Here is a 1,153,433-nt window from a genome sequence, read left to right on the forward strand (position 1 = left end):
TTTTAGATTGCTTTAGGGAAAAAAAAGTTGACGGGTGATTATCAAACGACTGTAACTTACAACAAAATTTATTAAATGGTCAAAAATACTGAGTGCGCATATAAGCAAAACTAAAAAAAATATGGCTCTTCTTTGGCACCCCGAAAAAAAATCATAATACAAAAAAAATTGGAATCAGTACAAAGTATGGCCTCCACGCTGGTTTATTACGGCCCTACATCTATCGTGCATCGACAAAATGAGATTGTCAATGTCTTGTTGAGGTACATTTGCCCATTCAGCGATTAAAAGCTCTCTCAATTGAAACGTTGTGTGAATGTTCCCCATATGCGGAGTAATTCTTCGTTGAAGCATGTCCCACACATGCTCGATGGGATTCAGGTCCGGTGATTGTGCTGGCCAATGCAATACATCAACTCCTTCGTTGGTGAGCCAGTCAGTCACTAGACGCGCGACATGTGGACGAGCATTATCGTGCATTAGGTGGAAGTTTTCACCAGCAGCACCAGCAAACGGACGGACGATAGGTAGAAGAATGGTGTCGAGGTACTGTCGAGCTGTGAGGGAGCGATTTGGAAAAACGAGATCGGTTCTGCCGCCGATCATGATTCCGCCCCATAGCATTACTGTACCACCTCTGTATGTGTGGACTTCCTGGACGTGTCTCAAACGTTCATTATTTCCAGGTCGTCTCCACAGTCTTACTCGACGAGAATCTGGATGAAATCCAAATATGGATTCGTCTGTAAACAAAACGGTGGCCCAATCATTTGCATCCCAGTTTTGATGTTCTTGACACCACTCTAATCTTCTACCGCGATTGCCTCTCGACAAAGGTGGACATCTAAGTGGCCTTCTGTTGTGGAGATCTGCTTCATGCAGTCGATTTCTGACAGTATCACGACCAATGGTTACCTGGTGCATCTGCTGCAACACGTTAACCAACTCAGGTGCTGTGATTGTCGGTTGTCTTCTTGCGGTTAAGTCCAAAAATCGGTCTTGAACTACAGTTGTAGCGCGTCCTCGCCCTGGATGTTGTTCGGCTGGACTGTCAGTTTCACGGAAACGCCGCCACAATCGACTGATAACACTTTGGGAGACCCCCAAACGAAGAGCTACATCATTTTGTTGCATGCCACCTTGAAGAAGCCCTACAGCTCTATTCATCTCAGGCAATGGTAAGTGATGGCGTTCCATGTTAAAGCACAATATTTCCAGTTCAATTCCAGTTTAATTGCTGAGCAAGAACTGCATAGAATGTACAAACTCGATACTTTCAGATTATTCATTTTAGCCGAAAACCTACAGTTTGTAAAAAATTTGATAAAAGATCAGTTACCGTTTTTGCGGGCTTTGTTCAACCCATAGAAATGTACAGGGTGGTCGAGTGTACCAATTTAATCGAAATTAAACGACCTCATGCATTTATTTTTATGATATTTAGTATGTTATAAAAATATCCCTAGACTTTTCCGATGTATATATATATATATATATATATATATATATATATATATATATATATATATATATATATATATATATATATATAAATATATATATATATTGCTGCAAGTTGCTGCAACAAATATGCTTGCCGTTCCAATCTTACTCTACTCGTTTGGAGTAGGAGGGGAGGAACTGTATCAACTCGACGTAAAGACCCTAACAATGATGCATCTCTATAGGAGTTTGCATCCCAAATCGTCCGTTCCACGGTTGTACTTCCCCCGACAACAGAGAGGCCGTGGACTTTTGAGTTTGGAGTGTCTACATGACAGAATGGTGCTGGATACAGCCTGTAAAGTCGTCAGGAGTTCGGATCCCCTTCTCTGCATGGTCCATGACCATGAGAGAGCAGAAATTGGAGCATTTCTCTTTAGAGCAGCTGCCCGAGCAGCTGATGAACTCGGTATAGTTTTCGACCCTGAACGAAGTGACCACAACTCTGTCACCGAGTTGGAACCTGTTCAGCAAAAAGCTCAGATAAAAGCCGCAGAGATCACCTTACTTCTGGGGAAACACAAGGATAAGCCACTGCATGGGGTCTTCTTCACTAACATTGGAGACTTTGGCTTATCAAAGCGCCTGACCTTCGCTTTTCTCAGGTCGAGTGGGCTGAAGTCGGAAACTGAGGGGTTCATCATGGCTTGCCAGGATGGTGTCTTCAACACCTTAGTCTACCGCAGTCGCGTGATGGGTATAGAGGTTCCTGCAGGGCCTGCCGCGAGGCGCCCGAGACCCTAATGCACTTGCTATCAGCATGTCCAGCATATGCGGTCTCGGCCTATATCCATCGACATAACGCGGCCCTAAGAGTGCTATATTACCATCTACGGCACTCTTACGGTATTGACGAAACACTGGTGTTGCCCTACGCTCCGGGGGATATTGAATCCGTTGTGGGGGACGAGAAGTGTCGAATTTATTGGGACTATTGGTTCCCCACCCTCAAGCTCATACAAGCTAATAAGCCTGATGTGGTTCTTCTCGACCACCAAAGCAAAACGATATTTGTCGTGGAGTTTTCAGCTCCTGACGAGACGAATATCGTCAGAAAAGAGGAGGAAATACGGATAAAATATAGAAATTTTCTCTTTGAACTCCGCAGACTCTATCCAGATCACTCTGTCAAGATGGTTGTTCTGATTGTTGGAGTCCTTGGTGGAATGATGTCCTCTCTACTCTCGAATCTTAAAATCATACCGGCTTGCCGCACTAAGGCAGAAATCTTAGCCGCACAGATGCAGAAGGCTGTCATTCTTGGCTCACTGCGTTTGCTCGGGGCACATGATTCTCGGGCCCAATGATCACTTACCCTACGGTGTGGGGAGTGGTCATTGGTTGATAATGCTGGCGCGCCCTCCCGAATGTATCGGGGCTTCAGGGGATAGGGCCTGACCAGCGCACACTACGGTAAAAAAATCCTTCAAGATCACAAAATGATATACATTGAAATACATACATATACGCACAAACACACATTTACATATACAGTGTCACACATAAAGTCCGCATCAAATGGGATTTTTTTTTGTTCATCTCTTTAGGCAACTTTTGTTATCTCCATTAGGTTGTGCTTTAAAAATGATGCCAAATGACATGTATATGACCGATCAAGTGATTTTTCTTCCCTGTCAAATTTGACATTTTTTCCAAAAAATGTTCAGAAAAGCAGTTACTGCTCGAAATTTCGAAAATCGGTTAAGAGAAAAGATGATTGTTTTTTCATTTTTTACCCATATACCAATTTTAAGCTCTCTAGTACAAATTTAGTTTTTTTACAGTTTTTCGAAAATTTGACATTTGCCGATTTCTCAAATTTAGCCAAACCTCAACGAAGTTAGTGCTTTATGCCTAATTTATCTTTCCAACGCATTTTTATTACCAATTGCAATTCTAAATACAACTTATTTCGCAAACATTTAAAACACCAGAAAAAATTATGCCAAAAATGATGCAAAGTTGATACAGTTTTTAAAAACAGATAAATATTTTCACTTTATTTCTACTTTTTGCGAAATAGCTTGATCCATAAGCATAATTAAAAAACAATATCAATGAAAAGTCAATAATTTATTCTTTACTATACTTTTCAAACAGTTAAACTTTGATTTACTAATTACGAAAAATTACAACGCAATTAAACTAAGGGAAGGAATTATACGAAAGTAATTTCACATTTACTAAATATCTTTTATGAGGTATGAATGAACAAAATTATTTCAGAAATCAATTTAGATTTTGTTGCCTAGAAAACTAAACCGTAAAAAATTCTAACAAACATCTGTTAAAATAAAGTTATAATTTAAATTAAGAACACTAAATCAAATCGAAACATATGCCTAAACCATGTAAATACCAATAGAAATACAAAATAAAAAGTCACATTTCGGTGTGCCTTCCACCACGTTCAATGCAATCAATTGTCCTTTTTAAAACATCTTTAACTGCATTCTTTATACTACAAGGTTTCGTGCTTACAACACATTCTCGAATAACTGCCTCTAAATGGTTTATATCTCGAAAAGGTCTTTGCTTATACACCTTTTGTTTTAAGTAACCCCAAAAGAAGAAATCTAGTGGGGTTATATCAGGAGATCTAGGCGGCCAAAAGTGTTCCATATTGCGACTGATTACTTTGCCCCTAAATATTTCCAAAAGACGCTCTTTAACCACCCTTGTAATATGAATAGGTGCACCATCACACCGATACCACACAACATTTCTTACTTGAAGGGGCATATTATCCAAAACTTCAGATAGTTCGGTATTCACAAAGTGTAGGTTGTCCGCAGAATTTAAATTATGTCTAAAAAAGTATGGTCCTATAATTTGATCGTTTAATATGCCACACCATACATTCGTCTTAAACGAATATTTATCTCGACATTCGATTACGAAATGTGGGTTTTCTTTTGTCCACCACCTGCAGTTTTGCGAGCTCACAACGCCATTTGAAGAGAAGGTCGCTTCATCTGTCCATAAAATTTGATAAGGAAAATGATAATTTTCTTCTTTTTCCCCTTGAAATCAAAAAGAAAAATACAAGCGCATATCGAAGTCCCTTTCTTTTAATGTATTGATAAATTTCAGTTTATAAGGCGTAAATTTATTTTTGTGTAAAATACGTCGTACACTCTCTCGGTTAACATCTGTTCTATCTGCAATATCTTGAATACTTGTTTTTTTATGTTCTACGACATCCAAACATATTTCAAATTCCACTTCTTCAGTATGTCTAGAAGGCTGATGTGCTTTTCTAAAATTACTCTCAACCGAGCCAGTAGATTTAAACTTAGTTATTATCCTACTAACTGTTGACTGATGAATATTTCTTGCAGGATGTCTGGCATTGAAAATATCAGCTACTTGTCGGTGACCGGTATTCTCGCCGCATATTAAAACGATTTCAATTTTCTCTTGAAGATTCAGCATTTTTAACAACACACTAGACAACGAATAAACTATTTTAAATCTAAAATTGATAAACACTATTTTGAGTTATTCAACAAATGTCATATGACAATAAAATATTTTGCTTATTCAGTTCAGTTCAATTGTTTCCACAGTACCCTTAGTTTAATTTCGTTGTAATTTTTCGTAATTAGTAAATCAAAGTTTAACTGTTTGAAAAGTGCAGTAAAGAATAAATTATTGACTTTTCATTGATATTGTTTTTTAATTATGCTTATGTATCAAGCTATTTCGCAAAAAGTAGAAATAAAGTGCAATATTTATCTGTTTTTAAAAACTGTATCAACTTTGCATCATATTTGGCATAATTTTTTCTAGTTTTTTAAATTTTTGCGAAATAAGTTGTATTTGGAATTGCAATTGGTAATAAAAATGCGTTGAAAAGATAAGTTAGGCATAAATCACTAACTTTGTTGAGGTTTGGCTAAATTTGAGAAATTGGCAAATGTCAAATTTTCGAAAAACTGTAAAAAAACTAAATTTGTACTAGAGAGCTAAAAATTGGTATATGGGTAAAAAATTAAAAAAAATCATCTTTTCTCTTTACCGATTTTCGAAATTTCGAGCAGTAACTGCTTTTCTGAACATTTTTTGGAAAAAATGTTAAATTTGACAGGGAAGAAAAGTCACTTGATCGGTCATATGCATGTCATTTGGCATCATTTTCAAAGCACAACCTAATGGAGATATCAAAAGTTGCTTGAAGAGATGAACAAAAAAAATCCCATTCGATGCGGACTTTATGTGCGACACTGTATATGACATACAAACATACAGATAGAATATTTCACAAAACATATTTCATTATCAACTCTTATATTATCAGTCCTCATATTGACTCAAATATTCTGCTGTACTGTAAAAGCAACCGTTAATCAAGAACTCTTTCAGTTTGACTTTGAAAATATTAATTTTTTTTCATTTCTTATATATACAGGAAGATTATTGAAAAATTTTGCACCTGCGAAAGATGGGACACTTTTCAAAAAACGATGTAGAGTGTTTTTGAAGCCTTATCAAATTACCACGTCTCGTTGGGTACGAATGAATTTCAGAGTTTCGATGGTGATCGTGCGAATATTTCTTGAATACTAGTATGCACTTGTAAATATATATACATGGTACACACATAATTCCATTTTCAACAAAAGTTTTTTTGCAAGACTCTCGGCACTCTAATTTGAATATTAGTGTATAACCCTTTTCTGGGACACAAAAATTCTATGAAGCTTGGAGGAGCAACCCCACACAGCGATATTATATGAGATGTGACAGTATAGAAAGGCAAAATAAACATTTAGGAGCTGTTTTCTGTTGAATACCGAACTCAATTGTCTAATAACGTAGTACCCTGAATTGACTTTTTTATTCACTTGAGCTATACTCAACTCCCATGACATGTTGCTATCTATGACCGTACCAAGAAATTTGGTTTTGCCTGATGAAACAATGATCTCTTTTCCTACCCCGACCGCAAGAGTGGTCTAATTTTTTAAATCGTTCTATAGTAAAATTGCATCACCACTGTTTTGCTTGAATTCACAACTAATGCATTTTTTCTGCACCAGGTTGTGAATTCAAACGAAAATACGTTGAACTAGTGCATCATAAGCACAATATTATAAAAGTGTTGTTTCCTTTCATTTGTATTGAATATTCCTATATATGGTGGAAGACCAAGGACCTTGGTCCAAAGTAGAATAATTCCCATTATTATTTTTATAATTACCAAAATGTATTGCATACCCTAACGAGCATAAGCATTCAGCCAATCTTTAGATAGCTTAGTAAGAAAATTAATATATCATAGTAGTAACTAATGTCTTGGCTTTCATTTTTTCGATTTCACAACATTTCATTGACAGACACTACTATGATAGACAAGTACTTTCACTGATCTAATACAGAATCAATCACATATTCTCAATATATTACATTAAATGAAGAGAAAAAATTTGTGGAACAGAGTAAAAAGTTATCCTGAAAATATATATAAAAAAATTCAAAGTGGTTCTGCTAGCTTAACATACCCGTCTTTTACAGTATGGATTCTACAGTTGCGACTCTTGTGTTTATTTTTCAGTAAATTACAACTCCAAACATCAACTTGTATTTAGCTGGCGAAATGTATGTGAAATAAAATCCCGAATTTTCATGTGCCATAGAAACCTATACTTAGTTCTTCGTATTGTGACTTTTTTATATTAGTTCATTACTAATCATAAAATTTGGAAATGCCCAATAATTTCTTTCGATAGATCTATTTCCTTTGAGCCATTGAGTACAATGTATGGGTTTAACATTAAAAACATCCAAAATACAACTAGTAGATTGAATAAACAGATACATGTAGTTAGATATTGGACATTTAGAATACATACCTTTGAATTATATCAACAGGATGAAACAAGTTTTATTTTGAAGTCATTTATGAAATTTACTAATTTCAAAACAAATTATAGAGATGAACATCTGTCCACTTTGAAAATGGAATATCAAATATAATTATAATAAGTTTTGTATTTTTCTGAAGAAATGGAGAAAGTCGTTAACTTTTCTGCTTATATGAAGGGCAATAATCTCAAGTTAAAGAAAATATGAAACTCTGTCTTACGTGCCGGTAAAATTCCATTGACGAGGTTCGCAAAACACATAGAAAAAAACTTCTTATCTTCCAAAAAATAGTAATTCCAGCCACTGAAACTATTGTATTTCTACTAACCACCAAAAAATAGACTGGGAATCCACCTGTTTAATACTGAAAACAAATTTTGTGAGAATAACTACAATTACTGTAAAGGGATTACTGAACGTAGTTCTTATGATATGTGGATTACTGAATATTTAACTAAACCCGGCAACTCGCCGACCTGACAAGCACAACTCAAAAACACCAACAAAAACAAAACCAACAAAAAACGCCAACAACCAGTGACGTCACAATATGGAATGGCCTTTGAAGAGGAAACATTGACTTCAACAACTAAAAAAAGATAAAAAGATTCACGTTTTGGCATTCACGTCACTAATGCAGATACGTCACCTGTGGCATATTTCCATGATTTGACAAATAGTGCCGTGACGCAGTGTCCAAGATGTGTGTGCTAGAGAGTAAGTAGTTTGTGGTCCAACTTCAAAAATTTTACATTGGGACCTTATGGAGGTTTGAATTCAATATGAAACTACACAAGTACATAATGAATGTTAGCTCTTGAACATCTTGAGCTAGATACCTTCATGATTTCTAAATGTATCAATGTCAGAACATCATTGAAATTCCCTTTTATAATTTTTTTATATTGAAATGAAACTAGTGATGTTCAAGAAATTTTCTATTGTCGTAGATCGTCAACAGATGTCAACAAATTCCGCTCCCACTCCACTACTAACCTAAAACCTAATCAACGTTCATCTATTCAATTCAGTTACCTGAGATAATTATTAAAATTATTAAGAATTAATATAAATACATAGTAATCTTAAGTAAGCTTCATATTCCAAACTAAACTCAGACAAGCTTCTATTCCAGTAGTAATAATCACTTTGTAATCTGAACTAACAATGGCAAATATAAAATTATCTGCAATCAATGATTATTTTCGTGACGATTTGAAATTCATACAGAGAGGTGAACAGAGTCTTTCGTCTAGACATTTAGAAATGTGCAATTTTGATGCATCAAGGGAAAAATGAAAGCAAGCTTGAGGGACAAGAGCTATGATATCGAGGTGAGTTTTTATTCATTGCCAATAATTTATTCCAATCAAGCCAATTTAATAGAATGTAAATTCCTTTTATTTATTGAGTGGGTCCGGAAGCATATTTATGGCTATGACTATTTCTTCCTTTTCGTGAATGAATCAAGAGTCTCTGAATGATATACATGACATGTATGTCAACAGAGACTATTTGTAAAATTTATTATTATATTTTTTTCATAGAAGTATTGTAATTCTTATCTTCTACACATATTGTACATCAAATGATTCATTTCAATGAAAGTATTTTCGAAAAAAAAATTTGGCATTTTTTTCCATATATTGATTAGCAAACTAACAGAATTTCATTTTCAGGAAGCTATGACTTGGAAAGGGTGAAACAAATTCAATGGGTATGCTAGAATGAAATTATTATTTTTTTTCATTATGAAATTAATGGGATTCAATCTTTTGAAAAACTAACAGGAACAAAGGTCGTGCGAACAGGACTATGGCTACATACTTGTGGATTTTTGGGGGCCTCTCCAGATGAACTGCTTTTTTCAGATGGAATAATTGAAGTCAAGTGTCCATATACCTTGAGGAACTCCCCCTTGGCAGATAATTTGAAGAAAAGTGAAATTGTATTCAGTGAAAATGGTGAATATATTGTCAATAAAGATCATAATTATTATCATTAAATTCGGGGGCAGCTACACATTACTGGAAGAGACTATTGTTACCTAGTTTTATGGACCACTGCTAATGTTGCCATTAAGAAAATTGAGAAGGATAAGAGTTGGGAAAAAATATTCATATACTGAAAGAGTTTTATTTGAATGAATATCTCACTTATATAAGCTCATGTTGTATTGTATTTATTATTTTTTAATATATGCAAATGAATTTTGACATTTTGTTTACTGCTATTGGAAAATGTGATGTTTCTTTATACTAAAAGTAAATCATTCTTCACAGTCATATTTATCACAGTCGTAATAATTATAATCCGCCGCTCCATAATCCGACAACTACTATAAACCGCCGTTTTTTCGCAAGTTGATCCAATCTATAGACTCTCTGTAATCTGCCGTTATTGAACGAGTTTGGTTCGGTAATCCGCCGCCCCAATCACCTCCCTCTCTTTTTTTTCTGGAATGTTCTATACATCGCCGTTTAGTCTTAACAACTATGTACTCGTTAGTCCGCCACTAGGAACAAAAACGAACGGTCGCGCGTCTTTCTTTCTTGTTGTTAATTAGCAAAAAAATGGCTTCTTCACCACAATCGCGATCTACTAAACGAAAGCACGAAACTTTAATGGAAAAGATGGAAATCTTAAAGAAAGTGGATAGTGGTGTGCATTTTACAGACATAGCAAATCAGTTTCATATTGGGCGGTCAACAGTTTACGATATTCGGAAGAACAGAAATAAGATCGAAAACTATGTCACTAACGCCGAGTCTGGAATAGGAAAACGTCAAACGATGAGAACTGGTGAATATCCACAGTTGGAAGAAACACCGATAACTGCTGAAGTGTTGCGACAGAAAGCACTCCAGTTCTATGAGAAAATTTATAAGAAAAATTATTTCAGAGCTAGTGAAGGATGGCTTACAAAATTTAAAGCAAGATTTGGAATCAGGTTGCTGTCCATAACTGGAGAGAAATTGTCCAGCAATGAGGCTGCTGTATCACCATTTCTTGAAGTTTTTATGAATAAAAATTGAAGAGCTCAATTTGACGGCGGATCAAGTTTACAATGCCGATGAAACTGGCTTATTTTGGCGACTTTTACCACATAAAACGTATGTTCACAGAAGTGAAACGTCTGCTCCAGGCAGAAAAGTATCCAAGGAGCGGATAACCGTTATGCCTTGTTCAAATGCAAGTGGCAGTCATAAGTTGAAACTCTTAGTTATTGGAAAATCTAAAAACCCTAGGCCATTCAAGAACATAAATCCCCCGGTTGTTTATATGAGTCAAAATAAAGCCTGGGTAATCAAAGATTTGTTTTACGACTGGTTTCATCATGTTTTCGTGCCTGAGGTGAAAACATTTTTAAAGTCGCTAAATCTACCACAGAAAGCTCTTCTTGTGCTTGATAATGCTCCTGGACACGGCCCAAATGACGAATTATCATCTAGTGACGGCTGTATAAAAACACTTTTCCTTCCTGCTAATTGTACGCCTCTGCTCCAACCAATGGATCAAAATGTGATACAAATGATGAAAAACAATTACAAAAAGAAGATTTTACTTAACGCCATAAGTCGAGAGGCAAACATTTCTGAAACTCTGAAAATGTTGAATATCAAAATGCAGTTTTTACAGTTTCTGATGCCTGGGACGAAGTTGGAGAAAGAGCAATCAAATCATCATGGAAAAAATTGTGGCCTAGAATTTGTGAAGATGATGACACTTGGGAAGAAGAGGATCTAATTCCATTACAGGAATTGATACAGTTTGCAACAAATCCTAATGCAGGTTTAACACGTGAAGATGTTGAAAATTGGTTTGAAGAAAACCCAGAAATATATGAGACACATTTAACCGAAGATGAGCTTGTAAATGAATCATTTGACTCATCCTTTGATAGCTCATCAGACGAAATGTCGGTACATGTAGATTGCACTGTCAAATCAGAGGACGTTGGAAAGTGTTGACACTTGCATTAAATGGGCTCAGGAAAATGGAATGACATACGATATGGTTAGAAATTTATGTAAAATGCGTGATCAAGTAATTACGAAGATTTATTATGGCAAAAAACAGGCCAAAATAGACCAGTATTTTTCAAAACCTGAGTAATCAGTTACGTGTCAGTTCATTTTCTAATTTCAATTCATTTTTATAAACCTACATACTAATACAAAATATATCTGCATATGAGTAAATATCTACATATGTTTTTTATTTTTTTGTTCCTAGACACTATAATCCGCCGTTTCCAGTAATCCGCCGATGGTCCGGATTTTATGGTGGCGGATTAGCGAGAGAGTACTGTACCTTATTGGTGAATACCAAAAGGCCATCGACTAAATCTTCCAGCCAACACAGTCATATTATCACAGAAAAACATCAAATAGGACAATTTGTAAATATCAATATACCTACAGCACATTTGCTATTCATTTACTTGATGCAGTTACTGCTTGTTTTGTATTCTGAGATGAATGAGAAAACATATAATTAATTGATTTGCTGATTTTTATATCAAAATTTCACTCTTTCCAAATCACAGCTTCCTGAAAATAAAATTCTGTAAGTTTGCTAATCAATATAATTAATAAACTAAAACTTAAAAAAAAAAATCAATATATGGAAAAAATTGCCCAAAATTTATTTTTCGAAAATACTTTCATTGAAATGTATCATTTGATGTACAATATGTGTAGAAGATGAGAATTACAATACTTCTATGAAAAAAATATAATAATAAATTTTACAAATAGTCTCTGTTGACATACATGTAATTAATTGATTTGCTGATTTTTATATAAAAGTTCATATCAGATATATTGTGAAATAATCGTAAATTAATTCATATGCAGGAAGTATGTAACAAGTTGATATAATGGCAGTGAAATTTATTTCAACGCCAAAACATAGACAGTTTGTATTGTCTTTATTATCGACTCAGAGAAAAAAAGTTGAAAAATAGTTATATGAAAAACACAAATTAAATCACCTTTCATTTCAATACATGTAACAAATATGAATTATTCAAACTAAGTATATTGTGTAGGACTAGAGAAAGAAAACTCTGAAAAAAGTAGAATCTGCACAAATCAAAAAACAACTTTCTGATAATAAAAAATAAATCTTTAAAAGAAAGTCATTCTATTGAAAACTAAAAACTCTGTAAAAGTAAAAACTTAACATTCAATGGTTTCTTAAAAAAGGTAAAATGAAAATTCATTCATTTTCCTCTACAATATTTTTAATTAAAGGGTTTTGTAAGTTAACAAGAGAACATATAACTTGAAATATTGCAGAAGAGAATTTCTTCATTGAACCAGGAATTAAATTCAAAATTCTAAAATTTTTGCATTTGTCCGCTCTACGTGAATTCTGGGTCTTGCTGTCTCTAATGTCCTCATGGATTCACTTCCAGAGAACTGATTGCTCATTAGAAATGGAGAAACATTAATGGTCACTCCAGGCTTCAAAACATCCTGGTTCTAAATGATTATTCAATTTACACATCAAAAATATTTGCTTGTCTGACGTTGAACCAGGAAGCATGTTACTTACAAATGCTATAACGCCATTTGGGGTAACTCCCATCAATACTTTATAAGTATTTGCATGCTTATAATTGCAGTAAGTTCGTTTTTTCATGTTCACATCTTTTGGATTTGTAATTTTTACCTCTGTACAGTCAATAATAAGCCTGCAGCTGGTAAATGATGAGAAAGAATTAGGGAGACTGGTTATAATTTTACATCTCAATGAGAGTTTCGTCATGAACTCACTGTAAAGTGTTTTATGTATAAGGAGAACCCAAGTAAAAAAAATATTTGTGATAGTTGGGCTGCAACTAAATCGAGTTGCAAGATCTGAGTGGGGAAAATTCATCCTCAACTTCATGAAAGTTATTAGTATTTTTATATATTGCTTATTTTTCATTCCTTGGAATTGCAAACATATTGTAAATGCTTGTATACCTATGATTACATCCAGGAGCAAAACAATGCACCATTTTCAGATTTTCGAAATAACATTTTTCCAGCTCAACTTTGTCGGTATTAATACGTGAATTTTAAATATCCCGCTAACTTTGTTGCCCCACCAGTAATATACCACTGTTCAATCTAAGACATGCGTTCCATGAATTTTGCAATGCATTTTTATATTGACAAATTCATAGAAAATTATCCATATTTTTCAATTATTTTGTATCAAACAGGTAAAGGAAATTACATTTCATCTTTTTTAATCAGTTCTAAGGAATAAGATTGAATACCTGAAAAAAAGGCGAGAAAGTCGAAGAATTTTTAGTCCCATAAGATTTACATGGGAAATTAAATGACAGGTTTCCGTGATGGACCTGAGTTAGAATTTCGCGCTCAAAAAAACCTAACCTAACTAATATGGTCTACATGTTATCGACAAAATATGCGAAGACCATGGTCATACTTTCCTACTTCTTCCCCCTATTTTTGTGAATTCAGTAGATGATGATTCCAAACTAGGAAATCAACGAACGGTTATTGATGGGGTGAACGACATTGGTGAATAGATGAAATATGTCCAGCATGTCATAGAAAAAGAGGATGAATATTACATTTCAACTTCCGTTGACCCCATTATTATAACCCCAAATTAACATTCAAGCTCTGAAAATTCAGATAATGAATCTTGCGTTTTTATCAAATTCTCATGTAAGTACAATCTGTTTTTTTGTATTACTCTTCACTACTAATAAGAAAATCATTGTAGATTTATGAAAAATTTACAATTCCTCACATGACACAAAGAAACTGCCGACGTTCAGTAACTATTTAGTTTTTATGCCATTCAAATTGACTTCGTATATACTATACTTGGCAGTAATCCTTGACAAGCAAATAATAATAATAAATGATATTTATTATTATTATTTTATTCTAGTAAATGAAATTGTGCTCAGATAAATTGATAAAATTTAAAAGCCTTTTCATAGTGTTACTAAACATATATGTGTGACACCTAGCAAAGCCATACCACTATACTTATTATCAAATGTTTAAGAACTATGTTAGACACAATTACGCCAAATGATTTGGCAAGACGACTGAAATATTCTTTCTAAACGGAATTTGGTAAAAAATATTCGAAAACACTCAAAAAGTGCATCTTTTTTTCTGTTGCAAGCCTAGATTAAGAAAAAAATTATTTAGATGAGCCTCTATCCTTGTCAAACACAATTAGTTATACCGACAAATGTTTAAACTTGAATACTAAAAATGATGATAATTCAATAGCGACTAGTTCCGAAACAGTTTTTTTCATCAAAATCGACAGTTGACGGACAAGATACCTAACCTTTCCAGAAGGCTCTGGCTTATGAATCCAATGTACCTTCCTCACTGTCGTAGGGGGCTTTAGGAATACTGACGGTCAATGAAACTTGAGAAACATAGGCTTATTCAATACATTTTTTAGTGAACTCTTCAATATTTTTTTTTCGGATTCAAAAGCTTCACATACAAAAGTAGGGTGCTAATGCCGAGTCCTATCCTCCCCTCACCCTATTGATCTTGAATGACGTCACATGTCCTTGAGATATGTGCACATAATGTGACTTTGAACGTTAAGTTCGACCTTGACACTCGACCCTTCGATGACCTTGAGATTGCGCTCTTACGAAGTTTTGTAGTAGGTATTCCTGCAGTGAATATGGAAAAAATTTCAAAAGGAGTGACAACCTGCGTCATCATCAGCGGGGTTCCTTTACTTTCTTGAGAATCTATCTGATTTTTCTGTTGGAAATATAATTTTTTGAGAGGCACATAATGCATTAAATCAGCTGTATTTGGCGCCAATTTCTGTGATAGTTTAGTGAAAGTATTAGATCAGTAAAATGAAAGGAAAAGGGGAATATTTCCGCTTCAATGAACAACATTCAGCTATAAAAGCTGTGACACTCATCAAGTAGTTATTAGTTCCAATTTGTTTTGTGCTTTGTTCAAGATGTTTCGTTTGTTTCCTGTTATTGCCGCTTCCTGCTGTCGTATGGTACCCCTACCTACGGAAATATGGGCCCTAATATTTCGGTGGGTAGCTTTTTGTTTCCTATGTTGTGTATAATATTCGTGTATCATTTTTATTTATTCAACTAACATAACTTGTCTTTCTAGGATGTTGGACCCATGTTCATTAGTTGCTTCTATCAGAGCCAATCCGCAATGGTGGGATATTTGCTTCGGAGATTCTATTCTGAGACAGAAAATTCGAGAAGGATTAGAACTGGAGAGAAAATACAATCTGGAGGTTGTCATAGACCCACGGACTACTGTCCAAACTTCTCGATTGGGTAATACCGAAAGGATGTTTTCCCGTAATATGAGAAAAACAGTAGTCCAAAAGAGGTCAAGAATACAGATTGAACCAATTCCAACAAAAAAGAGGAGAATGTTAGTACAACTGACTCCAAGTAATCAGGAGATGAAGACGAAGAGAGCTAGAAAGTGTGTGAAATATCGATTATGAATGATTGATTGTAAAATATCAAACATTTTTTGTGATTCTGTGATTTGAAATAAAATTCATACCTTTTATTTTTTCTTGTCATTTCAATTAATGAGTTATTAGTCTTCTGATAAATGAAATGAAAAAATTGTTATTTTTCAATTTGTTATCAATAATTCACTTGGGTTAAATATTGAAAAGATTCATTAATCATTGAGAATATATTTTTTGATATGACTAGAAATCCGTTTTTTTATAATTAGAAGCTACATGAAAATTATTTTCAAAAACATTCATCTGTTATTGTTCAAGAAGTTGTTATAATAAACAAATGCGTTGTCTAAAGGTAGTCAAAATTTAACTTTGGAAACATAATCTTTAATGCAAATTATGGTTTGAAAAAATCAATTCTTGAGAAGAAATATATTGCTTGAAAACGGATTTGTTAATTAACAATGATTTCTTCTACCACTTGTGATAAATATTAAGGAATCACTTGTTTCACATCAAACTTCATTTTGCTCTTGATTGCTCTTGATTGTTGATGAATGTTTATATTTGAATTTTTATTGTTAATTTAATAAAGAATTTGTTATAAACAATAACATATTTCCTATATATCTGTTTCCATCTTTCTACACAGTATAACAAAAATAACAATGTATTATTTCCTCGAAAAAAAATTATTTATATTTCATATCGAATTTCAAAAATTCAGTTCTCCTTTACTCCATCAATCTCACCTGGTTTCTTGTTGTTCATATTTGCATTTGTATTTTCTTTGAGAATTTGTAGAGTATCTAACAAATGAATTTTATCTGATTTTTTACAGAAAATACAGAAAGCTGTGGAGTGATACCAAATGTATTTGTTTGTTTTCTGTTATTGCCGCTTCCTGCTGTCGAATGGTACCCCTATCTACGGAAATATGGGCCCTGATATTTCGATGAGTATCTTTTTGTTTCCTATGTTGTGTGTAATATTCATCTATCATTTTAATTTATTTATCTAACATGACTTGTCTTTCTAGGATGTTGGACCCGTGTTCATTAGTTGCTTCTATAAGAGCCAATCCGCAATGGTGGGATATTTGCTTCGGAGATTCTATTCTGAGACAGAAAATTCGAGAAGGATTAGAACTGGAGAGAAAACACAATCTGGAGGTTACCATAGACCCACGGACTACTGTCCAAACTTCTCGATTGGGTGATACCGAAAGGATGTTTTCCAGTAATATGAGAAAAACAGTAGTACAAAAGAGGTCACGGATACAGATTGAACCAATTCCAGCAAAAAAGAGGAAAATGTTAGTACAACTGACTCCAAGTGATCAGGAGATGAAGACGAAGAGAGCTAGAAAGTGTGTGAAATATCGATTATGAATGATTGATTGTAAAATATCAAACATTTTTTGTGATTCTGTGATTTGAAATAAAATTCATACCTTTTATTTTTTCTTGTCATTTCAATAAATGAGTTATTAGTCTTCTGATGAAAGAAATGAAAAAATTGTTATTTTTCGATTTGTTATCAATAATTCACTTAGGTTAAAAATTGAAAAAATTCATTATTCATTGAAAATATATTTCTTGATATGACTATCGATCATTTTTTTTATAATTAGAAGCTACATGAAAATGATTTTTAAAAACTTTCATCTGTTATTGTTCAAGAAGTGTTTATAAACAAATGCATTGTCTAAACGAAGTCAAAATTTTTCTTTGGAAACATTATCTTTGCTGCAAATTATGATTTGGAAAAATCAATTCTTGAGAAAAAATATATTGCTTGAAAACGGGTTTGTTAATCAACAATGATATTTTTCTACCACTTGTGATGAACATTAAGGAATCATTTATTTCAGATCAAACTTCATTTTGCCCTTTGATTGTTGATCTTTGAATTTTCATTGTTTATTTAATAAAGAATTTGTTTTAAACAATTATATATTTCCTATATATCTGTTTTCATTTCTCTACACAATGTAAAAAAAATAACAATGTATTATTTTTTCGGAAAAAACTTATTTATATTTCATATCGAATTTCAAAAATTCAGTTCTTCTTTATTCCATCAAATTCACCTGGTTCCTTGTTGTTCATATTTGCATTTCTATTTTCTTTGAGAATTTGTAGAGTATCAAACAGATGAATTTTATCTTATTTTTCACAGTGAATACAAAACTCTGTGGAGTTATACCAAATTTATCAACAATTCTGTGGAATTTGATCCCATATTAGAAGCTAAAGATCATCAGTCATTGGCCCCCACTGGACCGAGTTCTAAGTAACCTTTCCAGAATGCTCTGGCTTATCAATCCAATGTACATTCTTTCCTTTTGATTGTAACTAACGTTACTGCAGTTTCTTCCTATATGAACATTCTCAAACTAATACAATAATAATACATATAATAACAATTCAATAATAATTCAATAACTAATACATTACTCTTTTCATTATGATCTAATACCACATAGTAACGGCTACATCCATCAATTTATTCAATGTACATTCCTCACTGTCGTAGGGGGCTCTGAGAATACTGTTGGTCAATGAGACTTGAGGAACGTAAGCTTATTCATTAAATTTTGTAATGAACTCTTCAATTTTATTTTGGATTGTAAATCTTCATATACAAAAGGGGGGTGCTAATGCCGGCCCTTATCCTCCCACCACCCGTTTGACCTTGAATGACGTCACATGGATTTGAGATATGTGCACATAATGTGACTTTGAACGTGAAGTTCAACCTTGACACTCGACTCTTCAATGTCCTTGAGATTGCGCTGTTACGAAATTTTGCAGTAGGTATTCGTGCAGTGAATATGGAAAAAATTTCAATAGGAGTGACAACCTGCGTCATCATCAGCGGGATTCCTTTACTTGCTTGAGTATCGATATGATTTTTTTGTTGGAAATATAATTCTTTGAGAGGCACATAATTCATTAAATCAGCTGAATTTGGCGCCAATTTCTGTAAGAGTTGAGTGAAAGTATTAGGTCAGTAAAATGAAAGGAGAAGGGGAAACTTTCCGCTTCAATGAACAACATTCAGCTATAAAAGCTGTGGGACTCATCAATCAGTTATTAGTTCCAATTTGTTTTGTGCTTTAATCAAGATGTTTCGGTTGTTTCCTGTTATTGCCGCTTCCTGCTGTCGTATGGTACCCCTACCTACGGAAATATGGGCCCTAATATTTCGGTGAGTAGCTTTTTGTTTGCTATGTTGTGTATAATATTCATGTATCATTTTTATTTATTTAACTAACATAACTTGTCTTTCTAGGATGTTGGACCCATGTTCATTAGTTGCTTCTATCAGAGCCAATCCGCAATGGTGGGATATTTGCTTCGGAGATTCTATTCTGAGACAGAAAATTCGAGAAGGATTAGAACTGGAGAGAAAACACAATCTGGAGGTTGCCATAGACCCACGGACTACTGTCCAAACTTCTCGATTGGGTGATACCGAAAGGATGTTTTCCAGTAATATGAGAAAAACAGTAGTACAAAAGAGGTCACGGATACAGATTGAACCAATTCCAGCAAAAAAGAGGAAAATGTTAGTACAACTGACTCCAAGTGATCAGGAGATGAAGACGAAGAGAGCTAGAAAGTGTGTGAAATATCGATTATAAATGATTGATTGTACAATTTCAAACATTTTTTGTGATTCTGTGATTTGAAATAAAATTCATACTTTTAATTTTCTCTTGTCATTTCAATAAATGAATTATTAATCTTCTGATGAATGAAATAAAATAATTGCTATTTTCCAATTTGTTATCAATAATTCACTTAGGTTAAAAATTGAAAAAATTCATTGATCATTGAAAATATATTTCTTAATATGACTATCGATCCTTTCTTTATAATTAGAAGCTACATGAAAATGATTTTTAAAAACTTTCATCTGTTAATGTTCAAGAAGTTGTTATAAATAAATGCGTTGTCTAAAGGAAGTCAAAATTTTCCTTTGGAATCATAATCTTTTATGCAAATTATGATTTGAAATAATCAATTCTTGAGAAAAAATATATTGCTTGAAAACGGGTTTGTTAATCAACAATGATATTTTTCTACCACTTGTGATGAACATTAAGGAATCATTTATTTCAGATCAAACTTCATTTTGCCCTTTGATTGTTGATATTTGAATTTTCATTGTTTATTTAATAAAGAATTTGTTATGAACAATTACATATTCCTTATATTTTTGTTTTCATCTTCTTACACAATGTAACAAAAATAACAATGTATTACTTTTTTCGGAAAAAAATTATTTATATTTCATATCGAATTCCAAAAATTCAGTTCTCCTTTACTCCATCAATCTCACCTGGTTTCTTGTTGTTCAAATTTGCATTTCTATTCGCTTTGAGAATTAGTAGAGTATCAAACAAATGAATTTCATCTTATTTTTCACAGTGAATACAGAAAGCTGTGGAGTTATACCAAATTTATCAGACAATTCTATGGAATTCGATCCCATATCAGGAACTAAATGATTATTAGTCATTGGGCCCCACTGGACCTAGTTCTGAGTAGGTACATGACAGGAAAATCGTGAAAAAATAATTGCTTTGGCAGCTAACACGTAAATTACCAAAAATACCGAAATATACCTATATGTTGCGGCACCCTTATCGTATCTCATGGTAGATCCTCACTATGTCTGGAAGAGCTCTGAAGAGACTTTTTCCAAGTCAACAGAATTGGCTCTGAAGCATCTCTCTGTGATGGCCACTTCTGCGTCATCTGAAAGATTAAATTTACCAAAGCGGGAAATATGGTAAAGAAAACAGGAGATAATCAAATTTATTGTTTTCAAAATCCTTACCTAAAAATTTATGGTAATAAATATTCTAGCCAAATGTAAAATGAGGCTGAAAATAATTGTGAGAATAATTGTGAAAATAATTAATTTTAATTTTTCTATTGCTTAAACTCAAACATTAACGAAAGATTTGTTTTATATGTTACTTTTTGAGACCATAAAATGGTCATCATTTCATTTTTTGTTCATTCTAATGAAATATTTGGAGGTAGGTACTTAAAATTTGTAGCAATAATATTTTGCTTCCTTAGTCTTTTCCCTGAAAGTTTGAAGGAATTTTTTTTTCATTATTAGTTTTGAAATCAAAATATTGTCATTTCAGTTATTTTTTTAATTATCATTTCATTTGATTTTTAATCTCATGAATTCTCAACATGAATCTCTTAGTTGTATTATTGGTATATAAATAGCATGTAGTTTGTTGAATAATAGTAAAAATCGACTTTTTCACAGAAATCGATTATTTCTTTTTTCTGAAATCGATTTCTGACAAATCCATCAATATTGAAAAAAGAAAAATCGATTTTCAAATGATAGATTCTTGTTTTTTATCTCAATGAATTACACTTGGTGTTTTAACAGGTTCAGTTTTGTTTTATCAAAAACTCTCGACGCGAAAAATGAGTTTGACCCAACTTTGTACAGATGTTGATAGATGGCGCAAGAATCGAAATCTGTCGAGTGTATTTTATTGAGGTTTTTAATTTATGGACCATAAATCAACGGTAGTTCTTGTTATTTTGAAACCTGATGAACATATTACCCAGTAAATAAATGTCATATTATAATAATGAATTCTTATCTAAAACAAAGATATTTCACAGTAAATGAATTTTATATGGTGATTATAAATTTTAACCCCAAACTAATATTTAAATCGACAGATTTCAGAGTTGAAAGATGAAATGTAAAATATTATTTTTCCACAGAATAATTATTGAAAGCCTAACAAATTTTATGAAATTTAGCCCAAAATTGTAACAAAAGGGATTACTTTTTAGCGAATTTTAAATATAAAAGCAATTCTTCATTCAAAGGTAATTTTATAGTAGTTTCATTACGTTTTCATTCAAAATACTACATTTTTGTTTCGAATATTGCTAATCCTTGAGTTTCATTGAGGTGAGAAGAACCAAAAATACATCTAAGAACAAAATAGATTGATGTATTCGTAGGTTGGTGTGACGTCGAAGACCAGTCAAGGCTTACCAGTACTCCGTGTGAAACAAAATCCTAGATATGAACACTTTTCATTTTTCCGGTAACGGTTACCATTACTGGATTTTCCTGTCATTTCATTCGATGACATTGCAGAATAATGTCTATGCTGGCGTCAGCGATGTTCTCTTGGAATTTATTGTACTAGAAATGAACTATTTTTTGCATCAGATTCAGATGTAAGGTAGTAGATCACAGGATAGGTAACAATTGTTACCTATGCTGTGACTAGATTACATTTTTTAGGTTGTACTTTAGAGTAATAATAAGTTATATAGTTGCCCTGCCTATACGGTGCCTATACCAATACAATACATGTTTTTTGAAGCGGGTATCGGACTATCCTTTTCTATACAACTTATTGGCGAGGGAGTTGATGGCGGGTAATGAGAGGTTATGGAGAATTTGTTTACATTTGAAGTAAGTTGGACCATAAAACAGTGGCGGTTGGTTTAGTTGATTGGGATATTATATATTTATAAAATGAATCATTTCAGGTGAAAATGTATTCTGTTTAAATTGTTCTTACAGGAAATCTGATTTATTATTAATGATTATGGAAATGAGGCCAGTTTTTTTACCACTTACTAGATTTTAATTTATGTATGGCTTTATGATAAAGCGCGTGGTTTACTGGGTTGAAATTAAATTATTTCAAATGAACTCATTCATAACAATGATAAATATTAATTTCAAAAGTAATGAACTTTGCTTCATAAAATCAGATGAAGAAATTGGTGATTTATTCTCAGATTTGATGAACAAGCGGTACGGTTTGATATTATTATGTGATTTCATTTAAAATTGGTATCCAAGGGGCTTTGTGGACAGACTAAAAAGGTTTCTGCTCAATGTTCAGTTTGTATACTAAATAGTTATTCTTGTGCAACCGGTGTTTTCTCACTTACTTACTTAACTTACTCAACTTACGTTACACAAAGAAAATGATTTCCATTTTGGTGTTCTTTCTTGGCACGAGGCTCTCGAGTTGCATATAGACAATATTCAATAAGAAATGATGGTTGTCATTTTTCTAACCTTAATATAAACCTAGTTTCAAAAACTTCGTTCGTTACTTTTGAAATTAACATTTATCATTGTTATGAATTAGTTCAATTGAAATAATTTAATTTTAACCCAGTAAACCACGCGCTTTATTATAAAGCCATACATAAATAAAAATCTAGTTGCTGGTACGAAAACTGGCCCCCTTCCCGTAATTAATAATAAATCAGATTTCCTGTAGGAACTATTTGAACAGAATTCATTTTCACCTGAAATGATTTATTTTATAAATATATAATATCCCTCCGATTATCAACTAAACCAACCGCCACTGTGGTCCAACTTACTTCCCGTAAACAAAGTTATGTTGCCGTCAATTCAAGGATGGAAAAGGCCTCTCTATTGTCTTTTGTTACTCTGAGGATTGTACCGACGTCAGTAAGCCAATGATGTCATATTAAAATAGACCTCAAGCGGCGGGTAATTCAAATTACCTAATTTTGAATGTGAAACTTACTCTCAAAATGTATTTGGAACGTTCGTTAAAAATAAAAAAAACAAATAGATCCCTAGATTTCCTTGTCACTGTTATGAGTTTTCTCGCCCTAATAATCTACCATATTCTGATTATCACTATTTTCATCTTCATTCGAGATATAATTAGTCTTACTTATATAGTAATAATATCTGCAGCTTGGGACTCTTGAGGCCAACTTTTAAAATGTTTGTAAAATATCTGCGATAAATATATTTGCTTATTAGGAAAAGTCGCCTGAATGCTAAAGTTTACAAAACATCAACTTCCCCATCTCTCTTTGAAATAAAAGGAGCATTTCTGTTTCTGATCCAAACATTCAAATTTCCAAAAACATTGAAAACATCAAAAATCAAATAATATGTTTGTAGCAAGTCATTTACAATCGAAATGAGTCATAAATATCGGACAATACAAACATTTTGAATATTAGACAACACAAATATTTTAAAAATTATCTAAAATATCCTTCAGTCAGAAAAATATACAAAATATCGACAGTAAGCTTGACCAACCTACAAATGAAAAAAGAAGAAGAAATAGCAAATGACTAATGTCAAAATTAGGTTGTCGAAATATGTTATAAATATTCATTGACTGAGTAAAAACAGAATTTCAGAAGATAGTTGTCACTGTTTTTTAAAACTTGGATCTAAGTACTAAGAACTTTAAACTCAAGGGTAAGACGATTATACAAAGTATAGTCCAGGTTATTTTTTGAGATTTTGTTATGAATAGATGTCGGCAATGTTATCTGTATTTAGGGTGACTGATGATTATTATATCCCTTTTTTGAATCTTAAAAATATCAGCAGCTCCCACAGAATTTCCCCAAAGAACTACACTATAACTAATCGGAGAGTGAAAAGGGGAAAAATAGGTTGTTTTTAGAGTATGGTACTAGTTACTGATTAGTGTGACAGTTCTAAGTCAGGTTACTGCCTAAGTAATTCTCAATAATTTTAACTCTTTCAAGTCATTATTCACAGTACGCGCAGAAAAATGCAAATTTTGGGTTTTATTCGTATTTAATTTGAGATTATTCATTGTGAACCAACTTTCCGCCATATCATTCACTTCATTAGAGTTCATTCTTGTGACTCCTTGCGGTGACGTCAGGAAACAAAACCAATTTATAAGGCTGCGTGAAGTTAGATATCATTTAAATATAATGAATAGCAATAGCTCCAGTAATGATTCTTGGAACATCCCATGTTTTACAAGTTCATATTGAGATACTAGCCTACATGTATTTATTTTCACATTTAATTAACCTACAACTTATGTATCCAACATTTTACAACTTATGTATCCAACATTTTACAGAATGAATATTCAGGAGAATAGAATTAGTAGCAGTTCTGATACGAGGGAGCAAACACTAGATCTCGATGGTCGTTCATTATTCAAATGTGTTCGATGTAAACGTTTATTCATGAGTATTACACCATATAATGTATGTTCCTCATGTCATAAACGTGAGGATCGGGCGACACATGGAGAATGAATACGTTATGAAAAAGAAATGATGGACACGTTGAGACAGAGGCGTATTAGAGATGAATAGGTTAGATTGTATTATATATGTAAACATTTATTTTATTTACAGATGAGTTACGAAAAAGAAAATTGGGAGGAGAATTTTTCAACTTATATCCCTGATTTAGATCGGGATATAGTTAGAACCCCCCTGCAAAAAAAATAAAAAACAAAAAAATTCCAGCTAGCTGAGAGGGAACGACATAAAAATATAGCTGAACAAAAGACAGAAACAGAAGAGAAGGAGCAGAAGAATTAAAACGAAATACGATCAATTTTATATGTTTGAAAAAATATGTAATTAAATTTACGTCTCTCATGCATTATTTCTTTTTTCAGTAAAATGTCTTTTGAATATACCCTCACAGATTTCAATTATTTATATGGGGATGAATTATTGAAGGCATGTGAGGACATGGAGATAACGTTGACAGAAATTTACAATTCAACTAGTGAATCCATAACAAATATTCTCTTCTGAAACATTTGTAACTCTCCAAAAGAAACCAGTATGAAAGCCATGAAGAAAAACACAAACGTCAGCTTTGTAATCATTGTAAAAAGAAAACCATATTTGAATTATTATTATAAAAAAAATGTTGATGAATTACATGGTTCTCCAATTGATGAAAAATGTAGGTGAATCACGTATTTTATTTTCCTACTTTATTCATTTAAATTAAAACCTCAAAAACAGTTCATTTCATAGTTCATTATTAGTAAAGTGAACCAAACTTAACTATTATGTAAACAAATTACGACTCCAAAGGTCAATTCAATTTCCATTAAACTGCCAAATGCGTCACAAAGAATATAATGTGATCGAGGCGTGGCTCGGCTGGTCTCCATCGGACCACTTTTTTAATAAAAACACCCCCTATACACCCTAAAGGGGTTACCTATTAAATTAAGGCCCTTTTGGCACTTCTTCAACCCATTCTGGTCATTGACAATCGAAACCAACATGGTTGCTCAAGAAGTTACGTCATTTCATTCCATTGTCTTCTCTCTCAGCCCTTGGGGTATATTAAGGTCCTTTTAACATTTTTCTTCGTCGAAGACGTCGACGACAACACCCTTCTGGGCATTGACGATATCCTCTACAACAGAGGTTCTCAAACTTATTTTGTCTACCGCCCACTTCGACAATTAGTTATTTTCTAGCGCCCCCCCAATTTTTTTTACTTCACAACATCTCAAGAATCACAATCGCATTCATTATTTTGAAAATTTTTTGCCAAAAAAATTATCCTATCAAATTTGTCTATTTCTAGTCATGTGTGTCGAAATAACCAATGAAACCATCATTACACTGAAAATTTTTTGCCAAAAAAATTATCCTATCAAATTTGTCTATTTCTAGTCATGTGTGTCGAAATAACCAATGAAACCATCATTACACTGATAACTACCCATGGATAGTTTTCACGGGTAGTTATCACTTATGTCATGACATTGCTAAGCAACCAACACAATAAAGTTGTTTGACATTTCAGTAATTCAATTTATTTCGAAAATGTCACTTCCTCGCTTTGGTGTTCAAAATGATGCGGCAATTGACAAAATCATTGAAGAAAATACACCAAAAAATACTGTCAATAGTAAAAAATACACTTGGAAAATATTTATGGAGTTTTGTGACGCCAGAAAATATGAGTTGGATGGAAATCGTACTCTCGAAGAGCTTGCATTAATACTCAAGGATTGGGCGATTAATATGAGAAAAAAGGATAGCACAGAGTTTAAGGAGGCTACTGTTAAAACCGTATGGAATATAACAAGCAAATTATTACAAGAAAAGTATTACAAGGAGTATAATATCATGCTAGACCCCTTTAAAAGTGTTGCATTCAAACAAGCGCGGAATGCACGCGACGCAGCACGAAGAAATTTACAAACAGATCCCACTAAACGCAAAACAAGCTCAGTACCATTAACTTCAAATGAAATGAGTAAAATTATAAACTTTTGGGATGAAAATACCCCTATAGGACTCCTACGCAAATTTTATCACATAGCAGCGGTGGAATTGGCTTGGAGAGGTGGTGAAGGTGCTGCTTGCTTAGTTGATTATTTTCATATCGAAAAGGACAACAATGGATCTCCAACTAATAGGATAGAATATAATCCAATTTTCAGTAAAACCTGCCAAGGGGGTTCAAAGAACTGCGCCTCTAGCAAATGGTTAGTTCAAAATAGTGATAACAATGCTTGTCCTGTCAGATTATTCATTAAATTATTATCAAAACGAGGCACAAATATCAAGACAAATAGACTATTTTTAAGGCCAAATCGTCACTGGAAGACAGGAAGCGATAACTGGTATGACAATATGCCTCTGGGTAGAAATATAATCAACGGATGGACGAAATCTTCTGCTGAAGCAATTGGCTTGGATACGAAACAGAGGAAAATAACCAATCACTCTAATAGAGCAACTGCAGTCATTCAACTAGCTAAGAGTGGAGTTCAAGAACAGCAATTGTTGAAAATTACTGGGCACAATAATGGAAATTCCATAAAACCTTATTTGAGTATTGATCAGGAACATCATAACCAAATAATCAATAGTATGCGTGGAAACACCTATGCAGTAACCGAGGCAAATACAGCAAGATCAACGGAATATCATTATACGAATTGTTCTTTTAATAACTATGTGTTCAATAAATAATTTTGTTCGAATTGCAAAAAATTTTCTCACCGAATATCCCTCGAACATTGATAAATAACTCATAATTTTATCACAACTTCCTCAAGCACGTTATTTTAGGTAACGTGCTTTCGAAAACTGTGATAAAATTATTTCGTTAGTTATCAATGTCCTTGGGATATTATAGCTGATAATTAAATTATCTGTGTCATGTGAAAATGAGACTTTCTGATGAGGGTAATGTAAAACACCATTTTGTAATATTAGGAAAACTTTCATTAATGTTATTAAAACAAACATTACAATTTGAATTTTGAAATTAATCTAATGTGAAGGATGAATTTGATGATTTTTAAAAGTTTGTTAATATCAGGCTCGAATTTACTCAAAAACAGTCGTAAGTCATCGCGTTCGGTAATCTGCAACCGATTTCGCTTTTTAGTACAATTTGTAGCCAAAATTCTTGGTATCCATTTTTGAATTTTATCTTTATTTCCTCGTTCGTTATCAGTTCTATGAGTTCTTCTTCTAGCTGGGGTGATCCTGCTGTGTTGACATTTGAAAAAGGATCCAAGACCCAGTCCGGTATTTCTAATTTTAAAATGTCCTGGAATCGTTCTGCGAAATCACTGTGGAGGTTCTCCAAATGTTGGCAGTAAACAAGCAAGTTGTCGTTGTTGAAGATACTGCTGACAAATTAGGGAAATTGCGAAACTCCGTCTGCCGATATTGTTCTTGTATAAGAGCAATTTGGCTACGAAAGCAGTAATGACATTTTTTGTTTTAATCAAATTCAAGTCGTCACCTTGAAGTTGGAGATTGACATCATTAAATAATTTATACAGGTCTGTCAAGTACGTAATATCATTCTTTGAAGTGATGAGGTTGTCGTGCAATTCTTTGTCTTTGTTTTCCAAGAACTCTATTACAGAGTCAAATGATTGTAAAATCGAGTCGGACACTTACCTCTTGATAACCAATGCACTTCTGTGTGAAATAGCAATCGGTTGAAATCTTCATCAATAGCAACACAAAGCTGATTGAATAATCTGTCATTTAAAGAGCTGTTTCGGATTTTATTGACTGCTTTGATGATATATTACAGCGATTGAGAGGGGTGCTCACTTAAATTTTTCGCAACCAAATGTTGCCTATGAATGACGATATATAGCGAGCACATGTGGAATTTTATTTTTAAAGTATGCTATGAATAAACTGACCATACGTCCCGTTTTAAACGGGACTGTCCCTTTATTCGACCACACGTCCCGTTGTACAATGATTCGGGACGCAAAATAGTCCCGTTTTCTGACACCGCGCGAAAATTTTAAATATTGGAATACGTCAGACACGATTGCCGAGCGGTGCGAGATCGCGTCGTCGACCAATCCGCAATTCCCGCCCGCGCGCGCTATCGGTTACCTAGTAACGGGTGTAGGTGGGGGAATTTCTTCACTCAGCCACGCACATGCAGTCTTCTCATTATTGTTTTGTTTTGAGTAATTTTCTTGAAGTATTATAGTGTTAAACTGGTGACTTATTTGAAGATTTCCGTTGTTTTGTGAGATTATTATTATACAGTAATATGCCGAAACGCAAGTGTTCATTTAATGTAAACCTACAAGCAAAGTAATACTCCTTCGGATGTCAGATGCGAAAAGTGTCGCACTGAGTTTAGTGTTTCCCATAGTGGTGCTGGTGACATTGAACAGCATTTGAAGTCCGAAAAACATAAATATGCAGATCGTGCCGTAGCGTCTAGTTCTTCAATGTTGAATTTTTTTAAGGATTCAAACGAGCCATCTTCAAAAGATTTGGATGTTGCCGCGGCTGAAGGTGTCTGGGCATATCACACTGTACAAGAAAATCACAGTTTCCGCTCTAACGATTGTGCGTCGAAATTAATTCAATCCTGTTTTAATCAGAAATTTACATGCGCGCGTACAAAGACAGAAGCCATTGTCGTAAATGTATTGGCGCGTACAGCGATCGAGGAATTAAAAGACGATCTCAATAGGTCCAACTGCATTACAATTTTAAACGACGCTTCAAACCACGGTAACAAGAAAATATTTCCTTTCGTAGTGCGTTTTTTTCAACCTTACGAAGGTGTACAAGTGAAAATTTTAGACCTCCAAGACCAACCAGGTGAAACGTCAGATATCATTGTCAATTATTTACAGAAAGTATTGACAGATAATAATTTGACGGAAAAAGTCGTCGCATTTTGTGGCGATAATGCGAATGTAAATTTTGGGGGTGTAGCTAGGCGAGGAACTAACAATGTGTTGGCAAAATTGCGGTCATCTTTAAAAAAACCGTTGATGGGTATTGGGTGTGGAGCCCATATAATTCACAATGCTATAAAATCTGCTGTAGACGGTCTACCTTTAGATTACGAAAGCATTATTGTGAAATTATATTCATTTTTTTATATTTATACAGTTCGAATTGAAGCTCTAAAGGAATTTTGTGCTGAAGCTGAAATAGAACATCATCAAATGCTTGGCTACAGTAAAATTCGTTGGCTTGCGCTGATGCCTGCTTTGGAGAGAATTTTGAAAATGTATCAGCCGTTAAAGGAATATTTTTTGAGCATTGACAAATGTCCCAAATTATTAAAAGACTTTTTTGAAGATCCTACATCTGAATTATAGCTTTATTTTTTACACGCTCAGTCAGCAAGTTTTCATCAAGCTGTTTTGAAGATTGAAGGTCAAACTTTATCGGCAATTGATGTTGCAAAAGAAATAAATAAACTCGAAGAAAATTTGATACAGAAACAAACCAATCAGTTTCTTCCATTTACTGTTCGTACATTAATAGTAAAACTAAAAGATAATGGCTCTAATATTGATGAAGATTTTGTGAAAAGAACAGCTACAGAATTTTACAAAACGAGCAGTGAATATCTGGAAGAATGGACTTGCATCCTTACTAAAGAAATGGAGATTTTTTTTTGGGCTGATTTAAGAACAGTACCTGCATGGGTAGATGTACAAAAAGCATTGGATATATTAATTGAAAAGGGATACATTGACAGCAATGAAGATACAGAAGTATTTGACGAATTTACATTAATATTAAACTACGTAACTTCACAGAAAATTTCCGAATGGAATCATTTAAAAGTTCACACTGAAACTCGTTTGCGCCAACAATCTTAAGCATGAAAATTTTAGTCTTTTAATTGAATACATTTTATGTTTACCCGGTACAAATGCTTCAGTAGAAAGAATCTTTTCTTTAATGAATAAATTGTGGACGTCTGAAAAAAACAGCTTACAGGTTTCAGTTTTGAAGGCGATGTTGATAACTAAGGTCAATATAAACAAAACGTGTCAAGAATTTTATGCTCATTTAAAATCAACACCTACTTTATTAAAGCAAATTTGTTCCTCCGAAAAATATAAATATAACTAAAAATATGTTGCATTTAATTTAGTAATTACTGCCACAGAAAAGTTGCTTTATTGAAGCTGGTAATAACTTCTTTCTTTTTCTTATAATAAAAATAATTTTAATGAATGTGCACACAAAATAAAGAACATTAAAAAAGTTGTGTTTATTTTCATTGTTAATATTATTATATATATATTATATGGGTTAGACGCCTTTGTTCATTTTCCCGTTTGGTCATATTACCTAATAGATATATAATATCATATATATTATAGTGCCTATGATCCATCCATACAGATAATATATGGACGTCCCGTTTTGAGCTTCAAAAAAATGGTCAGTTTTGCTATGAAGCCTTTGTGACGTCCTGTCATAGACGGAGCGCCATCCGTAGCAGCTGATATAATATTTTCCAGTGGAATTTCTTTCTCATCACAAAATTTTTCCGGTGTATTATATATGGTTTCTCCTTTTGTATCCGTCTCTAAATTTCTGGAAAATAGTAGTTCTTGATATATTTTCTCATTTTTAATAAACCTCACGTATGACAACAATGTTTCATTAGTTGGTAAAGTGAACTCATCTAACTGCATTGAGAAGTCTTCAGATGATTGCACAATGACTCTTCAATGTTTTCAGCCATCTCATCAATTCATCTTTGCACGGAACTATTGCTCAAATGAATTTTTCGGATATCTGCCGCTGGTTTATGGAGCACAGCAGTTATTACTTCTTTTATTGCCGGTAAAACTGGGTACAATTTAAAACACCAAATGCGAATGTATATTCGGAATTGCTGAAAATTGCACAGTATTTTTTTTTCATTCCGGCACATAATGTCAACGTGGAGAGAATATTGTAATTTATTACACAACAATGGACAAAAGAAAGAAATTTACTAAGCATAGAACCAATCTCCAAAAATACAGTTGCATTGATTTTTACTAATTCCTTTTAAAAAGAGAAGATTTTCTAAAAGCTTTCGGAAAGAGTGATAAATACAAAAAAATTGAAAAGTAAGAGGCAAGAGGCTGAGGAAAAAGTTTTAATAGCTAGATAGTCAAATGATGTACTAATGAGTGCAATAATTTATTTATTTATTCAACGGCAAAGCCAATTTACAAAAACATATTCAACAAAATGTGAGAAGCTAAAAAGTATTTTATCTGATGTCCACATTACAATTTTACAAAACATTTAGCGAAGTGAAATACAAAATATAAATAAATCCTTATGTTTAGTGACTACATTACTAAAAGATGAAACAATTCTGGTATTCACAAGAAAAAGATGTAACAAATTTGGTACTTACAATGAAAATGATAAGGTAAAGAAAATCTTCGAAAACACTATAGCCTTTTCAATTAATTTTTAAAGGCCTGAAGTGATACATTAAACAGATCCAAATTATTATCATATTGATTTCCCAGCTTCAAAATAAGAGGCATCAGACTGTTCAAAGCATGATTTGTATGGAAAAAATGTATATGAAAAATGTCAGGATTTCTCGTATTTTTTTGTTTAATATGAAAAGTTATTAGTTGAAGTAGTTCTGGGCAGTTTATCTCACTATTTATTAATTTGAAGAGGAAACTCAAGTTCATAAAAATTCTCCGATCTTCCAAAGATTTTATATTTAACTTGGTTAAGAGTTGACTGTACTCATATTCATTTCGTTGAATATCAAAGTGAAAGGCACAATTCCTTAAGAATTTCTTTTGAACATTCTCAATCAAATCGATATTTACATTATAGTATGGGTCCCATATGACCGAACAATATTCAAGAATGGATCTTATGAAAGCACAATATAAAATCTTTTTTGTTTCAATTGAAAAATCAGTAGAAATTCTCAACACAAAAACCAGAATTTTGAGACTTCTTGCCACAATTTCTGATAGGTACTTGAAGATTAAAATTGATTTCGCTATCAAATTTAACTCCCAGATCGCGAATAAATGTTTCTCTTTTAAGAGCTATATTATTCAGTGTATATTTATTCATTTACTTATCGGTCAAGTACACTAAAAATTGTAATAAAATCCCAAATGGTACATCAAGAAAGTTTCAATTGTAGAAACCACTCAAGCATTAGGGTTCAGTTATGAACCCTAACAAGCAAGATCCTTAAGATAAACTATTGAGATTGCCTAAAAATAAATAAACCTATTTATTTTTATTAGTTCAGTACACCACAAAACTAATAATAAAATACCAAATGGAAACAAGAAAAAATAGTAAAAAAACAAGAATAAGCATAAAGACAATCAACACTAATGATTAATTAAATTATAAAATAAAACGTAACTATGTCAAGTACATTACAGAATTGTAACAAAGTCCCAAATGTTACATCAATGTGCAAACAAATCCTAGAGTCAAGTTATTACTTCATAATAAATAAAGGTATGCATTTTCATTTGTCCAGTAGTACTTTATATAATTGTAATAAAATCCAAATGGCAAGCCATGGAATTTTAAATTAAAAAATGACATGTAAAAACAATAAAATAAGTTATGAACATTGAAAGAAATAATAAACGACTATTCAGAAGTTTAATGAACAATCGCTGGATGAAGTCGTCTGATTGCCATTTTTTTGAATTGTAAATGTGACAAATGAAAAAGATCAAGTTCTGAAAAGTATGTATCGAAATTTTCCTGAAGCCTATAACTTATTGCCATTGAGCCATAGTTAGTCTTGTAGAATCGTAACCCAAATGAAAAAATGTGATTACTTCTTAAAGTTCTTGAGGTCATCTAAAAAAGCTGAACAATTGTAGTGGAAGTTTATTATTTTATGATGGAATAGAACCATTGCAAGTTTACGTCTGTCCTCAAGTGATAATAAGTCTAATACAGACTGCCTCATTTGCGAGTTAAATCCAAAGTAGGGTAGGCCAAGTTTCCAAATTATATATTTAATGAAGTGATTTTGCATTTTTTCAAGTCTCTATGACAAGCATAAAGAGGACACGAAATAACACTATTATATTCCAAAATACTCGAACCAGTGAAGAGTATAATGACTTTATAGCATCATATTCTGTAATATGGCGGGTATTTCTTTTGATGAATTCGAGCATTCTGAATGCTTTATTACAGATATTATTGACATGATCAATAAAGCTTAGATCTTTATCGAAAGTAATTCCCAAATCGCATAAGTTTGAAGAGTTACATCATTAATGAAGTAGTTTCCAATGACAGGCTGTGCCTTATTCTATAAAATCTCAACAAATTACATTTCTTAACGTTAACTTTTAAACAATTAGTATAACAGTAGGCACAAAAGCTATCCAGGTCATTCTGAATACATTCAATATAATTGGTTTTGAAAAACTAAAGGTCGTCTGCATACAAATAGACATCACAGTGTTTAAACACTGATTTAACATCATTAATAAAGAGTAGAAATAATATAGGGCCAATGTGCGAACCTTGTGGAACCCCTGAAGTAACATGAATTGTTTCTGACACACTGTCAGCTATCCTCACATTCTGCAATCTACCGGAAAAGTAGGATTCAATGAATTTCAAGTATCTGCCCATTACTCCAAGATTATTAAGTTTTAAAATGAATAGTTTATGACGAAGGTTTTAGCAAGGTCCATGTAGATAACATCAACTTGGAACCCTTGCTCATGCTTATTTGTGATTAAGTTTTGGTAGACAGCCAAATTGGCGGCAGAAGACCTTCCTTAGTAGAATCTATGTTGTTCGTCTATTATGAAGTGTTTAATAGTTATTTATGTATCAAGAGAATTAGGAGGGCCTTAATTACCGATGGCAAAGTTTGCGTCCCGAGGGCCTCTGGCCCGAGGGACAGCAATTGCCTGAGGTTATTAAGGCTCATTAATTCCCGTGGTACATAGATAATTTTATTTCTGACCGATTTCAATCAAATTTTGTTCATTTTTGAAACGGAAAAATGTACCAATTCATTACCTTCCCGGTATATTTGAATCAGGTACCGTTGATTATAGTAGAGTTTTCTTGTTGCTAGGTTGTTGCTATGTTACTTGTTTATAAACAGAACTTTGTTATCAAGCTGTGTTTGCGGTGAAAACGTGTTTTCTACCCCAAATATAATGGAGGATATTTTGAAAAAAGCTGAACAAGCAAGAGAATCATTAATTGCATCGAAAAGTGAAGCCGTATACCAAAAAGAATACAAGATATATCTGGACTGGCTGACACGGAAAAATGTTATGCCAAAAGATGTCACTGAAACTGTATTTCTGGCATATTTTCAAGAACTGGTAAGGAATTTTCTATGTTTTTCGGTAGATTTGGTAGTAATTGTGTTTATTCGTTTCAGTCAGAAACGTATAGTCCGAATTCTTTATGGACTAAATGGTCAATGCTAAAATCGATGGTGACTATACATGAGAAACGAGATATCACCAAGTTCAATGAACTACAGGCTTTTTTGAAACGGAAGAGTAAGAGTTATAAGCCGAAAAAGTCTGCTGTTTTATCTCCTAAAGATGTTATCAGATTCCTGAAGGACGCTCCTAATGATATTCATTTATTGCAAAGGTAATTTTTTTCTTATTTTCCTTTTTGTGTGTATCTATTTCCTTTTTTTTGTTATAGGTTGTTTTGATTATGGGTTATTTTGGAGGATGCAGAAGTCAGGAACTTTTGAATATGAAGATATCGGATATAGAGGACCGGGATTCCGTTATGGTAGTGAACGTACCGGAAAGTAAAACTGGTGTATCGAAGAAATTTACAGTTGTGGATGAAAAAGAGTTCTCCGCTTTGCCTTTATTAAGACTTTATATGTCTTTGCGTCATAAAGGTATTGAACGATTTTTTTTGAGCTTCCGACAAAATAAATGTACATCTCAGCCAATTGGAAAAAACATGTTTGGGAAAATCCCCAGCAAAATCGCAATGTATTTAGGATTGCCAAACTCATCTTCCTATACGGGACATTGCCTTCGTCGCACTTCTGCTACTGCTCTAGCCAATGCAGGAGCAACTATGACTAACTTAAAAAGACACGGAGGTTGGAAAAGTTCCACGGTGGCGGAGGGGTATTTGGAGGATAGCATCGAATTGAGAAATAAAACGGCGCGTATGTTGTCTACTTTGTCATCAGAAGAGGCAGGTACCTCGACTGTAGTGAACAGAAGCTCCAGCCATACAAAAGAAGAAATTGTTTCTAGTGGCGGAAGTAATTTTCAGGGAACATTTCAAAATTGTACATTTATTATTTGTAATGACGTGAATAAATAAAATATGGTTCAGTTTTCATTTCTATTTATTTTTACTTGTGAAAGGTAGAGGGAATTATAAAATCTATAATGTCCCAAGGGAGTTATGACCCTCTTTATTGATAGCGTAACTATGACGATATAAGCTTATAATATCCCGGTCAGAAATAAAATTATTAAATATTTCATCCGTAATTCAAGATTCAAATACTTTGGAAATACAAGAAATTTTTGAAATACCCCTGTAATTCAGAATATCATTTCTGTTTCTACTTTTGAATACTGGAGAAAAGAAAGATTTTTTCCAAACACCTGAAAAATCCCTGTTTCAAATGATCTTTGAAAAAGTATTTCATTTAAGGGGATGTGATAAACTGTGACAGCAATTCCTGAACAATATTGACGGAATTCCGTCAGGCGTCCTTTGAGACATCTAGGTTTTTCAATTTATTTTCAATTACCACTTCACTGAAGGTGAGGAAAAATAACGTGTTAATATCGTAATTGGTATGGTCCGGTACATAATTTTAAACAGGTAAGTGAATCGAAAAGAAAGATTTGAAATGTACCGCAAAAGCATCGGCAATAGTTTTAGGGGTGTCAAAGTTCAACCCATTATATGTCATGCCAGTAGGTAACCTTTTATCTTTCCTCAATGAATTGAAAAATGACCAAGAATATTTGATGTTAGTAGGGATCATATTTTCTGTATTAGATAGATATAGCAAGTAATATTTATTTACACACATCGGAAAAGTCTAGGGATATTTTTATAACATACTAAATATCATAAAAATAAATGCATGAGGTCGTTTAATTTCGATTAAATTGGTACACTCGACCACCCTGTAGATTTCTATGGGTTGAACAAAGCCTGCAAAAACGGTAACTAATCTTTTATCAAGTTTTTTACAAACTGTAGGTTTTCCGCTAAAATGAATAATCTGAAAGTGTCGAGTTTGTAGTCTATGCAGTTCTTGCTCAGCAATTAAACTGGAAATATTGTGCTTTAACATGGAACGCCATCACTTACCATTGGCTGAGATAAATAGAGCTGTAGGGCTTCTTCAAGGTGGCATGCGACAAAATGATGTAGCTCTTCGTTTGGGGGTCTCCCAAAGTGTTATCAGTCGATTGTGGCGGCGTTTCCGTGAAACTGGCAGTCCAGCCGAACAACATCCAGGGCGAGGACGCGCTACAACTGCAGTTCAAGACCGATTTTTGGTCTTAACCGCAAGAAGACAACCGACAATCACAGCACCTGAGTTGGTTAACGTTTTGCAGCAGACGCACCAGGTAACCATTGGTCGTGATACTGTCAGAAATCGACTGCATGAAGCAGATCTCCACAACAGAAGGCCACTTAGATGTCCACCTTTGTCGAGAGACAATCGCGGTAGAAGATTAGAGTGGTGTTAAGAACATCAAAACTGGGATGCAAATGATTGGGCCACACTTTTGTTTACAGACGAATCCAGATTTGGATTTCATCCAGATTCTCGTCGAGTAAGACTGTGGAGACGAACTGGAAATAATGAACGTTTGAGACACGTCCAGGAAGTCCACACATACAGAGGTGGTACAGTAATGCTTTGGGGCGGAATCATGATCGGCGGCAGAACCGATCTCGTTTTTCCAAATCGCTCCCTCACAGCTCGACAGTACCTCGACACCATTCTTCTACCTATCGTCCGTCCGTTTGCTGGTGCTGTTGGTGAAAACTTCCACCTAATGCACGATAATGCTAGTCCACATGTCGCGCGTCTAGTGACTGACTGGCTCACCAACGAAGGAGTTGATTTATTGCCATTGCCAGCACAATCACCGGACCTGAATCCCATCGAGCATGTGTGGGACATGCTTCAACGAAGAATTACTCCGCATATGGGGAACATTCGCACAACGTTTCAATTGAGAGAGCTTTTAATCGCTGAATGGGCAAATGTACCTCAACAAGACATTGACAATCTCGTTTTGTCGATGCACGATAGATGTAGGGCCGTAATAAACCAGCGTGGAGGCCATACTTTGTACTGATTCCATTTTTTTTTGTATTATGATTTTTTTTAGGGGTGCCAAAGAGCCATATTTTTTTTAGTTTTGCTTATATGCGCACTCAGTATTTTTGACCATTTAATAAATTTTGTTGTAAGTTACATTCGTTTAATAATCACCCGTCAACTTTTTTTTCCCTAAAGCGATCTAAAAAAAATTATTGCCATTTTTAAAAATATCCCTAGACTTCTCCGATGTGTGTATATGACACTTGGTTTCCTTGCGCATCTTGAAGTATTCTTTGAAATCACAGTCTAATTTAGTTTCTTTGAATTCCTTGAATAAGGAGTTATTTTTTTTTTTTTCATGAGTTGAATCAGAAAGGATCTGTACCATTTGGGATATTTTGAACTAGTTATATATCACTGTGGCACAAATCGAGTAAAACAAAATTATATGAAAGGATAAAACTGCTAACTCAATTTCCGAATGAAGCTTAGAAGACCAATTAATGTCGGTTAAGTAGCTATTCTGCCCTTCGTAATCACCTTTTTGAAATAAAAACACTTTTTCTCTATAGCTGAACGTAGGCTGTAACATATTCTCAAACTCTAATTTAAGCTGAAGTGGAGGGTGATATGCATCTGCTTGAAAATTATTGAGCAGTATAGTATCATTCCAACATTCAAAGAATACTGGACTTCGAATTTTAGCGAACGTAATGATTTGACACTTATCTAAGTTTACCTCTAACAAATTATTTCTGCACCACATGGAAAAGGCTTCAAGATCTTTTGGACCTAATTCAGCATCTTCCTGGTAAGTAATACTTGCTCAATAAAGTTTGAGATCATCAGCAAACATAGAAATTCTGAATATTTGAAAATAAACTCTATGTCAGGATTTCAATTTTAACATATGTCACAAAAAGGATTTGAAGCTTTATAACTTCTATTTATCATATGCAGCGCTTTCGATTCCTGCTTGGCTGTTTGAGTAGAGCCTTGAAGATGACAGCACAGCCAGCCATCGAAAGCACTCGCATATAATAAATAGAAGTTATAAAGCTTCAAATCCTTTTTGTGAAATATGTGACATATGACAATATATATATCATATACAGTACGATGCAAATGTATGGAATAAATTCGATATTTACAAAATGAGCGTCTTTCGGAAGAAATCCAAAAACAGGTCAACTTTAATTTTTGACGGCCCATCTCATGATATTCATATGAAAGACGTTTCGTCACCGGTGTTGGCGTGATGACGTAATCGACAATTTTTTTGAATGCAAACAGGGGTCATGTGGCACCTCATTCAAAAGGTCTACTAATCATCTATTCAACGGTATAACCATGCCAATATTCATTTATACAAGATGAACCAAAACATGTTATTTATTGAAGTACAATAAAATTATAATAAATGTTCAAATTGATGACCTTCAGCTATGATGCAATGTGAAAGCCGGGCACTGAATTCATTTCTAACGTTTCCGAGAACTTCGGGGGTTATTTGTGCAATCTCCGCTCTGATGCGTTCCTTCAACTCTTCTAAATCATTTGGTCGATTTTGGTAACCTTTACTCTTCAAGTATCCCCATAAAAAAAAGTCTAACGGGGTCAAATCCGGAGACCTTGGTGGCCATTCGATCGGCCCTCTTCTTCCTATCCACTTTCCTCGGAAAACAGTATCCAGGTAGGTTCGTACATCAACGGCGTAGTGTGGGGGCGCCCCATCCTGCTGGAACCACAAATCATTTCTATTTGGAAATAGCTGATTCAGTTGTGGCATCAGATAATCTTGAAGAAAGTGTAGATACCGAGCACCAGTTACGCTTTCCTCAAAAAAGTATGGTCCTATTATCTGGTTGTTCAAAATTCCGGCCCAAACATTCACTTTTTGTGGATATTGTGTGCTATGCTCCTCCATCCAATGTGGATTTTCTCTTGCCCAGTATCGATAAGTCTGACGGTTTACGTGACCGTTGAGCATGAAAGTAGCTTCATCTGAAAATATTATATTTTGTATGAAACTCCGATCTCTGTGCGAGCGCTCCATCATGATTTCGCAAAATTCGACTCTTCTGTCAAAGTCATCTTCTAACAGTTCTTGGACCAGCTGAACTTTATACGGATGCCACTTTTCTTTTTTCAACACTCTAACAACAGTCGATTGGTGTAAATTATTATCCAGTGCGACTTGCCTCGTGCTGGTATGGGTGTTTTCTTGGAACGCAAGTACCACATCAAGTTTTTGGACTTCTGAAATTGATTTTCTACCACTTTTAGGGAGATCTTTAACATGGCCCGTTTCTCGAAACTTTTTCTCAATTTTACTTATTGTTGATTGAGAAACGGGTTCTCGGTTGGGGTATTTCGCATTGAATAAATCACGAACTTCTGCCTGAGTCCTTACTTTATCTCCACAGCCAATCATAAATAAAATTTCGATTCTTTGGGTTTCTGTTACTTTCATTGCCAGATTATAAGTGATTTAAATATTTTTCTAGAAATAATGTCAACCGCTTCAATGATACTTCACTTCAATGACATTGACTAATCTCAAGTAGAGTGTAGGACTTTTATCACCATTTCTTTTTTCTAATCAACAAAAACAATAGAAGACAGTACGATACTTTATTCTCAGTGGCGGTGCATAGCATTATTTGGTTCAACGAATTACTATTATTTGTAATTCCAGTCTTCTGAATACATAATTTCGGTTGACCCTGTATTAATACATATTGAAACCATTATACCGTTGAATAGACGACTAGTAGACCTTTTGAATGGGGTGCCACATGACCCCTGTTTGCATTTAAAAAAATTGTCGATTACGTCATCACGCCAACACTGGTGACGAAACGTCTTTCATATGAATATCATGAGATGGGCCGTCAAAAATTAAAGTTGACCTGTTTTTGGATTTCTTCCGAAAGACGCTCCTTTTGTGAATATCGAATTTATTCCATACATTTGCATCGTACTGTATACATATATCTCACTAGAACATTTTTTATTTAAGTTTGTGTCTCAAAGTTACTTCTCTGCATGATATGCACCTCTTGTGAAGAGTTTATTTCGATATTATTTGCTTTCTTCAGTTATTTAGAAAATGTACAAATTTTTTGTATAAAGATGGAGAAGTAGAAGGCCAAAATCTTTCCCAGAAATTAATCTCTCTCAAAAATATATCACTTTTAATTCAATCTGTTTAATGTTACCTTCATAATGTGTGTAATTTAAGTATCATTATTTAGTTATATTTGCTTGTTTATAATGTATTTACTATTGAATAATTGTAAATGATAATCAGTTAAACAGAGGAGTATTAATACTGGACTTTAAATTTGCTAAAAGGGTAAAAAGTTTTCTTGAAGAAAATGTGTTTTATAAAAGTGAAGAGTTTATACACTTCTTTAATGGAACATGACTAAGTAACAGTAATGTATTATAACTAAGTTCTCCTACTATTTTACATAGGTTATTTTTGTATATATATATATATATATATATATATATATATATATATATATATATATATATATATATATATATATATATATATATATATATATATAACTTTATTTTACATTTTAAATAGCTTAAAATTTGTTTCTGCAAGTACAAAATTTTCCTTTTACTATTTTTTTGACGACTGTATACAATTTTTTTAATTGTCACACAAGAGAATAAACTCTACTGTACTCTACTCTACCGAGGATTGAAAAATAAAGATATTATTATTAATTTTATATTTTGAGATAATAAATTTATTTCATCAACTTCACGATTTTTGATACCAAAAAAGAAATTATCAAAAGATAACTTTGCACAAAGAAATATTTTTTCTGATTTTAAGTTTTCAAAGACTTCAACTTGAATTAATGCCGAAATGGGTTTTTCTCAGTATACGTTCTGTAAAAAATGAAGCATTATGAATGTGTTCTTTCATGAGATTTCAAATGAGTACTCTGAACAAATGACTTCGAGCACTGAAATGATTTTTTTCCAGTATCCAGTATATCGGAAGATCGTGGGTTCGATTCCCGCCTCGACCAGATATTTTTCTTGATAGAATTTATCTGGTTGAAGCTGGAATGATTCTGCAACCGTGTTAGGAATCACACGTTAAAAGGTAAGACCTCGTTAGTCCTTAGCTCGCACAAGTTTCTCAACTTCTGAGAGTTGTCGTACCTATGGGGGCGACAGCTGATTAACGGAAAAACAGATTTTAAACAGATTTTTAAATATATTAGTTCTTTCATGTGTTTTCAAACTACTTTGAGTAAATGACTTCAAGCAGATTTTACACTGAAATGGCTTTTCACCAGTATGGGATCTTTAGTGCATTTTCAAATTAGCACTGTGATGAAATGACTTTGAGCAGTATGAGTTCTTTCATGTGTTTTCAAACTACTACTTTGATTAAATGACTTCAAGCAGATTTCACACTGAAATGGCTTTTCACCAGTATGGGTTCTTTCGTGCATTTTCAAATTACCACTTTGAAAAAATGACTTCGAGCAGACTTTACACTGAAATGATTTTTTTCCAGTATGAATTCTTTCATGTGTTTTCAAAGTACTACTTTGAGTGAATGAATTCAAGCAGATTTTACACTGAAATCGCTTTTCACCAGTATGGGTTCTTTCGTGCATTCTCAAACTAGTACTGTGAAGAAATGACTTTGAGCAGACTTTACAGTGAAATGATTTTTTTCCAGTATGCGTTCTTTCATGTGTTTTCAAACTACTACTTTGATTGAATGACTTCAAGCAGATTTTACACTGAAATGGTTTTTCACCAGTATGGATTCGTTCGTGCATTTTCAAATTAGCACTGTGAAGAAATGACTTCAAGCAGACTTTACACTGAAATGGTTTTTTTCCAGTATGAGTTCTTTCATGTGTTTTCAAAGTACTACTTTGAGTGAATGAATTCAAGCAGATTTTACACTGAAATCGCTTTTCACCAGTATGGGTTCTTTCGTGCATTTTCAAATTAGCATTGTGAAGAAATGACTTTGAGCAGACTTTACAGTGAAATGATTTTTTTCCAGTATGAGTTCTTTCATGTGTTTTCAAACTACTACTTTGGTTGAATGACTTCAAGCAGATTTTACACTGAAATGGCTTCTCACCAGTATGGATTCTTTCGTGCATGTTCAAATTAGCACTGTGAAGAAATGACTTCAAGCAGACTTTACATTGAAATGATTTTTTTCCAGTATGAGTTCTTTCATGTGTTTTCAAACTACTATTTTGAATAAATGACTTCAAGCAGATTTTGCACTGATATGGTTTCACAATAGGATCGTTTGCAATGCCAAACTCCTTTTGACATAACGCTGATGACTTCTTATCATTGAAGCTCTCTTCTTTCTTCTTGGTGACTGTTTCATCCTCTATTTTAACAACAATATACCCCAAATCTGTGAAAAAATTAAAGTTTATATACAATTATCTGTTTCAAAATAATATTCATATTTCACTTATTCACTGTCAATTTTACCCCCAAAAAAGGGAAACCTTTTGGGGCTCTACTATCTAAATAGTTTATAACCACTAATAAGTTTGTGAAACAAAGTTATTGATTGTTCTGTAATGTGTCTGGAACCGTCCATAAATTTATATAAATCAAGTTTTTTTAACTGTTCATGAAATGAGGAAATGTATATTTATATACACAAACTATTTACTGGTCATTAAGATTCCAACATATAATTAAACCAACTATTTTAATCCAAACAATCAAACAAATTAATATTATATTAAAGTATATTTATTCATAATATTTTTTTCTTTCTTGAGGTTTCATGAATGAAAAATTCAAAATTTGATTAGAAATTTAAAAATAAATTGTAAAAAAATTCAAGGGAAAATGAATTATTTCTACTGAGGAGATTTTTTTGTAACTTATTATTGACTATTTTGATTGATAGGCAGAATTGGATCAGTGTGAAAGCAGCCACGAGTTCTAGCCATGGATTTGTCGAAGCGCCGCGCGAGACCCCAAATTGGGAATAAAATTCGTGGCCAGCAATGACTTTACTCAATGACCTCAAAGAAAAATCCATAATCCCTTCAAATAATTCGTAAATGGGGTCTTTTTCATTCGAATATATTCATTTGAGCATTCAGAAAAAACCCATATGTTGAAATATTTCATCGGGGAGAAAATCAACCCCCAACCCATATATTATAATTCTTGAAGAAAAACCCATAATTTCTTCAAATATTTCACGGATGGGGATTTGTTTCTTTGAATGAATTTAATTTGGCATATAGAATGAGTTCCACAAGTTGAAATATTTTGCCGAGCAGAAAAACAACTCCCAAGCACTCTTATTTATGCTTTGAAAATAAAATAACTTCAGATAATAAATTGAATAAATCTCTTGAATATATAACTGAGCATATAAATAATAATATATATTAGAAGTTTTAACAAAAGTAACTTTTAGCTTCTTCGTTGAAATTAAAGACTGTAATGTATGGTGAAAATATAAAAGAAAAATTTGAAATGACAAGGCTTATATAACTTCTGTAAACAATAGAAAATGAAAAGCATCTTAGGACCAAAATAAATTTAAAGTTTGTATCGTTCTAGAAGTATAATAGTTTTAGATTCACTTAAACTTGAAATTGATTATGTGGCAGTAAGAAAAATATTGCACAGCAAACATTTATGATTTACAAAACTGTCACAGGAGTTGTGAAAATATCTTTGACATGTTTTGCAATTGGTGTTCAGAGTTCGTACAATGGTGAATCCACATATTACACAAAAATCTTTTTGATTTAGATTTTCTGAAACTATGTATTCTCATTAGGTCATTCCTGACTGAAAAAATACAACACGTACACTTCGCAGTTATATCCATTTTTTTGTCTGATATAAAGTATACTTTCAGTTTTCAATGTACACATTTCAAGTTGTAAACATTTGTTCGTAATCTTTACATAATTTTGTAAAAAAAATTTGAATTTTTCTCTATAAAGGTCGGCCTCATTCGAAATTTGATTATATCTGGGATCAATACAGGCTGATTCACGGTGGATGGCACATTAGACGTTTCTGGTGAACCAGACAACGGATCACTTTGAAAATTTAATGGAGGGCATATTCGGACATTCTCTAGCCAACTAAAATATTTTCGACAATGCGGTGTTGCAGCTTCTATTAGAAAGCAGTAGCAACTTTGATTTTTCAAATGGAACACTCTGTATATAATATTTTTTTTGGAATCTCCAACAATTGCCCGACAACTTTTCTTGATATTTCCCTATACCTATCTGTTACCGTTTTCGAAATAAAAATTAATTTCAATTTTTTTCTTCAAAAATCATGACTTCTAAAAATGCCGATATCTTTTAGTTAAGAAGTACTATGATATCGAAATTTGGTTTGGAGTTAGGTGATACTTGGACACTTCCCACACGTCAGCCTAATCTCCGTTACTTCAATACAGGGTGGTAAAAAAATACAATTTTTTCGTTTGCTTGAAAAAGTTGCTGAAATTTGATTATTTTAAATGGAACACCCTGTATATTATTGAAAATTCGGAAAGCTACTGAAATTTGCTTTCTTTCTATGTATATCATACCTATACCTAACTAGTCAAGTTTCGGACTTATGAACATTTATTTGTGAAAATGTCCCTTCAGAATGGTATTTCCATTCGGTATTTGGTAAGCAGGCCATGATTACTATTTGACAGTAGCGTTGTGACATTCTCCTAATAATATCGACATTTTCGTCACTTCAGAAGTTGCAAATACCTTCAAAACGATGGAACAAAACTATTCAAACGAAGTTCTTATGAATTTGTTTATTATTTTTGGACAGTGTGACAAAATTATCAGCAGAACATGTAGAAAGTTCAATGAAATGTATCCGAATCTACCGCCAATGAACCTCAAGAAATTTATACGAATTCAGAAAATTTTCAATATTTGATTTGAAAGGGTTATATTTTTAGGAGTGATTAATTTTTTTTTTTTTTTTGGGAAAGAAAGTTTTTGGCTTTCTACTACTCCATCTGATACAAAAAAATGGATGAGAGAATCTTCCAAAGAAAGGAAGGATTAATCAATTTGAAAATAAGTAACTCTATACATGGATGTGTAGATCATGCAAAGAAGTAACTTTCAGACACAAACTGAAAGAAAGTCCTCCTGAAATTTCAATATGTTTGGATAAACTTTAAAAAAGCACCAAGAAACTTGAAATTTGAAATATTGATATGAATAATTATAAAAAAGTAAAACAATCATGTGGAATATTTCAAAATATGTTCGAATCGCTGGCCGTTCACTTCCAAGCACTTTAAAATGCGGGTGTTGACTGCTTTCGTGGTGGCAGATCTGATTTCATTGGGATCCAAATCTTCAAATGTTTGGGCAATCCTTTCTAACAATTCATCTCTCGAACGCACGGGTATTTTGTAAACTTTTTCTTTAAACATTCCCCACAAATAAAAATCTAATGCATTAAGATCGGGTGATCTCGCTGGCCAATTCCATGGTCCCAAGCGCCTCATCCACCGATCGTCAAATAGTCTATCCAGTTCTGCGCTCACTTCTCTTGTGCAATGTGCAGGAGCTCCGTCTAGTTGGTACCAACAGTTTCGATAATCTTCGAGTGGCAGATTATCCACGAAACTGTCTACAGTATTCTCCAAAATATTCAGGTAGCTTCTGGATGTTAATGACTCCTCGTATATCACGTACCTCAATTTGTTGTCCATCAACATGCAGAAGACATTAAAACTAAATTTTTCTTGAAATCCGGCTTCTTTTGTGACGTAAGGATTTTCACTGGACCAATAATGACGATTTTTTCTATAGAAAATCCCTTCTCTCGAAAATTTCGATTCATCAGTCCAAATAATTTTATTTAAAAAAAGTGGATCTTCTTGAATGCGTGTCAACAACATTTCACAAAATTCTACTCTCTGTTGAGGATCTTGAGGCTTCATTGCTTGAATTTTGGTGAATTTATAATCATGCATTTTATGTCTTCGCAAGATTCTTTGAACCGATGAATATTTTATACCCAAATCTTCTTTAGCACTTCTTATCGATGACTCGGGAAATGCGTGAAAATATGCTAAGACATTAATCTGGTTGTCTTCGAAAGTTACGGGTCGAGGCAAGTTTCTTGGTGCTTTTAAAGTTGATCCAAATGCATTGAAATTGTTCTGAATTCGTATAAATTTCTTGAGGTTCATTGGCGGTAGATTCGGATACATTTCATTGAACTTTCTACATGTTCTGCTGATAATTTTGTCACACTGTCCAAAAATAATAAACAAATTCATAAGAACTTCGTTTGAATAGTTTTGTTCCATCGTTTTGAAGGTATTTGCAACTTCTGAAGTGACGAAAATGTCGATATTATTAGGAGAATGTCACAACGCTACTGTCAAATAGTAATCATGGCCTGCTTACCAAATACCGAATGGAAATACCATTCTGAAGGGACATTTTCACAAATAAATGTTCATAAGTCCGAAACTTGACTAGTTAGGTATAGGTATGATATACATAGAAAGAAAGCAAATTTCAGCAGCTTTCCGAATTTTCAATAATATACAGGGTGTTCCATTTAAAATAATCAAATTTCAGCAACTTTTTCAAGCAAACGAAAAAACTGTATTTTTTTACCACTCTGTATTGAAGTAACGGAGATTAGGCTGACGTGTGGGAAGTGTCCAAGTATCACCTAACTCCAATTTCGATATCATAGTACTTCTTAACTAAAAGATATCGGCATTTTTAGAAGTCATGATTTTCGAAGAAAAAAATTGAAATTAATTTTTATTTCGAAAACGGTAACAGATAGGTATAGGGAAATATCAAGAAAAGTTGTCGGGCAATTGTTGGAGATTCCAAAAATAATATTATATACAGAGTGTTCCATTTGAAAAATCAAAGTTGCTACTGCTTTCTAATAGAAGCGGCAACACCGCATTGTCGAAAATATTTTAGTTGGCTAGAGAATGTCCGAATATGCCCTCCATTAAATTTTCAAAGTGATCCGTTGTCTGGTTCACCAGAAACGTCTAATGTGCCATCCACCGTGAATCAGCCTGTATATATATATATATATATATATATATATATATATATATATATATATATATATATATATATATATATATATATATATATATATATATATATATAAATAACGAATATTTTGATGGGGATATTGAATTTTATTTTCAAAGCTAACATGGGAGGCACATATCGACAGTTTATGTGTAAAGGTTGGCAGTGCAAACTATGCAATTCGGAATCTGCGAGACACTGTCTCTACAGAAGTTATAAAACTCATGTATCATGGAGTGGTACAATCAAGACTACAGTATGGATTGATCTTCTGGGGTAACTCTGCATATACTGACCGCATTTTTAAGGTTCAGAAAAGAGTCATTCGCTGTATGGACAAGTCTCGTCCACTGGACTCTTGTAAACCACTGTTAAAAAAATTCAACATCCTACCATTGCCGTGCTTATACATATTACAGCTAGTGTTATTTATCTATGAAAATAAACACCTATATCCAAAAAACTCTGATATACATAATTACGCTGCTCGGGGTGAACATACTTTATACCACCCCTACTCTCGCTTGAGTGTGAGTCAAAATTCCCCAAAATACTTCGGTATTAAATGTTTCAATAAAATAACAACTTTTATAGGGATCAATAAAAGTAGAACTGTAATGAGGAATGAACTATATGAGTTCTTGTTGGATAACTGCTTCTACAGTATTGATGAATTTCTTGCTTTTAGTGCTTAGATAAATGACTTATAGTCCGTTCATAATTTGTTGATAGCTCACTGCAAGTTTGACCCTCATTAGAGAACTGAAATACAGAGAGGACAGCTAATATGATATAATAACAAAAACCAAACTAAAACTGGCAGTTTAACATGTTTTCGACTAACCCACCTTGTATCTGAAGAAATACAATACAGCTATAAAACTTTTAATCCGATTATGTAGGTATTTTGAGTGGAAATGAGTGACCAGTGTCGTAGAGTATATGATTAAAACATTAGTTACTTTAAATAAATAAATATAATATTCTTAAACTGTAGGTACTGTAAACTGTATTTTTATTTTAAAAAAATTTCTTTATTTTATTCAAAAATAATAAGTTACTTGCAATTTGTAAAAGATACATTTATTTAATTAATACCTATTTTTAAATGATATAAACTACGATTACTTACAAAACTATTCAAATTCAAAATAAACAGGATCATCTTCGGAATCCGAGTCGTCTTGCAGGTTAATAATTAGCGGTTGTGTCTCTACAGTCGCATCAATTATATTGTCAAGATCCCACATTTTTTGTTCTTCTTCTATTGCATGTCTTACTGCATCTCGCCAATTTTGTTCTGTAATATGTTGTAAAGACTCATATAACAATTCACGTACAGCTTGTATTTTATATGACGTATTTTTTCTAGCCACATAGCTTTTCATTTGTGCCCAAATAAGTTCAATTGGATTTAATTCGCAGTGGTAGGGTGGAAGTCTAAGGACTGTGATGTTTCGTCTTTCCGCCATTTTGTCAACTATGTATTTCTTGAACTTAGATTTGTGTTGCCGGGCAATTTTTAAAAGTTCTGCTTTAACCATTCCATCTTCGTAAGGCAGGGACTTATTCCGCAGCCAGTCAATGATATCCTGTTTCTTCCACGCAGTCGTTGGAAGTCTTTCAACTACTCGTGAATGATAAGGTGCATTATCTAATACTATAATTGAGTTTGGTGGTATATGTTCAATCATCTGCTCAAAATACTCTTCGAAAACATCAGCTGTCATCTCCTCGTGATAGTCTTTTGTGCTTTTGGATTCAAATTCCAACAAACCATGCTTAGCAAATCCTTTTTCACTGCCAATGTGAGAAACTATTAATCTACTGCCTTTACCAGAGGGTGGGGAAATACCAGTAGACCAACCTTCCATAAAGGCTTGCCTGGAGCTTGATATATTTTTATCTGTCCAAATTTTTGTGAGAGTATGACCTGCGTTTACCCACGTTTCGTCCTGATAGTAAATTGGCCTTCCTTCAGCCCGAAATTTTCGTATAGATCTTAGATACTTTCTTCTCCAACATATTATCTCTTCTCGGTCAATCAAAAGTGATTTTCGGTCTGATTTCTCCCACCGGAAATTTAATTCTTTTAAAACTTGCCACAATTTGTTTCGTCCGACATGAGGCAAATCCGGGTCGTCTCTAACTTCTTGTAAAATTTTGTTTAAGTTGGGTATTTCTTTTTTGTAAAAAAATTCGTGAATTTTCCTTCGAATACCATTTTTGGCAAATTCATCAATTTCAATAGGTTTTCTCCCCCTCGTTTGTATTTGGGTTAGCTATACCTTTTTTTTTTCTTTCTGATAGGAACCTATATATTGTTGACTCCCCTACGCCCGTCATGTTGGCACAACTCTTGATTATGTTCTGAACAGTGTTTGTGGGATTCTGAGAAACCAGAGCATTGTGAACGTTCAAAACAATAGTCTTCTCTCTTGGTGAATAGACAGACTTACTGACTGTACGCAACAGTACCGGTGTAAAACTTGATGATGTTGATGATGATGACGAAGCCATCGCAAGCAATCAAACAGAACAAGCAGGAACGAAAGGTACGTATATGTTTGTAGGAATATGAAAAAAAGTTACTCACGCACTGCACAAAATTCGCAAAATAAATATTAGAGACGTAAATTACTGCCGTAGACGCCGAAACACCAACGAGCCGTAAATTAAATGCGATTAAAAAATGTACTAAACCAAAAGTTATTTTCGTTCGTAACAACTTCACCCTTTCAAGGCAAGTTTCGAATATAAACTGAAGCTTTATATTTAATGAATAAACACCTCAGGAACCTCCGCCTATGATTTTACGAGTTTTACAACCGTTTTATGACTTGGGCCCTCATTTTGTGCTATCGACAAATTATGAACGGACTATAGTTTATTTTATACACGTAGTCTTCTCTTTTAAGTTTGTTCAAGATCAAACATTTTTGTTTTGCTTTTAGCGTTTTACTTTTGACTAGTCCAATAAGTTTTCTCACGTATTTAGTCTTGTAATTATGTATGTGTGAAAATTTTAGTGATGAATAAAACTATTTCTTCTTTCTTTCTTTCTTCAAAGAACATAAGGGTGCGTGGGGGTTGTTTTTCTGCCCGGCAAATTATTCTGAGATACAGGTCTCATTCAGCACCTCTCATAGTATGTAATTATGCAAAAAAAATCCCATCCACGAATATTTTGATGGGATCAATTTATTTCATTTTTAAAGCATATAAGGGTGTGTAGGGGTTGTTTTTCTGCCCGGCAATATATTCTGAGATATAGATCTCATTCAGCACCTTTCATAGTAATGTAATCATGGAAAAAAACCCATCCATGAATATTCTGATGGAGTTATTGAATTTTATTTTCAAAGTATATAAGGGTGTGAGGGGGTAGGTTTTCTGCCTGGAGATACAGGTCGATCCTCTCATCAATATAATGAATCAATATTCATTTCTTGAAGAACATTCTGTAGTAAATTTTCAATAATTATTGAACAAAGTCGTAGTTGTTCTCCAATTTTCAACACATTTTGGGTATCGCTGACCCCCGTATGCATAAGCTCTCGCTACAAACCCATGGCTAGAAATCCGTGGCTACCTTCACACTCGTGTAATACTGAGGAGATTTTTCGTAATTGATTATTATGTCACTATTTTGATTGATAGGTAGAACTGGTTCTCAAACACTATAACTAGAGCACCCTCTCTCTCTGCGTGCGTTTCGCTAAACAAGTTAACATCATCAGGAGACGATTAAAACTAAATCTTTCAACTAAGTTAGAAACTTTTATATACAATTGGATGTACTATATACATCAAATCCAGAACTGTACGGACGGATGAACAGTTGAACTCTCCTCACAGGAATGCAGATCAGAGGAAGATACCTTTGTAAATATCCTACTATTTTTCGATACTAAAAGTATTAACAACAAAGAGAATACGAATGTGTGAAATGTTGACAGTGGCATACGCTGATTGTACTCTTGAGTCAGAAAAATGTTTACAAATGGTACAAGCTTTTCACAGAAGGGTGAGATGTGATTGTGAAGATTTTGTCAGTTGAGACGTAATGAACATATCAACTGCTATCAAATCAAAATCAAAAAGCATAATGAATGAAAAAGAATGGGTGTGGGTATCATAACAACAAAAAATTAGCAATAAAATTGAAACCACCTGATCATATTGAATGATATTGGAAAATCCTGAATGCCAAACAACCTTCATCAAACTATAGTACCTGTGGTGAAGCAAAATGTGGGTTTTGAATCACGAGTCATATCTTACCCTGTATTTCAAGGAACTTATTTTGAGGGCCTTCACTCATTTCTTCTATACATTTTTCTGATTTGGGTTCATGGTAAACATCAATGACACCTTCTTTTTTAATCTGATCTATATCATATTTTTCTTCGAGGTTATGGGTAACCATTTCAATACCAAACATATCATATTCTCCAGATTCACGGAACATTTCAGTTTCACTTGTTTCACATTTCATGAAAATTGTTTCAAAAACCACTTCATCCTCAACAGATTCAAGCTCTCTCTTAACCTGTATTTCAAGGAATTTATTTTGAGGGCCTTCACTTATTTTTTCTATACATTTTTCTGATATGGGTTCATGGTAAACATCAAGTAAACTTTCACTTTTAATTTGATCTATATAACATTTTTCTTCGAGGTTATGGGTACCAATTTCACCACCAAACATATCATATTTTCCAGATTCACAGACCATTTCAGTTTCACATTTCATGATATTTGTTTCAAAAACCACTTCATCCTCAACAAATTCAAGCTCTCTCTTAATAATACAATCATCAGTAGCCATTATCTTTAAATACATACGATATGTTTTCAACAAACAACCTTTTTCTTGTTTTCTAGCTCTCATTTGCAGTGTTGCCAACTGGATGAACTATAAACTGTGCGTTCCACTAAGCGTTAACAACGCCTAAAATACTCATTCAGGCGTTCCACATGGCGACCGCGATCTTTGTGGTCGCGGCGAAAACGTCATTAATGACGTCATTACTTATGCTCACGCCTAGCTCACGACGACTCATCTTAAAAGGTGGGTCGATGTGAGCGTTTTGAGAAACTGAGCACAATTTTTAAAACTAATAGCAGCAAACATGGCGACAACAACAATATCGTTCTATTGTGCCGAACGAGATACTGTTGTGGATCTCAAACTTTCTCCTGCAGATGCTGAACGTGCGTTAAATAAAAAAAGGGTTTAATTTTATACTTGTGAATTATGGTATATAATACTAAAATGGTTGATTTAAAAAAAATTAAGCTATAAGAATCTGTTATGGCCATTTTCCAAAGAGCTATCATCAATTGATGACGGGAAGGAATTGTAGGACATCCGGGAACACGTCAGACTGAATCTTCTTGTATCAGCTCATATAAATAATTTAATGTACATCTTGAAAGTCTAGAGAGATCAATAAAGAATTCCATGAGTAAAATTTTCAAAATCTATAGTGTATTAAGTGATAAAAAATAATTTACCTGAAATGACTTTTAAATTTTTCATCTGAAAAACGAGTAATTACATTATCGTAATCAATAATACTTGGTCTAAGTTTTCGTTTTTCACGATTATATTTTTGTAAAATTGTATTCCATTCTTCATCTGAGCTGGACGAACTAGTACTTTGTGGAGCATTATTTCGACGCACCAACAAATTTCCAACTGCCGCCGTGAAAGGCATTTTTATTATATACGAACATAAATTAGTTAAATACTCCTCTAAAATTAAAGTATATACATAATTTTTGTTCAATAAATCATGTTAACCAACAATTAATAGAACTTATTGATACCACTTACAAATTACCACTCATCAACTTTTTGTTTTGTTTTTTTAAACGCGCCATGTGTATTATTTTAATGAACGCTCAAAACGCTTCAAAATCTATTCCACTTGAGTTAATGATTGTGACGCCCAGAACCAAGTGGAACGGCAAAAACCGTGGTCGTGAGCGTGGTCGTTGTGAGTGCTTAGTGGAACGCACTGAAAGTCGCTACACATGAACCAAATTTCTACTACATTGCTTCATATTCTGCTATGCTTGTATAGTTTGACTAGCTTCTCTCAAACTCACGATAGTAAGTAGTGTCATCCAGTCTATGAAATTGTAGCTATGTTTTTAATTTGTTTACAATTTTTCAGTAAGTCCTGAAATGAACATTTCCGAAAGCTTGACGTAATACCAAATACTCCCTGGCATATATAGAAAGAACTTCGAAACCATTATGTGTTTTCTGTTTGTGAGGGTGTAGTCAATTTCGAGGATGCCAGGGAGTATTTGGTATTACGTCAAGCTTTCGGAAATGTTCATTCCAGGACTTACTGAAAAATTGTAAACAAATTAAAAACAAAGCTACAATTTCATATATACATCCTCGGGAGGATGTATACTGGGTCACATGTGTCCTAAGTGCGTGGGCTTACACTCACCCTCCCTACTCTACAGATACAGAAAGAAAAAAAAACTTACCGAAAAGTGAAAACCTGAAAACTCCTTGAAATTGAAAGAAGACAATTTAAAAACACATTAAAAATATTATCAAAAAGCACAGCTGTAATAAAATACTTCCTGTTTTTACATGAATACTAAAAATGGTGATAATTCAATAGCGACTAGTTCTGAATCAGTTGTTTCATTAAAATTGACGGTTGACGGACAAGATATATGACAGGAACATCGTGAAAAAATAATTTCTTTGGCAGCTAACACGTAAATTACCACTTCGGCGTCATCTGAAAGATTATTTACCAAAGCGGGAAAAATGGTCAGGGAAACACAAAACCGTACTTTAGTAAAGAAATCATCAAATTTATTGTTTTTAAAATCCTTATCTAAAAATTTATGGTGATAAATATTCTAGTGAAATGTAAAATGGGGCTGAACATTTGTGAAAATAATTATTTTAAATTTTTCTATTGTTTAAACACAAACATTAACGGAAGAGTTGTTTTATATTATGTTAGTTTTTGAGACCATAATATGCTCATTATTTCATTTTATGTTCATTCTAATGAAATGTTTGAAGGTACTTAAAATTTGTAGCAATAATATTTGGTTTTCTTAGTCTTTACTCTGAAACTTTGAAGGAACATTTTTTTTTTATTTTTAGTTTTGAAATCAGAAAGTTGTCATTTTGGTTATTTTTTATACTTATTTATCTCTTATTTAATCTCTTAGTTGTATTATTGGTATATAAATAGCATGTAGTTTGTTAAATAATAGTAAAAATCGAATTTTTCACAGAAATTGATCATTTCTTTCTTCTGAAATCGATTTGTGACAAATCGATCAATATTAAAAAAAGAAAAATCGATTTTTAAATGATAGATTCTTTTTTTTTTAACTCAATGAATAATACTTGGCGTTTTAACCGATTTAGTTTTGTTTTATCAAAAACTTTCGACGTGACAAATGAGTTTGACCCAACTTTGAACACATGTTGATAGATGGGGAAAGAATCGAAATCTGTCATGTGTATTTTATTGATATTCAATTTATGGATCATAAATCAACAGTAGCTCTTGTTATTCTGAAAACTGATGAACATATTACCCAGTAAGAAGAATTTCACAGTAAATGAATTTTATATCGTAATTATAAACTTTAACCTCAAACTAATATTTAAATCGACAAATTTCATAGTTGAAAGATGAAATGTAAATTATTATTTTTCCACAGAATAATTATTGAAACTTTGACAAATTTTAAGAAATTCAGCCCAAAATTGTAACAAAAGGGATTACTTTTTAGCGAATTTTAAATATAAAAACAATTCTTCATTCAATGGTAATTTTATAGTAGTTTCATTACGTTTTCATTCGAAATACTACATTTTTTTTGAAGGTGATTGACAATGTTTCGTGATGAATTTCACTAGTTCGGACTTCCATTGTCTACTATATACAATGATTTGAAATCCCTGAAACAAGTAAAAAAGAATAATTAAAAAAGAGAATAGTTGAAAATAACAATTATATTAAGCAACAATAAACCTGAAATGAAATGATAGTGAAATAACCTACAAGTAAAAATATAATAATTGAATAAATAAAAATTAAAGGAATGCAAAAAAGAAAATAATAAAAAATAAAGTGTCGTAAAGAGTGTTGGTATCTACAATCGTCTTCGGGTCACCCGAAGACGATTGTAGATACCAACAATCGAAACGTCGTGAACTAACGTGACTTGGAATCTCAAGTCTACTGTCAAAATCGATTCTTCTTGTTAATATGCTATTTTCAGTGTTTTTCTTCTTCAATATTTATGTGAAGTCAAGGGAGTTTATTGAGTTACTCATTGATATACTCAAATATGTTTGTAGCAAGCTCAGAGTAATATGCTTCAAAGCATAGGCACAGTATACTGTTGCATAGGTAACAATGTGACTGCTTATCCTAATTTGAGGATTGACGCGTAAGTAAACCGTAATTATATCAGAATAATAATAAGACATAGAGTTGCCATGTCTATACCAATACAATACTTCTTTGCATGATCTACACATCTATGTATAGAGTTACTTATTTTCAAATTGATTACTTCCTTCCTTTCTTTGAAGACTCCCTCATCATTTTTTTTGTATCAAGATGGAGTAGTAGAAAGCCACAAACTTTCTTTCCCAACAATACATGTGTTTCGAAACGGGTATCGTACTATCCTTTTCTATACAACTTATTGGTGTGGGGGGATGGCGGGTAATGAAGAGTTATGGAGAGTTTGTTTACATTTGAAGTAAGTCGGACCATAAAACAGTGGCAGTTGGTTCAGTTGATTATCGGAGGGATATTATATATTTATAAAATTATTTCAGGTGAAAATGTATTCTGTTCAAATAGTTCTTACAGGAAATCTGATTTATTATTAATGATTATGGAAATGAGGCCAGTTTTTCTACCACGTACTAGATGTTTATTCATGTATGGCTTTATAATAGAGCGCGTGGTTTACTGGCTTAAAATTAAATTATTTCAAATGAACCAATTCATAACAATGGTAAATATTAATTTTGAAAGTAATGAATTTTGCTTCATATAATCAGATGAAGAAATTTGTGATTTATTCTCAGATTTGATGAACAAGCGGTACGGTTTGTGAGGTTCGATATGAAGAATTTTCGATTATAAATCATGAATATTTATAATTCTGATTGAGGTTTTATATTATTATGTGATTTCTCTCAACATTAGTATCTAGGGATCTTTGTGGACCGACATCATGTTTTTTTTCAATAATTCCTGCTGACGAATTCTATAATTACGAAAAATCATTAATGTAAATGAAAAAACTGTATTCAAAAATGAAAAATATGTTTTTCATATGTGTGCCATGGGCATATTCATTGTTTGTTTGAAGGTGGTTGACAATGTTTCGTGGTGTATTTCATCAGTTCGGACTGCCATTGTCTAATTTAATATAAATTGATTTGAAATCTCTGAAAATAATTAAAAAGATTAACATAAAATAACAATTTTAATAAACAAAAACAATGAAATAACAGAGAAATGACATACAAGCAACAACCAAAAAAAAAATTAAATATTAATAAAAGTTGAAAATTAAAAAATATTATTAACAAAAAATGAAAAATAAGTTACGTCACGACGTTTCGATTGTTAGTATCCACAATCGTCTTCGGGTGATAACTGGACTTATTTCTCCGAGATCCGACTATTTATAGGTTTATAGTTGGTCGTTTTTCGCTTCTGTAATCAACAGATAAAAAAGCTTTCTGCTCAATGTTCAGTTTGTATTCTGAATAGTTATTCTTGTGAAACCGGTCTTAAATCTGTTATTGCTCACTTAACAACGAACTTACGTCACACCAAGCAAATGATTTCCGTTTTGATTTTTCTTTCTTTGCACGAGGCTTTCGCGTTGCATACAGACAATATTCAACAAGAAATGACGGTTGTGATTTTTTTAACCATTTTTTGTTGGGATATGTCAAATAATGGAATAATATAAACCTAGTTTCAAAAACTTTATTTATAAGAATAAGATCAAAAAGTGATCATTAAAAACATCAAAAATATCCCCTTTCATAATGTCGGTCCACAAAGACCCCTAGATACCAATTTTGAATGAAATCATGATTTCTAATCCAAAATATCGGACCTCACAAACAGTACCGCTTGTTTATCAAATCTGAGAATACATCACAAATTTCTTCATCTGATTTTATGAAGCAAAGTTCATTACTTTTGAAATTAGTATTTATCATTTTTATGAATAAGTTCATTTGAAATAATTTAAATTTAACCCAGTAAACCAAGCATTTTATTATAAAGCCATACATAAATAAACATCTAGTAGGTGGTAGAAAAACTGGCCCTACTTACATAATCAAAAATAATAAATCAGATTACCTGTAGGAACTACTTGAACAGAATACATTTTCACCCGAAATGATTTATTTTATAAATATATACTATCTTTCCGATTACCAACTAAACCAACCGCCACTGTTTTATGGTCCAACTTACTTTCACGTAAGCAAACAAAGTTATGCTGCCTTCAATGTAAGGATGTAAAAGGCCTCTCTATTGTCTTTTATTCTCTGAGGTAGCAAGTCATTTACAATTACAATCGAAATGAGTCGTAAATATCGGACAATACAATTATTTTAAAAATTATCCAAAATATCCTCAGTCAGAAAAATATACAAAATATCAACCAAATGAAAAAAGAAGACGAAATAGCCAATGAACTATAGTAAAACCAATAATGATTGAGAGTAAAGCGCGTTGTCATATCTAAATTTTACGTTACCAGTTTATAGCAGAATCAAAATATAGTAAGCAGTAGAGTTGTAGGTTGTGGCAAATTATAGATAATACACAATACTAGTACGATTAAAAGGTATTATTTATGACTTCTTCGATTGACGACTTGTTTATTTTGTGGAAATTCATGTTCACTGAGGATACACTACAAAAACACACTTTTGTCTATTTTCCACTATATTTCTTTATTGTTGACCGGTTTCGGCTATTATACCATTTTCAAAACTAACTGATTACATTTAAATCCGAGTAATTTATACCTATATTATTCTAGCATAAATGATTTGATATACCTGATATTATTTATGACAAAAATCAGTAATGAGCTTGTAATGAGTAATACTTATACATTTCCTGATTACTGATCAGTTAAAATTCATTATTTTCTGTATAGTGTTAGATATTTATTACAACTAGTGGCAACGCTGTACGCAACGATATTTTTGTCTTTGTCACTTTACCGTAACTTCCATCTCATCGTTGCAGTCCTCACTAATGTACTTGCAGCCATGAGCGTATCATTGGTTTGTGAATTATACAGCGTGAATTGTACGTTTTACAGTTAAGTTAGTCAGCAATCGACGTGTTGTGATAAAAATTGGTGAAAATAATAGTGCTAATAAGTGTTTAAGCGTTACATAATTATATTTCTACACCGTTCTCAAACTACTCAAAAAATGGGAGACATGGTCGGGCCTTTCACGTCGAAAAAGGTAAAACGGTCGGAGTCTCGGTCAGTAAGAGAAAAACAAATTGTACTACGAGTATTTCACTGTCTTGAAAGAGATCATCAGCCACCAAAAGATGACTTTGTGCATATGTGCTGTAATTCTACGTGTGTACCTCCGAATAAGCAACTGGGCATTTCTACATCATTAAGTTCCACAATTACAAAACATAAATTAGTTGATATGTGCTCTGATTATACTGGTGTACCAAAATCATCGATTTACAAAATACTAAGAGAAGCAGAAATTCATGGGGACCTGATCTCAATAACTTCATATCGAGGAAAGGAATTGAGTTGTTTATTTCCTCTTCAATAGTGAATTGGATATTGAGATCATATGAATTAAATACATTCAAAATTTCTTCTTTTTCATCTGTAGGTATGGTCAGAATCAAATAATCTATATATATATATATATATATATATATATATATATATTATATATATATATATATATATATATATATATATATATAGTTTTGTTCTTTTAAGCTTTCGATAAATGTGTTTTTATTTTCCTTAAAGAATATTCTTATGAATTTTTTGTTTTCACCTGGAAATTCATTCACTAGGAAACTAACTTCTTGTGCAGTATGATCAGATGTTGAAGTCTGCAAAATATGTATGGTATAGTCATCTTTCAGATTAGTAAAAATATTATCAATACATTTTTTTTCAAGTTGTAATTCGGGTATACTCATCGATGGTGACAATTAATAAATACCAATTTATACTCAACATTAACTTGTTCAAGCAGTTCCTCAAGTTTGCTTTCAGATTTTGGAGATCTATAAACACTAACAATAATAAGTTTTATATTATCTAGGAAGCACTCCACTCACACTGGAACACATATTTTTTGGAGACACTGATTATATTTTTTTGTCTGTTCCTACGAAGGTTCGTAGACGTACAGGCTCAAGTCGAAACTCTTCTGTATTTAGGAAGTGAGGAGCACGATTAAGGTTGAGTTCTTCCGAGCCCACCATTACTGCAGACATTGGAGAGGCATATTTTTGCTGCTGTTACAATCGATCACGAATTTCAGCAATCATTCTGTCTACTGAAGTGAACATTGTTCGCCCCAGTTCATTCTCATACGACAACCCAGCATCTACATCAAATATGCTTTCTCTTTGTTCGTCTTAGGAGTTTGAAAGAAATTCCAAGTTGTTCGCATAAAATTTTAGAATAGACAACACAACAAAAAAATATTTTTTGAATGTTTCCTACACTAAATTAGTCAATTTCTACTAATTTTGGGGTGATAAAGAAAATAACAATGAAAAATTTTTATTAGCTCTGGTTTTTGAGATACACAGTACTTAATCTTAAAGAGTAGTTATACTATACGTGAAAAGTGAAAGTACATAAAACAATATTGTTATGTTTCTTTTAGAATATTTTAAGTACAAAATTAATAAAAAAAAACATTATTCTTAGTGTTTTGACAAATAAAAGAAGTTTGTACCACCAAATTTCAATTAAGTCCATCCGATTCATTGTAAGATCGCTGTCGTTTAGCTTGTCTTTTATAAAACACTTCTGGAGCATCCCTACACACAGACCAGCAGTAGTCTGCAAGCATTGCTTCATTCCAACGGCCCTGATATGTCTGTTCCATTAAGGCAATGTTTTGATGGAATCTTTCTCCATGTTCGTCACTCACAGCTCCACAGTTTTGTGGGAAGAAATTAAGATGAGAGTGAAGAAAATGAATTTTTAAGGACATGTTGCATCCAAGATGGTGGTAAGCTTGAAGAAGCTCTTTAACCAATGCTGTGAAGTTATCATCTCTTTTGTTACCTAAAAACCCATGTACAACCCCCTTAAAGGCTTCCCAGGCTCTTTTTTCATTTCCTGTTAAAATCATGTCAAAAGCAGGATCATTTACGATTTCACGGATTTGAGGCCCAATAAAGATGCCTTCCTTGACTTTAGCATCACTCAACCTGGGAAACTTTGCTCTCAAGTACTTAAAAGCTTGTCCTTCCTGGTCCATGGCCTTCACAATGTTTTTCATTAGTCCCAACTTAATATGTAATGGGGGAAGGAGAACATCCTTAGGATCTACAAGAGGCTCGTAAACTACATTTTTCTCATTAAGGTTTAGGTCTCGTGTAGGCCAGTTCATTTTTTTATAGTGAGATTTTCTATCCCGACTGTCCCACAGACACAAAAAACAACAGTACTTGGTGAACCCTAATTGCATTCCTAGGAGTATAGCAATGACTTTCAGATCACCACAGATGTGCCACTTGTGTTGTTCATATTTGATTGATTGGAGAAGTGTTTTCATATTTATATACGTTTCCTTCATGTGAACTGCATGACCTATAGGAATAGAGGGTAGCTGATTTCCATTATGCAGAAGTACAGCTTTTAAGCTTAGTTTTGAAGAGTCTATAAACAGTCTCCATTCAGATGGAGTGTGATCCAAATTCAAGCAGTCCATCAAACCATTAACATCAGAACAAACTACGAGGTTTTCTTTTTTCTCAAAAAAAGGAAGCAAATCTTTTTGACGCTGTCTGTACTGAGATATTTTCACATCATGTTTTAGCCTTTTCCTTAGACAAGCGAAGATCTCTTATAAGGTCACTCAACTCTGCTTGACTAATTCTGTGCGGATCACCAGACCTATCGCTTACCTCAAAATCAGGGTCATAGGATGTAGAAGGATGGGTTGCTCCTTCTAAACAGTCTTCATCACCTTCCTCTAAAATTTCATAGTTTTGGGGTGGAGAAGGGACTGGCAAATTGTCTGAGTGTGGTACAGGCCGAAGAGCAGATGGGAGATTAGGGTATTTAACCGTTCCTCTTTTCTTCATAGATAAACCTTGTTTAATGGGAGGAGTTAAGCAGAAATAACAGTCGTCTGTATGATTGGTAGGCTCACGCCAAACCATAGGTACTGCAAAAGCCATTGCCCGGTTTTTATTTTTCAGCCACTCTCGCAATATGACGGAACAAGAATTACAACATATATGAGGAGCCCATGATTTATCTTGGTCCCCAACTTTCACACCAAAATAATGTTCATAGGCTGTCTTAACGATAGGTGTCATTTTACGTTTCTGAGCCTTAAATGTTATTTCACCACATATATAGCAAAAGCTATCGACAGAATTCACACACTTTCGAGGCATTTCAGATCAGCACTTAAATTAATTTAAAAATCAACTTCACACGATAATTTCAATAGCAACCACGTGCGTACAATTGACAAACTCACATAGGTTATGTTTACTACTTAAGAACAGCTGATGAGAGGGGTGTTATGTAAACAAACATGTGTACCAACTGTTGGTGATGAAATATTTCATTTGTTGAAAACTCAATATACATATATATAATATAATGATACTATATCTTGAAAACAAGAGCTAATATATAATTTTTATGGTCACTTTCGGTTTTAACACGTGGAAATACATTAAAATCATCTAATTTCAACCCCGAAACAAAAACTTTGTTGTGTTGTGATATTGGAGAGCTACCCTTTCACTTGGCAGGTACATAACATTTCGCGCGCGATTTTGATTTTTTCCAAGTATTTTTTTACATTTTCCAAATCAATAAATTGGCGCTTCCCGCTGCCCCGTTCCGTATGCCGCCTGGGGTCGTGGCCCGCACCGCCCCCCTCTACGCCTCTGGTTTCTCGATTCGAAAAAGCATTATGAATGAGTTTTTTCATGAGCTTTCAAACGATTGCTTCGAATAAATGACTTCATGCAGACTTTACACAGAAATGGCTTTTCACCAGTATAATTTTTTTTTTTCCGTAGATGAACAAGTTAGTTTCTTGTCAACGTTTCGGACTTCAATAAATCCATCATTAGGGTGCAAACATTAGTTTATGCATGTTAAAAAAAAACCTTAAAAATATATATCAATCAATCAAAATATGCTTTATTATCAAAGAATAACATCTTGTTGACAAAGCCTGTATAAATAAAATAAATTAAATTAAATGAATAACATTTAGATAATCATTTACTTAGTATACATAGTATAGGTAGTCACTACTTTATAAAATTGAATTGTTAAAAAGCAATCAGTCACTCATTTAAAATTTAAAATATAATAAACAATAGTAGGTATATGATATCAAAATGTAAAGTTTTGGTATATTTATTATTAGTCTATTATATCCGCATAATATTCTTCCAAACTATAATAGGTTCTAATGGAAAGAACTCTTTTTACAGCTTTTCTGAAGCCAGTGTTGGACTCTTTATTTTTGATATAATTTGGAAGGTGGTTATACATCTTGCAGCCGTTATATATAATGGAGTCCTTAACTAGAGTGGAATATTGTAAAGGTAGTTTGATTGTTCGCCTCAGTTCATTCTCATACAATAACCCAGCATCTACATCTCCATCACCAGAAATATGTTTTCTCTTGATTTGTCTCAGCGGTTCAAAAGAAATTCCAAGTTGTTCGCATAAGATTTTAGCTACCCTTTCGCTTGGCATGTACAAAAAAAAAACTTCAAGCAGATTTTACACTGAAATGGCTATTCACCAGTATGGGTTCTTTCATGCGCTTTCAAATTACTTTTTTCAACAAATGATTTTAGACATATTTTACATTGGAATGATTTCTTCCCTGTATGAGTTTTGTCATGAGATTTCAAATAAGCACTCCGAAAAAATCATTTCGAGCAGATTTTACATTGAAATGGCTTTTTATCAGTATGGGTTCTTTCATGAGTTTTCAAATTAGCACTCTGAAAAAATTACTTTGAGCAGATTTTACACCGAAAGCTTTTCACCAATATGTGTCCATTCATGATTTTTCAAATATCTATTTTGAGTAAATGACTTTTGGCAGATTTTACATTGAAATGGTTTTTCCTCACTATGAATTTTTTCATGTGATCTCCAACAACTATTTCGAGCGAACGACTTCAAGCAGATTTTGCACTGATATGGTTTTATTCCAGTATGTATCCTTTCATGAATTTTCAAATACGTATTAAGAGTAAATGACTTTTGGCAGATTTTACATTGAAATGATTTTTCTTCACTATGACTTTTTTCATGTAATTTCAAACAACTACTCCGAGTGAATGACTTCAAGCAGATTTTGCATTGAAATGGTTTTTCACCAGTATGGGTTCTTTCGTGGGCTTTCAAATTACTTTTTTCAACAAATGATTTTAGACATATTTTACATTGGAATAATTTCTTTCCTGTATGAGTTTTTTCATGAGATTTCAAATAATCACTCCGCAAAAATGACTTTGAGCAGATTTTACATTGAAATGGCTTTTCACCAGTATGGGTTCTTTCATGAGATTTCAATTTAACATTCTGAAAAAATGACTTCGAGCAGAATTTACATTGAAACGGCTTTTCACCAGTATGGATTCTTTCATGTCTTTTCAAATTAGTACTCTGAAAAAATGACTTCGAGCAGATTTTACACCGAAATGGCTTTTCACCAGTATGTGTCCTTTCATGCTTTTTCAAACCAGCACCTCGAGTGAATGACTTCAAGCAGATTTTGCACTGAAATGGTTTTATTCCAGTATGTATCCTTTCATGAATTTTCAAATACCTATTTTGAGTAAACGACTTTTGGCAGATTTTACATTGAAATGGTTTTTCACCAGTATGAATTCTTTCATGGCCTTTTAATTTACTTTTTCTACCGAATGACTTTAGACATATTTCACATTGAAATGTTTTCTCCCCTGCATGAGTATGTTCATTGGGCCTCTCTGTTGTATGTACCATCTCAAGTTTCACAATATGGTCATTTGCAGTGCCAAACTCCTTTTGACCTAACGCTGATGACCTCTTTTCATTGAAGCTCTCTTCTTTCTTCTCAATGGCTGTTTCATCCTCTGTTTTGATAAAAACGTTCCCAGAATCTGTGAAAAAATTACTGATGAACAAACAAAAATTACATGTTTGAAAAAAAAAAATCATTTTTCACTGTTTTACTGCAGATTTGACCCTTTTGAGGTTCTACTATCCAAATAATTTATAACAACTAAAAAGTTCGCGAAACATAGATATCTATATCTATATAAAGAGGCCAGTATAATTCATAGGTCACTTGTTAAAGATACAAAAAGTTAATTTTATTTCGATAGAATAAATAACTACAAACAAAAACAAAGCTACATGGCAAGTTACATAATCGTAAATCAATGCTTAATATATGTAATTTTACAATTTGAAGTACCTACATTTCAAATACCAGAGTAGTACCTAAATGTGTAATGAATTAAATTACCTGAGCTTATGTCCCAGTTTCCACTTTTGAAAATATATTTATTAAAGGGGAGTTATTCAATTCTGATTGATCATTCAGTAAATTATCCGAATTCTTGATTTCTAAACATTCTAGAAGATTGAGTTTCAAACTCTTCTCTTGTAAATGTAACACATCATATAATTGAACTCATGTCCTTGTTCCGTGGTGGAATTGGTCTTCTTACGTCCAAAATTTATTTCCTAGTACTCCACCAATTCAATCAATTGGACTGGTTGAGGGTCTCTAGACAAAAACAAGTGAATCTACTGATAAAACAAGAAATTTCAGATTTACTTACTCTTTGTCTAAGGGCTAATAACGGGGAACCCTTTGAGTTCCTTGCTGGCTGAAATTTCCATGGATAACATAGAGTATGAAATCTATAATGATCAGTTAATTAACAGTTTCTTGTACTGGTACAAGGCAATTGGGTAAGTTCGTTGAATATGTCAATTTCATCCACCAGTCAATAAAATTCACCACTGAGGAGGTAAATAATTCAATAAATTACCTTGACTTAACCGTAAACATGAATTTGTGATTTTCCACAAACCATCTTACACAGACATTATCATACATAATTCCTCCATACACCCTTACCAGCATAAAGTTGCTGCATTCAATAGTATGCTTCATAGATTATTGAATATTCCACTGTCTGATAGGGATTTCCAGAAAGAGCTGAATTTGATCAAACAAATGGTGGTCAACAACGGTTATAAGGTAGATACTGTAGACTCCATTCTTTCCAAAAAACAGAAAAGCAAGCCACGGACCAGGTTTACCCAAATTCAATATGGGATAACGTCAGGTGTAGAACATTGTCATATTTGAGTGAACCAACCAATAATAGTGTCCGTTTTTTGAAGAAGGAAAGCGCAAACGTAGCTTACAGAACGAATAATAGTGTAAGTAAATTTATTAAAAACAATAAAGAAAAAACTTCAGTGTCGGATATATCAGGAGTATATAAGCTGACTTGTGGCTCTTGCCCAAAACTATATATTGGACAAACAAGGAGAACATTTTCCAAAAGAATTAAAGAGCATAGAAGTAGTTTGTAAATAGAAAGACCAATTCCACATTTACAAACCCCCTAAAGCAGAAGGACATGAATTCAATCGTGAATACGACGTGTTACATTTAGAAGAGAAGAGTTAGAATGCTAAGATTCAAGAATTCGGGTAATTTACTGAATGATCAATTAGAATTGAATAACTCCATCCACTATAACAGCACAAAATAACCCCTTAGATCACCTAAAAAATATCAATATACCCGAGGAATTCATATTAGATCATACAAATGTTGAGGAAATTAGAGAAACTTTAAAATATATCAAAAATAAAAAAACACACGGGATTGACGAAGTATCCATTAAACTTTTTGAAAATCTTTCCGATCATGTTCTTCATATTCTGGCGGATTCAATTAATGTGTTTTTCACAACATTTCCGGGCGTCCTGAAAACTGCTTTAGTTATTCCTATTCACAAAGGGGGTGCAGCGAACGAGCCGTCAAACCTTCGACCAATTTCTCTTATACCATCTCTATCGAAACTTATAGAGAAACTTGTCAAGAAAAGAATGATATTCTTCTTTACAAAACATAATATAATAAACAATGCCCAATTTGGCTTTCAATTATCTAAGAATACTAGCGATGCTATCTTTGACTTCTTGGAAGAGCTATATTTAGGCCTAAATCAAGGCGAGGCGGCCGCTGCAGTATTCTGTGATTTTTCTAAGGCCTTTGACTGTGTAGGTCACAGAATATTGCTGAAGAAATTATTTCTTTATTGTTTCAGAGGGCCAACCCTCGAATGGTTCAGCTCTTTTCTCTCTGACAGAAATCAAATTGTCAAGGTAGGAAATAAAACATCCAGTCTCTCCAAAATATGCCGTGGAGTTCCTCAAGGATCTGTTCTAGGTCCTATCTTATATTTCTCCTATATGTGAATGATCTTCCTAACATCAATATTGATGGTAAAATTACACTATTTGCAGATGACACCACTTTATTGTGGCGTGGAAAGGATTTGGTTTCCTTGAAGAGTACCATTAAAGCTGATTTAGAAAAAATAAGTATTGGTGTGACTCAAACTCACTATGTTTTAACTTCAGCAAAACTAACATTCTATCATTTAAATTTGTGCATGGAAATTTCTGCCTTCAAACTCATATGATAGAAAATAAACAATCTGCTAAATTCTTGGGAATTTGGATTGTTAACCTTCTGAAATTTGAAGATCATATAAAATATCTGATCAAAAAACTTTCATCTAGCTGTTATGCCATTAGAGTTATCACTAAAGAACTGGGAGCAACTGCTGGTAAAACTGCGTACTACGCTTTAATCGAATCTCTCTTGAGATATGGTATCGCCTTTTGGGGTTTTGTAGCAAACAGTTACTACAATCTGTTTTCGTTTTGCAAAAAAAGAGCAGTGAAATTCATCTACAAAGCCAATATTAGGGACCATTGCAAACCCTTATTTATCAATAATAAATTACTGACTGTACACTGCATTTTTATCTTGGAAACAGTAAGTCTCATATTTAAAAGAAGAGAATGCTATAGATCAGAAAATACCTACTTTACCCGTCAAATTCACGACATACCTCTGCCTATTCCAATAACAACGTTAACAAAACATTCTGTTTTTTTTGAGAGTCGGAAGATTTTCAGCCATTTACCTACCGAAATGAAAAGTATAGTGAACTACAAGGTATTCCGTAACCGTGTAAAAGAACTTTTGCTCTTAAAAGCGTATTACAGCTTGGTCGAATATTTTGAAGACAGGCTTTGAGACCAGCTTCTGATTTAGGTTTTATTTTTTGAACTTTTTACAGTTCTGGAAATTTTACATAACTTCCACTATTATATTTTAATTTTGTCTGCACCTGTTATTTTTTAACTTGTATTTCATATATATATATATATATATATATATATATATATATATATATATATATATATATATATATATATATATACAGGCTGATTCACGGTGGATGGCACATTAGACGTTTCTGGTGAACCAGACAACGGATCACTTTGAAAATTTAATGGAGGGCATATTCGGACATTCTCTAGCCAACTAAAATATTTTCGACAATGCGGTGTTGCCGCTTCTATTAGAAAGCAGTAGCAACTTTGATTTTTCAAATGGAACACTCTGTATATAATATTATTTTTGGAATCTCCAACAATTGCCCGACAACTTTTCTTGATATTTCCCTATACCTATCTGTTACCGTTTTCGAAATAAAAATTAATTTCAATTTTTTTCTTCGAAAATCATGACTTCTAAAAATGCCGATATCTTTTAGTTAAGAAGTACTATGATATCGAAATTTGGTTTGGAGTTAGGTGATATTTGGACACTTCCCACACGTCAGTCTAATCTCCGTTACTTCAATACAGGGTGGTAAAAAAATACAGTTTTTTCGTTTGCTTGAAAAAGTTGCTGAAATTTGATTATTTTAAATGGAACACCCTGTATATTATTGAAAATTCGGAAAGCTGCTGAAATTTGCTTTCTTTCTATGTATATCATACCTATACCTAACTAGTCAAGTTTCGGACTTATGAACATTTATTTGTGAAAATGTCCCTTCAGAATGGTATTTCCATTCGGTATTTGGTAAGCAGGCCATGATTACTATTTGACAGTAGCGTTGTGACATTCTCCTAATAATATCGACATTTTCGTCACTTCAGAAGTTGCAAATACCTTCAAAACGATGGAACAAAACTATTCAAACGAAGTTCTTATGAATTTGTTTATTATTTTTGGACAGTGTGAGAAAATTATCAGCAGAACATGTACAAAGTTCAATGAAATGTATCCGAATCTACCGCCAATGAACCTCAAGAAATTTATACGAATTCAGAACAATTTCAATGCATTTGGATCAACTTTAAAAGCACCAAGAAACTTGCCTCGACCCGTAACTTTCGAAGACAACCAGATTAATGTCTTAGCATATTTTCACGCATTTCCCGAGTGATCGATAAGAAGTGCTGAAGAAGATTTGGGTATAAAATATTCATCGGTTCAAAGAATCTTGCGAAGACATAAAATGCATGATTATAAATTCACCAAAATTCAAGCAATGAAGCCTCAAGATCCTCAACAGAGAGTAGAATTTTGTGAAATGTTGTTGACACGCATTCAAGAAGATCCACTTTTTTTAAATAAATTTATTTGGACTGATGAATCGAAATTTTCGAGAGAAGGGATTTTCAATAGAAAAAATCGTCATTATTGGTCAAGTGAAAATCCTCACGTCACAAAAGAAGCAGGATTTCAAGAAAAATTTAGTTTTAATGTCTTCTGCATGTTGATGGACAACAAATTGAGGTACGTGATATACGAGGAGTCATTAACATCCAGAAGCTACCTGAATATTTTGCAGAATACTGTAGACAGTTTCGTGGATAATCTGCTACTCGAAGATTATCGAAACTGTTGGTACCAACTAGATGGAGCTCCTGCACATTGCACAAGAGAAGTGAGCGCAGAACTGGATAGACTATTTGACGATCGGTGGATGAGGCGCTTGGGACCATGGAATTGGCCAGCGAGATCACCCGATCTTAATCCATTAGATTTTTATTTGTGGGGAATGTTTAAAGAAAAAGTTTACAAAATACCCGTGCGTTCGAGAGATGAATTGTTAGAAAGGATTGCCCAAACATTTGAAGATTTGGATCCCAATGAAATCAGATCTGCCACCACGAAAGCAGTCAACACCCGCATTTTAAAGTGCTTGGAAGTGAACGGCCAGCGATTCGAACATATTTTGAAATATTCCACATGATTGTTTTACTTTTTTATAATTATTCATATCAATATTTCCAATTTAGAATTTCTTGGTGCTTTTTTAAAGTTTATCCAAACATATTGAAATTGTTCTGAATTCGTATAAATTTCTTGAGGTTCATTGGCGGTAGATTCGGATACATTTCATTGAACTTTCTACATGTTCTGCTGATAATTTTGTCACACTGTCCAAAAATAATAAACAAATTCATAAGAACTTCGTTTGAATAGTTTTGTTCCATCGTTTTGAAGGTATTTGCAACTTCTGAAGTGACGAAAATGTCGATATTATTAGGAGAATGTCACAACGCTACTGTCAAATAGTAATCATGGCCTGCTTACCAAATACCGAATGGAAATACCATTCTGAAGGGACATTTTCACAAATAAATGTTCATAAGTCCGAAACTTGACTAGTTAGGTATAGGTATGATATACATAGAAAGAAAGCAAATTTCAGCAGCTTTCCGAATTTTCAATAATATACAGGGTGTTCCATTTAAAATAATCAAATTTCAGCAACTTTTTCAAGAAAACGAAAAAACTGTATTTTTTTACCACCCTGTATTGAAGTAACGGAGATTAGGCTGACGTGTGGGAAGTGTCCAAGTATCACCTAACTCCAAACCAAATTTCGATATCATAGTACTTCTTAACTAAAAGATATCGGCATTTTTAGAAGTCATGATTTTCGAAGAAAAAAATTGAAATTAATTTTTATTTCGAAAACGGTAACAGATAGGTCTAGGGAAATATCAAGAAAAGTTGTCGAGCAATTGGTGGAGATTCCAAAAATAATATTATATACAGAGTGTTCCATTTGAAAAATCAAAGTTGCTACTGCTTTCTAATAGAAGCGGCAACACCGCATTGTCGAAAATATTTTAGTTGGCTAGAGAATGTCCGAATATGCCCTCCATTAAATTTTCAAAGTGATCCGTTGTCTGGTTCACCAGAAACGTCTAATGTGCATCCACCGTGAATCAGCCTGTATATATATATATATATATATATATATATATATATATATATATATATATATATATATATATATGTGTATGTTATTTTGTGTAATAGTATTGTTTTCATATGCTTTGTCAATAAGATTTTTTTCTTAGACAATAAAGTACAGTGATTGATTGATTGACTGATTGACTCTGTGTTAATAAATATTTTTTCAAATGTGGAAACTGGACGCAAGCTCAGGTAATTTAATTCATTACACACTTAAGTAAAAGTCAAGTATTTGAAATGTAGGTACTTCAAATTGTAAAATCAGGTATATTAGGCATTGACTATTTAGAATATAGTTAGTAAAGACACGCCCTGGCGAAACACGTGTTGCGTTTTTATGAAACCGTCTAGTGAAAATCTCACAATAAAACGTTTCTTCAATACGTTATTTATGGATTTTCATCTGTATCGGCCAATTCCATTCAAATGAAAATAAAAGATGGTAATAACATACTGGATAATCCAACAATAATCGCAAATAAATTTAATGATTTTTTTATAAAAACGCCTACAAGCATCATAAACGACATATTTAATCCAGTTATTCCTGGTCAATATCCTAAAAACAATTTTCATTCGAATATAATGTTTATTGCTCGTGTGGATGAAAAAGATGATGTTCTTCAAATAATAAAAAATAAGATAAATAATACACGATCCAGTGATTTTGATGGAACCTCTAGAACCGTCGCTGAAAAGATAGGGACTTCACTAACTTACCCCATTGGCTCATATTATAATAGAATAGAATATTTATTTAATTATGTTATATACAAAAGTAAATTTATAGCAAGTCAGATCAAAAATACATAAAGATATATTAAAAATATATTAAAATACCTAGAAGATCATAGTAGTGACAAATGAAGATTGCCACGTAGAGTGTATTTATGATCATTCTGATCTAAAAAATTAAAATAGTGATGATATTCATCAGAGCACTTCTGAGAAAACAGAGTTGAGCAAATGGGATCTGAAAGGAGTGTTCAAAGTACACTTTTTCGGCAACAGAAATTGGGGCAAATCATTAATGTAAATGATAAACAGTAACGGTCCAAGGACCGAACCCTGTGGGACACCATGTATGTTAGTTTTCAACTCTGACCTCTCATTGCTGACTTCAACAACTTGATAGCGATTTTTTAGGTAAGATTCAAAAAGCTTTAGAGCAACTCCTCTCAGTCCATAATAACTCAGCTTCTCAAGAAGGATATCATGAGAGACACAGTCGAAAGCTTTCGACTATACTCATCATTAGCAGAAGGAAAATTTCCATCTAGACTGAAAACGTCTATAATTACTCCAATATTAGAGAAAATAAGACATGAAAATATCGAAAACTACAGACAACTATCAGTACCTTCTGTAATATCAAATATAATTGAATATGCTATGTTTGAACAGCTTTCTAAATAAGTACCGAATAATTGATGGAAATCAACATGGTTTTAGATCGAAACAATCCACAATGAGGAGATTATTGGAGCCATTGAGACAATACGAGGTGTGTTGGAACTTACTTTGAGGGCCTTCACTTATTTTTTCTATACATTTTTCTGATTTGGGTTCATGGTAAACATCAATGACATGTTCGCTTTTAATCTGATCCATATCAACTTTTTCTTCGAAGTTATAGGTAACCATTTCACTACCAAACATATCATATTTTCCAGATTCACTGACCATTTCAATTTCACTTAATTCACATTTCATAATTTTTGTTTCAAAAACATCTTCATCCCCAACAGATTCAAGCTCTCTCTTAATTAATATTCCACAATCATTAATAGCCATTATCTTTGAATAAAGCGGAACTGTTTTCAACGACGAATTCTTTATTTTTAATCTACTATCTACTTTGTCAACATGTCAACACTCTTTTTTAAGAGAAATAAAGTAACTCTACTTCTTCTTTTCTTGTTTTCTTGTGGTCCAGCGCAGCCAAAAATACTGTCTGGGATAAAAAGCACCTTTGGATAGATGACCATAAAGATGTTGTTTTCTGCATGTTTTGTTATTCATATACATAAGGGTTGCCAAACGTCCCGGATTTCAAAGGACAGTCCCTTAATTTATACTTTTGTCCCTCGTCCTGGTAAACTTTGATAAGTCCTGTATTTTGTTGAAGAGACAAATTTATTCGATAAAACTAATTTTAAACACAAAATATTAGGCGAATCGTCCGTCTGCCCACGCAACACCGCATCAGCGAGCAATGTGGATATTCTCAAGTGTCTTGAAAGATTGTTGCTTTTAAATGAAGAAAGCACAGTAGAAGATTGTGAAACTAATAACATCGAAATAGTTTTCCATTTTCTTAGTAATGTGTCACCTGTTTTTGAGGCTGCAAGCAGCTGAGATATATGAAATAATGGTTAAGTTAGTCAAGAAATTGGAAAATAGAATAGAAGACAATTTTTACGGATCTTTTGTTGGAAAGGCAATAAAGAAATTAAATGAAGGCAAAAGAAAGAAAAAGTTCAAGCGGTGAATTCAAGTTGTTTTTGGAGTGCTTGTAAAGTAAGGTTCTTTTTAGGAATAAAACAGACAATATCAATCACCTTAATGCTTTTCAACATTCAATCAGTCAGAAATTAATATAATGAATTGCTCATATTCCTAGATAGTATAAATTTTCCGGAGATAATACTGTTAACTGAACACTGGCTTCAGCCAGATGAACTCAACTATATAAAAAACTATACACCAGTGTCCACCTACAACAGAAAAATATCAGCTCATGGTGGGACACAGATACTTATTAGGAACTGTTCGTCTGTAAGACCACACTTTGAAAACTTTAACAAATTTGACAATCTGTAATAAGTGGATATATTATATTTTTCGTTGAATTTTAGATACCAAAACACATGTGTTTTCGTATGAAAGGGAAACCTTATCATCTTTCAGAAATAACCTTAAGGCCAACAGAGCCAAGCCATTTGAAGGAAAAGTCGTTAAAATTAACTCCTTGATGCTAAGAAATTCGATATTTTGAAACATGCAACCTCATAATTCATTTCATTATCTTTCGTTAAGGGTCGAAAATATGTCATCTATTCTGTATACCCAATTTAGAATAAAAGTCCAAAAAGCAATTAAACGTATAATAAATATTAAAATTTATGTTCCGAGGGGTGAGAGTGTCACCCTTAATTTTAACGACGTGATAAAATTAATGTAGTCTACATACCACTATTCAAAACAGCAAAAATATCAAACTGACCCTTGCAGTGACATCTATATATCAGTAGCAGACTCACGACATTAGAAATGTCTGGAAGTAGACGGTAATTCTTGCGGACTTATCCGTTGGACATGTAGGGGACGTTAAGAGTACCAGTTTCGGAAATAATTTCAGACTTTCTGATTGGTGGGAATTTTTATGAGATTATTTGAATAACATCCCCTAATAGAGTTAAGGTGGAAATTTTTGGGAGAGAATTAAGTCAGTCGTGCGCGGACCCCAGGGTCGTTTAGGGGCTCTTGCCCGGGGCAGTTCGCCCCTTTGGGGAGGTTGCTGGGAAAGCTATTGAAGGGACTGAGATGCTAGGTGTTTTAAGATACTGGGTCGCGAGGGAATTTCAGTAGTGCGATGAATATTCGCGGTTTATTTGACTAGCTGACTTGAGGTAAAATGTCAGGAGCGTACGAAGTCAGAAATAGGCCGGTTGTATTTCCTCCAGAGTTTTGGGAAATACTCGCATAGAGTGAAATACGGTTTCGAGAAGTGATCTCGATATTTGGGAGTTATTCGCGTTTTATTTGGCTAGCTGACTTGAGGTAAAAAGTCAGGAGCGTACGAACTCAGAAGTAGGTAGGTTGGACTTCCTACGAAGTTCTGAGTGACTTCTGGAGGTACTGAAATACGAGGTAGTTCAGGTTATCGTTTTGCGAGGTGTTTTGGAATTGATAAATAATGGAGGTTCAGTTGATTTGAGGTAAAACCAGTGGTGCGCGGAGATTTGGTGAATCCAGTCGAATTTCCTACAGTAGCTGGAAATTCTATAGGAAATTTTGAGTGAATTGAAATAGTGAGGAAAGTTTTTACAAAAATAAAATCAATGAATCTGATAATAAATCCAAAACTAGCTGAAATATTATAAATGATCTTAGAGGCAAAAACTACACTAGCAAATCACCGAACGAATTGAATAAGTATTATTGCACTTCTGCCAGTAAAATAGCACAGAGTATAACAAAAAATACTGACTCGATGAAATACTTTGGCAACTGTACCATTTCTCAGTCAATCTTATTTTATGATACGGATGTGAGTGAGTTAAAAGAAGTCATGTCATTAATTACAAATAAAAAAAGCATGAAATTGATGAAATTTCGGAAAGAGTTCTTGAAAGTCTGCAAGAAGACGCGCAACATACCCTGGCCACCCTGATAAATGATTTATTTCAGAGAGATATATTCCCTGACTTCCTAAAAACTGCCATTGTAATTCCCGTACATAAAGGTGGTGCCTTAGACGAGCCAGCAAATTTCAGGCCGATTTCTCTTATACCCGCCCTTGCAAAAATAATTGAAAAAAATCGTGAAAATCAAAGTAAGTTTGTTTGTTTGTTTGAACAGTGTTAGACATGTTTTCCATGCTATTGTTTTTATCCCTCAAAAATGTAGTATTTCCAATACAAACATAATGAAACTACAATCAATATACCTTTCAATGAAGATTGGCTTTTATATTTGAAATTCACCAACAAGTAACCCCTTTTGTTGCCATTTGGGTTTGATTTTTCTGTGAAAATATTATATTTTATATTTTATGTTGATAATTCGAAAACATTTACATGAATATAGACACGCCTTGTCAACAAAATGTTATTCTTCAATATTAAAGCATATTTTGATTGATTGATATCTCTCAACTCTGAAATCTGACCATTTAAATATTAGTTTGAGGTTAAAATTCATAATTACGAAATAAAATTTATTTACTGGGTGATATATTCATTAGTTTTTCAAACAACAAGAGCTACCGTTGATTAAACGAAAACGTATACTGTTTTGTCTTCTTTTTTCAATTCTAGAACCGTACGTTCCACTAATCACTCACAACGATCAAAATGCTTCTTTAGTCGTTCCATATAACGACCGCGGTCGTTGTGATCGCGGCAAAAACATCAATCATGACGTCATTATCTTCGCTCACGTCAAGCTCACCACGACCTATCTGAAAAAGTAGGTCAAAGTGGTCGTTGAGAATATTTTGGGGAAATTTTTGAAGTAGGACATTCAAAGCCTAAAGATAGCGATAAGAAAAATCACCTTATTTGATTCAGAAATATAAATTCCAGTGGAAGCTATTGTTTCTAAAGCCGATGCTACTCATGCGGAAACAGGTGTGCAATTAGACATACCATTTTCAAAATCTACAGTGTAATACGTGACAGAAATTCATATACCTGAAATAACTTTCGAATTCTTCATCTGAATAACGATTTATTACATTCTCATAATCAATAATACTTGGTCTTAGTTTTTGGTATTCATGATTATAACATTGTAAAGTTGCATCCCACTCTTCATTTGAACCTCAGAGTAATAAAAATAATTATATGAGTACTCTAAGTAATCTGAACTGGTTTCTGCAACCATATTACGGCGCATCCACAAATTTCCAATTACCGTAAAAGAGCTCTGTTACGCCAGCAACGCAAAGTACGGAAATCACATTTAGAAAATGCCAAAATTAGGTACTTTTAGGTGCTTTTTAGGTACCGAAGTCAAAAATTAGGAGCTCTGTAACTTACACCGCAACTCAATACTCAAAGTTACGTTGCTAGCATTGTGAAAATAATAACAAAATAATGAATGTTAAAGGAAGACTATTAGGTGCTAATCAAGTGCTAAACGGTAAGGATCGTAAAATTTTCTAATTAATAAACAAAAGCTTCCAATTTCGCTAAATAACAGATCTAAGAATTAGGTCTCTCGGAAACGAGGCCGAATGCTCTATCAGGTATAAACTAAGCATGGTAATAAAGTGCTAATTAGGTGCTTGCAAGAAATTAAGATGAAAACGACGGCGAATAAGCGAAAAAAAAATTCGAGATACCTGATTTGAGAAAAAAATTAATAATATGTAATAAAGTCTTGAGATACCCGTAAACTAATAGATAGACAATCGAAATAAAGTGCTAATTAAGTGCTCACTAGATATTCATAGTAAAACTAGATTCTTTAATGCCTATAAGTCTCATGGACCTGTAAAACACCATGACTGATGTACTGTATTTTTATAGTACCTACGTTATTTAATAAAAGGGCAAGAAATTAAAGTGCTAATTAGGTGCTCACAAACATAGTTTTCAAAAATATATTTAAAAAAAATAGAGTCGTATACAGTGCCAGTTTCAAACCGGCAGATAACGGGCATAACTTAAAGTATATGAGGACAAATAATCATAACTAAGCATTATATATCATGAACCAGAATATATAATACTGAAGTGCTTGTGTTTTGTCCTAACAAAAATAGTTTTGTATCAATTTCATGTTTGCGAATAAATCGTACTAAGGCTTATCAAAAAAACATCCACAAAACTGAACTAATAACTGAAAATTAACACATCAATATTATAATCGTGCAAAAATTCGTCATGGGTCATTTCTATTACGAACAACATGAAATGACTATCACAAGTAAATCGTTAATAACATATTTTCTTGAACATATGATAAATCGACACAATGCTATCCTACATCCAACGAAAACCAGAGTGCATTATTTGGTCAAAGTGGTCAACGTTATCTGATATCTTTTACGATCTCCCATTATCAAAAGATACGTTCATATATATGTTGTAACTCACTTGAGAAAAATAACTTTTTAAAAATTAATATTTATTGAACAGGGGAAACAGATCTGTATCCCCAGAGTTGAGTAGTAACAGTATGACAACTAGAATACAACTAACTTTATTACGCCACGCAGGACGTTTTTTTATATGAAAAAATATCATATGAAGTAAGCGTCTAGGTGAACAAAGAACAGTAAACGGCGCCTGGGATCCTTCTGGAACTGCGTAGGTGCCGGATGTTGATTCAGCTATGCTCTTGAATTGGTCACCTTGGAGATGAATGGTAGAGGTCAGCCATGGGCATAAAACATATATGTTTTGTCGATTCCTAAGAATTACAGACCGATAACATGCTTGAATTCGTGTTATAAGTTGTTTACAAGCATCTTATACACACGAATACTCACCGCAGTTGACAGAGTGTTCGAACGGATATATGAGCAGAGAGGGTCGAAGAGAGGAGTCGCTGGATGTAAAGAGAACCTGCTCATCGATAGATGTGTAACGCAGGACTCGATACAATATAAGCGTAACCTCTCTATGGCCTGGATCGATTACCGTAAGGCATTTGATACAATTTCGCATGAGCTCATCTTGCATTTGCTCAGATGCCTTGCGGTACCCGACAACATAGTGAGATGCATTGAACAACTGATACCACTTTGGCGAACTCGCTTCACCATAACATCTGGTCAAGCAAGAGTCCAAACAGGGTGGGTCACTTTCAGAAGGGGTGTATTTCAGGGTGATTCCCTCAGTCCCCTTCTATTCTGCATCTCACTATTGCCATTATCCGTTGCGCTCAGAAACACTCGAGGGTATAACTGTGGCACCCCCGGAAACCGGAGGCACAAGGTCACCCATCTGTTTTATATGGATGATCTTAAACTTAATGCCTCTGGAGAGAAGGATCTCCATCAGTCCTTGAGGGTGGTGGAAGAGTACACGCATGCTATCGGTATGAAATTCGGGATAGACAAATGTGCAATGGTTCATCTCAAAAGAGGACGATGCGGGGACTACGGAGAGGATGTGCAGCTCGTAGATGGAAGCATCCTACACCATCTGGATGCCGGAGAGACGTATACTTACCTCGGGGTGGAACAACGCCACTCACAAGAAGTAACCGCAGTGAAAAACTCTCTCCGCGGCAAGTATCAGCACAAACTTCGACAGATCTGGTCATCGGAGCTGTCGGGGAAGAACAAAGTTGCTGCAACAAATATGCTTGCCGTTCCAATCTTACTCTACTCGTTTGGAGTAGTGAAGTGGACTCGGGAGGAGCTGTATCAACTCGACGTAAGGACCCGAAAAATGATGCATCTCTATAGGAGTTTGCATCCCAAATCGTCCGTTCCAAGGTTGTACTTCCCCCGACAACAGGGAGGTCGTGAACTTTTGAGTTTGGAGTGTCTACATGACAGAATGGTACTGGATACAGCCTGTAAAGTCGTCAGGAGTTCGGATCCCCTTCTCTGCATGGTCCGTGACCATGAGAGAGCAGGAATTGGAGCATTTCTCCTTAGGGCAGCTGCTCGAGCAGCTGATGAACTCGGTATAGTTTTCGACTCTGAACGAGGTGACTACAACTCTGTCACCGAGTTGGAACCCGTTCAGCAAAAAGCTCAGATAAAAGCCGCAGAGATCACCTTACTTCTGCGGAGACACAGGGATAAGCCAATGCATGGGGTCTTCTCCAATAATATTGAAGACCTTGGCTTATCAAAGCGCCTGACGTTCGCTTTTCTCAGGTCGAGTGGGCTGAAGTCGGAAACAGAGGGGTTCATCATGGCTTGCCAGGATGGTGTCTTCAACACCTTAGTCTACCGCAGTCGCGTGATGGGTATAGAGGTTCCTGACACAAGGTGCAGGGCCTGCCGCGAGGCGCCCGAGACCCTAATGCACTTGCTATCAGCATGTCCAGCATATGCGGTCTCGGCCTATATCCATCGACATAACGCGGCCCTAAGAGTGCTATATTACCATCTACGGCACTCTTACGGTATTGACGAAACACCGGTGTTGCCCTACGCTCCGGGGGATATTGAATCCGTTGTGGGGAACGAGAAGTGCCGAATTTATTGGAACTATTCGTTCCCCACCCTCAGGCTCATACAAGCTAATAAGCCTGATGTAGTCCTTCTCGACCACCAGACCAAAACGATATTTGTCGTGGAGTTTTCAGCTCCTGGCTAGACGAATATCGTCAGAAAAGAGGGGGAAAAACGGATAAAATATCGAGATTTTCTCTTCGAACTCCGCAGACTCTGTCCAGATCACTCTGTCAAGATGGTCGTTCTGATTATTGGAGTCCTTGGTGGAATGATGTCTTCTCTACTCTCGAATCTCAAAATCATACCGGCTTGCCGCACTAAGGCAGAAATCTTAGCCGCACACATGCAGAAGGCTGTCATTCTTGGCTCACTGCGTTTGCCCAGGGCACATGATTCTCGGACCCAATGATCACTTACCTCACGGTGTGGGGAGTGGTCATTGGTTGATTATGCTGGCGCGCCCTCCCGAATGTATCGTAAAATGTGGAGTCTCTGGTAATGTTTTTTGTTGGCACAGTGCATTTCAGAGTGTGTCTGCAGTTTCGGGTGTTATAATGGGAAGAGGATGCAGCAAAATTCAACATATACTCATTTATTAAACATATAGATTCCATTATAAATAATGCAGTTACCGTTAGAATATTATGTTTTTTGAAGAAGGTTCTACAGGATTCTCTTGGTGTAAGGTTTCCTATATACCGTATTGCCTTTTTCTGTAAAATTAATAGACTTTTGAATAAAGTTGGACTGCATGCTCCCCAAAACGGTATTCCGTAGCGTAAGTGAGAATCTGTGAGTGCATAGTACGCCATCTTTGCAGTGCTGAACCCCAATTCTTTATAAATCACATCACATCGCATGACAGCCAGAGGATATTTTTCTAGTGAGTTGTTTAACAAGATCCACAAATTTTAAATTCTGGTCAATGAAGACGCCTAGAAATTTAGTGTTATTTTTAGATTCCAGTTATCTGTCTTCAAAAAAAAGTTCTTCGATTTAGCATATAAATGATAATAAATTTGTTTGAGTTAAGTTAAAATGTTCGAGTCACACCATTCTTTAACTTTTTTCAAGTCGGCAGAGATTATTTTGTGAAACTCACAAGTGTTTTTATTGTTCCAAAGTATGGGAGTGTCATCTGTAAATAAGGTGAACTTCCCAGAAATATTGAGCTTGGTGAGATCATATATACCGGGTGTCCCACATTTTATGTGACAGGCAATATCTGGTTTGTTGAAGGAGATACACAAAAATTTTCATACAAAAGTTTTAGGAGTTCATGAGAGCTATATTTTGATATAATTTTTAAATATACAGGGTGTTTGGTGTAGGTGCTACAGACCAAAATTCCATTTTTTAAAATAGAACGCCCTCTATATCATCACATATTCAGATGCTACGTTAAATTCTGATATCATTTCATGTTTGGTTTTTGAAATTCGGTTACGGCGTTGTTGAGTTGTTGCTTAAAATGTAAAGTCTTGAGAACGACTATTATTTTTAAAAATATCTCATACAATTATTCTCTCTGCATCAGATCACATGAAAATTAGTCAAAATTTTGGGTGTTCGAAGTAATGGTTTCAATTTTGAGTTGTGGAATTCAGTCAGGAATCATTTTGAATATGAAACAATTGCGAAATTGAAAGAGGTGTATTCGAAAACAAATCTTTAATTAATAACAATGTAAATAATATAATTTGATAAATCATTTCATAAGAATGGTAGTTACCTAGAAATAAGTCATAAAAATTGTTCAAAGTGATGCCCATTGGATATTATACAGGCTTCGAAACGTCGAATCACTTCTCTCGTACAAGTCGCTCTTATAATATCGGGCGTAATATCACTGCACGCTAGTCGAATTTTCATTTTCAGATCATCCACATTCAAAGGGGGAGTAGTGAAAACAATATCTTTAAAATAACCCCATAGGAAAAAATCAAGCGGTGATAAATCTGGGGAACGAGCCGGCCACCGAATTGGACCCTTATTACCAATCCATCTATTTGGGTACGTTCTATCCAGATATTCAGTAACAACCTGTGAATTGTGGGGAGGAGCACCATCTTGTTGCCACCAAATTCCTTGTCGTTCTGCTATGGGAATATCTTCCATCAACTGGATCAAATCATTTTCTAGAAAATGTAAATATCGCAATCCATTGAGATTTTCATTGAAAAAGTAAGGTCCTATGATGCGGCCATTGAACAATCCACACCATACATTAATACCCCAAGTAGTTTGAAAATTACTTTCGCGGACCCAGTGGGGATTTTCTTGAGACCAATAGTGACTGTTATGTCGATTCACAACTCGATTATTGTGGAATCGCGATTCATCGCTCCACAAAATTTGACAGAATATGTTAGGACTTTCATGTAATATTACCTGAATACAAGCAATGAATTCAAGTCGTCGTTCAAAGTCCGTGGGTTTCAAACCTTGTACCAACTGAATTTTGAATGGGTGGTATTTATTTTCTTTCAGAATTCTCTGTACATTAGATTTACTCACTTCTTCTGCAAGAGTACGGATAGAAACATGTGGATGAATAATAATATAAGCCAACACATTGATCTCTAAATATTCAGTTCTAACAGATCTCGTATGATGACGATGCTTTATAATAGAAGGAAATGACCCAGTTCGCAATTTTTCTACAACTCTCGAAAAAGTCATTCGTGACGGAATGGGTCTGTCTGGAAAACGTTCTTGGTATAGACGTTGTGCTTGACGGCAGTTTTTCTGACATTCCCCAAAAATTAATAACATATCAATGCAATCACTTGGACTAAACGCGAAAGGCATACTGGAGTTTTCGCACAAAGAACACAGTTACTGTTTTGCAAAGAATCACTGAATTGAACTGACAAGTAAATACAATTCAACAACATTTGTTACTATGGCATCAACAAGCATAAGCTACTTGATGAAATTGTGCAATATAAAGAAATTCACCCTCAAGTTAGTCACATTCTCAAGAATTTCAATATTATATTCAACTGATATCGATATCCTATCGTAGAGGTGAGAATAATGGTTTGTATTCAGTAGTAGTCTAGTTCAATTTAATAAAAGATATAGACTGGATTCGTGTACGAGTAAATACGTTTTTTTGAAACTTTATATTTAAGGAAAAGTGCAATAACTCAACAACACCGTAACCGAATTTCAAAAACCAAACATGAAATGATATCAGAATTAAACGTAGCATCTGAATATGTAATGATATACAGGTCGTTCTATTTTAAAAAATGGAAATTTGGTCTGTAGCACCTACACCAAACACCCTGTATATTTAAAAATTATATCAAAATATAGCTCTCATGAACTCCTAAAACTTTTGTATGAAACATTTTTGTGTATCTCCTTCAACAAATCAGATATTGCCTGTCACATAAAATGTGGGACACCCGGTATATATTGAACCAACAAATAATGGGGCTAAGCAGCAAATGAAAGAGTACTCTTTAAAGTTTGTCCAAGCTTTCGGAAATTTAATAAATTGTTTCCATCATCAGGAATGCTATAATTTGAGGGTGTAAGTAATATTAATATATAATTATGAATGGTTAGACTTACAACTTTTTGAGGATGTTTCATACGATGGTTATGTAAAATATTGGACACAACATGATGGATGAACATTGATACAATACATTTATAAAACTGGTTAAAGGATGTCTAATATTGGATAAAATATTTGTGAAAAACGTTACAGTTTAAAATTATTTTGAAGGAAGAATAATGTCACATGTCGAAATTTCACAAAACATTAATTTGGAAGGATTGACAGATAGTTGACATGACATATGTCAGTGGTTCTAGTGATAAAAGCTGTTACCAACTTTGACTTGTAAAGAATTATTTTTGGAAATTTCTACCTGTGCAGCTTTTTTTAAAGTGAATGTAGGATAATAACATTCGGATTAAAGTATAAAGTACATTATTCTATTAATGCTAGATTGGGTGAATTCATTGAAACATTGTTATATGGATTTTTTATCTAACGTCAAAAGATAGGAATATATCTCACTAAGATGATTAATATATATATATATATATATATATATATATATATATATATATATATATATATATATATATATACACAGAACCTTGCGAAACTCCAGAATTAATTTCCCTTTTTTTTGAAAGTTGAGATGTTTTGACCATTTGCGCCCGTCCCATCAAGTAGGAATCGAATCATTTGTGAGTTACTCCTCTGCACCCATAACGTTGGAGCTTCCTCAGCAGTATTTTGTGATCAACGCAGTCGAATGCCTTTGACAGGTCACAAAATACTGCGGTAGTATTTTCACCGACATTTATCTCAGAATAAACTTTATTCAGAAATGAGATAATAGCATCGTGCATATTTTTATTATTCTGGAAGCTGAATTGATTTTCACTGATAATGTTATGCTTATTTATGAATCCAAGTAGTCGTTTTTTGACTAGTTTCTCAATGATTTTTGCGATGGTTGGTATGAGAGATATAGGGCGGAGATTGGAGGGATCATCAGAATCTCCACCCTTATGCAGAGGAATGACCACAGAGGCTTTTAGAAAAAAGGGAAATATGCCTGTTTGAAAGGATAAATTTATCAGTAAAACCAGTACATTTAGGGTACTAGGAGGAAGGTTTTGTATTATTTTGATCGAAATGTTATCGTAGCCTGCAGTATTTTTGTTTTTAATATCAATCATGATTTCAATTAATGCATTGATGTTGGTGTCATACAGAGATAGGTTCTCATCCACGCCCAAATTTTCTAGATGTACTAATGGATCATAAGGGCTAGTAATATTTTTACTCATGTTTTCTGCAATAGAGCAGTAAAAGTCATTTATAGTATCAGGGCTAAGAGTAATGTTACATTTTCATTTTTTTTTGAGTTTCTTAAGTCATTTTTAATTGACCAGGACTCTTTCATCTTATTGTAAGACTCACCGAGTCTATTATTGTAAAATATTTCTTTTGCTCGCTTTATTGTCAATCTATAAATTATACGGTAATTATTAAAGTAGTTTAAATAATAAAGATTGCTTATGAATTTCCGAATATAATGCATCGACCGCATATTAATAGAATTTACTTTCAAACCTTTTGTCAACCATGTTTTTTTTGTTTAATTTTGATTTTTTGTATAGGGAATGGTACCTCAAATACATCCATTGAAATGTTGTGAAATAAAAGGGAAAGCATCATTATGTGATAGAATAATTTCCCAGTCAGCCTGGGCTAACCAGAAAGGAACTGAGCAGTGCTGCCGCAACGTCAATTCAAAAAGTATCGAAATTTACAAGAAAATAGTACCCAAAATGTACCGCGCAAGACTAGATATGGCACATGCGCATAAGTCATTTCAGACCAAATGCCAGTATTGCCAAACGAAATGTTCCTTAAGAGAAAGATCATAATTAGAACATTTGATAAAAATGTTTCTTTTTCCTTCTGCAAATTGCTCTTTCACGATTGCAAATGTGTTTTGTTTTAATTAGGTTTCTGTCACAATAGAATGAACAATACTAAAGACGTTTTCAAGTAGCTACATTCGAGAATTCCTGTGGATATTATGATTTTCAAATCGGAAGAAATATATTTGATAATTTTCCTCTTCCGAATATTTGAAATTTCTGACACGGTTCCACAAAGTTCTGTTTCTGTGTGATAGTGAAAATGAAAGGCAAAAAAATATTCTGGAACTGAAAATCTTTTATTTGTACCTTCATCACAAAAATAAATAAAAACAATCATAAAATCTTTCAAATGAACAACGCGGAAGATTATGCTCTGATAAAAACATGCATAACTTCAGTTCACTTTCTTGCACAGATGTACCCAGCTTTGTTGAAGGAAGGTTTTCCATTACAACTTAAATATTTTGGGATCTTTTCAAAAAACTCATCTTGGCTATATGCTTTCTAGTCTTGCTGTGACGAACAATGTGACTCTTACTTCCCTCTAAAATGAGATTGCATGATTTGCAGTATGGTTTACTTTATTTGTCAACCACTCTGAGAACTCCTTGAAAGTAGTAATATATTAATCTTCTAAATACACGTTTTTTATTTTTACTCACATCATCCCATTTAAAATTAAACTTATACGTTTTTTATACTTCTTTTTATGTAATGTATCATCACCTCTATCCCCAGAATTATTTTCCAGATCTTTGATTTTCAAACTCAAGAATTGGAATATTTCCATTTTCTTCTTTTGAATTTGGAGTGTTTCGAGCCAATGCTATCAGGTACCTAATAATAAACAAAGGGATACATATTTCAAGTTAATTTCTAGTCAATTTTATTTTTACCTGTCCATATTCCTATTTATTTTGACAAAACAATAAAACCAATTTCTCAAAGGTGAGGTGTGCGGTTAAAAGTTAAAACTGCTGTTCTGCTGACTGACTGACAGATGACAGAACCACAGTTCACAGACACAACACAGAAAACAGGATTAAATAATGCAGAGTTATGATGATAGCTCGAAATTTTGACACAAGTACGGTATTTGCTGATCTGGAACTTGAAACACGGAATTGCATTGTTGCCACACATATTGTTGTTATTTTTTATTGTACTCGATGGGAGTCAACGTGAAAATGTAAAAAAATTGGGATTATAGTAAATAGTACCGAATAGTCTACATATTGATCAGGGTAGTACCTTCGTATCAAAATCATGGAATAGTATCGAATGCGGTACAATAGTACCTTAACGGCAGCACTGGCACTGAGCAGCAAACTGCCTCATGGTCAGATAAAACTGAAGAGCTTATAATTAAAATTCATTAACAATAGAATAAAAACACATACATAGTTGCACATTCGTGACTCTAGTTACCCAAGTGATCGGAATATTCAGTACAGATATCAATACGAGTTCGGTTTCATTTCGGTATCTTATTTATGTTGATTAATATTCAGAATATATCAGAATATTTCAACAGAGACTGTGGTCATTCTTATTATTGACCCACACTTGTTCTTGGTAAATCAGTTTAATACCGAATACATAAAATCGTAGTTTACCCGTTCTATGGACGATGTTTTCGGATTACTCACATATGCAAACAGTCATGACATGGAAAATTCTGCGAATCCTAAGTTTGGTGAACTGATAATAATGCATAATTGAAAATGCATTCGCTAAAATATAATCGTTCGATCCAGAAGAGAGATGTAACAAACTCTCCTATTCGGTCGCGTCAATCATGTTTCTACATGATTTTCTGTAGTATTCTTGCACAATATTCCGTTAGAATATTTAAGAACGAAAATTGCTCTGATTTTATTTGAAACACTTGAAAAACCGGAGTTAAGTTTTAGGTTACCGGAAACTGAAACTACTTCCGCTTTTACATGTCGCACTAACTTGATGTGCATCTGACGAAGATTTGCACAAGACTGACTTTTTATATTCGCGGACTGGAGTTTTTATATGATCTGGAAACAGGTGAAAATTTGTTACATCTGCCTGCCGGCGAGAACAAAACGACATTTGTTACACGCGGCTTCTTTGAATATCTTAATATCCATTACTTCAACTGACGGAATTGATCTATGTGTTACGTTAGCAAAAGTGCACTTATTCAATTGAATAAGTATTCACTGAGATATTACAGTTTAAAATGAACTCATAAACCTGGAGAAAACTTTTGAAACAACCTAAAGGACGATAACCTGGTTCGTTGGCGTGGGTGATTTGTTTCGATCACTCGCTCAAGTTTCGACTTCTGAGACTTGTCGTTCGTAGGGGAGCAACGAGTGGTTAACGAAAAAACAGTTTTTAACAGATATGCAAATATGTATTATTCGTATACTAAAACCATTATGTCCTTTCTGGTCAATAGCTTCGCTTCCTCATTAATTCCATGGATTCTCCATTTTTTTAAACGGATACAGTGAGTTTTGCAATGATACGTCTCATTTTCACTTCACCGTAGTTTGACTTTTAATGTTGACAGTAATAAAATTAAATTTTTGTAGGACTATTGAAAAGCGCTTGCATTGAGCTCAACTCGACAAACTTTATTCTAACGAGTAATGGCAACATTTCTCTCTCGTTAAATAATTACTATTAAATACTATATTGGTAATTTTTTTAGCCACTCAAACTCTCTCAAGGTTTTTGTCTTTTCAATGAGCCTTTTCCATTGGCCAGATTCAATTATCAGGATATTTGATCATCCGGACTGACGTTGGTTCTAATTAATGAGGATAAATGGGGTTGTCTACTGTATTCCCTACTCTCCACGCTAGAAGAAATATTTGACAGACTTGGGTTGAAGTTCTCAAACTTGAGGCGTTTTCTGGCGCTCCTGTATTGAAAAAGTTTCCGTCTGTGGTTCAAATACATTCATTCCGGCGTTAAAACGTATTTATGATGAATCAAATCTAGCGTAAGGTTGGTTTTCAAACGGAATTTGACGTTACCTTACGTCAAATGTCAGGATCTGCTTTATTTTGATTGTTATAATTTATAAAGTACTGAAAACTTTTCATCAAATTCGTTCTGAGGATGTACAAAATAAAACTGGGAAATAAATGTATGCACAAATCCGTTTATGATTGAGGTTACAGAATATTGAGTTTTTTTATGATCGAGTTTGACATATGACACAAACTGAAACATTTCATCTTATTATTAATGACGTCACTACGAATCGTTTTTGATTACACGCTCGAAAACGATTAAACGCTAGAAAACACGTTTGATTTTTATTCAAACTTAATAAATGTTGTTTTTTAAATATTTATATTGATAGCATATACATTACTGAATTAAGACATGACATTTTTATTTGCATACCACAAAAAACTCATATTACATAAAACTAATTGTAATAATGGTGCTACAAATTAAGATAATAGAACATGAGTGTTTATTGAAAAAACTTTAAACAGTATTTTGATAAAATAACAAACTTAGTTTATATCAAACATACTTCCATTAAAAATAATTCAGAAAAAACATTTTCTTCCGAGTATTTATGAAAACCGTTCCTGACGAAACATAAATTCGATATATTGTGAGCTATAAACTGAACCAAACGGACCCTTAAGTGATTTGATTGAAATAAAAGAAGTATATTGTCAGAAGAGATTAATTTCTGAGATTGGTGCTGAAGAGGCAATAAGACAAGTGTTTTATTCCGAAATATCGCATGTCCGCTATTGAGGATGACAGCGTTCCAGGTAAGGGAAATTTTACTTTTTTCAAATATGCGATGCAATTAACTTTATTTCAACTTTCCGTAGAAACATTGGCCGTTTATAATAAAAAAATTCAAACTCTAAATGTGTATTCAATAATATAAACATGTTCAAAGATAAATTGTCAAAAGTCTAATAAATATTTTTCCAAAAGTACTTGAAATTTCAGAACAAATTTTATGTTTTTAAACTGGACTGGCAGCTCATTATAAATCATTATGCCATTATGCAAAATGCAACATTTCCCAATTTCCGTGTTTGGTCTGTTTCATAAACTACACCATACTATTTGATCCATACAAACTTTATTTTTCTTAAATATCAAGACCTGTTTCGCTATCACAGTAACTTTTTCATAGTGAAAAACATACATGCACTGTAGTAATGTGTAATTTATGAAACTACTATGGATCTTCATTAAGTAACGGCCGAATCAATCAGAAAAAAAGTTTTTCATGGGCTTTCATGTAATTCCTGAATTATTCTCGTGTGATAATTATGAATGAAATTATTTTCAGTATTTGCTGCTGCTGTATTTTTTAGTTATAATGGTGAACTGAATGAAAAATCAAATCGCCAATTCTAAAGTGAATCTAAATTCAGTCACCCTGGGCTAGAGAAGTTGGGTTTGACAAGGAAGATGTTCAGCGTCTCATGACTTTCGATTCCGATGATGATTATGAGGATGTTGTAATTGAAAAATATATACAATTAAACGAATTTAAATTAAACATTTTATTTTTCATTACTTATTATGGAAAAAAAAGGTGAAGATCAATAAATCAAATCATCAACAGTAAAATAAAAATTGAAAATTCAAAATAGCGGACATGTTGGCAATGCAGTAACTTGTCAACTTCTGAAGTCTTTCTCTTCTCAATATGAATATCTTTTAATGTTCAGTACCTTCCTAATGTGTATAATTTAAGTATAATTATTTAGTTATGTTTGATTTTGTAAGTGTTAATAATGTATTTAATAACCAAATAATTGTAAATCGTACTCAGTTGAGCAGAGCAGTATTAATACTAGACTTTGGCGAGGATAAAAAATAAAGACATTATTATTATATTTTGAGATGATTAATTTATTGCATCAACTTCACGATTTTTGATACCAGAAAACAAATTATCAATACGTAACTTTGCACTTTTAATGTTTTTTCTGGTTTTTATGAGTTTTTGAAGACTTCATGTCAATTTTACACTGAAATGGTTTTTATCAGTTTGTTCTGCATGTGAAAGCGTTATGAATGAGTTTTTTCATGAGCTTTCAAACTCTTGTTTTGAGTAAATGACTTTAAGCAGATTTTACACTGAAATGGTTTCTCACCAGTATGTGTCCTTTAATGTTTTTTCAAACTACTACTTCCAGTAAATGATTTGAAGCAGATTATGCACTGAAATGGTTTCATTCCAGTATATCTTTTTTCATGAATTTTCAAATAATCATTGTGAGTAAATGACTTTTCGCAGATTTTACATCGAAATGATTTTTTTCCACTATGAGTGCTTTAATGTGTTTTCAAACTACTACTTTGAGTGAATGACTTCAAGCAGATTCTACACTGGAATGGTTTTATTCCAGTATGAATTATTTCATGGATTTTCAAACAACTACTGCGACTAAATGACTTGGGGCCAATTGAACATTGAAATAATTTTTCGACAGAATGTATTTTTTCATGGGACTTCAATGAACTACACAAAACAAATGACTTTGGGCACATTTTACATTGAAATTTTATCCCAGTATGAGTTCTTTCATGGGCCTTCAAATCACTATTATTAATAAACGGTTTCAAGAAAATTTTGCATTGAAATGGTTTTTCACCAGTATGTGTTCTTTCATGAATTTTCAAATAATTTCGGTTAACAAATGACATCGGACAAATTGTACACTGAAGAGATTTATCACCAGTAAGCGTTCTTTCATGCGATTTCAAATTACCACTCTGAAAAAATGACTTCGAGCAGAATGTACACTAAAATGATTTTTTTCCAATATGAATTCTTTCATGTCTTTTCAAACTACTATTTTGAATAAATGACATTAGGCAAATTTTACATAGAAATGGTTTTTCCTCATCATGAGTTTTTTCATGGATTCTCCAATAACTACTTGTAGTAAATGATTTTGAGCAGATTTTGCACTGAAATGGTTTTTCATCAGTATGAATTATTTCGTCCTTATTTAAATGACTACTTCGACTGAATGACTTTATCCCAGTATGAGTTCTTTCATGTCCCTTCAAATTACTGTTACTAATAAACGATTTCAGGCAGATTCTGTACTGGAATAGTTTTATTCTAGTATGTGTTCTTTCATGAATTTTCAAAGAACTTCTGTAAATAAATGACTTGGGGCAAATTGTACACTCAAATGATTTTTCGACAGATTATGGTTTTCGTGGATCTTCAAACTGGGCATCTCCATTGTATGTACCATCTCAAGTTTCCCGATTTGATCGTTTGCAGTGCCAAACTCCTTTTGACATAACGCTGATGAGTTCTTTTCATTGAAACTATCTTCTTTTTCTCGATGACTGTTTCATTCTCTGTTTTGATGAAAACGTTACCAGAATCTGTAAAAAAATACTTTCGAACAAAAAACCAAACAAAATTATTCGTTACAAAAATTCATTTTTTCTTTTTTACTGTTGATTTAACAACGCAAAGTGTAACCCTTTTGGGGCTATTATAAAACTTAGGTCACTTGTTAAAGATAAAAAAAGTCAATTTTATTTCAATAAAATAAATTACTCTACAAACAAAAAAAACTACATGGCAAGTTATATAAGCTAAATGGTAAATAAATTTAATGACTTGAAAAAAAACGCCTAAAAACATCATATTAATCCATTTATTCCCGTTCAATATCCTAAAAAAAAAACAACGGTTCACACCGTTCTAAAGAGACCATGTCGGTTACTGATGATGGGGTAAACACCCCGAAACCGGTCTATCGGTTGGTCAGATCGACCAAACGAAATTAATTTCTGATTTTCATAATGGAGAATAACTTGCGACAAATCTTCCAAGTCGAAGACGTCGCACAGGTGCCTGATGGTTTTACTTCAACTCTCTGCCCGGCATTAGCTGGGTTAGTTGATGTTTTTTCCGTTGGATATCTGCCACACATACAAAGTCGTAGGTCTGCATGAGAGGAAAGGGGAAAACTTTTTACTTTTGAAAATTTCCATGCAAGAATCACGTGGCTTCATGTTAAACATCAATTTGTGTGACAAATTTCCTTTCTATTTCGGTAGAATTTCCCCATAACATGATATGAAATGATGGTGTTGCATGTACGAATGCATAATAAAGGTATGTTTATAGTAGTTTCATTACGTTTTCATTCAAAATACTACATTTTTGTTTTAAATATTGCTAATCGTTGAGTTTCATTAAGGTGAGAAGAACTAAAAATACATCTAAGAACAAAATAGATTGATGTATTCGTAGGTTGGTGTGGCGTTGAGGACCAGTCACGGCTTACCAGTACTCCGTGTGAAACGAAATCCTAGATATAACACTTTCCATCTTTTCGGTAACGGTTACCATTTTTGGATTTTCCTGTCATTTCATTCGATGACACTGCAGGATAATGCCTATGCTGGCGTCAGCGATGTTTTCTTGGAATTTATTGCACTAGAAAAGAACTATTTTTTGCACCAGATTCAAATGTAAGGTACTAGATCACAACAGCATAGGTAACAATTGTTACCTATGCTGTTACTAGATTGCATTTTTTAGGTTGTACCTCAAAGTAATAATAAGACATATAGTTGCCATGCCTATACGGTGCCTATACCAATACAATACATGTATTTTGAAGCGGGTATCGGACTATCCTTTTCTGTACAACTTATTGACGAGGGGGGTGGTGGCGGATAATGAGAGGTTATGGAGAATTTGTTTACATTTGAAGAAAGTTGGAACATAAAACAGTGGCGGTTGGTTTAGTTGATAATCGGAGGAATATTATATATTTCTTCCTGTAGGAACTATTTGAACAGAATACATTTTCACCTGAAATGATTTTATAAATATATAATATTTCTCCGATTATCAACTAAACCAACCGCCACTGTTTTATGGTCCAACTTTCTTCAAATGTAAACAAATTCTCCATAACCTCTCATAATCCGCCACCACTCCCCTCGTCAATAAGTTGTACAGAAAAGGATAGTCCAATACCCGCTTCAAAATACATGTATTGTATTGGTATAGGCACCATATAGGCATGGCAACTATATGCCTTATTATTACTCTGAGGTACAACCTGAAAAATGTAATCTAGTCACAGCATAGGTAACAATTGTTACCTATGCTGTTGTGATCTAGTACCTTACCTTACATTTGAATCTGGTGCAAAAAATAGTTCATTTCTAGTACAATAAATTCCAAGAAAACATCGCTGACGCCAGCATAGGCATTATCCTGCAGTGTCATCGAATGAAATGACAGGAAAATCTAGTAATGGTAACCGTTACCGAAAGAATGAAAAGTGTCATATCTAGGATTTCGTTTCACACAGAGTACTAGTAAGCCGTGACTGGTCCTCAACGCCACACCAACCTACGAATACATCAATCTATTTTGTTCTTAGATGTATTTTTAGTTCTTCTCACCTTAATGAAACCCAACGATTAGCAATATTTAAAACAAAAATGTAGTATTTTGAATGAAAACGTAATGAAACTACTATAAATATACCTTTGAATGAAGATTTGTTTTTATATTTGAAATTTGCTAAAAAGTCATCCCTTTTGTTACAATTTTGGGCTAATTTCATAAAATTTGTTAGAGTTTCAATAATTATTCTGTGGAAAAAATAATATTTTACATTTCATCTTTCAACTCTGAAATCTGTCGATTTAAATATTAGTTTGGGGTTAAAATTTATAATCACCATATAAAATTCATTTACTGTGAAATATCTTTGTTTTAGATAAGAATTCATAATTATGATATGACATTTATTTACTGGGTAATATGTTCATCAGTTTTCAAAATAACAAGAACTACCATTGATTTATGGTCCATAAATTAAAAATCTCAATAAAATACACTCGACAGATTTCGATTCTTGCGCCATCTATCAACATTTGTACAAAGTTGGGTCAAACTCATTTTTCGCGCTGACAGTTTTTGATAAAACAAAACTGAATCTGTTAAAACACCAGGTATTATTCATTTAGATAAAAAAAACAATCTATCATTTAAGAACGATTTTTCTTTTTTCAGTATTGATCGATTTGTCAGAAATCTTTTTCAGAAGAAAGAAATAATCGATTTCTGTGAAAATGTCGATTTTTACTATTATTCAACAAACTACATGCTATTTATATGCCAATAATACAAGTAAGAGATTCATGTTGAGAATTCATGAGATAAAAAATCATATGAAATGATAATTATAAAAAATAACTAAAATGACAATATTTTGATTTCAAAACTAAAAATCAAAAAAAATGTTCCTTCAAACTTTCAGGATAAAGACTAAGGAAACCAAATATTATTGCTACAAATTTTAAGTACCTCCAAATATTTCATTAGAATGAACATAAAATGAAATGATGAGCATCTCATGGTTTCAAAAAGTAACATATAAAACAAATATTTCGTTAATGTTTTAGTTTAGGCAGTAGAAAAATTAAAATTAATTATTTTCACAAATGTTCAGCCTCATTTTCATTTGACTAGAATATTTATTAACATAAATTTTTAGATGAGGATTTTAAAAACAATAAATTTGATTATCTCCTTACTAAAGTACGGTTTCGTGTTTTCCTGACTATATTTTCCGCTCTGGTAAATATACTCTTTCAGATGACGCAGAAGTGTCCATCACAGAGAGATGCTTCAGAGCCAATTCTGTTGACTTGGAAAAAGTCCCTTCAGAGGATCTACCATGAGATACGATAAGGGTGCTGCAATATATAGGTATAATTCGCTATTTTTGGTAATTTACGTGTAAGCTGCTAAAGCAATTATTTTTTCACGATGTTCCTGTCATACACATACTCAGAACTAGGTCCAGTGGGGCCCAATGACTAATAATCATTTAGTTCCTGATATGGGATCAAATTCTATAGAATTGTCTGATAAATTTGGTATTACTCCACAGCTTGAAAAATAAGATAAAATTCATTTGTTTGATACTCTACAAATTCTCAAAGCGAATAGAAATGCAAATATGAACATCAAGAAACCAGATGAGATTGATGGAGTAAAGGAGAACTGAATTTTGGGAATTCGATATGAAATATAGATAATATTTTTTCGAAGAAATAATACATTGTTATTTTTGTACATTGTGTAGGAAGATGAAAACAGAAATATAGGGAATATGTAATTGTTTATAACAAATTCTTTATTAATTAAATAATGAAAATTCAAATATCAACAATCAAAGGGCAAAATGAAGTTTGATCTGAAAAAAATGATTCCTTAATATTTATCACAAGTGGTAGAAAAAATCATTGTTAATTAACAAATCCGATTTCAAGCAATATATTTTTTCTCAAGAATTGAATATTTCATTGCATCAAAGATCATGTTTCCAAAGGAAAATTTTAACTTCCTTCAGACAACGCATATGTTTATAATAACTTCTTGAACAATAACAGATGAAAGTTTTTAAAAGTCATTTTCATGTAGCATCTAATTATAGAAAAGGATCGATAGTCATATTAAGAAATATATTTTCAATGATTGATGAATTTTTTCAACTTTTAACCTGAGTGAATTATTGATAACAAATTGGAAAATAGCAATGTTTTTATTTCATTCATCAGAAGACTTAACATAACTCACTTATTAAAATGACAAGAAAAAATTAAAAGTATGAATTTTATTTCAAATCACAGAATCACAAAAATTGTTTGATATTTTACAATCAATCATTTATAATCGATATTTCACACACTTTCTAGCTCTCTTCGTCTTCATCTCCTGATCACTTGGAGTCAGTTGTACAAACATTTTCCTCTTTTTTGCTGGAATTGGTTCAATCTGTATTCGTGACCTCTTATGGACTACTGTTTTTCTCATATTAGGGGAAAACATCCTTTCGGTATTACCTAATCGAGAAGTTTGGACAGTAGTCCGTGGATCTATGGCAACCTCCAGATTGTGTTTTCTCTCCAGTTCTAATCCTTCTCGAATTTTCTGTCTCAGAATAGAATCTCCGAAGCAAATATCACACCATTGCGGATTAGCTCTGATAGAAGCAACTAATGAACATGGGTCCAACATCCTAGAAAGACATGTTATGTTAGTGAAATAAATAAAAATTATACAGAATATTATACACACCATAGGAAACAAAAAGCTACTCACCGAAATATTAGAGCCCATATTTCTGTAGGTAGGGGTACCATACGACAGCAGGAAGCGGCAATAACAGGAAACAACCGAAACATCTTGATCAAAGCACAAAACAAATTGGAACAATAACTGATTGATGAGTCCCACAGCTTTTATAGCTGAATGTTGTTCATTGAAGCGGAAAGTTTCCCCTTCTCCTTTCATTTTATTGACCTAATACTTTCACTCAACTATTACAGAAATTGGCGACAAATTCAGCTGATATAATGAATTATGTGCCTCTCAAAGAATTATATTTCCAACAGAAAAATCATATCGATACTCAAGCAAGTAAAAGAATCCCGCTGATGATGACGCAGGTTGTCACTCCTATTGAAATTTTTTCCATATTCACTGCACGAATACCTACTGCAAAATTTCGTAACAGCGCAATTTCAAGGACATTGAAGAGTCGAGTGTCAAGGTTGAACTTCACGTTCAAAGTCAAATTATGTGCACATATCTCAAATCCATGTGACGTCATTCAAGGTCAAACGGGTGGTGGGAGGATAAGGGCCGGCATTAGCACCCCACTTTTGTATATGAAGCTTTTCAATCCGAAAAAAAAATTGAAGAGTTCATTACAAAATTTAATGAATGAGCTTACGTTCCTCAAGTCTCATTGACCACCAGTATTCTCAGAGCCCCCTATGACAGTGAGGAATGTACATTGAATACATTGATGGATGTAGCCGTTACTACGTGGTAGGAGATCATAATGAAAAGAGAAATGTATTAGTTATTGAATTATTATTGAATTGTTATTATATGTATTATTATTGTATCAGTTTGAGAATGTTCATATAGGACGAAACTGCAGTAACGTTAGTTACAATCAAAAGGAAAGAATGTACATTGGATTGATAAGCCAGAGCCTTTTGGAAAGGTCAGAACTAAGTCCAGTGGGGGACAAATGACTAATGATCTTTAGTGTCTGATATGGGATCAAATTCCATAGAATTTTTTAATAAATTTGGTATTACTCAACAGCGTTCTGTATTTACTGTGAAAAATAAGATAAAATTCATTTGTTTGATACTCTACAAATTCTCAAAGAAAATACAAATGCGAATATGAACAACAAGAAACCAGGTGAGATTGATGGAGTAAAGGAGAACTGAATTTTTGAAATTCGATATAAAATATAAATAATTTATTTTCGAAGAAATAATACATTGTTATTTTTGTTACACTGTGTAGAAAGATGGCAACAGGTATATAGGAAATATGTTATTGTTTATAACAAATTCTTCATTAAATTAACAATGAAAATTCAAATACAAACATTCATCAACAATCAAAGAGCAAAATGAAGTTTGATCTGAAAAAAGTGATTCCTTAATATTTATCACAAGTGGTAGAAAAGAATCATTGTTAATTAACAAATCCGTTTTCAAACAATATATTCTTTCTCAAGAATTGATTTTGTTTATTATAACAACTTCTTGAACAATAACAGATGAATGTATTTGAAAATAATTTTCATGTAGATTCTAATTATAAAAAAACGGATTTCTAGTCATATCACAAAATATATTTTCAATGAATCATGAATCTTTTCAATTTTCAACCTAATAAATGAATTATTGATAACAAATTGGAAAAATAACAATTTTTTCATTTCATTCATCAGAAGACTAATAACTCACTTATTGGAATGACAAAAAAAAATTAAAAGTATGAATTTTATTTCAAATCACAGAATCACAAAAACTGTTTGATATTTTACAATCAATCATTTATAATCGATACTTCACACACTTTCTAGCTTTCTTCGTCTTCATCTCCTGATCACTTGGAGTCAGTTGTACAAACATTTTCCTCTTTTTTGCTGGAATTGGTTCAATCTGTATTCGTGATCTCTTTTGGACTACTGTTTTTCTCATATTACTGGAAAACATCCTTTCGGTATTACCCAATCGAGAAGTTTGGACAGTAGTCCGTGGGTCTATGGCAACCTTCAGATTGTGTTTTCTCTCCAGTTCTAATCCTTCTCGAATTTTCTGTCTCAGAATAGAATCTCCGAAGCAAATATCCCTCCATTGCGGATTGGCTCTGATAGAAGCAACTAATGAACATGGGTCCAACATCCTAGAAAGACAAGTTATGTTAGTTAAATAAATAAAAATGATAGATGAATATTATACACAACATAGGAATCAAAAAGATACTCACCGAAATATTAGGGCCCATATTTCCTTAGGTAGGGGTACCATACGACAGCAGGAAGCGGCAATAACAGGAAACAAACGAAACATCTTGAACAAAGCACAAAACAAATTGGAACAATAACTGATTGATGAGTCCCACAGCTTTTATAGCTGAATGTTGTTCATTGAAGCGGAAATTTTCCCCTTCTCCTTTCATTTTACTGACCTAATACTTTCACTCAACTATCACAAAACTTGGCGCCAAATTCAGTTAATTTAATGCATTATGTGCTTCCCAAAGAATCATATTTCCAACAGAAAAATTAGATCGATACTCAAGCAAGTAAAGGAATCCCGCTGATGATGACGCAGGTTGTCACTTCTTTTGAATTTTTTCCATATTCACTGCACGAATACCAACTGCAAAATTTCGTAACAGCGCAATCTCAAGGACATCGAAGAGTCGAGTGTCAAGGTTGAACTTCACGTTCAAAGTCACATTATGTGACTGCCGTGTTGGTCGGTGGTTCAAGCCCTAGTCTGAACGATCGATCTTCACTTGCTATCGTCCAACCCGTGTTAGGAATCACTCGTCAAAAGGTAAGACTTCGTTAATCCTTAGCTCGCACAAGTTTCGACTTCTGAGGGTTGTCGTTCGTAGGGGTGCAACAGCTGGTTAACGGAAAAACAGATTTTAAACAGATATCTCAAATCCATGTGACGTCATTCAATGGTGGGAGGATAAGGGCCGGCATTAGCACCATACTTTTGTATATGAAGATTTACAATCCGAAAAAAAAATTTGGAGAGTTCATTACAGAATTTAATGAATAAGCTGTTTCATTGACCGCCAATATTCCTCGAGCCCTCTACGCCAGTGAGGAATGTACATTGGATTGGTAAGCCAAAGCCTTCTGGAAAGGTTACTCAGAACTAGGTCCAGTGGGGGGCCAATAACTGATGATCTTTAGTTTCTAATATGGGATAATATAGAATCAAATCTGTAGAATCGGATCGCACTCAAATAGCGTTCCGCGATCTACACGATGCGTTAAATATGGATGACCCCAGATTCCGAAAAAGGGACAAACATCCCAGGCCGACTAAACAGAATAACAGACCGCCCCCGTTAGTTGCCGTTACACGACTCAGGTAAGTATAAAACTAACCAGATACACTCTTTTCCAGGTAGGTTCAGCGAAGAACACTTCGACCGCGATCGCGACTCTAAAAATTTTTCTTGGGTGCACTGAGAAACGCTCGATGCATAACACAAAGCCGCCGGTTAGTTTTTGGGGGCCTCCATGTTCAAATTCAGTTAGGAATAGTCAGATAAAACAACGATTAGATAAGAAAGTAAAAGCACCTAAAGAATGACTTTCGACCAAAAGAGGTCAGATGTCAATCTTACTGAAGTACCGCCCATCAGCAAGTTGAGGATCGCTCGGAAAGCGGGGGTGGATGGAGTGGGGTAGTAGGTTCTCCTCGCTAAATAGCTGGGGGGGAAGCTTCTACTTCAGGGCACTCAACCCGGAGGCATGGGGGGGCATGGGGGGGGGTAATATGGGATCAAATTCCATAGAATTGTTTAATAAATTTGGTATTACTCCACATATTTCTGTATTTATTGTGAAAAATAAGATGAAATTCATCTGTTTGATGCTCTACAAATTCTCAAAGCAAATAGAAATGCAAATATGAACAACAAGAAACAAGGTGAAATTGATGTAGTAATGGAGAACTAGATTTTTGAATTTTTGTAATTCGATATGAAATATAAATAAGTTTTTCCGAAAAAATAATACATTGTTATTTTTTTACATTGTGTAAAGAAATGAAAACAGATATATAGGAAATATGTAATTGTTTAAAACAAATTCTTTATTGAATAAACAATGAAAATTCAAATATCAACAATCAAAGTGGAAAATGAATTTTGATCTGAAAAAAATGATGACATGTTGACAAAGTCGTAACATGGTCATCTTCTGACGTCATTCTCTTCTTAATGTGAATATCCTTCAATATTCAGTACCTTCATAATGTGTGTGATTCAAGTATAATATAGTAAGAATAATTATTCACTACTCCCCCTTTGAATGTGGATGATCTGAAAATGAAAATTCGACTAGCGTGCAGTGATATTACGCCTGATATTATAAGAGCGACTTGTACGAGAGAAGTGATTCGACGTTTCGAAGCCTATATAATATCTAATGGGCATCACTTTGAACAATTTTTATGACTTATTTCTAGGTACCTCTACCATTCTTATGAAATGATTTATCAAGTTATATTATTTACATTGTTACATTAATTAAAGATTTGTTTTCGAATACACCTCTTTCAATTTCGCAATTGTTTCATATTCAAAATGATTCCTGACTGAATTCCACAACTCAAAATTGAAACCATTACTTCGAACACCCAAAATTTTGACTAATTTTCATGTGATCTGATGCAGAGAGAATAATTGTATGAGATATTTTAAAAAATAATAGTCGTCCTCAAGACTTTACATTTTAAGCAATAACTCAACAACGCCGTAACCGAATTTCAAAAACCAAACATGAAATGATATCAGAATTTAACGTAGCATCTGAATATGTAATGATATACAGGGCGTTCTATTTTAAAAAATGGAATTTTGGTCTGTAGCACCTACACCAAACACCCTGTATATTTAAAAATTATATCAAAATATAGCTCTCATGAACTCCTGAAACTTTTGTATGAAACATTTTTGTGTATCTCCTTCAACAAACCAGATATTGCATGTCACATAAAATGTGGGACACCCGGTATATATATATATATATATATATATATATATATATATATATATATATATATATATATATATACATCAGAAAAGTCTAGGGATATTTTTATAACATACTAAATATCATAAAAATTAATGCATGAGGTCGTTTAATTTCGATTAAATTGGTACACTCGAATACCCTGTAGATTTCTATGGGTTGAACAAAGCCTGCAAAAACGGTAACTAATCTTTTATCAAGTTTTTTACAATCTGTAGGTTTTCGGCTAAAATGAATAATCTGAAAGTGTCGAGTTTGTACATTCTATGCAGTTCTTGCTCACCAATTAAACTGGAAATATTGTGTTTTAACATGGAACGCCATCACTTACCATTGGCTGAATAGAGCTGTAGGGCTTCTTCAAGATGGCTTGCGACAAAATGATGTAGCTCTTCGTTTGGGGGTCTCCCAAAGTTCAAGACCGATTTTTGGTCTTAACCACAAGAAGACAACCGACAATCACAGCACCTGAGTTGGTTAACGTGTTGCAGCAGACGCACCAAGTAACCATTGGTCGTGATACTGCCAGAAATCGACTGCATGAAGCAGATCTCCACAACAGAAAGCCACTTAGATGTCCACCTTTGTCGAGAGGCAATCGCGGTAGAAGATTAGAGTGGTTTCAAGAACATCAAAACTGGGATGCAAATGATTGGGCCACAGTTTTGTTTACAGATGATTCCAGATTTGGATTTCATCCAGATTCTCGTCGAGTAAGACTGTGGAGACGACCTGGAAATAATGAACGTTTGAGACACGTCCAGGAAGTCCACACATACAGAGGTGGTACAGTAATGCTATGGGGCGGAATCATGATCGGCGGCAGAACCGATCTCGTTTTTCCAAATCGCTCCCTCACAGCTCGACAGTACCTCGACACCATTCTTCTACCTATCTTCCGTCCGTTTGCTGGTGCTGTTGGTGAAAACTTCCACCTAATGCACGCGCGTCTGTGTCTGTGTTTGTAATGTATTTACTAATCAAATAATTGAAAATGGTACTCAGTAAAGCAGTGCCGTATTATTATTGGACTTTGGCGAGGATTAAAAAAATAAAGACATTATTATTATTATTATTATTATATTTTGAGATAATTTATTCCATCAACTTCACGATTTGCGATACCGGAAAACGAATTATCAAGAGGTAACTTTGCACTCTTGAATGTTTTTTCTGGTTTTTGAAGACCTCATGTTGATTTTACACTGAAATGGCTTTTATCAGTATGTTCTGCATGTAAAAGCATTATGAATGAGTTTTTTCATGAGCTTTCAATCTCTTGTTTTGAGTAAATGACTTTAAGCAGATTTTACACTGAAATGGCTTTTCACCAGTATGTGTCCTTTTATGTATTTTCAAACTACTACTTTCAGTGAATGACTTCAAGCAGATTATGCACTGAAATGGTTTCATTCCATTATTTCTTTTTTCATGAATTTTCAAATAATTATTGTGAGTAAATGATTTTTGGCAGATTTTACATTGAAATGATTTTTTTCCACTATGAGTACTTTCATGTGTTTTCAAACTACTATTTTGAGTGAATGACTTCAAGCAGATTTTGCACTGAAATGGTTTTATTCCAGTATGTATTATTTCATGAATTTTCAAACAACTACTGCGACTAAATGACTTGAGGCAAATTGAACATTAAAATAATTTTTCAACAGAATGTATTCTTTCATGAGTTCTTTCATGTGCCTTCGAATTACTTTTACTTATAAAAGATTTCAAGCAGATTTTGCATTGAAATGGTTTTTCACCAGTATGCGTTCTTTCATGAATTTTCAAATAATTACTGTTAGCAAATGACTTTAGACAAATTGTACATTGAAGTGATTTATCACCAGTATGCGTTTTTTCATGCGATTTCAAATTGTCACTCTGAAAAAATGACTTCGAGCAGAATTTACACTGAAATAGTTTTTCACCAGTATGAATTATTTTGTGCTCTTTCAAATGACTTCTTCGACTGAATGACTTTTGACATATTTTACATTGAAATGACTTTATCCCAGTATGAGTTATTTCATGTCCCTACAAATTACTGTTACTAATGAACGATTTCAAGCAAATTCTGCACTGAAATGGTTTTATTCCAGTATGTGTTCTTTCATGAATTTTCAAAGAACTACTGTGAATAAATGATTTGGGGCAAACTGTACACTCAAATGATTTTTCGACAGATTGTGGTTTTCGTGGATCTTCAAACTGGGCATCTCCATTGTATGTACCATCTCAAGTTTCCCGATTTGATCGTTTGCAGTGCCAAACTCCTTTTGACATAACGCTGATGACCTCTTTTCATTGAAATTATCTTCTTTTTCTGGATGACTGTTTCATTCTCTGTTTTGATGAAAACGTTACCAGAATCTGTAAAAAAATACTTTCGAACAAAAAACCAAACAAAATTATTCGTTACAAAAATTCATTTTTTCTTTTTTACTGTTGATTTAACAACGCAAAGGGTAACCCTTTTGGGGCTATTATAAAACTTAGGTCACTTGTTAAAGATAAAAAAAGTCAATTTTATTTCAATAAAATAAATTACTCTACAAACAAAAAAAACTACATGGCAAGTTATAAATGCGCTAAATGGTAAATAAATTTAATGACTTTAAAAAAAAACGCCTAAAAACATCATATTAATCCATTTATTCCCGTTCAATATCCTAAAAAAAATCAACGGTTCACACCGTTCTAAAGAGACCATGTCGGTTACTGATGATGGGGTAAACACCCCGAAACCGGTCTATCGGTTGGTCAGATCGACCAAACGAAATTAATTTCTGATTTTCATAGTGGAAAATAACTTGCGACAAATCTTCCAAGTCGAAGACGTCGCACAGGTGCCTGATAGTTTTACTTCAAATCTCTGCCCGGCATTAGCTGGGTTAGTTGATGTTTTTTCCGTTGGATATCTGCCACACATACAAAGTCGTAGGTCTGCATGAGAGGAAAGGGGAAAACTTGAGCATGTCATACAATATATATACATTGTATGTATATGTAACTTACAACAAAATTTATCAAATGGTCAAAAATACTGAGTGCGCATATAAGCTAAACTAAAAAAAAATATGGCTCTTCTTTGGCACCCCGAAAAAAAATCATAATACAAAAAAAATTGGAATCAGTACAAAGTATGGTCTCCACGCTGGTTCATTACGGCCCTACATCTATCGTGCATCGACAAAATGACATTGTTAATGTCTTGTTGAGGTACATTTGCCCATTCAGCGATTAAAAGCTCTCTCAATTGAAACGTTATGTGAATGTTCCCCATATGCGGAGTAATTCTTCGTTGAAGCATGTCCCACACATGCTCGATGGGATTCAGGTCCGGTGATTGTGCTGGCCATGGCAATACATCAACTCCTTCGTTGGTGAGCCAGTCAGTCACTAGACGCGCGACATGTGGACGAGCATTATCGTGCATTAGGTGGAAGTTTTCACCAGCAGCATCAGCAAACGGACGGACGATAGGTAGAAGAATGGTGTCGAGGTACTGTCGAGCTGTGAGGGAGCGATTTGGAAATACGAGATCGGTTCTGCCGCCGATCATGATTCCGCCTCATAGCATTACTGTACCACCTCTGTATGTGTGGAATTCCTGGACGTGTCTCAAACGTTCATTATTTCCAGGTCGTCTCCACAGTCTTACTCGACGAGAATCTGGATTCGTCTGTAAACAAAACTGTGTGTGGCCCAATCATTTGCATCCCAGTTTTAATGTTCTTGACTCCACTCTAATCTTCTACCGCGATTGCCTCTCGACAAAGGTGGACATCTAAGTGGCTTTCTGTTGTGGAGATCTGCTTCATGCAGTCGATTTCTGGCAGTATCACGACCAATGGTTACCTGGTGCGTCTGCTGCAACACGTAAACCAACTCAGGTGCTGTGATTGTCGGTTGTCTTCTTGCGGTTAAGACCAAAAATCGGTCTTGAACTGCAGTTGTAACGCGTCCTCGCCCTGGATGTTGTTCGGCTGGACTGCCAGTTTCACGGAAACGCTGCCACAATCGACTGATAACACTTTGGGAGACCCCCAAACGAAGAGCTACATCATTTTGTCGCATGCCATCTTGAAGAAGCCCTACAGCTCTATTCATCTCAGCCAATGGTAAGTGATGGCGTTCCATGTTAAAACCCAATATTTCCAGTTTAATTGCTGAGCAAGAACTGCATAGAATGTACAAACTCGACACTTTCAGATTATTCATTTTAGCCGAAAACCTACAGATTGTAAAAAAACTTGATAAAAGATTAGTTACCGTTTTTGCAGGCTTTGTTCAACCCATAGAAATCTACAGGGTGGTCGAGTGTACCAATTTAATCGAAATAAAACGACCTCATGCATTTATTTTTATGATATTTAGTATGTTATAAAAATATCCCTAGATTTTTCTGATGTATATATATACATATATATATACATATATATATATATATATATATATATATATATATATATATATATATATATATATATATATATATATATATATATATATATATATATATGTCGCGTCTTCGAATACTTCAAAAATAATAAAAACATCAATTTGTGTGACAAATATCCTTTCTATTTCAGTAGAATTTCCCCATAACATGATATGAAATGATGGTGTTGCATGAACGAATGCATAATAAAGGTATGTTTATAGTAGTTTCATTACGTTTTCATTCAAAATACTACATTTTTGTTTTAAATATTGCTAATCGTTGAGTTTCATTAAGGTGAGAAGAACTAAAAATACATCTAAGAACAAAATAGATTGATGTATTCGTAGGTTGGTGTGGCGTTGAGGACCAGTCACGGCTTACCAGTACTCCGTGTGAAACGAAATCCTAGATATAACACTTTTCATCTTTTCGGTAACGGTTACCATTTCTGGATTTTCCTGTCATTTCATTCGATGACACTGCTGGATAATGCCTATGCTGACGTCAGCGATATTTTCTTGGAATTTATTGTACTAGAAAAGAACTATTTTTTGCACCAGATTCAAATGTAAGGTAAGGTACTAGATCACAACAGCATAGGTAACAATTGTTACCTATGCTGTGACTAGATTACATTTTTTAGGTTGTACCTCAGAGTAATAATAAGGCATATAGTTGCCATGCCTATATGGTGCCTATACCAATACAATACATGTATTTTGAAGCGGGTATTGGACTATCCTTTTCTGTACAACTTATTGACGAGGGGAGTGGTGGCGGATTATGAGAGGTTATGGAGAATTTGTTTACATTTGAAGAAAGTTGGACCATAAAACAGTGGCGGTTGGTTTAGTTGATAATCGGAGGAATATTATATATTTCTTCTTGTAGGAACTATTTGAACAGAATACATTTTAACCTGAAATGATTTTATAAATATATATTATTCCTCCGATTATCAATTAAACCAACCGCCACTGTTTTATGGTCCAACTAACTTCAAATGTAAACAAATTCTCCATAACCTCTCATTATCCGCCACCACCCCCCTCGCCAATGAGTTGTACAAAAAAGGATAGTCCGATACCCGCTTCAAAATACATGTACTGTATTGGTATAGGCACCGTGTAGGCATGGCAACTATATGTCTTATTATTACTCTGAGGTACAACCTAAAAAATGTAATCTAGTCACAGCATGGGTAACAATTGTTTCCTATGCTGTTGTGATCTATAGTACCTTACATCTGAATCTGGTGCAAAAAATAGTTCATTTCTAGTACAATAAATTCCAATAAAACATCGCTGACGCCAGCATAGGCCTTATCCTGCAGTGTCATCGAATGAAATGACAGGAAAATCCAGTAATGGTAACCGTTACCGAAAGGATGAAAAGTGTTATGTCTAGGATTTCGTTTCACACAGAGTACTGGTAAGCCGTGACTGGTCCTCAACGCCACACCAACCTACGAATATATCAATCTATTTTGTTCTAAGATGTATTTTTAGTTCTTCTCACCTTAATGAATCTCAACGGTTAGCAATATTTAAAACAAAAATGTAGTATTTTGAATGAAAACGTAATGAAACTACTATAAATATACCTTTGAATGAAGATTTGTTTTTATATTTAAAATTCGCTAAAAAGTAATCCCCTTTGTTACAATTTTGGGCTAAATTTCATAAAATTTGTTAGAGTTTCAACAATTATTCTGTGGAAAAATAATATTTTACATTTTATCTTTCAACTCTGAAATCTGTCGATTTAAATATTAGTTTGGGGTTAAAATTTATAATTATGATATAAAATTCATTTACTGTGGAATATCTTTGTTTTAGGTTAGAATTCATAATTATGATATGACATTTATTTACCGGGTAATATGTTCATCAGTTTTCAAAATAACAAGAACTACTATTGATTTATGGTCCATAAATTAAAAATCTCAATAAAATACACTCGACAGATTTCGATTTTTGCGCCATCTATCAACATCTGTACAAAGTTGGGTCAAACCCATTTTTCGCGCCGACAGTTTTTGATAAAACAAAACTGAATCTGTTAAAACACCAGGTATTATTCATTTAGATAAAAAAAACAATCTATCATTCAAAAATCGATTTTTCTTTTTTCAGTATTGATCGATTTGTCAGAAATCTTTTTCAGAAGAGAGAAATAATCGATTTCTGTGAAAATGTCGATTATTACTATTATTCAACAAACTACATGCTATTTATATGCCAATAATACAACTAAGAGATTCATGTTGAGAATTCATGAGATTAAAAATCATATGAAATGATAATTATAAAAAATAACTAAAATGACAATATTTTGATTTCAAAACTAAAAATAAAAAAAAATGTTCCTTCAAACTTTCAGGATAAAGACTAAGGAAACCAAATATTATTGCTACAAATTTTAAGTACCTCCAAATATTTCATTAGAATGAACATAAAATGAAATGATGAGCATCTCATGGTTTCAAAAAGTAACATATAAAACAAATATTTCGTTAATGTTTTAGTTTAGGCAGTAGAAAAATTAAAATTAATTATTTTCACAAATGTTCAGCCTCATTTTCATTTGACTAGAATATTTATTAACATAAATTTTTAGGTGAGGATTTTAAAAACAATAAATTTGATTATCTCCTTACTAAAGTACGGTTTCGTGTTTTCCTGACTATATTTCCCGCTTTGGTAAATATAATCTTTCAGATGACGCAGAAGTGGCCATCACAGAGAGATGCTTCAGAGCCAATTCTGTTGACTTGGAAAAAGTCCCTTCAGAGCTCTTCCAGACATAGTGAGGATCTACCATGAGATACGATAAGGGTGCTGCAATATACAGGTATAATTCGGTATTTTTGGTAATTTACGTGTTAGCTGCTAAAGCAATTATTTTTTCACGATGTTCCTGTCATACACCTACTCAGAACTAGGTCCAGTGGGGTCCAATGACTAATAATCATTAGTTCCTGATATGGGATCAAATTCTATAGAATTGTCTGATAAATTTGGTATTACTCCACAGCTTGAAAAATAATATAAAATTCATTTGTTTGATACTCTACAAATTCTCAAAGCGAATAGAAATGCAAATATGAACATCAAGAAACCAGGTGAGATTGATGGAGTAAAGGAGAACTGAATTTTGGGAATTCGATATGAAATATAAATAATATTTTTTCGAAGAAATAATACATTGTTATTTTTGTACATTGTGTAGGAAGATGAAAACAGAAATATAGGGAATATGTAATTGTTTATAACAAATTCTTTATTAATTAAATAATGAAAATTCAAATATCAACAATCAAAGGGCAAAATGAAGTTTGATCTGAAAAAAATGATTCCTTAATATTTATCACAAGTGGTAGAAAAAATCATTGTTAATTAACAAATCCGATTTCAAACAATATATTTTTTCTCAAAAATTGCATATTTCATTGCATCAAAGATCATGTTTCCAAAAAAAAAATTTGACTTCCTTCAGACAACGCATATGTTTATAATAACTTCTTGAACAATAACAGATGAAAGTTTTTAAAAGTCATTTTCATGTAGCATCTAATTATTGAAAAGGATCGATAGTCATATTAAGAAATATATTTTCAATGATTGATGAATTTTTTCAATTTTTAACCTGAGTGAATTATTGATAACAAATTGGAAAATAGCAATGTTTTTATTTCATTCATCAGAAGACTTAACATAACTCACTTATTGAAATGACAAGAAAAAATTAAAAGTATGAATTTTATTTCAAATCACAGAATCACTAAAATTGTTTGATATTTTACAATCAATCATTCATAATCGATATTTCACACACTTTCTAGCTCTCTTCGTCTTCATCTCCTGATCACTTGGAGTCAGTTGTACAAACATTTTCCTCTTTTTTGCTGGAATTGGTTCAATCTGTATTCGTGACCTCTTATGGACTACTGTTTTTCTCATATTACTGGAAAACATCCTTTCGGTATCACCCAATCGAGAAGTTTGGACAGTAGTCCGTGGGTCTATGGCAACCTCCAGATTGTGTTTTCTCTCCAGTTCTAATCCTTCTCGAATTTTCTGTCTCAGAATAGAATCTCCGAAGCAAATATCACACCATTGCGGATTAGCTCTGATAGAAGCAACTAATGAACATGGGTCCAACATCCTAGAAAGACAAGTTATATTAGTTGAATAAATAAAAATTATACAGAATATCATACACAACATAGGAAACAAAAAGCTACTCACCGAAATATTAGGGCCCATATTTCTGTAGGTAGGGGTACCATACGACAGCAGGAAGCGGCAATAACAGGAAACAATCGAAACATCTTGATCAAAGCACAAAACAAATTGGAACTAATAACTGCTTGATGAGTCCCACAGCTTTTATAGCTGAATGTTGTTCATTGAAGCGGAAAGTTTCCCCTTCTCCTTTCATTTTACTGACCTAATACTTTCACTCAACTATTACAGAAATTGGCGCCAAATTCAGCTGATTTAATGAATTATGTGCCTCTCAAAGAATTATATTTCCAACAAAAAAATCATATCGATACTCAAGCAAGTCAAGGAATCCCGCTGATGATGACGCAGGTTGTCACTCCTATTGAAATTTTTTCCATATTCACTGCACGAATACCTACTGCAAAATTTCGTAACAGCGCAATCTCAAAGACATTGAAGAGTCGAGTGTCAAGGTCGAACTTCACGTTCAAAGTCACATTATGTGCACATATCTCAAATCCATGTGACGTCATTCAAGGTCAAACGGGTGGTGGGAGGATAAGGGCCGGCATTAGCACACCACTTTTGTATATGGAGCTTTTCAATCCGAAAAAAAAATTGAAGAGTTCATTACAAAATTTAATGAATGAGCTTACGTTCCTCAAGTCTCATTGACCACCAGTATTCTCAGAGCCCCCTACGACAGTGAGGAATGTACATTGAATAAATTGATGGATGTAGCCGTTACTACGTGGTAGGAGATCATAATGAAAAGAGAAATGTATTAGTTATTAAATTATTATTGAATTGTTATTATATGTATTATTATTGTATCAGTTTGAGAATGTTCATATAGGACGAAACTGCAGTAACGTTAGTTACAATCAAAAGGAAAGAATGTACATTGGATTGATAAGCCAGAGCCTTCTGGAAAGGTTACTCAGAACTAAGTCCAGTGGGGGGCCAATGACTAATGATCTTTAGTGTCTGATATGGGATCAAATTCCATAGAATTTTTTAATAAATTTGGTATTACTCCACAGCTTTCTGTATTCACTGTAAATAAAATAAGATAAAATTCATTTGTTTGATACTCTACAAATTCTCAAAGCGAATAGAAATGCAAATATGAACAACAAGAAACCAGGTGAGATTGATGGAGTAAAGGAGAACTGAATTTTTAAAATTCGATATAAAATATAAATAATTTATTTTCGAAGAAATAATACATTGTTATTTTTGTTACACTGTGTAGAAAGATGGCAACAGGTATATAGGAAATATGTTATTATTCATAACAAATTTTTCATTAAATTAACAATGAGAATTCAAATATAAACATTCATCAACAATCAAAGAGCAAAATGAAGTTTGATCTGAAAAAAGTGATTCCTTAATATTTATCACAAGTGGTAGAAAAAAAATCATTGTTAATTAACAAATCCATTTTCAAACAATATATTCTTTCTCAAGAATTGATTTGTTTCATCAAAGATTATGTTTCCAAAGTTAAATTTTGACTTCCTTTAGACAACGCATTTGTTTGTTATAACAACTTCTTGAACAATAACAGATGAATGTATTTGAAAATAATTTTCATGTAGATTCTAATTATAAAAAAACGGATTTCTAGTCATATCACAAAATATATTTTCAATGAATCATGAATCTTTTCAATTTTCAACCTTATAAATGAATTATTGATAACAAATTGGAAAAATAACAAGTTTTTCATTTCATTCATCAGAAGACTAATAACTCACTTATTGAAATGACAAGAAAAAATTGAAAGTATGAATTTTATTTCAAATCACAGAATCACAAAAACTGTTTAATATTTTACAATCAATCATTTATAATCGATACTTCACACACTTTCTAGCTTTCTTCGTCTTCATTTCCTGATCACTTATTGGAGTCAGTTGTACAAACATTTTCCTCTTTTTTGCTGGAATTGGTTCAATCTGTATTCGTGATCTCTTTTGGACTACTGTTTTTCTCATATTACTGGAAAACATCCTTTCGGTATTACCCAATCGAGAAGTTTGGACAGTAGTCCGTGGGTCTAAGGCAACCTTCAGATTGTGTTTTCTCTCCAGTTCTAATCCTTCTCGAATTTTCTGTCTCAGAATAGAATCTCCGAAGCAAATATCCCTCCATTGCGGATTGGCTCTGATAGAAGCAACTAATGAACATGGGTCCAACATCCTAGAAAGACAAGTTATGTTAGTTAAATAAATAAAAATGATAGATGAATATTATACACAACAAAGGAAACAAAAAGATACTCACCGAAATATTAGGGCCCATATTTCCGTAGGTAGGGGTACCATACGATAGCAGGAAGCAGCAATAACAGGAAACAAACGAAACATCTTGAACAAAGCACAAAACAAATTGGAACTAATAACTGATTGATGAGTGTCACAGCTTTTATAGCTGAATGTTGTTCATTGAAGCGGAAAATTTCCCCTTCTCCTTTCATTTTACTGACCTAATACTTTCATTCAACTTTCACAAAACTTGGCGCCAAATTCAGTTAATTTAATGCATTATGCGCTTCCCAAAGAATCATATTTCCAATAGAAAAATTAGATCGATACTCAAGCAAGTAAAGGAATCCCGCTGATGATGACGCAGGTTGTCACTCCTTTTGAATTTTTTCCATATTCACTGCACGAATACCAACTGCAAAATTTCGTAACAGCGCAATCTCAAGGACATCGAAGAGTCGAGTGTCAAGGTTGAACTTCACGTTCAAAGTCACATTATGTGACTGCCGTGTTGGTCGGTGGTTCAAGCCCTAGTCTGAACGATCAATCTTCACTTGCTATCGTCCAACCCGTGTTAGGAATCACACGTTAAAAGGTAAGACCTCGTTAATCCTTAGCTCGCACAAGTTTCGACTTCTGAGGGTTGTCGTTCGTAGGGGTGCAACAGCTGGTTAACGGAAACACAGATTTTAAACAGATATCTCAAATCCATGTGACGTCATTCAATGGTGGGAGGATAAGGGCCGGCATTAGCACCATACTTTTGTATATGAAGATTTACAATCCGAAAAAAAAATTTGGAGAGTTCATTACAGAATTTAATGAATAAGCTGTTTCATTGACCGCCAATATTCGTCAAGCCCCCTACGCCAGTGAGGAATGTACATTGGATTGGTAAGCCAGAGCCTTCTGGAAAGGTTACTCAGAACTAGGTCCAGTGGGGGGCCAATAACTGATGATCTTCAGTTTCTAATATGGGATAATATAGAATCAAATCTGTAGAATCGGATCGCACTCAAATAGCGTTCCGCGATCTACACGATGCGTTAAATATGGATGACCCCAGATTCCGAGAAAGGGACAAATATCCCAGGCCGACTAAACAGAATAACAGACCGCCCCCGTTAGTCGCCGTCAGGCGACTCAGGTAAGTATAAAACTAATCAGATACACTCTTTTCCAGGTAGGTTCAGCCAAGACCACTTCGACCACGATCGCGACTCTAAAAATTTTTCTTGGATGCACTGAGAAACGCTCAATGCATAACACAAAGCCGCCGGTTAGTTTTTGGGGGCCTCCATGCTTAAATTCAGTTAGGAATAATCAGATAAAACAACGATTAGATAAGAAAGTAAAAGCACCTAAAGGCTGACTTTCGACCAAAAAAGGTCAGATGTCAATCTTGCTGAAGTGCCGCCCATCAGCAAGTTGAGGACCGCTCGGAGAGCGGGGGTGGATGGAGTGGGGTAGTAGGTTCTCCTCGCTGAACAGTTAGGGGGGGGGGAACTTCTCTCAACCCGGGAGGGGGCATGGGTTGGGGTAATATGGGATCAAATTCCATAGAATTGTTTAATAAATTTGGTATTACTCCACAGATTTCTGTATTTATTGTGAAAAATAAGATGAAATTCATCTGTTTGATACTCTACAAATTCTCAAAGCAAATAGAAATGCAAATATGAACAACAAGGAACAAGGTGAAATTGATGTAGTAATGGAGAACTGGATTTTTGAATTTTTGATATGATATGAAATATGAATAAGTTTTTTTCGAAAAAATAATACATTGTTATTTTTTTACATTGTGTAAAGAAATGAAACCAGATATATAGGAAATATGTAATTGTTTAAAACAAATTATTTATTAAATAAACAATGAAAATTCAAATATCAACAATCAAAGGGCAAAATGAATTTTGATCTGAAAAAAATGATGGTCATCTTCTGACGTCATTCTCTTCTTAATGTGAATATCCTTTAATATTCAGTACCTTCATAATGTGTGTGATTCAAGTATAATATAGTAAGAATAATTATTCAGTTTGTTTGCCTTAGAAAGTGTTTGTAATGTATTTACTAATCAAATAATTGAAAATGGTACTCAGTAAAGCAGTGCCGTATTAATATTGGACTTTGGCGAGGATTAAAAAAATAAAGACATTATTATTATTATATTTTGAGATAATTTATTCCATCATCTTCACGATTTTCGATACCGGAAAACGAATTATCAAGAGGTAACTTTGCACTCTTGAATGTTTTTTCTGGTTTTTAAAGACCTCTTGTTGATTTTACACTGAAATGGTTTTTATCAGTATGTTCTGCATGTAAAAGCATTATGAATGAGTTTTTTCATGAGCTTTTAAACTATTGCCTCGAATAAATGACCTCATGCAGATTTTACACTGAAATGGCTTTTCACCAGTATGTGTCCTTTTATGTATTTTCAAACTACTACTGTCAGTGAATGACTTCAAGCAGATTATGCACTGAAATGGTTTCATTCCAGTATATCTTTTTTCATGAATTTTCAAAGAATTATTGTGAGTAAATGACTTTTGGCAGATTTTACATTGAAATGATTTTTTTCCAGTATGAGTACTTTCATGTGTTTTCAAACTACTATTTTGAGTGAATGACTTCAAGCAGATTTTGCACTGAAATGGTTTTATTCCAGTATGTATTATTTCATGACTTTTCGAACAACTACTGCGACTAAATGACTTGGGGCAAATTGAACATTGAAATAATTTTTCAACAGAATGTATTCTTTCATGAGTTCTTTCATGTGCCTTCGAATCACTTCTACTTATGAACGGTTTCAAGCAGATTTTGCATTGAAATGGTTTTTCACCAGTATGCGTTTTTTCATGCGATTTCAAATCGTCACTCTGAAAAAATGACTTCGAACAGAATTTACACTGAAATGGTTTTTCACCAGTATGAATTATTTCGTGCTCTTTTAAATGACTTCTTCGACTGAATGACTTTTGACATATTTTACATTGAAATGACTTTATCCCAGTATGAATTCTTTCATGTCCCTTCAAATTACTGTTACTAATAAACCATTTCAGGCAGATTTTGTACTGGAATAGTTTTATTCTAGTATGTGTTCTTTCATGAATTTTCAAAGAACTTCTGTAAATAAATGACTTGGGGCAATTTGTACACTCAAATGATTATTCGAGAGATTGTGGTTTTTCGTGGATCTTCAAACTGGGCATCTCTGTTGTATGTACCATCTCAAGTTTCCCGATTTGATCGTTTGCAGTGCCAAACTCCTTTTGACATAACGCTGATGACTTCTTTTCATTGAAACTATCTTCTTTTTTCTCGATGACTGTTTCATTCTCTGTTTTGATGAAAACGTTACCAGAATCAGTAAAAAAAAATACTTTCGAACAAAAAACCAAACAAAATTATTCGTTAAAAAAATTCATTTTTTCTTTTTTACTGTTGATTTAACAACGCAAAGGGTAACCCTTTTGGGGCTATTTTCAAACTTAGGTCACTTGTTAAAGATACAAAAAATTAATTTTATTTCAATAAAATAAATAACTCTATAAACAAAAAAAAAACTACATGGCAAGTTATGAATGCGCTAAATGGTAAAGAAATTTAATGACTTAAAAAAAACGCCTAAAAACATCATATTAATCCATTTATTCCCGTTCAATATCCTAAAAAAAATCAACGGTTCACACCGTTCTAAAGAGACCATGTCGGTTACTGATGATGGGGTAAACACCCCGAAACCGGTCTATCGGTTGGTCAGATCGACCAAACGAAATTAATTTCTGATTTTCATAGTGGAAAATAACTTGCGACAAATCTTCCAAGTCGAAGACGTCGAACAGGTGCCTGATGGTTTTACTTCAACTCTCTGCCCGGCATTAGCTGGGTTAGTTGATGTTTTTTCCGTTGGATATCTGCCACACATACAAAGTCGTAGGTCTGCATGAGAGGAAAGGGGCAAACTTGAGCATGTCATACAATATATATATATATATATATATATATATATATATATATATATATATATATATACATTATATGTGTATGTAACTTACAACAAAATTTATTAAATGGTCAAAAATACTGAGTGCGCATATAAGCAAAAAAAAAAAATATGGCTCTTCTTTGGCACCCCGAAAAAAAATCATAATACAAAAAAAATTGGAATCAGTACAAAGTATGGTCTCCACGCTGGTTCATTACGGCCCTACATCTATCGTGCATCGACAAAATGAGATTGTCAATGTCTTGTTGAGGTACATTTGCCCATTCAGCGATTAAAAGCTCTCTCAATTGAAACGTTATGTGAATGTTCCCCATATGCGGAGTAATTCTTCGTTGAAGCATGTCCCACACATGCTCGATGGGATTCAGGTCCGGTGATTGTGCTGGCCATGGCAATACATCAACTCCTTCGTTGGTGAGCCAGTCAGTCACTAGACGCGCGACATGTGGACGAGCATTATCGTGCATTAGGTGGAAGTTTTCACCAACAGCACCAGCAAACGGATGGACGATAGGTAGAAGAATGGTGTCGAGGTACTGTCGAGCTGTGAGGGAGCGATTTGGAAATACGAGATCGGTTCTGCCGCCGATCATGATTCCGCCTCATAGCATTACTGTACCACCTCTGTATGTGTGGAATTCCTGGACGTGTCTCAAACGTTCATTATTTCCAGGTCGTCTCCACAGTCTTACTCGACGAGAATCTGGATTCGTCTGTAAACAAAACTGTGTGTGGCCCAATCATTTGCATCCCAGTTTTAATGTTCTTGACTCCACTCTAATATTCTACCGCGATTGCCTCTCGACAAAGGTGGACATCTAAGTGGCTTTCTGTTGTGGAGATCTGCTTCATGCAGTCGATTTCTGGCAGTATCACGACCAATGGTTACCTGGTGCGTCTGCTGCAACACGTAAACCAACTCAGGTGCTGTGATTGTCGGTTGTCTTCTTGCGGTTAAGACCAAAAATCGGTCTTGAACTGCAATTGTAACGCGTCCTCGCCCTGGATGTTGTTCGGCTGGACTGCCAGTTTCACGGAAATGCTGCCACAATCGACTGATAACACTTTGGGAGACCCCCAAACGAAGAGCTACATCATTTTGTCGCATGCCATCTTGAAGAAGCCCTACAGCTCTATTCATCTCAGCCAATGGTAAGTGATGGCGTTCCATGTTAAAACCCAATATTTCCAGTTTAATTGCTGAGCAAGAACTGCATAGAATGTACAAACTCGACACTTTCAGATTATTCATTTTAGCCGAAAACCTACAGATTGTAAAAAACTTGATAAAAGATTAGTTACCGTTTTTGCAGGCTTTGTTCAACCCATAGAAATCTACAGGGTGGTCGAGTGTACCAATTTAATCGAAATAAAACGACCTCATTCATGCATTTATTTTTATGATATTTAGTATGTTATAAAAATATCCCTAGACTTTTCTGATGTATATATATACATATATATACATATATATATATATATATATATATATATATATATATATATATATATATATATATATATATATATATATATATATATATATATGTATATGTCGCGTCTTCGAATACTTCAAAAATAATAAAAACATCAATTTGTGTGACAAATATCCTTTCTATTTCGGTAGAATTTTCCCATAACATGATATGAAATGATGGTGTTGCATGAACGAATGCATAATAAAGGTATGTTTATAGTAGTTTCATTACGTTTTCATTCAAAATACTACATTTTTGTTTTAAATATTGCTAATCGTTGAGTTTCATTAAGGTGAGAAGAACTAAAAATACATCTGAGAACAAAATAGATTGATGTATTCGTAGGTTGGTGTGGCGTTGAGGACCAGTCACGGCTTACCAGTACTCCGTGTGAAACGAAATCCTAGATATAACACTTTTCATCTTTTCGGTAACGGTTACCATTACTGGATTTTCCTGTCATTTCATTCGATGACACTGCAGGATAATGCCTATGCTGGTGTCAGCGATGTTTTCTTGGAATTTATTGTACTAGAAAAGAACTATTTTGTGCACCAGATTCAGATGTAAGGTACTAGATCACAACAGCATAGGAAACAATTGTTACCTATGCTGTGACTAGATTACATTTTTTAGGTTGTACCTCAGAGTAATAATAAGGCATATAGTTGCCATGCCTATATGGTGCCTATACCAATACAATACATGTATTTTGAAGCGGGTATCGGACTATCCTTTTCTGTACAACTCATTGACGAGGGGGGTGGTGGCGGATAATGAGAGGTTATGGAGAATTTGTTTACATTTGAAGTAAGTTGGACCATAAAACAGTGGCGGTTGGTGTAGTTGATAATCGGAGGAATATTATATATATCCTGTAGGAACTATTTGAACAGAATACATTTTCACCTGAAATGATTTTATAAATATATAATATTCCTCCGATTATCAACTAAATCAACCGCCACTGTTTCATGGTCCAACTTACTTCAAATGTAAACAAATTCTCCATAACCTCTCATTATCCGCCACCATCCCCCTCGCCAATAAGTTGTACAGAAAAGGATAGTCCGATACCCGCTTCAAAATACATGTACTGTATTGGTATAGGCACCGTGTAGGCATGGCAACTATATGTCTTATTATTACTCTGAGGTACAACCTAAAAAATGTAATCTAGTCACAGCATAGATAATTGTTTCCTATGCTGTTGTGATCTAGTACCTTACATTTGAATCTAGTGCAAAAAATTGTTCTTTTCTAGTACAATAAATTCCAAGAAAACATTGCTGACGCCAGCATAGGCATTATCCTGCAGTGTCATCGAATGAAATGACAGGAAAATCCAGTAATGGTAATCGTTACCGAAAGGATGAAAAATGTTATATCTAGGATTTCGTTTCACACGGAGTACTGGTAAGCCGTGACTGGTCCTCAACGCCACACCAATCTACGAATACATCAATCTATTTTGTTCTTAGATGTATTTTTAGTTCTTCTCACCTAAATGAAACTCAACGATTAGCAATATTTAAAACAAAAATGTAGTATTTTGAATGAAAACGTAATGAAACTACTATAAGTATACCTTTGAATGAAGATTTGTTTTTATATTTAAAATTCGCTAAAAAGTAATCCCTTTTGTTACAATTTTGGGCTAAATTTCACAAAATTTGTTAGAGTTTCAATAATTATTCTGTGGAAAAATAATATTTTACATTTTATCTTTCAACTCTGAAATCTGTCGATTTGAATATTAGTTTGGGGTTAAAATTTATAATTACGATATAAAATTCATTTACTGTGGAATATCTTTGTTTTAGGTTAGAATTCATAATTATGATATGACATTTATTTACTGGGTAATATGTTCATCAGTTTTCAAAATAACAAGAACTACCATTGATTTATGGTCCATAAATTAAAAATCTCAATAAAATAAACTCGACAGATTTCGATTCTTGCGCCATCTATCAACATCTGTACAATTGGGTCAAACTCATTTTTCGCGCCGACAGTTTTTGATAAAACAAAACTGAATCTGTTAAAACACCAGGTATTATTCATTTAGATAAAAAAACAATATATCATTTAAGAACGATTTTTCTTTTTTCAGTATTGATCGATTTGTCAGAAATCTTTTTCAGGAGAAAGAAATAATCGATTTCTGTGAAAATGTCGATTTTTACTTTTATTCAACAAACTACATGCTATTTATATGCCAATAATACAACTAAGAGATTCATGTTGAGAATTCATGAGACTAAAAATCATATGAAATGATAATTATGAAAAATAACTAAAATGACAATATTTTGATTTCAAAACTACAAATCAAAAAAAAAATGTTCCTTTAAACTTTGAGAATAAAGACTAAGGAAACCAAATATTATTGCTACAAATTTTAAGTACCTCCAAATATTTCATTAGAATGAACATAAAATGAAATGATGAGCATCTCATGGTTTCAAAAAGTAACATATAAAACAAATCTTTCGTTAATGTTTTAGTTTAGGCAGTAAAAAAATTAAAATTAATTATTTTCACAAATGTTCAGCCTCATTTTACATTTGACTAGAATATTTATTAACATAAATTTTTAGGTGAGGATTTTAAAAACAATAAATTTGATTATCTCCTTACTAAAGTACGGTTTCGTGTTTTCCTGACTATATTTCCCGCTTTGGTAAATATAATCTTTCAGATGACGCAGAAGTGACCATCACAGAGAGTGAAGCATCTCTCAATTCTGTTGACATGGAAAAAGTCCCTTCAGAGGATCTACCATGAGATTGATGGAGTAAAGGAGAACTGAATTTTTGGAATTCGATATGAAATATAAATAATATTTTTTCGAAGAAATAATACATTGTTATTTTTGTACATTGTGTAGGAAGATGAAAACAGAAATATAGGGAATATGTAATTGTTTATAACATATTCTTTATTAATTAAATAATGAAAATTCAAATATCAACAATCAAAGGACAAAATGAAGTTTGATCTGAAAAAAATGATTCCTCAATATTTATCACAAGTAGTAGAAAAAATCATTGTTAATTAACAAATCCGATTTCAAGCAATATATTTTTTCTCAAGAATTGAATATTTCATTGCATCAAAGATCATGTTTCCAAAGGAAAATTTTAACTTCCTTCAGACAACGCATATGTTTATAATAACTTCTTGAACAAAAACAGATGAAAGTTTTTAAAAGTCATTTTCATGTAGCATCTAATTATAGAAAAGGATCGATAGTCATATCAAGAAATATATTTTCAATGATTGATGAATTTTTTCAACTTTTAACCTGAGTGAATTATTGATAACAAATTGGAAAATAGCAATGTTTTTATTTCATTCATCAGAAGACTTAACATAACTCACTTATTGAAATGACAAGAAAAAATTAAAAGTATGAATTTTATTTCAAATTACAGAATCACTAAAATTGTTTGATATTTTACAATCAATCATTCATAATCGATATTTCACACACTTTCTAGCTCTCTTCGTCTTCATCTCCTGATCACTTGGAGTCAGTTGTACAAACATTTTCCTCTTTTTTGCTGGAATTGGTTCAATCTGTATTCGTAACCTCTTTTGTACTACTGTTTTTCTCATATTACTGGAAAACATCCTTTCGGTATTACCTAATCGAGAAGTTTGGACAGTAGTCCGTGGATCTATGGCAACCTCCAGATTGTGTTTTCTCTCCAGTTCTAATCCTTCTCGAATTTTCTGTCTCAGAATAGAATCTCCGAAGCAAATATCACACCATTGCGGATTAGCTCTGATAGAAGCAACTAATGAACATGGGTCCAACATCCTAGAAAGACAAGTTATGTTAGTTAAATAAATAAAAATTATACAGAATATTATACACAACATAGGAAACAAAAAGCTACTCACCGAAATATTAGGGCCCATATTTCTGTAGGTAGGGGTACCATACGACAGCAGGAAGCAGCAATAACAGGAAAGAAACGAAACATCTTGATCAAAGCACAAAACAAATTGGAACTAATAACTGATTGATGAGTCCCACAGCTTTTATAGCTGAATGTTGTTCATTGAAGCGGAAAGTTTCCCCTTCTCCTTTCATGTTACTCACCTAATACTTTCACTCAACTATTACAGAAATTGGCGACAAATTCAGCTGATTTAATGAATTATGTGCCTCTCAAAGAATTATATTTTCAACAGAAAAATCATATCGATACTCAAGCAAGTAAAGGAATCCCGCTGATGATGACGCAGGTTGTCACTCCTATTGAAATTTTTTCCATATTCACTGCACGAATACCTACTGCAAAATTTCGTAACAGCGCAATCTCAAGGACATTGAAGAGTCGAGTGTCAAGGTTGAACTTCACGTTCAAAGTCAAATTATGTGCACATATCTCAAATCCATGTGACGTCATTCAAGGTCAAACGGGTGGTGGGAGGATAAGGGCCGGCATTAGCACACCACTTTTGTATATGGAGCTTTTCAATCCGAAAAAAAAATTGAAGAGTTCATTACAAAATTTAATGAATGAGCTTACGTTCCTCAAGTCTCATTGACCACCAGTATTCTCAGAGCCGCCTACGACAGTGAGGAATGTACATTGAATAAATTGATGGATGTAGCCGTTACTACGTGGTAGGAGATCATAATGAAAAGAGAAATGTATTAGTTATTGAATCATTATTGAATTGTTATTATATGTATTATTATTGTATCAGTTTGAGAATGTTCATATAGGACGAAACTGCAGTAACGTTAGTTACAATCAAAAGGAAAGAATGTACATTGGATTGATAAGCCAGAGCCTTTTGGAAAGGTTACTCAGAACTAAGTCCAGTGGGGGGCCAATGACTAATGATCTTTAGTGTCTGATATGGGATCAAATTCCATAGAATTTTTTAATAAATTTGGTATAACTCAACAGCGTTCTGTATTTACTGTGAAAAATAAGATAAAATTCATTTGTTTGATACTCTACAAATTCTCAAAGAAAATACAAATGCAAATATGAACAACAAGAAACCAGGTGAGATTGATGGAGTAAAGGAGAACTGAATTTTTGAAATTCGATCTTAAATATAAATAATTTATTTTCGAAGAAATAATACATTGTTATTTTTGTTACACTGTGTAGAAAGATGGCAACAGGTATATAGGAAATATGTTATTATTCATAACAAATTTTTCATTAAATTAACAATGAGAATTCAAATATAAACATTCATCAACAATCAAAGAGCAAAATGAAGTTTGATCTGAAAAAAGTGATTCCTTAATATTTATCACAAGTGGTAGAAAAAAAATCATTGTTGATTAATAAATACGTTTTCCAAAGTGAAACATTTCATCTTATTATTAATGACGTCACTACGAATCGTTTTTGAATACACGCTCGAAAACGATTAAATGCTAGAAAACACGTTTGATTTTTATTCAAACTTAATAAATGTTGTTTTTTAAATATGTATATTGATAGCATATACATTACTGAATTAAGACATGACATTTTTATTTGCATATCACAAAAAACACATATTGCATAAAACTAATTGTAATAATGGTGTCTACAAATTAAGATAATAGAACATGAGTGTTTATTGAAAAAAATTTAAACAGTATTTTGATAAAATAACAAACTTAGTTTATATCAAACATACTTCCATTAAAAATAATTCAGAAAAAAACATTTTCTTCCGAGTATTTATGAAAACCGTTCCTGATGAAACATAAATTCGATATATTGTGAGCTATAAACTGAACCAAACGGACCCTTAAGTGATTTGATTGAAATAAAAGAAGTACATTGTCAGAAGAGATTAATTTCTGAGATTGGTGCTGAAGAGGCGATAAGACAAGTGTCTTATTCCGAAATATCGCATGTCCGCTATTGAGGATGACAGTGTTCCAGGTAAGTGAAATTTTACTTTTTTCAAATATGCGATGCAATTAACTTTATTTCAACTTTCCGTAGAAACATTGGCCGTTTATAATAAAAAAATTCAAACTCTAAATGTGTATTCAATAATATAAACATGTTCAAAGATGAATTGTCAAAAGTCTAATAAATATTTTTCCAAAAGTACTTGAAATTTCAGAACAAATTTTATGTTTTTAAACTGGACTGGCAGCTCATTATAAATCATTATGCAAAATGCAACATTTCCCAATTTCCGTGTTTGGTCTGTTTCATAAACTACACCATACTATTTGATCCATACAAACTTTATTTTTCTTAAATATCAAGACCTGTTTCGCCATCACAGTAACTTTTTCATAGTGAAAAACATACATGCACTGTAGTAATGTGTAATTTATGAAACTACTATGGATCTTCATTAAGTAACGGCCAAATCAATCAGAAAAAAGTTTTTCATGAGCTTTCATGTAATTCCTGAATTATTCTCGTGTGATAATTATGAATGAAATTATTTTCAGTATTTGCTGCTGCTGTATTTTTTAGTTATAATGGTGAACTGAATGAAAAATCAAATAGCCAATTCTAAAGTGAATCTAAATTCAGTCACCCTGGGATAGAGAAGTTGGGTTTGACAAGGAAGATGTTCAGCCTCTCATAATGAATTTCGATTCCGATGATGATTATGAGGATGTTGTAATTGAAAAATATATACAATTAAACGAATTTAAATTAAACATTTAATTTTTCATTACTTATTATGGAAAAAAAAGGTGAAGATCAATAAATCAAATCATCAACAGTACAAAAAAATTTGAAAGTTCAAAATAGCGGACATGTTGGCAATGCAGTAACTTGTCAACTTCTGAAGTCTTTCTCTTCTCAATATGAATATCTTTTAATGTTCAGTACCTTCCTAATGTGTATAATTTAAGTATAATTATTTAGTTATGTTTGATTTTGTAAGTGTTAATAATGTATTTAATAACCAAATAATTGTAAATCGTACTCAGTTGAGCAGAGCAGTATTAATACTAGACTTTGGCGAGGATAAAAAAATAAAGACATTATTATTATTATATTTTGAGATGATTAATTTATTGCATCAACTTCACGATTTTTGATACCAGAAAACAAAATTATCAATAGGTAACTTTGCACTTTTAATTTTTTTTCTGGTTTTTATGAGTTTTTGAAGACTTCATGTCAATTTTACACTGAAATGGTTTTTATCAGTTTGTTCTGCATGTGAAGGCATTATAAATGAGTTTTTTCATGAGCTTTCAAACTCTTGTTTTGAGTAAATGACTTTAAGCAGATTTTACACTGAAATGGCTTCTCACCAGTATGTGTCCTTTAATGTTTTTTCAAACTACTATTTTCAGTAAATGATTTGAAGCAGATTATGCACTGAAATGGTTTTCAAATAATTATTGTGAGTAAATGACTTTTCGCAGATTTTACATCGAAATGATTTTTTTCCACTATGTACAAATGTACAAATTGTACACTGAAGAGATTTATCACCAGTAAGCGTTCTTTCATGCGATTTCAAATTACCACTCTGAAAAAATGACTTCGAGCAGAATGTACACTAAAATGATTTTTTTCCAGTATGAATTCTTTCATGTCTTTTCAAACTACTATTTTGAATAAATGACATTAGGCAAATTTTACATCGAAATGGTTTTTCCTCGTTGTGAGTTTTTTCATGGATTCTCCAATAACTACTTGTAGTAAATGACTTTGAGCAGATTTTGCACTGAAATGGTTTTTCACCAGTATGAATTATTTCGTGTTCTTTTAAATGACTTCTTCGACTGAATGACTTTTGACATATTTTACATTGAAATGACTTTATTCCAGTATGAATTCTTTCATGTCCCTTCAAATTACTGTTACTAATAAACGATTTCAAGCAAATTCTGCACTGAAATGGTTTTATTCCAGTATGTGTTCTTTCATGAATTTTCAAAGAACGACTGTGAATAAATGATTTGTGGCAAATTGTACACTCAAATAATTTTTCGACAGATTGTGGTTTTTCGTGGATCTTGAAACTGGGCATCTCTGTTGTATGTACCATCTCAAGTTTCCCGATTTGATCGTTTGCAGTGCTAAACTCCTTTTGACATTACGCTGATGACTTGTTTTCATTGAAACTATCTTCTTTTTTCTCGATGACTGTTTCATTCTCTGTTTTGATGAAAACGTTACCAGAATCAGTAAAAAAAATACTTTCGAACAAAAAACCAAACAAAATTATTCGTTAAAAAAATTCATTTTTTCTTTTTTACTGTTGATTTAACAACGCAAAGGGTAACCCTTTTGGGGCTATTTTCAAACTTAGGTCACTTGTTAAAGATACAAAAAGTCAATTTTATTTCAATAAAGTAAAAAACTCTACAAACAAAAAAAAAACTACATGGCAAGTTATAAATGCGCTAAATGGTAAAGAAATTTAATGACCTAAAAAAAACGCCTAAAAACATCATATTAATCCATTTATTCCCGTTCAATATCCTAAAAAAAATCAACGGTTCACACCGTTCTAAAGAGACCATGTCGGTTACTGATGATGGGGTAAACATCCCGAAACCGGTCTATCAGTTGGTCAGATCGACCAAACGAAATTAATTTCTGATTTTCATAGTGGAAAATAACTTGCGACAACTCTTCCAAGTCGAAGACGTCGCACATTTGCCCATTCAGCGATTAAAAGCTCTCTCAATTGAAACGTTATGTGAATGTTCCCCATATGCGGAGTAATTCTTCGTTGAAGCATGTCCCACACATGCTCGATGGGATTCAGGTCCGGTGATTGTGCTGGCCATGGCAATACATCAACTCCTTCGTTGGTGAGCCAGTCAGTCACTAGACGCGCGACATGTGGACGAGCATTATCGTGTATTAGGTGGAAGTTTTCACCAACAGCACCAGCAAACGGACGGACGATAGGTAGAAGAATGGTGTCGAGGTACTGTCGAGGTGTGAGGGAGCGATTTGGAAAAACGAGATCGGTTCTGCCACCGATCATGATTCCGCCCCATAGCATTACTGTACCACCTCTGTATGTGTGGACTTCCTGGACGTGTCTCAAACGTTCATTATTTCCAGGTCGTCTCCACAGTCTTACTCGACGAGAATCTGGATGAAATCCAAATCTGGATTCGTCTGTAAACAAAACTGTGGCCCAATCATTTGCATCCCAGTTTTGATGTTCTTGACACCACTCTAATCTTCTACCGCGATTGCCTCTCGACAAAGGTGGACATCTAAGTGGCTTTCTGTTATGGAGATCTGCTTCATGCAGTCGATTTCTGGCAGTATCACGACCAATGGTTACCTGGTGCGTCTGCTGCAACACGTTAACCAACTCAGGTGCTGTGATTGTCGGTTGTCTTCTTGCGGTTAAGACCAAAAATCGGTCTTGAACTGCAGTTGTAGCGCGTCCTCGCCCTGGATGTTGTTCGGCTGGACTGCCAGTTTCACGGAAACGCTGCCACAATCGACTGATAACACTTTGGGAGACCCCCAAACGAAGAGCTACATAATTTTGTCGCATGCCATCTTGAAGAAGCCCTACAGCTCTATTCATCTCAGCCAATGGTAAGTGATGGCGTTCCATGTTAAAACCCAATATTTCCAGTTTAATTGCTGAGCAAGAACTGCATAGAATGTACAAAATCGACACTTTCAGATTATTCATTTTAGCCGAAAACCTACAGATTGTAAAAAACTTGATAAAAGATTAGTTACCGTTTTTGCAGGCTTTGTTCAACCCATAGAAATCTACAGGGTGGTCGAGTGTACCAATTTAATCGAAATAAATCGACCTCATATGCATTTATTTTTATGATATTTAGTATGTTATAAAAATATCCGTAGACTTTTCTGATGTATATATATATATATATATATATATATATATATATATATATATATATATATATATATATATGTTCTTTACCACAACAATAATCACCCCACATAGAGGCATACAACATTTTGAAGAGATCGTTATTAGAAAATATAACCAGCACTTATCACGATAGACCCGCAAGTTCGATAACGAATCCACGGTCAGCCGGATAACGACCTTTCTCGTTCGAGGTTCAACTCGCACTCCCGGTACCTCACTTCATACCCTTCGGCATTCTCAGGTGAAAATTATCAAACATCCCAAACTGTCTACCTTATACTTTTCTTATTAAACTATCTATCCTGTGACCGTGGCTACGTTTAGTGACCAGATATATATATATATATATTTTTTGAGGTTAGGATTTTCATGCATTAGTATTTGACAGATCACGCGGGATTTCAGGCATGCTGCAAAGAGAAAGATGCTCAGTATGCTTTGACATTTCATCATGAATAGACTTACTAACGAGCAACGCTTGCAAATCATTGAATTTTATTACCAAAATCAGTGTTCAGTTCGAAATGTGTTTCGCGCTTTACGCCCGATTTATGGTCTACATAATCGACCAAGTGAGCAAACAATTAAAGCGATTGTGACCAAGTTTCGCACTCAGTTTACTTTATTGGACATTAAACCAACCACACGAATGCGTACAGTGCGTACAGAAGAGAATATTGCGTCTGTTTCTGAGAGTGTTGCTGAAGACCGTGAAATGTCGATTCGTCGCCGTTCGCAGCAATTGGGTTTGTGTTATTCGACCACATGGAAGATTTTACGCAAAGATCTTGGTGTAAAACCGTATAAAATACAGCTCCTGCAAGAACTGAAGCCGAATGATCTGCCACAACGTCGAATTTTCAGTGAATGGGCCCTAGAAAAGTTGGCAGAAAATCCGCTTTTTTATCGACAAATTTTGTTCAGCGATGAGGCTCATTTCTGGTTGAATGGCTACGTAAATAAGCAAAATTGCCGCATTTGGAGTGAAGAGCAACCAGAAGCCGTTCAAGAACTGCCCATGCATCCCGAAAAATGCACTGTTTGGTGTGGTTTGTACGCTGGTGGAATCATTGGACCGTATTTTTTCAAAGATGCTGTTGGACGCAACGTTACGGTGAATGGCGATCGCTATCGTTCGATGCTAACAAACTTTTTGTTGCCAAAAATGGAAGAACTGAACTTGGTTGACATGTGGTTTCAACAAGATGGCGCTACATGCCACACAGCTCGCGATTCTATGGCCATTTTGAGGGAAAACTTCGGAGAACAATTCATCTCAAGAAATGGACCGGTAAGTTGGCCAACAAGATCATGCGATTTGACGCCTTTAGACTATTTTTTGTGGGGCTACGTCAAGTCTAAAGTCTACAGAAATAAGCCAGCAACTATTCCAGCTTTGGAAGACAACATTTCCGAAGAAATTCGGGCTATTCCGGCCGAAATGCTCGAAAAAGTTGCCCAAAATTGGACTTTCCGAATGGACCACCTAAGACGCATCCGCGGTCAACATTTAAATAAAATTATCTTCAAAAATTAAATGTCATGGACCAATCTGACGTTTCAAATAAAGAACCGATAAGATTTTGCAAATTTTATGCGTTTTTTTTAAAAAAGTTCTCAAGCTCTTAAAAAATCACCCGTTATATATATGTAAATGCAGCAAGCTGTAAAAATCTTTTTACTTTTGAAAATTTCCATGCAAGAATCACGTGGCTTCATGTTAAACATCAATTTGTGAGACAAATTTCCTTTCTATTTCGGTAGAATTTCCCCATAACATGATATGAAATGATGGTGTTGCATGTGCGAATGCATAATAAAAGTATGTTTATAGTAGTTTCATTACGTTTTCATTCAAAATACTACATTTTTGTTTTAAATATTGCTAATCGTTAAGTTTCATTAAGGTGAGAAGAACTAAAAATACATCTAAGAACAAAATAGATTGATGTATTCGTAGGTTGGTGTGGCGTTGAGGACCAATCACGGCTTACCAGTACTCCGTGTGAAACGAAATCCTAGATATAACACTTTTCATCTTTTCGGTAACGGTTACCATTTCTGGATTTTCCTGTCATTTCATTCGATGACACTGCAGGATAATGTCTATGCTGGCGTCAGCGATGTTTTCTTGGAATTTATTGTACTAGAAAAGAACTATTTTTTGCACCAGATTCAAATGTAAGGTACTAGATCATATTATATTTTTCTTCCTGTAGGAACTATTTGAACAGAATACATTTTCACCTGAAATGATTTTATAAATATATAATAGTCCTCCGATTATCAACTAAACCAACCGCCACTGTTTTATGGTCCAACTTACTTCAAATGTAAACAAATTCTCCATAACCTCTCATTATCCGCCACCACCCCCCTCGCCAATATGTTGTACAGAAAAGGATAGTCCGATACCCGCTTCAAAATACATGTACTGTATTGGTATAGGCACCGTGTAGGCATGGCAACTATATGTCTTATTATTACTCTGAGGTACAACCTAAAAAATGTAATCTAGTCACAGCATAGGTAACAATTGTTTCCTATACTGTTGTGATCTAGTACCTTACATCCCCACACAGCACTAGATATTCATGGAATATTCCCTGTATATCATAAAACGAACGTATATATTCCAAATATTCATAGAATATTCTTGGAATATATACATGTCTTTAGAATATTCAGAGAATATGCTTGAATGAATATGGCAGGATTATTCCCGAAAGAATGTGCATATAATGTCTATAAATGGATTATTCTCCCTTGAATATTCTTAGAATATATCCCCACGGTATATTTTGGAATATTCTATACAATGGAATTTTGAATTATCTTGTAATAACGTATTCAAATAATTCAATATTATTAAAAACAAAAATATTTGAAGATCTTAATCGAATGCATAACCTAATGTATATAACCCTGATAGTGTTAACCAGTTTTTGAACTCAACGCAAAGATTCTGGATGAATTGCTCCAACAGCAACTGTTGGAAACGACAAAAAAATTTGAATGGGCCAATAAATGAACCAATTGCATCAATAAATTGGTTAATTCTCATCCTTTCTGTCTTTTTGTATTTGAAATTATTTAATTACAAAGCGAAAAATCCTGGAAACACAGAAATGGGGAAGTGAATAATTGGAGTAAACGTTTCTCATTGGTCAATTGAAGTGTAGCGCGCGACAGTCGAATAAGCTCTGTGAAAGCGGCTGTCCCTTAATGCATGGTACATTTGCGTTTGCGTTAAATTCGACATTTGCAGAGAAAACCAACTTGTCTCTGACATTTGATTCAACATGGCGGTTGACGTGGCAGGTTCGCGTGTGTAATGCATGATGTGTTGGTGTTATTATCAAAGTATAATTCTGTCACGTTCAGTGTACCATTTATAATTTGGGGTTGTCCAATTTGCAGTTCAGCGAATAGTTTGATTTTGGATCTTCAAACAGGAGAGTTGCATCTATTCAGTCTTCAAGAAAAGTAAGTAAAATGCAATAGTATCGATAGTAAAGTCATGGTGATTAACCTACTATACCTCATTTTAGGTTCGAGGAGTGTTGGTGTGTGGGATTTGTTGGTTTGACTAAGTACATGTTTGAACTAGAGTGATTTCAGCTGTGTATCTTCAATAGAATAAAGTAAGTGAATGACACATTCTTTTGTATCATTTGTTTTCATAATTTTTATCACTCGTTTTCAAGATAGTATCAATTTGCCCAAAAGGAAACAGAGTGGTACCTGGTACAGGCAGGTGCGCCAAGAAACTGAAAATGTAATGATTACTTTTCAACAAGACAATGCAAGTTGCTCTCCAAGTCATAAAATGTTGTAAATGCTCATGAGTAACCTATGCGAAAAATATCTATTTGATTTTTATTCCAGTTTTATTGTGCCACTTTCAAATAGTGATAATGAACGTTAATGTACATTTTGTTCCAGGTATTACTATTGAAACACTGGCTGATGCATTGTTGGACAAATATAAGGAAAACTATTCTGGTGAGCAAAGTTTGAATAACTTTAAGTAAGTGAAATTCATTGAAGAACCCATCATACCACTCATTTTAAATACTTCATTTGTGGGTTTATTTTTCGAAGTGAGAAACCTAACCTGTAATACACTTTTTCTTTTTCAATGAAATGATATATTTATTATTTTTTAATTAGTGCTGATGAATTCACAGACTTGTTATTTTAGTATATTTTTTAGTATACATTTGTTTGAGAGTAGGAACATCCTAATTTGAATACATTTCTAATATTTGTAATATGACAGTATTCAGGAATATTTTATTCAGTGAATAAATATTTTGAATTAGATTTTTTATTTTTAATATTGATTGAAACGTCAAATATTTCAGTGTATATTGTTTTTAAAATATATTTGTTTATGAATATTATGTGTTTTATTACTTGTGTGAATCTTGTATCAAAATGCAATATATACATGCCTAATAGCGGTTACTCGTCACATTCTTGGAATATTCCAAATATTCCTAGAATATTCATAAAATGTATATAAAGAATATTCTGTGGTGTTTCTCTATTGTATATTCCTACAATAAACTAAGAATATCCTGAATATTTTATGAATATTCCTCGGGTTCTATTCCTGGAATATTCATAATAGAATATACCTTAGATATTCTAAGAATATTATAAGATATTCCAAGAATATTCCCAAGGAATATTCTTGAAATATATCAAAGGTTCGCCAGGAGCACTTCCAGGGAATATTCTCCAGAAGATATATATATCCATGGCATATTCATAGCATAATACAATATCCTGAAATGTATATTCATGAAATATACCTGGAATATCTATTGCTATGTGGGTCTGAATCTGGTGCAAAAAATAGTTCATTTCTGGTACAATAAATTCCAAGAAAACATCGCTGACGCCAGCATAGGCATTATCCTGCAGTGTCATCGAATGAAATGACAGGAAAATCCAGTAATGGTAACCGTTACCGAAAGGATGAAAAATGTTATATCTAGGATTTCGTTTCACACAGAGTACTGGTAAGCCGTGACTGGTCCTCAACGCCACACCAACCTACGAATACATCAATCTATTTTGTTCTTAGATGTATTTTTAGTTCTTCTCACCTAAATAAAACTCAACGATTAGCAATATTTAAAACAAAAATGTAGTATTTTGAATGAAAACGTAATGAAACTACTATAAATATACCTTTGAATGAAGATTTGTTTTTATATTTAAAATTCGCTAAAAAGTAATCCCTTTTGTTACAATTTTGGGCTCAATTTCATAAAATTTGTTAGAGTTTCAATAATTATTCTGTGGAAAAATAATATTTTACATTTTATCTTTCAACTCTGAAATCTGTCGATTTAAATATTAGTTTGGGGTTAATATTTATAATTACGATATAAAATTCATTTACTGTGGAATATCTTTGTTTTAGGTTAGAATTCATAATTATGATATGACATTTATTTACTGCGTAATATGTTCATCAGTTTTCAAAATAACAAAAACTACCATTGATTTATGGTCCATAAATTAAAAATCTCAATAAAATAAACTCGACAGATTTCGATTCTTGCGCCATCTATCAACATCTGTACAATTGGGTCAAACTCATTTTTCGCGCCGACAGTTTTTGATAAAACAAAACTGAATCTGTTAAAACACCAGGTATTATTCATTTAGATAAAAAAACAATATATCATTTAAGAACGATTTTTCTTTTTTCAGTATTGATCGATTTGTCAGAAATCTTTTTCAAAAGAAAGAAATAATCGATTTCTGAGAAAATGTCGATTTTTACTATTATTCAACAAACTACATGCTATTTATATGCCAATAATACAACTAAGAGATTCAGGTTGAGAATTCATGAGATTAAAAATCATATGAAATGATAATTATAAAAAATAACTAAAATGACAATATCTTGATTTCAAAACTACAAATCAAAAAGAATGTTCCTTCAAACTTTCAGGATAAAGACTAAGGAAACCAAATATTATTGCTACAAATTTTAAGTACCTCCAAATATTTCATTAGAATGAACATAAAATGAAATGATGAGCATCTCATGGTTTCAAAAAGTAACATATAAAACAAATCTTTTGTTAATGTTTTAGTTTAGGCAGTAAAAAAATTAAAATTAATTATTTTCACAAATGTTCAGCCTCATTTTACATTTGACTAGAATATTTATTAACATAAATTTTTAGGTGAGGATTTTAAAAACAATAAATTTGATTATCTCCTTACTAAAGTACGGTTTCGTGTTTTCCTGACTATATTTTCCGCTTTGGTAAATATAATCTTTCAGATGACGCAGAAGTGTCCATCACAGAGAGATGCTTCAGAGCCAATTCTGTTGACATGGAAAAAGTCCCTTCAGAGGATCTACCATGAGATACGATGAGGGTGCTGTAATGTATAGGTATAATTCGCTATTTTTGGTAATTTACGTGTAAGCTGCTAAAGCAATTATTTTTTCACGATGTTCCTGTCATACACATACTCAGAACTAGGTCCAGTGGGGCCCAATGACTAATAATCATTTAGTTCCTGATATGGGATCAAATTCTATAGAATTGTCTGATAAATTTGGTATTACTCCACAGCTTGAAAAATAAGATAAAATTCATTTGTTTGATACTCTACAAATTCTCAAAGCGAATAGAAATGCAAATATGAACATCAAGAAACCAGATGAGATTGATGGAGTAAAGGAGAACTGAATTTTGGGAATTCAATATGAAATTTAAATAATATTTTTTCGAAGAAATAATACATTGTTATTTTTGTACATTGTGTAGGAAGATGAAAACAGAAATATAGGGAATATGTAACTGTTTATAACAAATTCTTTATTAATTAAATAATGAAAATTCAAAAATCAAAGGGCAAAATGAAGTTTGATCTGAAAAAAATGATTCCTTAATATTTATCACAAGTGGTAGAAAAACTCATTGTTAATTAACAAATCCGATTTCAAGCAATATATTTTTTCTCAAGAATTGAATATTTGATTGCATCAAAGATCATGTTTCCAAAGGAAAATTTTGACTTCCTTCAGACAACGCATATGTTTATAATAACTTCTTGAACAATAACAGATGAAAGTTTTTAAAAGACATTTTCATGTAACATCTAATTATAGAAAAGGATCGATAGTCATATTAAGAAATATATTTTCAAATATTGATGATTTTTTTCAATTTTTAACCTGAGTGAATTATTGATAACAAATTGGAAAATAGCAATGTTTTTATTTCATTCATCAGAAGACTTAACATAACTCACTTATTGAAATGACAAGAAAAAATTAAAAGTATGAATTTTATTTCAAATCTCAGAATCACAAAAATTGTTTGATATTTTACAATCAATCATTTATAATCGATATTTCACACACTTTCTAGCTCTCTTCGTCTTCATCTCCTGATCACTTGGAGTCAGTTGTACAAACATTTCCTCTTTTTTGCTGGAATTGGTTCAATCTGTATTCGTGACCTCTTATGGACTACTGTTTTTCTCATATTACGGGAAAACATCCTTTCGGTATTACCTAATCGAGAAGTTTGGACAGTAGTCCGTGGGTCTATGGCAACCTCCAGATTGTGTTTTCTCTCCAGTTCTAATCCTTCTCGAATTTTCTGTTTCAGAATAGAATCTCCGAAGCAAATATCACACCATTGCCGATTAGCTCTGATAGAAGCAACTAATGAACATGGGTCCAACATCCTAGAAAGACAAGTTATGTTAGTTGAATAAATAAAAATTATACAGAATATTATACACAACATAGAAAACAAAAAGATACTCACCGAAATATTAGGGCCCATATTTCCGTCGGTAGGGGTACCATACGACAGCAGGAAGCGGCAATAACAGGAAACAACCGAAACATCTTGATCAAAGCACAAAACAAATTGGAACTAATAACTGATTGATGAGTCCAACAGCTTTTATAGCTGAATGTTGTTCATTGAAGCGGAAAGTTTCCCCTTCTCCTTTCATTTTAGTGACCTAATACTTTCACTCAACTATTACAGAAATTGGCGCCAAATTCAGCTGATTTAATGAATTATGTGCCTCTCAAAGAATTATATTTCCAACAAAAAAATCATATCGATACTCAAGCAAGTACAGGAATCCCGCTGATGATGACGCAGGTTGTCACTCCCATTGAAATTTTTTCCATATTCACTGCACGAATACCTAATGCAAAATTTCGTAACAGCGCAATCTCAAGGACATTGAAGAGTCGAGTGTCAAGGTTGAACTTCACGTTCAAAGTCACATTATGTGACTGCCGTGTTGGTCGGTGGTTCAAGCCCTAGTCTGAACGATCAATCTTCACATGCTTTCGTCCAACCCGTGTTAAAAGGTAAAACCTCGTTAATCCTTAGCTCGCACAAGTTTCGACTTCTGAGGGTTGTCGTTCGTAGGGGTGCAACAGCTGGTTAACGGAAAAACAGATTTTAAACAGATATCTCAAATCCATGTGACGCCATTCAATGGTGGGAGGATAAGGGCCGGCATTAGCACCATACTTTTGTATATGAAGATTTACAATCCGAAAAAAAAATTGGAGAGTTCATTACAGAATTTAATGAATGAATTTAATGAATAAGCTGTTTCATTGACCGCCAATATTCCTCGAGCCCCCTACGCCAATGAGGTCCAGTGGGGGGCCAATAACTGATGATCTTTAGTTTCTAATATGGGATAATATAGAATCAAATCTGTAGAATCGGATCGCACTCAAATAGCGTTCCGCGATCTACACGATGCGTTAAATATGGATGACCCCAGATTCTGAGAAAGGAACAAACATCCCAGGCCGACTAAACAGAATAACAGACCGCCCCCGTTAGTCGCCGTTAGGCGACTCAGGTGAGTATAAAACTAACCAAATACACTCTTTTCCAGGTAGGTTCAGCGAAGAACACTTCGACCGCGATCGCGACTCTAAAAATTTTTCTTGGATGCACTGAGAAACGCTGGATGCATAACACAAAGCCGCCGGTTAGTTTTTGGGGGCCTCCATGCTTAAATTCAGTTAGGAATAGTCAGATAAAACAACGATTAGATAATAAAGTAAAAGCACCTAAAGGCTGACTTTCGACCAAAAGAGTTCAGATGTCAATCTTGCTGAAGTGCCGCCCATCAGCAAGTTGAGGACCGCTCGGAGAGCGGGGGTGGATGGAGTGGGGTACTAGGTTCTCCTCGCTGAATAGCTGGGGGGGGGGGAACTTCTACTTCAGGACACTCAACCCGGGACGGGGCATGGGGGGGGTAATATGGGATCAAATTCCATAGAATTGTTTAATAAATTTGGTATTACTTCACAGATTTCTGTATTTATTGTGAAAAATAAGATGAAATTCATCCGTTTGATACTCTACAAATTCTCAAAGCAAATAGAAATGCAAATATGAACAACAAGGAACCAGGTGAGATTGATGGAGTGAAGGAAAACTGGATTTTTGAATTTTTGTAATTCGATAACTTTGCGCTCTTGAATGTTTTTTCTGGTTTTTGAAGACTTCATGTTGATTTTACACTGAAATGGTTTTTATCAGTATGTTCTGCATGTAAAAGCATTATGAATGAGTTTTTTCATGAACTTTCAAACTCTTGTTTTGAGTAAATGACTTTAAGCAGATTTTACACTGAAATGGCTTTTCACCAGTATGTGTCCTTTTATGTATTTTCAAACTACTACTTTCAGTGAATGACTTCAAGCAGATTATGCACTGAAATGGTTTCATTCCATTATGTCTTTTTTCATGAATTTTCAAATAATTATTGTGAGTAAATGACTTCTGGCAGATTTTACATTGAAATGATTTTTTTCCACTATGAGTACTTTCATGTGTTTTCAAACTACTATTTTGAGTGAATGACTTCAAGCAGATTTTGCACTGAAATGGTTTTATTCCAGTATGTATTATTTCATGAATTTTCAAACAACTACTGCGACTAAATAACTTGGGGCAAACTGAACATTGAAATAATTTTTCAACAGAATGTATTCTTTCATGAGTTCTTTCATGTGCCTTCGAATCACTTTTACTTATAAAAGGTTTCAAGCAGATTTTGCATTGAAATGGTTTTTCACCAGTATGTGTTCTTTCATGAATTTTCAAATAATTACTATTAGCAAATGACTTTAGACAAATTGTACATTGAAGTGATTTATCACCAGTATGCGTTTTTTCATGTGATTTCAAATTGTCACTCTGAAAAAATGACTTTGAGCAGAATTTACACTGAAATGATTTTTTTCCAGTATGAATTCTTTCATGTCTTTTCAAACTATTATTTTGAATAAATGACTTTAGGCAGATTTTACATCGAAACGGTTTTTCCTCATTATGAGATTTTTCATGAATTCTCCAATAACTACTTGTAGTGAATGACTTTAAGCAGATTTTGCACTGAAATGGTTTTTCACCAGTATGAATTATTTCGTGCTCTTTTAAATGACTTCTTCGACTGAATGACTTTTGACATATTTTACATTGAAATGACTTTATCCCAGTATGAATTCTTTCATGTCCCTTCAAATTACTGTTACTAATAAACGATTTCAAGCAAATTCTGCACTGAAATGGTTTTATTCCAGTATGTGTTCTTTCATGAATTTTCAAAGAACGACTGTGAATAAATGATTTGTGGCAAATTGTACACTCAAATAATTTTTCGACAGATTGTGGTTTTTCGTGGATCTTGAAACTGGGCCTCTCTGTTGTATCTACTATCTCAAGTTTCCCGATTTGATAGTTTGCAGTGCCAAACTCCTTTTGACATAACGCTGATGACATCTTTTCATTGAAGTTATCTTCTTTCTTCTCGATGACTGTTTCATCCTCTGTTTTGATAAAAACGTTCCCAGAATCTGTAAAAAAATTACTTTTGAACAAAAAACCAACAAAACTATTTGTTTCTCTTTTTTTACTGTTAATTTAACACCGAAAAGGGTAACCCTTTTGGGGTTCTACTATGGTAAAGAAAAAAGTATTATTCAAATGACAATGAAGATGATAATAACATGCTGGATAATCCATCGATAATGGCAAAGAAATTTAATGACTTTTTTTAATAAAAACGCCTGAAAACATCATATTAGTACAGTTATTCCCGTTTAATATCCTAAAAAAACAACGGTTCACACCGTTCTGAAGAGACAATGTCCGGTACTGATGATGGGGCAATCACCCCGAAACCGGTCTATCGGTTGGTCTAGTCGATCAAACGAAATTAATTTCTGCTTTTCATAGTAGGAAAAAAGTTGTGACAAATCTTCCAAGTGAAAGACGTCGCACAGGTGCCTGATGATTTTACTTTAACTTTCTGCACGGCATTAGCTGGGTTAGTTGTTGTTTTTTCCGTTGGTTATATGCAATGATAGTGTTGAATGTACTAATGCATAATAAACTTGGATAAGAACAGTCTCATGAAGTTCATACCTCAATTGCAAAGTAGGATTTGGAGAATTTTTTTGACAAACTTTCAATACGATCAGACCATGAGAGTGACTTATCAATATTTACACCCAGAAACTTAGTGGAGTTATGTGTCTGAAGGACTTCACTATCGATCAGATTCTTCTTATTGAAATATATAATTTTTGTTTTCTGTGCATTCAGCATCTGGATTTTTGGAATGACAATATTTTGTTATTTCACTAATACAGAGTTCAACTGATAGAATCATCCTCCATAGATGATTCAGCTATACCAAATGTTGTGTCATCAGCAAAACAGAAAACCCACTCACCCTGGACAGTGGTTTCATGAAAGAAAAATTCTTCAATATTTGATAAGAAATAACAATTTGGAACATCTTGCAACAATAACAAATTACTGGTTCAATAAATGTAGGGTCCAGCCAAACCCATCTAAGTCTCAGTTCATCATATTTATTCATCGGAATTCCGCAGCTTCTCCAACAATCAACATTTTCCAACATATCTTACATGCAAAATCGACAGTTAATTACCTAGGTGTTACGCTTGATTCCAGACTGAATTTCAACAGCCACGTCAATAACAAAAAAAAAGTGATTGCAAGAGCCGCACATTTCAAAGTTTGACAAACCGGGAGCAGGTGCAAACATATCAACAGCAAGCCGAGTGTTACAATCTTTTCACAGAAGTAATGAAAATATCAGCTGGTAGAGAAATTAAAAAGCATAAAAATTATGGGAATGTTCATTCCGGTGAGAATATCATAGTAACAAAGAGTCAGCAATAAAATCAAAACCACCTGATCATATTGAATGGAATTAGAATTTCTTTAAGGACAAAACACAAGTACTGAATGCAAAAAACTTTCATCAGACTACAGAACCTGTGGTGAAGGAATTATGAGTCATATCTTACCCTGGATATCAAGGAACTTATTTTGTGGGCCTTCACTTATTTCTTCTATACATTTTTCTGATTTGGGTTCATGGTAAACATCAATGACATTTTCAATTTTAATCTGATCTATATTACATTTTTCTTCGAGGTTATGGATAACCATTTCACTACCAAACATATCATAATTTCCAGTTTCAGGGACCATTTCAGTTTCACATTTCATGAAAATTGTTTCAAAAACCACTTCATTCCCAACAGATTCAAGCTCTCTCTTAATAATTATTCCACAATCATCGGTAGTCATTATCTTTGAATACAGAGAATATGTTTTCAATGAGGAATTCTTTATTTTTATTCAATTTTCTTAACTCTTGAAGATAAACAATGTCATCCACTTCTTCTTCTTTTTTTATTTATTTTTGGTCCAGCTGTCTAGTATAGCCAAAATTGCTATCTTGGATAAGAAGCACTTCAAATAAGTTTTTTCTACATGTTTTGTTATTCATATATGTTATATATTCCAAGCTACGATACAACATATATATATTTCGTGTGTATTGTTGAAAAAGACTCAATAATAAAAAACTATCTTGAATAATAATTCAGTGTCAATGTCAAAATCAAATGGAAGGAAAAAAAATTATAGATTCAGGACAGACTGTTATAGGTTTTGTTCCATATCATTCATTTCCTGCTCGATCAAAATACATCGACAAGGAGTTGTGTTTTGTTGGCATTCAGATTAAACAATTTCCTCCAAAAGTTATTCGTTATCTATATTCAATGTTTTTAGATTTAATATAGAGAGCGAATAACTTTTGGCGAAAATGCTGAATTTGGAATATGATTGATTACTTGAATGAAATGAATAAAAACACTTTTGGCTAAATACCACTGAAAAATGTTTATTTATACGACCAGTTTCGGGTTTGATTCCTTTATCGAGTTATCAAAAAAAAACTTGAAAATGGGATCGAACCCGAAACCGGCTTTATAAATAAAAATTTTCCAGTGGTATTTAGAGAAATGTGCTTTTATTCATTTCATTTAAGTGATCATGAATTACTAGAAAGAAAACAAGTCATCAATCACACATAATATGGTTGATGCCAACAAAGTACATCTAGTACGGACGCGCAGAATGGTCACATATTCCTACTTTGGAAGTTTTTGCAGGTAATACCGGTAACGAAAAAATTTGAAGTACCGTTCATAATGAGAAGTAAACTACAAATCCCTATCGAATCTGTTGTCAATAAAATTAATTTAATTGGAATTTCGAAACAAATCAAAAGCAAACGGGCACGTTTATAAAATCAACTGATGACAGATACGTCGATAGACCGTTCCTAAATTCATCGGTTACTCCATCGATTTGATGGAAAGCATAGGTGTATATTTACAAATAAAAATAAAATGTTTTTTTTTCAGTTTTTTGTTTATAAATTCAAATTTGAAGTTATGACTTCATTTCGACTTCATTCTAGAAATTTTGACTTGAAACTAAAAATATTTTATTTTCGAAATTTCGGGTTTAAAGTCAAAATTTTGTGATTCAAAACGTAATTGAAAGTCGAAATTTCGTAAATAAAGTTGAAATTTCGAAATTAGATTCGTAATTTCGAGTTTAAGGTCAAAATTTCGGCTTTTGAAGTCAGAGTTTCCAAGAAACAAATTATTAAATTATACCCCCCTTCATGCGCTTCCGTAAACTTAGAAATAGCAAATAACTTTTGGCAGGAATAGGGAATAAAATCACATTAACGATTCGAATGGACTATTGAATGAATTCATCAGCACAGAGGAAGAAACGGATCAATCGTTGAATTATAGAACGCGTCTAATTATTCAATCTGGGTGCCAATAAAACACAGCTGATGTGAGAAGGATTATTTGTACAGTCGACCTACCAACATTACTCAACATAGCGTTAAGCAGCAACATGAAGGATATCTTTCATCAAATCATCTGAGAAAGGATGAGTAAAAGAAATATTTTTGTCCTAGGCTATTGAAGCGTTGATTCTTCTGTCAAATCAACACCAAAAGTTGCTATATAAACCCAACGCAATTACGGTTCAAATTCAGTTTGAAAAGTTTTCAACTGAACTTTGAGACTGATGAATTAAAAACGATATTACATAGATTGGATCTAAAATTTGAAATTTTCGTATATCATTGTATATATTTTAAGTTTTCTCTATTATTTTTTTCTTCTTGATATTCGGCAGTAATGATGACCGTCACCGAAAAGATGAAAAGTGTTCATATCTAGGTTTCGTTCCACATAGAGTACTGGTAAGACTTCATTGGTCCTCTGCGCTATACTAACCTACGAACGCATCAATCTATTTTGTTCATAGATGTATTTGTGGCTCTTTTAACCATTTGTGAGGCACTGTTCGGAACCTTTGGAACTTTCTAACCATAATGAAACTTCCTCAACAATTAGCAATATTCAAAACAATATTCAATAAAAAAGCGAATGTGCTTCAGATCACAGGACTGATGTAAAACTTCTTCAGCTCCAGCTATAAGTATGTAAATATACAGGGTGTAACATAAGTACGTTAAAATATTCAAGTGATGTATTCCTGAGACAATTTTAAGAAAAAAAGTCTTTATGAACTTGTATCCGAAAATGCTTCGTTTCGGAGATACGGGGTGTTGAAATGGAATTTTTTTGTTCGCTTTTTGAAAATAACTCTTGCAAAAAGTAAGTCATTTGCACGAAATTTGGTACCCGGTGTTTTTTTGACGTGGGAAATTATAATTTCGTATTAATTTTCATGTAACATCTAGAGGGCGCCGCGTACGCTGTCATCATTTATTTCAAATTGCCCTAACTTTTTTGACAGTAAACTTTTGCTACTTTTCATGAAAAAACCTAATTCCCACACCGTTTCCAAGTAAAAAAGGTACACCTCCTCAACAACGCTGGAGGTGATCGTTTTTGAGATATTTACAATTTTCTATATCGATGCATATTACTTCATAGGCAAATTTGAATTCAATAATTTTTGTCACTCTCCGCTTGCAAATTAAGTTAATTAAATCGAGTAGGCTATGGAAGTTTTTTTATAAAAATAAAAGTTCGCTGTCACATTTTTAACCATTAAATGACAAATTCACGGTTCGGAGTTTATAAATTGATTTTTTGGTACCATGCCCGACTTTACGAATGCTGAAATGGCTGATATGGTTTTTGCATACGACTTGGCTGACGGAAATTCAAGCGAGGTCAGATGCAACTATCAGGAAAGGTATCCCCAACGGGTGACTCCTTGTGCAGCGACATTTGCGAATCTTCTCCGGCGACTTACCGAATCTGGAAGCTTTGAAACAAATTCTGCAATAGGACGGCTACGGACTACAAGAACTGTAAAACTGGAGGCGGTGGTTCTCGAAGAACATAGTGAATATCCAGAGACAAGTACAAGAAAAATTAGTCAAAATTCAAATGTGAGTCACATGACAGTTTAGAGAATTTTGAAAGAACAGCAATTATATCCTTATCATATTCAGCGTGTCCAGGCACTTACGCTACGTGATTTCCAACCACGTATCGAATTTGCTGAATGGCTTCAAAGAAAAGTCAAACAACATCCGCAAATTTTATCGAAAATCCTCTTCGTAGATGAGGCAAATTTTTCAAGAAATGATATCATGAACTTCCATAACAATCACATCTGGGCGGAAGATAACCCATATGCGATAACGCAAACTCATTTCCAAGACAGATTACCTTTTAATGTATGAGTAGGAATAACTGGGGATTATTCAATTGGGTCCTATTTTCTCCCCTTACGTTTGAATGGAGATGCATTTTTTGGAACACGAGCTTCCCCAACTTATGGAAGATGTTCCCATTGGCCTCCGAAATCACTCTTGGTTTATGCACCATGGAGTTCCTGGTCATTTTAGTGTGACATTTAACAAGACATTTTTTAGACGTAGCATATCCCCAACTTTGAATAGGAAGAGGGCATTGGCCCACGAGGTCACCGGACCTCAATCCTGTCAATGTTTTCTTTTGGGGACACCTGAAAATCACTAGTTTATGCTAGCCCCATTGAAAACTAGAAAATGTTGAGAAATCGCATCATAGCTTGTTGCGAAACGATAAAAAACGTTCCAGGCATTTTTCAACGGGTGCGGAATTCATTGATGAGGAGAGCAGAAGCTTGTATTACTGTTGGGGGTCGTCACTTGTTGTTGTAATAATTGTTTCGTTCACTTTTTACACTTTTTACTCGAAAGGGGGGTGTTGACACAGTCGATAAAATGTGCAGTACGTATTCCGTGTCTAGAAGAACGAAGAGATGGCCTTTGGTTTTATTTTTTCAACTTCTAAATATATATATCTGGCATAAATAGCCAGATCTTGTATAACGCGTCCCACAGCTATTTCTCAAGAAATACAAAAATCAGCCAGAAAAAGAGCCTGAAAAAGAACCACCTACAAAGGTAAGGGGAAGGTGCTTTTGCTGTGGCAGACAAAAATATAGAGTCACTACTATTTCGTGCCAAAGATGTAACAAACCAGTTTGCAAACAACATGCAATCATTTCAACTACTTATCCAGAGTGCCAGAACCAACCAGATGCCGACGAATAGTAAAATGGAAATAAATTCTATTTGGGGAATGACTACATGTTAGGAATTTCTTATACATAACAATTAGTATAGTTGACCAGTTTCAGTTTTTACATTAAACTTTATTTCTGTTTTATTTTATTTTGTAACCTATGCTAGGAATTTCTTATACCTAATAATTAGTTTAAGTTTTTACAACTTTTATTTTTGTTAACACATGTATTAATATTGAAATAAGTATTTAATATGTGTTTTTTCAACATTAAAGTTTTATTTTTCAGTATTTTGTGTTTTTTAGAAATGCACGTTACCCATATGTTTTTAAACAACAGATAATAAATTAGTTTTCAGTAATATTTTTTATTGGTGTATAAAATACACCACGCGTGTACTTGTTTAGGGCGCGTGTAGTTAAAGTTTAACGAAAGATAATGAAATGAATTATGGGGTTGAATGTTACAAAATATCGAATTTCTTAGCATCAAGCAGTTAATTTTAACGACTTTTCCTTTAAATGGCTTGGTTCTGTTGGCCTTAAGGTTATTTCTGAAAGATGATAAGGTTCCCTTTTCACACGAAAACACATGTGTTTTGGTATCTAAAATTCAACGAAAAATATAATAAATCCAACTTATTACAATATCTGGAGCATTTACCTTGTTTGCGGATGACATCAGGGTACTTTGGCGTACAAAAACAGCCTGGTACTTTGACTCAATCTGTCCACTAAGATTTAGAAAAAAATAAAAAAATATCAAATACGCTATCGCTAAATGTTTCCAAAATATTCAAGTGGGACTTAGAGAACAAGTAATACTAGGTGAACACATGATTGAAAATAAGCCTGTAACTAAATTTATTGGAATATTCATTGACAGTAATTTAAAATTTAATACGCAAATTACTGCTTTTAAAATAAATTGTCTTCTGGTTGCTTTGCCATAAATGTCCTATCTCGTGAACTCGGATTGCTAACAGCAATAAATACATACTATTCACTTATGGAGAGTTATCTCCGGTATGGAATTCCTTTCTGGAGCTCAGGCAGCCAGATTTTGATGCGAAGTATATTCGTTATCTAGAAAAGAGCTTTGAGAATAATATTCAAATTGAAGATGCCTGACTCGTGTAGGCCACTTTTCTGCAGATAGATTATTAACAATAATCTATCTATCTGATCGATAGATAATTTATACTGCAACGAATCTGAAGCCGGCCCTGACCGATATCTCAGCCAGCAAACACATGACTCATCGCGAACCATCGCGGATGGTATAGATGAGTGCCGAAACCCCTAGAGAGATCTGGAGCGATCGTTGCCGATATAAAAAGGCCGCTTCTCGTCCAGAGCGGGAGTATGAATTTAGAAAGCGAATCGAGCGGTAAACAGAGACTTCGAACAGTGAAGATAAATTAAGCGTTAGATGCGTTGTTCGACGTTGGTCGAACAGACGTATGATCGAGAGCAGCGAGAGCTGTCATTGGATATATTAGTGTTGTGAAATGTGATGTGAAAACAAACAGCTGATAACAGTTGATAAAATAATCTTGTGATAGAGACACATAAAAATAATGCCTGCAATTTTTTGATTGAGTTAAACGGAATATTCGTCGAACAACATCAGTTCCGATATATTTTATTTCGGTACAAAAATCAAAAGTGATAAGAACAAACAGCAGGAATTTCTCGGATTCTTATCTGTTGGAACAACAGGTTTTGTTTCGGGCCAGCTAGAATTTATTTATTAATTTTGGCGAGGAAGAGGAACCTTCGCCAAATTATCGACAGTCGAATCGTATGAAAACTGATCTGATGATAAAAGATGGAGGATAGAAAACGTAAAAACCACTCTGGGACAGGAGTTCTTCGATGAACAAGAGGTCAAAGACCAAACTGAGTAGAACACCGGAGTCTTAAAAAAACGGAAAATGCTAGAATTGGCATTGCAAGAGACGAGGGCAGCGATGGAAGAGTCCGTCAAAGAAATCATGAATAAATCGGGAGAAAAGCTAGACCAGCTCAGGGATGAGCTTAACCGTACAATGCATATGGAGGGCCATAGAACAGAAGAGGAGAGCGATGATACGGAAGGGATAGAGATACTAGAAAAAGTTAGGAAAAAACGCAGCATAAAAAAGAGGGACATAAATAAGGGTTCGCACTACATGGCACATATGATTGGCCACATGGCCACTAGATTCTTAGGTGGCAAGATGCAATTCAATAAAGAAGAAGAGACTGTGCTAAGTGGTAGCTTGCAATCAATAATAAAGATGAGCGGGCGAAGATTTGGAGAAGAGGGTAAAGGCATTTGAGAGTGAGAGATAGGTAATGAAAGCATTAACCATTAGACTACAGGGCATGATAGGATGGCTAAATGGAATGGAAGAGAAAATGCTAAATATGAAAAAAACAGTTGAGGAAATTAATGGGCAATCAAATAAGGAAAAGGAAAACTATACACAGAGGCAGAAAAATAGGACAAACATAGAGATATCTAATCATCCTGCAATGTGGGGAGTCTACGAGATTGTCACGGAAGGGTCAGTTATGATGACGACCGAGATGGAAACGGATATGGACACGGATGCGGGATTCCAAAGAGTGGAGAACATAGGTGTCATTTGCTGCCGTCGTAGTTCGCAAGCCGGTCGAGAAAGATCGACTACCGAACTAGTCAGGTTTACTTCCTGGCGGTAAAATTTGATTCAGGCGAATTATAAAATAGCTACAGCTGTGTTACGTAAAAGGTGACCGTTATGAACATTCAAACAATCACCTTGATCAATTATAGGAAGTCTAAAGGCAAGAAAGAGTGTTATATGAGGAATTTCAATAAATAGGAATTCGAAAGGCGGAAAAAGGTTATGAGAGGAGGGGATAAAAAGAGAAAAAGGAGTTGAGTTGGTTCGTGGAGACGAGGAAGAAACAAGAGGTCTTTCCTAATTCTGTTAACAATTTAGAGAAATTGTTGCATTCCAAAGTATTTTGGGTTTCGTAAGGGAAAGACTCGAGAGTCCCGAGTACGAGTACAAGGAGTTTGCTGGTACGGGATTCCGACAAGAGGTCGGATTTGGTGTTTTGCCCTAGCCTCTCGAAACGGCCCTTCAGACCACCAGCCGCCATTGTTAGATATTGCATTTAAGTTGGACATCACGGAGCTGCATGATAAGTAGCAGTAGCATTATTCATTTGATTTATTCTGGTGAGTCCGTTTCTTTTTGCTATGGCCTAACTGGCGCAATACATGTCACAACCTGGGAAATACCATCGTGAGCTTGCATGCACGCTGCATCCTGTTGCATTCCGCTGTATCCTGCTGCATTCCGCGGCATATAAACACACTTGATCAATTATTATAGCTTTATGAATGCCTAAAGCTTGCCGCAGCTGTGCTTGACACCGATTCAGTTTGTTTAACAATACATTGCGTAATCATTAGCATCCTTAACGCTTTACGAGTACTAGAGACTTGCCTTAACATGATTTGCTGCCTCTATTTCATAAGAAGTGCTGCATCAAACTGTTATTTTGCCCTTATCTGTCAGTGTAACTTTGATTTGTATCAAATTTGTGATTACTGAGTTTTGTAAATGATTCAGTGTTAGATTAGAATTATTATTGATAGATTTATTGAACTTGCTTCCTGTTAAGTAACGTGCTCGAATCAGGTGTGATCACACAGGCACGGAAGCATTTCTGTTATATATATATATATATGTATATATACATTAATCTGCTTTGAGAAATACCCCTCAAAACCACTTTGGGTTGATACAAACACTGCATATTCTCTCTTGATATTTGTCATTGTATGTTATTTGAAACCTGTTAAAGATTCAATAAAGTTTTTGTAAAATATCAAGAACGGCACCCTTTGGTGGATTTATTCTCCATACTCACCCCCAAATTGCTGAGCTAGCCGAGTGGTCATTTGAGTAAACTTTTCAGTGACCGAAAAAAATATTTTTGTTACCAATACGGTTTTGGAATATACCGAAGGGGGGTTTAACTTTCATTCCAAAACCAAATTTCTCTTCCACCCCCGTTGAACAACGTAACAAATGGACACGGATGCGGATATGGACACGGATGCGGGATTCCAAAGAGTGGAGAACACAAGGACAAAAAGAAAAAATAGGAACAGAAGAAAAAAACATATCCAAAGGAGATTGTTAGAGAGAAGGAAAAATGCCAAGAGCAGGATGGAAAACACCACCTCCACTTGAGGAGGAGATTGTGGTGATAAAATCAAATCACGAGGACCAGACACTAGCGATAAGAATAGTGAGTGAACGACTTCGAAGCGAGGGATGTGCCAGCTATGTAGAAGCTGTCGTTGTACTGAACGGTACTTGAATGCTTTAACATCACAGTACTCTTTAGTTTGTAGATTGTAGCGCCCAAACACCTCCATATTCACTTTCACAATGTTATGAATGACCAACACTTCTTCTAGTAGTTTCAACACTTTCTGCTTCAATTCATTGAAGAATGTGTTGTAATCCATATGGTTATTTTGACTATCCACCCTATAGTTCACAATTCTACACTTGAACGCTGTGCCTACAATTTTAACACCTTCCCCATAATGCACACATGCATGTACATTCATCTGATCAGTTAAAATTGTCAAATTGCAGCACTGGCATGTCTGCATTACCGGAGGTGCTGGGGGGTTTAACCTCATCCTCTTCGAAGTTGATGCTTCTCCATCATTCTCAGTTGATGGTCCTCCATAATTCATCAACGTACATGAATCGCGCTGATGACGACGAAGGTTGTCACTGCGTGTGAAATTTTTCCCACATTCGTTGCACATTTACATTTTGTTTGAAATTATATGAACCACAAGATTAGGAGGGGAATGCGAACTGAGTGAAACATTCACATCGCACTCCCGTTAAAAGTATTTATCCCCACCCCTACATGTTCAAGGTTATATGACATGCATATATAACAAGGCCGTAAAATGGTCTCTAAGGTTGAGCCTCAAGTTCACATATTAGGAATAGCTTGAATTCTCAAGTTCAAATTTCATGTTTAAGGTTATATAGCATACACATAGCTCAAGGTTGATTTAAAGTTGAAGCAAAAGTTCAGAGTCATGTATTGAAGATATAATGAATGAGGTGAAGATCATATGATGTGACATATTTCAAGGTTTAAATCTCAAGGTCGAATCGCATGGTCACATTGAACGTGCATAATGTAAGATCATGAGGTATCTTTCAAGACCAAACTTCAAGGTCACATATTGAGGAACATACTCAAATCTCAAGGTCGACACCCATGATCAAGGTCATATCGTCTGACACGTAACTGAAGGTCATATGACGTCATTCAAGGACAAGGTCAAATGGTGGGGGCAGGTCCTCAAGCGGCCTTAGACAACTACTTTCTATATATAAACAGTACACTTCACCCAAACCAGCATGGTTTCCGCACTGGACATTCCACCGAGAGTGCAATTCATTGCCTTTATGTAAAAATTGTTAATGTCATCGAGCTAGGACACAATACAACTGGAATATTCTGTGACCTCAGTCGAGCTTTTGACTTCGTAATAAATAAACAACTTCTTGATAAACTTGATCAAATTGGAATTAGAGGGAAATCCCACGATTGGTTCAGTTCTTTTCTCGAAGGAAGAACCAAAGAGTAAAAATTAGCCACACTAGTGCAAATAAAAAACTCACATATTTCTCATCTCCACAAGAAAATATTCGTTATGCAACGAATAATTCGTTGCATAACAAATGCACCGAAGCTGCAGTCATGTCGAAATCTCTTCAAGAAACTCGGTATTCTTTCTTTTTACGGTCTCTATATTTTGGAAGTCGCAACATATATTCATAAAAAGAAAAACACGTTTCTCACAAGTACTGACTTTCATAGTTACAACACCAGGAGAAGAAACGAGCTCCGCCTACCAAAGTCACGTCTAAACCTCTGTCACAATCTACCTGATATAATGGGATTGAGACTAAATAACGTCCTCCCCAATGAATTGAAGTTGATAAATCAGGCACAAATTTTCAGAAAAAAAACTAAAGATTTCCTACTTCATATTACACCGTACGATCTGAATGAGTATTTTGTATATTGTCGCACTAACTGGTAGTCACGTCTTCAAATATACTGTGCTGTCCGCTAGAGTTAACATATTTTATTCACTTATATACATATATTTATTTTATGCTAGTATTTAGTTTAGTCATGTCTTCAAATATACTGTGCTGTCCGCTAGCATTTATTTATTTTATTCACTTATATATATATATATATATGTATATATGTATATATGTATATATATATATATATATATATATATATATATATATATATATATATATATATATATATATATATACCTATATTAATATACTTTACTACAATTTTGTATACCTTGACTTGCCCTATAGCTTCTTTTATGTTCATATTAAGGACCATTGAATGTATTATTATTATTACTATTATTATTATCAATCCTAAGCTTATTCAATACATTTTTAATGAACTCTTCAATATTTTTATTTGGATTCAAAAGCTTCACATACAAAAGTAGGGTGTTAATGCCGAGTCCTATGCTCCCCTCACCTTATTGATCTTGAATGACGTCACATGGCCTTGAGATATGTGCACATAATGTGACTTTGAACCTGACGTTCGACCTTGACACTCGACTCTTCGATGACCTTGAGATTGCGCTGTTACGAAATTTCGTAGTAAGTATTCCTGCAGTGAATATGGAAAAAAATCGATAGGAGTGACAACCTGCGTCATCATGAGCGGGATTCCTTTACTTGCTTGAGTATCGTGCTTGAGTGAAAGTATTAGGTCAGTAAAATGAAAGGAGAAAGGGAAAATTTCCGCTTCAATGAACAACATTCAGCTATAAAAGCTGTGGGACTCATCAATCAGTTATTAGTTCCAATTTGTTTTGTGCTTTGATCAAGATGTTTTGTTTGTTTCCTGTTATTGCTGCTTCCTGCTGTCGTATGGTACCCCTACCTACGGAAATATGGGCCCTAATATTTCGGTGAGTATCTTTTTGTTTCCTATGCTGTGTATAATATTCGTATATCATTTTTATTTATTTAACTAACATAACTTGTCTTTCTAGGATGTTGGACCCATGTTCATTAGTTGCTTCTATCAGAGCCAATCCGCAATGGAGGGATATTTGCTTCGGAGATCCTATTCTGAGACAGAAAATTCGAGAAGGATTAGAACTGGAGAGAAAACACAATCTGAAGGTTGCCATAGACCCACGGACTACTGTCCAAACTTCTCGATTGGGTAATACCGAAAGGATGTTTTCCAGTAATATGAGAAAAACAGTAGTCCAAATAAGATCACAAATACAGATTGAACCAATTCCAGCAAAAAAGAGGAAAATGTTTGTACAACTGACTCCAAGTGATCAGGAGATGAAGACGAAGAAAGCTAGAAAGTGTGTGAAATATCGATTATAAATGATTGTTTGTAAAATATCAAACAGTTTTTGTGATTCTGTGATTTGAAATAAAATTCATACTTTTAATTTTTTCTTGTCATTTCAATAAGTGAGTTATTAGTCTTCTGATGAATGAAATGAAAAAAATGTTATTTTTAATTTGTTATCAATAAATCATTTATTAGGTTGAAAATTGAAAAGATCCATGATACATTGAAAATATATTTTGTGATATGACTAGAAATCCGTTTTTTTTATAATTAGAATCTACATGAAAATTATTTTCAAATACATTCATCTGTTATTGTTCAAGAAGTTGTTATAATAAACAAATGCGTTGTCTAAAGAAAGTCAAAATTTAACTTTGGAAACATAATCTTTGATGAAAAAATCAATTCTTGAGAAAGAATATATTGTTTGAAAACGAATTTGTTAATTAACAATGATTTTTTTCTACCACTTGTGATAAATATTAAGGAATCACTTTTTTCAGATCAAACTTCATTTTGCTCTTTGATTGTTGATGAATGTTTATATTTGAATTTTCATTGTTAATTTAATGAAGAATTTGTTATAAACATTAACATATTTCCTATATACCTGTTGCCATCTTTCTACACAGTGTAACAAAAATAACAATCTATTATTTCTTCGAAAATAAATTATTTATATTTTATATCGAATTTCAAAAATTCAGTTCTTCTTTACTCCATCAATCTCACCTGGTTTCTTGTTGTTCATATTTGCATTTGTATTTTCTTTGAGAATTTGTAGAGTATCAAACAAATGAATTTTATCTTATTTTTCACAGTAAATACAGAAAGCTGTGGAGTAATACCAAATTTATTAAAGAATTCTATGGAATTTGATCCCATATCAGACACTAAAGATCATTAGTCATTGCCCCCCCCACTGGACCTAGTTCTGAGTAACCTTTCCAAAAGGCTCTGGCTTATCAATCCAATGTACATTCTTTCCTTTTGATTGTAACTAACGTTACTGCAGTTTCGTCCTATATGAACATTCTCAAACTGATACAATAATAATACATATAATAACAATTCAATAATAATTTAATAACTAATACATTTCTCTTTTCATTATGATCTCCTACCACGTAGTAACGGCTACATCCATCAATTTATTCAATGTACATTCCTCACTGTCGTAGGGGGCTCTGAGAATACTGGTGGTCAATGAGACTTGAGGAACGTAAGCTTATTCATTAAATTTTGTAATGAACTTGTGTATGAGAATTTATAATACTTTCTCATTCTCAGAAGAAGACAAAGATAAATTCGATATTCTAATAGAAAAGTTTGACTATCATTTTCATCCGAAAAAAAACGTGACATTCCAAAGACATATATTCTTCACTTGTAAGCAAAAAGAAGGCCAATCTATTGAAGAATATACTACTGAACTGAAGAATTTATCACTCTCTTGTGAATTTTTGACATTAAGAGACAGTCTAGTTAAAGACATTCTAATATGCGGTTTGTGTTGTGAAAAAATGCGCTCAAAACTACTAGAAGATGATGCTAAAACCCTTTAAGAAGCTGTACAAGTCTGCATAAACATAGAAAATACCCGTAAACATAACCGACAAATTACAAATGGTTTGGACAACGGACAGTTCAATGCAATAGATCTCATTGCAAGCAAAAATATCAAGAAACATAACGCTGGCATTAGTCATCAACATAGGACCACCAAAGTGAATCAAGGAGTTCAGAAAAACCAATTTCACAGAAGTCAAGGTAGCAGTCAGAGACGGGGACCATTCAAATGCCTGAAGTGTGATCGAACACACAGTTATGGAAAATGTCCTGCGTTTGGTAAAATTTGTAACAATTGTGGAAATGAAAACCATTTCTCATATATGTGTAAAAATGTTTTATTACAGAAAACCATTATCTAACAGAAAAGTTCATGCTCTTGACAATTATGATTCTGATAATCTTGATCAGGATTATGCTTATTCTTCAGAAAATCCTTTATTTGTAGGTAGTGTTGAAAAGGCAATAAACATTATTTCAGAAGATTCGTGGATGGTAAACTTAGAAATTAATGGAGCGAAAATAAAATTTAAATTGGATACTGGCTCAATGGCAAATATAATTCCTATAGAAATATTGAAAGGTATGAATTTCAATTTCAAAAATATTTTTAAAACAAATGAAAAGCTTTCCTCTTATACACGGGACCATTTACCAGTGATAGGAAAAACCTGTATTACATGTATTCATAATAATGAACAGAAAAATATTGAATTTTATGTAGTAGACATGAATAGCTGTCCAATTCTTGGACTGCAAACTTGCATTGATTTGAATTTAATAAAAAAAATTGATTCAGTTACTTATAATGAAAACAATCCTTTAAAATATAGGGAGCTAAATGATATCTTAGAGAAAAATAAATCTTGCTTCGAAGGCATAGGTTGCTTAAAAAATTTTCATACTATAAATTTGAAAGAAAATGCTCAACCTGTTATTCACGCAGCGAGGAAAATCCCATTTGCAATATTAGACAAATTCAAACAAACTTTAGATGAGCTAGAATCTCAAAAAATAATCGAAAAATGTACTCACAGTACTGATTGGGTAATGCCTGTAGTAATAGTCAGAAAACCGAATGGGGATTTACGTTTATGTTTAGATCCAACCGATTTAAATAAAGTAATAAAGAGACACACCTATAAAATTCCAACTTTAGAAGAGTTGATTGTAAACTTCAGTGGAGATCAATATTTTAGCACACTTGATCTAACTCAAGGTGTTTTGCAAATTCAACTTGACAAAAAAAGTTCCAAAATTTGTACTTTTGCAACGCCTTTTGGACGATATTCATTCTTAAGATTACCTTATGGTCTAATAGATAGTAGTGATGTTTTTCAACAAAGAATGGCAGAAATATTTCAAAATGTAGATGGTGTTGAAATTTACATAGATGATCTCGTAGTAAGAGGTAAAACAATTGAGGAACATAATAAACGTCTAGAACACGTTTTTGACTTAGTAAAAAAACAACCTTAAATTCAATAAAACCAAATTTAAATTTTTAGTTACAGAAGTAAAATACATGGGACATATCATCTCCAAAGATGGTCTAAGACCAGATGATTCAAAAATAAGTGCAATAACAAACATGCCCGAACCTCAAAATTTAGGTGATGTTGTCAGAAAAAACTTCAACTCTCAGACAACTTTTAAAGAAGAACACTTTATTCTTATGGGATAGCAATCACAGCAAAGCTTTTAATGATCTTAAAGACATAGTTAGTAAAAGTCCATGCTTAAAATTTTTTGACTTGAAAAAACACTCAACAATCTCAGTAGATGCCTCCAAAAATGGAATGGCAGCAGTCTTATTACAGGATAACATGCCTTGTGCTCATGCATCCAAAGCCTTCACGGAAACACAAATCAGGTACAGTCAAATTGAAAAAGAACTCTTAGCTTGTTTGTTTGGAGCACAGAGATATTATCAATATGTTTTTGGGAAACACTTTACTATAGAAACCGATCACCGTCCACTAATTCATATTATAAAAAAACCGTTAAATTCTTGTCCTCCTAGATTACAAAGAATATTATTACAACTAAAAAAATATGATTTCTCATTGGTATATAAACCTGGAAAACAACTAATATTAGCCGATACTCTTTCACGAGCATTTGAAAAAGATTCTGTTTTTGATGAAAACCTTGATGTTGAAATCGAAGCCCAAGTATGTTTGATTTCATTTAATTTAAATGTAACTGAGAATAAACGAAAAGAACTTGTAAGAAAAACAAATGAAGACAATGAGTTAGTGACTCTGAAATCATATTTGAAAGACGGCTGGCCTAACATTTAACTGAAACACAAAAATTCTATCATAAATTCAAACATGATATATCTGAAGTAAATGGTTTGGTGTATAAAGGACACAAATTCATAGTTCCAAATGCATGTAGGCAAGAAATATTGAAAAAATTACATTATAGCCATATGGGCATCAATAAAACTATAGCCAAAGCAAATTTATCATTCTACTGGCCAGGAATGAACAAACATATACAAGACATGGTGTTATCATGCCACATTTGTCAAACAAATGCAAACTCTCAAAGATCAGAACCACTCGTATCTCATGAAATAGTAGAATTGCCATTTCACAAAGTAGGTTGTGACATATTTCACTTACTGAATGAATCATGTATACTCCTGATTGACTACTATTCAAAATATGTCGAAATTGCAAATTTAAATAAAAATCTTTCTAGTAATAATGTAATTTCAAAATTGAAAACAATTTTTGCTCGATTTGGAATCCCAAAAATTGTTGTTTCTGATTCAGGACCAGAATTCTCTTCTCATGAATTTAAATCATTCTCCGAGAAGTGGGAATTTCAGCATGTTAGAGTTTCACCTAGATACCCACAGTCAAATGGTCATGTTGAGCGAGCCATACAAACTGTAAAAAACATGTTGAAAAAATGTTATTATGATGATAAAGATCCATATTTAGCTCTTTTAGAATTAAGGAATACACCTATAGACAAAGAAACGACACCAGCTAATCTATTGATGAACAGAAATTTAAGAGGAACACTTCCTCAAGCTAATATTCACTTCAAAACAAAAAACTATAATAAAAAATATAATGCTTATTTAAGAGGAACAAAAGTATATCAAAAAATGTATCATGATAGAAAAGGTGTCAGAGCCTTAGATGATTTAATAGTGAATCAGAAAGTTAGAGTTCAGATCAAACCAAAAGGTCCTTGGGAAAATGGTAAAATTCTAGACAAAATAGGTATTAGACAGTATAAAATTCAGTTAGAAAATGGTGCAACATATATTAGGAATAGAAAATTTATTAAAAAATTGTTCCAAAATGTAAATTTGACTAAGCCATTTCAGAGTGATCATCAACAAACTGAAAATGACTATAGGTTAATAAGAGTAGGTGAGGATGGCAACACTATTAACAACTTATGTAATAATCAACAAGAAACATCACAAGATGTTGAAGTTTCAAACAATGACTCTTGTAACAATAGTTCACTTTCAAGTTTTCTTAACGATAACTCTAGTCAAGGAGTGTCGAATGAACTTAAAAAAGATAATTATAATGTAAACCCAGATACTATAGAGCATAATCTAGTGCCAACAATTAGCGGAAACAATTCAATACAAAATAAGCAAATCTCACGAATTGTAACTCGATCTGGCAGAATTTCGAGACCGCCCAGTAAATACGAAATTTATGATACATCTAGAAATGAATAATAATCAATGGCTAGAATAAAATGTACAATACACATTGTATATTACCTTTAAAACATATCGTAACTAGGCAATAGACAATGCTCAATAGTATTATTATTTTCAAAAAAAAAAAAGGATGAAAGTATGTATTTACACACACAACTTGAGCAACTTTTTATAAATGTAATGTGTATAAATGTAATATGTTACTGAAACTGATTACATGTAAATAATATTGAGACTTTGCAACTGCATTGAATTTTAGAGATATAAAATGTACATATCATTTTCTTATTGAATAGTCGAAACATTCTGTTATGAAAGATTTCACATAAGTATATCAATCATATCTCAACAAGGGGGATGTGATGTGTTTTGTGACACAAGTTATCTATATCAATATTGTTAGATTGGCTACAGTGACTGTCGGAACCTACCTGTCATATTGTAAGTCTACAGAGATGAATGAAGGCAGTTGCTCATGGACATGCGACTAGATAGTATCATGAGTTTCATTCAAAATATAACAGAACTCTTAAATTTTTTTTTTCGGATTGAAAAGCTTCATATACAAAAGTGGGGTGCTGATGCCGGCCCTTATCCTCCCACCACCCGTTTGACCTTGAATGACGTCACATGGATTTGAGATATGTGCACATAATGTGACTTTGAACGTGAAGTTTAACCTTGACACTCAACTCTTCATTGTCCTTGAGATTGCGCTGTTACGAAATTTTGCAGTAGGTATTCGTGCAGTGAATATGGAAAAAATTTCAATAGGAGTGACAACCTGCGTCTTCATCAGCGGGATTCCTTTACTTGCTTGAGTATCGATATGATTTTTTTGTTGGAAATATAATTCTTTGAGAGGCACATAATTCATTAAATCAGCTGAATTTGGCGCCAATTTCTGTAATAGTTGAGTGAAAGTATTAGGTCAGTAAAATGAAAGGAGAAAGGGAAAATTTCCGCTTCAATGAACAACATTCAGCTATAAAAGCTGTGGGACTCATCAATCAGTTATTAGTTCCAATTTGTTTTGTGCTTTGATCAAGATGTTTTGTTTGTTTCCTGTTATTGCTGCTTCCTGCTGTCGTATGGTACCCCTACCTACGGAAATATGGGCCCTAATATTTCGGTGAGTAGCTTTTTGTTTCCTATGCTGTGTATAATATTCATCTATCATTTTTACTTATTTAACTAACATAACTTGTCTTTCTAGGATGTTGGACCCATGTTCATTAGTTGCTTCTATCAGAGCCAATCCGCAATGGAGGGATATTTGCTTCGTAGATTCTATTCTGAGACAGAAAATTCGAGAAGGATTAGAACTGGAGAGAAAACACAATCTGGAGGTTGCCATAGACCCACGGACTACTGTCCAAACTTCTCGACTGGGTAATACCGAAAGGATGTTTTCCAGTAATGTGAGAAAAACAGTAGTCCAAAAGAGGTCACGAATACAGATTGAACCAATTCCACCAAAAAAGAGGAAAATGTTAGTACAACTGACTCCAAGTGATCAGGAGATGAAGACGAAGAGAGCTAGAAAGTGTGTGAAATATCGATTATAAATGATTGATTGTAAAATATCAAACAGTTTTTGTTATTCTGTGATTTGAAATAAAATTCATACTTTTAATTTTTTCTTGTCATTTCAATAAGTGAGTTATTAGTCTTCTGATGAATGAAATGAAAAAATTGCTATTTTCCAATTTGTCATCAATTGAAAATTGAAAAGATTCATCAATCATTGAAAATATATTTCTTAATATGACTATCGACCCTTTTTTTATAATTAGAAGCTACATGAAAATGATTTTTAAAAACATTCATCTGTTATTGTTCAAGAAGTTGTTATAAACAAATGCGTTGCCTAAAGGAAGTCAAAATTTTCCTTTGGAAACATAATCTTTGATGCAAATTATGATTTGAAATATTCAATTCTTGAGAAAAAATATATTTTTCGAAGACGGATTTGTTAATTAATAATGATTTTTTTCTACCTCTATCCAAAATTGATATATTGATCAAACTTCATTTTGCTCTTTGATTGTTGATGAATGTTTATATTTGAATTTTCATTGTTAATTTAATAAAGAATTTGTTATAAATAATAACATATTTCCAATATATCTGTTTCAATTTTTCTATACAGTGTAACAAAAATAACGATGTATTATTTCTTCGAAAAAAAATTATTTATATTCCATATCGAATTTCAAAAATTCAGTTCTTCTTTACTCCATCAATCTCACCTGGTTTCTTGTTGTTCATATTTGTAATTTGTAAAGTATCACACAAATAAATTTTATCTTATTTTTCAAGCTGTGGAATAATACCAAATTTATCAGACAATTCTATAGAATTTGATCCCACATCAGGAACTAATGATTATTAGTCGTTGGCCCCACTGGACCTAGTTCTGAGTAGGTGTATGACAGGAACATCGTGAAAAAATAATTGCTTTAGCAGCTAACACGTAAATTACCAAAAATACCGAATTATACCTATATATTGCGGCACCCTTATCGTATCTCATGGTAGATCCTCACTATGTCTGGAAGAGCTCTGAAGGGACTTTTTCCAAGTCAACAGAATTGGCTCTGAAGCATCTCTCTGTGATGGACACTTCTGCGTCATCTGAAAGATTATATTTACCAAAGCGGGAAATATAGTCAGGAAAACACGAAACCGTACTTTAGTAAGGAGATAATCAAATTTATTGTTTTTAAAATCCTCACCTAAAAATTTATGGTAATAAATATTCTAGTCAAATATAAAATGAGGCTGAACATTTGTGAAAATAATTAATTTTGATTTTTTTATTGCTCAAACTAAAACATTAACGAAAGATTTGTTTTATATGTTACTTTTTGAGACCATAAGATGCTCATCATTTCATTTTATGTTCATTCTAATGAAATATTTGGAGGTACTTAAAATTATTAGTAATAATATTTGGTTTCCTTAGTCTTCATCCTGAATGTTTGAAGGAACATTTTTTTTTGATTTTTAGTTTTGAAATAAAAATATTGTCATTTTAGTTTTTTTATAATTATTATTTCATTTGATTTTTAATCTCATGAATTCTCAACATGAATCTCTTAGTTGTATTATTGGCATATAAATAGCATGTAGTTTGTTGAATGATAGTAAAAATCGACATTTTCACAGAAATCGATTATTTCTTTCTTCTGAAAAAGATTTCTGACAAATCGATCAATACTGAAAAAAGAAAAATCGTTCTTAAATGATAGATTGTTTTTTTCATCTGAATGAATAATACCTGGTGTTTTAACAGATTCAGTTTTGTTTTATCAAAAACTGTCGGCGCGAAAAATGAGTTTGACCCAACTTTGTAGAGATGTTGATAGATGGCGAAAGAATCGAAATCTGTCGAGTGTATTTTGAGATTTTTACTTTATGGACCATAAATCAATGGTAGTTCTTGTTATTTTGAAAACTGATGAACATATTACTCAGTAAATAAATGTCATATCATAATTATGAATTCTAACCTGAAACAAAGATATTTCACAGTGAATGAACTTTATATCGTAATTATAAATTTTTACCCCAAACTAATATTTAAATCGACAGATTTCAGAGTTGAAAGATGAAATGTAAAATATTATTTTTCCACAAAATAATTGTTGAAACTCTAACAAATTTTATGGAATTGAGCCCAAAATTGTAACAAAAAGGATTACTTTTTAGCGATTTTAAATATAAAAACAATTCTTCATTCAAGGGTAATTTTATAGTAATTTCATTACGTTTTCATTCAAAATACTACATTTTTGTTTTAAATATTGCTAATCGTTGAGTAAATTTCATTAAGGTGAGAAGAACCAAAAATACATCTAAGAACAAAATAGATTGATGTATTCGTAAGTTCGTAACGGTTATCATTTCATTTTATCGATGACACTGCAGCGTCAGCGATGTTCTCTTGGAATTCATTGTACTAGAAATGAACTATTTTCAGATTCAGATGTAAGGTACTAGATCACAACAGCATAGGTAACAAATGTTACCTATGCTGTGACGATTACATTTTTTAGGTTGTACCTCAGAGTAATAATAAAACATATAGTTGCCATGCCTATACGGTGCCTATTTATTTCTTTTTTCATCCCTCTACTCTTTTCTCTATAATTAAATTTTATTATATGTTGAAAAATTATTAAATAATTTAATTAGTTTTAGAGTAAAATTCCTTAAAATTGTTATGAAGTTCAGGGGGGAAGCACTCTATATTGTATAAACATACATTTCACGTTTGGTACAGTTCTGATTAGGCATTCAAAGAATATATGTTCTAAAGTTTCTTCTTGTCCACATTCACAATATGGATAATCTTTCATTTAATTCGGTATGAATGGTTTTTTATTAAACAGTGCCCAGCTTTCATCCTAATTATATTGAATTAGTCGAGATGGCGACCGGTTCGGACTTGCCATCATTCGCTCCCTCAGAGTAATAATAAGATATAGAATTGCCATGCCTGTATGTAGCCTATATCAATACAATACATGTGTTTTGAAACGTTGTGTTTTCTACACAACTTATTGGCGAGGGGGGTGGCGGGTATTGAGAGGTTATGGAGAGTTTGTTTCCATTTGAAGTAAGTGGGACCACAAAACAGTGGCTGTTGGTTTAGTTGATAATCAGAGGGATATTATATATTTATAAAATAAATCAAGTCAAGCCAGTTTTTATACCACCTACTAGATTATTATTTATTATAAAGCCATACATTAATAAAAATCTAGTAGGCGGTGGAAAAATTGGTCCCGTTTCCATAATCATCAATAATAAATCAGATTTCCTGTAGGAATTATTTGAACAGAATACATTTTCACCTGAAATGATTTATTTTATAAATATATACTATCCCTCCGGTTACAACTAAACCGACCGCCACTGTTTTATGGTCCAACTCCAACTTACTTTCCGTAAACAAAGTTATGCTGCCTTCAATGTAAGGATGAAAAATGCCTCTTTATTGTCTTTTGTTAGTCTTAGTTCGCTCCCAAAGAAAATGATAGTAACGTATGTAAACATTACTGTAAAAAAGTTGTCCAACAAAGTTAAGTGTAACAAATGTGGTGAACACTTCCACCCCGCGTGCCTTAAGCAGTCTAGTGAACAAAAGAAGCTGGATGCAAACATGAATATGACCAACACACAGAGGACATATACCTCACAGAGGAAACCTACCTTAGAAAACAAGTTATAAAGAAACATAGCAGACAAGGATACAATAATTGCAGATAAGGAGCAAGTAATATCACTTTTGGAGGAGAAAATTATCATAATTGAAGAAAAATTGGCATTAATAATATAATAATAATAATATTTATTTGGTAAATAGGATACATTCTTAATACTTATACAATAGCAAAATTATAACTAACAAAAATTGATTAATATTCCAAAAGTCATGACTTATCATCTTATTAGTAATACTTTCAGTTACATTTGTTATAAATATGATGCAGTAGATCAGTTTTGAACCTTTTTAATGTTGAAGCATATTTAATTGAATGAGGCAATTTGTTGTATGTATCAAAACCTTTGACATATACGGAGTTCATACTGATTTTGGTATTAGTTCTATGTATATCTATGTCAAGATTGTCTAGTGTAATATTTGTGAATATCATAATTGAAACAAATAAATTTTTCAAGATATGTTCCAGTTAAATCATTAACAATTGTATGCACAAATATCATTGTCTGGTATAAAAGTCTCTGGGATACCAAAAGCCAATTTAGGGTTGTTAACATTGTAGTTAGGGAAGTATATCGGTTTCTTCTCAATATAATTCTCATTCCTCTATTTTGTAGTTGTGCCTGTTTGTTCAAATTGAAAGAGTATAAAATTGAAGGGCAATAATCAAAGTGTGGTTGTGTTTTAACTGATATCTTTGTGTTTAAAGACATGCTTTGAAATTCTAGACTAAAATTATAGTTTTTTCAAAATTTTCTTATGAATGTATTGAAAATTTTCTTCAAATGTGAGATTGCAGTCCAGTTAAAACCCTAAGTCTTTGAGAGTAGTTTCAAAACTACAATTGGTGACTCAAAGAAGTGAATAGTTCTTATGTATTTGATAAAACCATGGTCAAGTTACTTCAAAACCTTTCACATGAACAGTTAGTTAACCTACTTGAATATTTTAATGTCAATCCTAGTGGAACTGTTCCTGACATGAAATAATGCTGGAGGCTGAAATTCTCAAGGAGTATCCTGGAATGATAAATTCCCAAAACTTTGATTTCACAGAACTTCTTTGCAAAATCAGTAATTGGGAAAAATTTAAGGAATCTCAAGCAGAAGATAGTGTTATTGAAAAAGTGAACAAGCTAGAGATTTTTTTTAATAGACTGATTGAAAATCTCGAAAATAATAGAATGGAACGCATAGAAAAACGTATTCAACAAATGAGGTGTATTCTACACCTATACCTAATCCAGCAGATACTAAGCCTTCTACTTCCACAGAAAAATATCGTTGTTCTATCAGTCAAACTAGTCCAGACTACAACATGGAGCCAGAAACTGAATTCAATCATGCAAAATCTGTCACTTTACCATCCTTCTGGAAGACTGAACCGAACTGACTATGGTCAATTTATCGAAATCGAGATAAAAATTAGTTCGAACCAGGGTAAAAATGCGCCCAAACAAGTAAGACAAATTAGTGAATATGGTAGAGCTGAATTTGTACAATGTATAAACAGAATAGATTGGACAAGCTACTATTTAACTAACGATCCAAACATCCTCTCTGAATTTATATACCGGGTGTCCCACATTTTATGTGACAGGCAATATCTGGTTTGTTGAAGGAGATACACAAAAATGTTTCATACAAAAGTTTTAGGAGTTCATGAGAGCTATAATTTTTAAATATACAGGGTGTTTGGTGTAGGTGCTACAGACCAAAATTCCATTTTTTAAAATAGAACGCCCTGTATATCATTACATATTCAGATGCTACGTTAAATTCTGATATCATTTCATGTTTGGTTTTTGAAATTCGGTTACGGCGTTGTTGAGTTATTGCACTTTTCCTTAAATATAAAGTTTCAAAAAAACTTATTTACTCGTACACGAATCCAGTCTATATCTTTTATTAAATTGAACTAGACTACTACTGAATACAAACCATTATTCTCACCTCTACGATACGATATCGATATCAGTTGAATATAATATTGAAATTCTTGAGAATGTGACTAACTTGAGGGTGAATTGCTTTATATTGCACAATTTCATCAAGTAGCTTATGCTTGTTGATGCCATAGTAACAAATGTTGTTGAATTGTATCTACTTGTCAGTTCGATTCAGTGATTCTTTGCAAAACAGTAACTGTGTTCTTTGTGCGAAAACTCCAGTATGCCTTTCGCGTTTAGTCCAAGTGATTGCATTGATATGTTATTAATTTTTGGGGAATGTCAGAAAAACTGCCGTCAAGCACAACGTCTATACCAAGAACGTTTTCCAGACTGACCCATCCCGTCACCACCCATTCAAAATTCAGTTGGTACAAGGTTTGAAACCCACGGACTTTGAACGACGACTTGAATTCATTGCTTGTATTCAGGTAATATTACATGAAAGTCCTAACATATTCAGTCAAATTTTGTGAAGCGATGAATCGCGATTCCACAATAATGGAGTTGTGAATCGACATAACAGTCACTATTGGTCTCAAGAAAATCCCCACTGGGTCCGCGAAAGTAATTTTCAAACTACTTGGGGTATTAATGTATGGTGTGGATTGTTCAATGGCCGCATCATAGGACCTTACTTTTTCAATAAAAATCTCAATGGATTGCGATATTTACATTTTCTAGAAAATTATTTGATCCAGTTGATGGAAAATATTCCCATAGCAGAACGACAAGGAATTTGGTGGCAACAAGATGGTGCTCCTCCTCACAATTCACAGGTTGTTACTGAATATCTGGATAGAACATACCCAAATAGATGGATTGGTAATAAGGGTCCAATTCGGTGGCCGGCTCGTTCCCCAGATTTATCACCGCTTGATTTTTTCCTATGGGGTTATTTAAAAGATATTGTTTTCACTACTCCCCCTTTGAATGTGGATGATCTGAAAATGAAAATTCGACTAGCGTGCAGTGATATTACACCTGATAGTATAAGAGCGACTTGTACGAGAGAAGTGATTCGACGTTTCGAAGCCTGTATAATATCTAATGGGCATCACTTTGAACAATTTTTATGACTTATTTCTAGGTACCTACCATTCTTATGAAATGATTTATCAAGTTATATTATTTACATTGTTATTAATTAAAGATTTGTTTTCGAATACACCTCTTTCAATTTCGCAATTGTTTCATATTCAAAATGATTCCTGACTGAATTCCACAACTCAAAATTGAAACCATTACTTCGAACACCCAAAATTTTGACTAATTTTCATGTGATCTGATGCAGAGAGAATAATTGTATGAGATATTTTTAAAAATAATAGTCGTTCTCAAGACTTTACATTTTAAGCAATAACTCAACAACGCCGTAACCGAATTTCAAAAACCAAACATGAAATGATATCAGAATTTAACGTAGCATCTGAATATGTAATGATATACAGGGCGTTCTATTTTAAAAAATGGAATTTTGGTCTGTAGCACCTACACCAAACACCCTGTATATTTAAAAATTATATCAAAATATAGCTCTCATGAACTCCTAAAACTTTTGTATGAAATATTTTTGTGTATCTCCTTCAACAAACCAGATATTGCCTGTCACATAAAATGTGGGACACCCGGTATAGTTAGTGGGCATACTTGAGGACTGACTATAAATCAATTCATCTAAAGCAACAATTCGTTCAGGCCAGTCTCAACTCCCTTCCTACACTGTCGTATATAGACCAAAGCCCTTCGTGGTATTAGCCAGAGGAGTAGTTTTCTGATATCGTTATATTATGACCAAAATTACACAAAACTTTTGTAAATTGTAGCCTATATGTTATTCTGATTTATAAAATGTAGTACCTTCATATAATTTGTGTAAGTATAAGTATAATTATTTGGTTGTGTTTGCTTTTGTAAGTGTTAATAATGTATTTACTATTGAATAATTGTAAATGGTACTTAGTTAAGCACAGCGGTTTAATACTGGATTTTGCCGAGGTTTAAAAAATAAGTTTATTCACGTTTTTGGATACCAGGAAACAAATTATCAATTGGTACATTGCACAATGAAATGTTTTTCCTGATTTCCATGAGTTTTCGAAGACTTCAAGTAGTTTTCACACTGAAATTGCTTTTTTCAGTATGTTCTGCATATAAAAGCATTATGAATGAGTTTTTTCATGCGCTTTCAAATTCTTTCTTTGAATAAATGACTTCAAGCAGTATTTACACTGAAATGGCTTTTCACCAGTATGGGTTATTTCTTGCGATTTAAATTTAGCACTCTGAAAAAATGACTAAGCAGATTTTTACTGAAATGATTTTTTTCCAGAATGAGTTCTTTCATGTGTTTTCAAATTACTATTTTGAATAAATGACTTCAAGCAGATTTTACACTGAAATTGTTTTTCCCAGTATGACTTTTTTTATGGATTTTCAAATTTCTACTTATGTAAAAGACTTTGAGCAGAATTTACACTGTAATGCTTTTTTCCAGGATGGCTTTTTTCATGTGTTTTCAAACTACCATTTCGAATAAATGAATTCAGGCAGATCTTAATTGAAATGGCTTTTCACCAGTATGGGTTCTTTCTTGCGATTTAAATTTAGCACTCTGAAAAAATGACTAAGCAGATTTTACACTGAAATGATTTTTTCCAGAATGAGTTCTTTCATGTGTTTTCAAATTACTATCTTGTATAAATAACTTCAAGCAGATTTTACACTGAAATGGTTTTTCCCAGTATGACTTTTTTCATGGATTTTCAAATTTCTACTTATGTAAAAGACTGAGCAGATTTTACACTGTAATGCTTTTTTCCAGGATAACTTTTTTCATGTGTTTTCAAACTACCATTTCGAATAAATGAATTCAGGCAGATCTTAATTGAAATGGCTTTTCACCAGTATGGGTTCTTTCTTGCGATTTAAATTTAGCACTCTGAAAAATGACTAAGCAGATTTTACACTGAAATGATTTTTTCCAGAATGAGTTCTTTCATGTGTTTTCAAATTACTATTTTAAATAAATGACTTCAGATTTTACACTGAAATTGTTTTTCCCAGTATGACTTTTTTCATGGATTTTCAAATTTCTACTTATGTAAAAGACTTTGAGCAGATTTTACACTGGAATGCTTTTTTTCATTATGAGTTTTTTCATGTGTTTTCAAACTACCATTTCGAATAAACGAATTCAGGCAGATCTTAATTGAAATGGCTTTTCACCAGTATGGGTTCTTTCTTGCGATTTCAAATTAGCACTCTGAAAAAATGACTGAGCAGATTTTACACTGAAATTATTTTTTTCCAGAATGAGTTCTTTCATGTGTTTTCAAATTACAATTTTGAATAAATGACTTCAAGCAGATTTTACACTGAAATGGTTTTTCCCAGTATGACTTTTTTTATGGATTTTCAAATTTCTACTTATGTAAAAGACTTTAAGCAGATTTTACACTGGAATTCTTTTTTCCAGTACGAGTTCTTTCATGTGTTTTCAAACTACCATTTCGAATAAATGAATTCAGGCAGATCTCAATTGAAACGGCTTTTCACCAGTATGGGTTCTTTCTTGCGATTTCAAATTAGCATTCTGAAAAAATGACTGTGATTAGATTTTACACTGAAATGATTTTTTCTAGAATGAGTTTTTCATGTGTTTTCAAATTATTATTTTGAATAAATGACTTCAAGCAGATTTTACACTAAAATGGTTTTTCCCAGTATGACTTTTTTCATGAATTTTCAAATTTCTACTTATGAAAAAGAGTTTAAGCAGATTTTACACTGGAATGCTTTTTTCCAGTATAAGTTTTTTCATGTGTTTTCAAACTAGCATTTCGAATAAATGAATTCAGGCAGATTTTAATTGAAATGGCTTTTCACCAGTATGGGTTCCAACATGCGATTAGCACTCTGAAAAAATGACTTCGAGCAGATTTTACATGGAAATGAATTTTTTCCAGTATGACAGTGTTGGCAAAAACCAAGGTTTTCGAAAAAAAACAGGTTTATTTGGTTAAAACTAGGTTTATTTGATACAAAGTGTTATAAGTCTAAATTAATAAATTATTTCATAAAATAATAATAATAAACAATGAAAAAATGATTAAGGCAACTTTTGTTTTTATTTACACACACAAAAAATTATTTTAACAAAAAAACATCTTCAAAAATAATAATATTCAAAATAACAAAGTTCGTAAATACAAAAATAGAATTTATCTTCATATGCGGCAGATGTATTATTTAAAACAACACCAGTTTGGAGGCTTATGCTGTACCCGATCTGTTTCGTAGTTTCAACTACATTAGTCCAAAGGAAGAAAAAATTCTTTCAAAGCAAACCAAAGACGCTTGGGCTGTGTGAAGTTGCTCAATAACATTAATGATGTTGGTATCAATTTCTTTTGTGACTTTTTCACCACTCAATGGGTGTCACTTTTGAAGCGACTGTTTCCAAAAAAATGTTTTTAAAAAGGTTCACTTTTTGCCTCAAACTTTATAATTATTGGCAAAAATGTCAATTACAGGATACTTTTCTTTTGCAAAGTACAGTGCTTTTGATGTCTCTTCCTGTGTTAAATCTAAGTAACGAGATTTTTCCCTTGGATCAAGCATATATGATGAAAAAATGTGTTTCTGTCATTGCCGTTTTATACCGACTTTTGAATTTATTTATACACTTTTCATTTCCAAAATTTCTGAAATTATTTTCAAGCTCCTTCCATACACGTACAGAATCACTGATTGTACATGTATTACTTTGTAATGTATCAAGTGCTACGGAAATGGGTTTTAGTAGTAAAAGTAAATCTTTTGCACTTTTTTTAATTCCTACATTCCCTTCTTTAGCCTGTATATCTTTGTCTATCGTCTGCCTATTTCCTTCACAAATTTTAATCAATGTTGGACAAGCTTTAATACAAGATTCCAGAATTCCATCGAACCTCAATGGGTGCAACAAATTTTAAAATTATAGATTTGCAGTAACATGCATTTGCAAAATGATTATTCCAAAAGAATTTACCGATACTAAGTACATGTTTAATAATATTGGAGGATTGGCAATCGTTAGCCAGAAGGTTTAAAATATGCGCAGAGGAGCCGTATGTAATAATATCAAGATATAACTGCTTCTCTGGCAAGAGACGCGTTTTCTTTACGTTAGCGGCATTATCTGTAAATACTGCTCGAACTTTTCATTTCAATTCGCTGTCACACTTCTCAATGCTATCATATGTAATTGACTCAAGATAATCTAAAGTATGAGCATAGCCTGACGTATCAAAAGTTTCCCATAAATAAACTTCACCAGACTTTGTGGTAACTGTAACGCACACTATGAGATCGTTATGGACATTCGACCAACCATCAAAACCTAAGCAAACAACTTCATTTTGTATAAACTCGCGAAATATTAGCATTTCTTCATCATAAATATGGTCAAGCAAGTGTCCGCTTATATCTCTTCAACTAGGTGGCTTGTAACCAGGTCGAAGTTCTTCTATGGGACGAATAAACTGTGGATGATCAACAACTCTAAATGGAGAATTTGTAGCAAATATATAACGTGCTATTTGCCTGTCTAGAGCCTCCTTTTGGTTTGTACTTGTTTTGATAAGAAAGGATTCTACAGAACTTCCAGTTTTACGCCTTTTTCGATTTTGAGCTACGAGTCGACATGATTGGGGGTTAGAAGAAGTACTTGGTCTGGATACCATTGCGTCTTTGTCTTCATCTCAGAGAAAGGAGAAGCCCCATCAGAAGTCATAGTTTCTTGGATATCTGAAGACTAAAATTAACTTTTTTTTACGAAACATACAAGTTCTTAATATGGCTAAAAAAAGAAAAAAATAAGCCATGAAAAAATGTCTCCTAGTTCCCCTTATACTTTTATAAAAATTTCTGCAATAGATTCGCAAATACACAATACACAAAAAGGGGGAGGGACAATAGAAAAAAATCAATATTCAACTATGAATTTATGTGGTATTAAAAAACAAAATCTGGGTTTTATTTCTTTTTGTCATGCTTCTGCTATCTTATTTCAAAAATGCAGGAATATCAAAATGTCTCATTGAAATTACGTCACAAGTCAAATTTTGAATAACTTTGACTTTTGTCAAAATTTGTACCAAGTGAAGAAATAGGCCAATATAAAAGCGAGATCATACAAATATTCGTGTACAAAAATGTAAAAAATTCATGTTAATTTAAGTGGAAGAGCAATTGAATGATGACTTGTCATCATGTAAATTAAACTTCGCCTTTTATCTTCATGTAATAAATGAACTGCACCTGATTGATTTGCTTTAAATGTATCAGAAGATAATAAAGACGATATTATTATTATTATTATCAATAATATTTAAATTCAGTGCAATTCAAGCATTCTCTTCTTACCTTCAATGTCATCATCATCATTCTTTCTAAGCAATTTTTATTTCTTGATACCTGACCCTCTACAGTTATTCTACATTTTTTACACTTAGCTCTTTCACCTTTTCTGCCGCTCATTTTAATACTACAATGAAATTCCATACTGAATCACGTCTTCGTCCACTTAAATCTAACATCTTCTCTTTTTTTCCAATTTAATAATCACTACACAAGCATTTCATTTGTAAAATAATTAGTAAGTGCCATAAAACTTACACTGGAATCACAGATCCGCCTAATCGCCGCTCACAGCGAACGATGCGACGGGGGAACCACCTTCTTGAATAATAAAATAATATAGACACCCAAAAGTGACCTCCATCAGGACCGGTCTTGGATTTTTTAAATTTTTGTTAAGATAACAAAATGAAGATAAATAATTCCAAAGTGAAATTCCAGTTGTTTTAATTATTAGAATAATTTGAAATATATTAATTTAAATATCAAATTTTTATTTGTAGTTTATCGAGCTGTAGTTTTCATTATTAGAATATCAACATAGAAAAGAAAACAATAAACAACCAGGTTTTTTTCTTTGAAAAACCCAGTAGGTTCAAACCATGGTTTCAAGCATGTTGGTTTAATCCTGCCAACCCTGAGTATGAGTTCTTTCATGTATTTTCAAACTACAATTATGAATGAAAGACTTCAAGCAGATTTTACACTGAAATGACTATTCACCAGTATGGATTCTTTCATGAGATTTCAAATGAGCACTCTGAAAAAATGACTTGGAGCAGATTCTACACTGAAATGATTTTTTTCCAGTATGAGTTCTTTCATGTATTTTCAAACTACAATTATGAATGAAAGACTTCAAGCAGATTTTACACTGAAACGGCTTTTCACCAGTATGGATTCTTTCATGAGATTTCAAATGAGCACTCTGAAAAAATGACTTCGAGCAGATTTTACACTGAAATGATTTTTTTCCAGTATGAGTTCTTTCATGTATTTTCAAACTACAATTATGAATGAAAGACTTCAAGCAGATTTTACACTGAAATGGCTTTTCACCAGTATGGATTCTTTCATGAGATTTCAAATGAGCACTCTGAAAAAATGACTTCGAGCAGATTTTACACTGAAAAGGTTTTTTTTCAGTATGAGTTTCTTCATGTCTTTTCAAACTACTACTTAGAGTGAATGACTTCAAGCAGATTTTACACTGAAATGATTTAATTCCGTTATGAGTTCTTTCATGTGTTTTCAAATGACTATTTTGAACAAATGATTTAAGGCAGATTTTACACTGAAATGGCTTTTCACCGGTATGGGTTCTTTCATGTGATTTCAAAGTACTATTTTGAATAAATGACTTCAAGCAGATTTTACACTGAAATGGCTTTTCACCAGTATGGGTTCTTTCATGCAATTTCAAATTAGTACTCTGAGAAAACAACTTCGAGCAGATTTTACACTGAAATGATTTAATTCCAGTATGAGTTCCTTCGTGTGATTTTAAATTACTACTTTGAATAAATGACTTGAGACAGATCTTGCACTGAAATGGTTTTTCACCAGTATGAATTTTTTCGTGGGCTTTCAAATTACTTCTTCCAAATGACTTAAGGCATATTTTACATTGGAATGATTTCTCCCCTGTATGAGATTTTTCATGTATTTTCAAATGACTTTTCAAAATGAATGATTTTGAGCATATTTTGCACTGGAATGGTTTCACAATATGATCGTTTGCAGTGCCAAACTCCTTTTGACATAACGCTGATGACTTCTTTTCATTGAAGCTCTCTTCTTTCTTCTCGATGACTGTTTCATTCTCTATTTTAACAAAAACGTTTCCAGAATCTGTAAAAAAATTACAAATTTATAAAAAATTATTTGTTTGAAAATAATATTCATATTTCACTCATTTACTGTCGATTTTACCCCCCAAGAGTAAACCTCTTGGGGTTCTACTTTTGGAATAGTTTGTGAAACAAAGTTATTGAATGTTCTGTAATGTGTCTGGAACTGACCATAACCATAAATAAAGATTCCAATATATAATTAAACAAACTATTTCAATCCAAACCAATTAAACAGAGTAATAATAAATCAACGTATATTTATTCGTATTCAAGGGGAAATTAATTATTACTACTGGGAAGAAATGTAATTTATGATGGTTCTGGCATTGAATCTGGTCATTATTACGCCTTGGCCAAAGACGAAACAAACTGGTTTAAGTTTGACGATAGTCAAGTCACCAAGTGTTCAGGCGATGTATTGAATTTATTGAAGCCTCTGGAGACACGCACATTTTGTATTATGAAAGAGAGAGAGGACATTGGCAGATCAAGATCTTGAGATGAAATAGTGCTGCAGGTTTTCCTGCAGCTGAAAAAGCGCCAGTTAATTTTTGTCGTTGTTTTATATAAGTGCAGGGCGTATATCTCGACATCACCAAGTGAACGACATATTGAAACGAGCTATGTTGTCAGCGGATGTTCCTGCAATTCTGGAACCCTTAGGTACCAATCGAGATGATGGTAAACGACCAGATGGCATGTCTCTCATACCATGGAAATACGGTAAACCTGTGGTATGGGACTTTACTTGCGTTGACACGGTCGCGGCTTCCCATCTAGTCGAAAGTTCCAAGTCTGCTGGAACTGCAGCATTGTCTGGCGAGAAATTAAAAAGGAAAAAATACCAAAATCTTGGAAACAACTATCTGTTTCATCCAGTAGCGGTTGAAACTTTTGGTGTTTATGGCCCGGAGTCTCTATTATTCGTTCATGAACTCTGAAGGCAACGAAAGATCACCGTTCTACCTCTTTTTTGATAGAAAGAATTAGTATTGCTATTCAACGTGGCAATGCTGCTTCAGTACTTGGAACTATTCCTCCTTCACATAATTTTGATGAAATCATGCATTGCCCTAATTTCAGTACGAACTGAAACCTCTTCGAAACAAGCCGAGATATGTGGATATTTATCAGTCTCCTATCAAGGTTAATTCACAAGTGATTGATCCAACTTCTTCTTTTTCAGTGCGGTCAGTGGACTCAGGTCATTCTTGGCCCCAAAAAATGAGTTGCATTCCTCGTAGAACTGGTACCATTTCAGTGGAAGCGCTTCTTGAAGCGAGAGCCGAATCGATCCCTCTACGAAACCCTTTTTCACTTGGGAGGATCGATCGCAGCTTGAGAAATGGTTCTTATGGAGATTCTGTGAAACGTGTTCTTCCTTACGAATCAGTAGAGAGTTGTCCTGAAAATCTAGAGAAGAAAATTGGATTGGATAATTTAGGAAACACTTGCTACATGAATAGCATTTTACAAGTATTATTCATGACGAAGAATTTCAAGACCGAAGTTTTAATGATGAACGAGAACGGGAATGTTTCCTGCTTATTCATCAAACTCAAACAACTGTTCATGCAGCTGCAGTTTCGTAAGAAGGTATCATCTTTCCCTCCAACCGATTTCCTGGAGTCTTTGAAGTCCACTAGATACTCGTTAGGACAACAAGAGGATTGTTCCAAATTCTTGGGGTTCTTGTTGAATACTCTTCGTGAGCAAAACAATAGCAAAATCAATACTCCCAGCCGCTCTGGACTGAATGATTCCGTACAACACATCTCGTCTTGTGTTTGTGAATTTTTTGCTGGAAAAATCCTCACTTGTTTACTTTGTGGTAAATGTTCAAGAAGTACTGAAAACTTATGTGAATTTCTGGAACTTCATCTAGCTTTTCCTAATACGAATAATTACCAGTCCGTGCAAAGCTTATTGTTTAATCATCTGAAAATGGAATTTTTAACAGGTGATGATCGACTGTATTGTCAAACATGCGCCAAACTAACTGACTGTTATGAGGAAACAAGTATAGCTGAGGCACCAATCAATCTAATAATAACACTGATGATTTTCAAACAAGACTCAACCTCTAACGGAAGCAAGAAACTCTTTGGAAGGTTCGAAATAGATGAACATTTCAACCTAGCAGACCACTGTTATAATATTCATGCAGTCATTGTTCACTGTGGTTCCGGCGTTGAATTTGGTCATTATTACGCCTTGGTCAAAGACGAAACGGACTGGTTTAAGTTTGACGATAGTCGTGTCACGAAGTGTTCTGGCGATGCATTGAATTTATTGGAGCCTCTAGAGACACCCTACATTTTGTTTTATGAGAGAGAGGACATTGTTAGATCAAGATCTTCAGATGATGTGGTGCTGCAGGTTTTTCCGGGTTTTCCTGCAGCTGAAAAAGCAAATGCGCCACTGGAATCAATGAAGTCGCCCCGGAGCGCCAATTAATTTTTATTGTTGTGTTTATTTTATTTCTATCGTTGTTTTAAAGAAATTAATTTCATGATTTGTATTATGGAAGTGTTATCCAATCAATAAAAAATAAAAGCCTGAATCTTTCAACTAAGTTAGAATCTTTTATATACAACTGGATGTACCATATACATCAATTTCAGAACTGGGCTCACCGAAACAGAACAATAGTTGTACCCTTCTCACAGGAATGCAGATTAGAGGAAGATACCTTCATGAATATTCTACTATTTTTCAATACAAAAAGTATAAATAACAAAAGGAATACGAGGTCTGTTAAAAAAATAGAATGAATGTTCAAATTTCGCAGGCTACGTACATTCGATTAGTGATTGTTTCAAGTTGGTACACTTGCCTCGAGACAGTTTAAACTGTTTAGCATGTTTAGTTTGTTGGTGAGACGCTTAAATATTGTACAGAAACTTTGCGAGGTTTGTTGAACCAAATAATATTTTCAAAAGCTGTTTTTCTATATTAGTTGGGAAAGGGATCAAATTTTTTATTGTACACGAACAAATTAGTTTCTTGCCAACGTTTCGGACTTCAATAAATCCATCGTCAGGGCGCAAACATTAGTTCATCAATGCTAAAAAAATGTTAAAAATATATATAACAGACAACAGACACTTAAAAAAATGTGTCTGTGTAGTTAGTCCTTATTTTCGTTTGTTTTCATAACTATGTTGTCCGTTATATATACTTTAAAAGTTTTTAAACATGGATAAACTAGTGTTTGAGCCCTGATGATGGATTTAATTGAGTCCGAAACGTTGGCAAAAACTAAGGCTAAATTGTACTTTATGGGATACCCACGGATTTTCGCGATTTTTTCTGGGGTGATACTCTATGATAGTAGGAATTCAGAACACTTTTTATTTTTAATCGGACTCAATTAGTTTTCGAGATATAACCTGTCAAAGTTTGTATGACTCACATTTTATTTATTTATTTAATTATTCATTCATTAACGGGTAACACCCAATTAAGCTTAAGAGATTTCACAACAAATTATATGTATACAACAAATAATTAAGTACATCTTAATTACTTGCTAAAAGTAAAACTGATTTATTGATAAAAAAAAATAACAGTGAGAAAATAAATTTACTGAATTGAAATATAAATTAAATAAATGTGTGATTAAGATAAGGAGAATTCAATCATTGAGGATGTTTATGTATACCGGGTGTCCCACATTTTATGTGACAGGCAATATCTGGTTTGTTGAAAGAGATACACAAAAATGTTTCATACAAAAGTTTCAGGAGTTCATGAGAGCTATATTTTGATATAATTTTTAAATATACAGGGTGTTTGGTGTAGGTGCTACAGACCAAAATTCCATTTTTTAAAATAGAACGCCCTGTAGATCATTACATATTCAGATCCTATGTTAAATTCTGATATCATTTCATGTTTGGTTTTTGAAATTCGGTTACGGCGTTGTTGAGTTATTGCACTTTTCCTTAAATATAAAGTTTCAAAAAAACTTATTTACTCGTACACGAATCCAGTCTATATCTTTTATTAAATTGAACTAGACTACTACTGAATACAAACCATTATTCTCACCTCTACGATACGATATCGATATCAGTTGAATATAATATTGAAATTCTTGAGAATGTGACTAACTTGAGGGTAATTGCTTTATATTGCACAATTTCATCAAGTAGACTATGCTTGCTGATGCCATAGTAACAAATGTTGTTGAATTGTATCTACTTGTCAGTTCGATTCAGTGATTCTTTGCAAAACAGTAACTGTGTTCTTTGTGCGAAAACTCCAGTATGCCTTTCGCGTTTAGTCCAAGTGATTGCATTGATATGTTATTAATTTTTGGGGAATGTCAGAAAAACTGCCGTCAAGCACAACGTATATACCAAGAACGTTTTCCAGACAGACCCATTCCGTCACAAATGACTTTTTCGAGAGTTGTAGAAAAATTGCGAACTGGGTCATTTCCTTCTACTATAAAGCATCTTCATCATACGAGATCTGTTAGAACTGAAGATTTAGAGATCAATGTGTTGGCTTATATTATTATTCATCCACATGTTTCTATCCGTACTCTTGCAGAAGAAGTCGGTGTGAGTAAATCTAATGTACAGAGAATTCTGAAAGAAAATAAATACCACCCATTCAAAATTCAGTTGGTACAAGGTTTGAAACCCACGGACTTTGAACGACGACTTGAATTCATTGCTTGTATTCAGGTAATATTACATGAAAGTCCTAACATATTCAGTCAAATTTTGTGGAGCGATGAATCGCGATTCCACAATAATGGAGTTGTGAATCGACATAACAGTCACTATTGGTCTCAAGAAAATCCCCACTGGGTCCGCGAAAGTAATTTTCAAACTACTTGGGGTGTTAATGTATGGTGTGGATTGTTCAATGGCCGCATCATAGGACCTTACTTTTTCAATGAAAATCTCAATGGATTGCAATATTTACATTTTCTAGAAAATGATTTGATCCAGTTGATGGAAGATATTCCCATAGCAGAACGACAAGGAATTTGGTGGCAACAAGATGATGCTCCTCCTCACAATTCACAGGTTGTTACTGAATATCTGGATAGAACGTACCCAAATAGATGGATTGGTAATAAATAAGGGTAATCTCGTTCCCCAGATTTATCACCGCTTGATTTTTTCCTATGGGGTTATTTAAAAGATATTGTTTTCACTACTCCCCCTTTGAATGTGGATGATCTGAAAATGAAAATTCGACTAGCGTGCAGTGATATTACGCCTGATATTATAAGAGCGACTTGTACGAGAGAAGTGATTCGACGTTTCGAAGCCTGTATAATATCTAATGGGCATCACTTTGAACAATTTTTATGACTTATTTCTAGGTACCTACCATTCTCATGAAATGATTTATCAAGTTATATTATTTACATTGTTATTAATTAAAGATTTGTTTTCGAATACACCTCTTTCAATTTCGCAATTGTTTCATATTCAAAATGATTCCTGACTGAATCCACAACTCAAAATTGAAACCATTACTTCGAACACCCAAAATGTTGACTAATTTTCATGTGATCTGATGCAGAGAGAATAATTGTATGAGATATTTTTAAAAATAATAGTCGTTCTCAAGACTTTACATTTTAAGCAATAACTCAACAACGCCGTAACCGAATTTCAAAAACCAAACATGAAATGATATCAGAATTTAACGTAGCATCTGAATATGTAATGATATACAGGGCGTCCTATTTTAAAAAATGGAATTTTGGTCTGTAGCACCTACACCAAACACCCTGTATATTTAAAAATTATATCAAAATATAGCTCTCATGAACTCCTAAAACTTTTGTATGAAACATTTTTGTGTATCTCCTTCAACAAACCAGCTATTGCCTGTCACATAAAATGTGGGACACCCGGTATATTTACTACCATTAATAATTTATTTCTGAGCGAGCGTAATGCAAACTTAAATTTTGTTTCGTTCAATGAAAAGAAGTCCAGATCGACTTTATTACCACCAATAGCAACTCTAGACAGGGGAGAATGTTTACCGTTGTTACAACAATGAAAATCTATTGCAAATGTTTCTGTATTCCTTGTACTTCTAGAAGGTACATGTAAGCCAATTTGTGCTAGCAATGCAGGGCAGTTAATAAGATAATTTAATAATTGCAATAAGAGTTTTAAGTCAGTTTCCTTATCTACGACTACTTAACTTCATTATATCTGCAACCCTACGAATATCATCTAATGAATGGTCCTTCAAGGGCATTTTCAACTTGAACGCCAGAAATTTAAGAAATTTGTTTTGTACCCGTTCAATGTTGAGTGCAGGACTTTCATAGGTGGGTGACCATATGGAACTGCAATAATCTAACTGATCTCACCAGGGTGAAATACAGCATTTTTATATACAGTACTCTCTCGCTAATCCGCCACCATAAAATCCGGACCATCGGCGGATTACTGGAAACGGCGGATTATAGTGTCTAGGAACAAAAAAATAAAAAACATATGTAGATATTTACTCATATGCAGATATATTTTGTATTAGTATGTAGGTTTACAAAAATGAATTGAAATTAGAAAATAAACTGACACGTAATTGATTACTCAGGTTTTGAAAAATACTGGTCTATTTTGGCCTGTTTTTTGCCATAATAAATCTTCGTAATTCCTTGATCACGCATTTTACGTAAATTTCTAACCATATCGTATGTCATTCCATTTTCCTGAGCCCATTTAATGCAAGTGTCAACACTTTCCAAAGCGTCCTCTGATTTGACAGTGCAATCTACATGTACCGACATTTCGTCTGATGAGCTATCAAAGGATGAGTCAAATGATTCATTTACAAGCTCATCTTCGGTTAAATGTGTCTCATATATTTCTGGGTTTTCTTCAAACCAATTTTCAACATCTTCACGTGTTAAACCTGCATTAGGATTTGTTGCAAACTGTATCAATTCCTGTAATGGAATTAGATCCTCTTCTTCCCAAGTGTCATCATCTTCACAAATTCTAGGCCACAATTTTTTCCATGATGATTTGATTGCTCTTTCTCCAACTTCGTCCCAGGCATCAGAAACTGTAAAAACTGCATTTTGATATTCAACATTTTCAGAGTTTCATTAATGTTTACCTCTCGACTTATGGCGTTAAGTAAAATCTTCTTTTTGTAATTGTTTTTCATCATTTGTATCACATTTTGATCCATTGGTTGGAGCAGAGGCGTACAATTAGCAGGAAGGAAAAGTGTTTTTATACAGCCGTCACTAGATGATAATTCGTCATTTGGGCCGTGTCCGGGAGCATTATCAGGCACAAGAAAAGCTTTCTGTGGTAGATTTAGCGACTTTAAAAATTTTTTCACCTCAAGCACGAAAACATGATGAAACCAGTCGTAAAACAAATCTTTGGTTACCCAGGCTTTATTTTGACTCATATAAACAACCGGGAGATTTATGTTCTTGAATGGCCTAAGGTTTTTAGATTTTCCAATAACTAAGAGTTTCAACTTATGACTGCCACTTGCATTTGAACAAGGCATAACGGTTATCCGCTCCTTGGATACTTTTCTGTCTGGAGCAGACGTTTCACTTCTGTGAACATACGTTTTATGTGGTAAAAGTCGCCAAAATAAGCCAGTTTCATCGGCATTGTAAACTTGATCCGCCGTCAAATTAAGCTCTTCAATTTTTTTCATAAAAACTTTAAGAAATGGTGATACAGCAGCCTCATTGCTGGACAATTTCTCTCCAGTTATGGACAGCAACCTGATTCCAAATCTTGCTTTAAATTTTGTAAGCCATCCTTCACTAGGTCTGAAATCATTTTTCTTATAAATTTTCTCATAGAACTGGAGTGTTTTCTGTCGCAACACTTCAGCAGTTATCGGTGTGTGACGTTGACGCTCTTGTAAAAACCACGAAAAAAGTGTTTCTTCCAACTGTGGATATTCACCAGTTCTCATCGTTTGACGTTTTCCTATTCCAGACTCGGCGTTAGTGACATAGTTTTCGATCTTATTTCTGTTCTTCCGAATATCGTAAACTGTTGACCGCCCAATATGAAACTGATTTGCTATGTCTGTAAAAGGCACACCACTATCCACTTTCTTTAAGATTTCCATCTTTTCCATTAAAGTTAAAGTTTCGTGCTTTCGTTTAGTAGATCGCGATTGTGGTGAAGAAGCCATTTTTTTGCTAATTAACAACAAGAAAGACGCGCGACCGTTCGTTTTTGTTCCTAGTGGCGGACTAACGAGTACATAGTTGTTTAAGACTAAACGGCGATGTATAGAACATTACAGAAAAAAAAGAGAGGGAGGTGATTGCGGCGGCGGATTACCGAACCAAACTCGTTCAATAACGGCGGATTACAGAGAGTCTATAGATTGGATCAACTTGCGAAAAAACGGCGGATTATAGTAGTTGTCGGATTATGGAGCGGCGGATTAGCGAGAGAGTACTGTATTCAATATTAGAGAAGTCCTTGGAAGTACGACAAATGAAGCCTAGCATTTTTGTTGCTTTGTTTATAATATAATTATAATGTAGGTGAAAGTACAGTTTTTTTATCCATCACTACTCCTAAATCAGTTACAAATTCGACATGTGTTAAAAGTTCTCCTGATATGTAGTAATCATAGTTTACAGGTGTAAGTACTCGATAGTACGTCATACATTTACATTTATTCACGTTGAGATTCATATCATTTAGTGAACACTAAATCTGTTTAAATCCGTCTGTAATACTAAGCAATCATCTGGTGTTTGAATTGTCTTAAACATGTTTCAATCAAAAAATAAGATGTCGGTATATTTTAAGTTCACTCTGATATCATTAATAAAAATGTTGAAAAGAAACGGCCCTAGATGGTTTCCTTGTGGTACACCTGATAAAACATTAATTACGTGAGATATGTATTCCTTGACTTTTACCTATTGAGATCTGTTACTAATATAGCTTATCAGCCATTCCAATAGTTTTCCACAAAATCGAATTGCTTTCAATTTCTCACATAAAATTGAATGGTTCACCGTGTCAAATGCTATGGAAAAGTCAGTATAAATGACTTTTTTTAGAGGCAATAAACGATTGCAATTCACATATTTTTTATTTAACAGAACTTTTTCCATATCATCGCACCTTTTTCTATCCCTTTTCAATCACTTATTGCCGAGTTTCTTGAAATTAGAATAAAATTCCATAATTTTTCAGGTGCACACATCGACATAACCTTATAGGTTAGGTGCATTTAAAAAAGCAGTTAAAACATTGCTTCTTTCTAAGGCCTACTATAGTATTGGCGAATTTCTCTTGGACCATCTCGACTGAATGGGTTCATGCACCTTTGGCATGACAGATTCAATTTTTATAACTAAAATTGTTTTAATTTTTGTAATTCTGACTTTTATTGTATAAATTTTTATTGTATTATTTTTATCTACTGATCTACAATTTTATCGTTTGATGTGATTTTTATGTGCTTAATACTGACCTATCCTATACGTTTGTCAACGTCTTCAAGGATGAATGAATAATATTATTATTATATTATTATTATTTATAGTTTTTTCAAATTATGAAGTAAAGTTAGACTGAGTTAGGTTAGGTCGGGTTAGGTTAGGTTGAGTTAGCATGTGACAAATTAAGGAATTTCAATCTAATTTCAAGATACTTGGCAATAAGTGAATGAAAAGGGATAGAAAAAAGTGCGATGATATGGAAAAAGATGTGTTGAATTGAAAATATGTGAATGGCAATCATTTATTGCTTAATAATAAAAAGTAAAATATGACATCATACAAACTTTGACAGGCTATATCTTGAAAACTAATTGAGTCCGAAAAAAAATGAAGTGTTCTGAATTCCTACCTTCAAGTAAGTAGTGTCATCACAGAAAAAATCGCAAAAATCCGTTAGTATCCCATAAAGTAAAATTTTCCCAAAACTAAATTGTTCACCTACGAAAAAATGTTTGATCCCTTTCCCAACTAATATAAACAGTATTTGGATTGTACTTGTATGTCTACAAGTGGTACAAGCTTTCCACAGGAGGCCGAAAAGATATGATTCTGAAGATTTTGTCAATTGAGACGGAATGAAAAGTATCAACTGTTAAAGGAAACAAAAACACAAAAATTAGGAGAATATTCATTCCAGTATGGATATCACAGCAACAAAAACTCAGCAATAAAACTGAAACCAACTGAACATATTGAATGATATTGGGAAATTACTGAATATAAAAAAACCTTTAGACTATAGTACGTGTGGTGAAGCAAAATATGGGTTTTGAATTCTGAGTGATATCTTCAACCTGAATATCAAGGAACTTACTTTGAGGACCTTCACTTATTTCTTCTAAACATTTTTCTGATTTGGGTTCATGGTAAACATCAATGACACATTCGCTTTTAATCTGATCCATATCAGCTTTTTCTTCAAAGTTATGGGTAATCATATCATATTTTCCAGATTCACTGACCATTTCCGTTTCACTTATTTCACATTTCATAATATTTCTTTCAAAAACCTCTTCATCCCCAACAGATTCAAGCTCTCTCTTTAAAAATATTCCACAATCCTTAATAGCCATTATCTTTGAATATAGCGGAACTGTTTTAAACGACGAATTCTTTATTTTTTATTCAACTTTGTCAACACTTTTTTGAAGAAAAGTAATTAATTCTACTTCTTCTTATTTTCTTGTGGTCCAACACAGCCAAAAATACTGTCTTTGTTAAAAAGTACCCTTGGATGGATGAACATAAAGATATTGTTTCCTGCATGTTTTGTTATTCATATACATATTTCATATGAATAATAAATCAGTGTCAATGTCAAACTCAAATGGAAGGAAAGAAAAAAAAACTTCGAGATTCAGTACAGACTGCCATAAGTACTTATGTTTTACTCCAAATCTGTCATTTTCTGCTCGATCATATACATTGAGCACAAGGTGTGTTTTGTTGGCACTCAGATTACAGATGAAGTAATTTTCGTCAAAAGTTATTCGTTATCTATGCTCGTTGTATTCAGATCGAACAGAGAGAGAGCAAATAACTTTTGGCATGAATGATATATTTGGAATATGATTGATGCCAACAAAACACATCTAGTACGGACACGCAGAATGGTCACATACTTTCTTTTATTGCTTTTTGAAAATTCCAACTTTGAAAGTTTCTGCAGATAGTATCGGTAACGAAAAAATTTGAAGTACCGTTCAAAACAAGGAATGAAATACAAATTGCTATCGCATCCGATGTCAATACATTTTTTTTTCTGAATTTTGAAGCAAGTCAAAAGCAAACGGGCAGATAAAATTATCTGTTGATAGATGATACATCGGTAGGCCGTTGAAAATTTTCAAACAAAATTTGAAGCAAAATTGCGTTGGGTTTAAATAGCAACTACTGACTTGACAGAAGAATCAACGTTTCAATGAACTGGGACAAAAATATTCCTATTACCAATCCTTCCTCAGATGATTTGATAAGGAACGAATCTACGAAATACACTCTTAATATAATTCATGTTGCTGCGTGACGCTATGATGAGTAATTTCAGCAGGTTGACTGTGTAAATAATCTTTTCCACATCAGTTTTGTTTTGTTGACACCCAGATTGAATTATTAAAATAGTTCTATAACTCACCGATGAATCCACCGATTGGTCCGTTGATTCCTCCCTGCTGATGGATTCATCCAATGGTCCAATTTTGGAACGTTTACGTCTTTTTATTAGACAGAACCATCGATCATAATTTTTATGTTGAATTCAAAAACTCGCATGTTCCCGTCAAAAGTCATACCATTATTCATTTGTTTTTTGGAAACTCTGACTTCAAAAGTCGAAACTTTGCCTTAACATTATACTTTCAAGATTTAAATCGTAATTTAAACTTCATTCTCGAAACTTCGACTTTGGTCTCGAAATTTTGACTTTATCCTTTAAATTTTAACTTTAAACTCGAAATTTTGACAATAATTATTACAACTTCAATCTCAAAATATGTGCCCATTCTGCGCGTCTGTTACAGATGTATTTTGTTGGCATCAATCATATTCCAAACCTATCATTTCCACCAAAAGTTATTCCCTCTCTCTATTAGATATAAATGCATCGAGCATAGATATAACGAATAACTTTTGGAGGAAATTACTTAATCTGAGTCCCAACAAAACAAACAAGGAGATTGCGGTTGCTGTATTTCTTGATATTGAAGGAGCATTTGACAATGCACTACCTAAATCTATAGGATTGTATCTGGCTAGGAAGGGTATAGAATCGTCCATAACTGGCTGGATCTATGGCATGCTAGTAAACAGAACTGCAACTACGACTCTTCAAGGCGAGGCTATCAGGTTCAGGGTCACCAGAGGCTGCCCTCAAGTTGGGGTAATATTCCCCCTTTTGTGGTGGCTCTTGATGGATAGTCTGCTTGATGCCCTCGATAGAAGAAACCTTGCCTTGTTATCCTGGCAAGGTCCACGTCGGGAAGTGTAGCTTGTAATATTCTCCAAAGCGCGTTGGACGTTGTTCACAGTTGGTGCCTGAGGGAGCAGATGTCTGTCAACCCCAGGAAACTGTGTTAATCCATTTCACCAAGAGAAGGAAATTGGACGATCTAACGCCACTTTCCCTCAATCGTGTGGTCATTCCATTTGGAACGAAGGTGAAATATCTTGGTATTGTCCTTGATAAAAGACTCACCTAGAATGCTCACTTAAAAAAAGTTTTATACAAAGCCAAACTGTCTCTATGGAGATGTCGAAGAATTTGTGGTAAAACTTGGGGTTTAGGTCCCAAACAAATCCATTGGATTTAGGTGATGATTGTCAGACCAATGATCACTTATAGTGCAATTGCTTGGTAGCCGAAGGCTTCACAGAAAACGGCCCAAGCGAAGCTCTCTAGCTAACAGAGACAGGCTTGTCTCGCTATCAGTGGTGCCATCAGTACCACACCGTCAGCGACTATGGAAATCCTTCTAGATCTACTTCCTCTCCACATTTTTCTGGAAAGAGATGCTAGATGGACTGCATATAGACTTGTGCACATTGGCAATTGCACAAATCAATTCAATGCAGAGTGCAACAGACTGTTGGTTGACATTGGAAGTCACATCATTCTGGAAATGACCTCTGACTTCATTCCTCCAACTGTCAACTACGAACTGCCTTATAAAGTACTATTCCCGAGTAGAGAGGACTGGATCCTTCGGGAGAAGGAAATATTAAGGGCAGATAGTTGTTGGTTCACAGATAGATCAAAAACACCTTCCGGTTCTGGTGCAGGTGTTTTCAGTCGCAGACCCAGGACAGAGTTATCTACCTGCCTAGGAACTCATGCGACTGTATTTCATGCGGAAATTTACGCTATTGAAATTGTGTGCGGAGAGATTGGATAAATCCAACCTCACTCACAAGTCAATAAAAATATTCTCGGACAGTCAAGCGGCTTTAGAAGCTCTTGGCTCCTATCGAGCAACGTCAAACTGCCAAAAAAGACTTTCCTCGATAGAAAGACTTAACAGATTGTCTTGATTCCTGGCCATACTGGCCTAGAAGGCAATGAAGCTGCGGACTCTCTTGCAAAGGAGGATGCTGCAAGCGGCTTCATTTGACCAGAATCTGTCGTTGGCATCGCTTTGGGCTTTGCCAAACAAACACTGAACACCTGGATGGCAAGAAGATTTATGGACTTCTGGCAGAATCTTCCAGGATTGGCTCACTCCAAGGCGTTTATTTGCCCTTCGAAGCTTGATTCCAAACAGTTGTTGGATTACAGTACGGATTGTCTACGATATCTAACAGGCCTTCTTACATGTCACTGTCATTTGAATCATCACATGCAGAGACTTGAACTGTCGGAAGACAGTGTGTGTCACCTCTGTCTGGAAAATGATGAAACTGCAGAGCATATCGTCGCCTGAGTGTAAAAACTGGGTAACTCATTTTGCACTGTTCTGAGTTATTGGCAAAAACACAATTCTGTTGGTTTTATAAATGATCTGGAAGCAACTGATTTCGAAGAAATGACTCAATTTTTTTGTAGGTTTTATTATTGCTTATAGAGTACACGAACAGGGACAAATAAATAATAAAAACAAAAACAATCTCATTTTTTTACGAAAAAACAAAAGTTACCCACTTGTTGCACTGGAAATTATATTTTGAACCTTAATGAAATTATGCCAATATATCAGAGATAACCAAAATATGTCTAGCATAAAGTTGATATTAAATCCGTTGGGCAGATGAATTTGGTTAAATCTCCAAAAAATAAACTGTAATCTTAATCTTCCTCTTCTGTTCTCATATGTGGCAGGTTGTAGTAAAAATCAAAATAGTCACGGCTTAATGCTGGTGGATTCATAGAAAACAACGACATTAAGTCATTGTATTTGACCTCAGTTATAGGATGACCTCAAGGATAGCAAGGCATCAAACTGGTCGTTTGCCGGCGTAAAACCTTTTTGTTACAATCCACTTGTATGAAACTATCCACTTCAAAAGTCTCATTACACTCATATTGATACACATTTTCTTTTTTACATCGGAACCAGTACAGTTTTTGAAATTGAACAGGCTTATTGTTAATATCTTTTTTTCTCATGGTTAACTGAGTATCAGCAAATGTCTTCCAATCAAAGAAATCTGTTCCTTGAATATCATGCACATTATAGGGCTCATCGCCCTTTTTTCTTGCACTTCTTGCGATAGTTTTCCAATCACCTGGCCAGAGAGCCTTCCCAACTCTCTTAAACTCGGTGCCAATGGCGGAGTGCATAGAGTCGCACTCCATCTCGCTGTGACCAGGCGTTAAAAATTGAAGATGAATGGATTTCAAGTTGGCAGTTGTTTGAACTGTATGCATACACATTGCAACAACATATTTATTGAGATTTTGACCCCAACAACGATCACTGAAACACCTGACTTCTTCTATGGAACTTGGAAGAGATTGAAAATACCGAAATAGATGGGTCGCTAGTTCACAACTCCCTCTACCTCCTTGACCTTCATGCCACATAAAACAGTCACCTTGTTTTGTAACCACATTATAAATCGTGAAATTATAGGTGGCTAATCGACGTTTATAAAATAACGCATTATTTGTGGGGTCAGAAGGACAAAGCAAAACTTGTTGCAAATCAAAATTGCAACTGATGATCTTGTTGTTACCAACAGCAGCGTCTTTGTCCAGTTGTTTTGCTTCTCGAGAATTATCCTTCAGTTTTTGGTATGCATGATAATTTTTCTTCGTGTCTGCTGTTGGATCAGCTTCGCTATTGAAGGCTCCACAAATCCGGCATTGGTCTTTTTTTGGTCTGTGAAAACCCAGATTGAAGTGTCTTTGAAACAATTTCGGTAGGTGGATAACTTTGCCGTTGACTTTCCATTTTCTTGACACCATTGAACGTACATCCTGTATATGGTGGCTAACGACGAGTCCAAGTATTTTCGTTCAATATCTGATCTGCAGTAATGGGATGGAACGCATGGAAAACTTTTAATGTGCAACATTATGTCTTGGGCTTTAGCAGGATTTAAGGTGCCACTCTTGCCCTTTCCACGTCCATCAGATCCTGCAATATTTTCGTTTGACCGCTTCTTTATAGCTATGTCAACAATGCCTTTCCGAATTCCTAGTGTGTTGAGGAACATAACTTTACAGACTTTTTTTCTGCTTCCATCAATCGGAAGAAAATAATTGATTGAGAAATTCCTCCTGAACTGGTGCTCGGTTGTTTTAGTTTTTTTCACATTATTCTTCTGGAGAAAAATCACTGACACTGTCATCACCAGCAACCGTTCGAAAAACTTCTACAGAGTTATTATTACCTCTTTCTGAACTTGACCCTCCTCTGTCCTTTTTTTGATGTATCACATCATGACTCGGTCCGGGAAGTGGAAGCTAATCGTTCCTCAGTTCATGTTGAAGACGAGCTGAGCCATGTTTCAGAGTGTGATCTCTCTTCTGTTTGTTTTCGACAGACACTTCTGGAAATTCTCTGTGAGTCGATTCTGATTCGGAAAAATTGTCTAGTTCCGACCTAAATTCATTGTGGTACAACCTAGTGCTCATAGACTCCGGCCCTATGATGTTTTCACCCAGACCTAAAAAAAAGTTAAAACGGTTAAGAATTCACATCAAATACACGAAAGTTGCAAAATTACTCAAATCTGAAATAACATGTAAAAAGTAGGTATCTCAACATAATTCCATAACCTAACTTCATGAAAACATTATGAAAACTGTTACTGTTTCAAATTTTAATACTTGCTTACCCTTTGCTTGGTTCATGGTCACCATACTCAGAATTTTGGACGCTCTGGATGTCATTATTACTCTAAGGAACGCGTTACCGGTCTAACCTACGAATGTCAATACCTGAACTGAAGAACTGCTATCTTGAGTTATCTACTTTTTGCTACTACTATAAACGATCTTCTGAGCGTTCTGAAAAAAATAAATGTCTTCAGTTCAGTTACCCATTTATGACATGACAACGAGCACGTATTTTATTTTATCTATTTTTTACTTTGACAAGCCGAATTTATTACAATAAATTCGGCTTGTTCTCGACTATATGCAATCGTGGAGAACTAGAAATTGCAAAATTTGAAGTTACCTAATACATACATTCAGGCGACGATATACTTTGTGCCTGCTCCGCTAGGGATCGAATCAGGTTCTTTGACTTCGGCAGATCCGTACTCTCACCATCTGACCTGAAAGACCATTCACCATAGAAACTAATCGGCTTCGTTAGGAAGCTGGGTTTATTTGGCCGAGTGTAAATGGGTGTGAGCCACAATAAACCCTTATGGGTTCCGGTGGAGGGTCGAATAGACCCACTCACTTTAGACCTATCTACCTACCCTTGATAAAACCATACTGATACCTACTCATCAAATCCCACATAACGATCAACAAAGTTCTTGTCTTCATTATAGTCACAGATTAAGTACTCAATCTGTGTTATAGTTTTAATAATTTTAGAGAATGAGCACACACTTGTTATAGGTCTATAATTTTCTAAGTTTTTGTTATCACTACCCTTAAATATTGGTATTACTTTTCCAGTCTTCAGTATCTCAGGAAATACCCCCGTTTGAAAATATCGTTTATCAAATCAACAAATATGGAAATGACATTTTTTTCGATTAATATTATGTCTTTAACGGATATGTTGTCGTGCCCTGCTGCAGAGTTTTTATTGAGTGCAACTATGACAGATACCTCTTTAGCATTGGTTTCCTTTAGGAATAATGAGTTGCCACGAGATAGTTCCTCAAAATCTACACTTTCTATATCTATATTGGAAATAATTGATTGACCTATGCTAGTAAAATACCTGTTGAACATATGTGCCACCTCTTGAGGATCAGTGATAGTTATATCATCTGTAACTAATTTAATTGACTGGTTTTTTATTATCATTGTTTTTCTGCATTTTTACCTACTTTTTGCCATTCTGCTTTGAAATAAATTGATTTTTGTTTCCATATCTCATTAGTAACTTTATTTTTGAACACTTTAAAGCCAATCCACAATTTATTTAAATTTTCAGAATTTGGATTTGACCAAAGATCCTGATACAGTGAGCCATGTGATAAAAAGTCATCTTACTTATAGAGTGAATTACGGGTAATTCCAGTAAGTTCAGGAAGGTGTTCCACAATGATCTACTCCTCGACCTTTTTTTAATTAACATATATTCAATTGATTTACCTACTTCGAATGTGTAAAAAATTTAGTCATTTGCTGATGTAATTGTCATTTTCCAGAAAGCAAAGAACTGGTCAAATTTGAAACTTGAGAGAACTAAATCCTCAACTTATAGTAAATTTTAGACGTTGCCAAATCAAAAAAACTTGAAAACTGTCAGTCTTTCTTTTCTTTTCAGAACTAATCATTTCTTTTGGTAAGCCCTGCATATATTCAATATGCCTAAAGCATTGCGGAAACGGTCTCAACAAATAGTAGCATCTTTAATAGACTATTTTGGAAGAGAACGTGAGAATGGAGGACCTTTACTTCCACTAACTGCTGTTTAGAGATGTAAGTTGAGAACTAAACAAAAATTATACAGGAAATATATAAATGTTGAGTTAGATTAAATAATTGTCGATTGTTAATTTCAGAGGGTTGCAGATGCTTTGAAGTTGAGTATTATTACTGTAAACCGTATTGCGACCTAATCTAATAGAGGTAAAGTATTCAGCAATCCATCGAAGGAACGAAAACGAGTGAAACCAGTGCTGCCATTCCAAATGTGGTCTATGATATGTACAAAACCATTAAGTATTTTGTATTGATTTATTCAATGTGCAATATTTGACGACAACAATAATTTCAGGAAAACATATCAAATTGAAAACTTTTCAAATGTTGTAAGACATCTTCATGGAAAATTCTGAAGAAAATTGGTTTTACATACAAAAAAGATGATTCACATCGTGGTTTCATGAAGCTGCCTAGTATTGTATTATAGCAGTGCTTTTTGGTAATATTTTTAATATGTTTTTAAAGTGTTTTCTTTCAATTTGTAAGTGTTTTCAGGTTTTCACTTTTCGGTAAGTATTATGGATAAGTTGGACGAAATTAAAAAATCTGACGATGTAGTCGATTGGTTGCTGACAAATAATTTTAAGTCTTTATCTTACGATAATAAATTTTACATTATTAAAACTCTGGGAAGGCCTCAACCAAATTTGATTAAAATTAAAGCGTCAGATAATTATCTGACTCTTCAAAACTAAGCTTAAAAGCTGTACTTCTGCATAATGGAAATCAGCTACCCTCTATTCCTATAGGTCATGCAGTTCACATGAAGGAAACGTATATAAATATGAAAACACTTCTCCAATCAATCAAATATGAACAACACAAGTGGCACATCTGTGGTGATCTGAAAGTCATTGCTATACTCCTAGGAATGCAATTCACCAAGTACTGTTGTTTTTTGTGTCTGTGGGACAGTCGGGATAGAAAATCTCACTATAAAAAAATGAACTGGCCTACACGAGACCTAAACCCTAATGAGAAAAATGTAGTTTACGAGCCTCTTGTAGATCCTAAGGATGTTCTCCTTCCCCCATTACATATTAAGTTGGGACTAATGAAAAACTTTGTGAAGGCCATGGACCAGGAAGGACAAGCTTTTAAGTACTTGAGAGCAAAGTTTCCCAGGTTGAGTGATGCTAAAGTCAAGGAAGGCATCTTTATTGGGCCTCAAATCCGTGAAATCGTAAATGATCCTGCTTTTGGCATGATTTTAACAGGAAATGAAAAAAGAGCCTGGGAAGCCTTTAAGGGGGTTGTACATGGGTTTTTAGGTAACAAAAGAGATGATAACTTCACAGCATTGGTTAAAGAGCTTCTTCAAGCTTACCACCAACTTGGATGCAACATGTCCTTAAAAATTATTTTCTTCACTCTCATCTTAATTTCTTCCCACAAAACTGTGGAGCTGTGAGTGACGAACATGGAGAAAGATTCCATCAAGACATTGCCTTAATGGAACAGAGATATCAGGGCCGTTGGAATGAAGCAATTCTTGCAGACTACTGCTGGTCTGTGTGTAGGGATGCTCCAGAAGTGTTTTATAAAAGACAAACTAAACGACAGCGATCTTACAATGAATCGGATGGACTTAGTTGAAATTTGGTGGTACAAACTTCTTTTATTTGTCAAAACACTAAGAATAATGTTTTTTTTTATTAATTTTGTACTTAAAATATTCTAAAAGAAACATAACAATATTGTTTTATGTACTTTCACTTTTCACGTATAGTATAACTACTCTTTAAGATTAAGTACTGTGTATCTCAAAAACCAGAGCTAATAAAAATTTTTCATTGTTATTTTCGTTTTTATCACCCCAAAATTAGTAGAAATTGACTAATTTACTGTAGGAAACATTCAAAAAATATTTTTTTGTTGTGTTGTGTAATCGACAAAATCGAGGATTTAATATTAGTTGGTACGATAAATGCGATTGGTTAACCGGCTCCATTAAACGAGAAAATTTTCTTTGTTGGCCCTGTGTTTTATTTTCCGTACAAACCGAATACCAAACGTGGTCTGAAATAGGATTCTCCGATTTGAAAAAATTACCTCGTTTTACAGAAAGACATTTTAAATCTAAGGAGCATATATTTTTGTCTTGTAAATTCAAATTGTTTAGCAAACAAAAATATATCACCTGTACATCACAAATTTCAATAGTTTTTAGATATGTCAAAGATGGTAATGTGGTAGAACGTTTTATGGGTTTTCATGATGTTTCATCTGAGCGCACAGTTGACGATTTGTTTAATTTTTAATTCGTACGTGTGATACCTATAATTTCAGGCAAAAGTTAATTGCGCAAACCTATGATGGGGCTGCGGTCATAGCCGGCGGTTTAAATGGCTCACAAACTAAAATAAAGTCCATAGCTCCTCATGCGCCTTTTACGCATTCTCATGCCCTAAATTTAGTATTAAGCAAAGCGTGCAACAACATGAAAGATGGCCGCGTATTTTTTTCAAGTTTGTCTGAATTTTCAGCATTCTTTTCAAAATCCACCAAAAGAAGCCATGTTTTAAATGAAATATGTGGTAGCCGAATGCCAACTTTTGCTGCTACGCACCACGAATAAACAAGAAAAGAAGAGGTAGACGACATTCTTCTTCTTCTTATGGCTCTGCCTTTTCGGCAATATTTCTCTTCAACAAAGTGTTGACAAAATTTTATAAAAATAAAATTTTTTGTCGATTACAACAAATTGTATTTGTTGAAAGATAATGGCTTGTAGAAGAATAATTAAGAGAGAGCTTGAACCTGATGAGGATGAAGTGATTTTTGAAACAAATATCATGAAATGTGAAACAAATGAAACTGAAATGGTCGGTGAATCTGGACAATATATGTTTGGTATTGAAATGGTTACTCATAACCTCGAAGAAAAATATGATATAGATCAGATTAAAAATGAAAGTGTCATTGATGAACCCAAATCAGAAAAATGTATAGAAGAAATAAGTGAAGGCCCTCACAATAAGTTCTTTGATATACAGGGTGAAGATATGACTTGTGATTCAAAACCCACACTTTGCTTCACCACAGGTACTATAGTCTGAATTTTATTATAAATTTTTGTTGCTATGATACCCACACGGGAATGAACATTCCCGTAATTTTTATGCTTTTTGATTTCTCTACCAGTTGATATTTTCATTACATCTCAACTGACAATATCTTCAGAATCACATCTCACCCTGCAACTACAATTCAAACCCATATAAAAAAAAGGAAAAAGATATAATGAAATTACCTTACTTACTTAAAAAATCTCTCCTCATTAGCAACCGTTATAGGTAATAATATGCGAATTGCTATCCATACATATGGATACAGTTCTTGTAAGTTGCGATCTTTGATAAAATTTAAAACAAAAACAGGGGTAGCCACATTCTGATCAAGCAAAAAAGGCATGAACCGTCTGATTACTGCATCTCTTTGTTTTAAAATAATTGGAATAACTGTTGGAGACATGGCTGTCTGACAATGAAGTTCAATTTTTTGATCTAGATGGAAGATGGATGGATGGAAGGAAGAGCTGGAGGTGTTTTGGTATATATTTGTGAACATATTGATTTCACTGTGATAGAAAAAGTTGATGGTTTCGATCAATATAACGTAATGGCAGTTTTGTTAAAATCTTTAAATCTGCAAATATATGGTATGTATAGACCACCTAAATATCAGTTTAGGGAATTTATCGATATATTTCAGAATATATCATGTAACAAAAAGAATAAAACTATTGTACTGGGAGATATGAATGTCTATTGAGCCTGTATACTATAAACCAAAGATACTAACAAACTTTTTAGGAAAAAAATGTCTGATGATTGGCGACATCAATATGGACTATGAAGATGATGATTTCTTCTATACCAAAAAGGTCAAACATTTATTTAATATGTATGGAGTAGATCAAATTGTAAATACAAAGACACGTTGTACGCAGCATAGCTCTACTCTTATAGATTATGTTGTAACAAATATTGATTATAATCGAACAATTGTTCATGATAATCCAAAACTAACTGACCACTCTATCATATCTGTAAATTTCTGTAATGCAAATATCACGTTAGGGAAAACATTCCAACAAATTAGAAAACTGAACGTAGATACCTATCATAACATAAACATTGAGCTATTGTCCTGTAACTGGAATTTGAATTCAGTTAACGTTGATGTGATATTGGAGAATATAACAAAAAACTGTGTAGATATTGTTGATCAGGTAGCACCAGAACATACTGTTAAAATAAAATCAAATCAAGTCCCATACTATGATAGTGAATTGAAAATCAAAGCAAAGGAAAGAGATTTAGCTTGAAAGAAATTCAAACAAAGTACAAACTTAAGTAAACATATAAATTGGGAAAATTATAAGCGAGTGAGAAATGACTATGTGAATATGTTAAAAGTAAAGAAAGAGCTTTATTATGAACAGAAAATTGATGAAAATAAACATAATGCGAAAGAAATGTGGAAATATTTAAAATCACTTGTAAATCCAATTGAAAGTTATAACTTTGAAAAGATAGTATTCAATGTCCGTGATCAAATAAAAGTTTGTAGCACAGAAATTGATATTGCAAATGCATTCAATGAGTATTTTGTCAATAGTATAGGTGAAATTGTAAACAATATAAATGCTGAGTCAGACTGGAGTTGAAACAGTTTTGACATAGTAAATTGTAAATTAAATTCTTTTAAACAGATAGACTTGCCGCAGTTGAAAAATATAATATTTTCAATAAATAAAATTAATAGATCTGAGATAATGAACAGTCTATTTCTAAAAGAGACATTCAACGCCTTGGGGCATGTTATACTGAACTTTATTAATATATCTCTTCAAACAGGACAATTTCCCCAACACTTCAAAATAAGCACAGTAATACCAGTACCAAAAATAAATAATACTTATGAAGCATATTATTTTCGTCCTATCAATACTCTTCCAACCCTTGAAAAAGTATTGGAATTAGCAGTATATGAGGAACTCAACAAATACTTTGATTAAAACAGGTTACTTTTAGGTTGTCAGTTAGGCTTCAGAAAAAAACATTCGTGTGAGGCTGCATTAGAGTTCACAATAACAAATTGGAAAGACAAAATTGATAAAGATAATTATGTTGTTTGTACATTCTTGGATTTAAAGAGGGCATTCGAAACAATAGACAGAGATATATTAATCCAAAAGCTCAAATATTATGGTATTGGTGATGTAGTTTTGAAGTGGATGAAATGTTACCTCAGTTCGTGGAGTCAAATAACAAAAATTAATAGGTGCTACTCACAAGAGTTAGTGAATGATTTTGGAGTTCCGCAAGGTAGTGTATTGGGACCTTTACTATTTCTGATTTATATAAACGATATCAATTACGTAGATGGTGATCATGTGATTAACTTATTTGCAGGTGATACATTAATATATACCTACGATAAAACCTTGCAAGTCGCTATTGAAAATATGAATAATTCATTGAAAAATATTGAGTTGTACCTTCGAATAAATAAACTGAAACTTAATATCACTAAAACTAAGGCGATGATCATCACAACAAAATATAAACAAAATAAAATTGGGAGAAACACAGTCAAAATTGAAATTAACTAAACTGATGTAGAAATAGTGAGTAAAATTAAGTATCTAGGGTTCATTGTAGATAATACAATTTCACTGAATGATCATGCTGACTATATAATAAGCAAAATATCAAATAAACTGTATTTTTTTTCTAGAGTGGCATCTGCATTATCAATGTATGCCAAAATAACATGCTATAATTGCATAATAAAACCTCATTACGATTTTTGCGGGACTCTCTTATATCTCTTGAATCAAAACAAATTAAATCAATTACAAAAATTACAAAATAGTGGAATGCAAATAATATTACTCTGCAATAGAATGACATGTATAAATAATATGCTCTGTAGTTTAAGGTGGCTTAATGTCTCTCAACGATTGTATTATCAAACTAAGATATTTATAAAACTCCAGTAATATTCATTACTACACCAAAGGTTCCAAACAGTATGATATTTATATTTAAAATAATAAATAAATTGCAACCAACATACTTAGTAAACCTTTTAATTTTCACATCCCAAGGACAAATTCACGTAGCAGTATGAACTCGTTATTTTTCAAAAGTCTGGACAGTTTCAGTAAACTACCAAATAACATAAAAAGATCTTCTTCTCTCCGTCTATTCTTATAAATACATCTATAATCAAATACGACACTGTGTTAGTCAACTAAACTCAGGAATGAAATTTCAAAGTATGAGTACTACAATAAATATACAACATCTACTTAAAATATCACAGTTGTTAGTCAATATAAAACACAAACAAAATACAAATATAGAATACAAAAAAAAAGTTTATACAGTCAAAATTTATATTATATAAAGACTAGTTCATTCACCTAATAGATGACTCTTCAACTTTCTTTTGAATAATGCAAGAGTGCTACATTCTTTAATATTTCTGTTCAAACTATTGAAAGCTAACATTCCTGCATGGTAAATGGGTTTCTCAGTACACTTTTTATTTTTAACTCCTACATATATGTTATTACGCGTTCTTGTATTATATTAACGGTTTCTATTTCTATATTATCAATATGGATATTTATATGTCTGCTTTCAAGTTCATGATATCCCGTTTTATAAATGAATAACATGAATTTTGATTTGTTACCATTTAATTTCAATACATATAACTACACCACCGACTTATTTTTTGTAGTTCACTATTCATTGTATCTATCAAATGTTCCACATCATGTGCACAGTAATATACAAGTGTGTCATCAGCAAAGAGATGAATTTCACACTTGTCTACCTCATTAACAATATCATTTATATATATTGGGAATAAGAGTGGTCCTAGTGTACTGCCCTGAGGTACTCCGTTGTTATTGACAATTTCACAGGACGTTACATTATTAAGTTTTGTTACTTGTCTTCTACTATTTAGGTAATCTTCAAACCATTTATAGACTGTACCGGATATTCCATAATTTCTCAATTTAAGCAGGAGTCTTTTCCTATTTACTGTCTCAAAGGCTCTTTTCAAATCTAAGTAAACTGCTCCTACATTCATATTTTGATCTTTCCACATTTTCCAGTCAAATAAAACACTTTGGACCCCTGTTTCGCAATCATGCTCAGTCCTAAAACCTGATTGATTTTCAGTTAGAATATTATTACTATTTAAAAAATTTAACTCTTGTATTAGACAACTTTCTCAATAAGTTTTTATGTTGCCAACAAAGTATTTATTGGTCTCATATCACTGGCTTTACTTGTATTCTTTACTTTTGGAACTGGAATTATTGTTGATACTTTCAGCATAGATGGAAATGTACCGGTGTGTAGGGAATAGTTGACAAGGTTTAATAATCACAACACAACAAAGTTTTTGTTTCGGGGTTGAAATTAGATGATTTTAATGTATTTCCACGTGTTAAAACCGAAAGTGACCATAAAAATTATATATTAGCTCTTGTTTTCAAGATATAGTATCATTATATTATATATATATGTATATTGAGTTTTCAACAAATGAAATATTTCATCACCAACAGTTGGTACACATGTTTATTTACATAACACCTCTCTCATCAGCTGTTCTTAAGTAGTAAACATAACCTATGTGAGTTTGTCAATTGTACGCACGTGGTTGCTATTGAAATTATCGTGTGAAGTTGATTTTTAAATTAATTTAATTGCTGATCTGAAATGCCTCGAAAGTGTGTGAATTCTGTCGATAGCTTTTGCTATATATGTGGTGAAATAACATTTAAGGCTCAGAAACGTAAAATGACACCTATCGTTAAGACAGCCTATGAACATTATTTTGGTGTGAAAGTTGGGGACCAAGATAAATCATGGGCTCCTCATATATGTTGTAATTCTTGTTCCGTCATATTGCGAGAGTGGCTGAAAAATAAAAACCGGGCAATGGCTTTTGCAGTACCTATGGTTTGGCGTGAGCCTACCAATCATACAGACGACTTATTTCTGCTTAACTCCTCCCATTAAGCAAGGTTTATCTATGAAGAAAAGAGGAACGGTTAAATACCCTAATCTCCCATCTGCTCTTCGGCTTGTACCACACTCAGACAATTTGCCAGTCCCTTGTCCACCCCAAAACTATGAAATTTTAGAGGAAGGTGATGAAGACTGTTTAGAAGGAGCAACCCATCTTTCTACATCCTATGACCCTGATTTTAAGGTGAGCGATAGGTCTAGTGATCCGCACAGAATTAGTCAAGCAGAGTTGAGTGACCTTATAAGAGATCTTCGCTTGTCTAAGGAAAAGGCTGAGCTGTTAGGGTCAAGACTACAACAGTGGAATCTTCTAAAACATGATGTGAAAATATCTCAGTACAGACAGCGTCAAAAAGATTTGCTTCCTTTTTTTGAGAAAAAAGAAAACCTCGTAGTTTGTTCTGATGTTAATGGTTTGATGGACTGCTTGAATTTGGATCACACTCCATCTGAATGGATACTGTTTATAGACTCTTCAAAAATAAGCTTAAAAGCTGTACTTCTGCATAATGGAAATCAGCTACCCTCTATTCCTATAGGTCATGCAGTTCACATGAAGGAAACGTATATAAATATGAAAACACTTCTCCAATCAATCAAATATGAACAACACAAGTGGCACATCTGTGGTGATCTGAAAGTCATTGCTATACTCCTAGGAATGCAATTAGGGTTCACCAAGTACTGTTGTTTTTTGTGTCTGTGGGACAGTCGGGATAGAAAATCTCACTATAAAAAAATGAACTGGCCTACACGAGACCTAAACCCTAATGAGAAAAATGTAGTTTACGAGCCTCTTGTAGATCCTAAGGATGTTCTCCTTCCCCCATTACATATTAAGTTGGGACTAATGAAAAACTTTGTGAAGGCCATGGACCAGGAAGGACAAGCTTTTAAGTACTTGAGAGCAAAGTTTCCCAGGTTGAGTGATGCTAAAGTCAAGGAAGGCATCTTTATTGGGCCTCAAATCCGTGAAATCGTAAATGATCCTGCTTTTGACATGATTTTAACAGGAAATGAAAAAAGAGCCTGGGAAGCCTTTAAGGGGGTTGTACATGGGTTTTTAGGTAACAAAAGAGATGATAACTTCACAGCATTGGTTAAAGAGCTTCTTCAAGCTTACCACCAACTTGGATGCAACATGTCCTTAAAAATTCATTTTCTTCACTCTCATCTTAATTTCTTCCCACAAAACTGTGGAGCTGTGAGTGACGAACATGGAGAAAGATTCTATCAAGACATTGCCTTAATGGAACAGAGATATCAGGGCCGTTGGAATGAAGCAATGCTTGCAGACTACTGCTGGTTTGTGTGTAGGGATGCTCCAGAAGTGTTTTATAAAAGACAAGCTAAACGACAGCGATCTTACAATGAATCGGATGGACTTAATTGAAATTTGGTGGTACATACTTCTTTTATTTGTCAAAACACTAAGAATAATGTTTTTTTTATTAATTTTTTACTTAAAATATTCTAAAAGAAACATAACAATATTGTTTTATGTACTTTCACTTTTCACGTATAGTATAACTACTCTTTAAGATTAAGTACTGTGTATCTCAAAAACCAGAGCTAATAAAAATTTTTCATTGTTATTTTCGTTTTTATCACCCCAAAATTAGTAGAAATTGACTAATTTAGTGTAGGAAACATTCAAAAAATATTTTTTTGTTGTGTTGTGAATGGGCCTTTTATATTATGATATACTTTTTTCAGGAATTCCAATGTTAGACCATCATCGCTACCTTTATTTTTCATTGTCAATAATATATCATGTAGCTCCTCAAAACTAATCAATTTGAAATCACTCAAATGTTCTTTTGCAGTGTTTTGTATCCTTATTTCTCCTTGTGTCTCAATATGTATTTCTTCTACTAATTTATTGATACTTTCTACAAAATATGTATTGAGTTCATCAGGAATCATATTAATATCTACTTCCTCCTCATTGTCAATCTCTAACTTGCTGAATTTTGTTCTTTCTTTTGGTGACAGCAAAGGTTTCAGTGTTTTCCACATTTTTTTGGGGTCACCACTACAATTATCTATTTTGTCCTTGTAAAATATTGATTTTTGTTCTCTAATAACTTTCACCACATTATTTATTGCCTGTTTGTAGTTTTCTTTGTCTTCAATCTGTTTTGATTTCTTATATAGTTTGTATTCATTATTCAAGAGGGACTTGGTAACATTCATAATGAAAAACTGAATTAAAGCTAATTTATATTTAAAATATAAAAATAACTAAGACTTTGTTTTGAATGAATATATAAGTAAATATGTAAACGTGTATCCTATATAGAATATGTGCGATATAGTTTTTCTTTTTTGTGATTTTCTGGTATTTGGTTATAATAGACTAATTTATTTTAATTTTTATGTATTATATTTAGATAAAGTATATTAATTATGTTTATACTAGACTTGCCTATCTGGACTGTCTGATTAGACAGTCCATCAGGAAGAAATTCCAAAAATCTACGGCTTTCAAACTCGAAAAGCAACGACACTGAAAACCTCAGCCGTGAATTCTAAACCATTAAGCAAGATTTATTCAAACAAAAATTTAGGGACGCGTCACAAAATTGTGAATCCATTAACACAATGGATACGCAAACAAAGGTAATAAATGCATGTAAAGAAAGTTCTAGTTATAAGATAAAATTAAAACATCGCAAAGGGAATGATTGAATGACCTATGATCTGTTGAACTTAATAAAAGAACGTGATAGTATATATAAAAAAATAAATGGAACAAATCCAAATTCTGAAAATATAAATAAATTGAGGTTGGACTTTAAAGTAGTCAAAAATAAAGTTACCAATGAGATATGGAAACAAAAATCAATTTATTTCAAAGCAGAATTGCAAAAAGCAGGTAACAATGTAAAAAAAAACAATGGAGAGTAATAAACTTGATAATAGATATGAAGAAGGAAAAAAACGAGTCAATTAAATTAGTTACAGATGATATAACTATCACTGACCCTCAAGAAGTGGCAAATATGTTCAACAATTATTTTACTAGCATAGGTCAATCAATTATTTCCAATATAGATATTAATATAGAAAGTGTAGATTTTGAGGAACTATTGTGTGGCAACTCAGTATTCCTAAACGAAACCAATGCTAAAAAGAGGTATATAAAGTCATAGTTGCACTCAATAAAAACTCTGCAGCAGGGCACGACAACATATCCATTAAAGAGAAAATATTAATTGAAAAAAATATCATTTCCATACTCGTTAATTTGATGAACGATATTTTCAATGCGGGGATATTTCCTGAGATACTGAAGACTGGAAAAGTAATACCAGTACTTGAGGGTGGTGATAACAAAAACTTAGAAAATTATAGACCTATAACAATTGTGTGCTCACTCTCTAAAATTATTGAAACTATAATAAAGACAACAATAATAAGATTTCATTCATAATATGACATCGGAATTGGATAAAAAAAGAATGGTTATTGCAGTGTTCATTGATTCAAGAAAGGCATTTGACGTTGTCCATACTGTTCTTCTGAACAAACTATGTTGCATGGGTAAATATTCAAATTGGCTTGCAAGTTATGTATATAAAACCCTCCTTTATGCTTATTCATCAAATGCTGACTAAGTTATAATAAACTTATAAAAGCTAGCCATCTTGAAAGAAGAGTCAGTTCTGTTAGTACGATTGTCAGAGTAACTTCTGTATAATAAAGTCTGTAAATCTAAATAAAGTCTTTTTAAAAAGTGGTTCCCGTGGCCCGAAACCATAATTGGCGCAGTCGGTAGGATAGTGGAAGAAAATCGATCCTGAATTTTCTTCAGTACCAACTGTTTGTCCACTACAAAAAACCAGCTTCGTCCACCAACCACCCACAAAAAGGACCGGATCGTCAGACTCAGCTACTACAGTCCTCCAGGAAAGAATACTGACACACCATCGAGGTAAGTCGAGTTTTCCTACCTGATTCCAAAATTTCCTTAAATCTTTATCGTAAATATTTGTGGAAGTTTCGGAAAAGTGATTATTATAATCAAAAAACGAAAACAGACATCATTTTCTCTTATAGCAATTGAAATTGGTGACAGGACTATAGAAGTCACGTAGATTAAGAAAGACAATTTAAATACCGATTTAAATTGAAGCAATTAAGTGAAAAACACCGAATCAAAATTTCATACATTCAAATCATTTTTCTCTTTCCTCGCTCATAGCAAACAATAAATGCATAGTGTTCACTAAATAGTAAAACAAAGAAGCTAAAGAATAACTTGCTGCTACTTATATCATATGCTTAATAGACAGAAAATAATCTATTTATATCATACGCTGATATAAAGAGAGTATCAATTTCACACACACACAACGACGCTTCAGAAATATTCTTGTGATAAACTTCGCAATATTATTACCGTGATTCTTTTCTGAATAAATGAAGAAAGCAAACTCTTATCTTGAATAGATTCGCTGAGTAATCTTTTCCGATAAGATCGCGACAATAATACATGACCGAACCTGAAATTGAAGATTTAGTACAGTCGCTTGTCTCTCTATCCGTTTCAAATATGTCCACCGAAATTAATTATACTTTATTTCAAATTTATTCTGACACCATACCTTTGTATGATGGATCTCCAGACACCCTCGAAATTTTTATAAATGCAATTGACAAATTTCATAATAAATATTATAGCGCTGACGATACACTAAATCAGTGTATCTTGAGTATTATTATTGGTAAACTCAGAGATAGAGCACAATTATTGATTGGTGCAAGAACGGAATTAAACACATGGATTTTAATAAGAAATGAATTAAGAAATACATTTGGTGATAGACAAAATTTAGATAACCTTGAACAACAACTTTTTACACTTGTCCCTAATAGAAACGAACACCCCCTTGATTTTGCGAAAAGAATACAAGTACTGAGAAGTAAATTAATCTTTAAAATTAATTCTATTGCCGCTATAGACCCACAGACTAAAGCGATATATATTCGTCAATATCAATCACAGTCTTTGAAGGTATTTATGAGAAATTTAACTATTAGATTACAAGATAAAGTAATTGTTCAAAAACCAGATAGCCTTGAAGAAGCAATGAATTTAGTTTTGGAAGATGAAAATTTTAGACAAACACAAAATATGGTTTTTCAGAACCGCTCAAGCACTAACGTTCAAAAACAACACCCACCAAAACAAATAAAACCAAATTATAGTAATTTCCCTGTACAAAATTATTCACACTTACAAAATTTTCAACAAACTAACTTTAGAAATCCTACACCTTCTACTAGTCAAATGCCAAATAGACCTTTTAATAATTATCAACAATTTAACCAAAAACCACAATTTCCAAGCCAACCCATAAATATCCAACCTAAACAAGTTCAACATAAATTTTTAACGAATAAACAAGTGTTTGGACCACCCCAAAATGTGTTTAAACCAACAAATAAACCTGATACTAGAATCATTCAACCAATGTCGACTACTTCTAGAAATCCTACGGTTAGTAGATCAAATATGCCTTACCACCCAGCAAATAACCGATCTTTTAGGCAACCCCCAAGACAAACCTTTATAAGTGAAGAACTTTACAACCATAATGATGACAATGAATACGACATGACACTAGGTTACCCCATTAACCAATACCCTGTCGAAGACCAATACCCAATTGAAGACCAACACCCTCCAGATCAATATCAATTAATTGATGAATTAAATGAATATTACTTTACTCCCCAAGAAACGACTGAAATAACTGACTCAAACACTGAATACGAAGACGAAAATTTTTACAAACCGCCTCCGATAAACAAGACGGTATAATAGAACTTTATTCAGGCTCTATAAATGGATTACCTTATATACAAATCCAAAATCCCCCTATTAAACTACTAATTGATACCGGATGTCATACTTCCATGTTAAGACCATCTATTGTAGAAAAATATTATCCAGACAGAATATTTAGAGAACCCTCTCAGTTAAAAACTTCATTAGGTGAAAAAGAAATTCAATATAAAGCTATTATCCCAGCTTTTGAAGAATTTCAAAGCAACTATGAAACGGAATATATTTTATTCCAATTTCATGAATTTTTTGATGGAATTTTAGGTTTAAAAGAACTTAAAAATCTTGACTTAAATATCGATTTTAGCAATCAAATCTTAAGAAATGAAAATGTACAAATCCCTTTCTACTATAGACAGCCTCACGAAACTTCTTTTACTATCGAAATACCACCATATGAAACTTTAATAAAGAAATACCCTGTCGATATCAGTGAAGGAGAAATAATAATTCCAGAGGGATTTATTGATAAACTATACGTACCTGAAACAATAACTTATGCCAAAAATTATCGCGCAACTTTCGAAATTTTTAATAAAACTAATAAAACTATCTCTATAACAATGAATGAACCGTTCCCATCCAACCAAATAAATAAAGAACAATTTGAATTTTATAATATTGAACAAGCCTTACCTGAAAATTATAATAATAATTCCATAACTGATATAACAAGTAAAATTAGGACCGACCATATGAACACGGAAGAAAAAAACGCAATTTTAACAGTTTGCAAAGAATTTTTAGACATATTTCATGATGAGAATACTAAACTTTCTTTCACAAACAAAATAAAACATGAAATTAAAACGACAGACGAAATACCAGTACACACTAAATCCTATCGGTTTCCTCATTGCCATAAAGAAGAAGTAAATAAACAAATAGAAAAAATGTTGAATGACGGAATAATACGACCATCATCATCATCTTGGAGTAGCCCTATTTGGATTGTACCGAAGAAAGCGGACGCCTCAGGAAAGAAAAAATGGAGAATTGTCGTTGATTATAGGAAATTGAACGAAAAAACGATTGATGACCGATACCCCATTCCTAATATCGAGGACATACTGGATAAACTAGGGAAATGTAACTACTTCACTACCCTAGATTTAACTTCAGGATTTCACCAAATAGAGATGGAAGAAAATTCTATTGACAAAACAGCCTTCAACGTAGAACACGGCCATTACGAATATGTCAGAATGCCGTTTGGATTAAAGAACGCTCCAGCGACGTTTCAACGCGTTATGGATTACGTTTTGAAAGACCTAAGAAACAAAATATGTCTCGTCTATATGGACGATATAATAATTTTTTCGACCTCCCTTCAGGAACACATCTCCAATCTAAAACAAGTCTTTAAAGTATTAAGAGAAGCTAAATTGAAAGTACAATTAGACAAATCGGAATTCTTAAAACAAAATGTAGAATTTTTAGGACATATTGTAACACCCCACGGTATAAAACCCAATCCGAATAAAATAAAAGCAATCCAAAATTTTCCCATACCAACTACTGCTAGAGATATTAAATCATTCCTCGGTTTGCTAGGATATTATAGAAAATTTATTAAAGATTTCGCGCAATTAACAAAACCGCTAACTCAATGTCTAAAAAAAGGAGAGAAAATCCTTCATTCTGCCGAATTCCTAGAAACCTTCGAAAAATGTAAACAAGTTTTAACTAATGAACCTCTTCTTCAACATCCCGATTTTAGTAAACCTTTTATCTTGACAACCGATGCTTCTAACGTAGCAATTGGAGCTGTGTTATCACAAGGCCCTCTAGGTAAAGATAAACCCATCGCGTATGCCTCAAGAACTTTAAATCCCGCAGAACAAAATTATTCAACTATAGAAAAGGAATTATTGGCAATTGTCAATTTTACCAAATACTTTAGACCTTACCTTTTTGGTAGAAAATTTACGATTGTTACCAATCATAAACCACTCCAATGGTTATTCAATTTAAAAGACCCCTCTTCAAAATTAGTAAGATGGCGCCTAAGATTAGAAGAGTATGAATATAACATCATACATAGAAAAGGAAAAAAGAATTCTGTTGCTGATGCCCTATCCAGAATTGAACTACATCCATTAGAAAATTATTCTTTACTAGGAAATTTCGATACGGAAGAAGACCGTTTAGAAGATTTCGCAGAATATTGCGTAGATGAAAACGATAACCCTGAGATTGATGAAATTGCCAAAATAGTGCAAGAAATAGATGAACTCGCCAATGAAGAAGTCGAAAAACATCAATCAAGAGAAGAACCCCAACCCGAAAATTACCACACAGGACATTTTCAACCAGCTAAAGAAAAACAAAAACTCCCAGAGGAAAAGAAGATTAAAATACTTTCAGACATAATAGTCGTACCAGCCCAACAAGAAGAACCGAAAATAAAACACTCAAATGAAACACAACATTCTTCGCAAGAAGACCCAATTTTAGAAATCCCAATATCAGAGCAACCATTAAATAAATTTAAAAATCAAATATTCTTAGTTCAAAGTAACGACATAATTTCACCAAAAGTAAGTATAACTAAACCCTTTGATAAGACACGTTTAAAAATCGTAATATCTACTAGAAACATTGAAAACGATATAGTAAAAATCTTTTTAGAATATTTGAAACCTAATACTGTTTATGGTATAATATTTCAAGAGGAATTAAAGAATGTAATAATTCCGATAATCCAAAAACATTTTAGAAACTCAGCCTTTAAACTTGTTCAAAGTAATATACTTTTGAAAGACATTTTGAAGAAAAATGAACAACAAGAAAAAATTAAATACCATCATGAAACAAAAACTACACATAGAGGCATAAATGAGACAAAATTGTCTCTATCAAAAGTATACTATTGGCCTAATATGATTCAAGACATAACAAACTACGTAAATACATGCGTAACATGTCAAAAATCAAAATACGAAAGGCACCCTAATGTCATAAAATTTAACCCAACACCAATTGGAGAATACCCGTTCGAACATATTTATGTTGATGTTCTATCACTTGATAGACTAAAATTCCTAACAATTATTGACAGCTTTTCGCGCTTTGCACAAGCATACCCCATACAACTAAATGCGACAGACATCTTAGATGGTTTATTAAAATTCATATCCCATTACGGTATTCCAAATAAAATAACTTGCGATTCTGGCACAGAATTTAAAAATAACTTGATTGAAGATTTTTGCAAACTTCATAAAATTATGTTGCATTACATCACCCCAAAAAACCCGAACAGTAATAGTCCGGTAGAACGTTTTCATTCTACTCTAATTGAGGAAATACGAACTTTAAAATTAGAATTTCCTAATCGACCAATAACAAAACAAATGTTGTATGCGATTCTAGGATATAATAATACTGTCCATTCCGCAACTAAATTCACACCCTTCCAAATTATTAAAGGTAATGTAGAACACCAGAGCCCTTATGATGTAACGTTAGAAAAGATAACCTCAAACTATATAGAAAAACATTCAAGAAATATGAAAATATTAAAAGAAATAGTAGAACAAAACAATGAAAAAGCCAAGAACCTATCTAAAGTAAATTCCAACAGAAACGATCCCCCAGAAATTGAAATTGATAAAAATACTTTTCTTAAAGAAACTCCTCGAAATAAATTATCACCCTTATATAAGGAAATTCAACCAAAAAAAGATAGTAACTTCAAAATTGAAACTTCTAAATCAAAATACCATAAAAGTAAGTTAAAGCCACAAAGAAAAATCATTAAGAAACAAATTGTTTCAGATGACAACGTTATACCTTCTACTTCTCGGAATCCTTGCGACGACAGGACAAGACATAATAATGACGAGGATAAATAACCCTATCCTTCCCTTTTCCCTTGGAAAAGCAAGATCCACTACACAAAAACATACGTTTATAAAATACATTGACTTAAAACAATTTGATTCTCCCCTAAACATCTTAAATAATAATACAAAAACAATCGCAGAATTTATCTTGATCAAAGACCCTTTATACCCACAACTACACCACATGTATAATCATCTGAATTATTTGCTAGACACAATCAAAGTGAAATTAATCAATATTAAACCTCAAGAAAATAATCGATCGAAAAGGGCACTTATTAATATAGTAGGCAGAACAAGTAAATGGCTCTTTGGTACTTTAGATGATGAAGATGCAGAAAAATATAATAAAGCAATTTTCACTTTGGAAAAGAATCAGAACATGCTTCACCATGATTTAGAAAATTACCTAACTATCACAAGAAAATTTATGAATGAAACTACGAATAGCTTACAGCAGATTGTTAAAAACCAACAATTAATTGACGAACAAATAAAAAGTATTGTCTTAAATCTGAATAAGTTCACGCTATTCTTAAGACTTCAAAATTCTCTTGATACAATGATAATAGATTGTCAAATTATATTATCAATACTTAATAACATTGAAGATTCAATTCTATTTGCAGAATTAAACATTATTCATAGCACGATATTACCATTATCTGATATCGAAGAATTATTAAAAATAATGTCAAACCTTTACAAAGGCAGTTTACCAAACTTTAAAAACATTCAGTCGTATAATAAATTACTAAAAATTGAAATTAATTATAAAAATGGAATTATTATATTTGCAATTCATTTTCCGATACTTCTTGAAAATGTTTATGATTACTTCCATTTGTTCCCAATTCCAATACTCAACCAAGCTATCGTTCCTTTAAAACCCTATATAATTCTTAACTCGACTTACCATCATTATGAAGATGAACCCTGTACGAGAATTGAAAATACCTGCATATACCATGTTGACAACCAAATTTCAAAAGAAGATTGTTTACCGAAATTACTAATTGGTAAAACCGATCATCAATGCCAGACGATTCAAATTCAATTAGACCAGGACATAATAGAACCTGTCAACGATGCCTACATGATTATTATCCCCATTGATAAGATCATGATTGAGAAAAATTGTAAGGAGCATGGATACGAAAATATCAGACAACCACAGTTGATCCATATCCCACATAAATGTAACCTCACTGTTAGAGGCGAAGTTTATTCCAACGACGCCACTTCCGTTCAAGGAAACCCTCTACAGTTACCCGAAATAGATACTATCCAGCTACATCCTGAGAATAACCCTATGAAAGTTCCTGAAAGAGTAAACCTCGACGAACTAACCCGACTTCAGGACCTTGCTGAAAAAACCCAATTACATCGACTAGAAGCCTTAGAAGAAGACAGCACTTCTTATACTTTAATGTATATTTGTATATTCATATTTATAATACTTCTTACATATTTTATTTTATATTCCAAATATAAGAACAAATTTAAATGTTTTAAAAGGAAAAATAAACAAGAAAATATTCATTTAGAAAATGTTGATGAAAATAATGTTAATGTATTATTTTCATCTTAGGGATGGAGGAGTTATGTATATAAAACCCTCCTTTATGCTTATTCATCAAATGCTGACTAAGTTATAATAAACTTATAAAAGCTAGCCATCTTGAAAGAAGAGTCAGTTCTGTTAGTACGATTGTCAGAGTAACTTCTGTATAATAAAGTCTGTAAATCTAAATAAAGTCTTTTTAAAAAGTGGTTCCCGTGGCCCGAAACCATAATTTGCACATAATAAACTTAAGGTGAACTCTGCAAAAACCGTTTACATGCTATTTAAACAAAAAATAGAATTTGTGGAAATATTGAATTAAGAATAAATAACTTACCCTTAATGAATGTTGCAAAAACCAAGTATTTGGGACTCATAATAGATGATAAGTTAAACTGGTCAGGACACATAGAACATATTAATGATGAAATTGTACCAATATTAGGGGCTCTATATAGGTGTTCCAGTTACTTGAGTTTCAGTAATAGATATTTGGTTTACAATGCATATATATTGGCGAATCTTAGGTATCTGTTAATCATATGGGGTAATTGTGGCATTACTAATTTCAAAAAAATTCAAATGCTACAAAATAAATCAATAAAGATTTTATTTCAAATTCCATTATGAACCCACACAAATGATTTATTCTCACAGACTAAACTACACTCAATTAAATATCTACTTGAACTTGAGTAATGCAAGAACATATATAAAATAAAAAACAAAAGAATCAAAAGCAACAACGATCTACTAGTCAACAACCAGTTTTATGATTATTATACAAGGGGTGGAAATGACGTACACCTGAGCATGGTAAGAACGAACAAAGGATTATACAATCCTTTTAAACAGGCTATAAAAGTCTTCAATGAATTACCTGTCCATATACGTGAGTTGCCGGGCTATAGTTCACTCATCAATAGTTTAAAAGAACATCTGAGCCTCGAGGCACATGTCTGATACTGTGATACTATGAGCTTAGTAGTGGTTTACTAGTTTTCATGTTTCACTTGTCATGTTGAATGTTTGTGAATCCCGAGACCAGCATTTTTGCTGATTAGGGAGAATAACAACATATTTTATATTTATAATGTCTTAACTATGTTGAACTGTACGCTGTTGTTATAATTTTAATAAAAAAGAATACGTGCACCGATGTAATGAATGAGAATGAGCTGAGTGTGTTCTGCTTCATCAAAAATAACATGAACTCTCTTTAATTTAAACGTAAAAAAGAGATAGATGATGTTTTTCTGGACGGTCGGGGATTCCCGGTAAAATTAAATGCATACAGTGCAGTGTTCCGATTTGAACACTGTGTGCTGGATATGAAGTGGCGCCGCAGGCGCCCCTTCATATCCAGCGCCCTGGGCGGTCGCCTGACCGCGTCATACCCTAACGCCGGTGCTGTGTACCATTCGTAAACATTTTTCTGACTCAAGAGTACAATCAGCGTATGCCACTGTCAACATTTCACACATTCGTATTCTCTTTGTTATTTATACTTTGTGTATTGAAAAATAGTAGAATATTTACAAAGGTATCTTTCTCTGATCTGTATTCCTGTGAGAGGGATACATCTGTTGATCCGTCTCGGTGAGCCCAGTTCTGAATTTGATGTATTCGGTACATCCAGTTGTATATAAACTTAGTTGAAATATTCAGTTTTAAACGTCTCCTGATGATACTAACTTGTTTAGCGAAACGCACGCAGAGAGAGTGCTCTAGTTATAGTGTGTGAAAAAGGCTTTCATTAGTTTAATTTTATGCCAGACATTCCAGTTCTACCTATCAATCAAAATAGTGACAATAATCAATTACAATAAATTTCCTCAGTATTAATAATTCATTTTTCCTTGAATTTTTTTACAATTTATTCTCAAATTTCTAATTTGAATTTTTCATTCATAAAACCTCTAGAAAGAAAAAATATTATGAATGAATACACTTTAATTTATTACTGATCTGTTTGATTGATATGAATCAATATATATATATATATATATATATATATATATATATATATATATATATATATATACAGGCTGATTCACGGTGGATGGCACATTAGACGTTTCTGGTGAACCAGACAACGGATCACTTTGAAAATTTAATGGAGGGCATATTCGGACATTCTCTAGCCAACTAAAATATTTTCGACAATGCGGTGTTGCCGCTTCTAGTAGAAAGCAGTAGCAACTTTGATTTTTCAAATGGAACACTCTGTATATAATATTATTTTTGGAATCTCCAACAATTGCCCGACAACTTTTCTTGATATTTCCCTATACCTATCTGTTACCGTTTTCGAAATAAAAATTAATTTCAATTTTTTTCTTCGAAAATCATGACTTCTAAAAATGCCGATATCTTTTAGTTATGAAGTACTATGATATCGAAATTTGGTTTGGAGTTAGGTGATACTTGGACACTTCCCACACGTCAGCCTAATCTCCGTTACTTCAATACAGGGTGGTAAAAAAATACAGTTTTTTCGTTTGCTTGAAAAAGTTGCTGAAATTTGATTATTTTAAATGGAACACCCTGTATATTATTGAAAATTCGGAAAGCTGCTGAAATCTGCTTTCTTTCTATGTATATCATACCTATACCTAACTAGTCAAGTTTCGGACTTATGAACATTTATTTGTGAAAATGTCCCTTCAGAATGGTATTTCCATTCGGTATTTGGTAAGCAGGCCATGATTACTATTTGACAGTAGCGTTGTGACATTCTCCTAATAATATCGACATTTTCGTCACTTCAGAAGTTGCAAATACCTTCAAAACGATGGAACAAAACTATTCAAACGAAGTTCTTATGAATTTGTTTATTATTTTTGGACAGTGTGACAAAATTATCAGCAGAACATCTAGAAAGTTCAATGAAATGTATCCGAATCTACCGCCAATGAACCTCAATAAATTTATACGAATTCAGAACAATTTCAATGCATTTGGATCAACTTTAAAAGCACCAAGAAACTTGCCTCGACCCGTAACTTTCGAAGACAACCAGATTAATGTCTTAGCATATTTTCACGCATTTCCCGAGTCATCGATAAGAAGTGCTGAAGAAGATTTGGGTATAAAATATTCATCGGTTCAAAGAATCTTGCGAAGACATAAAATGCATGATTATAAATTCACCAAAATTCAAGCAATGAAGCCTCAGGATCCTCAACAGAGAGTAGAATTTTGTGAAATGTTGTTGACACGCATTCAAGAAGATCCACTTTTTTTAAATAAAATTATTTGGACTGATGAATCGAAATTTTCGAGAGAAGGGATTTTCAATAGAAAAAATCGTCATTATTGGTCCAGTGAAAATCCTCACGTCACAAAAGAAGCCGGATTTCAAGAAAAATTTAGTTTTAATGTCTTCTGCATGTTGATGGACAACAAATTGAGGTACGTGATATACGAGGAGTCATTAACATCCAGAAGCTACCTGAATATTTTGGAGAATACTGTAGACAGTTTCGTGGATAATCTGCCACTCGAAGATTATCGAAACTGTTGGTATCAACTAGACGGAGCTCCTGCACATTGCACAAAAGAAGTGAGCGCAGAACTGGATAGACTATTTGACGATCGGTGGATGAGGCGCTTGGGACCATGGAATTGGCCAGCGAGATCACCCGATCTTAATCCATTAGATTTTTATTTGTGGGGAATGTTTAAAGAAAAAGTTTACAAAATACCCGTGCGTTCGAGAGATGAATTGTTAGAAAGGATTGCCCAAACATTTGAAGATTTGGATCCCAATGAAATCAGATCTGCCACCACGAAAGCAGTCAACACCCGCATTTTAAAGTGCTTGGAAGTGAACGGCCAGCGATTCGAACATATTTTGAAATATTCCACATGATTGTTTTACTTTTTTATAATTATTCATATCAATATTTCCAATTTCAAGTTTCTTGGTGCTTTTTTAAAGTTTATCCAAACATATTGAAATTGTTCTGAATTCGTATAAATTTCTTGAGGTTCATTGGCGGTAGATTCGGATACATTTCATTGAACTTTCTACATGTTCTGCTGATAATTTTGTCACACTGTCCAAAAATAATAAACAAATTCATAAGAACTTCGTTTGAATAGTTTTGTTCCATCGTTTTGAAGGTATTTGCAACTTCTGAAGTGACGAAAATGTCGATATTATTAGGAGAATGTCACAACGCTACTGTCAAACAGTAATCATGGCCTGCTTACCAAATACCGAATGGAAATACCATTCTGAAGGGACATTTTCACAAATAAATGTTCATAAGTCCGAAACTTGACTAGTTAGGTATAGGTATGATATACATAGAAAGAAAGCAAATTTCAGCAGCTTTCCGAATTTTCAATAATATACAGGGTGTTCCATTTAAAATAATCAAATTTCAGCAACTTTTTCAAGCAAACGAAAAAACTGTATTTTGTGGGAAGTGGGAAGTGTGGGAAGTGTCCAAGTATCACCTAACTCCAAACCAAATTTCGATATCATAGTACTTCTTAACTAAAAGATATCGGCATTTTTAGAAGTCATGATTTTCGAAGAAAAAAAATGAAATTAATTTTTATTTCGAAAACGGTAACAGATAGGTATAGGTAAATATCAAGAAAAGTTGTCGGGCAATTGTTGGAGATTCCAAAAATAATATTATATACAGAGTGTTCCATTTGAAAAATCAAAGTTGCTACTGCTTTCTACTAGAAGCGGCAACACCGCATTGTCGAAAATATTTTAGTTGGCTAGAGAATGTCCGAATATGCCCTCCATTAAATTTTCAAAGTGATCCGTTGTCTGGTTCACCAGAAACGTCTAATGTGCCATCCACCGTGAATCAGCCTGTATATATGTGTGTGTGTGTGGGCGGGGGAACCACTGTCTCTCTCTTATGGGTGTTTGACAGGCTCCCGGTGCAGACCACACGGCACTCATCCAGTAAAGTTATCGGTCAACCACCCAATCCCGCACCTGCGGGCAACAGGCGTTGGCCGGTTTCAAGCTAGATGAGTGGGAGAGGTGTTTCGCAAGACCCCTCGGCGGTTACTCATCCAACGCTGGAAAGGTAGCTTTCCTAACATGAGTGCCCCTTGGGGTAACGTAAGGGCATCGTCCATAGATATTCTAATAAGTCTGGTAACTCCTTTGATGTTGGTAAAATATGCCGCTTTTTTTGCGAGCGGTCGTAAATCATGCGGCTACCAGCAGAAATACGTTATACGAGGGTCAGTCAGCAGCGCGAACAATATGTTTACTCGAAAGTGTGTCTACGAGGGTCAGGCGTCAAGTGTTGATCATATTCATTATATATTATGTATTTATGTTTTTGTATGATCTTTCATTGAGATGATTATATAATATGAGATTCTAATAACAATAAATTGAGGAATATTTCGTTGTAATAACTGGCATGAATTATCTGATTTCTTAAATTATGGGCAGGTAAAAAGGTTGAGATACTTATAAAGGGACTCCACAATAAAGAGAAAATGAAGATGAATAATCTTTATTTACATATTACCTAATCAAATGGTGATTTGTTGTTTTCTTGAGTATACCCTAATAGTATAATTATAATCTATTCAGTATTTTGGCATATATATTTAGACACATTTCAAATATTTAGCTGGGGGTTGGTTGGAGTTAGGTCGAATAACTGAAACTACTATTATTTCGTTGCCGACGTTTCGACTTTTATAAAGTCATCTTCAGGGCACTACAAAGTTACAGTAAATCAGATATAAATACACACAAGGTAAAAAAATATTGAAATTTGCGACAAGAATCACTTCTGCGAATGAGAGGTCAATATTGAGTACATTAATTTGGTACAATTCAATTGACCTCCTCTGTCCTCTACATTACATTTTTACTGTCAATTGAATTGTACCAAATTTACTCAATCTTGACCTCTCATCCGCAGAAGTGATTCTAGTCGCAAATTTTAATAATTTTTCACCTGTATGTGTGTATTTATATCTGATTCACTGCAACTTTGTAGTGCCCTGAGGATGACTTTATAAAAGTCGAAACGACGACGTCTCTTGACACATTATAAAATAAATTTGATTTGATTGACATTTCGTCAATGCATAAAATACAATTCTTAGTTTTACCTGACATCAAAGGTACTCCTAATTCCAAAATTTTAAAAATGAATTCATTGAATCCTGGGGTAATTTTCCAATGTTCAGTCAGCTTTCTCAAAGTAGAGGGAGATGGCAATCTCATAACTTTAGATAATTTCTTGTATGCTTCTGGTCCTAATAAAAATAAGCTCAAAGCAAAATGCTTGACTTCTTTAGAGTACCTGGCTCCTTTGGGATTTTTGTCGAGTAATGTCAGTTGATTTTTCATCAACATAGTGGCCTCCTGTGGGTACTGCTCGTCCAAAAATTGTTCAACATCTTCTCGTGTTACCGTTTTGCGCCTTTTCGAAGATTTGAGCTCGCTTTGCAGGTCCTTAATTCTTCTCCTGAGTCCTTGCTTTCTGGGACTGCTATCAGATAATTTGGAAGAAGTTTGACACGATACATCTATAAAGAAATTAGCACATATTAGAAGTGATTCGAGGAATAAATAGAAAGAATTTTAGGTTAGATTCAAGTACCAATTAGTGTATTTTTACTGAGGAATTAGGTCTTTTTGTGGAGAGAATGAAGTTTGAGGAACAATTTTTTGGTTTTCTTCTTCTCCAAATCAAAAAAATAGATGGACTCTTTATTCCCTTTTGTTAATGATTCAAACGTCTTTGAATGATATACATGAACCTATCAACAGAGAGTGTTTGTAATTTTTTTTTTGATTTTACTTCTTTCATGGAAGTTGTTATTTCTATTTTTTTGATTTGGAGAAGAAGAAAGCCAAAAAATTGTATTTTTACCTTCCACGAATTCTTGAGATAACCCACTTTGGACTGATTTATTGGATTGTAGTACATAATCAGTTTCTTTGTTGGGAATTAATTCTAAAAAACATTTGTAATATGAATGAGTGATTATGTTCATCATCATAGAGCTTTGGCATTTACCTTGTTCAACTTCATGACATGTATCTGTTTGTGTACACGCATCTAATTTTGAAGGAGCTAATACGCTGGAGGGACCTGGATTGTCATTGTTTTGATCATTACCTGAAAATAACTCATTCAAAAAAATAGTCCATGCTTGTGAAGTGGAAAATTTCTTACCGTCCAATTTTGTTGGAAACTTTAAGGGCACAGCAGTGGTAAGTAAATGTTTTCCAGAGGAAGTGAAGGATTCATCGTCAAAATGTTTTCTACAAACTCGTATTCTAATGTAGGCTTGCTCAGGTGTTAAGTTAGCATATTTGTGGTCTCCAACAAAACCAAATGCTTTTTTCCACTGCTGACACCTGCGAAATATAGTTTGAACATTAGTTATAAATAGTATCTAAATCACATTACTACCGAAACATTTTTGACCTATAACTGACATTATGTATTTGATGAATTTATTACCTTGTGGCATCTTTGGGGAATCGAAAAAATGAAATATTTTCACGTAAACTATCATAAGAATCCACACTGCAAAAGGTACGGTGAGAAGTCATCACAACAATAAAAAATGTTCAAATAACTACAAGAATAAAAGTTCCAATAAAATGTTTATTTTACGCACTAAGTATAACTGGCCGGAACGATGCGAACTGTTCAATCGGAGACACTCTGTTAAACTGGCGCCCCCGTCAGACGGGCACTGACGACCGACCGGCCAGGCAAGGGACGCGCGAGGACGGAGGGTGATGATATGGGTCGCTGCTGAGAGTGAGCGGACTTATTAGAATATCTATGGACGATGGTAAGGGTATGCGGTGCAGACCACACGTCGTACACCCAAAAGTTGTTGGCGAACCGCCCTATCCCGCACCTATACGGGTAATGGGCGCGACGTCTTCGACGTAAGATGTGTGGTAGAGGATGCTCGAAAGAGTCCTCGACGGTTACTCATCAAACGTTGGAAAGGGAACTTTCCTAACATGAGTTCTAGGGGGAGGTGAGTGCCCGCTCGCGGCTGGAGGCTAGCGAGCCTCATCTCCAACTGGCGTTAGCCTCTTAGGGGCAGCGCCTCCACTAGCGGGTAAAGCGATACAGGGTTGCGATAATCCATTCATGGGTGCATTGCAGCCCCATTACTGAGGCACTGGACAGCTCATGCTGTTCCGTGATCCTCGCCTGCTTCTCTACGCTTCCAAGCGTTCGAGGTGTCGGGGCTCGCGGTCCTTCCAACGGGCACTAGTATCCGAGTCTAGTCTTGGAGGGCACCAAGGCAGACGTTCGAGGTGTCGGACCCCGGATGGACGGAGCTACTAGTATCCGAGCTTAGGATCCCGACCGGCCACTTCCGGGACAATATTCCTAACTGATTTGATATGGTTGGCGGGGGCAGATGTGCGACGCGAGCACTCTCTGGCGAAAGACGAGCTTAGTTAACTTGTACGAACGTTCGGTCGAACGCTGCCGATGGTCCTGTCTCTTGGTTAGCCACACTAAGTAGATGTAAGGAGGCAACTCCGGGTTCGGTGAAGTGGGAGGAAGCCCCGCGAAATCCTGTTGGTGGGGGCGGTACCCGCAAGGATTTCCCGAAAACCCACCCCACCACGCCCGATGGCATCCAACGCCAGGGTGCGTCTGGGGGGCCTAACCAGCTCCCCAGGCCCCCCGGTGCGGTCGTAACTATGACTCTCTTAATGCGTAAAGAATTCGTCCTTCAGTTGAAAGTAGCAGTTTCGTACACAGCATCCTAGTAATTCCATGATTACTTGTATCGGTGAGTTTGTTCTATCTTTCAGGTCCCCAAGATAGAACAAACTTACCATAAAAGCACTTGAGCGACCTATAAATAGTCAGATCTCAGAGGAATAAGTCCAGTTATCACCCGAAGATGATTGTGGATACTAACAATCGAAACGTCGTGGCATAACTTGGTTTGAAATCTTTTTATTTTTCATTTATGTTAATAATAATTTTTTATTTTTGTTTTTCAGCTTTAATTAATATTTCATTTTCTATTTGTTTGGTTGTTGCTTGTATATTAATTCTTTGTAATTTCAGTTTTTTGTTTAATAAAAATTTCTTAATTATTTTTTCAGGGTTTTCAAATCAATTTATATTATATTAGACAATGGAAGTCCGAACTGATGAAATACACCACGAAACATTGTCAACCAATTCCACACAAAAGTTTGTGTATAAATATACATATCCTCATTTCATGGAACGTTAAAATTTTTTGGTTTATATAAATTTATGGCCAGTTCAGATACATTACAGAACATTCAATAACTTTGTTTCATGAACTTTTTGGTGGTTATAAACTATTTGGATAGTAGAATCTCGAAAGGTTACTCCTTTTTGGGGGGTTGAATCAACAGTCACTAAGTGAAAAATTAATATTTTTTTCAAGCAAACAATTTTGTATAAAATATCTATTTCATTAGTAATTTTTTCACAGATTCGAGGAACGTTTTTGTTGAAACAGAGAATGAAACAGTCATCGAGAAGAAAGAAGAGAGTTTCAATGCAAAGAAGTCATCAGCGTTATGTCAAAAGGAGTTTGGCATTGCAAAAGATCATATTGTGAAACCGTATCAGTGCAAAATCTGCTCGAAATCATTCATTTGGACATGTTATTTAAAAAGACATGAAAAAACTCATACAGGGGAGAAATCATTCCAATGTAAAATATGTCTGAAGTCATTTATTGAAAAAAGTAATTTGAAAACTCACGAAAGAATTCATACTGGTAAAAAGCCATTTCAGTGTAAAATCTGCCTAAAGTTATTTACTCAAAGTAGCAATTTGAAAACACATGAAAGAACTCATACTGAAAAAAAATCATTTCAGTGTTATGTCTGCTCGAAGTCATTTTTTCATAGTGCTACTTTGAAAATGCATGAAAAAATCCATACTGGTGAAAAGCCATTTCAGTGTAGAATCTGCTTAAAGTCATTCACTCAAAATAATAATTTGCAAAGACATGAAAGAATTCATACTGGGAAAAAACCATTCCAGTGTAAAATCTGCTCAATGTCTTTTACGAGTATTAATTTGAAAAGACATGAAAGAAGTCATACTGGAAAAAAATCATTTCAGTGTAAAATCTGCTCGAAGTCATTTCTTCATAGTGCTGATTTGAAAATACATGAAAGAATCCATACTGGTGAAAAGCCATTTCAGTGTAGAATCTGCTTGAAGTCATTCACTCAGAATGGTAATTTGAAAATACATGAAAAAATTCATACGGGGAAAAAATCATTTCAGTGTAAAATCTGCTCAAAGTCATTTTTTCAGGGTACTAATTTGAAAATACATGAAAGAATCCATACTGGTGAAAAGCCATTTCAGTGTAAAATGTGCTTGAAGTCTTTTAATCATAGTAGTCATTTGAAAACACATGAAATAACTCATACTGGAAAAAAATAATTTCCATGTAAAATCTGCTCAGTCATTTTTTCACAGTGCTAATTTGAAATCACATTAAAGAACCCATACTGGTGAAAAGCCATTTCAGTGTAAAAGCTGCTTGAAGTCATTTAATCAAAGTGGTAATTTGAAAACTCATGAAAAAACACATTCATAATGCTTTTTTATGCAGAATGTTTACTGAGAAAAAACCATTTCATGAAGTCTTCAAAAGCACATGAAAATCAGAAAAAATATTTCATTGTGCAAAGTTACCTTTTGATAACTTGTTTTTTGGTATCGAAAATGGGGAAGTTGATGAAATGAATGTATTATCTCAAAATATAAAATTAACAATAATGTCTTCATTTTTTAATCCTTGGCAAAGTCCAGTATTAATGCCGCTCTGTTTAACTGAGTTCCATTTAAAGTAAATACATTATGAACACAGAAGCAAATATAACTAAATAATTATACTTGAATTACACACATCAACAGATTGAATTGAAAGTGCTATATTTTTGGAAAAGGTTTTTGCCTACTTCTTCACCTTTATATAAAAAAATCTGATTTTCCGTTAATCAGCTGTCGCCCCCAAACGAACGACAACTCTCAGAAGTTGAGAAACTTGTGCGAGCTTAAGGACTAATGAGGTCTTACCTTTCAACGTGTGATTCCTAACATATGTGGGAAACTTCCAAATAAAGGAAGAAAGCAAATAATTTCGAAATAAACTCTTCAGAAAGATGTGCTGATCATGCAAAGAAGTAACTTTCAGACACAAAATTGGAAGAAAAAATCCCTCTCAAAACAGCTACTCTCATATAAACATTGAATTACACAAAAGAAAAAACTTATGAACCAACAAATTTTATATCAACATTGAATTATACATAAACCACTTTTTCCCATTGAGTTTGTACTTCAAATATTCGTTATGGAATCGAATCAGACATCAAAAGATTGCTATACAAATCAAACATTCAAAGTTTTTGCTGTTTGCAGACGATCTCAAAATCTTTAGCCGTGTCATCAGCAAACAACAATGTGAGAACGTTCAAAGGGACCTCACCCAATTGTCAAATGGTGCTCCGAAAACTACATGGAGCTGAATGTAAATAAATGCAATGCTATGTCATTTTATCGATCAATTGAACATATTGAATTTGATTATAACATTAATGGCAAACCCCTCACAAAAGCAAACATTGTTCGGGACCTAGGTGTTCTTTTTGACACCAAGGTTGATTTCCATCTTCACTATGAACAGGTTGTGAATAGTGCGACAAAAATGCTGGGCTTTGTGTGTGCAGGACCACAAGAGAATTCACTAATGTCAACTCCATCAGAACTCTTTATTACTCTTTGGTCAGATCAATATTGGAGTACTGTTCATGTGTGTGGTCGCCAACATATGAAATACACAAATTTTTAAGATTTCTAGCTTATAAATTGAATATACCTTTAACTGAAAACACACTTAGTGAAGTTCGTGCTATAACAGAAATAGTAAAACTGAGTACTCGTAGAGTTTGTGCAGACATCAGATTTCTACATAAGATTTTGAATAACAATATTGACTGTCCATACCTCTTGGTTTACATGTTCCAGCCAGAGTAACTCGAAACACTCAGACGTTTGCAATTGATTTCCATAGATGCAATTATGGAAAACACTTACCATTATCTAGGATTGTAATGAATGCGAATGATATTCAAGTAGATTTGTTCAATATCTCTGAAAGTAGCTTGAAACGAAGTTTGCCATCACTTCTAAAAAACAATACATAGATGTGCACATGTATATATATAAATGTATCTCACTGCAATCATTCATTGCCTTTGGGTTTAATCTTAGTTTTTATTTCTCTTAGGTTTAATTTTAATATGGATCTTAATCATAAGTATTTATGTACACCTTTATAAAAACATATTTCTATATTGGGTGTTGCCCGTTAATTGAATAAATAAATAAATATTTTACTCACATGGAACACTGTCACCCCGTAATAGTGGACATCGATGTTTCGGAATGAGCCTTATTATTGAGTTTTCAGCACCAATAGCAAAAGTTAATATCTCCCTAAGCATATACCCTTTTTAATTTGATTAAAAACTGCTTCTAATCACAATATATCAAATTTGTGTTTCTTCAGGAACAATTTTCATAAATACTTGGAAGAAAATGTTTTTCCTAAATTATTTTTTTGTGAAAGTTTTGTTTAATAAAAACTAAGTTTGTTCTTTTATTAAAATACTGTTCAAAGTTTTTTCAATAAACACTCATTACCTGTAATCGTAATGGTATGTTACACCATTATTACAATAACTTTTATGCAGTAGGTATGTGTTTTTTGTGATATGCAAATAAAAATTTAATGTCTTGATTTCAATAATTTGTATGCGATAGATATAAGTATTTAAAAAACAACTTTCACTTTAAATAAACATCAAGTTTGAGAACTTCAACCTAAGTTATCCGGATCAATCAATTGGAACTGGCGTTGGTTCGGATAATTGACTTTGGCAAATAGGAAAGGCGTATTTGGAAGACACAAACCCCCGAAAAGGTTTGAGTGACTAAAAAAAATTACTTATTGAAATCAAACTTGGACGAGACTTACTACAAATACTTACAGAAAGCAAGAACTTGGGTTTGTGGCTAGATGCTGATCTGAAATTTCACAAACATATAATAAATTCATTTTGTCATAGCTCGTACAGTATCTTACGTCAACTCTATCAAAGTTTGACGATATAATCTATTGGTGATAAAATTATCGAAGTGCTTCGACGCTCAATTCTTTAATTTTCGGACGCTGATTTTTGAAACGTGCAGACCAGTGTCGCCTGCTACTGACTCAATTTTTGGTACATTTCGTCGATTTTCCCACAATAGGACTCTGCTGTGATGGTTTGGCCCGGTTGTAGTGAATCACACAAGCGTCTGACACCATACAGTAACCATGGTCTTTTTTTAGTGGGTTTTCGCTTTTGGGAAGTGCCTGGGTGGCTTATCGTTGTCCAACCACTGTCCTGAACGTCTCATGTTGTCATGGAGGCACATCACACGTGACGATAAGGATAGTTTTTGTTGCGCAAAGGAAAGGAAAACAGACCTCGAAACGTGACACTTCAAGCTTTTTGACCTTTCCAATACGTTTTAAACCAAGGGTGGTCAACACCGCGGTCCACACTATGGCCCATGAAAGAATTTTAAATGGCCCGCGCAAGTAAGTGTTTAAATATGCACCAAATTAAAAAATTCCGTCAATTGCCTGCCCCAGTTCGAACTTGTTGAACTGCAAAATCACGAAACGTTAAAAAACCTTTTTGCCAACAAATTGTCTTCGAAAGCACAAAATTCTTCAGAAGATTTTGCAGATTTCTGGAAATTGGTACCATAATCAGAATTTTCAGCAATAACTGACCTGGCGTTACAGTTTTTAAGTAGTTTTGGATCAACATATGTGTGTTAAAAAGTATTTTCAGGCTATAATTATGTTAAAAATAAATACCGCACATCCTCCACTGAGCAACATGTTTGTGACTTGTTACTATCAACATCGGATTTGTCGCCTAACATTAGTAAATTATTAAAAGACAAACAATGGCAGAAATCACAATGATTGCAAAAACGACTTACCCTAGATTTAGATTTGAGAAGATACATACTCAAGTTTAATTTTCTTTCGTTATTTAGCTGCTAAATTTTAGCATAAGATACTCTTTGTTTGTTCATAATATTACCTAATAAACAAAAATTTAATTTTATTTTTTAATATTGGGTTTTTATTGCACATGTTAGCCCGACTGTTAAAAAGGTTGAATAGCCTTGTTTGAAACCATCAAAAACAGCATATGGGAGCTGACGCCCAGTTCTTAAGACATCCCACGCACCGTTTGTGATGGATCAGTCTCCAGCAGGGTCTCCAAATCCTCGTCCTGGATAACTGTATCAACCATTTCGGGGCTCATCTTCGAGGCTATTTCTCCTACGAAATTTCGTAAACCAACATCGAGCACTGCATTCACTAACACTATCATTGCCAAATGCCTGCTTTGGTTCAATTTAAATTCCTAGAGAAAAAATGGCTTGAAGAAGTTTGACATCATGTAGTAATAAGCTGAAAAGAGTCAAAAAATGCAAATTTGGAAAAAATAAACAGCATTTTTGTGTTCAAAATTGGTTTTATTCATCAACGTAATCTCCATCAAGGGTCACGCAATCATTCCAGCACCGCTCTAACATTTGAATACCACTTTTGAAGAACGATCCTTTTTTTTTTCCACAAAATAGACCTCAGTCTCAGCAATGAGCTCTTCATTCGAGAGAAATTTCTTACCGGTGAGCATTTTTTGAGGTCTCGTAACAGCCAGTAGTCCCTGGGAGCCAAATCTGGCGAATACGATGGATGTGGGAGCAATTCAAAGTTCAATTCATGTAGTTTTGCCATTGTTTTGATTGACTCGGGACACGATGCATTTTCTTAATGAAAAATCATTTTTTTCTTTGTCATATGCGGTCGTTTCTTTGCAATTTCGGCTTTCAAATGCTCTAATAACGTAATATAATATTCACTGTTGTTGGTATTTCCCTTCTCAAGATAGTCAATGAATATTGCACCAGGCACATTCCAAAACACCAGCCGATTGTTGTGCTTTCGGGCACTTTGGAAGAGATACATCAGTTGCTCTCCACTCAGATGACGATTGTTTTGATTCCGGAGTGAAGTGTTATGTTTCATTCATTGTCACATATCGACGCAAAAATTTCAGTTTGTAATGCTTAAACATGGCCAAACACTGCTCAGAATTATCAAGACGTTCTTGTTTTTGGTCGATTGTGAACTCGCGCGGCACCCACTTTGAACAGAGATTTCTCATACTCAAATGCTCATGCAATATTAAGCCGATATGTTATTTTGGTAGCTTTACATTTCAGATAACTCTAGCAACTTTACTCTTCGATTATTCAAAACGATATTGTGGATTTTTTGTTTTCTGGCGTTACTGCCTCATTTGGACTTCCACTGCCTTCAGCATCATCGGTATCTCTACGACCACGTTTGAAGTCGGCAAACCAACATTTAATTGTTGTTTCTGATGGAGCCGAGTCCTTATAACACTTTTCAAGCGTTTGCTTCGCTTGAAGGGTATTTTTTACCATCAAGAAGCAGTGTAAAATTAAGAGTCTAATGGAGTAGCAGCGCCATATTGAACATCGCGAAAACACTTTGTGAAGAAATGAGATGTTACATAAAAAAATATGTATAGGGGAAGTTATCGATAATGTAACGAAGAATGTTGAAAAGTAAGGAAAAATGATTGAACCTTGCTTAGAATTACCGAATGATATAAAATATATATATATATATATATATATATATATATATATATATATATATATATATATATATATATATATATATATATATATATATATATATATATATATATATATATATATATATATATATATATATGAAATTATAACGAAAACAATACGCCTGATTTCTCGTAAACAATCACGTGATGTTTTATTTTTTGTAAATGATTACCGAATATGCCTTTTATAACTATATTTTTATATCATTCGCTAATTCTTGTCTCGGTTCAGTGATTTTATCATACTTTTCAACTCGGAAATCACACAACACACGAACAAATTTCCATTCAGAACTCCAATCAGTCATTACTCTAACTCTTCTGCCTCTATGAAATCACGCAAATTAAAGGAATAAAAATTAATGTATAGAAGACGCCAAAGTTACAAGCTATATGTGATGAATAGCATCCTTGATTAGTGAAAATATTTGTAGATTCGATACTTAATCATTGAAAAATAATGAAAACAATGTTTTAACGAAATTATAAAAAATCTTGTATGTAACACGATAGGATTTCATCTTTCGTAACTTGCGCTACTCGCGCTAATTATACAAAATTAAACTTTTCGTAATTCTTTACATAAATAGCTATTCTAGAAGTATGGCCAAGAATAAAATGCATCAAATATACTAATTTTACAAACCTATTCCGATAAAAAATAGAAATTAAATATTTTTTCACAAAGCTACATTCTTTGGAATCACAAACTACACTGCAAACAAGAGAAATCTAAAGTTAGACTGAAAATTTGCACATCATTTTCGTATTTTCAATTTTTAACGCACACCGCCACTGCGATCTCTGGCCCCGCCATTGAGAAACGAATGAAAACATAATAATCGGTTGTATTTGAACCCCTGTCTTTGACTTCACCAGCGCAGCGTTCCCAAGTGATGAACAGGCAAATGTGGGCATTCAATAAGAAATGCTATACTTTATTCTCGTCGCACTTATTTCGAGTGCTTACTTCCGCTACCCGCCAGCAGTGACGTGCGTCTTTGATTAATTTGGCTAAAGAGAGTAAAGAAAGAACAGAGATGAAAATATTGTTGACAAATAATATGTTAGTTACGTGCTCCCACGGCCTCTCAACAATTTAGTTCATCACAAATATATTAGGTATCATAATGTAAACATATATCAATAAACAATATTATTTTTCTTAGTGTAGTTCTTAGTGTACACATTTAATCACTACCTGTGCTATTTTTCTCAGTGTATCAATTAGTATCTCTGTAAGTGCTGTGACGTATTTCCTCTGAATATTTGTACAACCAACATCAAAGGTACTGACAACATATTCACCTTTCGGTATTGGTGTACTTTTTGGTTTAATCGGTGACCATTGAAACAGTTGACAGGTGACACTTCGGCATTTTGTTGTCACGCCGAGGTTTTCAGTGTCACTTTTTTTTTCGGTTTTGAAGGTCGTGGATTTTTGGAATTTCTTTCTTATTATTTGTAGTTCCAATTTATCTTGTAGAAAGTTTACCAAGGATGCGAAATTAATACTGAAATCTGTTAAAATTAGTAGCAACATGTGATAGTTTTCTTTTAATTCTTGAGAGCCTACTTGACCGTAAATGTGTACTCGCATCTCCCTCTCTTTCTCTTGCCTTTACAGTAATATCAGAAACTTTACTCTCTCTCTCCCTTTTTATCTTCACTAACTTTTAAGGTTGGTTCTGGTTATACGAAATTCAGGTTCTAGGACGTTAGGATCATGCGCAGATGATATAGAGCGTTCTGGTTTATTGAGGATAAGTTCGGATTGATGAATCCTCTGTTCTGGTTTCGACTGCGAAACGATTCTAAACTGTCTTGAACCGTCCCGAATTGTTCTTGCTCTCGAGACTGAACTGTTGGGAGCTCTTCCCGTTGCTCATGCGCATTCAGGTGGAAATTTGTTTCGGCTATTTTCTAGTATGTTTTCTTCATTTATTTGATTTGAATAATTGATGATTGAGGTTAGATAACATTTGGACTACAAGGATACGCTACACACATAACAAAATGGACATGATCAACAGCATTTTCTCGTCTTCATCTCTTCATATATGCGATAGGTGGCACAGTGGTCTCCTCAAAATGCGTTCTGGTTTAACCAAATGTCCGAGACTATTTCGGACTGTTTGAGATTTTTTACTTGTACGCATCATGTCTTGCGCAGTTTCTGATATTAGAACCAGAACAAACCTATATATCTCTCTCTCAACTTGTACAACATTTACTGACACCGAAATGTTCCAGTACACATTTTGTAGATCTAACATCCGAAACTGTTTGGAAACTGCGCAAGACATGATGCGTACAAGCAAAAAATCTCAAACAGGCCGAAATAGTCTTGGACACTGGGGTAACCCAGAACGCATTTTGGGGAGACCACTGTGCCACCTATCGTATATATAAAAATTATATTTTTAGGAGTGATTGATTTTTGGGAAAGGACGTTTTTGACTTTCTACTACTCCATATTGATACAAAAGAAAAAGTAGGAATCTTCCAAATAAAGGAAGAAAGCAATCAATTTTAAAAGTAGTAACTGTATACACGGATGTGTAGATCATGCAAAGAAGTAACTTTTAGACACAAACTGGAAAAAAAGCCTTCCTGAAACAGCTACTTTAATGTAAACATTGAAAAATTCTTTCGAAACAAATACTTTTATATGAACGCGGAATTATACATAAAACACCTTTCTCTACTGAGTTTGTATTCCAAACATTCGTTATGTAGCGTATTCTTGTAGTCAGTTCAAAGGCTATCTAACCTCAATCATCAATTATTTAAATCCTTAGACAAGAGAAGGGAGTCTCTTGTGTAAGTTTGAATCAAATAAATGAAAAAAACATCTTAGAAAATAGCTCAAACAAATTTCCACATGAATGCGCATGAGCAACGGGAACAATTCTCAACAGTTCAGCCTCGGGAGCAAGAACGATTCGGGACGGCTCAAAAGAGTTTAGGATTAGGATCATTTCGCAGTCGAAACCAGAACTGAGGATTCATGGTAAATTTTCGTTATGGATTCGTAATCTACGCATCAAAATACGTACAGCCAAAAATTTTTTCAAAATCGCCGGGTGTCCACATAACGAAAATTCACCAAAATCTCTAAGAAAGTTTTGCATACCATCGTCAAACAGTGCGGTTATTAACACTATCGTAGGGAAAAATTGACCAAAAGTCGGTTAACAACATCCTATAAAAGCTGAAAAGGTAAATTTTCGTTATGTGGACACCCGGCGATTTTGAAAAAATTTTTGACTGTACTTACGTATTTTGATGCGTAGATTACGAATCCGAAAGAAAAAAGCGGCGCTCTCCCTTATTTAAAAAGTTACTGCCCTTCAAAGTTCAGAAAAGGGCAACTTTTCAGCCTTCTTTTTCACTAAATAAACTATTTAAAAACACAAGCATTTATTCACTAGGTCACCTTTACACCTTATTCCTCCTTCTTTAACAATTTTCACTTCAATAATCAACATGTTTCTTATAAAAAACTCAATTTAAAAACGAATGCTTCTCCTGGTGACATTATTCTATTTTTAGGTTAGTTACTAGTGACATTTCAGAAAAAAGCGGTTGGTATTTGCCGTCGCCTACTATTTCAAATTTGTAATACACCACCAAAAACCAATTTACGATCTGAAGAATGAAGGTAAAAAACATTTGAATTACTTCAGGAATATGGACTGCATCAGTCATACCAAAACGTAAAATACAGTGATATGTAACCAAAAAGCAGCTCCGTACATTTTTCAACATTTTTATTGGAAAAATGTTGATTGTTGAAGTAAAAATTGTTAAAGAAGGAGAAATAAGGTGTAAAGGTGACCTAGTGAATAAATGCTTGTGTTTTTAAATAGTTTATTTAGTGAAAAAGAAGGCTGAAAAGTTACCCTTTTCTGAACTTTGAAGGGCCGTAACTTTTTAAATAAGGGAGAACGCCGCTTTTTTCTTTCGGATTCGTAATCTACGCATCAAAATACGTAAGTACAGTCAAACATTTTTTCAAAATCGCCGGGTGTCCACATAACGAAAATTTACCCTCTCGTTAAATAATATATGATTCATTATATCTTTTTGAGTCAATATCCTTTAGTCTTCATTAATTCCATTGATTCTCAATTTTTTTTAAAACGGATACAGAGTTTTGCAATAACACGTCTCATTTTCACTTCACTGTAGCGTTCGCCTTCAGCTTGACTCGACAAACTTTACTCTAACGAATAATTTCTCTCTCTTCAAATAATATACCCACTATTAATTACTATATTAGTCATTATTTTAGTCACTCAAACCTTTTTGTGGTTTTTGCCTTTTCCAAAATTTTTCCTTCATAATGTGTTTAATTCAAATATACCTATTTAGTTATATTTGCTTTTGTTTATAATGTACAGTAGAATCTCACTAATCCGGCACTGCAATAGACGGATACGTCCAATAATCCGGCACCCTCTACCAGCACCTTCGTCACTCTTCTACGCCTATGCGCTCCGTCGCCACGTCGTCGTCTAGCAGTCTAACCACAGCTTACTTATTATAGTAAGCTGTGGTCTAACCTCAAAACTTATCACATTCACGTGCGTATGTATTTGTCAGTTGTTTTGAAGTGAGAATAAGGTGTAGTTGAAAAACCTATGTGAAGTTGGCTGCCAGACCCAGCTGCTAAATTTTCCGAACTCTACCGAACGACCAGTGGCGTGTATCCGTATTATCAGCGAAATGAATATTGTCGTATAGAAATATATAAAAACTCATAATTGATATTTGTTGCAGTAAATCGACTTGTACAGTAATTGAAATATGCATTATGCATGAAATTGTGGAATAACTTTTTTGATAACTTTTGCAAACAACTGCTCGAACGAAATATATTAGAAAATGTTTAAAATGACCCAATCTAACCCTCCAGGTGAAAATTATTCCTTGTGAAATTATTCTACTGGGTCTTACACTGCGAAAAAGGAATTTTCTAAAAAATTTTTTTTGATAACTTTTGCAAAAAACTGCTCGGACGAAATATAGTAGAAAGTGTTTATAGTGACCCAATCTAACCCTCCACGTGAAAATTATTCCTTGTGAAATTATTCTATTGGGTCTTACACTGCGAAAAAGAAATTTTCAAAAAAATTTTTTTTGATAACTTTTGCAAAAGACTGCTCGGACGAAATATAGTAGAAAGTGTTTATAGTGACCCAATCTAACCCTCCACGTGAAAATTATTCCTTGTGAAATTATTCTACTGGGTCTTACACTGCGAAAAAGGAATTTTCAAAAAAATTTTTTTGATAACTTTTGCAAAAGACTGCTCGGACGAAATATAGTAGAAAGTGTTTATAGTGACCCAATCTAACCCTCCACGTGAAAATTATTCCTTGTGAAATTATTCTACTGGGTCTTACACTGCGAAAAAGGAATTTTCTAAAAAAAATTTTTTGATAACTTTTGCAAAAAACTGCTCGGACGAAATATAGTAGAAAGTGTTTATAGTGACCCAATCTAACCCTCCACGTGAAAATTATTCCTTGTGAAATTATTCTACTGGGTCTTACACTGCGAAAAAGAAATTTTCAAAAAAAATTTTTTTGATAACTTTTGCAAAAGACTGCTCGGACGAAATATAGTAGAAAGTGTTTATAGTGACCCAATCTAACCCTCCACGTGAAAATTATTCCTTGTGAAATTATTCTACTGGGTCTTACACTGCGAAAAAGAAATTTTCAAAAAAATTTTTTTTGATAACTTTTGCAAAAAACTGCTCGGACGAAATATAGTAGAAAGTGTTTATAGTGACCCAATCTAACCCTCCACGTGAAAATTATTCCTTGTGAAATTATTCTACTGGGTCTTACACTGCGAAAAAGAAATTTTTTAAAAAAATTTTTTTGATAACTTTTGCAAAAGACTGCTCGGACGAAATATAGTAGAAAGTGTTTATAGTGACCCAATCTAACCCTCCACGTGAAAATTATTCCTTGTGAAATTATTCTACTGGGTCTTACACTGCGAAAAAGAAATTTTCAAAAAAAAATTTTTTGATAACTTTTGCAAAAAACTGCTCGGACGAAATATAGTAGAAAGTGTTTATAGTGACCCAATCTAACCCTCCACGTGAAAATTATTCCTTGTGAAATTATTCTACTGGGTCTTACACTGCGAAAAAGAAATTTTTTAAAAAAATTTTTTTGATAACTTTTGCAAAAAACTGCTCGGACGAAATATAGTAGAAAGTGTTTATAGTGACCCAATCTAACCCTTCACGTGAAAATTATTCCTTGTGAAATTATTCTACTGGGTCTTACACTGCGAAAAAGAAATTTTCTAAAAAAATTTTTTTCATAACTTTTGCAAAAGACTGCTCGGACGAAATATAGTAGAAAGTGTTTATAGTGACCCAATCTAACCCTCCACGTGAAAATTATTCCTTGTGAAATTATTCTACTGGGTCTTACACTGCGAAAAAGAAATTTTCCAAAAAAATTTTTTTCATAACTTTTGCAAAAGACTGCTCGGACGAAATATAGTAGAAAGTGTTTATAGTGACCCAATCTAACCCTACACGTGAAAATTATTCCTTGTGAAATTATTCTACTGGGTCTTACACTGCGAAAAAGGAATTATCTAAAACAATTTTTTTGATAACTTTTGCAAAAAACTGCTCGGACGAAATATAGTAGAAAGTGTTTATAGTGACCCAATCTAACCCTCCACGTGAAAATTATTCCTTGTGAAATTATTCTACTGGGTCTTACACTGCGAAAAAGAAATTTTCAAAAAAATTTTTTTTGATAACTTCTGCAAAAGACTGCTCGGACGAAATATAGTAGAAAGTGTTTATAGTGACCCAATCTAACCCTCCACGTGAAAATTATTCCTTGTGAAATTATTCTACTGGGTCTTACACTGCGAAAAAGAAATTTTCAAAAAAAATTTTTTTCATAACTTTTGCAAAAGACTGCTCGGACGAAATATAGTAGAAAGTGTTTATAGTGACCCAATCTAACCCTCCACGTGAAAATTATTCCTTGTGAAATTATTCTACTGGGTCTTACACTGCGAAAAAGAAATTTTCTAAAAAAATTTTTTTCATAACTTTTGCAAAAGACTGCTCGGACGAAATATAGTAGAAAGTGTTTATAGTGACCCAATCTAACCCTCCACGTGAAAATTATTCCTTGTGAAAGTAGAATAATTTCACAAGGAATAATTTTCACCTGGAGGGTTAGATTGGGTCACTTTAAACATTTTCTAATATATTTCGTTCGAGCAGTTGTTTGCAAAAGTTATCAAAAAAGTTATTCCACAATTTCATGCATAATGCATATTTCAATTACTGTACAAGTCGATTTACTGCAACAAATATCAATTATGAGTTTTTATATATTTCTATACGACAATATTCATTTCGCTGATAATACGGATACACGCCACTGGTCGTTCGGTAGAGTTCGGAAAATTTAGCAGCTGGGTCTGGCAGCCAACTTCACATAGGTAGTTGAAAATATCAAGCAAACCGAAACATAAGATCTAATATGTTTTTCTCTATAATCCAGTAATCCGAACTTTCCAATAATCCGGCACCCTCAGGTTTTCAATAGTGCCTGATTAGTGAGATTCTACTGTACTTACTATTGAATAATTGTAAACCGTACTCAGTTTTCGAAGACTTCAAGTAGATTTAACACCGAAATGGTTTTTTCTCAGTATATGTTCTGCATGAAAAAGCATTATGAATGTGTTTTTTCATGAGTTTTCAAATTACTACTGTGACTAAATGACTTCAAGCAGATTTTACACTGAAATGATTTAATTCCAGTATGAGTTCTTTCATGTGTTTTCAAACTACCACTTTGAATGACTTCAAGCAGGTTTTACATTGAAATGGCTTTTCACCAGTATGGATTCTTTCATGTATTTTCAAATCAGTACTATGAAGAAATGACTTCGAGCAGATTTTACACTGAAACGATTTTTTCCAGTATGATTTTTTTCATGTCTTTTCAAATTACTACTCGTAAAAGACTTTAAGCAGATTTTACACTGGAATGGTTTTTTCCCAGTATGAGTTATTTCATGTGTTTTCAAATTATCACTAAGAGTGAATGACTTGAAGCAGATTCTACACTGAAATGGCTTTTCACCAGTATGGATTATTTCATGCATTTTCAAATCAGCACTATGAAAAAATGACTTCGAGCAGACTTTACACTGAAATGATTTTTTTCCAGTATGAATTCTTTTATGTTTTTTCAAATTACTATTTTGAATAAATGACTTCAGACAGATTTTACACTGAAATGGTTTTGTCTCAGTATGTGTTCTTTCGTGGAGTTTCAAACTACTACTATGACTAAAAGACTTCAAGCAGATTTTACACTGAAAGGGCTTTTTACCAATATGAATTCTTTCGTGGGCTTTCAAATTACTTCTTTCAACAAATGACTTTAGACATATTTTACATTGGAATGATTTCTCCCCTGTATGGGTATTTTCATGTCTTTTTAAATGACATTTCCAAATGAATGATTTTGAGCAGATTTTGCACTGATACGGTTTCACAATATGATATTTTGCAATGCCAAACTCTTTTTGACATAACGCTGACGACTCCTTTTCATTGAAGCTCTCTTCTTTCTTCTCGATGCTCTCTTCTTTCTTATCGATGACTGTTCCATTCTCTGTTTCAACAAAAACGTTCCCCGAATCTGTGAAAAAGTTACTAATGAAATAGATATTTTATACAAAATTGTTTGCTTGAAAAAAATATGAATTTTTCACTTAGTGACTGTTGATTCAACCCCCCAAAAAGGAGTAACCTTTCGGGATTCTACTAAAAAGGTTATGAAACAAAGTTATTGAATGTTCTGTAATGTATCTGAACTGACCATAAATTTATATAAACTAAAAAATTTAAACTTTCCATGAAATGAGGATATGTATATTTATACACAAACTATTTACTGGTCATAAAGATTCCAATATATAATTAAACAAACTATTTTAATCCAAACCAATCAAACAGATTAATAATGAGTTAAAGTATATTTATTCATAATATTTTTTCTTTCTTGAGATTTCATGAATGAAAAATTCAAAATTTAATTAGAAATTTAAAAATAAATAGTAAAAAATTCAAGGGAAATTAATAATAACTACTGAGGATATTTTTTGTAATTGATTATCATGTCACTATTTAGATTGATAGGTAGAATTGCAATGTCATAAAATTAATGGAATGAAAGCCTTTTTCACATACTATAACACTTTTCGCTAAACAAATTAGCATCATCAGGAGATAATTGCGGTATATCTGGATTAAAAGGATGGTTTATTTTTTCTGAATATAATTTATCACGTTTTTTAATTAATTCTAGAAATTCCCTTGTAATCCAATCCATACCTTCTTTATATTTTATTTCATATTGAGTTGTTGATTCTTTTTTACAAACCTGTATGGCTGTCGATAGTTTTTCAAAGCCTCTCACCAAAAAACTAAACATGCTAAACAGCTGAAACTGTGATTTATATTGGTACACGAGTGTACCTCCATTGGTATATAACAGGTTCTAATTTAGTTGAAGATTCAGTTTCAATTATCTCCTGATGATGCTAATTTGTTTAGCGAAAAGCACGAGAAGAAAGCGTGCTTTAGTTATAGTATGTGAAAAAGGCTTTCATTCGATTAATTTTATGACATTGCAATTCTACCTATCAATCTAAATAGTGACATGATAATCAATTACAAAAAATATCCTCAGTAGTTATTATTAATTTCCCTTGAATTTTTTACTATTTATTTTTAAATTTCTAATTAAATTTTGAATTTTTCATTCATGAAATCTCAAGAAAGAAAAAATATTATGAATAAATATACTTTAACTCATTATTAATCTGTTTGATTGGTTTGGATTAAAATAGTTTGTTTAATTATATATTGGAATCTTTATGACCAGTAAATAGTTTGTGTATAAATATTCATATCCTCATTTCATGGAAAGTTTAAATTTTTTAGTTTATATAAATTTATGGCCAGTTCAGATACATTACAGAACATTCAATAACTTTGTTTCATAAACTTTTTAGTGGTTATAAACTATTTGTATAGTAGAATCCCGAAAGGTTACTCCTTTTTGGGGGGTTGAATCAACAGTCACTAAGTGAAAAATTCATATTTTTTTCAAGCAAACAATTTTGTATAAAATATCTATTTCATTAGTAACTTTTTTACAGATTCGGGGAACGTTTTTGTTGAAACAGAGAATGGAACAGTCATCGATAAGAAAGAAGAGAGTATCGAGAAGAAAGAAGAGAGCTTCAATGAAAAGAAGTCGTCAGCGTTATGTCAAAAGGAGTTTGGCATTGCAAAAGATCATATTGTGAAACCGTATCAGTGCAAAATCTGTTCGAAATCATTCATTTGGAAATGTCATTTAAAAAGACATGAAAAAACTCATACAGGGGAGAAATCATTCCAATGTAAAATATGTCTAAAGTCATTTGTTGAAAGAGGTAATTTGAAAGCCCACGAAAGAATTCATACTGGTAAAAAGCCATTTCAGTGTAAAATCTGCTTGAAGTCTTTTAGTCATAGTAGTAGTTTGAAATCTCACGAAAGAACACATACTGAGAAAAAACCATTTCAGTGTAAAATCTGTCTGAAGTCATTTATTCAAACTAGTAATTTGAAAAAACATGAAAGAATTCATACTGGAAAAAATCATTTCAGTGTAAAGTCTGCTCGAAGTCATTTTTTATAGTGCTAATTTAAAAATGCATGAAAGAATCCATACTGGTGAAAAGTCATTTCAGTGTAAAATCTGCTTGAAGTCATTCACTCGTAGTGATCATTTGCAGATACATGAAAGAATTCATACTGGGAATAAACCATTCCAGTGTAAAATCTGCTTAAAGTCTTTTACGAGTAGTAATTTGAAAAGACATGAAAGAAGTCATACTGGAAAAAATCATTTCAGTGTGAAGTCTGCTCGAAGTCATTCCTTCATAGTGCTAATTTGAAAATGCATGAAAGAATCCATATTGGTGAAAAGCTATTTCAGTGTAAAATCTGCTTGAAGTCTTTTATTCATAGGAGTAGTTTGAAATCACATGAAAGAACTCATACTGGAAAAAAATCATTTCAGTGTAAAATCTGCTTGAAGTCATTCACTTGTAGTGATGATTTGAAAACACATGAAATAACTCATACTGGGAAAAAACCATTCCAGTGTAAAATCTGCTTAAAGTCTTTTACGAGTAGTAATTTGAAAAGACATGAAAAAATTCATACTGGAAAAAAGTCATTTCAGTGTAAAATCTGCTCGAAGTCATTTCTTAATAGTACTGATTTGAAAATACATGAAAGAATCCATACTGGTGAAAAGCCATTTCAATGTAAAACCTGCTTGAAGTCATTCAATCAAAGTGGTAGTTTGAAAAGACATGAAAGAACTCATACTAGAATTAAATCATTTCAGTGTAAATTCTGCTTGAAGTCATTTAGTCACAGTAGTAATTTGAAAACTCATGAAAAAACACATTCATAATGCTTTTTCATGCAGAACATATACTGAGAAAAAACCATTTCAATGTTAAATCTACTTGAAGTCTTCGAAAACTGAGTACAGTTTACAATTATTCAATAGTAAGTACAGCAGAATCTCACTAATCAGGCACTATTGAAAACCTGAGGGTGCCAGATTATTGGAATGTTCGGATTACTGAATTATAGAGAAAAACATATTAGATCTTGTGTTTCGGTTTACTTGATATTTTCAACTACACCTTATTCTCACTTCAAAACAACTGGTAAATACGTACGCACGTGAACGTGTTAAGTTTTGAGGTTAGACTGCTAGACGACGACGTGGCGACGGAGCGCGTAGAAGAGTGACGAAGGTGCTGGTAGAGGGTGCCGGATTATTGGACGTATCTGTCTATTGAAGTGCCGGATTAGTGAGATTCTACTGTACATTATAAACAAAAGCAAATATAACTAAATAGGTATATTTGAATTACACACATTAATTCATATAACAGTTGGGTTGAAATGTTCGTAGGCTAACATAGAAAAAAAAATGATAAAATTTGATTTCATTATTCAATATAGTTGCCTTCGAGGGCGACATTAAGATTGAAGTCTGAGAACAAGAACGAGTTGCTGTGGCCCAGATCTGAAGAATACGATGGATGCTGAAGCAATTCGAAACCTAATTCATGCAATTTTGCCACAACTTTCATTGATTCGTGACATGGTGCATTGTCTTGATGAAACAGCACTCTCTTTTTCTTCAAACGGAGCCGATTTTCCACTATTTCGTCATTCAAACTCTCCAATAAGCTATAATAGATAATAGTCGCTGCTGATAGTTTTTTCTCTATTTAAGATAGCAATGAATATAATATCATGCGCATCCCTAAATACTGATGCCATAATCATTTCAGCCAACTGTTACGTCTTTGCACGCTTTGGAGTCGGTTCACCACGTGCAATCCACTGAGATAAAGATCGTTTTTCGGGGTTTTCAGGTGTAACAGCTTCGAACACTGCTCAGAATAATCATCTCATTGTTGTTTTTGGTCGATTGTCAGCTCGCGCGGCACCTACTTTGAACAGAGCTTTCACATACCCGAATATTCATGCACGATATGTCCCAACACGTTTCTTTGATTTCTTCTGAGCTGCCTCACCTATTTCAATCAACTTCACTTTTTGAGTTCATCAAAAATAATTATTTTATGGACTTTTCTGATGTTTTCGTCGGTAACAGCTTCTCCGGGTCGTCCACTGTGTGCATCGTCCTCGGTGCTCATTTCACCTCGTTTAAACTTACCGTTGGTTTTTCTGGTGTAAAGTCCGAATAATGTTTATCAAGCGGAGCCTTGGCTTCAACAGTATTTTTTTTCGCCACATAGCAATGCTCTATTAACCCACGAAAATCCATGTCATCCATTTTCTTCAAACTAACAAAAATTACTTCACTCAACATGTTTTATCCCACAAAGTAAAAGTCCGGCAGCTGCAAAATTTGTACACGTCTTTTGAAGGTTAGGGTTAACTAAAAATCAGTGCTAATTTAAAATTCAATGTAAGATAGTGCAATGAAATTATTAAATTGACCAAAATAATGTTAAGAATATTAAGAGTTATTAGCAACTATATGATCTAATTTTTTTTTCTATCATTGTTTTGATAGTTAATAACTATATAAGTTTATTTTTATAATTATTTTCTTTCACTCACTGTATAATTTTTGGGACGGGTGGAAGATAGCAATAGCCTTTGGCCAATCCTTCATCTTTTATATATGTATGGAATCACTACTAGTATCGCCATCTGTGTGTTAGCTGTTAACCTACGAAGTTTTCAGCCCTTCTAGTAATTCCTGATTTCAATATTTTTTCGAAAACTGTTGGAGTAACAAGTCTAAACAACGAGTACGTTGATGTTACACATCTACTCGTCACAAAAAAATTCATAGTGAGGGAAAGATTTTCATAAATACTTGGAAAAAACGTTTTTCCTATTCCTATTTTTTCTGGAAGTTTCTTCAATATAAATAAAACAAGTTCGTTCTTTTATTAAAATACTCTTCGAAGTTTTTCCAATAAACACCCGTTTCCTGTTATCATAATTAGTAGACACCACTATTAATTACAATCAGTTTTATGCAATATGTGTTTTTTATGGTATGCAAATAAAAATTTCATGTCTTAATTTTAATAATTTGTATGCTCTTAATATAAATATTTAAAAAACAAATTTAAGTTTGAATAAACATCAACCTAAATCAAATATTTCATCTTACGCGGTGAAATACGGAATACAGTAGACAACCCCAGTTATCCAAATCAATTGGAACCGACGTTAGTCCGGATAATTCAAATATTCGAATAATTTTGGCCAATAGAAAAGGCAAAAACCCCGAAAAGGTTTGAGTGACTAAAAAAAATGACCAATATAGTAATTATTAGTAGGTATATTATTTAGCGAGAGAGAAATGTCGCCATTATTCGTTAAGGTGGCTACACACACACCTGCAAGCTTGTCCAGCATGCTTGTTCAATCATTTCGTACAAGCACGAGTGAATGTCTGTAGGGAAATGTGGTGCAAGTTTTGTACAAGCAGCTTGAGGATTGATTTGATTTTAATTATGGATTCTTGAATTAGGCGCGCTTGCGCAAGCAAAACGGTACGTGTGTACCCAAGACTTTCAAGTTTGCACAAGTTGGCGTAGGCGTCCATTGTGTTGTGTTGTAATTATCGTGACTGGTTGTATGTAGGTAGTAGTTGAGTTTTCGTCATGAGTAGTGATCATTCATGTCTTTGGCACGTTAAATCAAAAGATTATCATAACAAAGCAAAGAGAGATGCAGCATACAATATTTTAGTAGAAAAATATAAGTTAATTGATGCTAATGCTGATAAAAATACAGTTGTTAAAAAGATAAACTCCTTCCGCACTAATTATAGAAGAGAAAAGGAAAAAGTTGAAGATGCGGATCACTCTGGAATGGGTACAGATGAACGTTATGAGCCCACACCTTGGTACTACCACCTGTTTCACTTTATACGAAATCAAGAAACACCTAGAAAATCAGTACCTAACTTGAATGAGACAGAGGTGACTTTTTTTTATAAATATAAGTAGTATAAATATAATATAAGTCTATATCTTATAGTAGATTTTATGTATTTGCTAAATATTATTTTCAGGAAGAAATTGAAGCCCAATCAGATGAAAATTCTCAAGAAAATTTAGATCTACCGATTCAGGATGATGAGTCAACTACACATGATACTGATAGTCAAACAAATGAGGCCACACAATCTACCCCAAGAAAAAGCACCATATCCCGACCACCTAAACGCAAAAATGACAAATGTGATACTGTGTTAGAAGCAATTGAATCTCATTTTAAAAAATCTAAGATAAAAGGAGATAGATAATATGATATTTTTGGGAAAAACTTCGCTCTGAAAATGATAGACGTGACAAATAATCGTCAGAGATTGTTAGCAGAAAAAATAATTAACGACACATTATTCATGGCAGAAATGGGTCAGTTCACTCCGTCCCATGGTATTCGTTGTGAAACTAACAATACATTTATAGATTGTTCTCCAACTCAAAATTTCAATACTAATTACTCCAATTTCCCTTCAACCTTCCCTCAATCTCATGTACATTATGAAACGCTTTCTCCAGTAACCACCAATGACAATTCCAATCAGTCTATCACGTCCTATATTTCAAATTTTAGTGATGTCTAATGTTATTTTGTAACAGTTTATTATATACAACATGTACCTACTTTTTGTATGTCTCTTCGTTGAAATATTAATAAATAACTGAGTTAAAATAATTCTATTACTCACCTTCAAATACCTGCTTCTTAGCACCTTGTAAATGACATGGCATGTTTCAGGAACTATATAACTTAATGCTTGCGGTGAAATAATAGTTGAATACTTCAGGTCTTCATAACTCCTTCCAGTCGCAATAAATCGCAATGTTGCTGTCAATCTTTCATGTGGTGTTATGGCTTCTCTCATAGTCGTATCCTGCTTTTTAATCAAAGGTGATACTAGAGACAACAGGTTTAAATATGTTTCTTCATCAATTCTAAGATAATTGTGCCAGTCACGCGGATATATTTTCAGCTCACTTAGTAAGTTAATGTGAGAATAGGTTTTCCTTTTCATCAACCATTCTTTGCACCACACCCCACGCTTCTTTATTCGTGATTTTCTTTTCTTCACAACACTACTTCTATTTTGATCAAGCATGCTTATATGTGTGGTGCCAAAGGCAAATTGTGCATACTTGTACAAAATGATTGAACAAGCATGCTGGACAAGCTTGCAGTTGTGTGTGTAGCCACCTTTAGAGTAAAGTTTGTCGAGTCAAGCTGAAGGCGAACGCCACAGTGAAGTGAGAATGAGACGTGTTATTGCAAAACTCATTGTATCCGTTTTAAAAAAAAATGAGAATCAATGGAATTAATGAACACTAAAGGATATTGACTCAAAAGGATATAATGATTTTTGCATTGACACGCATCGAAAAATATATATTCACATAATATTAGGTTGTTTCAAAATTTCATGTCTTAATTTAAGTAATTTGTATGCTCTCAATATAAGTATTTAAAAAACAACTTTTAGTTTGAATAAACATCAACCTAAGTCAAATATTTCATCTTACGCGGTGAATACCGAGTACAGTAGACAACCCCAGTTATCCAAATCAATTGGAACCGACGTTAGTCCGGTTAATCAAATATTAGAATAATTAAATTTGGCCAATAGAAAATGCATATTAAAAAAAACGTCGAAAAAGTTTGAGTGACTAAAAAATTATTAATATAGTATTTTTTAATCATATATTATTTCACGAGAGAGAAATGGCGCCATCACTTGTTAGAATAATAGAATAGAATGTTATTGTTTCATTCAAATACATAGATATAATAAATAATAATAAGGTCTTTATTCCCATAATGATACAATAAATAAATGTGAACATATGACATAGTTTAATTTACTTATATAGATATAATTTCTGTGTACAGTAATACAAGGCACCACGATGTGTGTAATTACACAATCTGAACAAACAAGTATTACAAAACAATAATACAAATTACTGCAGAGCAAGCTCGTGTATGTAAATATGTCTCTAGTGCAACGTTTATGAGTGTTATGTGTCGCGCAATACAGGACTACTTATGTAGGTATACTCAGACATAATTATTTGCGACAGAATTTAAGAAAAAAGATGAGGGGTAGAGATGTGTCACTAGATAGTAGTTGATTATAAAGTATGTGAGTTTGAATATGTGAATACAACTTTTTATTGTATTGGGATATAACACTTGCAACAACTGATTGGAATTCACAACGATCCACGGAGTTATTTTTGATTTGAAGGAATTGAGAAACTTAATATCCCTAATTGATTCATCTACAATATTGTACAATTTTTAACCGAGATAATTAAAACAGTATCTCGTCAACTTATAGTTAAAAGATGGAACTTGTATATTTCTATTAGACAGAGCTCTAGTTGTAACACCATCGTAAGATAATGCATCAGGCTAAAGTTTAAAGAGTCAAGCTGAAGGAGAACGCTTTTCAATAGTCCTACAAAAATACAATTTCGTTACTGTAGACATTAAAAGTCAAACTCCAGCAAAGTGAAAATGAGGCGTGGCATTGCAAAACTTACTGTATCCGTTTTTGAAAAAAAATTGAGAACCTACGGAGCTAATGAAGTTGCGAGGATATTGATCAGAAAGGATAAAATGATTTTTGCGTTGACACGCTTTTAAAAATAATTATTTATATATTATATTAGCTTGTTTCAAAAGTTTTGTCCGTTTTTATGAGTTTACTTCAAACTGTAATATTTCAGTGAATACTTATTCAATTTAATCAACGTGAGGGTTATTTGAATCAGTGCCCTTTTGCCAAATAATTCCGTCAGCATAAAAATGTCTGTTCGGGATTCGATGACGTCGAAGAAGGCCGTTTTTGCCTGGTCCTGAGTGGCGAAAATTATACTGGTGGGAAAATTATCGAAGTGCTTGAAAAGATGGTTGGCGAGAGGTCTGGGTGAGGCAGAACTTCGACGCTCACTTCGATTATTTTTTGGTGATTTTTGTGCCGGCTGCTGCTGATGCAATTTTTGGTGCATTTCGTCCATTTCCCCACAAAGACTGTGATGGTTTGGCCCGGTTGCAGAAAGTTATACTGAATCACACCAGCCGCTGACAAACATACAGTAACCATAGTTCTTTTGGTGAGTTTTTCTAAACGTCTCCTGTTGTCCAAAAAAGGGCTCTTTTTGTTGCGCAAAACCAAAGAACAGACCTCGAAACGTGACACTTTTCAAGCTTTTTAATAAATTTTAAACCATAAAAAACCGTATGGTGGCTGACACCCAGTTCTTCCGCCATCCCACGTACCGTTTGTGATGGGTCAATCTTCACCAGGATCCTCAAATCCTCGTTCTGGATTACTGTAGGTCAACCACTTCGGGTATTATCTTCGAGGATAAAAATCTCTAACTAACAAACTTTTGCAAACCATCGTCAAACAGTGCGTTCATTCTCACTATCACTGCCAAATCGTAGGGAAAAATTTACTAAAAGTCGGTTAACGACACCGTCTAAGCTGAAAAAAGTCAAAAAATTTGGAAAAAGAATAAACAGCATCAGTTTAGAGTACAAAATTCTCCATCGATCAGTATATACCACGACACAGTATTATTAATATTTATTGAGATATGGAGGTACAAAACCACATGACATTAAAAAGGATATAACTTTTGAAACAACCCAATATATATAAGTATACTGTGCCAATAGGTTTGTTCTAGTTCTACGAAATTCAGATTCTAGGACATCCTGTTCATGCGCAGTTGATATAGAGCGTTCTGGTTTTTCGAGGATTGATGAATCCTCTGTTCTGGTTTAGACTGCGAAATGATCCTAAACTGTTTTGAACCGTCCCGAATCGTTCTTGCTCTCGAGGCTGAACTGTTGAGAACTGTTCCCTTTGCTCATGCGCATTCATGTGGAAATTTGTTTGATCTATTTTCTAAGATGTTTTTTTCATTTATTTGATTCAAACTTACACAAGAGACTGACTCCCTTCTCTTGTCTAAGGATTTAAATAATTGATGATTGAGGTTAGGTAGCATTTGAACTGACTACAAGAATACGCTACATAACGAATGTTTGGAATACAAACTCAGTAGAGAAAGGTGTTTTATGTATAATTTCGTGTTCATATAAAAGTATTTGTTTCGAAAGAATTTTTCAATGTTTACATTAAAGTAGCTGTTTCAGGAAGGCTTTTTTTTTCCAGTTTGTGTCTGAAAGTTACTTCTTTGCATGATCTACACATCCGTGTATACAGTTACTACTTTTAAAATTGATTGCTTCCTTCCTTTATTTGGAAGATTCCTACTTTTTCTTTTGTATCAATATGGAGTAGTAGAAAGTCAAAAACGTCCTTTCTCAAAAATCAATCACTCCTAATAATATAACTTTTACATATACGATAGGTGGCACAGTGGTCTCCTCAAAATGAGTTCTGGTTTACACCAGTGTCCGAGACTATTTCGGACTGTTTGAGATCTTTTGCTTGTACGCATCATGTCTTGCGCAGTTTCCAAACAGTTTCTTATGTTAGATCTACAAAACGTGTACTGTTTGAACATTTCGGTGTCAGTAAATGTTGTACAAGTTGAGAGAAAGATATAAGTTTGTTCTGGTTCTAATATCCGAAACTGTTTGGAAACTGCGTACAAGTAAAAAATCTCAAACACTCCGAAATAGTCTCGGAAACTTGGTTAAACCAGAACGTATTTTGAGGAGACCACTGTGCCACCTATCGCATATATGAAGAGATGAAGACGAGAAAATACTGTTAATCATGTCCATTTTATTATGTCTGAAGCGTATTCTTGTAGTCCAAATGTTACACAACACAACAAAAAAATATTTTTTGAATGTTTCCTACACTAAATTAGTCAATTTCTACTAATTTTGGGGTGATAAAAACGAAAATAACAATGAAAAATTTTTATTAGCTCTGGTTTTTGAGATACACAGTACTTAATCTTAAAGAGTAGTTATACTATACGTGAAAAGTGAAAGTACATAAAACAATATTGTTATGTTTCTTTTAGAATATTTTAAGTACAAAATTAATAAAAAAAAACATTCTTAGTGTTTTGACAAATAAAAGAAGTTTGTACCACCAAATTTCAATTAAGTCCATCCGATTCATTGTAAGATCGCTGTCGTTTAGCTTTTTTTTTATAAAACACTTCTGGAGCATCCCTACACACAGACCAGCAGTAGTCTGCAAGCATTGCTCCATTCCAACGGCCCTGATATCTCTGTTCCATTAAGGCAATGTCTTGATGGAATCTTTCTCCATGTTCGTCACTCACAGCTCCACAGTTTTGTGGGAAGAAATTAAGATGAGAGTGAAGAAAATGAATTGTTGCATCCAAGTTGGTGGTAAGCTTGAAGAAGCTCTTTAACCAATGCTGTGAAGTTATCATCTCTTTTGTTACCTAAAAACCCATGTACAACCCCCTTAAAGGCTTCCCAGGCTCTTTTTTCATTTCCTGTTAAAATCATGTCAAAAGCAGGATCATTTACGATTTCACGGATTTAAGGCCCAATAAAGATGCCTTCCTTGACTTCAGCATCACTCAACCTGGGAAACTTTGCTCTCAAGTACTTAAAAGCTTGTCCTTCCTGGTCCATGGCCTTCACAAAGTTTTTCATTAGTCCCAACTTAATATGTAATGGGGGAAGGAGAACATCCGTAGGATCTACAAGAGGCTCGTAAACTACATTTTTCTCATTAGGGTTTAGGTCTCGTGTAGGCCAGTTAATTTTTTTATAGTGAGATTTTCTATCCCGACTGTCCCACAGACACAAAAAACAACAGTACTTGGTGAACCCTAATTGCATTCCTAGGAGTATAGCAATGACTTTCAGATCACCACAGATGTGCCACTTGTGTTGTTCATATTTGATTGATTGGAGAAGTGTTTTCATATTTATATACGTTTCCTTCATGTGAACTGCATGACCTATAGGAATAGAGGGTAGCTGATTTCCATTATGCAGAAGTACAGCTTTTAAGCTTAGTTTTGAAGAGTCTATAAACAGTCTCCATTCAGATGGAGTGTGATCCAAATTCAAGCAGTCCATCAAACCATTAACATCAGAACAAACTACGAGGTTTTCTTTTTTCTCAAAAAAAGGAAGCAAATCTTTTTGACGCTGTCTGTACTGAGATATTTTCACATCATGTTTTAGAAGATTCCACTGTTGTAGTCTTGACCTCAATATACATATATATAATATAATGATACTATATCTTGAAAACAAGAGCTAATATATAATTTTTATGGTCACTTTCGGTTTTAATACGTGGAAATACATTAAAATCATCTAATTTCAACCCCGAAACAAAAACTTTGTTGTGTTGTGTTATCTAACCTCAATCATCAATTATTTAAATCAGATAAATGAAAAAACATATAGCCCAAACAAACTTCCGCCTAAATGCGCATGAGCAACGGGAATAGTTCCCAACAGTTCAGTCTTAGAGCAAGAACGATTCGGGACGGTTCAAGGCAGCTTAGGATCGTTTCGCAGTCGAAACCAGAACAGAAACAGAACAATCAGAAATTATTCTCAATAAACCAGAACGCTCTATATAAACTGCGCATGATCCTAACGTCCTAGAACCTGAATTTCGTAGAACCAGAACCAACCTTAAAAGTTAGTGAAGATAGAAAGAGAGAGAGAGTGAAGTTTCTATTATTACTGTAAAGGCGAGAGAGAGATGCGAGTACACATTTACGGTCGAGTAGGCTCTGAAGAATCAGAAGAAAACTATCACACGTTGCCACTAATTTTAACAGATTTCAGTATTAATTTCGCGTCCTTGGTGAACTTTCTACAAGATAAATTAGAACTACAAATAATAAGGAAGAAATTCCAAAAATCCACGACCTTCAAACCCGAAAAAAATAAAAACCTCGGCATGACAACAAAATGCCAAAGTGTCACCTGTCAACTGTTTCAATGGTCACCGATTAAACCAAAGAGTACACCAATACCAAGGGGTGAATACTTTGTCGGTACCTTTGATGTTGGTTGTACAAAAATTCAGAGGAAATACGTCACAGAACTGACAGAGTTACTAATTGACACACTGAGAAAAATAGCACAGGTCGTGATTAAAATATGTACACTAAGAACTACACTAAGAAAAATAATATTGTTGATTGATATACGTTGTCATTATGATACTTAATATATTTGTGATGAACTAAATTGTTAAGAGGCCGTGGGAGCATGTAACTAACATATTATTTGTCAACGATATTTTCATCTCTGTTCTTTCTTTGCTCTCTCTAGCCAAATTAATTAAAGACGCACGTCCCTGCTGGCGGGTATTGGAAGTAAGCACTTGAAAAAGTGCGACGAGAATAAAGTTCAGCATTTCTTATTGAATGCCCACATTTGCCTGTTCATCACTTTGGAACGCTGCGCTGGTGAAGTCAAAGACAAGGGTTCATATACAACCGATTATTATGTTTTCATTCGTTTCTCAATGGCGGGGCCAGAGATCGAAAATACGAAAATGATGTGCAGTCTTATTTTAGGTTTCTCTTGTTTGCAGTTGAGTTTATGATTCCAAAGAATGTAGCTTTGTGAAAAAAGATTAAATTTCTATTTTTTTATCGGAATAGGTTTGTAAAATTAGTATATTTGATGCATTTTATTCTTAGCCATACTTCTAGAATAGCTATTTATGTAAAGAATTACGAAAAGTTTAATTTTGTGTAACTAGCACGAGTAGCGCAAGTTACAAAAGATGAAATCCTATCTTGTTACATACAATTTTTTTTCTAATTTCATTAAAACATTGTTTTCATTATTTTTCAATGATAAAGTATCGAATCTACAAATATTTTCACTAATCAAGGATGCTATTCATCACATATAGCTTGTACCTTTGGAGTCTTCTATACATTAATTTTTCTCCCTTAATTTGCGTGATTTCATAAAGGCAGAAGAGATAGAGTAATGACTGATTGGAGTTCTGAATGGAAATTTGTTCGTGTGTTGTGTGATTTCCGAGTTGAAAAGTATGATAAAATCACTGAACTGAGACAAGAATTAGCGAATGATATAAAAATATAGTTATAAAAGGCACATTCGGTAATCATTTACAAAAAATAAAACATCCCGTGATTGTTTACGAGAAGTCAGGCTATTGTTTTCGTTATAATTTCATATATATATTTTTTATATCATTCGGTAATTCTAAGCAAGGTTCAATCATTTTTCCTGACTTTCCAACATTCTTCGTTACATTTTCGATAACTTTCCCTATACATATTTTTTTATGTAACATCTCATTTCTTCAACAAAGTGTTTTCGCAATGTTCAATATGGCGCTGCCACTCCATTGGGCTCTTAATTTTACACTGCTTCTTGATGGTAAAAAATACCCTTCAAGCGAAGCAAATGCTTGAAAAGTGTTATAAGGACTCGGTTCCATCAGAAACAACAATTAAACGTTGGTTTGCCGACTTCAAACGTGGTCGTAGAGACACCGATGATGCAGAACGCAGTGGACGTTCAAATGAGGCAGTAACACCAGAAAACAAAAAATCCACAATATCGTTTTGAATAATCGAGGAGTAAAGTTACGTGAGTTAGTTGAAATGTAAAGCTATCAAAAGAACGTGTTGGCTTCATATTGCATGAGCATTTGAGTATGAGAAATCTCTGTTCAAAGTGTGTGCCGCGCGAGCTCACAATCGACCAAAAACAAGAACGTCTTGATAATTCTGAGCAGTGTTTAGCCATGTTTAAGCATTACAAACTGAAATTTTTTGCGTCGATATGTGACAATGGATGAAACATAACACTTCACTCCGGAATCAAAACAATCGTCATCTGAGTGGAGAGCAACTGATGTATCTCTTCCAAAGTGCCCGAAAGCACAACAATCGGCTGGTGTTTTGGAATGTGCGTGGTGTAATATTCATTGACTATCTTAATATTCATTGACTATCTTGAGAATGGAAATACCAATAACAGTGAATATTATATTGCGTTATTAGAGGAGTCGAAGGCCGAAATTGCAAAGAAACGACCGCAAATGACAAAGAAAAAAAATGTTTTTTCATTAAGACAATGCATCGTGTCACGAGTCAATCAAAACAATGGCAAAACTACATGAATTGAACTTTGAATTGCTCCCACATCCATCGTATTCGGCAGATTTGGCTCCCAGGGACTACGGGCTGTTACGAGACCTCAAAAAATGCTCACCGGTAAGAAATTTCGCTCGAATGAAGAGCTCATTGGTGAAACTGAGGGGTCTATTTTGTGAAAAAAAAGGATCGTTCTTCAAAAGTGGTATTCAAATGTTAGAGCGGTGCTGGAATGATTGCGTGACTCTCGATGGAGATTACGTTGATGAATAAAACCAATTTTGAACACAAAAATGCTGTTCATTTTTTCCAAATTTGCATTTTTTGACTCTTTTCAGCCTATTACTACATGATATCAAACTTCTTTCAGCCATTTTTTCTCTAGGAATTTAAATTGAACCAAAGCAGGCATTTGGCAATGATAGTGTTAGTGAATGCAGTGTTCGATGTTGGTTTGCGAAATTTCGTTGGAGAAATATTAGCCTCGAAGATGAGCCCCGAAATGGTCGATACAGTTATCCAGGACGAGGATTTGGAGACTCTGCTGGAGACTGATCCATCACAAACGGTGCGTGGGATCTCTTAAGAACTGGGCGTCAGCTCCCATATGCTGTTTTTGATGGTTTAAAACAAGGCTATTCAACCTTTTCAACAGTCGGGCTAATATGCGCAATAAAAACCCAATATTAAAAAATGAAATTAAATTTTTGTTTATTAGGTAATATTATGAACAAAGAGTATCTTATGCTAACATTTAGCAGCTAAATAACGAAAGAAAATTAAACTTGAGTATGTATCTTCTCAAATCTAAATCTAGGGTAAGTCGTTATAATCAATGTGATATCTGCCATTGTTTGCCTTTTAATAATTTACATATGTTAGGCGACAAATCCGATGTTGATAGTAACAAGTCACAAACATGTTGCTCAGTTGAGGATGTGCGGTATTTATTTTTAACATAATTATGGTCTGAAAATACTTTTTAACATATATATGTTGATCCAAAACTACTTAAAAACTGTAACGCCAGGTCAGTTATTGCTGAAAATTCTGATTATGGTACCAATTTCCAGAAATCTGCAAAATCTTCTGAAGAATTTTGTGCTTTCGAAGACAATTTGTTGGCAAAAAGGTTTTTTAACGTTTCGTGATTTTGCAGTTCAACAAGTTCGAACTGGGGCAGGCAATTGACGGAATTTTTTAATTTGGTGCATATTTCAACACTTACTTGCGCGGGCCATTTAAAATTCTTTCATGGGCCATAGTGTGGACCGCGGTGTTGACCACCCTTGGTTTAAAACGTATTGGAAAGGTCAAAAAGCTTGAAGTGTCACGTTTCGAGGTCTGTTTTCCTTTCCTTTGCGCAACAAAAACTATCCTTATCGTCACGTGTGATGTTCCTCCATGACAACAGGAGACGTTCAGGACAGTGGTTGGACAACGATAAGCCACCCAGGCACTTCCCAAAAGCGAAAATCCACCAAAAAAAAGACCATGGTTACTGTATGGTGGTCGGCGACTTGTGAGATTCACTAGAACCGGGCCAAAACATCACAGCAGAGTCCTATCGTGGGAAAATCGACGAAATGTACCAAAAATTGAGTCAGTAGCAGGCGGCACAGGTCTGCACGTTTCAAAAATCAGTGTCCGAAAATTAAAGAATTGAGCGTCGAAGCACTTCGATAATTTTATCACCAGTAGATTATATCGTCAAACTTTGATAGAGTTGACGTAAGATACTGTACGAGCTATGACAAAATGAATTTATTATATGTTTGTGAAATTTCAGATCAGCATCTAGCCACAAACCCAAGTTCTTGCTTTCTGTAATTATTTGTAGTAAGTCTTGTTCAAGTTTGATTTCAATAAGTCATTTTTGTAGTCACTCAAACCTTTTTGGGGGTTTTTGTCTTTCAAATACGCCTTTTCTATTGGCCAAATTCAATTATCCGAACCAACGTCAGTTCCAATTGATCCGGATAACTGGGGTTCTCTATTGTATTCCATACTCTCCACGCAAGTTGAAATATTTAACTTAGGTTGAAGTTCCCAAACTTGATGTTTATTCAAACTAGAAGCTGTTTTTTAAATACTTTTATTAAATGCATACAAATTACTAAAATTAAGACATGAATTTTTTTTGCATACCACAAGAAACATACTGCATAAAACTGATGGTAATGATGGTGTCTACAAATTACGATTACAGGTAATGAGTATTTATTGAAAAAACTTTGAACAGTATTTTAATAAAAGAACGAACTTAGTTTCACAAAACTTTCACAAAAAAATAATTTAGGAAAAACATCTTCTTCCAAGTATTTATGAAAATTGTTCCTGAAGAAACACAAATTTGATATATTGTAAGTGATTAGAAAAATTTCTTAATTGAATTAAAACGGGTATATGTTTAGGGAGAGATAAATTTTTGAGAATGGTGCTGAAAAGGCAATAAGGTAAGTGTCTTATTCCGAAACATCGATGTACACTATTGAGGGGCGACAGTGTTCCATGTGAGTAAAATATCATCTATTTTATAAACTATTTGTATAGCAATCTTTTGATGTCTGATTCGATTCCATGACGAATGTTTTTTTTTGTGTAATTCAATGTTTATATGAGAGTAGTTGTTTTGAGAGGGCTTTTTTCTTCCAGTTTTGTGTCTGAAAGTTACTTATTTGCATGATCAGCACATCTTTCTGAAGAGTTCATTTCGAAATTATTTGTTTTCTTCCTTTATTTGGAAGATTCCCACATGTGTTAGAAATCACACGTTAAAAGGTAAGACCTCATTAGTCCTTAAGCTCGCACAAGTTTCTCAACTTCTAAGAGTTGTCGTTCGTATGGGGGCGACAGCTGATTAACGGAAAAACAGATTTTTTATATAAAGGTGAAGAAGTAGGCAAAAACCTTTCCCAAAAATATAGCACTTTCAATTCAATCTGTTGATGTGTGTAATTCAAGTATAATTATTCAGTTATATTTGCTTCTGTGTTCATAATGTACTTACTATTGAATAATTTTAATTGGTACTCAGTTGAACAGAGCGGTATTAATACTGGACTTTGCCAAGGATTAAAAAATTAAGACATTATTGTTAATTTTATATTTTGAGATAATACTTTCATTTCATCAACTTCTCCATTTTCGATACCAAAAAACAAATTATCAAAAGGTAACTTTGCACAATGAAATATTTTTTCTGATTTTCATGTGTTTTTGAAGTCTTTAAATAGATTTAACACTGAAATGGTGTTTTCTCAGTATACATTCTGCATAAAAAAGCATTATGAAGGTGTTTTTTCATGAGTTTTCAAATTACCACTTTGATTAAATGACTTCAAGCAGCTTTTACACTGAAATGGCTTTTCACCAGAATGGATTCTTTCATGTATTTTCAAATTAGCATTACGAAAAAATGACTTTGAGCAGACTTTACACTGAAATGATTTTTTTCCAGTATGAGTTCTTTCAAGTGTTTTCAAATTATCACTACGAGTGAATGACTTCAAGCAGATTTTACACTGAAATGACTTTTCACCAGAATGGATTCTTTCATGTATTTTCAAATTAGCCTTACGAAAAAATGACTTTGAGCAGACTGGATTTTTTTCCAGTATGAGTTCTTTCATGTGATTTCGAATTACTATTTTGAATAAATAACTTCAGGCAGATTTTGCACTGAAATGGTTTTTCACCAATATGAATTCTTTCGTGGGCTTTCAAATTACCTCTTTCAACAAATGACTTTAGACATATTTTACATTGGAATGATTTCTCCCCTGTATGAGTTTTTTCATGTATTTTTAAATGACATTTCCAAATGAATGATTTCGAACAGATTTTGCACTGATACGGTTTCACAATATGATCTTTTGCAATGCCAAACTCCTTTTGACATAACGCTGACGACTTCTTTTCATTGAAGCTCTCTTCTTTCTTCTCGATACTCTCTTCTTTCTTATCGATGACTGTTCCATTCTCTGTTTCAACAAAAACGTTCCCCGAATCTGTGAAAAAATTACTAATGAAATAGATATTTTATACAAAATTGTTTGCTTGAAAAAAATATTAATTTTTCACTTAGTGACTGTTGATTCAACCCCCAAAAAGGAGTAACCTTTCGGGATTCTACAATACAAATAGTTTATAACCACTAAAAAGTTTATGAAACAAAGTTATTGAATGTTCTGTAATGTATCTGAACTGGCCATAAATTTATATAAACTAAAAAATTTAAACTTTCCATGAAATGAGGATATGTATATTTATACACAAACTATTTACTGGTCATAAAGATTCCAATATATAATTAAACAAACTATTTTAATCCAAACCAATCAAACAGATTAATAATGAATCAAAGTATATTTATTCATAATATTTTTTCTTTCTTGAGGTTTCATGAATGAAAAATTCAAAATTTAATTAGAAATTTAAAAATAAATAGTAAAAAATTCAAGGGAAATTAATAATAACTACTGAGGATATTTTTTGTAATTGATTATCATGTCACTATTTAGATTGATAGGTAGAATTGCAATGTCATAAAATTAATCGAATGAAAGCCTTTTTCACATACTATAACTAAAGCACGCTTTCTTCGCGTGCTTTTCGCTAAACAAATTAGCATCATCAGGAGATAATTGAAACTGAATCTTCAACTAACTTAGAACCTTTTATATACAATTATTAAAGGTACCATATACATCAAATCCAGAACCGGACTCACCGAGACGGATAAACAGTTGTACCCTCCTCACAGGAATGCAGATCAGAGGAAGATACCTTTGTGAATATTTTACCATTTTTCAATATACAAAGTATGTATGACAATGAAAATACGAGGTCAGTTAAAAAATGAGGTGAATGTTCAAATTTCGCAGGGTACATACCTTCGATCAGCGATTTAGCTGATTTAGTTTCAGCTGTTTAGCTTGTTTAGTTTGTTGGTGAGAGGCTTTGAAAAACTATCGACAGCCATACATGTTTGTAAAAAAGAATCAACAACTCAATATGAAATAAAATATAAAGAAGGTAAGGATTGGATTACAAGGGAATTTCTAGAATTAATAAAAAAACTGATAAATTATATTCAGAAAAAATAAAACATCTTTTTAATCCGGATATACTCAGGAATTTCCGAATACAGAAAAATATTGTAGAGAAAAAACGCAAAAAACTGAAACAGGAATATTTTGAAAAGAAATGGAGCAATACAGGCAATAACCAAAGTAATCAAATAACTAATTTGGAAATTGAAGGACAAATTCTTGATAATCCCAAAAATATAGCTGAAAAAATGAACAAATATTTCGTTGATATTGGTAAATCAATAATGAATAGTGTAAACCTACAAACAGCGCCATCTTCTGAGTTTGAGGAAATCATAAGTGATTGTTCAATGTACCTATACAATACAAACTCCCAAGAAGTTCAGGAAGAATTATATAAGTTGAATAAAAATGCAGCACCTGGTTATGATAACATAAATACTAATGATCTTCCTATTTTAGTCAAATTAATAAATCAATCTTTTAAACAAGGTATATTTCCAGATATTCTAAAAGTCAGCAAGGTAACACCTATACACAAGTCAGGACCAAATAACATTGATAACTATAGACCTATTACAGTAGTTCCGACTCTGTCGAAAGTAATAGAAGTTATTTTAAAGAAATGTATTATCAATTACATGAAAAAATGTGTTGCCTTTGACAATTACCAATATGGATTCCAAGAAAATAGTAGCGCCCTGAGTGCAACTATAGACTTCATTAACCACATTGCTTCTTTACTGGATGATAAATACTACACTATTGCTGTATTTGTTGATTTACGAAAAGCATTTCATTTTGTTGATTTCTCTATATTACTTGAAAAAATTGAAGAAATGGGAATAAGAGGAAATGCTCTCTCTACTAAAAACATACCTTCTAGATCGCAAACAATTCACAATGGTTAATGGCATTTCAAGCCAAACTGAAACTACCAAAGCAGGTGTGCCCCAAGGCTCAATCTTTGGACCCCTCCTCTATACATTACATGTTCTGTCAAGTAGATACTTTAAATTCGCAGATGATACTGTTCTTGTATATAAAGGTAAAGACTTGAAACAACTCGAAACACTAGTAAAAACCGACCTTGAAAGGTATCACAAATGGCTTGCAAAAAATAAACTTCAGATCAATGTAAAGAAGACTACTTTTATAATCTCTCAGAAAAACATGAAACAACAGGACATCACAGTGGAGATAGGAGGCAAAGAAATAACGAGAGTCCATAATACCAAATATCTGGGACTAATAGTTGATGAAAACCTATGCTGGAATAACCATATCACTCATGTAGAAAAGAAGTAATTCAAATGGTTAGTGCCCTAAATCGTTGTAGAACCTACTTATGCCCATCTTCACTCCATCAAATGTACAGTGCATATTTCTTATCAATTTTTAGCTATTTAATTCCTATATGGGGTATATGTGGAAAGACATTATTCAAAAAAAGTAAAAATACTTCAAAACAAAGTCGTGAAAATGTTATTCAGGCTTGACTACAGAACCTCAGCTGATACTTTATACAGTATAACCAAGATACTGCCTATTCAGGATGTTTTAGAAATCGAGCAAGGTAAATTTGCATACAAGGTTATACATGAACAAGTCAAATGTAATACAAATTTCACTTTCGTTAATCTGCTCCACGAATATAATACTCGTACCCATTATAATGTCTTTTTACAACCTGTACGTACTAATATTGACTTAAATAATCCCATTACACTATGCATGAAAACTTATAATTCTCTTCCCAAGGAAATAACAGATAGCCCTAATTTAAATATATTTAAGAATAAAATAAGAGTTTTTTTACTAACATACTCAACAAAGGAACGGCTTACATCTATTTAATTCTCTGTATTAATTACTATCAAGTTTTTTATTTTATTCACATTTGTATTATGTATTCTCAAGTGAATCTTGATAATATTTTTTTGGATAGTGCTGCTATCTCAATTACTATTTAAAATGTTTATTGTAACCATGATTGCATTATTTGAATAAAGTTCTTTAAAAAAAAAGTTACAAGTGTTTTGCATGTTCGGCAATTTTCTGCTATGGAAAAAATTGATCAAAGAATCTTCATCAAATTTTCTGTAAAAAAATTTAGTGCTCAAAAACACTTGAAATTTTGACAGTGGCATATACTGAGATTGTACTCTGAGTCGGAAAAATGTTTTCAAGTAGTATAAGCTTTTCTTAGAAAGCCGAAAAGATGTGATCCAAAAGATTTTGTCAATTGAGATGGAATGAAGAATATCAACTGGTAGAAGAATCAAAAAGCATAAAAAAATTATGGGAATGTTCATTCCAGTGTGGATATCCTAGCAACAAAAACTTATTAATAAAATTGAAACCAATAAATTGATGGATGTAGCCTTTACTACGTGGCAGGAAATCATAATGAAGAAAAGAGAATTGAAATTTTCAATGTTTTTTACCACTTTTTTTGTAACTAACATTACTGCAGTTTATTCCTATACGGACATTTTCAAACTTATACAACTATAATGTATAAGTATATTATGTATATTATGGAAATAGTAGTTTGAGTAGATTCAAAGGGTGCCCTAAATGTAATAGAAATGAAAGATTTCTAATTTATACATATCTGTTAATTTCTTCAAAAAAAATTTACAGAATATTTGACATATTTTTCTTATATATCCGTTAATACTGGATGATCGTTGATGAATTTTTCACTGGAAAATAGAAAATAATTCATTGATAACAATTAAAACATCAAATCAATTTGCAGTGCCGTTAGGAAGGGTGGAAAAAATAAAAATCAAATTTTTTGACATATTTTTTCTTATATCTCCGTTAATAGTGGATGATCGTTGATGAATTTTACACTGAAATATAGCACATTATTCATAAATATCATGTACAAGATCAAATCAATTTGCAGTGCCGTCGAGGAGGGTGGAAAATAATATGTCATCTCTGTTAATAATCATATCTCTGTTAATAATCGATGTGCGTTCACAAAACTTTCACTAAAATGTCGAGAAATACTATATAAAGATATTCCAAGATTCAAATGAAAGTGCCGCAGAGAAATGTATGAGGAAAATAATATGTTTTTCAATTGTTTTTTGGAATATCTTGTTAATAATCGATATGCGTTCATGAAATTTTCACTAAAATGTCGGGAAATAGTCTATAAAGGTATTCCTGAACTCAAATGAATTTGAAATTCCGTAGGAAAATGTATGAGGAAAATAATATGTCATTTTCCAATTACACTTGTTTACAGCCAATTTACGACTTTAATGCCAAAGGCAGTTTTTTGTTAATTTTTGCCATCTTTGTGAATAAAATAAGTTGACTCCTGTAAACGCAGTATCACATATTTGAACTCGACGTACGCAACAGTACAAAAATGTCCAAAGTACAAAAACTTGGCTGAGTTATTCCTGCAGATAGTTTTTGCTATATATGTGGTCAGTTTAGTCCTAAATCGCAGAAACGGCCAATAAATCAAACGACCAAAGTAGCTTATCATAAGTATTTTAGATGTGTTGTTGGTGATCAAGATTGGGATTGGGCTCCTCACGTATGTTGCCAAACCTGTGCAGAAAATCTAAATAATTGGTTAAATGGCAAACGCTCTTCTATGCCTTTTGCAGTTCCAACGATTTGGCGAGAAACAACAAATCATTACAACGACTGCTTCTTTTGCATGACAAACGTGTCTGGTTTTTCAAGAAAGAGCAAACACAAAATTGTATATCCGGATATTCCTTCTGCAAGAAGGCCGGTTCTTCATGTAGAAGGTTTACCAGTTCCAACACCTCCGGCAAATTGGGAGGAAGATTTGGAAATGTATGACGACCAGGCAGGTTCCTATGATGTGCCAGAAAAAGACGGTCCTTATTTTCCAGAGAGTGAAGGAAGAACACCCCATTTAATTGAACAACCTGAATTAAATGACCTAGTTCGGGACCTCCACTTGTCCAAAGAGAATGCCGAACTATTAGGGTCTAGATTACAACAATGGAATTTACTAGCCCCTAAAACCAAAGTTACAATATTTAGGAACCGTAACCGTGAGAGTAGATGTTTACAGCTGATTCTCGGCCTCCCCCACTATGACGTATTAATTGCTTATTTTTGTTGGTTTAGTGAAATCAAGGTGATGTAATCGTGAAGTGTCTGGTGCATGGACCATTCAGACGTAATTGCATTTGGTTGTTGTATAATCTGGCCAAAAGATTATAAATAACACAACTAGCGTTCAACGTTGGTAGTTTATTGTATAACATATAACATTAGATATTGTTATCATGAGCACATGTTTGTAGTCATGCCCTGTCAACATAACCCGCGTTAACCATGATTGTCCCGTGTTGCCAACTTGTAGTAACTCATATGTATTACAAGTTGCCTAACAGTGACAACTGTTTTAACACATTATATTACATCCTCCCCCATTACAAATTAAGCCGACAAGGCGACTTGATTCGACGACCAGACCTAGATGTCTTATGCGTTTCTAATACAGGTTTAGGATTTATTTTATTCTGAATTGAGCTATCAAAGCTAGGGGTGATATCTACAAACTCAGGTTTTTGAGAAATGTAGGGCTGGTCGTTTGTATTACAATCTGTTTTACTGGACAAAGGATCTTCTACATGTCCTGATGAAGTGGATTCCTTTGTCGGTACAAATGTATTTAATGACTTTCTCAAATCAACTCGATTTCGTCTTACACAATTTCCAAATTGATCAGTAACAATGTATGATCTCGGAGAGTCGCTAATCTCAACAATCTGACTAGGTTCCCACTTTTTCTGGACATGATTATAAACTGTTACATCACTACCTCTATATAAAGGTCTTAAATCTCTAGAATTTTTATTGTACTGGTCTGTATATGTTTGACGTTTAATTAAAAACTTTTCCTTTATGTTTTCACACAGTCTAGGCTTTAATAACTCTGCGCAAATAGGTATTTTGGTTTTACAAATTTTACTCATCAGAAGTTGAGATGGGGAATAACCTACGAATTTAAGGGGCGAGTTGCGATACTGTAATAATGCAACCTCAATGTCACCACCAGACTCTAATGATTTTTTAACAATATTCTTTCCTATCCCTACCCCTTTTTCGGCAAGGCCATTGGAACGTGGGTAGTATGGGCTTCTGGTAAGTATTTTGAAATTCCATTCCTTCGCAAACTCTCTGAATTCAAAACTGTTAAACGGTATATTATCACAACTCACAAAATCGGGCGAACCAAAAACGGAGTATATATTTTTTAGAGATTTAATTACTGATTTGATTGACTTATCTTTAATGTCACGTAGTTCCAACCAGTTTGAAAATGAATCAAATACTACTAAATAACTCCTACCAGCATATGTAAAAATGTCGATCCCAAGCCTTTCCCAAGGGCGTTCAGGCATTGGGTACTGCATCAAAGTTTCTTTTTGTTGTTTGTTTGAGTTGGCTTCACACACCTTACACTTTTTTGTATGGTGCTCTATGTCATCATTCATGCCTGGCCAATAAAATATTTGACGGGCTCTGGATTTCGCTTTTTCTATGCCAACATGGCCTTCATGTAACCGTTTTAGCATATCAAACCGAAGGTTATGGGGTACTACAATTTTGTCAGACAAAAGTAATAGTCCATCAACAAAACTTAAACTATCTTTTATTTTGAAATACTGTCTGGCGAAGTCAGGTACATCATGTTTATTCTCAGGCCATCCACTAGAACAGAAGTCAGACACAATTTTCAACTGTAAATCATTTTCCACCTCTTTTCTAAATTGACTTTTTCGCTCGTCAGCCATGGGAATGTTTTTTATTACCGAATGTACGGCAAAATTAAATTCTCGGTCTGACTTTAGACCTGCTTCACACAAAAATGCCCTGGATAATGTGTCAGCAATAAACAGATATTTTCCTGGCTTGTAGGTCACTAACAAATCATAATTAAGTAACCTCAGCCTCATTCTTTGCAAGCGTGGTGAAATACATGCCAGGTCTTTTTTAAATATACTCTCAAGCGGTTTATGATCTGTGTTAACTTTAACCTTCAACCCATAAATAAAAAAATGAAATTTTTGTATCGCGAACACTATTGCCAGCATTTCTTTTTCGATCTGCGCATACTTTTGTTCAGTTTTACTAAGGCTCCGCGAGGCAAACGCAACAGGATGTCCATCCTGTATGAGGCAAGCACCTAAGCCATCTTTCGAGGCATCTGTTTCAATTTCTATACCTTTTTCAGAGTTAAAAAAGCTCAGAATGGGGGCAGACACAAGTAAATGTTTAAGTTCAGCGAGAGATTGCTGATGGCAATTATTCCACTCCCACTGAACATCTTGCTTAGTTAGATTTCTTAAGGGAGCTGTTACTTTAGACATATTTGGGACAAATCTACTCAAGTATTTAGCCATGCCAAGAATTCTTAGTAAATCACTTTTATTACTTGGACTGGGTAAATCCAGAATTGCTTTAACATAGGTTTTATTTGGCTCAACTCCATTCTTTGAATATATTTGTCCCATAAACTTAACTGACTTAGACTTGAATTGAATTTTGGAACTGTTAAATTTAATGTTATATTTTAAGGCGCGCTCTAGTACAAGTTGTAAGTTATAATCATGTTCTTGTTCATTTTTACCTGTAATAATTAAGTCATCAAAGTACACTCCGACATTTTCCAAATCACCAAATATTTCAAAGTTCTTTTTTTGGAAGACTTCTGGGGCTGAACTGATGCCAAAGGGCAATCTTAGAAACTTATACCGACCAAATGGTGTACTAAAAGCAGTATACGCTGAGCTTTGGTCATCAATTTTTATTTGGAAATAACCATCTTTCATATCAAGAACTGTGAAATATTCTTTATCACATAATTTAACAGCAATCTCCTCTGCTGTAGGAATTAAATAATGTTCTCGTTGTATAGCTTTGTTTAAATGTTTAGGATCTAAACATAACCGTAAGTCACCGTTGGGTTTCTCAACTATGACTAACGGATTCAGCCACTCAGTAGGTTCATCAAGTTTTTTAATCACACCCTGAGTTTCTAACTGCTCTAGTTTTAACTTAAGCTTATCATGCAAAGATCTTGGCACTCTCCTGGGTGGCTGAATATGTGGTATAGCATCACTTTTCAAACAGATTTTATGTTCCTTGGGAAATGAACCCAGGCCATCAAAGGCTCGCTTGTACACTTTAGTAACATCATCTAAACAATTGAATACCACATTTGAGTTTGAACTAATACTTGCTAATCGTTTAATTAACCTTAACGATATACAACCTGGTAGCCCTAGTAAGGGTAGTTGTCCTTCAGCATCAACAATAATAAAATGTACAAGAGCTTTATTTCCATTTGCCACACATGACAAACTAACCTCACCAAGGGGCTTAAGTTTAAAACTATTACTTCCATATGAAACTAAAGTGACATTTGTTGGTTTCATCTGTTTATCAAGTTTACACTTTCTCATTACATGCAAAGGTAAAACACTAACCTCAGCACCTGTGTCTAGTTTAAAATTTACCTGTCCTCTGTTCTCTACTGCTACATTTTGACTCCAGACTCTTTCTTCTTCACGATTTTGCTCTATCTTCTTAGTTACAGTGCTAATTAAGCTCACTGAATCAATAAAAAACTCTCCACTGTCACTGGCCGAATCTGAATTGTTTTCATTCTTGCTTCTTTTAATCTCACACACTTTTTGTTTTACCACACTATGTCTCTGATTTTCATTCTTCACCTTGAAATTCTTATGACAAACTGCTGCAAAATGGTTTTAACCCTGGCATTTTGCACAAGTTTTGCCTAATGCTGGACACTTGTTACTTCTCAAATGTTTATATCCACAGTACTTACAAGAAATTTTTTCTCTCTCAAGTTCATCACGTTTGTATCTAACTGTATCTACTTGCAATTCACTTTGCAGTACTCTAGCTTGTGATTTACTTACTTCTGTAGCTCGACAAAACTCTATGGCTTTATTCAGGGTTAATCTGCTTTCTCGAAGCAGTCTCTCCTGCGTGGTCTTATCCCAAATACCCATAACTACTCGATCTCTGATCATGTCATCTTGATCTTTATATTCAGTGGTTTTAATTGCTTTTCTGAGTTCGGTTAAAAAACTATCGAAGGGCTGATTTTCTTTCTGCGTAATACTGTTAAATTTGTAGCGCTCAAAAATAACATTAGCAGTCGGGGAACAGTATTCTTCAAATTTCTTCTTTATACCCTCTAGGGTCTCTTTTTCTTGAGTTGTATAGTTGAAACTATTGTGCAGTTCAAGGCCGTCATCCCCTACAAGATTTAGGAAGACAGCAATTTTGGTTTCTTCAGGCTTCGATACCAAGTTTGAGGCCGTTAACAACAGATCAAATTTTTGCGAAAATTTTCTCCAATTCTCTGCAATGCAGCCATCTAGCACAAGCGGCTCTGGTGGACGAAACAAGTTTTCCATTTTATTCAACTGATTCTAATCTAGCGGGCTCACATTACCAAAAGCACTACCTGACACCATGTATAATCTGGCCAAAAGATTATAAATAACACAACTAGCGTTCAACGTTGGTAGTTTATTGTATAACATATAACATTAGATATTGTGATCATGAGCACATGTTTGTAGTCATGCCCTGTCAACATAACCCGCGTTAACCATGATTGTCCCGTGTTGCCAACTTGTAGTAACTCATATGTATTACAAGTTGCCTAACAGTGACAACTGTTTTAACACATTATATTACAGTTGTTGGGGCATATTTCAAAGATCATCCAAGTAATGAATGTTCCATCGGTGTGAGTCCACCAAGCGGTGTGACGTCACAGCAGGCAAGGTACAGGGTTTATCATGTGCATGTCTGTATACAAACATACGTCTGCATACTTCAAAGATCCTCCATGTAATGAATGTTCCATCGGTGTGAGCCCACCAAGTTAGTGGTGTGACAGTTGCAACCGTTCAGCAGTAGGAGAGCGAGATGTGCACTCCACGGCGTATGGCTGAGTAATGCGTATTCATCGGTATGTCCTCACCTCTGTCTCGATGCGGTGAAGGCTGTGACGTAATGCATCGCTTTACCCTCACGGTCGATGGTGACACGCAGGCGGCGAGGAATGTGTTAACGTCTACCCTCTTCGAGAGCGCAACGATCACGGCTTGTTCGTATCGACACATCTGCTAACGCATCCAGTGTTGAGACATTGCGTTGGCGCATGTATCTGGGAGGTGGGGAGAATGTATTTAAGAAGCGGACAAGTGTTGCTTATGTCAGTTCTGCAGCAGTTAGCAATTGGTAGAGTGTTATTCAGTTCGTAATAGAAGGAAGACGGTGAGTGTATTTTTCTGTTGGAAATTGTTTATATTTTCATACATATTTTCATCATGTCCGTTTCAAAAGTAGACTTGAATAAAATCAATAATTTGATTGTACAGGAGGTTGAAATATTAGAGCAAAAGGCCTTATCATCATTGCCAATTGATGAAGTGTACATAATTAAAAATATGTCAACTCATTCTACAAGGTTTGGTAAATCAATTTTATTAACTTTGGAAGATGTGAGCAATGATAAATTATTTAAAACATGGCCACCAAAACGAATTTCGTTGCAATTCAGTGATGATGATATAGCTTGTATCAACTCATCGGGTGGTAAATATACGATGGTGTATTTAGGTCAGAGCCCACAAAGTTTTGCTGGCATGAAAACGCGATCTCTTGTCAAATTCAATATGATTGAATAATAATAGTAATTATTTATAATGAATTTCTTTTTGTTTTATCAATATTCATATATTAGATTATTTAGATATTAATTATATGGAAATATAAACATTACTAACATAGTTGAATACACTCACTTTATAACTACAAATAAAATGGGAATGTGAGTATTATATCATGGAAACAAATTGGAGGTTATTTATTGTTTTTTATTCGATTTCAGTTCCACCATTCAAAGATGTGGATACAGTATGCGAGTCAAGATTGGATTGATGTTGTAGATCTCAAATCATCGGTTCAACATTTGTCGTCTGAATTGAAGGTGTTGGGTGTTGGAGCCGAACATGCAATCAATTACGATATGAGTATATGCTATGATGAAGAACAAGTCGAATTGTGTCTTTGTGATGCTGAAAACTATTGGAATGGTGCAAAAGTTTGTGAAAAATTTTTGGATAATGAATTGGAATTGTGTCAACTTTGTGAGGTTATTATTGAACTGAACCTGAGAAGATTCCTGTATAGACTCCAACCATACTTACCAGAATGGATTATTCATCACTTTGAAGGGATGAGGAAGAAGTTATTTTAGATAATCTGTATGTTCCTGTAAATCATAAATAATGTCAAATAAAAAACATTGTATTATTTTCATGAAATGAATAGTATCAATAATTTGAAGAGTGTCAATATCTGCTATGAACTGAACCATCCAATGCATTGTATGTTAAAACTGTATCATGCAAAATTAATGCATATACTTTGGTGTTGTCTGGAAACTTGATCTTCCTGGTCTCAAACTCAATCTTTATATCAATAGTTGATGATTTTGTTGCATTCGGTTGATGAGAACAATCGATGATGAATAGTGGATTCTCTCTAAATTGTCCAATGTCCATCAGAGGTTCACTCACGTTGGAAACTCTCAAAAGCATAATAAGCAGGAGCATCAAGTTTTTTATCGAAATTCAAATTCCAACCATATGGATAAACTTCAGAATTCAAGTATACTCGAATACTATTGATATTGGTAGTTATGAATTTTGTAACATCCTGTGTTCTATCTTCAGATGTGGTAGTACTTTGGAATGCTATGATGAAAAAACGAGGAGTTTCCAGAGCGTTAGTTGTTTAGATGGCCTATATGTCTGAAGAAGTCCCACGTAATGATGGGAGTTCATAGAGATCCCACATACGATAAGCCAACTTAATTTTGACATTCACGCCGCTTTTGTTAATTCTCCGCAAAAGTTTGAGCTTGTGTTTATCATCTGGTACAATGTGCCTTATTTTCCATTCGATTTTATTAATTTCCAAATCAGCATCTACCTCACCTATATATGAGTTTTTGAATGATCGAGCGATAATCAAAATCAACTCCTGTTTAGCATTCAAGATACTTTTGTTGTAATCTTCAGCAAAACCCATCAAATATTTCAGTGGTAGTTTTCCACTAAATACATGACTGTTTGTATCCAAGATATCTTGTTTCAATTGTGAAAGTCCCCAGCCAGATGTTAATAAAGTGTTAGCATGTGATTGTCCAAATGATATCATGGTTTTCATTGTAGATGTTATCCCGGGTTTTCTAACAACAGCCACTTGTTCACCACCCATTTCGTATCGAATTTCATCAAAGAGGATTGCGATTGCATTATTCGAGAGGTAACATGTTTTCGTTACGTCTTTGGGGGTGAACTTACCTTCTATGTAAATGAAGCTCTCAGCAATATCTAGTGTAACATCTTGATTATTGATAGCAATTCCAATTTCATCGGAATTCCTGAATAGCGGTGATCCATATGGCTTATATGTGTGCTCATGTAAACTTAAAAGAGAATGATCAAGCACTGGTTCATCGAATATATTCAACTTTTCACTGTTTGTTTCGAGCACCATTGTTATTTCCTCACTTTCAATCCAATCGATTTCAAAAATTTCAGATCGTTAGCAGACAGAGCATTATGTGTTAACTGTTTAGCATACACTTGTGGAATGATCTTTTTTTTATGTGCACTTTTCTTTTTAATTGTGCACTTGGTTCTGATTTGGGATTGTTCAATACGATTTTGTTTGTTATAAAGGAAACCCATAACAATAGTTATTCGATTTTCTTCAATTCCAAAATAATGAAAATCTCTTCTTCACTTCCAAAATCGATGAGGTTATTTTTTTGATCCAAAATACGCACTGTAATGTTGTGAATCAATTGACGACCTTCTGGACTGACAGGCATATATATAATATTGTGTGTTTCTTTTGTAAGATTGTATCCAGGTTCAACATCAATATCGAATGAGAAAAGAATGTGGGATTCTTCACCATTCATACAAGAACCAGATATTATATTGCAATCTAAGCGGATAAGTCTCACAGTTGTAATATTTATTGGTAATGAGGATTCATGTATCTGATTCGGTGGAAATATGCCATGAGCAAACCCCATCATGTTTGCATGTTTGGATGTGTCAGATCAATTTCATATTTGGATCGCATTTCAAATTTGAATGTATTATTATTGGCGTGTAGATAGAAAATGTCATCTGCAGCGATATCATTTGGTTTTTTACCATGAAACAATCTGAACATGATATGTTTCTGTATGACGGCATTGATCTCTTCTATTTCGTAAGCACCACATGGAATTTCAATTGTGTAATTTTGGTATATCGATGGATTATCATTACCGATTCTGAAACTTATTAAATTATTTGCTTCAATTACATTATTGATTGTATTGCATCCATAGAATCCCAACAGTCCTAATCCATAACGACTGTTCTTATCCAATTCAATGGGTGGAAAAAAATCTGCACTCAAGACACTTGTCCCGACAGCTTGTAGCTCGAACTTTCGTGACATGACTGATGAACCTTTTGAAACACATTTCAATTTATTGTTGTGCACAGCAACAGCACATCTGAGACAATTTACACTTTTTCGAAGGTGTTGTATTGAAATGAATATCATTTTTATTGATACCGATATTCATATCCTCTATATTACAAATGCAACACACAGATTTTCGAGATATTGGACCATCATTCACATCCGAATCTGAATTTTCATTGGCATGGTGTTCGTAACAATACCTATATTTCATTATGTCGATGTCATCTTGTAGATGTTTGGGTAACTTTTCCCAAACATATGCAATCTCATGAGCAACACATGGAAGTATCACTTCCTTGGGCATATTTGCAAGCATCACTTTATCCATTATTTTCAAGGTACCATATTTTGAAAACATCCTAAGTGAAAACCCCATTCCCTTGATAACCTCTCGATCCAGTTTTGGTGTTGTATCCATTTTTATTTGGAAAATTATTCAGAGAGAAACTGTAAGCACAAGTGACCACAGACAACTGTATTAAATTTCTGCCGACGATCATAGTTATATTTGATTTTTACATTCGAACATTTTCGAAAGAATCTAGTCAATTCCAATGGTGGTGGTAGATCTCGAAAACTATCGAAATATGTAACTTCTTTCCCACATTTTTTATATGCTACCCAATGTGTTCCTGGTCCACTTATTCCATCTAAATTTACAATAGCTGTCTCGTTTTTTCTTGGACCTGAAGAGGGTAATGTGTCATAATATGTGAGATCGAAGTCGGTGAGAGGCCTCTGAGGTAGGGGAACAACTAGTTTTTTGTTTTGTTTGTGGGTTTGTATGGTTTTATATATAGTTCTAAACCTTTACGGTACGGTTTAAGGTATATTCCACTACCGCGTTTTCCCAATGCTACAGCCTCTAAGGTTTTATTGTGGCGATTGGCTTCCATTAAAGCCGCTCTGCTGTCTTTTGCTGAATTCACAGCCTTGGTAATGCCAGCAGCGGCTCCAGCCAAACTCCCTAGTGCGGATAGTCCAGCAAAAATTGGTATCAATGGTAAAAGTCCACCGATCTTGGGAATAGGAATTATGCGGGGTGTGCGGATTTCCTTCTTTCCACTGGCAGCTTTGAGGTAATTACGTGCCGCCTGCAATGCTACAGTGATAGCTTTTCTGTTATTATTCGTCACAAATTCATTTCCGCCAGCTTTCTTCAATACATTTCACACTTTATGAACTATCCCAGCACCAAATGCAACTTTTCTTATTTTATTTTTCTTCGTTTGTGTCTTCTTACTTTTTTTCTTATTGGTGCTGCTACAACCCATGCCCATATGTCTTTTTGTTTTCATAATATTGGTGACAAGTAATGCAGCTGCTCTTTCCCCAATACTCGCGTCTTTCGATTTAACCCTATCCCAAGCGCTGTATTCAAGTTCTTTGTCGGATGAATGCTTTGAATATTGAATATCGTGTTTTTTGCATTCAATATCTAATTTATTGATTCCAGGATCGTTGCGAGCTAAACGTTGTTTCAATTTTGTACCCGGTCCACAGTATTGTGGACCGTTCGAATTACACATACCTCCGGGTATGTGTAATTCGAACGGAAGTTTGTTTATCAAATCATTAACAAAACCACAACCTATTTTAATTTCACGATCACTTTCAATACGTCCGTATCGTTTGATGGTACACATTGAAATGATTAAGCTAATAACATTTATATATAGTATCCAACCACGGCACGATGCGCATTGTAAAACAGAAAGAAAAGTTTGTTGTAGATAATCTAGATGAGAAATTTGGGTATGGATTGAATGGACAAGGAGTATTCAGACATGGTCCACTACTTCCATCATCAGTTCGAGGACTCATTATAGGACCTTCAAATTGTGGAAAGACGAATGCAATGATATCGCTATTAACACATCCACAAGGACTGAGATTTAGAAATGTGTATCTCTATTCGAAATCACTCAATCAACCTAAATATCAGTACTTGCGAAATGTGTTGGAACCTATAAAAGGATTAGGCTTTTATACATTCAGCAATAATGCAGAAATAGTGGAACCCTCCGATGCTAAGCCTAATTCTGTTTTCATTTTCGATGATGTGATATGTGAAAAGCAGGATATTATTACATCATATTTCTGTATGGGACGTCATAAGGATGTTGATTGTTTTTATCTCGCACAGACATATTCACGGGTGCCTAAACAGTTAGTGCGTGACAATACAAATTTCATCATAATGTTCAAACAAGATGAGACGAATTTACATCACATTTATTCAGATCATGCATCACCCGATGTAACATTCAAACAATTCCAATTGATGTGTGTTAAATGCTGGGAGGACCAATATGGATTTCTAGTCATTGATAAGGATAGAAAAATAGATGAAGGTAGATATCGCAAAGGATTCGATAGTTTTATATATTGTAGAGGTCACTTCATCAGCGAATTAAGCTATAATTTAAAAAGACAATATGAATACAAAAAATGATTCTGAAAATAAAAACAATGAAATGAATTTGAAACGTCAACTAGTTGAGACAACAGAAGCTGTCAGACAAATATTCAATTCTATCAAGAATGATAATATTGAAAATCGTATGACACTCGAAAAATTGTATGAGCCCATAACGAAACCATTGAATGTTTTATCATCAAAAGCTACTTCGAAATCATCAGTGTTATCGTCAAACAATGGAAATGTTCAATCTACTTCAATTATTCCCATGAGTACTCCAATAGGGAAAAACAATCTTTTGGTAATGTATCATCTGTGAATAGTGACACGAGCACACTTCAAGAAGATATGAGAACAACTCTATTCGAAACACCATCATCGTCCCATATCGATTCCACGGATCCTGACTCTTCACATAATATGAATGAAAGTCGTGAAGATGTTTTGGTGAAACATTTGAATAATGTAAAATCTAGAAATTCAGCATATGATGGAACATTTGGTGTACGTATGGATCCTATTACACAAAATCTAAAAATGGGATGTCTAGAGGTACGATTCAAAGATGGAAACATTTCATTTCGGAATGCTAATAAAGTGAAAAAATATGTCCAGACTTGTATGATATGATCTTTTTGAAGAATCCACAAGATATTGATAATGAAGAAATTCGTCAAGTATATTCCAAAATATTGAAAATAACGAATGCTCCATATAAACAATATAATTTGAAGAATGGTTATAAAAACACAAATTATAAAAAATTTCGTGAAGTTATCAGACCTCTAGACTCGCCACAATATCCCATAAGAAGTAGAATTGGTGGAGCACTCCAACGAATGAAAATGGAGAAAACACATAATTCTAAACCTGTGAATTATGTGTACTGGAATTCACCGAAAGAGTTAGTTTCTCGCCTACGACTATTGGTAGCTTCAAAGTCAGCTGGTCATACAGGACATGACAATGAAATAATTTCAATAATTGAAGAATTACGTGAAGAAGGTATAATATATTAACATATTCACATGTAATGATCACTGTCACATCATCATTCAATGCAGTAACATTATCACCTTTTCTCTTTAATCATATTGAAATAGAATGACTAATGAAATAAGTGATGTCAAACGACAAGTTGTTAATGAATTACATAAACCTGCAAGACGTAATTTTCGTAGAAGAATAACCACCACCAAAGGTTTTGCAGATCTATGGCAAATAGATTTAGCTGAACTGCAACCTTATGGAAAAAGTAATAAAGGATACCGATATATACTTGTAGTGATAGATTGTTACTCCAAATATCTGTGGACTGTAGCAGTTAAAGATAAAACAGGTAGTACAGTAACTAATGCAATGAAACATGTAATGAAAGAAGCCAAATACTCCCCCAAACACATACAAAGCGATCAAGGGAAAGAATTTTTCAATAAAAGCTTCTCATCTCTCATGCGAGAATATAATATTAATCATTATTCAACATTTAGCACAAAGAAGGCAGCTATAGCAGAAAGAGTGATTCGTTCAATAAAGGGGTGGCTCTACAAGGAATTTTCGATGAGAGGTCACCACAAATGGCTTGATATTCTTCCAACTATAACTAGTAGATATAACAATAAAGTTCATCGTACAATAGGTATGGCACCCATTAATGTTGATCCATCAACAAGATTGATATTCAAAGGTATCAATGGAGTTGGAGGAAAACAAAGTAAACCCAAATTCCGATTGAATGATATTGTACGAATAAGCAAATACAAAAATATTTTTGAAAAGTCTTACACTGCGAACTTTACCACGGAACTTTACACTGCGAACTTTACCACAGAACTCTTCAATAAAACCTTCCCCACAACCTATAACATTGAAGATATGAATGAACAACCTATTAGAGGATGTTTTTACGAAGAAGAGTTATTGCGAACCGAAAATGTATATGTAAAGTGGTTAGGACTTCCTAGTGAACAGAATTCTTGGATTGATGAATCAAATATGCTTTAAATGTATCTAATAATGTATTTATGAATAAAGTAATGTTAAAGTTCATTATTGTTTTCATTTTAATTATATGTAAGTGAATTGAAAAAATATTGCAGCGGTAAACATTGCCCAACCATTCGCAATGTTCTGTGTATACCAAACCAAATTAATTGTATACTCCATTCCCGCTTAAATTTTTTTCAACTCACAATATTGAGAACACAATACCATTCCCAAAACTAATCGCTGTCACTTTGAAATGCTTTCTCCAACTCTTTTCGCCAATTATCTCTCACTGATAATGCCGTCTCATAAAGTCGACTCGACTCCTCAAGCTCTGCCTGTGCTTGCATTCTCGAACGTTGATTGAATTTGTCATCTTTCATGATTTTTGAACGTAGTTCATCTGCTTCTTTGCTCATGTTAGCCAATTCAATTTTCGCTAATGCAATCTTAGCATCTAATGCTTGATGAGTGTCCTTATTGACACTAATAGCTTGCTCACTCTTTTCATGTTCAGCAATAGCCATTTGTGCCTTTACAAGACGGCATTTCGCTTTTTCATATCTCCAAACCGAAGTATTGGAGTGAAAGAAGATAGCGATTCAGTCATCAAATCACCCTTCATTTCTTTGGGTTCACATTTTGTCTTCCTCTTCGATCTGTCACTTTTCGTTGTGGGCTTTTTCTCCCGCAAACCACTTTTCGATTGTTTTTTTTTCTTTCAACTCAGTGACAATCGATGAAGATGCATTATTAACCTTCCTTTTGATAGTTCTGGATTTCTTATCAACACCAAGAGGGGGGGGTAGATGAAGGGTGTTTGGATGATGATGATTGTGAAATGATTGGAGTTTCAACGATAATTTGTTGAATTGGTTCCGGCACATCTGCGAAGTTAACGAAGTCGCTAATATCAAAATCACTTATCGAGTCTTGAGACTGTAAATGTAATACTGGAATATTTTCAAAATCAGTGTGATCGATATCAACAAGTGGTGAACCATCTTCAGCAATCAATAGTGGCATGGAGCTCATGATAATGATTATTTAGGTTTGGAGGAATGATATGTGATAGCAATAGAATGTGGATAGGAAAGGTGATGATGTTACTGATACTTCACCTTTTATAGAAGAAAATAAACTAGCGCATGCGCTCTTTCGTCAACTAGCCCACTCTTTCATCGACTAGAGATGCCATATCCTTCTCTCCCACTTAAAACGAGTCAAGTGATAGGTGGGAGTCGTACCACTTCCGTTTCCTATTCAATCGTATAAGTCGACTTGCGATCCTGAAGTTCTTTCATTCACTCTCTACAACTGTGAGCAAACAACAACAAAAATAAATGCTGCATTAAATAGAATATCTGCTGTTGATGAAAACAATTGGATAGACGAATCAGATGATGAGGATGTTAATGTTCCGCTAGAGGAAGTGATTGTTGGAGTCGATGAAGATGAGATAGACGAAGTTGAGAACGAGGCCAACCAAAGCGACGAAGATGATGACGTGATGGAGTTTGAGAGGGTCATGGATGAAGAAGGAGATGATGAAGGGATAGAAGCTGACACAACTGAAGGCGATGGTGCTTTGAGGATCGGTATGCGAATGCTCAATGTCAGTGAGACACTGGAAGATCCCTTGGATTTGTATTGTGCAATGGATGCATACGTATTGATCAGCACAATAGATGGAGAGAACAAAAGACTATGTTGGTGCTGCTTTCGGTTTTATTCGCATAGAAACAATAATGGAGGGTGGTATGCCCATGTCAACACCCACAACACTGTCTCAATTATGGAAATGGGACAGAATTGGTGTGAAGCTTGCGAGAGGCCACTAACAAACTTCACCTGAGTATCTACATGTATTATATGTAATAATGTCCAACCTGTGGCACAATAACCGTGGACCTACTGGTAAAAAAAAACAACAGCCCTTTTCAGGGCTACACTATTCACACAAACGGTAGTAGTAGAATTCACAGATTATGTGATAAATGACTACTTTGACTAAAAAGTCGAAGTTAGTATTTTGTTTATCATTGAATATCTGTGCATATGATGAGTACTACTTTGACTGAAAAGTCGAAGTTGGTAATTTGTCAATCATTGAATATCTATACATATGATTACTACTTTAACTGAAAAGTCGAAGTTGGTAATTTCTCAATCATTGAATATAATGATGAGTACTACAGAGTTGGATGATGATACTTTCACATAAGTTTTGACTATAGTGTTAACCTATTTCTGGTTGAAAGTATAATGATAGCTCTGAAAATAGTTGTTTATTGTCTTTAATTATAGCCCTTAAAAGGGCTGTTTTTCCTATTAATCCTTACAATGGTATGGACTAACGCTCCTCATCATCAGAATCAATCATGATGGTGTCATCATCTGAATCATCTGTATCTGATGATATACTGATGATGTAGTCCTTATATTCATCAGATTCATCTGAATCAGATGATATACTAATTATGTCGTCCGCATGATCATCTAGCTCGTTATCCTGTAGATCGTCTAACTCATCTACTTCCTCTTGCATACGTTCCGGGAAATCATCAAGAGGATCGTAGATGCGTTGCAGCATTTCTGCGAAGGTTGTACTGAAATGATCAAACGTAGAATCTATTTCATGTACCTGGATGGGTCCTGTACTCATCATAGAAGACTCTGGTACACTCATCGGTTCGGTGATGGAATCAGCAATCGACATTGTGGAAGAATGACGTAGAACTGGGATTGATACTATATTTATATTGATAAAATGGAGGGGGTTGAAGTGTAAATATAGAACAATTCAATGTTTGAAATTCGAAAGCACCAAAAATAACGATCTTCATGAAAACTCTGAGTGATCATTAAGAGAAACTCTTAATGATTATTATGAAAAACTAAAAAGGGAGAGGGAGGAAGACACTGCCCCAGCCTCGCAGTGCCTCGTGTACACCAACCAAAAAGTTTGTACTCCGTGGAAGGAAAGGAAAGGGTGGGAGAAACAGGGAAACGATTACATATCGTCGTCGGAATTTAGGACATCATCGTCATCAATTAGGATGGGAGATGGTGGAGGACTATCCTCGATAAGGATTGGGGATGGTAGATGTCTGATATCGCCAGCGTCATCGTCATCATCGGTGGTGTCTCCAGGCGGTGGGTCATCCCATTCGGGATCCCACCATCCGTTGGGATCCGGATAATCCCCGTCCGATAGGTCAGCTTCATCACTCCCAGTGACATGCTGAACCTGCATCCCGTAGTCGTTATTCATGAATTCGAAGGGAATGCCATGAGGTGCCGTTGTGGAGTGCGCGAATCTTTCCTGTATAGATGCATAGTAAGGCATCTGAGGCTCCGGGACACTATAGGGCTCAGTAGTTGAATCAGGTTCCATGTTGGAGGTGGCTGATAAACTGAATATTCCAACAGATAATTCCTGCTTTTATACTTTTGAAAGGGAGTGGGGAGGAGTGGGGATGAAAGAACTTGGAATTGAAATTGAAAAAAAGAAAAATAATGAAAAGACGAAGTGAAGAAAAATGCTCCAACCATCGCATTGTTCAATGTGTACCAAACCAAAACAATGTACACCCTTTATTTCACTTCTTTTTTCATTTGTTTTTTTTTGTTTTTATTTATTCCTAAAATTATAATTACAAACCTAAAACTACCATGCTACCTAATTATCCTAAAACTATCCTAGTTGACCTAAAAACTATTTCCCTTTACTTAAAAATGTCTTAATAAATATGTTAAGTTCATTATTGAGCTCTATCGAAGAGGTCTCTGCCTTCCGCCTTTCCTTCAGAGATGCAGTCCTTCGATCTAGCTCGGCCATCTCCATTAACAACTCGCGCCGTCGGCTAGCAATTTCATTCTCCTCCCGGGAAATGCTAGCCAACGCGGCCTCACTATTTCGTGAAGCGAGTGCAACATCCCTACACCTCTGTAGGAAAGTTTCCATCTCCTGGGGGTTAACCTCTCCGATAGGCTCCGGCACTGGTGGCACGATCTCCCCGGCAGGCTTCGACACTGGTGGCACGACCTCCATGGCAGGCTTTGGCACCGGTGTAAATTCCATGGGTGTCAACATCGCTAATGGTGCGAATTGAGTGAGGATTTCACCTGGAGATGGCATCCTCGGCACCGGCTTATATACCCTCCGTCTTTCCACTGTCAATGCGAGCGGTGCGGGACGTCTCGGAGGATTCCTGTTGGCGGTCGGCCAACTACCTGCATAAGGGTTAGTCCTATTGCATTTACTCCTATACCTTTGAATGGGACCAACCTTTGCTGCAGGTTGCCGCTTGGCTTTGTTAACAACCCTCTCTTCCTGGAATGAGACAGGGCTGCGTGGCCGCTGCACACCACCCGAAGTTGAAGCCTTCACCTCTTGGACCATCGCCACCTCGTCTCCCTCGAACATGTCAGGGCTGCCTGGTCGCTCCACCTTAACATCCACAGGTATGATCGATGCCACAGCGTTGTATAGACATGTAAAAAAAATAGTTTTTTGAAATTTACATTTTTTTTCAAATTAAATTTTTTTTCAAGAAGGACACTGAAAATGGCACAATATAAGAAGAAGAATCGATTTCGACGCTGGACAAAAACTAATGACAGTAATGGCATATGACTTGATGTTTTCCTCAGAGTAATAATAAGACATAGACTTACCATGTCTATACCAATACAATACATGTATTTTGAAACGGGTATCGTACTATCCTTTTCTGTACAACTTATGTGCCCAGGGGGGTGACTGGTAATGAGAGGTTATGGAGAGTTTGTTTACATTTGAAGTGAGTTGGACCATAAAACAGTGACGGTTGGTTCAGTTGATTATCGGAGGGATATTATATATTTATAAAATAAATCATTTCAGAAGAAAATGTATTCTGTTTAAATAGGAAATCTGATTCATTATTAATGATTATGTAAATGAGGCCAGTTTTTCTACCACCTACTGGATGTTTATTCATGTATGGCTTTTTAATAAAGTGTGTGGTTTACTGGATTGAAATTAAATCATTTCAAATGAACTGATTCATAATGATAAATGTTAATTTTGAAAGTAATGAACTCTGCTTCGTATAATCAGATGAAGAAATTTGTGATTTATTCTCAGAGTTGAGATTTGTTCATTCAGAAGTAGGTAATTTGAATTACCCGCCCTTTAAGGTCAATTTTTATATGACGTCATTGGCTTACTGATGTCGAAAAATGTAGTAATCTACCACCTTTCATCTGAATTTGGTATATAAAAGAGTTCAATTCTAGTACAATAAATTTTCAGCCAGAAACATTGCTGACGCCAGCAAAAGGATTATCCTGCGGTGCCATCGAATGAAATGGCAGGAAAATGCAGTAATGGTAACTGTTACCGAAAAGATGAAATGTATTCATATGTAGGGTTTCGTCCGAGAATACCTACCACAGAGAAGCGACATCAACGTCGGATCCTTTGATGTTCTGTGTCCCAACTTCGAACCGAAGATTTTGAGTGATAGACAACCTGGTTCACTGAGAAAAATGACCTCTCAGCGATATACACTAATAAAAATATATACTCTTATGTTCTAGTATAGTACGTGGGCTCACTGTGAAATATAAAATTATAGTGTGAAGGGCATCTTACTCCATTCAATTTTTATATTGCTAATTTAACAACTTTCGCAGTAATAATAGAGAATATTCAACCATGTGGCCAATTTATTATTATTTATGATGAATTGGCTTTTAAGTAATAAAATCAATTACTCTATTTTGTGAATCCAATTCATTAGATAGAAAATTAAAATAAAATTATGATAATAGAATAATGCTAATATTATATCATAATTTTATATCCTCTGAAATAAATAAGTCCACTAAGAATGAAATGAATAGAAGTGACTCTTGTTATTTTATGTAATCTTTACTTAAACTTTCATTAACATCAATAGAATCAGGGTTCTAATTAAGTAAGGTTCCAAATGAAAATATTATGAAACAAGATATTTTACCAAAACCTCTTAATTTAAAAATGTGACAGAATCTTAAGTTTCCTTTTTACAGTTTTACCTTTGGTATTATTGATATCTCTATTAGTATATTTGATACTATAAAAAATTATCATTCTTATGAATAGCCTAATTATGTATATTTTTGGAAAATTTTCACAAGGATGAAGAAAATCCACATCCTTCATTAGGTTGAATAATATATTCGAAACTGCTCCCCCAGTAGAAATTTCTGTAAATCGATTGTTAAATTAACATTCCAACTGATACTATAAAATTAATGAATTCATATGGTGGTGAGCGTAAATTTCCAAACATGTTTTTTTCCGTAGTATAAGCTTTAAAATAGCTTAACAGACGATTTACATCCAAAATCCTGCACTTCGTGCTGAAAGAGTGACACACATAACATGTATGAACTGGAAGAGCTTTTTTTTTTTAAATGTATCCACAAACGTAACTGAATAAATTCTGAGTACATACATCTTCATTTTTATAATCATAATCCGGAAGGGCAAGGGCTGGAGAAAAGTGATTCTCATCTGATATAAATATATCATTTACGTTTGTTGTATACTGATTAATAAATCATCTAAATCATTCTTACAATTCATACGATTGAAATGAAAATAATTTTGGCAAAACAACTTCCGGAATGCCCTTTTAAATTGTATTGGGGTCGGATTAACTTTATTTCCGCATTGTTGTCTTACAGCACCAAAAAAATTTTCAAGACAATCTGAATTGAGTCGTCTCGTTTTTAAATATTTATAATTCAATTTGGAAAGCTTATCCCATATTTTAATTACACTATTCATGGAAATAATCCAGCATTTTCTAAATTTGACTCGATTTGTGACATTTTTGTCCTCTGAATTGAAAATTTCAAGATTTTTCAAGAAATCTAATTGGAATTTGGAAGCTTCAAAAACGTTTTTGTATTTATAGGGATGTCGTAAAGAACACGAATTCAACAAATCAAAAAGGTTATTGAATGTCTCTATTCCCGCATTTTTTTTTGTATCAAGATGGAGGATGTCATGTGTTTTTGTAGCTACACATCTCAATAAATATTTATTTTATTATGTCGAGGAATATACTATTCGATAGAGAATTTTGTACTCTGTACGTCGATGCTGTTTATTTTTTCCAAATTTAATTTTTTTTGCCTCTTTTCAGCTTATATGCCAATTTTTCTCTACGAATTCAAATTGAACCAAAGTGTTGCCAGAATAGCTCGAAAATACTACAGGTAGCTTGCAAAGATAGTGTCAACGAATGCAGTGATAGACGAGGATTTGAAAGGACCCTGCTAGAGACTGACCAATCACAAACGGTGCGTGGGATGGTGGAAGATTTGGGTACCATCTCCCATGCGGTTTTTGATGGTTTAATACGTACTGAAACGGTCCAGAAGCTTGAAAAATGTCACGTTTCGCAGTCTGTTCATCTTTGATTTTGCGCAAAAAAATTGATCCTTTTTTGGATCTGATCGTCACGTGTGGTGGTCCTCTATGACAACAGGAGACGTTCAGGACAGTGGTTGGACACCAATGAGCCCCCAGGCACTTCCCAAAGGCGAGAACCTACCAAAATAACCATGGTTTCTGTATGGTGGTCAGCGGCTGGTGTGATTCAGTATAACTTTCTGCACCCGGGCCAAACCATCACAGCAGATTCCTATTGTGTCGTTCTGCCTCTCCCACCATACTCCCCAGACCTCTCGCCAACAATCTTTTCAAGCACTTCGATAATTTTGTCACCAGTAGAATCTTTGCCAATCAGGACCAGGCAAAAACGGCCTTCGTCGACTTCATCGAATCCCGAGCAAACAATTTTAATGCTGAGGGAATTATTCGACTTGTGTTAAGTTGGCAAAGGTGTAAATGACCCTCATATCGATTAAATTAAATAAGTATTTACCGAGATAGTACAGTTCAAACTCAACTCATAAAAACGGACAAAATTTTTTAAACAACATAACAATATGTATTTTTGGTTAATACATATTTGGTTTGGTTATTATCCTTGCTTCTTCATTAACTCCATGGATTCTCTTTTTTTTTTAATCGGATACAGCGAATTGCATTTTTGTAGGTAGGTCTATTGAAAAGCGTTTGCCTCCAGCTTGACTAGACACACTTTGTTTTATCAAGTTTTATCTCGTTAAATAATATACCAACTTTTAATTACTATATTGATCATTTTTTTAGTGACTCTATTGGCTAATTTCCACCAGAATATCCAATGTATCAGCAACAAAACGCTAAGTTTGAATAATATCTTTGAAAATGACAAGTATTGTGATTTTTTGCTTATATCTGAACACTGGCAGTCGCAAGAATCGATTGACAGCTTCAAATTAAGTAGATTCACCCTTTGTAATGCGTTTTCCAGAAAAGAGAAGACTCGTGGTGGAGTTGCAATCTATAAACTTGATGATTTTCAAGGAGTTGTAGAGAGTTATGATTTAGATGATTGCTGTAAAGAAGGTATCTTGGAAATTTGTGCCACAAAAATAGTTGCACATAAAATAATTTGACAGTGATTTTTGGAGGCGACTTCAACATTAACTTCATTTCTCACACAACGTATTGTATATTACTCGAAGACTTATTATCGTGTTTTGATGTTAATGTCACACTAAAAATCCCGACAAGAGTTAAAGACAACTCAGAAACTTGTATTGATAATTTCCTAATCAAGACTATATAAATTCCTATAGTGTAGCAGTAGTGAATATGCATCTCTCAGACCAGTACTCGCAATTCCTTGACCTGTTCTTTGATGAGCTGCCAGTAAAAGTGGCATTTAAACCATTTTATTATAAGCGCAACTTTTCATATGAGAATATCAATATTTTCAAAAATTATTTACGAAATGAAAACTGGAATGATATCTATATTCATTCGTGTCCCAACTTAGCCTACCAAGCTTTTGCAGATGTCATGTTACACTATTTCGAGATCTCATTCCCGAATAAGAAGGTATACCAAAGGGGTGATAAAAAGAAACAAGCAACCAAGTATATTGTGACACCTCCTCTAGTTAATCTTAAAAACAGTGTATCTCTTTACAATAGTCTAGCCCAACATGATCCTCGTTTCAGGGAATTGAGTAGTTTTTCAAATCGAGAATATCAGCAGGGGCTACAAGCATCATCCAAGTCATACTACGACAATTTGATTTCGACCTCTGATAACAAGTCGAAAACAACCTGGAATATTATTAATAACTTGCAAAAGAAATCTACAACAAATAATAGTAAAATAGTAATAACGGAAAATGAAAAATCTTTGAATGAGACACAGTTATCCAATAAATTTAACATACATTTCACAAAACCACTGATAAACAACAGCGAATATGATTGGCAATTCATACATCAAAATATCGACAATAATCCAAATAGTTTCTTCATGCACCCGATTACAGAAAATGATGTAATAAGTATAATTAATGGTCTAAAAAACTCCAACTCTTGTGGTATTGACAATATATCTAACAAATTACTTAAACAATGTCAAAATAAATTATCCCATCCATTAACTTATCTTATAAACCTATCTACAGAAAAAGGCGTCTTTCCAACAAATTTAAAAATAGCAAGAGTAACACCTATCTTTAAAAAAGGGGATAACAATGACCTTAACAACTATAGACCTATAAGTGTGCTAGCCAGCATATCAAATTTCAATTTACCAGTTTCTTCACGTCAAACAAGTTATTATCATCCTCGCAACACGGTTTTACAGATAAAAAAAGTACCGAAACAGCCTTATGTGAATTCCAAAACAAAATAATTCAATCTCTTGATAATAAAAAACTTGTTATGGGCCTCTTCATAGACTTTTCTAAAGCATTTGATTGTGTTAGTCATGAGATTCTATTATCAAAATTGTCAAGGTATGGACTGAGGGGAACGCCGTATACCTTGCTAGAATCCTATGTATCTGACAGACAGCAAATTGTTAAAATAAACAACAATAACAGTAATCCCTTAGGCATTACGCAAGGTGTCCCTCAAGGATCAATATTAGGCCCCCTTCTATTCATAGTATTTGCCAATGACCTCATATCACACTTGAATGAACCCAATAAAATTATTACAACATGTTATGCAGACGACACAAACATTTTGATCATAGAAGAAGATTTAGTATCATTAAAATTATTGGCTGAGACTACCTATGCTAAGGTGATAACATGGTCAGACAAAAACCACTTAATAATTAATAAATCAAAGACTAATGCCCTGATGTTTTGTTCAAATAGTCGGGAACACTACCAGCTTTTGTTGTTTGAAAATACCAATAACGTCGTGTCTTCTTCTGAATCTATCATAATGCTAGGCATTACCGTTGATTCAAAGCTCTCATGGATTTCTCATATTGATACTGTCTGCGGCAAACTTAGAAAAGGATGTTATGCACTTAAGTTTATGTCGAGTCATTGCAGTGAAAGTATCCTTCTATCTTTATACTTTGCCCACTTCCATTCTCATATGAGATACGGAATTTTAAACTGGGGAGCAAGTTCCTCTGTACAAAGGGTGTTTTTATTACAAAAATACGCAATCAGAATAATTGCAAAAGTGAGTAGAAGAGAGTCATGCAGAGAGATTTTCAAAAAATTTAATATTTTGACTGTTATGAGCACATACATTCTCGAAGCGTGTTGTTTCATTTTCAAAAATAAGGCCACTTATAATGCCATCAGAACACACCATGAACATGATACCAGAAGAAAAAACCTTATTTTACCCCATCGGCATATCACCGACGGTATCAAAAAATTTTTGAATATATTGGATGCAAATGCTATAATTCTTTGGCAGATCACATAAAGAATGCAGCTTCTTCAACAATTTTCAAAAATCAATTGAAGAAACACTTACTCCGCAAAAACTGCTACACCATAGAAGAATTTTTTAATTAGGAAACTTTAATTTTAAATGGAATCTGTAGGCAATATGCGTTTGGGGGCCTGGTTTTCGTGAGGCTGCTACGGATAGTGTTACCGGATCTGAAACAGGTTCTGATGTTGTACTTGGAACCAAATCTTCTTATCCTCTCCGATAATCCTCTGATGTAGGGAAATGCAAGCACTGGTTGTGACGGCTTCTCTTCCTTGCAAGGCTCCTTCTGTCTTTTAGCCAAAGACTTTTCTACCATCGCTTTGGAGTATCCATTCCGCTGAAGATCATTTTTGATGATGTCTAGTTCCTTCTCTAGGACTGCGATTCCAAGAATTGCATTTACTGGATACCCTGTGAGTGCGGAAAATCCTATATTGGTGAAACTAAGAGGCCATTGAATGTTCGCATTGCCGAGCACAAGAAGCACACACAGCGAGGGGAAACCAGCAAATCAGGAATAGCAGACCATGTTTGGACCCATCAACACAACATCGAGTGGTCCCAAGCTGAGATCTTGCACAGAGAGGAACATCAGTTTAGGAAAAAATTCAAGGAAGCCGCATACATGTTGTCCAACAATGTATTCAGCCAGGCCAGCGTAGAAATACGAAACATATGGAAACCCATCATCAAACGAAATATGGCCAACTCCCGCCAAAACGGTCATCTTTCACGGAATCAGTGAAGCGGAAAATGGAAAGCAGAGAAAGTGAAAGTATTTCAACGACCTATAAAATAGTCGTCTCTCGGAGGAATCAGTCCAGTCATCACCCGAAGACGATTGTAGATACCAACAATCGAAACGTCGTGAACTAACGTGACTTGGAATCTCTACACTTTTTTATTATTTTCTTTTTTCATTCCTTTAATTTTATTTATTCAATTATTATATTTTTACTTGTAGGTTATTTCACTATCATTTCATTTCAGGTTTATTGTTGCTTAATATAATTGTTATTTTCAGCTATTCATTTTTAATTATTCTTTTTTACTTGTTTCAGGGATTTCAAATCATTTTATATAGTAGAAAATGGAAGTCCGAACTAGTGAAATTCATCATGAAACATTGTCAATCACCTTCAAACAAATGTGTATTTATATTTATGTGAATATCTATAACAATTTTTTTAAATCTGTATTGTATTATGTTGTTATACTACTTTTTGACATTTTTCACAATTTTCCTGTATTTTTTCACAAGTTAATTGCTGGAAAGAAAATAAATAAATAAATAAAAATAAATAAATATCTAGATATTTGATTATCCGGACTAATGGTGGTGCCAATTGATCTGAATAACTGGGTTTCTCTACTGTATAACGTTCTCTCCACGTAAGATGAAATATTTGAGACTTGGGTTGAAGTTCTCAAACTTGATGGTCATTCAAACTAAAAGTTGTTTTTGAAATACTTATATTGAGAGGATACAAACTACTGAAATTAAGACATGAAATTTTCATTTGCACGCTACAAAAACACATATCACTGATTGTGATAATGAAACATAATTGCATAAAATATATTTCGGAAAAAACGTTCCTGTGGAAACATAGATTTGATATATTGTAAGTTATAAACTGTAATTGACCCTAAAGTGATGACAAAAATTTCTTATTATATAATTAAAAGGGGTATATGTTTAGGAGATTATAATTTTTGAGATTGGTGCTGTCCGCCAGGAAAAAGTGTTTTTGTATAATTCAATATTCATATGAGATTAGTTGTTTCTAAATTTTTTTGTGTAATTCAATGTTTATGAGAGTAGTTGTTTTGACAGGACTTTTTTCTTCCAGTTTGTGTCTGAAAGTTACTTCTTTGCAGGATCTACACATCTTTGTAAAGACTTTATTTTGAAATTGTTTTTCTTCTTTGTTTGAAAGTTTCCCACATTTTTTGTATAAAGATGAAGAAGTAGAAAGACAAAACCTTCCTTTCCCAATTTCTTGATATATACGAGTTATTATTAATAATAATAATAATCGTCTTTATTCATCGACATAATATAAAAAAAAAATTAAATACAAAAATTTAGAACAATAATTAAGGGTCAATGAAAAGGTGAAGTATCAGCCTAGGCTGCTTTTCAACTTAACCTAGCGAAAAAAAGAAAACAAAAATATATAGGTGAATCATAGAAAAATAAAAAAAGTAAAATACTTATTTCCAGAACAATTTATACTCCTGTGAGTATAAAATATAAAAGTACAAATCGAATAAAAATTAAATTTTTAAATAATAATTTAAATATATTAAAAAAAAGTAATAATTTAATTCTAAATATAAATATGTGCCTAAATTCTTGTAAAATATGTTCACCTTAGTGAACACTAAATAACATTCATTTATAACCCTAGCGTAAACAATAATCATATACAGGTCCGTCTTAAAAGCAACTCTATAGTGACTGTAGTAAGATTTTCAATTTTTGGGAAAGAAAGTTTTTGGCTTTCTACTACTCCATTTGATACAAAAAAAAAGGAATGAGAGAATCTTCCAAAGAAAGGAAGGAAGTAACCAATTTGAGAATAAATAACTCTATACATGAATGTGTAGATGATACAAAGAAGTAACTTTCAGGCACAAACTGAAAGAAAGTCGTCCTGAAACAGCTACTTTCATATAAACATTGAATTACACGAAAGAAAAAAATTCTTTCGAAACAAATACTTCTATATGAACACTGAATTATACAGAAGATACTTTTCTCTACTCAGTTTGCATTTCAAACATTTGTTGTAGAATAAGAATCAGATATCATTCACATGAGTTCTACTTTGAATGAATGGTAATAAATTGTACTCACATGGAACAACACTTGCCTAAGGCTCTTCAGTACCAAATTGGATAACATTATAGAAAATACACACACGCTTCATTCATGAATTACGATTTTTTAATGTCACGGAATAAGCTTGATCTGCTTATGTCATCGATGACATCGTAATGACATTCATTCACCTATTTAATTTAATCCCAGCCAAGAGGAATCTTATTTGAATTGAAAAGGTTATACATTTATAGTCCGTTCATAATTTGTCGATAGCACAAAATGAGGGCCCAAGTCATAAAACGGTCGTAAAACTCGTAAAATCATAGGCGGAGGTTCCTGAGGTGTTTGATTCATTAAATATAAAGCTTCAGTTTATATTCGAAACTTGCCTTGAAATGGTGAAGTTGTTACGAAAATAATTTTTGGTTTAGTACATTTTTTAATCGCATTTAATTTACGGCTCGTTGGTGTTTCGGCGTCTACGGCAGTAATTAACGTCTCTAATATTTATTTTGCGAATTTTGTGCAGTGCGTGAGTAACTTTTTTTCATATTCCTACAAACATATACGTACCTTTCGTTCCTGCTTGTTTTGTTTGATTGCTTGCGATGGCTTCGTCATCATCATCAACATTATCAAGTTTTACACCGGTACTGTTGCGTACAGTCAGTAAGTCTGTCTATTCACCAAGAGAGAAGACTATTGTTTTGAACGTTCACGATGCTCTGGTTTCTCAGAATCCCACAAACACTGTTCAGAACATAATCAAGAGTTTTGCCAACATGACGGGCGTAGGGGAGTCAACAATATATAGGTTCCTATCAGAAAGAAAAAAAAAGGTATAGCTAACCCAAATACAAACGAATACTTAAAGAGGGGAAAAAACCTATTGAAATTGATGAATTTGCCAAAAATGGTATTCGAAGGAAAATTCACGAATTTTTTTTACAAAAAAGAAATACCCAACTTAAACAAAATTTTACAAGAAGTTAGAGACGACCCGGATTTGCCTCATGTCGGACGAACCAAATTGTGGCAAGTTTTAAAAGAATTAAATTTCCGGTGGGAGAAATCAGACCGAAAATCACTTTTGATTGACCGGGAAGAGATAATATGTTGGAGAAGAAAGTATCTAAGATCTATACGAAAATTTCGGGCTGAAGGAAGGCCAATTTACTATCAGGACGAAACGTGGGTAAACGCAGGTCATACTCTCACAAAAATTTGGACAGATAAAAATATATCAAGCTCCAGGCAAGCCTTTATGGAAGGTTGGTCTACTGGTATTTCCCCACCCTCTGGTAAAGGCAGTAGATTAATAGTTTCTCACATTGGCAGTGAAAAAGGATTTGCTAAGCATGGCTTGTTGGAATTTGAATCCAAAAGCACAAAAGACTATCACGAGGAGATGACAGCTGATGTTTTCGAAGAGTATTTTGAGCAGATGATTGAACATATACCACCAAACTCAATTATAGTATTAGATAATGCACCTTTTCACGACTAGTTGAAAGACTTCCAACGACTGCGTGGAAGAAACAGGATATCATTGACTGGCTGCGGAATAAGTCCCTGCCTTACGAAGATGGAATGGTTGAAGCAGAACTTTTAAAAATTGCCCGGCAACACAAATCTAAGTTCAAGAAATACGTAGTTGACAAAATGGCGGAAAGACGAAACATCACAGTCCTTAGACTTCCACCCTACCACTGCGAATTAAATCCAATTGAACTCATTTGGGCACAAATGAAAAGCTATGTGGCTAGAAAAAATACGTCATATAAAATACAAGCTGTACGTGAATTGTTATATGAGTCTTTACAACATATTACAGAACAAAATTGGCGAGATGCAGTAAGACATGCAATAGAAGAAGAACAAAAAATGTGGGATCTTGACAATATAATTGATGCGACTGTAGAGACACAACACACAACCGTTAATTATTAACCTGCAAGACGACTCGGATTCCGAAGATGATCCTGTTTATTTTGAATTTGAATAGTTTTGTAAGTAATCGTAGTTTATATCATTTAAAAATAGGTATTAATTAAATAAATGTATCTTTTACAAATTGCAAGTAACTTATTATTTTTGAATAAAATAAAGAAATTTTTTTAAAATAAAAATACAGTTTACAGTACATACAGTTTAAGAATATTAATATATTTATTTATTTAAAGTAACTAATGTTTTAATCATATACTCTACGACACTGGTCACTCATTTCCACTCAAAATACCTACATAATCGGATTAAAAGTTTTATAGCTGTATTGTATTTCTTCAGATACAAGGTGGGTTAGTCGAAAACATCTTAAACTGCCAGTTTTAGTTTGGTTTTTGTTATTATATCATATTAGTTGTCCTCTCGAAACAAAGTCCTCGGAAACAAAGTCCTCGAATATCGAGGACTTTGTTTCCTTTTTAAATAATAGATGTCCATCAATAAAATTCACGTATGAAGTAGAAAATAAGGGACAACTACCATTTCTTGACATTTTGGTAATGAGGAGCAAAAATGGAGGGTTAGAATACGATATATTTGTAAAAGAAACAAGCACGTACAGGTATATTCCTGACAGTTCACATCACTGTGGACAGCACAAACGTGCTGGGTTGATAGGTTCACAAAAGAAAAACGTACAATACAGGAAATAGCAGCCACTAACGGTTTCCCGAGGGGTATTGTAGATGACATAATTAGGAAAAAGAAGTTTAGGTTAAGACTGAATGAAATCTCGACTTTCAAAAAGGACAAAAACCAAGATAAATACATCTCAGTTCCATACCACCAATATACGAAGAATTTTGGAAAGATTTTCAAGGAACTAGGTATGAAGGTGGTTTTTAAAACAAGTCATCCACTTCAGAGCCTTTTGGGAAGTCCAAAAGACAAAGTCGAGAATTCGGAAAAGTCTGGAATTTACGAAATTGAATGTAAGGACTGTGATACAAAATATTATGGACAGACAAAAAGATCTATTAAAGTGAGATATAAGGAACACATAGCACACCCTAAATATGGAAGACCTGAAAAATCAGCAGTCGCCCATCATATTTTGCAACAAAACCATTCCATAGACTTCAGTTCTTTAAGATTAGTTAGACAAGTTAACAACAACAGGCAACTAGATGCCTATGAGAGTGTAGAAATAAGTAAACATAATAATATTATGAATAACGATAACGGACCAATACCAAATAGCATACTATATAGCTTGTTGAAATAATATTGTTGGGTTTAGTGATTACTACAAAAAGACACATTGTAAATATATTTAGATAGGCAATATTGTGAAACTAATTTTATATAGGTGAAAATTGTTCTATATATAGCTGTAACATTTAAACATACATAAGGACATATTGTAAAATAATAGAAAGGCCGATTGTAAAATTAATTTAGGGTGGTACACTTGTATGGGTGGTATTACTGATTACCTACCTGTATGATGTACCTGATTACTATAAGTAGCTTTAGTTTTGAGTAGTCGTTAGTTTAATCTTCCTCTTGAAGATGATCACTTGGTGATCGAAACACGTGTCGAGGTGTAAAAATAACAATTTGGTGTTGGGAAAAAACTCCAGTAATATTCATAATTTGCTTTCTTCCTTTATTTGGAAGATTCCTAATTTTTTTTTGTATAAAGATGTAGAAGTAGAAAGCCAAAACCTGTTGTTCTCAAAAATGAATCTCTCTGAAAAATATAGCACTTTTAATTCAATCTGTTTAATGTTTTGTACCTTCATAATGTGTGTAATTCAAGTATAATTATTTAGTTATATTTGCTTGTTCATAATGTACTTACTATTATGAATATAAATGGTACTCAATTAAACAGAGCAGTATTAACACTTTGCTGAGGATTGAAAAAAAAGACATTATTATTAATCTTATATTTTGAGATAATAAATTTATTTTATCAACTTCACGATTTTCTATACCAAAATACAAATTAACAAAAGATAACTTAGCAGAATGAAATAATTTTTCTGATTTACATGAGTTTTCGAAGACTTCAAACTGATTTCACACTGAAATGGTTTTTTTCTCAGTATACGTTCTGTATAAAAAAGCATTATGAATGTATTTTTTCATGAGTTTTCAAATTACCACTTTGATTAAATGACTTCAAGCAGCTTTTACACTGAAATCGCTTTTCACCAGTATGGGTTCTTTCATGCGATTTCAAATTAGCACTCTGAAAAAATGACTTCGAGCAGACAGATTTAAAAATAAATTGTAAAAAAATTCAAGGGGAAATGAATTATTGATACAGAGGAGAGTTTTTGTAATTGATTATTGACTATTTTAATTTTTAAGTAGAATTGGAATGCCTTGCATAAAATTAATCTAATGAAAGCCTTTTTTACACACTATAAATGAAGCACTCTCTCTCTCTCTCTCTCTCTCTCGACGTGAGTTTCGCTAAACAAGTTAGCATCATCAGATGATTAAAACTAAATCTTTCAACTAAGTTACAACTTTTTATATACAACTGGATATATATCAAATTCAGAACTGGGTTTACCGAGACGAATCAACAGTTGTACACTCCTCACATATAAATGCAGATCAGAGGAAAATATATTTGTATAAATAATCCAACATTTTTTATTATGCAAAGTATGAATAACAAAGAAAATGCGAGGTCTGTTCAAAAAATTAGGTGAATGTTCACATTTCGCAGGCTACATACATTCAATTTCTAATATTTTTTATGCTGGTACACTTGTGTACCAACATAAAAAATCAAAAAATTTGCATTAAATTTTGTATGGAAAATGGAAAACACTTGAAATGTTGATTGTGACATACGGTGATTATACTCAGAGTCAGAAAAATGTTAACAAGAGGTACAAATTTTTCACAGAAAGACGAAAAGATGTGATTCTGAAGATTTGGTCAATTGAGAAGGGATGAAAAGTATCAATTGGTAGAGGAATCAAAAACACAAAAATTACAGGAATGTTCATTTCATATGATATAGAATGGGACTGGAAAATTGATTATAAGATAAAAATAAACTTTGTCTAATTTCTGGTAAGTTTTCGATTTGTTACAATCAGTTTCAGTTTGTTAAATCATTCTCAAGTAAATACAGTTTACTAAATTCTACTACTTCCACTCAGTACCAATATTCAATATGAATTTCTACAAAATCAATAGGTCATCAATTCAACATGATTGGAAAATTACTGAATGCAAAAAAACTTTCATCAAACTACTTTACCTGTGGTTGGTTTTGAATCATGAGTCATATCTTCACCCTGTATATCAAGAAACTCATTTTGAGGGTCTTCACTTATTTCTTCTATACATTTTTCTGATTTGGGTTCAAGGTAAATATCAGTTACACTTCCACCAAACATATTTTGTCCAGATTCACCGACTATTTCAGTTTCACTTGTTTCACATTTCATGATATTTGTTTCAAAAACCATTTCATCCCCATCATATTCAAGCTCTCTCTTAATTATTCTTTCACTATCATCAGTAGCCATTACCTTTAAACAGAGAGGTTTTGTTTTCAACGACGAATTCTTTATTTTTATTTTTTATTCAATTTTGTCAACACGATTTTGAAGATATAACACACGGACCATATACCCTAGACGGCACAGACCATATATCCTAGACGGTTCACGGCAATGCTAATGCTAGACAACAGATACGGAAAAAAGCGCCATCTGAAGATTTGTATCAGTACCATTGTGACGGACGCGGAATATTCAAATGTTGTATATAGTTGTAATATTCATTTTATTCAAATGTTTTTTGGAAATTTCAGCGTATTGTTTAGAGTCTCCAACTACACTTCATATTGAGTGTTGTGTGGACTTTAAACAATACGCTGAAATTTCCAAAAACAATTTCCAAAAACAATATAGCAACAAAAAACTATTGAATCAAACTTTGTTTCACCATTGGATAATGAAACAATGAAGTCACAAGATATTTTGGAGAGTATATTTCTAATACCTACAGTCATAATTTTAAAAAATGGGCTTACTGTTTCAGAAAAGAAGCTAGCATTAACACAAATATGCATTTGGAGTCGATGCATAAAGAAAACAGAAAAACACAAAATGGTAACAAAATGTGTTACTTGTTAGTGAATTTCACATATAAAAGCCATTCTTCATTGAAAGGTAATTTGATAGTAGTTTCATTACGTTTTTATTGAAAATACTTCATTTTTGTGAGATAAAGATAATGGCATGAAAAAATGGCCAACACTAATCTCGACCCTTGAAGATTTTTGAAAATTGTTGTCTTCATTCAATTTCAAATATACATTTATGAACAGAATAGATTGATGTGTTCGTGGGTTGGTGTGACGTTCACAAGTCTTACCAGTACCCCGTGTGGAACGACACCCTAAATATGAACACATTTCATCTTTTCGGTGACGGTTACCATTACTGCATTTTCCTGCCATTTCATTCAATGACACCGCAGGATAATCCTTTTGCTGGCGCAGTGATGTTTCTGGCTGGAAATCAATTGTACTAGAAATGAATTCTTCTTCATACCAGATTCAGATGTGAGGTAGTAGATTACTACATTTTTCGACATCAGTAAGCCAATGACGTCATATAAAAATTGACATTAAAGGGCGGGTAATTCAATTCCATACTTTTAAATAAAAAAATCTCAAAGTAACAGAATACAATACAGTGGCCTTTTCTATCCTTACATTGAAAGCATAATTTTGTTTGTTTACGGGAAGTAAACAGTGGCGGTTGGTTTAGTTGATAATCGAAGGGATATATATTTATAAAATAAATCATTTCATCTGAAAATGTATTATGTTCAAATAGTCCCTACAGAAAATCTGATTTATTATTAATGATTATGGAAATGAGGCCAGTTTTTCTACCACCTACTAGATTTTTATTTTTGTATGGCTTTATAATAAAGGGCGTGGTTTACTGGGTTATAATTAAATTATTTCATATGAACTAATTCATAACAATGATATTGTTAATGATATGTTAATTTCAAAAGTAATGAACTTTGCTTCATAAAATCAGATGAAGAAATGTGTGATTTATTCTTAGATTTTATAAACAGACGGTACGGTTTATAAGGTCCGATATGAAGAATTTTCGATTAGAAATCATGATTTCATTTAAAATTCATATCTAGGGGTCTTTGTGGACCGATATTATGTTTTTTATGTTTTTAATGATAATTTTTTTGATCTTCTTCTTATAAATGAAGTTTTTGAAACTAGGTTTATATTATTTTATTATTCGACATATCCCAACCAAAAAAGATTGAAAAATGACAACCGTCATTTCTTATTGAATATTGTCTGTATGCGACGCGAGAGCCTCGTGCAGAGAAAATGAAACCAGAACGGAACTCATATTCTTTGTGTGACGTAAGTTAGTTGTTAAGTGAGCAATAACAGATTTAACACCAGTTGCACAAGAATAACTATTTAGTGTACAAACTGAACATTGAGCAGAAAGCATTTGTCCTGTTGTTCACAGAATGAATATGACTTATGACACTCATATGAAAAACATATTTCTTATTTTTGAATACGGTTTTTTTCATTTACATTAATGATTTTCCGTAATTATAGAATTCGTCAGCATGAATTATTGAAAAAAAACATAATGTCGGTCCACAAAGACCATCAGATACCAATTTTGAATGAAATCACATAATAATATCAAACCTCAATCGTAATTACAAAAGTTCATGATTTCTAATCGATAATTCTTTATATCGGACCTCACAAACCGTACCGCTTGTTCATCAAATCTGAGAATAAATACCAAATTTCTTCATCTGAATATATGAAGCAAAGTTCATTACTTTCAAAATTAACATTTAACATAGTTATGAATTAGTTCATTTGAAATAATTTAATTTCAGCCCAGAAAACCACACGCTCTATTAAAAAAATCTGTTTTCCCATTAATCAGCTGCCGCCCCCATACGAACGATAACTCTCAGAAGTTGAGAAACTTGTGCGAGCTAAGGACTAAAGAGGTCTTACCTTTCAACGTGTGATTCCTAACACGGTTGCAGAATCATTCCAGCTTCAACCAGATAAATTCTCTCGAGAGAAATATCTGGTCGAGGCGGGAATCGAACTCACGACCTTCCGATCGTGAGTCGGACGCACTACCACCGCGGCCAATTCCACAATTTAAAAGCCATACATGAATAAACATCTAGTAGGTGGTAGAAAAACTGGCCCTATTTACATAATCAAAAATAATAAATTAGATTTCCTGTAGGAACTATTTAAACATAATACATTTTCAGATGGAATGATTTATTTGATAAATATATAATATCCCTCCGATTTTCAACTAAACCAACCGCCACTGTTTTATGGTCCAACTTACTTCAAATGTAAACAAACTCTCGATAACCTCTCATTACCCGCCACCCACTGCGCACATGAGTTGTACAGAAAAGGATAGTACGATACTCGTTTCAAATTACTTGTATTGCTATAGACATGGCAACTCTATGTCTTATTATTACTCTGAGTCATATGCCATTACTGTCATTAGTTCTTGTCCAGCGTCGAAATCGATACTTCTTATATTGTGCCATTTTCAGTGTCCTTGAAATATATGTAAGGACCGATAAATCCACCAATTGATCCGTTGGTTCCCCTCTGCTGATGGATTCAACCAATGGTACAATCGAAACGTTAACGTGTTTTTATTAGACAGAACTATCTATCATAATTTTTATGATGAATTTGAAATCTTCACTATTCCCGCCAAAAATCAATCGCCATTTCTAGAGATAGGGAAACGGAAGGAGCATATATTCCTATTGTTTGTTTCTTGGAAACTCTGACTTTAAAAGTCGAAATTTTTACTTTATACTTGAAATCTCGATTTTGATTTCAAAATTCAAACTTATTATCGAAATTTTGACTTAATTCTCAAAATTTCGACTATATATTCGAATTTCGACTTTGGCCGCGAAATTTTGACTATAATCTTGAATTAAAACTTAAATCTCAGATTTTCGAGTTTTGAAATTTCGACTTCAATCTCCCAATTTCGACTTCAAACTCAAAATTCAGAAATTGAAATATGTTTAGTTTCAAGTCAAAATTTATAAAATTCAGAAATTCAAAATTCAGAAATTGAAATTTGTTTAGTTTCAAGTCGAAATTTATAAAATTCAGAAATTGAAATATGTTTAGTTTCAAGTCGAAATTTATAAAATTATGTCAACATAAAATTGTAATTTAGAATTTGAATGTATTAACACATAATTGAAACATAAATATTTCATTCCAATTTCTAAAGATGGATCTATGCTTTCCATCAAATCGATGGAGTAATCGAAGAATTTACTAACGGTCTGCCGATGTATCTGATGAAAAGCTAATTTTATAAACGCGCCTGTTTGCTTTTTACTTGCTTCGAAATTCAGAAAAAATCTTTATTGACATCGGATGCGATAGCAATTTGTATTTCATTCCTTGTTATAAACGGTACTTCAAATTTTTTCGTTACCGATACTAATTGCAGAAACTTTCAAAGTCAGAAATTCCAAGAAGCAATAAATGAAAATATGTGGCAATTCTGCGTGTCCATATTAGATATGTTTTGTTGACATCAATCATATTCCGAATATATAATTTATGCCAAGTTATTCGCTCTCTCTATTAGATCTGAATACAACGAGCGTAGATAACGAATAACTTTTGACGGAAATTACTTAATCTCTAATCTGAGTGCCAACAAAATACATCTTTGGCGTATATATTGTGTGTGTGTATATTGCAGTCTATACTGAATTTCGAACTTTTTTCCTTTTTTCCTTCCATTTGAGTTTGATATTGACACTGATGTATTGTTCATATGAAATATGTATATGAATCTCAGAGAAATGAATATTTATTATCACTCTGAGTATATGGATAAGAAAACATGCAGAAAGCAACATATTTATGCTCATCCATACAAAGGTGCGTTTTATCCGTAACAGTATTTTTGGCTGTACTGGACCACGAGTAAACAAGAAAAGAAGAAGTAGAATTACATTACTTCTGTCACGGATTAATCTGCGTCTGTTCAAAAAAGGTTTGACAAAGTTGAAAGTTGAATAAAAATAACGAATTCGTCGTTGAAAACAATTCCGTTTTATATAAAGAAAATACTTTTGAGGATTGTGGAATATTTATTAAGAAAGAGCTTGAATCTGTTGGGGATGAAGAGGTTTTTGAAAGAAATATCATGAAATGTGAAACAGGTGAAACTGAAATGGTCAGTGAATCTGAAAAATATATGTTTGGCATTGAAATGGTTACTCATAACTTCAAAGAAAAAGATTATATGGTTAAGATTAAAAGCGAACGTGTCACTGATGTTTACCATGAACCCATATCAGAAAAAAGTATAGAAAAAATAAGAGAAGGCTCTCAAAATAAGTTCCTTGAAATACAGGTTAAGAGAGAGCTTGAATCTGTTGAGGATGAAGTGGTTTTTGAAACAGACATGAAATGTGAAACTGAAATGGTCAGTGAATCTGGAAAATATGATATAATTGGTATTGAAATGGTTACGCATAACCTCGAAGAAAAATATGATATAGATCAGATTAAAAGTGAAGATGTCATTGATGTTTACCATGAACCCAAATCAGAAAAATGTATTGAAGAAATAAGTGAAGTCCCTCAAAATAAATTCCTTAAAATACAGGGTAAGATATGACTTGTGATTCAAAACCCACACTTTGCTTCACCGCAGGTACTATAGTCTGAAGAAGGTTGTTTTGCATTCAGGATTTTCCAATCTCATTCAATATTATCAGGTGGTTTCAATTTTATTTTAAATTTTTGGTGCTGTGATACCCACACCGGAATGAATATTGCTGTAATTTTTATGGTTTTTGATTTCTCTACCAGTTGATATTTTCATTACATCTCAACTGACAAAATCTTCAGAATCACATCTCATCCTGCAACTGCAAACCAAACCCATATAAAAAAAGGAAAAAGATATAATGAAATTACCTTACTTACTTACTTAGAAAATCTCTTCTCCTCATTAGCAACCTTTATAGGTATAGTTAATAATATGCGAATTGCTATCCATACATATGGATACAGTTCTTGTAATTTTGGATCTTTAATAAAATTTGAAACAAAAACAGGGGTAGCCACATTCTGATCAGGCAAAAAAGGCATGAACCGTCTGATTACTGCATCTCTTTGTTTTAAAATAATTGGAATAACTGTTTTAAGTGTGTGCACTGATGTAATGAATCAGAATGAGCTGAGTGTGTTCTGCCAAAAATAACATGAACTCTCTCTAATTTAAACGTTAAAAAGAGATAGATAATTTTTTTCTGGATGGTCGGGAATTCCCGGTAAAATTAAATGCATGCAGTGCGGTGCTCGATTTGAACACTGAGATTTATTCTAGTTTTTCCAACATAACGATTTTTTCACTAAATTAAGGGAATTTACGAGTAAGTAGGCCTTGCTCAATGACCGATAGGAAATAAAGCGACGCCGCTTCATTTCCTCTCGCCCCTCTCTTGTATTGGCGGTCGCCTGACCGCGCCATACCGCGCCATTTTGTCAGTCGCTACTGTATGAGGGTATGGGTATAGGGTATTTGTAAACATTTCTCTGGTTCAAGAGTACAATCAGCATATGCCACTGTCAACATTTCACACATTCGTATTCTCTTTGTGATTTATACTTTGTGTATCAAAAAATAGTAGAATATTCACAAAGGTATCTTCCTCTGATCTGCGTTCCTGTGAGAGGGGTACACCTGTTGATCCGTTTCGGTGAGCCCAGTTCTGAATTTGATGTATTCGGTACTTCTAGTTGTATATAAAATGCTCTAACTTAGTTGAAAGATTTAGTTTTAATCGTCTCCTGATGCTAACTTGTTTAGCGAAACACACACAGAGAGATTGCTCTAGTTATAGTGTGTGAAAAAGGCTTTTCATCAGATTAATTTTATGCCAGACATTTCAATTACACCTTTCAATCAAAATAGTGACATAATCAATTACAAAAAATCTCCTCAGTATGAATAATTCATTTTCCCTTGAATTTTTTTACAATTTATTCTCAAATGTCAAATCTGAATTTTTCATTCATAAAACCTCTAGAAAGAGAAAATATTATGAATAAATACACTTTCATTTATTACTAATCTTTTTGATTGGTATGAATCAAAATAGTTTGTTTAATTACAGTAGCCAACAAATAAAAATAATGTGATTAATATTATAATGGCTATACATGAGAGTTTGAAGAATCCTGATTGCGACTTCAACATCAAAAATATTCCATCGCGTTAAGATTTTTATTTTATACAAAAATTTTCACATACAGGGAAATACGAGATCAAAATAAGGAAAAAACCATATATTCAGGCTTTATTTACAATACACATGAAAAAACATTCAGATGAAGTCTCTTGTGCATAACCTTTTTTAAAATGTTGACTTTTGTTTATATATTTCATCGTTTTCAGTCATTAAGGAAGCAACAATAATCTCCCATCATTGCTGCATCCCATTGTCAGTATGTCTTAGTGGAACCTTTCCCCTCGTTCGTCACTGACAGCACCCAAATTTTCTGGTAAAAAATTCGAATGGGAGTGCAAGAAATGAATTTTGAGAGACATGCGACATCCCATTCTGAAATATACAGACTTGGTGTGAAGTTAACAAACTATATCTCAATGCATCCAAATGTAAAGTAGTGTCTCATAGTAGGAAAATGTTAGTCATCGAGTAGATACCATTTCACTGTCACGAAGTAACTCAAAGATCTTGGTGTATATTTTGTTCAAAATTTGTCTTTTTCCAACCATATTAGATCGACAGTAAGTTAATCATTGAGAGTTTATGGCTTTATAGTTCGCAATTGCAGATCTTTTTCCAACATATCTGCTCTATTTACTCTTTATGTAGCCTACGTAAGGTCAAAATTAGAATATGGCTCTGTTTAAAGGTCTCCATTCTACAATTGCTATAATACATTTTGAAAAAGTTCATCGTCTTTTCCTAAAGTTTGTTTACTTCAAATCTTATGGTATCTATCCTGATAGAGGTATTTCATATGAATCTCTTACCATGACATTCAATATTCAATATTGAAAGTCTTGAATTATGCAGAAAACGTGCTGGAACAATTTTTCTGTGTGCCTCATTTTAGAACTAGAAGTACAAAAACTTTTTACAGCCGACTGGCCAGAACCAATTTGTATCTCAAGTCGCCTATCTTTAGCATTTGTAATAATTTCAATTTTATTTCAAATTTGTGTTATATAAATTTTGATTCCCTAGAATATATTCTTGACACTGTATCTCAGTATTTCATTTCATTTACTTTTTTAAAATACTTAACCCTGTTAATGGTTTTTAACTGTTGGGTGATAAAGGCTATTATTATTATTATAGTAGTTTTCAAGTAGTTCTTCTACAAGTGTTTTGCAATTTTCTACTTTCTTGTTCCCCGAAAACTCTGAAACAATTCTTTTGAAAGAACTCAACGCAGCTAATTCAACATTACTTAATGTTTGATCAAACTGTTGATCACGTAGTTTTCTGATTTGTGGTCCAACAAATATACCTTCCTTGAGCTTTTGCATCACTTACTTTTGGAAAAACGTGTTTAAGATATTTAAACGCATCACCTTCTTTGTCTAATGCTTTTACAAAATTTTTCATTAATTCCAGTTTAATGTGTAATGGAGGTAACAAAACGTTTTTGGGATTAACAAGAGGTATATTCTTCAGGGTCAAGCAAACACACCTGGAAGATATTTATTTCTCGGTGGTAATTCTTTTACTTGATAATGGCTCTGTGTTGCTCTACTGTTCCAAAGGCAAAGAAAACAGCAAAACTTCGTAAATCTGCTCTGAAGACCTAAATAGTCCTATGACTTTAAGGTCACCACATATTTGCCACTTATACGTATTATAACTTATTGCATTTAGAATAAGTGACATACTTTCGTGTGTTTCCTTCATGGCAACTGTATGTGCAAGAGAAATAGTAGAGGGTCTTTTGTTATCATTGTGGAGAAGTACAGCTTTTAAACTTGTTTTAGACGAATCTATAAATAACGGCCATTCGTCCGAGTGATGTGCAAATCCTAATTTTTCCATCACACCATTTGGATTTCCACAAACACGCATTTTATCCTGCATAGTAAAAAACGAGGGTAGCTCATGGTTATGATCCCTAAATATTGTAACTTTGTTTTTAGGGTCTAAATTCCATTGTTGTAATCTAGACCCTAATAGTTCAGCATTCTCTTTGGACAAGTGGAGGTCCCGAACTAGGTCATTTAATTCAGGTTGTTCAATTAAATGGGGTGTTCTTCCTTCACTCTCTGGAAAATAAGGACCGTCTTTTTCTGGCACATCATGGGAACCTGCCTGGCCGTCATACATTTCCAAATCTTCCTCCCAATTTGCCGGAGGTGTTGGAACTTGTAAACCTTCTACATGAAGAACCGGCCTTCTTGCAGAAGGAATATCCGGATATACAATTTTGTGTTTGCTCTTTCTTGAAAAATCAGACACGTTTGTCATGCAAAAGAAGCAGTCGTTGTAATGATTTGTTGTTTCCTGCCAAATCATTGGAACTGCAAAAGACATAGAAGAGCGTTTGCCATTTAACCAATTATTTAGATTCGCTGCACAGGTTTGGCATCATATGTGAGGAGCCCAATCCTGATCTTGATCACCAACAACACATCCATAATACTTAAGATAAGCTACTTTGGTTTTTTGATTAATTGGCCGTTTATGAGATTTAGGAGTAAACTGACCATATATATAGCAAAAACTATCTGCAGGATTAACGCAGCCAAGTTTTTGTACTTTGGACAAAAACTTGGCTGCGTTAATCCTGCAGAAAATTGGCTGTAAACAAGTGTAATTGGAAAATGACATATTATTTTCCTCATACATTTTCCTACGGAACTTCAAATTCATTTGAGTTCAGAAATATCTTTGTAGACTATTTCCCGACATTTTAGTGAAAATTTCGTGAACGCATATCGATCATTAACGAGATATTCCAAAAAACAATTGAGAAACATATTATTTTCCTCATACATTTTCCTGCGGCACTTAAAATTCATTTGAATCTTGGAATATCTTTATATAGTATTTCTCGACATTTTAGTGAAAGTTTTGTGAACGCACATCGATTATTAACAGAGATATGATTATTAACAGAGATGACATATTATTTTCCACCCTCCTCGACGGCACTGCAAATTGATTTGATCTTGTACATGATATTTATGAATAATGTGCTATATTTCAGTGTAAAATTCATCAACGATCATCCACTATTAACGGAGATATAAGAAAAAATATGTCAAAAAATTAAATTTTAATTTTTTCCACCCTTCCTAATGGCACTGCAAATTGATTTGATTTTTTAATTGTTATCAATGAATTATTTTCTATTTTCCAGTGAAAAATTCATCAACGATCATCCACTATTAACGGATATATAAGAAAAATATGTCAAATATTCTGCAAAATTTTTTCAAGAAATTAACATATATTGATAAATTAGAAATCTTTCATTTCTATTACATTTAGGGCAGGCACCCTTTAAATATATTATTTTCATAATATACTTATACATTATAGTTGTATAAGTTTGAAAATGTCCTTATAGGAAGAAACTGCAGTAACAAAAAAAGTGGTAAAAAACATTGGAAATTTCAATTCTCTTTTCTTCATTATGATTTCCTGCCACATAGTAAAGGCTACATCCATCAATTTATTGGTTTCAATTTTATTAATAAGTTTTTGTTGCTAGGATATCCACACTGGAATGAACATTCCCATAATTTTTTATGCTTTTTGATTCTTCTACCAGTTGATATTCTTCATTCCATCTCAATTGACAACATCTTTTGGATCACATCTTTTCGGCTTTCTGTGAAAAGCTTATACTACTTGAAAACATTTTTCCGACTCAGAGTACAATCACAGTATGCCACTGTCAAAATTTCAAGTGTTTTTGAGCAGTAATTTTTTTTACATAAAATTTGATGCAGATTCTTTGATCAATTTTTTCCATAGCAGAAAATTGGCGAACATGCAAAACACTTGTAACTTTTTTTTTTTAAGAAATTTATTCAGATAATGCAATCATGGTAACAATAAACATTTTATATAGTGATTGAGATAGCAGCATTATCCAAAAAAAGTTATCCAAAACAGCATCAACATGCTGGTCTCGGAAAACTAGATAAAACAATGTAATAATACTTTATGTAGTACAACAAAATAATATTATCAAGATTCACTTGAGAATACATAATACAAATGTGAATAAAATAAAAAACTTGATAGTAATTAATACAGATAATTAAATAGATTTAAGCCGCTCCTTTGTTGAGTATGTTAGTATAAAAACTCTTATTTTATTCTTAAAGATATTTAAATTATGGCTATCTGTTATTTCCTTGGGAAGAGAATTATAAGTTTTCATGCATAGTGTAATGGGATTATTTAAGCCAATATTAGTGCGTACAGGTTGTAAAAAGACATTATAATGGGTACGAGTATTATATTCGTGGAGCTGATTAACGAAAGTGAAGTTTGTATTACATTTGACTTGTTCATGTATAACCTTGTATGCAAATTTACCTTGCTAGATTTCTAGAACATCCTGAATAGGCTGATACTTTATACAAGTATTTTTACTTTTTTTAATAATGTCTGTCCACATGTACCCCATATAGGAATTAAATAGCTAAAAAATTAATAAGAAATGTGCACTGTATATTTGATGGAGTGAAGATGGGCTTAAGTAGGTTCTACAACGATTTAGGGCACTAACCATTTGAATTACTTCTTTTCTACATGAGTGATATGGTTATTCCAGCATAGGTTTTCATCAACTAGTAGTCCCAGATATTTGGTATTATGGACTCTCCTTATTTCTTTGCCTCCTATCTCCACTGTGATGTCCTGTTGTTTCATGTTTTTCTGAGAGATTATAAAAGTAGTCTTCTTTACATTGATCTGAAGTTTATTTTTTGCAAGCCATTTGTGATACCTCTCAAGGTCGGTATTTACCAGTGTTTCGAGTTGTTTCAAGTCTTTACCTTCATATACAAGAACAGTATTATCTGCGAATTTAAAGTATCTACCTATAAGGTTAGCAGTTTTCAATAACAGAACATGTAATGTATAGAGTAGGGGTCCAAGGACTGAGCCTTGGGGCACACCTGCTTTGGTAGTTTCAATTTGGCTTGAAATGCCATCAACCATTGTGAATTGTTTGCGATGTAGAAGGTATGTTTTTAGTAAATAGAGAGCATTTCCTCTTATTCCCATTTCTTCAATTTTTTCAAGTAATATAGAGAAATCAACAACATCAAATGCTTTTCGTAGATCAACAAATACAGCAATAGTGTAGTATTTATCATCTAGTGAAGAAGCAATGTGGTTATTGAAGTCTATAGTTGCACTCAGGATGCTACTATTTTCTTGGAATCCATATTGGTAATTGTCATGTAATTGATAATACATTTCTTTAAAATAACTTCTATTACTTTTGACAGAGTCGGAACTACTGAAATAGGTCTATAGTTATCAATAATGTTATTTGGTCCTGACTTGTGTATAGGTGTTACCTTGCTGACTTTGAGAATATCTGGGAATATAACTTGTTTAAAAGATTCATTTATTAATTTGACTAAAATAGGTATAATATAATCCCCGAGTGTTGAAAGATCATTAGTATTTATGTTATCATAACCAGGTGCTGCATTTCTATTCAACTTATATAATTCTTCCTGAACTTCTTGGGAGTTTGTATTGTATAGGTACATTGAACAATCACTTATGATTTCCTCAAACTCAGAAGATGGCGCTGTTTGTAGGTTTACACTATTCTATTGATTTACCAATATCAACGAAATATTTGTTCATTTTTTCAGCTATATTTTTGGGATTATCAAGAATTTGTCCCTCAATTTCTAAATTAGTTATTTGATTACTTTGGTTATTGCCTGTATTGCTCCATTTCTTTTCAAAGTATTCCAGTTTCAGTTTTTTGCGTTTTTTCCCTACAATATTTTTCTGTATTCGGAAATCCGTGAGTATATCCGCATTAAAAGGATGTTTTATTTTTTCTGAATATAATTTATCACGTTTTTTTATTAATTCTAGAAGTTCCCTTGTAATCCAATCCTTACCTTCTTTTTATTTTATTTCATATTGAGTTGTTGATTCTTTTTTACAAACATGTATGGCTGTCGATAGCTTTTCAAAGCCTCTCACCAACAAACTAAACATGCTAAACAGCTGAAACTGTGTTTTATATTGGTACACGAGAGTACCAATATAAAAAAATCGCTGATCGAAGGTATGTAATGTAGCCTGCGAAATTTGAACATTCACCTCATTTTTTTAACTGACCTCGTATTTTCATTGTTATACATACTTTGTATATTGAAAAATGGTAAAATATTCACAAAGGTATCTTCCTCTGATCTGCATTACTGTGAGGAGCACACCAAGAAAGTGTGCTTTAGTTATAGTATGTGAAAAAGGCTTTCATTGGATTAATTTTATGCCATTTTATGACATTCCACTTCTACCTATCAATCGCAATAGTGACATGATAATTAATTACAAAATATCTCCTCAGTAGTGATAATTCATTTCCCCTTAAATTTTTTACAATTTATTTTTAAATTTCGAATTATATTTTGAATTTTTCATTCATGAAACCTCAAGAAAGAAAAAAGTAATATGAATAAATATACTTTGATTTATTATTAATCTGTTTGATTGGTTTGGATTAAAATAGTTTGTTTAATTATATACTGTAATATTTATGACCAGTAAATAGTTTGTGTATATAAATATACATTTCCTCATTTCATGGAAAGTTTAAATTTTTTAGTTTATATAAATTTATGGCCAGTTCAGATACATTACAGAACATTCAATAACTTTGTTTCATAAACTTTTTAGTGGTTATAAACTATTTGGATAGGAGAATCCCGAAATGTTACTCTTTTTTGGGGGGTTGAATCAACAGTCACTGAGTGAACAATTAATATTTTTTTTAAGCAAACAATTTTGTATAAATTATCTATTTCATTATTAATTTTTTCACAGATTCGGGGAACGTTTTTGTTGAAACAGAGAATGGAACAGTCATCGATAAGAAACAGGAGAGCATCGAGAAGAAAGAAGAGAGCTTCAACGAAAAGAAGTCGTCAGCGTTATGTCAAAAGGAGTTTGGCATTGCAAAAGATCATATTGTGAAACCGTATCAGTGCAAAATCTGCTCAAAATCATTCATTTGGAAATGTCATTTAAAAAGACATGAAAAAACTCATACAGGGGAGAAACCATTCCAATGTAAAAAATGTCTAAAGTCATTTGTTGAAAGAAATAATTTGAAAGTCCACGAAAGAATTCATACTGGTAAAAAGCCATTCCATACTGAAAAAAAATCATTTCAGTGTAAAATCTGCTCGAATTCATTTTTTCGGAGTGCTCATTTGAAATCTCATGAAAGAACCCATACTGGTGAAAAGCCATTTCAGTGTAAAATATGCTTGAAGTCATTCAATCAAAATGGTTATTTGAAAATACATGAAAAAATTCATACGGGGAAAAAGAGTGAAAAGTCATTTCAGTGTAAAATCTGCTTGAAGTCTTTTATTAATAGTAGTAATTTGAAAATGCATGAAAGAACCCATACTGGTGAAAAGCCATTTCAGTGTAAAAGCTGCTTGAAGTCATTTAATCAAAGTGGTAATTTGAAAATGCATGTAAGAACCCATTCTGGTGAAAAGCCATTTCAGTGTAAAATGTGCTTGAAGTCTTTTATTCGTAGTGGTCATTTGAAATCACATAAAATCACTCATACTAGAGAAAAATCATTTCAGTGTAAAATCTGCTCAAAGTCATTCTTTCAGAGTACTAATTTGAAAATACATGAAAGAATCCATTCTGGTGAAAAGTCATTTCAGTGTAAAATCTGCTTGAAGTCTTTTATTAATAGTAGTAATTTGAAAACGCATGAAAGAATCCATACTGGTGAAAAGCCATTTCAGTGTAAAAGCTGCTTGAAGACATTTAATCAAAGTTGTAATTTGAAAACTCATGAAAAAACACATTCATAATGCCTTTTTATGCAGAACGTATACTGGGAAAAAATCATTTCAATGTTAAATCTACTTGAAATCTTCAAAAACACATGAAAATCAGAAAAAATATTTCATTGTGCAAAGATAATTTGTTTTTTGGTATCTGTGACATCCTGTATATAGTTTATTAGTGTAGCACTCTGTACATAGTACTTTTTTATATATCATCTAGGAATCGAGGAGCAGTATGTCTAGGTGAGCGACAGAATAAAGATGGGAAAATAAGGAGATGTTTTATTTAAGTTGAATACATCACAAGTAGCGACGGGTGATATTCTGAGTTATAAAAAGTGCAAATTCATTTTTTTTACGGTCAGCAGCGAACCCCGAGTCGATAAAATGACGGAATCTGTACAGTAGACGGGACATATTCAGGAATTCAATCCTGCTACGTCGGATTGGTCGATTTATAAACGTCGTTTGAACAATTATTTCACGGCAAATAGTATCAACAAAAGTGAACGGAAACGTGCCATTCTTTTAAGTTTATTGAATGAAGAGGCGTATCAACTACTATTCAATATGTTCATTCCAGAAGAACCTGAAACAAAATCTTACGAAGATATTGTGAAATCCATGGACAATTATTTTAAACCGGTAGTGTCTGTTTTTGCGTGTCGCGAAAAATTTTTTGAAGCACGAAAATCAGCCAATGAATCTCCAAAAGAGTGGGGTGCAAGACTGCGATCATTAGTGGCAAATTGCAAATTTTCTGGAACTGACGAAATTTGTAAGGCTTTAGTAAATCGTTTTATCATCGGCTATGACTCTGGTCGAGTGAAGGATAGGCTTTATGAAGAAAAAGAAACAGTGACTTTTGCTGAAATCATAGAAATTGCGTCTTCCAAAAGTACGGTTGTACAAAATTACAACAGCACTGTCAAGATGGTACCAGAAATCTACTACACGAAGAATAAGTCCAGATTTTCTGAGCACAAGAAACCTCTTCCATTCAGAGTGGCATCGTCAAGAAAAAACAGCTGTGAAGACAACTGTCCAGCAGGTACGAGCGGCGGCTATTCGCCGTAAATACAACTCTCTTTTTTCTCCTGGACTGGGTAATTTCAATAAGGGACTCATGTCAATAAAATTAAAATCAGATTCAGTTACTCCAAAATTTTTCAGAGCTTGTCCCTTACCTTTTGCCATTAAAGGAGGGGTGGAAAAGGAACTCCAGCGGTTAAATGATCTTGGAGTAATCCAACAGGTTCATTATTCTGAGTGGGCATCTCCTATTGTTCCAGTTTTAAAAAAAGATGGTACCATTAGGATATGCGGAGATTTTAAGGTTACTGTCAATCCTTTCATCGAAATCGACCCATTTCCTCTTCCAAAAATAGAAGACCTCTTTGTCAAACTACAGGGTGGAATACATTTTACGAAGCTCGATCTATCAAATGCGTATCAGCAAATTTGTTTAGATGAACCATCAAAAAAATTAGTAGTGATATCTACCCATAAGGGTTTATTCCAATACAGGCTGATTCACGGTGGATGGCGCATTAGACGTTTCTGGTGAACCAGACAACGGATCACTTTGAAAATTTAATGGAGGGCATATTCGGACATTCTCTAGCCAACTAAAATATTTTCGACAATGCGGTGTTGCCGCTTCTATTAGAAAGCAGTAGCAACTTTGATTTTTCAAATGGAACACTCTGTATATAATATTATTTTTGGAATCTCCAACAATTGCCCGACAACTTTTCTTGATATTTCCTTATACCTATCTGTTACCGTTTTCGAAATAAAAATTAATTTCAATTTTTTTCTTCGAAAATCATGACTTCTAAAAATGCCGATATCTTTTAGTTAAGAAGTACTATGATATCGAAATTTGGTTTGTAGTTAGGTGATACTTGGACACTTCCCACACGTCAGCCTAATCTCCGTTACTTCAATACAGGGTGGTAAAAAAATACAGTTTTTTCGTTTGCTTGAAAAAGTTGCTGAAATTTGATTATTTTAAATGGAACACCCTGTATATTATTGAAAATTCGGAAAGCTGCTGAAATTTGCTTTCTTTCTATGTATATCATACCTATACCTAACTAGTCAAGTTTCGGATTTATGAACATTTATTTGTGAAAATGTTCCTTCAGAATGGTATTTCCATTCGGTATTTGGTAAGCAGGCCATGATTATTATTTGACAGTAGCGTTGTGACATTTTCCTAATAATATCGACATTTTCGTCACTTCAGAAGTTGCAAATACCTTCAAAACGATGGAACAAAACTATTCAAACGAAGTTCTTATGAATTTGTTTATTATTTTTGGACAGTGTGACAAAATTATCAGCAGAACATGCAGAAAGTTCAATGAAATGTATCCGAATCTACCGCCAATGAACCTCAAGAAATTTATACGAATTCAGAACAATTTCAATATGTTTGGATAAACTTTAAAAAAGCACCAAGAAACTTGAAATTGGAAATATTGATATGAATAATTATAAAAAAGTAAAACAATCATGTGGAATATTTCAAAATATGTTCGAATCGCTGGCCGTTCATTTCCAAGCACTTTAAAATGCGGGTGTTGACTGCTTTCGTGGTGGCAGATCTGATTTCATTGGGATCCAAATCTTCAAATGTTTGGGCAATCCTTTCTAACAATTCATCTCTCGAAGGCACGGGTATTTTGTAAACTTTTTCTTTAAACATTCCCCACAAATAAAAATCTAATGGACTAAGATCGGGTGATCTCGCTGGCCAATTCCATGGTCCCAAGCGCCTCATCCACCGATCGTCAAATAGTCTATCCAGTTCTGCGCTCACTTCTCTTGTGCAATGTGCAGGAGCTCCGTCTAGTTGGTACCAACAGTTTCGATAATCTTCGAGTGGCAGATTATCCACGAAACTGTCTACAGTATTCTCCAAAATATTCAGGTAGCTTTTGGATGTTAATGACTCCTCGTATATCACGTACCTCAATTTGTTGTCCATCAACATGCAGAAGACATTAAAACTAAATTTTTCTTGAAATCCGGCTTCTTTTGTGACGTGAGGATTTTCACTGGACCAATAATGACGATTTTTTCTATTGAAAATCCCTTCTCTCGAAAATTTCGATTCATCAGTTCAAATAATTTTATTAAAAAAAGTGGATCTTCTTGAATGCGTGTCAACAACATTTCACAAAATTCTACTCTCTGTTGAGGATCTTGAGGCTTCATTGCTTGAATTTTGGTGAATTTATAATCATGCATTTTATGTCTTCGCAAGATTCTTTGAACCGATGAATATTTTATACCCAAATCTTCTTCAGCACTTCTTATCGATGACTCGGGAAATGCGTGAAAATATGCTAAGACATTAATCTGGTTGTCTTCGAAAGTTACGGGTCGAGGCAAGTTTCTTGGTGCTTTTAAAGTTGATCCAAATGCATTGAAATTGTTCTGAATTCGTATAAATTTATTGAGGTTCATTGGCGGTAGATTCGGATACATTTCATTGAACTTTCTACATGTTCTGCTGATAATTTTGTCACACTGTCCAAAAATAATAAACAAATTCATAAGAACTTCGTTTGAATAGTTTTGTTCCATCGTTTTGAAGGTATTTGCAACTTCTGATGTGACGAAAATGTCGATATTATTAGGAGAATGTCACAACGCTACTGTCAAATAGTAATCATGGCCTGCTTACCAAATACCGAATGGAAATACCATTCTGAAGGGACATTTTCACAAATAAATGTTCATAAGTCCGAAACTTGACTAGTTAGGTATAGGTATGATATACATAGAAAGAAAGCAAATTTCAGCAGCTTTCCGAATTTTCAATAATATACAGGGTGTTCCATTTAAAATAATCAAATTTCAGCAACTTTTTCAAGCAAACGAAAAAACTGTATTTTTTTACCACCCTGTATTGAAGTAACGGAGATTAGGCTGACGTGTGGGAAGTGTCCAAGTATCACCTAACTCCAAACCAAATTTCGATATCATAGTACTTCTTAACTAAAAGATATCGGCATTTTTAGAAGTCATGATTTTCGAAGAAAAAAATTGAAATTAATTTTTATTTCGAAAACGGTAACAGATAGGTATATTGTTGGAGATTCCAAAAACAATATTATATACAGAGTGTTACATTTGAAAAATCAAAGTTGCTACTGCTTTCTAATAGAAGCGGCAACACCGCATTGTCGAAAATATTTTAGTTGGCTAGAGAATGTCCGAATATGCCCTTCATTAAATTTTCAAAGTGATCCGTTGTCTGGTTCACCAGAAACGTCTAATGTGCCATCCACCGTGAATCAGCCTGTATAATAGGGCACCGTTTGGTATTGCAAGTATATCGGGAAAATTCCAAAGAATATTGGAATCACTTTTACAAGATTTAGATGGTGTTGTTGTCTTTCTGGATGACCTCTTGATCACAGGTAAAAATCGCAATGAACATATTAGAAGGTTGGAAGCTGTGTTAGCTAGATTGGAAAATGCGGAATTGAAATTGTCGTTTAAAAAGTGCGAATTTTTCAGAAGTAAAATATCGTATTTGGGCTACGACATAGATAAAGTTGGTCTGCATACTTCTGAATCGAAAATTCTAGCCATAAAACACGCTCCAGCTCCTCATAATATTACCTATTTGAAATCTTTTTTGGGATTAATCAACTATTATGAGAAATTTGTTCCAAACCTTGCCTCTGTTTTGCATCCGCTGTATAACCTGCTCAAGTCGAATTCAAGATGGGAATGGTCTGATGAATGCGAATTCGCATTTGAAAAGGTTAAAGAGTTGTTGATGTCAGCACAAGTATTGGTGCATTATGATGAGAATTTACCATTACGTTTAATAACGGATGCTTCAGATAAAGTCCTGGGTGCTGTGATCACACATATAATGCCTGACGGTTGTGAGAAGCCTATTGCTTTTGCCTCGAGAACCTTTTCAGAGGCTGAAAAAAATTATTGTCAAATGGAAAAAGAAGGTTTAGCAGTTATTTTTTGTAGTCTTTGCAAATTCAATTATTATTTATACATGAGAGAGTTTACGCTAGTCATTGATAATAAACCTCTGATGTATATTCTTCATCCAAAAAAAATATTTCACAGTTTTCTGCAAACCGACTTCGCAGATGGGCTTTAATTTTGTCTAACTACCAGTACAATATTTAGTATGTGAAATCAAAAGACAATCACGCTGATTTTTTGTCTAGGGAACCTTTACCTTTGGGTGAAAATAGTTTAGATGAGGTAGATTCAAATTTTATCAGCTATTTTTCTGACAATGGAGATTTTCCTATTGATTTTCTTCAGATTAAAGATGCAACACAAAGAGATGAAACATTAGTAAAAATCATGAAGTATTTGAAATCAGGTTGGCTCAATGATTCATACAAATTAAAATACAAGAAATAATTCAAATCATTTTATAGAATGAGGAATGAATTATCAATCGAATCGGATTGCTTACTATGGAATAATAGAATCATAATTCCAACTTCTTTGCAAAAAAATATTTTAAAGAGTTTACATGCTAGTCATATGGGTGTGGTGAAGATAAAAAGTCTTGCACGATCATTTTTCTGGTGGCCAGGGCTCGACAAAAAAATTGAAGAAATTTGTAATACTTGCGAAAGTTGTCTGATGTATAAAAAATCACCAGATAAATCTAGTTTGACTTGTTGGCCATGGCCGGAACAACCTTGGTATAGGTTGCATTTAGATTTTATGGGTCCATTCAAAAATAAGTATTTTTTAATAGTTATGGATGCTCATAGTAAGTGGTTGGAAGTTTTTCCTATGTTTTCTATTACCTCAAGTTTGACAATAGAGATTCTAAGGGGTTGTTTCGGGCGTTTTGAATTACCAAATCAGATCGTTACAGATAACGGTACATCTTTCTGTTCTCAAGAATTTGAGAAGTTTTTAGTTCAGAATAATGTAGGTCATATTACGACACCCCCTTACCATCCTTCCTCTAATGGTGCGGAGGAGAATTGCGTGAAAACAATCAAAACGGCTCTTTTGAGTGCTCTGGGTAAAAATAACCAAACAAATATCAATTTAGTTCTCAATAACTTTTTATTCGACAATCGCAACACTCCTCACTGTACTACAAAAAGTAGTCCTGCCAAATTAATGTTTGGAAGGAATTTGAGAACTCGTTTTGACTCACTATTGCCAAATTCAAATATGGTTGTAAAAAATCGCGTCCTAAAAGCACAAAATAAACAAAAATTGTATTTTAGAGGTAAGACAATAATGAAGTGCGTTCTTCTTTTCGATTCAGTGGCCTCAGCTCCTCAGCAACTAAGACCTTAGACAAGGAAAGATATCTCTTTTACCTAATCTAAGACTAAGACTATCAGGCCAATGAAGTGCGTTCCTGGAGAATCGGTGACAGTGAATTGGGTTAAGGCTAGAATTGTCAGAAAAATTGGAAGGTCGACATATATAGTTGAAGTACCAGAATTTAATAATATTAAATGGAAGCGACACATTAATCAAATAAAAGAACTTCATATCAAAGATGCTATATTGTCTAATGGAAATTTTCAGAGTTCAACCGATAACAATACAGTGCACGATGTTGAAGTGTTCCAAATACTGCAGACTTTTCCACTTCTCGTGACACGAACTGTTTGAATGAAAATTTAATCTCGCGACCAAAGCGTACGGTTAAGCCACCTGAACGTTTAACTTATACTTGAATATATAATTGCCTTATATTATAATATATGTATACATATGTGTATACAAATGCTAATATTTAAGGAGGTAATTCTTAGACCCATTTTAAGAAAAAAACTTCCTATGGACGTATGTCCTAAACGCCTTAACTTTTGAGATACAGGGTGGCAAAGTTTTCAAAAATAATCAGTTTTTTAATAATAACTGAGATAATTTTGTAGACATCTTTGGCATATTTGGTACATATGTTCCATGCCTCAAGGCGCATTTTCTGATGTACGATTTTCTTAATTTTCTCTGTCAGTGGCGTACGTACGAGTTTTGAAATGTATATTTTTGGCGAAAAAAATACTACGCCACTGCTTTATCTTGAATTAAAAATTATTTTTAAAATCTCCATACATTTTTGAGCACATTTGATTTGCTGGGTTTTCTTTGTCCGACGCATGGTTTTCGCTCAAAAAATTAAAAATCGCTTTACTTAAAGATAAATTTCTTAAAAATCTGATGCAGTATCGTGCATAGACTGAAAGCAAACTAAGAGATCAGATTTGGTGCAAAATAATTGAGGATCTAAAAGGTATTTGTTTGTTGTCAGATGCACTGTTCTCAATTAAAATTACGTCATAACGCAGCACCGCTTAATAATTTTTGAAAACATAAATTTAGTTATCCTGGAATAAATGACGTGTAGCAGAATTCATTTACTGCACCTCTTGGAAATATGAGGTTTGTCGATATGTAATTTCTTTTAAAAATTGAAAGCAGAAAAAACAGCGTACCCACCATAGCAATAAAAAACGAATTATCTGTGTGTACAAACGTCAGTAGCTAATATTGATGTTGGTTTAAAGTAAGGTGTTGGTGTTAAAAACTGTCACAGCGCGTTTTGATTGATTTTGAAATGTTATTGAAGTTATTTTGGTAGTCCGCTGTTTTTCTGAATATCAGTAAATATGGTAAATTATACGAATGCGGAAATAGCGCAAATGCATTACGTATATGGCCTTCCCGATGGTAATGCAACAGAAGCCAGGCGCATTTATCAGGAAAGATATCCTAATCGTGCCTTACCCGATAGCCGAACCTTTTCAAATATTCATCGTCGACTTGGGGAAACTGGTAGTTTCAAGAAAGGGACTCCGGAAGGTAGACCTCGTGTAGTAAGAACTCCTGAAATTGAGGAAGCGGTGCTACAAGAAAGGAACATTCTGAGACGAGTACGAGGAAGATCGCTAGAACTCTAGATATTTGTCATCAAATTGTTTGGCGTATTTTGGTTGATTTTTTGTTATACCCATACCATATTTCAAGGGTGCAGACATTACTCCCCAGAGATTTTCCACAGCGTATGAACTTCAGTCAGTGGTATCTACAAAGTATTGCACTAAATCCGCAGTTTGAGACACAAATTTTGTTCACAGACGAAGCAAATTTTTCTCGTAACGCCATTCAAAATTTCCATAACAATCATGTGTGGGCTGAAGAAAATCCCCATGCAATAACCGAAACCCATTTCCAACACCAATTTTCTGTAATGTATGGGCAAAAATTATAGGTGATCATCTAATAGGCCCATTTTTTCTACCAGGACGTCTTGATGGTCGTTCTTATTTACACTTTCTCGAAAAAGACTTACCTGGGTTATTGGAATAAGATGTGCCACTTGCGTTAAGGAATCGAATATGGTACATGCACGATGGCGCCCCTGCTCATTTCAGTGTAATTGTCCGAAAATTTAATGCCCTAATCGTTGGATAAATCGCGGAGGACCTCAGCAATGGCCAGCAAGATCCCCCGATCTCAACAGTTAAGATTTTTTTTATGGGGTCACCTTAAAACTCTTGTTTATAAACCTCCCGTTAATACTTTAGAAGATTTAAGAGAGCGAATAGTTGCCTCGTGTGAAACTATACGAAATACGCCGGGAATATTTGAACGGGTACGTAATTCCATACGTAGAAGGACGGAAGCATGCATACTAAGTGCAGGTGGCCACTTCCAACAATTTTTATAATCAGTTTTGGTATTATTACTAATTAACAAATTTGTGCTATTCGTTTAGACTTACTGTAACAAAATAAAATAAAACTCGTTTTTGTGAAAAATTTATTTTTTTGTGGATTATGTTTTCAAATATTATTAGGGAATTGGTAATGCGTTATGAATCAATTTTCAGAAATACCAAACAGGAGAGTTGCATATATTCAATCTTTAAGAAAAGTAAGTAAAATGCAATAGTATCGATAGTAAAGTCATGGTGATTAACCTACTATACCTCATTTTATGCTCAAGGAGAGTTGGTGTGTGGGATTTGTTAGTTTAACTAAGTACATGTTTGAACTAGAGTGATTTCAGTTGTGTATCTTCTATAGAGAAAAGTAAGTGAATGACACCTTCTTTTGTATCATTTGTTTTCATAATTTTCATCACTCGTTTTCAAGATAGTATCAATTTGCCCAAAAGGAAACAGAGTGGTACCTGGTACAGGCAGGTGCGCCAAGGAACTGAAAACGTAATGAGTAGGTACTTTTATTGTGCCACTTTCAAATAGTGATAATGAAAGTTAATGTACATTTTGTTCCAGGTATTACTATTGAAACACTGGCTGATGTATTGCTGGACGAATATAAGGAATTAATGAATCGAAGAGGTTTTGTATTAAAGTGTATAATATTTTAAAATTCTTGCAAAGCGCTTTCGACTTTCGTCATCATCAGTGGTCACCTGAAAGTAAGTGATCTAGTTGAAAAGGGAATTTAGTGAAATTGAGGTTGTAACATTTTTTTTTTTAAGGTTAAGAAATTTGGAAAAATTGTTAGAGATTACTTACTTGTCAGGCAACAGGAAGTATCAAGATAAGTGAATTGTACATTGTAATATTTGAATTATATAAAACAAAATAGGCTCATAGCCAAGAAAATACATTTTTGGATTGAGGCCATGTGGTTCAGTCAAAGTATCTTTTGAAGGACAACTTGAGACAGAATGTGTCAAGTGTCATGTTAAAATAATGGTACCAACTTGAGGAGTGATCCATTATGGATTTGATTGAATATGTAGAGGAAAAATATTAAGTAAATTATATTAATAAACTGTGATTAATTAATAATTCATAATCCTCTTATGAAAGAGAAGGAAATCTCTGTTTAAGTTCACTTGAGTATTCAAACAATGATCATTGTTGGAAAGTTCTTTAGAAATCTCCAACTCTTCAAACAAGTCAAGCCTAAGGAAATTTTTATTATCTATTTTATGTAATATTTTGGAATTTCTATTGGGACTAAAGTTGTGATTGTGAAATTTAATGTGGTGGCCAAAAGCAGATTTATCAGGTTTTTTTATATGTTCATTAATACGAGTGAAAAGAGGTCTACAGGTTCTACCAATGTAAGATGCCAAACAATCAGAACAGTTAAGCTTGTAGACTCCACTTCTGTTTAATTTGTTAATTTTGTCTTTAGAATTTACTAAAAAGTTACTTAAGTTGTTTTGAGATTTAAAGGAAATTTTTGTACCAGGTATGGTATTTTCCATAAATTTGGTAATAACAGTACACATATTTTGATCAAAATAAGATAAGGAAAAATATCTCACAGAAGGTGAATTAACTAAGGTGGTGGAGTTAAAGGCCAATCTTCTATCTGATCTGAGTTTAAATTTACTGATTAATTTGTGAATAATGGATGGTTGATAACCATTGTTGACAGCAATCTGTTTTAACATAACAATTGAAGGAAGCCATTTTATGTTGCATGGGATGAAATGAATTGAAAGGAATGACATGATCAGTCTGGGTTGGTTTTCTGTAAATGGAAAAATCTAGTTTGTTGTTAGTTTTTGTTATAGTAAGATCTAAAAAGTTTAATTTATTGTCTTGTTCTATTTCAAGTGTAAATTTGATTTTTGGATGTAAGTTATTTAAGGAGTCAAGGATATCATGTGCTACATTAGAGTTGCCATCTATGAAATCCAAGCAGTCATCAACATATCTGTGCCAACTGAGAATCTTATCAATTTTATTAATTATCACAACACAACAAAGTTTTTGTTTCGGGGTTGAAATTAGATGATTTTAATGTATTTCCACGTGTTAAAACCGAAAGTGACCATAAAAATTATATATTAGCTCTTGTTTTCAAGATATAGTATCATTATATTATATATATGTATATTGAGTTTTCAACAAATGAAATATTTCATCACCAACAGTTGGTACACATGTTTGTTTACATAACACCCCTCTCATCAGCTGTTCTTAAGTAGTAAACATAACCTATGTGAGTTTGTCAATTGTACGCACGTGGTTGCTATTGAAATTATCGTGTGAAGTTGATTTTTAAATTAATTTAAGTGCTGATCTGAAATGCCTCGAAAGTGTGTGAATTCTGTCGATAGCTTTTGCTATATATGTGGTGAAATAACATTTAAGGCTCAGAAACGTAAAATGACACCTATCGTCAAGACAGCCTATGAACATTATTTTGGTGTGAAAGTTGGGGACCAAGATAAATCATGGGCTCCTCATATATGTTGTAATTCTTGTTCCGTCATATTGCGAGAGTGGCTGAAAAATAAAAACCGGGCAATGGCTTTTGCAGTACCTATGGTTTGGCGTGAGCCTACCAATCATACAGACGACTGTTATTTCTGCTTAACTCCTCCCATTAAGTAAGGTTTATCTATGAAGAAAAGAGGAACGGTTAAATACCCTAATCTCCCATCTGCTCTTCGGCCTGTACCACACTCAGACAATTTGCCAGTCCCTTCTCCACCCCAAAACTATGAAATTTTAGAGGAAGGTGATGAAGACTGTTTAGAAGGAGCAACCCATCCTTCTACATCCTATGACCCTGATTTTGAGGTAAGCGATAGGTCTAGTGATCCGCACAGAATTAGTCAAGCAGGGTTGAGTGACCTTATAAGAGATCTTCGCTTGTCTAAGGAAAAGGCTGAGCTGTTAGGGTCAAGACTACAACAGTGGAATCTTCTAAAACATGATGTGAAAATATCTCAGTACAGACAGCGCCAAAAAGATTTGCTTCCTTTTTTTGAGAAAAAAGAAAACCTCGTAGTTTGTTCTGATGTTAATGGTTTGATGGACTGCTTGAATTTGGATCACACTCCATCTGAATGGAGACTGTTTATAGACTCTTCAAAACTAAGCTTAAAAGCTGTACTTCTGCATAATGGAAATCAGCTACCCTCTATTCCTATAGGTGATGCAGTTCACATGAAGGAAACGTATATAAATATGAAAACATTTCTCCAATCAATCAAATATGAACAACACAAGTGGCACATCTGTGGTGATCTGAAAGTCATTGCTATACTCCTAGGAATGCAATTAGGGTTCACCAAGTACTGTTGTTTTTTGTGTCTGTGGGACAGTCGGGATAGAAAATCTCACTATAAAAAAATGAACTGGCCTACACGAGACCTAAACCCTAATGAGAAAAATGTAGTTTACGAGCCTCTTGTAGATCCTAAGGATGTTCTCCTTCCCCCATTACATATTAAGTTGGGACTAATGAAAAACTTTGTGAAGGCCATGGACCAGGAAGGACAAGCTTTTAAGTACTTGAGAGCAAAGTTTCCCAGGTTGAGTGATGCTAAAGTCAAGGAAGGCATCTTTATTGGGCCTCAAATCCGTGAAATCGTAAATGATCCTGCTTTTGACATGATTTTAACAGGAAATGAAAAAAGAGCCTGGGAAGCCTTTAAGGGGGTTGTACATGGGTTTTTAGGTAACAAAAGAGATGATAATTTCACAGCATTGGTTGAAGAGCTTCTTCAAGCTTACCACCAACTTGGATGCAACATGTCCTTAAAAATTCATTTTCTTCACTCTCATCTTAATTTCTTCCCACAAAACTGTGGAGCTGTGAGTGACGAACATGGAGAAAGATTCCATCAAGACATTGCCTTAATGGAACAGAGATATCAGGGCCGTTGGAATGAAGCAATGCTTGCAGACTACTGCTGGTCTGTGTGTAGGGATGCTCCAGAAGTGTTTTATAAAAGACAAGCTAAACGACAGCGATCTTACAATGAATCGGATGGACTTAATTGAAATTTGGTGGTACAAACTTCTTTTATTTGTCAAAACACTAAGAATAATGTTTTTTTTTAATAATTTTGTACTTAAAATATTCTAAAAGAAACATAACAATATTGTTTTATGTACTTTCACTTTTCACGTATAGTATAACTACTCTTTAAGATTAAGTACTGTGTATCTCAAAAACCAGAGCTAATAAAAATTTTTCATTGTTATTTTCGTTTTTATCACCCCAAAATTAGTAGAAATTGACTAATTTAGTGTAGGAAACATTCAAAAAATATGTTTTTGTTGTGTTGTGTTATGAATGAATTTTCTAAATTTTACATGAAAATGTCAGCCAGGAAAGGTGAAAGAGGGTTACCCATTGCTAGGCCTTCAGGTTGACTGTAAAATTCATTGTTAAAGACAAAAAAATCTTGGGAAATGCAAAATTTAAGTAAAGTTAATATATCTGTTTTGGTGGAGTCAGAAGTTAAGTGTTGAGAAAGCAAGTTAGAAACTAAAGGTAGGGTTTCAGATTTTGGAACATAAGTGAACAAGTTGCTAACATCAAAGGATATCATGAGGGTGTTGGAATTAGGTTGAAAGTTTTTGATTTTATTAATTAAATCTAAAGTGTTACTGAATTGGCAAGATAGAGACAGGAGTATTGTAAAAGCTTACCACTGGTCTGATTGGAGAACCATCTTTGTGTATCTTCGGGAGACCGTATAATCTTGGAATTTGTGGATTGCTAGGGATTAAATTGTGAGTTTTATTGAATTCAAAGAAAAGGTTTTCACAAGTTTTATATAACTTCGAGTTTTTGAAATAAATTTGTTGAGAGGATTTAAATTTAAAGAAATGAAATTGTTGGAGCTTAAAAAGTCTTCAACTTTGTTAACATAGTCAATTTTATCAAGAATTACAAGGCAATAGCCTTTGTCTGCTTTTGTTAAAATGAGATTATAATTGGAATTTTTTTTAAGTAATTTATGTAAGGAAATATTCAAATTCCTATGACTACACTTATTCAAGTATAAAGGAGTTTCTTTGAGAGAAAGTTGATATTTTGTAATAGTAAACTGACAGAAATTTCTAATTTTATTATTTTTGGAAAGATTGTCAATCAAGACATCTAATTCGATGGAAAAGGAAGTGAGATCTTTCTCAGACCGGTCTGAATTCGAGGAGAATTTAACACCTGAAGATAGAAGAGCTATCTCGTCATCATTGAAAGAAGCACTAGAAAGATTTTTGATACGTTCGTGAAATTTAAATTCGGAAAACTTTTCAACTGAAGGTTGAGAGTTCAGTTGGTTCCTAGTAAGAATAAGGGAGTTGAGTTTCTTGCTTACTTTTTTAAATTTTAAATTACTTTGATAAGCCACTTGGTCTGCAATATCATTGAATGAATTTTGTAACAAAGGAAAATTATTAGAGATAAGATTGTCATAACAAATTTTCAAGTCCACATTAGTACGGTCTAGTTTGGCATAGTGTTTGCAAACAGCACTTCTGATGATTTTTCTCTCAGTGGAGTGTTTCAAGTGAGATGGTATATTGGTTGGCATTGTGGTTCTGGAAAACTTCGTCCCAACTTTAGTCCCAATAGAAATTCCAAAATATTACATAAAATAGATAATAAAAATTTCCTTAGACTTGACTTGTTTGAAGAGTTGGAGATTTCTAAAGAACTTTCCAACAATGATCATTGTTTGAATACTCAAGTAAACTTAAACAGAGATTTCCTTCCCCTTCATAAGAGGATTATGTATTATTAATTAATCACAGTTTATTAATATAATTTATTCAATATTTTTCCTCTACATATTCAATCAAACCCATAATGGATCACTCCTCAAGTTGGTACCATTATTTTAACATGACACTTGACACATTCTGTCTCAAGTTGTCCTTCTTCATAAGATACTTTGACTGAACCACATGGCCTCAATCCAAAAATGTATTTTCTTGGCTATGAGCCTATTTTGTTTTATATAATTCAAATATTACAATGTACAATTCACTTATCTTGATACTTCCTGTTGCCTGACAAGTAAGTAATCTCTAACAATTTTTCCAAATTTCTTAACCTTAAAAAAAAAAATGTTACAACCTCAATTTCACTAAATTCCCTTTTCAACTAGATCACTTACTTTCAGGTGAGCACTGATGACGACGAAAGTCGAAAGCGCTACGTCAAAAACTTTACAGTAAAAGGACATGGTGTGATACGTGCATCTCTTATAAGTTGCGCCCACCCCTCAGGGGTATAAACGGGTACATATCTTGCCTTCTTCTCTATTTTCGAGTGAATGGAGTCACACTCCATTTCAGTGTGCCCTGTTTCGAAAAACCGATGATCAATTACTTTCAATGATGGATGTTCCGCCAGAAGTTGGATGCACATGGCTGCAAATATTGAATTTTTTTGCTGGCCTCCACAGAATGGCTCATAATATAATCATAAACACAGGATGAAATTTCGTTAGCCCCTCTTTTTCCCTTTGTTTCGTTCCACAAGTAGCACATAACATTTAGGTTTCCTAAATTATAGATTGTGAAATTATACACCGCTAATTTCCTTAAATAAAATATTTGTCCAGCGCATCCTTTGGGAGTTGTTAACACTGCCTGCAAATCAAAATTTAAAGCCAAGACCTTGGGATTCTCTTTTGCTATTAACTTGTCCACATCGCAGGCTTGTCTAGCTTCATTTTTTCTATTGAGATGTTTTTGATACGTTTCGTCTTCTACCCTTTTCTCTTCTTCAGACATACTTTTGTATGCCAAACATTTCTTACATTGGTCTTTTTTGGCTTAAAGAAGCCTAAGTTGTATTCGGAAAATATCTGGCGATATTTCTCAAATGTAACAATTTTCACATTTTCAGTGCTGCACAACTCTTTGTACATCCTGTACATAATTGGTTTCGTATAAATGTTTCAACATTCTGTGGTAATTTGTTTGATGGTTGATGTTTCCCGCGTTTATCTGGTTCTAAAGCTCCATTGGAAGAGTGCTTGTTTGCGGCACTTCGCATAAAGGCGTCTGTCACATTTAATGTGGCCATAAAAAATGCTCTACATGTAAGTTTATTTCCATCAACCGTAAGACTATACACACAGGTGTAGTTTTTCCTGGAATTTTCGATACCTCTTGTCGTCCGTTTCTTTGTTTTTTTTTTCAATGTGATTATACAGAAATTGACGTTGATCGTCAATGCAGCTCAAATTGCGAAAATCATTATAAACCCTTATTCGGTTTGGCTCGGTAACTGAAGCTGCACATTTATGTTTTGGTTTATTGAGACAAGATACCCCATGAGCTCTCATTTTCTATATCTGACGAACCTGAAGGTTCATAGAGATCCGAAGAAGATCTAGAAACATACGAGTAATCTTCTTCCACTGTTCCTGGTAAAGCTGGAGGCAGATCATCAGGTTGGACAACCAGGCGAGATGTTGACGGGTACTGATTTAATTCACTGCATTGTTGCTGTGTATCTGGATGATCGATGGTGTTTGTTGAGGACAGTTCGTTACGCATAGTATCATCTGAAAACAGAAAAAGAAAATACTAAGAAACATAACCTAAAAGCTTGTTACAAAAAGTGAAGATTTTCGACTATATTACCTATTATTTTCTTTTCATTTAACAATTAATATTTTCTTACCTTGAGCTTGTAATTTTTGGCAATTTCTTATTATTCTTGCTATTCGGGAACTCATATTTTACCTAGATCACTATAATCACGAATATCTTAAAGCACAATTGTTTACACTGCCAAAATCTGAGCCTCACCTATGTTGATCAACTTCACTATGAGGTCATCCAAAATTATTTTGCGGACTTTTCTGATGTATTCGTCGATAACACTCTCATTAGGGCGTTCACTGCGTGCATCATCCTCGGTGCTCATTTCACCTCGTTCAAACTTAGCAAACCACTTTTCAACGGTTGGTTTTTCTGGTTTAAAGTCCGAATAATGATTATCAAGCAAAGCCTTGGCTTCAACAGTATTTTTTTTTCGCCACAAAGCAATGCTTTGCTAACCCACGAAAATCCATGTCATCCATTTTCTTCAAACTAACAAAAATTGCTTCGCTCGACATGTTCTATCCCACAAAGTGAAAGTCCGACAGCTATGAAATATGTGCACGTGTCTGTTGAGGGTTGGGGTTAACTAAAAAGCATATAGATTCAATTCTAGTATCGCCATCTGGGTGTAGCCTACGAAATTTTCAGCCCATCTAGTAATTCCTAATTCCAATATTTTTTTCGAAAACTGTTGCTGTGTGTACATGTACGTTGATGTTACACATCTACTTGTCACAAAAAATTTCATAGTATTTAATAGCGAGGATGACTACTGTCAGTAAATATAACAAAAACTTTGTCTCAATAGATTTGTTTTAACATGATGTGAACAATTATTCCCAGTGTTTTACAAAAACTAATAACAAAACCTTTGAACGTCCGAATCGGAAACGGAGTTACTAAATTCTTATTAGCATATGGCCTGATGTTTTGAGGCAGTGATTATTCATTATACAAAAGTTTCATTGTGGGATTTATCTAAAAACTTTATGTAAGCAGTCCATTTCACATTTGCAAATTCTTGCACTGCCTTCATCTCAAACTTATAAGTATAAAAACAGTGTTACCAAAAATTGGGAAAATTGACATAACCAAACTTTTCACCAGACTATTGATTGGTAAAAACTCGTATGTACCTATCAAGAAATTGGTAAAGAAAGGTTTTTGTCTTTCTACTTCTTCATCTTTTTACAAAAAAAATATGGGAAACTCACAAACAAAGAAAGAAATTAATTCCAAAATAAACTCTACATAGATGTGTAGATCATGTGAAGAAGTAACTTTCAGACACAAACTGGAAGAAGAAGCCCTCGAAACAACTACTACCATGTAAACAATAAATTACACAAAGGAAAAAATATATCAAATTTATTTATCGTCAGAAAAGATTTTCATAAATAGGTACATACTTGGAAAAAAATGTGTTTTCTAAATGATTTTTTTGTTCAATATAAATAAACAGGAAATGAGAAATACCCATTTCCTGTTATTGTAATTAGTAGACACCATTATTACAATAAATTTTATGCAGTACGTGTTTTTTGTGGTATGCAAATGAAAATTTCATGTCCTAATTTTAGTCATTTGTATGCTATTAATATAAGTATTTAAGAAACAACTTTTAGTTTGAATAAACATCAACCTAAGTCAAATATTTCATCTTACGCGGAGAGTACGGAATACAGTAGACAACCCTAGTTATCCAAATCAATTGGAACCGACTTTAGTCCGGATAATCAAATATCCGGATAATTAAATTATGCCAATAGAAAAGGCATATTTAAAAGACAAAAACCCCGAAAAAGTTTGAGTGACTGGAAAAATGACTAATATTTGATAGTATATTATTTAACGAGAGAGAAATGTCGCCATTACTTGTCGAAACAAATTTTTTCGAGTCAAGCTGAAAGCGAACCCTATTCAATAGTCCGACAAAAATATATATATTTTTTTTGGGGGGAAAGAAAGTTTTTGGCTTGATACAAAAAAAATGTGGGATCTTCCACATTTTTTTGTATCAAGTTAGAGTAGTAGAAAGCCAAAAACTTTCTTTCCCAAAAATCATTCCTAAAAATATAACCCCTTCAATTCACGATTTAATTACTGTAAACATTAAAAGTCAAACTTCAGCAAAGTGATGTAATAAGTTGGATTAATTATATTTTTCGTTGAATTTTAGATACCAAAACACATGTGTTTTCGTATGAAAAGGGAACCTTATCATCTTTCAGAAATAACCTTAAAGCCAACAGAGCCAAGCCATTTAAAGGAAAAGTCGTTAAAAATTAACTGCTTGATGCTAAGAAATTCGATATTTTGAAACACTCAACCTCATAATTCATTTCATTATCTTTCGTTAAGGGTCGAAAATATGTCATTCAGTCTGTATACCCCATTTAGAATAAAAGTCAGAAAACACTCAAAAGTATAATAAATATCGCAATTTATCTTATGAGCTCAAAATTTAACGACTTGATGAAATGAAGCCACCTAAGTTTAATCCACAGAATACTGATTGTAAACAATAGAAAAGTAACACACACTTTCTCGCCAAAATGTAAATATTAGGGAAACATCCGACAGGGGGTGCTGATGAGTGTAATTATATTCTCAGGTACCTAGATGGTAGCACTGAAAGACTAATTATCTGGGTAAATATATTTCTGTCGTTACTCATTTTATTTTCAGTACATGTTAATCACAAGTTATAAACTTATTTAATACCGATTGTTTTGTGCAAGTTGTATTTAAAAAATGGATGAGAACTATGTTCCCCCAACAAAGCGTAGAAGGTGTTGCGTCGCAGGCTGTACTAATAGGGATAGTAAAAGACATCGTTTTCACAAAAATCAACCGGATGTTTTCAATACTTGGATCGAGCGAATTAAACCTTATAATTACGAAAATCTTTCTCTAGACAAAATCTACAACTCCTATCATGTTTGTCATGAACATTTTCCCCCGGAGTGTATGGTGCCAGGAACCAAAAGAGGACTTAAATTTGGTGCTGTTCCATCCCTCAGAATACCAGGTAATAAGTTGGATTAATGTACCTTCACTTCATTTTATTCCTCTGCATTTACAAAAAATACAGTGTATATATAATAGCTGTAAAACTATTCTTACATAATATATGATTAATGATATATTATTTAATTATATTATTATTTCATATATTATATTATTTAATAAACTTTTTTTATTTTTACTTCACATTTGATAATATTATTATTATTATTATCACTTACCTACAATCTTGTTGAAGGTTTCCAAGGAAAACCAGATCACCAGGAATTGAGTGCAAGCGAGCCAGTAGGAATTGACCCAGGTAAAAATATAATATACCTCATTTTGTACCATATTGTGTATATCTATAATATTTTCAATATCTATATTCTCTCATTGGTTGCACCGTTTATATATTCAACCAGAAGAATGAAGATGTTTATTCAGAATTTAATACAGTTAATGTATTTTTTTTGTATTAGACATTATTTAATATTTCAATGGAATTTCTTCAGATTATTCCTCAACAAATGAAGAACTTATATACTCAGGACCATCAACTTCAAGTTTTCAGGAGTTACAAGATGAAATTACTAGACCATCTTCCCCTTTATGCAAACCTGTTGCTCTTCCAAGAGGTGAGAAAAATGAGAAAAGAAAAAATTGAAACTATAGATTATATAAAATCTTAAACAAATCTATTTTAAGTAGTAATTTGGAATAACAAACTAGTAACTATTATCTACACAATATTATAAGATAGTTAATATAGACCAATATATATACTTTCAATGGATAGTCATTATTGGAAAATTGGTTTCACATTGAACTCCTTATAATTATTATCAAAATATCACAGAGGTTATACTTGACATGTATAATTTTTACTATTAAAGTTTTGAATAATTTATTACCTGAATACTTTCATAAGTTTATTATCTTTAAATATCATATTTATCAAACAAGAGGAAGTACAATCTTACTAAGCCAATGAAATCATTATTATATAAGGGCTTGAAAGGATACAATGGATTACCTAATCACATAAAAGATGTGCAAACAAAGAATTTAAAACTAGTCTTGTAATTTACATTAGGTTTACGGACGTATTTATATATTGATGATGTCTTCATTTGTATTATTTTTTAAATTGTATGTGTATTAGGATTATTCCCATTCAATAAATATTCATTCAATCATTTTTTTATATTATTTACAAGTGCAAACATTCATTAGAAGCTCGTGAGATCAATATAATGAGCGAGATACTGACAGCTATAAAGGCTGCACCATTTGAAAATTTTCTTCAATTATAAATGTAATCGAAATTTTATTTCAGGTGGTTTTTGCTTAACAAATTTGAAAATTAACCTCACTTAATTGCTATTTGAAATCTGTTATATTTAGAAATTTTCAAAAATGTTAGTAAAAGCTGTTTTTTTAAATACAAACAATTCATAAGTAAAATTTCAATTACATCTATTATGAGAGGGAACTTTCATATGATGTTGACTTTATGTGCATACATTTAAAATTTTACTATTCAAATTGGAGCGAACTTTTGAAAAGCCCGCCCTGAAATACTCGGGATTACAGTTTTCTTTATGTAGTTCGGGTAACATCCGCTACGGACCTGTGGAGTATTTTGTATCTACACTTGTTTCTGTAGTCTGTGGTTTAATCTACATATGTTTTATTCAAGACAGTGAAAAATATCAAAATTGACCCTTGCAGTGACATCTATATATCAGTAGTAGACTCACGACATTAGAAATGTTGGGAAGTAGACGTGAATTCTTGCGGACTTATTCGCCAGACTATGAGGTGGCGATAAGAGTTACAGTCTTAGAAATAATTATAGACTCTCCGATTGGTTAGAATTTTCTGAGATGACATTAATTACATCCCCTAATAGAGTTAAGGTGGTGAGGTTTTTTTGAAAAGATTTAAGTCATTCGTGCGCGGATCCCAGGGTCGTTTAGGGGCTCTTGCCCGGGGCAGTTCGCCCCTTTGGGGAGGTTGCTGGGAAAGCTATTAAAGGGACTGAGGTGCTAGGGATTTTAAGATACTGGGTCGCGAGGGGATTTCAGTAGTGCGATGAATATTCGCGGTTTATTTGACTAGCTGACTTGAGGTAAAATGTCAGGAGCGTACGAAGTCAGAAATAGGCCGGTTGAATTTCCTCCAGAGTTTTGGGAAATACTCGAATAGAGTGAAATACGGTTTCGAGAAATGATCTCGATATTTGGGAGTTATTCGCGTTTCATATGGCTAGCTGACTTGAGGTAAAAAGTCAGGAGCGTACGAACTCAGAAGTAGGTAGGTTGGACTTCCTACGAAGTTCTGAGTGACTTCTGGAGGTACTGAAATACGAGGTAGTTCAGGTCACCGTTTTGCGAGGTGTTTTGGAATTGATAAATAATCGAGGTTTAGTTGATTTGAGGTAAAGTCAGTGGTGCGCGGAGATTTGGTGAATCCAGTTGAATTTACTACAGTAGCTGGAAATTCTAGAGGAAATTTTGAGTGAATTGAAATATTGAGATATTTCAAGTCACTGTTTAGAGAAGTGACACTAATTGGGTTTTGGAAGTATTCGCGGGTTTATTCAATTTAGAGATTTAGAGATTTTTCGAGTTCCTGGTAAGAGTTTTTGGGGAAATAGTGGCTTTTGTTGGAATTTTCAGGGGAGTCCGTCTACGATAATTTTGGTGAGCGTATTTTAAACAATTCTGATATATAGTGTAGATGTTATTGCATGCGTATGTGGATTATATTTCCGACTTGGCACCTAGAGTATTAATGAACATTTACCATAATAATATAGCTACGAATCGGGTTCCCTTTTCATTTTATTAGGTTATTATAGGTCATAGTAATTTCCTACGTTATACAGGGTGGAGCGATTAATTGGGTCTCTTGATAGCTTCTCAGAGTTGTATTTTAGTTGGTTTTATAGCATAGCTAGTAGAATTCAGGCAAGGCATATCTATGCCCTGAGTGAAGTTACCTCAATTTTCAAAGGAATACTCCTGTCATTTTGTTTTAGTAGTTTACCCATAGTTTGCTCATGGTTATAATTATATATTTATTTTTCTTTTATATAGTGTAAATAACGTTCAGTATTAATTTTTATTCATTTAATTTTTTTTATTGTTAATCCGATTATTCTGCCAACTTTACTCATCAATAAAGTTGGTTTGTGAAAACTTTGTTAATATTATTTCATTCCCTCAAACCCCTAAAAGACCACGCATTTAAGCCGTGGCCGAATCCAGTCTCTGAGGATATAATTGGTGGCATAACCAAGTCATTTCTCCACGAAGTTTAGAAGGTAGGAAAGATTTAGCTGTTGACCAAGTTGCCTACTAATTCTTAATCCGTGTGATCAGGACCAATTTCAAACTCTTTCTAATCTGGTGGCAGCAACTATCACGCTACCAAACTATAGTCCGTTCATAATTTGTCGATAGCACAAAATGAGGGCCCAAGTCATAAAACGGTCGTAAAACTCGTAAAATCATAGGCGGAGGTTCCGGAGGTGTTTATTCATTAAATATAAAGCTTCAGTTTATATTCGAAACTTGCCTTGAAAGGGTGAAATTGTTACGAACGAAAATAATTTTTGGTTTTACATTTTTTAATCGCATTCAATTTACGGCTCGTTGGTGTTTCGGCGTCTACGGCAGTAATTAACGTCTCTAATATTTATTTTGCGAATTTTGTGCAGTGCGTGAGTAACTTTTTTTCATATTCCTATAAACATATACGTACCCTTCGTTCCTGCTTGTTTTGTTTGATTGCTTGCGATGGCTTCGTCATCATCATCAACATCATCAAGTTTTACACCGGTACTGTTGCGTACAGTCAGTAAGTCTGTCTATTCACCAAGAGAGAAGACTATTGTTTTGAACGTTCACGATGCTCTGGTTTCTCAGAATCCCACAAACACTGTTCAGAACATAATCAAGAGTTGTGCCAACATGACGGGCGTAGGGGAGTCAACAATATATAGGTTCCTATCAGAAAGAAAAAAAAAAGATATAGCTAACCCAAATACAAACGAATACTTAAAGAGGGGGAGAAAACCTATTGAAATTGATGAATTTGCCAAAAATGGTATTCGAAGGAAAATTCACGAATTTTTTTACAAAAAAGAAATACCCAACTTGAACAAAATTTTACAAGAAGTTAGAGACGACCCGGATTTGCCTCATGTCGGACGAACCAAAATGTGGCAAGTTTTAAAAGAATTAAATTTCCGGTGGGAGAAATCAGACCGAAAATCACTTTTGATTGACCGGGAAGAGATAATATGTTGGAGAAGAAAGTATCTAAGATCTATACGAAAATTTCGGGCTGAAGGAAGGCCAATTTACTATCAGGACGAAACGTGGGTAAACGCAGGTCATACTCTCACAAAAATTTGGACAGATAAAAATATATCAAGCTCCAGGCAAGCCTTTATGGAAGGTTGGTCTACTGGTATTTCCCCACCCTCTGGTAAAGGCAGTAGATTAATAGTTTCTCACATTGGCAGTGAAAAAGGATTTGCTAAGCATGGTTTGTTGGAATTTGAATCCAAAAGCACAAAAGACTATCACGAGGAGATGACAGCTGATGTTTTCCAAGAGTATTTTGAGCAGATGATTGAACATATACCACCAAACTCAATTATAGTATTAGATAATGCACCATCATTCACGACTAGTTGAAAGACTTCCAACGACTGCGTGGAAGAAACAGGATAACATTGACTGGCTGCGGAATAAGTCCCTGCCTTACGAAGATGGAATGGTTAAAGCAGAACTTTTAAAAATTGCCCGGCAACACATCTAAGTTCAAGAAATACGTAGTTGACAAAATGGCGGAAAGACGAAACATCACAGTCCTTAGACTTCCACCCTACCACTGCGAATTAAATCCAATTGAACTCATTTGGGCACAAATGAAAAGCTATGTGGCTAGAAAAAATACGTCATATAAAATACAAGCTGTACGTGAATTGTTATATGAGTCTTTACAACATATTACAGAACAAAATTGGCGAGATGCAGTAAGACATGCAATAGAAGAAGAACAAAAAATGTGGGATCTTGACAATATAATTGATGCGACTGTAGAGACACAACCGCTAATTATTAACCTGCAAGACGACTCGGATTCCGAAGATGATCCTGTTTATTTTGAATTTGAATAATTTTGTAAGTAACCGTAGTTTATATCATTTAAAAATAGGTATTAATTAAATAAATGTATCTTTTACAAATTGCAAGTAACTTATTATTTTTGAATAAAATAAAGAAATTTTTTTTAAATAAAAATACAGTTTACAGTACCTACAGTTTAAGTATATTAATATATTTATTTATTTAAAGTAACTAATGTTTTAATCATATACTCTACGACACTGGTCACTCATTTCCACTCAAAATACCTGCATAATCGGATTAAAAGTTTTATAGCTGTATTGTATTTCTTCAGATACAAGGTGGGTTAGTCGAAAACATCTTAAACTGCCAGTTTTAGTTTGGTTTTTGTTATTATATCATATTAGCTGTCCTCTCTGTATTTCAGTTCTCTAATGAGGGTCAAACTTGCAGTGAGCTATCAACAAATTATGAACGGACTATAAATTAAGAAAATAAATACCTTTGGCTGAATGATCCCATATACAGGGGTGTGAATTTTTCTGGTGCGAGCCTGAAATGATTATTATATATTCATTAGTAGTAATTATATAGGGATCGCCAATTCAGACCCGACGGTCATTTATTACAGTGAAAATAAGGCGTGGCATTGCAAAACTCGCTTTATCTGTTCTTTAAAAAAATTAAGAAACCATGGAATTGATGAAGAAGCAAAGAAATCAACCAGAAAGGTTATACTAATTTTTGCATTGACACGCCTCGAAAAATACATATTTTCATATTATTGCGTTGTTTCAAAAGTTTTGTCCATTTTTGTGAATTTAGTTTGAATTGTAATATCTCCGTAAATACTTATTCAATTACTGGCTTTATCACTGCCTACCTAAAATAAGATGCAGGCACGGGGGTCGCCACAATACAAGTATTATTTAGCTTTCAGGTCTCAGGCAAATTATAATAAACTGAATAACTCGTGGTTAACAATAAAACCACGAACTTTAACTTCGTTTCAACAATATTGGTATTCACACTGTAAGAAATAAATTCTGAATTTTTGTTCTTATATAAATGAAATATTTACTTTTCACACATTCTCATTATACATGTTATATTTACTACATTGCAGAAATGAAAAAATATTTTTCTCAATTTTGTTTATTTTATCATAATAATTAAAATTTTCACAATCACAAAAAATCTTGGAATTCTTGGAAATAAGTAGGGCGTTGAGAGTTTTCTTCTTCAAAATCTTCGATTATGACAGGAGATACTTATCGAGTTGGAGGTGGTAAAATTTCTTTTGATTATGATGATGAAGCCTTCAACTTTTTTGGTGGTGGAGGTGCTGGAATAGCGCCCACGTCATCATCATCTTGTATATTGAAATTGAACCGTTTCACTGCTGTTTCCAGAAACTCCAATTCCTGTTCATTTTCAGCCATTGCCCGGGTTACTTTCACTGGTAAATTACCAAATTTCTTAGTCAAAGTAACCATCTTTGTACTGTATTTCAAATATACTAAAATACAGTCCTCAGATTTTTTTACGATCTGCTTCACACCATATCTATAACAATATGAAAAATAGTTCAAACACATGTAATAATATTGGTTGACAATGACTTACCTGAATAATTGTTTAAGCACTACCATTGCCATATTGACGGGCAACATTTTTGTATTCGTAATATTGATAATTAAAGTTGTCGGAATAGTTGATATTTTTGTTATTGTATCGATTCACTCGTAAATAGAATTATTTTCCAAAGACATAGATCCGTCAATTTATACTGTGAAACTGTGCTGAAAAAAATGAATAACATCGTACGTATGTTGTTTATGCAATGATAAACGAGTACATTATCATGTATCAAGTACGTGATATAATTTTTTCTATTAAGAAATATCAATATTCTTTGTATCGTCCAGTATGATAGGAGGATTAATTTTAGATGAGAGAATCGAATCTCGGCCTGATAAGGTGAACGTATATGAACACATGTTAACCAGTGTGAAGGTGGCCATGCGTTTTCATCCATGTGTTTGGTGAATGAGAGGCGAGCGCGCTATTCCGTCATAGGTCGTTTCACCGCAATTACTCACATGGCTAGCCATGGAAATTTTTACATTGATAGACTCATTGCTGGAAACGAACTGATGTGATTGGAAATGATTCAAATGATGATGAAAGTCCTTTTTTTTATTAAATGAACCGCATTTTATTGAAATTGTACAAACAAGTGATAATAATAGAAGCAGAAAAAAAATTCCAGATAGAAATTCGTTGCTAGGAATATTTTTTCTGTCAATTAATTGAATACACCCCCGACTACCCTTGATTCAATTTTCATTAGAAAAAATCATAACTCCTTGCAGAAACACATTGCTGGGAATTTTTTTTCATGAAACCATCGAATTTGGCATGCTTATTAACCCCAGAAGGGTCGCTGATTTTATCTCACGGAAATACACCCCTTTCTACCCTCAATTCAATTTTCATTAGAAAAAATCATAACTCCATGCAGAAACACATTGCTGGGAATATTTTTTTATGAAACCATCAAATTTGGCATGCTTATTAACCCCAGAAGGGTCGCTGATTTGGTCTCGCGAAAGAACACTCCCAACTACCCTTAATTCACTTTTCATTAAAAAAAATCACAAGTCCTTGCAAAAACACATTGCTGATAGTATTTTTTCATGAAACCATCGAATTTAGCAAGCTTGTTAACCCCAGAAGGGTCGCTGATTTTGTCTCACGAAAATACACCCCCTTCTACCCCACATTGAGGAAAATTCACCATTAAAATATCGTAGTGCGAAAAACAAAAACTCAATTGGATGGTTTAACTACGACTTCATGATTATTATCCTTGAGGTTAACAAAATTCAGATGATTGAGTAAACCTATTTGTGTATATATGTATATTGTACGTGTTCATATTTAGTGCTGAATGTATTACTCCTTCTACATAGTTCTTTTTGTAATTGTGGAATTGGTGTTCTTAAATTTCTGGAGGTTGTATGCCTAGGGAAACACCTCCCTAGACAATGAGTTCCAAAGCCTCGCTGTTCGTTGGATGAACGAGTCTTTGAAGAGAGATGTTCTGCAGGTCTCCAAGGTGACCACAAAGGGGTGTGAAGACTGAATTTGATGGGTCAATCTCGAAGAGACTGCTGAAGGAGGAACGGTTGTTGATATTTCACGAGAGCATCGCCCATGAAAATATCTATAAAACAGAGACAAATCGGCAACATAAAAAAATATTCCCAGCAATGTGTTTCTGCAAGGAGTTATGATTTTTTCTAATGAAAATTGAATTGAGGGTAGAAGGGGGTGAATTTTCGCGAGACAAAATCAGCGACCCTTCTGGGGTTAATAAGCATGCCAAGTTGGATGGTTTCATGAAAAAATATTCCCAGCAATGTGTTTCTGCAAGGAGTTATGATTTTTTCTAATGAAAATTGAATTGAGGGTAGAAGGGGTGTATTTTCGTGAGACAAAATCAGCGACCCTTCTGGGGTTAATAAGCATGTCAAATTCGATGGTTTCATGAAAAAAAAATCCCAGCAATAAGTTTCTGCAAGGAGTTATGATTTTTTCTAATGAAAATTGAATTGAGGGTAGAAGGGGGTGTATTTTCGTGAGACAAAATCAGCGACCCTTCTGGGGTTAATAAGCATGCCAAATTCGATGGTTTCATGAAAAAAAAATCCCAGCAATGAGTTTCTGCAAGGAGTTATGATTTTTTCTAATGAAAATTGAATTGAGGGTAGAAGGGGGTGTATTTTCGTGAGACAAAATCAGCGACCCTTCTGGGGTTAATGAGCATACCAAATTCGATGGTTTCATGGAAAAATATTTCCAGCAATGTGTTTTTGCAAGGACTTATGCTTTTTTTTTAATGAAAATTGAATTAAGGGTAGTCGGGGGTGTTCTTTCGCGACACTAAATCAGCGACCCTTCTGGGGTTAACAAGCTTGCGAAATTCGATGGTTTCATGAAAAAATACTGCCAGCAATGTGTTTTTGGAAGGACTTATGATTTTTTTTAATGAAAAGTGAATTAAGGGTAGTTGGGGGTGTTCTTTCGCGAGACTAAATCAGCGACCCTTCTGGGGTTGATAAGCATGCCAAATTTGATGGTTTCATGAAAAAATATTCCCAGCAATGTGTTTCTGCAAGGAGTTATGATTTTTTCTAATGAAAATTGAATTGAGGGTAGAAGGGGGTGTATTTTCGTGAGACAAAATCAGCGACCCTTCTGGGGTTGATAAGCATGCCAAATTCGATGGTTTCATGAAAAAAAATTCCCAGCAATGTGTTTCTGCAAGGAGTTATGATTTTTTCTAATGAAAATTGAATCAAGGGTAGTCGGGGGTGTATTCAATTAATTGACAGAAAAAATATTCCTAGCAACGAATTTCCTTTTGGAATTATTTTTCTGCTTCTACTATTATCAGTTGTTTGTACAATTTCAATAAAATGCGGTTCATTTCATAAAAAAAAGATTTTCATCATCATTAGAATCATTTTCAATCACATCAGTTCGTTTCCAGCAATGAGTCTATCAATGTAAAAATTTCCATGGCTAGCCATGTGAATAATTGCGGTGAAACGACCTATGGCGGAATAGCGCGCTCGCCTCTCTTTCACCAAACACATGGATGAAAACACTTGGCCACCTTCACACTGGTCACATGTTAAAGGTTATCTGTAGAATGAAAAGAAAACGTTGATGGCATACATGTTTATTGAGAAAGAAATTTCAAACATAGTTGTCCGCAATTAACAGAATTATATGATTGATATACAGTATGATTATAATTAATGAGACAAGATCCATCTGAATTGAAGTATATTAAAGCTTCCAGAGGTGGTCTCAGATTACCATAACTATCAAAATAAATTATATGAGAACCACAGATATATAAAGGATGTATGTTAACGGAGTAAACGTAAAATAACTCACAGGAAAACTGACTGTGTTTTGCTACAGAGTACAAAATTTTTTATTGATCACTACATACCAAGACAGAGTACATTAAATATTTATTGATATATAGAGTAGTAGTACTCACGTTTATTCACTTATTTTTGTTAGTAGTTTACAATTTCTTGGTGTATTTGTTAAGACGCTGCTATAGGGATATATAGAAGTTCAAGAACTTCTTATATTGTTATAATATGCCATTTTCAGTGATCTTCTTCTTCTTCGTTATATATTTGAGGACCGATGAGTGGAAACGCCATACAGCAGAGGCATAAAAAAAAAAGAAAATAGTACTAGAATTGACTCGAACTTTCAATAGTTGTTCTAACTAACAGGAATAATGCTGGCTCGCGTACATTGCACATGCTTCAATAAGTCAACAAGAAACTCATTTCAAACCTCGTTCTGCTCATTCAGTGAGGCCAACATAATAAGATCACATCCCACGCTTACACCACTTGAGTGATCTAGAAGCCCACCTATGATCCCATATTCAAAAAATTTCGAGTTTGAACTCATTATTTCAAAATTGAAATATTTTCACCTTGTTGGATTGATGATCTATACATTTTGTGCAAATTCATCTAGTATATAAAAAATAGCTTTTGTCTGATTTCTACTACTAACGAATAAAAATCGTAGTAGAAATCAGACAAAAGCTATTTTCTTCATCCTATATGAAATTCTTTAGTTTCAAGTGGACATTTTTTGAATGAAGTCGAAATAAATTCCTAATTTCGAATTCATAAACAAATTACTGAAAAATAAACAGTTTATTTTACTTTCTAAATATGCACCTATGCTTTTCATCAGATCGATAGAGTAACCGACAAATTCATAAACGTTGTATCTATCAACAGTTGATTGTGAAAGTGTGCCCGTTTGCTTCTGACTTGCTTCTAAATTCAGAGAAAATTACTTTTATTGACACCAGATGCGATAGCAATTTGTATTTCACTCCTCAATATGAACGATACTTCAAAATGTTCAGTTACCGATACTATCTGCGGAAACTTTCAAAGTCTGAATTTCCAAGGAACAATAAATGAAGATATGTGACCATTCTGCACGTCCGTACTAGATGGCTTTTGTTGGCATCAATCATATTCCAAACCTATCATTTCCGTCAAAAGTTATTCGCTCTCTCTCTGTTAGATCTGAATACATCGAGCATAGATAACAAATAACTTTTCAAGGAAATTACTTGATTTGAGTCCCAACAAAACACAACTTCTCCTCGATGTATTTTGATCGGGCAGGAAATGACAGATTTTGAGTACACCTATGCTGTACTTGTACTGAATCTAAAACTTTTTTTTCTTCCATTCGACTTAGACATTGACACTTCAAGATTTTGAAATGAAACGCTCTACTTGAGTTCTCAGCACAGACTAACTATATTACTTTGTACATCATTATTACATGATAGCGGATGATAATATTCATAGTCAACCATAGATGGCGCTATAACATATATTTTGAGCTTTTCCACATAACACTGATTTATTATGAAATACGTATATGAAATATGTATATGAATAATAAACCAAGTAAAAAAACATCTTTAAATTATCCATCCAGGGGTGATTCTTATACGAGACAACAATTTTAGCTGTTCTCCCACAAATGAACAAGAAAAGAAGAAGTAGAATGACTTTCTCTCTCTCTCTCTATCTTTGTTTATGGCTTTTGTTTGCTTCCTTCGAGGTGCATTTTATTTCTGTTCAAAAAGTGTTGACAAAATTTAGTAAACTCAAACAATTCATCGTTGTAAATAAACCCTTTTTATTCAAAGATAATGACTACTAATGATTGTGGAGGAATTATTAAGAGAGAGTTTGAATCTGTAGGGAATGAATTGTTTTTTGAAACAAATATGAAATGTGAAACAAGTGAAACTGAAATGGTCCTTGAATCTGGAGGGTATATGTTTGGTATTGAAATGGTTACTCATAACCTCGAAGAAAAATATGATATAGATCAGATTGAAAGTGAAGGTGTCAGTGATGTTTACCATGAACCCAAATCAGAAAAATGTATAGAAGAAATGAGTGAAGGCCCCCATAATAAGTTGCTTGATATACAGGGTGAAGATATGACTCATGATTTAAAACACACCACAGGTACTGTAGTTTGATGAAAGTTTTTTGCATTCAATAATTTTCCAATCATGTTCCATTGTTGAACTATTGATTTTATTAGTGTGAAGTTATCCATAAAGTTTCATCCACAAGGAGACAATCTATGGTGGGAAAGAACTACATTATTGCGCAATGTTGCCAAGTCTCTAAGAGTTCTACTTGCATAAGAATTTCAAGAAATCTTGCTATATAATTTCAAAATATGAGTTCATCAATTCTTACTAGTGCATAAGAAAAGTCCGTAAAAATTGAAATAATTGATGATACTATGATTGGTGGATCCTACCTATATATGCACAAGTGTTTCAAGCTGTTTTTCCTCGACATCTTATGCGAAATAATAATCAGTTTATACATAGTTGGCAAAACAAAAATATTTTTAAAAATACGAATTTGTAGAGAACAATTTTTTAAGATCGTGCTTGTTCATGAGACCTGGCTTAAGATATAATTCATTACTTATGATGCACTGTTTGGGACCTTTGGTTTAATAATGAATATTACTGGAGTTTTTTCCCAACACCAAATCGTTATTTTTAACACCTCGACACGTGTTTCGATCACCAAGTGATCATCTTCAAGAGGAAGATTAATACACGAAACACTTGCCGAGGTGTTAAAAATAACGATTTGGTGGTGAGAAAAAACTCCAGTAATATTATAATTCATTATTAATACTTGTACGAGGTTAAAAAGTAAATTTGTGGAAAACAATTTTTGATGGGCTCGTGAACAAGTACTCCAAGATTACTGAGAAGAAATTATTTTTTATAATTCACAATCCAATATTTTTAATTATTATCCTGTTACATTTCAATTTAGCACTAGATCAAAACTGCTCCTATGTGACCTTTCAGAACACTACCTTGCCTTTTTAGAACTTTATTCTGAGGATGTTAATAATGTAATTCAGTTACAAGTTGATTTTATTCATTTAACATCATCGTAATGGGAATCTTCCGTTCCATAGAAAACCATACCTGAAATGTACAAGAATATATGTATGCTCCCTGACTAACTGCTTTGACCAGTACTTACGCATTCTCCTATTGCCAATCGACGTTAGAGGTCCGAAATTCCTCGCTAGGTTGAAATAGTTGTTATCGCTTGTTTCTCAGTCTACTTCACCTATCATTTTTCAGTCGTTGTCTGCCTTATTCTCTATACCTTCCCAAGAATAGTTTTGCATAGATTGTTATTCATCACTTCCAGAAGGATTACTATGTATTAGAGCCATATCACCTGAAAAACAATATTAGTTAGCTCTGGGTTTCTGAATACTGTTTGATATTTTCGGTAAATATTCTGCATAATATGAATGGTCAAATATTCGTACTGAATGGGAAATATTTGGCGACTTACCTTATATGTTTTTATTCCATGGCACGAATAAGGATCGGTAAATAGTTGAAAATAGGTTGGAGTCGATATTTTTGTAAACATTCAATAACAAGGTTAAGAGACAGCTGTTGGTTGACATCTGCCGAACTTTCGTAGTGTCGTTCCGACGACCTACACCGAACTAGTTCTACAGTTGTTCACGGGTGAGGGATTGATCAGTTACTCAAATTGTCAAGGGTTGTTTTAGGGTTGCATTGCTTTGAGAAGGAGTTTTGATGAGTCATGGACTTGTTGATGATGTCTCGAGTGGCTGTGGAGGAATTGATAGATTTACGATGTTGTGCACAGCGCTCCCTTGGTGCTTGTAGTGTAGATTGGACACACTGGGGCAACAACTGGTTAGCTGTCAGATGTGGCAGTCTCTGGGATATCGAGGTGACCTTCGTTGAGCTTGGTTGAAAGTTCAAGTGTACCATCAGACTGATTTGTAGGATATATATGGTTGTATTTGTTCCATCCTTCACGGGGATTATTTCTACAAGTCAGGATTGTATATTGGAAGACTGATTGGTCATTTTGGTGTGGATATTTGCAGTCTGAAACTTAAACTCTTTTGAGGATTTGTGGTGGTTACCGAACTCTTTGTGCCAGGTGGAAGGATTTCCGAAATCAGATACATAAGAAACAGAAGGCCCTTAGTCACTCATCAAGTCCCAGTAGGACTTCCGTGCAGAGCACCGCACACGAAGAAACGTATAGAAAACCCCTTAGCCAGGGGTTTTATTTTATTTTTTTGGGATCCTATTTGGAGATCCATTACTGGTTTATTTTGTTGTGCCCTACAGGGTGATCTATCTTGGTGGTGCTACAGGGTGATCCATCTCCGCCGTACTACAGGATGATCCACCTCCGTCGAACTAGGGAGTAGCCTAACACCATACACGGGGTGGCCCAAAAGGAGCATGCAAGTTATAATTGGTTTATTTAAATATTTGTGATATATTGATCTTTTGTTTATTGTTACCTGTTTGATATAGTGATTGTCTTTCTGGCTGAATTCACTGCTAGTTGGCAACGTGTTTGGTTACATTTGTAAAACACAAATTGAGGTGTTGTCTTCCTTTTACAATTGCTTGTTGACACCGATGCGCCTACGCCTGAGCTCACGCGACGCAAACGAGATTGTCTTACCTTCCATACTAGTATTTACGATTTCGCCCACACCTTCTCAATATTCGTGGTAGTTTTACTTGACATATTGTAGTTTCTTTTAAGCGTCGTTACTACCATAATTCATGGCTGATTGAATTTGCGGTTATATACACCGCTCTCAATGACCTCTTGTATTGACATTTGAATATCGCATAGTAGTTGAATATCGCATTAATAATAATAATAATAATAATAATTTTTATTGGTCTCAAGAAACATAAAGTTTGTAGACAGGTCAGTAGAAAAATACATTTAAAAATTTATATAAGGTCATACTTTAAAATTGGTTAATGATAAAAAAATAGAAGGTATAATGCAATCGAAAAGCTAAATAATACATAAAAACAATGGCATTATACATTATAAATATATAAAGTATGTATATAGATAATGATGAATTGTGCTATCAGTATAAATAAAACTACAGGTTTCTGTGGGTCATGAAGATATTTCTGTTTTTCTTGATGAATGTTTCGAATTCAAGTATACTATAGAAACAGTTATTTGATAGTATCTGTTTTAATTGATTTTTAAATTGCGTCGAGGGTCTATTCCTAAACTCTGTGGGAAGAAGGTTGAAGAGCCGTATGTCGTCTCTTTGCGTTCGTTGCAGACGACATAATGGCACCAACAAATTGTGTTTGTGTCTGGTATCATGAGGATGAATTGACGAGTGTGTTGCATGTTCATTTATCTTATCAAAGTTATTATACTTTGATAAATGAGCAGTGAGTAGATGGTCATGATTTTTAATGAAGGAAATAGTTCTCTACAACTGGTATCCCATGGTACATTTAAAATAGATCTTATTGCCGCTTTCTGCAATGTGAAAATTCTCGTAATATGTGTAGATACTGCATTACCGTAACACTGTATTCCATACCTCAAGTGACTATGAAACAATGCATAATACGCAGATACTGTTGCTTCCATGTTTGTGACATGTCGTATTTTTCTTAGTGCAAATATCACTTGCGACAGCTTGTTACATAAACAGTTTATATGAGCTGTCCACCTCAGTTGTGGGTCTAAAACTATACCTAGAAATTTTATGTGCTCATTTTCAACCAAACTATTTGTACCATTTTACACTAAAGATTTCACAGCGGGTTTTGGTCTCATTCAAAAAAAGATCATTGGCTGTGAACCAAATCTTAGCATGTGCCATAATATCTTGATAAATAGGTAAATGATCAGTCCCCTTTTCAAGTTGTATACAGAAAGTTGTGTCGTCGGCAAACATATTTGTTAGTAAATTATTGCAGGATATGGAATCTGGCATATCATTTATGTATATCAGAAATAAGAGTGGTCCCAGTACAGAACCCTGGGGCACCCCTCTCGTTACAGACATATACGAACCCATGACATTGTCAACAACTACTGCTTGGCTACGATGAGATAAGTATGACTTGAAGAAATTAAGACAGGTACCACGTATCCCGTATCTGTTTAGTTTTAATAATAAAATCTGGTGGTCTACACAGTCAAATGCAGCTGATATGTCAGTGAAGATTCCCAAACAGTGTTTTTTCTCCTCAAAACAGTTCTCAATGTATTCAGTCAAAGATTTCAGGGCATCAGTTGTAGACAAACCTTTTCTGAATCCATACTGATAAGGACTTAATATATTATTTAAATTAAGGAAGCTAATTAATGAATTGTAAACTACTCTTTCTAGTATTTTTGAGAAAACAGGAAGAATAACAATTTGTCTAAAATTACTTGGCAATGAAGGATCTCCTTTTTTATGTAATGGGCACACCTTGCCTTTTTTCATACCTTCGGGAAAAACACCTTCCGTCAAGCACGCGTTAATAACATCGGCTAGTGGTTCAGTTAGAAAAGGAGTACATATTTTAACGATAAACATATTAAAACCATCCAAATCTTCGCTTTTTTTATTTTTTAAATTAACAATAATAGACTTGATATCTGATGGGGTGACTGGTTTGAAAAATAATGAATTTTGTAATGGGGGTAATTTTATCAAAGTCTCAGGTTGAATATTTATTTTTTCTAATTTTTGGACAATGCTTTCGGCATTAGTAACGAAAAAGGTATTTAAATCATCTTCACTTAAGTTAACAGGTTTTACATGTTTTTCTGTTTCTGCCAATTTCTTTATTGACAATACTCCAGACTGTCTTCTGTTTGTTGTCAGATTCCATGATACGTTTATTGTTCAGTGTACGTTTGGTACTGTCCAACAGTTTAATAATAATAATAATAATAATAATGACGTTTATTCGTGATAAAATAAAATCCATACAATAATATAAGAGTTGTGTATAAAAATGAATAAACATAATAATATCCACAGAAGTATCAAACATACTTGTTTGTGGAATTACAAAAGAGACCGTCACGAAAGATAAAATATAAAACTAAGTGTAAAATAAATATACATCAATTAAAATTATACCTGATTAATTCATATTATAATAGTATAGATAAACTTGAGTATACATACATGCATTTCAATCTCTGCAGAAATCTTATATCTAATGAATAATGGATATACACATATATACATACATATACACGCATACATACGCACACACATATACATACATATATAAATAAGCTATTGATAATCATAATAACAATATATTTGGACAGTGGTTCAACCTTCGATTAGTTTATGAATATCCGTTCTTGCATTTTCCTTTACAAATGATACTAATTGTTTTTTGAAGCGTTTCATAGAAGTTTCATATGTAATTTCTTTTGGTAAATAATTTAATAGTTTGGGAGCTAGATAACGATAGCTTCTCTGTCCTATAGATTTGGAAACCAGTGGTATACAATGGTGATGCCTTTTTCTCGTTGCGTATGGGTGGTTTGGAGTGTCATGTTCAGCTTTGTTCTTGTATAGCTGGCATCCTATCTGAACGATGAATAATTGTCTCAAATCTAAAATTTGTGTCTCTTTATACAGCAAATTACTTTCATACTTTGCAGGTTTATTGAGTAGTATTCGAAGAAATCGTCTTTGAGAGACTTCAAGAGGATGTAGGTGAGTTTTTGATACTCCTCCCCAACCAATGATGCCATAATTCAAGTGTGATTCTACTAAACTGTGGTATAGAATTTTTCTGTATTTGTAATTCACGAACTTTCCGACTTGTTTCAGTCTATATGAAATACAACGTAGTTTTTTTGTTAAGTACTGTATATGGTGGTCCCATCTAAGATGATTATCTATATATATACCCAGATATTTGATTTTTTTCGCAGGTTTAATTACAAGATTTTGTTGAATATTCAGAGTGTATTCTGGCAAGGATGTTGAGAGACTGCTGAATGGTGAGTATACTGTTTTGTCAAAATTAATTGAAAGTAATCTACTGTCAAACCAGTCTTTGAGATTTCTTAGGTCTTTTTCAATGTTCAGTTTCAGATTGTACCAGTCTTCATCTTTATAGTATATTACCGTGTCGTCCGCAAAACTTATAATTTTCCCGATTGTTTTTTGTATGAATAAGTCATTCAAATAGATCACGAATAGCACCGGTCCCAGTACTGTCCCTTGAGGTACACCGCATGTTATTTCCATTTCTGCACTGATTTGGCTTCCAATTTTCACTCTTTGCTTTCTATTTGTTAAGTAGCTTTTAAGTAATTTGTGTGCAGTACCTCTTACGCCCATATTTTCTAAGGTATCTAGAAGTATGGAGTGGTCGACCGTATCGAATGCCTTTTTCAGATCTATGAAAACACCTATTGAAGGGGTACTTGAGTCTAGAGATTCATAGATGGTTTTTGTTAGGGAATGAATTGCATCAGTAGTAGATTTATTATCTCTAAAGCCAAACTGAGATGTTGACAGTAGATTATATTTGGTTAGAAATGTACATAATCTGGCTTTTAGAATTTTTTCGAAAATTTTGCTGATCGATGATAAAAGGGACATTATCTGTTTCGCCGCATTTGAAAATTGGAGTTACTATTGAGTTCTTCAGAACTGAGGGAAATGTCCCAGATTCAAATGATCTATTTATGATGTCCATTAAAGGTTTGCTAATGAAGTCAATGATGATTTTGAGAATTTCGGCTTTGATTCCATCGTGTCCAGGAGATTTATTATTCTTCAATTCATTTATAGTATTCCTTATCTCATTCATACTTGTAGGTGTGAGAAAAATTGAATTATTCGTTATATTTTTCTTATTTTTGTGAATAGGATTTTTTTTAATGTTTTTCGCTAGGTTTCTTCCTACATTCACGAAAAAACTGTTGAACATGTCAGCGATTATTTTTTGATCGGTGACGATTTCTCCTTTCTCGTTTTTGATGTTATTTATTTGTTTTTTTGTTTCGATTTTCAGAATTTCATTAACCGTTTTCCATAGTTTTTTGCTTGTATTCTGTTCATTTTCCATTAGCTTTCCATAATACTTTTCTTTTGCATCTCGTATTTTTTTCTCAGTTATTTTTTTGGTTGTGAGATAATCATTTTTCATGTTCACATTGGTTGGGTCTTGTTTCCAAAGGCGATACAATAGGTTTTTTTCGTTGATATGTGTTATCAAGGACTTCGTAATCCAGTTTTTTCGTCTGCGCTCACTATTTTTCATTTTTATGTGTCTTGTTGATTTACGAATACAGGTATTTATTATATTTATGAATTTTTCTGTTACAGTTTCAAGATTATGCATCGGGTATAATTCATCCTCCCAATTTATGTGGCTTATGGATTCAAGCAGTTCTTTTTTGTCTAATCTTTGAAAGTATTTTTTTGAATTGTTATTTATTTCATTTTTTGTTTTATTATTTAGTACGATTTGTAGTAGTGTTATGTAATGATCTGTGATTGTGGTGGAGATAGTTATAGGCAATAGATTGTTGAAGTTTTGCTGTTTCGTTTTAATAAATATATGATCTAGACATGATTCCGATCCATTCCTTGCTCTGGTAGTGGTTTTTATGGTTGAGTGAAACCCATATTCACTCATAATGTCGAGATATGTTTTCGAGTCTTCAGTTTCCTTCAATAGATCAATGTTTATATCACCAACGAATAAACTGTAATGTGGGTTCTTATTCTCTTTGTTTAGCAATTCGTTAAGTTGATATAGGAAGTCATCAATTTTACTCGCTGGAGATCTATAGAACGCGTAGATGCAGATGGTCTTTTCGTCTACCGTCATATTGATTTTCAGTAATACACTTTCGTTTAGTTCGATATGATTATAGGAATGATATAGGTTTGCTTTTACAAACACAACGACACCGTCATTTTGGTTGTAGTTGCTGTCATTGTATAGAGTAACATAATCGGTTATATTAAGGGTGGAAGTATCAGGCACGTGCCAAGTTTCTGTTAAGACTATGCAGTCGAAAGACGCTTTAAGCTCTTCAAGATTGATTTTAAGTTCATCTATATTTTTTGAAATACTGCAAATATTAGTATTGAGGACTTTTATATCGCTGAATTTATTATTTATCGCTAAGACTTCTTTCGCTTCATTGCAATTATTCAGGGGTATGTTCTTATTTTTTCTACTATAAAATCTTTTATATAAGGATCCTTACTGATAAGATTTACAAATATTACTATATTAATACAAAGGAATAGAATGTTTTATACTATAAATTCTGAAAGAGTTCACAATAACGAAGAATGGTGAGATTATATAAATATATCTAAGGTATGTAAAGATTGCTATTTCTGGAATACCTATAGAATCGTAAGAATATGTATGTGGTTAATTTACAGCTTGCCGTTGCTTATTTATTTATTTGCCGATCGTAGTCTGTTCTTTCCGTTGGAAGGTTGTTCTCCTGTTTTCTTCTTAATTATACTAGAGTTCGTAGCGATAACTGATTTTTCGGTAGTCTTATTTTTTTGATGGGATTCCGTTCCTTGCGTAGCTGTGCCTTGGCTGAGTGTATCGTTGAAAAATTCTGGTAGACTGGATTCTATTTCTAAAGTATATTCTTTATTCCTTATGTTTGGTGTGGGAGGTGCGCTATTATGTTTTTCGTATAGGGGATATTCTTTAGCGTTTTCAAGTTGTTCCACAGTGTATGCTTTATTATTGATGTACAGTTTGTTTCCTTTTATATACGTTATATTATCCTTGTTTAGTCTTACGTAATATTCTATTTTCTGCCCTTTGTTCAAATGTCAAGTCCTGTAGGATTGATATATTTGTTCCCTTCAGCTTCTTGCAATTTCTTAGTATCTCTTGTTTTTTCATATAAGATATCAGCTCCACTTTCAATGGGTTTCTTTTCATATTTCTCAATGGATAAATGTTATTTATATCATCTTCAGTGATATTGATACCAAGAGAATTTTTTAATTTTGTGCAAACATTGACCGTAGTATTCTCTGTTGTTTGGTCCAAACCAAGTATCAAGATATTATTTTTTTTTGATGTCCTTTCGAGTAGCTCAACCTTCTTCTTCAAGTCTTGATTTTCCCTTTCCAATTTATTCACTTTGTTATTCAATTCCTCTAATGTCAGTAATACTCTGGCTTCGCTTGCTTCTATTGCACTTTTTATTTCTTTTCTATTTCTAATGACTTCTTGACGAAGTTCTTCCATTTCAATAGCTTGGCAATTAGATTTTAACGTGTATGGACACTCTTAGCCAAATGCTTATCTTCAACTCATAAGGGCATTTGTTGATAGTTTTTATTCTGGGAGTCTCTTATTACTTCGGTAGTCTTTTTTAATTCGTTTTCACTATTTATTTACAGTTTGCTAATATACTTCTTTTTTAGTTTTTCAGAACGTCATATACTTTATGCTTCACCGCTTTTTATAATTTTCAATGCAGTTGTTTACATACCATGACTGACTTTCTGATGGAGCTCTTTAGTTCGACCACTTCACTATATTAGGCTACACATACATAATTTTGTAATAATAAGTTTGTAATAATTCTTTTAATAGTCATTATATATTTTCGAGTTTTCAGAAGTTGGATGTTGTTTCTGCCAAGAGTGTAGGAACATTAATCTGTTTTTTGCATCATGAATTGAAATGAAAGCTGAATATTTTTTATCTGCAGTTAAGCTTTCAAAAACTTTTTCCCATTTTTCATTTATAAGGTAGTGTAACATTTGTTGAATATTATTTTCAGAATAATTTTTTGTTCTGTTGATACTACTGGGAACTGCCTTGTGTATATCTTCAGTAAGTTGTAGCAGTTGACCCCTATGATCTGAGACTCCTAATTCAACTACTGTTGTTATTGCATCGTCAAAATTTATAAAAAAATTATCTAAACATCTATTCATTCTAGTATTTTCAAATACTGCTTGACAGAACCCGTGACTGAGGAATACATTTTTTACATTTGTTGTTTTAGAAGCGTTGTCGGTTAATCCATGTAAGTTAGGCTTACTGAATAAATCATATTGGGGATCTTTATCTTTTATTTCCAATATTAATTGGTAAGTTATTGACATTGTAAGTTACTTAGGGTATCTGGAGGATTAAATTTACCTGGCGCCCATTAAGATCTATTTGAAATTTGCTAAGTTGGTTAACCTACTCCCGTCTCCACTGTTTAGCTTAGCCTCGGATACCTATCTGTCTTATTTATTACCGACAGATGATTTAGTCTCCTATGGGACGACAATCCATCAAAAATCGTTTTCCACAAGTTTTCGTTTCAACCTCGTATAAATATTGATAATGAATTATAAGTAACTCAAGTCAGGTTCCATAAACAAGCACTTCAAGATAACAGAAAAAATGATTTTTTATAATTCATGATCCACTATTCTTCATTATTTTCTACCAAAACTCGTTTTCCACTAATGTTCGTTTTAACCTCGTACAAGTATTGATAATGAATTATAACTTAAGCCAGGTCTCATGAACAAGCACTCTAACTTTCCTGTGGGAAAAATTATTTTCATGAATTCACGATTGGAAAAATTCGTATTTTTAAACATATTTTTGTTTTGCCAACTATGTATATACCGATTATTATTTCGCATTAGATGTCGAGAAAAAACAGCTTGAAACACTTGTGAATATAGGATCCACCAATCATAACATCATCAGTTATTTCCATTTTTACGGACTTTTCTTATGCACTAGTAAGAATTGATGAACTCATTTTGAAACTAACTAACTTGTATAGCAAAATTCACACTGCGAGAATGCTTTAGTTATAGTGTGTGAAAAAGGTTTTCATTAGATTAATTTAATGCCAGACATTCCAATTCTACCTATCAATCAAAATAGTCAATAATAAGTTACAAAAAGTCTCCTCAGTAGAAATAATTCATTTCCCCTTGAATTTTTTTACAATTTATTTTTCATTTTCCAATCAAATTTTGAATATTTCATTCATGAAACCTCAAGAAAGAAACAATATTATGAATAAATATAATAATCAAACAAATTATTGATTTGTTTGATTGGTTTGGATTAAAATAGTTTGTTTAATTATACATGGTGTAACTGAATAAGTGTAAAACACTTAAGGAGGTGATTCCTCATCGAAAAAAAGATAGGATCTTTCATATAAAGAAATTTCATTGGAGCATCCCTTGTTAAGGTACAGCCCCTTAAAGGGGGTACATAAAATTTGTATATCAACTTTTTTCACAAGCACTAAAAAAGTTACAATATTGAAATTAACTTGACGTTTTGTACCACCAAAAAGACGCTTAGCCAGAAATTTATTTGGTTTACCCCATGTTTGTAAGGGGTGGAAAACGCAACCCCTAAAGTTTATTTCCAATGCAAGTTTTTGTCTTATTATTTGTTTACTGTTTAAAATTTTATTTCCGATAGCCTGTTTCATTCTGAACAAAAAATGTCTCTTGGGTTTTTTGCCCAAAATAAACAACTACAGAGATACATCGTCATAAATGCAAAAATACGAAACTAATCTATCTAGTAGGTCACTATTAGTGAGAGTGACAATTAAATTGGGATGACACAGTCAGTTTGTGAATTTTCGACATTGAATTAATACTAATTGTGTGTTGTTGTTCTGTTCTTAATTTGTTACTTTAATAATTCACTTGTTATTAAAATAGTATACACAAATGAAGAAAATGACTGATGTAATTTGGTTTATGGTCTGTCGCAGGGGAATGGGTTAGAAGCTTCTAGAAGAATTGCTGAAATGTATCCTCAGTGGCAGCATCCTTCACATAGAATATTTGCTCGACTTCATCAACGATTACGAGAATATGGTTCATTCGACAAAAGAACGCAGGATTGTGATCGCCATCGAGAAGTACGAACACCACAGCTTGAGGAAGCAGTACTTAATTTGATTGAAGAACAACCTACTACCAGTACTAGAAAGATTGCTTTCCAGCTATATGTTGATCATATGACGGTATTTCGAATTTTAAAGGAACAACTCTTATATCCTTACCATCTGCAACGAGTAAAGGCACTGTGTCCGCGAAACTTTCCGAAACGTCTTGAATATTGCAAGACGAATGTAGTTTTTCTCGGGACAAGATTATTAATTTTCATAATTACCACATATGGGCTGATGAAAAGCTCACGCTATTGTTGAAACTAACCATCAAGAACAGTTTTCTCTTAACGTGTGGCTCGATTAAATGGTGAGGCATACATTCAATTTTTAAGTGAAGTGCATCCATTAATGCTGGAGAAAGTTCCTTTGGGCATCAGAAGGGATATGATGGGGCACCCGCCCATTTTAGTCAAGTAGCATGCCAGCATTTAACTGAAACATATGCAAATCAGTGGATGAGTCGAGGAGGATCACAGAACTGGCCCGCTCGATCCCCGGATCTCAATCCTCTCGATTTCTCTATTTAGGGTCATTTACAGCATTTGGTTTATCGTACTCCTGTGAGCGATGTAGAGGACTTGAGAAACCGCATCATCGATGCGTTCAGGGTAATCAGAGAGACTCCAGGAATACATATTTGAGCGAATATGTGGCTCAATGCATCGCCGTCTAGACGCATGCGTAATGTCTGAAGGTAGACATATTGAACATTTACTATGATTTCTACATGTTGTGTGTTTTGTTATTAATAAATTAGTTCTGTTTATTACCCTTTAATCGTTTTATGCAGGTACTAACTACAAAATAACAATAAATCCAGTTCGCATTTATGACGATGTATGTCTGTAGTTGTTCGTAAAATAATTTTTTGCTGCGAACTGGTTTATTTTGGACAAAAAATCCAAGAGATATTTTTTGTTTAGAATGAAACAGCTATCGGAAATAAATTTTTAAATGGTAAACAAATAATAAGACAAAAATTTACATTGGAAATAAATTTTAGGGGTTGCGTTTTCCAACACTTACAAACATGAGGTAAACCAAATAAATTACTGGCTAAGTGTCTTTTTGGTAGTACAAAACGTCAGGTTAATTTCAATATTGTAACTTTTTCAGTGCTTGTGAAAAAATTGATATACAAATTTTATGTACCACCTTTAAGGGGCTGTATCTTAACAAGGGATGCTCCAATGAAGTTTCTTTATATGAAAGATCCTATCTTTTTTTCAATGAGGAATCGCCTCCTTAAATGTTTTACACTTATTCAGTTACACCATGTATATTGGAATCTTTATGAACACTAAATAGTTCGTGTATATAAATATACATTTCTTCATTTCATGAAAAGTTACACATTACAGAAAAATCAATAACTTTTTTCCACAAACTTTTTAGTGGTTATAAACTATTTGGATTAGTAGAGCCCCAAAAGGTTCCGTTTTGGAGGGTAAAATTGACAGTTGATAAATGAAAAATTAATATCATTTTCAAACAAATAATTTTTTATAAATTTGTAATTTTTACAGATTCAGGGTATGTTTTTGTTAAAATAGAGGATGAACCAGTCATCGAGAAGAAAGAAGAGAGCTTCAACGATAAAAAGTCATCAGCTTTATGTCAAAAAGATTTTGGCATTGCAAACGATCATATTGTGAAACCGTATCAGTGCAAAATCTGCTCGAAGTCATTTTTCCTCAATGCTAATTTGAAAAAGCATGAAAGAACGCATACTGGTGAAAAGCCATCTCAGTGTAAAATATGCTTGCAGTTATTCACTCATAGTAGTACTTTGAAAACTCATGAAAGAACTCATACTGGAAAAACATCATTTCAGTGTAAAATCTGCTCCAAGTCATTTTTTCACAGTGGTCATTTGAAATCTCATGAAAGAACCCATACTGGTGATAAGCCATTTCAGTGTAAAATCTGAAGTCATTCACTCATGGTAGTACTCATACTGGAAAAACATCATTTCAGTGTAAAATCTGCTCCGAGTCATTTTTTCAGAGTGCTCATTTGAAATCTCATGAAAGAACCCATACTGGTGACAAGCCATTTCAGTGTAAAATCTGTTTGAAGTCATTCACTCATAGTAGTACTTTGAAAACACATGAAAGAACTCATACTGGAAAAATATTTCAGTGTAAAATCTGCTCCAAGTCATTTTTTCACAGTGGTCATTTGAAATTGCATGAAAGAACCCATATCGGTGAAAAGCCATTTCAGTGTAAATTCTGCTTGAAGTCATTCACTTACAGTGGTAGTTTGAAAACACATGAAATAACTCATACTGGTAAAAAATCATTTCAGTGTAAAATCTGCTCCAAGTCATTTTTTCAGAGTGCTCATTTGAAATCTCATGAAAGAATCCATACTGGTGAAAAGCCATTTCAGTGTAAAATCTGTTTGAAGTCATTCACTCACAGTAGTACTTTGAAAACACATGAAAGAACTCATACTGGAAAAAGATCATTTCAGTGTAAAATCTGCTCAAAGTCATTTTTTCAGAGTGGTCATTTGAAATCTCATGAAAGAACCCATACTGGTGACAAGCCATTTCAGTGTAAAATCTGCTTGAAGTCATTCACTCATGGTAGTACTCATACTGGAAAAACATCATTTCAGTGTAAAATCTGCTCCGAGTCATTTTTTCAGAGTGCTCATTTGAAATCTCATGAAAGAACCCATACTGGTGACAAGCCATTTCAGTGTAAAATCTGTTTGAAGTCATTCACTCACAGTAGTACTTTGAAAACACATGAAAGAACTCATACTGGAAAAAGATCATTTCAGTGTAAAATCTGCTCAAAGTCATTTTTTCAGAGTGCTCATTTGAAATCTCATGAAAGAACCCATACTGGTGACAAGCCATTTCAGTGTAAAATCTGCTTGAAGTCATTCACTCATGGTAGTACTCATACTGGAAAAACATCATTTCAGTGTAAAATCTGCTCCGAGTCATTTTTTCAGAGTGCTCATTTGAAATCTCATGAAAGAACCCATACTGGTGACAAGCCATTTCAGTGTAAAATCTGTTTGAAGTCATTCACTCATAGTAGTACTTTGAAAACACATGAAAGAACTCATACTGGAAAAATATCATTTTAGTGTAAAATCTGCTCCAAGTCATTTTTTCACAGTGGTCATTTGAAATTGCATGAAAGAACCCATACCGGTGAAAAGCCATTTCAGTGTAAATTCTGCTTGAAGTCATTCACTTACAGTGGTAGTTTGAAAACACATGAAATAACTCATACTGGTAAAAAATCATTTCAGTGTAAAATCTGCTCCAAGTCATTTTTTCAGAGTGCTCATTTGAAATCTCATGAAAGAATCCATACTGGTGAAAAGCCATTTCAGTGTAAAATCTGTTTGAAGTCATTCACTCATAGTAGTACTTTGAAAACACATGAAAGAACTCATACTGGAAAAAGATCATTTCAGTGTAAAATCTGCTCAAAGTCATTTTTTCAGAGTGGTCATTTGAAATCTCATGAAAGAACCCATACTGGTGACAAGCCATTTCAGTGTAAAATCTGCTTGAAGTCATTCACTCATGGTAGTACTCATACTGGAAAAACATCATTTCAGTGTAAAATCTGCTCAAAGTCATTTTTTCAGAGTGGTCATTTGAAATCTCATGAAAGAACCCATACTGGTGACAATCCATTTCAGTGTAAAATCTGCTTGAAGTCATTTATTCAAAATAATAATTTGAAAATGCACGAAAGAACCCATACTGGTGAAAAGCCATTTCAGTGTAAAATCTGCTTGAAGTCATTCAATCAAAGTAGTAGTTTGAAAACACATGAAAGAACTCATACTGCTCAAAGTCATTTTATCACAGTGCTAATTTGAAAATGCACGAAACATCCCATACTGGTGAAAAGCCATTTCAGAGTAAAATCTGCTTGGAGTCATTTATTCCTAGGAGTATGAAAAATCATGAAAAACACATTCATAATGCTTTTTTATGCAGAATGTATACTGAATCTACTTGAAGTCTTTGAAAAATCATGAAAATCAGATAATTCGATAATTTGTTTTTTTTTTGGAATAGAAAATGGTGAAGTTGATGAAATAAATTTATTATATCAAAATATGAAATTAATATTAATCCTCGGCAAAGTCCAGTATTATTACTGCTCTGTATACTAGTTTAGTAATCCAATATTTTTTCTGTTACCCAACCAACCTATTTTCAGTTCAATACTGCTCTGTTCAACTGAGTACCATTTACATTCGTTCCATAGTAAGTTCATTAAAAACATAAAAGCAAAAAAATCAGTTTTCCCATTAACCAGCTGTCGCACCCCTACGAACGACAACCCTCAGAAGTCGAAACTTAGCGAGCTAAGGATTAACGAGGTCTGATTCTTAATACGGGGTGGACGATAGCAAATGAAAATCGATAGTTCAGACTAGGGCTTGAACCACCGAATACATACGTATTTGTTTGAATAAGTTCTTATATGAAGGAAACTGCAGTAACGTTAGTTACAAATACAAGTGGTTAGGTTTGGTCAAAAGTGAGTGAGTCTAATCGTCCTTCCACCGCAACCCGCAAGAGTTCATTGTGGCTCAAAAAAAACTCCCAAAATTGTAGCACTTTCAATTCAATCTGTTAAATGTTTTCTGCCTTCATAATGTGTATAATTCAAGTATAATCATTTAGTTGTACTTTCGTGTTTATAATATAAAAAAAAACAGAAAGTTTTATGTCTCATTTTTCAATTAAATGAATGTTTAATAAAAAAAGGTTGAAGAACAGTTTCTTGTGGGACACCGTACTGAACTTTACTTGGACTGCCCGTAATTCACTCTACAATTTCATTATTTTTTTAAAAACCTATTTATTTGTCCTTAATCCAAACTGATATGATGAAAAAAAAAATAATATAAAATTAGCGCCGAAATATTCGTAGGCTAACATAGAAAAAACCATTTTTTTTTAATAAAATTTGATGTTATTATTCAATATAGTTGCCTTCGAGGACGACATTAAAATTGATAAAAAAAGAAAATAGTCGTTGTTGATAGTTTTTTCTCTTTTTAAGATAGTCTATGAATATTATACTATGCCATCCCAAAATACTTATGCCATAACCTCTCCAGCCGACTGTTGCGTCTTTGCACGCTTTGGAGTCAAATTCAATTCAAATTTATTAACAAATGTACAATGTCAAATGATTGTCTATAAATATTAAAAAAATTGTTAGTACATGCATAATATTTTAACACAGTCTGCTAAGTTGTAAACACTTGTGTTTAACTGGGTTAGTTGAAAAATAAAGATTATGTTAACTGTTGATAGATATTAGATAATAGATATCCATTATACCGGGTGTCAACGAATCTATTAGACAAGTCATAACTTCTAGACTATTAGGAGAATTGAAACGTGATTTGGTATAGTTGAATGGTATGTGGAGAGGAGAGTTTTCACATATTTTTCACTTTCCGGTCACTTCCGGTTTCAGCGGAAATGGCTCCGGTTCTGAATTTTTAAATGGAACACCGTGTATATTGTAACATTTTTGGATTTCTGAGACAATTCTGGATCAGAAACTGACATTTCCGGAAGTTTTTCAGCCTACTTGATTTTTTCAGAGTCACTTTTAAAATTGCATCTAGGTGGCCATGATCGGACGTAAACTAATCTATGGACCTCAGGTGATATCAGAAAATTGCAATAGCGGAGTTTTAGTGACTAGTGTGTTGAATATGAATGAGACAAGTTTACAAAATAACATTTTCGTGTCTAACTATTATTTTTCAAATGGCGACCATTTTTTGACAAGCACTTTCCGAAAAAAGGATTTTTTGACGAATCTAACGTTACAAATTTATTTGCGATTGGATCAACAAATTTAACTAATAATTTCAGCGATGCACTTAGATTTTTTGCAATATCCTAAGTTCTTGAAAATTCCACTATAGTAAATTTTCAAAGTGCATCCCTCCTTGTTCAAGACACATTTCAGCTCGTTCAATTGTTTCTCTCAACACGTTTTGTAACATTTGAGGCGATATACTTCTAAATGCCTGTTGAATCCTTTCTTCTAAGATTTCGAGAGTGGTTGGGGCTGTTGCATGGTAGACCCTTTCTTTTACATATCCCCAAATGAAGAAATCTAACACAGTCAGATCCGGTGAGCGGGCAGGCCACCGTACTGGACCGTTGGTTGCAATAACTCTATTATTAAAATGCTCTATTAAAAAATCAAGTACGTCTCTGCTATTATGGGGTGGTGCTCCATCTTGCTGGAAGTAAATTTGCCATAAAACTTCTAAAGGCATATCATTAAGATGATCCTCGATTTCATTTTGAAGAAAACCCAAGTATCTAACCCCTGTTAACTGACCTTGAAACAATATTGGACCAATTATTCTGTTTCCAACGATAACAGCCCAGACATTGACGCCAAACCTTTCTTGAAAATTGCCCTCTCTCATTGCATGTTGATTTTGTTGGGCCCAGTACCGACAATTCTGCTTATTAAACATGCCATTATTTGTAAACCGTGATTCGTCGGAAAATAGAATGAAGTTGATAAAATTTGGGTTAACTCTATGATTTTGAAGCAACCAATCACAAAATACTACTCTTCTATTGCCGTCGTCAGCATACAAATGTTGATGTAACTGATATTTAAATGCTCGATATCCGTGCTTTTTCAGTATTTTTCTTGCTGATTCGTGACTTATCTGCATTTCTCTACTAATTTCTCTTAAAGAAACCGTTTTGTCAACTTCTACCATAGCAAGAACGTTAATCTCAGTCTCCTCATTTATGACAAACCTCTGTTCTGCGTCTAGATTTCCCTCTTGCCTAAAACGACTCTCAACATAGGGAAAATACTGATGAGATGGGTGTTGCCGATTGGGATATCTCTGAGCATACAACTCAGCAGCTTTCCTTGAATTTCTATGGCATTCTCCAAACAATAACAACATATCCACTTTTTCACTTTGAGTATACATTATTTCGACGAAAAATTAAACTAAAATTAACGAAAATCAAGAGAAACTTCTACTTTCTGCTCATAAAGCTTATGTCACTGTCATAACCTAGGTGAGCGTTTTGTTCTCCAAAGTGGACTTGATGGAAATAACCGCAAAATATTATGCATCATTCCTATCCATGGCACCCTTGACAAAAGTAAATGAATTTGTATCGAGTATTTTCCTCAGTAATATTTAATTTATGTTCTTATTTGTAATCCAATCGCAAATAAATTAGTATCGTTAGATTTGTCAAAAAATCCTTTTTTCGGAAAGTGCTTGTCAAAAAATGGTCGCCATTTGAAAAATAATAGTTAGACACGAAAATGTTATTTTGTAAACTTGTCTCATTCATATTCAACACACTAGTCACTAAAACTCCGCTATTGCAATTTTCTGATATCACCTGAGGTCCATAGATTAGTTTACGTCCGATCATGGCCACCTAGATGCAATTTTAAAAGTGACTCTGAAAAAATCAAGTAGGCTGAAAAACTTCCGGAAATGTCAGTTTCTGATCCAGAATTGTCTCAGAAATCCAAAAATGTTACAATATACACGGTGTTCCATTTAAAAATTCAGAACCGGAGCCATTTCCGCTGAAACCGGAAGTGACCGGAAAGTGAAAAATATGTGAAAACTCTCCTCTCCACATACCATTTATCTCTACCAAATCTCGTTTTGATACACCTAATAGTCTAGAAGTTATGACTTGTCTAATAGATTCGTTGACACCCGGTATATAATTGAGTTCTTGATTTGACTACTTATTTGGATAGCAACCTTTGATCGGCAAGCTTGTCTAGTATTGCGATGAAGGGGAGAAGTAAAGGTACCTTTGTTCTTGTGTATAAGGCATGCGATTCAAGAATGAACAATGAAGTCACAGTTGAAATTCCATACATTAAAAACAGTGGCTTACAAGGATCATTCCACTTTGCTCCACAGAGATACCGTACCTCAAGTTTTTGTAATATAAAAACTGATTGAAACAGCTGTTTACTGCATACACCCCATAATGATATGCCATACCTTAGGTGAGAGTCTTATGAGGGCATAATAAACATTTTTTGCTGCGTAAAATCCTAGTTCTTTTGATTGTGTGTGTGTCGCTAGACAGTGGAGGTGTTAATTTTCGAGCTCCTCTATGTCTATTTTGCACAATTAAAGTTGATGTATAATTTTGATTTCGTACCTACGTACCTATTCAATTTCGGTGATTAATTTGGGTGAAGTTAAATCTTAGCTCATCCCTTTTTTATGCTGGAAATGGCCGATAAACTATGCAAAGTCTGCAATAAATCGGTGAATAGAAAAAACCCCGGTTTACAGTGTGGAAATTTTTGTACTCTGTGTTATCTTGGCCAGTGTATCAGTATTATTGGCAATCAGCTCGATAGCCTACGAACGGAAGGTGTTTCATGGATATGCTTGGATTGCCGAAGTCGTCTCCGAACAACCGTCGGGGACGACTGTTATTCGGGGACAGAAGTTGACGATTCTCCATGTACCATTTCATGCGATTTTTCATCATTGTTTCTAACACCTTTCCTGCAATATTACCTAGATCTTTCCCTGGTTTAGTTATAGGATATACCAGCTGCGTTTTCCACGCCATCGGCACTGTTGTTTGGTTCAGTAAAAGCTGATTGAAAAAATTTAGAAGACCCCGGACACCCCGTTCAGGTAAATGAGCAAGCATATGATCGAATCAACCCCTGGGGCCGTGTCTCGTTTATTCTGAATTGCCAGTGACAATTCCTCCATAGTAAACAGTGGACTGAGCGCTGAACTGTAATTCCCTTTTGGGAATTGGAAGTCGAAGGTTGGTTGCGTGAGAGAATGAAGGAAATCTTCGGCTATATTAGAATTCAGAAAAGGACCTCGACGTATGTTATTCCTAGATCTCGAGAATGCCCTAACAGAAGACCGTACTTTGGAAATTGGAGCGGAATGGGATAATCGTGAACAGAAATCTTGGAATCCGTTTTTTTTTTCGTAAGGTCAATGGAGTTAGTGTCCTAATGCCCTTGACCTCGACAACAAGATTTATATTTCGAAAATGCAGCCTTGCATTTGGAAATTGCGTCAGAGCATTCCTGATTCCACCATGGTTGTTGAGGTTTCCGGATCGTATACTTGAGTTCCTTAGGAATAGCAGCATCCGCTGCCGCTAAAATGTAACTTTCCAACTCTGCATATGGAATATGTTGATATGGAGTACTCCTCTCCAAAAACAAAGTATATTTATTCCAATCAACTTTACAAATATTATACTGTGTTCGTTGTGTTTCAGTTGAAACGGATTTCTGTCTGAAACGAGCAAACAACTGGAAAATGATCACTCATGCCTGCATCAGGTATGAGGTCCCACTGTAGCTGAAACGAAATTAAAGGCGAACAAATGGTAATGTCCTGTGTACTCACATTTTGTCCTGATGACACAAACAGCGTTTCCTCTCCCGTCATTTAATACTGTCCATCCATTTGAATCAATGAGGTTATATACAATGACTCCGTAGCGATTGTTGGAAGTTGAACCCCAGGCTAGGTGTTGACAATTGAGGTCTCTTAGTAAAAGAAATGGTTTACAAGATGATTGCATCATCTGGAGTAATATATTCGGCATAAAAGGGGTGTCAAAGGCCAAGTAAATTGTGAATAAACTAATTTTTTAGCTCTAATTCTATTCTCAAACCTTGCATTTTACGAGGGAACTGAATATAAGACCAATCCAGAACATTATATGTCAGTTGTGACCGAACAAATAAAGCTACCCCGCCTTTACCACCATCTCTATCCTGTCTCATGCAATCATAACCAGCAATGGAAACGCAATGTTAACCAGGTTTCATTTGGAGCTATAATACCAATATAGTAGTCTCTGATATGGGACACTAAAGTATCTCGATTACTAAAGTAACTCCTCATGTTCCAGTGTAGAATATTAATGTCCCTTGAATCGAGTACTTTATAAACTTGTATTGAGAGATCAATAGGGTAGCCATTATTGAGAGGCATACGATTGGATATATCAGTTATGTCAAATGAAACTAAATCTGATGAAAGAAAACTTGCCGAAAAAAATGAAATCCTGGCTGGCTATCCCAGAAACATAAAGATGTTGTTTTCTACATGTTTTGTTATTCATATACATATTTCATGTGTATTGTTAAATAATTATCTTGAAAAATTAATGAGTGTCAATGTCCAACTCAAATGGAAGAAAAAATTCGAAATTCAGTACAGACTGCTATAAGCAATAAAAAAAATAATAATAATAGGTTTTTATTTCCAGAATGATACAATAAATAAGTGCGAACATTTACTGAAACGGAAAAGTGTTTTATTCCAAATCTGCCATTTTCTGCTCGATCAAAATACATAGAGCACAAGTTGTGTTTTGTTGGCACTCAGATTACAGATTAAGGGCCGGTTTATCAATACGTAGTTAAATGCTCCTGTTAGCTACCTCGAAGCTAAGCTTAGCTGATAGTCAATGTTGCAGTTACTACTCAAATCGTTTATCTTACCCTGACTAAGGGCCGGTTTATCAATCGCCAGCTAACCTCATTTGACTAATGGTTTTGTCTTAGCTCCTAGTCAAACTGTTTTTCGTTATCATGTTACCATCAACTGGTAGCTGAAGTCTCAGTGACCGTAACAGTCGCTAAAAAGTGATAGTTTTTTATTTAAGCTGACAGTTATGTCACAGAATATCAGTTCCGATATTCTGTGGTTATGTGGTCGCGCATGCGAAATTAGGTTATTTATGTTTTTTGTGATAATTTGAGAAATACTTTTTGCAAGTAAAGGGTTAATTACTATAATTGTTTGATTAAAGAAGTTTTCCATTTGTTCAATGACGAAGATGAGGATATATTGGAGTTCAAAGAAGACCTTACATTGTTAATGAACGTAATGATGCTTTCAAAGAAATAGATGAGGTAGAGACTTACAGGTCCTGATGTAGAGGAATTAAAATTAAATTCAACTCTTTTCCAGGCCTCTTCTTTCTTCTTCCATGTGATGACATCAGTTTTTTTTTGTTCTCAATGATAAATTTATAGGAATTGGCAATTTTTATTAGGAGTGATCTGTCTGTTTCGGTAAAATTGGATGTTCTTTTATTGCTCATTTTCGTTTTTCACATGCCCTCTCAACTCATATAGGTTATTATGTATAACTCATGAACTTTTTGTTAGTAGTTGTCATTTTTGAAAATCAATCCTCCAATAAAAACAAGCCCCTGAAATAGTCACTTATGCCAACCTTAGTTAACTAACAGATATTAAACATTAGCATCAGTCAGGGTATGATAAACGATTTGAATAGTAACTGCAACATTGGCTATCAGCTAAGCTTAGCTTCGAGGTAGCTAACAGGAGCATTTAACTACATATTGATAAACCGGCCCTAATGCTAATGTTTAATATCTGTTAGTTAACTAAGGTTGGCATGAGTGACAATTTCAGGGCCTTGTTTCTATTGGAGGATTTATTTTCAAAAATGACAACTGCTAACAAAAAGTTCATGAGATACATTATAACCTTAGTTAGTGAAGAGAGAGAGAGAGAAAGTAAAGTTTTTATTATTACTGTAAAGGCAAGAGAGAGATGCGAGTACACATTTACGGTCGAGTAGGCTCTGAAGAATTAGAAGAAAACTATCACACGTTACCACTAATTTTAACAGATTTCAGTATTAATTTCGCGTCCTTGGTAAACTTTCTACAAGATAAATTAGAACTACAAATAATAAGGAAAGAATTCCAAAAATCCACGACCTTTCAACCCGATAAAAAAGTGACACTGAAAACCTCGGCGTGACAACAAAATGCCCAGGTGTCAACTGTTTCAATGGTCACCGATTAAACCAAAGAGTACACCAATACCAAGGGGTGAATACTTTGTCGGTACCTTTGATGTTGGTTGTACAAATATTCAGAGGAAATACGTCACAGCACTGACAGAGATACTAATTGATACACTGAGAAAAATAGCACAGGTAGTGATTAAAATGTGTACACTAAGAACTACACTAAGGAAAATAATATTGTTTATTGATATACGTTTACATTATGATACTTAGTTATTTTTGGAATCAGCTCAGCTAGAGTAATCCGAAAATTGAGACAAAATGGGGGTGTTCCATTTAAAAAAAATGACGGTGACGTCATTACTCGAACGTAATTCACCCTGTATATTAGATTATCATTTTAAAATACGGTAAATTAACATCAAAAATCGACGTGTTTCAGGATTATTTCTTAAAATGACCTGTTTAGCTAAAAATGAATTTGTTCCATACTTTACGGACACAGTGTATATACATATTTCGATCTTGGTATTGTGAAACAAGAACTCAATCATCTTTTGAACATTAGTCCAGTCTAATTTGTCTAGGCCGCATCCTATTTTTGGCATAGATAACCTGTCATCTTTATTTTTCTCGCAACAATCCTTCAATCGTCGCAAGGCATTACACAAGGTGCTATAAGAAGGTTTCGCCCAGAACTGATCTTTGGTTACCAGATAATATAAGTTTCGCTCGGGGAGTCGTAATTCGGCTACTTCTCCAACTTCTTTTCCTTGCTGGATCAATATGTCGACAGATTCGTAGATTTCCTTGAACTGTCGTGCAATTCCAGCTCCCATCGCGAAATCTTTTGACACGCAGTGCGCTAAGGCCCACTCTTCTGGTGCTGAGAACAAACTTCCTTGTATCATTGTAAGATTCTTCATAGTCGGCAACTGATGTAGTTTCTTATACTCCTCGTATTCCTCAAAATCGAGGTCAATGTTATGATCACATTTATCGTACATTCGACTCAATGCATCGGCGTTTCCGTGCAGTCTACCTTTTCGGTGAATAATTGTGAAATCATATTCGCCTAGGGTGAGGGCCCATCTGGCCAATCTAGAGCCAGGGTCCTTCAAAGTTAATAGCCATTTGAGCGGCCGGTGATCTGATATGATGGTAAATTTGATTCCATATAACTAACATCGAAATGTTTGGATTCCAAAAATCACCCCTAATAATTTCTTTTCCGTCGTTGAATAATTGAGTTGCGCTTTCTTGGAATTGCGACTGGCGTAAGCTATGGGTCTTTCATACCCATCTTTCATTTGATTTAAAACCTCTCCGACTGATGCATCCCTAAGTCGCTCGAAAACCTTTCTGGGTCTGGAAATGTGATCTTCGCGTTGAAAATGATTATATCGTCCAAATAGACCATGCAGAGTTCTCCTGTAAGTCCTGCCAACGTAATATTCATGAATCTTTGGAAGGTTGAGGGCGCGTTCACTACTCCGAACGGCATTTTCAGGTACTCGTAGTGTCCCAGGAATGTACTGAATCCGGTGAGGGGTAAATCTTTCTCTTCCATATCAATTTGATGATATGCCTCCGCTACGTCGATCACTGAAAACGTGGCTTCTCCTCCTGACGTGTACCCTTGAATAAGATCCGACATATTAGGTATAGGGTGGTACTCTTTCTTAGTAACGCTATTAAGCTCTCTATAATCGATACACATTCGAACTTTTTCTTCTTCATTTGGTAACCTTTTTGTCACCAAGAATACTGGTGCCAACCATGGACTAAAGGATGGTCGAATCACACCAGCCTTCAACAGTCGATCAATTTCTGTTTGTAATACTTCCCGCTGACGGTATGGTATTTTGTGAGGAGCCTTGCAAATAGGTTGAGATCCGGGTTCGAGGGTTATTTCATGCTTGACTTTCGTAGTGCTAGTGAGTGCATCACTTTCTCCCAAGAAAAGGTCTTGATATTCCTTCAGTAGTTTCAGCAAATTATTTCTGGATGTCGTGTCCAGGTGGTCCAGCTCAAAACCTTTTTCACTCCAATCGTTTCCTTCCAGGTTTATTTCTCCCATTGTTGACTCCATTGTATTTGTTTTCTCCTGAACCATCTCACAAGCCACTGCTTTCGCTATTTTAAGTTTCTTATTCAGAGTGACTTCCTTCAGAGATGTATTCACCACTCTGATCCATAACCATTCCGCGTTATCAACTATTGCATTAGCGCTGGGGACTCCATTTATTCCGAGGTCAACTGCTTCACTGATAATGAGCTGACCTTCCACTCGTTTCACGGAAATGTCTGATACCATGGTCTCGGATCGGTACTACTACTTTATCTTCTATCACGATGTCGTCTCCCATCTTGACTTCGAAGTACTGCCCTCTGACCTTGAGGTTCCCTGGTGGGGTGTGTCCTCGAACTGGCTTAGCTCATCTTCTGATTTTTCCGGTTCCATTTTTTTTTCAATTTTTGCTTCTTCAATCTTTTCTCTACTTTTGTAGCAATTGGTTCCTTCTCTCGTCCAATTTTTCTCTCGTGTGCTGTTGCTTTCCTTTTGGAGCACTTTCCTTCCACGACACTTCGGCTATATCGTCTTCGTCGTTCGAGGTAGCATTCAAATTCTCCGTTTTGTCCATATTTTTGCTACTAAGTGGCATATGTTCAGTTTCCTTTTCTTCCAGAACATCTAATCCCCGTTCCTTTTCGACCTTTCCTCTCTTGGAAGATCTATCCCCTTTTTGCTGGCTTTCTCTTGTGCGTGAATTGTTTCTATGTAGCTAATCTCAAGCCCCAGTTGAAAAGTGGAAGAAAAAATGTTACAAGGTTTGTCTCGGGGACCAACGCTCAAAATCCCTGCATGTTCACGGCTACGCTCGAAGTGGAGATGGTCGTAGGTATACTACAGGTGAGCGTTTAGGTGATTAAGATAAGGAGTCACCTTACCTGTACAAAAATGTGGACGCCACCTAGTTTCCTTCCACAGGAGGTTCTATTTTAGTTTTTTTCTAAAGAACTAGGAAATCAGAAAAGGAAAAGCCAATTCCCAAAATTATAACCCTGTATATTTAAATAAAATTTCAAGGGACAACCAGTACAGTTAAGGGCAAAAAAAAGTTTCAATTGTTCATGTTATGCCACATCTCAACGTTTATACAAATGAGTCACATGTATCTTCAGTTGAATTACAACAAATAAAATAGTCTACATAGGGCAACTAAAAATAAATTTAAAGGTTGTTTATTCCTCTCGGTACCTAATGCATTAACATATGAAACTGAACGTTCAAACTATCTATATACAATAGGAAAAAATACTTCATTTTTGTTCATTTTATTTTTCCAATTATTAATCCGATTATTCCGCCAACTTTACTCATCAATAAATTTGGTTTGTGAAAACTCTGCTAATATTATTCCATTCCCTCAAACCCATAAAAGACCACGCATTTAAGCCGTGGCCGAATCCAGTCTCTGAGGATATAATTGGTGGCATAACCAAGCCATTTCTCTACGAAGATCAGAAGGTAGGAAAAATTCAGCTGTTGACCAAGTTGCCTACTAATTAATTCTCAATCCTTGTGATCAGGACGGATTTCAAACTTTTTCTGATATGGAGGCAGCAACTCTCACGCTACCAAACTAAATTAAAAAATAAATACCTTTGGCTGAACGACCCCATATACAGGGGGGTGTATTTCTCTGGGGCGAGTAAACTGAGATGATTATTATATATATATTCATTAGTAGTACTTATATAGGGATCGCCAATTCAGACCCGACGGTCATTTATTACATACGGAACGCACTTCCCAATATCGATTCGTCGTAGTTGGTCACCATGGTTTAAATACCAATCGCACTAAATGCTAATTAGGTGAGGAATGTATTGGGGCGAGCAGGGCAGGACTTGGCAGTGACAGCATTTTGTTCACGAACCTTTTTGACACGTCACATCTATCCTCTTCGTAAAATTTCTCTACTTCTATAATCCACTTTTTCCATTCTCCTTCTTCTGTTTCCAGCTGCATCTCGTCTTTAGGACGGTTTGTTCTCTTTTTTATTATTCGCCTTGGTTTTTCTCGTAGGGCGTTTTGTCTTTCTGTCGCCGTGTCTTGTCATAGATGTTGGGCCTCGATTCTGTCCATAGTAAATTCGGGTTACCTCGTTGACTCCTCCTTTGTGGAAATGATATTCATGTCATTGTTCCTCTCTAGTGAGAAAGTTCATGAAATGAAAATGAAATTTTCCAAGTATAAATTCATGTGTCTCCCGTAATCAATACGTGCCAAGCTTCCTTGTAGAAAATCTCTTCCTAAAATCATGTGAGCACTTCCTAAACTTTTATAGTCGCACACTATAGCTGTCCAGTGTTCACTCCAACTTTCGTCCTTTGTCCTAATCGCTAATTTTACAGAACCCCAAGTTCGAAGATAATGCCCGGTCACACACTGGTCATTTCATAATGGTCCGTTCCTCTTTTATTTATCTTATGGCCAACCACACATTCACGCCGTACCAATGTTACAGCAGTTCCAGTGTCCACGAGACATTTACACCATTTTCCGTTTACCCTAAATTGCACGAAGTGTGGTACGTATCCACTTGTTTCCGACATTATGTCTGGTATAACCATAACCTGCCTCCCAAATTTCCGTATTTCATCGCCTTGTCTATAAAAGTTCCGTGTGTAAGCATGTGTCTGGTTCTGCCATTTTTTCCGAGTTTAGCCTCTGTCCTGACAGATGGACGTCGGCCCTATTCGTTTAAATTTCTCCTGTTCTGGTCCTCCGGTGGCGAACTATCGCGTGACTTAGGTGGTTGTCTGTTTTTCGGTGTTGCTCCTGTTGATGGTTTTCATTCTCTTATTTCCAGGTCTATAATCTTGAAAATTCCTTCTATTTATATGCCCCTGTCTTCTATTCTCATATAAGGTATATGAGTCACTGCGATTACCTCCCGTTCTTTAGCAATCTCGAGCCCAATGACCTTGATAACATATACAGGGTGTAACATAAATACGTTGAAATATTCAAGTGACGTATTCCTGAGACAATTTTAAGAAAAAAAGTCCATATGAACTTGTGTCCGAAAATGCTTCGTTTCGGAGATACGGGGTGTTGATATTATTTTTTTTTTTTCGCTTTTTGAAAATAACTCTTGCAAAAAATAAGTTATTTGCACGAAATTCTGTACCAGGGGTTTATTGACGTGGGGAATCACAATTTCGTATTAATTTTCATGTAACATCTAGAGGGCACTACGTACGCTGTCATTATTCATTTCAAATTTTCCTAACTTTTTTGACAGTACACTTTTGGTACTTTTCATGAAAAAACCTAATTTCCACACCTTTTCCAAGTAAAAAAGGCACACCTCCTCAACAACGCTGGAGGTGATCGTTTTCGAGATATTTACAATTTTATATATCGATGCATATTACTTAGCTCCTAGTAAGTGAAGTTGTTGAGAACATTACAAAAACTAAGTATATGGTGGATCTCGTCAAAAATCGAACAAAAAAATTCAATTTCAACACCTTGTATCTCCAAAACGAAGCATTTTCGGACACAAGTTCATATAGACTTTTTTTTCTTAAAATTGTCTCAGGAATACGTCACTTGAGTATTTTAACGTACTTATGTTACACCCTGTATAGCACAAATTTCCATTATTTTGCTTCAATTTCCCTGTTAAGAAACATTCTCTAGCGAAGTGGCCTATTTTTACACAGTTATAGCAGTGATGTCCTCTTTGTTCCGGTGCCGCGCGTCGAAAGTTCATATTACGTCTTCCTGGTTCATCGACCTGATTCTCCACTGTAGAAATCTTCGTGTTGGCCATTTTTCCTTGTAACATCAGCAGTGGTTTTCTGTAGCTTCACCAACTCTTCCGCTTTATCGAGGTTCAAATCCACCTCTCTCAGTAGTAACACTCCAGTTTCATTCATGAGGACTTTTCTAAGACCTATCTTGAACCGATTCAGAACTATTTCCCCATTTTTCTTCTCAAGTCCTGCCTGTTCTTCAGCCGTGTCCTCTTTCAAAAACTTGGCCCCTAAAAATCTCAACCGCGTGCAAAATGATGAAACGTCTTCATCATACTTTGAAAACATCTACTCAAATTATATTGCGATTCGCCTGGTAAACATCGTGGTGTAAATTTTGTTAATATTCTTTGTTTCACTTCAAAAAAATTCAAACTGTCTAAACCCGGTTCTGATCTGAAAAAATCGTACGCTTCGCCTACCAATTTGAATTTCAACAATTGTATTGTTTGATCCTCGCTCCACATATCTAGTTTTGCTATATATGTGGAGGATTTTTTCCTGTAAAATCATCCAACGTTGTTGCTATCATTTCCAGAGAATACATGGGCGGTGCCCAAGTCGTAGTCGGGGCGACCATCGTCGGCGCTCCTGAGTCTGATGTTGTTGACGTATTGGTAGTGTTAGTAAATTGGGAAGAAGTTACCATTTTTGAATGACCCGTGTGAAACAAATACAATAACAAAATAAAATTCCTACCTTTTTATGGCTTCTCTTCCCTGAAATGCAAACTGAAGTGACTCAGAATCTCAATTTCTCAAATATTACTGAAACCTTCTATTACAGGCAGCAACAGCTAAAACTATGGAATCACTTCAACTCGCCCACTTGAAATAAAATTAAATACTCAAAACCAGCAAAAATTCCTCCAATTAACTGATACGCTAGTGAAAAATGCCTACGTATTTTCCAAACTATTTGTTCGACTAATCTCACCTAATATGAATTTACTAACGACTCTTTACACCTATTAACTTCCTAGAAAATTTTTTTGCTTTTCTGTGAATTCCTTCTCTATGTAAAAATAGGAATAGATATAAATTTTAATTTTATCCCCAACCGCTGTCAACACTGTAGTAAATCCGAAACGGGTTTACTATTATTATTATATATACGTATCCCACTGAAACATCTACGGGTTTATAGCTGAGTCACCAGTAAAATAATACGCCATTAACTGACTATCAACCCTTTCGCTATTGTCGTGTTTGTTTCATTCAAATAAAATTTGGCAGCTGCTGTCACCAGATGCGAATTTCTCCATATCAAATTTTGGATGTTAGGTAAGTCCGAAAGAGGCTTGAATTCCGCCTCCTGCACTAGGAGGAGGACTTTAGTTGCAGAGAGAAAAGATCTTAAAAATTCCTTCAAAGAGGAAGGATAGATTTTGAAATAAAAGCCTGCTTAAAACCTTCAGAAGATTCTATATTCAATAATAAAGAAAAAAAAATTATAAAGCAAAATAGACAAAAAACAAAAAAATAATATTAACTAAATCTCAAAAATTACACTCAATATTTGTGCCTTCGCCGGGAATTACTACAATATACGAGAGTGACGAAATACTCTAACTTGGCCGATGATTTCTGACCGCTAAATATCTATAAGGCAACTATTAGATCCACTCTGTATAAATTTATTATAGCTAACTCCTTAACAAAATCATGAAATGGTTAGTACACATGTATATTTAACTCACCGCTGCCTTCTTCCTGCTTCGCTGCTATTTGAACTTTTGCACTACTGCTCGATTTTCGCTTCAGAATAAAAAAATCTACCCACATTCGCGCTAACCGCCTGGTTTCAAGAATGAAAAAAAATAAAGATTCTACCCAGGAAAACTATCTCCAAAACCAAAAAAAATACCACCATTGGTCAAGAGAACCCTTCAAACTCCCAAAATTTCGATCCTCCTCGAAAAAGTACTTCCCAAAAAAAAATCCCACCGCTCTAAGACCGCTGCCTCAAGCGAAAAGCTCCCAGAAGTATCTGCCTTTTCTCCTTTCAAAATCCAGGAAGACAATCACAGGTGCCTCGCCCCTCGCGTTTCTCAAACCGTTATCTTTTCATCGTTGCCCACGTACGACGTAGGTCATCAAAAACATCTTTCGATGAGTTGACAAAACTTTCAATTCTGGGATATTGATATGCCCATATTAACATTTCGAGCTACACGTGGTAATTATATCCGACTGGACATCTTTTCACGCCGATGAATAGTGTTTATATTAACACTCTCGGTCCCTCGGCCATAATTTAACGTTTTATGAGTGACAGTTACAGCATTAAAAAAAATCTTGATTGAAGAAATCTGTCTCTTCCCGAATTAAGAATTTATATTATCATACATTGCTTTCGCTAGGTATTACAAAGGAAAACCAGGTATTTACCTATTCCACTTCAAATATAAAAAATAAAAAAAATTATTAAATTGTCCAATAACAAAAAACTGTAGTCATAGAATATTTTTAGAATTAGTTACTGTTTAAAAAAAAACTTATATTTTAAATTAAAATTGTACATTTCATATTAAACTGTTCTACATTTTATTATATTCAGTTGTGTCTTTCCCAAATTTATTTACAGGAGCACCTGCTAGTAAGATCATTTTGGCTAAGTAATCGTTGTATTTGTGCCTGAATCCATCTGAGGTGTTGAGAAAAATCTCTATACATTGAGTTATAGGGATTTCAACTCAACGTAAGAGTTTAGCCGAATCTAAATTATCATTTCATTAAATAAAAAGCAGTTATGAAAACAATAATAATAATTGAAAAGAAACAGAAATGAAATTCTATTTATTCAAAAAATAATAATAATAATTACAATAACTTTATTAACAAAAATCACTTCATCTTACATCTTATATATATGTAAACGAAGTGAGTGACACTTCATTTAGTTTGAATTAGCCGCGTTATAACTTTGATGTATAGTTTATCTGTGAACTCTTTGGAATCTATGGTTCTGTGGGTCACATGTCTCCATGTAATGAATATGTAGGTTAGTTATGTTAAAGAAGATATTGCAATTTAAACAATTATTAGGAACTGGTGAAGCAATAGCTTTAAATGTTGTTTCTCTTTTCAGGTTAGTTTGAATTTAATTAATGTTGAAGAATGTTTTGTTGAAAATGTAAAAACTGGTTTGTGTAATAAAATCCTCCTCTCTTTTCAGAGCAACTCAATTTTGGTTGTACTTTTACTGTTCCACAGAATATCTAAGGATAATTATAAAACACATTATATGTATATAATTTTTTATTTATTTTATCTTTATTATCTATATACAGATTTTAATGGTATTAATATTTTTGTCACTGAGTGGAAATTTAAATTATTATATTTTATATACAAAGATTACTACTACTACTGAACCATTTCTCATTGGCAAAGCATAAAATGTGCAACTATCAGTTGTTTTAAGATGTTTTCTTCCAGTTTGTGTTACTTCTTTGCATGATTTGCACATCATTGTGAAGAGTTTATTTCGATATTATTTGCTTTCTTCAGTTATTTGGAAAATTCCCAGATTTTTTGTATAAAGATGGAGAAATAGAATGCCAAAATCTTTCCCAAAACTTATTCTCTCTCAAAAATATATCACTTTCAATTCAATCTGTTTAATGTTCTATACCTTCATAATGTGTATGATTATTTAGTTATATTTGCTTGTTTATAATGTACTTACTATGGAATAATTGTAATTGATAAATAATCAGTTGAACAGAGGAGTACTAATACTAGACTTTGCCGAGGATAAAAAAATAGAGATATTATTAATTTTAAAGTTTAGATAATAAATTTATTTCATTAACTTCACGATTTTCGATACCAAAAAAAGAAATTATCAAAAGGTAACTTTGCACAAAGAAATATTTTTTCTGATTTTCTGAGTTTTCAAAGACTTCAAGTTGATAATGCCGAAATGGGTTTTTCTCAGTATACGTTCTGCATAAAAAAAATTATGAATGTGTTTTTTCATGAGTTTTCAAATTGCTACTTTGATTAAATGACTTCAAGCAGATTTTACACTGAAATGGCTTTTCACCAGTATGGGTTCTTTCATGAGATTTCAAATTACCACTCTGAAAAAATGATTTAGAGCAGATTTTACACTGAAATGATTTTTTTCCAGTATGAGTTCTTTCATGCGTTTTAAAACTACCAATTTGAGTGAATGATTTCAAGCAGATTTTACACTGAAATGGCTTTTCACCAGTATGAATTCTTTCGTGCATTTTCAAATTAGCACTGTGAAGAAATGACTTTGAGCAAACTTTACACTGAAATGATTTTTTTCCAGTATGCGTTTTTTCATGTGTTTTCAAACTACTGCTTTGATTGAATGACTTCAAGCAGATTTTACACTGAAACGGCTTTTCACCAGTATGGGTTCTTTCGTGCATTTTCAAATTAGCAGTTTGAAGAAATGATTTCGAGCAGACTTTACACTGAAATGGTTTTTTTCCAGTATGTGTTCTTTCATGTGTTTTCAAAGTACTACTTTGAGTGAATGAATTCAAGCAGATTTTACACTGAAATCGCTTTTCACCAGTATGGGTACTTTCATGACATTTCAAATTAGTACTCTGAAAAAATGACTTCCAGCAGATTTTACATTGGAATGACTTTTTTCCAGTATGAGTTCTTTCATGTCTTTTCAAATTACTATTTTGTGTGAATGACTTCAAGCAGATTTTACACTGATATGGTTTTACAATATGATCTTTTGCAGTGTCAAACTCCTTTTGACATAACGCTGATGACTTCTTATCATTCAAGCTCTCTTCTTTCTTCTCGATGACTGTTTCATCCTCTATTTTAACAACAATATACCCCGAATCTGTGAAAAAATTACAAAATTATACAAAATTATTTGTTTGAAAATAATACTCATTTTTCACTTATTTACTGTCGATTTTACCCCCAAAAAGGAGAAACCTTTTGGGGCTCTACTATCCAAATAGTTTATAACCACTAATAAGTTTGTGAAACAAAGTTATTGATTGTTCTGTAAAGTGTCTGGAACCGACCATAAATTTATATAAATCATTTGTTTTAACTTTTCATGAAATGAGGAAATGTATATTTATATACACAAACTATTTACTGGTCATAAAGATTCCAACATATAATTAAACAAACTATTTCAATCCAAACAATCAAACAAATTAATAATATATCAAAGTATATTTATTCAGAATATTTTTTCTTTCTTGAGGTTTCATGAATGAAAAATTTAAAATTTGATTAGAAATTTAGAAATGAATTGTAAAAAAATTCAAGGGGAAATGAATTATTTCTACTGAGGAGATTTTTGTAACTTATTATTGACTATTTTGATTGATAGGTAGAATGGGCCCATTTACCATTTTTTTTTTAATTTCATTATTTGAAAGTTTATACTTCAAATAGTACATCTGCAAAAAAATCTGAATTTTCACTCTTTATCTTCCCCTTCAAATTAATAGTTGAATGTGCCGTTCACCGAAACGGGGCGTGGTCAAACTTGACGTCACATCAGCCGATTCGGCGGCAAGGGAGTGCTGGCGGATAAGCGAAATACATACGTGTACTGAAGCCGTAGAGAGCAAGTTGTGTGTTGTTTACTGCAGTGTACCAACTTTGCGAATATGTAACACGTGGTATTTTCAAACCAGTCAGCAAATGAAATAAAATCCGACGATGGCAGCGATTCATAATATCCAACTCAATTGCTCTTGCTCAGTTGTTAATTGACACATAAACCGGAAAATTTTGTGGGATACTTGGAAGATGATTTACTTTAATAATATATAATTTTCAATAAAAAACTAAATTAGCCTGAATGAGCGCATTGAATCGGTGTGAAAGCAGCCACGAGTTCTAGCTATGGATTTGTCGAAGCGCCGCGCGAGACCCGACCAACAGAAGCTCCCAAATGGAAATCAGATTTTTTGTAATTGATTATTGTCACTATTTTGACTGAAAGGTAGAACTAGAATGTCTGGCATCAAATTAATCAAATGAAAGCCTTTTTCAAACACTATAACTAGAGCACCCTCTCTCTCTGTGTGCGTTTCGCTAAACAAGGTAACATCATCAGGAGACAATTAAAACTAAATCTTTCAACTGAGTTAGAACCTTTTATATACATTTGGATGTACCATATACATCAAATCCATAACTGGACTCACCGAGACCGATCAACAGTTGTACCCTCCTCACAGGAATGCAGATCAGTGGAAGTTACCTTTGTGAATAGTCTACTATGGTGGCATATGCTGATTGTACTCTTGAATCAGAAAAATGTTTACAAATGGTACAAGCTTTTCTCAGAAGGGTGAGATGTGATTCTGAAGATTTTGTCAGTTGAGACGTAATGAAAATATCAACTGGTAGACAAATCGAAAAGCATAAAAATTACGGGAATGTTCATTCCGGTGTGGGTATCATAACAACAAAAATTTAGCAATAAAATTGAAACCACCTGATCATATTTAATGAGATTGGAAAATCCTGAATGCAAAACAACCTTCATCAGACTATAGTACCTGTGGTGAAGCAAAGTGTGGGTTTTGAATCATGAGTCATATCTTACCCTGTATTTCAAGGAACTTATTTTGAGGGCCTTCACTTGTTTCTTCTATACATTTTTCTAATTTAGGTTCATGGTAAACATCACTGACTCCTTCACTTTTAATCTGATCTATATCATATTTTTCTTCGAGGTTATGGGTAACCATTTCAATACCAAACATATCATATTTTCCAGATTCAGGGACCATTTCAGTTTCACTTGTTTCACATTTTATGAAAATTGTTTCAAAAACCACTTCATCCTCAACAGATTCAAGCTCTCTCTTACCCTGTATTTCAAGGAACTTATTTTGAGGGTTTTCACTTATTTTTTCTATACATTTTTCTGATATGGGTTCATGGTAAACATCAATAACACTTTCACTTTTAATTTGATCTATATAACATTTTTCTTCGAGGTTATGGGTACCAAGGTCACTACGAAACATATCATAATTTCCAGATTCACAGACCATTTCAGTTTCACATTTCATGATATTTTTAATAATACAATCTTCGGTAGGCATTATTTTTAAATACATACCAGTACATACTATATGCACAGCTAAGCTGTGCTATATGTTTTCAATGAACAACAGAACAACAAATTCCTTTTTTTCTTCTTCTTCTTTCAATTTTGGTCCCAGCTTCCAGGTTTGGCGCTATTATGACCAGTACTCTTTTTATTACAGTGTTGACTGTAACAAAAACTTTGTCCGGGAAGTACTAAGTCTTGTTTTACACAATATTGTACTCCATGTTTTTTCCTTGTATATGTATTATCTCTATTTTTCCATCTCCTTTTCTTTGTTTTCTTCTGTGTGCTAGACCGTTATTTATAGTAGGTTTAGACTCTTCTCGCTTCAGGGCAGCAGTGAAGCATTCATACAAACCGAAATGCTGCCTCGGAAAGAAAGCACCCAGGATGGTGCTATATATATATATATATATATGGATATATATATATATATATATATATATATATATATATATATATATATATATATATATTATATTCTGAATAACGTGTGCAATTTTTCAGTGATTCTGTTTTTGTAGGAAATATGTCTGCAACATAATAATAGTTTCACATTCTAGAAAGTTGGAGGTTTGCATGAATTATCAGTTTGAAAATGCCCTGTCTGGTGAAAAACTCGTAGGTGAGAGTAACTCGTTTCGCTCAGCAAATCATGGACTTCTTCAACTTTTACATCAGATGTTGAAAAACTGTCTCTTCTGTTGCCTGATTCTATAATACCACGAAGTGGGCGACGTCTACACTTCATAATTTGAATGTCAAATTCTAGAACATTGAATATTTTCATAAATAACCATATTCACAAACATTCAAATATTCGTTGATTCTTCTATTTCACGATTCTTTTACAGAAATGAATAAAAAGCAGCTCTTCATAATGATTAGTCATTTGAAAACGCATTGCTCAGTGAACCACTGTGATAAATTATAAGTATATCAGAATATGTATACTTGCATAACTTTCCCCAAGGTACTCTGCTAGCAAAGAAATGGAAAAATACCTATACTCAAAATCGATGAATCAGCAATTTATATGTGTTTATATAATGAACATTTCAACAAAGATGTGTTACTAGGAGTACAAAAAATAATGTGCATGAATGTATGTGTGTTTATATATCTATCATATTCTAGATACCAGAGGGAAAAGGTTGGAAAGATGAAATAAATTAATTATCCCATATCAAGTTATTCCCAACAAAAACTTTGCGTAAAAATGATCTAACTCACACGAATATCACATGATCGACCTTGAAAACTAGGTCTCCTTCGATTATGGGTTCAGTAATATCTCCTGAATAACACGTTATCTCAGCTAACAATACTTTGACAACAGGTATTCTGGGCAAATATTTGTTATAATAACAAACATGATATTCCATAGTAATGTCAATATAAAATGTCACTCTGACAATTTCTTTCTTTTCCTAGGGTTTTGCACCGCCATCTTGCAACAATCTAGTAGGTGGTAGAAAAACTGGCCTCATTTCCATAATCATTAATAATATATCAGATTTCCTGTAGGAACTATTTGAACAGAATACATTTTCACCTGAAATGATTTATATTATAAATATATTATATCCCCTCCGATTATCAACTAAACCAACCACCAGTGTTTTATGGTCCAACTTATTTCAAATGTAAACAAACTTTCCATAACCTATCATTACCCGCCACCCCCCACTCGCCCATAAGTTGTACAGAAAAGGATAGTACGTTACCCGTTTCAAAATATATCTATTGTATTGGTATAGGCATGGCAACTCTATGTCTTATTATTACTCTGAGGGAACCATAAACTCTGATAATTTTGAGATGGTTACTGTCAACCTATAAATTTCGTCGAGTGATTAGTGAACTTGAACATAACAGAATCAAGCTAGTTTCGTTGAAATTGTCAAAATGTTGGCCTAACAATCTGCCGAGATTACATCGTAATAATTCCACAACTGCAATCAAATTATATATCTGATAAGTTTTGAATAATTTGAATATACTGCTAAAAAATATAAGTTACATAGACTTGACCCTCAACATGAAAGTGCCACCAGATGAGTGTCTCTTCTGTAAGGCATTCTATGCCATATGGCAAAGGGGTCAATTTAATGACGGACGTACGGTTCTGCAAAACAAATGACGTCAGAAAGAGATATGCATAGAAAGTAGCTCTACAATATTTTGAAGACTGTTGTGAGATATCAGAACGGGATAATAGTAGTGAAAAATGTTGTTTCGATTTCCCAATTTCCTTAATAATGATGAATTTCACATTAGTATTCGTCTACTGTTGATGGTTTAATAGTGTTTCAAGATATGTGATGTGAGACGATTTCTCAAATTCACCCATGAATCTATAGATTGATACTATTGATTTATGTAGTGATTGATCCATTCGAAAAGATAGGGTGTTTTTGTTGTTTGAAGCAATCCATCATTCTGTTGAATTCAAGAACTCGGCTGTGTTGTCCGTTCACTAAATTTGATTCGCATTCTAGTTATAAGCACAGATCCCATAATATCCTAGTGCTCTAACCGATGAGAATGATGGTTAGTCCTGATCATCCGCGGGGTCATTGAATATAATACGACATTTCACATGTACAGCGCATCGTCAGTCCGTAGATTCGTCGATTCGTCAGCGTTAGGATTAGAGCGCGTTTCAAATAGTTAATAGACCACTCTTGTAAGCGCTGAAACACTGTGAAAGATTCATGAACAGTGGCGGCTCATAAATCAATGTGAGCATTTTCTCGTCCCCTCGAAGTAACACATTACTCAACAATATAATTAATCATAGTACAATATATAAACAAATTTGCACGATTGGTCGAATAACAGTATACTTTTATAATATTAAAAAATTGATAAATTTTTAAATGATATGATCATCTATGTGATTTCTAAAGACATATGTTCCGACTACTTCTCACTTCCTCTCGTACAACTAAATATTGACGTATAAACTTCATTAGTTCACATAGCTTAACTAGAATGTCAGACAGCTGTCAAGTTGACAAGTTGACTGATTTTCGTTGTGCTAATTTCGAAGTGTAGCATCTATCTTTCGAGATGGAACAAGTCATAGAAACGATTTTCAATTTTACGAAAGTTCGTAAAAAGCCAAAAGAAGCAGGTCTGGCTATGATATCAACTATTATACAATAATATGATATGAAATAAGTAGTACCAAACTAGTGAGAGCATATAGATTCTTTGCGTTTTGAATTTGAGAAACAAAAAACCTCTAATTCATCGTCTTATCGACTCCGACTCTGACATCAGCGATCTGGACAGCGACGATATTATGTCGGGCGAAGAAAGCCAAGCGGCAAAGGACCAAAAAAAGAGGGAAAACGAGCCAGAAACGGCTCAACAAATCAAACAGTTAAAGCCCGTTTTTTTTCAGACTAAATGGACCAATAAGCCAAAATCAAATAAAACTACACCCGCCTTATCACAAAAGCCAGGCGTGGCACTGGAAGATTAAATTCAAAAGCCCACTCAGAAAACTGAGTCGGCAAATATAGAGAAAACAGAAGTCCCGTCACCTGACTCAATGGAAGTAGGCGACGAAGAACTAGTAAGAGACGCCTCGAAAAATGACCGGGCAGAAAAACGCAAAAAAGCGGATAAGCCTCCACCCATAACCATCTGCGCAAAAGAAAAGTGGAAAGTTTTTAACACGATTTCTGCTGCGCAAAACATCTCCATATTGCGGGTGGTGAACACAACAGATGGAATCAAAGTCCACTTCAAAATTACAGATGATTATAGGAGAATTACTCGGATCCTCGATCAAGAGAAAATACCCTACCACACCTATACAATGAAAAGCGAAAAACCACTCAGAGTAGTTTTTAGCGGAGTCCCGGAATCCATAGAGTGTGACGACATCAAGACTGAACTCCAGGGCAAAGGATTTGAGATCCTTTCCGTAGCCCGTCTGAGTAAAGCTAACAAGGTACCGATACCGTTCGTGCTTGTTTTAGTTCCAAGGAGCCAAAACAAAATATATGAGATTACCGAAATTCAGAACAGAAAACAAAACTGATTGCTTTGAAATTTTCATTTAACTTGTCACTTTGTCTTGGTGTCCACCTTTTGTCGCTCAATTATTCCTCATTATTGACAAAATGACATTCAGAATTGACGAAAAATTGTTACTTCAGAAAGAAAAAGGGTGGATTTTATACCAATACTGAATATATCAACTATTTACGGATTCGCTTTTCAAGTACGATCTAGTATTTTTTTGTTCATCTTCTAGTACCTTTTCAAAGGGTTGAGGCTACGGCAACAATGATTATGATAGGGAGTAGGAAGGACATTGGTAAAGACCTGTAACCCACAAACCACCTACTATAAGTAGTTTGTGCTGTAACCTGTATCAGTTTAAGAGCCGGTTTATCAATCGCCAGCTAACCTCATTTGACTAATGGTTTTGTCTTAGCTCCTAGTCAAACTGTTTTTCGTTATCATGTTACCATCAACTGGTAGCTGAAGTCTCATTGACCGTAACAGTCGCTAGAAAGTGATAGTTTTTTTATTTAAGCTGACAGTTATGTCACAGAATATCAGTTCCGATATTCTGTGGTTATGTGGTCGCGCATGCGAAATTAGGTTATTTATGTTTTTTGTGATAATTTGAGAAATACTTTTTGCAAGTAAAGGGTTAATTACTATAATTGTTTGATTAAAGAAGTTTTCCATTTGTTGAATGACGAAGATGAGGATATATTGGAGTTCAAAGAAGACCTTACATTGTTAATGAACGTAATGATGCTTTCAAAGAATTAGATGAGGTAGAGACTTACAGGCCCTGATGTAGAGGAATTAAAATCAAATTCAACCCTTTTCCAGGCCTCTTCTTTCTTCTTCCATGTGATGGCATCAGTTTTTTTTTTTGCGCTCAATGATAAATTTATAGGAATTGTCAATTTTTATTAGGAGTGATCTGTCTGTTTCGGTAAAATTGGATGTTCTTTTATTGCTCATTTTCGTTTTTCATATGCCCTCTCAACTCATATAGGTTATTATGTATAACTCATGAACTTTTTGTTAGCAGTTGTCATTTTTGAAAATCAATCCTCCAATAAAAACAAGCCCCTGAAATAGTCACTTATGCCAACCTTAGTTAACTAACAGTTATTAAACATTAGCATCAGTCAGGGTAAGATAAACGATTTGAGTTGTAACTGCAACATTGACTATCAGCTAAGCTTAGCTTCGAGGTAACTAACAGGAGCATTTAACTACGTATTGATAAACCGGCCCTTAGGGCCGGTTACATTGACTATTAGCTTAGCTGATAGTCAATGTTGCAGTTACTACTCAAATCGTTTATCTTACCCTGACTGATGCTAATGTTTAATAACTGTTAGTTAACTAAGGTTGGCATGAGTGACAATTTCAGGGCCTTGTTTCTATTGGAGAATTGATTTTCAAAAATGACAACTGCTAACAAAACGTTCATGAGATACATTTGATCGAGCAGAAAGTGACAGATTTGGAGTATCTATCACCAACATAACCTCTAAGATTAAGGTTATGTCGATGGTTTAAAACAAAAAATCCTCCTTGTTCAAGAATAATGGCTGCCGATGACTGTGGAGGGATAATAATTAAGAGAGAACTTGAATCTGTTGGAGATGAAGTGATTTTTGAAACAAATATCATGAAATGTGAAACAGGTGAAAATGAAATGGTCGGTGAAACTGGAAAATATGATATGTTCGGTAGAGAAATTGTTACCCATAACCTCGAAGAAAAACATATAGATCAGATTAAATTTGAAAGTGTCATTGATGTTGACTATGAACCCAAATCAGAAAAATGTATAGAAGAAATAAGTGAAGGTCATCACAATAAGTTCCTTGATATACAGGGTGAAGATATGATTCATGATTCAAAACCCACCACAGGTACTGTAGTTTGATGAAGGTTTTTTGCATTCAGTAATGGTAAATATTCGTTTTGAGGGCATCCGGTGATTTTGAAAAAAATTTTGAGTGTATTTACGTATTTTGATGCGTAAATTACGAATCCAATAGAAAAAAGCGGCTCTCTCTCTTATTTACAAAGTTACGGCCCTTCAAAGTTCAGAAAAGGGCAATTTTTCAGCCTTCTTTTTCACAAGATAAACTATTTAAAAACACCTTTACACCTTATTCCTCCTTCCTTGATTCACTTCAACTGCGAAAAGCACACCAAGAAAGTGTGCTTTAGTTATAGTATGTGAAAAAGGCTTTCATTAAATCAATTTTATGCCAGACATTCCAATTCTACCTATCAGTCTAAATAGTGACTTGATAATAAATTACAAAAAATCTCCTCAGTAGTGATTATTCATTTCCTCTTGAATTTTTTACAATTAATTTCTAAATTTCTAATCAAATCTTGAATTTCATTCAAGAAACATCAAAAAAGAAAAAATATGAATTAATATACTTTGATTAATCTGTTTGATTGGTTTAGATTAAAATAGTTTGTTTAATTATATTTCGGAATCTTTATGACCAGTAAATAGTTTTTGTATAAATATACATTTCCTAATTTCATGGAAAGTTTTTTAGTTTATATAAATTTATGGTCAGTTTCAGACACATTACACAACAATCAATAACTTTGTTTCAGAAATTTTCAGTGGTTATAAATTATTTTGATAGTAGCAAACCAAAAGGTTACTCCATTTTGGGGGGTTAAATCGACAGTAAATAAATGAAATATGATTAATTTCAAACAAATAATTTTTTGTAAATTTGTAAATTTTTCACAGATTCTGGGAACATTTTTGTTAAAATAGAGGATGAAACAATCATCGAGAAGAAAGAAGAGAGCTTCAATGAAAAGAAGTCATCAGTGTTAGGTCAAAAGGAGTTTGACACTGCTAACGATCCTATTGTGAAACCGTATCAGTGCAAAATCTGCTCGAAATCATTCATTTCGAAAAGTCATTTGAAAATACATAAAAAAACTCATACAGGGGAGAAATCATTCCAATGTAAAATATGTCTAAAGTCATTTGTTGGAAGAGGTAATTTGAAAGCCCACGAAAAAATTCATACTGGTGAAAAACCATTTCAGTGCAAAATCTGCCTGAAGTCATTTAATCAAAATAGTAATTTGAAAACACATGCAGAAACTCATACTGGAAAAAAATCATTTCAGTGTAAAATCTGCTCGAAGTCATTTTTTCAGAGTGTTAATTTGAAATCTCATGAAAGAACCCATACTGCTGAAAAGTCATTTCAGTGTAAAATCTGTTTGAAGTCTTTTATTCATAGTACTAATTTGAAAAACCATGAAAGAACTCATACTGGGATTAAATCATTTCAGTGTAAAATCTGCTCAAAGTCATTTTTTCAGAGTGTTAATTTGCAATCTCATGAAAGAACCCATACTGGTGAAAAGCCATTTCAGTGTAAAATCTGCTTGAAGTCTTTTACTCATATTAGTAATTTGAAAACACATGAAATAACTCATACTGGAAAAAAATCATTTCCATGTAAAATCTGCTCAAAGTCATTTTTTCACAGTGCTAATTTGAAATCGCATGTAAGAACCCATACTGGTGAAAAGCCATTTCAGTGTACGATCTGCCTGAAGTCATTTATTCGAAATAGTAATTTGAAAACACATGAAAAAACTCATACTGGGGAAAAACCATTCCAGTGTAGAATCTGCTTAAAGTCTTTTACACAGAGTAGTAATTTGAAAATCCATGAAAAAATTCATACTGGGAAAAAACCATTTTAGTGTAAAATCTGTCTGAAGTCATTTATTTGAAATAGTCATTTGAAAACACATGAAAAAACTCATTCTGGAAAATGTCATTTCAGTGTAAAACCTGCGCGCAGTCATTGTGCTAATTTGAAATCGCATGAAAGAACCCAATTAGTTTTGAAACAACTACTTTTATTAACATTTAATTATAGAAAAAAAACTTTTCCCTTTTCAGTTTGTACTCCAAACAATCGTTATGAAATCGAATCAGGTATAGTTCAAACAATATACCTACTATATAAAAGAGTATTTGGGAAAACAATTTATTGTGAGATTTTCACCAAACAGCTTTACAAAAACGCAACACGGTATCTAAAAAACAACTTTTAGTTTTAATAAATAATGAAGAAAAGATAATTGAAACTTTCTATGTTTTTTATTTGTAACAAATGAAAGTGGTAAAAAACTTGAGAATTTCAACCTTAGTCTGTCAAATATTTCATTTTACTTGGAGAATACAGAATACAGTAGAGAACCCCCGGATCAGTTGGAATCACTGTTAGTCCGGAAAATTAAATATCTGTATAATTGAATTTGGCCAATAGAAATGGCTCATTCAAAAGGCAAAACCCCCGAAAAGATTTGACTAATATAGTATTTAATAATATATTGTTCTACGAGAAAGAAATGTGGTCATTTCTTGTGAGAATGAAGTTTGTCAAGTCTTACAAAAAATGCAATTTTAATTATTTATTTATCACATTGCCTATTTTTACAAAATGATTAACAAAACCACTCATATGTACCATAACTATCAGCTAGATGTAACGATAAAAATGAAAAGAGACAAAAAATGACGATCTTTTCAGTTTTTTGAAGGATTTCAAAGATAAGATGAAAATTTATTGATCTTCATAATACAGTAAAACAAACATAGTATGTTTCGACACGTCAAAAAAATGTACACACCAGCTACAAATGTACCAACCATTTCATTAAATTGTTAAATTTTCCAAACTGCGCCAAAGACATAATTTATTTTGTAAAATACTTGACTTTACTTACATACTTTAGAATGGTTGGTTATCGTTTTTGAGAAGTAAAACTAACTCAATAAAAAGTTGTTTGTGAATGAAAATACGTCTTTACATTCCACTAAATTAAATAAGACTAGTTTCAGTCCTTGTTAAAGTTGAATTCAGTCCTTTGACCTGGCTGTTTATCAACCCGAAAAATAATTTTTTTCCGTCTACCAATTGACTTTTCTTAATTATAACTGAAGATGAAAAATCGAAACTAATCTTATTTGATAAAAACATTTAGTAGAAAGTAAAGGCGTATTTTCATTCATCAACAACCTGTTATTATCACTTTAGGTTATGATACTTCATTATAGACCAATCCAGCAACCTGTCAAAACGAATGCAATATGGCGGTGTAGGGCAAACATTGTATTTTATGATATGCCACCATAGTAGTTATTGTTTTTTTTTGTAATTTCCTGTGCGTATTTCGATTATGTTTTTAAATTTTAATTAATAATTAGTCCTTTAACTAATGGGAAATGCCCATTACGTGCATTGTGGTTGGCTGTGTTTCATCAGTTTGGACTTCCATTGCCTAATGTAATATAAATTGATTTAAAATCCCTGAAAAAAGTAAATATAAAAAAGGTTAACCGAAAATAACAATTTTATTAAAACAAAAAACTGAAATTACAGTAAAATAACATACAAGCTACAACCAGAAAATAAAATTGAAATAATAATAAAAGCTGAAAAATATTATTAACAAAAATGAAGAATAAAAATTATGATTCCAAACCGAGTTACGTCACGACGTTTCGATTGTTATTATCCACAATCTTCGGGTGATAACTTCAAACAAACGTGGTTGGCTGTGGATCTCGTAACAACAGGGATAAAGTCAGGTTTTACTCTGTTTCTACAGTTTCGAAACACAAGTTTTTGACTAATAAAAATGAGTTATCCAGAAAGCGAAGAACCCTATGGTTAGCTGCAATCAAGCGAGATGATCTCATAGATTCTAAGATCAAGTATCAGAAAGTCTGCAGCAGATATTTTATAACAAGTGAGTCTATGGATACTTCAGGTCTCCACTGAAAGCTATTTTGCGTTTAGTGAAAACTACTTGATAATATACATATTATTTTCAGGCAAACCTGCTTCTATAGAAGATGAAACCAACCCTTCGCAGAACATTCATCACAATATGTTTGAAAAACTTCTAAAGATGTTGATAGAAAAGCGAGGTTGGATAAAAGAAAATTAACTCAAGTAAGTGGTGTTGTTTCAGGTGAAATACTTATGTATTAACATGCTTTTGAAATGTTTTTTGTTGACAGAATGAACCCCAGTCTTATATGGATATTGACTGAAAATGATGAACCTAGAGATGGACATGAAACAGGCATTTTAACACGAACTGATTTAACGAAGGAAGACCTGTCTCTAAAATTTGAACAACTGACTGAAAAGACTATATCATAAATTGTATGTTGAGTGTTGGAATAATAAAACTCTTATATATTCTTAGTAAATGTATTAATTAAAAGTCGATATTCATGGTACACAGCACATTTATTAAATAAAAACATAGACAATAAACGTATCACAAGAAAACTCAAAATAGAGCTTTTTCATACATAACAAGTTGAACAATTCAAAATATTTTCAATTGACTCTGCCGTTATTTGATGAAAACCATAGTAATTGTAAACTCACAATCCATTTCATGTACTGGTACATTGCCGCTTTCTTGGTATTTGCATAATCAGCAGCAAATAATATGGCGACAACGTGACTACAAATTTCACTCTTCCGGCCATAAAAGTACAGTGAGCTGTGCATATGCTTCCATCTTTTGCTATGATGCACCAAACATCTAAAGGTTTCACATTTGCTTTCTGTGAATGCTTGACCTAAAAATAAGTTATCAAGAGATTGGTATCAATTGTAAGAATAACTATGGGACATTCAAATGAATATTGAATCATTCTCTTGATCAACAAAGAAGACAATGAATAATAATTCACAGGCATAGCTGATCGTGGATACACACAGTTTAACGTAAGTATATTGTTTTTTAGATGAATTGCCTATACTATCAGAAAGTTAGCATACTGCCAGCTTAGAAAAACTCACCTATCCAACTAAAGTGTATAAATTGTTTTCAATCTTTGTTCCCACCTTCACAACAAAGTCAGATTCGAAATATTTATACGATTCCAAACTTTTATATGCCTTCATCTGCACATGTGAATAAAAGCTGTGGGTAAAAACCAAATACGAAGCAATATCCATATATGTAACTGGAGGAAAACCATCAATTGAATAATCCAGATCAGAAACATTCAATGAGAACGGTTCTGAACCATTGACCAATCTCAACTTCATTATATATCTGTAACACAATGATAAAAATGTAAACAGATGATGGTGTATTTTTTCGAACATACCGAGCAACGTCTCTGTTGATAGTGATTTCAAGTGTTCACTTTCCATTTTAATCGAATTTAAACACCACAAAAACTCCAAAAAATGTGTAAAAACACTCCACAATAGCGAACGACACCAAAATCAATGATGCTCTTATGACAATAATCAGATTGTTTGCCCTACGCCGCCATATTGCTCTATAGAGCAATATGGCGGCGTTTGGATTGCTCTATAGAGCAATCCAAATCACGTGACCCAATATGGCGGCGTAGGGCAAACAGCAGTGTTGCCAATGAGGGGATAATTGTCCGATTTGCGGATAATTTCGAGTACTTGGGGATCCTGAAATTTTGCGGATAATTTTCGGACATTTTCGCAGTCGCGGAACTAATCCTGAACGCATTCAGAGCAACTTCACATGCGCGCATGCGCTCTTTAAAATTTGTCTAGCGCGCCGAGGAGCACCGTGAAAATTACTAAATGTTCTGTGTTTTGACTGTTTTGTGATCTAACCTAACTCATCTCACTCCAACTAGTCCAACTGTCAACTGTCGATCTGTAAAATAAATACCGGAAAGGCGGGAAAATATGTTGTCTGCTTTCAAATAAATTGAAGTAAGTTAATTTATTGTGAATTTTGGATTAATCTTAATAAAATCGAACTCCTAGTTCAGTGTTTCTCAAACTTTTTGAATTCACGGCTCCCTTATGTTTTTTGAAGGTTATCGTGGCGCCCCGAACGTAAAGACTACACTAGAATAATTAATAAAAGTAGGTGGGTGGCTGTCTGAACGGATTGCATTTTGCAATTACCGATATTATCATATTATCAGAGGATTTTTATTAATAGGTGCCGACGTATTACCTTTTTCTCAGTTATCTTTGTTGTAAAACGTTGTACCTTGAGACTCACCCGTGGCCCACGGCGCCCCAGTAAAGATTCCACGGCGCCCCAGGGCGCCGCGGCGCACACTTTGGGAAACACTGTCCTAGTTCCTTATAGATTGAATTGTTTCAAAGGAGCTCGTTATAGGTGAATATCAGTGAAACTGTGTTTGATTGAAGTCAAAATATAATGGATAGGTGGCTGCATAAGGTAGATTTTACTTTGCAAATTAATTTTAAAAATATCCAGCCTTTTTGTTTTTGCATATTTCAGTCTGATTCGAAGAAATATAATGATCTAGACCAAATACAAACAATCACTTCTCAAGAAGATCCTGATGGTGATGGTAATAGACAAGAGATGAATGTAAGAAGGTAAAGGCTATAAAAAGTTTTAAACGTATTAAACTGAAATGTTTTAGACTAAGAACAAGAACACATCATCTGCATCATCATCTTACGACTCCGATTCAGAACAAAGTTCAACCCAACGACCGACACGAAAGGTGTTGAAGCGAACCCGAAAGGATACATTTACATCTTCGAAATTGAGAAAATATAAGTTTTGTACCAACTGGCTGGAATTACCCGAAATGAAAACTTGGCTGTCTAAATCTAAATCAAGTGCAGATCCAAATGGACATGAAATGGCTTTTTGCAAAGTGTGTAAATGTGACATTTTGGCACATAAGAGTATTTTGAAAAAACATGCATTCAGTGAAAAACATAAAACGAACTTGAAACAAGTGAGTAACAACACAAAGCTCACTGACATTTTCAAAAATAATTCCTTGGAAACAAATATTAGAAATGCAGAAATAAAGCTGTGTGGGCTTTTAACTACAAACAATTTGCCTTTTCTTTTAATGGACATATTGTCTCCTCTACTTACCAATATATTTCCAGATTCACAAATTGCTAGACATTTGTCCATTAAAAGAACAAAGGCAACAGTTGTAGTTTACGAATGTGGTAATATTTTTTTAAATAACTTATACAAGAAGCTACAGGAACCTGGCTGTTTTTTTTCACTAATATTAGATGAAACAACTGATATATCTGCTATAAAGCAGTGTGCATATTCTGTTATATATTTTGATGAAGAAAAATATAGAATAGTAAATAGATTTTTTGATATCACTGAAATGGAAGGAAGTACGGCAGATGATATATTCACTTCTTTAATACTAACACTTCAATCAAAAAATATTCCATTTTCAAATTTAGTGGGTTTTGCATCTGATACTCCTAATGTAATGGTAGGACAATACCACTCAGTTTTCTCATTGATGAAAGATGAGAATCCTAATATTGTGTGTGTGAAATGTTCCTGTCATATGGTGCATCTGGCTGCTTCAAAAGCTTGCTTGAAATTACCGCGATCTGTAGAAGATCTTCTTCGCAACTTAGGCAGTCATTTCAATAGGAGTTCAGCAAGGCACCAAAAATTCAAAGAATTTCAAATATTTTTTCGAACAGAAATTCATAAGATTCTTTCTCCAGCGGTGACACGTTGGTTATCGTTGAAGGCATGCGTCGATCGTGTTCTCGAACAGTATGAACCTTTGAAAGCCTATCTAAGAGAAACAGTCTTTGAAGACCCTTCTATCACTACTGAAAACATGTTGACTACGATGGACAATGAATTTACCAAGCTTTACTTAGAATTCATGTCCTACAGTTTGGATCTGTTAACTAGTTTTAATTTATTATTCCAATCTGAGAAGCCCCTTCTTCACAAAGTGAAACCAGAAACAGAAAAATTATTGAAAACTTTGTGTAGTAATTATATGGAAATATCTTCCTTCAAAAAACAAAATATTTTCACTATGAATCATAGAAATTCAAGAAATTTTGTACCTTTAAATAATATTTATTTAGGAATTCAAGCAAGTCAAAGTTTAGAAACCATGAAACAGAACCCTGATGTGAAGGAGAAAGATTTAGAAAAATGTTTGACAACTATATTAGAATTTTACATTGAACTGGTTTCTAACATAAAGGAGCGCTTTCGTTTTGATGATCTAATTTATGATATTCTTACAGCCCAATCGTTCAGTACCAAATCTTTAAAGCATGTGTTAGATAGATTTCCTTTTTTAACCCATTTATGCCCAACGGGTCGAAAACGACCCAGTCCTTAAATTAGGTTATCAGTTATACACGTGCATGTTTAAGGTATTGCCTACTTTTGCATTCAGTAGACAAAATAATAAACATCTTAAGTATAATATTGCAGAACGTGCTGAGGGTTAGGTTTTTTGGTATTCGTCATAAGTTTAGTCGACAAAATAGTGCAGTGTGACATGGATAACAAATGGTACTGGTAAGTTGCTTATTTGAGTATCGATTTTATTGTTTTTCAAATTATTTATTATACTCGTTTCACATTGTACGAAGTAATATTTGTTTTGTGGTTAGGTTAGCTCGTTTGAAAAATAAATGCATAAAAAATTGCTTGGGTCGTTATTGACCCGTTGGGCAGATATGTGATATACATTTTCCTATTTTAGGAAGAAACCACTGACGACGGCTGAGTTGTTAGATGAAATAGAACAACTTTCCGAAGGTGATCCTGTTCCAGATACAATCTATATAACTCCTCCAGATGATAATGGATTTGACAGTAATGAAGACTCAGGGGATGAAGACTGTAATGACCCTAACAGACTAAATTCAATGCAGCTTCAAGCGCAAGCGGAAACCAATATAGAAGAAGAAAATGGTAACAGTGATGAAGACAGTAACGTAAGAGAACCTGAAGGAAGGCAGAAAAAGTCACGAAAAAATCGACAATGGGTCAAAGGGGACTTGAATGGAAATAAAACAAAACAAACAAATATCGAACTTTTACCTGTGTTGACATTAGGCGATACATCTGAGCCTCTGGAATTTATAGAGCTTTTCTTGAATCCGGAAATATTGGAATTTCTTGTAAAAAATAGCGTCCTATATGCAGGCAGCAAAAATTGTATATTGGAAATCGGCAACGACGAGATGCTTGTTTTTATTGCAATCCTTTATGTAAGTGGTTACGTTCCCGTTCCCAGACGTCGCATGTTTTGGGAAGGACGAGATGACACCAGAAATGTTTTGGTTTATAATTCTATTAGAAGAAATCGATTTGAAGAAATATTTAGATTTTTACACGCAGCCGATAATAACAACTTAGCACAGAATGACAAAATGGCTAAGTTACGTCCTTTGATTGAAAAAATGAACCAAAATTTTATCAAATATGCTCCTGTAAGTTCTTGTATGTCTATCGACGAATCCATGATCCCGTATTTTGGCCGGAACGGGTGTAAACAATTCATTAGAGGAAAGCCAATCCGTTTCGGTTACAAAGCATGGGTTTTGGCAACTCCATCAGGATATTGTGTCAATTTCGATGTATACCAAGGACGAAATTCTCAACAGACTGGCGAAAAATTTGGACTAGGTGAATCTGTGGTAACAAATTTTGCCAAATTATTGCAGAGTCATTTTCCTGATTTGGAATTTTCATTATTTTTTGATAATTTCTTCACAAGTGCCACTCTTATCAGCAAATTGGGAGAAATGGGTTTTGCCGCAACGGGTACAGTGCGAGAAAACCGTACCGATAAATGCCCCCTTCAAAATTCTTCACTAATGAAAAAAAGGGCTAGGGGTGTATTTGACACCCCGTTGGAAAGACAACAATGTTGTCACAATGCTGTCGAATGAATATGGCGCAGCACCGATCCGTCAAGCTGTTAGATATTCAGCAAAAGAGAAACAGAAAGTTGAAATACCTCAGCCAAACGTGATACATTGTTACAACAGGTTTATGGGTGGTGTGGACCAAATGGACAACAATGTTGCAAACTATCGCATAGGATTTCGAGGCAAGAAGTGGTATATTCCCATTTTATTCTGGATGTTTGATGTGTCCATAAATAATGCATGGATACTGGCTCGGAAATTTGGAAAAAAAATTGATAATCTGGAATTCCGAAGATCTATTGTATTATCTATACTGCAAAAGTATGGAAAACCTCCCTTATCAACCGGCCCAAAGCCTATTCTTGTTAGTCCAGCAGCTCGGAGGCATGGGCAACATCTTATTTTGAGTGGACAGACAAGACGAAGATGTGCTCATTGTAAAAACAAAACCACTAAAGCTTGTGACCGGTGTGAAGTTGCGCTACATGATAAATGTTTTTTAGATTTTCATAGAAAATAAAAGTGTTTGGATGATATTTTATTTGTTTGTTTTCATCTGAAAGTTTTCAATTTTATAGACATGCAAAACACAAAGTTCTGCTTGTTTTTATGTGTGCATTGCATATAGGATACTTATTTGCCCAAGTGGGTCAAAAACGACCCATATCAAAACACTAAATTTCCTCACTGAAATTCGTTTTTCGATAGTTACTTCTTCAATTGAATGCCATTTAACCATAATATGTGAGATTTGTAAAGATTAGAAGAAATAAATAGTTCTGGGCATAAATGGGTTAAATGAATATGTAGATATTCAAACTCTTGATAATGAATGGAGACAGCATGCTCTTTTAGATTATCAAGCATTAAATTTGTCTGTTAGTAGTGCTGATCAGTATTGGAAAACAATTTTCAATTTAAAAAAAGTTATGTCCATGTTACTCATACTGCCATTTTCCAATGCATCGGTTGAAAGAATTTTTAGTGATTTATTCAATATTAAAACTGACAAGAGAAATCTTTTGAATACGTCTAATTTGAAGGCTATTCTTGCATCAAAGGAAGGCATCGAAACTAGCGGAGGCTGTGTTAATTTTGTACCTGATAAGGATATGCTTAATGCCAAAATATGGCAGAAAAAATGAAAACATTTTTTGTGATTATATTAACTGCAATACCTATTTTATATTTCTCTTATTTTTATGTTACATTTTGTCCGTAAAGTTTATAATATTAACTATTACATATTTCAAGTTGAAGATTGACAAAAAAGTTTTTGTTTTGTCCTGTTGTAAGTAAATTTGTTACTATCTGCGTTAAAATGTATCTATTTTGAGTTTAAGACTGGCTGAATTTTTGTTTTTATTTCTTAGTTAAGAATTATGTTTTTGTTTGCTAAAACCAAAGTGATATTAAAAGATTTATTTCAAGTTGAAACTTATAAAGAAGTTTTTATTTACGTATTTCGTACACTTTTATTTACATGAATATACGGTTCTTTCGATTGCATCGAAGTGTACTAAGTGTAGCACTTTCCTACACGTGGTGTAAATTACACTCGATTGTGGTATTCGTATGCTGATTGGATTCAACGATTATGCACTAGAAAGGATGGTCCATTTTTCTATGATGGCACTAGAAAAGCATTGAACGGAAAGTCAAATTATTCACCAAATACAGGCACGACAAAAAATTTCACCAACAGGAAGAAAAACCGCTGTCAAAAATTATAGACAGGCCTGGTGACAGGTTACAGTGGTGACGTCAAATGATCGCTAAATTTGTCCAATATACCATGAGCCATCCTTTGTTGTATCTGCACTAATCTGCAGTTGATTCAAAATCTGGTGTGAATTACACTACACCTCACCACAGAACACCTCAGGTTACCACACTACACCTTGAAGCAATCAAAAGAACCTATAGATAGGCACAATTTTCGAAATTGGCGAGTTTTATTTGGGAAAAGTTGAAGGGGATATTTGCGGATAATGTCATTCTACTAGGGGGAGAATTGCGGATAATTTCATGATACTAGTGGGATAATTTTTATATTTGACATTGGTAACACTGGCAAACAGCCTAATTATTGTCATAAGAGCATCATTGGTAACTGTAAGAACAGAGTAAAACCCGACTTAATCCCTGTTGTTACGAGATCCACAGTCAACCACAATGCACGTTATGGGTATTTCCCTTTAGTTAAAGCACTAATTATTATTTAAAATTCAAAAACACAACCGAACTACGCACAGGAAATCAGAAAAAGAAAAAATAACTGCTATGGTCGCATATGATAATACAATGTTTACCCTACGCCGCCATATTGCATTCGTTTTGACAGGTTGCTGGATTGGTCTATAAGGATACGCTACATAACAAAATGGGCATGATCAATAGTATTTTCTCGTCTTCATATCATCATATATACGACAGATTGCACAGTGGTCTCCTCAAAAGCGTTCTGATTTAAACAAGTGTCAGAGACTATTTCGGACTGTTTGAAATTTTTTGCTTGTGTGCAACAGTTTTGGATGTTAGAACCAGAATAAATCTATTATCACAGCATATGTAACTATGCTGTGTCAATATGAGATATTTTCTTTTTTATTTGTGGTCCTGCATAGCCAAAATGGATGGGTAATCTTAAAGTTGTGTCCTATAAGTTTTGTTATTAATATACATATTGCATGTGTATTGTTAAAAATGATTTAGTAAATAAAAAAAATATTTTGAATAATAAATCAGTGCCTGAAGTATCAATGTCAAAGTCAAATGGAAGAAAAAAATACTAGATTCAGGACAGACTACCATAGGTGTGTTTTATTCCAGATCTGTCATTTCCTGCTCCATCAAAATATATCGAGGAGAAGTTGTGTTTTATTGGCACTCAAATTGAGTAATTTTCTTCAGAAGTTATTCGTTATCTATGCTCCATCAAACAATGTCGGCGCCCTGACAAGTCTATAGATCTAAAAGACGAACTGTGTACTTTTCCTATTACTGCGTATATGAAGAATAGTACTGCGTTTCATCAATACGTTTCCTATGTATAGATGAAAGAGAGTGATGACCACTAGGTACCACCTACTACTAGGTACGGGTAGGTACAATTTTAGGAACGGGTGTATTAAGGTACACCACGATAAATATCGAAGAAACCCGATGGTTAGGTATGAAGGTAGGTAATTCGGTACGGGAATATGGTATCATGAGTGAGCTTCTGGTTCACTCAAGTGGTGTAATCATGGAATGCGACCTCATTATGTTTACCTCACTGAATGAGTGGAACAGACAACTGAAAATGACGAGAAGAAATTATTATCATTTTTTATTGACTCAGGAGCAACAGATCATCTCATTAACGATGACAGATTCTTTTCCTTTGCGAAGGTACTAGAGAAACCAATTTCGATTGCAGTCGCGAAATCAGGACAATCATTATCAGCAACAAAAATTGGTCAAATCGAAGTGAAACAAGGAAATTTAGATATAACAATAAAGAATGTGCTTTTTATTCCTGATTTGAGAGTAAATTTGTTATCTGTGAGGCGACTGGAAATGATGGGATTCAAAATTGTTTTTGAACGTGGAGAAGCAAAATTATACACTGAAGCTGGTTTAATTGCCAAAGGTAGTAGAAGTGATCATCTTTATGAAATAACTTTCCGTTTGAAACAAAGTTATATAGCTCATATGACGTATAACTATAAAGAAGACTTGTGGCATCGCCGAATGGGTCACGTAAGTCAGTCCAATCTAAATAATCTTGTAAGATTCAAAATGGTGGAAGGAATTGTAAATTTCAAAAGTAAGAGGTCGGAACTCTGTGAAGAATGTATGAGAGGAAAACAAACAAGACTGCCATTTAAGGACATCAATCAACCAAGAAGTTAGAAGGCCATTGGAGATCATTCATAGTGATATTTGTGGACCTATCACTCCTTCAACCTGGAATGGATATAACTATTTCATTACGTTTATTGATGATTATACTCATTTCACAATTGTTTATTTGCTGAAAAGTAAAAATGAAGTTTTGAAGTATTTTAAAATGTATGAAGCACTAATAATAACCAAATTTTCATTGAAAATTGCAAGTCTCAGAGTAGATAACGGTGGTGAATATAGATAAACAGCTCTCAAAGTATTTTGTGAAGAAAAAGGAGTGAAATTGATCTACACGATGAGATATATACCTCAACAAAATGGTGTTGCCGAAAGAATGAATAGAACACTTCTTGAAAAGGCAAGAACAATGATATTTAATGCCAAAATGAAGAAAGAAATGTGGGGAGAAGCAGTTTTTGCAGCAACATATTCAACAAACAGAAGTTACACACGATGCCTAATAAAAAAAAACTCCAGCAGAAATGTGGACAGGATTTAAACCAGATTTGTCTAAAATAAGGGTATTTGGTTCCAAGGCCTTTGTTCAAATACCTAAAGAAAAAAGAACAAAATTAGATGAAAGAAGTGACATATGTAGAATGATTGGTTATGCCGAAAATGGTTATCGCCTGTGGAATGAATATGAAAGGAAGATTATTCTATCAAGAGATGTGATTTTTGACGAGAGGCGTCCTCAAATCGAAAACCAAAATGTTGAACATCAAATAATAATGCATATTGATGAAATGAATAAAGCAAAAGAAATTTTAAATTGTACAAAACCTGAAAAAACCATAGAAATACTTAATGAAATTCCAGTAGAATCAGAGATAATAAATTCAGAAAAGGAAACGAGAAATCTTGAAAGTAGATTGTCAAATATTCAAAATGAAACGTCAATCATTGAAATGCCATCAATAGAAACTATGTCTGAAGTGAATCAGAAAAGAATTACAAAAAGGCCAGTCTGGTTAGATGACTTTGAAATCTACATGGCACTAAATACAGATTCTATAACAGAAAATGTACCAAAAAACTATAAAGATATTGATAATTTACCACAAGATGATGCAAACAAATGGAGAAATGCAGTGAGAGAAGAATTAGACTTCTTAATGGAAAATAATACCTGGACTTCAGTGGACTGTTCTGATGAAGTGAAACCTATAACAAGCAAATGGGTGTTCAAGCAGAAGAAAAATGTAAATGGACACGTAGAGAGGTACAAAGCTAGACTGGTAGCAAGAGGTTTTCAGCAGAAAGAGAACATTGGATACAAAGAAACGTATGCTCCTGTTGCAAGATTAACAACAATTAGGTTATTTATGTCAGTAGCAGTTCAATACAGATACCCATTGTTCCAGATGGATGTTAAAACTGCCCTTTTGAATGGATTTCTAAAGAAAATGTATATATGGAGGTTCCAGATGGAATGGATTGCGAGAATGGAAGAGTATGTAAGCTGAATAGGCCATTATATGGCTTGAAACAATCACCAAGATGTTGGAATGAACGTTCAATCAATACTTACTGAAAATCGGTTTTGACAGATCTGTCAGTGATTACTGTTTATATTCCAAATTCAGTGATGATGAAATAATATATTTGATTATTTTTGTCGATGACTTTCTTCTTACTGGAAATAGCCAACAAGGAATAGAGAGAGTGAAAAGGAAACTAAAGAAAGAATTTCATATGACTGACCTTGGTAAAGTAGAATGATATATGAGAATGCATATCCAACAAAATTTGAAGAAAAATGAGCTGGTCATCAGTCAGAAACAAAATATCGAAAGTCTTTTTAGAAAATATGAAATGGAAAACTGTAAATCAGTAAGTACTCCAATAGAAAAAGATTTGAAAATAGAGAAAATTTCCGATATTAGTCTGAAAACTGACAAACCGTACAGGGAACTCATTGGTAGTCTTATGTTAACTGCACGTTCAGATATTTGCTTTGCAGTAAGATTGTGCAGGAGAGGAACACTGGAAACACCTCGAGAGAGTTTTGAGATATCTACGCGGAACTTCTGAACTGAAACTTTGTTACAGGCGACGAGAAAAGGCTCCAGTAATTATTGGTTTTGCTGATTCTGATTGGGCAAATGACATCGATAGGAAATCAACTTCTGGTTATTTATTTAAATCATTTGGAAATCTGATTTCTTGGACAACAAAAAAACAACTGTGTGTTTCACTTTCAACTACTGAAGCTGAGTACGTTGCTGCTTGTAATGCTGCTTGTGAAGGAATTTGGTTAAAAAATCTGATAACTGACATGAGAATAGACTTTTGTAGTTCCATACAAATATTTGAGGACAATCAAGGATGTATTCAGCTTTCCAAGAATCCCGATACAAAACGGTCCAAACATATTGATATCAAATATCATTTCATCAGAGAAAAAGTAATAAGCAAAGAAATAGAGCTGAGATATGTGGAATCGAACAGGCAAGAAGCATTTATATTGACGGAAGGACTGACAAGAGATATGTTTTTAGAGCTCCGAAGTCTATTAGGATTGAATGATGGACTTCTTATTCAGGTGGGGTGTTGAGTTATGAATATGAGAACATCATTCAGTGTAGTTGATTTATAATTTTATTTTATCTACTTGTATATAGTTGCTATTGTATAAAAAAAAAGAAAAATGGTTTGTGTCAATGAAAGTCAAAAGAAACATTTCATTTTCTTTAACTGAGGAAAGTTATTAATTCCAAAACTCATCAATCAAACTTCAAATTATGGTCCAATACAAAACCTAAGAATCTATAATTATCAGATTTCATGAGTGTATCATTTTTTAGTTGTATTTTGTCGATGTCCCAATTAAATGATAACACTTTAGTTTTCTTAGAGATGAAGACCATTTGATTGGCATCACACCACCTTTTTATTTCAGTTAGATCTAAAGAGATCAATTGGCTGAGAGTATTCTTATCTTTAGTGTGCCATTATATAGTTGCATCATCTGCAAATAAAGTGGACCTATCACTAATATTCAAGTTAGTGAGATCATTTACATATAACAAAAATAATATGGGTTCCAAGACAGAGCCGTGTGGAACTCCGCTGGACAATTTTTTTTTTCTTAGATACTGCACCCGAAACTTTCACATATGCCTCTGATGCCATATTACTCAAGCTTCTGCAGCAGTATTCCATGATTCACACAATCAAAAGCTTTGGATAAGTCACAGAACACCGCCGCGGTCGCTTCTTGATTATTAAGATTAGTGTACACGTTTTCTGAAAATTTATAGATAGCGTCATTTGTACTTTTGTTGGTTTAGAAACCGTATTGGTTACCATTTAGTATTTTATGTTTAATGATAAATGACATGAGTCACTTCTTTTCTAATTTTTCTATGATTTTTGCAATATTGGATAGGAGGGATACTGGTCTGTAATTTGATGGATCCTCCCTATCCCTTCCTTTGTATAGTTGGATGGTTATAATCAAATCGTTCAAACAATGATATAAATCCTGCAATGACATTTGTCCCTACAATAAGATTCTCAAAATTGCTTTGGAAGTTTACTTCCAAGGAGGAAATAAAATAAACAAATTCATTTTTGGGCATCCTTAAGTTACCAAATGTGTCAAGAGTTCCGTTTTAAAATGCTCTGAAATAACAGTACAGAGATTCATTCACAACACAACAAAGTTTTTGTTTCGGGGTTGAAATTAGATGATTTTAATGTATTTCCACGTGTTAAAACCGAAAGTGACCATAAAAATTATATATTAGCTCTTGTTTTCAAGATATAGTATCATTATATTATATATATGTATATTGAGTTTTCAACAAATGAAATATTTCATTACCAACAGTTGGTACACATGTTTGTTTACATAACACCCCTCTCATCAGCTGTTCTTAAGTAGTAAACATAACCTATGTGAGTTTGTCAATTGTACGCACGTGGTTGCTATTGAAATTATCGTGTGAAGTTGATTTTTAAATTAATTTAAGTGCTGATCTGAAATGCCTCGAAAGTGTGTGAATTCTGTCGATAGCTTTTGCTATATATGTGGTGAAATAACATTTAAGGCTCAGAAACGTAAAATGACACCTATCGTTAAGACAGCCTATGAACATTATTTTGGTGTGAAAGTTGGGGACCAAGATAAATCATGGGCTCCTCATATATGTTGTAATTCTTGTTCCGTCATATTGCGAGAGTGGCTGAAAAATAAAAACCGGGCAATGGCTTTTGCAGTACCTATGGTTTGGCGTGAGCCTACCAATCATACAGACGACTGTTTTTTCTGCTTAACTCTTCCCATTAAGCAAGGTTTATCTATGAAAAAAAGAGGAACGGTTAAATACCCTAATCTCCCATCTGCTCTTCGGCCTGTACCACACTCAGACAATTTGCCAGTCCCTTCTCCACCCCAAAACTATGAAATTTCAGAGGAAGGTGATGAAGACTGTTTAGAAGGAGCAACCCATCCTTCTACATCCTATGACCCTGATTTTGAGGTAAGCGATAGGTCTAGTGATCCGCACAGAATTAGTCAAGCAGAGTTGAGTGACCTTATAAGAGATCTTCGCTTGTCTAAGGAAAAGGCTGAGCTGTTAGGGTCAAGACTACAACAGTGGAATCTTCTAAAACATGATGTGAAAATATCTCAGTACAGACAGCGTCAAAAAAATTTGCTTCCTTAATTGAAATTTGGTGGTACAAACTTCTTTTATTTGTCAAAACACTAAGAATAATGTTTTTTTTTATTAATTTTGTACTTAAAATATTCTAAAAGAAACATAACAATATTGTTTTATGTACTTTCACTTTTCACGTATAGTATAACTACTCTTTAAGATTAAGTACTGTGTATCTCAAAAACCAGAGCTAATAAAATTTTTTTATTGTTATTTTCGTTTTTATCACCCCAAAATTAGTAGAAATTGACTAATTTAGTGTAGGAAACATTCAAAAAATATTTTTTTGTTGTGTTGTGAATTCACAACTCACAAGAGCAAAGCCAAAAGTAGAATGAGAAAGTCTGTCACTTCCCAAAATGGCGGACTCATCAACGCGACGGATATGCGCGAACTTCTCCCGCCATGCGAAGTTGCGAAGAAGTGACATTGCTGATTGTTACCTATGCTGTGACATTATTTCTCATCAAGGGTTGACAAAATTTAATAAAAATAAAGAATTCCTTATTTCCCCCCGTATTGAGCTGGCCCCAATTGCGCCTGAACAGGAAGCATCGGCCAATAAAGAAGAGAGAGAGAGAGAGAATTCCTTATTGAAAACATATTCTCTGTATTCAAAGTTAATGGCTACCGATGATTGTGGAATAATTATTAAGAGAGAGCTCGAATCTGTTGGGAGTGAAGTGGTTTCTGAAACAATTTTCGTGAAATGTGAATCTGGAAATTATGATATGTTTAGTAGTGAAATGGTTACCCATAACCTCGAAGAAAAATGTGATATAGATCAGATTAAAAGTGAAAATGTCATTGATGTTTATCATGAACCCAAATCAGAAAAATGTATAGAAGAAATAAGTGAAGACCCTCAAAATGAGTTCTTTGATATGCAGGGTAAGATATGACTCATGATTTAAAACCCCCACTTTGCTTTACCACAGGTACTGTAACGTGAACCGTTACTTTCTCACATGCTCCGCTTTTACAGCCCCTTAACGATTTTCCTGTAGTGCTTGTGTATGGGCCTTAAAAAAAAATTCCAATCCCATTCAATATGATCAGGTGGTTTTAATTTCATTGCTGAGTTTTTGTTGCTATGAATAACTTTTTCTTGACCTTCTGTGAAAAGATTGTAACACTCGGAGTACTACCACCGTATGCCACTGTCAATATTTCACACATTTGATGCAAATTCTTTGATAACTTTTTTTTGATATCAGAAAATCGCGAGACACCCAAAACACTTGTTACTTTTATGCTTCTCATCAACAAACTAAACATGCTAAATAACTGAAACTGTGAACACATGTTCGAAACGAATGTAATAACTTGAAAAAAACTGCTACTCCAATATACGTAGCCTAGAAAATTTGAACATTCACCTTATTTCTTTAACAGACCTCATATTTTCTTTGATATTGTATATTGAAAAATAGAAGGATATTCTGATCTGCATTCCTCATCCTTCTCGATGAGTGCACTTCTGAATTTGATATATATGGTGCATCCAGTTGTATATAAAAGGTTCTAACTTAGTTGAAAGATTTAGGCTCTAGTTGTGTGTGAAAAAGCCTCTCTTTTTTTTTAATTAATCAAATTAATTATTAATATTTATTAATTGATAATTAAAAAGATTAATTTTATGCCAGACATTCCAGTTCTACCGATCAATCAAAATTGTGACATGATAATTAATTACAAGAAATCTCAAGAAAGAAATATGTTGGAATTGGCCGATACTTGATGAAAATCCATAACTGTTGTATTTGAAAAACACTTTATTGTGAGATTTTCACTAAATACATACAGCGGCTTCTTTGGGTGTAAAGACACGCCCATTTTTGTTAAAACTGTTTAGTGAAAATCTCATACTAAAGTGTTTTTTCAATACGTTTCTCGAGAATGATGAAATATTATGAATGAATATACTTTGATTTATTATTAATCTGTTTGTTTGGTTTGTATTAAAATAGTTTGTTTGATTATATATTGGACTCTTTATGGCCAGTAAATAACCCATTTCATGAAAGGTTTGAAATTTTTGGTTTGTATAAATTCGTTTTTAGCAAAGCGATTTTCTATGTCTGGTAGTCTCTTGATTATATGTTTCACTTTTGTAGTTTCATACAGCAGTTCTCCAAGTTCGGTTTAGTAGCTCCCACGTTCGTTAAGAATTCATTGAAGTGATTACAAATTTTTTTCTTTTTCCTGAATATTATTTATTGTTAGTTATGATGGTAGTGGAGTTGTTGATTTATTTATTGTTTCATTGATTACCTTCCAATTTCCCTTGATATATTATTGGCATTGCATATTCTATTATTATTATGTTCTAATTTAGCCTAATTTAGTTTTTTTCTGTACTGAACCTTTAGACATTTATAACGTTCTTTAATGCAATCATTTTGTGTATGTTTGACTATTTTTGACACTTCACATAACATTTGACGAAGATTCTTTATTTCTGAGTTGAACCATGGCTTTTTGTTGTTCTTAATTATTTTCTTTTTCAATGTGAAAGCAATATACATGCTTGATCTCCAACTCAAAAACAAGTCAAGAAGAGATCTCGCAGAGGAACAAAAATCTGGTGTTTTTTGGTGTTTTTTGAAACGTGGCTGATGACGGTGGAAGAAAACCTACTGGGATATAAAGCAGTATATTTGCAAGTCGGGAAAAACGAGGAGGGGGAGCTGCCATATTCGTGAAAGAGTCAATAGAATTCAATGTGATCAACATTATCAATCGAAGAAATTGGTCATATATCCTACTTTATCTGAAAAACTGTAATAGGTATATTGGGATCATTTATAACCCACCATCAAGTGACGAAAACATTTTTTTTGAATTTTTAGATAAGAAGTGATCATTATAGGTGACATCAATATAAATATAGTTGACAATTCAAGAACAATAACCACCTACAAGGATATCCGTGTGACAAAGAAATTACAATTGGTCAATGAAACTTTTCCCACAAGAATCACTGACTATTCTAAAATACTTATAGACCATGTATTAATTAGTTCTAAAGTCACTGCTTCTACAGAACTAGCAATATATTAGCCTGGGGAAACTCAGCTCAGTCACATTTAATGTGATAAAACCACAATTGAGACGCAAAAAGTGGACACTTACCTTTTCAATGCCCTACCCATCCATTTTCGCAACTTATCGTTTAAAATATTTAAGTACAAATTGAAAAACATACTGACTGAGCATTGTCTTTATAGTATTGACGATTTTACTAAAATAGCAACTGATAAATGTATTTTCTTGTAACTTGAAATTGTTATATTTAATTGTAGTTTCTATTATTGTATGTAGTTTGTATTTTATTAACTGACTGGTCCATAAAATGTAAATTTTCTTAGCGACTCAAAATAAATATTATTATTATTATTAATAATAAGCAACAGTATTAGTGATCACAAACTACAAATTGTAAAAATGAGCATTGAGATCTGCAAACAAGCTGAAAAGTTCTATATAAAAAAAATATCTAAAGAGATTAAATCAAGACCGTGTAGAGATTGACAAAAATTACCTTGATACCCTTCACTTAGATGTAACTATGGAAAAATAGCTAATTGTTTTGAAAAAAACACTTCCTATGAAAGATGTGAAAACAAAATCAGGATAGACTCCAAACCCTGGTTTGTCTCGAAAGTATTACAAGCTATGAAATATCAAGAGTACTTGTTTCAAGGTGGTTGACAATGTTTCGTGGTGCATTTCATCAGTTCGGACTTCCATTGTCTAATATGAAATTAAAAACTGAAATTACAATGAAATGACATACAAGCAACAACCAAAAAAAAATTTCTGCGCTAACCTATCCCCTTTTCCCTCCCTCCGATTCATTGGTGTTTAGCGGGAGCTGACCCTTTGGCGGGAGTTGGTCGTGTTCCGCTTGATTAGAGGTTTTCATATATTACGTATCTCTGCACTAGCTTGGCTAAATGTGTTGTTGGATAACATATATGCGGCTTCTTTGAGTTTTCTCCTAAACCAGTGTTCCTTCATGTCGATGATTTCAGCCTGAGCCCACTTGATGAGTCCAAACATGCGATTGTGTGAACCATAATCTTTTGCCGGACAAACTTTCAAGATATGGTGTAAGAGGAATACCCCTATCCTTACTAAACTCATACTTATATAAGAGAAGGCAAGTAGTCAAAGTTGGAAAAAGTCTAAGTACTGAAAGAAATATTGAGGATGGGGTACCACAGGGATCCATTCTAGGACCCTTCTTGTATTTAGCTTTTGCCAATGACTTATCAGTGTACCTAAATAAGAACTCGGCCATTCACTGTACATGTTATGCTGATGATACTAATATATTAATTATTGAAAACGATATGGACTCCGTGAAAAACACAGCTCTAGAGACCTACAAAAAAGTTATTATGTGGTCAAAGAAAAACAATTTAATGTTGAATGAAGCCAAAACTAACTTGTTAAATTTCAAGATGAATACTGGGCAACAATATGGGTTGAATCTGTTTGATGATACTGCTTTAAAATTGAACCTAACCAAGTCAACAAAAATGTTGGGTGTTATTTTTGATGACAAACTTCAATGGAGGACACATATTGACCACTTATGTAATAAACTTAGAAAAGCCTGTTATTCTCTTAGGTTTCTATCCCACCATTGTGGTCAAAGTATTTTATTAACTGTCTATTACGCAAACTTCAATTCGCATCTTAGATATGGCATCCTTAACTGGGGCACATCCTCTACCGTGTCTCGTGTGTTTTTTATACAAAAGTAAGCTATTAGGATCATTGCTAAGTTGGGCTATAGAGATTCTTGTAGAGAAACTTTTCAGCATTTGAAAATATTAACGCTAGCAGGAGTATACATAATGGAAGCTTGCACATATATCTATCGAAATAGAAACACTTTAGCTGCTAACAGAGCCTATCATAATCACTCTACTCGGAATGCCCACTTATTATTATCTAGTCAACATCGCACTGCTCTTTTCCAAAGAAGTTTTGAGTTTCAAGGCTGCAAACTTTTTAATAAACTCCCCGACAATATCAGAAATTCTGAAAATGTACACATTTTTAAATCAAGACTGAAGCAACTTCTTCTGTCAAAGAACTGCTACAGTATTGATGATTTTTATTTGTAATCCAATACTATATGTGTGTATAGAAAACAATTATCTATTATTATATTTATGTGGTATACATCGTGTATGTTGTATATATGCGTGTATATATGTGTATACATATGTGTGTGTATGTGTACATATGTGTATGTGTATATGTGTGTGTATATATGTGTGTATGTGTGTGTATATGTGTATATATATATATATATATATATATATATATATATATATATATATATATATATATATATATATATATATATATATATATATATATCGATTCAATTCGTGAAGTTGCAGTCAATAGCTGGGCTGTTACAAAGAAAACTCTTTGTTATATGTCAAGCTTTCGGTATATTTCACACCTTCGTCAGGACAACTACAATAATAAGATTATATATCTTGTAAAAAATATATAAATATGGAGAACTTACTAACGTGAGAATAAAATATAAAATGGTTCAAAAACAGATAGAAAAACATTAATGAATGACAGTTGATAAAAATTTTGGCTGACAATGTCAAGTGGGAAAATTCTGAATGATACTCGAATTACTAGATTTTTTATTTTCTTTATCATATTTCAGTAGGTACGTGTAAATTTTGCTAAGACTATCAATATCAGTTCGTTTATTCATTGAATGTTCTTCGTTATTAATATGTATCATTTCCAAAAATATTCTTTTCGTTGTATTGGTTTCTCTATCTAAAATATTTGGATTTTCAAAATTCATTTTATGATCCTCCGAATTAACATGTTCTGTTAATGCACAAGAATTAACATTTCGTCTACAGTCGCTCTTATGGGAAGTGATGCGACTACTTAGAGGTCTAGATGTTTGTCCTATATATGTTTCAGAACAATCCATACAAGAAATTTTGTATACTAAATTGGATTTTTGTTTATTTGAAATTGGAGCTTTTACTTTACTGTATAATTTAGATATAGAAGTGACATTTGTTTTAGATATTTTGAGGTTATTATTTCGGAATACATTAATTAATTTTGGTGTCAATTCTTGAATATATGGGAGTGATTTATATATGAATGAAGGTATAACGTTGTTATGTTCAACTTCTTCATTATTATTTTGAAAGTTTGTTCTTTCACAAAATAAAATTCTGTTTACTAAAGATTTAGTAAAAGAAGAAATTTTGAATGTATTTAATTCATATGATCTCAATATCCAATTCACTATTGAAGAGGAAATAAACAACTCAATTCCTTTCCTCGATATGAAGTTATTGAGATCAGAACAAAATATTATCATCACTGAATGGTACAGAAAACCAACATCAAGTAATAGATTTATTAATTACCATTCCTATCATCCAAATAAAATGAAAATCAATTTAATAAAATCATTAAAAAACAGAATCATCAAAATTACCCATCCCGATTTACGAAACCAAAGTTTGTCTAATTTCAGTAAAATTCTGATCCAAAATTCTTATCCTAAATCTTTAGTAAACAGAATTTTAATTTTATTTTGTGAAAGAACAAACTTTCAAAATAATAATGAAGAAGTTGAACATAACAACGTTATACCTTCATTCATATATAAATCACTCCCATATATTCAAGAATTGACACCAAAATTAATTAATGTATTCCGAAATAATAACCTCAAAATATCTAAAACAAATGTCACTTCTATATCTAAATTATACAGTAAAGTAAAAGCTCCAATTTCAAATAAACAAAAATCCAATTTAGTATACAAAATTTCTTGTATGGATTGTTCTGAAACATATATAGGACAAACATCTAGACCTCTAAGTAGTCGCATCACTTCCCATAAGAGCGACTGTAGACGAAATGTTAATTCTTGTGCATTAACAGAACATGTTAATTCGGAGGATCATAAAATGAATTTTGAAAATCCAAATATTTTAGATAGAGAAACCAATACAACGAAAAGAATATTTTTGGAAATGATACATATTAATAACGAAGAACATTCAATGAATAAACGAACTGATATTGATAGTCTTAGCAAAATTTACACGTACCTACTGAAATATGATAAAGAAAATAAAAAATCTAGTAATTCGAGTATCATTCAGAATTTTCCCACTTGACATTGTCAGCCAAAATTTTTATCAACTGTCATTCATTAATGTTTTTCTATCTGTTTTTGAACCATTTTATATTTTATTCTCACGTTAGTAAGTTCTCCATATTTATATATTTTTTACAAGATATATAATCTTATTATTGTAGTTGTCCTGACGAAGGTGTGAAATATACCGAAAGCTTGACATATAACAAAGAGTTTTCTTTGTAACAGCCCAGCTATTGACTGCAACCTCACGAATTGAATCGATTTATAGTTAATCCAGTCACTAATTATTCTGTTATATATATATATATATATATGTGTGTGTGTATGTGTGTATATGTGTATATATATATGTGTGTGTATGTGTGTGTATGTGTGTGTATGTGTGTGTATGTGTGTGTATGTGTGTGTATGTGTGTATATATATGTGTATATATATATATATATATATATATATATATATATATATATATATATATATATATGTGTATATATAGATATAATTTATTTTATTTTTTACACATTTTTTAATTTATAACTTTGTGACATTATCTATTTCGTATAGTTTTATTTCTTTTCAATATTGTACATTGACGTTTTCCTCTTTTTCATTTGTACTTCTGCTCGTGTGGTTATACAAATCAATCTGAGTAAATAAAGAGATTATTATTATTATTATTATTGTTATTCCGGATTTGCTGGTTTCTCCTCGCTGTGTGTGTTTCTTGTGCTCAGCAATGCGAACTTTCAATGGCCTCTTAGTTTCACTGATGTACGATTCTCTGCACTCGCCGGGTATCCGGTAAATACAAATCTTGGAATCGCAGTCCGCATTTGGTGGCTTGGTTTTCGTGAGGCTGCTATGGATAGTGTTACCGGATCTGAAGCAGGTTCTGATGTTGTACTTGGACCCAATCCTTTTTATCCTTTCCGACAATTCTCTGATCGCCCATCAGGAACAAATGTAGAGGACTGTATGCAGGAGTTAGGTGATGTACTGCAACGAGTGTATTTGGAAACATCTACTGCGGTGTTAGTTGGTGATATCCATATTAATTTGTTAAACTGTGACTCTCGCGACACTCAACGATTCACTGCCCTAGTTTCTTGTTTCGCTATGAATCAAATTGTAGAAAATTCTTCTCGGAAAACAACAACTTCTGAACCTCTGATTGATGTCATTTGTATTAGTAAGGAAGTAATGGTGAGAAATTCTAATACACTTGATATCAATGGTATAACTGATCATCTGATAGTATTTTGCGAGATTGATTTCGAAGGCGAAGATACTTATTTATACTTCATTTTTTATAGAAATTTCAAAAATTTCAATCATAAACTTTTTTCTCAAGATGTTGCGAACTTACCATGGGGTGATATTGTGACTATGCAAGATATTAATTCGAAAGTAAATTTTCTCAACAAATGCTTTTTGACAAACATGCTCCAATTAGCTCTGTAAACAGAAAACATAAAGAATCCCCGTATATAACTTTTAATATCAAATTGATGATGAAAACCTGTGATAAAGCTCATGCCAGTGTGATAAATCAGTCAAGCAGGTGTGTCATTAGTTTTGTGCTCCTGATTTATTTGGCTTTTTCTATAGTTAAAGTTGGTCATTTTTTCTTATTTCTTTTTCCATCCATTGAGTAATCTTAGTTAGTGTGTGGAATAGTAAAAATCAATTGAAATTTCAATCTGCAAAGTGTCATAAATTGCAGTTGTTTGGTGTAATAAACTAATTCAAGGAGACTGACCACTTTTTGTTGGGTATAACAAAAAGCACCTTCAAAGCAAAAAAAGAGGTAAATTCCTCACATAGAAATTCTACCAGGGCCGCACTAAGGATAAATTGCCATTAGGATGTCTGATATGTGTATAAAATGCAATCAAGATCTCGGAGATAAATATGATGTATGTGACAGTTGTCACTGTGCGCAACATCCGTCAGAACAATGCACAGGGTTAGGCTCATCGGAACTTCGAGCTGTAGTCTTGACGAAAAGAACATTGACGTACTTCTGTCAGGAATGCCGAGTTTCCTTCAGGAATGTGCCGGCACTAAAGAGAAATGAAAAGTTTCAAAACAGAAGTTACCTCTTTAAGTGAGTGAGATGAATATCCTCAAAACAGAAGTTAAATCACTAATGGCTTTGAAAACAGAAATAAACGATCTTAGAAATGAAGTGAAGCAGATAAAGGTAAATGAAGTTAGTGAAACTACTCCAACTGAAAGTATCATTATGGAACTACTAGAACGCCAAAGAAGAGAAGCTAATATCATGGTAGCTAATGTTAGAGAGGCGCAGGCAATAACACCTTTGCAAAGAAAAGAAGAAGATGCAAATGTAGTTAAGGAAATACTAAAGAAAGTCAGTATCAATGTTAATCTTGACAATATTACAATATTTAGAGTTGGAAAAGTTATACCCAATAAAATAGATTAATAAAAGTAGTTATGATGAACAAAAATGAAGCAATTACCATATTAAGAAATATAAAAAATAATAGAAACAATATTTCACAGGGCATTAGAATATTTAGCGATCAGACCAAAAAACAAAAAGATTATTACCTTAACGTTAAAAAACAATTACAAGAATTAATATCAAATGGTGATAATTCAAAAACAATCAAATACATAAATAATGTACCCACAATAGCAAATAAAGTTTCTAATGAAAAAAACTAAACGAATATCCTAATATACCGCTTAAAACAGACATTATATATGGTAATATTGAAAGTTTGACTGCACACAGACACCAAATAATTAATTCCATCCTACCATACCATCTTTCTCAATCAAAATCAAAATTTATATTAGCTGGAGATTTTAATATTAACTTTGAAAGTAATGAAGTTCAATCGACACGCATCAAAAATCTATTGAATATGTATGGAATAAATCAAAGTATTGAAGAATGTACTAGAATTACTTATACTAGTGCAAGCTTAATTGATTATGTCATCAGTAACTTTGAACTTCAAACAGTAGTTCACAATATACCCAAAATAACTGATCGTTCCTTAGTCTCCGTTAACCTATTAAATAGAATATCAAACTCACCAAAAACCCTTAAGAGTTATCGTAATTTGGGAAACGAAAACATGAATAAAATTTGTTTGGAATTGATTGACAATAATTATTTACTAAACTGTGTTGACATTCAAAGATTTTATGAGGATTTTATTAATAAGACTGTAAATACTGTCAACACAATTGCTCCAGTCAAGAGGTATTTTTCTCACCAAAATAGTCTTCCATGGTTTGACAAGGACCTAAAAGACATAATTAAGCAAAGAGATGAAGCATATCAAATTTTTAAACACAACAGGTGTGAAGTCAACTGGGAAAGATATAAAAGTCTAAGAAACTATGTAGTTAATTTTCTGAAAACTAAAAAGCAAGAATATTATTATAATAAAATTGATTCAAGCTCTAAGAACCAACAACTTATGTGGAAAACCATTAAATCTCTAATTAATACTAAGTCTAATACAGTTGACACAAACAATATTGAATTTGAAGGAGAAGGACAAGTAAAAATCCTTAGAGATGAAGCTGAAATAGCAGAAACTTTCAACAAATATTTTGAATCCAGCTTAGAAGAAATTGTTAAATCAATTAAGACTACTACTTCATGGAAAGGTGAAATTACGGCGGTCTCTAGTTTCGAAAGTTTTAATCAACTTGAATTGAAAGATCTTACAGGAATTGTTAATAGATTGGAAAATAAATCTGGAACTGAAATCTTAGATATCAAGTTTATTAAAGCTACGTTTGGAGTCATTGGTCATGTTTTGTTACATTATATAAATATCTCTCTACAATATGGGCAATTTCCTGAGCACCTGAAAACTAGCATAATAGTACCTGTTCCCAAAGTCAAAAATACTAATAAAGCGGGAGAATTCCGTCCAGTAAACACCTTACCAGGAATGGAGAAACTACTAGAAATGGCTGTATACGATCAGCTCCTAAGTTATGTTGAGGCCAATAATATTCTCATAAGTAATCAATCCGGTTTTAGGAAAAATCATTCTTGTGAAACGGCTTTACAACTTACGATTAGTAAATGAACTCAATCTATTGACAACGGAGATTATGTTGTAACAGTATTCTTAGACTTAAGAAGAGCTTTTGAGACAATTGACCGTAATATATTAATGAAAAAATTGGAAGCTATAGGTCTTAAAGGAACAGTGCTAGGATGGTTTAAGGACTACTTAAGCGATCGAAGACAAATCACTAAAGTGGGTAATGTTCTCTCATCTCCTATTAACGCAAAATTTGGGGTACCTCAAGGAACGGTCTTGGGCCCTTTACTATTTCTTTTATATATATATATATATATATATATATATATATATATATATATATATATATATATATATATATATATATATATATATATATATATATATATATATATATATATATATATATATATATATATATATATATATATATAAATATGATGAGCTGTTTTCTCGGGTTTCGCTCCGTGTCCTGTGTATTTTCTCCCCATAAGGATTATTTTCACAACGTTTCGGCAAAGTCTCATTTGCCATCTTCTGGTGATGTCTGGTTTTTTCAACTAGACAGACATCACCAGAAGATGGCAAATGAGACTTTGCCGAAACGTTGTGAAAATAATCCTTATGGGGAGAAAATACACAGGACACGGAGCGAAACCCGAGAAAACAGCTCATCATACTTTATCCGTGAGAATCTTCGAGTTAACATATATATATATATATATATATATATATATATATATATATATATATATATATATATATATATATATATATATATATATATATATATATATATATATATATATATATATATATATATTAATGACATCAGTTTATGTCAGAATTGTGACTTTATGAATTTATTTGCTGATGATACAATGTTAACAACATATAAAGATTTAGAGATAGCTTTGACAAAAATGAATATCTGCTTGGAGGAGATTCATAAGTACTTGAACGTCAACAAATTAAAACTAAACGTATTTAAAACAAAAGCCATGATTTTGACCACAGTATATAAATATAAATATATAAACATAAATTACTATTCTTTGGAAATTAATAAAGAAAAAATAGAATTTGTGACCGAAATTAAATACCTGGGATTCATGTTAGACAGCTGTTTATCTTATAATGCACACTTCAAATACATAACTAAAAAAATATCAAAGAAACTTTACTTTTTTACTCGAATCTCTTATCATTTGTCAGTTTCTTCCAAGGTCACTATATATAACACAATCATTCAGCCTCATTTCGAATATTGTAGTACATTACTATATGGGTGTGATCAAAACAAAATTTCGACTTTACAAAAACTACAAAATCGTGGAATGAGAGTCATATTAAAATGTAATCATTATACAAGCATAAAGTTTATGCCCGACGCATTACAATGGTTATCAATAAAAGAAAGGTTCTATAGATCAGCAATGATATTTATTTTTAAGACTATTAATAATATGTTACCATCTTATTTTGATGAATTCATTATTTATCGTGATAGTACTCACAACTACGAGACAAGATATAGTTATCTTTTTCACTTGCCAAGATGCAGATTAACCAGCTCAATGAAAATATTGTTTTATAAAGGTTTAAACCATTTTAATAAGCTGCCAAGAGACATAAAACAAAGCGAAAGTATTTATATATTTAAATCTAAACTAAACAACTATATTAAAACAAACACAATTTTGTAGGAAAAGACTCAATGATGCAGAACATCAGTAGTCTTAAACCTTAACATTTATTATCATGTATCAGTATGTTTTAAATTGTTAGTATAGTCTTATTTAAGTTAGTTAACTTTGAATTTTATTTCCTTTTCTATTTTATTTCTCAACATTGTTAGGTTACAGTCATATGTATGACTCTAGTTATTAGTTATTATTATTGTTGGTTAAGGACATATTATTATTGTTTACTGATTTATTATTATTACTGTATATTATTATTATTATTATTGTATGTATATTAGGATTTCCTAAATAAACGTAATCATTCATTCATTCAAATATCTTGAAGAAAAGACAGCAGCCGCTAGACAGTACTATGTAACTTCACGCAAGTACATCAGTGACGCAGTAAAACGTGAAAAAACAGCATATATACAATTTGTTTTGAACAAAAATAAAAACAATTCAAAAATGACATGGAGAAATCTTGCAGATTGGGGTGTTACTACAAAATCATCCTCGCAAACCAATTGCCTGCCAATTGAACTACTTAGACCCGAAGAAATCAATGACTATTTTTTAAACGTGGCTAGACATTCAAAAGTAAATGATGACACTCTTTCGTTCTACAATAATAATAAATTGAACGCTCCTATGAACTTTTCCCTCACCGATATATGTGCTGATGATATTTTGACTGCTATCAAAGAAAAAAAATCTAATGCTTTAGGTATTGACAATATAAATATCAAGATGATTTCTTTAGTGTTACCACACTGTATTGATGAAGTTGAACATATTTTTAACGAGTCCTTCAGACAGGGTATTTTTCCAGATGTTTGGAAGGTTGCTAACATAATTCCAATTCCGAAAAAGAATGCACCTGTCACGTTCAGTGACCTACGCCCTATCAGCATTCTGCCCTCTTCTCTAAAATATTCGAGAAAAATGTTTCCCGTCAAATAAGAGCTTTTCTTGAAGGAAATCGAATATTGCCATACGAGTAGTCGGGTTTCGCAAAAAACACAGACTGCCCTCTTGAAAGTAATCGACGATCTTGCGAGATTCAGAGTCAATCAAAAGTCACCATTTTAGTACTGCTTGGTCAAAGTAAAGCTTTCGATTTAGTAAATTTCGATTTACTCATCAGCAAGCTCAAGTTCATAGGATTCAATGACAATTCTCTTAAATGGATGACCAGCTATCTCACAGGCCGATCACAGAGGGTCAAACTGGATGATTACTCATAGTCATCCCTAAAAGAAACAATCTCAGGTGTACCGCAGGGAAGTATTTTAGGACCCTTGATGTTTTCAGTGTTTTTTTGATTACCCCACTTTCTTATCACATTGTCAAGTACATTTATACGCAGATGATATACAGTTATATTTGTCATCTCATAACACCGATACAGAAAGTTGTATGGCCAATATAAACACAGATTTGCACAAAACATTCCTATAATCGGAGAATCATGGAGTGAAAATCAATCCAAATAAAACTTTGGCCTTATGCATAGGGTCTCAAAGACAAATAGTAGAAACTCAGTGTAACTTTAGGCTCACTCTTGATAACGCAGACATTGACTGGGTAGACAGTGCTAAAAATCTTGGCAGAACCATAGATAGCTCTTTGTCTTTCGATGAGCATGTGACAAACATTTTCAAAGTATCATTATTCAAACTCAAATCGCTATATAAATTCAAGTATCAGTTATCAGAAGAAATTAAACTCAGGTTAGTTAAAACTCTTAATAATAATAATAATAATTGTAATTTATTGAACAGAATTACAATTTTCTTCAACTAGCTATTGACTGAAGTCCTTCCGCCCGTGTAACAAAATTGCTTTGAAATAACATGGCTTATTTCACAAATTAAAAAAAAATATTATATGGATATAAAAATGAACAAACAAAACAATTTCATTGATAAATTTGTGTTCATTTTTCTAACAGTGTTTCTGTTGGGTGTCGATGTCTTACTCTTGCATGGGGGTTTCTTGTCACAGCATAGTTTCTAATGATTTCTACATCGTCATCTTTTCTAGCAAGTAAGTGACGGTAGTTTTTTCTCGATAGGGATAATACCAACGAGTTGGTTGGTTGGTAAAAACTGTTGAAGTTTTATTAAAACGCGATATGTCAGAAAATAATTCAATAACTTTCAAAAATTTGTTAGAAAGGGAAACATGGGAAGACGTGTTCACGTCAATTAATACCGATGATAAATTTAAAAGCTTCTATATCACATTTCAATATTGTTACAACATTGCTTTTCCTTTAAAAAAAACCTATGTTAACAAAAATAAGAAACCATGGTACTCTTCTGAATTAAAGGAACTCCATAACATGTTATGTGAAATGTCAAAAATTGTAAAAAGTTCATTTAATGATTTGGTCAAAAGTAGGTATAACATGTTAAAGCATTACTACAAAGAAAAAGTGAAAATAAATGTACAAGGCCGGAGCCTGATAAATTGAAATTAGGTCCTTTCAATGAACATAGCTTTTTCCTTTGTCAACCACTCCTCAGGAGATTGAAGAATATATAACTAAAACAACAAGTAAACATGCTTCTGGGATAGATGATATATGTGGAAAAGCTGTAAGGTTTGTCAAGGAAACGATAGGTTTGCCTTTAGCTCACATAATCAATGAATCTTTTTTGTCAGGACAGTACCCATTGATTCTAAAGGTCTCTAAATCTACACCAATTTTCAAAAACAAAGGATCTAGAGAGATAGTAGATAATTACCGAAATGTCTGCTTACAGAGCCAACTAGCCAAAATTTTTGATATGGCATATAATGAACGTCTCAATAAATTTTTGAATCAACATAACTTATTATTTGATTGTCAGAATGGATTTAGAAGGAACAAATCAACGAATACCGCCATATCTGATCTCAATACTACCGTCTATAGCTGCCTTAATAATAAACAAAATCTCATTGCTCTTTATTTTGACCTAAGTAGAGCGTTTGATACAGTTGATCACCAACTACTCTTGGAAAAATTACACCGAATTGGCATACGAGGAGTTACAAGTGATTGGATTGCTTCATATCTCCATGACAGACAACAAATAGTGGTGATAAACGGTAAAAAATCTAAAGAAAATATTGTGATCATTGGTGTCCCTCAGGGGTCTATATTGGGGCCAGTTGTCTTCACAATTTTTATAAATGATATGGTTTATTCATGCTCTGAGCCAAAAAAATCATTATGTATGCTGATGATACTAATATTCTGATTTCTGAGAATAAATTACAGGATACTGTAATCAAGGCAAATATTTGTGCTAATGATTTTCATGAGTGGTGTGTGTTTAACGGATTGCTAGTGAATTTGTCCAAGACATTTTTTATGGTGTTTACAGCAAAAAATATAAATTATGATTTCAGTCCTCCAATAAGAGTTAATCATCAAACAATAGAACAGGTGAATTACATCAAATTTCTAGGTATCAAAGTAGATCAAAAAATGACATGGGATCCTCATATTAATGATCTAACAAATAAATTAAACACAAGTTGCTTCATCATCAGGCAATTGAAAGGTACAATATCTCTGGAAACCCTTAAACTGGCTTATTTTGGAATAGTGCAATCGACAATAAGTTATGGAATAATGTTTTGGGGTAACTCTGTACATATGAATAGAGTTTTTGTTATGCAAAAAAGAATTATCAGATGTACGGCAGGAGTGCACTCCAAAACATCATGTAGAAAACGGTTCAATCAACTAGGAATTCTCACAGTCCCCTCACTTTATGTGCTGCAGATCATATTATACGTTAAAAAAGATGAAAATTATTTGAGGAAAAAAAAAGATATACATAATTACTGTACAAGAAACAGTGAAAGATTATACCAGCCATACTCACGATTAGGAGTTGGTCAAGACTCCCATATATATCAAGGTATTAAATGTTATAACAAACTCATGGCTATTCATCCTGAGTTAAGTTTAATGAGTAGGAAACAACTAAAATATTGGTTGAATGAATTTTTAAAAAACAAGGTGTTCTACTCTCTTCAAGAATTTTTAAATTGTTGATGTTCATTGTATATTTTAATTTTTACTTACCAAAAATGTATACGTATAATCTTGTAAATTTTAATTACTTTTAAGCTCTCTTTGTGACTAGTCCAATAAGTTTCATGTATTTACACTTTTTTTATGTTGTACATGTGAACTTTAGTGATGAATAAACTTCTATTCTATTCTATTGGTACAGCAGAGGGTTTGGAGGGTTGTGTTTGGGGTTATTGGGATGCCTTAATCTTGTTATTTTTCTTATAGCCGTTGTTTCAGATACTTTAATTGTTTTCAAGGCCCTTTGTTTGCTATTGAGAAACAGTGGGTGCGAGTATTCAATAAGTGGACGACAGATTAGTTTATACATTCGGCTTGCTGTTGATATGTTTGCACCTGCTCCCGGATTTGTCAAACTTGTGAAATGTGCGGCTCTTGCAATCACTTTCTTTTTTTTTTTGTTATTGACATGGCTGTTGAAATTCAGTATGGAATCAAGCGTAACACCTAGATAATTAACTGTCGATTTTGCATGTAAGATATGTTCGAAAACGTTGATTGTTGGAGATGTTGATTAGATGGGTTTGGCTGGAGCCTCTATTTATTGAACCAGTTATTTGTTATTGTTGCAAGATGTTCAAAATTGTTATTTCTTATCAAATATTGAAGAATTTTTCTTTCATGAAACCACTGTCCGGGGCGAGAGGGTTTTCTGTTTTGCTGATGACAACATTTGGTATAGCTGAATCATCTATGGAGGATGATTCTATCAGTTGAAGTCTGTATTAGTGAAATGACAAAATATTATCATTCCAATAAACTGATGCTGAATGTACAGAAAACAAAAATTATATATTTCAATAAGAAGAATCTGATCGACAGTGAAGTCCTTCAGACACAACTCCACTAAATTTCTGGGTTTAACGATTGATAAGTCACTCTCACGGTCTGAGCGTATTGAATGTTTGTCAAAAAAATTCTCCAAATCCTACTTTGCAATTGAGGTATGAACTTCATGAGACTGTTCTTATCCAAGTTTATTATGCATTAGTACATTCAACACCATCATTTCATATACCCAACGGAAAAAACAACAACTAACCCAGCTAATGCCACGCAGAGAGTTAAAGTAAAACCATGAGGCACCTGTGCGACGTCTTCGATTTGGGAGATTTGTCACAAGTTATTTCCTACTATGAAAAACATAAATTAATTTCGTTTGATCGACTCGACCAACCGATAGACCGGTTTCGGGGTGATTGCCCCATCATCAGTACCGGACATTGTCTCTTCAGAACGGTATGAGCCGTTGTTTTTTTTAGGATACTGAACGGGAATAACTGGACTAATATGATGTTTTTAGGCGTTTTTTTAAAAACAAGTCATTACATTTCTTTGCCATTATCGATGGATTATCCAGTATGTCATTATCATCTTCATTGTCATTTGAATAATACTTTTTTCATTACCATAGTAGAACCCCAAATGGGTTACCCTTTTCGGTGTTGAATCAACAGTAAAAAAGAAAAATGAATTTTTTTTAACAAATAATTTTTGTTCAAAAGTAATTTTTTTACAGATTCTGGGAACGTTTTTATCAAAACAGAGGATGAAACAGTCATCGAGAAGAAAGAAGATAGCTTCAATGAAAAGGAGTTTGGCACTGCAAACTATCAAATCGGGAAACTTGAGATAGTAGATACAACAGAGAGGCCCAGTTTGAAGATCCACGAAAAACCACAATCTGTCGAAAAATCATTTGAGTGTACAATTTGCCCCAAGTCATTTATTCACAGTAGTTCTTTGAAAATTCATGAAAGAACACATACTGGAATAAAACTATTTCAGTGCAGAATTTGCTTGAAATCGTTTATTAATAACAGTCATTTGAAGGGACATGAAAGAACCCATACTGGTGAAAAGCCATTTCAGTGTAAAATTTGCTTGAAGTCATTCACTCAAAGTAGTAATTTGAAAACACATGAAAGAACCCATACTGGTGAAAAGCCATTTCAGTGTAAAATCTGCTTGAAGTCATTTACTCATAGTGTTAGTTTGAAAACACATGAAACAACCCATACCGGTGAAAAGTCATTTCAGTGTAAAATCTGCTTGAAGTATTTTATTCATAATAGTAGTTTGAAAACACATGAAAGAAACCATACTGGAAAAAAATCATTTCAATGCAAAGTCTGCTCAAAGTCATTTTATCACAGTGCTAATTTGAAAATGCACGAAAGAACCCATACTGGTGAAAAGCCATTTCAGTGCAAAATCTGCTTGAAGTCATTCACTCGAAGTAGTAGTTTGAAAAAACATGAAAGAACTCATACTGGAAAAAAATCATTTCAGTGTAAAGTCTGCTTGAAGTCATTTATTCACAGTGCTAATTTGAAAATGCATGAAAGAACCCATACTGGTGAAAAGCCATTTCAGTGTAAAATCTGCTTGAAGTCATTCAATCAAAGTAGTAGTTTGAAAACACATGAAGGAATTCATACTGGAAAAAAATCATTCCAGTGTAAAGTCTGCTCAAAGTCATTTATTCACAGTGCTAATTTGAAAATGCACGAAAGAACCCATACTGGTGAAAAGCCATTTCAATGTAAAATTTGCTTGAAGTCATTCACTCAAAGTAGTACTTTGAAAACACATGAACGAACTCATACTGAAAAAAAATCATTTCACTGTAAAATCTGCTCGAAGTCATTTCTTCATAGTGGTAATTTGAAATCTCATGAAAGAATCCATACTGGTGAAAAGCCATTTCAGTGTAAAATCTGCTTGAAGTCATTTAATCGAACTAGTAATTTGAAAACTCATGAAAAAACACATTCATAATGCTTTTTTATGGAGAAAGTATACTGAGAAAAAACCATTTCTAATTAAAGTTTTCAAAAACTGAGTACTATTTACAATTATTCAATAGTAAGTACATTATAAACACAAAAGTAAATATAACTAAATAATTATATTTGAATTACACATATTATGAAGGTACAAAACATTAAACAGATTGAATTAAAAGTGTTAAATTTTTCAGAGAGATTCATTTTTGGGAACGACAGGTTTTGGCTTTCTATTTCTCCATCTTTATACAAAAAATTTGGGAATCTTCCAAATAAAGGAAGAAAGCAAATAATTTCGAAATAAACTCTTCACAAAGAGGTGAATCGTGCAGAGAACTAACTTTAAGACACAAACTAGAAGAAAAAGTCTTCTCAAAACAACTGAGCTGTACATTTGTCAATAAGAAATTTGTTCTTTCAATAATAAAGTATACATTGTTTGAATTACTTATTGTTTCAAGTGCGACCGATTCTTTGCTTGCTAGAAAACGACAATATCGTCAGCAAATGAGTTAATTTTTCCCCACATTCGAAGTTAGATGTAGCCGTTACTACGTAGTAGTAGATCATGAAAAATGAGAAATAAAACTTTATTTTTTTTACCACTTGTATTTGTAGCTAACGTTACAGCAGTTTAATCCTATTAAACATTTTCAAATGAATACATAGTTTCTCCTCAGGTCCAAAAAAGTTGTAGCGTACAAGCCGATTGCACGAAGGTCAGTCTTTTTGAAACCTAACTACACCGATACCTTTTTGAGATTGTTTCCCTTCTACATTCTACTCCGGAACGAGGGAAGAGGCTAATACTTTTGGCTACAGGCCTTTCAACTATCCTGAAATGGTGCGGGACTTACTCAGTTAATGAGCCATCAAAAACAAAAAGAAGATTCAGATTAGGCTTATATTACAAAAACAAATGACAAGAATAAACAGGTATGTTCAAAGACCCAAACAACTAACGGTGTAAAAATATAACATGAAAGTAAAACAAAAATGTTCGAAAGATAAAATCAAAATTTTACAAGAAATCGCGCATATAATAGCTGATTCTCAAAACAAACATTATCTCATTATCAACCTGTTAAATGTTATATTTTCTCTCATAAGGTAGAATGCCAATTTACACAAAACTTCAATTACATTACATTACAGAAAAGGTATATGGTGTTATTTATTAGCCTTCTTATATTGTTCCCAAGACACAACAACAATAAGACAAATATTACAAAATTAAAATGACATTTTCTCTCTCTAAACCAACATGGGGGTTAGTAAAAAATCCAGATTGACTCACGATACTATAGTGGGTTCTGGTCTCCCTCTCTGGTATGGGATCCGTGTGGAGTGCCACTCACTGACCGCAATTTACCCTAATTACACTATATCAAGTTTCCTCTGAGAACGTTAGGCTAAATAAATACCACCGAATCGCCCGATGATCGGATTGCGACGAGCCCCTTATTCCAATTAACTTCTTGGTTCAATCCGCAGAAGTGTCTCGATCGTAACTCTCTTTCGAAACTCTCTTTCGTCACTGTTTCCTAATTTTTACTGCTCAGTTAGTATTCCTAAATCCGCAGAACTGTCCCAAACACTCCTCCCTTGTACCGTCCCTTGATGGGTCTGATCTCTTTAATATTCCCGAATTTTTGCACAACCCTTCCTACTCAAGACCTATATCTTTTTTTCATCAAACTCAAATTTTAAATAAATGTTCGGGCACGCCTATTCAAATATGGTCGGACTTCGGGCCAACGAAGTTAATTTACAAAAGTATCATAACTCCTCAACCGAATACCTTTGTTTAGTACAGGGGTCTCCAAACTTTGAAGCCTTCGGGCCATAATGATTTTTTCAGTTTGTTCCAAGGGCCAATTTCTGCCCTTAACTATATTTCTAGACTAGGATCGTCGCAAAGTGCGTGACCTAAGCAAACTTACGCTTTTTTTGCATTTCAATTATTGTGTATTGTGACACTTAACCACATCTAGTGGCGAGTAGTGGTACTATGTACTTTTTTTCAGCTTCCCGCTAGGTAGCATTAGGCGTAATTGAGTATTTGGAATTACCGCGTTGGTTCGAGAAAGTTCTGGTTCTAGCTAGTGTATTCCGATCACCTCGAGATGGCAGTAATAATTGCATATAAAAAGGCTAGCGGCGCAACTGCGAGTTAGTCTGCGTAGGAAAGACGAAGGAAGCGAAACTGTCTATTGTGAAATAAAGTAACACCCATCAATAAAAGTATTTTGATTTGACTTATTGTTTTTATGTGTGATTTGTTAGTATGGAAAAGAAGCGAAAAATCGACAGTGAATGCAGAACCTTCCAAGAAAAATGGAACTTTCAGTATTTTGTGATTGAGTCCAGTAATAAGGCGCTATGTTTAATTTGTAATGAAACCATAGCTGTTCTCAAAGACTATAACATTAAACGACACCATGAATCGAAACATCTTCAAAGTTACTTCAAGTATACAGGAAGTTTTCGGAAGGAAAAATTTGAATCTTTGAAAAGTGGACTCAAATCGCAGCAATCTTTGTTTACCAAAGCGAATACTGAACAAGAGTCTGCAACTCGCGCCAGCTTTCGTGTGGCTCTTGAAATCGGAAAACGTGGCAAACCATTCACCGATGGAGAAATGATAAAAAAATGCTTGATTGCAGTAGCCGAAGAAATATGCCCCGAAAAGGTAAATTTATTTAAAAGTGTCAGTTTGTCAGCAAACACCGTGGCTCGGAGGGTGCAAAACATCGCAGAAAATATATCATCTCAACTGTCTGACAAAAATGGACATCATGAGTGGTTTTCTCTATCATTGGATGAGTGAACGGATGTGTCAGATACTGCTCAGGTGTTGATTTTTATTCGCGGAGTAGATAAAAGCTATGAAGTGTATGAAGAACTTCTTGATATTGATAGTATTCACGACACGACAACTGGGGCAGATATTTTTAAGGGAGTTGAAAATGCCATTAATGAAAAGAACCTTCGATGGAGAAATTTGAAATCTATAATACTGATGGAGGCAAAAATATGTGGTAAAATTAAAGGAGTGGTTGCACTTGTGTCAAAGGCTTTAGAAAATGATGGTGGTTCAAAACCATTAGTCTCACATTGTATCATTCATCAACAGTCCTTGTGCGGAAAATGTTTGGATATGTCTGAAGTTCTAAAACCAGTCATATCAGTTGTTAACTTCATCAGATCCACTGGGCTGAATCACTGACAATTCCGCGAGTTTATTCAACAGATTGGAGAAAATGATTTACCATATCATACTTCCGTATGCTGGCTTAGTTGCGGAAAAGTCCTTAAGCGCTTTTTTGAACTTCGAGCAGAGATCACCATTTTTTTAAATGAGAAGCAGCGCCTTCTTGCCGATTTAGAAAATAGTGAATGGATGTGGAAGTTAGCCTTCTATGTCGATTTGACAAATCATATGAACGAACTGAATTTGAGATTGCAAGGAGAAAATCAGCTTCTCCCTGATTTATACACCAATATCAAATCCTTCATGCAGAAAATAATACTATTTCAATCGCAATTACGTAAAAAATGTTTCACACATTTTGAAACATGTGAAATATTCAGCCACACTACAGAGACTGAATTTTCCGTCAATTTTGCAATCAAAACTTTGAGTGCTTTGAAGATGAATTTTGATACTCGTTTTTCAGATTTTGATGTCATTGCGAATGAAATTAAGCATTTACAAAATCATTTTGATTCTGACATTGAAACCCTGGCTCCGGAAGTCCAAATGGAAATTATTGATTTACGGTGCAGTGATATGCTTAAGAACAAATATCAAAATTCATCTTTGTTGGAATTTTATAAGAGTCTTCCACTGGAACAATTTGATAATTTGCATAAATTTGCTCGTGGGTTGTTTTCTGTTTTTGGTAATACTTACTTGTGTGAGAAAACGTTTTCCAAGATGAAGTACACAAAGAATGTTTACAGATCTCAATTAACCGATGAGCATCTTAAATCTCTTTTGATAATTGGTACAAGTAAAATTGATCCACAACTACAAAGTATTGTAGGTGGAAAATCACAATTACATAAATCTCATTAGTGTTTTTGTTTTACTGTGATTCATTTCAATTATTTGTTAGTTATTAATATGCTTAAACTTAGATACTTGAGTTAAGTCTTCTTTGTCATAATTTCTGTCGTTAAGTTTCACCTTGCTAGTAAATAAAACCGAGTAATTATCATTCTGTTTTCTTCTTCAACTTATCACAGCAATAGTAACAACAATTAGGTAATCATTGGTGTCTCAGGCCAGATTGATGACAGTAAATCATTGGCTGTCGCGGGCCGGATTGATAACACTGGCGGGCCGTAGTTTGGAGACCCCTGATCTAAAGTGTAAAACATGTTTTAGACAAGTAAGTTGATGGATATAGCCGTTACTAAGTGATAGAAGATCATGATATATTTTAGACAATTTCTATTGTGATAGTCATTTTTATAATAAAACTATGTATTTTGATATTTTTGTTTTTTCAGTGAAACCGCTCCTGAACTTTCACTAAACGTTCTTCCTGGTCCATCCTGTAGTGATAATGTTCACATATCCATAAACAGTTCCAATCAACTTTGTTGTTATCATTTCCAGCACTTTTTGAGATGATGAGAGCTGCAGGTGGATGCAATGCTCGTGAGTCAATTCAAGTTGGACAAATATCCCTTCTTCATATTGGAGATCTGAAAGAAAAAAAGCAAAAATTTATATGCTATATTGAAATAGAAGAAAATATCTCCGAAATTGAATAGGACTTCTCAGGTATTGATGAAGCTTTTTTCTGTGGATATGTTGCAAAAAAATTAAAGGCAACACCAAATGTGGAGAATGTGTGGATTCGATATTGGGGAAGGGAAATGAAATATTCAATTCCCTCATAAGAAACAAGAGCAGGAGATTTTTAATATTTAAAATGTGTTAAAACAACGACAAAAATAAAATAAATACAACAATAAAAATTAATTGGCGCTCCGGGGCGACTTCATTGATTCCAGTGGCGCATTTGCTTTTTCAGCTGCAGGAAAACCCGGAAAAACCTGCAGCACCACATCATCTGAAGATCTTGATCTAACAATGTCCTCTCTCTCATAAAACAAAATGTAGGGTGTCTCCAGAGGCTCCAATAATAATGCATCGCCAGAACACTTCGTGACACGACTATCGTCAAACTTAAACCAGTCCGTTTCTTCTTTGACCAAGGCGTAATAATGACCACATTCAACGCCAGAACCACAGTGAACAATGACTGCATGAATATTATAACAGTGGTCTGCTAGGTTGAAATGTTCATCTATTTCGAAACTTCCAAAGAGTTTCTTGCTTCCGTTAGAGGTTGAGTCTTGTTTGAAAATCATCAGTGTTATTATTAGATTGACTGGTGCCTCAGCTATACTTGTTTCCTCATAACAGTCAGTTAGTTTGGCGCATGTTTGACAATACAGTCGATCATCACCTGTTAAAAATTCCATTTTCAGATGATTTAACAATAAGCTTTGCACGGACTGGTAATTAGTCGTATTAGGAAAAGCTAGATGAAGTTCCAGAAATTCACATAAGTTTTCAGTACTTCTTGAACATTTACCACAAAGTAAACAAGTGAGGATTTTTCCAGCAAAAGATTTACAAACACAAGACGAGATGGGTTGTACGGAATCATTCAGTCCAGAGCGGCTGGGAGTATTGATTTTGCTATTGTTTTGCTCACGAAGAGTATTCAACAAGAACCCCAAGAATTCGGAACAATCCTCTTGTTGTCCTAACGAGTATCTAGTGGACTTCAAAGACTCCAGGAAATCGGTTGGAGGGAAAGATGATACCTTCTTACGAAACTGCAGCTGCATGAACAGTTGTTTGAGTTTAATGAATAAGCAGGAAACATTCCCGTTCTCGTTCATCATTAAAACTTCGTTCTTGAAATTCTTCGTCATGAACAACACTTGTAAAATGCTATTCATGTAACAAGTGTTTCCTAAATTATCCAATCCAATTTTCTTCTCTAGATTTTCAGGACAACTCTCTACTGATTCGTAAGGAAGAACACGTTTCACAGAATCTCCATAAGAACCATTTCTCAAGCTGCGATCGATCCTTCCAAGTGAAAAAGGGTTTCGTATAGGGATCGATTCGGCTCTTGCTTCAAGAAGCGCTTCCACTGAAATGGTACCAATTCTACGAGGAATGCAACTCATTTTTTGGGGCCAAGAATGACCTGAGTCCACTGACCGCACTGAAAAAGAAGAAGTTGGATCAATCACTTGTGAATTAACCTTGATAGGAGACTGATAAATATCCACATATTTTGGCTTGTTTCGAAGAGGTTTCAGTTCCGTACTGAAATTAGGGCAATGCATGATCTCATCAAAATTATGTGAAGGAGGAATAGTTCCAAGTGCTGAAGCAGCATTGCCACGTTGAATAGCAATACTAATTCTTTCTATCAAAAAAGAGGTAGAACGGTGATCTTTCGTTGCTTGGCCTATTCTCCTTCCGAGTTCATGAACGAATAACAGAGACTCCGGGCCATAAACACCAAAAGTTTCAACCGCTACTGGATGAAACAGATAGTTGTTTCCAAGATTTTGGTATTTTTTCCTTTTCAATTTCTCGCCAGACAATGCTGCAGTTCCAGCAGACTTGGAACTTTCGGCTAGATGGGAAGCCGCGACCGTGTCAACGCAAGTAAAGTCCCATACCACAGGTTTACCGTATTTCCATGGTATGAGAGACATGCCATCTGGTCGTTTACCATCATCTCGACTGGTACCTAAGGGTTCCAGAATTTAAATCACAAAAAATTGATAGCTTTCTTTACGATGTTGAAGCCACAATATCAGGTGTTTTTGAGAGGGAACTTGAAAGGAATTGCCTTTCAGTAAATTGTCAAATTTTTCTCCCAAAAATATTGTAGGTTGTGAACATCACAAGGAAAAATTGTCTAGAGAGGCACTGAGGACATATTTGATCTCTAGATTGAATATCTGCTGTGCTAAAAAGCATAATGTAAGAGCCCTCGAAAATTTTTTTTTAAAAATTCAATTTTTCTGTGAGTAAAATTTCGAAAAATCTGAAAATATCTGTTGAGATGTGATACTCACATCAGCTGTGTTTTTTTTTTTAATTTAACTGAATATTTTCAAAAAAACTACCTGTATCATAATTGATGGTCATATCGTTTGAAAAAAAAAGAACTCTTTTACACACTCAATATAAAAGGTTGTAGTAAGCAATTAAAGCATGTCAGAAGACATTTCGTATTTGTATTCTAAAAGAAAATAAACTATTTTCATCACATCTCTTTCCAAGGTCAAGTTCTAACAATAAACGACAAAGCTTTGGAATTCACCGACTCAGAAGGTGTTCCTTTAGGCTTGCAGTCTGTAGAAATTCAACCATGGTGTTCTCTAAATATTACAGTATTTTATTTTTCGAGGGAACCTGAATATAAAAGAAATCCCATTACAAGGAAACTGGAAATTAATTTATCACTGGTAAGGACATTAAATACCATTTCACCTCAGATTGATAAGAAATTAACTTAACTTTTGAACGGTTTGACGTAGAAACATGAAAAAAACGTTACCGATACTATTTTTTGGAAAAAAAAAACACATTGTGATTGCTCCATAGATGGCTGGGGGAGGCACTTCAACTTTTTTCAAAATTTTAATTGGCATGGGGGTCAAGTGTCAAATTAGTCTATCAGTGATGGCCTGCACATGAAATCATAGCAAAAAATATGATTCAATGAAATCAAATTAAAATAATAATGGAAGATATTTGAATTAAACTTTGTCCAATTTATGCTGGAATTGTAAATTTCAATAACCATAATTACAGAAATCTTATAAACTTCAATATACTTTTACAGACAATAAATAGTTCACATTCTTTCTGAACCAAAGAAGTTATTCAATACATCTGATGTTCAATGGAAGGTAATTGACCGTCTTACATCCATTGTAAATTAATAAATTTTGCCTTGTAATTTCTCTCAAGTTATTTGCAGAACCCAAAGGCTTGCATGAGGAGTTCAAGGTGGGACTGTAATGCTATTTCTCTTGAATCATTTTGTGTATGTAACGAGATATGTATGTATAAGAAAATCAATGTCCTGATTCATGAGCAGAACTGCTGGTGTGATATACATACATCCATAGTCACTATGAGTAGATGTATTTTGGTTGAATATCTATTAGAAAACAGCTGTGTTTCTACTCATTACATTGTTCTTCGTATATAAACCGCTTATTCCAAATTTTATGCGTAAAAAATTAGGTAAAAGTTGGTGCTATCAAAAGGATCTCTTAACAGGTAATCTAAAAGTTCTAAAAAGAATTCACTGGGAATATTTCTTTGTAATCTAGTGAATTATTCAGATTTTTAATATTAGGAAGGTCCTCATTAAATTGTTTTATAATTTTTTTTATCTCACTGGTATGTTCATCACCTTATTATTCAAATCATTTTCAATTAATATTCCGTAGTTATTAAAATATTTGTTGTTTCATAATTCATAACAGTCTATGAGAGATAATTGCTTTTGATTTCTGGTCTTTTTTTGAAACGTTAAAATATTCCCAATGATTTTTTTCTGTATTTCCAAAAATTGAGAGACTTCTGAATGACTTTTTGAAAAGAATGATGTTTAATGCACAAACCAAGGACTCGACACAACTTCCCCATCACCCATCATGGAATTCCTTGTGAAGCACCAACTTCCATCACAAATAACTTTTTTTGTGACATTCAGAGTAAAATAGGTTTTAATTTGTTGCATACTTCTTGTGACACACTGCATTTATATATAACACAGTTACACATTCATTATCTCATGTTTTATTGCTGAAATTTTCTTCCTATCATATTTGATTTTTTTGTGAAGTTTGCAAATACATTTTGGGAAAATGAGGAAGTTATTATTATTTCTCACCTTCATAATGATTTGACCTGTATTATATCTATGTAAATTGTGGGAAAATTAAAGATTATAGACATATTCAGCTGATTTTTCAAATTATTAGGTAATTTTTGTTTGTATATTGGTAATAAAATTGATTTTCAGTATCAATAAATGGAAAATAAAAAATTTTTACTGTTTATTGCACGCTGTTGATTTACTTTCCTTGATGCAATAAGAATATGATGGAAATAAAATAAAAAAATGTAAGGAACCTTCATCAGATTCTTGAAGGAAATATTGTAATTCTATGAGTTGTGATATAAATCAAATATTGCTATCACACAAATAAGCAATTTCATGTTTACAAAGATCATGATTAGCTTATGTCCAAAATGAAACGAAATTTTTCTGGAAACATAGAGCTTGAGACCTCTGAGGCTGGATAAAAAAGTTTTTTCATTCCAATACCATACCAAAAACATATATTCAAGTATATAATTTTTATACCTACCACCTGTTTTGCGGAATTCGTTCCGATAAACAACCACTCTGTCAAGTACATAATAACATCTGCCATCATTTCTTGGGTTGAAATTACAAGGAATTTCTTCAAAACTTTGCTTGGGTTGAATCTTCAACGAATAATTCACCAGAACTTAGACATTTATCTTTCGATTTAATACTGACAATTCGTCAATAACACTTAAAACACAAAAAATTCATTAACTCACTTCTTAACTCATCATAAAAGCACAGTATGAAAAATGAAAATATAAATTCAAATACACCCTGTGTGGTCTATGATTACAGTTTACTGTAATGACTGCTTGCGCCATCTGAAACGGCGTTGATCTCTGCTAATCAAGTTAGCCATAAATCCCTCATTTTACCCCAAACTTTTGCAGGTATGAGTAGATACACCAGGGTTTTTAGACATTTTAATATCAGCCAAGCAGAATTAGAGAATAGAGACACTAGGGAATTATTGGAAACGCTATAAGGTAAATGCCTTATTATGGTCGTTCCGAAAATGGGAGGTACGCATGAGCACTAGAAAAAATTTAATAAGGGAACCATAATAAAATACTGCTTTTCCCTATTTACGACTAGATACGGTAGGTATTTAAGGTTTCCTTATTTCCCTTATTCGCCAAACCTAACCTCACAAAAAACGGTTGTCAACCTCAACTTTTTTTTAAATCTTCAAGTTTAAATTGTAAAATACTAGTTGTTGCCCGCGTAGAATTTGGTAGTTGTAGTACTAATTAGTACTATGACTATGTTGCTGTATCGCTGCTGTTCCAATGTTTTGACAGAATCAGAATCAACGAACTTAGGCGTGCGCAGCGTTATAGAACAGTGCTTTCAAAAAATTGTTCTACAGCGCCATCTAGTGGCGAGTTATACAAAAATTGATAGCCTAAAAACATTTTCTATGAAAAATTACTCATACATGTCAAGTTTCATCATGATTGGTTGAGCGATGTAGAAGTTTATCACTTATCAACCAACCTACAAACATCCATTTTTATATAATAGATGAGTGGGTCAATACGAAACATTGGTCAAGAATACAGCACGAAAAAAAAACAGATTAAGGTTTACTTATAATGATGATTTGGCTCTATCAAGAGAATGTATAGGACAAAATCTCCTATCAAATCCCGAAGAATCACCAGCCTCCGTGACAACCTCATCATTTTTAATTCTTCGAAAATGTCCCCTTTGGAATCTAAAGTTTTTTAGTACTTCCTCATCACTCAGGTCCTCCAACTCGAAAGGAGGACCTTGGCCTTCCTCATCTCTGTCAATTAAAATATTATCCATTATAACAAATTCAATATCTTCATCGGCCCCACCGCCTAAAATTGCGTCTTCCAAAATATTTTCCATTCTGTTCTAAACCGATATCAAAATTACAATAAAATATCACTGAAATTTGAACAGCAAAAGACACAACACAAGCACAGTATTTCTGTATACAAAATACTGTGACACAAGTAGAATTTTTTTTTAGGTTAGATATAAAAATGTCGCTGTCCTAAGAACTGTCAATTTAAGGAATGACTTTCAATAACTCAATTTCTATCCTGACATTCAAGGTTTTGCTTTATTCAAATAAGGCTTAACTTTATCAAGGCATTACCTTAAAGGCCGGTGTTCAATAATTCCCTACTTATTTTAACCATAACAACGATAATATGGAATAGGAAGAGAATGTGAAGTTTCTTCATTATAAGAATTTGAGTCTGAAAATGAAGAGGGATATCCGCCAGGAAAAAGAAAGAGGATTTATAAGCAAAAGTTTCTGGAAGAATGATAAGGAAAGTTAAAATTGATTCAATCCAAGAACGAAAAAACTTTCTGCAGTGTTTGTAAAAAACACATTAGTGGTAGTTTAGTCCATCTAAGGAGACATAAAAACAATATGCAGCATTCATTTAGGCAAAGGGCAGCTCATTCAACTCCATTGATTACAAGTTTATTAGCAAAAGGGGTATCACTAATCAGTGATGATGTAGAGGGCAGAATTGAAAATGGTCATGGATTTTTTTTCTTGTTTCATGTATATACTAATTTTTCTTTTTAGTTTCTATACAAGAAGTATATTATAGATCCATTCGTTTTGGTCATATGTGAATTTTTTTTGTTACCTTTTTAACCTTATTACGATTTTTTTTAGTTGCTGTACAAGTGATATAGGCAACATATCGCTACCTCAGAGCAACAGTGGGGCATCTACAAAACATGCTAGTTTCGGTAATCAGCAATTGAAGTTTTTCACTTCAGATAATCACAAATTGCTTCTTAAGTATACCCTAATTAAAAATGAAAAAAATACTAATATGCTGTGTGATAGTTCTTGAAACAGTGTTTTGCCATATTTTTTGATTTTAGCATTAATTATAGTTATAAAAAAATAAATAATAAGGTTTGACAGGGATGTCTCACTGTAACACTGGAAAATCTAACTTTTTTAAGATCATGTCTCAACGAATAAAATACATTATTAGCCTATTTAGGACTAACTTTGTACTGGTAATAAGGTAAGGGTGAAATAAAATAATGTAGTCAATGGTACAAAAATGATATTATTTTTATTTCTTTTTACAACTTTTATTTTCTCAAATTGAATATAAAATAGTATTATAATTATGCCTTGTTCTCTGTCTTTTTCAATGTTTATGTTTCTTCATCACTGTCGGCAGCTGGTAAGACCTTCTTTGAGCTTTTTAAATTAAAAAAGAATTGGTGATGTGCTTTAGGAATTAGATTTGCTGAGCACAATGAAATTAGATCTTTTCTTTTATTTTCTGTGATAGAAGGTGATTCTGTGTAAGCTTTCTTCAAAACTATCTCCGTTGCGCTTTTCCTTGATTTTCTTCTTATGTCAATTTCTTTGAAACATTCATCCTTATAAGATGTCTTATAAAAAATAGAATATTCATTTTGCTTCCTTAGTTCGACTATCTTTACATCGTTCCATGTGCATTTCTCATCATCTGTGTTTAGAGAAAAATTTTTACCAAAATCTTCAGACAACTTCTTCCAATCATAAAAGTCCGATGTCTCCATTTCTTTCACATTATAGGGCTCCCCCGTCTTTTTGGAGGTCTTAACAAGCATGGATATTTCACTAGGAATGAAAATGGGCCCACTTTTCAATATTCTTTGCTTTTCTCTTTCAATACAAGAATGAATATTGTCTGCTTCATTTTCTGTGTGGCCGGCTATTAGGTATTTATGTGTAATAGTTTCTATTTGCATGGTTTGAATACAAAATAAGTACATAGCAAAAACATACCTATTCTTATTTTGTGACACAGTATTATCACTGTAAAATATCAAATTCTTCTTGTCTTTACAGTGGTCTTTTATGAATTCATAAACACAGCTTGCAATTTCCACACCGCCTCGGTTTGCAATGCCTTCATGCCACAAATAGCAATAACCTTTTCTTTTTGAAGTTTCTTTTTTTGAAATATCGGCTACAGTAAAATTATACGCATTCAATTTTGATTTGTAGTAGAATAGTGATGCTTTACCCTGTGGCAACTGGAAGACAGCTTGTAAATCATACACTGCTATAAGATCTTCATTAGTACATTTTTCTTTGTCCTTTTCTTTTTCCAATCTTGAAAGTGAAACTTCTTCTCTGTGCTTTTTGTGTTGATCTTCTTTTTCCATCTTTTCTTCATCACTCAAGAGTTTGTATTCCTCGCATTTTACACATAAATCTTTCTTTGGCTTGAAAAAGCTTATATTAAATTTAGTATTAAAAATCGATTCATACAAGTGTTTTTTTACATAGTTCAAGCCTTTAGCTTTGTTCTCTTCTTCGTACAGTCTGTACATCATTGATAAGTTTAGACCACCCTCTAAGTATTCCTTTTTAGTTCTTGACCTACAATAGTGAGACTCAATGCGAGGGAAACTATTTATATGCTGAAATACTGATTCTAATAATGCGTCTTCAGTTTTTTTTTGTTTTCCATGTTTTCCCCTGGAGTCTTCTCCAGTGAAACCATTAATGTCACTCTTTTTCAAAACAGTAGATATGAAGTTGTTAGAAATAGCAAATGTAGATTTGAACATTGCTTTACATACACGCTCTCTTCTACTATCAACCTCAAGGTAAAACAATGTGTTACATTTACGAGCAGTTGGTGATCGCCCATCATCATTGTTGGAAGAAGAAATGAGTTTTGATATGTAATCTCTTTTCCGCGTTATGTCACACAGATTGTAAAATTTTTCAAATATTTCCTTTCTACATGTATTCGTAAATTTCACATTACAGCTTAAAGTACATTTATCAGTACGACATGGCAAACCTAAAACCTTTTGCTCATGATGTTTACCAAGTCTTGACACGTACGCTGCACCGGAATTAACTTTTTTTTTTTTTAAATTACGTGCCCAGTCCGCCTCATTCCTTACACGCTTTCGAGTTAGCTGCTTAACAGGGCCAATTGTATTTTCAATTGGGTTCTCATCTGTTCGCACATCAGGTAAATCCTGTTGAGGAACATCACCTCTAACACTACTGTCAGATTCTGAGTCCGGGACATATTCTGGATCGTTATCACTGTCATAAAAAAGATCTTCAATTGAATCAATGTTATCAGGGTTATCATCATTTAAATAATCCAATTCACTGTTTACTTTCATGGGTTGTAATAGTTCCAAGTCTAAACTTCTCAAACTGTAATCATGGTCGATGTTACTGGTACTTGGTATTTGTTCAGTGGTTGTCGATTGCTCAGCAGAGTTATTATTTTGAATAAATTCATCCAGGAACATATCATCCGGTTGATTGCATGCTAGAGTACTGCATGTTGGCTCACCAGACATATCAGGCACTGCTTTACTTTGCTCTAGAGGTCTCGTAGTAGTAGAATCACCAACATCCAGTAGTCCTGGTCTGATTTCACCATCTGAAAAATTGAATGGTATTGTAAATACAGTGATGGAAAAAAGTATTTGCACATCATGTTTTTATGAATAAATGAGTTCGAGGAAACAAAAAACTTCGCTTTCCTTTGCAAAAATGAAAAGTACATTTATTAAAAATGAGAAAAACCTTTCGTAAATAAATGGCACGACTTCATAATGAAACAAAAAAATTTAAACAATAAAAGCACTATGAAAAAAGTATTTGCACACTTGGTCTACTTTGACTCACAATTTCTGTTTACTTTTGCATTAATCCTCCTGTGTCCATAGGTTTGTTTACTAATTTATCTCTAATCGTTTATTACCAGTATTCTCTAATCTTTCAATCAGTTTCCTTCAGTCATTAGACAATTATCATGCCAAAGAGAAGTGAACTGTGTGCCGCGACTCACGAAAAAATTATTTTACTGAAGAGCCAATGTACTTTTCATTTTTGCAAAAGAAAGCGAAGTTTTTGTTTCCTTGAACCAGTTATTCATAAAAACGTGTTGTGAAAATACTTTTTTCCATCGCTGTAGCTTGGATTAATTAACATCAGTAAGGATACATTCTTAAATCTTAGGTTATGTAACACCTACTTTACAAGTAAAACTTGCACTTACCTTTCATAAGTTTGATTCTTGTTTCATCTTTATCGGCCAATTTTCTACAGTTCTTCATTATTTTCAACGTTCTAGATGAAATCATGGCAACAAAACAAAATTAATGATTGTGCTAATCAATGAAAAACATACGGTACGTTAGAGAAAGAAACACAAGAGTAGACGTAAACAGAATAAACAAAATAAAAAGCACAGAGGAATACGAGGGCAACACTGAGACAACTCAGATATCCCACTGTTTAACTGAAATATAATTAAAAATCAATGGAGTGTTACACCAGGATATCTTTTCTATTCGGTTTAATATTAGAGTTATTGGAAAACCCACTGTTGCATTGAAATCTACATCTGCAATATACTTGAACACCATCATAATCTTAAAACACAAAAAATGGAAGATGTCCCACTGTTGCTCTGAGGTAGCGATATGTTCAAATAAGTTTTTTTGTTATCATTGTTATTCGTATTTATATCTGTATGTATTTCAGCAAATATTTTTATTTCAATAAATGTATATATTTATTTTTCATTTATATAGGTCTACAGTAACAATGTGAAGTTTTGTCCCTTTGTTATTATAAATAAATAATTAATTTAAAATTCCAGCCATTTATTTAGTACTTTTTGTGTTCGGTGTTAGTGCTTTTTAGTCCGTTTTGGTACATATTGATATTTATTCTATTTAGTACATTTTCTCCGGATTTATTACTGTGTTATTACTTTTTGTTTCATGATTTGCATTTTCATTCTGGCAGGTCTGCCGTATCTCCGTAGCACAGCATTTGCTCTATGGCCGTAGGTAGATTTCTCAAATAAAATTTGATCACGTTTGTTGACAGAATTCGTCGTTTAAAACAAATCTTCCTTGCTTGTTCAAAGATAATGGCTACCAATGATTGTGGAGGAATAATTAAGAGAGAGTTTGAATCTGTTGAGGATGAAGTGATTTTTGAAACAAGTATCATGAAATGTGAAACAGGTGAAACTGAAATGGTCGGTGACTCTGGAAAATATGATATGTTTGGTATTGAAATGGTCACCCATAACCTCGAAGAAAAATATATAGATCAGATTAAATGTGAAAGTGTCATTGATGTTGACTATGAACCCAAATCAGAAAAATGTATAGAAGAAATAAGTGAAGTCCCTCACAATAAGTTCCGTGATATACAGGATGAAGATATGACTCATGATTCAAAACCCACCACAGGTACTCTAGTTTGATGAAGGTTTTTTGTATTTAGTAATTTTTCAATCATCATGTTCGCTTGATGACCTATTTATTTTGAATAAATTCATATTAAATATAAGTACTGAGAATATAGAAGTAGTAGAATATAGTAAACTGAGTTTACCTGAGAATGTTTTAACAAACTGAAACTGGTTGTAATAAATTAAAAATGGGGATATGATTGATGCCAACGAAACACATCTGGTACGGATGAGCAGAATGGTCACAGATTTTCAATTATTGTTCGTAATGAGAAGTGAAATACAAAGTACTGTCGCATCTGGTGTCAATAACAGTAATTTTCTCTGAATTTTGAAGTAAAATTTTTAAATCAACTGTAGAAAGAAACATCAGTAGACCGTTCATAAATTCGGCAGTTATTCCATCGATTTGATGAAAACCATCAAATTTTCACTTATCAGTTATTTCACGTATAGTCCGTGGACATATTTAAAGACTGGCTATAAATCAAATCATCTAAAGGACCAATTCGTTCAGGCCAGTCTCAACTCCCTACACTGTAGGTTAATGGACCATCAGTTATTTGTTTATGAATTCAAAATTGTGACTTAATTTCGACTTCATTCTAGAAATTTTGACTTGAAACTAAACATTTTTTATAGAGAATAAAGGAAATAGCTTTTGTCTGATTTCTACTACGATTTTTATTTGTAGTAGTAGAAATCAGACAAAAGTTATCTTCTTTATCCTATATTCAATTTTCCAATCCCATTCAATATGACCAGGTGGTTTCAATTTTACTGCTAAGTTTTTGTTGCTATGATATATACCAGTTGATATTTTTCATTCCGTCTCAGAGTACAATCACTGTATGTCACTGTCAAAATTTCAAGTTTTTTATGCCCCGTTCCCACGGGGCGTGGCACGCTGGCGTGACTCACGCATTTGTGGAAGACGACCCGTCTGAACGATGTGTAGTGAGATTGCCTCAGTAGCCTCCGGAAGCGTGGAGAGTCCACGACCGCTCACGCTCCATATCAAACGTGTTTGATTTTGAAGCTTGAACACGACAGTTGCCAACCAGATTTTGACGAGTCGAAACGTCTTTATTTAGTGGGTTGATTAGTAGAGGGGTTTTTTTTTTAGTTGTGAGCGATTTATTTATAAGTGGGTAAAATGTCTGAGCCTAGAGTAGTAAAGTTACAGGACAACGAAACAATTAAGTTCATTGAATTGTATGCTAGTGAGAGAGTGCTGTATGATTCGACTTGCAAAGACTACAAGGACAGGGATTTAAGATTGGCCGCAGCGAAGAGAATTAGCGAAGCAATGGGGATTAACGGATTTGGACCGAAAGAGGTTATTACTAAATTTAAGAATCTTAGAAGTTCATACTGTCAAGAGCTGAAGAAAATAGCTGACACTGAAAGATCTGGAAGTGGAACTGACGATGTATACGTACCGAAGGTCATTTGGTTCGAGAACATGAATTCCTTCATCCGACCGTTTGTTCAACAACGGTCAACAAAATCGAATTTGGTAAGTAAAATTCAATAATTACTCAATTTTACGTCAACGTAATTTTTGTGCACTTCATTTAGCACGTCGTTGATATATTTATCTACGCTAACTTTAATCACCTAGCCAAAATATTATGAAATATACTATTAAGTATACCAATTTAATTAACATTTTAATTAATTGAACATATTTAGTAAGATTAAAATTCGTATAGACAAAAGTTTTCAAAAGTAATTTTATAAAATATTAGGAGTGGCATATTTGAACTGCAGTAATACTCCAGAATATATTTGAGTTTTAATGTAAATAATATTTTGGAATAGGTGTTATGTTAACAAATCCTTTACTTTTCAATAAACATGTATTTTCAGACTGTACACCTTTCTTATTTTATGCATAGAGTATGTGGTTATTCAGTTGTTGTAGCATTGACTAGTCTATATTGCCAGGGCACAGCTCCCTCGTTGTTGAAGTAATCACGGTACTTGTCTCGAATCTGTTGTGCTTGTTGTCGTGGATTTCTGCTGTTATTTCGCGGAAGGTCCTGCAAGCTGGCAGTTGGGGTTTCACGCCAGGAGCCACGGATGATGCGATGGTTTTCATCTTCGTAGTCTATCAAACCACTGGAAACGTACGTGGGGTTTGTTTTCCGTAACCAATTGTGTAATGAACAACAGGCGAGGACTACATCATCTACCGACTCAATTTTCAATGATATTGGTTTTTCAAAAATTCTGAATTTACTAACAAGAATACCGAAAGTGTTTTCTATCACTCTTCGTGCCCTTGACAGTCGGTAGTTGTAGATTCTCTCCCCTTGGGTCATATTACGCTGATTATAGGGTTTCATCAAATATGTTTTTAAAGGAAATGCATCATCTCCTACAATGACAAAGTCTCTTGGCATATTTAAGCAATTCGTCTCCAAAGCTGCGTGTAATGAGCTATTTTGAAAAATGCCACCATCAGAACCTCTTCCTTTAGCACCCACGTCAAGATATAGAAAATTGTAATTGGCGTCTGCTACCGCCAGTAGTACAATGCTGAAACTGTTCTTGTAGTTGTAAAAATCCGATCCACTGTGTGAAGGGGCTCGGATAATCACATGCTTTCCATCGAGACTTCCTGCACAACCAGGGAAATTCCAGCGCTCTCTGAAGTTATATTCAACGTTCTTCCACTCATCTTCAGTAGATGGTACCTGAAAAATATATAAAATGAATAAAATACAAAATATGTTGTAATTTTCTATTTCAGATGATGCCAGCGAATCCAACTAGTCCACACTCCGTTGGTGATGATCGGCAGGAACACTCTATCGACAACTGCAGCGAAAATACACCAAATACAGCAAGCCATTCCAAGAGTACTGTCACTCCAGACGCTATAAATACTACAGTGCAAAGTGAAAAAATGGAGGAGGCTCCAGCGACACCATATGGTAAACGGAAAACCCCATCTGAACCATCGTCATCACAGAGGAAGAAAATAGCTCAAGATCCCCAAATTAATTTCATGTGTAGTGCCATACAAAAATTGGATGACATTTCAACTCGTGCCGCTCAAATTCCAAAAGAAGACTGCTATGACTATTTTGGAAAATATGTGGCATCTATGCTGCGGAACATAGGACCACCAACTGCAATGAGACTGCAACACCAAATAACTCGTCTCGTAACACAAACAATGTGCCCACCACCAAATACCTGGAGCCGACCACCCTCATCCAATCAACTATCGAATGACAACACATCCCTTGGTGGCGCAAGTGACTATTCTAATGATTTCACATAAGAACTTTTGTAATTAATAATAAGAACATGGTTGATGTTGAGTTGCTAACTAAATATTAACTTGAGTATGTACTACATGGATCAATAAGTCCCGAGACTAACCCAGAGATGGCGCTCTTAGTAAACCAGTAACCACGTCTTTCTAGAGTACTAACCTTTGCTTGAAACGTGTCGAAATTTTAAGTCGATCGGACCAGAAACAGCTGAGTTATCGAGGTTAGAGTAAAGTCATTTTGTAGTTTGTTTAAAAAATGGAAAAAACCGAGTTTCGTGTTCTGATAAAACATTGTTTTTTAATGGGTAAAAACACCGTGCAAGCGAAAGAATGGATTGAAAAATGTTACCCGGACTCTTGTCCATCAAAAGCAACGATTTGTCGGTGGTTTGCCGAGTTTAAACGTGGTCGTACCGACACAAATGACGCAGAACGCTCGGGTAGACCTGTGGAAGCTGTTACACCGGAAAATGTAAGTGAAGTGACAAAAATTGTAATGAAAGATCGTAAAGTGAAGCTCCGTGAGATTGCTGAGATGACACAGATATCATATGGAAGTGTATTTACTATCCTTCATGAAAAATTGAGCATGAAAAAGGTTTTTTCTAAGTGGGTGCCGCGATTGCTTTCGATGGAACAAAAACAGCAACGAGTCGATGATTCAGAAAGCTGTTTATCGCTATTTACTCGCAACAAAAAAGATTTCTTGCATCGTTACGTGACCATGGACGAAACATGGATACATCACTACACTCCAGAGTCAAAGCGGCAGTCATCTGAGTGGCGCACAGCTGGCGAAAGCCGTCCGAAACGTCCGAAAACGCAGCAGTCAGCTGGCAAAGTGATGGCGTTAGTTTTTTGGGATGCGCATGGCGTGATTTTCATTGACTACCTCGAAAAAGGTAAATCGATCAACAGTGATTATTATATTGACTTACTGGTACGTTTGAAGGAGGAAATCGCAAAAAAACGACCGCACATGCAGAGAAAAAAAATCCTTTTTCACCAAGACAATGCACCTTGCCACAGGTCGATGAAAACAATGGCAAAATTAAACGAATTGGGCTTTGATCTGCTTCCCCACCCCCCATACTCACCAGATTTAGCCCCCAGTGACTACTGGCTCTTTGCTGATCTTAAAAAAATGCTCCAGGGAAAAAGATTTGGCTCAAATGAGGAGGTCATCGCTGAAACTGAAACTTATTTTGAAGCGAAAGATACATTTTTTTATAAACATTGTATTGAAAAATAGGAAAAGCGTTGGAACCATTGTATCACCCTAAAAGGAGATTATGTTGATGAATAAAAAAAAATTTTGTAAAAAAAATGTTGTTTTCATTGTTAGTCTCGGGACTTATTGATCCATGTGTTAGTTTACTTAAATATTGAAAGTTTATTAGCTCATAAACCTCAACTCTTAGCTGAGATATCCTACTACAATCCATCATTTATATTGCTCAGTGAATCAAGAACTACAGTGGAAATGAATAATCATGAACTAGATATAAAAAATTACTCCTTAATCAGATGCGACTCAGATTCTAGACATACAGGGGGTGTTACTATCTTTGTAAGAAAAGAAATTCAATATACAGTATATAAAACATTTGTCCATAATCGTAATTACTGGTGTAAATTTATCACAACCACATATGCTGGTACAAAATGGGTAATTGGTTGTTTGTATCATTCTCCAAACGAAAGTCGTGCAACTTTTTTGGAGCATTTGGAAAATATATGTGAAGAAATATTCTGTAACAACTGTCGTACAATCTTGGTTGGAGACTTTAATTTGAATTTCTTTTCAGGTGACTTTTATACAAACAAAATCAAGGATATATTTAATACATACGGCATAACTCAAGAGGTAAAAACGTTCACCAGAGTGACGAATACAAGTAAAACACTAATTGATTATGTACTAACGAATTTCGAAAATAGTCAAGTGAATGTACTAGACGAACCAAAAATTACTGATCATGCTGTAATATCAATCAAATGTTTCTATTCTGAAAAAATTAATTTTAGCAACAAATGTATGAAAACTGTAAGACGATTAACTGATAAAAATCTCGATGATATCAATTTAAACTTGATTAACTGCACTTTTCTGCTAAATAGTACCAATATAGATGATATTTTCATTAATATAAAAGAACACTTCAACCAAGTTGTAAATGAGATAGCTCCCTTAAAAACAATAACTCATTATGAAAATGAATTACCCTGGTACGACAACGAAGTCAGAAAACTAAGTAGAGATAGAGACATGGCATATAAGTGTTTTAAACTGAATTCAAGTGATGTGAATTGGGAAAAGTTTAAGCTTAAACGAAATGCTGTTGTAAATATCATTAAAAAAAAAGAAAGATCACTTTTACTTCAACCAAATTGATAGAAATGTACATAATCCACGTTTAATGTGGAAAACGTTGAAAAACTTAATAAATCCGAAAAAAAACCACAATTACTATTTTAATGGTGTATACTTTGAACGGAATGGACGAAATATATTGATAAAAGACAGTAATGACATAGCAGATTGTTTTAATAAATACTTTCTAAGTAGTATCAACGATATTATCCAAAGTATTGAAGAGTGTGAGTTAGTTTGCTATATTGAAAATTATGAAGATAGCTTTAGTGCCTTCGAACTAATAGACCTAAAACAGCTGAAAATAGTAATATCGGAAATTGATGCTAATAAAGGTTCACCTATTGATGAAATGTAGGTACTACATGGATCAATAAGTCCCGAGACTAACCCAGAGATGGCGCTCTTAGTAAACCAGTAACCACGTCTTTCTAGAGTACTAACCTTTGCTTGAAACGTGTCGAAATTTTAAGTCGATCGGACCAGAAACAGCTGAGTTATCGAGGTTAGAGTAAAGTCGTTTTGTAGTTTGTTTAAAAAATTGAAAAAACCGAGTTTCGTGTTCTGATAAAACATTGTTTTTTAATGGGTAAAAACACCGTGCAAGCGAAAGAATGGATTGAAAAATGTTACCCGGACTCTTGTCCATCAAAAGCAACGATTTGTCGGTGGTTTGCCGAGTTTAAACGTGGTCGTACCGACACAAATGACGCAGAACGCTCGGGTAGACCTGTGGAAGCTGTTACACCGGAAAATGTAAGTGAAGTGACAAAAATTGTAATGAAAGATCGTAAAGTGAAGCTCCGTGAGATTGCTGAGATGACACAGATATCATATGGAAGTGTATTTACTATCCTTCATGAAAAATTGAGCATGAAAAAGGTTTTTTCTAAGTGGGTGCCGCGATTGCTTTCGATGGAACAAAAACAGCAACGAGTCGATGATTCAGAAAGCTGTTTATCGCTATTTACTCGCAACAAAAAAGATTTCTTGCATCGTTACGTGACCATGGACGAAACATGGATACATCACTACACTCCAGAGTCAAAGCGGCAGTCATCTGAGTGGCGCACAGCTGGCGAAAGCCGTCCGAAACGTCCGAAAACGCAGCAGTCAGCTGGCAAAGTGATGGCGTCAGTTTTTTGGGATGCGCATGGCGTGATTTTCATTGACTACCTCGAAAAAGGTAAATCGATCAACAGTGATTATTATATTGACTTACTGGTACGTTTGAAGGAGGAAATCGCAAAAAAACGACCGCACATGCAGAGAAAAAAAATCCTTTTTCACCAAGACAATGCACCTTGCCACAGGTCGATGAAAACAATGGCAAAATTAAACGAATTGGGCTTTGATCTGCTTCCCCACCCCCCATACTCACCAGATTTAGCCCCCAGTGACTACTGGCTCTTTGCTGATCTTAAAAAAATGCTCCAGGGAAAAAGATTTGGCTCAAATGAGGAGGTCATCGCTGAAACTGAAACTTATTTTGAAGCGAAAGATACATTTTTTTATAAACATTGTATTGAAAAATAGGAAAAGCGTTGGAACCATTGTATCACCCTAAAAGGAGATTATGTTGATGAATAAAAAAAAATTTTGTAAAAAAAATGTTGTTTTCATTGTTAGTCTCGGGACTTATTGATCCATGTGTTAGTTTACTTAAATATTGAAAGTTTATTAGCTCATAAACCTCAACTCTTAGCTGAGATATCCTACTACAATCCATCATTTATATTGCTCAGTGAATCAAGAACTACAGTGGAAATGAATAATCATGAACTAGATATAAAAAATTACTCCTTAATCAGATGCGACTCAGATTCTAGACATACAGGGGGTGTTACTATCTTTGTAAGAAAAGAAATTCAATATACAGTATATAAAACATTTGTCCATGTAATTACTGGTGTAAATTTATTACAACCACATATGCTGGTACAAAATGGGTAATTGGTTGTTTGTATCATTCTCCAAACGAAAGTCATGCAACTTTTTTGGAGCATTTGGAAAATATATGTGAAGAAATATTCTGTAACAACTGTCGTACAATCTTGGTTGGAGACTTTAATTTGAATTTCTTTTCAGGTGACTTTTATACAAACAAAATCAAGGATATATTTAATACATACGGCATAACTCAAGAGGTAAAAACGTTCACCAGAGTGACGAATACAAGTAAAACACTAATTGATTATGTACTAACGAATTTCGAAAATAGTCAAGTGAATGTACTAGACGAACCAAAAATTACTGATCATGCTGTAATATCAATCAAATGTTTCTATTCTGAAAAAATTAATTTTAGCAACAAATGTATGAAAACTGTAAGACGATTAACTGATAAAAACTCGATGATATCAATTTAAACTTGATTAACTGCACTTTTCTGCTAAATAGTACCAATATAGATGATATTTTCATTAATATAAAAGAACACTTCAACCAAGTTGTAAATGAGATAGCTCCCTTAAAAACAATAACTCATTATGAAAATGAATTACCCTGGTACGACAACGAAGTCAGAAAACTAAGTAGAGATAGAGACATGGCATATAAGTGTTTTAAACTGAATTCAAGTGATGTGAATTGGGAAAAGTTTAAGCTTAAACGAAATGCTGTTGTAAATATCATTAAAAAAAAAGAAAGATCACTTTTACTTCAACCAAATTGATAGAAATGTACATAATCCACGTTTAATGTGGAAAACGTTGAAAAACTTAATAAATCCGAAAAAAAACCACAATTACTATTTTAATGGTGTATACTTTGAACGGAATGGACGAAATATATTGATAAAAGACAGTAATGACATAGCAGATTGTTTTAATAAATACTTTCTAAGTAGTATCAACGATATTATCCAAAGTATTGAAGAGTGTGAGTTAGTTTGCTATATTGAAAATTATGAAGATAGCTTTAGTGCCTTCGAACTAATAGACCTAAAACAGCTGAAAATAGTAATATCGGAAATTGATGCTAATAAAGGTTCACCTATTGATGAAATGTAGGTACTACATGGATCAATAAGTCCCGAGACTAACCCAGAGATGGCGCTCTTAGTAAACCAGTAACCACGTCTTTCTAGAGTACTAACCTTTGCTTGAAACGTGTCGAAATTTTAAGTCGATCGGACCAGAAACAGCTGAGTTATCGAGGTTAGAGTAAAGTCGTTTTGTAGTTTGTTTAAAAAATTGAAAAAACCGAGTTTCGTGTTCTGATAAAACATTGTTTTTTAATGGGTAAAAACACCGTGCAAGCGAAAGAATGGATTGAAAAATGTTACCCGGACTCTTGTCCATCAAAAGCAACGATTTGTCGGTGGTTTGCCGAGTTTAAACGTGGTCGTACCGACACAAATGACGCAGAACGCTCGGGTAGACCTGTGGAAGCTGTTACACCGGAAAATGTGAGTGAAGTGACAAAAATTGTAATGAAAGATCGTAAAGTGAAGCTTCGTGAGATTGCTGAGATGACACAGATATCATATGGAAGTGTATTTACTATCCTTCATGAAAAATTGAGCATGAAAAAGGTTTTTTCTAAGTGGGTGCCGCGATTGCTTTCGATGGAACAAAAACAGCAACGAGTCGATGATTCAGAAAGCTGTTTATCGCTATTTACTCGCAACAAAAAAGATTTCTTGCGTCGTTACGTGACCATGGACGAAACATGGATACATCACTACACTCCAGAGTCAAAGCGGCAGTCATCTGAGTGGCGCACAGCTGGCGAAAGCCGTCCGAAACGTCCGAAAACGCAGCAGTCAGCTGGCAAAGTGATGGCGTCAGTTTTTTGGGATGCGCATGGCGTGATTTTCATTGACTACCTCGAAAAAGGTAAATCGATCAACAGTGATTATTATATTGACTTACTGGTACGTTTGAAGGAGGAAATCGCAAAAAAACGACCGCACATGCAGAGAAAAAAAATCCTTTTTCACCAAGACAATGCACCTTGCCACAGGTCGATGAAAACAATGGCAAAATTAAACGAATTGGGCTTTGATCTGCTTCCCCACCCCCCATACTCACCAGATTTAGCCCCCAGTGACTACTGGCTCTTTGCTGATCTTAAAAAAATGCTCCAGGGAAAAAGATTTGGCTCAAATGAGGAGGTCATCGCTGAAACTGAAACTTATTTTGAAGCGAAAGATACATTTTTTTATAAACATGGTATTGAAAAATTGGAAAAGCGTTGGAACCATTGTATCACCCTAAAAGGAGATTATGTTGATGAATAAAAAAAAATTTTGTAAAAAAAATGTTGTTTTCATTGTTAGTCTCGGGACTTATTGATCCATGTGTTATAGTAAAATTATAAAAAACAGTTTTCAGGTAATTGGTCATGTATGGTGTTATTTTATAAATACATCATTAGAAAAAGTTATGGTTCCTACAGAATTGAAGATTAGTACTGTTACTCCAACTGAAAAAGTGACTAATACAAATAAATGTAGTGAATTCCGCCCTATCAACACTTTACCTTGTGCTGAAAAACTGTTAGAGCTAGTAGTTTATAAACAACTGTTGCAATATTGTAATGAAAAGAGTATACTTTTTATGAATCAATCTGGTTTTAGATCCAATCATTCATGTGAGTCAGCCATTCAGTTAACTGTTAATGAATGGAAAAGTAGTATGAGTAAAAATATGTTCACTGTGGTTGTGTTTTTGGATTTGAGGCGAGCATTTGAAACCATTAACCATAATATACTCCTAAAAAAAACTGAAACTCTACGGCATAAGGGGAAAAGTATTTGAATGGATTAACAACTATTTAACAGGTAGACAACAACAAACAAAAGTTGGTAATTCATTGTCAGCTCCATTGGAAGTGCAACATGGAGTTCCACAAGGAAGCATTTTGGGTCCGCTATTGTTTCTTCTATACATAAATGACATAAAGCATTACAATGAATGTGACTATATACACTTGTTCGCAGATGACACGTTAATATCAGTAACTGATAGAGATTTGAATAATGCCGTACAAAAGATGAATAATTCTTTAAATAGAATAACAGAATACCTCAAAATGAATAAATTGAAACTGAATGTAGACAAAACAAAGGGGATGATAATTGCCACACCATTTAAATACAGACAATTTGATATAAATGAAATTCACATCAAAATAGAAAATAATACAATTGAATTAGTTCAAGAGTTTAAATATTTAGGGTTTATGCTTGACAACCACTTAACGTTGAATGGTCATTTCAATTATATTCAGAAAAAAATACTCAAAAAACTATATTTTTTTTCGAGGGTATCTCAGCATTTGAGTATGAGCTCAAGAATTACCGTATATAATACAATTATCAAACCTCACTTCGAATATTGCCCGACCTTATTGTATGGTTTTGACCTCAATAAAATGAGATCACTACAAAAACTTCAAAATCGTGCAATGAGAATCACTTTGAGATGTAACAGATATACACCAATATCATTGATGTTGGGAACATTACAATGGCTGTCAATAGAAAATAGACTTATTTATTTAACTATGAGTTATATCTTCAAAATGTTATATAATCTTCTTCCATCATATTTTCACAAATATATAACTATAAATACGCAAGTTCACCAGCATGATACGAGAAGTAAACATAACCTACATGTGACTAGGCAAACAAAAGCTTACAATATTAAAACTTTGGTGTTCAAGGGACTCATTGCTTACAACAGTTTGCCAGATGATATAAAGAAATCAGAAACTCTGCAACAGTTTAAAATAAAAATGATAAACCATATACAGCAAAAGTAAAATCGTTGTATTGTATATCTATCAGGATTAATAATTTTTAGTATCAATACGAGTATTAATATATGTATCTTCTTACGGGATATGAGTGTATAGTGGGTAGTGGGATAGCATAACTTATTGGTTTCATATGTATGTTTGTATATGATTATTGTGGTATTTGGCTGTACGTGAATGGTATCAATATATGTATTTTCTTTCGGGCTATAAGTGTATATTGGGATAGCATTCTTATTGGTTCATATGTAGGATTGAATATGATTATTATGGTATTTGGCTATACTTGAATGGTTTTCTTTTAGCAAAACAATGGAAAATATAACTCGAAATGTAAATACCTAGTGTGTACGTTTAAATTTAAAACAAAACAAATATATTAATACTATCGAAGGAGCTGCTAATTACTATATATAAGATTATACTTTGTGAATGTAGATTAGGATTACCTATTTCAAATAAAGATTATATTATAGTTACTCGTTCCAGGAGATAATCAAACTGTTCTTCAGACATTCGTAACAAGTTTTTAAAATCTTCATGGTGATTACTCCTTAGCTCGTGGTCAACCAAATTTTGAACCTCCGAACTTCTTTTCAGTATCCACTTCCTCACCCAATAACGCCTTTTCTTCCGTTTTCTTATCTGTCCATGTAACTTTAATCTCTCACCTAAAATAGCACTGAAGGTTGAACACAAAACCGCACAACTTTCAACTAGGAGCTCGTTCATCGCGGTCGGCTTCGCAAGGAAAACTGAATCGTGAATGTGACTTGTGTGTGAACTGCCCACGACACTCAGCTGGTTCGCTGCCTATCCCTACTCCAGTCGTGAGCCAAGACAGTGAGTACGAAAGAGTGGCACGATTTCGTATTTTTGCCCCGTGGGAACGCAGCTTTAGAGCACTTAATTCCATTTTTCAAACAAAATTATTTAATTTTTTTTCCTTAGTAGAAAATTGCCGCACATGCAAAATTCTTGTAACTTTTATGCTCTAACATAGTTGAAAGATTCAGTTTCAATCATCTCCTGATGAAAAAGGCTTTCATTAGATTAATTTTAGCCAGACATTCCAACTCTACCTATCAATCTAAATAGTGACATGATAATTAATTACAGAAAATCTCCTCAGTAGTTATTATTCATTTCCCCTTGAATTTTTTAAAATTTATTTTTGAATTTTTAATCAAATTTTGAATTTTTCATTCAAGAAACCTCAAGAAATAAAAAAAATGAATAAATATACTTTGATTTGTTATTAAAATGTTTGATTGGTTTAGATTAAAATAGTTTGTTTAATTATATATTGGAATCTATGACCAGTAAATAGTTTGTGTATAAATATACATTTCCTCATTTCCTGGAAAGTTTTTTAGTTTATATAAATTTATGGTCGGTTTCAGACATAATACGGAATAATCAATAACTTTGTTTCACAAACTTTTTAGTGGTTATAAACTATTTTGATAGTAGAAAACCAAAGGATTACTCCATTTTGGGGGGTGAAATCGACAATAAATAAATGAAATATGACTATTTTCAAACAAATAATTTTATGTATATTTATGATTTTTTCACAGATTCTGGAAATATTTTTGTTGAAATAAAGGATGAAACAGTCATTGAGAAGAAATAAGAAAGCTTCAATGAAAAGAAGTCGTCAGCATTATGTCAAAAGTAGTTTGGCACTGCAAACAATCATATTGTGAAACCGTATCAGTGCAAAATCTGCTCGAAATCATTCATTCGGAAAAGTCATTTGAAAACACATGAAAAAACTCATACAAGGGGAAAATCATTCCAATGTAAAATATGTCTCAAGTCATTTATCGGAAGAAGTAATTTGAAAGCCCACGAAAGAATTCATACTGGCGAAAAACCATTTCAGTATCAAATCTGCCTGAGGTCATTTATTCAAAATAGTCATTTGAAAACACATGAAAAAACTCATACTGTAAAAAAATCATTTCAGTGTAAAATCTGCTCGAAGTTATTTTTTCAGAGTACTAATTTGAAATTGCATGAAAGAACCCTTACTGGTGAAAAGCCATTTCAGTGTAAAATTTGCTTAAAATCTTTTATTCAGAATAGTAGTTTGAAAAGACATGAAAGAAATCATACTGGAAAAAAATCATTTCAGTGTATAATCTGCTCGAAGTCATTTTTTCAGAGGACTGAATTCAAATTGCATGAAAGAATCCATACTGGTGAAAAGCCATTTCAATGTAGAATCTGCTTGAAGTCATTCACTCAAAGTATTATTTTGAAAACACATGAGATAATTCATACTGGAAGAAAATCATTTCAGTGTAAAATCTGCTCGAAGTCATTTTTTCAGAGTGTTAATTTGAAAACTCATGAAAGAACCCATACTGGTGAAAAGTCATTTCAGTGTAAAATCTGCTTGAAGTCTTTTATTCATAATAGTAGTTTGAAAACACATGAAATAACTCATACTGGAAAAAAATCATTTCAGTGTAAAATCTGCTCCAAGTCATTTTTTCAGAGTGCTCATTTGAAATCGCATGAAAGAACCCATATTGGTGAAAAGCCATTTCAGTGTAAAATCTGCTTGAAGTCTTTTATTCAGAGTAGTCATTTGAAAATACATGAAATAACTCATACTGGAAAAAAATCATTTCCATGTAAAATCTGCTCAAAATCATTTTTTCACAGTGCTAATTTGAAATCGCATGTAAGAACCCATACTGGTGAAAAGCCATTTCAGTGTAAGATCGGCCTGAAGTCATTTATTCAAAATGGTAATTTGAAAACACATGAAAAAATTCATACTGGGAAAAAACCATTCCAATGTAAAATCTGCTTAAAGTCTTTTACACAGAGTAGTAATTTGAAAATCCATGAAAAAATTCACACTGGGAAAAATCATTTCAGTGTAAAATCTGCTCGAAGTCATATCTTCATAGTACTGATTTGAAAATACATGAAAGAATCCATACTGGTGAAAAGCCATTTCAATGTAGAATCTGCTTGAAGTCATTCACTCAAAGTATTATTTTGAAAACACATGAGATAATTCATACTGGAAAAAAATCATTTCATTGTAAAATCTGCTCGAAGACATTTTTTCAGAGTGTTAATTTGAAAACTCATGAAAGAACCCATACTGGTGAAAAGTCATTTCAGTGTAAAATCTGCTTGAAGTCTTTTATTCATAATAGTAGTTTGAAAACACATGAAATAACTCATACTGGAAAAAAATCATTTCAGTGTAAAATCTGCTCCAAGTCATTTTTTCAGAGTGCTCATTTGAAATCGCATGAAAGAACCCATATTGGTATAAAGCCATTTCAGTGTAAAATCTGCTTGAAGTCTTTTATTCAGAGTAGTAATTTGAAAGCACATGAAATAACTCATACTGGAAAAAAATCATTTCCATGTAAAATCTGCTCAAAGTCATTTTTTCACAGTGCTAATTTGAAATCACATGTAAGAACCCATACTGGTGAAAAGCCATTTCAGTGTAAGATCTGCCTGAAGTCATTTACTCGAAATTGTAATTTGAAAACACATGAAAAAATTCATACTGGGAAAAAACCATTTTAATGTGAAATCTGCCTGAAGTCATTTATTCGAATTAGTCATTTGAAAACACATGAAAAAACTCATTCTGGAAAAATTAATTTCAATGTAAAATCTGCTCGCAGTCATTTTTTCAGAGTGATAATTTGAAATCGCCTACTGGTGAAAAGCCATTTCAGGGTAAAATCTGATTGAAGTCATTTATTCAAAGCAAGAATTTGAAATCTCATGAAAAAACTCATTCATAATGATTTTACATACGGAAAGTACCGAAAAAAAAAACATTATTCACCCTACTTTGATGGTGCATTGATAAAGAAAATTCGAACTAAAACAAAATTTTGCTGTAAATACAAAAGAAACTTCCACATTCAGGCTTTTCACGAATTCAAACGTCTTCGAGCAGAAATCAAAAGAGCCGTTAGAATAGCTAATAAAAAATTAATTCAAAAAACTGACAGCGAGATTATTCATAACCCCAATAAGATTTGGTCATTCATTAACTAGTCAAAATATACAAATGGAATCGGATATAAAATGTTACATGAAGGCAAGCTACTCGATTTGCAGATTTCTTCGGCAGTTCTTATATAGTTTCAACATCAAGTGACCATGCGAACAACAGTAGTAATAATCCCAGCTTAGTAATCAAAAACTTTAGTATTGAAGATGTTTATCATACCCTAAAAAATTAAAGCCTAAATTTACTGTGGGACCTGATCATATTCATTCATCATTCAAGATTGTGCCTCAGCTCTGGTTGAATCACTAACAACTCTAATTAATATATGCCTGAAAACATCAACTGTACCATCAATATGGAAAATGTCAAAAGTCTGCCCAATTTTCAAAAAAGGAGATAAAAAATTACAGACCAATTTCTATCATATGCAACTTTTGTAAAGCGTTTGAGATGTTTCTTGAGAAGACAATCTGTTGTCATGTCAGCAACATTATTAGCCCCCATCAACATGGTTTCATGAAAGGACGTTCAACCACCACCAATCTTGTAACAATCACTCAATGTGTTGCAGAGGGTATTGATTGTCAGTCTCAGACGATGTCATCTACACTGATTTTTCCAAAGCGTTCGACATACTTGGTAATAGTATACTGCTCAGCAAGGTTTCCACTTTTGGGTTATCCAATGAATTAGTAACCCTCTTGAAATCATATTTTTACAACCGTAGGCAGTACATGCAACTCAATGACCTCAAGTTTATCGAATATATAACCACATCTGGTGTACCACAAGGATCAAATCTAGGACCCCTACTGTTCAATATGTTCATTAATGATATCGGAGCTGAGATTGATGTCAATTTCCTTTTATACGCAGATGATTTGAAACTCTCACAATATAACATGTTCTAATGATTGCGAACGTCTCGCCCTGAATTTAAATTGGGTTGCTACATGGTGTCGAAAGAATAATCTATCTCTCAACATATCCTAATGTTTACAATAAATTCTGTTTTAAAATAAATTCCTTGATCTGTTTGAGTTATCATTTCCAACAAAACAACTTCATAACAATAAAAGAAAAAATAAAAACCATTGGTTCACCCCAAAAATTAAAGAACTCTCAGAACTGGTTAGGGAAACAGCAGAAACGGCAAAAAGACTTGATAATGATAGTTATACATTAAGATATAAATGTTTAAAGAAATATTATGAAAATCAAGTTAATATAGCAAAAAGAACCTTTAATGACGATAGAATACTGAACTCCAACAACATGAATCGGGAATGCTGGAATATAATGAAAGAAAACACAAATAAGGAAAACAAGGATAAAATAACTGAAATGATAAACACTGAGGGTGCAGTCTTTAGAAATGATAAGGATATAACTAACTTCTTTAACACATATTTCATAGAACAAAACAAAAACAAAGGTTCAGAAAATTTAAATCATACCCTAAAAATTAAATCCCGGCTCCACTCATTTTATTTATACCCTACCGATCCTGAAGAAATACATAAGACTATATTAAAAGTTTGCACCAAAAAACACCGGGTATAGATAATGTACCAGGAAATGTCATGAAGGCTGTTGGTGACATTTTATCACATCCACTAAGTATTTTAATAAATAGAAGCTTTTATGAAGGTAAATACCCTGAACAATTGAAGTTCTCAAGAGTTGTTCCACTTTACAAGTAAAAGGGGTGTAGAAAGGAGGCCAAAAATTATAGGGCAGTGGCGGTTCAGTGTCATATTGGCAAAATATATGAGTACTCTTATAACGTAAGACTCTGCAATTATCTCGGAAGGTTTAATATTTTAGATAGTTCACAGCATGGGTTTAGAGCGAAAAAATCTACCACGACAGCATTAGAAGAAGCTATATCTCACATCCATGACGCGTTGAACAAAAAAGAAAACATAATGGGACTGTTCTTTGATATGAGTCGGGCGTTCGATACCGTTGATCACAATTTTTTGAAAGCTAAACTGTTTCATATTGGTGTTAGAGGCCCGTGTTTGGAATGGATACATTCATATCTGTCAAATAGAAATCAACGGTATCCGATCCGAGCCGATTGAAACTAGAATAGGCACTCCTCAAGGATCATGTTTGTCACCAACCTTATTCAATATATTTATAACTGATCTACCCATGGAGGTAAATAAAACAAGCTATCCAATTATTTATGCAGATGACACTAATTTAATCATCACTGGACACTCAAGGAGGGAAATACAGGACAAAGCTGACGAATCTATCAAAAACATAACCCAATGGTGTGGTAATAATAACATATCTCTGAATATAGAAAAGTCAATAGCTGTTTACTTTAATACAAAAAACGCCACTGTGAACCAGAGCATACTACTTAAAACTGAAGAAACATCATTAGAAAACTCGACCTGTACAACATTTTTAGGGGTCCACTTGGATCAAAAACTCACATGGAACGATCATGTTGAACATACATCCTCAAAACTGAGCTCATATTGCTTCATTATTAGAAACTTGCGTAACACAGTGTCAATGGAAGTATTGAAACTACTATATTTTGGCCTTATTCAGTCATGCCTGTGATATGGTCTGATTTTCTGGGGAAAAGCCCATAATAGTGGTCAATTATTTATCACCAAAAAAAAAATTATAAGGTGCATGCTGAATTTATCTAGCAAAACATCTTGTAAAAACCACTTTGTTGAGCTGGGTATTATGTCATTACCAAGCTTGTACATTTACTCAATAATTGTTCACATCATAAATAAACATAACTCTCTCAAAACAAGAAAGGATGTTCACAATCATAATACGCGGCAGAAGGACACCATCAATTTATGTTTCTCTAGATTATCAATCGGACAGGAGAATCCCAATTATATAGGAATCAAATGCTACAATAAAATATGTGAAATTAAGAAATTTAGAGAACTCAGCCCAAGTTTATTTAAAAATTATCTAAAAAAGTGTTTAGTACAGAAATGCTATTATTCAGTTCAGGAGTTTTTGAATGAAAATTTTGACTCGGACCACATGAAACAGTAGTCTTTTGATTAAAATTTTTAATAAATAATTCTAATTAGTATTGATAAACTTATATTTCATTTATTCATTTTTAAAGTGTGTACATGTGCCTATTTATTTATATTAATTTATTTTATTTTATGACCAAAAAGTGAAATTGTAATATTATTATAACCTACTTATTAGTGACGATTCCCATAATGTATGGTACTTGTATTGTAACATTCAGTGGAAAATAAATTGTCTTGTCTTGTCTTGTCTATAAGGAAACTTCGGATCCCTGTTACATTAAAGGAAATAAGCTGGTTATAGGTATTTCCCAATTTTCTGTTGCTGATCTATTGGAATTGGAGAATAAGCAAACAAAAGATGCAATTAAATCAAACAGCGTTCCACCTACTCCTACTCAAGATGTTACCAGGTCCCCTTCTCACTATATCAGCCACACCTAAGTCAACCGGCACAATCAAGAAAACCTTAAAAGAAGCTAACCGACCAGCAACGAAGACTAGAACCCGCTCAACTCAGCACTGAATTATTTAACTTTATAAATTCAATTTCCTCTTCTTTTTAAAATCTATTTTACTCTACCGTGTTTAAATTATGTCCCGTAGCTCGAAATTTAGTCACCTCAACGTTAGATCTCTATTCACTGGGTTTGATGAATTGAAGGATTTTATTACAAGCAATGATATATATATATATATATATATATATATATATATATATATATATATATATATACACATATATATATATATATATATATATATATATATATATATATATATATATATATATATATATGTCATTGGTATCTCAGAAACTTGGCTCAGTCCTAATATTTCTTCACAAGTTGTTAATATTGACAATTATATTATCGCTAGAGCTGACAGAGACGGAAGAGGAGGAGGAGTGTACTTCTACATTAAAAATTCAATACAATTTCGAGTAATTTTTTCTGAGATTAACCAATATCTCGAATATATCTGGATATCGGTGAGTAAATTTGGCAAAAAATACACATTCGGAGTTGTATACCGACCACCGAAAGCTAATGTATCACTTTCCATCGCCGTACTCGAATATATAATAATAATAATAATAAATCGACTTTATTCATCAAAAATAAATTAGATGAACAGGCGGATTATCAGCATAAACTGTTTTTCAAATCAACCTTACAAAAATATACAATAAAAACTATAATAATAACAAGTATAGAATAGAAGATAAATCAACCAATACGACAATAAACACAATAATAAAAGCTTGATTAAAATGAATAATAATAAGGGTTTTGCAAAAATCGACATACAGAGCACCAATTACCAGGATTTAAGCAGAAGTTTCAAGCGTTTTTTAAATGTCATTATCGTGTAACGTCTGAAGTCACTGATCAACTTATTATACAGCTTAGCGGAAATATAGGAGAAACTTCGAGTAAAAAGTGCCGAGTTGTGTTTGGGAATGACCAAGACAGATCCATTTCGAGTATAATAGTTGTTAGTCTGGGAAAAACTAACAAGTCTATTATATAATCAGGTTTATTTGTGTATCTATGTGTATTTGTGAGGATGTGTAGAGTGCGTAGTTTTTCAAGTCTTAACCATCCGGAGTCATCAAACCTACTACTGATGTATGCTGTAAAATTTTTTAATGAACTGCGATTCCTTGAACTTGGCAGGAGATATGAATATTAACCTCTTAGGAATGAATAACTATAGAATATAATTCTTTCTAAACTTTCTTCAAAGTTATAATCTGTCTCAACAGATAGAAGTTCCTACAAGAATAACAGCTAATATTCATACCCTTATTGATATCTTGGTAACATCAGAAAAGGATGATTACAGTCAGTTGAAGTTTTAGATATTGGTATCTCCAATCATCTTGCAATTACTTGTGAAATTATATCACTAAAAACAACATCAAAATACAAAACAGTTTACTACCGAGATTTCCGAAATTTCAAACAAGATGATTTTTTTCAATGATGTCCACCTCTTTGATTGGGATAAAATATATCACTTCGAAACTGTAGATGCAATGGTAGAGTTTTTCACCACAAACACAACAATTCTTTTCAATGCCCATGCCCCAGTTAGGTCTATAAGAACAACAAAACCGCCCGCTCCATGACTTACCTTTAACATCAAGGAAATGATTAAACTAAGAGATAAAGCTCTTGGAAAGTTCAAAGTAACCAAATCTCATAGAGACTGGACAAGCTATAAGGAACTCCATAATTATACCACCGGAGCAATCCGATGTGAAAAAAAAGTCTATTTAGAATTTTTTTCTAGAAACCGAAATTCCAGTTTGATCTGGCGTACTCTGAGAAAACTTGAAATTTTGAAAAATAAACACAGCCCTAACTTATATAACTAACTAACTTATATATATACTCAGACCTATAACGGACCTACTTTGAAGTTTCGCAGAGTTTCGCAGAAAAGTAACTGCTGGATCTGACAACATTTCTCTAATTATGCTAAAGTATATTGAAAATTATCTTATCAACCACATCACACATATATTCAATTCCTCTATAGAAACAAATCATTTTCCTTCTGCATGGATTCAAATTGATTCTTTTGTATACAATAATAATTTTTCAATCTGGATTTCGTACATTCTATAGCACCACCACCGCTCTTGTAAACATCACCCAAGATTTATTCAAAGCAACTGATAATAATGAAGTAACTGCCATGGTACTCTTGGACTACAGTTAAGCATTCGATACATTAGACCACAATATTCTGTGTAGGAAAATGTCATTTCTCGATTAGTGAAGGGACTGTAAATCTATTGAAAAGTTACCTCAGAAATCGGACTCGGTCAGTATGTCTGGATGGAAAGTGTTCTAGTGCTTTACCTGTTGATTATGGAGTACCTCAGGGCTCTATCCTTGGCCCAATTCTATTCTCTCTCTATATATACAGGGTGTTCATTTCAAAACTTCCCACCACGGATTTATCGAAAACTACTGATTGAAAGAAAAAACGCCGAGACACGTCAGAAGATACATCAAAGGGGACAACTTTTTAACCAATAACTATTTCACCCCCTTTCACCCTCTGCACCCCAGGATCATTTCCTTGAAAATTTTAAATGACAAGAGGTATCGAGTGATAGCTTGTTTGAAAAGTCTTCCGAAGTCCTTCATTATGACGTTTATTTTTTTCAAATCGGTCGATTCGTTTTCCAGAAAATTAGAAAAATATTATTGATCCTAATTTGGGAATTTTCGAAACAATACATACAAAAATATTACATTTTATTTCAATAATTGTTCAAAATGTTGCCCGTTGGTGGCCAAACAATGATATAGGCGATGTTCAAATTCCTGACGGACATTTTCAAATACATGTTGTTGGATATCATGGCAGCTGTCGATAATGCTTTGACGAAGTTCATTCAAATTTGCAGGTTGGGGAGTGAACACAATGGACTTCAAATGGCCCCATAGAAAAAAGTCTAATGGCGTCAAATCCGGGGACCTAGCAGGCCATTCTATAGGCCCTCTTCGCCCTATTCATTTATCGGGCAACTCGTTGTCTAGCCATTGTCGAACCGGAAGAACATAGTGAGGAGGAGCACCGTCTTGCTGGAAATATATCTGAGCCTCATCAAGTGTAGGGTTTCCATCCTCTTCGATTTGGTTTTCAATGGTTTCAGTGATAAGCGGATTGATAGTAGTTTCCAACATATCCAAATAAATGTCTCCATTTAAATTTCTATCAATGAACAATGGCCCAAGCACTTTGTTTCCTAAAATGCCTGCCCATACATTAATTTTTTGAGGGTACTGGGTGTGCCCTTCCACAAAATCATGCGGATTTTCATTGCTCCAATACCTACAGTTATGCTTATTAACAAATCCATTTAGATAAAATGTGCATTCATCAGTGAAGCAGACATTCTTCACACGAATGGTATTATCATTAATCGCTGCAGTCATTATTTCACAAAACTCCACTCGCCTATCAAAATCATCTTCGGTTAACTCTTGCAATATTTTCATTTTGAATGGATGAAATTTATGGAGTTTAGTTTGGCAAACCTTAAATGTAATTGAAATGAAAAGTGATATTTTCGTGTGTTTTTGTTTTCTATCGGAACAAATAAAAATTAATGCAGATTTTTCTAATTTTCTGGAAAACGAATCGACCGATTTGAAAAAAATAAACGTCAAAATGAAGGACTTCGGAAGACTTTTCAAACAAGCTATCACTCGATACCCCTTGTCATTTAAAATTTTCAAGGAAATGATCCTGGGGTGCAGAGGGTGAAAGGGGGTGAAGTAGTTATTGGTTAAAAAGTTGTCCCCTTTGATGTATCTTCTGACGTGTCTCGGCGTTTTTTCTTTCAATCAGTAGTTTTCGATAAATCCGTGGTGGGAAGTTTTCAAATGAACACCCTGTATATCTGACTTCCATAAAATAATTGATCATTGCACAGTTCATCATTATGCAGATGACACTCACGTATATTATCGAATTCCTCCAAGTAACTGGCAGGTGGCAATGGAAAAAATTAACAGCGATCTACAAAAGTTACTGGATCTATCTATAGCCCATAACCTGAAATTGAATTCTGAAAAATCTCAGCTGATACTTTTTGGCCTGAAACACAAAAGACGGGAAATTGAAGGAAGAATTGAAATCCAACTTGGACAAGACTTACTACAAATAATTACAGAAAGCAAGGACTTGGGTTTGTGGGTAGATGCTGATCTGAAATTTCACAAACATATAATAAATTCACTTTGTCGTAGCTGGTGCAGTATCTTACGTCAACTCTATCAAAGTAGAGATATTATGACTTCCAAATTGAAGTTGAAACTTTGCGAAACCCTCATATTGTCTATATTAGCATATTGCGATATAATCTACGGGCCTGCTTTGATACAAACTGATGTAAATCGCTTACAAAAAATACAAAACAATTTCATTCGTCTTTCTTATGGTGTGAGAAAATTCGACCATATATCCCCCAAGTTCGAGGAGTCAGGTTGGTTACCGATTGCTAAAACCTGGCAGCTCCACCTACTCGTCAATACACATAAATTTCTCATTTACAAAAAGTAAAATTATATTTATGAAAGATATAAAACTTTCAAATCACAGAATAATTCGAGGACACGAAACCGTCACACTTTTATTATTCCAAAACATTCGACAGCCTGCTTTTCTCGTAGTTTTATTTACAGCTCTATCAAACAATATAATGTTCTGCCCAGTGAATTTAGACACAACTCCATATATAATTTCAAGAAAAAGTTGAAAACGTATCTGAAGTTTTCTGGCTAGATATGCCTTGCTCATATGGTTTTCCCTTTGTCTCACCTTTGTGTATGTTTTGCCATATTTTACCTTATTGAAGCTAAATAGATTTTTAATATTTATTTTGGACTTTATAACCTTTGTTTTTTCTTAGTCTCACAAAGATTCATGAACTACTCACTTATCAATGTATACTAGGTAATTATTTTTATACTTCTATATAATACATGCTGTATTGCTGTTGTAAAACAGCCTCAGCTGAACTTAGCCCTTTCATTGATTTTTGTATTTACTTCTTCTTTATAAACAATGTATGTCAATGAATAAAGCCCATTTATTATTATTATAAACAAACAACATCAGAACAAAGTTCTGGAGCGTCCTGACACACTCACTGATCTAGGTGTTACTTTTGATTCATCCCTCTCTTTCAATAAACATGTTGACACTATTCTAACAACAGCTTATCGCATGTATAAATTCTTAGTTAGAAATAAAAAAGACTTTGAAAAAGCTTCAACATTGAAATTACTTTATTTCACTTTTGTTCGATCTAGCCTGGAATATGCATCTGTCGTGTGGAGTCCCTACTATCAGGTTCATATAAGTAAACTAGAAGCCCTACAGAGGCGCTTCCTAAAATATATGTCTTTTAAATTCGAAGGCACGTATCCTACTGTAGGAATGCCCTATTATGAATTATTTGTAACTCACAATTTTTGTAGTCTCGAGGTAAGGCGTAAATATTATCCATTTCTCTTTTTATTCAAGGTCATAAACAATATCATCACCTGCTGTTATATATGTTGAATTTTTGGGTTCCTAGACGGTCATCTAGGAATAGTGTCACATTTTATCTCAACACTCCGCGTACAAATATAATGAAAAAATCTTCAATTTATACAATGTGCGATACCTCTAATTCTTTTAGTCATGACCTAGATGTATTCAACTGCCAGATTATACAAATCAAAAGACATTTCTTAGCTAACTGACAGTTTTGTTTTTGATTTTTTTTATATAGATTCACAAACTATATTGTGTAAGTACATATTTGTAAATGCTACTGTTACTCCCTATTCTGTAATTGGGTTCATCCTGTAGAATAGTGTATGAAATAAATAAATAAATTTCAGTGTAAAAGCTATTCGAAGTCTTGGAAAACTCATGGAAATCAGAAAAAACATTTAATTGTGCATAAACATTGAATTGCACGAAAGAAAAATTAGTTTTGAAACAACTACTTTTATTAACAATGAACTATAGAAAAAAACACATTTTCCTATTCAGTTTGTACTCCAAACATTCGTTATGAAATCGAATTAGATATAGTTCAAGCAATGTACTATATAAAAGAGTATTTGAAAAACAATTTATTGTGAGATTTTCACTAAACAGTTTAACAAAAACGCAACACGTGTTTCGCCATACAATAGCTTCTTCAGGCGTGTAAAGTGTTTCTTGAATACGTTATGGATGTTTTCACTTACATGGAACACTGTCATCCTCAATGGTGGAAAAATTGTTTTGGAATAAGACACCTGCCTTATTGCCTCTTCAGCACCAATTTCAAAGATTATTCTCTCCAAAATATACCCCTTTTAATCTTTTTCAGAAATTATTCTCATCACTTCAGTTTACTGCTTATAACTTATCAAATTTATATTTCTTCAGGAACGGTTTTCATAAATACTTGTAAGAAAATGTTTTTTCTAAATAATTTGTTGTGGGAATATGTTTAATATAAATTAGGTTTATTCTTTTATAAAAATACTGTTTAAAGTTCTTTCAATAAACACTCGTTTCTTGTTATCGTAATATGTAGACACCATTATTACAATCAGTTTTATGCAATGTGTTTTTTGTGGTATGCAAATAAAGAATACTACTAATATAAGTATTTAAAAAATAACTTTTGGTTTGAATAACTGTCATCCTCAACGGTGGAAAAAATTGTTTCGGAATAAGACACTTGCCTTATTGCCTCTAAATATTGACGCTACACTTTTCATGTTCGAAAGGTAGACGTAGACAATTGAAAAATTTTGAGCCTGCTAGAGAAGGCGTCTTTTCGTATAATTTTGTACGATATTGTTGTAGTTTGATTAAATTCCTGTTCCTAGTTGCGTAATTATGACATAGGGAGGTAGTTTCTAATTCAACTTCGCGTTTCTTCACAAAGAGCATAGAGTTATAAATATAGAGAGAAGGCAATGTTAATATCTTTTTTGCTTGAAAACAGGTCGACATGAATCAGTATGACGTAGATTGTAAAGCATTATTCGTTTCTGAGCAACGAAGATTCCGTTGATATGTGTGTGTGTCGAATGGAGTAGACGTGTTTTGGATTTGCTGCTGCTAATTATTGTAAATGTTAGACAACGTGCAAACTCACTAAAATTATAAGTGGAGGAGTGTGTACTCTGAATTTGAACAATTTTTATTTTTGAAGTTTCTTTGAAAACATTTATCGGCATGAATACAAATGGTGATCTACAGTCAATGGTGAAAACATTGGTCACCAAATTGTGCACTTCAGAAGATTTTCTCTCTCATTTAGTCAAAGCAATAACAGAAACGATAAGTAAGACATTTGATGCAGAATTGGAGATGTTGAAAGAAGAGAATGCTAAACCGAAAGGGCAGTTGAAAGGTCAAGCTGGAATTATTTCGACACTCTTCAATCAGCAAGAAAATTGTGAACAAGTAATGAGAAGTAAGAATATTATACTCTATATGGGTTAGCTGAAAATATGATTGAGGATAGTTTGGAAGTTTTCAATCTGAAAATGAACCTAACTATAAATAGTTCCGACGTTGAGAAATGTTATCGTCTAGGTAAATATGATCCTCAGAAATCTCGTCCATTATCTATTCGTTTTACCACAAATTATTATAAAAATGAATAATAATAAGAAAAATCTGAAGAATACTGGTATCACGGATAGAGAAGACTTAACGCCTGCTCAAAATATATTAGGTACTACATGTAGCCATGCAGAAACTTGGCATCCGTGGCAAAGTGTGTACGAACTTTGGGCAGATTTTTCTCAAATATGACCACAGTAGTTAACATCCCGCTAAACATCCAGTTCTCTGAAGTCCATCGAGTTCTCGCAACCCTTAGGTGTAAGGATGACGTAGGTACGTGAAGAGTTGTCAAAAAGGCTTAAATGTACCCATGAGAACAATGGAATGACGTAAGTTCTTGTGCACCCTTGTTAGTTCTTGTAGAGGATATCGTCAATGACCAGGAGGGTGTTATCTCGACGTCTTCGACGAATAAAAATGTCAAAAGGACTTTAATATATGGAGAGACGTAACTAAGAATGACGTAACTTCTTGAGCAACCCTGTTGGTTTTTATCGTCAATGACCAGAATGGGTTGAAGAAGAACTGCCAAAAGGGCCTTAATTTAATAGGTACCCATTTGAGGTGTATAGGGAGTGTTTTTGTTGAGAAAGTGGTCCGATGGAGACCAGCCGAGCCACGCCTCGCCCACATGATATTTTTTGTGACGCATTTGGCAGTTTACTGGAAATTCAATTGACCTTTGTGGTCGTAATTTGTTTACATAATAGTTGATTTTGGTCCATTTTACTAATAATGAACTATGAAATGAACTGTTTTTGAGATTTTAATTTGAATGAATGAATTAAAAAAAAATGAGTAATTCATCTATATTTTTTTACTTATAATTCAAATATAGTTTTCTTTTTATAATGATTACAAAACTGACGTTTTTATTTTTTCATGGCTTTCATGCTGGTTTCTTTTGGAGGGTTACAAATATTACAGAATAAAATATTTGTTATGAATTCACTAGTTGTTAAATTGTAAATTTCTGTTAACGTTATCTCCATGTCCTCACAAGCCCCCAATAATTTATCCCCATATAAATCATTGAAATCCGTAAAGGTATATTCAAAAGACATTTTGCTGAAAAAAAATGAATGAGAGACGTAAATTTAATTATTTATTTTTTCCAAAAATATAAAATTGATCGTATTTAATTTTAATCCTTCTGCTCCTTCTCCTCTGATTCTGTCTTTTGTTCAGCTATTTTTTTGTGTCGTTCCCTCTCAGCTAGCTTCAATTTTTTTAATGTTTTTATTTTTTTTCACAGGAGGGGTTTTAACTATATCCCAATCAAGGATATCAGTTGAAAAATTGTCGTCCCAATTTTCTTCTTCGTAACTCATCTGTAAATAAAATAAATGTTTACATATATAATAGTATCTAACCTATTCATCTCTAATACGCCTCTGTCTCAACGTGTCCATCATTTCTTTTTCAAAACGTATTCGTTCTCTAAGTGTCTCTCGATCCTCATGTTTATGACATGAGGAACATACATTATATGGTGTAATACTCATGAATGAACGTTTACATCGAACACATTTAAATCATGAACGACCATTGAGATCTAGTGTTTGCTCCCTCATAACAGAACTGCTACTAATTCTATTCTCCTGAATATTCATTCTGTAAAATCCATCATCAATCATCTTTGTGTTGGAAACATAAGTTGTAGGTTAATTAAATGTAAAAATGAATACATGTGTCCTAGTATCTCAATATGAACTTGTAAAACATGGGATGTCCCAAGGATCAGTACTGGAGCTATTGCTATCCATTATATATAAATAATATTTCTAACTTCACGCAACCTCATAAATCAGTTTTGTTTCCTGACGTCACCGCGTTTATCCTCTCAAGGAGTCACAAGAATGAACTCTCTAATGAAAAGTTATTGAAGAAGCTCCCGGAAAACTGCGTCGAGAGCCTACTGAACATCATCAACAACTCTCTGGCTCTAAGATACTTCCCCAGAAGGTGGAAACATGCGGTCGTCGTCATGCTCCCAAAACAGGGGCAGAACCGGCTTTTCCCGCAGAATTATCGCCCGATTAGTCTGCTCTCGTCGGCGGCTAAGCTGGCTGAAAGAGTCGTACTTCAAAGGCTCAACGAAGAAGTTTAGGACCGAAATGTTCTGCCTGATGAGCAATTCGGCTTCAGGAGAGAACATTCCACTGAGTTGCAGGCTCTGAGACTGGTCGAAAATACCATCGCGGAGCTAAATAGGAACAAAAAAGTTCATCTAGTCCTACTAGATATTTCGAAGGCCTTCGACCGCGTTTGGCATGAAGGCCTTCTTCACAAATTAATCGCGTTCGACCTGCCTCGGGGCCTGATCCGGTGGATTGGGTCTTTCCTGAAAGACAGAACATTTCAGGTTAGAGTAGAGGGCTCTCTGTCTGACAACAGAGAGATCCTCGCTGGAGTGCCACAGGGGGCCGTGCTCTCTCCCACGCTCTATTCCCTTTATACCAGCGACCTTCCGAGGTCCGAGCATGTGAAGGTATCTCTCTACGCCGATGACACGGCTCTCCTCTCATCTTCCATGGGTCGGGAGCTCGCGATCGTCTATATGCAACGTGCATTGGGCGACCTCGAGCGCTAGTACCTCGAGTGGAAGATCCGAGTGAATCCGGAAAAAACTCAGGCAATAACCATGGTAAGAACGATAGCTTCTCCGGCCATGAAAGTAAGAATCTCTGGAAGAGAGATTGATTGGCAAACGCGGGTCAAGTACCTAGGTCTTCTTATAGACCGTAGGCTCACCTGGAACCCGCACCTGTTAAGCGTGAAGGCAAAGATCCAGGGTCGGGTGGCAAGCCTGTACCCTTTGATAAATAGAAAATCTAAGTTAAGCCTAAAAAATAAAATCACGATCTATAACATGATGTTCAAGTCTGTCATCATGTATGCTTCAGGCGTTTGGGGACAAGCGGCTCCGACTAACATCTCCATCTTGGAGACTTTACAAAACAAAATTCTACGGATGATTGTGAATGCTCCGTGGTTCGTGCGGAATGAAGCCATCCGCAGAGATTTGAAGCTGCCTTCCATTCAGCAGTCCATCCAATCGAGGAACCGGCGAGTTTTAGATTACGCTGAAACTCACGAAAATCCTTTAGTCAGGGAAGCTATAGATTACGCTGTAGACGACCCCTCCCGATATAGAAGGCCCCGAAACTCTGTCGAATGAGGCCCCTATGTCCTCCGTTAACAGATGAATAATATCTTCATCCATCTCACCACAGCCAGGTAGGGATATACAGCGAAGGGCGGTATGGATGTCTGAGGACTTTCATGCCACCATTAAACACCAGTCATGACCCGTTTGTCTTTCTGACAAACACCAGTTAAAAGGGGAAGGGAGCCAGGCTTCAACCTGAATGAACTCAAGATGGATTACGTCTCTAATGAAGTGCATGATATGGCAGAAAGTTGGTTCACAATGAATAATCTTTAATTAAATACGAATAAAACCCAAAATTTGCATTTTTCTGCGCGTACTGTGAATGATGACTTGAAAGAGGTAAAATTATTAAGAATTACTTTGGCAGTAACCTGACTTGGAACTGTCACACTAACCAGTAACTATACAGAACCGCATCCACTAGGTCACTTTTAGTAGTAGCATAGATTCCCCCCATCCACATATGGGCTAGACAAAGAATGGAAGAGAGGTCAACTGAGAAGACCAACGCTAACACGACTATGCTCGAAAGATGGCAGGAATGGTGGCAAGGAGAAGCAGACACAGGACTGTGGACGCGCAGATTTATCCCGGATATAGCTCCCTGGTTTTCGAGGAAGCATGGTGATACCACGTACCACCTGACACAGCTACTAACAGGGCACGGGTGCTTCCAGACTTACCGCAAACGTTTCCATGTAAGCAATAGCGACTCATGCATATACTGCGAGGAAGGTGACACCGTCTATCATACATTCTTCACCTGTATGAGATGGCATCAAAAAAGACAAGAAGTGGAAACGGTCACAGGTCAACTAACTCCAGACAGCATAATAAACAAGATGCTGGAGGATGCAGAAATTTGGACTAAGATAAGCTCCCTGGCCAAATACATAATTGACACGAAGGAGAGAGACATCAGGGTGAGAGAAAATAGACAGCGATGAGGAAAAAAAACTAAGAACAATAAGCATCCTCTTTCTGAAGTAATGCCCCAAAGCAGTTCCAGAAAGAGCCAATTGAATGCTGAAGAGGGGTTTTAGTGGGTAGGCTGTGACAGAGTCATGGAGTCCCACACTTCGAGCAGGAGCGTTCCCCTCAGGAAAAAAAACTAACCAGTAACTAGTACCATACTCTAAAAACAACCTATTTTTCTCCTTTTCACTCTCCGATTAGCTATGGTGTAGTTCTCTGAGGAAATTCTGTGGGAGCTGCTGATATTTTTAAAATTCAAAAAAGGGATATACGAAACATCAGTCACTCTAAACACAGATAACATTGCCGATATGTATTCATAACAAAATCTCAAAAAATAAGCCTGGACTATACTTTGTATAATCGTCTTACCCTTGAGTTTAAAGTCTTAGTAGATCCAAGTTTAAAAAAACAGTGAAAACTGTCTTCTGAAATACTGTTTTAACTAATTCAATGAATATTTATAACATATTTCGACATCAGTTTTCAAAATAACAAGAACTACCGTTGATTTATGGTCCTTAAATTAAAAATCTCAATAAAATACACTCGACAGATTTCGATTTTTGCGCCATCTATCAACTTCTGTACAAAGTTGGGTCAAACTCATTTTTCGCGTCGAGAGCTTTTGATAAAACAAAACTGAATCTGTTAAAACACCAGGTAGTATTTATTGAGATAAAAAAAAGAATCTATCATTTAAAAATCGATTTTTCTTTTTTCAATATTGATCGATTTGTCAGAAATCAATTTCAGAAGAAAGAAATAATCGATTTCTGTGAAAAAGTCGATTTTTACTATTATTCAACAAACTAATATACCAATCATACAACTAAGAGACTCATGTTGAGAATTCATGAGATTAAAAATCAAATGAAATGATAATTGTAACTAAAATGACAATATTTTGATTTCAAAACTTAAAATCGAAAAAAAATGTTCCTTCAAACTATTAGGGTAAAGACTAAGGAAACCAAATTTTAAGTACCTCCAAATATTTCATTAGAATGAACATAAAATGAAATGATGACCATCTAATGATCTCGAAAAGTAACATATAAAACAAATCTTTTGTTAATGTTTGAGTTTAAGCAATAGAAAAATTAAAATTAATTATTTTCACAAATTTTCAGCCTCATTTTACATTTGACTAGAATATTTATTGCCATAAAATTTTTAGGTAAGGATTTTAAAAACAATTAATTTGATTATCTCCTTACTAAAGTACGGTTTCGTGTTTTCCTGACCATATTTCCTGCTTTGGTGAATATGAACTTTCAGATGACGCAGAAGTGACCATCACAGAGAGATGCTTCAGAGCCAATTCTGTTGACTTGGAAAAAGTCCCTTCTGAGCTCTTCCAGACATAGTGAGGATCTACCATGAGATACGATAAGGGTGCCGCAATATATATTTATATTTCGGCATTTTTGATAATTTACGTGTTAGCTGCCAAAGCAATTATTTTTTCACGATGTTCCTGAACATCATATACCTACTCAGAACTAGGTCCAGTGGGGCCCAATGACTAATAATAATTAGTTCCTGATATGGGATCAATTTCCATAGAATTGTCTGATAAATTTGGTAATACTCCACACCTTTCTGTATTTACTGTGGAAAATAGGGTAAAATTCATTTGTTTGATACTCTACAAATTCTCAAAGCGAATAGAAATGCAAATATGAATATCAAAAAAACCAGGTGAGATTGATGGAGTAAAGGAGAACTGAATTTATGGAATTCGATATGAAATATAAATATTTTTTCCCGAAGAAATAATACATTGTTATTTTTGTTACACTGTGTAGAAAGATGGAAACAGATATATAGGGAATATGTAATTGTTTACAACAAATTCTTTATTGAATAAACAATGAAAATTCAAATATCAACAATCAAAGGGCAAAATGAAGTTTGACCTGAAAAAAATGATTCCTTAATATTTATCACAAGTGGTAGGAAGAAATCATTGTTAATTAACAAATCCGTTTTCAAGCAATATATTTTTTCTCAAGAATTGATTATTTCAAATCATAATTTGCATCAGATTATGTTTCCAAAGGAAAATTTTGACTTTCTTTAGACAACACATTTGTTTATAACAACTTCTTGAACAATAATAGATGAAAGCTTTTGAAAATAATTTTCATGTAGCTTCTAATTATAAACAAAGGATCGATAGTCATATCAAGAAATATATTTTCAATGATTAATGAATCTTTTCAATTTTTAACCTAAGTGAATTATTGATAACAAATTAGAAAATAGCAATTTTTTTATTTCATTCATCAGAAGACTAATAACTCATTTATTGAAATGACAAGAAAAAATTGAAAGTATGAATTTTATTTCAAATCACAGAATCACAAAAAATGTTTGAAATTGTACAATCAATCATTTATAATCGATATTTCACACACTTTCTAGCCGTCTTCGTCTTCATCTCCTGATCACTTGGAGTCAGTTGTACTAACATTTTCCTCTTTTTTGCGGGAATTGGTTAAATCTGCATTCGTGACCTCTTTTGAACTACTGTTTTTCTCATATTACTGGAAAACATCCTCTCAGTATAACCTAATCGAGAAGTATGGACAGTAGTCTGTGGGTCTATGACAACCTCCAGATTGTGCTTCCTCTCCAGTTCTAATCCTTCTTGAATTTTCTGTCTCAGAATAGAGTCTTTGAAGGAATCACACGTGTTAGGAATCACACGTTAAAAGGGAAGACCTCGTTAGTCCTTAGCTCGCACAAGTTTCTCAACTTCTGAGAGTTGACGTTCGTATGGGGGCGACAGCTGATTAACGGAAAAACAGATTTTAAACAGAAATATCCCTCCATTGCGGATTGGCTCTTATAGAAGCAACTAATGAACATGAGTCCAACATCCTAGAAAGACAAGTTATGATAGATAAGAAAATAAAAATGATAGATGAATATTACACACAACATAGGAAACAAAAAGATACTCACCGAAATTTCAGGGCCCATATTTCCGTAGGTAGGGGTACCATACGACAGCAGAAAGCGGCAATAACAGAAAACAAATGAATAAATTTGGTATTACTCCATAGCTTTCTGTATTTACTGTAAAAAATAAGATGAAATTCATTTGTTTGATACTCTACAAATTTTCAAAGAAAATACAAATGAAAATATGAACAACAAGAAACCAGGTGAGATTGATGGAGTAAAGGAGAACTGAAAATTTGAAATTCGATATGAAATATAAATAATTTTTTTTTCGAGGAAATAATACATTGTTATTTTTGTTACACTGTGTAGAAAGATGGAAACAGATATATAGGAAATATGTTATTATTTATAACAAATTCTTTATTGAATTAACAATGAGAATTCAAATATAAACATTTATCAACAATCAAAGAGCAAAATGGAGTTTGATCTGAAAAAAGTGATTCTTTAATATATATCACAAGTGGTAGAAAAAAATCATTGTTAATAAATCCGTTTTCAAGCAATATATTTTTTCTCAAAAATTGATTTTATCAAATCATAATTTGCATCAAATATTATGTTTCCAAAGGAAAATTTTGACTTCCTTTAAACAACGCATTTGTTCATAACAACTTCTTGAATAATAACAGATGATAGTTTTTAAAAATCATTTTCATGTAGCTTCTAATTATAAAAAAGGATCGATTTGTAACCTTAGTGAATTATTGATAACAAATCGAAAAATAACAATGTTTTCATTTCATTCATCAGAAGACTAATAACTCATTTATTGAAATGACAAGAAAAAATTAAAGGTATGAATTTTATTTCAAATCACAGAATCACAAAAAATGTTTGAAATTTTACAATCAATCATTGATAATCGATATTTCACACACTTTCTAGCTCTCTTCGTCTTCATCTCCTGATCACTTGGAGTCGGTTGTACTAACATTTTCTTCTTTTTTGCTGGAATTGGTTCAATCTGTATTCGTGACCTCTTTTGGACTACTGTTTTTCTCATATTACTGGAAAACATCCTCTCAGTATAACCTAATCGAGAAGTATGGACAGTAGTCTGTGGGTCTATGACAACCTCCAGATTGTGCTTCCTCTCCAGTTCTAATCCTTCTTGAATTTTCTGTCTCAGAATAGAGTCTTTGAAGGAATCACACGTGTTAGGAATCACACGTTAAAAGGGAAGACCTCGTTAGTCCTTAGCTCGCACAAGTTTCTCAACTTCTGAGAGTTGACGTTCGTATGGGGGCGACAGCTGATTAACGGAAAAACAGATTTTAAACAGAAATATCCCTCCATTGCGGATTGGCTCTTATAGAAGCAACTAATGAACATGAGTCCAACATCCTAGAAAGACAAGTTATGATAGATAAGAAAATAAAAATGATAGATGAATATTACACACAACATAGGAAACAAAAAGATACTCACCGAAATTTCAGGGCCCATATTTCCGTAGGTAGGGGTACCATACGACAGCAGAAAGCGGCAATAACAGAAAACAAATGAATAAATTTGGTATTACTCCATAGCTTTCTGTATTTACTGTAAAAAATAAGATGAAATTCATTTGTTTGATACTCTACAAATTTTCAAAGAAAATACAAATGAAAATATGAACAACAAGAAACCAGGTGAGATTGATGGAGTAAAGGAGAACTGAAAATTTGAAATTCGATATGAAATATAAATAATTTTTTTTTTCGAGGAAATAATACATTGTTATTTTTGTTACACTGTGTAGAAAGATGGAAACAGATATATAGGAAATATGTTATTATTTATAACAAATTCTTTATTGAATTAACAATGAGAATTCAAATATAAACATTTATCAACAATCAAAGAGCAAAATGGAGTTTGATCTGAAAAAAGTGATTCTTTAATATATATCACAAGTGGTAGAAAAAAATCATTGTTAATAAATCCGTTTTCAAGCAATATATTTTTTCTCAAAAATTGATTTTATCAAATCATAATTTGCATCAAATATTATGTTTCCAAAGGAAAATTTTGACTTCCTTTAAACAACGCATTTGTTTATAACAACTTCTTGAATAATAACAGATGATAGTTTTTAAAAATCATTTTCATGTAGCTTCTAATTATAAAAAAGGATCGATTTGTAACCTTAGTGAATTATTGATAACAAATCGAAAAATAACAATGTTTTCATTTCATTCATCAGAAGACTAATAACTCATTTATTGAAATGACAAGAAAAAATTAAAGGTATGAATTTTATTTCAAATCACAGAATCACAAAAAATGTTTGAAACTTTACGATCATTTATAATCGATATTTCACACACTTTCTAGCTCTCTTCGTCTTCATCTCCTGATCACTTGGAGTCGGTTGTACTAACATTTTCTTCTTTTTTGCTGGAATTGGTTCAATCTGTATTCGTGACCTCTTTTGGACTACTGTTTTTCTCATATTACTGGAAAACATCCTCTCAGTATAACCTAATCGAGAAGTATGGACAGTAGTCTGTGGGTCTATGACAACCTCCAGATTGTGCTTTCTCTCCAGTTCTAATCCTTCTTGAATTTTCTGTCTCAGAATAGAGTCTTCGAAGCAAATATCCCTCCATTGCGGATTGGCTCTTATAGAAGCAACTAATGAACATGGGTCCAACATCCTAGAAAGACAAGTTATGATAGATAAATAAATAAAAATGATAGATGAATATTACACACAACATAGGAAACAAATAGATACTCACCGAAATTTTAGGGCCCATATTTCCGTAGGTAGGGGTACCATACGACAGCAGGAAGCGGCAATAACAGAAAACAAATGAATGAATTTGGTATTACTCCATAGCTTTCTGTATTTACTGTAAAAAATAAGATAAAATTCATTTGTTTGATACTCTACAAATTTGCAAAGAAAATACAAATGAAAATATGAACAACAAGAAACCAGGTGAGATTGATGGAGTAAAGGAGAACTGAAAATTTGAAATTCGATATGAAATATAAATAATTTTTTTTTCGAGGAAATAATACATTGTTATTTTTGTTACACTGTGTAGAAAGATGGAAACAGATATATAGGAAATATGTTATTATTTATAACAAATTCTTCATTAAATTAACAATGAGAATTCAAATATAAACATTCATCAACAATCAAAGAGCAAAATGGAGTTTGATCTGAAAAAAGTGATTCTTTAATATATATCACAAGTGGTAGAAAAAAATCATTGTTAATTAACAAATCCGTTCTCAAGCAATATATTTTTTCTCAAGAATGGATTTATTCAAATCATAATTTGCATGAAAGATTATGTTCCCAAAGTTAAATTTTGACTTCCTTTAGACAACGCATTTGTTTATAATAACAACTTATTGAACAATAACAGATGAATGTTTTATAAAATAATATACATGTAGCTTCTAATTATAAAAAAACGGATTTCTAGTCATATCAAAAAATATATTTTCAATGAATAATGAATATTTTCAATTTTTAACCTAAGTGAATTATTGATAACAAATTGGAAAAAAAACAATTTTTTCATTTCATTTATCAGAAGACTAATAATCGCTTATTGAAATGACAAGAAAAAAATAAAATGTATGAATTTTATTTTTAATCACAGAATCACAAAAAATGTTTGAAATTTTACAATCAATCATTTATAATCGATATTTCACACACTTTCTAGCTCTCTTCGCCTTCATCTCCTGATCACTTGGAGTCAGTTGTACTAACATTTTTCTCTTTATTGCTGGAATTGGTTCAATCTGTATTCGTGACCTCTTTTGGACTACTGTTTTTCTCATATTACGGGAAAACATCCTTTCGGTATTACCCAATCGAGAAGTTTGGACAGTAGTCCGTGGGTCTATGACAACCTTCAGATTGTGTTTTCTCTCCAGTTTTAATCCTTCTCGAATTTTCTGTCTCAAAATAGAATCTCCGAAGCAAATATCCATCCATTGCGAATTGGCTCTGATAGAAGCAACTAATGAACATGGGTCCAACATCCTATGAAGACAAGTTATGTTAGTTAAATAAATAAAAATGATACACGAATATTATACACAACATAGAAAACAAAAAGATACTCACCGAAATATCAGGGCCCATATTTCCGTAGGTAGGGGTACTATACGACAGCAGGAAGCGGCAATAACAGGAAACAAACGAAACATCTTGAACAAAGCACAAAACAAATTGGAACTTATAACTGCTTGATGAGTGTCACAGCTTTTATAGCTGAATGTTGTTCAATGAAGCGGAAAATTTCCCCTTCTCCTTTCATTTTACTGACTTAATACTTTCACTCAACTATCACAGAAATTGGCGCCAAATTCAGCTGATTTAATGAATTATGTGCCTCTCAAAGAATTATATTTCCAACAGAAAAATCAGATCGATGCTCAAGCAAGTAAAGGAATCCCGCTGATGATGACGCAGGTCGTCACTCCTTTAGAAATTTTCTAAATATTCACTGCACGAAAACCTACTGCAAAATTTCGTAACAGCGCAATCTCAAGGATATCGAAGAGTCGAGTGTCAAGGTCGAACTACACGTTCAAAGTCACATTATGTGTCATTCAGGGTCAAACGGGTGGTGGGAGGATAAGGGCCGGTATTAGCACCCTACTTTTGTAGGGAGAAGCTTTTCAATCCGAAAATCCGAAAAAAAATTGAAGAGTTCATTACAAAATTTAATGAATAAGCCCATCGAGCCCTCTAGGACAGTGAGGAATGTACATTGGAGTGATGAGCCAGAGCCTTCTGGAAAGGTTACTCAGAACTAGGTCCAGTGGGGATCAAATTTCATAGAATTGTTTAATACATTAGGTATTACTCCACAAATTTCTGTATTCACTGTGAAAAATAAGATAAAATTCATCTGTTTGATACTCTACAAATTCTCAAGGCGAATGGAAATGCAAATATGAACTCTTGTTGATATAATTAAAATTAACTTTCAAGTCCTGAATAATCCCCTTTATTTTGTAATAATTGTTAGTAACTGATAATAAAACTTGGCATCCGCCTTTTCAACTATATTACACCTTACTCCATACTAATACTTTTTTGACATGAAACAGAAATCCATGGAAGAGTATATAGAAGCATAGAACAATGGTCTAAAGAAAACCAATTAATGGATTACATATTCCAACACTACCCCTCAATCCATTAGTTCAAATAATTTTCAATACAAAATTTATGTTTAGGACCATGCAGCCTTTTTGTAAAAATATCAGCTATCATCTTATCAGTGGGAACATAATCCAGAACAACGATACCTTTATCAACAATTTCTCTTATGTAATGGTACTTAGTATCTATGTGTTTAGTTCTACTGTGATGAAAACTGCTTCTTTGCCAGCTTCAGAGATGGCTATGTACTCAGCCTCTGTGCTTGATAATGCTACACAAGACTGTTTTTTAGCCTACCAGGATATTGCTGCATTACTCATTTTATAAATATACCCTGTATATGACTTTCTATCATTCACATCATTTGGAAAATCAGCATCTATGTAACCAATAATACTTTTATCAGATTTAGTAAATGTCAGTTTTTTATCAATAGTGCTTTTCAAGTACCTCAAAATTCTTTTTGCGTGTTTCCAGAGTTCATGGCTTTTTAGCTATGAACTCTGGAAAAAATTAAATTGGCTCAGATTGCTTACAGAATATGAAATATCTGGTCTTGTATGAACTACTAAATACATTAATGAACCAATCAAATTTTGATAAGGTAAGTTTGGTAATTCAGCACTATTAGGCTTCAATTTAAAACCTGGTTCGATGGGTGTCAAAACAGTTTTTGCTTCTTGTAATGTGAATTTTTCTAAAAGTTCTAAAATATAATCTTTCTGATGTATTCTCAAAATGTGTTTTTCTTCATTATACTCAATATTCAGGACCAAAAATACTTTACTGGACCTTGATCCTTTAGCTTAAAATGTTCAAACTCTGTCTTCATCAAGACAGAGTTTGAACAAACCAAAAAATCATCTACATATATTGTGACAATTATTATTGAACATTTTGAATTTTTAAAGAAAATACATGGCTCATGGCAAGACTGTTTGAAATTCATTTTAATCATTATATCTTTCACTTTATTGTTCCAAATTCTTGAAGATTGTTTTAAGCCATATATTGCCTTTTTTAATAAACATACCTACCTTATTTTCATTTTTAATTATAAAACCATCTGGTTGATTCATATAAACATCCCGATCAATTTCTCCATTTAGAAATGCTGTCTCAATATCTAAATGGTCAATGGACAAATTCAATTCAATGCTTAAAGCTAATAATAATCTTATTGAGGAGTTCCTCACTACAGGAGAAAATGTTTCATAATAATCAATACCATATTGCTGGGTAAAACCCTTTGCAACTAAGCGACCTTTGTATTTCACTTCACTATCAGAGGCCTTTTTTACACAAAACACCCATTTATTTTGCACTATCTTCTGTTGTTCTGCTGGTCGGTCTGTTCTGCTGGTCGGTCAACTAAGACCCACGAATTGTTTTCCATTAGCGACTGATATTCTTTTCTCATGGCATCCATACATTGCTCACGATCCTCTCTTGCTAAAGCTTCACTTACAGTGTGCGGATCTCGTCTTTCAAAATCAAACTTTTGATTTTGTTTTCCATTGAAAACATTATATGTAACATAGTTTTCGAATGTTTTCTTTTTGATATTCTCCCAGATCTTGTTATTATCTCCGCTTCATGTTCATTTTCATCTGAATATTCTTCTATTTTTTTTTCATGTTCAGGTTCTTCTAAAGACTGTTATTTCTTTCGTTTTTGAATCCAATGTAACAGTAACTTCTGATTCAGATGTTGAATCTCTTTCGACTTGACATTTATTTATTTCTCGAAAAGGTTGATTTCTACTTTCATTGAATTTAACTGTACGGCCTTTAGTTACCTTATCTGTTTTTGGATCTAAAATCCTATAACCCTTACTGGTTTCACTATATCCAACTCCATTCTGTTCTGGGTAGTAAAGTACTGTATATTGGAATTTTATAACTTGGTTTATCAATAAGTTTTTTACATACTGTTGCCTGTATATTCTCCGCCATTATCAGATCTAAAAATCTTAAGGTTTCTTCCTTTATCAAAATCATTCATACTCTGAACTTCCAATTTTGGTAATTAACAATGTTTAACCTCGCAAAGGTAAATTTTACTCCTTCAGAATCCATGATTTTCTTTTTATTGCGTTTTTTACACTTGTGTCAAAGCACGCCTTCAATTATTCTAGAACTTGCCTTGCTTTACCCTTTAATTTTATATCCTGTGTTCTGGGCCCATAACCTGTTGTTGATATAATTAAAATAAAATTTAAAGTTCTTAATAATCCCCTTTATTTTGTAATAATTGTTAGTAACTTATAATAAAACTTGGCATCCGCTATTTCAACTACACCATACTTCGTCACAGACCATATACCCTAGACGGTTCACGGCAATGCTAGACAACAGAGACGGAAAAAAGCGCCATCTGGAGATTTGTATCAGTTCCATTGTGACGGACGCGGGATATTCAAATGTTGTATATAGTGGGAATATTTATTTTATTAAAATGTTTTTTGGGAATTTCAGCGTATTGTTTAGAGTCTCAAACTACACTTTATATTGAGTGTTGTGTGGACTTTTAAACAACACGCTGAAATTTCCAAAAACAATGTAAAAATTATAGTTGGGACAAAGTCTTAATCACTGCTTTATGTTGTAGGGTAATAAGGTTTGAAAAAAAAAACAGCTAAATCATTATAGATTTTTTATTCAGAACATTTCAACATTAAACATTTTGTGTGATTATATGTTCAGGTTGCTCAGAATTAATTCTTTTTCTTTATTTTGTTTAAACGAAGTTTATTGGCTTGTAATTTATTTACATTTGTACCTGTATATAGTTTCGATTTTCCCTGTATAATTTGATTTACACGCTTGCACCAATTACGTGCGATAGTTGTTATGGTGAATTTTATAACAAATTGAATTATATTATTTTTATGTTCCTCTTTATTGCAAGATAAGAATTCAAAGCTAACCTTGCCTCTTATTGTATTTTCAATTATTCGAATTAAATGTTTGGAGTATGGTTGTTTATCTAAACAATAGTTTATCACTTGGACAATATCATAAAAAGAAGTGAGAAATGATAATGTTGGGATACACCATATTCCCTAAACGAAATTAACAAATTTTGGTGTGAATGATAATTCATTGAGAACATACAATTCGATATATGTCTGTATGTTTATATTCATTACCTTCAATACTGTGAGAAGATTCGTTCAATTCTGGAATCTCAATGACTAACTCATTGAATTGAGTACTTTCTTGAGCAGAACTATTTGAAAACTTAGATGTTGATGGAGTATCATATACATCATTTGAGTCTGTTGAACCTATAAAAAAGTCTGTTTCATTTAAGTTTCACGAATTAAAATTTTTACTTACCAGGAAGATTTAGATTAGAAACAGTTTTCCCAAATAACTTGTGAGACCAAGCAGAAATATATTTTGCCTCAAAATGACTATCACACAGCCTTCTAGAACCGTAAATTTCTTTTGGGTCCATTTCCATCAGTTCCAAATTATTAATTACCAGTATCCATTTCTTGAACCTATTTATATCTTTATCTGGATTAGGGAACGCATGTCTTATACTAGATATACTTTTGCAATAAGGAACGAAACATTTGTTATGGTAAACCATTGTAAAACAATCTAAATAACGAAATAAATAATCACTAGGGTACACAGTCAGACAACAACACGAGTGACATGAGTCACATGACCATCTTTTATTTATATTATGTACATGTTCTTCATCTTCTTATTTTTGACCACGAGAATAATATGTGGGTCCGTGACATAAAACCAAAGAACAAATTTACAGTGCCATCTTAATATTTGTATCGGTACTAAAAAAGGATTCAAGGTGAAGTAACCTACGTGAACCGTCTAGGGTATATGGTCTGTGTACTTCATATTTTTTTGATATAAAACAGAAATCCATGGAACAGTATATAGAAGCATAGAACAATAGTCTAAAGAAAACCAATTAATGGATCACATATTCCAACAAATTCTGCTTGAAATCTTTCACCCGAAAAGATAATTTGAAAGTTCACGGAAGATGTCATTCTGGAGAGAAACCTTCTCAGTGTGGAACATGTTTGAAATTCTTCAGTCGCCGCCAAACTTTGAAAGTTCATGAACGGACTCATATTGGAGAGCAACCATTTCAATGTAGGATCTGTTCAAGTTCTTTTACTACATCTAGTGCTTTAAAAAGTCACGAAAGGAGTCAAACTGAGAGATGTCATTTTTTGGCGTTTTGAGTTTCATGTACTTTGATATTGTTTAACATTCAATTGATTATATTCACATAAACATCATTCCGTTTTTTCAATACTGTTCCTAACACCCCATTACTGAATATTTATTCAGATGTGAAAGCTGGTGATTAGCTGATACTCAAACTCAGCTAATTATGATTGCTGAATATGACCATGTATCCCCAGCAATGCAAGAATCAGGATGGTTAAATGTTGAGAAACTTAGAACTCTACACCTTCTTACCAACACACATAAAGTTTTGATAACTCGACAATCTGATTACTTACTGAAGAAGCTTTACTTCAAGGAACAGTTCAGTTCTAGTCATCCCCAAACACAAATCTTCCATCTTCACCCGCTGCTTCTCGTATAATGCACCCAAATATTATAATCAACTACCCTGAAGAAGACAGTAAGAGTTCCACAAGAAAGAGAAGCCGCCACAACCAATACTTGTACTTCCCTACATCAGAAGATTATCGGAAAGGATAAGAAGGATTGGGTCCAAGTATAACAACAGGATCTGCTTCAGATCTGGGAACACTATCGGTTGCAGTCTCACAAAAATCAGGCCACCAAATGCGGACTGCAATTCCAAGAATTGCATTGTCGGATACCCTGCGAATGCGGCAAATCATACATCGGTGAAACTAAGAGGCCATTGAAAGTTTGCATTGCTGAGCACAAGAAACACACACAACGAGGAGAAACCAGGAATTCCGGAATAGCAGAGCATTCATATGTTATCCAACAACGCATTCAGTCAAGCTCAGCGTAGATATACGTAACATATGGAAACCGCTAATCAAGCGAAAAACGACCAACTCCCGCCAAATGGTCATCTCCCCCTAAAACCAATGAAGCAGAGAGAGAGAAGTGGGGATAAGTGAAAGCACTCGAATGGTCTATAAATAGTCGGATTTCGAAGTCCAGTTATCACCCGAAGACGATTGTGGATACTAACAATGGAAACGTCGTGACGTTACTTGGTTTGGAATCTTTAAATTTTTTATTTTTCATTTTTTGTTGATAATATTTTTTAATTTTGACCTTTTTTTTAATATTTCAATTTTTTTGGTTCTTGGCTTGTATGTTATTTCTTTGTAATTTCAGTTTTTTTGTTTAATAAAATTGTTATTTTCGCTTAATCTTTTGATTTTTTTTCAGATATTACAAATCAATTTATATTATATTAGACAACGGAAGTCCGAACTGATGAAATTGTAGATACTTCTTCAAATACTACTCAGAGAAGAGTGTTGCAGATTTCTATAAAGTGTTTAGTTTGGCACACACGATATATCACACTTGTAGAACGCCGCCCCTGTTTAGTTAAGTGAGAGTTCATTTCATTTATTTATTTATTTACAGTCGCATCGACCTCTAGGGTCATTAGCGACTTGTCGATATATTACATGGAAAAAAAAATTTAGAGAGTATGCAACAAATTGGTATTTCTGAGGAAAGCTAATAGATTATATTAATATCACATTCATCTCCTAATATGTCCTTTATTGAGAGTTGTTTCGCGTAGTGTATGTGGTCACCAAAGGAATATTTCGCAGAGGTGACGGGAGGAAGGGAAAGAGACGAATAGTTTTGTTCTGGTTCTAACATCCCAAAACGTTTGGAAACTGCGCAAGACATGGTGCGTACAAACAAAAAATCTCAAACAGTCCGAAATAGTCCGAAACAGTTTAGGATCATTTCGCGAAATGATTTTAAACTGTTTTGAACCGTCCCGAATCGTTTTTGCTCTCGAGGCTGAACTGTTGAGAACTGTTCCCGTTGCTTATGCGCATTCATGTGGAAATTTGTTTGGGCTATTTGCTAGGATGTTTTTTTATTTATTTGATTTGAATAATTGATGATTGAGGGTAGATAACATTTGAGCTGACTATAGGGATACGCTACATAACAAAATGGACATGATTAGATAATAGTATTTTCTCGTCTTCATCTCTTCATATATACGATAGATGGCACAGTGGTCTCCTCAAAAGTGTTCTGGTTTGAACAAGTGTCCGAGACTATTTCGGACTGTTTAATATTTTGTGTTTGTACGCACCATGTCTTGCGCAGTTTCCAAAAGTTTTGGGATGTTAGAACCAGAACAAACCTAATAAGGACAATCAGGACAGCGACAAACTTGAGAGTGGTCGATGCTCGACGACCCTATTATTTAAATGAAACAATTTATCTTTTGTTGAAGAGTGTAGTAGTGTTACACACTATATAAGTTTTTATATGATTTTGGCTTCAGATAATAAAAAAGGGAGTTCAGAATTGTTACTCAATCGAATAAAAAAAATCTATATCAGAACGAAAAAAACACACAAACTAGTGTGCTGCAACTGATTATACAATAAAATAATACGAAATATGATGTTCTTACCATAGCATTTCATTATTCAGTATATTCCAATAAATCATTGAGTTCTGATTTCATACTTAGATGCTCTAGATTGAACCGTATTCGGTAATATTGAAAAAAGCAACTTAGTCCCTGTTTCTTTTAATGTCTATGGAACGCCGTTTTACTTTTTATTGTCACAAATATTCATTCCTCAATTTATTCAACTAACAATGTATTTGTTTGAATTTAATTGATTCATGCATTTGTTCGACACATTAAAAACGATTGTTCCCAAAATTTGTTCTATTTTAAATGACACTTGATTTGAAATGTTACATGAATTAATTTGTTTGACGAAAAGTTGCGAACAGTTATAATATAGATTCATTGTTTGAAATTTTTGGAAGTAAATGTTTGTCATATATACTTTTTTTGTAACTATCGAATGATTCACTACAATTTCTGTGAAACATGAATAAAATGGTTTGTTGATAATTATAGTTACATGAATTAAAACGATTGTTGATAATTTTAATTCGTCGCTAGCGTCGAACGGATTCTTGCAGAAGCTGAATTTTTAAATCTGGCAACATGATAGTTTAGTGATAGTAACACAATATTCCGTCTGACCGCAGCGCCGAATAAAAATTATCAACAATCAATTTAATACATGTATCACCTAAAAGCAACAATCAAAACAATTCATTTTTACAAAATACCAATAGAAAGTAAAACGGCGTGTCACGCCGTTTTACTTTTTTTAATATTCCTTTGAAATGATCTGAATTATTTTGTTTGTTGAATTTCAGTGATACATGAATTAAATTGTTTGTTGATAATTTTTATTCGGCGCTGCAGTCGAACAGATTATTACCGTACTATGACCAATGACATACCTACATATTATATGTAGTTATGTAGTTCAGCAAAAATACGCCCGACGTCAGCGCCGAATAAAAATTATCAACAAACAATTTAATTCATGTATCACTGAAGTGCAACAAACAAATTAATTCAATTCTTTCCAAAGGAATAATAATAAAAAGTAAAACGGCGTGGCACGTCGTTTTGCTTTTTATTAATATTCATTTGAAATGAGCTGAATTATTTTGTTTGTCGAATTTCAGTGATACATGAATTATATTGATTATTGATAATTTTTATTCGGCGCTGTCGTCGGGCGTATTTTTATGGAACTACTCAACTGTATAATGTATGGCGTTGGTCATAGTACGGTAATAATCCCTTAGACCGCAGCGACGAATAAAAATTATCAACAATCAATTTAATTCATGTATCAACTAAATGCAACAGTCAAAACAATTCATTTTCACAAAATACCAATAGAAAGTAAAACGGTGTGCCACACCGTTTTACTTTTTATTAATATTCCTTTGAAATGATCTGAATTATTTTGTTTGTTGAATTTCAGTGATACATGAATTAAATTGATTGTTAATAATTTTTATTCGGCGCCACGGTTGAACGGCGTGTTGTCGTACTATAAATGAACTAGCATGTTGCCATATGTAACAATTGAAGTTCTTTATAAATCCGCTCGATACCAGCGCCGAATTAAAATTATCAACAATCGTTTTAAATGTATCTTTCAAATACAACAAACTTTTAAAATCATCAAAAAATTAAATTTTTTGTCAGAAATTAGATTTTTAAAAAGACTGATGAAATAAAATGATACTTGCTTGAGAATGTTTTGCACAAAAGTTGTAACCAAATTTTAAATTGAATGCATTAAAGTGAATGTTGCAAATATTGAACACTTTCAATAAAATTGAAATATAACAACCTTTATTATTCATAGAGAAATATGTAGTATGGAAAGTTAATTTGCTATATTTTCAGACAAACGAAAGTCTATTTTTATTACCAACAATGTTTCATGGAAAAACTTTGACAGTCATTCAAATATATTCATTGAAATTTTATTCCCAAACTTACTTTTAGAAAGTGAATTTAAAGTTTCATTGTAATTCAACAGTCATATAAATAACTAACATTTTATTGAAAGGTCAAACTTATATGCAGAATTGAAACGTTTGTTGAATTTACTCGAATAATACATTCCATTGATTATTGAATTAAAATGTTGGTTTATTGCTGAGTTGAACTATATGTATATAGATTATTTCTCAGCATAATATATAATAAATTGGCGTTCCATTTTCCAATACTCTGAAACAATATTTTTCTTCGGAATCAATAAAAGATTCAAGTTATTTCATTACTCTTTCTTATTCAAATAACAATTTTATTCATGTAACATTTTAAATCAAGTGTCATTTAAAATAGAACAAATTTTGTGAACAATCGTTTTTAATGTGTCGAACAAATGCATGAGTCAATTAAATTCAAACAAATAAATTGTTAGTTGAATAAATTGAGGAATGAATATTTGTGACAATAAAAAGTAAAACGGCGTTCCATAAATGTCACACACTGATTTTTTTCAAACACAAAAAATAATCGACATTAAGGAATACTTGTCTATGAATTCGGTTTTTCAACACATCCTATACTGTATCCTAGAATCACTTTTCACTCAATAGTCTAAGATTCATTCAAAAAAAATTAGGAGACGAAATTATGTGGAGATGACGTTCAGATAAAAATGATTGATTGGGAGTTGGACAATATGAAACTTCAAAAAATATTTCCCTTCTTCAAGACTTCGTTCATAAACTTTCGAATGACTACCTTGAGTGAAATAATGGAAGATTTTGTTTTACGTAAAATCTCCACATCTTCACTCCACTGTTGAGATTCACCTAATTTCATGAACGTGATGAAAATGAACAGTTGATAGGTTGTTACGGACATAAATTTCGATCATTGATATTTCAATGATATTTTGAGGTATTTCAGCCGTGACGAAAATCCACTCGAATCAGAAAGTATATATATCATTTTCATTTCTTGTGAATTATCGAATATTGAAAGAATCAGTAAGAATTGGTTTCACTACAAATTATATACTTATTATTCAATAATAAAAAAGCATAGTAATTTTTGAATGAACGTTATTTATTAGAATACAAAATACACAAATTTCAAAAAGAAAGGAAATGATGCCCTTCAGTATGCCTCTGTACGTGAGCTTTCAACCTATCACTCCGACTGAAAACTTCCAAACATATACAGCACTGGAAAGGTTTCTCTCCAGTATGACACCTTTCATGAACTTTCAAATTTTTCTTCTGAATGAAAGATTTTAAACATATTGGACACTGAAATGGCTTCTCTCCAGTATGACTCCTTTCATGATTTTTCATAGTAGTAGCTTGAGTGAAAGTTTTGAAACAAATTCGACACTGAAACGGTTGTTCTCCAGTATGAGTCCGTTCATGAACTTTCAAACTATCGCTGCGACTGAAGAATTTCAAACATGTTCCACACTGAAAAGGTTTTTCTCCAGAATGACATCTCTCGTGAACTTTCAAATTGTATTTTCGGATGAAAGATTTTGAACAGAATGTACATTCAAACAGTTTTTCTCCGGTATGAATTCTCTCATGCACTTTCAAAGCACCTTTATGAGCGAATGATTTCGAACATGTTTTACACTTTGGTCTTCCTCCATCATAGTTGTCCATTGTCAGGTATATGAATGCACCAGATTATTTGCAGAAACCAAATTTCAAAGAATATGTCACTTCACAATGAGCAACTGATGAACGATACCAACTATCAATTAGAACTGACGTGATTTCGATCTGTCCCCAATTTATATGATATTGAATTGAGTAGGTACTTTTCCAAAATCAATTACAATGACGTAATGACACATTATCTTGATAGGTACTTTCTAAAATATATCAAAAATACAGGTAGTGAATGAATTGCACTATCGATGACCATTCATCATTTCCAAAAGATGTTACTATTTAGAAAACACATTTTTCTCTTATATTTTTCATTTACTCAATGAAAATACTTTTTATATACAAATAAACTTTCACAGCTTTTATTTTCCAGAGATAGATGAGAATCAATATAGAAAAATAATTTGACATACAAATTTCATACTAGGAAAACAATAAGATATGACTTCCACCCTTGAAGTCAACGCGCATACTATTGTTGATGTTTGCATCAGTAGGAGACTAAATGCTTGTTACTTCAAGTTCCACTTCATCTAGATCTTTTAGTTTGGATTTTGCTGTCTGTAATCCTGACTCCTATCTTGAAAGACTATGATCTTCCATTAGAACTATTCATTTCCCATTCTCACACTCATACTAACGGATGAGTCTGTTGTAGTTGTACGTACAACTACAACACCATGTATAAAGTGATGGTACAATAGTAGTAAAAATATTAGTAATATATTATTAAAAGGATTCGCTAAAATATTCTTCCAAACTATAATAGGGTCTATCCACAAGAAGGTTCTTCACCGCCTTTTTGAAATGAACGTTGCTTAAATTTGCCGATCTCATTTCTAATGGTAAATGATTGAACAATTTACCACCATTGTAGTATATGGAATCCTTGATTAAATTCGAAGTTGGGATGGGTATAATTGCTATTGCGTGTAGCATAAGGAGTAGAAGCAAAGTTGAGCTTCGATTTATGTTTATAAATAAGGCAAACTGTCTCTAAGATAAAAAGTGCAATGACTGTTAACATTTTATTGGCAGTGAACAAATTTCTGCACGATTCTCTGGGTTTAACTTTACAGAGACATCTTAGTGCCCTCTTCTGTAATATTAATACAGAAGAGAGAAGGGATGAGTTGCATGCTCCCCAAAAAGGTATTCCATTACGTAGTCGAGATTCAACAAGTGCATGGTAAACGGTCTTTGCGACATGGAAACCCAACTCATTTGAAACCACTCTAACTGCATAACATCCTGAGGAGATCTTACTCTTCAGTTGTTTAATATGCTCATCAAATTTCAGCCTATTATCAATGAATACACCGAGAAATTTTGTGTTTAATTTATTTTGTAATACGTCAGCGTCTATTGAAATGTCATCAAGCGAACATTTGAATGATATTATATTTGTTTTGGATGCATTTAGAGAGAGTAAATTTGCATCGCACCAGCTCTTCACCTTCTTCAAGTCGGATGATATTATTTTAATTAGCTCCATTGAGTTTTTTTCTTTCCACAATATTGTAGTATCATCCGCGAATAGAGTGAAACTACCAGATATGTTAATCATAGATATGTCATTCATATATAACAGAAACAGAATAGGGCCTAACACAGAACCCTGTGTTACACCAGATTCAATGGCCCTGTTCTCCGAGAGTTCCGTTGTCCTCACCATTTGACTCCGACCTGAAAGGTACGATTCGAACCAAGTGTTCGTTACACCTCTACATCCATATTTATGAAGTTTTTTTAATAAACTTTTATGATTAACGCAATCAAACGCCTTTGAAATATCGCAAAAAATTGCGGCGGCTACTTCACCAGCATTCAATTCAGAGTAAATTTCATATAAAAAAGAGAAGATAGCATCATTTGTATCTTTTTCCTCTTGAAACCCAAACCACATTTTTAGAATTTTTTTTTTATATTTACATTTATATATTTTTGGAACTTTTTTATATTTACATTTATACTTTTTTAGTACTTTTTTTATATCAACATTGTATTGATTTGATTTGATTTGATTTGAGAGAGTTAGTAACAGACCCTACTCAGAGGAAGCTAATGACTATTTATCGTAGTCAATGCCAAATACATAAAAACGACAGCAACATTTTTGTTATAATTTCAGAGGCATAACGCTTATTTTATTAATAGAGAAACAGTTTTGGGATGAAATTAAACATTTTCAAAAATCAATGTGAAAGTCGAAGGAGATTTTAATTGAGCTGAATTTTCCATTTAGCTCTTCATCAAAAGCGATAAAACCAGTAAAAATATATTCGATCACTTATTCAAAACTCAACCATTCTTTGAAGTGAGAAATTCAACATACTCAACTGATGTAAAATATTATCAAAAATTACAGCTAATACAAGTGGTGAAACGGCACAGCAATAGTGTGCCAGCAGGTCTTGAATTCGAATCTGCCTGTGACTTCATATTTTTTCTTGAACGTTACTGATGCCAAAAAAAAAACAAATGGAATAGAATGAGTTGAATCAGTAATTTCACATTCAAATACAAGACCATTTTGTTATCTCTTTAATTTCACAATCATTCGTATCAACTGTAATCAATCATTTAGTCTGGGCTTTAAGTTTAGATTCGTATTGAATGGACATACTTTTAATAAAATTAAGTGATAAGGTGGTAAGTTAGGCTTACTGAATAAATCATATTGGGGATCTTCATCTTTTATTTCCAATATTAATTGGTAAGTTATTGATATTGTGAGTTACTTAGGGTATCTGGAGGATTAAATTTACCTGGCGCCCATTAAGATATATTTGAAATTTGCTAAGTTGTTTAACCCACTCCCGTCTCCACTGTTTAGCTTAGCCGCGGATACCCATCTTATTTGTTACCGACAGATGATTTAGTCTCCTCTTGTGGTTTGTGAGGTGACATTCAAAATTGAATAAATAATGGCAAAAATTGTTTATGGCATTTTTATGCTGGTGGTTGTTTTTGTAACTTTCATAACTAAAGCTAAGAGTAGAATTTGTTTATAACAAATATTTAAGTTAATAAACGATGGAATTGTTAATGAATTATGTTCTGTTATTTTATAGAGAACTGTTAAGTATGATTTTAGAAAAGAAAAAAATGTCCTAACTAATAATTCAAACAGTAGATATATAAAAAAACGATTATAAACAATTAAATATTATTATTGAAATTTTCATTTTATATCATAATAATTGACAGTTCTCTATCAAGTTGTACAATTTTTTTTTAAATTTTGAAGTACCTAGTCTATTTGTTTATAAAAAAATTATAAACAAATGGAGATAAAAATCATTTGTTTCGGTTTATAAATGTCTTTCATTGATATAAAAACGATAAAATAATGATGAATGAAGATAACATTTTTTCACAACATATTGTGTTTTTCTTCTTTTCTTTATTTTAAAAAATTATTATAAACGAAGTATTAAAATTTTCAGAACTTTCATCATGCAATATTACTTTGTATTTAGGAAGGGCTCCACGAAGCGAAAAAATTTTACGGTAATTATTCAAATATTTATTTCACTTTGAATGATAAAGAAAGTTTCAGAAAATTTTGTTAATTAACAATTGTCTAGATTATTGAAAAATTAACTTTGATGAAAAATTCCAACGGGAATCACTTCTCTGTGGTGTTTAGATCATATCATAAATTTTTTAAATTTTTCTATTTACTTTAAGTACCTCAAAAAAATATTTTCAAGTTACGTACTCGCTTAGAGGCCATGCGCGCAACCTAAAAGTGGCGCGCGGACGGCTATTTTCAGCGTTAAATTAAAATTATAAATAATGGAGATACCCTTTTGAGAGTCGAAACTTTTTTAGATAATTTCTTCCTCTTCAAAGACCTCTTTTTCAAAATTCAAAAGAATTTATAGTTCACGAGCTATAACCAACAAAACCGAACACTGCTTTCTAGGGTTTTTAATTGTTTATAACTTTCAGAATTTTTTATGAACTAATTTAATTTTTCTTCACATAATGATCTAGACAATATTCCGGATCGAATGAGCCTAACCACTTAATTTTACAAAAAGTATGTCCATTTAACACGAATCTAAACTTGAAGCCCAGACTAATTCATACTGACGTAAGTATTTCTGAATTCGTGAACTCATATACTAACAAAGTCACCGACAAAGAGAGGACAGCGCAATGTTGCGACATCTCCAGGTCTCACTTTGCACGCAGCAATTAAATCGAAGGCACCTTTGGAATACACGAATGAAAATATACCGGAGGAACAGCGACTTCATGCGTCCAACCATTGAACTGAAATATATGCTGTGAACGGGTTTTCATACCAAATGAGGTCCAATTTTTTTTTGCGAAATGACAATATCTTGTGGTGAGACACTCATTAGAATTATTTGATTCACGAAACAAAGTGAGGTCCGTATATTGGTCCTCACTTTGTCGCGGACCTCACTTCAACCGTAATTTTTCAATGGAAGTGGCTCACTTCCTACTCTGGGAGACTATATATATATATATATATATATATATATATGGAACATTTCCAAGCATCGGATGACACCGAATTTATATTCCATTATGAATTATAGGTAAAATAACAAGAAACTTATAATGGTAGGACCGGTATTTTGATATTCTTGTGGAATATTTGAAATGAGGAGTTTGGTTCTAGAAATGTGTGAATTTAATTGAAGAAATATTCTTTTCTCTGATCATCTGATACAAATTTTCTCATTCACCATTTAGTGCAATAATTTTGAAAATGGTGAAGGAGTGACAGATTGATGTCAATGTTTATCGCACACATTCCATTACGTACCATGTAGGAAAGATTTTATATAGTACATTCCAAATGAAATGAGTCGCTCTGAGGGAGTTATTTGATATTAGGACTGTGAAAATACATCATTTCAAGTGTTTTGAACTTCTTCAAGAATTTTCATCGTCGAAGTCTGTGAGTCCCAGCTGAATCCTGTAGATGATTTATGTGATAAAAATACCAGGTACTACTGTAGGCTACTAACACTTGATATTTTTCAGAATTTTAGGAAGGAAATAGAACCTCGTTCATTGCATCGCATGCTATTTAATAGTGTTCAGTTTGAATAATTGATTGAGCAAATTCCTCTAGTTGAAAATTTTCAGTCTCAATATCAAATAACCCCACCAGTGTGGCTCATTCAGTTGGAATGCCCTGTATGTCATCTTCTCTACATACTACATGATGAAATGCGTGCGATAATTTACATCTGTCTCGCACACTTTCACCGTTTCGAAAATTAATTCAGTGGTGTGTGACGATATATATATATTGATTTCTATCTATTTCTAAGTTATATCTTATTGTTTTCCTAGTAATCTGAAATATGTATGTCAAATTATTTTTCACTTGTTCCTTCGTTGAAAATCCCTTACAAAGAATGAATTCTCACATACTCTATCATTTTTCGGAATGGTCAGCAATAGTGCAATTCATTCAATACCTGCATTTTTGATAATTTTTAGAAACTACCTATTAAGGTAATGAGATGATATGTCATTACGTTGAGGTAATTTATTTTGGAAAAGTACCTACTCAATTCAATTTCATATAAATTCTGAGCCAGATCGGAAGGACGTCAGTTCTAATTGAGAGTTGTTATCGAACAGTTATATTAAATCAGTTGCTCATTGTGAAGTGACATATTCTTTGAAATTTGGTTTCTGCAAATAAGCTGGTGCATTCATTTACCTGACAATGGCCAACCACGATGAAGGACGACCAAAGTGCGGAATTTGTTTAAAATCTTTTGCTAATACGCAAACTTTGAAAGTGCACGAGATAATCCATACCGGAGAAAAACTGTTTCACTGTACATTATGTCCAAAATCTTTCACACAAGCTAAGACTCTGAAACGTCACGAAAGGAGTCATTCTGGAGAACAGCTATTCCAGTGTAAATTCTGCTTGAAAACTTTCACCCGAAAAGACAATCTGAAAGTTCACGAGAGATGTCATTCTGGAGAAAAACCTTTTCAGTGTGGTTGAAATTCTTCAGTCGCAGCGATAATTTGAAAGTTCATGAACGGACACATACTGGAGAACAACCGTTTCAGTGTCGAATTTGTTTCAAATCTTTCACTCAAGCTATTACTTTGAAAAATCATGAAAGGAGTCATACTGGAGAGAAGCCATTTCAGTGTCCACTATGTTCAAAATCTTTCACCCGAAAGCGGAATCTGATATTACATGAAAGATGTCATACTGGAGAGAAACCTTTTCAGTGCCGTATATGTTTGAAATTTTTCACTCGAAGTGACAGTCTGAAAGTTCATGAACGAAATCATAATGACGGGTGTTATTTTTTAGTTTTATGAATTTCATGTGATTTGATATTTTTTGACATTCAATAAATTATATTCATTCAATTTTCATTTCGTTTTCTTTCGATGAATACCAGAATATTGTTCAAATAATATTTCTGAAATAAAGTATGAGTTTTGTACTGGAACCAATTTTTTTTTAATTTAGAAACGAATAAATTCAAGACTTCGTTTCATTTACTGGATGACTAAATAGAATTAAATCATGGCTTGATACATACATACATATACTAGATAATATCATTGATTATATGTTCCTTTTTTATGTTAATGATAATTAGTTCATTCTTGAACACAGGAACATTTTTTTACCGTTTTTTGGGTGAAATCTAGGTTCTCAAAATTCAGGTAATTCAAATTGTAATAATATACATAAATCATTGAATATTATTGTAAATCATGCCCGAAAGAAAATAACGCCGGCCGCCACTGAAAGCCCAAAACCAATCGTGACGTAGCTAAGAGCGCGCGAATGTACGAATGTCCTAGAAAGTATTAGAAAATCTAGAACCAACCGAGAGATTAATGAATGCGTGTTAAAATTTTTGGATTAACAATGAGAGAAGAAACCAGTGAACTATATGTTATCAAAGATGAATATATTATAATCTGATAACTGAAGAGAAAATATCAGTGAGCAGAAGGGAAAAAGCAACTAAATCCATACCAAGTTATTGACAATCGTTGCCACGAACCCAAGAAGTGAAGTGGGTAACAGAAACTGCTCAGCAGTTTGTTAGCAGGCCTGTATTTCATCCCTACTTTAGTCCAATAACTGTTTGGTATCAACCTTCGAAGTGTGAATAAACGCAATGGAGTGAGCCAATCCTTGAAGATTCTACCAGAATTCCACAAATCTTCTTACCATCCAGGTGTTCGATGTTTGCTTGACAAAGCCTAAGGCTATGCCAATGACAGGTTCTGGTCTGATTAAGCTGCTTACAACACCCTCCTTTGTAGGGGAGTCAGCAGCCTCATTGCTTACCAGACCAGTATGACCAGAAATCCTATCCAGAGACAATGTTTGGAGTCTTTCTACTGATGAGAGTCGTTTTTGGCTATTTGCTACCAATTCAGACATTCATGTAGGAACCAAGAGCCTCCAACGCCTCTTGACTGTCCTAGAATATTTTTATTGATTTGTATGAGGTTGTATTCTTCCAATCTCTCCGCACACAATTCAATAGCGTAAATTTTCACTTGAAATGAAGTCGCTTAGGTGCCTAGGCAGGTTGATATCTCTGTCCTGGGTCTGCGATAAAATTACCTGCAACAGAACCTGAAGGTGTTTTTGATCCATCTGTTAATCAACAACAATCTGCTCTTGGCATTTCTCCCTTTCGAAGAATTCAGTCCTCTCAACACGGGAACAGTACTTCATGAAGCAGTTCATAGTTGACAGTTGGAGGTATCAAGTCAGAGGCCATTCCCAGAGTGCTGTGTCTTCCAGTGTTAACTGTTGCACTCTGCATTGAATTTATTTGTGCAATTGGCAATATGCACAAGACTAGGTATATTCAGTCTATCTAGTTGAGAGGAGGTAGCTCTACAAGGATTTCCACGGCCTCTGACAATGTGCTACTTGGTAGGTATGATAGATTACTCATTATGAAAGTACAAAACGTCGACTGCTAAATTGAAAGGCCTTTTATGTAAGATTCCACTGTAATATTATTCCTATATGAAATTTTCACCACAACGTTCATCATGAAGAAGGATTAACAATCAATTCAGAGGTTGATTTTTAAGTAGAAATGTGTATCCGAGTTTTTCACGGACTCATTCTATTTGGAATGCACTGTCTGGGTCCTTTGCTACATACAGTGTGACCCATTTAAAATGGAACCACCCCTGTAGAATGTGCATTTTTCAATCAATCTCAATTTTTTTTTATTGAAATATTAAGCCTAAAAAACTGTATCTTGACACTAACTTTCACAATTTTAGTTTCATTTCCAAGGCACTCTATGGTTTTTTTGTTTGTCAAAAACGGCAAAAGTTTATTAGGCAATTTTTGTTTTCAAATTTGACTACACCACTGGATTCGTAGTCGTTATAAATCAAAACTGTCAAATTTTCATTAAAAAATATTTGTTAACAACGAAGTTACAACAACTTCAATTTTGGAAACAAAGTATTTGTTTGTAATTTTTATTCAGATTATAGACATATTTGAGATCTGACAACACTGTCATCACCAAGTAGAACACCAGTGAATTTGTACAGTGAAAATCCGAAGTCAACAGCTCAATGCGTTCTACAGTTATAACTCCTGAAAATATGGTAATGTGAGAGATTTGTGGTGCAAGCGTTTTGTAATAAAAATCTGACTACGCCACTGGATTTGTGGATAATATTCCCTTAAAATCATTCATTTGAGTGTAGGTTACGAGAAATGTATTCTAGAATAACAGAAAATTAAAAATTCATTTTCAAGTTATGCAGTACTTAGTACATTCTTCCGCATAGCTGCTAAAATCAAATTGATTTAAAGCATGGAAATCATTTATTCAATAATAAAACAGAGAGCAGGACAAAAATTGTTCCCTGTAAATTCTTCATAACTCAGCTAAAACAATCTTTTAGAGGAGATATCAATAATTTGAGGAAGCTGAACTCATTATGCAAAGGTTTTATAATAAATCAACAGTAGGCTGTGATTTTGACAGTTAATCATAAATAAAATAAAAGTTGTTAGTTACGTGCATTTAATAATGGCTTTGCAATTATCATTAGAAGAAAGAATTGAAATTGTGAGAATTTCTGGGGACAATTATTATCATAGTGAAAGAGAAGCAGCTAGGATATTTAATCACAGACATCCAAATCGACTTCCCATTGACAGAAGCACCGTCAGTAAAATTAACAAAACATTTAAAGAAACCGGTGCAGTCAGCAAACATATTTTAAAAAATAATCACCGAAGAAGAAATTTAAACGAAGGTGCTGTTTTAGATTATTTTAGAAACCACCCAAACAGAAGTTTACGAGTCGCCAGTTTGGATTTAAACTTACCGAGAGAGACTATTCGACGATGTCTTAAACAAGACAAAATGAGAGCATTTAAACCTAAATTTCTTCACTCTTTAAATGCAGGTGATGAAGTGAAACGTATGGAATTTTGTTTGTGGGCACAAGGCGAGTACCTGAATACAAGAAATTTTTTAAACTGCATAATGTTTAGTGATGAAGCTTCTTTCAGCACCAATGGGGTAGTTTCATCGCAAAATGCTCGGTATTGGGCTACGGAAAATCCGCACTGGATCATAAATTGTAAAAGTCAATATTCCGAAGAAGTTAACGTTTGGTGTGGTATAGTACAAAATAGAATAATAGGTCCATATTTTTTTGATGGAAACATAAACGGGCAAAATTTTTTGGAATTTCTAAATAACCAATTATCGGACGAAATAGATGAAATGCCTCTTGCGGAACAAGTAAATTTATATTTTCAGCTCGACGGCTGTTCCGTGCACAATTCGAGGATTGTTAAAGAGTGGCTAAATAACCAGTTTCCAAATCATTGGATAGGACGAGGTAGTGACTTAATTGAATGGCCACCTAGATCGCCTGATCTAACAATATTAGACTTTTTTCTGTGGGGTATTCTGACACAAAAAGTATACAGAACAAGACCAACGAATCGAGCTGAACTCATGCAAAGGATACGACAAGCTTGTGCCGAAATTACAGTTCAACAAATAAGAAATAGTGTAAACAATATTCGGAAGAGATACGATAAATGTATTGAACTTAATGGAGGTTTGGTAGAAGCCACAAAAATTTGAATGTTTAGTTTTAAATCAATGTTTATTTTAGTATTAGTTTTTTCTTAATGGCAATTAATTGTTGAATAAATACTTTGAAACTTGTTTGTATACATTTTGTTTTCATCAGCTATAGAAGAAGGTAGAGTAAGTTCAGAATCTCATAAAATGTGATTTTCCAGGTGCGCTGTTACAAAAGTACTATTATTTATTATTGGGAAACTTCCAAAAAGCTTACAAGTATGACCATTAATACTTCAAGATTCTATCAAGATTTGGTAAAAGCGCAATTGGGAGATCCCATGACATGAGATTCTGAACTTGGTCTACTACTGCGTAACTTGAAAATGAACTTTTAATTTTCTGTTATTCAATTATTCAATTTTTATTTTTATTTTCACTTCTCGTAACCTACACTCAAATGAATGATTTTAAGGGAATATTATCCACAAATCCAGTGGCGTAGTCAGATTTTTATTACAAAACGCTTGCACCACAAATCTCTCACATTACCATATTTTCAGGAGTTATAACTGTAGAACAGGGGTGTCCAACTTGCAATGCCTCAAGGGCCAAAACTAAAACCTTTGATGTTGTCGCGGGCCATATAATAATTTTGTAACAAGTAATAACAAAATAAAGTGAGGTATAAAAATAATTAAAACAAAAAAGAGTATTATTTCTTTTATTGCTCAACAAATACATTTTTTGATAAACGGAAAATTTATTGATAACACTTTTTAATAATGAAGACAAACATTGCAAAAGCAACGAAAAAGATGTATCAATTAGTGTGAGGACTGTGGTCGATCGGCTTCATCCACCAATGAGGAAATGTCCACCTCCAGTTCAGTTGTAGACAGTCTCATAAGATGAAGTAAGGAAAAATCGGTTAGGTTGCTTCTGTTTTTGTTTTTATTTCATGGAGGAAAAGGCACTTTCACATGTATATGTGCTTCCGAACATTGACGTCATTTTCAGTCCAAAATCTCGCAGGTTTGGGAATTTCTCCTTTGGCAGTAATTTGAAAAATTCAGGTCCCTTTTCTTGTTTGGTGATTAGGTACATGTCTGCTTGAAGATCACATAACTCAAGCTGTAAGTTGGGTGGTTGATCATCAATGGTTGCTCCAAGAGGGTTATTATAAAGTAGTACACTGCTTTTAAGACTTTCAATTTCTTCAAATCTTGTATTGAATTCATCAATAACTTGTTCAATTTGTGAAATGCAGGATGAAAACTCAATATTTTCCTCACCGTTGAATTCTTCTGCTATTTGCAGACAGCTAGGGAAGTGTGTCAGGTTGTTCTTTTCCAAAGCACGTTTAAACACGTTCAGCTTATTCCGGAATCCGTTTATCATTCCGATCAAATCTGAAACCGTCTGGTTTCTTCCTTGGAGACTCAAGTTTAACTTGTTAAGATGATTAGTCAGATCTGTTATAAATGCTAACTGTCTTAAGAATTCTGGATCCTTAAACTTCTCTTCCAGTTCAGTTGTGTCAGATGAAACGTATTTGTTGAGGAATGCAGGGATTTCCTTTCTTATGGCAAAAAATCGTTCCATGCACTTTCCTGCACTCAGCCACCTTACATGGTTGTACATTAGCAAGTCTCCATACTCAGCCTCTGTTTCCACTAAAAACTGCTTAAGTTGCCTGTGTAAAAGAGATCGATTTCCACCTCTAATCATATTTATAATCTTAATCACGGTTTGGAAAACTTGATCTTCCTTGACTGATTTTCCACATAAAGCTCCCTGATGTATAATACAATGAATTGTTGGGCAAGTGACACCATTCTCTCGAAGCAGACCCACTAATCCAATTTTTTTACCTGTCATTGATGGGGCCCCATCTGTTGCTATGGCTGAACATTTATCAAAGCCTCCAATTCTGTCAACTGTTTTCTTCACAGCCTCATAGATGTCTTTTCCTTTTGTTGTTCCATAAAGAGGACAAATATCAAATAACTCCTCTTTACTGGTAAAATCATCAAAAGTAGTGCGCACAAATATTAACAGCTGACTAATATCGGTTTGATCAGTGCTTTCATCCAAACAAAGTGAGAAATATGAACTTTTCTTAACCAGGCTAAGCATAGATTTTTCTACTTGCTCACCCATAGCAACAATCCTTCTTTGTATGGTTTGATGTGAAAGTGGCACTGATTCAAATTTCTCCGCCATTTTAGAATCACCGAAAGCTTTGGCCATTTCAACAGCACATTTTTTTATCAAATTGCCATCAGTGAAAGGTTTTTTTGCCTTTGCCAGCTCAAGCGACACGGCATAAGATGCATGCAAAGAATGCGTTTGAGAGTGTAATATTTTACTGAACATACCAGTTTGCTGTTTAAGCTTTTTCTTCAAATCTGCAACTAGGGCACGCCGACTTTCATTTGTGTACGTAGCATACTTATTTTCATGCACTGTTGTGTAATGTCTTCTCACATTATATTCTTTAGGCACTGAAACTACATTCATGCACACTAAGCACTGCAACTTTCCATTATTGTTAGCAATCAAGTAATCACTCTCCCAACTTTCTTTGTAAATTCTGTTCTCACTATCAATTTTCCGTTTTATTGGTTTTACACTCATTATTGTATAAGAGGAATCTAAACAAAGAATTAATCAAGCACTGTTCACTAGCAACGTAATAGATTAGCCGACTAGAATACGTGTCAGTCGCACGATGGTGCCTGGCGACGGATGGTAAGCAGTGGGAGGTGGGAGGTGTAGCCTGCGTGAACTGTGATGCGCAGTAATCAGTGCAGTTCTCATAGTGGTGGAGGACGATTGTGTTCGTTACACGTCCGCAAAGCGGCACGCGGTACAGTACTTGTGATGTAAAAACACTGCTAAACCATGAAATATAAATTAAAAAATCTTTTTTCACAGTGGCAGCATTTAAAGAAAATATATGCTTTTCGAAAATCTTACGTGGGCCACAACAAATAGCCTCGCGGGCCGGATGCGGCCCGCGGGCCGCCAGTTGGACAACCCTGCTGTAGAACGCATTGAGCTGTTGACTTCGGATTTTCACTGTACAAATTCACTGGTGTTCTACTTGGTGATGACAGTGTTGTCAGATCTCAAATATGTCTATAATCTGAATAAAAATTACAAACAAATACTTTGTTTCCAAAATTGAAGTTGTTGTAACTTCGTTGTTAACAAATATTTTTTAATGAAAATTTGACAGTTTTGATTTATAACGACTACGAATCCAGTGGTGTAGTCAAATTTGAAAACAAAAATTGCCTAATAAACTTTTGCCGTTTTTGACAAACAAAAAAAACCATAGAGTGCCTTGGAAATGAAACTAAAATTGTGAAAGTTAGTGTCAAGATACAGTTTTTCAGGCTTAATATTTCAATAAAAAAAAAATTGAGATTGATTGAAAAATGCACATTCTACAGGGGTGGTTCCATTTTAAATGGGTCACACTGTATAACATAATAAAATACATACCACGCGTCAAAGCAATTTCCATTCGTGTCATTAGCACTCCCCCTAGGTCGCCATTTATTTAATTCAATCATAGAACGATTGATTCTCATCTGTCTCTGAAAAATTTAAAAACATTTTTCATTGAGTAAATGAAAAATATAAGAGAAAAATGTTTTTCTAAATAGTAATATCTTCCGGAAATGATGAATGGTCATCAATAGTGCAATTCATTCAATACCTGGAATTTCGATATTTTTCAGAAAGTACCTATTGAGGTAATGAGATGAGGAGTCACGATTACAGAGAGCAAAATCCAGGCTAAAAGATCTAGGTGAGGTGGAACTTGAAGTAACAAGCATTTAGTCTGCTACTGATGCAAACATCAACAATAGTAGGTATGTGCGTTGACTTCAAGGGTGGAAGTCATATATCATTGTTTTCCTAGTATTCTGAAATTTGTATGTCAAATTATTTTTCTATATTGATTCTCATCTATCTCTGGAAAATAAAAGCTGTGAAAGTTTATTTGTATATAAAAAGTATTTTCATTGAGTAAATGAAAAAATAAGAGAAAAATGTGTTTTCTAAATAGTAACATCTTTCGGAAATGATGAATGGTCATCAATAGTGCAATTCATTCACTACCTGCACTTTTGATATATTTTATAGAGTACCTATTAAGGTAATGAGATGATGTGTCATTACGTCATTGTAATTGATTTTGGAAAAGTACCTACTCAATTCAATATCATATAAATTGGGGCCAGACCGAAATCACGTTAGTGCTAATTGATAGTTGTTATCGTACTGTTATATTTCATCAGTTGCGAATTGTGAAGAGACATAATTATGATGCACTGTTTGGAACCTTTGGTGTAGCAATGAATAGACAAGACAAGACAATTTATTTTCCACCGAATGTTATAATACAAGTACCATATATTATGGGAATCGTCACTAATAAGTAGGTTATAATAATATTACAATTTAAATTTTTTGTCATAAAATAAAATAAATTAATATAAATAAATAGGTACATGTACACACTTCAAAATTTAATAAATGAAATATAAGTTTATCAATACTAATTAGAATTATTTATTGAAAATTTGAATCAAAAGATTACTGTTTCATGTGGTCCGAGTCAAAATTTTTATTCAAAAACTCCTGAACTGAATAATAGCATTTCTATACTAAAAACTTTTTCAGATAATTTTTAAATAAACTTGTGCTGAGTTCTCTAAATTTCTTAATTTCACATATTTTATTGTAGCATTTGATTCCTATATAATTGGGATTCTCCTGTCCGATTGATAATCTAGAGAAACATAAATTGATGGTGTCCTTCTGCCGCGTATTATGATTGTGAACATCCTTTCTTGTTTTGAGAGAGTTATGTTTATTTATGATGTGAACAATTATTGAGTAAATGTACAAGCTTGGTAATGACAATACCCAGCTCAACAAAGTGGTTTTTACAAGATGTTTTGCTAGATAAATTCAGCATACACATTATAATTTTTTTTGAGTGATGAATAATTGACCACTATTATGGGCTTTTCCCCAGAAAATCGGACCATATGACAGGCATGACTAAATAAGGCCAAAATATAGTAGTTTCAGTACTTCCATTGACACTGTGTTACGCAAGTTTCTAATAATGAAGCAATATGAGCTCAGTTTTGAGGATGTATGTTCAACATGATCGTTCCATGTGAGTTTTTGATCCAAGTGGACCCTAAAAATTTTGTACAGGTCGAGTTTTCTAATGATGTTTCTTCAGTTTTAAGTAGTATGCTCTGGTTCACAGTGGCATTTTTTGTATTAAAGTAAACAACTATTGACTTGTCTATATTCAGAGATATGTTATTATTACCACACCATTGGGTTATGTTTCTGATAGATTCGTCAGCTTTGTCCTGTATTTCCCCCCTTGAGTGTCCAGTGATGAATAAATTAGTGTCATCTGCATAAATAATTGGATAGCTTGTTTTATTTACCTCCATGGGAAGATCAGTTATAAATATATTGAATAAGGTTGGTGACAAACATGATCCTTGAGGAGTGCCTATTCTAGTTTCAATCGGCTCGGATCGGACACCGTTGATTTCTACTTGTTGATATCTATTTGACAGATATGAATGTATCCATTCCAAACACGGGCCTCTAACACCAATATGATACAGTTTAGCTTTCAAAAAATTGTGATCAACGGTATCGAACGCCCGGCTCATATCAAAGAACAGTCCCATTATGTTTTCTTTTTTGTTCAACGCGTCATGGATGTGAGATATAGCTTCTTCTAATGCTGTCGTGGTAGATTTTTTCGCTCTCAACCCATGCTGTGAACTATCTAAAATATTAAACCTTTCGAGATAATTGCAGTCTTACGTTATAAGAGTATTCATATATTTTGCCAATGTGACACTGAACCGCCACTGCCCTATAATTTTTGGCCTCCTTTCTACACCCTTTTTGCTTGTAGAGTGGAACAACTCTTGAGAACTTCAATTGTTCAGGGTATTTACCTTCATAAAAGCTTCTATTTATTAAAATACTTAGTGGATGTGATAAAATGTCACCAACAGCCTTCATGACATTTCCTGGTACTTCATCTATACCCGGTGTTTTTTTGGTGTTTATATAAAACAATTTTCAGCTATATTAAAATCAATTTCACAATATTGCCTATCCAAATTTATTTTTTCAATGTGTCCTTATGTAGTAATGAGTAAACCCAAAAACATTATTTTATTTTATTTCAACAAGCTATATAGTATGCTCTTTGGTATAGGTCCGTCATCGTTATTCATAATATTATTGTGTTTACTTATTTCTACACTATTTCTAAATTCATGAATTTTGTATTCTAATAAATTATGTTAATTGTAAAATTACTGTGCTTTTTCCATTATTGAGTATAAAATTTGTAGTGAAACCAATTCTTACTGATCGATAATTTGTCTGACTGCAGGTAATCAGAGTGAGATACAGAACTTCTTTCAAAATTCGATAATTCACAAGAAATGAAAATGATACATTTTCTGATTCTAGTGATTTTCCGTCACGGCTGAAATACCTCAAAATATCATTGAAATATCAATAATCTAAATATATGTCGTCACAAGGTTGTTCATCTAAAGTTTCGAAACAATCAGCTATCATGAACAACCTATCAGCTATTCATTTCCATCACGTTCATGAAATTAGGTGAATCTCAACAATGGAGTGAAAATTTGGAGACTTTACGTAAAACTAAATCTTCCATTATTTCACTCAAGGTAGTCATTTGAAAGTTTATGAACGGAGTCTCGGAGAAGGGAAATATTTTTTCATCATAGTTTCGCATTTATATTTTTCAATGACTCTTAGACTTTCGAGTGGAAAGTGATTCTAGGATACAGTATAGAATTTGTTGTGAAACGAATTCATAGATAAGTATTCTCAACCGTCGATTATGTTTTCGTTTGAAAAAAGCAGTGTGACATTGAAAGAAACTGGGCCTAAGTTATATTTTTCAATATGAATTGTTTGAATATATTGAGAAATTCAATGCTATGCTAGGAACATCATATTTCAGAATATTTAAATGTATAATAAGTTTGTTCAAATTTACCTCTTCTAAATATAACACGACATGTTAGTGATTGAACTCGTGCCTTCTGATTGTTTTCCTAGTATTCTGATATTTGTATGTCAAATTATTTTTCTATATTAATTCTAATCTGTCTCTGGAAAATAAAAGCTGTGAAAGTTTATATGTATATAAAAAGTATTTCCATTGAGTAAATGAAAAATATAAAAGAAAAATATGTTTTCTAAATAGTAACATCTTTCGGAAATGATGAATGGTCATCAATAGTGCAATTCATTCACTACCTGTACTTTTGATATATTTCATAAAGTACCTACCAAGGTAATGAGATGATACGTCATTACGTCATTGTAATTGATTTTGGAAAAGTACCTACTCAATTCAATTTCATATAAATTGGGGGCCAGATCGAAATCACGTCAGTTCTAATTGATAGTAGTTATCGTACTGTTATATTTCATCAGTTGCGCATTGTGAAGTGACATATTCTTTCACAGAGAAACCTTTTCAGTGCTGTATATGTTTGGAAGTTTTCAGTCGGAGTGATAGGTTGAAAGCTCACGTACACGGAAAAAAATTTGTTGAATGAAATAAAATTCACTTCATTCAAAGAAATAAAAGTGTCATATATGCAAGACAAAATATTTTGTTGATGCAAGTAAAAAGAATTCTTGACTCCTAACTATTTCTTCAAGCATATGTTCATTGTATCAAACAAATATTTCATTGAAACAATCGCATCCATTAGTTATTTCAATTCAAAGAAGAATTGAAGTCAAGTAATATTTTGTCTAATTGATAGCGAGAATGATTTAGAGTAATTCGAATATTCTATTGAACAAACAAAATTTAAAGATGGGTGAAATAGTGGATCTGATAGAAATAATCAAATGTATTTTCTATTTGAATAAAAGTTATGTTGAAGAAACATAATATATCTGCAGGATGATGAAGAACTTTGCTTGTTTTGATAATGGGAAAATTTCCACTAAAGTAATGATTTTGTTGAACAAATAATGAATAGTAGTTGAATGAACAATGTTTATACCTCATTGTGAGTATCTTTCTGATAGAGTAAAGCATTTCGAAAGTTCAAAATAAGTATGAATAATGATGTACCAAATGAAATAAAGTTACAAATCAAAATCCTTCCCTCTTATTTGAATTTGGTTATTGGATTCAATCAATTATATCAGATTATCAGTAATCAGATTATATCAGATTATATCAGATTATCAGTAATCAGATTATACTAATCTGAGTATCAGCATCTCGTTGGTAGTAATTTTCAGTTCTACTGAAAATTACTTTTCTCTTCTCCAAAACTTCAATATGTTTTTTAAGTTTGTAGATAAAAAGCATTACGTATAGTTTTAGTATATTGAGAAAATTACTTTTCAGCAGAATCAGAAATACAGAGTCAGTGATTGAATTTACATGAATCTCCAATCAAAATAGATCAAGTTATTGAATAATTGTGAGAATATATTATAGTTTGTTCAACAACCCGATTTCTCAATACATCAAATACACTTTGTATCATTTTCTCAACTGGATTATTGATCTAAGTACTTACATATCACGATTTTTTAATCAGCTGCTAATGGGAGTCTTGCGGATAATATTTCATATTCAATACTGATTATGTAAATGCCATGGAAAATTGTTCAACGTGAGACTGAGCAAAATATAAATAAAAATCGAGAAATTGTAGTACCAAATTTATTCAAACAATTAATAAATTATAATAGACTTCTACAAATATTTAAATGAAAATATAAATTTTTCACAAATGGTTAATCCTAATATAAAACATTATCATATTTTATTATTTATTATTATTATTGTTGATATCTACTAAAAAACAATTAGGGTTGATTTCGAAACCTTTCACTGAAGTAATGATCTAAAATGAAAGAGAACAGAGATTAGTGATAGTCTACATTTTCGCAATAATACTATTGGATCAATTTCTATTAACTAGCTTAGATATTATCCCATAGAAATATAAAAATATAATAATTTTTTTTGTACACATCCAATTTAACAAAAGGAGATGCCCTTATTCTTCGATAATAGGAAAAAAACAATGACTTACTTCATCACAGAAAAATTTGATTAGAAATATGACTGTGATGACAAAATTTACCTAGGTCTCCAATCGTAACTTTCAGGGCTTCAAATCTATTAAATTTAAGAATTCTAGCATTCAATTACTTAGGTATAGACCTGAATAATAATAAGTATCTACAGCAAATCGCAAAAATATATAGTTATTTGAGAAAACTGAATATGTTTTTAATTGTAATGGTATACATATTTATTATTAAAGTTATGAATGAAAGACATACCTCTGTTATATTATGACTCTTAATTTATTCCATCAATTGCTTCCTTGATTGAATATTTTTCTTTTGCCAATTGGGGGAGTCATTTCTTTCATTTCTTCATCAGTGAGCCTTTTAGCTATGTCTAAGGTTACATCATTTTCTGTCTGAGAAGTATGTGTTTTAAGTATATTAATAGGAGATAAATAATATAAGTATTTTTTTACCTTTAAAAATGCCAATTAGGTCATTTAATCCCAAGTTATTAAGAAATTCCTCCATGTCTAAAAATAAAAGAGATTATATTGCAATTATATCCAATACATGCTATTCATAATTATTTCAAAATATGGAATGAAAGAAAGTATATTATCAACATACCTGTGAAAATACTGAAAAACGTCAATCCACGTATAATCAAAAAGAAACTGTAAACCTCTTCGTCATTTCCTTGAAAAACACATTGTTAATTCTTATTCCATTCGTGATTAGTTTACGGTTCTTGCGAAAATGCAAATGGTGCCGACCGGCACTCTATTCCTTAGAAGTATTTCAACTATATCATTTCTTTAAAGGAAACAATTCAATTTTTCAAACCAACAAATAATAAAAATATTGAAATGAAATGTATTGTTGAAGTGAAAATAAATATTCAGTTGATTCAATTATATATTAGTGTCAAAACAGCACCCCATAGTGTTAAACTGAATTGGAAAGTTTTCATTCAACAGACGTACTTTTGATTTGATGAAATTATATTGTTTGACTCAACGGAATTATTTTGAGAACTCAATGAATGTTATTCTTGAAATGATCCACAATTCATTTGACTAAGTAAAAGACCTCTTGAATTGAAATATTAGAGAAATTAAAATGAGAATTTCATTTTGTCTCCGCAAAATTATCATCTAATTGATACAATACACACGTCGTTTGGAATGAATGATATTTAATCAAAGTGATGAAATAAATTAGACTAAATAAATTTCTTTGAAGTAACAAATCTTTTTTTTCCGTGATACAGAGGCATACTGAAGGACATCATTTCCTTGCTTTTTGAGATTTGGGTATTTTGTATTCTAATAAATTACGTTCATTCGAAAATTACTATGCTTCTTTATTATTGAATAATAAGTATGAAATTTGTAGTGAAACCAATTCTTACTGATCGACAATTTGTTTGACTGCAGGTAATCAGTGTGAGATACGGGGCATAGGTTGTTTCTTTCAATATTCGATAATTCACAAGAAATGGAAATTATATACTTTCTGATTCGAGTGGATTTTCGTCACGGCTGAAATACCTCAAAAAATCATTGAAATATCAATGATCGAAATTTATGTCCGTAACAACCTATCAACTAGTCATTTCCATCACGTTCATGAAATTAGGTGAATCTCCCAATCAATCATTTTTAACTGAAGGTCATCAGTAGTTGTCTAAGGCCGCTTGAGGACCTCCCCCCACCATTTGACCTTGTCCTTGAATGACGTCATATGACCTTCAGTTACGTGTCAGATATGACCTTGATCATAGGTGTCGACCTTGAGATTTGAGTCTGTTCCTCGATATGTGACCTTGAAGTTTGGTCTTGAAAGATACCTCATGATCTTGCATTATGCACGTTCAATATGACCATGCGATTCGACCTTGAGATTTTTCCTTGCTCAATACGTGACCTCGATGTTAAACCTTGTCACATCATATGATCTTCATTTTATCCATTATATCTGCAATACATGACTCTGAACTTGTGCTTTACCTTCAAGATCAACCTTGAGCTATGTGTATGCTATATAACTTCGAACATGAAATTTGAACTTGAGAATTCAAGCTATTCCTAATATGTGACCTTGAGGTTCAACCTTGGAGAGCATCTTACAACCTTGATATATATGCATGTCATATAACCTTGAACATGTAGTGGTGGGGGGGAATACTTTTAACGGGAGTGCGATGTGAATGTTTCACTCAGTTCGCATTCTCCTCCTAATCTTGTGGTTCATATAATTTCATACAAAATGTATATGTGCAACGAATGTGGGAAAAATTTCACACGCAGTGACAACCTGCGTCGTCATCAGCGCGATTCATGTACGTTGATGAGTTATGGAGGACCATCAACTGAGAATGATGGAGAAGCATCAACTCTGAAGAGGATGAGGTTAAACCCCCCAGCACCTCCGGTAATGCAGACATGCCAGTGCTGCAATTTGACAATTTCAAGTGATCAGATGAATGTACATCGTAGAACTTTGCACCATAGAACGAATGCATGTGTGCATTATGGGGAAGGTGTTAAAATTGTAGGCACAGCGTTCAAGTGTAGAATTGTGAGCTATAGGGTGGATAGTCAAAATCACCATATGGATTACAACACATTCTTCAATGAATTGAAGCAGAAAGTGTTGAAACTACTGGAAGAAGTGTTGGTCATTCATAAAATTGTGAAAGTGAATATGGAGGTGTTTGGGCGCTACAATCTACAAACTAAAGAGTACTGTGATGTTAAAGCATTCAATAGTTCCAATCAAGTTATTGATCAATCGAATGATTTGAATGTGGTATATAACAATTTTGCTGATAGTTTGACTGCCCAAGCGATGGAATTTCAACATCGAGATTCAGGTATGTGATCTATTCTAAACATCATCAATTGAGTGTGTCGAAAAATAATCTCTGTTTTCAGGTTGGACAATTGAGAAAATTTTGTATTTGGAGGTGAATGTTAATAAGTTTAGCCCCCTTGGTGGATCTTCTTACATCAAACTTCCCAAATTCATCGAGTCCAAGAAAAGTGTGGTGAATGTTGTGAATCAGGACCATTACTGCTTTGCATGGGCTGTGACTTCAGCTTTATATCCTGCCAGTGCGAGAGTGTGTGAACTTTCGTCATACCCGCACTTTTCAACCGTATTGAATGTAGCAGGTATGGAATTTCCAGTTAAGTTGAAAGATATCCCTAAATTTGAGGTTATGAATAATTGCTCTATCAATGTTTATGGGTTGGAGAACACTTTCAAAAATGGCAAAATCGAATATGAAGTTGTAGGCCCATTACATTATTCAAAATCTAGGCTTAACAGTCACGTGAATCTATTGAATATCACAGACGAATCTGGTAATAGTCATTATTGTTGGATAAAGGATTTATCGAGACTAGTATCATCCCAAATATCTGCACACCACCACAAAAAATATTTTTGTGATGGTTGTTTATTGTACTTTAGCGATGAGCGGGCTTTATTGCGACACCAGTTAAATGATTGTAATCACATATCAACAACAACACCGAACACTAATTTAAGAATTGACAAATTTGGTAAATGTGTACCTGAAAATATTTTGAAATTTGAAAATTTCGAAAAACAATTGAAAGTTCCATTCGTTGTGTATGCTGATTTTGAATCTATTTTGAAACCAGTGCACACAAATGAACCAAATCCTGCACACTCTTTCACAAATAAAACTTATCTTCATGAACCATATGCTTTCTCATATATCATAAAGTGTTCTTTCGATGATTCAATCTCCAAATTTGTATTATACAGAGGTGCTGATGCAGCTAAAGTATTTGTTTCAAACTTGGAGGCTGACGTAACCAATATTTATCACAAATATTTGAAAAATGTGGTTCCGATGAGTCCTTTGACTGCTGAGGAAGAGCATGACTTCAATATTGCCACCACATGTGGGATATGTGGAAATAAATTTGAAGAGGGTGATATTAAAGTACGTGATCATTGCCATCTAACGGGGAAAAAAAGAAATGGAGCTACTCATTCCATTTGTAATCTCAATTTCAAATTGCCCGAATTCATTCCAATCATTTTCCATAATCTCAGCGGGTATGACTGCCACTTATTCATAAAGGAGTTATGTACCGATAAAAATAAAGTTGATGTCATCGCTCAAACTAAAGAGAAATATGTTTCTTTCACGAAACATCTATTCATGGAAAATACATTGTATCGAAATGGTCAAATAAAAAAAAATATTTGAAATTGAGATTTGTGGACAGCTTCAAATTTTTGGCTGCATCTCTACAAGAGTTGGGTGATAATTTGGATGAAAAACATTTTGTTGAAACTAAAAAATATTTTCCAGAAAATGATAAATTTCAGCTAATGAGGCAGAAAGGTGTTTTTCCTTATAACTCTATCGATTGTTTGGATAAATTGAATTATTCAAGTATACCATCGAAGTTGGACTTTTATGATAAACTGAATGAGAAGCATATTTCTGATGAGGATTATGATAGAGTGAAACAGGTATGGGGCATGTTCAATTGTCGGGATTTAGGTGAATATTCTGACATTTACTTGAAATCTGATGTTCTGTTGTTGTGTGATATTTTTGAAAATTTCAGAAATATGAGTTTGGGTACATACAAATTGGATCCTGCTCATTATTTCACATCTCCAGGTCTATCTTGGGATGCTATGTTGAAGTTTACAGGGGTCGAGTTAGAATTACTAACTGATATCGATATTGCTGGTTTATCGGCGCTAGGTAGTTTAGCCGGTGCTACAGCTGGCGTTTATTGTAGCAAACCTTAACTCTACCCATATGAATGGCGACAAAGTCTTCCGAAAATATAGATAATGTTTTGAAATTGGGACGAGCTATAAGAGCGTTGGCACCCATACCTCTTCTTATAGATTCCCAATGTGTAACAATGCGAATGTCTCTTCTATTATTAACATTCTCCATTGTTTTACCATATATGGAATTCACGTTTAGTTTGAAATAGTTCTTCTCAAACTTATTCTTGGCATTATTTCTTAGGGTTGTATTCAAATCAATATATTTCTTCAACCATGGTGATTGATTGAATCTGAGAATTCTATGAGTTCTCATCACCATCAAACCATTACGAACCGCCTGTTTCAAATTTCTATAGTGAACAATATATTTTTTTTTATCATTCAAATTCGGTATGAGTTTGGGTATTTTAGACTTTGAACCAGGTGGTATAATGCTCTCCACCAAAAATGGCAAATCTGAATGTAAATCGTGCAATTCTATAGGATAGTGCACATCTACTTCAAGAATGTATCCTTGACAGCCATCATCTGGGATGCTATTGATATCTAGCTGACTTATTTCATCGGCGGTCAACCAAGTGAATCCGTCAACAGGTAGTGATTGACACATACTATGGCCATATAGATTGGTTGCATCCAAATACATTATGAAGGATGAAGGTTCGTTGGGATTATAATTCGGAAGAAATTGATTATTTGCAATATGCTTCCTTTCCGAACATTGGCTAACACCGCCGCGTATACCATTTTGGAAAAAATGCACCATATCGATATCAGTTAGTAATTCTAACTCGACCCCTGTAAACTTCAACATAGCATCCCAAGATAGACCTGGAGATGTGAAATAATGAGCAGGATCCAATTTGTATGTACCCAAACTCATATTTCTGAAATTTTCAAAAATATCACACAACAACAGAACATCAGATTTCAAGTAAATGTCAGAATATTCACCTAAATCCCGACAATTGAACATGCCCCATACCTGTTTCACTCTATCATAATCCTCATCAGAAATATGCTTCTCATTCAGTTTATCATAAAAGTCCAACTTCGATGGTATACTTGAATAATTCAATTTATCCAAACAATCGATAAAGTTATAAGGAAAAACACCTTTCTGCCTCATTAGCTGAAATTTATCATTTTCTGGAAAATATTTTTTAGTTTCAACAAAATGTTTTTCATCCAAATTATCACCCAACTCTTGTAGAGATGCAGCCAAAAATGTTGATACTCACCCCCATTATTATTTCGATGGGAATAAAACCTAAAACAGCACCAACATAACATGTAGATGGTATCATCAATGGTTCGTATACGAACATGAGAGTCCGTTACACAATATAAATCTAAATTATTTTCCACCGTATCACTGACATTCAACCAACGACTTCCTATAATGATGTTCCCATTGTCAGTCGCCGGGTCATCGTCGATACCCTCATCTACCATGGCTACACCGTCTTCTTCTACATCGATACCCTCATCTACCATGGCTACACCGTCTTCTTCTACGTCGATGTCATCTACGATGTCGATTATGTAATCCCCTCCTTCGACGATATCATCCTCTTCTTCAATAACGTCGATGGAAAGTTCATCCTCTTCATCAATAATGTCGTTGGGGGGAAGTTCATCATCTTCATCAGAAAACCGATTATTTTCGTCTTCGAGAGACAATCTCATCAAAACTTCATTGATTTTTTTAGCGTTCATTTTTTTTTATTTTTCGATAAGTTTCGTCAAAGGTACTACTAGCACTAGTGAATAGTAATTGGAGTTTAGAGTTGCGAGTCGATTTTTATATGTTTTTTTTCTTGTAGAGGTGGTAACCCCACCACTACACCACCCCTCCTCTTTTCACTCTATGTGTTTATAATAGGAAGAGAAGTTCATGAGAGTACATTTGAATTCATCAGTTGAATATTTCGACATCCAATAGTGAATACTAATATGCCTTTTCCAAAAGAGTGGGATTCAAAACCGAAAGTACGCGGTCATCCAATCAAAGTCAATCAAGTTATAATGTGTAGTAATTGTCAAGGTTATTGGCTTGAAGCATATATTAATCCATGTACCGGTCTGTGTCGTAGATGTGTATTGAAAAATCCAACCCAAGTTCCGAGTCCAATTAAAGTTTCGAAGGCGACAAATAATTCAACTCTAGAAGTATGCCCCCACCATCAGTGCTGCAAATGTTCCATAGGAATCGTGTGTGACAATATGGGAATTTATAGAAATATTTGTGTGAACTGTGCAGCAAATTGTGAGTTACTACTTCAACGTTGTCTACGTTGTGATAACTATAAAGTAGATTGTTGGAACAATTTATGTACCGTATGCAGAAGTGGATTGATATTATGTGAAAATGTTGGTGATTTCTATCCCGATGAGAACATTCACTTCCGGGATTGTTGGTGTTTGAACAGTGAAGATCAGGTGAAAAGACGAGAAATATATGGTAACGCTATTCGGACATATATTCCATTGGTTACAGTGCCACCCATCACAGCTAATGTCAATATTCAATACATGTGAAATTATATGTTGAATAAATAAATTGCTTTAATATTCAATAATAAAAATTCAATTTCATCATATTGTCTTTATTTTTCCATTTACTACAATAATATTTCAATTAAACTAATGAACTTTCATCGATCCAAGAGTTATGATCTCCAGAGAATCCCAACCACTTCACAAATAGGCGACGTCCTTTTCTTTTCAAAACTCGCTCAACCAAATATGTATTGGGATCTCTCGCTTTATTCAATTCCATTTTATAAAAGCAACCTTTTATCGGATCTCCATTCACATCTTCTAGCTCATAAGTTATAGGCTCTGTACTATTAATTTTCACAACTTTAAAAAGTTCAGTAGTGAAATTTGCGGTATAACCTTTGGCGAATGCATTTTTAAACTTACTGATTCGCACCATATCTCCAATTTTGAATTCTTTTTTTTCACGTTTTCCATGCTGCTTCTTTGATCTTGCATAAACTGTCATTTTTGTGGATGGTTTTACGTCTACGGGCTTCATACCAATGGTACGATGAACTTTGTTGTTATATTGACTGGTAATTTTAGGAAGAATATTCAACCAACTGTAATGGCCTTGAAGTGAAAATTGCCTATAAAGCCAACTTTTCAACGTCCTGATGACTCTTTCCGCAATTGCAGCCTTTTTTGTGCTGAATGTTGAGTAATGATTAATACGGTGCTCTCTCATTAGCGATGAAAATTTTGAATTATAAAACTCGGTACCGTGATCAGATTGTAAGTTCCTTGGGACATGCTTCGCATCTTTCAACACACTCGCCATAGCTGCAGTAACTGAATCAGCTGTTTTATTTCTCAGTGGTCTTGACCATACATACTTTGAATAACAGTTGATAACTATGAGGATGTACCTATAACCATTATTTTCTTTAGCATATGGTTGCATTTCCATCAGATCCATCTGCCACAAGTCATAAAATCCCTTTATTAGTGTCTTTCGACGGGGAAAATTTCGACGCGCCGGCTTATGTATTTCCTTCACAACCTGCCATTTTGCATCACTCATATTACTGCTATATGACTTCTTCGAAGTGATGAAGTCGAGAATTCAGTTCGCTACTGTTCACGTGCAGGTTTAACAACTGACTGTTCAACTTCAATAACTCGCTCAGTAAAAGTATCAACCAACTCGGTTACAACACCAATTCGCTTTTCCATATTAGTCAATCGATCAGCTAATGCTGAAGTGATGAGTGCATTTTTGTCAATGATGATTCGCAGTTCGGTATTTTTTGAATCAATGTTTTTTTTGACGTATCGTAGCGCTGGCGCAATGAATTCTTCGAAATAGTTCAGGGTTGATTCCTTGGTTTCTTTAATATGATTATCAACGTATCTTTTAGTTACAGAGTCTTCACCGTCTACAGGTTCACCAATATTCTGCAATCGCTTATTCTGAATGTCATAATCACCATGTGGTGTAAGAATGAATCCAACACCCGATCTTCCAACAAGTGGTTTACCAACACCACCCCTTCTACGACCAAATTTATCAATTGTGGTATGCATAGTTAGACCATCTGTGAGTAACTGAGTCAGCTTCATACATTGTGTTCATTATATTACGCTCAATAGACTAATCCTTCTTCACGTAATTCCTCAATTATGGCCAATATTTCATTATCGTGCCCGGTATGTCCAGCCATTCGTGAACTCCAAAGCAATTGAAGGCGATCAACCAATTCTTCGAGTTTATTCCAATAAACATAATCTATATGCTTATTTCTGATATATTTTTTTTGAGTGGGTATTTTGATTATACCGGTACCTTCTCTACTGGGATTCTGCAGTGGGTTTCCATTAGATAATAGTGGTACGATTATTTCTCGATATTTCTTCCAATTATTTGATAGTAGACCCTGTTTTCTTTCATTGTATTTATATGCTGCCTTCGTTAATTTGAGTATATCACCATAAGTGGTCATATCGGAAGAGGGGATATTTCCCGATGGTACTTTCATGAATATCAATTTATATAGTTTTGGGGTACCCTGATAAGTGGCAATAGTTTTACCATTTTTCTTGAACACAATTTTCTCATCGATGAACTCCACATCAGCTACACCCATTTGTAAATTTCCCGTTTCAGTGTTCATGTGTACTCCAAAGACGGTATCGTATGAGGGATTTCCTGATATTAACTTTTGTATGTGCTTTTGTACCTCATCACCATTATCAAGCACATTAGATGATTCTAAATCTGAAGTTGTCGATGAAGAAGCTTGAAGATCCTTCGAAAAAGCCTCTTCAAATTTCGTTTTTAGCTCACTTTTAATTATATTTTTGGCGGTGAGTGGTGTAGCACTCTTTGTTGTCTGCATCACCTGATTTATTTGAGATGCTCCTCCAGTATTGGCAGATATTGCTTTCAAAGGTGTTATTATTGGCTCATAGATTCTTTCGAGTGCTGATTGATCACCTAAGCGACTATTCTTGATATCATTGAATTTCTTCCGAACGGCATCTGTTGCTTCAATTAACTTTCTTTTCAAACACATTTCATCATCATTTTTTCCCTCCATAATGTATTCACTTCAAGAATGTGTACAATGAAGCGTCGTCCACACTATCTAGCACTCGAATGATTCAATTGTTTCAAGAACGTCAAGGATATATGAAAGCATCAAATCCTTTTCGAAAACGTCCATCTTGCACTTCTCGATCCTTATCAATTACTAAAAATCCATATTTATCCACCCAACATCTCGCACACATATCTTTAAATTGCTTGTATGTCACATCTGGTGACACGTGGTCAGAAAAAATATGATTGAGATTCATATCATCTTGTTTGAACAGCACAATAAAATTTGCATTATCTCGAATCAATTGTTTCGGGACTCGTGAATATGTTTGGGCTAGATAGAAGCAATCCACATTTTTATGACGACCCATACTGAAATATGATCGTATAACATCCTGTTTCTCACACATCACATCATCGAAAATGAATATTGAATCGGTTCTGGCATCTGAAGGCTCTACTATTTCAGCTGCATTATTGGTGAAAGTGTAAAATCCCAACCCTTCAATTGGAGCTAATACTTCACGTAAATACTCATATTTGGGTTGATAAAGGGACTTTGAATAAAGATAAACATTTGCAAATCGTAATCCTAGAGGGTGAGTCAGTAGAGAAATCATAACATTTGTCTTGCCGCAATTGGAAGGTCCGATAATCAGACCGCGAATGGATAGTGGAAGTAAGGATCCATGACGCTGTTTCACACCGCCTTCCGATCCACCACCCACTTTTTCATCGAAATTATCGATGGAAAATTGGAGCTTCTGCTTCAGTATGCGCATTGTATGACAGTTGGAGACTATATAAGCAGGTCTCCATATCGATTCCTTCATTTAAATGGGGGTTATGAGCCGATGTAGATCTCCTGAGTGGCATTCAAATAAAGCTGGTAGGGGATTGGTCAATTCCCTCATCAATAATCTACCTTTCGAATTACACTTACCTGGCTATCAGTATTGCGGCCCTGGCACCAAATTGCAGAAAAGATTGGCGAGAGGTGATCCGGGTGTCAATCAACTGGATTCTGAATGTCGAAAACACGATATTGCATATTCACAAAATCCTAACAATCTTTCAGCTAGACACAGAGCAGATCAGGAGCTTGCAGAAAGTGCTTGGAATCGATTCAAGGCAAAAGACGCATCTATTGGAGAGAAAGGAGCCGCTTGGCTGATTACGAATATAATGAAGGGGAAACGGCGATTTGGTATGGGTTGCGAGTCACCATCCAAACAGTCACGGATACAGAAAAAAAAAGGTCCTACCAAGAAAAAAAAATCAAAAAAACTATTGAAAGACTCTAAGGTGATAGCTTTTGGTTCTGGAATCGTTAAGAAAGTGCGTGATGTTCTACACAAAGCGGGCGGAAGTGAATTTGTTGTCAAAAATTCTAAAAGAGCAGCTGAAATTGCACTGAAAGCAGCACGCAAATATACGCGGGCTGCGGGTGGGAAAAAGAAAATTCGCACACCGCGAATCATACCAATTCCTAAAATTGGTGGAATACTACCACTCATTCCAATTTTTGCTGGTTTATCGGCGCTAGGTAGTTTAGCCGGTGCTACAGCTGGCATAACAAAAGCAGTACAAGCAGCGAAAGCGAGTAGGGAGCAATTGAGTGAGGCAAATCGACATAATAAAAACATGGAGGCAATCGCTCTAGGTAAACGAGGAAGCGGTATCTACTTGAAGCCTTACCGTAAAGGATTAGGGGTCTATTTGAAACCTCAAATTTCAAAAAACTCATAGATTTGCTACCTCAAAGAGCTCTCTCCAACATCGACCTCAACTATCATGCTGAGAAAATGATGATTCCATATTTTCGGGGGGTATATATGCGTGACGATTTGCCAAAATCGGGACCACTCCGATATGAATCTGCCATAGTAAATTTGGATAGTCGACATGGTCAAGGGACACATTGGGTAGCATACAGAAAATGTGACACTTCAGTGAAATATTTTGATAGTTTCGGTGATTTACCCCCTCCAAAAGAATTGATTCACTATTTTTATAGGGGTTCAAATCCTATCAATATTATCACATATAACTATGAGCGTAAACAACAATTCAACACAGTATGGTGTGGTCATTTGTGTTTGGAATTTCTACAGAGCAAGACATGGAGATAACACCAGCACAGGATAGGGAAAGTATCAAGAGGATGAGTCATTCATTGATCGCATATTCCAGAGTACGCACTTTACGAAAAATGAGTAAAGAACAACTCGCTGATATGCCGAAAGAGGTGTTGATTGGGTGTGCATCGCATGAAATTGCATCTGTATGGGATAAGTTACCACAAAATCTACAAAATGATATTGATGTCTTGAAGTATCAGTACTGCGAAGACCATCAGAATAATTCCAGCGGTAGCAGCAATAATTCTGATGTGAATGATGGACCACCTACAAGAAAAATTTTCTGTTGTTATTGTAAAGTGAATGATGTGAATGTAGTCACACATAATGGGATGGATCATCTGGACAGACCACCTAAAAAACGACGATTACTCCACAATTTCTGCTGTCAGCAATAAAAAGACATGAGTCAATGAAAATTCATCAGTCATGTCACGCACGTTTTCATTGTCGGGGCACTCTAGCGAGTTGAGCGTCAACTTCTACCCACCCATCGAATTGGATAGTGGCGCTAATTATGGTCTGGGCTTACACGGTTTCTATTCCTACAACTCCATATTCAATGTGGATGTGAAAAATAATGTTATCGCCTATTCTAAAGAAGCTAACTCACCTCCTATCATTATAAAAATTCCACCTGGAGCATATGAAATTGATGAAATCAATAAGGTGATTCAAAAATTCATCAAATCCAAAGAAATGCAATTGGAGAATGGAGCTGAGGAGAATATCGATGGAGTATTTCTCCTACACGCAAACAACAACACTCTGAAATGTGAAATGAGGTCGAAATATTACATCCATCTCAAACATGAAAACACTATTGCCGAACTTTTAGGGTTCGAAGCCGATGTGTTTGGCATCGATGAAACTCATGAATCAACATTGCCCGTAAATATCAATAAGGTGAGAATTATTCGTGTGGATTGTAATGTCACAGCTGGAGCATATTCAAATGGTGATGAAATCCATAGCATCTTTGAATTTGATATTGATGTAGAGCCCGGTTACAAACTCACCAAGGAACCGCAAAATATTATTTATATGCCAATACAGCCTGGCGGTCGTAAGTACCTCGACAATATCACTTTACGCATATTGGATGATAATGGTAATCTAATCAATTTCAATGGTGAAAAAATAATAGTTAAATTGGAATTGATTAGGCTATAACGATCATCATTTCTCATATGTTGATTCACAACATCGACGACCGTCATAAGTGTATCACAAAAATGAGTGGAGCAAGCATCGACAAGTTTGGTCGCAGAAGTAAGGCAGTTTCAAATAATGTTTTGCGAGGAAAACCTGGAGTTGGTTTTAAATTGACTTCCGATGGAAACTTTGATATGGAAAATAAACGATTGAAAAATATAGCCGAGCCTAAAGAGAGTACGGATTGTGTTAATCGGGAATATGTTGGTTTTTACATCTCGAAGATCAGAGGAGAATTAGATTCTGATATTGATGAAATCAATTTGAGATTAGATGGAGTAGAAAAATATTCCGCATCAGTCAGGGAAGATCTCATTACGCTTGGGCTGAAATTAGTGGAAATTGTAAAAAAATGTGAATATATGGAAAAGGATATCAAATCGATGCAATCTGATATAATAAAACAACCCTCGATAAGCATTCAAACAATTGAGCAAAAAAGATGGTGAGCGATGATAATCTGTGAAAAAATTAGTATAAAGCAGGAGTTGACTAAATTTTAACTCATTATTTATCATTTCCTAACGCTGAGCAGATGTCAATAATTGATAAAGCTATAGATTTCACCATAATTGTTTCTAAAAAATGGGGTTGTGCTTCAATATCCAGCGATTGCAGCAGCGGCAGCAGTTGAATCAGCGTAATGCATTTGGTGGAGACTATAATCATGTACATTTAAAGAAGAAAAAATCTAAAAGTCGATTCATTCCACGTATGCCCGCCGAACGATCAAGATATAGGCTGAGCGCTAGTAGTTTAAACTTCCTCAAATCTATTGGCTTGAAGGTGCGATATAAAAAATAGTAATAACATGGCGACCATTACCACAAGCGATAAACTGGAGGTGTTCGAAGAGCCCCTGTTCGACCATTCCCTCATTAGCCTTCATGAGCATACATATAAGCCGTATGGTTCACCATATTACAAAAATTCAGATGAAATAAGAATTCCAATCAATTTTCAAGATCTTATACTCGATATTGCAGATAGTTACATATATATCGAGGGGAAGTTCACACCATCTGATGCCACGAAGCAGTGCTACCTATCTAATAACGCCCTCGCCTTCCTCTTCGACGAAATTCGCTATGAAATGGGTGGAGAGCAAGTGGCCGTTGTTCGAAAACCCGGCATAACTACCACAATGGAAACGATGATATCATTTGGACAAACACATGCAAATTCGCTACTACCGATAGGATGGGGTCTTGATGTGAATAAACAAGATATATTGGATTCTGTCAGCAATGTATTCAGCGGTAAATTACCCTTGAAGTATCTCATGGGTTTTGCTGAAGATTACAATAAGGGGATACTGAATGTAAAACAGGAGCTCATTTTGATTATAGCACGATCATTCAAAAATTCATTTATTGGGGAAGTCGATGCAGATTTGGAAATCAATAAAATAGAATGGAGAATCAGACACATTGTGCCGGAAGATCGACAGAAACTGAAGTTATTGAATCGCATCAATAAAAATGGTAATAATGCTAACGTGAAGGTGGCTTATCGTATGTGGGACCTTTATGAATTACCCACACTTCGTGACACATCCTCAGATATATGGGCCGTGAAGACGACCAACAGTCTTGAAAGACCTCGATACATCATCATCGGCTTTCAAAACACCGACCATTCCGAAAATATATCAAAAGATGTAACGAAATTCATACATGTGAATATTAATAATATTCGACTATCTCTGAACTCTGAAGTATACCCATATGAGCGTTGGAATCTGGATTTCGACAAGAAGTTAGACTCATCAGCCTATTATGCATATGAAAACTTCCAACGCAGCTACTATGATAAAGCTATGAGTGAACCGATGATGGATATTGGCAGCTTTCGCAACAACCCACTATTCATCATCGACTGCTCCCATCAACCTGAAGCTATGAAGTCATCCACTGTCGACATCAAAATTGAATTCGAAACACGCAAGGTGAAGTTTCCAGCGAACACCAAAGTATATGCACTAATTCTCCACGATGCTGTTTTATCTTATAATGCTCTTAATGGTTCTGTTCAGACTGGATTGTAATAAGATTGACATGTAATTCACCATGAAATATTCGATATTATAACACTCAATAATTATTTCCTGCCTTTTATTCATCAAACAATTATATATAGATGGATATAAATTGAAACATAATTTGATTATCACATATACAACACATTTAAAATATTCTAAACACCATCATGTAAGGATTCTTCCAGTTGTGGGTTGGGACTCCGTGGTTCCAATTGATATTTCTCTATGATATTCTGCGGTAGGTAGGTGCATATATCATAAAGGAATTGTTTTAAGTCTGCTTCAATTATCAGCTCACAGAACTCGTCCAAATTTCTGCTTCCATACGAATATTTATGACACAATGCCACACCGAGTTCATACTTCTCACTAAGCTCCAGAAGTTTTCGCACCTCCTCAGCATCATAACATACACTCAAATCATAATTTGATGAATGTAGAGCGTCAAAACTTAGATCAGCCAATTCCCAAGCCATTTTTCTTATGGCAGAATCCAAATCCACTGCTTCTGGCCACTCTTGCGCTGAATATTGCATCCACATATTTATAGGATGGAGAGCTCTGAAAATACAACAATTGCATTCATTAGTTTGGTAATTATATTGTGAAAAAATTAAAATACTCACGTGAAATTCGACTATGTCTATGAAATGAGCAAGTTGATACATATTTTATATTATTCTACCATATTTTCACTATTTACAAAAAAAAGATTGTAGTTATACTCTCAAAACTTTCAATCCAAAACATTGAATTTCATCAATGATCGGGTTTTAGCACCAGGATAGTCCTGTGAACTTTGACCCATATAAGTAAGTGTGAATTTGGCTTTGAATGAATTCACTTCACGAATGAAGTCTTCTGTGAATTGCTCTGTGACACGTTTTGGAAGCCATGCTTTAAAAGGAGTATTACTTTCCTCATCCAATAGAACTACTTGAATGGATTTACCATATCGTGTGGAATACATTGACATTTTTTCTATTTTATATTCTCTATCAATAACCAGGGCGGTTATAGGTTTTTGCTCTAAAGCTTCACTTTGTTGAATTATAGCAAAATTGATTTTTTCAATGTCAAATTTCAAATTATCCATATTCATAAATATAGTGAAATTACGGTTCAAAAATATAAACTATGTTCACCTTTGTGATGATGATGTTCACTTTTTGGATTGGTAAATACTAGCTGCTGTCGTCAACACAACTCAACAAATACTCACTAACTATTCAATTACGTTAGGTAGTCTGAACTGAGTGAGAATATATGATACACTAAGCTTATATAGAAAATCATCCTCGAAAAGAGGGAGGGGTTCAAGGTTATGCATCGATGACAGTTATATCTCAAGGTCAAAGCACAAGTCCAGGGCCATGCCTCGAGGACCTATGATGTGACATCATACAAGGTCAAACATCGAGGTCACGTATTGAGCAAGAATAAATCTCAAGGTCGAACCGCATGGTCATATTGAACGTGCATAATGCAAGATCATGAGGTATCTTTCAAGACCAAACTTCAAGGTCACATATTGAGGAACAGACTCAAATCTCAAGGTCGACACCCATGATCAAGGTCATATCATCTGACACGTAACTGAAGGTCATATGACGTCATTCAAGGACAAGGTCAAATGGTGGGGGGAGGTCCTCAAGCGGCCTTAGACAACTACTGTCATCTCCACATAATTCCGTCTTCTAATTTGTTTTGAATGAATCTTAGACTATTGAGTGAAAAGTCATTCTAGGATACAGTATAGGATGTGTTGTAAAACCGAATTCATAGACACGTATTCCTAAATGACGATTTTTTTGCATTTGAAAAGAATCAGTGTGTGACATTAAAAGAAATAGGGACTAAGTTGTCTTTTTCAATATTACCAAATACGGTTCAATCTAGAAGATCGAAGTATGAAATCAGATCTCAATGATTTATTGGAATATACTGAATAATTCAATGCTATGGTAGGAACATCATATTTCGTATTATTTCATTGTATAATCAGTTGCAGCAAACTAGTTTGTGTGTTTTTTTTTTTCGTTCTGATATACATTTTTCTTTTATTCGATTGAGTAACAATTTTCAACTTCTTTTTTTATTATCGGAAGCTGAAATCAAATAAAAAATTATTCTTCCTCGCTTCTTCACTCTTCAAACAAGGCTTCGATTCAAAAAAATCTGGGCCCACAATATTCGATAATCACTGACCGTTGTCCTGTATCACAAGGTTGAAAATTTATACAGCAGCCGTCTAACTCTACTACACGTAGAGGAACGGATAATCAGCCAACACAAAATTAACTGCCAACAATCAGTTGGTGGTTATAACACCTAGATATGCAAACATCCACTTGTCGGAACTTTTTTATTTAAAATTGTCGTCGAGCATCAACCACTCTCCAGTTCGTCGCTCTCACGACTGACTTTATTGTAGAGATGGGCCCAGGCCCAGAAGAACCGAACTGGTTTTTCGGAACAGGTATCAGTCAACTGTTCAGTGAACCTGTTCTTTTCATTGAACATTGAACTGAATTTGTTCAGACGGTGAGTGGCTATTCCAAAGACGCTTGCGCAAGTTGGTGCTGGAACTGGATGACGAGACCGCTCTGTGACCTGTGCTCTCGACTGCATTGAGCACTGACAAGTCATAATTATTTTCCATGAAACTTTGAACATTAAAAACGAATTAATTAAATACCTACATATTGCAAAATTGTAGGTCCCTGTCTCTGTGAAATCTCCTCAATGTGTTTTTCTAGTGAGTAGAATTTTCACCGTGGGGTGTTTTTTAAGCATATGACGCTTTAAATTTGTCACGGAAGATTTGAAGGAAATAACCTGCTTGCAAATTTCACATGTTGCTAGTTGCAGTTGTTTCTGTATGATTGAAAAAAAATCCAAATAGGACTTAATCTTTCAATTATTTTACACTAAAATTCAGCCTGTTACTGAAATAAAACTCTAGAACAAGACGAATGGAGGGAACGTACGGAAATTCGGAACCGAACGCTAAAAAGTGACCATGACGCAAGATGAGACGTCATTTAAGAATAGGTGAACATGAACAGTTAAAAAGAACAGGTTTTCGATAAGAACTGGAACAGTTCGAACAAGTTCTTCAAATTTAACTGTTCAGTGCCATCTCTACTTTATTGTCTCTTTCCCTTCCTCCCGTCACCTCTGCGAAATATTCCTTTGGTGATCACATACACTGCGCGAAACAACTCTCACTTAACTAGACAGGGGCGGCGTTCTACAAGTGTGATATATCGTGTGTGCCAAACTAAACACTTCCTAGAAATCTGCAACAAACAATCTTCTTTGAGTAGTATTTGAAGAAGTATTTACAATTTCATCAGTTCGGACTTCCATTGTCTAATATAATATAAATTGATTTGAAATAATATCTGAAAAAAAATTTAAAGATTAAGCGAAAATAACAATTTTATTGAACAAAAAAAAAGAAATTACAAAGAAATAACATACAAGCCAACATCCAAAAAAATTGAAATGTTAATAAAAGCTGAAAATAAAAAATTAAAAGATTCCAAACCATTTTACGTCACGACGTTTCGATTGTTAGTATACACACATGGCTTCAGGCTTTGCAAAGCAAACATTGAACACCTGGATGACAAGGAGATTTATGCACTTCTGGTACAATCCAGGATTGGCTCACTCCAATGCGTTTATTCACACTTCGAAGGTTGATACCAAACAGTTATTGGACTACAGTAGGGATAATAATAATAAATATACTTTATTGTCTGAAGATACAATAATCTTATCGACAAAGTGTAGACATTCATAAAACTTGATATATCATAGTTCACATGATATTATTGTCAATAAAATATAGAACTATCAATTAATTTAATTTACGATGAACTACGATGTCTAACAGGCCTTCTTACAGGTCACTGTAATTTGAATCATCATATGCAGAGATTCGGAGTGTCGGAAGACAGTATGTGTCGCTCTCTGTTTGGAAAATGATGAAACAGCACAGCACATACTTTGTGTACCGAATTGATTATGTCAAAAGAAGATAATAACTTAGTCTACCACTTTTTCTTAAAGATGGTCATTTGGTGATTGAAACACTTGTCGAGGTGTTAAAAATAACGGTTTGGTGATGTGATAAAATTGTAGTCATTGCAAGGATTGAGTATGGAAAAATCAACATTTTTCTGAGGAAATTTTCAGGTTAGGTGGAGAGTGGTATTTGTAAAGATTATTATCTCAGGTATCTAAGAGACACTTCATTGAGGGATTTTCACTGAACATCTTTGGTGAAAATATATGGATAAAGTGTTCCTTGAATACCTAGATATCGACTGAATCGCTGTTGGGAAGAAGCGTTTCATCGCTGAACAATTTTGTTCATATTACCACTCTCCATTTCTCATCATTTTATTGGTTTGAAGACAATAATCTCGTGAAAACAATGTTAGGAAGCCAACAAACTTGTTCGAACCAAAGAGATATTTCATTTTTAGTTTATTATATTCAATTTGTTATCATTCTATTTTTTCTCAGGTAACTTTGAGAAAAAGTGGCTCTACCATGGGCTACTCGACTGAAAAATTACTCTAGGCATGTGTTCTCTCGAGGAAAAGCTGCCACTTCACTTCTTGGGTTCGTGGCAAAGTCTAGTAATAACTTGGTACGGAATCATTTGCTTCCCCTTCGATTCACTAATATTTCATCTTCGCTTTTCAGATTATAACTCACCCATCGACCTGTCGTTGATATCATGCACTTCAATGGTTTCTTCTCTCAATTCTGAGCATGTTCTTGTCATTCCTGTTGGTTCCAGATTTGCTGATACTTTCCAGAACAACAGCGTTTCGAACTTCTCATTATCAAATACACACAAGCAAACAAATTACACAAAAAATGGAAAAGTAACACAATGAATGACCACCAATGAATCACCAGTTTTGAGTAGCTCTAATAGAGCTACCCAATTAATGTTGAAAATTTGAACGTGTGTAAATGAATAATCAATAACTTAAGGAAGAGAGAAAGCATGCAATCTCATTTGAATAAACCTGTGATAAATGAAATAATAATAATAATACGTCTTTATTCACCATAAAAATACAAATGGAATAGACAAAAATAAAACAGAATAGAGAAACAAAAACAATAACAAAAACAAAGAAAAAAACTTCCCGTATGTGGTGAATAGGCGGAGTATCAGCCAAGGCTGTTTTTCAACTCAACCTGGGAGAAACTATAGATGAATAATATGAACACATGTCGAGTTAACAATATCAAAAAATTTTAGTTATTGCTTTACTTTAGAAAATTCATTTTAGAAATGCCAAGGTCGGGAACGGACAAGAGGCTAATGAGATAAATAAGTCTTCAGTCTTTTTTGAAAGTTTGCGATGGTGTATGATCGAAATTCGCAGGGTAGTTGATTAAAATATTTGGGTGCATTATACGAGAAGCAGCGGGTGAAGATGGAAGATTTGTGTTTGGGGATGACTAGAACTGAATTGTTTCTTGTAGTAAAGCTGTTAATCGTAGAGAATGTTTTAAGCTTCTTCAGTAAGTGATCAAGTTGTCGAGTTATCAAAACTTTATATTTGTTGGTAAGAAGATGTCTAAGTTTCTCAACATTTAACCATCCTGATTCTTGCATTGCTGGGGATATATGGTCATATTCAGCAATCATAATCGGCTGAGTTTGAGTATCAGCTAATCAGCAGCTTTCACGTCTGAATAAATATTCAGTAATGGGGTGTTAGGAACAGTATTGAAAAAACGGAATGATGTTTATATGAATATAATCAATTGAATGTTGAACAATATCAAAGTACATGAAACTCAGAACGCTAAAAAATGACATTCTTCAGTATGACTCCTTTCGTGACTTTTTGAAGCACTAGGTGTAGTAAAAGATCTTGAACAGCACCTTTATGAGCGAATGATTTCGAACATGTTTTACACTTTGGTCGTTCTCCAGTATAAATTCCATTATGAATGTCCATTGTCAGGTCTATAAATGCACCAGCTCATTTGCAGAAACCAAATTTGAAAGAATATGTTACTTCACAATGCGCAACTGATAGAATATAACAGTACGATAAGAACAATAAATTTGAACTGACGTGATTTCGATCTGGCCCCCAATTCATATGAAATTGAATTGAATAGGAACTTCTCCAAAATCAATTACCATGACGTAACGTTGAAGGTAATTTCTGAAATATATCAAAAGTGCAGTTAGTGAATGAATTCCTTCATTTATTACCATTCAACTATCCATTAGGGGAGACCGGGGCAGGATGAAGTTTGGGGCAGCATGGGAAGTAAGCTTGTGTGCGTGAATAGTAATCGTGTTCGGAGCGGCGACAGCGCCATTTGCACGAACTTCACACTCCGCTAGTGTGTCCAAGCAGAGCGAACAGGTTAGAACTCGTTTTTGCGTTGCAGAGAGAAACAAGTGATATTGCAAGTGTTTTTACGCGATATTTGATTCGAAAACTGATGTACAGACATATAAGTACCTGTGTTAATGTATTATTTCAATCCCGAGCTTATTATAGCAGTCCAAAGCATCAAATTGAAACCAGATTTTTTCGCCGGTAAAGTTTGAGGTTAGAATTGCGTCATCTTTTTTACCTACGTGTGGATCGGGACATAATGGGATACTATAATCAAGACTGATAATCAAGTGACTGAAAAAGGTAAAAAACAAATAAAGAAACCTGGAAAAAAGACTGCAAAGAAGATTAAAAAGACAACTGACAAGGAAAACCTGCAGAAAAAGCAACAAACCAAAAGGTGCAAAAAAGAAACTGAATCGGAAGATAGTTCATCCCAAGAAGAGGATGATGACTGTGCTTGCATCTATTGTGGGTACTTATACTCATATTCAACCGAAGGTTGGGTCATCTGCGGCGTGGGCCACGGTTGGGCGCATGATTCATGTGTCGGAGTAGATGAGGAAGATGAAGAGGCACACATTTGTGAACGCTGTCTATCCGATTAAAAAGCGTACTCGTTTTGCCCCACAGCGTTTCCCATCTTACCCCAGTTATGGGGCAAAACGGGAAATTTGCCGAGTTTATTTTTTCATTATTTGCCAAAAAAAGTTCTGTGATTTTGCATGCTACAACGTTTAATTATAAGAGAGAAATGTATAATGGTTACCTCTTTTGTTAAATAATGTTATTGAAGAGTTTAATTTTCCTTGTATAACGAGTTTTGTCTTAGCTATCTCATCTTGCCCCAGTCTCCCCTATTGCCATTGATGTTGGCAGAATATATTTTTGAAAAACCATTATTTTGCTGATCTTTGGTGACCGAAATATATTTTTTTTAATTACAGGCTGATACCACCTCCATTTTCAATAATATCAAAAAATGACAGGAACACTTTCTGCATTATTTCATATGCTTCATAATCTGGGTGAACTCATTTTTCAATGCAACGTTTGAATTCCATCTTCAATATATTTTTTTAAATACGGACCTGTATATTGTTTATACATTTTCGTAGTCATTATAATAACAAATTCGTTGACATATCACAACATATGTATTTCTCGACGTTTCTTCCTGAAACCACATCATCAATATTCTATCATTTAACTTTTTTTATTCAATGAGAAATCAAATATCAAACTATTGTTGTAACACATAGTTAACAGTATCGTTAATACATCACATTGAAAAAAAGACAGTCGCGAAAGAAAATGTAACGAAATAATAAATGATAGAAAATGAACACCATAACGGAATGTTTCACGTTACATTTTTTATGTTGCCTTCTCACGCGATATCGCATCAAATGTTCAAATTGTCTTCCATCATTTCTTGAACAAATACTTGCTCTAGAAATAGTGTGCTTGTGGCAGTTCTCAGTTCAGTATTCACTGAAATCCAACTAAATTTCTGTCAGGGTCGTCTTGAAAAAGAGAGACCAATAAACAACACAACAAAGTTTTTGTTTCGGGATTGAAATTAGATGATTTTAATGTATTTCCACGTGTTAAAACCGAAAGTGACCATAAAAATTATATATTAGCTCTTGTTTTCAAGATATAGTATCATTATATTATATATATATATATATATATATATATATATATATATATATATATATATATATATATATATATATATATATATATATATATATATATATATATATATGTATATTGAGTTTTCAACAAATGAAATATTTCATCACCAACAGTTGGTACACATGTTTGTTTACATAACACCCCTCTCATCAGCTGTTCTTAAGTAGTAAACATAACCTATGTGAGTTTGTCAATTGTACGCACGTGGTTGCTATTGAAATTATCGTGTGAAGTTGATTTTTAAATTAATATAAGTGCTGATCTGAAATGCCTCGAAAGTGTGTGAATTCTGTCGATAGCTTTTGCTATATATGTGGTGAAATAACATTTAAGGCTCAGAAACGTAAAATGACACCTATCGTTAAGACAGCCTATGAACATTATTTTGGTGTGAAAGTTGGGGACCAAGATAAATCATGGGCTCCTCATATATGTTGTAATTCTTGTTCCGTCATATTGCGAGAGTGGCTGAAAAATAAAAACCGGGCAATGGCTTTTGCAGTACCTATGGTTTGGCGTGAGCCTACCAGTCATACAGACGACTGTTATTTCTGCTTAACTCCTCCCATTAAGCAAGGTTTATCTATGAAGAAAAGAGGAACGGTTAAATACCCTAATCTCCCATCTGCTCTTCGGCCTCTACTCAGACAATTTGCCAGTCCCTTCTCCACCCCAAAACTATGAAATTTTAGAGGAAGGTGATGAAGACTGTTTAGAAGGAGCAACCCATCCTTCTACATCCTATGACCCTGATTTTGAGGTAAGCGATAGGTCTAGTGATCCGCACAGAATTAGTCAAGCAGAGTTGAGTGACCTTATAAGAGATCTTCGCTTGTCTAAGGAAAAGGCTGAGCTGTTAGGGTCAAGACTACAACAGTGGAATCTTCTAAAACATGATGTGAAAATATCTCAGTACAGACAGCGTCAAAAAGATTTGCTTCCTTTTTTTGAGAAAAAAAAAAACCTCGTAGTTTGTTCTGATGTTAATGGTTTGATGGACTGCTTGAATTTGGATCACACTCCATCTGAATGGAGACTGTTTATAGACTCTTCAAAACTAAGCTTAAAAGCTGTACTTCTGCATAATGGAAATCAGCTACCCTCTATTCCTATAGGTCATGCAGTTCACATGAAGGAAACGTATATAAATATGAAAACACTTCTCCAATAAATCAAATATGAACAACACAAGTGGCACATCTGTGGTGATCTGAAAGTCATTGTTATACTCCTAGGAATGCAATTAGGGTTCACCAAGTACTGTTGTTTTTTGTGTCTGTGGGACAGTCGGTATAGAAAATCTCACTATAAAAAAATGAACTGGCCTACACGAGACCTAAACCCTAATGAGAAAAATGTAGTTTACGAGCCTCTTGTAGATCCTAAGGATGTTCTCCTTCCCCCATTACATATTAAGTTGGGACTAATGAAAAACTTTGTGAAGGCCATGGACCAGGAAGGACAAGCTTTTAAGTACTTGAGAGCAAAGTTTCCCAGGTTGAGTGATGCTAAAGTCAAGGAAGGCATCTTTATTGGGCCTCAAATCCGTGAAATCGTAAATGATCCTGCTTTTGACATGATTTTAACAGGAAATGAAAAAAGAGCCTGGGAAGCCTTTAAGGGGGTTGTACATGGGTTTTTAGGTAACAAAAGAGGTGATAACTTCACAGCATTGGTTAAAGAGCTTCTTCAAGCTTACCACCAACTTGGATTCAACATGTCCTTAAAAATTCATTTTCATCACTCTCATCTTAATTTCTTCCCACAAAACTGTGGAGCTGTGAGTGACGAACATGGGGAAAGATTCCATCAAGACATTGCCTTAATGGAACAGAGATATCAGGGCCGTTGGAATGAAGCAATGCTTGCAGACTACTGCTGGTCTGTGTGTAGGGATGCTCCAGAAGTGTTTTATAAAAGACAAGCTAAACGACAGCGATCTTACAATGAATCGGATGGACTTAATTGAAATTTGGTGGTACAAACTTCTTTTATTTGTCAAAACACTAAGAATAATGTTTTTTTTATTAATTTTGTACTTAAAATATTCTAAAAGAAACATAACAATATTGTTTTATGTACTTTCACTTTTCACGTATAGTATAACTACTCTTTAAGATTAAGTACTGTGTATCTCAAAAACCAGAGCTAATAAAAATTTTTCATTGTTATTTTCGTTTTTATAACCCTGAAATTAGTAGAAATTGACTAATTTAGTGTAGGAAACATTCAAAAAATATTTTTTTGTTGTGTTGTGAATCTTTGTATGAATACCAAGCCATTCATAATTTCCAAATGTCTTTTGAAAATTTGTAGCTACCCAAAAATTTCTGTTCAGAAAATGGGGATATAAAAAAATTAACTGATAAAAATACTGTATAAAAAAAGTCGTAGATGATTTTCACGAGAAACATGATTAGCGATAATTTCTTTTTTTAAAGTAAGCCATGAAATACATGAATGTGAATGCTTTTGCATATTCACAAAATTAAATCACTGCCGTTTTTCGAAAAATTATTATGGTCCGATTTTATTTAACAAACTACCATAAGATATAAAAAACTTAAACACAGCCTCGTTTACAAATTATATGTAGAATATCTGCCTGGAAAACGCTTTTTATAGTATTGACGAATTCTTATCATTCGACTTCAACACCAACTAATATTTGGAATTTACAATCTACGTAGACAGTGATATTTATATTGAAATTGTTCACATCTCATTTCCTTATTTGTTTATTTTTTATTTATTCATTTAGTGTTTTTATGGTATATGATATTTGACAAAACCTATTCGGTATGTTTGAGGAATGCTACCAAATCTCTGGCAATGTATCAGGAATTGTATCCTGAACGACGACAACCTAATCATAGATATTTTCAACGAATCGAAAATAATTTACGGAATTGTGGATCTATTGAAAAACCCTCTAAAAGAAAATGTACGATTACTGAATGTGGTGGCGATAATGAAATCAGCGTTTTAGGTGAGCTCAAAGAAGATTTACAATGATGATAAAGTGACATTAATTTAATTTAGGATTTTTGATAAAAAAAAATTAAAAACAAAGAAGTGTCTCTGAGGGAGATTGCTCATAATTCAGCCATATCCACTACCTCTGTACGAAAAATTTTGAAGAAAAATAAATTCAAGCCTCATCGAGTCGGGAAAGTTCTTCATTTGCGTTTAACGGACTTCAACAGGAGAAAAGTTTTTGTAGATGGCTCATTAGAAAATTTCGCCAAGATAATGAAATTTGTAAAAAAGTTTTGTGGTGTGATGAAAGTACATTTACCAATAACGGATGGTTCAACAGGAATATACATTATCATTGGCGACAAGAAAATGAATATTTACATAGAGTTACCAATTTTCAAGAGAGATATGGTGTTAACTTATGGCTTGGTGTTCTTGATAATGAAATTATTGGGCCCCACTTTTTTGAAACATCTCTGACAGGAGAATTATACTTGGATTTCTTATCAGGGTATCTAAATGAGTTATTAGAAGATTTGCCACATAGCCTCATAAGAAAATATGAGTATTTTCAACACGACGGGGCTCCACCCCATCGTAGGAGAATCTGCAGAGATTTTGTCAATACAACTATGTCAGGAAGGTGGAGGGAAATAATGGTCCTATTGAATGGCCACCACGTTCACCTAAACTGTCTCTTCTAGATTTCTCGTTGTGGGGCTTCATAAAAGATCAAGTACTCAGAACAAATTTTGCAAATATTGAAGAATTGAAAGATTTGTAACAGTTCGCCTTATGAGAAGACGCTCTGTATTTTATTTTTAATTTGTCTAAATAGGGAAAATGGAAAATTGAAGTTCATGGGGAATCGTGAGATGTTGGAAGATTTACTGAACGGATGTATATATGATTTGTACGTGCTAAAGGCATATTTGTTAACCACAAAATACAGTGGGTTTATTTATAGTTACTTTGTAAGGGCCAGACGAAAAAACTCATTATTATTGATTGCTGGAGACACTTTGTTTATGAAACACAGTTGGGTTTTTTTAAAAGTCAGCGATAAGGTGGGAACGGTATGCTAAAAACAAAATAAAGATGGCCGAAATACTTAACGAATCACGAAGCGACCGAGAGACCCAAGTGATAGAATTGAATTTTTTGATTGGATGTATGGGCCGTAACTTGCCATTTGATTTTAAGAAGGAAATATCCGCTGTTTTAGGGAAAAATGGGTAGCGGGAAATGGAACGCGGGAGAAGGTTTTGATTTCGGGAAGTCGAGAGGTGTCCGTCGGTGGTTTTGGGTCGTCGAAATGTCGGGTCGAGAAAAACTAATTAGAGGAGAATTTTTTTGGGGAGATAAAGTGGGAAAACTAATAAATTATTCGAAAGAAAGGGGCAAACGAGAGTTCAATCGCGAGTTATTCGAATAGTGTGGTATTCGAGGTACTTTTGGGAGTTTGGGAAAAAACCCGGTTTTCTTTTCTTTTCCTTTTTGATTGCCAGTTCAACTGAGTGAAATTTGGTTTTGGTGTCTTATGATAATTTCAGTAAAACATAAAAGGATTAGCCGCTATCTACAGTTAAACGGAGGAAGAGAGGTATTGGTAAGAAAGTTTTAGGTTTTTTTTTTCGTCTGGTGGCTAACCATATACTTTTATTGAAATACTATCTAAGATAGTTCTCTAGTAAGTGTCATTCTTCATTTCTAAATTTCAAATGGTGACAGCGGCTGCTCTAATGTTAAGTTTGGCTATAGTTTTCCCAATCAAAACTGATAAACATAAAGATCGAGGTATTTTTTTTTGGTTTCCTCTATACAAGCCTAGCATTTCTACAATGGCGGCTTTGTTTGGGAAATAAATATTCCTATCAGAAAGTATCTTCCGCTTTAAATTTAGAGTTCAAATCCATCATCGGGATTACAGATTCCATAAGGAGTGCCTGCATTGCTATCACGACACAGATGTTAGAGAACTGCCACAAGCACACTATTTCTAGAGCAAGTATTTGTTTGAAAAATGATGGAAGACAATGTTTTTTTTGTCATTTTTTGATACTATTGAAAATGGAGGAGGTAGAGCAAAAAAATAAAATCTGTCATTTTCACTTTTTTGCAAATATCTCCGTTAATGGTTTTATATATCTGAAAATACCAGTGTGTTGCATTCCTAAATAGGCAACTTGCGTTCCATTTAACCGTCCTTGTAGGATCTACCGTTTCTGAGATAGCAATAGTGGTATCAGCTAAAAAATACGGCTTGTATACTTCTTACTTAACAAATAAAAATATTCCTTGTATGCGTATGAATTCATACTGATTCATATTATTGCCTCAATGAAATTATTTTTTAGTTAAAATGAATGGAAATAGATATACAAATAACACATGTTAGAAACGCATGTAGTTGTTTCCGGAACTAATTTTTATTTCAATTATTCGATCATCAGAGAAAATCGAAAAGTGAGTTTCTATTAACCAATACCCAAACATATCAATCAAGAATCATCTTGAGGAAAATTTAATAGACTGGCAGAGATTTCAATTTTTGAATAATCTGTTGCTATTTATCAGTTATTTTGTATTTTCATGGTACTGTTTTCAAAAGTACGTCAAGAAAATATATAATATGAATATGTGTGATAAACATTGACATCAATCTGTCACTCCTTCGCCATTTTGAAAATTATTGTACTAAATGGTGAAGGAGCAAATGTGTATCAGATGATCAGAGAAAAGAATATTTCTTATCGTTTTGAGGAAGATAACAACACAAAAAAAATCAATCTTCTCATGGTTCTAGTCCCATGAAGAGTACCAGTATCTGCTAAAAACCATAGGCGCCTCCCACATATTACTATAGTAATATTTCCAAGCAAAATGCCCAATTTATTATTCAAACTTGTATATCGACGTTTGTTGAAATAGGTTTGAATTATTACTAGTTTTTTGGTGCAAAATCGATATTTTTCAAGCGTTTCCATGCACTGAAACTTTTACCAACGGATTAAATTTTTCAGTGAAACATAATGTTCATTTGTTCCATACTCCAATCTTCACTGTTGGGATTTCAAATCATTTTATATAATTTCAGACAATGGAATTACGAACTGATTAAATTCACCATGAAATATTATTCTAGAATCCAGCTGCAGAATCACTACGTCCATAGCGTAGTTCACCAAACTCAGATTTTTGCATACATTCATTTGTGAATAGGAGAATATATTTACGACAGGATTCCAATCAAAATGTGGCCGCAAATATGTTTAATTGAAAAAAAACAAGTGTGTTTCGAACCACACGAATGAAGTAAAACTTCTTCAGCTCCATCTATATGTATGTATCAAAAAAAAATCTACAAATGTTTATTCAACTATAATATATAATTTACAAATAATAATTACAAATAATAATTACAAATTAATAAAAATACAAAATTAATAATAATATATAAATATTTCTTATCCCCTTTCATATATTGGGACCTTTCACCTAAGCGCAAATGCGCTTGTGTTGTGATAGGTATCCCTTTTTTTTTAAAGAAGATTTTTATTCTGTCAGACATTTTATATACATTTGATATTTCTGGAGAATGGAGCTTTCAAGTATATGTGTTCAATATAATTTTTCAATAATAAGTTGATTGTAGCGTAGAAATGATTTTATAGCAATTTTGTATTTCTTTATGTCTATAATATTCCTGGACTCGGGTGGTAGTAAATTGAAAAGTTTTGGGCCAAAGAAATATACAGATTTCTGTGAATGACTTTTTTTGAATAAAGGTAGATGGATAGACCTTTTTATAACAGATCTGGTCTCTTTTTCAATAGTTGAACTTTGGTAATTTACTTTGTTATGAAATATCCATATTAAACAAGAGTAAGAGTAGAGACTTCTGTTGAATAAGTTGATTTCTTCATACAGCTTTTTTGTGGAAAATAAACGGTCCTTCTTACAAATAATTTTCAGTAATGTGTTTTGCATTATTTGTAAACCTCCTAAATTTTTTTCAAAAGTTCCTCCCCATGCTGTAATGCAATACTTAAGAACAGACTCTGCCAGTGCATAATATAAGGTAAGCATGTTCTTACGTGTTAGGATATCTCTCAGGGAGTAAAATTTGTGAATGAGTTGCCTTAGTCTCTTGATTATATACTGCGTATGCTCATCCCATCGTAAATGCTGATCAATTATGACTCCTAAATATTTAAGTTTAATCGATTTTTCGATCGTAGGACATTGGCAGATATTTTGAGCGCAATTTATTTTATGTATCTTCAAAAACTTTTCATTTGGTTGGTCGCTTTTTGTTAAAGTGATTGTCATAAATTTTGTTTTTCCAACGTTTAGGCTAAGAAGATTATAATCGAGCCATGCTTTCATCTTTTTCATTTGATTTTCCGCTTTTCTGTAGACTCCTTGCCATGAGTCCCCTGAGAAGATAATGACCGTATCGTCAGCGTAGGATATAATATGTCCCTGAAAGTTTTTAATTTTACTAATACTATTTATGTATACCAAGAATAGAATAGGTCCTAATATAGTACCCTGTGGTACACCGGCGGTAATTGTTGAGAAATCACTAAGTTCTTTATTTATCTTTACTCTTTGTGTTCTCTCTGATAGATAGTCTCGAAGTAAATCAAGTGTCAAACCCCGAACTCCATACCTATACAGGCTGATTCACGGTGGATGGCACATTAGACGTTTCTGGTGAACCAGACAACGGATCACTTTGAAAATTTAATGGAGGGCATATTCGGACATTCTCTAGCCAACTAAAATATTTTCGACAATGCGGTGTTGCCGCTTCTATTAGAAAACAGTAGCAACTTTGATTTTTCAAATGGAACACTCTGTATATAATATTGTTTTTGGAATCTCCAACAATTGCCCGACAACTTTTCTTGATATTTCCCTATACCTATCTGTTACCGTTTTCGAAATAAAAATTTGCTGCTGAAATTTGCTTTCTTTCTATGTATATCATACCTATACCTAACTAGTCAAGTTTCGGACTAATGAACATTTATTTGTGAAAATGTCCCTTCAGAATGGTATTTCCATTCGGTATTTGGTAAGCAGGCCATGATTACTATTTGACAGTAGCGTTGTGACATTCTCCTAATAATATCGACATTTTCGTCACTTCAGAAGTTGCAAATACCTTCAAAACGATGGAACAAAACTATTCAAACGAAGTTCTCATGAATTTGTTTATTATTTTTGGACAGTGTGACAAAATTATCAGAAGAACATGTAGAAAGTTCAATGAAATGTATCCGAATCTACCGCCAATGAACCTCAAGAAATTTATACGAATTCAGAACAATTTCAATGCATTTGGATCAACTTTAAAAGCACCAAGAAACTTGCCTCGACCCGTAACTAACGAAGACAACCAGATTAATGTCTTAGCATATTTTCACGCATTTCCCGAGTCATCGATAAGAAGATGCTGAAGAAGATTTGGGTATAAAATATTCATCGGTTCAAAGAATCTTGCGAAGACATAAAATGCATGATTATAAATTCACCAAAATTCAAGCAATGAAGCCTCAAGATCCTCAACAGAGAGTAGAATTTTGTGAAGTGTTGTTGACACGCATTCAAGAAGATCCACTTTTTTTAAATAAAATTATTTGGACTGATGAATCGAAATTTTCGAGAGAAGGGATTTTCAATAGAAAAAATCGTCATTATTGGTCCAGTGAAAATCCTCACGTCACAAAAGAAGCCGGATTTCAAGAAAAATTTAGTTTTAATGTCTTCTGCATGTTGATGGACAACAAATTGAGGTACGTGATATACGAGGAGTCATTAACATCCAGAAGCTACTTGAATATTTTGGAGAATACTGTAGACAGTTTCGTGGATAATCTGCCACTCGAAGATTATCGAAACTGTTGGTACCAACTAGACGGAGCTCCTGCACATTGCACAAGAGAAGTGAGCGCAGAACTGGATAGACTATTTAACGATCGGTGGATGAGGCGCTTGGGACCATGGAATTGGCTAGCGAGATCACCCGATCTTAATCCATTAGATTTTTATTTGTGGGGAATGTTTAAAGAAAAAGTTTACAAAATACCCGTGCGTTCGAGAGATGAATTGTTAGAAAGGATTGCCCAAACATTTGAAGATTTGGATCCCAATGAAATCAGATCTGCCACCACGAAAGCAGTCAACACCCGCATTTTAAAGTGCTTGGAAGTGAACGGCCAGCGATTCGAACATATTTTGAAATATTCCACATGATTGTTTTACTTTTTTATAATTATTCATATCAATATTTCCAATTTCAACTTTCTTGGTGCTTTTTTAAAGTTTATCCAAACATATTGAAATAGTTCTGAATTCGTATAAATTTCTTGAGGTTCATTGGCGGTAGATTCGGATACATTTCATTGAACTTTCTACATGTTCTGCTGATAATTTTGTCACACTGTCCAAAAATAATAAACAAATTCATAAGAACTTCGTTTGAATAGTTTTGTTCCATCGTTTTGAAGGTTTTTGCAACTTCTGAAGTGACGAAAATGTCGATATTATTAGGAGAATGTCACAACGCTACTGTCAAATAGTAATCATGGCCTGCTTACCAAATACCGAATGGAAATACCATTCTGAAGGGACATTTTCACAAATAAATGTTCATAAGTCCGAAACTTGACTAGTTAGGTATAGGTATGATATACATAGAAAGAAAGCAAATTTCAGCAGCTTTCCGAATTTTCAATAATATACAGGGTGTTCCATTTAAAATAATCAAATTTCAGCAACTTTTTCAAGCAAACGAAAAAACTGTATTTTTTTACCACCCTGTATTGAAGTAACGGAGATTAGGCTGACGTGTGGGAAGTGTCCAAGTATCACCTAACTCCAAACCAAATTTCGATATCATAGTACTTCTTAACTAAAAGATATCGGCATTTTTAGAAGTCATGATTTTCGAAGAAAAAAATTGAAATTAATTTTTATTTCGAAAACGGTAACAGATAGGTATAGGGAAAGATCAAGAAAAGTTGTCGGGCAATTGTTGGAGATTCCAAAAATAATATTATATACAGAGTGTTCCATTTGAAAAATCAAAGTTGCTACTGCTTTCTAATAGAAGCGGCAACACCGCATTGTCGAAAATATTTTAGTTGGCTAGAGAATGTCCGAATATGCCCTCCATTAAATTTTCAAAGTGATCCGTTGTCTGGTTCACCAGAAACGTCTAATGTGCCATCCACCGTGAATCAGCCTGTATAGCTTATGCAAGAGAATTTCGTGGGAAACGGTGTCAAAGGCTTTGGCAAGGTCAAGAAAAATGGCTATGCATCTGTCCGATCTGTCCAGTGCCTCCACGCCGTTCCTCACGAAGTCTAGAACAGCATTTTCCGTATTTGATTTTTTTATGAATCCGTATTGACTATCGGTTAATACATCATTTGCATCGAAAAAGTTGATAAGCCTTCTTTTAATACTGTGCTCAAAGATTTTTGTGAAAGTATTTATTACAGAGATTGGCCTATAATTGCCCGGTAATCCTCGATCTCCTGCCTTATATACGGGTGTGATAATAGCCTGTTTCCGTTGCTTAGGGATTTTTCCTTTTGCATAACATAGGTTTATTAAATATTCCATTGGTTTAATAATATGCAAATGTATGGACTTTACAGTTTGTTTGTTTATTTTATCCGGTCCAGGAGAGCAATTATTTTTTAATTTAGATATAATATCTATCAGTTCGTTGCATGTTACTGGATTTTAAAAAAGTGTTTTGTTCAAAAAAGTATCCTCCACGAGATCTTCAGATGCAATGTCAGGCTTTTCAATATTTTCCGACATTTTAGCGCCAATGGTTGAGAAAAAATTATTCAAGACGTTTGATTTTTCATGGTTTTCAGACACCACTTCTCCATTTTGCAACTTTATTGGCAAATCTAGGATTTTTGTTTTTGATTTAGTACTATTTGATATTTCATTAATTATTTTCCAAGTCTGTTTAGAATTTCCTTTCACTGTGGCAAGTTTTTGTTGGTAATATTGGTATGTACTTACAATGGCTATATCGGGGAAACCAAATAAAGTATAAGAAATCTGAAAACAAATTTCATAATAATTGAGTGAATATGAAAAAAAAAATTGGAACTAACGGAGAATTATCTTAAAAATCGGTTTTTCATTGTGAAACATAACTGAAAAATTTCAGATAAATTTCCATATAGGTCAGGTGTACCACAAGGATCGAATCTAGGTCAACTTCTGTTCATAATTTCTATCGATGATTTATCGTCAGCTCTGAAATATACAGGCTGATTCACGGTGGATGGCACATTAGACGTTTCTGGTGAACCAGAAAACGGATCACTTTGAAAATTTAATGGAGGGCATATTCGGACATTCTCTAGCCAACTAAAATATTTTCGACAATGCGGTGTTGCCGCTTCTATTAGAAAGCAGTAGCAACTTTGATTTTTCAAATAAAACACTCTGTATATAATATTATTTTTGGAATCTCCAACAATTGCCCGACAACTTTTCTTGATATTTCCCTATACCTATCTGCTACCGTTTTCGAAATAAAAATTAATTTCAGTTTTTTTCTTCGAAAATCATGACTTCTAAAAATGCCGATATCTTTTAGTTAAGAAGTACTATGATATCGAAATTTGGTTTGGAGTTAGGTGATACTTGGACACTTCCCACACGTCAGCCTAATCTCCGTTACTTCAATACAGGGTGGTAAAAAAATACAGTTTTTTCGTTTGCTTGAAAAAGTTGCTGAAATTTGATTATTTTAAATGGAACACCCTGTATATTATTGAAAATTCGGAAATCTGCTGAAATTTGCTTTCTTTCTATGTATATCATACCAATACTTAACTAGTCAAGTTTCGGACTTATGAACATTTATTTGTGAAAATGTCCCTTCAGAATGGTATTTCCATTCGGTATTTGGTAAGCAGGCCATGATTACTATTTGACAGTAGCGTTATGACATTCTCCTAATAATATCGACATTTTCGTCACTTCAGAAGTTGCAAATACCTTCAAAACGATGGAACAAAACTATTCAAACGAAGTTCTTATGAATTTGTTTATTATTTTTGGACAGTGTGACAAAATTATCAGCAGAACATGTAGAAAGTTCAATGAAATGTATCCGAATCTACCGCCAATGAACCTCAAGAAATTTATACGAATTCAGAACCATTTCAATATGTTTGGATAAACTTTAAAAAAGCACCAAGAAACTTGAAATTGGAAATATTGATATGAATAATTATAAAAAAGTAAAACAATCATGTGGAATATTTCAAAATATGTTCGAATCGCTGGCCGTTCACTTCCAAGCACTTTAAAATGCAGGTGTTGACTGCTTTCGTGGTGGCAGATCTGATTTCATTGGGATTCAAATCTTCAAATGTTTGGGCAATCCTTTCTAACAATTCATTTCTCGAACGCACGGGTATTTTGTAAACTTTTTCTTTAAACATTCCCCACAAATAAAAATCTAATGGATTGAGATCGGGTGATCTCGCTGGCCAATTCCATGGTCCCAAGCGCCTCATCCACCGATCGTCAAATAGTCTATCCAGTTCTGCGCTCACTTCTCTTGTGCAATGTGCAGGAGCTCCGTCTAGTTGGTACCAACAGTTTCGATAATCTTCGAGTGGCAGATTATCCACGAAACTGTCTACAGTATTCTCCAAAATATTCAGGTAGCTTCTGGATGTTAATGACTCCTCGTATATCACGTACCTCAATTTGTTGTCCATTAACATGCAGAAGACATTAAAAATAAATTTTTCTTGAAATCCGGCTTCTTTTGTGACGTGAGGATTTTCACTGGACCAATAATGACGATTTTTTCTATTGAAAATCCCTTCTCTCGAAAATTTCGATTCATCAGTCCAAATAATTTTATTTAAAAAAAAGTGGATCTTCTTGAATGCGTGTCAACAACATTTCACAAAATTCTACTCTCTGTTGAGGATCTTGAGGCTTCATTACTTGAATTTTGGTGAATTTATAATCATGCATTTTATGTCTTCGCAAGATTCTTTGAACCGATGAATATTTTATACCCAAATCTTCTTCAGCACTTCTTATCGATGACTCGGGAAATGCGTGAAAATATACTAAGACATTAATCTGGTTGTCTTCGAAAGTTACGGGTCGAGGCAAGTTTCTTGGTGCTTTTAAAGTTGATCCATTGAAATTGTTCTGAATTCGTATAAATTTCTTGAGGTTCATTGGCGGTAGATTCGGACACATTTCATTGAACTTTCTACATGTTCTGCTGATAATTTTGTCACACTGTCCAAAAATAATAAACAAATTCATAAGAACTTCGTTTGAATAGTTTTGTTCCATCGTTTTGAAGGTATTTGCAACTTCTGAAGTGACGAAAATGTCGATATTATTAGGAGAATTTCACAACGCTACTGTCAAATAGTAATCATGGCCTGCTTACCAAATACCGAATGGAAATACTATTCTGAAGGGACATTTTCACAAATAAATGTTCATAAGTCCGAAACTTGACTAGTTAGGTATAGGTATGATATATATAGAAAGAAAGCAAATTTCAGCAGCTTTCTGAATTTTCAATAATATACAGGGTGTTCCATTTAAAATAATCAAATTTCAGCAACTTTTTCAAGCAAACGAAAAAACTGTATTTTTTTACCACCCTGTATTGAAGTAACGGAGATTAGGCTGACGTGTGGGAAGTGTCCAAGTATCACCTAACTCCAAACCAAATTTCGATATCATAGTACTTCTTAACTAAAAGATATCGGCATTTTTAGAAGTCATGATTTTCGAAGAAAAAAATTGAAATTAATTTTTATTTCGAAAACGGTAACAGATAGGTATAGGGAAAGATCAAGAAAAGTTGTCGGGCAATTGTTGGAGATTCCAAAAATAATATTATATACAGAGTGTTCCATTTGAAAAATCAAAGTTGCTACTGCTTTGTAATAGAAGCGGCAACACCGCATTGTCGAAAATATTTTAGTTGGCTAGAGAATGTCCGAATATGCCCTCCATTAAATTTTCAAAGTGATCCGTTGTCTGGTTCACCAGAAACGTCTAATGTGCCATCCACCGTGAATCAGCCTGTATAGAGTGTCTTCTTTTTGCTGATGATTTTAAACTCTTCAGTCCAAACAGTCCGAGACTGCACATATCAGCAGAAGAATATTAATAACATTTCAAATTGGAGTTTGAAGAATAAATGTAAGAGTTTTATTGTATTGTCGCAACTCAGTACTCGCTTTGCTCATTACGAAAGGATTTATCGCTGTTTCAACCAACCCTCTTTCATCCAAATAATGAAAGAATTCATTTAAAACTGAATGAAATATTTATTATGATGAAAACAAAAAAATTAGGCTAAGGGTTGTTAATAAAATAGTTAAGAAAGATACAAAAATTCACCAAAAAAACTGCTACCCAGCAGGAACGATGAAAAGGAGATGTGTTGCATACTTAAAATGCTCTGGAACCGTTTCTGAAGAGTGATCAATGAATACTGAAATAATTTATTCTGCAATTCTGGAACCCTTAGGTACCAGTCGAGATGATGGTAAACGACCAGATGGCATGTCTCTCATACCATGGAAATACGGTAAACCTGTGGTTTGGGACTTTACTTGCGTTGACACGGTCGCGGCTTCCCATCTAGCCGAAAGTTCCAAGTCTGCTGGAACTGCAGCATTGTCTGGCGAGAAATTGAAAAGGAAAAAATACCAAAATCTTGGAAACAACTATCTGTTCCATCCAGTAGCGGTTGAAACTTTTGGTGTTTATGGCCTGGAGTCTCTGTTATTCGTTCATGAACTCGGAAGGAGAATAGGCCAAGCAACGAAAGATCACCGTTCTACCTCTTTTTTGTTAGAAAGAATTAGTATTGCTATTCAACGTGGCAATGCTGCTTCAGTACTTGGAACTATTCCTCCTTCACATAATTTTGATGAGATCATGCATTGCCTTAATTTCAGTACGGAACTGAAACCTCTTCGAAACAAGCCAAAATATGTGGATATTTATCAGTCTCCTATCAAGGTTAATTCACAAGTGATTGATCCAGTGGATTCAGGTCATCCTTGGCCCCAAAAAATGAGTTGCATTCCTCGTAGAATTGGTACCATTTCAGTGGAAGCTCTTCTTGAAGCAAGAGCCGAATCGATCCCTCTACGAAACCCCTTTTCACTTGGAAGGATCGATCGCAGCTTGAGAAATGGTTCTTATGGAGATTATGTGAAACGTGTTCTTCCTTACGAATCAGTAGAGTTGTCCTGAAAATCTAGAGAAGAAAATTGGATTGGATAATTTAGGAAACACTTGTTACATGAATAGCATTTTACAAGTGTTGTTCATGATGAAGATTTTCAAGAACGAAGTTTTAATGATGAACGAGAACGGGAATGTTTCCTGCTTATTCATCAAACTCAAACAACTGTTCATGCAGCTGCAGTTTCGTAAGAAGGTATCATCTTTCCCTCCAACCGATTTCCTGGAGTCTTTGAAGTCCACTAAATTCTCGTTAGGACAACAAGAGGATTGTTCCGAATTCTTGGGGTTCTTGTTGAATACTCTTCGTGAGCAAAACAATAGCAAAATCAATACTCCCAGCCGCTCTGGACTGAATGATTCCGTACAACCCATCTCGTCTTGTGTTTGTAAATCTTTTGCTGGAAAAATCCTCACTTGTTTACTTTATGGTAAATGTTCAAGAAGTACTGAAAACTTATGTGAATTTCTGGAACTTCATCTAGCTTTTCCTAATACGACTAATTACCAGTCCGTGCAAAGCTTATTGTTAAATCATCTGAAAATGGAATTTTTAACAGGTGATGATCAACTGTATTTTCAAACATGCGCCAAACTAACTGACTGTTATAAGGAAACAATTATAGCTGAGGCACCAGTCAATCTAATAATAACACTGATGATATTCAAACAAGACTCAACCTCTAACGGAAGCAAGAAACTCTTTGGAAGGTTCGAAATAGATGAACATTTCAACCTAGCAGACCACTGTTATAATATTCATGCAGTCATTGTTTACTGTGGTTCTGGCGTTGAATGTGGTCATTATTACGCCTTGGTCAAAGAAGAAACGGACTGGTTTAAGTTTGACGATAGTCGTGTCACGAAGTGTTCTGGCGATGCATTGAATTTATTGGAGCCTCTGGAGACACCCTACATTTTGTTTTATGAAAGAGAGGACATTGTTAGATCAAGATCTTCAGATGATGTGGTGCTGCAGGTTTTTCCGGATTTTCCTGCAGCTGAAAAAGCAAATGCGCCACTGGAATCAATGAAGTCGCCCCGGAGCGCCAATTAATTTTTATTGTTGTATTTATTTTATTTTCAATGTCATAAATTTATCAATTCTTTCTGTTGATCTTGACTTCCATCAATATTTATAAAGATTGAAAAGGTCTCGTGAGTCTTCTCGAGTTACCCCATGTACGACCTTCTGTCCGTTCGAGTATAAGGACATGAATTTCTGGAACGTCATTTCATCCTCTGGTGGTCTGAGGGCGCGAACTTGATTGTGAGTTCCAGCATAAGGAGCCAATCTATTAAAATGGACGGCCCTAGGCTTTCCTCGAGGTGGCCTATGAATTCGGTAGACGAGATCATTAATCTTTTTCATGATTTTGTACGGACCCTCCCACGAGTTCCGCAACTTCGGTGATGAACCAAGGCGTCGCTTAGGATTGTACAGCCAAACTAGGTCACCGATTTCGAATCCTCCAGCATTCACCTTGATGTCATAGGCCTTCTTTATTCTATCGCTGGCACTCCGGATGTTCAGACGGACTCGTTCATGGATGTCGTCCATTCTCTGCCGAAGCTTGCTGACATAGTCTTCTCCCTCAGTGTTTTGTTCTGGCGGCGTCCCAAATTTCAGGTCGCAAGGAAGCCGCAGCTCTCGGCTCATTATAATACTGGCAGGGGTTTGGCCGGTTGACTCGTGCACTGCCGAACGATAAGCCAGCAGGAACAGGTGGAGGTATTGGCCCCAGTCTCTTTGATGGACACCACCTTGGACAAGTGGCAGCTGTGGATGTAAGACTGTGGTTCTGGTCTTTCGAATGTCCAACAGTATACATATTTCTTGGAACAGATTGGACTCAAAATTTCTGCCCTGGTCCGAATGCAGCTCCAATGGGACACCGAATCGACATATTCATTCCTTTACCAGGACGTCAGCGACGGCAAAGGCTTTCTGGTTGGGCAAGGCATAGGCCTCTGCCCACTTGGTGAAGTAGTCCATGGCTACTAGGATGTATTTGTTCGCATGGTCGGACTCTGGGAACGGGCCGGTGATATCGATGGCGATCCCTTCGAAAGGACTACCCACGTTATACTGGCGCATTGGAGCTTTCGGTCGTATCCTAAGTCCTGGAAGCGCATGCAGCACACTTTCTGCACCAGTCCTTGACGTCGGTTTGATAATTAACCCAGGAAAAACAGTTGTCTTACTTTCTGGAGGGTCTTCGTTACTCTCAGATGTCCTCCAGTGACTCCATCATGGATTTCTTTGAGCACCTCTCGTCGTCTGCTCCTGGGTACCACTGTCTGGCGCCTTTCTTCTCTACCGTCTTCAGACTCCAACACCCGCTTCAGAACCCCATTTTCCAAGGTAAGGGAGTTCCATGGTGCCCAGTAGGACTTAACCGCTGGCGATTAACCTGCTACCTCCTGCCACGATAGTCTTCGATTACTTTTCTTCCATCCGATGACTAAACCAAGATCTCGGTCTTTCTCTTGGTTTTCCTTGATCTTATCATCCTCCCAGTTGTCATCCACAGGTCTAGTTCTACAAATAGCTGCTTCCTTCTCTTCTGCTCGTCGGCAATGTGAGCAGTCATCGGGGCATGGTCCCCGTGACAGGGCATCTGCCTTTTTATGGCTAATCCCAGCTCGATGTTCTATTTCAAAGTCAAGTTATTGTAGTCTCTCAATCCAGCGCGCTACTTGGCCCTCGGGATTTTTGAACTGCAGAAGCCATTTGAGAGCCGCACGGTCCGTTCTCAACAGAAATCTTCTTTCATACACGTATTTATAAAAATATTCTGCACCTTTGACAACGGCCAACAGCTCTCTCCTGGTGACACAATAATTGCGCTCTGGTTTACTGAGCGTTTTGCTGAAGTTGCCAATAACTTTCTCCTGTCCATCCTGAATCTGAGAAACGACTGCTCCAACTCCCACGTTGCTGGCGTCCGTATCTAAAATGAAATTTCCGTCAGGTAGGGGGTAGCTCAAAACAGGAGCGTTGATCAAAGCTCTTTTCAACTTCTTGAATGAGTCTTGACATTCCTCAGACCACTGGAACTGGATCTGTCCTTCTGTGAGTCGGGTCAATGGTTTGGCGATGTTGACAAACCCCAGCACATATCGGCGGTAGTAGGTGCATGAACCAAGGAAGCTCCGAAGCTGATGTATGTCTTTTGGAATGGGCCAATCCTTAACTGCTTTGATCGTTTGTTCGTCCACTGCCACTCCTTCCCCAGAGACAACGTGGCCAAGGTAACGGACTTCTTTCTGGAACAGATGGCATTTCTTGGGACGAAGTTTAAATCCAGAACTCCTCAGACGCATGAATACCTTCTCCAGATTTTTTAAGTGATCGTCGAACGATTTTCCAACCACGATTATATCGTCCAGATACACTAGACACGTCTTCCATGAGAGCCCCTTGAGAACCCTCTCCATCAATCTCTCGAAGGTCGCTGGAGCATTACAAAGCCCGAATGGCATAACCGTGAATTGCCACAATCCTGAGCCTATGGTGAAAGCAGTCTTTTCTCGATCTTCTGGGACCAATTCAACTTGCCAATATCCACTCTTCAAATCCAAAGTCGAGAAAATTGTGGAGCCGGCTAGCGTGTCTAGGGTGTCGTCGATTCTTGGAAGAGGGTAGCTGTCTTTCTTCGTCACGTGATTTAGTTGGCGATATTCCACGCAGAACCTTGTCGAGCCGTCCTTCTTCTTCACTAATACGACTGGGGAAGACCAGGGGCTGTCAGAAGGTTCGATGACTCCTTCTTTTTCCATATCGCTGACTATCTTGTCTGCCTCTTCTTTCTTCGCAAGGGGGAGTCTTCTAGCTGATTGGCGGATTGGTCGGGCATTTTCAGTGTCGATTCTATGCTGAACCACTTTCGTTGTGCCGCCTTTTCTTTCTCCAATATCGAAGATCTCTTGGTACTTCTTGACTAACTCCCTCAGTTTTGTTCGGTGAGTTGGTGGTATGTCCTTGGAGAAAATGTCAATCAACTTCTTGAACTCTTTAGGCAAGTTGTTGGCTTGACTAACAGAACTGCGTACACTCCGTATCACAGAGGAAATGGACGAACCCGGCATGATTCCTTTCTTCAAGGTCACGGGAAAGTAGTTGACATTCATGACCCTGACTGGCACAACTTTATCAAACGCAACAGGGTCTTCCCCAGTGTGATTCCTCGTCCAATTTTCTCATCGTGTATCTTGGGCTCGAACATTACCATCTTGCCGCCGCTCGCACTTCCGTCCAAATGAGCCTCCAGGATGGTTTCAGCCCTTAGGTACGCACACGTCTTCAGCTAACAGGAACCTGATCATTTCTCCGTTTCTTCCATAAAGCACCAGCTCTTCTCCGCCGACACGTTGGACGACGTCTTGAAAATTCAGCTCGAACCGTCTGGAATTCATTATATCCCTTCCAATGATCGCATGCTGCCCAACACAAATTCAATTGGTAGTTCTCCAAGTACAGTGGCTGGCTCCCCTGTTGCGGTGCGTAGCTTCCAGCTTGACGGTTCAATTCTTGCCGGTGTTTTGGCAAAGGTTGGCCCAAATATGGTTTTCGTCGCACCTGTATCTAGCAGCATGGTGCAAAGCTCGTTGTTGATGAGGCCGTCTACGAAAACACCTTTGTCTTGCCATTGGAGAACGGTAACATATGCGTTTTTTACGGGAGCTTGCTGGGTACAGGCCTACGATTGCCCCTTCTCATCTCATCTCATCTCATCTCATCTCATCAAACACTTAATTTAAAAACGAATGCTTCTCCTGATGACATTATTCTATTTTTAGGTTAGTTACTAGTGACATTTCAGAAAAAAGCGGTTGGTATTTGCCGTCGCCTACTATTTCAAATTCGTAATACACCACCAAAAACCAATTTACGATCTAAAGAATGAAGGTAAAAAACATTTGAATTACTTCAGGAATATGGACTGCATCAGTCGTACCAACCATATCATTAACCTTAAAAACGTAAAATACAGTGATATGTAACCAAAAAGCAGCTCCGTACATTTTTTAACATTTCTGTAAGAAAAATGTTGATTATTGAAGTGAAAAGTGTTAAAGAAGGAGGAATAAGGTGTAAAGGTGACCTAGTGAATAAATGCTTGTGTTTTTAAATAGTTTATTTAGTGAAAAAGAAGGCTGAAAAGTTGCCCTTTTCTGAACTTTGAAGGGCCGTAACTTTTTAAATAAGGGAGAGCGCCGCTTTTTTCTTTCGGATTCGTAATCTACGCATCAAAATACGTAAGTACAGCCAAAAATTTTTTCAAAATCGCCGGGTGTCCAGATAACGAAAATTTACCCTAATTTTTCTTGTACTTGTCTCTGGATATTTACTATGTTCTTCGGAAATCACCTCCTCCAGTTCTACAGTTCTTGTAGTCCGTGGCCATCCTACTGCAGAATTTGTTTCGAAGCTTCCAGATTCGGTAAGTCGCCGGAAAAGATTCGCAAATGTCGCTACACAAGGAGTCACGCGTTGGGGATACCTTTCCTGATAGTTGCATCTGGCCTCGCTTGAATTTCCGTCAGCCAAGTCGTATGCAAAAACCATATCAGCATTCGTAAAGTCGGGCATGCTACCAAAAAATCACTGTATAAACTCCAAACCGTGAATTTGTATTAATGGTTAAAAATGTGACAGCAAACTTCAATTTTCATAAAAAAACTTCCATAGCCTACTCGATTTAATTAACTGAATTTGCAAGCGGAGAGTGACAAAAATTATTGAATTCAAATTTGCCTATAAAGTAATATGCATCGATATAGAAAATTGTAAATATCTCGAAAACGATCACCTCCAGCGTTGTTGAGGAAGTGTACCTTTTTTACTTGGAAAAGGTGTGAGAATTAGGTTTTTTCATGAAAAGTACCAAAACTTTACTGTCAAAGAAGTTAGGGCAATTTGAAATAAATAATGACAGCGTACGCAGCGCCCTCTAGATGTTACATGAAAATTAATACGAAATTATGATTTCCCACGTCAAAAAACCCCGGGTACCAAATTCCGTGCAAATAACTTACTTTTTGCAAGAGTTATTTTCAAAAAGCGAACAAAAAAATTCAATTTCAACACCCCGTATCTCCGAAACGAAGCATTTTCGGACACAAGTTCATATATACTTTTTTTCTTAAAATTGTCTTAGGAATACGTCGCTTGAATATTTTAACTTACTTATGTTACACCCTGTATATTTACATACATATAGATGGAGCTAAAGAAGTTTTATATCAGTCCTGTGGTCTGAAGCACATTCGCTTTTTTATTGAAAATACTACATTTTTGTTTTGAATATTGCTAATTGTTGAGCAAGTTTCATTATGGTTAGAAACTTCCAAAGGTTCCGAACAGTGCATCACAAATGGTTAAAAGAGCCACAAATACATCTATGAACAAAATAGATTGATGCGTTCGTAGGTTAGTATAACGCAGAGGACCAATCAAGTCTTACCAGTACTCCATGTGGAACGAAACCCTAGATATGAACACTTTTCATCTTTTCGTTGACGGTCATCATTACTGCCGAATATCAAGATTAAAAAAAATAATAGAGAAAACTTAAAATATATTCAATGATATACGAAAATTTCAAATTTTAGATCCAATCTATGTAATATCGTTTTTAATTCATCAGTCTCAAAGTTCAGTTGAAAACTTTTCAAACTAAATTTGAAACGTAATTGCGTTGGGTTTATATAGCAACTTTTGGTGTTGATTTGACAGAAGAATCAACGCTTCAATAGCCTGAGACAAAAATATTTCTTTTACTCGTCCTTTCTCAGATGATTTGATGATAGATATCTTTTATGTTGCTGCTTATCGCTATGTTGAGTAATGTTTGCAGGTCGACTGTATAAATAATCCTTCTCACATCAGCTGTGCTTTATTGGCACTCAGATTGAATAATTAGACGCGTTCTATAATTCAACAATTGATCCGTTGCTTCCTCTGTGCTGATGGATTCATTCAATGGTCCATTTGAAACGTTGATGTGATTTTATTCCTATTCCCGCCAAAAAGTTTTTTGCTATTTCTAGGTGTACGGAAGCGCATGAGAGGGCATATAATTTAATCATTTGTTTCTTTGGTGGTTTGGAACCTTTGGTGTAGTAATGAATATTACTGGAGTTTTTTCCCAACACCAAATCGTTATTTTTAACACCTCGACACGTGTTTCAATCACCAAGTGATCATTTTCAAAGAGGAAGATTAAAACTAAGAACTAGCGCGAGCTAATCCTATTTATGCAATAAAGGTATCCCATTCAGGTAAACCATCCAGGCGTACCAACCATACAGGTATACCAATTAATTTTACAATTTTGCATTATCTATTATTTTACAATATATGTTTATATAAAACAATTTTCACCTATATAAAAATTAATTTCACAATATTGCCTATCCAAATTTATTTCTGCAATGGATAGGCATTATTGGATAGGCAATATTGTGAAATTAATTTTTATATAGCTGAAAATTGTTTTATATAAACATATATTGTAAAATAATAGATACGGCAAAATTGTAAAATCAATTTAGGTTGGTATACCTGTGTGGTTGGTACGCCTGGATGGTTTACCTGAATGGGTTACCTTTATAGCATAAATAGAATTAGCTCGCACTAGTTCTTAGTTTTAATCTTCCTCTTTGAAGATGATCACGTGGTGATCGAAACACGTGTCGAGGTGTTAAAAATAACGATTTGGTGTTGGGAAAAAACTCCAGTAATATTCATTGGTTTCTTGGAAACTCTGACTTCAAAAGTCGAAATTTTGACCTTAAACTCGAAATTACGAATCTAATCTCGAAATATCAACTTTATTTTCGAAATTTCGTAGCTAAAGCCTTTCAACTTTCAATTACGGTTCGAATCACAAAATTTCGACTTTAAACTCGAAATTTCGAAAATGAAATATTTTTAGTTTCAAGTCAAAATTTCTAGAATGAAATCGAAATGAAGTCATAACTTCAAATTTGAATTTTTAAACAAAGAACTGGAAAAAAAATTATTTTTATTTATAAATATACACCTATGCTTTCCATCATGAATTTAATAACGGTCTATCGACGTATCTGTCATCAGTTGATTTTATAAACGTGCCCGTTTGCTTTTGATTTGCTTCGAAATTCCAAGAAAAATAATTTTATTGACAACAGATTCGATAGGGATTTGTAGTTTACTTCTCATTATGAACGGTACTTCCGGTACCGGTATTACCTGCAGAAGCTTCCAAAGTAGAAATATGTAACCATTTTGCGCGTCCGTACTAGATGTGCTTTGTTGGCATCAACCATATTATGTGTGATTGATGACTTGTTTATTTTCTGGTAATTCATGATCACTTAAATGAAATGAATAAAAGCACTTTTGTCTGAATACCACTGGAAAATTTTTATTTATGAGGCCGGTTTCGGGTTTGATCCCATTATCAAGTTTTTTTTTTTCAACACTCGATAATGGGATCAAACCCGAAACTGGTCGTATAAATAAAAATTTTTGAAAAGTGTTTTTATTCATTTCATTCAAGTAATCAATCATATTCCATATAGATAACGAATAACTTTTGGAGGAAATTACTTAATCTGAATGCCAACAAAACACAACTCCTTGTCGATGTTTTTTGATCGAGCAGGAAATGACTGATATGGAACAAAACCTATAACAGTCTGTACTGAATCTAATATTTTTTTTTCATTTTTTTTCCTTCCATTTGATTTTGACATTGACACTGAATTAGTATTCAAGATAGTTTTTTATTACTGAATCATTTTCAACAATACACACGAAAAATATATATATATATATATATATATATATGAATAACAAAACATGTAGAAAAAACATATTTAAGATTATCCATCCAGGGATGCTTTTATCCGAGATAGCAATTTTGGCTGTGCTGGACAGCTGGTCCAAAAATGAATAAAAAAAGAAGAAGAAGTGGATGACATTGTTTATCTTCAAGAGTTGACAAAATTGAATAAAAATAAAGAGTTTTTCGTTGCAGCATCGGCCAATAAAGAAGAGAGTTTTTCGTTGTTATTCTCTGTATTCAAAGATAATGACTACCGATGACTGTGGAATAATTATTAAGAGAGAGCTTGAATCTGTTGGGAATGAAGTGGTTTTTGAAACAATTTTCATTAAATGTGAAACTGAAATGGTCCCTGAATCTGGAAATTATGATATGTTTGATAGTGAAATGGTTATCCATAACCTCGAAGAAAAATGTAATATAGATCAGATTAAAAGTGAAAATGTCATTGATGTTTACCATGAACCCAAATCAGGAAAATGTATAGAAGAAATAAGTGAAGGCCCTCAAAATAAGTTCCTTGAAATCCAGGGTAGGATATGACTCATAATTCAAAACCGACATTTTCCTTCACCACAGGTTCTGTAGTCTGATGAAGTTTTTTTGCATTCAGTACTTGTGTTTTGTCCTTAAAGAAATCCTAATTTCATTCAATATGATCAGGCGGTTTTAATTTTATTGCTGAGTATTTGTTGCTATGATATCCTCACGGGAATGAACATTCCCATAATTTTTATGCTTTTTGATTTCTCTACCAGCTGATATTTTCATTACTTCTGTGAAAAGATTGTAACACTCGGAGTACAATCACCGTATGCCACTGTCAACATTTCACACATTTGATGCAAAATCTTTGATATTTTTTTTTTCGATAGCAGAAAATTGCCAAACACCCAAAACACTTGTATTACTTATATACCAACATGAAAAAAATTGCTAATCGAATATATGTAGCCCGGGAAATTTGAACATTCACCTTGGTTTTTTAACAGACCTCATATTTTCTTTGTTATTGTATATTGGAAAATAGTAGAATATTCTGATCTGCATTCCTGTGAGGAGGGTACAACTGTTGATCCTTCTCAGTGAGTGCAGTTCTGAATTTGATGTATATGGTACATCCAGTTGTATATAAAAGGCTCAAACTTAGTTGAAAGATTTCGTTTTAATCATCTGATGATTCTACCTTGTTTAGCGAAACACATGTGGAGAGAGTGCTTTAGTTATAGTGTGTAAAAAAGGCTTCCATCAAATTAATTTTATGCCAGACATTCCAATTCTACCTATCAATCAAAATAGTGACATTATAATTAATTACAAAAAATCTCCCCAGTAGTGATAAATCATTTCGCCTTAAAATTTTTACAATTTATTTTCAATAATAATATAATAATTGTAATTTATTGAACAAAATTACAATTTTGCTCAACTGTCTGTCGACCTAAGTCCTTCCGCCCGTGTACAAAATTGTTTTGAAATAACAGCTTATTTTACAATATAAAAAATAAATATTTAATGGATATAAAAATGAACAAACAAAACAATTTCATTAATAAAGTTGTGTTAATTTTTCTAACAGTGTTTCTGTTGTGTGTCGATGTCGTACTCTTGCATGGGGGTTTCTTGTCACAGCATACTTTCTAATGATTTCTACATTGTCGTCTTTTCTAGCAAACTTCTGAGTAAGTGATAGGGATAATACCAGTTAGTTGGTATTGGGATGCCTTAATCTTGTTATTTTCCTTATAGTCGTTGTTTCAGATACTTTAATTGTTTTCAAGGCCCTTTGTTTGATATTGAGAAACAGTTGGGGCGAATATTCAATAAGTGGACGACATATTAATTTATATATTCGGCTTGCTGTTGATATGTTTGCACCTGCTCCCGGGATTGTCAAACTTGTGAAATGTGCGGCTCTTGCAATCACTTTCTTTTTTTTTGTTATTGACGTGGCTGGAATCAGTCTGGAATCAAGCGTAACACCCAGGTAATTAACTGTCGATTTTGCATGTAAGATATGTTGGAAAACGTTGACTGTTGGAGAAGCTGCAGAATTCCGATGAATAAATATGATGAACTGAGACTTAGATGGGTTTGGCTGGAGCCTACTTTTATTGAACCAGTAATTTGTTATTGTTGCAAGATGTTCCAAATTGTTATTTCTCATCAAATATGGAAAACATTTTCTTTCATGAAACCACTGTCCAGGGTGAGTGGGTTTTCTGTTTTGCTGATGACACAACATTTGGTATAGCTGAATCATCTATGGAGGATGATTCTATCAGTTGAACTCTGTATTAGTGAAATGACAAAATATTGTCATTCCAATAAACTAATGCTGAATGTACAGAAAACAAAAATTATATATTTCAATAAGAAGAATCTGATCGATAGTGAAGTCCTTCAGACACATAACTCCACTAAGTTTCTGGGTATAACGATTGATAAGTCACTCTCATGGTCTGATCGTATTGAAAGTTTGTCAAAAAAATTCTCCAAATCCTACTTTGCAATTTAGGTATGAACTTCATGAGACTATTCTTATCAAAGTTTATTATGCATTAGTACATTCAACACTATCATTGCATATAACCAACGGAAAAAACAACAACTAACCCACCTAATGCCGCGTAGAAAGTTAAAGTTAAACCATCAGTCACCTGTGCGACGTCTTCGACTTGGAAGATTTATCACAAGTTATTTCCTACTATGAAAAGCAGAAATTAATTTCGCTTGATCGACTCGACCAACCGATAGACCAGTTTCCGGGTGATTGTCCCATCATCAGTACCGGACATTGTCTCTTCAGAACGGTGTGAACTGTTGTTTTTTTAGGATATTGAACGGGAATAACTGGATTAATATGATGTTTTTAGTCGTTTTTATTTAAAAAGTCATTAAATTTCTTTGCCATTATCAATAGATTATCCAGTATGTCATTATCATCTTCATTGTCGTTTGAATAATACTTTTTTTTTACCATAGTAGAACCCCAAAAGGGTTACCCTTTTCGGTGTTAAATCAACAGTAAAAAAAGAAACAAATAATTTTGTTTGGTTTTTTGTTCAAAAGTAATTTTTTTACAGATTCTGGGAACGTTTTTATCAAAACAGAGGATGAAACAGTCATCGAGAAGAAAGAAGATAGCATCAATGAAAATATGTCATCAGCGTTATGTCAAAAGGAGTTTGGCACTGCAAACTATCAAATCGGGAAACTTGAGATAGTAGATACAACAGAGAGGCCCAGTTTCAAGATCCACGAAAAACCACAATCTGTCGAAAAATTATTTGAGTGTACAATTTGCCACAAATCATTTATTCACAGTCGTTCTTTGAAAATTCATGAAAGAACACATACTGGAATAAAACCATTTCAGTGCAGAATTTGCTTGAAATCGTTTATTAGTAGCAGTAATTTGAAGGGACATGAAAGAATTCATACTGGGATAAAGTCATTTCAATGTAAAATATGTCAAAAATCATTCAGTCGAAAAAGTCATTCAAAAGAGCACGAAATAATTCATACTGGTGAAAAACCATTTCAGTGCAAAATCTGCTCAAAGTCATTCACTACAAGTAGTTATTGGAGAATTCATGAAAAATCTCATAATGAGGAGAAACCATTTCGATGTAAAATCTGCCTTAAGTCATTTATTCAAAATAATAGTTTGAAGAGACATGAAAGAATTCATACTGGAAAAAAATCATTTCAGTGTAAATTCTGCTCGAAGTCATTTTTTCAGAGTGCCAATTTGAAAACGCATGAAAGAACGCATACTGGTGATAAATCACTTCAGTGTACAATTTGTCTAAAGTCATTTGTTAACAGTAATTATTTGAAAATTCATGAAAGAACACATACTGGTGAAAAACCATTTCAATGCAAAATCTGCTTGAAACCGTTCATAAGTAAAAGTGATTCGAAGGCACATGAAAGAACTCATGAAAGAATACATTCTGTCGAAAAATTATTTCAATGTTCAATTTGCCCCAAGTCATTTAGTCGCAGTAGTTGTTTGAAAATTCATGAAATAATACATACTGGAATAAAACCATTTCAGTGCAAAATCTGCTTGAAGTCATTCACTCAAAATAGTAGTTTGAAAACACATGAAAGTACTCATAGTGGCAAAAAATCATTTCAATGTAAAATCTGCCAAAAGTCATTTACTCACAACAATTATTTGAAAATTCATGAAAAAAGACATAATGGAATGAAACCATTTCAGTGCATAATCTGCTTGAAGTCATTCACTGAAAGTAGTAGTTTGAAAATACATAAAAGGACACATACTGGTGAAAAGCCATTTCAGTGTAAAATCTGCTTAAAATCATTTACTCAAAACAAGAGTTTGAAAGCTCATGAAAAAACTCATTCATAATGCTTTTACATGCAGAACATACTGATAAAAACCATTTCAGTGTAAAATCAACATGAAGTCTTCAAAAACCAGAAAAAACATTCAAGAGTGCAAAGTTACCTCTTGATAATTCGTTTTCCGGTATCGAAAATCGTGAAGTTGATGGAATAAATTATCTCAAAATATAAAAATAATAATGTGTTAATTTTTTTATTCCTCGCCAAAGTCCAATATTAATACGGCACTGCTTTACTGAGTACCATTTTCTATTATTTGATTAGTAAATACATTACAAACACTTTCTAGGGCAAACATAACTGAATAATTATTCTTACTATATTATACTTGAATCACACACATTATGAAGGTACTGAATATTAAAGGATATTCACATTAAGAAGAGAATGACGTCAAACGATGACCATGTTACGACTTTGTCAACATGTGCGCTATTTTTGAACTTTCAAATTTGTTTGTACTGTTGATTTTTGTATTGCTATCAACCCCATTTATTTATTTATTTACGGACTTGCCATTATACAATGAACATATAAATAGTGTGATTGGAAAAGTAAACAATTCAATAATAATATAGAACAGTGGTCGCCAACCTCTTTAATGTGTTGAGCTACTTTGTTAATTTTGGAATAAACAGCGAGCTACCCACACGGAAGCCACGTAACGCAACATAAATGAAATAATCCACAGTTAATTTATCATTATATGTATTTATTTTACTATTTAACTAGTAATACATAATACATAGGTACTAATAATAAACTAATAACAAAATAACTAATATTACTAGTACGTACTTGTTCATAGCTACATTCCTCCCTATCAAACGAAGGTGTTTGAAAAATAAACACAAACTTTTATCCAGCCACAACGGCATGTCACGTAAGATTTAAAAATAATTAATAATAACAACAAAAAAGTAACGCACTATCATGAACATAAACATTGAAAAATAAAAAAGCACGTTCAATGAGAAGGCTGACACTCAGACTCATCGATAATTTTTTTAATGTCTTCGTCAAAGTTCTGCATAACACAAGTTGCAAACTGTTGGATATCAATTTCCATAAAGGGTGAAACAACAAACTGCGCTACTAAATTGAAATCCTTGAAACGATTTTTGAAGTTATTCTTCAGGGTAGAAATTATTTCTACATGATATTTGTTGCCTTAGGGTTCTAATGGATTTTGAGATATTTTTTCTGAAAGAATAGGAAAATGCTTGGCATCGCTGTTAATTAGGTTTTGTTCCCAAAACTCCAGCTTTTTGATAAATGCTTTTATATCAGAAATCATTTCCGCTAGTTCTTTGTCTCTCCCCTAAAGCTGCAAATTAAGTTCGTTTAATTTCGCTGTAATGTCCACGAGAAAACCAAAATCTCTAAGCCAGATTGAATTTTCTAGTTCCGGAGTCGGTTCATCGCTTTGTTTGAAAAATTGAACTATGCCAGATAGGACATCATTAAAACGTTTCAGCACCCGTCCTCTACTTAACCATCGGACTTCAGAGTGAAGAAGTAGATCCCCGTATTGACAGTCAACTTCATCGGCCAAGGTTCTGAATAATCTTCTTTGTAACGCTTGAGCTCTAATCTTGTTCACAATTTTTACCACCAGTTTCATAACGTTGTTTAGTTTCAGGAAATTTCCACATAATGCTTGCTGATGGATAACGCAGTGGTAACAGAGAAATTGCGGAAAAGTTTCATCTTTACGACATAACGCCACCAGACCCAGCTGGAGCGCCATCGGTTGTCAAGCCTACTATTTTCGATATTGGAATTTTCTCGGAAGAAATAATATTTTTTAAATGAGAAAACAACTCATGTCCAGTAGTGTGTCCTTTCAGTGGAATGAACTTCAAAAGATCTTCTTTAATAGTAAAATCACTAAAAACCATCCTGACGAACACGGCCATCTGGGCAGTGTCAATGACATCTGTTGATTCATCCAGTTGAAGTGAAAAATAAACACAGTTATCTAAGTCAGTTCTTAACTGTAAAAAAAATATCATTGCTCATTACTTCTACACGTCTGTATTAGCAGAAAGTTGCATAGATTTTATAGCTGAAACTAAAGTTGTTGTTCTAAAGTTGGCAAATAACGAATCAGCAGCTTCTAAAAATGCCTGTTTTATCATTTCCCCGTCTTCATAAGGTTTCTTTTTTTGTGCAATTATCTGGGACACACGGTACGATGCTTCAGTTGCAGCCTTATTTTTGTCGACTGTTCTTAAAAATATTGATTGTTGTCAAATTAACTGCTTTTTTAACTGTTTCAGTTTCTCTTTTCTGGCGGCAGAATGTAATGGGAATGATTTTTCTAAATTAGAATGTACAGTTTTATGATGTCTCTCAATATTTTCTTTTTTAGCAATGGAGACCGAAGTATTACATAACAAACACACATTTTTATCTTTAACTACTGTAAAAAAGTATTGTTCTTCCCATTCCGAATGAAAGTGGTATGTCTTTACCTTCTTACAACTGCTTGCCATAATATTATTTTTGTTGTTCTCTACTAACCCAACCGCTGGACGTTGGTTACACGTTCAGTTTTAAACTAAGCGCAATGTCGCTGCGCCGTGCGTATTTATCCCGTTCAAAGCAATCCAGATCGTTCTCGAACACTAACGCGCTGGTCCGGCTGGTCGGTTCTAGCCGATTCTAGCTTGATGGCGTCAGCGGCAGATCGCTCACCGCAACGTTGCCGCTGTTTATGTTTAATATTATGACAATTAGAGTTTTTTTGTGGAATTTTCGGAAGCTTCTCTGATTTTTGCAGTTTGTATTTTTTTAAATTAAAATCGTGAGAGCTACCAGAATTGCCTCCGCGAGCTACCGGTAGCTCGCGATCGACAGGTTGGCGACCACTGATATAAGGTTCGTTCCAACCTTGAGTCACAAACAGATTTCCAATTGTTTGTAAATCGTTGTCAACGCGCATATCTGGTAAATATTGGTTTCTGATTAATTTGAAATTTCTTATTGGAACAGCTGATAGTTCAACTGAAGTTTGCCATGGAATTTCAACATAACCTTTAAAAATAATTTGGGAAAGAAAGTTTTTGTCTTTCTACTACTCCATCTTGATACAAAAAAATGGGATGAGGGAATCTTCCAAAGAAAGGAAGGAAGTAATCAATTTGAAAATAAGTAACTCTATACATGGATGTGTAGATCATGCAAAGAAGTAACTTTCAGATACAAACTGAAAGAATGTCCTCCTGAAACAGCTACTTTCATATAAACATTGAATTACACGAAAGAAAAAAAATTCTTTCGAAACAAATACTTCTATATGAACACTGAATTATACAGAAGATATTTTTCTCTACTCAGTTTGTATTTCAAACATTCCACAACGAATGTAACTCCTAAAAATATAACCCCTTCAATTCTTTAAAAATAAATCTAATCAAGTGTATTTCTGGAGAATGAAAGAAGGTTGCAGATTTTATATCTCTATTCTATTTACTAATCAACATGGAACTGGGAGGTCACCGCAATAATTAATTTGTGTAATTAAAGATGTTCATATTTTAGGTTCACTTAAAGAATTCCTAATTTTTCCTGCGCCAGCAAATACATAATTTATTTTATAACATTTTTTGCAGGTTATGTTGTTTGTAAGTTGCATGAACATAAAACAGAAACAGTAATACGGAATACGCATGCGTCATATTGATGGTTAGAAGATAATCCTCAAACCATTCTGATAGATTTCGAACAGGTTTGAATCTTGGATGGAACAGAAAACTGATAGTTTACTAATGGTTGGAAACTCACGTTGGAACGCAATCACATTACTGCGCAGAATCCTGACTGTCAGAAACTGTTTCTGACGCTGGTTGGAACGAACCTATAGAATATCAAAAAAAACAAATATCAATTAATTATTAATGAAAAAAATCAGCAGTTTCTTCATAGTAGGTCAATACGTTCAACCTGATTTTTAAAAGAGAACAATGATGAGTCAACCAAATCAATATATGTGCTATTCTTATTTGCTAACCTAAGCATTCTAGTGATGGTTTCATTTAAGCCATAGCTAGTAGAATGGTAAGGAACTTTAAACAACTCCGACACTCTGGTTCTTCTTGAATTTACATTGAAGTTAATCATTTGTGTTACAAATGGACAGTTCATATCACCATTTATAACTTTATGAAGAAGTCTTAGATCAATTTCAGCTCGGTGGTGCTCCAAAGTAGATAAATTCAGAAGAAGCAGAATGTCTGAGTACTCATAGTCGGACCTCAGATATCCGAGCTCAATGCACATGACCTCAGAAATTTGTTTTGTACTTTCCCAATCATAGATATATCTGTCTGCTATAGAGGACTCCATATCACGCAATTATTTTCCAAGACCACGAATGCCAAGGAACAGTACAATATTTTAAAGGTATTTATAGAAAATTCATCTGTGGATCGTTGAACAAATCTCAATAATTTGAGTGATTTAGATATAATGTGATCAATATGACATTTAAAGGTTACTTTGCTATCAAACAACACTCCCAAGTCCCGAACGCTGTTAGTCAACATTAGATTGATGTTTTTGATTTTATATGGATATACAATAGGTTTTACAGCTCTTGAAAATGTTATTTGATAAAATTTATTTATATTTAAATGAAGCATGTTTTCATCACACCAACGAGATAGGTTATTTAAATCTATCTGTAACCGTTCTGCATCATGAAAGTTATCTACAACCCTGTAAAGTTTGAGATCATCTGCAAACATTGAATAATAACTGTGGCGTATGACATCCGACACATCCTTTAAAAAAAAAAATGAAGAGTATTGGGCCTATATGCGATCCTTGAGGGACGCCAGACGTTACAGGAATTTGTGATGATATGGAACCAGCATATTTAACATACAAACTAGTACAGGGAACGAGACTGATGGAATGGGTGTCATGGGAAGATGAGATAATAAACGCAATAAGCCCAAGAGGCTGCAGTATTTTCTGGAGACATGGACTAAATGGACAAGTCAGGCAGCTCCCAAAAAAATTTCTCTATCACCAGATTTGTGCCGATGAGGATTTTGTTCTCTCAACAATAAAGTATACATTTATTATGAAAAGAGAAATGAAAATTTCTTTGTATTTTACCACTTTTATTTGTAACTAACGTTACGGCAGTTTCGTCCTATAGGGACTTATTATTATTATATTGTATGAGAATGTCCGTATAGGACGAAACTGCAGTAACGTTAGTTACAAATAAAAGTGGTAAAAAACATAGAAATTTTCATTTCTCTTTTTATTATGATCTCCTACCACGTAGTAACGGCTACATCCATCAATTTATTATACATTTATTGATTGAATTACTAATTGTTTCAAGTTTGACCGGTTATTTGTTTTCTGGAAAATGACAATATCACCAGCAAATGACTTAATCTCTTCCACATTCGTAGTAGGTAAATCAATTAAATAAATGTTAATTAGAAAAGGTCGTGGAGCAGATCCTTGTGGGACACCGTACTGAACTTCACTTGGATTACCCGTTATATACTCTATAAGTCAGAGGACTTTTTATCTTATTGTGTACCATGCTATTGATGAATTATGGCTCACTGTATCAGGAGCTTTGGTCAAATCGAGAAATATACACTGATGTAGTCAAATAGCATATGATTTTTATTATATTTGTCTTTATTCCAAACTGATATGACGAAAAAAAAATTGTATTCCTAATTTCAATATTTTTTTAAAAACTTTTGCTTTATTAGATATAGGTCTATATAAATTGTTCAATTAGGCTATTTGCGGACGATGCTACCATTATTTACTGTGGATCTGACTTTGATTCTATAAAAGATGAAATAATTCATGATTTGGTTGCAAATTCTTAAAATAATATTGACTTTGGACCCTTAAGTTGGCTTGAGTTTTGATACAGTTGGCTGAGCTGAGCCAACTGTGTCAAAACTTTTTTCAACGGCTTCTAAGCAAGACGACGACGAACTTCCAGCTTCCTACACTATCTCCTTGCTAACTGCTCAAACAGGTAAACCTAACACTATTGGAGAGGATTCAATTTTACCGGCAATAAAAGAAATAATAACTACTATGTTCCATAAACCAGCGAACGATATTATCCGAAAAATTCCTATGATCAATAGTTCCGTGCAAAGACGAATTGATGAGAAGGCTGAAAACATGAAGAGTCTGAAGACTTCTAAATTCTCAATTCAGTTAAATGAGTCCACTTTACCAACCAATGAAACATTGTCATACGTGAGGTTTATTAAAAATGAGAAAATATATCAAGAACTACTATTTGCCAGAAATTTAGAGATGGATACGAACGGAGAAACCATATATAATACACTGGAAAAAGTTTGTGATGAGAAAGAAAAACAACTGAAGAATATTATATCAGCTGCTACGGATTGCGCGCCGACTATGACAAGACGTCAGAACGGCTTCATAGCGTACTTAAAAAATAAAATTCCAGATGTGCTCGCTGTACATTGCGTCATTCATAGGCAACATTTGGTTGCGAAAAATTTGAGTGAGCGCCTCTCTCAATCACTGCAATATATCATCAAAGCAGTCAATAAAATCCGAAACAGCTCTTTAAATGACAAATTTTTTTTCTGGATTCTTATGGAATTTCTCTTTTTAGTTTTTATTGAATTTGATATTTTTTTTGGTTTTAATGAATTATTTTATTCTTTCATTAGTGATAGGTATTGTTCAATTTTTAATGAAAAAAAAATAAATAAAAAATTTCGACAGATTATTTAATCAACTTTGTGTTGGGTTGAAGATTTCAACCGACTACTATTTCACACAGAAGTGCGTTGGTTATCAAGAACTAACTGTCTTACTCGATTCTACAATCTATTTGACTCTGTGATGAGTTCTTGGAAAACAAAGGCAAATAATTGCCCGACAACCTCATCACTAAAGAAAGATATTGCGTACTTGACATACCTGTATAAATTATTTAATGATGTCAATCTCCAACTTCAAGGTGACGACTTGAATTTGATTAAAACAAAAAATGTCATTGCTGCTTTTGTAACCAAATTGCTCTTATACAAGAATAATATCGGCAGACGGAGTTTCGCAATTTCCCTAATTTGTCAGCAGTATCCTTCAACAACGACAACTTGCTTGTTTACTGCCAACATTTGGAGAACCTCCACAATGATTTCGCAGAACTATTCCAGGACATTTTAAAATTGGAAATACCGGATTGGGTGTTGGATCCTTTTTCAAATGTCAACTCAGCAGGATCACCCCAGCTGGAAGAAGAACTCATAGAACTGATAAGGAACGAGGAAATAAAAATAAAATTCAAAAATGGATACCAAGAATTTTGTCTAAAAAAGCCAATCCCGCGTATGTACCCTGGATTGTGGTCCATCCATTGAAGTGACAGTTTGACATTGACAATGTGCGTCACTCTCAGAATAATAATAAAACATAGAGTTGCCATGCCTTTACGTTGCCTATACCAATAAATACATGTGTTTTGAAACGGGTATCGTACTATCCTTTTATCTACAACTAATGGTCGAGGGGGGGTTGCGGGTAATGAGAGGTTATGGAGAATCTGTTTACATTTGAAATAAGTTGGACCATAAGACAGTGTCGCGTCTTCGAATACTTAAAAAATAATAAAAATGAAAACAAGAGTGGACTGTATGAATTGTGGCATAAAGCGAACTCACCGAATTCCTAGCACAAATCCCTGCTTCTGAAAGGGCCCTTTCTTGGAGTGTTCTTTCTTCAGCTTCACTGGATTGTACAACAAACCGGGAAGTTAAAATGAGTTACCAAACAGTCGAAGATGACACAGAGTCTAGAGCACACACGGTGAAATAAGTAATTAGCAAAAATAATAGCGATTCACGTAGCGTACTTAGCATGAGATCGTAGGTAGGTCTCTATTCATCTGGTTTAGATAGATAAGCATCCTTCAATTGAGTTTTGAGCATGCGCCCTTAGAAGTCGCTCCATGCCAACAATAATAATAGTAATAAAAACAGAAAATTACAAATAAAGACGCAACAGACAGTGACGGTTGATTTAGTTGATAATCGGAGGGGTATTATATATTTATACAATAAATCACTTCTGTTCAAATAATTCCTACAGGAAATTTGATTTATTATTTATTAATGATTATGGAAATGAAGCCAGTTTTTCTACCACCTACTGGATTTTTATTTCTGTATGGCTTTATAATAAAGCGCGTGGTTTACTGGGTTAAAATTAAATTATTCCAAATGAACTAATTCATAACAATGATAAATGTTAATTTCGAAAGTAATGGACTTTGCTTTATAAAATCAGATGAAGAAATTTGTGATTCATTCTCAGATTTGGTAAACAAGAGGTACGGTTTGTAAGGTCCGATATAAAGAATTTTCGATTAGAAATCATGAATATTTATGATTACGATTGAGGTTTGATATTATTACGTGATTTCATTCAAAATTGGTATCTAGGTGTCTTTGTGAACCGACACTGTTTTTTTTGCTTTATAAAATCAGATGAAGAAATTTGTGATTTATTCTCAGATAAACGTAAACAAGAGGTACGGTTTGTAAGGTCCGATATAAAGAATTTTCGATTAGAAATCATGAATATTAATAATTACGATTGAGGTTTGATATTATTACGTGATTTCATTCAAAATTGGTATCTAGGTGTCTTTGTGGACCGACATTGTTTTTTTGTGCTGACGAAAAATTGTTAATGTAAATGAAAAAAACTGTATTCAAAAATGAAAAATATGTTTTTCATATGTGTGCCACAGGTCATATCCATTCTGTGATCAAGAGATTAAAAAGCTTTCTGCTCAATATTCAGTTTGTATACTAAATAGTTATTCTTGTGCAACCGGCGTTATATCTGTTATTGCTCACTTAACAACTATAACTTTCGTCACAGAAAGAATATGATCTCCGTTTTGGTTTTTCTTCATTTGCACGAGGCTCTCGAGTTGCATACAGACAATATTCAATAAGAAATGACGGCTATCACTTTTTTAAACTTTTTTTGGTTGGAATATGTCAAATAATGAAATAATGAAAACCTAGTTTCAAAAACTTCATTTATAAGAATAAGATCAAAAAAAAGATCATTAAAAACATCAAAAATATCTCCTTTCATAATGTCGGTCCACAAAGAACCCTAGATACCAATTCTGAATGAAATCACAAAATAATATCAAACCTCAATCGTAATTATAAATATACATGATTTCTAATCGAAAATTCTTTATATCGGACCTCACAAACCGTACCGCTTGTTTATCAAATCTGAGAATAAATCACAAATTTCTTCATCAGATTTTATGAAGCAAAGTTCATTACTTTTGAAATTAACATTTATCATTGTTATGAATTGGTTCATATGAAATAATTTAATTTTAAGTCAGTCAACCACGCGCTTTATTATAAAGCCATACATAAATAAAAATATAGTAGGTGGTAGAAAAACTGGCCTCATTTCCAATATCATTAATAATAAATCAGATTTCCTGTAGAAACTATTTGAACAGAATACATTTTCACCTGAAATGATTTATTTTATGAATATATAGTATCCCTCCGATTATCAACTGAACCAGCCGCCACTGTTTTATGGTCCAACTTACTTCCCGTAAACAAACAAAGTTATGTTGCCTTCATAGAGGCCACTCTATTGTCTTTTGTTACTCTGAGGCGTCACTTGAGTTGTACTCAGTACCTCTGTGAATGAAATTCTGAAATTTATTGGATCTCTTTATTATTCTCTTCATCAAGAATACCGTGGATCAAGAGTTTTTTGACACAATGTTTCACACGTGAAAAGGGTCCAAGTGATCACACCTTTGAGATTCTGTGCATCATCGATGAAACACATCCTTTTAATATTGCCTTCCATTAAGCGTTCACAACGATTACCCTTACGATCGCAGTAATTCCCGTTCCATTTGCTTGCGAGCGATACTGTCGTAAACTCAAGTGAAATGGATTATGGAACGTTTTGGGCGATCATGTAAACATTACAAATGGTGATGTTGAAAAAATAAAGTAGAAGTTTTAAAGAGGTTAGGTAAGTTTTAAAAATTAGTTTCAATAATTGCAAGCTGACTTCAGATACATAATTACATTTTTTATATACCTATAATTTCAGTGGAGTTATCAAACAAATTAAGTTTGAATGTAATCAAAATTCCTTTTACGGCAATTTGATATTTGTGGATGTGCCATAATAGTGCTGCAGAAACTAGTTCAAATGAAGAGTGGAATGCAATAGTATAATCATGAATACCGAAAACTTACTCCACGTATTATTGATTATGAAAATGTAATAAATCGTTTTTCAGGTGAAGAATTCACAAGTCATTTCAGGTACGTCCACGTAGGCCCACCCCTTCAGATGGGTCGTGGTGAGCTTGTCGTGAGCGAAGATAATGACGTCATGAGTGACGTTTTCGCCGCGATCGCAACGATCGCGGTCGTTATGTTCAACGCCAAAAGGAGCATTTTGATCGTTGTAAGCGATTAGTGAAACGCACGTTAAATAGCATCTTCTTCTACACTTGAAAAAAGAAGACAAAACAGTATACCTTTTCGTTTAATCGACCTTAGGTCTTGTTGTTTTAAAAACTAATGAATATATTACCCAGTAAATGAATTTAATTTCGTCATTATAAATTCTCAAATAAACATATTTCACAGTAGATATCTTAATTATGAATTTTAACCTCAAACTAATATTCAAATGGACAGATTTCAGAGTTGAAAAATAAAATGTAAAATTTATATGTTTTTACAGAAAAATTAAATCAAAATGGTTACAAAAGGGTTTACTTGTTAGTGAATTTCAATCACTGAAAGGCAATTTGATAGTTTCATTACGTTTTTATTGAATCCTAAATCCACATTGTCAGTGTTCGCAAGTCTCAAAACTCTATCTATATAGACTCATTCTGGTCATAGTATGATAAAAGTTCCGGAAATTAATGCTCCCATTGATTATTTTGTGAATTTCAATCTTCTATCAGCCACATAATTCAAGTTGAGAATGTTCAATATAGTTTTATAGTTATATCCACCAATATGATATCCCAGTTTGTTTTGGACACTTCCAAGCATGAATATCCACATTATATGAGGGACACCAAATTGTGGAGTTCCAATCCACCGTCCAGGAAGCCGGTCATCTAAACACTCTCTTACCGGAGTAAGATAGTGAGGAGGTGCTCCATCTTGCTGGAAATGAAGCCCATCATCATTATGATTTTGGTCATTTTCAATTACTTCTGTTATGAGAGAATCAATTGTATCTTCAAGCATGTTCAGGTAGACCTCACCAGTTAAATTCCCAGGAATAAAAAGTGGCCCTACGAACTACCTAATATGGCACACCAGACATTGCTTTTTTGAGGGTACTGGGTATGGACCTCTCGGAATAAGTGTGGGTTACTGTCATCCCAGTAACGGCAATTATGCCTATTCACAGCTCCATTAAAAAAAATGTACTCTCATCGGAAAAGCACTTGTTGAATGATAGGTGCGGATCATCAATTAGTAGCTGGCTCAGTTGTTCACAAAATTGCAGCCTTCTATCAGGATCATCTTCATTGAGTTCCTATACTAATTTAATTTTGTACGGATGAAATTTATAGACTTTTAATATCCATATTATGGACGATACCTGAGGCTGCAACAAGCTGACGGATACTTTGAGTATGATCCAATTCAACATGTGTCCCAAAACAGCGACTTCCACTGCTTCATTTCTGATCGGTTTCCGTGGCTGGTGTTTCATATCACAGACAGATCCGGTATCGACAAACTTTTGGACTAACTTGGCAACGTACGAATCATTCACATTTTACCCGGGATGACTGTTATTAAAGAGGCGAGCAGTAAGTCTAGCACAACTATTATGTTGATAATAAAGTTTAACAATTTCAACTCGTTCAGGAATGGAATAAACTATTTTTACAGTAAAGTTGAAATAATTTCAAAAGCAACCGAACTGAATCAATGAACGTTTGCCTAAATTATTTTTGTACACTTATCTGCTGTTGTTATTCGAACCAAAAAACGCACGAGAGAAATTGAGGAATGTAGTAGTGATAAAAATGCCGTTTTTCCGCGTTTTCAATAACACCAAAAATATCGAGTAAATGTTCTTGATTTTTTTATAACTATCCAAGTAAATACAACAAATTAGGTATCATTGGAAAGAGAATTTTGTGCCCTTTCAAATGATACTTCACTCTACCCCACCTTCCATTTAAAATATTAGGGTTGTTACTTACCCTCGCTAGGGGGTTGAAGGCACAGGTAGAAAAATACATCTAAAATATGTCCCCCTCAAAAGCAAAATTGACCTGTCCGAGCATTTTTGCGTTAAGTTACAAAAAAAAGAGAAAAGCAAGGTGCATACTTTTCGTTGGACCACTCGATATGACTGAAACTTAACAGTTTTAGTGCTCTAGAAGTAACATTTGCAATGTGGAGGTTGAATGACATTTTTGGGTCAAGAGTGATTCTTAAGTCTTTGATTGTATTTGTTGTTTCCAGTTCTGTTCGCTTGATTTTATATAGATTTTTGTTTAGGAAAAAATAATTTACGATATTTCTTTATATTGAGTTGCAATAAATTTATATCACACCAGCTTACAAATAAATCATGGTAATAATTCAGTATCATATGAACCATGAATAACTTTGAACACCCTCAGATCATCAGCAAACAGAAGAAATTCACTATAGAGAATAACATCATTCAAGTTTCTCACACAAGTTTCGACTTCTAAGGGTTGTCGTTCGTAGGGGTGCGATAGTTGGTTAACGGAAAAAACATATTTTTTTTAAATAGTCATAAGTCATTTACAAATAGGTTGAGATCCCTGTGGAACACCAGATGGAACTGCGAATGAGGGAGATATTGACTTACCATATTTTTCATATTGGTCAGTCAATTTCAAAAATTTACTTGTCATTCCCATACACAAAACTGGGGACAAAAACATCGTTACCAATTTCTCTTCTTCTTTTCACTAAGTAGAAATGAATTGAGACGGGAAAATATTGAAATTAAACTCTGTAGCTGTAACAAAATACCTAGGATTATATCTAGGCACACACCTTAAATGGGACTATCATATAATATATGTGACTAGAGAACTCCAAACCATTTGATATAAATTTAAATATATAAGAAATGAAAATAATCTACTTCTCTCTCGTAGAAAGTCATATCCGCTCTGTATTATAACTTGGGGTGGTGTACTCAAATCTCATCTCAATCTACTAGAAGTAATACAGAGACGGGTCTATAGTTCTTCGGTTTTGTCTTTTCTCCTTTTTAAAGAGAGGTGAAAGTGTGAAGACAAATTCCAGTAGAGAATATTCTATTGATCAGATGTGCCAAAGGAGTTGAAATTTATTCTGAAATTTTTTTGAGCGTTTCGAATCGTATCCGGGAGTTTTTCCATTTTTTAGTGAATCAATTATTGTCTGCATTTCCTGTTCCGTAGTGGGTGTCAGAAAAAACGAATTTGAGACTGGTTCTCTTTCAGGTGTGGGTTCAAGTGAGGGTGTTATATTTTCTGCTAGAGTTTTCCCCACATTTATGAAACAGTTGTTGAAGATTTCAGTCATCTCCTATTCATCTTCGACTATATTTTTATTTTTTGATTAAATTTTTGATATCTCTTGTTTTGGATGGGGGTTGTGTAGTGTTTTCAGTGTTCCATAATGTTTTCGTGTTATTTTTTTTTTATATTTCTGACAGTAGTTTTTTTTCTATTTTCTATTAGCCTGTTCAGTTGATTTTTGTATGTTACATATTCTTTTTTGTACTGTTCGGGATTTTTAATATATTTTTATATAATTTTTCTTTATTATTTATGGATTTTACTAAGCCCTCTGTTATCCAAATTTTCCCTTTGATCAATTTTCTCTTGATTTTTGTTTTTTTTTAGTGTGTTTTTTAATTGTTCGAGTTAATTTTTCTGTGAAAGCTTTCATTTTTTCTTCAATTCTTATTTCATTATATACATGAAGTAACCAAATGAATAAATAGTATTATAACATTCAATAACAAAGAATTTGCCATGCAATTTTCAATAATAGACAATTTATTATATGATGCAATAATTGGAACAGATTAACTTGACAGAAATAATGTAATAATTGACTATGACAAAGGAATATTACAGATAGGGGAAGAAATTATTGAATTTATAGACAATGATGAAAATAAATTGGAAATAAACATTAATATTATAAATCAAGTAAATAACAAACTAACAGAGGAAAAACCAAATTAGATATTGAATATGGGCAAATAATGAAAGATGAAGTATTAACAGTATTGAATGAACATCCAAATTTAATTAATAATGAAAATAGAAATGAAAATGTTAGAACAGAATATAATTGAAAGATGCAATTCAAAATACATTAATCCTATTGTTGTAGTAAAGAAGAATAATTGTGAATTGAGATTATGTTTGGATACTAAAAATATTGATAAATACACTACACTTCAATACGAGGCACTTGAAGGCAGCATAACTTTGTTTGTTTACGGGAAGTAAGTTGGACCATAAAACATAGTTTTTGGTTAATTCCACTTCACAAAGACAGTAGGGATTATACAGCATTTTCAATTGATGGAGTCTTGTATAGATTCAGGATAGTTCCATATGGTTTACAGAGTTCTTGTTCAGCCTTGATTAGGACAATACATACAATCCTAGATAAATACAATGATTTTATTCTTCATTATATTGACATCTTAATATATTCCACAGACTGGGAAAGTCACCTGAAACATATTACTTCATTAATAAATGAATTGGATAATGTAGGATTGAAAATTGATATTGACAAATTTATATTTTATCAAACAGAAGTGACTTTCTTAGGTTATAAATTAGATATCGAAGGCATAAGTATGGATAAAGAAAGGATAAGCGCCATTATGGAATATAAAAGACCAACAAATTTAAAAACATTAAGGGGATTTTTGGGAATAATAAATTATTTAAATAAATTAATGCCTTATATTAGTGAAAAAACATTTGAGTTCAGTCGAATTATTGAAGAAAAGCAAAAAATGGGGACAAGAACAAGAAAATGCTTTCAACGCCATCAAATTATTAAACTTGCTGGAGTATTATTGCAAGTACAGCAAGGAAAAGAGGTAGGTACCCATATGAATTAGAACTGAATTAGAATTTGCAACCATAATCGTTTGCTTTACCAAATTAAGATTTTACTTATTGGAATCAAAATTAATTATTGAGACAGATTGCATGTCATTATTAAATGTGATGAATAATAAATTGTTGAATAATAAAATACATCGAGGTGCATTACTTTTGCAAGAATATGATTTGAAATCGTACATATAAAAAGGAAAGATAATATAGTTGCAAATTCATTAACAGGATCAGATGGCAAAGTAAAAAAAAAAGAACATTACAAATTGGGGTGAACATATTAATAGACCAACAAAGAATTTATTTCAATTAACAAAGTAGGAGATCAAAATAAATTAGAAGCAAAAGATATGAAACGTAGGAAAGTCAATGGAATTTGGATATAGACAATTAAGGATCAGGAACTATATGTAATTAGTAAAGAATTAGATTATGACATATTAAAGTATTTACATGAACATATTGGTCATCCTGAAGTGAGAAAAGTATAGTATAGACATCTTCACAAATTTTATAAAATTATATCCTTGTAAGAGAACTAATGTACAAGTAATAACTGATCATCTTCAACAATATTTCAATGAAGTAGGTAAACCAGAGAAGTGTATTTTGGATAACACTACATACTTTCAAAATGATAAATTTAAAAATTTTTGCCATAAAAATAAAATAAAATTAATAGTCACCAGTATAAAACATCCAGAATCAAATACATTTGAGAGATATATACACGAGGTGATTAAATTTCTCCAAATATTGTCAATGTGTGGAGATATTCACAACATCTCAGAAAAATTCAGATAAAGAAGTTCAGCGAGGTCACCCTGTACATGTATTGAAATCCACAGACTTGACAGGAAACAAATACGAAAGAGTGGGAAATTCAAATTTCAAAATTTGTGTACCAAATTTTATTAATTTTAATAAAACAGATAACCGACATAGGTTATAAATTAATGTCAGATGAAAGCAAAATGATATCTGTTGAATAAAATTGGAAGAGACAGAATAAACTCATTGTAGATATTTAGAAATGTTGAAAAGTCTGAATTTTATTGTTGTAAACTATTTCCTTAGTTACGGACATTAAGTGATGCTTATGAAGAATTTTTACATTTAGACATGAGTAGGGGGTGGATGGAGGAGATTTTAACTTCTGCACACAGTAACCTTTTGGGAAGATTTTATCTCAGGGCACTCAACCCCTGGGGGTATGGGGCGGAAGTGCCTGGGCGGCTTATAGGTGTCCAACCACTGTCCTGAACATCTCCTGTTGTCATAGAGGATCATCACACGTGACGATCAGATACAAAAAAGATACTTTTTGTTGCGCAAAACCAAAGAAGAAGACAAGGACAGACCTCGAAACGTGACACTTTTCAAGCTTTTTAATACATTTCGAACCATCAAAAACCAGATGGGTGCTGGCACCCAGTTCATCCGCCATCCCACGTCTCTAGCAGGGTCCTCAAATCCTCGTCATGTATTACTGTAGGTCGACCACTTCGGGTCGACCTGAAATTTTGCAAACCATCGTATTAGGAGAGTTGAGAGTTGTTCGTATTATGGGGGCGACAGCTGATTAACGGAAAAACAGATTTTAAACAGAACACATTGTCGAACAGTACGTTCATTAACACTATCATTGCCAAATCGTACCTTTTTTTGGAGTAAATGTCCTTTACGCTCGCTTAATTTGGGCAGTAAGCTGGTGAATGCGTGATGGGAGCGTTACGAAAAGCGTGATCGGGCGAGGCAAACGGAAGTATAGATGAAGATATAAGTTAGTAAAGATAGAAAGAGTTCAAAGTTCCGTATATTACTGTAAAGGCAAGAGAGAGAGAGAGAGAGATGCGAGTACACATTTCCGGTCAGGTAGGCTCTGAAGAATTTTGAGAAAACTATCTTATATTGTCACTAATTTTAGCAAGAGGTTTCAATGTTAATTTCGCGTCCGAAAATGAACAACTATTGGTAAACTTTCTGCAAGATAAATTAGAACTATAAATGAATTATAACCGAAATGAGCCTACCACAAGGCATGGAACAACAATTGATGCAGTTTTCTCTAGATATCTTTCTAATTTTCATTCGAAAACATATGTATCTTATTTCTCATACCATGACCCACAGTAATTACTGATGTATCCGATAATGAAAATAATAAATAAAATGAAAAATGTATTCAAAAAGTTTAATTTATCAATGAAAACTCATAATGAATTCAAATATTTGTATAAACCTAAGGGGGCGTCGATAAATTACGTGAGGTGTTTTTTTTTCAATTTTCTGTCCCTCCCTCCCCCCTGGTGAGATGTCGTGAGATTTTACTCAACCCCCTACCCCATCCCCCATCTCACGTGAGATTTTTCAAAATTTGGGTTTCTTACGTAAACACGTTGGATGGTTATTGTAAAAAGAAAAAAAAATGCTTCGTGCTTTTATTTACGACTAGTTAAGACTATAGTCCGTTCATAATTTGTTGATAGCTCACTGCAAGTTTGACCCTCATTAGAGAACTGAAATACAGAGAGGACAGCTACTTAATATGATATAATAACAAAAACCAAACTAAAACTGGCAGTTTAAGATGTTTTCGACTAACCCACCTTGTATCTGAAGAAATACAATACAGCTTTAAAACTTTTAATCCGATTATGTAGGTATTTTGAGTGGAAATGAGTGACCAGTGCCGTAGAGTATATGATTAAAACATTAGTTACTTTAAATAAATAAATATATTAATATTCTTAAACTGTAGGTACTGTAAACTGTATTTTTATTTTAAAAAAATTTCTTTATTTTAATCAAAAATAATAAGTTACTTGCAATTTGTAAAAGATACATTTATTCAATTAATACCTATTTTTAAATGATATAAACTACGATTACTTACAAAACTATTCAAATTCAAAATAAACAGGATCATCTTCGGAATCCGAGTCGTCTTGCAGGTTAATAATTAGCGGTTGTGTCTCTACAGTCGCATCAATTATATTGTCAAGATCCCACATTTTTTGTTTTTCTTCTATTGCATGTCTTACTGCATCTCGCCAATTTTGTTCTGTAATATGTTGTAAAGACTCATATAACAATTCACGTACAGCTTGTATTTTATATGACGTATTTTTTCTAGCCACATAGCTTTTCATTTGTGCCCAAATGAGTTCAATTGGATTTAATTCGCAGTGGTAGGGTGGAAGTCTAAGGACTGTGATGTTTCGTCTTTCCGCCATTTTGTCAACTACGTATTTCTTGAACTTAGATTTGTGTTGCCGGGCAATTTTTAAAAGTTCTGCTTTAACCATTCCATCTTCGTAAGGCAGGGACTTATTCCGCAGCCAGTCAATGATATCCTGTTTCTTCCACGCAGTCGTTGGAAGTCTTTCAACTAGTCGTGAATGATAAGGTGCATTATCTAATAGTATAATTGAGTTTGGTGGTATATGTTCAATCATCTGCTCAAAATACTCTTCGAAAACATCAGCTGTCATCTCCTCGTGATAGTCTTTTGTGCTTTTGGATTCAAATTCCAACAAACCATGCTTAGCAAATCCTTTTTCACTGCCAATGTGAGAAACTATTAATCTACTGCCTTTACCAGAGGGTGGGGAAATACCAGTAGACCAACCTTCCATAAAGGCTTGCCTGGAGCTTGATATATTTTTATCTGTCCAAATTTTTGTGAGAGTATGACCTGCGTTTACCCACGTTTCGTCCTGATAGTAAATTGGCCTTCCTTCAGCCCGAAATTTTCGTATAGATCTTAGATACTTTCTTCTCCAACATATTTATCTCTTCCCGGTCAATCAAAAGTGATTTTCGGTCTGATTTCTCCCACCGGAAATTTAATTCTTTTAAAACTTGCCACAATTTGGTTCGTCCGACATGAGGCAAATCCGGGTCGTCTCTAACTTCTTGTAAAATTTTGTTTAAGTTTGGTATTTTTTTTTGTACAAAAATTCGTGAATTTTCCTTCGAATACCATTTTTGTCAAATTCATCAATTTCAATAGGTTTTCTCCCCCTCTTTAAGTATTCGTTTGTATTTGGGTTAGCTATACCTTTTTTTTTTCTTTCTGATAGGAACCTATATATTGTTAACTCCCCTACGCCCGTCATGTTGGCACAACTCTTGATTATGTTCTGAACAGTGTTTGTGGGATTCTGAGAAACCAGAGCATCGTGAACGTTCAAAACAATAGTCTTCTCTCTTGGTGAATAGACAGACTTACTGACTGTACGCAACAGTACCGGTGTAAAACTTGATGATGTTGATGCATGATGATGACGAAGCCATCGCAAGCAATCAAACAAAACAAGCAGGAACGAAAGGTACGTATATGTTTGTAGGAATATGAAAAAAAGTTACTCACGCACTGCACAAAATTCGCAAAATAAATATTAGAGACGTTAATTACTGCCGTAGACGCCGAAACACCAACGAGCCTTAAATTAAATGCGATTAAAAAATGTACTAAACCAAAAATTATTTTCGTTCGTAACAACTTCACCCTTTCAAGGCAAGTTTTGAATATAAACTGAAGCTTTATATCTAATGAATAAACACCTCAGGAACCTCCGCCTATGATTTTACGAGTTTTACGACCGTTTTATGACTTGGGCCCTCATTTTGTGCTATCGACAAATTATGAACGGACTATAGTAATCAATATTGCTGAGAGTTTAATTATAAGTGTAATAAAAATTTAACAATAGAATATTTAAATCGTAGCTACTGTGATTAAAAAAAGAATATCTACTCTAATTCAGTCCATGGAGAATCATACGCGGTCTCAAGAGATATATTGGAACCAACATGTCTATATGATTTTCAGTAACAATCTTGATAACTCATTTTAAATTAGTAAGAGCATGCACTGAATCGAGTAAAACATTTACAAGAATAAACAAGGCAGGTTGGAACCTGTCCGTGTGTCGCTGCCACTCAGCTTGTACGCTCTCGTTCATTGAGTCGCGCGTTCGGCTGACAGTGGCGCGAAAACAAAGGACTGGTTACACTGTACCGTAAATTCAGATTAAATTGAGCTATTTGGTATAAAACAAATACGGTGGTTTGACAGTCAGTAGATGTATAACGTCGAAGTATGAATGAAATTACTTTCTTTCGAACGAATTAGTGAATGATCTTAATCGTATTACGATTACGCTTAAGATTAAATCTTGAGCATGTACAATCTAAATGGCCCAAAATAGTATAATTTTTTTTTTGTTTCAATAAAAAAAAAATGCGTGATATTCGCCAACGTAAGATTAGATGAGATTTGACTCGACCCCCTCCCTCCCTTAAACACCTCACGTACTTTATGGACGCCCCCTAATATAAGTACATGTAAATACATATGTATATTATACATAGATAAATATTTACATCCATATAAATGGAGTGTTTTACTTCAGTCGTGTGGTTTAAAGCACACTTGCTTTTTCAGTGAAAATGTTACATTTTTGTTTTAAATATTGCTAATTGTCGAGTAAATTTCATTATGGTTAGAAGAGCCAAAAATACATCTATGAACAAAATAGATTGGTGTGTTCGTAGGTTGGTGTGTCGTTGAGGATCAGTCAAGTCTTAACAGTACTCCGTGTGAAACGAAACCCTACATATAAAAGCTTCATCAGCTTCATTTATTTAATATTTGTAGCTTGGAACTCTTGAGTAGGGCCAGCTTTTGAAATATTAGGAAGACATCTACGAAGAATGTATTTGCTCATAAGTAGAAGATGCCTGAATACAAAATTTCACATAATACCTACTTCCCTATCTCTTTCCAAAATAAAAAAAATCAACTCTGATTTTGATCCAAACATTCAAATTTCCAAAAACAATGAAAAGAAAACATCAAAAATCAAGTAATATGTCATTAATTCAAATCTACCGTCCCCCTCCCCATACCCTCTCACGGATCAAGTGCCCTGAGTTTGAATCTTTCACACACGGTTACTATGTGCAGAACATCCCATCTCGTCCATCCACCCCCACACCTCCGGAGCAGTCCTCAACTTACTGATGGGCAGACACTTCAGCAAGATTGACATCTGACCTACGGCGGTCAAAAGCCAGCCTTTAGGTGCTTATACTTTCTTATCTGATATTTTATTAATCGTGAATTTACTTGAATGTTATTTAATGCATGGGGCCCCCAAAAACTAACAGGAACGAGTGTCTTTAGAACGAGAACAAGTGTTCCCAGTGAATCTGAAAATAAGTGAATTTGAAATCTGGTAAGAAGTTTTTATACTTACCGAAGCCGCCTGATAGCTACTCTCGGGGGTGGTCTCTGATTCTGCTTGGTTGGTCCTTTGTGTTTGTCTATCTTTCGGAATCATGGTTCTTCTGTGTTGAGTGATTCGTGTAGATCGCGCAGCGCTGGACTGTTGTGTAATCGAACTCTTTCGAACACGTTTTCTGCGTGTTCTCTCATATACGCGTCTACGTAGTGAATGTCCAGGTTCCGGTATATGTATCTATATGGTATGTATCTCGGAGCGTTTACGGTGGCTCGCACGCAACCGTTCATGAACGTCTGGATACTGCTTCTGTATGTCGCTGCGCACTGGCCCCAGACAGTGCAGGCATACATTATGATGATTGGGAGTAGTACGGTCTTTATCAGAAGCAGTTTTACGTGGAGTTACATGCTGCTTTTGAGACCTATAATTGAATATAAGTTTTGTCTGGCGGTTCTCGCCAGCCCTATTCTCTGCCGTACGTGTATCCTGACCGTTAGTCTTCTGTCGGGAGTGACTCCCAGGTATTTCGCTTCGTTGGTCCACGGAATCTCCTGTCTATTGAAGGTAACGTTTCCTTCCGGGTGAACATTATTGCCTGACTTTTGTTAGGTTTTATGCTGATCTTCCAAAGGTTGTCCCACTCCTCTAATCTGTCCGCCTGCTGTTGCAAGTATCTGGTAACTTGGGCATGGCTAGTTGATGTCGCCAATGGAGTTGTGTTCCACAAGAACTGCACCTTGTGGGACCCCTGCTGCCAGTAAGCGCATGGTGATGAAATCTTGTCGTACTCTGCAGCGGCATCGCCGGTCAGCTAGAAAAGATTTGATTAGTTTTACCATTTGTTTCGAGTAGCCAAAATTGCTCATTTTGGCTAGTAGCCCGTCGTGCCAAACTCTGTCGAACGCCTTGTAGACGTCTAGGAATATCGCTCCCGTGTGGTATCTTTTACCCAGGTTGAAACTTTCTGTCGCATATTCTACTACCCTCAGGACTTGCAGCTCTGTCGAGTGTTCGGATCTGAAACCGAACTGTCAATCTGGTAAGATTTCCAGTTCGCCGGTTTGGTATTCTAGTCTTTTCAAGATGACTCGTTCTGCTACTTTGCTTGTGTAAGGGGTTAGGCTTATTGGCCTATGGTTATCCGGAAATATGTGGTTCTTCTTTGGCTTCGGAATGTGAATGATCATTGCCTCCTTGAACGAGAAATGCTGTAGCCTGAGTACAGTGTTGATGATATTCGTGATTGCTGCTATACCCTTCCGTGGTAGGGTTTTCAGTATCCGGCATGGTATCTGGTCCGGGCCTGGGGCTTTCCGAGTGACGAGGCACCTCACGATGTCTTTCACTTCCTCGGGTGATGTTGGTGTCAGGGGTTGCGCCTTATCCCTTCGTTGCCGTCGTATCCTTCATACTGTCTATTTGACCAGATTTTCAAATTCTTCTACTTCGTCCGTGATCGAGACATCATTTCGAAGTTGTTAGCAAATGCTTCCGCTTTCTTTTGGTCCGTGTAGACGATTCCTTGCTCGCCGTGTATCGGTGTCCCTTCCCAAGAACTTTCTGCATTCTCCATGTTGGTCTTTAGAGTTGAGTTCTTCCAGACGGGTTGTCCATTGTTGGTCTCGAATTGCACGTAGCTTTTGCCGCAAGATTCTGTCGGCTCTGTGCATACTGCTTTTGTCCGTTGGAACGCGTGTCCGTTTGTATCTTTTCTTCAGGCGTCTTCTGATTCTGATGAGTTCCATTACTTTTGGTGTAATGTGGTCCTGTTAATGGAAGCGCACGGCTGGGACTTCCTGCGCGCTTCTCTCCATAGTTTGGATGATCGCCTGTTATAACTGCTATGTGGCGTTCTCCAGATCAGATCGTGTTTTAATGCGTGGTATGTCTCCTATCGCGTCGTGAACGGTGAGCTGAAATCTACTCCAGTCGATGATTTTTTTTGTCAGATTATCTGTATCCTCTTCGACTCTTCCTATTGTGAGTAGGACGGGGTTGTGGTCTGACGATCCTTCATCTAGTACTTTCATCTCCGATGTAGGGATATTCTGCACTATGGCGATGTCTAGTTTGTCTGGGACTTGGTCTTATCGCGGGTAGTGCCTTGGGGCTTCGGGAGTGACTACCGCGATTTTCTCGAATTCTTCTAGCTGCCTGGCTCTTTAGTTTCCGTTTCTGCAGATCCAGTTGCGTGACTTCGCATTGAAGTCGCTTATGATTTCTGTTGGGTGATGATCTAAGAGTCTACCGTCAAAATCGATTCATCTTCTTATGCTAATTTCAGTATTCTTACTATTCTTCTTCTTCGACATATATTTGAGGACCGATGAGTGGAAACGCCATAGAGCAGTGGCAAAAAAGGAAGAAAATAGTACTATAATTGCCTCGAACTTTCAATAGTAGTTCTAACGTAACAGAAGACATTGAAAAGTACAAGTAATAGTACAATTGTACTAGCAGGAATACTGGTGGCTGGCGTACATTGCACATGCTTCAATAAAGCAACAAGAAACTCAGTTCAAACCTCGCTGCGCTAATTTAGCGAATCCAACATAATAAGATCACATCCCACGGTTACACCATCTGAGTGAACCAGAAGCCATATTTCCTAAGTTTCGAGTTTGAACTCAAAATTTGAAAACTGAATTTTTTACCTTGTTCGATTGCTGACCTATTCATTTTGTGGAAATTCATATTGTATACAGAAAATAGCTTTTCCACTACTAACAAATGCAAATCGTAGTAGAAACCAGACAGGAGCTTCTTTCTTCATCCTATATGAAATTTTTTATTTTTTTTGTCGAAATCTTTAGAATGAAGTCGAAATAAGTTCGTAATTTCGAATTCATAAACAAATGACTGAAAAATAAACAGTTTATTTTACTTTCTAAATATACACCTATGCATTTCATCGAATCGATAGAGTACCTAACCGAAAAATTTACGAACGGTCTACCGATGTATCAATCAACACTCGAGACTTTTAAAACGTGCCCATTTTGCTTTTGACTTACTTAGAAATTCAGAGAAAATTACTTTTATTGACTCTATATTCGATAGCAATTTGTATATCACTTCTCATTTGGAACGGTACTTCAAATTTTTTCGTTACCGATACTATCTACAGAAACTTTCAAAGTCTGAAATTGCAAAAAACAATAAATGAAAATATGTGACCATTCTGCGCTATTTAATCTGAGTGCCAACAAAACACAACTTTTGTTCGATGTATTTTGATCTAGAACTTTTTTTCTTCCATTCGAGTATGACACTGATTTATTATTCAAGATAATTTTTTCATTTACTGAATCATTTTTAACAATACACATGCAATATGTATGTTATGTGGTTCTATAACATGTATATTAATAACAAAACATGTAAGAAACGATATCTTTAAGATTTGGGAAAGAAAGTTTTTGGATTTCTACTACTCCATCTTGATACTGAATAATGTGGGAATCTTCCAAAGAAAGGAAGGAAGTAATCAATGTTAAAAGAAGTAACGGGTGCTTCTCATCCTAATCAGCAATTTTGGCTGTGCTGGATCACAAATAAACAAGAAAAGAAGAAGTAGAATGTAAATTCATCTCTTCAAAAAAGTTTTGACAGAAATAAAGAATTCTTCCTTGACACAAAGTAATGTTCTCTGTTCTCTGGTCGTTGTTCAAAGAAAATGGCTTCTGATGATTGTGGAGGAATTATTAAGAGAGAGCTTGAATGTGTTGGGGATGTAGTGGTAATTGAAACAAATGTCATGAAATGTGAAACAGAATTGGTCAGTGAATCTGGAAAATATGATATGTTTGGTACTGAAATGGTTACCCATAACTTCGAAGAAAAATATGATATAGATCAGATCAAAAGTGAAAGTGTTGATGTTTATCATGAACCCAAATCAGAAAAATGTATAGAAGAAATGAATGAAGGCCCTCAAAATAAGTTTCTTGGTATACAGGGTGAAGAAATGACCCATGATTCAAAACCCACATTTTGCTTCACCACAGGTACTGTAGTTTGGTGAAGGTTTTTTGCATTCAGTAATTTTTCAATCATGTTCGATTGATGACCTATTTTTTTGTAGCAGTACATATTGAATATAGGTATCGATAATGTAGAAGTAGTAGAATATAATAATCTGAGTTTACTTTAAAATGGTTCAACGAAATTAGACAATAGTTATTTCTTTCATCCTATATTACTATATCATTCATTCAATTTGATCAGGTGATTTCAATTTCATTGAAAAGTTTGTGCTGCTATGATTTCCACACTGAAATGAACATTCCCATAATTTTTGTGTTTTTGATTCCTCTACCAGTTGATACTTTTCATTCCATCTCAATTGACAAAATCTTCAGAATCACATATTTTCGGCTTTCTGCGAAAAGCTTGTACCACTTGTAAACATTTTTCCGACTCAGAGTACAATCACCGTATGCCACTGTCAACATTTCAAGTGTTTTTGAACACTTAATTCCATTTTTCACACAAAATTTGATGCAGATTCTTTTATCAATTTTTTTTCCATAGCAGCAAATTTGCCGAACATGCAAAACACTTTTATATCTCTCACCAACAAACTAAACATGCCAAACAGCTGAAACTTTTTTATGTTGGTAGATGAGTGTACCAACATACACTGAAATTGATGTTTATGGTACATCCAGTTGTATACAGTGCATTTTTTAATGTCGCCCGTCCTTTTATTTTTTGAATGGGTCAACTCAAAAAATTGAAATTCGGGATAATGAAATTAATGCGTGAATACTGTATTTTGAAGTGAAATTGACAGATGAAACTTTAAAGATGGCAACTGGGCTCCATCTGGTAAAAAAATTAAATAGAAAGGGGGTCTTGTGGCACATCATTTTGAAGCTCCTGACAAATACTTCACAACCCTAGAATATGAAGTCAATATCTGCACCTACTACAAAATGGTGGCACATTTAATAATTTCCTTAAGACAAACACATTAATATCGATATTTCTAGAAATATTCCAATAAGGTTTGTTGAGTTATTTTTGGTTTATAAAAACGACAAAAAATGTCAGTATGACAATGAACATCTGAGGTCCTACAGAATGACCAGCTCGCTCGCCAGATTTGACACCATTGGACTTTTTTATGGGGCTATTTGAAGCAAAAGGTGTAGGAAACTGAACCTGCTTCAATATTGGATATACGGCAGAGAATAATAAATATTTGTAGAGATATTGTAGGTAGGTCGGTAGCCAAGCGGTTCGGCCTGGGTGCTTTGTTCACTCACTCGAATTGACTGCCGTGTTAGTCGGTGGTTCAAGCCCTAGTCTGAACGATCGATCTTCACTTGCTATCGTCCAACCCGTGTTAGGAATCACACATTAAAAGGTAAGACCTCGTTAATCCTTAGCTCGCACAAGTTTCGACTTCTGACGGTTGTCGTTCGTAGGGGTGCAACAGCTGGTTAACGTAAAAACAGATTTTGAATAGATTTTTAAACAGATTGACGTTACTGTGTTCGAAAATGTTCGGCGTGAAATATCGGATAGGCTGTTCATATGTCAAGAAGTTCAAGGCAACCATTTCGAGCATCTGCTGAACTGACCTCAAGCTTATTACCTCATATTATGTAGTTAAATGTCAATGTGTTCTGCCATTTTGTAGTAGTTAAAGATATTGACATAATTCAAAAAATAAAAGAGGGGTCGCATTAAAGAAAATCACTGTAAAACCATAACATAGTTAAAATATTCAGTTTAGTCATCTGATGATGCTAACTTGTTTAGCGAAACGCACGCCGAGGGAGACAGAGAGAGAAGTGCTTTATTTATAGTGTGTATAAAAGGCTTTCATTAGATAATTTTAAGCAAGGCATTCCAATTCTACCTATCAATCAAAATAGTCAATAATAAGTTGAAAAAAATATCAGTAGTAATAATTCATTTCAACTCGAATTTTTTTACAATTTATTTTTGAATTTGTAATCAAATTTTCAATTTTTCATTCATGAAACCTCAAGAAAGGAAAAAAAATATGAATGAATAAACTTTGATTTATCATTAATTTGTTTGGTTGGTTCGAATTAAAATAGTTTGTTCAATTATATAATGGAATCTTCATGACCAGTAAATAGTTTGTGAATAAATATACATTTCCTCATTTCATGAAAGGTTTGAATTTTTTGGTTTATATAAATTTATGGACCGTTCCAGATACATTTCAGAACATTCAATAACTTTGTTTCACAAACTTATTAGTGGTTATAAACTATTTGAATAGTGGATTCCAAAAGGTTACTTCTTTTTGGGGGCTAAAATCAACAGTAAATAAGTGAAAAATTAATATTATTTTCAAACAAATAATTTTGTATAAAATACTTATTTCATTTTTAATTTTTTTCACAGTTTCTGGGAACGTTTTTGTTGAAACAGTGGATGAAACAGTCATCGAGAAGAAAGAGAGCTTCAACGAAAAAAAGTCATCAGCGTTATGTCAAAAGGAGTTTGGCACTGCGAAAGATCATATTGTGAAACCGTATCAGTGCAAAATCTGCTCAAAATCATTCATTTCGAAAAGTCATTTGACATTACATGAAAAAACTCATACAGGGGAGAAATCATTCCAATGTAAAATATGTCCAAAGTCATTTGTTGGAAAAGGTAATTTGAAAACCCATGAAAGAATTCATACTGGTGAAAAACCATTTCAGTGCAAAATCTGCCTGAAGTCATTTATTCAAAATATTAGTTTGAAAACACATGAAAGAACCCATACTGCTGAAAAACCATTTCAGTGTAAAATATGCTTGAAGTCTTTTATTCATAGTAGTAGTTTGAAACCCCATGAAAAAACACATACTGGGGAAAAACCATTTCAGTGTAAAATCTGCCTGAAGTCGTTTATTCTAAAAAGTAGTTTGAAAACACATGAAAAAAGTCATACAGAAGAAAAAACATTCCAGTGTAAAATCTGCTTGAAGTCTTTTATTCATAGTAGTAGGTTGAAATCCCACGAAAGAACACATACTGGAGAAAAACCATTTCAGTGTAAAATCTGCTCCAAGTCATTTATTCAAAATAATAATCTAAAAAGACATGAAAGAATTCATACTGGAAAAAAACCATTCCAGTGTAAAATCTGCTCCAAATCATTTTTTGAGAGTGCTAATTTGAAAATACATGAAAAAACCCATACTGGGGAAAAGCCATTTCAGTGTAAAATCTGCCTAAAGTTATTTTCTCAAAGTAGCAATTTGAAAACACATGAAAGAACTCATACTGAAAAGAAATCATTTCAGTGTACAGTCTGCTCGAAGTCATTTTTTCAGAGTGCTAATTTGAAATCGCATGAAAGAACCCATACTGGTGAAAATCCATTTCAGTGTAAAAGCTGTTTCAAGTCATTTAATCAAAGTGGTAATTTGAAAGCTCATGAAAAAACACATTCATAATGCTTTTTTATGCAGAAAGTATACTGGGAAAAAATCACTTCAATGTTAAATCTACTTGAAATCTTCGAAAACTCATGAAAATCAGAAAAAATATTTCATTGTGCAAAGTTACCTTTTGATAATTTGTTTTTTGGTATCGAAAATGGAGAAAGTTGATGAAATGAATTTATTATCTCAAAATATAAAATTAACATAACGTCTTCATTTTTAATTCCTTGACCAAGTCCAGTATTAATACCGCTCTGTTCAACTGAGTACCATTTAAAATTATTCAATAGTAAGTACATTATGAACACAGAAGCAAATATAACTAAATAATTATACTTGAATTACACACATTATGAAGGTACAAAACATTAAACAGATTGAATTGAAAGTGATATATTTTTGAGAGAATAATTTTTGGGAAGGAAAGGTTTTTGCCTTTCTACTTTTTCACCTCTATATTAAAAATGTGAGAATCTTCCAAATAAAGGAAAAAAGCAAATAATTTCGAAATAAATTCATCACAAAGATGTATTGATCATGCAAAGAAGTAACTTTCAGACACAAAACTGGAAGATAAAAGCTCTCTCAAAACAACTACTCTCATGTAAACATTGTATTACACAAAAGAAAAAAACTTTTGAAACAACTAATTCTATATGAACATTGAATTAGACATAAAACACTTTTTCCCATTGACTTTGTACTTCAAATATTCATTATGGAATCGAATCAGAGATTGCCATACAAATAGTGTATAAAATAGGTGATATTTTACTCACATGGAACACTGTCACCCCTCAATAGTGGACATTGATGTTTCTGAATGAGACTATTGCCTTTTCAGCACCATTCTCAAAAATTAATCTTTCCCTAAACATATACCCGTTTTAATTCAATTAAGAAATTTTTCTAATCACTTACAATATATCAAATTTGTGTTTCTTCGGGAACAGTTTTCATAAACACTTGAAAGAAAATGTTTTTCCTAAATTATTTTTTGTGAAAGTTTGTTTAATATAAACTAAGTTCGTTCTTTTATTAAAATACTGTTCAAAGTTTTTTCAATAAACACTCATTACCTGTAATAGTAATTTGTAGACACCATCATTACCATCAGTTTTATGCAGTATGTGTTTCTTGTGGTATGCAAAAAAAAATTCATGTCTTAATTTTAGTAATTTGTATGCTGTTAATAAAAGTATTTAAAAAACAGCTTTTAGTTTGAATGAACATCAAGTTTGGGAACTTCAACCTAAGTCAAATATTTCAACTTGCGTGGAGAGTATGGAATACAATAGAGAACCCCAGTTATCCGGATCAATTGGAACTGACGTTGGTTCGGATAATTGAATTTGGCCAATAGAAAAGGCGTATTTGAAAGACAAAAACCCCCGAAAAGGTTTGAGTGACTAAAAAAATGACTTATTGAAATCAAACTTGGGCAAGACTCACTACAAATAATTACAGAAAGCAAGGACTTGGTTTGTGGGTAGATGCTGATCTGAAATTTCACAAACATATAATAAATTCACTTTGTCGTAGCTCGTACAGTATCTTACGTCAACTGTATCAAAGTAGAGATATAATGACTCATATTGTCTAGATTAGCATATTGCGATATAATCTACTGGTGAGAAAATTATCGAAGTGCTTCGACGCTCAATTCGTTTAATTTTCGGACGCTGATTTTTGAAACGTGCAGACCTGTGCCGGCTGCTGCTGACGCAATTTTTGGTACTTTTCGACAATTTTCCCACAAAATGACTCTGCTGTGATGGTTTGGCCGGGTTCCAGTTAATCACATAAGCCACTGTCCACCATACAGTAACCATGGTCTTTTTTTTTGGTGGGTTTTCGCCTTTGGAAAGTGTCTGGGTGGCTCATCGGTGTTCAACCACTGTCCTGAACGTCTCCTGTTGTCACGGAGGATCATTACAAGTGATGATGCGTAAACGCAAAGGAAAACAGACCAAGAAACGTGATACTTCAAGCTTTTAAACCTTTCTAATGGGAGCTAACGCCCAGTTCTTCCGCCATCCCACGCACCGTTTGTGATGGATCAGTCTCCAGCAGGGTCTCCAAATCCTCGTCCTGGATAACTGTATTGACCACTTTGGGGCTCATCTTCGAGGCTAATATTTCTCGAACGAAATTTCGCAAACCAACATCGAACAGTACATTCATTAACACTATCATTGCCAAATGCCCGCTTTGGTTCATTTTAAATTCCTAGAGAAAAAATGGCTTAAAGAAGGTTGACATCATGTAGTAATGAGCTGAAAACAGTAAAAAAATTGAAATTTGGAAAAAATAAACAGCATTTTTGTGTTCAAAATTGGCTTTATTCATCAACGTACTCTCCATCAAGAGTCACACAATCATTCCAGCACCGTTCTAACATTTCAATACCACTTTTGAAGAACGATCCTTTTTTTTCTCCTCAAAATAGGCCTCAGTTTCAGCAATGACCTCTCAATTCGAGCGAAATTTCTTTCCGGTGAGCATTTTTTTGAGGTCTCCTAACAGCCAGTAGTCCCTGGGAGCCAAATCTGGCGACTACGATGGATGTGCGAGCAATTCAAAGTTCAATTCATGTAGTTTTGCCATTGTTTTGATTGACTTGTGACACGATGCATTGTCTTAATGAAACAACATTTTTTTCTTAGTCAAATGCGGTTGTTTCTTTGCTATTTCGGCCTTCAAATGCTCTAATAACGCAATATAATATTCATTGTTGTTGGTATTTTCCTTCTCAAGATAGTCCCGATGAATATTACACCACGCACATTCCAAAACACCGAGCCCATTACCTTTCCAGCCGATCGTTGTGCTTTCGGGCGCTTTGGAAGAGATGCATCAGTTGCTCTCCACTCAGATGACGATCGTTTTGATTCCGGAGTGAAGTGTCATGTTTCATCCATTGTCACATATCGACGCAAAAATTTCTGTTTGCAATGTTTAAACATGGCCAAACACTGCTCAGAATCATCAATACGGTCTTGTTTTTGGTCGGCTGTGAGCACGCGCGGCACCCACTTTGAACAGAGCGTTCTCATACTCAAATGCTCATGCAATATAAAGCCAACACGTTATTTTGATAGCTTTACATTTCAGATAACTCTGGCGACTTTACTCTTCGATTATTCAAAACGATATTGTGGATTTTTTGTTTTCTGGTGTTACTGCCTCATTTGGACTTCCACTGCCTTCTCCATTATCGGTGTCTCTACGACCACGTTTGAAGTCGGCAAAACAACGTTTAATTGTTGTTTCTGATGGAGCCGGGTCCTTATAACACTTTTCAAGCGTTTGCTTCGCTTGAAGGGTAAAATTAAGATACGAAATTGTTTTTGATCCATTGTTTTGAAAAAAACAATAGTAGTGTCACTCTTAGTCCAATAACGCACAACGATATTTTAAAAAGAATTTGTGAGCTGACTAAAACTTGCTCGTACTACAATTTATATTATTGTTAGAGCAGGAGATGTCATTGATCAATTCGTAAAACGAAAAAGAAATAATCATAAGCTCAAGAAGGTTGATAATGCCGACAAAGACGTTATACGCCGAATTGTATATAAATTTTACTAATAAAACAAGGTTTCAACTTCAGGAATGGTTCGTAATGAGTTATGGGATTATCCCGATTATGAATATAAATCTTTGAACACGCTGAGTAATCTTTTGCTATATGGTGGCTCCAAGTACAGAAAAATAAATGAAAGAATGTTTATAATGAAGTCATCTCGTAACGTAGCATGGCGGCAACATTATTTACGAAAAATTAGGAAATTCCGCCAATCAAAACAAGAGATAGTGTATCTTAAGGAAAGTTAGTTCGACACACATGATATTGTTGAATATGAATGGGTGGATGACGGTAATATATACTCTCTAAATGGACCTTGTTCTCGAGGAAACGGGTTTTCATTCTACACGCAGACAGTAAATAAAACAATCATCTGCTGACTACCACGAAGATATGACCGCCAGTCTTTTTAAAAAGTAGTTTAATGAACAACTGCTGCCAAATCTTTCCCCAAATTCTCTTACTGTTATAGACAATGCGGCTTATTATTTCCGTCTACATAACAAAAGTTCCTAATATTAGCACAAAGAAAGAAAACGTTCTCAAATTCATAAAAATATATAAGTTCTGAAAAAAGCTACGAAAAAAATGTTATTGGAAACTTAAAAAAACTTCAATTAAGAATATGTTATCGACAAAATATGTGAAGACCATGGTCCAACTTTCCCAACGATTATGGACATACAGGATTGCTTAGTTACATTAATCGCCACGTTAAACAAGCGCCGAGCAGATGTGACGTAACACTGGTGACACTTTTAGTAGCTGCCCTAAGACTGTGTGTTATTTTAACATTTTTTGAGGATTATTTTCGGACAGTATTACATTGTTTTTGTTCATTTTGATTACATTTTTATTTAACTATACTAATTAGGTTTCTCAAACATTGAGTTTGTTATTGTGAAAATCGTATTTTTTTGTGCTTCTGGACATTTTTTTAGACTGGTGTAACGAGTAGACGCCATATAAGACTCTGTTATTTTTTTCCGTTTTGAGGTTTGTTTTTTGCCATTGTGGAACTTGTTATTTGAACATTTTTAAATCAAATTAAGGTAAAAATTGGAAATATTCACATTTTTGTAAATAATAGCAATAATTGTCCAACCAATAAATAACCTTGTAACGTTTAGTTAAAATGCCTGGTCGTATTTGTGCAGTATCAACTTGCAAAAGCAATCAGTTGACTATAAAGAAAAGTGGTGTTACTGATGTAATATTTCACTCTTATCAATTTCGTCGCTGCAAAAGACACGATAAATTCACTTTCAAAAATGGATTTTCTCAAATTAGAAGCCGTGGTCCAAATGAAATTGAAATTAACGCAGACACGATTTTAGAGCAGACAATAGGATCAAATTGCAGTAGAGCATTTTCATCTAGTAGTTCTGATATTTATACTTTCCATCATCTTCAAATACAAATATTCCAGAAATAACAGAGGACTATTTAGAATATATTGCTGGATAGTTTGTTAAAAAGCATAAAAATGATCTGCCTGGTTTGGGCGATTATCAAAAGCAGAAGATCATAATTATAATATACTTTCTTGGGTCCAGCAACTTTCATTGGGAGGTCTTATTAAACCCACAGATAATTGGTTAGAAAAAATTAAAAGGTGGAACAAGCTTTTCGAAAAACATCATTTGAATGGATTTAGAAAAGAGCCAGGAGTTGTAAAAAGTCTTTCAAGAAAAAATTGCAAAAAGGAAAGATTTTCCTTTAAATATTATTTTTGAATTTTGCAAACTGAGAACAATTATCAGAAATATAATAACTAGAGAGCCGACTAAAATAGGTCACTTAAAAGAAAAAATTTAAACAATTCTGATAATAGAAAAAAAATCGAAAATTAAATAAAGTAATACATTAAGTCCTTTGAATTTACTTTTCTACATTCATGCAAAAAAAAATTATATAAAATATATTTAGTGGATAAAGTAGTTCCTTTTTGCTCTAATTATTATAATATAATAAATTGTAGATTTATCAATTTCATCATTTATGGAACAAAGTTTAAGTTAAATTATTCTATCTAAATTTCTCATTTTCTTGATAAAAAATAAAAACCGCATCATGTATTTTCTGTCAGATGAATAAAAAAAGTTGTTACACCTATAAACAATTTATTACTTATATATTTTTGATTATCCAGCGTTTATTATCATCCACAAAAAAAAAACTTAGTATTAATCCATTTATATTAGGTATTTAATCCTATATAAAAATAATATTCTAAAAAGGGATTTACATGAAATTTGTTTATTTTAATTTGAAAGTGCAGTACCGAACCAATCCAGAGTCACCTTACGTCACGATATCACGTGACGTGTCTAAGAAAATCGCAAAAGTAAGCAATCCTGTATGTCCATAATCGTTGATACTTTTCTACATCTTCCCCCCTATTTTTGTGTATTCAGTAGATGGTGATTCCGGACTAGGAAACCAACGAACGGTTATTGATGGGGTAAACGACAGTGGTGAATAGATGAAATATATCCAGCATGTCATAGTAAAAGAGGATGAATATTACATTTCAACTTCCGTTGACCCCATTATTATAACCCCAAATTAACATTCAAGCTCTGAAAATTCAGATAATGAATCTTGAGTTTTTATTAAATTCTCATGTTAGTACAATCTGTTTTTTTGTATTATTCTCCACTACTAATAAGAAAATCCGTGTAGGTTTATGAAAAATTTACAATTCCTCCCATGACATACAAAGAAACTGCCTACGTTCAGTAACTATTTAGTTTTTATGCCATTCAAATTGACTTCGTATATACTATACTTGGCAGTTATCATTGACAAGCAAATAATAATAGTAAAAGACATTTATTATTATTATTTTCTTCAAGTTATTGAAATCGTGCTCAAAGAAATTGATAAAATTTAAAAACCTTTTCATAGTGTTACTAAACAAATAAGTGTGACAGCTAGCAAAGCCATACCACTATACTTATTATCAAATGTTTAAGAACTGTGTTTGACACAATTACGCCAAATGATTTGGCAACACGATTGAAATATTCCTTCTAAACGGAATTTGGTAAAAAATATTCGAAAAAATTCAAAAAGTGCATCTTTTTTTCTGTTGCAACATTTTTGGAGCCTAGATTAAGAAAAAAATCATTTAGATGAGCCTCTATCCTTGTCAAACACAATTAGTTATACCGACAAATGCTTAAACTTGAATACTAAAAATGATGATAATTCAATAGCGACTAGTCAGTTGTTTCATCAAAATCGACGGTTGACGGACAAGATACCTAACCTTTCCAGAAAGCTCTGGCTTATGAGTCCAATGTACCTTCCTCACTGTCGTAGGGGGCTCTAGGAATACTGGCGGTCAATGAGACTTGAGAAACATAAGCTTATTCGATACATTTTTTAGTGAAATCTTTAAAAAAAAAATTCCGATTCAAAAGCTTCACATACAAAAGTGGGGTGATAATGCCGACCCTTATCCTCCCACCACCCGTTTGACCTTGAATGGCGTCACATGGATTTGAGATATGTGCACATAATGTGACTTTGAACGTGAAGTTCGACCTTGACACTCGACTCTTTGATGTCCTTGAGATTGCGCTGTTACGAAATTTTGCAGTAGGTATTGGTGCAGTGAATATGGAAAAAAATTCAATAGGAGTGACGACGTCATCATCAGCGGGATTCCTTTACTTGCTTGAGTATCGATCTGATTTTTCTGTTGGAAATATAATTCTTTGAGAGGCACATGATTCATTAAATCAGCTGAATTTGGCGCCAATTTCTGTGATAGTTGAGTGAAAGTATTAGGTCAGTAAAATGAAAGGAGAAGGGGAAAATTTCCGCTTCAATGAACAACATTCAGCTATAAAAGCTGTGACACTCATCAAGCAGTTATTAGTTCCAATTTGTTTTGTGCTTTGTTCAAGATGTTTCGTTTGTTTCCTGTTATTGCCGCTTCCTGCTGTCGTATGGTACCCCTACCTACGGAAATATGGGCTCTAATATTTCGGTGAGTATCTTTTTGTTTCCTATGTTGTGTATAATATTCGTGTATCATTTTTATTTATTTAACTAACATAACTTGTCTTTCTAGGATGTTGGACCCATGTTCATTAGTTGCTTCTATCAGAGCCAATTCGCAATGGAGGGATATTTGCTTCGGAGATTCTGTTCTGAGGCAGAAAATTCGAGAAGGATTAGAACTGGAGAGAAAACACAATCTGGAGGTTGTCATAGACCCACGGACTACTGTCCAAACTTCTCGATTGGGTAATACCGAAAGGATGTTTTCCCGTAATATGAGAAAAACAGTAGTCCAAAAGAGGTCACGAATACAGATTGAACCATTTCCAGCAAAAAAGAGGAAAATGTTAATACAACTGACTCCAAGTGATCAGGAAATGAAGACGAAGAGAGCTAGAAAGTGTGTGAAATATCGATTATAAATGATTGTTTGTAAAATTTCAAACATTTTTTGTGATTCTATGATTTGAAATACAATTCATACCTTTTATTTTTTCTTTGTCATTTCAATAAATGAGTTATTAGTCTTCTGATAAAATTGCTATTTTTCAATTTGTTATCAATAATTCACTTAGGTGAAAAATTGAAAAGATTCATCAATCATTGAAAATATATTTCTTTATATGACTACCGATCCTTTTTTATAATTAGAAGCTACATGAAAATGATTTTTTTAAACTTTCAAAATTTCAAAATTTTCCTTTGGAAACATATTCTTTGATGCAAATTATGATTTGAAAAAATCAATTCTGTTTAAAAAAAAATCTGTTTAAAATCTGTTTTTCCGTTAACCAGCTGTCGCACCCCTACGAACGACAACCCTCAGAAGTCGAAACTTGTGCGAGCTAAGGATTAACGAGGTCTTACCTTTTAACGTATGATTCCTAACACGGGTTGGACGGTAGCAAGTGAAAATCGATCGTTCAGACTAGGGCTTGAACCACCGACCAACACGGCAATCAGTTCGAGTGAGTGAACAAAGCACCCCACGCCGAACCGCTTGGCTACCGACTGACCATAGAGAGAAAAATATATTGCTTGAAAACGGGTTTGTTAATTAACAATGATTTTTTTTTACCACTTGTGATTAATTATTAAGGAATCATTTTTTTCAGATCAAAATTCATTTTCCCCTTTGATTGTTGATATTTGAATTTTCATTGTTTATTTAATGAAGAATTTGTTTTAAACAATAACATATTTCCTATATATCTCTACACAATGTAAAAAAATAACAATGTATTATTTTTTCGGAAAAAACTTATTTATATTTCATATCGAATTACAAAAATTCAGTTCTCCTTTACTCCATCAATTTCACCTGGTTGCTTGTTGTTCATATTTGCATTTCTATTTGCTTTGAGAATTTGTAGAGTATCAAGCAGATGAATTTTATCTTATTTTTCGCAATGAATACAGAAATCTGTGGAGTAATACCAAATTTATTAAACAATTCTATGGAATTTGATCCCATATTAGAAGCTAAAGATCATCAGTCATTGGCCCCCCACTGGACCTAGTTCTGAGTAACCTTTCCAGAAGGCTCTGGCTCATCAATCCACTGTACATTCCTCACTGGCGTAGGGGGCTCTAGGAATATTGGCAGTCAATAAACCATGAGCTTGTTCATTAAATTTTGTAATGAACTCTTCAATTTTTTTTTCTAATCTTCGGATTGAAAAGCTTCATATTCAAAAGTAGGGTGCTAATGCCGGACCTTATCCTCCCACCACCCGTTTAACCTTGAATGACGTCACGTGGATTTTAGATATGTGCACATAATGTTGACAAATGCGTTGTCTAAAGGAAATCAAAATTCAACTATGGAAACATAATATTTGATGCAAATTATGATTTGAAACAATCAATTCTTGGGAAAAAAAATTGTTGCTTGAAAACGGATTTGTTAATTAACAATTTTTTTCTACCACTTGTGATAAATATTAGGGAACCATTTATTTCACAACGAACTTCATTTTGCTCATTGATTGTTGATGAAAGTTTATATTTGAATTATCATTGTTTATTTAATGAAGAATTTGTCATAAACAATTACATATTTCCTATATATCTGTTTCCATCCCCCTACACAATGTAACAAAAATAACAATGTACTACTTCTTCGGAAAAAATTATTTATGTTTCGTATCGAATTTCAAAAATTCAGTTCTCTTTTACTCCATCAATCACGCCTGGTTCCTTGTTGTTCATATTTGCATTTCTATTCGCTTTGAGAATTTGTAGAGTATCAAACAAATGAATTTTATCATATTTTTCACAGTAAATACAGAAAGCTGTGGAGTAATACCAAATTTATTAAACAATTCTATGGAATTTGATCCCATATCAGAAACTAAAGATCATTAGTCATTGGCCCCCACTGGACCGAGTTCTGAGTAACCTTTCCAGAAGGCTGTGGCTTATCAATCCAATGTACATTCTTTCCTTTTGATTGTAACTAACGTTACTGCAGTTTCGTCCTATATGAACATTCTCAAACTTAATCAATAATAATAGATATAATAACAATTCAATAATAATTCAATAACTAATACATTACTCTTTTCATTATGATCTCATACTACGTAGTAACGGCTATATCCATCAATTTATTCAATGTACATTCCTCACTGTTGTACGGGGAGAATACTGGTGGTCAATGAGACTTGAGAAATGTAAGCTTATTCATAATAAAGTCTTCCATTTTTTTTCGGATTTTCGGATTGAAAAGCTTCATATACAAAAATGGGGTGATATTGCCGGCCCTTATCCTCCCACCACCCGTTTGACCTCGAATGACGTCACATGGATTTGAGATATGTGCACATAATGTGACTTTGAACGTGAAGTTCGACCTTGACACTCGACTCTTTGATGTCCTTGAGATTGCGCTGTTACGAAATTTTGCAGTAGGTATTGGTGCAGTGAATATGGAAAAAAATTCAATAGGAGTGACGACGTCATCATCAGCGGGATTCCTTTACTTGATTGAGTATCGATCTGATTTTTCTGTTGGAAATATAATTCTTTGACAGGCACATGATTCATTAAATCAGCTGAATTTGGCGCCAATTTCTGTGATAGTTGAGTGAAAGTATTAGGTCAGTAAAATGAAAGGAGAAGGGGAAAATTTCCGCTTCAATGAACAACATTCAGCTATAAAAGCTGTGACACTCATCAAGCAGTTATTAGTTCCAATTTGTTTTGTGCTTTGTTCAAGATGTTTCGTTTGTTTCCTGTTATTGCCGCTTCCTGCTGTCGTATGGTACCCCTACATACGGAAATATGGGCTCTAATATTTCGGTGAGTATCTTTTTGTTTCCTATGTTGTGTATAATATTCGTGTATCATTTTTATTTATTTAACTAACATAACTTGTCTTTCTAGGATGTTGGACCCATGTTCATTAGTTGCTTCTATAAGAGCCAATTCGCAATGGAGGGATATTTGCTTCGGAGATTCTATTCTGAGGCAGAAAATTCGAGAAGGATTAGAACTGGAGAGAAAACACAATCTGGAGGTTGTCATAGACCCACGGGCTACTGTCCAAACTTCTCGATTGGGTAATACCGAAAGGATGTTTTCCCGTAATATGAGAAAAACAGTAGTCCAAAAGAGGTCACGAATACAGATTGAACCAATTCCAGCAAAAAAGAGGAAAATGTTAGTACAACTGACTCCAAGTGATCAGGAGATGAAGACGAAGAGAGCTAGAAAGTGTGTGAAATATCGATTATAAATGATTGATTGTAAAATATCAAACATTTTTTGTGATTCTGTGATTTGAAATAAAATTCATACCTTTAATTTTTTCCTGTCATTTCAATAAATGAGTTATTAGTCTTCTGATGAATGAAATGAAAAAATTGTTATTTTCCAATTTGTTATCAATAATTCACTTAGTATAAAAATTGAAAAGATTCATTAATCATTGAAAATATATTTCTTAATATGACTATCGATCCTTTTTTTTTTATAATTAGAAGCTACATAAAAATGATTTTAAAAAACTTTCATGTGTTATTGTTCAAGCAGTTGTTATAAACAAATGCGCTGTCTAAAGGAAGTCAAAATTTTCCTTTGGAAACATAATTTTTGATGCAAATTATGATTTGAAATAATCAATTCTTGAGAAAAGTTATATTGCTTGAAAACGGATTTGTTAATTAACAATGATTTTTTTCTACCACTTGTGATAAATATTAAGGAATCATTTTTTTCAGATCAAACTTCATTTTGCCCTTTGAGTGTTGATATTTGAATTTTTATTGTTTATTTAATAAAGAATTCGTTATAAACAAATACATATTCCCTATATATGTTTTCATATTCCTACACAATGTAATGAATTTTATCTTAATTTTCACAGTGAATACAGAAAGCTGTGGAGTAATGCCAAATTTATCAGACAATTCTATGGAATTTGATCCCATATCAGGAACTGAAGATTATTAGTCATTGGGTCCCACTGGACCTAGTTCTGAGTAGGTATATGACAGGAACATCGTGAAAAAATAATTGCTTTGGCAGCTAACAGGTAAATTACCAAAAATACCGAAATATACATATATATTGCGGCACCCTTATCGTATCTCATGGTAGATCCTCACTATGTCTGGAAGAGCTCAGAAGGGACTTTTTCCAAGTCAACAGAATTGGCTCTGAAGCATCTCTCTGTGATGGTCACTTCTGCGTCATCTGAAATTTCATATTTACCAAAGCAGGAAATATGGTCAGGAAAACACGAAACCGTACTTTAGTAAGGATATAATCAAATTGTTTTTAAAATCCTTACCTAAAAATTTATGGTAATAAATATTCTAGTCAAATGTAAAATGAGGCTGAACATTTGTGAAAATAATAATTTTAATTTTTCTATTGCTTAAACTCAAACATTAATGAAAGATTTGTTTTATATGTTACTTTTTGAGACCATACGATGCTCATCATTTCATTTTATGTTCATTCTAATAAAATATTTGGAGGTACTTGAAATTTGTAGCAATAATATTTGGTTTCCTTAGTCTTTACCCTGAAAGTTTGAAGGAATATTTTTTTTTATTTTCAGTTTTGAAATCAAAATATTGTCATTTTAGTTATTTTTTATAATTATCATTTCATTTGATTTTTAATCTCATGAATTCTCAACATGAATCTCTTAGTTGTATTATTGGTATATAAATAACATGTAGTTTTTTTAATAATAGTAAAAATCGAATTTTTCACAGAAATCGATTATTTCTTCCTTCTGAAATCGATTTCTGACAAATCGATCAATATTGAAAAAAAAAATCGATTTTCAAATGATAGATTCTTTTTTTTTTATCTCAATGAATACTACCTGGTGTTTTAACCGATTCAGTTTTGTTTTATCAAAAACTCTCGACGCGAAAAATGAGTTTGACCCAACTTTGTACAGATGTTGATAGATGGCACAAGAATCGAAAACTGTCGAGTGTATTTTATTGAGTTTTTCAATTTATGGACCATAAATCAACGGTAGTTCTTGTTATTTTGAAAACTGATGAACATATTACCCAATAAATTAATTTTATATCATAATTATGAATTCTAACCTAAAACAAATATATTTCACAGTAAATGAATTTCATATCGTAATTATAAATTTTAACCCCAAACTAATATTTAAATCGACAGATTTCAGAGTTGAAAGATGAATAGTAAAATATTATTTTTCCACAGAATAATTATTGAAACTCAACAAATTTTATGAAATTTAGCCCAAAATTGTAACAAAAGGGATTACTTTTTAGCGAATTTTAAATATATAAACAATTCTTCATTCAAAGGTAATTTTATAGTAGTTTCATTACGTTTTCATTCAAAATACTACATTTTTGTTTTAAATATTGCTAATCGTTGAGTGAGTTTCATAAGGTGAGAAAAACCAAAAATACATCTAAGAACAAAATAGATTGATGTATTCGTAGGTTGGTGTGGCGTTGAGAACCAGTCACGGCTTACCAGTACTCCTTGTGAAACGAAATCCTAGATATGAACATTTTTCATTCGATGACACTGCAGGATAATGCCTATGCTGGCGTCAGCGATGTTCTCTTGGAATTTATTGTACTAGAAATGAACTATTTTTTGCACCAGATTCAGATGTAAGGTACTAGATCACAGCATAGGTAACAATTGTTACCTATGCTGTGACTAGATTACATCTTTTAGGTTGCACCTCAGAGTAATAATAAGACTTATAGTTGCCATGCCTATACGGTGCCTATACCAATACAATACATGTATTTTGAAGCGGGTATCGGACTATCCTTTTCTGTACAACTTATTGGCGAGGGGGGTGGTGGCGGGTACTGAGAGGTTATGGAGAATTTGTTTACATTTGAAGTAAGTTGGACCATAAAACAGTGGCGGTTGGTTTAGTTGAAAATCGGAGGGATATTATATATTTATAAAATAAATAATTTCATGTGAAAATGTATTATGTTTGAATAGTTCCTACAGAAAATCTGATTTATTATTAATGATTATGTAAATGAGGCCAGTTTTTCTACCACCTACCTACTGGATGTTTATTCATGTATGGCTTTTTAATAGAGCGTGTGGTTTACTGGGTTAAAATTGAATTATTTCATATGAACTAATTCACAACAATGATAAATGTTAATTTCAAAAGTAATGAACTTTGCTTCATGAAATCTGAAAATCTACTGAAAAGAAATCATTTCAGTGTACAGTCTGCTCGAAGTCATTTTTTCAGAGTGCTAATTTGAAATCGCATGAAAGAACCCATACTGGTGAAAATCCATTTCAGTGTAAAAGCTGCTTCAAGTCATTTAATCAAAGTGGTAATTTGAAAGCTCATGAAAAAACACATTCATAATGCTTTTTTATGCAGAAAGTATACTGGGAAAAAATCACTTCAATGTTAAATCCTCTTGAAATCTTCGAAAACTCATGAAAATCAAAAAAAAATATTTCATTGTGCAAAGTTACCTTTTGATAATTTGTTTTTTTGGTATCGAAAATGGAGAAAGTTGATGAAATAAATTTATTATCTCAAAATATGAAATTAACAATAATGTCTTCATTTTTTAATCCTTGACCAAGTCCAGTATTAATACCGCTCTGTTTAACTGAGTACCATTTAAAATTATTCAATAGTAAGTACATTATGAACACAGAAGCAAATATAACTAAATAATTATACTTGAATTACACATAATATGAAGGTACAAAACATTAAACAGATTGAATTGAAAGTGATATATTTTTGAGAGAATAATTTTTGGGAAGGAAAGGTTTTTGCCTTTCTACTTTTTCACCTTTATATAAAAAATGTGAGAATCTTCCAAATAAAGGAAAAAAGCAAATAATTTCGAAATAAATTTATCACAAAGATGTATTGATCATGCAAAGAAGTAACTTTCAGACACAAAACTGGAAGATAAAAGCTCTCCCAAAACAACTACTCTCATGTAAACATTGGATTACACAAAAGAAAAAAACTTTTGAAACCACTAATTCTATATGAACATTGAATTAGACATAAAACACTTTTTCCCATTGACTTTGTACTTCAAATATTCATTATGGAATCGAATCAGAGATTGCCGTACAAATAGTGTATAAAATAGGTGATATTTTACTCACATGGAACACTGTCACCCCTCAATAGTGGACATTGATGTTTCGGAATAAGACACTTGACTTTTCAGCATCATTCTCGAAAATTAATATCTCCCTAAACATATACCCGTTTTAATTTAATTAAGAAATATTTCTAATCACTTACAATATATCAAATTTGTGTTTCTTCGGGAACAGTTTTCATAAATACTTGAAAGAAAATGTTTTTCCTAAATTATTTTTTGTGAAAGTTTGTTTAATATAAACTAAGTTCGTTCTTTTATTAAAATACTGTTCAAAGTTTTTTCAATAAACACTCATTACCTGTAATCGTAATTTGTAGACACCATCATTACCATCAGTTTTATGCAGTATGTGTTTCTTGTGGTATGCAAAAAAAAAATTCATGTCTTAATTTTAGTAATTTGTATGCTGTTAATAAAAGTATTTGAAAAACAGCTTTAAGTTTGAATAAACATCAAGTTTGGGAACTTCAACTTAAGTCAAATATTTCATCATACGTGGAGAGTATGGAATACAGTAGAGAACCCCAGTTATCCGGATCAATTGGAACTGACGTTGGTTCGGATAATGGAATTTTGCCAATAGAAAAGGCGTATTTGAAAGACAAACCCCCGAAAAGGTTTGAGTGACTAAAAAAATGACTTATTGAAATCAAACTTGGACAAGACTTACTACAAATAATTACAGAAAGCAAGGACTTGGGTTTGTGGGTAGATGCTGATCTGAAATTTCACAAACATATAATAAATTCACTTTGTCGTAGCTGGTGCAGTATCTTACGTCAACTCCATCAAAGTAGAGATATTATGACTTCCTGATTGAAGTTGAAACTTTACCAAATCCTCATATTGCCTAGATTAGCATATTGCCATATAATCTACTGGTGAGAAAATTATCGAAGTGCTTCGACGCTCAATTAGTTTAATTTTCGGACGCTGATTTTTGAAACGTGCAGACCTGTGCCGGCTGCTACTGACGCAATTTTTGGTACTTTTCGTCAATTTTCCCACAAAATGACGTGGGAAACGTGATACTTCAAGCTTTTAAACCTTTCCAATACGTTTTAAACCATCAAAAACCGCATGGGAGCTAACGCTCAGTTCTTCCGCCATCCCACGCACCGTTTGTGATGGATCAGTCTCCAAATCCTCGTCCTGGATAACTGTATTGACCACTTTGGGGCTCATCTTCGAGGCTGATATTTCTCGAACGAAATTTCGGAAACCAACATCGAACAGTACATTCATTAACACTATCATTGCCAAATGCCTGCTTTGGTTCAATTTAAATTCGTAGAGAAAAAATGGCTTAAAGAAGGTTGACATCATGTAGTAATAAGCTGAAAACGGTAAAAAAATTGAAATTTGGAAAAAATAAACAGCATTTTTGTGTTCAAAATTGGCTTTATTCATCAACGTACTCTCCATCAAGAGCCACACAATCATTCCAGCACCGTTCTAACATTTCAATACCACTTTTGAAGAACGATCCTTTTTTTTTTCTCCTCAAAATAGGCCTCAGTTTCAGCAATGACCTCTCAATTCGAGCGAAATTTATTTCCGGTGAGCATTTTTTTGAGGTCTCCTAACAGCCAGTAGTCCCTGGGAGCCAAATCTGGCGACTACGATGGATGTGCGAGCAATTCAAAGTTCAATTCATGTAGTTTTGCCATTGTTTTGATTAACTTGTGACACGATGCATTGTCTTAATGAAACAACATTTTTTTCTTAGTCAAATGCGGTTGTTTCTTTGCTATTTCGGCCTTCAAATGCTCTAATAACGCAATATATTATTCACTGTTATTGGTATTTCCCTTCTCAAGATAGTCAATGAATATTACACCACGCACATTCCAAAACCCCAGTCGATTGTTGTGCCTTCGGGCACTTTGGAAGAGATGCATCAGTTGCTCTCCACTCAGATGACGATCATTTTGATTCCGGAGTGAAGTGTCATGTTTCATCCATTGTCACATATCGACGCAAAAATTTCTGTTTGTAATGTTTAAACATGGCCAAACACTGCTCAGAATCATCAAGACGGTCTTGTTTTTGGTCGGCTGTGAGCACGCGCGGCACCCACTTTGAACAGAGCGTTCTCATACTCAAATGCTCATGCAATATAAAGCCAACACGTTATTTTGATAGTTTTACATTTCAGATAACTCTGGCGACTTTACTCTTCGATTATTCAAAACGGTATTGTGGATTTTTTGTTTTCTGGTGTTACTGCCTCATTTGGACTTCCACTGCCTTCTGCATTATCGGTGTCTCTACGACCACGTTTGAAGTCGGCAAAACAACGTTTAATTGTTGTTTCTGATGGAGCCGAGTCCTTATAACACTTTTCAAGCGTTTGCTTCGCTTGAAGGGTAAAATTAAGATACGAAATTGTTTTTGATCCATTGTTTTGAAAAAAACAATAGTAGTGTCACTCTTAGTCCAATAGCGCACAACGATATTTTAAAAAGAATTTGTGAGCTGACTAAAACTTGCTCGTACTACAATTTATATTATTGTTAGAGCAGGAGATGTCAATGATCAATTCGTAAAACGAAAAAGAAATAATCATAAGCTCAAGAAGGTTGATAATGCCGACAAAGACGTTATACGCCGAATTGTATATAAATTTTACTAATAAAACAAGGTTTCAACTTCAGGAATGGTTCGTAATGAGTTATGGAATTATCCAGATTATGAACATATAAATCTTTGAACACGCTGCGTAATATTTTGCTATATGGTGGCTCCAAGTACAGAAAAATAAATGAAAGAATGTTTATGATGAAGTCATCTCGTAATGTAGCATGGCGGCAACATTATTTACGAAAAATTAGGAAATTCCGCCAATCAAAACAAGAGATAGTGTATCTTAAGGAAAGTTAGTTCGACACACATGATGTTGTTGAATATGAATGGGTGGATGACGGTAATATGTACTCTCTAAATGGACCTTGTTCTCGCGGTAAACGGGTTTTCATTCTACACGCAGACAGTAAATAAAACAATCATCTGCTGACTACCATGAAGATATGACCGCCAGTCTTTTTAAAAAGTAGTTTAATGAACAACTGCTGCCAAATCTTTCCCCAAATTCTCTTACTGTTATAGACAATGCGGCTTATTATTTCCGTCTACATAACAAAAGTTCCTAATATTAGCACAAAGAAAGAAAACGTTCTCAAATTCATAAAAATATATAAGTTCTGAAAAAGGCTACGAAAAAAATGTTATTGGAAACTTAAAAAAAACTTCAATTAAGAATATGTTATCGACAAAATATGCGAAGACCATGGTCCAACTTTCCCAACGATTATGGACATACAGGATTGCTTAGTTACATATATCGCCACGTTAAACAAGTGCCGAACAAATGTGACGTAACACTGGTGACAATTTTAGTAGCTGCCATAAGACTGTGTGTTATTTTAACATTTTTTGAGGATTATTTTCGGACAGTATTACATTGTTTTTGTTCATTTTGATTGCATTTTTATTTAACTATACCAATTAGGTTTCTCAAACATTGAGTTTGTTATTGTGAAAGTCGTGTTTTTTTGTGCTTTTGGACATTTTTTAGACTGGTGTAACGAGTAGACGCCATATAAGACTCTGTTATTTTTTTCCGTTTTGAGGTTTGTTTTTTGCCATTGTGGAACTTGTTATTTGAACATTTTTAAATCAAATTAAGGTAAAAATTGGAAATATTCACATTTTTGTAAATAATAGCAATAATTGTCCAACCAATAAATAACCTTGTAACGTTTAGTTAAAATGCCTGGTCGTATTTGTGCAGTATCAACTTGCAAAAGCAATCAGTTGACTATAAAGAAAAGTGGTGTTACTGATGTAATATTTCACTCTTATCATATTCGTCGCTGCAAAAGAGACGATAAATTCACTTTCAAAAATGGATTTTCTCAAATTAGAAGCCGTGGTCCAAATGAAATTGAAATTAACGCAGACACGATTTTAGAGCAGACAATAGGATCAAATTGCAGTAGCTCATTTTCATCTAGTAGTTCAGATATTTATACTTTCCATCATCTTCAAATACAAATATTCCAAATACAAATATTAGAATATATTGCTGGATACTTTGCTAAAAAGCATAAAAATGATCTACCTGGTTTGGGCGATTACACTTATAAATCAAAAGCAGAAGATCATAATTATAATATACTTTCTTGGGTCCAGCAACTTTCATTAGGAGTTCTTATTAAACCCACAGATAATTGGTTAGAAAAAATTAAAAGGTGGAACAAGCTTTTCGAAAAACATCATTTGAATGGATTTAGAAAAGAGCCAGGAGTTGTAAAAAGTCTTTCAAGAAAAAATTGCAAAAAGGAAAGATTTTCCTTTAAATATTATTTTTGAATTTTGCAAACTGAGAACAATTATCAGAAATATAATAACTAGAGAGCCGACTAAAATAGGTCACTTAAAAGAAAAAATTTAAACAATTCTGATAATAGAAAAAAAATCGAAAATTAAATAAAGTAATACATAAGTCCTTTGAATTTACTTTTCTACATTCATGCAAAAAAAAATTATATAAAATATATTTAGTGGATAAAGTAGTTCCTTTTTGCTCTAATTATTATAATATAATAAATTGTAGATTTATCAATTTCATCATTTATGGAACAAAGTTTAAGTTAAATTATTCTATCTAAATTTCTCATTTTCTTGATAAAAAATAAAAACCGCATCATGTATTTTCTGTCAGATAAATAAAAAAAGTTGTTACACCTATAAACAATTTATTACTTATATATTTTTGATTATCAAGCGTTTATTATCATCCACAAAAAGAAACTTAGTATTAATCCATTTATATTAGGTATTTAATCCTATATAAAAATAATATTCTAATAAGGGATTTACATGAAATTTGTTTATTTTAATTTGAAAGTGCAGTACCGAACCAATCCAGAGTCACCTTACGTCACGAGATCACGTGACGTGTCTAACAAAATCGCAAAAGTAAGCAATCCTGTATGTCCATAATCGTTGATACTTTCCTACATCTTCCCCCCTATTTTTGTGTATTCAGTAGATGGTGATTCCGGACTAGGAAACCAACGAACGGTTATTGATGGGGTAAACGACAGTGGTGAATAGATGAAATATATCCAGCATGTCATAGTAAAAGAGGTTGAATAATACATTTCAACTTCCGTTGACCCCATTATTATAACCCCAAATTAACATTCAAGTTCTGAAAATTCAGATAATGAATCTTGAGTTTTTATTAAATTCTCATATAAGTACAATCTGTTTTTTTGTATTACTCTCCACTACTAATAAGAAAATCCTTGTAGATTTATGAAAAATTTACAATTCCTCCCATGACATACAAAGAAACTGCCGACGTTCAGTAACTATTTAGTTTTTATGCCATTCAAATTGACTTCGTATATACTATACTTGGCAGTTATCATTGACAAGCAAATAATAGTAAATGACATTTATTATTATTATTTTCTTCAAGTTATTGAAATTGTGCTCAAAGAAATTGATAAAATTTAAAAGCCTTTTCATAGTGTTGCTAAACAAATAAGTGTGACAGCTAGCAAAGCCATACCACTATACTTATTATCAAATGTTTAAGAACTGTGTTAGACACAATTACGCCAAATGACTTGGCAACACGATTGAGATATTCCTTCTAAACGGAATTTGGTAAAAAATATTCGAAAAAATTCAAAAAGTGCATCTTTTTTTCTGTTGCAACATTTTTGGAGCTTAGATTAAGAAAAAAATCATTTAGATGAGCCTCTATCCTTGTCAAACACAATTAGTTATACCGACAAATGCTTAACTTGAATACTAAAAATGATGATAATTCAATAGCGACTAGTTCTGAATCAGTTTTTTTCATCAAAATCGACGGTTGACGGACAAGATACCTAACCTTTCCAGAAGGCTCTGGCTTATGAATCCAACGTACCTTCCTCACTGTCGTAGGGGGCTCTAGGAATACTGGCGGTCAACGAGACTTGAGAAACATAAGCTTATTCAATACATTTTTTAGTGAACTCTTCAATATTTTTTTTCGGATTCAAAAGCATCACATACAAAAGTGGGGTGATAATGCCGGCCCTTATCCTCCCACCACCCGTTTGACCTTGAATGGCGTCACATGGATTTGAGCTATGTGCACATAATGTGACTTTGAACGTGAAGTTCGACCTTGACACTCGACTCTTTGATGTCCTTGAGATTGCGCTGTTACGAAATTTTGCAGTAGGTATTCGTGCAGTGAATATGGAAAAAATTTCAATAGGAGTGACGACCTGCGTCATCATCAGCGAGATTCCTTTACTTGCTTGAGTATCGATCTGATTTTTCTGTTGGAAATATAATTCTTTGAGAGGCACATGATTCATTAAATCAGCTGAATTTGGCGCCAATTTCTGTGATAGTTGAGTGAAAGTATTAGGTCAGTAAAATGAAAGGAGAAGGGGAAAATTTCCGCTTCAATGAACAACATTCAGCTATAAAAGCTGTGACACTCATCAAGCAGTTATTAGTTCCAATTTGTTTTGTGCTTTGTTCAAGATGTTTCGTTTGTTTCCTGTTATTGCCGCTTCCTGCTGTCGTATGGTACCCCTACCTACGGAAATATGGGCTCTAATATTTCGGTGAGTATCTTTTTGTTTCCTATGTTGTGTATAATATTCGTGTATCATTTTTATTTATTTAACTAACATAACTTGTCTTTCTAGGATGTTGGACCCATGTTCATTAGTTGCTTCTATCAGAGCCAATTCGCAATGGAGGGATATTTGCTTCGGAGATTCTGTTCTGAGGCAGAAAATTCGAGAAGGATTAGAACTGGAGAGAAAACACAATCTGGAGGTTGTCATAGACCCACGGACTACTGTCCAAACTTCTCGATTGGGTAATACCGAAAGGATGTTTTCCCGTAATATGAGAAAAACAGTAGTCCAAAAGAGGTCACGAATACAGATTGAACCAATTCCAGCAAAAAAGAGGAAAATGTTAATACAACTGACTCCAAGTGATCAGGAAATGAAGACGAAGAGAGCTAGAAAGTGTGTGAAATATCGATTATAAATGATTGTTTGTAAAATTTCAAACATTTTTTGTGATTCTATGATTTGAAATACAATTCATACCTTTTATTTTTTCTTTGTCATTTCAATAAATGAGTTATTAGTCTTCTGATAAAATTGCTATTTTTCAATTTGTTATCAATAATTCACTTAGGTGAAAAATTGAAAAGATTCATCAATCATTGAAAATATATTTCTTTATATGACTACCGATCCTTTTTTATAATTAGAAGCTACATGAAAATGATTTTTTTAAACTTTCAAAATTTCAAAATTTTCCTTTGGAAACATATTCTTTGATGCAAATTATGATTTGAAAAAATCAATTCTGTTTAAAAAAAAATCTGTTTAAAATCTGTTTTTCCGTTAACCAGCTGTCGCACCCCTACGAACGACAACCCTCAGAAGTCGAAACTTGTGCGAGCTAAGGATTAACGAGGTCTTACCTTTTAACGTATGATTCCTAACACGGGTTGGACGGTAGCAAGTGAAAATCGATCGTTCAGACTAGGGCTTGAACCACCGACCAACACGGCAATCAGTTCGAGTGAGTGAACAAAGCACCCCACGCCGAACCGCTTGGCTACCGACTGACCATAGAGAGAAAAATATATTGCTTGAAAACGGGTTTGTTAATTAACAATGATTTTTTTTTACCACTTGTGATTAATTATTAAGGAATCATTTTTTTCAGATCAAAATTCATTTTCCCCTTTGATTGTTGATATTTGAATTTTCATTGTTTATTTAATGAAGAATTTGTTTTAAACAATAACATATTTCCTATATATCTCTACACAATGTAAAAAAATAACAATGTATTATTTTTTCGGAAAAAACTTATTTATATTTCATATCGAATTACAAAAATTCAGTTCTCCTTTACTCCATCAATTTCACCTGGTTGCTTGTTGTTCATATTTGCATTTCTATTTGCTTTGAGAATTTGTAGAGTATCAAGCAGATGAATTTTATCTTATTTTTCGCAATGAATACAGAAATCTGTGGAGTAATACCAAATTTATTAAACAATTCTATGGAATTTGATCCCATATTAGAAGCTAAAGATCATCAGTCATTGGCCCCCCACTGGACCTAGTTCTGAGTAACCTTTCCAGAAGGCTCTGGCTCATCAATCCACTGTACATTCCTCACTGGCGTAGGGGGCTCTAGGAATATTGGCAGTCAATAAACCATGAGCTTGTTCATTAAATTTTGTAATGAACTCTTCAATTTTTTTTTCTAATCTTCGGATTGAAAAGCTTCATATTCAAAAGTAGGGTGCTAATGCCGGCCCTTATCCTCCCACCACCCGTTTAACCTTGAATGACGTCACGTGGATTTTAGATATGTGCAAATAATGTTGACAAATGCGTTGTCTAAAGGAAATCAAAATTCAACTTTGGAAACATAATATTTGATGCAAATTATGATTTGAAACAATCAATTCTTGGGAAAAAAATTGTTGCTTGAAAACGGATTTGTTAATTAACAATTTTTTTCTACCACTTGTGATAAATATTAGGGAACCATTTTTATTTCACAACGAACTTCATTTTGCTCATTGATTGTTGATGAAAGTTTATATTTGAATTATCATTGTTTATTTAATGAAGAATTTGTCATAAACAATTACATATTTCCTATATATCTGTTTCCATCCCCCTACACAATGTAACAAAAATAACAATGTACTACTTCTTCGGAAAAATTATTTATATTTCGTATCGAATTTCAAATATTCAGTTCTCCTTTACTCCATCAATCACGCCTGGTTCCTTGTTGTTCATATTTGCATTTCTATTCGCTTTGAGAATTTGTAGAGTATCAAACAAATGAATTTTATCATATTTTTCACAGTAAATACAGAAAGCTGTGGAGTAATACCAAATTTATTAAACAATTCTATGGAATTTGATCCCATATCAGAAACTAAAGATCTTTAGTCATTGGCCCCCACTGGACCGAGTTCTGAGTAACCTTTCCAGAAGGCTGTGGCTTATCAATCCAATGTACATTCTTTCCTTTTGATTGTAACTAACGTTACTGCAGTTTCGTCCTATATGAACATTCTCAAACTTAATCAATAATAATAGATATAATAACAATTCAATAATAATTCAATAACTAATACATTACTCTTTTCATTATGATCTCATACCACGTAGTAACGGCTACATCCATCAATTTATTCAATGTACATTCCTCACTGTCGTACGGGGCTCTGAGAATACTGGTGGTCAATGAGACTTGAGGAACGTAAGCTTATTCATTAAATTTTGTAATAAAGTCTTCAATTTTTTTTTCGGATTTTCGGATTGAAAAGCTTCATATACAAAAATGGGGTGATATTGCCGGCCCTTATCCTCCCACCACCCGTTTGACCTCGAATGACGTCACATGGATTTGAGATATGTGCACATAATGTGACTTTGAACGTGAAGTTCGACCTTGACACTCGACTCTTTGATGTCCTTGAGATTGCGCTGTTACGAAATTTTGCAGTAGGTATTCGTGCAGTGAATATGGAAAAAAATTCAATAGGAGTGACGACCTGCGTCATCATCAGCGGGATTCCTGATTTTTCTGTTGGAAATATAATTCTTTGAGAGGCACATGATTCATTAAATCAGCTGAATTTGGCGCCAATTTCTGTGATAGTTGAGTGAAAGTATTAGGTCAGTAAAATGAAAGGAGAAGGGGAAAATTTCCGCTTCGATGAACAACATTCAGCTATAAAAGCTGTGACACTCATCAAGCAGTTATTAGTTCCAATTTGTTTTGTGCTTTGTTCAAGATGTTTCGTTTGTTTCCTGTTATTGCCGCTTCCTGCTGTCGTATGGTACCCCTACCTACGGAAATATGGGCTCTAATATTTCGGTGAGTATCTTTTTGTTTCCTATGTTGTGTATAATATTCGTGTATCATTTTTATTTATTCAACTAACATAACTTGTCTTTCTAGGATGTTGGACCCATGTTCATTAGTTGCTTCTATCAGAGCCAATTCGCAATGGAGGGATATTTGCTTCGGAGATTCTATTCTGAGGCAGAAAATTCGAGAAGGATTAGAACTGGAGAGAAAACACAATCTGGAGGTTGTCATAGACCCACGGACTACTGTCCAAACTTCTCAATTGGGTAATACCGAAAGGATGTTTTCCCGTAATATGAGAAAAACAGTAGTCCAAAAGAGGTAACGAATACAGATTGAACCAATTCCAGCAAAAAAGAGGAAAATGTTAATACAACTGACTCTAAGTGATCAGGAGATGAAGACGAAGAGAGCTAGAAAGTGTGTGAAATATCGATTATAAATGATTGATTGTAAAATATCAAACATTTTTTGTGATTCTGTGATTTGAAATAAAATTCATACCTACCTTTAATTTTTTTCCTGTCATTTCAATAAATGAGTTATTAGTCTTCTGATGAATGAAATGAAAAAATTGTTATTTTCCAATTTGTTATCAATAATTCACTTAGTATAGAAATTGAAAAGATTCATTAATCATTGAAAATATATTTCTTAATATGACTATCGATCCTTTTTTTATAATTAGAAGCTACATGAAAATGATTTTAAAAAACTTTCATCTGTTATTGTTCAAGCAGTTGTTATAAACAAATGCGCTGTCTAAAGGAAGTCAAAATTTTCCTTTGGAAACATAATCTTTGATGCAAATTATGATTCGAAATAATCAATTCTTGAGAAAAGTTATATTGCTTGAAAACGGATTTGTTAATTAACATTGATTTTTTCTACCACTTGTGATAAATATTAAGGAATCATTTTTTTCAGATCAAACTTCATTTTGCCCTTTGAGTGTTGATATTTGAATTTTTATTGTTTATTTAATAAAGAATTCGTTGTAAACAAATACATATTCCCTATATATGTTTTCATCTTCCTACACAATGTAACAAAAATAACAATGTATTATTTCTTCGGAAAAAAATTATTTAAATTTCATATCGAATTCCAAAAATTCAGTTCTCCTTTACTCTATCAATCTCACCTGGTTTCTTGATGTTCATATTTGCATTTCTATTCGCTTTGAGAATTTGTAGAGTATCAAACATATGAATTTTATCTTAATTTTCACAGTGAATACAGAAAGCTGTGGAGTAATGCCAAATTTATCAGACAATTCTATGGAATTTGATCTCATATCAGGAACTAAAGATTATATTAGTCATTGGGCCCCCCTGGACCTAGTTCTGAGTAGGTATATGACAGGAACATCGTGAAAAAATAATTGCTTTGGCAGCTAACACGTAAATTATCAAAAATACCGAAATATACATATATATTGCGGCACCCTTATCGTATCTCATGGTAGATCCTCACTATGTCTGGAAGAGCTCAGAAAGGACTTTTTCCAAGTCAACAGAATTGGCTCTGAAGCATCTCTCTGTGATGGTCACTTCTGCGTCATCTGAAAGTTCATATTCACCAAAGCAGGAAATATGGTCAGGAAAACACGAAACCGTACTTTAGTAAGGAGATAATCAAATTAATTGTTTTTAAAATCCTTACCTAAAAATTTATGGTAATAAATATTCTAGTCAAATGTAAAATGAGGCTGAACATTTGTGAAAATGATAATTTTAATTTTTCTATTGCTTAAACTCAAACGTTGATGAAAGATTTGTTTTATATGTTACTTTTTGAGACCATAAGATGCTCATTATTTCATTTTATGTTCATTCTAATGAAATATTTGGAGGTACTTGAAATTTGTAGCAATAATATTTGGTTTCCTTAGTCTTTACCCTGAAAGTTTGAAGAAATATTTTTTTTTCAGTTTTGAAATCAAAATATTGTCATTTTAGTTATTTTTTATAATTATCATTTCATTTGATTTTTAATCTCATGAATTCGCAACATGAATCTCTTAGTTGTATTATTGGTATATAAATAATATGTAGTTTTTTGAATAATAGTAAAAATCGAATTTTTCACAGAAATCGATTATTTCTTCCTTCTGAAATCGATTTCTGACAAATCGATCAATATTGAAAAAAGAAAAATCGATTTTTAAATGATAGATTCTTTTTTTTTATCTCAACGAATACTACCTGGTGTTTTAACCGATTCAGTTTTGTTTTATCAAAAACTCTCGACGCGAAAAATTAGTTTGACCCAACTTTGTATAGATGTTGATAGATGGCGCAAGAATCGAAAACTGTCGAGTGTATTTTATTGAGTTTTTCAATTTATGGACCATAAATCAATGGTAGTTCTTGTTATTTTGAAAACTGATGAACATATTACCCAATAAATAAATTTCATATCATAATTATGAATTTTAACCTAAAACAAATATACGAATAGTAAAATATTATTTTTCCACAGAATAATTATTGAAACTCTAACAAATTTTATGAAATTTAGCTCATTCTAGTATATTGATCACAGAAAATATGTATGCAAACGCAGTCATACCGAGTTACAGTTTCAATTTGGCAATATATTTACAGCATGTAGATATTATTGATGCCAAAATCACAAAACAAGATCCTGATTGTTACAAGAACTTTTTATATTTCTCTGAACAATATCGTAATTACTACATTTTCTTATATACTGATGCATCAAAAACTAACACTAAGGTTAGTATAGGCATTTATATTCCACAACTAGACTATACATTTTCAGCACGACTACATGATCACTTAAACATCTGTGACGCGGAGATGATTGCCTTGTATAAAGGTATGAAGATCTGCATGGAAAAGGGCCAGCGACATAACTTTCTTTTCACTGATTCTGCAAGTGCACTGGAACGATTGAAAAACGCGAATTTTCAGACGAATATAGACTTTATTACATTGAGCATTAAACACATTATCACTACTACAACTCCACATTATACTTTCAAATTCACATGAATTCCAGGACATTCGCATATTGATGGTAATGAGCAGGCGGATAAGTTGGCACGATCCTCAGTGTTGCATTGAATATTCCAGTAGATAAATATAATTACTTACCATTCCTGAAAAACAACATCAATCAACACTTTTATACTAAATGGCAACAAGAGATACAGAATAAAGGTAAGACATATTGTAGAATCCACCCTACCTTCCCCAAACGGCCTTGGTATCTGACAATTCCAGCTGTGGACAGAAGACATGTTTCTAGCCTCATCCGTATGAAAACCGGCCACTGTTGGACTAAGACTCATTTATTTCGTATTTGCGTCTCTTCAAGTCCACATTGCGAGTGTGGACAACTAGACACATTGGAACATACGTTCCTAGAATGCCCAATTAACAGTATCCCTAGATATGACATTTACCAACAACTTGTCAAAAAAGGCATTCTAGCTCCTTTGAATTGTCAACAGTACTTGGCTTTTTACACTTCGGTATTATCAAAACTCTCGTCTATTTTATGACATATAATCATATCAAACTATAAGTCAACAGGGGAGGGAGGGATGGTTCCCTTTCCTTCACCTCCTTTTTATTTCTCTCCCTTTTCCCATCCTTCCAACCCAATGTACGTACTATCTGTCTTTTTATCCCCCAGTTCCTAGCACACAAGACAACGTTCGACACTCCAGTAGATGCTACGTGTACCGCTATATCCAGACATTCCAAAGCAGTCCAGCCGAGTTAGTCGAAAACATGAAGTAGCACACCATTCCGGACACAGGCTTGCAACCTGCAAGACAACCTTTGTCCCCTGACGAAGCTTTTGCTATGTAACAGCCAGTTACGTAACAGGAGGAGCATTGGTCATATGCGCCTGAAGTTAGGAAGCAACGACCATTCAAAATAGAGAGAGAGAGAGAGAGCTTGGTTGAGAGTTCAAGGGTACCATCTAACTGATTTGTAAGATATATATGATTGTATTTGTGCCATCCTTCACGGGGATTATTTCTATAAGTCAGGATTGTATAGTGGAAGACTGATTGGTCATTTTGGTGTGGAGATTTGCAGTCTGAAACTTAAATTCTTTTGAGGATTTGTGGTGGTTACCGAACTCATTGTGCCAGGTGGAAGGATTTCCGAAATCAGGTATGTCTGAATCACTATCGCATCCCTCATGTGGTCTTAGCTGTGATATCATCTCTTCAATTCTACAACATTCGTTTCTCGTCCCTAGATTCATAAGAAACAGAAGGCTCTTAGTCCCGGTTGGCCAAAAGGAGCACGCAAGTTATAATTGGTTTATTTGAATATTTATGTAATACTGAGTTATTTGAATAATTGTTTGCCCTTTTGTTTATTGTTACCTGTTGATATAGTGATTGCCTTTCTGGCTGAATTCACCGCTAGTTGGCAACGTGTTTGGTTTCATTTGTAAAACGCAAATTGAGGTTTGTTTGAAGGTGATTGACAATGTTTCGTGATGAATTTCACTAGTTCGGACTTCCATTGTCTACTATATAAAATGATTTGAAATCCCTGAAACAAGTAAAAAAGAATAATTAAAAAAGAATAGTTGAAAAAAACAATTATATTAAGCAACAATAAACCTGAAATGAAATGATAGTGAAATAACCTACAAGTAAAAATATAATAATTGAATAAATAAAAATTAAAGGAATGCAAAAAGAAAATGATAAAAAAATAAAAAGTGTCGAGATTCCAAGTCACGTTAGTTCACGACGTTTCGATTGTTGGTATCTACAATCGTCTTCGGTTGATGACTGGAGCGCTTCCTCCGAGAGATGACTATTTTATAGGTCGTTGAGATACTTTCACTTTCTCTACTTTCCATTTTCCGCTTCACTGATTCCGTGAGAGATGATCGATTTGGCGGGAGTTTGTCATTTTCCGTTTGATGATGGGTTTCCATATGTTTCGTATATCTACGCTGGCCTGGCTGAATACGTTGTTGGACAACATGTATGCGGCTTCCTTAAATTTTCTCCTGAACCAAGGTTCCTCTCTGTGCAAGATCTCAGCTTGGGACCACTCGATGTTGTGTTGATGGGTCCAAACATGGTCTGCTATTCCTGATTTGCTGGTTTCTCCCCGCTGTGTGTGCTTCTTGTGCTCGGCAATGCGAACATTCAATGGCCTCTTAGTTTCACCAATATAGGATTTTCCGCACTCACAGGGTATCCGGTAAATGCAATTCTTGGAATCGCAGTCCGCGTTTGGGGGCCTGGTTTTTGTGAGGCTGCTACGGAAAGTGTTACCGGATCTGAAACAGGTTCTAATGTTGTACTTGGAACCAATTCTTCTTATCCTCTCCGATAATCCTCTGATGTAGGGAAGTGCAAGCACTGGTTGTGATGGCTTCTCTTCCTTGCGAGGCTCCTGCTGTCTTTTAGCCAAAGTCTTTTCTACCATCGCTTTGGAGTATCCATTCCGCTGAAGATCATTTTTGATGATGTCTAGTTCCTTCTCGAGACCTTCCTTTGTATTACAGAGCCCAAAAGCACGGTCTAATAGAGTCTTGATGATTCCTCTTTTTGTCGATTGGTGGTGGTTGGATTCGTGGTTCAGATACTGTCACGTATGAGTGGGTTTTCGGTATACAGATGTTTCCCACTTAGTGTCGGTCCTCTTCACCAAAACGTCTAAGAATGGCAATTCATTGTGGATTTCCTTCTCCATTGTGAAAGTGATGGAAGGTCTCACGCTGTTGATGTGTTTCAGAAAGGCGTCTAGTTCAGTATTCCCATGGTTTCATATTATGAAGGTGTCGTCAACATATCTCAACCAGACTCGAGGTTTCTTGTGGGCTTCTTCAATGGCCAGAGTTTCAAACCACTCCATATATATGTTGGCTATGACTGGTGAAAGTGGCGATCCCATTGGCAGTCCCTCATCTTGTGTAAAGAATTCGTCCTTCAGTTGGAAATAACAGTTTCGTACACAGCATCCTAGTAATTCCATAATTACTTCTATAGGTAGATTCGTTCTCTCTTTCAGGTTCCTGTCTTCGGATAGCTTTCTCTGTATTATTTGGAGTGCTTCTTCGACCGGAACGTTGGTGTAAAGGCTCTCGTGAACTAACGTGACTTGGAATCTCGACACTTTTTATTTTTTTATCATTTTCTTTTTGCATTCCTTTAATTTTTATTTATTCAATTATTATATTTTTACTTGTAGGTTATTTCACTATCATTTCATTTCAGGTTTATTGTTGCTTAATATAATTGTTTTTTTCAACTATTCTTTTTTAATTATTCTTTTTTACTTGTTTCAGGGATTTCAAATCATTTTATATAGTAGACAATGGAAGTCCGAACTAGTGAAATTCATCACGAAACATTGTCAATCACCTTCAAACAAACGTTGAATACCCGGTACGGACCCGGAACCAGCGACTTATTCCGAGGATATGAGAAGACTATGGTCAAGCTTACAAAGGAAGAAACTCACCTCAGTTTTCTGTGCAGAGCCAGAGACAATAACATCATCCCCAAAGGTTTTCTACTGAAATCGCCAATCCCAGGAGAGAGAGCTAAACGCATATTGGAACGCGCCAGCCGAGCACTGATAAGGTCTCAAATCAATTATCACCGTTGGAAGAGGTCAACTTTGCTGCAGGATGCCACAGAACGATTCGAAGAAATAAGAAGAGAGACATTGGAAGATGATCATGGACCAATCTTTGCCAAGATTGAAAGGACGTGCTTGAAGATCCGCCAAGACATGGAGAATACCCACAACAGAAAGTGGGGGAAGTTAGTGAGGAAACAATGCCCAAATACAGACCGAAAACAGGACAACTATGAAGCCACCAACGTCATCAACATGAGTTCCCGCCCGCTCACGGGAATAGAGGAATCCTTGTTGAGGAAAGGCCTGAATTTTGCCATTACGCCAACATCTGTGCCCACTTTGGAGATAATTACTGCAGTGGAATCCACCAGTTCCCTCATTGACCAGACAAAGGCAGAAGAGTTCAGATGGAAAATTAGAGAACAGTTGGATCGAGAACCAGTTCCAACATCAAACATCAGCAAGGTAGAACGTAGAGCTCTGAACGGCCTACGTAGAGACAGCACCATTAAGATCCTACCTGCAGATAAAGGAAACGCTACTGTGGTAATGGATACCGTGCTTTACGAACAGAAGATCGAAGAGGTTCTGCAGAAGGGACGATACACAAAGATCATACGGGACCCTACTGCATCAATCGAAAGGAAGTTGTACCAGATTTTGAAAAAACACCAAGTCTATTTTTCGGACAAGGAAAGATCATGGCTAACACCGCACCACAGTAAGCCCCCTCACTTGTATGGTCTACCCAAAATCCACAAGAAGGACGTTCCGCTTAGACCGATCATCAGCTCCAGAGATTCGGCTACTCAAAACTTGTCTAGATTTTTACTTCCCTTTATACAACCATTACAAGGAAAAACATCGTCTTTTGTGAAGAATTCAAGACATTTTGTCGAACTACTAGGGTCAATTGAAGTCTCACAGGAAGATCAACTAATTAGTTTCGACGTGGAAAGCCTTTACACCAACGTTCCGGTCGAAGAAGCACTCCAAATCATACAGAGAAAGCTATCCGAAGACAGGAACCTGAAAGAGAGAACGAATCTACCTATAGAAGTAATTATGGAATTACTAGGATGCTGTGTACGAAACTGTTATTTCCAACTGAAGGACGAATTCTTTACACAAGATGAGGGACTGCCAATGATATCGCCACTTTCACCAGTCATAGCCAACATATATATGGAGTGGTTTGAAACTCTGGCCATTGAAGAAGCCCACAAGAAACCTCGAGTCTGGTTGAGATATGTTGACGACATAATGGAAAATGGAAAGTAGAGAAAGTGAAAGTATCTCAACGACCTATAAAATAGTCATCTCTCGGAGGAAGCAGTCCAGTCATCACCCGAAGACGATTGTAGATACCAACAATCGAAACGTCGTGAACTAACGTGACTTGGAATCTCGACACTTTTTATTTTTTTATCATTTTCTTTTTGCATTCCTTTTATTTTTATTTATTCAATTATTATATTTTTACTTGTAGGTTATTTCACTATCATTTCATTTCAGGTTTATTGTTGCTTAATATAATTGTTTTTTTCAACTATTCTTTTTTAATTATTCTTTTTTACTTGTTTCAGGGATTTCAAATCATTTTATATAGTAGACAATGGAAGTCCGAACTAGTGAAATGCAAATTGAGGTGTTGTCTTCCTTTTACAATTGCTTGTTGACACCGATGCGCCTACGCCTGAGCTCACGCGACGCAGAGATTGTCTTACCTTCCAATACTAGTATTGACGATTTCACCTACTCAATTTTCGTGGTATTTTTACTTGACGTATTGTAGTTTTCTTTTAAGCGTCATTACTACCATAATTTATGGCTGTTTTATGGCTGTCAGTTTCATATTTTTATTTATCATAATGAGTACTTCCGAACATAAAGGATATCGAAAAAAGTGCTGCGTTCCTTCTTGTGAGTGAGACAATTTATTGTAACTCACGAGTTTGTGACAGACATTTCGCTGTTGAAGATAAAATTACTAGCAGAAGAGGTTTAAAACGACATGCTGTACCTGTTTTATTTCTTCTTGGTAAGTAAGCATAATCCTTACTCCTTTCGATATCTTGCAATTCTAGTTTATATATCTTATTCATCATATTCTCATTATTAAACAACAATTAGATTAACCACTTATCGAGTGCACCATAAGTATTGCTTCATGAATTTGCAGAAAAATAGAGATAGTATCATGTGGTTGAATAATAGTGTTCTACATGTTTTCAGAAACTATCGAAGAACCAAGAGGTATGGCAAGAATGAGTAGGTCTTCTGTGGCAGGTAAGAATTATTGTAAAACTGTAGTTCCAAAATATATGTAGTTTATAGAAAAAAATCCATACAAATGCTGCAATTTCATTTTATAGGCCAAGAACAATATGAGGACATGTGTCAGCCCTCCACTTCCATACCTGAGCAAGAAATTTGTTTTGGTACACCTTCCAGAAATGAAGTTATCAGTGTTACCCAAGGTATGAATAGAAAAATCTTGGAATGTTCATCATACATACCAATTTGTTAATTTTACACAATATATGAAAGAAAGAAAGAGAAATTATATATTCATGTAATTTTTCAGGTCATGGAAGCTGTGATGATAGCTATATAAACCAGCCATCAACTTCCACTTTTGAGCAAGAGCAAGAAAGTCATTTCCGGACACCAACAAGGAATACAATAAGCGTTACACAAGGAAAATAATACTGGAGCAACTATCCTTCAACCTAGTCAACTGTCCGGATCATTCTGACAGTGATTCAAAACTGTGTCATCTGATTGTTAGATGCTGTTTGTATTTTTGGTGTAGAAAAGTCAATTTGGTTACTAGGGGAAAAGATAAAAAATTCATTAGGTTTTTGAACACCCAGACAAACAGCGATTTCATTGATCCAATTATATTGTCCGCTCATGAAAAATTTTTGAAGAAAAAGAATCGTTTATTGAAAAAACATCAGTTTAAGTTGAGGTTTACGTATTTCCAATAAATTTTGAACTGAGTTCATATAGTTTCATTACCACATTTACACAAATTTAACTGAAAATAAATATGGTTGATCATAATTCTGTTCACATATTTATTGTTGCTTCACTTGTTGATATTTTTGATTGGTCAAGGTTTCTCCCAGATGATTTCTGTGGAATCAAAACCTGACCGGTAGTGAAGCAACAATAACAATAAATGATGAGATTGGAACCTGTGGTGTAACAGTTGAAACTTTTCCTAGAGAGCATCTTCAGGAGAAGAAAATTGATACTGTATCAATTTTCTTCTTCTGAAGATGCTAACCTTGTTAGCGAAACGCGCGTCAAGTGCAAAAATATCAGTTTGGTGTTAGGGTAATTAATCTCTAGGAAAAGTTTCAACAAAAAAGTAAAATGCGAACAGCCACTATTTGAATTTCGCGCTATATCTCTTAGGTTCGGCTGCCAAACACTGGAGGCGCTGAGAAAAGTGGTTCTGTCGTCAACATTGCCGTTACCGTTCTATGTGTGGCTGTTTTGTGGCCACTCAAGACATCATCAACAAGTCCATGACCCATCAACAAGTCCATGACCCATCAACACTCCTTTTCCCAGCAATGCAACCCTAAAACATTTTGGGTAACCGATCAATCCTTCGCCCGTGAACGACTATAGAACTAGTTCGGTGTAGGTCGTTGGAACAACGCAACTAAAGTTCAGCAGATGTCAACCAATTAAGCATTCCAAACCACGTGACCAAAATGGCGCCTGTAGGGCGCACATCTGCTTTATCCATAAGAGCTAATGGTTGTTTCAGTTGTGTTTTTGCTAGTTCATGTGTATGTTCGTGAATTATTTATATTTTGAGGTGTTGTCGAGTTATTTTTGATTGTCCATACATTCATTTAATAATGCAGAGTGATTATATGAAGAAGCTATTATTGGAAACACGAGATGTTGGAGAGAGGTAGGTTTGATGAGCTGTTTCATTGTTTTCAATTATTTACTTGGTTTTATTCACAACTTGTATTAGTTAACAATATTTGAACATGGCATTTTTTTATAGGTATAAGATGAAGTTGAAACTAATTCAAGATGTGGATCCTTTCACACTCACAAGTGATGATTTGGATTATTCTCTGAATGGCATTCCAGCAGTAACGAACATGGATATTGTCACATATTCGTTTTTAAATTAAGTTTTTTATAAGAAAAATGTTGATTATTGAAGTAAAAAGTGTTAAAGAAGGAGGAATAAGGTGTAAAGGTGACCTAGTGGATAAATGCTTGTTTTTAAATAGTTTATTCAGTGAAAAAGAAGGCTGAAAAGTTCCCCTTTTCTGAACTTTGAAGGGCCGTAACTTTTTAAATAAGGGAGAGCGCCGCTTTTTTCTTTCAGATTCGTAATCTACGCATCAAAATACATAAGTACAGTCAAAAATTTTTTCAAAATCGCCGGGTGTCCACATGACGAAAATTTACCGCCTCTAAGCAAAATGGACTTTGGACAAATTGCAGTACCTTCAACAATGCAACAAAAGACAGCAGTGCCACAGATGACTGAATCCGATATTGTCAATTAACTTACAAGGATTGAGACTATCGGCAAAAGTGCAAGTTTAATGAGGATTGTTGAGCCATTTGCCAATAAAATTTCTGGGACTGTAAATGTGAAGCTTGCATTTTCATTGGATATATACCAACAAAATTACGAATTCAAAAAATATATTGAATTGATGCAGCTATCAAAATCTATTAATTTATGTTTAAAACAAGAACAGTGCAACGAAATTGAGAAAATCGCTAGGAAACAACATGCTACTAATAATTGGTATTTACTTAGGGCTGGAAGAATAACAGCTTCAAAATCTAAATCCGTTTGTAGAACAAATAAAGAGTCACCTTCTCTCTCACTAGTTAAAAGCATATGTTATCCAATTAAAATATTGTTTAGTTCTGAAGCTACTACTTGGGGGTTTAACCATGAAAAAATTGCTGTCAAAAAATATAAGGAATGTATGGAAGAAAATCATAGATCCTTTATTATAAATGATGTAGGGTTGATGGTAAATCCAAAGTGGCCTCAACTGGGTGCATCGCCAGATAGAATAGTATTTTGTGAATGTTGTCTGGGCGGTTGCTTGGAAATTAAATGTCCTTATCTGCTCTCTGTAAATAATATACAAGATATACGTGAATATTTGAAGTGTAAAAATTCTTGTTTAACTTTGGAAAATGTTAAAGTGACTTTGAACCGAAGCCATTCTTATTATTATCAAGTACAGATGCAAATGTTTGTGTCTGGTCTATTGTATTGTGACTTTGTCATTTGGCCTCCAAATATTTTCTTCCAAGAACGTATTCTCCGGGATTTGGATTTTTGGAACAAAAATAGTGAAATTGCTCTTCAATTTCATTCAGAAGTGATTATGCCAGAACTTTTAGGAAGATACTTCACAAAGAATGAGGGAACTGTCAGACTAGCCCACTGGTGCATATGTAAGGGAGTTGATGATGGTACACCAATGATTAGGTGCGAAAATGATCTGTGTGAAACTCAGTGGTTCCATTTTGAATGTATTGGTTTGGTAGTTTTACCGAACAACGTTTGGTATTGTAGTAATAGTGAAGAAATGGAAAATAAACAATAAAAAACTTTTCAATAACATTACAATATTTGATTTTTATTTATTTTCATTCCATGCCCACAGTTGAAAGATTCATTAAAAGTTCATTGTATTATAGAGAGGACAAGTGGTTGTTTGATGAGATACTAAACCACCTCTGTACTAAAAAACATTGTGCTCATCTAGAGGGGTAGCCACAAATAGTTGAAGAGGGTTCAATTTATTTTTTTACCTTTTCTAGGCATTTAGAAATTTATTTTATTATTTATTTCAATTTACACATTTTTTTACATTTTATACTTACATAATTTATTCAATTTTATTGAGTGTTGTACATTAGGGTAACTTAAACATATAAAGTATTACTATACTACTTGTCATTTACAAATAGGGTTTTTGTTCTTAATTTTAACTACATAACAAAGAGTTCACAAAATTTACTATCTACATTAGAAGATAAACTAGAAAGAAAATAAAATTATTTAAATAAAATATGAGACTTGGTATCTTATTTGAAGTAATAGTAACCCTCTCTTACTGTCAGACTAATGCAATTACAAACTATAAAAATCAATTGTTAATTGTAACACTATTGAAACTAATAAATGATTGCAATTAAGCAATTGTAATTGTAGGTTTGTATAAATGATTACAATTAATTAATTTTTAATTGTGAGGAAGATTAACAATTGATTAGTTCTAATCATTTATACAAGCCCACAACTACAGTTAACTTATTTAATTGTCAGTTACCATTAAAAATGAAAATTTAATTGTTCAAACAATTCAATTGTGCCCAACACTGCCCTCAGAAGTATGGCTTCGCATTTTTTCAAAGTGGAATAATTGGTGGAGATAAATTAAGTAATGCACTACAGACTGTCACAATTTCATCCAAGATATTAGTGCCATCCTCCCTTTTTTTCACCATGCTTATCTGCCTCTGTAAAATATGATGGAATATTTTTACAGTTTACTGAACGGGTAGGCCAAATTATTAATGATTTTAGTCTTTGATACAGAATATGTATAATACTGTAAAAGTATGTTGATGCTGTTGTTGGATCAATTCCAAAACGGTAAGCTAAATCGTGAAACTGTGGGTTCAGTCGCAACTTTACAAGAGTAAGTAACAATCGATTGAAAGGGCTGAGAAACGTTGTTGATGTAGTGGGAATAAATGGTTTCACTTCCACAAATATGATTTGGTTGACAATATCATACTCAAATCCTGTGTAATAGGTCCATTTTACAGTATCACTAATACAATCCATTAGTCCAAGAGGAGAATGTTCAATCTTGCACTTCAAATTTTCAAGTTTTTCAGAGGCAAACTGCAACTGTTCGAATTTTATATCAAGTGCTTCCATTGTTAAATCTGTTTGCCAGGCTAAACCATCGCAACCATCGGTGGGGCCCTCATCATTTGGCTCCTTCTCCATAACAGGATTTGCAGAGTCGTGTTTGTGTATCTGGAAAAAGTTTGGCTTTTAAAATTTGATATCACAACATTTTTACCATCATTATTGTTTTTAATTAATATCTTACCAGTTTCTGTCTTTTATCGACTCTCTGTTTTCTGTCCATGTCATGTTTCCTTTTGGTAAAGGCTTGAGAGATATGGCCCATGTTTTGGGAGGGAACCCAATCGGGGTTATTCTTATCATCTAAAGCACTTGGTTTTCCTGAAAAATAAAACATACTAATCTTTCTTGCATGAATAATACATTGCTCGATGTAATTCATATTTGCTATATATCATTTTGCCACCTAATACAGTGAGGCTACTCCATTTAAAAGGACCAGAGTAAAAAATACCTCGTATGAAATGTCTCCTACAAACTCTCTGACTTCTTAGAATGGACTCCGTTAGATCTTGCCTTCTTATGGCAGCTAACCACATTTCTCGTCGCTTTCTTGACAACTCATTTATATGAGAATGGTGCGGAGAATTCGTGATATTGGGGACACTGTGAAAACTCACTCCTTCTCGCATTCCACGACTTCCACAACCCACTACAATACAAGTTATAGGCATTATATTGAAAATACCTTGTAAACACTATTATAATTGTTACTGCTGCGAAAAATCACTACACTCCACAAATTCTGGCACTGATTAAAAGAATAAATTAAATATATATCATAAATGTTTAAACGTAAACAATCCGTGTATACCCTACAAGCGCCATTTTGGATTTATTTGACACATCGTTGGAATGCCTAATAGTCTTAGTACCAGAGGCCATTACATGATGAAAGAGAAGAAGAATATTTTTGCACCAGTTTAAGGTTATGTCGATGTTATATCTTTAAAAACGTTTTGACAAAATTGAAAAAAAAATAAAAATAAAGAATTCGTCGTTGAAAACAAAACCTCTATGTTTAAAGGTAATGGCTACTGATGATTGTGAAAGAATAATTAAGAGAGAGCTTGAATATGTTGGGGATGAAGTGGTTTTTGAAACAAATATCATGAAATGTGAAACTGAAATAGTCGGTGAATCTGGACAAAATATGTTTGGTGAAAGTGTGATTGGCATTTACCTTGAACTCAAATCAGAAAAATGTATAGAAGAAATAAGTGAAGACCCTCAAAATGAGTTTCTTGATATACAGGGTGAAGATATGACTCATGATTCAAAACCCACCACAGGTAAAGTAGTTTGATGAAGGTTTTTTTGCATTCAGTAATTTTCCAATCATGTTGAATTGATGACCTATTGATTTTGTAGAAATTCATATTGAATATTGGTACTGAGTAGAAGTAGTAGAATATAGTAAACTGTATTTACTTGAGAATGATTTAACAAACTGAAACTGATTGTAACAAATTAAAAACTTACCAGACATCAGACAAAAGTTTTTTTTATCTTATAATCAATTTTCCAGTCCCATTCTATATCATATGAAATGAACATTCCTGTAATTTTTGTGTTTTTGATTCCTCTACCAATTGATACTTTTCATCCCTTCTCAATTGACCAAATGTTCAGAATCACATCTTTTCGTCTTTCTGTGAAAAATTTGTACCTCTTGTTAACATTTTTCTGACTCAGAGTATAATCACCGTATGTCACAATCAGCATTTCAAGTGTTTTCCATTTTTCACACAAAATTTTATGCAAATTTTTTGATTTTATATGTTGATACACAAGTGTACCAGCATAAAAAATATTACTAATCGAATGTAGGTAGCCTGCGAACATTCACCTTATTTTTTGAACAGACCTCGTATTCTCTTTGTTATTCATACTTTGCATAATAAAAAATGTTGGATTATTTATACAAATATATCTTCCTCTGATCTGCATTTATGTGAGGAGTGTACAACTGTTGATCCATCTCGGTAAACCCAGTTTTTGATGTATATGGTACATCCAGTTGTATATAAAAGGTTCTAACTTAGTTGAAAGATTTAGTTTGATTCATCTGATGATGCTAACTTGTTTAGCGAAACTCACGTCGAGAGAGAGACAGAGTGCTTTATTTATAGTGTGTAAAAAAGGCTTTCATTAGATGCAAGGCATTCCAATTCTACTTAAAAATTCAAATAGTCAATAATCAATTACAAAAACTCTCCTCAGTATCAATAATTCATTTCCCCTTGAATTTTTTTACAATATATTTTTAAATTTCTAATCAAATTTTGAATTTTCTATTCATGAAACCTCTCGAAAAAAATATTATGAATAAATAGACTTTGATTTATTATTGATCTGTTTGATTGAAAAGTTAAAATTTTTTTGTTACCCCTTTTTGAGGGGTAAAATCAACAGTAAATAAGTGAAAAATGAATATTATTTTCAAACAAATGATTTTGTATAAAATACCTAATTCATTTGTAATTTTTTCACAGATTCTGGAAACTTTTTTGTTAAAATGGAGGATGAAACGGCCATCGAGAAGAAAGAAGAGAGCTTCAATAAAAAGAATTCATCGGCATTATGTCAAAAGGAGTTTGGCATTGCAAAAGATCATATTGTGAAACCGTATCAGTGCAAAATCTGCTCAAAATCATTCATTTGGAAATGTCATTTAAAAAGACATGAAAAAACTCATACAGGGGAGAAACCATTCCAATGTAAAATATGTCTAAAGTTATTTGTTGGAAGAAGTAATTTGAAAGCCCACAAAAGAACACATACCGAAAAAAAACCATTTCAGTGTAAAATCTGCCTGAAGTCATTCATTCGAAATAGTCATTTGAAAAGACATGAAATGAGTCATACTGAAAAGAAATCATTTCAGTGTAAAATCTGCTCGAAGTCATTTTTGCAGGGTGGTAATTTGAAATCTCATGAAAGAACCCATACTGGTGAAAGGCCATTTCAGTGTAAAATCTGCTTGAAGTCATTTAGTCAAGGTAGTAGTTTGAAAACACATGAAAGAACTCATGTGTTTTCAAAACCATTTTTTCCGAGTGCTGATTTGGAATCTCATGAAAGGACCCATACTGGTGAAAAGCCATTTCACTGTAAAATCTGCTTGAAGACTTTCATTAAAAATAGTTATTTGAAAATACATGAAATAACTCATACTGGAAAGAAATCATTTCAGTGTAAAATCTGCTCCAAGTCATTTTTTCAGAATGCTCATTTGAAAACACACGAAAGAACCCATACTGGTGAAAAGCCATTTCAGTGTAAAATCTGCTTGAAGTCATTCACTCAAAGTAGTAGTTTGAAAACACATGAAAGTACTCATACTGGAAAAAGATCATTTCAGTGTAAAATTTGCTCGAAGTCATTTTTTCAGAATGCTCATTTGAAATATCATGATAAAACTCATACAGGGGAGAAATCGTTCCAATGTAAAATATGTCTAAAATCATTTGTTAGTAAAAGTATTTTGAAAGCCCATGAAAGAATTCATACTGGGGAAAAACCATTTCAGTGTGAAATCTGCTTGAAGTCTTTTATTTATGATACTAATTTGAAAAAACATGAAAGAACTCATACTGAAATTAAATCATTTCAGAATACTAATTTGAAATTTCATGAAAGAATCCATACCGATGAAAAGCCATTTCAGTGTAAAATCTGCTTGAAATCATTCACTAAAAATAGTAGTTTGAAAAGACATGAAAGAACTCATACTGGTGAAAAGTCATTTCAATGTAAAATCTGCTTGAAGTATTTTATTGATAATAGTAATTTGAAAAGACATGAAAGAACTCATACTGGTGAAAAGCCATTTCAGTGTAAAATCTGCTCGAAATCATTTTTTCAGAGTGTTAACTTGAAATCTCATGAAAGAACCCATACTGGTGAAAAGCCATTTCAGTGTAAAATCTGCTTGAAGTCATTTAATCAAAGTAGTAATTTGAAAAAACATGAAAGAACTCATATTGGAAAAAAATCATTTCAGTGTACAGTCTGCTCGAATTCATTTTTTCAGAGTGCTAATTTGAAATCGCATGAAAGAACCCATACTGGTGAAAAGCGATTTCAGTGTAAAAGCTGCTTGAAGTCATTTAATCAAAGTGGTAATTTGAAAACTCATGAAAAAACACATTCATAATGCTTTTTTATGCAGAACGTATACTGAGAAAAAACCATTTCAGTGTGAAATCAGTTTGAAGTCTTCGGAAACTCATGCAAATCGGAAAAATTATTTCATTCTGCTAAGTTATCTTTTGTTAATTTGTTTTTTGGTATAGAAAATCGTGAATTTGATGAAATGAATTTATTATCTCAAAATATAAGATTAATAATAATGTCTTTATTTTTCATTCCTCAGCAAAGTCCAGCATTAATACTGCTCTGTTCAATTGAGTACCGTTTATATTTACAATAGTAAGTACATTATAAACAAGCAAATATAACTAAATAATTATACTTGAATTACACACATTATGAAGGTACAAAACATTAAACAGATTGAATTAAAAGTGCTATATTTTTCAGAGAGATTAATTTTTGAGAACAACAGGTTTTGGCTTTCTAGTTCTACATCTTTATACAAAAAAAAATTAGGAATCTTCCAAATAAAGGGAGAAAGCAAATAAATCGCAATAAACTCTCCACAAAGATGTGCAGATCATGCAAAGAAGTAACTTTAAGACACAAAGTGGAAGAAAAAGTATTCTCGAAACAGTTGATAGCTATACATTTTATGCTTTGTCAGTAAGAAATTTGTTCTTTCAACAATAATGTATACATTGTTTGAATTACTAGTTGTTTCAAGTTTGACTGGTACTTTGTCTGCCAGAAAATGACAGTATCATCAGCAAATAAGTTAATTCTTCCTACATTCGAAGTTAGTAAATCAACTAAACAAATAAATTAATGGATATAGCCGTCACTACATGGTAGGAGATCATCATGAAAAGTGAGAAATAAAAATCTATTTTTTTTTAACCACTTGTATTTGTATCTAACGTTACTGAAGTTTCGTCCTATAAGAATATTTTCATACGAATACGTAGTTGATTGGGTCTATCCGACCCTCCACCGCAACTCGCAAGAGTTTATTGTGGTTAAAAAAAAGAATCTTTTCAAGTATTCATGCATGATATGTCCAACACGATCCTTTTATATCTTCTGAGCCTCGGCTATTTCTATCAACTCCACTTTGAGTTTATCCAAAATAATTTTTTGGACTTTTCTGATGTTTTTGTGGATAATAGTCTCTTTGGGGCGTCCACTCTGATAATCCATGTCATCCATTTTCTTCAAACTAACAAAAATTGCTTCACTCAACATGTTCTATCCCACAAAGTAGAATTCCGACACCTACAAAATTTGTAGGTGTCGGACTTCTACTTTTCAAGGTTAGGGTTAACTAAAAATCGAATGGATTCACTAATAGTATCGCCATCTGTATGTTAGCCTACGAAGTTTTCAGCCCATCTAGTACTTCCAATATTTTGTCGAAAATTTCTGCTATGTTAGAGTAACAAGTCTAAATAACGTGAACGTTGATGTTACACATCTCCTCGTCACAAAAAAAAATCATAACATTTAATAGCGAGGTGAATACTCTCAGTAAATATAACAAACTTTTTTTTCGAGAGATGTGAACAATTATTCCCAGTATTTTACAAAAACTAATAACAAAACCTTTGAACGTGTGAATCTGAAACGATGTTATTGAATTCTTATTAGCATATGGTCTGATGTTTTGGGGCAGTACTGATTCATTATACAAAAGTTGAATAATGGGGTTTATCTAAGAACTATGTAAACAGTTGATTTCCCATTTGCAAATTCTTACATTGCCTTCACCTCATATTTGTAAGTGTAAAAACAGTGTTAGCAGAAATTGGGAAAATTTTCATTTTCATTAATAGCCAGGCTATTAATTGGTAATAACTCGTATATATCAAGAAATTGGGAAAGAAAGGTTTTGCCTTTCTACTTCTTCATCTTTATACAAAAAATGTGGGAAACTTTCAAACAAAAAAGAAAAACAATTTCAAAATAAAGTCTTTACAAAGATGTGTAGATCCTGCAAAGAAGTAACTTTCAGACACGAACTGGAAGAAAAAGCCCTGTCAAAACAACAACTCTCATAAACACAAAAAAAATTTAGAAACGACTAATCTCATATGAACATTGAATTATACAAAAACACTTTTTCCTGCGGACATATCTCAAAAATTATAATCTCCTAAACATATACCCCTTTTAATTATATAATAAGAAATTTTTGTCATCACTTTAGGGTCAATTACAGTTTATAACTTACAATATATCAAATCTATGTTTCTACAGGAACGTTTTTTCCGAAATATATTTTATGCAATTATGTTTCATTATCACAATCAGTGATATGTGTTTTTGTAGTATGCAAATGAAAATTTCATGCCTTAATTTCAGTAGTTTGTATGCTCTCAATATAAGTATTCAAAAAACAACTTTTAGTTTGAATGACCATCAAGTTTGAGAACTTCAACCCAAGTCTCAAATATTTCATCTCACGTGGAGAGAACATTATACAGTAGAGAAACCCAGTTATTCAGATGAATTGGAACCACCATTAGTCCGGATAATCAAATATCTAGATATTGGAAATTAGCCAATAGAAAAGGCTTATTTGAAAGACAAAAACCTTGGAAAGGTTTGAGTCACTAAAAAAATTACCAATATAGTAATTAAAAGTTGGTATATTATTTAACGAGATAAAACTTGATAAAACAAAGTGTGTCTAGTCAAGCTGGAGGAAAACGCTTTTCAATAGACCTACCTACAAAAATGCAATTCGCAAGGATATTGACCAGAAAGGATATAATGATTTTTTCATTGACACGCCTCGAAAAACACATTATTACGTTGTTTCAAGAATTTCGTCCGTTTTTATGAGTTTAGTTTGAACTGTACTATCTCGGTAAATACATATTTAATTTAATCGAAATGTGGGTCATTTGCACCTTTGCCAACTTAACACAAGTCGAATAATTCCGTCAGAATTAAAATTGTTTGCTCGGGATTCGATGAAGTCGACGAAGGCCGCTTTTGCCTGGTCCTGATTGGCAAAGATTCTACTGGTGACAAAATTATCGAAGTGCTTGAAAAGATTGTTGGCGAAAGGTCTGGGGAGTATGGTGGGAGAGGCAGAACGACGCAATAGGAATCTGCTGTGATGGTGGTGGCCCGGTTGCAGAAAGTTATACTGAATCACACAAGTCGCTGACCACCATACAGTAACCATGATCTTTTTTTGATGGGTTTTCGCCTTTATGAAGTGCCTAGGGGCTCATCGGTGTCCAACCACTGAACTGAACGTCTCCTGTTGTCATAGAGGACCACCACACGTGACGATCAGATCCAAGAAAGGATCAATTTTTTTACGTAAAACCAAAGACGAACAGACTGCGAACCGTGACATTTTTCAAGCTTCTGGACCGTCTCAATACGTATTAAACCATCAAAAACCGCATGGGAGATGGTACCCAAATCTTCCACCATCCCACGCTCCGTTTGTGATTGGTCAGTCTCTAGCAGGGTCCTCTCAAATCCTCGTCTATCACTGCATTCGTTGACACTATCTTTGCAAACTACCTGTAGTATTTTCGAGCTATTCTGGCAACACTTTGGTTCAATTTGAATTCGTAGAGAAAAATTGGCATATAAGCTGAAAAGAGGCAAAAAAAATTAAATTTGGAAAAAATGAACAGCATCGACGTACAGAGTACAGAATTCTCTATCGAATAGTATATTCCACGACATAATAAAATAAATATTTATTGAGATGTGTAGCTACAAAAACACATGACATCCTCCATCTTGATACAAAAAAAATGTGTGAATAGAGACATTCAATAACCTTTTTGATTTGTTGAATTCGTGTTCTTTACGACATCCCTGTAAATACAAAAACGTTTTTGAAGCTTCCAAATTCCAATTAGAGTTTTTGAAAAATCTTGAAATTTTCAATTCAGAGGACAAAAATGTCACAAATCGAGTCAAATTTAGAAAATACTGGATTTTTCCATGAATAGTGTAATTAAAATATGAGATAAGCTTTCCAAATTCAATTATAAATATTTAAAAACGAGACGACTCAATTCAGATTGTCTTGAAAATTTTTTTGGTGCTGTAAGCCAACAATAAGGAAATAAAGTTAATCCGACCCCCATACAATTTCAAAGGGCATTCCGGAAGTTGTTTTGCCAAAATTATTTTCATTTCAATCATATGAATTGTAAGAATGATTTAGATGATTTATTAATCAGCATACAATCCACAAACGTAAATGATATATTTATATCAGATGAGAATCACTTTTCTCCAGCCCTTGCCCTTCCGGATTATGATTATAAAAATGAAGATGTATGTACTCAGAATTTATTCAGTTACGTTTGTGGATACATTGAAAAAAAGCTCTTCCAGTTCATACATGTTATGTGTGTCACTCTTTCAGCACGAAGTGCAGGACTTTGGATGTAAATCGTCTGTTAAGCTATTTTAAGCTTATATTACGGAAAAAAAAAGTTTGGAAATTTGCGCTCACCACCAAATGAATTCATTAATTTTATATATCAGTTGGAATGTTTATTTAACAATCGATTTACAGAAATTTCTACTGGGGGAGCAGTTTCGAATATATTATTCAACCTAATGAAGGATGTGGATTTTCTTCATCCTTGTGAAAATTTTCCAAAAATATACATAATTAAGCTATTCATAGGAATGAAAATTTTTTATAGTATCAAATACACTAATAGAAATATCAATAATACCAAAGGTAAAACTGTAAAAAGGAAACTTAAGATTCTGTCACATTTTTAAATTAAGAGGTTTTGGTAAAATATCTTGTTTCATAATTTTTTCATTTGGAACCTTACTTAATTAGAACCCTGATTGTATTGATGTTAATGAAAGTTTAAGTTAAGATTACATAAAATAACAAAAGTCACTTCTATTCATTTCATCCGTAGTGGACTTATTTATTTCAGAGGATATGAAATGATTATATAATATAAGCATTATTCTATTATCGTAACTTTATTTTAATTTTCTATCTAATGAATTGGATTTACAAAAAAGAGTAATTTAATTTATTACTTAAAAGTCAATTCATCATAAATAATAAATTGGCCACATGGTTGAATATTCTCTATTATTACTGCAAAAATTGTTCAATTAACAATATAAAAATTGAATGGAGTAAGATGCCCTTCACAGTATAATTTTATATTTCACAGTGAGCCCACGTACTATACTAGAACGTAAGAGTATGTATTTTTATTAGTGTATATCGCTGAGAGGTCTTTTTTCTCAGTGAACCAGGTTGTCTATCACTCAAAATGTTCGGTTCGAAGTTGGGACACAGAACATCAAAGGATCTGACGTTAATGTCGCTTCTCTGTGGTAGGTATTCTCGGACGAAACCCTAAATATGAATACATTTCATCTTTTCGATAACAGTAACCATTACTGCATTTTCCTGCCATTTCATTCGATGGAACCGCAGGATAATCCTTTTGCTGGCGTCAGCAATGTTTCTGGCTGAAAATTTATTGTACTAGAATTGAACTCTTTTATATACCAAATTTTTCGACATCAGTAAGCCAATGACGTCATATAAAAATTGACTTTAAAGGGCGGGTAATTCAAATTACCTACTTTTGAATGAACAAATCTCAGACTAACAAAATACAATACAGTGGCATTTTCCATCCTTACATTGAAGGCAGCATAACTTTGTTTGTTTACGGGAAGTAGGTTACGGGATGATACTGCATGATAATGCCTATGCTGGCGTCAGCGATGTTCTCTTGGAATTTATTGTACTAGAAATGAACTATTTTTTGCACCAGATTCAGATGTAAGGTACTAGATCACAACAGCATAGGTAACAATTGTTACCTATGCTGTGACTAGATTACATTTTTTAGGTTGTACCTCAGAATAATAATAAGACTTATAGTTGCCATGCCTATACGGTGCCTATACCAATACAATACATGTATTTTGAAGCGGGTATCGGACTTATAGGCGAGGGGGGTGGTGACGGGTACTGAGAGGTTATGGAGAATTTGTTTACATTTGAAGTAAGTTGGGCCATAAAACAGTGGCGGTTGGTTTAGTTGAAAATCGGAGAGATATTATATATTTATAAAATAAATAATTTCATGTGAAAATGTATTATGTTTAAATAGTTCCTACAGAAAATCTGATTTATTATTAATGATTATGTAAATGAGGCCAGTTTTTCTACCACCTACCTACTGGATGTTTATTCATGTATGGCTTTTTAATAGAGCGTGTGGTTTACTGGGTTAAAATTAAATTATTTCATATGAACTAATTCATAACAATGATTAATGTTAATTTCAAAAGTAATGAACTTTGCTTCATAAAATCAGATGAAAAAGTTTGTGATTTATTCTCAGATTTTATAAACAAGCGGTACGGTTTGTGAGGTCCGATATGAAGAATTTTCGATTAGAAATCATTATTTCATTTAAAATTGGTATCTAGGGGTCTTTGTGGACCGACATTATGAAAGGGGATATTTTTGTTGTTTTCAATTATCATTTTTTTGATCTTATTCTTATAAATGAAGTTTTTGAAACTAGGTTTATATTATTTCATTATTCGACATATCCCAACCAAAAAAAGGTTCAAAAATGACAACCGTCATTTCTTATTGAATATTGTCTGTATGCAACGCGAAAGCCTCGTTTAAAGAAAATAAAACCAAAACGGAAATCATATTCTTTGTGTGACGTAAGTTAGTTGTTAAGTGAGCAATAACAGATTTAACACCGGTTGCACAAGAATAGTTATTTAGTATACAAACTGAACATTGAGCAGAAAGCTTTTGATCTGTTGATCACAGAATTAATATGACTCATGGCACACATTGAAAAACATATTTTTCATTTTTGAATACGTTTTTTCTCATTTACATTAATGATTTTCCGTAAATATAGAATTCGTCAGCGTGAATTATTGAATAAAAAAAAACATAATGTCGGTCCACAAAGACCCCTAGGTACCAATTTTGAATGAAATCACATAATTATATCAAACCTCAATCGTAATTACAAATGTTCATGATTTCTAATCGAAAATTTTTTCATCAACTCTGAGAATAAATCACAAATTTCTTCATCTGATTATATGGAGCAGAGTTCATTACTTCCAAAATTAACATTTATCATTATGAATTAGTTCATTTGAAATAATTTAATTTCAACCCAGTAAACCACACGCTCTATTAAAAAGCCATACATGAATAAACACCCAGTAGGTGATAGAAAAACTGGCCTCATTTACATATTCATTAATAAAATAAATCAGATTTCCTGTAAGAACTATGTCTTATTATTACTCTGAGGAAAACATCAAGTCATATGTCATTAGTTCTTGCGCAGCGTCGAAATCGATTCTTCTTCTTATATTGTGCCATTTTCAGTGTCCTTCTTGAAATATATGTAAGGACCGATGTGGGGAAACGCCATAGAGCAGTGATAAAAAATAAAAATAGTGCTAGAATTGCTTCAAATTTTCAACAGTAGTTCTAACACCTCACGATATACATGTATTATTTCAGAAAAGATTTGAAATTACCTTGGGTTTATATAGTAACTGTTGGTGTTGAATCAACAGAAAAATCAACGTTTCAATAGCCTATGACAAAATTATTTATATTACCCATTCTTCTCAGGTGCTTTAGTAAGAGACGATTAAAAAAATAAATTCCTTATATCATTCATGTTGCTTCATAACGCTATGTTAAGTAAATTTGGCAGGTCGACTGTATAAATAATCCTATTCACATCAGTTGTGTTTTGTTGACACCCAGATTGAGTTAGAATAGTTCTATATATCACCGATAAATCCACCAATTGATCCGTTGGCTCTTTTCTGCTGATGGATTCATCTAATCGAAACGTTACGTGTTTTTTCAGACAGAACTATCTATCATAATTTTTATGATGAATTTGAAAACTTGCCTACTCCCGCCAAAAGTTAATCGCCATTTCTAGAGATACGGAAACGAAAGAATCATATATTCCAGTCGGTAGCCAAGCGGTTCGGTGTGGGTGCTTTGTTCACTCACTCGAATTGACTGCCGTGTTGGTCGGTGGTTCAAGCCCTAGCCTGAACGATCGATCTTCACTTGCTACCGACAACCCGTGTTAGGAATCACACGTTAAAAGGTAAGACCTCGTTAATCCTTGGCTCGCACAAGTTTCGACTTCTGAGGGTTGTCGTTCGTAGGGGTGCGACAGCTGGTTAACGGAAAAAACAGATTTTATCGATTGTTTCTTGGAAACTCTAACTTTAAAAGTAAAAATTTTGACTTTATTCTCGAAATTTCGACTTTGGCCGGTAAATTTTGACTATAATCTTGGATTTAAACTTCAATCTCGAAATTTCGAGTGTTGAAATTTCGACTTCAATCTCACAATTTCGACTTCAAACTTAAAACTCAGAAATTGAAATATTTTTAGTTTCAAGTATAAATTTATAAAATGAAGTCAGCATAAAATTGTAATTTAGGATTGAATTTATTATAGTCTATTTCAAAAGAGTGTAGAGTAATAAATCATGAAGTGTCATAAAATTTGCCTGAATTTCGTTGTCGTCCATGGGCGTAGGCAAATCTTAGGATTATTAAACTTAATAATTAAAGTAAATTAAAAATTACAGACATAGATAATAATAAAAGGCCATTTTTGGGAAGTAATTTGGTCTAAAACTAAGTACCTACATGTATTTAGGTAAGTAAAATTTCTTAAAAAAAGATTAAGATTAATTTTAGTGGTTCTTGTAAACTTATTTAATATGCAATTTGGGTTCATATACTTGAGCATGATTTCTCAAAAAAGGGTTAACACTTAGTTCCGAGGTGCCATGTCATTATAATAATCCCTTTTTGACCCTGCCCACCAATCATGCAATACCTATTAAACCCAGGTAATTAAGAAAAAGGGTTTAAATATATTGTAATGGTGTCTTAAACATTCGAGTTATAATAGTAATTGTTACTACACCAATTAAACGTACAGTGATATTGTGATATAGAAATAGTGAAAAAGTTATAAAATGGGGACATTTACTCCAAAGAAAAGAAGTGTAAAAAATTCTCCGCTATCTGTTTGCGAAAAAGTTATAATTTTAAATGTATATGATTGCATAAAACACGATCACCCTAGTTTGTCTGTGCAAGAAAGTGTTGAGCGATGTGCCCGAATGACTGGAATTGGACAGTCCACGATTTTTAAATTATTGCGAGAAAGAAAGATATCAGGCCAGGTAAGTCCATGCAAGAGAAAATCAGGAAGACCAATAAAAATCTTAGATGAAGACACCAAATGTGACATTCGAAGAAAAGTTCATTCGTTTTATTTTAAAAAGGAAATACCCACTCTTGAAAAAATATTTATCGAGATAAGCCAAGATACCGATATTCCTTTGATATCCAGAAAACTTTTATGGAAAACTTTAAAAAGTATGAATTTTGCCTGGGAAAAGCACAATCGAAAGGCACTATTACTGGAAAGTGATGAAATTGTTTGCTGGAGACGAAAATATTTGACAACTATAAAGCAGTACCGCAGAGAGCAAAAGAAAATTTTTTATCTTGATGAGACGTGGATAAACGAAGGTTATATAGTCAAAAAAATGTGGCAAGATAAAAATATAACAAGTTCTCGCCAAGCTTTCATAGAAGGCCTTTCGACGGGTATTAAAGTGCCTTCGGGAAAAGGGAAGAGGCTTATAATTGCTCACATTGGAAGCGAAGACGGATTTTTAAAAGAAGGTTTGTTAAGCTTTGAGTCGTGCCGGACGGGAGATTATCATGAGGACATGAATTCGGATGTCTTCGAAGACTACTTCGGGGAAATGTTAAAATTTCTTTCAGCTGATTCGGTCGTGGTTATGGATAATGCAAGCTACCATTCAAGGCGCTTAGAGAAGGTACCAACTTCAGCTTGGAGAAAGCAAGAAATTATTAACTGGCTGTCAAAAAAAGGTATTCAGTTTGAGACGAATTCAGTAAAGAAGGAACTACTAGCCATAGTAAAACAACATAAATCTCGCTTCATGAAATATGCCGTAGAAGATGTAGCAGAAAAGTATAAAGTAACTGTGCTGCGCCTACCGCCATATCATTGCGAATTAAATCCTATAGAACTTATATGGGCACAAGTTAAAGGATATGTTGCAAGGCATAATACCACATTTAAAATGAAAGATGTCAAGGTATTGTTTGATCAAGCCATTATGGAAATCACATCAGAAAACTGGCAAAAAGCAATCCAGCATGTTTTAAAAGAGGAAGATAAAATGTGGGAACTGGACAACTTGGTCGATCAGGTGGTTGACCCTATAATTATAACACCAGGGGATGATGACAGTTCTTCGGATGAAGACTATACTGATGTAGAATAATTTAATTGAATTGTAAATATACTGTAGCGGGATAAGCAATCTGGACAGAGATCAGTGTATCAGTGACAGTGACACTTTTGCTTAGGTTAGGGTTTAGAATTAAGGGTAGTCTGAATAATTATTTTCTCGGAAGGTTCTCAAAAATTGTACCTAGTAATCTCTAGAACATTCAATTAGGGTATAAATAGAGTGTTGTTAAACGTTAAGGGAAGTTCACAGTTTTAGTATTGTTCAAGTGTCAAATTGTAATAACGTATCCAGTAAAGTTCTTGTCGTTTTTGTGAATAAATTGATTTAAAGTCCCCACAAGTGTTTCAATACGTAAAGTTCGTTCGTGTGTGTTTGTGAGTATTTCCCGATTTCGGTTCGTATATATTTTATTGTTACATTTTATATTTTTTTAATAACACTGTTCTGCTGTATTAAAATTTTATTTCCTTTAATATAATTTTTATGAATGCATATTCTTTTGGCAATTATCCCACTAGCGCGCCTCTGGCTCAGTATTTATCCGTCGATAACAATGGACAAATCCCTTAAAACAGGGTGATACCTACCTGCTCTTTATGAAACGACATAATTTTGCAATGCGGACTAGGGAAGTGACAGAATTTATTGACGGATCACCCTGTAGCGCTTTTGAATACTTAATGAGATTTTATTACTCTACACTCTTTTGAAATAGACTATAACAAATAATTGAAAAATTAATATGAATCAATTCTAGAAATGAACTGATTTCTCATCTACCATATTCTAGAACAAATGTATTACTCAAGTCACCAGTTGTTGCAATGAGCAAACTTTACAGTCAACTCTGTGAAAATCTCGACATTTATTATGAATATATTGTTCAAATTAACAACCACGTTAAGAAACTTTTACCCTCTAGTCAAAATACATGATCCCAAATTGAAAGTTATTCTACCATGTTATTCTATTATATTCTACCACTGTATTACTGCTGAATTATGTTTTTTTTTGTAATACACCTGAACTATGTTTTTACTTGTTAGCTCCACTGAACTGTATTTATATATACAGTTCAGTGGTTAGCTCTATATCTGACTTAAGGTTTTTTTTCAATGACTCTCCTAACTTGCTGCACACAAGTGTTGCACCTAATTTTTTGCTAAATGTTTACTTTATTTTTTGTTTACTCAGGTGTTTCTAGTTGATAAATTAGTATTGTATTCATGTATATGTGTATGTATGTGTATTGTGTGTATATAGGCAGATATAAACTGTAACATGCTTGTTATTGGGATTTATTCCTGTTTAAACATTTTTTTTTAGAACTGAATACAACGAGCATAGATAACGAATAACTTTTGACGAAAATTACTTAATCTCTAATATGAGTGCCAACAAAACACATCCTGTGCTCGATGTATATTGATCGAGCAGAAAATGACAGATTCGAAGTAAAACACACTTATAGCAGTCTATACTGAATCTCTAACTTTTTTCTTTTTTCCTTCCATTTGAGTTTGATATTGACACTGATTATATGAAATTTGTTTATGAATCTCGTGGTAATGAATATTTTATATTTACTTATTTATATATATTTATTATATATTTATTACTCTGAGTATATGCATAACAAAACATGCAGAAAACAACATATTTATGTTCATCCATCCAAAGGTGCGTTTTATCCGAAACAGTATTTTTGGCTGTGCTGGACCACAAGTAAACAAGAAAAGAAGAAGTAGAATTACATTACTTCTGTTCAAAAAAGGGTTGACAAAGTTGAATAAAAATAAGGAATTCGTCGTTGAAAACAATACCGCTTTATTCAAAGATAATGGCTTGAATCTGTTGGGGATGAAGAGGTTTTTGAAAGAAATATCATGAAATGTGAAACAGGTGAAACTGAAATGGTCAGTGAATCTGGAAAATATGAGATGTTTGGTATTGAAATGGTTACTCATAACTTCGAAGAAAAAGATGATATGGTTAAGATTAAAAGCGAACGTGTCATTGATGTTTACCATGAACCCATATCAGAAAAATGTATAGAAAAAATAAAAGAAGGCCCTCAAAATGAGTTCCTTGAAATACAGGTTAAGAGAGAGCTTGAATCTGCTGAGGATGAAGTGGTTTTTGAAACAGACATGAAATGTGAAACTGAAATGGTCAGTGAATCTGGAAAATATAATATGATTGGTATTGAAATAGTTACCCATAACCTCGAAGAAAAATATATAGATCAGATTAAAAGTGAAGGGGTCATTGATGTTTACCATGAACCCAAATCAGAAAAATGTATTGAAGAAATAAGTGAAGGCCCTCAAAATAAGTTCCTTGAAATACAGGGTAAGATATGACTCATGATTCAAAACCCACACTTTGCTTCACCACAGGTACTATAGTCTGAAGGTTGTTTTGCATTCAGGATTTTCTAATCTCATTCAATATGATCAGGTGGTTTCAATTTTATTTTAAATATTTGTTGCTGTGATACCCACACCAAAATGAACATTCCCGTAATTTTTATGCTTTTTGATTTCTCTACCAGTTGATATTTTCATTACATCTCAACTGACAAAATCTTCAGAATCACATCTCACCCTGCAACTGCAATTCAAACCCATATAAAAAAAGGAAAAAGATATAATGAAATTACTTACTTACTTAGAAAATCTTCTCTCCTCATTAGCAATCGTTACAGGTATAGTTAATAATATGCGAATTGCTATCCATAAATTTGGATACAGTTCTTGTAATTTGGGATCTTTGATAAAATTTAAAACAAAAACGGGTAGCCACATTCTGATCAGGCAAAAAAGGCATGAACCGTCTGATTACTGCATCTCTTTGTTTTAAAATAATTGGAATAACTGTTTAAAGTGCATGCACCGATGTAATGAATGAGAATGAGCTGAGTGTGTTCCCCCAAAAATAACATGAACTCCCTCTAATTTAAACATTAAAAAGAGATAGATAATGTTTTTCTGGATGGTCGGGGATTCCCGGTATAATTGAATGCATGCAGTGCAGTAATCCGATTTGAACACTGTGTTCCATTCTACTTTTGCCAACATAACGATAAAAGGGCGCCTGAGGCGCCCCTTCATATCCAGCGCCCTAGGAGGTTGCCTGACCACGCCATTCTCTAACGCCGCTACTGTGTACCATTTGTAAAAATTTTTCTGACTTAAGAGTACAATCAGCATATGCCATTGTCAACATTTCTCACATTCGTATTCTCTTTGTGATTTATACTTAGTGTATTGAAAAATAGTAGAATATTCACAAATGTATCTTCCTCTGATCTGCGTTCCTGTGAGAGGGGTACACCTGTTGATCCGTTTCGGTGAGCCCAGTTCTGAATTTGATGTATTCGGTACTTCCAGTTGTATATAAAAAGCTCTAACTTAGTTGAAAGATTTAGTTTTAATCGTCTCCTGATGATGCTAACTTGTTTAGCGAAACGCACACAGTGAGAGTGCTCTTATAGTGTGTGAAAAAGGCTTTCATTAGAATCATTTTATGCCAGACATTCCAGTTCTACCTATCAATCAAAATAGTGACATAATAATCAATTACAAAAAATCTCCTCAGTATGAATAATTCATTTTCCCTTGAATTTTTTTACAATTTATTCTCAAATTTCTAATCTGAATTTTTCATTCATGAAACCTCTAGAAACAAAAAATATTATGAATAAATACACTTTAATTTATTACTAATCCGTATGGTATAAATCAAAATTGTTTGTTTAATTACACTAGTCAACAAATAAAAAAATTAATTGCGATTAATATTATAATGGCTATACATGAGAGTTTGAAGCATCCTGACTGCGACTCCAACATCAAAAATTTTCCATCATGTTAATATTTTGAGTTGTAGTTATTTTTATTTTATACAAAAATTTTCACGCACAGGGAAATATGGGATCAAAACAAGGAAAAAACCATATATTTTGAGGATAACAGACTTTATTTACAATACACATGAAAAAACGTTCAGATGAAGTCTCTTGTGCATAACCTTTTTTAAAATGTTGACTTTTGTTTATATATTTCATCGTTTTCAGTCATTAAGGAAGCAACAATAATCTCCCATCATTGCTGCATCCCATTGTCAGTATGTCTTAGTGGAACCTTTCCCCTTGTTCGTCACTGACAACACCCAAATTTTCTGGTAAAAAATTCGAATGGGAATGCAAGAAATGAATTTTGAGAGACATGCGACATTCCATTCTGAAATATACAGACTTGGTGTGAAGTTAACAAACTATATCTCAATGCATCCAAATGTAAAGTAGTGTCTTATAGTAGGAAAATGTTAGTCATCGAGCAGATACCATTTCACTGTCATGAGGTAACTCAAAGATCTTGGTGCATATTTTGTTCAAAATTTGTCTTTTTCCAACCATATTAGATCGAAAGTAAGTGAAGCATTGAGAGTTTATGGCTTTATAGTTCGCAATGGTAGATCTTTTTCAAACTTATCTGCTCTATTTACTCTTTATGTAGCCTACGTAAGGTCAAAATTAGAATATGGCTCTGTTTTAAGGTCTCCATTCTACAATTGCTATAATACATTATTTAAAAATGTTCATCGTCGTTTCCTAAAGTTTGTTTACTTCAAATCTTATGGTATCTATCCTGATAGAGGTATTCCATATGAATCTTTTTCCATGACATTCAATCAAATCAAATCAAATGAAAATCAATTTATTCATCACTGTAAACTCCAATACAATTGCAAGAAAAAAGAAAAACAATGTATAGAGTCTGTTGGACTTGTCAGAAAATAGGATTAGATTAAAATTATGAACATAATATATGTGTATACACACTTTAAATAATTAAACATAGGCCCAGTACATACATCTATACAAATATTATACATACTAAACATATAAATTCTACATATTTAAGAATTCTTCTGTGGAGTAAAATGCCATATCTAACAAATAGTCTGATAATAAAGATTTTATTTTCTTGAACTTTCTTATATGACCAAAAATGTCTAAAGTCTTGAATTATGCAGAAAACGTGCTGGAACAATTTTTCTGTGTGTCTCATTTTAGAACTAGAAGTACAAAAACTTTTTACAGCCAACTGGCTAGAACCAATTTGTATCTCAAGTCACCTATCTTTAGCATTTGCAATAATTTCAATTTTATTTCAAATTTGTGTGATATAAATTTTGATTTCCTAGAATATATTCTTGACACTGTATCTCAGTATTTCATTTCATTTACTTTTTTAAAATACTCAACCCTGTAAATGGTTTTTAACTGTTGGTGATAAAGGCTATTATTATTATTATAGTGGTTTTCAAGTAGTTCTTCTACAAGTGTTTCGCAATTTTCTACTTTCTTGTCCCCCGAAAAACTCGGGAAAATAAAGAACGTCTTTTTCTGGCACATCATAGGAACCTGCCTGGTCGTCATACATTTCCAAATCTTCCTCCCAATTTGCCAGGGGTGTTGGAACTGGTAAACCTCCTACATGAAGAACCGGCCTTCTTGCAGAAGGAATATCCGGATATACAATTTTGTGTTTGCTCTTTCTTGAAAAACCAGACACGTTTGTCATGCAAAAGAAACAGTCGTTGTAATGATTCGTTGTTTCTCGCCAAATCATTGGAACTGCAAAAGGCATAGAAGAGCGTTTGCCATTTTACCAATTATTTAGATTTTCTGCACAGGTTTGGCAACATAAGTGAGGAGTCCAATCCCGATCTTGATCACCAACAACACATCCAAAATACTTATGATAAGCTACTTTGGTCGTTTGATTAATTGGCCGTTCCTGCGATTTAGGAGTAAACTGACCACATATATAGCAAAAACTATCTGCAGGATTAACGCAGCCAAGTTTTTGTACTTTGGACATTTTTGTTCTGTTGCGTACGTCGAGTTCAAATATGTGATACTGCGTTTACAGGAGTCAACTTATTTTATTCACAAAGATGACAAAAATTAACAAAGAACTGACTTTGGCATTAAAGTCGTAAATCGGCTGTAAACAAGTGTAATTGGAAAATGACATATTATTTTCCTCATACATTTTCCTACAGAACTTCAAATTCATTTGAGTTCAGGAATATCTTTATAGACTATTTCCCGACATTTTAGTGAAAATTTCGTGAACGCTTATCGATTATTACCGAGATATTCCAAAAAACAATTGAAAAACATATTATTTTCCTCATACATTTCCCTGCGACACTTAAAATTCATTTGAGTCTTGGAATATCTTTATATAGTATTTCTCGACATTTTAGTGACAGTTTTGTGAACGGACATCGATTATTAACAGAGATATACCCAAAAATTATTGGAAAATGACGTATTATTTTCCACCCTCCTCGACGGCACTGCAAATTGATTTGATCTTGTACATGATATTTATGAATAATGTGCTATATTTCAGTGTAAAATTCATCAACGATCATCCACTATTAACGGATATATAAGAAAAATATGTCAAATATTCTGCAAAATTTTTTCAAGAAATTAACAGATATTGATAAATTAGAAATCTTTCATTTCTATTACATTTAGGGCACCCTTTAAATCTACTCAAACTATTATTTCCATAATATACTTATACATTATAGTTGTATAAGTTTGAAAATGTCCTTATAGGAAGAAACCGCAGTAATGTTAGTTACAAAAAAAGTGGTAAAAAACATAGAAAATTTCATTTCTCTTTTCTTAGTAAAGGCTAAATCCATCAATTTATTGGTTTCAATTTTATTACTAAGTTTTTGTTGCTAGGATATCCACACTGGAATGAACATTCCCATAATTTTTTTATGCTTTTTGATTCTTCTACCAGTTGATATTCTTCTTTCCATCTCAATTGACAAAATCTTTTGGATCACATCTTCTCGGCTTTCTGTGAAAAGCTTGTACCACTTGAAAACATTTTTCCGACTCAGAGTACAATCACAGTATGCCACTGTCAAGATTTCAAGTGTTTTTGAGCAGTAAATTTTTTTACAGAAAATCTGATGTAGATTCTTTGATCAATTTTTTCCATAGCAGAAAATTGCCGAACATGCAAAACACTTGTAACTTTTTTTTTAAAGAACTTTATTCAGATAATGCAATCATGGTTACAATAAACATTTTAAATAGTAATTGAGATAGCAGCACCATCCAAAAAAAAGTTATCCAAAACTAGCTAAAAACAATGTAATAATACTTTATTCAGTACAACAAAATAATATTATCAAGATTCACTTGATAATACACAATACAAATGTGAATAAAATAAAAAACTTGATAGTAATTAATACAGAGAATTAAATAGATTTAAGCCGTTCCTTTGTTGAGTATCCTATTATAAAAACTCTTTATTTTATTCTTAAAGATATTTAAATTATGGCTATCTGTTATTTCCTTGGGAAGAGAATTATAAGTTTTCATGCATATTGTAATGCGATTATTTAAGCCAATATTAGTACGTACAGGTTGTAAAAAGACATTATAATGGGTACGAGTATTATATTCGTGGAGCAGATTAACGAAAGTGAAATTTGTATTACATTTGACTTGTTCATGTATAACCTTGTATGCAAATTTACCTTGCTCGATTTCTAGAACATCCTGAATAGGCAGTATCTTGGTTATACTGTATAAAGTATCAGCTGAGGTTCTGTAGTCAAGCCTGAATAACATTTTCACGACTTTGTTTTGAAGTATTTTTACTTTTTTGAATAATGTCTGTCCACATGTACCCCATATAGGAATCAAATAGCTAAAAAATTAATAAGAAATGTGCACTGTATATTTGATGGAGTGAAGATGGGCATAGTTCTACAACGATTTAGGGCACTAACCATTTGAATTACTTCTTTTCTACATGAGTGATATGGTTATTCCAGCATAGGTTTTCATCAACTATTAGTCCCATATATTTGGTATTATGGACTCTCCTTATTTCTTTGCCTCCTATCTCCACTGTGATGTCCTGTTGTTTCATGTTTTTCTGAGAGATTATAAAAGTAGTCTTCTTTACATTGATCTGAAGTTTATTTTTTGCAAGCCATCTGTGATACCTTAAGGTCGGTATTTACCAGTGTTTCGAGTTGTTTCAAGTCTTTACCTTTATATACAAGAACAGTATCATCTGCGAATTTAAAGTATCTACCTATAATGTTAGCAGTTTTCAATGACAGAACATGTAATGTATAGAGTAGGGGTCCAAGGACTGAGCCTTGGGGCACACCTGCTTTGGTAGTTTCAGTTTGGCTTGAAATGTCATCAACCATTGTGAATTGTTTGCGATCTAGAAGGTATGTTTTTAGTAAAGAGAGAGCATTTCCTCCTATTCCCATTTCTTCAATTTTTTCAAGTAATATAGAGAAATCAACAAAATGAAATGCTTTTCGTAAATCAACAAATACAAGCAATAGTGTAGTATTTATCATTCAGTGAAGAAGCAATGTGGTTAATGAAGTCTATAGTTGCACTCAGGGTGCTACTATTTTCTTGGAATCCATATTGGTAATTGTTCATGTAATTGATAATACATTTCTTTAAAATAACTTCTATTACTTTTGACAGAGTCGGAACTACTGTAATAGGTCTATAGTTATCAATGTTATTTGGTCCTGACTTGTGTATAGGTGTTACCTTGCTGACTTTGAGAATATCTTATATATTTATTCAGAACGATAAAAATAAAATAAAAACAACAATAAAAATTAATTGGCGCTCCGGGGCGACTTCATTGATTCCAGTGGCGCATTTGCTTTTTCAGCTGCAGGAAAACCCGGAAAAACCTACAGCACCACATCATCTGAAGATCTTGATCCAACAATGTCCTCTCTCTTATAAAACAAAATGTAGGGTGTCTCCAGAGGCTCCAATAAATTCAATGCATCGCCAGAACACTTCGTGACACGACTATCGTCAAACTTAAACCAGTCCGTTTCTTCTTTGACCAAGGCGTAATAATGACGAAATTCAACGCCAGAACCACAGTAAACAATGACTGCATGAATATTATAATAGTGGTCTGCTAGGTTGAAATGTTCATTTATTTCGAACCTTCCAAAGAGTTGTTTGCTTCCGTTAGAGGTTCAGTCTTGTTTGAAAATCAACAGTGTTATTATTAGATTGACTGGAGCCTCAGCTATACTTGTTTAAAAGATTCATTTATTAATTTAACTAAAATAGGTATAATATAATCCCCGAGTGTTAAAAGATCATAGTATTTATGTTATCATAACCAGGTGCTGCATTTTTATTCAACTTATATAATTCTTCCTGAACTTCTTGGGAGTTTGTATTGTATAGGTACATTGAACAATCACTTATGATTTCCTCAAACTCAGAAGATGGCGCTGTTTGTAGGTTTACACTATTCATTATTGATTTACCAATATCAACGAAATATTTGTTAATTTTTTCAGCTATATTTTTGGGATTATCAAGAATTTGTCCCCCAATTTCCAAATTAGTTATTTCAGTACTTTGGTTATTGCCTGTATTGCTCCAATTCTTTTTAAAGTATTCCTGTTTCAGTTTTTTCATTTTTTCTCTACAATATTTTTCTGTATTCGGAAATCCGTGAGTATATCCGGATTAAAAGGATGTTTTATTTTTTCTGAATATAATTTATCACGTTTTTTTATTAATTCTAGAAATTCCCTTGTAATCCAATCCTTACCTTCTTTTTATTTTATTTCATATTGAGTTGTTAATTCTTTTATACAAACCTGTATGGCTGTCGATAGTTTTTCAAAGCCTCTCACCAACAAACTAAACATGCTAAACAGCTGAAACTGTGTTTTATATTGGTACACAAGTGTACCAATATAAAAAAATCGCTGATCGAAGGTATGTAGCCTGCGAAATTTGAACATTCACCTCATTTTTTAACTGACCTCGTATTTTTATTGTTATACATACTTTGTATATTGAAAAATGGTAAAATATTCACAAAGGTATCTTCCTCTGATCTGCATTACTGTGAGGAGGATACAACTGTTTATCCGTCTCGGTGAGTCCAGTTCTGGATTTGATGTATATGGTACCTTCAATTGTATATAAAAGGTTCTAAGTTAGTTGAAGATTCAGTTTCAATTATCTCCTGATGATGCTAACTTGTTTAGCAAAAAGCACGTGAAGAAAGCGTGCTTTAGTTATAGCATGTGAAAAAGGCTTTCATTAGATTAATTTTATGACATTGCAATTCTACCTATCAATCGAAATAGTGACATGATAATTACAAAAAATCTCCTCAGTAGTTATTATTCATTTCCCTTGAATTTTTTACTATTTATTTTTAAATTTCTAATTAAATTTTGAATTTGTCATTCATGAAACCTCAAGAAAGAAAAAATATTATGAATAAATATACTTTGACTCATTATTAATCTGTTTGATTGGTTTGGATTAAAATAGTTTGTTCAATTATATATTGGAATCTTTATGACCAGTAATTAGTTTGTGTATAAATATACATTTCCTCATTTCATGAAAAGTTTGAATTTTTTGGTTTATATAAATTTATGGCCAATTCAGATACATTACAGAACATTCAATAACTTTGTTTCATAAACTTTTTAGTGGTTATAAACTATTTGTATAGTAGAATCCCAAAAGGTTACGCCTTTTTGGGGGGTTGAATCAACAGTCACTAAGTGAAAAATTAATATTTTTTTCAAGCAAACAATTTTGTATAAAATATCTATTTCATTAGTAATTTTTTCGCAGATTCGGGGAACGTTTTTGTTGAAACAGAGAATGGAACAGTCATCGATAAGAAAGAAGAGAGCATCGAGAAGAAAGAAGAGAGCTTCAATGAAAAGAAGTCGTCAGCGTTATGTCAAAAGGAGTTTGGCATTGCAAAAGATCATATTGTGAAACCGTATCAGTGCAAAATCTGCTCGAAATCATTCATTTGGAAATGTCATTTAAAAAGACATGAAACAACTCATACAGGGGAGAAATCATTCCAATGTAAAATATGTCTTAAATCATTTGTTGAAAGAAGTTATTTGAAAGCCCACGAAAGAATTCATACTGGTAAAAAGCCCTTTCAGTGTAAAATCTGCTTGAAGTCATTCACTCGTAGTGATAATTTGAAAACACATGAAAGAACTCATACTGGAAAAAAATCATTTCAGTGTAAAGTCTGCTCAAAGTCATTTTTTCGTAGTACTAATTTGAAAATGCATGAAAGAATCCATACTGGTGAAAAGCCATTTCAGTGTAGAATCTGCTTGAAGTCATTCATTCGTAGTGATAATTTGCAGAGACATGAAATAATTCATACTGGGAAAAAACCATTCCAGTGTAAAATCTGCTTGAAGTCATTCACTCAAAATAGTAATTTGAAAATACATGAAAAAATTCATACGGGGAAAAAATCATTTCAGTGTAAAATCTGCTCAAAGTCATTCTTTCGGAGTACTAATTTGAAAATACATGAAAGAATCCATACTGGTGAAAAGCCATTTCAGTGTAAAATGTGCTTGAAGTCTTTTATTCATAGTAGTCATTTGAAAACACATAAAATCACTCGTACTAGAAAAAAATCATTTCAGTGTAAAACCTGCTCAAAGTCATTCTTTCAGAGTACTAATTTGAAAATACATGAAAGAATCCATTCTGGTGAAAAGTCATTTCAGTGTAAAATCTGCTTGAAGTCTTTTATTCATGGTAGTAATTTGAAAACGCATGAAAGAACCCATACTTGTGAAAAGCCATTTCAGTGTAAAAGCTGCTTGAAGTCATTTAATCAAAGTGGTAATTTGAAAACTCATGAAAAAACACATTCATAATGCTTTTTTATGCAGAATGTATACTGAGAAAACACCATTTCAGTGTTAAATCTACTTGAAGTCTTCAAAAACACATGAAAATCAGAAAAAATATTTCATTGTGCAAAGTTACCTTTTGATAATTTGTTTTTTGCTATCGAAAATGGAGAAGTTGATGAAATGAAAGTATTATCTCAAAATATAAAATTAACAATAATGTCTTAATTTTTTAATCCTTGGCAAAGTCCAGTATTAATGCTGCTCTGTTTAACTGAGTACCATTTAAAATTATTCAATAGTAAGTACATTATGAACACAGAAGCAAATATAACTGAATAATTATACTTGAATTACACACATCAACAGATTGAATTGAAAGTGCTATATTTTTGGGAAAGGTTTTTGCCTACTTCTTCACCTTTATATAAAAAATCTGTTTTTCCGTTAATCAGCTGTCGCCCCCCAAACGAACGACAACTCTCAGAAGTTGGGAAACTTGTGCGAGCTAAGGACTAATGAGGTCTTACCTTTTAACGTGTGATTTCTAACACATGTGGGAATCTTCCAAATAAAGGAAGAAAGCAAATAATTTCGAAATAAACTCTTTAGAAAGATGTGCTGATCATGCAAAGAAGTAACTTTCAGACACAAAACTGGAAGAAAAAAGCCCTCTCAAAACAACTACTCTCATATAAACATTGAATTACACAAAAGAAAAAACTTATGAACCAACAAATTTTATATGAACATTGAATTATACATAAACCACTTTTTCCCATTGAGTTTGCACTTCAAACATTCGTCATGGAATCGAAGAATCAGACATCAAAAGATTGCTATACAAATAGTGTATAAAATAGGTGATATTTTACTCACATGGAACACTGTCGCCTCTCAATAGTGGACATCGATGTTTCGGAATAAGACACTTGCCTTATTGCCTTTTCAGCACCATTCTCAAAAATTAATCTCTCCCTAAACATATACCCGTTTTAATTTAATTAAGAAATTTTTCTAATCACTTACAATATATCAAATTTGTGTTTCTTCAGGAACAATTTTCATAAATACTTGGAAGAAGATGTTTTTCCTAAATTATTTTTTTGTGAAAGTTTTGTTTAATATAAACTAAGTTCGTTCTTTTATTAAAATATTGTTCAAAGTTTTTTCAATAAACACTCATTACCTGTAATCGTAGTTTGTAGACACCATCATTACCATCAGTTTTATGCAGTATGTGTTTCTTGTGGTATGCAAAAAAAAATTCATGTCTTAATTTTAGTAATTTGTATGCTGTTAATAAAAGTATTTAAAAAACAGCTTTTAGTTTGAATGAACATCAAGTTTGGGAACTTCAACCTAAGTCAAATATTTCAACTTACGTGGAGAGTATGGAATACAATAGAGAACCCCAGTTATCCGGATCAATTGGAACTGACGTTGGTTCGGATAATTGAATTTGGCCAATAGAAAAGGCGTATTTGAAAGACAAAAACCCCCAAAAAGGTTTGAGTGACTAAAAAAATGACTTATTGAAATCAAACTTGAACAAGACTTACTACAAATACTTACAGACCTATACGGTAAACCAGGATCTCAGGACCACTGAAAAATCCCGTGACCCGAAGAGGACGGATGTAGCTCTCTACAATCGACTCTTAAGAGGAGCTCTGCGGGAAACAGAGGTCCTGACTTCTGGCAACAATGAACTGGAAAGGTACACAGTATCTATCCACAACAAAATAGACATTGCCTATAAGGAATCCTGTCCGATGAGGATGGTTCAAATGCATGGCACAAACCAACACATGGTGGTGCCCTGAATTGGAACACATCAGGAAGACAGCGAGAACGACCTTTAACAAGGCAAAACGTACAAGACTCGAAGAGGACTGGGGTATATATCAAGCCAACCTCAGAGTTCAAAAAAGTCTGCAGACGAAAGCAAAGAGAAGCCTAGAGAGCCTATTATGAGGCAGTCGAAGACTTCCCACTAGCTTCTAGGCTACAGAAGGCACTTTCAAATGACAACCATAAGAGTATCGGCATCCTGACGAGGGAAAATGGCGACAAAGCCGCCAACCTCCAGGAGAGTGCTGAGATTCTTATGGAAACTCACTTCCCAAGTTCTGTCTTTCCTGGAACGACGAACTGGATGGATGTACCAACAACACCCTCACAATACGACTGGCAATATGCTAGTGCAGTAATTGATGAGGACAAAATAAGATGGGCTATATCAGGCTATTCCCCATTCAAGTCACCAGGACCTAACGGTATAAGACCAGCCCTACTTCAGTGGGGACTGTTCACTCTTATGCCGCACCTGGTTGGAATATTCAGAGCCTCTCTAGCTCTGAGGTATATTCCCAGTAAGTGGAGAGAAGTAAGAGTAGTATTTATACTCAAACCAGGTAGGATGGACTACACCCTACCAAAAGCATTCCGACCAATTAGTCTCACATCGTTTTTTTTAAAAACCATGGAGAGGCTATGTGAGCGGTATATAAGAGATGAAGTACTTGTTAACAACCCACTTCATCCAAATCAGCATGCATATACTCCGGGAAGGTCTACTGATTCTGCCCTTCACCATGTGGTTGGCAGAATCGAGAGATCATTGGACAACAAAGAATCCACCCTGGGTATATTCATAGATATCGAGGGAGCGTTTGATAAAACAACCTTTCCAACAATTGCCCAGCAACTACACTCCAGAAATGTACCCCTGGTAGTAGGAGAATGGATACTCCAGATGCTCTCTAGTAGAGCAATAAGTATTAATGTAGAAGACATCACATCACAGGACTGGTCTTGAGGGGATGTCCACAGGGAGGGGTCTTATCACCCCTTCTCTGGAACATAGTAGTAGTAGTATATATTTGGTGCTAATACAAAGTTTACACAGGTCATAACAGATATTGCTTATCTATAAATACAAAATATAAAATATTCAGATAACTTGAATGGTTAAATGGACAATTACTATAGATATACATACATTTGTGCAAATAAAACAAACTAACTATGAAATAGAAATATAAAACAAGTTAAAATATATATGATTAAGTGGTATTACATGTCTCGAAAACCATCACTAAAATATTCATCTAAGGAATAAAAAGCTTTTTTAATTAAAAATTTTTTGAATCTGTATTTGAACTCTTTCAAAGGTAGATTGTTGATATTTTGGGGAAGCGAAAGTTTTACAAGCAACGGCCATCCAAAAATTATATCAAATACAGCGACTGACTTGTTTAAACATCACAGGAGCCATGAGAACAACCCCAACCGCGGCAATGGAATTAATCACGGGTCTGACCCCTTTTGATCTGTACGTTAAGGAGGTTGCGTTAATGGCCATGGTACGATTACGCACGGTTGATGTAAACCTCGAAGTAGGAATGGGTCAATTGAGGCTGGGCCTATGACGGGAAGCGCTTACTGCACAAGCTCTGCTGCAGGCAACAAGCGATGCAATTGAGCCCAGGTTTGTATTTAATAAACCCTACAAAATACAAATTAAGCAGAACACAGAGTCAGATGCTACAAATGCAATACGGATTTATACAGACGGCTCAAAAACCAAAGAAGGCTCAGAATGGGGAGTGTACTCCAGATCACTAAGCCTAAGGATTAAGTGGGGAATGGGAAGAAATACCAGCGTAGTTCAAAGAGAACTGGCTGGTATCTCAATCGCCACAAAAAAAAACCAAGAAAGGAATTTCTGGCAAAACATAACAATCTGCACTGATAGCAGACAAGTACTATTAGCCTTGAACAGACAGCGTGAGGTAGTACTAGCCTAGAACTAGAGTGCCACCAAGATTTAGCCAAAGCCTCGGTAGATAATAACATTATCCTGAGGTGGGTTAAAGGGCACGACAGGAGTGAAGGTAATCGCATTGCCGACTCTTTAGCCAAGGAAGCGGCTGGACTAAGAATTTTAGGACCAAGTGGCACCCACGGCCTGATGACTTCGACAATTGCGGAACTAGCCAAATGTTACGCCCATGCTCAATCCTCAAAGAGATGGGATGGAATCAAAGAATGCCAGGATCACCTTGGGCGACCCTGGGAAGCCGGCGCCGAAGAAATATCTGGCGATGACCAGGAAAAATCTACGCCTTACAGTAGGATTTCTGACTTGGCCACTGTCAACTAAGGAAACACCTCCATAATATGGGGCTAGTGGACACACCTCTAGGCAGGATGTGTGAACAGGAAGATGAGACTGTCAGGCATGTCCTGTACGAGTGCCCGGAGTTATCGTAATAAGAGAGTGTGTGTTCGGCGAGTCTTGGCCTACACCTGCCGATATAAAGGAGATGTCTCCCAGTGACCTGTCCACCTTCCTGGAAAGGACAAGATGGACGATGATCTAGGGGGACAACTCCTCGGGAGGATGTACAATGGGTCATATGTGGCCCAAGTGCGTGGGCTTACACTCACCCTCCCTACTCTACAGAGACAGAGAGGGAATAGTATTCAAGGTTTTTCTGTAGAATCAATCAGACCTAATAGATTCAGATGAGTTTTGAGTGCACCACTCCAAGATATAATACTATCGCAACTCAGTTCTCGCTTGGCTATTCACGAGAGGATTTTATTCGCTGTTTCATCCATTCATTCATTCATCCAAAATAATGAAAGAACTCATTTAAAACTTAATTAAATATTTATTCTAAAATAAACGGAAAAAATACTTTAAATAAACTCACACTCAAATGTTAATAAGAAAAATACATTAAAACATCAAAAACTTACATTATACTGCCACCCAGCAGGATCGAAGAGAAGGAGATATGCTGCATTGCTGATGATCAATCGATACTCAAATGAATACTGTCTGTTAATGACCTTGACCTCCCTCAATATTTATAAAGAATTATACGCTGACATTGCGACTTTGATCCGGTCACTGTACTGAGGTAAAATGCACAGCATGCAATCTGTGCCAAGTTTGCGTATTTGGAGATTGTTTTATATTCTATATCCTGTGATCGGATCAATTTCGATGTCTATGAACTTGAAATATTAAAAGATGGAATTCTGAATACTGAGTGTTCTTGTGTTGAAATATTGAAGTGAGGTTGGAATATCTTTCAATTCATGTATTTACTTAAATGAATCTGAATTATTTCATGATTATTTTCTATATTTGACAATACCGTAGCGGATATGACTTTCTACGAGGGCAAAGTAGATTACTTTCATTTCTTCGATGGGTAAGCAAGTGTTTAGATATTTAAATTTATATCGGATGACTTGGAGTATTCTAGTCACATATCTTATATGATAATCCCATTTGAGGTGTGTGTGTGTGTCTAGATCTGTTTAAAATCTGTTTTTCCGTTAACCAGCTGTCGCACCCCTACGAACGACAACCCTCAGAAGTCGAAACTTAAGCGAGCTAGGGATTAACGAGGTCTTACCTTTTAACGTGTGATTCCTAACACGGGTTGGACGGTAGCAAGTGAAGATCGATCGTTCAGACTAGGGCTTGAACCACCGACCAACACGGCAGTCAATTCAAGTGAGTGAACAAAGCACCCACGCCGAACCGCTTGGCTACCGACTGACTATTCCTAGGTATTTTGTTACAGCTACAGAGTTTATTTTCAATATTTTTCCATGTACCTATATTTATTTCTAGTTGATGAAAAGAAGGGAAATTGGTAACGATGTTTCCTGTCCTCGCTTTTGTGTGTAGGAATGACAACTAAATTTTTGAAAGAAATTGGCCGTATTGACTTGACCGACCAATATGTAAAATATTCACAGTTCCGTCTGGTGTACCACAGGGATCTCATTTAAGACTATTACTTTTCAACCTATTTGTAAATGTCTTGAATGATGTTATTCTCTATAGTGAATTTCTTCTGTTTGCTGATGATCTGAAAATGTTCAAAGTTTCTTCTTGTCTCATATGATACTGATTAATTACAATATGATTCATCTAACTTTGTACGCTATTGCAATTGAATATAAACAAATGTAAATTATTTTTTCCGAAACAAAGATCCATGAAAAATCAAGCAATCAGAACTGGAAACAACAAATACAATCAAAGACTTAAGAATCACTCTTAACCCAAAAATGTTATTCTAACTCCATGTTGCAAATGTTAATATTAGAGCACCAAAAATGTTAAGTTTCAGTCATATATTGTTCAATTGTTAGATCAAAAATCGAATACAACTCCACAATTTGGCCCCTCATATACTTGATATGCTTGGAAGGGTTCAAATCAAGGTTTTGCATACAAACTGGGATATCATATTGGTGAATATAACTATAAAACTATATTGGACATTTTCAACTTGAATACTGTGGCTGATTAGAATCAGAATATTAGAATACACAAAATAATCAATGGTAGCATTAATTTTCCGGAACTTTTATCATACTATGGGTAGAATTTTTAGACTTGCTGATACTTACAATGAGGATTAGGAAGTTTTTAATTCCTCTTTGGAATCATTCAAAAATACTCTGAAAAGATCGTAATTTATTGGCTTATTGTTGCTTTTTTATATTTTATCCTTACATCTAGTTGGTTTTGTTAGGTGAGAGGGTCTATTTGACCCTCCACCGCAATTATTTTGTGAAAATAGGTCATGTGGTAAATAAATAAAAAAAATTTGTAGGACTTCTGAAAAGCACTCGCTCCCGACTTGATAAACTTCATTCTCACAAGTGATGACTACATTTCTTACTTGTTGAATAATATATTATTGAATACTACATTAGTCAAATTTTTTCAATCACTCAAACCTTTTCGGGGTTTTGCCTTTTGCATAAGCCATTTTATTGGCCAAATTCAATAATACGGACTAACATTAATTCTAATTGATCCGGATAACTGGGGTTCTCTACTGTATTCCGTACTCTCCACGTAAGATTGACAGACTTAGGTTGAAGTTCTCAAACTTGATGTTAATTCAAACCAAAAAATATTTTTTAAATACTTATATTAGGAACATAAAAATTACTAAAATTAAGACATAAAATTTTTATTTGCATACCACAAAAAAACACATTGCATAAAACTGATTGTAATAATGGTGTCTACAAATTATGATAACAGGAAATGAGTGTTTATTATAAGAACTTTAACAGTATTTTTATAAAAGAACAAACCTATTTTAAATTAAATATACCTTCCCACAAAAAATGATTTAGAAAAAACATGTTCTTACAAGTATTTATGAAAACCGTTCCTGAAAAAATATAAATTGAAAATTATTGTAAGTTAGAAGCAGTAACCTAAAGCGATGAGAATAATTAGATTAAAAGGGGTATATTGAGGAGAGAATAATCTTTGAAATTGGTGTTGTCCAGATTGGTGCTGAAGAGGCAATAAGGAAAGTGTCTTATTCCGAAACTTTTTTTCCACCACTGAGGATGACAGTGTTCCATGTAAGTGAAAACATCCATAACGTATTCAAGGAACACTTACACGCCTGAAGAAGCTATTGTATAGCGAAACACGTGTTGCGTTTTTGTAAAAATGTTTACTGAAAATCTCACAATAAATTGTTTCTTAAATACTCTTTCATATAGTATATTGTTTGAACTATACCTAATTCGATTTCATAACGAATGTTTGGAGTACAAACTGAATAGGAAAAAGTGTTTTTTTCTATAGTTCAATATTCATAGAAGTAGTTGTTTCAAAATTCTTTTTTCTTTCGCGTAATTCAATGTTTATATGAAAGTAGTTGTTTTGAGAGGGCTTTATTTTTCCAGTTTGTGTCTGAAAGTTACTTTTTTGCACGATCTACACATCTTTAAAAGAGTTTATTTTGAAATTGATTGTTTTCTTTCTTTTTTGAAAGTTTCCTACATGTTTTTGTATAAAGATGAAGAAGTAGAAAGGCAAAAACCTTTCTTTTCCAATTTCTTGATGTACACGATATTTTACAAATGAATAGCATTGTACATAATGTGATAAAGTCATCTTACTTATAGAGTGAATTACGGGTAATCAAAGTTCAGAATGGCTACCACAAGGAACTGTTCTACGAACTTTTTTATTTGACATATATTTAAATGACTTACCAACTTCGAATGTGGGAAAAATTAACTCATATGCTGATGATATTGTCATTTTCTAGCAAGCAAAGAACCGGTCAATACTTGAAACAATTAGCAATTCAATAAATGTATACTTTATTGCCGAAAGAACAAATTTCTTAATGACAAAGCATGAAATGTACAATTATCAGTTTTTTCGAGAGAGTTTTTACTTCCAGTTTGGGTAGAGTTTATTTTGAAATTCAGTGCTTTCTTCCTTTTTTTGGAAAATTCACACATTTTTGTATAAAGATGGAGAAGTAGGAAGTCAAATTCTTCTTTTCCAAGAAAGTAATCTGTCCTAAAAGTATACCCTTTTCAATTTAAACAAGACTCCTATGGCTGGGATTGATACAAATAAGTGAATGAATGCCCTTACATACTGTCATTGGAGTAGATTCAACTAATTCGTGACATAGAGTCGTAATGTTATGAGTGAAATGAATACTTCATCTCGCAGTGTTATCCAGATTAGTGCTGAAGAAGCAATAAGGCAGGTGTCTTATTTTGAAACATCGGATGTATGCCATTGAGGATGACAATGTCCATGTAAGTGAAATTTTAACTCTTTCATATACGACACTGTGTAGCGATCCTGTGAATGATATCCGAGTCAATTCCATAACGAATGTTTGGAATGAAAGCTGAATAGAGAAAAGTGTTTTTTGTATAATTCAATGTTTATATGAAAGTAGTTGTTTTGGCAGGTCTTTCTTTTCCAGTGTGTGTCTGAAAATTACTTATTTGCATGACATACACCTTTTCGTAAATAGTTTATTTTGAAATTCATTGCTTTCTTCCTTTCTTTGGAAAATTCCCATTTTTTTTTTATTAAAGATGGAGACGTAGAAATCCCAAAAATTATTCTCTCCTAAAAATATAATGCTTTTGATTAAATCTGTATAATGTTTAGTGCCTTCATGATGTGTGTAATTCAAGTATAATTATTTAGCTATGTTGGATTTTGTATGTGTTAATAATGTATTTACTATTGAATAATTGTAAATGGTACTCAGTTAAGTAGAGCTGTATTAATACTGGACTTTGCCGAGTATTAAAAAATGAAGACATTATTATCATAATTTGAGATGATAAATTTACTCATGGTTTTCGAAATCAGAAAACAAATTATCAAGAGATAACTTTGCACAATGAAATGTTTTTCTGATTTCCATGAGTTTTCGAAGACTTCAAGTAGCTTTCACAATGAAATGGTTTTTTTTTCAGTATGTTCTGCATGTAAAAGCATTATGAATGAGTTTTTTCTGATTTTCTGAGTTTTTCTGATTTCCATGAGTTTTCGAAGACTTCAAGTCGCTTTTACAATGAAATGGTTTTTTTTCAGTATGTTCTGCATGTAAAAGCATTATGAATGAGTTTTTTCATGAACTATCAAGATTCTTGCTTTGAATAAATGACTTCAAGCAGACTTTACACTAAAATAGCTTTTCACCAGTATGAGTTCTTTCATGTCTTTTCAAACTACTACTTTGAATGAATACGTTTATTTAGGAAATCCTAATATACATACAATAATATTAATATACAATAATAATAATAAATCAGTAAACAATAATAATATGTCCTTAACCAACAATAATAATAACTAATAACTAGAGTCATACATATGACTGTAACCTAACAATGTTGAGAAATAAAATAGAAAAGGAAATAAAATTCAAAGTTAACTAACTTAGATAAGACTATACTAACAATTTAAAACATACTGATACATGATAATAAATGTTAAGGTTTAAGACTACTAATGTTCTGCATCATTGAGTCTTTTCCTACAAAATTGTGTTTGTTTTTGTAATAAGTTGGATTTATTATATTTTTAGTTGAATTTCAGATACCAAAACACATGTGTTTTCGTATGAAAAGGGAACCTTATCATCTTTCAGAAATAACCTTAAGGCCAACAGAACCAAGCCATTTAAAGAAAAAAAGTCGTTAAAATTAACTGCTTGATACTAAGAAATTCGATATTTTGTAACATTCAACCCCATAATTCATTTCATTATCTTTCGTTAAGGGTCGAAAATATGTCATCCAGTCTGTATACCCCATTTAGAATAAAAGTCAGAAAACACTCAAACGTATAATAAATATCGCAATTTATCTTATGAGCTCTAAATTTAACGACAAGATAAAATGAAGCCACCCAAGTGGCTAATCTACATATGTTTTATTCGAGACAGCAAAGAAAATATCCAAAAATGACCCTTGCAGTGACATCTATATATCAGTAGTAGACTCACGACATTAGAAATGTCGGGAACTAGACGTGAATTCTTGAGGACTTATTCGCCGGACCATGAGGTGGCGAAAAGAGTACCAGTCTTAGAAACAATTTCAAACTTTCTGATTGGTTAGAATTTTCTGGGATAACATTACTTACATCCCCTAACATAGTAAAGGTGGTGAGGTTTTTTTGGAAAGATTTAAGTCAGTGGTGCGCGGAGATTTGGTGAATCCAGTTGAATTTCCTACGGTAGCTGGAAATTTTGAGTGAATTGAAATATTGAGATATTTCAAGTCACTGTTTAGAGAAGTGACACTAATTGGGTTTTGGTAGTATTCGCGGGTTTATTCAATTTAGTGATTTAGAGATTTTTCCGAGTTTCTGTTAAGAGTTTTTGGGGAAATAGTGGCTTTCGTTGGAGTTTTCAGGGGAGTCCGTCTACGATAATTTTGGTGAGCGTATTTTAAACAATTCTGATATATAGTGTAGATGTTATTGCATGCTTATGTGGACTATATTTTCGACTTGGCACCTAGAGTATTACTGAACATTTACCATAATAATATAGCTACGAATCGGGTTCCCTTTTCATTCTATTAGATTATTATAGGTCATAGTAATTTCCTACGTTATACAGAGAGGAGCGATTAAGTGGGTCTCTTGATAACTTCTCAGAGTTGTATTTTATTTGATTTTATAGCATAGCTAGTAGAATTCAGGCAAGGCATATCTATGCCCTGAGTGAACTTACCTCAATTTTCAAAGGAATACTCCTGTCAGTTTGTTTTAGTAGTTTACCCATAGTTTGTTCATGGTTATAATTATTTATTTCTTTTTCTTTTATATAGTGTAAATAACGTTCAGTATTAGTTCTGTTCATTTAATTTTTTTTCTATTGTTAATCCGATTATTCTGCCAACTTTACTCATTAATAAAGTTGGTTTGTGAAAACTTTGCTAATATTATTTCATTTCCTCAAACCCCTAAAAGACCACGCATTTAAGCCGTGGCCGAATCCAGTCTCCGAGGATATAATTGGTGGCATAACCAAGCCATTTCTCCACGAAGATTAGAAGGTAGGAAAAAGTCAACTGTTGACCAAGTTGCCTACTAATTCTCAATCCGTGTGATCAGGACGGATTTCAAACTTTTTCTGATCTGGTGGCAGCAACTTTCACGCTACCAAACTAAATTAAGAAAATAAATACCTTTGGCTGAACGATCCCATATACAGGGGGGTGAATTTTTCTGGTGCGAGTAAACTGAGATGATTATTATATATTCATTAGTAGTACTTATATAGGGATCGCCAATTCAGACCAGACGGTCATTTATTACAGTGGTGGCAGCGGTGGGATATTATTTCATTTGAAGGGGATTATTTTATTTGAGGGAGTGAAAGAAAAAGATCGGTAGGATTAACTTTATCAGAAAGATATATTATTTTATTTGAAGGGTAGATTTTATTTGAGAGGGTGAAAGAAGGAGGTCCAGAAAGAAAAAATAATAATATTTTGCGTTAATTTTTTTTTTGGTTGATAAGATACAGTAGAAGTCAGTTAGGTTATCAACATAGAAAAGGGAACCCTACAAATAACCCGACTTGTGCCTATACATATATATTTTACTCGAAGTTTGGCAAGGAGTCCAAAAAAATATATAGTTTCTAGTTCGATACTCATTCCGATTATCGAAATGAATAATAAAGAAGGTGTATCAGGGGTTACACCCACGCCAACACCTGTTAGAGTGGCAACCCACTATTCGCTAGGTATGATCGCGGCAACTTTAGATGATTTTTCAGGAAAAGAGGTTGTAAGGTATTTTGAGAAATTACAGTTGCGTGCAAGACTGGATAATTGGTCGGAGGACGAAACCCTTCAGTTATTTAAATTCAAGCTTGTTGGTGACGCCTATAATTATTTTAAATCGGATGCGCAGTTGGACACGTTAAATTTTACTGATCTTAAGAATAAATTCATAAAAAAATTTACCCCATTCCAATTACCAGGCGAAAATCAGTGGAATTTAAGTAAATGTTTTCAACGACATGACGAAGATGTGTCGTCATTTTGTACTAGGTTAAGAATTTTAGGGTCTGCCTTACTAAAGGAAGATTTAGCAGGAGCTGACGCTGGCGAGGAAGCTGGGATAAAAAGGAAAAATCGAGAACTTATCCTGAATCAATTCAAGGTGGGGCTGCGAAAGGACCTTATGAAAGAAACTGGCGTTTTATTGTTGAGTGAGAAAAATTTGGATTTGGAGAAGGCTGAGGAGTTAGTTAAGTTACAGGAAACAACCCTTATGATGGTCCAAGGAAGATGTGCGAACTTGAAAATTTCGGCAGTAGATAAGCAGGGCGAATGCCAGGCTTGTGGTGGAAAGTCTGAACATTGGTCTAGGGAATTGAGGGTCGATACCACGGATAACAATAGAGATGAATATAGAGGCTCCAGAGATTATAGGAACAAAAATAATCCACTTCTAGGAAAGAATTGTTATTCATGCGGAAAACCAGGTCATTTCTCCAGAGACTGTCGCAGAGTTCAACCCGAATACAGTAATGGATGTTATGTGTGCCAACAAGCAGATCATTGGGCAAGGGATTGTCCAAGAAACAATCAGAGTAGGGGTCGATCAGATTTTCGTAGGTCTCATAGGGGAGCTAGGGTTGCAGAATTTCAACCACGTACATGGAAGCCGGTCAGAAACGTAGTTGGATACAATAGAGATGGAAAACCAAATGCGGAAGCTGAGAACAGCAGAGAGGCAAAGCAGAATACGGGAGCCATACCTAGACAAGCATCACAGTCGACTTCTTTTTCAGGGCCACGACAGGAAGATGGGGACAATGTCAATTTAAACTTCTGAGGCTGAATTCCCCCTGCCAGGATGGAGGCCATCGACAAACAAGAAGGCAGAATCAAATATATAATACAGGGAAATTGGGAAATTCGGGTGTACAAAATCATAATAAAAGGGAAAGTAAACGGGTTATGGTAATACCGGAGGTAAATTCAGGAGATATACCGGATATACCCCATATTATAAGAGTGAGTGTGAATGGAGTATTGAGTTATTGTTTAGTAGATACAGGAGCAGCGGTAACGCTTATTCAAAAAAAGCGAGTGCTGGAGAATGAAGTAGATGTGAGAGGAGCGGATAAATATCAGTTGACCAGTGTCACAGGACATCCTTTGCGGACGTGGGGTACTACGAGTATGACAATAGGACCTGAGGATGGAGATGTTAACACAAGATGTACCGCAATCGTTTGTGAGGATGAAACCTTGGGAACGGTTCAAGCCTTATTGGGAAGGGATTTCCTATATGCCAATCGAGCACGTATCTCCTACGAGCAAGTACCATCAGTCGCCATGTGGGGAAAGGTCATCCCATTTCTGCACAAAAAGGACATGGACGGAAATATTGGATGTCAATTACCATCAAGGATAGGACAAATCACCAGGAGAAGAAACGACAAAAATCTAATAGGCAGTGCACAAAACAAAAGTAATGGAAGAAGCATAGACGCAACGCACAGGGAAACCGCATCTTTTCAGCACCGGGGATCAGAGAATAACTGGGCTGGTTGGCTTCAAAAAGTGAAAATCTTCTTCGATAGTTACAGAAGACAAGTCCAGCGGACAGATCGATGGGAGACAAATAGACATCAACAAATATCAGAAAATTTTGAAAGAAGAGGAAATAACAAGCAAGGCGATGCAGAGGAGACTGAAGCGATAACCGAGGTACCTTTGGCGGTACAAGTTATCACAACAGAAGAGGCAGCAGCCGAGACAAGGAAGAATACGACGGACACAGAAGATGACGAAAATAAAACTGAAGGCATCATCAGAATCAACGATGCTGGCAGAATTTTTCCTCAGGAATTAGAAAATGAAATCGTCAGAGTACCAGAGTTATCCAAACTTAGAGAAAGTGTCGGTACTTCCAAGACAGATTCAGGAGCGCGTCCATCGCACGCGAAACAGAGTAAGTCTGATATCAGTCCAGACGAAAATCAGACATCAGATGAGCCAGTATCAGAATCGGACCTGGTAGCAATGGAGGATCTGGTAATTTCCCCAAGGACAGAGGCGTATATACGAGGAAGCCTGAAAGTACCTGTAGAAGGTGATATCCTAGTTTGTGAGCCCTTCGAAATAGGAAATCCTCAAGCACACGTAGCCCGTACTGTTGTAAGGAATGAAAAAGAAATCCCAGTGAAAATCATAAACTTATCGTGGAAAGAGGTTATTCTGAAGAGAGGACAGAAACTTAGTAGAGCTATTGTGGGAGAGGAATCACCTCAAATTAACACCTCTAATAGCAATGTTTGTAAATTGGATTTTTCAAACGATGATTGGATGAGAAATGGATTTGACCTACATCATTTGGATGAAATGAACAAAGAAGAGCTATTTAAGTTAATTCGAAAATACAAGCATCTGTTTCGGGATGAAGATGAAGAGTTGACTAGTACGACAAAGGTAAAGCATAGCTTGACTTTGGTACCAGGCGCACAGCCCATTTGTAAAGCTCCATACCGCATACCTTATCGTCAACGAGAAGTACTCGAAGGGGAAATAAAAAGATTATTGGACTTGAAAGTTATAAGACCATCATGTAGTCCGTGGTCTGCACCCGTAGTACTGGTAACAAAACGCCTGCCTAATGGAGAAGAGAAAGTGAGAATGTGCATCGACTACCGAGGACTCAATAACGTAACCAAGAAGGAATACTATCCCCTTCCTAACATATCGGATTTGATTCAAGGACACAAAGCAGGTACAAACATGCTCTTCTCGGTTATTGATGTAGCCGAAGCCTATCATCAGATAGATATGGACGAGCAGGCGATACCGTTGACAGGATTCAGTACGTTTCAAGGTCACTACGAGTATATGAAAATGCCATTCGGTCTTGTGAATGCGCCTTCGACCTTCCAGAGGTTTATGAACATGACACTCACAGGGTTGACTCCAGAGACATGTATGGTCTATTTGGATGATATCATCATTTTCAATACTGAGGGTGGAAAAGACCACATTGAAAAAATTGAAAGGGTTTTCGAAAGATTGAGCGAGGCTAATGTGAAGCTGAAACCAAAGAAATGTAATTTCATGTCAGAGAAAGTGAAATATTTGGGCCATGTCCTTTCCCAGGAGGGTATATTACCCGACCCGGAGACCATAGAGACAATTGCCAACTTTCCACTACCAAAGAATATCAGGGGAGTGAGGTCCTTTTTGGGAATAGTAAATTGGTATCGCCGATTCATACCCAATATTACGGAGATATCTGCACCATTGGTCAATTTGACGAAAAAGAACGTCAAATTTGAAATTACAGAAGAAGTGCTAGAAGCCATAAGGAAACTGAAGAATGTGTTGAAGTCAGATTCGATTTTGATTTTTCCTGACTTCGAGCAACCGTTTATTTTGGCGACCGATGCGTCAGGACTAGGTGTGGGAGCAGTGTTGAGCCAACTACGAGATGGGTATGAAAGACCCATTGCCTATGCGAGCCGTAAGTTGAAGAAGGCAGAATTGAACTACACTACGACAGAAAAGGAGTTACTTGGAGTTATGTATGGAATACAAACTTTCCGTTGTTATGTATACGGGAAGAAATTCTCGGTAATCACCGACCACCGACCGTTGAAATGGTTGCTGACTCTGAAAGACCCGAGTTCGAGGTTGACTAGATGGGCACTAACCTTGGCGGAGTACGATTTTGAAATTATCCATCGACCCGGAAAACTTCACGGAAATGCCGATGCTCTTAGTCGAATGTATAATGAAGAAGAAAACTTCATAGACGTGAAGTACGTGGAATTCGAAGAGTATAGGAAGAAACATAAGATACCACGGTTCCAAAACCTGACGTATCGGAAAGAAGATTTGTTCACTTCACCAGAAAATTGGGCGTTAGCTCACTGCGTGTCGAAGGATCTAGCTATGGGAGCGGGACTCGCCAAGCTTTTCAAGGAGAGATATGGAGGCGTGGAGTCCCTGAAAGGACAAGGAAAAGGTGTAGGGGAAGTAGCGACGTTAGCGCTTCCGGAAAGGAACATTTATTACCTGGTCACGGAGAGTGCCTACTATGAGAAACCCACTTACCATACATTATGGGAGTGTCTTAAAGAACTCCGAGAATGTTGCGAAAGAAACCAGGATCAATTTCTGGCCATACCTAAGCTGGGATGTGGTTTGGACGGACTGGAATGGGAAAAAGTGGTGGAAATGATTGAATTCATTTGGTACGGATCTGACATGGAAATCAGAGTGTACGACGACAGGGGCACTATAGACAAACCTATCTGGATTGTAGAAGAAAATATAGTTATAGAACCAGTTTGGGATCGAGAAACTGTGGAGAGGGCACAAAGTCGTGATAAATTTTGCCAATCCGTGATAGCCCAACTGAAAGATGCAGAGGAAGGAAAACAAGAATTCTATACAGATAAAGACGGAATACTGTATAGAATTGAAGAAGATGGAGAAGAAAAGCTAGTAGTCCCCAAGGAAATGATGAAGAAGGTACTTGAAGATTTTCATAATATGCCTATGGCCGGACATCAGGGGCAACAAAAAACGTTGTGGAGTATCAAGAGGAGATTTTATTGGCCTAATATGCGGGCGGTAATATCAAATTACGTGGCAGCTTGCGAATCTTGTAATAAGCGAAAAACTTCACCACATCATAGAAAGGCACCTCTTCAAAAGTTCACGACGGCTTATGAACCCTGGGAACTGACGTCTATGGACATAGTGGGACCCTTAGTGACATCTTGGGATGGAAATCGCTACCTATTAACGTTCCAAGATTATTTTACGAAGTACGTGGAAGCTATTCCCCTTCCAGACCAAAAGACGGACACAATCGCACGAGCCTTCGTGGAACACATCGTGTACCGACATGGAGCGCCTAGGATGCTCTTAACTGACAAAGGAGCAAACTTTACGTCTGGCCTATTTAAGGCTGTATGTCAAATGTTGGATATCAAGAAGATCCAAACTTCGAGCTACGCACCGACATCGAATGGTCAAATTGAACGGATGCACCGAGTGTTGAAAGATATGCTATCACATTATATAGCAGATAATCAACGCGACTGGGACACATGGATTCCGGTGGTACTGATGGCTTACCGCGGGAACGTTCATATTTCCACCGGATACACCCCGTTCTTCCTTCTGCATGGACGTGAGCAAGTGTTGCCTGTGGAAGACTTCATTCGACCGCAGCGAATCAGATACGACTGTGCAGAAAACTACGCTTCGGAGCTAGCTGCCAGACTGAAAGAAGTGTACTCGCGAGTATTGAAAACATCGGAAAAGGCCAAAGAAGAAAGAGCAAAGCATTACAACAAAAAAACGAGGGAGAGGATGTATGAGCTCGGAGATCAAGTGTATCTCTTGCGAATGCACGTTAAGCCCGGTATATCAAAGAAACTTGTGAAGCCCTGGATAGGGCCATACAAGGTTGTAGAGATAATAGGTCCAGTGACCTATCGAGTGAAGAAGGTTGGTGGAACAGACGAACAGGTAGTACACGTGAATAGGCTGAAGTCATACTCAACCTATACTGTCGAAGGGGATGATTCCGAGGAAAGTAATAATAGCGACTATGAAGAGGAGAGGATGAATAGCTCTGGGAAGACGTCTAAGAATGGACGTAAAGAAGAGGAAAACGAGAAAAAAATCACAATTCTCCCCCAGTGGATAGAATTCGAAGGTCACTCGGAAGAAGCAGCGACTGAGGAGGAAGATGTTGATGTAGAGGAAGGTATAGAGGAACCCCAACCCTTAAGGAGATCCGCTCGGATTCGGAGAGAACCAGATCGACTGAACCTGTAAGAGAATGTAACTGAGTGAATGAGAACTGGATGATGGAGAGTGAAATTAATGAGTGAGATGAATGTATGATACGAGTAGATGAACGATTAGGGGTGGGCAGGAAAGAAACTATAATGATGAGAATGCATTTGAGCAAATCAGAGGAGTGCCGTTACTTGAAGAGCCCGGGTAAACTCTCTTCAAGCTAAGTTATTGATGTGTTCGTCGAACTAGTGTCTATCTTTGACCCGGATTGACATTAGATGACGTATCAAGTGAATTTTGTTTTCACTTCCTTTTAGTTTATTGTAGTCTCAACTTTTCTTAATGAATGTGATGATTTTTATTTTACCATATTATAAACGATCGATGGTTAATCTAAATTGGAGCGTCTATACACCCTTCGTCAATCCCTGGCAATGAGATGGAAAAAGGCAGCACGATCTCGATTTTCCTAATGATTGCTATCTTGCTGGTCAGGCATTATTTTGTATCGGTAATCAGGATGATCGCGTACGGTTGCAGGGATGAGAGAGTGAACATTTCGACTGTATCTCTCAGAGACGTTAGTGTCCAGAACGAGAATCCGCGTACTTGAGCGACTTCAGATTGATGCATCACCGTGAGATGCATAGTCAGACTTATTTGGTGGAAAAAGGACTGTCGAGTTATGTAGACAGTTACGGAACGTTGAAACTATACCTGTTGGGATCCTGTTAGTTATTGAACAAATAACCTTGAATTGTTCAATCAGCGCCACATTAATAATATTGGGATCAGTGGATAGTACCTGCACCTGCGAAGGAACAACCTACCATGAAAATGGACGAACCTGGAAGAATATGGCTTTCTTAGTCGACGTGAGGATCCTAGCGAGAGACTAATTGGCGGTTATTATACATTTCGAGTTGCGAAGTACCTACTCTATAGGCGATACCCTGACCTGGTGTGTAATTCAACTGGAGCGTTCCAGAGAAGCCCAACCAGATGAACCGACGACGTCATTGCCAATCATCGCAGAACCCCAGCAGACTGCCCATCATACCACTGGCGGTTACCCTGTTTTGCCCCAGACACACTGGACTGTGAACAAAGACATTAACGAAGCAGCTTGAGTGACTGAACCAAAAGACTTTTCAATCAGTGCGGTACAAAGTTGTAGGACGAACTTAGGATCTGTGTAGATTGAATTCAATCTGAGTTCAATCTATTCGAATCGTATCTAGAATAATGTGCCGTTGACCAATAAAGAGTAGCATATCATATGGAAGTTATTGAGATGGAAATTCACCAAGGCGTAAAAGACTACAGTGAATCGTGAGTGAATATGGCCTCTGTTGTGATGTGATAACGCGAACTGTAGTATACAAGGAGATACGTTCACTCCTATTTCAATGACTTTTTTTTGTAAAATTTGGAATATTTCGTTAGGGAACCCCTAATCATAGCATGCGAGACAACCCCACTGAAAGTCGCGTAACTTGAGGTGATACCTATTCTGTTTTCATATTCGAATTCGACATGAGGTGGCGTTGTTGCATTTGTCAGTAAGCATGAAGCGAGAAAAGTTATGGCAATTAAGCCAAAACTTTTTCAAAAGGGGGAGTATTGTAATAAGTTGGATTTATTATATTTTTAGTTGAATTTCAGATACCAAAACACATGTGTTTTCGTATGAAAAGGGAACCTTATCATCTTTCAGAAATAACCTTAAGGCCAACAGAACCAAGCCATTTAAAGAAAAAAAGTCGTTAAAATTAACTGCTTGATACTAAGAAATTCGATATTTTGTAACATTCAACCCCATAATTCATTTCATTATCTTTCGTTAAGGGTCGAAAATATGTCATCCAGTCTGTATACCCCATTTAGAATAAAAGTCAGAAAACACTCAAACGTATAATAAATATCGCAATTTATCTTATGAGCTCTAAATTTAACGACAAGATAAAATGAAGCCACCCAAGTGGCTAATCTACATATGTTTTATTCGAGACAGCAAAGAAAATATCCAAAAATGACCCTTGCAGTGACATCTATATATCAGTAGTAGACTCACGACATTAGAAATGTCGGGAACTAGACGTGAATTCTTGAGGACTTATTCGCCGGACCATGAGGTGGCGAAAAGAGTACCAGTCTTAGAAACAATTTCAAACTTTCTGATTGGTTAGAATTTTCTGGGATAACATTACTTACATCCCCTAACATAGTAAAGGTGGTGAGGTTTTTTTGGAAAGATTTAAGTCAGTGGTGCGCGGAGATTTGGTGAATCCAGTTGAATTTCCTACGGTAGCTGGAAATTTTGAGTGAATTGAAATATTGAGATATTTCAAGTCACTGTTTAGAGAAGTGACACTAATTGGGTTTTGGTAGTATTCGCGGGTTTATTCAATTTAGTGATTTAGAGATTTTTCCGAGTTTCTGTTAAGAGTTTTTGGGGAAATAGTGGCTTTCGTTGGAGTTTTCAGGGGAGTCCGTCTACGATAATTTTGGTGAGCGTATTTTAAACAATTCTGATATATAGTGTAGATGTTATTGCATGCTTATGTGGACTATATTTTCGACTTGGCACCTAGAGTATTACTGAACATTTACCATAATAATATAGCTACGAATCGGGTTCCCTTTTCATTCTATTAGATTATTATAGGTCATAGTAATTTCCTACGTTATACAGAGAGGAGCGATTAAGTGGGTCTCTTGATAACTTCTCAGAGTTGTATTTTATTTGATTTTATAGCATAGCTAGTAGAATTCAGGCAAGGCATATCTATGCCCTGAGTGAACTTACCTCAATTTTCAAAGGAATACTCCTGTCAGTTTGTTTTAGTAGTTTACCCATAGTTTGTTCATGGTTATAATTATTTATTTCTTTTTCTTTTATATAGTGTAAATAACGTTCAGTATTAGTTCTGTTCATTTAATTTTTTTTCTATTGTTAATCCGATTATTCTGCCAACTTTACTCATTAATAAAGTTGGTTTGTGAAAACTTTGCTAATATTATTTCATTTCCTCAAACCCCTAAAAGACCACGCATTTAAGCCGTGGCCGAATCCAGTCTCCGAGGATATAATTGGTGGCATAACCAAGCCATTTCTCCACGAAGATTAGAAGGTAGGAAAAAGTCAACTGTTGACCAAGTTGCCTACTAATTCTCAATCCGTGTGATCAGGACGGATTTCAAACTTTTTCTGATCTGGTGGCAGCAACTTTCACGCTACCAAACTAAATTAAGAAAATAAATACCTTTGGCTGAACGATCCCATATACAGGGGGGTGAATTTTTCTGGTGCGAGTAAACTGAGATGATTATTATATATTCATTAGTAGTACTTATATAGGGATCGCCAATTCAGACCAGACGGTCATTTATTACATTTTAATATAGTTGTTTAGTTTAGATTCAAATATATAAATACTTTCGCTTTGTTTTATGTCTCTTGGCAGCTTATTAAAATGGTTTAAACCTTTATAAAACAATATTTTCATTGAGCTGGTTAATCTGCATCTTGGCAAGTGAAAAAGATAACTATGTCTTGTCTCGTAGTTGTGAGTACTATCACGATAAATAATGAATTCATCAAAATAAGATGGTAACATATTATTAATAGTCTTAAAAATAAATATCATTGCTGATCTATAGAACCTTTCTTTTATTGATAACCATTGTAATGCGTCGAGCATAAACTTTATGCTTGTATAATGATTACATTTTAATATGACTCTCATTCCACGATTTTGTAGTTTTTGTAAAGTCGAAATTTTGTTTTGATCACATCCATATAGTAATGTACTACAATATTCGAAATGAGGCTGAATGATTGTGTTATATATATAGTGACCTTGGAAGAAACTGACAAATGATAAGAGATTCGAGTAAAAAAGTAAAGTTTCTTTGATATTTTTTAGTTATGTATTTTAAGTGTGCATTATAAGATAAAAGTTATCTAACATGAATCCCAGGTATTTAATTTCGGTTACAAATTCTATTTTTTCTTTATTAATTTCCAAAGAATAGTAGTTTATGTTTATATATTTATATTTATATGCTGTGGTCAGAATCATGGCTTTTGTTTTAGATACGTTTAGTTTTAATTTGTTGACGTTCAAGTATTTATGAATCTCCTCCAAGCAGATATTCATTTTTGTCAAAGCTATCTCTAAATCTTTATGAGATGTTGTTAACATTGTATCATCAGCAAATAAATTCATAAAGTCAAAATTTTGACATAAACTGATGTCATTAATATAAATAAGAAATAGTAAAGGGCCCAAGACACTTCCTTGAGGTACCCCAAATTTTGCGTTAATAGGAGATGAGAGAACATTACCCACTTTAGTGATTTGTCTTCGATCGCTTAAGTAGTCCTTAAACCATCCTAGCACTGTTCCTTCAAGACCTATAGCTTCCAATTTTTTCATTAATATATTACGGTCAATTGTCTCAAAAGCTCTTCTTAAGTCTAAGAATACTGTTACAACATAATCTCCGTTGTCAATAGATTGAGTCCATTTACTAATCGTAAGTTGTAAAGCCGTTTCACAAGAATGATTTTTCCTAAAACCGGATTGATTACTTATGAGAATATTATTGGCCTCAACATAACTTAGGAGCTGATCGTATACAGCCATTTCTAGTAGTTTCTCCATTCCTGGTAAGGTGTTTACTGGACGGAATTCTCCCGCTTTATTGGTATTTTTGACTTTGGGAACAGGTACTATTATACTAGTTTTCAGGTGCTCAGGAAATTGCCCATATTGTAGAGAGATATTTATAAAATGTAACAAAACATGACCAATGACTCCAAACGTAGCTTTAATAAACTTGATATCTAAGATTTCAGTTCCAGATTTATTTTCCAATCTATTAACAATTCCTGTAAGATCTTTCAATTCGAGTTGATTAAAACTTTCGAAACTAGAGACCGCCGTAATTTCACCTTTCCATGAAGTAGTAGTCTTAATTGATTTAACAATTTCTTCTAAGCTTGATTAAAAATATTTGTTGAAAGTTTCTGCTATTTCAGCTTCATCTCTAAGGATTTTTACTTGTCCTTCTCCTTCAAATTCAATATTGTTTGTGTCAACTGTATTAGACTTAGTATTAATTAGAGATTTAATGGTTTTCCACATAAGTTGTTGGTTCTTAGAGCTTGAATCAATTTTATTATAATAATATTCTTGCTTTTTAGTTTTCAGTAAATTAACTACATAGTTTCTTAGACTTTTATATCTTTCCCAGTTGACTTCACACCTGTTATGTTTAAAAATTTGGTATGCTTCATGCTTTGAGTGAATGACTTCAAGCAGATTTTACACTGGAATGGTTTTTTAATAATAATAATAATCTGAAATAGGAAACCTAATATATCTATGAATGTAATAATAACACTAGCACAATGAAATATAAAAATATGTAAAAAAAATTAAATTTAAACAATTTGAAATTTAAACTAGTATGTAGCCAGACAATTAACATTACATATAAAAAAAATCTGTTTAAAATCTGTTTTTCCGTTAACCAGCTGTCGCACCCCTACGAACGACAACCCTCAGAAGTCGAAACTTGTGCGATTTCAGTATCATATTTAAGTAACATTTAAATAGATAATGAAATATAGGTACATATATACATTAAATTATTATTAAAACAGTGATATTTGGTTTCATTACAGATACAAATACCCTATTGAACAATGGAAAACAATAATAATAAATGATAACCAATAATGTCCCAAATAATTCCACATAACTATACAATTTGTATTCTATTATTGTTTTTAAATTCTTCAAGTGCTCTTTTAAAATCTTTTAATATGGATATTTTTATTTATTTCTTCCGGTAATTCATTGAACTCGTGGAAGTCCTTAAAAAATAACGAATTCATGGTACTTCCGAGTGCCAGCCTGTTAATATGTATATTATTGGAATTCCTTGTATTATATTTCACTAGTTCGGACTTCCATTGTCTACTACATAAAATGATTTGAAATCCCCGAAGACGATTGGAGATACTAACAATCGAAACGTCGTGAACTACCGTGACTTGGAATCTCTCCACATTTTATTTTCTTTTTTCATTTCTTTATTTTTATTTATTCAATTGTTCTATTTTTACTTGTATTTTATTTCACTATTATTTCATTTCAGGTTTATTTTGGTTAATATAATTGTTATTTTCAGCTATTCATTGTCAATTCTTCTTTTTTATTTGTTTCAGGGATTTCAAACCATTTTATATAGTAGATAATGGAAGTCCGAACTAGTGAAATTCATCATGAAACATTGTCAATCTCCTTGTATTATAATTATGATTGTTTTTATGAATTTTATGTAATCTTTAAAATATTCTGGTGCCATTCCATTTACAATTTTGCATACTAGAGTCATTGTAAAATAGAGTCAACTTTCAACTGATAACCAATTCAAACAATCAAGTATACTTTTTATGGGAGTACGGCGATTTGTTTTCAAAATTACTCTCATTCCTCGATTTTGTAGTTTTTGTATTTAATTTAATTTATTGAGGTTAAATAAAAATAATAATGACGCACAATAATCAAAGAGTGGTTGAATAATGGTATTGTAAACTGTTGCTTTGGACTGCATTGACAAATTTTGTGCTATTCTACTGAAAAAATATAGTTTTTTTTTGGAATTTTCTTATGTATATATTCAAAGTGAGTGTCAAAATTGGAAAAATTATCCAGTTGAAAACCAAGTTATTTGACTGATGACACAACTTCAATTTTTTCGTTATTGATTTCGAGGATTATACCGTTGATATCTAGAGAACTGTATTTATATTTCGTGGTGAATATCATTGCTTTTGTTACGTTCAACTTCAATTTGTTAGTGCATAAATACTCATTTACCGCTCCTAAAATCCTATTCATTTTATGAATAACTCTATGTAAATTCATATCGCTACACATAAGCTACGTTTATGAACTCAGATTCAATAAAAAGTTCAATATCGTTCAAATATGAAACAAAAAGAAGCGGGCCCAGAACGCTACCTTGGGGAACACCTACATCAATGTCTTTTTCATTTGATAGTGGATCTTTAAAACGGACTTTCTGTTTTCTTAAATAATTACTGAACCATTTTAATACCTTTCCATCAATCCCTGATCATATAGGTACAGCAAATTTCAGAATTTTTTCAATCGGGAGCAAAGTATTAATGGCTTTATTGGTGTTTGCTATTTTTGGAATAGGAATAACAGTACTGCTTTTCAATTTATATGGTATTTTTCCTGTATATAGAGATGTATTAATTAAGTTTAGAATAATATGACCAATGGTTTCGAATACCTCTTTGATCATTTTACAGTTCAGCGTTTCATATATGGAGAATTTATTGTCTAGGTTACTAACTATTTTCCGCAAATCTCTCATAGAGAGCATTTCGAAGTTTTCGAATTTACAATACAAATTATTGTTTACATTGTGACAACTTTCAGTGATGCTAATACTTTGTAGGTATAATATCATTAATACTATGAACAAAATAATTATTAAAACCGCACGCTATTTCTATGTTACTCGTTAATAGTCGATTATGCTCATTTAATTCAAAATATATGCAATTCGAGACATTTTGGCTATTACTGTTAACCAGTATCTTCAAAGTTCTCCATATTTCTTTGGAAATATGTCTATATCTGTCAATATTGTTGAAATAATATATTTTTTTTTGTTTTAAAAGATCGACATCATTTCTCAATAGTTTGAAGGTTTCCCATTTATCTTGTTTGTTGTTGTTGCGACTCGATTTAAAAATTTTATATGCTCTATCCCTCTTCTTGATTAAATCATATATCTCATAGTTAAACCATGGCAACTTTGATTGGTACTTACATATTTCAATAGGGGCATTTCTATTTATTACAGTTTCACATGTCTCCAAAATTTCATTATAAATTGTGTCAACGTCAACAGAAGTTAAATTAAAGTTGCGTCATTAGGTTAATTTTTAATGCTGTCTATATTTTCCACATTAATTTTTCTAAATTTTTTGACGTTCTCATAAACCTTGATTTCATTGCAGAAATTAACTGAAATAACCGAATGATCCTTTATTTTTGGACAGTCTTGTACTTCAGCTACTATATTATTTTCATTGATATTGGATATCACATAATCAATTAATGACATGACATGACTATCTGTAATACGTGTAGGCTTTGTGACACTGTAAAATACCATAAGCAGAACAAATATTTTTAATTTTCTTACCATAAAAAGAATCAGTTAACCAGTCAATATTAAAATCGCCACCTAACACACGATATTTAGTACTAAATAATACATCAAATATTTCTTCTAGGTTTTCAATGAATATGACCTCAGAACTTGATGATGAACGGTTGAAACATCCAATCAGACATATTGCGGATATAAAATTAATTTTTAATATTTTACACCAATAATTATATCTTAGTTTAAATGTTTTATAATGTGTGAAAGTATAACTGTATTTCACATAAAGTGTAACACCTCCCGTATGTCTACTTGTTGAGTTGCATTGTACATGATTATAATTTTCAATTTTAATTTCACTATCTTCAATATCGTCTGTTTGTCTTGTTTCACTGAGTAGTATTAATTTTGGTTTATAGCAACTTACACTTTCTTGGATTTCAACTCTATTTTTATTTATACTTTGAGAGTTTAGGTAAATTATGTCTGAATTCGAAGGTATATTAGGTTTTTCAATTAGTTTTTTTGGGATTGTTTATCGACTATAGTTGGTTTATTATTTACGAATTTATTTATTTTATTATTATCTCCATTTTCAATTAATTTTTGGAGCTCAGCTTTGATGAATTTAAAGTAATCTTGTTGTGCTTTTGTCTGGTCATTGCTAATTCTAATACTCGCTACAACAATTTTTGTTTTATTTTTTAATATATATTTTGCATCATCAACTGATTTTAAAACAACTTTAATGGGCCTATTCTTATTTGGGACATATTTTCCTAATCTGAATATTTTTAAATCATTTTCAAAAACTACCCCTCACGATTTGATCTCCACAAAATTTATTTGAAAAATATATCACAACATGTTTCGCTAAGACATTAGCGATTTGATAAATCACTTGAAAGTTTTTGAAATTACTATGGATCTTCATCAAGTAACGGCTGAATCAATCAGAAAATTTTTAAATTATTATATATTTCTGTATCAAATACACTAAGAACATTTTTGACAAGCTCCGAGTCTTCAGCTACTCTTTCAGCTTGTGTTTTCATTTTCGATTGCCCCACATTGAATATAACTAAATTAGAAGCACGTGATTGCCTTTCCATCATTGCGTTTATCAATTCCTCTCTATTATCCACAGGAACATTTTCTGGCCCATTTACACTATGTGTCATAGAGGTTCTGCATTCCTTAATTTGTGCCTCTAGAATATCGATTTTCACCAATAGCATAGAAATAAGCTTAACTCCATTTTGGCAGTCTTCATAGTAGAACTTAAAGGTACGGTTTCGCTGGCACGTCTGGCGACGGCGACTGGTAGCATCGTCTCTGGGAATCGCAGTCGCAGTTGGCGGTCGCTGCGGCAAGTGGTTTGGTTGGCGCGGCCAGAATCGCATTTTTGAGCTACTACAGCATGGCTATCACGGCAGAAAGAACAGGTGTTCAAATGGATAAGAATAATTTGTTACAATTAATGTTAATACAAGAGGAAGAAGAGGATGAAGAGCATATGTTATTTCACCATATCTTCCAGAAAAGGCGTGGGATCCAAAACTTATTTGTCAAGAGGAGAGAAGAAGGATATTTCAAGCTACTCATTGACCATTTGAAGACGGACGATTCAAAATTCAGAGAGTGTTTTCGTTTAAATCTCGACCAGTTCCATTTTGTTGGAGCACTTATACGAGACGACCTTACAAAACCAGGAACAAATGCAGTTCCACTGCCGATTACTGCGGAGAAAAAACTGGCTCTAACATTAAGGTAAGTAGATAATACAAAACATAATAAATACTATGTGTTTGATATTTGGAAATAACTTTATTTTGGACAAGTGACAAATCTACATTTTGTAATAAACTAATAAACAGAAATTATGATGAAACGTAACAATGATTCCAATAATAACGTAATCAAAAAAAGGGTTTTTATAGTTATTGAAGGGTGAAGTCAGCAATGGTTGAAGATTCTAGAACAGTTGGAGGTTGTGAAGAAGGTATTGGAGATGATGGTTGTTGTGTGTGTGGATTGTAAGACTGATAGTAGTTACCTAACCGATTGTTTGCACTCAAGTTATATCTCGAATTATACTGATGTGCTTGATTTGTATGGAAAGACATTGCTCTAGACTCTAAATTAGTCACGAGAGTTAAAATACCCAATTTCGCTTCATTTATTAATGGTATTGGTAGTGTCTTAACTGTTAAGCTTATACTTTTCATAAAGAGATCTAAGTCATCAAGTTCTGGTGCTTCGGTCTGTTTCTGCAAAGCTTGTAAAATTTCAGTTCTCTTCTGAGCCCTGTCTTCAAAACGTTTAAGAAAAGCCTCCTTGGGATCATTGCTGCGACCCCTCTTCATATTTGGTCTTGCTGATATAGCGGTGGAACTAGCAGCTGAAGAACAACGACTGGCAGTAGTGGTAGATATTGTATCGCTTTCTCGAACATTTGGATAAGATTGGTTGTCAGAATCTAATGCACTGGAGCTTGAGGGATCCAACAATTCTTCAGGACCAGTATCATCGACGGATAAATTTGATTCATTGTTGTCGACAGATTCACTTTCGATCTCGCTCAATTGGCTTCCATCAAAATTCAGTGTGTTTTTTGAACTTCGTTCTTGTACAAATCTATCTAGAAAGGAGAGGCGTTCATAAAGGTTCCACTTTACTGGTTTATCTGACGCAGATGAGCCGGATCCCATTTTGCGGTTTCTTCTATGACGAAAATAAGTATCTTTTATACCTTTCCATCGCTTTTTACATGCGTCAACTGAAAAAGAAATAAATTGTTCAGTTTTGGGCATGTCTTTCGAATTTGAACAAAAAATGATGCAAATTTAATGACACGTATAGTAATTCTATAAGATACATTTTTTTTACAGATTTATGGCAACTGGCGAGACGTTCAGATCTTTAGCATTTGCCTTCAGGATTTCGCACAGCTATATTAGCACTTTAGTAAAAGAAACTTTATTGAGTATGTGTAAGCATTTAGTACCAATGTTTATACCAGCGCCATCTACGAACGTACTCGAACGAAATGCAGAGGAATTCTGGCAGCGATGGAATTTTCCAAACTGCGTTGGAGCTCTGGATGGCAAGCACATACGAATTTTCGCCCCTGCCAAGTCTGGATCTTTATATTTCAACTACAAAGAATACTTTTCTATCGTTATGCTTGCCCTAGTTGATGCAAATTACAAATTCGTCGTTTTGGATGTTGGTTCGTACGGAAAAGAAGGTGACAGTTCGATATTCAATAAGTCAGCTTTAGGAAAAAAAATATTAACGTCCGAAGATTTCTTCCCAAAAGATCGATTTTTACCGAATTCAACCAAAAAATTGCCACATGTAGTTGTTGGAGATGAGGCTTTTCGATTGCATAAACGCATCATGAAACCTTTGAATAAACTTATGGCAAATTCGGACAAGAGGAATGCCGTATTTAACTACAGATTGAGTCGAGCGCGAAGAGTAAGTGAAAATGCCTTTGGATTGATGTGTCTGGTATTTCGAGTGTTTTATACACATATAGCTATAAAACCTGAGGTCTGTGATAATTTAATAATTGCAGCTTGCTGCCTACACAATTTATTACGAGAAGGATATTTGGAAACAAACCAACGTCCACACTATGTATATGATTCAAGTGAAAAACCATCCAATAGCAAGACGTTTCAGAACTTTTCTAGGCCAGGTGGATTTCAAAATTCTGATGGTTTTCACATTTGAGATGCATTTGTGAATTTCTTCAACCACGAGGGAGCTGTAGATTGGCAAGACAATCACATTTCAAAAGAACATTAATTAGGAATATTTTCATACTTCATACAATTTCATATACATATATCCAGAAGTGTACTGTCTATTCCCTTAATTCATACCTATACAACCACGTATGTGCCCCACCCTGTATATTCCAAATAAATTTATATGTATTCATATTCACTTACCATCTTTCTTTACTGAAAATGTAATTTTTTTACATGCATTTTCTTTTACTAAGAAGTTCTTATAATTTTCGCTTTGGTAGTCGTATATGACTGAATATTTCTGAACTTCTTCAATTAAGATCTCGTCTTCACTTGTGGAGAATTTCGCCATTTCTGTACACTCGGTCGCACGGTAGCGCGTCTTGACTGGTCTACTCAGCAGTTGAGACGCAGACGCAGCAGCTGGCGTGATAGCGACTGCGACGGAGACGCTCCAGCGGAACCACACATACACAATCCTATTGAATCAGTCGTATGCGTCCGGACGCAGTCGTGAGTCGCCGCCACCAGACGTGCCAGCAAAACCATACCACAGAACTATAGATAGGGTGTTCTGTGACCATACCTTAAGCGTTCGCTTGCCTTTTAGATCCATGACTTTTGAGTTCGCTGGCAGTAAGTCCAGAACATTCTCTATATCTCAGTATACGTTCTGCATAAAAAGCATTATGAATGCGTTTTTCATGAGTATTCAAATTACTACTTTGATTAAATGATTTCAAGCAGAGTTTACACTGAAATGGCTTTTCATCAGTATGTGTTCAATCAATCAATCAATCAAACTGTACTTTATTGTCCAAGAATAATTATTCTTATTGACAAAATGAGTAGATAACAATGAAGTGGATATCCACTGTGTCCAATACATATGAGAGACAAAAAATATGAAAATATAAAATGTAAAGATGAATTTTATATATATATATATATATATATATATATATATATATATATATATATATATATATATATATATGTATAAATAAAATGTCCATATAAATAAACACAACCATGACAAATAGAATGATGACATTCACTCACATATATTCGAAACTAATTACAAAACAATAGCTAGACATGAAGTTGATACCTATATCTTTTTGCAAATATAAATGATTAAAAATGGTCATTGTAATATTCCTGCAGGTCATAATACGCTTTTGGAATGAGAAATAATTTTAACTCCTTCCTATATTTTTTTTAATTTCCGATTGCTTTAAAATGTTCAGGCAAATGATTGTACATTTTTTTGCTTTCGTATATTATTGAATTTTTAATTTGAGTCGACCTAGGTATTGCCAGGGAGATATGGCAGTTATTTCTGGTGTGCCTGGGATTTAATGGGTTATCATTCGATAAATGTCTGTTGTGAATCAAGCATACAGTCTCCATAATGAAAGGGCATGTAAGCGTAAGAATTTGATGCTTGATAAATAGTGGTCTACAGTGATCCCTTGCTTTGGCCTTGTACAAATAACGGATTGCTCTCTTTTGTAGAATGAACACAGTATTCCATAAGGTTTTCCTACAAAAACCCCAAAAGGGTAGTCCGTATCTAATATGGGATTCTATGAGTGAAAAATATGTGTTTCTGCCAATAGCTGTACCAAGCTCGTTTGTCACTACTCTAATAGCATAACAACCCGATGCTAGTCCTTTTTTTAAGGACGTTATATGTTCCTCAAACCCTAACTTTCTGTCAATGTGTATACCCAGGAATTTAGTGCTCGTTTTGTTTTCTACTTGATGTGTTCCTAAGACCAAGTTTTCAAATTCGAATTTGAAGGTAATTATATTAGTTTTTTCCACATTGAAACAAAGATTATTTAAGTTACACCAAGATTCGATTTCGCTGAGTTCATTGGAAATAACTGTTTTTAGAACATCCACATTTTTTCCATGCCATAGGATAGTGGTATCGTCCGCAAATAATGTGAATCTTCCTCTGATTGGTAAATATGTTAGATCATTAAGGTATAATAGAAACAATATTGGTCCGAGCACCGATCCCTGAGGAACTCCTGATTTGACAGGAGAATAATCCGAACACTTTCCGGATATTTTCACAATTTGTTTCCTGTCACTAAGATATGATTCAAACCATTTGTAGACAATTCCGCTGAATCCATAATGATGCAGTTTTCTCAGCAGTACTCTGTGATTCACGCAATCAAATGCTTTTGAAAAATCACAGAATACCGCTGCAGCTACCTCGCCGTGATTCAGGCTGAAATAGACATTTTCAAGAAAAGAAAATATAGCGTCAGTAGTGCTTTTCGAATTTTGAAAACCGAATTGACATTGCGACAATATGTTATATTTCTGTAAAAACTTCATCATTCTCTGTTTAACGAGTTTTTCTATGATCTTCGATAGTGTAGATAAAAGGGAAATTGGACGGTAATTTGATGGATCGTCATTCGCACCACCTTTGTGAAGTGAGATTACTAATGCTTCTTTCAAAAATGATGGAAAAATCCCCAATTCAAAGGACTTATTTATACATTCTGCCAGGATATGTAGTGCAGTATCAGGTAAACTTTCGAATATATTCACGGAGATTTCATCTATTCCTCCCGATTTCTTATTTTTTAATTGTTTGGATGTTTCTCTCAGTTCGTGAATATCAGTTGGCCCCAAGAAAAAGTTATATGGAAGTTCATTTTGAAGGTAATTTAAAGGATCAGTGTGATTATCCAAGTTTGCGGTGATTTTTTCAGCTATTGTGCATTAATAATTTGTTGAGAAAATCTGGGTCAATATTAATAGGAAGTGATAAAGAATTATTTTTTTCCCTCAAGTCATTTACTATTTCCCAGTGTTCTCTTGGTGTGTTTCGGCTTTTTTCGAATCTGGATTTACAGTATTTTTCTTTAGCGCTTTTGATAACATCTCTATAAGTTCTTTTATACTTGTTGAAATATTTCGAGAGAAATTCACTATTATTATATTTCCTGAACATATGCAATGCTCTCAAGTTTTTGGCTGATATTCGGATACCGTTGGTGATCCACGGTTTTTTGCATAATTTTTTTTATTTTCGCATCGGGAAACTGTCATTGAAAAGCTGAATCAATTGTCTATGAAACATCGATAGAACTTCAGTCGGCTTAGGACTAATCCTCCAGTGTGTATTCTCACAACTATTTTGGAAATTATTGAAATTTTCCTTGCTATATATTCTGCCATATTTTTTTAGAGCTTTCTTTGTGGGTATTCAATGAAATGGAGAAAGTAACAGCCTCATTATCAGAAAGACCTGCAGGAATAACTGAAGCAGTGACATGTTCAAAGAAGTTAGTACATACATACTTACCCTACTGGGGGTGAACATACTTTATACCACCCCTACTCTCGCTTGAGTGTGAGTCAAAATTCCCCAAAATACTTGGGTATTAAATGTTTCAATAAAATAACAACTTTTATAGGGATCAATAAAAGTAGAACTGTAATGAGGAATGAACTATTTGATTTCTTGTTGGATAACTGCTTCTACAGTATGGATGAATTTCTTGCTTTTAGTGCTTAGATAAATGACTTAGTTTATTTTATGCATGTAGTCTTCTCTTTTAAGTTTGTTCAAGGTCAAACATTTTTGTTTTGCTTTTAGCGTTTTACTTTTGACTAGTCCAATAAGTTTTCTCACGTATTTAGTCTTGTAATTATGTATGTGTGAAAATTTCAGTGATGAATAAAACTATTTCTATTTCTACATAGTCAATTGTACTAGCTGAATATTGAGACACTCTAGTAGGTTCTTTTACATGCATCGAAAAGTTAAATGATAGGAGTAAGTTGTTTAAATCATGAAATTCTCTTGATTTTGTGTGTATCTTTTTTTTTGTATCTTTTTTTTATTCGGCTGTTTTATTACAAATAATAACAATAATAATTACAAATAATAATTACAAATTAATAATAATACAAAATTAATAATAATATATAAATATTTCTTATCCCCTTTTATATATTGGGACCTTTCACCTAAGCGTAAATGCGCTTGTGTTGTATTAGGTATCCCTTTTTTTAAAAGGAGATTTTTTATTCTGTCAGACATTTTATATACATTTGATATTTCTGGAGAATGGAGCTTTCAAGTATATGTGTTCAATATAATTTTTCAATAATAAGTTGATTGTAGCGTAGAAATGATTTTATAGCAATTTTGTATTTCTTTATGTCTATAATATTCCTGGACTCGGGTGGTAGTAAATTGAAAAGTTTTGGGCCAAAGTAATATACAGATTTCTGTGAATGACTTTTTTTGAATAAAGGTAGATGGATAGACCTTTCAATAACAGATCTGGTCTCTTTTTCAATAGTTGAACTTTGATAATTTACTTTGTTATGAAATATCCATATTAAACAAGAGTAAGAGTAGAGACTTCTGATGTTGAATAACTTGATTTCTTCATACAGCTTTTTTGTGGAAAAAAAACGGTCCTTCTTACAAATAATTTTCAGTAGTGTGTTTTGCATTATTTGTAAACCTCCTAAATTTTTTTCAAACGTTCCTCCCCATGATGTAATGCAATACTTAAGAACAGACTCTGCCAGTGCATAATATAAGGTAAGCATGTTCTTACGGGTTAGGATATCTCTCAGGGAGTAAAATTTGTGAATGAGTTGCCTTAGTCTCTTGATCATATACTGTGTATGCTCATCCCATCGTAAATGCTGGTCAATTATGACTCCTAAATATTTAAGTTTAATCGATTTTTCGATCGTAGGACATTGGCAGATATTTTGAGCGCAATTTATTTTATGTATCTTCAAAAACTTTTCATTTGGTTGGTCGCTTTTTGTTAAAGTGATTGTCATAAATTTTGTTTTTTCAACGTTTAGGCTAAGAAGATTATAATCGAGCCATGCTTTCATCTTTTTCATTTGATTTTCCGCTTTTCTGTAGACTCCTTGCCATTTGTCCCCTAAGAAGATAATGACTGTATCGTCAGCGTAGGATATAATATGTCCCTGAAAGTTTTTAATTTTACTAATACTATTTATATATACCAAGAAGAGAATAGGTCCTAATACAGTACCCTGTGGTACACCGGCGGTAATTGTTGAGAAATCACTAAGTTCTTCGTTTATCTTTACTCTTTGTGTTCTCTCTGATAGATAGTCTCGAAGTATCAGAATAATTTATATTAAAGTCGCCAGCTACTATAATTTTGGCATGAATAGATAATTGCGATAATAGATTTTCGAGACTGTCCAAAAAAGGTAATAAATCAGTGCCAGGTGCTCTGTAGATGCATACAATATAGAGATTATTTGAACTGTTATAAAAAATGGAAAACTCGAATATTTTTTCCGTGAGCAAGTTCTTAAATGCGATTTCAAATTAGCACTCTGAAAAAATGACTGCAAGCAGATTTCACATGGAAATTATTTTTTTCCCATATGAATTCTTTCATGTGTTTTCGAATGACTACTTTGTCAATAAGAATTCTATTCTTCAGATAATAAAGCATGCTTTGATTTGATTGATTTGATTTGATTAAATTTCAGGCAGATTTTACACTGAAACAGTTTTTTCCCAGTATGAATTATTTCATGGATTTTCAAACTACTACTCTATGTAAAAGACTTTAAGCAAATTTTACACTGGAATGGTTTTTTTTCCCAGTATGAGTTTTTTCATGTGTTTTCAAATTACCATTTTGAATAAATGACTTCAGGCAGATCTTACACTGAAATGGCTTTTCACCAGTATGGGTTCTTTCGTGCATTTTCAAATTAGCACTGTGAACAAATGACTTCAAACAGATTTTACATTGAAATGGCTTTTCACCAGTATGAGTTCTTTCGTGCATTTTCAAATTAGCACTGTGAACAAATGACTTCGAACAGATTTTACATTGAAATGGCTTTTCACCAGTATGGCTTCTTTCATGAGATTTCAAATTAGAATTCTGGAAAAATGACTTCGAGCAGATTTTACACTGAAATGATTTTTTTCCAGTATGAGTTCTTTCATGAGATTTCAAATTACTACTTTGAATAAATGACTTCAGGCAGATTTTGCACTGAAATGGTTTTTCCCCAATATGGATTTTTTCGTGGGCTTTCAAATTACTTCTTCCACCAAATGACTTTAGACATATTTGACATTGGAATGATTTCTCCTCTGTATGAGTTTTTTCATGTATTTTCAAATAACTTTTCCAAATGAATGATTTCGAGCAGATTTTGCATTGAAACGGTTTCACAATATGATTGTTTGCAGTTCCAAACCCCTTTTGACATAACGCTGACGACTTCTTTTCATTGAGGCACTCTTTCTTTTCGTTGATTGTTTCATCTTCTATTTTAGCAAAAACGTTCCCAGAATCTGTGAAAAAATTACTAATTTATACAAAATTATTTGTTTTAAAATAATTTCATATTTCACTTATTTACTGGCGATTTTACCCCCAAAAAGGAGTAATCTTTTGGGGTTCTACTATCCAAATAGTTTATAACCACTAAAAAGTTTATGAAACAAAGTTATTGAATGTTCTGTAATGTATCTGAACTGGCCATAAATTTATATAAACCAAAAAATTTTAAACTTTTCATGAAATGAGGAAATGTATATTCATACACAAACTATTTACTGGTCATAAAAGATTACAATATATAATTAAACAAACTATTTTATTCCAAACCACTCTTGTACCAATATAAAACACAGTTTCAGCTGTTTAGCATGTAGGAAGTTTAACGACTGAGCAGCAAAAGATCGTGCAAGCGGTCTTAGCTGCACCAATACAAGCACCCGGGAAACGGTAATGCCACCAAGAATCCCGGAGCTGCTAAAAATAGGATCGTGGAACCTAAACGGTTTCACCGACAGGAAAAATGAGCTACTGGAAATGCTATCGCGTCTAGACGTCATGGCACTACGGGAGACACGGATAAGAAGCGAAAAGAGCTGCAGAATCCCAGGATATAATATATACAGAACAGACAGGCCAGGGGAGCGCCACGCCGCGGGAGGCGCGGCGCTACTAGCAAAAACAGACCTATCGCAGAACCTAGACAGAAAACCATATATTCGACTCGGATAAGCAGTAGCGGTCAGAGTCAAACTGAGACGCAATGGGCAGCTAAGAATAAGGTCGGTATACCTACCTTCGCGAGGTTTAAGACTAGAAAGGACCGACATGGCAGAAATGTTCCCACAGTTGCCATCGGTGACTTCAACGCAAAGTCGCGAGACTGGAACTGCAGGAATGGAAACACGAGAGGCAGAGACATAACCAGAATTCCAGAAGAATTCGAGGATATCGCGGTAGTAGCACCGAACACCCCAACGCACTACCCGCGAGAAGACCAAGTCCCAGACATACTCGACATCGCAATAGTGCAAAACATCGAAACCACGGAGATGGAAGCACTAGACGAAGGTTCGTCAGACCACAACCCCATCCTATTTACGATAGGAAGAGGTGAAGTGGAAACAGACAACCCAACAAAGCGGGTCATTGACTGGGTGAGATTCCAGCCAGCCATACACGGTGCGATGGGTGAGATACCACGCATCGTGAGATACCACGCTGTTGTGTGGCGTTCTGGAGAACGCCACACAACAGCTGCAACAGGCGATCACTCAAACGATAGAAAGAAGCACACGAGAAGTCCCAGTCCTGCGCTTCAACTTCCAAGAGCATCTTCCACCAGAAACGATGGAACTGATAAGAATAAGAAGTCGCCTGAAAAGACAGTACGAAAGGACACGTGAACCTATGGACGAAAGGTGCATTCAGTGAGCCAACAGGATACTGAAAGAAGAACTGGAAGCTATCCGAGAAAGACATCGGACTACCCGTCTGGAATAAATAAACACTGAAGACCAGTCTGCATGGAGAATGCAGAAAGTACTCAGGAATGGACCTCGACAGCCATGCCTACCAATACACGGCGAGCAAGGAATCGTCTACACTGACCAGGAGAAGGCGGAAGCATTCGCAGACAACTTCGAAAGGCAGTGCAGAGAGAACGACATCCCGTTCACGGACGAGGTAGACGAAATCGAGAGACAGGTGGAAAGAACGGTACGAAGATTAAGACAACGTACGGACAACGCGCAACCCCTGGCAGCGATATCTCCCGAGGAAGTGAAAGACATCCTAAGACGTCTATCCACTCGGAAAGAACCAGGCCCGGACCACATAACAAACCGGGCACTGAAAGTCCTACCACGCAAGGGTATAGCAGCCATAACCAACATCATAAATGCTATACTCAGACTGCAGCACTTCCCGCACCCGTTCAAAGAGACAACGGTTATCCACATACCGAAGCCTAAGAAGAATCAGCTGTTCTCAGACAATCACAGGCCAATAAGCTCGAAGATCAAACTAGAGAGCTAGGAATCCTCCCGGATGAACAATTCGGCTTCAGATCAGAACACTCGACAGAGCTACAAGTCCTGAGGGTTGTAGACTTTGCGACCGAAGGCTTCAACCTCAGCAAAGGACACAACACCGGAGCTATCTTCTTAAACGTCTCCAAGGCGTTCGACAGAGTTTGCCATGATGGACTACTGGCCAAGATGAGCGACTTCGGATATACGAAACCAATGGTAAGAGTAATTCAGTCTTTTCTAGCTGACAGGCGATGCCGGTGCAGAGTAGGAGACGAATTATTAACAATTCGGCCACTGGAAGCAGGGGTCCCGCAAGGAGCAGTCCTTTCGCCCCACCTCTACTCCGTATACACGGCAGACGTGCCCAAGCCAGAGAACAACTTTAACAAGTTGGCGCTCTATGTGGACGACACGGCCCTGCTGGCGAGATCTACAAGCCAAATACACATCACGAGGTATTTGCAACAGGCAGACAGATTAGAGGAGTGGGCCAAACTGTGGAAGATCAGTATAAACCCTGACAAGAGTCAGGCGATAGTGTTCACTCGCAGGTTTGTACAACCGGAAAGCAACGTCACCTTCAACGGACAAGAGATTCCGTGGACCAACAAAGCGACATATCTGGGGGTCACCCTAGACAGAAGATTAACATTTCAGTCTCATGTACGGCAGAGAATCGGAATGGCCAGACACGCCAGACAACGCCTGGCACCAATCATACGAAGCAGAAGCAACATGGGGTTGAAAGTGAAGTTGCTGATGATAAAAACCGTTCTCATGCCCATAATACTGTACGCATGCACTGCCTGGGGCCAGTGCGCACAGACATACAGAAGAAGATACAGTCGTTCATGAACGCCAGCGTAAGGGCCGCCGTGAACGTACCGTACTACATCTCCAACAGATTTATATACAGAGACTTAGACCTGGACACGCAATATGTGGACGTGTATATGAGAGAACTCGGAGAAAGCGTGTTCGATAGAATCAGATCGCACAACAACCCAGCGCTACACGATCTATACGATGCGTTGAATATGGATGACCCCAGATTCCGAGAAAGGGACAAACACCCAAGGCCGACAAAGCAGAATCTACGACCGCCCCCACGAGTCGCCGTCAGGCGACTCCGGTAAGCATATTAATCAGACTTTCTTTCAGCAAGTTCACCGCAGAACAACTCGACCGTGACTCAAACATCCTTGGATTCACTGAGGAACGCCCGACGTAAGCAACAACAGCCGCCTGTTAGTTTTTGGGGGCCCCCATGCAAAAAGTCAGTTAGGAATAGTCACGACAAAATAATTGGTAAATTTTCGTTATCTGGACACCCGGCGATTTTGAAAAAATGTTTGACTGTACTTACGTATTTTGATGCGTAGATTACGAATCCGAAAGGAAAAAGCGGCGCTCTCCATTATTTAAAAAGTTAGGGCCCTTCAAAGTTCAGAAAAGGGCAACTTTTCAGCCTTCTTTTTCACTAAATAAACTATTTAAAAACACATGCATTTATTCACTAGGTCACCTTTACACCTTATTCCTCCTTCTTTAACACTTTTCACTTCAATAATCAACATTTTTCTTATAAAAAACTTAATTTAAAAACGAGTGCTTCTCCTAGTGACATTATTCTATTTTTAGGTTAGTTACTAGTGACATTTCAGAAAAAAGCGGTTGGTATTTGCCGTCGCCTACTATTTCAAATTCGTAATACACCACCAAAAACCAATTTACGATCTAAAGAATGAAGGTAAAAAACATTTGAATTACTTCAGGAATATGGACTGCATCAGTCGTACCAACCATATCATTAACCTTAAAAACGTAAAATATAGTGATATGTAACCAAAAAGCAGCTTTTAACATTTTTATAAGAAAAATGTTGGTTATTGAAGTGAAAAGTGTTAAAGAAGGACGAATAAGGTGTAAAGGTGACCTAGTGAATAAATGCATGCGTTTTTAAATAGTTTATTTAGTGAAAAAGAAGGCTGAAAAGTTGCCCTTTTCTGAACTTTGAAGGGCCGTAACTTTTTAAATAAGGGAGATCGCCGCTTTTTTCTTTCGGATTCGTAATCTACGCATCAAAATACGTAAGTACAGTCAAAAATTTTTTCAAAATCGCCGGGTGTCCACATAACGAAAATTTACCATTGGAAAATTGAATGTAGGATAAAGAAGATAACTATGAATTTACACATAATAAATAGGTCATCAATCGAACATGATGATTGAAAAATTACTGAATGCAAAAAACCTTCATCAAACTACAGTACCTGTGGTGGGTTTTGAATCATGAATCATATCTTCACCCTGTATATCAAGAAACTTATTCTGAGGGCCTTCACCTATTTCTTCTATACATTTTTCTGATTTGGGTTTATGGTAAACATCAATGACACCTTCTTTTTTAATGTGATATATATCATATTTTTCTTCGAGGTTATGGGTAACCATTTCAATACCAAACATATCATATTCTTCAGATTCACCGACGATTTCAGTCTCACCTGTTTCACATTTCATGATATTTGTTTCAAAAACCACTTCATCCCCAACAGATTCAAGTTCTTTCTTAATTTTTCTTACACAATCATCGGCAGTCATTATCTTTGAACAAATACGATTTGTTTTAAACGACAAAAATGTATATTTTTATAAAGTTTTGTCAACAATTTGTTGAAGAGAAATAATGTCGTTCTACCTCTTCTCATTTCAATGGCCTCAGCAACTAAGGCTATCCGGCCAGTTAGTAACGAACGTTGTTGTTAAATACAAATGTGGCCACACTTAAGTGGACATGGGGCGGGCCCATCCACAATTGTGTTGAAATTACTATCCAGGAACTTGTCAAACACGGCAAGCTAAAAATAATCCAGTTATATTATACAGGCGAAAACAATGGTTGTCCATGCACTACGAAGTAATCTCACTAGCAAGCACATAGGTTTGTTCGCAATGTAAGCACAGAGTCTATTCAGAAGGTAAGCACAACTATCGTCAATGGTCTACAATGTCAGCGCAAATCTCTCCGTTACAGCTTGAGGTGGGAGGAGGTAATGCCTTTGAGTTATGAATATTCATATGTTTAAATAAAATATCATGTAACTACAGCGGGACCTGTTGCTTGACGAGAGGCTAAACCACTCAGTCCGTACCAACGTTGCCAAGTGTACCCAGTTTGTATTTCGCGGGAATTTACAAACTATACTTTAAAAATTAGGTTATGTGGTAAAACTTGCTTTTAGTTATACTGTGGTTTCTTTTTTTATCTACCTGTAAAGAAACTTGAATTCAGAAAATGCCAGTTATATGTAGTATTTGTGAGAAAGTATATACCACCCAATCATCTCATAACAGACATACACGAGAAGTGCACCAAAAAATCCTGAGCCTGTATCTTATTCATCTCAGAAGGGATGCCCTGCAACTTTTAGTAGCCATTGCCTTGAAGCAGATTGTGATGCTGCATTCAAAACCCATAAGAATTTAGTGGACTATTTGCAGAGAATTCATCTGCTGAAGTTTGAAACAGAGTGCCATGTTATGAAAAATATAAATGGGTTGTTAATTCTAAAATCAAAATAATACTATTTTGAAATTTATTTTTATTTATTTCAGATTTTGAAATTTGGAAAAGTAGGAATGCTAGTACTATTGGTGAAATAGTGTATTACAAGTGCAACAGGAGTACAACAAGTGAGTACTAATTTGATTATTGAGTGTAAAGGTATAGAGATTGGGTACAGAGATGCTACATGGATATGGTACTGCTGAGAGAGGGTACTTATATTTCAAAAATCGAAATAAATATTAACCCTATATAAGTGCAATTTGATAAAGGGTGAGATAGAATAAAAAATTCAAATAGTTTATATCTCAAAAATGGCTAATTGAATTTTTTATACACTCTGTCATAGGTTATATCCTCAGTGACAACATTGATCGAAGACACAGATTGTTGAAGAGCTAAGGATTTTGTAAGATAAATAGTTCTGGCACAAGCGAAATCAAAATTGTTAAAGAAAACAACAAAATTCTGGTAGAGTGGCAGAAAGTACATTATGGTCATAAGCTTGATATACAACATATTAGGTTGCCAAAAATTGAAAAACAAAATATTGCCATAAAGATAACAAATGGTGTTGTACCCCAAAGGTATAATCATATTTTACACTTATGTTATCATCAGAGAGTTAGAAATAAACAATTCTTATCCCAATTTCTGATTTAGATGTAAAATAGCATCTAAATATTCACTTATCAATTTTGAATTATTCACCTTCTACCAGAGCATTAACCTAACCAATTTTTTCACAGAATCTTGGAATCCACTCGTGATAATATTGGTGAACATTTGAAAAGAGTAGATTTGTTAATTACTAAGGATCTGAGGAATATAAAAAAAGCTATGGTCTTGAATCAAAAGATGGAAAGCGAGATTCAAATGATGCCTTTTCTGTGTCTCTTTGGGTGAAAGAATGTGAAAATCTCAAAGAAAATCCTATTTTGTTGTATAAAGAGCAAGGAAAGGACCATAGTATTTCAAGAAAGGAGGACTTTTGCTTGATGATAATGAACACATTTCAAGGACAAATGATGAAATAGTTTCCATCTACAATTACCATTGATACTACCCATGGCCTAAATGACTATGATTTTGAAATGACAACCATTATTGTCTTAGATGAATATCACCATGGTTTTCCAGTAGCTGAAATGTTTACAAATAGAAAAGATACCATAGTGCAGAGTGTATTTTTTTCAGCAATCAAGGACACCATAGGTATGTACAATCTTACATTAATTTGTTTTGGTGGTGGTTGGTATTTATAGTTGTTTTATTTCAGGAGTTATTCATTGTAAATTTTTCATGTCAGATATGGCTGAGGTGTTTTTTAATGCATGGTATGGGGTGATAGATCCGTCTTATCCACAACACTTATTTTGCTCCTGACATGTTACAGAGCTTGGCAGAGCAATTTGAATAAAATTTCCACTAAGGACAAGCATTCAGAAATTCACAAAATACTAAAAATATTGCAACAAAAAACTATTGAATCAAACTTTGTTTCATCTTTGGATAACGTAACAATGAAGTCACAAGACATTTTGGAGAGTATATTTCTAATACCTACAGTCGTAATTTAAAAAAATGAGCTTAATGTTTCAGAAAAGAAGCTAGCATTAACACAAATATGCATTTGGAGTCGATGCATAAAGTAATCAAGTATTTCTACTTGGAAAGAAAGACAGTAAAACGCCTTGACAAGAGTTTAAACATGGTATTGAAATATGTAAGAGACAAGAGTGTAGAACGAATAATTACATTGAGCAAGGGTGAACATACCAAACAAACAAGACTGAGATCTCAGAATTACAAGGAGGCAATTAAAAATGGGGATGAGTATACAATTTTGAAAATTGGTAATAACTGGAAAATTTACAAAAATCAAAATAGTTCATATACTATCCACCCGATATTAGAATGGAAATGCTGTGAACAATTATATTTGTTCTGTGGGGTGTGTTATCATATGTTTTCATGTGAGTGCAAATTCTATACAGAAAAAAAAATTATGTGCAAACATATCCATATGACGATAAAAAAATCTACAAAAACAAGAAAACATTTTATTTCGACTGATAGAGACATTTCAATACCTGAATGCTTGTCAGCTCTGGGAAAAGAACATCAAGAATCAATCATAGGACGCAGAATAGACCTAACAAAAGAATTGATAATGAAATTAGAAAGTTTAGATTTTCATCAGCTTGATGATGCCACTATCAATAAAATACAGCAGTTTTTATCCATAATAAATAACATGGCTAAATGCACAAAATTGATAGAAAAGGATAATGAATTGAAACCCAAAATAAATCTTCTGAAAGATACATTGATCCACAAATTAGGTTCACATCAACAAAAAAAAACGCGTTCAGAAAAAAGCATTTCAACGGGCCTTCCCACAAGAACTGACAACAATTCAAGAAAACCTATTGCACGCCCCTGAAGATGTATTTTTTTACAAATCAGTTTAACCTATACGTGACCACCAATATTGTTGATTATAATCATTTCGATATGTATGTTTTTTGTTTGGCAGTAAACTTTTATTTTTATTAAGTCATTTTTATTAGCGTAGTTCGTGAGTTACATTTTGAATTTCCCGCGAAATACGAAATAGGTACACTTGGCAACGTTGGTACGGACTGGGCGGTTTAGCCCAGTCCGTACCCAGTCAGTGATCATACCATAAATATTCTATGCATCATCGATAAAACACATACTTTTAATAGTGCGTTCCACTAAGCGTTCACAACGATTACCCTTGCGACCCCAGTAATTCCTGTTCCACTTGCTTACGAGCGTTACTGTTGTAAACTCAAGTGGAATGGATTATGGAACGTTTTGGGCGTTCATGTAAACATTACAAATGGCGATGTTGAAAATATAAAGTAGAAGTTACAAAGAGTTTAGTTAAGTATCAACAATTGCAAGCTGACTTCATTTATATGAAAAAAGAAGTATAATTCAATTTTTTTATATAATTTCAGTGAAGTTATCAAACAAATTAGGTTTGAATGTAATCAGAATGTCTTTGACGGTAATTGAATATTTGTAGATGTGACGTAATAGTGCTGCAGAAACTAGTTCAAATCTCAGAGTAATGATATAATTATTTGTTATTACTCTGAGGTTCAAATGAAGAGTGGAATGCAACTTCACAATATCATCATGAATACCGAAAACTAAGACTACGTGTTATTGATTATGAGAATGTAATAAATCGTTATTCAGATGAAGGATTCACAAGTCATTTCAGGTATATGATTTTCTATCACATATTACACTGTAGATTTTGAAAACGTTATGTCTAATTGCACACCTGTTTCCGCATGAGTAGCATTGGTTTTAAGAACAATAGCTTCCACTGAAATTTATATGTCTGAATCGAATAAGGTGATTTTTCTTGTCACATTCTTTAGGCTTTGAATGTTCTATTTCAAAAATTGCGCCGAAATATTATCAACGTCCACTTTGACCCACTTCTTTCAGATGGGTCATTGTGAGCTTGCCGTGAGCGAAGATAATGACATTATGAGTGAAGTTTTCGCCGCGATCACAACGATCGCGGTCGTTATGTGGAACGACTAAAGGAGCTTTTGATCGTTGTGAGTGATCAGTGGAACGCACGGTAAATAGCATCTTTTTCTTCTACAGTTAAAAAAGAAAGACAAAACAGTATACGTTTTCGTTTGATCAACGGTAGCTTTTGTTGTTTGAAAAACTAATGAATATATTATCCAGTGAATAAATTTCATTTCGTAATTATAAATTTTAACCTCAAACTAATATTTGAATGGACAGATTTCAGAGTTGAGAGATATCAATCAATCAATGAAAATATGCTTTGCTTCAATATTGAAAAATAACATATTGTTGACAAAGCGTGTATATATACATGAAAATGTAATCAAATTAATAACATAAAATGTAAAATATAATGTTTTCACAGAAAAATCAAACCAAAATGGTAACAAAATGAATTACTTGTTAGTGAATTTCAAATATGAAAGCCATTCTTCATTGAAAGGTAATTTGATAGTAGTTTCATTACGTTTTTATTGAAAATACTTCATTCTTGTGAGATAAAGATAATGGCATGAAAAAAATGGCTAACACTAACCTCGACCCTTAAAGATTTTTGAAAATTGTTGTTTTCATTCAATTTCAAATATTGCAAATTGTTGAGCGAGTTTCATTATGGTTAGAACAGCCAAAAATACATTTATGAACAAAATAGATAGATGTGTTCGTGGGTTGGTGTGACGTTGACGAGTCTTACCAGTACCCCGCGTGGAACGACACCCTAAATATGAACACATTTCATCTTTTCGGTGACGGTTACCATTACTGCATTTTCCTGTACTAGAAATGAATTCTTTTTCAAACCAGATTCAGATGTAAGGTAGTAGATTACTACATTTTTCGACATCAGTAAGCCAATGACGTCAAATAAAAATTGACATTAAAGAGCGGGTAATTCAAATTCCCTACTTTTGAATAAAAAAATCTCAGAATAACAAAATACAATACAGTGGCCTTTTCCATCCTTACATTGAAGGCAGCATAACTTTGTTTGTTTACGGGAAGTAAGTTGGACTATAAAACAGAGGCGGTTGGTTTAGTTGATAATCGGAGGGATATTATATATTTATAAAATAAATCATTTCATCTGAAAATGTATTATGTTCAAATAGTTCCTACAGAAAATTTTATTTATTATCAATGATTATGGAAACGAGGCAAGTTTTTCTACCACCAACTAGATTTTTGTATGGCTTTATAATAAAGGGCGTGGTTTACTGGGTTAAAATTAAATTATTTCATATGAACTATAAAAAATAATTCATAACAATGATATTATTAATGATATGTTAATTTGTTAATTTCAAAAGTAATGAACTTTGCTTCATAAAATCAGATGAAGAAATGTGTGATTTATTCTTAGATTTTATAAACAAGCAGTACGGTTTATGAGGTCCGATATGAAGAATTTTCGATTAGAAATCATGATTTCATTTAAAATTGGTATCTAGGGGTCTTTGTGGACCGACATTATGAAAGGGGATATTTTTGATGTTTTTAATGATCATTTTTTTGATCTTATTCTTATAAATGAAGTTTTTGAAACTAGGTTTATATTATTTCATTATTCGACATATCCCAATCAAAAGAAGATTGAAAAATGACAACCGTCATTTCTTATTGAATTTTGTCTGTATGCAACGCGATAGCCTCGTGCAAAGAAAATGAAACCAAAACGGAAATCATATTCTTTGTGTGATGTAAGTTAGTTGTTAAGTGAGCAATAACAGATTTAACACCGGTTGCACAAGAATAACTATTTAGTGTACAAACTGAACATTGAGCAGAAAGCTTTTGACCTGTTGATCACAGAATGAATATGACTTATGGCACACATATGAAAAACATTTTCATTTTTGAATACGGTTTTTTTTATTTACATTAATGATTTTCCGTAATTATAGAATTCGTCAGCATGAATTATTGAAAATTAAAACATAATTTCGGTCCACAAAGACCACTAGATACCAATTTTGAATGAAATCACATAATAATATCAAAACTCAATCGTAATTACAAATGTTTATGATTTATAATCGATAATTCTTTATATCGGACCTCACAAACCGTACCGCTTGTTCATCAAATCTAAGGATAAATACCAAATTTCTTCATCTAAATATATGAAGCAAAGATCATTACTTTCAAAATTAACATTTATCTCATTGTTATGAATTAGTTCATTTGAAATAATTTAATTTCAACCCAGAAAACCACACGCTCTACTAAAAAGCCATACATGAATAAACATCTAGTAGGTGGTAGAAAACCTGGCCTTATTGACATAATCATTAATAATAAATCAGATTTCCTATAGGAACTATTTATTCATAATACATTTTCAGATGGAATGATTCATTTTATAAATATATAATATCCCTCCGATTATCAACTAAACCAACCGTCACTGTTTTATGGTCCAACTCACTTCAAATGTAAACAAACTCTCGATAACCTCTCATTACCCGCCACCCGCCTGCGCACATAAGTTGTACAGAAAAGGGTAGTACGATACCCGTTTCAAAATACATTGTATTGGTATAGACATGGCAACTCTGTCTTATTATTACTCTGAGTAAAAAAACAAGTCATATGCCATTACTGTCATTAGTTCTTGTCCAGCGTCGAAATCGATACTTCTTATATTGTGCCATTTTCAGTGTCCTTGAAATATATGTAAGGACCGATAAATCCACCAATTGATCCGTTGGTTCCCCTCTGCTGATGGAATCATCCAATGGTACAATCGAAACGTTAACGTGTTTTTATTAGACAGAACTATCTATCATAATTTTTATGATGAATTTGAAAACTTGCCTATTCCCGCCAAAAGTTTATCGCCATTTCTAGAGATACATAAACGAAAGGAGCATATAATCATATTGTTTGTTTCTTGGAAACTCTGACTTTAAAAGTCGAAATTTTGACTTTATACTTGAAATTTCGATTTTGATTTCGAAATTCAAACTTAATTATCAAAATTTTGACTTTATTCTCGAAATTTCGACTTAATATTCGAATTTAGACTTTGGCCGCGAAATTTTGACAATAATCTTGGATTTAAACTTCAATCTCGAAATTTCGATTGTTAAAATTTCGACTTCAATCTCACAATTTCGACTTCAAACTCAAAATTCAGAAGTTGAAATATTTTTAGTTTCAAATCGAAATTTATAAAATGAAGTCAACATAAAATTGTAATTTAGAATTTAAATTCATTAACACAAATCGATGGAGTAATCGAGGAATTTACTAACGGTCTGCCGATGTATCTAATCAACAGCTAATTTTATAAACATGCCTGTTTGCTTTTTACTTGTTTCGAAATTCAGAAAAAATCTTTATTGACATCGGATGCGATAGCAATTCGTATTTAATTCCTTGTTATAAACGGTACTTCAAATTTTTTCGTTACCGATACTAATTCCAGAAACTTTCAAAGTCAGAATTTCCAAGAAGCAATAAATGAAAATATGTAGCCATTCTGCGTATTTTTGGCTGTGCTGGACCACAAGTAAACAAGAAAAGAAGAAGTAGAATTACATTACTTCTGTCTCAGTTCAATCTGTACTTCTGTTCAAAAAAAGGTTGACAAATTTGAAGAAAAATAACAAATTCGTCCATTCGTCGTTGAAAACAATTCCGCTTTATTCAAAGATAATGGCTATTGATGATTGTGGAATATTTATTAAGAAAGAGCTTGAATCTGTTGGGGATGAAGAGGTTTTTGAAAGAAATATCATGAAATGTGAAACAGGTGAAACTGAAATGGTCAGTGAATCTGGAAAATATGATATGTTTGGTATTGAAATGGTTACCCATAACTTCGAAGAAAAAGATGATATGGTTAAGATTAAAAGCGAACGTGTCATTGATGTTTACCATGAACCCATATCAGAAAAATGTATAGAAAAAATAAAAGAAGGCCCTCAAAATGAGTTCCTTGAAATACAGGTTAAGAGAGAGCTTGAATCTGCTGAGGATGAAGTGGTTTTTGAAACAGACATGAAATGTGAAACTGAAATGGTCAGTGGATCTGGAAAATATGATATGATTGGTATTGAAATAGTTACCCATAACCTCGAAGAAAAATATGATATAGATCAGATTAAAAGTGAAGGTGTCATTGATGTTTACCATGAACCCAAATCAGAAAAATGTATTGAAGAAATAAGTGAAGGCCCTCAAAATAAATTCCGTGAAATACAGGGTAAGATATGACTTGTGATTCAAAACCCACACTTTGCTTCACCACAGGTACTATAGTCTGAAGAAGGTTGTTTTGCATTCACGATTTTCCAATCTCATTCAATATGATAAGGTGATTTCAATTTTATTCTAAATTTTTGTTGCTATATCCTACACCGGAATGAACATTCCCGTAATTTTTATGCTTTTTGATTTCTCTACCAGTTGATATTTTCATTCCATTTCAATTGACAAAATCTTTTGGATCACATCTTTTCGGCTTTCTGTGAAAAGCTTGTACCACTTGAAAACATTTTTCCGAATCAGAGTACAATCACAGTATCCACTGTCAAAATGTTTTTGAGCACAAATTTTTTTTACAGAAAAGTAGTCTTCTTTACATTGATCTGAAGTTTATTTTTTGCAAGCCATTTGTGATACCTTTCAAGGTCGGTTTTTACTAGTGTTTCGAGTTGTTTCAAGTCTTTACCTTTATATACAAGAACAGTATCATCTGCGAATTTAAAGTATCTACCTATAATGTTAGCAGTTTTCAATGACAGAACATGTAATGTATAAAGTAGGGGTCCAAGGACTGAGCCTTGGGGCACACCTGCTTTGGTAGTTTCAGTTTGGCTTGAAATGCCATCAACCATTGTGAATTGTTTGCGATCTAGAAGGTATGTTTTTAGTAAAGAGAGAGCATTTCCTCTTATTCCCATTTCTTCAATTTTTTCAAGTAATATAGAGAAATCAACAACATCAAATGCTTTTCGTAGATCAACAAATACAGCAATAGTGTAGTATTTATCATCCAGTGAAGAAGCAATGTGGTTAATGAAGTCTATAGTTGCACTCAGGGTGCTACTATTTTCTTGGAATCCATATTGGTAATTGATAATACATTTCTTTAATATATATATATATATATATATATATATATATATATATATATATATATATATATATATATATATATATATACATCCCGATATCAATATGGCATCCATACATTGAATGCGCTGATAGGGCGTCCATCATAATTTGAAGAATTTACCGAATATATTTCATGGTAAGTACTAGAAAACTGATTTCTGTAGGCTGGCATGACATTTTTACCACCATAAAAAAATTGAGTTCACTATTGATTCGATAGTAGAGCGTCCGTCCGTCAAACATTCATAAGAACTCCTCAGTATACACCATCATCAGACATCTGATTGATAATAGGGAGTCCAATAAGTATATTTTCATACATGAAATAGATTATTGGGAATCCTTACAACGTTGCCAATATTTACCGCATTAAATGTAGGCAGCAAGTGGGTTTTAATTTCTTCACATCTGTTTTTCAACAAGCGTTGTGCCAACGACAAATTGCGTATGGATTTCAGGTAGCCGGTATGTATTTCATTTTTACATAGGTACCAAGTGATATTGACTGATCATGAAAAGTTTATTCCATAACGAAATTTTCAATATCATTCGATAATTTTTGTCTTGGTTGGCATATTTCCATTTTAACACTGTATGATATTTAAGCGAGCCGAATATAATGATAGGAGAAGTGAAACCGACACATGCATGGTGTGATTATTGAAAGTTCAACTTTAATTACAAAAAGTTCATTGTATATTTCCATTAGAAAACAGCAAGAAATCAAAGTATTCAAACTAGTTGAAGACGCCAAAATGACAGACGATAGGATAAATAATATGAATTACCAAAGAATGTAAATATTCACGGCCGTAGATGACAGTGTAAAATCTGTTTTCAGCGTTTGCGTGGTTTGCAGGTTTTTATGCCTGACGTTTCGTCTACTACTGCGGTATACATTATCAGAGGCGATGTGGTAACGGTTGCAAAGCCCGAGTTCGTGGTCGAGTTGTTGTTCCCGTTAACTGAGTTATTGAGCATTGAAAAATTTGGTTGTTGAAAATTGGACGTGCCTGAGTGTTTTGTTGAGCACAGTCATATTTACTCAGTGTCATATTTATTCCATTTGGCTGATACACACTACACAGGATAGCCATCTAGAAGGCATCAAGACCTGTCAAGATTCATTTCCGTGTATGGTATACGATTTTTCGAGTCATGCATTTTTCAATATTTCTTTAAGGACTGACCTAAATATTTTTTAATTTTTTCTAGAGTTTTTCGTTTTTAATACGCTTTTATTAGGTCGACCTGTATGTATGTATGTAACTATGTAGTCAAATCTAAGAAAACTAATTTAACCATCTTTTAAAGATCGTAGCGTTATGAAAATTGGCAGTTTTATGTGATTTTGATGACAATATGGTAGGTACTCTGGAGCTGATCTGATGATGGAGCCGGAAGATAGGCACTAGGATTCCATGATGAAATATCGTATCATAGTCGTGTTTGGTCTTGTAATGAACGTGAATCTCTTTTTATCAATGTGCTCCACAAGATCACATTATAAAAGTTCAAAAACATTATATTTTGTTCATTATGATTTTTTTTAGTAACATAACATATTGTTTTAATTTTTCTATATATTTATCATTATATCCTGTTTCTGTATCAAATAAAGACATTCGGTAAGTTGAACAAACTGTTTTAGCGCAATTTGTTTATAAATTGTGTATGACCGTATGGGAATTCAAAAAATTTTTATCTTCATAATATGATATTCAGAAAAAAATACGATTTTTAATTGTTTATGAACGTTTTTTTATATATCTCGAATGTTCAAATGATTATTCGGAGAATGTTTTCTATTTTGAAAATCATAATTGACATTTCTCTACAAATTGACAGAAACATTTTTCATAATTAATTTTATCATTTATTACCAAAACAATTTATTATTAACGCATTCTTAACCGTCAGAGTTAGTATCTGAGTTTGATACGTAGAATGCCTGAATCAGTTTTCGATATACTGGATGGTTAGTATTTTGTTGATCAACAATCATGCCGTACTCGAAGTTGAAATTGTCATCATCCCAACAACATCGGATGCACTCATCACTGTTTTTCTACTGTTTTAAGTTTTACTGCAGTTAGATACCTACTATGCAACTACAATGAACTAGTTTCAGTAATTCTAAACCTGCCAATGATTATGGTGTTTTCATGGGCAAAAACAGAGTCTCTGTTTTTTCTCATCCCCAATCTGTAGCTGTTGAAAGATTGTTAAGCTATGTTTGAACTTGACTAATCTGATCAAGAAGTGCTTTTTTCCGAACTTTCTTCAGCAGTCTCCGAAAATTATGGTTGAGGTGTCATTCGATTCGGAATAGCGTCTAGAAAGTTTTTGAAAACGGACGACTTCCGAAAATGAAAATAGCAAAAGTTATAAACAATTTAGAGAATAATAAAGAATGGATTTAATTTTTTGAAAATATTTCTAAAACTAATTGAGATTTTCAAAATCGAAAATTCGAAAATAGGAAGAAATTTCCTATAAAAAAGTTTCAACTCCCGGAACTGTAGGACCAATATATATAATTTTCCCGAAGCCCTGAAAATGAGCTCGAAATCGGCTGTCTGGCCGCGCGTGAGCCGTGCCTGTTTGGGCCATTTTTACTAAAAAAAATTTCAGCATTTAAAATATATAAATTAAGGAATGAAAGAATTCAGGCATATACTCAAATGATAAATGAACAATAATCTGTCGGTAAAAAATGTTTATTGCAGTTATTCGATTTATTACGCTATTGTTAATTAACAATTTTCTATCGCTCGATCATCAACAAATCAGAAGTTAGATGAACATATTTCTTTAAAATTTTTATCACTCATTGTTTAAAAATTTATTATAAACAAATGCATTGTTTATAACATGATTGAATTTTTTTTGGATCTTAATTTTTGATAAAAATCATGATTTTTTTCAATTGTCTCTTGAAGAAATTTTTACAATGCAAAAAAACGCATTTGTTGAGTAACAATTTTTTTACCACCAATTAATAATATTAAGAAACCAATTTTTTAAAATAATTATTCATCTTGTTTTTAATTCGGAACAAAAACAATTTAATTTTTAAAATTCTCCATTGTGTATTGAATAAACAATTTGTTATAAACAAATGAATGTTTTCATTTCATTTTTGTTCCAGTTGCAATTGATGAATGAAAAAAACCATGCATTTTTTTATTCACTCCATTTTTTATCGAATTTATAACAAAGTTTTAAACAATAAGTGATGAAATAAAAAAAATATTTTTATGTAGCTTCTGATTTGAAAAAAAAATATACTAATAATAATAATCAAAAAAAAATTGTTCTTCGATTATTTAATAAACTTTTTAATTCAAAAATGCAGTAAATGGTTAATAAATAACTGAAAAATAATAATTTTTCAATATTTTGGAAGTAAATCAATTCCTAACCGTTATAATCATAACTCTATGGAAGGAAAAAAATTCCACACTTTTAGTTTGAAAAATATCACACTTGCAATAATGATAATCGAGTGATAAAAAATTGTTAATTAACAATAGCATAATAAATCTAATAATTGCATTAAAAATTTTTTACCGACAGATTACTGTTAATTTATCTTTTGAGTATATGACTGAATTTTTTCATTCCTCAATTTATATATTTTATATGCTATAATTTTTTTTTTGTAAAATTAACCTAAACACGCACGGCCTACACGCGGCTAAACACCCGATTTAGAGCTCTATTTCAGAGCTCCGGGAAAATTATAAATATTGGTCCTACAGTTCCGGTAGTCAGGACTTTTCGATAGGAAATTTCTTCCTCTTTTCGAATTTTTTTTTTTCGATTTTGAAAATTCCAATTAGTTTTTGAGATATTTCCAAAAAACTGGACCCATTTTTTATTTTTCACTAAATTGTTTATAACTTTCGCAATTTTCATTTCCGAAAGTCATTCCGAAACATTGGCAAATGTTTCTCTGAAAATAGCTCAGCATTCTTGGATTATTCTTTCCTTCAGTGGCTTTATTGAATCAGATTGCGTCGTCTTTAAAACAACCTATTTTAAGTAAGTGGCCCAGAGGAAAAAATCTAGAGGAGATAGGTCCAGGGATGTGAGAGGCCATTCAGTAGAATCTCTTCTTCCAATACATTGATCAGCATAATTATTATCTAACCATTGAATAACTGGAACTACAAAATAATAAGGTTCCCCATTCTGTTGAAAATGTAATACATTTTCTTTCAAAGATAAATTGCCGTGTATGTCTCTGTGATTCTCTAATTCATGAACTATCCGAGGTTCGATAGATCTTTCTAGCATGTGATCATACATTTCGCCATTTACATTTTCTTCTATATACAGTGTGTAACAACGAAAACCTAACAGAGCCGTTTTTGAATATAAAAAGTAAGATTTTCAAAAAAGCTCGGACACGTCGATTTCTAATTGAAGGGGGACACCTTTCAGACTAATCAGATTTTTTGTAGTACGCACCCCCTCAGAGAGGTGCGTCCGACGACCTTTATTTAGATGGGGAAAGTAGGTCGAGTGGCACCTTGTTTTAAAGGTCTTTCGAATACCTTCACAACTCTGTTAAAAGAAAATTTTTGTAACGATTAGTTTTCGAGATAATTTGAAGTTAAAATTGCCATGTTGATAATACATTAGACAGACCACTCGGTAACTTGTATGCCTAAATAAAAAAAATTTTAAGCAGTTCTTCTTATCAATTTTTTGTTAAATAACAACGTTCGATTGTTTTGTTGAAACGGGTCGTGTATTGTTATTTGTTTAAACATTTCTTTCACTACTGCCGAAAGGGTTTCAGTTATTGCTTCATTTTTTGGCAACGACCAAAATGCTAATAAAACATCAATTTTATTTAACGAGCAAAAACCTGGTAAACACCTAAGCAGAAATCACGTTCTGGATTTGGTCACAAAATTCAGGGAGACAGGTTCGGTTTTAAATGAAAAAAGTGATGTTCAGAGAAGGGTAGTGAATGACGATAATGCGATTGTAGTGTTTGGTCAAGTCATCGCCAATCCCAGGTTAAGTACCAGAGGTTTATCCGCAATGGCAGGAATAAGCCATATGATCGCATGGAGAATCCTTAAAAACCACAAATACCATCCTTACAAAATTAAACTTGTTCGTGAACTCAATGAGGATGATTTTGACCGAAGACAGGAGTTTTGTGAGGGCATGAGTGAAATATTAATGCAAAATCCCGAACTGCTTTATAACATCTGTTATTCGGACGAAAGCTCATTTTATTCAAATGGTTGCGTGAACCGTTACAATTGCCGTTATTGGTCGGATGAAAACCCAAGACAATACGCAGAAATACATACCCAACATCCCCAAAAGTTGAATATCTGGGCCGGAATATTAGGCAATCATATTATAGGTTCATTTTTCATTGATGGAAATTCAACCGGTGATTCTTATTAACAACTTCTTGAAGAGGCAATTCAACCTTCATAAGTAGGTGCCACTCAATTTACCTAAAATGTAATGGTGGTAACCAACCCCATCCCCCGGAGAAATCTCCTCGTAATAAACAAATAATTCGACATCAAATGGACACGTATTAGCAGGTTGTCATAAAAAGCAAAAATTTATTTTTTTTATGAGAGTTCTGAACGTAACTTGCACCTTAAAAACAATTTGATTTATTTTAAAAAGAGTTGAACTCAATGCAAATACCTTTAAAACTTCAAATTATCTCGAAAACTAATCGTCACAAAAATTTTCTGTTGACAGAGTAGTAAAGGTATTCGAAAGACCTCTAAAACAAGGTGCCACTCTCCTTCCCTATCTATCCCTATCTATTATCGAGACGAATAAAAAAAAATAGAAGAGGCGTAAAATATTCGAGTCTTAATATTAATGCTACGATGGTAAAAATCATGTTTTTGAAAATTTACTAAATTAATAATAGAAAATAAAATTTATTCTGAATGAATTCTTTTATTTGATGAACCAAAACTTACTGCATCGAATGTAGCTTTGAAGAGTACCATTGAAGAGCATATCTTAAGAGCTTTCAGATAATGTATCACAAGTAGGTGGTTGCCTTTCAAAAATATGAAGTTGTGGTGGCTGGGGGCAAGGGTGTGAGAGAAAAAACAAGTTAGTCATCACATCATTTGTTTCTCCCTTTGTATTATGAAAGTTGTTTTCAGCGATTTCTTATATTTTATTTGGTTGCTCAGAGATAGACCTTGTAAGTTTTCAAATTGTCACCCTGTGTATGAAACCGGCGCCGACCTACAAACATACCAAATCAACGATATTTCTAACAAATCATTGAGACTTCCCTCTCGCAAAAACTATTGCATTGTTGTCAGTTATATGGACGCCTCATAATCGCTCACATGTATGAAAAATATACGGCACAAGTATACGCGTACCTCCCGAGCGCCACCAAAATAAAAAAGACTCAACTAGAATATACGCCAATACATATAATTTTGACAATGAAATTGATAAATAGGCGCCCATCTGAAATTTTGTCAGATGGAAGATAGGGAACCTCTGAACTGCCTGGCATGGTGAAACAATTCGGCGTCCATATATGGACGCCTCATTGAAACCGGACGCCCGATTGATAGAAAATTGTAAATGTACGGAAGCTCTATTGATAGTTGGATATATATATATATATATATATATATATATATATATATATATATATATATATATATATATATACAACTTTGTACAACTTGAGGTCCAGTGAATTTCGTGTAGACATTTCTAGTTTATTCAGCGGTTGTCTCAGTTTATCTGCATTTCTAGTGGGATAATTATGATAGTCTGAGTGGGTGGAGAATATACTTTTCTTTTTATGGATCTCTAATAAAGTGTTTAAAATAAATATACAAGGCAAAGGCAGAATTTTGTAAAAGAACAAGATAGGTTGACATGGTTCGTTGAATGAAGCTCCAGCTATTATTCTAAGTGCTTTTTTTTGCATACGAAAAATCTTTTGACCATGAGATTGTCCCCATAAGAGAGTTCCATACATCAAATGGGAGTGAAATAGTCAGTAAGACGCAGTTAGTAATGTATTGATACTTATAAATCTTTTCAGCTGGCGAAGAAGGTAGAGCTGAGTTGACAATTTTTTGCATAGAAAGTCAATATGATTTTCCCATTTAAGTGAGTCATCAATGATTATACCTAATAATTTTACGTGTTTCTGTGTGGTTACCCTATTATTTGAAGATATAACTATTTGTTGAGTTTTTCCCCCATTTAATTTCAAATTATTGGAAGTAAACCAGTTTACAGCCTTTTCTTCAATTTCATTGCTCTTGTCGAGTAGTTTACTCATATCGGAGTTAGAGTGAATCATTGTTGTATCATCTGCAAAACAGATGACTGTGCTAGGTAGTAGGCTTTGAAAAATATCATTCACATATATTACAAAAAGTATAGGTCCAAGGATTGACCCCTGAGGTATGCCATTTCCTCTACAGATAATTCCCCGTTTGTGCAGACGGCTTGTTTCCTTCTGGTTAAGTATGAATTAAATAAGTTTAAGGCTGTACCTCTTATTCCAAAAATTTCAAGTTTACTGATAAGGATATTGTGGTTGACACAGTCGAAGGCTTTACTCAAATCCCACAATGTTAGCGAGATGAGTTCACCACATGTTCGATAACTTTGTGTATTACCTTTCCCACTGCGTCTATTGTAGATATATTCTTGATGAAGCCAAATTGATGGTCATGAAGAAGATTGTATTTGTTTAAATAATTGGAGAGGCGCTCTTTAATTACAATTTCTAGGATTTTTCCTAAAATGGGTATAATCGAGATAGGTCTATAGTTGTCTGGTATATTGGGATCACCTTTTTTAAAGATAGGAACTACTTTACTTATTTTAAAGACATCGGGAAAAATACCTTCCGTGAAGGAGCGATTCATTAATTGTGTCAAAGGTTCAACAAGAAAGTCGATGGTTTCTTTGATGATTTGACTATTCAAATGAAATATGTCAAAGCTAGAGGTGTTCTTGAGTTTTCAAATCGCAAGTGTAACTTCTTCATGATCAACTGGTAGTAGAAAAAATGAATTAACTGGTTTTGGGACGCTAGAAATATAATCGATAGCGGAGATGTTGCAGGTAGGTAGAGATTTAATGATATTCTCGGCAATATTCGAGAAAAATATGTTAAATTCATTGGCACTGGTGTTGTTGGGAATTGTTTTGTGCTCACTAGTAGAGTTTCTTTCGCAGTTCAATAAGTTCCAAGTATCTTTATGTTTGTTGGTTGAATTTTGTATGAATTTATCATATGATTCTTTTTTTGCCTTGTAAACTGCAATTTCATATTCATGTTTGAACTTTTTAAAATGTTCCGTATTGCTGAGATGTTTTGAAGAGGCACTTACAGTGTGCAGTGCTTGTAAAGTATCTCTCATTGAACGTAATTCATCATTAAAAAAATTTACAGGTCTCTTTCGCCGAATTTTGACTTTTGTTTTTTCATTGGGAAATGTTTACGAATGAGGGAACTATATGTGTTGTTCAGAAATTCTGCTAGTGAGTTCAACGAGGAATCATTATTGTGGAAAATTTGCCAATCAACATTCTCTAGGGACCGTTTCATAGCTTCCAAGCCTTTGTGATTGATTCTGTGCCATTTATACTCATCAGTTTCGGGAGTATATTTGGTGATAGAAATGAATTATCCGCCATGATCAGAAATGCCAGGATCTGATATTCCCGTAATACACTCACTATCGTTTAAATTGGTAATAATGTTATCTATACAGGTAGAGCTTTTGGAGTTCGTTCTTGTAGGAATAGTTATTTTGGGTTTCAGACCAAAATATTCAATGGTGTTTAGCCAAGATGTACAGACAGGACTTTTTTTATTTATGTCAATGTTGAAGTCACCGGTTAGTATAATGGTACTGTAATTGGGTAGTAACAAAGTTAAAAGTTCTTCAACTTTATTGAAGAATAAGTCATATTCTTTCGACAGTGGGGATCTATAAATTGTTATGAGAGCAGTGTTCATGTTTGTTAATTCAATTCCACAAAATTCTGCGTGTTGTTCAATACAGAAATCATTCAAAAGGAGAGGTTTACATGTGACGTTATTACGAATATAAATAGAGACTCCTCCATGTTGAAGGGTTTGTCTACAAAAGTAACTGATAAGGTTATAATCATCGAGATTTACAGATATCAGATTTTCTACGTTGAGCCAATGCTCCGATAGGCATATAATGTCATAATCTTTGTTTTCGAGATATAGTTGAAACTGTTCTACTTTATTGCTAATACTGAATATTGAGATGGAAAATCTTCAGCTCATTATTCTGAAGACGTTCTTTATTAGAATCTATACAAAAAAATGTTGAGGTTGAGAAGAAGTAGCTACCCCCTTTTTATTAGTCTGTTCTTCCAAGAACCTCTTACCTTTTCGAAAGTTATTATAACCAGGTGCTGCATTTTTATTCAACTTATATAATTCTTCCTGAACTTCTTGGGAGTTTGTATTGTATAGGTACATTGAACAATCATTTATGATTTCCTCAAACTCAGAAGATGGCGCTGTTTGTAGGTTTACACTATTCATTATTGATTTACCAATATCAACGAAATATTTGTTCATTTTTTCAGCTATATTTTTGGGATTATCAAGAATTTGTCCCTTAATTTCCAAATTAGTTATTTGATTACTTTGGTTTAGGGATGTAACGGAGGTAGTTTTATCGGAACAGAAGGCGGAGTCGGAGTTTTTAAATTTGCTTTATCGGAGTCGGAATCGGAGTCGGAATCGGAGTCGGAGGAAGGATCAGAAAGTGATGGCATGAGAAAGAATTTTTATTTAAGGACAAATATAACATTATTTAGTCAACATTTTATAATTTTAATTTTCAATTATGAAAGAAAACACAAACAATGAAAAAAAATTGCATATTTCCAAATAAACAAGAAATTAAAATAAACAAATTTAAATCCAATGTAGCATATTACATTAGGTATATTAAATGAACAAAAGCTTAAAAAACAAATTAGATCAAATGAATTGACTCAATAAGTAGTGTATTATACTTTACGAACAAAAGCTTTGAAGCTTTGTCTCCGTCTAATCTATTTCTTAATGAGTCGTAAATTAGGCCAGCGCCACTAAAAAGTTGTTCGCTCGCTACCGAGCCTGGTGGACACGACAAATATTGGCGGGCAATTGATTGAAGCGGCTGGAATTTTGTATTTCCATTTACTTTCCACCACAATAACGGATCATCACTAATATTTATACGTTTTTCTTTGTTGAACTCATCTAGTATACTTTTCATTACAACAAATTTGTCAAAAACTGCACATTTTTCAGATGTGGTATTATCATCGTCTTCATCACTACTTAACAATATATTCGACAAAACTGTTTGGACATTACTATGGCTAGCTTCTGTTGGCATTTCCATTCTTGCCCGTTTTTCTACAGGAACGGCAATATTATCAGCCTCGTTTTTAGATGTATCTGCTTCAAATAGTGACATTATTTCAGTTTCAATATTCTCTTTAACCACTTCATTAAAAAATTTTGTTTTATATCGAGGATCTAGATATGTTGCTATTGCAAAGAAATTGTTTGATTGAAGGTCACCAAATTTGGAATTTAATTGATCGATGGTGCATTTTATTATACTTTTAAATTTTTCATTTGTGTCTTGTTTACTGCCTTCAGTGTGTAATGTAAACTTTAGTGTGTGTATAAGTGGGATCACTGATGAGATACTGGTGTCATTGTCACTCATATTTCGGGTAATTTCTTCAAAAGGTTGAAGTATAGTCACTATTTTTTTAAGCTGCAGCCATTCTTCAGGAGACAACTGAGAGATATTGTGTTTACTTGCGTACAGGCATAGAGAATCCTGTATTCTAAGCATTCTTTCCAACATATAAAATGTACTGTTCCACCTGTAACAAATTAATTAAACTAGTTAACGCTTATAATATACACTAATTTACAGTATAACTTAAAGTATTATTTAAATTAAATGAATCACAAAAACTAAATAATACACTCATTATAATCAGCGTGCATATACCACAGCAAGTTTTAATAAAATCGATTTAATAGTTTCATTTGAATTTATTGTATTAGCGTGGATAGATCTTTGATTGAAATGAAATAATCTGGAGGTAAAAATGAATGCACAAATTAATACAACTTACCGCGTACTACACTCCTGTATCACACTCAAACATTCTTGGTTGAGTTGTTCCTTTTGTATTTTATGCAGTTCAGTCTGAGCTAGTTGGGAATGATTAAAATGCGTCGAAATTTTTTTGCATTTGGATAATAAGGCTTTAATTTCTTCATCACAATCTAATAATGTTCGCACACACAGTTGCAACTGATGTACAGTGCAACTGACATCAGGTATGTCGCCGAGTTTCATTGCTCGTTTCATATTAGATCCAGAGTCCCGTACAATACAATGAATTTTCTCTTTTACGATGCCCCATTCCATCAACATACTCTTAATTTCTTCTAGGACTAGGTCTCCTGTATGTCTTCCTTCAAATGTGTGGCATTTTAAAATAACTTTTAGCTTTTTAAAATCTCTATTTATGCCATGCGCTGTCAGACTCAATAATGACACATTCGAACTTGGTTCAGTCCAAATGTCTGTTGTAAATGAGATCTTTTCAAATTGTGTGAGCAAATCCTTAATTTTTTTTGCTAATGTTTCATATAGACGACCACAAATATTTTCAGTAAAAAAATGTCTTCCCCTTAAGTGATAATTCGGCACAGTGAACTGCATAAGTCGCCGAAATCCTATACCTTCCACAAAATTGAAGGGTAGATCTTGCAAAGCAATCATTTCAGAAATCAATTTGTCAATTTCCATAGATTTAGCATTAGAAGTGCACCATTTTGTATTCTTCAGCAAAGTTTCTTTTAAAGTAATTTGTTTTTTAGCATCCTGAAGGGGCATCGAAGTCGAAGGCTGTACAGTATTTTTTTTTTTCAGTTTCTAACTTTATAAATTCTTCGTATTCAGTGGTATGGATAGACTTCAAATGGCCTTTTAACGACGTTGTCGTACCTCCCTTTCTTGAATATGTCTTCATACACAGTTTACACTTTGCCGAATCTGAATTAACTTCAATGAAGTAGTTCCAAATACAACTTGATTTAGGTTTCATTGTCCAACACAAAAACAGATCACTTTCACTGATAATAACCCGCAAAAATGAAAACAAATATCAATAACCTATAAACGTGTCGTGTGCGTAACAAATGACCAAGTGAAAAAATAATTGACAATAGATAGAGTGCACGTAGTGAGAGTCGGGGGCCGGGGGGATTCACCGCGCGACATGTATGGAGTATGAACCTGTTCATAACAGTCGACACAGGCCGCCGTCGCCGCTTTGTTATGCTTAGACCTCCGATTAAAACCTTCGATTTAAAAGTGTCGGAGCCGAAGTCAGAACCGAAGGTGTAATAATAATCGAAAGTTCCGACTTAACGGAACCGGAGTCGAAGCTCCGTAACATCCCTACTTTGGTTATTGCCTGTATTGCTCCATTTCTTTTCAAAGTATTCCTGTTTCAGTTTTTTGTGTTTTTTCTTTACAATATTTTTCTGTATTCGGAAATCCTTGAGTATATCCGGATTAAAAGGATGTTTTATTTTTTCTGAATATAATTTATCACGTTTTTTTAATACTAGAAATTCCCTTGTAATCCAATCCTTACCTTCTATATATTTTATTTCATATTGAGTTGTTGATTCTTTTTTACAAACCTGTATGGCTGTTGATATTTTTTCAAAGCCTCTCACCAACAAACTAAACATGTTAAACAGCTGAAACTGTGTTTTATACCAATATAAAAAAATCGCTGATCGAAGGTATGTAGCCTGCGAAATTTGAACATTCACCTCATTTTTTTAACTGACCTCGTATTTTCATTGTTATACATACTTTGTATATTGAAAAATGGTAAAATATTCACAAAGGTATCTTCCTCTGATCTACATTCCTGTGAGGAGGATACAACTGTTTATCCGTCTCGGTGAGTCCAGTTCTGGATTTGATGTATATGGTACCTTCAATTGTATATAAAAGGTTCTAAGTTAGTTGAAGATTCAGTTTCAATTATCTCCTGATGATGCTAACTTGTTCAGCAAAAAGCACGCGAAGAAAGCGTGCTTTAGTTATAGCATGTGAAAAAAGCTTTCATTGGATTAATTTTATGACATTGCAATTCTACCTATCAATCTAAATAGTGACATGATAATCAATTACAAAAAGTCTCCTCAGTAGTGATTATTCATTTCCCTTGAATTCTTTACAATTGATTTTTAAATTTCTAATGAAATTTTGAATTTTTCATTCATGAAACCTCAAGAAATAGTTTGTTTAATTATATATTGGAATCTTTATTACCGGTAAACAGTTTGTGTATAAATATACATATCCTCATTTCATGGAAAGTTTAAATTTTTTAGTTTATATAAATTTATGGCCAGTTCAGATACATTACAGAACATTCAATAACTTTGTTTCATAAACTTTTTAGTGGTTATAAACTATTTGTATAGTAGAATCCCGAAAGGTTACTCCTTTTTGGGGGGTTGAATCAACAGTCACTAAGTGAAAAATTAATATTTTTTTCAAGCAAACAATTTTGTATAAAATATCTATTTCATTAGTAATTTTTTCGCAGATTCGGGGAACGTTTTTGTTGAAACAGAGAATGGAACAGTCATCGATAAGAAAGAAGAAAGCATCGAGAAGAAAGAAGAGAGCTTCAATGAAAAGAAGTCGTCAGCGTTATGTCAAAAGGAGTTTGGCATTGCAAAAAATCATATTGTGAAACCGTATCAGTGCAAAATCTGTTCGAAATCATTCATTTGGAAATTTCATTTAAAAAGACATGAAAAAACTCATACAGGGGAGAAATCATTCCAATGTAAAATATGTCTAAAGTCATTTGTTGAAAGAAGTTATTTGAAAGCCCACGAAAGAATTCATACTGGTAAAAAGCCATTTCAGTGTAAAATCTGCTTGAAGTCTTTTAGTCATAGTAGTAGTTTGAAATCTCACGAAAGAACACATACTGAGAAAAAACCATTTCAGTGTAAAATCTGTCTGAAGTCATTTATTCAAAATACTAATTTGAAAAAACATGAAAGAATTCATACTGGAAAAAAATCATTTCAGTGTAAAGTCTGCTCGAAGTCATTTTTTCATAGTGCAAATTTGAAAATGCATGAAAGAATCCATACTGGTGAAAAGCCATTTCAGTGTAGAATCTGCTTGAAGTCATTCACTCAAAATAATAATTTGCAAAGACATGAAAGAATTCATACTGGGAAAAAACCATTCCAGTGTAAAATCTGCTTAAAGTCTTTTACGAGTAGTAATTTGAAAAGACATGAAAGAAGTCATACTGGAAACAAATCATTTCAGTGTGAAGTCTGCTCAAAGTCATTTCTTCATAGTGCTGATTTGAAAATGCATGTAAGAATCCATACTGGTGAAAAGCTATTTCAGTGTAAAATCTGCTTGAAGTCATTCACTCGTAGTGATAATTTGAAAATACATGAAAAAATTCATACGGGGAAAAAATCATTTCAGTGTAAAATCTGCTCAAAGTCATTTTTTCAGAGTACTAATTTGAAAATACATGAAAGAATCCATACCGGTGAAAAGCCATTTCAGTGTAAAATGTGCTTGAAGTCTTTTAATCATAGTAGTCATTTGAAAACACATGAAATAACTCATACTGGAAAAAAATAATTTCCATGTACAATCTGCTCAGTCATTTTTTCACAGTGTTAATTTGAAATCGCATGAAAGAACCCATACTGGTGAAAAGCCATTTCAGTGTAAAATGTGCTTGAAGTCTTAATCATAGTAGTCATTTGAAAACACATGAAATAACTCATACTGGAAAAAAATAATTTCCATGTACAATCTGCTCAGTTATTTTTTCACAGTGTTAATTTGAAATCGCATGAAAGAACCCATACTGGTGAAAAGCCATTTCAGTGTAAAATGTGCTTGAAGTCTTTTGTTCATAGTAGTCATTTGAAAACACATGAAAGAATCCATACTGGTGAAAAGTCATTTCAGTGTAAAAGCTGCTTGAAGTCATTTAATCAAGTTATGAAAAAACACATTCATAATGCTTTTTTATGCAGAATGTATACTGAGAAAAAACCATTTCAGTATTAAATCTACTTGGTCTTCAAAAACACATGAAAATCAGAAAAAATATTTCATTGTGCAAAGTTACCTTTTAATAATTTGTTTTTTGGTATCGAAAATGGGGAAGTTATGAAATGAATGTATTATCTCAAAATATAAAATTAATAATAATGTCTTCATTTTTCAATACTTGACCAAGTCCAGTATTAATACCGCTCTGTTTAACTGAGTACCATTTAAAATTATTCAATAGTAAGTACATTATGAACACAGAAGCAAATATAACTAAATAATTATACTTGAATTACACACATCAACAGATTAAATTGAAAGTGCTATATTTTTGGAAAAGGTTTTTGCATACTTCTTCACCTTTATATAAAAAATCTGTTTTTCCATTAATCAGCTGTCGCCCCCATACGAACGACAACTCTCAGAAGTGCGAGCTAAGGACTAATGGTCTTACCTTTTAACGTGTGATTCCTAACACATGTGGGAATCTTCCAAATAAAGGAAGAAAGCAAATAATTTCGAAATAAACTCTTCAGAAAGATGTGCTAATCATGCAAAGAAGTAACTTTCAGACACAAAACTGGAAGAAAAAAGCCCTCTCAAAACAACTACTCTCATATAAACATTGAATTACACAAAAGAAAAAACTTATGAACCAACAAATTTTATATGAACATTGAATTATACATAAACCACTTTTTCTCATTGAGGTTGTACTTCAAATATTCGTTATGGAATCGAATCAGACATCAAAAGATGGCTATACAAATAGTTTATAAAATAGGTGATATTTTACTCACATGGAACACTGTCACCCCTCAATAGTGGACATCGATGTTTCGGAATAAGACACTTGCCTTATTGCCTTTTCAGCACCAATATCAAAAGTTAATGTCTCCCTAAGCATATACCCGTTTTAATTTAATTTAAAATGTTTCTAACCACTTACAATGGTTACAATGGAAAATGTTTTTCCTAAATTATTTTTTCTGAAAGTTTGTTTAATATAAACTAAGTTCGTTCTTTTATTAAAATACTGTTCAAAGTTTTTACAATAAACACTCATTACCTGTAATCGTAATGGTATGTTACACCATTATTACAATAACTTTTATGCAGTATGTGTTTTTTGTGGTATGCAAATAAAAATGTCATGTCTTGATTTCAGTAATTTGTATGCTCTTAATATAAGTATTTAAAAAACAACTTCTAGTTTGAATAAACAGCAAGTTTGAGAACTTGATGTTTAGAACTTGAGTAGGGAATACAGTAGAGAACCCCAGTTATCCGGATCAATCAATTGGAACTGATGTTAGTTCGGATAATTGAATATCGGGATAATTGAATTTGGCCAATAGACAACCCCGAAAAGGTTTGAGTGACTAAAAAAATGACTTATTGAAATCATACTTGGACGAGACTTACTACAAATACTTACAGAAAGCAAGAACTTGGGTTTGTTGCTAGATGCTGATCTGAAATTTCAAACATATAATAAATTCACTTTGTCGTAGCTCGTACAGTATCTTACGTCAACTCTATCAAAGTAGAGATATTATGACTTCCTAATTGAAGTTGAAACTTTGCCAAATCCTCATATTGTCTAGATTAGCATCTACAGGTGAGAAAATTATCGAAGTGCTTCAACGCTCAATTCTTTAATTTTCGGACGCTGATTTTTGAAACGTGCAGATCAGTGTCGCCTGCTACTGACTCAATTTTTGGTACATTTCGTCGATTTTCCCAGAATAGGACTCTGCTGTGATGGTTTGGCCCGGTTCTAGTGAATCACACAAGTCGCTCACCACCATACAATAACAATGGTCTTTTTTTTTGGTGGGTTTTCGCCTTTGGGAAGTGCCTGGGTGGCTCATCAGTGTCCAACCACTGTCCTGAACGTCTCCTGTTATGGAGAATTATCACACGTGATTATAAGGATCATTTTTGTTGCGCATAGGGAAAGGAAAACAGACCTCGAACCGTGACACTTCAAGCTTTTTGACATTTCCAATACGTTTTAAACCAATGGTGCTCTTCCGCGGTCCATGCTGTGGCCCACGAAAGAATTTTAAATGGCCTGCGCAAGTAAGTTTTAAAAAACGCACCAAATTAAAAAATCCCGCCAATTGCCTGCCGCAGTTCGAACTCGTTGAACTGCAAAATCACGATACGTTAAAAAACCTTTTTACCAACAAATTGTCTTCAAAAGCACAAAATTCTTCAGAAGATTTTGCAGATTTCTGGAAATTGGCACCATAATCAGAATTTCCAGCAATAACTGACCTGGCGTTACAGTTTTTAAGTAGTTTTGGATCAACATATGTGTGTGAAAGAGTATTTTCAGACCTTAATTATGTAAAAAATAAATACCGCACATCCTCAATCGAGCAACATGTTTGTGACTTGTTACTATCAACATCGGATTTGTCGCCTAACATAAGTAAATTATTAAAAGACAAACAATGGCAGAAATCACATTGATTGTAACAAGGACTTACGCTAGATTTAGATTTGAGAAGATACATACTCAAGTTTAATTTTCTTTCGTTATTTAGCTGCTAAATTTTAGCATAAGATACTCTTTGTATGTTCATAATATTACCTAATAAACAAAAATTTGATTTGATTTTTTAATATTGGGTTTTTATTGCGCATGTTAGCCCGACTGTTGAAAAGGTTGAATATCCTTGTTTTAAACCATCAAAAACAGCATATGGGAGCTGACGCCCAGTTTTTAAGACATCCCACGCACCGTTTGTGATGGATCAGTCTCCAGCAGGGTCTCCAAATCCTCGTCCTGGATAACTGTATCAACCATTTCGGGGCTCTTCTTCGAGGCTAATATTTCTCCAACGAAATTTCGTAAACCAACACTATCATTGCCAAATGCCTGCTTTGGTTCAATTTAAATTCCTAGAAAAAAAATGGCTGAAAGAAGTTTGACATCATGTAGTAATAAGCTGAAAAGAGTCAAAAAATGCAAATTTGGAAAAAATAAACAGCATTTTTGTGTTCAAAATTGGTTTTATTCATCAACGTAATCTCCATCAAGAGTCGCTCTAACATTTGAATACCACTTTTGAAGATCGATACTTTTTTTTCCACAGAATAGACCTCAGTTTCAGCAATGAGCTCTTCATGCGAGCGAAATTTCTTACCGGTGAGCATTTTTTGAGGTCTCGTAACAGCCAGTAGTCCCTGGGAGCCAAATCTGGCGAATACGATGGATGTGGGAGCAATTCAAAGTTCAATTCATGTAGTTTTGCCATTGTTTTGATTGACTCGTGACACGATGCATTGTATTGATGAAAAAACATTTTTTTCTTTGTCATATGCGGTTGTTTCTTTGCAATTTCGACCTTCAAATGCTCTAATAACGCAATATAATATTCACTGTTGTTGGTATTTCCCTTCTCAAGATAGTCCATGAATATTACACCATGCACATTCCAAAACACCAGCCGATTGTTGTGCTTTCGAGCGCTTTGGAAGAGATACATCAGTTGCTCTCCTACTCAGATGACGATCGTTTTGATTCCGGAGTGAAGCGTCATGTTTCATCCATTGTCACATATCGACGCAAAAATGTCTGTTTGTAATGTTTAAACATGGCCAAACACTGCTCAGAATCATCAAGACGGTCTTGTTTTTGGTCGATTGTGAGCACGCGCGGCACCCACCTTGAACAGAGCTTTCTCATACTCAAATGCTCATGCGATATTAAGCCAACACGTTATTTTGATAGCTTTACATTTCAGATAACTCTAGCAACTTTCCTCTTGGTTTATTCAAAACGATATTGTGGATTTTTTGTTTTCTGGTGTTACTGCCTCATTTGGACTTCCACTGCCTTCTGCATCATCGGTGCCTCTACGACCACGTTTGAAGTCGCAAAACAACGTTTAATTGTTGTTTCTGATGAAGCCGAGTCCTTATAACACTTTTCAAGCGTTTGCTTCGCTTGAAGGGTATTTTTTACCATCAAGAAGCAGTGTAAAATTAAGAGCCCAATGGAGTGATTGAACAGCGCGAAAACACTTTGTTGAAGAAATGAGATGTTACATAAAAAAATATGTATAGGGGAAGTTATTGATAATGTAACGAAGAATGTTGAAAAGTAAGGAAAAATGATTGAACCTTGCTTAGAATTACCGAATGATATAAAAAATATATATACGAAATTATAACGAAAACAATACGCCTGACTTCTCGTAAACAATCACGAGATGTTTTATTTTTTGTAAATGATTACCGAATGTGCCTTTTATAACTATATTTTTATATCATTCGCTAATTCTTGTCTCGGTTCAGTGTTTTATCGTACTTTTCAACTCTGAAACCACACAACACACGAACAAATTTCCATTCAGAACTCCAATCAGTCATTACTCTTCTGCCTCTATGAAATCACGCAAATGTATAGAAGACGCCAAAGTTACAAGCTATATGTGATGAATAGCATCCTTGATTAGTGAGAATATTTGTAAATTAGATACTTTATCATTGAAAAATAATGAAAACAATGTTTTAATGAAATTAAAAAAAATCTTACATGATACACGATATCTTACACGATAGGATTTCATCTTTTGTAACTTGCGCTACTCGTGCTCGTTACACAAAATTAAACTTTTCGTAATTCTTTACATAAATAGCTATTCTAGAAGTATGACCAAGAATAAAATGCATCAAATATACCTACTAATTTTACAAACCTATTCCGATAAAAAATAGAAATTTAATCTTTTTCCACAAAGCTACATTCTTTGGAATCACAAACTCAACTGCAAACAAGAGAAACCTAAAATAAGACTGAAAATTTGCACATCATTTTCGTATTTTCAATTTTTAACGTACACCGCCACTGCGATCTCAGGCCCCGCCATTGAGAAACAAATGGAAACATAATAATCGGTTGTATTTGAACCCTTGTCTTTGACTTCACCAGCGCAGTGTTCCCAAGTGATGAACTGGCAAATGTGGGCATTCAATAAGAAATTATGTACTTTATTCCCGTTGCACTTATTTCGAGTGCTTACTTCCGCTACCCGCCAGCAGGTACGTGCGTCTTTGATTAATTTGGCTACAGAGAGTAAAGAAAGAACAGAGATGAAAATATCGTTGACAAATAGTATGTTAGTTACGTGCTCCCACGGCCTCTTAACAATTTAGTTCATCACAAATATATTAAGTATCATAATGAAAACGTATATCAATTAACAATATTATTTTTCTTAGTGTAGTTCTCAGTGTACACATTTTAATCACTACCTGTGCTATTTTTCTCAATGTATCAATTAGTACCTCTCCCAGTGCTGTGACGTATTTCCTCTGAATATTTGTGCAACCAACATCAAAGGTACCGATAAAGTATTCACCTCTTGGTATTGGTGTACCTACTCTTTGGTTTAATCGGTGACCATTGAAACAGTTGACAGGTGACACTTGGGCATTTTGTTGTCACACCGAGGTTTTAAGTGTCACTTTTTTCGGGTTTGAAGGTCGTGGATTTTTGGAATTTCTTCCTTATTATTTGTAGTTCTAATTTATCTTGTAAAAAGTTTACTAAGGACGCGAAATTAATACTGAAATCTGTTAAAATTAGTGGCAACGTGTGATAGTTTTGTTCTAATTCTTCAGAGCCTACTCGACCGTAAATGTGTACTCGCATCTCTCTCTCTCTCTCTTGCCTTTACAGTAATAATAGAAACTTTACTCTCTCTCTCCCTTTCTCTCTTCACTAACTTCTAAGGTTGGTTCTGGTTCTACGAAATTCCGGTTCTAGGACGTTAGGATCATGCGCAGTTGATATAGAGCGTTCTGGTTTATTGAGGATAAGTTCGGATTGATGAATCCTCTGTTCTGGTTTCGACTGCGAAACGATTCTAATCTGCCGCGAACCGTCCCGAATCGTTCTTGCTCTAGAGACTGAATTGTTGGGAGCTCTTCCCGTTGCTCATGCGCATTCAGGTGGACATTTGTTTGGGCTATTTTCTAGTATGTTTTTTTCATTTATTTAATTTAAATAATTGATGATTAAGGTTATATAACATTTGGACTACAAGGATACGCTACAGACATAACAAAATGGACATGATCAACAGTATTTTCTCGTCTTCATCTCTTCATATATGCGATAGGTGGCACAGTGGTCTCCTCAAAATGCGTTCTGGTTTAACCAAATGTCCGAGACTATTTCGGACTGTTTGAGATTTTTTACTTGTACGCATCAATGTCTTGCGCAGTTTCTAAACAGTTTCTGACATTAGAACGAGAACAAACCTATATCTCTCTCTCAACTTGTACAACATTTACTGACACCGAAATGTTCAAACAGTACACATTTTGTAGATCTAACATCCGAAACTGTTTGGAAACTGCGCAAGACATGATGCGTACAAGCAAAAGATCTCAAACAGTCCGAAATAGTCTCGGACACTGAGGTAAACCAGAACTCATTTTGAGGAGACCACTGTGCCACCTATCGTATATGTAAAAATTATAATTTTAGGAGTGATTGATTTTTGGGAAAGGACGTTTTTGACTTTCTACTACTCCATATTGATACAAAAGAAAAAGTAGGAATCTTCCAAATAAAGGAAGGAAGCAATCAATTTCAAAAGTAGTAACTGTATACACGGACGTGTAGATCATGCAAAGAAGTAACTTTTAGACACAAACTGGAAAAAAAGCCTTCCTGAAACAGCTACTTTAATGTAAACATTGAGAAATTCTTTCGAAACAAATACTTTTATATGAACACGGAATTATACATAAAACACCTTTCTCTACTGAGTTTGTATTCCAAACATTCGTTATGTAGCGTATTCTTGTAGTCAGTTCAAAGGCTATCTAACCTCAATCATCAATTATTTAAATCCTTAGACAAGAGAAGGGAGTCTCTTGTGTAAGTTTGAATCAAATAAATGAAAAAAACATCTTAGAAAATAGCTCAAACAAATTTCCACATGAATGCGCATAAGCAACGGGAACAGTTCTCAACAGTTCAGCCTCGAGAGTAAGAACGATTCGGGACGGTTCAAAACAGTTTAGGATCATTTCGCAGTCGAAACCAGAACAGAGGATTCATCAATCCTCGAAAAACCAGAACGCTCTATATCTACTGCGCATGATCCTGATATCCTAGAATCTGAATTTCGTAGAACCAGAACAAACCTATTGGCACAGTATACTTATATACTGTGCTATTGGGTTGTTTCAAAAGTTATATCCTTTTTAATGTCATGTGGTTTTGTGCCTCCATATCTCAATAAATATTAATAATACTGTCTGTGTCGTGGTATATACTGATCGATGGAGAATTTTGTACTCTATACTGATGGTGTTTATTCTTTTTTCAAATTTTTTGACTCTTTTCAGATTTTATAGAATGTCGTTAACCGACTTTTGGTCAATTTTTCCCTACGATAGTGTTAATAACCCCACTGTTTGACGATGGTATGCAAAACTTTGTTAGAGATTTTTATCCTCGAAGATAAGACCCGAAGTGGTCGACCTACAGTAATCCAGAACGAGGATTTGAGGATCCTGGTGAAGATTGACCCATAACAAACGGTACGTGGGATGGCGGAAGAACTGGGTGCCAGCCACCATACGGTTTTTAATGGTTTAAAATTTATTAAAAAGCTTGAAAAGTGTCAACGTTTCAAGGTCTGTTCTTCTTTGGTTTTGCGCAACAAAGAGAGCCCTTTTTTGGACAACAGAAAAACCCACCAAAGGAACCGTGGTTACTGTATGGTGGTCAGCGGCTGGTGTGATTAAGTATAACTTTCTGTAACCGGCCAAACCATCTCAGCAGAGTCCTGTTGTGGGGAAATCGAGGAAATGTACCAGAAATTGCGTCAGTAGCAGCCGGCACTGGTTTGCACGTTTCAAAAATCACCGTTCGAAAATTAAACAAATTGAGCGTCGAAGTTCTGCCTCACCCAGACCTCTCGCCAGCCATCTTTTCAAGCACTTCGATAATTTTCTCACCAGTAGAATTTTCGCCACTCAGGACCAGGCAAAAACGGCCTTCTTCGACGTCATCGAATCCCGAGCATATAATTTTAATGCTGACGGAATTAATTGACTTGTGTTACGTTGGCAAAAAGGGCACTAATTCAAATGACCCTCATGTTGATTAAATTGAATAAGTATTCACAGAAATATTACAGTTTGAAGTAAACTCATAAAAACGGACAAATCTTTTGAAACAAGCCAATAATATATGTAAATAAGTATTTTTCAAAGCGTGTCAATGCAAAAATAATTATATCCTTTTTAGTCAATATCCTCGCTTCTTCATTAACTAACTCCATGGATTCTCTTTTTTTTTCAAAAACGGATACAGCAAGTTTTGCAATGCCACGCTTCACTTTCACTTTGCTGGAGTTTGACTTTTAATATCTACAGTAATAAAATTGTATTTTTGTAGGACTATTGAAAAGCGTTCTCCTTCAGCTTGACTCTTTAAACTTTATTCTGATGCATTATCTTACGATGGTGTGACAACTAGAGATGTGTCTAATGGAAATATACAAGTTTCATCTTTTAACTATAAGTTGACGAGATACAGTTTTAATTATCTCGGTTAAAAATTGTACAATATTGTAGATAAATCAATTAGGGATATTAAGTTTCTCAATTCCTTCAAATCAAAAATAACTCCGTGGATCGCTGTGAATTCCAATCAGTTGTTGCAAGTGTTATATCATCCAATACAATAAAAAGTTGTATTCACATATTCAAACTCATATACTTCATATTCAACTACTATCTAGTGACACATCTCTACCCCTCATCTTTTTTCTTAAATTCTGTCGCAAATAATTATGTCTGAGTATACCTACATAAGTAGTCCTGTATTGCGCGACACATAACACTCATAAACGTTGCACTAGAGACATATTTACACACACGAGCTTGCTCTGCAGTAATTTGTATTATTGTTTTGTAATATTTGTTTGTTCAGATTGTGTAATTACACACATCGTGGTGCCTTGTATTACTGTACAGAGAAATTATATCTATATAAGTAAATTAAACTATATCATATGTTCACATTTATTTATTATATCATTATGGGAATAAAGACCTATTATTATTATTTATTATATCTATGTATTTGAATGAAACAATAAAATTCTATTCTATTATTCTGACAAGTGATGGCGCCATTTCTCTCTCGTGAAATAATATATGATTAAAAATACTATATTAGTAATTTTTTTAGTCACTCAAACCTTTTCGATGTTTTTTTAATATGCCTTTTCTATTGGCCAAATTTAATTATTCTAATATTTGATTAACCGGACTAACGTCGGTTCCAATTGATTTGGATAACTGGGGTTGTCTACTGTATTCCGTACTCTCCGCGTAAGATGAAATATTTGACTTAGGTTGATGTTTATTCAAACTAAAAGTTGTTTTTTAAATACTTATATTGAGAGCATGCAAATTACTTAAATTAAGACATGAAATTTTGAAACAACCTAATATTATGTGAATATATATTTTTCGATGCGTGTCAATGCAAAAATCATTATATCCTTTTGAGTTAATATCCTTTAGTCTTCATTAATTCCATCGATTCTCATTTTTTTTTTAAACGGATACAATGAGTTTTGCAATAACACATCTCATTTTCACTTCACTGTGGCGTTCGCCTTCAGCTTGACTCGACAAACTTTACTCCAAAAGTGGCTACACACACAACTGCATGCTTGATTAAAATAGAGGTAGTGTTGAAAGTATGCTAAGAAGCAGGTATTTGAAGGTGAGTAATAGAATTATTTTAACCCAGTTATTTATTAATATTTCAACGAAGAGACATACAAAAAGTAGGTACATGTTGAATATAATAAACTGTTAAAAAATAACATTAGACATCACTAAAATTTGAAATATAGGACGTGATAGACTGATTGGAATTGTCATTGGTGGTTACTGGAGAAAGGGTTTCATAATGTACATGAGATTGAGGGAAGGTTGAAGGGAAATTGGAGTAATTAGTATTGTAACGAATTAAAGAATTAACTGTCTTAAACAAATTTATTTTAACAATACTTCACTATCACAACTAATTTATTTACACCACTCAGTAACTAACGCTTAATTTATCTTCACCGTTTGTTAACCGCTCGATTCGCTTTCTTGGTACAGACCGCTCCACGGGACGAAGAGCGACGTTTTTATATTGTCAACGAACGTTCCGGATCCCTCTGCGGATTTCGGGACCCATCCGGAGTTTTCGCGGTATGCGTCATGCGTTGGCTGACTGGGACACCGGTCAGGGCCGGCTTCAGATTCATTACATTGCCCCCTCCTTAAAGACGTTTCGCCCCGAAATGTCATCCTTGGCGTGTGTCGATACCAGCAAAACTCTCCATATTTGCACTGTGAAGTTCGATGGAAGTAACACTCCACAGTCTTTATGCTCGGTCGTGGAAGATGGTTACCACACACCAAAATCTGGATGCCGCTGGATCTGAAGATCGTTTCCAACATGCTTCTCACAATTCTCCAGTCCAGCCTGTCGAGCCCAGAGGCTAATTTCGGGATCGCCAACTCCACGAGATTCTGGTCGAGCATCGTCTCCTTCAGTCTAGTAAGACTCCTCCAGACATCTTCATAGGACGGTTTGTCTCGAGAATGCTTTTTGGTCACCAAGTAGAAGATGTTTCTCTGACCCTTCTTCAACTGTAGCACTCCTCCGACTTCTGGATTCTGTTCTCGTAATGTTTGAAGCTGACCGAATTTCTTGTTGAATACCACAGCGATGCCCTTGGACATTTGGAGATCCTTTGCCACGCAGTGCGCAATCAACTGGAACCTTGAAAAGGTCTCGTGGCTCTTCTCGAGTTACCCCCTGTACGACCTTCTGTCCGTTCGAGTATAAGGATATGAATTGCTGGAACGTCATTTCATCCTCTGGTGGTCTGAGGGCGCGAACTTGGTCGTGATTTCCAGCATAAGGAGCCAGTCTATTAAAATGGACGACCCTAGGCTTTCCTCGAGGTGGCTTATGGATTCGGTAGACGAGGTCGTTAATCTTTTTCATGATTTTGTACGGACCTTCCCACGAGTTCCGCAACTTCGGTGATAAACCACGGCGGCGCTTAGGATTGTACAGCCAAACTAGGTCGCCGATTTCGAATCCTCCAGCATTCGCCTTGATGTCATAGGCCTCCTTCATCCTATCGCTGGCACTCCGGATGTTCACGACGGACTCGTTCATGAATGTCGTCCATTCTCTGCCGAAGCTTGCTGACATAGTCTTCCCCCGCAGTGTCTTGTTCTGGAGGCATCCCAAATTTTAGGTCGCAAGGAAGCCGCAGCTCTCGTCCCATTATAATACTGGCAGGGGTTTGGCCGGTTGACTCGTGCACTGCCGAACGATAAGCCAGCAGGAACAGGTGGAGGTATTGGTCCCAGTCTCTTTGATGGTCAGAGACTACCTTGGACAAGTGGCGGTTTATAGTCCTATTCATTCGTTCCACCATTCCATCGGACTGTGGATGTAAGGCTGTGGTTCTGGTCTTTCGAATGTCCAACAGTTTACATATTTCTTGGAACAGGTTGGACTCAAAATTTCTGCCCTGGTCCGAATGCAGCTCCAATGGGACACCGAATCGACATATCCATTCCTTTACCAGGACGTCAGCGAGGGTAAAGGCTTCCTGGTTGGGCAGGGCATAGGCTTCTGCCCACTTGCTGAAGTAGTCCATGGCTACCAGAATGTATTTGTTCCCATGGTGGGACTCTGGGAACGGGCCGGCGATATCGATGGCGATTCTCTCGAAAGGACTACCCACGTTATACTGGCGCATTGGAGCTTTCGGGCGTATCCTAGGTCCGTTACTGGCAGCGCATACAGCACACTTTCTGCACCAGTCCTTGACGTCGGCTTGACAATTAACCCAGTAAAACCGTTGTCTTACTTTCTGGAGGGTCTTCGTTACTCCCAGATGTCCTCCAGTGACTCCATCATGGATTTCTTTGAGCACCTCCCGTCGTCTGCTCCTGGGTACCACTGTCTGGTGCCTTTCTTCTGCACCGTCTTCAGACTCCAACACCCTCTTCAGAACCCCGTTTTCCAAGGTAAGGGAGTTCCATTGTGCCCAGTAGGACTTGACCACTGGCGAATAACCTGCTACCTCCTGCCACGATGGTCTTCGATTACTTTTCTTCCATTCGATGACTAAACCAAGATCTGGGTATTTCTCTTGGTCTTCCTTGATCTTATCATCCTCCCAGTTGTCGTCTACAGCTGTAGTTCTACAAATAACTGCCTCCTTCTCTTCTGCTCGTCGACAATGTGAGCAGTCATCGGGGCAAGGTCTCCGTCTGCGTTTTTATGGCTAGTCCCAGCTCGATGTTCTATTTCGAAGTCAAATTCTTGTAATCTCTCAATCCAGCGCGCTACTTGGCCCTCGGGATTTTTGAACCGCAGAAGCCATTTGAGAGCTGCATGGTCCGTTCTCAACAGAAATCGTCTTCCATACACGTATTTGTAGAAATGCTCTACACCTTTGACTACGGCCAACAGCTCTTGCCTGGTGACACAGTAATTACGCTCTGGTTTACTGAGCGTTTTGCTGAAGTAGCCAATAACTTTCTCCTGTCCATCCTGAATTTGAGAAAGAACTGCTCCAAGTCCCACGTTGCTGGCATCCGTATCCAAAATGAACTTTCCGTCAGGTAAGGGATAGCTCAAAACGGGAGCGTTGATCAAAGCTCTTTTCAGCTTCTTGAATGAGTCTTGGCATTCCTTAGACCACTGGAACTGGATCTGCCCTTCTGTGAGGCGAGTCAATTGTTTGGTTATGTTGGCAAACCCCAGCACATATCGGCGGTAGTAGGTGCATAAACCAAGGATGCTCCGAAGCTGATGTATGTCTTTTGGAATGGGCCAGTCCTTAACTGCTTTAATCTTTTGTTCGTCTACCGCCACTCTTTCCCCAGAGACAACGTGGCCAAGGTAACGGACTTCTTTCTGGAACAGATGGCATTTCTTGGGACTTAGTTTTAATCCAGAACTCCTCAGACGCATGAACACCTCCTCCAGATTTTTCAAATGATCGTCGAAAGATTTTCCGACCACGATTATATCGTCGAGATACACTAGACACGTCTTCCATGAGAGCCCTTTGAGAACCGTCTCCATCAATCTCTCGAAGGTCGCTGGAGCATTACAAAGCCCGAATGGCATAACCGTGAACTGCCACAATCCTGAGCCGATGGTAAAAGCTGTCTTTTCTCGATCTTCTGGGGCCAATTCAACTTGCCAATATCCACTCTTCAAATCCAAGGTCGAGAAAATTGTGGAGCCGGTTAGGGTGTCTAGAGTGTCGTCGATTCTTGGAAGAGGGTAGCTGTTTTTCTTTGTCACGTGATTTAGTTGGCGATAATCCACACAGAACCTTGTCGAGCCGTCCTTCTTCTTCACTAACACGACTGGGGAAGACCAGGGGCTGTCAGAAGGTTCGATGACTCCTTCTTTTCCCATATCGCTGACTATCTTGTGTGCCTCTTCTCTCTTGGCAAGAGGGAGTCTTCTAGCCGATTGCCGGATTGGTCGGGCATTCCCAGTGTCGATTCTATGCTGAACCACATTCGTTCTGCCGCCTTTTCCTTCTCCAATATCGAAGATTTCCTGGTACCTCTTGACTAACTCCCTCAATTTAGATCGGTGAGTTGATGGTATGTCTTTGGAGGAAATGTCAATTAACTTCTCCAACTCTTTAGGCAAGTTGTTGGCTTGGCTAACTAAACTGCGTACACTCCGTATGACGGAGGAAATGGACGAACAGTGCCCCAGCATTGTTCCCTTCTTCAGGGTCACGGGAAAGTAGTTGACATTCATGACCCTGACCGGCACAACTTTATCAACACGCAACAGGGTCTTATTCAGTGCGATTCCTCGTCCAATTTTCTCGTCATGTATCTTGGGCTCGAACATTACCACATTCCCGCTGCTCGCATCACCGTCCAAGCGAGCCTCTAGTATGGTTTCAGCCCTCTCAGGTACGCACACGTCTTCGGCCAACAGGACTCTAATCATCTCTTCGCTTCTTCCATGAAGCACCAGCTCTTCTCCGCCGACACGTAGGACGCCGTCTTGAAAATTCAGCTCGAACCCTCTGGAATTCATTATGTCCATTCCAATGATCGCATCGTCCTCGATGTCCGCCACCAATGCACGATGTTTCAATTTTGTGCTACCCAACACCAATTTAATTGGCAGTTCTCCAAGTACATTGGCTGGCTCCCCTGTTGCAGTGCGTAACTTCCAGCTTGACGGTTCAATTTTTGCCGGTGTTTTGGCACAGGTTGGCCCGAGAATGGTTCTCGTCGCACCTGTATCTAGCAGCATGGTGCAAGGCTCGTTGTTGATGAGGCCGTCTACGAAAACACCTTTGTCTTGTCGTTGGAGAACGGCAACATATGCGTTTTTTACGGGGGCTTGCTGGGTACAGGTCGACGATTGCCCCTTCTCATCGACCCCCTCTAGTTTTTTTGATTTGGTGTTGGTTTTTTGAATGCTTGGACATTTGCTACGCACATGCCCAATTTTCCCACGGTTCCGGCATCTTATTTGTTTTCTTTCAGACAAAACTCCTTTTATCGCCTTTCTAATAGTGGCCTCAATATCAGCAGAACCTTGTCCATCTTCCTCCATAGCTCGAACTTTGCTCTGGCTCTTGCAGGATTGTTTTGCAGCCTCAAACTCCAGAGCGCTTGCCAGTGCATCCACGAGATGTTTGGGATGAGCTAGCGTCAAGGCCTGTCTCGTTTCTTGGTCGCGAAGTCCATCCAAGAATGCTTGAACTGCTAACCGCTCCATTACATTTTCGGGTGTAGCAGGATATGCCAGACGGACCAATCGAGCTATGTCGGCTTCAAACTCCTGTAGAGATTCTCCTGATTTCTGACAGCGATTCTTGAGCTGTGAATGGTAAACGTGCTCTAGGTGGGCCTGTCCATACCGCAGTTCAAGATGCTTTACAAGTTGATCATAGTCTTCCTGTTCCTGGGCCGTGAGGTTTTGCAGGATATTCGTTGCTTCTCCACGCAACGCCAATGTTAATGCTACCGCCTTTTCTCCTGCATTCCATCCATTCGCTCTGGCCGCAGCTTCAAATTGTCGGCGGTAATTTGCCCAAGGAGTTTTTCCGTCGAACTGGGGCGGCTTCATGGAGAGCTTTCCTGGTTCAGAACTGAGTTTGACATCTTTCAGTTCCGGAATTGAGTTTTCAGTAACCGTTTCTGTGGGGTGGGCAGAATTAACAATTTGGTTTTGCAACTTGCTAATTGTTTTTTTCATATTGCTGATTTCTGCCTCGAATTCGCCTTTGATTTCATTGCCTAACTTTTTTTCCATTTTCTTCATTTCTGCTCCGATTTCATCTTTGATCTCCCCTTTGATTTCCTCTCTGATTTTGTCTATCTCTGTCTCGATGGTTCCTATCCTTTCTTCGAGTAGGCTTGCCACACTACAAAGCTCTTTCTTCAAGCCTTCTGCATTTTCTAGAAGTTCTTCCTTCAAGCTCTTCGAATTTTCCAGAAGCTTCTCCTCCAGACTTACCGAATTTTGTTGAAGTCCATCGAGTTTGCTCATTATTATTATTGAACTCCAATCACCCCCAGAAACTTCGAATAAATATGTTTCGGGATCTTCTTCTGATTCAATCAAGTTGTTCCATAGTCTCTTCTGGAGTACTGATTTTTTTCCGGAAGAATCTAGTTCTCTCTCCTCCAATTCTTGCTTCAACTCGGCGACTTTCAAGTCCAATAGGCGCACTTTTCTTGAACACATTTTATCTCTTACTGTCTATTTTACTCAAAACTGAATATGTCCACTTATTTAATGGAGTCCGAAACACTTATTTATTTTCACAAATCTATTTTTCGCGAGAAAGGTCTATCAGTTTATATTTCCGTCGTCCGGTACTGTCCGCTTCGCGAAACACAATGAATCACCAGTCTATCTGCGCGAAAGTGCGAAAGTTTTATAGTCAATTTCACTGTAATACAAAAATTGTCCACCAAGCGCTCACAAATTTATTTTGAAAATCCACTTCTGATCACCAATTGTAACGAATTAAAGAATTAACTGTCTTAAACAAATTTATTTTAACAATACTTCACTATCACAACTAATTTATTTACACCACTCAGTAACTAATGCTTAATTTATCTTCACCGTTTGTTAACCGCTCGATTCGCTTTCTTGGTACAGACCGCTCCACGGGACGAAGAGCGACGTTTTTATATTGTCAACGAACGTTCCGGATCCCTCTGCGGATTTCGGGACCCATCCGGAGTTTTCGCGGTATGCGTCATGCGTTGGCTGACTGGGACACCGGTCAGGGCCGGCTTCAGATTCATTACAGTATTGAAATTTTGAGTTGTGGAACAATCTATAAATGTATTGTTAGTTTCACCACGAATATCATGGGACGGAGTGAACTGACCCATTTCTGCCATGAATAATGTGTCGTTAATTATTTTTTCTGCTAACAATCTCTGACGATTATTTGTCACGTCTCTCATTTTCAGAGCGACGTTTTTCCCAAAAATATCATATATCTATCTCCTTTTATCTTAGGTTTTTTAAAATGAGATTCAATTGCTTCTAACACAGTATCACATTTGTCATTTTTGCGTTTCGGGATATGGTGCTTTTTCTTGGGGTAGATTGTGTGGCCTCATTTGTTTGACTATCAGTATCATGTGTAGTTGACTCATCATCCTGAATCGGTAGATCTAAATTTTCTTGAGAATTTTCATCTGATTGGGCTTCAATTTCTTCCTGAAAATAATATTTAGCAAATATATAAAATCTACTATAAGATATAGACTTACTACTTATATTTATAAAAAAAGTCACCTCTGTCTCATTCAAGTTAGATACTGATTTTCTAGGTGTTTCTTGATTTCGTATAAAGTGAAACAGGTGGTAGTACCAAGGTGTGGGCTCATAACGTTCATCTGTACCCATTCCAGAGTGATCCGCATCTTCAACTTTTTTTCTTTTCTCTTCTATAATTAGTGCGGAAGGAGTTTATCTTTTTAACAACTGTATTCTTATCAGCATTAGCATCAATTAACTTATATTTTTCTACTAATATATTGTATGCTGCATCTCTCTTTGCTTTGTTATGATAATCTTTGGATTTAACATGCCAAAGACATGAATGATTTTGGTATTCTCAAATAAAATCTTCCAGTCATTCACGATTAGCCTTTTTGAGATCACTACTCATGACGAAAACTCAACTACTACCTACATACAACCTACGCCAACTTGTGCAAACTTGAAAGTCTTGGGTACACACGTCCCGTTTTGCTTGCGCAAGCGCGCCTAATTCAAGAATCCATAATTAAAATCAAACCAATCCTCAAGCTGCTTGTACAAAACTTGCACCACATTTCCCTACAGACATTCACGCGTGCTTGTACAAAATGATTGAACAAGCATGCTGGACAAGCTTGCAGGTGTGTGTGTAGCCATCTTAACGAATAATGACGACATTTCTCTCTCGCTAAATAATATACCTACTAATAATTACTATATTGGTCATTTTTTTAGTCACTCAAACCTTTTCGGGGTTTTTGCCTTTTCTATTGGCCAAAATTATTCGAATATTTGAATTATCCGGACTAACGTCGGTTCCAATTGATTTGGATAACTGGGGTTGTCTACTGTATTCCGTATTCACCGCGTAAGATGAAATATTTGATTTAGGGTGATGTTTATTCAAACTAAAATTAGTTTTTTATTTATTTATATTAAGAGCATACAAATTATTAAAATTAAGACATGAAATTTTTATTTGCATACCATAAAAAACACATATTGCCTAAAACTGATTGTAATTAATAGTGGTGTCTACTAATTATGATAACAGGAAACCGGTGTTTATTGGAAAAACTTCGAACAGTATTTTTAATAAAAGAACGAACTTGTTTTATTTATATTGAAGAAACTTCCAGAAAAAATAGAAATAGGAAAAACGTTTTTTCCAAGTATTTATAAAAATCTTTCCCTCACTATGAATTTTTTTGTGACGAGTAGATGTGTAACATCAACGTACTCGTTGTTTAGGCTTGTTACTCCAACAGTTTTCGAAAAAATATTGAAATCAGGAATTACTAGAAGGGCTGAAAACTTCGTAGGTTAACGGCTAACACACAGATGGCGATACTAGTAGTGAATCCATACATATATAAAAGATGAAGGATTGGCCAAAGGCTATCGCTATCTTCCACCCGTCCCAAAAATTATACAGTGAGTGAAAGAAAATAATTATAAAAATAAACTTATATACTTATTAACTATCAAAACAATGATAGAAAAAAAATTAGATCATATAGTTGCTAACAACTCTTAATATTCTTAACATTATTTTGGTCAATTTAATAATTTCATTGCACTATCATACATTGAATTTTAAATTAGCACTGATTTTTAGTTAACCCTAACCTTCAAAAGACGTGTACAAATTTTGCAGCTGCCGGACTTTTACTTTGTGGGATAGAACATGTTGAGTGAAGTAATTTTTGTTAGTTTGAAGAAAATGGATGACATGGATTTTCGTGGGTTAATAGAGCATTGCTATGTGGCGAAAAAAAATACTGTTGAAGCCAAGGCTTCGCTTGATAAACATTATTTGGACTTTACACCAGAAAAACCAACCGTAAGTTTAAACGAGGTGAAATGAGCACCGAGGACGATGCACACAGTGGACGACCCGGAGAAGCTGTTACCGACGAAAACATCAGAAAAGTCCATAAAATAATTTTTGATGAACTTAAAAAGTGAAGTTGATCGAAATTGGTGAGGCTCAGAGGAAATCAAAGGAACGTGTTGGACATATCGTGCATCAATATTTGGGTATGTGAAAGCTCTGTTCAAAGTGGGTGCCGCGCGAGCTGACAATCGACCAAAAACAACAGTGAGATGATTATTCTGAGCAGTATTCGAAGCTGTTACACCTGAAAACCCCGAAAAACGATCTTCATCTCAGTGGATTGCACGTGGTGAACCGACTCCAAAGCGTACAAAGACGCAACAGTTGGCTGAAATGATTATGGCATCAGTATTTAGGGATGCGCATGATATTATATTCATTGCTATCTTAAATAGAGAAAAAACTATCAGCAGCGACTATTATATATAGCTTATTGGAGCGTTTGAATGACGAAATAGTGGAAAATCGGCTCCGTTTGAAGAAAAAGAGAGTGCCGTTTCATCAAGACAATGCACCATGTCACGAATCAATGAAAGTTGTGGCAAAATTGCATGAATTAGGTTTCGAATTGCTTCAGCATCCATCGTATTCTTCAGATCTGGGCCACAGCAACTCTTTTTGTTCTCAGACTTCAAGAAAACGTTCGCTGGAGAGAAATTTAACGCCAATGAAGAAGTAATCGTTGAAACTGAGGCCTATTTTGAGGCTAAAGACAAATCTCACTATAAAAATGGTATCGAAAAATTGTATGACCGCTTCAATCTTAATGTCGCCCTCGAAGACAACTATATTGAATAATGAAATCAAATTTTATCAATTTTTTTTCTATGTTAGCCTACGAACATTTCAACCCAACTGTTATATGAATAATTTTTTTAATCTTGACAGTTTGAATTAAGGACAAATTAATTAATAAAAATACCATATGCTATTTGACTACTAACATTCAATACCAACTATGTGTATATTTCTCGATTTGACCAAAGCTCCTGATACAGTGAACCATAATTCATCAAAAGCATGGTACATAATGTGATAAAAAAACCATTTCACTTATAGAGTGAATTACGGGTAATCCAGGTAAAGTTCAGTACGATGTCCCACAAGGAACTGTTCCACGCCATTTTTTAAACATATATGTAATTGAAAAACGAGAGATAATACTTTCTATATGTTTTTTTTAACATTATAAACACAAAAACAAATATAACTAAATGATTATACTTGAATTGCACACATAAACAAATTTCATTGAAAGTGTTATATTTTTAAGAGAGATAAATTTGTTTGAGCCACAATAAACTCTTCCGGGTTGCGGTGTAGGGTCGAATAGACCCACTCTCTTTTGACCACACCTTACCACTTGTATTCGTAACTAACGTTACTGCAGTTTCGTCCTAAGAGAACATATTCAAACGAATACAGTATTCGTTTGAAAATGTTCTTATAGGACTAAACGGCAGTAACATTACTTAAAATTGGTAAAAAAACATTGTTTTATTTCTCATTTTTCATGATGATATTGTCATTTTTTAGCAAGCAAAGAACAAAGTAATTCAAACAATTTATACTTTATTATTGAAAGAACACATTTCTGATTGACAAACGTACAACTATCAGTTGTTTTGAGAAGATTTTTCTTCCAGTTTGTGCCTTAAAGTACTTTTCTGCATGATCTGCACCTCTTGTGAAGAGTTTATTTCGAAATTATTTGATTTCTTTCTTCATTTGGAAGATTCCTAAATTTTTTTGTATAAAGATGGAAAGGTAGAAAGCCAAAATTTTTCGTTCATAATGTGTGTAATTCAAATATACCTCTACACCAGCACCTTCGTCACTCTTCTACGGCTATGCGCTCCGTCGCCACGTCGTCGTCTAGCAGTCTAACCTCAAAACTTATCACGTTCACGTGCGTACGTAATTACCAGTTGTTTTGAAGTGAGAATAAGGTGTAGTTGAAGAAATCAAGTAAACCGAAACACAAGATCTATGTTTTTCTCTATAATCCAGTAATCCGAACATTCCAATAATCCAGCACCCTCAGGTTTTCAATAGTGCCTGATTAGTGAGATTCTACTGTACTTACTATTGAATAATTGTAAACCGTACTCAGTTTTCGAAGACTTCAAGTAGATTTAACACTGAAATGGTTTTTTCTCAGTATATGTTCTGCATGAAAAAGCATTATGAATGTGTTTTTTCATGAGTTTTCAAATTACTACTGTGACTAAATGACTTCAAGCAGATTTAACACTTAAATGGCTTTTCACCAGTATGGGTTCTTTCATGCGTTTTCAAATTACTACTATCAATAAAAGACTTCAAGCAGATTTTACACTGAAATGATTTAATTCCAGTATGAGTTCTTTCATGTCTTTTCAAACTACCACTTTGATTGAATGACTTCAAGCAGGTTTTACATTGAAATGGCTTCTCACCAGTATGGATTCTTTCATGTATTTTCAAATCAGTACTATGAAGAAATGACTTCGAGCAGACTTTACACTGAAATGATTTTTTTCCAGTATGAATTTTTTCATGTCTTTTCAAATTACTACTCGTAAAAGACTTTAAGCAGATTTTACACTGGAATGGTTTATTCCCAGTATGAGTTATTTCATGTGTTTTCAAATTATCACTACAAGTGAATGACTTCAAGCAGATTTTACACTGAAATAGCTTTTCACCAGTATGGATTCTTTCATGCATTTTCAAATTAGCACTATGAAGGAATGACTTTGAGCAGACTTCACACTGAAATGATTTTTTTTCAGTATGACTTCTTTCATGTCTTTTCAAATTACTACTCGTAAAAAACTTTAGGCAGATTTTACACTGGAATGGTTTTTTCCCAGTATGAATTGTTTCATGTCTCTGCAAATTATCACTACGAATGAATGACTTCAAGCAGATTCTACACTGAAATGGCTTTTCACCAGTATGGATTCTTTCATGCATTTTCAAATTAGCACTATGAAAAAATGATTTTGAGCAGACTTTACACTGAAATGTTTTTTTTCCAGTATGAGTTCTTTCATGTGATTTCAAACTACTCCTATGAATAAAAGACTTCAAGCAGATTTTACACTGAAATAGCTTTTCACCAGTATGGATTCTTTCATGCATTTTCAAATTAGCACTATGAAGGAATGACTTTGAGCAGACTTCACACTGAAATGATTTTTTTCCAGTATGACTTCTTTCATGTCTTTTCAAATTACTACTCGTAAAAGACTTTGAGCAGATTTTACACTGGAATGATTTTTTCCCAGTATGAATTCTTTCATGTATCTGCAAATGATCACTACGAGTGAATGACTTCAAGCAGATTCTACACTGAAATGACTTTTCACCAGTATGGATTCTTTCATGCATTTTTAAATTAGCACTATAAAAAAATGACTTCGAGCAGACTTTACACTGAAATGATTTTTTTGCAGTATGAACTCTTTCATGTTTTTTCAAATTACTATTTTGAATAAATGACTTCAGACAGATTTTACACTGAAATGGTTTTTTCTCAGTATGTGTTCTTTCGTGAGATTTCAAACTACTACTATGACTAAAAGACTTCAAGCAGATTTTACACTGAAATGGCTTTTTACCAGTATGAATTGTTTCGTGGACTTTCAAATTACTTCTTTCAACAAATGACTTTAGACATATTTTACATTGGAATGATTTCTCCCCTGTATGGGTTTTTTCATGTCTTTTTAAATGACATTTCCAAATGAATGATTTCGAACAGATTTTGCACTGATAAGGTTTCACAATATGATCTTTTGCAATGCCAAACTCCTTTTGACATAACGCTGACGACTTCTTTTCATTGAAGCTCTCTTCTTTCTTCTCAATGCTCTCTTCTTTCTTATCGATGACTGTTCCATTCTCTATTTCAACAAAAACGTGCCCCGAATCTGTGAAAAAGTTACTAATGAAATAGATATTTTATACAAAATTGCTTGAAAAAAATATTAATTTTTCACTTAGCGACTGTTGATTCAACCCCCCAAAAAGGAGTAACCTTTCGGGATTCTACTATACAAATAGTTTATAACCACTAAAAAGTTTATGAAACAAAGTTATTGAATGTTCTGTAATGTATTTGAACTGGCCATAAATTTATATAAACTAAAAAATTTAAACTTTCCATGTAATGAGGATATGTATATTTATACACAAACTATTTACTGGTCATAAAGATTCCAATATATAATTAAACAAACTATTTTAATCCAAACCAATCAAACAGATTAATAATGAGTCAAAGTATATTTATTCATAATATTTTTTCTTTCTTGAGATTTCATGAATGAAAAATTCAAAATTTAATTAGAAATTTAAAAATAAATTGTAAAAAATTCAAGGGAAATTAATAATAACTACTGAGGATATTTTTTGTAATTGATTATCATGTCACTATTTAGATTGATAGGTAGAATTGCAATGTCATAAAATTAATCGAATGAAAGCCTTTTTCACATACTATAACTAAAGCACGCTTTCTTCGCGTGCTTTTCGCTAAACAAATTAGCATCATCAGGAGATAATTGAAACTGAATCTTCAACTAAGTTAGAACCTTTTATATACCAATGGAGGTACACTCGTGTACCAATATAAAACACAGTTTCAGCTGTTTAGCATGTTTAGTTTGTTGGTGAGAGGCTTTGAAAAGCTATCAACAGCCATACAGGTTTGTAAAAAAGAATCAACAACTCAATATGAAATAAAATATAAAGAAGGTAAGGATTGGATTACAGAAAAATATTGTAGAGAAAAAACGCAAAAAACTGAAACAGGAATACTTTGAAAAGAAATTGAGCAATACAGGCAATAACCAAAGTAATCAAATAACTAATTTGGAAATTGAGGGACAAATTCTTGATAATCCCAAAAATATAGCTGAAAAAATTAACAATTATTTCATTGATATTGGTAAATCAATAATGAATAGTGTAAACCTACAAACAGCGCCATCTTCTGAGTTTGAGGAAATCATAAGTGATTGTTCAATGTACCTATACAATACAAACTCCCAAGAAGTTCAGGAAGAATTATATAAGTTGAATAAAAATGCAGCACCTGGTTATGATAACATAAATACTAATGATCTTTTAACACTCGGGGATTATATTATACCTATTTTAGTCAAATTAATAAATGAATCTTTTAAACAAGTTATATTCCCAGATATTCTCAAAGTCAGCAAGGTAACACCTATACACAAGTCAGGACCAAATAACATTGATAACTATAGACCTATTACATTACATGAAAAAATGTGCTGCCTTTGACAATTACCAATATGGATTCCAAGAAAATAGTAGCACCCTGAGTGCAACTATAGACTTCATTAACCACATTGCTTCTTCACTGAATGATAAATACTACACTATTGCTGTATTTGTTGATCTACGAAAAGCATTTGATGCTGTTAATTTCTCTATATTACTTGAAAAAATTGAAGAAATGGGAATAAGAGGAAATGCTCTCTGTTTACTAAAAACATACCTTCTAGATCGCAAACAATTCACAATGGTTGATGGCATTTCAAGCCAAACTGAAACTACCAAAGCAGGTGTGCCCCAAGACTCAGTCCTTGGACCCCTACTCTATAAATTACATGTTCTGTCATTGAAAACTGCTAACATTATAGGTAGATACTTTAAATTCGCAGATGATACTGTTCCTGTATATAAGGGTAAAGACTTGAAACAACTCGAAACACTAATAAATACCGACCTTGAAAGGTATCACAGATGGCTTGCAAAAAATAAACTTCAGATCAATGTAAAGAAGACTACTTTTATAATCTCTCAGAAAAACATGAAACAACAGGACATCACAGTGGAGATAGGAGGCAAAGAAATAATGAGAGTCCATAATACCAAATATCTGGGACTAATAGTTGATGCTATGCTGGAATAACCATATCACTCATGTAGAAACGAAGTAATTCAAATGGTTAGTGCCCTATATCGTTGTAGAACCTACTTATGCCCATCTTCACTCCATCAAATATACAGTGCATATTTCTTATCAATTTTCTTATCAATTATATATATATATATATATATATATATATATATATATATATATATATATATATATATATATAAATATATATATATATATATATAAATATATATATATATATATATATATATATATATATATATACAGTGTCACCGATAAAGTCCGCATCAAATGGGAAACTTTTTTATTTATCGTTTTATGTGAAATTTGATTTTGGCAGTAGATTTTGCTTAAGAAATGATGTCAAATGGCGTCTACAAAATAGATCACGTGATTTCCTTAACCTGTCAAAATTGACATTTAAAAAAAACATCGAAAAATGACATTATTCTTCAAAATATCCAAAAATATCAAAGGATAAAAACATTTTCTTTTGTAATTTTATACCCACACAACAAGTTTCAAACCCATAATAAGTATTTTATATTTTCACTATTTTTCCGCATTCCTGCTTTTTCTACTTATCAAAATTTAAGCACACCTGTACTAAATCATTTATTTCAACTGAACTCGTCACCGAATTTCTTTTTTTGTAATATAATAATATTTTAAGAGCCTCTTTGATGTTAAAAACAAATTTTGAAAAATAAAAGTTGTCAAACTTGATGCAAAGTTCATCTAGTTTCAACGGGGCTTTCCAAACTATACAGTACTTGAGTTTTTTAATGAGCAAATGGCCTCACAATATGAATTAGAACAAAACGGAACATTAGGAAACAATATCTTACAGTGTTAATTGTTTTTTTAACAAAAAATACAGTGGAATTTAATCTTAATTAAAAGGAACTGAAAATAAACATGTACCTATACCTAATAGCAAAAAAACACGAAAGAAAGACTCACGACATTAAATACACTACATTTCTGTATGTCTTCCATCGCGTTCTATGCAGATAATTGTCCTTCTTGATACATCTTTTATTGAGTTGCTGATACTCACAGGGTTTATGTTTAAAATAGAGTTTCTGATAACAGTTTCTAGGTGATTCACGTCACGAAAAGGTCTTTGTTTAAAAACGATTTGTTTTAAGTAACCCCACAAGAAAAAATCTAGTGGGGTTAAATCTGGCGACCTAGGCGGCCATATTTGCTCCATATTTCGCCCAATAACTTTGCCCCTAAACATTTCTAATAGTTTCTCTTTGACTTGTCTTGAACTATGAATAGGAGCCCCGTCACATTGATACCACAGACTGTGTCTTATTTCAACCGGCATATTGTCCACTATATCACTGATCTCAGTATTTAGAAATTGCAAATAATCCTGAGAAGTTAAATTGTGTCTAAAAAAGAATGGTCCCATTACCTGATTATTTAAAACACCGCACCACACATTTGTTTTAAATGAATATTGGTCCCGACATTCTATCACAAAATGAGGATTTTCCTGAGCCCACCACCTACAATTCTGGGAACTGACTACGCCGTTCGATGTGAAGGTAGCTTCGTCGGTCCATAGGATTTTGTAAGGAAATTTTCTGTTTAATTCTACTTCTCCTTGGTACCAGAAAGAGAAATCTAGTCGAACATCGAAATCTCTTTCCTTCAAGGTATTTATAAATTTGGGTTTGTAGGGTTTGAATTTATTTTTATGTAAAATTGCTCTTACGCTTTCTCTTTTAACGCCAGTTCTATCTACAATATTGGTAATACTTGATTTTCCCTGTTCGATAACATCCAGGCAGACAGCCAACTGAACCTCATCATTATTGCGTGATGGATTATGACATTTTTTAAAAGTATTTTCAACTGAACCAGTCAGTTAAAATTTTTTTAAAATCCTACTTACAGTGGATTGCTGTACATGTCTACCAGGATGTCTTGCGTTAAAAATACCAGCCACTTGTCGATGCAATGTGTTTTCACCACAGATTAGCACAATTTCAATTTTTTCTTGTAAAGATAACATATTATTTTAATTTTCATACATTACATTGAACTAACGGGCATTAATTCATTCAGTGACAGTGACGTTTTCTAAAACACATTATGTAGTTTCATATTTTTTCACAGCCTACCCAGTTTTTTTAAATTAGTGTTGTTAGCGGAGTAGGTAAATGTAAATACTATGAGTTTTTTTCTTTTATTGAATGGGCTTCAAGAATCACGAAATGATGTTTCCTAATGTTCCGTTTTGTTATAATTCATATTGTGAGGCCATTTGCTCATTAAAAAACTCAAGTACTGTATAGTTTTGAAAGCCCCGTTGAAACTAGATGAACTTTACATCAAGTTTGACAACTTTTATTTTTCAAAATTTGTTTTTAACATCAAAGAGGCTCTTAAAATATTATTGTATTACAAAAAAAGAAATTCGGTGACGAGTTTAGTTAAAATAAATGATTTAGTACAGGTGTGCTTAAATTTTGATAAGTAGAAAAAGCAGGAGTGCGGAAAAATAGTGAAAATATAAAATACTTATTATGGGTTTGAAACTTGATGTGTGGGTATAAAATTACAAAAGAAAATGTTTTTATCCTTTGATATTTTTGGATATTTTGAAGAATAATGTCATTTTTCGATGTTTCTTTTTTTTAAATGTCAATTTTGACAGGTTAAAGAAATCACGTGACCTATTTTGTAGACGCCATTTGACATCATTTCTTAAGCAAAATCTACTGCCAAAATCAAATTTCACATAAAATGATAAATAAAAAAGTTTCCCATTTGATGCGGACTTTATCGGTGACACTGTATATATATATATATATATATATATATATATATATATATATATATATATATATATATATATAAAACACTTTTTTCACTATTGGGTTGCAGCAATTGATAAGTGAACTCTTTATAACTATTCTCAAGCTTTCGAGTAACTTAAACTCATCGTCAGGGGTACTAGAAAATACAAATTACAAATTTTTGATAATAGAATATAATATAAATGTAAATGTACAAATTTTCGTCTAATCTTCAACCTCAGATTCGTCACTGTTGCTACCGCTATCATCAAAGTGAATTATGATTGGTTCAATATTGTGTTCAATACGGTTGTCTACGTCCCACATTTTTTGCTCCTCTTTTAAAACATGCTGCATGCATTTCTTCCAGTCTTCTGCAGAAACAGTTCGAATAGCTTCTTGTAGGTGATGTTGCACGTCCACTTATTTAAATGTTCTGTTTTCTCGTGCCACATATCCTTTTACTTGCGCCCAGATTAATTCTATTGGGTTTAATTCGCAGTGGTATGGTGGTAACCTTAAAACTGTAATTCCACGACTTAACGCCATTTCATCCACTGCGAATTTTTTATATTTGTCTGTGTGTAATTTTGTTAGCTGAAGTAGTTCTGCCTTTAAACTATCTTTGTTATATTGGATGTTCTTATTAATTAACCATTCTTGAATTGCTGCTTTTTTCCATGATTGTTTCGGTAATGGTTCTAAATGTCGACTATGGTATGGGGCATTGTCCATGACGATGACAGACCCAGGTTCCACAAGTTGAATGATGCCTTCAAACCATTTTTCAAACACCTCCGCATTCATCTCTTCATGATAGTCGCCTGTGTTCTTAGATTTAAATATTAATTCACCATTTGGTAAACATCCACTGTCGCTTCCTCTATGCGTAACTATCAGACGACTACCTTTTCCAGATGGCTGTTTTAACCCAACTGACAAACCTTCAATAAAGGCTTGTCGTGCACTTGTTATCATCCTGCCATACTTTTTAGACCGTATGTCCTTGGTTAACCCATGTCTCGTCCATGAAGTACAATTTTTTTTTGAGCTTCCGAAATTCGTCAATTTTTCTTAGATAGTTTCTTCTCCATGCTATTATTTCTTGACGTTCAATGAGAATGCTTTTCCTGTCAACTTTTCCGTACGTAAATTTCATTTCATGAACAAGTTTCCTAAAAGTTTCTTTACCCATTTTTGGGACCAATTCATGATCGCTAAGTGCCTCCAGAACTGTTTGTAGTGTGGGCAGCTCATTTCTGAAAAAGAAACTGTGAATAGTTCTGCGTATACTGGTTTTGGCTTCTTCATCAACTGTGATTTTTTTTTGTACGTCCCCATGAATTTCTGTTTCTCTTAGTATTTTGTAAATAATATAATGTCTTTTTACATCCTGTACGTACTAATATTGGCTTAAATAATACCATTACACTAAGCATGAAAACTTATAATTCTCTTTCCAAGGAAATAACAGATAGCCCTAATTTAAATATATTTAAGAATAAAATAAGAGTTTTTATATTAACGTACTCAACAAAGGAACGGCTTAAATCTATTTGATTATCTGTATTAATTACTATCAAGTTTTTTATTTTATTCACATTTGTATTATGTATTCTCAAGTGAATCTTGATAATATTATTTTGTTGTACTACATAAAGTATTATTACATTGTTTTTAGCTAGTTTTCCGAGACCAGCATGTTGATGCTGTTTTGGATAACTTTTTTTTGGAAGGTGCTGCTATCTCAATTACTATTTAAAATGTTTATTGTAACCATGATTGCATTATTTGAATAAAGTTCTTTAAAAAAAAAGTTACAAGTGTTTTGCATGTTCGGCAATTTTCTGCTATGGAAAAAATTGATCAAAGAATCTGCATCAAATTTTCTGTAAAAAAATTTAGTGCTCAAAACCACTTGAAATTTTGACAGTGGCATATACTGTGATTGTACTCCAAGTCGGAAAAATGTTTTCAAGTAGTATAAGCTTTTCTTAGAAAGCCGAAAATATGTGATCCAAAAGATTTTGTCAATTGAGATGGAATGGAGAATATCAATTGGTAGAAGAATCAAAAAGCATAAAAAAATTATGGGAATGTTCATTCCAGTGTGGATATCCTAGCAACAAAAACTTAGTAATAAAATTGAAACCAATAAATTGATGGATGTAGCCTTTACTACGTGGCAGGAAATCGTAATGAAGAAAAGAGAATTGAAATTTTCAATGTTTTTTACCACTTTTTTTGTAACTAACATTACTACAGTTTCTTCCTATACAGACATTTTCAAACTTATACAACTATAATGTATAAGTATATTATGTATTTTATGGAAATAATAGATTTAAAGGGTACCCTAAATGTAATAGAAATGAAAGATTTCCAATTTATCAATATCTGTTAATTTCTTGAAAAAATTTTGCAGAATATTTGACATATTTTTCTTATATATCCGTTAATAGTGGATGATCGTTGATGAATTTTTCACTGAAAAATAGAAAATAATTCATAGATAACAATTACAACATCAAATCAATTTGCAGTGCCGTCAGGGAGGGCGGAAAAAATAAAAATCTAATTTTTTGATATATTTTTTCTTATATCTTCGTTCATAGTGGATGATCGTTGATGAATTTTACACTGAAATATAGCACATTATTCACAAATATCATGTACAAGATCAAATCAATTTGCAGTGCCGTCGAGGAGGGTGGAAAATAATACGTCATTTTCCAATAATTTTTGGGTATATCTCTGTTAATAATCGATGTGCGTTCACAAAACTTTCACTAAAATGTCGAGAAATACTATGTAAAGATATTCCAAGATTCAAATGAATTTTAAGTGCCGCAGGGAAATGTATGAGGAAAATAATATGTTTTTCAATTGTTTTTTGGAATATCTCGTTAATAATCGATATGCGTTCACGAAATTTTCACTAAAATGTCGGGAAATAGTCTATAAAGATATTCCTGAACTCAAATGAATTTGAAGTTCCGTAGGAAAATGTATTAGGAAAATAATGTCATTTTCCAATTACACTTGTTTACAGCCAATTTACGACTTTAATGCCAAAGGCAGTTCTTTGTTAATTTTTATCATCTTTGTGAATAAAATAAGTTGGCTCCTGTAAACGCAGTATCACATATTTGAACTCGACGTACGCAACAAATGTCCAAAGTACAAAAACTTGGCTGCGTTAATCCTGCAGATAGTTTTTGCTATATATGTGGTCAGTTTACTCCTAAATCGCAGAAACGGCCAATTAATCAAACGACCAAAGTAGCTTATCATAAGTATTTTGGATGTGTTGTTGGTGATCAAGATCGGGATTGGGCTCCTCACGTATGTTGCCAAACCTGTGCAGCAAATCTAAATAATTGGTTAAATGGCAAACGCTCTTCTATGCCTTTTGCAGTTCCAATGATTTGGCAGGAAACAACAAATCATTACAACGACTGCTTCTTTTGCATGACAAACGTGTCTGGTTTTTCAAGAAAGATCAAACACAAAAGTGTATATCCGGATATTCCTTCTGCATGAAGGCCGGTTCTTCATGTAGAAGGTTTACCAGTTCCAACACCCCCGGCAAATTGGGAGGAAGATTTGGAAATGTATGACGACCAGGCAGGTTCCCATGATGTGCCAGAAAAAGACGGTCCTTATTTTCGAGAGAGTGAAGGAAGAACACACCCCATTTAATTGAACAGCCTGAATTAAATGACCTAGTTCGGGACCTCCACTTGTCCACAGAGAATGCTGAACTATTAGGGTCTAGATTACAACAATGGACTTTACTAGCCCCTAAAACCAAAGTTACAATATTTAGGAACCGTAACCATGAGCTATCCTCGTTTTTTACTATGCAGGATAAAATGTGTGTTTGTGGAAATCCAAATGGTATGATGGAAAAATTAGGATTTGCACATCACCCGGACGAATGGCCGTTATTTATAGATTCGTCTAAAACAAGTTTAAAAGCTGTACTTCTCTATAATGGTAACAAAAGACCCTCTACTATTCCTCTTGCACATACAGTTGCCATGAAGGAAACACACGAAAGTATGTCACTTATTCTAAATGCAATAAGTTATAATATGTATAAGTAGCAAATATGTGGTGACCTTAAAGTCATAGGACATTAGGTCTTCAGAGCAGATTTATGAAGTTTTGCTGTTTTCTTTGCCTTTGGAACAGTAGAGCAACAGAGCCATTATCAAGTAAAAAAATGACCACCGAGAAATAAATATCTTCCAGGTGTGTTTGCTTGACCCTGAAGAATATACCTCTTGTTAATCCCAAAAACGTTTTGTTAACTCCATTACACATTAAACTGGAATTAATGAAAAATATTGTAAAAGCATTAGACAAAGAAGGTGATGCGTTTAAATATCTTAAACACGTTTTTCCAAAATTAAGTGATGCAAAAGCTCAAGGAAGGTATATTTGTTGGACCACAAATTAGAAAACTAAGTGATCAACAGTTTGATCAAACATTGAGTAATGTTGAATTAGCTGCGTTGAGTTCTTTCAAAAGAATTGTTTCAGAGTTTTCGGGGAACAAGAAAGTAGAAAATTGCGAAACACTTGTAGAAGAACTACTTGAAAACTACTATAATAATAATAATAATAATAATAGCCTTTATCACCCAACAGTTAAAAAGCATTTACAGGGTTAAGTATTTTAAAAAAGTAAATGAAATGAAATACCGAGATACAGTGTCAAGAATATATTCTAGGAAATCAAAATTTATATCACACAAATTTGAAATAAAATTGAAATTATTGCAAATGCTAAAGATAGGCGACTTGAGATACAAATTGGTTCTAGTCAGTCGGCTGTAAAAAGTTTTTGTACTTCTAGTTCTAAAATGAGGCACACAGAAAAATTGTTCCAGCAAGTTTTCTGCATAATTCAAGACTTTCAATATTGAATGTCATGGTAAAAGATTAATATGGAATACCTCTATCAGGATAGATACCATAAGATTTGAAGTAAACAAACTTTAGGAAAAGACGATGAACTTTTTCAAATAATGTATTATAGCAATTGTAGAATGGAGACCTTAAAACAGAGCCATATTCTAATTTTGACCTTACGTAGGCTACATAAAGAGTAAATAGAGCAGATAAGTTTGAAAAAGATCTACCATTGCGAACTATAAAGCCATAAACTCTCAATGCTTCACTTACTTTCGATCTAATATGGTTGGAAAAAGACAAATTTTGAACAAGATCTTTGAGATACTTCGTGACAGTGAAATGGTATCTAGTCGATGACTAACATTTTCCTATTATAAGACACTACTTTACATTTGGATGCATTGAGATATAGTTTGTTAACTTCACACTAAGTCTGTATATTTCAGAATGGGATGTCGCATGTCTCTCAAAATTAATTTCTTGCACTCCCATTCGAATTTTTTACCAGAAAATTTGGGAGCTGTCAGTGACGAACAAGGGGAAAGGTTCCACTAAGACATACTGACAATGGGATGCAGCAATGATGGGAGATTATTGTTGCTTTCTTAATGACGGAAAACGATGAAATATATAAAAAAAGTCAACATTTTAAAAAAAGTTATGCACAAGAGACTTCATCTGAATGTTTTTTAATGTGTATTGTAAATAAAGCCTGTTATCCTCAAAATATATGGTTTTTTCCTTGTTTTCATCTCATATTTCCCTGTAAGTGAAAATTTTTGTATAAAATAAAAATAACTACAACTCAAAATGTTAATGCGATGGAATATTTTTGATGTTGAAGTCGCAGTCAGGATGCTTCAAACTCTCATGTATAGCCATTATAATATTAATCGCAATTTACTTTGTTATTTGTTGACTAGTGTAATTAAACAAACTATTTTGATTCATACCAATCAAACAGATTAGTAATAAATGAAAGTGTATTTATTCATAATATTTTTTTTCTAGAGGTTTTATGAATGAAAAATTCAGACTAGAAACTTGAGAATAAATTGTAAAAAAATTCAAGGGAAAATGAATTATTAACACTGAGGAGATTTTTTGTAATTGATTATTATGTCACTATTTTGATTGATAGATAGAACTGGAATGTCTGGCATAAAATGATTGTAATGAAAGGCCTTTTTCACACACTATAACTAGAGCACTCTCTCTGCGTGCGTTTCGCTAAACAAGTTAGCATCATCAGGAGACGATTAAAACTAAATCTTTCAACTAAGTTAGAGCCTTTTATATACAACTGGAAGTACCGAATACATCAAATTCAGAGCTGGGCTCACCGAAACGGATCAACAGGTGTACCCCTCTCACAAGAATGCAGATCGGAGGAAGATACCCTTGTGAATATTCTACTATTTTTCGATACACAAAGTATAAATCACAAAGAGAATACGAATGTGTGAAATGTTGACAGTGGCATATATTGATTGTACTTTCGAGTCAGAAAAATGTTTACAAATACCCTATACCCATACCCTAACACAGTAGCGACGTTACGGTATGGCACGGTCAGGCGACCGCCAATACAAGAGAGGGTCGAGAGGAAATGAAGGGGCGTCTGCGGTGCCCCATTATTTCCTCTCGGTCATTGAGCGAGGCCTACTTACTCGTAAATTCCCTAAATTTAGCGAAAAATCGTTATGTTGGAAAAACTAGAATGGAACTCAGTGTTCAAATCGGAGCAATGCACTGCATGCGGGAATCCCCGATCATCCAGAAAAACATTATCTATCTCTTTTTAACGTTTAAATTAGAGAGAGTTCATGTTATTTTTGGCGGAACACACTCAGCTCATTCTCATTCATTACATCGGTGCATGCACTTAAAACAGTTATTCCAATTATTTTAAAACAAAAGATGCAGTAATCAGATGGTTCATGCCTTCTTTGCCTGATCAGAATGTGGCTACCCCTGTTTTTGTTTCAAATTTTATCAAAGATCCCAAATTACAAGAACTGTATCCATATGTATGGATAGCAATTTGCATATTATTAACTATGCCTGTAACGGTTGCTAATGAGGAGAGGAGATTTTCTAAGGAAGTAAGTAAGGTAATTTCATTATATATTTTTCCTTTTTTTATATGGGTTTGGTTTGCAGTTGCAGGGTGAGATGTGATTATGAAGATTTTGACAGTTGAGATGTAATGAAAATATCAACTGGTAGAGAAATCAAAAAGCATAAAAATTACGGGAATGTTCATTCCGGTGTGGGTATCATAGCAACAAAAATTTAGAATAAAATTGAAACCCCCTGAACATATTGAATGAGATTGGAAAATCGTGAATGCAAAACAACCTTCTTCAGACTATAGTACCTGTGGTGAAGCAAAGTGTGGGTTTTGAATCACAAGTCATATCTTACCCTGTATTTCAAGGAATTTATTTTGAGGGCCTTCACTTATTTCTTCAATACATTTTTCTGATTTGGGTTCATGGTAAACATCAATGACACTTTCACTTTTAATCTGATCTATATCATATTTTTCTTCGAGGTTATGGGTAACCATTTCAATACCAAACATATCATATTCTCCAGATTCACCGACCATTTCAGTTTCACATTTCATGTCTGTTTCAAAAACCACTTCATCCTCAACAGATTCAAGCTCTCTCTTAGCCTGTATTTCAAGGAACTTATTTTGAGGGCCTTCACTTATTTTTTCTATACATTTTTCTGATATGGGTTCATGGTAAATATCAATGACACGTTCGCTTTTAATCTTAACCATATCATCTTTTTCGTCGAAGTTATGGGTAACCATTCCAATACCAAACATATCATATTTTCCAGATTCACTGACCGTTTCAGTTTCACCTGTTTCACATTTCATGATATTTGTTTCAAAAACCTCTTCATCTCCAACTGATTCAAGCTCTTTCTTAATAAATATTCCACAATCCTCAATAGCCATTATCATAAAGCGGAATTGTTTTCAACGACGAATTCGTTATTTTTATTCAACTTTGTCAAACCTTTTTGGAACAGAAGAACAGATTAATCTGCATGGACGTCACAAACTACTTACCACAAAACAGCCACGTTTTGTGCTACTTACTCTGTAGACGATTCACGCAGATGATCAAGGTCAAAGTCGCTTTGGTAGTTCATTGTTTCGTCCTATAGGGGTCTCTGCAGATATTATAGGTTATGTCGATTGTTTACATTTTTCCTTTGGAAAGAATTTGATACGTATTATTTTTATTAGTGTTCTCCGATAAGTTAGTTTGTATCTCATATAAACATATTTATCCAGTGTTATTACATTCTTACATTCAATATTTTTTCATCATTCTTAGTGAACTTTGTTTTCAACTATGTCGTGTAGGAAATGCTGCATTTCAAAGTGTTCAGCATCTGTACCGCTACACAAATTTCCAAATCCTAGAAAATATCTACAAAAATTCAGAACATGGGTGCACTCTATCAATGACAGGGATATCAATGAAATGGACCCAGTAATAGTGTATCACTCTAAAAGAATTTGTTATAAACATTTCGATGCTAAATACCATTCATCGATGTCGAGTAGACTTCAAACAATAGCTGTGCCTACATTATTTTTGAGAGGTGAGAAAAACATTTCCATTCAATTCTTGAACGTCCAAACAATAAAACAATTCAGGTAAAATTATTCTTCTCATCATTAACAGTCAGTTCTGACATCTCAATCCTCATATTAGCATGACTTCTGAGATGCGTAAAAATCTCAATTTGAATATTTCATTGCCACAATTATATTGAACCTTCATCTAAGCAGTTTTTAATAAGTTTGCCTACTATTTTATTTTCAGATGAAATTGATCTATTCGATCCAGATCAGCCGTCAACTTCTTCAACCGTGCCATTGACATTGGTTTTGGAACCGGATTCCTCTAATGGTATGTACTGGTTTGGTTATTTCTTCATTACCATATCTTGCGTTTTCACGAATAAGTTTTCATATCAATTAATTTATTGGTGGAGTAATTGACATTATTCTTTTTCAGAAAATGCTATTGGTTGTCTGATGTCACCATTTCAGCTCCTGAAGCATTCAGGAGTTTGTAAGCAGGCAGTCACACCAAGAAAAAAAAGTTATATGCATCAGTGAAAGTATTGCAAAAAACAATGAATAATATGAGGAACAGTAAAAAAAAACCTTAGCAAAAGATTACATGAAGCTGAAACATTCAAGGATAAATATGAATTGGAGCATAACACGGAAAAGCTGAATTCCTTGGCAGCAATACTGATTCGATTGCAATTTCGAGAATCAAGTAAGTGCAAGAAACTAAGGCGTTTTACTCTTGACGAAAAGTTACTCTCTGTGGCTCTTTACAAACAGAGTCCCAAATGTTATGCACCTCTGTCAAAATTATTCGTTCTGCCAAGTAAGTCAACATTAGGAAGGCTACTTGCCCTAGTAGTTGGAAGACCAGGCATCCAAGATGTTATCTTTGAATCACTTCAAGAAATGACAAAAGAAATGAATTCCTCTGAAAAATATGTACCGGTTCTGTTTGATGAAATGGCAATTTTGCCTAGTCTTCATTTCAATGAATATACTGGCTTCATAGAGGGCTTTGAAGACATGGGTGGAGATATTTTTGATAGCTACATTGCAGATCATGTCCTAATGTTTATGATCAGAGGTTTGAAAAAACAATGGAAAGCTCCTATCTCTTACCATTTTTCCAGTAGAGGGGGTGCAAAAACCTTGCAAATGAAACAGTTATTAACTGAAATAATAAGAAAATTAATAAACATCGATCTAAAACCACTGACAGTAATATGTGATCAGAATAATATTAGTGTCATCAATAGTCTAATGAATGACACAAAAGAGAAATATTTGAGATGTGGTAACATATCCATATATCGAGAAGGTTCTTTCGAAATTGATGAATTCAAAGTCTATCCTATTCTGGATCCTCCTCATTTGTTGAAAGGAATGAGAAATAATTTTATCAAAAAGGATTTACATTATTCAAGAAATAATGTCAGGAAAACAGCAAAATGGGAGCATGTACGAAAGCTCTATGAAAATGATAACGGACCAATTGACGGTTTAAAAGTTCTGCCACATATTACTGATGAACACATCTATGAGAATAAAATTAGAAAAATGAAAGTGAAGAATGCAGCTCACATTTTCAGCCAGAGGTTTGCATCAACTCTTCAGTTGGCCAGTCAGATTGGTGAGTATCTCTTTTTCTATATTTTTCATTGCATAATTTTTATTAAGGATCAAATCTGATTATTTCAGTTTCAAATATTTTGATTAGTACTGGTGCATAGCTCAATTATATTTATATCAGATACAATTTTTACTATGAAACCTACATATCAAACTGAACATTGATAGGTTTATGTGTATACTACATTTATTGTTGTTTTATTGCAGATTCTGCAAACAAAATCGGAACCCATGTGAAGCATACATCTGAGTTACTGTTTTTTTTCGATCGTTTATTTGACTCTTTGAATGGTTCAAAAAAAAATCCAGAGAAGGGAAAAATATTACGGTGTGGTTTAAGTGACACCTCTGAGCCCTGTTACTGCTGGATGGAATGGAGTTTCAGAGAATAAAGAAAAATGATCAAAGAAGGCCTCCCAGCCTGAAGAATTGGTCATTCGTCATAAAAAATGTGAAGAATATTTGGCAGGTTCTGAAGTCCAATGGTTTTGATTATTTGTTAACAAGACGGCTGAACCAGGATCCGCTTGAAAATATGTTTGGTCAATTGAGAAGCTTTGGAGCCTTATACACCAATCCTTTAGCTTCCCAATTCACAAGCATTTATAAAATTGTGCTTTTTAATACAGCCCTCTCATTTTACAGAAATTCATTCAATTGTGAAGATGACAAATGTGAAAACTTGTTTAATTCTTTGAAGGGACTGTTTTGTGAACGTAACGCTGACAGTAATGTTACTGAAGCTATACAATATGCAAATATAACATATAATCAGAGTGGCACTCTATCTGGAAAGTTGAATGAGTTGTCCACTAGTTATGTAGCTGGCTTCATTTTGAAAATAATCAGGAAAAGTATAATATGTTCAAATTGCAAAAACACAATGTTTTCAACCAATTATGAATCTGATGCAAATAGACTCATTTCTATTAGAGAATATGGTGGTGGCTGGGCTAGAAGGCTTTGTTACCCATCCCCTTCATTTGTTTCATGTTTTTATGATATTTATAAAATTATACACTTTTGTTTTGATAGACAACCACATTCAAGAACACTGGTTTATTTAATCAAACAAATTGTTAATGCACAAGTTGATTTTGAATTTTCAACATGTGAAAATCAACATAAATTAAGCATTATTGATTTGATTTTGAGAATTGCAATTAGAACCATATTGCACCATTTCTGTAAAAGTGTGAATAAAATTATGCAAGGAAAATCCATACCCTATACTGGTACTAATTCAGTTAAGATTCAGGCATATAAAGTCTATTTAAATAGAATTAAAAAAAAAACTGAAAAAGCCACCACATGTAATAGTTTAGGTGCTTGATATTATATTATTGTTTTATTTGATTAACCTGTTTTATTTACTATGCCAAACTTTATAACATTACAATTATTTACCCTTCATATGCGAATTATGTTTCATGAACTGTTACATATGAATATTATTTCTATCTTGCTATTGGAATCAACCATAGCAATGACTTTATATAGTTAATTTTTGAAATTGACTGCTTCCTTCCTTTTTTTGGAAGATTCCCACATTTCTTGTATCGAGATGGAGTAGTAGAAAGCCAAAAACTTTCTATCCCAAAGACTTTATTTTGATTTCAGTAGCAAATTAGAATATGTAACACTTTCAAAGTAAACAACGGTTGAGCTAATAAACTATGAGATTGGAACCATTGGTGAAAAGTTGAAACTTCTCCTAGAGATCAATTACCCTAACACCACACTGATATTTTTTGTACTCGACGCGTGTTTCGCTAACAAGGTTAGCATCGTCAGGTTAGCATCGCTTATTGTTTAGTTCCGAGTCTAAGTTATAGAGGGAGCTGAAAATCGTTGCCAGCTGACAGCATTGTCGTCAACTACGCATGCTCATAATTTGACAAATCGTTGCTGTGACATCTACAGGATGAAACAACGAACTACAAAAGCATCTTCGACCAATACCATTGCCGTGGGGAGTCTATATAGTAGGTGGTTTGTGGTATCAAGCGAAGAGTCAACATGAGAATAGCTGTCGTAGATATTCAAGGTTTCATCATCGAGCAACAATTCCATCCTAAGGAGATAGCTATTGCCACACATACCATTTTCCTGTTTGAGTAAAGAAGATCGTCGTACCGCCTGTTTATTGGAACGAAACGTTTACGAATTGAGATATTCCTCTGGCTGTGTGGAATATAATCAATTGGATGCCATTCTCTTGAAAAATCTACAAGGTATCGATATCGTTTATGTGCGAGGTCATCAAAAACGTGACTATCTGGCAGCGAAATTTCACGAGTTGGATATACCTACACGCATCGTGAATTTGGAGGACTATGACAATACGACATGGATGGTTCCCACATTCGACAAAAACAACAACGAAGGTGTCTCACCTTGTATGCATCACATTCACAACCGGACCAAATATAATTGCAGTCTCCGAAACGCAGACATTCTATACAATTGGCTTTGTGATTTGTTACCAAAATGAAAATGTATGATAAATTTCTATTCGAAATATTTTATTTATTTTTTCTACCTAACCTCAACACCTGATGATGGTGGTGACAACGTTTTGAAATCTCTCCAAACCCCCAATGCCCCGTTTGTTCGTTGCCCCCCACTCCCCCATTTCCCAACTAACACGAAAAAATGCATTCGACGTATTTTGAAATGCCATTGCTGAATACCCCCCATTGCCCCATTTCAAAACGTTTCCCATTGGGATCGCACACTAAAACGTTGGACCCCCCACCGGACATGTTTTAATTTCAATTGAGACTCCGTGTACACATTGAAGAATCATACGCTAAAATCATAGAACCTCGGTAAACTGTCATGTTTTTTAAATAGCGTATTTTGAGACACCCTGATAAACTCCTATTTTTGTAATCTTATGGTTGGTATTCGTGCTCAGAGTTGGTTCTGGTAATCAGGTACTCCAGTGACACAGGAGGGGGTTGGACAAGCATATATAAGATATTCAAGGATCATGGACCCAGTTGTAACAGTGTTTTGATTGTGTTCAACTGACAGTATCAGCGTTCTTACCACTACTACTATATTCCTACGATTCGTTAGGTGGAATTATGGCAGAAGTTATTATTAAAGTGAATAAGTTTCCTTAGTGTACTCTAATGAGGAGAACAACAACCTCATCATGGGTTGTGAAATTTTGATTCGTCTTCTACCAGCGCAATACCTGGACTTACATAAAATTTATCTTTTTGCATGTCAAAGTGTTTGAGTATGAAAAAATAAAGTATTTCAAAGAAAGAAAAAGTGTTGTTCGAACTTTATGTTTTTACTGAATTGAAAAAGTATATTTTTTTTCTTTTAACACATGCTAACAACTTTAATTTTTTGTATTTTCCAAATGTTTCAAAGCTTACGTATTCAAAATCACTCTATTGTGAGATATCCACCTAACAGATTCACAAAAACGAAACACGTGTTTCGCCATTCAATGGCTTCTTAGGGCATGTGTAAAGTCTTTACAGTATTTGAATTCAAAAAATTTCAAAACACAGTTTCCGTGTCAAAGTTATGTTGTGGGTATTAAACAGTTATTTATTCGGATTAGAAATAATCCTAACCTGGATAATAATGACTCTTATTCATCTCTTCATTATTATTCCTGGGGGCATATTTTTCTGGTGAAACAGGATGAAAAAAATACTAGGTCGAAGAAAGTATAATCGACTCTCGACTATCGAGTTATTTAAAGTCATGATTGTTGAAAGGGATCGACCACTGACGACCTTTTAGAGGCTTGATAGGATCACAGTATTTTGTATACAGCAATTTCACAGTATTTTGTATACAGTAATTTCATAAAGGCTGATTTGTGGTTTGAATTTTCCTACGCGCAGACCCACGCGTCGATGTCTTAGGTCTGCGCAAACGACGAGTTTAAGACAGGCATGCAAACTTCCATAGTTGTCGAATTTCATGGGTTTCACACAACCTACTGTGGTACATTATTTTACAACTCGTGAAAAAATGTTAAAGGTGGTCGCTTATTCCATAAAATTCTGATTGCTGGAATATTACTGGATGAGTAACACATTATTAATGGACAAAATTATGTGGCATAAATTTTTATTTATCTAATAGATTAATCAAATTATCAAGAAGAATGATTCAAGCAATTCTTGATAACTGATATTTCTATGTGAATGGAAATAAAATGTGGTATTCTGTGTGAGACGAGTTTAAGTGGCATGGTTGACAAAGTAATCTATCCACTTTCATGCTTGACACACAGAAGGCAACTTTCACTCCCAATAATACAGTATATGCATTTTATAAACATGATAAATTACACTATGTGCCATTTGCTCATTGAAGAATTCTGTTTTGCATTTTGGATTTTTATTGAGAATATTTTTGTTTCAGATGCTTACATTCAAACATCCACAAGTTTGTCTGCCTGCACACCAAGGAAACTGCACCTTCAAAATAAGATAAGAGACCTTCAAAGAAAACTCAATTCTAAGTCCACTCCACCAACCACATCAAATCAGCAAGATTCAAATGAAATGGAAGTGGCCTTAAATTTCATTAGGAAAAAGTGTTCACCAGTTTTAGCTACCTTTATGGAAACACAGTTGTCGCTTTCATCTGGCAAGACTGGAAAAGGGCGCCGATTTAACAATGAAATCAAATTATTGGCACTCACTATATATTTCTTGGGCCCTAAAGTGTACAATTTTTTAAAACAAATATTTCGACTGCCATCTAAAAGTACCTTGTTTAGAATCACTAGAAAATGGCCAATTTCTACTGGTTTCAATGATTTTGTTTTTGCTGCTCTGGAAACCAAAGTTAAGCTACTCAGTGCAGAGAGTAGGGATTGTATCTTATGCATTGATGAAATGTCCCTAAAGACCAATCTTTTCTATAACATAAGTAAGGATGAAATACTTGGTTTCCATGATGGTTGTCAAAAACAGTACATTCCTGCCACAGAAGTATTGGTGTTGATGGCCAGGAGTATAAATCAGAAGTGGAAGCAGCAATTAGGATATTTCTTTGTTAATAATGTGTGCTCTGTCGAAGACTTACATACAATACTTGCTGAATTCATACGCAGACTCAAAAATATAGGTTTGAATGTCATGGTTGTCATTTCAGATGATGGTGGAAACTTCCATAAATTCACCAGAGTGTCTGGAATAACACCAGACCACCCATATTTCACTGTTGACAATTCAAATATATTTTATATGGTGGATGTTCCACATCTTGTAAAATCCACAAGAAACAACTTTTTCAAGTATAAATTGCAGTTCGGTGGAAATGAGACATCTAAAAAATATTTACAACAATTCTATGAATTGGATATAAAACAGAAATTCCGATTAGCACCCAAATCAACAAATGACCATATTTATCCTAATAATTTCAAAAAAATGAAGGTTAAACTTGCCACACAAGTTTTTAGTTCGACTGTGGCAGCAGCGCTGAGCAGTTACATTTTCTTTAATATCATAACTGCACAAGCAATACATACTGTAGATTTCATTGAAAAAATGGATAAACTGTTCGACATATACTGTTATTGGGATTTATTCCTGTTTAGACATTAAACAATTTTTTTTTAGAATTGAATACAACGAACATAGATAACGAATAACTTTTGACGGAAATTACTTAATCTCTAATATGAGTGCCAACAAAACACATCTTGTGCTCGATGTATATTGATCGAGCAGAAAATGACAGATTCGGAGTAAAACACACTTATAGCAGTCTATACTGAATCTCTAACTTTTTTCTTTTTTCCTTTCATTTGAGTTTGATATTGACACTGATTATATGAAATTTGTATATGAATCTCAGGGTAATGAATATTTTTTATTTACTTTATTTACTTATTTATTTATTACTCTGAGAAATTTATAATTTATGACATTAAAAATAAAATAAATACAACAATAAAAATTAATGGGCGCTCCGGGGCGACTTCATTGATTCCAGTGGCGCATTTGCTTTTTCAGCTGCAAGAAAACCCGGAAAAACCTGCAGCACCACATCATCTGAAGATCTTGATCTAACAATGTCCTCTCTCTCATAAAACAGAATGTAGGGTGTCTCCAGAGGCTCCAATAAATTCAATGCATCGCCAGAACACTTCGTGACACGACTATCGTCAAACTTAAACCAGTCCGTTTCTTCTTTAACCAAGGCGTAATAATACTCTGAGTATATGAATAACAAAACACGCAGAAAACAACATATTTATGTTCATCCATCCAAAGGTGCGTTTTATTCGAAACAGTATTTTTGGCTGTGCTGGACCACAAGTAAACAAGAAAAGAAGAAGTAGAATTACATTACTTCTGTTCAAAAAAGGGTTGACAAAGTTGAATAAAAATAAGGAATTCGTCGTTGAAAACAATACCGCTTTATTCAAAGATAATGGCTATTGAGGATTGTGGAATATTTATTAAGAAAGAGCTTGAATCTGTTGGGGATGAAGAGGTTTTTGAAAGAAATATCATGAAATGTGAAACAGGTGAAACTGAAATGGTCAGTGAATCTGGAAAATATGATATGTTTGATATTGAAATGGTTACCCATAACCTCGAAGAAAAATATGATATAGATCAGATTAAAAGTGAAGGGGTCATTGATGTTTACCATGAACCCAAATCAGAAAAATGTATTGAAGAAATAAGTGAAGGCCCTCAAAATAAGTTCCTTGAAATACAGGGTAAGATATGACTCATGATTCAAAACCCACACTTTGCTTCACCACAGGTACTATAGTCTGAAGAAGGTTGTTTTGCATTCAGGATTTTCTAATCTCATTCAATATGATCAGGTGGTTTCAATTTTATTTTAAATTTTTGTTGCTGTGATACCCACACCAAAATGAACATTCCCGTAATTTTTATGCTTTTTGATTTCTCTACCAGTTGATATTTTCATTACATCTCAACTGACAAAATCTTCAGAATCACATCTCACCCTGCAACTGCAATTCAAACCCATATAAAAAAAGGAAAAAGATATAATGAAATCATCTTACTTACTTACTTAGAAAATCTCCTCTCCTCATTAGCAACTGTTACAGGTATAGTTAATAATATGCGAATTGCTATCCATAAATTTGGATACAGTTCTTGTAATTTGGGATCTTTGATAAAATTTAAAACAAAAACAGGGGTAGCCACATTCTGATCAGGCAAAAAAGGCATGAACCGTCTGATTACTGCATCTCTTTGTTTTAAAATAATTGGAATAACTGTTGAAAGTGCATGCACCGATGTAATGAATGAGAATGAGCTGAGTTTGTTCCGCTTCATCAGAAATAACATGAACTCTCTCTAATTTAAACGTTAAAAAGAGATAGATAATGTTTTTCTGGATGGCCGGGGATTCCCGGTAAAATTAAATGCATGCAGTGCAGTAATCTGATTTGAACACTGTGTTCCATTTTACTTTTGCCAACATAACGAATTTTTCGCTAAATTTAGGGAATTTACGAGTAAGTAGGCCTCGCTCAATGAGCGAGAGGAAATAAAGGGGAGCCTGAGGCGCCCCTTCATATCCAGCGCCCTAGGCGGTTGCCTGACCGCGCTATACCCTAACGCCGCTACTGTGTACCATTTGTGAAAATATTTCTGACTCAAGAGTACAATCAGCATATGCCATTGTCAACATTTCTCACATTCGTATTTTCTTTGTGATTTATACTTAGTGTATTGAAAAATAGTAGAATATTTACAAAGGTATCTTCCTCTGATCTGCATTCCTGTAAGAGGGGTACACCTGTTGATCCGTTTCGGTGAGCCCAGTTCTGAATTTGATGTATTCGGTACATCCAGTTTTATATAAAAGGCTCTAACTTAGTTGAAAGATTTAGTTTTAATCGTCTCCTGATGATGCTAACTTGTTTAGCGAAACACACGCAGAGAGAGTGCTCTAGTTATATATAGTGTGTGAAAAAGGCTTTCATTAGAATCATTTTATGCCAGACATTTCAGTTCTACCTATCAATCAGAATAGTGACATAATAATCGATTACAAAAAATCTCCTCAGTATTAATAATTCATTTTCCCTTGAATTTTTTTACAATTTATTCTCAAATTTCTAATCTGAATTTTTTCATTCATAAAACCTCTAGAAAGAAAAAAATATTATGAATAAATACACTTTCATTTATTACTAATCTATTTGATTGGTATGAATCAAAATATTTTGTTTAATTACACTAGTCAACAAATAAAAAAGTAAATTGCGATTAATATTTTAATGGCTATACATGAGAGTTTGAAGCATCCTGACTGCGACTTCAACATCAAAAATATTCCATCGCGTTAAGATTTTGAGTTGTAGTTATTTTTATTTTATACAAACATTTTCACATACAGGGAAATATGAGATGAAAACAAGGAAAAAACCATATATTTTGAGGATAACAGACTTTATTTACAATACACATGAAAAAACATTCAGATGAAGTCTCTTGTGCATAACCTTTTTCAAAATGTTGACTTTTGTTTATATGTTTCATCGTTTTCCGTCATTAAGGAAGCAACAATAATCTCCCATCATTGCTGCATCCCATTGTCAGTATGTCTTAGTGGAACCTTTCCCCTTGTTCGTCACTGACAGCACCCAAATTGTCTGGTAAAAAATTCGAATGGGAATGTAAGAAATGAATTTTGAGAGGCATGCGACATCCCATTCTGAAATATACAGACTTGGTGTGTAGTTAACAAACTATATCTCAATGCATCCAAATGTAAAGTAGTGTCTTATAGTACAAAAATGTTAGTCATCGAGTAGATACCATTTCACTGTCACGAAGTATCTCAAAGATCTTGTTCAAAATTTGTCTCTTTCCAACCATATTAGATCGAAAGTAAGAGAAGCATTTAGAGTTTATGGCTTTATAGTTCGCAATGGTAGATCTTTTTCAAACATATCTGCTCTATTTACTCTTTATGTAGCCTACGTAAGGTCAAAATTAGAATATGGCTCTGTTTCAAGGTCTCCATTCTACAATTGCTATAATACATTATTTGAAAAAGTTCAACGTCGTTTCCTAAAGTTTGTTTACTTCAAATCTTATGGTATCTATCCTGATAGAGGTATTCCATACGAATCTCTTACAATGACATTCAATATTGAAAGTCTTGAATTATGCAGAAAACGTGCTAGAACAATTTTTCTGTGTGCCTCATTTTAGAACTAGAAGTACAAAAACTTTTTACAGCCAACTGGCTAGAACCAATTTGTATCTCAAGTCGCCTATCTTTAGCATTTGCAATAATTTCAATTTTATTTCAAATTTGTGTGATATAAATTTTGATTCCCTAGAATATATTCTTGACACTGTATCTCAGTATTTCATTTCATTAACTTTTTTAAAATATCTAACCCTGTAAATGGTTTTTAACTGTTGGTGATAAAGGCTATTATTATTATTATTATTATTATTATTATAGTAGTTTTCAAGTAGTTCTTCTACAAGTGTTTCGCAATTTTCTACTCTTCTTGTTCCCGGAAAACTCAAAAACAATTCTTTTGAAAGAACTCTACGCAGCTAATTCAACATTACTTAATGTTTGATCAAACTGATGATCACTTAGTTTTCTAATTTGTGGTCCAACAAATATACCTTCCTTGAGCTTTTGCATCACTTAATTTTGGAAAAACGTGTTTAAGATATTTAAACGCATCACCTTCTTTGTCTAATGCTTTTACAAAATTTTTTCTTTAATTCCAGTTTAATGTGTAATGGAGGTAACGAAATGTTTTTGGGATTAACAAGAGGTATATTCTTCAGGGTCAAGCAAACACACCTGGAAGATATTTATTTCTCGGTGGTCATTTTTTTACTTGATAATGGCTCTGTTGCTCTACTGTTCCAAAGGCAAAGAAAACAGCAAAACTTCGTAAATCTGCTCTGAAGACCTAAATAGTCCTATGACTTTAAGGTCACCACATATTTGCCACTTATACGTATTATAACTTATTGCATTTAGAATAAGTGACATACTTTCGTGTGTTTCCTTCATGGCAACTGTATGTGCAAGAGGAATAGTAGAGGGTCTTTTGTTACCATTATGGAGCAGAACAGCTTTTAAACTTGTTTTAGACGAATCTATAAATAACGGCCATTCGTCCGAGTGATTTGCAAATCCTAATTTTTCCATCACACCATTTGGATTTCCACAAACACACATTTTATCCTGCATAGTAAAAAACGAGGATAGCTCATGGTTACGGTTCCTAAATATTGTAACTTTGGTTTTAGGGGCTAGTAAATTCCATTGTTGTAATCTAGACCCTAATAGTTCAGCATTCTCTTTGGACAAGTGGTGGTCCCAAACTAGGTCATTTAATTCAGTCTGTTCAATTAAATGGGGTGTGTTCTTCCTTCACTCTCTCGAAAATAAGGACCGTCTTTTTCTGGCACATCATGGGAACCTGCCTGGTCGTCATACATTTCCAATTCTTCCTCCCAATTTGCCGGAGGTGTTGGAACCGGCAAACCTTCTACATGAAGAACCGGCCTTCTTACAGAAGGAATATCCGGATATACACTTTTGTGTTTGATCTTTCTTGAAAAACCAGACACGTTTGTCATGCAAAAGAAGCAGTCGTTGTAATGATTTGTTGTTTCTCGCCAAATCGTTGGAACTGCAAAAGGCATAGTAGAGCATTTGCCCTTTAACCAATTATTTAGATTTTCTGCACAGGTTTGGCAACATACGTGAGGAGCCCAATCCCGATCTTGATCACCAACAACACATCCAAAATACTTATGATAAGCTACTTTGGTCGTTTGATTTATTGGCCGTTTCTGCGATTTAGGACTAAACTGACCACATATATAGCAAAAACTATCTGCAGGATTAACGCAGCCAAGTTGTTGTACTTTGGACATTTTTGTACTGTTGCGTACGTCGAGTTCAAATATGTGATACTGCGTTTACAGGAGTCAACTCATTTTATTCACAAAGATGACAAAAATTAACAAAAAACTGCCTTTGGCATTAAAGTCGTAAATTGGCTGTAAACAAGTGTAATTGGAAAATGACATATTATTTTCCTCATACATTTTCCTACGGAACTTCAAATTCATTTGAGTTCAGGAATATCTTTATAGACTATTTCCCGACATTTTAGTGAAAATTTCGTGAAATCATATCGATTATTAACGAGATATTCCAAAAAACAATTGAAAAACATATTATTTTCCTCATACATTTCCCTGCAGCACTTAAAATTCATTTGAATCTTGGAATATCTTTATATAGTATTTCTCGACATTTTAGTGAAAGTTTTGTGAACGCACATCGATTATCAACAGAGATATACCCAAAAATTATTGGAAAATGTCGTATTATTTTCCACCCTCCTCGACGGCACTGCAAATTGATTTGATCTTGTACATGATATTTATGAATAATGTGCTATATTTCAGTGTAAAATTCATCAACGATCATCCACTATTAACGGAGATATAAGAAAAAATATATCAAAAAATTAGATTTTTATTTTTTCCGCCCTCCCTGACGGCACTGCAAATTGATTTGATGTTGTAATTGTTATCTATGAATTATTTTCTATTTTTCAGTGAAAAATTCATCAACGATCATCCACTATTAACGGATATATAAGAACAATATGTCAAATATTCTGCAAAATTTTTTCAAGAAATTAACATATATTGATAAATTGGAAATCTTTCATTTCTATTACATTTAGGGCACCCTTTAAATCTACTCAAACTATTATTTCCATAATATACATAATATACTTATACATTATAGTTGTATAAATTTGAAAATGTCCGTATAGGAAGAAACTGCAGTAATGTTAGTTACAAAAAAAGTGGTAAAAAACATTGAAAATTTCAATTCTCTTTTCTTCATTATGATTTCCTGCCACGTAGTAAAGGCTAAATCCACCAATTTATTGGTTTCAATTTTATTACTAAGTTTTTGTTGCTAGGATATCCACACTGGAATGAACATTCCCATAATTTTTTTATGCTTTTTGATTCTTCTACCAATTGATATTCTTCATTCCATCTCAATTGACAAAATCTTTTGGATCACATCTTTTCGGCTCTCTGTGAAACATTTTTCCGACTCAGAGTACAATCACAGTATGCCACTGTCAAAATTTCAAGTGTTTTTGAGCAGTAAATTTTTTTTACAGAAAATCTGATGCAGATTCTTTGATCAATTTTTTCCATGGCAGAAAATTGCCGAACATGCAAAACACTTGTAACTTTTTTTTAAAGAACTTTATTCAGATAATGCAATCATGGTTACAATAAACATTTTAAATAGTAATTGAGATAGCAGCACTATCCAAAAAAAAAGTTATCCAAAACCAGCTAAAAACAATGTAATAATACTTTATGCAGTACAACAAAATAATATTATCAAGATTCACTTGATAATACACAATACAAATCTGAATAAAATAAAAAACTTGATAGTAATTAATACAGAGAATTAAATAGATTTAAGCCGTTCCTTTGTTGAGTATGCTATTATAAAAACTCTTTATTTTATTCTTGAAGATATTTAAATTATGGATATCTGTTATTTCCTTGGGAAGAGAATTATAAGTTTTAATGCATATTGCAATGCGATTATTTAAGCCAATATTAGTACGTACAGGTTGTAAAAAGACATTATAATGGGTACGAGTATTATAGTAAAGAGAAATAGATAGTAAAGAGGGAGCATTTCCTCTTATTCCCATTTCTTCAATTTTTTCAAGTAATATAGAGAAATCAACAACATCAAATGCTTTTCGTAAATCAACAAATACAGCAATAGTGTAGTATTTATTATCCAGTGAAGAAGCAATGTGGTTAATGAAGTCTATAGTTGCACTCAGGTTGCTACTATTTTCTTGGAATCCATATTGGTAATTGTCAAAGGCAACACATTTTTTCATGTAATTGATAATACATTTCTTTAAAATAACTTCTATTACTTTTGACAGAGTCGGAACTACTGAAATAGGTCTATAGTTATCAATAATGTTATTTGGTCCTGACTTGTGTGTAGGTGTTACCTTGCTGACTTTGAGAATATCTGGGAATATAACTTGTTTAAAAGATTCATTTATTAATTTGACTAAAATAGGTATAATATAATCCCTGAGTGTTGAAAGATCATTAGTATTTATGTTATCATAACCAGGTGCTGCATTTCTATTCAACTTATATAATTCTTCCTGAATTTCTTGGGAGTTTGTATTGTATAGGTACATTGAACAATCACTTATGATTTCCTCAAACTGAGAAGATGACGCTGTTTGTAGGTTGACACTATTCATTATTGATTTACCAATATCAAAGAAATATTTGTTCATTTTTTCAGCTATATTTTTGGGATTATCAAGAATTTCTCCCTCAATTTCCAAATTAGTTATTTAATTACTTTGGTTATTGCCTGTATTGCTCCATTTCTTTTCAAAGTATTCCTGTTTCAGTTTTTTGCGTTTTTTCTCTACAATATTTTTCTGTATTCGGAAATCCCTGAGTATATCCAGATTAAAAGGATGTTTCATTTTTTCTGAATATAATTTATCATGTTTTTTAATTAATTCTAGAAATTCCCTTGTAATCCAATCCTTACCTTCTTTATATTTTATTTCATATTGAGTTATTGATTCTTTTTTACAAACCTGTATGGCTGTCGATAGTTTTTCAAAGCCTCTCACAAACAAACTGAACATGCTAAACAGCTGAAACTGTGTTTTATATTGGTACACGAGTGTACCTATATAAAAAAGTCGGTGATCGAAGGTATGTAGCCTGCGAAATTTGAACATTCACCTCATTTTTTTAACTGACCTCGTATTTTCATTGTTATACATACATTGTATATTGAAAAATGGTAAAATATTCACAAAGGTATCTTCCTCTGATCTGCATTCCTGTGAGGAGGGTACAACTGTTTATCCGTCTCGGTGAGTCCAGTTCTGGATTTGATGTATATGGTACCTTCAATTGTATATAAAAGGTTCTAACTTAGTTGAAGATTCAGTTTCAACTATACTTTAACTAAAGCACGTAGAAAGCGTGCTTTAGTTATAGTATGTGAAAAAGGCTTTCATTCGATTAATTTTATGACATTGCAATTCTACCTATCAATCGAAATAGTGACATGATAATCAATTACAAAAAATCTCCTCAGTAGTTATTATTCGTTTCCCTTGAATTTTTTACAATTTATTTTTAAATTTCTAATTGAATTTTTCATTCATGAAACCTCAAGAAAGAAAAAAATATTATAAATAAATATACTTTGATTCATTATTAATCTGTTTGATTGGTTTGGATTAAAATAGTTTGTTTAATTATATATTGGAATCTTTATGACCAGTAAATAGTTTGTGTATAAATATACATATCCTCATTTCATGGAAAGTTTAAATTTTTTAGTTTATATAAATGTATGGCCAGTTCAGATACATTACAGAACATTCAATAACTTTGTTTCATAACCTTTTTAGTAGAATCCCGAAAGGTTACTCTTTTTTGGGGGGTTGAATCAACAGTCACTAAGTGAAAAATTAATATTTTTTTCAAGCAAACAATTTTGTATAAAATATCTATTTCATTAGTAATTTTTTCGCAGATTCGGGGAACGTTTTTGTTGAAACAGAGAATGGAACAGTCATCGAGAAAAAAGAAGAGACCTTCAATGAAAAGAAGTCAGCGTTATGTCAAAAGGAGTTTGGCATTGCAAAAGATCATATTGTGAAACTGTATCAGTGCAAAATCTGCTCGAAATCATTCATTTGGAAATGTTATTTAAAAAGACATGAAAAAACCCATACAGGGGAGAAATCATTCCAATGTAAAATATGTCTAAAGTCATTTGTTGAAAGAAGTAATTTGAAAGCCCACGAAAGAATTCATACTGGTAAAAAGCAATTTCAGTGTAGAATCTGCTTGAAGTCATTCACTCGTAGTGATAATTTGAAAACACATGAAAGAACTCATACTGGGAAAAAACCATTCCAGTGTAAAATCTGCTTAAAGTCTTTTACGAGTAGTAATTTAAAAAGACATGAAAGAAGTCATACTGGTGAAAAGCCATTTCAGTGTAAAATCTGCTTGAAGTCATTCACTCAAAATGGTAATTTGAAAATACATGAAAAAATTCATACGGAGAAAAAATCATTTCAGTGTAAAATCTGCTCAAAGTCATTCTTTCAGAGTACTAATTTGAAAATACATGAAAGAATCCATACTGGTGAAAAGCCATTTCAGTGTAAAATCTGCTTGAAGTCATTCAATCAACGTAGTAGTTTGAAAACACATAAAATCACTCATACTAGAAAAAAATCATTTCAGTGTAAAATCTGCTCAAAGTCATTCTTTCAGAGTACTAATTTGAAAATACATGAAAGAATCCATTCTGGTGAAAAGTCATTTCAGTGTAAAATCTGCTTGAAGTCTTTTATTCATAGTAGTAATTTGAAAACGCATGAAAGAATCCATACTGGTGAAAAGCCATTTCAGTGTAAAAGCTGCTTGAAGTCATTTAATCAAAGTGGTAATTTGAAAATACATGAAAAAATCCATACTGGTGAAAAGCCATTTCAGTGTAAAATGTGCTTGAAGTCTTTTATTCATAGTAGTCATTTGAAAACACATAAAATCACTCATACTAGAAAAAAGTCATTTCAGTGTAAAATCTGCTCAAAGTCATTCTTTCAGAGTGCTAATTTGAAAATACATGAAAGAATCCATTCTGGTGAAAAGTCATTTCAGTGTAAAATCTGCTTGAAGTCTTTTATTAATAGTAATAATTTGAAAACACATGAAAAAACTCATACTGGTGAAAAGCCATTTCAGTGTAAAAGCTGCTTGAAGTCATTTAATCAAAGTGGTAATTTGAAAACTCATGAAAAAACACATTCATAATGCTTTTTTATGCAGAACATATACTGGGAAAAATCTACTTGAAATCTTCAAAAACACATGAAAATCTGAAAAAATATTTCATTGTGCAAAGATAATTTGTTTTTTGGTATCTGTGACATCCTGTATATAGTTTATTAGTGTAGCACTCTGTACATTGTACTTTTTTTATATATCATCTAGGAATCGAGGAGCAGTATGTCTAGGTGAGCGGCAGAATAAAGGTCGGAAAATAAGGAGTTGTTTTATTTAAGTTGAATACATCACAAGTAGCGACGGGTGATATTCTGAGTTATAAAAAGTGCAAATTCATTTTTTTTACGGTCAGCAGCGAACCCCGAGTCGATAAAATGACGGAATCTGTACAGTATACGGGACATATTCAGGAATTCAATCCTGCTACGTCGAATTGGTCGATTTATAAACGTCGTTTGAACAATTATTTCACGGCAAATAGTATCAACAAAAGTGAACGGAAACGTTTAAGTTTATTAAATGAAGAGGCGTATCAACTACTATTCAATATGTTCATTCCAGAAGAACCTGAAACAAAATCTTACGAAGATATTGTGAAATCCATGGACAATTATTTTAAACCGGTAGTGTCTGTTTTTGTGTGTCGCGAAAAATTTTTCGAAGCACGAAAATCAGCCAATGAATCTCCAAAAGAGTGGGGTGCAAGACTGCGATCATTAGTGGCAAATTGCAAATTTTCTGGAACTGATGAAATTTGTAAGGCTTTAGTAAATCGTTTTATCATCGGCTATGACTCTGGTCGAGTGAAGGATAGGCTTTATGAAGAAAAAGAAACGGTGACTTTAGCTGAAATCATAGAAATTGCGTCTTCCAAAAGTACGGTTGTACAAAATTATAACAGCACTGTCAAGATGGAACCAGAAATCTACTACACGAAGAATAAGTCCAGATCTTCTGAGCACAAGAAACCTCTTCCATCCCGAGTAGCATCGTCAAGAAAAAACAGCTGTGAAGACAACAGTCCAGCAGGTACGAGCGGCGGCAATTCAGGATCAGGAGGCGGCGGCTCAAAGAGCGGAATCCGTATCAATCCACCATCACATTCCAAATGCTCCGTTTGCGGCCGTAAGAATCATAAAACAGATATGTGTTCTTATAGAAATTGTAACTGCCATATATGTGATAAAAAAGGGCATCTTGCTCCTATGTGTCCAAATAAAAGAAATGCAAGTTCATTTAAAGAATTGAATGAAAATAAAAATAACTTTTTAGAATCGGAAGACTATTCTCTTTACAATTTGGAAGCAAAAACCAACCCGGTTTTTATAAAACTTTTTATAGATAATAAATCGTTCACTTTTATTTTGGTTACTGGAGCAAGTTATACGGTAATTTCTCGCACATTTTATGAGAGAGAGAGAGAGAAAGTACTTTATTGTTCATGAATAACATCATGGTTACAAAGTTAAAAAATTAAAAAAAAAATATAAAGTATACATAGCACTGATAACAGAGAAAATATGTCAACAACAATTAAACTTGTTAATAAAAGGTGACATGTGACACTTAATACTATATAAATCTACACAACTATACATAATAAAAGATGAGCAACACTATGCGACATATGGAAATCAAATAAGGATTATTCTAGTGTTTCACTAAAGTATTCATTCAGACTGTAATAGGCTCTGTCTAATAATAGATTTTTTACTGCTCTTTTGAATTTATAGAAGGATCCAATGGTTTTTATTGCAAGTGGTAAGTGATTATATATTTTGCCGCCTTTGTAGATAAAAGAGTCATATACAAGAGACGTGGTAGGCAGTGGGAGTTTGATGTCATTACTTTGCCGAGTTACGTAATGTGAAGAATTTGAACCAAATTTATTCAAATGTTTTTTTACAATAAGTACCGTTTCTAAAATGTACAATGCTACTACAGTTAGAATTTTATGAGATTTAAATAGAGGTTTACATTGGTCGTTAAATTTAGCTTTACACATGTACCTAATGGCACGTTTTTATAAAATGAATATGCTATTGAACAGAAAATTACAGCAACTGCCCCAAAATGGAATGCCATATCTTAAGTGTGATTCAAATAATGAATAATATACAATTTTAGCAGTTGGAAAACTTAATTCTTTAGAGATTAGTCTAACTGCATAGCAACCGGAAGATAATTTTTTTTTAAGAACAGTCAAGTGATTATCAAATTTAAGTCTATCATCAATTAGTATTCCCAGTGTTTTCACAGTACCTATATTTCCAATATTCTTCGAGTTAATATTTAACACGTAGAGTGCCATGGTGGGTCAACGATGTCCACCAGCTGAGGGGGAAAAATAAATCTACACTGGCCGCGGTGGGTCGATATTATCCACATTGCACTTTGTAACTTCTGGCCTCGGTGGGCTTGCGTCGTCCACCAGAGCCATGCTAAATATGCAGGGAACGAACTAAGATGCTTTTAGCAAGATTTCGTCGTATTTGGTTTTTATGCTGGTGGTCAACATTGTCCACCAGAGTCAAAATATTTTAAAATAATTTAGAAATTTGAGGTAACTGTAACTAGTTTTTGAGCGTCAATAATCAAATAGCTCTTACAACAAATATCATAAAAACAAAAAGCTAACTAAAAATGTTCATTTATTTTAATTTCGAACTGTGTATTTCGAAAAAACATTCTAAGCAAACATGTTTGTTGCACGCTTCACAACGATATTTTGTCTTCTTTCTTTTATTCTTTGCTGAATTTCTTCCCATTTCCGTGACGTTTTTTTGATAACAGTGAGAACACAATTGTCTTTTATCGGCTTCAAATAACTTGTTATCAGTACCAGAATCGGGAAAATTATCGGGCAATATGGCACGTTTTAGGAGACCTGCAAATTTGTGATACATATCATTATAAATGTAGATAAATCACTAAGAGGGAAATATCTCCTAACCTTTTATAACCTCCTCTCGGAATTTAGTTATAGACATTTTATTGTTTGTGACCCGCTGATGAAGCCAATGAGAATTGACAATTGCTGCACCACCCACTAACTCTGTGGCAAGTTTCCGGTACCATTTGACCCCACGCCTAAGCGATGAGTTATAGGCCTTCATTTGGTCTGAAAATTTCAATAGTTACAAAACGAAATATAATTTATAAATATGACTTACCCGAAATATCAATGTAGCTTTTATGTTTATTGTACTCAATGACAAACTTAGGCTTCATAATGTCTCCTCGTCGTTTATGTACAGTCACCATTTCCGGTACATACTTTGTAGTCAACATCAGGACATCTCGTTTATCTTTCCACTTTTCAACAAAAATTCCGTTGTTACTTTCCTTTGAAATAGCTTCACCCTTTTTAAGTTTTTTATTGATAACATCTTTGATATTGTTCTTTCTATTGCTGCGTAGTGTACCTAATATGTAAGTTTTATTTATCAACAATTCTTGAGCTAGTTCCACAGATGTATAGTAGTTATCAACACAAACTGTACGTCCTTTACCAAGTAATTCCTTGGTCAAATCAGTAACGACTTTTGTTGGAACAGTTTGATTTTCGACTTCATTTCTTTCCTGTCCACAGTAGACTTTCAAATCATATAAATATCCGCCCTCTAGACATAATTTGAATAATTTTATGCCGAATTTGTACCTTTTATTGCTAATGTATTGTTTAAATTTTATTCGCCCCTTGAAGGGAACCAGGGTTTCTTCGATGCACAGAAACTCTCCTGGTATTATCGGCATTTGAAATTTTTTTTCTAAGTTTCGATAAAAGTGGACTTTGTCGTTCTCTAAAACAGCTTCGTTGTTAGCAAAATGCCAGGTTTTTAGAAGTAATTGGAAACGGTTTCTTGGCATTACCTGTGAAAGTCCATTTGTATAAATGAAGTTTTTTGACCAGTATGAAGATATTGAAGGCAAGGATATAAGTCCCAACCACAAAATACATCCTACAAATTTTTCCATCTCATCTTGTGTGGTGTCTTTCCAATTTTGTATGCGAGATTTCGGACGTCCCCTGCTTTTCTCTTGTGCAGCATATCGATTCGTTTCAGTTACGAATAACTCAAATATATCATCAGAAATTACATATTTATAATAGTCATATGGGGTTTTTTGATAATCATCATATAAAAAATGATGAATTCCTGGATTGTTTTCAGAGAATATGAAGTGTTTCATATTATTTCCGGTAACGGGTCCCCAATCCACCCTGCCTAACACTTCTTCAACTGGCAAATTTTCTTCAGAATCAGATTCGAGAAAAACCGTGTTCTGCATAATTACTTCCTCAATAGTTCTCTCAATTTCATTCTCATTCTCATATACTTTAGGATCAAAGTTATTAGGTTCATTACCAGGAGTAATTTGAAGTTTTACTTCTAATGGTCTTCGCACTGCTTCAAATGTCTGGGGCTGGAAACTAGTGGATGCCATGTCCTTGCTTTGAACTGCTCGCCGACATTTTTTTGGTACTCATCGGAGTCCGAATCTGAGTCACTTGGTTCATACTCGGAAACATCTGGTGAAAAATCCGACTCATCAGATAGCGCATCATTCCACAATTTTCTAAGTTTTTCCTGATCTTTTTCGTAAGACATTTTTTTTAATCCACTAAACTTACTTATACCAAACAATTACAACTTGTATATGCATATAATACGACTTATTGCAACGACTACGCCGCCTAAACTGAGCAAGAATTGACGTGAATACACCAGCTGATGTCGCCCACGCATGCCCACCGCGTGGCCATATTGAAAGTTCGAGTGGTTAAGGCCGCGGTGGGTCAATGGTGTCCACCAATTTTTTTATCGCATTTTTACAAAAATAAATGAATTTTGGGGTAACTATTTGAGTTTTCTTTACGTATATGCATTTTAACATTTATACCTGAAAAAAAAATTGTGGCCAGTAGGGACTGCTAAACGGTCTTCTCGTGGTGGCACTCTACGTGTTAAGTCATCAAAATTACATTTGAAAGTCATCAAATTGGTTTTCTGTATATTGAATGAGTGACGATTCGATTCACACCAGATGAAGACTTTTGTTAAATCGTTCTCAACTTGTATTTTTAGAACATCAGTGTCTTCATTATGCCAAATAATAGAGATGTCATCGGCAAATAGAGTGAATTTGCCAGAGATTTTGATGTATGTTAAATCATTTATGTAAAGTAGGAATAGAATTGGTCCGAGGACGGAGCCCTGAGGAACCCCGCAATTGACTTTTTCCATACCCGAGCATTCTGTAGTTTTGACCATTTGTTTTCTTTTTGATATGTATGATTGAATCCACTGGTAGGAAAGACCCCTGAAACCATAGTAGTGAAGTTTTTGCAGCAGAATTTTATGATCAACGCAATCAAATGCTTTAGACAGATCACAAAACACTGCCGCAACCCCTTCGCCACCATTGATTCCAGTGTAAATTTCAAAAAGTGTGTGAAAAATTGCATCAGTTGTATTTCTTTTATTTTGGAATCCAAATTGTGCAGTACTTATAACTTTGTGCTTTTCTAAAAAGTTAAGGAGTCTATTTTTCACTAATTTTTCTATTATTTTCGCAATAGTGGGAATGATGGCAATTGGACGGTAGTTGGCTGAAACTTCGGGGTCCCCTCCTTTAAATAATGGAATTATTACAGAGGTTTTAAGTTGGTGAGGAAATAGACCAATATGGAAAGAATCAGGTGAACCAGAACAGGTGAACAAAATTTTGAGGAAACAAATTTGAAAAGAACTGACAAGGTTTTTTGTTTGTATAATGGGGGTAAGATTGTACCATTGGGTTATTTTGATTGCAAGGTCATTTATCAAGATAAACAATTTGATTTAGATATACAGGGTGTCCCTGGACTTCCTCTTTTCCTCTCGGGAATGTATAGATGGGGTCAAAATATCACCGGTACTTCATATAACTTTTTTTCCTAAAATCCTTCGTTACCAAGTAACGGGCCCTCGAAATTACAAAATGAAAAATGTTTTTCTTTGATAACTTTTCAAGTGAATATTCAAAATCATCCAAATTTTGGTAATTGACTAAACAAATGAATTCCTTCGATGAGCTTTCATGCAGGAGTCAGTTGTTTTGCTACAAAGTCAGGAACGGACTACCCCCGATGGTCCACACCCCAAAACTTTGAAATGACAGATATTTTTCAATATTTTTCAACAAATTAAGGTTACTTGGACAATTTTATGAATAAAAGTACTCGTGTGGAAAGTCGATCGGAGCAACGAGTCTTGATAAAAATGTAGTTTCACTCGACGACATCAAACCCGCTCGTCCACCATTATTTGAAATGAATAATTATCAAAGCAGAAATAGTAATGATAACGTTAATTCAACAACATTTATCCTGAGATGTCTACCATTATTCGAAAATATTAGTTTTTAAGGAAAATGGAAATGATAGGTAAAATGTTCATAACGAATTTTTATAATGCAAACACGTTTAACTAACGAAACTCAAGAGCCTCAAGAGCAAACAGAAATGAAAAATCCGCTACAGAAACTGCTCGATATGACCACCTTCTCTCTCTATACATTTTCTTAGTCTGCGAAGACACCCTCTCTGTACTTGAAATAGCATTCCAGGGTCGTTTCGTATGGCTTCACAATGTAATGTTATTCTATTCAACAATGCATCTCTTGTGTGAATAGGTGTAGCGTAAACAAGGCTTTTTAGATGCCCACACAGAAAGAAATCCAATGGATTTAAATCCGAAGACCGCGATGGCCATGAATATGGCCCACCTCTACCAATCTATCTATTGTGGAAAATATGGTTCAGATGGTCACGCACAATCAAACTAAAATGAGGAGGAGCGCCATCATGCATAAACCACATATCTCTTCGGGTTTGCAATGGAACATGTTCCAAAAGTCCATTCAAATCGTTCTGAATGAACTCCAAATAACGTTCTCCATTCAATCGGTCCTGTAGAACGAATGGTCCTATAAGATGGTTTCCTATGATACCAGCCCAAACATTCACGTTGAATTTTCGTTGGTGTTTGGTTTGCAATATCCCATGGGGATTTTCTTCGGCCCATATATGGAGATTATGAGAGTTGATAACTCCATCTCTACTGAAACCTGCTTCATCAGTGAATAAAACTCGATTAATAAAAGTCATATCCTCTCTTTGCCTATCCATGAACCAATTGGCATATTCCAGTCGTGCTGGAAAATCTTGAGGTGTCATGGCATGTACCTTCTGGATGTGAAATGGGTGGAGCAGTTGTTCCCTAATTATTCTATGAATAGTGGACTTGGATGTATGGAACTGTTCTGATAGATTTCTGATGCTCATTGAAGGATCATCAGCGACGGCTTCCAAAATATTTTCCTCCAATACAACGGTACGTACAGTCCTAGGAGCGCCCTCACCACCTCGTTTTGGCAAAACTGTACCTACAATAATATCGAAATAAAACAACGTGCTCAAATTAATTATCAATTATTACATACCTGTCTCCCTCAAGCTGCGATCGACACGCTCGAATGTTTCTCTTGACGGTACCGTTCGATTGGGAAAATGCTCGGAATACAGACGACGAGCTTCTGCAGCATTACAAAATGCTCGTCCATAAAATACATGCATATCTGCATATTCATTGAATGTAAACTGTTCGGCCATATCGAAAAAATTCAAAATATCCTATAGAATATTGACAATACAATGATAGTCATATGACAACGCACCACTCAACAAAACAAAATAGCATTCCAGTTTCTCATTTTTTTTCAAAACTTTCTAAAAGGTTTTTTTGTCAACATCTGTGAAAGAAATGGAACATAATTACTCCCTGGATATTTTTCACCTGATCATGTGCAGCCGTTTTTGTAGTTCATTCGTTTGCTTTTTATTAGTATAGTAAATATTTTTTCCGATGTGCGTTTTTTCAGCTAAATTTAGATTCGTGTTAAAGAATTTCTCCTATAAAATTATAATTATCAGTGAAACTCCTCAACAGTTTAGCTGTGAAGAAGAATTTGAAACATTCGAATGTTAAGTTTCATGAGATTCAGATAACTGATCAACACGAAACGTGATTATTCCACACGTATTTTGTACATACAAAATATGGAATGAATTCGATATTTCATAGTAGAGTAACTTGTTAGTTTAAAAACACCACGAATCTACAGAACTTGATATTTCTTTTGAAAAAATATCTGCTATCACAATTGTGACTTAAACTTCCATATAGGTACTGTACTTTTTGTTTACGACTTCATTTTAGCATACTTTGTATTATTCCTGTTATAAATGTTGTTGAATTAACGTTATCATTATTATTTCTGCTTTGATAATTATTCATTTCAAATAATGGTGGACGAGCGGGTTTGATGTCGTCGAGTAGAACTACATTTTTATCAAGACTCGTTGCTCCGATCGACTTTCCACATGAGTACTTTTATTCATAAAATTGTCCAAGTAACCTTATTTTGTTGAAAAATATTGAAAAATATCTGTCATTTCAAAGTTTTGGGGTGTGGACCATCGGGGGTAGTCCGTTCCTGACTTTGTAGCAAAACAACTGACTCCTGCATGAAAGCTCATCGACGGAATTCATTTGTTTAGTCAATTACCAAAATTTGGATGATTTTGAATATTCACTTGAAAAGTTATCAAAGAAAAACATTTTTCATTTTGTAACTTCGAGGGCCCGTAACTTGGTTACGAAGACTTTTAGGAAAAAAAGTTATATGAAGTACTGGTGATATTTTGACCCCATCTATACATTCCCGAGAGGAAAAGAGGAAGTCCAGGGACACCCTGTATGTGATAAAAAAGGGCATCTTGCTCCTATGTGTCCAAATAAAAGAAATGCAAGTTCATTTAAAGAATTGAATGAAAATAAAAATAACTTTTTAGAATCGGAAGACTATTCTCTTTACAATTTGGAAGCAAAAACCAACCCGGTTTTTATAAAACTTTTTATAGATAATAAATCGTTCACTTTTATTTTGGATACTGGAGCAAGTTATACGGTAATTTCTCGCACATTTTATGAGAGAGAGAGAGAGAGAGAAAGTACTTTATTGTTCATGAATAACATCATGGTTACAAAGTTAAAAAATAAAAAAAAAAAATATATAAAATATACATATCACTGATACCAGAGAAAATATGTCAACAACAATTAAACTTGTTAATAAAAGGTAACATGTCACACTTAATACTATATAAATCTACACAACTATACATAATAAAATATGACCAACACTATGCGACATATGGAAATCAAATAAGGATTATTCTAGTGTTTCACTAAAGTATTCATTCAGACTGTAATAGGCTCTGTCTAATAATAGATTTTTTTACTGTTCTTTTGAATTTATAGAAGGATCCAATGGTTTTTATTGCAAGTGGTAAGTGATTATATATTTTGCCACCTTTGTAGATAAAAGAGTCATATACAAGAGACGTGGTAGGCAGTGGGAGTTTGATGTCATTACTTTGCCGAGTTACGTAATGTGAAGAATTTGAACCAAATTTATTCAAATGTTTTTTTACAATAAGTACCGTTTCTAAAATATACAATGCTACTACAGTTAGAATTTTATGAGATTTAAATAGAGGTTTACAGTGGTCGTTAAATTTAGCTTTACACATGTACCTAATGGCACGTTTTTTTAAAATGAATATGCTATTGAACAGAAAATTACAGCAACTGCCCCAAAATGGAATGCCATATCTTAAGTGTGATTCAAATAATGAATAATATACAATTTTAGCAGTTGGAAAACTTAATTCTTTAGAGATTAGTCTAACTGCATAGCAACCGGAAGATAATTTTTTTTAAGAACAGTCAAGTGATTATCAAATTTAAGTCTATCATCAATTAGTATTCCCAGTGTTTTCACAGTACCTATATTTCCAATATTCTTCGAGTTAATATTTAAGTCATCAAAATTACATTTGAAAGTCATCAAATTGGTTTTCTGTATATTGAATGAGAGACGATTCGATTCACACCAGATGAAGACTTTTGTTAAATCGTTCTCAACTTGTATTTTTAGAACATCAGTGTCTTCATTATGCCAAATAATAGAGATGTCATCGGCAAATAGAGTGAATTTGCCAGAGATTTTGATGTATGTTAAATCATTTATGTAAAGTAGGAATAGAATTGGTCCGAGGACGGAGCCCTGAGGAACCCCGCAATTGACTTTTTCCATACCCGAGCATTCTGTAGTTTTGACCATTTGTTTTCTTTTTGATATGTATGATTGAATCCACTGGTAGGAAAGACCCCTGAAACCATAGTAGTGAAGTTTTTGCAGCAGAATTTTATGATTAACGCAATCAAATGTGTAATGTCTAGGGAACTAATTTTATAAACCCTTCTGGTAGGTACTACGTTGTTTTTATTACTACAGAAAACATATTCATACTTTTTATATCTTAAAGGAAACAGTATTGTGCTGGGCATTGACATATGAACTTGAGTGTGAATAATGTGTGTGATTGGGAGTTGAGTTCTGTTTGATTACCCTTTCTGAACACTACAAAAAGTTGGCGACGAGGATAATTGGAAGTGCCGTTATTCAAGTCAGTGTTGTTGCAAAAAAAAACAGTAAGTTTTTTTCAGAAGAAACATGGCTACTATGGGAATACAGTTGGAGTTTAACCCTGAAATAAATGAATGGTCAATTCATTATAAGAGGTTAAATCAGTTTTTTATTGCAAATGCGATTACCTCTGATTCGGTAAAACGCGCAATTCTTTTAAATAGTTTGCATCAAAATGCATATACCTTGCTACAAACTTTGTGTGTTCCGGACAACCCAGAAAATACAGACTTAAAAAACTTGGTAAAAAAACTGGATGAGTACTACACGAAAAAAAGTGTTGTTTTCGTGGAACGATTTAATTTTTACGCTGCAGCCAAATTAAAATCGGAGAGTGCACAAAAGTGGTCGTCAAGGTTAAATAAACTAGCCATGAATTGTGAGTTTGACACATCGTTTGATACGAAATTGTGCGATAAGTTTATAACCGGGTATAACCCAGGAAAAGTGAGAAATAAACTGTTTTCTGAAAAAAAAGACGTTACCTATGCTGAAGCGTTAAATATCGCAATAATCGAAGAGTCGGCATTAACGGGAATTATTGAATGTGAAAGTGAAATGAAGCAGGAGCCGAGGGAAGCCGATATAAATTGGATGTCAAAGCGGCGAGCCCCAGCACAAATAAAACATGGTAGAGGCAGTCAGTCTTCTCAATCTCAGGCATCAGCATCTCCAGGTTGCTTCAGAGGGAGAAAAGAAGGTGGAGGAAGTGCAAACGAAAGAAATGTAAAGTGTTTTCGGTGTGGTAAGGGTCACTATGCAAATAAGTGCCCGTTTCGTGAGTACATTTGTAATAAATGTTCGATAAAGGGTCATTTGAGTTCTGTCTGTAACAAACAAGGACAGCGAGTAAATTTTTTATCGGAATCCTTAACTGTACCAGTAGAGATACAAGATGAAAGTTCGCCGGTGCTTTGTTTAGGACAGGAATCAGATAGACCTATTGTTATTGATATATTTTTATATGATATTTCACTAAAAATGGAACTTGATTCGGGAGCTGCCATTTCGATTTTACCACTTAGTATTTATAGGAAACATTTTATGGATTTTCCGCTGTCGGATACAAACATGACTTTGATAAACTTTTCAGGGGATAAGGTTTTTCCTGTGGGTTTAATTACACTTCAAGTTACCTTTAATTACAATCAACAGTTTCTAGAATTTTGTGTTGTTGATACAAAGGGATCTCCACTGCTTGGGAGAAATTTCATTCGTACATTTAATATGAGTTTTCAAGAAGTTAAATATTTGGGAGAAAAAACAAATGTTGAGTATTTTATGAATAAATTTAAAGCAGTTTTTTCTGACACTCCAGGATGCTTTAATAAATTTCAGTTAAAATTAACATTAAAGCCAAATGCCATTCCAAAATTTTGCAAGCCACGCCCTTTGCCTTTTTCGTTAAAAAATAAAGTTGATGAGGAGATTGAGAGATTATTACAAAACAAAATTATTTCACCAGTTGATTATAGTGAATTTGGCACCCCAATTGTTCCAATTTTGAAACGTGATAATTCAGTTCGAATTTGTGGTGACTACAAAGTCACAGTAAATCCATTTTTGGTGGTGGACAAGTATCCAATACCAAGGATAGACGATTTATTGTCAAAATTGAGTGGAGGTGAAAAATTTTCAAAAATCGATTTGGCGCATGCGTATCAACAGATACCTCTTCATGTGGATTCACGTAAATATACAACAATTTCAACACATAAAGGTTTATTTGTTTATAATTCCTTACCATATGGTATATCATCAGCTCCAGCGCAGTTTCAGCGCATTATGGAACAATTATTTATAAATATACCGGGCGTAGGATGTTTTCTAGATGATATTATAATAACAGGATCTAATGATGAAAAACATTTAGCAAATTTGGAAAAAGTTTTTAAAATTTTACAAGACTGTGGGTTAACATTGAAAAAGGAAAAATGCAAATTTTTTGAGACTAGTGTTTCTTACTTAGGATTGTTGCTCGATAAAGCAGGAGTTCATAAATCTCCTGAGAAACTAAAAGCTATCGAACAAATGCCTATACCAAGTGGTATAACGCAATTAAAATCATTTTTAGGAATGATTACTTACTACAATCGGTTCATACCAAATATGCCGGATATAGTGAACCCCCTGTACAAACTACTGAAAAGAGATATTTCTTGGTATTGGGACTCAAAATGTCAAGAAGCATTTGAAAAAATTAAAAATGTTTTGCTATCTGATACTTTTCTGATTCATTTCGATGCTTCAAATGAAACAATCCTCAGCGTGGATAGTAGTAATTACGGTTTAGGGGCAGTGTTGTCACAACGGTGTAGAGATGGCGTAATGAGACCGGTATGTTTCGCATCTAGAACGTTAACAGAAGCTGAAAAACGTTATTCTCAATTAGATAAGGAGGCCTTAGCAATTGTTTTCGGAGTTAAACGTTTTTATCAATTTTTGTATGGTAGGCATTTTACCTTATTCAGTGATAACAGACCTCTAGTTAGTATTTTTGGGCCTAAAAATGGAATTCCTATCATGGCAGCGAATCGTTTACAAAGATATGCATACTTTTTAAGTGGGTTTGACTTCACTAAAAAATACGTGAATACTTCTGAAAATATTGCTGATTTTTTGTCACGCCTACCTGTGGGTGATACTCAAGATTTTAAAGAAAAAACTTTTTCGTGTGAAGATGATTTACTTGAATTTGAAGGTTCCCATGTAACCTTAAATTATTTATCTAGTTGTTCATCTTTACCTATTGATATTATCAAAATGAAGCAGGAAACCATTTTGGATCCGGTACTGAGGGACATATTGAGTTATGTAAATGAGGGTTGGCCTTCAAATTCAAATGATCATATAAAAGCTTATTTCAGGAGAAGAAATGAAATAGATTCAGATGAAAATATTTTGCTTTGGGGTCACAGGGTGATTGTTCCTTCCTCATTGCAGGAAGTTATTCTAAAAGAGCTACATAGCAGTCATCTGGGAATTGTAAAAACGAAATCGCTGGCGAGGTCATACGTTTGGTGGCCTACATTGAACAAAGATATAGAAAGGTTAGTAAAAGGTTGTTCCGAGTGTCAGAAAATTCGTAGTGCTCCGGAAAAAAACATCATTAAAACCTTGGCCAGTACCCAGTGGAGTATGGCAGCGTATCCATATTGATTTCGTTGGTCCCTTGAGTCAGAAATATTTTTTAGTTGTAACGGATGCTTTCTCAAAATGGCTGGAAGTATTCCAGATGAGTTCGATTACTTCCAAGGCCACTATTGAAAAACTACGAGAACTTTTTAGCCGTTTTGGTTTACCCGTGATGTTGGTATCCGATAACGGACCTCAGTTAATTTCGGATGAATTTCAGATATTTATGAAATCAAATGGAATTAATCATGTAACTACGCCTCCATACAACCCTGCTTCATATGGGGCAGCTGAAAATTCAGTAAAGACAATAAAGCAATTCTTACTTAAAGAAATATCTGAAAATCAACTGAAAAATGTAAATTTATCATTATGTAAGTTTTTATTAAATTATCGGAACACTCCTCACTGTTCTTCTGGTGAAACACCAGCCAAATTATTTTTAGGAAGGTCTCTAAGAAGTCGATTGGATTTAATCATGCCAATACAAAGTAATTCAGTTATCAAAAATCACACCGAAGTGAAAAATAATTTGGTTGCTGCTCAAGAATCAAATAAAAAATTTTACAGGGGAAACAGACAAAATAATTTTTATATAGATCAGATTGTGTATGTTAGGGATTATAGGACTGTAAAATCGCGTTGGTGTAAGGCGCAAATAGAAAAGTTTTTAGGAAAAAATGTGTGTCTTGTTAAGGTATGCAAAACAGATTTTTATTGGAAAAGACATTTCAATCAAATGAGGTATTGCAGTGATAACGATTTTGTTTTAAATTCAGATTACTTTGGAAAACGCTATGATCATAAAGATAAATTAAGTGAAACTATAAATGCTAGTGTAGAAAATAACAATGATTTGCAATTTTCCACTGATTTGAATCTGTCAGTACAAAAATCCACTGAAAATGAACATTCTGAATCGGTTAACTGTAACCCTCACTTACAACCATCTGATATTGTGAATTCTCCAATAAATCGTCCTACAAGAATAAGGAAAGCTCCTGATAGATTAAAATATTGATTTTTTCTTTGTCGTTCTCATAAATATGAAAATATATTTTTTTTTACATGTTCATATAAACACCAAATAAGGGGAGGAGTGTGTAATGTCTAGGGAACTAATTTTATAAACCCTTCTGGTAGGTACTACGTTGTTTTTATTACTACAGAAAACATATTCATACTTTTTATATCTTAAAGGAAACAGTATTGTGCTGGGCATTGACATATGAACTTGAGTGTGAATAATGTGTGTAATTGGGAGTTGAGTTCTGTTTGATTACCCTTTCTGAACACTACAAAATGCTTTAGACAGATCACAAAACACTGCCGCAACCCCTTCGTCACCATTGATTCCAGTGTAAATTTCAAAAAGTGTGTGAAAAATTGCATCAGTTGTATTTCTTTTATTTTGGAATCCAAATTGTGCAGTACTTATAACTTTGTGCTTTTCTAAAAAGTTAAGGAGTCTATTTTTCACTAATTTTTCTATTATTTTCGCAATAGTGGGAATGATGGCAATTGGACGGTAGTTGGCTGAAACTTCGGGGTCCCCTCCTTTAAATAATGGAATTATTACAGAGGTTTTAAGTTGGTGAGGAAATAGACCAATATGGAAAGAATCAGGTGAACCAGAACAGGTGAACAAAATTTTGAGGAAACAAATTTGAAAAGAACTGACAAGGTTTTTTGTTTGTATAATGGGGGTAAGATTGTACCATTGGGTTATTTTGATTGCAAGGTCATTTATCAAGATAAAAAATTTGATTTAGATATACAGGGTGTCCCTGGACTTCCTCTTTTCCTCTCGGGAATGTATAGATGGGGTCAAAATATCACCGGTACTTCATATAACTTTTTTTCCTAAAATCCTTCGTTACCAAGTAACGGGCCCTCGAAATTACAAAATGAAAAATGTTTTTCTTTGATAACTTTTCAAGTGAATATTCAAAATCATCCAAATTTTGGTAATTGACTAAACAAATGAATTCCTTCGATGAGCTTTCATGCAGGAGTCAGTTGTTTTGCTACAAAGTCAGGAACGGACTACCCCGATGGTCCACACCCCAAAACTTTGAAATGACAGATATTTTTCAATATTTTTCAACAAATTAAGGTTACTTGGACAATTTTATGAATAAAAGTACTCGTGTGGAAAGTCGATCGGAACAACGAGTCTTGATAAAAATGTAGTTTCACTCGACGACATCAAACCCGCTCGTCCACCATTATTTGAAATGAATAATTATCAAAGCAGAAATAATAATGATAACGTTAATTCAACAACATTTATCCTGAGATGTCTACCATTATTCGAAAATATTAGTTTTTAAGAAAAATGGAAATGATAGGTAAAATGTTCATAACGAATTTTTATAATGCAAACACGTTTAACTAACGAAACTCAAGAGCAAACAGAAATGAAAAATCCGCTACAGAAACTGCTTGATATGAACACCTTCTCTCTCTATACATTTTCTTAGTCTGCGAAGACACCCTCTCTGTACTTGAAATAGCATTCCAGGGTCGTTTCGTATGGCTTCACAATGTAATGTTATTCTATTCAACAATGCATCTCTTGTGTGAATAGGTGTAGCGTAAACAAGGCTTTTTAGATGCCCCCACAGAAAGAAATCCAATGGATTTAAATCCGGAGACCGCGATGGCCATGAATATGGCCCACCTCTACCAATCCATCTATTGTGGAAAATATGGTTCAGATGGTCACGCACAATCAAACTAAAATGAGGAGGAGCGCCATCATGCATAAACCACATATCTCTTCGGGTTTGCAATGGAACATGTTCCAAAAGTCCATTCAAATCGTTCTGAATGAACTCCAAATAACGTTCTCCATTCAATCGGTCCTGTAGAACGAATGGTCCTATAAGATGGTTTCCTATGATACCAGCCCAAACATTCACGTTGAATTTCCGTTGGTGTTTGGTTTGCAATATCCCATGGGGATTTTCTTCGGCCCATATATGGAGATTATGAGAGTTGATAACTCCATCTCTACTGAAACCTGCTTTATCAGTGAATAAAACTCGATTAATAAAAGTCATATCCTCTCTTTGCCTATCCATGAACCAATTGGCATATTCCAGTCGTGCTGGAAAATCTTGAGGTGTCATGGCATGTACCTTCTGGATGTGAAATGGGTGGAGCAGTTGTTCCCTAATTATTCTATGAATAGTGGACTTGGATGTATGGATGATAGATTTCTGATGCTCATTGAAGGTGGTTCATTACCAAACATTAAATTTTTATTTCTTTTTTTTTTTTTATTTTCTTTCATTATTTTTGTTTCACACTTGTAAATATGGTTTAGGGTGCATTTACAATTTATGCGGGCAAATAATTTAAATTGTTGTTTTTCAAGAACCTTACTTTGATGAAATCCTACTACTTATTCCTACTATTCAAATCTACTCATGCCGATCCTGTCCTTTTTTTTTGTTTTCCTCGAATTTGTCGTTCCGAAATATATTCAAGGAGAGGAGCAGAGAGACGAAAAACCTTCGTCGTCGTGATTGGGTGTAAAAACTGCAATACAATTACGTCGTGGTGCGAACCCACAAAGTTACATGTGCGATTTTTCCTTGCCTAATAAGGAACTTCCACTCCTACCATACATCCTTCTGCCATACTACATCAAACAAGGTGAGTCAACTTATTCATCTTGCAATTGATTTTTTTATTCGTACTTTTACGCAAAGTTTGAGATCGAAACAAATCTCAGTGGTGAATCTGCGTCCCTATTTCATACACCGCTTAAAAAACGTTCATGGTCCTTCTTCGAGCCGGATGTAGTTTCTCAACATTTAGATTTGTAGTTTCAAACTTTGCAATAATATAAATTTTGAATGCAACCTAAATTTTTCTCGCGAAATAGCTAGATATATTTGATTTATTATTGTTTGCAACTTTGCATTTCTTCATAAACATCTATCTTTTTTTTTTGCGTTCCAACCTCACAGTTCAAAAAACCATCGTTTCTGAGAGTTGGCTGACGTTTTTTCGCGCATTTTTTGTACTGGTGTTTTGGTTCAGATCTTTGTTATTTCAAGGTCCGGCATTGAATTATTTGTTTTGAAATCAGATTCATTTGATTTAACTATAATGAATTCAAATGATAAGCTTGCTCGTACACGAGCATTGCGTTCTATTGCTCTTAGTCATTTTAAATTGATTGAAGAATCGTCAAAAAATGTTGATGACGAGGAACATAAAAATAAGTTCAAAGTCAGCTTTCGGAAGTTGAAAAAGGTAACCAAAGATTTTGAGAAACATCATAATATGCTTATTACTTTGATTGCCAATGAAGCGGATGAGTTGATTACGGAAAATAAAATATTCGACGATTTCACTAGGAGATGTGATGAGGTGGAAACTATTTATTTTGAATTGTTTGAACTCCCTACCGAAGAATAATCTGAGACAACGCTTCCTTCTGCCTCAAATAGTACTCTGATGCATTCTAATGACGTTTGTTGTTTGCCAAAATTGAAGTTGAAAACATTTTCCGGTGACATGACAGAATTTCCTGCGTTTCATCAAATGTTTATGTCCTCTGTTCATGTCAATCGTTCAATTTCTAACATAGAAAAATTCAATTACTTGATATCTGTTTTGAGTGGTGCGGCACTGGAATTGATTGACGACATTCCAGTTACATCGGCTAATTATCAATCAGCTTATAATCTTCTCCTAGAACGATACAACAATAAACGGGAACAAGCTTTTACTCACTGGAGTAGAATAGAAGCCTGTCAAGCTTTGCGTACTGAAGATGCAACTTCTTTACGAAACTTAATTTTCACTTTCAAAAAAAATATTTCTGTTTTGAGAATTATGGGTTTAGAAACAGATAAATGGGATTTCATTTTATCGTATATGTTGCTAAATCGTTTAGATTCACATACTCGTAAATGTTTTGAACAAAAACATGCCTCGAATGCTATTCCCAAATATGATGATATTCAATCATTTTTGGAAAAACAGTGTATTGCTTTGGAATCTGCAGCTGAAACTTCTAGTAAGCTGTTGAATTTACCAAAAAATAATAATAAATGCATTACTTCTAGTTCATCCTGCAAAAAAAAACAGTTTCAATTCAGCTCAAAATAAATCAGCTTTCCTTGTTCAATCTCACAAACAGTATAAGTGTTTTTTGTGCTCAGATGATCATATTATTTTTCATTGTCCAATTTTCAAATCGAAAGGTCCTAAACAGAGATTTGATATCGCTAAACAAAATAAAGCATGCATAAATTGTTTGGCCACTTCTCACAACACTTTGCAGTGTTCCTCTACTGGACGATGTAAAGTTTGTAAAAAATCACATCACACCTTATTGCATTTTGAAAATAAATTAAATACAGATTTGAATCAGAATTCGAATTCTCCTGATCCTTCAGGTTCTCGTGCAAACAATGAGGAAATTCCTCAACTTTCTCGAGTTGGGATGTTACTCAACTCTAATTATGAGGTACTATTATCTACAGCGATGCTCAAAATTAAAGATAATTTCGATCAGTGGCTAACTGTTCGTGCCGTGCTTGATTGTGGAGCGCAATCTTCATTTATTAGTAGATCTTTAGCCAATAAATTGGGTTTAAAAAAGTCTAAAATATCCATGTCATTACAGGGGTTGGGAGAAATGTATTCATCTTCTCAGTCGGGGGTCAGTGGTACCATTTCATCATTGACGCAACCTGAGTATTGTTGTACTTTGGAATTTATAATTATAGACAAAATTGGTGATGAACTTCCTTCGACTTCATTTTCAAAATATGAGATGCCATTCACAGATCATCTTAAATTAGCTGATCCTGATTTCAATAAAAAATCTCGGATAGATTTATTATTAGGTAATGACATTTTTCCTTATATTTTGAAAGAAGGAAAAGTTTCATTGGGGGAAAATAAACCGGTTTATCTGAATACAGTTTTTGGATGGATTGTTATGGGTAAAGTACCTCAAATATCTGCTAAATGTGATACTATCAAAGTTAATTCATTTTTTACTAAAGTATCAAATCCAACATTGGACAATATATTACAGAAATTTTGGACTTTAGAGGAGGTTCCCGATATTAAGGTCATTTCGTCTGAAGATAGATTTTGTGAAAATTATTTTATCAAAACTACTACTCGCTACCCTGACGGCAAGTATGTAGTTTCCCTGCCCTTCAAATCAACAAATCTGGATTTTGGAAATACCCGAGATATTGCTTTACGGCGTTTTCTTTCTTTGGAAAAACGTCTATCTCAGGATAAAAAATTATGTCTTTCGTATTCAAATGTTTTGAGTGATTATTTACAAAAAGGTCATCTCATCAAAGTACCACCTCCTCCGGTAACTGAATTGACTGATTATTTTTACATCCCTCATCACGCAGTCATAAAACATGAATCTTCGACCACTCCTCTTAGAGTTGTTTTCGATGCATCTAGTCATTCCGCGAATAAACCATCGTTAAATGATACTTTATATGTGGGTCCAAAGTTACAAAATGACTTGGTCAAATTACTTCTACGTTTTCGGTTACATTTGTATGTATTCACATGTGATATCGAAAAAATGTACCGAATGATTTGGTTAGCAGAAGAACATCGTAAATTTCAGAGAATACTGTGGCGATTTTCACCTTCTGAGCCTATTGCAGATTACCAACTCAATACCGTTACATTTGGAGTTGCTTCTTCACCGTACTTGGCAATACGTACCCTACATCAGCTTGCCAATGACTATTTAGAATATCCTCTGGCTTCAGAAGTTCTAGATACTTTCAAAGACAAGATTCGTTTTGAAAATATTTTTGCTTTTACCGATAGCTCGGTTGCTCTTCAGTGGATCAAAGGTTCACCCCATTGTTGGCAAACATTTGTAAGCAATCGGGTATCTTTTATCCAGGAGCGACTTGCACCTAGTTTATGGTACCACATTTCTTCGGAATTGAACCCCGCTGATGGTGGTTCACGTGGTATATTTCCAAGTGAAATGATTAATAGTACTTTATGGTGGAATGGGCCCCCCTTTCTGGAAAATCCCATTCACACTTGGCCTTTGGATAAATTTGTATCCGTGAAATCGGCAGATATTAATAAGGAGAAACGAAACATTGTTTTGAATATTATCGTGGAGAAACATTTCATTGATAATCTTATAGAGAAATTCAACTCATTTTTTAAAATTAAAAGAGTAACTGCACTCGTTTTGCGAGCTATTCATAATTTCAAGAATTACAAATCTCGAAACACTGATTACCTCACCTCTCTTGAGCTATACCATGCGGTTGTTTGCTTAATTCGACATATTCAGTCTATATGCTTTGTTAAAGAGATAGGTTCAATAAGGAATGGTGTCCCACTTTGCAAATCTATTAGGTCATTGAGTCCGTTTATTGACGATAAAGGCTTGCTACGGGTGGGTGGAAGGATTTCTCATTCCGCCGCTTCCTATGATAAAAAATACCCCTTTCTTCTGCCAAATAATTCTAAATTCACCAACTTGCTAATAAATGAGGTTCATATTAATTATTTACATTGTGGCATACAATCCACTCATTTTTTCTTGTCACAAAATTTTTGGATAATTTCTGCAAAAAAGGTTATTCGAAAGGTACTGAGTAAATGTTACATTTGTTGGAAAACTCAACCCAAACCTTTACAGCCTCCAATGGGTAATTTGCCCAAATTCAGAATTTGTCAAGCCAAGACATTTTCCAATGTTGGAATTGATTTATGTGGTCCCTTTTCTATAAGAGCCTCTCGTTTGCGAGGAGCCAAAATACTAAAATCCTATGTCTGTTTATTCATTTGTTGTGCGACTAAAGCTGTTCATCTTGAACTTGTATCAGATATGTCCTCCGAGGCCTTTCTGGCTGCTTTACGTAGGTTTATTGCCCGAAGAGGCACCTGCTTGAACATATACTCAGATTGTGGTTCTAATTTTATAGGAAGTGAGTCATATTTACGTCAGATATTTGCAAAATCCGCTAGATCTGAGTACATCTCATGGCATTTCAATTCCCCTTATTCTCCTCATATGGGCGGAATTTGGGAGGCTAACATCAAATCTTCCAGAACTCATCTCAAACGTATCGTTGGCAATCAAATTCTCACATATGAGGAATTCAACACCGTAATCATTCAGATAGAGTCAGTGATGAATTCCAGACCATTGTGTTCTATTAGTACAGACCCTAATGATCTGGCAGTGCTTACACCTGCTCATTTTCTTACATTAGAGCCTCTTTCAGCTTTACCGGATCCTGATGTATCTCATTTGACGATCAATCGTTTAAATAGATGGCAATTATTACAAAGACTTCATCGTGACTTCTGGAAACGATGGCGCCTTGAATACTTACATACTCTACAACAAAGATATAAATGGACTAAACCACTGGAAACTATTACTCCAGGAACCATGGTTGCTATTAAAAATGATAATGCTAATCCTTTAGATTGGCTAATGGGCCGAGTAACTGAATTAACTTTAGGTACTGACGGGGTCCCTCGTGTTGCTATTGTAAAAACTACAAATAGTCTTATTAAAAGACCTTTAGTTAAATTATGTCCTCTTCCTGATTACGATGACTAGTTCTGAAAATACGCTAAGTATTTTCAGGGGGTGGGAAATGGTTCATTACCAAACATTAAATTTTTATTTCTTTTTTTTTTTATTTTCTTTCATTATTTTTGTTTCACACTTGTAAATATGGTTTAGGGTGCATTTACAATTTATGCGGGCAAATAATTTAAATTGTTGTTTTTCAAGAACCTTACTTTGATGAAATCCTACTACTTATTCCTACTATTCAAATCTACTCATGCCGATCCTGTCCTTTTTTTTGTTTTCCTCGAATTTGTCGTTCCGAAATATATTCAAGGAGAGGAGCAGAGAGACGAAAAACCTTCGTCGTCGTGATTGGGTGTAAAAACTGCAATACAATTACGTCGTGGTGCGAACCCACAAAGTTACATGTGCGATTTTTCCTTGCCTAATAAGGAACTTCCACTCCTACCATACATCCTTCTGCCATACTACATCAAACAAGGTGAGTCAACTTATTCATCTTGCAATTGATTTTTTTATTCGTACTTTTACGCAAAGTTTGAGATCAAAACAAATCTCAGTGGTGAATCTGCGTCCCTATTTCATACACCGCTTAAAAAACGTTCAGAAGGATCATCAGCGACGGCTTCCAAAATATTTTCCTCCAATACAACGGTACGTACAGTCCTAGGAGCGCCCTCACCACCTCGTTTTGGCAAAACTGTACCTACAATAATATCGAAATAAAACAACGTGCTCAAATTAATTATCAATTATTACATACCTGTCTCCCTCAAGCTGCGATCGACACGCTCGAATGTTTCTCTTGATGGTACCGTTCGATTGGGAAAATGCTCGGAATACAGACGACGAGCTTCTGCAGCATTACAAAATGCTCATCCATAAAATACATGCATATCTGCATATTCATTGAATGTAAACTGTTCGGCCATATCAAAAAAATTCAAAATATCCTATAGAATATTGACAATACAATGATAGTCATATGACAACGCACCACTCAACAAAACAAAATCGCATTCCAGTTTCTCATTTTTTATCAAAACTTTCTAAAAGGTTTTTTTGTCAACATCTGTGAAAGAAATGGAACATAATTATTCCCTGGATATTTTTCACCTGATCATGTGCAGCCGTTTTTGTAGTTCATTCGTTTGCTTTTTATTAGTATAGTAAATATTTTTTCCGATGTGCGTTTTTTCAGCTAAATTTAGATTCGTGTTAAAGAATTTCTCCCATGAATATATAATTATCAGTGAAACTCCTCAACAGTTTAGCTGTGAAGAAGAATTTGAAACATTCGAATGTTGAGTTTCATGAGATTCAGATAACTGATCAACACGAAACGTGATTATTCCACACGTATTATGTACATACAAAATATGGAATGAATTCGATATTTCATAGTAGAGTAGCTTGTTAGTTTGAAAACACCACGAATCTACAGAACTTGATATTTCTTTTGAAAAAATATCTGCTATCACAATTGTGACTTAAACTTCCATATAGGTACTGTACTTTTTGTTTACGACTTCATTTTAGCATACTTTGTATTATTCCTGTTATAAATGTTGTTGAATTAACGTTATCATTATTATTTCTGCTGGTTATAATTATTCATTTCAAATAATGGTGGACGAGCGGGTTTGATGTCGTCGAGTAGAACTACATTTTTATCAAGACTCGTTGCTCCGATCGACTTTCCACACGAGTACTTTTATTCATAAAATTGTCCAAGTAACCTTATTTTGTTGAAAAATATTGAAAAATATCTGTCATTTCAAAGTTTTGGGGTGTGGACCATCGGGGGTAGTCCGTTCCTGACTTTGTAGCAAAACAACTGACTCCTGCATGAAAGCTCATCGACGGAATTCATTTGTTTAGTCAATTACCAAAATTTGGATGATTTTGAATATTCACTTGAAAAGTTATCAAAAAAAAACATTTTTCATTTTGTAACTTCGAGGGCCCGTAACTTGGTTACGAAGACTTTTAGGAAAAAAAGTTATATGAAGTACTGGTGATATTTTGACCCCATCTATACATTCCCGAGAGGAAAAGAGGAAGTCCAGGGACACCCTGTATATGTCATTGAAAACGGTGGCCCACCGTTACTAGGGCGCGATTTTTTCAATCAGTGCAATTTGGGCATTTCCGAATTATATTACGCGGACTTACCCGATGATTCACATTTTTTGATTGGTAAATACAACTCTCTTTTTTCTCCTGGACTGGGTAGTTTCAATAAGGGACTCATGTCAATAAAATTAAAATCAGATTCAGTTACTCCCAAATTTTTCAGAGCTCGTCCCTTACCTTTTGCCATTAAAGGAGGGGTAGAAAAGGAACTCCAGCGGTTAAATGATCTTGGAGTAATCCACCAGGTTCATTATTCTGAGTGGGCATCTCCTATTGTTCCAGTTTTAAAAAAAGATGGTACCATTAGGATATGCGGAGATTTTAAGATTACTGTGAATCCTTTCATCGAAATCGACCCATTTCCTCTTCCAAAAACAGAAGACCTCTTTGTCAAACTACAGGGTGGAATACATTTTACGAAGCTCGATCTATCAAATGCGTATCAGCAAATTTGTTTAGATGAACCATTAAAAAAATTAGTAGTGATATCTACCCATAAGAGTTTGTTCCAATATAATAGGGCACCGTTTGGTATTGCAAGTATACCGGGAAAATTCCAAAGAATATTGGAATCACTTTTACAAGATTTAGATGGTGTTGTTGTTTTTCTGGATGACCTCTTGATCACAGGTAAAAATCGCAATGAACATATTAGAAGGTTGGAAGCTGTGTTAGCTAGATTGGAAAATGCGGGATTGAAATTGTCGTTTAAAAAGTACGAATTTTTCAGAATTAAAATATCGTATTTGGGCTACGACATAGATAAAGTTGGTCTGCATACTTCTGAATCGAAAATTCTAGCCATAATAATAATAATAATAATAATATTTATTCGTTCATAACGATCATAACATGATGACATAGAACAAGTCAATAATAAAATAAAAAATAAATATGATAGATGAAATAAAATCTAAATATATAGATAGAAAACCCCATTGATTGAAACAGTCGATTATATGTGAATTGGTATTTCCAATAAAGTTGAATTTCTTGTACTGTATTTGTTTCTATTCAATGGAGCAAACAATTGTCTGTCTGATTTTACAAACATCAGTATCTGGTAAATATAAATGCAAGGTAAGGTTAAAATTTTTAAGGTTTTGAATAGTTCTTTACAGCTCGTGCGTCTACTTACTCCTTAAATATTTCTGACAGCTCTCTTTTGTAAAATAAACACCCTTTGCGCTTCACTAGATAAACCCCAATCTGATATGCTATATGACATTAAAGAGTGAACATGTGCATGATAAAACATAAGTAATACAAATTTGTCCACAATTTTATTAAGTTGATACAGGCAATAGCACATTAATGATATTTTTTTGCACATTTCATGAATGTGATGATTCCACTTACAATCTTCTGAGAGGTTAAGTCCCAAGAATTTAACTGATGTTACTTGTTTTGTCTGTTCGGTAGTTTTAACAGTTATTAATAGTGCTAAAGTGTATATTAAATTACAAATTTTATACCCAAAGAAAGCCTAAAAGAATAGGAATTCAACGGTATAGTAATGCCATAATTGTCTATAGATAATTATGCAACATTTAATGAAATACTACTCACCAAAATCCGTTTGAGTTTTTTACTGAGGAGTAAAAAAGTCAATAAGTGCTAAAAGAAACTGTGTTAATTTCTTATGGTTCTCCTACCAAGAAGTGACTACGACCCCAGGCTTCAGTGAGAATAATTAATTATTTTTGTATAAAATGTGTAATTTTGAATGTTGCAAATCAAGGGCATTCCCAGCATCATATTATATATGTGTGCAGTGTTTCAAAGTCTACCACAAAAGTTGTGTGCAGGGCAATAAGCGCAATTTCAAGTTCATTGAAAGTTTCCAGGTCATTTGCTGCGATCCTGTTGTCTCATGACTTTGAAAGAAGTGTTTTAGAACAAACAATAGGTAAATTAGAAGAAAGTAATTGTCTAAAAGAAGCTCATATAGAAAAACTAGTTAAAAAGAATGAACTGTTCCTGAAAGAAGTTACACAAAGAGAAGAAGAATGGAACTCTATTATCAAAAAACAAGAAGAATTAATTAAATCTTCACAAAATGAAATTATTGAACTGAGAAGAAAGCTTGAGTTTTCTACTAATAAAGCAACAGCAACTAGGTATTCTCAAACGGATGAAATAAGCAAATCTGCTCATTATGTCTCTACCCAAACTACTAATATCACCCCCAAAGGAAAAAACGATCAAACAGTAGTAAAAGAGAGAATAAAAGAAGATCTTAGTAGTAACAATTGCAGTAATACAATAGATAAACGGTTTCAGAACCCCAATAAAAATACAATTCTCTTCATAGGTGGTTACCAAGGAAGAGATATGCTCAAATGCTCGATGTTGCATAATAAAGAAAATTTATCATATTCAGTCCATTTTGAAACCAAATTGTAATTCTACCATACTCGTGGAGACAGTGGTGAGTAACACCAGTCATTTTACCACAAATGACATAGTTATTGTATGGATGGATGACGTAGTTAACCACTGTATAGAAAAATTTGCATACCTCACAAATACAAATTACATTATAATAACTAAACCATACAGATATGATCAAAAAGGAATCAATGATTTAATTTACCAAAACAATTTACAGTTGAAAAAAACGCTTCATATGATGAACCCAGCACATAACTGCCTTATACTTGACTGCAATAATTATTTGATGAAATCGAATTACCTTCGAAACGGTTATAATATATCATCAAAAGGAAAATGGTATTTATCTAAAGCAATCTGGAGTCTTATAATTTCAAGTCTTTCGAAACTCAAGCAACGTAATCTTGAACTAACTATTAACGACTTGACAGCTGCAAGTGGCAGCATTAATAAATCAATGGCAACGCCATCAACATCACTAGCACATGAGTTACAAGAGGCGATTTCTTCCAAGAGTAAGGAAACTCAACATTTTTTATATCCACGCCTATCCCAGGAAGCTCATCTATTGATTCCTTAATTAAGAAATGTAATGGTAATTTTAACGTGAATAATAATAATAATAATAATAATAATCATTTATTGATGCTAACATACAGCAGTATTTACACAAGTCGAAAAGAAAAGAAAAAAAAATACGTTATTAGATAAAAATTTACAATAAATGCATATAAATAGTATACTTGATAACTAACACTTACAGATATAAAAAAAAATGATGCACAGACATTGTTAAAAAGAATTAAGTGATTTAATGCATGTCCCTAAAGTTATTTTGAAGGTACTCCTCAGTGCTATAGAACGCTTTTCTTTTTAGGTATAGTTTTATTTTGTTCTTAAACTGTGTGAAAGGTAAGTTTTTTACTTCTTCTGGAAGGACATTGTACATATTCATGCAATGATAGCTAGTTCCGTCTCTAGTACGGGAGGGTCGCAAATAGTTTTGTACAATTCTTTGACTGTTTCGAGTAGAATAGTTGTGTAAATCGCAATGTCTACTATACATGTTTTGATTTTGTTTCATATACAATAGACATTCCAATATGTAGACACATGGCAAGGTAAGTATACATAGTTCCATAAACTTTTGACGACAACATTCCCGGTAACCTATGTGGGCTATAATTCTGATGCATTTTCGCTGTAAACTAAATGCTTTGGATGCGTGGGTTGAGTGGCCCCAATTTAGTATAGCATATGACATAGCTGAGTGAAAAAAACTATAGTAAGCTGTCATTAATACATTATGAGATACACTATTTACTAGGTTCCTTATTAGATAGATAGTTCTTGAAAGTTTACCCGAGAGGTACGCAATATGCTTTTCCCATGTCAGTACCGGATCAATATAAACGCCTAGGAATTTAACTGGTTCAGAATTAAAATAGCTGTCAGGTAAGTTTCGTAGCGTAAATATTAGCATCTGAGTCTTACTTTCATTTACGCTCAGAGCATTTGTCTCAAACCAGAACTTTACTTGTGAAAGTGTGTTATGCATATCACGTTGAATTACTTCTAAAGATTGGCGTTGTATAAGCTCAGTTGTATCATCTGCAAATAGAATGGATTCAGCATTCAGACAGCAGTTTGGCAGGTCATTGATGTAAATTAAGAAGAGAATGGGTCCTAGTACGGAGCCTTGCGGCACCCCATGTCTTACCAACTGCCGCTCGGAGGTGCTCATATTATAATTTACATACTGTAATCTGTCTGAAAGGTAAGACTTTATTAGTGTTAGACTGTTATTCTCAAACTTATAAGCTTCGAGTTTTTTCAGTAAGATATCGTGAGACACACAATCAAAAGCTTTTGTCAGATATTATACATGTTAATGTCCAGGGTTTATTTAATAATTTTAACTTGTTGGAATTATTTGTAAAGGGTAATAGCACTGATATAATTTGTTTGAGTGAGCATTGGATTACTGGAGATTTTCATTCTTTCATGAATTTTCATGATTACAAAATGTCATCTTTTTTTTGTAGAAGAAACCATATTCGGGGTGGTGCGTGCATTTTGGTAAATCAAAATATTTGTTTCAAAGATATTGAGTCAATAAAACACCTGTCTACAGAATGCCAAATTGAGATATGTGCAATGTGCTGTGTAATAGATAGTGTGAAAATTGTCATTATAACTGCTTACAGACCTCCTAGTGGTGAATCAGATTTATTCTTTGACTGTTTGTCGCAGGCATTACATATTGCTGAAAAAAGGTCTAAAAACATAATTCTTTGTGGGGATTTCAACATTGACTTACTTTCAAATGATAGGAACGCAAACATATTAAGAGATTTATTTTCATCTTTTCAGCTGTTTAATAATATGCTAGGTCCAACAAGAGTTTTCACTAATATTAATGGGTATACCAGTAGTATGTGTATTGACTATATGGCAACAACGTTATCTTCAAACGTATATGATTGTCAGCTAATCCAACCAAATATTGCTGATCATCTTTCTCATATCTTGACGTTGAACTTGGATAAGGTCGATCATGAACTCAAAAGTAATCCTAATGCGTATGTATCTCTGAAACGTCAAGTGCACCCCAACAATATCAGTGAAATGAGATGGAGACTGAATAATATACAATGGTTCCCAACTCTTTCCTATCTCACAGTTAAGGAAGGATTCTCCTACTTTTTGGAGTCTATTAAATGGTGTTTTGAAGTCTCCTGTCCAAAGAAAATTGTCAAAGCGAAAAAGTTAAATAATCGTTGGATAACCAATGATCTTGTCGAAGAGGGAAAATATTTGAGAGAAATGTTTCATGTCTTAACTAGTTTTCAAGTAATTGACTTGCTAAGCATGTCTAATTATAAAAATAGACTTAAAGAGCATAAAAAAACATTAGGCATAGTAAATTAGACTACTTTTCCGCAAAAATTAGTAATGCTACCAATAAAACTAGGGAAACGTGGAATATAATAAACAATCAGCTTGGCAAACGTGGGTTTTCCTGTGCTGAAAGTAACATCAACCTGAAACTCGAATCCAAAACCATTGGGAAGCCCTTAGAAGTAGCTGAAGCATTTGCTGAGCATTTTTCAAAAGCCGCCGAATCTCTCATAAATAATCACTTTGGACTAAACTTATCACTGCCTTGCACTACAAGTACTAAGCTTAATATTCTCTATCCATACGAAGACAGTCCGATAACTAAACGTGAGATACATGATACCCTAAAATTAATGAAAAATAAAAAGTCATCAGGCGTTGATGATCTATCTATGAGTACTATTAAGAGCATAATAGATGCTATAATCGACCCACTCACTTATCTTTTCAATCAATCATTCATCCAAGGATATTTTCCGGATGAATTCAAAAAAGCTCTTATCATACCGTTGTTTAAAAAAGGTAGTAGAGACGAAATAGATAACTACAGACAAATTTCTCTGCTTTGTGAACTTTCCAAACTATATGAGAAATTAGTGGCTAGCAGAATTATCAGCTATCTGGAAAGTAATACCCTGCTATCAAACTGCCAACACGGTTTTAGGAAAAATCATTCTATTGAAACAGCTAGCTATTGTTTTCTTAGTCATATTTATGAAAAACTTGATAGAAATGATTTTTATTTCTGACCTGGATATTATAAGCTTATATCGTCATAGTTACGCTATCAATAAAGAGGGTCATAACTCCCTTGGGACATTATAGATTTTATAATTCCCTCTACCTTTCACAAGTAAAAATAAATAGAAATGAAAACTGAACCATATTTTATTTATTCACGTCATTACAAATAATAAATGTACAATTTTGAAATGTTCCCTGAAAATTACTTCCGCTACTGGAAACAATTTCTTCTTTTGTATGGCTGGAGCTTCTGTTCACTACAGTCGAGGTACCTGCCTCTTCTGATGACAAAGTAGACAACATACGCGCCGTTTTATTTCTCAATTCGATGCTATCCTCCAAATACCCCTCCGCCATCGTGGAACTTTCCCAACCTCCGTGTCTTTTTAAGTTAGTCATAGTTGCTCCTGCATTGGCTAAAGCAGAAGTGCGACGAAGGCAATGTCCCGTATAGGAAGATGAGTTTGGCAATCCTAAATACATTGCGATTTTGCTGGGGATTTTCCCAAACATGTTTTTTCCAATTGGCTGAGATGTACATTTATTTTGTCGGAAGCTCAAAAAAAATCGTTCAATACCTTTAGGACGCAAAGACATATAAAGTCTTAATAAAGGCAAAGCGGAGAACTCTTTTTCATCCACAACTGTAAATTTCTTCGATACACCAGTTTTACTTTCCGGTACGTTCACTACCATAATGGAATCCCGGTCCTCTATATCCGATATCTTCATATTCAAAAGTTCCTGACTTCTGCATCCTCCAAAATAACCCATAATCGAAACAACCTATAACAAAAAAAAGGAAATAAATACACACAAAAAGGAAAATAAGAAAAAAATTACCTTATGCAATAAATGAATATCATTAGGAGCGTCCTTTAGGAATCTGATAACATCTTTAGGAGATAAAACAGCAGACTTTTTCGGCTTATAACTCTTACTCTTCCGTTTCAAAAAAGCCTGTAGTTCATTGAACTTGGTGATATCTCGTTTCTCATGTATAGTCACCATCGATTTTAGCATTGACCATTTAGTCCATAAAGAATTCGGACTATACGTTTCTGACTGAAACGAATAAACACAATTACTACCAAATCTACCGAAAAACATAGAAAATTCCTTACCAGTTCTTGAAAATATTCCAGAAATACAGTTTCAGTGACATCTTTTGGCATAACATTTTTCCGTGTCAGCCAGTCCAGATATATCTTGTATTCTTTTTGGTATACGGCTTCACTTTTCGATGGAATTAATGATTCTCTTGCTTGTTCAGCTTTTTTCAAAATATCCTCCATTATATTTGGGGTAGAAAACACGTTTTCACCGCAAACACAGCTTGATAACAAAGTTCTGTTTATAAACAAGTAACATAGCAACAACCTAGCAACAAGAAAACTCTACTATAATCAACGGTACCTGATTCAAATATACCGGGAAGGTAATGAATTGGTACATTTTTCCGTTTCAAAAATAAACAAAATTTTATTGAAATCGGTCAGAAATAAAATTATCTATGTACCACGGGAATTAATGAGCCTTAATAACCTCAGGCAATTGCTGTCCCTCGGGCCAGAGGCCCTCGGGACGCAAACTTTGCCATCGGTAATTAAGGCCCTCCTAATTCCCTTGATACATAAATAACTATATTATCAGTGTGTTTTTTGACCTGTCAAAAGCGTTTGACACGGTATCAACTAATTTTGTGTTGACCAAATTAAGTGTGCTTGGTTTGCCTAATAACATAGTACTATGATTTAAGTCTTACTTGAGTGGTCGTAGCATAATTGTAAAGCAAATAAATTCAATGTCTAATGAACGCGAGGTTAGATTGGGGGTTTCCCAAGGCTCTGTTCTTGGTCCCCTATTGTTTTTAATTTTTGTCAATGATCTGTCGGAATATATCAGTGATTGTTATTTAACTATGTTCGCTGACGACACCACCATTACAGTCGCTGGACCTACTACAGATGATTTGCTAACAAAAGTTAGACTGATTATAGACCAGTTCACAAGCTGGTGTGATCGTAATCGTCTAGTTCTGAATACCTCAAAGTCGGTATCGATGAGATTTTATAATAGAAGTAGGGGTACCATAAGTGAATTAGCTCAGTGCGATAATATCAATATCAATGCAGCAAACGAAGTTAAATTTTTAGGAACAATTTTGGATGAAACATTAAGTTGGGATCAACACATCGATAGTGTCTGTAAAAAACTAAATAAAGCATATTTTGCGATCAAGCAAATGAAAAACTGTGTTGACCAACAAGGTCTATTGTCAATCTATTTCGCTATGGCTTATTCCCATATTTCACTCAATATAATGTCTTGGGGTTCTGGTAGAGATTTTAATAGTATATTTGTAGCACAAAAACGTATTGTAAGATTGATTTTCAATATGGAATATAGAGATAGCTGTAAACCGATATTTGTCAGAATGCAACTATTATCGGCACCATCAATTTATCTGTTCAAATGTGTTAATTTTGCGAGAAAAAATCTGTCCACTTTTGCAACCAATGCATCATCCCACAATCATAACACGCGGCATGGTAGCTTATTGAGAATACCAGCCCACACCACATCTAAATTTAAAAACTCTCCCCAGTATAGTGCTATTACGTTTTATAATAAACTACCCAACTTTTTAAAAAAGTCCAAATCAGATAATATTTTTTATAAAAGTACTAAGGAATTTTTTATTGAAAAATGTTTTTATAATGTACAAGAGTATCTGGATGGCAACTTCAGCTGAGTTTTATTTTATTTCGTTTAGTATACTAACAAACTCTCATTGAGATTTTAAACTTTATATCTTACTTACTTGCTATATTTTAAATGTATATGTTTAGTATAAATAGTACCTGTGACATACCATATGTACATATTGTACCTTAGTGGCTAAATAAATTATTATTATTTTAACAAACCATTTGATGCTTTTAAAAGTAAGTTGTGATCATACCCTTTTGGTGCATAACTAAATCTTACAAAAGAGGATTTTTTATCATTGCAAACTAATTTATTTTTGGAGAACCAATCCTGTGCTTTCAATATTTCTATATGAGCAGAGTCAACTGTAGCGGAGATGTTTGGTCCATTTACCAGTAAGGTTGTATCATCTTTTAATATTTTAGGTGGATGATCCAAAATTAAACTTTAGCTTTACCCTTTTTTGTGTTTTTATTCACCATACTCAAATACATATATATATAACATAACCTTACATACTCTAAAAGACAGTTTTTCTTTAACTAGAGAACTTTTAATATAGAACTTAAAACTATGACTGACTTATGTCAAGAGACATTGTGACCAACACAATGTTTGGCTTTAGGGACTTTTTGGCGTCACCTTTAACACCCCCCCTCGCTAAAATCCCTAATGCCAATGAGGAACTTAAAATTTTTAAACAAATCATAACTTAAACCTTTTGTTAAAATATCAGCTTGTTGATATTTTGACTCTATATATTTAATGTCTATATAACCCTTATCTAAATTTTCACATACAAAATGATACTTCAATTCTACATGTTTTACTCTCCTATTATTTCCGGGATTGTTCACTATAGATATACACCCTTGGTTGTCTTCATAAAATATTACCTTTCCTGGATCAAAATTAAAATCAAGTAAAAGTTTTCTTAACCATAGGCCCTCACATACTGAGTAACTTAGAGCCACCAACTCAGCTTCTGTGGTAGAAAGTGTGACACAATTTTGCTTTCTAGTTGTCCAGCTTATTGTGTTTGAAAACAATTTAAATAGAAATCCACTAACAGATTTTCTGTCTTGTAAGTTACTACCCCAATCGGCATCAACATAACATATAAAATTCAATGTATCTACTCTTTTATATTCTAAACCTTCATACATAGTGTTTTTTAAATATCTTAACATTCGTTTCAAGTGTTTCCATGATTCATCAGTTGCCTTGTCTTGAAGGCTGCTAAAATAATTTAGTGCGAAACATATGTCTGGACGTGAACCCACCATTAGGTACATTAAACAACCTACTAACTGCCTAAATGGTTTATTTGTTAAATTATTATTTTCAGGACAAATATTTAATTTTAATTTTTTATCTATTGGTGTGTTCACTCCCTTACAATTTACCATATTAAACTTAGCTAAAATTGTTTTTATATATTTTGATTGAGAAATATTTAAAATTCCTTCTTTCCTATCATATTTAATTTCTAGACCAAGGAAATGTTTAAGTTGCCCTTTGTTCTTCATTTCAAAACGATTCATTAACTTAGAAATAATTTCATTTAAAATTATTAAATTAGGCCCTGCCAATATTATGTCGTCTACATAAAGCAAAAGATACATTCTTTCACTGTTTGAATCCTTAAAATATAAACAAAAATCATTTTCAGATCTGATAAAACCTATTTCCAACAAAAAACTATTAATTTCATTATTCCAACACCTGGATGATTCCTTCAGGCCATAAAGGGACTTCTTTAATTTTAATATTTTACCTGCATGTGATGACATACCCTCTGGGTAATGAATATACACTGGAGACTTTAAAATCCCATTTAAAAACGCACATTTTACATCTAATTGCAAAAAATAATAAGCTAATTGATTACCTAAACTTAAAAGTGCCCTTATGGTAGTCATTTTTGCCACTGGTGAATAAATATTTCCATAATCTACATTATTTTGAGCAAATCCCCTAACTACTATTCTAGCCTTAAATTTATCATTTTCATTTTTCTCCAATGGTTTTTTAGAAAATACCCACTTTGTATCTAAAATATTACTAATTCCTTTATTTTCAACTATTTCCCACGTTTCATTTTTGTGTATTGCTTCTAACTCTCTATTTACAGCTGATAACCAAGAATATTCATCTTTATGACCTTTTATTTCCTCATAAGTCTTAGGTACGTCTTCTATGTAATTTATGGCATTGAAAGCCATATATAATTCATAATCATTATACCTGTCTGGTAATTTTATCTCTCTTCCCCTCCTATTTATCATTTCAATTTCATTTTGTTCTAAATTTCTGACTTCTGTATTTCTTACTTCCTCTATATCTCTGACTTTCTCTATATCAATGGTATCATTTACTTTAATCTCATTTTCTGTATCTATTTCCTCTGACTTAATTTCTATATGATTTTGTTTAAGGTAACAATGATTCTCGTCAAATTTAACGTCCCGAGCATAAACTATTTTTTCTTTTTTAATATCCCATAACCTATAGCCATTTTCAACATACCCAATCATAATTCCCTTTTCAGCTTTTTCATCAAATTTTCCCCTTTTCTCCTTAGGTATGTGATAATATGCTGTGCTACCGAAAACTCTCAAATTACTCACATTTGGCCTTTTATTATACCAAAGTTCAGCAGGTGTGATCTTATTTTCTAAAGCCTGGGTAGGACTTCTATTTATAATATACGTTGCAGTTTGCACTGCTTCCCCCCAAAATTTCTTGGGCAACCCTAAATCGAATATCATTGCGCGGCCCCTTTCTACTAATGACCTATTCATTCTTTCAGCCTTACCATTTTGCTGAGGTGTAAAAGGGATTGTATAATCTACTCTTATACCATTTTCTCTACAGAAAAACTTTAAATCATTAGAAACATACTCGCCCCCATTATCACATCTTAGTTTTGAAATTTGACTGTTAAACATTGATTTTGTCATATTAAAATATTCTTATGTTTTATTAAATATACTATTGTAAAATTAGTGAAATCATCAATAAATGTTAAGAAATAATTGTATCCCTCATTTGAAACTGGACTTATTGGTCCACAAACATCTGAATGAACTATTTCCAAGACTCTATTACTTTTACTTCGGGTTCCAAAAGGCAACCTAGACATTTTTCCTGTTATGCAAGGCTCACAAAAATCAACTTTCAATATAGGTATATTTTTATCAACTCCTTCTATTAAATCACCTTTTATTAATTTTTCTAAGCTATTAAAATTTATATGGCCAAAGCGCCTGTGCCATTTCATAAAATCATTATCATTGCTTATTACATTCAAACATTCAGTTTTGTTTACATTAAATTTTATTTCATACAAATTTTCTCTTTTTCCTAAACCTATCAAAATACCATTTTTATCATAAAGTTTTACTTGTCCACTTTCAAAAACAACCTTTATCCCTGCCTGCTCTAACCTTTTTACTGAAAGTAGATTTTTTCTTAAATTAGGTACATAAAATACATTCTTTATTTCACATTCAAAATTTTTTCTGTTTACATTACTAAAACCTACTATATTCCCTACTGCAACTGCAGCTAAATAATTATTTTGTTTTGCAACTGCTATCTGTATAGGGTGATCTAAGGTAACTAATTGAGAAAAAATTGTCTTTTCATTCACTAAGTGATCTGTACATCAAGAATCTATATAAAATGTTATTTCATTTTTACTTAAAACATTTTGCATTGCATTTATTTCATTATTAAAACAAATTCTGGGTTCATTTTTATTTTCAAAATTAGAATAATAATATTAATAAATTACATATTATGTCTTGTTCTTCTAGTTTTAGCCCACTAGCCTTTATTTTTCTCAGTACCTCTTCGAACTCTGCAAGGAAATTATCTAGAGATTCACCTTCTTTCATTTTCATAGATAGTAATTTCTTTTTCAAAAATAGTTGTCCTTGAATTCCTTTCTTCTCATATATCTCTTCTAATGTTGCCCACATTTTATGTGCTGTATTCTTTTCCCTTAAATTTTCTAGCTGTGAATCATCCACACTCTGTATTATTAGTGACTTTGCTTTTGAATCCTTTTTTAGTAATGCTTCTCTTTCTTGTGCTGTTCCCTCGATAACTATTTCAGCCTGGACCACATCCAATACTCTGTTTTCATCTAGTATTCTTTCTAATCGAAACTTCCAATTATAGTAATTACTTCCATTTAATGGCTCAATTTGGAAACTTCTTACATGTGCCATTTTCACTTACGACTTATTGAACTTTTATTCCCGTTTGTCCAAAACTATTATTTCCTTATTATATCTCCTTTATTTACCAGTATCCTGGGCCCATAACCTTTTAATATTTTAGGTGGATGATCCAAAATTAAACTTTAGCTTTACCCTTTTTGTGTTTTTATTCACCATACTCAAATACATATATATATATATATATATATATATATATATATATATATATATATATATATATATATATATATATATATATATATATATAACATAACCTTACATACTCTAAAAGACAGTTTTTCTTAAACTAGAGAACTTTTAATATAGAACTTAAAACTATGACTGACTTATGTCAAGAGACATTGTGACCAACACAATGTTTGGCTTTAGGGACTTTTTGGCGTCACCTTTAACACGTTTGTCCATGTAAGTGCCATTTCGCAAAATTCTATCCGTTTTGGTGGATCAGCTCTACTGCTGCAAAACTTGTAGCGTAATGAATTTATCATCGTGCATATTATGTTTTTGTGAAATTATCTATATAAAAGTTTGAGATATTCCTAAATCAACCACAGCACTAGATGCACAAGTATAAGCATAAAAATATCCTAAAATGTTCATAACGGACTGACTGCCACCGAACTGACTCCATTTTGTGAAGCACAAACTTTTCCTCAGTTGAGGTAATTTCGTTCAAGTCTTCAAGTGAATTTTCTTTCTTTCATTGCCAGTAAATTAGTATATAACTCATTAATTCTTCTTCAGGTCCTTGATATGATTTCAGCGCCCTCACCATGAATATAAAACAAGTTTAGGATTTCAGAGTCCGAATAATTATTATTATTCATCTTCACTGCTTCAATATGACAGTCGGACTATTTAAACTAGTTATTTAAACTATTTTCTTCTTTCTTTCGTTTTCTCTTAATAATCATAGTTCTTTGAATTGATTTGTATTTCTAGTTGTGTCATTGAGTAACTGAGAAATATACAATGAGGTTATTGTCATATCCATTCTTTTTTTTCCAAATCAGACTTATTCTTGGCGAAATTCAGTTGTGATATTCAAAATAAATGTTTAAAAGTCTTTTGAAATTCGAGTATACGTTTGGAAATAGAGAAACATTCACCATATGTATTGAATTTTTCAAACTGATTAAATAATATTCAAAAGAATTTCTTGGAAAAACAATCTCAGTTTGTCACAATAATTTTCAATCTAAAAGAGTAAATTTCCAAAGCCCCGAGACCTACGTTATTTTTGCAAAGTTGAAGTTTTGAGAATGTGTGTATTATGGACTTGATTTTTAATTTTATTGGAAATTTTATGCTTGCATGGAAGCAATTTTGTTTAAATAGTTCATATCTCATAAACGGTCAGAGATAGATATAGGACATAGTTGATCAAAGTTGTTAACATTGGTTGGTTGAATTCGAAAATTGAATAATATACAGCGTGTTCCATTTGAAAAAAAATTGTTATGGTCGTTTATCAAAGATACAAATGGAGAAGTTTTTTCAGGCACTCTGTATAAAATAACATTTAAGTTTCGTTTTGAAATAAAAACTACCATACCTTATCTAAATGTTGCCAGAATTTGAGTTCGGTGTATCAGTTAGTTCATGCAATAATGAATAATAAAAATACCATGTTTTCCTCAAAAAAAATCACAAAGTAATTAATATTTTGAAAACGGTGAGAGATATGTACATAACATGGTTCATAAAATTAATTTGAATTTCGATGCAGAATTTAAAAATTATATAATATATAGAGTGTTCCATTTGAAATGTCCAAGTTGATGTATGTTACATGTAGATGTGGCAACAATGCGGTGATGAAAATATTTTTAAACGACAGATCACAGCCATCTACATCGGTAACCAAAATTTGAAACTCTCATCTTTCTTTGTTCTCTAGATACGTCTAATAGACGATCGAATATGAAATACCCTGTATATTATCGCTTTTATTTAAAAAAATCTTCAAACAGATGCAATATAACATGGGCAAAAAAACGAACGGGAAGCAATTGCTGATTATGAAAATTTGAGTAATACAAAAGTAACATACATTGGTTCATTTGTTCATAATAGCAGCATAATAGCATGTTCTCCTGTTGATTTGGTAGAAAAATTGAAATACTTTAATGACAATCAAGAATTGGAAAGAAATCAGAGTTATTTCTATCCGATACAAGGTCTTCTGAATATTACAGAGAGAAAGTGGTGTGATTCATTCATTTGGACTTGGGCAGGTATATTTTCAATAAGAATACTAAGAGGAAATCAATATTTGGAGAAAAGAATGCCCAAACCTTTATGACAAATTTTATTTATCCTTTATTTTACCAGAGATAGTTGATACCCAATATGATAACATAGAGCGAAAAAATTATACAGGGTGTTCCGGTTCTTGACGATAAACCTTGAGGTGGTGATAGCTGAGGTCATGACTAGCTCATAACAGGAAAACAGTTTAGGTAAAAGTGTTTTCGTTTTCGAGATATCGGAAATTTTCTTGTTTTCGAAAATCGGCGACTCGGTTTAGTATTTTCAATGTTACGTCATAAAAACATGACTCATCCACAGGAAAAAAACTATTTTGTATAGCTAAATAATATCCGCACACGACAGTAATACCAAAAGCTTGCGATCATTGGAAATAACTGGAAAAAAAAAATAAAATAAAATAAATTTTGAAATGAAACAAATTTTTTGGTCAACTTTGACCAATCACATTGAAAAAAAATGTATTGTGCTTGGCTGAAAAGTATTTCAGAAAGTTGGCGAATTTAATGGAGATTCCAAAATGGTGTAATAGTTAACTTTCTATCAGACCTCCAAGAAAATATTGAAGCTAAAAGAAAAAAGGTTTTAAGAATCCAAGAATTAATGGCAATATCAATTATCACAAAACATTAGCACTGGGTGAAAAACATCCACAAAATAAAAAATGATGTATCAAAAAATAACAAAAGAAACGAGTCTAAACAGGTTTCCTTCCAATGCTCCCTCCCCTTCCCCGCCGCTACCGCGACCACGCTTCTTTGTAACATTCATGTCAGTTCGTTTTTCGCTGTTCATTGTATCGCACGTGTATTTCTCTTATCGATAAGAACTAACGATCGCTGCTCTGAACTGGATTTTGAAACTGTTTTGTGATTTGGATATTTTTAATAATGCCGGCTTACCGGATTACCGAGTCTTCATTAATGTGCATCGATCCTACACGGAAGGAGTAATTCCTGGAAGACAGGTAAATCGCGATGCAGGAAATATCCTTGGTCCAGATGTTGAAGAAGAGGTTCTGGCTTGCGTGGAAGAGAGTCCAGATATTTCGGTACGTGCGATTGAAAGACAAATCGAATTCCAAAAACTGTTGTGCATCGCATTTTTCGACTGCACAGGTACCATCCATACCACTTGCAAAGAGTGCAAACATTACTGCCACGAGATCATGCACCAAGAGTTTTGTTCTGTCAAAGAATGCTGGTGAGACACGCGGCTGATCCTGACTTTCTTAGTAAGATTCTGTGGACTGACGAGAGTACGTTTAAAAAAGACAACTTCATGAATATGCACAACTTGCATTGCTGGAGCTTGACTAATCCACATGCCATCAGAGAAGACCGCCCACAATATCAGTTTAAAATTAATTTGTGGTGATTTTTAGAAGGTGTTCCTTTCGCAACGAGACAAGGCATGTGGCTGCAAAATGATGGCTGTCCTGCACACTACGCCCGGCTTGTAAAGGATTACCTAGAAGAAGAATTTCCTGGCAGATGGATTGGTCGACTTGGACCAATTCTCTGGCCAGCCCGCTACCCGGATCTAAATCCTATGGATTTTTTTTATTGGGGGTTCCTCAAAAAAAATGTTTACTTTAAACCGACAGAAACTGTAGAAAATCTTCGTGATCGTATTAACGGCGCCGCTGAAACGTGCAATCGATTACGCAAGGCACGATTTGTGACACGCTCTTTTATTTGCAGATGTCGTACCTGTATCCGGGCAGGTGGTGCTCAGTTCGAGTATTTACGGTAAAAGCTTTTAATAAAGTTTGCTTACATGATTTATTTGATTTTTATTTTTTAATTACAATACATAGTACTGTATCTACAAAATTATCCCACAAATAAATTTTCCTTGAAAAATTACGAAGGGTGAAAAAAATTTTTTTTCTTCTACCTTCAATATTTTTTATTTTTTTTAAAACATCATTTTTTATTTTGTGGATGTTTTTCACCCAGTGCTAATGTTTTGTGATAATTGATATAGCCATTTATTCTTGGATTCTTAATACCTTTTTTCTTCTAGCTTCAATATTTTCTTGGAGGTCTGCCAGAAAGTTAACTATTACACCATCTTGGAATCTCCATTAAATGCGCCAACTTTCTGAAATACTTTTCAGTCAAGCACAGTACATTTTTTTCACTGTGATAGGTCAAAGTTTACCAAAAAATTTGTTTCATTTCAAAATTTATTTTATTTTTTTTTTCCAGTTATTTCCAATGATCGCAAGCTTTTGGTATTACTGTCGTGTGCGGATATTATTTTGCTATACAAAATAGTTTTTTTTTTACTGTTGATAAGTCATGTTTTTATGACGTAACATTGAAAATACTAAACCGAGTCGCCGATTTTCGAAAAAAAGAAAATTTCCGATATCTCGAAAACGAAAACACTTTAACCTAAACTTTTTTCCTGTTATGAGCTAGTCATGACCTCAGCTATCACCACCTCAAGGTTTATCGTCAAGAACCGTCAATATGAATATCGTCTATATATATATATATATATATATATATATATATATATATATATATATATATATATATATATATATATATATATACATATATACATACGGTAAAATGGACTAACGGGGTCTCTCAGTAAAAAAATCAAACTCTGCTTCACTTTGCCAAGCTTTCGCTTCTAATGGGAAGCTTCTTCAGGGCAGTAAAAATTAGTGAAAAACAATAAATTGAACATATTGTATCGTCACCACCTCCCTGTATAGTGTGTTTGTCTGATTAAGTGGAGTTTTTGTTTTCTTTTTTTTTTGTTTATATTCTTATCGCGAGAAGACTGTGATTTTCTGTCTGCCGCGAGAGGAAGAACATATAGACAAAATGTTCCATTCCGGAGAAAGAACCGAAAGTGCTCGAGAAAACTGCAGTTGTACTGAAAAAGTGCAGTTTCTTATCTCTCTCTCTCTCTCTCTCTCTATTCACCGATTCCTCAAGTGCCGTTGTGACCAAAATCAAGGTAAAGAAATCACAGACACGTTAAATTCTCTCTTTTTGATATCATTATTATTGTTAGTTAATTCTCATTCATTAGCACTACTGAACAGAACGAACTACTCGATAAAGTTCAAAGACCTATAAAAACAGTCCACTAAGTTACCCAATATATAACATGGTCCATACGAGCCGGATATTGTGAATTCTTGAAAATTTTTGTTTGTTCGTATCAAGCTATTTTGAAGCTTGTTATTTAGCAATTCAGTGGTAGTTCAAGATGACGGCTAACGCGTATAAAATAAAACAATGTCGGGCTCTTCAACAAATTTGTATAGACCGTATGAGCGATATTGCTGAAATAGCAGAAGCTGCCAAAACGTCTGTGGATCTTCATTCTCTATTTAAATCAATGTGTTCGCACATAGAAAATATTTATCAAGACTTTGAAAAGCATAATGCAGTTCTTTTGCCACTCCTCATTTCAGTGGATGAATATGACAATGAGGAATTTAAAGTTTTATCCAGAGGATTTTACAAGCATTATTATGCAGCAAAATCTACCTTTTCTCAATTATTCAATACAGTCGATGTTGTAAACAACCCAAGTCCACCCGAAATGAGTCATGTGAGATTGCCAAAAATCGAACTTGTTAAATTTGATGGCAATTTCAAGCAATGGAAAACCTTTATTGACATGTTCAACAGTTTAGTCCATGATAACTCCTCTTTGAAAAACATAGATGAATTTAATTACCTAATCTCATCTCTGTCGGGGTCTCCGTTAGCACTTGTGAAGTGTAACCCTATCTCGGATGCAAACTATATTGTTGCATACAATTCTTTGATAAAACGTAACGAAAACAAAAGACTCCTTACGAATGCTCACTATCTCGAGTTAGAAAATGCTCCTCGAATCCCTGATAATAATATTTCCTCTCAAAATCTCAGAAAACTCGTAGACACGTTCACAGAAAATATTGCAGCTCTCAAAAATTTAGGGTTTCCTACAGACCAATGGAGCTTTTTGCTTTTTAATATGCTTGTACGGCGGTTAGATTCAAATACAGTTGGTCGATTCGAAATTGAAATTGGTTCTGATGATATACCGACATTTGATGACCTTCGAGATTTCGTGTTAAAACAATCTAGTGCCTTAGATAGAACTTTCGATTGCACACAGAAGAAAATTCCTAAACCCGATATTAAAGCCAGAACACATTTGCAAAACTCATCTTCCAATTTTACCCCCAGAAGATCGTTTCACGCCCAGGTTAAACAAGTGATCTGTTCAGTTTGTGATGGCAATCATCATATTTACAAATATCCACAATTCATCTCTCTGAATGTTAAGGATCGCTTTAATATGGTGAAAACGAAAAGATGGTGCTTCAACTGTCTCGGTTCAAGACATGTGATGAAAGATTGCACTTCAAAATCACACTGTCCTAATTGTGGGCAGACACATCATACTTTGTTACACTTTGGCATCACCGCTCCTCCCATAAATCAACTTCATCAAGATCAAAGCTCATCTCTGCCTCCTGTAGGAGATAATCTACCACAAAATCAAGCTTCTTCTGCTTTCACGAACATCAAACCCTCAACTCATTCTCAATGTCAACCGTCGAACATGAATACTACCATACTCTTATCAACAGCTCTTATTGAAGTTCTTGATGCCCGCGGTGACTATCAGCAAATTCGTGCCCTCCTCGTTTCAGGTTCACAAATCAACATTATAAGCCAAAGTTGCTGCAATCGTCTTGGATTATATAATCAAAAACACAATATTTCCCTCTCCATCCAAGGTATAAATGAAATGAATTCCTTCTAAAGCAGTCCTTCTAAAGCAGTCTCCCTGCAGATTCGCCCGTGCACTAGCCCTAAACCTCTTATCAAGTTGAATGCCATCGTAATGCCCAAGGTTTGTAATAAAATGCCTAGTCATGACCTCAATGTTACGTCTTGGTCTCATTTGTCGAACCTCAAGCTTGCTGACCCTCATTTCAACATCTCCAATGAAATCGATCTTCTTCTAGGATCCGAAATATTTTCTTTGATCCTAAATAGTGGTCGCCGGCCTGGGAAACATAACGAACCCAACGCATTTCATACCATTTTTGGTTGGATTCTCATGAGATCAATTCCCAACCCTTCTAGTTCGGAATTACTCACATCTTTACATTGCTCTTGTAATCCTTATCTCGACTCTACACTCAAACGTTTTTGGGAACTGGAGGAAGTCCCAAGAATATGTAAGTCCTCTCCTGAAGATTCTGTTTGCGAAGATATATTCTCTAAAACTGTGTCCCGAACAGCCTCAGGCAGATATATAGTCTCACTTCCCTTTCGAGCCAATGCACCTATATTCTCTAATTCTCTAGAACTCGCTCTCCGACGATTTCATCTTCTCGAACTCAAATTGAATAGAAATCCTTCATTAAAGAACAGTATTCCGAATTTATGCGGGATTATCTCTCTCAACACCATATGTCACCTATAACAGAAACATACAATAACGCTGATGAATATTTCATCCCACATCATTGTGTTTTGCGACCAGAAAGCGCTACCACCAAACTGAGAGTGGTATTCGATGCTTCTGCGAAAACCACAGGTGGGGTATCACTCAGACAAGCTTCAGAGTGACTTGGTTACTCTCCTATTGAATTTCAGAATAAATCCTATCGCTCTCATGGTAGACATTCGTCAAATGTATCGTCAAATTCTCCTTTCCATACAGCATAGGAAGTATCAGAAAATTCTATGGAGATTCTTTCCAAACGAGCCAGTTCAGAAATACGTTCTAAATACTGTCACTTATGGAGTGAGCTCGGCCCCTTTTCTTGCGATAAGAACCCTTCTGCAGCTTGCTCAGGATGAAGGTGAAGAATTCCCCTTGGCAGTTAAAGCCATAAAAACCTCCTCCTATGTAGATGACATCGTGACAAGTTGCCAGTCAGTTCAAGAAGCTCATAGTCTCAAATCTCAACTCATTTCGTTGCTCAGAAGAGAAGGATTCGTGCTTCACAAATGGAAAAGTAATCACACTTCTTTACTTGACCAAGAAGTTTCGGATAACTCTACCTCGCTTGATCTTAATAATGATTCAACTATAAAGGTTCTAGGTTTACAGTGGATTGCTTCCGCTGATCATTTTTCTTTCACTATATGTTCCAAGTCGGTGCCTTGCTCCAAGCGAAATATACTTTCCGAAATTGCCAGGATATTCGACCCTTTGGGATTTCTTAGTCCTCTTACTCTTTTTGCAAAAAGGCTCATTCAACATTTGTGGACCTTAGGAATAGGCTGGGACGAAAATCCTCCTTCGGAAGTGACATGCATTTGGAATCGGATAAAGGATGAGCTTCCAATTCTCTCAAACATTAGCGTTCCTCGCTTTCTATTCCATAACTCTTCTTTTTCCTGTACCCTGCATGGCTTTGCTGATGCCAGTGAACATGGTTATGCGGCCGTTATATACTGTCGATATGAAACTATGGATAGCATAGATAACATACGCGTTAGCCTGATATTCACCGATTCCTCAAGTGCCGTTGTGACCAAAATCAAGGTAAGGAAATCACAGACACGTTAAATTCTCTCTTTTTGATATCATTATTATTGTTAGTTAATTCTCTCTTTTTGATATCATTATTATTGTTAGTTAATTCTCATTCATTAGCACCACTGAACAGAACGAACTACTCGATCATTTTCAAAGACCTATTAAAACAGTCCACTAAGTTATCCAATATATAACACATATAAATCGACGAAAAAAAAATTGTTCAACATGTTTTAACTTTTTCGTTAACAAAATATAAATCGTTGAACATATAAATTGACGAAAAAGTTAAACAAACATGTTTATCTTTTTCGTTCAATTTATTGTTTTTCACTAATTTTTACTGCCCTGAAGAAACATCCCATTAGAAGCGAAAGCTTGGCAAAGTAAAGCAGAGTTTGATTTTTGATTTTTTGACTGAGAGACCCTGTTGATTCATTTTACCGTACTTTTCTCCAGTCGCTAAGATCATCCACTTTATATATATATATATATATATATATATATATATATATATATATATATATATATATATATATATATATATATATATATATATATATATATATATATATATATATATATATATATATATATATATGGAGTACAATATTGTGTAATACAAGACTTTTGTACTCCCCGGACAAAGTTTTTGTTACAGTCAACACTGAAATAAAAAGAGTACTGGTCATAATAGCGCCAAACCTGGAAGCTGGGACCAAAATTAAAAGAAGAAGAAGAAGAAGAAAATAACATCTGTGTTCGGTCGTTGTAGTGTTTGCAGGTAAGAGAAAATTGAGGCGAATAATGCTAAGACGCATTGGCTATCAGTAGAGGCGATAAAAAAAAAAACAGGTGTGTTTTTTTTTAAGTTAACATTTTCCAGCTTATATAATTAATTTAGGTTATCTCTGATTATAGTATTTAAGATGAAAATTTAAGCTTTGAATCATGAGCATGGATAGTGGGGGTTATTCTCCGCATAAAAAGAAAAAAAAGTATTAAATCCTGACTCATTGAATGAATATCGTCATTTCATTTCTGGAAACAGACAGCTTTTTACTGTTTTTTTTTATTTCAGACCAGAAATCAACCTTGCATGGACAGTTGTATGTTTAGGCCCAGCCCATAAGTGCTGGCATTCCAGATGTGTCTGTTACGGATATGGGTTATGTATAAATTTGAGTGGAATCACCCAGGAACACTCGTTGAATGCAGCTTGCGGAAGTCAGTTTCATACCTATAAGGTGGTTGTTCGGAGTACATTGACGGACAAATGGTAAGATTCCAATATTTTTTTTCCTGTGATTGTACACAATGCTTTTTGATATTACCATTTTCAAACACTTGCATTCAAGGAGATATTACTGAACAATCATTATCTCTTAGTAAAAGTTCCTTGGACTAGTCAAAACTTTGCCAGATCAGATTATAAATCGCATATGATTCATGTGTTGAACTTTGCGAGTGCTCTTATATCCTTTAGATTTTATAATGTATTAAGGAAAACATTGATTTCCTTTCTAGTTTCATATTCATAACCTCACTTTTAGTAAGTATTACTTTTCACTTGTTTCAATTGTTGAATTATATCTCATTGTTCTATGCAGTTCTTGAAGAGGAGCCAATAAGTTCTCGAAAGCTTCAACAATCTTACGCTTTTTATTCACTTAGACAGTTGAGTTAATCTCTCCACTCTATATATCATTGTATAATATAAAAATATAGTTGTATTTTTTTTTCTGATCAACTCAGCCATTACTTGATGAAGATCTATAGTAATTTCATAAACTACACCGTACAATTTGATCTTCACAAACTTTATTTAGAGAAATATATCGAGACATGTTTTGCTAACACAGTTACTTTTTTTGTAGTGAATTAAGTTCAATCAAGTATTTTCTTCACTACGATGAAGCTACTGTGTTAGAGAGAATTGAATACTCAATTGAATCAAATTAAGTACTTATTTCACTACGAAAAAGCGTCTGTGTTACTGAAATACGTCGTGATATATTTCTTTATATAAAGTTTGTGGAGATCAAATCGAAAGATGTAGTTTATGAAAATATAGTTGCAGAAAAAAGGAGTACTTACAAAAGTGAGCATTGAATGAAAATAGTTACAAACTAACAAAAAAAAATTAATTGTGAATTGAATTTCAGATACTGCCAATGACAAAATCAATCAAAGCGGAATATTTTGTTGGTGTATTTATGTAACACACTGTGAGGTTTTCGCTGGATAGTTTCACTATACCATAGCTTCCTCAAGCATTTCTATTCTGACTGAATTCTGCTCTATATAATAACTATTTGAATCATATAACCTACTTAGTCAATTAAATCCCGTATTGCATATTTAAACCCCAGGAAATGTCATCAAGGCTGTTGGTGACATTTTATCACATCCACTAAGTATTTTAATAAATAGAAGCTTTTATGAAGGTAAATACCCTGAACAATTGAAGTTCTCAAGAGTTGTTCCACTCTACAAGTAAAAGGGGTGTAGAAAGGAGGCCAAAAATTATAGGGCAGTGGCGGTTCAGTGTCACATTGAATATATGAATATATGAATACTCTTATAACGTAAGACTCTGCAATTACCTCGAAAGGTTTAATATTTTAGATAGTTCACAGCATGGGTTTAGAGCGAAAAAATCTACCACGACAGCATTAGAAGAAGCTATATCTCACATCCATGACGCGTTGAACAAAAAAGAAAACATAATGGGACTGTTCTTTGATATGAGCCGGGCGTTCGATACCGTTGATCACAATTTGTTGAAAGCTAAACTGTATCATATTGGTGTTAGAGGTCCGTGTTTGGAATGGATACATTCATATCTGTCAAATAGAAATCAACAAGTAGAAATCAACGGTGTCCGATCCGAGCCGATTGAAACTAGAATAGGCACTCCTCAAGGATCATGTTTGTTACCAACCTTATTCAATATATTTATAACTGATCTACCCATGGAGGTAAATAAAACAAGCTATCCAATTATTTATGCAGATGACACTAATTTAATCATCACTGGACACTCAAGGGGGAAATACAGGACAAAGCTGACGAATCTATCACAAAACATAACCCAATGGTGTGGTAATAATAACATATCTCTGAATATAGACAGGTCAATAACTGTTTACTTAAAACTGAAGAAACATCATTAGAAAACTCGACCTGTACAAAATTTTTAGGGGTCCACTTGGATCAAAAACTCACATGGAACGATCATGTTGAACATACATCCTCAAAACTGAGCTCATATTGCTTCATTATTAGAAACTTGCGTAACACAGTGTCAATGGAAGTACTGAAACTACTATATTTTGGCCTTATTCAGTCATGCCTGTCATATGGTCTGATTTTCTGGGGAAAAGCCCATAATAGTGGTCAATTATTTATCACTCAAAAAAAAATTATAAGGAGCATGCTGAATTTATCTAGCAAAACATCTTGTAAAAACCACTTTGTTGAGCTGGATATTATGTCATTACCAAGCTTGTACATTTACTCAATAATTGTTCACATCATAAATAAACATAACTCTCTCAAAACAAAAAAGGATGTTCACAATCATAATACGCGGCAGAAGGACACCATTAATTTATGTTTCTCTAGATTATCAATTGGACAGGAGAATCCCAATTATATAGGAATCAAATGCTACAATAAAATATGTGAAATTAAGAAATTTAGAGAACTCAGCACAAGTTCATTTAAAAATTATCTAAAAAAGTTTTTAGTACAGAAATGCTATTATTCAGTTCAGGAGTTTTTGAATGAAAATTTTGACTAGGACCACATGAAACAGTAGTCTTTTGATTCAAATTTTTAATAAATAATTCTAATTAGTATTGATAAACTTATATTTCATTTATTAATTTTTAAAGTGTGTACATGTACCTATTTATTTATATTAATTTATTTTATTTTATGCCCAAAAAGTGAAATTGTAATATTATTATAACCTACTTATTAGTGACGATTCCCATAATCTATGGTACTTGTATTGTAAAATTCAGTGGAAAATAAATTGTCTTGTCTTGTCATATTGCAAATATTACTTCTAAAGCGCTAAAATGTTAGGTTTCATTCTTAGATCTGCAAATGAATTATCTCTCACTTCAATAAAAATCATATATTGTTCAATTGTTAGATCAATAATCGAATACAATTCCACAATTCGGTGCCCTTCATATCATGTGGATATTGACATGCTTGAAAGTGTTCAAAATAAGTTTTTGAGGTACTTTGCATATAAACGGGATATCATATTAGTGAATATGACTAAAATTATATTGGACATTCTTAACTTGAATACTCTGGCTCATAGAAGATTAGAAGCAGATCTTACACTAATTCATAAAATAATCAATGGTAGCATCAATTCCCTGGAACTTTGTCGAACTTATAACTTCAAATGTAAATCCAAGGGGAACAAGAAATTCGGAAATTTTCAAAGTACCCTTTTGTCGCACCAACTATAGCCGGAATTAATCTGTAGGTAGAATTTTGAGACTTGCAAATACATACAATGTAGATTTAGAATTTTTTAATTCTTCTTTGGAAACATTCAAAAAGACTGTGAAAAGATTCTAATTCATTATTTTTACAATTTTTTTTATTTTATTTTATATACAGGGCTATTCAAATTCGTTTCTGTACATGGGGATATCGTAAACAATAAGAGATAGAGTGTCAGTTAAATTGTGCCAAAGTTGTGAATTTTAGAGACCTATTCAATGATATAATGAAATCAAATATAGCTCTTTTGGTTCTGGAGATATACAGAAAAAACCAAAAAATCCCGAATAATTTTTTTGCCTATATCTTCTTTATTCGTAGACATATTGAACATCTGTCTACATTTTGCTATTGGCACTTGAAGTGGACTCAGAATATATCCATGAATCTTTTATACAAGGTGTCATCTGACTTGGGCCACCCCCATCTTTGAATTTTTAAATACGGACCTGTATTTTTTGTTGTAGTTTTTGGATCGTAGACTTTCACTTCATACTGAGAAATTGAATTCAATTTTATATTTCGGGATGTTTCGGTAATATTCGATTATATTTGTGTGAATTATTCCCTTTTAAATTACGGCCCTGGAAATTGGTTGACTGAGTTGAATATAAACATAATAGCAACTTTCACGTCTCCTTATGTATCGTAAGAGTTTTTCGAGAGTTTTTTTAAAATTTTTAGGTACCTATTCATATTTTTTCCTTTGCTCTGAGCGTTTTCTACAATGAACTTTGAATAAGAAAACCTTTTATGATTATTTGAAACATATCTACGTCAAAAATATATTATATGTGTTTTAATAAGCAGAAAAAGAAATGACAGCATTAATAACATTCGAAACGAACACTATAATTGTAATGAAAATTGAAATGAAGTAATTTATATAGGTACCCAAAAAAATTATTGGCGCAATAAATGTTCGAATGGTACGAGACATTTTTAAACTCTGTGTTTCATATTATTTATTGTCCTTAGTATACTTATTTGCTGCATTGTTGCGAAATCATTCAAAATCCTCAATCTCGAGTCTTCCACATTTTCTATCTCTCTGCCAGCGTAAATCCTATTTTTCAATGTCCCCAATAGAAAATAGTCCAAAATAGTAAGAAGTGGTGATCTTCCAGACCATCTTATTGTCCCATCATTTGTCTCGAAATGGAAGGACTCCAATTCGAACATTTATTGCACAATTAATTTTTGTGTGTATATAAATTACTTACTTCATTTCAGTTTTTATTATAATTATAGTGTTCGTTTCGGATGTTATTATTGCTACCATTTTTTTTTTCTGCTCATCAAAATAATATATTTTTGTTGTAGATATGTTTCAGATAATCATAAAAGGTTTTCTTATTCGAAGTTCATTGCAGAAAACGCTCAGAGCAATGGAAAAAATATGAATAGGTACCTAAAAATTAAAAAAAATTCTCTCGAAAAACTCTACGGTACATAGGGAGACGTGAAAGTTGCTATTGTGTTTTTATTCAACTCAGTCAACCAATTTCTAGGGCCGTAATTTAAAAGGGAATAAGTCACACAATCATAATCGAATATAAACGAAAAATCCCGAAATATAAAATTGAATTTAATTTATCAGTATGAAGTGAACGTCTACGATCCAAAAACTACAAACTGTGGACATATTTTCAATATGTCTGCGAATAAAGAAGATATAGGCAAAAAAATAATTTGGGATTTTTTGGTTTTTCCTGTATATCTCCAGAACCAAAAGAGCTATATTCGATTTCTTTACATCATTGAATAGGTCTCTAAAATACGCAACTTTGCCATAATTTAACTGATACTCTATCTTTTATCGTTTACGAGATCCCCATGTACGGAAACGAATTTGAATAGCCCTGTAAAAAATTGGCATTGCCGTAAATGAATAAATAAATAGTAATGATTTCATCAGAGTTTAGATATTAACTAATTAAAAATTTAAGAAATATAGGATAAACTTAACCAACTCATCAAATATCTACATAATAATCTAATGGATAATATATGGACTATCAACTACGATTCACGGCACATATCGACCACCTTATTAAAAAATCCTTCGGAAAAATTAAACTCCTGTATGGATGTCGACACATTCTGAATCAGCAAACAAAAATTGTTTTATCAGAATCATTGATCTTGTCTCAGCTTACCTTCGGAGATGTGATTTATGGTCCTTGTCTAACTATAAGAGACGAGTCCCGATTTAAAAAAATTCAGAATTCGTGTATCAGATTCATATACGGTTTGAGAAGATATTCCCATGTATCGGTTAAACTCAAGGAACTTGGCTGGCTGAATATGAAGAAAAGAATATTTTTTCATAGTGCATGTACCTTCCACAGAATTTTGATAGAAAAGACACCTAAATATTTATATAACAAAATATCATTTCGGTCACAAATTCACTCTATAAACATTCGTCAGAAAAATCGAATCCATATCCTACGATACAATTCAAGTTTATTTAAACGTTCATTCTCTTATAATATAGGTAGTATCCTGAATGTATTGCCCTCAGATATTATAAACACCTCTAATTATAAATTCAAAAAAACCATTTTTCAATTTTTAATAAAGGATAAAATCTGAAGTACTGATAGTTAACGCAGCATTTCTCAACCCTTCTAACTGACGTTACGATCACATCTGAACCATGCAGTTTTGATTTTGATTTATTAGACCTTGTATTTTAAATATGTTGAAGTTTATCAAACGTGTTTACTGATATAATTCCTTTGGAGCAAACAAACAGTTATTCAGTTATTCTAGTGTAAGATCTTCTAAATGAATGTAAACTAGGAAAATCTTGTAGGTTAAGTAGGATAAGGTAGGTTAGGTTAGTGTAATTGGAGACCTCGCAGGATACCATGTATCAAGTGCGGTCTCTAATATAGTAAGGTAAAAGGTTAAGTGGTAGAGCAGGACCTCACTAGGTTATACGTAGTGGGCTACTGAACTTCGCCTTTTAGGTCAGCAGTTATGTGTAAAAAAAAAAAAGAAAAAAAAAAGTTTTTCATGCTGTTCTAATAAAGACATATTATTATTATTATTATTATTACTAATTTCTATATTTCCACTTTAGAAAATAGATTCAGATGCGGGAAAGAATTCAATTCTATCTAGTATTTCAGTACATTTTCAGAATTTTTAAATGTATTAATGTCTAAGCATTCCAAAAGATTTGGATCTCAAATCTTTTTTTTCGAGGGTTGCCCTTTTTGTTTTGGGATTTGGCAATCCTAGTGTTGCAATATGGCAACTGACAGCTCTATCGTGAAGTTGGACATTTTTGAGTTTATACGTACTCAGAACGTTTTGGCATACACGCGCTATTTGTGTTGTTTACAGTAACTTAAAAGATTCATCTCCGCCCAAAAAGGGAATTAAATCGTTAACATTTTCGCGCGATTATTTTTTACAACTTTTGGCGTGGATTAACTCAGCAGCAGTGCATGGATGAACTTAATTCAATTTTTGGCGATGAAGCTCCATCAAGAACCAGTGTTTATCGATGGTATGGTGAATTCAATCGTGGTCATAGTTCATTCCAAGACGAATTTCGTGAAGGTCGTCCAAAATCAGTTGTTCCGAAAACCATTGATGCTGTGCCGAACTGATATTGCAAGATCGTCATGTGACTTATCGTGAGATTGAGACAAACTTAGGCATTAGTGGGACCAGCATACATTAAATATTGCATAAGCATTTGACTGTCAAAAAATTTGTTTGCGTTGGATCCCACACAATTTGTCAATCGCTCAAAAAAAGGCTCGTGTCGATTGGTCGAAGGAAATGCTCAAAAAATACGATCGCGGTGCCTTGAAACACGTCTATTACATAGTGACAGGTGATGAATCGTGGATTTACACGTATGAGTCCGAAAGTAAACAGCAGTCGACTGTATGGGTGTTTCAAGATGAGCCAAATCCAACAAAAGTTCTTTGCGCACGAAACACTTCAAAGCGAATGGTCGCCTGTTTTTTCGGAAAAACTGGACATGTCGCAACCATACCACTAGAACAACGCTGAACAGTCAATTCTGAGTGGTACACAACCATTTGTTTGCCAGTTGTCTTCCAAGAAATCAGGAAAACCAACCGCCGGATCACTCCAATAACTGCATTTTTGAGCAACCAAAACATCGATTTGATGAGTCACCCGCCGTATAGTCCTGACTTGGCATCGAATGATTTCTTTTTATTCCCGCACGTAAAAAACAAACTGAGAGGTCAACGTTTTTCGATACCCGAAGAAGCGGTTGCTGCATTCAGAATGCATGTTTTGGAGATACCTCAATCAGTGTGGTATAAGTGCTTCGATAATTGGTTCAAACGCATGCAGAAGTGTATAGATCTTCATGTGGAATATTTTGAAGAACAATAACCTGATTTTCAAATCAAATCAAATCAAATCAAAATATGCTTTATTACCCAAGATATAAACATCTTATTGGCAAAGTCTAGTAAAGTAAAACATGTATAAGGGACAATTAACAAATATAAACTATAAAATAATGCTTAAACACCGGAGCAGAGTATATGGACAGAACAATATTAAGTCCAGCTGAACAGCTACAAATATAAGTACATTAATTTATGAATATATAATTCTACATAATGAACATTGATAGCCATTTTGTGTTGGTTTCAATAACTTGTTTACACAAAGCTACATGTCAATTATTCGATAGAGCCTTGGTAGAATTCGTCCACACTATAATAGGGCCTCCCAACAAGGTATTCTTTCACTTTCTTTCTGAATTTCTTTCCATTATATATTCGCCCTAAATTAATGGGAAGGTGGTTAAATAACTTCTTGCTATTGAAAATAATAGAATTTTGTGTAAGGGCTAGAGAAGGTGTGGGAAGGGAAACGGAGTAAGACTGACGTGTACTATAAGTTGCGGTGTTCCCAAATTGATTTTTATATTTTTTGTGGATAAGACACACTGTTTCCAAAATAAAAAGACATACTAAGGTCAGAATTTTTTGCTTCACAAATAATGGGCGGCATGAATCCCTGTAGCTAGCCTTGCATAAATATCTGATGGCTCTTTTTTGTAGAGAGAATACCATATTGAAACGAAATTTTGCACAATTTCCCCAGAAACAAATTCCATAACGTAAATAGGATTCAATTTGTGCAAAATAAACTGATCTTGTGATAGTAGTGTCCAACTCTCTTGCAACAACTCTCACTGCATGACATCCTGCTGCTAGTCTTTTACATAAGTAGTCGACATGGAAATCAAATTTTAGATTTTCATCAATGAAGAGCCCTAAAAATTTGTTTTTCTCCAAATTTTCAATTTTTACATTTTCCAAGTGTACTTCCCCTATGTTACATCTAAACGTGATCACCTTTGTTTTATCGATGTTCAATGTTAAGAGATTGGAATCACACCACTCTTTAACCGTTCTTATGTCGACGATGATTTGATCAAGTAAATTGGAGGATATATTGCTATGCCAGAGGATACTGGTGTCGTCAGCGAAACATGTGAATTCACCACTTACGTTAACATGGACCAAGTCATTGACATAAATGAGAAACAACACCGGACCCAAAACGGAACCTTGTGGAACCCCACTGTCAATGAAGCGTTCCTCTGATGAAATTCCATCTAATAGAACATTCTGCCGCCGATGAGAAAGGTACGCCTCAAACCAAAGTAATGCCGATCCTCTAAATCCGTAAACTTCCAGCTTGCGAAGAAGCAGCATGTGGTCTACACAATCGAAGGCTTTGGTTAGGTCACAAAACATGGCCGCCGCAGATTCTCTGTCATTCAGATTGGTGTACAGGTTTTCCATGAGTGAAAATATGGCGTCTTGTGTACCTTTTGAAGACTGAAAGCCAAATTGGAATAAATTTATCACCTTGTTTTTCTCGAGGACGGATATTACTCGTTTTTTTACCAGTTTTTCTATAATTTTAGACAAGACGGGTAGCAAAGCAATTGGCCTAAAATTAGCTGGGTTGTCAAGATCGCCTCCCTTATGTAGAGGAATGATTGTGGCAATTTTCAGACACGATGGGAACATACCTTTAGAGAATGAGAAATTTATTGCCTCCGCCAACACACTCAAAGCCCTTTCAGGAAGAGTTATCAGAATTTTTAAGGAAATGGCATCCCACCCCACCGAATTTTTATTTTTGATTTCACCAAACATTTCTTTTATTTCATAGATATCCGTAGGTGCGAAGAAGAAAGTAGAAGTTACTGTAATATTCTTCAAGTACGACATTGGGTCGTTTTTCACAATGATTTTTTCAGCTAGTTTAGTTGCCACAGAACAATAAAATGAGTTCAATTCATCTGAGTTAAGAATTGGTTTTATTGACTCAGTCATATGCTTTCCTCTCAATTCATTGATAATATTCCATGTTTCTTTTTGTTTATTATTGGAGTGTTCAATTCTGTTGAAGTAATACATATTTTTGGCATTTTTAATTACTTTTCTATATATATTCCTATACTTACTAAAATAGTTCATGAAATCAGTATTATCGATATTTCCATGTTTTCGAATGTGATGCAGTGCTCGCATGTTTTTTGCAGATACTTTTATACCTTTTGTAATCCAAGGTTTTTTGGTTTTGTTTTTTAAATTTCGAATGGGAAATGCACAATTGAAATTCACAGATATTAATGTATGGAATTCACTCAGGGGGTCCTCAAAATGTAGGACGTTATTCCAGTCAGACTCTTCACAAAGTTGGGCAAACTTATTATAGTTGTATTTACTGAAAAGTCTTCCTCGTCATAAATACTTTTTGTTGACGTTTCTCTCGAATGATAAATTACGATGATTAATATTTGTTTTTGTTCCCTAATCCTGAAATATAAAAGGCAACCCTGGTAGAAATGGATTACTTCATAGTCGTGATTGAACTCATGTTCCTCTATTAAAAGATGATTTGCAAATGTGAAATTGGTCTCCACGTTCAAGAAACTACTTCTATGTTCTTTAAGTCTTTTGAAAACGGTTTTTCCCGTTTTGCCAATATCAATTTTGGGTACGAACTACAATTTATATTCTCTTGATCTATTAGACACTGAAGTTTTGTCTTAATTGTTTTCAATGAATCAGCCTAAAAACGAGTGATGTAATTGGTGGGATCCCCGAAGTGTGTCAATATCTTAGGACCTTTATTATTGTTTTGAGAAGTGGGATAGATCTGGTAAATGACTTGTTTTGTTGAAAAGAATGAAGTCCATACTGTTGTTGACAGCAATATCTTTGATAACATTCAATTCTTTCAGAAAATTACTTTCTGAAAGTAGAATATTCAATAGTCTGTGCATCATAACATTGAACTCTGCTACTTGTTAGGGATGTGTCAAGAAATTATGTATGACAATGGCCATATAAGATGGTTTGTGGAAAATTTCAAAAGATTTCATCTACTTATCTGTGCCTGAAATAAAACCAAATTTCCAATTAGACCTATGGTATCGTTTGTAACGGCTCCATCTGTAAAAAAAGTCAGAATTGCCCGTAAAATTAATTGACCGCGATTTAGTATAAATAATACATATTAATTAGTGAATAATATTGGAAACATAACTTTTCCTGATAATGCTAAATTTATATCGTTTGATGTCCAAAACTTATTTCCTACCATTTTGCCAATTAAAACAGTTCTAGACCCACTTTCTATTTGTGTATCTTAAAATTATTTTCAATTCAATGAAAAGTTTTATTCATGCAGCTTGTAATGGGAAACCTGTCGAGTCCTTTGCTAGCTGAAATTTTTATGGACAACCTTGACAAATGAATTCTCAATAATCAGTTGAAACAATATCAATTAGGAAACAATAATAAGCGCCAAAGGACATTGACGTACTTTGTTGAATCAACCAATAAAATCGCTCGTTTTTTTTAAAAAGGATACACTTGGGGTGTGACTTACGAAACATATATTAATTTAAGCCGATTTATTGAAAACAATGAAGACAAAACTTTAGTGTCGGATAAATGAGGAGTTGACTGTTGGTTCTTGCCCAAAACTTTATATTGGCCAAAGAGGAAGAACCTTTTTCCAAAGAATAAAAAAAACAGACACGTAGTACCTGTATCATTTGGAATACTTAGAAAATAATTAGATTTGAAAACTCTGAAAATTTACTAGAGAACCAAACAAAATTGAATTCTTCTCCTCTTCTATATCCGTTTTGTTATATGGAATTTAGCAATTAGTTTGTTCCATGTCCATTTAGTGAGCTGGTAATTTTTTTATGTCTGAAATTGTCAATTAGTTTTTCCCTGAACGCAGGTAAAAATTATTAGTCAATAAGAAGGTAGGTCATTTAATTCAAATTGTTATTATATGAAGCACTAATCGGGTAGAATTTAGTTGGTACGACAACACTTCTACGAGCTATTGTATAGCGAAACATGTGTTGCCGTTTTGTGAACTGTCCAGTAAACACATATATAATATATAAAGTGTTACCAAGTGTTGCGCCATTCTCAGTGGCGCAACCTTAACCATTGCGGGGGTTTGTCTATTGCCCAAAAGTATGTACCTTTAAAATATACTACAAAGTATTTTTTATTTTTGCTAAGAGATGAAATTCATGAATGAATAAATGAGAGTTTCAGAATACTACTGAGGTACATACTTGAATGCCTTGAAAGATATACCTAGGTAGAAATTTGAAAATGACTGTCAACTTTTCTCAAGAAAAAAATCTACAGCTGAAGCATCATTTTAAGATTATATAAATGATCTCGTCATCGAATTTTTTTGCATATCTTCCAACAATTTTTAACCTTGAATGCTTCTTTCTATGAACAACTCTGTCGATGAGATCCATCGGATCAATCATTGATGCTCCGAATTGTAAACTGTGCAAATTTTTAACAAATATGTTAATGAATTCCAACAAAAACAATCCATATCAAATGAAAGATTGATTTTCATTCAGCCAATTTATTAACAATTTTCAAATACTTTAAAATTATGTTATGATAAGCCTGGACATTGTTTCACGTTTTACAAATCTTCCTTTGGAAATAGTAAAACAATGTATAGTTGAAAATTGGAACAACATTGTGGAAAAATGTAAACCAGACAAAATTACATTTAAGAAAATTAATGTTAATCTGACCCGTTGATGAAAATTGATAACACTATCCATGATAATAATTATGAAATTTTCACAATACATTTTATTTAAAAACGTCTCCCTACATGTTACGTTCATCAGTTATTGATACATCAAACTATTCTACAATGTCTTTTATACAGAGTGGCAACTTTTTTAATGGGATAATATTGGTAAACTTTTAAACCACGATTGTTGGAAAGTTGACACAATGGGGAAAAAGTTGCATTCATAGAAGCATTGTCAAGTAGTTTGATAAAATTGAGAATATCAGGGCCACTTATTGAGATATTAGGAGAAAAATCATTTTTATTTTTCTTTTTCTTTCCACGTTATTTAAAAGAATATCAAAAAAAGTTACAGGCATTTTTTATTTGGTAGTTAATCCTCCTCAATTTGACGTAATCAGATTTCGAATCCAATGTTTCGTACTCTCTGGGTCATCCTGAACCTCTTTTCTTTCAATACGAGCCTGCATATTTTATGACATATATCACAGAAAGTCATTCAAAGTTGATTCCAGGTGATATGACCCTTATCCAAATTTTTTTTAGTTTGGATATGTATTAAATTTACATGCAATACATTTCGATAAGAAAATCAACTCACTTATCTTAAACTGAATAGATTTTATCAGAATCAAAGAAAGAAACAAGTAATAATTATTTACATATTTCAAAATAGGAAAAAAACTTCATTCATAATGATCAAATGAAACTATCATTCATTTGAAAAAAACATTGAATGATTATTCGAGAGTAAATGATAATTATTGTAGTAAGTGTTCGAAGTGTCCACCATTTTTTAAAATGCACTTTGCGGTTCTGGAACTCTTAACTTCTTTTACATTTGCTTATTTCGTCTCTTTGAATACCTTCAAATGCATTCTCAATCTTCTCGCGAATAATCTCTTTTGTTGGATTCTGAGTATTATAAATTTTATTTGTGAGATATCCTCACAAATAAAAATCCAGCGGATTCAAATCCAGTAATCTGGCAGGCCCAGCCACTGGATCTATTCTTCCAATCCGTGAATCGGGAAGAGTTCGATTTAAATAATAAATATGTCACTATTCTTGATTTGTATTGTTGGATCTAGGGACTATTACGCCGATACCGTATAGGAACTTGTGATGCACTGTTTGGAACCTTTGGTGTAGTAATGAATATTACTGGAGTTTTTTTCCAACAACAAACGGTTATTTTAACACCTCGACACGTGTTTAGATCACCAAGTGATCATCTTCAAGAGGAAGATCTTCCTCTTGAAGATTACCGGGTTTTTTCCCAACACCAAACCGTTATTTTAACACCTCAACACGTGTTTAGATCACCAAGTGATCATCTTCATGAGGAAGATCTTCCTCTTGAAAATTACCGGGTTTTTTCCCAACATCAAACCGTTATTTTAACACCTCGACACGTGTTTCGACCACCAAGTGATCATCTTCAAGAGGAAGATCTTCCTCTTGAAGATTACCGAGTTTTTTTCCAACACCAAACCGTTATTTTAACACCTCGACACGTGTTTCGATCACCAAGTGATCATCTTCAAGAGGAAGATCTTCCTCTTGAAGATTACCGGGTTTTTTCCCAACACCAAACAGTTATTTTAACACCTCGACACGTGTTTAAATCACCAAGTGATCTAAACCTCTTCAAAATGAATGAACATTGATGTCATTGATAGGCTCGTTTTGTCGTACATGAGAAACTCTAGATTTAATAACTGAATTATGTGCTAATAACTTTGTAGATAAATGTCGAAACATTTCAATATTTGGTTTTGTTCTGTCAGGATTTAATTCATCGTACCTTTGTTTTGCTTTGAACGAATTCCTATCTAGTTTTATGTACAGTTCATACCCCCTTTTCTTCATTTGTGTATTTTACCATTTCGAATAAGTTGAATTTAAATTACACAGAAAAGTATTTAACGACAATAAGTTTTTGTGACACAATGAATGAAGTGACAAATAATATGACATTTCTTGTTATGGTCTTTTTTATCTACTACTTGAAAATAATACATTCAATAAACTAGAGATGTGTAGATATATACGAAAAAACAAGTCTATCAACAATATCAATGTTCTGACTCAAATCCAGTTGCATTCCGGTCAAGGAATGCAATTTATCAAAAACTGCAATTGATAATATAGTCAAGAGACAGGGTTACCTGTAATGATCTTGAAAAAACATTTCGATTCTGTAATTTGTATTAACAGAACTTATGACAAATTCGACAATTCTGATTTCTTGCGAGAAGATTGAGAATGCATTGGAAGGTATTCAAGGAGACGAATTAGGCAAATCTATTTGAAGTTTGAATTCCAGAACTGTGAAGTGCGTTTTACAAAATGATCGACAATTTGAACACTCAACTTCATTAATTTTCATTTACTTTCAAACAATCATTTAATTTTTTTTCAGATAATATATTGACTTAGGGTTTTCTCCACTTGAAATATGTAAATAATTATTACTTGTTTCTTGCTTCGATTCTGATGAAATCTTTTCAGTTCAAGATGAGTGAGTTAACTTCACCAAAGGTAAATTTTGGAAAAAAATATTTGCCCTAATTTATTTCCAAAGATTCTAGCAGATTCTATACAGACACAACTATCAACAGTCATTCCAATTACTCTCATCAACATAAATTAGCAGCTTACCATAGCTTGATCTACAGACTAACCAGCATCTCGATGGTCCACAAAGAATTTTAATAAGTATATAAATTTGATAAAACAAATTGCAGTAAATAACTACTCCAACCCGAACATTATTATAAACAAACTTGACAAAAAACTTCTCAAACAGGCTATTAACCAAGTATACACCACATTAACACTCACATATACAGGAACATCATTGGATAAAATAAAAGGACTACTAAGAAAAGAAAACATTAATATAGCATATAAGACCTGGTAACTCCTTGGGTAGACATATAAAGAACAAGTCAAAAATGTACAAATTTTACAAATCAGGGGTTTACAAACTAACATGTGGATCATGTCCAAAAGTTTATATAGGAAGGACTTCAAAAAATTTCAAAACGAGAATCGCCGAACATGAAAGAAGTTTTGAGCTAATGAAAACTAATTCCGCCTATGCTTGTCACCTTTTAGAGAAAAACCACGATTTCAACATGGAATACGACATATTACATACATAAAATAAAGGACAAAAATTAAAGTTGCTAGAATCTCTGGAAATCAATGAACGCAAATATTCAAATTGTCTTCTGAACGACCAACAGGAAGTTATTCATTCAGCACTTCTGAACGTATTCTTATAAAATGTCATTAATTAACATATTATTGAATAGAACTGGCCGATACTTGTTTTTTTTTATTTACATGTACTATTTTCTTAGAAATAATATGGTATGTAATGGAATCAGCAGATATGTGTCTGTACAAACATGCCTGAAGACACCATCATGGATGAAGTTATGTTTATCTTGAAACATATATAGGCACATACACAGAATGATCATTTTCAAAAAACTTGGAATTGAGGAAATCAAATATAAACTTTGAATGATGAAAAAAGGGCCGAGTTTTAGATTCAGGAGTAGAGTTCCAAACTGAAAATTTATGAGCTCCTTCTGAATTCTATGATAAAAATGTCTGTAGCGAATCCTGACTCATTGAATGAATTACTTCATTTCATTTTCGAAAATGTGGTCACTTTTTTACTGTTTTTTTCGTTTCATTTCAGACCTGAAATCAGTTTTACATGAACAGTTGTATGTTTAATCACATAAGAAGTGCTGGCATTTCAGATGTGTCTGATATGAATACGGATTATGGATTAATTTGAGTGAAAATATCTGGAAACATTTGTTGAATGCAGCATACCCATAAGAATAGTGGTTGTTCGGAGTACATGGACAAACAAATGGTAAGATTCCAACTTTTTCTCTCTGTTTTTGTATACAATGCTCTTAGATAATACCATTTTCAAACACATGAATTCAAAGAAAGATTACAAAACACTCATTATCTCGAAAAAAAAAATTTGGGAATCTTCCAAAAAAAGGAATGAAGCAATCAATTTCAAAAGTACTAACTCTATACAAAGATGTGTAGATCATGCAAAGAAGTAGCTTTTAGACATGGGTACCTATTGATCGACTGACACACTTATATTAACATACAGCCGAAGTTACTGAACCTAGAATCTTGAAATATGCAGGTAGGTTCTTTGTATAACATAAATAAACATCAGGAACGGGAATCGAGAGTTTCCACCCCCCAAGGGGAAAAATATAGATTCAAAGATTGTATTGAATTTCGTCAGTTTTGAAGTTGAAAACCTGAAAAAAATGTATGTTTTAAGGTGGTTGACAATGTATTGTGGAGCATTTCATTAGCTCGGACTTCCATTGTCTAATATGATATAAATTAATTTGAAATCCTTGAAAGAATCTATAAAAATTAACTAGATTAGATGAAAAATAATAATTATATTAAGCAAAAACACTGAATTTACAATGAAAAAAAAAACAAGCAACAATTAAGAATGAAACTATTAACAAGAAATGAAAATTAAAAATTAAAAGATTCCAAGCCAAGTTACTTCACGACGTTTCGATTGTCAGTATCCACAATCGTCTTCGGATAGATTCTTTCAGGGATTTCAAATCAATTTATATCATATTAGACAATGGAAGACCGAAAAAAAAAAGTATGTTTTGCATTTTTTTCCAAATATCTCGATTCCTATGAGTTTTATGCTATTCGTATTCACTATAAATATTGTAGAGGATTAAATGCATCAAAACTTCTGTTTGTTTCTATATCTTGAACCATTTTCGAAATACAGAGCAGAGAGTGCAGTGTTCAACCTGATTCGAGGTCAACCGGTTGTCCCAATTGAAAACACGCTGTATAAAGTCTATAAATTATTGACAAACACATACTTCTAAATAACATTAACTATTACATTATATTCAGTTTTTTTTGTATGAATTGAGTATCTACTCATTTAATTAAACCTACCTACTCATGTAATTAAAAGTCATTAAAGGAAATACTTCAATTACATGTTATTTCTTATCTAATTTATACTCATTCTTCCCTTACTAAAAAAAAAATAATTACATTTTTGATTGATGTTTTCCTAAAAAAATACTATTTCATACATTTTTGAACAGATTAAAATAATTGAATAATAATAACTGCAAATTCTAATTTCAATTTTCTTTTTTTCTTCATCATCGTCTTCTGCTCGCTGTAAAGTTTCGAATTCTTCTTCATTCTGGTCTTAAATGATGTTCGTCTCTAGTTCTTCTAGGATTTCGGGGTCAAAGGTATCATAGACATCACTCTGATATGGTGAAGAATTGAGACAATCTTGCTCATTACACTGGCCGCAAGCTAAAGAGCACTGCAACCCTCCTCTCCTGCACCCATATCGCGAGTCACAACCATTCTTGCAGATGCAGAATATTGTGTTGAGCAATTCCTCTGGAGTTGGTGGATTCATTGTCATAATAGGTCCCAGGAATTCATCACCCACTATCCAACCCAACTCTGGGGTTCTAAATCATGCCCTAACCAAGTCTGAACTTGATAATAAACACCGTTGAAATGTTGGTTTGATAACTGTACAGGTTTATTCAGTTTTGTAAACTTGAAGAACTGTGCTTAGCAAAAACAATCAGTACTCAGATTTTGGATCATTACAGATTGCCAACAAGTTTTGCACTCTTTTCTCAAATAATGTTTGAACCGGGCAGTTTTCTTTTTCGAATGCTGTAGAAAGTTTATACAAATTCGGAAGTCTCTCGAGTGTTCTTAAAAAAGGTTTTCCCCTTTTTCAAAAAGTACAGAAGTGGCGTCACAGCCACTTACTGTGTGTAAAAACAAAATGTTTTTTTTTATAACGAGGATATTCATGAAATATGTTGGAAGAGTATGTTTAAGTTTTTACACTTCCTTTGCCAACTTTTTAAAAGATAATTTCTTGTTGACGAGATAGGGTACGCCCAATTGAAATGACAAGTAAAGGAAATGACAATGAAAGAACCTAAAAGTTCACGGATTTTGAAGAAGATATACTGAAATATTTTTTACTTGAAATGTAATTATAGTCCACCCAGAAATGTATGAGAGTGAAAGAATTTCGAGAATGCAAACATGCTGGATCATCAAAGAAAGCAAGCAAGTGGCAAGTCTCAAGCAAGTGGCACTGCAATTCATTCACAAAATCAATTTATCAGTAACTTGAATTTATAAAATTTTGCATAGAAAAATAAATATGTATCATCTGGTGACATTTTAAATACTAATAATTTTCTTTATCTAATCTATTTGAATGAAAACATTATAATTTGTACTTATAAATCATCTTTTTATGTAAATCAATTTAATATTATTATTATTGACACTAATAATATCAAATCGATTGAAGGTTTGATAATGAAAAATAGTCTTCGAAATGTCACTAGAATAGGTCTCTGTGGTTAGAAATTTGAACATCTGAATTTTGGGTTAACAGCGCTCAAAGCTTTTGCATTGTTTGATGGTTCTGCTTTGGTTTTGAAACCAGTTTCAAGAAGAATAACAGTGTAGCTGTACTGAAAGACACACTTTAGGGTTTTGATGTTTTGGTCTTGTCAAACCTTTGCAAGTGTATTAGAGTCTCAGACGCCTCGCGGCAGGCCCTGCACCTTGTGTCTAGAACCTATATAGTGATCACACGAATTCGGTAGACTAAGCTGTTAAAGACACCATCCTGGCAGGTCATGATGAACTCCGCTGATTTCTGATTTCAGCCCACTTGACCTGAGGAAAGCAAAGGTCAGCCGAGATCTTCAATGTTGAAGAAGACCCTTTGCTGTGGCTTATGAGTAGCTTTAATTTAGGCTTTGCTCAGTCAGTTGCAGTGATATGTACTATTAATTGTCAGTTAATTTTGAACAAACGTTATTCATACACCATTTTCAAACTAGCAGGATTGGTATCGACATTAATTTTTTTGATCATTTGAGTAAATCTATGTTCCCATACTTATTAGAGATATGATGCCATGCTTCACAATAATAATTTATAATAATATATTCATTCCACAGAAAACTATAGAACATAGTAGTGGAAATAGAAGCATGTAGGTTTAGTTTAACTGTATTGATGACTGAAATTTATGAGTGTTGAATCTTATCTTTTTTTCCAGATAGTCCTGCTCTATGATGAAGACAGCTGAAACGCTACCACAACCATCTCAAGCGCAAGACTCAACTAAACAATTAAGAGAAAAACAACGAAATTTGTGAAATTGTGTGGAATAGTTAATGTTGGTGCTGTTTTAATTTATTTTTACAATCATTCTTCTCAATTTATAATCAAATAATTTTGGTTGAAGGACCTTTTATTAGTTGATATGTAATAAACATGCATTTTCAACCATGTTACATAACAACGATAACATTGAAAAGACAAAAACCAATCTGGGCTAATATTAGCTTTTGATGTTTTCATTTACAAAATTATTTTCGATATTTTATGTTCATAATTTTACAAAAGTAATATAGATGGGAAGTGTTTTGATTTTCATTTTACCAGCCCAACATTGGAGGAATATATTTTCTTACGTGTATTGGAAGATACAAGAATATTTGTTTTATTGTTACAGAAATATTGTTTTATTGTTATTGTTTTTTATTCTCTTTCAGGAAAATATTACAATTGAACAATTTTGGTCTATGGTGCTTTCTTTCTTAAACTGTTATGCAGAGTTGATTTACATTTTCTCTTGATCCTCACATTACAGTTAATTTGGATTATATTCAGTAATCTCTAATTAATCTCTATTCAAAAGCATCTCTTTTGGAAGACGAAAAATCTATGCTTCTGAAATAGTTTGAAGATATGAAAATGTATATTTATATTTTTTACAACCAAATATAATTTGGTTGTATGATCTTTTTTTACTTAGGTAATTCATATACATTTTCAACCATAAAAACGACAAAAATCAATCAGGTCTGAGAATAGCTTTTGATTTTTTCATTCACAAAATTATCTTCGATATTTTATGTTCATAATTTCACAAAAGTAATATAGATGGGAAGTGTTTTGATTTTCATTTTACCAGCAAAACATTGGAGGAATATATTTTCTTACAGGTGTATTGGAAGATACAGAAATATTGTTTTATTGTTATTGCTTTTTATTCTCTTTCAGGAAAATATTACACTTGAACAATTTTGGTTTATGGTGCTTTCTTTCTTGAATTTTTATGCAGAGTTGATTTCCTCACATTACAGTTAATTTGGATTATATTCAGTAATCTCTAATTAATCTCTATTCTAAAGCATCTCTTTTGGAAGGTGAAAAATCTATGCTTCTGAAATAGTTTGAAGATGTGAAATTGTATATATTTTTTACAATCAAATATATTTGGTTGTATGGTCTTTTTTTACTTATGTAATTTATATGCATTTTCAACCATAAAATCGACAAAAATCATTCAGGTCTGAGATTAGCCTTTGATTTTTTCATTGATTTTCTCATTTTTCATATTTTGTGCCCTCATTTTTACAAAGATAATATAGGGTATATGCGCCAGTAGTCGACAACTTTAAGAATAATTCGATGAACTCGAATTTGAATAGTTTGATTAGAGCTTATCAGGTTGACAAATGTCAGAGGGACGCTGAACCCGTGATCCCTCAAGTTCAAGGATGTTGAGCTAGTTACATAAAGATTTTCCTACTTCTTCCACTTGGGAGGAATGTTTTCATCGGCGTCGATGATAGCTCTGGTTGCAGGAGTTGACAGAGATTGAAAAAATACTAATAAAAAAGACCTGATGACATAAAATTATTATATATTCAATAGTTAAAAAATGACGTACAGAATAAATTAAACGTGAAAATTCCTTTTCCTACAAAAAAAAGTTTGAATGAATACTCTTTTTATGTACAAAACATGCAAACAATCTCTCATTTCAACGTTCTCATAAAACTCTTCAATAAATTCAGTACACATAAGGTGATACCACAAAACCATTTATCACAGCCAATATTCTTAAGTTGATCATCTTCTGCATCACTGTCCAAATCATCAGCATATGATGAACATTTTTTGCTTTTCCTTGAACACACTGGGAATGCTATCACTTCCTGAAGCATCTGTGATTGTTGTTGAAATCTTTTGTTTTTTCTTTGGTCGACTAGATTTTTTCGGTATTGCTTCAGTTGCCTTTCTCTTTTCCTTTTTTTTTTCTTCTGTTTCCTTCTTTTGTCTACATTCTTTTTCTGTTAGGAATTTTCGATATAATGAAGATGAAATTGCAGAGTGAAGTTTTTCCTTCTTTCGTTTTCTGTCGTTACTTAATGACACTGGCCAAAATAAGGCCGATCGCCCACGGTGCGACTGTTTTGAGACAAAAGTTGCAAACTAGTTTACTCTACAACCAGTTTCCAACTAATTGGAAACTTGTGCACGCACACGGATGCGACATTATGAAATGTTTTTTATCAGTTTTGTGTTCAGTGTTGGGTGTTGGCATAAGCAGTGTTATAATTGATAATAATTATTTTTACAATGTTATATCGCCGTAGACAACGTAGGGCAGGAAGGGAATACTGGGTCCATTCATACATAATGGAAAATCGCAATTCTAGACTGTTTGTAGCAGCACAGGAACTATCTCAAACAGAAAGAAAGTTTATAGCTTTTTATCGAATGTCGAAAGAATCGTACCTAGAATTTATTGACAAGGATCATTAGCCCTCTCATAGAAAAGATAGACACAAACACGAGGGAATGTGTGTCTGCAGAGGAAAGAATTTTGATTACTCTAAGGCAGTGTTTTCCAAAGTGTGGGTCGCGACCCCTGGGGGGTCGCAATGAGGTACTAGGGGGGTCGCCGGAAATTTCCAAAATAAGACAAAAACACTACTTTGTTAAATCATGTATTTTTATTTTAATAAAGCCGTAAATAAAAATTAACAATTAATTATCAAACGAAACATAAAACTAAATATTAAAAGTCCTTAAAAAGTCCTTAAAAGTAAAAGAAAAAAATAAAGTCAAATATTACAATGTTAATGAGACCCATGCGCCTGTTTTTTTGAAACTAGTCTTTCAAATCTAGGCTGTGTATTTGAGACACACACAATTATATCGTTTTCAAGTACGAGACGATTTCTCACTTTTGTTTTAATGGCAGTCATAGACGAGAAACTTAACTCACATAAATATGATGTTACAAATGGAACCAAACATTTTACAGCTTCATTCGCCAACTGAGGGTATTCCTGCATCTTTTTGGTCCAAAATTCGTCCGGGTTCTGGGAAAAAAATTGGAGCTTCAACATTCCATCACTTGATATTTCAATAAGTTGTTCTTTCATGTTTATTGGTATTTCAGCATGTTGAAAGGAATCGGCTAAAAACGGATTCAGTATCCATCTGCAACTGTCGCAACTGTTTTGAATTTCTTCGGGGAAATAATCACAGAGCTGTTGTTTCAAATTAAGCAAAGTAACTTGCATGCCTGCATAAACTTGTTCAAAATTTGTAGCACTGTAACATACATTTTCTATAATTTCCTGAACGCACTGGAATGAATCGAGCTGCTTTTTGCCAAGTGAAGTTGACCATAAATCGATTTTTCTTATAAACCCCTTAATTTTATCTTTGGCTGTAATTATATTAATGTCGCGACCTTGCAAATTACTGTTCAAAATATTTAATTGTTCGAATATATCAGCAAGGAAACCTAGTTTCAAAAGCCAAATAGGATCGGAAAATTGATTTTCATATGGGGACTTCTCATCTTTCAAATACATTAAAAGCTCTGCTCTCAAGTGAAATACTCTTTTTAAGACGTTGCCCCTTGAAAGTCACCTTCCTTCGGTGTGATAAAGAAGATTTTGAAATATAGCACCCATGTCTTCGCAGATTTTTCGAAAAATACGGGTCTGTAAAGCTTTTCCTTCAATGGAATTTACAACTTTAATGATGGATTTCATAACACGGTCCATTTCAGGAGGTAAAGCTTTTGACGCCAGAGCCTCTCGATGTAAAAAACAATGTCTCCATGTGACGACAAGACCAGATTGATGTCCTGTCATAGCTTTAGCGCCATCTGTGCATATAGCAATACATTTTCCCCAGTCAATAACATATTTACTTGTGCGTTTCACAAAACTGTCGAATAAACATTTTCCAGTGGTATTGGTCTCCAATGGGGAACAAAATAAAATATCTTCTTGAATGCCATTATTTGTATCATATCTTACAAACGTAATGAATTGGGCACAGTTAGATATATCCGTGGATTCGTCCATTTGAAGAGAGAAGTACGTGCATTTATTAAGATTTTCCACAACTTGCGCTTGAATATCTTCTGCCATATCACTAATTCTTCTTTGGATAGTATTATTTGACAGGGGTATTGTTTTTAACTTTGCAGGCTCTTTTTCACCAATCATTATATGTACCATTTCAACAGCTGCTGGCAAAATCAGATTTTCAGCAATTGTGTGCGGATTACTAGTTTTGGCAACGCGATAAGCAACTTTATAACTTGCTAATAATGCTTTTTCGTTAGTAGTGGTTGCCAATTGAAAAGTATCTTGCTGTTTGTGAAGGGCGTTCAGCTTTCTTTCAAAGAATTCTACGGGCTTGTCTTTTTTATCTGGATGTTTGCTATTTAAATGTCGAAGTAACTTTGATGGCTTCATGCTTTCGTTTGACAATACTTCTCCACAAATAACACATTGTGGTTTATTGGAAATAATGGTAAAACCATATTTAAGATATTCATCACTGTAAAGCCTGTTTTTCTTTTTATCACTGCCACTTTCAGACGTAGATGGTTCTGCACTTCTTTTTAAAAACTTATCCATAATTTGTAATTTATCGTAGACGTAAATACGTAAACTGGAATACGTAAGTCGCAAAATATTTACTCATTACTTAACCCAGATACTCCCGAAATTATTTTTTCGAAAATTTTCCATAATGGTTCTTTTTTCTGCTCAATTAAATTACAAAAAACATACTTTTTAATATTTTCCTTATCTATCTACTGAAAGAACTGATATATATACCGTTCTTTTAAAAGGACGGTGGCATAATAAACATCTACATGAATATTCATATCGTTTTATTCATATCTCTATTCTATAAAAGTTAACCTGAGAAACATTTCATAATAACTCTATTTTGTATGATATTCAAGAAAACAACTTTTAGGGTGTAGTGCTATATCACATTTATCGCATCTGAATTTTACCTTTTTATGACACTGTCCACATCTTGTCTGATTTTCTTGATAAACTATCAGATGATCTAAATGATCGTATCGAGAATGTTCATGTAAGTAGGCACTTGGTCTAATAGGACCTCGTTTGCTAGTTTTCTTATGAGTCTCTAAAATACCCTGAGCAAGAGATCGACGAAATGCCAGTTGATCCATCTTACCGCCTTGTAATTTATGCAGCTGCCAAGAATTTTGCACGGCCATATCCAAACATTGACTAATCAAAGGGAAATACCACTTTTTGCCTCTGATAGAGACACGATAGAGACTCACATTTTGGTCGGCTCTATCTACGCCTCCTATATTTTTATTGTACTTTTTGATGATATTTGGTTGTTTAACAACGATTTTTTTCTTTTCTTTCTGTGAATATCGTGAAACACTGGCTAGGGGAAAAACAGATTCAGAGTTGGATGCCATTGTCACTATACTGTTATCGTGCCATTTACAAACTAGAATATTTTCTTTTTCTTCCAGTACGTAATCAAATATACCCCGGACTTCTTTCTTCATTATAGTAGAACTCTTTATGGAACAATTTGGAATTCTATTTTCTCGAGCAGTGCCCGTTGCTCTTATTCTTCGATCTCTCAATACCATTAGAAGATCGAAAGATGTGAAAAAATTATCAAAAAAAAAATGGAATGTTAAACATCCTTTCTCAGATACGAGAGCATCAGCAAAACTCAATATAACGCTGGCACCTAGACCTAGATTTTTATATCTTTCTGACAAGTTGGTAAGGCTCAAACCACTCGATGTAACCTTTTGAAGAAGTTCCTGTCTATAACTTGTAGCCCCATCTTATGGGCTTACCTTTTATGAATTGTTTCGAACCATGGCGTCCAAAATACTTAGTATCTCGTCGATACTATGACATTCCTGAACGGGTGCAAAAGTGATGAATCTTTTATTAAGTGCTTCCACAAGAGGTCGTATTTTTGAAAATTTGTCGCTTACATTCAGGATTGTATTATCGTTACAATGAATATTTTGCATAATGAAATTGAATCTGTTTCTCGATATTGCAGAAGTCACTAGTTTGCTACCAGCATCATCATTACTTTCCCAATACAAGGATCTTCTGGAAAAGTAGTGTTAGCCACTTAGTAATAGTACTCCAAAAAAACATTTTATTTCATTGAGACTTATGTCACCAGGTCTATTTTTTTGGATTGAATACAAATTGGTATAGTCAGTTATCATTTGCCATACTTCATCATCAAAAAATAAGCTGAAGAGTTCTACTGACGATAACTGATTACTTGGTCCTTGTATATTTTTCCAGGAAGTCATGTTATCTTTAATATCTCTCTCAACCCAGTTACATGATTTTGCTTTCTTTTTTTTGTACCTTATAAAATATGACAAGGGACAATTTTCTTCAAATTCGTCATTTCTCTTATAAGAGTTATCTTGACTTATGTCGTTATTTTCCATGCCATTATTTTCGTCAGGAAAATCTAATTCATCCTTATTTCCTACATTTTCTTCCTCGCCTGAGTTCAGCCTTATTTCTACTTCTGCGTTGAGCTGCCCTGCAGGAAGATTATCGATACCGACATTTTCTTCGTCTCCTGAATCCTCGTCTGTATCTCCTTCATTAGCATTAATAGGTGGAAAAAGCACTATAGCATCTGGTAACTTTGTATCATCATCAATATTTTCTATCTCTTCCATGAGTTCAAGAGCCGTAAGAGGTCTCTTGAAATAACTGTAACGATAAAAAAAGTTTGTAGTACCTGTTCATGCCACTGGCCTTTATAAAGGACAGCACATATTTTCAACAAAATGTACGAAAAAAAATAAAAAATTTGTTTATTTTAGTTATCAAATATGAAGAACAATATTTTTACGTTTCGATAAACATAACTTTGTCAAAATAAATAAATTTCAATAAATTCTACCTTACCTCCAATTGTCCATATCTGTTACGCACAAATACAAGCAAACTCAATTATAAACTGAAGCTTACAGAAGTGAAATTTTTGTTATCTATTCACTGCAATAACTGACACATAGGTTAACTGTACATATAAGTAGGCGCCATCTATGAAAGAATGAATAAAATTCTTGAAATATAGGAATCTAGAAGCTGACCTATTAAAAGGACAGTGGCATTATCTGGGTTAATACCGCTGCATTCGCCACAACGTGCTGTTTCGAACTGAGGTCTCCGTGGTTATCTTGGTTATGTCGAGTTCTGAATAATTTAAATCCCTGTCTCTTTAATCTATCTGGGTTGACATCTATTAGGTTTTTTGGGTTTTGGCGACAGAGACAAGTCTCTGTCGACTTCTTGTAGCTTGGCTATGTTTGTAGAAGTTTCCATTCTTCTATTTTTTCTTTCTTTTGTCGTGCAGACATAGGTTTCTTCAGCTTCTCTTTTCAATTTTTTCCGACAAGCATGGCTTGCAGGACTGGAAATTTCGTTAGAATTTCCTGCAGCTGCCCTAGGGCCGTTGGGAGACCTTCGGGAGAGCTGTGGGAATTCTCCGCTGCGGACACGGCTCTCGCATATGAGATTCCGTCTCTGACTGTATTTTGTCTGGCTGTCCTCGGGTTTGTGGGCTGCCGTCTGTCATTTGGCACGTCAGTGGCCGTTTTTTTTGTTTTCTGGGCGTTCTGGGCACCCAGAGAAACTGGCTGGATGCTCGCCTTTACTGTTGAAACACCGCATGGGCGAGTTTTTTTGTCTTCTGCACTCGTTTGTTAAGTGTCGTCCGGCACATTTTACGCAAGCGGGAACTGCTTTACAGTTCCGCTGTGTGTGTCCGAACTTCTGACACCTAAAACACTGTCCTACTCTGTTCCTTGGGCGTTGTGTTTCTGCACTTACGCGAACATTTTGCAATTCTTCCACTTTAAAAATATTAGTTTGGTTTCTAGGTACCAAGACTAATACAAATGGGATCGGTTTTTTGCTTGTCTTGCTCATCCGAGCGATGGAAATAACTTCAAAGCCTTTTCCTTGAAGTTCTGCCTTTATGTCCTCAGTTTCAAGGAGTTCTGGAACTCCCCGAAAAACGACTCTTAGAGGCTTGTCGGCTTGTACCGAGTAGGTATGGTACGGTATTTTTTCATTGTCTAGGATTTTTGTGAGTTTTCTAAATTCATCTATGGTGTTTAGATGAACTTTGATCCCGTCGTTAGTATTTATCGCCCGCGAGATGGAAATGTTCTGCGCGGCGGCGATCGAATTAAATTATTTCCATTTTTCCTTCGCCCGTATTGTTATTGGCGGAGGTTTTACGGTCTTTTGTTGTTCTTGTCGAGTTCCCGTGGCATCCTCGACCTTATTTTCCTCATCTAAATCCATCCTTTCGGGTTTATTATCGTCTTTTGTCTGGGGATTAGCCTTCTGGGCTACCTGCCTGTCCTTTTGTTTGGGCCCTTCCGGTTCGCTCGGGTTTTGTGACGTACCGGGTGTGACGTCATCGGGTTTACTTTCACTTTTCCGTTCAGGTAATGAATTTCTGCTTTTTTTCTTTTTTGGTTGTTGTACCGGGCTTTTTGTTTTTTCCACAGAGGGCTCAGGCGTGGCCGCTCTTTTTTGAGGTATGTTTTCTTCCATAATTTCTTCATCCTCTGAAGGAATGCTGTCGAAATCAGGATCTTCTACGTCGTTTTCGTAGCTTGGAAAAGCTTCGAAAAGCTGGTAGTACTTTGGCTTGCGATTTTGTTTATTATTTTCCATCACTTTCTCGAAGTATTTGTATGATTTCGCCAGCTCTAAGCTGGAAACGTCATACCTGTCTAATAGTGTAGCTACTAATGCAACTACTGCGTCTCTTGAGTTGTTTCTCCGGAAGTAGTGAATACTATTCAATAATTCCTCCATTATTAACGCTTATCGGCCTAAAGCACTTTTAGGGGATAGCGGATTATAAACTGAAAAATGTCACTTATGTCACTATCGATGTTCACTCATCAACGTCTCAATCGTCTCATAACTGACGTGAACTGAGGTTTCATTCCCCCATGCCCCTCCCGGGTTGTGTGCCCAGGTCGCAAGCTCCCTCCTTACGGAATTGCTTCCGCAGGTTTGGACCTGGCGACCCTTTCCTTCCACCCCCGTTTCTTAAGGAAACGGTCCTCAATCCAGCTGCTGGCACTTCAGCAAGATTGATATCTAACCTCTTTTGGTTGGAAACCAGCCTTTAGGTGCTTTTATTTCCCTATCTAACTTCTCGGTTTAAATTTTATTTGGCTCTTGTTTGTCGCGGTATTCCTAATTGAATTTTTGCATGGGGGCCCCCAAAGCTAACGGCGGCCAGAGTTGTGATAGTCGGGCGTTTCCCAGTGAAGCTGAGAAATGTGATTTTGAAATTGAATCGCGGTTTTCCTGTAAGAGAGTATATGGTTAACACACTTAAGATTTTTATACTTGCCTGAGCCGCCTAACGGCGACTCGTGGGGGCGGTCTCTGATTTTGTCTGGTCGGCCTTGGATGTTTGTCCCTTTCTCGGAACCTGGGGTCATCCATGTTCAACGCATCGTGTAGATCGCGAAACGCTGGATTTAAGTGCGATCTGATTCTATCGAACGTGCTTTCTGCATGTTCTCTCATATACACGTCCACATACTGCGTGTCCAGTCCTGTATATGAATCTGTTTGGGATGTAATACGGTGCATTTACGGCGGCCCTTACGCTCGTGTTCATAAATGCTTGGATCTTCTTTCTGTATGTCTGCGCGCACTGGCCCCAGGCAGTGCATGCATACAGTATTATCGGCATTAGGATCGTTCTGATCATCAGTAGCTTGACTTTCAGTGCCATGTTACTACTTCTTCCTATGATCGGCGCCAGGCGTCTTCTGGCCTGTTTGGCCATTCCAATTCTCTGTTGTACGTGTTCCTGGAATGTTAGCTTCTTGTCTAGGATGACCCCGAGATATGTTGCTTTGTTTGTCCACGGAATCTCTTGTCCGTTGAAGATGACGTTGCCTTCCGGTTGTACGAACCTGCGGGTGAACAGTATCGCCTGACTCTTGTCAGGGTTGATACTGATCTTCCACAGGTTAGCCCACTCCTCTAATCTGTCTGCCTGTTGTTGTAGGTATCTTGTAACGAGTACTTGACTCCTAGATCTCGCCAGCAGGGCCGTGTCGTCCGCGTAGAGTGCCAACTTGTTAAAGTTGTTCTCTGGCTTGGGCACGTCTGCCGTGTATACGGAATAGAGGTGTGGCGAAAGGACTGCACCTTGCGGGACTCCTGCCTCCAGTAGTCGAACTGTTGATAATTCGTCTCCTACTCTGCAGCGGCATCGCCTGTCAGCTAGAAAAGACTGGATTAATCTTACCATTGGTTTGGAGTATCCGAAATCGCTCATCTTGGCTAGTAGCCCGTCGTGCCAAACTCTGTCGAACGCCTTGGAGACGTCTAGGAAGATAGCTCCGGTGTTGTGTCCTTTGCCAAGGTTGAAGCCTTCTGTCGCAAATTCCACTACCCTCAGGACTTGTAGCTCTGTTGAGTGTTCTGATCTAAAACCGAATTGTTCGTCGGGGAGGATCCCTAACTCTCTGGTTTGTTCTTCCAGTCTCTTCAGGATGACGCGTTCCGCCACTTTGCTCATGGATGGCAGTAAGCTTATTGGCCGGTGGTTCGCTGGAAATAGGTGGTTCTTCTTGGGCTTTGGTATGTGGATTACCGTTGCCTCTTTGAACTGGTACGGGAAGTGTTGCAGTCTGAGTATAGCATTTATGATGTTGGTTATGGCTGCTATACCCTTTCGTGGCAGCACTTTCAGTGCTCTATTTGTTATATTATCTGGGCCTGGTGCTTTCCGAGTGATAAGGCGCCTCAGAATGTCCTTCAATTCCTCAGGCGATGTCGGGGCCAGGGGTTGCGCATTGTCTGTTCGTCGGTTGAGCCTCCGTACCGTTCTTTCCACCTGGTTTTCTATTTCATCTACCTCGTCTGTGAACGGGACGTCATTCTCTTTGCACTGCCTTTCGAAGTTGTCCGCGAATGCTTCCGCCTTCTCCTGGTCAGTGTAGACAATTCCTTGCTCGCCGTGTATTGGTGGGCAGGGTTGTCGCGGTCCGTTCCTAAGTTTCTTCTGCATTTGCCACGCAGATCTATCTTCTGTGGCCAGCTCTTCCAGACGGGTGGTCCATTGTCTTTTTCGGATCGCTTTCAGCTCTTCCTTCAGTATCCTGTTTGCTCTATTCATGCACCTTTTGTCCATCGGTGCACGTGTTCTTTGGTACTGTCTTTTCAGGCGTCTTCTTATTCTGATTAGTTCCATCGTTTCTGGTGGAAGGTGCTCTTGGAAGTTATAGCGCGTGGCTGGGACTTCCCTCGCGCTTCTTTCCGTTGTTTGTGTGATCGCCTGCTGAAGCTGGTCCGTGGCGTTCTCCAGATCTGTTTTTGTTTCGATGCGTGGTATCTCACCCAGCGCGTCGTGTATGGTTCGCTGGAATCTTGTCCAGTCTATGATTCGCTTCGTTGGGTTGTCTGTTTCCACTTCTCCCCTTCCTATTGTGAATAGGATGGGGTTGTGGTCTGACGACCCTTCCTCTAGTACTTCCATCTCCGTAGTGTCGATGTTTTGTACTAGCGCGATGTCAAGAGTGCTTGGGACTGCGTCTGCTTGCGGGTAGTACGTTGGGCTGTTTGATGCTACTACCTCGATGTCCTCAAATTCGTCTAGTAATCTTACTATATCTCTGCCTCTTGTGTTTGCGAACCTACAGTTCCAGTCTGGCGACTTTGCGTTGAAGTCGCCGATGGCCACTGTGGGATGGTGATCTGGGAATAATTCTGCCATGTCGGTTCTTTCTATTCTTCTACCTTGCGGAGGTAGGTATACCGACGATATTTTCAGCTGCTCGTAGCGTCTCACGTTGACTCTGACCGCTACTGCTTCGCCGATTTGGATTTCTGGTCTTCTTTCTTCGTTTTGCGCTAGGTCTGTTTTAACTAGTAGCGCAACGCCTCCCGCGGCGTTGCGCCCCCCTGGCCTGTCTGTCCTGTACATGTTGTATCCTGGGATGCGGTAGCTCTTTTCGCTTCTTATCCGTGTCTCCTGGAGCGCCATGACGTCTATTTCTAGGCGCGACAGTAGCTCCAGTAGCTCGTTTCTTCTCTCTGTGAAACCGTTGATGTTCCACGATCCTACTAGTAATCTTCCCGGGATTCGTGCGGGCATTACTGTCGACCGGGTGCTTGAATTAAGGCGGCTAAGACCGCTTGCGCGATCTTTTGCTGCTCAGTCGTCAGATTTCCTAGGATTTGGATCAGCTCGCTTCCTCCGGTTTGTTGTGCCTTCGGTGCTGGCTTTCTTTGAGCTGTTTGTTGCCGGGGCCTCTGACTCTCCGTTTGTCGAGGCCTGCTTCCTGTTGATTGCGAGGGTCTTGGTTTGGGGAACATTCTGCACCCCCTGTAACTTGCCGGATGCGCACCCAGGCAGTTTGCGCATTTGGCCGGCTCTTCCCTTTGTTTTTGGCATTCTCTAGTCTCATGTTGCTCACCGCATTTTACGCAACGTGCGGTTGCGTGGCAACATCTCTGTGCATGCCCGAAGTACTGGCATCGGTGGCATTGCCTTATTTCTCTTTTGTTAATTCTTTGCGGCTCCGCCCGCACGATCAAATTTACGCATGTTCTTAATGCGTAGATTTTGTCCTGGTCTTTAGGCACTTTGACCAGGAATAGCGGCAGTATTTGTCTAGTTTTTCTGGACGTCATTCTATGACATTCCAGAACCTCGAACCCTTGTTTGGTAAGATCTGCCGCGACGTCCGCTTCCTCCACGTTCTCCGGTATCCCCCGGATTACTGCGTGGAGTGGGATTTCTTTTTTCAGGGTGAACGTGTGGAATTCCAGGCGGAATTCCTCCATGTATCTTGTGGCTTTGCGCCACTCTTCTTCGTTGTTCGTGTAGATGTATATTCCATCTCTAGTAAGCCTTGCCTTATTGTACCCGATTTTACGGGCTTCGAGACCTCTGGAAATCTCGTTCCACCGTTTGCTGTCATGGACAACTATCGGTGGTGGTGACATGGGGTTTGTCTGTTTCGGATTCGTATCCGCGTTTGCTGATACTCCTTGTTCGTTTGGCCTGTCCTCGGTTGGCCTGGAGGTTGGCCAGACTGGGACCTCCGGAGTTTTACGTTCTCCGGTTGGTATGACTGGTACGACAGTTATGGACGCCGTTTCCGTGTCCATGGACGTTGTTTCCGCATCCATTTTGTTTTCTTCTAAGTCATTTGTTGTTCTCTTCTTGGCTTTACGGCTTTTCTTAGTTTCCACTTTTTGGAAACCTTCGTCTTCCGTTTCTGTTTCGGTTGTTACTACCTGTTCTCTTGTCCTCTTGGTAGTTTTCTCCTTCTCCTTCTCGGGGGCTGTTGTCAGGATCTTGTTTTTGTCCTCGTTGTCCGCTGTGTCCTTCGCTTTTCTGCACTCTTTTTCCTTTCCGTATTAGGAATCACACGTTAAAAGGTAAGACCTCGTTAATCCTTAGCTCGCACAAGTTTCGACTTCTGAGGGTTGTCGTTCGTAGGGGTGCGACAGCTGGTTAACGGAAAAACAGATTTTAAACAGATTTTTTCCGGTCTCTTGCTGTTGATTTTTCCTGGTGTTTGTCTGTTTTTCTTCTTCCTCCTTCTTTGGTTTTTCTTCTCTTCCTTTCTTCTTTGTTTTGGATTCTTTCAGTTCTGCATTCTCTGCAGTCAACTTATCAATCCTATCCCTTAACTCTTCTATTGCCTCCTTGCATCTGGCGAACTCTGAAAGGTATTTCTCCTGCCAGCTTATGATGTCCTTCTTTAGATCTTCGTTTTCCTCTCTTAACTTTTTATTTTCCTCCTCCATGTTATTGTCGGTAGGGTCCTAAAAAGCCTGAACAGGAATGTCGAATTCTTTCTGTGTGTGCTTACGCACACTTAGTTCTAAAAAGAACTAGTTTTTTTGTGTTTAGCTTTCACGCAACACAGAACGTATTCACTTTATCTCACTTCACTTCTCACTCACTTTACTTCACTTTCAGTAGGTGTTACCTCTATAAGATCTCAACTCTGAAAAAGTGTGAACTGTGAATATGAGGTCTCATTGCACATCGCCGCTTATATAAAGCCAAAACGAGGCTACGAGAACGTTCCAGAGTGCCATCTAGTAGCGAAGTAAGGAGTAGAGCCTTCGCGAATATCATGGAAAAGTATTGCGATGTAGACACAAAGATGTCGCGGTGTACAATGTGCAGTCGACTTTTTATTATTTATTTTTATTGTAAATACTAGTCTGGCAGAAGTACTACTACTGTACTAGTGGGACAGATCGCAATTATTAAAATAATTGTTGAATTTTTCAAATGTATTTAGTTTGAATTTAAACAGTAAAGTAAAATAAAATTTGAGAAACCATCAGTTGTAAATTAGGCACGCTATTTTTGTCGCTATTTTGGTTTGGGTGATGAGTAGGGGGTCGTGTACAATTTTTTTTAACAAAAAGGGGTCGCGCTTTAGATAAGTTTGGGAAACACTGGTCTAGACATTCCACTGCTTCGAACACGTGACAGTTATAATGAAGATGTTTTGATTAATGACGCTTCAAGAACTGGTATCATTGAAGAATGTGTTCTTAATAAAATTTCCTCATTTCATGTCACTGAAAATCATTTGCTGGATATAATGCAAGATATTTTAGAGGGTGTGTGATTATACAGTGTGGCTAATATATTATATAATTTAGTCATTACAGATAAAATAGTTGGTCTGGAAACATTGAATTTCAAGTTCAAACATTTCAAATATGACTTTGAAAATAAAAATAAACCTCCTCCTTTCAGTGAAGACCTCATAAAAAATAGAAAAATCAAAATGTCTTCAAGTGAAATGCTCTGTTTCTCTAGGTATTTTTGTATAATCGCGGGTGACGTTATTCCTTCGGATAATAAATTCTGGAAACTTTATTTATTATTGAGAAAAATTATAATGCTTGTTACTAGTCCATGTATTTTCAAAGGCTCAAAGGCATAGTTGCAAAAAGACGAAGACTAAACGACTGTGTCCAGGCAAATGCAAATATTGGGACTGTAAACGTCACTTCGGATAGCGAAGTAAATTTATTCGAAAACGGCGAAGGTAGCTCACATGAGAGCGATGACAACACAAAACTAGCTGGAGGGGAATCACATGAAGTTCGAGTAATCTGGAATGATTGTTCAGGTAATATAAAATGAAACAAGCTAATCTTAGGATTCTATAAAGTATTTTTCTTTAGGAAATTTAAAGGACTTTACATTCAGTGACAACTCAGGATTCTCTGCAGCGTTTTTTGCTAAAAGGAGTGGAGATGAACCTTTAGATTTTTATAAGCTTTTTTTTGGCTGATATTTTACCCATATTGGTTCAAGAAACGAACCGATACGCGAAACAAAAAATTATAAATGACATAACAAATGAAACTATTCAAAAACATTTATTGATAACTAAATGGCAAGATACCAATGAGTCAGAAATGTTGGCAATTATTGGAATGCTAATCTGGATGGGATTGAACAAGAATCCTACGCTGAAAGACTATTTTTCACGAAATAGGGTCAGTGTACTGGTCCTCGGCCTTTTAGTGAAAAAAACGACTTTGTTTTAAAATTAAGTACAGAAAACGGCTTTAAATTGAAATTTGCTTCGAATGAAAAATATTAAGTCATGTGTTGTTAACAACCTCCGAAATGTTTTTTTTTGTTACTTCAAACCTTTCGGCAAAGAAACCTGAAAAACTGAAAAAAACCCTTTTTTTCTGGTTCTCAGCCACCCCACACAATTCTCGGCTATTTTTATATCAGTTCTCGGCCATCCAAAAATCTGTCTCAATAGGTAGGTATATAGGTAATTCTTTATAATTATATTTGTAATGTTAACTATAGAATGTTAATGAGATCAACCAACAAATAATTATACAACTAGACATATAAAAATATATTTCAAATTCTTATTTTCAAATATTGAAATATATTACTAACACAACTTAAATCTATATTCCTTATAGGTATTTCAATGTTAAATTTCGCACATATCGCACTTGTAATCTTTGGCGGCAGCAATGCTATATGGAATCTCGTAAAATTCAGTACACTTTTTGTGATACCATTTGTCGCAGAAGTCGCATCCTATATTCTTGTTATCTTCGTCTACTGTGTCACTGTTTGGTACATCTTTGCATAAGTTACATGGTATTTTCTCATTACTTCTTGACTTGTCATTTGTATTTATTCTGTTAGGAGATTTTTTCTTTGGTAAACTCTTCTCTTGTTTATTTTCTCTATTTTTTCTTCTTTCTTCTTTACGTTTTTCTATCTCAAATTTTTTTAGCTTCTTCTCTTCATCCTTTCTCTTGTAATATTCCTCCATTTATCACTACTAATTGCACTAGGTGCTTTTTCATTCTTTACCCTTAGTATTTTCATTTCGTTTCACTGGTTCGGGATAAGTTAGATGGTTTGCAAATGCATCATGTAGTTTGCATTTTGCTTTTTCACTAGAATTTTTCTTTCCTTTATGATCATTTTTGTTTTCGTATTCATTTTCCTGTAACCGATTTTCTGTCTTTTGTGAAATAATATTCTGTTCATTTTTCTCTTCATTCGGGTTTTCTATTTTATCGTTGTTTTTTAGTATTTCTTTGCCATTTTCATAATCACTTCTCTCGTTGTTAGCGCTTTCTTGGTCAATTTTATTTTCTTGCTTATCATCGTGTTTATTTTTTTCGTCATTTTTTTGTGTTTGAATGTCATTTTCTTTTCCATCTTCGATATTTATTTTGTCTTTCTTAAAGTCTTCTCTTCCAAAATTGTTATTTTCATCCTCATACTCCAGCATATCTTTATCATTTTGATTTTCGCTTATTTCATGAACACCATCAGTTGCAATTTCTGTAGACATTACGGATATTCCAGAAATATTTATTATCGGAAGATCATTTTCAATAGCTTTCATTAAAAACAGTGCAAAAATTTACTTTTGTCACGGAACAATTAAGATTTTCTGGTTTACTCTGCCACTTGCATACAGTTTTTTGTCACTCTGACTTCATTGGCCTGAACACGCTTACATCAGCTGGTTGCAGCATATGAGTAGTGTTTGGAGGTAGAGCATATAAAATAATTTGATTGTTATGGCACCACTCACTTGTCGCCATAGTAAGATGAGATTTGTGCCCATCTACAAAGAGAATGACAGGTTTTGGAATATTTTCTCTTGTTAACCAGGTATTGAAATCGTTACTCAGGAACTCAAAAAACACATCAGATGTCATCCACCCTTTTTCGGACTTTCCCAAAATCCAGCCATTTGGCATATTATCGACGACAGCTCGAGGAGGTCTCACATAAGGAAAGAGAACTAGGGGAGGAGCAAATTTTCCTTCTGCATTGAACATAATCTTCTCAACTCATCCGGTACCCTCCCTGTCAGCCTGTCCTGAATTGTGGCCCTTGGAACATTAAATCTTCTACTAGCTTCTCTTATCTTCATTTTATTAACTCTGACTTCATGCAAGGCATTTTTCAAATCTTCTTCAGAGTATTGGTACATTATTCTTCTCGTTTTTGGTCTAGGTCGAATTACCACAGAGACTTTAGTTTTGATTCTATTTCTTTTAGATCTAGCCACTAAAAATAAAAAAACGAATAAAAATCTATTTGAAGTTCTTACAGAAAGTATCTCCCTAATAACAACTATACGAAGACCACGTTAAAAACCGAGAGGCCGAGAACAGAAATCACTATATATTTTAGTTCTCGGCCCATGTATTTTTCAAAGTGGCCGAGAAAAGCTGGTTCTCGGTCATTGGGTTCTTAAGATAATTTATAATCAAAGTAAATTGAATTATAGAAACTAATTGCCGGCCGCAATCCAATGTGCGGAAAGAGCTCATGCAAGTATACAAATTATGATATAAAAAGAAAATTATTAGATTTATTTTGATAATACAACTGAAAGGCAAAGATTAAATGTTTTAACTGATCCTCGGTTCGCAGCCACTGAAAATTTCAAATTTAAAATCGTTTTTTGGTCAGTTATATGAAAAAATAACTCCTTTAAACCCTTCAGAATAATCTCCAATATATTACATGCATTTTAAATGAAAAAGTCATAAAATACTTACTATTTCGTCGATTGACTCCACTAAGCACTTTCCTAATTCAGACACACGTGTTATCTCTTCCTTAGACTAACAAGAACCAAACCTTTTTCGCGCGCTTTTTGCTAATGCTGTCATATCAACCCTTACCGTATTGGATAAACAAAAGATGACGAGAACTAGTTTAACTGTGGTAATAAGTCAGGATGACTCATTTCTTTTAATATTTCGCTTTAAATGATAAAAAGGCCGAGAACTAGTGCTGGCCGGATAACCAGTACACTTACCCTACTCAAGATCCCCAGAAATCGATCCCGTGGCATTGTTTTCCCGAAGGCAGGTGTTTCTAATAATGCATTTACAGACCAGTACACTTGTATTTGAAGCTTTCTTACACGCGTCATTAGAAAGTTCAGTGCAAAAAAACGATGTAATTCTTTTGCGTCAGTGTCCTTCCATTGGTTCAATCTAGAATGTGGCAGAAGACGATCTTTATGTTCCACGACGTATTTATAAAATTTATTGGTGTCGCTAACTATATGATTTGTTATCTCGTTCCCGAAAAAAACTTGAAAACAGTTTTCGTATTCGGAACAGTTTCACAAAAAGATCCGTAATATTATGTCCACTACTCGTGTCAAAAGAGAATCTTCGCGACACAATGTTTACCTGTTCCCAAATCAAGTGTTCGTTTATTTCACCTGGCTCTTCTTCTGCATGTTCTTCCACTTTAGCTTTATCTATGGGTGAAGTTGTCATCTGTTCCAGAACTTCGGCTTCAATCTCGTCAACGGAATCATCCGATGCATCCAGGGCCGTACGCATATTTTTATTTCGGGGGGAGGGGTTAATATAATATGTATGACATATCCGAATGTAGGATACTATATCAAGTAAGGGAGATGATCGCCCCCGCAGTGGGCGAAAAAGAATTGAAGTGTTGATAGAAGTAACTTGATTTCTAAGATGATTTTCATTTGTTGATATGGTGTGGTATTGAATAAGTTCACACTCGGAAATAATAAGATTTTTTTTAATTAAAATGTTGAATATAAAGATTTCGAATATGTATTACTTACACATGAAAAATTCTTCACAAAACAAAGTCGAATTTTCTTTTTTTATTTACAAAAATATTTATGACTTTGTCGGTGGGAATGCCAATGTCTCTATGAATAGACATAAGAGCTAATCCAGTGAGTCGATCCGGGCCACAGGAGTTCCTTAGATAAGATTAAAGCCTCTTCAGTGTAGAAAATGATCTCTCTGGTGTACATGTTGTCACCGGCAAAGTTGCATAAATCTTTAATAACATGAAAATATTTGGGTAGAGTTCAGCATTGCACTCTCCAAGAGCCTCAATCGCACATGATGGTCGATCTGATTCATCTCTTCGGCTCCAACAAATTTTCCAAAGTTCATACTCTGCAATAAGCTCAGATCAACTATGTTTTTGTACATTGCCAAGTTTTCTAGATCCAGTGATTTGTCACAGCAAACAGACGGTAATAAGCAGTATAGGCCGGATAGAATATTTTTGTGGTCCACAAATCTACTTTTCAGTTGGCCAATGAAATCGTCCAAAACTGGAATAGCTACAGCTATACGAAAATATTGTTCTGGATCGTTTGTTTGGAAATTGCTGCGATATCTTTGAACGGATGTCAATCGTGGTACACGAATCTCTTCATGAACCTCGTCTAATATTGATTTTGCTGTTTTGAAAATTATTGAGAATTGGGCCTCAATGTTGGTTCGAAAATTTTCAAAGATTTGAACAACATTCTCGATATAATCTATACTTGACACTAAATCACAAAGAGGAGACTATAGGATTTTGCAGAGTGTAATTGTGTAGGAGAACACGCTTTCCAGAAAACAGAGACTTATAACAAATTCACTGGCCATCATAGATTTTAAAAATGATGAAGCTTTGGAAGAAGTGTCCATATCTCCATCAATACTTAGATCTTCTAAAGTCTCCCCAATAGCCGAAAATATTTCTTTGAATCGAAAAAGGCCATCATGATTCTCCACCCATCTTGTTTCACACATAGCTGTCAATGTTTTCCACCTTGTTTCAGGAAAACGCGTTTTTATGTATTCTTGTAATTTCGTCGTTCTTCTGGATGATGCTTTCAAAAATGTTGCAATAGACTTTGCAGTTCCTATGCAGTTTCGGACGGCTGGGAGATTACATGAATGGCATAAAGCTAAGTTTAAAGAATGCGAACAACAATGAACATAGAGAGCTTCTGGGTATGTTTTTCTGATAACTGATTGAACTCCTTTGAATGATCCTTTCATCACAGTGGCACCGTCATAGCCTTGTCCAATCATGTTATTGCAGTCAATGCCAAGATTCTGAAGGGTCGCAACAATCGTTTTGGCCATATACTCGCCAGTTGTGGTTTCTACGTGTACAAAACATAAAAAATCTTCTTTGACTACGTAAATGTTGCCCATATTTTTAGTATATCGTACGCAGAGGGACATTTGTTCTTGTCTAGATATGTATGATGTTTCATCAGCTAATATCGAGAAAGCATGGGCATCATTGATATTCTCCACGATTTGTTCTTGAACTATTTGTCCGCATATAATGATCAATTGGTTTTGTATATTTGGACTAATATATGAAGCATTCAGAGCGACATTCTCAACATGCCTGATTAATTTTTCATCTCCACTGAAGTTTCTGAAGTTTCCATCGTTGACCACCGGTTCGTCGCTCTTTACAAAAATTGGTCCTGAATCGTCAGTTCCTCTGAGTGCCAGCTCCTGTCGCTCGCAAAGCTTAATGGTTTCGACTATGGGAATCAACTTCTCCCTGTTTTCTTCTACTTGTTTCTTTCTTACAGCGTCAACAATGTTCCTGATGTCTACATTTTGATCTCTTGATGTTTTCAGTAAGTTGTTACCGATTACCAACGATTCTTGGTGATAGTTCTTTTTTCATGTGCATTGAACATTTCCAAAGCATCTTTTCAATTTTTGAATGGTTCTTTTACAAGCGACTTTACCTTCTGATTGAATCCTTTTCCACAAAAATCTTTCGAAAACAAAACGCAATATTTACAAAGTGCACCATCATTTTTGGTGTACACGAGCCAGGAAAAGCGGGTCAGCCACTGCCTTTGAAATCGCAGATTTCTTTTTCCAGATGCAGGAATATAAAAGAATCGTCCGGGATCCATGGACTGCTGAGAAGTTTTACCTTCATCTCATCGTCAATCCTTATTTGATTAAGGTACTTTCCGAAATCTAAGAAGTCTGTTAACTTTGGCGGTTCTTTTATGATGTCCTGGTTAGGTTCAGTTTGTTTTGCTTCTGTAGCTGAGTACCGAGCTTGAGTATCGCACGTGGTTTCTTCCTCTTGTGACGTGCTTGAAACCAGAGTTGTATCATCCTGGCTGCTGCTGCACGTTTTGAGAGTTTTAACAAAATAATTTTCTAATGAAGGTTGAGAGCCTGGACGTTTTGGCATTGTGATTGTGGATTATCTGAAGCAAAGATATGCAAATCATCTATAGGAAAAAATTACCGAGTTATTAAATTAACTCATATAAACTTATTTAACCATCGACGAATTTGGAATTTTTTGCGTAGACAGAAAATGACTATTTTTGACGTAAAAATAAAAAACGGAAGCTCTCTAATTGAGCCAGATATATTTTTGAATACAATAATTTCACTCACCAAATAATAGAGTCACATCTAGCAGTAGTTGAAACACGCAAAGCCACGTGCGGGTAATACGTTCAATTTTTATGCCATTCGAGAATATTTGGGACGACTAACCATACAATACAATACAATACAATGTTCTAAAAATAGTTGAGTTGTTCCTCTTGCAGTAAAACACTGGAACGCGACAGCGCAGGGGATAAAAGCACTTATAGCCGCGTACAGATCTGCACACCACACGCATGCGTTGAGAAGCGACAAGCATGCATGCTCAAGTTATGAGCGCTCAGGCCATAATTTGCAAATTTAAATCGTTGGGAATGCTTGCGTGCTCAAAGCGCACCAAATATTCGCGAGAAAATGTCTGGAGTTGGTTACAATCAATACTATTTTTTTATTGATCAGTAGTTTATTAAAAAAGGAAAAATCAAAAAAATTAGGCGATGGTGGATGACACCATCAGACAGAAGTAGAACTGGGGGTACTGATTTATTAGTGAGATTATTTTTATTAGATTCCAAAAATTTGTGCCTTTTTCATCAGAAAGCTTTGAATATATTCAAAAATAAAATATGCCCTCAAATTATGAAAAAGTACGCAGTACTTGGTATATTTCGGGGGGGGGGGGGTTCTGACCCCTCTAACCCCACCCTCTGGGTACGGCCCTGACTCCGATCAAGCTCTGCATTGAAGAAACCTTTAAACGAAGTTTTCTCACTGTTTCATGGAGACGTTTTATTTTCAACTTTTGGTTATAAATAGCGCGTTTCATTACTCTAAAATTTTGCTTCGCCCGTTTAGGTGAAGAACAATCTTCACTTTCTAAATCTCCAATGTAGCATCGCTGTCTAAAAGGCAAAATTAGTTAACTCATAAATATTTAATATTAAAATATCGTTCATTGAAATTTATATTTCTATCTACACCAGTAAAATTACCAAAGTTATATATACCGTTCTCTTTATTTGAGCTGATTTTTTTTATATTGTCCTTCATTTTTTTTTATTATAATATTTGTATTTTCCTTGTGTGGGAATAAGATTAATAGATGTTTGTTTACCGTATTTTTGGTGTTGATAATAGGGAAAGTTTTACTCTAAACCCTGATGATGGCCCTGCTTTATCTGAAATACGTTGACCTTGATGCACAAGTGATATTATATTTTGTTCAGTTTCAGAAGCAGTCAGAGTTTTACTTGATTCAACTCGACATAAATCTGTTGTCCTAAAATAGAAAATTCGAGGTAGTAACTTAGTGTATTGTAATCGAAATATTATAATATGAAAGAACAAAACAAATATTATCTTAGTACCTATTAACAGTATATCTATTTAAACAATTATAATCCATGACTTAGTAATTTGATATATCACATTTAAAGTTACTTCAATCTCATTTTATGCAAATACATAGGTATACTTTGCTCACCTTGTACTAAGAGGGCTGAGATCTTGTAATATACTAGCAGTTGATAACTGACTGTTAGAGTCTGACCCGCTAGTTGTTGATTTCCTAAATACAAGAAATTGCACTGATTAATATTTTTTTACAAAGAGTTATAAGTTTTACTATACTCTATATTTGGTAACTGGCTTCAAGTTACTCATTTTTCATATTTTAATTTATTGTTTAATTTTTTATGCCGTCTACTTGAAGTCAATGAAGTTATTTATATTGATATTACCTTTCGAAGTTCTTTCCTGTATCAGTTGAACTCATAGATGTTGAACTTAAGTCTACTCGAGAACTGCAAAAGAACAAACATATTGGGAAAAAATACCAAACAGTTCTTGTTAAATTGTTCAACAAAGTAACTACACGTTTTCTAAAATTAAAAACTCAAAAAATCTTGAAATACCTACTTACAATATTCAATAATACTAATAATAGAATTTACCTTGTTATTGGCTTCAAATAATTCTGGATGTACTGGTTTTGGATTTGCATCAGTTCCTTAATATTTCACTCCAGTTGGCTTATAATCAAAGCAGTCATCATCAAAATGATCAGAAAAAATTTGTGCTGTTTTAAAGAGTATTTTATCTTCAGAAAAATCCAGCAACAAATACCAATATTTTAAGCGACCCAAGTTAGCAGGAAATCTAAAATATTGGTTTCTAATGAAATATCAGACAAAAGCAATAAAATAATTACTTACTAAGTAGTTATTATGTATTTGTATATTATTTTATTATTGTAATTATGTAGGAAAGAATAGGGACTTTTAATGAGGGAAAACATTCAAGTAAAATACACCATATTGCATTTTTTTTGAGTAACATTATGGTTTTATTGTATTATTGATAATAATTAATCTAATTTTCAAATTCTTTTGGTACGTTTATGGTAGTAAACATAACCTAAAAATTAAACTTACCGATGAAAGGACAAATTTGGATTAAGATGGTCTATTTTCCTACAAACTTGGCACTGTCGAACCATATTTAACGAAGTCAATCACAATTAATGTCTCAAACGCACAAAAAACACACAATTAACTATTATTTAATTTTACTACGATCTTCAAGACACTCGAAAGGAATGGGTGGGAATCGGCGATTATTCTGCTCAACGTTGCCATATATTTTATTAAGTTATAGATTCATGATTATGTTTCTGTTTTTTTATGGTTGGTTGATCAATATTTTTTTCATAAAACATGTATTAGTGTTTGTCTGATATAATAATTACTTTCGTATGCATAACGAATTATCAATACTTGTGTACTTCGTACACTTTTTAGACTTTGATTTTTTAAATTCTGATATTAAAGATAAATTGCTTATTCGGTTATTATAACAAATTACATACATTAAGCTTCCTGATTAAAATATATGGAGACATTATTTCAGGAAATAAATGAATGAAATGCATTTCAGTAAAAGCTGTCAAATGTCCGAATCTACCCCATTATAGAGGTACATTCGTACATAGGTAGGGGAACATTCGGACGGTAGGTAAGGGTTGAATAAAGTAGCAAAGTGATTATCAATACTTGTATTAATTGGCATCAGAAACAGCAGCGATGTAATAAACTGAATGATAAAACATTTTATCAACAAAACATAATCTTTTCTTTGAAAAATAAATCAATGAGTATAAAAAACACAACATGGCGTAGACTACACTAATTTTCAACCCGAATCAGTCAATAAGAGATCAATATTCTAGTTATTTGGTGCATCAGTCACAAACAGAAAATAAACCAGATCTTAATAACTAATTATTTCACATTATACTGTGTGAAATCAAAAGGAAATGTAAATAATTCAGAGGTCGTAGCCGAAGAAGCTCCTGGAGATTTCGGGTTAGGAAGAACCAATGCGACATCAGAAATGTCAACGCTATGTGTTTCCTCAATTATAGGAAACACAAAGGAGTAAGATTTTCCTGTTTTTTTTCTCAAATACGAGACCTCAAACTCTGTTTGAAAATAATGGCCTATAATTTTAGCTACGTAGTAGACAATCGATTTTTTTTTTCAAATTTGATTAAAACAAAACTGTTGTCGTTATTCATTTCGGGCCTCACGGTAGCATCGACATATTCATATTCATCTTCATTGTCATCAGAATAATCTACTACTGATGTCGAACTTTCGTGAAAACTAACGTCAGAGTTTTCAGATTCCGAATCACTGCTTTCTTTTTTCTTTTTTGATTTTTTTGGCTTAGATTGCGCAACCATTTTCAAAGTACGTTTCAACTCTCTCGCTCTCACTTTTTTTTCTAGTTCTATTTTTTTAAATAGTTTCGCATTCTGCAAATCTTCCAACCTATTATTTTCCGGCGTATCCGTGTAAATTCTAGACTTTCCCGGTTGCCTTCCTTTTTTCATTTTTTTCTTTTCATCAGCTATAGGATAGGGCCGAATCATTGCTGGTGTAATAGAACTTGATTTTTCTTGCGGCTCAGAAGTCTGATAATGACCTTCAAGTACTCGAGGAGGAGTTTTTTGTGTAGCCTCAATTCCGGATGCAGAATCTAGATCAAGTGTTTCAACGTTTACGACTGGATGTGCTTGAGAAGAAGATGCAGCATCTGTGTGAACATTTCGGAGTAACTCTTCACTACAAGCTAAAAGTTCCAGATGAGCATTAGCATTATTATGGGGTTTTTGCATTGGTTGACTATTAGTTGTATTGTTTGTGTTGCTAGACGTATATACCTCAATTGGTGCAAAATCTTCATCACTGAAAGCCAATTGATTGAATGGCCATATGCCTGGTGAACTGAATGAACTTGTGATGTTCTTAGCAGTGAACGCTTCAAAGTATGCTATCTTAGCTAATTTTGGGATATTGTAAATACTGATCGTTTTTCCTGGATTTGTCACGTGCCAATCATTGAACGCTGTTTTCAATTTTGATTTAAATGGCCCAAACACACCAACATCTAGAGGTTGAAGCCTGTGAGATGTGTGTGGTGGGAACGACAAATAAATTATGTCATTATCTCGTGCGTAGTTAATTGCTGCCAAAATAATGTGACTTTCATGATTGTCACATAGTAATAAAATTAGATTTTCCTTAGAACTCAGTGTATGTTTTTTGATGTGTTCCAAAACGTCTAGAAATATTTCAGAGTTGATCCAGTCAGTTCTATTCGTAGCCCCAATACTACCTTCAGGAGCTCCTTCCATGAAGTGGTCTTTATAATGTACTCGGGGAAATACAAAAAGTGGAGGTATTGTATTTCCGCTTGCTGAGATAATACCGCCAAATGTTACTAATTCACCTCTTTCTGATGATACTATTTGCCCAACTTGTTTTTGAGTCTTTGCAGCTAACACTTTTGAAGTGTCTAAAACTGTCGATATACCAGACTCATCGAAATTCAATATACGATCTGCAGTAAACTTATATCTTTCATACACGGTTTTCAAATTATCGTAAAACTCATAAACAACTGTTTTGTTGAAAGCAAAAGATCTAGCAGCACTCGTGTTTTCTGGTTTTCTTAAACTCAAACTACTATTTCTCTTCCGAAATCCATGGATCCAATCTATACCAGCCAATTTAGTTTCATCCCATTTTGGCGGATACGTACATTTCAGAGCTTTAGCATAATCATATGCCAGGTTTCTGACTTGTAATATTGTGAGTTCGTAATGCATTTTTGAACTTTTTTCTATATATTCGTTTAATTGGGACTCTTGTTCTTTAGAAAATACTTGATAACTGGTGAATTTAGACTGATACGTGCGGCTCGTGCCAGCATCATTATGTTTACCTTTTATTTTTTTTACCCGACTCTCCAAAGTTGAGGCCCTAATGTTATATTTATCCGCTGCTTTTCTATAAGACAATTTTCTTTCCAAAACATCTTTTATTGCCAAGGACATATTTTCTTCATTTATTAATGTAGACCTAGTCTCTTTTTTCTTGTAATTCCGCACCATTATTGCGTATTTTCTGAAATAAAAAAAAACCGTTTATACATATACGTGTGGTATAGTTAGGGGCACATTCGTATGCGTATGAATGTGCCCCTCAAGTAGGCATACGAATCTCCCCCGAAGGTCAAAAATAAAAGATTTTTTCCCACAGATAAATCATGAACAAAATACATAAAAAAGATACATTATTATTATCGTGATGGCAGTTACTTACCAATTATCAATAATCCAATGAAATTTGTTGATTCACATAACCGAGAAACACACTAGAACATCAACAAAATATTTACTTTAAATGTGCAAAAACGCATTACAACCTGTCGTATTGCTCGCAATGGCCGCACTGGCAGCTAACTTCGTTGACAACTGACGGCCGCTCGAGCCTACTCAAAGACGCAAAATGGTAATAGATATGTCTTTTCAAAGGGCGATTGTAATGACTGTATGAAGCTTCCCCGTGTACGAATGGTGCCAATCTTCCCCTATATTTTATTGAAAGATTTGGCAACGGTCTTTCGATTGGTAGAACAACTAGCTTCTTGGCGGTTAGACTGTGAAGTATTCATAGCACGTATCTTTATGTTAATAGTCTTGTTTATATATCTATGGTTGCTCCGCATTCCTCTGAATACTGCCTCATCAATGATGTAGCAGTTACATGCCTGTAGACAAGTTTTTCGTTTGAAACACTACGCTGAGGCAAGGCAAATATGTGAGGATTTTTATCATCAATTCCGGCCTCTTTTCGGTATTTCAATAATAATTTAACACATTCATGCATTGAATTATTTAAGAGTACCGGAACTCCTCTTGCCAATTTTCCCCTGATGACAAATCTTACATATTTCCTTACATATATCTTGTCGTTTTCAGACAATTTTTTATATGTATCCGTATTTTCCTCAATTCTTGCCAAGCTGTCTAAATCAGAAATGAGACTTCGTTCGAGCTTTCCAGGTCGCCTTCGATTGAAAATCAATATGTTAATCAAAGTAAAATTAGCCAAGTTCCTCCAAGTATTTACATTGAACTTTTTCATCAAAGCCTCATAGTAATGATTTCTCTTTGTCATTGCATAAGAGTTTAATTTCTTAATATCCTCCATTGAGGACAAAATAGATAATTATTTCCTCTTATGTTTCAACAAACTCTCAGATGCAGTTTTATTGACGTGTGCCGGAAGAGCTGTTTTCAACAGACGTAACAAATTTTTGGAATCCTTCTTTCCTTCCATGTCCCCATTTTTGATACATTCCGAAATATGTAATTGGATCATATATTTTAGAGATGTACCAACCTCGGTTGGTGAAGAGGGTTTATTATAATTCCCTGTGTTTTCATCATAATCTCCCAAGGTGTTAATGACTTCAATAATATAGTCAAACATCTGGGGCTTCAAAATGTTTTCGAACGCACAGAAGAATTTTTTTCTTTAATCATTAACAAAACCCTTGCCATTCTTATCATACGATTTCGTCTCATAGGATAATGATGCTGTGATCTGTACTTACAAGCCATTTCATTACCATAACGAATAATGAGGTTGTCAAATCGTATGATCCCTTTAATAGGACCATCTCTAAAAGCAGGGAATAAGAAATATTTAACAACTTCGTTATCCCTTTTATGAATATTTTCTGAAATAGCTCTAGATTTGAACAACACGAATTTGCTCGAGTTGGAAGGGTTTTTCGTACAATTTTTTTTGTAAATGTTTCCTTAATGAATTTTTTATGACGATTATTTGGCAGCCAGTACATGCTATGTACTGAGATATATCAGGTTTATCAAAATATTTAGAGACTCTAGAAGGGAAAATATCTTCACCTTCTTTGAAAGCAGAGAAATTACCGTATCTTCTGATTTGTGAAAGTTTTTCTTGTTTATTAGGGTTTTCATCAGTCATTGCAATGTACTCCTCAACCTCAGGTTCATTTCTGTGCATGGACAAGATGTGGCGTTTAACATTAGTCTTGGACTGCTTGCAGAATTTGCAAGTATTAGGTTTGTTGCAGATTCTGTAACAAAATATCTCTACATTCAGGGTCTCAAATCCATATTACCGCTAATGCTATTTCTTTGTTGAATTTTACAAGGTATCTATTAAAGGCTTATAAGCATATATCGAATCAACCATAAACAAGTATCGGGAACAAAATGATAAAAATATTAGAGAAAATGAACAAGATTTATATGTTGAATACTTCACTAATTCCTTAATAACTCGTCTAGAAAAGAAACCATATAAAATTTTATTTACAGATTATTTCCTCATAAAACAAAGTTCTGCTTTCATAAAATAATAAGGGTTTCTATTGAACACAAATCGTGATGCACTGTTGTGGTAAGGAATATTGCTTTAGTTCTATCTCAATACCAAACCGTTATTTTCAACACATCAACATGTGTTTCAATCACCAAGTGATCATCTTCAAGCGGAAGATCAAACAAACATTACATCGATAACACTATCTTAGTAATCATTTTAAAAATATGTTTATCATGTTACTTACTGTATACTTCCATGAGGACATTGTTAAATTGTGTGAAAAGTAATAGATTCGATTTTTGTTGTTAGTCACCTTCGCTTATAAGCAGCTTTATTCACTAAAGTGGGATTATCATCAATCATTTCTGATACGGATTCTTCAGCAATTGTTGAAAGCATGAATATAGATGACTGACTCCTTGATGAAGAAGGCAGACCCATGGCTTTGGAGGGCAGGCTGTTGGAGGACGTTGAAAGAAGAATGTTATTTGTTGCAGGCAGGCTGTCAATTGTGGGAGGTGATCTGTAATTTGTGGGAGGCGGGCAGTCAACTGTGGGAAGAGAACAGTCAATTGAGGGAGCCAGGCTCTCGATTGTGGGAGGCAGACTGTCAGATGCAGAAGACAAACAGTTACATACTGCAGACAAGCAATTGCGCACAGAGGGCAAATCATTGGACTTGGAAAGAATTGGTGAAACAGTACTTGAAATGAAACTGGAATGATGAATACGACTGATCCCCTCTACGCCTTCCACCTCAATAGGTACATTTTGAAAAATACGTCTGGGTTTCATTTTCTTCTGTACAGATCTGTCCTTTATCGAATCAGTAATCCGTTCTGCTTTTTTCTACCCTTTGGAGTTTTCAACTCTGCAAAATTATATAAGGAAAGAAAATCTTCGTTGAATCCATTTATGACGATTTTGTAACGTTTCCCCAATATGAAACACTCCACCTTATTATCCTGTGATATTATTTCTGACCTGGGAATGACCGTCTGCATACCATTGTCAATAGTTACAAGTGCAAAAGCTGCCATGACGCGATCACTCTTGATGTATAAGTGAATACAACAATGACAACATTTACCCAAAAAGATATTCACAATGGTTATCTGAAGAATATGGGCGGTACCATATTCAGACTTGACCTGTGCCTTGGAGATGTCTGATTCTAAGAAATTAATAAATTTTTCATGGTATATATGGTAACACTGTGGCAAGACCTGATCTCCTCCAAAAATGCCACATCGACAGCATCGAATAATTGAAACAAAAACATAATGTTACTCCTGCAAGCAATATAACTGGGAATGTAAAGATTTAAAATACTCCTTAGTCGAGTGCAGGTGAATGGAAGAGAAAGTATGACAGTTGAAATCATATGGTGCTCGAAATAAGATAAATAAATAGGGCATCCAAAGCAGTTTGATAGCTTCATAACAGGAATTTGAAAAAAACAACAATTTTCAGGTATATATACCATCAAGGTTATCTTCAATCATACTAGGGATTATTCATTTATAGTCAGTCTTTTTATACTCACGTTGAAAGAAGGGCTTGTCCAATATGCTACAAGTTCGGCATTCCTGCAAACATTGGTTTGAGCATGTTAAGGGTCTGGTACAGATAATTTGTTTTTTATCTCCATATAAACATTCTGTCTACCTCCTTCTGAATCTCCTCTACAAAGGGCCTTCTATTTAGTTTAACATCCTCCGTCTGCTCTATTGTAAGATGCAACCTTTTGCATTTGTTGCTGACACAACACAGTATGAAAAGTCGTGGGTTTTGTTACAGTTATTTCTTCCGCACTCTCGGAATAGTATGTAATCCTTGCAAGACATGGTGGATGGTCTTGAATGAATTTTTTAAATTAGACAATGTCTGAGAGTATCAAATATGTAAAAAAAACAACAACCCCATATAAAACAACAACGCAATTGGATATCTCTCGGTCCTTAATTGGTTCCCTTTCCTTTCAGGATTGCATACTCTTCGCTTCCTGTCTTACAGAAGGGACAAACAAAGCCAGACAATTGAGGATTATTACTGTCGACATATAATTTTAACATGCAGTTTGGCAGACAATGTGGTAACACCTTATGAACATGGCGATGTTCTCCATCTGCATGCAACATATACTGCAAGATGAGTCTGTTTCACCTTCATCAATGTGCAATTTTTGGCAACTGCCACTACAACTGCCATATTTGTAGCGTTTACATATGCCATTGATCTGTCGTGAACGTACAGCTTCTGGTATAATTATTTTATGGATTTGTTTGTTTCCACGCAGATACAATAACTTTTATGTTTTTGTAACGTGCATGTAGTTGCATTGCCTTCCCTTCTGACAACTTAAAGTATTCATATACTCCTTGCAGTATTCATAGGAATGAATTATAGGACAGTTATCCACAAAACACCTTTCCAATCGATAGTCTAGACACCTTAAAGAAAATTTAATCAAAATGTTGCAATTTTTTGCATAATGCTGTACAATACCAATCTTCAGCATCGAGGTCTCCTTCTTTCCAAATCTCGCCTTTATTATCATCTGACCTTGCCATACTTTCAATGTTGTGTTCTAAAAAAAAGATCGAATCTTCACCAAAAAACACAAGATTTTTGGCTGTCAGAGCTGGCTGCCAAAATTTTCGAACATTCCTGACCAGTGGCGCCAAAAACAATGGGTTACTCTGCATATTATTGTTAATTCAAAAGTTAGTATATTCAGGTCAAGTCTGAATATGGTACCGCCCATATTCTTCAGGTACCCATTATGAATTTTGAGGTGGAAGGTTCGGGAGAAAGTCGATGGTTTATTCTGCATATTATTGTAAATTTAAAAGTTAGTGGATACAGGGTGAGTCTGAATATGGTACCTCCCATATTCTTCAGGTACCCATTATGAATTTTGAGGTGAAAGGTTCGGAAGAAAGTCGATGGTTTACTCTGCATATTATTGAAAATTCAAAAGTTAGTGTATACTGGGTAAGTCTGAATATGGTACCGCCCATATTCATCGGGTACCCATTATGAGTTTCGAGATGAACGGTTTATAAGAAAGTCGATGGTTTACTCTGCATATTATTGTAAATTCAAAAGTTAGTGTATTCAGGTCAAGTCTGAATATGGTACCGCCCATATTCTTCAGGTACACATTATGAATTTTGAGGTGAAAGGTTCGGAAGAAAGTTGATGGTTTACTCTGCATATTATTGTAAATTTAAAAGTTAGTGCATACAGGGTAAGTCTGAATATTGTACCTCCCATATTCTTCGGGTACCCATTACGAATTTCGAGGTGAACGGTTTGGAAGAAAGTCGATGGTTTATCCTGCATATTATTGTGAATTCAAAAGTTAGTGTGTACAGGGTGAGTCTGAATATGGTACCGCCCATAATCTCCAGGTACCCATTATGAATTTTGAGGTGAAAGGTTTGGAAGAAAGTCGATGGTTAACTCTGCATATTATTGTAAATTTAAAAGTTAGTGTATACAGGATAAGTCTGAATATGGTACCGTCCATATTATTTAGATAACCATTATGAATTACGAGATGGAAGGTTCGGAAGGAAGTCGATGGTTTGCTCTGCATATATTTGTGAATTCAAATATTCTTTAATTTGGCCATTGGTAGGGATTGAAGTGAAATTATCCACGGTTTTTTTCGCCATGAAACAGTTAGATGTTGATCAATTAAATTAATTGCTTTGATAGTAACTCAATTATCTCATGGTAAAAGTCCAGTATGTCTGTAAGCGAAATGAAGTAGATGAGGGAAGAATAAAACTCAAAGTCTTATCCACAATTCTTTGTAGCCTTCAGAAATTAGAAGAGTAAAACTATCAAATAATACATGTTTCGAACCTATATAGGTTCATCTTCAGCTAAATATTTAAAATTCTACAATCAAAGTAGGAAAATTAAATAGTTAACGCCTAGATTTATGAAATACCTACATGGAGAAAAACATTTTTGCAAATGGCCAAAGTCACATGTTAGCTTGAAAATTGTCAAATTGTCAATTGTTATTTTAGACGAATTATATACTTAAAAATATTTTCCATTTTTCGCATCACTTGCTATTTTTTTATATTTTTGAACTATAATTCATTTCAATACTTTTCCCTGTTTGGTGTAATTTTTAAAGATAAAAATCAATAGATTTAAAGTTACTGGGATAGAAAAAAAATTTACTGTCTATTGAACGTTGTGAAAAATAGTTATTTTTTTCTTTTTTTTCAGGGTTGGTTGATGAAGTATAATCTTTTGGGTTGTTTTTGGCTTCGTCGTTTATTTTTTGCGACTTTGTTGTTTTTTTTACGTCGTTGTTTTTTTCCATCGTATAATTTTGCTGTGGGAAAAAAATTTGAACATTGGCAACCCAAATGAAGCAGAGTTGAAAACTCCAAAGGGTAGAGAAAAAAAACAGAACGGATTACTGATTCGTTAGAGGACAGATCTGTACAGAAGGAAATGAAACCGAGACGTATTTTCCAAAATGTACCTATTGAGGTGGAAGGCGTAGAGGGGATCAGTCGTATTCATCATTCCGGTTTAATTTCAAGTACTGTTTCACCAATTCTTTCCAAGTCCAATGATTTGCCCTCCGTGGGCAATTGCTTGTCTGCAGTTATGTAACTGTTTGTCTTCTGCATCTGACAGTCTGCCTCTTATGCCTGAAAGTCTGCCTCCTATCAAGAGCCTTCCTCCCTCAAATGACTGTTGTCTTCCCACAGTTGACTGTTTTCTTCCCACAGTTGACTGTTCTCTTCCCACAGTTGACTGCTTGCCTCCCACAAATGACAGATCACCTCCCACAATTGACAGCCTGCCTGCTACAAATAACATTCTTCTTTCAACGTCCTCCAACGCCATGGGTCTGCCTTCTTCATCAAGGAGTCAGTCATCTATATCCATGCTTTGAACAATTGCTGAAGAATCCGTATCAGAAATTATTGATGATAATCCCACTTTAGTGAATGAATCTGCTTATAAGCGAAGCTATTACTTTTCACACAATTTAACAATGTCCTCATGGAAGTATACAGTAACATGATGAACATATTTTTAAAATGATTACTAAGATAGTGTTACCGATGTAATGTTTGTTTAATCTTCCGCTTGAAGATGATCACTTGGTGATTGAAACACATGTTGATGTGTTAAAAATAACGGTTTGGTATTGAGATAGAACTAAAGCAATATTCCTCACCACAACAGTGCATAACGAGTTCATTTGTGTTCAATGGAAACCCTTATTATTTTATAAAAGCAGAACTTTGTTTTATGACGAAATAATCTGATGGTTGTCAAAAATTTTATTTGGTTTGTTTTCTAGACGAGTTATTAAGGAATTAGGGAAGTATTCAACAAATAAATCTTGTTCATTTTCTCTAGTATTTTTATCATTTTGTTCCCGATACTTATTTATGTTTAATTCGATATATGCTTAGAAGCCTTTAATAGATACTTTGTAAAATTCAACAAAGAAATAGCAATAGTGGTAGCAATAGTGGTAATATGAAATTGAGACCCTGAATGTAGAGATATTTTGTTACAGAATCTGCAAAAAACCTAGAGGAAAGTTGCCTAAATCGTACCTCTTTTACATTTTTTTTTTACACCTTATAGGGAGAACCTGTGCAAAAGTACCGTAACCCTAAGAAGTATTGGTTATTTAGACAAGTAAATCTAAATTTTAGTATCTGATATAGTGATATGGTGAATCACTTTTTGTAAAGCGATGCAATCGGTACTATTTAGGAAATCAGTTGCCCAAATCGTACCTCCAACTTTCTAAATCGTACCACTTTGGATAAAGTTAAAAATGAAGTGAATGAAACAATGAAATGGCAAGAATGGTTGAAGAAACTTTTATTCAATGCAGTTTTTTTATACTTTTTAGATACAAAGTGTTTCTCTTAGTCTGTGTTTTATTAAGAGCTAGATACAATTTGAGCAAAAAAATTTCTTGATTTTTGCCTTTGAGCCGACACAACTTTCGTGAACCCATTTATCACAAAGCCTGCACTGCACCATGTCCTCGATTGAATTCTCCTCACAAACCGAGCAAAACCAATCTTCAGGTTCGATTTCAATGATGATGTCACTCTGGGCAGAAGTTCCAGCTTGGTTTAAGAAATGTAGATTTGGATCTGTTTTTGAAACGACAGCCTTCTTTTGTTTTTTTCTTATCGGTGTCTCGGTCACTTTCATCTCTTGAGATAAAGGCCGTATTTTCATCTGGAGCTCTTTGACCTTCTCTTTAGCAAATTTCAGCTCGTGACATACTTCAATTTCATTTTTGTAGGGGCTACTGGTTAATATAACTGCTTTTTGCACTTTTGAATTAGATCTGAGTTTAGATCCATTTCTCTTTTTGGGTGGTTTTGGAAGTGGAGACATTTCTTCGATCGAAACACTCAGTTTTGAAATTAAACTTGTTGGCCTGTTAGGTGAGGTTACTTCAATATCAAGAGTCTTTTCACCCAAGCAAGTTTTCTCTTGATCAAAACATTCACTATCTTCTCGATTCTGATCTAAAGTGTTGAGGATATTCTGCTGGCAAAAAGTCTGACTCTTCAAAGATGGAGGAGTCAACGGGCCACACACCACTACATTTGAATCCGTTACACGAATTCTTAATCGTCGCAGCCTTACCATATGCTTCAGTTACTAATTGTGAAATCTGGTATCGAGTGACTCTCAAGCCAGGATTTGTTCGCAGCCAGTTTTCTACCGCTTGGGCAAAGTAACTTTCGAAAGGATTGAAAAATGACCTGTTTACAATGAGTAGAATGGCCATCAAGAAGGAGAAGAACGTTTCTTTCTTTGTTTGGCTTTACAATATCAATGAAGTGACGAAGCCACTTTACGAACAGATCTGATTTTATCCATCCGTTCTCTGACACATCAACTAAACTTACAGGTGGAGCTCCAACCATCAATTCATTACACATCCTCATTCTTTTGAAAATAATCAGGGGTGGAATATACATACCTGCTGCATTTGAACAGCACACAACAGTTGTATTGACATCTCTTTCTCCACTAGATATCGACCCTACAGCACGTTTCCCCTTCTCAGCTATCACCTTCTGACATTTGTTTTGTACGGTGCTTACGCCTGTCTCGTCAATGTTAAAAATAGTAGTCACATCAATTTTATTTTCATCAATAATATTTTTCAATATGTCAAAGAATTCTTTGACATTGTCTTTAGAAAACCCTTGTGCCCTTGCCAAGGATGTAGCCTGAGGCTCACGAAGGGAGATGTCCTTGTGACGTTTCATGAAGTTGTGATACCATTTTTTACCAGCGATCTGTTTCTCCTCATTAAATGCGCGAGGGATACCATTTCTAACAACAATTTGAAATGCGAGTCTACGCTCGTCCGTTATTGCGAGCCCAAAGAAACACGCTTCTAGTTTTTTTAGATGGTCTACAAGCTGTTTCTCTGCATCGGGTGGTAATGTAAGGTGACGTCCCATAGCTTTGGTACCTTCATTGGCCTTTATATTTTTACTGTCTAAATGACGCTTAAGTGTCGGTATTGATTAAAATCCATATCTCCGTTCCTATAAGCAGCTAGAGCTCTTTTCATATCATCTTCATCCCACGTTCCATACTTTCGTTTTGAAATTCTGATACACTAAAATTGTGTTACAATCAAGTACGCCACTTTATTTAAAAAAACTAACTAATCCCAGCAATATATCACTATTCACAGACAAAAAATGCGAATATCTATCATGGTATTCAATGGACTCCAAAATCGTACCGGTACAATTTGAGAAACCATTAGAGGTACGATTAAGGCAACTGGGATTCTCCGAAAACATTATCTTATTTCTAATATCACACTCGTGGAAGCATAAAACGGCTGAATAAAACATTCAATATTAGTGTTAGTTTTACAAATTATTAATGAATAATATCAGTACGTACCTTGGCAGTCACTACGTTCTTACGAAAAAGTTTTCAAAACACTATCAACTAGCTCCAAAACAGGAAATCTTTCACAACATCTTAAAGAGTAACCGCACACGCCTCAAACTTAGTCTCGATACTACAATCAAGCAGTACTTGCTGGTAGCACCGCACGAACGCTGTAGTCACTCTATTTCGTATTAAAATTAATGTAGTACGATTTAGGAGACGACACCATTTCGGTAACTCTCCTCTAATACCTGCAAATTCTGCAAGCAGTCCAAGACTAATGTTAAACGCCACATCTTGTCCATGCACAGAAATGAACCTGAGGATAAGGAGTACATTGCAATGGCCGATGAAAACCCTAAAAAACAAGAAAAACTTCCACAAATCAGACGAGACGGTAATTTATCTGCTTTCTAAGAAGGTGAAAATATTGTCCCTGCTAGAGTTTCTAAATATTTTGATAAACCTGATATATCTCAGTACATAGCATGTACTTGCTGCCAATAATCGTCAAAAAACATTCATTAAGGAAACATTTACAAAAAAATTGTACGAAAAACCCTTCCAACTTGAACAAAGGCGTGTTGTTCAAACCTAGAGCCATTTCAGAAAATATTCATAAAAGGGCCAACGAAGTTGTTAAATATTTCTTATTCCCTGGTTTTAGAGATGGTGCTATTAAAGAGATCATACGATTTGACAACCTCATTATTCTTTATGGTAATGAAATGGCTTGTAAGTACAGATCACAGCATAATTATCCTATGAGATGAAATCGTATGATAAGAATGGCAAGGGTTTTGTCAATGATTAAAGAAACAAATTCTTTTATGCGTCATTTCGAAGACATTTTGAAGCCCCAGATGTTTGACTATATTATTGAAGTCATTAACACCTTGGGAGATTATGATGAAAACACAGGGAGTTATAATAAACCCTCTTTACCAACCGAAGTTGGTACATCTCTAAAATATATGATCCAATTACATATTTCGGAATGTATCAAAAATGGGGACATGGAAGGACAGAAGGATTCCAAAAATTTGTTACACCTGTTGAAAACAGCGCTTCCGGCACATGTCAATAAAACTGCATGTGAGAGTTTGTTAAAACATAAGAGGAAAAAATTATCGATTTTGCCCTCAATGGAGGATATCAAGAAATTGAACTCTTATGTAATGACAAAGAGAAATCATTATTATGAGGCTTTGATGAAAAAGTTCAATGTAAATACTTGGAGGAACTTGGCTAATTTTATTTTGATTATCATATTGATTTTTAATCGAAGGCGACCTGGAGAGCTCGAACGAAGTCTCATTTCAGATTTAGACAGCTTGGCAAGAATTGAGGAAAATACGGATACATATAAAAAATTGTCTGAAAACGACAAGATATATGTGAGGGAATATGTAAGATTTGTCATCAGGGGAAAATTGGCAAGAGGAGTTCCGGTACTCTTACATAATTCAATGCATGAATGTGTTAAATTATTATTGAAATACCGAAAAGAGGCCGGAATTGATGATAGAAATCCTTACATATGTGCATTGCCTTGGCGTAGTGTTTCAAACGAAAAACTTGTCTACAGGCCTGTGTCTGCTACATCATTGATGAGGCACTATTCAGAGGAATGCGGAGCAACTAATTCAAAGTCACTTCGAGCTACCATACTTCGAAAACATGTTGTCACTAAGTCCATGTCACTCAAGTTGGACAACGAAGACTTACACCTGTACACCGGTTAAACAACTTAGCAAATTTCAAATAGATATTAATGGGCGCCAGGTAAATTTAATCCTCCAGATACCCTAAGTAACTCACGATATCAATAACTTACCAATTAATATTGGAAATAAAAGATAAAGATCCCCAATATGGTTTATTCAGTAATCCTAACTTACATGGATTAACCAAAAAAGCTTCTAAGACAACAATGCGATATTCACACTACTACGCGATGTTCAAATGTCAATACAAGAGCGCGGTGTATATAACCACGAATTCAATCAGCCATAAATTACGGTAGTAACGACGCTCAAAAGAAAACTACAATACGTCGAGTAAAACTACCACGAAAATTGACTAGGTGAAATCGTAAATACTAGTATTGGAAGGTAAGACAAACTTGTTTGCGTCGCGTGAGCTCAGGCGTAGATCGGTGTCAACAAGCAATCGTGAAAGGAAGAAAATACCTCAATTTCCGTTTCACAAATGCATCACTATATCAATCAGGTATAAATAAACAAACACTATATCAAACAAGTATCAATAAACATAAAGGCAAACAATTATTTAAATAACTCAGTATGTCACCAATATTCAAATAAATCAATTATAACTTGCGTGCTCCTTTTCGGCCACCCGGTATATGGTGTTAGGCTAACCCGTAGTTCGAGGGAGGTGGATCACCCTGTAGTACGGCGGAGATGGATCACCCTGTAGCACCACCAAGATCGATCACCCTGTAGGGCACAACTAGCTGGACCAGTAATGGATCACCAAATAAGACCCAGAAAGATAAATAAAAAAAAGAAGAAGAAGAAAACCCTTCGGAAGAAAATTCTCAATAAGAATCAGATAAAAAAAGGTGAGATTCAACCCCCATTCAATAGGGTCTAGTTGACTAATCGATACAACTGGTATATTTTCATTAAGCAAAGTAGCAAGATAACAAGAGTATATTTTTGGGTGCCCTGTATAATCATATAACCCGTAAAAAAAATCAAGACAATTGAATGGGTGTTGAAACCTCTCTTGAAAACTAATATCCAGTTGAATTACAACGATGGAGTCAAAAATTACTAAAATCATTAAAAACACATTTAATGGTGAAATTCTTACCCTGGCCAAGGGGTTTTCTATACGTTTCTTCGTGTGCGGTGCTCTGCACGGAAGTCCTACTGGGACTTGATGAGTGACTAAGGGCCTTCTGTTTCTTATGAATCTAGAGACGAGAAACGAAGGTTGTAGAATTGAAGAGGTGATATCATAGCTAAGACCACATGAGAGATGCGACAGTGATTCAGACATACCTAATTTCGGAAATCCTTCCACCTGGCACGAGTTCGGTAGCCACCACAAATCCTCAAAAGAGATTAAGTTTCAGACTGCAAATATCCACACCAAAATGACCAATCAGTCTTCCACTATACAATCCTGACTTGTAGAAATAATCCCCGTGAAGGATGGCACAAATACAACCATATATATCCTACAATCAGTCTGATGGTACGCTTGAACTCCGAACCAAGCTCATCGAAGGTCACCCCCGAAATCAAAGAGACTGCCACATCTGACAGCTAACCAGTTGTTGCCACAGTGCGTCCAACCTACCCTACAAGCACCAAGGGGGCGCTGTGCACAACATCATAAATCTATCAATTCCTCCACAGCCACTCGAGACATCATCAACAAGTCCATGCCCCATCAAAACTCCTTCTCAAAGCAATGCAACCCTAAAACAACCCTTGACAACTTGAGTACCCGATCAATCCCTCACCCGTGAACAACTGTAGAACTAGTTCGGTGTAGGTCGTCGGAACGACACTACGAAAGTTCGGCGGATGTCAACCAACAGCTGTCTCTTAACCTTAAACATATAAGGTAAGTCGTCACATCTTTTCCATTCAGTACAAATATTTGAACATTCATATTATGCAGAATATTTACCGAAAATATCAAACAGTATTCAGAAACTCAGAGCTAACTAATATTGTTTTTCAGGCGATATGGCTCTAATATGTAAGTAAACCTTCTGGAAGTATGAATAACAATCTATGCAAGAAATATTCTTGGAAAGGTATAGGGAATAAGGCAGACAACGGCAGAAAAAAATGATAGGTGAAGAAAACTGAGAAACAAACAATAACAACTATTTCAACCTAGCGAGGAAGTTGGGATCTCCAACGTCGATTGGCAATAGGAGAATGTGTAAGTACTGGTCAAAGCAGTTAGTCAGGGAGCATACATATATTCTTGTACATTTCAGGTATAGTTTTCTATGGAACGGAAGTTTCCCATTACTATGATGTTAAATGAATAAAATCAACTTGTAACTGAATTACATTGTTAATATCCTTTGAATAAAGATCTTAAAAGGTAAAGTAGTGTTTTGAAAGGTCACATAGGAGCAGTTTTGATCTAGTGCTGAATTGAAACGTAACACACCTTCTGCAAGGATACTTGGGTCATGCGGAAAAGATACACAGATAAAATTATAGGCAACCTGTTTTAGAACGTGATATAATCAGCGTTAGCAAAGTTTTATTAGCTGCTCAATGTTCTCCTACTTCTGGTGATGATTCAGATGGCTGTCGCAGCACTCCTATGTCATTACCTAAAGCTCCTGTCCCAGGTACTTCTGTAATATCGAGCACTCCAACTACACCGCTGTACTACTCTCCTACCCCTGGACCATCCAAAATTACCAGAATAACCACTATGGAAAAGGAAAGTGGGTCTGAATGTAACTCAAGCTGTGATGGTAGTAACTTCAGTGATGATTCAGATTTAGGAAAGGCACCAGATGGCAAACGACGAAGATTATAGGTATATAGTGATTACTGAAATCCATCGAGTTATTAGTCCAGTCTATTCATAATATTATATTCATTTTCTTCACACAAGCTATCACCATTACAGTTTATAATACAAAATAATTTTCATTAATAATATAGATTTGTCATTAAGTTCAGAAAACTGACAAAATCGATTTTGTACTTGATTTGTTCCCAATAAAAATTTGGTGAATTTCTGTTTCATATTCACGTTTCAAGATAGTATCTGAGCCTGATGTAAATGTTGAATGAAATACCGTAATTAATAGCTCTTTTTCATTTATAGTACTTTCATTACAATTAGCTTATCTTCAACCATTTCATTTTTTATTCTTTCAAATTTATATTTTATTTTTGACAATTCGTCGCAGCCCTCTCCTCTGGTCAAGCTGCTGTTAAGAGAACGTGGAATACACCAGAGAGACAAGCTGCAAGGAAATTTTTTTCTCGTCATTTATTAGAAGGGACACTGACATCAAATTATGAGATTTTAGATGGTGTCAGTAAATGTGAAGATTTGAGGAAGCGAACTGTGCCACAGATCAAACTGTGGATCTCCAAAAACATGAAGACCAAAACTAGTATGTACAAGTGATTTCAAAATTTTACCATTAAACATTGAAATTGAAATAAGATTGTGAAAAATCTTGGAATAAAAAAGGAAATTTACACTACAATTTGTTTCTATATTCTCATTTTCTTTTTATCGTATTAATAGTTATTCAGAAAGTTTAGTCGACTCCTCAAGCTCTGCCTGAGCTTGCATTCTCCAACATTGATTGAATTGATTATCTTTAACAATTTTTGAACGGAGTTCATCTGCATCTTTACGCATTTTAGCCAATTCAACATTCGCCTATGCAATCTTGGCATCTAATGCTTGAAGAGTTTCCTTATTAATATTAATAGCTCGCTCACTCTTTTCAAGTTCAGCAATAGCATCTGTGCCTTTACACGGCGGCATTTTGCATTCTTTTTCATTTCTCCAAACCGATGTGGGACTGAAAGAAGATAGCGATTCAGCTTTGATATCACCCTTCGCACACCACTTTTGGATTGTTTCTTTTTTTTGAAGTCAGTGACAATCGATGAAGATGCATTAGTAACCTTCCTCTTGATTGTTCTAGATTTCTTATCAACCCCAAGAGGAAGGGTAGATGAAGGGTGTTTGAGTGGTGATAATTGCGAAACGATTGGATTTTCAATAACAATTTGCTCATTTGGTTCCGACATATCTGCAAAGTTAACGAAGTCGTTAATATCAAAATCATTTATCGAATCTTGACTCGATAAATGTAATACTGGAATATTTTCAAAATCAGTGTGATCGATATCAACAAGTGGTGAACCATCTTCAGGAATCAATAGCGGCATAGAGCCCATGATAATGATTAATTAGGTCTGATGAATGATATGTGATAGCAATAGAATGAAATAGAAGAAAATAAACTAGCGCATGCGCTCTTTCACTAAACTATTCACACATGTGACAATCTTTGTCATTTAAGAGGAACACTTTGTGTTGCATGCATTTTCAAAAGTGAGAAAATAATACAAATAAATTCAAAATATCGACGTCGGAAACGCAGGAACTCGTAAGTGACAATGTGATGATTTTAAAGGAGAGCCAAAAAACCGTACAGCTTCACATTCAAGACGTGTTGTATTAATTATCTCGTGAATTAGGATTACTTTTTGTTGGAAAAACGGAATGAGCAATTAATTTTCATAGTAGTTTTGACTTTTAGATAAATGAGGGTAGTTACGTGGTAATGCTTTTGCTGAAAATTCACTTACGAGTTAATGTCAATCTTGAAATATTTATATGAAACAACTTTAATACACTGAAGAATGTACTTGCAATATTTTCTTATAATTAAAATTAATATGAACATCCAACGTAATAACCAGTCACATGATGATCTACAAACACTTAGCCACCTGGTAACCCGATTTACCGTATGATTAAACACTTAAAATTGGGAAAATTTCTTAGAAAACGTGGTTACATGATGCTCAAGCAGTCACCAGGCGACCTGGTTCTACTGTAACATTGAAAGCCTAAAATCATAATTATTTTTTTAGGACTGCAGGTATACTAAAAGCAACTAAATATAAAATAGAATTATGAAGAGATCAAATCTATCACTTTTCTTACAATGTACTATTTCTCTTTCTTAGAATTGCTCTATTTTTCTTTGGTACTGTATGGTAAACAATCGTAAAATTCCCAACAGTCACGCGGAAGACAATTTTTTATTGCCTGGAGATGGTCGAATTTAGTTTTTGTTATTGGATTCCTGGAGCTGTATAGACGAGGAAACATGATAGATTCGAAGTCAACTTTACTCGGCCGGATTGGAATTTCCTGAAAATCTTCGCCAAAGTCGACTTTGTAGAAAATTTTTCCTTCTTTATACTGGAGTGCGCGAATATCGGTAACTAGATAATTAGAGTCACTCGTCCTTGTAGGTCTAATAGATATATACTTCATCAAACTTTTTTCTCCAAAGTTTTTGAAAAAGTCAAAGTTTCTATTTCTTGCTTCATATGGCTGTGCTCGTCTAGCCTCCTTGGTTATTTTCAAGTAATCACTAGGTAAGTAAATTTCTTTGTTTTTCAATCGTTTTTCTATAACACTGTGAACTGAGTCACACTCCATTTGAGTGTGTCCTTTCTCAAGAAATTTTTGAACAATTGATACTGTGAATTTGTCCGCTAGGTAGAGTAAAGCATTAGAAAGTATTGCATTTCTATTTTGGGCAGTGTATCCGTCCGAATATATGATGATAGGCAACTTGTCATTTTTCAGGAATTCCACCTCTAGATACTCTAGCAAAAAAGAAGCATAGGTTGAAGCTTGGCCGTCTGCTTCAGTCTCGTTGAACCAGTAGCAAACAACTCTTTTTGTAGCTAAGTTATACAAAGTAAAATTGTGGCAGCACAGTTTCGTCTTATAATAAAGTGCGCTTGCAGGTATCTGTGGCGACAACTTCACTGCTTGAACATCCATGGTTATCACATGACATTCTCCTTTCAGTGCCTTCTCCTTGTCTTTTTCTTTTTCTAATCTTGCCAAATTTTTCTTCGAAATATGTTTGTCATAATTTTCTTTTTCGACATTGCCATTTTTATACATAAAACAAATGTCGCATTGATCTTTGCGAGGTTGGAACAGAGAAATCTTCATCTGGTTTGCCACATTCTTGAATAATTTTAGAGAAAGAACTTTATAGTTTTCATCCTCGCAACGTTTCTCGTAAATCTTGTACACGTCAACCCATGATTGAAATATTTGCTCCAAATACAATCTGTCTGTAGTCTTTCGACAATAGTGAGATGGCAATTTATTCAATTCGGTCAAAAACAATTTTAGAAAGTCTCTGTCTTTCTCAAAAATGTCCCTACGTTTTGGTCTTGAGGCCGCCTCTAACTCTGTACTGGAACTAATACCTTCTTCTGCCTTCATAGCCCAAGATCTTACAGACCATTCCCCTAAAGATAGTGTATTCAAATACATTTTCTTGCATACAGGCAAGACCACGACCAAGTTATAGTGTAATGTGATTGATCGCCTAGATTCTGACTCAATATATGCCTTCTTCTCTCGCCTATTCTGACGGTATTTGCTACAAAAGTCCTGCGTTGATCCCAATTCATTTGCGACCAAAATTTTGAGAAGATTTTCTCTCTGTTTTGCTCAGAAACTTCCTGGCACTTTCTCCTAATCACTTTTTTGCAGTTACAACGAGGTTTAAGGCGCCTTTCTTCCCTAGGTGTATCGTGAAATGTGTTATTTTGGTTCTTAGGTTTCCTGAATCCCAAATAATTTTGTCCGCTCATTCGTAAATTCTTATTCATGTGTCTTTTGTTTTCTCTTTTGACTACTTTTCTTTTCTTATCTTTATTTCCTTCATCACTATGGTCACTGGTATCTTCATAACTACTATTATCAGAATCTTCTTGCGGCTGGTACTGTTCAGTGCTTTTTATCGTTTCGTTATTGTTTATTTCTTCTGCAGTTTCAAGTGTTTTATAATCAACATGTGGTTTTTCAACTAATGCGCTAATATCTTCAACAGTTTCTTGAGATTGAAAAATCATAGCAATATTCAAATCAAGATTGTTTTGTGTAACTTGGAATGGAATATCATTAGGCGGATCTTCGTTACTCGTACTAATTAGGTCTACTTCGCTGCTGTCGTTCACGTTAGGTTGATTCAAACATTCATAATATATAGAAGTATTGTCTTCAAAAATAATTTCGGCGTTGTTTATCAGATGCTCCACATCCTCAGGGCTTAGTGCATCTTCTAAAATATTGATTTGAGTTGGTCTCAAGAGCTCGGGAGTCGATGTTGTTTTCTCACTGCGTTCGTTTTCCTCATCCTCCGCCTTTCTTCTGGCCAACTCAACAAGTTTTCTCGTCCGGTTCAGCATGACCCTTGTATACTAGAAAATCCCCCGCAAAATCCTCTAGTTTCAGCCTGAAATAAAATATCTATTCAATATTACAAAACATAGCATTGTATAATATTAAATACGACGAATAATCAACTACTCAACCTACCAATAAAATAAAAAAATGTCATTTAATTCTGTTGTTGAACAGTTACGAGGTATTGAAAATTCAAGCAACCTAAGACAGGACCTCGTATCTTCAACCTGAAATTGTAATAATATATTTTAGCCGACACTGAAGGAAAATAATAACAAAATTGGAATACAAGTTACGAGGTATTGCATAGACAAAATAGCGCGAAAATATTACGAGGTAATGTTTTCTTCATTTTCAGCCGTTCTAGAATCTTATCAGCTTCCATCTTTGATTGATAGATGCCGCTACTTATTCTAAAGACAAAACAGAAAATAACTCATTTTTGAGAATTTTGTCAGTTACGAGGTCCTGCGTTTCCGCCGTCGATATATATATTTATTAATAATAGAGGACAATAACGATAATAAAAATCAAAAAATGTTAATGTCTCTGTTGATGTGGAACGTTCTTTCACTCTCCTCCTCAATATTTGTTGTTCATGTGTCAGACACCAACATTGAAAAAAGTAAATTCTCCTATTGGGGTAGAGTTCACCAACCTTCTCACATAAATCCCAAGTACTTCTACATGTAGTGCATACATGATTCCAACAATTCATAGAATATGTATCACAACGCAAACAACGTTGCAGCGGAGCTGGAACGGCAGCACAGGTACCACAAATATTTCTACAAATACCTATATTATTCAATATTATAGGTTCGGAACACTTCAGGCACTGTAACTGTTGACGATAATCTGATTTTGTTCGCTTCGGTGGATGAGATGGAGGCGATAGTTGAATCCGCGACACACAATCACTACACAGGAAGCAATTAATTCATGTACACCAGTACATGGATTAATTGCCATGTACACCAGTACATGGATTAATTGCCATGTACACCAGTACATGGATTAATTGCTTCCTTAGGTCTACTTATTTGGCAAAAGTATCAAACAATAGTCTCTGCAATCATCATTAGGTAGACACACATTTTTGGTTTTTCATTCCACTCTTTTGGAAACGGCATTTTACTAATTCGATTAGAAATATTAAGAGATGACTTATAGAAACTCTGACTGCTCTCTCACAACGACATTCTCTATTTATACAAATTACCATCATGTGAAAGTATAGTGGGAAAACTTATCCTTCTCTTCCACTCAAAACGAGTCAAGTGGTAGGTGGGAGTCGTACCACCACCACTACCTATACAATTATATAAGTCGACTCGCGATCCTGAAGTTCATTCATTCACTCTGCAACTGTGAGAAAACATCAAGATGAATACTCAAAAAATAGTTGCTGCATTAAACAGAATATCTGCTATTGATGCAAATAATTGGATAAACGAGTCAGATGATGAGGATGCCAACATCCAGCTAGAGGAAGTGATAGTTGAAGAAGGTGTTGGAGTCGATGAAGAGGAGATTGACCTTGGATTCAACGAAGTTGAAAATGAGGCTAATGAAAACGAGGCTAATGAGAGCGATGGTCGTGGATGGTGAAGGCGATGATGAAGGGGTTGTAGCTGATTCATCTGAAGGTGATGGTGCTTTGAGAATCGGTCTCCGAATGCTCAACATCACCGACACGTTAGGAGATCCCATGGATTTATATTGCGTGATGGACGCGCATGTGCAGATCCGAACGATTGATGGCAACATCAAAAAGTTATGTTGGTGTTGTTTTCGATTATAATGAGTACTACTTGAACTGAAAGTTGAAGTTGGCGATTTGTCAATCATTGAATATATATATATATATATATATATATATATATATATATATATATATATATATATATATATATACAAATCAAAAATGAAACAATTAGTGGACATAACACTCTAAAAAGGGGGGCAAACCGCGGACACGTGTTTCTGGCTATTGGCCTCATCAGCGCGGTGCAGCCAAGTGTAAAGATGGGCAACACTTGTTTGCCGAAAGCAGGAAACAACACATATGTACGGAGTCAACAACAGGAGCCAACCGCACACTTGTGGTTCCAGTTAGAAGACCTAGAATTCCCAGGCTACATCTAACATGACCACGTAGGCAGCTATAGCTACCTGCGTGACATCCAGGTCCAGGATATAAATACAGACAAAGATTTTATCGAGTGTGTATAATGTACAAATCAAAAATGAAACAATTAGTGGACATAACACTCTAAAAAGGGGGGCAAACCGCGGACACGTGTTTCTGGCTATTGGCCATATATATTGGATATATATATATATATATATATATATATATATATATATATATATATATATATCCGCTAATATATGGTCACCGAAAGTGACCATAAAAATTATATATTAGCTCTTGTTTTCAAGATATAGTATCATTATATATATGTATATTGAGTTTTCAACAAATGAAATATTTCATCACCAACAGTTGGTACACATGTTTGTTTACATAACACCCCTCTCATCAGCTGTTCTTAAGTAGTAAACATAACCTATGTGAGTTTGTCAATTGTACGCACGTGGTTGCTATTGAAATTATCGTGTGAAGTTGATTTTTAAATTAATTTAAGTGCTGATCTGAAATGCCTCGAAAGTGTGTGAATTCTGTCGATAGCTTTTGCTATATATGTGGTGAAATAACAGAAACGTAAATTGACACCTATCGTTAAGACAGCCTATGAACATTATTTTGGTGTGAAAGTTGGGGACCAAGATAAATCATGGGCTCCTCATATATGTTGTAATTCTTGTTGTTACGTTTCAATTTAGCACTAGATCAAACTGCTCTTATGTGACCTTTCAAAACACTACCTTACCTTTTAAGATCTTTATTCAAAGGATATTAACAATGTAATTAAGTTACAAGTAGATTTTATTCATTTAACATCATAGTAATGGGAATCTTCCGTTCCATAGAAAACCATACCTGAAATGTATAAGAATAAATGTATGCTCCCTGACTAACTGCTTTGACCAGTACTTACGCATTCTCCTATTGCCAATCGACGTTGGAGATCCGAAATTCCTCGCTAGGTTGAAATAGTTGTTATTGTTTGTTTCTCAGTTTTCTTCACCTATCATTTTTTTGCCGTTGTCTGCCTTATTCCCTATATCTTTCCAAGAATATTTCTTGCATAGATCGTTATTCATTACTTCCAGAAGGATTACTGACATATTAGAGCCATATCGCCTGAAAAACAATATTAGTTAGCTCTGGTTTCTGAATACTGTTTGATATTTTCGGTAAATATTCTGCATAATATGAATTCTCTAATATTTGTACTGAAAGGGAAGGTTATGGCGACTTACCTTATATGTTTCTATTCCATCGCATGAATAAGGATTGGTAAATAGTTGAAAATAGGTTGGAACAATATATTTTGTAAATATTCGTAAACAAGGTTAAGAGACAGCTGTTGGTTGACATCTGCCGAACTTTCGTAGTATCGTTCCGTCGACTTACACCGAACTAGTTCTACAGTTGTTCACGGGTGGAGGATTTATCGGTTACTCAAGTTGTCAAGGGTTGTTTTAGGGTTGCATTGCTTTGAGAAGGAGTTTTGATGGGTCATGGACTTGTTGATGATGTATCAAGTGGCTGTGGAGGAATTGTTAGATTTATGATGTTGTGCACAGCGCCCCCTTGGTGCTTGTAGTGTAGATTGGATGCACTGTGGCAACAACTGGTTAGCTGTCAGATGTGGCAGTCGCTTAGTATTTGGAAGTTAACCTTCGGTGAGCTTGGTTCGGAGTTCAAAGGGTACCATCAGACTGATTGTAGGATATATTTGGTTGTATTTGTGCCATCCTTCACGGGGATTATTTCTACAAGTCAGGATTGTATAGTGGAAGACTGATTGGTCATTTTGGTGTGGATATTTGCAGTCTGAAACTTAAGCTCTTTTGAGGATTTGTGGTGGTTACCGAACTCGTGCCAGGTGGGAGGATTTCCGAAATTAGATTCATAAGAAACAGAAGGCCCTCAGTCACTCATCAAGTCCCAGTAGGACTTCCGTGCAGAGCACCGCACACGAAGAAACGTATAGAAAACCCCTTGGCCAGGGGTTTTTCTTCCTGTTTTTCTTCCTGCTTTTTTTCTTCCTGCTTTTCTTTTCCTGTTTTTTTTGTCTTCGTTCCTGTTTCCTTTTTCTTTTCCTGTCTTTTTTTTCCCTTTATTTTCTTTCTGGATCTTATTTGGTGATCCATTACTGGTCCAGCTTGTCGTGCCCTACAGGGTGATCTATCTTGGTGGTGCTACAGGGTGATCCATCTACGCCGTACTACAGGGTGATCCACCGGTGCTACAGGGTGATCTATCTTGGTGGTGCTACAGGGTGATCCATCTCCGGTGCTACAGGGTGATCCATCTCCGCCATACTACAGGGTAGCCTAACACCATATACCGGGTGGCCCAAAAGGAGCACGCAAGTTATAATTGATTTATTTGAAAATTTGTGCAATACTGAGATATTTAAATAATTGTTTGCCCTTATGTTTATTGATACCTGTTGATATAGTGTTGTTTATCGTTTATTGATTAAGAGTTGTTTATTGATACCTGATTGATATAGATATTTGTGAAACGGAAATTGAGGTATATTCTTCCTTTCACGAATGCTGATTGACACCGATGCGCCTACGCCTGAGCTCACGTGACGCAAACGAGTTTGTCTTACCATCCGATACTAGTATTTACGATTTCACCTACTCAATTTTCGTGGTAGTTTTACTCGACGTATTGTAGTTTTTTGAGCGTCGTTACTACCGTAATTTATGGCTGATTGAATTCGTGGTTAGATACACCGCGCTCTTGTATGGACATTTGAACATCGCGTAGTAGTGTGAATATTGCATTGTTGTCTTAGAAGCGTTGTTGGTTAATCCATGTAAGTTAGGATTACTGAATAAATCATATTGGGGATTTTTATCTTTTATTTCCAATATTAATTGGTAAGTTATTGATATTGTGAGTTACTTAGGGTATCTGGAGGATTAAATTTACCTGGCGCCCATTAAGATCTATTTGAAATTTGCTAAGTTGTTTAACCCACTCCCGTCTCCACTGTTTAGCTTAGCCGCATATACCCATCTGTCTTATTTGTTACCGACAGATGATTTAGTCCCCTCTTGTGGTTTGTGAGGTGACATTTTTGGCGCCCAACGTGGGGCCGCGTTAAAACAACGTCTTCATAGTTCTTTTTTTATAAATTTGGAAAAAAAAATTTGTTGATAAATTTGAAAATTTTTTTGGATCTTTTTTTTTATATTTTTTTGTGTCTCATTGGGATTGTTATCATGTCCCGCAAAATGCTAGTGAACCGTTTGAGTCAAGATGAGCTCGTGTATGAGGTTAGGGTTAGAGAAATTGCTACAGGAACTGTTCAAGAGATGCGGCATTCTCTGACGATGGCAATCAAATTAGAGGAGAAGGGCACTTAAGTAAAAGCTTGTTTTTAAAGTTTTTTTTTATCATTATTTTATTGAACTATAGTATTGATGTTTTTATATATACATGAAAACGTAAATTTGTGATTGTTGACATGTCCTTGTTCAATGTAACTGAAATATTGACGTTTTTGATAATGTATGTAATCTTTGTGCATTCTATTAATACCACTACGGAACATTGATATTGAAAAAAAAAGGCTGTCGCCTTGGACTTATGAATTGAGGGACTCTGATGGTAATTCGAAGGGTTCCTGGCATGTGAAGGATTTAAAACCTTCGTCTTCAGAAGACTGAGTTCTTGAGAATTGAGTGAAATTTACGGGGTAAATTTCTTCGAGAAAGGGGGGAGTTGTTACGTTTCAATTTAGCACTAGATCAAACTGCTCTTATGTGACCTTTCAAAACACTACCTTACCTTTTAAGATCTTTATTCAAAGGATATTAACAATGTAATTAAGTTACAAGTAGATTTTATTCATTTAACATCATAGTAATGGGAATCTTCCGTTCCATAGAAAACCATACCTGAAATGTATAAGAATAAATGTATGCTCCCTGACTAACTGCTTTGACCAGTACTTACGCATTCTCCTATTGCCAATCGACGTTGGAGATCCGAAATTCCTCGCTAGGTTGAAATAGTTGTTATTGTTTGTTTCTCAGTTTTCTTCACCTATCATTTTTTTTGCCGTTGTCTGCCTTATTCCCTATATCTTTCCAAGAATATTTCTTGCATAGATCGTTATTCATTACTTCCAGAAGGATTACTGACATATTAGAGCCATATCGCCTGAAAAACAATATTAGTTAGCTCTGGTTTCTGAATACTGTTTGATATTTTCGGTAAATATTCTGCATAATATGAATGCTCTAATATTTGTACTGAAAGGGAAGGTTATGGCGACTTACCTTATATGTTTCTATTCCATCGCATGAATAAGGATTGGTAAATAGTTGAAAATAGGTTGGAACAATATATTTTGTAAATATTCGTAAACAAGGTTAAGAGACAGCTGTTGGTTGACATCTGCCGAACTTTCGTAGTATCGTTCCGTCGACTTACACCGAACTAGTTCTACAGTTGTTCACGGGTGGAGGATTTATCGGTTACTCAAGTTGTCAAGGGTTGTTTTAGGGTTGCATTGCTTTGAGAAGGAGTTTTGATGGGTCATGGACTTGTTGATGATGTATCAAGTGGCTGTGGAGGAATTGTTAGATTTATGATGTTGTGCACAGCGCCCCCTTGGTGCTTGTAGTGTAGATTGGATGCACTGTGGCAACAACTGGTTAGCTGTCAGATGTGGCAGTCGCTTAGTATTTGGAAGTTAACCTTCGGTGAGCTTGGTTCGGAGTTCAAAGGGTACCATCAGACTGATTGTAGGATATATTTGGTTGTATTTGTGCCATCCTTCACGGGGATTATTTCTACAAGTCAGGATTGTATAGTGGAAGACTGATTGGTCATTTTGGTGTGGATATTTGCAGTCTGAAACTTAAGCTCTTTTGAGGATTTGTGGTGGTTACCGAACTCGTGCCAGGTGGGAGGATTTCCGAAATTAGATTCATAAGAAACAGAAGGCCCTCAGTCACTCATCAAGTCCCAGTAGGACTTCCGTGCAGAGCACCGCACACGAAGAAACGTATAGAAAACCCCTTGGCCAGGGGTTTTTCTTCCTGTTTTTCTTCCTGCTTTTTTTCTTCCTGCTTTTCTTTTCCTGTTTTTTTTTGTCTTCGTTCCTGTTTCCTTTTTCTTTTCCTGTCTTTTTTTTTCCTTTATTTTCTTTCTGGATCTTATTTGGTGATCCATTACTGGTCCAGCTTGTCGTGCCCTACAGGGTGATCTATCTTGGTGGTGCTACAGGGTGATCCATCTACGCCGTACTACAGGGTGATCCACCGGTGCTACAGGGTGATCTATCTTGGTGGTGCTACAGGGTGATCCATCTCCGGTGCTACAGGGTGATCCATCTCCGCCATACTACAGGGTAGCCTAACACCATATACCGGGTGGCCCAAAAGGAGCACGCAAGTTATAATTGATTTATTTGAAAATTTGTGCAATACTGAGATATTTAAATAATTGTTTGCCCTTATGTTTATTGATACCTGTTGATATAGTGTTGTTTATCGTTTATTGATTAAGAGTTGTTTATTGATACCTGATTGATATAGATATTTGTGAAACGGAAATTGAGGTATATTCTTCCTTTCACGAATGCTGATTGACACCGATGCGCCTACGCCTGAGCTCACGCGACGCAAACGAGTTTGTCTTACCATCCGATACTAGTATTTACGATTTCACCTACTCAATTTTCGTGGTAGTTTTACTCGACGTATCGTAGTTTTTTGAGCTTCGTTACTACCGTAATTTATGGCTGATTGAATTCGTGGTTAGATACACCGCGCTCTTGTATGGACATTTGAACATCGCGTAGTAGTGTGAATATTGCATTGTTGTCTTAGAAGCGTTGTTGGTTAATCCATGTAAGTTAGGATTACTGAATAAATCATATTGGGGATTTTTATCTTTTATTTCCAATATTAATTGGTAAGTTATTGATATTGTGAGTTACTTAGGGTATCTGGAGGATTAAATTTACCTGGCGCCCATTAAGATCTATTTGAAATTTGCTAAGTTGTTTAACCCACTCCCGTCTCCACTGTTTGGCTTAGCCGCGGATACCCATCTGTCTTATTTGTTACCGACAGATGATTTAGTCCCCTCTTGTGGTTTGTGAGGTGACATTGTTCCGTCATATTGCGAGAGTGGCTGAAAAATAAAAACCGGGCAATGGCTTTTGCAGTACCTATGGTTTGGCGTGAGCCTACCAATCATACAGACGACTGTTATTTCTGCTTAACTCCTCCCATTAAGCAAGGTTTATCTATGAAGAAAAGAGGAACGGTTAAATACCCTAATCTCCCATCTGCTCTTCGGCCTGTACCACACTCAGACAATTTGCCAGTCCCTTCTCCACCCCAAAACTATGAAATTTTAGAGGAAGGTGATGAAGACTGTTTAGAAGGAGCAACCCATCCTTCTACATCCTATGACCCTGATTTTGAGGTAAGCGATAGGTCTAGTGATCCGCACAGAATTAGTCAAGCAGAGTTGAGTGACCTTATAAGAGATCTTCGCTTGTCTAAGGAAAAGGCTGAGCTGTTAGGGTCAAGACTACAACAGTGGAATCTTCTAAAACATGATGTGAAAATATCTCAGTACAGACAGCGTTAAAAAGATTTGCTTCCTTTTTTTGAGAAAAAAGAAAACCTCGTAGTTTGTTCTGATGTTAATGGTTTGATGGACTGCTTGAATTTGGATCACACTCCATCTGAATGGAGACTGTTTATAGACTCTTCAAAACTAAGCTCAAAAGCTGTACTTCTGCATAATGGAAATCAGCTACCCTCTATTCCTATAGGTCATGCAGTTCACATGAAGGAAACGTATATAAATATGAAAACACTTCTCCAATCAATCAAATATGAACAACACAAGTGGCACATCTGTGGTGATCTGAAAGTCATTGCTATACTCCTAGGAATGCAATTAGGGTTCACCAAGTACTGTTGTTTTTTGTGTCTGTGGGACAGTCGGGATAGAAAATCTCACTGTAAAAAAATGAACTGGCCTACACGAGACCTAAACCCTAATGAGAAAAATGTAGTTTACGAGCCTCTTGTAGATCCTAAGGATGTTCTCCTTCCCCCATTACATATTAAGTTGGGACTACTGAAAAACTTTGTGAAGGCCATGGACCAGGAAGGACAAGCTTTTAAGTACTTGAGAGCAAAGTTTCCCAGGTTGAGTGATGCTAAAGTCAAGGAAGGCATCTTTATTGGGCCTCAAATCCGTGAAATCGTAAATGATCCTGCTTTTGACATGATTTTAACAGGAAATGAAAAAAGAGCCTGGGAAGCCTTTAAGGGGGTTGTACATGGGTTTTTAGGTAACAAAAGAGATGATAACTTCACAGCATTGGTTAAAGAGCTTCTTCAAGCTTACCACCAACTTGGATGCAACATGTCCTTAAAAATTCATTTTCTTCACTCTCATCTTAATTTCTTCCCACAAAACTGTGGAGCTGTGAGTGACGAACATGGAGAAAGATTCCATCAAGACATTGCCTTAATGGAACAGAGATATCAGGGCCGTTGGAATGAAGCAATGCTTGCAGACTACTGCTGGTCTGTGTGTAGGGATGCTCCAGAAGTGTTTTATAAAAGACAAGCTAAACGACAGCGATCTTACAATGAATCGGATGGACTTAATTGAAATTTGGTGGTACAAACTTCTTTTATTTGTCAAAACACTAAGAATAATGTTTTTTTTTTATTAATTTTGTACTTAAAATATTCTAAAAGAAACATAACAATATTGTTTTATGTACTTTCACTTTTCACGTATAGTATAACTACTCTTTAAGATTAAGTACTGTGTATCTCAAAAACCAAAGCTAATAAAAATTTTTCATTGTTATTTTCGTTTTTATCACCCCAAAATTAGTAGAAATTGATTAATTTAGTGTAGGAAACATTCAAAAAATATTTTTTTGTTGTGTTGTGTTATCTGCGAGCGCTTTCGACAGTTGGTAGTACTGTCATCATCTGGCACTCCTCAAACTGAACTGGTCATCCTGTTGTCTGTCTCTTTATACGGTCAGAGCATCTTAACTCAGGTATTTCAGGTACTTCAGGTAAATTTGCCTGTATTTGTTCTGCATCAGGTATTCTTCTTCGTGTTAGATCTTCTCTAGGAATGTGTATGGTTTTGTTTAATATATTGAATGTGAGATCTTGTGTTTTGATTTGTACTTGTTCCTTGACAAGTGATTTATGACTGTTGAATTTATGGATGTTCAAGTTTTCCCAAATGTCCATGCGGTTTCCCTTGTTGATTTGTTTTATTAGTTTTATGTTCTCTGGTGCGGGGAAATTATGTTTGTTTTGTATGGCGTGTGTTGCAAGGTTTGATTTATATACTGTTGGATTTATGTATTCCTTTTTGGAAAATATATATATATATATATTGTTGTGGAATTGGCCTTGGTGGTAGTGCGTCCGACTCACGATCGGAAGGTCGTGTGTTCGATTCCCGCTTCGACCAGATATTTTTCTCAAGAGAATTTATCTGGTTGGAGCTGGAATGATTCTGCAACCGTGTTAGGAATCACACGTTAAAAGGTAAGACCTCGTTAGTCCTTAGCTCGCACAAGTTTCTCAACTTCTAAGAGTTGTCGTTCGTATGGGGGCGGCAGCTGATAAACGGAAAAACAGATATATATATATATATATATATATATATATATATATATATAGATATATAGATATATAGATATATATATATATATATATATATATATATATATATATATATATATATATATATATATATATATTCCTGATTGGCAGGAAATGAAGACCAAAATATATGCGAAAAGCATGAAGTGCAGACCACTGCATGAAAAGCAGACCACTGAGCATGAAATGAAGACCAGGCTGAAAATATGAATGAAGGTTATGTAGACCGGTACTCCTTTCTTGCATTCGGAGAGGTGGAAAAGGGGTGGAGCTTAATTTGGGGGGAAGTTGATTATTCCAAATTGCAGGAAATAAGGACCATGATCGAAATGTCATTAAAAGTCTCATTTTCTAAATGTTATGAGGTCTAGTATTCGAATATCAATGTTAGCGAGTCAACGTTTCACCGTTTCTTAGGAAATCCAGTAAAATTTCTACAAATGTTTACTGGTTAATGAACAATTTTCAGGCTATATTTCTAATCATTGATTCCGGCCTCTAATATTCAGCATTCACAAAAACGAAAATAAAAATTGAATAACTGAAAAAAATTACAAAGTTTGTTGATTTGAATCTGGTTCAAAGATAGGTCAAAGTTCGCCCTGGACAACCGGAATAACAGGGTTTTCTCCAGATGCTGCAACCTAGTCTCAATTTGTCACTAGAAGTTGATTTTTGTCGTTTCTAACTCGATTTTAGCAATCAAATTCGGTCTTTTTTCGGTTGTGCTTCAAAAATTTCCAATTCATCACTAGAAATTGAATTTTGTCGTTTCATACTCGATTTTTTCGGCAAAAAACCCAGAAATACATTCTGGCAAACGAATTAAGTTTTTTCGGTTATGAATCAAATATTTCCAATATGTCACTAGAAGTTGATTTTTGTCGTTTCTGACTCAATTTTACCGGCAAAAAACCCAGAATTACATTCTAGCAATCGAATTCAGTATTTTTTTGGTTATGCTTCAAAATCTTCCAACTTGTCACAAGAAATTGAATTTTGTCGTTTCTAACTTGATTTTTTCGGCAAAAAACCCAGAATTACATTCCGGCAATCGAATTTAGTTTATTTCGGTTATGAATCAAATATTTTCAATTTGTCACTAGAAGTTGATTTTTATCGTTTCTAACTCGATTTTAGCAATCAAATTCGGTTTTTTTTCGGTTGTGCTTCAAAAATTTCCAATTCATCACTAGAAATTGAATTTTGTCGTTTCTTACTCGATTTTTTCGACAAAAAACCCAGAAATACATTATGGCAAACGAATTAAGTTTTTTTCGGTTATGAATCAAATATTTCCAATATGTCACTAGAAGTTGATTTTTGTCGTTTCTAACTCAATTTTACCGACAAAAAACCCAGAATTACATTCTAGCAATCGAATTCAGTATTTTTCTGGTTATGCTTCAAAATCTTCGAACTTATCACAAGAAATTTATTTTTGTCGTTTCTAACTCGATTTTTCGGCCAAAAACCCAGAAATACATTCTGGCAAACGAATTAAGTTTTTTTCGGTTATGATTCAAATATTTCCAATATGTCACTAGAAGTTGATTTTTGTCGTTTCTAACTCAATTTTACCGGCAAAAAACCCAGAATTACATTCTAGCAATCGAATTCAGTATTTTTCTGGTTATGCTTCAAAATCTTCCAACTTGTCACAAGAAATTGAATTTTGTCGTTTCTAACTTGATTTTAGCAATCAAATTCGGTCTTTTTTCGGTTGTGCTTCAAAAATTTCCAATTCATCACTAGAAATTGAATTTTGTCGTTTCTTACTCGATTTTTTCGACATAAAAACCCAGAAATACATTATGGCAAATGAATTAAGTTTTTTTCGGTTATGAATCAAATATTTCCAATATGTCACTAGAAGTTGATTTTTGTCGTTTCTAACTCAATTTTACCGACAAAAAACCTAGAATTACATTCTAGCAATCGAATTCAGTATTTTTCTGGTTATGCTTCAAAATCTTCGAACTTATCACAAGAAATTTATTTTTGTCGTTTCTAACTCGATTTTTCGGCAAAAAACCCAGAAATACATTCTGGCAAACGAATTAAGTGTTTCTCGGTTATGAATCAAATATTTCCAATATGTCAATAGAAGTTGATTTTTGTCGTTTCTAACTCAATTTTACCGACAAAAAACCCAGAATCACATTCTGGCAATCGAATTTAGTTTATTTCGGTTATGAATCAAATATTTTCAATTTGTCACTAGAAGTTGATTTTTGTCGTTTCTAACTCGATTTTAGCAATCAAATTCGGTCTTTTTTCGGTTGTGCTTCAAAAATTTCCAATTCATCACTAGAAATTGAATTTTGTCGTTTCTTACTCGATTTTTTCGGCAAAAAACCCAGAAATACATTCTGGCAAACGAATTAAGTTTTTTTCGGTTATGAATCAAATATTTCCAATATGTCACTAGAAGTTGATTTTTGTCGTTTCTAACTCAATTTTACCGACAAAAAACCCAGAATTACATTCTAGCAATCGAATTCAGTATTTTTCTGGTTATGCTTCAAAATCTTCGAACTTATCACAAGAAATTAATTTTTGTCGTTTCTAACTCGATTTTTCGGCCAAAAACCCAGAATCACATTCTGGCAATCGAATTTATTTTATTTCGGTTATGAATCAAATATTTTCAATTTGTCACTAGAAGTTGATTTTTGTCGTTTCTAACTCGATTTTAGCAATCAAATTCGGTATTTTTTGGGTTGTGCTTCAAACATTTCCAATTCATCACTAGAAATTGAATTTTGTCGTTTCTCACTCGAAATTTTCGGACAAAAACCCAGAATCACATTCTGGCAATCGAATTTAGTTTATTTCGGTTATGAATCAAATATTTTCAATTTGTCACTAGAAGTTGATTTTTGTCGTTTCTAACTCGATTTTAGCAATCAAATTCGGTATTTTTTCGGTTGTACTTCAAAAATTTCCAATTCATCACTAGAAATTGAATTTTGTCGTTTCTTACTCGATTTTTTCGGCCAGAAACCCAGAATCACATTCTGGCAATCGAATTTAGTTTATTTCGGTTATGAATCAAATATTTTCAATTTGTCACTAGAAGTTGATTTTTGTCGTTTCTAACTCGATTTTAGCAATCAAATTCGGTATTTTTTCGGTTGTGCTTCAAAAATTTCCAATTCATCACTAGAAATTGAATTTTGTCGTTTCTTACTCGATTTTTTCGACAAAAAACCCAGAAATACATTATGGCAAACGAATTATGTTTTTCTCGGTTATGAATCAAATATTTCCAATATGTCACTAGAAGTTGATTTTTGTCGTTTCTAACTCAATTTTACCGACAAAAAACCCAGAATTACATTCTAGCAATCGAATTCAGTATTTTTCTGGTTATGCTTCAAAATCTTCCAACTTGTCACAAGAAATTGAATTTTGTCGTTTCTAACTTGATTTTTTCGGAAAAAAACCCAGAATTACATTCTGGCAATCGAATTTAGTTTATTTCGGTTATGAATCAAATATTTTCAATTTGTCACTAGAAGTTGATTTCTGTCGTTTCTAACTCGATTTAAGCAATCAAATTCGGTCTTTTTTCGATTGTGCTTCAAAAATTTCCAATTCATCACTAGAAATTGAATTTTGTCGTTTCTTACTCGATTTTTTCGGCCAAAAACCCAGAATCACATTCTGGCAATCGAATTTAGTTTATTTCGGTTATGAATCAAATATTTTCAATTTGTCAGTAGAAGTTGATTTTTGTCGTTTCTAACTCAATTTTATCAGCAAAAAACCCAGAATTACATTCTAGCAATCGAATTGCTAGAATTTTTCTGGTTATGCTTCAAAATCTTCGAACTTATCACAAGAAATTAATTTTTGTCGTTTCTTACTCGATTTTTTCGGCCAAAAACCCAGAATCACATTCTGGCTATCGAATTTAGTTTATTTCGGTTATGAATCAAATATTTTCAATTTGTCACTAGAAGTTGATTTTTGTCGTTTCTAACTCGATTTTAGCAATCAAATTCGGTCTTTTTTCGGTTGTGCTTCAAAAATTTCCAATTCATCACTAGAAATTGAATTTTGTCGTTTCTTACTCGATTTTTTCGGCAAAAAACCCAGAAATACATTCTGGCAAACGAATTAAGTTTTTTTCGGTTATGAATCAAATATTTCCAATATGTCACTAGAAGTTGATTTTTGTCGTTTCTAACTCAATTTTACCGACAAAAAACCCAGAATTACATTCTAGCAATCGAATTCAGTATTTTTCTGGTTATGCTTCAAAATCTTCGAACTTATCACAAGAAATTAATTTTTGTCGTTTCTAACTCGATTTTTCGGACGAAAACCCAGAATCACATTCTGGCAATTGAATTTAGTTTATTTCGGTTATGAATCAAATATTTTCAATTTGTCACTAGAAGTTGATTTTTGTCGTTTCTAACTCGATTTTAGCAATCAAATTCGGTATTTTTTCGGTTGTGCTTCAAACATTTCCAATTCATCACTAGAAATTGAATTTTGTCGTTTCTCACTCGAAATTTTCGGCCAAAAACCCTGAATCACATTCTGGCAATCGAATTTAGTTTATTTCGGTTATGAATCAAATATTTTCAATTTGTCACTAGAAGTTGATTTTTGTCGTTTTTAACTCGATTTTAGCAATCAAATTCGGTATTTTTTCGGTTGTGCTTCAAAAATTTCCAATTCATCACTAGAAATTGAATTTTGTCGTTTCTTACTCGATTTTTTCGACAAAAAACCCAGAAATACATTATGGCAAACGAATTAAGTTTTTTTCGGTTATGAATCAAATATTTCCAATATGTCACTAGAAGTTGATTTTTGTCGTTTCTAACTCAATTTTACCGACAAAAAACCCAGAATTACATTCTAGCAATCGAATTCAGTATTTTTCTGGTTATGCTTCAAAATCTTCGAACTTATCACAAGAAATTTATTTTTGTCGTTTCTAACTCGATTTTTCGGCCAAAAACCCAGAAATACATTCTGGCAAACGAATTAAGTTTTTTTCGGTTATGATTCAAATATTTCCAATATGTCACTAGAAGTTGATTTTTGTCGTTTCTAACTCAATTTTACCGGCAAAAAACCCAGAATTACATTCTAGCAATCGAATTCAGTATTTTTCTGGTTATGCTTCAAAATCTTCCAACTTGTCACAAGAAATTGAATTTTGTCGTTTCTAACTTGATTTTAGCAATCAAATTCGGTCTTTTTTCGGTTGTGCTTCAAAAATTTCCAATTCATCACTAGAAATTGAATTTTGTCGTTTCTTACTCGATTTTTTCGACATAAAAACCCAGAAATACATTATGGCAAATGAATTAAGTTTTTTTCGGTTATGAATCAAATATTTCCAATATGTCACTAGAAGTTGATTTTTGTCGTTTCTAACTCAATTTTACCGACAAAAAACCTAGAATTACATTCTAGCAATCGAATTCAGTATTTTTCTGGTTATGCTTCAAAATCTTCGAACTTATCACAAGAAATTTATTTTTGTCGTTTCTAACTCGATTTTTCGGCAAAAAACCCAGAAATACATTCTGGCAAACGAATTAAGTGTTTCTCGGTTATGAATCAAATATTTCCAATATGTCAATAGAAGTTGATTTTTGTCGTTTCTAACTCAATTTTACCGACAAAAAACCCAGAATCACATTCTGGCAATCGAATTTAGTTTATTTCGGTTATGAATCAAATATTTTCAATTTGTCACTAGAAGTTGATTTTTGTCGTTTCTAACTCGATTTTAGCAATCAAATTCGGTCTTTTTTCGGTTGTGCTTCAAAAATTTCCAATTCATCACTAGAAATTGAATTTTGTCGTTTCTTACTCGATTTTTTCGGCAAAAAACCCAGAAATACATTCTGGCAAACGAATTAAGTTTTTTTCGGTTATGAATCAAATATTTCCAATATGTCACTAGAAGTTGATTTTTGTCGTTTCTAACTCAATTTTACCGACAAAAAACCCAGAATTACATTCTAGCAATCGAATTCAGTATTTTTCTGGTTATGCTTCAAAATCTTCGAACTTATCACAAGAAATTAATTTTTGTCGTTTCTAACTCGATTTTTCGGCCAAAAACCCAGAATCACATTCTGGCAATCGAATTTATTTTATTTCGGTTATGAATCAAATATTTTCAATTTGTCACTAGAAGTTGATTTTTGTCGTTTCTAACTCGATTTTAGCAATCAAATTCGGTATTTTTTGGGTTGTGCTTCAAACATTTCCAATTCATCACTAGAAATTGAATTTTGTCGTTTCTCACTCGAAATTTTCGGACAAAAACCCAGAATCACATTCTGGCAATCGAATTTAGTTTATTTCGGTTATGAATCAAATATTTTCAATTTGTCACTAGAAGTTGATTTTTGTCGTTTCTAACTCGATTTTAGCAATCAAATTCGGTATTTTTTCGGTTGTACTTCAAAAATTTCCAATTCATCACTAGAAATTGAATTTTGTCGTTTCTTACTCGATTTTTTCGGCCAGAAACCCAGAATCACATTCTGGCAATCGAATTTAGTTTATTTCGGTTATGAATCAAATATTTTCAATTTGTCACTAGAAGTTGATTTTTGTCGTTTCTAACTCGATTTTAGCAATCAAATTCGGTATTTTTTCGGTTGTGCTTCAAAAATTTCCAATTCATCACTAGAAATTGAATTTTGTCGTTTCTTACTCGATTTTTTCGGCCAAAAACCCAGAATCACATTCTGGCAATTGAATTTAGTTTATTTCGGTTATGAATCAAATATTCTCAATTTGTCACTAGAAGTTGATTTTTGTCGTTTCTAACTCGATTTTAGCAATCAAATTCGGTCTTTTTTCGGTTGTGCTTCAAAAATTTCCAATTCATCACTAGAAATTGAATTTTGTCGTTTCTTACTCGATTTTTTCGACAAAAAACCCAGAAATACATTATGGCAAACGAATTATGTTTTTCTCGGTTATGAATCAAATATTTCCAATATGTCACTAGAAGTTGATTTTTGTCGTTTCTAACTCAATTTTACCGACAAAAAACCCAGAATTACATTCTAGCAATCGAATTCAGTATTTTTCTGGTTATGCTTCAAAATCTTCCAACTTGTCACAAGAAATTGAATTTTGTCGTTTCTAACTTGATTTTTTCGGAAAAAAACCCAGAATTACATTCTGGCAATCGAATTTAGTTTATTTCGGTTATGAATCAAATATTTTCAATTTGTCACTAGAAGTTGATTTCTGTCGTTTCTAACTCGATTTAAGCAATCAAATTCGGTCTTTTTTCGATTGTGCTTCAAAAATTTCCAATTCATCACTAGAAATTGAATTTTGTCGTTTCTTACTCGATTTTTTCGGCCAAAAACCCAGAATCACATTCTGGCAATCGAATTTAGTTTATTTCGGTTATGAATCAAATATTTTCAATTTGTCAGTAGAAGTTGATTTTTGTCGTTTCTAACTCAATTTTATCAGCAAAAAACCCAGAATTACATTCTAGCAATCGAATTGCTAGAATTTTTCTGGTTATGCTTCAAAATCTTCGAACTTATCACAAGAAATTAATTTTTGTCGTTTCTTACTCGATTTTTTCGGCCAAAAACCCAGAATCACATTCTGGCTATCGAATTTAGTTTATTTCGGTTATGAATCAAATATTTTCAATTTGTCACTAGAAGTTGATTTTTGTCGTTTCTAACTCGATTTTAGCAATCAAATTCGGTCTTTTTTCGGTTGTGCTTCAAAAATTTCCAATTCATCACTAGAAATTGAATTTTGTCGTTTCTTACTCGATTTTTTCGGCAAAAAACCCAGAAATACATTCTGGCAAACGAATTAAGTTTTTTTCGGTTATGAATCAAATATTTCCAATATGTCACTAGAAGTTGATTTTTGTCGTTTCTAACTCAATTTTACCGACAAAAAACCCAGAATTACATTCTAGCAATCGAATTCAGTATTTTTCTGGTTATGCTTCAAAATCTTCGAACTTATCACAAGAAATTAATTTTTGTCGTTTCTAACTCGATTTTTCGGACGAAAACCCAGAATCACATTCTGGCAATTGAATTTAGTTTATTTCGGTTATGAATCAAATATTTTCAATTTGTCACTAGAAGTTGATTTTTGTCGTTTCTAACTCGATTTTAGCAATCAAATTCGGTATTTTTTCGGTTGTGCTTCAAACATTTCCAATTCATCACTAGAAATTGAATTTTGTCGTTTCTCACTCGAAATTTTCGGCCAAAAACCCTGAATCACATTCTGGCAATCGAATTTAGTTTATTTCGGTTATGAATCAAATATTTTCAATTTGTCACTAGAAGTTGATTTTTGTCGTTTTTAACTCGATTTTAGCAATCAAATTCGGTATTTTTTCGGTTGTGCTTCAAAAATTTCCAATTCATCACTAGAAATTGAATTTTGTCGTTTCTTACTCGATTTTTTCGACATAAAAACCCAGAAATACATTATGGCAAACGAATTAAGTTTTTTTCGGTTATGAATCAGATATTTCCAATATGTCACTAGAAGTTGATTTTTGTCGTTTCTAACTCAATTTTACCGACAAAAAACCTAGAATTACATTCTAGCAATCGAATTCAGTATTTTTCTGGATATGCTTCAAAATCTTCGAACTTATCACAAGAAATTTATTTTTGTCGTTTCTAACTCGATTTTTCGGCAAAAAACCCAGAAATACATTATGGCAAACGAATTATGTTTTTTTCGGTTATGAATCAAATATTTCCAATATGTCACTAGAAGTTGATTTTTGTCGTTTCTAACTCAATTTTACCGACAAAAAACCCAGAATTACATTCTAGCAATCGAATTCAGTATTTTTCTGGTTATGCTTCAAAATCTTCCAACTTGTCACAAGAAATTGAATTTTGTCGTTTCTAACTTGATTTTTTCGGAAAAAAACCCAGAATTACATTCTGGCAATCGAATTTAGTTTATTTCGGTTATGAATCAAATATTTTCAATTTGTCACTGGAAGTTGATTTCTGTCGTTTCTAACTCGATTTTAGCAATCAAATTCGGTCTTTTTTCGATGGTGCTTCAAAAATTTCCAATTCATCACTAGAAATTGAATTTTGTCGTTTCTTACTCGATTTTTTCGGCCAAAAACCCAGAATCACATTCTGGCAATCGAATTTAGTTTATTTCGGTTATGAATCAAATATTTTCAATTTGTCAGTAGAAGTTGATTTTTGTCGTTTCTAACTCAATTTTATCAGCAAAAAACCCAGAATTACATTCTAGCAATCGAATTGCTAGAATTTTTCTGGTTATGCTTCAAAATCTTCGAACTTATCACAAGAAATTAATTTTTGTCGTTTCTTACTCGATTTTTTCGGCCAAAAACCCAGAATCACATTCTGGCTATCGAATTTAGTTTATTTCGGTTATGAATCAAATATTTTCAATTTGTCACTAGAAGTTGATTTTTGTCGTTTCTAACTCGATTTTAGCAATCAAATTCGGTATTTTTTCGGTTGTGCTTCAAACATTTCCAATTCATCACTAGAAATTGAATTTTGTCGTTTCTCACTCGAAATTTTCGGCCAAAAACCCTGAATCACATTCTGGCAATCGAATTTAGTTTATTTCGGTTATGAATCAAATATTTTCAATTTGTCACTAGAAGTTGATTTTTGTCGTTTCTAACTCGATTTTAGCAATCAAATTCGGTATTTTTTCGGTTGTGCTTCAAAAATTTCCAATTCATCACTAGAAATTGAATTTTGTCGTTTCTTACTCGATTTTTTCGACATAAAAACCCAGAAATACATTATGGCAAACGAATTAAGTTTTTTTCGGTTATGAATCAGATATTTCCAATATGTCACTAGAAGTTGATTTTTGTCGTTTCTAACTCAATTTTACCGACAAAAAACCTAGAATTACATTCTAGCAATCGAATTCAGTATTTTTCTGGATATGCTTCAAAATCTTCGAACTTATCACAAGAAATTTATTTTTGTCGTTTCTAACTCGATTTTTCGGCAAAAAACCCAGAAATACATTATGGCAAACGAATTATGTTTTTTTCGGTTATGAATCAAATATTTCCAATATGTCACTAGAAGTTGATTTTTGTCGTTTCTAACTCAATTTTACCGACAAAAAACCCAGAATTACATTCTAGCAATCGAATTCAGTATTTTTCTGGTTATGCTTCAAAATCTTCCAACTTGTCACAAGAAATTGAATTTTGTCGTTTCTAACTTGATTTTTTCGGAAAAAAACCCAGAATTACATTCTGGCAATCGAATTTAGTTTATTTCGGTTATGAATCAAATATTTTCAATTTGTCACTAGAAGTTGATTTCTGTCGTTTCTAACTCGATTTTAGCAATCAAATTCGGTCTTTTTTCGATTGTGCTTCAAAAATTTCCAATTCATCACTAGAAATTGAATTTTGTCGTTTCTTACTCGATTTTTTCGTCCAAAAACCCAGAATCACATTCTGGCAATCGAATTTAGTTTATTTCGGTTATGAATCAAATATTTTCAATTTGTCAGTAGAAGTTGATTTTTGTCGTTTCTAACTCAATTTTATCAGCAAAAAACCCAGAATTACATTCTAGCAATCGAATTGCTAGAATTTTTCTGGTTATGCTTCAAAATCTTCGAACTTATCACAAGAAATTAATTTTTGTCGTTTCTTACTCGATTTTTTCGGCCAAAAACCCAGAATCACATTCTGGCTATCGAATTTAGTTTATTTCGGTTATGAATCAAATATTTTCAATTTGTCACTAGAAGTTGATTTTTGTCGTTTCTAACTCGATTTTAGCAATCAAATTCGGTCTTTTTTCGGTTGTGCTTCAAAAATTTCCAATTCATCACTAGAAATTGAATTTTGTCGTTTCTTACTCGATTTTTTCGGCAAAAAACCCAGAAATACATTCTGGCAAACGAATTAAGTTTTTTTCGGTTATGAATCAAATATTTCCAATATGTCACTAGAAGTTGATTTTTGTCGTTTCTAACTCAATTTTACCGACAAAAAACCCAGAATTACATTCTAGCAATCGAATTCAGTATTTTTCTGGTTATGCTTCAAAATCTTCGAACTTATCACAAGAAATTAATTTTTGTCGTTTCTAACTCGATTTTTCGGACAAAAACCCAGAATCACATTCTGGCAATTGAATTTAGTTTATTTCGGTTATGAATCAAATATTTTCAATTTGTCACTAGAAGTTGATTTTTGTCGTTTCTAACTCGATTTTAGCAATCAAATTCGGTATTTTTTCGGTTGTGCTTCAAACATTTCCAATTCATCACTAGAAATTGAATTTTGTCGTTTCTCACTCGAAATTTTCGGCCAAAAACCCTGAATCACATTCTGGCAATCGAATTTAGTTTATTTCGGTTATGAATCAAATATTTTCAATTTGTCACTAGAAGTTGATTTTTGTCGTTTCTAACTCGATTTTAGCAATCAAATTCGGTATTTTTTCGGTTGTGCTTCAAAAATTTCCAATTCATCACTAGAAATTGAATTTTGTCGTTTCTTACTCGATTTTTTCGACATAAAAACCCAGAAATACATTATGGCAAACGAATTAAGTTTTTTTCGGTTATGAATCAGATATTTCCAATATGTCACTAGAAGTTGATTTTTGTCGTTTCTAACTCAATTTTACCGACAAAAAACCTAGAATTACATTCTAGCAATCGAATTCAGTATTTTTCTGGATATGCTTCAAAATCTTCGAACTTATCACAAGAAATTTATTTTTGTCGTTTCTAACTCGATTTTTCGGCAAAAAACCCAGAAATACATTCTGGCAAACGAATTAAGTGTTTTTCGGTTATGAATCAAATATTTCCAATATGTCAATAGAAGTTGATTTTTGTCGTTTCTAACTCAATTTTACCGACAAAAAACCCAGAATTACATTCTAGCAATCGAATTCAGTAATTTTCTGGTTATGCTTCAAAATCTTCGAACTTATCACAAGAAATTAATTTTTGTCGTTTCTAACTCGATTCTTCGGCCAAAAACCCAGAATCACATTCTGGCAATCGAATTTATTTTATTTCGGTTATGAATCAAATATTTTCAATTTGTCACTAGAAGTTGATTTTTGTCGTTTCTAACTCGATTTTAGCAATCAAATTCGGTATGTTTTGGGTTGTTCTTCAAACATTTCCAATTCATCACTAGAAATTGAATTTTGTCGTTTCTCACTCGAAATTTTCGGACAAAAACCCAGAATCACATTCTGGCAATCGAATTTAGTTTATTTCGGTTATGAATCAAATATTTTCAATTTGTCACTAGAAGTTGATTTTTGTCGTTTCTAACTCGATTTTAGCAATCAAATTCGGTATTTTTTCGGTTGTACTTCAAAAATTTCCAATTCTTCACTAGAAATTGAATTTTGTCGTTTCTTACTCGATTTTTTCGGCCAGAAACCCAGAATCACATTCTGGCAATCGAATTTAGTTTATTTCGGTTATGAATCAAATATTTTCAATTTGTCACTAGAAGTTGATTTTTGTCGTTTCTAACTCGATTTTAGCAATCAAATTCGGTATTTTTTCGGTTGTGCTTCAAAAATTTCCAATTCATCACTAGAAATTGAATTTTGTCGTTTCTTACTCGATTTTTTCGGCCAAAAACCCAGAATCACATTCTGGCAATTGAATTTAGTTTATTTCGGTTATGAATCAAATATTCTCAATTTGTCACTAGAAGTTGATTTTTGTCGTTTCTAACTCGATTTTAGCAATCAAATTCGGTCTTTTTTCGGTTGTGCTTCAAAAATTTCCAATTCATCACTAGAAATTGAATTTTGTCGTTTCTTACTCGATTTTTTCGGCCAAAAACCCAGAATCACATTCTGGCAGTCGAATTTAGTTTATTTCGGTTATGAATCAAATATTTTCAATTTGTCATTAGAGGTTGATTTTTGGCGTTTCTAACTCGATTTTAGCAATCAAATTCGGTCTTTTTTCGGTTGTGCTTCAAAATTTTCCAATTCATCACTAGCAATTGAATTTTGTCGTTTCTTACTCGATTTTTTCGGCCAAAAACCCAGAATCACATTCTGGCAATCGAATTTAGTTTATTTCGGTTATGAATCAAATATTTTCAATTTGTCATTAGAGGTTGATTTTTGGCGTTTCTAACTCGATTTTAGCAATCAAATTCGGTCTTTTTTCGGTTGTGCTTCAAAATTTTCCAATTCATCACTAGCAATTGAATTTTGTCGTTTCTTACTCGATTTTTTCGGCAAAAAACCCAGAAATACATTCTGGCAATCGAATTTAGTTTATTTCGGTTATGAATCAAATATTTTCAATTTGTCACTAGAAGTTGATTTTTGTCGTTTCTAACTCAATTTTACCGACAAAAAACCCAGAATTACATTCTAGCAATCGAATTCAGTATTTTTCTGGTTATGCTTCAAAATCTTCGAACTTATCTCAAGAAATTAATTTTTGTCGTTTCTAACTCGATTTTTCGGCCAAAAACCCAGAATCACATTCTGGCAATCGAATTTATTTTATTTCGGTTATGAATCAAATATTTTCAATTTGTCACTAGAAGTTGATTTTTGTCGTTTCTAACTCGATTTTAGCAATCAAATTCGGTATTTTTTCGGTTGTGCTTCAAACATTTCCAATTCATCACTAGAAATTGAATTTTGTCGTTTCTCACTCGAAATTTTCGGACAAAAACCCAGAATCACATTCTGGCAATCGAATTTAGTTTATTTCGGTTATGAATCAAATATTTTCAATTTGTCACTAGAAGTTGATTTTTGTCGTTTCTAACTCGATTTTAGCAATCAAATTCGGTATTTTTTCGGTTGTACTTCAAAAATTTCCAATTCATCACTAGAAATTGAATTTTGTCGTTTCTTACTCGATTTTTTCGGCCAAAAACCCAGAATCACATTCTGGCAATCGAATTTAGTTTATTTCGGTTATGAATCAAATATTTTCAATTTGTCACTAGAAGTTGATTTTTGTCGTTTCTAACTCGATTTTAGCAATCAAATTCGGTATTTTTTCGGTTGTGCTTCAAAAATTTCCAATTCATCACTAGAAATTGAATTTTGTCGTTTCTTACTCGATTTTTTCGGCCAAAAACCCAGAATCACATTCTGGCAATCGAATTTAGTTCATTTCGGTTATGAATCAAATATTCTCAATTTGTCACTAGAAGTTGATTTTTGTCGTTTCTAACTCGATTTTAGCAATCAAATTCGGTCTTTTTTCGGTTGTGCTTCAAAAATTTCCAATTCATCACTAGAAATTGAATTTTGTCGTTTCTTACTCGATTTTTTCGTCCAAAAACCCAGAATCACATTCTGGCAATCGAATTTAGTTTATTTCGGTTATGAATCAAATATTTTCAATTTGTCATTAGAGGTTGATTTTTGGCGTTTCTAACTCGATTTTAGCAATCAAATTCGGTCTTTTTTCGGTTGTGCTTCAAAATTTCCAATTCATCACTAGCAATTGAATTTTGTCGTTTCTTACTCGATTTTTTCGGCAAAAAACCCAGAAATACATTCTGGCAAACGAATTAAGTTTTTTTCGGTTATGAATCAAATATTTCCAATATGTCACTTGAAGTTGATTTTTGTCGTTTCTAACTCAATTTTACCGACAAAAAACCCAGAATTACATTCTAGCAATCGAATTCAGTATTTTTCTGGTTATGCTTCAAAATCTTCGAACTTATCACAAGAAATTAATTTTTGTCGTTTCTAACTCGATTTTTCGGCCAAAAACCCAGAATCACATTCTGGCAATCGAATTTAGTCTATTTCGGTTATGAATCAAATATTTTCAATTTGTCACTAGAAGTTGATTTTTGTCGTTTCTAACTCGATTTCAGCAATCAAATTCGGTCTTTTTTCGGTTGTGCTTCAAAAATTTCCAATTCATCACTAGAAATTGAATTTTGTCGTTTCTTACTCGATTTTTTCGGCAAAAAAACCCAGAAATACATTCTGGCAAACGAATTAAGTTTTTTTCGGTTATGAATCAAATATTTCCAATATGTCACTAGAAGTTGATTTTTGTCATTTCTAACTCAATTTTACCGACAAAAAACCCAGAATTACATTCTAGCAATCGAATTCAGTATTTTTCTGGTTATGCTTCAAAATCTTCGAACTTGTCACAAGAAATTAATTTTTGTCGTTTCTAACTCGATTTTTCGGCCAAAAACCCAGAATCACATTCTGGCAATCGAATTTAGTTTATTTCGGTTATGAATCAAATATTTTCAATTTGTCACTAGAAGTTGATTTTTGTCGTTTCTAACTCGATTTTAGCAATCAAATTCGGTCTTTTTTCGGTTGTGCTTCAAAAATTTCCAATTCATCACTAGAAATTGAATTTTGTCGTTTCTTACTCGATTTTTCGGCCAAAAACCCAGAATCACATTCTGGCAATAGAATTTAGTTTATTTCGGTAATGAATCAAATATTTTCAATTTTTCACTAGAAGTTGATTTTTGTCGTTTCTAACTCGATATTAGCAATCAAATTCGATCTTTTTTCGGTTGTGCTTCAAAAATTTCCAATTCATCACTAGAAATTGAATTTTGTCATTTCTTACTCGATTTTTTCGACAAAAAACCCAGAAATACATTATGGCAAACGAATTATGTTTTTTTCGGTTATGAATCAAATATTTCCAATATGTCACTAGAAGTTGATTTTTGTCGTTTCTAACTCAATTTTACCGACAAAAAACCCAGAATTACATTCTGGCAATCGAATTCAGTATTTTTCTGGTTATGCTTCAAAATCTTCCAACTTGTCACAAGAAATTGAATTTTGTCGTTTCTAACTTGATTTTAGCAATCAATTCGGTCTTTTTTCGGTTGTGCTTCAAAAATTTCCAATTCATCACTAGAAATTGAATTTTGTCATTTCTTACTCGATTTTTTCGACAAAAAACCCAGAAATACATTATGGCAAACGAATTATGTTTTTTTCGGTTATGAATCAAATATTTCCAATATGTCACTAGAAGTTGATTTTTGTCGTTTCTAACTCAATTTTACCGACAAAAAACCCAGAATTACATTCTAGCAATCGAATTCAGTATTTTTCTGGTTATGCTTCAAAATCTTCCAACTTGTCACAAGAAATTGAATTTTGTCGTTTCTAACTTGATTTTTTCGGAAAAAAACCCAGAATTACATTCTGGCAATCGAATTTAGTTTATTTCGGTTATGAATCAAATATTCTCAATTTGTCACTAGAAGTTGATTTTTGTCGTTTCTAACTCGATTTTAGCAATCAAATTCGGTCTTTTTTCGATTGTGCTTCAAAAATTTCCAATTCATCACTAGAAATTGAATTTTGTCGTTTCTTACTCGATTTTTTCGGCCAAAAACCCAGAATCACATTCTGGCAATCGAATTTAGTTCATTTCGGTTATGAATCAAATATTTTCAATTTGTCACTAGAAGTTGATTTTTGTCGTTTCTAACTCGATTTTAGCAATCAAATTCGGTATTTTTTCGGTTGTGCTTCAAAAATTTCCAATTCATCACTAGAAATTGAATTTTGTCGTTTCTTACTCGATTTTTTCGGCCAAAAACCCAGAATCACATTCTGGCAATCGAATTTAGTTTATTTCGGTTATGAATCAAATATTTTCAATTTGTCACTAGAAGTTGATTTTTGTCGTTTCTAACTCAATTTTATCAGCAAAAAACCCAGAATTACATTCTAGCAATCGAATTCAGTATTTTTCTGGTTATGCTTCAAAATCTTCGAACTTATCACAAGAAATTAATTTTTATCGTTTCTAACTCGATTTTTTCGGCCAAAAACCCAGAATCACATTCTGGCAATCGAATTTAGTTCATTTCGGTTATGAATCAAATATTTTCAATTTGCCACTAGAAGTTGATTTTTGTCGTTTCTAACTCGATTTAAGCAATCAAATTCGGTTTTTTTTCGGTTGTGCTTCAAAAATTTCCAATTCATCACTAGAAATTGAATTTTGTCGTTTCTTACTCGATTTTTTCGGCAAAAAACCCAGAAATACATTCTGGCAAACGAATTAAGTTTTTTTCGGTTATGAATCAAATATTTCCAATATGTCACTAGAAGTTGATTTTTGTCGTTTCTAACTCGATTTAAGCAATCAAATTCGGTCTTTTTTCGGTTGTGCTTCAAAAATTTCCAATTCATCACTAGAAATTGAATTTTGTCGTTTCTTACTCGATTTTTTCGGCCAAAAACCCAGAATCACATTCTGGCAATCGAATTTAGTTTATTTCGGTTATGAATCAAATATTTTCAATTTGTCATTAGAGGTTGATTTTTGGCGTTTCTAACTCGATTTTAGCAATCAAATTCGGTCTTTTTTCGGTTGTGCTTCAAAATTTTCCAATTCATCACTAGCAATTGAATTTTGTCGTTTCTTACTCGATTTTTTCGGCAAAAAACCCAGAAATACATTCTGGCAAACGAATTAAGTTTTTTTCGGTTATGAATCAAATATTTCCAATATGTCACTAGAAGTTGATTTTTGTCGTTTCTAACTCAATTTTACCGACAAAAAACCCAGAATTACATTCTAGCAATCGAATTCAGTATTTTTCTGGTTATGCTTCAAAATCTTCGAACTTATCACAAGAAATTAATTTTTGTCGTTTCTAACTCGATTTTTCGGCCAAAAACCCAGAATCACATTCTGGCAATCGAATTTAGTTCATTTCGGTTATGAATCAAATATTTTCAATTTGTCACTAGAAGTTGATTTTTGTCGTTTCTAACTCGATTTTAGCAATCAAATTCGGTCTTTTTTCGGTTGTGCTTCAAAAATTTCCAATTCATCACTAGAAATTGAATTTTGTCGTTTCTTACTCGATTTTTTCGGCAAAAAACCCAGAAATACATTCTGGCAAACGAATTAAGTTTTTTTCGGTTATGAATCAAATATTTCCAATATGTCACTAGAAGTTGATTTTTGTCATTTCTAACTCAATTTTACCGACAAAAAACCCAGAATTACATTCTAGCAATCGAATTCAGTATTTTTCTGGTTATGCTTCAAAATCTTCGAACTTGTCACAAGAAATTAATTTTTGTCGTTTCTATCTCGATTTTTCGGCCAAAAACCCAGAATCACATTCTGGCAATCGAATTTAGTGTATTTCGGTTATGAATCAAATATTTTCAATTTGTCACTAGAAGTTGATTTTTGTCGTTTCTAACTCGATTTTAGCAATCAAATTCGGTCTTTTTTCGGTTGTGCTTCAAAAATTTCCAATTCATCACTAGAAATTGAATTTTGTCGTTTCTTACTCGATTTTTCGGCCAAAAACCCAGAATCACATTCTGGCAATAGAATTTAGTTTATTTCGGTAATGAATCAAATATTTTCAATTTTTCACTAGAAGTTGATTTTTGTCGTTTCTAACTCGATATTAGCAATCAAATTCGGTCTTTTTTCGGTTGTGCTTCAAAAATTTCCAATTCATCACTAGAAATTGAATTTTGTCGTTTCTTACTCGATTTTTTTCGGCCAAAAACCCAGAATCACATTCTGGCAATCGAATTCAGTATTTTTCTGGTTATGCTTCAAAATCTTCCAACTTGTCACAAGAAATTGAATTTTGTCGTTTCTAACTTGATTTTAGCAATCAATTCGGTCTTTTTTCGGTTGTGCTTCAAAAAGTTCCAATTCATCATTAGAAATTGAATTTTGTCGTTTCTTACTCGATTTTTTCGACAAAAAACCCAGAAATACATTATGGCAAACGAATTATGTTATCAGCAAAAAACCCAGAATTACATTCTAGCAATCGAATTCAGTATTTTTCTGGTTATGCTTCAAAATCTTCGAACTTATCACAAGAAATTGAATTTTGTCGTTTCTAACTTGATTTTTTCGGAAAAAAACCCAGAATTACATTTTGTCAATCGAATTTAGTTCATTTCGGTTATGAATCAAATATTTTCAATTTGTCACTAGAAGTTGATTTTTGTCGTTTCTAACTCGATTTTAGCAATCAAATTCGGTATTTTTTCGGTTGTGCTTCAAACATTTCCAATTCATCACTAGAAATTGAATTTTGTCGTTTCTCACTCGAAATTTTCGGCCAAAAACCCTGAATCACATTCTGGCAATCGAATTTAGTTTATTTCGGTTATGAATCAAATATTTTCAATTTGTCACTAGAAGTTGATTTTTGTCGTTTCTAACTCGATTTTAGCAATCAAATTCGGTATTTTTTCGGTTGTGCTTCAAAAATTTCCAATTCATCACTAGAAATTGAATTTTGTCGTTTCTTACTCGATTTTTTCGGCCAAAAACCCAGAATCACATTCTGGCAATCGAATTTAGTTTATTTCGGTTATGAATAAAATATTCTCAATTTGTCACTAGAAGTTGATTTTTGTCGTTTCTAACTCGATGTTAGCAATCAAATTCGGTCTTTTTTCGGTTGTGCTTCAAAAATTTCCAATTCATCACTAGAAATTGAATTTTGTCGTTTCTAACTTGATTTTTTCGGCAAAAAACCCAGAATTACATTCTGGCAATCGAATTAAGTTTTTTTCGGTTATGAATCAAATATTTCTAGTATTTTTTAGGTTGTGAATAAAAAATTTCCAACTTGCCACTGGAAGTTAATTTTTGTCGTTTTTGATTCAATTTTTCCGGCAAAAAAACCCAGAATTACATTCTAGCAATCGAATTCAGTATTTTTTCGGTAATGCTCCAAAATCTTCCAACTTGTCACTAGAAATTAATTTTTTACGTTTCTTACTCGATTTTTCCGGCAGAAAACCCATAATTACATTCTAGGAATCGAATTCAGTATTTTTTCGGTAATGCTCCAAAATCTTCCAACTTGTCACTGGAAATTAATTTTTGTCGTTTCTTACTCGATTTTTCCGGCAAAAAACCCATAATTACATTCTAGGAATCGAATTCAGTTTTTTTTGGTTATGCTTCAAAATCTTCCAACTTGTCACACGAAATTGAATTTTGTCGTTTCTAACTTGATTTTAGCAATCAATTCGGTCTTTTTTCGGTTGTGCTTCAAAAATTTCCAATTCATCACTAGAATTTGAATTTTGTCGTTTCTTACTCGATTTTTTCGACAAAAAACCCAGAAATACATTATGGCAAACGAATTATGTTTTTTTCGGTTATGAATCAAATATTTCCAATATGTCACTAGAAGTTGATTTTTGTCGTTTCTAACTCAATTTTACCGACAAAAAACCCAGAATTACATTCTAGCAATCGAATTCAGTATTTTTCTGGTTATGCTTCAAAATCTTCCAACTTGTCACAAGAAATTGAATTTTGTCGTTTCTAACTTGATTTTTTCGGAAAAAAACCCAGAATTACATTCTGGCAATCGAATTTAGTTTATTTCGGTTATGAATCAAATATTTTCAATTTGTCACTAGAAGTTGATTTTTGTCGTTTCTAACTCGATTTTAGCAATCAAATTCGGTCTTTTTTCGATTGTGCTTCAAAAATTTCCAATTCATCACTAGAAATTGAATTTTGTCGTTTCTTACTCGATTTTTTCGGCCAAAAACCCAGAATCACATTCTGGCAATCGAATTTGGTTTATTTCGGTTATGAATCAAATATTTTCAATTTGTCAGTAGAAGTTGATTTTTGTCGTTTCTAACTCAATTTTATCAGCAAAAAACCCAGAATTACATTCTAGCAATCGAATTGCTAGAATTTTTCTGGTTATGCTTCAAAATCTTCGAACTTATCACAAGAAATTAATTTTTGTCGTTTCTTACTCGCTTTTTTCGGCCAAAAACCCAGAATCACATTCTGGCAATCGAATTTAGTTTATTTCGGTTATGAATCAAATATTTTCAATTTGTCACTAGAAGTTGATTTTTGTCGTTTCTAACTCGATTTTAGCAATCAAATTCGGTCTTTTTTCGGTTGTGCTTCAAAAATTTCCAATTCATCACTAGAAATTGAATTTTGTCGTTTCTTACTCGATTTTTTCGGCAAAAAACCCAGAAATACATTCTGGCAAACAAATTAAGTTTTTTTCGGTTATGAATCAAATATTTCCAATATGTCACTAGAAGTTGATTTTTGTCGTTTCTAACTCAATTTTAGCAATCAAATTCGGTATTTTCTCGGTTGTGCTTCAAAAATTTCCAATTCATCACTAGAAATTGAATTTTGTCGTTTCTTACTCGATTTTTTCGGCCAAAAACCCAGAATCACATTCTGGCAATCGAATTTAGTTTATTTCGGTTATGAATCAAATATTTTCAATTTGTCACTAGAAGTTGATTTTTGTCGTTTCTAACTCGATGTTAGCAATCAAATTCGGTCTTTTTTCGGTTGTGCTTCAAAAATTTCCAATTCATCACTAGAAATTGAATTTTGTCGTTTCTAACTTGATTTTTTCGGCAAAAAACCCAGAATTACATTCTGGCAATCGAATTAAGTTTTTTTCGGTTATGAATCAAATATTTCTAGTATTTTTTAGGTTGTGAATAAAAAATTTCCAACTTGCCACTGGAAGTTAATTTTTGTCGTTTTTGATTCAATTTTTCCGGCAAAAAAACCCAGAATTACATTCTAGCAATCGAATTCAGTATTTTTCTGGTTATGCTTCAAAATCTTCGAACTTATCACAAGAAATTAATTTTTGTCGTTTCTAACTCGATTTTTCGGACAAAAACCCAGAATCACATTCTGGCAATTGAATTTAGTTTATTTCGGTTATGAATCAAATATTTTCAATTTGTCACTAGAAGTTGATTTTTGTCGTTTCTAACTCGATTTTAGCAATCAAATTCGGTATTTTTTCGGTTGTGCTTCAAACATTTCCAATTCATCACTAGAAATTGAATTTTGTCGTTTCTCACTCGAAATTTTCGGCCAAAAACCCTGAATCACATTCTGGCAATCGAATTTAGTTTATTTCGGTTATGAATCAAATATTTTCAATTTGTCACTAGAAGTTGATTTTTGTCGTTTCTAACTCGATTTTAGCAATCAAATTCGGTATTTTTTCGGTTGTGCTTCAAAAATTTCCAATTCATCACTAGAAATTTAATTTTGTCGTTTCTTACTCGATTTTTTCGGCCAAAAACCCAGAATCACATTCTGGCAATCGAATTTAGTTTATTTCGGTTATGAATCAAATATTTTCAATTTGTCACTAGAAGTTGATTTTTGTCGTTTCTAACTCGATGTTAGCAATCAAATTCGGTCTTTTTTCGGTTGTGCTTCAAAAATTTCCAATTCATCACTAGAAATTGAATTTTGTCGTTTCTAACTTGATTTTTTCGGCAAAAAACCCAGAATTACATTCTGGCAATCGAATTAAGTTTTTTTCGGTTATGAATCAAATATTTCTAGTATTTTTTAGGTTGTGAATAAAAAATTTCCAACTTGCCACTGGAAGTTAATTTTTGTCGTTTTTGATTCAATTTTTCCGGCAAAAAAACCCAGAATTACATTCTAGCAATCGAATTCAGTATTTTTTCGGTAATGCTCCAAAATCTTCCAACTTGTCACTAGAAATTAATTTTTGTCGTTTCTTACTCGATTTTTCCGGCAAAAAACCCATAATTACATTCTAGGAATCGAATTCAGTTTTTTTTGGTTATGCTTCGAAATCTTCCAACTCGTCACTAGAAATTGAATTTTGTCGTCTAACTCAATTTTTTCACCTAGAATATATTCTGGCAATCAAATTTAGTAGTTTTTCGGATGTGAATAAAAAATTTCCAATTTGTCACAAGAAATTGATTTAAGTCGTTTCTAAGCCGAATTTCCCGGCAAAAAACCCAGAATTACATTATAGCAATCGAATTCAGTGTTTTTTGGTTATGCTTCGAAATCTTCCAACTTGTCACTTGAAATTAAATTTTGTCGTTTCTAACTCAATTTCTTCGGCAAAACACCCAGAATATATTCTGGCAATCGAATTTAGTAGTTTTTCGGATATGAATAAAAAAAATTCAATTTGTCACAAGAAATTGATTTAAGTGGTTTCTAACTCGAATTTCCCGGCAAAAAACCCAGAATTACATTCTAGGAATCGAACTCAGAATTTTTTCGATTATGCCTCAAAAGTTTTCAATTTGTCACTAGAAGTTAATTTTTGTCATTTCTAACTCGATTTCAGCAATCTAATTCGGTATTTTTTCTGTTGTGCTTCAAAAATTTTCAATTCGTCACTAGAAATTGAATGTTGTTGTTTCTAACTCGATTTCTCCAGCATAAAACCCAGAAATATATCCTAGCAATCGAATTCAGTGTTTTTTCAGTTATGCTTCAAAAATTCCCAACTTGTCACTAGAAATTGAATTTTGCCGTTTCTAACTCAATTTTTTCGGCAAAACACCCAAAATGCATTCTGACAATCGAATTTAGAAGTTTTTTGGATATGAATGAAAGAATTCCAATTTGTCACAAGAAATTGTGACGTATCTAACTCTGATTTTCCGGCAAAAAACCCAGAATTACATACTAGCCATCGAATTCAGTATTTTTTCGCTTATGCTTCAAAAATTTCCTAGTTGTCACTTTAAGTAGCAATCTAGTTCATTATTTCTTTGGTTATGAATTAAACATTTCTTTGTCACTAGAAATAGATTTTTTCGTTTCTAACTCGATATTTCCGGCAAAAAAAAACAGAATTACATTCTAAGAATCGAATATGGTATATTTTCGGTTATGAATAAAAAATCTCCAACTCGTCACTCCAATACCAGACAGCGCAGTTTCGACCCGCCAGAGGTCTCATCAGTGGTACTAGACCGGTTCAATAATGCAAAGCTCGAAGTCGTTTTGTCCTAAGGCGGACAAACTTTTGAAAAGTGTGATGACATATCTCAGAATCGTGCTATTGTGTTTATTTCTGTTCCGAGTCATTCTGTATTCTGTGACATTTTGTGTGCCTAACTTTCACAACAAAGATGGATGTACTGACTATGGTTTTTCTTCTTCTAGCATATTACGAAGTCTAACGCCTGGTACCAATATGTGCTATATGATGCTATATGATATTTTCCAATGCATTTTATAGTATAACTAAATGTTATAATTTCGTAGCCAACATTTATATTCATAAAATTGCTAACCACAATTATATAAAACTGAAAAAGTCAACGCAACCTTTAGGAGGCACAGGGAGTTGGCAACAAGATCTAAGCCTTAACTCACACAACTATATTGATGAATGGTTGTGGGCCACTTTTCATGCAGTTTTGGAAATTTACACGAGCCTCCCCTCATTCTCCCCACTCTTTGAGAAAAAGGTCCGTTATTCATGCGATTTGAAAAACGCCCAGCTACCAATAAATCGGTCCCTATATACTGCCAAAAAGGAATATATATATATATATAGATATATATATATATATATATATATATCTATATATATATATATATATATATATCTATATATATATATATCTGTTTTTCCGGGTGTTCATCCGTTGTGTACTATTCGATAGTCGACGTTTCGCCATCATCTCAGATGGCATTATCTAGAAGAGTTACTGCTTCGCTTCGAGAGGTGTAACTGATGTTAGGTTCTTCTTGTGGTGTTTTTATATGGTTTCGCTTGCGTAAGTTGTATGGATTTGTTACCTGTTTTTCCACCTGAGGGTTGTTGATGGCTTTTGGCGGTTCTCCTACCTGTTTTTCTACCTGAGGGTTGTTAATGGCTTCTGGCGGTTCTCCTACCTGCGATGGTTCATTATCAATTTGTGGTTGTCTTTGGTGGTTGTTTTTAATTATTGTTTTCCAAATCTTTGGGATGTTTAGTGAGTCATCCCTTTTGTTGATGAGGCCTTGCTTTTCGATTTCGATAGCTTCCCTGATTTGTCGAATTCTTGGGTTTTGCACCTGTGTTATCTGTTTTGTGGACTCAAAATTAATCTTGTGACCTGTTTGTAGATGGTGTTGAAAGAGGGCAGAGGAGGTTTGTTTTGTTCTTATCGAGTTTTTGTGCTCCTGGGTTCTGGCAGATATACGTCTGTTGGTCTGACCGATATATTGTTGACCACAGTCCTGGCATGTGATGCTATATACTCCTTGGTTTTCTAGGGAAATTCTCTCTTTCGGTCTGGACAGCCAACTGGATATCGTTTTGTGCGGTTTGTAGGTTGTCCGGATGTTTTTACGTCTTAGTATTCTCCCGATTTTGTCGGTCACACCTTTGACACAAGGTAGTGTCACAGATTGTCTGTCGTGTGGAGAGTCTTCTGTCGATCTAATGGATGTTTTTTTGGTTCTTCTTTGTCTGTCGATGGCCTTTTGAATGATCTTTGGTCCGTAGCCATTTTGTCGCAGAGCCTTTGTTGTCTCCCTCAATTCTGTTGCCCTGTTTGTTGGTTCTGTTAGGCGGAAACTGCGGGATATTAACGTGTTGGCTACGGATTGTAGCTGGGTAGGGTGGTGGTGTGATGCTGCTTGTAGGTAGCGGTTGGTGTTTGTGGGTTTTCGGTAAACTGTATAACCCAAGTTGCCAGTTGGTTTTCGTGTTCTAAGTAGGTCTAGGAAAGGTAGCTGCCTGTTCTCCTCTCTTTCGGTAATGAACTGGATGCGGGGATGGATGTTGTTCAGGTAGGTCACAAACCGGTCTAGTTCTTGTTTTCCGTGGGGCCAGATGATGAATATGTCGTCTACATATCTTTTCCACAGGGTTGGTTTGAGGCGAGCGTTGTTAAGTGCTTCTTTCTCGAAGTGCATCATGAACAGGTTTGCGATCACGGGCGATAGGGAGGAACCCATCGGAGCTCCCTCTACCTGTTTATAGATCTGGTTGTCAAATATGAAATAGGTGTTTTAAGGCAGTGCTCTGCTAGATCTGTGACATGTTGCGGCAAGCTATGATCAGTTCTAATGGTGGTTAGGGCTTCGTTTATGGGTATACTCGGGTAGAGGGATTTTATGTCTAGGCTGGCAAGGATGTCGGTGTCGTTTAGTTTGATGTTTTTAATGATGTCCACCAAGTGCTCTGAGTTTCTCACATAAGATTCTGCCAGCTCCGTCTTTGGTTGCATGATTTTGGATAAGTATTTCTCTAGATTTTGTGTCGGTGAGTTGATGGCACTCACTATTGGTCTTAGTGGAACGTCCGTCTTGTGAATTTTTGGAAGGCCAACTTCGGGCATTTGCTGGACTTTTCTCGAGGTATGGTTTTCTGCTCGATTTCCCGACCTAGCTTGAAAGACTGGATTTTGGCCTTTGTGGTTTTCTCTAAATATGTCGTCGGGTCTCTGGCTGATGGTTTATAAGAACCGTCTTGGAGCATGTTCATCATCTTTTTCTGATAGTCCGTAGTATTCATGACTACTGTCGCATTGCCTTTGTCTGCCGGTGTTATTATAATGTTCTTGTTCTTTTTCAAGTTCTGAAGGGCATCTCTTTCTTTCCTTGGTAAGTTAGATTTGGGTGGTTTTTGTGTTTTTAGGACATGTGCAACTTCATGTCATATATCCTCTGCGGTCTCTGGTGGCATGTCTTGTAAGGTGGCTTCCAAACTGGATATTATTTCCTCATTTGGGACTGTTTTTGGTGTGATGGCAAAATTGAAACCTCTACTGAGTACGTGTGTTTCGTCGTCGGTGAGAGTGTGATCCGAAATATTATACACTACCGTTTTGGTTTCGGAAGTCGTGTTGGACTTGGTGGTGTGTCCGAGATGCTCAAACTTTTTCTTAAGTTTTTCTGTTTTTATTTGTGTGTTTGTCTCTGTTCTCCAGGCGATGATTTTGTCAATTTCGGTCCAGATGTAAGGGTGCAGGGTCTGGCTCCGTTGTATATGTAGTTGATATGTTTCCTTCTCTGTAGCTGCTAAAATTTTGCGCTGCTCTCTTATGTGTTCTCTTAAAAGTGACAAGCTTGCCTTTTTCAGAATCTCGCTACTTCTTCTTGTTTTCAGGTGGTGGGATAGTCTCGTGCATGTTGGTGTTATATGGTTATCTCTGCATCGTATCAAAAAGATAATGTCGCAAGCGAGTGTTGATGTTAAGTGGGTGGAGTTGCTGGGTAAAAATATAAAACTAATATTGTTCTCTGATAGGTGCGACGATAAATTATCACCAATTGTTATCTTTTTGCCAGATAACTTCTTCAACTTCATTGATATTACATTTTTGTTGTTGCTTCTCCAGTCAAATTGTTCCCTAGTCAGTGCTTTATCTGCTAGAAATTCACTAGGTAATCCTTTCCTATCCTTACGAACTGTACCACATCCATAAATATTAGATTTTTTCAATTCACTCCTGAGTGATAAAGAAGTTAAATAATCATCAAAATATAATTTTGCGTAACTGTCTTTCAAGCATCCAGATAAATTCATGAAAACCCGCTTCCCTAAGACTTTCTTAGATTTGTCTCCAATTTTACCCGTATATATCTCGAATTGTGATATATATCCAGACTCATTGGCCCGAACCCATACCTTCCTTATACCAACGTTTTATAGGCTTCAAATGCATGTACTGACGGAGGGAAGATCTCCCTTTGAATCGGATCATCGATCGATTGATTCTCAATTAGGTTTGTAGTATTGACTGAAAGTTTCCGATAACTTATTCAAAAGAGGCCTGTCTAATCTTGAAAAGCTTATCATAGCCTGGCTCTCCTCTTTTCTTTTCATTTATATTGTCTGCTAGATGTAATGTGTTCAAAATTTGGAAAAATCTATTTCTAGATATTTTACTGGAAATGTAAGAATCTCTCGTCGCTATATTTGACGACCAGTAGCCTTTTATAGATGGTTGTTTTTTTATTTCCATAAAAATATTAATTCCAATGAAAACTTTCATTTCAGTTTCAGTTTTTGGCAAAAAATTTGATGCACCACCTAATTTCTGAGTTACATATAAATTGCTTTGGAAAGGTATTTCATCAAATAAATCTTCTGGAAACAAACACAGAAAGAATTCAACAGGCAGGACAACATCATCAGTAATATTGACGGGTCCTGAGGGATTAGTAAATTTTACAATCGATTCACTGGGAATATTTTTGGTCCAAAAAGAATTACAAAAGTGTGCTAGAGGTCGTTCGTCATCACTGCTGAACTCATTATACGTTACAGAGTCACTATGAATAACTTCATCCTTATCAGCCACAAAATTTTCAATATTATCAGCTGCAGTTGCCGTTGGGAGTAACTCTGACATATCGTTTTCGAAATCAGATTCATTTCCCGTATCACCACCTGCAGTCGATTCCAAATCGGAAGGAATACTTTCGTATAACTCATTCACTTCTTCTGTCAATCTCTCCAAATCAAAATAATTGAATTTACCACCTGAAACGAAATCATATGAGTCCCAGTAGCTACAATTGAAACCACCCATGTAAATCATTCTGCACTGTGTCCGTAAAGTATGGAACAAATTCATTTTCAGCTAAACAGGCCATTTTAAGAAATAATCCTGAAACACGTCGTTTTTTATATGTTAATTTACTGTATTTTAAAATAATAATCTAATATACAGGGTGAATTACGTTCGGGTAATGACGTCGCCGTCATTTTTTTAAATGGAACACCCCCATTTTGTCTCAATTTTCGGATTGGATTGATTCCAAAAATGTATCACATGTTGATTCCAATTGGTACAGGGTGGACAAAAATACAGTAGTTGTGTGTGTGCTAATAAAGTAACGCGTAACATTCTTTATTAGGTAAATCAACAATATTATCAAAAATACTTATTGTCTAGCGGCAATTGGTTTAAATGTAACACCCCGTAGTTTGCTACATGTTTAGAGTAATAAAAATGAGCTGTTTCCAAACATGTTTGGTATTTGTGGTCTAGCAGACAGAATATGAAAGAACTTATTTCTTATCTACATTTATAAAAAACATAGTCGTCTAGTTTTTTGTGAAATATCATTATTTCTTTAGTAATTCATTGATGTTCAGTGACAGTTTAATACTACAATATTTTTGGTATTCGTGAATATTCGAATGATTGCTTAGATTTAATTGGAAGTGGAAATGGAGTTAAGTGTAAAACAAAGAATTGAAATACTTATGATGATTGGGTATGGAGACAGATCGCGAACTCAGATGGAAGTGTGCAATTTGTTTAATGATAAATATCCAGAAAGACCTATAACGCGTTCAACAGTCAGTAAGCTGGAAACGAAATTTCGAGAAACTGGTACGGTTGCAAATGTACGCAAATCAGGTCGTCCCCCTGCAAATGCTGATACAGCATTAGATGTTTTACTGAGTTTTGAAGAAGATGCGCTCACTTCTCTTCGTAAAGTTAGTCGCGAAATCGGTGTTGGCAAAACAACGGTACACAAACTATTGAAGCTTGAAAAATGGCATCCTTATAAAATCAAACTTGTGCAAGAATTAAACGAAGATGATCCCGATAGACGACTCCAATTTTGCGAAGAAATGATGGATAAATGTCACCGAGACCCTCTCTTGATACAAAACATTATATTTTCTGATGAGTCCAATTTCACGTTAAATGGTGAGGTTAACCGTCAGAATTGTAGATACTGGGCAAAAGAAAACCCCCACTGGATGCGTCAGCATCATACACAATACCCTTAAAAGGTAAATGTATGGGCTGGAATTGTACGAAATCGAATCATTGGACCCTACTTCATCGAAGGTAATTTGAACGGGGTAAAGTACCTTGAGTTTTTAAGGGGGTATCTCGTACCTACTTTACGTAAATTATTTCCCAGCAGACGTAATCCTGGAGGTTTTGATGAAAGTTTATGGTTTCAACAGGATGGTGCACCTCCACATTACGCTGTAGATGTTAGAAGGTACGTAGATGAAATTTTTCCGAACAGGTGGATTGGTAGACGTGGACCCACTGAATGGCCAGCGAGGTCACCAGATTCAAATCCTTTGGATTATTTTCTGTGGGGTCATCTGAAGAATGTTATTCATAAAACGAAACCAGCAAATATTGAAGATGTACAAGTGACAATTCAAACAGAAATAAACAATATTACGCAAGAAACCATACACAAGGTTCAACAAGAATTTGTACACCGTTTGGGTTACTGTCAAATACAGCAAGGGCTGCAGTTCGAACATTTAATATAAAGTCATGTATTCCAGCATATTCTGTCCGCTAGACAATAAGTATTTTTGATAATATTGTTAATTTACCTAATAAAGAATGTTACGCGTTTCTTTATTAGCACACACACAACTACTGTATTTTTGTCCACCCTGTACCAATTGGAATCAACATGTGATACATTTTTGGAATCAGCTCAGCTAGAGTAATCCGAAAATTGAGACAAAATGGGGCTGTTCCATTTAAAAAAAATGACGGTGACGTCATTACTCGAACGTAATTCACCCTGTATATTAGATTATTATTTTAAAATACGGTAAATTAACATCAAAAATCGACGTGTTTCAGGATTATTTCTTAAAATGACCTGTTTAGCTGAAAATGAATTTGTTCCATACTTTACGGACACAGTGTATACTCATAATTTACTAAATATTGATTACTTTCTATTCAAAACATACTACTGTGATTTAGTATTAATCAGAAAATCATAATGAAAATAACTTACCAGCCTTATTTTACAAATATTCCAATCACAACAATGTTATTACTTTTCAGTGACGTTCAAACTGACCTGATCTACACTTAACCATATTCGGATGCTTGAATGTTGGTTTATTCAACTGTTACAGTTTATAAAGGGTTTTTCAATAAGGGCGGGTAGACGTTGAAATGGAATAAAACAAGCTGTGTGTGAGGTATTAGCAAAATTATGTTTTTATTTGAAAGGCGCATGTATGCCATTAAAGGTCAATTCTCACTTTCGTGCAAGCCACGTGCTCGGCACAGGCAAGGCATCGAATCGGCAAAATATATTTTTTCGTTGATCATATGGTTTTTGTGTGGTTAAATTCACATTATTGCTGGCAACGTCTCGGCAAGAGACGGCCTTTGTCCGCGGGGTTCTTCTCAAACAATATTTGCCGAGCAAGTTCCATGCAGGTTCAGACAAGTGTGAATACGATACCAGCTTGGTAGCATTTGCGTTCCTAGGATTTTAGGAGTTCAGTGGTGACAATGTCGTCTCGTCAGAAGAAGGACAGTTTATCATTGGAAGAAGATGAAATCCTTATCGAATATGTTAGAGAAAATGAAGCTCTTTATGATTTCTCTAATAAAAGATACGCTGAAAGTATGTATAAAAACACATTATGGACCACAATTGGCAATAAATTACAAAAAGGTAAGTGAATTTATTAAATATATATTGTTCTATGAATACACATAAAACGAAATATTATTTTTTCTTAAAAGTATAATAAGTAGGTAGATTATATTTTTTCATATTGCCAAGGCACAGATCCGACTTCTGAATTGAAAAAACCTGGTAAATATATCTCTGGTATTAAACGCTGCTTGTTGTGCATTACCACCCTGTCCCGGTAGATTTCTCAGTATACATTCATTGTTGTTCACAGAGCTGCCCTCTTCTTGTGTGTTTACGTTGTTGCTACGCAGATAATTATGTAGTATGCATGTTGTTAGAATAATTGTTTCGACATAACCAGGTTTTGAATTAATTTTTCTAAAGTATATACGAAAGCTTTGAGCTAAAATGCCAAATGCATTTTCGACTACACGTCTTGCACGACAATGGCGGTAATTTAATACGCGTTTCTCAATATCATTCAGTGTTTGGACCTGAGAAGACGGTCTCAAAAGATAGGTTTTTATATCAGGCAACAAACTCTTTAAGAAACAGACATCGCTCTTTTCCTCATTAGTAGATTCATTTATTTTTCTTTTGTATTTCGCACTTAAATCACTTGAACATTGCACTGCAGCATTTTCCCAACTTCCAGTACTTGGCTGTTTTGTTCTGTTTTTTTTTGTTGATGGTACTTGAAAAATTCTTCTAGTAGTATCGTCCGTAGATTTGGAAGGAAATTGTGTCTCTACTTCATTTGTTGCTGAACTTTGAGCTCTTTCTTTAATCGTCGGTGTTGTGTTCATTCCTTCTTCTTGTTCGTCTTGGGTGTTTTGCGTATCTTTTGAATTGTGCATACCGTCGTCGTCGTTTGTGGCTATTTCACTATCATCAATTTGCGAATAACTTTCAGTTTCGAACATTTTGTCATCGCATTCAGCATTTCCTGTTTGACATCGTAAATGGAATCAAAAATTCCATTGCGTCTTTCAAATAATGTGGCTTCTTTTTTTACCAGAGGATCTGGATGATTTCTTTTTTTTTCATAAACTTTTCAGAAAAGTCACACTCGGCAATCTCCATATTTTTTACATTCAGCAGCTGAAACATGTAACCCCCCAAATTTTGAAAAGGCAAATTTAATAATTCAAAATTTGGGATGCCAACACCTTTTGCTGATAGGCTGCTCAGTTTGATACGGGAGGGTGTGAGTAAGTTCAACACAGGTCGGATTAATAGCTATAACAGATTAGTTTACTATTAATCAAATAAACCATGAGTTTACTTGACTAATTCTAATATTTGGGCGCCAGGTTGCAAAAGGCAAAACCAAAGAGAAAGATATGACTTGTACCTAGCTTGGATTGAAAGGCAAAATAAATATAAAAAAATTAACTTTATTTCCTTTTTTTACAAAATGGCTCCAAGCCGGAAATATATATATATATATATAAAGATGGTAATATAATATTAGAAATATAAAATAATAAAAAAATTCAGAATATTTACAGTGTCGATGGTTGTCTGATTCAATTTCACTGGTTGGAATACCTGGGGTGGCTGAGGAGTCTTGAAGAGGGCTGCAGAGACTTGTAACCACCTGCTCTGGCTGGAGATGGATTTAGAGCTCACGTTGGAGTGCCTCTTCGATTAAGTTATTTAGTACGAACCTCCTGCCTGTATCAGTCCTTCACCCAGTATACAGTTTCTCGATATCATGCGAAACAATGAAATGAATCAGATACAATTCTACTATGATGGGACATACAGATATCCTCAGAATTTTACTACTATATTCTGAATTAAAAAGATTAATTCCAATGGAATTCAGTTATATCAAAGGGTAATGTATCTTAAACTAAAAAAAGAAAGGAAATAATAGTTTTGGCAATCATTAACTATTTTCATACTATACTGAAAATCATCAAACAAATTGACAACTGATCCAAGGAAATATTAAAGATAAGGTACTAAGCTATTGCCAGGGAAATAACAAGCAAAGTGCATATATACAGAAGGGAGGATATCTGGTTGACCTTATAGAATAAAGTTAATTCAGATAAAATGGACTGCTTAAGTATCCTTGATAAGATAAATCGGAAGATAAAGATAGAATGGTATCAGTCAACTACTACAGAACAAATCAGGCCAGAAAACAAATTCTCTCAAGTTTGCATTTATTTCTCAAAGAGAAATTAATTGGACCAAAAGTAGGTCATATAGAAAATAAATGCTTACCTGAGGAATTGTCCTGGAAAGGTACTGCCTGAATGTCACCAAGCAATCAACTTCAACTCTCCTGTCCACTTCCAAATGTCCTAGTAATAATGATAACGTCACTGCAGCAACAGGTAGCTCGAGAATAACATGCCAAGTATTCAGTATCTGAAATTTTATAAAGCGTAGATACTGATTTCCTTAAGCAATTCAATGATGAAGGAGGTGTGCAAAGCAGATACTTCACTAACTGTATTTTTTTATAAATTTTTAGAGCAATTCAATTTTTAAAAAAATATCACCAAGGTAATCTTATGTTCTCTAGAAGAAACTCTGTGATCTCACTGTATTTAGAGGATGACTTGAGAAGATTAAAATAAAAAGAAATGAATCCTCTAACCTAAAAAAATACCACGATGCAGAATTTCTTCTTAAAACAATTCTAGCCAAAAATATATGGAGGAATAGATAATTTAGTGAATTAGCAATCCTTGCAAGACTCTAACATTCATCGATGACTGGATAAAAGCCAGTATAAGGTAAATTTAAAAAATAACCTTCAATCACATGCAGTGTAATTATCACTAATTACAGAATTAAACTGATTTCTATGACTGAATGGAAAATCCAGGAAAGGCAAAAGATATACTTAAACAGATCTCCACAAATTTACTATGAATAAAGATAATTTCAAACAAAAGGTCAGCACGTACCAGATATCAACCGTTCTCATCAAACGCTGGGAAGGAAGAGATCTTTCTATCGTTTCCGTCGAAAACGAATGCCCTCGGTTTTTGCGTTTTTTGTTTTCGCAGATCCAGCCGGCAGTGACTATTATACCGTTTACGGAGAATAATATGATTGAAATTGTGGTGATTAAATTATTGATATTATAGGTAACATTAAGAATATATGAATGTAACGAAATATTCGTTACACACCACCTCTCCCCGGTAAAAAAAACGAAAACCCATGATGTTTGAGTTTTTTTTATATATAGATATGAAAAAATCAAAGATACAGTACCAAACGATAAAAATTTGATCTAAAGATAAAACAGTCAACAACAATAGTTAAACTGGTGCTAGGGAGTCGTCGCTGGAACTCTCCGCCGAAAGCAAAGACAAGGAAGGAAGTTCATCCCTGAACCAGGATCAGGTAATCTTTTCGCTGCTGGATGGTAATGCTGCGCCGCAGATACACCCGATACTACTCGTCTCCTAATTCAAAAATGGACAACCCTACCCATCAGTACATTAGGACTAGAGACAACCTACAAGAAAACCCTTGTGGAAACAAAAAAATGAAATTATTTCAATTAAAGGAAATAGCCAATTGTCCACTCCAATTGGGGTGATATATAGCTCCACCAAACTTAAAATGGCTAAGCCATAAGTTCCCGACAAATTCGGAGATATTCCTATATGTGGCACTGCAACCAAATCCCCAGACACGACGAATCCATGGAGCTCAGGATCACCCAGTAGTATTGCCCGACCGCCCTTTGGCGAGCTTCACACGTTGACCAGCCTAGACCTCCACGTTAGCCTGACAATACCCTCCAAAGTTCACCCTTCCATGGACCCTACCTGACAATATTGGAGAAACCTCCGCAGATACATAAAATATGTCAGGTTGCCGTTCTGTGCCATGTTTGCACCCAACACACTCAGGCTCCTACAAACAAAAAGGGAAAGGCATTAAAATGCATAATCCAAACCGCCTAAGTTTGGTATCTTAGCAGAAACCTCCATCCACTAATCACACATTGCAACAGCAAAATCTATAGACATAAGAAAGTAAAAACTTGTCAAAAGCCATCAATACTTCCTAGAAATACGATCCAGGAAATCATAGTAAGGAAATTTCAATAAAGAAATACCTTAAGGAAAGATACTATCAATGAAACTGTATTTCAGTGACACAGCAATCTCAATGTAAATCATTGAAAAAGAGCAAGGTAATAATGTGAATTGTAACTCAAATTTTTGAAAGATTTGTTGATTTATTTCCAAAATATTAATCTAGAAAAAATCACAAAAGTGATAGGTAATCTATCTCTCAAATCTGTTGAATAAGTTATTCTTCGGAAACTCTAATTTTCCATATGGAATTACCAAATGATAAATACTTCCAAAAACAAATATAACTCATTAACAATCAACAATCAGTTACATTCAACATCGACTTTTCCCTCAGGGAACCGACAAAGAGATAAGATAAGGTATAAGATAATCTAAGATAATGTAACGTTAGATAATTAGGTAAAGAGACCAAATTATAGACAAAGAACATAAAAGAGAAGATAATCAGGATATAACGAAAATACCAATGACAACACCAGTATACATTCAGGATAAATGCATTGGTACTACTACATCACCGTGAAAATGCCACTTGAGCACAAAGATATAGAATTTCCATTCTAAGGAAAAAGTGAGGTAGCTACTTCATGACCTATATTACCCAAAATTGTTTCAAGTAATTATCAATGGCAAATAAAGCATGTAAAAGATATCAAATGCTAAAAGTGGCCAGTCATAGGACTTGTACCTAATATCTGGTAATGCCATGGTGGAGAAATTCTAATGCCCCCGTCCACAGAGCAAAAGCGGAAGGTTATGAAATGCTAAAAGTGGCCAGTCATAGGACTTGTACCTAACATCTGGTAATGCCATGGTGGAGAAATTCTAATGCCCCCGTCCACAGAGCAAAAGCCGAAGGAAAAAAATCCAAGGAAAGATAAATAGATAAGATAAGTGAAGATAAAGATAATTAGTGATCTAAATCATCAGAATCAGCACTGAAGTACTCCTCTTCAGTCAAGTTTGAATCATTGTCTACAAAGGAAGATTTCAGATCCTTAACATGCCAACGTCCGAGGTCTTTACCATCCATGTCTTTTAGTTCATATACCAAATTAGATATAACCTTAGAAACAATACAAGGTATAAATTTAGGAGTCAGTTTAGCAGAATAATTATTACCCGCTGCAGACAGAGTTACATTTCGCTTCCAAAGTCTGTCACAAACATGAAATGTGAGTTCCCGCTTTCTCAAGTTATACTGACGAGCATTCCTAAGATAGGCTTGATGTAATTTCCTGCGAACATCAATAAATAATTTAGGTAACTCTTGAATATCATCAATTCGTTGAGACTTATCAGAGACTGTAGGGATGTTAGTTTCATTTTCTGAGATTTTGCCATAAAAATCTCCAGTAACAGGAATGTTCCTTGCAAAATTCAAGAAAGCAGGAGAATACTCAGTCACATCGTGTTTTGCTAATCTAATAGCTTGGGCAACTTTATAGATAGAAGAATCCCACGTTTTATGATTCTCATGAATATAACAGCGAATTGAGGTAACTATAACTTTGTTAGCTCTTTCAGCAAAATTAGCTTGTGGATGATATTTAGCATTATACCAAATTTTCTGAACTCTATAGTCTTCCATTAGTTTCTTAAATTCCTTACTAATGAATTGACTTCCATTGTCCACGACAAAAATTTGAGGTACTCCATAAATTAAGAAAACATTGTTCTCTATGAACTTGATAATACCTTTTGAGGTTGCTTTAGACATAGGATGAACTAAAACATATTTGGTAAACCAATCGACAACAACTAACACATACTGATTACCACTTTTGGACCTAGGATAAGGACCTAACAAATCTGCAGAAATACATTGAAAGGGAAAATTAACATTTTTGTAAGATCCCATATGACCTGCTTTAGGTAAATTAGAACTCTTACAAGCAGCACAAACCGGACATTTCCTAACATATTTATATACATCTTTTCTTACTTGAGGCCAATAATATAGTTCTAGAATACGAGAAAGGGTTTTAGATATTCCTAAATGAGCGGCAGTTTCTTTATCATGGTAGAATTGCAGTATTTCCTGTCGATTGGCAGTAGGTACCACAATTTTCCAGTCGGTAAGATTACTAACTATATTGTGATAAGAAAAGATATGTTTATAGATAACACCATTTTCGACACGGAAAGAAGGATAGTCTTCTGGTTTGGTCTTGATCTTTTCTATCAAAGACGTATACCAGGCATCAGGCTGAAAAGTAGAAATATCGATAACAGAAACCTCAGCAATGGAACGAGATAAAGCATCAGCAACTACATTCAAGGAACCTTTTCGATGTTTAATAGTAAAATCAAACTGTGAAAGTTTCACTGCCCATCTAGTCAAACGTCCAGAAGGGTTAGATAGATTATAAAGATAAATAAGGGAAGCATGATCAGTCTCAATAGTGAACTTGGTGCCTTCGATATAGCTACGAAATTTTTCTATACCAAAAATGATAGCTAACAGCTCCTTTTCAGTAACTGTATATTTTCGCTGACATGCAGTGAGAGTCTTACTGGCGTAAGCTACGGGATGTTCAATACCGTCACATTCTTGATACAAAATACTTCCTACACCTGTATCAGAAGCGTCACACTGAATCACAAATGGTTTTGTGAAGTCAGGGCTAGCAAGTACTGGAGCAGACGTTAGGCGAGACTTAATCTCCGTAAAAGCAGCCTCTGCCTCAGGAGTCCAAGTTATTTGTTGGCCTTTTTTACGACCATGAAGAAGATCTGATATAGGAGAGCATATTGACGAAAAATCTTTAATAAAGCGACGATACCAACTAACAAGACCGATCAAGCGTTTGATTTCCGTGGTGTTTTTCGGGGTTGGGTAATTAACAATCGCTGAAACTTTCTCAGGGTCTGTTCTCAAACCTTGTTGATCCACAACAAAACCCAAATAAACAAGAGAAGGCCGACAGAACTCACACTTATCTAGATTAATGGTAAGATTGGCATTTTTGAGTCTTAGAAATACTTCCTTCAAAATTTTAATATGAAGATCAAAAGTAGGGGTGGCCACAATGATGTCATCGAGATAAACGAAACAAAATGGAGCCAAAGAAGGTCCAATAACGATATCCATCAATCGTGCCATTAGTTTCGGACTATTTCTCAGACCGAAAGGAGAAACTGTAAATTCAAAAAGACCTTTACCATATACTGCAAAAGCTGTTTTCTGTCTAGAAGATTTGTCTAAGGGAATTTGGAAAAAAGCTTTGGTCAAATCAATTGAGGAAAGATATCTAGCATCTCGTAATTTATTAAGAATACTATCAATAAGAGGCATAGGATAATTATCATTGACCGTAACTTCATTCAATTTCCTACCATCAAAACACACACGAAAATCTCCTGAACGTTTAGGAACCAACCATAATGGACTACACCAGGGAGATTGAGAAGGTTGAATAACCTTAAGCTTAAGCATCTCCTCAATTTCCTTGTTCAAGTGTTCCTGCATTGTAGGAGATAAAGGATATTGACGTTGAACAATTGGTTTAGAATCACCAGTATCTATATGGTGAGTCAACAGATGAGTGCGACCAAGTCTATCTTTGGGAGCTATGGTTTTAAAACATTCAATTACTTCCTGAAGTTCGGTTTTTTGGGAATTAGATAGTTCAGAGAATGGTTGGATAGTATGCACTGTACAGATAGAGGATTGGACCGAATAAGATAAGCTTCTGAAGTTAGCGTTAATACAAAAAAGCTCAAAAAAATCCATTCCTAAGATAAGAGTGTGAGTTACTGAAGGAATAATAAGAATTTTCAATTCTTTTGAAACACCATTGAGAGAAATAGGAACTAAAATATATCCAAGAAAATCTTGAGGCTTACCATCAGCAGTGGTAACATGAACGATAGATTCATACCGAATAGAGAGATTGAATTTCTGCAAGAGATGAAAACCTGTAGAACCTATGATAGAAGATGTACTACCGGTATCAGCAAGAGCAAGAATTTTCTGACCAAAAATTTGAACATTAAGGTAAGGACGATTGTCATTGGGTTTCTTCACAAATATAGGATTAATATTTACAGGAGATAAGAAATTTTTCACAAATGATAACCAATTTTGCCATTCCAATAAAGACGTTTTTAATGACCCTGTTTGCTTTGCTTTTTGTTCGACTTTTTGGATTGGGAGTTGACTGACTTGGTTTCTGGACTTTTGGTTTGACTGGTAACGACGTCCAGGTTTTCGCCACCTACTTTCCCATTTTTTGAACGGCAGTTAAGACACCTACTTTTAATAGTATTTTTTAAACCACAACCATAACAAAACATGGTTCTGGGTTTGCGACACTGGTTATAGGTATGATCAGCCAAATCACAATTCCAACATCGATAGTTCACCAAGGTAGAGATATTACTAGAAGAAAGATTTTCACGAAACGATTTATGAGAAGTTGAAGGAAAGGAAGCACTTGCTCCACTGTAGGGACTACTCAGATCAGGCTCTAGTAACCCAGAACTGCGACTGGGTGGTGCTTTATAACGATCAGCCCACAAACAAGATTCTTCTAATTTTTTACATAAATCAGAAAGTTCAGAAACACTTTTGGGATCTTGTAAAGCTAAGTGAGAGATAAAAAATGGTAATAAATTCCTACGAATTTTTTTTACACGGGTTTCCTCATCAGGTTTGGTAGTCAACCTGTTGAAGAGACCTTCCATGGAGGAAATATATAAGGATACTCTTTCGTTAGCACCTTGGGTCCTAGAATTTATTTCTCTTTCTAGATCTTCTTCATAAAAGTAAGGTAGAAAATCTTTTTTTAATTCTTGTACAAGATCATCCCAATTATTGAAATTACTTTTCTTGTTCACAAACCATGTCCAGGCAGAACCTTTGAAAAGATCACAGGCAGACTGAAAAAGTTCTTGCTTCGAAACTCCTCGAGCTTCACGTAACAATTCAACTTTTTCAAGAAAGGAATTAACTGATTCTTTCTGATTTGATCCAGTAAAAAATAGATTCCATTTATATGGAGATACTGATTTATGAGAAAATGTATGTACACAAGAAGGTGTTTGAGAAAAACTACCTAGTTGAGTGGGGGTAGAGGTACTGGGAGATACTTTCAAATCAAAATCAGCTTCTAATTCCAATATTAGAAACTGTATCACTTTTCTAGCAGCTTCCTCTGCTTCATCAGCAGCTTTGAACAAGTGAAAACGATTTGACAAATGAGCCAATCGACTAGAAATTCTTTTGAAAGTAGGATCTTCCTTTGATCCACTAAATGAAGAGATAATGGTTTTCAAGTCATCAATGGTTTCTCTCATTTGAGTTACCTCAATATCATTCGAAGTAGGAGCTACAAAACCACTCTGAAAACTTCGATTAGCATTTTCTTGACTTAACAATCCTCTCAAAATTTTCCGTTTCGAGTCTACATTACCAGTTGGTTCGATACCTCGAATGCGAAGCTCATAAGACAATTCATTAATCTTCAAGTGATTCGGATCCATATTGAATGTAAGATACAAGATAAAGTCACTAAGATGGTACTCGGAATACTTCAAAATCAACTTTCAGTTCAATAAAGGTATATGCAATAAGATATGATATATATGATATAAGCAATGCAAGAAAATAACAAAATATCAAAGATGGATACGAAAGATATAGATATATATTATATCATCAGATATGTCAATGTTGTTCAAATAGATAAAATTTATTAAGTCTTCCACCAAGCTAGTATAGGTAAGGAAAAGTGAATAGTCAAGTTTTCCGGTGCCCCACGTTACGTGCGCCAAAATGTGTAACCCCCCAAATTTTGAAAAGGCAAATTTAATAATTCAAAATTTGGGATGCCAACACCTTTTGCTGATAGGCTGCTCAGTTTGATACGGGAGGGTGTGAGTAAGTTCAACACAGGTCGGATTAATAGCTATAACAGATTAGTTTACTATTAATCAAATAAACCATGAGTTTACTTGACTAATTCTAATATTTGGGCGCCAGGTTGCAAAAGGCAAAACCAAAGAGAAAGATATGACTTGTACCTAGCTTGGATTGAAAGGCAAAATAAATATAAAAAAATTAACTTTATTTCCTTTTTTTACAAAATGGCTCCAAGCCGGAAATATATATATATATATATAAAGATGGTAATATAATATTAGAAATATAAAATAATAAAAAAATTCAGAATATTTACAGTGTCGATGGTTGTCTGATTCAATTTCACTGGTTGGAATACCTGGGGTGGCTGAGGAGTCTTGAAGAGGGCTGCAGAGACTTGTAACCACCTGCTCTGGCTGGAGATGGATTTAGAACTCACGTTGGAGTGCCTCTTCGATTAAGTTATTTACTACGAACCTCCTGCCTGTATCAGTCCTTCACCCAGTATACAGTTTCTCGATATCATGCGAAACAATGAAATGAATCAGATACAATTCTACTATGATGGGACATACAGATATCCTCAGAATTTTACTACTATATTCTGAATTAAAAAGATTAATTCCAATGGAATTCAGTTATATCAAAGGGTAATGTATCTTAAACTAAAAAAAGAAAGGAAATAATAGTTTTGGCAATCATTAACTATTTTCATACTATACTGAAAATCATCAAACAAATTGACAACTGATCCAAGGAAATATTAAAGATAAGGTACTAAGCTATTGCCAGGGAAATAACAAGCAAAGTGCATATATACAGAAGGGAGGATATCTGGTTGACCTTATAGAATAAAGTTAATTCAGATAAAATGGACTGCTTAAGTATCCTTGATAAGATAAATCGGAAGATAAAGATAGAATGGTATCAGTCAACTACTACAGAACAAATCAGGCCAGAAAACAAATTCTCTCAAGTTTGCATTTATTTCTCAAAGAGAAATTAATTGGACCAAAAGTAGGTCATATAGAAAATAAATGCTTACCTGAGGAATTGTCCTGGAAAGGTACTGCCTGAATGTCACCAAGCAATCAACTTCAACTCTCCTGTCCACTTCCAAATGTCCTAGTAATAATGATAACGTCACTGCAGCAACAGGTAGCTCGAGAATAACATGCCAAGTATTCAGTATCTGAAATTTTATAAAGCGTAGATACTGATTTCCTTAAGCAATTCAATGATGAAGGAGGTGTGCAAAGCAGATACTTCACTAACTGTATTTTTTTATAAATTTTTAGAGCAATTCAATTTTTAAAAAAATATCACCAAGGTAATCTTATGTTCTCTAGAAGAAACTCTGTGATCTCACTGTATTTAGAGGATGACTTGAGAAGATTAAAATAAAAAGAAATGAATTCTAGCCATTCTAGCCAAAAATATATGGAGGAATAGATAATTTAGTGAATTAGCAATCCTTGCAAGACTCTAAATTTCATCGATGACTGGATAAAAGCCAGTATAAGGTAAATTTAAAAAATAACCTTCAATCACATGCAGTGTAATTATCACTAATTACAGAATTAAACTGATTTCTATGACTGAATGGAAAATCCAGGAAAGGCAAAAGATATACTTAAACAGATCTCCACAAATTTACTATGAATAAAGATAATTTCAAACAAAAGGTCAGCACGTACCAGATATCAACCGTTCTCATCAAACGCTGGGAAGGAAGAGATCTTTCTATCGTTTCCGTCGAAAACGAATGCCCTCGGTTTTTGCGTTTTTTGTTTTCGCAGATCCAGCCGGCAGTGACTATTATACCGTTTACGGAGAATAATATGATTGAAATTGTGGTGATTAAATTATTGATATTATAGGTAACATTAAGAATATATGAATGTAACGAAATATTCGTTACAAACAATAAGAATAATGAAAATTATACTTTTATTGTACGGCTTGTTTTCTTACGCGCAATCTATGATTTTTGTGGGTAACTTGTTTATTCTACACTAACATTGTATGTAACTTTTGTAATAGGTACTTGTATATTTTTTCAGAGTGAATAAACGTTATTATATATTTAGTGCATCTTCTAGATTTTTTATTTTTGGAGAAACTTCAAATATAGTTTTGTATTTGAGGTTTTTCCTATCTCAAAAAATTTAGCATTAGGGGGGAAATGAATATAAGGAATCACCCGATACTAATTCATTAAATTCACACAAAATTATTATCAACAACACGTAGTTGTACGCAAACGATTTTTTGAGTATCTTGCCACTGGTGCTGCTTTTCGAGTTCTGTCATTTCACTTCATGACAGGGGAGACGACAGTATGAAAAGTTATTGAAGAGAAAACAGCAGCAATTTGGAAGTGTCTTAAAAAACAGTAAATGCCTTTGCCTTCAGAGACCATGTGGTTAGAAATTGCTCAGCGATACGAGGAACTATGGAACATGCATAATTGTATTGTCAGCATAGACGGCAAACATTCGAATCAAAGCTCTCCCAAAATTTGGATCGGCGTTTTTTAATTATGAGTCATATCATTCTATAGTTTTAATGGCAAGGGCACGAAAAAGTGTAGTGTGCTTTTCGAATGTTATGGAGAAAATTTAGAGTTTTCGATGAACCGATAGCTTGCAACATTACTAAATCTGATGATATTATTAAAGCCGCTTGCATTCTTCACAGTTTTATAAGAAATCACGATGGAGTATATTCAGTCTCAGCCAATATTTATTGTGAAAATCAAGAGGTTGATAACTTCAAAAACGGTACATTTTCTTTACATATTATGTACCTACGAACATCTATGAAAGAAACAAAATATTTTGGTAGTATGGAAGTCACATACGACTTCGTAACAAATGGTTGTATATAATGTAACTACAACCATGTTAATAAACGCATTTGTTTACTTCCGACTACATTTTCATACGAATTCGTAACCAAGTTACATTATTCCCAAGCCAACCCTGGACTAACCTGTTTATTTATAGATAAAAACCGGTAATTGCTGACATTGCATTCTTGCCGAACTTTATCTCTCAATTGTTTACAACCATTGTTTGATGTTTACAACCTATAACATATCATAAGCATTTTAACCAAGACTTATCTTTTTATGATTATGAATTCTACCCGGGAATTATCTTGCATAGTAAGACCTTTTCCCGTAAATTATCTTTTTACCTTTACCAATGTCATAGTGTGTCTATATAAGCACATGAATTGTTATTGTAGACAATTAGTTTGTGATCTGCTTTCTATTTGAATAAAGCACATAGTGAGGTCTGAATAACTTTTATTTGTGTGAAGTTCAATTAGTCAGAGTTATAAAACTAGTTCAATATTACTGGTGCTTCTACGAACCCCAAACTGCTGGAAGCACAACGTAATTTCCAATGTAACCGCCGCCCTACTCAGCAGTCGAGACGCAGACGCGGCGGCTGGCTTGATAGAGACTGCGACGGAGACGCTTCAACGGAACCACACATACACAATCCTATTGAAACAGTCGTATGCATCCGGACGCAGTCGTGAGTCGCCGCCACCAGACGTGCCAGCGAAACCATATCTTAGGACGGGTACACACATGCCAGTAATTTGGTAAAGTAGCTTGCATACCAGTTGCTGGCACAAGACACTAACTCGTACGCACAAAACACATTTGCGAGTAATTAGCATGCCAGCAGCTTGCATGCTTTTACTGGCAAGGCAAAAAAGCGCGGGCAATTTTTACACATGCCAGTACCTGTCTACCAGAAGTATTTATAAAAAAGAATCGAGAGGTTTTCATTTGAGAAGTACTTTTTCAGTCCGGTTTTTTTCAAGTTTTCGACTTTCGTAAAAGAAAAATAGGCGATGGATTGAGTTGAACAAAGAAATATTACTTATGGCCACAGATATCGTTAAAAATATTATAACAAAACCAAAGAGAAAAATGTGGGTCCGGAATTGGATGAGCAGGAGGGAAAGTTTCGGTGCAAGTGCATGTTTGCTTCAAGAGATGAGGTTGGAGGATGTACAAGGTTTTAGAAACCAATAGAGAATGCTCCCAGAAAAGTTTGACGAGCTCCTTTTGAAAATTGAGAGCAATATTCAAAAAAGAAATACGCATATGCGTGATGCCATACCAGCAAGAATGAAATTAGAAATTACTCTAAGATTTTTGGCTACTGGCGATTCTTGTAAAACTCTAGAGGCATTGTTTCGAGTTGGAAATTCGAATATTTCTGGGTTTATACCAACGGTTTGTTTTGAAATAGCTACAGCATTAAAGGATTTTATTAAAGTAAGTTAAACATGTTATTTCAAATCTATATTATTATTTCATTATAATTTGAATTTAAAGTACAAAGTAAAATTATAAAAAATATTGAGTATCTTTCCAAGCAGATCTGACTGTGCAGCATCTGCATTGTGTATGTTCAATTCAGTACAAATTTCTTGCACTCTATAATTGGAAGTTGAATACTGAGTGATGTTGGGTCCGTTTTCATTTTGTATGGGAGGAGAATGCATAGAAGTAGAATCAGAATACGGAGTGGAAGGTTTAGAATAGGAGTCAGTGACTTGATTATGTATGGGAGGCGAATGCATAGGGGAAGAATGATAATACGGAGTGGAAGGTTGAGAATAGGAGGCAGTGGATTGATGAGGGAAATGAGAGGAGGTATGAGAATATGGAGAGTTTTGAGCGATAGTTGATTGAGTTGGTTGACACCTCTCATTAGAAATTAAAGTTTGAATTTTCGTTTGTACTTGCAATGCATGTGTTAAAGATAATGACCTTAACTGGGCTGCAATACTTTGACCGAAATAGTAAAACTCATCTTCAGTATGAGAATTTCTTGGATTATTGATGGTAGTTGCAATACTTTGCAGTCGTTCCAATGGATTCAACTGATCAGTATTTTCGTTTGCTTGCCTTTTCCTCTTTTTGACTGTTTGAGGTTGTTGACTTGTATTTTGCAACAGCGGTTTATGAATTGAACCAGAACTTGCTGTAGTTGTAGAAAAATCTGTATTAGGAAGTTCTATTTCTGTACCTGGAGGTGGCTGTGATTGCTCTGTATCAGAAATTGTTTCAAATGTTTCTTGTTCAAATTACTTTTGTAGCTGCAACAAGAAAAAAGTTTTATGTTGACTTACAAATTTTAATAGATTTTTTTTTGGTTTTCAGATCCCTACCAAAGAAGAATTTCAGCAAATAGAACATGGCTTTCGAACTAAATGGAATATTCCTGGATGCATCGGGGCAATAGATGGAAAGCATGTAAATATAATTGCTCCCGATGACACTTTTTTAACTGTAAAGGAAGTAACAGTATTATACTTCTAGCATTAGTTGATGATGAATACTGTTTTTCCTATGTTGACATAGGTTGCAATGGAAGAGCTTCAGATGGAGGACTATTCCAAAGATCAAGTCTGGGACAAGCTTTAGAGAAAAATGCTTTAGATATTCCTGACCGGTCTGTTATAGTAGCAGATGCAGCTTTACCATTAAAAACTTATCTTATGAAACCATTTGCTACAACACCAACACAAAGAGAAAAAGTCTTCAATTATCGGTTATCAAGAGCCAGAAGGATTGTGGAAAATGCGTTTGGCATTCTTGTTTCAAAATTTAGGATCTTTGAAGCTAGTATATCCCTTTCACCAGAAAAAGTGGATAATATCGTATTAGCCTCGTGCTCTTTGCACAACTGGTTGAGAAAAACTTCTGAAGCATACATAACACACAGGATGTGTCGACTATGAAGATGTTCAGCTGGGTGAAATGATTCCAGGTACATGGCATCATCAGCCAACTATATTGCAAAATGTACCTAAACGCGTAATAATCATTCATCTAAAGAAGCCTTACTTATTCGAAACACTTAAGCTGATGCTTTCATTACAACTGAAGCATTGCCTTGGCAAGATCGAATGATCAGTATTATTTAATATTTCATGTAGGGATAAAATTACAATATCTATAGGTATACCTATTACATTTAGTTTCGATAGTTTTTTTTAATTTTGTTTTCATTTTCTAAAACCCTAGCAGTATACTTGTAAAATAAAAGAATAGGTACTTACATGAGAGGAGGTTGTATCTCTGTACTCGAATGTGTCATTCAAAAATGCCATTTTGTCAAACATTGTTCGTCCCGGAACCTGTAGTTTTCGATTTTTTTATCTTATTTAGTTCCTGATGGTAAGTTGATCTTAGATTTTTAATTTCCGCTTTTATCTCTTTAATAGAAATATTCTCTCCCATTTCTTCCTGTATTTTACAGTAGGCATTTCCACGGGCAATTTTATTTTTATAAAGGAAAGAATTGGAGGAGTTCCACAGACACTCTAAATCTCTATAAATTGAAATGAATTTAATTGTTTCATCGTCGCCCCAACGAGACATTTTGTAATTAAAATATATCTTTTATCAAACAACAGAGAGCACACGGCACCACACAAGACTCCACTTTGCTCCACGTGATAGCTACTGGCATGCCCGCAGCTGTCGCGTGAGCTCACACATGACTGTGCCACTCTCCACGCATGCCCATTGCATCTCACAGCACGCTACTAGCACAAAAAATCACATTGTTTGCGATTAGCTAGCAAGCCAGTAACTAGCATACCAGTTAACGTACACACTTGCTTGTTTGGGCACAGTAGCTCGTGCTAGCTAGGTACTCGTATGCCAGTGTGCGAGCTACAAGCATGTGTGTACCCGTCTTTAAGGTTCTTAGCAACAGGTCGTTTTTATGAATGCATGAAGTATTCTACAATAATATCACCTCAAGCTCTAGGCAAAATAATTCCTAACACATGTGAAGCTATCTACACTGTTCTGAAAAAAGGATATCTTCAGGTATGTACAGTAAAAACACTGACATGTTATGACATTCATTTTATTAATACTAGTACATAATTGTTAAGAAAATTACTGAATATCAGGTAAATGAAATAGTCAAAAACTTCCGCCGAATTCATTAAAGTAGGTAGCCAAGGGGAGTGTAGGTTCTTGTTGGGTTCCAGGTACTGCATGTCTGGCTTGATACGAATGTAAATCGTACAAAGTTGTATTTGGAGAAGAACTTGAAGTCCTACTTGAGCTGGTACTTGTATGGTCAACGTTGTATGAGTTTGTAGGCATATTAAGCATTCCCATTTCTGTTTCAAAAAGAACATCATTGATGAGTAGCAGATTACAGTCGGTTCTGGGCCTCCCCCCACCACTATGACGTATTGATTGTTTTTTTTGTTGTTGTTGTTTAGTAACATCAAGGCGATGTGACCTTGAAGTGTCTGGTGCATGGATCGTTCAGATTTTTTTTTTCATATGGGATTTTGTGTGTGTGTGAGAGAGACATAGTAACGTAATTACATTTGATTGATGTGTGTGAGAATGCACGGTACAGGGTTTCATCATATGCTTGTCGATGTACAAACATACGTCTGCATACTTTGAAGATCCTTCTAGTAATGAATGTTCCATCGGTGTGAGCCCACCAAGTTAGTAGTTGTGTGACGTCACAGCAGCAACCGTTCAACGGTGAGAGAGCGAGATGTTCACTCCACGACGTGTGGCAGAGTAATGCGTAATCATCGGGGTGCCCTCACCTCTCTCGATTCGATGAAGGCTGTTACGTAACGCATCGCTATAGCCTCGCTATCGATGGTGACACGCAGGCGGTCGAGGACTGTGTTAACGTCTGCCCTCTACGAGAGCGCAACGACCACTGTCTGTTCGTATCGATATCTGTTATCGCATTCAGCTGGGAGGTGGGCTTGGCTGTGACGTCAGGCATCTCTAGTGGGTAGCAACTAGCAATGTGAACCTTTCACGGATTCATGCTGGGGGTGACTCACACTGTTTAATATGAAAGAAATGCCTGGCACACTATGAAATCAGTAGACGAATATATCTGCAGCAGTTTGCAATTGGTAGAGTGTTATTCAGTTCGTAAAAGAAGGAAGACGGTGAGTGTATTTGTCTGTTGGAAATTGTTTACATTTTCATACATATTTTCATTATGTCCGTTTTAAAAGTAGACTTAGTACTTGATTGTACAGGAGGTTGAAATACTAGAGCAAAAGGCCAATTGATGAAGTGTACATAATTATAAATATGTCAACTCATTCTACAAGGTTTGGTAAATCAATTTTATTAACTTTGGAAGATGTAAGCAAAGATGAATTATTTAAAACATGGCTGCCAAAACGTATTTCGTTGCAATTCAGTGATGACGATATAATTTGTATCAACTCAACGGGTGGTAAATATACGATGACGTATTTAGGACAGAGGCCACAGAGTTTTGCTGGCATGAAAACGCGATCTCTAGTCGAATTCAATATGATTGAATAATAATAGTAATTATTTATAGTGAATTTCTTTAGGTCATAGCCCACAAATTTTTACTGGCATGAAAATGCGATTTCTAGTCAAATTCAATATGATTGAATAATAATAGTAACTATAGTGAATTTCTTTTTGTTTCAATAATATTCATATATTAGATGATAATTATATTATTATATCGTGGAAACAAGTTGGAGGTTACTTATTGTTTTTTTTTTATTCGATTTCATTTCCACCATTCAAAGATGTGGATGCAGTATGCAAGTCAAGATTTTATCGATGTTGTAGATCTCAAATCATCGGTTCAACATTTGTCGTCTAAATTGAAGGTGTTGGGTGATGGAGCCGAACATGCAAGCATTTATGATATGAGAGTATGCTATGATGAAAAACAAATCGAATTATGTCTTCGTGATGCTGAGAACTATCGGAGTGGTGCAGAAGTTTGTAACAAATTTTTGGATAATGAATTGGAATTGTGGCAACATTGTGAGGTTATGATTGAACTGAACCTGAGAAGATTCCTGTATAGCCTCCAACCATACTTGCCAGAATGGATTATTCATCACTTTGAATTCAACAATGAAAATCGAGAGGAAATTGAAGATGGTCGCGAAAATGATGACTATGAGGAAGGAGTTATTTTAGATAGTCTGTATATTCCTGTAAATCATAAATAATGTCAAATAAAAAAACTTTGTATTATTTTCATGTTTTATTTAACAATAAATATAATATATATGAATTAGGAAAAAAAATACAATACATGAATAAGACAGTTACAAATAAAAAAAAAGATCATAAAATAGTACATGATAGAGTGGAGAAATGATTTAAAAAGTGTCAATATCTGCTATGAACTGAACCATCCAATGAATTGTATGTTGAAACTGTATCATGCAGAATTGATGCATATACCTTAGTGTTGTCTGGAAACTTGGTCTTCCTCGTCTCAAACTCAATCTTTATATCAATAGTTGATGATTTTGTTGCATTCGGTTGATTGGAACAATCGATGATGAATAATGGATTCTCTCTAAATTGTCCAATGTCCATTAGAGGTTCACTCATATCTTTATCATAGTAACTTCGCTGGAAACTCTCAAAAGCATAATAAGCAGGAGCATCACGTTTTTATCGAAATTCAAATTCCAACGCTCATATGGATAAACTTCAGCATTCAAGTATACTCGAATACTATTGAAATCAAGTGCCCCAAGGTGGGGCACTTTCGGACAGGATTGGAGTAGGTTCGGACGAATATGCATTTTTTTTAACGTTGCTTTACTTTCCATATAAAGATATTGACAAAATACCATGAAACATCAATTAACATCGTAACGAAAAAATTTTGCATTAAATTGAAGAAAAAATGCCATTCTTGAAGACCCCGTTGTTGTCATAGGCTTAGGTAACTTTGATACAATGCCTTTCCTCTCAATAAATGTATATCATCAACTTCTGGATAAACAAATCTTTGTATACACTTCTTCAAAAATGTTACTTCGAATTCCTCATTTTCCATCACATTGATCACTTTCCCAACATAATGCAATTTTTTTTTTTTTTTTGGGAACTTCACTAATAGATAATCATATTTTACGATTTTTTCGTCATCTAAAAGTTCATTGAGCTCATCATCATCACTTCTATAATCTAAATCAATATCAGAATCAGATGAATCATTCCTTTTTATAATTTTCGTGGCAGTTAAAGGTAAATTTATATCAGAATCTGATGACGAGATGTCATCTGAAACTGTTTTATTCTTTTTTCTCTTCTTTGATTGCTTACTACTTTGCATTTTCTTTGGTTCAGGGGAAAAGGGGGTAATGGGAGTCAGTTAAGCAAGTTATCAAATAAAACACACAATTTTTACTTAAACTTTGTTTTAAACAATTTTTTATGTATTTTAATTATCACACTATCAGTCTTGGACAGTTTCATTACCTTTGGAATCATATATTAATTGCCATTAAACTTTTTAAAAAAATCACCTTTGACCAACATTGTACACAAATGAGGGCAATTATAGTCACTATGGGGACAATGAGAGTCAGCTTAGCCTAACAATGGTCACATAATAATCTTGTGGCGAGTCCAATCTTGTGCAGTTAGCGTGTGCCCATAAGCCACAAGAAGTGCATCTGTACCATAACTCATTATTGCGACCAAATTCATCGCATACTAAGCATTTATTCAAGTCGTCATCTTCATCATCGTCACATAACTGATTAGGAGGAATATCTGATTCTGAAGAAGTGTTTAGATCTTGTAATACGCGCCTTTTGGCCTTATTCACAATATCTTTCTTAGGTTCCTGTTTCTTGCTAGTTTTTGGCACAGGGTTCTTTCCTTTTGTTGTCTTAGATGCTTTCTTATTTTCTTTTTCAACATACTATCTTTGACTGGTGTCGATGTCATAATTTTGCATGTTGCTTCGTTTGTCTTTTTCTTATGGGCTTCTCAGAAATCATTTCGACAGGTAATGGAAGCAGATCTTCAATAATAGGATTTAATGTTCCAGAAGTTAACGTTGCAGATGATGTTGATGGTATTGGATCGGCTGATATGGTTGATGTTGTTGCTAAATCTTTTGCAACTGATGAATTACACGGCATTGGATGTATTGTTGTAGACGATGTAGATGGTACAGGATCTGTTATACCAGACGTAGATGGCATGACCATTGTAGTATCTTGAATTATTACTTAAGATTTGGTTAAGACTTCAGCTGCAGTAAAATCTTCGTCAGTAAAGACGTTCGGATTGTATGGGATTATACCTGCTGCCCGAAATCCTGATTCACCTTTATTTATAGAGGCCACAGTAGAATAAGCTCTATCTAAAATAGCAGCCACGTCGTATAAAGTCATCTTCTCTGCTAGGTGATTTTTCAAAAATAAATTACACTCCTTTTTGTACATAGCTTTAAGATGACCAAAAAATGTGAGATCTAACGGCTGCATCCTGTGAGATGTATGTGGAGGTAATGACAGCATATGTATATTATTTTTTTTACAAAATTCATAAGTCTTTAAAGAAGTATGACTGGCATGATTATCAAGTATTAATGAAACAGGTTCCTGCGACGATGGCTTCGTATGCATGGTAAAGTGTTGCAGCCACTCAAAGAATTGTTGTTCATTAATCAACCCATTATCTGAATATTTGTATATAGCTCCTGCAGGACCGTCTTTTTCAAGATGAGGAGTCATTCTCTTTCTCGGAAAGATGAACATTGGTGGGACAAAACCACCAACAGCGCTCATGGTACACAAGAGTGTAATATTTTTTCCTCTTTCCCAACTTGTAATAGAACTTACTCTTTTCATGCCTTTGGGAGCTAATATTTTACCGGGAAAATGTGGAAATGCCTGTCTCATCGCAGTTATAAATATGATTAGGTGTGAATTTATATTTATCTATTAGATCTCCTAATAGGCTGTAGAACAGTTGAACTTCTTCTTTATTGAATGCCGTTATTCTATTTATACTTGTAGCTTCTGGTTTCCGAACTGAGATGTTATTTCTTTTCAAAAAGCCATCTAGCCAGTCGCGTCCAGCCATGTTAGCACTCGTGTCAAAATTGTGTGAAATTTTAAGCTCTTCAGCATACTGGTATGCTGCTTTCCTTATTTGATTAGCAGTGACACCATAAAAAATGGAAGATAATGGTCTGCTGAAACCCTTTCTGCATCTGCTGTGAATACAGGAAGTCGCCCAAGACGTGGTTCCGATGAATTTTTATGCTTTAAATGCTTTTGAAGGCTTGAGAACGGTATATTCATGGCTTTAGCAGCTTCTCATGAAATGCCCTTGACTCATATAAACCTCAGCTTTTAAAAGAGTTTCAGACGACCACTGAGCCTTCTTTGTGGACGTGGGACGTATTTTCGGCATTTCCGGAATAGAAAATAATGAGAATTAGTTTTTTTAGGTATGTTACAATTATTGCAGGCAATGGGAGTCAACTCTCATTGCCCGCACTGCAGTGACTCTTATTGCCCGATCGTACCAAATGGGTAAAATAATGAAATAAACTTTAAACTTGCTATTGAAATACTAGAAATATTGATTAAATCGATAAAATAAACTTATAGACACACAATAGTCTACTCTAAGTATTTAATTTTCATGTAATACTTACCACTTATTTTGTACACACGTAAAATTACACCAAAAGCGCGCGAAACTGCGCAGCGGCCTTCTCCTGCAAACGCGAACTGAACGTGCGAGCGAGGGGCCGCGAGCTGTCGCTTATCGAGTCTTTCAGGACGATATTCGTTTGTTTAGCATCTTTCGTCTAGATGTTAGAACGGTGACTACCATTGCCTCCTGACTCTCATTGCCCTCTTTTCCCCTACATTCAGACACCAATTTTCTCGAAGTGTTTGTTTTCTTCACATTCATCAGTTTGGCTTTCTCCAATTCTTCTATTCTTTGTTTTTTCCGGAGTACTGGTGTAAATTCTTAATTTTCCCTTTCTCGATTTTCTGCTTCGGTAGGGGTTTCACATCTAACGGTTTGACAATAGATGATACAACAGAAAGTATTTTAATTTTTGGTTTGGTAGCTTCATGTATTATTATGTTCAACAAATCCCTTACTATATCTTCTACTGCGTGATTTTTAGATGAGCATTGAATTTGATCATTGGAATGAGGCTGAACAACAATACTTGTATCGACAATTTCTGCAGAGGGCTCCCCATCCTTGTTTTCAAGAGGACGGTGTGTTGCGAATGAGGCACATAAATCCTCGTCTTTATAAACCAGAGAATTAATAGGCCCATAACCCAGTACTGTTGAAACTACTCATAATATTACAGGGAGTAAATATTTGCAGATATAGTTGTGCTGACAACTTGGCAACATCATAAATAGTTATTGTTTTAGCAGGATTCGGCAGAATGAAATCATTGAAAGAAATCTTGCATTTGGATTTGAATGGACCAAACACTCCTTTATCCATAGTGGATTGTCCATAGTGCCGAGTTCCATTAATTGACTATACGATAAATGCTCAGGTTCATCGTCACTTTCGCTATCTACTACGAAAATGACCGGTGTCTATCTATTACGAAAATGACCAGTGTTTGGTGCTCCATTTGTAGGGAGAGGAGGGCTGTTCTGACTGACTCCCAAGGCTCCGGAATAATTTCTGCCTGTGAAACTAACTCATACTCCACCCCATTTTCGAAATTATCCATATTGAAAATTATCGATGTTTCGGAACCGTTTGGGCTTACATCCTTAATAGGACAACCCGTTTGGAAGTGGGCCTGTAGTTCTTCCCTCATAGATTCCAGAGATATATTCCTAACTCTCCCTACAGCCATCGCGACCCTACATTCCGGACATGCCTCTACTCTCGCAGAACATTCTTCGCATAGAGAATGCCCGTTGAAGGATTTTTCTGGAGTTTTTGAAAAACTCCTCACAATATATCGTACATGTCAGGAAGCTCAACAATATGGACAACATGGACTTTTTGTTTTGTTGATCCCTGAAACATATGAAAAATTCAAAAATAATAGACAATATCGCTTAACTAATAATAATAGTAATAATAATAATACAAAGAACACCCTCCATGTGTACGATAGTTTCATTACATATTGAAGAAATCATAGACAGGTGAAAATGGTTATAAAAAATTATTTAAATGAGAAAGTATAAATATCATATTCATTATCTACCACATTATGAAATTTCTCGAAATGGAACGAATTCTAAAAATACATCATAGTAATCTAAAAAGTAAAAAAAAATGTATTTTTTTTTTTCGGGGTTGCATTGAAATTGACTGTTCAATGTTTCTGTATCAATTGAAACATTATGAGTGGTTTCTATAAAGATTTTAAAAAACATAAATTCATAATTTTTTTAAAAAGTAATGAATCGTTCCATTGATGACCTATTTAGTTTGTAGAAATTCATGTTGAATATAGAATAAAAAAATAACTTTGTCTAGTTTCGAGTTTACTTATTTGTAACGACCGGTTTCGGCTTATAACATGAGTCTTTAGAAGAGTATTAGTGCTTGTAATATTGGTAACGTGTGAATCCAGGTACCTATATCAGATACCTGTCACTTGGTGATCGAAACACGTGTCGAGGTGTTAATAAAAACAGTTTGGTGTTGGGATAAAAACTCCAGTTAGATTATATATATATATATATATATATATATATATATATATATATATATATATATATATATATATATATATGGAGTTATTTGAAAATGGCCTTATAAGGCGAAACCAGTTGTAACAAATGAATAAACTCAGTAGAAACTAGACAAAAGTATTTTCTTTTATTCTAAATTCTAAAGTAATGAATGGTCAATTAAGGAAAAATAGTTTGAACAGCAAGATTAAGTTTTAAAATAACTAGTTTAAAGATTAAATGTACTATGAAAACAGAGATTATCGAAAAAAATGTAAATTATCCATCTAACAAGAAACTACATTATAATATTTGAAGAAAAACTGGAAACAAACTTAAAAACTTGTACTTACATTATTTTGAATATAGGATTATTTTATTCGGGAGTGATTGAGGTTAGTGAGTTCTGTAATTAATGAAATAATATGAGTGACTTCTATCAAGTTTCAAAATCATAAATTCACAAATTTTTAGGTAGGTAATGAATGATCAATAACAAAAAAATATTTTGAACAGCAACATTATGTTTTGAAATAACTAGTTTTAAGATTAAATGTACTACGAAAACAGGAATTATCGAAAAAAAAAATGTAAATTATTCATCTAACAGGAAAATATATTATAATATTTGAAGAAAAACTGGAAACAAACTCAAAATTGTACTTACATTATGTTGAAATAGAGGAATATTTTACTCGGGGTTGGGTCGCAATGACTGGTCAATGATTTCTGTAACAAATGAACTAATATGAGTAATTTCTATGAAGATTCAAAAACATAAATTCATACATATTTTTTTGTAATGAATGCTCAATAACAAAAAAAACATATTGAACATCTAGATTAAGTTTTGAAATAACTAGTTTCAAGATTAAATGTACTACAAAAACAGGAATTATTGAAGAAAAAAAATGTAAATTATCCATCTAACAGGAAACTACATTATAATATTTGAAGAAAAACTGGAAACAAACTTAAAAATTGTACTTACATTATGTTGAAATAGAGGATTATTTTCTTCGGGGCTGAGTTGCAACAAAATTTCGTTTTCAAATAATATTCCTACTTTTGATGATAACTGTAGAAGTGATTTACTTGGGATATTATTGATATTGGTTCTCAGCAACTGACACCCCCGAAAGCGCTTATTTCAAATAGTTTTATTGAAACAATTTCAGCAAACTGTAATAAAATCTAAAACTAATTGAACTGTCACTCGAAACGTTGTTTATGTGACTTCGATAAGTAACAAAGAATAATAAAAACCATTGGGAAATCATTAGGAAAGTCATTGAGAGTAATAAAAAAAAAGAAATTTTTAATTGATTTATGGAATTGCTGGTTCCCATCACAACACTCTGTCATCACCAAAGATGTAACAAAAGTCTTCCGAACCAACTTTACCAAACGAAAATGTGTTGAAAATTTTGATTCTGTACCATATGGACATAAAAAAATAAAACATTTCAATTGAAAACAACAATATTTGGAATAAACTGACCATGTCTCTAAAACACTTTTATTATTGATAATAAGGTTGATGTTAGTCAATTAAAAACACTAGTATGTTCTGTTCCTTTCAAATACTAATAATTCTTCCTTGTGGTGTACACTACTAACGAATACTCCCACATATATCCATTACTCAAATATCTACAATATCAACAAAACGTTTTCAAATTTTCTCATTTTCGAAATGGTTGTGGTGATTTTTTATCAGGTTTTCAGATATTTCAAGATGTGGAAAACTTTTACAACCCTGTTTTTGTGATTGCTACTCTGTGTGATTTTTGTATTGGTAGAAGAATGTTATAATTTCATAGTGGAATTTAAAAACCGATTTACAATGTTTGTGGTGTCACTTTTGTATTTGAATTATTGAAAAATGTTGTAAATTGTATTTTATTTTGTATGTAATTTATTATATTTTAATTTATTCATTTACATTTCATACATTTTTACTTCATGTTTATATTAATATTTATTTATGACATTGTGTTTGTAACGAGAATTTTTATTCTTATACAATAAACATATTATCAATCAATCAAAAACCTAACATTTTCGTGGTGTAATTTAATAGTGTTTCTTTTAAAAAATTACATTCATTTCAAGTCTAAACCAGATCGTTCGATCTTACAATGTTGGGCATAGTTTCGTTAATGCCACATTAGTCTATTGAAGTCATTCAAATTCCTGCTCCCCTACGAATATTTATGAAACAATGTTACCCCGAGTTCATACTTCTTACAAAACTCAAAAAAAAAGTTTCCACACCTTCTGAACGCCATAACATATGGGTAATGAGAATAGAAAAAGTAATTAAAGCTTAATTTTTTTGAATTTTGAGTTTTCCAAAAAGCACTTAAATGATAGAATGCACGCAAATGACTGAAAGCACGTAAATGACGAAAAAGCGCTTGTTAATGACAAGTATATTAGAATAAATACACAAAAAATCCATAGGGCCCTTTTTTATTTATAAACAAAAAATACATTTAATCAAAAATATTAGTCTTCAAAACAAGATTAAGTTTCTGGTCATTTCTTGGGAAGTTGGAACTTGGAATAATCTACTTGATACTGGAACTGGAGGTTCTTTCAGCACACATAATATTTCATTCACACCAAGTTGTTGGCAATCAGTAGTTAATGGCCAGTAGTAGCGATTTCCACTTCGTGCCATGAAATTAACTGTCACATTATTTTCACTGATTTGCTCAATAATGCCTAAAAGATTTAGTTAATGTACCACAAAGGCATTGAAAACATTTTAATATTTAATAATAGTATCCTAATAAAAAAATAAAAGCCACAAAGTAAAAGTTTGTTATTAAGTAAATGCACAGCAAAATTTTGAAGAAAATTACCTGGGCACCATTTGTCATCATATATAGCAGCTATCCACATAATGACTTTTAAATAATTATGATCATTTAATCTTGGTATATCTTTGGGAAACCAATTCACCTCTAAAATAAAATTGAGTGTACATTTCTCGCCAATAGTGCACTCATAGCAGGTTGAAGAGTTTAATATAATTTTATTATTTGTTCTGTTCCATGTGATTTGATGTGTCTTTATTGTTCCTACACAACATGGGATGTTTTTTGGTAATACTTATTTACACTTTTGAATATCCTGTTCTTCTATAACGCAAATATAAATATTGGGCAAATTTTCTGTAATTTTTTGGGAAAACTTGTCAAAAGTGTCTATATCGGTGTTAAATTCTACTAATCGATCAGCACATCTTTCAACTGCAGATCCAATTCCGTCTTGGACACCTTTTCCATGTCCTGCTTCAGAGTAATTCCATGATATTTGTTTGATGTTGGGGAACAATATTGGCAAGTAAGTTTGAATATGATAAAACATTTTTTTGTTCCGGTATTGTGTGCTAGGACTATCGGAAAGGAAGTGTAAAATATCTACATTATCAATATAATGTTTAGTTTGATAATGTTCAATAACGGGACAAATGTGTGCTAAAACTGCAGCAGCATCATGTCGAAGACATGCAGAGACTGTACAAAAACCTTCCTTTTGCTCCATATAATACAGAACACCTGTATGTAAAGTTATTTGTTTCCTAGATGCTCCGAAATGTACTGATTGAGGTTCACATGCATATTTGCACAAGTAATTTTCAGAATAGTCCATGTGAAAGAACAGTTAATTTTTCTTTAATGTCCTTTTCAGCTTTTTCATTTCTGATGATTGGTGAACAATATTTAGCGTATGGTATAAAAATGTAGGGAGGTACTCTTGGTTTATTTTACACACTAGTTCGTATGTTGTGGCTTCTAATGTTTCTTTCACAGTTCTCTGTACTGTTATTTCTTTTTTGGTTTTAGCACTAATTCTCTTTTCCTTTCTGGTTTTCCATTGTTGGTACGATAGTTCCTTAGTTTTCTGTCCATCTGTTGAAGAAAACATTATTTTTTGTGTCTTACATTCACTACATTCTCTTTTAAGGCATTGTGTAGAATATGTACTGCTAAGACTAAGACTAAGAACCTCATAACAATTTTTCTGTGGAATAATTTTGTTTCTGTTCAGGGCAGAAATTAATAGGTTCATATTTTCATGCGTAATGCATAGACAGGTATCTCGAGCTGATACTTTGGGAAAAACAACCCAAAAGGGCTCAATTCACAAAATAATGCGTAAGACACATTGCTATTGTTTTTATTTCTGAAAGTATTATGTAACACTTTCAGAGACTTATTTAGGTATCTTTTTTGCTTCTTTACTCCTAAACGTGTTACGGTATCATTTTTCCAGGGCAAACTTTTGAATTGTCATCATCTAAAAAATTTTTTTGTATGTGTTCGTATGTGTCCGCTTTCTTTTTTCTATTAAACCACATAATATTTGAATTATTTTTATGACTTCTATATAGACTGTATGATAAGAAACTAGAAGCTGTTTGTAAGAACCTGTATTTCCTTAAAAGTTTTCCAGAAATAACTTTAGTGAATATTTGTTTTGATTTATGATCTTTTAATTTTTTGAAATTGGCGGAAAGTTCTTCATTTAGGACTTCTCCAAAAAGCAGCTTTCTTATCGCTATCTGCGGAACACCTTGAAGAAGTGTATTTATTTTAGTAATGGGTGAATTTTTACTTGGTTTTTTTTCTGTAATATCTCTTTTTATAACGTTCTGTGTTCGCAATCTTTGATTTTCAGCGGCAATAATTTTTAAGTTTCTATAGCATTTAGCTCTCTTGCCATACATTATTTTTCTTCCTCCTGCTTTCTGACGACTTGGTCCTGGAACTGGTGTTTTGGATGATGAACTAAAGTTATTTGGTAAACGGGAAGACGTTGGCGTTATTTCATTGTTCAAATTACCAGCAGCAGTTCCTTCAGGTACATTACCGGGGTCATTATTCTCAGCATCAGAATCCGGTTGGGTGTTAGCTGCCATCGAATTTGGCATGCTTGTTAACCCCAGAAGAGCCGCTGATTTAGTCTCGCGAAAGAACACCCCCGACTACCCTCAATTCAATTTTCATAAAAAAAAATCATGAGTCCTTGCAAAAACACATTGCTGGGAGTATTTTTTCATTAAACCATCGAATTCAGCGAGCTTGTTAACCCCAGAAGGGCCGCTGGTTTAGTTTCGCGAAAGAACACCCCCGACTACCCTTAATTCAATTTTCATTAAAAAAAATCATAAGTCCTTGCAAAAACACATTGCTGGGGTTGTAACCCCTATGATGGGTTTGAACTCTGTATTTAAAGCGGAAGATACTTTTTGCTAGGGAAAACTATAGCCTAACTTAAAATTAGAGCAGCCGCTGTCACCATTTGAAATTTAGAAAAGAAGAATGATACTTACCAGAGAACTATCTTAGATGTTGTCTGCAGAAGTAATCACCCTCCAAAGGTTTGGCTTAGCTTCTCCTATCAAATAGGCACTGTTTTAGTATAGAAAACTTCTTCACTTAAGTCCTTCCAGGCGCTTTGTCGGGATATGCCATTGATACCTCTTATGAACTTTTCCTAGTGAGTTCTCTCATGTATTGTGAGATATAAATATACTCTATGTTCCCCTTTTTCCCCTGCTCTCCTACCAGTATAATTACCGGCAATAATACACCGCTTTCAAAATTGATAAGTATAATAAAAAAAAAATATATAAGAAATTCGAAACTTACAAATTAATATAATATTAACGACAAAAATAAGCAAAAAGAAACCAGACCATCAAATTAACAACCAGACCATAAGAGCATGCTCAACCGGCATTCGATTTAATATTCATAAGCATACCCTTTATTCGGCAACTCTATATGAGACAAACTATTTAAATAAATATTCACCCACAGTGTTTCAATAAAATTATATGGTTTGCCACCAGACGAAAAAACCCTAAAACTTACTTACCAATAGCTCTATTCCTCCGTTCAGCTATAGAACGCGGCTAATCCTTTTATGGTTCACTGAATCTAACACCAATTCCGAATTTCACTCGTCGAATTTGCAACCCAAAAGAAGGAAAGGAAAATCGGGTTTTTCCCAAACTCCCAAAAGTACCTTGAATATCACCCTTTTCGAATAACTCGCGACTGAACTCTCGGTTACCCCTTTCTTTCTACTACTTAATTAGTTTTCCGACTTTATCTCAAAAAAATTCTCCTCTAATTGATTTTTCTCAAATCGACCCTTCGACGACCCAAAATCACCGACGGACACCTCACGACTCCCCAAACTTAAACCCTCTAATTATTTTCTCTCAAATCGACCCTTCGACGACCCAAAATCACCGACGGACACCTCACGACTTCCCGGCAAAACCCACTCTACCGCGTTCCATCTCTCGCGACAAAATTTTTCCTAAGTCCGCGGATATTTCCCTTCTCAAAATTGAATGGCAAAGTTACGGCCCATACATCCAATCAGAGAATTCAATTCTATCATTTAGTTCTTTCAGTCGCTTCGTGATTCGTTAAGTATTTAAGTGGTTTTTAGTATAACGTTCCCAGCTTATCGCTGACTTTTCAAAAGACCCAGCTGCGTTTCATAAACAAAGTGTCTCCAGCTATCAATAATAATGAGTTTTTTCGTCTGGCCCTTACAAAGTAACTGTGAATAAACCCACTGTATTTTGTGGTTAAGAAATATGCCTTTAGCACGTACAAATCCTATATACGCCCGTTCAGTAAGATATCGTATCCCCATGAACTTCAATTTTTCCTATTCAGATAAATATGTGAGACCACAAAATTAAAAATAAAATACAGGGCGTCTTCTCATAAGGCGAACTGTTACAGGGTCACAGAAGGGTCTCTGATTTTGTCTCAGGAAAATACACCCCCTTCTACCCTTAATTCAATTTTCATTAAAAAAATCATAACTCCTTGCAGAAATACATTGCTGAGAATATTTTTCCATGAAACCATCGAATTTTGCATGCTTGTTAACCCCAGAAGGGTCGAAAGAACACCCCCGACTACCCTTAATTCAATTTTCATTAAAAATATCATAAGTCCTTGCAAAAACACATTACTGGGAGTATTTTTTCATGAAACCATCGAATTCTGCAAGCTTGTTAACCCCAGAAGGGCCGCTGATTTTGTCTCACGAAAATACACCTCCGCCTACCGTTAAATCAAGTCCTTGATTTGAAATATATATATATATATATATATATATATATATATATATATATATATATATATATATATACAGTGCTAGTCAAAAGTCCCCTCCCCCCCTCGTATCTTTGGAACGGGTATACTTATAATAATGAAATTTGGAGGGTGGAAATAAACGGATGTAGGCTTCTTAACTGGTCATAACAGGTGACGCAATAGTCATAAATGACGTCACAAGGCCACTGTGACCAAAAATTTTAAATGGGACCCTATGGCAAGTGACAGCTCGTTTGAAAGGTATTGAAAATACCTATTCAGTCATACCAATTTTGTTTGGGTTTCGGCTGATTTTGATTGATAAATTGAAGAAATACGAAAATTATTGTTTCGCATTTAATTAATAAAGATTTTAAAGTACGCCTCTGGTTCATTGTCAAAAAGGTTGACGTGTTTGAATTATCTACTTGTCAAAAGTGTTTATACCTTGAAAATTTACCTAAGCTATTGTTTAACGAGACGTTTAAGTGTTTACATAGGCAAAATGGTACGTACTGTAGCCGACAAAGTAGCAGCTATCTTAATAATTGGTGAATGTAGAAACAATTTCCATGGAGCGGAACGACTGTTTAATGAGAGGTACCCCGATCGCCCTATATCGAGGGTTTATTTGAGGGAGCTTGTTCGGAAGTTTGAAGCATCCGGTAGTGTTCAAGATGCCAAACGATCTGGTCGACCAACAATTAGTGATGACAAAAAAATTGACATACTTGGAGAAATGGTAGTGAACCCTACTTCTTCCACAGCCCAAGTTGCGTCTATCTGTGAAGTCAGTCAAAGGACAGTACATAGGGTGTTGGCTAAAAACAAATTTCATCCATACAAATTAAAAATGGTGCACCAACTTTCAGATGATGACCCCGACCGAAGACTAGAATTCTGTGAAACTATGTCCGATAAAATGAACCAACAACCAGGCTACATACAGACAATTTGTTTTAGTGACGAAAGTACTTTCTTTCTCAATGGAAATGTTAACACTCAAAATGTGAGGTATTGGAGTGACACAAATCCTCACATCTTTCGTGAAAAACATACTCAATTTCCAGAAAAAGTAAATGTTTGGGCAGGTATTTTGGGAAACCACATAGTTGGGCCTCTTTTTCTCAATGCTAACTTAACCGGTGAATTGTATCTGGAGATGTTACAAACTGATATTGAGGCGTTAATTCTTGAAATTCTAGAAGATAATCCAGATGAATTCGACAACTTGGAAATAACGTTTCAACAAGATGGTGCTCCTGCACACTATTACGGTGCAGTAAGACGTTACCTAGATGAAGAATATCGTGGTAGATGGATTGGACGACGAGGTTCGATCGAATGGCCAGCTCGGTCACCGGACCTTACACCATTAGATTTTTTTCTATGGGGGTACTTGAAATCTAAGGTTTACGCTACAGCACCTGACAGTATTGCCATTCTGAAACAACGAATTGTTGAAGAATGTAGGGCAATTTCCGCTGACACACTGGGACGAGTACGACAAGAGTTTAGCAATAGGATGCATTACTGCCAGGAAGTAGATGGAGCACATTTTGAACACTTATTATAAGAACTGGTTCTTAAATCTTTATTAATTAAATGCGAAACTATAATTTTCGTATTTCTTCAATTTATCAATCAAAATCAGCCGAAACCCAAACAAAATTGGTATGACTGAATAGGTATTTTCAATACCTTTCAAACGAGCTGTCACTTGCCATAGGGTCCCATTTAAAATTTTTGGTCACAGTGGCCTTGTGACGTCATTTATGACTATTGCGTCACCTGTTATGACCAGTTAAGAAGCCTACATCCGTTTATTTCCACCCTCCAAATTTCATTATTAGAAGTATACCCGTTCACAAGATACGAGGGGGGGAGGGGACTTTTGACTAGTTTTTTCCTCACCATCGTGCGGTAAAGTAACAGGCGCGTTTTTTTTAGTGGTGTCCCCATGAGGCCTAGTCCACTTGTAGTATAAAATAAAATATATGATTGAAACATAACAAAACTATCCATATATAAACTATAAATGAAATAATATATTCTACAAAGTCTGTAATATAACCAAATGAGTAGGAAAAAACGACAATTATAGAACATCTAAAATGAGAAATTATCCATAAAAATTAATTATCTATTCAAATGAAATAAGTGACATGCTTGTGAAAAAAGGTTTCAAAAAATCGAATGATTCTAGAAAATCATTGTATATTCATCCAAAATAATTAACAAAAAAACAAATGATAGTCCACGGTACGAATATGAAAAAAAAAAAATAAAACACAACGGTATCCAATAAAAAAATTCGGTTGGAAATATAACGGAATTCAACTATTTATTGAAGATTTGAAATTGGTCAATGACCGGAAAAACCGCTGAATTTTCCACAGAGTTTACATTGATTATTCTCTATAGGAAAACATAGTTTATGAATTTTTCTGTTACATATCCTACAATGGCTATAGGAATTTTCAACAGTTTCATTTCCGCAAAGGAGGCAAATGTTTCCTTGATCATCTGACTGTTCTAAAATATTGTTCATAAGAACTATTCTGAAATCATCCATATTTTCCGGTTTCGACAAGGAGTTCTCCTTCAGAAGCTGCATAAAAAAAATAGCATACATAAATCCTGCAATTATATCCATCTCTCTGTTTAATATGGTCAAGTGTTCCATGTGAAAATTCCGTAAGCTCTACCTCTGCGAATTTTCGGTGAGAATTCAGAGTTCTGATAAATGATTAAAATTTTTGTTATACTTCATTGCGTCTTTGGAAATATTGTTATACCTTGGTCAATATAAAAAAAAATGTTTGTTTTCCAAATCACCAACAGCAAGTACCCAATGGTCACGGCTCAGTACTGTGCCAACTATAATAGGAAATACCAAAATAGAATTTTTCTTCATTTCAGGTAATTCAAGAAAAATGAATTTTCTAGGTCATTTGCGCAATCCATAATAGCGTATGCTTGGTTCGTAGTTAACAGAACAAATCGTTCATTTTCATATAATTTGTAGAGAGATAATAACGAAAAATTTAGTGAAAAATCGGTGAGCCATTCTTTGCCATATGAAGTTCGAAAATCATCAATCCTCAGTTCAGGTGTGAGCAATCCATTATACTTCGCTACTACATAATTTCCATATTCTTTACATTTTTGATAGTAATTGATATTTCTAACAAGTCCGTTTCGGAAGAACATTGGGGACTGTGCAAAATTCGTCTGATGACTATTATTAGGTTTATCACTATTGAAACCAAGATATTTTCTTTGTTTTATATCATGCGGATTTGGATCAACCAGTTCAGGTAAAATGAAATGTAAATAAAAATTACACAAAGGTTTGATCATTTGATTCTCCCAAAATTCTGTACCTCGCACTATTCTTGTCAGAAATGTACCTGCAAATGTCCAAATGAATAAGTCACATCATTCTCTCTCAGTTATATTCAATAGCCCCTGGATCTGATAATGATAATCATGATTTACTTTCAGTTCGAAATTTTTATCAAAATATTTCAATTTATTTTCGGCAAGTGAAACTTGCGGATTCTCAAATCGTATACTAAATGGGCACTTAATCTCGACAATACCATCAAATCCAATGAACCCATCTGGTGAACAAGCTAAATATGGAAATTGTTTATGAATCATTAGGCCAACATCTTCAACTGTAAACTTGGTTTTACTTTCATATTCTAATAATGCTTCTTGCTCATATTTAATGACATGAATTATCGCATTAATTTGCGGAATGTGTTCATACAAAAGAGATATAACTAGAGATGTTCTTCGCTGATCACTTGTCGATTTTATAATTTTTCCGAAATTGGATAATGTTAGTCGTATCTTTCTTTCATGAAGCCATGGGTCCGATCTTTGTTTACCTCTGTTTACCGATCTCTAATTACCGAGATTTTTCAAAAATTCTTCGCATTTTTCTTCAAACTTTGTTAATTTAGCTCGTTTCAATGTTGATTCGGAAAATTTATCATTTATCAAATTTTCATCCATCGTGTGCCTATTTTTTGCTTCCATTTCACTCAAAGCACGATGCCCATGTAATTAGAAGCCATAGTTACTGGCTTATTGTCAAACCATTTGGTTAGAATAACTTCTCCATCTCCACTTATGAGTTCCTCTGCAGTACCGCGACCCTCATTTTTCATCTCAGAATCTTTTGAGAAGGGAGGATTTTTGAAACGGTCTATTCGAGCAGTACCAGCAACATATATGTTTCTGTTTCTCAAATATTGAAGAATATTATAATTTGAGAAATAGTTATCAAAATATAATTGTACATTTTTCTCATTGATCCCTTCAGTAAGCTTCAAAACAACAGAGGCTCCTAAACCAAAAACTTCCTGTTGATCAGGAGTAAGTTCTGTAGTAGAACCTTGATATATTATGAAGTCGTAGGGTAGACTGGGTACGGTTGTGACAATTTTTATTTGACAGCTAATAATTTCGTTTGGATTAAAGTTAGGAACATGGAAGATATTTTATATTGTAAAGCGTACATTTGGCTGTAAAAACATTATGATTTTCTTTCTATGTGACATACATAACACATGGGAACAAGTTATAGAACAAAAGGGAAAATGTCACAACCGACCACATGCCAGGGGCGGTTGTGACAGTGCATGGGGTCGATTGTGACAGGCTTAAATAATACCAAAATGATCACCAATAACTTTTATTATCTGCAATATCGAAGTTATACTTTCATTTACTACTTATTATTACGAATATAGTACAAACTATAATCAGTCTTAAATCAGTCAAAGTCAATAATCAGTACAAACAAAATAGCAATTAGGTAATTCTTATAAATGCTAAGTATCACAAGCAACTTATTTAATAGAAAAATATCTTTCATTCTTAACAACTTAACAGTCACTTCAGAAGTTACCATATAATTATTTTAATCTATATCACATTCAAAGTTTTTTTTAATTAGGAACATTAGTCTCACTTTACTAAGAGATGCATGGAAATGTTTTTATAATATCTTCAATTTTAAATTAGGAACGCAAATTTTTTGTAGTCATCTAATCGGAGTCCTCACAGTTGTGGCAAATATAATGACGACTACCATCTGTACACTCCAAGTGGGACCATAATTTACATTTTCCTTGGCATTGTATCCATTTCTCGCCAGATCTGCTATCAGAAAATGATCCCACGCATACCAGACAGAAAGACTCCTCCTCATCAGATGACATTGGTGTTGGAGTTTTCTTAGGTTTGTTGTCTTTGTTTTTCCCCTTTCCCTTTCCTTTTCCTTTTCCTTTCCCTGTTGATTCATTGAAATTTTTCTTCACCTGTTTAGCCTTCAATCGTCTTTCTTTTTCTTCATATTCCCGTCTCACTGCCTCTTTTTCAGGGGTGTCTGTGTATATGGTTGATTTTTTGGTTCTGCGGCCGCTTAATTTTCTTTGAGAAGCCTTTGGGAAAGGCCGAACAGTATCAGGGCAAAATACAAGCGGTATGGCCGAGGACGACGTAGATGGCTGATCATTGATTTGATTTCCATTAGAAGATTCGTTCAAAATAGAAGGTGAAAGTGGTGGTGTCTCATCATTAGGCCCAAGATTGTTCTCTTGTACCGAAATGTCTAATAGTCGTGGTACAGGTGTTATTTCTCTGCTAGATGCACTATCGTTTTCTTCAGAGCCAGGATTTCGTCTATTATTTGCAAAAGATGACTCAATGTTATCGGTGGATCCACTCGCAATGATTGGCCTGTCAACTTCAGCAGATGATGTTGTAGGAATGTCCTGTCTTGTATCTGGATTTGGTCGGTCTGTTACAAAAGATGGCGCAAAATCAATTTCATTAAATAGGTTACGATTGAATGGAACAATTCCGGTTTTGCAAAATCCAGCCTGTATATTGGCCTGTGTCAAAGCTAGAGGCATCGCAGTCTTTAAGACTCCTGGAATATCGTAGATGGTCATTGTTTTTCCAGGGTGACTTCGCATCCAGCCATCGCAAGCAGTGTTTATAGCTTTTTTTAATGGGCCGAAGACAGATCTATCCAGAGGCTGTAGTTTGTGGGAGCAGTGTGGTGGAAACGAAAGCAGAGTGATCCCATGTTCCTTGCAAAAATCTAAAGTGTTAATGTGGACATGTGAGGAGTGATTATCTAGAACTAGCAAGACTCTATGTGATAGTGAAGCATTTGAAAATTTCTTAAAGTGTTCAAGAAACACTAAGAACGAAGCATCTTGCATCCAGCCTGAAGGATTTGCAGTTCCTGTCGATCCAATGGGCCCGTCTCTAACAAAATGATCTTGATATCGAACCCGAGGAAATATAAAGAAAGGTGGCATAGTATTTCCCAAGGCATTTACTGCAAATGTAACAGTGACCAATGTCCCTCGTTCGGCTGAAGTAAGAGCTCCCACTTGCCTTATGCCACGTCTTGCTACTACCTTATCGGGCTTTTGGACGGTAGTGACGCCTGTTTCGTCAACATTATATATATCTTGCGGTTCATAGGTGTGTCTATCCAAAACAGTTTGCAAATTGTCATAGAAAGCTTCCACGTTTGTTTTATTAAAGCTTGTTGCTCTGGAAAGGCTAGTAGCTTGAGCTACACGAACAGAGAGCGAGGGATTCCTGTTCATAAATGAACGGAACCATTCTTCACCAGCCATCTCATTCTCAACCCAAGTCGCAGGCCGCTTAAGATCATATTTAGTTGAAAGCTCAAAAGCTAACTTTCGCACTTCTTTTGGGGAGAGACCAAAATATATTTCAGCACAGCGTGTAATATATTTTGACAGCACTTGTTCTTGCCCTTCAGAGAAAACTTCATTATGTGCAACATACCCCATGCTGATGTTGTTTGTATCTTCGTCTGCGCCAGCTGTATCACGTTTATTAATGTACCGCAACAAAGACATTCTATTAACTTGATGCATTTCTGCAGCACCTCTTATCGAAGTTCCTTTTTTTACTGCTTCGTAAGCTTCCTTATATTGATTTAACATAGATTGACCCCTTTCCGTCTTCCTCAAGCGTTGTCTTGGCATCTATAAGAAAAAAAAACACTTTAATTTTGTCACAACCGTACCCAAAAAAAATGTCACAACCGTACCCAAAAAAAATGTCACAACCGTACCCAAAGAACGCTTTCGCAAAATAACAATAACTATGGCAATACTAAATAAAGAATGTTATAAAGTAACCACAGGTATTTAATCACTGAAGTATATATAATAAACATATGAATAACATATTTCGCTATCTGTACATAGATAACAACAATCGTTAAATTAAATAGAATGAAAATACTTACTTTTGACTCCCAAAAAGCAAGGAGGGCCTCTGCTAACGTGCACGACGCGCGCCGGCTGACGCAATACTGTGCGACACGTTCTGACATGCAAGGCGCTCGTCTTTCCCCTTCCCGCCCCCGCGTATTCTTTACAGATTCGGTAATATTACGACTGTCACTACCGTACCCTGGCACAACCGTACCCAGTCTACCCTACATAATGCCGCTTGTGCCACACAAAGCAAATAACTTTATACCCCAAGGAGTGGGCTTTCCATTGACATATTGCTTTATGTTTATTTGGCCTTTGAAGGGGATCATCTGTTCGTCGATACACAAAGCGGTTTCCAAAGGCAGTTCTAGCATTCGACTTTGAAGTATATTATAAAGTGGCCGCACTTTCCACAATCTATCCCTTTTCTCAAACATTTACGAAATGCAAATGTTTTCGCAGTTTGAAAAACCGATCTCTATTCATAGCATCAGCAATCATAGGAATTCGCAATTTATTTTCCCAATAACAGCGAACTCTGGGATAACTCAGGTTTCCCATTAGGATATGCATAGCTACAAAAGTTTCCATCTCACCCTGACAGGTTGGAGAGAACCTAGCATGCTGCTGTACAGCGTAAAGATTTGTATTCTCAACCATAAGTTTGAATAAATCATCAGTAAAATATTTTCGGAAAAAATGTAGGGGACTTTTCAATTCTACCGGCTGGATAGTCATTGGATGAAACCATTTTGTGTTTGGGGTAAGGTATTGTACATTTCTGCGCCAATTAATGTTTTTTTGTGTGTCAGTTCATTTTCAATATAGTACAAATTTATGCGTGCAGTTTTACATGTTGTGGGCTTGTTTTGCGGAATTTCATTGGAAACTTGTTGGCAGTTTACAAGTTCAGTAGAAGGTTCAGTTTACCATATAGTAAACAAGTCATCAATCACACATATTATTCTCATCATTTTACTGCTTGTAATGACACTGTGAACACGTTCAGTGAATATCTTCTGTAGATTCGTGAATCTAACAGCTTATTTGTCAATAAGAACTATTTTTCTTAGAAACTGAACCACAGTTTCGATTGATTGATTGGTTTTTCATGTTTCAGTGGTTCAAAATTGAATTTTGTTGATTTCCGTCATATGTGATGTACAATATACGGATGGTCCCAGAAGTACCCGGCCTAACAATGAAAACACAAAAATTTTTGAAAAATTGAGATATTAATAAACCACTCAAAGTATACCAACTTACATAAAATGAAGGTATGAACAAGGTATAAAAGGTAAACATATAAAATAAACATAACGTTATATAAATATTACCACAAAAGTATCAGGCACCAACCTCTACACGTGCCCCCTCAACCCAGCCATACATACACATACAACAAATATACGCTTTAATATACGTATAACCTACACAAAATAATCATATACGCTACAATAAAATAATCATGTAAGCTGGATGAATGTGGTCAGAAAATAGGGAGCGCCACAGATCCAAATGAAAAAAAAATGCAGTGAATCAATGTTCCATTTCATTCGAGATATTCAACATATAAGAGAACAGATTATGTCATGACTGTTTTTATATGTATTAGGTGGACTGAAAAGTTCGTAGGCTAAAAAACAGATGGCGCTGCTAGCATTTAATCCGTGTGATCTTAATTAACTCTAACTTCCAAAAACACGTGTACAAATGTTACAGCTATCGAACTATTAGTTTGTGTAATAGAACATTTTGAGGGAAGCAACTTTTGTTTTTGGGAAGGAAAGGTTTTAGATTTATTGTTTACCATCTTTCCCAAAAAAAAAATTTTGAAATCTTACAAAGATAGATAGGAAACAATCAAATAGTAACTTCATTCAGAGATGTGTAGATGTAGTTATAGAGTTATTTTTTTGACATTGATTGCTTTCTTCTTTTCTTTGGTCACGAATAGAGAGAACAAAATCCGGGCTAGTAGGCCGTGATCAAATGGAACTTGTAGTTCCAAACGTCTCATTTACTACTGCGGCAGACATCATCATGGTATGAGATTTTTTAGATGAGTGATATATTTTTTGCGAAGTCAATAAATCAAGAAATATTCGAAAAAAACTGAATACAAAATTCATTCCAGACAGAAATATCAGATATGAGCAAGAGTGGCTTAATTTTTGTTCTGAGTCGAGAAGATGTGAATGACACTCGTCCTGAACATCCCAGCACATCAACAACTGATGAAAATGTTGAGAAAATGAAGAAAATTGTTGAATCACTATTATAGAAGTTGTGTAGGATTTCGATATATTGGTTGGCAAATTTTTCAGAAATTTTAGGCATGAAGCGTGTGGCAGCGAAATTAGTTCCAAAATTGCTGAATTTCTAGTGATCCATATTTGTTCAAAAGGATCCTAACTGGTGACAAATTTATGGGTATATGGTTATGACATCGAAACCAAAGTCGAATCGTTCCAAGACCAAAAAAAGCACGCTAAGTTGGATCAATTGTCGAGGTTTCGCTCACTGTATTCGTCGATCACCGTGGCGTAGTGCATCAAGAGTTATTGCCACATGGTCATACGGTCAGTAAACAATATTATCTTGAAGTTATGGCGTGGAACTATATACCACCCACTTGGTTGGCAGCAACGGTGGTATACAGGGTGTCCCTGGACTTCCTCTTTTCCTCTCGGGAATGTATAGATGGGGTCAAAATATCACCAGTACTTCATATAACTTTTTTCCTAAAAGTCTTCGTAACCAAGTTACGGGCCTTCGAAGTTACAAAATGAAAAATGTTTTTCTTTGATAACTTTTGAAGTGAATATTCAAAATCATCCAAATTTTGGTAATTGACTAAACAAATGAATTCCGTCGATGAGCTTTCATGCAGGAGTCAGTTGTTTTGCTACAAAGTCAGGAACGGACTACCCCCGATGGTCCACACCCCAAAACTTTGAAATGACAGATATTTTTCAATATTTTTCAACAAAATAAGGTTACTTGGACAATTTTATGAATAAAAGTACTCGTGTGGAAAGTCGATCGGAGCAACGAGTCTTGATAAAAATGTAGTTCTACTTGACGACATCAAATTATCAAAGCAGAAATAATAATGATAACGTTAATTCAACAACATTTATCCTGAGATGTCAACCATTATTCGAAAATATTAGTTTTTAAGGAAAATGGAAATGATAGGAATATTATATTACAACTACAAGGGGAATATGGAATACATACCCATATGGCACAATATCATTCATAGAACATCCATAGAATATACGCCGAGAATATTTGAATACTCTCAGAATATTCTCACAATATGAAACGAATATTTTAGGCATATTCTATGAACATTCGGAATGGACTGTTTTAAATATTCTGGGAATATTCCTGGTATTTTCTATAAAGTGTCATAGAATATTACGTGAGATTATTAGAATATTCTAAGAATAATCTAGGTACGTTAAACCTGCACATTCAAATTTAACAATATTCTGAGAATATTCCTAGGAGATTCTCTAAACGATCATAGAATATTATGTGAGAATATTTGAATATTCTCAGAACACGTGTTTCGGTATACTTCCGCTATTGTATAGCGGTTTTTTGTAAAAGTCATTATATTGAAAATCATACAATAAACTGTATTATTGTATTAATGAGTTTAATTATGGATGTTTATCAAGTATCAGCCAGTTCTATTCAATTATAAATTATATTATAGGGAAAAAATGAGAATGAACATGAAATATTTTTGGATACTGCAACAATAAAAAATCCTTGAATATAAAACAAATTTATTATCATCAAAACAGTCGTTTTCTTTCTAACAAGCCACAATTTCATAACAGCCTCAATTTCTGCATTGGAACACTTATTTTTCTGTCCATTTTGCACTGCATCTAATAAAATGGAAATGGTTGTGAGAATATAACTATTTTGGCTGATGATTTTTACCTATCAAAGTTGAACATAAATTCAGTGATGAAAAGTTTTTTTTCTGCTTGAGCACAATCCAACTGTACAGAATTGCCAGTTCATCGTGCAAGACACGCTGCATCAATCTCTTCACCATAACTTTGAAGTTTGTGCCGCCTATAACGGAGAGCTCTTTCACCTAAAGAAACAAATAATAGTAACACAACAGTTATCACAATATAATCCCTTTTGCCGACCAAACTATTGAATGAGCCCAATTCAATGATTTTTCAATTCTCAAATATCAATAAAATTAAAGACAAAATCTATAAAAATATAGTCTCTCCAGAAAGTGATGAAATTAATTCCAAATATATATATATATATATATATATATATATATATATATATATATATATATATACAGATTCACATGAAAGGGAAACCTTGTAATGTTCAAAGAACACCTCGTGAATCTGGGGACAGGAGATACGAATTAACTGTCACTTTAAATTTTTGAAGTTTATAAGCATCAGGAAAAACCTATCTCGGTAAAGAGTTCCAAAGTTCAGCTGTTCTATTGAAAAAAGATCCCTGAGAAAGAGAAATTCGACAGGTCTCCAAGCTCACAACAAAGGGGTGAGAATTCTGCACTCGACGGGTTCTGTGTTGTAATGAAAACATAATTTATATTATATAAATAAAGGGAAATATACTAACCACTTTAGATAAATTCCCCTTATCCTGAAGAAAATCTTCGAACAGATTGAGATCTTCTTCAGTTCTCAGAGGTAATTGGAATTGATCCAATATTGATTCCTGTTGTACACGATCTTCATCTTGCCTGCTCTTAATCAAGTTTATATTAGAAATGTCTTGTGAAAGCTGGTCCATTTTGATGTTCAAAATATTGAGCTGTCTCAATATTTGCCTTTTTAAATTTTCATCTGCAAAAACAATAGATAATAGTGATGTTTATAAAAATAATCATACCATATTCGGAAGAACTTTTTGGAGTTTGTGAGATACTGACTTCACTTCTACTAGCTTCAACAGATTTCGATTGAGATTTCTGAGATGACATTTCAGTAGGGAGATATACTGAAAAATTTCGAAATTTAGTATCAGAGATTAATTTGAGAAAAATGTTACCTTTTAAAAAATGATCTTCCAACATCTCGGGTTGTGTTCTTGACTCCACATCTGAAAAGAAATATTTTAGAAAAACACAATAATAATTATATCAACACTAGGAATCAGGAAATCACTTATTTATGGATGTACAATACAGAGGATTAGCCATCGAAAAGGTCTACCTCTAAATTCTCATTGCTTTTGAGTAAAAATAAATAAACAATATGACGAAGTTGAATGCTGTGATTGAGACTTTTCAAAAAATAACAAAAAAATAGGGGAGGACCTCTTCAGTGGATAACCTTGTACCCTTCTGTTAAATGATAATCCACATGTGCTTTCATTCTTTGAGCTATTAACACGATTAGTATGTGACTGAAAATGGGAGAGTAGTTACCTTTCCTATTTTGACTAGCCTTTGGTTGAAAAACTGGCATTTGTTTCACGCAATACATATTGTCTTCAGAATCCGAGTCTGAGGAAGATAAAAGTGTACTCTTCTTCCTGATTCTTTTTTCTTGTTCTAAATCTGAATTTAAATCAGATGTTGTTTCTGCTTTAATCACTTTATGTCGAGCTGTGATCAAGTTGTCTGCAAATTCAGTGTAAGTTATAGAACCTAAAAATATCATTGATGTGTTATACTTGTTTCCTTAAAAAAACGTACTCTTGCTCTTGTAAATAAAGTTATTATTATTATTATACATACCATAAGCATTACCAATAATTCTGATGGGGAATGTTTCCCACTCACTGCAAGGACTTTCACATTTGGCTATTAAATTCTTCAATTTTCCTCCATTCATTGATGGCCAATAGCACTGCTTCGATTCCTTTATAATCCATGATTCTGGTACTGCTTCGACAGTGTCATCCCTGAGAAAATGAACCACATTCCAGGACATTTTTTTCAGCAGTATGGTCTGAAAAATAATTGTTTTCAGATGCTGGAAACAAAAACTCTGAAAATATATACATACACTATCGGATCCAGAAACATTTCTTGATGGCATAGAACTTGTTATGATACATATGTCCAGCTTTATTTTTATTTACAGAGAGATTACCCTAAAATGCGTGTTTCACAAAAATAGATATACTTAAACAATTCACAAAAATATTCTACGATTTTACTGTGGTGGAACAATAAAATAATGTTTATTCAATAACGAAAGTTCTATGGCTATGTGAAGTCACAGGGTCTTTATTATACAAAAACTACTTTTTTCTCAAAACAATGTTATAAAACAGAATGCTATGAGATGAGAGTTGTTACTCAATTGAAACTAATTTAGACCTAATGAATGTATTAAGGGAAATGCAACAAATCCATTCAAATGAAGAAGCAAAATATGTTTTTCGGATATTTCTGAAATAGACCATATTGAGAGGGGACCCATATCATTAAGAAAATAAATTCCAAGCACAGATGACTCACAAGGATGTGCAAGAAACAATTGAGGATTCAAAAACTTCCTTCCAACTATACATACCTCATTACTTGGTTTCAGAACAATATTTGAAATTTTGACTATAGAATTATCTTTCAATGAACAATAGCAATTGCCTTCACTATTGATTTTGAAGCTGTAGTGTTTGGATTTTAAAATTTTGTATTGTTTTATAAACTGATATTCATCAAAATGTTCATCACTACAAAAAAAATTAGTATCCTCTAATGGCTTACTTTTTTCTAAATAGTTTTTTCAGACAATCTTCTCATTATTTGTGCAAGAGGATTCTCATTTTCTGATCATTTGTGATAAAGATTTAAGTCACATATTTTACATTTCAAATAGTTTACCAAATTCGTATTATATTCAATTGTCTTTTCCACAATTCTACGTATAGAAACGTTGCAGGTTCATTAAACTCACCTCGACCTAATTATGTATTACTGCAACCTTTTCAGTACATTGAACTGTTTGCAGTTCAAATATATAACAATTAGATAATAAGTGATGAGCAACCAATTCTGTATAACCCCGATTCTGATGAATCATTAGTGTGCATATACTCTTCGATGTAAGATGTTAACTTTGATACGAATAAAAACGAAACTCTTGGTAATGACTGGCTTCAATTAAACTACCTGGAAAACCCAACATTTCATGGCGATCCTGCCAGTCCAGTCCAACCAGTGTGAAGAGAAAAAACCAAATAGTTAAAAATGTGTGGATCAAAAGTTACAAACGAAGAAAGACTGCAGATACAAGCTACTGGCACGGGATCAAATAATGCAAATCAATCCAGTTCCACCGAATTTACACACACCGACGGAATGATAATTCCAATTTTAATATTCATCGCAATTGTTATTATTTATTTTATATGGAGGAAAATGCGAGATGGTATGAAAAAATCAATGGAACGACAAATCGCGTTAAGCGAACTTCGAAGGTCTCGAGAAGGTATTAATTCCAACTGAAAAAGAGAATATTAGAATACGCTAGTATCCAGGGCTCATGAGCAGCAAAGATATTCTGAAGGAGTTCACAGGAGCTGAAGAACAATTGATGAAATTTGAAGAAAATCTTCGCAAAGATTCTTACGAAAAACGAAGTGAAGCAGCTACGCAGAGACGGTATCAGAGGTTAGAAAATATTAATTCACTTATTAATGAATTAGTTCATAAGTTTAATAATAGCGGGCCAACTAAGGATGAAATTGCTCAAGTAGAATTATATTTACATAGATTAGAGAAAGTATCTACTGGAGTAAAAAATATTTTGGATGATAGGATCAGTTCAGTTAGGAAAATAGATATTAGCACTAATATAGATACAGGTTTGATTACAGAGATAATCATGAGTGGAGACAAATTTGATTTCAAAACAGCAGCTAACTTACTGCCAAAATTAAATGGCACAACTGAAGGCGCGTATCAGTTAATAGAGGGAATTGAATTATATGAACCTACGTTAGACACGTTAGGCAAACAATCTTTAATAAATTATGTTCTTAAAGCTTGCATATCTCACAGAGATAAAATCCGAATGAAAAACAATTATACCACCGGCGCAAATTTATTAAAAGATTTAAAAACTAACTTTTTGCCAAAGCAATCAGCTCCAACACTTTTCGCCTAAATTACAAAATATAAAACAAGGTAACTCAAGTATCGATGAATATGGAAGATCAATAGAAACACTAATGTCAGATCTTACTTTAGCTCAGGCAGGTGACAACACAGATTCTATTGAAATTTTCAGGAAAGAGAATGAAAAACTAGCAATTGACGTTTTCACAAAAGGTATACAAAATACAGAACTTAGAACTATTATAAAAGCTCGGAATTACAACACACGCAATTAATGGAGCAAATAATTTTCAAAAGGAAAAGCGCTATATGAATCCAAATGACCAAAAATTTGAACATCTTCCCTAACATGTATTAAACCATGAATGTTGTGAGGTATGAATTCCTGACCATAGATTTTCCCAAAATTCTGAACAAAATAAATGAGTAATGTGTTATATGTAGTTTTGAGTTTTTGTGAACTGTATTTGAATAAAATGGCACCACATTCACTACTAACGCTTTATTGCGAAAACTAACAGAATGTAAAAAACGAAACGTGTTCACTGTAAAGAGTGTATATTGCAAGTGTCTTTGTCTTGGGATGTTAGGTAGGTAGCTGTGAATAGAGGAGTAGGCGCTGGGTATTTAGCTCCCGGTTCTTCGGTGTTGCCAATATTCGACATAGCCCCGGCCTTGAAAGAACCATCTTCTTTCAATGAAAAACTATCTGCTTTGGGTAGAACACAGATTTTGGAGAAGGCTCGTCGCAAGAGGCCTGCCTTGGTCCGGATCGTGGCCACTCTAGAAATACCATCTCTTTCAGGATGTAGTGATACGATTCGTCCGAGGGCCCATTTGAATGGAGGGAGGTCGTCATTCTCTTGGTTGGTTCTCCACTTGGTACGCACTTGGAGCTCGCAAACATACTCCGAGGACCAGCGTTTTCCTGCTGTTGGATCTGCTGAATTCGCTCGTAGTGTTTCAACCGGTTGTCAGGAACTGCTAGCATATTAGTGTCTGCGATGGAGATCATGGGACGGCCGATGATAAAGTGAGAGAACGTGAGGGGATTAAGGTCTGTTGGATCAGAAGATAGTGGGTGCATGGGTCTCGAGTTGAGGATTGCTTCGATTTGCACTAGCAGTGTGTAGCACTGCTCGAAGGTGAGTAATGCATTTCCCGCTACTCGTATCAAATGGTGTTTCATCGATTTCACGCTAGCCTCCCAGAGACCACCAAAGTGCGGAGAAGCCGCTGGAATAAAGGGCCATGGAATGCCTTCATTTTCTACTGTTTCGGCTATGTTTTTCGAATTTGTTTTGAGGAAAACGCCGAGATCATGAAGCTCATTGAAAGCTCCAACAAAGTTGGTTCCGTTATCAGAATACATTCGAGACGGTTTTCCTCGCCTTGCTATGAAACGCCTAAAGGCTGCGATAAATGAATCTTTAGTTAGGTCAGGCACTAACTCTATATGAACTGCGCGAGTGGTGAAGCAGACGAAAACGCTAGCGTAGGCCTTGCTTATCTTACAACCACGACCTTGTCGATCCTTGACCTTGAAAGGTCCAGCGTAATCTACCGATGAGATGAAAAACGGAGGAGAAGGATTCACCCTAGTGGCCGGAAGATTTCCCATGAGAGGGTTGGTTATGGTGGGTTTCGTTCTGAAGCACGTTACACATTCATGCACTATCCGTCGAGCTAGGCTGCGACCAGCAATTGGCCAGTATGTTTGTCGAATATGTGCTAATAATAACTGAGGTCCAGCATGCATCAATCGTGTATGCTCCAATGAGAACAGCAACACAGTGAACTGACATTTATTATTCAATAAAATCGGGTGTCTCTGACTGAAAGAAAAGTTCGAATTGGCCAGCCTTCCTCCAACCCTCAAAATTTCTTGCTCGTCAAGAAAAGGGGTTAGTTTCAGTATTTTACTGTATCGATCTAAACCTTTCCCTTCGCGAATGGAGCGAATTTCATTACGAAAGGACGTATTTTGCGTTAAACGAACTAAACGTGAATTTGCGCTATCGATATCATCACATGTGAGCGGCCCTAAATTTCGATCATCTTTATGACACGAAGAGTTTTTTCGAAATCTCAAGCAATAGGCTACTATTCTACGAATTTTTGCTAAGTTTGAATATCTTTCGAGTATATCGAGAGTCTCAATGGTAGCCTTGTGAACAAACACAACTTTCTTGAGTTCGGGTAGTGTCGAAGTTTTTGTTGGCATGAAGGGCCAAGCTCCTTCGCTCTCTTGCAGCCAACTCGGTCCACACCAATAAATTTTCAATGAACCGAGCATACCGGGTACGATGCCTCGCGACACGTGGTCAGCAGGGTTGTCCTCAGTGGGCACGTGACGCCAATTCGCTGAGTCACTTAGCTCTTGGATGGCGGCAACACGATTGGCTACGAAAACTTGCAATAAGTTGACCGGCGTTGCTATCCAACCTAAGACTACAGTTGAATCTGTCCAGTACGTGATAAGATCTACCTTCAACTTTAGCGAGTTTTTAACCTTATCAACCATTCGACACATTAGCAAGGAAGCGATGAGCTCTAGACGTGGTATAGTTTGAATCTTCAGAGGCGCTACTTTAGATTTTGCGCAAGCTAAATTCACGAAAGCCTCACCGCGAGAGTTGCATGATTTTATGTAGACGCACGCTCCATACGCATGCGCAGACGAGTCCGAGAATCCGTGGATTTCTAGCGATACGAATTCGGGACAAATAACTCTTCTAGGTATAGAAAGTTCATTGAAATCCTTCAGTTCATCCCGAAACCGCAACCAACGAGTGTGTAAGTTTGATGGCAAGGATTCATCCCAATCAATTTTTTCCATCCATATGTCACGCATGATGAGTTTGGCTAGTAGAATCGACGGGCTTAGTAGTCCCAAAGGATCAAAGATTTGAGAAGTTTCGGAGAGAACCGCACGTTTTGTAACCCTGTTGGAAGTTCCTACTGATATTTTGTATAAAAAACGATCTGTTAAGGCGTTCCATATCATACCAAGGGTTTTCGCGTTTTCATTTACGCCGAGATCTACTAATTGACTGTCATTTTTCGATACCAAGCGTTGTAAAATTTCCGAACTGTTTGAAATGAATTTACGTAAATGAAAACCTCCCGATTCAAGGACCTTGATAACTTTGTTGACAGTTTCAACAGTTTCTGTTACTGTAGCACCCCCCGTTAGCATATCATCAACATAAAAATGGTGCTTTATCACCTCAGCCGCCGCGGCATCCTCACATTCAACCCCTAACTGATAGAGACAGCGTATGGCTAAGAAGGCAGCAGAGGAAGTGCCGTAAGTGACTGTCGTTAATTCGTAGGTATCTACTGGATTCTCGGGATTATCACGCCAAAGAATCCTTTGCAGAGATCTCTGAGTAGGGTCGACTAGGCACATGCGATACATTTTCTCAATGTCACCCGCAATCACGAAATTGTGTTTTCTATAGAGAAGTAGAATCGAGAACAAATCCGACTGAATAGTCGGCCCGACTAGTTGCAGGTCATTTAATGAATACCCGCTTGTGGTTGAACAAGATGAATCGAAAGCCACCCTGAGTTTAGTTGAAAGGCTAGCTTCTTTGATGACTCCGTGATGTGGCATATAGTAGACATTTTTTGCGTTATCAGGTTCAGTGACCTTCACCATATGTCCAAGTGCACGATATTCATCAATAAATTTCCTATACTGATCGCCAAAGGTTTGAAAATTTTGCAATTTCCGCTCTAGCCTCAGAAATCGTTTTTTCGCGACTTCCTTAGAATCTCCGAGCAGTTCGGGGTCGAGTTTGAGTGGAATGCTAACAACAAAACGACCTTTTTCGTCTCGCTTGGTGTTTTCAACAAAATGCGTTTCAGCTAAAATCTCTTCATGAGATAGTGCCTTCGTGTACGGAAATTCCTCTATCGACCAGAAGCGCTCTAATTGTTTGTCTATCTGTATGTTTTTCGAGAAATTACACTGTACTACGGGAAAGCTACTAGCTTGGATAGGACCCGCGACTATCCAACCGAATCTGCTCTTCTGCAAAATAGGTCCGTGAAAACCTAAATTGATTTTTCCCACACAAATAATTTCCCAAAAATGATCTGCTCCTATTAAGATGTCAATTCTGTTCGGAATGTGGAAATTGGGATCGGCTAACTGGATGTTTTGGGGTATATCAAGTTTTCCCAAATCAATTTTGAAGTTAGGCAAATCCCCCGTTATTTGTGGAACTACTAGACACGAAACGTTTAGTGAGAAATCATTCGTGTTTGATTGAATGTTCAAGTTGCAACGATGTTTCACTTGAGAATACGTCTCATTGAGACCCACCTACCACGAGCTGAGTATGAACGGTTTCCAATTTGAGATGTTCACAGAGTTCAGAAGTGATGAAGCTACTTTGAGACCCTGGATCTAGTAGTGCACGGGCAAAGTGCACCTTGTTCGAACTATCGCGAACTCGAACTGTGACTGTCGAGAGAATGACTTGGCTATTACAGGCGCTATAAGCTGAGAATGCTGTGATAGTTTCGTTAGTTTGTCGAAAGGGTTCGGCTTCGCAATTCAGATTTGTAGCCTTGTCTATGTGGAGCAGCGTATGGTGTCTAGACTTACAAATTTTACAAGAACTAGACCTGCATTGACGTACCAAGTGACCAGGTTTCAAGCAGTTAATACAAAGTCCCCTTTGTTTCGCGCGTTCTCGTTTGTTTTTAATCGACAATTTTTTAAAATCTGAACATTCACTGATGAAATGTGGATTTTTGCAATTAGGGCATCTAATGATCGGAGCTTCATTCGATTCGTTTGAACAAATGAATGATTTAATTCTACCATGTTTGTCGTCGCGTCTTGTATTCACATTTTTATGTGCTGAAGGAAAATCTTTGGTTGTCGAGTTTGATACGGACTTAGCGGATTTACCTTTCTCGATATTAGAAAGTAAAATTGCACGTTTTTCCAGGAAGTCCGAGAAGTTTTGCCAACTTGGGCGCTCATACTTTTGTTTTACTTCTTGCCATCTCGCGGACGTGTCGTCGTCTAATTTCGATAGTGTCATGAAAATGATAAACGTACCCCAGTGTTCAGTATGTTCCCCTAACGTACTCAAAGCCTTCAATCTGTTGTTAGTGGCATCCACAACCTTGCGGATTCCCGTTGAGGTAGCGATCTCAATTTTTTCTAACTCAAAAAGTCGTTCTAAATGATGTTGCGTCAAATCGGTAGATTCGTTATATCTTTTACATATCGCTTGCCACGCGTATTTATAATTTTCACTACTATAGTCTAAGCTACCGATATGCTCGTACACTTCTTCGGTCAGGTGTCGTCTAAGGTGATGAAATTTCTCAATATCCGATATGTTTGTTCGCGAATGAATAATAGATTCGAAAGTGTCTCTGAATTCGGGCCACGAATCTAAAGAGCCGTCGAAAATCTTAAGTGTAATTTCAGGTAAACGCGTTTCCCTGATCTCTAGTTTATTTATGCCATCTGGCAACGGTGCATGACCCGATGCATAAGATTTCCTACTGTGCGTTTCGTCTTGTTCCTCACCGCCCGCACTTACAGACACCAAATATCGTTTAGCTTTACCGACGCATGCAAAGAAATTTGTCTCGAACGATTCCCGCTCGTTTTCTTCGACTATTGTATCGACCGAATTTAATGAGTCGATTTCGCTTTGAACCTTGTCGTAGTCCTCAATTAATCTACTAATTCTCTCTAGTCTCGCCTGGAGATCAAAGAGAACATCCGAGTCCGTAATACATTTATCTGGATATTTGTTTTCTAAGTGAATAATGAATTTATTGAAAATTGTCAGTTTTGATTTACAAACACTACGTTTCTTACGCAATTTTTCTAAGAGTTGAATTTCAGACTCGGCCATTCTGGACTATATGAAATCGACAAAACACCTTGAGAATAACAACAGAATGCGAGTTGAGTCTATAATGAATTGACAAGCAGTCTAATGAAATGAAGTAATCTGCTTGCGAGTCAAAGCAAAGGAATGTGTCAAGGAAAGAAATAATATGGAACGGACTCACTTTCTTTTTCTTCTCCTCGTCTGTGAAGATGAATATCGTTCGCTGCACTAAGATCAAAAATAGTATATCCAATCCGTCTCGAATGGACCAAAATGTTATATGTGGTTTTGAGTTTTTGTGGACTGTATTTGAATAAAATGGCACCACATTCACTACTAACGCTTTATTGCGAAAACTAACAAAATGTTAAAAATGAAATGTGTTCACTGTAAAGAGTGTCTATTGCAAGTGTCTTTGTCTTGGGATGTTAGGATGGAAAAAACCGTTCAGCAGATAGCTGTGCATGGAGGGGTAGACGCTGGGTGTTTAGCGCCCGGTTCTTCGGTGTTGCCAATATTCGACAATGACAGTTTTCACTTAATGTATCGCTAGCGTCGTGCGTGCACATCTTTAAATGGTTTTCTATTTCCATAGTGGCAATGTCAACTTCATCAGAATTCAGATATGTACTTTTAAATCTAAGATCCAGTAATGTTGAAGTTACTAGAGCAGGATGTCCTTTGACGTATGCAAATCGCCGATTCATTGATTCATACAACCGTGTTTTCATGTTTCTCATCATTTCGCTTTCATTTTCGTTTCTAGTTCGCAGCTTTCTATTCAACAGTGATATCAAAGGAATTGTAAGGGATATGCATGCGTTATCATATGACAGATCAAGTGTAGCTTCATGAAAAAACTTCAGTACCTCAGTAAGATTCTTTATAATTTCCCAATCCGAAGGCGAAAGAATGTCAATACGCCCATGTTCCAAGCTATATAAATTTATGGCAGTTTTTTGTTCAAACAATCTTGCTAACATATTGTAAGTACTGTTCCATCTAATTTCAATATCCTGAATTAAAGAATGTACTGGTAATCCGCATTGATATTGGCATTCAGTCAATTTTCGAGAAGCCTGCTCGCTTCGTTTGAAGTGCCCTACTATATGTCTGCAAGTTTTAATGACTTGTTCATGTTCTTGCTCCGAAAACAATGCATCTTTCACTACCAATTGTAACGTGTGTGACATGCAGCCTAAAGATTCAAATTGACCCCGCATAGCGCTCACCATATTTTTTGCATTGTCACGCAAAAGTAGAAATAGTTTATTACCAATATTCCATTTGTCTATCATTTCTCGTAATTTTTCTTCAATGTACAATCCGGTGTGGTCATTTTCGAGTACTTGAGCACCTAGTATAACTTTAAGGCGTTTTGGTCCAACAATAAAATGGCCAGTAAGACTTAAGAGTGAGCATGTTTTAGGAGGATTTGTCCATATATCACAAGTTCCACTGATCCACTCGCATTTAGCAATCAAATCCTTTACTTTTTCAGTAACTTTTTCGTAAGTTTGTGGCATTAAAGTTGTTCTAAAATATTTTTCTGATTTTAAATTGTACTTTTGGGGACCATGAGGATCTGTAAAATTAAGTCTTTTGAATGCCTCACTATCGACTAAAGAGTATGGAAGCATATCGACAATTATTAAATCCATGATACCTTTATCAATTCTGCGTGATATTTCATGATTATCTAGCCATTTTGATGATTTTGAAGCCAGTGTCTGGGCCATGTTAAGGATTGTGGTCTGTACCAGTTTGCTACCACTGCTACTGTCACTGTCAATGGTGGTTACTGAGGTTTGTGATTCACAACGCTTCAATTTAGCTTTAGATTTGTGCTCGTCAATTTCCAACTGACGTTTTAGATGTTCCTTATGTTCTGTTCCATGGAATTTAAACAAGTGTAGCTTCAAACCGGAAATAGTTTGCCTTCTAGGCTCGGAGCTTCCTAGTGAATATAATTTATTGCACTGTTTGCACCTAGCTTTAGATAAATCAGATGCACTTTTTTCGAAAAATTGCCAAATGGTGTTTTTTGTCGACATTATCCTTTCGTCACCAATGATTGAAGAATACTACAACAAAAAAAATTGTTCATTAGGTTTAATCAGTACTCGATTCATTAAATTTAAGTATAATATATTCGTCGACTATTATGAATTTTCACGAAATAGATAAAAGATAAAAAAGATTGGCGGCGTGTCGGCAACGTCCACATTTCCATTCCAACCTCTTTTATCTAATCCGTGTGAATTGTATTACTCTAGATTTTAGTTTGGGGTAGGTAATAAGGTTCAAAATCCATAAACAGAAATGAAATATTAATTTTATCACAGGTATACTTAGGAGGTAGGTACCTATGTAAGTTAAGTACCTACTCAAATCACTGTAAGTGTGTTATTCTATAATAAGAAACAATTGAATTAGGTATGTACGTAGGTACTTGGATACCTTGGGCTTGGGAATAACCACTAATTATAGGAAGTACCAAGTACCTAACTAATGTTTGTTTAGGTATAGCATCAGCGAGAGAAATTAACCAAAAAAATATTTAGATAGATAGGTTAAACTTGATTTTACTATAATCTATATTAGTTTATTCATTATTTTTTGATGTTTACTACCTACTCTTATGCTATATAACGTGATAAAACTTACCGAATTCACAATAAATCGCACGAAAATTCACAACAAACAAAATGAACTGCAAACACAAAAGAAATCAGTCACGATATGATTAGGCACGTGGACGCGGCAAAATGTCTTCGTCGCTTAGAGAGAACTCCCGAATGCAGTTTCGGTTTGTCGCCGAAACCGAAACTAAACCGAAACTCGTTTTTTTGCCGAAACTCGACCGAAACCGAACATTCGGTCGGACACTAGTTGTAATGTAATATTTTAGAAAAACCACCGAAACTCGTTTTTTTGCCGAAACTCGACCGAAACCGAAACCGAACATTCGGTCGGACACTAGTTGTAATGTGATATTTTAGAAAAACCACCTAGATTCACTGCTCACCGAACCGAAAACTATCTATTATAATAAAAAAATGTGCACTGTCACTGTGCACTTTTAACCCTCAACCAAACTCAACCTGTTGATCTAAAAATAGCATTACTAGCATTAGACGCCCCCTCCCCGAAAGACAATCGGTCAGTTTTCGTTAATTTTCGTGTCGCTTACGAGGCTTGCCTCTGAAAACGAAGTTTTTACGCACATTTTAAAGCTATTTATAGATTCGGCTGTGTCATACAGAACAATTGTAATACGCTAGACAAAGAAACGCAGAGGCAAGCCTCTATCCACATACCACCTAAAGCAGAAATGAGATGGATGATATTTATAGTGAAACGCGGTAATTGACGGCGGACGGCGGCAGGACCGTATTTTACTAATTTAATAATAATTCTAATTGATATAATAATGAATGCAAATAGTAAAATAATATAAATTTGTGATTTATTTAATTTGCAAATTATTGGTGAGGCACTGCCTCATCTGCCTCATAGGAGAAGCCGCCACTGGCTACGACTTCCATCTCTCTCACTTTTATCGACTTGTCTTCATCCCTTTTTTCATGTTTCATCGTGTGCCTCCTTCTAGATGGCCCACGCGAGACAGCCGGCCTAAAGTCTTTCAATTTCATTTTTTGTCATTCACTTCTTTCTGAGAATAAGATGAAAGAATTTACGAGAGCAACATCTACAAAATGCCAAAAAAATGCGCATGTACCATCGTTTGCTTTTTCTGCTTATTTCGTAACAGGATTTCAACATATCTGTTTTATCTACATATCCCATATGCTTATAATCCTTCACCAACAGTGGACACATCACTTCTTGAAGAGTTCCATCTCTTTGCCTGCGATTTACCGTTGTAATATCTTGTGGATTGTGGAAATTACTAAGAAAATATATTGCTTTCTTATCTTTCCACTTCATTGATATTATATTTTTGTTTATGCTTCTCCAGTCAAATCGTCCCCTAGTCAGTGCTTTATCTGCTAGAAATTCAGTAGGTAATCCTTTCCTATCCTTACGAACTGTACCACATCCATAAATATTAGATTTTTTCAATTCACTCATGAGTGATAAAGAAGTAAAATAATTATCAAAATATAATTTTACGTAACGCTCCTTTCACATTACACGATTTACCGCGTGCGGGAAAAAATCGCCCGATTTTTAATCGTGGTTTGCTACTTTTCACATTGAACGATTTACAATTGTACATTTTTATCAGTTCACTGGAAAATGCGGTCTGGTTAAGTTATAACAATGGATCGTGAACAAGTTATTGCGTTATGGATACTGTATCGGCGTCGGAAAAGACAAAGGCGCAATCGCCTTCACTGGATTCACCCAATCAATCAGAGACGAGAGGAAGTCGGGATGTTCCACACATTATTTGAAGATCTTAGAAACGATGACCAAAAGTTTTTCAACTACTTTCGTATGTCAGTTCGCTCCTTTGACGAGTTACATGGGAAACTGAAGAGTGTTCTTCAACGACAAAACACGCAGTTCAGAAACTGTATACAACCTGTTGAAATGCTGGCAATATGTTTAAGGTAAGCATTAAAATACAGCTTTGTTATTATACCGTTGTTTGAATGAAAATGCCATTGAAGTGAATAGTACATAGTAAGTGACAAATTGTTTTATCATATTTTGCTTCCGAGTCTACCCGGGGTAGAATTACGTTGGACCTCAAGCAGTTGTGATTCGTTGAAGCCCCTCCGTGTTGTGAGAACAGTTTACTGACAGCTTGGTTGAATAGGCTATTTGACAGTATTGAAAATACACTAAAAATTGTGGTCATCCTATTAGGTAATAGCATAATAAACCATATTTAATTTTCATCTATATCATTTTTAGTTTATTAATTGAGAAATAAACAGAAAAATATGCAATACATTTTTGAAATTCAGTCTGTGACGGAAACGCTTTGTCATTGGTCAATCTTTCGGGTGACGTCACACGCAAGTAAACACCAACTGCTTGGCTGATTGTAAATATTATTGTAATACACGTTGTTTATTTTGTGACTATTTTCTAAAGCTTTCTACGTTAATTTTGCTATAGTTTTTTTTAACATTCAAATTCGCATTTGTTAAATTTTGAAATGGAGCCTAGTTTCGTGCGAGCAGATAACAGTAATCTTCCCAGGATAGATGCATTTATGGTTGCACTTTTTTTCAAAATAATGCCGATTACTATGCTGCAGAGCTTAAAAATGTAAAAACAGCAGTGTAAGTACCATGTGGGAATTGTTTATTTTCATAAAGGCATGAAGGATCATATACCTAAATATTTTAGGTTATGTTGATACATACTAGATAATATGATAATTAATGTCATTGTTTTATATCACAGGTCTGCAAGGAAATCCTATGGAGACGATGCGATTGGGTATTACAACTGCACCGGGAGTGCGGGGTTTGCACTGTTAAGTGTAAAATGAGCCCAGAACACAGAGTAAAAACCAAACCATATAACGTGACGCAGAAGGTGAACGAAAATGATAACGAAATTATTAGCTGTCAGTGCAATGATTGTGCTGCTTCAGCAGGAGGATGTAAACATGCAGTGGCATTTTTAATGTGGGTTCATCGTCGTAGTGAGGAACCTGCATGCACTTCAGTCGAGTGTTATTGGAGAAAGTCTACCCTATCCAGAGTAGGCACTACTCTGAAGTACATTACTGTGCAGCAGTTGTCTACAAGAAATATACCTCATAGGCCGAGTTCATCAGTAGTTTATGATGAATTTCTAATCGAAGCAAAAAAAAGAAAAATTAACAACTGCGAGGTGCTGAAATATCAAAATGATTATAAACACAGTGATGTAATTCAGTATTCATGGCACTGTTTTTTAATGGAACAACTACCAGAAGTCAAAGCAGATGTTGACAAAGTATTAAGTGTTATGAGGAAAATATTCACTGAAGCTGTGAACAAGACCATCGAAAAAGCAACAAGGAAGCAGAACAAGAGCAGCATATGGTATGAAATGAGATATGGTCATATTACAGCTTCAAAGGCACATGAAGTAAGTGTTTGCCATACACTAGAGGGGTCATTGACAGCCACCATAATGGGTGCAAAAGTACCCGATACTATTGCCATGAGAAGAGGTAGAAATTTGGAACTGTCTGTCCGGAAGACAGTAGAAAACAAATTGAAAAACAAAATCAATTCCTGTGGACTTTTTATATGTGCTGATTATCCAATGATTGCGGCCTCCCCTGATGGCATAATCAAAGATGCAGTCATTGAAATAAAATGTCCTTCCAAGGCAAAAACAAAGGAAAATTACTTAAAAAATGGTGTTCTCTCAGAAAAATGTAAGGCACAGGTACAGTTACAAATGCATGCAGCTGGTTTGAAAAAGTGTTATTTTTGTGTTGCTGATAGCAAGTTTGAACAAACAGAAGATGTACACATTGTTTTAGTGACATACGATAGTGACTATGTTAATGAAATAATACAAAAATTAGCAGTTTTTTGGAAATCTAACATATATCCTATTTTGAATCATAGTACCAGTCAGTGAAACTACAAAGATTAAATGAAAAACTAAAGTCAAATTCAAACAAACTTTATTCAGATGAACTTACAATAAGCACTGTTGAATTGTCATTGGTTTTTTCTAGCCTACATTCGGTACCAAAATCTTATTTTTGTTTCTAATATTAAATTTATGAATATCACTTTGTCAAAAATATGTCATTGTTTTTCCATTTTAAATATACACTCTTTGAATGTATTTCTTGTTTTATTAAATTATCTAAGTATCAGTACAATTTTTTTGAATTAAAAAAAATAAGAAAAGTAGGTCTTCTGAAATTTTATTTTTCAATTCAGTGATAATGAATAATAACATACTTCAAGATTATATAATTATTGCATGTGATGTAATAAATTTAATGATATATCATTTAATAAGAGAATCCTGTAAATTTATTAGAGCACATGCAATAACAATGACATGATCTAATACACGAAGTATGTTATGATTTATCACTGCATGTTGTTTCAACATATGAAACTCTCTTAAACGCCTTATCACCCGTTCAACGTGGATTCGCAAGCTGGCAATTATTTTAGTTTGTCGAACTTCAGTTTTAGTCAATTTTGTACCAGCTTTTATACTGGGTGGTCTTAATAGTTTCATACCCTTTTCATGAAGTATCTGTTCAAGGTGCTTGAAACCCCTATCAGCTAAGATGTAAGTTCCCAGAGGTAATTCATCTAAAAAGTTACAGTTTTCTGTTATTGCAACATCACTTGTTCTACCACCAAACCCATGAGAAATATAATTAATTAAACCATTAGGTGTGCATGATATTAAATATTTTACAGTGTTCCCTTTTTTGTACTCCGACCAAACTATCTAAACAATCTATGATGCAGCTGATATTATGATAGTTATGTCTAAATGCAATAGGGAGATTTTTTTTAATTAATTTTTTATCCAAGTTTACAATGAAGGGTCTTAAAAAACTAGCTATTATTGGTATGTTTGTTAAAAATAATTTACTAGCATAAGATAATGATATTCCAAAATTATCTTCTAGTTCTGAAAAAGTGCTATTCAATCTAATTTTTTTTAAGCATAACAAAATGTATTCCAATTTTATATTCGAGTGTTTATGTATCAACTGAATTAAAAAATAACATTCTTTAGAAATACCAACATACATCAAAGGTTTCTTATGAATTAAACCAATAGTACTTTTGAGACACTTTAATTGTTCAATAGCCTCACTGGTATCTGTAAGATGACTATCGGAGTCGGTGACCCTTGATGATGTTACTACGGAAGGTGATCCACGTTGGCTTTCAAAATAAATATCGCTATCTGACCTATCATCTTCAAGTAAAATATTTCTTAAAGGGTGAAGTGCAACGTGAAGTCGTGGAAACTTTGAACGGTGAAGTAGAAATACTCTTATATTGCCATTTTGTTTGCACCGCTTTGCTCCTATAATGCAAATTCACTTTTGTTGTTACTTGAACAGATTTTTCTACAGACATGATAAGGTCGGTTATTGTTCCTTTATCTTGAGACTTTGGCAATTCTGAAAAGACAAATTATTTAAATTAATTACCTATTTCTTTCATATATTGAATAAAATGCCTATAAACATATTATTATGACTTTATAAGCAGTCTAATAAATTGATTATTTACCTTCAGACTCAACAATTTCTCTTAACTCATTCTGATCTTTTTGTAAGCTTTCTTCATGGATGTCAGTAGCATTTTCACTTTGTAGACATTTTTTGACAATGTCAAGTCTTTGCCTTTTAATTGATGTTTCTCGAGAAGATCCAGGTCCACCATCAGATAGCTGTCTTTTGCGACCCTGACAATAAAATTTTGTTGGTACAGCATCATCTGTTAACAATATTTTTTTGCTGAAGCCCATGGTGTACCTCATATAGTTAGTTGTGTCTTTTTCCATCTGTAATTCAAAATATTTACTTAGCATGTGAAGTATTTGATATTGAGGGGATAAGTAATGTTTCACATCTATACATAAAATACTATACTGTATCACTAGTTATAAATCATGTTGAAATAAAATCACCATTCGTAAAGGATGGATATACACTACTTGAAACTAAGGGAAAACGTGAGTAATATAACATGAATAACAAAAATAAAATATTACTTACATCAAAGTGATCTTCACACATAAAAATATTTGTGTGCGATAAAATGCTGTTGGGATCTCTTCGAGATAACTGTAACCATTTTCTACGTCTTTTGGGATTTGTTGGAACGGAAACGAACACTTTTTGTGGAGTATGTATAGATGTACTTGTACATTGTGGCACTACACACCATTTATAAACCATTTTATCTGATAAATAGACCAAAGTAATAAAATACATATAATAGGTACTGATTTTAGTTGTTTTTGATATCTGTTTACTTGCTTGAAACGTCACAATGTCACGTGACGGCAGCCATCACAGAAACAGCTTTTTTGGCGCAGGTTTAGAAATTTGAATTTTGAAAAGCATTTTTACTGAAAAATACATTTTAAATCTCCTAAATATTAATGGAGGAGATTTCTTACGTAGTAAAGATTCATTTATAATGATTTCCAAAAATTAGTCAAATAGCCTATTACTCTTGAATATGAAATAACACCCACAAATAAAGAACAGTTCGATTCTTACTATGTGTTGTTTTATTTAATAGACAGCAGGTAACAACGTGTTGTAACTGAAGTGAAAACAGAACTAACTACAATACATAAGTCATAGTATTTATACAGGGTCCTGCAACAGTGTCAAATGGATTTCGCTTTGAAAAAATGACCATTTTTCGAAAGAAATGCTCATTTAAGAAAAACTATTGAACTTAGCCATAGGGAATACTTAATGAGATTTGTAGAGGTTTCGTTGGCGCTTCTTATGGATCAATAATATACAGGGTGTTCCATTTAATATAAGGAAGATTTTGCAAATTTTCATTTACAATATTTGGCAAGCGGTTTTTCATACCCTGTATATCACAGGTCGATTTCAGATATATCGTTTGAGAGAGTTACCAATGTAGAATATTCGACCAAAAAAAAATTTCAACTGGACTTGGCACCACTTTATAATTTCAAATATTCTGAGTGACGAATATTGGAAAAAAAAAACCTGTCATGCTAGATATCTCGAAAACCGTCAATATTTTCGAAGTGCAGATATACATAAAGTTTATTTTATTTTCTATGAAGAAACCGAAAAAGCGATACAAAATATAGGTTGCCATTTAAAAAGACACAGTTGGGATCCGCCCAGAAAAAATCGAACACCCTGTGTGACCGCCAATATTTTTATTTTGTCGAGCTCGAGCAATAAGGTAATATTATAGAAAATTAGATTCCTATCTGCTTCCTATATAGAGATATGGAACACCGCGCCACTGTTGCAGGACCCTGTATATGAGAATACTATGCGTAATAGTTGTCATCAAAGAACATTCTAGAACAAAATATTAGTAAGCAATGATGAATAACATGATGAATTATATCTGAACACATTCATGCAGATAAAGTTCGGTTTAAAAGCATAGTCATCAAATAAACAAAGATAATGTTCGGAATAAAAGATAACATTCGGAATAAAAGATAACGTTCGGAATAAAAGAGGTGTCAGCATTTTCCGGGTTTTATCTCTGTGTACAGTCCAGGGAAAGTTGGCATCATAGTCCAGGGAAAGTGGGCAAAAAATGTAATTCCTCCCCTCTTAAGTGGAAGACTAGGGTTGGTCTGGTTGGCTGGTCTGACCATCCATCTCTAAGTCATCTATGGAAGTTTTCTTGTATAGTTGTCTTCGTCGAAGATGCTGGATCAAGTTGTAGGGATAACATGTTTTATAGTAACATGTCACTAAGATGTAAATGGCAAGGCTGACCATTAAACAAATGATAACAATCATCCATACAGGTAATGATTGTCCAGGCATTGGCACTTGGGATAAATTAACTTCATGATGAGTATTCATCTTGGAAGTCAGATGCTGGAGTTCTTCTAAGTCCATTTTATTAAGTTTCACTTTGATAGTCCTTGTAGAGAGAGTGGAGATATCCAGTGATGGAAGTTTTATCACTGTCATTTGGGAAAATTCGTCGTTTCCACGAATGAATTTTTCTTGATCCACAAGAAAATAACATGATTTTGGAATTGTAATGAGGTAGCTTCCAGATTGTACCTCATGGTGTGTTTCAATGGAACAGCTTTCAGTTAGAATGATATTGGAAGGTGTCGTGAAAATGATTTTGTCTGGAGTCACTTGATTGGCTATGGCTTGGTCTAGGTGTACCATGACAGTTGAACAATTGGTGGCATCATTGTTCAGAATAATTTTTACGATGCAATCCTCTTCTGTTTGAAGTTTGTTCTGGCAATAGCAAGTATCTTCAATTTCAGCACATGGCTCGTCTTGATATTGGTATAGCTCATTTCTATCATTCAAAATAAGGTAGGGTTTTTGAGGTGGAATGATTTTATTTTGAAGTGGAATAGGATAGATAAAATAGGTTTTATATGGAATGGGACTCAATATTGGAAAATGTATTAGGAAAACAATTTTCTGTTCTGTAAACATTAGTTGGATTCCTAAGAAGGTATAGTAACTATGTTGATTTTTGAAATTTACTATTTGATTTGAAGAATATAACGTATTCATTTTATTTTTAATTGTATTTAAATTTTCCATCGAGAGAAATGTTGGATTCGATTTAATTGACTTTGGAAATTAATCAAAGAATCAATAATTAAATGAAGAACATTTATTTCATTGATTTCTTTCTCAAATTTATTTATTAAATTCATTGTTATAAGTATATTTGACCTGATTTGAAATAATGTTCGATTAGTTTGTACCATGAATTCTTTTGCTATAGATATTTGACTGTTAATTGCCTCTTGTAATAAATGATCGTTTTTATTTAAATGGTTGAGGATTGTATTAATTCTTTCACCATCATCATTATCGAGAGTAACAAATAACCATTTAGATATTTTTCCTCCGAGATTTATCAGTCCGCGTTTGGAGATAACATGTGGGTTGACTGTTTGTAGTTGGTGATCAACTTGTGTAGATATTGTATTTGCTTGTCTAAGTAACAAATCTGACTGATAGCTTACATTTTGTTTTTCGTTAATAAAATTTAATTGGAAGTCTAAATTTTGTTTCATCTCTAAAAGTTCTGTAATATTCATATAACTAACAAAAGTATGTTTACTTACAATAATCTTTGTTTCTTCTAAGTTTATGGGTAGAATAGGGTTATTGAGTTTTTGTATTGATGTTTCGCTAAGGTAAGGCAAGATAATAAATGAGAGAATGATGACCAATACAATCATCTGAAATAATACAAAAAAATAGATTGATATTTTTAAATGTTCAGAATCGGGATATGGACTCGAATTAATTATTTCGGTTTTAAAAAGTTCACAATCTATTAAAGGATAAATTTCTAATGGTGATGTCATTTTTACATAAGTGTCTTTAATGCTAACATTATGAATTTCCACAATTGCATAACCGTTTTCTACTGTTGTAATACTTTCTGGTATAAAGCAATGTTCATTTATTTCTTTATATGGAATGTAGTATGTTCCATCAACTGTTGCATTAGTTGGTAGCTTTGTTCTTAAAATTTCATTTTCATTTAAACTAATACTATATAAACTATATTCTGAAGGAGAACATTCTATAACAGGTAGGTTAACATTTCCTCTAATTAAATAACCTTCTTGTAAGTTCCAATTAAAACCCATGTTTTTAATATCTTTAAAGCTTATTAATCCGTCGAAAAATGGATGAAAATCAAATAAAGTGAATACAATTTTTTCATTGATTTGAAATTCTGAAAATGCGGGAATATGAGCTTCATATTTAGCTAACTGTTGTCCGCAAGATGTTTTAATCATATTCGGTTTAATAAATATGTATTCTGAATAATATTCTTTAGCTATAATTGGATTTATTAAAGAAATATGGCTGCCCGAATCGATAAAAAAATTTAATGGTTTATGATGTCTTTCTATTGTTATGAAAGGTAACTTTCTATTGTCACTGCAATTAATTTCTAAGTGGTTTCCTTTCCATAGGCTGTTAAAATAAAATTTTCATCTTCAGTTTCTATTATTGGATCTAGTATTTCATCAATTTGATCATTTTCTGATTCCGAGAATGATTGTTCATTAGAATAACTGAATTCAAAATTATTTTCTTCATTTTCTTCATTATCATTTAAATTTGGATCAATCGCGTGAATTTCTTCAGATCGAAGAGTTGGTTTAGATTGACTTTGGAAAAAATCATTTCTTGGTGGTATATTTTTAGTTACTGTTGACATTGGTGTAGGTCTATGAGATGGAATTTGGTTTTTAGGTTTCCATACATTAGTATTATTAGGTTTAGTATTACCAAAAACTTGCTTGTTTGTGAAAAACTTCTGTGGAACCTGTCTTGGATTCACTTGAATGGGTTGACTTGGAAAAGTCTTGTTTTGAGGTGTATGAAATTGGTATTGAGGGTTTTGCTGTAATTGGTTTTGAATTTGAAATTGTTGATTAGGAGTTTGATAATGTTGGTGACTTTGGGGTTGTGAATAATTTTGTTTTGGTGCCATTGGTGTTTTAAAATTTGGAGATGGGATTTGTTGAGTATTGTTTCTTTTTCCATCATTGACTAATGAAAGAAAATATTCTTCTTCAATGACGCGTGTCAATGCTTCTTCTAAACAAGTTGGGTTTTTCAATCTAACACCCATTTGAATTAATGGTGGCAAATGTTTCAAAAATGTGACCAAAATTAATTGTTCAATGTTACTAATTTGGGCAATTTTTCCGGATTGTGTTAAATTTGGATCATTGTTTATATAAGAAAAAATTAAACTTCTAGTATATTGACATCTAACACCAAAATTGTAAGAATTTTCTTTTGAGTAGGGTTTTAAACTGTGCAATTCTTGTAGTAAACATGTGAAAGATCTTTGATCAGCAAATGAAAGTTTTAATAAATCTTTAATTTGATTCCATGTATTTAATTCAGTTCTACTGGAGACTAAGGTGAGTGCTTTTCCTCTCAATTTTCCGATAATTGCTCTCAAAATAAGTTTTTTTATAGCTTCAGATTCATTATTATATTGTATAAACGTTTCATTGCAAACTGAAATGAAATTATTCAACTCACATGCATTTCCATCAAAAGTTGGAATTATATCTAAAAATAGTCTTAGTTGTTGATAATTTGTGTCAACCATTGTTACGTTTGGTGTATTTGAAGTTGTTTCAGAAATATTTAAAGTTGATAAATCTTGAGTTATTGAGTCTAAATCTGAATAAAAGGTATTTATATTTTCTTCTTCAGAAGTAGAACTAGATTCGTTAAAAATTTGTTTTATTTGCTGTCTTAATTCTTTGTTTTTGTTTGCGAGATTTTGCAAATTACGAAACATAAAATAATAGTTACTATAATTCGCTAGGAACCAACTAAGTTAAAACAAAATAAGGTGTAAATATATAGGATATGAAATGTAGGGAATGAGAATGAGAGACTCACTTTGTGTGTGTGGTATGTGTATCTCTTGGGTTGTCTGCTTTCTGCTTTGTTTTTCTGTTAGTTGAACCAGTCCAGAGACAATCGGTCGTCTAGAAAGGTTGTTAGCTTCTTCTTGAATATCCAGTCCAAGAATCTGCCCTGTGTGTCGAGAGAGAATATCCAGTCCTCTTCGGTACACTGTGGTTGTTGGTGGTGCTCCTGTTGAAGATTTGGTAATCACCAGGCAATTGGTTTTGCTTGTTGCCTGTACAGTTATCCTACTGACTGCGCCAATTACGTTGGACCTCAAGCAGTTGTGGTTCGTTGAAGCCCCTCCGTGTTGTGAGAACAGTTTACTGACAGCTTGGTTGAATTACTCTTGAATATGAAATAACACCCACAAATAAAGAACAGTTCGATTCTTACTATGTGTTGTTTTATTTAATAGACAGCAGGTAACAACGTGTTGTAACTGAAGTGAAAACTGAACTAACTACAATACATAAGTCATAGTATTTATATATGAGAATACTATGCGTAATAGTTGTCATCAAAGAACATTCTAGAACAAAATATTAGTAAGCAATGATGAATAACATGATGAATTATATCTGAACACATTCATGCAGATAAAGTTCGGTTTAAAAGCATAGTCATCAAATAAAGATAATGTTCGGAATAAAAGGTAACATTCGGAATAAAAGATAAAGTTCGGAATAAAAGAGGTGTCAGCATTTTCCGGGTTTCATCTCTGTGGACAGTCCAGGGAAAGTTGGCATCATAGTCCAGGGAAAGTTGGCATCATAGTCCAGGGAAAGTTGGCATCATAGTCCAGGGAAAGTGGGCAAAAAATGTAATTGTAGCGGAAGCCTTGTTATCACTTTCGGGAGGTGGAAAAAAATAATAAATAAAATATAATAAAACCTTTTGAATAAGCAAATATACTTTTTTAATTTAAATCAGAATATATCAAAATATATCAGAAATCGAGGAATCTTGTGAAGGAGAAATAGACGGACTATTCTCAATTTCAGTTTGTGAAGAGTCGCTGTAACAAAATCCCTGTAGGTACTGAGGTGCGGATGATGTATCCGGTTTGGATTGTGAACCTGATTGTTTAGGCGTTGATTGCTGCAGTGGCCTTGATTGATATTGCTATTCACGTTCATATTGAGACAAGTGAAGCTGTTGTACGCTGTTGAACGTTGCCCGAAAAACTAGGATTTGCATTTTGTTGAGGTTTAAATAGAGGTTGTTGAACATGGACATATGCTTGCGGTTGGTTAACGGGAGATGGCTGAAGCATGTACTGAGGAGGTGGTTGATAAGATGGCACGGAAGAAGGGTACTTTGATTGAGGATGAGGAGTTTCCTTTAGGTTGTTTATGTTTTCTATTACATTTAACACTCCCTCTTGAAATTGAAGGAATTCACTGTTGGAATAGTTTGTCAAATGAGGCATTAAACTCTGAAGGAAGGACATTTTACTGCAGGTCGTTTTAGGTTCCAGAGCTTTGAGCATTTTCAACTCGACCTCATCTAGTTTCTTTCGTTTTCTTGTTCCTACGAGCTTGGATGGCAGGTTTACGTTGGTAGAAACTTCAGGTTCACCAGTGGTACCTTCAGGCTACTCATCTTCTTCGAGTGTTCCTGGTACAGTTTCTGTATTCAAGCTGTCGACCGTATCTTTTTCGGTGTAGATCTTATTCAAAAATTGAAGTTGGTCTGAAAATACATATTTCTTACGTTTTTTAGCCTCAGATCCACTTTTTTTTGCAGATTTGTCATCTCTTTTTGATTTTGCGAAACAATCTCGGAGGTTAGTCCACCTTTTCACCACTTCTTTGCCTGTAAAAAAAAATACAATGAATTTAGTATGATAATTAATGACCATGTTCAACTTTATTTCAGATATTTGGCGAGTGGCTGTACGTTGACGGATTTGCACTACAGCTACAGATTTGGAATTTCAACAGCAAAAAACATAGTTGAAGAAGTATGTGCTGCGATTTGGTCAGAAATGCGAGAAGAGTGTATACCGACACCAACTTGTGATATGTGGCAGTCAATTGCTTCCAACTTTGAAAGTATCGCAAACTTTCCTCACTGCCTTGGAGCTGTGGATGGTAGGCATATAAGACTGACCTGTCCGTTTGACTCAGGATCAATGTATTTTAATTACAAAGATTACTTCTCTATTGTCCTTATGGCTGTAGCAGACACAAAGTACAGATTTGTTTACGTTGATGTAGGGAGCTATGGTAAAGAGTCTGACTCGTCTATATTTAAGAGGTCCAAATTGTGGAAATCAATAGAAAGTGGTTCTACACATTACCTGAGGAAAAACTTCTTCCAGGAACAGAGAGTCCTAAAATACCATACTTCTTTGTTGGAGACGAAGCATTTGGCTTACACAGACATCTACTGAGACCCTTTGGAGGGAAACGCTTAACAGTTGAAAAAAGGATCTTTAATTATAGATTGAGCAGAGCACGAAGATATGTGGAATGTGCGTTTGGCATCCTGAGCAATAAATGGCGTGTGTTCCATCGTCCTATCAACGTTCAGCCACATTTTGCAGTGCTCATCGTCAATGCGTGCATCGTATTGCACAATTATGTACGAGACAAAGACGGATATCTTGTTGAGGACACAACAACGATCACAGGCCTGGAAGATGTATCAGGGGAAAGCACTACACGAGGAGGCTTGGAAGCAAACAATATACGAAGTGTGCTTACCTCATATTTTTTGACAGATGTCGGAAGTGTATTCTGGCAAATGTCTAAAGTATAATTTGTCATATATGTGAAAATAAATAAATGAATCAAGATTTTTAATGAGTTGGGTGTTTGTATTAGTAATAATTATTAAACTTTGTTAAAAACTAGGTATTTCACCAATATCAGTCATTCAAAAATTTTTAAATCTAATAATTTTTACTTTAAATATCTTAACTTGAAAATGGCCTCATAGCCGAAATATATCGTCAGTTTTTTATTTTCATTCTTGTATTAAATAAATGAAATAAAAATAAAAAGTGTCTCTGTTGTAGATAGAAAATCAAGTGAAGTGTAAAATACATACAATACAAATATAATAGAAATAGGTATAGTACTTACCAAATGCATTTTTCTCTCCATCGCTATTGTTCTCCAAACCCGGATTGAGTGCTAAACATACTTCTTCTCAGGCTTTCTTTTTTGCATTTCTATCTTTATAAATTTCTAAAGTTTTGTCCCATAACACAGGTTTTGCTTCAACTAGCGATATCAAAACTTCAGCGTCAACCCCTTCCATAATTTGCAAACAATCCACCAAAACTGAACGCAGTAGAAACAACACTGGGGACAGTTCCCGTACGACTGAAAACCATTTAGTGCGCAAGTGTGCATAAGGTCACGTGGGCCACTGAGCTAGAGGACGATACGGTAGCCATGCGGTTCTAGTGGCACTGGACGGCAGGCACACGATTACAAAACGTGCCCGTGTTGTAATCGTACAATGTGAAAGGTCTCGTGCTCTTCTACAATCGATCAAGAAAAATTGCCCGGGCGATTTTTCCCCGCACGACGTAAATCGTGTAATGTGAAAGGAGCGTAACTGTCTTTCAAGCATTCAGATAAATTCATGACAACCCGCTTCCCTAAGTCTTTCTCAGATTTGTCTCCAATTTTACCCGTAAATCCTCCTGAGACCAGAACTTGAATAAATAGCTATTTTGTGTACTTTCTTATGAATTTGTGGTAAGAATTTGGTACTAAAACACTGTGTAATTTTTGTTTTTATTTTATTAAGGAAATAATAAAAAAAAGTAGGTGTCCATTATATTGGTCTTCCGGTCTTAAGTATAATAAAAAAACAGAATATCATGTCCAATATGTTGGACATTCGGTCTCTAAAATATCTATTTTTATCTCTTATGATATTCATAAAAACGATTATGACTTCCAGTAATGCAATAGAAAGTATTACATTTTTCACACATGAATTTTGTTTTCTTCGTACTCTGTGAATACTTGCATCTTACAGCATTTTTAAGATCACTTCTTAAAACAGGCAAATGTTGCCTACTTCTAATACTGGTATTATTATTATTTGGCATGGGTGACGATGAATGAGATCGAGGTTGTAGAACATTGTATCCCATTGGCTTATTCCTTGTGTGGACTGAGTTTTGACGTACCTCATTTTCTATATTTTCATCATCGACAGATCCTAATAGCCATTCAGATATTTTAAGTTTATAGTCAAAAAGTTGCATGTACATATCTTCAAGATTTTTTTCGATCTTCTCGATAAAAGATCCAAGAATTTGCAATTGCCAAATCTGTAAAATGAAAAATCATTTTAACAGTCCATTATACGATATCAATGATGGGATTGACACAAACGTGGTGTGAAGCGTGTGAGAGGCCTTTAACAAACTTTCGAAGGTTAGATGCTTGCATCATTTGTAATAATGTCCCTTCACACATATTAGAGTGAATATTTTTTTTCAACTTTATTATTGTTATAATAAATATTATCGTTCTCATTATGTTGTTATTACTTTGATAGCCAATTATTGATAGGAAAAGAAAAGTTTTTCTCGAACAAATGTTATTAACACAAATAATGGATAATCTAAATAATGAATATTTTTATTTTATACTGGTTTTTATTGGCTATACAACCTTCCACAATCTAAAAAAAAATCAATAGAGAATCTGCTTTTTTCCATGAAATTCCTACATAAGTCCCGAAGGCTGGACTCATATTTTTCTATAAACGCAGTTATCTCACACAATAACGGGCAAAATGAAAAGTTCACCCTGAAACGTTATTACTTAATATAAATTACTGAAAAGTCCAATTATTCAGTAACTTATCGTATTCATAAATTTTGCAAACAAAATTGAAAAATGAATATTAATATTTAGCTGACTTGTGTCAAAAGAAATTGAGAAATATATGAATTTTGAGGTGAGATTTGAATAACAAAAAAAAAGGTTTTGAAAATAGAAAATAACTGTTTTCCGAAACGTTAGCCATTGAAAACGGAAAATAACTGTTTTTCGAAACGTTGACCACTCAAGAAAGCTAAGTATTAATATTCAAGTTTTCAATTCTGTAGGCAAAATTTAGGGATACAAGTTGCTGACTAATTGGACTTTCTAGTAGTTTATAATATTATGTAGTAACTTTTCGAGGTGAACTTTTCAGTTTACCCTTTACTACACATCAGCAGATTCTCTATTGATTTATCTTACCCAGTATAAAAATATTCGTGAGTCACCAATCTCAATAGGAAGTTATTCTTTCTTAAACTCACATATCATTGTTTTATTAGGGAATGGTTATTGGTACTGATAAAAGAATATAATATGAGTTGTAACATTTTATTGTCATTTAATTTTTTTTCATGAAATTTTTCACATTTTTCAATAAAAGCAATTATCTCAAGTTGCAGATCACTTTCTCTTTTAATTTCTGCTTCAACAAGAGATAATTGCTCTTTCATCATCGCCTGTCTATCAGGCGGTTAGGTGGTTGCTCCGTATTCTTCTTTACGTTTTCACCACCCCTTTATCTTTTTTTTTTGGGCTCATATCCTCATCATCTGAGCTAATTTCGATAATCTCTGAAGGGGGTAGCACAACCTTCATCATCCATCATCCAAGTCCAGTACCAAATCTAACTAGGCAGGAGTTGGAATTGGCGGTGCTATTGTGGAATGCAACTGCGATTCCACATCGTCATTCAATAACCGGTTTGAATCGAAATCTTTGAGGAGGGACCTTATAATAGTAAATTGTGGGGCAGTAGCTTTCTGGATGATTATATTCTGGTGAACAATCACCCGCTCATGGTCTACTTCATCCAACTGCCGCTGATCCTTTGAGGTTGATGGGGCTGGTGATGTATTCTTCGATACAGACATGTTGCTGAAAATAAGTTAGGAAGTATTAGAAAAAAGAAAGGAAGCAATCAATTTCAATAATGTAACTCTACACAAAGAAGTAGGTTTTACACATAAATTGGATGAAAAAGGAAACTATCTGAAAACAGCTACTCTAATATAAATATTGAATTATATGAATGAAAAATAATTTCCAAACAAATACTTTCATATAATCATTGAATTATATATAAAAAAAACACTTTTTCTTTGAGTAATTCTATGCAATGAAGTAACTTCCACACGCAAATTTGATGATAATTTTCTTCGACGTTTCAAATGTATCAAACTCGACGAGATTTTGATCCAATTACTGGAATATAGTTCGATGTGGTTGTCGTCTTTCGGGATATGAGTGTAATACTCGAAGTCTTTATTTAATTAATAATACTGTTGTTGTATTACTAGACCTCGCCGCATACCTTCAGAACGCTCTAAAATACCCTCTCAATAGTCAGGGAGCAATTATACTGGAGATGATGGATGAGTATTCCGAAACGTCTAGTATGTTAGAAACCGGAATAACCCTGTTCAGAACCGAGCGGTAAGTTCTAAACAGGCGAGATTGCTTTTTATGTTTAACCAGGTGTTCAGTATAAACCCAACTGAAATACGAATTTTGAACATTTTAAATATTTTATTAAATAAAAACTAAAAGCTACAGCAATATACACAAGTCATCAAACAGTAGGTGTTCTTTGAGTATCGAGCCTTATCATTTTAGCAACGATCATTCATTCAAATAACTAATTCTTATCGTAACATTTCCGCTGACAATCCTTAATATTATTAATAGGTACGTCACTTTACTCAATTTTGATATCTCAGCGCAAAAATAATACCAATATATAACCATCATTTCATACGTTGTCACGGAGAAAATACCTTAATCAGTTTACCAATCATATCAACATCCAACATAACCTTTTAGTAATTAAAACATTATAATCATAATCTTTCAATATTAAATCACCTAATCAATAATACAGAATCCTTTCAGGGACACAGACGTGGTAATAAACACATAAACAATAGCAAAACAATAACCTGAAACTCATTAATAAATGACAAATTTCAAAATACAAAGTTAAACACAAAAGCGCAACACATTACAATACCTTTTCAATCAATTAACCTGTTAACGTAAAATTCAAATACACAAATCTGTAATTTTCAACAAAATTCAATTTACAACAATATGTAAATACAATTTATCAAACATAGGTTATGTATGTAATCATTTCATACTCCAAAAATCAATTTATAAAACATGGCCATTCAGCTTAATCAGTTTGATAGTCCTTTTCTTATCTGTTTTCGGAAGGGTGCGAAATAAATTGGTTTATATTTGCGAACATTAATTAGTAAATTTTTACCGTCTCGGAATACGTAAAAGATAAGTGTTATTTCTTAATAATTTTTTTGATAGGCAAAATTGTTAAATACGACAAGTTACTGATAAATAGAAGATTTTTCTTTATGAAAAATACTTTGATTTTTACGCAGTAACTTATCGGGGTAAACTAAAAAGTTTGCCCTTCTACACTTGTATAAAGTTCTCCATTATAATTTTTATATTTTTTTTCAGATTGTGGAAGGTAACAATTACCCAAAAAAGGTCGATAAAAAACTAATTTTTTCCTCCACAAAAAATGACTTTCGTTGAATACGATCTTTTTCTTTTTTCCTTTGATAGATACTCATATAAGGTCAATAGTACATTCGAATTTTCCATTTTTCTGTGTTTAAAGGATTTACTTATCTTCCTCGGGTTATTTTACACTCGTTTACTGGTACACATTTTTATTTCATATTTATTTTCAATTAGCTTCGTCTTTACTTCGCACAATTTAGTTGATTATTTTACGTCTTGCGTTATTTTTAACGGAAATTTATTCTGCATCAGATTACATTTTCACTTCAAACTTTTCGGAATTATTCACTTGAAACTTTACTTGTAGACTAATTACTTAACATCGCGAACTTGCATCGATTTTCACACGAAACTAACACTGATACTGACTTCATTGATACTCCTCGGGCACTGCTTTGATACTCATCGGATACTTCACTGATAGTGACTTCATTGACACTTCTCGGGCACTGCTTTGATACTCATCGGATACTTCACTGAAAACTGACTTGTCCAGCAATGATCTCGGGTTGTAAGGTTGATTTGAAAAACAGCTTATGCTGATAATCCGCCTATTCATCCAATTTATTCTTGATGAATAAAGTCGATTTATTATTATTATTATTATTATTTTATATCGAAAGATGTATGTCATCAAATCGGCGTACGTGATTGTTGACATACCCACGTGTTTCTGTTTACGCGGAATTTTCGGGCCATTAATCTTTCAGCGACAATTAGCGGTGACAGTTTTACGACCCCATAACATATTAATTTCGACAGTTATTAAGATTTATGATTTCTTATCGGTGCCGCGAAAGGTACTCCGCGATCGCATAATTAGGTCAATGATTTTCATAGTCCGGTCCGTTTAGGCTCAATTTACACACTTTAAAGTTTTACTTAATATGATTTGCTTTTCGATTCATTACAACCCTCCCTTCTTAATAAAAAATGACGTCATTTACTATGTCGTCATTTGTATCTAAACTAAGCTTGTTCTTGACTGGCCTTAAAATTTTAAAACTCACTTATATTTCTAAACTTTCTATCTCCTGATGACGTACCTATTTTTCTTTAAATTTATCGAAATTGGGTGCTGTTGACTTTCTTCATCTTTTTACTCTAAATCTTGATATTGTCACAATTCCCAATTTTTACAAAAATATAAAATTCCTATAGCTAACTTAACTAACCTTTGTTCTTTCCTTCAAGTTCTCCACTTATTCGTTGTCGCTGTCAGTGTCGTAAGTCCTTCTCTGTACGACTAACAGCTTGTTCCTTGGTCCGGTGTATATGTGGGGGTACTTCATGTCCTGAGGTGAGAACTTTCTCACGCTTGGTCCAGGTAAGCTGTGGCTTACGGTGGATGAGGGGACTCCTTGGCTTCGATGGCCTTCCTGCGTCCTCGCTGGTGACACGTTCGGGGAATTGGTAGGCGTGGTCATATTCGGCTCTAGGTACTCGGGGAGTGGAATCCTAATTTCTCCACGGACGTTCTTGACCTTGATCATCGGGGGAGGTAGATCATTCCAAACATTTGGAATGTTCAGGGTATTGTCGTCGATCCTGTCGCATCCAATTCGGGGTAGACATCTCATTCTGGGCTCCGCCCAGGGGCGGCCTTAGCATAACTTTTAGGTGGTGCGAGATTTTATGGTAGCGCCCCTCCTCTGATAAGTTATTTAAATTTTTTAAGTGTCTATTTTGTTGGATGGGAAATAAATAATAAAAGAAAAAAGTATTTTTGTTAATGTTTTATTTAATTAAAATGGCGGCGGCGGGGTTAAATTTAAATTATTCTGATTCAATAAAAATACTAGATTAATACTTTTCTTGCTTTTGCGCTTGCGAATTTTTTTATTAGATCGGAATAATTTAACTCCTGAGCAATATCATTTTCAATTGATAATATTGCAAGATCTGATAGTCTTTCTTGGGACATAGTGGAACGTAAGTACGTTTTAATTAGTTTTAACTTACTGAAGCTGCGTTCTCCTTTAGCGACAGTTACAGGGATGGTCAGCAAAATCCCAAGCGCTGTCCACACATTCGGAAAAATATCCTGCCAATCATTTTGTTTAATAAGTTGAAGAACTTTTTGTGGCTCTGCTGCTTCAAGGTTTTTTAATAATGGGTTTAGGCTCAAAAGTTCTTCAACCAATTCGCGACTAGTGATGTCACATTTTTCCCCATCGGTTAAAATGATTTGCAAATCTGCACAAGCTTTTTCTAATAATGACTTATCAGAAATTAATTTGATATTGTACAAAAAAGACCATGTATCATTAAATTTGGATAATTGTCCAAACCGAGTCACCAGTGCATTTTCGATAGTATCTATCATAGGGTAAAAGACGTTAATTTTAAATAGTTCTTCGGGATTAGTTGGTGTTTCATCTGTAGCTTCATACCCAAATAATCGCTTTTTTCTTCGGGGTCGGACTGGTTTAAATGTAGGATCTATCCCAGCCTCAGATGCTATTTCCTTAGCTGTTATTTGTGCAGTCGAATACGTCCGGTACTGCTTCACAAATTCAGAACAGTTTTTCAATAATTGCGATGCGTTTGATAAATCCATAGTTTCAGACTGCATAGCTTTACTGACAATGTTAACTTGAAATAGGATGTCGTACCAAGCCACCATTGTAACTATAAATTCAAATTGCTCCATATTCAGAATCAGTGATAAAGCCTCTGATGCAGCAACTGAGTACTTCGTTTCTTCGTGAAGATCCAAAAGAGCATCACGAACTGAAGAGTAATTATAGCGAACAGAAGCAAGGCTAGAAACTCTACTTTCCCAGCGAGTTTCGCAAACTTTTTTCAATGATAGTCCTTCTATGTGTTTGGATATGACATCCCACCTCTTTGTTGACCCAGAAAATATTATAAACAGTCTTTGAAGAAATCCAAATAAAGAAACAGATTTAACGGATGATTTAGCCGCATCTACTATCACTAAATTCAAGCTATGACAGCCACAAGGGTTAAAAAATTCTCGAGGAAATTGGTTCAGAATTCTGGTCTGGACACCTTTGTTTATGTCTACCATATTGGAACCATTGTCATATCCTTGACCTCGACAATCGTTCATATCCAAATCAACTTCCTTCACAATTTCATCAAGAAAAAGGCCAGTGAGCCCTTCTCCTGAAGAGTCACTTACCGGCTTGTAAGCAACGAAACACTCTCGTACTTTGACTTCTTCTCCATTCGTGTCAACAAAACGGAAAGTTAATGATAACTGTTCAACGTGGCTTATATCAGGAGTGCAGTCTAGTATGATGGAGAAGTACTTAGATGACTTAATCATAGTCAATATTTTATTTCGAACTTCACTTCCATGTAACCCAATTAACTCGTTTTGAATTCGTTTGCTAAAATAGTGGACATTAGTTTCCTTATTAACAATGCGGCGAAGGTGTTCCATCATCACAGGATCAAATTTTCCTAGAAGTTGCACCAAACCCAGGAAGTTACCATTATTATAAGTGTATAAAGTTTCAGATCCAGAGCTTCCTCTGAACGACAAATTATTGCCTGCCAAAAAGAGTACTATGGACATCATTCGTTCGAGGATAGCGACCCACTTTGATTTCTCGTCTTCAATCTGTTTTTGCAACTGTTTGTCTATTCCACTCAAGTTCTTCAATCTAATCGATGCTTCTATCCAATTGTTCATAGCACGTCGGTGATCTGAAGATGCTTCGTGACTTTTAAGACGTGTTGATAAGTGCCTCCAGTCATCAAATCCATCTTTTCCCAAATCAGAATGTACACTTCGATTAAATATACTGCAGCAAAAACAATATACCTTGTCAGCAGATTTTGAGTATACAAGCCATCTTCTTTTAAAAATTTCTCCATTTGGCATTACTCTTTGAAAATGTATATTTGAAAAATGACGCCCATCACATTTTCTAGGGTACTTTTCATTACTTATTTCATTATTTACAGGTCCTCTAATAATTATTTCATCTCGTGTTGAAGAATCAATAAGTGGCGGCCACTTTGAAATATCATCCTAATAATTATCTTGCAAGCATGGTGATGATTGTACAATATCTTCTACAATATTTTGATCTGCAGATGAGGTTCCAGAAGTAGCAATGTCTTGCGTGTTTTGCTCTTCATGTTCATAAGCTTCGCGTGCAGAACATTTGTCTTCGTCTTCTTCTGTCTGTTGAATTAGTTTTGATGACGACGATGTTTCAGTTGACTTCTCAAGTTTCAACAATTTTGCAAGTGATTTTGCACCTTTCTCAATTTCCTCTTGTTTTTTCTTTTTTTTTTTTAGGTTCTGTGCGCCTGATAGTTTTTTTGGTGGCGGCATGTTTATTTTCTGTAAGAGATACATATATAATTATGTAAATAAATGAGGTCTACTAAGTTACTTGAGGGCAAATTTTGAACTAAACAAAGGATACATCATATATAATTACTTAATGTACAAACCCACCCTCATACAAATAAAAAAGATACCTACCTATATGTAAAATATATAATGAAATAATCAAATTTATATCTTAATACTTTAGGATAGTTGAAATATGATATATCGGGCTAATATAAAATCTATCTCTAACATGCATAATCTTACTTACCTAAATGAACTGTATCTGCAACAGAGGCAATAGTTGTTTGAAGTTTAATCAATAGATCACAAGACACAAGTTAGAAGTAATTAAATACACACGTGCGCGAACAAATAGTTTTTGCGAGTGACTGATGGATGATTATGAAGAAAACGCGATCAGTGGTCGAGCGTTTTTGGCGCCCCACACATTACGGCGCCTAGTGCGGTCGCACCGCTCGCACCACCCTAGGACCGCCGCTGGCTCCGCCCACTCGCGTTCGGGCCGGCTGTAAGGGTTGTATCTTTCTTCTCTCGACAGGGGTACAACTAGAATTGGTCTTAAAGGATCTGGACACCACAGACAATCACAATGAGTTATGCCCATTTCTATTAGGGTCCGTGAGTACACTACATGGCACACTATAATGTGGGAAATTACCGAACTTCGTCTTTCCATTATATCCGGTCTGTCTAATATCACGGGAATGTGGTCGAGGTCCATCACTAGGAATTTTAACACTACTCTGAGCAATTTCCTTTTACACTCTAGACTAACTACGTACTGTAGGGCGTCTAACAGAGCTTCCATTTTAATTTTTAGCGGGTTCGGTGATTTATAAAATTTTTTTACGCGCGGTTTATTCACTTTTTACGCACAGTTTCGTGAATTAATCTAACGATTATAGTTTTATCCTCACTGTCTTTTATTCTAGCACAATTTCTTTAATATTGGGAGTTTTAATTTATACGGCGTTTAGTTCCTTAGGCACTCACGTTTTAACGACTAATGAGCTGAAGCCTTGTACTGGCCTTCTTAAGTGAGAGGGAAAACCCATTCGTCTTGTGCGATCACATAATCTGGGTAGCAACTTATCTCTAGATATACATTTCTTAAGTCGTATTTTCTTATAACTAGTACATAAATTTATAACTTTATTTGACTTTCAACTATCCACATATTTTATAATTTCCTTACAACACAATTTTGGTGCATTATCTGGTAATTAATACTAAATTATATCGTCATATTTCCAGTAACTCCTGGAAAAAAGATTAGTCGACACTAATTTATCGTGTCTCTCTTCGATAGGGCTGTAACTAATAGTTCAGTTTTTTTGGGGATCACATTTCTAGATGACCCAGTGGGGTTATCATTTCTCTCGGGGTTGCGTTCAACGTGGTCGTCTTCTTTATCTTTATGATATTGGTGCATCACGAAAACAGTTAATGTATCCCAGATGGCAAAGAATAGATATAATGAGCATCCTTTTAGTCGATGCAGCGCTATCAAATTCACAAGTGTCTCAATTAGGAATTTAATTATCCTTACACAAAAATATATTCCCAACAATCCGCTGGTCCATTCTCCTATAACGGTAAACCATCCGTAAAGTTTCTTTTGTTGATTTGGCTAATTTTTCTATTTCTTTCTCAGAGATAAATTATTTCTCCAGCAATTTTCGCCACATAACCAGGCTGAGTTCTCAAAATTAAAGCGGCATCGTCCTTAGATTGACGAGCTATAGCTAAATAACTTATCGAACACTCAAAGTCCTTTTTTTTTAAATAAATTTATTTAGTACAACAAAATAATTAGACAAAGGTACGTCTTTACAGTAATCAAGTTTGATTATGAATGCCGGCCAGCTCCCTGGAATCTTCGCAAGTCGGCTTATCTTCCGGTGTACGCTTTCGTAGACTCAGCATTCTTTCTATGGGAACCGTGTTGGACGTTGATGTAATTCCTCCCCCACAAAATTCAACCCCGGAGGGTTAGCGAGGGAGTTGAACATCGGAAAGTTCTATGTCTCCTCTTGGGCCTTGACTGGGTCGTCTATGGATATACCATGGCAATATCAGCTTCCTATAACAGATGTACAGCAATACTGTGAACAATACTAAGTAAATAGCTATTGTCCACAAACTAGGGGTGTGTGAAATTCTTCCAAATGACACGTCTGGTTGATTATTAATAATTTGAGTTTTAATTTCATGAAGTTCGTCCAGTTTAACCCTCTATTGTACACACCTTTTTAAACACTCCAAAAAAAAGTTTTCTCTCAAAACATAGGCAGTTGATAGATATTACAAGAAACTAATTGAACAGGAACTCAAATTTTTATTTTAGTTTTTTCAAAAAATTTATGTAAATCAAAATATACAATGTGCATATACATCATATAAATAGATACATACTTCGTTTTTATAGATGAAAATTTTGAAAACAATTTCTATCCGGTACGAAACAGAGGTAGCACAAGCATTTTGTGCATTTTACTTTTGTGATTTTTTGACATTTTCCATTTTTGCACCTTCCTGTTTTTTCTTCGTAATTGGGCCAGTGATCAGTCCTGTCTGTACGGCAATCTATATTTGGACGGAGAGAGGGAGCCACATCAGCTTTGAAATCATACAATGAAAGCTGATTTTTCTTAGCTACCCCGCAGTCGTTACAGGCACGTCTGTAGAGGAGCCATCCAATTATTACACACATGTCCATCAAGTAAAAAAACACACGCAAGTAATATTTCCTTGATCGGATTTTAGTTCGGTATAAGGCCAAGAGGGAATCTATCAACGTTTGTTTGAAGGTGATTGACAATGTTTCGTGATGAATTTCACTAGTTCGGACTTCCATTGTCTATAAAATGATTTGAAATCCCTGAAACAAGTAAAAAAGAATAATTAAAAAAGAATAGTTGAAAATAACAATTATATTAAGCAACAATAAACCTGAAATGAAATGATAGTAAAATAACCTACAAGTAAAAATATAATAATTGAATAAATAAAAATTAAAGGAATGCAAAAAGAAAATAATAAAAATAAAAAAGTGTAGAGATTCCAAGTCACGTTAGTTCACGACGTTTCGATTGTTGGTATCTACAATCGTCTTCGGGTGATGACTGGACTGATTCCTCCGAGAGATGACTATTTTATAGGTCGTTGAAATACTTTCACTTTCTCTACTTTCCATTTTCCGCTTCACTGATTCCGTGAGAGATGACCGATTTGGCGGGAGTTGGTCATTGGAATCTATCAAGTCAACACTTCCCATGAATTTGTTATATACTAAAATAACACTTGGACATTTTACATTTATATCTTGCTTGGTTTTGCGATCGAACCTTCTGACGGTAGTTTCGGGATAAGCACCTGCAAATGTACTGAGCAGAGTCACCACTTTATTGTCTTGCCATTTTACTAGTTTCAGTTGAATATTCCCATGAGTTGCAATCATTTCGGAATAGCTTCCTCTACCTTCTTTTTTCAATTCTTTGTCCGACGGTAAAAAATTTTTTGGAACCCGATTTGACCGCACGGTAGCCACACTGTGGATACCATTTCTAGCTAGTTCAATTTGTAATTCAGGGCTGCAGAATCAGTTATCGTAGAAAATTAGAAAATTTTGGTTTTTTGGTATACGTTCGGCCATACGAAGAACAACGTTGCTACTGGCGCTTACATCGGGTAAGTTTTTGGGCTGATCCATGGTTCCACAATACACTTCAAAATCATAGACAATGCCACTGGCACCTGCTAAGCAGAAAAGCTTATAACCCCATTTCTTTGGTTTTTTTGGATTATACTGTTTTAGCCCACTACGTCCTTTGTATGGGACAATTTGTTCGTCAACTGACAAATGTTGTTCAATTGGAATAGTTTTCATATTTTGTCTAATGCTCTCAACTACTTTTCTTATTTTGAATAAGCGATCAGGTTTATCCATAGGCAAGGTAGAATTATCGGCAAAGTGCAAATATTTTTTTATTTCCTCCCACCTACGTAAAGGCATTACTTCAGAAACTTGATGAATTCTACAAGCACTACTCCAGTATCTTCTAGTGCCAGGCACCCCGATAAGGGACATATAAAAGCACATTCCAATAAACTGTTCCAACTCTGTAGATGACACGGAAAAATGACGCTCAATATTGGTTTGGGCCGCATATAGATTGGTTTGATCAGCAATGTACTTCAGCAAATTTTGATCAACCAATCTTTGGAAATAATGCAGTGGTGTGTCCACAGATATCTCAGGCACTAACTGCGAGGCCCAAAGTGGTGTCGTAGACGGTTCCTGTTTGGATTTTTTCCATTGCAAATTTAGTTTATTTCCTTTGGCATTTGTCTCTTTAGCCTGAGCTGAAATGGTTTGTAGTAGAGTAGCTAGCGGAATATCATCGTCTTCACTGTTGCTCTCACTTTCTGATAGGCCATTTTCCCGTTGCTCTAGATCTTCTTGAGAAGTCGATTCTGCTTCACTGATATAGAGTAAAAAATAACACTCAGTAAAAAACTAACTTTTCTACAAAATATACAAACCTTCTGAGACATCCGGTATATAAATTTCATCTGCAACGCTATCATCGCTACTAAAGTCCTTTTCACTCTGAACATCAGGTAACAGCACGCGAGCTGGCCGTCGACTCTTCCCGTAAAATGAATTTACATCGATTCCATCCATCTCCATCAGTCACGAAATAAATGTACACCGCAATGGAACACTGTATATTTGAACATACAATTACGTCATGGGCATCAAAACACTCCGCGATCCTCTAATCTCATTCAGCAACTTGTCACCGTACCGCACCTAGTCTGTACTGACACTCTATATTTTTGTCGCCGCGAAATTCGTGATAAAGCTACCCAGAATTCACACCGAATGTCGATTATTTTTTCTAACCTTGAAAACTATGTGAACGTCAAACAACCAGATTATTGAAGAAGTCTCACTTAGTTCCGAACCCTACGCCAATGGCCGATTGGCGACGAACAGACATGTATAACTAATTATACAAAGACCTATTTCAGTTCAAACGCCATAAGCGGGCTACAAAGCAACTTACAAGTTTATGTATATTTGAATATACATGGTACTATAGAGGGTTAATATCCTCTAACTGAAGGCTAGAATTCAGGTTTGGAATGGATTCGACTTCCAGGCTCAGATCAGGTAGTAGGATTGGCTGTTTCGGGACTGTAGAAATTCTATCGTTGGCGATTATTTCCTTCTGGCAGATTATTTGGCAACCTACTGGAATATCTATTAAGTAGGTTCCGGTGAGTTTTAAAATCTCTTCTTGTTCTTCACAGATGAACTGAAGGGTCTCCATGGATGGCAGTAATACGGTCCATTGATTGGAATCTTCCAGTCTATTGAAGATTGGTTTGGTGAGCTATATTCGAACTCGATTGCAAGATGTTATATTCTGTACACTCAGCATCTGAATCTCGCATGCTGGGTTGTTTTTTCGACTTCTCGAAGGTGTAATTTTTTGCAAATATAGAATTGCGGTGAAACTCGTAGACATTCGTCGTTTTGGAATGTATAGTACAACTGACTTCTCAATAAATATCTTTTTCGAGGAATTATAGCCTTAAACTGACTCCTTGTGGGAGTGGGTATGGCATATAAATGGTAGTATTCGAAAGAATAAGGATGCATGATAGGAATGTCTAGAATATAGGTAATTTTATTATTCAAGATGTAACTTTTGATTCTTATTATATTTTCGAACATGAGCGTGTTATCTAAGGTCACTGAAAATGGTAGTTGCTCTTGTTTTAATTCTTTTTGAATCTTCAGTAGTTCCTTATAAAGATCAGCCGTTTGTATTATACTTGGTTGCATTATTTTCAATTTGGAAAATGAGATCGAATTCTCGACATCTTGCAATATTGAATTGATTATTTCATACATGTTTATGATTTGAATCAAAATATCCTTAATAAAAGTTGAATTTTCTCTGTACGTAGTTTGATTTATTATATGAAAAATTTGTCGAATCTTTGAATCTAACAATTTTACATTATGACTTATCTGTTGAACTGTGTCATTGAATTTATTTATCAAATCAATGGTCAGACTGTTTTGCTTTTTAATGCTGTTACTCAATTTACTCTGGTTATCTTGAAGTTCTCTGATCAGGTTTTCGTATCTTTCGCCATCAGCGGAATCAAGATTTCCAGTGATAGACTTAAATATTGAACCTATACCATTGATGAGACCTCGTTTTGTTCGTTGAGGATGGGGTATAATTTCTTTCAATTTACTTTCTACTTTCTCTTTGGTAAATGTCAAAATTTTCAAGTAATTTGAAGTGTCATGGAGATAATCTTTATTTTTTGTAACTGATCAGTACTCATCAGTACATTTGATTGTGATTGAAGCTTATTGATTTCGATAATAATCGGAGACAGATCATAATAATGAATCAAAGTGTGGGTGTATTCTTCGATTTTAGCGGTTCCTAGTTTCAGTGGGATTAGGCCTGAATTATTTTCCAAATTTCTTACAGTAATTTTTTCATGAAGTCCAAAGACAACAGAAAATCTGAACTAATATATAATGTTGAACTTAGAAATTGTATGTTTTCTTAAGAGGACGTTTTAGGTTGTCCATATGAACCTTTTCTTGGGAGTTTGTCGAAACTGTTTTAGACTGATTATTTACCGTTTTTAAAGTGGTTGGCTTGCTGAATTTATTAGCATTCTTTTGACGTTGATGTTTTTTGACAAAAACAGTTTGATTTGGTTCAAAGATCGCGGGGTCGTTACGGCTTTTATTTACTCTTTCGATGGTTTTTTCTTTATTTCGAACAAGGTCTCTGTTGATTTTAGAGTAAAGGATTTTTATTTTCTCTTTATGACTATTTATATAGTCATTGAGCAGGATTTGGTCAATATCAACGCTGAAGGGATTTTCGTTATCGATATGACCATTGACGATATCGATGGGTTTTAATTTTGTGGTTGAATGAATTGAATTGTTATATGCTAAAATTGCATATCTCATTTTCATTTTAGCAGGTGATTTAAGGTATCCTTGGGTGTTGAGTAAACGGATGTGTTCGATTAGCGTGGAATGGAGCCTTTCGATCATTCCGTTAGACTGTGGGTGATCAGGGGATGTGAAGTGAACATTGATTTTGTGTAATTTTAGTAGTTCAAGGACTACAAAGTTTTTAAATTCACTACCGTTATCCACTATGATCTGTTGGGCACTCCGTGATGGGAAAAGAATTGTATTAGGTTATCTAAAATTTCCGTTCCATTCACTGATGTTAGGTAGTACGCTTGAGCGTATTTAGAAAACGTGTCTATTATAGTTAGAAATTTTGATTTTTCTATAGTGAACGTATCGAGATGAATTATTTCAAAAGGTTTTGTCGCGGTAGGGGTTATGTTCATTTTCATTCTAATAGGATTTCTCTTATATTTTCTTTGTTGGCAAATCTCACATTCGTTAATATAGGTCTGGAGTGAATTTTTCAAGAATGGTCAAAGTAGGATGTCAATGCCGTTTTGGCGTCATTTTGACTTCGCGTAGTCGGATGGTGAGTCGGATGGCGATGGTCCAGCAAGAAGTCGTTGGTCATTGTCGTCGGTGGTGGTGGTGGTGGTGTAGAAGAGTAACACAACCCCTCAGCGAGGTTTGTGGTGGTGCAAAGAGCAGTCTTTGCGTGTGTGTGGGTGTAGGAAAGAATGACAAGTGACAGGGGGTGTTGTGACGGGTGTTTGGTGTAGGTTTTTGTGATGGGTCCTACTTGGACGTCTCGAATTGGGCCCTCGAATTGGTCCTCGATTTGGGCCCTCGAATTGGTCCTCGAGTTGGACCTCGATTTGGGCCCTCGAGTTAGTCCTCAATTTGGGCATAAGAGCAATAATAATAATAATACAGGGTGTTGATGGAAAACACATCAAATACAGGGTGTGTACGTCCAGCGTTAAAGAAAAAAACAGCTGCCAACGTGTAAATATGACGAGTTCATTTTACACACGAGGTGTGTTCGTCACATTAAAAAACTCACAACAACAAATCAGATGGATCGTTTATAATTGAAAAAAACTCACGTTTCATTGGATGTTGAAGAAGGCTGCATGAACCTCGTAGCGGGGGTAACTTCACAATTTTTCACACACACACACACACACAAAATTTTCGTTTTTCATTTCAACTCAATGAAAAATATATCAAACAGTTTCTTCGCATTTATTATTGCCATCACGTATTATTGATAAAGTAGCAAACAACAGGAAATGTGATAAGCGGCAATGAAATACATCATTTAGCGGTTGTTTGTGTGTGTGAGTGAGAGGGGTCGGCGTGTCATGTGAGTGTGAGACAGATGGAGATTGGATCCAGGGTGATCCGTTTCGAAGATAAAGCCAGCGCAGTGCGGTGTTGTCGGTTGTAAAATAAAACATTGTTTATGGGTGCGATGAGGCGTTGCCGTTTTTTGCATGAAAAATGACGAAAGAAAAGAACAAAACATTTTTAATATTTATTATACATTTTCATTTTGGTAATATATTATAAAGCCATGTGTATAGAATATCTGCGTTTCGGAGGCTGCAATTATATTTGGTTCGACTGTGAATGTGGTGCATACATGGTGAGACACCTTCGTTTTTGCCGAATGTGGGAACCATCCACGCTGTATTGTCATACTCTTCTAAATTCACAGGGTGTGTAGGTATATTCAACTCGTGAAATTTCGCAATTAGATAGTCACGTTTTTGATGTCCTCGCACATAAACGATATCGACATTTCGTAGATTTTCCATGAGGATGGCATCTAATTGATTATATTCCACATAGCCGGAGGAATACCTCAATCCATGAACGTTTCGCTCCAGGTAACAGACGGTACGACGATCTTCTTTATTCAAACAGGAAAATGGTTTGTTTGGCAGCAATAAAAAGTTACTACACTGATTTCCAATCCTAATGGATATCTCCTTAGGATGGAATTGTTGCTCGACGGTGAAACCTTGAATATCTACAACAGCTATTCTCATGTTGATTCTGTAATTGATACTGAAGCAAAATCACATCTTCAGTTCCATTTCTTGATAATTTCGCTGAGTGGGAGTTACTCGATGACACTGTCGTGCACAATGATGCAATAGGCTCGCGTATTTTGTGGAAATCCCTCAGATGCTTCGATTTCAAGTTTTACATCGACACTGGAAGTTTTGATGCTCTCATCCCGTCTGGAACAATCGATGATGAAGAGAGTTTTTTGTATAAAGTCGGCGGTATTGATAAGAGGATTATGTTGATTAGTCATTTTGTAGCTAAGACCGAATTGTGCGTAGTTGAAATAGGCTTGCAAAAAATTCATTTTCCCAAAATTCAGATGCATATTTTCTTTGGGGTAATTTTCACCGTTCAAAGTCAACGTTATATTGGTAATATTTATATGGTTGAATTGCGCTGGATCATTGTTGACTTTGGTGTAATCACGATCTTTTTGGAAACATACAATCACGTAGCGAGGGCTTTCGAGAAACGAAGAAGTCTTGACGGCCCATATTTCATTTTTCGCACCTTGTGTGAGAGCAGGCAGCATATGAAGTTCCCATTTTCTGAACGGTATGAGAATAGGAGTGTCGGCTTGGATAGCTTTCAAAAGTTGTAATTTGATTTGATCATGAGGGAAGATTCGTTTAACTTTCAGTTCGATATTTTCAATTTCCAGCTTAACTTCAGTCTTTGGCGTATCAGGAGTCTCTTCTATTTTGAAACAGTTGCTATCATCTCCAGCTCGTACTAATCGGATGGTGTGTTTACCATAGGAAACATATTGATAATCATTGAAAATATTCAAGAAATGCTTGATAGGTATAAGCATGTTGAACATTAAAGATGTAGTTTGAATGATGCCGAAGCTGTTGGGGTATGTCCATCCTGAGATGGCCAAGTGTTTGATATCTTCATCGTTGTAGGTGAGGAAGCCTCTGACAGTACTAACAATTCCAACTTCACGAACTGCTTCCAATTCCTTACATGATTGAAACATGAAAGCACCAGCATTATTCACAAAGGACACTCGTCCCTCTCCTTTAGTCCTCTCAATTTTTCCGCTGATAAATAGCAGGCTATCGTACAAAGCATCATAGGCATCGGATTGATTAATGTTGATTTCGATGACGTCATTATTGCGAAAAGATTTGACATACGGGTAATAGGTTCGCCATTCTACCTTTTGTATGGACTCATCGTTTTGCGGTTTTCGACAAATGTTGAACACTTGATTGGACAACATGATAACCCAGAGATTTCAGGAATAATTTATTTTCCGTTGACAGTTGTTGTTGACGATGTTTGAAGGTCTTGGTGAAGACTGACGTGGTGGTTGGTGATGAGTTATTCTGATAGATAGCCAGCACCATACTTTCGCTTCAATTCCAAGCGAATTATTATTTCTTCGTTGTTTATTTCGTCTCTATGTGCAATAGGTAGGTAGATGAGGTGATTAGGCGTTTCGTCAATTGCGTATCCTGGATCAACATCAACAGCAAATTCGTATATCGTATGAGACGGTGTGTCGTTGTAGAAGGCTCCAAACGTAAAGTTGCTATCTATGTGTATGGTACGTACTTTAATGATATCAACAGGTAGATCGGATGCGTAATGCAAGTTGGGTTTGAGAACGGTAGATGAAAACCCCAAAATGTGAGCCAAGCTATTTGCAGGTTGGAAATCAATTGAATGTTTCAAACAAAATATTTCACTCTTTAGCGTATTATTGTTCGGCTTGAGATAGAAAAATTCTTGAGGATTATCCTTGTATGTTTTAGGTACAATGTATTTGCTGACTAAAGCTTCAATATCACCAATTTCATTAGATCCAGAGGGGATATCGATAGTTTTTTGATTAGTTTTGTCACCATTTTCGTAATAATAGAATTTCGTGTCTTCTTCAATGTTCGGTATACTGTTGTACGAATGGAAACTGAGCAAAGCTAAACGGTATTCTGAATCGGAATCCAATCGAATGGGTGGATTGAAATCGATGGAAAGTGTCGAAGAACGACTCGTTAGAGTTAATATCATAGACATGACTGATACATTTTTCACATGTACACACCTTAAATAAACAACAACAACAACAATATTTCAAATCATTTATTTCTACAATAATAGCATTCTCTTTGTGAGCTAACCGGACCATAATACATTGCATTCTGTAGCGATGATGACGCAGCTTCATGTCGATAATGGATGAAACATGGTAAACGAATCTGCAAAGCGAATCGATGTTGGTAGTCCTTTGGTAATTTATGCCATACATCCAATAATTCCCAAGGTTCAGCATTCTCAATCAAATAGCCAATCGATAGAGTTTTCAATTCAGAATCGGTTAGATCCCGCAAAGATTTATCTCTAGACATTTTTGCAGGCATTGTGAAGTAGAAATTGTAGGCACAAATGTCCACAATTACTCTGATCAAAGTTTTGATGTCGATCATTGTTATATGTAATCGTTGTACCCCTTCCCAAATATCGAACCAATTCCATTGGAGGTTTGAGATTATCAAAACTATCAAAATATTGTACGGCATTGCCGTTTTTAATGTAAGCTACCCAATGAGTGCCTGCATTCAATTGAGAATCCAAGTTCAAAACAGCACATTCTCGCAACCGTGGACCACAAGTTGGCAACGTATCACGCATAAAGAATCCACGAAAATGTGGTATTTTCAATTGATGGGTACATTTTTCAATTTCTGAATCATATAATGCTCTATGGGGTAGCTTCAACAGGAGTTTTTTTGCTTTTTCAAATAAAGACCTCGTTCTTTGCGATGATGTTGTTTTTTTAGAAACAAACCATATCCTCGAGGTGTTTTGCGCAGGTACAAACCGGAACCCAAATGTTCCATAGCTTTATTGTGACGTTGATCTTCTTCAAGTTTCTTTTTGGCATTTTTTGCGATTGCGCTCGCTCCCCCTGCCAATGAACCCAAAGCTGAAAGGCCTGCAAATATGGGTGTTAGTGGAAGGATTCCTCCAGATTTTGCTTCGAATGGAATTATCCTTGGTATACGTATCTTCTTACGTCCTCCAGCTTTCTGAACAGCCATTTTTGCCGCCTTGAGAGCGGATGCCGCGGATTTCTTTACATCATTCGTTGTGGGCTTCCAATTTTTGATTATATTTTGCAAAATGCTGCGTTGAAATGATTTCATACTTCCCATTCCTAATTTGCGTTTGGACTTCATGACTCCGGTGACGAAGAGAACGCTCGCTTTCTCACCAAGAGATGCGTCCTTAGATGCCACTCGTTGCCACGCCTTTTTTTTCCAGATCTTTATCGGCTCGATGTCGAGCTTCAAGAGACTTATCTTGCGAATATACCAAGTCGTGCTGTTTATAAGCCGAGTCTAATGGATTAATACCAGGATCACCTCGTGCAAGATGTTCTTGTAGTTTCGTACCAGGACCGCAATACTGATAACCAGGTAAGTGTAATTCGAATAGCAGCTTATTGATTAGCGTATTGACGACACCTTCTCCGCGATGAGTCAACATTAGGAATGATGGATGACATCAATGTGCACGCTACCTATTGAAGTGAAACTCCCAAACACCAATCAGAACATGGAAGTCGTTCCACAAGACAATACGTTACCCATAGACAACTTGGACTATTTGAATGATGGTGTCAAGTATCGAAATAAACATGGCAAGTTGTTGCCCAATTCGTTTCGCGCCATCATATGTGGTCCATCAGGGTGTGGAAAAAACAACACAGCATTATCGATATTATTTCATCCGAATGGAGCCAAATTCGAAAATGTCTACGTGTACTCAAAGTTGCTTTATCAACCCAAGTATCAGCTGCTTAGAGAGATATTGGAAAAAACTAAGGGAGTCGGTTATTTCCCATTTCAAGACAACGAAGAAATTCAGAGTCCAGAGGCGGCCAAACGAAATTCCATATTCATATTCGATGATGTAGCCTGCGATGGTCAGCAGAAAATTCGTGAATATTATTCCATGGGTCGGCATAAGGACATTGACGCCATCTATTTGTGTCAGACGTATTCCAAGGTACCCAAACAACTTATACGTGACAATTGCAATATGATTGTATTGTTGAAGCAAGACGAAATGAATTTGAAACATGTATTCGATGAACACGTCTCTCCCGACATGTCTTTCGATGGATTCAAGAAAATGTGTGCCGAATGTTGGCGTGACAAGTATGGAACTTTTATCATTGTCAAGGAATGTGATTTAAATAAGGGGCCATATCGAAAAGGTTTCGACAAGTACATAAGTGTGTGTGAATAGAGATGAAAACGTTATTCGTCAATATGAAACCACTCAAGAAGTCGATGTTGTGCGCAAGAACAAAATCAATGAAATTTCAAAAAGTATAAGAAAAAAGTATCTAGCTCTGAAATTGGGAAAGTCTGAAGAGGATGAATCTTTACAAAAGTTTTTTCAACCTATATCGAAGCCGCTGAAGGATATTGCTGAAATCTCCAAAAAATCGGTGGGCCATTTGAGACATGTCAAAAAGGAGGAGAAAGAGGAAATAAAGACGGAACCATCATTCGATCAATCTCGAGCATTTGAAGAAACACAATTTTTACCACTTGAAGATGTTGCAGAGACGTCGGGAAAGGATGATGAGGTATTCCACGAGTCGCCATCACCGCCACCACCACCACCATCAATAGAAAATATTTCAGAGGAGAGTAAGATGGAATATCTGGAGCAATATCCACCTATATCACACAAATATGTCATGAAACACTGGGCTAAAGACGACTCAATCGATAAAATATATGGACCAGTTTATGACGAGTCCTCTTCGAAATAGATTCTCGGTAGAAACTACATTGACTTTGATAAACGTGGTAATATCGCTGCTCCGGAAGTATAATGACACAACTGCAAAAATTGAAATTTTACAGGACAAGCAACTGAAAAATAATTTTAATTTGTCTTAATAAAATGACTTATAGATTTGGTTTGATTCGTTTATGAGAGTAGCTTGTAGACATTGTGGTTTATTATTGCAACTTTTAAGTTATTAGAATTTATAAAATAATAAATACCACCCTCACAGCATCCAGTACCATGTAAATACGTCATTGTTCTTCTGAAAATACATCATAAATTTTACACTTCTGTCGTTATAGGAGTAAGGAATACAAGTAAAAATATTTAGAAAATGTGATGAAAAAGTTTATTTGAACAACAATAATTATCAAAATAGTTTGAGATTGATTTAACAACAAATTATAGAAAAACCAAAATACAAAGAACCAAAATTATTATTTGACAATCAGGATTAAACAAATATACAATTTTTTTTTAATTTCTAATTATTTAAGACTCTCATAAAAGGGTTTGTAGAAAGAGGGAATCATATTATTGTTTATCAGACTCATTAAGTCTTTTAACTTATTTCCTGGAATAGGAATCTTCCTGCTGTAAGCAGGTGTTAAAGAAAGGCTTTCTTCAGCACGTGATATTCTTTTTTTAAAATCAACCTCTTTCCACTCAACTTCCTTAAAACTATTTTTATACTGAAAAACATCACTCCCCTTTTCGAATCGAATTTGTTTTATTTCAGACACCTTAAAAGGGTTGCCTTCTGTATCCTTGATAACATTAAGGGACATCCTGTTATAAAGTGACTTAAAATCAAAAAAATCTGCATAACCCATTTCTTTAACTTTTAAGGGCTCACCCTTCTTTTTGGCATTTCTAATTACTGAAACATATTGGTCAGGAACATAAATAGGTCCTGATCGTTTGGTCCTTTTTAAATTTCTTTCTATAATGCTATGCACTGCATCACCCTCATTCTGAGTGTGACCTCGAATGAGGTATTTATGAGTTATGGAATGGACATCCAGATGTCCGACAGCAAACAAGTACATTGCCATCATGTACCTGCAAATTAAATAAGAAAATTAGTAGCCAGCCTTCCTTACTCAAAAACCTAATCCCCTTTTGTTTTCTACTGACTTATTTTTTTGTTGCCCACCACAATTGTCTGAATAAAATATTATGTCACTTCCTGGTCTGCTTCTTGAGAGCTCTTCAATGTATAGGTATACTCCAGTGGCGATTTCATTAACTCCTCGGTTACCTAATCCTTCATGCCAAAAATAGCAATTAGTTTTTGATGTCATAATTTCGGTTACCTGAAGAAAAAAAACAGTTAGTTGCTTTATTTGATGATTATTAATGGTGGTTGATAGAACTTACTGTGAAGTTAAAGCAGTTCAGTCGAGATTTGTAAAAAAATGTTGAAGTTTGCCCCATCGGGACGGGTAGTACAGCTTGTAAATCATAAACCACAAGTTGTATTTCGGACTTTGCTGCCTTTTCTTTATCCAAAGCCTTTTCGATTCTGCTAAGTTTTTTTTCTTCTTGGTGTTTTTTGAACTCTTCTTCAAGCCCGGATTTGTCTACTGCATTCTTGTAACTCTCACACCGATCACACTGATCCTTTTTGGGTATAAAAAACCCAATATTAAATTCGGTATTGAATATTTTGGCAAATGCATCATAGTTCACAGCAGGCTTATTGACCATAGAACGTTCTGAGCAATAATGCCTATGAATGTCAGCTATTGTTAATGCACCATCTATAAACTCCCGTGATGTGTCTCTCCTCACATAGTGACTCTCTATTCGGGGAATTTTATTAATGTGATGCCTTACAGAATTTAAAATTTCATCATCAATCTTCTTGTGTTTGTTATGTTTTCCCCGGTTATCTAATGGTGCGAATCCGTTTCCTGATAATTTTCCATCGATCACAGTGCGGACTGCCCTTTCACTGATCCCAAGAGTGTTGATGAAAAATGTTTTGCATATCCTGATTTTCTTATTCATAAAATAAAAACAGCAATTCGGCTTTCTTGGTCGACAGGAAGATATGCGACGGTATTTAAGTTCAAGTTTTTCAATGCATGAATATAAATAATCCCGTTGACGCTGTAACGATCCCAAAGCCCAGTATTCATTAAACTTCTGAACTCTCTTTTCATAGGGGAAGTTCTTTGAGCATGACAAAACACATTTATCGGAACAGGGGGGTCTCATCTTCCGGGCCTCGATAGTTTTGTTAGTTCTAGATTTGTAACTTTTTCCCGAATTTTTTAATCTTTTAGCAACATTTTGTTTCCAATTCTTTTCATTTCTGGTCCTTTTCTTGGCTTTTTTAGGTTGAGAATCTTCTGATCCGGTTGCTTCATTTGAGTCAGGTGCTGAAATGTCTTTGTTGATAGGCAGTGAAGCCGAGGACGTGATGTTTTCTGTTGAGGACTCTTCGCTTGACGATTCATCGCTTGGCTCATACAGGTCACTCGAACCCGAAGAAAATAATTTTTCATCATCCGAACTGATAGGGCTGGCATATTGCTTACAAGGCTCAAGTTTTCGTAAGGCTAATTTTGTAGGAGTTGAACTATGAATGGCATACCTTGGCCACATAGAAATCTGGGGCCCTTCCTTGGTCGGGTCGTCATCTTCCATTCCAGGCTACGAATATAAAAAAATTATGTAATTTTTATCCTTTCCAAAGTTGTTATTTTTATATAAATAATTATATTTTCGGGATTGTTTCATCCTACAAAGAAACTCACCCAAAATTAAATACTAAATGAAACATTGAGTAATTGATAAAAACGCACCTCATGTAATGAAGTCCCATGAGATGTCGTTGGCTGACTTCTCTCTGACACGTCCCTTTGTTTACCCATGTTTTCATAAGCAAGACGCATTATTTTTTTTGTACGATCGCTCATTATTAATCAATATTTATATCTATGTCCAGTAATTCGGATAACTTTCGCCTGAAAAATTAAAAATCGCCAAATTAATTCGTAATAATACAAAATTTAAATCATCTTTTGGGTGCAACAATGACAAAAAGAGCATTTAGGTCGTATTATTATTTCAATATTTACTGCGACATTGACGGAAAGTACAGTTATGACAAATTAAATGAATATTTATCGAAGTAAAATAACACAAAGAACACTTACGTCGTTGTAGCGCTGAAAATAAGTTTCAATCTTGTAGCAAACAGCAGTTGAGTCGATATCGTTCCGGATACTGATGAAAACACTTTCACATTTAAACACAAGTGAACAATGAGTCGTTTTTCTGCCGGAGGGGAAGGTAAAAAAGTATTCTGGTTATAACGACTGATCTTCCCTCTCGTGGCGAATTTTGTAAGTACAATTATGTCGATTTACAAACATATAGTAAACGCATTTTTGAGCCCGCCAACACAATAATGTCAATTTCACACAATTTTACAGTTGCGTCATTATACTTCCGGAGCAGCGATATTACAACTGAAGGATTCACATTCAAAGGAACTCCAGGGCTATATAATTTGATCTTTCTCGATGAACCTGAAGACTTCAATAAGGAGGATCAAGCCTCTTATAAACGTTTGTTGGACTTAACACAAGCCCACCTGAATGCCAGAGGATTCATGAAGGGAACTCAGAAATGGAAATGGTCCGGCATAATAAGAACTATGTTTCGAACTCAAACACTTGGTAAATGTTACGATAGCAATGATGTTGTTGGTTCCAGCACTCTACAAACGAAGGCCATCGATACTCATCGTTGGATATATAATGACAAGCCCTTCGAGTATGTGTATTGGGATGATCCGAACGAGTTATGCGATAGATTAAAGCTGCTTATAGCTTCGAAAGATGCTGGAAATACGTCACATGACAATGAAATTACAGCTATATTCAATGAACTCAGAGAAGCCAACATTATTCAATAATAAATCATCTGAAAATGACATGTATTTTATTCCAAAAATATAATGTGATGAATAATGCAAAAACAACATGGAAAGCGTACCAAAAAAATGTCAAAAATTTTATTCGAAAAAAGCATTCATTTTGTCACCTTTATCGTATCGAAAAAATGACAAAAATTCAATGCGTGGAAACAAGCATTTTTTTGAACACTTTGATCACGTTGAAAAACACATATTACTAGAATCATATCGATGTGGGTCATATTTCCATCATGACTATCGACAAGTTCGGGCGTAGCTCCAATAGGAAGCGAAAGCATTCTACAACATCAGCTGTAGGCAGTAGTGTAGGTTTGCTACATACGCCCGATGGCAACATCGATTTTGATAATTTGAAATTGTGTAATGTGAAGAGACCTACGAACGCATCTGATGCAGTCAACAAAGAGTACATGGATGAAGTTGAGAAAAAAATTGATGTGACTATATGGAATCAAAGTGGTCGATATCAAAAACAAATGGTTCAAGTGAATGAAAATCTGACAAAACTGCGAGAGCAAGTCGATCAATGCCAACTACAAATAACGCGAGTTAATGATAAAGTAGCAAACATGAGTAATGACATTAAAAAACAGGAGAATGTGAACAAACGATTCGATAGTAAATTTCAATCACTTAATACCAATTTTGTTCAAATGGTACAAACAAATATGGTACGCAATAACGAGGCGGTGGTGCGTTACCAAAAATTCAATCAACAATATGTTAGTGATATTGAAAGTAGTCGAGCAGATTTGCTGAAGAAAATAACAGAAATCACCGATTTGGTTCATTCTCACAACAAAACGACATGATGGAGCACTTTCAAGGTGATATTTCCAAACAAATTTCCAAAATAAATTCGGATATAGCGAAAGTACACTCTGATATCAAGGAAATCAACACGATAAAAAATGTAGTTTTTGCATCAACATAATAAAATAACAAGTTTGATAATCTCGACCATCAGTCGCGTCACATGGCTTCCAAAGACAAGATTCAACTTGTCCGTGAACTGCATAAACCAATTGAAGAAAATTTCCTCGACGTCGTACCATTATCAAAGGCCTGGATGATCTGTGGCAGATGGACTTGGCTGAGATGAGATCCTACGCTCATCAAAATCGAAATTTCAAACTCATTCTCGTCGTCATCGATTGTTTTTCGAAATTCGTGTGGACACGACCGTTGAAATCGAAAACGGGAGAAGAAATCACAAAAACATTTTCGGATATTTTGGAACATACGAAGCGATGCCCAAAAAATTTACAAACCGATCAAGGGACCGAGTTTTACAACAATAAGTTTCAAACTTTAATGGCACCTACAAATGGTTGAATGTCTTGCCTGAAATAACGAAATCCTGCAATGATACGCGACACTCGAAGACGGGCATAGAACCATCGAAAATCAACAAAGCCAACGAAAAACAAATTCTCAAATCAATATACGCCCATCTGAAAATAGCTGGACCGAGAAAATTCAAGGTCGGCGATGTTGTGCGAATCAGTAAGGCAAAACATGTTTTCGAAAAAGGTTACACACCCAATTGGACTACGGAATTATTCAAAATTATCCAAGTCAACATTACCAACCCCGCCACCTTTATGCTAGAAGATATGCAGGGTGCACCTATCAAGGGTGCTTTCTATGGGGAAGAATTGCAAAAAACTGCAAATCCCTATATATATCTCGTGGAAAAAGTGTTGAGAAAAAAAGGCAAAAGAATGTATGTTAAATGGTTGGGTTTGGATAACAAACCCAAATTTTGTATAGAATCTTATGAAAAACAAGCACGCTGACATAGTATTGGAGGGGCCTTTTGTGTAGAAATGATGTTCAACAAACACAATATCTGAATTCGACCACGTGATCTGAAGGTATAAGAGCACATGCAAATACAAAAGGATATTCAGTTTGAAAAATGTCTCTCGATAGTGGTTATGGTAGTGGTGAAGTCGAAGTAATGTGTGATAGTGGTGATGAAGATTACAACGAAACTCTAAGTGCAATAGACAGAGCATTGGGGCAGTACGAGATGGCTGCTCGAAACGAACGGCAATTGCTATTAATGACATCACCCATGTCATCTTATGAGATTCAATGTGGTCTAAGTCCATCCAGAGACTTTAGCCCATGCATCCTTTTGAAGCAACAATTCTCCATTCGTTCCATCAATTTAACAACTTATGAATGGGCGACCCTCATTGACATTCTGCAACAAGTAAGGGAAAATTTCTTTGATTCACAAATCGATGGGTATGTAGATGAATATGATCCGATCACAACACGTTGCGGGGACTACATATACGTCACACAGTACATCGAAAGTGATACCAAACAAATTTCCATTTCCAAGGATACAACAAACATGGAGCTGTTTCAACAAGATGTAAATGATATCCTGAACAATCATATGGGGGTGCTGTCAGATCGTATCGCTATGCTAGATGCTTTGAACTTTTGTGATTATTATCGAGGTGTTTACCATATTATTCAATCATGGTTACATGAAAATAAAACTAATTTGACTTTGGAAGAAATTATAGAAGGTTTTTGTCAGGCCTCATCTATAGATAGTCTGTATGCTAATGCTTTACGTGAATATTCATTTTATTATAAACAAAAGCTACTGTATGATTTATGTAATAGATGAGAAAATTCAATGTTTACCTTTTTTATAGCTTAACCCTCTATTGCACAAGATCGAATTTTTCTTCAAAAAAATTTCAACTGTGTATTTCGGCTTGTAAAATACATGAAAAATAGTGGAAAAATTATTGAACCATTATTTTCAAAAACTTTACATTTTTAAACTTGGTTCCCAATTGGGAACATTGTACAAAGAAAGAACAGTTATAATTTGAAATATTTATTCTCACTGCAGTGAATATCAACAATGATACTCTACAAAACATCTTTTTTCATCGTATAAACATAGGTATACTTTACATTTAGAACAAAACATTCTACTTTTTCCATTGCATCCGTCCAATCGGCAACGATTGCGTTGTTGAGAATGTTGGGGCCAGTGACCAATTCCATCAGTTCTGGTTTCAAATGGAGGAGAAGACTCTTTATGCTTCCTTTTTTTATATTTTGACTCGAGAGATGTATTGCTTGGTCTACCTCTCTTATTGCTCACTACATTACTAGATCCTATTGTAGTCAGCACTTTTGCTAACTCAATCCTGAACTGTAAGAGAGGCATTTTTCCATGCCCATCTGGCTGGTCCTGATTGTGGTGTTCTGAAATGCGTCTGTACAACAACCAAGCATTACATATGACCACATCTATCATATGGAAAAACAGATTATGATACGATTTTTTAGATCTAGTACGAATTGAACCGAATAAAGCACTGTCATATCTACCATCAACTTCATGAATTCATCCGTGAAAAATAAATTGAAAATTGCATAAGGAGTGCATAGTTCTAAAATTTCCTCTAGTAAATCAGTAGAACCACAAAATTTCACCTTGTCGTTGTCTGTGAAAGTTTGATTTTCTGTCCACTCTAGCTTGCGCACTTTAGAATTTGCAGAAGATGTAGCGTTTATGAAGTTACTTAGAGGTAGTTCATCTTCAGATTCAAAATTTGTCAATGTTTCATCCAAATTCTGGTATTCTGGAATGTGATCGTCTTCATCTGCAAGGATTGAATCCTCACTATCACTCGGTATACTCCTAATTTTCTGAGAATGGTCACTCTTCCCATAGAAGGATTTCGTGGTGATGGATTGCCAAGTTTCATCCATTTTGTGTTTTCAACCGCCTCTACACAGTGTTCCCAAATGGGTACGATTATCTAAAATCAAATTTAGCGGATCAGTACTCATAAAGTAATAAAAAACAGTAAATAATTACCATAAGCAGGTTATAATTCACCCAAAACTATTTTTTCAACGCAAAAATTGGTTTCCAAATGACAATAACAACCCCATCAAAAACGTGATAATGGATAACGTCAAACGTCCATGACACGTTCTCCTATTTTAATAGTTACCAACTATGTAGTGCCCTGCCATCTACGAATTAGTAGATGAACTTATTAAACAACGTTCCCGAGAGGGAACTACGGTCACACCACGCTTTACAAATGCAATTTGAAGGAATTGAGATGATTTGATGCACTTGGTTCCCAAATGGGATCCGAATGCATAGAGGGTTAACAAATCTGGTGGTTCGCTGCCATCCTCAATTGTAAGCATACAATCGCATACTTTATAAATAAAACACATACAAAATATAATTGTTTTTTCCTTTTTTCAAAATCCTCATTTCAAAAATACAACAAAAAATCACTTTTTTTATTTCTTTTATTACATTAGTATACATCAAGTAATTGTAATTGCTTTCTCAAGTGATATTTGAGTCTTCTAGGATACTATAGTGCCCCCAAAGTAATGTGTCATTTGAGTCTCTCAATAGAAACCGTTTGTCATCGAATGGACTCAAAGCAATTTTGTTTTGTTCAATTGAATATAAATTATGAGACTTTGACTGAATAATCCTCTGAGTTGATGTCTTTTGAATTCGTTCGAATAAACAATTCAAATAATCCTGGAAAGTTATTTTTTGTTTCACTACATTATATTTGATACCCTTTGCCTTTTTACTACATTTCCCCCTTTCAACCAAAAAAGAATACATTTTCGATCTAAGACCAATAAATTCGGTCATTATATGTCCATTATTTTCATCTTTCATTAACCCCACCACCTTTTTGTTTCTTTGAGGAATATTATATATATTATCTGTTGGATAATCACTCGTATCAAATTTATGCCAATCTTCTTTGATAGTGGCATATACATCATCACAAACGAGTTCATAAATTAGACTATCTGTATCAGTATAAAGCAATTTACAATTGTCAATACCGAATTTAGGTAACATGTATTGATAATGGAAATCATACACCACAGTTTTTGATAGGTCCAAAATAGCCATTCCAATATATAATGGTTTATCAAAAATTATCTCAGTTTTTCTCATTTCAATTGCTATCAAGTCTTTCTCTATAACAGTTCTATCAACAAATTTTGGACTTGCAATCAAATTTTTTGCTCCATACCTCCCCTCCCATTTTCTAACTAATTTAATAATTCTGTGGTTCCTTTTGTTTTCCATTGTTTTGCCAAAACAGGCATTATTCATTAGTTTATAGAGGTTTTTCTCAAAATTATTTTTTGAGGTAGCTCTTAGTTTGGTGTTGAAGTCAATGTATGACTTCAACCAAGCAGCTTGTTTGAATTTCAGAACACGATGTATTCTATTGAGAATCATTCCATTTGCTAGATACTGCTTTAAATTCCTATAATGTAAAACATACTTTTCTTTTGCAAAAAGAGTTGTCATCAATTTGGGTATTTTTGAATTTGGAGGTTTACGATGTTCTGGAGCTAACGGTAAATCTTTGTGTAAATCATGTAAATTTTCGGGATATGACAAGTCTACTTCTAAAATATAACCCTCAGATGATTCATCTGATATTTTGGTTACATCAAAATTTTCAAAATTTTCCATCCATTGAAATCCTTTATAGGGGAGATACTGACACATTGCATGACCATACAGATTATTCACATCATAGTACATAATGTATTTGGACTGTTGTGAAGAATCATAGTCAAGCATATATTTATTATTAGCCTTAGAATAACGATTAGATGTCTGAGATACACCCCCTCGAATACCCTTTTCCAAAAATAATAAAACGTCAACATCTTGTATGGTTTCCAATTTGCATTTTGTGTATTTCATCATGCAGCTCCAAGTATAGCCAGGTAATGTATAAAAATGAGCAGGATCCAATTTATAAGTCATGTGACATTTATCACGAAAATTTTCGAAAACCACACTCAATAACATTATGTCAGTTTTCATGTAAAGATCGCTGTACTCCCCCAAATTTTTTATTTTGAATGAACTCCAAACGTGTTGTGCATGTTCGTAGTATATGTACATCATTTAATTTACTGTAAAACTGCTCGATACTTGGTAGCTGCTTCTCATCCAACTTTTCTACGTTGGTGATGTAATCATAGGGAAATACTCGTTTTCGAGTCAGTAATTTGACTACTTCAGGGTGTAAGAGATGGAATTCGTTTTCCAAAATATGGAACTCGTCTTCAGCTAGAGTGGAAACGAGCGCATCCAAAGAGGCTCCTAAGAAACGAAATGAATCAATGAATCTGAATTTGATGTCTGTATTTTCATCATACTTGGTGACTGAAATATATTTTTCTTTATTCATTGGCAATAGACTCAGTCGTCCATTCTTTGCCAAAGCTCTGATTATTATATGACAATCATACCCGGAAAAATTATGAAACACCACCGGAACCACAAAAGTTTTTTGTACAGTAAGTTGCACTGCGCATGTGCAAAACCCCGAAAATCCCCATTGAAATGATTATGATCTCTTGTGATCTTATCATTGTCTCTAAAAGGTTTTTCACAAGTATGACAATTTTCGGTGGCATCATTCAAATTAATGTTTTCATTCATGGGTATAATATTTTTGATTTTTGATTGAATGAGTAAAGCTTCATCCTCCATTTGTTTTGAGAACCACTCCATACAATCAGGTCCTCGATAACCTTTGAAATGAGATAGAGAGTCATCATAGGAACATTTTACATAATAACCTGCGCTACAAGCAACATGTTTTTGATAACGAGATGAATTCAAGTCTTTTTTCTCTTGGAATGGCAAAAGTAATGATTCAAAATCAGCGTATGTAACAAATGGAATTTTTTCCTTAAAAACATAATCTTTGAACTGTATAAATTTTTGTTTCGAAAAAGAAATTTTACATTCATTCTTCATGTCAACACATTCAACACGGTGTGCATTCACTTTTTCTTGGCTAGTGAAATGATTCAAACAACGATCGCAAAAAAAAAGCTTGTGATCATTTTTTGATACTTGAGATGACAATAATCTAGAGAGATTCTTTATCCAACAGTAATGATATGTAATTTCAGTTTCATCCTCATCAGTTTCCAAAGACCCATATTTTTTTGGTTTCACATGATACTCATTTTGAATCAGTAGTAAATTGACATGCCTATCCATTTTATCATTAGTCAAACGAGCTGGTACTACATTAAATTTTGATTTCTTTTTTTTCTTTTCCAAAGTGTACACATTAATAGAGATATTGTTGAGCTTTTCGAATCTTGTTATTTTGTTCAACTTCATAGGCATCTCAATATCCTTCAAATTCAAAACTTGTGAGAAATGTGGGTATGAAGAAGTCCTATTTGTATTATTTCCAGAATGAATTGGATACAAAGCACTGACAATCGACCATGCGAAACATGCATTGTCATTATTTTTAATATTGATACACGCCATTTTTTTGGCAATTTGATGTGGAAGTTCAATGAAAGATGAACCATTTCCTATTTCAAATTTATTGATATTAATTTCCAAATTGACTATACCCCTTAAAGCCCAACCACTATCTCGTTCCTGAAATTAGGATAATTTATTGAAAATTATTTCTTTGATATGTTGTTGAAACCAATTTTTCAATTCAGTCACATGGTCAATAACAACATTTTTTGAATGAAAATATTTAAATTCACTCATGGATTGATTATTATTATTTTTGATATATTCCCCACAAAAAACAGAATTTACTTTAACAGGTCCTTTTTTTTTCAAAATACGAGTAATTCTATTTTTGAAAAGAAAATATGCATCTTCAAAAAATTGTTCAACATCTATGTGTTTCAAATTTATAATAACTCCAGTTCGTATGCGTCTTGCAAAAGAGGATTGAATATCCTCCCATTTTACCCTTCCACTTCTTTTCTCTTTTAATGATTCACCACCACCACCCACATGTTCATTAAATATTTTTTTGACTAACATTCGAAAGCGTTTCAAGTGAGATAAATTTGTTTGCAATTTCACAAAAGTGCCGTGAGTCACATCTGAATTCAAAATAGCTCTATTGATCAATCTAATATGTTTATTGGCTAATTTAATCCAATGTTCACGTTCTGAAATTGTGGAGGATTTTGAAATTTCAGAAAAAGCCTTTTGAAAAATGCTAATCATACCATCACTAACCACACCCATATCCTCAGCCATGATCACAAATATCACCTGAACTTAACAATTACTAACCTTTATAATTCAATAATTTCAAATAAAATTTTTTGGGAACTATGTCCTCGAAAAACTAGTCCGTATTTCTTAGGTACGAATTTGGATAAATTTTTCTTCATCACTGGTGTGCATCTTTGTGGAAGAAAAACACTTGTCTCCTCCAAATCTATGAGGGTGGTTTCCCCATACTTGCTGTTGACAATTTTCATATCATGTATGATTTGTGGTTCGTCCTTTGGTAACTCCGATAATTTCACAGTTTCTTTCAATTCTGCAAGAGTACAGCCATTAATTTCAGAAATATCCATCTGTAAAATGAAACTATTTGAACACATGTCCTTAAATCATGAAAAATCTACTTACATTTTTGTTTCACGATGTTGTTGTTGGTGAAAATGTGTTAAACATTTTTTGGTAACTTCTAAGTCGTTTGTCTTAGTATTTTTAGCAAACACAGTGTGACAACGTGCTACGCTGATGATAAACTCTGCGAAAGTGATTCGACTAGGTAAATTTCTGGTATTTATGATATGAATGAAGGCGTGAAAACCACTCCCTCCCTACATGTCACAGGAAGAAACATCTTCTGTGAAAAAACATCAACTGATATCTCAAACCACATTGTTTATTGATTCTTATCACTTGAAAAAAATCCAGTTGCGAAAAAACCTCAATTGGTATATCACAGGAAGTAACTTCCTCTGGGAAAAAAACATCAACTGAAATCTCAAACCGAATTTCCATTAACTTTTTCTTATCACAGGAAACAACTTCCTGTTTTGAACGCTACAAAATTCCTACATTCAGTTTCACACCCATTTTGATAAACCTTATCAAAAACCTAATTCCTTGTTGACAAACTGTTATGATCGAAAAATAAATTTTATTGTTCGGTCATTACCACAAAATCCTATTTTATTCATCAACCATGAAATTCTCCTTCTCCCATCTACGCTTCTATCTGCTATTTAAAACATGTTCTTTTACGTTTACAAACAATTGTCAGTTTTTCACTTCAATTCTGCTTTTGCAAGTGGAGTCTTGAATGGCATCGATCACATCGTCAAGAAGCACATCTATTGAGATGTTATGAAAAATGATTATATCCCCTGATACATAAAATATACGTATTTACACAAACTTTTGCTTTTATTTAGTTTCATTGAGAGCTTTCCCCTCCCCCTACCCTCAAATCATAAAATATATTTAAAACTTCCAAATTCAAATTTTTTTTCACTTAATAGTAAAACATGTTGATGTCAAGTTATATAATTCTCTCTGCTGTTTTTCAAAATATTCTCTATATCAATCAACCCTATAATGTGAGTGAAGTATTTGTTACATTCGATAATGGTGGACATAAAAATGAATCTTGGCCCTCAAATTGGGTAAAAATGATTTCATCTACAGTCAATGATGGTCAATTGACAGTTTTGGGTGTTGAAATACCAAAAACTTCAAAATTTTGGAAATTAAGACTCATTTTTGATGATAGAACATTTGGGGATTCACATTGGAGAAATGTTAAAGAAAGATTGATTTCCACCACACACCCATCACCTCTAAAAGTTTGTGCTGAATCTGATATAAAAATAATTTCTGGTCTGATCTACTTCATTACAAGTGTATCATTCCTGCAAATATCCAAATTTTGTCTCAAATATCTACATAAGTTGAAACCACTGATTTCACAATGAAAACGGTCACTATACACGAAGAACATAATGAAATCCATTATATGATTGTTTGGAGGTTTGCCTACCATGAATCGAGAAGAAAATTTTGGGAATATTTGGCAGTTGATCGAATGCGTTTCAGGAGGCGTATTGAAGAATCTGCAAAACTTATTAATCCTATTTTAAATCAAATAAATCGAAAAAATATTTATGAATCAAGATTTTTGAATAAATATTTATAATGTGTTTAATTTTATTTCATTCCAACCTGAACCACAAATCAATGAGATTGAGAAATTTCCTCTTAGCCTAGGGAAATTGTCATTTTCACGCTTAATTTCAAAACCTGGCAACGTCTCATAAGTCACATCACCGTACCATCAACGTTGGACGTACACACCCTGTATTTGATGTGTTTTCCATCAACACCCTCTATTATTATTATTATTATTATTATTGCTCTTATGCCCAAATTGAGAACTAATTCGAGGGCCCAAATCGAGGTCCAACTCGAGGGCCCAAATCGAGGTCCAACTCGAGGGCCCAAATCGAGGACCAATTTGAGGGCCCAAATCGAGGACCAATTCGAGGGCCCAAATCGAGGACCAATTCGAGGACCCCCCCCGAAATCAAGGACCAATTCGAGGACACCCCAAATCGAGACGTCCAACAAGTAGGACCCACGAAAACCTACACCAAACACCCGTCACAACACCCCCCCCCTGTCACTTGTTATTCTTTCCTACACCCACACACACGCAAAGACTGCTCTTTGCACCACCACCCCCCACAAACCTCGCTGAGGGGTTGTCTTACTCTTCTACACCACCACCACCGACGACAATGACCAACGACTTCTTGCTGGACCATCGCCATCCGACTCACCATCCGAAGTCAAAATGACGCCAAACCGGCATTGACATCCTACTAGTGTGGCTCGAACTTTATGTTGTTAATGAATCAGAAACGTATATTTTTTTGCTTTTAACACATGCTAACAACTTTAATTTTTTGTATTTTTCAAATATTTCAAAGCTCACGTATTCAAAAATCACTTCATTGTGAGATATTCACCTTACAGATTCTCAAACCGGAACACGTGTTTCGCCATACAGTGGCTTCTTAGGGCGTGTGTAAATTCTTTACAGTATTTGAATTAAAAAAAATTCAAAACACAGTGTCAAAGTTATGTTGTGGGTATTGAACAGTTATTTATTCGGATTAGAAATGGTCCACAGTTTCCGCTGTCAGTTGTTGTTGACAGTTAATCTGTGGATTATCAGAAAGCTTCCGTGAGACTTTGTTTATAATGTCCGACTACAGTCTTCGTGGGATCGTCCCGTTGCACAAACAATTACTCATACACTAATCTGATGCATCAAATACTAGTTAAGAGAAACTTTGGCTTTCTACTTCTTCATATTTATTAAAGAAAATGTAAATCTCATCGATAAGCTATGAAGTTTTAAAATAATTGGATGCGTTCTCAAAATACGAAAAGAAGTTTAAAGATTGTTCAAGTTTAAAAATGGTTAGATAAGTGCATTATCAATAGAAAAAACAACTGTAAATTGTTATTGATTTTTTATATCGACAAATAAAATTAATCGGATATTTTTTTTTTATTTTATTCTAATGTTTGAAAAGATCGTATAATTTGGGAACGATCAGGAATATACGATCGAACGGTGGGTTACCCATAAAATTTTCCCAAACGGAAACCAACCTTATAATTTCGCTATAAAGTTCAAAATCGATTACAGAAATTTGACATATTAATATAGCTTAACGTGCTGGCGACTATACATCGTACCAGAGCCAAAAATGTATAAACACGATTTGAATAGTACGGTTGGCAATGCTCGTACAAGCGAGTTAAAAAATTCGAATACGAGACTCGAGTAGTCAGTTGGACTCGCATAAATAGAATCGAGTTAGCGAGTACGAATCGATGCTTCCTAACTCGAGTACCGGAATCGAGTCCAGCGTACTCGAATTAAAATAAATTGGTATTCGAGTAGGAGAGTTCTAAAGCAGGAATCGAGTCTGACTCGAGTAAACCGTACTCGGCACATCGCTAACTTTTTCCCTACATTTTTCCAGCTATCAAATTCACACAATCGATATGCAAGAAATTTTTGCAACTCTTGCCAAAATCACCATGAATTAAGCTCTCATTTGAAAAAATATATTTTGTTATTTCAAGATAAGGTAATCAGAAACTGTTTTTTTCATTTCTATACCCGCGTAAGCCTCAAAGCACGTATCTAGTTGGTTACTGAGCAATGAAATTACTATAAAGAACTAGTTTGGCATACTAATTTACTGACTTTGTTTATAATGTCCGACTACAGTCTTCGTGGGATCGTCCCGTTGCACAAACAATTACTCATACACTAATCTAATGCATCAAGTACTGGTTGAGAGAAACTTTGGCTTTCTACTTCTTCATATTTATTAAAGAAAATATAAATCTCATCGATAAGCTATGAAGTTTTAAAATAATTGGATGCGTTCTCAAAATACAAAAAGAAGTTTAAAGATTGTTCAAGTTTAAAAATGGTTAGATAAGTGCATTATCAATAAAAAAACAACTGTAAATTGTTATTGATTTTTTATATCGACAAATAAAATTAATCGGATATTTTTTTTCTTATTTTATTCTAATGTTTGAAAAGATCGTATAATTTGGGCACGATTAGGAATATACGATCGAACGGTGGGTAACCCATCAAATTTTCCCAAACGGAAACCAACCTTATAATTTCGCTATAAAGTTCAAAATCGATTACAGAAATTTGACATATTTGTATAGCTCAACGTGCTGGCGACTATACGTCGTACCAAAGCCAAAAATGTATAAACACGATTTGAATAGTACGGTTGGCAATGCTCGTACGAGCGAGTTAAAAAATTCCAATACGAGACTCGAGTAGTCAGTTGGACTCGCATAAATAGAATCGAGTTAGCGAGTACGAATCGATGCTTCCTAACTCGAGTACCGGAATCGAGTCCAGCGTACTCGAATTAAAATAAATTGGTATTCGAGTAGGAGAGTTCTAAAGCAGGAATCGAGTCTGACTCGAGTAAACCGTACTCGGCACATCGCTAACTTTTTCCCTACATTTTTCCAGCTATCAAATTCACACAATCGAAATGCAAGAAATTTTTGCAACTCTTGCCAAAATCACCATGAATTTAGCTCTCATTTGAAAAAATATATTTTGTTATTTCAAGATAAGGTAATCAGAAACTGTTTTTTTCATTTCTATACCCGCGTAAGCCTCAAAGCACGTATCTAGTTGGTTACTGAGCAATGAAATTACTATAAAGAACTAGTTTGGCATACTAATTTACTGAGCTTCCTCTTCCTCTTGAAAGTGTCGAGGTGTGAAAATAGCGGTTTGGTGTTGTGAAAAAACTTCAGTAATGTAGTGAAATGTTTGAATGTGATTGTTTTCATTCTATGAGCAACTCAAATAACATTTTTATACTCCAAAATTTTCGAACGATTCTGCTGCATTGCGAATGGGTTCAATATACTCCTATTTTTGTAATCTTATGGTTGGTATTTGTGCTCAGGGTTGGTTCTGGTAATCAGGTACTCAACAGGTACTCTAGTGACACAGAAGGGGGTTGTACAAGCATATATAGGATATTCCTGGATCATGGACCCAGTTGTAAAAGTGTTTTGATTGTGTTTAACTGATACCATCAGTGTTCTTAATACTACTTCTATATTCTTACGATTCGTTAGGTAGAATCATGGCAGAAGTTATCATCAAGGTGATCAAGTTTCCTTAGTGTGCTCTTATAAGGAGAACAACAGCCTCATCATGGATTGTGGAATTTTGATTTGTCTTCCGCCAGCGCAGTAACTGGACTTACATAAAATTTATATATTTGCATGAAAAATTTTTCGACTATGATAAAAATAAAGTATTTCAAAGAAAGAAAAAGTGTGGCTCGAACTTTATGTTGTTAATGAATCAGAAACGTATATTTTTTTGCTTTTAACACATGCTAACAACTTTAATTTTTTGTATTTTTCAAATATTTCAAAGCTCACGTATTCAAAAATCACTTCATTTTGAGATATTCACCTTACAGATTCTCAAAACGGAACACGTGTTTCGCCATACAGTGGCTTCTTAGGGCGTGTGTAAATTCTTTACAGTATTTGAATTAAAAAAATTCAAAACACAGTGACAAAGTTATGTTGTGGGTATTGAACAGTTATTTATTCGGATTAGAAATGGTCCACAGTTTCCGCTGTCAGTTGTTGTTGACAGTTAATCTGTGGATTATCAGAAAGCTTCCTTGAGACTTTGTTTATAATGTCCGACTACAGTCTTCGTGGGATCGTCCCGTTGCACAAACAATTACTCATACACTAATCTGATGCATCATATACTAGTTGAGAGAAACTTTGGCTTTCTACTTCTTCATATTCATTAAAGAAAATATAAATCTCATCGATAAGCTATGAAGTTTTAAAATAATTGGATGCGTTCTCAAAATACAAAAAGAAGTTTAAAGATTGTTCAAGTTTAAAAATGGTTAGATAAGTGCATTATCAATAAAAAAACAACTGTAAATTGTTATTGATTTTTTATATCGACAATTAAAATTAATCGGATATTTTTTTTCTTATTTTATTCTAATGTTTGAAAAGATCGTATAATTTGGGCACGATTAGGAATATACGATCGAACGGTGGGCAATCCATCAAATTTTCCCAAACGGAAACCAACCTTATAATTTCGCTTTAAAGTTCAAAATCTATTACAGAAATTTGACATATTTGTATAGCTCAACGTGCTGGCGACTATACATCGTACCAAAGCCAAGAATGTATAAACATGATTTGAATAGTACGGTTGGCAATGCTCGTACGAGCGAGTTAAAAATATCGAATACGAGATTTGAGTAGTCAGTTGGACTCGCATAAATAGAATCGAGTTAGCGAGTACGAATCGATGCTTCCTAACTCGAGTACCGGAATCGAGTCCAGCGTACTCGAATTAAAATAAATTGGTATTCGAGTAGGAGAGTTCTAAAGCAGGAATCGAGTCTGACTCGAGTAAACCGTACTCGGCACATCGCTAACTTTTTCCCTACATTTTTCCAGCTATCAAATTCACACAATCTAAATGCAAGAAATTTTTGCAACTCTTGCCAAAATCACCATGAATTAAGCTCTCATTTGAAAAAATATATTTTGTTATTTCAAGATAAGGTAATCAGAAACTGTTTTTTTCATTTCTATACCCGCGTAAGCCTCAAAGCACGTATCTAGTTGGTTACTGAGCAATGAAATTACTATAAAGAACTAGTTTGGCATACTCATTTACTGAGCTTCCCCTTCCTCTTGAAAGTGTCGAGGTGTGAAAATAGCGGTTTGGTGTTGTGAAAAAACTTCAGTAATGTAGTGAAATGTTTGAATGTGATTGTTTTCATTCTATGAGCAACTCAAATAACATTTTTATACTCCTAAATTTTCGAACGATTCTGCTGCATTGCGAATGGGTTCAATATACTCCTATTTTTGTAAACTTATGGTTGGTATTTGTGCTCAGGGTTGGTTCTGGTAATCAGGTACTCAACAGGTACTCTAGTGACACAGAAGGGGATTGTACAAGCATATATAGGATATTCCTGGATCATGGACCCAGTTGTAAAAGTGTTTTGATTGTGTTTAACTGATAGCGTCAGTGTTCTTAATACTAGTTCTATATTCCTACGATTCGTTAGGTAGAATCATGGCAGAAGTTATCATACTATACATCGTACCAAAGCCAAAAATGTATAAACACGATTTGAATAGTATGGTTGGCAATGCTTGTACGAACGAGAAATTGGTATTCGAGTAGGCGAGTTCTAAAGCAGGAATCGAGTCTGACTCGAGTAAACCGTACTCGGCTCATCGCTAACTTTTTCCCTACATTTTTCCAGCTATCAAATTCAAACAATCGAAATGCGAGAAAGTTTTGCAACTCTTGCCAAAATCACCATAAATTAAGCTATCATTTGAAGCCTCAAAGCACGTATCTAGTTGGTCACTGAGCAATGAAATTACTATAAAGAATTAGTTTGGCATACTAATTTACTGAGTTTCTTCTTCCTCTTGAAGGTGTCGAGGTGTTAAAATAGCGATTTGGTGTTAGCTACGTATGTGATATACGAGAATACTTTTTTAAAAAGACTTTATTTTGGACAAATGCAACGTTATAGTTCAGGCAAAGTAACAAGAATGGATGATTATTAAATTAACAATAATTTATAAGTTACGTTTTGTCGACTTAGCATGTAGTGGCGTCTGGAACAGCGGATGTAACTCTATCCCTGAGTGATGCTCGGTCAGCGAACTCGGGTTCATAACTCCTCCATCCCTAAGACGAAAACAAGAGGGATACTGGTTTGTTTTCGGTATTTTCGGTATGGACGGGTCCTTCTTCTTCTTTTATGGGGGAGGTCCTTTTCTTATAAAATTTCCAGATTGCGAAAGCAGAGGCAGCAACCATCAAGAGGGTTATAAGGATGCTTGCAGAACTGGAGACTGCAGGATGAATTACTTTTGTGTCCTGGATTTGAAGAAACTTGGCATCGTCTTGAAGTTCATGAATTTTCTTCAGGTCTATGGATTTTAGGTGAATTTTTCTGGGTTCCAACTCTTCAGGGTCAATCTTGTTCATTTTGATTTCTGGAATGGTTAAAGGATGGCCTTTCACAATTTCTTTTTTGTTACATAATTTGAAATCTCCGATTGTGATTCCGCAGTTGAATGGTATTTCAACAAGGCTGGGTTCTCCTATGAGTGTGAATTCATCGCTTTGGCAGGTTTCCAGGATTTTCAGGGGTTTTTCAGCTGGGATTACTAATACGTGTTGACTGGAGATAGGTTCTATGATGAGGTTGGCTACGTAGACTCCGGCGGTGCGGCAATTTGGATTGTTGGTTACTTTGATAAGGGCTGCTATACAATCGTCTATATGTAGATCCCGATGATCTTGGCAAATATGTGTGTCCTCGATTGTTGGGCACATCTCATCCTCGTACTGTTGTTGATTTTCTCCAAGTAGTAGGAACGGGTGACTTGGGACGATTGTGGAATTACTAATTAGGATAGGAAATAGGCGAAACATTTCGAATGAGTTTTGAGAGAAAATTGGAAAATGTATAGCAAATATAAGTTTGTTTTTTGAAAAGGTAACCTGTTTGCCAACCAATTGATAATATGAGATATAAGTTTTAAATTGAGGAATCCTGTCTTTATTGTATAATGAAGATAGATGCCACATTATCTTTTCTAGCTCCGTAGCTGACATCACAGTGCTGTGTAATGCATTTAATTTTGCAAATGTTAATGCATCTTCTAAATTGTCCAGAAAAGTAATTAAATTTTGATAATTTAATATAATTTGATTTAATGTATTTTGCGTTCCCAAATATTCTATCAGGTTTTGACTGATATTGAATTGAGGAAAATCTAGCCGTTTTTTAATTACTTCTCGATTGGTAGTGAGAATAGTTATTGTATTATTATAATTGTCTATCAGCTTTTTTGAAAGCGATATCTGCATTGTGATTTCCTTCAGAGTGGAATTTTGGTTACGCTGGAGTTCCTGAATAGCATCGTTATATTTACCTTCATCGTCTGAGTCCAGAGTACCAAAAAGCCATTTGGAAGTTTTTCCGACTAAATTCAACAAACCGCGCTTCGAACGCTTTTGAGGTTCAATATTATTAATTTTGGTTTCTACTTCTGAAATAAGATACTCGGTGTGTTTCAATAGATTGGACAAAAGTGATTGGGGAAGGTTAATTTTGACATTTTCTACTATTTCATCTATTACACAACACAACAAAAAAATATTTTTTGAATGTTTCCTTCACTAAATTAGTCAATTTCTACTAATTTTGGGGTGATAAAAACGAAAATAACAATGAAAAATTTTTATTAGCTCTGGTTTTTGAGATACACAGTACTTAATCTTAAAGAGTAATTATAATATACTTGAAAAGTGAAAGTACATAAAACAATATTGTTATGTTTCTTTTAGAATATTTTAAGTACAAAATTAATAAAAAAACATTATTCTTAGTGTTTTGACAAATAAAAGAAGTTTGTACCACCAAATTTCAATTAAGTCCATCCGATTCATTGTAAGATCGCTGTCGTTTAGCTTGTCTTTTATAAAATACTTCTGGAGCATCCCTACACACAGACCAGCAGTAGTCTGCAAGCATTGCTTCATTCCAACGGCCCTGATATCTCTGTTCCATTAAGGCAATGTCTTGATGGAATCTTTCTCCATGTTCGTCACTCACAGCTCCACAGTTTTGTGGAAAGAAATTAAGATGAGAGTGAAGAAAATGAATTTTTGAGGACATGTTGCATCCAAGTTGGTGGTAAGCTTGAAGAAGCTCTTTAACCAATGCTGTGAAGTTATCATCTCTTTTGTTACCTAAAAACCCATGTACAACCCCCTTAAAGGCTTCCCAGGCTCTTTTTTCATTTCCTGTTAAAATCATGTCAAAAGCAGGATCATTTACGATTTCACGGATTTGAGGCCCAATAAAGATGCCTTCCTTGACTTCAGCATCACTCAACCTGAAATTTTTCAACATATTTTTTCTCATATCTTTGGTAATACTGGATGATCGTTGATGAATTTTTCACTGAAATATAGCACATTATCCATAGATATCATGTACGAAACCAAATCAATTTAAAATGCCGTATTTGCAGTGCAGATCAAAAATAAAAACTGAAATTTTGTGACTAATTTTCTTTCATCTCCATTAATAGTGGATCATCGTTGATGAATTTTTCACTGAAATATAGCACATTATTCATAGATATCATGTACGAGGTCAAATCAATTTCCAGTGCCATCGGGGAGGGCGGAAAAAATCAAAACTGACATTTTTTGACATATTTTTTTTCTTTTATCTCCTTCAATAATGGATCATCGTTGATGAATTTTCCACTGGAATATAGCATATTATTGATAAATAACAACTGCAACATCAAATCAATTTGCAGTGTCATAGGGAAGGGTGTAAAAATGAGACGTAGTTGCTATGGGTAGTCATTCCTCTCAGAAAACACCTTGTAGCTCCGATCTCGAAACAAAAATTTCTTTATTCAAAGAAAAATAAGTAACATCTAATTTATGTAGCTTATTTTGTTTTCTGAGGGAGAGATGTGAAAAAAATGGAGGTGTCGGTTCAAAGGATGAAAAACAGAGGCCCAGTTCCACATCACCCTAAAAAAATAAAAATTCATGTTGAAAAATCACATATAACAATAATCATGACACAAGAATTATGCTAGAGTATATGGAATTAAAGATTTTGGTTAATGTTAATTTCGATGTAGAGCATTATAATGACAATTTTGATAGATTATATAAAATAATTATTGAATGTTAGTTTTCGATAAATTGTTTGCAAATCTTCAGCACAATTCCTATGTCAAGTAAAAAATCAAGAAATAACTGAGATCTGGTATCACTACTGTTTCAGCTGTAGGAAAAAATAATCAACAGCACCACCCTAAACTTCAAAAATGAACAAAATAAATATGATAAACTCAACAAACAAACACTCTAATAAAAATATACGTATTCAAAAATGAATGTAACTTAATATTCTCAAAATCGAAATGATCATATCTTAGTATTTTCAAACTCGATAATAAATAAAATAAACATCATTCAAAAATAAACATATTCAAAAATGAATTAAACAAAGTTTTCTTAAAATCTCAAATAATATCAACATTTTTCGAAATGAACATAGCATAATATGTTTAAACTCGATAATAAATGAAATAAACATAAATCACATAAAGAAAATGAATAATGGCAACTCAATATGCTGAACATAAAGGACAAATACCAAGTTTGTATCGAAGACTGTCTTTCCTTGAATCATATTCAGAATTATCGATACATTTCGCGTGACTTATCCTCTGACAAATGCTGCATGTTAGTTCAAAAGATAATTGCAAAACAGATATTTGTCACTCATATCATGGAAAGACCTAATTATAATTTCCTTTAAACTATTCCTATAATGTGTTATATTCACATTATTATTTAAATTTTCCCCATTCACTAACTTATTGAAAAAATATATAATAAAAACCCCACAGTTATATCAATCAACTTGTTTATAATGTTCTTTTATTTCAATCGACCACTTATCACTATTCAAATATGTTCCATTGACTCCATTATAATACTTCAAATATTTCTAAAATGAAGTCAAATATTTAATAATTTCAATTTCAGTACTTCCGCAGGAGTTCAAAAAAATGAATTTTTTATTTTCAATATACACCAGCGCTAAACAAAAATGATGCGAACTTGAATTATCTGAGTAATCTGAATAATTTGGATTAATTGGAAATACTGTAAGACTTTTTTCGATTTGGAATTCGGTAATTGGATACTATTTCTCTCAATGATTAAACAAGATTTCTCTCAATGGGCAAACAAGAATATTCTGGCAGCCAGCATGCAGGTTACAATTCGAAATGTTTTTTTCAGAATCGTTAAATATATTCACGCAAATATCTACAATAAAATTCGTCAGCCAAACTTTCCTAGATAATATTCCAAAATCTTCGTTTGCAATTTCTTTCATTTCACAATTGAAACCCGGAAAATACGAAATATAGTAATTTCTTCCAATGCTTTTATAATATTCTGAAGCAGTGTAATGAAACGAGTGAATGTCGCTAACATACTAATACTTTTTATTAAATCAGGTATACAGATTTTTTTTTAAACAGATACATACATCAACAATAAAGTGTATACTTTGCACAAGAGATGGCGTTACCAGTAACAAATAAGTAATATTTTTATTTTGATACATCATTCTAACACCCCCACTTATCAAAATAAACCAATAACATTACCTTGGTACAATTCCTAATTTACGTAGAAACTTATAATGTTTAACAGGGCATAAACCTTCAGTGAGAATATCAGCTGTCATTTCTTCAGTACATAAATATAGAAGTTTTATATATTCATTTTTAATAACATCTCTTACATAATGATACTTCACATCAATATGTTTAGATCTATTGTGACTTTGATTGCTTACTGCCAATTTTAATGCACTTTGATTGTCACAATATATCTCAATCATATAAAAACTACCTATAATTTCATGAAGAAGGTTTCTAAGATACACTGCTTCTCGGGCTGCCACAGACAGCGCAGTATATTCTGCCTCTGTACTGGAAAGGGATACAGTCTTTTGCTTCCTGCTTTGCCATGAAATGACTGATCCAGACATTGTGAAGCAAAAGCCTGTATATGACTTTCTGTCTAAATCATCACTAGCCCAGTCACTATCAACAAAACCCTGTAGCTTGCTATCATCTTTACAAAATCTTAAACAATATGTTTTTGTATATAACAAATATTTCAAAATGCGTTTAGCATAATGCCAATGTGTATGGTTGTAACAACTATTAAATTGGCTCAGATAACTAACAGAATAGGAAATGTCTGGCCTAGTTAGTACTGCCAAATACATCAATGATCCAATTAACTTTTGATATGGAAGATCAGATACACATTCATCAGATTTTTTAACATTTATTTACATTCTATTGGGGTTTTATATGTTTTACAATCTGACATATTGAATTTAGAAGCTAACTGCTCAATATACTGTTGTTGATCTACAGTTATTACATTTTTCTTTTTGTCTACATTTATTCTCATACCTAGATATTGTCTTACAGGTCCCAAATCTTTTAATTTAAATTCTGCACCCAAAATGCCTTTCAAATTATCAGTTTCAACAGAATTATTAGAAAAAATTAAAAAATCATCAACGTATAGGGCCACAATAATTTTTATTTCACCCTTTGTTTTTGTGAACAAACAAGGCTCGTACTGACTATTTTTGAAATCCAAATTACTAAGTAATTCTTTAACTCTGTCATACCACGCAAGAGAAGATTGTTTTAATCCATAGATTGCTCTTTTTAATTTCAAAACTTTTCCCCCACTTTTGTTCACAAAACCCTCAGGTAATGACATGTAAATAGTTTCTTTCAAAAAACCATTTAAAAAGGCTGTAGTTACATCTAAGTGATCAATACTCATTTTCAACTCAACACTAAGAGCAAATAATAATCTAAGTGTGGAATGTCTTACAACTGGAGAGAAAGTGTCTGTATAATCTATGCCAGGTTTCTGCGAAAAACCTTTGGCTACCAGTCTAGTTCGGAATCGCACATTGTTGTCGACATCAAACTTTTTATTAAATACCCACCTGCACTTCACTACTGTCACATCACCTGGGTTGTCAACGAGCTCCCAAGCATCGTTGTCCTCAAAAGATTGCAGCTCGTCGGCCATGGCGCCCTTCCACTGCTCACTCTCAGGTCCCGCAAGAGCCTCTGAGAATATGATCTCCTCTGATGTAGTACTGGAGTGACACATAAACCAATATCTATCAGGTTGTCGTCTGGGACGCTTGCTAGATAATTCTGGTTCCTGCTCTGAGATTGAGGTCACTTGGGCTTCTTGTACTAAATCATCTGTAGATTGGAATTTCAGTCAAGGTTTCATTCCCATCCTCATACATAGAAGAATCTGAGTGGCATTCTGGGGAATCTAAAACATTTTGCGATGCTTCCCCCACTGAATCTGCATTCACCTCCTCCTGTATGCCAACTGCAGGTGTCTCTTCGTTAGGAATCCAGATAGCCAACTTTTCACTTTCTTTTTCGGTACCTAATTCTTCTTCCATGAAGATAACATCTCTGCTGATAACAAGATTCTTCTTGACAGGATTGTATAGCCTGTAGCCCTTAACATCTTCACTATAGCCAACTAATATGTGCTCTGCAGACTTCTTATCCCACTTCAAACGACGTTCTTTAGGGATATGTACCATGACTTCACATCCAAACAAACGTATGTGGCTTAGGTCTGGTTTTCTCCCATACCATAATTCATGTGGAGTTTTCTGAAGTCCCGATGCAATGGATCTATTTTTTAAATAGACAGCAGTGTTTGCTGCTTCCGCCCAAAATTTTTTATCCAGCTTTGCATCAAACATTAGACATCTAGCCTTCTCCAACACAGTACGATTGGCTCGCTCACATAGGCCATTCTGTTCAGGTGTATAATTATTTGATCTTTGATGGATTATACCCTCTTGCTTTAAATAATTCTCGAACTCTTTGTTGGTGTACTCCAATCCATTGTCTGACCTTAGTATTTTTATCTTTTTATCAAATTGATTTTCCACCATTGTTTTGAAGATTTTGAAATAAGTGAATGCTTCATTTTTCTTTTTAAGAAAATATATAAATGTCATTCTACTAAAATCATCGACAAACAGTATAAAATACCTTGCACCACTCAATGAACTAGTTTCCATTGGTCCACAAAGGTCTGTATGGATTCTGTGTAGTGTATCTGTGCTTCTTTCACCCATACTCGAAAAAGGTAATCTTTCCTGCTTTCCCTCACAACAAGTTGAACATTGAGACTTGTTTATATTGAAATTGTTTTCAAATGACAAACCATTCACCATATTTCTCATTTTATTCATGTCCTGACTATTGATGTGTGCCAGCCTTCTGTGCCATAGTTTTCCACTTACCACTGGTCCAGCCAACATACAACTCCTTGTATGTAATCTCAGCTTATATACACCATCTGTCAAATCAGCTGTGGCTACCAAAACATTGTTTTTGTTTCGTATGTAACAGTGTTTTTCATCAAAACTGACATTATTTCCGTTTTTAATAAGTTCACTTACAGATAATAAGTTTGTTGTCAAACTAGGCACGCATAGCACATCTTTCACAGTAATGTCGAAATCTAAGTCAGAAACAATATCGACGTCTCCGGAACAAACAACTGGCACTTCTGATTCATTTGCTACCACAATTTCAGGTAAATACGGTGTGGAGTTCATGTTTCTAATAATCCAAGTTTCATTCACCGTCATATGTGCGCTTGCGCCGGAATCTACGTACCACTCTGTTTTGTTAAATTTTCCATTCAGGAAAACTACATTAAATACATATTTGCTATTATTTTTCTTCAATAATGGGCACTGATTTCGATAATGACCATCTTCTTTACACTTATAGCATGTTATTGTTTTCGTAGATGAATCTGTCATTGCTGTCACTGTCTTTTTGTTTGACGTAGAGGGACCGCCATACTTCTTTGGCTTTGTGTTGTCAGAGTAAAATTTATTTCGAGCTGCAAACGCAGCTCCGATTTCTGCACTATCATTGTCACTGGTCACTTCCATGTCAAGTAATTTCGACTTTATGACATCTGCAGTTATCGAAATACCTTAGTGTTCGATTGCCATGATCATGGGCATATAACGATCGGACAAACCTGCTAATAATAATGAGCCAACCCATTCGTCTGTTATTGTAAAACCTGTGCCATTCAATCGCTGTGCTGTCTCGACTATTTGAGTCACATATGTCGCCATAGAATCACAATTTTCTTGTCTTATGGATATCAAATGTCGCAGCAATGTTATTTTTCTTGAGAAACCTGAATCATCAAACATGGTCTTCAATGTGGTCCATAATTCTGCTGAGCTCTTGGTATTCTTGATATGCACGTACAATGACGGGTCTACAGTCAATATTAGTTTTGCCTTCGTTTTTGCATCGTCCACTGGCTTAACTTCAAAATCTGGCGTCGGTTTGATGTATTTGTCCATCCCTTCGAGCACCAACAAATTTTCAGCCGCGAAGCTCCACTCATCATAGTTCTCTCTACCTTTTAGTTTAGGAACATTGGCAATATAGTTCGTAGTCATGTTTCCGCGATACAACTTTCACAAATTATCTATTTTAGAAAAAATAACTGATAATTTCGGGGTAAGCCCATAACCTGTAATGAAACGAGTGAATGTCGCTAACATACTAATACTTTTTATTAAATCAGGTATACAGATTTTTTTTTAAACAGATACATACATCAACAATAAAGTGTATACTTTGCACAAGAGATGGCGTTACCAGTAACAAATAAGTAATATTTTTATTTTGATACATCATTCTAACAAGCAGAAACAAGTCCATTCAGTAATATATTCAGTTCATGTACAGGTTTCCATTTAATAAATATAGGTGTGACTACTGCCACTGAGAGAATCAAAAGCCTATTGAAATAAAAAAATCTGTTCAATTTAGGAAACATATTACTCCAAAAAAGTTTATTTCTATATATTCGTTATACTTCAATACTCTCAATTGTTCAAATTACCAAATCACACCAACACGTATCAGTTATCTCAAGAAGCCCTTGAATCTCATATTGATATTTATGATTTTTCGAAAGAAGTCCAGAACTTTTATCACAATAGGTTATTTTACCAAGAAAACATGCCTCATTGGGATTTAAATTTTTACATGAATAAGGACATTTAACCTCAACCAAGTCATCATTACCTATTAACCCATTTGGTGATCCAGCAATGAACTGATATTCTTCATGAATTAATTAACAGAAAAGTCACACTTACTACTAGTTAATGCTTCATATTCACTAATTGCTTTCTTCTCGAATTGAATGCCATGTCTGATTGCTACATGAGATTCAATATATTTATTAGATTCGAAATGCACTTAAATATATTTACAAGCTCTATCATCACTTTTATTTAGACAAATATTCTCAAAATCAGATTCAGTAACTCAAATGCCCCTTTCTTCAAACCATAATTTAGAAAGTCTCTGATCTCTGGTTCTTTTCTAAATTTTGATTAATTCTTGAAATGATTTTCTTATAATTTTCAGGGCATAAGTTTATGTACCCCATATTCATGTTTGAAGGCGTGTCCACTTGAATTTTGGAACAAAATTTACAAAAAAAATCATCATTCATCATGAATGTCTTCGATACCATTACTATATGCACCCAACCATCACATTTGTCGTATTGCACCCAATCAGCCTGGAATTCCAACTGTCCCCTTTTACCATTCATACATAAATCTGGATTGAAATTTCGTGACTGTTGTGATTGAGAATTCCCAAGTGTTTGTTCGAGTGATGTTCCACTTAATAGATCTTGTGTTAACAAGAAAACTATCAAGATCTATTAAGTGAAACCACAAATGTGCGGCTGGCTTCTGCTGGTGGCTCCGTTCATTTGTATTTATTTCTTCTGGTAACCAAGTGTTGCCCATCCTTACACTTGGCTGCACCATACTGATGATGGGCCAAAAGCCCGAAACACGTGTCTATGGTTTGCCACTTCCTTGAGTGCTATGTCCGATTAAAAAACTCCTTTATCTATATCAAGACACTAGATAACCTTCGTATTTATATTATTTCATGGACCCGGATGTCACGCAGGTAGCTATAGCTGCCTCCGTGGTGATTTTGATAGTTTTCTTGTAAACACAAGATCTATTAAGTGAAACCACAAATGTGCGGCTGGCTCCTGCTGGTGGCTCCGTGCATTTGTATTTATTTTTTCTGGTAACCAAGTGTTGCCCATCCTTACACTTGGCTGCACCATACTGATGATGGGCCAAAAGCCCGAAACACGCGTCTATGGTTTGCCACTTCCTTGAGTGCTATGTCCGATTAAAAAACTCCTTTATCTATATATATATATATATATATATATATATATATATATATATATATATATATATATATATATATATATATATATATATATATATATTTATTTATATATATATATATATATATATATATATATATATATATATATATATATATATCTATGATGTGTTGTTTTTCCGGGTGTTCATCCGTTGTGTACTATTCGATAGTCGACGTTTCGCCATCATCTCAGATGGCATTATCAAGACGAGTTACTGCTTCGCTTCGAGAGGTGTAACTGATGTCAGGTTCTTCTTGTGGTGTTTTAATATGGTTTCGCTTGCGTAAGTTGTATGGATTTGTTACCTGTTTTTCTACCTGAGGGTTGTTGATGGCTTTTGGTAGTTCTCCTACCTGTTTTTCCACCTGAGGGTTGTTAATGGCTTCCGGCGGTTCTCCTACCTGCGATGGTTCATTATCAATTTGTGGTTGGCAACAGAATTGGGGGAGACAACAAAGGCTCTGCGACAAAATGGTTACGGACCAAAGATCATTCAAAAGGCCATCGACAGACAAAGACGAACCAACAAAACATCCACTAGATCGACAGAAGACTCTCCACACGACAGACAATCTGTGACTCTACCTTATATCAAAGGTGTGACCGACAAAATCGGGAGAATACTAAGACGTAAAAACATTCGGACAACCTACAAACCACACAAAACGATATCCAGTTGGCTGCCCAGACCGAAAGAGAGAATTTCCCTAGAAAACCAAGGAGTATATAGCATCACATGCGAGGACTGTGGACAACAATATATCGGTCAGACCAACAGACGTATATCTGCCAGAACCCAGGAGCACAAAAACTCGATAAGAACAAAACAAACCTCCTCTGCCCTCTTTCAACACCATCTACAAACAGGTCACAAGATTAATTTTGAGTCCACAAAACAGATAGCACAGGTGCAAAACCCAAGAATACGACAAATCAGGGAAGCTATCGAAATCGAAAAGCAAGGCTTCATCAACAAAAGGGATGACTCACTAAACATCCAGAGGTGTAACTGATCAGTTACACCTCTCGAAGCGAAGCAGTAACTCGTCTTGATAATGCCATCTGAGATGATGGCGAAACGTCGACTATCGAATAGTACCCAACGGATGAACACCCGGAAGAACAACACATCATATATATATATATATATATATATATATATATATATATATATATATATATATATATATATATAGTGGGAGTAAAACTTTACAAAAGTATTATCTATACATTCAATTAGCCTAATAGGGGATTTAGTCAAAGTAGACAAAATACCAAAAGGCGGACCATGACTATAGTGAAATTGTCTACGTAGATCCAGAATCTAGAAATCATATCAGGAAAATTAAAAGAAAATATGAAATTGAAATATGAATTATAAAGTGTCTAAAATATAAAATTTTGTTGTAAAAATAAAATTCAAAATAGTGTTGTGAATTTAGAATTTTAAAAATAGTGCTGTAAATATAAAATGAAGGATAATGTTGTATACATGGTATATAAAATATCATGGAAAGAGTATCGGAAGAGTAGTAAATAGTGCTGTTGATATAAAATTCAAATATGAAGTCTAAAGTATATAAAATATGGAAAAAATAGTGTTTTATATATAAAATGTAAAAATGGTGTTGCAAATATAAAATTAAAAGTAATGTATATATAAAATATCATGGAAGAAGTTTTGAATGAAGAGAGAATGATGTTTTATATATTAAATATGAATACCAAAGAAACAGTAACGAAAGAATACTTATAATGAAAGAATACTTATATTATAGAGCAATAATTTCTATGTGATTTTTTTTATAACAAAATGTAATATTTGTTTTTTATATCAATATATTGATGGATGAAAAGGCGTGACTGGGCGCTTATCCATTCCTTAATTTTTGCTTTAAATAAATGATGGGAATTATTTTCTTTCATTTCATGAGGGATCAAGCTATATAATTTGGGTCCCAAGTAGACATAACCTCTTTGTAGAGTGTTTTTATCTGGTCTTGGTATAACAGAAGAATTGATTTTGTGACGTGTACTGTAGTTATGGTTGATGGCTATCAGTGTATTTCTGTGAGTATGCTGTCGCATTATTGCTGATAGAAAAATAGTTGTCGAAGATCAAATAACTTCGTTTCGCGGTATACATTATCAGTGGGGTAAGTGTATGCTTTCTTAAATATTATTTTGATGATCCATTTTTGTATTTTTTCCAGTTGTTTGGTATAATTATCTGTTGCCGCTCCCCACGCTAATATTCCATAATTTAAGTGTGGTTCAACTAGGACATAATATAATATCCGTCTTGAACTCGTCTTGAAAAAACTATGAAGTAGTTTTTTCGATATGAATGCCCCATTTCAAATTAAAGTCTATGAATACTCTCAAATATTTAATTTGTTGGACCATCGATATTGTTTGGTTGCCATCTATTTGAGGGGTGTCATATTCTGGTAAGTTCTTCACGTATGAGGTGAAAGGTATGAAATGTGTTTTCTCGATGTTCATTGTTAAAAGCAGATTTTTGAACCACTCTTAGATTATTTTTAAGTCTCTTTCAGCTTTTTTTTAAGATTGCCTATCCTCGTCTACATATATAATTGCTGTGTCGTCGGCATAACTCACCACATCTCCTTCCAAATTTAGTTTCAGCAAATTGTTGAGATAAACATTGAAAAGTATAGGCCCCAGGACTGTGCCCTGTGGGACACCATATTCCACTACTGTTTCTTCACTGAGGCTATCATTTACCCTAACTCTTTGAATTCTTTCTTGTAGATAGTTTTTTATCAGATCGTATGTTTTTCCTCTTATTCCAATACTTTCCAATATCTTTAGCAATGTATGATGGTCGACGGTGTCGAACGCTTTAGCGAGATCTATAAATATGGCCAATGTTGGTTTGGCTTTGTCAACATATTTGGATATTCTGGAAGTGACGTATACTATGGCGTCTTGCGTGGATCTATTTTCTCTAAAGCCAAATTGTTTTTCCGATATTAATTATTTTTTTTTAAATACTTTGTTAGACACGTTTTCAGTAACATTTCGAAATTTTTGCAAAATTAGAGATCAAGGAAATGGGACGGTAATTTGAAACATTTTCTTTGCATCCATTTTTGTGCAGTGGTTTGATTACAGAAATCTTGAGAGCGGATGGAAATATGCCAGTTTGTATAGACCAATTTATGATATAGACCAAGGGTTTGATGATATATTCAGCAATTAGTTTTATAATCTTGGCAGTCACGTTGTCAAGACCTGGTGCTTTCTTTTTTTTTCAATTTATCCATATATTTCATCATCATTTGTCTCCCCTAGGAAAAATGAGTTCATCGATTGATTTAGAGGTTGTGGATGTATATTATTATGTTGTTTTATTGCTTCTGCCATTTTTTGTCCTATACTTGAGAAGAAATTATCAAATTCATTAGCCATCTGTTTGTTATCGGTGAGAATGTCAGCGTTTTCATCAAATATTTTATTTATAGCTTCATCTTTCTGTGTTTTCGCTGTTATTTCATTCACACACTTCCATAGACTTAATGAGCTATCTTTATTTTTTGAAATTTCGTTCGGATAGTATTTTTTTGCCTCTTTCATTATATCATTCAATTTGTTCATGTATTTTTTATAATTTTGTATATTTTCATCAGCTGGGAGTTTCATTTTTATTGCATATAATTCATGCTCAAGGTTAACTGATTTCAAGATGCCATCTGTCATCCATTTTTTTTTCCTAAATTGAGAATTTTTTATTTTGATATTCGTTGTACTTTCTTTTAAGTGTTTTTTATTGTGTCTATAAATATGTTGGTGGCAGTATTAATGTCACTGCATAGATACACTTCTGAGAAATGTTCTCTTTTTATAATATCAACTAATTTATTTTCATTAATGTGTTTCCGTATTTTTTTATTAATATCTTTATGTTTTATTTCAGATGACTTGAGTCTAACAACTTGAGCAAAGTGGTCCGTTATACTGGTTTGAAGAACGATTGGTATTATATCAATGACGTTTCTGTCATACTTAATGAACATATGATCTATGCAGGTCTTTGAATCTCCTTGTATTCTTGTGGCTACATTTATTACGGAAGCATAATCGTACTCACTCTAAATATTGAGATAATCATTCTTATCATCACCTAAGATATTCAGATTCATGTCCCCAGTTACGATTTGTGTATCAGCTTTTGGACAATTTTTGAGGTACTCTCCCAGTTTTTCAATGAAAGATTGTATATTTGTTGAAGGTGGTCTGTATAGAGCTAGAATTGATAATTGTTTGTTGTTTTATTTCGATATTATTTCAATTCTCGTTATTTCCCCCAATTCAATCGTTCTGGATATAAAATCAATGTTTTTTCGAACATATATAACAACTCCATCATTTTTGTTGTAGTGGGCTCCGTTGTATATAATATGATAGTTGTCTATATTACAGAGGGTAACATCTTCAATTTGCCATGTTTCTGAGAGAATGATAAAATCAAAATCCTGATCACACTGATATAAAAGCAACTTCAATTCATCTAAATTTTTGTTCAAGCTTCGAAATAATTTGAAATTTTGGTGAGTTTCACATTTGAAGAGTTTATTTGTTGTATATCTTTGGCTGTAACGGTATCAATTTCATCAATTTGAAAATCTCTGAGATATTTGTCCATGACTGTACTTATATTTATCCTAATTTAAACATAGCAGAAGAACAGAAAAGAAATGTTTAGTAAAAATAAGTGATCCAAAACAAATTTCCTTAAAAACGTATGATAATTTTTAGTTGAGATATAAAAAAAAACAACCCATTTTAAAATTTGTACAGCGCGGAAGATAGTTTGAAAATTTGGTATTTTGTTTCTTACGTATTGCACTAAAACAGTCGTTTATTTGTTCATTTTCCTGTTTCTTTCGTTGAATGATTCCTTAATTTTTCTTTGACTGAGGATGGTTTCACGTTGATGTTTTCTTGTCTATGGTTTTTTTTGTTTTGGAGGTGTCTTGTTTCGATGGAAGCTTCTCAGTACCGAGCGAAGGGATTGTTTTTGTTTGTTCTTTTGGTACTATTTCATATATGTTGCTACGGTCCACTACCGGTGTCTGTGGTGCACTGTTTGCTCTTTTATCAGGCTCCTCTTCTTCTTTTACTTGCAGTTCCAATTCTTCGATGGTATATCCAATATTGTTTACGAAAAGTTTATTTCTCTTTATGTAGGCCGTGTTTCTTGGAGTTTCCCTGGCTCTGCTTAGATATTTCCGCAATATATTGTTCTCCTCTCTCTGCATGTATGCAGAGAGTTCTCAAATATCAATTTCTTTTTTATTTGGGATAACAATTCTATCAGTGGGCTTTCAATCTTTCGACCAAGAGGATATAGGTCTTTTATGTCACTTTCAGTTTGAGTTTTTCGTTCTCTTTCTCCAGTTCAAATACTTTTTTGTTCAGTGTCTCCAGATCAAGTCTTACTCTAGTTTCACTAGCTTGAATTGCAGTTCTCAATTCATTTTTGCTCTGCACTATCTCATTGAAAATTTGCTGCGTTGTTATTTCTCCATTTCCTAACATTGTAAGTAATATTTTTCGAATATGTTATTTTTGTGCAAAGAACTTTCGGGTTTACACCAGGACTAAGAATTTCGAGCTGGGTGCATCCAATAATGCTCTTGTAATCACTCTATCTACGGATTTTCCTGTTTGAGTTTGTCTCTTAGGCAACGGTTTGAAATACACACTTTTTTTTACGCACACACAGATCAAAAACACAGCTTTATTGCCAGTACTTTTTATCTATCAAAGAGAGTCAAAGAGAGAGCATAGCAACGTCCGTTCTCGTTCAATACAACTCAAAGTTTTTTTAAATGCCGGTTGTGTTTGAAATACAATTTACAAGTGTTATTACCTGAAATAATATTTTTATTGATAACTAATGGATATTTTTTCTGAAATAACTTTTTATATTTATATATTATAGAAAATTATGTCTGGGTTGGAAAAAACACCCTCTTCAAAAGTACCGGTTTTGCAAGTTAAAGTTTTATAACGTATTCTGAAAACACTTTATTGTGTGATTTTCACTAGTCTAGTGTTCTAGTAGATCCAGTGAAAATCACACGTTAAAGTGTTTTTGGAATACGATAGTTATGGATTTTGCTTTTGGCATTATTCCATGAGTTTTAATCACCTTTTCGCGGATACTTTTAACAAGGGGAGATACTTCATAGAAATAAGAATTTATTTCCTATTTAATTTCGGAAAAAGTAAATACTGAAGTTTCACATGGACGAGAAACAGAATAAGATACGTTATTTGATTTGGTTGAATTTTGAAATGAAATGTTTGTGTTCAATGCTTGAGGAGAAGAAATTTTTTCTTTGATATTATCTTGTGTGGAATGTAATATATTTTTAGATAAAGTATTACAAAAAGTTTCCTTTTTCACTAATTGCTGACACATTCTCTTCTGATATATATTTCACCTCAATTTTATCACTGTTTCGACGTACAAAATAGAACATTTTTCTACTGTTTTTCTCCGTGTTTTTCAAGTTAATATATTGACAGATTTTAGAATAAATTTATTTTTCGAAATAATGTTTCATATAAAAGATTTTTTTTAGAAATTTCATTCTTCAGAACTATACTGTTTGAAAAACATAATTTTATTCTTTTATTACTCTTGGTAAATTTTCTTCCAACATGCTTATTATTCTCATCAAGTGTTTCATATTTTAGATGCCTTTTCAACAGTTCACTGATTTGACATATATCGCGATGAAAAACATTATAAATATATATGTACAAGTTCTTACAGTGTCGATAGAAAAAATGAATAAAAATGAATTTCTGACATATTGTTGTAATGAGGTGGAATGATTATAATGAATTTAAATTGTTTCAACTCATCATTGAACGTTGCTCATTTGTAGAAGGTTAGATTTCAGGTTCTTCTATTCCCGCCAGAAAAATGACTGAAGACACAAAACATCAGTTTCACTAGTCGGGTGAAGATCAATGTTTCCAATGTTACAAAACATTTCTCACGCCCTGACAGTAAAAGTGTTCACAAGGAATGAGGCTTTCTTCACTCTATTGATTATAGTAAGAAATCATTTCATTGTCGTTCCAAGATGAGTAAACATTTATTTTGTAAAATAATATGTGTGTTATATCAAACCGAGAAAAACTCAAAGGATCGAATATTTTATAAAGTGGTTTGAGAAACAATCACGTTAATGAAATATATGAATATTTGGATATTTCATTACAGATTCTGAATATGATTTTACATTTCTTTACTATATTCTGATCTCACATAAAGCTAAACATGGACATTTTCTGCTACATGATTATCTCAACTGCATTATGCATTTTTTTATGACATTTATAACTATTTAGAACATTTTTAACACTCATTACTGTGGGTGGGAAAACTGTGGATTTACACTTATGAGTGTGACTTTACAGTTATGAATAAATTCACAGTTACAACAGTGAATTGTAAAATTCACATTCATTACTAAAAATTAGAGGCAGCTACCTAAAAACAGTAATCCTTTCGCACATACACATTCAACACAGTACAATAGATGTCGGTAAATGAAACAAAATCCAATGTATAACCTGACCTAGCCTAAACTTTATTCAGATAATGAGTTTACAACACGTTATATGTTTTTCAACCTTTACTTGCAATAGTTGAATATGACTTCAGTTAATATAGGTTACAGGTTAGTAAATGGTTAGAAACTGGATAGTGAAAATTGATCAACGATCATCTACTGACATGTAAGCAAAAACATGTAAAAAAATTAATTTTTATTTTTTCCACCCTTTCCACCCTTTATAGTGGAAAATTAATCAACGGTCATCCACTATTAACGGAGATATGAGAAAAAAAGTCGAAAGATCATTCACCAATAATGGAGATATAAGAAAAAACATGTCAAAAAATTTCAGTTTTTATTTTTTCCACCCTCCCCGACGGCACTGCAAATTGATTTGATCTCGCACATGATATTCATGAATAATCTGCTATATTCCAGTGGAAAACTCATCAACGATTATCCAGTATTAACGGAGATATAAGAGAAAATATGTCAAAAAATTTCGGTTGTTATTTTTTCCACCCTCCCCGACGGCACTGCAAATTGATTTGATATCGTACATGATATCTACGAATAATGTGCTATATTTCAGTAGTGAAAAATTCATCAACGATCATCCATTATTAACGGAGATATGAGAAAAAATATGTCAAAAATATCAATTTTAATTTTTTCCGCTCATATTCTGCAAATTTTTTGCAAGAAATTAAATAATAAAATATTGATAAATTATGAATTTTTCATTTCTATTACATTTAGGGCGCCCGTAGAATCTATTTAAACTATTATTTCCATAATATATTACAATCTGGAGCATACAAAAGCGTGGCTAGAAATTATGTGAAACTTGACAACAGTGGACGTATATTCTTCTCTATCCCGATGTCGACTGTCTACACGCCAAAAAGCGTGGCTGGAAAAGCGTGGATAACTTCACACAAACACTTCGTTACAAGTATAGTTTCAGACGAAACTCCCAATTTGAAAATCAGGTTATGTCAAAAATTGGCCCATTACCTGTTGAATGCAGAGTTTCAGCATTCGATTTTTACTTCATGTAATAATGATTACTTTATATATCATAGATATTTATTCAAGTAATAATTTTCTGCCATATTACATTTCACTTAACAGTGACATATATATTATAGAACAACAAAACTGACAATTGGCATAGATTTGAAAATCATGTTCCATCAAATCTGGGCCCATAACCTGTTGAATGCAGAGTTTTAGCATTCCACGTCCACTTCATATAATAATGATTACTTTATATATCATAGATATTTATTCAAGTAATATTCTTTTGCCATATTACATTTCACTTGACAACGACATATATATTATAGAACAAAACTGACAATTGGACTAAAATTGTACTATAACAGTAATGAGGATCCTTGCTTTTCCTCAATCATAACCAAGAAATGTCCAAAATCAGTATTGGTGTAGGTAATTTTTCTTTGTTACTTTAGGTGCAATTCATTGATTTGTGCAAGCATAGCTTGATTATGTTTGAATTGTCCCGATAGAATACTGAGTTTTTAATATAATTTTCCTATTGCCTGGGACTGCGCAGATAATGGTTGATGTAAGGATTTTATGAATGTTTGTGAGGAAGCAGATAGAAGATGATTCAATATAAAGTTTGAATTGTCTGCTGCCATGTTTTTGTCTGAGAAATTGCTCCCAGGGGGACCGGGGAAGTCGTCCCCAATCGACTGTTCAACTACAGAGGGCTAGCAAGCGAGAGTTTCGCTACGTAAAGCACTAATAAAAGTTATACATAAAGTTTGACTCACTGATGTTTTTCAAAGTAACACTCACACAAAATTAGCATAGTAAATGGTAACAACAACCGACTATCTAATTGTGGTTTGGTCACATTTACAATGTATCTAACATTAGGAGGGGCAGTATGGAAAAATCTGGAACCTCAGATTTTCAAATATGTCAATCAAATTAGAAAAAAGTTACTAATCTTAATTTTTTTTTAAGTAACGTTTCCAAATTCAGGATATTACGATTATGTGTGATAGGTACAAAAAGGAGTTGAATAGGAGAGTACAATGTGTATTATGAAGAAATGAATATTAATCATAAACCTTTCGTGTGAATTGCCTAACCCTCTTTTCATTCTAAAATTGGTTCGTAAGTGATTGAAATTATTATGAAAATCATTTTAACTTTGTGAACATGGATATGATTCGATAAATATTTATCAATTCTCGTGGATAAATGCTGTCACTGAACACTGGAAATTGTTGATCCAACTGCTATCTTGCACTGCTTCATCATTATTTATATGTACTTCATGATGAGATCTTATATAGGCTAGGTGAAGAATTCTGATGGCATTCATTATAAGATCCTTAAAATTGCTGAAGACAAAATTTGAAGTTTGAGGACTTTACTGATGAATGTGTTTATGTGGGTGGTGAATGAAAGGTACACATCAAAGAGTATACTCATATATCTTGTTTCATTGAGCTGATTTATGTATCTGAATGGTATCCCAACGATGGTTTAATCCTAAGGTGTGTGAATCCGTGCCGAGAGGAGCCTAGATAGCGAGTTTACGACTACAACTGACGTCCTTGTAAATTTAGTTCAGGAGCGACTATACAGAGGAGATGGATGTCGAATTTACGACTCCACTTGCCCTCTCTGTGAATTTAATTCAGGAGCGAGTCTACAGAGTAGATGGATGTCGAGTTTACGACTCCAACGAACCTCCCTATGAATTTAGTTCAGGAGCGAGTCTACGGAGGAGATGGATGTCGAATTTACGACTCCACCTGACCTCTCTGTGAATTTATTTCAGGAGCGAGTATACATAGGAGATGGATGTCGAATTTACGACTCCACCTGACCTGTCTGTGAATTTAGTTCAGGAGCGAGTCTACAGAGGAGATGGATGTCGAGTTTACGACTCCAACGAACCTCCCTATAAATTTAGTTCAGGAGCCGGTCTACAGAGGAGATGGATGTCGAGTGTACGACTCCAACTAACCTAACTATAAATTTAGTTGAGAAGCGAGAGCTCCTCAAATCCCCAACTCCTTATCCAACAACTGTACCTTAAAAAAAGGTTTGGTGGTGCAGCCAGGAACCGACTGAGTCGTCTCCTCAAGAACGGGGTACCTCATAAGACCACCTTGCACAAAAATCTTGAGCGTGGGGGGGATAGGTGGGGGATAGACACAAGATTTTTCATGTCTGATTCCATGTTTCCTCAAAATATCATCCAACTCTCGGTTGGCGAATTCCAGGCCATTGTCTGTTCTCAAAGTTTCAACTTCAAAGCCAGTTTGATTAATTTCAAAAATCTCTCAATTTTTGTTTTGTTTCTGACATGTTTTTCAAGAAATGTACTGTTCTATAGTTTGAGAAATCATCTTATAACAGCAAAAAATACCTTTCTCCTTCTATATATTCTGTCTCAAAAGGTCCACACAAGTCGGCATGGATAAGTATTCCTATTTCTGAAGCTATACACTGTGTCCGTAAAGTATGGAACAAATTTATTTTTAGTTAAACAGGTCATTTTAAGAAAAAATCCTGAAACACGTCGATTTTTGATGTTAATTCACCGTATTTTAAAATAATAATCTAATATACAGGGTGAATTACGTTCGAGTAACGACGTCACCGTCATTTTTTTTAAATGCAACACCCCCATTTTGTCTCAATTTTCGGATTACTCTAGCAGAGCTGATTCCAAAAATGTATCACATGTTGATTCCAATTGGTACAGGGTGGACAAAAATACAGTAGTTGTGTGTGTGCTAATAAAGTAACGCGTAACATTCTTTATTAGGTAAATCAACAATATTATCAAAAATACTTATTGTCTAGCGGCAATTGGTTAAAATGTAACACCCCATAGTTTGCTACATGTTTAGAGTAGGTAATAAAAATGAGCTGTTTCCAAACATGTTTGGTACTTGTGGTCTAGCAGACAGAATATGAAAGAAATAATTTCTTATCTACATTTATAAAAAACATATTCGTCTAGTTTTTTGTGAAATATCATTATTTGTTTAGTAATTTATTGATGTTCAGTGACAGTTTAGTACTACAATATTTTTGCTATTCGTGAATATTCGAATGATTGCTTAGATTTAATTGGAAGTAGAAATGGAGTTGAGTGTAAAACAAAGAATTGAAATACTTATGATGATTGGGTATGGAGACAGATCGCGAACTCAGATGGAAGTGTGCAATTTGTTTAATGATAAATATCCAGAAAGATCTATAACGCGTTCAACAGTCAGTAAGCTGGAAACGAAATTTCGAGAAACTGGTACGGTTGCAAATGTACGCAAATCAGGTCGTCCCCCTGCAAATGCTGATACAGCATTAGATGCTTCACTGAGTTTTGAAGAAGATGCGCACACTTCTGTTCGTAAAGTTAGTCGCGAAATTGGTGTTGGCAAAACAACGGTACACAAACTACTGAAGCTTGAAAAATGGCATCCTTATAAAATCAAACTAGTGCAAGAATTAAACGAAGATGATCCCGATAGACGACTCCAATTTTGAGAAGAAATGATGCATAAATGTCACTGAGACCCTCTCTTGATACAAAACATTATTTTTTCTAATGAGTCCACTTTCACGTTGAATGGTGAGGTTAACCGTCAGAATTGTAGATACTGGGCAAAAGAAAACCCCCACTGGATGCGTGAGCATCATACACAATACCCTCAAAAGGTAAATGTATGTGCTGGAATTGTACGAAATCGAATCATTGGACCCTACTTTATCGAAGGTAATTTAAACGGGGCAAAGTACCTTGAGTTTTTAAGGGGGTATCTCGTACCTACTTCACGTAATTTATTTCCCAGCAGACGTAATCCTGGAGGTTTTGATGAAAGTTCATGGTTTCAATAAGATGGTGCACCTCCACATTATGCTGTAGATGTTAGAAGGTTCGTAGATGAAATTTTTCCGAACAGGTGGATTGGTAGACGTGGACCCACTGAATGGCCAGCGAGGTCACCAGATTTAAATCCTTTGGATTATTTTCTGTGGGGTCATCTGAAGAATGTTATTTATAAAACGAAACCAGCAAATATTGAAGATGTACAAGTGAAAATTCGAACAGAAATAAACAATATTACGCAAGAAACCATACACAAGGTTCAACAAGAATTTGTACACTGTTTGGGTTACTGTCAAATACAGCAAGGGCTGCAGTTCGAACATTTAATATAAAGTCATGTATTCCAGCATATTCTGTCCGCTAGACAATAAGTATTTTTGATAATATTGTTAATTTACCTAATAAAGAATGTTACGCGTTACTTTATTAGCACACACAGAACTACTGTATTTTTGTCCACCCTGTACCAATTGGAATCAACATGTGATACATTTTTGGAATCAGCTCAGCTAGAGTAATCCGAAAATTGAGACAAAATGGGGGTGTTCCATTTAAAAAAATGACGGTGACGTCATTACTCGAACGTAATTCACCCTGTATATTAGATTATTTTAAAATACGGTAAATTAACATCAAAAATCGACGTGTTTATGGAGTATTTCTTAAAATGACCTACTTAGCTAAAAATGAATTTGTTCCATACTTTACGGACACAGTGTAGATTCACTTTTATTGAACTTCAATCTATATATACCGTGATATATTCACGGTAAAATTATCATTTAGATTTGTAAAAGTATTCCTGAATAAGCATTCGGTCGAGCTGATAACTTTTTATATATATTTAAAGGAAGAAGTGTCGAGCAGTTTTTATACATGACTTTTTTAGGATAAGGGAATTTTGTAAAAAAATATAGGTTGTTGGCAGTTCCAATTCTCTGGCGAAACAATAAAAAGGATAAATCCCAGCTGCGTATTTTTCCTCCCGAATTATTAAATATATTACAACTGGCGACGAGGAGTGTAACAATTCAAAATAATTGTAAAACCCACGAGTGGAAAGAAAAATGGCGAATCCATCGTATTATGGTCAAGTGCGGGAGTTTAGTGCTCAAGATAGCGATTGGGGTATTTATAAGCGGCGGCTGGATAATTATTTTTCAGTGAACTCAATCACGGATGACGACAAACAGAAAGCTATATTATTGAATGCTTTCGATGAAGGCGCGTATAAACTGATGTACAACTTGTGTCTTCCAACATTACCAGAAAATAAGACATACACAGATCTTACGCAACTATTTGACAAATATTTCAAGACAACAGAGTCCTTGTTTGTAGCAAGATCAAAATTCTTTTCATCTTTCAAAAATCCACACGAAAGTGCAAATGAGTGGGCAGCAAGAGTGCGAAATGCGGCTCTGAATTGTGAGTTCGATGAAACAATGGTAGATATGATGTTACGTGATAGATTTATCATTGGCTTCGATAAGGGGTCAATTCAGTCTAAACTGTTCAAAGAAAAATCGTCGTCTAAATTGGCTGACGTATTGGAAACGGCAGTAGCAGAAATGGCGGCGGTAGAAAATAATGCTGGTAGTCATCAATCATCCGTAAAATTGGAGCCGGGGGTGAATCACGTGGCTTCCAGGAACTTTCGTCCGAGCTCAACACCAACAAGGCAGTTATCGTATAGTGAAAGTTTGGGGGTAAGATGTGCTTGTTGTGGTAGAAGTAATCATATTACCCAAAAGTGTCGTTTTTTGAACCATGTTTGCCATGCATGCAACTCTAAGGGGCACTTGGCTCCTGTCTGTCCAAGAAAAAATGATAAGGGTAAAAGGGGAAAGTAAAAAAATAAATATGTTCAGAATTTTATTGAAACTGAAGAATTATTTTCGATAACTAGTAAAAAAATTGAAAATGATCCATTCATTGTTGAAATTTTGATTGATAATAATATTTATAAATTTCAGTTAGATACCGGAGCTAGTATTTCAGCCATATCAGAATCATTTTGGCAAAGCAATTTTTCAACGTATGAACTATTACCTCCTGATAAAAATTTAAATGTTTATACAGGCGAAAAAATGCAAGCTCTAGGTATGTGCAAGATTAATATTATATATAATGGTATTGCAAAATTACTAAATGTTTTCGTTATTAAAAATGGTGGTCCTCCTATTCTTGGTAGAGATTTTATGTCATTATATTCCTTTGATATAAATCAAGTTAATTTTGCAACCGATTCAAATGATATAAATTATTTAATGAAAAAATTTAAAAGGGTTTTCTCTCCGGGTCTTGGTACTTTTAATAAAGGTACCGTGACTTTGACATTAAAAAATGATAATGTTACACCAAAGTTTGTGAGGGCTAGGCCATTGCCATTTGGCTTAAGAGACAAAGTTGAGGCTGAATTGTCAAATTTAGAAGCTTTAGGTATCATTAAACCAGTGGATTATTCTCCGTGGGCAACACCCATTGTACCTGTTATCAAAAAATCGGGGGCTGTTAGAATTTGTGGTGATTTTAAAATTACGTTAAATCCAGTATTAGAAATAGACCGATTTCCGCTTCCTCGTATAGAAGAATTGTTTTCGCAATTGCAAGGAGGTGTTATTTTTTCTAAAATTGATTTGTCACAAGCGTATGCGCAGATTTGTCTAGATGAACCATCGAAGGTGTTAGTTACAATCTCGACTCACAAAGGGCTTTTCCAGTACCAACGATTGCCGTACGGAATTGCTCCAGCTCCAGCAAAATTCCAAAAAATAATGTCCTCATTAACCCAAGATATTGAAGGGTGTGTCTGTTTTTTGGATGATATTCTTGTTTGTGGAAGAGATTACCGGGAACACTTAAAAAGATTAGAACGTATATTCACTAGATTGCAAGAGGTAGGAATGAAAGTTAGTCGTGAAAACTGTAGTTTATTCCAGGAAGAAATTAGTTATTTAGGATATGTAATTGATAAAAGAGGTTTACATACCGCAAGTGATAAAGTAATAGCTGTTAAAAATGCTCCCACACCACAAAATATAAGACAGTTGCAATCGTTACTTGGCATGATTAACTATTATGGAAAATTTATTCCTAATTTGGCCATGATTTTGAACCCATTATATAACTTATTGAAGAAAAATGTGAAATAGAATTGGTCAAAAAATTGTGACGTGGCTTTCAATAAAGTTAAAGAAATTTTATCATCAGCCGATGTTTTAGTCCATTACAATCCAAAATATCTGATTAAGTTAACTACGGACGCTAGTCCATATGGTGTTGGTTGTATTCTTTCTCACATCTTTCCAAATGGACAAGAATGTCCAATTGCTTACGCATCGCGTACTCTTTCCCCGGCAGAGAAAAATTATTCCCAAGTTGAACGTGAAGGTTTAGCAATAATTTTCGGATTATGTAAGTTTAACCAGTATCTCTACGGTCAGGAATTTACATTAGTTACTGATAATAAACCTCTCTTAGCCATTTTTAACCCTAAAAAGGGTATTCCGCAGTATTCCGCTAATCGTCTTAGGAGATGGGCTGTTATTTTATCAAATTACAGATATAAAATCGAGTATGTTAAATCAGAGAAAAATAATGCCGATTTTCTATCGCGATTACCAATTAATAATAACGAAAATGAAGTTTGGGAATCTGTTGAAGTGGATAATCTTAATTTTTTTTCAGATAACGAAATAATCTCTACAAATTTTGAGATGATTAAAAAGTTTACAGATGAAGATACTGTTCTTCAAAATGTTAAGAGATTCGTGAAAACTGAATGGCCTAGATACTCAAAAAGTGATAATGAACTTAAAAGATTTTATGTCATTCGACACGAACTTACAATTGAACATGATGTGTTGCTTTGGAATAATAGATTTATCATACCAGAAAAATTAAGAAATAGATTATTGAATCAGTTACATATGTCTCATTTAGGAATTATTAAAATGAAAAATATCGCAAGATCGTATTTTTTTTGGCCTGGAATCAATAAGGACATAGAGGACTTTGCAAAAAGATGTGATAAATGTTCAGTAAATAAAATGAGTCCTGCGAAAACTAAACTGAATCCTTGGAACTGGCCAGAAGAAGTTTTTGCTCGACTTCATATTGATTATATGGGACCATTTCTGAATAAATATTTTTTTGTCATTTTGGATGCTCATTCAAAATGGTTGGAAGTTTTTCCAACTACCACTATTAATTCTAATTTTACTACAGCTGCATTACATTCTACTTTTGCAAGATACGGTTTACCTAAAACTATTGTTTCCGATAACGCCTCAAATTTTACAAGTTTTGAATTCCAACAATTTTTAAAAAAAATTGAAATAAATCATATCACGACTGCCCCTTACTTTGCACAATCGAATGGAGCAGCAGAAATGCTGTAAAAAATATTAAAAATGTCTTAAAAAATGCTTTAGGCCGAAGTAAAAAAATAGATATTAATACCTCATTGAACTCGTTTTTATTCGATTATCGTAATGCTAAACATGTTACTACTGGTGTTTCACCTGCTACTCTGATGTTTGGCCGCGACATACGAACTCGTTTTAATAATTTAAAACCTGACTTGCAGGAAATAAAAAAGAAGGTAATTAAAAATCAAGAAAAACAGACCACCTATTTCGGAGGTAGAGAAGATAAAAAATTTGAAGTAGGGGAGAAAGTTCTAGTAAAAGATTACAGAGAATTAAATAAATTCACGTGGATACCAGCAGTAGTGAAAAAAATCATAGGTAGATGCACGTATATTGTTAAAGTAGTAGATATTAATAAAACATGGAAACGACATACTAATCAGATGCGAAAAACCAAAGTTCAGACTAATTGGCCTGACAAAGAAATCTCTGCTGAGAATAGAGATATCCAAGATTCGCTTGAATTACCTATCAACGACCAACCCTGTACTTCATCTGTTGGAAGTAATGAAAATATATGTATTCCAGTTGGTAGACCCAAACGATTAATTAAACCACCTGATCGTTTAACTTATGAATAATGTACCTTTTAGTATTTAGTTACTGATATCTTATTTATAATGAAGCCTAAGTATATATTTTAATTTATTTGTTTGAATTGGTGGTGGTGACTGTGATATATTCACGGTAAAATTATCATTTAGATTTGTAAAAGTATTCCTAAATAAGCATTCGGTCGAGCTGATAACTTTTTATATATATTTAAAGGAAGAAGTGTCGAGCAGTTTTTATACATGACTTTTTTAGGATAAGGGAATTTTGTAAAAAAATATAGGTTGTTGGCAGTTCCAATTCTCTGGCGAAACAATAAAAAGGATAAATCCAAGCTGCGTATTTTTCCTCCCGAATTATTAAATATATTACAGTTAATTACCAACAATACGACCGTTACAAAAATTTCTTTTATAAATTCTATATTATTAGTTTTGAATTTTATCACACGTGATAGTATCTGAACCAAGAATTCAACCACCATCAATCGACTAAGATAGGAATCATCAAGACTCTAGTAGACTGTGCTTTCGGACTCTGTAATACAAAGAAAGGTATCGAAAAGGAACTAGGCATCATCAAAAATGACCATCAACGGAATGGTTAATCCAGAGTGATGGTGGAACATTTTTTGGCTAGAAGACAGCAAGAACCTCGCAAGGAAGATACGCTGCCACAACCAGTACTTGTACTTCCCTACATCAGAGGCTTGTCGGAAAGGATAAGATCGGAAAGGATAAGATCCAAGTATAACATCAGAACCTGCTTCAGATCTGGGAACACTATCCGTAGCAGCCCCACGAAAACCAGGCCACCAAACACCGACTGCGGATCCAAGAAATGCATTTACCGGATACCATGCGAGTGCGGAGAATCACACATCAGTGAAACTCAGAAGCCATTGAAAGTTCACATTGCCGATCACAAGAAAAACACACAGCGAGGAGAAACCAGCAAATCAGAATTAGAAATAGCAGAGCATATTTGGGCTCATCAACATAACATCAAGTGGTCTCAAGCTGAAATCATCCACAAAGAGGAACACTGGTTTAGGAGAAAATTCGTAGAGATATGCAACATATGGAAACCTATAATTAAGCGGAACACGACCAACTCCCGCTAAAACCGATGAAGTGTATAGAGGGGATACGTGAAAGCACTATAATGATCTCTAAATAATCAGATCTCAGTCAGTAATTACCCGAAGACGATTGTGGATACTAACAATCGAAACTTGACTTGGAATCTTTTACTTTTTATGAACAGAAAAATGAAAATTTCTATGTTTTTTACCACTTCACAAAAAAAAGTGGTAAAAAAATTTCTTGAGCTTTAGCATCTTTCCTTTCCCACTCAGCATAATCATTCTGGGGTTTTGGAGTTAGGCTGCGGCTATTTCATGAAGTCCTTTAGATTTCAGGATGATCTGAGTTTGAAAATTTGATCGTAGATCCTGCTCCCTGATCCATGACTGTTTTCAACAATTTCTTCCACCAGTTTTATGAAATATTCCAACCTATCACTTCTAGAAAGGTCATAGACCAATGATCTGTTGAGGATTTTAGGCTTAAACGGATGATGGCTCGAATAAAACTTGGATCGGTTTTTTCAAAATCATAATTATGTATCGTAATCTTTCGCACAACATTCTACTCAAATTCATTACAACTTCATTAATCTTATATTTCATAGAATGACATTCGGCAGAATAGGAAAGTCACCCACTACCAACATCAAATTGCTTCATTGTTACCAACAGAAAGCTATAGCTTTTTTAGCGTGGCTACACCAGTGTAGTGAAGATCCATCAATAACTAGCTTCGAGTGTTATTAGAAGAAATCAAAATCGTGAACTAGTACTTGCCTAAAGTTTATAAAAGTTTAGAACATTTCTAGAACACCTAAACAGCTCTGTTATGCGTGTTGCTGGTACTGATTTCGAAACATGAAAATAATTAACCATATTAGAAATGAATTATGATAGGCTACTATGTGAAAATTTGTTGCAATAATAATGCAACACTTTCTGGAATAAAGCCATATTTCGTGAATTATATATAAATTGATAAGTAATTCAGTGATTTTGATTTGATTTTCATTTCTAATTTTGGCTGACTTCAGCTATGAAAATTACGTATGAGCGTCAATAAAACAAATGAAAATATATATTAATTTCTTTATTAACACATACATTAGAAAGTATCATATGAAACTCTCTCAACCTATTCATTTCCTGTTTAACATGTATTTTTAATGCTGCTATCTACTTAAATAGTTTTACTCCATCATTAGTGCTAAAACATTACTACTTTTGATAACAAACTCTGAAAGGGCTTCATTCTCTCAACTGGTAGTGGCATATTACGTTTTCAACACAAAAATATATGAGGCGCAACTCTATTGTTCAACCGTAGATTTCATTTTTCTCTTCGCAGTTTTTTATGTTATATTCATTATAATTTGTTTTACCTTTTATAAAGTAGGTTAGGTTAGATTGCTTAGTAACTGGAGAAAATGATTTTCACAACATAAACACGATTTGGAGATGCATTATCCCTTCTTATCTTACACTATCGCTTCTGTACTATACAATACTTGTAAGCAGGTTTTTTAGCTTCCTTCGTGATCTTTATAGCAACTGAAATCGAAAATATGTATGTTATGTGGTTTTCACTGAATTTATATTTTCTTAAATTACTTCATCAAACAAAAATTTGAATACAATAAAGAAATTTACAAATGTGATTCAAGATTCGACGAAGATAAATAGTCGCGAAATTAGTCAAGAATGTTCTCCCATATTTATAAGATCAGGAACTGCTGACGTAGATGTGCGTTTCTTGTATTTCTCTAGAAAAACTTCAGAATTGTGCTGAATATGCTGATACATTTCCTGGGTAACTGCGCAATGGCTGATGCAATACTTTGTTATTATAGTGCAATCCATAGAAAAAGGGGGCATTGATTTTTCTTATGTAACAAATTCCCCTTTGAAAAGAAAGTTGATGCGGTGCTGCAACTTTCAATCAAGCAGATGTTTTATTGTAGTTTAGTTCCATTTATTCCTCAGTGGGTTCCTCTAGGAGGATACTAAGTCTTCTTCCTGGAGCTGAGAGTAATTTTGGAAAAAATGCAAATGTTCTTTTAGGTAGCGGAGGTTGGTCATCATTCCTTGATGTCATTATACCAAATTACATAGAATGCCTTCTTCATTTATAAACATGTCGGTTTACGAATGGTTCATTAATAATTTCATCCAATTGATCTGAGTATTGATCTAATTTGTGTTGAACAATATTCAGATTGTCTATATTCAATTTGCTCAATTTTAAAGGTTTCAAATGTGGTAAGCTTTCTTTTTCTGGTAGTATATTTTTCCAACATTGATATGATATTAAAATTGGATGACTTTCATAAGTTACATTTTGTTCTTTCACAAGCATTTTTCAGAAAACTTTTGTGTTTCCAATAAAAGCATTACAGTTAGCTTGGAGTTTCAAGAGTGAATTGGTTTTCATAACTCGTTTTGCAACCTAAAGTTTTAAACAATTTATCGTTACAGCTGAGAGGTCTAATAATGCAAGTATAGACATTATAATCTTCTGCAAATAAAAGTGAAATTGAAGACATTCTAGGAAGTTCTGAAAGTGATCTTGAAATTTGAGCTCCACGCATTGCGTTACTTGAATTCGATACGAAATTATATTTTCGCATATATCAAGTTTATAATTCGAATTTTTACATAAACCTAGATTTTCAAATACAGCATTGTATCATCATATTTTGCTATGAATTTCTTACTTGTAGATAAAATATGATATATCCCTGTTCGATTGTCCAAAATTAGAATAGGGTACAATCTATAAACAGTATGTAATTCGGGTAATACTAATGGCATTTTCAAAGTGAAGACTACTCTTGAATCTGCTTGAAAAGCTTGTAATTCAATTTTGTCTAGATATTTTGATATGATATGAATAAAACATGAAACTTTTTAATCTGGTTCAATTGTCTTTTCCACTCAATATTACCCAATTCTGGAATTTTTACTACGTAAATAACATTTGCTATTTTTTACTACGATTGCTCTGATCCATTCAACGACACCTTTCTTCCTGTAATCACGAACGGTCACATGTTCACCTGGTTCAAAAACTGAACATCTCTTACCTCTGGAATACATTTTTTGTTTCTCTTGAACTACTGTAACGTGATTTTTCAAATTCGTTTTTTTACCTGCTATAAGATTATCGAAACGTGTACGCAAATTTCTATTGAACATTAATTTTGCTGGATTTATCTTGCTGGTTGAGTGCAGTGTGGAACGATAATCAAATGAAATATTATTCAAACTCAAATTGAAATTACTATTTTAATTTTTTCCCACTGCATTTTTCAACGCATTCTTGGCGGTTTGTACCGCGTTTTCGCCGCTTTATTAGATGATGGGTGAAAAGGTGTAGAAGTGATATGCAATATATTATTATTTTTCAAAAATGTTCCGAATTCGTTAGAACAGAAAGAAGTACCATTGTCTGTAACAATTTGCAGGGGTAAACCAAATCGTGCAAAACATGATCTCAAAATATCTCAGTAAATTGTAAAGAGATTGTAACAAAATGAAAAGATGTTTTATAATTTTGCCATAGTAGTTCACTAAACCTAAAAAAGATTGAAATGAAGTTACATCAAGAATCGGTGCATTAATAATAGCGAAAGTTTCAGAATCAGAAGCATGCAAACCTTCTTTACTGATGTAATTTCCAAGATAAAATAGTCAGGATTTAAAAAAATTACATTTATTTAAAGAAATTTAATTCCTGCCTTTTGTTAACGTGAAAGCATTGTTTCTAAACGAAAACGTTGTTCGCTTTTGGTTTTTCCCGTCATAAGGATGTAATCCAAAAAAAAAAACACCTTCTCTTTCATCGAAAATGGTAAAGGTTGTGCTTTAAAAAAATTCGAACTTACCTCCATACCTGATTTCACTCTAATTGATATTGTCCCTTTGTTAAATTTACCTGAACATTGGGTTTGGTTTTTACTCTACCGTTGTGTTTCTTCTGGAACAGCTGCTTCGTGACGTCGATAGTTGACGGTTGTGGCAGGTGAATTTGCGTCGGCGAAATGGATCCCCGGTTCTTGCTTAACTTCAGCTGAAAGAAAGGTGGCTTGGCTGATTTGGAGGATGCAATCTGATTCACTTTCAATAACTTGACTCCTGCATTCTCTCCCTAAAGTCGGTCTTTTACTGCGCCTTCGTCATAACCGATACATATGTAGATGCAATAAATAAATCACTCGGTTCGTCTGGAATGATTCAGGTACTCAAAATCTGTCTTCGAGATATTCTTCCAAGTTCCTTCACACGTTTTCGAAATGTATTTGACTCTATTATACTTTTTATTTCAAATGGTAAATGATTGAATATCTTCCGAATTTCAAATATTATGGAATTTTTGTTAATGTTGAAGTTGGCTTTGGCAGAGATATATTGGCATTTTGTCGGGTTTATATATTCTTTCGGAAGGAAAAGTATTTTTTCTCATTTGAATTAGACATAGTGTTTCTAGAATGAAGATGCAGTAGATTGTTAGTATTCTACTCTTCATGAAGAGTAGTCTACAGTGGTCCAAACGCTTGGCTCTACATATATATCTTATCGCCCTTTTATGTAGAACAGACACTGATTGCATCAACTGCTTGCTATATAAACCTCAGAAAGCGATACCATACATCAGATGAAATTCGATTCATGAAAAGTAAGATGTTGTTCCTGCTACTATTCCCAACTCCTTGGTGATGACCTTGATAGCGTAGCAGCCAGAAGCAAGTTTTTTGTTGGGATATTTTACATGTTCATCAAACTTCAGAGTATTATCAATCCACAATGCCAAGTATTTGGTGCACGTGTTATTTTCGATGACATGCTTCTGGAGACTTAGCTTTCCTGAAACAAATTAAATCGAAATTATGTTAGTATTATTCACATTGAAATATAAAGAATTTGAAGCACACCAAGATTTAACTTTCTCTAAATCAGTTTCAATTATATTTCTCAGAGAGTCTGTATTATTTCCATGCCAAAGTAAAGTTTTATCGTCTGCAAACATTGTAAACTTTTCTTGTATGTCGATATTAGATATGTCATTCACATAGATAATGAACAAAATGGGACCGAGCACTGATCTTCGGAGGACTCCACAGGTGATTTTCGAAAGACTATAATTTATGTTCTGCAACTTCACCATTTGAATTCTATCTAAAAGATATTATCGGAACCAATTAATGATTGTTCTTTTGATTCTATAAAGGAATAATTTTTTCAACAGCACTCTGTGATCAACGCAATTAAAGGCTTTAGAAAAGTTGCAGAATACTGTCGCAGCCACTAAACTGCGTAACCGTGCTGCCCAGTCTTTCAGACTTTCATTCGCCATTATTCATGATTGAGAAATTTTTCTGACCAGTCCGAACGCATAGAATCAAATTCCTGGATATGAACGCCTCATTGTTTTCCCGCCATTTTGATTCATACAAAATCTCAGCAATATGAAAAATCAGGAAAATCATTTTGTATTTCATTAAATTTTTCAAATTTTAAGTCTGGGAAGTCAATAGATTTTTCAATTGCGTTTCCATTCACGGTTCATGGTGAACATTTTCCTTTTTCATATATTCTTACAAGAGCATTTGGAAGTCTAACTTTGTCTTTTTCAATAGCTAACAAAATAGCTTTTGTGTTTCGTAGTTTTGAATTTAATTTGAATATTTTTCTACTCTCCGTTCGATTTTCATGTTGTAAATGGGAATTTCGTCTGTCTTCTGAATATTCATAATAGTCGTATTTACTTTCAAAGAAGCACTTACCAAAAATATCATTTATTTCAGTATATGATGTTTCAGGGTTAAGAGTGACTTCATTCTAACTTTGTTTCACTTCTGATTTTTGGTCTTCAATCTTTATTGTTGCTTTTCACAACGGAATTGTACCATAATTTAATTGTTGATCTTTTATATCTACTACTACTAAAATTCCGTCAAAATCGATATCGAAATCGTGTATATAAACTTTATGTTCAACTTGTTTTTTCCAATAGATAATAATGGATTCAGTAATTGCTACCTCTCCTTTTGTTACTCCGGTTATTTCAATATTTTTTTAAATCGTTTTGAATAATTCTCTACAGTTTTTTTTTGAAAATTGATATTTCTGCTCCGGCATCAATTAATATTTTAAAGTTACTTAAACTGTTTATTGCATAATAAAGATTGCTCAGAATCGGTTTCGTACGAATAAATGTTCATTGTTCGAGCGGGACTCGTATTCGTCCCCATCAACATCCTGGTACCTAACGGAAGGCTAAATGCCGGACGGCCGATTACCTGAAGGTACTATAAAATTACCGGATATCATGAAATGAATCAGTGTACGTTTTGAACTAGTGCTGATTGGTTTATCGAATAATTGTGAATTTGAAAGAATTTATTCTTAGAAGTTGAGAATTTATCATTTCAACGAAACTTTTGGACACAAATGGAGGCCAGGCAAAACAATACTATTAACGGCGAAAATATTGATGCAAATCATCTTTCGCTTGTTCGAAAAGAAGCTCGACACAATGCTAATGTAGGGAAAAATATTGATGCGTATCAATTTTCGCTTGTCCGAGATGGTGAGACAGCTTTCCGTGTCGTATGGAACCCAGTACAAAAGATGGGTGATAAAGGCGATATTCCTTCCTGCGAAGTTGACACTTGTGATTATAAATGCGAACCGTGCGGTAAATGTTTCACGAAAGCGAGTTATCTACGACAACATATGAATATAATTCATGGTGAGTACAGACCGTTCAAATGTAGGATATGTGGCAAGAAGTTTGTTACTTACGAATTACTACAACAGCATTCCGGACGACATAATTCAGACAAACCATACAAATGTGAGGTTTGTCCTAAACAATACAATTATAAAACCGATCTAAAGCGGCATATGTTCCACCATACGGAAGTCAAACCTCACCTTTGTGACAAATGTGGCAAAGGATTTACTAGGAAGGATCACATGAGGCAGCACCAGTTGTCACATTGATCGCTTTAAATTATATGTGATATGTAAGAAATGTAGCTCTGTAATATAATGTACAATACAACTTTGATCAAAAATTTGTTTTGAATTTCTACCTCTCCATCAATTCATTATTTTAACGAAACTTTCGGTATCAGTATCTTCACAGAAAATTTCCTGCGATACAACTGAAAGAGTGACCATCAATTTTGGAACGGGCACACTTGTAAAATTGAAGGTCGACTCTTTCAGTTGTATTGCCAATTGTATATGCAGGAAATTTTCTGTGAAGATTCCTACACTGAAGCCTGTCGGATATAATCCAACGTCCTTCGTGGTATTAGCCAGAGGAGTGGTTGTTTTCTGATAGGCGTCAGTCCATTCAACCTAGGCATATTCGAGACTAGCTTGATCTTTTGAAGTTCATTTCTTTAGATTGTTTGCTGCCAGTCTTCAAGCCTAGCCCAGTGACTACTCAAAAAATAAGAGATATGTTGGCTTTGATGACATGCCAGTATTTTTACTGAAAATGGTTCTCTCTTATATGATATCTCCTTTGATCTATCTTGTGAACCTCTCATTTTCAAATTGTAATTCACCAGATTACCTAAAGACTGGCAAGGTCGTTACGATTTTAAAAAAAGGGCCGACCAACAACTGGTTAGTAATTATCATCCCATAACTATTTAAAGAGGCTGACTTCTCACTTGAAGCCAAATCATTTGATGATCGACAACCAGCATGGATTTCAGTGCTGTTCACTAATTTTATGAAAATCTGACTAACTGGGTTGATGCGGGTGGGTGCCCTGTTGGGATATTCTGTGATCTAAGCAGGACTTTCGACTGCGTCAACCACACAACCCCAATAACTTAATTATTAAAAATTTGGAGTTGGTTTATCATTCGACTTAACCCAGCATCTAGATACCGAGCGCCCTCTCGTCGTAGCATCAACTTGTCATGGTAATGCGGGGCTCTGTCATGATGGACGGAGTCCATACAATGGGCCTCCCTGTAAATATAGTTCAAGAGCTAGTCTACAGAGGAGATGGATGTCGAGTTTACGACTCCAACTGACCTCTCTGTAAATTTAGTTCAGGAGCGAGTCTCCGGAGGAGATGGATGTCGAGTTTACGACTCTAACTGACCTCTCTGTAAATTTAATTCAGGAGCGAGTCTCCAGAGGAGATGGATGTCGAGTTTACGACTCCAACGGGCCTCCCTGTAAATTTAGTTCAGGGGCGAGTCTACAGAGGAGATTGATGTCGAGTTTACGACTCTAATTGAACTCCCTGTAAATTTAATTTGGGAGCGAGAGCTGTGGCGTACGCAGAATCAGAATGGAAAGATTGTCGTGGGTATCAAAGTGGAAATCTTGCAACTTGGCTATCCGACTACCTCACTAACAAAGCATATACTTTGTGCTTGCCCCGCTGGGGACCGAATAAGGAATAAGGACGAGATACAATCTATGGGTTGAATACTGTGCAATAAGACAATAATAATACTGTGTTACTTTCGATAGGTCTATTAGTGAAAAAAATTAACTTTGTAAAAAAAATGGAATATACCAAAAATATCTCCATAACAAATTCTCGTTATCAAGAAGAAATTCTATGATATCACTGAAATTTTGGATGACTTGATCTCGTGATAATTAAAGAAATTTAATCGTCCAACCTAAAAATAGGTAGGATGCAGAATTTTCTCCTAGAACAATTATAGCCAAAAATACTTTATTGAATATACAATTCAATGAGTTACTCATCTTTATGTAGCTCTAATATTGATCGATGACTGAATGGAAACCAGCATAAGAGAAATTGAAATTAATAACCTCTTATCACGTGCAGTGTAATCATCACAAAGAAAATAATTGAATCGATTTCTATATCTGAATAACAAAATTCCGGAAGTAGTAAAAATATAGTTGAACAGATATAATGGTGCAAAGAAAATTGAAAACAACGGTCAAAACGTACGAAATATCAAACGTTCTCGCTAAACGCTGGAAAACAGGAGAGTTCATCAATCCTTCGAACTCAATTCCGGTTTTTTTCCATATCCGGCTGACATAGGCTACTAATTCGTATAAGGGAGTTTCCAGATGACCGAAATTTTGGTGAATAATCTGATGATGATATAGTTTTTATTATGAATATATGAATGGAACGAAATATCCATTACAGTCTCAATCCTTTCATATTCTTCTTTCTGGTTTATAGTTGTTGATTCCTACAAAGATTTGGATATAGTGACTTGTGTCTGATTTAATTTTGTTTTAACCAGTTGTAGTGTCAATTTTTCAAATGCAAATTTTTTCTACAGGTACGAAGATGTCCGATTCGATTTACTTTTACCTGATCCTAATTGAAATTTTACCTGCATTAATATATCCAATGAAATTTTGTATATAATATGTGGACATATCATTGATGGATCATAGTTTCATGTTATTTAGGGCATGTAAGTAGTCTCTGTATTCTTAAGTGAGAATTATTTGAAGTGATTTTGTGATTATCGTTTTGTGAAGATGGAGAATATTCTCGTAGACAACATTCAGGTTCCTCATAGAATCGTTAAAATGAAAGGTGACGGAAACTGTTTATTCCGTGCCTTTTCATACATTTTGTTCGAAAATGAAGAATTTGCGCAGGTGGTGAGGAGAAAAGTTGTCGATTACGTGGTTGATAACTGGAGTCAATATGAGTATTTCGCAACTAATTCGAATGGAGAGCCGTTCCGAAATGGAGTTGATTACTCTTCCGAGATGTTGCGGTCTAACTCGTACGGTACGAGTTGCGAAATAACAGCGGCTGCCTTTCTCTATCACTGGCATATCGTGGTTTATAGAAATGGGATGGAATTAATGGAGTTTGGTGAGACACCAGCATTCTCTGTCAGATTGAGATTCACTGGAAATCTGAACGGCGGTCATTTCGACGTCCTGGAAGGAGATTCCACTGCTGGGGAATCTCAAATTTGTCCATCGTTCACTATGGCAGATTTTTTGATACCACAGCAGTCAAATAAAAGGAAAAAACAACGGAAAAAATCCAAATGAAAGCTGAGTTTGTGATATCCAGATATTTTTCATTCCGATGAATTCAGTGTTCGAAGGATTTTCTATAACCATCAATGAAGCCATATCCTGGAGGGAATCAGCAGCACGTGAGTTTTTTCAAACATCCAGTTTTTGGTTCACATTTGGTCAATGACTTGCTACCATGGAGGTACACATTGAGGGATCACACGTTAAAACATTGGGGACCCATTAACTTTTTATGTTAACGGGGCTCCAAAGGATGTCCGTTCAACGCAGTCTCAATAATGTCGATATTTTATATGTATGGTTTTATAATATACTATCAAATGAATAAAATGCTTGCTAAAAACCTATGCTTTTCATTCTCATGTCTCCACAATGAATCAATGACGGGAAAAAGTCCTTATGAAAAATTATCAGATACATAGCGAAGACAAATGAACGTGTTCACAGAAAAACATGATAACTGGTAGACCTTATAGGATTAATTGATTTGGGTAATTGATTGAGTTTTCTCTATAAGATGATCCAGCTAAACTAATCAAGATATATAATCTTCGAGGTTCAACTGTGCATTCAAGCCAAAGAATAATTCTCTCAAGTTCGCATTTATTTCTCAGAGAGAAATTAAATTGACCGTGAATAGATCAGACACATAATAAATGCTTACTTGAGAAATTGTTTCGAAACGATACTGTTTGCAGATGATCTAAATTTTGGTGACTGATCTGTTGGTAATATAGTTTGTGTTATGAATATCCTGAATGAAATCAGCAGCAGGTGAATTTTTTCAAACATAAATTTTTTGGTTCATATTCAGTCAATGACCTACCACAGAAAGTTCAACTTGTTATTCCGATTTCAGTCATTAAAGTAAAATGCTCAGTATTCAATATGTGCAAAGTTTGCGTATTTGGAGATTGTTCTATATTTCTATATCCTGTGATCGTATCAATTTTGATGTCTATGAACTTGGAATATTGAAAGATAGAAAACTGAGCGTTTTTATTCAAGAATATTGAAGTTGAGGTTGAAACAGCATTCAATTCATGTATTCGTTTAAATGAATTCGAATTATTTCATGATAATTTTCCATATTTGACAATATTGAAATTGTTACGTAATATTTTTTTCTTATTACTTATTCATTTAATCATTAGTTCATATGTGGGGTATTTTAGATATAAACAGGATAGGGTTATTTGCTCACAGCTAGCTTTTAGACAGCGAGGGGGGTGAGTTATACAAATGACTTATGTTCCAAGGGCGCCAACAGATTTACTATTAACCCTATATAATGTAATAGCAAGAAGATCTAAATCTATAAATTATCCACGATACAGTAATGCCCCAATAAAACTCAAAATTTGGCAAATGGATATATTGACATATTTCCACACAGGGTTTGGCAATGTGTAAGGAAACCCGTAACTAATAAATAAAAGCCAACCACGGAGGGGGGTCGTGCACGACAGAGAAAACTGGACAGGGTATTTGGGAAAAAGAAAACTACCCTTTCAATCTCCTGCACAACGAGGGGAAAAACTCATTTTCTAGTTAGAAATTTCTGAAGAAAAATTTGACCGGAAGACACGATATTGGTAATGTGAAATGTGAAGGTATTACTATAAAAAATTATATATATATATATATATATATATATATATATATATATATATATATATATATATATATATATATATATATATATATATATATTAAATTTTCACTCAAAAGGAAAGTCCTTAATGCCGCTATGCGGTACTTAGCCTCGATTCCAAAGGGCCAGCTGTAATACGGCACTATTACGCTGCTCCATCAAGGAAGAGGATGAAATCTCATGTGTCATTTCCTTGTCCTCAAATGAGTGTTCGTATAATAATATTGGGTTTTTCTGGGTGGTACAAAAAGTTATTGGAAAAAAACTGATATAAATATCCTCCGAAGAGATAAGAAAACGGAATTCTCAACCTTCCAAATCAGCACTATTACGAATCCGTTTCTGTGAACATGTGATTCACAACCGCTTCCAGCGTTTACGGAAATCCCTAAGTTAAATTCACAGTTCGAGTATCATTGTCGATTTCCAACTGAAAATGATCAAAATACCTTGGTCAAGGACCAACAAAGTTTCTAATTTTTCCGTTAGTGGCAGCAGCTATCGGGTGGTTGTTTATGATCTTGATATGAGCTATTAGTACGTGGGCAAGCGACAATAAATAGGTACCTTTTACGGATAACAAACAAAATTAATAACCTCTTTTCACGTGCAGTGTAATTCTCACAAAGAAAATAATTGAATGGATTTCTATTTCTGATTACCAAAATTCAAGAAGTAGTGAAACACGTGCAAATTCAGAACAGGTCCATTCTGGCGTTTTTTGGAGCTAAGGCCCAGTTCACACGAAATGGACAGAGGTCAACGCCTCGTCTCTGCCAGACGTCCATCATGTATGGACAGAGCCTTCAGACCACCTCCACCTCTTTTCATCAATACCCAGTCGACCAATCAGAAGCTACCGCTCGTACATGAATTTTCCTTTGCTCACCTTGTCCTGGCAGACAGCCTTACAATTGAGCATCTTCCCTCTATCTACCGCTACTACTACCAAGGGAACCCCTACTTCTCCTGACTCACCCCCCTCTCGCATCCCCGTCACAGAGCGACAACAATGCGGGAGGACGAACCAGCTGGGTAGAAGACCCTTTTTTCTTTATTTATTAATTCAATAATCCCTTCCACAGCCACTGCGGAGTCACTAACTATCAAGACGTTCTCTTCCATACTCCACATCTCCATCACCTTCTCGATCGCAATCATCTCCGCCTCATTCGCACTGCTCTGTTCGTTGGCTATTTCATTCCCTGTGACCCATTCACCCTCCTCTCTCTCTCCCATTCCCATCCTATTCCTACTTTCCCTTCTTCTAACCTTATCGCGGAATCCACATGCACCTCAGTCATTCTTCTTTCCCCCGCTTCCCCCAGCAATGTCCCTTGCATCCATGGGGATACCCTATCACCTCCTTTCACTCTGTTTTCAATCTTTCTTATCCCATTCAAGCTCCATTCCGTGTATCTTGCCTTTGTTTCAACATGTAGTGGTTCAATCCCTGTCATCACGCAGAACGCCGCCGTTGGCGTTGCCCTGTAAGCACCGCTTGATGCTAACAGGAAGGGCCTCTGCGCTGCGTTCAACTGCCTTTTTATTCTGCTGTCATGCACTCTGTATCCCCATACTTGGACACCATATAGCATCGCCGACATTCTTTTCGGTCCACCTCCTTAACTTGCCTGCCAATTCACTCATCTTCATTCTCACCTCCTTGTGGTGGTCGATGAATAACAATCCAGTGTCCACCACAACTCCGAGGTATCTCACATTCATTCTTATCTCTAGCTCTCTCTCATTTGTCTTGATGACCGGTAGTCTTTCATCCCTTCTCGCTGGTATGTACATGCATTCTGCCTTTCTTCCATTGTACCCCAGCCACATCTCTGTCTCCCATGCTTTGCATTCATTCCATACCAGCTTCCACCTTTCCTCTATATTTCTGACGGAGTTGCCTTCGACGATGACCAGCTGATCATCCGCGTAGGCTTGCACATACACTCCATACGCTACAATGCCTTCTCTATCTTTCATATTCTTCATTCTTTCGAACCATGCCTCCATCAGAATCAGCCATAGGGTCGGTCCCAGACTGGAACCCTGTGGGCAGCCTCTGTTCACCGTTTCAGTGACTCTTCCATAGGAGACTGTTCTCTCCCCTATGAAATGCATGTCCTCCCCACGTTCTCTGGCATTCTCATCTTTCTCATTCCCCCTTCAATTGCTGTCGCCCACGCGGTGTTAAAGGCGTTGGACAGGTCTAACGCCACGACCAGACTGTGTCTCCTTGCTCTCATATTCTCTTTTATCCTTTCTACCATTTTCTCTACTGCCATGACTGTACCAATTCCCTCTCTGAAGCCATATTGCTCAGGAGAGAACTTCAACCCTCTCTCGCACCAGATTTGTATCCTACCGCTAAGAAGCCTGTCCAACATCCGTCCCATGCCTGTCAGTAAGCTAATAGGCCTAGGCTTTCCGTCCTTCTTGGATATCCACACAACCTTCGTTTGCTTCCACACTCCAGGGAAATGCCCTCTCTCCATACAGGCGTTGAATAATTGGGTCATATGTTCTCCCTTCCATTCTGTAACCTTTCTTAGTACCTTATTAGGTACCCCATCCACTCCAGTGGCCTTACCGTCTTGCTATCGCATGCAGCTCCCCGACTGTGAAGGCTGACTGTTCTTCTCCCCATTCATCCTACTCTCTCTCTCTCTTATTCGCCGCCTGTCCGGGTTATCGCTTCCTGGATCGTCCTTTGGGAAGTACTTCTCTATCAGTATCCTGCTGGTTTCTTCCTTCCCTTCGGTGAAGGTTCCGTCCTCTCTTTCGACATTCGATGGCATCTCCCTGGCCCTATCATCATTGAGAAATCGATAGGCTCGGTCCAGGGATTTTCGTCCCGGATCCGCTCCACTCTCTCTCTCTCAACCATGTGATTCTTGCGTTCTCTATCATTCTTTTATACCTATTCCTCTCTCTACTGAACTCGTCCATTCGTCTCATCCTTTCTCCTTCCTCCCTCGTACTCTGTGCTTCTCTCCTTCTTCTCCTTACATTTCTTCGTGTGCTTTCTAGCTCCACTTTCTACAATTCTTTCTCAGTGTCCACCACCCTTTCATTCCCAGGTATATGTCTCATACATGCCTCTTTCAGTATCCCTTAAAGCCTTTCCGCTTCCCTATCAATCTTTTCTTTTGTATGTAACCTTCCTGGGCAGTAATCGGCGAGCATTTGCTCTAGCACTTCCCAGTTGGTCCTTCTCACGTTCGTTACAGTCACTCTTTTCATCTTCGGCAACCCCATCACGGTGAACTCTTATCATTCTGTGATCACTCAGTGTCTCATTCATACTGACCTTCCAATCGTTGACCTGCGCGTTTCCACTGACGGTCAGGTCAACCCAACTCTCGCCTCTATTGCTGTGGGAAGTGGCGGGACTACCACATATATTCTCGATTGTGTAACCCCTTCCGGTTACCCAATCTAACAGATCCTCTCCTCTCTCGTCCGTTATGTTTCCACCCCATGCAGTATTCTTTGCATTCACGTCCCCAACCAGTATTTTTCGTCCTTCCCATTCATCAAAGATCATCCGAATTCCCTCCATTCTGATATTTCTTCTTCCGCCTGGCTCATCATACACGTTCATGATTCTCATACTTTTTCTCTCATTCCCTACAATTATTCCTATCCCGTTCATGCTTCTTGCATTCATGAGGGCCAAGCTTTCAACCGTATTACGAACCCATGTCCTTACCTTTGTCCCATCTCCCCCATCGTGTCTGACCCATCCCTCCCACTTTGGTTTTCTTATCCATGGCTCCTGCACACATACCACTGCGGCGCCCCGCTCCTCCGCGGTCTTCCGCAATAATGCTGTTGCTTCACGCCCTTTACCAACGTTAATTTGTATTACTAAGAACATAGTTCGTCTTCCTTTTTTGCAGCTCCACCCTCCTCATATACACTGGGCACTTCGGGTCTATTGCCGAGTGCCTCCTCTCACTCGCATTCACTCCGGCTTTTTTGCAGTTGATGCATCCGAGCCCCCGATCACCCCTACATTCTCGCCCCTCATGCTGCCCTCCGCATTTGTGGCACGCCGGTTCCTGCCTACACGCCTTCGCAGTGTGTCCAAATCGACAACATTGGTAGCACACTGCGACGCTGTTATGTTCTTCAATATAAATATTCATGAGATCAATACTAACTACCTCCATACTCATCAGTCTTCGAAAGAGTCTCGGATTCACCTCTACAATCACGTTCTCTTTCCATTTATTCGTTTTACATTCTCTCCTCTTTTTTATCTTTACCTGTTCCACATCTTCCTGTGTGAGCCCTTCACCCAGTTCGGGGTTCTGTGCCAACAGGAGATGGATCAGTTCCACATCCCCATATCCTTTCTCTACACCTGTGAGCATGACATGTGTATTTGGCTTTTGGTCCTCCTTTACACTCACCCTGTTATCTTCCTGGAGCACGGACCTAATCATTTTACTCTCCTCTTCTGTCCTGCCTTTAACCACCACTGCCCCACTCCGTTTTCTGATCACGGCCTCAACGAAGTTCATACAACTCCCTTTTATTTACTGCTCCCTAACTATCCTCGCCGCTGGTGTTGCATCCTCATGGTCTTTCTTAACGATGACTATTTCCTCCCTTGCTGGAGGTGGTGTTTTCCAGCCATCCCTTGTTTGCGGCTGCCTAGATTTTTCTAACTCTGTAGAATAAGTCCTTCTACCCCTGTTGCCCCTACGTCTAATCTTACCTCCTGGAATCCCTGCTCCATTTCGTCATCCGTCTCCATTTTAGTCGTTGTCATCCCACCTGACCCTTCCACTGATGTTACCGTTATCTGCCCTACAGAGGTCTGTTCACTTTTTTCTGCTCAGCTACTGTGTTCTGCCGAGGTTGGATAGGTCCTTTTCTCAAATGCCTTTCTATCTCCTCCACTACTCTTTTCATCCCTTTCCATTCACTTCCTATCCCATTAAACCATCCTACCATTCCCTCTAGTCTTATATTCAATGCTGTTATGACTTCCCTTTCTTTCTCTTGCCGACTCAGTCTTTGTTCTAGCTCTTTCACTCTCTCCCCTAACATACTATTTCTTACCTCCAGTTCATTCATCCTTATACTCATTTTCCCTCCAAGCATTACGATCTGTTGTAAGCTGCCGCTTACAGCGTTCTGCTCTTCCTTGTTGAACTGGATTTTTCCAGATGAGTATCTAGTCGTGGCCTTCTGAATGGTCTCAACCATTTCCTCGATCCTTGAGGTTAGGCGATGGGACTCCACATTAAAGCTCCTAGCATTCCCTATTCACCTTCAATTCTCTTCAATTGCTTCCCTACATTCCTCCCCCCTTAGACTCCTGTTGATCTCATCCCTGAGTTTTTCGATTCTTTCTTCCGATCTGTTGAGGATCTCTTTTGCAGTCTCCTGCATCGTTTTCTTGGCTTCCTGCAACACCGTGTCTGTCACTCTTCCTGCGGTACTTTCTTCACCTCCCATAACTATTGGTGACATACGTGGTGGCGTTCTCGGCGTTCCCGTCCTTCGCTGGAAGATGTCTCTCTCATCGTAGTCTAACTCAAGCTCCAGGTCGAAAGGTTTCCGCTTTTTCTTATTTTCCATTCCTACATATAAGCTTTTCAACTCAAGTATCTTTTCTAAAACGGCCCGTTAAGTATGTTTGAAGGTCCGATATTTTGAGATTTCTTATGAAAAACGGCCCGCCAATTATCTTCGAATGTCCGTTTAATTTGGCGAATGCCACCTTATCGCAGATGCGGATGTAAAAACATTCACTGATTATTCTTATCGTGATTCAGCATAAAACACGACAAGATAAATATTTTCTTTCCTCAGTTAGGTATTCAATATTCACTATTTTATATGTAATTTTTGTGTCTATTTCACTGATAACTATCTATTTCACGATTATTTCTACTCCTCACTTTTAGATGTTTTCACACTACTAATTCAATTCCATTATCGTTGAAACTTTGCACATTTATTCAACAATTCTAATTGCTCCGTAAAACACGTCCTCTCGCTACGAAGTCTCGAAGCGAAGTACAGCGAGAAATTCAAATCAGTACATGAACAAGGCGGATTTTGGCGCACTTCAAGGTCGTGCGTCGCTGGTGTTTCAGAGAGAAACTTCAGTGAGTGTAAGAGAGAAACGTGTGAGGTCATCGACGTAGGATGGAATAAGTATCGTAGCGATTCAAGCGTGAAACTCCGCTCCTCGGACCTCTTAGTACTCCGCATCACCCCTCGGACCCCCTTGTCACGTACCAGTCACGTGCTTCTGATTAAAAAAGTTTATGGAAATGAGATTTAAACCCAAGACGTCGGCGTGGTAGACGTTGTCCTTAGCCTCGACACCAACGTAAGATATTGAAAGTAATTGCGAATGGTTGGAATTGATAGATATTGTTTTGTCGGGAACGAAATTGACTCATTCATTATATTTTATTTATTAGTCAGTGGGCTATGCTTGAAAACTGGCACTAAACAAATCTAAAGCAAATGAACTTCAAACGTTCAAGCCAGTCTTGATTTACCTACACAGTAGGTTTAATGTGTAGTATTCTGTTGTACTATTCCGTTGTAGTATTCTGTATCAATAAATGGATCGATGAGACATGAATGAGTAACCCCTGATAAAGTAACCGAAGGGAACGGGGATTATTCAGTTGTGTCTAGGCGGTCGGTTAGTGAACACGAGTTTTATTAAATATTACAGTGGCGACGAGTGGAAAACAATTAGGAGCATAAAAACGGTAAGGAATAATTGAATGAATTATTCACGTAGAAATGTAGAGAAAGGAATTTCCCGAGTTCAGAATGTGGTGTAAACAATAAAAGATATGTATACAGAAACCAAATCTGAATTGAACTACTCACGGAAAAGTATAATAATAATAAATTAAATACTTTAAACACCGACTGAACGGGTAAATTAATTTCTACGTGACTAATAACTGGACTGAATAGCTAATAGTTTGAATCATAATGATTCCCAAATTTCTGACATGTGAACGACTTGAAATTCAAAGGCTGTATATCTGAGGGGTCACTGACCTGAGTGAAAACTCGAACAGACACAATGTCTGAGGGGTCACTGACCTGAGTGAAAACTCGAACAGACACAATGTCTGAGGGGTCACTGACCTGAGTGAAAACTCGAACAGACACAATGTCTGAGGGGTCACTGACCTGAGTGAAAACTCGAACAGAAACAATGTCTGAGGGGTCACTGACCTGAGTGAAAACTCGAACAGACACAATGTCTGAGGGGTCACTGACCTGAGTGAAAACTCGAACAGACACAATGTCTGAAGGGTCACTGACCTGAGTCAAAACTCGAACAGACACAATGTCTGAGGGTCACTGACCGGAATGAATTATTGCAGGTTAACCATGAATCCAACAACCACTTCAAGCTTGACCCAATTTGACGTCGAAGGTGACATCCGTTCAGTAGGTATTCGATGGGAGAAATGGAAAAGAGCCTTTCTTATCTACATTGAAGCTACTGGAATTGAGGACCCTTTGAAAAAGAGAGCTAACCTCCTACATCACGGTGGGTTTGGATTACAGGAGATATTCTATAACATACCAGGAGCAAACCTTACTGATCAAGCTTACTGATCAAGCAAAGGCCTTCGATATAGCCATTACAAAACTGGATGAGTATTTTTCTCCCAAGCATAGTAAAGTATACGAGCGACACGTTTTTCGTCTTATGAAACAGGAAGAAGAAGAAGGATTTGGAAAATTCCTTCTCAGGCTAAGGAACCAGGCAGGAAAATGTAAGTTTGAAAACGTCGAGGAGAACCTAATCGATCAAATCGTGGAAAAAGTAGCTCAACCGAACTGCGGAAAAAAATATTAGCTGCAGGAGACGCCATCACTTTGGAAAAAGTCATCAATGAAGCTACATCACTGGAGATAGTCAGTCGGGAATTGGGAGGATTTGGCGAAATCTCTCCAAGTTCTTCAGGCCACAGCAACCAGGTGAATTCTTTAACGTCTAGATTTAAGAGTAAAACCAAACAAATTTGTACTAGGTGTGGCCGTCATAATCATAGCGCAAGTGATCCAAAGTGTCCAGCGAGACGGCAAAAATGCAACAAATGCCATTTACCTGGACATTTTGCCCAATATTGTAAAATACGCGAGTTAGGCAATTTCAAAAGAAGTTCAGATAAAACAAAAGATAATTTCCCCAGAAATAAAAAAATCAAATTCTCTGGTGCACATAATATTGATGAAGATTCTCACTCTGATAATGAGATTACTTATGTTTTCCATATAGATCAGGATGAGACCATAGATTGCACAGTGGGAGGAGTGAGTATCAAAATGTTAATAGATTCCGGAAGTAAAAGTAATCTAATATCGGATAGAACCTGGGAATATTTGAAAAAACATAAAATACACGTGATGAATCAGGAGAAAGTAACAAATAAGGTTTTCATGGCTTACGGAAGCAGGGAACCCTTAGTTGTTCTGGGTTGTTTTGTTTGTGAAGTTCGGGTAAACAATAAAACTGAAGTTGCAAAATTTCATGTGATAAAGAATGGTACAAACAATCTGTTGGGAAAGAATACTTCAAAAACCTTAGGAGTTTTAAAAATTGGGTTGGAGCTAATAAGCAACATATCCACTTTTCCAAAATTCAAAGATATTCTCATTGATATCCCTATCGATGAGAATGTCAAACCAGTTGCTCAGCCTTATAGAAGGGTACCAATTCCTTTAGAGGCGAAAGTAAATTCTAAATTAGAAGAACTATTAGACTCCGACATAATAGAAGAGGTTATAGGACCATCAAGATGGGTTTCTCCCCTAGTTCCAGTTCTAAAAGGAAATGGGGAAGTTAGAATATGCGTGGACATGAGAGCAGCAAATAAAGCCATAATCAGAGAAAACTACCCTCTTCCAACAATGAATGAACTACTTCCAAGGTTTCGGAACTCTCAAATATTTTCCAGGCTGGATATTAAAAATGCTTTCCATCAAATAGAAATTTCCCCAGATTCACGATACATCACGACCTTCATTAGCAACAGAGGTCTCTACCATTACAAGCGGCTCATGTTTGGGATATCATGTGCCCCAGAAATTTTCCAAAAAACCCTGGAAAGAATTCTGCTCAAGTGCGAAGGTACGGTCAACTTTATAGATGACATCCTCATTTTTGGAAGTGATGAACGGGAACACAATTCAAGGCTGAAAATTGCCCTGAACACCTTACGATGTTTTACTCAATGAGGCAAAATGCCTGTACGGAATGAAGAGTGTTCAATTTTTGGGCCACACATTATCATGTAACGGAATCAAACCACTTGATAGTTATGTGGGGGTTATAAAAACCTTTAGAGCACCAAAAACTCTGGAAGAAATTCAAAGTTTTTTAGGGCTCATTAATTACATAGGCAAGTGGATACCCAATCTAGCTACACTGACTGAACCATTTCGACATCTCCTGCGGCTGAAACTGGGGAAGAATGCCAACATCGAACCGTATTGGGAAAATCAGCAACAGAAGGCATTCCAAACAATAAAACATAACTTGTCCAGAATCCAATCACTAGGATACTATAATCTCTGGGTCTGGGATGTATACTGATACAATTTGACCAAAGGGGACCCCGAGTAATAGGATATGGAAATAAAAGCTTGACTAACTCTGAAAGGAGGTACTGCCAAACAGAAAAAGAGGCATTAGCATTAGTTTGGGCCGTCGAGCACTTCAAGGCATATCTATACGGGAAAAAAGAATTTGAGTTAGTTACAGATCACAAACCCTTGGAGATAATAATATTTGGCCCTAAATCTAAACCAAACATTCGCATTGAAAGATGGATACTTCGTCTTCAGTCTTATAACTTCAAAATAGTGTACAAACCAGGAAAATCGAACATAGCCGATCCGCTATCGAGGCTATGTGTCACGACACCTGCCAAACCCTTTGACGAGGAAAATATAAACGAGCTCATAGAATTGTCGCGACCTATCGCAATATCATTGAAAGACATCAGACATCATTCAGAGATAGACGAAGAATTCGCGAAAGTTAGAACAGGACTCTTCGAAAATCAATGGGATACATCAGTCAACATATATAAGATATTCCAACAAGAACTGTGCTATCATGACGGAATTCTATTGAGAGGAAACAAACTCGTGATACCAGCAAAGTTAAGGCATAATGTCCTTCTGGCAGCACATGAAGGTCATCCAGGAATCTCGGCCATGAAAGGTAGATTACGAACAAAAGTATGGTGGCCCAAGATTGATAGCGAAGCAGAGAAAATGGTAAAAACTTGTAGAGGTTGTATTATGGTAGCGACACCTACGTTACCCAACCCCATGAAGCGGCGGGAGTTACCGTCTAGTCCATGGGTAGATATAGCTATCGATTATCTTGGACCGTTACCTAGTAAGGACTACATACTAGTGGTCATTGATTACTACAGTCGCTATAAGGAGATTAAAATCACTAAAGATATAACTGCCAGGAAAACAGTAGATCTGCTTCAAGAGATTTTTTCGAGAGTTGGCTACCTGTCGTCAATCACCGCCGATAATGGAAAACAGTTTGCGAATCAAGAGCTACGTAAATTTTGTCAACAGTATGGAATTACTATTTTTCATACTATACCTTACTGGCCTTAACAAAATGGCGAAGTTGAGAGGCAGAACAGAGATATCTTGAAAAGAATAAAAATAAGTCAGTCACTCAAACAAAATTGGAAGAATGCACTCCAGGATTATTTAGTGATGTACAACAGCACTCCCCACTCGGTAACAGGAAAAACTCCAGGTGAACTTTTCTTCGGTAGACAATTTAGAGATAAAATTCCAAGTATTGTGGACTTTGAAAATAAAATAGACAACGAATTGAGGGACAGAGATAAAGTAGAAAAAGAAAAAGGGAAATAATATAGCGACAAGAAAAGAAAAACAAAAGATGATTGCTTTCAAGAAGGAGATAAGGTATATGTAAAAGAAATGCAGACGGAAAATAAAACTTGCCCAAACTTCACACCCACTCTCCATTCTATTGTAAATAAAAAAGGTGCTGATGTTCACCTAAGAAACGATGAAACGGAACAGGAGGTAAGAAGGAATGTTATACACCTGAAAAAGGTCGATGGAGAATGGAAAATATTAACAGATGATAAAGAACCGAATCTCTGATCGTTATTTATTATTATACTTTATTTTCAGGTTATGTGGTTTATCACTATTGCTGTTAATTACTGACACTATTGATTTGAATTTGTATATATTTAATTATATCTATATTGGTATTGTGATAATTTGTTGTTGATTCAACATTTGAAATAAAAACAAGGAAGAGATGTAGTATTCTGTTGTACTATTCCGTTGTAGTATTCTGTATCAATAAATGGATCGATGAGACATGAATGAGTAACCCCTGATAAAGTAACCGAAGGGAACGGGGATTATTCAGTTGTGTCTAGGCGGTCGGTTAGTGAACACGAGTTTTATTAAATATTACATAATGGATCACAAAACAACTATTCTTCTGGCTAATACCACGAAGGGGGCTGGATTATATCCGACAGGATTCAGATATACTGGCTATAGTTCATTTTTATCATTAGTAAGGGTTTAATATTAGCGTTTTATCGTAATCCTACATCATTACTTTAATTTTTTTGCTGTGAAGCAGAAATTAAAGTTGTATATATATGAACATTTTTTTAAATAAATCTGCGCATGCGCCTGAGCTCACGCGACGCATACTTGCGTGCTGATATTCAGTAAATATTTAATTTCTGCGGTGAAATAATTCAAATACCTACGTCACATAGTGTTGGATTTTATTACTATTGATATTACTATGCCTATGTTTATACTAATGCTAGTGCTTATTGATAACTGGTCATATAACTATTGAAAGCGGTCAGTTTTAAACCTATGCGTATGCTATTGATAATTAGTTTTTTTTTTGCTTAATATTCTATTGCACCTGCCTTATCTGTTTATCTGCTTTATTGAGAGCTTGCACTCTTTGCTTGTACTTAAGGTATTAGTTGCTTCAATTCGAATGAATTTTGGAAAAGTGAATAGTTATTTGATTGCTCAATTGCTGATAATTGAATTTTGGAATAAAGAACTTTTGTTATAGAGTCCAGCGGCTTCTGCCATATTTTCTATATTGATCTTCATTGCGAATATATTATATTGAGATACATGGTCTTTTGATTCAACCTGATTTGGTAGATTGATGAGGTTGGTAAAATTTTTTAGGGTATTTGGCATTTAACAATTTACCTGGCGCCCATTCGAAATCGAATCAACTCACACTAGTTGGGAACCCCTCCCATCTTCACTTTCAGCTAACCGACAAATACACATCTGTCATATGATACACTGACAGGTGATCACGTGTCCTCTGCGTATAGTTCGAAGGTCACAAGGTTTTGAAATTTTCATAATTTAGAACGTGAATGAATCAAGATACCGGGGAGTCTATGAAATTGAAATATAGGAAAATTCTATGATTTTGAGCTGCTATTACAATCTTTATTTCAATAGCTGGCTCGTAAATGATCATCTGATTAGAGAAAGCATGAAGTTCACTCGAATATAAGTGAACAAGGAAAAATGATGCCACTGGTATATTTTTATTATGCACAAATCACGCTTCACTACATTGTAAGGGAGACAGTATTTGTGTTGTGGTTAATAAAAACGATGGGTTATCTGATGACGTATGACGTATTGATTGATTTTGTTTTGTTTAGTAAAATCAGAGCGATGTGACCTTGAAGTGTCTGGTGCATGGATCATTCAGAATTTTTTTCGTATGAGATTTTGTGTGTGTGACACAATGACGTAATTACATTTGGTTAGTGTGTGTGTGTGTGTGTGAGAGAGAGAGAGGATGTGCACGGTACAGCAGTAAACGTTCAACGGTAGGAGAGCGACTCGTGCACTCTACGGCGTGTGGCTGAGTAATGAATATTCATCGGTGTGTCCTCATCTCTCTCGATGCGGAGATGATTGTGACGCTATCGACGGTAACGCGCAGGTGGCGAGATCTGTGTTAGCGTCTGTCCTGTACGATGGCGCAACGACCGTTGTCTGTTCGTATCGATATCTGTTAAAGCATCTAGCTGAGAGGTTGGGTTGGCGCATGTAGCTGGGAGGTGGGGTTAGCTATGACGTCTTGGCAGACCCGATCAGACTGTATGTGAGAAGCGGACGAGTGTGAGTTATGTCAGTTTATATCAAGTGAGTTATCATAGAAAATGTATTCCTGTGATTGTGGTAGAACTTTCACTCGTAGTGATAACCTTCGTCGGCATCAGCTCCAGAGTTGCCAAGTGAAACGGTTGAGAGTGGGTAATGCAACACCTATGTATACAAGCAATTGTTGTAATGTGACAATTTCTATGACCCAAGTGAATTCTCACCGAAGAACCATGAGTCTTAAAAATTATGCATGTGTTCAATTGTCTGAAGGTGTTCAAATTATAACGAATGCATTCAATTGCCGCATTGCTATATACAGAGTGGAGAGTTCGATTATATCTGTCTGTTTTGTTCAAAATCTGTTTTTCCGTTAATCAGCTGTCGCCCCTATAAAAACGACAACTCTCAGAAGTTGAGAAACTTGTGCGAGCTGAGGACTAACGAAGTCTTACCGTTCAACGTGTGATTCCTAACACATATCCACTGACTACATGTCATTTTTTAATGGAATAAGGCAGAAGGTCATTGAATTACTGTAATCGGCCATCAGGATCCATAAAAGCAACTGAAACATATGAGCATCATCATACATTGTTGAACGCACCCACTTCATAAATCGAAAGACGATAAAGTCGTGAGTGTTATGAATGAAGGTGAATAATTCATGGTTGATCTAATGTTTTTTCTCATTTTTTTCCAGTTTAATCATTCAAAGATGTAGATGCAATATGCTAGTGAACACTGGATCAAGGCCGAGGATTTCGCTTCATACATCCCAAGACTGTCTTCCGAATTGATGGCATTGAGTGAGAACCAATTATGAATTGAGTGTGTGCTATGATGAAGAAAGGATCGAATTCTGGATCGAAGGATCGAATAAAATACAATCAATGATATAATAGTATCAATAATGTAGTAATCCAGGAGACGTCTGGAAGGTAAATGACCCTTTATAAATTTCTTTATTGTGTGCAGGAATATGAATCATATTGTTTCTCCGAAGATTGACGTTTTGCAAATCTGTCCTACATATAACTTTTCTATATAAATATTCGGAATTTTTGAACTCAAGTATTTTATAGTAAAAAGTAAGAGCGTGTAATTTGCGTCTGTTATACATACTCAACCATCCCGTGTCTTTCAGCTTATGGGAAATTCTTTCTCTTCTCCTAATATGATACATCATTCGAGGACAACAATTTTGAACTTTTTGGATTTGATGTATGTCACTACAATCTATAAATGAACCATACTCAATGTCACAGTGATTGAAATGGTAATTGCAAAATTTCAGATTATGAAAATTAGAGGTATACAGTGTATAAAAAATTGGTCCCAATACACTACCTTGTGGAACCCTTTGGTGAAGTACTATGCTATTTGAAATTTCGTTTTCTATTTTAACGCACTGAGTTCGGTTTGATGAATATGATTTGAAAAAAGGGAAATCAGAATTACCCAAACCAATAAAATGTAAAATTGCAGTTAATATTTGATGATTTAACGTGTCAAATGTCCTAGAATAGTCTATCGATAACAAAACACCCACTTCATTTTTATCCAAGGCATACAAAATATCATCTGTTATAGTTGCTAAAGCTGTAACCAGATCTGAAACCAGACTGATCTGGTGGTAATATTTTATTGATTTCGATATGTTTCTTCATCTGTTTTTCAATTATTTTTTTCAATACCTTGGACAAAACAGGTAATATTCTTATACTCCTCAAGTGTGACAATTCTGTGGGTCAGGAAGTATTCGATAGTGGTAATACGAAAGCATGTTTTCAACTTTTTGGAAAATAATTATGTGTAATGCATTATTTGAATATATGTGTTGAATGTGGTACAATATGAAGTCATCATATTCATATATGTATATTCAAATTGTCATATCCGTGAGCCTTCGATTTTATTTTGTGTAAAATTGTCAAAACTTCTTCCTCTGTAGTGGAAAAGAATTCAAGTATTGTAGTAACAGAATCCATTGTATTGTCAGGATAGTATTCAAGGATGTTTCTAGGAGGTATTCGATTATATTGGGACTGATTCGCGAAATACTTGTTAATTTCGTTGACGTTCTTCAATGAATTGGTAAATTTTTTGGTTATTTTTATTTAACAAGTTTTTTGAGTACATTCCATTTTTCTTTGGTAATACAACCACGTAATCCAAATTGTAACTAGGATTTTTTCTCTTGTTTAATTGCTGATGAAATGAAATTGAAGTTGCTTGCAGTATTCCCAATTGGAAAGTGATTTTGTTTTTATATTCATTCAACGCTTTATCTCTCAATTTCTGCATACTTTCAATAATTTTCGTTATCCATGGTTGTCTTTTATTTTTAGATCTGAAAGAATTCGTTGTAAGTGGTGCATATGCATCTACTAAGCAAATACTGTTATTATTCAGAAAATCAATTTTTGCATCAATGTGATTGATATCATGAATGTTGTTCCATTGCATAGCTTCAAGATCCATACCAAAAATCATTTGAATTTATAAGACAAGTTACGAAAAGTTATAGTACTGTGCGAATTAATCGTTTTGGTTAATTCGAAAATACAATAAATTAGGAAATGTCTCACCAAATTTGTATCTAAAACGCCAAAAACCTGAACCTCAAGATTGGTGTAGAGATGATCGATTAATGTTATTGCACCATTTGCACCACTCCTATAGTTCTCAGTATCACGAAGACACAATTCAATTTGTTTTTCATCATAGCATATACTCATATCATGAATGCTTGCATGTTCGGCTCCATTACCCAACACCTTCAATTCAGTTGACAAATGTTGAACCGATGATTTGAGATCTACACATCCTCCAACTTGTTTCCATGATATAAAACATTTCATTTGTAGTAATGAAGTGAGTGTAACTTAGTAATGTTTATATTTTCATATAATTATCATCTAAATCATCTAATATATGAATATTGATGAAAAAAAAATCACTATAAATAATCACTATTTTTATTCAATCATATTGAATTTGACTAGAGATCGCGTTTTCATGCTAGCAAAACTTTGTGGGCTCTAACCTAAATACATCATCGTATATTTACCACCCAATGATTTGATACAAGTTATATCATCATCACGGAATTGCAACGAAATACATTTCGGGAGTCATGTTTTGAATAATTCATCATTACTTACATCTTTCAAGGTTAATGAAATTGATTTACCAAACCTTGTAGAATAAGTTGACATATTGGCAATAATGATAAGACCTTTTGCTCTAGTATTTCAACCTCCTGTACAGTCAAATTATTGATTTTATGTAAGTATAATTTTGAAACGGACATGATGAAAATATGTATGAAAATATAATCAATTTTCAGCAGAAAAATACGAACTGAATAACACTCTACCAATTGCTAACTGCTGCAGATATATTCGCCTACTAATTTCATAGTGTGCCAGACATTTCTTTTATGTTAAACAGCGCGAGTCTTCCCCACCATGAATCCGTGCTACATTTCAAAAGGTACACATTGCTTATTGCTACCCACCAGAGATGCCTTTCGTCACAGCCAAGTCCGCCTTTCAGCTGGACGCTTTAACAGAAGTCGATACGAACAGACAGCAGTCGTTGCGCCATCATTAGAGGACAGTCCTCGCCGCCTGAGCGTCACCGTCGACAGCGAGGGTAAAGCGATGCGTTACTTCACAGCGATCGCCGCATCGAGAGAGGTAAGGACACACCGATGAATACGCATTACTTAGCCACACGCCGCGGAGTGCACATCTCGCTCTCCTGTGACGTCACACCACTAACTTGGTGGGCTCACACCGATGGAACATTCATTATTTGGATAATATTGAAGTATGCAGACGAATCTTTGTACATAGTCACGCACATGATAAACCCTGTACCAGGAAAGACACGCCAGATGAAGCCATTGTATGGCGAAACACGTGTTGCGTTTTTGTAAAACAATTTAGTGAAAATCTCACAATAAAGTGTTTTTGGAATACCTGTACCGTGCATTATAACACACACACGCACACCAACCAAATGTAATAACATCATGTCACACACACAAAATCTCATACGAAACAAATTCTGAATGATACTGAATGATACTGGCACCAAACATATTTACCAAATTTTACATGTTAGATGAGAATTAAAAATACAGGGTGTCCCTGGACTTCCTCTTTTCCTCTCGGGAATGTATAGATGGGGTCAAAATATCACCAGTACTTCATATAACTTTTTTTCCTAAAATCCTTCGTTACCAAGTAACGGGCCCTCGAAGTTACAAAATGAAAAATGTTTTTCTTTGATAACTTTTCAAGTGAATATTTAAAATCATCCAAATTTTGGTAATTGACTAAACGAATGAATTCCTTCGATGAGCTTTCATGCAGGAGTCAGTTGTTTTGCTACAAAGTCAGGAACGGACTACCCCCGATGGTCCACACCCCAAAACTTTGAAATGACAGATATTTTTCAATATTTTTCAACAAATTAAGGTTACTTGGACGATTTTATGAATGAAAGTACTCGTGTGAAAAGTCGATCGGAGCAACGAGTCTTGATAAAAAATGTAGTTTCACTCGACGACATCAAACCCGCTCGTCCACCATTATTTGAAATGAATAATTATCAAAGCAGAAATAATAATGATAACAACATTTATCCTGAGATGTCTACCATTATTCGAAAATATTAGTTTTTAAGGAAAATGGAAATGATAGGTAAAATGTTCATAACGAATTTTTATAATGCAAACACGTTTAACTAACGAAACTCAAGAGCCTCAAGAGCAAACAGAAATGAAAAATCCGCTACAGAAACTGCTCGATATGACCACCTTCTCTCTCTATACATTTTCTTAGTCTGCGAAGACACCCTCTCTGTACTTGAAATAGCATTCCAGGGTCGTTTCGTATGGCTTCACAATGTAATGTTATTCTATTCAACAATGCATCTCTTGTGTGAATAGGTGTAGCGTAAACAAGGCTTTTTAGATGCCCCCACAGAAAGAAATCCAATGGATTTAAATCCGGAGACCGCGATGGCCATGAATATGGCCCACCTCTACCAATCCATCTATTGTGGAAAATATGGTTCAGATGGTCACGCACAATCAAACTAAAATGAGGAGGAGCGCCATCATGCATAAACCACATATCTCTTTGGGTTTGCAATGGAACATGTTCCAAAAGTCCATTCAAATCGTTCTGAATGAACTCCAAATAACGTTCTCCATTCAATCGGTCCTGTAGAACGAATGGTCCTATAAGATGGTTTCCTATGATACCAGCCCAAACATTCACGTTGAATTTCCGTTGGTGTTTGGTTTGCAATATCCCATGGGGATTTTCTTCGGCCCATATATGGAGATTAGGAGAGTTGATAACTCCATCTCTACTGAAACCTGCTTCATCAGTGAATAAAACTCGATTAATAAAAGTCATATCTTCTCTTTGCCTATCCATGAACCAATTGGCATATTCCAGTCGTGCTGGAAAATCTTGAGGTGTCATGGCATGTACCTTCTGGATGTGAAATGGGTGGAGCAGTTGTTCCCTAATTATTCTATGAATAGTGGACTTGGATGTATGGAACTGTTCTGATAGATTTCTGATGCTCATTGAAGGATCATGAGCGACGGCTTCCAAAATATTTTCCTCCAATACAACGGTACGTACAGTCCTAGGAGCGCCCTCACCACCTCGTTTTGGCAAAACTGTACCTACAATAATATCGAAATAAAACAACGTGCTCAAATTAATTATCAATTATTACATACATGTCTCCCTCAAGCTGCGATCGACACGCTCGAATGTTTCTCTTGACGGTACCGTTCGATTGGGAAAATGCTCGGAATACAGACGACGAGCTTCTGCAGCATTACAAAATGCTCGTCCATAAAATACATGCATATCTGCATATTCATTGAATGTAAACTGTTCGGCCATATCAAAAAAATTCAAAATATCCTATAGAATATTGACAATACAATGATAGTCATATGACAACGCACCACTCAACAAAACAAAATCGCATTCCAGTTTTTCATTTTTTATCAAAACTTTCTAAAAGGTTTTTTTGTCAACATCTGTGAAAGAAATGGAACATAATTATTCCCTGGATATTTTTCACCTGATCATGTGCAGCCGTTTTTGTAGTTCATTCGTTTGCTTTTTATTAGCATAGTAAATATTTTTTCCGATGTGCGTTTTTTCAGCTAAATTTAGATTCGTGTTAAAGAATTTCTCCCATAAAATTATAATTATCAGTGAAACTCCTCAACAGTTTAGCTGTGAAGAAGAATTTGAAACATTCGAATGTTGAGTTTCATAAGATTCAGATAACTGAGAGATTCAGATAACTGATCAACACGAAACGTGATTATTCCACACGTATTATGTACATACAAAATATGGAATGAATTCGATATTTCATAGTAGAGTAGCTTGTTAGTTTAAAAACACCACGAATCTACAGAACTTGATATTTCTTTTGAAAAAATATCTGCTATCACAATTGTGACTTAAACTTCCATATAGGTACTGTACTTTTTGTTTACGACTTCATTTTAGCATACTTTGTATTATTCCTGTTATAAATGTTGTTGAATTAACGTTATCATTATTATTTCTGCTTTGATAATTATTCATTTCAAATAATGGTGGACGAGCGGGTTTGATGTGGTCGAGTGAAACTACATTTTTATCAAGACTCGTTGCTCCGATCGACTTTACACACGAGTACTTTTATTCATAAAATTGTCCAAGTAACCTTATTTTGTTGAAAAGTATTGAAAAATATCTGTCATTTCAAAGTTTTGGGGTGTGAACCATCGGGGGTAGTCCGTTCCTGACTTTGTAGCAAAACAACTGACTCCTGCATGAAAGCTCATCGACGGAATTCATTTGTTTAGTCAATTACCAAAATTTGGATGATTTTGAATATTCACTTGAAAAGTTATCAAAGAAAAACACTTTTCATTTTGTAACTTCGAGGGCCCGTAACTTGGTTACGAAGACTTTTAGGAAAAAAAGTTATTTGAAGTACTGGTGATATTTTGACCCCATCTATACATTCCCGAGAGGAAAAGAGGAAGTTCAGGGACACCCTGTATATATATATATATATATATATATATATATATATATATATATATATATATATATATATATATATATATATATATATATATATATATATATATAATTGATAGTGTAACGACCGTATGTATGTATAGAATAGTAGTTTTTCGGGGATTCGGTCTGATTCTAGTGCACTCACACAACATGTTCTAGATAATGATCATTCAGCCAATTATACTAACACCAAAATTCTCCATTTCGAACCAGATTCAAATAAAAGGCAATTTCTGGAAATGGCTGAGATCAAAATTAAAGAAAACAATATCAACAAAAAACAGACATCGACAACCTCAGCAAAATGTATTCATTTTTACTAAGAAAAATTATAAATCTGAATACATCCTGTAATATTAACACTATTTAAATCCCCATAATAAACGATAATAAAAAATTTGAAAAAGTATTTCACATTATTCAATGTCAAAAAGTTGTCATTTTGATGTTGAAGACTTCTTTCAAAATTGAAATTTCCAAATTGAATATTCTCACATAGCACAGGTATTCTGTTTTATCCGTTATTATGTTTTTTTTTTATATATATATATATATATATATATATATATATATATATATATATATATATATATATATATATATATATATCCAGGGAAGTCCAGGGTGTCCCTGGACTTCCTCTTTTCCTCTCGGGAATGTATAGATGGGGTCAAAATATCACCAGTACTTCATATAACTTTTTTTCCTAAAATCCTTCATTACCAAGTAACGGGCCCTCGAAGTTACAAAATGAAAAATGTTTTTCTTTGATAACTTTTCAAGTGAATATTCAAAATCATCCAAATTTTGGTAATTGACTAAACAAATGAATTCCTTCGATGAGCTTTCATGCAGGAGTCAGTTGTTTTGCTACAAAGTCAGAAACGGACTACCCCCGATGGTCCACACCCCAAAACTTTGAAATGACAGATATTTTTCTATATTTTTCAACAAATTAAGGTTACTTGGACAATTTTATAAATAAAAGTACTCGTGTGGAAAGTCGATCGGAGCAACGAGTCTTGATAAAAATGTAGTTCTACTCGACGACATCAAACCCGCTCGTCCACCATTATTTGAAATGAATAATTATCAAAGCAGAAATAATAATGATAACGTTAATTCAACAACATTTATAACAGGAATAATACAAAGTATGCTAAAATGAAGTCGTAAACAAAAAGTACAGTACCTATATGGAAGTTTAAGTCACAATTGTGATAGCAGATATTTTTTCAAAAGAAATATCAAGTTCTGTAGATTCGTGGTGTTTTTAAACTAATAAGCTACTCTACTATGAAATATCGAATTCATTCCATATTTTGTATGTACATAATACGTGTGGAATAATCACGTTTCGTGTCAATCAGTTATCTGAATCTCATGAAACTCAACATTCGAATGTTTCAAATTCTTCTTCACAGCTAAACTGTTGATGAGTTTCACTGATAATTATAATTTTATGGGAGAAATTCTTTAACACGAATCTAAATTTAGCTGAAAAAACGCACATCGGAAAAAATATTTACTATGCTAATAAAAAGCAAACGAATGAACTACAAAAACGGCTGCACATGATCAGGTGAAAAATATCCAGGGAATAATTATGTTCCATTTCTTTCACAGATGTTGACAAAAAAACCTTTTAGAAAGTTTTGATAAAAAATGAGAAACTGGAATGCGATTTTGTTTTGTTGAGTGGTGCGTTGTCATATGACTATCATTGTATTGTCAATATTCTATAGGATATTTTGATTTTTTTTGATATGGCCGAACAGTTTACATTCGATGAATATGCAGATATGCATGTATTTTATGGACGAGCATTTTGTAATGCTGCAGAAGCTCGTCGTCTGTATTCCGAGCATTTTCCCAATCGAACGGTACCGTCAAGAGAAACATTCGAGCGTGTCGATCGCAGCTTGAGGGAGACATGTATGTAATAATTGATAATTAATTTGAGCACGTTGTTTTATTTCGATATTATTGTAGGTACAGTTTAGACAAAACGAGGTGGTGAGGGCGCTCCTAGGATTGTACGTACCGTTGTATTGGAGGAAAATATTTTGGAAGCCGTCGCTGATGATCCTTCAATGAGCATCAGAAATCTATCAGAACAGTTCCATACATCCAAGTCCACTATTCATAGAATAATTAGGGAACAACTGCTCCACCCATTTCACATCCAGAAGGTACATGCCATGACACCTCAAGATTTTCCAGCACGACTGGAATATGCCAATTGGTTCATGGATAGGCAAAGAGAGGATATGACTTTTATTAATCGAGTTTTATTCACTGATGAAGCAGGTTTCAGTAGAGATGGAGTTATCAACTCTCCTAATCTCCATATATGGGCCGAAGAAAATCCCCATGGGATATTGCAAACCAAACACCAACGGAAATTCAACGTGAATGTTTGGGCTGGTATCATAGGAAACCATCTTATAGGACCATTCGTTCTACAGGACCGATTGAATGGAGAACGTTATTTGGAGTTCATTCAGAACGATTTGAATGGACTTTTGGAACATGTTCCATTGCAAACCCAAAGAGATATGTGGTTTATGCATGATGGCGCTCCTCCTCATTTTAGTTTGATTGTGCGTGACCATCTGAACCATATTTTCCACAATAGATGGATTGGTAGAGGTGGGCCATATTCATGGCCATCGCGGTCTCCGGATTTAAATCCATTGGATTTCTTTCTGTGGGGGCATCTAAAAAGCCTTGTTTACGCTATACCTATTCACACAAGAGATGCATTGTTGAATAGAATAACATTACATTGTGAAGCCATACGAAACGACCCTGGAATGCTATTTCAAGTACAGAGAGGGTGTCTTCGCAGACTAAGAAAATGTATAGAGAGAGAAGGTGGTCATATCGAGCAGTTTCTGTAGCGGATTTTTCATTTCTGTTTGCTCTTGAGGCTCTTGAGTTTCGTTAGTTAAACGTGTTTGCATTATAAAAATTCGTTATGAACATTTTACCTATCATTTCCATTTTCCTTAAAAACTAATATTTTCGAATAATGGTAGACATCTCAGGATAAATGTTGTTGAATTAACGTTATCATTATTATTTCTGCTTTGATAATTATTCATTTCAAATAATGGTGGACGAGCGGGTTTGATGTCGTCGAGTGAAACTACAATTTTATCAAGACTCGTTGCTCCGATCGACTTTCCACACGAGTACTTTCATTCATAAAATTGTCCAAGTAACCTTAATTTGTTGAAAAATATTGAAAAATATCTGTCATTTCAAAGTTTTGGGGTGTGGACCATCGGGGGTAGTCCGTTCCTGACTTTGTAGCAAAACAACTGACTCCTGCATGAAAGCTCATCGAAGGAATTCATTCGTTTAGTCAATTACCAAAATTTGGATGATTTTAAATATTCACTTGAAAAGTTATCAAAGAAAAACATTTTTCATTTTGTAACTTCGAGGGCCCGTTACTTGGTAACGAACTGATAACTGGTGATATTTTGACCCCATCTATACATTCCCGAGAGGAAAAGAGGAAGTCCAGGGACACCCTGTATATAGAATAGCCACTTTCTTGAGTGTTATGTCCGATATTAACTTCAGTTTCTATATAACACATGGATCAATAAGTCCCGAGACTAACAATGAAAACATCATTTTTTTTTACAAATTTTTTTTTTATTCATCAACATAATCTCCTTTTAGGGTGATACAATGGTTCCAACGCTTTTCCAATTTTTCAATACCATGTTTATAAAAAAATGTATCTTTCGCTTCAAAATAAGTTTCAGTTTCAGCGATGATCTCCTCATTTGAGCCAAATCTTTTTCCCTGGAGCATTTTTTTAAGATCAGCAAAGAGCCAGTAGTCACTGGGGGCTAAATCTGGTGAGTATGGGGGGTGGGGAAGCAGATCAAAGTCCAATTAGTTTAATTTTGCCATTGTTTTCATCGACCTGTGGCAAGGTGCATTGTCTTGGTGAAAAAGGATTTTTTTTCTCTGCATGTGCGGTCGTTTTTTTGCGATTTCCTTCTTCAAACGTACCAGTAAGTCAATATAATAATCACTGTTGATCGATTTACCTTTTTCGAGGTAGTCAATGAAAATCACGCCATGCGCATCCCAATAAACTGATGCCATCACTTTGCCAGCTGACTGCTGCGTTTTCGGACGTTTCGGACGGCTTTCGCCAGCTGTGCGCCACTCAGATGACTGCCGCTTCGACTCTGGAGTGTAGTGATGTATCCATGTTTCGTCCATGGTCACGTAACGACGCAAGAAATCTTTTTTGTTGCGAGTAAATAGCGATAAACAGCTTTCTGAATCATCGACTCGTTGCTGTTTTTGTTCCATCGAAAGCAATCGCGGCACCCACTTAGAAAAAACCTTTTTCATGCTCAATTTTTCATGAAGGATAGTAAATACACTTCCATATGATATCTGTGTCATCTCAGCAATCTCACGGAGCTTCACTTTACGATCTTTCATTACAATTTTTGTCACTTCACTCACAATTTCCGGTGTAACAGCTTCCACAGGTCTACCCGAGCGTTCTGCGTCATTTGTGTCGGTACGACCACGTTTAAACTCGGCGAACCACCGACAAATCGTTGCTTTTGATGGACAAGAGTCCGGGTAACATTTTTCAATCCATTCTTTCGCTTGCACGGTGTTTTTACCCATTAAAAAACAATGTTTTATCAGAACACGAAACTCGGTTTTTTCCATTTTTTAAACAAACTACAAAACGACTTTACTCTAACCTCGATAACTCAGCTGTTTCTGGTCTCTACTCTAGAAAGACGTGGTTACTGGTTTACTAAGAGCGCCATCTCTGGGTAAGTCTCGGAACTTATTGATCCATGTAGTATATATATATATATATATATATATATATATATATATATATATATATATATATACAGGGTGTCCCTGGACTTCCTCTTTTCCTCTCGGGAATGTATAGATGGGGTCAAAATATCACCAGTACTTCATATAACTTTTTTTCCTAAAATCCTTCGTTACCAAGTAACGGGCCCTCGAAGTTACAAAATGAAAAATGTTTTTCTTTGATAACTTTTCAAGTGAATATTCAAAATCATCCAAATTTTGGTAATTGACTAAACAAATGAATTCCTTCGATGAGCTTTCATGCAGGAGTCAGTTGTTTTGCTAAAAAGTCAGGAACGGACTACCCCGATGGTCCACACCCCAAAACTTTGAAATGACAGATATTTTTCAATATTTTTCAACAAATTAAGGTTACTTGGACAATTTTATGAATAAAAGTACTCGTGTGGAAAGTCGATCGGAGCAACGAGTCTTGATAAAAATGTAGTTTCACTCGATGACATCAAACCCGCTCGTCCACCATTATTTGAAATGAATAATTATCAAAGCAGAAATAATAATGATAACGTTAATTCAACAACATTTATCCTGAGATGTCTACCATTATTCGAAAATATTAGTTTTTAAGGAAAATGGAAATGATAGGTAAAATGTTCATAACGAATTTTTATAATGCAAACACGTTTAACTAACGAAACTCAAGAGCCTCAAGAGCAAACAGAAATGAAAAATCCGCTACAGAAACTGCCCGATATGACCACCTTCTCTCTCTTTACATTTTCTTAGTCTGCGAAGATACCCTCTCTGTACTTGAAATAGCATTCCAGGGTCGTTTCGTATGGCTTCACAATGTAATGTTATTCTATTCAACAATACATCTCTTGTGTGAATAGGTGTAGCGTAAACAAGGATTTTTAGATGCCCTCACAGAAAGAAATCCAATGGATTTAAATCCGGAGACCGCGATGGCCATGAATATGGCCCACCTCTACCAATCCATCTATTGTGGAAAATATGGTTCAGATGGTCACGCACAATCAAACTAAAATGAGGAGGAGCGCCATCATGCATAAATCACATATCTCTTCGGGTTTGCAATGGAACATGTTACAAAAGTCCATTCAAATCGTTCTGAATGAACTCCAAATAATGTTCTCCATTCAATCGGTCCTGTAGAACGAATGGTCCTATAAGATGGTTTCCTATGATACCAGCCCAAACATTCACGTTGAATTTCCGTTGGTGTTTGGTTTGCAATATCCCATGGGGATTTTCTTCGGCCCATATATGGAGATTATGAGAGTTGATAACTCCATCTCTACTGAAACCTGCTTCATCAGTGAATAAAACTCGATTGATAAAAGTCATATCCTCTCTTTGCCTATCCATGAACCCATTGGCATATTCCAGTCGTGCTGGAAAATCTTGAGGTGTCATGGCATGTACCTTCTGGATGTGAAATGGGTGGAGCAGTTGTTCCCTAATTATTCTATGAATAGTGGACTTGGATGTATGGAACTGTTCTGATAGATTTCTGATGCTCATTGAAGGATCATCAGCGACGGCTTCCAAAATATTTCCCTCCAATACAACGGTACGCACAGTCCTAGGAGCGCCCTCACCACCTCGTTTTGGCAAAACTGTACCTACAATAATATCGAAATAAAACAACGTGCTCAAATTAATTATCAATTATTACATACCTGTTTCCCTCAAGCTGCGATCGACACGCTCGAATGTTTCTCTTGACGGTACCGTTCGATTGGGAAAATGCTCGGAATACAGACGACGAGCTTCTGCAGCATTACAAAATGCTCGTCCATGAAATACATGCATATCTGCATATTCATTGAATGTAAACTGTTCGGCCATATCAAAAAAATTCAAAATATCCTATAGAATATTGACAATACAATGATAGTCATATGACAACGCACCACTCAACAAAACAAAATCGCATTCTAGTTTCTCATTTTTTATCAAAACTTTCTAAAAGGTTTTTTCGTCAACATCTGTGAAAGAAATGGAACATAATTATTCCCTGTATATTTTTCACCTGATCATGTGCAGCCGTTTTTGTAGTTCATTCGTTTGCTTTTTATTAGTATAGTAAATATTTTTTCCGATGTGCGTTTTTTCAGCTAAATTCAGATTCGTGTTAAGGAATTTCTCCCATAAAATTGAAGCCACAATTATTTTGATTGAGACCGCGATTTTGGGCGCATTGAAAAAAAGTTTTACCTCACCATTAAAACATATATGTAAAGAAATTTTGAATTTGGCGCGCTTCGCGTGCTGGCATGTAAATGTCAAACTTCTCAATCTGTAGCTTCTTGTTAGAGGTTAGATTTATTGGAATGTTTAGAAAAAGGCTTTGAAGTTTCATATTGACATTTATTTTGTAACTATACAAATTGGAAAGGAGAAATAGACGTTGTATGTCGTTTCTTTCATTTCAGAAACACATCTGGTTTATTTCAATCCTAACCCATAAGATATAGTCTTATAAAACGACATACCTGTTTATTGGAATACCTGAATGGAGAAAACTATGGAAAAACTACGTTTTGAATTTTCAATATTGCCAGCAAGTGATGAGAAATCAAACATCAATTGTGTAACCTCAATAACAACAAAGTATGAAACAATATTTGCTATACCAGAAGAACAATAGTATGTTGCTCATCATAAAGAGTTGATGAAGACAGCTGCGTACAATGAAGTGAAAAATAGTTTAAAGAGAAGATATCAGACACGAAAAGATTGAATAACAATGACAGATGAACTTAATATTGTCTACATAGATGAAGATGGTAATTTACAATTTGGCGAGAAATACCTTGAAAAAATTGAACAAAAGCAAGCATCTGGAGGACTAGAAAAAGACACAGATTCATTAGAAAAATTATTCGTGAAATTAATCGAGAACACACAAGATTCTAAAAAAACAGAATCTGAAGTATATTGCACAGAAGTTTGTAATTGAAAAATTTACAAGTGAAATCGCAAATCCGAGCCAATGGAATTTTTGAAAGAGAATGTTTACGTTTTGATATTAAGGACGATGTGTAGACTTGCTCTTGAACTAAATTTACAGGGAGGCCCGTTGGAGTCGAAAACTCGACAACCATCTCCTCTGGAGACTCGCTACTGAATTAAATTTACAGGGAGGTCAGTTGGAGTCGTAAACTCGACATCTATCTCCTCTGTAGACTCACTCCTGAACTAAATTCACAGGGAGGCCCGTTGGAGTCGTGAACTCGCCAACCATCTCCTTTGATGACTCACTCCTGAACTAAATTCACAGGGAGGCCCGTTGGAGTCGTAAACTCGCCAACCATCTCCTTTGATGACTCGCTCCTGAACTAAATTCACAGGGAGGCCCGTTGGAGTCGTAAACTCGACATCTATTTACAGGGAGGCCCGTTGGAGTCGTAAACTCGACATCCATCTCCTCTGTAGACTCGCTCCTGAACTATATTCACAAGGAGGTACGTTGGACTCGTAAACTCGACATCCATTTCCTCTGTAGACTCGCTCCTGAACTAAATTTACAGGGAGGCCCGTTGGAGTCGTAAACTCGACAACCATCTCCTCTGGAGACTCGCTCCTGAATTAAATTTACAGGGAGGTCAGTTGGAGTCGTAAACTCGCCAACCATCTCCATTGATGACTTGCTCCTGAACTAAATTTACAGGGAGGCCCGTTGGAGTCGTAAACTCGACAACCATCTCCTCTGGAGACTCTCTCCTGAATTAAATTTACAGGGAGGTCACTTGGAGTCGTAAACTCGACATCTATCTCCTCTGTAGACTCGCTCCTGAAGTATATTTACAAGGAGGTACGTTGGACTCGTGAACTCGACATCCATCTCATCTGTAGACTCGCTCCTGAACTAAATTTACAGAGAGGTCAGTTGGAGTCGTAAACTCGACAACCATCTCCTCTGGAGACTCGCTCCTGAATTAATTTTACAGGGAGGTCAGTTGGAGTCGTAAACTCGACATCTATCTCCTCTGTAGACTCACTCCTGAACTAAATTCACAGGGAGGCCCGTTGGAGTCGTGAACTCGCCAACCATCTCCTTTGATGACTCGCTCCTGAACTAAATTCACAGGGAGGCCCGTTGGAGTCGTAAACTCGCCAACCATCTCCTTTGATGACTCGCTCCTGAACTAAATTCACAGGGAGGCCCGTTGGAGTCGTAAACTCGCCAACCATCTCCTTTGATGACTCGCTCCTGAACTAAATTTACAGGGAGGCCCGTTGGAGTCGTAAACTCGACATCCATCTCCTCTGTAGACTCGCTCCTGAACTATATTTACAAGGAGGTACGTTGGACTCGTAAACTCGACATCCATCTCATCTGTAGACTCGCTCCTGAACTAAATTTACAGGGAGGCCCGTTGGAATCGTAAACTCGACAACCATCTCCTCTGGAGACTCGCTCCTGAATTAAATTTACAGGGAGGTCACTTGGAGTCGTAAACTCGACATCTATCTCCTCTGTAGACTCGCTCCTGAACTAAATTTACAGAGAGGTCAGTTGGAGTCGTGACTCGACAACCATCTCCTCTGGAGACTCGCTACTGAATTAAATTTACAGAGAGGTCAGTTGGAGTCGTAAACTCGACATCTATTTACAGGGAGGCCCGTTGGAGTCGTGAACTCGACAACCATTTCCTCTGGAGACTCGCTCCTGAATTAAATTTACAGGGAGGTCAGTTGGAGTCGTAAACTCGACATCCATCTCCTCTGTAGACTCGCTCTTGAACTAAATTTACAGGGAGGCCCGTTGGAGTCGTAAACTCGACATCCATCTCCTCTGTAGACTCGCTCCTGAACTAAATTTACAGGGAGGCCCGTCGGAGTCGTAAACTCGACAACCATCTCCTCTGGAGACTCGCTACTGAATTAAATTTACAGAGAGGTCAGTTGGAGTCGTAAACTCGACATCTATTTACAGGGAGGCCCGTTGGAGTCGTAAACTCGACAACCATTTCCTCTGGAGACTCGCTCCTGAATTAAATTTACAGTCAGGTCAGTTGGATTCGTAAACTCGACAACCATCTCCTTTGAAGACTCGCTCCCGAACTAAATTTACAGGGAGGCCCGTTGGAGTCGTAAACTCGACAACCATCTCCTCTGGAGACTCGCTCCTGAATTAAATTTACAGGGAGGTCAGTTGGAGTCGTAAACTCGACATCCATCTCCTCTGTAGACTCGCTCCTGAACTATATTTACAAGGAGGTACGTTGGACTCGTAAACTCGACATCCATCTCATCTGTAGACTCGCTCCTGAACTAAATTTACAGGGAGGCCCGTTGGAGTCGTAAACTCGACAACCATCTCCTCTGGAGACTCGCTACTGAATTAAATTTACAGGGAGGTCACTTGGAGTCGTAAACTCGACATCTATCTCCTCTGTAGACTCGCTCCTGAACTATATTTACAAGGAGGTACGTTGGACTCGTAAACTCGACATCCATCTCATCTGTAGACTCGCTCCTGAACTAAATTTACAGAGAGGTCAGTTGGAGTCGTAAACTCGACAACCATCTCCTCTGGAGACTCGCTCCTGAATTAAATTTACAGGGAGGTCAGTTGGAGTCGTGAACTCGACATCCATCTCCTCTGTAGACTCGCTCCTGAACTATATTTACAAGGAGGTACGTTGGACTCGTAAACTCGACATCCATACCATCTGTAGACTCGCTCCTGAACTAAATTCACTGGGAGGCCCGTTGGAGTCGTGAACTCGACAACCATCTCCTTTGTAGACTTGCTCTTGAACTAAATTCACAGGGAGGCCCATTGCAGTCGTAAACTCGACATCCATCTCCTCTGTAGACTCGCTCCTGAACTAAATTTACAGGGAGGCCCGTTGGAGTCGTAAACTCGACAACCATCTTCTCTGGAGACTCGCTACCGAATTAAATTTACAGAGAGGTCAGTTGGAGTCGTAAACTCGACATCTATTTACAGGGAGGCCCGTTGGAGTCGTAAACTCGACAACCATATCCTCTGGAGACTCGCTCCTGAATTAAATTTACAGGGAGGTCAGTTGGAGTCGTAAACTCGACATCCATCTCCTCTGTAGACTCGCTCCTGAACTAAATTTACAGGGAGGCCTGTTGGAATCGTAAACTCGATATCCATCTCCTCTGTAGACTCGCTCCTGAACTAAATTTACAGGGAGGCATGTTGGAGTCGTAAACTCGACAACCATTCTCCTCTGGAGACTCGCTACTGAATTAAATTTACAGAGAGGTCAGTTGGAGTCGTAAACTCGACATCTATTTACAGGGAGGCCCGTTGGAGTCGTAAAACCGACAACCATTTCCTCTGGAGACTCGCTCCTGAAATGAATTTACAGGGAGGTCAGTTGGAGTCGTAAACTCGACATCCATCTCCTCTGTAGACTCGCTCCTGAACTATATATACAAGGAGGTATGTTGGACTCGTAAACTCGACATCCATCTCATCTGTAGACTCGCTCCTGAACTAAATTTACAGGGAGGCCCGTTGGAGTCGTAAACTCGACAAACATCTCCTTTGCAGACTTGCTCTTGAACTAAATTTACAGGGAGGCCCATTGGAGTGGTAAACTCGACATCCATCTCATCTGTAGACTCGCTCCTGAACTAAATTTACAGGGAGACCCGTTGGAGTCGTAAACTCGACAACCATCTCCTCTGGAGACTCGCTCCTGAATTAAATTTACAGGGAGGTCAGTTGGAATCGTAAACTCGACATCCATCTCTTCTGTAGACTCGCTCCTGAACTAAATTTACAGGGAGGCCCGTTGGAGTCGTAAACTAGACATCCATCTCCTCTGTAGACTCGCTCCTGAACTAAATTTACAGAGAGGCCCGTTGGAGTCGTAAATTCGACATCCATCTCCTCTGTAGACTCGCTCCTGAACTAAATTTACAGGGAGGCCCGTCGGAGTCGTAAACTCGACAACCATCTCCTCTGGAGACTCGCTACTGAATTAAATTTACAGAGAGGTCAGTTGGAGTCGTAAACTCGACATGTATTTACAGGGAGGCCCGTTGGAGTCGTAAACTCGACAACCATTTCCTCTGGAGACTCGCTCCTGAATTAAATTTGCAGTCAGGTCAGTTGGAGTCGTAAACTCGACATCTATCTCTGTAGACTCGCTCCTGAACTAAATTTACAGGAAGGCCCGTTGGAGTCGTAAACTCGACATCCATCTCCTCTGTAGACTCGCTCCTGAACTAAATTTACAGGGAGGCCCGTTGGAGTCGTAAACTCGACAACCATCTCCTCTGGAGACTCGCTTGTGAATTAAATTTACAGAGAGGTCAATTGGAGTCGTAAACTCGACAACCATCTCCTTTGAAGACTCGCTTCCGAACCAAATTTACAGGGAGGCCCGTTGGAGTCGTAAACTCGACAACCATCTCCTCTGGAGACTCGCTCCTGAATTAAATTTACAGGGAGGTCACTTGGAGTCGTAAACTCGACATCTATCTCCTCTGTAGACTCGCTCCTGAACTATATTTACAAGGAGGTACGTTGGACTCGTAAACTCGACATCCATCTCATCTGTAGACTCGCTCCTGTACTAAATTCACAGAGAGGTCAGTTGGAGTCGTAAACTCGACAACCATCTCCTCTGGAGACTCGCTCCTGAATCAAATTTACAGGGAGGTCAGTTGGAGTCGTAAACTCGACATCCATCTCCTCTGTAGACTCGCTCCTGAACTAAATTCACAGGGAGGCCCGTTGGAGTCGAGAACTCGACAACCATCTCCTTTGTAGACTTGCTTTCGAACTAAATTCACAGGGAGGCCCATTGGAGTCGTAAACTCGACATCCATCTCCTGTGTAGACTCGCTCCTGAACTAAATTTACAGGGAGGCCCGTTGGAGTCGTAAACTCGACAACCATCTTTTCTGGAGACTCGCTACTGAATTGAATTTACAGAGAGGTCAGTTGGAGTCGTAAACTCGACATCTACTTACAGGGAGGCCCGTTGGAGTCGTAAACTCGACAACCATTTCCTCTGGAGACTCGCTCCTGAATTAAATTTATAGGGAGGTCAGTTGGAGTCGTAAACTCGACATCCATCTCCTCTGTAGACTCGCTCCTGAACTAAATTTACAGGGAGGCCTGTTGGAGTCGTAAACTCGACATCCATCTCCTCTGTAGACTCGCTCCTGAACTAAATTTACAGGGAGGCCCGTTGGAGTCGTAAACTCGACAACCATCTCCTCTGGAGACTCGCTACTGAATTAAATTCACAGAGAGGTCAGTTGGAGTCGTAAACTCGACATCTGTTCACAGGAAGGCTCGTTGGAGTCGTAAAACCGACAACCATTTCCTCTGGAGACTCGCTCCTGAAATAAATTTACAGGGAGGTCAGTTGGAGTCGTAAACTCGACATCCATCTCCTCTGTAGACTCGCTCCTGAACTATATATACAAGGAGGTATGTTGGACTCGTAAACTCGACATCCATCTCATCTGTAGACTCGCTCCTGAACTAAATTTACAGGGAGGCCCGTTGGAGTCGTAAACTCGACAACCATCTCCTTTGTAGACTTGCTCTTGAACTAAATTTACAGGGAGGCCCATTGGAGTGGTAAACTCGACATCCATCTCATCTGTAGACTCGCTCCTGAACTAAATTTACAGGGAGACCCGTTGGAGTCGTAAACTCGACAACCATCTCCTCTGGAGACTCGCTCCTGAATTAAATTCACAGGGAGGTCACTTGGAGTCGTAAACTCGACATCTATCTCCTCTGTAGACTCGCTCCTGAACTATATTTACAAGGAGGTACGTTGAACTCGTAAACTCGACATCCATCTCATCTGTAGACTCGCTCCTGAACTAAATTTACAGAGAGGTCAGTTGGAGTCGTAAACTCGACTACCATCTCCTCTGGAGACTCGCTCCTGAATTAAATTCACAGGGAGGTCACTTGGAGTCGTAAACTCGACATCTATCTCCTCTGTAGACTCGCTCCTGAACTATATTTACAAGGAGGTACGTTGAACTCGTAAACTCGACATCCATCTCATCTGTAGACTCGCTCCTGAACTAAATTTACAGAGAGGTCAGTTGGAGTCGTAAACTCGACTACCATCTCCTCTGGAGACTCGCTCCTGAATTAAATTCACAGGGAGGTCACTTGGAGTCGTAAACTCGACATCTATCTCCTCTGTAGACTCGCTCCTGAACTATATTTACAAGGAGGTACGTTGAACTCGTAAACTCGACATCCATCTCATCTGTAGACTCGCTCCTGAACTAAATTTACAGGGAGGCCCGTTGGAGTCGTAAACTTGACATCCATCTCCTCTATAGACTCAGCGTCAGAAAGAAGTTTTGAATTTACTCTGTCCATAAAGGTCCCACGAGTAGCTGGGGAAAGAAGTTCGATCATGGTAGGGCCCCGCATTACCAAGACAAGGCTATGCTACGACGAGAGGGCGCCCGGTATCTAGATGCTAGGGTAAGTCGAATGATAAACCAACTCCAAATTTTAAATAATTAAGTTATTGGGGTTGTGTGGTTGACGCAGTCGAAAGTCCTGCTTAGATCACAGAATATCCCAACAGGGCACCCACTCGCATCAACCCAGTTAGTCAGATTTTCATAAAATTAGTGAACAGCACTGAAATCCATGCTGGTTTTCGATCATCAAATGATTTGGCTTCAAGTGAGAATTCAGCCTCTCTAAATAGAAATATTCAAATATTTTTGAAAATATGGAGGGAATAGTTATGGGATGATAATTACTAACCAGTTGTTGGTCGGCCTTCTTTTAAAATCGGAACGACCCTGCTAATCTTTAGGTAATCTGGTGAACTACCATTTGAGAATGAGAGGTTCACAAGATAGGTCAAAGGAGATATCATATAAGAGAAAACCATTTTAAGTAAAAATACTGGCATGTCATTAAAGCTAACAGAACTCTTATTTTCTTTATTAGTCAGTGGGCTAGGCTTGAAGACTGGCAGTGAACAAATCTAAAAAAATGAACTTCAAACGTTCAAGCTAGTCTTGAATATACCTACACAATAGATTGAATTGACTGACGTCCAACAGAAAACAACCACTATTGTACGAACTTTCCCGTCACACCATTATAAGTGGTGACTTATATAAAAGAGTAGTCCTTGAAAATGGCACATGTAAGTTATTTCGCTGCTTCCAATTGATAGTGTGTATTTGCTTATTAGTTTTTGAAGATTTTAAATTACTAAATACAGAAACACACACTTCAAATATATACAAACACGGCAAGGTTAAGATTTGATAAGTTTCAGATAAATCTTCACAACTAGATATGTAAGAGACACCAGTGATACAAGGTATCAATTTTTCTGTGATATAAACACATAATTAAAACAAGTGGATGACCTCCATCTCAGTCGAGATTTGACATGTATATAATATAACATCATCAGCTGTTTCTTCATCACAAGTAATCTCATATTTCTGAAAAAAAGTCTAAATTCATTCAGTGGTCTTCAGGTCAAGTTATTGACAATAGACAAGCCATATAATTGAGTATACTTAGATGCTAAGGTTGGTTAGGTCCGAAGTGAGTGGGTCTATTCGACCCTCCACCACAACCCGCAAGGGTTTATTGTGGCCAAACTAACCCAGCTTCTTAATGAAGTCGATTAGCTTATATGGTGAGTGATCTTTCAGTTCAGATGGTAAGGTTATGGCTCTGCCGAACTCTAAAGACCTGATTCGGTCCCCAGCGGGGCAAGCACAAAGTATATGCTTTGTTAGTAAGGTAGTCGGATAGCCAAGTTGCAAGATTTCCACCTTGATACCCACGACAATCTTTCCATTCTGATTCTGCGTACGCCACAGCTCTCGCTCCCGAATTAAATTTACAGGGAGTTCAATTAGAGTTGTAAACTCGACATCAATCTCCTCTGTAGACTCGCCCCTGAACTAAATTTACAGGGAGGCCCGTTGGAGTCGTAAACTCGACATCCATCTCCTCTGTAGACTAGCTCTTGAACTATATTTACAGGGAGGCCCGTTGTATGGACTCCGTCCATAAAGGTCCTACGAGTAGCTAGGGAAAGAAGGTCCATCATGACAGAGCCCCGCATTACCATGACAAGTTGATGCTACGACGAGAGGGCGCTCGGTATCTAGATGCTGGGTTAAGTCCAATGATAAACCAACTCCAAATTTTAAATAATTAAGTTATTGGGGTTGTGTGGTTGACGCAGTCGAGAGTCCTGCTTAGATTACAGAATATCCCAACAGGGCACCCACCCGCACCAACCCAGTTAGTCAGATTTTCATAAAATTAGTGAACAGCACTGAAATCCATGCTGGTTGTCGATCATCAAATGATTTGGCTTCAAGTGAGAAGTCAGCCTCTTTAAATAGTTATGGGATGATAATTACTAACCAGTTGTTGGTCGGCCCTTTTTTTAAAATCGTAACGACCTTGCCAGTCTTCAGGTAATCTGGTGAATTACAATTTGAAAATGAGAGGTTCACAAGATAGAACAAAGGAGATATCATATAAGACAGAACCATTTTCAGTAAAAATACTGGCATGTCATCAAAGCCAACATATCTCTTATTTTTTGAGTAGTCACTGGGCTTGGCTTGAAGACTGGCAGCAAACAATCTAAAGAAATGAACTTCAAAAGATCAAGCTAGTCTCGAATATACCTAGGTTACATGGACTGACGCCTATCAGAAAACAACCACTCCTCTGGCTAATACCACGAAGGACGTTGGATTATATCCGACAGGCTTCAGTGTAGGAATTTTCACAGAAAATTTCCTGCATATACAATTGGCAATACAACTGAAAGAGTCGACCTTCAATTTTACAAGTGCACCCGTTCCAAAATTGATGGTCACTCTTTCAGTTGTAGAAATTTTTGATCAAAGTTGTATTGTACATTATATTACAGAGCTACATTTCTTACATATCACATATAATTTAAAGCGATCAATGTGACAACTGGTGCTGCCTCATGTGATCCTTCCCAGTAAATCCTTTTCCACATTTGTCACAAAGGTGAGGTTTGACTTCCGTATGGTGGAACATATGCCGCTTTAGATCGGTTTTATAATTGTATTGTTTAGGACAAACCTCACATTTGTATGGTTTGTCTGAATTATGTCGTCCGGAATGCTGTTGTAGTAATTCGTAAGTAACAAACTTCTTGCCACATATCCTACATTTGAACGGTCTGTACTCACCATGAATTATATTCATATGTTGTCGTAGATAACTCGCTTTCGTGAAACATTTACCGCACGGTTCGCATTTATAATCACAAGTGTCAACGTCGCAGGAAGGAATATCGCCTTTATCACCCATCTTTTGTACTGGGTTCCATACGACACGGAAAGCTGTCTCACCATCTCGGACAAGCGAAAATTGATACGCATCATTATTTTTCCCTACATTAGCATTGTGTCGAGCTTCTTTTCGAACAAGCGAAAGATGATTTGCATCAATATTTTCCCCGTTAATAATATTGTTTTGCCTGGCCTCCATTTGTGTCCAAAAGTTTAGTTGAAATGATAAATTCTCAACTTCTAAGAATAAATTCTTTTAAATTCACAATTATTCGATAAACCAATCAGCACTAGTTCAAAACGTACACTGGTTCATTTCATGATATCCGGTAATTTTATAGTACCTTCAGGTAATCGGCCGTCCGGCATTTAGCCTTCCGTTAGGTACCAGGATGTTGATGGGGACGAATACGAGTCCCGCTCGAACAATGAACATTTATTCGTACAAAACCGATTCTGAGCAATCTTTATTATGCAATAAACAGTTTAAGTAACTTTAAAATATTAATTGATGCCTGAGCAGAAATATCAATTTTCAAAAAAAAACTGTAGAGAATTATTCAAAACGATTAAAAAAAATATTGAAATAACCGGAGTAACAAAAGGAGAGGTAGCAATTACTGAATCCATATTATTATCTATTGGAAAAAACAAAGTTGAACATAAAGTTTATATACACGATTTCGATTTTGACGGAATTTTAGTAGTAGTAGATATAAAAGATCAACAATTAAATTATGGTACAATTCCGTTGTGAAAAGCAACAAAAAAGATTGAAGACCAAAAACCAGAAGTGAAACAAAGTTAGAATGAAGTCACTCTTAACCCTGAAACATCATATATTGAAATAAATGATATTTTTGGTAAGTGCTTCTTTGAAAGTAAATACGACTATTATGAATATTCAGAAGACAGACGAAATTCCCATTTACAACATGAAAATCGAACGGAGAGTAGAAAAATATTCAAATTGAATTCAAAACTACGAAACACAGAAGCTAATTTGTTAGCTATTGAAAAAGACAAAGTTAGACTTCCAAATGCTCTTGTAAGAAAAAATGAAAAAGGAAAATGTTCACCATGAACCGTGAATGGAAACGCAATTGAAAAATCTATTGACTTCCCAGACTTAAAATTTGAAAAATTTAATGAAATACAAAATGATTTTCCTGATTTTCCATATTGCTGAGATTTTGTATGAATCAAAATGGCGGGAAAACAACGAGGCGTTCATATCCAGGAATTTGATTCTATGTGTTCGGACTGGTCAGAAAAATTTCTCAATCATGAATAATGGCGAATGAAAGTCTGAAAGACTGGGCAGCACGGTTACGCAGTTTAGTGGCTGCGACAGTATTCTGCGACTTTTCTAAAGCCTTTAATTGCGTTGATCACAGAGTGCTGTTGAAAAAATTATTCCTTTATAGAATCAAAAGAACAATCATTAATTGGTTCCGATAATATCTTTCAGATAGAATTCAAATGGTGAAGTTGCAGAACATAAATTATAGTCTTTCGAAAATCACCTGTGGAGTCCTCCGAAGATCAGTGCTCGGTCCCATTTTGTTCATTATCTATGTGAATGACATATCTAATATCGACATACAAGAAAAGTTTACAATGTTTGCAGACGATACAACTTTACTTTGGCATGGAAATAATACAGACTCTCTGAGAAATATAATTGAAACTGATTTAGAGAAAGTTAAATCTTGGTGTGCTTCAAATTCTTTATATTTCAATGTGAATAATACTAACATAATTTCGATTTAATTTGTTTCAGGAAAGCTAAGTCTCCAGAAGCACTTCATCGAAAATAACACGTGCACTAAATACTTGGCATTGTGGATTGATAATACTCTGAAGTTTGATGAACATGTAAAATATCCCAACAAAAAACTTGCTTCTGGCTGCTACGCTATCAAGGTTTCACTAGTTCGGACTTGCATTGTCTACTATATAAAATGATTTGAAATCCCTGAAACAAGTAAAAGAGAATAATTAAAAAAGAATAGTTGAAAATAACAATTATATCAAGAAACAATGAACCTGAAATGAAATGATAGTGAAATAACCTACAAGTAAAAATACAATAATTACATACAATAATCGTCTTCGGGTGATGACCCGAAAGTGATTCAGATTGCATCCTCCAAATCAGCCAAGCCACCTTTCTTTCAGCTGAAGTTAAGCAAGAACCGGGGATCCATTTCGCCGACGCAAATTCACCTGCCACAACCGTCAACTATCGACGTCACGAAGCAGCTGTTCCAGAAGAAACACAACGGTAGAGTAAAAACCAAACCCAATGTTCAGGTGAATTTAACAAAGGGACAATATCAATTAGACTGAAATCAGGTATGGAGGTAGGTTCGAATTTTTTTAAAGCACAACCTTTACCATTTTCGATGAAAGAGAAGGTGTTTTTTTTTGGATTACATCCTTATGACGGGAAAAACCAAAAGCGAACAACGTTTTCGTTTAGAAACAATGCTTTGACGTTAACAAAAGGCAGGAATTAAATTTCTTTAAATAAATGTAATTTTTTTCAATCCTAAATATCTTATCTTGGAAGTTACATCAGTAAAGAAGGTATGCATTCTTCTGATTCTGAAACTTCCGCTATTATTAATGCACCGATTCTCTATGTAACTTCATTTCAATCTTTTTTAGGTTTAGTGAACTACTACGGCAAAATTATAAAACATCTTTCCATTTTGTTACAACCTCTTTACAATTTACTGAGATATTTTGGGATCATGTTTTGCACGATTTGGTTTACCCCTGCAAATTGTTACAGACAATGGTACTTCTTTCTGTTCTAACGAATTCGGAACATTTTTGAAATATAATAATATCTTGCATATCACTTCTACACCTTTTCACCCATTATCTAATAAAGCGACGAAAACGCGGTACAAACCGCCAAGAATGCGTTGAAAAATGCATTGGGAAAAAATTAAAATAGTAATTTCAATTTGAGTTTGAATAATATTTCATTTGATTATCGTTCCACACTGCACTCAACCACCAAGATAAATCCAGCAAAATTAATGTTCACTAGAAATTTGCGTACACGTTTCGATAATATTATAGCAGGTAAAAAAACGAATTTGAAAAATCACGTTACAGTAGTTCAAGAGAAACAAAAAATGTATTCCAGAGGTAAGAGATGTTCAGTTTTTGAACCAGGTGAACATGTGACCGTTCGTGATTACAGGAAGAAAGGTGTCGTTGAATGGATCAGAGCAATCGTAGTAAAAAATAGCAAATGTTATTTACGTAGTAAAAATTCCAGAATTGGGTAACATTGAGTGGAAAAGACAATTGAACCAGATTAAAAAGTTTCATGTTTTATTCATATCATATCAAAATATCTAGACAAAATTGAATTACAAGCTTTTCAAGCAGATTCAAGAGTAGTCTTCACTTTGAAAATGCCATTAGTATTACCCGAATTACATACTGTTTATAGATTGTACCCTATTCTAATTTTGGACAATCGAACAGGGATATATCATATTTTATCTACAAATAAGAAATTCATAGCAAAATATGATGATACAATGCTGTATTTGAAAATCTAGGTTTATGTAAAAACTTGAATTATAAACTTGATATATGCAAAAATATAATTTCGTATCGAATTGAAGTAACGCAATGCGTGGAGCTCAAATTTCAAGACCACTTTCAGAACTTCCTAGAATGTGTTCAATTTCACTTTTATTTGCAGAAGATTATAAAGTCTATAAAATTTATAGTAATACTTGCCTACTTGCATTATCAGGCCTCTCAGCTGTAACGATAAATTGTTTAAAACTTTAGGTTGCAAAACGAGTTATGAAAACCAATTCACTCTTGAAACTCCAAGCTAACTGTAATGCTTTTATTGGAAACACAAAAGTTTTCTGAAAAATGCTTGTGAAAGAACAAAATGTAACTTATGAAAGTCATCCAATTTTAATATCATATCAATGTTGGAAAAATATACTACCAGAAAAAGAAAGCTTACCACATTTGAAACCTTTAAAATTGAGCAAATTGAATGTAGACAATCTGAATATGGTTCAACGCAAATTAGATCAATACTCAGATCACTTAGATGAAATTATAAATGAACCATTCGTAAACCGACATGTTTATAAATGAAGAAGAAGGCATTCTATGTAATTTGGTATAATGACATCAAGGAATGATGACCAACCTCCGCTACCTAAAAGAACATTTGCATTTTTTCCAAAATTACTCTCAGCTCCAGGAAGAAGACCTAGTATCCTCCTAGAGGAACCCACTGAGGAATAAATGGAACTAAACTCCAATAAAACATCTGCTTGATTGAAAGTTGCAGCACCGCATCAACTTTCTTTTCAAAGGGGAATTTGTTACATAAGAAAAATCAATGCCCCCTTTTTCTATGGATTGCACTATAATAACAAAGTATTGCATCAGCCATTGCGCAGTTACCCAGGAAATGTATCAGCATATTCAGCACAATTCCGAAGTTTTTCTAGAGAAATACAAGAAACGCACATCTACATCAGCAGTTCCTGATGGGAGAACATTCTTGACTAATTTCGCGACTATTTATCTTCGTCGAATCTTGAATCACATTTGTAAATCTCTTTATTGTATTCAAATTTTTGTTTGATGAAGTAATTTAAAAAAATATAAATTCAGTGAAAACCACATAACATACATATTTTCGATTTCTAAGATCACGAAAGAAGCTAAAAAACCTGCTTACAAGTATTGTATAGTACAGAAGCGATAGTGTAAGATAAGAAGGGATAATGTATCTCCAAATCGTGTTTATGTTGTGAAAATCATTTTTTCCAGTTACTAAGCAATCTAACCTAACCTACTTTATAAAAGTTTATTGATGATTTATGTCAGATTAGGAAAGGTAAAACAAATTATAATGAATATAACATAAAAAACTGCGAAGAGAAAAATGAAATCTACGGTTGAACAATAGAGTTGCGCCTCATATATTTTTGTGTTGAAAACGTAATATGTCACTACCAGTTGAGAGAATGAAGCCCTTTCAGAGTTTGTTATCAAAAGTAGTAATGTTTTAGCACTAATGACGGAGTAAAACTATTTAAGTAGATAGCAACATTAAAAATACATGTTAAACAGGTAATGAATAGGTTGAGAGAGTTTCATATGATACTTTCTAATGTATGTGTTAATAAAGAAATTAATATATATTTTCATTTGTTTTATTGAAGCTCATACGTAATTTTCATAGCTGAAGTCAGCCAAAATTAGAAATAAAAATCAAATCAAAATCACTGAATTACTCATCAATTTATATATAATTCACGAAATATGGCTTTATTCCAGAAAGTGTTGCATTATTATTGCAACAAATTTTCACATAGTAGCCTATCATAATTCATTTCTAATATGGTTAATTATTTTCATGTTTCGAAATCAGTACCAGCAACACACATAACAGAGCTGTTCAGGTGTTCTAGAAATGTTCTAAACTTTTATAAACTTTAGGCAAGTACTAGTTCATGATTTTGATTTCTTCTAATAACACTCGAAGCTAGTTATTGATGGATATTCACTACACTGGTGTAGCCAAGCTAAAAAAGCTATAGTTTTCTGTTGGTAACAATGAAGCAATTTGATGTTGGTAGTGGGTGACTTTCCTATTCTGCCGAATGTCATTCTATGAATCACAAGATTAATGAAATTGTAATGAATTTGAGTAGAATGTTGTGCGAAAGATTACGATACATAATTATGATTTTGAAACAACCGATCCAAGTTTTATTCGAGCCATCATCCGTTTAAGCCTAAAATCCTTAACAGATCATTGGTCCAGGACCTTTCTAGAAGTGATAGGTTGGAATATTTTATAAAACTGGTAGAAGAAATTGTTGAAAACAGTCATGGATCAGGAAGCAGGATCTACGATCAAATTTTCAAACTGTGATCATTCTGAAATCTAAAGGACTTCATGAAATAGCCGCAGCCTAACTCTAAAACCCCAGAATGATTATGCTGAGTGGGAAAGGAAAGATGCTAAAGCTCAAGAAATCTTGGCTAACCGAATGGAAGAAAATCCATTGACCTATATCCTTTCATGTCAAACTTCAGCAGAAATGTTAGGGAAATTGAGGTCTGTTTCATTGGTTCCGACTTCCGTCGTCTGATATTATATAAATAGATTTGAAATTCCTGGAAGAAATTATAAAAAATCAAGTTTAGGTGCAAAATAATAATTATATTGAGCATGAAATAAAATACAAGCAACAATAAAGAAATTGAACTATTAACACGAGATGAAAATTAAAAATTAAAATAAATTGATGGATGTAGCCGTTACTATGTGGTAGGAGATCATGATGAAAAGAGAAATGAAAATTTCTATGTTTTTTTACCACTTTTTTTGTGAAGTGGTAAAAAACATAGAAATTTTCATTTCTCTTTTCATAAAAATTAAAAGATTCCAAGTCAAGTTTCGATTGTTAGTATCCACAATCGTCTTCGGGTAATTACTGACTGAGATCTGATTATTTAGAGATCATTATAGTGCTTTCACCTATCTCTACGCATATCTCTACGAATTTTCTTCTAAACCAGTGTTCCTTTTTGTGGATGATTTCAGCTTGAGACCACTTGATGTTATGTTGATGAGCCCAAATATGCTCTGCTATTTCTATTTCTGATTTGCTGGTTTCTCCTCGCTGTGTGTTTTTCTTGTGATCGGCAATGTGAACTTTCAATGGCTTCTGAGTTTCACTGATGTGTGATTCTCCGTGTGTGTGTGATACTTGGATCTTATCCTTTTCGATCTTATCCTTTCCGAAAAGCCTCTGATGTAGGGAAGTACAAGTACTGGTTGTGGCAGCGTATCTTCCTTGCGAGGTTCTTGCTGTCTTCTAGCCAAAAAATGTTCCACCATCACTCTGGATTAACCATTCCGTTGATGGTCATTTTTGATGATGCCTAATTCCTTTTCGATACCTTTCTTTGTATTACAGATTCCGAAAGCACAGTCTACTAGAGTCTTGATGATTCCTATCTTAGTCGATTGATGGTGGTTGAATTCTTGGTTCAGATACTATCACGTGTGATAAAATTCAAAACTAATAATATAGAATTTATAAAAGAAATTTTTGTAACGGTCGTATTGTTGGTAATTAACATAGATTGAAGTTCAATAAAAGTGAATCTACACTGTGTCCGTAAAGTATGGAACAAATTCATTTTTAGCTAAATAGGTCATTTTAAGAAATACTCCTGAAACACGTCGATTTTTGATGTTAATTTACCGTATTTTGAAATAATAATCTAATATACAGGGTGAATTACGTTCGAGTAATGACGTCACCGTCATTTTATTAAATGGAACACCCCCATTTTGTCTCAATTTTCGGATTACTCTAGCTGAGCTGATTTCAAAAATGTATCACATGTTGATTCCAATTGGTACAGGGTGGACAAAAAAACAGTAGTTGTGTGTGTGCTAATAAAGTAACGCGTAACATTCTTCATTAGGTAAATCAACAATATTATCAAAAATACTTATTGTCTAGCGGACAGAATATGCTGGAATACATGACTTTATATTAAATGTTCGAACTGCAGCCCTTGCTGTATTTGACAGTAACCCAAACGGTGTACAAATTCTTGTTGAACCTTGTGTATGGTTTCTTGTGTAATATTGTTTATTTCTGTTCGAATTTTCACTTGTACATCTTCAATATTTGCTGGTTTCGTTTTATAAATAACATTCTTCAGATGACCCCACAGAAAATAATCCAAAGGATTTAAATCTGGTGACCTCGCTGGCCATTCAGTGGGTCCACGTCTACCAATCCACCTGTTCGGAAAAATTTCATCTACGAACATTCTAACATCTACAGCATAATGTGGAGGTGCACCATCCTATTGAAACCATAAACTTTCATCAAAACCTCCAGGATTACGTCTGCTGGGAAATAAATTACGTGAAGTAGGTACGAGATACCCCCTTAAAAACTCAAGGTACTTTACCCCGTTTAAATTACCTTCGATAAAGTAGGGTCCAATGATTCGATTTCGTACAATTCCAGCCCATACATTTACCTTTTGAGGGTATTGTGTATGATGCTCACGCATCCAGTGGGGGTTTTCTTTTGCCCAGTATCTACAATTCTGACGGTTAACCTCACCATTCAACGTGAAAGTGGACTCATCAGAAAAAATAATGTTTTGTATCAAGAGAGGGTCTCGGTGACATTTATCCATCATTTCTTCTCAAAATTGGAGTCGTCTATCGGGATCATCTTCGTTTAATTCTTGCACAAGTTTGATTTTATAAGGATGCCATTTTTCAAGCTTCAGTAGTTTGTGTACCGTTGTTTTGCCAACACCGATTTCGCGACTAACTTTACGAACAGAAGTGTGCGCATCTTCTTCAAAACTCAGTAAAGCATCTAATGCTGTATCAGCATTTGCAGGGGGAAGACCTGATTTGCGTACATTTGCAACCGTACCAGTTTCTCGAAATTTCGTTTCCAGCTTACTGACTGTTGAACGCGTTATAGGTCTTTCTGGATATTTATCATTAAACAAATTGCACACTTCCATCTGAGTTCGCGATCTGTCTCCATACCCAATCATCATGAGTATTTCAATTCTTTGTTTTACACTTAACTCCATTTCTACTTCCAATTAAATCTAATCATTCGAATATTCACGAATAGCAAAAATAATGTAGTACTAAACTGTCACTGAACATCAATAAATTACTAAACAAATAATGATATTTCACAAAAAACTAGACGAATATGTTTTTTATAAATGTAGATAAGAATTTATTTCTTTCATATTCTGTCTGCTAGACCACAAGTACCAAACATGTTTGGAAACAGCTCATTTTTATTACTCTAAACATGTAGCAAACTATGGGGTGTTACATTTTAACCAATTGCCGCTAGACAATAAGTATTTTTGATGATATTGTTGATTTACCTAATAAAGAATGTTACGCGTTACTTTATTAGCACACACACAACTACTGTATTTTTGTCCACCCTGTACCAATTGGAATCAACATGTGATACATTTTTGGAATCAGCTCAGCTAGAGTAATCTGAAAATTGAGACAAAATGGGGGTGTTCCATTAAAAAAAAATGACGATGACGTCGTTACTCGAACGTAATTCACCCTGTATATTAGATTATTATTTTAAAATACGGTAAATTAACATCAAAAATCGACGTGTTTCAGGATTATTTCTTAAAATGACCTGTTTAGCTAAAAATGAATTTGTTCCATACTTTACGGACACAGTGTATAGCTTCAGAAATAGGAATACTTATCCATGCCGACTTGTGTGGACCTTTTGAGACAGAATATATAGAAGGAGAAAGGTATTTTTTGCTGTTATAAGATGATTTCTCAAACTATAGAACAATACATTTCTTGAAAAACATGTCAGAAACAAAACAAAAATTGAGAGAATTTTGAAATTAATCAAACTGGCTTTAAAGTTGAAACTTTGAGAACACACAATGGCCTGGAATTCGCCAACCGAGAGTTGGATGATATTTTGAGGAAACATGGAATCAGACATGAAAAATCTTGTGTCTATCCCCCACCTATGCCCCCCCCACGCTCAAGATTTTTGTGCAAAGTGGTCTTATGAGGTACCCCGTTCTTGAGAAGACGACTCACTCGGTTCCTGGCTGCACCACCAAACCTTTTTTTAAGGTACAGTTGTTGGATCAGGAGTTGGGGATTTGAGGAGCTCCCGCTTCTCAAATAAATTTATAGTTAGGTTAGTTGGAGTTGTACACTCGACATCCATCTCCTCTGTAGACTCGCTCCTGAATTAAATTCACAGAGAGGTCAAGTGGAGTCGTAAACTCGACATCCATCTCCTCTGTATAGTCACTCCTGAACTAAATTTACAAGGACGTCAGTTGTAGTCGTAAACTCGCTATCCAGGCTCCTCTCGGCACGGATTCACACACCTTAGGATTAAGCCATCGTTGGGATACCATTCAGATACATAAATCAGCTCAATGAAACAAGATATATGAGTATACTCTTTGATGTGTACCTTTCATTCACCACCCACATAAACACATTCATCAGTAAAGTCCTCAAACTTCAAATTTTGTCTTCAGCAATTTTAAGGATCTGATAATGAATGCCATCAGAATTCTTCACCTAGCCTATATAAGATCTCATCATGAAGTACATATAAATAATGATGAAGCAGTGCAAAATAGCAGTTGGATCAACAATTTCCAGTGTTCAGTGACAGCATTTATCCACGAGAATTGATAAATATTTATCGAATCATATCCATGTTCACAAAGTTAAAATGATTTTCATAATAATTTCAATCACTTACGAACCAATTTTAGAATGAAAAGAGGGTTAGGCAATTCACACGAAAGGTTTATGATTAATATTCATCTCTTCATAATACACATTGTACTCTCCTATTCAACTCCTTTTTGTAAGTTAGCCTTTTTATCGACCAATTCACTGATGTATCTATCACACATAATCGTAATATCCTGAATTTGGAAACGTTTCTTAAAAAAAAATTAAGATTAGTAACTTTTTTCTAATTTGATTGACATATTTGAAAATCTGAGGTTCCAGATTTTTCCATACTGCCCCTCCTAATGTTAGATACATTGTAAATGTGACCAAACCACAATTAGATAGTCGGTTGTTGTTACCATTTACTATGCTAATTTTGTGTGAGTGTTACTTTGAAAAACATCAGTGAGTCAAACTTTATGTATAACTTTTATTAGTGCTTTACGTAGCAAAACTCTCGCTTGCTAGCCCTCTGTAGTTTAACAGTCGATTGGGGACGACTTCCCGGTCCCCCTGGGAGCAATTTCTCAGACAAAAACATGTCAGCAGACAATTCAAACTTTATATTGAATCATCTTCTATCTCCTTCCTCACAAACATTCATAAAATCCTTACATCAACTATCTTCTACGCAGTCCCAGGCAATAGGAAAATTATATTAAAAACTCAGTATTCTATCGGGACAATTCAAACATGATCAAGCTATGCTTGCACAAATCAATGAATTGCACCTAAAGTAACAAAGAAAAATTACCTACACCAATAATGATTTTGGACATTTCTTGGTTATGATTGAGGAAAAGCAAGGATCCTCATTACTGTTATAGTACAATTTTAGTCCAATTGTCAGTTTTGTTCTATAATATATATGTCGTTGTCAAGTGAAATGTAATATGGCAAAAGAATATTACTTGAATAAATATCTATGATATATAAAGTAATCATTATTATATGAAGTGAACGTGGAATGCTAAAACTCTGCATTCAACAGGTTATGGGCCCAGATTTGATGGAACATGATTTTCAAATCTATGCCAATTGTCAGTTTTGTTGTTCTATAATATATATGTCACTGTTAAGTGAAATGTAATATGGCAGAAAATTATTACTTGAATAAATATCTATGATATATAAAGTAATCATTATTAGGTACATGAAGTAAAAATCAAATGCTGAAACTCTGCATTCAACAGGTAATGGGCCAATTTTTGACATAACCTGATTTTCAAATTGGGAGTTTCGTCTGAAACTATACTTGTAACGAAGTGTTTGTGTGAAGTTATCCACGCTTTTCCAGCCACGCTTTTTGGCGTGTAGACAGTCGACATCGGGATAGAGAAGAATATACGTCCACTGTTGCCAAGTTTCACATATTTCACATTGTAATATATTATGGAAATAATAGTTTAAATAGATTCTACGGGCGCCCTAAATGTAATAGAAATGAAAAATTCATAATTTATCAATATTTTATTATTTAATTTCTTGCAAAAAATTTGCAGAATATGAGTGGAAAAAATTGAAACTGATATTTTTGACATATTTTTTCTCATATCTCCGTTAATAATGGATGATCGTTGATGAATTTTTCACTACTGAAATATAGCACATTATTCGTAGATATTATGTACGATATCAAATCAATTTGCAGTGCCGTCGGGGAGGGTGGAAAAAATAACAACCGAAATTGTTTGACATATTTTCTCTTATATCTCCGTTAATAGTGGATGATCGTTGATGAATTTTCCACTGGAATATAGCAGATTATTCATGAATATCATGTGCGAGATCAAATCAATTTGCAGTGCCGTCGGGGAGGGTCGAAAAAATAAAAACTGAAATTTTTTGACATGTTTTTTCTTATATCTCCATTAATGGTGAATGATCTTTCGACTTTTTTTCTTATATCTCCGTTAATAGTGGATGACCGTTGATTAAATTTTCACTGAAGGGTGGAAAAAATAAAAATTAATTTTTCTACATGTTTTTACTTACATGTCAGTAGATGATCATTGATCAATTTTCACTATCCAGTTTCTAACCATTTACTAACCTGTAACCTATATTAACTGAAGTCATATTCAACTATTGCAAGTAAAGGTTGAAAAACATATAACGTGTTGTAAACTCATTATTTGAATAAAGTTTAGGCTAGGTCAGGTTATACATTGGATTTTGTTTCATTTACCGACATCTATTGTACTGTGTTGAATGTGTATGTGCGAAAGGATTACTGTTTTTAGGTAGCTGCCTCTAATTTTTAGTAATGAATGTGAATTTTACAATTCACTGTTGTAACTATGAATTTATTCATAACTGTAAAGTCACACTCATAAGTGTAAATCCACAGTTTTCCCACCCACAGTAATGAGTGTTAAAAATGTTCTAAATAGTTATAAATGTCATAAAAAAATGCATAATGCAGTTGAGATAATCATGTAGCAGAAAATGTCCATGTTTAGCTTTATGTGAGATCAGAATATAGTAAAGAAATGTAAAATCATATTCAGAATCTGTAATGAAATATCCAAATATTCATATATTTCATTAACGTGATTGTTTCTCAAACCACTTTATAAAATATTCGATCCTTTGAGTTTTTCTCGGTTTGATATAACACACATATTATTTTACAAAATAAATGTTTACTCATCTTGGAACGACAATGAAATGATTTCTTACTATAATCAATAGAGTGAAGAAAGCCTCATTCCTTGTGAACACTTTTACTGTCAGGGAGTGAGAAATGTTTTGTAACATTGGAAACATTGATCTTCACCCGACTAGTGAAACTGATGTTTTGTGTCTTCAGTCATTTTTCTGGCGGGAATAGAAGAACCTGAAATCTAACCTTCTACAAATGAGCAACGTTCAATGATGAGTTGAAACAATTTAAATTCATTATAATCATTCCACCTCATTACAACAATATGTCGGGAAGACCTACTAAGTTTCCAGTAGTTAAACTAGCTGAATATCTCAATGAGAATTTTCCGCAGGTGTCCTTTAATTCTCTACAAACTCTTAAAAGTAACGACTTAATCATCAGAAATTCATTTTTTTTATCGACACTGTAAGAACTTGTACATATATTTATAATGTTTTTCATCGCGATATATATCAAATCAGTGAACTGTTGAAAAGGCATCTAAAATATGAAACACTTGATGGGAATAATAAGCATGTTGGAAGAAAATTTACCAAGAGTAATAAAAGAATAAAATTATGTTTTTCAAACAGTATAGTTCTGAAGAATGAAATTTCTAAAAAAAATCTTTTATATGAAACATTATTTCGAAAAATAAATTTATTCTAAAATCTGTCAATATATTAACTTGAAAAACACGGAGAAAAACAGTAGAAAAATGTTCTATTTTGTACGTCGAAACAGTGATAAAATTGAGGTGAAATATATATAAGAAGAGAATGTGTCAGCAATTAGTGAAAAATGAAACTTTTTGTAATACTTTATCTAAAAATATATTACATTCCACACAAGATAATATCAAAGAAAAAATTTCTTCTCCTCAAGCATTGAACACAAACATTTCATTTCAAAATTCAACCAAATCAAATAACGTATCTTATTCTGTTTCTCGTCCATGTGAAACTTCAGTAATTACTTTTTCCGAAATTAAACAGGAAATAAATTCTTATTTCTATGAAGTATCTCCCCTTGTTAAAAGTATCCGCGAAAAGGTGATTAAAACTCATGGAATAATGCCAAAAGGAAAATCCATAACTATCGTATTCCAAAAACACTTTAACGTGTGATTTTCACTGGATCTACTAGAACACTAGACTAGTGAAAATCACACAATAAAGTGTTTTCAGAATACGTTATAAAACTTTAACTTGCAAAACCGGTACTTTTGAAGAGGGTGTTTTTTCCAACCCAGACATAATTTTCTATAATATATAAATATAAAAAGTTATTTCAGAAAAAATATCCATTAGTTATCAATAAAAATATTATTTCAGGTAATAACACTTGTAAATTGTATTTCAAACACAACCGGCATTTAAAAAAACTTTGAGTTGTATTGAACGAGAACGGACGTTGCTATGCTCTCTCTTTGACTCTCTTTGATAGATAAAAAGTACTGGCAATAAAGCTGTGTTTTTAATCTGTGTGTGCGTAAAAAAAGTGTGTATTTCAAACCGTTGCCTAAGAGACAAACTCAAACAGGAAAATCCGTAGATAGAGTGATTACAAGAGCATTATTGGATGCACCCAGCTTGAAATTCTTAGTCCTGGTGTAAACCCGAAAGTTCTTTGCACAAGAATAACATATTCGAAAAATATTACTTACAATGTTAGGAAATGGAGAAATAACAACGCAGCAAATTTTCAATGAGATAGTGCAGAGCAAAAATGAATTGAGAACTGCAATTCAAGCTAGTGAAACTAGAGTAAGACTTGATCTGGAGACACTGAACAAAAAAGTATCTGAACTGGAGAAAGAGAACGAAAAACTCAAACTGAAAGTGACATAAAAGACCTATATCCTCTTGGTCGAAAGATTGAAAGCCCACTGATAGAGTTGTTATCCCAAATAAAATAGAAATTGATATTTGAGAACTCTCTGCATACATGCAGAGAGAGAGGAGAACAAAATATTGCGGAAATATCTAAGCAGAGCCAGGGAAACTCCAAGAAACACGGCCTACATAAAGAGAAATAAACTTTTCGTGAACAATATTGGATATACCATCGAAGAATTGGAACTGCAAGTAAAAGAAGAAGAGGAGCCTGATAAAAGAGCAAACAGTGCACCACAGACACCGGTAGTGGACCGTAGCAACATATATGAAATAGTACCAAAAGAACAAACAAAAATAATGCCTTCGCTCGGTACTGAGAAGCTTACATCGAAACAAGACACCTCCAAAACAAAAAAAAAACCATAGACAAGAAAACATCAACGTGAAACCATCCTCAGTCAAAGAAAAATTAAGGAATCATTCAACGAAAGGAACAGGAAATTGAACAAATAAACGACTGTTTTAGTGCAATACGTAAGAAACAAAATACCAAATTTTCAAACTATCTTCCGCGCTGAACAAATTTTAAAATGGGTTGTTTTTTTACATCTCAACTAAAAATTATCATACGTTTTTAAGGAAATTTTTTTTGGATCACTTATTTTTACTAAACATTTCTTTTCTGTTCTTCTGCTATGTTTGAATTAGGATAAATATAAGTACAGTCATGGACAAATATCTCAGAGATTTTCAAATTGATGAAATTGATACCGTTACAGCCGAAAACATACAACAAATAAACAAACTCTTCAAATGTGAAACTCACCAAAATTTCAAATTATTTCGAAGCTTGAACAAAAATTTAGATGAATTGAAGTCGCTTTTATATCAGTGTGATCAGGATTTTGATTTTATCATTCTCTCAGAAACATGGCAAATTGAAGATGTTACCCTCTGTAATATAGACAACTATCATATTATATACAACGAAGCCCACTACAACCAAAATGATGGAGTTGTTATATATGTTTGAAAAAACATTGATTTTATATCCAGAACGATTGAATTGGGGGAAATAACGAGAATTGAAATAATATCGAAATCAAACAACAAACAATTATCAATTCTAGCTCTATACAGACCACCTTCAACAAATATACAATCTTTCATTGAAAAACTGGGAGAGTACCTCAAATATTGTCCAAAAGCTGATACACAAATCGTAACTGGGGACATGAATCTAAATATCTTAGGTGATGATAAGAATGATTATCTCAATATTTTGAGTGAGTACGATTATGCTTCCGTAATAAATGTAGCCACAAGAATACAAGGAGATTCAAAGACCTGCATAGATCATATGTTCATTAAGTATGACAGAAACGTCATTGATATAATACCAATCGTTCTACAAACCAGTATAACGGACCACTTTGCTCAAGTTGTTAGACTCAAATCATCTGAAATAAAACATAAAGATATTAATAAAAAAATACGGAAACACATTAATGAAAATAAATTAGTTGATATTATAAAAAGAGAACATTTCTCAGAAGTGTATCTATGCAGTGACATTAATACTGCCACCAACATATTTATAGACACAATTAAAAAAACACATAAAAGAAAGTACAACGAATATCAAAATAAAAAATTCTCAATTTAGGAAAAAAAAAATGGATGACAGATGGCATCTTGAAATCAGTTAACCTTAAGCATGAATTATATGCAATAAAAATGAAATTCCCAGCTGATGAAAATATACAAAATTATAAAAAATACATGAACAAATTGAATGATATAATGAAAGAGGCAAAAAAATACTATCCGAACGAAATTTCAAAAAATAAAGATAGCTCATTAAGTCTATGGAAGTGTGTGAATTAAATAACAGCGAAAACACAGAAAGATGAAGTTATAAATAAAATATTTGATGAAAACGCTGACATTCTCACCGATAACAAACAGATGGCTAATGAATTTAATAATTTCTTCTCAAGTATAGGACAAAAAATGGCAGAAGCAATAAAACAACATAATAATATACATCCACAGCCTCTAAATCAATCGATGAACTCATTTTTCCTAGGGGAGACAAATGATGATGAAATATATGGATAAATTGAAAAAAAAAGAAAGCACCAGGTCTTGACAACGTGACTGCCGAGATTATAAAACTAATTGCTGAATATATCATCAAACCCTTGGTCTATATCATAAATTGGTCTATACAAACTGGCATATTTCCATCCGCTCTCAAGATTTCTGTAATCAAACCACTGCACCAAAATGGATGCAAAGAAAATGTTTCAAATTACCGTCCCATTTCCTTGATCTCTAATTTTGCAAAAATTTCGAAATGTTACTGAAAACGTGTCTAACAAAGTATTTAAAAAAAATGAATTAATATCGGAAAAACAATTTGGCTTTAGAGAAAATAGATCCACGCAAGACGCCATAGTATACGTCACTTCCAGAATATCCAAATATGTTGACAAAGCCAAACCAACATTGGCCATATTTATAGACCTCGCTAAAGCGTTCGACACCGTCGACCATCATACATTGCTAAAGATATTGGAAAGTATTGGAATAAGAGGAAAAACATACGATCTGATAAAAAACTATCTACAAGAAAGAATTCAAAGAGTTAGGGTAAATGATAGCCTCAGTGAAGAAACAGTAGTAAAATATGGTGTCCCACAGGGCACAGTCCTGAGGCCTATACTTTTCAATGTTTATCTCAACGATTTGCTGAAACTAAATTCGGAAGGAGATGTGGTGAGTTATGCTGACGACACAGCAATTATATATGTAGACGAGGATAGGCAATCTTAAAAAAAAGCTGAAAGAGACTTAAAAATAATCCAAGAGTGGTTTAAAAATCTGCTTTTAACAATGAACATCGAGAAAACACATTTCATACCTTTCACCTCATACGTGAAGAACTTACCAGAATATGACACCCTTCAAATAGATGGCAACCAAACAATATCGATGGTCCAACATATTAAATATTTGAGAGTATTCATAGACTGTAATTTGAAATGTGGCATTCATATCGAAAAAACTACGAAGTAGTTTTTTCAAGACGAGTTCAAGACGGATATTATATTATGCCCTAGTTGAACCACACTTAAATTATGGAATATTAGCGTGGGGAGCGGCAACAAATAATTATACCAAACAACTGGAAAAAATACAAAAGTGGATCATCAAAATAATATTTAAGAAAGCATACACTTACCCCACTAATGATTTATACCGCGAAACGAAGTTATTTGATCTTCGACAACTATATTTTCTATCAGCAATAATGCGACAGCATACTCACAGAAATACACTGATAGCCATAAACCATAACTACAGTACACGTCACAAAATCAATTCTTCTGTTATACCAAGGCCAGAAAAAAACACTCTACAAAGAAGTTATGTCTACTTGGGACCCAAATTATATAGCTTGATCCCTCATGAAATGAAAAAATATAATTCCGATCATTTATTTAAAGCAAAAATTGAGGAATGGATAAGCGCCCAGTCACGCCTTTCCATCCATCAATATATTGATATAAAAAACATATATTACAATTTGTTATAAAAAAAATCACATAGAAATTATTGCTCTATAATATAAGTATTCTTTCATTATAAGTATTCTTTCGTTACTGTTTCTTTGGTATTCATATTTAATATATAAAACATCATTCTCTCTTCATTCAAAACTTCTTCCATGATATTTTATATATACATTACTTTTAATTTTATATTTGCAACACCATTTTTACAATTTATATATAAAACACAATTTTTTCCATATTTTATATACTTTAGACTTCATATTTGAATTTTATATCAACAGCACTATTTACTACTCTTCCGATACTCTTTCCATGATATTTTATATATACAACATTATCCTTAATTTTATATTTACAGCACTATTTTTAAAATTCTAAATTCACAACACTATTTTGAATTTTATTTTTACAACAAAATTTTATATTTTAGACACTTTATACTTCATATTTAAAATTCGTATTTTCTTTTAATTTTCCTGATATGATTTCTAGATTCTGGATCTACGTAGACAATTTCACTATAGTCAAGGTCCGCCTTTTGGTATTTTGTCTACTTTGACTAAATCCCATATTAGGCTAATTGAATGTATAGATAATACTTTTGTAAAGTTTTACTCCCACTACCAAGTGGGACTCCTAAAAGGAGTTTTTTAATCGGACATAGCACTCAAGGAAGTGGAAAACCATAGACGCGTGTTTCGGGCTATTGGCCCATCATCAGTATGGTGCAGCCAAGTGTAAGGATGGGCAACACTTGGTTACCAGAAGAAATAAATACAAATGCACGGAGCCACCAGCAGAAGCCAGCCGCACATTTGTGGTTTCACTTAATAGATCTTGTGTTTACAAGATCTATATATATATATATATATATATATATATATATATATATATATATATATATATATATATATATGGTGCATATATTTATCATCAGTATGGTGCAGCCAAGTGTAAGGATGGGCAACACTTGGTTACCAGACGAAATAAATACAAATGCACGGAGCCACCAGCAGGAGCCAGCCGCACATTTGTGGTTTCACTTAATAGATCTTGATAGTTTTCTTGTAAACACCCGGAAAATATATATATATATATATATATATATATATATATATATATATATATATATCTATATATATATATATATAAATATATATATATATATATATATATATATATATATATATACATATATATATATATATATATATATGTATATATATATATATATATATATATATATATATATATACACGGTGTCCCTGAACTTCCTCTTTTCCTCTCGGGAATGTATAGATGGGGTCAAAATATCACCAGTACTTCATATAACTTTTTTTCCTAAAATCCTTCGTTACCAAGTAACGGGCCCTCGAAGTTACAAAATGAAAAATGTTTTTCTTAGATAACTTTTCAAGTGAATATTCAAAATCATCCAAATTTTGGTAATTGACTAAACAAATGAATTCCTTCGATGAGCTTTCATACAGGAGTCAGTTGTTTTGCTACAAAGTCAGGAACGGACTACCCCCGATGGTCCACACCCCAAAACTTTGAAATGACAGATATTTTTCAATATTTTTCAACAAATTAAGGTTACTTGGACAATTTTATGAATAAAAGTATTCGTGTGGAAAGTCGATCGGAGCAACGAGTCTTGATAAAAATGTAGTTTCACTCGACGACATCAAACCCGCTCGTCCACCATTATTTGAAATGAATAATTATCAAAGCAGAAATAATAATGATAACGTTAATTCAACAACATTTATCCTGAGATGTCTACCATTATTCGAAAATATTAGTTTTTAAGAAAAATGGAAATGATAGGTAAAATGTTCATAACGAATTTTTATAATGCAAACACGTTTAACTAACGAAACTCAAGAGCCTCAAGAGCAAACAGAAATGAAAAATCCGCTACAGAAACTGCTCGATATGACCACCTTCTCTCTCTATACATTTTCTTAGTCTGCGAAGACACTCTCTCTGTACTTGAAATAGCATTCCAGGGTCGTTTCGTATGGCTTCACAATGTAATGTTATTCTATTCAACAATGCTTCTCTTGTGTGAATAGGTGTATCGTAAACAAGGCTTTTTAGATGCCCCCACAGAAATAAATCCAATGGATTTAAATCCGGAGACCGCGATGGCCATGAATATGGCCCACCTCTACCAATCCATCTATTGTGGAAAATATGGTTCAGATGGTCACGCACAATCAAACTAAAATGAGGAGGAGCGCCATCATGCATAAACCACATATCTCTTCGGGTTTGCAATGGAACATGTTCCAAAAGTCCATTCAAATCGTTCTGAATTAACTCCAAATAACGTTCTCCATTCAATCGGTCCTGTAGTACGAATGGTCCTATAAGATGGTTTCCTATGATACCAGCCCAAACATTCACGTTGAATTTCCGTTGGTGTTTGGTTTGCAATATCCCATGGGGATTTTTTTCGGCCCATATATGGAGATTATGAGAGTTGATAACTCCATCTCTACTGAAACCTGCTTCATCAGTGAATAAAACTCGATTAATAAAAGTCATATCCTCTCTTTGCCTATCCATGAACCAATTGGCATATTCCAGTCGTGCTGGAAAATCTTGAGGTGTCATGGCATGTACCTTCTGGATGTGAAATGGGTGGAGCAGTTGTTCCCTAATTATTCTATGAATAGTGGACTTGGATGTATGGAACTGTTCTGATAGATTTCTGATGCTCATTGAAGGACCATCAGCGACGGCTTCCAAAATATTTTCCTCTAATACAACGGTACGTACAGTCTTATGAGCGCCCTCACCACCTCGTTTTGGCAAAACTGTACCTACAATAATATCGAAATAAAACAACGTGCTCAAATTAATTATCGATTATTACATACCTGTCTCCCTCAAGCTGCGATCGACACGCTCGAATGTTTCTCTTGACGGTACCGTTCGATTGGGAAAATGCTCGGAATACAGACGACGAGCTTCTGCAGCATTACAAAATGCTCGTCCATAAAATACATGCATATCTGCATATTCATTGAATGTAAACTGTTCGGCCATATCAAAAAAATTCAAAATATCCTATAGAATATTGACAATACAATGATAGTCATATGACAACGCACCACTCAACAAAACAAAATCGCATTCCAGTTTCTCATTTTTTATCAAAACTTTCTAAAAGCTTTTTTTGTCAACATCTGTGAAAGAAATGGAACATAATTATTCCCTGGATATTTTTCACCTGATCATGTGCAGCCGTTTTTGTAGTTCATTCGTTTGCTTTTTATTAGTATAGTAAATATTTTTTCCGATGTGCGTTTTTTCAGCTAAATTTAGATTCGTGTTAAAGAATTTCTCCCATAAAATTATAATTATCAGTGAAACCCCTCAACAGTTTAGCTGTGAAGAAGAATTTGAAACATTCGAATGTTGAGTTTCATGAGATTCAGATAACTGATCAACACGAAACGTGATTATTCCACACGCATTATGTACATACAAAATATGGAATGAATTCGATATTTCATAGTAGAGTAGCTTGTTAGTTTAAAAACACCACGAATCTACAGAACTTGATATTTCTTTTGAAAAAATATCTGCTATCACAATTGTGACTTAAACTTCCATATAGGTACTGTACTTTTTGTTTACGACTTCATTTTAGCATACTTTGTATTATTCCTGTTATAAATGTTGTTGAATTAACGTTATCATTATTATTTCTGCTTTGATAATTATTCATTTCAAATAATGGTGGACGAGCGGGTTTGATGTCGTCGAGTAGAACTACATTTTTATCAAGACTCGTTGCTCCGATCGACTTTCCACACGAGTACTTTTATTCATAAAATTGTCCAAGTAACCTTATTTTGTTGAAAAATATCTGTCATTTCAAAGTTTTGGGGTGTGGACCATCGGGGGTAGTCCGTTCCTGACTTTGTAGCAAAACAACTGACTCCTGCAAGAAAGCTCATCGACGGAATTCATTTGTTTAGTCAATTACCAAAATTTGGATGATTTTGAATATTCACTTGAAAAGTTATCAAAGAAAAACATTTTTCATTTTGTAACTTCGAGGGCCCGTAACTTGGTTACGAAGACTTTTAGGAAAAAAAGTTATATGAAGTACTGGTGATATTTTGACCCCATCTATACATTCCCGAGAGGAAAAGAGGAAGTCCAGGGACACCCCTGGACATCCCTGGATATATATATATATATATATATATATATATATATATATATATATATATATATATATACAGGGTCCTGCAACAGTGGCGCGGTGTTCCATATCTCTATATAGGAAGCAGATAGGAATCTAATTTTCTATAATATTACCTTATTGCTCGAGCTCGACAAAATAAAAATATTGGCGGTCACACAGGGTGTTCGATTTTTTCTGGGCGGATCCCAACTGTGTCTTTTTAAATGGCAACCTATATTTTTTATCGCATTTTCGGTTTCTTCATAGAAAATAAAATAAACTTTATGTATATCTGCACTTCGAAAATATTGACGGTTTTCGAGATATCTAGCATGACAGGTTTTTTTTCCAATATTTGTCACTCAGAATATTTGAAATTATAAAGTGGTGCCAAGTCCAGTTGAAATTTTTTTTTGGTCGAATATTCTACATTGGTAACTCTCTCAAACGATATATCTGAAATCGACCTGTGATATACAGGGTATGAAAAACCGCTTGCCAAATATTGTAAATGTAAATTTGCAAAATCTTCCTTATATTAAATGGAACACCCTGTATATTATTGATCCATAATGAGCGCCAACGAAACCTCTACAAATTTCATTAAGTATTCCCTATGGCTAAGTTCAATAGTTTTTCTTAAATGAGCATTTCTTTCGAAAAATGGTCATTTTTTCAAAGCGAAATCCATTTGACGACTGATAAAAATATACGAAAGATATCTTGTTTCAATTTTGTACATTAGAAGGTGTCCAAACAAATATTTTTTAACGAAATAAATGTATGTACCTATCACTTTTTGCTAAATGGAAAATTATTTTTTCATTGGATGCAGAATTTCACTCATAAATCGTGCAATATCAAACCAAACAAGTTAAAAAAAAGAAACATTATAAATAACTATTTTTTTCATGTTATTATATTCATTCAGAGCTTGAGTTCTAGATATTCAAATTTGTCAACTGGCAAATTACAAAACTACAAAAGGGAGAGTTTAATTAAGGTTGATAATGAAACTTTTATAAAATATGTTCAACATGTCTTCCATTTTCTTGAATGCAGAGCTGAAGTCTATGTTTGAAAGACTGTTCTACCCTGCGCAAGACAGCTGGTGTAATGCTGCGAAAAGCATTCGTTATTCTAAGTCGCATATTTTCGGGAGAAGTTGGTGGCTCAACGTAAACCATATTTTTTATGTATCCCTATAAGAAAAACTCTAGTTTCGTCAAATCTGGTGATCTAGCGGGCCACCGTACAGGCCCATTCCGTCCTATCCATTTATTGGGAAATACTTCATTTAGATGATCTCTCACTTCTGCCGAATAGTGAGCAGGTGCACCATCATGTTGTAACCACATTCTATCGCGGAGGTCAAGAGGAATATCATCTAACAAACCTGGTAAATCATTTCGTAAGAAATTGAGATACATTGCACCATTCATATGTCCCTCAAAAAAGTATGGACCAATTACATATTCTCCAATGATGCCTCCCCAGACATTTATCGACCACCTATGTTGATAATCCACCTGTTTCAATAAGTGAGGATTTTCTGTCGCATAATAATGGTAATTATGTCGATTTACAAATCCATTTTTATGGAATGTCGATTCATCCGACCATAAAATATTATTGAAAAAATATTCGTTTCGACGAATTTTGTTCATGGCCCAATTGCAAAATCTCACTCTTTTCTCGAAATCAGCATACAGTAGTTCTTGATGTAACTGAACGTGGTATGGATGCAAGCGATGTTTCTTCAATACTCGTTGCACTGATCTCTCACTTATATCCACTATTTCCCCAATTTGTCGTTGACTCCTACTAGGATCTTCTTCAACAGCAAGAAGAACTTGCAATTCATTATCTTCATTAGTAGCTGGCTTGATGCGCTCATGTTTGGAATAATTAATAGATCCAGTTTCAACGAATCGTCCCAAGACCTTTCGGAAAGATCTTTCATCTGGATGCCTTCTATCTGGATACCGTTGAGAATAAATTCTACTTGCCAATAAACAATTCCTGTCTGATTCACCTAATATGAAAATCATATCAATCAAATCACTTTTTGATAACAACATTCTGATGAAATTATACCGACAGTTCATCTTCACGATTGACTAAAAATTTCAATATTCATTTGCAGCCAAATATTTTGTTCTGTCATTTGCCAGACTACTTGATTTCCAATAAATATTTCATTCGCTGAAAGGTTGTTTTAGACCGAAAGAATATGGCATAAATTCCGAGATTTTTGAAATTATTGTAACTACTCAAGAACGTCCATTTTGTGGTGTAATTCGCAACTTGTTTATCTAGCAACAGGTAATTTTAGGAATGGGCGATATTTTAAGGAAAGGGTATTTTTTGTATATTCTTATCAGTCGTCAAATGGATTTCGCTTTGAAAAAATGACCATTTTTCGAAAGAAATGCTCATTTAAGAAAAACTATTGAACTTAGCCATAGGGAATACTTAATGAAATTTGTAGAGGTTTCGTTGGCGCTTCTTATGGATCAATAATATACAGGGTGTTCCATTTAATATAAGGAAGATTTTGCAAATTTTCATTTACAATATTTGGCAAGCGGTTTTTCATACCCTGTATATCACAGGTCGATTTCAGATATATCGTTTGAGAGAGTTATCAATTTAGAATATTCGACCAAAAAAAAATTCAACTGGACTTGGCACCACTTTATAATTTCAAATATTCTGAGTGACGAATATTGGAAAAAAAAACCTGTCATGCTAGATATCTCGAAAACCATCAATATTTTCGAAGTGCAGATATACATAAAGTTTATTTTATTTTCTATGAAGAAACCGAAAAAGCGATAAAAAATATAGGTTGCCATTTAAAAAGACACAGTTGGGATCCGCCCAGAAAAAATCGAACACCCTGTGTGACCGCAATTATTTTTATTTTGTCGAGCTCGAGCAATAAGGTAATATTATAGAAAATTAGATTCCTATCTGCTTCCTATATAGAGATATGGAACACCGCGCCACTGTTGCAGGACCCTGTATATATATATATATATATATATATATATATATATATATATATATATATATATATATACATATATATATATATATAAAACATAATAACGGATAAAACAGAATATCTGTGCTATGTGAGAATATTCAATTTGGAAATTTCAATTTCGAAAGAAGTCTTCAACATCAAAATGACAACTTTTTGACATTGAATAATGTCATATATATATATATATATATATATATATATATATATATATATTTGCTCTAATTCGGGTGCGTTACCTTTTTTGTGGAAGGTTCGCCATGAGCCCTATCATAACCACTGATGAAATTTACTCATAAATATACAATTGGCAACTGCTATGTCGAAATAGGAAACTTATCATAGGTTTGATGAGCTTCCAGTTTTTGTGATCCCGACCGCACGCTATTTTTGGAATTGCCAAATTATTCACTTCGTTCTCATCAACGAAATCTCGTAATCTGCGGAGACTGTTGAAAATGACCCTGTTGTTAGGCTTTTGATAATAGTGGTCCTTGGTCACTAAATAAAAAATCCACCTACCTTCCACGAACAGACTGGCTAATCCCCCTGACTTCTGATTTTGTCGGAGAAGTTGATCTATTCGTCCAAATCTACGCCTAAAATGGAATTATATTTTCCTCTGAATGACCAAAATACAAAACACTTACTTAAAATGTACTGCTATGCCCTGTGACATTCTGAAGTCCCTAGATACGCAATGTGCAAGGGCAAAATGGTTTGGTGCCGAGAAAAGATTCCCCTTACGACATTTTAAATTGTTGAAAAACGATTTCTTGTGGTGATGTAGATGCCACCAAAGATGCCATTCCTCATCGTAATATTTCTTCGGTACATATCCTCTAGATGATGACCTACAAATGAAAAATTTTGTCAAATTTATTGTGTTCTACTATTTCACTTCAAGTTTTTTTTCAAAGTATATAACTTACATCTTGTGAAATACCAGACAAATTGTTGCAATTCGGAATCATGAGGGATGAGCGTGTCTTGGAAGTAGTGAGGGGAAGACGAAGTCGAAAACGAAGTGAGGGGAATACTGATAAGTATCGGGCTGGCCCTTCGAGAAGCATTCTTCAACTTCTCTTCAGTTGTGAAAAGACACAACATCGGAATGAAACTATACCTGGTGGATAAAGGAAGTGTTGAAAGTTATTCATTTCCCTCATAGGAAATATGCAATGCCTCAGATATTTATTTTAGTCCAAGGAATACTTAACTACTAATTTCTTCAAGTACAGGTGATGATTCGATCCTTCTTTTTTATCTTAACAATTTCAATCGACACCTTTTTTTAAAGTTCCTATATTCTGGGTTTGACCTTTTCACATAAAACTTTACTTTTCTTCTTTACTTCTTTACTATACTTCTAATAAGTATTGAAAACGTTTCAGCATTCATACATCTTATAGTTCAGCTTTCCTAGGATGTCATAAGTTATTCTTCGTTGTTATGGTATCGCAATATTTCGTTTACCTATTAATGGAATCGGTCTAGACTAAGTAGAGAAAAATAAATTCAGGTATTGATTGATATAATCGATTGAAATATGTAGTATCACGCATTATGAACAATCTTTGGGATATAAAAGTTATCATCTGAAGATGATTATTGTTGTGGTGGTTAGGTACTATCAATCGAAATTTCAAGAAGTAACTTTCGTTGTTGTTACTTGTTATTTTTTGCTTTCATTTATAATTATTTCTTATTTCATGCACATTACACTGGTCTGCAAAAAATTGTTTTTGCCCTCCTTCTTATTATTGTGATGGATTATTATAGATTTGATACTGCTAAAAATGAATATAGTTTTGAAAATTATGTATCACGTACAGTTTTCTTGTAATGGAATTTATAAAAAAACTCCTTTTTTATTTGTAATTGAAATGTTAACTTTAATAATTGTGAGAATATTACATATAATTGGTATCAAATTAAAAAAAAAAACTGTCTCATTCTAATATGCAGTAGAATGTAGTATTTTACTTCGTAGTTTTTTTCTTTTCATATTTTCCATCGGTGTTTCACGGCGAATTAACCAGCAAAAGTCAGCAAGCATTGCTTCTGACCATTTCCCATTATAACGTCTCTCTATGTGTAATATGTCTTGATGAAATCTTTCACCATGCTCATCTGAGATTACACCAAGATTTGCGGGGAAGAAATCTAGATGAGACTCCAAAAAATGAATTTTAAGGGACACGTTGCATTTTAACTCTTTGTAAGACGCAAGAAGCTCTCGAACAATATTTTTGTAATTTTCATCTTTTTTGTTCCCCAGAAAATTATGGCGGTCCAAACTCTTTTTTCAGCGTCATTCAACTTAATTTTGAAATGTTCGTCCTTCATGAGCTCTCTTTGAGCTTTGAGGACCTACAAAGATGCCCTCTTTCAATTTTGCTTCACTGATTCGGAGGAATTTTGAATTCAGATACCGGAAGCCTTCACTGTCCTCATCCATTGCTTTTACGAAGTTTTTCATAAGTCCCAGCTTTATATGCAACGGTGGAAGAAAAATTTTCTCACTACGAACTAAAGGCTCTTCATTTATATTCTTGACTCCTGGCTTTAAACTAGCCCTTTGTGGCCAATTTTTAACAACGTACTGTTTATCTCTAGCGGGACTGTCCCACTCGCATAAAAAAACAACAAAATTTTATATATCCTCCTTGCAGTCCAGTTTACGAGAGTGTTTTGGTAGGGTTAGATTTCAAGAAATAATTTTTAAAAATTCACGACCGGAATAGAAAATAAAATGTTGGGTGATAAGTACAACTTCATTAGGAGGCACAAAACTAATACTTATTGCACTGGAAATACAACAATAATTAATAATCATTTCTGCTCAGCACCTATTGAATTGAAGGAGATTGCAAAGTTAATAAGTGACACCTGCAAATTCTCATTAGGCAATCGTGCTAGTGAGGTCCTGATCAATATTGGGAATGAAGCACGAGCTCTCTTGTTTGTTCTTTATTGGTTTCAATGTTCTGGACTTTGTGGAATCTTAAAATTGTGAATATGCTGTGTTGTCAGCTCGATACACACATTTCCAGGAATTTCTGCGAAATTTGACACCCCCTTCAGAAGGATTCATTTATTCAGTAAAGTAGAATTTTTCTGTGATGAAACTGTGACAACATTGGAGTGCATGGCATGATTAGTAGTGTAAGTGGGAGAAATGGAATAAATTATATTTTTTCCTATAATCTTTAGACTAGAGTCTAGAGTTTATTTTCATTGTGATCTTGATATGATATAGTTGATTGTCAGGTGAGACTGTGTCATTTCAGTTTGTGTTTCTGAAACTTATATTTGAAAACTTTTTCGTCTATAGATTCTTGAAATTGCAACCATGGTTGGTTCAAATAAGAATTATAAGTTATTGGAGAGAATTGCGAAAACGATTTTGCTCTTTGATCCCTGTTGTACGGTCAACGGCCTTATCGGCTTCAAACCAAATCATGACATTTTTAAATACATTTGTGAAAATATAAGAATTGCCACATTAAAATATCCTAGTCAGGTATACAGACACATTCATGAAAATAAATCTCAACTTGAATCAATAATAATAAAACTCGCACGTGGCAAAGAATATACTAGTGAAAGGAAAATAAAAATAATTGAAACATTACAAAATTTAGATATAAATCCAGATGAAATTAGATTGCATATATCGAAGAGGCGTGTGATAACAAAGGTCTGTCAGGCTCTCGGTCTAAATTTTAAAAATATTAATCATAGAAAAAGAGTTTATTATTACTTAACGAAATATTACAGTGATAACAGAAATGTTGGTGATATTAATCAAGAAATATTTGAGGATACTGAATTTGACGATAAACATCAAAAAAATAATAATTTGCGTTCAAAATTTTCAAATGAAAATGTTTCCTGTTCAACTCCCATAAATACTGATAACTTTCGACCTTATGAGAAAGCAGAAGTCCCATTTAGTTCAATAAAGAAACTATTGAGCTATTCAAATGAAGAAATCAATCAAATCGATATCGATTCATTATTTTGCTATGAATACGAGAACAGTAGTAATCAGATTGCAAAAGTAGATATAACACCTGAAAGTTTCAATATTCCTAAAAGTTTCAACTTGTCCGATTCAAACACAAGTATTCTTCTACCAATTAATTCTAAAAACATTGACGATTTACCTCCTAGTTCGTATAAAGATTGTACAATTTTAGAGGGATCTTTCTCGATTGAAGATTCATATTTTGCTTATATAATAAAAGAAAAGCGTTTAATTAGTGAATATTATCCTTCATATTTTCGGAACCGTATAAAGAAATTTGTCAATAATGTATGTGTCATCGTAATAAAATATCCGAAATATCTTAAAGATGTATCAATTAAAATATTTGCTCTTTGCAAAAACAATAACTATAAATGCAAGAAATTTGTAATTTTAATTCGGGATAAAAAAGTTGAGGTATATACTAGTTCAAATAATTTTTGCCATCCGGATAAAATCACAATGCATGTCAAAGGTATCGAACGTACTATGTTTAAAAGAAAAGTTTTGCATAAAAAACCGTCGGAATATAAAAGGAAATCCATTTTATCGGCTAAAAAACGAATCTTACTATTAGGTAATCTACAAGATATAAAGACAGATTGTACAATAAGAAAAATTAAATCGGAAGCGGAATCTCATTGGGATCTAGATGTGAATGATATAGTCGACTTAGTGAAAATGCAAGAGGAACACGGGGAATATATAAAGCAAGTATCTGTACCATTCAACGTGAAAATTTATAGTCAAGAACAATTGGAAGTCCTTGATAAAAGCGGATTAAATAATCTACCCTTAATTTATTTTGATGCTACTGGCGGTATCGTGAGAAAACCAACTGTAAAGACGAAAAGAGTTTTTTTGTATTGCGTTGTACTACCGATTTCAACTGGGCGTATATTTCCCGTATTTGAAATGATTTCGGGTTCGCACTTTTCAAAGACAATTTTCAATATATTTTATGATTTTCGAGTTTTTTGTGAAGAACAAAATAAGTGGCCCATTTTTGGATCTGTGGTAACTGATTTCAGTTTTGCCAACATACATGCCATTTGCAAAGCCTGTAACCGAATGGATTTATTAGACTATTTGAAAATTGCATATATTTCATCAACCGATGTACTCCAGAAACTCCCGAATGATCTAATTACTATACATTTGTGTTGCTCACACCTCATGAAAAATTTCAGTAAAGACATTAACACGTTGACTGCCACAATAGGAATGAAAAATACAAGACCACCCGGCCATATTTGGTTTTGTCCTGATTTCAATATTCTTTATTTCATAGATTACAGCTGTATTTGCCCGGTTACCGTAGACATTATTTTTTTGGATATATTTGCAAAATAAAATTAGGCACAGCATTAGTGCCTCGCGGCACAGAAAGTTACATACAAACCGTTCTTGCTGCGAGGTACGAATATTGTGCCTCAGTGACAAGAATCCATCCATAACAGATTATTGGTCTAAAGAAGATATTTACCAGAATTGTATTCCGAAGTATATGAGCAGGAATAGATTTCAGCTGCTACTACGTACGATACATTTTTCTGATAATGAGTCTGTCCCACAAGGATGCATTGATAAACTTCGCAAACTTAGACCACTTTTAGATTTGCTTATCGAAAGGTATAAATATGTTATGGTGCCACCAGAAAACGTATGTATAGACGAAACCTTAGTGCCATTCCGGGGACGACTTGGCTTTCGTCAATATATCATAAACGACACAAATTTGGCATAAAAGTTTACAAACTCTGTATCAATGACGGATACACTTATAACATGTCGATATATTGTGGACAATCTGAGACGAATAATTCACTCTCTTGTTCAGAACAGGTCGTTTTAGATCTGATGGAGCCACTCCTAAATGCTGGTAGAACTTTGTATGTTGATAACTATTATACCAGTGTCAACCTAGCTAATTTACTTCTAGAGAGAAAAACTCACTTAGTTGGAACTCTCAGGAACAGAAGAAAACATAATAGTATAGAAATAGAGAAAACTAAAATTCGTAAAGGAGAGTGCATTGCTAGAATTCCGGAATTGTTATGCTGAAATGGAAAGATAAAAGGGATGTCTTGGCTCTTAGTACAAAACATCTCAACGAAATGATAGCTATGCCAAGTCGAGCAGATCCTGAGAGAAAGAAACCAGTGCTAATCATGGATTATAATAATTCTAAAGCATATATTGATCTATCGGATCAGCAAAAAGCCTATAATACTCCTCTAAGGCGCGGTATAAAGTGGTACCGTAAACTTGCAGTTGAGCTACTGTTGGGGACTTCACTAGTGAATGCACATGTCGTATATAAAAAGCTTACTCTAAATAAAATACAAATCACGGAATTCAAAAAAGATATCGTGAAGCACATTTTCGAAAAGCATTCATCACTTGCAGAGCCCGAATCTCAACAAAAAGCACATATTGATCAACATGATTTAGAGCAAACTGGGAAGCGATTGCGTTGTACAGTATGCTACGAGAACATCAACGCAGAGTTTGGACGTAGAGACGCTCAAAATAAAACTCCAAGAACAACTTGGTCTTGTTCTACCTGTAAGAAGCCTTACTGTGTTAACTGCTTCTTTCATTCACATAAAAGTTATTTACCATAATTTACGTATAACGATTTATGACATCACTTCACATTATTATAATATAAATTTTGTTTCAATTTATCGTTATAATTCATAGGATGTATTTTGTTCCAATAAATCTTTCAGTAACATGGATAAAACATTTTCTTCTATCAAGATTCTAGTTGTAAAGAGTGGCTAGAATTCAGACAAATAATTCTACCTACTAATATAAAAATATACCAAAAATTCTGAACTGAAAATAATTTTCGAGGGGTTTTCATCACATCATGCTCACTGTGCCATGCATAATCGGTTTATATAGCAAATATAAGCATTTGTGAGCCACACTCCGTACCTCAGTCCGTAAAACGATATTAGTCTGCGAGGTACAAATAATGTGCCTCAGAGCACCAACCTAATATTTATGGAGGGCACATACGTGGTACCTCACGGCAGTCAACGTGTTAATGAATGTTTTTCTGATCATATTGCACGTGATTTTTACAAAGACCTAATGGCTTCGGTGATTAATATGAACGTTTTTTGTGATATTGAAGATTGGTTTCAGAGCGTAAGTATCCTATTACTAAGCCCTGTAATCAATAAAATTGTAAGAGCTCATTTGGAGATATTACTCAAATTGAAGAGCAGTATACCAATCAATTTCACTGTGAATTATGCCGAGTGTGGTGTCAATTCTGACGTACGTAAAATAGAGGATAAGCGTGTGGGTTTGTATAAATCTAGTATTTTTTATATTCATTTCAATAACTTATCCGAACAAATTAACAGAAATTATAACTTTTCTGCATTTGAAGGACCAGTTCATAAATATAGTAGCAAACAATTTTTTAATATTCTTTTATTGAAATACATGCCCTTTTGTCCACTTTGGACGGCTATTATATTGAAACAAAGGAGATCTGAGCAACATGTGAGCAATTCGTACATTGAAAATTATTTTGGTCACTTGAAAAAAAATATTTTGGAAAGTAATAGAAATCTTAAATGTTCCAGATATTTACGGAAAAGTAGGGAAAATGTTCTTGCATTGTATAAAGAATTCATTTGCAATATTCCGAAAGAGCGGTTAACCAAACAACGTACGAAAAATGTTGATCCTTTCAATGAACACTTATCGCAAGAAATGTGGAATAGAAAAATAAAGAGTGCACCGAGTACTCATTTTTCAGGAACTCATTTGAAAAAAATTTGTTCAGTGGAAAAAGCAGTACAAAAAAACTCAAATAATATTTTTGAAGAAACCGAAAATCTTCCAAATAATAAATCGTTGCATACTTCGTTAGCTGATGAAACATCATTAGAAAAATATTTATATTGTGGTCACGGGACGTCTTAATACTACAACCGAATGGGTAGCTTGTGATATTTGTATTCGTTGGATACACATGACGTGTGATCCTTCTTTCGGTGAAAAAACCTATAGCGGTACCTTTATTTTTGATTATTGTTCAGCCGATAAACAGTCGAATAGTGAAATAAATTTGAATAAGTGTTTGTATTGCGGTTTTGGGGAACTAGATGCTGCTGTATCGTGGGTAGCTTGTGACAATTGCAATCGATGTATCCACCAAATATGCGATAATCAAAATCAATCTTATAGAGGAAATTTTTATTGTGAAAACTGTTCTAATAGTTTGAAAGTGAAATGTGAACGCGCGTTACAAAAACTGAAGGAAGAAAGAAAACAACGAGATTTAATTGAAGAAATAACTAGGGATCAGCGCGATTCTTCTGCATGGTTCGAGGAAAGAAGAAAAAGATTAACTGCGTCAAATTTTGGGGCAATTTGCAAGGCGCGGAATCATAAGTCAAAACTTAACTTAACACATTCAATTCAGTCTAATCAATTATTTTCTAATGAAGAAATTAAACACGGCATTAATTGCACTTCAACAATTCCTTAGCCAAACTAATTTTTCTCATAAAAAGTGCGGTCTTGTAATCCATAAAATATATTCATTTTTAGGGGGGTCTCCAGACGGGCTTCTAAATGACGACGGAATAATAGAAATAAAATGTCCCTTCAAAGTGCGCAACTGCGATCGTACAGAAACTTTAAAAAAACTCGAGTATATTGATAGTGACGAAAAATTAAAAATCAATTCAAATTACTACTTTCAAATTCAAGGTTTGCTTGAAATTACTAATAGACCGTGGTGCGAATTCGTTATTTTCAATTTTAAAGGTATTCAATTAATACAAAGAATAGAGAGAAGAGAAAAATTTTTCAAAAATAAAATGTTGCCCATGCTACAAGAATTCTTTTATTACTATTATTTACCTAACTTATTAGATATTCGGAATATCGATGAAACTACACGTGAATGGAGACCAATTAAAAATTTAAATATTTTATCAAATGGACTAATTAATGATATTAATTACTATAAAAATAATAGTAGGGATTACGTTGTAGCAGTTTCTAAAAATTTCGATTGTTTACATGAAATTAATATTTCTGATTTTGTTTCCCTAGATAATCAAACATGGATAAGTAATTTCGTTTTGGACATTGCCTTAAATTTATTAAATGTTAATAATAAATATCAAATAATTCGTCAAGAATTAGTGAGTGTTATTTTCAATTCGGAAGAAATAAGTAAATCATTAATAGAAAGAATTAATTTTGTAAAAGATTATCTGGCTTTACCAATATTTATAAATGGCAACCATCATTGCCTTATCATTATTGATTTTGTGACATCGACGTTTTGTTTTATGGATCCAATGAGTTGTAATATACAGCAAGACAAATATCTAAACTCTTTTAAAAAAAATTTACGGATGTATAATACAATAAAATCTGAAAATATTAATGAAGAATTATCAGTAAAGGTTTATAATCATGTTGAACAAAGAGACAACTTCAACTGTGGTCTGTTTTGTATTAGATTTTTTTAGTGCATTGTTAGTAATCATGATATGTTGGAACGTATAGATATGTTAAAATATAGGCAAGGAATAAAAACATTAATAGTCAATAAATCTGATGATATGGTAAAATCCTGCTTGATATGTTCAAGAATTTGTGATGCCACAACAGTAAAAAAGTGTGCTTTTTGTAAAAGACTAATTCATATTGAATGCAATTTATTTCGGGACGAATATTTCATCAATAACGGCATTTGTCAATTGTGCGCCTAGTATTAAAATTAATAATTCATCACTAATATGGTGTTCGTTTTGTGTGGATTGGGTAAGGCTGAAAGGGGAGGTTGGAAGCCTTTTGCAGAAATGCAAAGTATTGCATTTCTGTTTCCGGTATCAATTATGCGCCCAGTATTAAAATATATATTTAATCACTTATTAAGTGTTCGTTTTGTGTGGATTGGGTAAGGCTGAAAGGGGAGGTTGGAGGCCTTTTGCAGAGATGCAAAGTATTGCATTTCTGTTTCCGGTATCAATTATGCGCCCGGTATTAAAATGTATATTTATTCACTTATTAAGTTTTCGTTTTGTGAGGATTGGGTAAGGCTGGAAGGGGAGGTTGGAGGCCTTTTGCAGAAATGGAATGTATTGCATTTCTGTTTGCAGTTCCTTTGTGTGGACTGAAAAAGGATGAGAGGGAGGTTGGAGACCTTTCGCAATAACGGATTGTATCCCATTTCTGTTTTGGCGGTTCGTATCGGGAGTTTTTGAGGAGATTGACGTGAATATGAAAAGGAGATGAAATCCATTTCCTTCACTACAGGCAGTGGTTATAATATGGCTCTTGGCGAACCTTCCACGGAAACAAAAAGGTAACGCACCCAATGGCAATACCTCCTGGGTGGGTGTGGAAATTTGCCACATCTATATATTTGGAATTCACTCGAAGAATTTCATAATGAATAATTTTCACTTGAAGGGTTAGATTGGGTCACTATAAACACTTTCTACTATATTTCGTCCGAGCAGTCTTTTGCAAAAGTTATCAAAAATTTTTTATTAGAAAATTCCTTTTTCGCAGTGTAAGACCCAGTAGAATAATTTCACAAGGAATAATTTTCACGTGTAGGGTTAGATTGGGTCACTATAAACACTTTCTACTATATTTCGTCCGAGCAGTCTTTTGCAAAAGTTATCAAAACAATTTTTTTAGAAAATTTTTTTTTCGCAGTGTAAGACCTAGTAGAATAATATCACAAGGAATAATTTTCATGTGGAGGGTTAAATTGGGTCACTATAAACACTTTCTACTATATTTTGTCCGAGCAGTCTTTTGCAAAAGTTATCAAAAATTTTTTTTTTTGAAAATTCCTTTTTCGCAGTTTAAGACCCAGTAGAATAATTTCACAAGGAATACTTTTCACGTGGAGGGTTAGATTGGGTCACTATAAACACTTTCTACTATATTTCGTCCGAGCAGTCTTTTGTAAAAGTTATCAAAAATTTTTTTTTTGAAAATTCCTTTTTCGCAGTGTAAGACCCAGTAGAATAATTTCACAAGGAATAATTTTCACGTGGAGGGTTAGATTGGGTCACTATAAACATTTTCTACTATATTTCGTCCGAGCAGTCTTTTGCAAAAGTTACCAAAATTTTTTTTTGAAAATTCCTTTTTTCGCAGTTCAAGACCCAGTAGAATAATTTCACAAGGAATAATTTTCACGTGGAGGGTTAGATTGGGTCACTTTAAACACTTTCTACTATATTTCGTCCGAGCAGTCTTTTGCAAAAGTTATCAAAAACATTTTTTTAGAAAATTCCTTTTTCGCAGTGTAAGACCCAGTAGAATAATTTCACAAGGAATAATTTTCACGTGGAGGGTTAGATTGGGTCACTATGAACACTTTCTATTATATTTCGTCCGAGCAGTCTTTTGCAAAAGTTATCAAAAAATTTTTTTAGAAAATTTCTTTTTCGCAGTGTAAGACCTAGTAGAATAATTTCACAAGGAATAATTTTCAAGTGGAGAGTTAAACTGGTTCACTATAAACACTTTCTACTATATTTTGTCCGAGCAGTCTTTTGCAAAAGTTATCAAAAAAATTTTTTTAGAAAATTCCTTTTTCGCAGTGTAAGACCCAGTAGAATAATTTCACAAGGAATAATTTTCACGTGGAGGGTTAAATTGGGTCACTATAAACACTTTCTACTATATTTCGTCCGAGCAGTCTTTTGCAAAAGTTATCAAAAAAATTTTTTTAGAAAATTCCTTTTTCGCAGTGTAAGACCCAGTAGAATAATTTCACAAGGAATAATTTTCACGTGGAGGGTTAAATTGGGTCACTATAAACACTTTCTACTATATTTCGTCCGAGCAGTCTTTTGCAAAAGTTATCAAAAAATTTTTTTTAGAAAATTCCTTTTTCGCAGTGTAAGACCCAGTAGAATAATTTCACAAGGAATAATTTTCACGTGGAGGGTTAGATTGGGTCACTATAAACACTTTCTACTATATTTCGTCCGAGTTGTTTGCAAAAGTTATCAAAAAAATTCTTTTGACATTTTTTTTTTGCAGTGTAAGACCCAAACGCCCTGTACAGAAAAAGCATATACATAACAAATTTAAAAGAACCTAATAGTGGGTCAAAATTAAACAACTTACCTTTAGCGTTAACAGTCTATATACTAAAAGGTTAAGGAATTTAGCGCATGTAACTAATACATTTATGACGAATAATTACCTCAAGAACATAATATTACCATATAA

General features: G+C 34.2%; 41 protein-coding genes and 14 long non-coding RNA genes across 96 annotated transcripts; 28 read left to right on the forward strand and 27 right to left on the reverse strand.

Annotated features, from left to right (window-relative positions):
* Window positions 1–7,879: 7,879 nt before the first annotated feature.
* On the forward strand, window positions 7,880–9,587 carry LOC141483258 (uncharacterized). Its single transcript, XR_012465986.1, has 3 exons — window positions 7,880–8,705; window positions 9,051–9,088; window positions 9,162–9,587. It is a non-coding gene; the product is annotated as an uncharacterized lncRNA (long non-coding RNA).
* A 4,110-nt stretch (window positions 9,588–13,697) lies between these two features.
* Window positions 13,698–17,302, forward strand: LOC141483256 (uncharacterized). The gene is made up of 2 exons (XR_012465984.1): window positions 13,698–14,063; window positions 16,685–17,302. It is a non-coding gene; the product is annotated as an uncharacterized lncRNA (long non-coding RNA).
* A 17,204-nt stretch (window positions 17,303–34,506) lies between these two features.
* On the forward strand, window positions 34,507–36,305 carry LOC141483262 (uncharacterized). The gene is made up of 2 exons (XM_074177749.1): window positions 34,507–35,305; window positions 35,365–36,305. Exons 1-2 carry the CDS (start codon window positions 35,135–35,137, stop codon window positions 35,587–35,589), a joined length of 396 nt encoding a protein of 131 aa, XP_074033850.1. The 5' UTR covers window positions 34,507–35,134; the 3' UTR covers window positions 35,590–36,305.
* Window positions 36,306–41,829: 5,524 nt separating this feature from the next.
* Window positions 41,830–53,265, reverse strand: LOC141483260 (uncharacterized). The gene is made up of 2 exons (XM_074177748.1): window positions 52,671–53,265; window positions 41,830–43,702 (listed from the first exon to the last, which is right to left on the reverse strand). The coding sequence occupies exons 1-2, from the start codon at window positions 53,230–53,232 to the stop codon at window positions 42,624–42,626; spliced, it is 1,641 nt and encodes a 546-aa protein (XP_074033849.1). The 5' UTR covers window positions 53,233–53,265; the 3' UTR covers window positions 41,830–42,623.
* A 10,992-nt stretch (window positions 53,266–64,257) lies between these two features.
* On the reverse strand, window positions 64,258–73,927 carry LOC141483263 (uncharacterized). The gene is made up of 2 exons (XM_074177750.1): window positions 73,575–73,927; window positions 64,258–65,824 (listed from the first exon to the last, which is right to left on the reverse strand). The coding sequence occupies exons 1-2, from the start codon at window positions 73,846–73,848 to the stop codon at window positions 64,701–64,703; spliced, it is 1,398 nt and encodes a 465-aa protein (XP_074033851.1). The 5' UTR covers window positions 73,849–73,927; the 3' UTR covers window positions 64,258–64,700.
* A 12,706-nt stretch (window positions 73,928–86,633) lies between these two features.
* LOC141483201 (uncharacterized) lies at window positions 86,634–87,303 on the reverse strand. Its single transcript, XR_012465954.1, has 2 exons — window positions 87,247–87,303; window positions 86,634–87,187 (listed from the first exon to the last, which is right to left on the reverse strand). It is a non-coding gene; the product is annotated as an uncharacterized lncRNA (long non-coding RNA).
* Window positions 87,304–129,810: 42,507 nt separating this feature from the next.
* Window positions 129,811–130,329, forward strand: LOC141483186 (uncharacterized). The gene has a single exon (XM_074177659.1). The coding sequence runs from the start codon at window positions 129,811–129,813 to the stop codon at window positions 130,327–130,329; it is 519 nt and encodes a 172-aa protein (XP_074033760.1).
* A 1,042-nt stretch (window positions 130,330–131,371) lies between these two features.
* On the forward strand, window positions 131,372–133,300 carry LOC141483264 (uncharacterized). Its single transcript, XR_012465988.1, has 3 exons — window positions 131,372–132,278; window positions 132,344–132,436; window positions 132,738–133,300. It is a non-coding gene; the product is annotated as an uncharacterized lncRNA (long non-coding RNA).
* Window positions 133,301–138,347: 5,047 nt separating this feature from the next.
* LOC141483265 (uncharacterized) lies at window positions 138,348–141,566 on the reverse strand. Its single transcript, XM_074177753.1, has 2 exons — window positions 141,178–141,566; window positions 138,348–139,692 (listed from the first exon to the last, which is right to left on the reverse strand). Exons 1-2 carry the CDS (start codon window positions 141,461–141,463, stop codon window positions 138,395–138,397), a joined length of 1,584 nt encoding a protein of 527 aa, XP_074033854.1. The 5' UTR covers window positions 141,464–141,566; the 3' UTR covers window positions 138,348–138,394.
* Window positions 141,567–171,381: 29,815 nt separating this feature from the next.
* LOC141483158 (uncharacterized) lies at window positions 171,382–184,676 on the reverse strand. The gene is made up of 2 exons (XM_074177603.1): window positions 184,232–184,676; window positions 171,382–173,913 (listed from the first exon to the last, which is right to left on the reverse strand). Exons 1-2 carry the CDS (start codon window positions 184,488–184,490, stop codon window positions 172,778–172,780), a joined length of 1,395 nt encoding a protein of 464 aa, XP_074033704.1. The 5' UTR covers window positions 184,491–184,676; the 3' UTR covers window positions 171,382–172,777.
* A 3,284-nt stretch (window positions 184,677–187,960) lies between these two features.
* LOC141483266 (uncharacterized) lies at window positions 187,961–190,359 on the reverse strand. Of its 2 annotated transcripts, none has more exons than XM_074177754.1 (2): window positions 190,192–190,359; window positions 187,961–190,020 (listed from the first exon to the last, which is right to left on the reverse strand). In XM_074177754.1, the coding sequence occupies exon 2, from the start codon at window positions 189,314–189,316 to the stop codon at window positions 188,327–188,329; it is 990 nt and encodes a 329-aa protein (XP_074033855.1). In that variant the 5' UTR covers window positions 189,317–190,020; window positions 190,192–190,359; the 3' UTR covers window positions 187,961–188,326. The 2 variants fall into 2 exon arrangements, with proteins under 2 accessions (XP_074033855.1, XP_074033856.1); XM_074177755.1 differs by having other exon boundaries at window positions 188,463–190,020.
* Window positions 190,360–194,581: 4,222 nt separating this feature from the next.
* LOC141483164 (uncharacterized) lies at window positions 194,582–306,966 on the forward strand. 7 transcript variants are annotated; one of them, XR_012465942.1, is made up of 3 exons: window positions 194,584–195,019; window positions 202,463–202,662; window positions 237,354–237,492. XR_012465942.1 is itself a non-coding variant. In XM_074177627.1 (3 exons), exons 2-3 carry the CDS (start codon window positions 195,485–195,487, stop codon window positions 221,746–221,748), a joined length of 1,122 nt encoding a protein of 373 aa, XP_074033728.1. In that variant the 5' UTR covers window positions 194,881–195,019; the 3' UTR covers window positions 221,749–226,241. The 7 variants fall into 7 exon arrangements, 5 of the variants coding, with proteins under 5 accessions (XP_074033729.1, XP_074033730.1, XP_074033727.1 ...); XR_012465943.1 differs by lacking the exon at window positions 237,354–237,492 and adding an exon at window positions 220,778–220,908; XM_074177627.1 differs by lacking the exons at window positions 202,463–202,662; window positions 237,354–237,492 and adding exons at window positions 195,485–195,635; window positions 220,778–226,241 and having other exon boundaries at window positions 194,881–195,019.
* On the reverse strand, window positions 231,441–750,899 carry LOC141483160 (uncharacterized). 7 transcript variants are annotated; one of them, XR_012465941.1, is made up of 3 exons: window positions 750,218–750,898; window positions 735,964–738,051; window positions 231,441–231,588 (listed from the first exon to the last, which is right to left on the reverse strand). XR_012465941.1 is itself a non-coding variant. In XM_074177610.1 (3 exons), exons 1-3 carry the CDS (start codon window positions 291,923–291,925, stop codon window positions 277,155–277,157), a joined length of 240 nt encoding a protein of 79 aa, XP_074033711.1. In that variant the 5' UTR covers window positions 291,926–292,036; the 3' UTR covers window positions 276,873–277,154. The 7 variants fall into 7 exon arrangements, 6 of the variants coding, with proteins under 6 accessions (XP_074033707.1, XP_074033708.1, XP_074033710.1 ...); XM_074177610.1 differs by lacking the exons at window positions 231,441–231,588; window positions 735,964–738,051; window positions 750,218–750,898 and adding exons at window positions 276,873–277,211; window positions 277,267–277,428; window positions 291,905–292,036; XM_074177606.1 differs by lacking the exons at window positions 231,441–231,588; window positions 735,964–738,051 and adding an exon at window positions 254,317–254,902 and having other exon boundaries at window positions 750,218–750,899.
* Window positions 234,621–235,859, reverse strand: LOC141483172 (uncharacterized; the record flags this gene model as incomplete). Its single annotated transcript, XM_074177651.1, has 1 exon — window positions 234,621–235,859. A coding segment is annotated over one exon (819 nt), but the record flags the coding sequence as incomplete, so codon positions are not given.
* LOC141479893 (uncharacterized) lies at window positions 238,693–243,282 on the forward strand. Of its 2 annotated transcripts, XM_074177646.1 has the most exons (3): window positions 238,693–239,123; window positions 241,595–241,745; window positions 241,838–243,282. In XM_074177646.1, exons 2-3 carry the CDS (start codon window positions 241,635–241,637, stop codon window positions 242,069–242,071), a joined length of 345 nt encoding a protein of 114 aa, XP_074033747.1. In that variant the 5' UTR covers window positions 238,693–239,123; window positions 241,595–241,634; the 3' UTR covers window positions 242,072–243,282. The 2 variants fall into 2 exon arrangements, with proteins under 2 accessions (XP_074033747.1, XP_074033746.1); XM_074177645.1 differs by having other exon boundaries at window positions 238,693–241,745.
* On the forward strand, window positions 296,728–300,002 carry LOC141483169 (uncharacterized). Its single transcript, XM_074177647.1, has 2 exons — window positions 296,728–297,369; window positions 299,166–300,002. Exons 1-2 carry the CDS (start codon window positions 296,904–296,906, stop codon window positions 299,252–299,254), a joined length of 555 nt encoding a protein of 184 aa, XP_074033748.1. The 5' UTR covers window positions 296,728–296,903; the 3' UTR covers window positions 299,255–300,002.
* Window positions 325,231–327,267, forward strand: LOC141483170 (uncharacterized). Of its 2 annotated transcripts, none has more exons than XM_074177649.1 (3): window positions 325,231–326,170; window positions 326,405–326,467; window positions 326,713–327,267. In XM_074177649.1, exons 1-3 carry the CDS (start codon window positions 325,894–325,896, stop codon window positions 326,835–326,837), a joined length of 465 nt encoding a protein of 154 aa, XP_074033750.1. In that variant the 5' UTR covers window positions 325,231–325,893; the 3' UTR covers window positions 326,838–327,267. The 2 variants fall into 2 exon arrangements, with proteins under 2 accessions (XP_074033750.1, XP_074033749.1); XM_074177648.1 differs by having other exon boundaries at window positions 325,238–326,170; window positions 326,661–327,267.
* On the reverse strand, window positions 332,432–336,859 carry LOC141483171 (uncharacterized). Its single transcript, XM_074177650.1, has 3 exons — window positions 336,373–336,859; window positions 332,919–333,094; window positions 332,432–332,858 (listed from the first exon to the last, which is right to left on the reverse strand). Exons 2-3 carry the CDS (start codon window positions 332,963–332,965, stop codon window positions 332,597–332,599), a joined length of 309 nt encoding a protein of 102 aa, XP_074033751.1. The 5' UTR covers window positions 332,966–333,094; window positions 336,373–336,859; the 3' UTR covers window positions 332,432–332,596.
* Window positions 337,965–352,262, forward strand: LOC141483168 (uncharacterized). Its single transcript, XM_074177644.1, has 2 exons — window positions 337,965–338,407; window positions 351,757–352,262. The coding sequence occupies exons 1-2, from the start codon at window positions 338,083–338,085 to the stop codon at window positions 352,158–352,160; spliced, it is 729 nt and encodes a 242-aa protein (XP_074033745.1). The 5' UTR covers window positions 337,965–338,082; the 3' UTR covers window positions 352,161–352,262.
* LOC141483174 (uncharacterized) lies at window positions 339,069–345,836 on the forward strand. Its single transcript, XR_012465946.1, has 2 exons — window positions 339,069–344,287; window positions 345,624–345,836. It is a non-coding gene; the product is annotated as an uncharacterized lncRNA (long non-coding RNA).
* On the forward strand, window positions 380,465–385,259 carry LOC111509515 (uncharacterized). Of its 3 annotated transcripts, XM_074177631.1 has the most exons (4): window positions 380,471–380,907; window positions 381,762–382,019; window positions 384,885–385,005; window positions 385,074–385,259. In XM_074177631.1, exons 1-3 carry the CDS (start codon window positions 380,577–380,579, stop codon window positions 384,998–385,000), a joined length of 705 nt encoding a protein of 234 aa, XP_074033732.1. In that variant the 5' UTR covers window positions 380,471–380,576; the 3' UTR covers window positions 385,001–385,005; window positions 385,074–385,259. The 3 variants fall into 3 exon arrangements, with proteins under 3 accessions (XP_023021048.2, XP_074033731.1, XP_074033732.1); XM_074177630.1 differs by lacking the exons at window positions 384,885–385,005; window positions 385,074–385,259 and adding an exon at window positions 382,944–384,519 and having other exon boundaries at window positions 380,467–380,907; XM_023165280.2 differs by lacking the exons at window positions 384,885–385,005; window positions 385,074–385,259 and having other exon boundaries at window positions 380,465–380,907; window positions 381,762–384,519.
* On the reverse strand, window positions 385,290–386,442 carry LOC111509516 (uncharacterized). The gene is made up of 3 exons (XR_012465944.1): window positions 386,187–386,442; window positions 385,873–386,131; window positions 385,290–385,649 (listed from the first exon to the last, which is right to left on the reverse strand). It is a non-coding gene; the product is annotated as an uncharacterized lncRNA (long non-coding RNA).
* Window positions 387,191–389,819, forward strand: LOC141483162 (uncharacterized). 4 transcript variants are annotated; one of them, XM_074177616.1, is made up of 3 exons: window positions 387,191–387,262; window positions 387,326–387,418; window positions 387,474–389,819. In XM_074177616.1, the coding sequence occupies exons 1-3, from the start codon at window positions 387,242–387,244 to the stop codon at window positions 389,193–389,195; spliced, it is 1,836 nt and encodes a 611-aa protein (XP_074033717.1). In that variant the 5' UTR covers window positions 387,191–387,241; the 3' UTR covers window positions 389,196–389,819. The 4 variants fall into 4 exon arrangements, with proteins under 4 accessions (XP_074033717.1, XP_074033719.1, XP_074033716.1 ...); XM_074177618.1 differs by having other exon boundaries at window positions 387,326–387,426; window positions 387,474–387,603; XM_074177615.1 differs by having other exon boundaries at window positions 387,205–387,418.
* Window positions 399,738–555,682, forward strand: LOC111516515 (uncharacterized). 3 transcript variants are annotated; one of them, XM_074177621.1, is made up of 2 exons: window positions 399,738–400,187; window positions 417,827–419,698. In XM_074177621.1, exons 1-2 carry the CDS (start codon window positions 399,920–399,922, stop codon window positions 419,086–419,088), a joined length of 1,530 nt encoding a protein of 509 aa, XP_074033722.1. In that variant the 5' UTR covers window positions 399,738–399,919; the 3' UTR covers window positions 419,089–419,698. The 3 variants fall into 3 exon arrangements, with proteins under 3 accessions (XP_074033722.1, XP_074033721.1, XP_074033720.1); XM_074177620.1 differs by lacking the exon at window positions 417,827–419,698 and adding an exon at window positions 554,206–555,682 and having other exon boundaries at window positions 399,741–400,187; XM_074177619.1 differs by lacking the exons at window positions 399,738–400,187; window positions 417,827–419,698 and adding exons at window positions 551,244–551,651; window positions 554,206–555,682.
* Window positions 420,814–429,926, reverse strand: LOC141483175 (uncharacterized). Its single transcript, XR_012465947.1, has 2 exons — window positions 428,541–429,926; window positions 420,814–423,812 (listed from the first exon to the last, which is right to left on the reverse strand). It is a non-coding gene; the product is annotated as an uncharacterized lncRNA (long non-coding RNA).
* On the reverse strand, window positions 430,740–434,517 carry LOC141483159 (uncharacterized). Its single transcript, XM_074177604.1, has 2 exons — window positions 434,089–434,517; window positions 430,740–433,467 (listed from the first exon to the last, which is right to left on the reverse strand). The coding sequence occupies exons 1-2, from the start codon at window positions 434,171–434,173 to the stop codon at window positions 431,213–431,215; spliced, it is 2,340 nt and encodes a 779-aa protein (XP_074033705.1). The 5' UTR covers window positions 434,174–434,517; the 3' UTR covers window positions 430,740–431,212.
* LOC141483165 (uncharacterized) lies at window positions 434,766–440,184 on the forward strand. 2 transcript variants are annotated; one of them, XM_074177632.1, is made up of 4 exons: window positions 434,766–434,883; window positions 434,968–435,298; window positions 436,476–436,819; window positions 438,059–440,184. In XM_074177632.1, the coding sequence occupies exons 1-4, from the start codon at window positions 434,878–434,880 to the stop codon at window positions 438,593–438,595; spliced, it is 1,218 nt and encodes a 405-aa protein (XP_074033733.1). In that variant the 5' UTR covers window positions 434,766–434,877; the 3' UTR covers window positions 438,596–440,184. The 2 variants fall into 2 exon arrangements, with proteins under 2 accessions (XP_074033733.1, XP_074033734.1); XM_074177633.1 differs by lacking the exon at window positions 434,766–434,883 and having other exon boundaries at window positions 435,173–435,298; window positions 436,427–436,819.
* On the forward strand, window positions 435,187–627,499 carry LOC141483161 (uncharacterized). 4 transcript variants are annotated; one of them, XM_074177612.1, is made up of 3 exons: window positions 435,187–435,317; window positions 624,407–624,436; window positions 625,640–627,499. In XM_074177612.1, the coding sequence occupies exons 2-3, from the start codon at window positions 624,409–624,411 to the stop codon at window positions 627,301–627,303; spliced, it is 1,692 nt and encodes a 563-aa protein (XP_074033713.1). In that variant the 5' UTR covers window positions 435,187–435,317; window positions 624,407–624,408; the 3' UTR covers window positions 627,304–627,499. The 4 variants fall into 4 exon arrangements, with proteins under 4 accessions (XP_074033713.1, XP_074033712.1, XP_074033715.1 ...); XM_074177611.1 differs by lacking the exon at window positions 435,187–435,317 and having other exon boundaries at window positions 624,053–624,436; XM_074177614.1 differs by lacking the exon at window positions 435,187–435,317 and having other exon boundaries at window positions 624,057–624,436; window positions 627,181–627,499.
* On the forward strand, window positions 442,909–449,772 carry LOC141483177 (uncharacterized). The gene is made up of 3 exons (XM_074177652.1): window positions 442,909–442,912; window positions 443,052–443,227; window positions 448,411–449,772. The coding sequence occupies exons 1-3, from the start codon at window positions 442,909–442,911 to the stop codon at window positions 449,665–449,667; spliced, it is 1,437 nt and encodes a 478-aa protein (XP_074033753.1). The 3' UTR covers window positions 449,668–449,772.
* Window positions 468,243–477,903, reverse strand: LOC141483166 (uncharacterized). 6 transcript variants are annotated; one of them, XM_074177639.1, is made up of 7 exons: window positions 472,772–477,903; window positions 471,777–471,890; window positions 471,417–471,692; window positions 470,482–470,595; window positions 469,932–470,397; window positions 469,048–469,161; window positions 468,243–468,963 (listed from the first exon to the last, which is right to left on the reverse strand). In XM_074177639.1, exons 1-5 carry the CDS (start codon window positions 473,044–473,046, stop codon window positions 470,328–470,330), a joined length of 849 nt encoding a protein of 282 aa, XP_074033740.1. In that variant the 5' UTR covers window positions 473,047–477,903; the 3' UTR covers window positions 468,243–468,963; window positions 469,048–469,161; window positions 469,932–470,327. The 6 variants fall into 6 exon arrangements, with proteins under 6 accessions (XP_074033740.1, XP_074033738.1, XP_074033737.1 ...); XM_074177637.1 differs by having other exon boundaries at window positions 469,986–470,397; window positions 471,363–471,692; XM_074177636.1 differs by having other exon boundaries at window positions 468,244–468,963; window positions 471,363–471,692.
* Window positions 489,862–490,725, forward strand: LOC141483178 (uncharacterized). The gene is made up of 2 exons (XM_074177653.1): window positions 489,862–490,391; window positions 490,496–490,725. The coding sequence occupies exons 1-2, from the start codon at window positions 490,106–490,108 to the stop codon at window positions 490,723–490,725; spliced, it is 516 nt and encodes a 171-aa protein (XP_074033754.1). The 5' UTR covers window positions 489,862–490,105.
* LOC141483267 (uncharacterized) lies at window positions 505,334–508,024 on the forward strand. Its single transcript, XM_074177756.1, has 2 exons — window positions 505,334–506,502; window positions 506,564–508,024. The coding sequence occupies exons 1-2, from the start codon at window positions 505,896–505,898 to the stop codon at window positions 507,874–507,876; spliced, it is 1,920 nt and encodes a 639-aa protein (XP_074033857.1). The 5' UTR covers window positions 505,334–505,895; the 3' UTR covers window positions 507,877–508,024.
* On the reverse strand, window positions 569,908–572,219 carry LOC141483202 (uncharacterized). Its single transcript, XR_012465955.1, has 2 exons — window positions 572,075–572,219; window positions 569,908–570,316 (listed from the first exon to the last, which is right to left on the reverse strand). It is a non-coding gene; the product is annotated as an uncharacterized lncRNA (long non-coding RNA).
* On the forward strand, window positions 580,586–590,614 carry LOC141483268 (uncharacterized). Of its 3 annotated transcripts, none has more exons than XM_074177758.1 (3): window positions 580,586–580,974; window positions 583,355–583,609; window positions 585,602–588,263. In XM_074177758.1, exons 1-3 carry the CDS (start codon window positions 580,644–580,646, stop codon window positions 585,736–585,738), a joined length of 723 nt encoding a protein of 240 aa, XP_074033859.1. In that variant the 5' UTR covers window positions 580,586–580,643; the 3' UTR covers window positions 585,739–588,263. The 3 variants fall into 3 exon arrangements, with proteins under 3 accessions (XP_074033859.1, XP_074033860.1, XP_074033858.1); XM_074177759.1 differs by lacking the exon at window positions 585,602–588,263 and adding an exon at window positions 590,398–590,614 and having other exon boundaries at window positions 580,587–580,974; XM_074177757.1 differs by lacking the exon at window positions 585,602–588,263 and having other exon boundaries at window positions 580,587–580,974; window positions 583,355–585,595.
* LOC141483163 (uncharacterized) lies at window positions 639,534–650,704 on the forward strand. 3 transcript variants are annotated; one of them, XM_074177622.1, is made up of 2 exons: window positions 639,534–639,959; window positions 648,337–650,704. In XM_074177622.1, the coding sequence occupies exons 1-2, from the start codon at window positions 639,548–639,550 to the stop codon at window positions 649,404–649,406; spliced, it is 1,482 nt and encodes a 493-aa protein (XP_074033723.1). In that variant the 5' UTR covers window positions 639,534–639,547; the 3' UTR covers window positions 649,407–650,704. The 3 variants fall into 3 exon arrangements, with proteins under 3 accessions (XP_074033723.1, XP_074033725.1, XP_074033724.1); XM_074177624.1 differs by lacking the exon at window positions 648,337–650,704 and adding an exon at window positions 641,686–641,801; XM_074177623.1 differs by having other exon boundaries at window positions 639,917–640,006.
* Window positions 641,724–690,591, reverse strand: LOC111516691 (uncharacterized). Of its 2 annotated transcripts, none has more exons than XM_074177635.1 (2): window positions 690,176–690,591; window positions 641,724–641,851 (listed from the first exon to the last, which is right to left on the reverse strand). In XM_074177635.1, exons 1-2 carry the CDS (start codon window positions 690,504–690,506, stop codon window positions 641,733–641,735), a joined length of 450 nt encoding a protein of 149 aa, XP_074033736.1. In that variant the 5' UTR covers window positions 690,507–690,591; the 3' UTR covers window positions 641,724–641,732. The 2 variants fall into 2 exon arrangements, with proteins under 2 accessions (XP_074033736.1, XP_074033735.1); XM_074177634.1 differs by lacking the exon at window positions 641,724–641,851 and adding an exon at window positions 685,139–685,883 and having other exon boundaries at window positions 690,176–690,585.
* LOC141483167 (uncharacterized) lies at window positions 675,333–680,118 on the reverse strand. Its single transcript, XM_074177643.1, has one exon. It carries the CDS (start codon window positions 678,575–678,577, stop codon window positions 677,705–677,707), a length of 873 nt encoding a protein of 290 aa, XP_074033744.1. The 5' UTR covers window positions 678,578–680,118; the 3' UTR covers window positions 675,333–677,704.
* On the reverse strand, window positions 675,333–680,450 carry LOC141483176 (uncharacterized). The gene is made up of 2 exons (XR_012465948.1): window positions 680,112–680,450; window positions 675,333–677,044 (listed from the first exon to the last, which is right to left on the reverse strand). It is a non-coding gene; the product is annotated as an uncharacterized lncRNA (long non-coding RNA).
* Window positions 691,136–694,025, forward strand: LOC141483173 (uncharacterized). The gene is made up of 3 exons (XR_012465945.1): window positions 691,136–691,598; window positions 692,220–692,685; window positions 692,750–694,025. It is a non-coding gene; the product is annotated as an uncharacterized lncRNA (long non-coding RNA).
* On the forward strand, window positions 698,602–715,312 carry LOC141483270 (uncharacterized). The gene is made up of 2 exons (XM_074177762.1): window positions 698,602–699,265; window positions 713,878–715,312. The coding sequence occupies exons 1-2, from the start codon at window positions 698,716–698,718 to the stop codon at window positions 714,951–714,953; spliced, it is 1,626 nt and encodes a 541-aa protein (XP_074033863.1). The 5' UTR covers window positions 698,602–698,715; the 3' UTR covers window positions 714,954–715,312.
* On the reverse strand, window positions 709,879–712,708 carry LOC141483269 (zinc finger BED domain-containing protein 4-like). The gene is made up of 2 exons (XM_074177760.1): window positions 711,370–712,708; window positions 709,879–711,111 (listed from the first exon to the last, which is right to left on the reverse strand). Exons 1-2 carry the CDS (start codon window positions 712,137–712,139, stop codon window positions 710,202–710,204), a joined length of 1,680 nt encoding a protein of 559 aa, XP_074033861.1. The 5' UTR covers window positions 712,140–712,708; the 3' UTR covers window positions 709,879–710,201.
* On the reverse strand, window positions 727,636–735,676 carry LOC111512843 (uncharacterized). Its single transcript, XM_023169009.2, has 2 exons — window positions 732,271–735,676; window positions 727,636–732,192 (listed from the first exon to the last, which is right to left on the reverse strand). The coding sequence occupies exon 2, from the start codon at window positions 731,194–731,196 to the stop codon at window positions 727,642–727,644; it is 3,555 nt and encodes a 1,184-aa protein (XP_023024777.2). The 5' UTR covers window positions 731,197–732,192; window positions 732,271–735,676; the 3' UTR covers window positions 727,636–727,641.
* Window positions 750,900–759,250: 8,351 nt separating the features above from the next.
* LOC141483271 (uncharacterized) lies at window positions 759,251–769,194 on the forward strand. The gene is made up of 2 exons (XM_074177763.1): window positions 759,251–759,753; window positions 767,667–769,194. Exons 1-2 carry the CDS (start codon window positions 759,459–759,461, stop codon window positions 768,959–768,961), a joined length of 1,590 nt encoding a protein of 529 aa, XP_074033864.1. The 5' UTR covers window positions 759,251–759,458; the 3' UTR covers window positions 768,962–769,194.
* A 30,366-nt stretch (window positions 769,195–799,560) lies between these two features.
* LOC141483272 (uncharacterized) lies at window positions 799,561–801,298 on the reverse strand. The gene is made up of 3 exons (XM_074177764.1): window positions 800,555–801,298; window positions 800,274–800,495; window positions 799,561–800,216 (listed from the first exon to the last, which is right to left on the reverse strand). The coding sequence occupies exons 1-3, from the start codon at window positions 800,723–800,725 to the stop codon at window positions 799,575–799,577; spliced, it is 1,035 nt and encodes a 344-aa protein (XP_074033865.1). The 5' UTR covers window positions 800,726–801,298; the 3' UTR covers window positions 799,561–799,574.
* A 14,530-nt stretch (window positions 801,299–815,828) lies between these two features.
* Window positions 815,829–836,401, forward strand: LOC141483273 (uncharacterized). Of its 2 annotated transcripts, XR_012465990.1 has the most exons (4): window positions 815,829–815,975; window positions 816,273–816,470; window positions 832,575–832,757; window positions 836,034–836,401. It is a non-coding gene; the product is annotated as an uncharacterized lncRNA (long non-coding RNA). The 2 variants fall into 2 exon arrangements; XR_012465989.1 differs by lacking the exon at window positions 815,829–815,975 and having other exon boundaries at window positions 816,102–816,470.
* Window positions 836,402–842,003: 5,602 nt separating this feature from the next.
* Window positions 842,004–843,278, reverse strand: LOC111502725 (piggyBac transposable element-derived protein 3). Its single transcript, XM_023156881.2, has 2 exons — window positions 843,049–843,278; window positions 842,004–842,850 (listed from the first exon to the last, which is right to left on the reverse strand). Exons 1-2 carry the CDS (start codon window positions 843,060–843,062, stop codon window positions 842,235–842,237), a joined length of 630 nt encoding a protein of 209 aa, XP_023012649.2. The 5' UTR covers window positions 843,063–843,278; the 3' UTR covers window positions 842,004–842,234.
* Window positions 843,279–874,226: 30,948 nt separating this feature from the next.
* On the forward strand, window positions 874,227–877,630 carry LOC141483274 (uncharacterized). Its single transcript, XR_012465991.1, has 2 exons — window positions 874,227–877,457; window positions 877,516–877,630. It is a non-coding gene; the product is annotated as an uncharacterized lncRNA (long non-coding RNA).
* Window positions 877,631–881,682: 4,052 nt separating this feature from the next.
* On the forward strand, window positions 881,683–882,326 carry LOC141483275 (uncharacterized). The gene is made up of 2 exons (XR_012465992.1): window positions 881,683–881,916; window positions 882,269–882,326. It is a non-coding gene; the product is annotated as an uncharacterized lncRNA (long non-coding RNA).
* Window positions 882,327–961,171: 78,845 nt separating this feature from the next.
* On the reverse strand, window positions 961,172–963,615 carry LOC141483276 (uncharacterized). 3 transcript variants are annotated; one of them, XM_074177765.1, is made up of 2 exons: window positions 963,498–963,615; window positions 961,172–963,231 (listed from the first exon to the last, which is right to left on the reverse strand). In XM_074177765.1, exons 1-2 carry the CDS (start codon window positions 963,582–963,584, stop codon window positions 961,243–961,245), a joined length of 2,076 nt encoding a protein of 691 aa, XP_074033866.1. In that variant the 5' UTR covers window positions 963,585–963,615; the 3' UTR covers window positions 961,172–961,242. The 3 variants fall into 3 exon arrangements, with proteins under 3 accessions (XP_074033866.1, XP_074033867.1, XP_074033868.1); XM_074177766.1 differs by lacking the exon at window positions 963,498–963,615 and adding an exon at window positions 963,297–963,397; XM_074177767.1 differs by lacking the exon at window positions 963,498–963,615 and adding an exon at window positions 963,273–963,291.
* A 3,679-nt stretch (window positions 963,616–967,294) lies between these two features.
* On the reverse strand, window positions 967,295–971,789 carry LOC111517000 (uncharacterized). 2 transcript variants are annotated; one of them, XM_074177770.1, is made up of 7 exons: window positions 969,507–971,789; window positions 969,236–969,449; window positions 968,924–969,145; window positions 968,545–968,595; window positions 968,113–968,493; window positions 967,432–967,591; window positions 967,295–967,376 (listed from the first exon to the last, which is right to left on the reverse strand). In XM_074177770.1, exons 1-5 carry the CDS (start codon window positions 969,537–969,539, stop codon window positions 968,336–968,338), a joined length of 678 nt encoding a protein of 225 aa, XP_074033871.1. In that variant the 5' UTR covers window positions 969,540–971,789; the 3' UTR covers window positions 967,295–967,376; window positions 967,432–967,591; window positions 968,113–968,335. The 2 variants fall into 2 exon arrangements, with proteins under 2 accessions (XP_074033871.1, XP_074033870.1); XM_074177769.1 differs by having other exon boundaries at window positions 969,236–971,789.
* Window positions 971,790–972,260: 471 nt separating this feature from the next.
* On the reverse strand, window positions 972,261–977,460 carry LOC141483187 (uncharacterized). Its single transcript, XM_074177660.1, has 2 exons — window positions 975,904–977,460; window positions 972,261–975,605 (listed from the first exon to the last, which is right to left on the reverse strand). Exons 1-2 carry the CDS (start codon window positions 977,458–977,460, stop codon window positions 972,261–972,263), a joined length of 4,902 nt encoding a protein of 1,633 aa, XP_074033761.1.
* A 6,572-nt stretch (window positions 977,461–984,032) lies between these two features.
* LOC141483277 (uncharacterized) lies at window positions 984,033–986,722 on the reverse strand. The gene is made up of 3 exons (XM_074177771.1): window positions 986,132–986,722; window positions 985,644–985,917; window positions 984,033–985,531 (listed from the first exon to the last, which is right to left on the reverse strand). The coding sequence occupies exons 1-3, from the start codon at window positions 986,348–986,350 to the stop codon at window positions 985,326–985,328; spliced, it is 699 nt and encodes a 232-aa protein (XP_074033872.1). The 5' UTR covers window positions 986,351–986,722; the 3' UTR covers window positions 984,033–985,325.
* Window positions 986,723–1,017,831: 31,109 nt separating this feature from the next.
* Window positions 1,017,832–1,021,283, reverse strand: LOC141483278 (uncharacterized). Of its 2 annotated transcripts, XR_012465993.1 has the most exons (3): window positions 1,020,125–1,021,283; window positions 1,018,449–1,019,972; window positions 1,017,832–1,018,373 (listed from the first exon to the last, which is right to left on the reverse strand). XR_012465993.1 is itself a non-coding variant. In XM_074177772.1 (2 exons), exons 1-2 carry the CDS (start codon window positions 1,020,236–1,020,238, stop codon window positions 1,018,668–1,018,670), a joined length of 1,419 nt encoding a protein of 472 aa, XP_074033873.1. In that variant the 5' UTR covers window positions 1,020,239–1,021,283; the 3' UTR covers window positions 1,017,832–1,018,667. The 2 variants fall into 2 exon arrangements, 1 of the variants encoding a protein (XP_074033873.1); XM_074177772.1 differs by having other exon boundaries at window positions 1,017,832–1,019,972.
* Window positions 1,021,284–1,075,805: 54,522 nt separating this feature from the next.
* Window positions 1,075,806–1,076,336, forward strand: LOC141483188 (uncharacterized). The gene has a single exon (XM_074177661.1). The coding sequence runs from the start codon at window positions 1,075,806–1,075,808 to the stop codon at window positions 1,076,334–1,076,336; it is 531 nt and encodes a 176-aa protein (XP_074033762.1).
* Window positions 1,076,337–1,141,374: 65,038 nt separating this feature from the next.
* On the reverse strand, window positions 1,141,375–1,146,325 carry LOC141483279 (uncharacterized). Its single transcript, XR_012465994.1, has 3 exons — window positions 1,142,083–1,146,325; window positions 1,141,801–1,142,004; window positions 1,141,375–1,141,749 (listed from the first exon to the last, which is right to left on the reverse strand). It is a non-coding gene; the product is annotated as an uncharacterized lncRNA (long non-coding RNA).
* Between the last annotated feature and the right edge of the window lie 7,108 nt (window positions 1,146,326–1,153,433).

This window comes from Leptinotarsa decemlineata, unplaced genomic scaffold (assembly GCF_025532065.1).
Source record: "Leptinotarsa decemlineata unplaced genomic scaffold, Ldec_3_MD MMD2_tig00003192_RagTag_RagTag, whole genome shotgun sequence".
Classification (NCBI taxonomy): domain Eukaryota; kingdom Metazoa; phylum Arthropoda; class Insecta; order Coleoptera; family Chrysomelidae; genus Leptinotarsa; species Leptinotarsa decemlineata.

Bases quoted from the DNA above. Each gene is read 5' to 3' on its own strand.
- LOC141483262 (XM_074177749.1), top strand. From the start codon at position 35,135: ATGGAGGATATTTTGAAAAAAGCTGAACAAGCAAGAGAATCATTAATT. The intron at 35,306-35,364 runs GTAAGGAATTTT...TATTCGTTTCAG, and splicing joins TGGCATATTTTCAAGAACTG to TCAGAAACGTATAGTCCGAA.
- LOC141483260 (XM_074177748.1), bottom strand. From the start codon at position 53,232: ATGTATTTAAAGATAATGGCTACTGATGATTGTATTATTAAGAGAGAG. The intron at 43,703-52,670 runs GTAAGATATGAC...ATTTTTTCACAG, and splicing joins TAAGTTCCTTGAAATACAGG to ATTTGGGGTATATTGTTGTT.
- LOC141483263 (XM_074177750.1), bottom strand. From the start codon at position 73,848: ATGGCTATTAATGATTGTGGAATATTAATTAAGAGAGAGCTTGAATCT. The intron at 65,825-73,574 runs GTAAGTTCCAAC...ATTTTTTCACAG, and splicing joins AATAAGTGAAGGCCCTCAAA to ATTCTGGGAACGTTTTTATC.
- LOC141483186 (XM_074177659.1), top strand. From the start codon at position 129,811: ATGCATCCCGAAAAATGCACTGTTTGGTGTGGTTTGTACGCTGGTGGA.
- LOC141483265 (XM_074177753.1), bottom strand. From the start codon at position 141,463: ATGACTACCGATGATTGTGGAATAATTATTAAGAGAGAGCTTGAATCT. The intron at 139,693-141,177 runs GTAAGATATGAC...ATTTTTTTACAG, and splicing joins TAAGTTCCTTGATATCCAGG to ATTCTGGGAACGTTTTTATC.
- LOC141483158 (XM_074177603.1), bottom strand. From the start codon at position 184,490: ATGGCTATTAAGGATTGTGGAATATTTTTAAAGAGAGAGCTTGAATCT. The intron at 173,914-184,231 runs GTAAGTTCCTTG...ATTTTTTTACAG, and splicing joins AATAAGTGAAGGTCCTCAAA to ATTCTGGAAACGTTTTTGTT.
- LOC141483266 (XM_074177754.1), bottom strand. From the start codon at position 189,316: ATGGTGTCAAGAAAATGGAAAGTCAACGGCAAAGTTATCCACCTACCG.
- LOC141483164 (XM_074177625.1), top strand. From the start codon at position 194,698: ATGGCTTGTAGAAGAATAATTAAGAGAGAGCTTGAACCTGATGAGGAT. The intron at 195,020-305,808 runs GTACTATAGTCT...ATTTTTTCACAG, and splicing joins CACACTTTGCTTCACCACAG to ATTCGGGGAACGTTTTTGTT.
- LOC141479893 (XM_074177645.1), top strand. From the start codon at position 241,425: ATGAGTAGTGATCATTCATGTCTTTGGCACGTTAAATCAAAAGATTAT. The intron at 241,746-241,837 runs GTGACTTTTTTT...TATTATTTTCAG, and splicing joins CTAACTTGAATGAGACAGAG to GAAGAAATTGAAGCCCAATC.
- LOC141483169 (XM_074177647.1), top strand. From the start codon at position 296,904: ATGAAATGTGAAACAGGTGAAACTGAAATGGTCAGTGAATCTGAAAAA. The intron at 297,370-299,165 runs GTAAGATATGAC...CATCGTTTTCAG, and splicing joins TAAATTCCTTAAAATACAGG to TCATTAAGGAAGCAACAATA.
- LOC141483170 (XM_074177648.1), top strand. From the start codon at position 325,894: ATGGATGAGAACTATGTTCCCCCAACAAAGCGTAGAAGGTGTTGCGTC. The intron at 326,171-326,404 runs GTAATAAGTTGG...ATCTTGTTGAAG, and splicing joins TCCATCCCTCAGAATACCAG to GTTTCCAAGGAAAACCAGAT. The intron at 326,468-326,660 runs GTAAAAATATAA...GAATTTCTTCAG, and splicing joins GCCAGTAGGAATTGACCCAG to ATTATTCCTCAACAAATGAA.
- LOC141483171 (XM_074177650.1), bottom strand. From the start codon at position 332,965: ATGTTGCCCGTCAATATGGCAATGGTAGTGCTTAAACAATTATTCAG. The intron at 332,859-332,918 runs GTAAGTCATTGT...ATATTGTTATAG, and splicing joins GTGCTTAAACAATTATTCAG to ATATGGTGTGAAGCAGATCG.
- LOC141483168 (XM_074177644.1), top strand. From the start codon at position 338,083: ATGACTACTAATGATTGTGGAGGAATTATTAAGAGAGAGTTTGAATCT. The intron at 338,408-351,756 runs GTACTGTAGTTT...TAATTTTTACAG, and splicing joins TGATTTAAAACACACCACAG to ATTCAGGGTATGTTTTTGTT.
- LOC141483160 (XM_074177605.1), bottom strand. From the start codon at position 374,987: ATGTATTTAAAAATAATGCCTACCGAAGATTGTATTATTAAAAATATC. The intron at 372,731-374,467 runs GTAAGATATGAC...ATTTTTTCACAG, and splicing joins TAAGTTCCTTGAAATACAGG to ATTCGGGGTATATTGTTGTT.
- LOC111509515 (XM_023165280.2), top strand. From the start codon at position 380,577: ATGGCTGCCGATGACTGTGGAGGGATAATAATTAAGAGAGAACTTGAA. The intron at 380,908-381,761 runs GTACTGTAGTTT...AATTTTTCACAG, and splicing joins TGATTCAAAACCCACCACAG to ATTCTGGGAACATTTTTGTT.
- LOC141483162 (XM_074177615.1), top strand. From the start codon at position 387,242: ATGGATAGGTGGCTGCATAAGGTAGATTTTACTTTGCAAATTAATTTT. The intron at 387,419-387,473 runs GTAAGAAGGTAA...GAAATGTTTTAG, and splicing joins GTAATAGACAAGAGATGAAT to ACTAAGAACAAGAACACATC.
- LOC141483159 (XM_074177604.1), bottom strand. From the start codon at position 434,173: ATGATTTCATCTAGAACGTTGAAAATAATGAAGAACTGTAGAAAATTG. The intron at 433,468-434,088 runs GTAAGTGCAAGT...TCAATTTTTCAG, and splicing joins AAGAATCAAACTTATGAAAG to ATGGTGAAATCAGACCAGGA.
- LOC141483165 (XM_074177632.1), top strand. The intron at 435,299-436,475 runs GTACTCTAGTTT...AGCCTAGAGTAG, and splicing joins TGATTCAAAACCCACCACAG to TAAAGTTACAGGACAACGAA. The intron at 436,820-438,058 runs GTAAGTAAAATT...TTTCTATTTCAG, and splicing joins GGTCAACAAAATCGAATTTG to ATGATGCCAGCGAATCCAAC.
- LOC141483177 (XM_074177652.1), top strand. The intron at 443,228-448,410 runs GTAATATCAATC...TGTCAAAAGTAG, and splicing joins CAAAAATTACTGATCATGCT to TTTGGCACTGCAAACAATCA.
- LOC141483166 (XM_074177637.1), bottom strand. From the start codon at position 473,046: ATGTTGGACCCATGTTCATTAGTTGCTTCTATCAGAGCCAATTCGCAA. The intron at 471,891-472,771 runs GTTAGTACAACT...TATTTTTTACAG, and splicing joins CCAGCAATAAAGAGAAAAAT to TAAATACAGAAAGCTATGGA. The intron at 471,693-471,776 runs GTGAGTATCTAT...TTGTCTTTCTAG, and splicing joins ATATGGGCCCTAAAATTTCG to GATGTTGGACCCATGTTCAT.
- LOC141483178 (XM_074177653.1), top strand. From the start codon at position 490,106: ATGGCCAACCACGATGAAGGACGACCAAAGTGCGGAATTTGTTTAAAA. The intron at 490,392-490,495 runs GTTGAAATTCTT...CTTTCACTCAAG, and splicing joins AGAAAAACCTTTTCAGTGTG to CTATTACTTTGAAAAATCAT.
- LOC141483267 (XM_074177756.1), top strand. From the start codon at position 505,896: ATGTATATGTGCAACGAATGTGGGAAAAATTTCACACGCAGTGACAAC. The intron at 506,503-506,563 runs GTATGTGATCTA...CTCTGTTTTCAG, and splicing joins ATTTCAACATCGAGATTCAG to GTTGGACAATTGAGAAAATT.
- LOC111516515 (XM_074177619.1), top strand. From the start codon at position 551,366: ATGACTACCGATGACTGTGGAATAATTATTAAGAGAGAGCTTGAATCT. The intron at 551,652-554,205 runs GTAGGATATGAC...ATTTTTTTACAG, and splicing joins TAAGTTCCTTGAAATCCAGG to ATTCTGGGAACGTTTTTATC.
- LOC141483268 (XM_074177757.1), top strand. From the start codon at position 580,644: ATGGCTTCTGATGATTGTGGAGGAATTATTAAGAGAGAGCTTGAATGT. The intron at 580,975-583,354 runs GTACTGTAGTTT...TTTTTTTCACAG, and splicing joins CACATTTTGCTTCACCACAG to TTTCTGGGAACGTTTTTGTT.
- LOC141483161 (XM_074177611.1), top strand. From the start codon at position 624,175: ATGGCTACTGATGATTGTGAAAGAATAATTAAGAGAGAGCTTGAATAT. The intron at 624,437-625,639 runs GTAAAGTAGTTT...ATTTTTTCACAG, and splicing joins TGATTCAAAACCCACCACAG to ATTCTGGAAACTTTTTTGTT.
- LOC141483163 (XM_074177622.1), top strand. From the start codon at position 639,548: ATGTTTGGTATTGAAATGGTTACTCATAACTTCGAAGAAAAAGATGAT. The intron at 639,960-648,336 runs GTAAGATATGAC...ATTTTTTCGCAG, and splicing joins TAAGTTCCTTGAAATACAGG to ATTCGGGGAACGTTTTTGTT.
- LOC141483167 (XM_074177643.1), bottom strand. From the start codon at position 678,577: ATGCCCAAAACTGAACAATTTATTTCTTTTTCAGTTGACGCATGTAAA.
- LOC111516691 (XM_074177634.1), bottom strand. From the start codon at position 690,506: ATGACTGCCGATGATTGTGTAAGAAAAATTAAGAAAGAACTTGAATCT. The intron at 685,884-690,175 runs GTACTGTAGTTT...ATTTTTTCACAG, and splicing joins TGATTCAAAACCCACCACAG to ATTCTGGGAACGTTTTTGCT.
- LOC141483270 (XM_074177762.1), top strand. From the start codon at position 698,716: ATGGCTATTGATGATTGTGGAATATTTATTAAGAAAGAGCTTGAATCT. The intron at 699,266-713,877 runs GTAAGATATGAC...ATTTTTTCGCAG, and splicing joins TAAATTCCGTGAAATACAGG to ATTCGGGGAACGTTTTTGTT.
- LOC141483269 (XM_074177760.1), bottom strand. From the start codon at position 712,139: ATGCCCCTTCAGGATGCTAAAAAACAAATTACTTTAAAAGAAACTTTG. The intron at 711,112-711,369 runs GTAAGTTGTATT...AATTTGTTACAG, and splicing joins ATACAGGAGTGTAGTACGCG to GTGGAACAGTACATTTTATA.
- LOC111512843 (XM_023169009.2), bottom strand. From the start codon at position 731,196: ATGTGTTCAAGAAAAGTGCGCCTATTGGACTTGAAAGTCGCCGAGTTG.
- LOC141483271 (XM_074177763.1), top strand. From the start codon at position 759,459: ATGGCTATTGAGGATTGTGGAATATTTATTAAGAAAGAGCTTGAATCT. The intron at 759,754-767,666 runs GTAAGATATGAC...ATTTTTTCGCAG, and splicing joins TAAGTTCCTTGAAATACAGG to ATTCGGGGAACGTTTTTGTT.
- LOC141483272 (XM_074177764.1), bottom strand. From the start codon at position 800,725: ATGGAGGATATTTTGAAAAAAGCTGAACAAGCAAGAGAATCATTAATT. The intron at 800,496-800,554 runs GTAAGGAATTTT...TATTCGTTTCAG, and splicing joins TGGAATATTTTCAAGAACTG to TCAGAAACGTATAGTCCGAA. The intron at 800,217-800,273 runs GTAATTTTTTTC...TTTTTGTTATAG, and splicing joins ATATTCATTTATTGCATAAG to GTTGTTTCGATTATGGGTTA.
- LOC141483276 (XM_074177765.1), bottom strand. From the start codon at position 963,584: ATGTCAGAACGTGTCGCACAGTATTGCGTCAGCCGGCGCGCGTCGTGC. The intron at 963,232-963,497 runs GTAAGTATTTTC...TTTTTCTTATAG, and splicing joins TTGCTTTTTGGGAGTCAAAA to ATGCCAAGACAACGCTTGAG.
- LOC111517000 (XM_074177769.1), bottom strand. From the start codon at position 969,539: ATGCCATCAAGAAATGTTTCTGGATCCGATAGTGTATGTATATATTTT. The intron at 969,146-969,235 runs GTATGTATAATA...TGATATTTTTAG, and splicing joins AATTATTGGTAATGCTTATG to GTTCTATAACTTACACTGAA. The intron at 968,596-968,923 runs GTAACTACTCTC...ATTTCTTTTCAG, and splicing joins GGCTAGTCAAAATAGGAAAG to ATGTGGAGTCAAGAACACAA.
- LOC141483187 (XM_074177660.1), bottom strand. From the start codon at position 977,460: ATGGCCGAGTCTGAAATTCAACTCTTAGAAAAATTGCGTAAGAAACGT. The intron at 975,606-975,903 runs GTAGGTGGGTCT...CCTATTTTGCAG, and splicing joins CCGTTCATACTCAGCTCGTG to AAGAGCAGATTCGGTTGGAT.
- LOC141483277 (XM_074177771.1), bottom strand. From the start codon at position 986,350: ATGTATTTTATTACTTTGGTCTATTTATCAGATAAAATGGTTTATAAA. The intron at 985,918-986,131 runs GTAAGTAATATT...TTTGAATTACAG, and splicing joins TGTGTGAAGATCACTTTGAT to ATGGAAAAAGACACAACTAA. The intron at 985,532-985,643 runs GTAAATAATCAA...TTGTCTTTTCAG, and splicing joins AGAAATTGTTGAGTCTGAAG to AATTGCCAAAGTCTCAAGAT.
- LOC141483278 (XM_074177772.1), bottom strand. From the start codon at position 1,020,238: ATGAGCGATCGTACAAAAAAAATAATGCGTCTTGCTTATGAAAACATG. The intron at 1,019,973-1,020,124 runs GTGCGTTTTTAT...TTATATTCGTAG, and splicing joins ATGGGACTTCATTACATGAG to CCTGGAATGGAAGATGACGA.
- LOC141483188 (XM_074177661.1), top strand. From the start codon at position 1,075,806: ATGGAGAATATTCTCGTAGACAACATTCAGGTTCCTCATAGAATCGTT.